Raw genomic sequence first — 1,153,433 nt, 5'->3', positions numbered from 1 at the left:
AGAAACAGCAGCTGCTCTAAGCACCCCTCTCCCCTTTGCACGGCAAAGTCTCATGCATCATCTCTGTGGCTCGGCTTACATGTGCAGGTTTCTGATTGATTAACCTCATTTCATCCATCAAAAAGACAGGCGGGCCTTAGGTCTTGATACATTCCTGATGAAGAGGTAGAGGTTCTTGGGATGACTCTCAGGAGAAGGCATGGCATCCTCAAGCCAAGAATGTCTTCTTTGGCTGTGGCCTCTCCCCTTGGCTTCCCCCACTCCCCCACACTCTGTGCTCTTTGCTCAGCCTATACTGACCTCCCTTCATCTTCAACATTCAAGTGCTATGCATCCTTCAATGCTTGGTTCAAGTTATTTCAGTTCTCTCTACCCCTCTAACAGTTATCCCTCTACAGCTAGAATTTCTGCAGCCTTTGGTCTGGAGCAAGCTTGGTCCTTAAATTCTGCTGTCCCTGTGACTAGGACATTTTATTTGTCTGTGGTTCTTCTCCAACTAGATTTTCATCTTCTAAAGGGCAACATATATATCCCAACCTTGGTCTTTTATTTCTCACAGACATTAACATGATTCTAAGCAACAAGAGATACTAAAAGTCTCCTTCTCCTCCTCTTCTTCATCTTCCTCCTTGCCATCTTTCTTGCCCCTCCTCCTGTTGTTCTACACTGTCATCTTCCTATTCCTCCTGCTTTTCCTTGTTAGCTGTATGTGGGACTCAGTATTAATCAGCTTAGTCATGGTAACAAGTAACCCTCATACTTCAGTGGCTTACAAAATGTAGGTTTGTTTCTGTTTCAAGAATACTCTGGATTAGCTGGGGTGCTGCTCCATGTCTTCTCATCTGGGAACCAGCTGAAGGAGAAGCCCAGATTCAAGACGAGTGATGGTGCAGGGAAAGTACAAGAGAACTGGAAAAAACTTGCATTGCCCCTCATGCTTTTCCCTGTCATTTCCATTCACATCCCATGGACCCAACTGAGTCTCGTGGCTGAGCCTGACATGGGTGGTAAAGCATACCCCACTTACAGAAAAGTACTCAAGCCGCATGGCCATGAGTATCCAGCAATCACCTCTCAAGAAAGGGAGCCAAGATTTGGGAACAATGGGAACACTTACTGCGGATGACTTCTAGGTGCCTGGCTCTGCTTAGTGTATTACATAAGGCAATGAATGTTCAGTTCCAGGTACAAACATCTTATGACACAGTTTAGCTCTGTTCTAGTCCCATTTGAGCCCTATTTTATAATGAGGAAATAGATAATTTAGGCAGCTTTTGAATGAATGTTTGCACTTCTTTCGGCTCTTCTTTCTCACTGCAAATGCCAAGGCCCCACCAGCATTTTTCCTCTCAAGATAGTGCCCCTTCCCAGTACTACTCTTACAGTTTTCTACTGTGATCCTATGGAAAAAAAGGCCTCAGTAAGTCTTAGCAGGTTATTTATTAACTCTGAGATTCAAAGAGTTATATCATAAAATAACTTCTGGGCAGTGGCTCACACCTATAATTCTAGCACTTTGGGAGGCCGACAAATTCTAGAAATGCAAGTTCTCAGAATTTTACCTCCCACGTTTCCTCTACCAGGAATTTACTGGCGCATGTGCGCCATCAAAACATTTGTGTCACCTGTGTTCCCAGTGAGAAGGCAATATGCAATAGAGGATGAAGGCCACATTCAGAGAATGAATATGTAGTGGGTTGTCTGAGAGTGAAAGAGAGCAAAGGCACAGAGCACATCAAGCAGCAGATAGCACTGTTTCTGCTCTTGGGTGCACATGACTTGATACCAGACATTTTTCCCCCAGTCACATGAACCAATGTGTCTTTTCTTGTGTAAGCCAGTTCCAGTTTGATTTGTGTTCCTTGCATCAGAAGGAGTCTTTCAACATAATGGATATGACAGTTGCATGATTTTCTAAAAATTCCACTTTTGATCTTAACCTGTTCACATAACTTTTGTAAAACAAACAAACAAAATTCCTTCTTTCCTTCAGAAGAATTAATTGAGCACAAAAATGTGCTGGTACAATGTTTGATCTGGATAACAACAATGACAACAGGTATCTATAGCATGCTGCACTTCATTTTTTCTCCAAAGTTTTGCATGGGAAAAACAACATCATTAAAGAAAACTTTTCAAAGAATGAGATTTATTTCTACCTTCCATCAATGTATTTTTTTTTTCAGTTTCCTGTGTTTTCATCTGCTGTTTCTTATGCAAGATAAGGTTTTTGATGGTTGTAATCACAGTGTGACCCAAATCTGGAACTCTACTTCTTCTCTATTAAGTCATAAAATCTTCATTAATCATATTGAATTTCTGCATAATAGGAGTTTTTTCAACCTCTGCATTATTGACATTTTGGGAGGCTGTTCTACACATTGCAGGATGTTTGGCAGCATCCTTGGTCATTCCTCATCAGGTGCCAATAGAACTCACCCTTTCCCCCAGGTTGGGACAATCAAAATATTTTCAGACATTGTCAAATGTCTCTTGGGGCCGGGGTGGGGGGTGCAAATCATGCTTCACAAAGAACTATTTCTGTATAGTACTCCTTTGACACTGAAGTTTTTTTTTTTGTTGTTGTTGTTGTTTTTTTTTTTAAACAAGTCCCCTATTTAAGTTACTGTGAATTTATTGCTGTTACAAATGATGCAGAACTAGAAGTTCTAGGTATACACCTTTTTATAATTCAAAATTGCTTTCTTTAGAATAAATTCAATACGGTGAAGGAGCAGAAACACTTTTATGGATTTTGATACTTACTACCAAATTTGCTTTTCAAAAGAATCTCACCAACTTAGTATGAGTACAATGAAAGAATGTAATAGTTTCCCTGTCATCTTGCTAATGCATCATCTAGTATGTTGCAATTTCAACATCTTGTGGTGAAAGGAATCTAGAATTTGAAGTAAAACTGGACCGGATCAAAACTCACATAAGCACTGATAGCAGGTTGGCCTCAGGTGGTTACTTTAATCTCTTAGCTCTGATGTTTGTAAGATTATTTTAACAATCTCTACCTTGCAGGGTGGTTGTGCTTAAAAACTGTTATTAACTGTTATTATGCATTGCTGTCCTGGATATTCAAAATACCTCTGCACTTAAGGCAGGTGGTGGAAAATATAATTTCTGTTTTACAAAGGCCAGAGAAGGGAAGGAATTTATCAGAGTCACACAGGGTACCTGGGCTTCCGCAGAGCCTGGAGGTTTATTGCGCCAGAGAGGTTGCTTCATTCTAGCCATCTGTATATGCCTTTACCAGGTACCTGTCCTGCTGGAAGCTGTGGGGGTTGCCAGAGGAAGAGGTGGCAGAGATTACTGTCTGACACATGAAATTACAGGAGCTCTGTGCCTGGTACTGCTAAAGATTCCCAGACTCTAGGAGTTCTCTGTCCTTCACTCCCAGGACCTCTGTTGTCAGCATGACTGGCATATATCCCATGCCTGCCATGTATTCTGATTCCCTTTACCCTCCCAATCGGCTCCTAACCAGTGCCTTGCTTTGGCTGTCACTCTCCATAGTCCACTCTCCACAAAGCCTCAGCCTTAAAAGGTAAATTAGATCATGTCACATCTCTCCCTGACCCCTATAATGCCTTTCCATTGCACTTAGAATAAATACTAACTACATACCAGGGTCAGCAACTTACCCCAGTGGCTCTCAACCTTATGCTTTAGAGCCACCTGTAATTTTTTTTTTATAGGTTTTAAAAATAACCTTCACTTTTTAAAAGCTAATGTGTGTATTATAGAAAACAGAAAAATACCAGAAGCAAAGAACAAAGTCATCCACAATCACAAGCAATTTAGTTTCACATGTCCTTCTAGGTCCTGTGTGTGTAGATACAACATCCAGTTTTATGGACTTGAGATCACATGGTATGTATCATGCCTTTTCACACATTATGAATATTAATTCAAAATCTTAAAGCTATGAGTATTCTGATAACCAGCAATATACATTACACCAACTCCATCTGTTAGAAAAAATGTAATCCTCCCTTTCTTGGGAAAAAAATTTCATAGAAGACCCAAATGACAATATGCCTCTAGATAAAAGCATTAGCAGAGTTCCAATTAAAATATTGCATTCTCTTAATGCTCAATTTAAAATGAAACATAAAGCAACAGAATACGCTAAAATGCTTCTAAGAGAATTTATCAGATCGATATCATTAAAATATTAGCAAGAAGGTATGTTTCCATCAAATTACTTACTGTATTCCTATAGTACAGCCAAAAGAGTTGCACATATATCAATCACTAGTGTCAAATGTAAATACAGACACATTTGCATACATCTCTCCCTATATACTTCATTCTGCCCCTCTGCTACCAGCCTAAAGAACAAGTCCTGACACACACTGCTTAGATGTGGTTTAACAATTCCATGTCCAAGATGCATCTTTTCCATCAATTACAACAAAAAATATTACCAAATTGGCTAATTCACTACCTCTACTTTTTTATCATACATTGTCACCCTAGGACATTCATAAAGCTCAGATGTTGCAAATAATAAAATTCGTCTACAACAAACAGAAACACTTTACTGAAAATGCTCATAGAGACCTACAGTTACTTTAAACCATCTTCTAGATCTGGAGATGCTAGCAAAAAGCCCTTTCCTTCATCCTTCCTCTTCTCCCTCTTCCACCATTCCAAAGACTAAGTATATGACTATGTCTAGCTCCAAGAGATGGATTGGCAAAGTCAGAAGACAGGACTTCCTAAAAACAGACAAAAGGGCATTTTATAAAAGGGATTGTTTTACGTTAGTCAACTCTATATACAGTAGTGAGCATTAATAAAATGTGCACAAAACAACGGTTAGATTAGAACAACATGAACATGTCTTCAAATACGACCAGACTGGCCTAGAACTTCCTTCTCTTCCTTCTGAGGTCTTCTGTTTTACGTCCTCTAACTCACTGAACAAACATGGAAGCTTCACTCCAGAGGCGGTCTAACAACCATTTCAAAGTCACCTCCAGAAAACTTTTTAAAATAATTTCTTTTAAACAAATGAGAATTTACAAGATGTATGACTTTATAACTGTCACATGTCGGCAACCTCTGTACATCTAGAAAGCCTAGATGTAGAAAATGTTTTCTTTTCTTTTCTTTTTTTTTTTTTTTTTTTTTTTTTTGAGACAGAGTCTCGCTTTGTCATCCAGGCTGGAGTGCAGTGGCGCGATCTCGGCTCACTGCAACCTCCGCCTCCCGGGTTCAAGAGATCTCCTGCCTCAGCTTCCCGAGTAGCTTAGACTATCGGCGTGCACCAGCATGCCCAAGTAAGTTTCGTATGTTTAGCAGAGACGGATTTCGCCATGCTGGCCAGGATGTTCTCGATCTCTCGACCTTACGATCCGCCCGCGTCGGCCTCCCAAAGTGCTGGGATTGCAGGCGTGAGCCACCGCACCCGGCCGAAAATGTTTTAAAAGGTCGGAGGGAAGTTGAGAGCAACTTTTTCACGTTAAATACACAGGCTTTCTACAAACGGCCAGTAAACCTTCCCAAAGGCTGGCGGGCACGTCCAGCGGGCCAACTGCGGCCTGTCATCTTACCATTTCTCTTGTGCCATCGAGGTCTGGTAGAACGAAGACCAACCGTGATGGGCACTGATCCTTCCGCTTACCCTCCTCCAGGACTTGGCTCACCTTCTGTGCCGCCCAGGCCTTTGTCCGTTGTCGCCAGGACTCAGTAGGTCCCGTTCAACTGGGACAGAGCAGTCACTGCAGGCTGGGGTCCTACGTGGCTCTGTGGCCTAAAGGGGCCTCCGTAGACCCGCCCCCGCCACACCCTAGCGGCCTCCCAGCCGCTGCTATGCTTCTGGCCCGCCACAGCAGCTGCCACTCAAAGGCTCTGCATCCGGGCGGCTCGGCGGAGGCGTCCTGTAGGACTGGAGATCCAGCGGTCGGCGGGGTCCGGGCTGGGAGAGACCGCCGCCACCATCAGATCACCGAGGTGGGTTGAAGAGTGTGGTCGTTGCTCCTTCAAGGTCTGGGTATGGCCGGTGGGAGCCCCAGCGAGGGCTCTGGGGTGTCTGCAGGGCCGAGACCCCAGTCTGTCCCAGGGCTCCCCCAACTCACTCGCTGGCCTAGGGCTGGAGGGTTCCAGGTGAGCTGGCCGCGCTCGGCGATCTCTGCCGGAACTTTGGGAGGCTTTTAAAAAAATACCGATACTTGGACTTCCCACAGACTAATTAAACCAGGCTTGTTGGTTTGTCCTGACTTTGTTAGCTCCTTGACCGAGTCGTTTTGGCGTACAGGTGTTCTTGAGGATATGAGCCGAGACTGGTATTGAAATCCTTGCTTTGTCAGGCTGAGTGATTTCTATTGTAGGTCTGTAAAAAACCAGGAAATAAGCCTATGCACTCATTCATGTGCATATTCATTTGTTCATTTGTGTAGGGAATTCTCATCTGTGTTCATGAGTAAGATTGGTCTGTAATTTTACTTCCTTAAAATATACTGGTCAGGTTTTGATATCAAGGTAATACCAATCACATAAAGTCAGTTTTGAAGCTTGCCGTCTCTTTTGGTTTTTATGGAAGAGTTTATGGAAGACTGAAAAAATTTCTTCACTAAGTCTTGGGTAACGTTTACTTATAAGCATACAACTTCTTTGTGGGAAGGTTTATCTATTAATTTTTTAAATTATAATGCTATTTAGATTTCCCATGTCTTTTGGCAATTTTGGTGAATCTTATTTTTCAAGGAATTTGTCCATTTCATCCAAATTTTAAAATTTATTTAAGTTATTCAGCATATCTCTTATGAGATGTAATTATGACATATAATCATGAGATATCAATGTCTGTTGGGTCTGTAGTGATGCCCCTGTTTTTATTCATAATATGGATATTTGAGCTTTCTCTTTTTATTTGAACAATCTCATCAAGATCAATTTTATTAGTATTTTTAAAGAACTAACTTCTGACTATATCTTCTCTAATATAGTCTTTCCCTAAAATATGTGGAGTCTAGGGCAAGAGTATTGATGGAGGAGTACATATATATTGTACTATATAAAAAATATATATTTAAAGTCATAAATTAGGAAACCATTAACTATCCTACCATGACAAAGCTATATAACTACAAAATTGAAAGATATGTAAAAGCTGTGGTTTTATATATGGCTAAAGCTGGCAAAACATCAGAGATAACTGAATTTTATTTTTATTGGGAATATCTGGCTATTCTGTTTATGGAATGATAATGTTTCAGTGAAAATTTTATTTTTCATATGTTTTAAATAAAATTAAAAATTATTTTGTTTAATTCAGTTTTTCACAAAATTTGTGTTAATTGACAGTAATGTCAAATTAGACATTATTTCCTGAGTCTTTGTAGTTATTTTAAAAATTAATTTTAATTGGAAAAAACTTCTCTCTACAGAGGCAGTAGCAGCTGAAATTGTCAACAAAATACTTAAAGCATTACTTTGATTAGGAAATGCAACAAAAACTTTACAGGTAAGTACATTGTAATGTGGTTGCATAACCAATTGTTATTACTGCTGGGATTAGAGGCATCTGCCACCATGTCCGGCTAGTTTTTGTATTTTTATTAGAAACACGGGTCACTATGTTGGCCAGGCTGGTCTTGAACTCCTGACCTCAGGTGATCCACCCACCTCAGTCTCCAAAGTGCTGGGACTACAGGCGTGAGCCACTGCACCCGGCCAAGAGTCAATTTTTAATATCAAAGACCACAGACCACAATACACTCTTCATATGGGGATTGTCTGTTGTTTTGCTTAGCTCATCTAGTGCATTTCATATCTTGTCTAGATTAAATCTGCGTATTCTAAGAACATTTAGTCAGTGTTTCCATCACGTATCTCAGGGTATCTGTGAGATCAAATTTGATATGTGTTTTACCAAGACACTCCATATATAATCTTAAAATTATATAAGAATATTTTTTGAATATCACCCACTTTTGACAGGAGCCTGTGTCTCCTAGAAACAAATTCAAACTGCAGCGCTGTATAGCACAAGTAATGCTTTTAAATATTTGGCCACAATTCTGGTTCATTAATATTTTTTAATTTACCAATCATATTAGTGCCTTTGTTAAAGCCTTACTCTAGACAGTCTTTTAAATCAATTCCTTCATTGAAAATAGTTTCTGTAGTTTTTTGCTTAAGACAGAACTTGTGCTTTTCACGGCAGGGGGAGAATTCGTCAGTTCCTGGTTTCCCTATTCTAGTAGCTCATGAGTACAAATCAAGAATATTGTTACATGTAACTTTTGTTCTTGTTATAATCTAGTTGAATAAAGTAGTATTCACTTTTATTATATGCATTTATTTTATGTATGATTTCACTACTTTATTACCTGTTAATCATTATCTCATTTTCAATTCTCCATCTCAGATGGTAACCCAAGTTTCTAAAAGAAAGTTTCACCTCTGTATCTTGCCACTCTAGCACTGTTTCAAAATGATTTCCTTCAAACCTATACCTCGTCTTTATTTTTAAAGAAATATGTGATTAATGTGCTAAAGAACTTTGACTTGCTTGGCTAAACTAATTAGACATAATTTTATTCTTTTCAGAGGATCAAAATAAGTTTTTTTGGGGTTGGGGGAGAAGGGGTCTGCCTTTGCCTTCCAGGCTGGAGTGCAGTGGCACAATCTCAGCTCACTGTAATCTCCCTCTCCTGGGGTCAATGATTTTCCTGCCTTGGGTTCCCAAGTAACTGGGATTACAGGGGCCCTCCATCACACCCGGCTAGTTTTTGTATTTTTAGTAGGCTTTCAGTGTTCACTTGATTGAGTACTATCATAGAGTTGCTGTTTAGTTAGCCTTGTTTTTTAACTTTAAGTATAATAGTTGCATGTGTATCTTTTGTGTGCAAGTGATGTTTTGTTTTTTATTAACCAGGAACCTGGGTCTCTCCAGTCACAAGTATTTTATTTTCATGATCAATGCTAATTTTAAATATTGATTACAAAACATAGCAATAGTTACAAAATTCTTCGTCTGCATTTTCTCCATTTGAAATAGTTTTGGTATAAAATGAAGTGTTAAATTTTCTTGCATGTTCATCAAATGGAAAGTTGTAAACATTAGTTCATATCAGATTGTGTTTGAGATATATTCTCTTGCTGTGAGAAACATGTGACAATCATTGTCCAATAAGCAGGGTAAAGCCATGGAGTTTTCTTTTTTTTACCTGGAATATACCAATTCTAAAACATGATTTTCTTTTTGTAAGAGAAAGGCCAGAGTGTAAATTTTTAATTCAGAGTGTGCATTAGATCAGATTTTTTCATTGTCAAACAATAGTCAAATGTTTGTTTAGTATGAAGTTGCAAGGGTTTTATCTGACTTATTCACATTGTAGCGTTGATAAGAGTAATTTTCTTGCTTGTTTTTATTTTGATAAAAAATTATGCTTCGTTGAGTTAAGATTTTTTAGTGTATTTTTTCTCACATTCTGTTTTGGGTCATGTTTGACAGAGGTCTGTTTACTTTCATTGTTTCCAGTATTAAACTTAAATGATCACCACTTTGAATCTTTTTCTATTATTTTTTTCTCATTTTTTTTTCTTTCCTTAGTTCTACCTCCCCATTGTTAATTTCTAGCATATCTTTTATTTTTACACCTCAAACATCTAAGGCATTTTTAAAAAGTATTTGAATGTACTCAGGTATTTGAAATTTGAATATGTCTTCATTAAAGATTCTAGCTAATATTAAAAATTATCTTTCATGAGTGTTTCAAAAATTACATTTTTTCTCAACTGTGCAAAATTACTTACTGAAATAAAAGATGAAATACAGACTGTAATTGCTATCAAAATTCTAAGTAAAAATAATTTAAATCTGAAACATGCTGGGTGTAGCTCATGCCTATAATCCCAGAACTTTGGGAGGCTAAGGCGGGTGGATCACTTCAGCTCAAGAATTTGACACCAGCCTGGGCAACATGATGAAACCCCATTTCTACAAATAAATAAATAAATAAATAAATTAGGTGGATGTGGTGGTGCACATCTGTAGCCTTAGCTACTTGAGAGGCTGAGGAGGGAAGACAGCTTGAGCTTGGGAGGTCAAGGCTGCAGTGGGCTGGGATCGTGCCACTGCACTCCAGCCTGGGCAGCAGAGTCAAAGCTTGTCTCAAAAGTTAAATGAAAATTAAATTAAAATTAAAAAAAATCTGAAACATGTAAGTTTTTTTGAACTAATTATTTAACACATATTGTTTTTATAAATGTAAGCTATTCATGATTCTAGCATCCAAAGTCTAGTTGCCAAGATGAAGAATCAGAATTACGTTTCATGCATATTACATCTAGACCTACATATATACAAATTTAAAAATAATATGAATGGTTTAATATTGGCAAAATACTCCTTAGTCATCACGAGCAAGTATTGTGAAATTGGTAGTAATTTGTGAGTACTTCTGGAACCATTAACTGGAACGTAAAAGAAGCAGGAAAATGAGTAACTAACACTACTGGGAAAGACTTTTTTTTTTTTCATGTAAGAATCTATTGAATTCATGTTGAGACATAAGATTTGGAAAGTTAATTTGTCTTGTCTTTTACCTAAGTGCTTTGTCACTTAAATCCTTTCCACGTTCTGAGGAAGTTTCTGTATCTGATGTTGGCAGTGGCAAAACCCGTTAATCTTTCTGGCCTGACGGGTAGAAGAGATTCCCTGGAGGTTTGAATGGCATTGTTCATGGGAGCATTTAGATTGTGAATTGTGTTGTGATAGGGCCGATAACCACATCCTAAGTGATGGAAGTTACCATATGTTCCTTAATAAATTGTGTGTGGGTGTGGTACAAGGTATGGATGGATGGAGATTCACATTTTCTGCACGTGGATATCCAGCTGTTCCAGCACCATTTGTTGAAAAGACTATCCTTTTTTATCACTGAATTACTTTTGCATTTTTGTCAAAAATCAATTGACCATATCTTTATATGTATGGATTTTCCTTTTTAAGGTATTAAAATTAATTAAATGATTAACTTTCAAGTGTGTAACCGACCTTGCATTCTTGGGATAAATACCACTTTGTCATCATCTATTATCTGTTACATATACTAGATTCAATTTGCTGAAAGTTTTTAAAAAGGATTTTTGCACCTACGTTTATGAGGAATACTGTTTTTTGGTTTTATTTATTTATTTATTTATTTATTTTTACTTATATATCTTTGCCTGGTTTTGATATTAGGAGAATGCTAGATTCCAATGATGAATTGGAAAGATTTCCCTTCTCTTCAGTTTTTGGGAAGAGTGTATGTAGAACTGATGTTTATTTCTTAAATGTTTGCTAGAAATCATCAATGAAGCCATTGGAGACTAGAGTTTTCCTAAAAAGATATAAAACTATTCATGTTATTTTTTTCTTGAGTGAGTCTAGTATTTTGAGTCTCTCAAGGTATCTTTCCATTTTACCTATGTTTTTGAACTTATTGACATAAAATTATTCATGGTATTCACTAATTACCTTCTTAATATCTAGAATATGTAATAATGTTACTCCTCTTATTCCTGATATTGGCAATTCATTCTTCTCTCTTTTATTCTTGATTAACTGAAATTTTCTATCCTTTGAACAACATCTCCTAAACTCACCCCTGCTCGTCAGCCCTTGGGAACCACCATTCTACTCTGTTTCTATGACTTTGACTTTTTTCTTTTTTTTTTAACTAATAACGAAAACTCTAGACTTTATTCAGATTTCACTATTCTTTGTGGACCTTTTAAATTTTTTATTTCAATAGATTTTTGGGGAACAGGTGGTGTCTGGTTACATGAATAAGTTCTTTAGTGGCGATTTCTGAGGTTTTGATGCACCCATTACCCGAGCAGGGTACACTATACCCATTGTTCAGTCTTTTATCCCTCACCTCCCCGACCCTTTCTTCCAAATCCCCAGAGTCCAATATATTATTCTTATGCCTTTGCATCCTTATAGCCTAGCTCTCACATGAGTGAGAGCATACAATGTTTGGTTTTCCATTCCTGAGTTACTTCACTTAAAATAAGTCTCCAGTTCCATCCAGGTTGCTGTGAATGCCATTATTATTTTTTTTTCCATTTTTTAATGGCTGAGTAGTATTCTATGGTATATACATACCACATTTTCTTTATTCATTCGCTGATTGATAGGCATTTGGACTGGTTCCATATTTTTGCAATTACAAGTTGTGCTGCTGTAAACATGTATGTGCAATCTTTTTTTGTGTAATGAATTTTTCCTCTGGGTAGATAACTACTAGTGGGATTGCTGGATTAAACGGTAGATCTAGTTTTCTAAGGAATCTCCACACTGTTTTCCATAATGGTTGTACTAGTTTACATTCTTATCAGTGGTGTATAAGTATTCCCTTTTCACTGCTTCCATGCCAACATCTATTATTATTATCATTATTATTTTTATTATGGCCATTCTTACAGAAGTGAGGTGGTATCACATCATGGTTTTGACATTTCCTTGTTAATTAGTGATAGTGAGCACTTTTCTACATGCTTGTTAGTCATTTCTGTATCTTTTGAGAATTGTCTATTCATGTTCTTAGCCCACTTTTTGATGGAAATTTTTTTTTTTCTTGCTGATTTGAGTTCTTTTAGATTCTGGACAGTAGTCCTTTGTCAGATGTATAGATTGTGAAGATTTCCTCCCACTCTGTAGGTTGTCTCTTAACTCTGCTGATTATTTCTTTTGCTGTGCAGAAGACTTTTAGTTTAATTAAGTCCCATTTATTTATCTTTGTTTTCATTGCATTTGCTTTCGGGTCCTTGGCCATGAAGTCTTTGTCTAAGCCAGTGTTTAGAAGAGTTTTTCTGATGTTATCTTCCAGAATCTATGGCTTCAGGTCTTAGCTTTAAGTCTGATCCATCTTGAGTTGATTTTTATATAAGGTGAAATATGAAGATCCAGTTTCATTCTCCTACAGGTGGCTTGCCAACTATCCCAGCACCGTTTGTTGAATGGGGTGTCCTTTCTACACTTTGTTTTTGTTTGCTTTGTCAAAGATCAGTTGGCTGTAAGTATTTGGCTTTATTTCTGGGCTCTCTATTCTGTTCCATTGGTCTATGTGCCTGTTTTATACCAGTACCATGCTGTTTTGGTGACTATAGCTTTATAATGTATAAGTCAGATAATGTGATGTCTCTAGATTTGTCCTTTTTGCCTAGTCTTGCTTTGGCTATGTGGGCTCTTGTTTGGTTCCATATGAATTTTAGGATTGTTTTTTCTAATTCTACCACCATCATGAAGAATGATGGTGGTATTTTGATGGGGATTGCATTGAATTTGTAGATTGCTTTTGGCAATATGGTCATTTTCACAATATTAATTTTGCTCATCCATGAGCATGGAATGTGTTTCCATTTATTTGTGTCATCTATGATTTTTTTTCAGCAGCATTTTGCAGCTTTCCTTGTAGAGGTATTTCACATCCTTGGTCAGGTGTATTTTTAAGTATTTTATCTTTTTGGCAGCTCTTGTAAAAGGGATTGAGTTCTTGATTTGATTCTCGGCTTGGTTGCTGTTGGTGCATCGCAGATTTGTGTACATTAATTTTGTATCCCGAAACTTTGCTGAATTCGTTTACCAGTTCTAGGAACTTTTAGGATGAGTCTTAGGGTTTTCTAAGTATGTGATCATATTATCAGCAAACAGGGATAGTTTGACTTCCTTTATACCAATTTGGATGCCCTTTCTTTCTCTTGCCTGATTGCTCTGGCTAGGACTTCCACTACTATGTTGAATAGAAGTGGTGAAAGTGGGCATCTTTGTCTTGTTCAGTTCTCAGGGGAATGTTTTCAACTTTTCTCTGTTAAGTATAATGTTGGCTGTGAGTTTGTCATCGATGGCTTTTATTACCTTGAGATATGTCCCTTCTATGCTGATTTTGCTGAGGGTTTTAATCATATAGGGATGCTGGATTTTGTCAAATGCTTTTTCTGCATCTATTGAGGTGATAATGTGATTTTTAATTTTTAATTCTGTTTATGAAGTGTATTATATTTATTGACTTATGTATGTTAGGCCATCCCTTTATTCCTAGTATGAAACCTACTTGATGATGTTGGATTGTCTGTCTTTCTTTTTTTTTTTTTTTTTTTGAGACAGTTTTGCTCTTTTACCCAGGCTGGAGTGCAGTGGTACAATCTCAGCTCACCCTGCAACCTCCACCTTCCAGTTTCAAGTGATTCTCCTGCCTCAGCCTCCCAAGTAGCTGAAATTACAGATGTGTACCACCATGGCTAATTTTTGTATTTTTAGTAGAGATGGGGTTTCACTATATTGGCCAGGCTGGTATTGAACTCCTGACCTTGTAATCTGCCTACCTCAGCCTCCCAAAGTGCTGGGATTACAGGCATGAGCCACCACACCTGGCTGTGTTCATCGGGTCCCCCAATACTATTGTGTTACCATCTATTTCATATCTTAGGTCTAGTAGTAATTGTTTTATAAATTTGGGAGCCCCAGTGTTAGGTGCATATATACTCAGGATTGTGATATTTACCTGCTAGACTAGTCTTTTTATCATTATTGGTCTGTAGTTGTCTTTTTTTGTTATGTCCTTCCCTGGGTTGTATTGAGGTGATACTAGCCTTATAGAATGATTTAGGGAGGAGTCCGTCTTTATCTTCTGGAATAGTATTGCTAGGATTGTTACCAATTTTCTTTGAATGTCTGATAGAATTCAGCTGTGAATCCATCTGGTCCTGAACTTTTTTTGTTGTTGTTGGCAGTTTTTAAATTTCAATCTTGCTGCTTGTTATTGGTCTCTTGAGAGATTCTGTTTCTTCCTAGTTTAATCTAGGAGTGTTGTATATTCCCAGGAATTTATCCATCTCCTCTAGTTTTTCTAGTTTATGCGTGTAAAAATTCATAATAGCTGTGAAAATCTTTTGTATTTCTGTGGTATTGGTTGTAGTATCTCCCATTCTGTTTCTAATTGAGCTTATGAATCTTATCTCTTCTTTTCTTGGTTAATTTTGCTAATGATCTATTAATCTTATTTTTCTAAAGAACAAGCTTTTTGTTTCATTTATCTTTTGTAGTTTTTGATTGTTGATTGTTTCAGTTTCATTTACTTTTACTCTGATCTTTGTTATTTCTTTTCTTCTGCTGGATTTGCATTTGGTTTGTTCTTGTTTCTCCATTTCTGTGAGGTACGACCTTAGGTTGTCAGTCGGTGGTCTTTCAGACTTCTTGATATACACATTTAATGCTATGAACTTTCTTCTTAACACTGCTTTTGCTGTATCCTAGACGTTTTGATAGGTTTTGTCACTATTCAGTTTAAAGAATTTTTAAATTTCTGTCTTGGTTTCATTGTTGACCCAATGATCATTCAGGAGCAGCTTATTTAATTTCCATGCATTTATATGGTTTTGAGGGTTTCTTTTGGAGTTGATTTCCAGTTTTATTCTGCTGTGGTCTGAGAGAGTACTTACTATAATTTTGATTTTCTTAAATTTATTGAGACTTGTTTTGTCGCCTTGGTCTGTCTTGAAGAATGTTCCATGTGCTGGTGAATAGAATGTATATTCTGCAGTTGTTGGGTAGAATGGTTCTGTAAGTACCTAAGTTCATTTCTTCTAGGGTATAGTTTAAGTCCATTGTTTCTCTGTTGACTTTCTGTCTTGATGAGCTATCTAGTGCTGTCAGTGAAGTATTACATTCCCCTACTATTATTGTGTTGCCATCCATCTCATTTCTTATACCCACATCTGGTATTTCTCCCCATGTCATCCCTCCCCAACCTCCCTACCCCCTGCTGTCCCTCCCCATTCTGTATCTTTTAAGTGGAGCATTTAGGCCATTTACATTCAATGTTTATATTGATATAAGAGGTACTATTATATTCATCATGCTGCTTGTTGCCTGAATACATTTTTTCTCATTGTGTTATTGTTATGTAGGTCCTATAAGATTAATGCTTTAAGGAGGTTCTATTTGGGTGTTTTTCAAGGGTTTGTTTCAAGATTAAGAGCTCCTTTAAGCAGTTCTTGTAGTTCTGGCTTGGTAGTGGTGAATTCTCTCAGCATTTGTTTGGAAAAAAACTGTATCTTTCCTTCATTAATGAAGCTTAGTTTCACTGGATACAAAATTCTTGGCTGATAATTGTTTTGTTTAAGGAGGCTAAAAATAGGACTCCAATCCACACTAGCTTGTACGGTTTCCGCTGAGAAATCTGCTCTTAATTTGATAGGTTTTCCTTTATAGGTTACCTGATACTTTTGCCTCACACCTCTTAAGATTCTTTCCTTCATCTTGACTTTACATAACCTGATGACTTTGTGCTAGGCGATGATCTTTTTGTGATGAGTTTTTCAGGTGTTCTTTGAACTTCTTGTATTTGGATGTCTAGATTCCTAGCAAGGCTGGGGAAGTTTTCCTTGATTATTCCTTCAAATATATTTTCCAAACTTTTAGATTTCTCTTCTTCCTCATGAACACCAATTATTCCTAGGTTTGAACATTTAACATAGTCCCAAACTTCTTGGAGGGTTTGTTCATTTTTTTGAAATTCTTTTTTCTTTAACAGTTGGGTTAATTCAAAAGCCTTGTCTTCAAGCTCTGAAGTTCTTTCTTCTGCTTGTTAAATTCCGTTGCTGAGAGTTTGCAGTGCATTTTGCATTTCTCTAAGTGTATCCTTGATTTCCAGAAGTTGTAATTGTATTTTATTTTTGCTATTTTACTGAAGAGTTTTCCTTTCATATCCTGTATCATGTTTTTTATCTCTTTAAGTTGGACTTCACCTTTCTCTGATGCCTCTTTGATTAGCTTAATAAATGACCTTCTGAATTCTGTTTCTGGCAATTCCAAAGAGTTTGTCTTGGTTTAGATCCATTGCTGGTGAACTGCTATCTTTTGGGTTGTTAAAAGGACCTTGTTTTATCATATTACTAGAATCGCTTTTCTGGTTCCTTCTTATTTGGGTAGACTATGTCAGAGGGAAGATCTGGGACTCAAAGGCTGCTATTCAGATTCTTTTTTCCCACAGGGTGCCCCTTGATGTGGTGTTCTCCCTCTTCCCCTAGGAATGGGGCTTCCTAAGAGCTGAACTGGATTTTTGCTCTTCTAGGTCTAGCCACCCAGTGGAGCTAGCAGGCTCTGGGTGGCCACTGGGGAGGGTCTGCAAAGAGTCCTATGATGTGATCCATCTTTAGGTCTTTCAGCCATGGAGACCAGCACCTGTTCTGGTAGAGGCAGCAGGGGAGCGAATGGACTCTGTGAGGATCTTTGGCTGTGTTTTTGTTCAGTGTGCTGGTTTTGTGTTGGTTGCTTCCAGCCAGGAGGTGGCACTTTCAAGAGTGCATCAACTGCAGTTAGTTTTTTGGCATCTCAGAGAGCCTGCAGCAGTGATTTGGTTCCTGCAAAGGGTATTTATGGATTCTCTCAGCTTTCCTAATATGTTCCTGCAGTAGTTTTTGGAGCAGCAGTTCACGATGTGGTCTCCACATGCTGCTCCGTCCATCTGAGTGGGAACTAACTGCAAGCTTGTCTTGCCTGTATAATATGCTTTGAAATCAAAGAATGTGATGCCTTCAGCTTTGAACTTGTTGCTGAAGATTGCTTTTGGCTATTTGGGATCTTTTGGGGTTCCATGCAAATTTTAGAAGTGGTTTTTAAAATCTATTTCTGTGAAAAATGACATCAGTATTTTGATAGAAATTTTATGGAATCTGTGGATTGCTTTGGGTAGTGTATAGACATTTAATAAATATTCTAATCCATGACTACAAGATCTCTTTCCATTTATTTGTGTCATCTTTTATTTCTTTCATCTATGTTTTATTGTTTTCAGTATATAGTTTTTTTACTTCCTTGATTAAATGTATTCCTATTTCATTTGTTAATGCTGTTATGAATAGGATTGTTTTCTTAATTTCTTTTTCAAATAGTTTGCTCTTAGTATATAAAAACACTACTGATTTTTGTATGTTGATTATTGTATCATGCAACTTTACTGAATTTGTTGATCAGTTCCAACAGTTTTGTTGTGTGAATCCTTAGGGTTTTCTATGAAGGAGATCATGTCATCAGCAATGAGGCAATTTCACTTCTTCATTTCCTTTTTGGATGCTTTTATTTCTTTTTCTTGCCTGATTGCTTTGGTTAGGACTTCTATTACTGTATAGAATAGAGTGGTAAGGGTGAACATCTTTCTCTTGTTCCTGATTATAGAGAAAAAGCTCTCAACTTTTCACTGTTGAGTATGATGCTAGCTGTGTGCTTGTCATGTAGGGCCTTTATTATGTTCAGGTGCATTACTTCTATGCTAATTTGTTGAGAGTTTTTACAATGAAAGGATGAAGTTTGTCAAATGATTTTTTTTGCATCTATTGAGATGATTATATGATTTTTGTCCTTCATTTTATTAATATGGTGTGTCACATTCATTGACTTACCTATGTTGAATCATCCTTGCATCCCAGGAATGAATCCCACTTGATCATGGTGAATGATCTTTTTAATGTGCTATTGCAGTTTGCTGGTATTTTGTTGAGGATTTTTACATATATGATCATCTATTTTTTTTTTCAAATCTTTAACATGGATGCTGAGACCACTGAATTGAGACATTTTCTGTTTTCTAATAAAAGCATTTCAGTACTGTGAATTTCCTAAAGCCTTGCTTTCACTGTGTCTCACAATTTTGATATGTTGTGTTTTCATTTCCTTCAGTTAAAAATTACTTTATAATTTGCTCTTAAATTTCTTCTGCAATTCATGTCTCTGAATGTTTGAGGATTTTGTAAATTTTTGTAGTTTCTTCTTGTGATTCCATAAGTTTTTGCTTTATGTATTTTTAAGCTCTGTTATTTGGCTGTTAGGAAAAATTCAAGCCATATTTCCTTTGCTCTCATATCAACACAAGATTTCTGTGACCCCAAAATGTGTTGGTATTTCTCCCCACCAACAAATAAGCAATCAGTTCTGTAGTGGGTGCCAGCTGGGTATCCTCTAATTTAATTCTGACATTATCTACCTGGAGATAGTGTCACATCCTCTGGTTGAGGTCTTAGTCCACAAAATGCCCCTGCCTTTAGTCACCAGTCATAGGTCGTGACCTCTGGAACTTATGACTAACCAACTTTAAGTTGGGTTTCAAGTTCCATGACCTCATTGAAAGTACCCCAATCCTCAGTAAACATACCAGCAACTTCTGTGTCTTCTTCTTGAAACTTTGTACTGACTATCAGTGTCTTAGCTTGGGCTGTGAAAACAAAGCACCATACACTGAGTGGCTTTGATTAATTTGCTCAAGTGGCTCAGAAACTCAGGGAAACGTGTTTACCAGTTTATTATAAAGAATATTACAAAGGTTACAGACAGAGATGTAAAGGGCAAGGTATGGGAAGGAGCATGAACCTACCATGCCCTTCCTGGGTAAGCCAACTCTCAGGAACCTCCATATGTTCAGCTATCTGAAAGCTCCCTGAATGAATCTTTTACGGAGATTTCATTGGATAGGCATGATTGATGACCAGTAAAATATGAGTGTATTAAAAGTGTATGATCTAAACCCAGCAAAGCCTGTCTGTTCAGATTCTAGTTGCCCTCTTTGTGCATCATTCCTTCCTTCAAAATACGGGGAAGGACTCTTTCTGGAATGAGGCTTTTATGTTCTACAATCAGATTGGAGTTTGGCCTTGGGCAAGAGAAGATCAGAGAAAGAAATTCTTTTTACTGTAGCCAGGGCTGTGTCAGTTATGAGCCAGGAGCTATGAACAAAAACCCATAATCTGTATCTCATAATGTCACATAGGCCCATATACATTCAGGATTATGTCTTCTTGATGAAATTAGCCTTGTGAAATGTCCCTGTTTATTCCTGGTTTGCCCTGGTTAGTGTTAAATGTGTTCTTTTACTCTGTGTGCTCTGGTTAGTGTTATGTCTGTTCTTTTACTTTTAACCTGTTTTTGTCTTTGTAAAGTTCATTTCTAATAGGCAAGATAGTTAGGCCTTGCTTTTATCTAACCTGACATTCTCTATCATTTACCTGGGGATATTTAGACCATTTACATTTAATATTGATATGATTTGGTTTAATCTGCCATCTTATTTGCTTTCTGTTCATTTCATTTGTTCTTTGTTCCCCTTTACCTCTTTTTCTGCCTTCTTTTGGGTTTATTGCCTATTTTTTATTATTCTGTTTTACTTTCTTTGTTAGATTCTAGTTCTATGCCTTTGTTTTCTTTGGTGATTGTTTTAGGGTTTATATTGTGCATATTAATTTATCACAGTCACAGTTTATTGCTTTATATATAGTATTAAAAACAGTTTACTTGCTTTTCCCTTCTTCTGGACTTTGTGCTGTTCTTGTCATATATGTTAGTTCTATATCCATTTTAAATTATTGGCTGTTATTTTTGTTTTAAATAGTCAATTTTTGTTTTCAAGACTCGAAACATAATAAATTCTTTTATATTTACTCACATATTAATCATTTTCAGTGCTCTTTATTTATGTATCTGATATTTTCCTTCCGTATAAAAAATTTTCCTTTAATATGTTTTTGTAATGTGGATCTGATAATGATGAATAATTTCAGCTTTTGCATTTCTAAGAACTTTTTATTTTGTCTTTGTTTTGGAAATACATTTTCATTATGTCTAGATTGCTAGATTGACAGGCTTCTTCCCCACCACCCCCCAAAATTTTAAAGATTTTACACCATTAAAGCATTGTTTCCAATGAAAATTTTTATCTTTGTTACTGTGTTATAGCATTTCTTTGATCTCTGCCTGATTTTAAGATTTTATTATTGGTTTTAAGTAATTTAATTATGATATTCTGAAGTGTAATGTCCTTGGAGTTTCTTTTGCCTGGGGTTTGTTGAGATTTTTCTGTCTGTGGACTTAGGTTTGCATCATTTTTGGAAAGTTTTGACCATTATTTCCTTAAATAGTATTTTTGTTCTCCCCTTTCCTTTAATTACATGTATTTTGTTTGCTTAGTTCACTGATGTTCTGGCCTCACCCAATGTTTTCTTTCTGTTTTGTTTTGGATACTTTCTGTTGCTTTGTCTTCAAGCTCACAAGTCTTTTCCTTGGTGATGTGTGTCTATTTATTCTATCCAGTGTTTGTTTTATTTAAGTTGTTGAGGTTTTTATTTTTAGGGTTTGATTTGAGCCTTTTTTCTACTTTCTATGTTTCTACTTAACATATTCAATTTTTCCTCTCCCTACTTAAACATATAGAATATAGTTACACTAATTATTTTGATGACTTTTGCTGCTAATTTTGTGCCATTTTCATATGTTCCTATTGAATGAATTTTTTCCCTTATGTGGGTCATATATTGCTGTTTCCCTTTATGATTATTTCATTTCCTTTTCCGTTTCTTTTCATTTTTTGTTTGTTTCGTTTTTTGGAAACAGTATGATACATACTATTGAGTTTTTTGGAAACAGTATGATGCATACTATTGAGTCTTTAAATTACATGGGACCATCATAATTTTAGGGCTAAATTTCTCTACGCTACTGAGGCAATGCCCGAGTCCCTGGTATATCATGGATTATGAGGTTTTCATATTTTGGCTGCTAGAAATACAGACTGCTCCTGGTACTGCGTGAGCTCCAGTAATTTGTTTTTTCTTTTTGAGTGGTGCTTTCCTCAGCATCAGATCACTTCCTCACTTGAAGGCATTGATTTGTTCCCAGCTGAAAACCAGCAGTGACCCTCTGCAGATCTTTGGGTCTCTCTTCTATCCATAAACCAACTATGTGGTAGGTACCATTATTATGCTCATTTTACAAAGAAAAAGAGAGGTAAATTATGTGCCCAGGGTAGCACAATTAGTAGAGAATAGAGCTGAGACTAAAATCCTGACTGTCTGTTCTGGAGTCCAGCCTAACTGCTCTGCTGTACTACCTCTCTATGTGTGGTCATTTGATGGTTTCTAGGGTTCACTTACCTCACGTATGATTTTTTGGGCTGAGCTCCTAAAAGCTCAGATGCCCATTACCATGCAGTTTTACAAATCAAGGTCAATTACTCCAAATTAGGCAGAACTTGGACGAATTTAATTGGTCTCTATTTTCTTGCCAGTGAATACAGTTTCACCTTGAGATGATGTCTGGTCCCCAACCCATTTAAGAGCTACTCTGAATGTTGGAATCCTGTCCTTCTGCTTTTTTTTTTTTTTTTTTTTTTTTTTTTTTTTTTTTTTTTTCTGTTTGATACAGGAAACCTGGGTGACAGGTTTTCACTGTCACCCAGTCTGGAGTGCAGTGTGCAAACATAGCTCACCATAACTTCTACCTCCTGGGCTCAAGCAATCCTCCCACCTCATTCTCCTGAGGTACACACCACCATGTCTGACTATTTTTTTAAAAATTATTTTTAGTAGAAACAGGGTCCCAGTATGTTGCCCAGGGTGGTCTCAGACTTCTGAGCTCAAGGTAATCCTCTGGCCATGGCCTCCCAAAGTGCTGGGATTACAGGTGTGAGTCACTACACCCAGCACCCAGCCGCCTTTTCCTTATTACATCTACAGGTAGGATCCTGTCTCGTGCAGCCTTGTTGTTTTTGGAAAAGGCAGCTATCCACCCCCTCAAATACCAACAAGTTAGCTGACTGAGGATTGCTTCTAAAATGGATGTCAGTTTTTGTGCAATGAATTCCAAGCTGCGGTTTCTCAGTGCAATTTTGGCAGGCTCCAGGCACGGCTTTCCAATTTCAGAATGCCATTGTCAGACCTTTGAGGGAAGTCAGGGCAGGGGTATTAAGAACAGGGTCCTTGGCATTTGATTCAGGACAGGAATCAGTTACAGGCTCAGCTGATTGAGTGCACAGTGGCCATGACTGAAGAAAGAAATCATCTGAATTATTTAGCTGACAAGTTGAAAACTGTGGGTCCCATGCTGTATTGTCCTTTACTTTGCTTGGTTTACCTGAATTCACACCAAAAGCTTTTTGGGAGATGAATTTAATCAGAATTCAGGAGAATTCCAGGAAAAGATGCTTTATATATTGCCAGCCATATACATAACTATAGCTGTTGTATTCTTGTTATCTATACTTGCTGTTTAAAAATCCCCAATGTATATATTATTTAATTATAAATTATATAATTATAAATCAATAAATAAAATAAATGTACTAAAACTAGTAAAACTTTTGGGCACTGTTGTCAACATAATATGTTGTGCTGATCTGATGATTTATTTTATTAAATGTCAAAATAACTTTTGGCCTCAAGAGTCAATCTAAATCTGTAACTTTTGTTTGAAAATCGTAATTTTAATGGCTGCATGTGACCTAGAACAGCTTTTGGCCAAATAACCACAAGTCTCTCCCTACCCCTAAGTATGGATATTTTTGTCAAAAATTTAAAGGAAATATCAATATTTGGCTGGGAAGTAAGTCTTGGTCTATTTGTTATTTGCACGGTGGGAATATTTCTCTTATTTTTGTTTTAAATCGGGAGCATGGAAACTCTTGGCTCTATTTCTTCCTGCCCTTCTTGGGCTTTTCATTTCTGTGCTTGGCAGAGAAAATAACTTAGAGAAATTAGCTGCCCAAATGTGTGAATTCTTGGTCTGTCAGGGCTGGGTGTGAAGCAGGTGCTTCCAGGACATTCATGGGTTGTCCAGGGTGTTCATGTGTAACCCTTTCCCAGCATCCCGCTGTTTCCAACAACCTGGATCACTCTGCGTCTTTCCAGTTCTCTCTGATAGACACTGGCAGCTAGTGAAATGTGGGATTGACAGTTACCCCAAAACTTGGCAATGAGGGGAACAAGGACGTAGGCAGAGCCATGCATGCAGCCCGAGACCCCTGAGAAGGAGGTTGGAAAATGTGCTCTGGGGTCTCTCCAGTAGCAGATGCAGGTTCAGTAGAGTTGGAATCGGCCCAAAATAATGAAGTGGTCCTCCTGGAACAAAAGCAGGGAAAGGACTGTGCCCACCTGGATGTCCAGGTTGAGACAGGAGAGGTCATTTAGGTCTGTTAGAGCTCGGGAGTGTGTCATCTGTCTTCTATCATGGGATATAAGAAAGTGGGGATCAGAGAAACAAATCTGCTGGTGAGCATCCAGTAGATCTACCCAGGTCTACCCAGGCAAGAGGAGACTCGATTCTGAGTAATGGGGGTCATTCAGTTTTCTTTTGCAAGAGCATTCTGAGTGTGTCTTTGAGTAACTGTCACCTACCCATAATGGCACGTTTAGTGTCTGGCTTCTCTGCTAGGATCATATACTCAGTGAAGTAGGGCCCAGGTTGGTCTGGTTCTCAGATGGTTCCCCACTGCCCAGCAAAAAAGGTCTAGTGGGCCATGACCAGAGAGGTGTGCTCTGCCTTGGGAACAGACTACCTCAGCAAGAAGAGACCTGTCTTTCCTGTGCTCTCCGCTTGCCATGCACTGATTTCACGCCTGCCCTACAGTGGCCGTGCTCCACTCCTGGGTTGGTGACCCCTGGACAGGGGTGAGCCTTCTGGTCACCATCACTCATATACCCCACCCAATGTAAATGAATGCATTTAGACTGGATTTTATAGATCTCTACTGCATCGGATCAATATCAGTTGATTACTAAACTAAATGGACACATTTAGACTGGATCTTATAGATCTCTTCTGCACTGGATCAACCTCAGTTGATTAGTAATAAGTATTTTCATTTCTCCCTGAATGAAGGAGTCCTCTTCCTGGTCACTTAAGGACAGAGTCTGATCATGGTAAATTTGCCAAGAAATGTCAAAGCAACGTCACCCTCTGAGATCCCTTGGTGTTACTACCCTTTTGTCACCTCAAGTATGGCCCCACCTGATTCAGTTCAAAGCTTTAACACAGAAGCCTCTGAAGGGAGCTATGAAGCATGCTGTCTGGGCATTTGGGCACCAGGGCCTTGGTGCCTAGTTCAAGTTCTCACTTGCCATTTCCCAGCTGTGTGACTTTTGCAAGGTTAGCAACCTCTCTGGGCTGTTTTCTCACGGGGATGATAACAGTTATCGGCCTCGGGGTGGGTAAGAGATAAACTGAGTAAAGACATGTAAGGGCTCCACACAGGGCCTGGCACACTGGAAAGGCTCAAGCGAGTGTTTGCTGTGATCATTCTCAAGCATTGCTTTCTTTTAACTTGCTTTTCAGTAGTCACCTTTTTCAGCAAGACCCTGAATCTCCCCTCTTCATTGTATACGTCCATCCACATATCCCTCTTTTCATTTTCATCTAATGGGGCGTGTGTAGAAGGGTTGTGAGCCCCTTGAGAGCAGGAGCAGGCCTGTATTCCTTCATGTCTGTATCCTCAGGGCCTGGATCAGGGCTGGCCCTGAAGAGGTACTGAGGGATGTTTGTTTGGTAAAGAAACATTCTCAGTGTTTGTCATCCCAGCTGACCAGGAAGGTTCCACTTGATACTGGGCACCTGTTTGGAGTTCAGCACGGGCTGTTGGCCAACACATGCTCAGCTGTGCCAAAGATGAGGGGAGCAGTGCATGCACCCCGGGCAGCTGTGGTAGTTGCATGGAGATTCCTGTTTGCTGGGGATGTGGTAGGGAAGCTGATCATGGTGCTCTCACCACCAGGGCTAGCTGGGAAGGCCTCGTCTCAGCTACCTCCATCCCCTGCTTCCTGGGCACCTACCTGGGGGAAGAGAGAGCAATTTAGGTATGCCACAAGGGTAACTTACCTGCCTAGATGCATGATTAGTCAAGAATTCTTGTCTAGCCAGAAAAATTCTTGTCAGGCTGAAGCGAAGTAGTAAATGATTTTTTAAAAAAAGTCTGCTTTAAATTTCTCGTGACTTCCGAACTCGTGACTTCTGAAAAAGTGGCTAGCATACTGGATGTGGGAGAAACTGGTATTCCATTAGATTAACTCAGGCCACATTTTCTGCGAACCTACTGTGCCCCAGGCACCGGAGATGCCACAGTGAGTAAACCCACCTCACCAGGCAGTGCCATGTGGCCGGAAGAGCCCTGAGGAGGTGGCTGTGGGTCTCTCCAGCTGCAGATATGGGGTCAGGCTCATGGTCATCTTAGCCTCTTCCAGTCCTGCTTACCTGGAGTCTGTGTGACATAGCGGCAAGAGCACTGAGAGGACAGTGAAGGCCCTGGATTCTGTCCCTTTTTCATCCTTCACCCGCTGAGTGTCCAACAAGTAGTTTCTTCATCTGTAAATGAGAGAGCCACACTGATTAAAGGTCTGGAAGGGCCCTCGAGGACACACATTTTATGTTCTGTGATCCCCACCTCTCTCTGTGTTCTGTCTTTCTTCTCTCACCACACTGGAGCCCAGCACTCCCGCTGTGTGTGATGGAACCAAGTGGCAGAGTGGGGAGTAAGTGGAGGCTCCCCCCACCAGCTGCCTGCTTAGCCTCTCCTCTTCCCCAGTGAAAGTGCTGCAGCAGCCTCAGCCCTTGGCACTCTCCTCAGGAATGTATGCAGCTTGTGATGTGAATGATGGAGCCGGCTAAGCCACCTCTGCACTGACAGCTCAGCACAATGACCTGTTGGGTGCCGAGAGAAATGCCAGGTGCTTCAGGTGAATTTGGCTGTGATTGGGTAACTCAGGGAGTTGGCTCCCAAGTGTGTGTTTGTGTGTATTCATGGTGTCTCACCTGAGCCAGTGACACACCCAGACGGGATCTGGGCCAGTAGGTGTTGGATCTGAGACAAACGCCTGAGTCACTGTTGTCAACAGATCCTAAGCCCTGTGCACATGTGGACTGGGAACCATGACTGCACCTCACATAGCCCAGCAAGGGCTTACGTGCTTCCACTTAGAGTGGGTTTTGTTTCCCAAAGCTGAGCCTAATCCTTTCAGCCCTCACCTCTGGACTCTCTGGGCGAGGAAGGTCACGCTATTCTTGCCTCACCGGCTCAGGTGGTTGTGCAACCAGCTCCAGGCACCGGAGGGGGGTCAGGCTGCCCGTGTGCACTCTGTGGGCTGCGGGCAGGGCAGGTAGGCAAAAGGCCAAGGTTTGGGGCTGGACCCCTTCCCTGAGGGCTGAGGAAGGCTCCTGCTGGATCCTGGGGTTGGGATGGGTTCCTGGCTGGCTGGACCTCTGCCCACCACCACCCTCTGTGACAGCCCTCTCTCCATAGTCCGCCCTCGCCTGCTTCCTCACTCTGTCATGCCCCCTGCCAGTCTCAGTCGTTCATGCTGTTCCACTTTCTGCTTTACTCCTTCCCTGTACCCTTCTTTACCTGGTAGATACCTGTTTTGCCATCAAGACAATCATTTCTAATTTTTATTTTAATTTTAATTCTTTCACTTTTAGGTGTGGGGTACATGTACACGTTTGTTAGGTAAATTGCATAAAAGACAATAATGTTAATAAATACACTTAAAGACCCAAGAGCCAGACGCTACTGTGATACGCATGTATTAATGTAATTTTTTCACCTACAAATGAGTAAACTGAGGCACAGAGAGGTTGGTAAGTTGACCGAGCTCATACAGTTAGTAACTGGCAGAGCCTGGGTGCAAACCTGTGCAGCTAGTGCTGGAACTCTTGCTTGACTGCTGCGCTGTGCCTCTCAAGCCCCTGGTAGGTACTGCCCTTTCACTGATGCCCGCCTGGCCTCTCCAGGCACTATTTGGTGCTTCCCCTTCAGTGCTGGTGACTGCTGTTGCTTTGCCACAACATTTGTTGGTCACAGTGCTTTTTCCTTTGAACCTCTGGAGGGCAAAGAACATGTTGTATTGATTTGCACATCCCGGTGGCCCACAGTGCTTGGCCAATAGGTATTTGTTAAACCAAAAGAGCTGGGGAATGAAGCGTCATCTGTAGGACTTGACAGAATGCCTTCTTGTTTCCATCAACCTTTGGCCCTCCATTTCCAAGACTTACCCAAGACTTGCCTCTTCCCTGAAGCCTCACCCACCCTCACTCCCCTACTTTTGCTGGGAGTACTCCTGTCTTGCACAGGCTCGTGTGTATATGGTCAATTCTTTTTTTCTTTTTCTTTCTGACAGCGTTTTGCTCTTGTTGCCCAGGCTGGAGTACAATGGTGCAATCTCGGCTCACTGCAGCCTCCACCTCCCGAATTCAAGCAATTCTCCTGCCTCAGCCTCCTGAGTAGCTGAGACTACAAGTGTCTAGCACCACACCTGGGCAATTTTTTGTATTTTTAGTAGAGACGGGGTTTCACCAGCTTGGCCAGGCTGGTCTTGATCTCCTGATGGTCAGTTCTTGATTAGGTTTGCTGATGGCAGAGGAGCCATAGGTTGCCAGCCGGCTGGAGAAAAGCTCTGGCTCTCTTTTGTTTGAGAGAAGGCAGCTTAGTGGGTCAGATCGCATCTTAATGCTCTTGCCTAGCTGGGGGAGGAAGGGAGAGTGCAGAAAGGTGTTGGTGGTAAGGGCAGGAGACACACCAGCGGTGCATCCTGTTGGGACATCCTTCTGCCACCACAGCTCCTTGTTCCCCAATTCAAATGATGAAAAGAGTAACAAAGAATCCAAATGCAGAACAAGCAGCCACCTTGTCCCCATGACTGTAACCAGTCCACACGCAGGATAAAGGTGGACCCAGGAAGGGCATTGCGAGACTGATGCCAACTTCCCACAGCATCCAGAGAGCTCCTCTCAGTCTGATAGCTTGGGTTCCAGGGGTGTGGGCAGCAGTGGCAGTGGAGCAGGAGGGAGCTACTGTGCAGAGGAGGAAACTGAACCGGTAGTCATTTTACCCACCAAGTGTCCACCCCAGAAAGTCTGGTAACGCTAATGCCAGTCGCTGAAAACTGAGGACACATCTCTTCATTACAGTTTTCTGTCCCACCAAGTGGATGTATTCCCCCGTCTCTGTCTCTCAGCTTCTGGAGGAATTGAAGCCTGTGACGTGTTTCATTCCCAGATGCTTCCTGAAGCCTGTACCAGACACTGGTTATAGAAGCTGAGGCTCAGAGAGGGTTCTGGAATGTTCTCTCAGCCACCTACATGTAGCCATTTTGGTGTGGTTGTGTCAAAATGACTTTGTCCAGATGTAAAACCACTGGTAACTTAGACTTCTTTTTAAGTACCAAGTAATATGACCCAGGAGGTCTCCGTAAGCCATGCCACCCCAACTTGGTCTCTCCCTTATCCTCTTCCTCAACCCCGCCTGTACGCTGACTTTCCCAAGGCTTGACCTTCACAGGATGATGAGGGGTGTGGGGAAGAAGAAAGCATTTGCATATTACTTGGTAGCTTTTCAGAAGCAAAATGTTGGATGCATGTGCCTGCTGTTGCTTTGGTTTTAGGTGGCATTAAACTGTTCCCAACATGGGCCCTGTGCTGGAGTGTTGCAGCTTGGGGAATTCCTCAGGGAGGCACTGGTGTTCCTGCAGTGGCTGGGGCTCCTTGGTCTCTTTGCACTGCTGATGTGTCTCCTGCTCTTACCCCAAAACCTTTCTGTTCTCTCCCTTCCCCTGGCTGGGCAAGAGCATTAAGGTGTGATCTGACCCACTAAGCCACCTTCCCCCAAACAAGAGAGCCAGAGCTTTTCCCCACCTTTTCACATCAGATGGGGATGGGCTATGAGGGTGGGTGGGAAGTCTGTGTTCTTGGCCCGTGGACCCTGCTGGCTCCCTTCTCGATGACGGGAGAGGTGCCAGGAATCCTGGTAGACACAGCTAGGCACAGTGCATACTGGGCAGGCTACCCCTGGGGCCCAGGTGGGGACCTCAGCAAGTCCTCTGGAGTGAAAGCACTTAGCTAGGCAAGTGTGAGCTTTGGACTCCGGCTTTGCCACGTACTATTTGTGTGACCTTGATCTGTCTCTGTGCCCTCTGTGAGGCCGTGTTCTTATTCATGAAAAGAAGGATAATGAACCTTTCCCTTAGGTTGGCTGCAAGGATTAAATGCTGATATGTTGCTAAAGCTATTTGCCCTTCAAATCTCCTTAGGCCTTGGGCCTGTGATTTCTCCACACTTACCCTCATTTCTTGATATTTCTTTATCCTCTCTCATCTCTGCCCTCCAGGGATTGGCCTGAAAGCAGTCAGAAGTCTTCCTTGGTTCCAGGAAAGCTTTCTAGAGGAGAGCAGTTGCCTGGGGATAAGGATGGAAGGAGGGAGTAATTACTCAAGGACATGAGGACGTTTTTGGGGGCAATGGAACTGTTCTTTATCTTAATTGTGGTAATGGTTTTATAGCTGTATACATATGTCAAAAGTGATTAATTTGTATACTTTAAATGCGTGCAGTTCATTGAATGTCTATTATACCACGATAAATTTTGGGAAAAGATTAAAAAGATATATTTCTGTTGAGCACAAAGGATGAAAATACACTTTCACATTTCATTAAATTACAAAAGAACATTAAAAAGAGGAGAGGGTGTTGTCAGTAGCCATCCAGTAGACCACCACAGTTTATCTGCACTGGGCCATTATGTGCTAAAGTAACTCCTGAGCTCTGCAAGGACTGCTTTTGATTATATTATTCACGCCTAGCCCACATCCTAGTGCATATCACTCATGTAATAAATTGATGAATAATTGATTAATTGAATGAATGGATGGATGTAAACATTCAAGAGAAGCCACTGGATTTTAAGCGAGCTCTGGTATCCCAAGCCCGGTTTGAAACAGGAGAACTTTATCAGTAGTTCCCTCTTGTTTCTCTCACCTCCTGTCTGCCCAGGGTGCCACAGGGACCCTATGTTGTCTCTTCTCCCCACTGCAGTCACCTGCAACCCTACTCCCGACTTCCCCAGAAAACTTGCTTTTCCCGTGCACATCTCCTGGGGCCTTAGCTGCTATCTGATAGCCTCATCTGCACTTAGGTGGGAGGGTGGTGGGGCCTGGGTGTGTTTACCTTCCAGGTAGTGTGTTTTTCCATTCGGAAAGAATGCAGATCATGGGTACTTCAGTCTCTTCACCTGAGTAATGAAGAGTTGGACCCTATGGCCTCTGACGCCCTACCCTTCTCTGGTATTCCATATGCTGTCCTGTCTCGACTCCAGTGTAAGGCTAGGACTGTGTTTCTGTTTTGATTAACGAGTTTATATTCTGACATAGTGCAAATTTCAAAGAGTACAAGGGATCATCCTCCTCCTACCCCGAGGTTCCATCCCTTAGTGCGTGCCAGAGGCCACCACCTCTGCTATCTCCCTTTTGGAGATGTCCTAACACATACAAACATAGAATGTGACTTCATGGACTTTGGCCAGATTTGGTTGACATTCATTTGTTTGTTTTAAACACTGGAATTTTCTTGTTTAAATGTACCATGTTTATTCAGGTCAGCCTGCTGATGTTTAGGCTTAAAAATGATGTGGCCATGAACGGATGGAAATCCTTTATATGTATCTTTCTGTATATGTGGAGGTATAACTGTAAAAATCCTACGAACAAACTGTAGAATTGTTCGTTCACAGGATATATATATAGCATTTCAGTTTGTGTAAGTATGACCAGTTTGCCTTTCAGAGATATTTGCAATTTACACTTCTACCACATTAGGGTGCCTGTCTCACTATATACTAATGAATAGTATTTTATCAAAGTTTTTTTCTATTGATAAAATTTTATTGAGGTATAAAATTCACACAGAAAAGCACAGAAATTTGACTAGATGAATTTTTCCAAAGTGAAACAGATGTATATAATCTTCTAGGTTAGAACTAGACCATTTACAGCATCCTAGAAGCCCTCCTCCTGCCCCTCTTTGTCACAACCCACTCCTTTGCCCAAAGATGACGAATATTTGACTTTTAATAATCTAGGTTCGTTTTGCCTGTACCGTTACATGAAATTTACAATTTGTAATTCACTGTTTTTGGTTTGTAACACAGCGTGTAATGAAATTCATCCATGTTCTTGCATGTGGCAGTTCATTCATGTTCATTGCTTTAGCATATTCCATTTTATGAATAGATCATGACTTTTTTTTTGTCCACTGGACTAGTGATGGACAGTTGGGCTGTTTTTAGTTTGGAGCCATTGGAAATAATGCTGCTAGGTATGTTCTTACACCTGTCTTTTGCAGGTCCATGTACTCATTTCTCTTGGGTAGACACAGGACTAGAATAATTGGGTAAGAGAGTATGCTTACGTTCAGCTTCCCTAAGTGGTTGTGCCAACTTTCACTTCCACCAGTAATATCTGAGTGCTCCAATTGCTTCCTGGCCTCTCTAGGACTTGGTACTTACGACAGTGTTTTTTGACTTTAGCCGTTCTGGTGGGTATGTAAGTGGTTTCTGATTGTGGTTTTAATTTTCATTCTAATGACTACTGAGTTTGAGCACTACTTTTTTTTTTTTTTTTTTGAGACAGAGTTTCACTCTTGTTACCCAGGCTGGAGTGCAATGGCTCGATCTCAGCTCACTGCAACCTCCTCTTCCTGGGTTCAAGAGATTCTCCTGCCTCAGCCTCCCAAGCAGCTGGGATTACAGGTATGCGCTACCATGCCTGGCTAATTTTGTATTTTTAATAGAGACCAGATTTCTCCATGTTGGTCAGGCTGGTTTTGAACTCCCAACCTCAGGTGATCCACCCGCCTTGGCCTCACAAAGTGCTGGGGTTACATGCCTGGCCTGAGCACTACTTTTATTGGCCATAAAAACTTTGTGAAGTAGCTATTTAAGTCTTGTATTCATTTCTCTATTGGGTCATTTGTCTTTTTTTTTTTTTCCTTCTGTTGGGGTTAATTTGAGAAATTCTTTGTATATCCTGGATATGAGTCCTTTGTTAGGTGTAAATATTTGAAATATCTCCCATTCTGTGGATCGCCTTTTCATATTCAAAAAGTCTTGCCTACTCTGAGGTCATGTTATCTTCTAGAATCCTAATTTATCTTTCTCATTTAAATCTGGACCTGGAAATTTTATATTTACTGTGAGGTACAAGCCAATAATAATTTTTTCCCATGTGAATGTCCTATTGACTTAGTGCATTTATTGAAAAGACTGACCTTTCCTCATTGCTTTGAGGTGTTACCTTTGTCATGTAGGGTGTCCATATATGAGTAGGTTAATTTTTGGGCTAGTGATAGTTTTTTAATAATGATAACCATGATAGTTTTTTCTTTTCTATTTGATGTGTTCACCTATCCTTCCACAGTACCACACTGTCAAAATTATTGTCATTTCAAATAAAGTTTTGCAATTTATTGTTATTAATTAATGAAGAGATTAGGTCTCACTGTGTTGCCCAGGCCGGCATGCAGTGGGCTGTTGACAGGTATCGTAGGGCACCACAGCCTTGGACTCCTGGACTCAAGCAGTTCTCTCATGTCAGCCTACAGAGTAGCTGGGTCAACAGGGCCACACCACCAGGCCTAGCTAATAACATAAGTTTTAAGCATGTCGGAGTGAATGCTGGTCCCAACAATGTTTAACGAGGTAAAGGGTTTCATCGTCAAATTGGTCTGAGAAACACTCACCTGTTTCTCTAGATGATTTACAGTAAAATCATGAAAATTCCTAGAATAAACAAAACCTGCTCAGCTCCCCCCCAGCAAAAAAAAAAAACAAAAAACAAGTTTTGATATCTGGTAGCATAATTCTCCAGCTTTGTTCTTTTTCAATATCATTTTGGATACTTTTGGCTGTTAGCATTCCCACATAAATGTTAGAATAAGTTTTTGGCTATGAACGCACATACACATATAAACTACTAGTATTCTGATTGAGAATGTTCTTAAGATACAGCCAAATTTGAGGAGAACTGACATCTTAGACATACTGACTTTTCCAGTCCATGAACATGGAATTTATTTTGGTATTTCATTTTTCTCCATATTTTCTAAAGTTCTGTGTTTAGCATTCTTGTATGTGTTTTAGATTTATTCTTATTTTTAATTGAATTAGGACAATAAAATGTACATTTTTATGTACAATCATTTAAAAATATACCCTTTTAGTTATTTGGTGCTAGAGATAGAGTTGATTTTTATATATTACCTTTGAATTCAGCAATCTGGTAAATTCACTAATGAACCATAATAGTTTATCTGAAGATCCTATTGTGATTTCTGTATATACAGTCATATAAACTGTAAATAATAATAGAGTTTTTTTCCCTTTCTAGTCTTCATGCCTTTTTTGTTTGTTTGCTTTATTATACTGGTTAGGTTTTTTAGTACAATATTTGTAATGTTGTGAAATCTATATTTAGTCTTCATCCCCTTTTCCTGACAGGTCCTAAACCTTTGACATCTCCTGAGTGATGATGAGTGTCTTCTGTATCCTCATGACTAGTGGTGGAGGGCCCTTAGATAGCTTCAAGTTGGGGACTGGTCACCAGAAAGACCAAGACATGATTAGAGGGTTAGGACTTTCAGCCCCATCCCCCCAACCTCTAGGGCTGAAGTGTAAGTTGACCTCATTGGCCAATGATTTAATCATGCCTAAGAAATGGATCTTCCATAAAAATCCTTAAGGACTGGGTTCAGGGAGCTTCTGAATAGCTTAATATATGGAGGTTTCTGTAGGGTGGCATTATTGAAGAGGGCAGGGAAGCTCTGCGTTCCTTCTCCCATACCTTGCCCTATGCATCTCCTTCATTTGGTTGTTCAGCCATATCCTGTGTAATATCATTTATCGTAAGTAAGTAAACATAAGTGTTTCCCTGAGTTCTTTGAGATGCTCTAGAAAATTAATAGAGCCCGACGAGGGGTTTGTGGGAATCCCTGATTTATTACCAGTCCATCAGAAGTATAGATACAGCTTATTACTTGTGACTAACATCTGAAGTTGGGACAATACTGGGGGACAGAGCCCTCAACCTGTAGGATCTGATGCTATCTCCAGATAGATAGTGTCAGAATTGTGTTGAATTATAGGACATCCGATTGGTGTTTGCTGGAAAATTGGTTGGTTAGTGTGTCAAAAGTTTTGTGTTAAGTGACTGTGAAAGAAGAGATTAGGAGAAACTGACTTTGTTTTTTTCTGTCTCATTTAATGTTGAATAGAAGTGATGATAGTTGACATCCTTGTTTCTTTCAGGGGGAAAGCTTTTCGGTTTCACCATTAAGTATGAGGTTTGATGTAAGTTTTAAAATAAATACCCATTATAAAATTCGGGAAGTTATTTTCTATGCTTATTGTGCTAAGAATTTTTTTTTTTTTAACAATAAGGCATTTCAAATTTTATCAAATGTATTTTCCACATCTATTGAGATAGGTTTTTACTTTATTCTGTTAATACGGTAAATTACATTGATCAATTTTTTTTTGTTTGTTTGTTTTAAAATTGTATTTGGGCTCTGGGTACATGTGCACGTCTTGCATCCTGCAAGATTGTTGCATAGGATGCCATGGTGGTTGGCTGTCTCCATCCCCACTCCCCACTGTTGCCTACATCAGGCATTTCTCCCGATATTATCCCTCCCCATCCTCCCCACCACCCCCCACTGTCCTTCCCCTCTCTTTCCGTCCTTCCCCCCACCTAGCTCTGTGAGTGCTGTTCCCTTTCCTGTGCCCAAATGGTCTCATTGTTCATCACCCACCTATGAGTGAAAACATGCGGTGTTTGGTTTTCTGTTCTTGTGTCAGTTTGCTGAGAATGATGGTTTCTAGGTTCATCCGTGTCTCTACAAAGGACACGAACTCTTCGTTTTTGATGGCTGCATAGTATTCCATGATGTATATGTGCCACATTTTCCCTGTCCAGTCTATCATCGGTGGGCATTTGGGTTGGTTCTAGGTCTTTGCTATCGTAAACAGTGCCACAGTGAACATACGTGTGCATTTGTCTTTATGATAGAGTGATTTCTAATTCTTTGGGTATATACCCAGTAATGGGATTGCTGGGTCAAATGGAATTTCTATTTCTAGGTCCTTGAGGAATCGCCACACTGTCTTCCATAGTGGTTGAACTAATTTACACTCCCACCAGCAGTGTAAAAGTGTTCCTATTCTCCACATTCTCTCCAGCATCTGTTGTCTCCAGATTTTTTAATGATGGCCATTCTAACTGGTGTGAGATGGTATCTCAATGTGGTTTTGATTTGCATTTCTCTAATGACCAATGATGATGAGCATTTTTTTCATGTTTGTTGGCCTCATATTTGTCTTCTTTTGAAAAGTGTCTGTTCATATCCTTTGCCCACTTTTGAATGGGTTTTTTCTTGTAAATCTGCTTTAGTTCTTTGTAGATTCTGGATATTAGCCCTTTGTCTGATGGGTAGATTGCGAAAATTTTTTTCCCATTCTGTTGGTTGCCAGTTTACTCTAATGATTGTTTCTTTTGCTGTGCAGAAGCTTTTAATTAGGTCCCATTTGTCTATTTTGGCTTTTGTTGCCAGTGCTTTTGGTGTTTTAGTCATGAAGTCCTTGCCTGTGCCTATGTCCTGAATGGTTTTGCCTAGGTTTTCTTCTAGGGTTTTTATGGTGTTAGTTCTCATGTTTAAAAAATCTTTAATCCATCTGGAGTTAGTTTTTGTATAAATTATAAGGAAGGGGTCCAATTTCAGTTGTTCTTTATTAAACTAACCTTGTATATCTGTAATAAACCCAGATTATTTGCAATAAACCCAGATTACTTTTCATGTATCACTGTATTTGATTTGATAATAGTTTCTTGAAGATATTTTAATTAAGGCTTGTGAGAGAGATTGGCCTGCAAATTTTTTTTCTCGTTATATGTCTTCCAAGCTTTGATGTCAAAGATATATTGGCCTCACTAATGAGTTCCAAGTGTTCCCTCTTTTTCTATTCTCTAAATGTATTGGAGACAGAATGATATTTCTCACACATTTGGGAGAATTTAGTGGTGAAGCCATCTGGCACTCAGGTTTTCTTAGTGAGAAGGCTTTATTTAAGGACTCATTTTTTCAAAGTAAATATAGAACTATTCTTATTTCCTATATTCTAGTGTCAGTCTTGATAAGTTTGATTTTTTTTTTTCAAGGAGTTAGTGTATTTCACCCAGTTTTTAATGGCATAAAATTGTTTCAAATATTCTTTTATAATCTTTAATTTTAATTCCTGACGTTAATAATTTGTGCCCATTCTCTCTTTTCCTGATAAATCTTGGTAGGTGTTTATCAATTTTATCAGTGTTTTCAAAGAACTAACTTTGGCTTTGTTGATTTTTCTCTATTTTGTACTCGTTTTCTATTAATAAATTATTAATAATTTATCAAGTTTTCCTCATTTATTTCTGTTTTTCTATGATCTTTAATTGCTGTTTGCTTTCCAGCTGCTTGATGTAGGTGCTTACATTATTGGTTTTTCATCCTTCCTTCTTTTCTGATATATCCATTTAAGGCTATACATTTTCCTTTAAGCATGGCTTCATCTGAATCCCAAGAAGCTTTGGTATGCTGTTTATATTAATTCTCAAAATATGTTCTATTTCCAAGGTAGTATTTTTTGATTCATGGCTATTTAGAAGTGTATTGCTTAAATTCAACACTTGGTCATTCTTAAACCTACATTTAGTTGTTTATTTCTAGTTTACTTTTGTTGTGGTCAGGAAATATATGCTGAGTCATATTAAACCCTTGAAATGTGTTATGGCTTCCTTTGTACTAGCACTGTAGTCTAGTACATGACCAATTTTAGTAAATTCCCCTATATGCATGTTTAAAATGTTTATTCTGTATTTGGGCACAGAATATGTCAATTTCATCTTGTTTTTAAATTGTGTACTTTAGTCTTTCATATCCTTATCTATTTTAAAATAGAGACCCAATTCACTTGCCATAATATTCACCCTTTGAAAGTGTACAATATAGTGGTTTTTAGTATTTTAATAAAATTGTGCAACCATCACTACGATCTAATTCTAGAACATTGTCATCACCTCAGAGAGAAACCCTCCTTATTTCTCCCTTCCTCCAGCCCTTGGCAATCACTAATCTACTAACTAAATTTAGTAATTCTAGACATTGGAATAATTTACTAATTTACTCCTTGAATGTACTAATTCTGGACATTTCACATGAGTAGAATCATGTAATATGTGGCCTTTTGTGTCTGGCGCCTTTCATTTATCATGTGTTTGAGATTCATTCATATTGTTGCATGTATTAATACTCCCATGACTTTATATGGCTGAATAATATTCCATTCCCTCATCTTGTTTATTCATTGATCAGTTGATGGATGTTTAGGTCCTTTCCACTTATGAGCTCTTATCAATAGTGCTGCTATAAACGTTTGTATATAAGTGTTTATGTGAACGTATGTTTTCAGTTCTCTTGGGTATATACCTAGGAGTGAAATTACAGGGTCATATGGTAATTCTATTTAACTCTTTGAGGAACTGCCAGAGTGTTCTCCAAAGGACTGTGCTTGCCATTTTACATTTCCACCAGCAACGTCCAAGTGTTTCAATTTCTCCACATCTTCAGCAACACTTGTTATTGCCCATCTTTTAAATTTTAGTCATCATAGTGGTGTGTGTGAAGTGGTATCTCATTGTGGTTTTACTTTGCATTTCTGTAATGACATTGAGTGTCTTTTTGATATGTTTAATGACCATCTATGTATCTTCTTTGGAGGAATCTTAAACAGAGTTATTTTCCTTCAGTTGTTGAGGTGTAAGTGTCCTTTATCCATTCTGGATATTAGTCCTTTAGCAGATACAGGATTTGTCACTGTTTTCTCCCTTTTATTGCTTGTCTTTTCATTTTCTCGATCCTCATTTACTTTTTCTTCTGCTTGTTCTATCAGTCACTGAGCAAGGTATGTTAAAATCTCCTGTTATGATTATAGATTTTCTAGTTTTTCCTTGTGGTAGTATCAATTCCTGAGGCTTATTAGCTACATACAAATATAGAATTATAAAACCTGTCTGTTGTGTGGACCCTTTTATTGTCATGAAAAGTCACTCTCTATTTTGGTTAATGCTTCTTCCTCAAAGTCTCCTTATTTGACATTAGTATGCTACACCAGCTTTTTGGGGGCGGTTGTGTTTGCATGGTTTCTTTTTTGTCTCCTGTCTGTATCCTTATTTATAAGGCGTATTTCCTGTAAGCAGTCTCTCTCTATATATCTTTTAACCTGGTCTGGTAATATTTGTCATTTAATGGAACTATTAATATTTAACCCCACTCATATTATTTCATTGCTGACATATTTATTTTTTGAGACATGGTTCTCACTCTGTCACCCAGGTTGGAGTACAGTGGCATGATCATGGCTCACTGCAGCCTCAACCTCCTGGTCTCAAACAATCCTCTCACTTCAGTCTCCTGAGTAGCTGGGGTTACAGGCATGCACCACCATGCCCACCTAATTTTTTAATTTTTTGTAGAGATGGAGTCTCCCTGTGTTGTCCAGACTGATCTTAAACTCTTGGGCTTAAGTGATCCTCCCACCTCAGCCTCCCAAAGTGCTGGAATTACAGGCATGAGCCATGGTGCTTGGCCAGTTACCAATATGTTTAGATTGAAATCTAGCATCTTAACATGGATTTTACCTGTCCAACCTAGTTGTGTTCCTTTTTCTCACTTTTCTTGCCTTCTACTGGAATAATCATATATTTTTTTCAAAGATTTCATTTCCCTGCCCTATTAGCTTGTCATTGTTACATTATTTTACATTTCTTCTAATGATCGCCTTAGTGATTACAATATGCATCTTTATTAGCATCTAATATAAATAATTACGCTAACCACTTTCTAGACAATGCAAAGACTGAAAGCTGCTTAACTCCATGTGCCTCTTCTCACCTTTTGTGCCATTGTTTTCATATACATTAATTCCGCATTTATTTAAAACCCTACAATTATTGTTATTAACAGTCAGTATTCGCTTAGATTTACTCATTTATCCACCTTTTCTTAGCTCTGTATTCCCTCCTGCATTTCTTTGCTTTCATCTGGTATAATTTGAAAAAACATTTCTATTAGTATAGTTTTAGATTTATGGAAAAATTGCAAAAATCATGCAAAGAATTACCATATGCCTCACACCCAGTTTTTCTCTATTATTATCTTAGTATAATACATTGCTTAGAATTGGTGAACCAATAGTGATACATTGTTATTAACTAAAGCCCATACTTTATCCACATTTCCTTAGTTTTTACCTAATGTTCTTTTCTTTGTTATAAGATCCTGTTTAAGAAAGCACATTCCATTTAATTGTCTCTTTAGGCTCCTCTTGACTGAGATAGTTACTCAGATTTACTTGTTTTTTAAGACAGGGTCTTGCTTTGTTATCCAGCCTGGAGTGCAGTGGCATAAACACAACTCGCTTCAGCCTCAACTTTCTGGGCTCAAGCCATTCTCCCACCTCAGCCTCCTGAGTATTTGGGATTACAGACAAGTGCCATCATGCCTGGCTAAGTTTTAAATTTTTTTAATAGAGATGGGGTCTTGCCATGTTGCCCAGGCTAGTCTTGACTTCCTGGGCTCCAGTGATCCTCCCACCTTGGCCCCACAAAGTGCTGGGATTACAGCTATGAGCCACATGCCCAGCACTTATTTTTGATGACTTTGACAGTTCTGAGGAGTTCTAATGAGGTTGTTTTTTTGCAGAATGTTCCTCAGTTGGGATTTGTCTGATTTTCTTTCTCATTATTAGATTGGGGTTATAGGTTTTTATGGGGAAGAATTATAGAGGTAAAATATCATTTTTATTATGTCAAGGGCATATACTATTTTTAAAAATTGAGATGGGGTCTTGCTATGTTTTCCAGGCTGGATTTGAACTCCTGAGCTCAAGTGATCCTCCTGCCTCAGCCTGCCGAGTAACTGGGACTACAGGTATGTGCTACCATGCCCAGCAAAGGTACATACTGTTAGGAAGCCCTTCAAACTGTGGATCTACCTCAGAATATGGGTAAGTACACCAACGATCATTCCAGGAAATGGCCATATGCCTCTGAGAAAGGATGAGAAAGGCATTGTGGATCCTGTGTTTCTTTAGGGAATCTCAGTCACCATATCCCTCTGGAGATGTGAGCATCTTGCTGTGCTGAGGATAGTTGAATGCATTCCTGTTTATTAAAATGCATTCCTTCTTTGAATGCATTCCTGTTTATTAAAACCTGGTGCCCAGAGAGGTATATAATGTTTTGGGGTGTCTTCCTAGCCCATAGTATTGCAATACTAAAGATGTGTTTTCTTTACAAGGTGATCTTTAGATATAAAGCCAGCGATTTCACTGGTGCACATTCAAAGAAACCACAATTGTTCTGACACTGGAGGAAAAGCTGACTGCACTGGGGAAGCGGGGTGTTGGTTTCCAGCATGGTCACACCTTCCTTAGGGATTCTAAGGGGAATTCTGACTTAGTGGGTTATTTTGCTTTCTTCCTAACTTCAGATGTAATACCATAGTACCTCCCAAAGAGGAACAGTAGTCCATGAAGGCCATGCAGTCTAAATCTGTATTAAGGAAGTAACACATTTTAAATCTAAACTCACCATAATTTGCACCATTTCTCTGGCCCACAGTTAAGGGAAAGTGTCAGTCCCCTTCTGGTCATCCTGGGTTGCATACGGGCCATCTGTCTTTCATGACTAGGCTTGATCTACAAAGAGATGTGAGCAAAGTTTTGCAATCATAGTTTTTCTTTTCTTCTGCCTGTTACCCTTGGGCCATCATGTTCTAAATAGCTTTCTCTGATGATCAGAGTAAAGATATTTCTCTGTTCTTCCGAACAAGTAAACATGAAACATCAGGGTAAAGGTGACAGTTTGACTCTGTTTTCCTCCACCTGTAGGCCTTGTTCTATCCTGTGGAGCCACCCGGAAAAGTTCTACACCTTCTGCTCCTCCAAATATTTGCAGATGGGCTTTTGAGCTCCCCCAAACCATATTTTCTCCAGTACAAACTTCCTCAGCTTTTCCAGTCAGTGTTCGTGACATAGTGAGGGTCTCCTCACCATTTTAGTCATCCTTCTTTGAATGCATTCCTGTTTATTAAAACCTGGTGCCCAGAGAGGTATATAATGTTTTGGGGTGTCTTCCTAGCCCGTAGTATTGCGATATTACCCATTCTTTTTTTCTCAGTATTGTTCTGTTAATGCATTTTAGGGTCACATCATTACTATGATTATTTTATAGGCTAGTACTCATTTATTAATAAGGTATTTTTCAGAAATTTCCATACTCTATACCAAAGGCACTTCCTTGGCAAAGTGACTGTATCTCTTTCTGTCTCAGTTTCTTCATCTCCAAATGGCAATACTTATGATCCTATGAGCTCACAGGACTATTGTGATGAATGAATGAGATACATTGGTCAAGCTCAGCCTAGTAAAAAAGTCACTGTGACCGTGTCTACTTTCTGACTGTGAGTACTGCTGAAGTCTATCCCCACCTCTGCTTGTAGAATTAAAGGAGCAGATTTATGCAAGGGGACAGGTCTACCTGTGGTGACTTGAGGGATACCTAGAAGACCCTGTCCACCTCCTCCTGCTTAGAATATACCCTTTGCTAGCCTGCTGTGATGCCTGGTTAATTTCATCCTTTACCCATGTGAGTCATTATTGAACCACAGGAAGTTAAAGATTAATCAGTCTTATCCCCCCTAACCCCTAGAGAGCTGCAGATGACACCCACAGCTGGCTCCTGGAACCTTGAGCAGAGACCAGGTCTTCCAGTCTTTTTCAGAAGTTCTCCCATGAGGGTGTGAGTGGCCAGGGAGATGTCCTAAAAGGGATGCTGGGTTTGGGGTGGCTTAGAGGGCAATTTCCCACCAGTTTTGCCATTTTCTTCAGTCAGAAAGTGAGCAACCCATGGCCAGTCCCATGGCCTGAGCACAGCCCAACAGGGCTCAGAGTTGGTCCATGGCATGAGGGAATGACTGACCCTCGCAGCAGAGCCCACACTGGCCGGCACAGCTGTTGTTCCACATTTCAAGCAAGGGTGGACACACAAACCCTGGATCTCCAAAACCCATGCAGGCCAATCTATTCCAGTCTGAGTCATCTTTCTCATCCAGACTTGAGTCTTAGTTAGAGCACTGCCTTGGCCTTTAGTGAGGCCCCCAAAATGATGTCAATGTTCACGCTCAGCTGCCCTCATCTCAACCAGGCTAATGAGGGGGAAAACGTTCTTTGTTTTAGGCCAAATGGGTCTTCTCTGACTGCAGCTGTTTTCCTTTTTTGTTCCTACCAATGCTGGGCCCACCCACATAGTTTAAAGCCAGGGTCAGGACAGAGAGGGAGGGAGCTGTCCCCTGGCCACCCTGATACCTGCTGTTGGAAATCAGCCAACAAACACAAACCTGCTTTGCATCCCATGAGTGTGCACGTATGTTGGTCCCTAGGTGCTGCAGGATATGAGGAGGGCTGGGAAAGCTCTGCCATGTGCCTGGGGAGCATGCCGGACGTCCCTTTGAGCTGCAGAAGGGGTCAGCACCCTGCCCCCACTGGGCTTGCTCGAACCTCTAAGAGACCTCTGGGCAACATGCTGTTCCTCCTGTCTGCCTCGGTCACCACTGCAGATCAAGTCTTCCAGGTCATCAGTCACTACGTGGCCCTTGTCCTGGGAGAGTGCTGCCCATCCGCTCCTCCTTGACCCCTCCTCACCCTCCAGATCTTTCCACTACACTCTCGGGAACTGTCTCTTAGAGCCTTCCCTCCTCTGAAGGTGCCTTCACCTTCTTCTTTCACTGAAGCCTGCTTGTCCTCAGGGTCCCTGCTCCCTGCAGCTGCTCAGGTTGAGGCTGGTTTCTGTCACCTATAGGCAGGTGTCAGGCAGGGCCTGGACATGGAGGGGTTACCTGTCCCTCCCCCTCAGTCCTCAAACTCTTGTTTCTTCCCCCAGGGACTCCAGTCCCGAGCTCCTCTCTCCATCCACCTCTCTTCTCACTGACTCTGATACCCACCTGGACCAGTCCAACAACATCCTGGCTCCCCCACCTCCTCAGACCCCTGCCTTCATTTGATTTCACCCCCCACTAAGTTCTCAAAATTTGCTTTTATTTAAAACAATGTTTTAAGTTTACCTACATAAAATTCTTTTTCTGATGTACAGGGCTGTGGTTTTTTAGATGTGCATGGATTCTCACAGCCACAGACAGTACATACAACAGTTCCCGTATTCCAGAGAACTCCCTCATCTTTCCTCACTGCTGCCTTCTGACAAGCAATGAGCTGTTCTCTGTTCCTGTATTTCTGCCTTTTCTAGAATGTCATGTAAAGAAATTATATAGAATGTGCCTTTTTGGTACTGGCTTCTTTTGTTCAACAGAGTAATTAATACCTGTGAAATTTATCCATACTCTTGTTTGAGTCAAGCATGTTAACTTTCATTGCTGAGTAGTAGTCCATTGTGTAGGTATTACAGTGTTTTTAAAATCTACCTGTCGAAGGACATTTGGGTTGTTTTCAGTTCTTGGTGAGGATGAACAATGCTGTTCTAAACATTTGTGTGCAGATTTTGTATGGACTTAAAATCTTGACTTCCTTAAAATACCTAGAAGTGGTCATTGCTGGGTCCTACGAGTGTGAATCTCAATTGTAAGCTTCCTCTCCTCTGACAACAATGTCCTATCCACATGGTTCCATTCTCTAACACATCACACTGACCACTCTGACCTCACTAAGACCTCCAGTTCACTGAGCCTGCCATTTTTTTCTTTGATCATGAACCTATTCATTTTTTCTTTCCTTCTCATACAACTTAGTGATCCATCATAATAGTCATTCTACTGGAAACATTCTTAACTCCCTTAAACATACCCTCTTGGCTGAACCACAACCTGGTAAACTCAACTACCCACCCATTCAGCCTCCATCAGAGTAGAACAGTGTGGCTGGAAGAAAAAACAACTGTGCCACGGGTCAGTTCATGACCATAAATCTCACTTGAGTTTCTGATTCTGATCCTCAATCAGTCTGACCTTCTAGTGGCTATTTCATATTCGTATCACTTCAAACCTCTGACAGCCTCATTTATTACTGGGGAAACAGCGGTCAGACTAGAGATTGCTCTTTATCCTCCCACCACCAATTCCACCTGATGGACTAAGTCTTTACTCCCTTCTCTGCCTTCCCCCTTTTAAAACAATGAGCTGTCCATACTTCTGTCTGAAGCCAGCTCATCCATGGTGCAGTGGATTCCATCCGTGCCCATCAGTCATTTTATTTCTACAATTATCTCCTCTCTTTCCTGCCTTCATCAACTTCTCTTTCTGCCATCACTATATAAATATTTCCTAATGTAGCTCATCTTCAAAAATAATGTCCCTCACCCCCCCCCCAAAAAAAAAACCCAGTAACTTTTTTGACATTAACCATGATCACCTGACAAACATCTCAGCCAGGTGATCAAGGTTAACATCAACAGCGATGAGTCATGATGGCAGCATGTGCCCTTGCTGTGGTGTGAGGCAGTGATAATGGCACTGTACCTCTGTGGTCTTCCTTTCCAAAACCCACAACTTCCGTCCAACCAGAAAAACACCATACAAATCCAAATGGATGGATGTTCTACAAGGTACTTAACTAGCACTCCTCAAAATTGTCAAGGCCATTAAAAGCAGGGAAAATCTAACAGAAACCTAAGAAGATAAGACAAGTAAATATAATATGGTATCCTGACCAGGACCCTAGAACAGAAAAAGAAAGATATTAAGTAAAACTAAAAACCTAAAGAAGAAAGTACAGGCTTCAGATTATAAGGTACCAATACTGGCTCATTAATTGTGACATATGTACCAGAGTAATGTTAACAATAGAGGAGGCTGGGCACAGTGGCTCACACCTATATTCCTACCACTTGGGGAGGCCAAGGTAGGACAATCCCTTGAGCCCAGGAGTTCGAGACCAGCCTGGGCAACATAGGGAAACCCTGTCTCTATTCTAAAAATAAAGTAATCGAGGAAACAGAGTGCAGAGAACTCTTATAATAGTCTCACAGGCTTTCTGTAAACCTAAAACTATTCTAAGATAAAAGTGATTAAATATGAAACCACAAACACACACACACACACACACACACACACACACACACACACACTCCCCCTCCCCTGACCCATGTCATCTTCTTGCTTCACTCCATTTCCCTACACAGGGAACCTTCCTGAAGAAGTTGCATACTGCTACGGTCTCTATCTCCCCACTCCAGGCAGCTCACTCCTCAGTCCACTCCAATCTGCTGTCCTTAGCTCCCCACCAACACTGCTCTTGTTAAGGTTGATGATGTGCTCCACGTTGGCAAATCCAAGTCAACTTTTTCCCCTTCCCTTCCCTTTCAGTCTAGTGTGTGTGTAACCCAGTTGACTGTGCCCTCCTTCCCGCAGCACCCTTGTCACTTGGCTTTTGGGGTACTATAACCCGGGATTTCTTCCTGCTCCTTGCCGCTCCTGCTCAGTCTGGCTTCTACCAGTGGCCTAGGTTCTGTCTCCGGACCTCTGTTCTTTGTCGGTGCGCTCTTATCTCAAAGGCATATTTCATCCCATCTCACAGGGTTAAATACAGTTTACCTGCTGCACATTCCTAAAGTAGTATCTCCGGCTTGAAACCCTGTGAGGTAGGGACTGCTGTCATCACCATTCTACAGGACATCAGACTTAGGTGATCAGATGGGTAGGGGGCTTCCTTGAGGTTACACAGAAGGAAGCAGCAGGGTTAGGATTTGAACCTAGGTCTGTCCGACTCTAGGCCTGTGTTGTGAACTGCCAGGATGCCCCCTCCTTCCCAGCCCCTGTCCTGCCTGCTCCCGAGGGCCTCTGGCATGTGCATACTCATTCTGGCCTCAGGCCTTTGTCTCCCTGGTCCAATTCTCCTGGAATGACCTCTTTTCCCCCTGCCTGTCTAATCTTCTTCCATCCCAGCTCTGGTGGGAGTTTCTCCACTCCTAAGACCCAGGCTGATCTCCGCTGGCCGCCTCTGGACACTTGTAGGAGCTGGAGGCCACCTAAAACAACTGAGGGCTCACTCGCATCATTAGTTACCATGATCTCTGAACCCATGTTGGGGCCCTTGGCCCAAGTACAGCTGCACCCGCAGGGACATGGAAGCACGTGATCTAACTCTGGGACTGGCTGGGAAAACTGGGCCATGGGCCTCCATCATCACACACCACCTCAGGGTCTCAGTCATCCAGGGGGGCTCCATTTGGTTTCCTCTACTTGGTGGGAAGCTTCTAGAGAGAAGGATCATGACTGCTGAATAAATATCATTTTTAAGCACTATGTATATTAGGTGGGGCTGGGGAAGTCCTTCAAAATCCATTTCTCCTGGGTTCTTGGGGGCCAAGGAAAGTTTAGTCCAGTAGTGAAAGAATTGATTTAGACTTTATTGAGGTCACAGAGAGGCTGAGAAGTTCCCACAGGGGTCACTGAGCTCAAAGGAATATTTGGAAGAAATGAGGGTGACAGGATCATTTTTGGAAGAATTGAGAGTGCTGGAGAGAAGTGACGAGGAGGGATGAACAGGAGACTGGAAGGGAGATGTGGGAAGGGCTGTGTGGGAGGCCCAGTGCTGGCTGAGACAGCGAGAGCTGGCCTCCAGGGCAGAGAACACGGCCCTTTCACTTATATGAGTTCAACCCCAGTTCCCAGCTCTGCCACTAATTCCTTGTGTGACTATAGGCAAGTCACCTTGTTTTCCTGGTTCTGTTTCCTCATCTCTAAAATGAGGAGGTTGAAAAAAAGAAGTGATGGAGTTGGGCGACTGGTTCCAACCCCCTCTCAGCATCCAAAATCTATCTGAGATAGCATATCCTGTGCTGTCTTGCTCCAGAAAGGAAGAGCTAGGTTAACCTGACCGTTCTCTTACAGGCTTCCTGGTAAGAGTTCTTTTTCACAAAAAGGTAGAGTTTTTTTTTTGTGAGGGATCCAGGAGAGGAAGGATGTAAGTGGTTGAATCTTGCATGTTGTAAAAGAAATGAATCTGCATTTCCTTGATTTCCAGACAAAACACAGTTGATTCACTTTATTCACTCTCTATCCCCAATTGAAATGGGCATCAAAGCCCATGCTTGCAGAATGGCATCAGCTTTGTCCTGTGTGACCAGAAGGGTCAGGGTTGACCCTTCTGATGTTCCAGCCTTGGGTCAGAGTCCCTCTTGCAGCAAGATTTCTTATCCATAAGCCTGCCAACCAAGACAAGTGCTGAAATGTTGAAACAGCCCACCAGAGTTTGCTTGCCTAGAGGGGAACATATTTAGCATCAGGAGGACCCCCAATGACTGAATGATTGCTAATTCTGTGCAGGCTCCTGTCTTGGTCCTTGGACATCTGGTCACACAGGCATGTACCTACTCCTAAGTCACTTACATTTTGAAAATAGAAAATCAGGAGCATTGAGGTCTTCACTGGATTGCTTGAGACAAAACATGAAGCAGTGATGGCATGTGTGGGTCTTGTGTCTGGTGCTGGGAGGCTGAGCTCCTCTGACCCATCAGGAACAGTGGCTTCATTGTGCTGCATTTTGGCTTGCTTGCTGGACTTGGAAGCAAGAGGAGCTTTGAGCTGCCCAGCACCCCTAGGGGCAAGAGGGTACAATCATGGCCCAGGGACAGCACTGTGGACCCCATGGGACCCTGCATTTGTTAGGGAGTTGGGATAGCACCTTTCCAGGCTTGAATCCTGAATTTGCCAGTGCTCAGAGAGAACTCTGCTCCTGAATATTGGGCTGAGATGTGTCATTCGCAGAAAAGCTCCAGAAAAGAACAGGTGATGTTTTTGGAAAGTACAAGATGACAGGCAAAGGTGGGTGGGAACCTGGCGGAGCCCAGAAACTCCAATCTGAAGGTCCAGGCCCCAAGTTTGGGAAGAGAAGAGTAAGCAAAAGAACCAGGAGGAGGTCTAAAGGCTAAAGTAACAAAGACATGAATTTTCTATTTAGAAATGAGAAGAGGGTCCTATCATAGAATCAGCCTCCTGGCCAGCAGTCTAAGGGGATAGAGGAGAGAAGCACTGGCCAGGAAGAGTTTTAGGTTTCATTTCTCCCGTCAACAAGCTGTGCCTTGCTTGTTGTCTAATAAGATCCTCAGTTTCAGCTGCAGAATGGGTGCTCATGGCATTGCTTAGACCTAGGATCCAGTGAGTTAACAAGCTCACTATCATGTGAGACCACACCACGTGGACTAAATGGTTAGGCAAAGTACTTGCTGCTGGAATGGCTGGTTCTAGGATGGACAGCGAAAGCAGAGGCTGCTGCGCCATCTCCCCCCTTGCCTCCATCTCTCCATGGAGAGAGCTGCCCACTCACAAGCAGGTCATGATTTGAAAAAGTAGCAGTCTTTCCTTCACCAATCGTCTTATCGGCTCACTTCAGTAGTCTCATAAAGGTCTGTGCTAATGTTCAGTTTCTATAAACTACTTAATACATCACTGTATTTTGGCATAGCCCATGGTAAATCCACAAGAAATAAGAGCCACCAGCAGTGGTAGGATCAGAATACTTTAATAAGATACCAGTGTCAAAATACATTTCCTTATAAAGTTAAGCTCCCATACAATTATAATGTTGTCAGTAGGAATTCAACAATATAATAATGTTCATGAAATCGTTACGTTGACAGGTAAGGTTAATATGAAGCTTGGAATCTTTTTCAGAGTGTTTTAGTAAAACTGCAAGGGTAAAATGCCCTTAATGCCAGGCGACACACACAGGAAATTAAATACCAGCACTTACATGTCAGTAACCCTTCAAGTTCTGCCACCCTGTGTGGGGTAACGCTCTGCAGCTAAAATATGATTTAGGCAACACCACGACTAAGGAGTTGCTCATATACCTTAAATTTATTTTGAAAGCTACTTTTTGTTTTTTGGCAATAAGTCCATCTAGGCTTACCACATAGTTGGCCCAATGTGCTTTGTGTGTGTTTTTAGAAACGTCATTGTACCCATTACAGAAAAATTCCATGTAGTTGGTATTGAAAAACCAGAGGTGTCGTCCCTCTTACCCAGTGAGTTGTAAAGTGCTCCGGGAATACTATTTTCAGTGCTTCCTACCTATACATGTCACTACCCTACCCGGAGACCTTAGCCAGGGCCAGGGGCCATCCCGGGCCATCTGGCTGCTGGGTGAGGGGGGCTGCAGGGCTGGTGAGGACCAGCTGCTCTCCCTCTGTGCAGCCTCCTCCTCAGTCCAGCTCCACGGGGCTCCAAGGTCATGAGCTTGGAGGACGTGGACCGGGTCACTACCCCATGTCTGACCCCTCGCTTGCATGAATTCACATCTAAACCATCTCACGGTAGTTCTGGAAATGTCCAAATGTGCCGTGTGAAAGACCATCCGAGTCACATACCTCAGTGCACTTGAAGGGCTAGCAACAAAACCTTAAGAAGAGTTAGAGCACTTCCTCACCCTGCGGCCCCACAACATGCCATCAGACCCTCTTGGCAGCAATAATAATACATACATACATACATAGTACATAGAGAACGTGAGGAGATAGCACGCAGTGCTCCCACTGAGTGACTCCACTGCTCGGATTGTCACACCGATGGCATATCACAGATGACAAAATGCCGACAGAGAGAGGCCTTCCACAGTGTCCATACAGGCCGTGGGAGCACTGGATAAGGCTGCAGTGTCCACAACACCAAGAAAAATAAAATTAACAGCTTCAAAAAGATCTTAAAGTGATTTTGAGAGCAGGATTCCATTTCCGTTTCTAAGTTTTTAGATATTACAAAGTACCCATATATATGATAAACACTTAACCCAGATATAAATTTTTTCTTATAAAAACCTCAGTTATGTTTTTGAATAATAATACAAAATCCACCGAATGCGGGGGGAAACACCAGTTGAGGAAAAGCCACACTGCAACTTTCACAGATAACCACATACGTTGGAGCTCACCCTTCACATGTCTTTTTTTTCTAAAATTAGAGCAAAGAGTCAGCTTAAACCAAAAAAAAACCCCTGAAATTTACAATATGGTGATTAGTTTTAAAAAAGAAAGGAGAAGGGCTCTGCGCGGGAGAAGCCACAAACCAAGCTTGGAAAGCAAAATCATTTTTGTTTCTCTTTGGCAACAACAATAATGAGGAATCTTTTTAGTAAAATGAAGCCAAAGCTCTCCCTACAGGAGAACAGACATGCACCAAACTTGTTAGTATGGACAGCTGTGTGTGAGGAGAACAGCAAGGGAGAGAAACCTATAGATAATATAAATTAGAAGTAATTGAAAGTAGAGAGAAAAAAAATCTTACAAAATTTAAGAACATTTCAGAACAAGTAAAACAATTATGTACTTTAAAAATATGGATAATAAAGTGAGCATCTCAGAAAAAGGCCACTGCTTGGTGACCTGGGCAAGTTTGCCAGGTAAGTTCATCTGTAAATAGTGTGCTGGCGTTAGAAATACCTAGTTGCAAAAACAGATGGAGAGAGTGAAGCTGGTGGGACGGCGGCGGCAGCGGTGCTGCTCAGGTGGCCTGGTCCAGGGCTCTGAGGAGGTCCCCTCCTTGCAGGAGCGTGGAGCTTCCCAGCACGGGCACGTTCACCTCACAGTCATATCTGGTCAGTTCGGGCAGCAGGTAGGATTCAAATGAGGGCCCGAGCAGACGGCTTGCCATGCCTGAAAGAAGGGTGGGTACCATACTTAAAAGGCCTCAATCGAACATTTGGAAAAGCGTTCACTCCTTTGTGACTGGGGGATACCAATTGGGGAGCCCTAATTTCACTCTGCTCCTTCAGTGCTGTCTCTCCCATGGCCTGCTCTGGGGGAACGTGTTTGCCTCCATACCCATTGCCTCTGGTGGGGCACTGAGACAACAGGGAGGAAAGCGCGAGGTGCATGCTGCAGCAGAGGCGGGTGGAAGGAACCCTCACTGAGGCTTCAGGAAGAGCCTGCGGTTGCTGACCCCATACCCATGGGCAGCTGAACCACCTGGCCCCTATGCTCACATATACAACATGCAGAACACATACACACGCAAACACATCCTTCCTCAAGATTCAAGGGTCTGAAAATCCAGTTTCTGATCACCATCCTTAGCAGTCTTTTCTTCTTGCCTCTGGGCTATTCTGCTCAGGAGGTAGACCCAGGAGTGGCAGAGGGGACACTCCCAGCACTCACACAGGCGTCGTCTCAGGGAGGGAAGGCTTGGGTGGCAGCAGAGAGCCTGGAAGCTCTGCATTCTGCCCTCCGATGTGATGTGTCCACATTCCTTTCCTGGCCCTCTCTGCAGAGAGCTTCATCCTAGTGCCCATTCCCTCCGGCACCTCCTAGCCCAGATCCTTGCTGGGGTCCATGCCTGCCTCCCCGACTTGACTGTGTTCCTATGGACACTATCAGTGGATATCTGCTCACCATCCCTTGCCAACTTCCCCTCTTATTCATGGTCAGGAATGAGTTTAGTTATGATTCAGCTCTTTTGAAAAGAATATGATTTTCCCTTGATTTCAATATTCAAGGTAACTTGTGGGTTTCATAACAGGAAGAGTAACGCTGGCTACCTCTTACTGCACACAAATGTATACCAGTCAGTGAACTCAACAGCAGGGCTAGAATTTAAGCCAGGGCTGTCTGGGGGTTCTATAGCCTGGACTCTGAAGCACAGAACTGTAACTTTCCCTAAACTATATTGCTGAGGAAATTGCCTCTTAGGACAGGGGCCTGGTATGTTTTTCCATAAACTACAAATTATTTTCATGTCAAACAGAAACCTCATGAAGACATCTGTGTTTCACAAGATACTATCAAAGGTGGCCCAGGGTTGAAGGCAGGCATAGGTGCCTGCAGTTGAATCAAGTCCAGTGGGGTGGGCCTACCAGAGCTTTCCAGGCTGCTCTCCCCGCAGCCATTTTTGGCATGCGCTCAGCACCTGCCTGAAATCAGAGTGACACCCCAGTGTGTCCAAGGGGCTTTAAAAAAAACACATCCACATGAAGAACTGAGGAAAGGATGAGGCTCTGGGATTCTCAGGGTGGAAAGAGCTCTGGATGTCACCTGATCATGGGAGGGTTCCCTCTAAAGCCCCGGGGACAGATGGCCTTCCAGCCCCCTACTGTGATACTCCTCAGAAGGAGCGCTCCCTCCATGCAGCAAGCTCATCCTTACATACAGTGGAGATCCTCTGGCCAAACTCCTTCCCAACTTTCACTCTGAACCATCTCTTCTTCAACAGGCCCTCACCACTCTGGCGGCGCACTCTTTCATCTGAAAGTGCTCCTGCCAGTCAACACCGGTACAGTGTGCTAGGGGTGGCCAACCCAGTGGCTAGCCCTCTGTGGTCAGTTCAGGGAGCAGGTAGTGGTCTGGATTCTTTCCTTCAGTCTTCTAGCCTGAGTCTGCATTAGGTGTTTTGAGTTTTTTAACTGTGTCTCAGACCTAACCCCTGAGGGTCCTGGTCACTGATGTCACAAGGAACTTGTGAGGACGTTCCCTAAATGCAAGGGGGGCCTGAGCCCTGTGCCTGGCACGGTGCAGATGCTGGAAAAAAGCAGAGGTGGGCTTCTCCCGGCATCAGTTCCTGGGCATACCCACCTGACACCTTGTGAGCTGATGACAGGCTGTAATCCTGGTACTGGGTGGCGTAGCACTGTGGGGGGAACCTGCTCTTGCTGTTCTCCCCAGGGCTGATGGCAGATGGGGGCTGTGGCGGCGGCAGGTGTCTCAGGGGCTGGCCCAGGCCCCTCATGGGGTTTTGGATGAACTTATCTGAAAGACCAGAGTCAAGAGAGTGATGGTAGTGCTGGCCTGAGAGAGGGGAGAGGCCAGGAAGCCCCCAGCATCCGCTTTCCTTATAAACTGCTCAGAGTCACCAGAACTATAGCCAGCCTTCGGGACCCTCTGATGGAGTCATGGAAGCCAAAGTAGAAATGGGAAAGTTGTGTGTGGGGGACTGGAGGGGGACAGAGGACATGGCCCCATCCTAACAAGGCTCAGAGAGGCAGGTATGGCCGGTGGTGAGTGAGTAGAAGGAGGGGCTCCCAAGCCCCGATCCTTCCACCAGAACCCCCGGGGAAGCCCAGGCCTGTGGCCACTGCTCACCATTGGGGACATTTGCACTCAGCGGCTTGTCCGGCATCAAAGGGCAACTCCCGCCCCTGAGGTTCTTCATCCGTTTCCACATCAAATGTGAAGTGCTGCCACTGGGTGGGTCCCCCTGGGAGTAAAAAGGGCAGATAGAGAGGGGAGAGGACTAGAGAACCAGGTCCCTAGACTCGGTGGGTTAGATGGGCATAGAACAGCTCTTCCTGGAAGAAGGCTAGCACTTATGGGCTTGGAAGGGCCACATCCCCACCCCACTCGGCAGCCCTGGGGTTCCCTAAGGGCTATGGAGAAACCCCAGTGGCCAGTCAGGATAGCTTACCCCGCTCAGGTCCTGAAAGGCTTGCTCTTCATACTCCAGCTGTCGCTTCAGCTTCAGCTTGTTGGAGAGGGCTACCATGGCCGGGCTCAGCATGTCTGGGCCTCGAGCCCCGAAACCCTTTGCAGACCTGCCAAGCCCAAGAGAGCAGGCTGTGAGGACGTCTGGAGTCTCATGCCACCCAGCGCCTTGTCATCCTAGGGCCCTTTCAGGCTCAGTGCTTATGCCTGCGCTGACTCAAAGACCCAAAAGGCAGAGTCTCAGAGGCGGGCTGTGCACCTGCAGGCCAAGCTCAAGCTCTAGCGCCGCCTCCTTCCTCAGCTGTGGGATGCTGAAGGGTTCAAGCCTCCTGGTCTGGGGGGTGGCTGCCTGGCTGGGCAATGTCAATCCCTAGGAGGGTTTCTTCTGCCCCTGTCTCTTCCCTGCCTTTTGCTCCCACTGAAAACTAGTTAGGCTGCTCTGTAAAGGGCAAGTAGCAGTGGCCCCTGGGAGTGGCACGTCATGTGCCAACAACTGTGGCTTAGCCCACTGAGCTCTCAGCTGGTGAAATGAGCATGCTGGAGAGAAGGGGAGGTGGGAAAGGGAAGGCACTTCTGGAGCCTGGGCACAGCTCAGACAGGCTGCAGTGGTGGGGACCTGGGGGCAGTTGAAAGGCAAGGGGGAGGCATGGGCATCGTTTTGCTTTTTCAACCAGGGTTTCAGAAGGACAGAATTGAGAAAATGGTCACTCAGATTTTCTGTGAGATGATGAACCCAGATAAGGGCACCCTGGTGGCGGTCCTAGGGGCAACACTGACGTATAGGGCTCTCAACAAGCCACTTCTCTCCTTTTCCTGTCTTCAGTCTCCCCTTGATCCCCTCCAGCCCTAATAAAAAACCCGTCCTGCTCCAGGCCTCACATGGCTTGAGGTGATTCCCCAAAGTCTGAGCTCGGAAAAGGGTTAAATGGGGTATCAGACGGATGGCTCTGGAGAGGGGCAGAGGCCTCCCTGGGGGGTCCAGCTGTCTCACTAGTGGGCACCTCTCTGCTCCATCCTACCTAGCACAGCCTTGCTGGTGCAGCCGAATATCTGCCACTTACCTTGTCTTGAATGTGGAGACATGGGGCGGGGAGACAGGGGGCCCCAATGTCGCTGCTCCCAAGAACTCTGTGCGCTGATCCCCGACAGCCCACTTCATGGGCCCAAAATGTAATGGTGGATCTGGGGGCCACTGGGTGTTGGATCTGCCCCCCATGGAAGAGAGAGGGGTGCTGGCCTGGCCACAGCATGGAGGCAGGGATGCTTTGCTTCCTGCGTCAAAGAAGATGGAGGACATGGGCCGGTGCTCGGGCTCTGTCTTCTTGCTCTCCAGCTGCTGCTGAAACTTGTCCAGGAGGAAGGGACTGTGCGAGGCTACAGGGGCCAGTGGCTGGAAGATGTTTGTCATGGTGCTGAAGCAGTGCTGGGGGGTGGACTGTGGGTTCTCCGGCAAGAGCCGCTCCTCGGGGCAGATGGGGCTTAGCTGGAAGTCTTCCCCGTCCATAGGGATGTAGGGTGCCAGTGTCTCCAAGTCCAGCTCATTGAAATCCGTCTGAGGGGAGACAGCACAGGCAAAGAGGCAAGGCGGTTGGTGCGACCTCACGAACACTATTCCATCTCGGCTCCTGCAGAGCCATCATGTCAAGCACAGTTTCACAGTGCCGCTCAATGGCTCCCTATGGCCTATCGGGAAAACCTCAGACTTGGCTATGGCGTGTACACCACCCTCTATCATGTACCAGCCTTTCCCCACATTTATCCCCTCTTCGCCCTGCACATCGATGCCACCTCCCCACCCAAACTGAAACGTTCTCCTCTCTCCGTCTCGCCTGTCCAGAGCCCACCTTCTCTCTTGAGGCAGCCCCTCTTCCAAAGAGCCAGCCCTGCCCACTCCAGCCTGTGGAGGTTGCCCTTGTCCTACAGTGCTTAGGCCTGTGCTGTACACTGTGGTTTCTGGGGAGCCGAGGAAAGCCTGCCCTCTTCTCCCTAAGTTGGCACAGGCCTAAGGAAGCAGTGAGTGCCTGGGTCCATCTGTGGACTCTCGCAGAGTAACAGCCAGACCCCAGGGATAGAGGGAGTTTGGTTCCAATCAACACATACTCAGAGATCATCCCTTAGGTTGGCAGTATCACAATGGATGCTGCAGGGAACACTCACAAGCAGATGCGGAAAACAGTTTCTGCCTTCAGAGACTGACCACCCTCACTGGGTGTCAGCTGACTAATGACTGCAATGCTAAGAAATGCTTAAGGAGCTGAAGCAGATAGTCATGATTAAGTACTACATGATAAATACTACGGTAGTTCTGAGGAGGGAGGGAGGAGGAAGCGGGTGACAGAAAAGCTGAAATAAGGAACATTTTGCAGAGTAGCTGGGATTTGTGCCAAGTAGGATAAAGATACAAACTGAGTAGCAAGGCAGAAATCTGGTTGAACCCAGACTAAGATAAATGGGGGATTAATGATTTTGTAAAGCATGTACCCCCTCCCTCTACCTTGTCCTTGTTTACATAGTTTTTTCAAGAACATTGGCCTTACGTAACAAATATGTTCCTGAAAAGTTTTATGTAAATGAAAAATTGTCAGACAGATGTTATTTTTAAATGCATTGCATATAAAGTGATTATTTTTTAAAATCACAAGATGAATGTGTTTGTAAAGGGATTAATTGTCCCCTATGTTTATACATGTTTTATACATTTGGCTATGCTTGTTGAATGTAGGGCCTTTTTCAAGAAAGGTGCAGTGGTATTGTTTTGGTTTTCACGTGCGCTAAGAAAGTTATCTAAGCAGAAAATACATATGCTAGGAGTTACCAGTGGAGGAGCTGGATTTGACAGTGGGAGGAGCGGGTGACCACAGGCTCTGTTACCCAGCCTACCTGGTTAGGGGATCTGGGCCTTGACCAAGCATCGCCACTGCTCTTTGCAACAAAGGGATGAGGCTGCAAGAACGGATGTGAGCCTTTGTTGCCTACCAGGCAGCAGGCACACACCCTAGCCCGATCTCCACAGCCACCTACCTGGGTGCTGCATTGGTCCTTGGCCTCTGTGTCCATGGCAAAGAGCTTCTCAATCACTTCAATCTTCAGGTCGTTATCCAGAGAGGTGTAATAGTCTTCAGGGCTGTTGGGCTAGGGGGCAGGAAGGAGGAGGACAGAGTCAAAGATATGGCATTGGTCTCCCTAGAAGTCCAGCATGGAAGAGGAAATACATTCCTGGACCCAAAGGCTCAATTCCATTCCACCACGCAACTATTTGTAGAGAAGCCACTAATTAACGAGCTGTATGAATTAGGTCAATTCATCAACCTCTCTAAAGTCCAGTCTCCTCCTCATAAAATTAGGCTAGTTTTGCTTCATAGGTTGTCCTGTCTTGAGGAGCAAGCAGGATACAGGCTATGGCCAGCAGGGCTGTGCAAACTGTGCAGCTCTGTGCCACATAGGGGATGTTACTGCCCTGCACAGGGACTGAGCTGGGGGCTTAAAGTCCTTCAAGGAGCTTATTTCATTGCGATTGGGGGATGAACACTAAAAGCAAAACATAGCTCTGACACCCAGTAGGTAAGTGTCACAGCCACTCTAGGAGGCTCTGTGATAACATGAGAAGGAGGACAGTACCCGTCCCAAATGTCCCTTCAGCTATCTGGCAGCAGTCACACATAAGGAGCCCTCTCTGTGTCCTCGCCATAAGAGGACTGCTCACCGTGGAGCAGCTGCTGCTGCTGGTGGCACTGGGAGTGGTGCTGCCCGTCGCGGCTGCCTGGGGCACGGTGAAGGCAGGCAGGCTCCCAGCCTCGCTCTGGGTGCTCCTCAACTCTGTGGCCCACGGCTGGCTTGGGGGCAAGATGGCCTTGCCATAGGTTGAGGACTCCTCAAAGTTCTGATTCCCTGTGGAGACAAGGGCCCGGGAGGTGAACACCCACAACCACAGGGCTCACCCCAAGGCAGAGGAAGCCCAGACACAGCAGAGAAGGCCTTAAGAGGGTTTAGCTGGGACACATAGGCCTTTGACTCAGGCTCTGAGTCAATGTAGAGACCCTTTAAAGGGAACAGTCTCCTGGAACATTGAATTTTCACAGACTAAACATGTTAGGAGCCACTCTTCTCTGAGGAGCAATCCTCACGTAACCGCTGGAGAGCTGGAGAATACATCTAAAAGGGGCTGACGCACTCCAGGGTGAGGACTACTCTTCCGGCAGCCACAGCAAGGCCAGGAGAGGGTGGCGGTGGGTGGCTGAGTGGGGAGGATGGGGCTTCAAGGGTGTTTCCAGGATGGGCACAGCCAAGGGCTAAAAACCCTTCCAGGGTCTCCAGTAACTTACATCCCTAGGGACAGGCAGACACTTTAAAGAATTTGTGGGTTTGAGGGCTTAATCCCAGGCCTCAATATGTTCTCTGTGTTTTTGGAATTATGTGTCCCAATATTATTCCAACTTAGCCCTCTGCCTAAACAAGCATCTGTCCTTCCAGACCCTGGTTGGAATCTGTCCCATCTCTGTGACAATGTCCAAGTTGCCTCGGAGCACATCCCTCACCTCTCCCCTCGCTCTCATCTCTGACTCTCGGCACCCATGGTGGAGAATCGACTCCTCAGGGGGTTGTCCACTCTTAACCCCTCCTCATGAAGTGCTGCATCAGGTCAGACATGGGATGGTCTTACAGGGGCAGGAGCAGCTGCTGTTCTTTTATGCCCAGCAGAGCGCCTGGCCTCTAGCAGGTGATTAATAAGACTTGGGGAAGGGGCTGGGGTCGCTCTGGTTAAGACAAAGCTGTAGCTAGGGAGGCCTGTTAGGTCAGAACTCTTCCCAGCCCCAACAGGGTTCCAGGGACCTGGCTTAGCTAAGAAGCACCCACCGAAATCCAGAGAGATGATGGCGTCTCCTGGCGTGGGGGCGAGCTGGGCCAGCTCCTCGGGCTCCTCCTTTAGCTTGGTGAACAGGAAGTTACTCTTCTCAGACACAGCCCCCTTGCCACTGCTGTCAAAGATGCTGTTCATGGCTATCAGGTGGGGCTTGAACAGGGATTCCGTCTGGTCCATGGAGAACACCACGTCATTCTTCTCAATCTCACTAATGGGAGAAGAGGGCCATTCAGACCTTCCACATTTTCTAGAAAAATTTTGCTCCCCTAGATGCATGAAAACCCTGACAGCTAAGCTCTCAGGCAAAAAATAGGTAGGACCCCCAGGCATTGGCATCTTATAAAGAACCACACAATAGAAGTGTGTGAGCTGTGGGGGTAGTGACAACAGGGGTATCCTCTGAATGTATATCTGTTTCTAATGCTGTTTTATTAAAATATTATTGCACTTGAGAGGGGTGGTATATATGAGGCCAGAATGCTTTTGTTTTTGTTTCTAGAAATAACTAGAAATGACTTCCTCTAGCTCTCTTTCCAGGTACTGTAGAGGCATGACACCTTTTTTCCCCAAAAGCATGAATAATTCTCTTTCCTTTTTTCCCATTCAGAAAGTAGTGACTACTGTGTGCTATCTGCCTCCCCATCTGGGTCAGATGCATGCCATAAATGACAGATGACAGGGAAAGGGCAGGAAAAAAAAAAATCCCAACCCAGTATCCTACTGTTCCCGAGACATCCACAGGAAGCCTTCTCAATCACAAGGGTTAGCCCTGCAAAAGCTCCCTGAAGTGATGCCCAGGGCGCTGAGAGGCTTGGCATCTCCTAGGCCCGTCATCCTCAGTCTGGGAAGCTTGGGCACCCCCACATACCCTGCACCAAGGCCCACCAGCCCTCACAGGCTCACCTCAGGACGTAGTTGACACACATGATGCACTGGGGCTGCAGGTTGCGAGGGTTGTAGATGACCGTCCCCTGGGTCTCCAGCCACACATAGCCCCCATGCTTTGCGAGCATCCGGTACTGGCCACTTACTACCTGACCCTTGGTGCACACTAAGGGAGGAGAAACACAGCTGAGCTTAGGGAGGTGGGGCAGGGGTGTGCCCTACGGGCCTCAGGAGATCCCATGGGAGGGCAGTCTAATCTGCAGGGGAACAGATAGAACAGGTCACTGGGGCAGTTGAGGACCAGGGAGAGTGACCTGGAAGGGAGCTTCGGGATCATTTCAGCCAACTATTCATTTTAAATATAGGAAAAGGAGGTGACGAGAGGTGAAATGACTCGCCCAAGGCTGTCTACTGAGGGAGGGACCACTCACTATGCAGTGGCCCATCACCAATCCCTGGACAAGCTGGACTCACAGACCAGCTCAGCTATAAGCGGAACCAAGGCCAGAACCTGCCTTACTTTCTTCACAGGGTTCAATGGGAAGAAGCCCCTCCACACTGGGTAAGGGGGGTATCCCCTGTCAAACACTCCAGTGGGGGGACTTCTAAGCAGCTGGGAGAAAGCCTGACCTCAGGGCTGTTTTTTTTTGACAGCTGACCTACCACCAATACCCTGCTTATGAATACAAGCATTTAAAAAATTGATATCCTTGATTTTTCCAGGTCATAGGCCCGCCACCTTTTGGATCATTGAAGGTTTGTGATTCACAGCAAAGGCAGAGGCAAACCACCCCACCCTTTCTCTGTTGGGGTTGAGAAAAGGCAGAGACCCCAGCAACCCACACACACAGTCTCTTCATGAGCTGTAATAAATCTCTTACACTCCTGCTTCTCCCAACTGCCCAGCCAGGCTTCCTGCTTATGAGGTTTTCCTCTTCTAGATTGTTTTACTAAATGTTCATTCAAAAAGTGCTTTTATTGTCTACGCTGGGGAGGGGTTTCACATCACACAGACTGTCCTTCTTTCCTAGTCCAAAATGCTCCATCTACTCCCATTCAAAAGGAATCAATAAATCTCTTTACATACTAATGCTAGAATTTTTGGCAGTTTTCTGAACTGCCCATTCCTTGGGAATTTTCAGAATTCCAGCTCAGAAGCTCCCAAATCACAGAGAATTAGGAAAGGGCATGGGGGAAGGATCAGGAAATCGTGCTAGCTTGGGGATCTTGGGAAAGGAACAATCCTTCTTGGTTTTGGTTTCCTCCTCTGCAAAACAGGATATTGATAATAATAGTAGTAATGGTAATAATTGTCATCATTAGCTACCCGGTATACCACTGCTGTTTGTACTAAGGATCGAATGTACCTGAATGGCTCATCAGGTACATAAGTGTTGACCGACTGTCACTAATACATTTTGTATAGGAAAAGCCACCTCTTTCCCAGAACTACTAATACGTTTTGTGCCCATGCCCTGTCACAGACAGTTTGTTACACATTTGTCGACAGTATCATGAGGGGCCACTTGGGAGGATATCTAGGTTCTCTGTAAACACAGAGAGTCTCCCCAGTTCTCCTGGTAGGCTTGCAGGCCACCTCACCATTCATCAGCCCTGTACAGCTGAGGAATATGGCTCGCTTCCTACTAGTGCAGTTAATCCTTACACTTATGTTTTGCTTTCCTCTTCAAAAATTCAACAGGCCCTGCAAGGTGCAAGAATTCCTATAACTTAACGTTTGTATAGTGCTTTGCAGTGTTCCAAACTATCTGATGAGATGAATTCGTTTCTGCAAAGCACTTAGAACAGGGCCTGGCATATAGGGCACTCACTAAGGATTAGGTCATCATCACTGCCTTTCATAAGCAACACCATGGGGTGCCTATTATTATTCCCACTTTACAGCTGAAGGAACTGAGGCTTAAAACTACCGAGTGATTTACTGAAAGGCCACTTCAGTGGAAACAGTAGACAGAATTATAGTTCAAATTAAAGATTCCTAGTGTAAGCTTTTTCTGTTTGCTCTTAATAAATGTTATTGGGGTCAAATTTACCTTCAATGAACCACACACCCATTTGAAGTATACAGTTCAGCGAGTTTTGGCAAAGATACAGTGGAGGCATAGAACTTTTCCATCACCGCCCCCACCACCCTATTTTTTATGCCTCTAGGCAGTATCAGGCAGCCACTCTTCTGCTGTTTGCCACTATGTACTGGAATTGTCTTTTCTAGATTTCCATGTAAATGGAATTGTATAGGAGTATCTATTCTTGTGTCTGGCTTCTTTACACTCGGCATGTTTTGAGATTCATCCTGGTGTTGCCGGCATTTGTGGTTTGTTTCTTTTCATCAGTGTAGTCTTCCGTTGCAGGGATATACCATAATTTGTTTATCCATCTGCCTGTTGACGGATGTTTGAGTTGTTTTCACTTTTTGGTTATTACGGATACATTTGCTATAAACATTTGTGTATAGATCTTTGTACGGACATATTTTCATTTCTTTGTGGGTGCAATTGCTGGGTTACATGTAAGAAGCTGCCCAGTTATTTCCAAAGTGGTTGTATGATCCTGTGCCACAGGGAGGATACATATTTTCTTTTAACATGAGGAAACTAGGGCCAGAGGATTAGGATTTGCTTCACCTCATACAAGACAATAGTGACAGAGTCTGAGCTACACAGCACATCTTGTGGCTTCTAGTACAATGGTCTGTTACCTTGGTCCACAAATCACCGGGAGGACCAAATTTTCTGTTGCCACTGTCCTAAACCATCATGGACTCAACAAAGGAAATAAGTTTTATCCTCTCTGCTCACCCTTTATCTGTGCCACTGAGGCTCCTCTGCTGCAGGAAAACGATTCTTGCACAATTTCAAGTGCCTGTATTTAACTTATTTAGATGGTCCTTAATGCAAACCACATTCAGGGTTCTTACTCATTTTGATCAAACAGTACAGCAAGCAAAGGTTTTAACTGCATTTCTAACAATTGCAGGCAAGGGCCTGCTCTGTCAATAGAATATAATTAACGCCAGCTTTCTAATCATCTGCCCATTAATGCCAGCCTTGGTGAAGGGCCTGCTACTTAATAGATAGGAAAATAAGATTAAAGTCCATAAAAAGCCTAAGAGCACATAATATCCTCATATAACAAAGAGAAACTGACCCCCAACCTCACCCCCAGAGTAACAATGTATAAATTATTAATCCATTTGGAAACTTTGGCTTTCAATGATCTAAATCTGGTTGAGCTTCAGCAGGCATTTCAATGGTAAACGTTTACAGGCTAAGACATACACGTGTGTAAATCTGGGACCCCGCTGCGTGAATCTGGACATCTCAAATCTGAGCCTCTGGTTATTCTACAGCATGTGTATGAGTCTGTAGTGCAAGTTTATTTCCAAAAACTCAAGGACAAATGAGAGACAGGGGTCGGGGTGAGGGGCAGGGTCCTGTCATAACTGTCATCCCAATTTCCAACCCATGCAGATTTCCCTTTGCTAGCTGTGGGCTTGCTCCTTTGCTAGCTATGGGTTTCTGAGCTCAGGGCAGCTTTACTTGGCTCCTTCAGAGGAAGAGAGAGCCTGTGATTCCTATTTGGGCTGTGAATTATCTTTCAGTATGCCTAATGCCTAAATACATGGATTCAGTAAAAAGCACCTTATTTTCCCAAGAGTCAGCAGAAAACATGAACCATTTTTATTCCCAGCCTTTTTGATGGATTGAAAATGTTCTAAGAAGAGGGAAAATCCCTTGTTATATGCCTAGTGAGAAGTCACAATTTTTCTTTCCTTTGACGGTAGCTTCTCCTGCTTTCCCATTCTAGAAGATAGAAGACAATACTGTCCTCCAAGAATGCCCAGAAACTTCTTACATTCGTCCCTTGCTTCAGCTTCACCCTTAGCTTGGAGGGAAGGCTAGATTTTTCCCCAGTTTTACATGTAAAGTTAGGAAGGTCCAGAAAGCCAGGCCCTGGGCAATAAGTGGGTCTGCTGGGCCAGAGCCTGGGCCCCAGAGTCCCAGTGCCTGGGTGATTGTCACCTGCCTTTGAAAACAGGAACCCCTCAGGGACCAGGAAGCATGAAGGAATCCCAAAGAAAAGGCTGGAACCAGATGTTACAATTTCAAAGCTGGGGCAGGCTAAGGTGAGGTCACATTCACAGGCCTACAAGAGTACCTCTAACGCTACCCCATCTCTGGGTCCTTGAATAGGGCTGAATCTAGGTGGTTTTGTGTTTGTTTTTGTTTGCCTGAGAGCACAGTGAGAAACGTTTCTGAGACATAGTGGACCCTGTGGTACTGTCAAATCAAACCCAAAAGCCATGAGGAAGAAACAGAGGAACCAATTAGAAAGAAAAGCTCTCACTCCTTAAGAGTGTGTTAACCACCTTCACAGACAGCCCATGGGGTTGTGGCTCTGTTGGCTGTTCTGAACTTGGCTGTCCTAGCTTTAGGGTAGATGGATGGATTTAGGAACCATGGACAAATGGCTGCACTTCCATTTTCTCCATTGCCAGCAGGACCACTGGGAATTTTCTTAGACTTACTTTACCCATTTTTAATCCCCCCATAATCCTCGAGGTGCCACTGTCTACACCACTGTGGGCACTTGTTTTGAAGCATTCGTTTCCAAATATAGTTTTGCCCATGGGTTTATTATCCATTTAGTGCCTGTTCTGTACCAGATGCTATGTTAGATACTGAGGTTGAAGATGTGAGCCACTTGTTCCCAAGGAGCCCACAGTCCTCTTTAAGGGCAGGAATGAATTCTACCAATCTATATTGCTCCCAGTGGGCCAAGTGCAGGGTTATAGGCCCAGAGTCCTTGCATGTTAATGAGTTTCATGGATTCAAGGGAATGGTCCTGGATCACCTGCCAATAAGAAGCCTGAATTGGGAACATGGCCAAGTGAACACCCTAGAACTGCTCTGTCCAATGTGGTAGCCACAAGCCAAGTGTGAATATTTACATTTAAATTAAGACTCAATTGTATAAAATTCAGTTCCTCGGTTTCTCTAGCCATATTGCAAGAACATTTTCACTGCAGAAATGTTTTATAGGGCAGCCCTCTTTTAGAATCCTTGCATAACTCAGGCTTCCTTCAAACTGCAAAGCAGAGTTTCCATACGCCATCCCTGGGTTCCCTGGGCAGCCTTTTCTAAAGCTTCCTTGATCCAGCAAGCAAGCTCTCTGAGGCGGCCTACCTCAACGCATGTATTAAGTTGGACCCATAATACTTTCCCCTCTGTTTAGTCTGAGCCTCCCCAATCCTTCAAGATCCAACTCCCTTCCTTTCCTCAGCTCCCCCGGCCCTCCTCTTCTGTGAACGTATGTGCTTGAATCTGTAGCATGCACCCAAGTTGGTGACGAGTTGAATCATGTTACTGTCTGCAGTGCTGTTCCACAGGGTGTGCAAACCACTGACTGCACACAGGCACTCGGTGGAGGTGGTGTGGGGGACGGAGATTCAGCCCACGCTCCACTCTCTCAGCTAGCTGTGCACCTTGGTACGGGTGTGTCTCCCTGGAGGAGGCATCCTTTTCTAATTTGCATGAAGGAGTCTATAGGCTAGTGGCAGCCTTGGTTTTCTAATCATGTGGAGGGCTTAAGTCTTGTCTGCCACACAAGATGGCAGCTCTGTGCAGGAAGTGACCTGGTCTTCTGTCTCACCCATCACACCCCACTCAAGGCCAGATACCACAGACACAAGGAAGCCACAAGGGGCACTCCTGGAACTCACAGTTCTGGTGACTCTTGGTCATGTTCTCGGAGTCTAGCGCGTGGTAGAATTCATAGGCTGAGCGGCCGAGCAGGTCCTCAGGGTGGTAACCAATCAGTTCTGTGATTCTGAGTTTTTAAAAAGGTAGCATGTAAAGAAGAAAGATTACTAGCTTATTAATAATTGTAAACCATAATTATTAACCATATTAACTTAGCACAGCATATGGGCAGGGGCTCAAGGAGCTAACCCCAGAAGGCAAGTTACACACACACACACGTGCAGATGAACACAATCCAGACTTTCTCATCACACCATGTATCCAAGCAAAACAACACTGTGCTCAATCTGCAATCGCGGATTTTCCCAAACCCCTGTTGTTCCTGCCCTTCCTGAAGCCATGTTTGGGAGGAGAGAAAAGCGCCAATTCTGAGGACTCCCTCTCCCTACTACCCCTGGTACACACATATGCCTGTTCTCCAAGAACCACTGGAAGGGGCTCACCCCCAAGTTTTTGCAGATGAGGGAGTAGAGATCCAGGACGGGCAGATGATCTGCCTGATGCCTACACAGGTGTCCAGAGACACAGCAAGAATGAAAACTGGGGCCTCCAGTTGCTACGTCAAGCTCATTCTAGTAGAAAGCAGTATAAGTGAAACATGAAAATTATGTGGCCCCAGATAGAGCCACCTTTGTCTCTGTGTCAACCAGCATGTGAGGAGTCTAGGCAGGCAGAGCCCGCCTGTGCTTAAACCCTTACTCCTCTGGATGCTTCTCTGCAGGCCCTGCCTATGACCTCAGGTACCCTCGGATACCAGGTTTGCCTTCCATGGCTTTTTCTACTTGTCCCTCACATTTCAAGGAAAGGAAGAAGACAAGGAGGTGCTGAGAGGAAGAAATATTAAATCATAGTCATAGAAATGTGCCTTATTATACTCTAATAGGCAGCTCTCAAATGACAGCACTTGGCTGTCATTTCAGTGTCCTTTTCTTCATTCTGTAAGGTCTCTGGTTTTGATGGGAAGTGGGTAGAGAAAGGGCAAACATGGAGAACCATGAAGAATCACTTAACACTCTTAGGACCCTTTGCTCTGTGCTGGAATCACGAAAATAAAGCCCTGTCCAAGAAACACCAGGTTGGCTGCTTTACCCAATATCACGTCCTATTAGGCTATATAATACCTCCATATTATCTCTCAAAATCTTGGTTCTCTCACAAACTTTTAATAATGGCCTCACTGTCTTGTTTACTTAGCCTATCCCAAGTTAGAAGTGATGCCACAGTCTCTTTATTACAACTCTATTTCAGAAGGCATGACTCCTGGATACAGTCCTGTCATTTACACTTGCAGGGGATCAAACACTGAGAGGAAAGCAGAAGCAGTGCCTCCTTATTTCCTGTCTCTGCTCTAAACCCATCCCCCAACAGGTCAACTTGCATGTCTGTCAGACCAAATTGCCCTAAAATACTACTCACATCCTGCCACACCCCTATTCAAGCATCTACAGCTTTCCCTTTTGCCAACTATCCTAAGAGTAAATGCTGCCTAACTTCCAAGTCCCCCCAGAACCTACTCTCCACCTTTTGAGCAATTTGATTTTTCGACTCATCTGTAAAATGTTATGGACCCTCTGTCATGGAAGATCCCTCTCCCCTCACTTCCCCATGCGTGGAAAACTCATTCTTGCCGCAGAAGCTTTATGCCTTCTCTTCTCCAAGCCCTGACACCTCCAGGATCATCTCAAAGGCTCACCTTCTCCACACAGCCTTCTACAGTTCCTCCAGCACAATGTCTTTCAGGAGGTCCAAAGGAGTATGCACAATATTACAGAGAATTATGCATTTGTCCCCTCACATCCTAGGCTATCCACCCCTGAACTCAGGGACCACTTTATCTTTTTGCTTCCTCTATAATGGGTACTTAGTAAAAACATGAACAGCTGACCAGTAGATTGATTTTCTCTTTGAACCTAAGGTACAGACACCTATCTATCTACTTTTCTTCCTAGACTAATATGACTGTCTCAATGCACACCAGTGTGCTCACTCATACATACACACACACACACACACACACACATGCACACGCGTGCGCGCGCATGCACACACACACACAAACACACACACCTTGTTATAATATTCTATCCATCCTTCCTTTATTCTGTAAGGCATCTGGCTTTGAAGTGGGCAAAGAAGAGGCAAGTTCTCTGCCTGGGTGAGACTTTGGGGGTTAAAGCCTTTGTCAAACAAGGAGCAGCTCAACAGGGCTGAGAGGCTTAGGTCTCAGCTGATTCAGCCCAGTGGAGATTTCCCCCGTGAGATCCCAGCAGCTCACTTGTGCCAGCCAGCTGGTCTCAGAGCAGAAGGATCTGTCCCCTCACTTGGCCCTGAGCAGGGAGGTCTCTGAACTCATGAGCAATGGGCACATTATCTGGCAGCCTAACTCAGTGGGGCTGGCGCCCAAGTGCACCTTGGAGAAGGTGGAGACTGGGGGGAACAAGGAAACAGAACAGTGCTGGTCCTGCAATCAGCTAGCTCTGCTACTGGGTCAGATGATTTTCAAGCTTAGCCTGGGAACTAGAACTGCATGAGTAAGCCCTGCTGACAATGGGCTGGCCATCTACAGGCTCACTGACTTGCCAGATAACCTGCTTCTGTTCCTGGGCAGGTCTAGAATTTTCTAGAGACCCTCCAAAATGAGTCTGCTGGCATTCTAGGAAAGATGCCATTCTACTCTCTGAAGGAATTAAATTTCCTCTTGAGATTAGAATCTTTAAATTAAAATGTTCAAAGTAGATGTTTATTATAATCAGCCTCATAATAAAATGTTTATCTAATTAATGTATCATCCATTCAAAGGCACACAATGGGCATGTTTTGGAAGTGGACAAACAAAACTAGATTTCAGAACTGCCAGATATCTTCCCAGTAGCAGCTTTCATTTATCTTGTCAACTAAAATAAATATTTAATGTCTCCTTCTTCATTCCTTTAAACAGACTACTATAAAAACTGGGAAATACACCACATCCCAAACACAATTGAAGAACATTTGAGTTGTCAAACTTCACAAAGCCAGGAAACCCCAACTTAAAGCTCATGGTCATTCGCCCCCATGTGCAGGCACGTAGACGCCAGTGGGGAGGTTAATGAACCAAGCTTGTTTATAAGGTCGCTCCTACGGCACACAAGGCCCTTCCCTGCTCATTTCCCCCAGACTCCAGACAAGCCTTTTGAGCTGGGCTGTGATAACACAGGTTCATCTTCTCTCTCCATCAGGGGCCAGGAAACTGTTTTTCTTTCTTTCTTTCTAATTAGGGACCCCTGACTCAATGGGAAAAAGAAAATCAGTTTGAGGTCACCCATAAATGTAAAAGTCAACCCAGTAGGGCTGTTCTAAGATAAGAGAGAAATATACCAGGACTTAATTCGCCAGATTTCAAACATAAGAACAGAGGATACTTTTTAATAATGAAGAGGAAAAAGCAGCTGACCAAGGATGCAGTGCAGAGAGAGATGCAGACAGATAGGCAGCCACAAGGAGGCAGAGGAAGGACGAAAGGAAACAAAATACAGCTGTAAGATGGGTTGTTGAATTCTGAAGTTGGTGTCACCCCTGGTAAATATGCGGGTCAGCTCTCTGAACTCTGGACTTCGGAGTGAGATGTGCCTTCAAAATGTCAAATGAATGATTCATTGCTCTTTACTCTAAAAACTGTTTATAAGCTCTATTCAAAATACACCACCTATAGCAGAGTGCTCGCAAAAAAAAAATTATTCTCTTGGCTACAGCATGAGTGCTGCCACCTCAAGCGGCAGAGAGGAATCCAGCCACAGACCTAAGAAGGCTGGCTCTTCTTCCCAGCATGTAATTGCCAGCTCCCGCCCACGTGCGGCGCAGCGCCGTGGTCCTTGACTTCAGATGCCACTGTCTGCAGTCACGCAAGATCTGGCTGCAGTTTTTACCCCTGTTCCCTACACGAGTAAAGGATTTGCTAGGTAAATTAATCATGTAAGCAAGATGGTGACAGAGTATTTAAACTGTTTAAGAGGATAAAAGTTTTAAGCACTTCGTAACCACCTATTTGTTTTCCAAAGAATGTATTTTCTAATAAATACTTCAAGTCGGCTTGCTCTCCTTCCACTCCCTGCCAGTGGCCTCTCCTCAGCACCCCGTGATTTATCTCATTTTGGTTTCTATATGTGCTTATAAGCTTTGACACTGCATTTACTTACTAAAATCTACACTGTTCACTAACTCAGATTTACTTCTGTGCCTTCTGTTGATTTTAATGTATTTCCATCTAGATTTTGTTTTAAACCACAGTACTTAAGCCTTGTGTTTTTCTCAAATACTACATCATTATATGAAATCTATATAACCAGCTTTGTAATTAATGGGAAATCCACTTCTCTCCTGTCTGTGGAGTGTTACAGGTATCTAAGGGAGTAAGTGTATACATAGGAAGTTTGCATGTGTGTGTGTGTGTGTGTGTGTTTTACAACTTAACAGCCCTTTATCATTCCCTTTACTGACATCTTTAGGATCCTCGACCTTTCCCTCACTTTTACCATTTTTACTTATTTTCAATTTGACTTATTTGTAGATAAACACCATAAATTTATCCACAGAATTTGGAATGAAGGGCTCCTGATTTATTAAACTGTAACTCCTGATATTAGTATGTCCTGTGTTGCCTGAATCCAATGACAAAACAGGGTTGCCCTCAACTTTACCTGTAAAAATTACATGATGCTGTTCGTTGATGTGAAATTTTACTGTAATTTTGAAACCTTTCTCCCTGGTGATACTGCTCCTATCCACATAATTTTCTTTTATAATTTATTTCTAAGATACAGGAAGACTCCTACAGCTGACAAAAATCACAGCAGGATTATAATAATTAGAAAGGCTTTTTCCCTCTATCTCCTTGATGGCTTGGCTTCCTTCACAGTTATCTCTTTTGCCAGTAGATGGCACCTCTACATGAATTTAAGAGCCACCTTATTTTAAAGTTAAATTACTTGGGAACAACTTTTGTTTTCCATTTGGGTAAATGGAATGTTGTATTTTGTACCATTCACTGTGATTTCATTATATGGCTTATGTCTCAAACTCTCAACTCCTGGAGATCAGGAATCATCTCTTTTACTTTGATGTAATGGTCTCTGGCACACAGTTACATAGATGCTCAGTAAATGACAGTTCATTAATTCGTTGTTCAGTATTTCAGGAAACAGAGTGTAATGCCTATGTTTGAGTCATAAATGAAGAAAAGATCATTACCTCCATTAATAATCAGGTTGTTTTTCTTTCACCCTGCTACTCAACGTGCTCCCCTTGTCTAGAACATTTGACCATAGGTACATGTTATTGACATATGAATTGTTACGAAATTTACTTTTAAAAGTATTTACTACTTTTAAAATAATGCAGGACTTAATATGGTACTATGATCCCTCATTAACAGGAAGACAAATGCATTTTGAGCCATCTGCATTCCTTTATTCAATTTCAGATGTTTCAGAATAGGTTGTTTCCGATTGAGCTGATTTGACCTGAGAGGTCAATGTAAAATTAGAGTTGTCTTTTCTCTCTTCTGTTTTATTTCTCTACCTTCTTTCCTCTCTGTTCTCCTTTATCTTTTTCTCCATGACCGTTTTTCTTTTTTTGTTTGATTGTGTCCATGATTTCAGTATATCTAAGAAAAGTACCAAGCTGCTTCAAAAGTGATTTTGTGGATTCTAACTGCCATACATTTTCTTCAGATTCTAACTTTTCTGACAGAAAAACAATCCTCTTTGTCAGAATCACAGCCTCTCGCGTGTCTCAGATGTCATTAAACCTAGTGAATTTTCTGATTAAAATGGAAAACCCCTCACCCCATTAGGTATAGCAGACAGGCACTGGTTTTTGAAGCATCTGTCTCTGAAGGGTAATTGAGGTGGAGAGGTTCGTGTGCATGTGCATATGCTTCTCCCCATCCCATCACAAAGGGTGAACAGAAGACAAGCTACCATAACCAAAAAAATCCCAGGCCTCATCAAAGCAATTGAGGTATAACACTTAGGGATTAAAGACTTAAAATAGTCACTTCATCAACTGTCTAAGCCATGTCTGTGCCCTTGTTAACTAATCTGCTAATCGGTTAAACACAACTTCTGTGTGGCACAGCATTCTATGTCTTTAAATGCTTCTGCATTCAGCTCTCCAGCACCACTGAATTCACACTTGGGGCCATGTAACTGGGTTTCTTGAAAAGCAAGATTTTGCTGAAAATGCAGTGTGTCCTGCAAAACTTATAAGCAATATTACCCTCCACATTGTGAGTCACAAAGCCCTGAATCACGAGGCTTGATACTTCCTTTAAGCCAGAAGCTACTCTGCCTACCAGCCCTGAGCCAAACTAAGAAGTCAGCACAGCGTCTTTCCCCTTTCTATGTACATTTCCTCTCCAGCCACATTTAGACATCCAATTCCTTGTGTCGTCCCCCTCTTCTTTTGTCCAGAGGTTAGTACCTTCAGAAAATTACCTGAAACTCATTTAAACCAAGATAATGAATAAGGATAATGCTGAATTACCCTTTCCAGAGGATTTTTTCTCACTGTAACAAGAATCAAAATCTTAAGCTTAAAAAAAAATCTCTTTTCTATTATGTAGGGATGCCGAGTTATTTTCTAGGACAGTAGGGTAGGGTTTTCCCAGTGCTTACAGAGTCATATTGTAGATGTGCTTCACTCACCAGGGGCTACATGGCTAGACCAGCTTAAGCTAGTGACATGGGGGCTATGCATTGGGATTGTCCATGTTATCTCACAAGACTACCGAGAGGCGTGCATGAAGCTGTGTCTTCTGCCCAGAATGTTCACTTGATACAAAGACTGCATCTGATAAATAACCTTACCTGTAACATGGATTCCCGCAGTGCCTGCCTTTAAAAGGTAAATTTTCCTCTTGAACCATCATCTTTATCGTCCTCATCACCATCACCACCACCACTACTAACGAATGTAATAAATGGTGACTATGTCGACGTTCCAGGACAAAAGGCTTCATACATGACATTTTCTCCCTATGAGGTTACAGCATTTCTTTCTAGTTATATAACCACCTACTACCTCCAAAAGCTTTGAATCCTGACCCTGCTGTGGTCAGAACTGAAGGACAGTAGAACTCAAGAATATTTTTACAAAAGTTCTGAAATTGTGCCACAAATGGTGGGCAACTCTAAGAAGGGGCCATGAACCAACACCAGGCCAGTCTGGAATCAGAGGAGAGAAACCCTATCCCAAGAGGGGAGGGTCCCTCCCATGAAGAAACCAGATGCCTTTGGGATGTCCAGCTGATGGGAGAAAGGTGGGTAGGCCTAGGGGAGGCTCAGCAGGAGCTTTTTTCCTGGGGTTCCGTGGTTTCCTGCTGGCTGAAGAAGACAAGGCAGATTCTTGCTGATCCGGGGGATTCCTCTTCCTGCCCCCCAGCCACTAACTGCCTTCAGAAGTGATTTCGACTCCTTGAGTTTAGTGGAAGATTTAGCTTTGGAGGAGGCCAAGGACAGGAAGTAAGATATAAGCAATAATGAAGCCTCACACATGTTGTGGTGGCTGGACTTTTTAAAGTGCTTGCGCAGCCATTGTTGCATTTTACTAGGACCCCATGAAACAGGTTGAGAAAGTGTTATGTCTGTTTTAGAGAAGGGGAAAGTGAGATCTCAGGGTTTCCTGAGGAGAAACCCTAGAAGATGAGAGAAGAGTGGCAAAGAGTTTGGGGTAGCAAAGAGCTGCCACAGCCACTGTCACCCTGGGACAAATGGCGGCTCTAGATGCTGCAGAAAGCTGAGGTCAGGCAGGGAGATCTCTGCCAGGAAGGGCACATCCGGGGTGTGCTACTTAGCAAGCCGCAGTGGTGCTTACTCAAGCCAGGGCTACCCTGGGCCCAGCCTTCTGCATTTCCTTCCCTCCCTGGGGCCAGCCATTGCTCAGGGCATCTGTTCTCTCCATCTTCCTTCTCCTACCTCCTATCATCAGGCTCCACAGTCCCACAGGCAGGGCTGGTGAGAGAGTTGGGGGCTGTGGGATGTCTAAATACTCCCTCCTATGACAACCCCAGCCTCTTCCCCACCTGCTTCAATCCTCTAAATGAGACAAGAACCAGAGATGGCATGATTTGCATAAGCAGTCTTAGGCACTCTTTCAGCAACTCTAATAAAGGTGATAGTAAGAGCTAACACTGAACATTTATTACTAGATTTGAACCTAGGCCATCTAGTTCTGAAGCCCATGCTCTTAATAAGTACTATGTCTCCTAAGAGAATTTCCAGCTGGGTCTGGCACTGGGGGTTATTAGCGTCTGCCTTAGCTGCCTTCATCTTAGCCTTCAAAATGGTTGGACAATGGCCGGAATGGAGTTGCATGCAGGAAGGAACAAGGCAGAGGGAAAGGCTCAGTCAGTAATGGAAGAGGGTTAGTCTTCAGGGCAGAAGCTGATGTCCCAGCTGGCCTCTGAAGCAGGAGTACAGATGGAAGTCTGTAGACTCTTCTCTTTCTCCTGGGGTAGAACACTGCCTTGAGAATTTCCCCAGGAGCGTGATACATATATGGAGAAATATGTTCACACCACAACGATGAGAAGAGTTGTACATGAGGAAAGCTGTACAGATGGACCCTGAGGCTCTGTCACCTGGAGACCACTGAATATAGTACCGGGAAACCTCGGAGGGCACAGATGCAATCAAACAATAACACAGATCCACGAACATGTGCCCAGGAATATCACATCTATGTTCAGTTCCTCATCTTTAACACAAGCACAGCCCCACACACGCATAGGTCAGACCCATCTCTGCCCACAGCATACATACTCATGGTCCCCTACCTGTCATCACAGTAGGTAAACTTCATGTCCATGCTGTGGCGGCTCAGAAAGGTCTTGCTGTCCAGGGGGATGTCCATGTGGGATGGGTGCTGGATCGGCTCACACATGATGATGAGGCAGGACAGCAGGGGCTCTTTGTAGCCACACAGACTGCTGTGAGGAGGGCAGTTGTTGTAGACTTTCACCTGGCCCGTGCAGTGCAAGACCTGAGACAGGCATGGAAAGGTCAGACGTGGGCCCGAGAATGCTGGGGGTTTGGGGCAGGGCTGTAGGCATCCCCTGCACCCTCATCACCCTACACCTGGGACTCCAACCCCAGCCTGAGGTTGCCCTACCTTCCAGGTGGCTGACTTGAGGTTGACGGTTCGGCCTCTGTTGGTGACTGTGCACTTCATCCTCATGAAGAAGTCCCGCTCTGTGGACATGTCTTTGCTTTTTTTCCCAAAACCAGATCCTGGATGTGGAAAGATGGGAAGAACCAAATGAAGTTAGTTTTATATGAATATTCATGAGAGGGGCCCAGGGCAGTTTTTCTCACCAGCCTATTGTTTGTATTTTCCAACTATCTGCTCTCAGCACCTGTAGTCTGCCATTAACAGGGAGCTCCATCATGGCCTGGGAACTAATGGTTCCTGCTCTCCAGCTTGTCTCCTCCACTTGGGAGCATCAACTTCCCACAAGGCAGGAACTGTTCCATCATTTGATTTCGCATTACATTACATCTGGAACATGGTCACTGGTCCCTTCAGGGCAGTGGCACAACGAATGCCCATCAGCCACTAGCCCGGCAACCCTTTCCTGGGGCAGGCCCAGGTCGTCTCGCAGAAATCTCCTAGGGACAGTCTGGGTGAGGCCACAGTTACTCCAAGAGTATAAGCCTCACAAGTTAGAAATGTCTCTCAGACACTCCCATCTTTCCTTTATAAACTGTCTCTCAGGAGGAATTTAACCCCTCCTATACCCCATTCACAAACTGCAGTAGAGTGTTCAGGATACCATGCCGTTAGCTTTCTCTCTGAAGAGACATCTATATCAAGGCTCTAGAGAGACCTCTGGTATGAATCTCCTTACAGTGGATTTGGTGAGCAAGTCCACTTTAACGATTAACTCAACCTGGATCATATCCTTTCTCAGCAAGAATTAAATAAATCACCAAGAGCAGCAATATAGCTTCCTTCCTCAGAACATTTTCCACTTTTTGTAAAACAAAGTAATGAATAGAATGCCAACTGAGTCCCACTTGTCTTTGTCTAAATACTACACCACCATCTCTGGTACCTACTTTCAAAGATACAATCCTGCCCCCTCCTTGTTTAAAACAGTCACACTCCTTCGTCCAGGAGGGTGACTAAACTTCCAGAGGACCTTGATTTGACTGACATATTCCTGCAGAGTTATGTGTCAGAGGAACTGTGGCACCCTTGGACAAAACTTTAACATCCTTCAGGGAGCCCACTCAGTAACAGACCGAAAAGTGAATTTTCTTTTTCTTTTTTTTTTTTAAGAGAACATTCCTTCATCATGATTATAAAGCTATTTCTCCTATACTTAATTATGATTCTTACCATTTTAATTTTCAGAGGTGGGTTTAGCATATAATGAGATATACCTGTATCTTGGGATCTGGCCCCACAACCAGTACCAGACCAAGTGTTGGGTATGAGGGAGCTGGAAGGATTCATTTGTAGCTGTTGCTTGGGTTTTATTGAGGCCTCTTAACTTGCTAATCTCGGGATTCTCCCCATGCTGACATTTGATCATTCTTTCTAAACACTGCTCCATGAAGATCACTCTACCCCTGCTCAAAAACCTTCAATAGCTCCCTATTGTCTATGGAATAAAATTCAAGACCTTCCACCTGGCCTTCAAAACCTTCCACAACCTGCCTTATGGCTTTCTTGTCCTCTAGGAACTCAAACTAACCCTTATGTCTAGATCATGAGTCCACCCACAGGCTGGTACCTTCAGTGAAGATTTGCTGCTTCATTGAGTTTGACTGATCCCAAGTCCTCAACATGCAGACCAAGAGATCTAAAGTTCTACTCAGATAATTAGAGGTCACTGGACTGTGAATCATGGCACTTGAGAGCTGTAAGGTCCTTGCCTTTGCCTAGTCCAATACCATCAATTTGAAAAGAGACTCTGAGGAACACAGAAGTAGGATACTTGCTTCTGGTCACAGACTCGAACTCAGACTCTGGTCCGTGGTTGAAATGAGACTAAGAACTCAAAGGCCAAAGGGTTTCTGGAGTAGAGAAGAAATCAGTCTTTGGTTTTCTCAGGCTTTCAGCACCTACCCATTCAGAACATGAATCTCTCTTTAGAGAGACTGAGAAAGTCTGGTAGCCCTTTCCCCACTGAACCAGACCAGACACTGAGCAGCCCATGGGGTACTCTCAGCCAGTGTACCCTCAGAGCCAGGTGGCCTAAGGCCTGCAGATGAGAGTGCAAAGGAGATGGGTGAGGGGCTGTGGCAGTGGTAGAAAAGGAGGTGGTTGTAATTCTGTGCTTTGCAGGCCCAAATATGGATTTCAGACTCAGTCTGTAATAGGGTGAGGTGAGCCAATGAAGTGTCTGCTTTTGCAGTGTGTGGTAACAAGAGCCAAACCTTGTAGGCTTAGTCTCACTGCCTCTGTTAGGTTGGACAAGCACAAGTCCCATGGCAGTGACAGGTAAGGATGTTACAGAAGACGTCTAGGCATGCACAGAATCTGCCCAGACCAGTGACAGCACCTCAGGTTTGGAAGGGACCTTGACAGTCACTGAGCCCCACTCTGCTGCCCAAAGCTTCAGTCCTCTTAACAATGTCCCCATTCATGCTTTTGTTGAATGGCCAGTTATAGGAGAGGAAGCTCCGCTGTCATTGCAACGTGCTTGCTGCCTATGTGGGTCCTCTCATCCACTGGCACCTGCTGGGTATCCCCATGAGTAAGGTCCTGTACACTAGATCTTTTTAAATCTCTTCTCTGTCAAAACCTACCTGACCTATGTCTCCTCAGGGCACCATTTCCTGCACTAGCTCATCTCCGAAAGTGGCTCCAACAAGCCATGCCTTTCGACATGGCCTTGTGTAGTTTCTTCCCACACTGAACCAGGGCTGGCCTGTAATGTGCTCTAACCAACAAGATGGGGCAGAAGTGATGCTCGGCCAATTTGGTCACAAAGCCTTGGGAAGGCCTGGCAGCTTCCACTTTAGTGCTTCTCGGAGCCCGGAGCTGCCACATGAGAGGTCTGGCTACCCTAGAGACACCATATGGAGAGAGTCTCTAAGACTCCATGGAGTGAGAAAACAGTCAAGTTGTCCCAGCATCCCAACTAAGCCCATTCCAGCCACCTGCCATAAAGTCCCAGACATGTGTGTGAGCCATCCTGATCACCCCAGCCTAGTCTGACCCCCAGGTGACCGTAGCCCAGCTGACATCGCATAGAGCACAAGAGCCACCCACTAAACCCACAGGGCCCTGGAGATAATCATCAAAGCCCTGTGTTGCAGGTAGTTTGTTACACTGCAATAGATGACTGCAGGCATTCCTATGAGCACTTTGGCACAGACTAGTTCCTCATTGATTTGGGTGGTATCATTTGGCAGAGATGCTTGACTCTTGGGTGATGAAACCTCCTAGAGACAGAATCCTAACCCAAAGGAGTCCCCTAGCAGTGGGACACAGGCATCATGCGGGACCAGCAGGAGATATTTCTGAGTACTGGGTCCTCTCAATGCCCCAATCTCATCTCACAGGCTACATGCTTAAATGGAGGGCCAGCCTAGCTAAATTTTTTAAGGACATCCATTTTTCCTGCATCACAAGGGCCATGAGCTGTCTCCCTTACAGACAAAGGGGAGGCAGATTCCCACCCAGTGGGGGCAAGAAGGAAGTAAACACACAATCAGGGATACCGTTTTTGAGACTCAGGTTCTCACGAATCTCCTCATGGTCGCAGGGATGAGTGAAGTCGAAGATGCTATGTCCTGTTAGCTCCACCTGTTTCAAAAACAAGGTTAGTCTGCATTATTCCTAACAGTGAAGTAAAAGACTCCAAGAGAAGGCTCAGCCACCTTCCAAATCTGGAGGCAGGGAGGAGACTGAATCAGGTTTTCTCATAATCTTAGTCCAGTGTTAGGTCCACACACAGAAAAATGTAATAGGGACCTACTGATGATGAGAGACTGGGTCTGTTAATTAGTCAGTAGAGAGCTGTCCACCAGGATGGCCATCAGCAAAGCCAAACCCAGTGCTGTGGCCTGAGGTCAGTGAGGGTGGCAGTGGGCCTTTGCAGGGAGAGGTCAAGTGGGATTGTGGCTAGCACCTTCCACTCATTTCTACCCCCAAATGGAAACATTTCTCCTTTTGAAAGAGACAGAGGAGGGTGTCACCTGTGTGAGTCCCATGAACTTGCTGATGTTTTCTGACAGAAAGATCATGTCACCATCTTGGGTCACCACAGCAATGAAACCCTCCAAAGCTTTCAGGTACAAGTTGTCCATCTGCTGGTCAGCTTCGGCTTCAGACTCGTTTTCAGAGCAAACTGGAAAGACAGCGGAGTGGGACAGCTTGCATGATTGTGGAGTGAAAACAGGTGTGACAGGCACAGGTAGGCATTTGCCAGGGATGGCGCAAAGGCATCGGGTGGATTTTTCTGGAAACACACATTGCCAACCATCTGAAACTCTGCCCCAGTCCGGCAGTAGGCACTGGATGAGCACCACTGCACAGAGGACACCCTGATGGGGGCTGTGATGACAGTGTGCTTGTCGTGACAACAGTATTTGTGGCACTAGTAATGGCAGCAGTAGTAGCTGTGGATATAATGGTAGTCATAGTAGTAGGAACAAAAATTTTAGCAGCTAATATATATTGCAGTTACTACATGAAAGGCACTGCACTAAGCATCCTATGTGATCTTCACAATGACCTACGAAGGAGACACTATTCTTAATCTCATTTTACAGATGAAGTATAGAGAGGTTAAGCCATTTGTCCAAAGGTATAAAGATTGCAAAGCTAGCAAGCTTCGACAGCGGAATCCAGAAGCCACACTCAGCTATTCATAGGCTTTGGAGCTAAACACAGGTTCTGTTCCTAGATCAGCCTCCTATTAGGCTATGACTCTGGATAAGTAACAACCTCTTTGAGTATCACTTTCCTCATCATCTAAATGGGAATAACAATTCCCATCTCTGAATTGTAAGAATTAGATAAAGTGCCTAAACCAGTGAATTCAACAACAGTGAATTCTTTGTTCTTTCTGCTCCAAGACACACACACTACCCTCAAATTGCTCAGATCCCAGGTGAGGAATATGTAGCACTCAGAGAAACAAAGCTAAGTAAAAGTTCAAGGGTGTCATAGCTGGGCTCCCAAGGAAGAGTATAGACGGGAAAAGCACTAAGGGTCAGAGGTGGAGGAGGTTGCTTTGGGGTGATCACAGACAGCTAACTATTCCGAAGAAGTTTTAAAGAGACTGAGAAACAGAGATTTCACTCTGTAGAATGAAAGAAGGGCCTTCTGAACCAGATGGGATTGGGTGAACAGGGACTGAGGTGAGGCCCATGTGGCTGAAGAGGAGAATCCATTTCCCAGTCTTAAGGATTGGGCTGGTGAGGCTGGCCCAGTATCCCAGAGGGCCCTCACATTTCAAGCAAATGTCAGCAGAGGAGTGCATCTCAAAGCATTGCTTTGGGGAGATGAGTCTGGCAATGGCATACAAAATGGTTTTGAGAGGGCGAAACCCAGAGGTGCAAAAGAGAGTGAGCAGGCAGCTGCATCCTGGTAGGCTGTACCAGTGGTTGCTGGGAGCAGCCTGGGAAAGCTTCCACCCCTAATCACCCACACTCTGAGTATCCTGGCCTATGAAGTATACCTCTGCTCTCTGAAAAATATAGACTCAGCTCTTGTCCAGACCAAAAAAAAAAAAAAAAAAAAAAAAACAGCAACGTCTTAGGCCCCAGGCCTTTGGTTGTTGTACACAGACCACAGGCTTTATTTCAGCCGCCTTCTCCTAGTTCATTATTTAACTCCAAAGACATTTACTTATGAAAATCTGTATTCATTCAGTGCAAACGTCAATCCAAGTATGCCTCACTTGATTTATAGAACAAGGGGATTAGAGAGTAATTTGTCACTTGCAAACATTAATATTCACTTAACAGGAGCCTTTCAAATGGAGACTATTCTAAGGAACTTAAAATGCAATTCAATTTATGGGCCACTTGGCAAGGGACACAACGATGCTGTGAAATGTCGTTCAAGGGTCTTTCTGCAAGGACACTGGATTTCTCTTTTATCTTTTTCCTCGAGCCCCTAAATTTAAGCTTTGGGTTACGTGCCATTATTCCTTAAGAACAACAAATCCAAATTACAAGATCCTCCTACCAAGAGACTCCAGTAAAGGCAGAGGGGACCAGCATTCTTTCAGGACACAGGATCAGAGAACATGCCAGAGTCACAGACACCTTCTGCAGAGGATCATGGGGGGTCCAGGGATAGGCAAGCCTGCAGAGCCAAGAGTTGACTTATATGGAGTAATGGCCCAGTGGCTTTCCAACTCTGTTTTGCTAAAATGATGGAACAAAATAAGGGAAATTCTTTTCTCTCCACACTCTGGTCCAGGCGACCAGCCCACAGAGGGGAGAACCACAGGCCATGAGAATGGCCTTGTACCATACACATACGCACACCTGATCCCTGCTTGGGGTTTCTGCTGATATACGCGTCCTTTGCCAGCTAACCAGCCCACTGAACTGATGATGAACCAGTGTCCCAGGTGTGGGCGACGCCACTGCTAATGTTAGCTTTCCCAGCTGAAATCTTCATTTGAACATTTGAACAGGGGCTTTAGGGGAGAAAATGACTTACTCAGAGCTTTCAAATTTGTGTATGGATCAGAATCATCTAGAGGCCAGGCTAAAACAAAAATTTCTGGGACCAGGACTGCTACATAATTTGCATGGCCCAGTGCAAAAAAAAAAAAAAGTGAGACGTCTCATTGGAAAAATTAAACCAAGCCTGAGACTCTTTTAAATGCTCCAAGACTGCATATGCTGCACGCTCTGGGTTCCTGGTTCAGTAAGTCTTCAGTGGGAACGGAGAATCTGTTTTTCCAAAAGGTTCCCAGGTGATACTGACCCTGCTACTCCTAGGACCACATGCTGAGAGCTACTGCCTCAGCTCAAAGGTCCTAGAGTGACCTTAATTAGCCTATGTTGGCAGGTGGTGACTTGTTTTGGAGATGACTGAGGAGAGGTTTTTAGCACCACTTCAATCACACCAGATAGGTGACCACCTTCTATAGATACACAGAGGCCAACCCTGTGGTTTCTAGCCAACTGAGAAGATATTTTCTCTTCAATTTCTTTGATCTCAGTGGTAACACTGACTTCAAAATCTGGAGTAATCCCAAGACAACCCTATTTGGGTTAACTAGTCCCAGAGGAAGTAGTCCTGCTTAAAATTTCCTGTTTTTAACAGGTCCAACATAGCCAAACTGGTTTCCACCCATGCCCAGTGCACTTACTTCCAGGAGGTGGCGAAATTGGCTACGGCAGCATCGGGTCAGCTGGGATCTGGGAGAGAGAGGGGCAATCTAGGGCCATGCAGGGAAACAGAATGTCTTGAGCCTGAAGTCACAAGGGCTAGAGGACCAGGAAGCCACCAGCAAGGCTGGCCCCAGAGACCCTGCGACTGCAGGGCTAGGGCAGGGTCTCTTTCCTCTGTGGAACTATGTGCCCTCACAGCACCTGCTTATTCTCCTGGGAGCTTCTGAAGGAACCTGGCCAGGTCTCTCCCAGCTTGGAGCTGAGGGTGAAAACTGTGGAGCCAGCAGGCAGACCCTTACTTGGGAGCCTCATGGCACAAATTTGCTGAAGACCCCTCTGCCTTTTCCCCTGTGAACATCCGTGTCTTCCCTGATGTATCATTAAGATCCTGTTCAGTGTAACGTACATGGAAAAATATACTCATTCCCTACACCGTTACTAACTTTCTACTGTGTTCGTGTCTGTTTTACGCTAGGCACGAGATAATTTGTCCACCAGTGTCACTTGTGTGCCCAGTCTTGTCCCTAAGGAGAGAGAATCAGGGATACTGAAAGGTGTAAGAGCAATCTCTTCCCTCAAGGAATCAACAGACTGGTGGAGAAGACAGAGATACACTGCTGTAAGGTAATGCAACAATCGAACATCAACTCTTGGTGAGAACAAAGCGAAGAGCCCAGAGTAGGTGCTCAATAAGCCACCGATCGGGTCCGTAAATCATCCTGGGCTCTAGATCTCAGTTACTTGCTTCCAAGGACCCTTCAGGGTCTGACCCCAAAGTCGAGAGATAGGTCATTAAAACCAGAGGTGCTCTGCTGAGACGGCACATGCCCGTCCTGGGGAGCACAAGATTCTTTAATGCTAAAAATAGCCCCAGTAAACAGGCTTTGATGACTCCCCACAGCCAGGATATGCGCGGGCTGAGGTTTTGGAGCACTTTTTCCGGAGCATCGCTCATTTCCTTCAGGCAGCACCGCCCATGTGGGGTGGGACTTCCTGGGCAGCAGGGCTGTGCATTGGGAGAGAGCGGGCAGAGTGGCAGAGCAGAGCTTCCTCAGTGGTCTTGGAGACCAGGCTGCCCCATGGTGCTGCTAGTCAGAATGCTGGCTGCAATTTTATTCCACCAAGGTCACTTCGCCTCTTGTTTACTACTTCAAGAACTTCCAGGACTGCTCTGACTGTTCTTAAAAGCCATTCTGATGGGGTCTTCCTGGTTGAAGATGTGCTTGGCAGTCACCACTTCGTGACAGCCACAAGGGCTTTCCCTCTAAGGCTCTGCCTAAACTGATTTCTCTTCCACCTGACCCAGGGCCTGGACCCCCACCCCCTGCCCTCCCGGATGCGCAGACTGCAAGAGCAATGCCAGTCTAGCCATGAGGAATTCATTCTAGGATTGCTTACTGGATCCTTAGCCATACCTTTAAATGCCACCATTAGCAGGCCTGGGCCTCTCTGATGCCTTTGACAAGACGGCATTATGTCCTTCCTGATCTTCCTGGGCTCCCTGAGAGTCCTGAAGGGATTCATGCCTTTGTTCTTTGCATATATCTTATCCTATCTTGCCTCTCCCTATTACCCTTCATAAGATGTAGTACAGGACTGGGTTCAGCAAACACCTGTTGACTGACCAGACTTTTTAGTTTAAGTTAAGGGAATGATCTGAACAAAGTCAGTATCTCTAGAAGAGATTGTATATTAGCTGTTCTCACCCATTAACGTCCTCACATGAATCAGCTTATTGGTTTCTTTCCAAACAGGACAGAAGGCCAAATTAAGGACTCTCCTTAATTTGGAGAGTGGGTGGGACAAAGGGGTGGAGGTAGGGGTGAAAGTCTGGGAAAAGAAGTCTGAAAGTGGGGTGTGCGAGGGTACCAGAACATATATCTGCCTCCACAGTTCTTTCTTTGTCTGACTTTTCCTGCAATGGAAAGGTCATAGTAAGCCTTAAAAACTTTAAAATCACTTGTCTCACATTTTAATATATTTCCCTTTGAGATCAGGAAAACATAATCTCTTGTTACAATGGATGTCTTTGCGAGGCAAATGATGATGAATCCATAATGAAACTGGCCCTTCTCTTTAGAAACCTTGCTTCGTGCTGATCTCCATTTCCATGGAAAATGAATTTGATTTCACCGTGTATGAGCCTGGGCAAGCCCAAAATTCAATTTTACAATGAAAAGCAAATTTTGTATATTCACTGCTGTTTAATGCCCTCCGAATGCAGAGTTGACCCTGATTTGCTCATGGTTTGTGGGGCTCATCTTGAAAGAGGATTTAAGACAATCAAGTGGCATTTCCACCGATGTTCCTGTAAGAGTGTGTTCTGTCCTCAGCCCAGCGTGGAAGCTAATATCATAAAGCTATTGTTTCAGTTTGCTTCCTGTGATACGAATCTCAGTCGGCAGCCCAGACCCACAGCCTGAATTTCTCAACGTTGAGGTTTCCTCTCCAACATTCCCACACAGAACAGCCTACTGTGAAAATCAAAGGGAAGCGTGTTACTAAGTAAAGAGAACCTTTTCTAAAGAAAAACCTGGTATTTTTTCTCCTTTTGAACTTTGAGGTATGCAACCAGCTATTTCCTATTATAAAGTGAGCCAAAATTGGTACTCACCTTTGTTAGAAATGCTTAAATAATGGCTATGTGGCTTGTTTTACCTTGGAAAAGCATGACAACTCTGCATTTTGATAGAAATCACTAGAAGATAGGTTAGAGGATAGTAAGGATTTACACTGGGTTTTCTTTTACATCATTTCTCCAGAAGCCTATATTTAATATAAATCAATATATTTGTTTATCATAATTTTAATTTCTAAGCTATAACTTATTGAGAGCTTAATAAGCGGCAGGCTACAGGATAAGGCCTTTTATATCTGTAATTTCAATCCTTAAATATCATTGTAGAGTAAGCACCATTATTCCCTTTGTGCAGTTGAGGAAACCAAAGCTCAGAGAAATTTTTACAACACTGCAGAGAAAGAAGGCTGCCAAACTAAGATTCCCATGCAGGTCTATCTGCCCACAAATCCTGTACTCTTCTTTATGATGCTACATGTGTTGGAAAAGCAAAAAGATCTTGTCTTACGATTTCAGAAAATAGAAATTCAACAATCAGTCTAGAGAATATGTGGCAGGAGCCTGGGAGAGAAGTCAGAAAGGCCGGTGCTGAGAAACCATCTCCCCCTTCCTGGGCTGCACTCGTTCGATGAGAACTACTCCTTCAAGGACACCGGGACCAGATGGCCAAAAGTAGAAACTTTTTATCCTTTTTCTTCATTTCTTTCCTTGGGACAGAGAGGACCAGAGCTGACAGGCTAAGGGCTCTAACTGGTCTAGGGCCGAGCCCAGTAAGAGGGCAAGGCAATTGGTGTCCACAACTTTCAACAGCTCCTGAGATGGGACAGATATGGGATGTCCCACTGTGGCCACTCTGGTCCTGTCTCTGTGCGTATGTTTAGCACACAGGGGTTCACATCGGCACACAAGGGCTCGCACACACACAGGTAGATGCGCTCAGACAGCCCAGCCTAACTCGTGGCCTTCTCCAGACCGACCTTTGAACCACTGAGCCACTCAGCCTTTCAGGTGGGCAAGCGTGGAAAACAAAGTCCTGCACTAGGGGAAAGGACAGGAATAAGCCTCTGAATGTGTGAGGACCTCCTTCCCATCACGCTGGCCCCCAGCTGCCTTGGCTGACCTTCGCTCCCCTACCCTCTCCCTTCCCCCCACATCCCACACCCCAGCCCTTGTCAACATCTTTGCCTGGTCAGGTTTACAGAATGCTCTTGCTGTCCTATGTCTGTTTTTCCAAAATTTAAACAGACTTGAATTCCAGGTGCAGGTTCACCGTGTGCTAAGTGTGTGACTTTGAGCAATCTTAATCTGTCTGTGTTTCACTTATCTGTGAAACAAGGAGAAACACTCAACAAGTCCAAATTCAATCAGAGGTGTTCTACAATTAATATACAGGTTGACTGTCCCTAATCTGAAATCTGAAATGCTCCAGAATCCAACACAACTTTCAAATGAAATTCTCGTTGCAGCATTTTTCAAAAAATCAAATTTCAGATTTTCAGGTTAGGGATGCTCAACTGATAAATATGCAAATATTACAAAATCTGAAAAAAAATTTAAAAGTCATAAGTGCTTCTGGTCCCAAGCATTTTGGATAAGGGATACTAAACCTGTATTGCCCCTTCTGAGGCTTTGTATTGGTGAAGGAATTGGGGTGGTGATGAAGGAAGCAATGATTAATCCACAAGAATGAATGTCTAAGAGCAGAATCTCAAGTACCGCAGCAGGGAAGCAAAGGAGAGGGTTCTCACTGTGGGGAAGGGGGTCTCCATCCAGTCATGAAATCCTCCACTGTCTACTCTTTATATGTAAAGATGACTGCAACATTAGCTGACTCTGCCTTCAGTTATTCAAGAAGATAAGCCTTTTTAAAGGGAGGGGTACACAAATGCCCTGTGATGCAGTCTCCTGGCCTTTCTCATATCCAGTAATCCAAGCCTTGCCAGGGCTCAGCCCACTGTTCTCTCTCTGTGGCATGTATGACCATGTATCTGCCATTGTCTTGCATTATTCTTTGAAAGTATTTATAGAACACATCTTCCCCCTTGGCTCTCCTGCTCTTGCCTGCACATTTTGTTTCTTTAGGCCTAGTCCTCCAACCCCAGACCCACTGAGCTATCATCCTATTTTCTGAAAGTCTGTCCCGCATATCCTTCCTGTACTCCAGGGACCAGAATAGTACATTCTGGCCTTGCCTCCCAACCTCACACTGGATTCCCTCTTTCCAAGAATAGCCACTTCATAACAGGATGGCGGAATCTACCGTCTCCAAGGCACCAGGCTCACTCCGGAAAACTGAAAAACAACGGCAAAAGAACCTTCCCTCCCCGAGTGCCTCCCTCACGCCCACCCCTCGGACACTGTCCCCACCTGCGGCACCAGACCAGGCAGGGAGGAGCACCCCATCCTGCCCAGCATCCTTACAGAACTGATACCCTTGAGGAGAACGTCACATAGGTGCTTTAGACATCATTTCAGTCAATTCTTACAGACACTCTGGGCAAGAAGTTTTTTTAACCTCATTTTATAAACGAGGAAACCAATATTCAGAGACGCTAAATGATTTGCCTGGCCTAACTGGCATCTAAGAGGGAAAAGATCGTATGTATAGGCACACCTTCTTGCTGCTCTGGAGAAGGCACTGGAAGTTAAGGATTAGAATGCTTCCTACAGATTCAATCTGCTCTGGGGGGGCGGGTCTTGTGGCCAGATGGCAACATATGGAGAAGTCAGCAAAAGCCGTTCCTGGTTGTCCCAGCCCCCATGTTCCCTCCAGCTTCCACGTAACCCTGGTCCTGTCCCTGCCCTCCTCTCACAGCTAGATTCATGGTGAAGGTCATTGCTGCAAGAGATGTTTAACATGTAGGTATAAAGCACTAATGACGGTGTTTCTGTGGGTGAAAGTTCTGCAGTGGGAAGAAAGACTTTCCAGCTCTGGCAGCAGAGGGGTCCTCCTGAGTATAGGAACGTGCTGATAAGGCTGGCATCTGCCTAGCCTAGGGGAACCTGCTGGCCTTACCTGAGGAGAGGAGCCTGTGTGTTCGCAGGAAGCTGATCGCCAGCCGCATGATGGAGGCCTTGTCCAGATGGGAGCTTACGCTGTGGGGCAGAGGCAGCTCATGGGCCAGCTCATAGAACACCTCCGTCTCCTTGCTCCGTCGGCACCTCGCAGCATCCCGGGACTTCTCCTTCCTCCTTTCCGAGCTACTCCTAAGTGGAGAAAAAGAGGTTAGTTCCCAAAAGGTTACTGTCAGCCTGTCATACCTCTGGCCAGGACTTCTCCATGGCCCCGGCCCGCAGTGCAGCCACCCTCCCTCACTGGACTGATCTGGGCTCACGCCAGTTGTCTGAGCCACACACAATCTCTTTTGTATTGTTAGCGCTGCTTTTGTGTGTGTTGGTGTCTTCCCAACCAACTTCCTCCTCTTGCATTCCCTGTCGAGGCCAGAACAGGGCTTCACATGGGTGGAGTCTGGGCAAAGACTTGCTGGTTAAATTAACTGCCAATGCCTTGGACCTGGCCCTGGATTATCTGGGGATAGGGGTGAATGTCCAGGAATGGAAAGAAAAGCTCTGATCAGTGGCTCAGACTACTTTGTCAGAGGCTTTTAAGAACAAGATAAAAAACTGCTTTTTAAGGTTCCTTTTCCACATAAGACACATTCAGAAAAAATTAAGAGCATAGTACTGGATGCTAGATCCTACATTATACCAGAGAGTGATTTCCACAGTAAAGACTGAAAATGCCATTACAGCCCGAGTATAGCCAGACATCCATCAGTCTAGAGTACCAACATGCATTCTGTCAAGGATTAAAAAGTAGTGGGCACAAACATTTTCTCTCTAAGCCCTGCCAGCATAGGTTGCCAGTCTGTTTTAGCCTCATTCTCCTCTTTGTTGCAGGGTGGAGGGAAAGATGACAGACACTGAAGCTTGCCTCTTTCAGGAAGTCCTAAAGAAATCCTGGACTTCCTTTTTTTTGAGATGGAGTTTTGCTCTTGTTGCCCAGTCTGGAGTGCAATATTACAATCTCAGCTCACTGGAACCTCCTCCTCCTGGGTTCAAGTGAGTCTTCTGCCTCAGCCTCTAGAGTAGCTGGAATTACAGATGCTCACCACCACGCCCAGCTAACTTTTTTTTTTGTATTTTTAGTAGAGATGGGGTTTCACCATGTTGGCCAGGCTGGTCTCGAACTCCTGACCTCAGGTGATCTGCCCTCCTCAGCCTCCCAAAGTGCTGGGATTACAGGCATGAGCCACTGCACGCAGCCAAAATCCTGGACTTTCTTAGAAAGTCTATGGCAAGTTCTAACACAGGCAAATTTAAAAGCCAGAATGTTTAGATTGGAATTCTAACTTCTCTGCTTGTTAGCTCTGTGAATAAATCATTTAAACTGCTTAGTTTCACTTTCCTCATCTGTAAAATGATAACTATAATGCTTACCCTACAGAGTTAATTGTGAGGACTAAATGTGATAATTTATATAAAATCTTTAGCACTAAGCCTGTTTCAACTATAAGTAATCAATGTTAGCTAATACTAATTAAAAAGATGGCCATGAAAAGACAGTCGTGAGGGTTAAACAATTACAAAACAGTATAGGACAATTCTATTTTCATAGAAATGTATGCATTATATATAATACTTCCTATAAATTATATAGGAAAAAGGCTAGACATATAATAACTATTATTATAGGTATCACTGACATAGTGCTTACAAGTACTGTTTTAAGCAATACTACCTTGGCTTATTTAAACTCATGCAACTGCCCTTGGAAGTAGGCATTATTATTATTATTATATACCTAATTTGCATATGAGGAAACTGGCCCATAGAGGCCAAGTAATTAACCTGTGGCCTCCAGCAAGTAAATGGGGAACCTGGACTTTGCACTGCAAGTGGGCCCCAGAATCATGGCACTTAACCACGAGTGACTGTCCTGTCTCCTCCTACTCAAAAATGTTAGCAGTTGCAGGGTAGTGAGGCTATGGAAAGGTTTTTTTTTCTGTTTTGTTTTGTAATGCTTATCTGTATTTTATTAGGTTTCTATAAATAACCTAATTTGCATATTTAATAAAGAAACAAGTCTGTTTTTTATTTTTTTAAAAGGCACCTAACTGGCCATGGTAGTATTTGCACCTGTAGTCCCAGGTACTTAGGAGGGTGAGGTAGGAGGATCATTTGGGCCCAGGAGTTCAAGACCAGCCTGGGCAGTGTAGTGAGACTCTGTCTCTATAAAAGCATAAATAAGATGAAAGTGTCCAATGCAGTCTATAGGTTTCAAGGCCTCAATCCAATCAGCTCTAGCTGGTCCCCCCTGTCCTGCCATCTGAGATTTCCAGAGGCTGCTGCTTTTTTTTGTTTGGCTTTGCAGCCTTTTATTTGGACAGAAAATCTGTATTTTGGGATTCATGGAATGTGGACATGCCTCTCAAATCCCTCAAGATTTGGGGCAGAAGCACTGTTTTGACTTTACAGCATGCTTCATTTAAAAAGACAGACCGTCCAGCTCTGTGGATGGATTAAGCATCATATCCTCGGATTAAAGGACGAACTGTCCAACAGCTGTTGATGGTCAAGAACCACCTTCAGAAAAATTGTGAAATGAATGAAACTATTTTTCTTGTCCTGTCTCCCTTTTCTGCTTCCTTTATCTCATCCCTGTTTCCCTCTCTCCCTACTCCTGCACCCACCCTTCCTCACCTTCTCAGGATTTGCCCTGATTAGACCTTTATATTCGCCACTGGTGGTTTTTATATTCACCACTTCCATTTGCATTTTAATCCTGACCTGATTGTGGAGAAAAAGTTAAAGAATTGCAAGTATTCTGGCACAGGAAAGGAAGATGGGAAGAGGACAGGATGCTGAAATCACACACATCATGTTTGGGTCACGCCAGGTGAAAGATGCTGGATTTCATTCTCCAAGCACTAACCCTCGTGCTCTCCAACAAAAGCATCATTAACACATAACCTCGTCACCAAGGGCCAAGAGAAGCCATCCCGGGGCAAAAGCAATCCCAGCACAGGCTATGGCATTAATGCCAGTATCTGTATACACAAAGCTTCCCTCTGACATGGCCCCTTCCTTAGAGTAGAAGAGGCAGAGAGGAAAAGCCAAGTAGGGGAAAGGCAATCTGGAGTCAGTGCTCTGATAATGGCATCTGATATGTAAGTCTTGCCTTGTGCCTGGTCCCGTACCAAGAAGCTTTCACATATTATCTCATTATACTCTCACTAACAACAAAATAAAGCAGGTATTAACACAATTTAGAGACATGGAAACTGAGGCTCAGACATAATATGTCATTTGCCCAGTGTCACAAAGCCAGTGCTTACATAAGCCATTGAAGGGTTTATAGTCAGTGAGCAGACACTTAGAAGTCCTGAGACACACAGGGAATCCCTATTTAATTCCATCCTTGCAATCAAGTGAAGTGGGCAAGATAGGTATTGTCACTGTTCCTCTTTCACAGATCTGGAAACCGACACCTGAGCAGGTAAGTTACTTGCCTAGAGCAGTCCGGCTAATTAGCAGCAGAGCTAGAGCTAGAACTCTGCTCTTCCTAGGCCAATACCCTCTTCATTGCTTTACTGTAGGAGATACTGGCTTTAGCAAGAAATAAAGCAACATCTTGACTTCCAGAAAAAGAAAGATTGAAAATCTGAGGCAGCCTCTTGGTTCAAAAGTCAGGGAGGTAGGATTTCAGCTGAACCTAAAAGGACAAATAATGCCCTTACAGTTTTAGGAGTTCAGAAAGCACTTTTTCTTACATGTGTTATCTCATTTGATCCTCACAGCAACTCTGAGAGATAGAAACTATCATCCCCATTTAACAGATGAGGATGTGGAGATTTTAGAGAGATTAAATAATTTGCTAAAAACATCATCTAAAACCTAGTTCTGGGTCCAAGATCACAAATTTTTCCATTGGCAGCAAGGAAACTGTCAGTTATTGTACAACTTTGATGTTCCCAGTGCTCTGCTGATACTTTCCCACAAACTGGATGTTCACACATACTTTGGAAAGAAGAGAAAGGCTAAGACTTTTTTTAATACGGTGACAAAAATTTGATGAGAGGAGACTCTGTCTTTAAGTGACCACCCATTCCCCTTAGGGGAACACCTGGAACATTCAGAGTAGGCCTAAGAACCAGCATCAGAGTTCAGATGGGGTCCGAGAGGAAAGAAGGGAACTCCATGCCATGAGCTTTGGCAGACACAGGTGCGGGTCACAGTAGTGCTGGGAATGTAGTGGAATGTTCATATGAACATATCCTGGAGTCGGGGCCCCAAGATGTCTGTCACCAGTAACACTGAGGGGTTGGTTGCCTAATTAGCTAGACTTTTAGAGTGACTAGGACTCACATGCCTAATGCCTGTGGCCATCCAGGTATCAAAACAATATGCCTATTACCCTATAAGGTTAAATGGCTTAGAAGCAGAATGGATTTCAGCTGGTCAAGGAGATGACTGAAGCTAATTAAGCCGGCTGGGATCAGTCTATGGGTTGGTGGTGAAATTCTAAGCTGGTGCCTATTTGCAATAAGCTGCAAATGGAGGAAGTAAAGGTCAAATGCAAATGGGAGAGGTCTAGTGACACTTCCATGAGGCTGGTGGCTGCTGCACAGGGGCTGCCTGATGGGAGAGATACACCCAGCTCCAGGAGCCAGAGATAAGGAAAAGTCACAGGACCCTATACTTACGAGTAGTTGACTGCTTCATGGATCAAATGACAGCAGAACCAGAGTCAGTGGTTCTCAGTTTTGCAGCTCACTGGAGTCACCAGAGGAGCCTTAAAAAACAGATGCCTGGGCTCTACCCCCAGAGATTCAGATTTAATAGGTCTCAGGTGCAGGCTAGGCAATGGGCATTTTCAAAGCTCCCCATGTGATGCTCATGTGCAGCCAGGGCTGAGGACCACTGTTCCAAAGCAGCCAGTTTTTAAAGGTAGGAGTATGTGTGGGTGTGGGGGAAGGCAGATGGGGTTGGACTTAAATGTTTTTTGGAGATGCGAACAGCTATGTCATCTTTCTCAAAGGGAAGGAAGAAAAGGAAACTGACATTTATTTAGCAGCCGGACTAGGTGTATTTAATAAACAGTCTCATTTGATCCTCAATGATGCAGTGTTATCAGCCCCATTGTTGCAGAGCAGTGGTTCTCAATTTTAGCCTGCATCAGAGTCACCTGGAGGACTTATTAACACATAGTTTTCTGGGCCTGTGATCATGTGTCTGTGGAAGACTGACGCCCAGATCCACTTCCAAAATGTACCACACTCTTTTCCTCCACCATGCACTGTGTCCACATTCACTGTGTCCCTCAAATGTGAAGTCACTATCGTAAGCCAAACAGTTATTTATCTAGGAGTTGGTGTGACCGCCACTGTACCACACACTATGGCTAATAGGAAGAGGGAGGTGAAGATAAGGAGACATCTGAAATAATGCCACAAAGAAGGTGGCTACCCTTCAAAGAAGCCACCTTGGGAGAAGCCTTTAACTGAATGCTGGTAGGCGGCCATTGCTCTGTCTTTTGGGAAGCCTTTTTAGAATTAACTTCAGAGCCGCATAAGAAAATCAGATTTTTTCTTCAAAGGACACACTTAATTTCAAACCCCAAACAATATTATCCAGTTTACCCACCCCGTTAGTCACCAGACTTAGCTGTGGATGGATTGTGGTTGTTTGATAGGATAAAATGTACCCTCAAAAGGTAAGGCTTTGCCACAATTGAAGGTATTGAAAAGAATGGTCTTAGCTCTGAGAGCCATTCCAAAGGAGTGACAAAAATGTTTGAGATGAAGGCAGTGTTGCAGTGGCCAGCGTTCTAGATACATTCTGATGTCCAGAGGCTGCAGTCATCAGTAGGGGAATCTATCACATAGGGTAGGAAAGGTATCAGTGTTAGTGAAGACAGAAAATAGTCCAAGCACGGGGACTCATGCCTATAATCCCAGCACTTTGGGAAGCTGAGGCAGGAGGATTGCTTGAGCCCAGGAGTTTGAGACCAGACTGGGCAGCATAGCAAGAACCTATCTCTAAAAAAAAAAAAAACTTAGAAATTAGTTGGGCATGGTGGCATACACCTGTGGTCCCAGCTACTCAAGAGACTGAGGCAGGAGGATCCCTTGACATGGGAGCTCACGGCCGCAGTGAGCCATGCCCCACTGCACTCCAGCCCGGGTGACAGAGTGAGAACCCATCTCAAAGCAAAACAACAAAAAGTTACAAATTCAGAACAGAAAATATTAAATTAGCAAGTTCAGAAGAAGCTGGCCAGATCAGACAGACTTTGACAAGGGAAAAAAAGGCACTAACATGCTTTAATACACACCTCTCTCCTGAGGGGCATGGTTTCTATCCTGAAAGAGACCATAGCTCATCTGGGAGATAAGACTAATAATCCAGACTAGTATATCAAAAATCTACAGGACGGGACAAAGAAGAGGGAAGACATGAAGCTGCAGTGTCTAAAACAGGGGCGAATGCTTTCACTTGCCACTTTCCTGAAGGAGGAATCCTGGAAAGCATCTCATACCTCAGCCTCCCAACCTCCCCTCTGCTGGGGCTGAACCTGCAGCTCTGACCTACTCTGATGGTCTGTGTCCCGGGAGCAGAGGGCCTGGATTGCATTTGGAACTGATGGTAATTTCTGGGGCACACCCAACGTGGCCCTTAATGGTCAATTCTGCCTGGGCTGACTGGAGATGCTTATCCTCTGGCCCTCTCAGCCCCAGGCAGCTTTGTAGAAGAGAGCAGCAGATTCAATTACTAAGCAGCGCATCTGGGGCTTCAGATAACCCAGCTCTTTACGTAACCGGAGGACACGTGGACTTCCCAGCCCAGCTGGGAAAAGCTGTGCATACACAGGAGTAATCGTAATGAACTGTCCCTGTGCTTAGCTTCATCAAGCCCAAGCCTTTGTTGGTGCTACAGTCTGAATGTTTGTGTCCCCTCAAAATACTTATATTGAAATTCTTACTCCCAATGTAATGATATTTGAAAATGGAACCTCAAAATACTTATATTGAAATTCTTACTCCCAATGTAATGATATTTGAAAATGGAACCGTTGGGAGGTGATTAAGTCATGACAGTGAAGCCCTTGTGAATGGCAGTTGTAAAGAGGCCCAGCGGAATCCCCTCACCCCTTCCACCATGTGGAGACACAGCAAGAAGGCACCATCTATGAACCAGAAAATGGGCCCTTACCAGACACTGAATCTGCCAGCACCTGGATATTGGACTGCCCAGCATCCAGAACCATGAGAAATAAAACTGCTGTTTATGAGCCACTCGGTTTATGGTACCTTGTAGCACTCCAAATGGGCTAAGACAGTGGGGCATTCTTTATTCTACATATTAGTGAATAGTACCACTTTACATTTGGATCACACATTACAGTCTGTAAAACACTTTGTGAGTCAATCTGGAAATCTGTAACTAATAAACTTCACACAGTAGGACAGGAAGAGCAGCTACCATCATTCCCATTTTAGGCATAAGAAAAAACAGGTTTAGAAAGGTAATGGGAGTATGTGGAACTGGAACAAAACCCCCGAGTTCTGGATTTTTCAAGGCCATGTGAACAGACAGCCTGCTGCCAGGCAGCACTGGACATGCGGCACGATTACAAGCAGACCTTCATTATCTGTCCATCATATAACCTAGCTTTTCCCAACACATAATTTCCTTTTTAAAAATGCCTCGATGAAGATAAGGGTTATGCATATTTAGTATAAGCAACTTCGAAAATACAAAAAGGTATGAAGAAAATAAGGTGAGATCTCATTGGATTTATAAATTTTTACTTTGCTGTTTTTACTTAACAGGATGTCCCATTATTAAAAATTCTTTCAAAATATTTATAGTAGTCCATAACATCATATCATGTGGCTGGACCACAATGCATTTTACTATTCCCTTATTGCTTTTCGGTGATGGCTTCTAATTTTTAGCTGTTATAACACTATGATGACTACCTTGGCATCAGGTATTGCTTATTTTTTATAATAAAAGATAAGTATCCAGCTTGCTGCCAGCTCCCCATAGCCACCTCACAGTGACCCCACCCTCACCCCATGAAAGCTGAGTCAGCAGATTTGGCAACATTGGCATCCTCAGGACCACAGCCAGCATTACTGAGCACAGAGCACGGGACGCGCTGCTTCAGAGGGCAGTATCACGGGGAAGGAAGGCAGAATGCGCAATGGCCTCAGCCTTGGACCCAGGCTCAGCTCCCTTTCCCCATCGCCAGCTCTATCTAGGCTGCTTCTCTTCCTCATGCCATCTGCAGGTCAAAGCATCTGAAGAGAGAAGACCAGCTGTGCTAAAACTGGAGGCTTCCTTTGACTCTAATCCAGTTCTGAGAAGAGGGCCACCCTTGTTGAGCAGCAGAACCTCTCCCCCAGTGTAAAAATAAAGTGTTCTTTCCATCTTTCCCAATCCTTATCTTATCCACTGCAGGGATGTATAGAGAAGACTCCATGCCATCTTCGCTTATGAGAAAGTGGGGAGAAAGCCAGTGGGTGCAGGAGGCATTTACCTGCCTCTCCACCGCTCTCTGCGGCCTCTGAGGTCTGCCACTACTGGACCCCTGACACCATGCAGATTTCAGCTAAGGGACTAATTAACCTCAGCAAACTGAGATACTGACTATACAACCTGGAAACAACATGTGACTCTTTCCGGTTAGTAGAGAACTGCCTCTGTTTAATCCTGAGTCAACCTTGTGGGGCAGGTATATCACTCCTATTTTATACATGAGGAGACAGACCTCAGGGATGTTAGCGGCATGCCCAGCCATCACCCAGTGATGAAGCCAGCACTCAAACCTGAATCATGTGACCCTAAATCCCATATTCTTGATTGTAATTTGGTGACTTCCCTAGGCCAATAAGCAAGTTCCTATTAAAGGTTCAGAAAGTTAGCTGAGCTGGGCATATTGAGGGCGAAGCCTTCTGGAATGCTAAATCTGATGAGCTTTTTGAAACATAAACTTGGTGTGAGAAGCAGCAAAGTGAGACACGCTGGGCACCCTCTTGCCTGAGGTCAGCCCCTCAGCAGGCAGACTAGCCCCCTCGGGATAGTTCTCAGCTTGGAAAAGTCTCAAAAAAAAAAAAAAAAAAAAAAAAAATGGTTTGTACTTTTACTTTGCTTGTGGAGTCTACAGCTGCCACAGATTGTTTCCTTCTCAGTAGACTGTTTTCTTTGGTGCCACCTCTCTGGGCTTGGAGGTATTTCCCCACACTCAGGCTGTTACCAGATCTGATTTAGATTTTTTCCTTAGGGCTTCTACCCATCAGGAGCCTTCTTCCTTTGGATCTCACAAGCTTCCAGCAGCACAATCTGTGGTTTGGCTCAAACCCTTCTCCCTGTGCTGCCATCCTGTTCCTGCAACACTGCCTTCAGCTAAGAAAATTGACAAAGAAATTGCCAGCAGTAGAATCGAGAAGAAAGGGCCTGAGATGTAAAACGCGTTCCTCAGCATGAAGCAAACTCCCTGGGGGAAGTGGGGAGCTTCCCACCCAACTTCAGCCTCTAGCGGGGACTTCGCTCCTGCTGCTGCCCCTCCCACTCCCCGCCCAGAATCTCCTAGGTCTGCCTGTATTACGCTCATATTTCAAGAGCAATCATCTGCTTCCCCCAGGAAGGCCTCACCTGTGCTGACTTCTCCTCCAAGTCCCACTTCAGAGATTCCACACACACACACACAATTCATCCCTGTGTTGCTCTCCCTTGATTTCACCTCTGTGGCTTCTGTCTCCCTAACTAGACCACATACTTTCCAGGGAAAGAACCCCACACCTGTTCTTTTGGTGTCCTCTAAAGCATCAGTAGTACAAAGTGGTACAAACTGGAGACATCGGATACAAACCACTTCAATGACTTCAGCTCTGTGGATTCCTCAAAGCTGCTCACTGTTCTAGATCTTTCCTAAGAATTCTAACCCAGCTCTTGATTAGAAGAAAAGGTTTCCATCTGGGCAGAGTCACCCTGTGGACACTCAAGGGGTGCGTGTGTATGTTGGTGTTTGTCGCCTCTGTCAATCAAATCTGGGGTCTGAACGAGTGCTGCTGACAACTGCCTGTGGAGTCACCCAGAGCAGCACCTCCCAAACTTTGTTGTGGCCAGGAATCACCCAGGGATCTTGTTACAGGGCAGGTTTAGGAGGGTCTGGGCTGGAGGCTGGCATTCTGCCTTTCTAACAACCTCCCAGATGATGCTGATTCTACTGGTCTGTGACCTCACACTTTGAGTAGTAAGAGACCCAGAGACACGTGCGATCTTGAGACCGAAGATGCCAACTGGCAAGGCTAGTGCTGTCCGCTGCCATCCTAATCAGAGGCACATAAAGTCCAACAGGTCTGATCTTCTCTCTTTCCAGGAAGAATCCTATTCTCTTTGTATCTTTCTGTATGAGATTTTATTAAGCCCTACATTGATGCCCCTCTCCTCCTTCATGTCTTCCCTACCTGTATCATTTTATCCCTTCCTGTCTTCAAAACCCACCCCTCAGGACCAGCTCAAGCCTACTTCCTCCAGCAGTGTCCCTGGCCCCTTAGCAGCATTCTCCAGGGCACTTCCTGCCCACGTTACTCCCAGGCTCTTATTAAAGGCTTCCCTGTCTTGCTGGCTTTTCTATGCAAACGTCCTCCTATAACTGGACTCTAAGTACCTGGAGAAGGGCACAGACACAACATCTTCCACTTTGGTGTATCCTTCACTGGAACCTCGGCCAGAACAGACAAACTAGGTAAATATTTGCGAATAGATTATGAAAAACAATCAAAAAATGCCCTTTACTCTTTTCCTTTCCCTCTCCAGGAGGAAAGAAAAAGTGATCCCAGCTGCCTTGGCCTCCATCCCCAGCCCAGCCTCGCTCCTTGCCCGGGTGCTGCAGCTGGGATGGCTCAGATTTTATTTCGCTCTCTGCAGCTCCTCTTCCCTTCAGTGAAGAGTTAAAACATCGGGAAGGCTCCTTCCCACTTGGAAATCTCCATTTCCTCCTGCAGCGTGAACAAGAGAACTCTATGGACAGAGGCTGAGCGAGCCAACTGCGCAGGGAGTGAACTCACTCTGAATGGTGCTGTTCTAACACCCGCCAAGTCAAGTCATTAAGATGCCATCCCCGAGGTGCAGCCCCCAGCGTCACCTCTGGATATCCATATCCTCAAGCCCGCCAGCAGAAAGGATGAATGGTGAGCACAGAGCTGGTGAAAGCAAGCTCTTTCATGAGCAGGGCATGAGAGGACCTCTCTGGTTCTTCTAAGGTGGGGGCGGGGCGCTCCAGAGCAGAAGTTGTCCTCCTCTCTCCCACTGCCTCCTCTACCACACCAAACTAAAATTAACCCGCAGATTTACAGGGAGTTACCCAAATGATTGCTCCACAAAAGGCAACCAAGAAGGGGGGTGGGTAATAACATTAGAGAAAATATCTGCAATGCCAAAAATAATCACTGTGTCATGAGAAAACAGAGCTGGGCTGCCTCAGAGGCCAGCACTGGGTATATACAGGAAGGAGGGGGCAGAAATTCCCCTGGCAGTGTCGTCAAACATTCTGGATGGAAAAAGACAGGGGGGTGGGGGAGGTGAAGGGGGTGGTGACGTGCATAACCAGGACAGGCAGTTGTCAGAGAGAACTCTTTTCAAGTACAGAATATTATTTTAAGGGTCAGTTCTCTCTTCCTTCTTTCGGATACTTTAATTTCAAAGAAAACAACATTTGTTTAGACTTTTAATCAGGATTGATGTTTGATCACATGCTAATAGTGAAATATCCTAGGATCTGCCTTACTAATCCCAACATGTTGCAGAACTTCTGGTTCCTGGAATTTGAAGTATTTCAAAACAGCAAGAGAAGCGGGAGAAAGCACAGGATCCCTCACTTCCTACCCCCATCCCATAACCCCTTCTCCCCTCCCTATTTAAAAAAAGGAAAAGGAAAAGGGAAAGAGAGGAATGAGCTGGTAGACCGGGGCTTCCTTTATAAAGAACCCTGAGCTGAGACCTGTTCACATGTCCAGCATTGTGGGAGCTGATTGATGCCACAGAGCAAGCACTTGCTTTCTCCCAGTTCTGCCCCCTCTTGCTCTGATGAGAAGTGAGATGTCTGTGCACATGTCCATTCCTTTGTAAAGAAGTCATCAAAAGCCACAGGAAACGCTAAAAGTCTTCTCCAACTTTATATCATGATCTCAAATGATAACATTGAGCAATTTGGGAAACAGAATTGTACTTTTTCCCCCAGCAATGGCTTATTCCTTCTGCTATTCAACATGTATTATTAGTGATTCCCTCTTCCTATGCTGGGGCTGTGAGCAGTAGAATGAAATGTAGAACAACTGTCCCTGACCTCAGGGTGCTTGCAGAGAAGTGAAGAGTCAAGTCCTGAAGAGTGGGCTGAACAGTCAGTGCTGTAGGAGTTTGGGAGGAGAAAGCCTTCGAGGCTGGAGAAGACAGGGAGAACTCTGCTGGAGGCAGGCTTTGAAGGAAGAGCAGGACACAGGAGGCAATCAGGATAGCAGAGGAATGACAAAGACACACTATGGGAATGGGCAGAGGTGCCAGTGGCTGGGAGACAGGCTAAGAAAAGGGAGCAAGGCAGTGAGAGTCTGGGTGGGGAGAACGCATTAATTAAACAGACCTTGCTGAGTATCCAGGAGGTGCCAAGCACACAAACGGGCTTTAAACAAAAGGACAGGTAGCTAAATTCAGATGACCAGATAATGGCCTAGCCTGTTGTCTGATTCATGGCTGAGGTGCCAGGTGGTGGGCAGTGCCAGAACCCAACCTCCATGCCCCTCTTGCTGGCCAGGCTTTGGCCCTGCTGGACAGCAAGTATGAGAACCCCTCTTTTCTTGGCACCAAAGCCAAGGAAAATGAAACCCTCTGTTGGAAGCTCTAAATATGGCAGCAGCCCTTGGGCTGCCACAGGCTGGAGCCTCAACTTAGTCCACAGAGACCTCCACAAGGCATTCTTGCTGAACAGTAATTCATAAATGTTACCCTTGGGATGAAAAACAAGCTTCACCCAGGACACACGCCTCCTCTGGCTCTGGTGGCATTTTATTTATTTCCCCATCTTCTGTTTCCCTTTGCGCCCCCCCCCCTTTTTTTGAGATGGGGTCTTGCTCTGTTGCCCAGGCTGGAGTGCAGTGGCATGATCGCAACTCACTGCAACCTCCGTTTCCTGGGTTCAAGTGAGTCTACTGGCTCAGCATCCTGAGTAGCTGGGATTATAGGCACATGCCACCATGCCCGGCTAATTTTTGTATTTTTAGTAGAGATGGGATTTCACCATGTTAGTCAGGCTGGTCTCGAACTCCTGACCTCGTGATCTGCCCACTTTGGCCTCCCAAAGTGCTGGGATTACAGGCGTGAGCCACCGTGCCCGGCTGCCCCTCATTTGCTTTACCACTGACCGGGAGACTAAAATTTGAATCAGACATTGCGGCAAGGAGCAGCTCGTCAGTCCACCACCTTTTACCCCGAACTATTTTCAGCTTGTCACTCCCCCATTTCAAAATGAAAATGGCTTCCTATTATCCTCATGAAGTCCAAGCTGAACATGAACATGCTTCTTGAGGTCTCCCAGCCCTTTCCAAACTTAGCTCCTACGAGCCTGCAGCTCCATGCCTACTCCAGCCAGACCACACTATGCCCTGCCACCCCTAAACTCAGCACCCCTTTCTGCTGCCCAGCCATGTCCCAGATGATTTGTTCCACTTGAAACGCTTCTTCCTTTCTGACCTTCTAAACCCTATAGTTTGAGAGCTAACATAAGCCTGCCACCTCCACAGAGGCTTTTCACAGCATCCCACTGAGCCCACACCCGTGTCCCCTCCTCCCTCCTGCCCAGAACACTTAACGAATCTGTGCTACTTCACTGCCAGATGCCGTCACTTTGTTAGTCCTTCTTTTAAAGTTCTCTAAGGGCACAGGCAAAATGTCACACTTCTAATGTGTACCTTATCCCAACAATAATAGTGTCATATGGATCTTTCAGTTATGGTATGGCGAGCTGGCATGATGATTAAACCAGCCACATTCGCCCAGCCGTGGATCAGTATTGCAAAGTTTCAGTAGAAAGTGGATTAATTAAGGGGAATGATGGTGGTTATATTCATCACTAGGTTGCTGAACACCCCATGACTCCTCACTGTCCCCAGGAAACAAATCCCTATATCCTAAGGATATTTTCACACAGAAGTAGCTGACTGTACCTGCTATCCACATCATGTGTATGTTTCATGAGCCAGCTGCTAGTCAGCTCTCACTGACACAGGTGAACAAGTCCTGACAAGAGCAGACCCCTCCCCTCCTGGCCCATCCCATCCTTAAGAGGCCAGGGAGGCTTCTGCCTTAGATCCCACCTCCTTGACACTACAGAACAATCTCTTGCACAACACCCGTGGCCCAGAGCCCTCACCTCACATGTGTAGGTGCCCTGCTTAGACTCAGATTTCTGGCAGAAAGGATGCCAGGGCTTGGCCAGGGTTCCACCCTTCTGGTGAATATGACATGGAGGTGAGAAAATGGCCCAATCCCCAGGGGGGGAAAAGCCACTGATACAAAAATCCTAAGAAACAAAACAAAAATAAAAAACCCAATGACAACTCTAAAGATCAGCAAGCAGGGCTAAAGAACAGCCTACACTTTGGAAAAAAAACACTCCATTAGCCCAAACTTCAAAAAGTCCACTCTACTCCACTCCCCAGCCTTTGACATCCCCCCAAGACACTCATCAGACTAGCAGGGGGTTAACAGATCCCAGCTGCCCCTCTTATCTGGCTAGCCTGCTAATGGCAAATCTCTGCTACTGAGGTTCTGTCAGTGATTTCTGCAAATCACTTTTATTAGAGATAATGTCATCTTTACCTCATTATCCAGCCCAGCGGTCAAACAGAAAACAAGTTGATTTTTCTTTTCTGTGAAACACCAGTTCTGTCCATTAACACTGACAGGTGACAGGGAACTGAACCTCGTGGGCCACTCTTCTCAAGAGATTTTGGTCAAAACTTAGCACGTAACCCTCTTTTTCCTGGGGCAGGCAGCGCACACCCCACAGCCTCTTCCCCAGAGCCTCTAAAGCAATGGTTGGTTTCTGTGTTTGTGATGCTCACTGCCCTGGCAGCTCAAGAAGGGGTCGCTGGTGGCCCCGCGGCCGGCCCGCCTGCACACTCAGTTCTGCCCAGCAGATAAAACAGTTGAATAACACCCAGGCAGGCGAGTGCAGGAGCACTGTTAATTCTACTTTGTGCAAAGCAATAATTAACATGTGAGTCAGCAGCAGAGAAAGACTTTAAGCCCGGGGAAAAAAACAGCCTCAAAGTCCTGAAGCCTCCGAGGCAGCGCCGTGTTCGATTAAACGATTTAGAAGATTAGCGCGGTGGAGGGAGACCTGAGTGGAGGTGGTATGAAACTGCAGTGGCCTCCCTGAGTTGTCTCTCAGCTGCGTCCAGGACACCCTGAATTTTGGTGCCGGTTAGTAGAAAGAAAAGGTTCATTTCTCCAGAATCAACTCAAAAGTAGTCTTTTCTGTCTCCCTGCTTAGTTGTTTCCCTTAATTATTTTTAAACCTCGGAGATTTGGCTTCATTGGAGTGACGTCTGATGGCCACAGAGATCCTGACAAATGCATGTGTTCTTTTCCCATGGTGGTCTGCCAAACCCCACAACTCTATGCCACCTAGAGGAAAGATCTAAAGTAATCAGAGTTCTAAAACACCACCCTTACATAGCTAAAACAGTTTCTTTTTAGTGAAAAGGCAAGTACTCCTTGGCATTTTAGCATTTTTGTAAAAAAGTACAGCTCCTTGGAATTTAAATCACATCTGGTCTTTGTTTGATGAGCTCCGGCTTTCATTTATTTCACAATTACTGAGTGTCTACTACATGGCAGGCACTGGGGATAGAAAAGGGAAGACAGATCCCTGCCCTCCAGGGGCTGACAGCCCAGCCAGGGAGACAGGCTGAGCAGACCAGGCCAAGGGCCTGTGCCAGGCAGAGGCAGCTGGACTGCCCGGGCTTGAGGGCTTGAACACTTACTCTATGACCTGAGGCAAGTTACTTAAGTTTTTCTAAACCTCAGTGTCCTATAGAAACAGTCATTCTACAAGTGCCTGCCTTACAGAGCTCTTGTGGCAAATACGTAATACATACGTACATGTAACATGCTGAGAACCATGCCTGACACATAACACACACTTAATAGTGTTGAGGCCATTGCCACAGAAGTCAGGAGCAAGTGCTCTGGGAGCAAGAAAGATGACATGACCCAAAGTGGGGAAGAAAAAAAGGCTCCTAGAGGGTTTTCCCAGTTGTGAATTTAAGGGCAAACGGGAGTTAGCCAGGAGAAGGAGGTGGTGAAGAAGTCCCAAAAAGACGGGGCAAAATCAGGCCTGGTGAGGCTATGGTTGTAGGAGCACAGGCCTTGCCAGTGGGGGCTAAGCTCCAGAACAACATTTGGATCGTCCCTGCTGAGGTGTCCCAAGGTGCCCTCAGCCGGAAGCAGAATCCTGGTTTAGCTGAACCATGGGGCAACCCTATTGTGGCATTTCTTCTATTTTTGCATTCCTTGTGCTTTGACAATGAGATGATTGTGTGGATATTACAAGAGGTGATTATCTCCATGGGCACTGAGCCTGTTTTAGCGCAAAGACCTTGCTTTGCCAGAGCCAAGACTTCTGAGGTCACAGCTAAGTTGCCAATTCTGGAGAACCTCTAACAAACCTCAAGGCCACTGGGAACCCTGCTCTTTGCAGGATGGCTTATTTTAAAAGATAAGCTACACTAAGCAGGTGCTGGGCAGAAGGTAGCCTGGACTTGGGAGAGCCTCAATCCAGGGACAGTGCACTACACATCTATGTGTGCCTAGCTCTGTGAGTAAGGACTTGAGGGAAGAGATGAAGACAGCCTGTGCTATGAAGTGATAACAGCTCAGAAACGGAGCTGGATTCTGGATTCTGTAAAGCCTTTTACCCCAGATCTCTGTGGGAATGGGAGTGCTTGGTGAAGCTCCTGCCATCTCGGGGGCAGGGGCAGAGGGCACAGAGCTTGTTTGATTCTATTGTGATTTAAAGCATTAAGATGGAAACTTGGAGGGAAAGTTTCAAGAAAAGAGAAACAAAATACTACTGATGCTTCTACATGTTACAACAAACATGTGGCATCATAAATGGTTTGAAACCTCGATCAGAATGTGTTCAGCAGTTACACATTATTAGTTGGATTTAAGTCATTCTGTGAATGATTCATCTCAATGCCTATAGATGAACTTCTTGGCTGTGAGGCAATAGTTAGGGAATTTAAAATGTGTAATATTCCACAGAGACAGGCAAGGCTATGCAGACAGCCAGTGGTGTTTTTATCTTTAAGAATGTGTGTGTGTGTGTGTGTGTGTGTGTGTGTGTGTGTGTTTGAGATGGAGTCTTGCTCTGTCACCCAGGCTAGAGTGCAGTGGTGCAATCTTGGCTCACTGCAGCTTCCGCCTCTGGGTTCAAGTGATTCTCCTGCCTCAGCCTCCCGAGTAGCTGGGATTACAGGAGCCTGCCACCGCGCCTGGCTAATTTTTGTATTTTCAGTATTTTGTATTTTAGAGATGGGGTTTCACCATCTTGACCAGTCCGATCTCAAACTCCTGACCTCGTGATCCACCCACCTTGGCTTCCCAAAGTGCTGGGATTACAAGCGTGAGCCACCGCACCAAGCCATGTGTGTGGGTTTTAATAGAAAGTCTACAGAGATGAGCACAGGCCAATGAATAGTCAAGGTCTCCAAGGGGAAAAGAGCTTGTCTTAGAGGGAGAACGCCTCGGTCTCATTGCCTTTTTGCGGCCTGCTTCCCTTGACCATCTTCCTGTTCTTTCCTAGGCCTCCCTGTACCATAAATAGAATAGCCTACATGTTCCTCTCCTGTCTTGCAGGGACTGTTGGCATAGGCGCTGAGTACTAGGAAGGAGAGAGCATTCTAGAAATGGTGCCTCCTACCCCATGGTTGCCTGGCACCCAGTTGACAATCTCTGAACCAGAGTCAGTAACCAACCCTAGCGCTTCATTTTCAGACATGGCCTACTCAATCAGGAAGGATTTCTGGAACTGCCCCTATTAAGGAAAAGAAATGTGATATGCAGCTTGATTTTAAAAACCCAGGAAGCTCTAACACTCTATCAAGTTCTTAAGACTTTTTCTTTGCTCCATAATCCTTGGCCAAGTTCAAAGGTGAGCACTTTCCCAGAGACTCATTAGGAATAATGTTTACTTCATACATTTGGAGGTTGCAAAGTTTGATTCCATTTTGCTTGTTTGGAAAAAAATAACTTTTTTATGAACAAAAAGGAGGAGGGAACAGGGAATGAGACAAGGGTAAAATGTGAAAGAGAAGAAAAAGGTGCTTAGAAGACTGGCCTGGAAGGCAGGCTCGTGTTCTGAACATTTTCACTTCTGATTTGCTCTGAAGAGTTATAATGGTAAGTTATTGTAAATTTCACCTTTCTGAACCTCCAAGACCCTATCTGTCCTCCCTATTGTTCTGAGTGATTGCTGAAGGTGTGTTCTGATGGCAGATATGACATGTATTCATACTTTCACAGAGGATGCTACATAAATAAATTGTAGTGATAAGTATCACCAGGACTTCTGGGCTCTGTACTGAGAAGGAAATTCAACAGAGAGCTCTGTGAAGGTTTATGGTCTGCTGCTCTGAAGCCAGGAGGTCATAAACTCGCCCATCAGGCCAGGCCATCACTGACTTAGGTGATGGGTAGCCATCCTCAGTGACTGGTTGAGGCCAGGGAGTTCAAGCTTATACTTCATCTGTCATTTCATCCCATTTCCTCCCCTAGAATAAAGTACCAGATCTAAATGGCCTGCCACCTCTCATGTTTGGTTAATGAAGAGAGGTATGGGGGAGGTGGTCGTGGAGACAGCAGTACTTAATGCCTCTACCTGTCTTATCTGCCAGTGTGGCCTCTACTCATTCTTCAAGACCCACTCAAGCTCTTAGTTCTCCCTCCTTCCAAGAAGTGCCCCCAATTCCCTGGCCAAGGTGACCTCACTTACTGTCTACATCACTCTTTTGGCACTTAGCAGTCTCTGCCAAGTATAGTTAAGTCTCTTTTTACCTGTGTAAGTCAGTGTCACTAACAGCCCAAGCTGCACGTGGAACCCTAGGGGGCCATGGGATAGTTAAGACTGGAAGAGAAATTTGACGCTGGTGCCAAGTTTTCTCAAAACCGAAGTTCAGACAATGCTGGGGAGGGAGTATGTGTAGCCCCCCTCCCCAGGTGGGTTAACATTTGGGAGCGGTGAATTCACCTTTGACAGAAGGCTGGCTCAGGAGGCAGGAGGCAGAAGGCAATACTAAGCTCTTCCCAAAGACGTGGACGTAGGGTTCTGCGGGGCCTCCTCAGTGCACTGCCCTCTGGAGGTGGGGCTGAGAACACCACCAGGGTGCCCACAGCTGTTCAAAGCTGAACAGGGCAGAACACTGTGTTTTTCCACAAGTCTTTCAACAGATAAATTTTTGTGTGTGCCTACTCTGGGACTATATTCTAATGGAATTATCATCCGAGGATACATGGGAAGCTGTTTTGAGCCCCTTTATAGCTTCCATCTACACTATTGGTTTTAGACAAAGAGTTTTAAAAACTGTCCCACCTTACATTCCAAATAGGTAACCTTTGTTTTTCTGCAGTTCACCTTTAACTTAAATATTAATGGCAGTGTTCCAAGCTTCAGAATTGATGGATTTTGTAAACAAATCTGAGCTCCTGTCTCTAAAGTCGCTGTGGTTCTAAACATTAGATAGGTTGCTCTCAAATCCCCTGACTCCTCTGGTCCATTCTAAAATCTCTATTCCTATCTTCTCACTGCCCATACCACCTAGTTTTTAATTTCTAATATTCTCTAATTCTCTAGCACTCTCCCGTATATTAATGTCGTCTCCTCACTTAGATTATAGCTCCCTGAGGGCAGGGACCATATATTCTACTTTTTCTTTTTTTCATTATGCCAGCATAGTACTGAGCACACAGCAGAATGAATTGAGTATATATTCAACCATGATATCATGGCACTTTAGAATAAAGAAAATGTTAGCATTTATCCAGTCGAATCCCTTCATTGTACAGATGAGGAAACTGAGACCTGGAGGTTTTAGGTCACTAGCTCAAGGTCAGCACAGCCCCTCCTGGTCCTGAAGCCAAGACCAATGTTTATAGGCAGTAAGCCTACTGGCATAGATACAACAGTGACTCACAGTTTGCAGTTGAGGAGTCAGAGGTACAATGTGTTTAAGTAACTTCTCCAAGATACCACAGCTCCTAAGTGGTAAATCTAGGACTGGAACCCAGGCAATCTGGCTCGGGGACCTGCAAGCTTACCGCCTCCTTCTCACTTCTCCTCTCCAGAATCCCTAAAACCATTTCCCCCATTTCCATACCAGGGTATTTACTATCTCTTGTCTTGAGTGTTATCACCTGTATGCTCATCCTACCCCTACCTGGCCCTACTAGACCGCACTTCCTATGAGCAGGAACAAAGGTGTCTCCTTTAATTTTCTGGGATCTTCAGCCCAGTACCTTTCCTACAGTGGGTGCTTAGTGAATAGAATTCCGAATATGTACAAATGAAGTATGCTAGGCTAGTAAGGTAATCCATTTCTTCCTCCTAAAACACTGTGTAGAACTTTAAATACTTGTTTTTCCCCCATGGAGGAGATAGGAATCTATTGGGAGTACAAATGCCTTTGCCAAGGCCTCTCCACCCTGGCCAAATGTTGCCCAATTCTTGCACAACCTTAAAGTCATGTGAGAGGCTCATCCCCCTGGGAGGTGATCTAGCCACTCCTCTCTGTACCTATTCATCATGGTTTTTACCCCCATTTTCTTTCGCTCTGTACAGAAGACTTCATCCTGCTCCCCATACTTAAGCCACTCCAGGAAATCTTGATAGTCCAATTCCCTAGTTATCAGGCAGTTGAGATTGGAAGCTTAAAGAGAAAAGAAGATTCCCCACTCCCCCTGCTTCTCCCAAGAGCATAATTTGGTCCCCTGCTGGTGGGAGAGTCGGCAACAACTACAAGATTCAAGTGTTTCCCAAATTCACCCAGGAGGGGAAACTAGGCTACAACTGATGCCTACAAGGAACTGACCCAATCCCAGCAGCACAGACTCATTTCCCTTTCATGTTGAATGTCACTCTTTTCTCAAATATTCAAAATAGCACCCATGCTATTCCAAGGCTGCTCCTTATGAAGAATAACTGGGCCCCATAATTATGGTTTTCTCTGCAGGAAGTTATCACTACAGCTTAGCTATTTTCTCTCTTCAGGATTGAAATGGGATGAAGGTAAGGGGCTTGCACTAACCTTGTACATAGCAGCCTTCTGTTTCTTCCTTGTATCCCTGTTTTAAAAACAAAAAGCCCTAACATGAATTCTAATGATAATCATGGTAATAAGATTTCAAGTTTTTCACCAAATTTATCCATGCAGCCGCTATAGATGAGTATAAAACATCCTGGAAGTGAGCATGTATGGCCCAATGCAGCTTTCCTGTAACAGCTGCCAGGAACAGAGAAAATGGTTATGGAACTCCTCCTCCCAACACCTGCCTGACACCACCAGCACAAAAGTCAGAATTCTCGTGCTAAGCAATAGGAAGGTTGACTAGCTACCATTACAATTACCCTGCACTGATCTTGTCCCGCCTGGATTCTCAGCTGAACTACTAGGAGGTCACCACCAAAGTGAGTCACGCCATCCTCACCTGCCTACAGGATATTCTTACACGGAGGCTGTTGGGGCTTTTCCCATGAATGCAGCACACCCTTTGGTGCCTCTCCTCGTCCCTCAGCCTCAAGCAAACACCCACACTGGCAGGATTTTTCTTCATGCTCTTTTGTACGCTCTTGCTCCCAACTCCAATGGATAGGACAAAACAGTTCTCTCCCCAAAAGTAACGATCTAAAAAATCCCCAATGGCAATAATATTCTAACGTAATACAATACTGGTTTTAAAATCCCATATTTTCTAAGACTCTAACCTAGAACATACAGAACATTGCCCACTAGAGAGGACTGGATCAAACAGGCCCCGGGGAGCCTTCCTCACTGTGCTTTTCAAGTGGGAAATGGATTCCTCCCAGGGTCCTGTCCTTAGATTTCCCTGCTCCATCTGGAAAGGTCAGCTCACCCTAAAGCTAAACTGGACCTTTTTTCTTCTCTTTCGCTGTTAAGAGCTACAGAACATACTTAGAGATGTCTATCAATGGGGAACTGCCCAATCCAACAGTATGGCAAAAGCCTGTGCCCAAGCTGGGTGAGACAGAAGACAGGAAGGGAGGCTGTGAGACGGGCTCCAACCCAGCTTGTTTTCAGTGCAGAGCAGAAACACCAACCAGCTTTGAATTTCTCTATTCTCGGCATTTAATAAAAAAGCTCCAAACGGAGGACTCTGTCTCTCCTGCTAAGCATTTTATAAGGTGCAGTTAATTTCCCACTTACATAACTGCTCTTAATATGTACCTTTAAAACTTACTGTGGAAAAAGTTTGGAATCTAGGGGCAGCCTGAGGATGACCGTTTTCATCCTGGCTAGGCTGCCATAGTCTTGCCCCAGTCTATATAGCATATCACAGCCAAATGGGGACATAAATGCTCCCTCTAACTGTGTCTTGGTTTGGCCAGAGATGGCCTTAAACTACTCTGTTCTCAGGGTTACTTTTCCCTACCTGCAACATGCACCTATGCAAAGCAAGATTTGGAGTTTCAGGTGATCAATATTCATTGGGCATCTACTGTCCATGGGCCTTGCTAAGAACTGTGGGGTGCCTGAGACATATGAAAACATAATTCATCCTGCCCTTGCATTTCAGCTGCTTACAAACAGCAAATGAGACAAGAAGTCTCCCTGTATACACAGTAGCCATAGACTAAATATTTGTTGGTGGTGGTGAAACCAGACATTGTATGGGCTGGCAGAAACATGCGAAAGATCATGGTGGGTTACTTCAGAAGACAGGAGAATCACACCCAATACAGTCAGTTTCCTTTGATCACTGATGCATATCTTTGCAAAATTCTGTTTTGGCTTTCCTGTGGAAAACAGATAAGCAAATGACCTGGGGGCATAATAGTGGCAATATATGATACAGTTCGCAATTTTCAGAGGAGAAAAAATTACTCTGTTAATGAGTTTGGTCAGTTTTTTACCAGTCTCTTACGCCATAAGAAAAAGAGCAAGACATCAATTTGTGGATGACTCTGGGACTCAGAGAGGCTCTGTAAATTCAAGGTGTTATTCCCTGTTCAATCTTGTTTATTCCTCCTGTTCATTTGTTAAAAGATATCATCAGGTGTGGACACAGTTGCCTCTGGTACCTACTTTTTAGTTCACCTTTCTTAAGTGTTTATTGAGCACTATTTATATTCATCACCAAACTTAGTGCCAAATATTGGAATAACTATTTTTAGAATAAAATGTAGCACGTACAAATTGGACAAAATATAGCTGCTTAAAAAATGTCTCCTCATTAACCTCATCTGGATTTTAAACTTTTCAAGGGTAAGGGCACTGTGTTGCCTTTGTGCTGAGTGTAGACTCTAGCTACGATCATTGAGGTCCCCATACAATTTAGGAGAGCTGTGCTTCACACAGCCCCCAATCTACCAGTCGCTTCCCTCCTAGGCAGACGAGACTGGAGCTCGTGCAAGGTTTTTAGCTGTTAACAGATTGATTCTTTGGTAATGTCTCCATTTCAGAAAGGCCATACAGATTTGTACAGAAATAACAAACTTCAGCTCCAAGAGCAGTATAGGAAAGATTCCGAGGACACCTCTGGGCTCAGAGATGCTGTCATTGATGAATATTGCCTGTTTGGGGGTGCACTAGGTGAGGGAAGCACGAGTGCTATCTATGCATTTGCCACCCCTGACATAATGGAAACAGCAGAAGCTTTGGAGTGAGACCTCTCAGCTTCAAATCTGGGCTCTGGCTCTGTTTACAAGACCTGAGGCAAGTCATTTGGCCTCTGTACATCTCAGCTCCTCATCTGTAAATGGGAATAATATCTATTTCACAGGCTTGATGGAAAGCAGTGGTTCTCAAAGTGTGGTCCAGGGACCAGCAACAATCGGTTCTTATCTAGGAACTTGTTAGAAATGCAAACTCCCAGGCCCCACCTCAGACCTGTGGGCTGAGTAAGAAATTCTGGGGATGAGGTCCAGCAATCTGAGTTTTAATAAGCCCCAGGCAGTTCTGATGCACACTAAGGTTTGGAATCCCTGTTGTAAAGAGTCACAAATAAGTCTTGCAGTACTTACAAGGATAGAAGTCATGTTTTATCAGGCATGACTAATGTAGTCATCTGCTACACAGTGACTAGCAAAGTGCCAGGCTTATAGCAGGTGCTCAATACATTCTAACTTCTTTTTCTTGTAAAAATACAAGCTACCAGCATAAGAACCTAGTGGATGGGGAAGAGGAGGGGGTTTGTATATTGTTTCAGGTGGAGAAATTAGCTAGCAGGGTGGTTCAAAGACTTAAGCAAATGCTTGGTAAGATGTCTTACCAAGATTTCCTCCCCCAAGAAGAGGGAAGAAAGTGGGCCCAGGCTTCTCCAACAGGTGACAACTATAATTATTCTCAGGGAAGAATTTCAGGTAAGGGTACCTATACGACACCCCAAATCAGAAAGGATAATACAGGATATATCCAGCCCACAGCAAGCTTGCCTTAGTTAAACCTCATTCAGAGAGTTTAAGTTACTTAAGTCCCAAAGGCCTCTATTTAAAATAGTTTCACATGCTCCTCACAACGAACTGAAAGTAGGTCTACTGAGGTGCCTGTGCTGTATCCTATACACCAGTTATTATATATATAACCGTATGGTGCCTCCATCTTTCTTTCCCTGACACCTTTCACTCCCAAATATCATTATGTTGACATTCCTTGTTTGCCTCACGGGAATGATTTCCATTCCCACACAGGCCATTGTGGGGGTTGTGGGGGCACACAGGCAATATGTTCATAAAGACAAATCAATAATCATTAGGAAATGCAAATTAGAGCCACTATGAGATATCACTTCACACCCACTAGGATTGCTGTAACCAAAAAAAAAAAAAAAAAAAAAGAAAAGAAAATAACAAGTGTTAGCAGGGAAGTGAAGAAACCGGAACTCTTATGCATTGCTCATGAAAATGTAAAATGGTATGGCTGCTATGGAAGATAGGGCAGCAGTTTCTGGAAAAAATAAAACACAGAATTATCATATGATCCAGAAATTCGACTTCTAGGTCTATACCCCAAAAAATTGAAAGCAGGGACTCCAATTGTACACCATGTTCACCATGATTCACAACACCCAAAGGTGGAGGCAACCCAAATGTCCCTTGTCAGAAGACCGGATAAACAAAATATAGTGTCTACACACAATGGAACATTATTCAGCCTTAGAAACAAAATTTTAAATACATGTTATAACTTGGATGAACCTTGAAAACATTATGCTAAGTTAAATAAGCCAGACACAAAAGTATAAATATTTTGTATGTCTATATATGCAATCTACTTGGAAGAATCATATTCATAGAGAAAGTAGAATAGTGGTCATCGGGAGCTGGAGCATGTGGAGAAGAATAAAGAGTTATTATGTAATGAGTACACAGTTTCAGTTTGGGATGATGAGAAAGTTCTTGAGATGGGCAGTGGTGACTGTAGCCCAACAGTGTGCATGTACTTAATGCCATCGAATTGCATACTTAACAATAGTTAAAACGGTAAAAAATTTTTTGTTACGTATATTTTACCACAATTAAAAAAAAAAAAAAAAAAAAAAGGTTAACCACTTTATCCCCACCACCCACCACTACCAGCAAAGGAAAACGACCACACGAGGCAAAGCTTCTACAATACTCTTACACTAAACGCACACCAACTAAGTATCTTGACTGGAAAGGACTCCACAACCTCTCCATGCTTGAAATCTAAAATGATAATAGCATGGGCATACAGTTTTCCTAATTTACTTTCATCTGCCACACTCCAAGCATTATCTTCTGTGAAAAAGAGACACAACTGAAAATGGAGATTTAGCTGTAGCTGTCGACTGTGTTCACCCAGTGGCTTCAAAATCCCTATCCTCCTTTCCATTAATGAAGGTTTGCTTCGATCTTTCCATTAGCCCACAAACTACTATTAGAAAAGCCATTTATCAAATTAACACTGAGTACTGCAAAAGTCATCTGCAAGCGGCGTGCACTTTTCCACGTAGGAGTTGCTATGCCAACAGCTGCTCCATGTGCATTGTACAGAAGTAGCCATTTCAACAAAGTCCTGTTCAACAATTCTCAGAATCAATTCAGTCTTACTGTCCCTCTGCACTCCCCAAATGTGCACACAGGGCAAGGACCCCACCAGAATCAGGTAATGACCAACTAAGGGAGCAATTACAAAGTCAACAAATTTTCACACGCGGAAAACTGAAAAAAAGGCAACAATTAGTTCCTGTCTTTTACTCTCACTCCCACTCCCATCCTCACTTCTCTGGAATACAGAGTTAAGGAGTTTGATGTAATAAAGAGTCTAGCCAGTAATTCTAGAAAAAGAAGTCCAGGGTGAATAAAATGAAGGAGAGACTATAATTATGCAAATTGTTGTAATAGATCATTTGCCTGAAAAACAGACAACTATAAACAAAATGAGGCAAAATCCTCACACTCAGTTCTGTCGCCAAATTTCGTTGTAAATTTTTGTTTTAAACGATGCCTGGAAACTTTTAAATATGTTTAAACTGATTGGCATTATCATGCTTTCCCACGTAGACAAAAAAAAAAAATCTGAAAAAGAGAGCCTTAGGAAACAATCTGTCTTGAGTAAACAGTAAATTTTACAAGCAATTTCCAATCACAAGAGATCATCCCCCGCCTCATACTAAAACTTCTGATTAAATCAAACATTCAATTCAGTTTAAAAATGAATCAAAGAAAATAAGCAAATAATGCAGACACCAAAATGAAGAGGAATCACCATTATATCAAAGCTTACTGTAAATCTATGCCGCAGTTCCAACCATGATCGGTAATGGAGAAAAAGCTAATCACAACCCTTAAAAATATACAACTTCCAAGGATGAGATAGACACACTGGTAGCATCTTTTTCAGCTAAACTGTTGGGTTTTTAAAATAATCTTCCAGCTGTCAGCAATCTGAATGACACTTTCTTTAAAGTTTTCAATGTCATGAAAACAACTGTATAAAGAAGAAAGAGTGCCTTTTTAAAGATACAGATTGTGTCATAAAATTTCAGGAGGACAATAACCAATTAAAATGAAAAATGGAGCTTATTTGAAATCTTGGTCACAGAAACACCATGGAAGAAAAACTTGTTTTCCCAGCTAGTAGCTCCTTGCTCAAAGCATAGATATGGGGCACACTGGAGGATCATTTTACCCAGAGTAAGAGCTGGCCCAGCCCTGGAAGCTGTCATCATTGCAGCCTCTTCCTATGTAATCAAGTGAATTATTCTAAGCCTAGAGAAAGGCCTACATGGCACTTAACCTTTTATTTTGTAGCTATTTCTGGGACACCATAGCTAACACATTGGTCAGAAATATAGAAAATATGCTGCTTTTCAGGTTTGAAAATAATCTTGGGCTGGTTATAGCTTGATTTATGAGCCTGGATATGTCAATGAATAAGGGTTTCACTATGACACCTCTACAAGTAGAACTTAATACAACTATTTATTAAATCTTTGTAACTTAGTAGCAAGATAGTTCTGATATACTGGTATATGGAAAATGCATTTCACAATAGTATGTAACATGATAATGTAGGCATACCTCATTTTATTGTGCCTCGCAATAACATTAATAACTCTAATAATTAATGGTGAATTTAGGGGAGACATGTCATGTGAATTTACAATTAGTTCTGCTACAACATGGCATATGTGCTCCTAAAAATCACTATACTATGCAGAAATAAAAACCACAGTTTATGGCAAAGAAGGGGTTAGGGTGTAACACTCAAAAACTTTCTCAGCAACACAAAAAGCAGATGGGAACTTAATAAAAATGGTAGCACAGTTTTACATGTTTAATGGTTAAGAAACATAGGCATGCCTCATTTTATTGTGCCTTACTTTATTGCACTTTGCAGGTATTGTACTTTTTACAAATTGAAGGTTTGTCAGGCAAGTTTATCTGTGCCATTTTTCCAACAGCATGTGCGCACTTCATATCTCTGTGTCATATTTTGGTCATTCTGGCAGTATTTCAAACTTTCATTATTATTATATTATTATATCTATTATTATGGTGATCTTCGATGAGTGATCTTTGATGTTACCGTTGTAATTGTTTTTAGGCACCATAAACTGCACCCATATAAGACGGTGATCTCACTCAATAAATGTTGCATGTGTTCTGACTGCTCCAGTGATTGGCCATTCCGTGTGTGTGTGTGTGTGTGTGTGTGTGTGTGTGTGGTCTCTCTCTGTCCCTCATCCCCATCCTTTCTATTCCCTGAGACACAACAATATTGAAATTAGACCAATTTTAATAATCCTACAATGGCCTCTATGTGTTCGAATGAAAGGAAGAGTCACACATCTCTCAACTTTAAATCAAAAGTGAAGAAATGATTAAACTTAGTGAGAAGATCAAATCAGGCATAATATTCCCTTAAGCCAAAGTATAATCCAGAGCAAGTCCCCAACGCTCTTTAATTCTATGAAGGCTGAGCAAGGTAAGGAAGCTGCATAAGAAAAGTATGAAGGTAGCAGAGGTTGGTTCGTTACATTTAAGGAAAGAAGACATCTCCATAACATAAAAATGCAACGTGAGAGAGCAAATGCTGATATATAAGCAGCAGGCAGTTATTTAGAAGATCTAGCTACGATCATTGATGGAGGTAGTTATACTAAACAACAGATTTTCGTGTAGGTGAAAGAGCCTTATGCTGGATGAAGATGCCATCTAGGACTTCCACTACTAGAGGGAAGAAGTCAATGCCTAGTTTCAAAGGACATGCTGACTCTCTTGTTAGGGACTAATGCAGCTGGTGACTTCAAGCCGAAGCCAGTGCTCATCTACCATTCTGTAAATTCTAGGGTTCTTAAAAATTATGCCAAATCTACTTTATTCTTGCTCTATCAATGGAACAACAAAACCTGGATGACAGCATACCTGTCTATGTGCTCACTGTCACGCACCTAGTTACTGAAGAGCTCTGATGGAGATGTGTAAAACTAATGTTGTTTTCATGCCTGCTAACACAAGATCCATTCTGAAGCCATGGATCAAAGAGTAATTCTAACTTCCAAGTCTTATTTAAGAAATTTTGTAAGGCCATAGCTGCCACAGATAGTGATTCCTAGATGAATCTGGGCAAAGTAAATTGAAAATCATCTGGAAAGAATTGATCATTCTAGATACCATTAACAGCATTTGTGCTTTGTGGAAGGATGTCAAAATAGGAGCATTAACAGGAGTTTGGAAGAAGTTAATTTCAAACCTCATGGATGACTTTGAGGGGTTCAAGACTTTAGTGGGAGAAGTAGCTGCAGATGTGGTAGAAATAGCGAGAGAACTAGAAGCAGAGCCTGAAGATGTGGCTGAACTGCTGCAACCTCACAATAAAACTTAAACAGATGAGTCATACCTTCTTACAGAAGAGCAAAGAAAAGCAGCTTCTCAAAATGGAATTTCCTGCTAGTAAAGATGGTGTGAACATCGTGGAAATGACAATAAAGGATTTAGAATACTGTATCAACTAAGTTGATAAAGCAGTGGCAAGTTTTGAGAGGACTGACATCAATTTTGAAAGAGGTTCTACTGTGGGTAAAATGCTATCGGACAGCATCACATGCTGCAGAGTCTTGAAAGTAAGACTCCATTGATGTGAAAGACTTCATTCTTGTCTTATCTTAAGGAATTGCCATAGCCACCCCAACCTTCAGCAACCACCACAGTAATCAGTTCTGTAGCCACCGACATGGAAGCAAGAACCTCTATGAGTAAGAAGACCATGACTTGCTGAAGGCTCAGATGATTGTTAGCATTTCTTTTAACAATAAAATATTTTGAAATTAAAACATTGTTGGCCAGGTGCAGTGGCTCACGCCTGTAATCCCAACACTTTGTGAGGCCGAGGTGGGCGGATCACTTGAGGTCAGGAGTTCAAGACCAGCCTGGCCAATATGGCAAAACCCCATCTCTACTAAAAACACAAAAATTAGCCAGGTATGGTAGCACATGCCTGAGCTACTTAGGAGGCTGAGACACCAGAATCACTTGAACCCAGGAGGCAGAGGTTGCAGTGAGCCGAGACTATGCCACTGCACTCCAGCCCATGCGACAGAGTGAAACTGTTGCAAAAAAAAATAAAAAAAGTTTGTACATTGTTTTTTAGACATAATGCTAAAGTATAGTGTAAACATAACTTTCATATGCACTAGGAAGCAAAAAATCATGTGACTCATTTTATTGTGATATTCACTTTATTACAGTGGCCTGGAATGAACCTACAATGTCTTAGAAGTATGGTTGTATTCTGTAATTATATATCAATATTCATGATATAGAAGTATGTTCACCAAAGAGTTAACAGTGGTTATCTCTGGGTGGTGACATTTTGGTGATTTTTATTTTTATCTCCATGCCTTCTTTTACTATGACTTTTTATGGGGAAGATGTATATTTTTTATAATCAGAAGAAAACAACTTAGCAACTTTAAAAATAAATTTACAGGAAAGACAATTCATGGAGATGGATGTGTGTGCACATGGCCCCAAGGCCTCCCTAATTCCCCCTGTGCTATAATCTTCCAAAGAATTTGAGGGGACTCTGCCCCTCTTGCCCTCCACCCTCAGAGCCCAGAGCACCCCTGGGTGACATTTGCAGATCCGTGCCCTCCCTCTACATCCTGCCCTCCGTCCAGCAGTGTGAGTGAGCTGCTCCTGCACTGGGGCCAGCCATTCAAGGAGCAAGGAAATATTATGCAAGAGCACAGGAAGTCAGAGGAGACAGGATTCTGGGCAGGCCTGGCAAGGAGTCTGTGTGAACTCCAGTGAACAAGCAGACTTTGCTCAGTGGGGCCAAAGCCAGCAGAAAGCCTTCCCAGGGCAGCAAAAGGGAGCCGTCCACCTCATGTCTCTGGCCAGTGGGCAGCCATCCAGAACTTGATGTACCTGATGTGAGGCAGATAAACCCAAGTCTCAATATTTCTACTCTTTTGGCCCAAGTTCAAGGTGACTCCCCAACACTTATGCACCGTGACTCACCTCCATCCCACAGTACAGTACGCACCCCCACCCCCTCTGTACAACATGACTTCATTCAGTGATTTTCAAACCTGCTCCTGTCACGGCCACTAGCTTTCCAGCTCAGTCCTATCTCACTGTCTCAGAGCGAGGGACACAGTCCCTCTGCATTGCCTTCATGGGTTGTCTCACATCAGTATCAGCCCTTAAAACTTCAGATATGTTCATGTACATGTATATGAGTCACAGTGGCCATAACCTCTTCTTTTGCAATAGTTGATATTTTGAAGCCCCAATCCAACTGGCAGGGCAGATATCACAGCAGCCATCTAACAACTGGAAACTGAGGCACAGAAGGAGTGCCGTGTGACCTAGTTGAGGGTGCTCTCCCTCACCCCAGCAGCCTGCCTCCTTCTCCCTGGCATCAGGAGATGGAGACACTACCCCTCCTGTAAGCTGTATCCCTTTTTGTAGAAACCACTGGGCAGCCCACTTTGTCACACTCCAGCCCACCTCCTTGAGGGTGGTGGTCCTGCTGTTGTCATGGATGTGGGCTGGGCCATGGTCAACAGTGACTTCCAAGTCTCTGCCCCTCTACTCCAACAGAACCTCCTCCTGGAGTATGAGGAGTTCCTTTCTCCAACCCCCCACCAAGCATCTTTAATAGTCCACCTTCCTTCCCTCTAAGGGAGCATGTGGAAACAGGAGTCAGGACCAAACTGCACTTGAAATTTACTTCAAAATGGAGATGGAATCCTATTAGGAATCTCTGAGCCAATTTTGACTGGTTCCCATCTTCGAATCCATTTTGAAGATGAGGAAACTGAGGCCCAGAGAGCTCATCATGCTGGTTAGCACTTGCCTTTGCTGTCTAGCAGGAATAGACACACCAACAGGACGTTTTCCCCGAACAGAAAGGACCTAGATCTGAGTGTAGGGATAGCCAGGGCTGGGCGGAAACGGGGCTGTGGTCCTAGGACCCCCAATCCCTTTGGCATCTGTGGAGGAGCAGGCAGTGGCGTTTCAACACACAGAGCCAGCCATGTAGTGAGTGACACCCACCCAATCACTGCCCCCCGCTTGACAATTACTAATTGTGGTAAGAACCGACAGTGGTATTCTCCTGGGACTATGTTGTGTATTTCCAGACGCCACCAACATACAATGGTCTCTACTCCTCTGGTGTAAACATTGCCAAACAAGACAAACAATAACATCACCACGACAGAAAAATAAAGTGCCAAGAGAGACAGCATGGGTCTGTGTAAAGAGTCTGGGTCTGGGAGCTGTTCACGTAGGCGCTGCCACTCTGGTTTTGTGATCACATTTTTGTGCCTCAGTTGTTTCTTTACGACAAAAATGACAAAAGCTTCAATCTACATCAAGAACTTTGAAAACCATTAAGCACTCAACAAATATAAGAAATAATAATATTGAAGACAAAGACCCCACACCCCCAGATTATTTCACTCAACACTTAAGAAGCACCTCCTATGTGTAGGCGCTTCCCCAAACCCTGAGGATATGGTGGTAAGCATGTAATGCATGGTGCCTGCCTTCATGAAGCTTATAAACTGGGGGCAGCAAAGGCGGCAGATAATAAGCAAACAAATATATTACAACATGTGGGGCCAGGCACAGTGGCTCACACCCGTAATCCCAGCACTTTGGAAGGCTGAGATGAGTGGAGCCTAGCCAACATGGTGAAACCCCATTTCTACTACAAGTACAAATATTAGCCTGGCATGATGGTGTGTGCCTGTAATCCTAACTACTTGGGAAGCTGAGGTGGGAAAATTGCTTGAACCTGGGAGGTAGAGGTTGCAGAGAGCTGAGATCCCACCACTGCACTCCACCCTGGTGACAGAGCAAGACACCATCTCAAATAAATAACAACATGTGGGAAGTACTGTTAAAACAAAATAGGATGGAAGTTAACTAAAGGAGGTGAGAAAAGGCTTCCCTAAGGAGGTGATATTTAACCTGAGACCTGAAGGCCGAAGTCAGCAGGCCAGCCTCACGGGTGGGGCTGAGGGATGAGCCAGCTTAGGCATTAGGGACATCAGAGATGTTACAGATGAAGGATCAGAAGCCACAGCTGAGTGGCCTGTCGTATCTCATGGTCAGTATATAGCAGAGCTGGGCATCTGCACCCAAAGCCTTCCTTTTTCCCACTCCTAGTAACACCAGAAGGTCAAGGTATGTTTTAGGTGTCAGCCTTCGCTCTGTTTCTCAATCTGCTTATAGCTGTCTGACCTCTTAAAGACCTTGGGCAAGTCATCTGCTCTCTTTGGGAGCCAACAAATAGGTCTCGCTCGTAAGATGCAAAGCAACAAGTAGGACCGGAGCAGATATGATAACAGATGTAGCTCTTTAGGTTTAGTGATTTGGGTGCACTGAGTTGAAGGGATATTCCCATTCTCAACAGGATCACATCTGGCATGAGCCATCTCCATCTCCACATGGGAGGGGAAAATAGGCCAGATAGGTGTATAACTGGTCAGACCCTTTATCCGGAATCCTGGAAGTGTCCTTGGTCGCCGTGTAATCAGATTTCCTGACATCTTGGAGTATGGCCAAAAACAGAACTCATACCCAAAAACCATTATTAGCAAAAACTAATAATTTTGAAAATCCCAGCCAAGTGAGAAATTTTAAGGCCTGAGAGCAAGAGTCTCCTAGCTTATCCTAAGGCTCCCTTCCAACTGCAGCCAAATCACATCAACAGGCAATCATGTGCCTAATGATTATATTGCTGTGCTTGTTAATAATGATGTCTTGAATGTCTGCTCTTTATACTTTTCAAAGGTCTATCTACTGAGATAATAGTTGCAAAAGTGATTTTTAAAATATACTTTAAAATGCGTGGTTTTATGAAACTCTAGCTCATTTCAAACTCATAATAGACTCTTAGAAAGCAGCAAATATGTCTAACCCCATTTAGAAAGGAGTTAAAGGTTAAATTACCTGTCCTAGGTCACACACAGTAGAAAAAGATCTAGAATAGTCTTTCAAACTCCTAGAGACCCAAGGGCTCCTCTGAACCCCATATGAAGGTAGGCTTTGCCAGGGACACAAAAAAAAGAGGAGGTGACTCGGGACCAATTACAATCTGTTTGGCAAGATAAAAGCCAAGAAACACAGAACCCTTGTGGTCATCCTAACGCTAATTTTGGAGGCAAAGAAATTCAAGTGGGTGAAAGTTTGTCTCTTTCCAAAATAAACATGTACTCTGCCTTGGCCCTGAAGATCTAACTCAAGAAGAATTAAGCTGTCGTCATTGCCCTGGTAATATTTGGAGCCATACAAGGAGCTACAGGTGGCCTGGAATCACCAGGCTTATGTTGATTTGGGTATAGCAAATGGCTTTAAATGTGCTCAAAAGAGATGGCTCAGGAACAAAGAAATTATCACTCATAGTCACCCAGACTCCTTTCTGCCTGGGTTTTCTGCTCACCAGGCTTTCCCAAGGCCTTGGGCGGGCGGGCAGCCATAGTGACCACACCACCCTCAGGTGGTGTGCCCATGTCTCAACATCTCACAAGCCAAGGTGGGGAAAAGTACTTGCCAGGAGTTCAGCAAAGGCAAAGTTGGAACTTTTCAAAAGGACGTTTTCCTTTAAAAAGGAAGAGAAAAGGAAATGTACACAAAGGGATAAACATGGATACGTTAATAGGTGTCGCACCCTAACAGACACCTAGTCACAGGTTAGCTTGGTAGGACGTCTTCCCTTTCCTTCTGGAGGTCCACCTGGAGCTGTGAGAAGGTAGATGCTAGACTCAAATTTCTAGCCATGACAAGATTTGGGTAAATAACACTTTCTGGCCTAGGGGAGTTCTTAGGAGATCCTTGAGACTAGTTCCTTAGCTGGGGCTGCACTGTGCTCCAGGGCTTTCTGGCACCTGCATTCCCTTCCTGGTTCTGACAGTCCAGGCTCCTTTCCACCTGACTCCAGAGGGCCCTTCCCTGGTCTCCGGCCTGAGGCTCAGCAGCAGTGAGCAGAGAATGACTGTGGAGTGAGTCATTAAACCAACCAATCCTGCCTGGGCCAGGTAGCAGTTTCCCAGTTCTACAAGCATTTATTGATCACTAGAGGGACAGAAAAGAAATAAGAGGCCATCATGCAGTCGCCATTGTGAGGTTAAATTCTAAGCCAAAAGTATTCGGGAGTTATAGCCTCCCTCAAAGTACCAGGGGACAGAGTGATCTAAAGTGACTTGGATGAGACCCGCTGGCCTCTACTGGTCCCTGGAATGGAATTTTCTCCAATGGTTTGGGATCTCTGGCCAAAGCCTGGCCCACAGGTGTTCAGCTTTGACTTTAGGTGCCTCTAAATTGCTCCAGGAGAAAGGTTACACCTGCCTGAGGAAAAATCCCCAGATGCTCTACCCAGTTGACTTCAGAAAGACGGATCCTTTTCTCCCTCTTCTGTCAGTATCATCCCAAGAACTTCAGAGTTAGGGCTTTAGGGAATATGGTGGCCAAACACTAGGGGAAAAGGTCAAAAACAGCTTGGTCACTGTGCTCTGTACACGGTGTGCAATGAAGAGTTATTGGTAGAAACTGACAAAAGGGATGGTCTGACTTGGATTTGGCTGTTCCATTCCCTAAAAATAGTGGGATGTTGAAGGGACTGTTCAATCTGTTCCGTGATGGTTAGACTCAAAAACCTAGAATCCAGAATGAGAACGGGCAGGAAGGGACAGAATGAGAGCCTTATCAAATAATGAAGGGGACAAAGGCATTACCATCAGAAAGAGAACATGAGAATGTGATGCTATTTTAGGATACAGCAAGCCGTCATCTTCCAGCTCCCACTCTGCTGACTGGGAGACTCAGACATGGCATGTAGTACCCTGAAAGGCAGTAAAGGCTAAAAAGAAACATGTATCAGAGTGATTTGGGCACATTCACACATGACTGATTTACTAAGGACTAGCAGGGGAGGCTTTGAGGTCAATATTATGGAAAATAAACCATGGCCTCCTCCAGCCACCCTCTTGGTGCTCACATTAGAGCCAGGCTCCTGGTTGGAGAGCTAATGGAGTTGCCCTGAGCAGCTTCTCATGTGCCAGAAGAGGCATATGCTGCTCCCGTGCCCCCAAGGCAACCCAAAGATTCCATCACAATATGACACAGGGAGGCCTGCCCCTAAACTTCCCAACACCAGCCCAGGCCTGGTCCTCATCTCCTTTCTGCTAACAGAGCTCCAGTTCCAGCTCTGGAAGGAACTGGCTCACCAGTCCTGGCCTGCACACTCTGTTTATTCCTGCCACCTCATTTTACTTATGCAATTCACCTCAAATGGAATGCCCCATACTCATCTGCCTATCCAAATTCTACCTTATCTACAAGACAGACCTAGATCTTCATGCTCCTCCAGTAAACCTCCCTCTAATCTACCCTAATCACTTCCCTTTCTAACTGTTCCTAGCACACAAGATCTATTTACCCTTACTCACTCTCACTTAATTACTATCAATCTTACACTGTTTGCTCAATGTTTTATCTGAGTTGGTTTTGACTTCCTAATAAGACGGCAACATTGTAAAGACAGAGCTTAGACATCCATTAACATAAACCATCTTATATTGCTTAAACAAATCATTTTAGGAGATCCTGAATGCAGGGTCCATCTAATGCCTCTTTGTAGCCTCACTGTACAGCATGGCACCTGAATTTGGGAGGGAACCTATAAACATCTACACACAGTGATGATCCCCACAAACCTTGCTATGTGCATGGTGGATAACCAATGAGGATAAGTTAGGTTGATGTGAGCAAAGTGTCTGCCTGTGCTTCCTGTTCTCTACACCAAGCTCCCAAAGTTCCTGACGTAGATTAAAATTACTCAGTCTACAAATAATTACTGAGCACCTAAACAGACCTCTATTCTGACTTCTATGGGGAAAAAAGAATAGGAAAAAATGACTGGGTCCTTGCTCTTGAAGGCTTACCACTTAAGTGGTGATCAGGGACATATACCACCCCCAACCTTCAAAAGCAAGTCGTAAAAGCATCAACAGAAATAACAAAATACAGAATACAGACTGAAGACCATATATAAACACAAGGATAACCAATGTGCAGTTAATCAGGGAAGGCTTCCCAGGGAAGATGATCTCTGGACTGAGAGCTAGTGCCCTCTTGCACAACTTCCCCATCTTGCTTTTAACTTTGAGATTAAGCTGGAGTATTTTGTTTGGCTGTACTGGCCTTAGTGTACAAGGGATTCTTGAAGTGAAGTACTGATATAATACTAGCCTGATGTTTGTGTTTGATATAAAGTCATATATCAATGAGACCTGACTGTGGTCCCACTATTTTTTTCTTTTTCTTTCTTTTTAAAGGGAAATAAGGGGTCAAATCTACATGAATGAAGAACGAAAGCAGAGCACAAGAGGCAGGCTTTCAAAGTAACCCAAGGGACATGAACAAAGCAATTCTATGATTTTTTTTTTTTTTAAAAACTAAGCACGATTTCAGAGCCAAAAAAAAAAAAAAGCAAGGTATAATAGGGCACATCAGAAAATCAGACATCCTTGCCCTTCAGCAACACGCTATATTGTTAGAAAGGCAAAAACAAATAAAGTGTCATTAGATAACAAGGAAATATAAGCATGCTCTTTGGCAAACAACCAAAAGCTAGTAATTCAGCGAGTAGGGGTGCCAGTGTGGAAACTTCTATACTTCCTTAGTGATTTTGTGTAAGACAGGAAGCCTGGGCTCACAAATTTGAATAGAAAGGGAGGGGGAAAGCATCCAAATGGAGGAGCTGGTGTGAGGGACTAGAGGTGGGAATAAGTACTTCAGCACTGCCTTTTAGGCTGTGGGAGGTGGCTTGTGTATTAGGAACTTGGGAGGCACAGTGGATGATGGTGAATGGGGTGGGGTGGGGTCCCTTGTAGTCAGCAAGGCGAACTCCCACTGCCATGGTGGTTGCCCTTGGGAAGAAAAGTAGGCCAAGGACCCATGTCTTCAGTGAAGCTCTTGAGTATCTAGCTGATCTTTGGAGATCCCTAAGAAAAACACCCAAATCCATAAAAGAAACCCCTATCCCACTCTGAAGATTCTCTGTGCTCTGAGGACAGGGCAGTCCTGCTGAAGGAGCCTAAAACAGCAGCAGGATTGGCACCATGTGGACCTCTTCTGAGGGGCCAGGAAAGCAATCTCAGCAGCCAGGGTACCTTCCAGTCAGTCAGCAGGGAAATGCATAGGGGCGCTAATTTCCATGGAACTCCAGAAGACTCCAGAGAGTCAGGGGACTACACAATGCCCAGCCACACAGGCTAGGACTTCCCTAGATGTCTTGGCCATGACAAAGGCCCTCACCAAATGGGAGGGGCACATCAGCTGAGGCAAGACAAACAGAGTCATGGCAAGAAAGCCAAAAAATCAAGAAAAGCCTGGACTCCCATGCCCCACCCACCAATAATTCCTCCTAAGTCTTGGGTACAGAATAAAAGACAGATTCCGGCTACACATGATATGGTTACATTTATAGAGGCTCTCTTGTCACCAGTGAAATGTGACCTTCATACTTTCCTTATCTTAATATCTGGGTAAACATTTGTTGTGCAAGTACACAAATAAAGGTTCTAAAGGTGAAATGTGGTGTGTCCAGCAACACCACACTGCTCCAAACCCAGGCACCAGAGAGTCCTTTTGGCTCTGCGGAGGACTTCTCCCTTCCTTCACCCTGGGCACCAAAATTAGCTTTGTCGACCTCAGCCAGCACTGGAGTGAACGCTGCCATTCGAAAATAGCATCTGAGAACTCTTGGAAACACAGGAGAGAAATACAAGGGTACAGTGGTTTACAGAAACTTACTGAGAAAGCAATCTCACTGGAGTGCTTTTTTAACTAAATATACAGGAAAGGAGCATTAGGAGGATTTGCTCCAATCTTTGTGAAGTGAATGATATGCTTCTACCTCCCATCCTGATTGATTCTGTTAAGCATGATCATTTTCATTTAGAAAAATATTGTAGAGGTAATGTTCATAAAAGAGAGTTTATCAAATGATCCGTGCTTTGACCCAAAATTTTGCTATACTAACTTGCACAGTCTTATTATTTCTAGAACACTCTCTAAAAACATTGTGTCTCATTTCCCCAAATATTTGATATACGTGATTTTTTAAATCTTGTCTTGAAATGCAGAAGAAAGGATTCTCAAGCAGTCCCTCAGAAGGCACAATTTTCTGTTGTTTCGGTATGGAATTCATAAACAAAGCCAAGTAACTGATTTTTTCTGTGTGCTTAAAGGCACTCTTTCCTGCAACTGTGTGTGACGTATTTTTCCAGGACAATCTTTCTCAATACTCCAAAGTGCTTCAGTAACAGGAAGTCGTAAAGGTAGGAAGGAGGCCTGTAAATATTTGCTGTAATTACTCATTAGTAATGAGAATGGCTGGCACTGAATTCTGAGTCACCCTTTTGTGCTCATGGCTCATTACCTTGTAACAGGAGCCCAAGGGGGTACACATGGGCCTTCTCTCACCATGGACACCTGGGTCTACTTCTAGGTTTTGCTTCACACAGTGTGGCTTGTTTCTCTCAGCACCCCCATTTCCCAAATATAAAGGAAAGAAATCGTGCTGCTCTTCTTGCTTGCTCCCTGCCCACTACCCAGAGGCAGTCAGGACAAATCTTATACAAAGTGGCGACAGTATGCAAAGTTTTTATCAAGAGTAAAATATGTGTATTTTTTAATACTACACTAATACAACATCGAGAGACAGATAAATACTATCTGGCTAGACACACAGCACAATGATTTAAATGATTACCAAAAAATAATCATATACTTCAACGGATGTATTTTAAACAACTTACAAAATGCTTCTGAACTTTCTCAGATTCCGCTCATGTATCCTCTTATTCATAACAAACCACTGACTCCCCATAGTCATAGGCCAACATCAGGGCACCTCAGACAAAAGACCCAACTAAAGCTATTACAGAGTTGATTAACTTCTAAGAATACTATTAGCTGTACCCTATGCTTCTGGGGGCAGCCTACGGGGCAACGGGGGTTACCTTCAGCACCACAATCATGAGTACAACATAATGGATCCACTTTCCTGCCCATGTGTTTAATTACACAGCCCAACCAGATAAAATCACCAATTTGTTATGATTGCTACCACTTATCTCTCAGTTTTTTGTTTTTTGGTTTTTGTTTTGTTTTGTTTTGTTTTAAAGATGGGGGTTTCACCGTATTAGTCAGGCTGGTCTCGAACTCCTGACCTCAGGTGATCCGCCCACCTCAGCCTCTCAAAGTGCTGGGATTACAGGTGTGAGCCACCACTGCGCCTGGCTCCTTAGTTTTTTTTAATTGGATAGGTCCGTGGCTGGGGGTGCAGGTCAGGAGGGGAGGCAGTTCAAGAACTCACTAGGAGTGTAATAAGAATCTAACAATCCACTTCCATGGCTTTGTAGAATTGAGAAAATGTCAGATGAGTACATGGCAAATAGACATATGTTTTAATGGGGTCATTTTTCTCATTGATAAGACACCCTTTCTGAAATATTTTTCCACATGAGAAAAGGATCTGTTCACAGGATCATTATCTGGCATGGAAATTACTTATGACTTTAAAACTGAAGAATCTTTCCAAGTTTGGGGTGGGGGTGGGGGAATGGGAAATGTGCCTCCTGGGAACATGTGGAACTTCTGGTAGTGACGTCATATAGTAAGAGTTTTGCTGACATACAAGTGGCCCCTGCAAACAGCCTAAGGCAGTCAAGCGAACAGGTATTTCTTAAGAAATTCAAAAAAACAAGGTCACTTAGAAGTACATAACATTTTTGTCCATCCTGCACCTGCCTCTTCAGCTCCAGGGTTCTCAGAAATGGTCCCGCCACTATTATAGACTTTATGCTTTCATCAGATCAGTTCTGTGGCTTCCAACAGTGGGACCAGACAATGGGCACCAAATTACACCCAATAGCTACTTGAAAATCACAGATGCTGCTAGGGGCACGTACCCATGGATGACCACCACATGGACTGTGACGCACAGCTGCCAACATGGCTTGCTTCTCTCTCTTTAAGATAGTGTCTGTGCAGTTCTGTTTTACAGCACTGGAAAAGCTCAAGGAACCCTCTAGGTTCACAGTGCAGAGGCCAGTAGTGTGATGGCTGTGAAGGTTCAGGACTCATCAGAGAAAGGGCTCTAATAGAAATGCAACATACTATTATCACGACAATCATAGCTATTCTTTATCCCCCTATCCATTCCTTCCTTCCTGTGCTTGCAATTTCAAAAGATCAAAAGAGCCACAGGAAGTCCTGTGCATCTTGATGGTTCTTCAGAAGCCACAGAGGAAAAGCTTCTAACAGGTTCTCCTGCACAATGGAGTCCGAAGGCTGAAGTAGTTATTGAAGTCTTGCCACCACTGAAGGGTGGGAGGTGGAAAGCTTTGAACTCCTTGGGGCAGGAGAGAACCCCCTTCTGTCAGAGTCAAGGAAAACCCATGAAAAATAAGAAATTCCAGGAGTTCCATGTTGGCCTTTCAGATCTTCAGTCCCTATCTGCTTGTGAGGTTTGATACAGTTGATGAACCACAAAAAAAGAAAAGTAATCACAATAATATAAGGAAAACAACAAGAGCAGTTATCATTTATAGAGCACTTATTGTGAGTCAGATGCGATATTAAATACTTTATAGCTATATTCAGTAAGGTAAGGACGTATGGAACACCCATTAAGAGGACAGAATGTGGGGAGCTCCTTTCCTCAGATCAAATCCAGCTCTGCCCATACAACCTATATGACCTTGGGCAGTTAACCTTTCTAGACTTCAGCTTTCCCATCAGTGAAGTGGGGATAGTAACAGGGCTTATCTCACAGGATTAAAAAGTTAATCCACGTAAAGTTCTGAGGACAGCACTGGCACACATAAGACTGTCAGCTTTTTGTTTTGTCCTGATGCAAATATGATTTCTATTAAGAACACATACATTCCTAGAACATGAAGGTCCTCCAAATAACTGTTTGAGGATGGAGCATTTGAGGATAAATTTGTTTTCACAGTCATTTTTCAGAAACATTAACGAAATCAATCATACCAGTATTAACCCTGTGCAGGGCACTCAGCTCCTTGTCCTCCCAAGACTGGCAGACATGTAGGCGGACAGACACGCTAGCCAGGGACAGGGACAGTTAAGCTGCGCCAGAGAACCTTCACTAGATGCACACACCATCCTCCTCCCTGTTCTCTACCACAGGGAGAGGCAATGGCAGTGAAACAGAACTGTCTGGGATCTGAACAGAAAGATTCTGAAACATAAAGCAGGCACCAAACCAGACATCTAAGAGCAAAGGCTTATCTTTTCCATATCCTAGAACTTTTGAAAAGCTATTGAGAGCTGAACAGACTTCCTTCAGAACAAGTTGCTTCTATACATGATGCCTTGCACACAGTTTCAGAGATTTACACGCCAGCCTCTGAGACCCATTCACAAAGCCTGATTAAGAAGCTCCCTCTCCCTTCTTGGACTTCGTGGAGTCATAGCTGTCTCCACTGGTATTCTCAGGGGAACAGAAATCACTAACCCTGTCGTCTGCAGAGCCCCATCAGATCCCTCCCTCTATGTCCCCACCCAAAGCAACTGTGTAAAGAACAGCAAACATTCCATTTCAGGGGCCTTTCTGTGTATGGTGTTGAAATACATGATAAGGAATACACCATAGGGAGCCCTGGGTGTTTTCCTTCCTCTCATTATCCCCCAAACACTGCCTTCTCCCACTTGACCTTCCTTCTGAGCCAGTCTTTAAGCTGGTGATCAGCACCTACCCCTGTGTGGTTCCAGGGACACTAGGAACAAATTTCTCCACTCGTAAATACACATAATACTCTTGAATAATTGTGTGTATGGGGGGGGGGTGCAGTTATTACCTGAAATACCACTCAGAGCTTATCTTTCGCTTCAAAGTATTAGAGTCTACAGAAAAGTCACATGTAGGCTGCCAGCTCCTTATATTTTCACTTAAGCTTCCTTGTGTCTCCTTTTTTCTTTCCTAATCAGACTAAGCAACTTGATGACAAGGACCATATTCCCTATTTCTTAGTATTCTCTTCAGCATTTTAGCCAGATTAAGAGTAGATGTTCAATATAGGTTTGTCATCTTAAGAATTATATCATAGGGTGAATATCAGAGCTGGTGTCCATCACAAGAACAGGCAACATGGTGCTGGGGGCAGGGAGGTGGCAGCATAGAGTATCGGGGCCCCGTGGGCTAATATTGCTAAGAACTAGACCTGTTAGGAACTACCAGTGATGAAAGCAAAAGGAAAGACTCATCAGGCTAATACAAAAAGGGAAACTAGCAGGTTGGCATAGGGTAGAACCAGGGAAAACAAAATCCCAACAAACTACTAGGTAGGTTTCCTGAAAAGCGGAAACACCTAAATCTTGAGACAATTAATGACAGCAAGTATTCTCTAATATATGGGCCTAAAATCCTGAATTATCTAATTAATCCTGAAATTATCTAATTGGTTCCTTCCATTTCTAAACACTTTACTCAATAAATTCCTAGAAAGTTGAGAATCACCCCCTCCGCCCCAACACATACACACAGGCAGGCAGAGAAACAGACATTCTAAGTAAATTAAACTGTTTTAGTCTCACGGTTTTCACTCCTAGTGAAAATGCCAACTCACCCATTACAAAAATCAATCTAGCAGCTGCTTGAATGTTCTCTATCTCACAAAGCCGTCGGTTCCACTGGGGAGCGGTCCTTGCATTGGTTTTGTTTAATGACATCTACCTATATAAGTAAATTTTTTTCTAACTAAAACAATGAACTCACACTTCTCAAAGTTTACAGACCCTGGGAACAGCATCAATTCAACTCTGGTTTTTTTTCTTTTTCTTTTTCTTTTGTTTTGTTTTGCAAAAAGCTAACAGAATCGCTTCTACTGCAGCCTGAAGGCATTGATAATTATCTAGAAAAGCAAATCTCCTTTCTATAAGATTCAGTGGTTTGAGAGTGGTGATGGGGAGGGCACTCTACTCCTTTGGAAATCATCCTCACTATCTAGAGATATTTCAAGGCTGGAATACACTCCTGTGAAAAACAGAAAAATACATACTTTTTTTTTTTTTTTAAGAGACTGGGTTTCACCATGTTGGTCAGGCTGGTCTTGAACTCCTGAATTCAGGTGATCCACTTGCCTCGGCCTCCCAAAGTGCTGGGATTACAGGCGTGAGCCACCGCACCCGGCCGAAAAATACATACTTAATTGAAAATAATAAGCTACAGTTCTGTTTTTTGTTTTGTTTTGTTTTGTTTTTGTTTTTGTTTTCGTTTTTGTTTTGAGATGGAGTTTTACTCTGTTGACCAGGCTGGAATGCAGTGGCCTGATCTCAGGTCACTGCAGCCTCGGCCTCCTGGGTTCAAGCGATTCTCCTGCCTCAGCCTCCCGAGTAGCTGAGACTACAAGGCACCTGCCACCATGCACAGTTAATTTTTTTGTCTTTTTAATAAAAGACAGGGTTTCACCATGTTGACCAGGTTGGTCTCGAACTCCTGACCTCAGGGTAATCCACCCACCTCCACCTCCACCTTCCAAAGTGCTGGGATGATCCACTGCGCACTAATTTTCCTTGTGACTGGAAAAGTCTTTTAACCCCTCTGGGCATCAGTTTCCTTATCCAGAAAGAGAAAAGTCTGACTAGATCAGATCTTATAATTTTCCATTATAAAATAATTCTAGGCGCCCTATAAGCACCACTGAAAAAAGATGGCATTCTTTTGAACTTCATGAAAGTTGTATGAATTAAAACTTAAATACCCAAACCAACAATGTGTTACATAAATTTTGTATCATCCTGCATTGCTGGTAATACAATGGAAACAAGTATCAAGTGTTGAGGGAATACTTATTTAAATATATGTTTGAATTGTGAGAAACTATCCAGCAATATTTTTTCCCTTCAGAGTTGGAATAATTATGGAGTTTAATTGGATTTTAGCAGAGGAACAATTAAGTCCAGCTGTCGCGGAAGGGGGAGATAGCTTGAAAACTTCTGATCCGGGTGTCTCCGGTTCCCCTTCCATGCTAGCCCTGTACTGCACAACACTGCATAAGCACTCCTGGAAAGGGCCTGGAACTAGGTCTGGCTTTGGGACTGGACTATGATCCCTGATTATCCAATGATCTCATTTACATTTTGCCTGAACCACTCCCCAAACCTCATGCACCCCAGAATTTCCACAATTTTTTTTTTCTGAGTGAAAGGACTGAAGAGGTGAATCATCCAGACACTTTCTAGCTCTCCCTAGAATCAGGAAGCCTGGCTGGTTAATTAGACCACTTCATTCCTGATAAATAGGTGCACAAAAAGGGGAGAAAGTGCAGTACCCCCACCAGGCTTCAGTTTCTGAAATCTATGATCATTGCAAATGCCCACTACCACCGAAACGGGCACTATCGAGGCCGCCAGCCAACCAACGTTCAGAAAGCAAACTATTATTAAACATTAACATATTTATCGACACATGATCGTTTTAGAACAAAATAATCTGCCCACTTCTTGAGGGGCCATTGTTAAAAGGAATATTCCAAATGTTCTGCCCATATTGCATTTGGGGGAAGAAATTGCTCTGCTAAACCAAAGAAACACAAAATTTAAGAACTGGTGGGCAGAATCATCAGCAGAGAGCCCCCTCACCGCCCTTGTGAGGCACTCAGAAAAGCTACAACAGCCACTAACGTGACAACACCAACTTTCAATGTATTGGTTCACATATTTTAATTACATGTTGGTCCCTAAAAGAAGCCTGCAGCCAGCAAGCAGACCCAAGCACGAAAAGTAAACGAATCTCAAAACGATTAGTCCAACAGGAATTGGACAACCCCTAAAGGGACTCTGGATGGTGAAGGACACGCTTTTTACCCTGCCATTCTGCAGCACAAAAACCCAGGCAGGTCGAAGAGGGCGGACACCCTGGCGTGGCTACCAGCCCAGCGCCGCAGCTCACACAGCGGCCTCCAAGGCGTTTCTCAGGCAGTCCCCACAGTAGTTCTTAAAGCGGCCGCTCTCGCCAATAATTGGGAGTCTAATTACGCAACGTTCTTCCCGCTCCCATTCCTGCTCCTTCCCTCTCTCCGCCAGCCCGCTAAGGAAGCAGGTACTGTAGCCGGGTGTGTCGAAATCATTTTCCCCCTGCTCCCAAGTTTCTCGGCATATGCGGTACAAAACTGCACAGAACCGGGCTAAGGCGTGCAGGAGGAGCTGACACTTCACACATTTTTCAAGATTACGGTCGAGCCCCACCTCTGTGATTGCCACATTCCCGATAGGCATCCCAATTGTAAAATACACAAGTTCCCTCGCCGGCTCCGGACCCAAGAGCGCCTGCAGAGGGGCTGTCTACAGCTTTGTTTTTCGATGGTTCAGTGGTTACTATTGGCATTCTGATTGATTTTTACAAAATACATTGGAAACTTAAGAGTCTTTTTCTTGCTCTGCTGCCCTCAAAAGAGATGGAAAACCCTAGGACCGCTCCGAGGGCCCCGGCGATGAGGCGGCTGCGGGCTCAGCGCTCCTTCACTTGTCTTGGCTCTGGAGGCGCAAAGGTGACGCGCCAGGAAAGGGGAGTAGCGCCCAATCCCCTCCCGTAGCCATCCCGCAGTGAAGGGCCCGGGCGCCAAGCCAGGACAGGCGCGTTTCGCTCCCGTTTATCAAATCCTTATCGGAGCCCCGAGGTGGGAACCGCCACTTAAGACCGGAGGATACACGGTTTCTGGCTCCAGTCCCGTAGTGGAAGTTGGAGCAAGAGCAAATGAACTCCGGCAGTGAGCCCTCCAGGCCAGTCACCTCGCTCCCTTCGCGACTCGGTCCTCCTCATCTTCGCACCTCTTCACTGCCGCCCGCCGCTGGCTTCCCGCGACTCAGGCTTAGCTGGCCGAGCGCTGGATTCCAAACCGCGGCCAAGCACCGGGCTGGAAGCTCCAGGCCACTGGGGCCGCAGGAGTGAAGACAGGAGGAGTGAGGGGACAGGCGGCGAGCCGCACACATCTGCAGAAGGTGAGGCCCTACCTGCTTCTGCGCGGCCGCTCAGGGGGCTCGCATCCTCGCTCGGGTAGCGCGGGGCCCGGCCGAACTGGGAGCGGCCGGGAGAGGGCGGGAGGGCAGCGAGAGTTGGCCGGAGTTGCCTCTCACCCAGTGCCGAGAGGCTCGCGAGGGCAGGCGGGCAGATCGTGGCTGCCCTTCTCTGTCCTCTTAGGAGACAGACACTCGGACCTGCCAGGGACGCCCAGTGTTGCCGTCCGCTCCCTACACGCCGAACCACCTGCCCCCACAGGGCAATTCAGGTCACTCACTACCGACTCTCCCTGGAGTCAAGGTGCGGCACGAAGGAAGTGGGTTCTCCAACCTTCGGTGGGGTCTGGAGCCCGGGAGTGGAGCCCCCTGAAGGGTCCCGGCTCCTCTGCGCGATCTTGTCCCTGAGCCGCTCTCCGCCTCCCACTTGCCAATATGGGGTGCGGCGCCGGCATAGGAGCGCATTTGGAAGTACCCCGGGAATCCAGAGGAAAAAAGGACGTGGATGCTGCCCTAGCAGGAGAGATCAGAGAAAGTGGAGGAAAACTACCCACAAACATTTCCAAGGGCCGGTAGCCGCGGTAGGCTGGTGCGTGGCGGCTGGGAGATTTTCGGAGGAACAGTGAAAGCACCTCCGACCTCCAGGCCATCTCCTTCGGCCTCCTGGCCACACTGCGCGCGCGGATTCCCAGCTCCTCCGAGCCACAGAACTCTCCAATGCGAAGCCGCAGCTCATAGTCCCCAAACCTGGTACCTGCTCTCCCCCTCGCAGCTTTCCAAACTGAGCCTAGAGTTCGGAAGACCTCTCCGCACCCCTCTCCCAACCGCTTCGGTCGCGCCTGCCCCGCGCAGCCCGGCCCTGGCCTCGACCGGCCCCCTAGTCGGCCCGGACGCCCACTTACCTTTTCTTCTCCTTGTCAGCTGTCATTGTCGCTGTGGGCCTTTGGGAGGTTCAGACTCCGAGCACCTGGGCTCCCTGGCGGGTGGGAGCTTTGGCCCTCGTCCGCTCCCGCGGTCGGGGCGGGTGGTGAAGGTCCGAGGTGTGCGCAGGTCCCTTGCACCCGGCGCAGTCAGGTGGAAGGTGGCGCGCGGCTGGCTAGGTGCGGGGGCGGGGGTGGAGAAAGGTGACGGGGAGGAACCTGCGCGCGGAGGCGGGGTCCGGGGAAGGAGTGGGTGGAGGCTGTCAGTCCCGAAAAGAGGACGGCGAGAAGGAAACCCAAGTTCCTTTTTCCTTCAAAAACGAGTCACTTTTCCGAGTTTTCAAGAAAAAAAAAAAAAAAAAAAAAAAAAAAAAAAAAAAAAAAAAGAGTGGCTCGAATGCTGGGGGTAGGAAAGAGTCGGAGGCCGGGCTGAGCTGACCATACAGTCTCAGGACACTGCCGAGGATTGTACGGCCGCCACAGGAGCGCTGGGGCGGGAGCGCGGCAGGCACCCGAGCTGTGCGACGGGCCGCTCGCGAGTGTAAAGCTCCCGCGGCCGCCAGCCCACTTTAAAATCTCCGTCGGCTGGTGCAGGGCGGGCCTGGGGCGGGCATTGGGCGGGCGCGGGGATGGAGGCGGGTGAGCGCCGGCAGGCCCCGCCCGCACCGCGCGCTCGGGCAGCCCACGGCGTCCCGGCCAATGGGGAGGCGCGGCCGCAGCCTCTGCCCTGACCCCGGCCCGCCCCCTGCCCCCGCGCTGCGCTCCGCGGCCGCCCGCCCGCCCCACCTCCTGCCTCCGCACTTCTAGGACTTGTTTATGAGGTTGTCTGGGCGGCGGGTAGCGGGGTGCGACTCCGTGCAGGGGAGACGCAGCCTGCGCGGGACGGAGGGGCGGCGGGGAGCCGGGCTCTGGGACTGCTGCGGGGGGCGGTAGTTGCGCCACAGCGTCGGTGTCCTCCTACCCGCGCCGTGTCCTTGGGAAGAGGGCAGGACCGCGGGCAGCGCCCGGCCTGCGCGGAGCCCCTCCAAGCTGCTGCGCTCCAGCGTTCCTGGCCCCTTGGCGTGACCCTCGGGCCAGGTGGGGTTGATTCCCGCGTTTCGGACGTGGGCTATAAAGCCTTTTTCGGCGGGACGCAGCTGACTTTACTGTTTGGGAGAAACAGCGCAAGGAAATTGATACAGAGCTGCGCCTGCTCTTCCTTCCCTCTCCCAGCACGTTGGCTGCTTGCGGGCTTGTGGCTGGCGGTTTGGTTTTGGCGGGGATGCGGGAGAGGAGAGCCCGTGAGCCGTCCGACTTTCTGCCCCCATTTTCCGCACACCGCCGCTTCTGCGCGGGCCCGGCAAGTTCAGAATTGGAGAAGTCAGTCTGGTTCCCTAGCGTGATCTTGGAGTGACAGAGTTGGCCTTGTGCCGTCAAGTCGCTGCATCTCAGCCCTGTCCTCTCCGTCGCCAGGGTCGATTGAAGTCCTGGGAAATGCAAAGGCTACAGGTGTTGGGAATTGCTAGATTTAAGGGCTTACGCAGGCAACGGTTAGAGCTCAAGGATTTTCCAGCTGCGCTTTTGACGCTACCTTCGATCTCCGGGCCCTGGTGCTCCCTTGCTCCGCGCTAAGCTGTCTCCCACCTCCTACCGACAATGGGGCAGGAACATCTGGGGAGAGGATAGGGGACGCCATTAGTTTTTGAAGCTTGTGGAAGGACCCATGAGTTTCACAAGAGTAACTTGAAGAGAAAGCGAGGGCAAGAGAACTGGTCTATATCTCTCCCTTTAGCCTCTCACCACATTTTATACTAGAACAGGCTACATAAACGATTTGGGGAGAAGGGTAGGTTTCAGCGCCATAATAAAAATGAACACGTATTTTCCCCCGTGTGAACAGGAAGCGTTGGGGAGATACTTTCCAGGAGCATGGAGAAGGCAGAGTGGAGAAAGGGGAAAAACCGACGAAGAATTGGGAAGTAGACATTTTCTTTCTTTCTTTCTTTTGATTCTTGCTGTGTCACCCAGGCTGGAGTGTAGTGGCCCAAACTCAGCTCACTGCAACCTCCGCTTCCCGAGTTCACGCGATTCTCGTGCCCCAGCCTCCGGACTAGCTGGAATTAGAGGTGCCCACCACCACCTCCGGCTAATTTTTATATTTTTAGTAGAGACGGGGGTTTCACTATGTTACCCAGGCTGGTCTCGAACTCCTGACCTCAAGTGATCTGCCCACCTTGGCCTCCCAAAGTGTTGGGATAACAGGCGTGAGCCACCGTGCCCAGCCGGGAAGTAGACGTATTTTCTCATTTCCTGGGCTCTCGGAGCCGCGGAGCACTTATACAGGTTGATAGTCAACGAATTCAAAGACTGCAAATCTCTCTCTAGGGAACTTACTCTCTAGAGAGCTTATTTCCCTCACTTGGGACTAGGGTGAAGGAAAGGGGCACCTTGGTGACTTCCAGGTGTCTACAGTAGTTCACTACAACAGAGTCCTGGACTGTGCTCGACAGATCAGAGCAGCACCTCTAACCCATAGAGAACATAGATTTTTAGATTTTTAGATTTTTAGATTTTTTTTTTTTTTTTTTTTTGAGATAAGAGTCTGACTCTGTCACCAGGTGCCAGGCTGGAGTGCAATGGCACGACCTCTGTTCACTGCGACCTCCACTTCCCGGGTTCAAGATTCTCCTGCCTCAGCCTCCCAAGTAGCTGGGATTACAGGCGCCTGCCACTGCACCTAGCTAATTTTTGTATTTTCAGTAGAGACGGGGTTTCACCATGTTGGCCAGCCTGGTCTCGAACTCCTAACCTCATGATCCACCTTGGCCTTCCAAAATGCAAGGATTATAGGCATGAGCCACCATGCCCGGCCTTAGTTCTTATTTTTAAGGAGGAAAGGCAAGGCAGCATCACTCAAGACCACATCAACCTAAGAAGACATGGACACATTGCGAGGAACAACACACCCTGGGGCCTGTTGGAGGGTTGGGGGTGGGAGAGGGAGAGCATCAGGAGGAATAGCTAATGGATGCCGGACTTAACACTTGGACTATGGGATGATCTGTGCAGCAAACTGCCATGGCACACATTTACCTATGTTAACAAACCTGCACATCCTGCATATGTACCCTTGAACTTAAAGACTGGAAATTTAAAAAGAGAGCACATCAACTATATTATATAGCTCTTTCCTCTTGGCCAGCCTGCACCCTATAAGTGACAGGTCTCCAAGCTAAGACAAACAGCTGGCACTGAGTCTGGGATTTTTTTTTTTTTTAAGAGTCTCACTCTGTCACCCAGGCTGGAGTGCAGTGGCACAGTCTTGGCTAACTGCAACCTCCACCTCCCGAGTTCAAGCTATTCTCGTACCTCAGCCTCCCAAGTGGCTAGGAGTACAGATGTGCACCACCACGCCCAGCTAATTTTTGTATTTTATTTATTTATTTTTTTAAAGACGGGGTTTCACCATGTTGGTCAGGTTGGTCTTGAACTCCTGACCTCAGGTGATCCACCCGCCTTGGCCTCCAAAGTGTTTGGATTATAGGTGTGAGCCACCATGCCCATCCTAATTTTTGTATTTTTAGTAGAGTTGGAGTTTTGCCATGTTGGCCAGCTGGTCTCAAACTCCTGGCCTCATGTGATCCACCTACCATGGCTTCCCAAAGTGCTGGGATTATAGGCATGAGGCACCATGCCTGGCTAAGTTTGGGATTTGGGCAGTGTCTGAGATTCACCAAAAGCTCTATATAATCCTCAAAAGGATTGGATCCAGACTTGCTTAGAGAAGAGCAAGGTGGCCTAATGACAAGATTTCTTCCAGGATTCAGCTCAACGACTTTTGCAGGAAGGAGCTGAGAGTGCAAAGCAGATGCAGGCTGTGGCTAGGGTACATCCAATTTTACTTTTAGAGCCCTTGAAGAACTAAAAGAGAAAAGCTTTGAAAGGTGATGCACAGGGAGGGAGCTGGGTCGCCGGATTTAGAGGGGTATCTTTAGAGACGCTGATGTTGTGGCCACAGAGGGCAGCAGAGGACACTGGTAAGCAAAGCTCCCAAGCTACTTAAAATGGGAGCGAACTGCCCACCTCCCAGCAAATCTCCCTACCTGCCTCCCAACTCTGGTTTGGATGGTTTAGGGACAGAAGCTGTGGCACTAGGGAAACACCTACTTGTTCTGGCAATGGACAAGTCTGGTTCTCTTGCTTCCTCTCTTCTTTGTAGGGTGTGCCCTCAGGAGAATGGGATAGAGATAAGGTGTTAACTTACAAACCTGGCGGAGAGCAGGCACCTGGGATGCAGTGGGCTGGAGGAAGAAAGGTGGCCTTAGTAGTCCCATCGAAGTAACAGTATGTTCCAGGATGTGGTTGGAAATTAGGTTGCAATGGGTGGGATCTAACAGGAAGAGCTCTTAGAAAGATGGGCTATCTCATTAGTACCTTATAACTTCCAATGCATTGTCACATATGGGAGTCGCCACCAGGGTGAGGCAAAAGAGGCCTGTAAGAGTTGTGCAAGTACACTGGTCCCTGTCCTGCTACATGTGTGATCTCATATAATACCCATCGGACCCTTGTCTGGCTATTAGTTGGTTGTGGGGTGGAGAGAGCAGGGGAGGTAGGGAGCAGAGATGGCAGAAAGGACAAGCTGGCAGAGGCACCTCTATGGAAAGCCTTGCCTGAGTCACTCCTTCCCTCACACTTGCATGTTATTCCATCCAAATGAAACCAGCGCCTTCTGTGACTCTACAGACTCTATCCTCACACTCCCTGTCCCTGAACTCCAGGTCCAGAAAACTATGCCCCATGTTTGGCTTCGGGCCAACGTCATGAGATAGTCCACACAGACATGTGCGCTATCTTAAGTGTTGTGACTTTTGACCCCACAAATCTAGAATTTGTCATCTTTCAAAAAGAGTCCTGCGAATTTCTTTTTTTTTTTTGAGGCAAGGGTCAAACTTTTTTTCCTACTTGAATTCCTAACTGCTTACTGGTAAGAAGGATGCAGTTTTAAAGAACCCCGGTTTCTCCATTCCTCACACCTGTATACTGATGACTTGAAGACTAACATCTTCCATTGCTAGGCTTAGGGGTGAAGTTTTGCTTATGAAGGGTCTTGTGTGTTTGTAACTGTCATTCAGCCAATGGTGAAGGAGTCATTGGTCCAGGGCCAAGGTACTCTGCTGCCTCAGAGAAAGTGTAAGACATCAGTCTGGTGGAAGAGAGCACAGGTGGTTTCCTTCCTTCCAAGAGGACATAGTTCAGTTGGGTACACACTGCATTTCCCAGATTTTGAATACACACTTTTTAAGGCTTCCAAAATCAACAAGTATCTTTTGACATGGTAATTCTTTTTCTCCCCACAAACAGTTTTTAAATTGGTAAATATATACAATTGATATGCTCTTAAAAATTTTTAATGTGAAAATTGAGAGCAAAATCTTATAGCCTAAACGATAGGAGTGGTAAGAATTCGGTGGTGGTGAACAACCAGAAAACCTGGAGTCCCAGCTATGTCCACTGCTAGGACCCAGAGAAGACTGGCCTGGACTGGCCCAGCTGCCAGGCTAATGAATGTCACCTCTGAGGTGATAAAATAACACCCATGTGGGAGGAATGGCCGATAAGAAGGATGCCAGCCCCACCTCAGAAAAAGGCATGAGCAGAAATGAAGGTGCTGCATCACTAAAAATGATGACATTGTGTCCCAAGCATCCAGTTTGCTCTGGCGCCTAGCCGACTAAGGCACAGAGCACAGGGGCAGTCAGAAACACCCTCCCTATCCTGTGGTATTGCTTTGGCCTATAGCAAAGTGTTAAAATGGGACTTTCCTACTTCAGTTTCAACTGAATTTCTAAGACAGCCAATGCCAACGACTCCCACTTCCAAAATGCAGAACACAAGAAAGAGCTCCTTAAAAATCATTTTGCATGCCTTTTCTAGCCGCCGTCCACCTCAAGGGAGTACATGGATTGATACAGAAGAGGACTCGAAGTTGGAGTTCTAGGACTGAGTTGTCAACATTGTGATCAGTTCTCCTCCCCATACCATGGAGAGAGAACACACCTTGCTCCTCTCTCTTAAGTCCAATGACTAGGCCTTACCAGAGAGCATGCATGGAGCTTGATAGCTCTGCCTGGAGCTTGCAGAATGCAAGAGACTGCCCACTGGTGAGCAGCTGGCTGAAGTAGCCTATTGTAGAGGACGTTTCCATTTGGAAGTCAGTCCCTCTTCCCTATATCATACAAGGGAGCATGTGGCAGGTTGAGTTTCCTGGAAGATGACTCTGAGGGGGAAGATTAGCGTGAGGAAGGTTTATTAGAGAGTGCTCTTGGGATAGCACCCAGTGGAGGAAAGGAGAAGAATCAGGATCAGAGAGAGAAGTGGACCCCCACTGCCCAGATCTGAAGCTGGGATGGCCCTTCAGAGTTGTCCCAAGGCAAAATGAAGGAGCCTTTCTACCCCTGCCATAGATCGGTCATTGGTGGTGGCTGACCTTGGGGAAAGGCTGTGACCTTGGGCAACAGCCTCTTGGGGAATGTGTCCTTCCTTCCTGAGGGGAGATCTGGGCGGTGATCACAGGGTCCAGTATGACACACAGCATGCAGGTACCAGATGTGGAACCTGCAAGAAGAATAACCACTTAAGGCCAGGCACAGTGGCTCATATCTGTAATCTCAGCACTTTGGGAAGGCTGAGGCAGGCGGATAATTTGAAGTCAGAAGTTTGAGACCAGCCTGGTCAACGTGGTGAAACCCTGTTTCTATTAAAAATATAAAAATTAGGCATGATGGCGGGTGCCTGTAATCCCAGCTACTCAGGAGGCTAAAGCAGAAGAATTGCTTGAATCTGGGAGGCAGAGATTGCAGAGAGCCAAGACTGTGCCACTGCACTCTAGCCTGGGCAACAGAGACTCCATCCCAAAAATAAATAAATAAATAAGAATAACCACCTAGGATTAAAAACAAAATTTTAGAGATGGGGGTTTTGCTGTGTTGCCCAGGCTGGAGTGTAGTGGCTATTCACAGGGGTGACCATGGCATATTGTAGCCTTGAACTCCTGGACTCAAGTATTTCTCCTGCTTTAGCCTCCCAAGTAGCCACTGTGCCCAGCAATTTTTAAGGGGGACTCTGTCCACCTGAGATTCTTCAAAAAGACCTTGGCAGAAAAAGGTGGAAGCACAACTGGAGATAGAGGCTGAAGGCGGATCATAAGTGACCAGCTGAAGGAGAGGCCCCTCTGGAAACATGAGGGCTGCCATCCCAGGGGACTGGGATGGTTACATGAAAGGTGACAAAGATACCAAAGAGGGAAGTACCAGCTGTGGCCAGGGAAAATCAAAGAGATATTTCATCCATGCTAGAAAAGAAAGAGGGAAGGAGGATTGAGGGAGAGAAAGAAGGAGGGAGAAAGGAAAGGAAGAATCAAGGGAAGGAGGGAAGGGAAAAAGGCAGGCAGGCAGCGAAGCCTCCCCTACTCTTCATTTTTTTCCCTCCTACCCTACAGGGGCCAAGGCGAGGCCAGTAAGGGGATGGGGTAGAGGTGCCAGATTGGAAGATGTGTTGGCATCATCAGTGCCTAGCAGGGCACCTGGCATAAAATGGACAATAGATAGTAAGATAGAGGAAAATGTTTGCCCCTTTTTGATTCCCAGTGACTGTGTAAGGGCCATCTATATCTGCATCGTTCTGGGGACAGAATGAGGGTCCTTCTGAAGTCATGGTGTTACGGGGGTGATGTCTACAGCAACAGAGCTATGGGGGTGATGTCTAAAGCTCACACTGAGGTATCCCCAGATGCACCTGCACATACATACATGTACATTCTCATGTACATGCTCATATACCTCTCTGGTGCCAAGCTCAGAAATAGGGTTCTAAATAAACCTCACTGTACACTTTTCATTTCTCTTAAGTGCATACCTCTGTCTTTGTCCTTTGAAGAAAACCAGGGATGCAATGCTGAGAATGTGACTGTAAATACTTCAGATTTTAAACTCTGAGGATTTTCTCTTGGTCTCCTCCAGAGGGTTGTAGTCTGTGGTGCATGAATCCTGGGGTTTCAAGGCCATGGGCCCTATGTGCTCAATGATCTACCCCAGTGGAAGGAAGATGAGACAAAGACATTTCAGAACCTTTGACAATGGGTCTTGGCATGCCTTATCTTTTTTGTTTTTGTTTGGGGACAGAGTCTCACTCTGTTGCCTAGGCTGGAGTGCAGTGGTGCAATCTCTGCTCACTGCAACCTCTGCCTCCCGGGTTCAAGCAATTCCAGTGCTTCAGCCTCCCAAGTAGCAGGGATTACAGGCATGTGCCACCACGTCCAGCTTACTTTTTGTATTTTTAGTAGAGACCAGGTTTCACCATGTTGGCCAAGCTGGTCTTGAAATCTTGGCTTGAAGTGATCCACCCACCTCAGCCTCCCAAAGTGCTGGGATTACAGGCATGAGCCACCACACCTGCTGGCATGCCCTATCTTAATTGTTAATTTTATATGATAGCAGATTAGCTCTCCCAATTACTTCTATTTTAGGCTAGATTAAAATGCATCTCCTGATCAGATAGTAATTTATGGTGAAGAGATGCCTTCTGGCTTAAAAACATGCCAGAGTACATCTCTAAGTAGATGACCTCAAGGCAGAGAGCCCAGAGTTCATTGCCTGTGAACGAATTACAGAGTGACGTTCATGTGCCCAAGGTTTTAAAGAATAATTAAGAGCCTAATTATAAGAGTACTGGAAAGAGCCATACACAATTCCAAGCTAGCTTTGCCTGTTAAGAGTAGGAAGCTCATTGTATAAGTAAAACATGGTACTTCATACCATGCAGCTTTCCAATTTTTTCTTCAAATTCCACTGCACTTGAGGCACCATCCCCTTCGATTGCATGCATTCTGATCTTTGTTGAATTTATGTCATCTGTTAATTCTATTCTTTGGCATTTATTTAATGTCCAGTCTATATGCATGGATGTAGTCGAAACTCAGCTGAGAAAGATGAATGATACATGGCTCTACCTTCTAAAGCTCACCCTCTACTGTTGGAGACAGACTTCTAAACAAAATGCCACAGCTCCAAAGAGAAAACCCTGTTTTTCTAGAAGCGCAGAATGGGAAATGACTCTGCCTGGGGATGGAGGTGGGAGGGAGGAGAATTTAGGGAAGGCTACTAGAAAAGGTGACTTTTTGGCTGTGTCTTGAAGGGTGACCAAGAGTTTGCTAGTTAGAACAGGGAAGAAAGAACATTCTGGGTTGAGAATTGGGATACAGTCTTCTCTTATAATCCTCAAAGCAAATGTCAGGTCATACAGAAGCAACTCAAAAGACCTTTTGCAGAGATTTAGTTATTATTGCCCATGCTAGACTATCCGCTGCTACTAACTTTGTGCAGTACTTAGACATCTAAGTTGGTGCCTGACAGGGCATTTTGAGGATGACAGTAATGCCTGTGCTGGAGATGAATGAGATGTGACCCTTATCTTTTAGCCATGACATGCCAGCTCTCCTACCTTGGGTTTGTTCCCAATAATTAAGTGGCTATCATGGCAGTAGTGACACCAAAACATAATAGTGAGTGTTCTGCAAACTCCAGGAGCATCTGTGGAACTGAGTGCAGATGCCCTTGACCTGTGCAGCAGTTGGCTCTGGTTACCAGGTGCCTTCTTCAGGTTCTTCCCAAGAAGATGTATCTTTCTTGTTCACCTCAATTTTTATAAAACCTTAATGTTCCCTTAAAACTGAAATTTTGCACAGGCGGCATTAGCATCGGAGCAACATTCCTGTGAATCTGGAATCTTCTAGAATATACTCCTCCAAGCAAAGAGCCCATTATTGCAGCCCTGAAATTGGAGGGGACACTGATTTGTATCTGTAGCCTGGAAGTACAGATGGATGGCTGTGGAGGCCACAGTATCCTGAGCATATTAAATGGGGTCAAAAGCAAATCAAACTGTCCTGCATGGCCCAACTCAGGAGTTATTCTTAGGCATAAGGAACATGAGAGAGGCCTCTAGAGTTGGGAAGAGTAGACCTAGCGGGGAGTCCTTGGGCCCTGTAAGTTTCCACTCAATTTCTCACCCTGTGTACTGCCTCCACCTGTTCTCTGTACCTATTTCTTCTCTTCTGTTTCTCCTCTCCAATTCTTCTATTTAGCCATTCTTCTTTCTCATTAAATATACCTTTTTTTTTTCCTAGAAGTTTTTACTGAGTTTGAAGGTTTCAATGACGAGACTTTCTACAACCGTGGTGATTACAAGATAAGAAGGTATTTCCATTACTGTCTTTGGATGAGACATAGCAGAGGCTCCTCTCTGCAGGCCTGGCTGGACTGCTTGTGAGGAGCTGAGGGAAAGGTGAATGGCTTTGGGTCATTCAGGCCAGTACCCAAGAAACCCACGGTGCTGGGCCTTGGAGGTGGTGCTAGGGTAGCGTGAGGGTAAGGAATGCTACAGAGGTATGGCAGAGAGAGCCTGAGAGAAGGCGTTAGGACAAGCAATGAGGTCCCATTTCCCTCTGGTTTCTAACTTTGTTTTTCTGCCAAATTAAAGGAAATATATCTTCCTCACATGGTGGAGAAGTAAATGAGACATAAGGGAAGAAAAATCTAAAGCTCAATATAAATATAAGGGTTTGAACCCATCTGAACTGGGTCTGTGTGGACTAAGCTGCTCCGAGCTGGGCTAGACAAGGAATAGGAAGCAGTTTAACTTGCCTTTTTCTCCTGTGGGCCTAGAAGTCCCTGCATTAGATGGTGCCGTGGAGCCCGCTGGGGCGGGGAGCTGAGCCTGGCTTGAAGTCTGAACTCGGAGCCCGGGTTCGGGTCTCCACCAAACCGAACGACGTCTCTGAGTCCCCACTTCCTCATCTGCAAGATGAGAATTCTGATTCTACCTCACCTCACACACTTAGGGATAGAGTCAAATGCAATACTGAGCCCAGAATCACTGTATAAAGTACAATGCAAATGTAGTTATTAATATCCTTTCATTAATATCTTGGTGTTTCTTGTACCATAATGGATTTCTAAAGGGAAAGTGTTAGCAATGTAACGTAGCCTCAGAAGGAATCGGAGAAACTAAATTTTTCACACTAAGGTAATATCAATTCAGTACGTTTTAAAATTTAGTTTCTATTTCAGATTATTAAAATCAGTTTCTATTGGAAGTTCAGAAGCATTTCTAAGTGTTGGGAAAGACCGTCCCCCTGTTCTTTGCCATTGCTACATTAGCCTGCCTAAGGAGGGGATGGCCCTTCTCCCTTCCCACCCCACTAGTGTAGGGCTTTTTGGGTGAACTCCCTCCCCTTCCCCCTGAGCAGTTGGGTGCGAGCCTGGTAAGCCTCTGGTTATACTTTTAAAATAGTGTTGAGAGCAAGACAGGCAGGCAGGGAGGCTCACCCGACAGGAAGGACAGGTTTTCCTGCCCTCCCTCCCCGCCTGTCCCACACCCAGTCACTTGGTCGCCCCAGAGGAGCTGTCAGCCCAGTCCACAGATTAGAGGGTGCTGCATGGCCCTGGCCCCACACAGTGTTTCCATGTGAACCTCTCCTTCCCCTGATTTTCTCCAGGGGCCTCCTCACACATAGAAAGAAATCCCTGCTCCTAGCCCCGTTCGTGTATCCAGACCCTGGCAGCCTCTCATCCACATGTTAGTTAACAGCTGGCAGTGCGGAGGATGGCTCTGGAGGAGAGGACGGGGGGCCAGGGTCGGCACCTGGGTCACTTGGGCAAACCTAAAATGTGGGTGCAAGGCTGTGCTTGGTGTTCCCAATGGCCCTCACCTGGGCTCTCTTAGGCTTCAGAGGGATCCTGGACCTTGAGTCCCAGGCCCTAGGAAGGAAAGTGGTCAGACCTCTGGCTTCCCCCTGAGTCCATTGCATTGCCCTCCCCTAAACATGGCCTACATCCCTTGACTTTGCCTCACTCTTGATTCCTGGTCAGCTTCTTCCCAGTGGCCGGAACTGCACCTCCACTGGCCACAGACATGGCTACATCTTGCTCTCAAATTATTCATTGGGATGCATACCTCCTCCTTACCCTGTCAGACCCCTCATAGACCTCAATTAATGCAGCCCGGCTGGTTGAGCATTTGTCTTCTGATGGTTTGAATGACAAAACAGCCCTATGAGATCTTAGCTTGTCCTCCATCACCTCTGGCCTGAGGAGTTTTGAGGGTTTGGGGAATTCTGGGCTTCATGGAAAGAGAAAGGTAGATACAGTAAATGTACTGAGACAGCAAGCCTGAGGACCGGAGAGCACTGTGTCTTGGAATCAGACTGACTTGAGTGGCCTCCCAGCTCTGTAATTCATCGTATAGCCTTGGACAAATCTGTTAGCTTTTCTTGATATCAATTTCCTTATCTGTAAAATGGGGATGAAGTGACCCACTTCAGAGGGTGCTGTAAGGAATAAGTGATCTCCAAGGCCTCTGCAGTGCTCAGACACACAAATCACCCACAGCACCAAAGTATATGTGCAGATGGTATCTGGCTTCTTGCATTTTGTTGTTATTTGGTCGTTTTCTGCATTGTGCATGTGTGTGGTTAGACAAAATGCCCTATCACTGAGATCTGGCCTGCAGGGCCAGGGCTCGACACAGATAACATTGCTGGAGGAAAACTAAACCTTTCCTGATGTACTACAGGCTTTTATTTGTCTTATTTCTCACTAAGGACAGGAAAGCTTTCATCGGCAACACCACCAACAACACAACTAACATGTGGACACCTCTCCAGGGGTTTCTGTTGACCCTGAATCCTCTCACCCACCCACCCCCACCAATTGCCTTAGAGATGTGGAGCCACCAGACTTGAAGCTGGTCTCACTCCCAGAGGCTGAGGAGTGAGAATTGCTTGCACAAGAGGCTGCCTCAGCAGTGAAGCCACAGGAAATGATCTTCACTCTCTCAGTGGGGCTGGTGGTGACCAGCGACATCCAGTTAAAAGCTGTTGATCAGGGCTTCTGAGCATTCCTGGCCTGGGAACGGAGAGGAAGAATCCGGCTAGCTCTAGGGTTATACAGCTGAGTCTGTCCTCATTAACCAAATTACCTAACCAGCCACTGTGCAAGTGATGTCTCAGAAGCCCTAGTGTTCATGGAGGAAATTAACTGAAATTATTAATATACGCACCCCATATAATCAGTTGCATTTAGCAAGTGTCCATATACTAAGGAGGAGGGAAGACCACCACAGACTTGGCTGTTGTATAGCCCTTTGTTCTTTCAAGGTAACTTTTAAACAGTCTGTCACTGATTCCCACCTTGTTTCTCTGACAGAAACAACACAGACGTTACTGTCGGCATTTATTTAGAGACCAAGTGGCATATCCAAGATCACACAGCAGACTGAGAGATCCAGGGCTCTTGTCTCTTAGTCCATTGTTCTTTTTGTTTGGTTTTCTCTTCTCCTTGCCATAGGCTATTTTGTACACATCAGCCAGTCTTTTTTTTTTTTTTTTTTTTTTTTTTTTTTTTTTTTTTGAGACAGTCTCACTCAGCCGCCCAGGCTGGAGTGCAATGGCATGTTCTCAGCTCACTGCAATCTCCACCACTCGGGTTCAAGAGTTTCTCCTGCCTCAACCTTCTGAGTAGCTGGGATTACAGGCACCCACCACCCCTGTCTGGCTAATTATTTTTGTGTGTGTATTTTTAGTAGAGATGGGGTTTCACTATGTTGGCCAGGCTGGTCTGGAACTCCTGATCTCAGGTGATCCACCCACCTCGGCCTCCCAAATTGTTGGGATTACAGGCATGAGCTACCGCACCTGGCCCAGAGTCATCTTTTAAACCTCCAATAAGACCACGTCACTCCTAGCTCACATCCTCCGTAGCTTCCTAGTAGAGAGCGCACAGTCCAGGTGGCTCACCTCCTTTAAGCTGCTTTCCTCCTCATCTCTCACGCCACGCCACCTTCATGCTTCTCCCCCACTGACTCTCCACAGCCTGCCTCCTTCTCGACCCCAGGGCGTCCTCATCCTCCAGATCACTCTGTCCCACTGCTGGTTTTTTGCTCTCTAGAATCATCTCATTTATCTGTTTACATGTTTGTTTCCTGCCTCCCATCAGCAGATCATCAATTCCATGGGGTCAGGGACTTTGTTTTGTTGATGCTGCATCCCCCGTACCTAGATTAGTACCATACCTGGTACATAGAGGGTAATCAATAAAGGTTTTTTGAATGAATGGATATTGCACTGTATTGATAAAAGAAAGAGAGAAGTCCTGGGAGAGAGTGAGGGAAAAGAGGATATTAACGATGGGAAACGATATGCTGAACGTTAGTGAATAGCTGCTGTGAGAGAGTGCACTGTGACCCTCTGCGGGGTCACCCCATCCTCATTGATCAAGGCTCCTGAGCCCTAGGCGCACTCCCACCCTATAATCTGATCAAGCCAAACTCAGCAGTAACTCCAGAGCAGACTTTGACTTTAAATGCGGCCTTAACGCTAGGCCTGACTGTGAAAACAACACCTTCTTCTAACTTTAATCCTGTCTCTAATAACCACCTTAATTTGGCACTCTAATCTCAGTGGCAAACCTAAATCCATAAACACAGTTCTCTCTACTCAATGGGCCAATCCTAAATGTAAGATCCAGCAGGCCAGACTGCCATCCAGAACCTTAACTAGATCTACCTCAGTTTCCCTGAGTGGAAACTGATCCAGGAGTATGGACTAAAATTGGAGACACTGAAAGCTAGAAAAGACCTTAGAGATCAGGTAATTTCTTTCTTTTGGAGATAAAATTACAATTAGTACATGCTATCATTCATTTTCTATGTGTCTCACTGGATCTCTTGTTCCTTTTTCTTGCCATCTTTTGGATAAATCAAGTATTAGTATTCCATTTTACCTCCTCCATTTGCTTTTTAGATAAACCTCTTTATTTTTGTTTATTTTAGGGATTACAATATGCACTTTAAATTTGTCATAGTCTACACTGAAATCTCATAAAAGAACTTAACCCAGCATCATTCCTTTTTATAACCCCCATTCTTTGTTCTACTGTTACCATATACCTAAGTACTGTGTATGTCATAAGCCCCACTATTATTCTTGATTTTGTTATTGTTTTAGATAATTATATCCTAAAGCCATTAAGAATAGAAAAGAGTGCTTTTTTAAAAGTTAACGCTATGCTTAACAATTTCTGATGCTCTTTATTCATTTCTATAGGTCAGGTTTCTGTTTTCTTTCCCTTCAACCTGCACATCTTCATGATTCTCTTAATGCCTCCAGGGACTGCAGTCTCTCTATCCTTCCATCCCTGCTCCCACACAGGCTCCAAAACCTGCAAGTTTCCATCCATTTCAGTTAAATGCCAAGATAAATTTTTAGGCATTTCCAAACTCCCTAAGGACAGGCCCGGATGGAGCCATGAAAGAAAAGAGAGGGCAAGTAACCAGGAGCCTCTCCTCTTCTTCCTTCCTATGTAACCCTCCCCTCACTCCCCAAAGGGACCTCTCTGACACTGCAATGCAAGATTAAACTACTGGATGATGATGATGATGATGATGAAGATGATGATGATGAAAATGAAAAAGAAGAAGAAAATGATGATTATGATGATTTACCTCCTTTCCTTCCTGGGGCAGGGAGGAGAACATCAAACCCTTTGCAGCAGCAGTCTGATTCCCTTCAGTTATCCTCAGGTATTTACTAAGCCCCCTCCTCAGTGCAGACCCTCTGCTAGGGAAAGAGAAAGGCAGAGGTGGAGAGGCTGCAGGGAAGGGAAGGAGCTTATAGACTACATGGGAGACCATGGGCACCCATCCTAAGGAAATCAGCAATCCAATCGTCTCCTTTTTTGCTTCTTCTCCCTCCTCTTCCCCTTTCCTTCCCTGCCATTTAGCAAGGATCATAGAACTGTGGGTTGGAATTTGATTGGGTAAGAAAAGTTGATCAAAGAAGTCCTTAGATTCTAAACTCTGCAGAGAATGTTGCCTCCGAGTCCCCTCTCACCCCTAATTAATGGGGCGAGAGATAAAAGGGTCCCCCTCAAAGCCTTGGGAATATACAGTTGAGGGCAAATCAAAGATTGCACTGCTGTACATATGGCAGACTTGGAGATGTGGGTAAGCGGCTGGAGGCAATCCTAGGAAGGGTGGTGAAGGAATGAGGGGTGCCAAGAGCATGTTTCTCAGCTTGGAGGGGATGAGCAGAAAGATGCACAGCTGGCACCAAGCCAGGTCACTTTCTGGCTCCCAAGTCCACAGCACTTTGTTCCTTCTCCTTCCCCATATGTGTCCCCAACCCCTCCAACAGCTGACCTCTAGTCATCCCACAGAACATACTCAAATTCTGCCACTAAGGCTTCCACAGCTACTGTTATTATTCCTCCTCATCCTCTTATTATTTTTTCTGATGAAGAGCCCTGGAGCCAGTCATACCTAAGTTCAAATCCCAGCTAGGCCACTTGCCAGTTGGCTGATCTTAGATAATTTGCTTCCCTCATTGAGTCTTGGCTTCCTCTTCTACAAAGATGGGGCTATTTTCTTCTTCTTCTTCTTCTTCTTCTTCTTCTTCTTCTTCTTCTTCTTCTTCTTCTTCTTCTTCTTCTTCTTCTTCTTCTTCTTCTTCTTCTTCTTCTTCTTCTTCTTCTTCTTCTTCTTCTTCTTCTTCTTCTTCTTCTTCTTCTTCTTCTTCTTCTTCTTCTTCTTCTTCTTCTTCTTCTTCTTCTTCTTCTTCTTCTTCTTCTTCTTCTTCTTCCTCTTCTTTTTTGATAATTCTTCAAGAATGAATAAAACAGGCATTGAGTTAACATCCTTAAAATATAAACAGTTCATCTAAAACAATAAGAAGTATGCTAAGAGCCAGGCGTGGTGGCTTATGCCTGTAATCTCAGCACTTTGGGAGGTTGAGGTGGGTAGATTGCATGAGCCCAGGAGTTTGAGACCAGCCTGGGCAGCACAGTGAAATCCTGTCTCTAACCCCCAAAATTAGCCAGGCGTGGTGGTATGCGCCTGTAGTCCCAGCTACGCAGGAGGCTGAGGTGGGAGCATTGTTTGAGCTCAGGAAGTCAAGGCTGCAGTGAGCCAAGATTGCACCACTGCACTTCAGCCTTAGCAACAGAGTGAGACCATGTCACAAAAAATTAAATAAATTTTAAAAGGAAATATAAGACAAAAACACTAAGCGGGTAAGAGTCATGAACAGATAATTCCAAAAGATGAAATACACTTAGCTAATAACATTTTAAGACATGTTTAACATCCTTAACTAATAAAAGTGAAAATTAAAGAAATGAAGCACATTTTTCTACTAGATTTATTTCATCTAGTATTGGCAAGGGTGTGATGAGATGAACCACCTCTACGTGGTTATTAGGAATGCTTATTGGAACACAATTTGGCAATATGTACCAAGAGCTTTAACAATGCTCATGCATTTTGACCTAGTAACTTCACTTCTAGGAATCTGTTTGAAGGATATAATCAGAGATGAGCTCAAAGATTAATATGCACAGATATTTAGATGTTCATCACAGAGTTATTAACAACAAATTTTTAGAAAAAAAATCTAAATGGCCATGAGTAAAAGTATGTTGAAATTGGTTATAATACATTTTTAAAGTGGAATTATATGGCTAATAGAAATATTTTTATAGATTGATGATAGAGTGATTATAATACAATGTTTGCTGATAAGCAGGAAATAATGGATATAATGTAAATCCTCAGTTTTATGTAGCTATATTTATTTATGCTTACATATTATGTATGCCATTAGAAAACAGACTGAGAAATATCCCAAAAGGTTAATAGTAATTTGAAAGGTCATACATGATATTTTCTTATATTTTCTAAGCTTTTCACAGTAAAAAAGCATTACTTTTAGAATGAGAAAGTAAACTGCTATGTAAAATCATAGTTACACTGACTCAGTAACTCCCCTTCTTCAAATGTATCAAAAATAAAAATAAAAAATTCAGCAAAACATGTTGATATAAAGAGCCAAAACTCAATGGTTGTTAAACCATTATTTATAATTTTAAAAGATAGGAGAACAGACGCCTGGCAATTGGAGAATAGTTAAGAAACTAGTTGTACCTCCACATAATGGGACACTGTGAATGCCCTAAAGATGCTTTTTAGAAATGTTAATGACATGGAAATATTTTTGTTAAAAAGGTTATTAAAAGAAGAACAGAAAATTATATATACATATTTTAAATATATGCTTAAAATGAATTTTAAAACCTGAATACCCACACTTCAATGCTGGCAATGATTTATCTTGGTCATGGGATTATATATGATTTTTATTTTCTTCCAGACACTTTTATATTATTTTATATACCATGTCTATAATGACTATCAATTACTTTATGAGCTTATCGGAAACAGAAAAGAGGAACAATAGAGAAAGGGTCTGAGAAGAAGTGAACTTCTGTGTTGGAGAATGGAGCTAAGGATAATTATCAAGATTGTTGAGAACATTAGATGGTGCATGTGACTAGCACGGTGCCTGGCACATAACAGATGTTCAATAAATGCAGGTTTGTTTCTCCCTCCCTCTTCTTTCCCATACACATCTTTCTTGCTCTGCACCCTATGTGCCTTTGACAGTCTGTCTCACTCTCCCTTACTCGAGTAACATTTGTCTTCCCAGCAGGTCTCTTGGCCCAGGAGGACTGAGCTAGTGCCTTTCTTCAGGGCAGGGTGCCAGCTGGAGCTCAGGCAGCCTTGCTGACTAGTGGCGGAAGAACAGGGACGACACCTCCTTCCCTCCACCCTGACAACCCACATTCAGGGTTCCTTCTCATGATGACATCTGGGGAAGTAAAGTTTGCATAGAGTGAAGAAGTGAGAGTGAGTTTCCTTATAAATGATTTTTTTCTCCGCTTTCTCTCCCCCCAGTCTAGAAATGGCAGAACATCCGGGCAAAGAAGGTAGGGAGATGCCTCCAAGAAATGTTCCTATGCCAAGCATGTCACCCTCGCTGATAACTGGCATCCCACCAGTAAAGCTGAACATTCTTTCCAGGAACCATCCACAATGCAGATTCCCTTTGGAGGACAAACATATTAATATGCACATGCCGATATGTGTATATTTATCATTCATGTGAGAGCCCCTGCATAAGGGAACTGAATAGCGAACTACTGAGAATGGGTATACCTGGGGATGGGCATCTGGAATCTTCCATTAGCAAACCCATACTGAGGCTCCTACCCTGTGCCGGGCACTACTGTATCACAGAAGATGCAGACCAATACGAGGCCAGGTCTGAGCCTCAGGTTTCTTACTCTGTATATGGAGAACTAAGACAAACGTGTGCAAAATGACAGCAAAAACATACGGTAGAATAAGAATGGAACTGCAGGATTGAGGGGACCTTAACAGTTTTCAATAGCGACCATCCGATTTGTTATCAAGTAACTGTTGTAGAAGCACAAAAGACACAGAGCTCAGACCTGGGTTGAGCCAGGACTGTTGGGGAGCACAGAAGGATTGTTAGAGCTGGACCAGCACAGAGGACTGGGAAAGGCTTTCAGGACAGGTAAAGCACAGAGCTGGGACATTTCAGGGACAGCGTGTAGGCTGTTGAAAGGAGGTTGGCGATGGAGAGGAATAGGGAAAAGTACACGCAAGGGAGTTGGGATCAGTTTGCAAAGGACTAAGAATGCCAGGTTTAAGTGTCCAGACTTTGTCTTTTGGACAATGAGAGGCACCTGCAAATTTCCAAACGAAGAGGAGACTTTGAAAAGAGGTATCTGAAGGTGATTCTAAGCCTTGGCAGGAGACAGTAGGAACTGGTAGGGGTTGGAGACAAGGTGGTGAGTCACAGACATTCATGCCATCCAGGTGAGATGCCAGGGGCATGAGTTAGGACTGTGGAGGTGGGAATGGTAAGGAAAGGACCAGTGGTAAAGGACTTCCGAAAGAAGACTGGGCAGGCCTTGGGGGCCGAGAGGCGGCCAACCCCCCAGCCCAGTGCACTCTTTGTGTACCTTGGCCTCAGTGGCTGAGGCGCCGCAGCCCCAGGAGTGCTCAGAGTCCCTGGGGGAGGGAGAGGAAGCACATTTCTGACCAGGGTTTCCAGGAGTTGTGCACCAGTCCAGACTGGCACCCAGGGCAAGGGTGGGGTCAGGGAGAGGGGCGGCTCCTCCTATTCTCTTAGATAACAATGTCCCCGAGCCTGCCATTTTCTGTGGTTAAAAGGAGGGCCTTTCTCCCCGCCAGTCCCTCACCCACAGGAAATCCGTGTCCCGGGAGTTCACAGCTGTGAATACAGTCTGTTAAATAGCTCAAGGTGGGCCAGGGCTGCCCGGTGCAGGCCTCCGGGGCCCTCTCAGTGGCCCCAAGCAACCAAGCACTGCTCACTCGGTCATTTGGCATGCCTTTCTTGAGGACCTACTTTGCACCAGGCATTTGCTGGATGCTTAGAACACAGAGGTGAGGGAGACAGAGCCACACCCAGTGTGGCCACAGACAAGTTAACACATAGCTGCAGTGTAGCCAGCCACCTGCCGGTTGAGGTCTGTGCAAGTGTCATACAAGCAGAGGATGGGGCTGGAATGGTCAGAGGGAAAGGAAAAAAGACTTCACAGAGGAGGGGATACTGGACAGTCTTGAAGGAAGCGTAAAGGCTTGTCGGGTGAAGGCAGCTAGGAGCAAAGTATATTTATTGCATTCCAGATGTCTTGAGCCAACACCCAAAGCATCAGGGTGCACCCAGAGAACCGCAAGTCATGGGTCAAGCTGCAGGAGAGAAAGAAGGGGTGGGAAATGGAACTGGAGCAATACATCAAGTCCAGTTTGTGAGGATACCTGTGGGTGCCTCAAGGTGTATACATTTTATCCTGCAGATCATATTAGCCATTGGAGCTCAGATGTGGCCACTCAGTGCTGGTTCTGCCTTGGGGAAATTTTACATTTTTTCCCCGAGGGGAGCTTAGAGAGTCCAGGTGAGGCACAAGTGTCCGAGGAAGAAAACTGTGGATAAATCACATTCTGCCAGGCGGGTTCCCATGTCAGGGATTTCATGGTCTGCTTCTTTTACCTAGAATGCCTTTCCCCCAGAGACCTCATTTGGCAAGTCTCTCACCACTTCCCCCTCTTTAATTCATTTTCCCCGCCCTGCTGTCCTCTTCCTTGCTTTTTTTCTTTCCATAGCACTTAATGTCTACAGTAGAATAGGCTCACTTCTTATGTCTATTACTCATCGTCTGTCTCTGCTGGAATGTGACTCCAGGGGAGCAAAGATCTTTATATATTTTGTTTGCCAGCTGTTTCCCCTACACCTAGAACTGTTCCTGGCACATGCTGAGGCTCAATGACTATCTGTGGAACAAATGAATGAAGAAACCGTCTTTGTAATTCCAGTGCCCAGCACAGAGCTATAAGGAATGTATGTGTGTAAGAAATGCTACCGTCATTAGGAGGCCATGAAAGTGCAGTGAAAGTGAGTGCCCTCGGGTTCCCCTGCAAACCCCAAGGCCTAGTTGGGCCCCCCAGAGTGGCACAGGTTCCCCTCACTCCCTGCCGCCCAGCAGGGTACTTGGCACAGCCTGGGGCGAACGTGCCACTTGGAGAATAAAGCGCTTCCTCAGCGGGGCCGCCCTGCCAGGCTGCCAGGGTCTTGCATCCCGGAAACACCTCCCCCCAGCAAGCCAGGGAAGCCTGGGCGGAGTTTTCTAGGAAGCAGCCTGAGCCTGCCTTGCCTTGTCCCGCCTGAAGAAGGAGAGAGAACTTGAGGTCACAAGGCCCTACTGGCTGCTGGGTAGGAGCCCAGGGGGCGGGTCACCTCACTGCTGAGTGCCAGGTCTTTCCTGGACCCCAAAGTCCCCCTAAACAGAGCCCCAAGTAGTGCAAATATCCCAGCATCGTGGTACCCATTCATAATTTTATAATTACATTTATTTATATAAAAAGAAAGAGACACAAACAGATATGTAAGAGTAGGATTGGGGCATGAATGCAAGGACATTTGGCTCTATCTGAAATGTTTATTTATTGCAAAATAAAGTGATTAGAAGCAAATGGGAGAAAGAAAGCTTGTTTCAGGTGGTGAAAACATGGGTGCTGGTTATATTGTTCTTTTCACTTTTATGTAACTTCAAATACTTTGAGGTTAAAAATAAAGGAAGCATAAGGAAGAACAAGATTCATATATTTTTTTTCTATGTTGACTACTTGGAGCTTTGCTGAATTAATGAATACCCTGGATCCAGCCTTGGTGTTGCTGTATAACCAGTTGGCAGACCAAGGCCTCATGGCAGTATAGTGGGCAGAGCTTGGCAGGATGAGGGGTCAGGGAGTATGGATAGGGTGGGAGTAGGATGACACTTTGTAAGTGTCTCTCAAGGCTCACCATTCAGAGAGCCACCTGCTGTTCCCATATAAAGGGGTTGCCTTTCTTCCTCGGTTTCCTGCATGTTTTATTTTTTGCTTCTCACCTAGACCTCAATTGTTGCCACATGAATTAGATGGTAGAGAAGTTGGATGAACAGAAAAGAAGAAAACCTGAGAGGTGGTCTCTGGCAGTAGGGTTTCAACCAATGTCAGCTCCTGGCAATTTGGGTCTATACCTGTCACTACACTCTCCAGGTGAGTGGGCAATTTTTGAGGATGCTCATGGACTCACAGGATACAGTGAAGCCCAGCATACCTCCGCCCCCAGGCCATCACTAAATAGCATCTTCCAGATCCCGGGAAAACACACCAAGATTCGTCAGATTCCTGTTTATCCACAATTCAATGAAAGTACAAACCCTAGGAATATTTTGCCTGCTTTTGGGAGGAGATAAAGGAGCAAATTTTCTTTCTTTTTATAATGTTCGTGGCATCTCATAAGGTTGGTGTAGACTCAGCCCCATCTCTTTAACCTCCGTGAAATTAAGGACCATTGGGTGGTGTCCTAGCCAGTCCTATTGCTGTAACAAAATATCCTAGACCAGGCGGTTTAAACCAAAGACATTTATTTCTTACAGTTCTGGAGGCTGGGAAGCTCTACTAACCTCATCATGGAGACTTTACCCTCGTGACCTCATCAAAACCTAATCACCTCCTGAAGACCCAACTCCCTAACACCATCACATTGAAGGTTATGGCTTTCACATATACATTTTGGGGGAACACAGTCCATAACAGGTGGGAGTGTCTTGGAAACCAGCCTCATTGGAGACATACACACTCCCTCTGTGCATCCTGGCCGATGTATATACAGTCTTTCTTTGAACTTCCCCAAGGCAGGCAACTCCCTCTCTCCATCTATTGGACATGGTTCTTCTCTCTAGGACACACCAAATTTGTCTGGCCCTTCCTGTATTTATAGACTGAGTCATCCTTTCTCTAGACTAAATGCCCTAGCTCCTCCCATAAGCCTCTTACTCTCTTAATGAACAGATCTGTGCAATGATAGTCCCAAGAAGACTCTGAAATCCCAAGAGATCCTGAAATATGTCTGAAACATCAGAGAAGGATTGGTTAGGTTTGCTTGACAGAGCTGTTCTTTAAAGATTGGTAAATGGTCAATCCACTAGCTACAGAAGTGACAGCCTGGGTTTAACCAAGCTGTAAAATCACCCAGTGCTAGTTACTTCCATGTCATCTGAGTCATAGAGTTGAGTCAGTTAAAGACAGGGTGACCTCCTAGAACTGTTTAATTTGGGGCTCACCCTGGGCCCAGAAATTTCAAGACTTCTTTAGAGCAATGTTTTTCCAATCACTCCTCCATGAATCCATGGAAGTTGTCAAGTGTTAACTCCTCAGGAAAATGGGAAGCTAAGAATCCTCCACAGCTGGCTCAGGAGGTACACACTGAAAGTTTAGCCTGACCTAAAATCCCTAAGATACAGGTTTTATTTAGCTTCAGGGTGTCCATTTCAGGGGTTGGATGCAGAGTTCAGCAATAGCAAATGCTTGCTCTAAGCAGGAAGTGTCGGCCAGTACTCCTGATCTCCAGAGAGCTGGATGGGTGGGGACTCCAACTACAAAGGAAGAATGGGTGCTAGGGGTGTCCTGACTTTCTTCCTGAGATACCTCATCATCCTTCCTGCCTTACCCAGAATTCAGCCCAGCACCCTGTGGCTCCTTGTTACCTCCCCGTCTCCCCAGAGATTTCCTTCAGGAGACTATGGAAAGTGAGTGAGGGCCTGGGGTGCCTGCTGACTCACTTTGACCCTGGGTAGTTACACTGGACTGAGAACAGTGTCTGAGTCAACACTGCAGCTTCCAGGACCCAGCTAAGCTTCTGTACAAGTCAAGAGGCCCTAAGGAGAACAAGCACTAAAAATATAAAAAATTAGCTGGGCATGATGGCAAGCACCTGTAATCCCAGCTACTCTGGAGGCTGAGGCAGGAGACTCGCTTGAACCCAGGGGGTGGAGGTTGCGGGGAGCCGAGATCACGCTGCTACCCTCCAGCCTGGGCAACAAGAGCGAAACTCTGTCTCAAAAAAAAAAAAAAAAAAGCCTCTTCAGTTTCTTTCTGGGCCTGTTGGAGCTTGTGGAGATTGATACATAGCAGTCATGCTTTCCCCATCCAAATTCTGGTTTTTCCTTTTTTTTGGAGACAGAGTCTCACTCTGTTGCCTAGGCTGGAGTGCAGTGGCAAGATCATAGCTCACTGCAGCCTGTATCTCCTGGGGTCAAATGATCCTCTCACCTCAGCCTCCTGAGCAGCTGGGACTACGGGTGTGTAGCAACCATAACTGGCTATTTAAAAAAAAATTTTTTTTTGGTAGAGATGAGGGTCTCACCATGTTGCCCAGGCTGATCTTGAATTCCTAACCTCAAATGACCCTCCCGCCTTCACCTTCGAAAATGTTGGGGTTACAGGTGTGAACCAGTGTGCCAGGCCCCAAGTTATGAAATATAGAATCAGCAGATGGAGGGAAAGATGTCAGCTCTGTTATGGACTGAGCTGCTGAGGACCAGCGACTTCCCAAGGGGGCCCTTGAGAAGGCCAGCTTCAGCAGAGCCCCCCCAGCTATAGCCCCACCCCCAGTCAGTAGACCCTTTACTCCTCCCCCTGTCAGAGCAGCTTAGAGTGCGAGCTGCTTGCCTTGAGGCACACCCCACTGAGCCCTGATTCATTCCCAAACTGTTCCCTCAGTCACTACTGCAGTTCACCCCTGTTGGGGATCAGGCATGGTGGAGTAACCCGCCAGGAGTGCACAGGTAATTTCATCCTCATGGAAATCAAAGACTAAAGAAGCCATCCCTGATCGCTAGTAATTTATTTCTAAGGAAAAGAAGGTTGAGATTCGGAGTAAAGAATGTGGGTTAGGAACTGGTTTCTGGGGGAGTTGGAAAGCAGCCAGTGACAGAGGCCATGGAGCCTCTCAGGTGGGCAGGGAGGAAGCATTCCATTCCATTCCGAAACCCTCTGAGCAGCCACTTCGTGTTGGGCACTGTGCTACTGTCTGAAAATGCAATGAGAAATGCAAGAGGGAGAGAATGCCTTCAACACTCTGAACTAGAGTCAAGTCATTTGTGCTGCCTGGAAGTGAGGAACGAAGAAAGTACAGAAAGAGGAGACAGCATTTCTGTGGGAGACACTCCAAAGCAGGCGAGCAGATACAGCACAGGCCTGATGGCAGGGAATGCATGGAAGCATTAGAAAAACCATGTGGCTTAAATATCCTGCCCAGGGGTCGGGGACTACACTAGTTAGACCACTTCTTTAAACTCCAAACTACAGCTGCAGGGATGTTTATGTTTAGAGCCATAATCCCTCAAGGAGTAAAACAGCAATCCTACCTAAGTACCACATCAACCAGTTCGCCTTACCCAGCACCTCTGCGCTCAAGGTGGCTGCTTTCTGCAGGGATTCAAAAGACATTAGCCCCCTGCCTGTGTGTGGGCGTGTGCTCTCTCACTGGCTTTCTAAGATAATCGGCTCCCCAAGGGTTCTTGCAGAAGCTTCAGGGGCCTCAGATCAGCCTCCAGAGGATCCTGGCCTATCTTCCCAACCCCTTCTTAAAACGTCCACAGAATAGGCCTTGACACCAAATGGCAGGTCAGGTCAGGAGAAATTTCTCAATTCATTAGTATCTCCCCATTTTCATCAGAATTGCCTTCCCTTTGGGGCAACATGTGCTTTGACTCTAAAGGAGGGACCAACTTTTTCCAGCGGCCTTTCTCAGCCAGGACAGTCCCATCACCTCCTGACTGTGTGAGGGATCTGATCTCCCACATCCTGAAAAACGGCTCCAGGCTACTGTCGCTGCCACCACACCCAGGCATACCAAGATGCTGGCTTCTGTACCCAGAGCAGAATTATGCCCAGCTCTGCCAGCCCTTACCAGCATTCACGCCAATGAAGGGCCACCCTGATTTAATAAGATGTCGAACAATTTTATGTCGAACAATAACAAAGGTTTAATTTAAGCAAATAGAGAAACCTGAGCTGGGAAGCCTAACTAATTTGTCTCATTTGGGGCCACAGCCTGTTCTTTGGCTGGGTTGGGTCCTGGGAGGCCACAGGATTAGTGGAGAGTCATTTTTGCCAAGGATAACTTTCAAGGGGATGTGTACCTGGGAGAAAAGGGTAGGGATTATTTGTAAGGGAAGGGCTGCATTTGCAGCTCCCATCTTTAGAGGGATCTGTCCGGTGGAGTAAGAAGGGAGCTGGACACAAGGAGATTTCAGCCAGGGGCTGTGTGGGCTGGGGCCAGAGCCCTGATCTCCCTAGGTCTCTCTGTGCTCACCGGGTCTATGGGCAGGGAGATAATTCTCTAGGGAGGATGTCATGCAAATGAAATGTGACCCTTTATCCACACTGTAAACTCCTAGCAGAGAGTACTGGCTGCTAATCATTGCTTCTATTTTCTAGAGTGCTTAGCAGATTGCTCAGCTCTTAGAAGCCACTCAGCCAAAAAAACATTTGTTGAACAAATGAATGACTCTGTTTCCTCCCTGCCAGAAGTCCCCTATCCTAAAAGGAAGCAAGCTTTGAGTGAGTCACAAATATTCTGATTGTTGTATCCAAGACCCTCCATTTCCATATTGTCCATAATTCTAGGAATTTGCTGAGAAACATCAACAAAGTAAGGTTTTGCTTCATGAAGGAACAATGCTCCCCAAAAGTTGGGTCGAAGTCGGATTTTTATGAGACAATTTAGTATTTTAAATGAACAATGTGAACTGGTTATTTTAAGAATGCAGTGAAGTTGTACGGGAAGTGAATAATTTGTTAAATCAGTATAAGGTAAAACCCAGCTAAACACAGAAATTATGCATACACATGGATACATACCCACTGCACCCTCCCATGTAATTCTGTTGCTAAGGGTTCAATCTTAAGGATTACATTACGTTATTTTAAAAGAAAAATGAGGGGGGGAAAATTCACCAGCGCTGTTGCCTTTAAAAATGCAAATAAAAGATAGGAATTCTCCTAATCTTCCAGGATTGCAGCTCCTGATTCAGCTAGGGATTCCCAGTAGGGGTAGAGGGGAAAATGAGCTGGAGAATCACTAATCACCAGTTACTGATTAGCTTCTGGGAAGCCAGTGAGTCACACGGGGCCATGGTGGGCAGCCCACATGTACTTTTCATCAATGGCCATGAGTCCTCTCCCAGGAGGAGTAGGGTGGGACCCTCACAGCCATCTGGATGGAGCCAGCCTGGAGTGTGCAAACGGACCCTCCCCCCAAAAAATGATCTTAATTGGGCTTTGAGGTCTTACCTCCAGGAAGCAGAGGCTTTGAGGGTTTTTTCAGTGGTGCAGGGTGTGTGGGGTCAGGGGGTGGGCTGGGAGTGGGGATACGGTTCTCTCCAGCTCCAAAACTGATTCCCCTTGAGGGTAAGGAAATGTGGCGGAGAAAGTACAACAGAGTGGTGGACTGTAACTTTTCACCAGTAATAGATAGCACAAGGATTATCATTTCTTATCTTCTCTAAATCATGCTTGGCTGTGACACACTTTAACCAATGAAATGTGCACAGAAACAACCTGAGTCATTTTTAGGCAAAGGCTCCAAGAGCCAGCTCCCCCGGTCACCACAACGTTCTGGAAAGTGTCATCATCCTGGATCTACAGGGATGGCAGCACAGAGAACCCCCAGCCAACCTATGGCAGATGCGCAGAGTGAGCAAGAAATAAACCTCTGATGTTCGAACCCATTGAGGTTGGGGATTGTTCGTTACCAGGACATAACCTTGCCTCTACAGATGGGGTCATGACAAATACAAAAAGATTAAACATAAGTCAGGTAGGAAGATCTCACACACCTGCAGCCTGGGCCGAGTCCCCTCAGGAAGGTGGTCAAGGAGGATAGAGAAGGAGCACGCATCTCCCAGGTTACATCTGAGCCTAGAGTCGTGAGGCCTCAAAGACCTAGGGGAAGCTTGTCTTGTCTCTGGGAAATTGAGATAGTCTTCAATGGAGCCTCGTTAATAGTTTCCCCCAGTGAACACAAGTGGGAAGTTTTCCTTTTCTGTACTCTGACCTTTTCCATCTCCTGTCAATCTCTATGTATGGACTAAGCATAAACTGATATCTAGGCTGCTGCCACTGCGTTCCAGAACAAGGTGTGTTCCAGACCTAGATCATGTGAAGCCCGTGGGAAGAAAAATCTAACCTGCAAGAAATACGTAAAAGTGAGATAGTGCAGAGCTGAATTATAAATTCTGCAGTCCTTTTTCTTCTTTTTAAAATTGTGACAGGAAACTTGTAAAATAACCATTTTAACCATTCTAAGTGTGTAATTCGGTGACCTTAAGACCACTGACACTGTTACACAGCATCACCAGCATCTACCCACAGAACTCATTTTATCCTGCAAAACTGAAACTACTCATTGAAAGATAATTCCCCATCCTCTCCTCCCCCAGCCCCTGGAGCCACTATTTCACTTTCTGTGTCCGTGAGTTTGACTATGGTGGGTATCTCCAGAGCTTCTTGCTTGTGCTGAAGAACAGTGGTCTCCAAACCTTTTTCACCATGAACCCCGTCAAACGTCTGAGCACACGTACCACCAGTATGTCACAGGTATTAACTTATAAACTAATACATTTATACCATTTTACTAACATACTATGTATATTTGACAAACATACAGAGGGCAGCAAAGCATTTATTCCTTCTTTTTAAAACTTACTGAGATAATTTTAAACTTATAGAAAAGTTGCAAAATCGCATGGTGTTCATACATTCTTCGTGTTTCTCCTAATGTTAATATCTTACATAATCATTAATCCGACAATTGTCAAAACTAAGATAATAACATTGGCACAACACTACTAACCAAACTATGGACTTTATTTGGATTTCCACTAATTTTCCCACTAATATCCCTTTTCTCTTCTGGGATCCAAGCCAAAATCCCACACTGCACTCAGTTGTCCTGTCATTTTAGTCTCTTGGACCAATCTGTGATAGTTGCTGTTTTCCCCTGTTTTTCATGACTGGAACATATTGTAGACTGTCCCTCAGTTTGGGTTTGTATAAGGTTTTCTGATGTTTATATTGTGGTTATAGATTTTTGGCAAGAATGCCACAGAGCCAGTGTGCTCTTCTGAGTCTATCACAGCAGGGGCTACAGGATGTCTGTATGCTTTATTATTGAGGAGGTTAACTTTGAAAATTGGTTAAGGTGGTATCTTCTGGGTTTCCCTACTGTTAAGCTACTATTTTAACCTTAGTAATTAATAAATTTTGGGGAAAGGTACTTTGCAAGTATCTTTCTTCCCAAAATTTTGCCCCTTAATTTTAATATCTGCTGTGGATCTTGCCTTCAGTATTATTACTGTAGTGTTCTAATGGTGATTTTTCTATTTCCTTCATTCCTTCCATATTTATTAGTTGGAATTCTTCTGAAAGGAAGAGATTCCTTTCCTTCCCACTTACTTATTTCTCCAGTTATTTCTCTATATCAGAATAAACTCGTGGATATTTATATGGTTATAATCTGATAATATTATTATTACAGTTATTTATCTTATTCCTCACACTGTTCTAGCCTTGGCTATTGGAGCTCCTTCACATGGGCTCACATCTTTCTGGCCCCACAAAATGCTCCAGGATCATCTTGCATTTTCCCTGCCCCGACATGGAATCATCTTCTTCTCCCTGGTTTCTCTTGTTGGAGAATGGTATTTTCAACCAAACTCTGAGAGCAGGTGTGCTCATTGCCACAGGGATGCTATTGCTTCTAGGCTCTCTCAGCAGACAGAGATAAGATATACATATATACAAAATACATATATATATATATATATATATACATATACATATATATATATCAAAGTATGTAATATATATATATATATATATATATATATATATATATATATAATTTTTTCCCCAGGAGACAGGGTCTCACCTTGTTGCTCAGGCTGGAGTACAGTGGCACAAATATGGCTCACTGCAGCCTCGACCTCCTGGCTCAAGCGATCCTCCTGCTTCAGCCCCCAAGGAGCTGGAACTACAGGTGCACACCAGCACACCCAGCTAAGTGTCATATATTTTGTAGAGACAGGATTTTACCATGTTGCTGAGGCTGGTCTCGAACTCCTGAGCTCAAGTGATCTGCCTGCTTTGGCCTCCCAAAGTGCTGGGATTATAGATATGAGCCACCATGCCCAGCTGAGATAGGATTTTTATGAATGTGCACTAATATGTGAATATACATGTATCTATATTTATTTTTGTAGCTACTTCTCTGTATATATATTAAAAGACCACTAGTGTCCGTAAACAGATGGATAAACAAAATGTAATATATAGTACAATGAAATATTATCCAGCCTTAAAAAGGAAGGAAATTCAGATACATGCTACAACATGAATAAACCCAGAAAGTAGGCTAAGTGAAATCAGCGAGACACAGAATGACAGATATTGTAGGATCCCACTTACTTCAAGTACTAGAATAGGCATATTCGCAGACAGAAAGTAGAATAGAGATTACTGAGGGTGGAGAGGGTCAGGGAATGGGGAATTACTGTTTCATGGTTACAGAGTTTGTGTTTGGGATGACGAAAAAGTTCCCAAATTGGATAGTGGAGATGGTTGCACAACATTGCGAATGTGGTTAATGTCACAATTGAATTGTACAATTTAAAAGCTTAAAAAGGTAAATCTTATCTTGTGTGTATTTTACCATAAACAAACATGAGTTCATACTGATACTTTTGCATCCAATCCGATAACATAGAGTTTATTCTAGCCTTCCCTTTGTTTTTATTTGTAATTTCTTTCTCTGATGGGGAAAACTGGCTTCTCTTATCCATAACATATTTACTTCTTGTTCAGTCAAAGTATATCCATTTTCAGAACTGCTAATACATGTCCACATGAAAAACAAATTTACCAACTACATCATTTGTGCACAGTTCATTTTTCTTTAACCTTGCAATTCCCAGTCAAAATACCGCTTACTTACTTAGATTAGTTCTTTTCTTCACCACCTCCATCAGTGTAGTGAGGTTATTCATTTATAATATAGTTTGATCATTTGTTAGAGTTTGTGTCCTGACTTCAGTTCACCCCACATCCTAACTGATTTTTTAAAATTTTATACACTGTAAAATTCATTCTTTTTAATGCATAGTTCTATGAGTTTTGACCAATGTATAGAGTAGTGTATCACCACCAGCCATGATGAAGAAAAGGTCCGTCACCCCTAAATTCCTCATGCTGCCTCTCCATTGTTAACTCTTCCCGATCTCTGACAACCACTCATCTGTTCACCACACTATAGTTTTGCGTTTTCCAGAATGTCATATAAATGGAATCATACAATATGGAGCCTCTTGATTCTGGCTTCTTTCATTTACTAAATACATTTAAGATTCAGCCATGTTGTTGTTTGAATCAATACTTAGTTCCTTTATATGGTTGAGTAGCATTTCATCCATTGTATCGATGTACCACAGTTGTCGGTCCGTTTTCTGGCTGAAGGACATCTGGGTTTAGTTTTCGGCAATTATTAATAAAGGTACTACAAGTGTCCATATACAGGTTTTTGTGTGAACACCAATTTTCATTTCTCTAGGGTAAATACCCTGAAGTAGGATCGCTAGATCATCTGGTAAAGGGTATGTTTAACTTTATATGAAAGTACCAAACAGTTTCTCAAGTGGCTCTGAAAGCAACTATTCTCAATCCTGTGAAACTGGGTGTTTTTAACATTCAGAAAATGCCAGGCACTGTATTAGACTCTAGAGGCAGCACCTAGCACATGGCAGGCTCTCAGAAGGTACTTGCTGCATGATAAAAAAAAAAAATAACTAATACAAAAATAACTAACACCTCTTGTCACAGGCGAGGAACAGAATGGGTGCTCTAGGGTTGCCAAAGAGAAGGGATCACATTGGAGAGTCAAAGAGGCCTTCATGGAGGAGGAAGAGCTGTAACAATGTGAGGAGAAAGGGCCTGGTCTGCAATTCCGCATGCATACCTACACAAAGCATATCTTTCTACTACATCTCCCGAACTCCTGTGTGTTTGAGGCATTTGAGTTTAGGATTAGAAGCAACAGTTGTATTAGGTAATGATTCTCATCACGAGTATATGTCACACACACATACACAAATGGTTCTTTTAAAAAAGTGGCTGATTTTGAACAACCACTGTCCAGTGCCCTTTCCCCTCCTCCACGGCTCCCGCAGGCCTCCAGCTGTCCTCCAGTGGCCGGGTTAGGACGGCCTCCACGGGGCTCCTGCAGCACCTGGTGCTTCTCCAAGCCCCACACTGCCCACCCATTCACGTGTCCACTTTTTGCCTCTTGTCACTATAAGTGCTTTGAGGGTATGAAAGTCTTTTTTTTTTCTTTTTAAATACCCCTGCTTCTAGAGTCTAACACAGTGCCTGGCATTTTATGGATGTCAAAAACACCCAGTTTTACAGGATTGAGAATGGTTGCTTTCAGAGCAATGGGCCACTTTGCCTTCCTTAAGCTATTGTTTTCTCTTCTTTTTTCTTTTTTAAATTGTTTTCTTTTCATCTTGCTCTGCTGTCTATTCTAGAGTGCAGCAGCACGATCATAACTTACTGTACCCTTCAACTCCTGGGCTCAAGTGATCCTTCTGTCTCAGCCTCCTGAGTAGCTAGGACTCTAGGCAGACTCTACCACAAACAACTAATTTTATTTTTTTAAAATAGAGACAGGGTGTTGAATTCCTGGCTCAAGTAATCCTCCTGCCTCACCCTCCTTGGGATTACAAGGATGAGCTACCGCACCTGGTCATTAATCTATTGTTTTCAAAGCTGAATCCAGTTAGTTGGATTGTTGTACCTAAGCAGAACACCAAACCCTTCCTGCATCAAAGAAATATAAAGCAAACCTGGAGAGTGAAACTGGGCAGCTCTAAAGTGAAGTTGTTTTCCTGGCGAATTTGAGAACAAAGTGGCTTTTGAGACTGTCCTGCCAGGTGGCAAGTGAGGCATGGAGCTTCTCAGCCCTGCTGGCTGTAGACCATTATTAATCCATTTACACTACCCACTGGCTCCCACATCACCGGGGCGTTGCCCAAGCCAGAAGTTCCTCCACATAATCCAGCAGGTCTCTCTCTCCTTTAGACCCAAACCCAGGCCCCTCCTCTCTGCTCCCTGGGCCATCCTGCTGTGCAGAGACACTTGGCTGTTGGCATTCGTCCTACCCCTTCCCTTCCCCAGCTGAACTCTCCTCTGGTAGGGCCACCTACATTCCTGAGTCACTCACTCATTCACTCAACAAACACAAACTGAGCTCCTATTCAGCACCAGGTCCAGGACAGAGCCTTTTCATCTCTGTCGAGAGTGACAGAGATAGAGAAGGCCCATTCTTGCTCCTGTGGGAGTCCTGTGGCTTGAGTGTCCAGGCCTCATCTGTGTATGTTTTGTGCCAGAGTCTTCAAGAAAAGCCATTCCTGAGGGCTTTAAGAACTCCAGGATAGGGTAAGGGAAAGTTTGAAGTAAAGAGAGATAAAACAAAACCAAACAAACAGACCAAAAAACCAAACAAGCAAAACAAAACAAAACAAACAAAAAAACTAGATGACCTTGAAGTAGGGAAGATCTTTCTAGGGGAAAAAATAACAGTATGGTCCCAAAATAGTACATTAATATTATTTCAGTATTTTAAAATATTTTCAACACATGGTCCTTCCTACATATCTTATTCCCTCAGCACAACATCCCAGTGAAACAGGCCCAGCAGGGACAATTATCTCAATTGATCAGTGAGGAATCTGAGGACGCAGATGAGTTACATGCCTCACTCAATCTTGTAGGGTGAGTCAGTGGTGAAGCTGAGATCAAAATTGACATTTTCTTTTTCCTCCACCAATGACAAGGACATTATCTTATTAAAATGCTGTCATGTGAGGCATGTGCATGTGTCTCCTAACTGGATTAATCTTAGCTAACCAAGTATCATAATTTTCTGCAAAGATATGAGGTGCTGCTCGTGCCCTAGCCTGTTTTGATCTGTGATTGGTTGGCTACCATGATGAACACCATGGCAACAGGTTAGCCACCAATAACCTACAGGCTTCTGAGTGAAATACTTTGTTAGGAGTACTCCATGGATGTTAGTGTGATCAAGATTCCTAAAATGTTATTTGGGTGTCTGCTGTCAAAGATGCATGTCTAGCAGACACCTTCCTCTAGAAATAAGGCCAGAAGTCGACAGTCTTTGCTCTCAAGAAGCCCCTCATCTGGTAAGGATGGGGCTCTGGGGTAGTCCCCAGTCAGAAGGAGGAGGCTTAGCCCCCATTTTAGCAGGCCTAGCAAGTGTGGAAGGAGGATTGTGATCAGGCTGTTAGGTCACGCTGGTTTGGTTGGCTACATTGGCAACCTAACCAGCTCTGTAGGTTTCTGAGGGGTTTTGGTCCAGAACCTTCTCCTGTCCTATATAGAGCTTGCTGTGAAAATTCTCCACCATCAAAGCTTTTCTGTCTGAATGCTGCTTCTATACCATGGGCGTAAGAGCCCAGGCTTGGAGTGGTGCAGGGGCCCTTTTAAAGCAGAAAGAGACCACTCAGCAGTACCAGTTTCTATCCTGCCAAAAATGTGGGCTGTGTGCCAGATGTGATAGTTTCTTTAAAAAGTTGAAAATTAGATTTGTAAGTGAAAGTCTTCAATTCTTAAACATTGCTCCCCCTACCCCAGCAAATTTTAAACATTGTAAAGCTCAAACAGTACATTTCTATGGGCTAGATATCATTTTATTTTTCCTCCAACTTTGCGATGTTGAAAAATTTCAAATCCAGGAAAGTTTAAATACGAGTAAGATGAATATCTATATTCTTTACACTCACATATTGCTAGCATTTTACATGTTTACAAATTTATTTATCTCTTTTTCTTTCTACACACACACACACACACACATTTTTTTGGCTAAATGATTTGAGAGTAAATTACAAACATGATGATCCTTTACTTCTAAAGAATCCAGCATGTATCTCCCAATAACAAGGACATGTTCCTGCATAATCATAACACAATTGTCACATTCGAGAAATTAAACATGGTACAATATTATCTAATGCATGGTCCATATTCAGATTTCCCCAATTGTCACATGCTTTCCTTTTTCTTTTTAAAATCCACAATCTAGTCCAGAATCACACCTTGTACTTAGATGTCAAGTCCCTTTGGTCCCTCTGGTGTAATCTCATCGTTAAGAGTTCCCTCGCCCTCTTTGCCTATTATGTCACTGCCAGTTTAGAAGAGCTCAGGCCAGTTGTTTAAAGACTAAGTCTAGATTTGCCTGATATGTATCCTCATGATAAAAGGTCAGACATTTTTGGGAAGCATATTACATGGGTGATTTTATGTCCTCAGCACATCACATCAGGGGCAGTTAAGTCCATCTGTCCCATTATTGATGATGTCAAGTTTGTCCACATTGTTAAGGTGGTTTCCACTGGCTTTATCCAGTGACCCTTTTCAACTCATAAGCAACCTGTGGAGTGACATTTAGAGACTATCACCTCTGGCTTATTTAGCACCTTTGTAGGTGTCTTGAAAACACAAAAAGAGACAATGGAACAACAGCAACCAGATGCCTGTTTCCCAAACACTAATCTGAGACCAGCTGCACTGGAACCCCTAGTGCCTCTGCAAGATGTTGGCTAAGCCCATAATCATTTGAAGTGAGGCTTGTATTTTTCATAAAAAACAGAGCATTGTCAGTCCAGAGCATGTATACAAACTAGTGTAGACACAAAGTGCAGCTATACTGAACTATAGCCATATATATATACACACACACACATATATATAGTATATATAAATATATATACACACACATATATATATAGTAAATATAAATATATACACACACACACATATATAGTATGTATAAATATATATATACACATGCACATATATAGTATATATATATACATACACACATATATAGTATATATAAATATATATATATACACACACACACATATATATATGTATATATATAGAGAGAGAGCACATTGGATTATAGTAGCATACTTTGTACAGCATGCAAAATAATGTAGGTATAAGCTCAATTATAGCTACACTGAGAAGATTCCACTTATTTACTCCTTCTGGACCTCAGTTTCCTCATCTGTAGAGTAGATGGTATGATGTTATTTCTAAAAGTCCATTTTAGCTATAATGCTTTAATTTTTAAAATTATTTTGCATCTATTAAATGCCATGAGTTTTCCCATATTATATCTCATTTAAGTTGCCAAGAGCTCAGTTTTTACACATGAGGATTCTAAGGCTGAAGAGGGCTAAGTAACTTCTTACAGTCATAAGCCTAGCTGGTAGGTGAACCAGGATTTGAATCCTGGTATTCCAAAAACAAGAACAATGGTAATTCACAGAAGCAGAAAGCAGGGACTGGAAGGACGGGAAATGGGGAGTGGTTGCTTAATGGACACAGGGTTTCTTTTTGGGGTGACGAAAATGTTCTGGAATTAGATAATGGTGATGGTTGCACAACACTGTAAATGTACTAGAAGCCACAAAAACCAATCTTTAAAATAGTTAAAATGGTGAATTTTATGTTAAATGAAATTTGCCTCCATTATTAAAAAAATAAGCAAAACCAAAAAAAGGCGTACTTTTTTCAACACAATGTTGACTTTCTGATCAAAGATTAAACTAAAAATTACACAGAAATACAAGCAGATCTGTGAATGGCTGCTAGTCTTTATCTTCATACAATGAAAACTTGGAAATAACCTAAATATCCAACAATAGGAAATTAGTTAAATTGTGAGAGGGCAAATGAGGGAATGGTATGGAGCCATTCCAAATTATGTTTTGTTTTTTTTTTTTTGGAGACAGTGTCTCGTTCTGGAGTGCAGTGGCACAGTCTCGGCTCACTGCAACCTCTGCCTCCCGGGTTCAAGTCGTTCTCCTGCCTCAACCTCCTGAGTAGCTGGGATTATAGGCATCCGCCACCACGTCCAGCTAATTTTTTGTATTTTAGTAGAGACAGGGTGTCACCATGTTGCCCAGACTGGTCTCGAACTCCTGACCTTGTGATCTGCCTGCCTCAGCCTCCCAAAGTGCCGGGATTATAGGCATGAGCCACTGGGCCTGACCCAGATTATGTTTTAAAAAAAATTTTTAATGACATAGGAATGTGCTTATGCTGTAACGTTCAAGGAAAAAGAAGAGGATGCAACATTATACAGAGTTCTATAGAGAGCATGTGTCTGTGCTTAAAAAAGTGCTCTAGCTGGAAATATGCCAAACTGTTAACACTGGCCATCGCCTGGTTGGGGAATTATAGATGGTTTCTTTCTTCTCTGCACTTTTTTGCATATTTCAAGTTTTCTCTAGTAAGCGTTTGTTACTTTTATAATAAAAAAGTACAGTAAAAGTTACTCAGACAAGTTTAGCAAAGTTTTTCCTGTATTCTCCCTGACTCTGGGTAGAGTTCCCAGGACCTTTCCTCTCCCCTGCACCCTGCCCAGATAAATAAGAAGCAGATAAATATTTCAAAGGTCCTGATCTCAGATGCTGCCCAATTCCAGCAGCAAATTAAAGGGACACTGCCCTGCTTACTGCCCCGCTTATGTCCTTGAAACACTCTATTTTTATGGCCAGAAGCCCTAAAGTTTCTCTCAGGAATCTGGACAGGCCTTACAGGAAGCAGCTGGTCAGCCATAGGATAGTGGAAAAGGGCGAGTGGATGTAGAAGGCTCCATGGCTCCTCCTGTTCAGGGCAAGGGATGTTCTGTTAAAAAACTAACCCATGAAGTGTTATCAGTCATTAACACCTCAGTGTGACTGAGCTTGTCAGTTTCCTGAGAATGGGTTGATAAGAACAGAAGGAAGCCACACCCCCCAAGAATAATGACAAAATCAAAGTTAAATTTCTTTAGCTTCTTGCACATTGACTCTGAAAAGTGGCTTCTATAAATACACAAAATCAGTAAGGACTGAGGTCATTTAGGGACAGAGACTGTCTGTCCTAGCTTTACACTGGTGTATCAGTCCATTGTGCATTGCTGTAAAGGAATACCGAAGGCTGGGTAATTTATAGAGAAAAGAGGTTTATTTGGCTCATGGTTCTACAGACTGTACTCGAAGCACGGTGCCAGCATCTGCTTCTGGTGAGGCCTCAGGAAGCTTACATCATGGTGGAAGGCAAAGGGGGAGGAGGCATGTCACATGGTAAGAGAGAGCAAGAGAGGTGCCAGGCCATTTTTAAAGCAGTTATCACGTACATAAATAAAGCAAGACTTCACTCATTACCATGGGGAGGACACCAAGCCTTTCATGAGGGACCTGCCCCCATAATCCAAACACCTCCCACCAGGCCCCACCTCCAACACTGGGGATTGCATTTCAACATGAGATTTGGAGGGGAGAAATATCCAAATCATATGAACTGGTAACACCTGTTTAAAAAAAATAAAGTTTGAAAAATATACCAATGCCCAGTACCACTCCAGAGATTCCAATATTCTTGGTCTCAGGTGGGATCCGATCATCAGGATTTTCTTAAACTCCCCCACCCTCAACATTCTGGCCAGGGTTGAGAAGTATGAGATTTATGTGTCTTCTTCCAACAGTGATTTGTTGTTAAAGATAAAGCACAGTTGATCTTTGAACAACACGGGTTTAAACTGCGGGTGTCCACTTGTACACAGATTTTCCTCCACCTCAGCCACCCCTGACACAGCAAAACCAAGCCCTCCTCTTCCTCCTTCTGTCTGCCTACAACAAGCATGAAGACCTTTATGATAATCCATTTCCACTTAATAGGTACATTTTATTTTCTTTAAGATTCGCTTAATAGGCTGGGCGCGGTGGCTCACGCCTGTAATCCCAGCACTTTGGGAGGCCGAGGGAGGCAGATCACAAGTTCAGGAGATTGACCCATCCTGGCTAAGGTAGTGAAACCCCATCTTTACTAAAAATACAAAAAAATTAGCTGGCCATGGTGGCACACACCTGTAGTGCCAGCTACTCAGGAGGTTGAGGTTCACTTGAACCCAGGAGGCAGAAGTTGCAGTGAGCCGAGATTGTACCACTGCACTCTAGCCTGGGCAACAGAGTGAGACTCTGTCTTAAAAAAAAAAATTATATATATATATATATATATATATATATATATATATATATATATAACATTTTCTTTTCTCTAGCTTACTTTATTGTAAGAATACAGTATATAGTACATGTAATATATAAAATATACTTTAATCAGTTATTTAGTTTCTCAGTAAGGCTTCTAGTCAACAGTAGGCTGCTATTAATTAAGTTTTTGGGAGCCAAAAGTTCTACATGGATTTCAACTGCCTGGGGGCATTATTCTAAGGTGAATGATAAAGAGTGCTGCTAATAAAAGCATTCATAAGCACTTGACAATAAGTGATTTCTTCTTTTCTGAGTAATAATTTAGGATTTAGAAAAAAACTACCTATACTTGAGCATAATCAGGATTCATAGCCTTATTCTGTTAGAAAGAGAAACAAAGAAATTGATCAGAGATGCAAAGGGAGATTTGTTTGGAAAGATGTTATTTATGACATTTTGAGGTAACATTATCATCTGTTGTTTTTGATTCCTGGAAACCTGGAGCAAATTGAAGTTGGTCAAGAAAAGAAACCACAAGAATACAAGCAGGTAAAAAATGTTAAACTGATATACTTGTAGACTTGGGCATGAGGCTAGTTCTCTACCTCTCTGCAATGAATTGTGTCCTTCTGTTTGCAAATAAAGGAGATATACGATATTTGGATTAATTCAGCTAATGAGGGCTTTTTGAAAGTGTACAGAGCGTAACGAACAGGAAACAACCTCAAATGCACTACAAGCCAGATCTCAGGGAGGCTGAATCACCAGCTGGAAAATATGCTATTGTTTAGGGACAACACAGCTGGAGTGACATGGGCATTTGGCCATCCCCTTAGCAACAGATGCTGAAATTCCTTCTGTCAAACTGCATCATTATGGCGACTGAGCCACTCTCATCCCCTCACTACCCAGCTCCTACCACTCCAGACTTTCCGAGCCTTTCCAGGGCCGACTCCCTGAAAGGACTCTAATTTGTTCTGCTTTTTAATTCATTACATCAACAAATATTAGTTAAACATCATTCAGTACCCAGCTCTTTTTTAGGCAACAAAGATAGAGTTAAGCAAAATGCATAAAGTCCCTGTGACTACATTCCAGTGGAGGAAGATAACAAAATTACACAGACACATCAGATGTGATGTGTTTGTGGCAAGACAGAGAGGGCAGATGCCAGATTTCCATTTTCACTGTGTAGACATCTCTACTGCAAGAGGTCAAAGTACCTGGAAACTGAAGAACCTTCTACAAGAAGTGTAGCACACATCAGGCCCACAGAGTGACCTGGTATAGGAAGGGCAAAGATTCCCGGGGTGCCCAGGGAAAAAGTGCTGTGATGGGGAAACAGAGTGGCAATGGTGGGCAAACAAAGTGTGTTTTCCAGAAGAAGGCTAACATCACCAAGAGCTTTGTCCCAAGGCTGGAACACATCCCACCCAACTGCAGATCCAGAGGATGCTGGCTGTTCAGGGATACAAGCACTTTGAGCTGGGAGGAGATAAGAAGAGAAAGGGCCAAGTGATCCAGTTCTAGACTTCAAGACCTTTTTGTTCTTTTAATTTTGAGGAAGTGACCTGTAGGGAAATACAGTGAAAATCTGTTCTTTTGAGACAAAGTTTTGCTCTTTGCTCTTGTTGCCCAAGCTGGAGTGCAATGGTGCAATCTTGGCTCACTGCAACATCTGCCCCCTGGGTTCAAGTTTTTCTCTCATCTCAGCCTCCCAAGTAGCTGGGATTACAGGTGTTTGCCACCATGCCCGGCTAACTTTTTGTATTTTTAGTAGAGATGGGGTTTCACCATGTTAGCCAGGCTGGTCTCAAACTCCCAAACTCAGGCCATCCATCTGCCCCAGCCTCCCAAAGTGCTGGGATTACAGGCATGAGCCACTGTACCCAGCGCCATAATCTTACTAAAGGTCAGACAGTGCTACATGCAGAGAAGAAGGATGAAGTGTCATAAAGGGAGAGAGAGTGAGAGGAGGTGCCATGTTTCATGGAGTGGTAAGGGAGGACTTCTCTGAAGCAGAACTTCAAAATGAGACCTGAAGACAGCAAGGAGACATCTGGGGAGCGCCTTCCAAGCAATGGGAAGAGTAAATCCTAAACTCCGGGTTGGGGGAGGCAGGGAAGGGCGCTTGCTGTATTTGAGGGTGAGCAAAGAGGCCGGAGTGGCTGGAACACAGTGAAGGGGAGGGGGAGAGGGAGAGAGATGGCTGAGGCTCTAGAGCTCAGAGGAGGCCAACGCCACAGGAGTTCTTCTGGGCTCCTGTGGGGGATTTGTTCCCCTCTGCCCTACAAGGAGATAGAAGCCCCTGGAAGGTTCAGAGCAGAGGAGTGATCTGATCTATTTTTTTTTTTCTATGAAGATAATTTTTTGTTGGAAAAGTTTTAGGTTTACAGAAAATTTGGCGGAAAAGTACAGAAAGTTCCTAGATACCAGCTCTCCTTAGATCCCCCTGCTATGTACCTCTTATATTAGTGTGGTACATTTCTTATCACTGATGAACCAATACTGATACATTATTATTAACTCAAATCCGTTCTTCATAGTAGGGGTCATTATTTGAGTTGCACAGATCCTATGAGTTTTGGCAAATGTATAGTATGATCTACTTTTATGTTAGGCAGGATCACTCTCGTTGCTGTGAGGAATGGATGGGGATGAGGATGGAGCAAGGAGAGGGCGTGGAGGCGGCTGCGGGTCTCTGGGTGCAATGTGGGTGATTTGGGACTGGGTGATGCCTGTGGGGTGGGATGAGGCAATCAGGTAGAGCCAACAGGAATTGCTGATGGATTACATGGAGGGAGCAGGTAGGAAGCAGGAGCAGAATTAAGGATGATGGCAATGTTTTCGGCTGGAATGACTAAAATAAAGTTGCTAGGGTAGTGAAATATTGGAAAGGAAAGGTGGAAAAAGTCAGAAATTTAGACATAGTTCAGTTGAGCCATCCAAGTAGACATTTAGGATGGGAATTGAATAAATACATGGGGTTCAGGGGAATGGTCTGGACTGAAGTGTACGCTGGGAATTATCAGCATTTTCGTTGCTGAACGTGGGACTGGATGGGTTGAACTAAGTGAGTATGGAAGGTGAAGAGAAAGAGCTGAGGACTGAATCCTGGGATCCTCCAACATCCAAAAAATAAAAAAAATAAACACATTTTCTTTGGATGTTGGAGGATCCCGGGGTTCAGTCAAGAAATTAATGAAAATGAAGCAGATCCCGCAAAGGAGGCCAAGAAGCAGCAGCCAATGAAGTGGAGAACCAAGAAACAGTGATCGTCGACATCAGAAGAAGCGCAGCCTCACAGGAGAGTGATCTGACCGTGGTGTCAAATGCTGCCGGGAGGAGGAAGAGGACAGGCACCGAGAAGCAGCCACCACGCATCGGTTTGCATCATGACAACCACTGGTAGCTCTGATGGGAGCAGACTGATGGGGCAGAGACCTCACTGAATGAGTTTAAGAAACAAGGAGAGGAGAGGAACCCCTCCTTACAGAAGACGGTGAGTGTAGACAACTCTTTCGAGGAATTTTGAAATAAAATGGAGCAGAATAATGTGGCTCTACAGAGTTGTGAGTTGATGGCGAAGTTTTGGGGTGAGGGATTGGGGAATGGAACACGATGTGTCATGGATCACCCAGCCAGCATGCGGCGGGCACAGCCCTGGGGTCAGAGACCTCATAGCTGCAAACTTGCCAGCCCAGGGTTGCCCATACCTACTCCTTATCATTTTGGCTGTGGCTAAGGCTGGCTGTCATGTGGTCCCCAAACCTGATGACCCCCTAGGTGGGAATCTCCCAGGATGTGGGTGCAGTAGCTGCCCAGGCTTCCCAGTAAAAGGCAGTGTTTCTGACCTGCTCCTTGTGTGGCCAGTCCAGGATGATCTATTTCTTTGAAGCAAATGACACCCTTCTAAAATAATTCCAAGAAAGACAACCACTTTTGTTGATAACACTGAGCCCCTGTGCTGACAGTTGCATAGCCATGTCTGCATGGGTTCTCTGCCTTCCTCTGCAGCAGAAATCACATTCTAAGCTCCTTCACAGACGGATCCCATTCAGATCTCTAAGCCCCCATGCAGTAGAAGGGGTCAACTTTATTTTCCTCATTTTATAGTTGGAGCCCTGAAAGGTTAGAGACTTGACCAGGGTCACACAGGAAGCTGGTATGAGGATCCAGGTATCCTGATCCAAGATCAGTAATCTGGAATTTTTTTTGGGGTTGCCTCTGTAGCCAGCCTGCTCTGAACCATGTGGAGTATCAGAAATGTTTTGTCTACACCCAGGTGCAGGGCAGGGTCTGGGCGTCACGAGCCCACACATGTTCCATACGTGGTGGTACGGCAGGTCCAAACAGCACCATCAGGAAGCTCTGACCCAGGCCGAAGATCCCACCTTGGGCCTAAGAGGTCTGAGAGAACCGTCAGATTAACACTCCATTCGACATGCAGGGCCTTCAAGCCTGAGAGCCGGGTGATACCCAGTTTGGTGTCTCGGATCCCAGCGCAGCTGCCTCTTCTGCTCACAGATTCTCCTTACTGTTTTCCTCTGGATTTCTCAGTCTAGACAAGGATGGCGACGAGACCCTGGCGATGTGTCAGTTCTTTGGGCCCTGTGGCTCTCAGGCCTTGAATCCCACCTTAGGGAGGTTTTCTTTCTCACAAGGGCTCAGCCCCCTCAGCACCCTACCCTGGATAAAGTCTGGCTTCTGGCATTACCTCCAAGTCCCTCTCCTTTCTAGGACTTTCCATCTTGCTTCCCAGGCCTCTGAGAACACAGGACCTGCCTTCTGCCCTGAGGCTCCTGACCTGGCAAACAGCAGCTGCTTTTCCTCCTGGGGCAAATGAGCACTTCAGAGGAAATGGCTCAGAAGGGCATCATTGCTCATGAGGACATTGTGGGCAGCTCCCAGAGCTCTGCGGGGACAGGCGGCCTTCACAGTAAGCTCAGCCACTCTCTCTCCCACTATGCCATACTGTGCTTTCCCTCCCAGCCACTCACTCAGCTTTATAGGCTTTCTCTGTCTCTGCCCTCCCCTCCTTTCCCCTGGCATAGCACCTATCACACTGACTGAGTCACCCGGAAAATGTGAGAAATCACTTAATAAAGAGCGGCCCTGGGGAAATGGACAGGTAAATGGCTTTAAATAAATGATATCGTCTTATGCTTAATTTAAGAAGAACTGTGCCCACAGTATCTTCACTAGTAAGGAAGATAGACAGCAGATAAGTGGAGGAGATGAACAAGCTGTCAGCACCGGAGCGTGTAATCTCTGTGAGCTGAAGTTTCCCTCTCCGGATGCAAATGGGACTGTGCCAGAGAAAGCAGCTCTCTGCTTTGCCCTGTGGAGAGAAGTGGGGACTGGGAACCAGGCCAGCCTCACATCGATTCTAGATCCAGCAGTTACTAGCTGTGTGACTTTGGGGAAATTACTGAGCTTCTCTGAGTTGCATCCAGGAAATGGGGGTGACCACACCTATTTAACATTCCACATATATATGAGAGATGCCAGACACCATGTTAAATGCTGGGGACACACAGAAGGACAAGCTGTCAGAAACGCCACAGGCGGAGGTGAAATGGCAAGAAGACTGGAGTGATAGGGGCTGAGCCAGTTCACAGAGGGGCTGGAAAAGCTTCAGCATCACAGGGGAAGAGGTGCAGCCGGCATTTGATGGCATGTGGTCAGGAATTCCGGAAAATCAGACTCCCGTCCTGCAGATTATTTCTTCTCGCTTTTTCTCAGCCCCAGAAAGTTCCCACTGGAAGGAATAGGAGCCAAATATAAAACAAAATTGCCCTCAATTGCTGCACAAGTGCGGGTCTTGGGTTGGGTTGAAGCACGAGGTTTAGACTCTAAGAAGTCTGGCTTCCTCCCTTGACCCAAATCCAGCTTGTGAGCTCACCATCTTCTAGCTGGGATTGCATGGCAGAAATCAGAGGTACAGGGGAATTAATACAGCCAGGTGTGTAGAGTAAAATATGGACTCATTTACTAAGTCAACTTGCCCATCAGCTGAACGCAGAAAGACACGTGGATGCACATGATCCACGGAAAGACACGTGGATGCACGGCACACCCGCCTACTTCTCCATGGCACTAAATCAGCAGTTCTCAATGCTGAGCTTTCCAGTTAACAATAATTGAGAGTGAGTTGGGCAGAAGCAGCAGAGGGGACCTTGGAATAGGATAGGAGCGGAGGTTACAATAAAATCTCCTTTCTCCTAAATGAATCAGATTAAGACTCTGGAAGGCCAATGGGAAACGCCTAAGGCTATTCAGCCAGGTGAGTGGCAAGGTAAGATTTGCATCTTTAAGGAGTACAGCTGCCCGTTTTCCTCCCTCGTGATCAACCAGGAGGAATTGTGAGATAGAAAACTGTGAGGACACCCAAGCATGATAGAAAGTGTTTTGATTTGTGGAGTGGGAAGTGGTGTCTCTGGCCTGGGGCTAGATGTGTTCTGGCTTCCAGCACTCCCTGGGAGGGTGAACTGCTAGAGTTCTGCTCCTGATTCTCCATCACCATTTCTCTGTGTCAAACAGGTGCTGTCCCCATACCTCTGGTGCCTCAGAACTCAAATCAGGCACAATAGGAGCCCTGAGCTCAAAAGCAAGCGACAAAAATAGGTGGGGACCAACTGGCCTCCTTTCCTACTCCAGCTCCTTCCAGTCCTGAGGGTTTGGAAATTACACCCTAGGGAGTGTCTCCTTCTAATGCACTTCTCACTCTGGGGCACTGGAGGAGGAGAAAAGACCAGAACTCGCCTGACTGTTGTTTTCTAGAGCGAGCAGTGATTGACTGTGTTTTATGTGAGTGAGGACAGACATGACTTTACTGGGTCCTGGGTACCCTTCCCTCATAAAATATATTAAAAATCATATATTGTGCCTTCATTGATATAAAGACGAAATAATCCAGGCTGGCCTGGGTGCAGTGGCTCACACCTGTAGTCCCAGCACTTTGGGAGGCCAAGGTGGGTGGATCACCTGAGGTCAGGAGTTTGAGACCAGCCTGGCCAATTTGGTGAAACACCATCTCTACTAAAAATACAAGAAATTAGCTGGATGTGGTGGTGGATGCCTGTAATCCCATCTGCTTGGGATAATGAGGTGGGAGAATTGCTTGAACCCGGAATGCGGAGGTTGCAGTGAGCCGAGATCGTGCCATTGCACTCCAGCCTGGGTGTGACAGAGTGAGACTCCATCGCAAAAAAAAAAAAAAAAAAAAAAAAAATCCAGGCTGAATTCATTTATTAGTATATATTCCTTATTATTATATTCATTTATTTTTCAGTTAGTGTAATAAGTTAGAAACAAAACATTTCCATGGGCACTTAAAAATCTTGTGGGCCCTAGGCTCCGTGTGTGTTTGTGGCTGGTGGATAAGCTGGCCTTGAGCTGGGACTGTGGTTTTCAGGTGCTGGAAGCTCCCTCCACTCTAACGTTTATTCATTGCCATCTCTTGAGTCTTTTGAAATCTTCACAGACTAGAAGCTGGCCCTTCTCCCATGGTTATTGCCTGATGCATTAGCCAATACCCTTAGGAGAAAATGAGCCCTAAGCCAAAATAGGCTGGCAATTTGAAAAGCTCATAATACAAGAACCAAGTAGAAATATTAGTTAGGAGCATATACTCGTATTAAAGAACACAATAGATTGATAAATAGCAGGATGATTACAACCTAGAAATGAATTTCTATGCCCAAAAATGAAATGGGAAAAATCTCTCAAAGAGAAAAAGGAAAGAGTTAGAACATACGCAAGGCAAGTTAGGGGATATGAATTTTAGAGGTAGAAATGCTGGTGTCTGGATAATAGGAAGTATCAGAAAGAGAACAAGGGATAAAATGCCTTATGAAATAATAGATATATATTTCCTGAGATCAAAAAAGAAGAACTGAGCAACCTCAGATTGAAAGGCCCTGTAAGAGTACCAAAGAGGAGAAAAAGGGAAGATTCCTATATACCTATAATGCAGTGAAATTTAAGACTATAAAGGACAAATAATCTAAAAGCCTAGACAATTCATCAGGGTGCCTGGATATAAAATTAATATTCAAAAGTCAATTGCATTTCTATATACAAGCAACAAGCAATAGAAGATGCAGCTAAAGAGAAGGCATCATTTACAGTAGCATTAAAGGATATAAAATATGCAGGCATAAATCTAACAAGTGACGATGGAGAATGGGAATGTTATTAAGAGATATTTAAACGCTGGAGAATGGGAATGTTATTAAGAGATATTTTAAAACACATAAATGGATGGAAAATACTTAATTTATGAGCTGACAAGCTTATTATCGTAAAGATGTCAATTCTTCCCAACGTGATTTGTAAATTAAATGCGATTCCATTGAAAATCCATTGGGAGGCTTTTAAAAATGAAACATGAGAAAACATCTCTAAAATTTAATTGGAAAACCATAAGGCCAAAAATAGATAGGGCACTTCTGAAGATGAGCAGGGAATTGCCTTACTTATTTTTAGGCTCTCACGGCCTAAACAATGTGGACTCCTGTAAGGTGTAGGTATAGACAAATTGATCAATGTGATAGAATGGAGAGTTCAGACCTGGATGTGGAGGTTGCAGTGAGCCGAGATCACGCCAGTATACTCCAGCCTGGGCGTCAGAGCAAGACTTCGTCTCAAAAAAAAAAAAAAAAAAAAAAAAAAAAAAAGATTCATGTAGCATGAAACTGTAGTAAATAATAGATGTCACATTAAACCAATGAAAACAAAAGGGATTAGTCAATAAATGAAACTGGGAGAAAATGGTTACTCAAAGAAAAATAGGTTAAATTACCTTTACAGTTACAAATGGATTAGACTTAAATGCCAAGAACAAAACTTTAGTATTCTTAGGAAAAAAACATGTGTGAATATTTTTTATATCTGGGGGTAGGAAACAGTTTCTTAAAACACAAAAAGTGTTGGTTAAAATATAAAAGATGAATTAATTTGATTATATTAAAAGTAAAAATTTTTGTTTTTCAAGAGACAATTTAAAGTAAAAAAGACAAATTATACATTGGGAGAAATTTGCAATATATGCAACTGACAAAAATTAGTATCGGGAATATTTTAATGTATATAACAACCATTTTAAATAAGAGGATACACCCACTCAACCCAACAGAGAGATGGACAACAGACACGAACAGAGATTTCACAGAAAGGAAGCCATATGGCCAATAAACATGAGAAGACGTTCCACATCACTGGTGATTAGGAACCACAAATCAAGATCATAATGAAACACTGTTTTCATCCATTGAATTGGAAATATTTAAAAGTCAAACAATACCAAGTTTTTAGAGTGTGTGAATCCACATTCACAGGGTCTCTTGTACATTGCTGGGGGCAGCATAAATTGGTGAAACCATTTCTATAAAAAATTTTAGCATTATTTTCTAAAGTTGAAAATAAACATAATCTATGCCCCAGATTTTCACTCACTCACATGTACTCAGGAAACACATGTAAGAGTGTTCATAGCAGTGCTGTTCACAATAGCCAAAATCTGGAAATAATCCAAATGTCTATCTCCAGAGAGTGGAAGATTATACTCTGGCACATTCTCATATAGGGGTTAAAATAAATAAACTGTAGTGATAAACAATAATATTAATAAACATAAGCAGTATCATATCAAGTGAAAAATGTGTTTCCCCCTAAATTATATGCGGCATGACATCACTTTTACAAAGTTAGGTAGAAAATTTAAAATTACATTTAAGAAGTTATATGGATACAATAAGACTATTAAAAAGCAGTACAAGTCATTTCTATGCAACAGTAAGATCCAAGCTGAGAGGTAAATCAAGAATGCAATCCCATTTACACTAGCCATAAAATAAATAAATAAATAAATAAATAAATAAAATGCCTAAAAATAACAGCTAACCAGAGAGGTAAAAGATCTCTGCAACAAAAGAAATCATAGATGACACAAACAAATGGGAAAACATTCCACCCTCATGGACAGGAAAAAGTCAATATTGTTAAAACGGCCATACTGCCTGAAGCAACCTACAGATTCAATGTTATTCTTATCAAGCTACCAATGACATTTTTCACAGAACTAGAAAAAACTATTCTAAAATTTATGTGGAAGCAATAAAGAGCCCAAATAGCCAAAGCAATCCTAAGCAAAAAGAAAAAGCTGAAGGCATTGCATTACTTGACCTTAAACTACACTATAAGGCTACAATAACCAAAACAGCATGGCACTCATATAAAAACAGATACACAGAACAATGGAACAGAACAGAAAACCCAGAAATGAAGCCACATATCTACAACAATCTGATTTTCAACAAAGTCAACAAAAATAAGGAATGGGGAAAGGACTTCCTATTCAATAAACAGTCCTGGGATAGCTGGCTGGCTACATGCAGGAGAATGAAACTGGACCCCTACATTTCACTATATACAAAAATTACCTTAAGATGGATCAAAGGTTTAAACATAAGACCTCAAACTATAAGACTCCTAGGAAACACCATTCTGGAGATAGCCTTTGGGAAAGAATTTATGACTAAGTTCTCAAAAGCAATTGCAACAACACAAAAAATTGACACATGGAAACTAATTAAACTTAAGAGCTTCTGCACAGCAAAAGAAATGTCAACAGATTAAACAGCCCACAGAATGGGAGAAAATATTTGCAAACTATGAATCTGACAATGGTCTAATATCCATAATATATAAGGAACCTAAATCAACAAGCAAAAACCAATCCCATTTAAAAATGTGAAAAAACATTGAACAGACACTTCTCAAAAGAAGACTTATAACAGCGCGGGGAGAGAAGTGGAGCCTGTCTGAGCTGCGTCCCCAAGTACCGGCGCAGCCCTGGAGCCACCTTGGAGGTCCTCATCCCTACTAAGTGCCTCTTTGCACAGCACCAGTCCACCCACATGCCGTCTCTGGACCACTACAGCTGGACGGGCAATGGTGGGTCAGGGAGGTGCAGCACGACCCAATGGGCCAGCCGCTGGGAACAAGATCTGTCGGTTTAAGCTGGTTTTGCTGGGGGAGTCTGCAGTGGGCAAATCCAGCCTGGTCCTCTGCTTTGTCAAGGGATAGTTTCGAGAGTACCAGGACAGCACAATCAGAGTGGCCTTCCTCACACAGACTGTCTGCTGGAATGACACAACAGTCAAGTTTGAGATTTGAGACACAGCTGGACAAGAGTGGTATCAGCCTGGTCCCCATGTACTAAGGAGGGGGGGCAGGCTGCCATCATGGTCTATGGCATCACCAACACAGATACATTTGCATGGGCCAGGAACTGGGTGAAGAAGCTACAGAGGCAGGCCAGCTCCAACATCCTCATTGTACTCCTGGGTAACAAGGCAGACCTGACCAGCAAGAGAGGCGTGGAATTCCAGGAAGCACAAGCCTATGCAGACCACAGTAGTTTGCTGTTGATGTAGGCATCAGCAGACTGCAATGAACTGAATGAAATTTTCATGACAATAGCTAAGAAGCTTCCCAAGTAGGAGCCTCAGAATGCAGCTGGTGCTCCAGGCCCAAACCAAGGTGTGGACCTCCAGAACAACCCACCCAGCCTGAGCCAGTGCTGCAGCAACTGAGCCTCCTTTGCCTGCCCACTGCCCCCACCTCCTTCACCTGAACGACCCGACTGGAATCCACTCTAATCAATCGCACTTAAGGACTCGGGACACCACTGGGGAGGTGGGGAGGAGAGCGGGGGAGCGGTCCATCATGATTTCTCCATAGAATTTTGATCATAGGCTGGAGTAAGTTATCTCACCTGCACCTTTCTGTACAAATACTAATTCAATTTTAAGTCTTAAGTCACTTTAAAAACATATAAGATCTGCTCTTCCCACTTCCTCCCATTTCTGCTGCTCTCCCATCTTCCCTTGCTGGGAGTAGCAACATGCTCCTGTCCCCCCACCCTTGTATATGGGGACAGTGGGGTCAGAGCAGCTACCCTTTCTTTCCCTCCTGTAGAAGAGTGGACCCAGCGAGAGCATCCACATCCTCACCTTGTTCAGAGTAGTCTTGGGTTTGGGTGGTGGGACAAACCTCGGGAAGGGGCTGGGGAAGTGAGAGGCAGCTCTTCCCTCAGCTGGCTGTCATCAGGCTGCAGCCTCATCCCCCTCACCCCTGCCCTCCCTTCTGGGAAGCCACAACATTATCACAGCATTATTGTGACAGCCACGAATCCATTGCCCACAACCTCTCCACCCTCGGTCACCCCGACTTCTGGCTTTGAGACCTGTTTTGAACAAATCACAACGATGAGTATTTGGAGGTGGGTGGGGCAGCAGGGGAGTGGGAGGGGATGAAACCAACTTTTTCTGTATTTCGTATTATATGTTTTCTTCAATATGTAGCCAATTGGTATCTTGTCAATATAGTCAGCCGATCAATCAAAAAAGAAAAAAAAAAAAACACTTACAACTACAACCACTGCAGCCAACAAGCATATAAAAAAAAAGCTCAAGGTAATCACTAATCATTAGGAAAATGCAAATCAAAACCACAATGAGATACCATCTCACACCATCAGAATGCTATTATTGAAAAGCAAAAAAAAAAAAAAAAAAACAGACGCTGGTCAGGCTGTGGAGAAAAGAGAATGCTTATCTACACGCTTCTGGTGGGAATATAAATTAGTTTGGCCACAGTGGAAAGCAGTTTAGAGATTTCCCAAAGAACTTAACATAGAGCTACAATTTGACCAAGCAATCTCATTATTGGGCATATACCCAAAGGAATAGAAATCGTTCTGCCACAAAGACACATGCGCATGTATGTTCATCATAGCACTATTCACAACAGCAGAGACATGGAATCAACCCAGATGTCTATCAACAGTGGACTGGCTAAGGAAAATGTGGTACATATACCTCATGGAATACTATGCAGCCATAAAAAGAATGAGATCACATCCTTTGCAACAACATGGATGGAGCGGAAGGTTATGATCCTAAGCAACTTAACACAGGAATGCTGCATGTTCTCATAAGTGGAAGCTGAACATTGATACACATGGACACAAAGAAGGGAACGATAGACACCAGGGCCTCCTTGCGAGTGGAGAGTGGCAGTTACCTGTCGGGTGTTACGCCAATTACTTGGGCGACAAAATTATCCGTACACCAAAACCCTGCAACACACAATTTACCCATGTAACAAACATACATATGTATCCTTTGAACCTAAAATAAAAGTTGGAAAGTTTAAAAAAAGAAAAAAGGAGTACAAGGAAATGAAGGATACAGGATTCACTATTATTATTACCTAATAAGTGGGGAAGGAAGGGAAAATTAGTTGTGAGAAGTGACCATTCTATTGCATAGAGACAGAGTAGATTAGCGGCTACTAAGAGCAAAGGGGAGGGGGAACAAGGAATGACTGTTAATGTGTACAGGGTTTCTTGGGCGTGTGATGAAATGTTCTGGAATTAAATAGCCATGATGGTTGCACAACTTTGTTCATATATAAGCCCCACTGAATTGTACACTTAAAAAGATGAATATTATGATATAAGAATTATGCCTCAGGTTTTAAAAACAGGAAAACATCTTATTATAAAACTACGGTAATGAATAAAGTGGGTTTTGGTTTCAAGATAGGTAAATAAATCAATAGAAAATTATGGAGTCCAGAAGTAGGCCCACAGATATATGGCCAATTGATTTTCAGCAAAGGTAAAGAAAAGACAGTCTTTTCAACATATGGTTCTGGAAAAACTAGATATGTGTATGCAAAAAAAAGAAAAAAAAAAACCTCTTTGACCCATACTTTGAACCATATACAAAATTTAACTCAAAATGGACCATAGACCTCAATATAAAACATGAAATTATCAAAGTTCTAGAAGAAAACATATCAGAAAACCTTTTTGACCTAGGATTGGGCAAAGAATTCTTTAAAATACACCAAAAACATTTTCTCCTTTATTTAAAAAGAAATTTTCCAAAAAGTAAAGATAAATTGGACTTCATCAAAATTAAGAACCTCTCTTTAGGCCGGGAATGGTAGCTCACACCTGTAATCCCATCACTTTGGGAGGCTGAAGTGGGTTTATCACTTGAGGTCAGGAGTTTGAGACCAGGCTGGCCAGCGGGGTTTTATAGTGAAACCCTGCCTCTACAAGAAAAAAAAAAAAAATTAGCTGGGCCTGTTGGCACATGCCTGTAATCCCAGCTTATTTGGGAAGCTCAGGAAAGAGACTCACTTGAACCCAGGAGGTGGAGATTGCAGTGAACCGAGATCGTACCACTGCACTCCAGCCTAGGTAACAAGAGTGAAACTTCGTCTCAACAAATAAAACTAAACCTGAAAATAAGAACCTCTCCTTAAAAGACATTTAAGAGTATGAAAAGACAAGTCATAAACTGGGAAAAAATACTTGTAAGTCACATTTCTGAAACAGGACTTTTATCCAGAATATAGGGAGACCTCTCAAAACTTTATAAAAATTATAAAAATAGCAATAATAATAATATACCATAATAATAAGCAAAGAGGGTGGTAGAAAACATTTGGAGATACTGGACATATTTATGCCATAGATTGTGGTGATAATCTCACAAACATACTTATTTCAAGTTACATGCATTAAATATTTACAGCTTTGACATATAAATCAATCAGACTTCAAAAAAGTACTTTAAAAAATAATTCTGGGTGTTATCTCAAAACAGAAACCTCTACTGGAAGTAAACAAATAACTCAATAAAAATAAGCAAAACCTGTCAGCAGACACTCTACCAAAGACACTAAGAGGATGACAAAAAAGCACATGAAAAGAAGTTAAACTTCATTAGTCATTAGTGATTTTTTTTTTTTTTTTTTTTTTTTTTTTGAGACAGATTCTCATTCTGTTGCCCAGGCTGGAGTGCAATGGTGTGATCTTGGCTCACTGCAACCTCCACCTCCTGGGTTCATGTGATCCTTGTGCCTCAGCCTCCCAAGTAGCTGGGATTATAGGCATGCACCACCACTCCTGGCTATTTTTTTTTTTTTTTCATATTTTTAGTAGAGACGGGGTTTTTGCCACGTTGGCCAGGCTGGTCTCAAACTCCTGACCTCAAGTGATCCACCCTCCTCGGCCTCTCAAAGTGCTGGGATTACAGGAATGAGCCACTGTGTCCTGCTGGGAAATGTAAATTAAAACCACAATGAAATGCCACTACTAACTTTAGTATGTCTAAAATAAAAAAGACTGATTGGGTCAGGTGTTGGTGATGAGGTGGAACAACTAACTCCCGCACCCTGCTGCTGGGAATATAAAATGGTACAGCCACTTTACAAAACAGTTTGGCAGTTTTCTAAAAAGTTAAGTATACCCTGCAATATAAACCAGTCATTCCACTACTAGACGCCTGCCCAAGAGCAATGAAGTCATATGTATATCCAAAGACTTGTACACATATATTTACGGTAGCTTTATTTGTAATGGCCACAAGCAGAAACAATGCAAATGTCCATCAACAGATGAATGGATAAACATATAGTAATACATACCTATGGTGGAATACTACTCAGCAATTAAAAAGAATGAACTATTGATAGACACACCACCACAGATGAATCTCAGAATAATTAAGCTGAGTGAAAGAATCCAACAAAAAGAGTACATCCTGTATGATTTCATTTCTATAATATTCTAGAGAATGTGGACCATTTTATAAGCAGATCAGCGGTTGCCTGGGGATGGAGGTAGACAGGAAGGCAAAAAATGAATTACCAAGGGCTTCCTTAAATGAGATCCTTCCTTCCAAAGCTGGGACTGATGTTCTGCCAGGAGAGAATCTACAAAAATAATTTGAATGAATTAAAACCAAATCTGATAGCAGGAGACAGTTTTCTGTTGTAGATACACAATGAGAGTTTAGGCTGGAAATTACTTTCAATGGTTTTTTTGGGGGGGTTGTCTTCAATCTCTGTGTAAATATCCACATGCTTATGCCTTGTAAACCAAGTGTATATTCCTGTGTGTGAATTTGTAGAACTGATTCCTGCTTCAAGAGAAGCCACGTCGTTTATTCTATAAGGTTCCTTCCACTGTAACCCTATAAATGTTTATAAATAGACTATGCTAAAATTAATAGTGATAGAATCAATCTGAGAATATCTGCTGAGAAACCAACAAGTTCATTTTTTAAGTGCCTTGGTTAAAGAGGATAAAGTATGATTGCTGAAGGGGTACCATACTTTATACCTCTTGTTTATTTTTGGAAAGAATGCACTTTAACAAACAGAGCTGCATGTGCAGATTCAAACAAGTCCATGAAATGGATACCCCTTCAGCAATCATACTTCCTGAAGGCTGTTCAAAGGCAGAGCCAAACAGGCTGTTGATCTCACTGCCAGTAGACTGAAGCTCAGATTCTGATCAGTTTTCAGAGGAGCAGGGCCGCTTCAAAAGAGCAAAGTGGGCTGGGCATGGTGGCTTATGCCTGTAATCCCAGCACTCTGGAAGGCCGAGGTGGGAGGATCAGGAGTTCAAGACCAGCCTGGCCAACATGGTGAAAACCCATCTCTACTAAATATGCAAAAAAAAAAAAAAAAAAAAAAACCCAAAAACCAAAACCCAAAATTAGTTGGGCATGGTGGCAGGCACCTATAATCCTAGCTACTTAGGAGGCTGAAGCAGGAGAATTCTGTGAACCTGGGAGGTAGAGGTTGCAGTGAGCCAAGATCACACCACTTCACTCCAGTCTAGGTGAGAGAGTGAGATTCTATCTCAAAAAAAAGCTGTGTGAATACAGCCATAAGCTTCAGATAAATCTGCAAAAATGGTGAGTCCCATATCAAAACTGACAGAAAAACTCATAGAGAAAAAATTTTAAGAATCCTTCCTGCTGGTGTGCTCTCCTCGCAACATACTTTTGCAAATGGAGTTTTAGGTTCTAGATTTTAAAAACGGTATGAGTGTAGCAAAGTGGGCAGGAAAGCGAATGGGAAGAAAACAGGTGTACAAGGAATGGTCTGGGTATGCTCATTATCTTGAATGTGGTGATAATTCCATGGGCGTAAGCATATGTCAAAACTAACAGATTGTGTACTTCATTATCTGCAGTTTATTATATGCCAGGCATACCTCCATAAAGCTGGTACATTTTGGCCTGTGTTCATAATTGGAAGCTGGATGATGGGTATATGGGAGTTCATTATCCTATTCTATATGCTTAAACATGTATTTAAAATTTTTCCAGTTAAAAAGAAAAAATATCCCTAATTGTGATGGTTTCAAAATATGTTTACAAATTTGGTGATATGCCTTCCTTGCAGAGATGAAACCTAATTCTCTTCTCCCCTTGAGCGTGGGCTGTACTTAGTGATGGCTGCTAATGAATAAGAAAGAGTGAAAGTAACGGTGTGTGATTCAGAGACTGGGTCATAAAAGGCAATGTAGCTTCCTCCTTGCCCTGTCCTTCTTGAATTACTCACTTGAAAGAAGACAACTACGGACACTCAAATAGCCCATATAGTAAGGAAATGCAGTCTCAGCTAACAGCCAGTGCAGAACGGAGTCCTTCTGCCAATAGTCATGGGCAGGAATTTAGAAATGAATTCTCCAGCACAGGCAAGCCTTCAGATTACCGTGCAGCCCCTACTGACAACTTGACTGCAACTCTATGAGGGACCTCAAATGAGAATCACCCCGTTAAGCCATCCCAGGATTCTTCATCTGCAGGAACTATGAGATCATAAATATTCATTGTTTCAAGCCCCTATGTTTCGGCATAATTTGTTACACAGCAATAGGTAACATACACTAACATAAAAATTACCCAAAGGATAAGCAGAAAGATCAGCCATATGAAACATGCTGGGACATTTTAACAAAGTCAAAAATTCTACTCAAGTACCAGCCTCTACAGTAGTATGTCCTGGCTTCTCCAGTCCTTATTGCTGTCCCCTTTTATAAGCCACTGCAGCCCTTGCTGTTTGGCCTGTGCAGTTTGTCTACACTGCCCTGGACCGTGGCAAGGCACAATCTTGTCTCTTCAGAGTCAGTCTTGTAACCAAGACCAACCTTGTGTCTCAAAAGAGGCTTGAAGGTTCCAAAGGCCATCGCTTGCTTCCCTCATGACACATAACACAAGGCAAAATTATGAACTTCGGTACCTTTTTTCCCCAATTTTTTTATTGTGATAAAATACATACACGTCAAATTACATTCTTATCCATTTTAAGTGTACAGGTTAGTGATATTTACTATGTTCATACTGTTGTACAATCATCACCAATATCTATCTCATAACTTTTCCATAAAATAGAAACCCTGTAGCCCTTAAATGAAGCTGCACCCCCACTTCCCCCAGTCCCTGGCAACCACAGTTCTACTTTCTGTCTCTATGATTTTGATGACTCTAAGTACCTCACATTAGTGAGACCGTACATATTGGTTTTTTTGCATGTGGCAAAATAAATACTTTTTGATAGACAGAAGTCAAGGAATCCAAACAGTACCATTCGCTACCTCATTCGAATTAGGGAAAGATTAGAAGTTTCTCTTGAGAGTGCTGTCTCACTCCAGAGAATTATGAACTCAAAAATAAACAAGCTTCAAAGGTAAGAGTCGTTATCTCTGTTTTGCAGATGAAGAAACGGAGCCTCAGAGATGTGAAATAACATTCCCAGGTTCACACGTCTACAAGTCAATAGTGCCAATGTTAGATGTCAGGTGTATCTTGAGTGGGTAGCCCTATGTTCATGAGGAGTCCATGCCAGGGCCCAGCCTCTATCCACCATGGAGGGAGGGTGGAAACCAACATGTTACGAAACAAGGGTCAGGCAGAATCCAGTCCCAACTACCTCGAAGGCTAGTGAGGCACTGTGACCTTGAGCAAGCACTTGTACATTTCTGGACTTTGGTTTCCTTGCTTCTAAAACTAGGACAATAATAATACTCATTTCCTGACATCGTTGAAAGGATTAAATGAGAGTGTGTGTATAGCAGGCATGTATGCAGCGAGGGGGGCTGCTGCTGCTATTTATAGGACAGGTGGCCCTCTGTCTTGATGGATGGGAGGGCACGCCCCCAGGGTAACAGCCTGAGCAAAAGTGTGGAGGAAAGACTGGGCAAAACTTATTTAGCAAAAAGCAATGAAGTTTATCCTGTTCCACATGGGTAGGAGGTCAGCAGAGGTCAAAGAACTAGCCAGGGTCTCCCAGAGGCAGAAGGAACCTAGGCCCTGTGTGACATGGCTATCCCTTTTCCCTGTCCCATGCTGCCCCATGAGGGGCTCAGTCTTCTTAGAAAGAAGGAAGAAGTGGAAACAGGTTGGAGGGGAGTGGGACGCAGCTTTGGTCTGGTTGTACCAGTGGCTCAACTCCCCTCTGCCGCATGAGTCCCTGGGGCTGTGGAGTGCGTGGTGGTGGTGGGTTGGTGGGAGACAGCAGGAAAGATTTCAGGGAGCATGGGGTTCAGCTGGGGAACATGGAACAACCAGGGAAGATGAGATAGCCATCCAGGAAGGGACCTGCAGGCTGCTGAGGAAATGGCCATCAGTGCTGGAGGTGCACACATACGCACTTAGACTACACGTGGATCCCCACCCCCCACAGACATGGGTCCAAAGAGGAGCACAAGAGGCAGGGACATGTGCACAGAGGTGCAACAGACCTCAAAGCCCCACACAGGCTGAAATAGATGCAGTCAGCACACAGGTGCACAGACACACCCGGAGCTGGAGCGCTACCTGCCAAGGGTAGGTTAGAGACGTTCTGGGCTGCTTTTTGAGATGCATGTTTTGATCAGTGCACAAAGGCGCCTGGCTTAGCCAAGTGGGGAGAATGGAGGATGAAGCTCACCTCACCTCTGTTTCCCAAGCTTTGTATCTTAATTTGGGGCTGTACCTGCTACGAGGAAAAATCTCTTGTTCTCTGTGCAAAAGCATCATTTGCTCATCAAGCCATTAGCCACAGGTGTGCATCTACCCAGTGGTACCTGTTTCTAATTTGCACAGATGCCCAATCGGCTAGTGATGGCCCTGCATCTGCCTTGTTCACACCAAATTTCCAGCAGTTAGCACCACGTCTGGTAGGTATTCAGGAAATATTTGCTGAATGAATTAAAGGTATATCTAGAGAGTGGACCAAAATGCGTACACAGAGATACCCACAACACACACACACACACACACACACACACACACACACACACGGGGACCCTCATGAAATCAGGGACAGAGGGGACCTGGGGAAAGGTGAGGGGTAAGGAGAGGTACAGGCAGAGGGGAGCTGAGTGCCAGAGCTGGGCAGATCCTGAGTATTCAGAGGAACAGGGGAGAGCACTCAAGGACACAGGAGCAACGGGAGCCAAGGAGCAACAGAGAGGCCCCAAAGTCCAGGAGGGGCACCAGGAACCATCCTTTGTGAACACACCATGCTTTAACTCTGCAATCAACTTTTCAGAGCTCATTTTACATTTGACAGAATAAGGGGCAGAAGAGAAATGACAAGCCCCAAGTCACACATTCAGTGAGCGGCAGCCCCTCTGGCTTGTGCCCAGTGAGAGTGCACAACTGTGCTAGGGACACCCATGTGTGTCAGACTACAGAGAACCTTGAATGCCAGGCTAAGACTTTTGCATTGGGGAATAATTTTGAAGCCCTGTGGACATTCCACTCACATTTCGTGAAACAATCCTGCTTCCAGATGCCTAGAGACTCAGATGCCTCATTTCCATTTAACAGACAATAAATCCTGGACTACTTTATAAAAAGCAGATGTTTCACACAGAGATGCTTATGAGACATGAAGTGGGACACACAGACACACAGCAGGCACACAGAGATGCCTAGAGAGCTGCATGGTTCAACAGAGTTTCCTCTGTAATCACAGAGAGACCATCTCTTGCACCCTAAAGCATAGACTCGTGTGCAGACATAGAGGCCCACAGACCAACCCACACACAACATAGGACGGGGCCCTTTGCTTTGAGGTTGGGATGGGTTGTCTGTCCTTCTGCCTCACGCTTTGGCACTGCAAGTGTCCATGAGAAGCCTAGACCAGCAGTCAGCAAGCCAGGCTGTTGGCCCTGAGCTCCCTTAGGGGAGTCAGGGCCCGTCTCTGCTACATGGTGTTCTTCAAGCATCCCTTGGGCTGAATTCCAAGTCTTTCTTCTTTGCCAAGTCCTTCTCCCATTTTGATATTATCTGAGCCTCGGAGCTCAGAGATGCTCGTGCTGGGAAGCAGATCTCATCATCTCCATTGGCAGGGGATGAAGACCGGCCCTGGCCCAACCAAGGTCAAGTGACAAGCCAGAAGGCCTATTCTCTCAAAGGCAGGGATTTCTCCCAGCCCCCTACCCTTCTTTCCCCCCATATCCCTTTCTCCCTAAGACTTGCAGAAATACCACAAAGACATGGGGGCTAAGTCTATGGAGGGTGGAGAATTCCCAGAGAAAGGAGCCAGACAGAGGCCACTGCAGGAGCTGAGAAGAGCAGATGAGGCAGCTCAGGTACCTTCTCTGCACTCTTTCATGCCTTTTTACTCCTCCCTTTCCAGAGAATGACCCCACAGAAGCCCTAGACTTACATGCTTAGAATTGGGAGGGGCACTATGGAGACCAGACCCTCTTAGGTCTGAGCATTCTGGGGTACCAAAGTTGATGAGCACCCATGCACATCGGTTTGCGTAAGGCCAGGAGTGAGCTCAGTGTTGGCGATGCCACTGCAGGTGAGACTGAATTTAGATGTAAAGGACTTTCTGTCTCAGACGCTGAGATGCACTACTCTGCGGATCCAAGAGGAAGAGGCAGCCGCCATGATTCTGAAAGGTACTAGGACAGACCAGCTCAGGGGGTGGGGCCTGTGGGTGTCATCCACTTAGCTGGCTCTCCAAACCTATTGGTAGAAATAGTTATAAGAAGCATTTGCACAGCACATCCTTGTTTCCAAACTGCTATCAGCTAGAGTTCATTCTTTCTTTTTCTCTGAGATAGGGGTCTTGCTCTCTCGCACAGGCTGGAGTACAGTAGTGCCATCGCAGCTCACTCCAACCTCGAGCTCCTAGCCCAAGTGATCCACCTGCCTCAGCCTCCCAACTAGCTGGGATCACAGGCATGAAACACCACACTCAGCTAATTTAAAACATTTTTTTTTGTGGAGACAGGGTCTCACTATGTTGCCTAGGCTAGACTTGAACTCCAGGACTCAAGCCATCCTCCCAAAGTGCTAGATTACAGGTGTGAGCTACTGTGCCCAGCCTATAGTTTATCTATTACCATATTCATCTGGGAGGAAGACTGGTATAGCGCACAAGAGCAGCGGCTCCCTAGGGTTAAACACTAACTCCATGCTGTGCTGTTTGACCTGAGGCAAGTCTTTTAATTCCTCTGAGCCCATTTTCTCATTTGTAGAATGGGGACAAATAATACTCCCTATTCCCTTACTTGAGGGTTAAAAGGAAGTTGGTAGCCTAGTACCTGGCACCCAAAGAGAGTTCAGTGTATGTTAGCTCTTGGTGTTAACTCATAGACTGATGCCCTACTTCCACCTACAGAAAAATAAAGTTGCCTACAAAATGGGCTGTAATCCTCCTAGCATCCCTGGGGGTGACCATCGCCTCCCCAGTGTACAGCTAAGGAACCTGAGCCTTGGAGAGAGGCAATGCCTTGTCCTAACCACACAGGGCAAACCAGGACCCCTGCCCAGCCTCTGACTTCAAGTCCTGGGCTCTTTCCCTGACTTGTAATAAATGCCACTGTCTTGTCGTGCAGTCCCCGGTGCAACCCTGGAGTGGGGATGCCTGGAAGAAAGGCGGGAGGAGGTCAGAACCCCTTAGCTTCCAGAGGACTGGGTGCTGTGTGGCTGTCTCTATACTCAAGTGGCATGGTATGTGATGTCTTGTCTGAGGAAGATTTTTTCAAATTTTAAACCTTAATACTGGTTTCGGGTATGTAGATCGATAGACTGATTGAGAAAAATCAGCTAGTGGTTGAAAAGGGAGAGGGTTGAGTGGAAAGGGGTATGAGGGACGTTTTGGGGAGACGAACTATTCTATAACTTGGATAACAGTTGCACCCAAATTGTCAAACATTATCAAGTTGATACGTACATTTTATTTTATCAAATTATATCATTTTGATATAATACCAATTATATAGAAAAAAAAATAGGCCAGACGTAGTAGCACACATCTATAATCCCAGCACTTCGGTAGGCCAAGGTAGGCAGATCGCTTAAGTTCAGGAGTTTGAAACCAGCCCGGGCAACATGGTGAAACCCCACCTCTACAAAAAATACAAAAAATGTTCTGGGTATGATGGTGTGTGTGTGTGTAGTCCCAGCTACTCAGCAGGCTGAGGTGAGAAGATCAGCTAAGCCCAGGAGGTCGAGGCCTCAGTGAGCCGTGATAGCACATTCCAGCCTAAGAGACAGAATAAATAAGAAAAGTAAAAAATAAGTTTAAGCCTGTCTTTTTCAGCTCAATAGGGGGCTGAGCTCCCTCTGCAGCTCTGTGTATGACAGTCTTGGGGGCTTGCAGGAACCATGAATGGAAGCTGCATCTGCATCTGCTGTCAGGAATGTGCACCCTTGCACACACAAGCACACACGCAAGCACATACACAAAGCCAGATGGAGGGAGAGAGAGTCAGGGCAGAGGAGCTGCAGGACCCTAGCAGCTGAGCCCCATGGTATACTTGCATCTCCAGTTTACCCAAAGAGCTGGGCACTACGGAGGGCCCCAGCAGAATGTGAGGTGGGGGTGAGAGTAGAGAGGAATGTGTCCTACGCTGCAGCTGGAGTGAACTGGCCATCACCCCAACTTCACTGTCCTGGGCCATGTTCCGGGACTCCCCCTCCTGGGAGCCCTCCAGAAACCCTGCTGGGCTGAATTGGCTCTCTGTCTAGGACCAGGGCATTCATCCACGAATTGAGATGCTGGAGCTGAGTCAGAGGACGGGCAAACTTCAAGGACGTGAGGGAGAGCACGCTGGAGCTGTCCACACCTCCCACCCCACCCAGTCCACAGCAGCAGCCCAGCCACATCCCAGGATACCCTGGCAGATCCTCCACACAGAGCCCTGACCACACAAGTTCCTGGGTGGCCCATGCTGCCCCCCATGGCCAGGTGGCCACTGGGACAGAGACAGAACCCTGGGCCTGACTGAGAAGGAGCTGGTGCAGGGTGAGGCGGGGGTGGAGGGAGCAGCATTTGAGCCCCCAGCATTTAAAAATCTGTTCTTAGTGTTAAAAATATTTATAAGATGCATCTAAGAGAAAGGAAAATTAATTTTGGGATCATCTGTTGTGCTGATTTATCCAGATCATTTATTCATTTGTTTATCTAACAAAATACTGAACTGAAAGTGTATCATGCAGGGCTCTGTATTAGGTAATTGGACTTTATATAAAGATACACAAAAATCTCCCCTTCCATGGTGTGTACAGCTCAGTTAATGAGACAGACCAGCAACAACTTACAACAATAACAGAAAGAAGAGGTCTGGTGCAGTGGCTCACGCCTGTAATCCCAGCACTTTGGGAGGCTGAGACAGGTGGATTACATGAGGTCAGGAGTTCAAGACCAACCTGACCAACATGGTAAAACCCCATCTCTATTAAAAATGCAAACATTAACCTGGCGTGTTGGCAGGCGCCTGTAATCCCAGCTACCCGAGAGGCTGAAGCAGGAGAATCTCCTGACTGGAGGTGAAGGTTGTAGTGAGCTGAGATCAAGCCACTACACACCAGCCTGGGCAACAGAGTGAGACTATATCTCAATAATAACAATAATAATAGAAAGAAGGAAATCAGTGCTAAAAAAAAGGTTATAAGCACTAGCAACACAGGCCCAGGAAAGGGGTTAATTCTACCTGGAGGGATTTAAGGAAAGCATCCTGGGAGGGAAAGGGAAGGAAGGGTAGCATTTATCTGAGCATGAAAGCTATGTGTACCTGGTGAGGGAATGGCATAAGCAAAGCCTGTGTGGGCTCAGCAGCTGGACCTCTGGACTGTGTGCCTTGGAGCCTGACTGTTGAGCAGGGTAGGCCAGACCTTGGAACACCTGCCCATACACCCCAGAACAAGAAGACCAGCTTCAGAAGCCAAGTGACCCCACCTCCTAGCTCTCAGTTGATTGGATCAGCCTGGGTACCTGCTCTGTTTCCCTTCATGGCCTGGCAAGTATACATTCTGCCCAAAGGAATATTGGCACTAATTGGATCGGTAGCTCCCTTCCCTGGGGGATTGTGAGTGGTGGGATAGAAGAAGACAGGCGGTTGGCTGGTGTTGAGAGGAGAAGGAAAAAAGCAAAGAGAGGAGCAGAGAGCTGTGTGCCCTTGTGTGAGAGTGGAGCACAGAGCCGAGGCGGTAACAGCAGCCCCACCTCTGAGACCTGCATTTGTACCCCGGGCTCCACAAGCCCTGACCCTGCTCTTCTCCTTGCCTTTTCTTGGTTTCCTGACCTTTGCCTAGCCACAGTTTTGACTAGATCCAGCCACACGGTTGACTTCCCCGTGCTTCCTCGCCTGGCCTCTCCAACCCACTGCAGAAAGCCACCTGGGCTTTGCAGTTAGCTCCATAAGGAACCAGCAGCACCTTGAAGGGCAGGCTGGGAGCTGGAGTTCTAGTTCATGGCCAGAGCAATACGTGGGAAGTATTACACTGAGCCATTTAGGGAGGTCCCTCTGGCAGTGGAATGGAGAAGCGGATAGAGCAGAGCCAGGCTGGGGCAGGATGGTGGTCAGGAGCTCCCGGGCCCCAGAAGAGAGGATCTAAAGGGGAATTGGGACAGTAGCTGTGGGGTGTGTCACATAAGAGGAAACCAAATGGCCAATAAACTGGAGGAAAGGTGCCTCACAGTCCCCGTTCTAATATCTGTGGGGCTCAGAGCCCCTAAGTCTAGTGATAGCTCAGTTAACATCTCAATATTTCTAAATTATTGAGTTAACAGTTACTAAGTAAAATATATTCCATCCTTCTAATTTTGCAAATACGCATTCATGGTGACCTGGGTTCCCGGGAGTTCCATGGCCGAATGTGGTGGTTTAGGAAGAGCCTCCATTCCGCCCACCTGTACTTCCTGCCCCCCACAACCTCCTGCCCTGCAGAGGACCTCACACTCATGCCGGGGGACACTCCAGCTTACATGTCCAAGCTCCACCCTCCCTGCAGCAAACTACTGCCCCGTGGCTGCCCTGGAAACTGGAGATGATGGGGATGCTTGGTACCATTCACCCTAGGAAACAGGCCTGGGGGAACAGCCCGAGCAGGCCCTGGAACCTGGTTTGGGAACATGTGGGCCAGGAATTCCAGAGCCCTGAGCACCAGCTCCATCCCTGACTAACCGGGTAACTCAACCTCCGTGAGCCTCAGTTTGGTCACCTCTGAAGACTCCATAAAACGTCTTCTCCTAGGTTACAATATTATGAGGTAACGACATTACATAACTCTAGTCCAGATGTTAGTCCAATACATTTAACTGGGCTGTGTGCTAACCTGACAGTTTGGCCCGGGCTGTGGGATGTCACCAAGTATAAGTGACAAGCTGAGGTGGGGCTGGGCTCCAGGGGAGTCCTCCTGTAGCCCCCAGGGAAGGGGAGGAAGCAGCTAACCAGCACCAGCCACAGCCCCATGGCCAGGTGGGCAGGAGGCTTGGCTGTGTCCGCTGGGCCTCCTCTGGCCTCAGAGCAATCCTTGCCTTGGCAGGGAGGCCTGCCTGGGCACTCGGAGCTCTGGCACCACCCTGAGTTGGGTAACAGGATTCCTGCCCCACAACTGTGTCTGCCCACTGGGCTGGCTTGCAGCTTGGGGAGGCTGGTGTGTGTGCCAGAAGCAGGGAGACCTATTTTTGCTCCAGCCACAGGCCCATGGCCAGAAAAAAAAGTTAAATAAAGATGATTTTGTTTTTTCTTGGTGTATAGAGGGCAACTCGTTTACTTTTTAACATACAAGGTTAAAGGATCTCTTCAGTAAAAACAATGAATGCAGGTCTACAATGAGACCAGCAAAATGGGGAACCAGAAGGGAGGAAAAGGAGAGGGAGTGACGGGGAGGGAGAGAAAGTCAGGCAGAGCTGGAGGGAGAAAGACAGGTGGATGGCGATAGGAAAAACAGGAGCAAGAAAGAAAATCCAATACGAATAAACATCAATACCCTTAAGGGGCAATGAGAAAGAGACAGATACCAAGAGAGACAGATGGATGGAGAAAGAACAAAGACCCAGCGGGGTTTTCGGAGTGCAGCAAAGGAGGTGGTGAGGTGACTAGTACTCGGATGTGACGTCATCCTGGTTAATCATTATGCAAGCTCTTCAATTGTTCCACCCTAGGAACCCACAGAGGATCCATTCTCAGTGAACTAACACAAGCAGTTCACAGCAGAGGAAGCTATTCCATTATCCTAAGTGCTTCGCAAGCCAAGGGGGCACATTTACCTAGAACATGCCTGTCATGTCCTTGAACGAGCGCAGGGGAAGGGTTAACCTGCAGCAGACTCTGGTAGACAGCATCCGTCCTGCCTTGTGGGGAGGATAATCAGAGAAGGAAAGAAATCCCTTCCAAATAGCTTTTCAGAACAGCAGGGGCCCAGCCCCAGCCAGGGCAGGCTGCATACCCGGGCCTAGTGAACTTGCACCAATTATTTCATAAGATGAGATTTGAGAAGCTCCAGGGAAACAGCCCTACCCCAAAATATCTTCCCTACTGCCTGTCAGGACTTTGACCTCCACCTCAAGGTAACAGCCTCAATTGAGGCAGGAGTCAGGAAGCCCAGCGGCGAGTCCCCAGCAGAGCTCTATGCCTGGATGCCCCATCTTAAGTGGGGATAACATTCCTTTCCTGCTCATTTCCCAGGGTGGTTATGAGAACCAATTTGTCAATGGATATGCAAGATAGTGGATTGAGTTTGAATCCTGGCTCTGCTATAACTGGCCATGTTGTGATTCAGGCCCTTTGTTCTGCCACCTATAATAAGAAAAAAACAGGGTTGTTGTTATAATGAAGAAAAGTAATGTTTGTAATCATCTGGTACCAGTTGGTGGCCATAGAAAGTTCATAGGTATTGGCCAGGCATGGTGGCTAACACTCATAATTCCAGCACTTTGGGAGGCCCAGGCAAGACGATCACCAGAGCCCAGGAGTTTGAGACCAGCCTGGGAAATGTGATGAGATGCTGTCTCTAAAAAAAAAAAAAAAAAAAAAAAAGAAATAAAGAAATAGCCAGGTGTGGTGGCACACCTGTGGTTCTACCTATTCTGGAGGTTGAGGTGCAAGCATTGCTTGAGCCTGGGAGGTCAAGGCTGCAGTGAGCTGTGATCATAGCACTGTACTCTAACTTGGGTAAAAGAGTAAGATCCTGGCTCAAAAAAAAGTACTTAGGTACTTTCCCTAATGTGAGCTATAAATCTTTAAAAAAATTGATATTTCTGTATATAGAGAACCACATTACCCTTTAGACCCAAATGCATCTATTCCAGAGGGAAGCACACCTAACTTGTTAACATCGTTTTCAAATATTTTCCAATAAGACAGGTAGCTGAGAGCAAGTTTCTGATGGTCTTCTGTCTCACAGCAGAGTTAAGACCTTATAAAGAGAGGGGTGAGAAACGGGTCCAAAGCTGGGGCACTGCCTGGGTTCCACACAGCAATCAATCAGTCCTCTGCCTGGCAAATTCTCGCATGTTCCTCAAGACTCGATGGAAGTGTCAATTGTCAGTGACGTCTTCTCTAATCAGAGACTGTGACTCCTTTGAGTCCCACCAATCTTCGTCTGTAATTTCTACTGCATTTCTCACATCTTACTGTAATTGCCTCTCCTATCAAAGTGTGAGTTATTTGAGAACAGGGACTCCACATATTCAATTCTGCCTCATCAGCCCCTGCTTGGCCCATAAAGGCACTCAAGGTTTATTGAATAAATACCCAGGCTTTCCTCTCTACTGGGGGGACCAGAAAACAGAAATATTTAATCTCTGAGAGGATCCTCCTAGCTATCAAAATAAAAGTGCTTTCATTTGCATGCTTTTACAGATTACAGATTTACATACCTGTTGCCTCATTTGCTCTTTACAGTGGTCCCACAGGGTAGATAGTAAAGGTACTGCATCACATATGACAGCTGAAAAGAACTAAGAGAGGTCAAAGGATTTGCTCAAGGTCACCCAGCTACTGAGTAGCTGAGCCAGGACTGGCACCCAGATGTCTTGAATTCCAGTCCAAGACAAATCTGCTGAAGGCTTGTTGGGTCACAAAAGTACAGGCCAGCCGGGGAATATTATTTTCTAGGTTTTTTTCTTTAAGCCAAAGAATTACATAACTTTTAAATAAAGCTTGTTCAGAAAAAAAATAAAAGCTCAATAGGCAAAACATACAAAACACATTACAACAGAACGTTATATGATTTTATAAGTTCAAATTTTTTTACATTTAATCATGATAAAGTTGATCAATGAGAACAGCAATGCTGTTGTAAATCACACAGAAACATGTAAAGTCCAGATTTGTATGACTTCTGCAGCAAAGTGGTCATGAATGAAAAAATACATTCATTACGCAATGTATTTTTATTTGGAATCATATTCATTGTTGAGTTTTACAGCTTGCCTTAGGAACAGTAGCTAAGCACTTTCTATTGACCGTCAAGCAGGTACCAGATCATTACAAATATGACTTATCTCCATTTGTCACACAGATAGACTTATAACTACAAATACTACTAACATTTTTTTTTCCTAAATTAAGGTATCTAGTCCCCTCTTTGATAAGAGCACATTCAGAACAGCCCCTCTTCTTAATGATGCACATAGTGTTATGGTATTCCGTGGGAAGAACATATCATCTGTTTAGCAAGTTCTGTACTGAGAGACATTTATATTATTTTCCATTGAGTATCTTCAAACATACTGCATATTTGCGTAAGTTTATCCGTAGGGTAAAACCCCAGAAGAGGGGTTACTCAGTCAAAGAGCAGGTACATGATACATTTCCATAGATATTCCAAGTTAGCCTCCAGAGAAGTCTTTCCCAATTTACACTCTCATGTACTGTGTATGAGGCTGCCATTTTGTCTTCACCATTGCCAATGAGGAGTACATTATTTTTTTATTTGATGTTAATATGTTACAAAATATCATCATGATATCACTTTAATTGGCATTTCTTTCATTGTGAATGGGAAGGAATTTTTTTTTCAGGGGTCTATTCACAATTATATATCTATTTTCTGTGATGTCTATTTGTATTCCTTGCCTATTTTTCTCTTTGAATATTAAGGGGGTTTCCACACTGACTACTACTCTTGTTGCCAATGATCTGCATGTTGTCACGTTTAATGAACAATTCTCTGTTCTTATCTTCCTTGAGTATTCAGCAGTGTTCAACACAATTGGCTACTCCCTGCTTTTCCATTATTTTTCTCAAGTTTAATAGTTTTTATTTAGATGAAAATTTATATGAACAGAGTTTAAAGAATAGACCAGTTTTACAAGGTTTATTAAGAAAATTAGCATAAATTTTGCCATACCCCTTACTAATTCCTGCTCCTCAAAGGAAACCGATGTCAGCAACTATAGTTGATCCATTTGGTATTGACTTCCACATCTCTAAATAACATGGTTATATCACTTTACTGACTTTTCAGTTCAAGATATTACCTATTGATTTTCCACTATAGAAAATGAAGATTTAGCTGTCTTTTAATCTCTGGCCTACACTGCCACATACATGCACACTTTTCATTCCTCTGTCCTCTCAATATAATTATATTATGATTTCACTGGATCAGTATTCTGTGTTCACATTTTTATGACTTTGTAAATGCCAGTTCCAGCAGAGACATATAGTAAACCTTGGGTTGTGTTACCTTTCCTGCACAGTCTATTGTTCTGTCTGGAATTAATGCTTATTTTTCCATTGTCTTCCTTTTTGAAGAACTTATCACTAAGTTCAGACTTATCACCAAGTTCACTATCTGAAGTAGTTCAACTTCAAACTTCCCCATTTGTGTATATCTCTCAGTGTGTTCAAACACATTAAAGGTTCTATCAATTTAACCTTGAAACAATCTCCTGAATCTTCTGCCCTTTTAAAGTCTGTTCTGTTTGCCCTCTGGACTTGGCACATAGCTGTTGTCTTGGGAAATCCTTTCTTCATCATTCTGGGGATTTCCTTCTCCTCTTCCTTGTATTGAATCCCTTGTTTCCTGGATCCTCTGTTTTCCCAAGATTTCTGAGAAAGGGTGTGTGGGAGATAGTTTTTTTAACTTGCATATCTAAAAATGTCTTTATTCTACACTAAAACTTAATGGATAGTTTGTCTTGGGTATTAAATGATAGGTTTAAAATAATTTTTTCTCAGAATTTTAAAGACATTGCTTTTTGAAATTATGTCTTCATTTACTCTGTTTGACGTTATATATTATGTCTTATGATGTTGTCTTTGAGAAATATGTAGCTATTTTTTTCTTTATTTCTTTTTAGAGATGGGTTCTTGCTATGTTGCCTAGGCTGGCCTCAAACTCTTAGCCTCAACTGATCCTCTGCTTCAGCCTCCCACTGCATCCACTCCTATGAAGCTATTTTGATTCTAAGCATTTGTATGTGACATCATGACATCCTTTTTTTCTTTCCTAGAATATTGTGAAATTTTCTCTTGACTTTCAGTGTTCTGAAATTTCATGGTGTTTGTTCTTTGGAGTGAGGTCTATTTTGATACACTGTAGCAGAAACTTTAGGATCTGGAATCTCATGATCTTCTCATATAGGAAATTTTCTTCTATCATTTCTTTGATTATTTTTGCCCCTTTACAATGATCCCTGCCTCCTGCTATGCATGCTGTTGTGTAGTCCCTCTCAACATTGAAAGGGAGGACCAGTGTGTGACCAGTAGGATATTGTGAAAGTAACAACGGATGACATCAATGGGTAGTCATAAAAGACATTTCACCTTTTTTCTTAGTCTCTTGGATTACTCTCTCTGGGAAAAAGCTAGCTGTCATGGCATGAAGATACTCAAGTGACCCTGTGGAGAGGCTCACGTAGTGAGATACTGAGAAAAAACATAAACTTGCTAGTCACATGAGCGTGCTGCCTCAGAGCAAATTCTCCAGCTACAGCCAGTCTTATGAAGACTGCAGCCCTGGCTGACATCCAGCTGAATCTCATGAGAAACTTTGAGGCAGACCATTCAGCTGAGTCACTCTTGAACTCATGGCCACAGGAACTGAAAGAGATATAAATGTTTATCATTTTTTAAGCCACTGAGTTTTGAGGTAATTTGTCACCCCCAGAGTTCATTAATATATACTTTCTTTCTGTAACCTTTAATTATTGGGTGTTGGATCTCCTAAACTAGTACTCTGATTTTCTAATTGTTCTATTCCTATTTATTATCTCAATGTCTCTTCATTCAACTTTTCTGGAGGTTTCCTCATCTTTATCTTTAAATCCTTCTATTTAAGATCATGATGAAGTCGTCAGCATCAGAATAACCTGCTTGCTACACACACACATACACACACACACACACACACACACACACACACACAAATAACAAAAACAAAAACAAAAAAATACGAAAATATTAAGAAAAGGTAACAACCAATTTTTATAAACACTGGATACCTAATAGTGCAAGCTTGCAAAACTTAAGAAAAGGGAAGCATGCAAAGCGAACCCCACATTTACTCTGGCTTTCTTCCTGGAAGCATTTCATAACTATAGTACAAGGAAGTAGAGCCCAGGCAGAGAGAGGAAGTCTTGTTGGGTGGAGGAAACAGATTTCAGATGCTAGGGGATGCTAGGGTGATGGATGGGATTTGGAGGGGCATGATGCTAAAGACAGAAACCCACATAGAAGGAACATCGAAAATCTGTGTAGGGGTTGTCTTGAATCCTTAGCTTAATCCTCAGATGTGCATGTACAAATTGAGGCCCCAGAAAGCCTAAAGAGCTGTTGGGGTGCGGCCTAGAAACTGATTAGAGATTTTAGAGATTGTCTAGAGTTGGAGAGACATTAGGAATTCTAAATGGCCAGAGTGGAGAAATATTGATGAGCATCCATGGCATTTGATAGAGACCACAAAAAAGCCATGTCCTACGAGTAAGAACTCTTTTTTTTTTTTTTTTGAGATGGAGTCTCGCTCAGTCTGTAGTGCAATGGCATTATCTTGGCTCACTGCAACCTCCTGGGTTCAAGCAATTCTCCCATCTCAGCCTCTTGAGTTAGCTAGAATTACAGGCACTCACCATGATGCCTAGTTAATTTTTTTAGAAATGGGATTTCACCATGTTGGTCAAGCTGGTCTTGAACTGACCTCAGGTGATCCACCCACCTTGGCCTCCCAAAGTGTCGAGATTATAGGTGTGAGCCACCACACACAGCCCAGAGCTATGCTTTAAGAAGGCATAACTAAAATAGACCTGCCCTGACAAAGTAAAAATCAACCCTTAATTGAATCAAGGTGATTCACCATAATATATTAATAACTTTTCTCAAATAAAACTCAATACTCTTTTGACCAGAGGTTGACAAATATTTATATGAAAAATCAGAGAGTAAATGTTTTGGATTTTGAAGTTTCTATTACAGCTATTCAACTCTGCCACTGTAATATGAAACCAGTCATAGACACTATGCAAACAAATGGACATGGCTGTGTTCCAATATAACTTTATTTTAAAAGCAAGTAGCAGTTTTGCCTGTAGTTTGTTGATCTCTGCTTTAGATAAAGATAACATACTCATGAGCTTCTAAAATGTGTCATCCACATATCCAGTTTGCATTAAAAACTTTGTAATCAAGCAAAAAAAAAAAAAAAATTGGGGGGTGGAGATGGGAAACATTGATAAAGAGATAGAAGGGCCAATATAAGTAGATACAGAAAAGATACAGTCATTGAGTTAGCAGACAAGGATTTCTAAATAACCACAATTGGTAGAAGAAAAAATAAATAGGGACAATGAATAAGTGGATAAATATTTCAACAGAGAATTAGATGGGGAAGCAGGATGGTAGAGCTGGGGGAGCAAGACAGCAGAATAGAAAGCTCCACTGATCATATCCCTAGCAAGGACAATAAGCTAATAACTATCTACACAGAAAAAAACCACCTTCATAAGAACCCAAAGTCAGGTGAGCACTCACAGTAACTGCTTATAACTTATATCACTGAAAGAGGCACTGAAAAAAGAGAAAAAAAATAGTCCTGAATTGCAGAAACCACCCCTCCCCTGGCAGCAGCAGTGGCATGGTGCAGAGAGTGTTTCTGGGCAATGGGGAAGGGAAATCATAGCAATTGTGATGCATTGGACTAAGTGCTGTCCTGTTAGAGCAGAAAGGAAACCCAGACCAAACTCAGATGTTGCCTGCCCATGAGGCAGCATTTAAACCAGCCCTAGCCAGAAGGAAATCGCCAATCTCAACAGTAAGAACTTGAGTGCCTGCAAATCTCACCACTGAGGGCTACAGCACTCTGTGTCTCCAGGTAAACTTGAAAGGCAGTCTAGGCCATAAGGACTGCAACTTTGAGATGAGTCCTAGTCCTGACCTAGGCCCAAAGACAGTGGACTGAGGGGACACACGACATACTGAGACACTAGTTGGGGCAACTAAGGGAGGGCTGGCATCACCTCTCCCCTAACCCCAGGCTGCACAGCTCAAGACTCCAAAAGAGACCCCTTCCTTCTGCTTGCAGAAAGGAGAGGGAAGAGTGGAAGGGATTTTGTCTTGCATCTAGGATACTAGCTCAGCCAGAGGATAGAGCAGGATAGAGCGCAGAGTCATGAGGCTCCTGTTCCAGGCTCTAGCTCCCAGATGACATTTCTAGATACACTGTGAGCCAGAAAGGAACCTAATGCCTTGAAGGAAAGAACTAAGTCCTGGCAGCCTTAATCACCTGCTAACTGAAGAGCCCTTGGGCCTTAAATAACCAGGTACTACATCGAGGGCATTGGTGAGCCTAAGACTTGCCAGCTTCAGGTAAGACTCAGCACATTACCAGTTGTGGCGGCTATGGGGCAAAACTCCTTCTGCTCGAGAAAAGTGGAGGGAAAAGTGAAGGAGACTTTGTCTTGCATCTTAGGTACCCCAGAGCCAAAGAGGGTAAGAGCACCAAGTGGACTCTTAAGACCCCTGATTCCAAGACCTGACTCTTGGATGGCATTTCTAGACATGACCTGGGCCAGAGGGGAGTCCACTGCCCTAAAGGGTGAGTCCTGGGCTAGGCAGCATTCACAAAAAGCTGACTTAAAAGACCTTGGGCCTTAAGGGAACATCAGTGGTAGTCTGGCAGTACTCCTCATGGCCTGGAATGTCAGTGGCTACAGGATGAGGCTTCTCTGCCTGGGGAAAGGGGAGGGAAGAGTGGGAAGGACTGTGCCTTGTGGTTTGAGTGCCACAATACAATAGAAGACCAAATAGACTTCTAAAGTTTTTGACTCTAGTCCTGGACATACCCAAGCCCTTGGGGACCTCACTGCCCTGAAATGAAGGACATTGGCTGGCTCAGCCACCTGCTAATTGTAGAGCTCCAGGGCCTTGAGTGAATGCAGGCAGTAGCCGGGGAGTGGTTACAGCAGGCTTTGAGTGAGGCACAGTGCTGCTCTGGCTTCAGGTCTGACACAGCACAGTCATAGCAGTGGTGGTCACAGGGGTGCTTGTGTCACTCCACTCTCAGCATTAGGTGGCTCAGAACAGAGAGACTATGTATGTTTGAGAGAAGAGAGAAGAGAACAAGAGTCTCTGTCTGGTAATCCATAGAATACTCTCAGATCTAGCCCAAGACCATCAAGGTGGTACCTCTTTGAGTCAGTCTGTAGGAACCATAGTGTTACATAGAGCTTGGAGTGTTCCCTAAGGCAGCTTAGATCACAACACCTAAAGCTTTTCAAATACCTGGAAAGCCTTCCCAAGAATGATGGCTACAAATAAGCCCAGACAGTGAAAATAACAATAAATACCTAACTTTCAATGTCCAGACAGCAAAGAACATCGATTAGCATCAACTCAATCCATGAAAACATGACCTCACCAAACAAACTAAATAAGGCACCAGAAACCAATCCTGGAGAAACAAAAATAAATGTGATGTGTCAGACAGAGAATTCAAAATAGCTGTGTTGAAGAAACTCAATGAAATTCAAGATAATACAGAAGAAATTCAGAATTCTATCAAATAGAGTTAACGAAGAGATTGAAATAATTATAACTAAGCAAGCAGAAGTTTTAGAGCTGAAAAATGGAATTGTCATACTGGAGAATGCAGAGATCTTTAATAGCAGAACTGATCAGACAGAAGAAAGATTTAGTAAGCTTGAAGACAGGCCATTTGAAAACATACAGTCAGAGGAGACAAAGAAAAAAGAATTTAAAAAAGCATGCCTACAAGATCTAGAAAATAGCCTTAAAGGGACAAATCTAAAAGTTACTGGCCTTAAAGAGGAGGTAGAGGAAGAGATGGTGTAGAAAGTTTATTCAAAGGGGTAATAACAGAGAATGTCCCAAACCTAGAGAAAGATATCAATATCCAAGTATAAGAAAGTTATAGAACACCAAGCAGATTTAACCCAGAGAAGACTACCTCAAGGCATTTAATAATCTCTCAAAGATCAAGGATAAAAGAAGGATCCTAAAAGCAGCAAGAGAAAATAAACAAATAACATACTATGGAGCCCCAATATGTCTGACAGCAGACTTTTCCGTGGAATCCTTATAGGCCTGGGGAGAGTGGTATAACATATTTAAAGTGTTGAAGGGAAAAAGAAAAATCCTTTACCCTAGAATAGTATATCCAATAAAAATATTCTTTAAACATAAAGGAGAAATAAAGACTTTCTCAGACAAACAAAAGCTAAGGGATTTCATCAATGCCAGGCCTGTCCTACAAGAAATGCTAAAGGGAGTGCTTCAGTCAGAAAGAAAAGGCCATGAATAAACAAATAATCACCTGGAGGTACAAAACTCACTGGTTAAGTACACAGAAAAACACAGAATATTATACATTGTAATTGTGGTGCGTAAACTACTCTTAAGTAGAAAGACTAAATGAATCAATCATAAATAATTACAACAACTTTTCAAGACAGTACAATAAATATAAATAAAAACAACAAAAAGTTAAAAAGCAGGGGGACAAAGTTAAGGAGAGTTTTTATTAGTTTTCTATTTGCTTGCTTGTTCATTTACGCAGTGTTAAGTTGTTATCACATTAAAATAATGAGTTATAAGATAGTATTTGCAAGTCTCATCATAACCAAACCAAAAATCGTACAATGGATAAACACACACACACATACACACACACACGCACACACACAAAAGCAATAAACTAAATTATATTACCAGAGAAAATCATCTTCTCTAGAGGAAGACAGGAAGAAAAGAAAGAAGGATGAGAAATTTTTAAAAAATAATAAAACAGCTGGGTGCAGTGGTTCAAGCCTGTAATCCCAGCACTTTGGGAGGCCGAGGTGGGTGGATCACGAGGTCAAGAGATCGAGACCATCCCGGTCAACACAGTGAAACCCCGTCTCTACTAAAAATACAAAAAATTAGCTGGGCATAGTGGCATGTGCCTGTAATCCTAGCTACTCAGGAGGCTGAGGCAGGAGAATTGCCTGAACCCAGGAGGCAGAGGTTGCGGTGAGCCAAGATCACGCCATTGCACTCCAGCCTGGGTAACAACAGCGAAACTCCGTCCCAAACAAACAAACAAACAAAAAACACAAATAACAAAATGGCAGGAGGAAGTCCTACTTATTAATAACAATATTGAATGTCAATGGACTAAACTCTCCAGTTAAAAGATCTAGACTGGCTGAATGGATGAAAAACTAAGACCCATTGATCTATTGCCTACAAGAAACACACTTCATCTATAAAGACACGTATAGACTGAAAATAGAGATGGAAAAATATTCTATACCAATGAAAACCAAAAAAGAGCAGGAGTTGCCATACTTACATCAGAAAAAATAGATTTCAAGACAAAAACTATAAGAAGAAACAAAGAAGGTCACTACAAAATAATAAAGGGGCCAATTTAGCAAGATGATGTAACAATTTTAAATATATGTGCACCCAGCACTGGAGCACAGAGATATGTAAGGGAAATATTATTAGAGATAGAGATAAATATTATTCAGAGAGAGATAGGTCCCAATTCAGTAATAGCTGGAGACAGTAACACCCCATTTTCAGCATTGAACAGATGTTCCAGACAGAAAATTAACAAAGGAACATCAGACTTAATATGCACTATAGGCCAAATGGATCAAAAAGATATTTATAGAACATTTCACCAAAAGCTACAGAATACACATTCTTTTACTCAGCACATGGATCACTCTCAAGGATAGACCATATGCTAGGTCACAAAACAAGTCTTAAAACATTAAAAATATTGAAATAATATCAAGCATCTTCTCTGACCACAATGGAATAAAACTAGAAATTGAAAACAAGAGGAATTTTGGAAACTATTCTAATACATGGAAATTAAACAATATGTTCCTGAGTGGTTCAATAAAGGAATTAAGAAGGAAATTGAAAAAAGTTATTGAAACAAATGATAATGGAAACAGTATACCAAAATCCATGGGATACAGCAAAAGCACTGCTAAGAGGGAACAGACCCATTGATCTGTTGCTTACAAGAAACACACATAATAAAAGCCATATACACCAGACCCACAGCTAGTATTATACCCAATGGGGAAAAACTGAAAGCTTTTCCTCTAAGATCGGGAACACAGCAAGTACCCATAAGAGAGAGAAAAAAAGTGCCTTTAAGGGAGAAAAAACTTCAAATGTACAATATGCCTCCTAAAGAACTAGAAAAGCAAGAGCAAATCAAATATAAATTAGTAGAAGAAATACTGAAGAACAGAGCAGAGATAAATGAAATTGAAATGAAAGAAATGTTTCAAAAGATCAATGAAACAAAAAGTTCATTTTTTGAAAAGGTAAACAAAATTGTTAGTCTTATCCAGACTAAGAATAAAAGAAAGAAGATTCAAATAAATAAAATCAGAAATGAAAAAGGAGGCATTACAACTGAAACTGCAGAAATTCAAAGGATCATTCGTGGCTAAAATGAGCAATTATATGTCAATAAATTAGAAAACCTAGAAGAAATGGACAAATTTCTAGATATATACAACCTACCAAGATTGAACTGGGAAGAAATCCAAAACTTAAACAGACCGATAACTAGTAACAAGATTGAACCCATAACAAAAGGTCTCCCACTAAAGAAAAGCCCAGGACCTGATTGCTTCACTGTTGAATTCCACCAAATATTTAAAGAGAATTAACACCAATCCTACTCAAACTATTCAAAAAATAGAGAAGGAGCAAATACTTTCAAACTCATTCTATGAGGCTAGTATTATCTTGACACCAAAACCAGACAAAGACACATAAAAAAAAAATTACAGGCCAACATCTCTAACAAATATTGGGGGAAAAATCTTCAACAAAATACTAGCAAATTAAATTGAACAATACATTAGAAAAATCTTTCAGTATGACCAAGTGTGATTTATCCCTGAGACTCAAGGATAGTCCAACATATGCAAATCAATTAATGGGATACATCATATCAACAAAATGAAGATGAAAATCATGTAATCATTTCAATTGATGCTGAAAAAGCATTTGATAAAATTCAACATTGCTTCACAAAAACCCTCAAAAAACTGAGGATAGAAGGAACATATATCAACATAATAAAAGGCATATACACCAGACCCACAGCTAGTATTATACCAAATGGGGAAAAACTGAAAGCTTTTCCTCTAAGATCAGGAACACAACAAAGATTCCTGCTGTTACCACTATTATTCAGCATAGTACTAGAAATCCTAGCTAGAGCAATCAGACAAGAAAAAAGATAGAAAGGTCATCAAAATTGGAAAGGAGGAAGTCAAATTATCTTTGTTTGCAGATGACATAATCCTGTATTTGGAAAAACCTAAATACTCTACCGAAAAACTATTAGAACTGATAAATTCAGTAAAGTTGCAGGATACAAAATCAACATACAAAAATCATTTTGATATGCTAATAGTGAACAATGTGAAAAATAAATTTTAAAAGTAACCTTATTTACAATAACCATACATAAAATTAAATACCTAGGAATTAACCAAAGAAGTAAAAGAAATCTACAATGGAAACTACAAAACACTGATGAACGAAATTGAAGAGGATGCCAACAAATGGAAAAACATTCCATGTTCATAGATTGAAATACTTAATACTGTTTAAATGTCTATACTACCCAAAGCAATCTACAGATTCAATGCAATCCCTATCAAAATACCAATGACATTTTTCACAGAAATAGAAAAATATCCTAAAATTTGTATGAAACCACAAAAGACTCAGAAAAGCTAAAGCTATCCTGAGCAAAAAGAACAAAACTGAAGAAATCACATTACCTGACTTCAAATTGTACCACAGTAACCAAAACAGCTTTGTACTGGTATAATCACAGACATTTAGACCAATGGAACAAAATAAAGAACTCAGCTACTCAGGAGGCTGAGGCAGGAGAATTGCTTGTACCTAAGAGGTGTAAGTTACAGTGAGCCGAGATTGTGCCACTGCACTCCAGCCTTGACAACAGAGTGACAGAATAAGACTGTCTCTAAATAAACAAACAAACAAATAAATAACTCATTGGACTCATTGGATTGAGTTATCAAAGGAAGAGACCATTGTTTACTATATAATAAAAAACTGAATGTATTGTGCTATTGTTATAAGACACATTATCTCTGAGTAGAGCTTAAAACTGTTCTTGTATAGTGTTTGAGGAAGGGTGGAGTTCAGGACTGGCAGAATTTCTGAAGTAAACGTATTCAGTAAATGGCTGATCATTAGCTATAGCAGCACAGATTCTCAAGTGAAGGTTGTTGCTGATTTGCTGGCATTCAGAAGCGTAGTTACTAAAACATGTTATAATCAGTCAATTAGCATGAATAATGAACATAAAATCACTTTTGGTGTTTAGTTATTGCTAGAGAGTATGTTCTTAAGAATATGGGAATATTTTTTATTCTCAAGTTGTACAATAGACTAGACACAGAGAAGACAGATTCAGAGAACTAAAGGACAGATTAAGAAAAAAATATCTAGGCCAAGTATGGTGGCTCACACCTGTAATCCCAGCATTTTGGGAGGCCAAGGTGGGTAGATCACCTGAAGTTGGGAGTTTGAGACCAGCCTGACCAACATGGAGAAACCCAGTCTTTACTAAAAATACAAAATTAGCCAGGCGTGGTGGTGCATGCCTGTAATCCCAGATACTCGGAAGACTGAGGCAGGAGAATCACTTGAACCTGGGAGGCAGAGGTTGTGGTGAGCCAAGATCATACCATTGCATTCCAGCCTGGACGACAAGAGTGAAACTCCATCTCAAAAAAAAAAAAAAAAAAAAAAAAAAAAGTAAACTGAAAACTGAAACACAGAAAGAGGAAAAAAAGGGAGGGAATCAGAAAGGAGTGTAAAAGAGATACGAGACATGGTAACAAATCTCCAACATATATATTATGGGAGTCCCAAAAGGAGAAGGGAGAGTTAGAATGAGAAAAGAAGCAAAGAAGCAATATTTAAAGAAAAAATGGTCAAGAATTTTCCAATCATTCTCTTGAGACTTTTTTCCTGCTACCATTAAAAAAAAAAAAAATTTCTAAGCACCTTATTCTTATTGTTGCTGTTCTTCAGATATCCCTTACTCTCTTTAAAAATAACATACCTTTTTTTTTTGTTTTAAAATTGAAAAATGTCTTCTCTCTAAGAATAGTACTTTTTGCTTTTGTGAAGTTTTCTTTTCCCTCCAAAATGTTTCTAGTGGCTTTTTGTTTTCTGAGTACATAAACCCTTTAAAATAAGTGTTCTAGTACTGGTAAACTGAATCCAGCAGTATACTGAAAAGTCAATTCACCATGATCAAGTAGGCTTTATTCCTGGGATGCAAGGTTGGTTCAACATATGCAAAGTAATACATGTGATTAATCACATAAGCAGAATTAAAAACAAAAACCATTTGATCATCTCAACAGACACATAAAAAGTTTTTAATAAAATCCAACATCCTTTTATAACAAGAATCTCCAAGAAACTAGGTATTAAAGGAACATACCTCAAAATAATAGGAGCTGTCTACGACAAACTAACAGCCAACATCATACTGAATGGGCAGAAACAAAGTATTTCCCTTGAAAACTGAAACAAAACAAGGAAGTCTACTCTGACCACTCCTATTCAACATAGTATGGATCATTCTTACTAGAGCAATAAAGCAAGAGAAAGAAATGAAAGGTAACCAAATAGGAAAATAAGTCAAGCTATCTCTCTTAACTGATGATACATACCTGGAAAACTCTGGAAACTTTGCCAAAAGTCTCCTGGAACTGATAAATGACTTCGATAAAGTTTCCAGGAACAAAATCAATGTACAAAAATAAGTAGCATTTCTATACACCAGTAATGTTCAAGCTGAGAACCAAATCAAGAACACAATCTCATTTACAATACTTACAAAAAATTCCTTAAGAATACATGTAACTAAAGAGGTGAAAGATCTCTACAAGGAGAACTATAAAACACTGCTGAAAGAAATCAAAGATTACACAAGCAAATGATAAAACATTCCATGCTCATGGATCAGAGAAATCAGTATTGTTAAAATGGCCATACTGCCCAAAGCAACCTACAGATTCAACACTGTCATATCAAGCTACCAGTGTAATTTTTCACAGAGCTAGACAAAACTACTGTAAAATTCATATGGAACCAAAAAAGGACCAAAATCACCAAAGCAATTCTAAGCAAAAAGATGCTGGAGGCATCACATTACCTGACTTCAAACTATACTCTAAGGCTACAGTAATCAAAACAGCACGGTACTGGTACAAAAACAGATACATTGACCAGTGGAACAGAACATAGTACTCAGAAATAAAGCCACACACCTACAGCCATCTGATCTTCAATAAAGTTGACAAAAATAAAGAATGGAGAAAGGACTTCCTATTCGATAAATGGTACAGGAATAGCCATGGCCAAATGCAGAATAATGAAACTGGACTTATACGTTTCAGCATATACAGAAATTAACTCAAAATATATTAAATATTTAAACATAAGACCACAAACTATAAGAATCCTGGAAGAAAATGTAAGAAATGCCATTCTGGACATCAGCCTTGGGAAACAATTCACGACTAAGTCCTCAAAAGCAATTACAATAAAAGCAGACGTTGATAAGTGGAATCTAATTAAAGTAATGAGCTTCTGTATAGCAAAAGAAACTCCCCACAGAGTAAGCAGACAACTTACAGAATGGGAGAAAATATTTGTAAACTATGAATTTGACAAATGTCTAATATTCAGAATCTATAAGGCATGTAAACAATTCAACAAGAAAAAAACGTCATTTTAAATGGGCAAAAGACACAAACAGATACTTCTCAAAAGAAGACATGCAAGTGACCAGTAAACATAAAACAAATGCTCAACATTACTAGTTATCAGAGAAATGCAAATCAAAACTACAATCTCACACCAGTCAGAACAGATATTATTAAAAAGTCAAAAAACAACAGATGCTGATGAGGCTGTAAACAAAGGAAAAGCTTATACATAATTGGTGAGGATGCCAATTAGTTCAGCCACTATAGAAAACCGTTTGGAAACTTCTCAAAGAACTTAAAACAGAACTACCATTCAACCAAGGAATAGCATTATTGGGTCAATATCCAAAAGAAGATAAATCGTTGTACCAAAAACACACATGTACTCATCTGTTAACTGCAGCAGTCACGATAGCTAACACACAGAAACAACCTAAATGCCCATCAATAGTGGATTGGTTAAATAAAATTTCATATACCATGGAATATTACACAGCCATAAAAAAAGAACAAAATCATTTTCTTTGCAGCAACAAGGATGCAGCTGGACGCCATTATCCTAAGTGAATTAATACAGAAACATAGGTAAAGCTGGAAACAATCATTCTCAGCAAACTGACACAAGAACAGAAAACCAAACACCACATGTTTTCACTCATAAGTGGGTGTTGAACAATGAGAACATGTGGACACAGGGAGGGGAACATCACACACTGGGGTCTGTTGGGAGTTGGGGACTAGAGAAGGGATAGCAGGGGTAGGGAAATAGGGAAGGGATAGCATTAGGAGAAATACGGAAATACCTAATGTAGATAACGGTGTGATGGACGCAGCACATCACCCCATCATCTACATTAGGCATGTGTATACCTAAGTAACAAACCTGCACATTCTGCACATATACCCCAGAACTTAAAGTATAATGATAATAACAAAATACAAAAACAGAAAACCAAATACCACATGTTCTCACTTATAAGTGGAAGCTAAATACTGGGTACTTAACAAAGTTGACAACAATACACACTGTGGACTACTAGAGGTGGGAGAGTGGGAGGGGGACAAGGGTTGAAAAACTAACTTTTGGGTACTTTGCTTAGTACCTGGGTGATGGCATCAATTGTACCCAAAACTTCAGCAACATACCATATACCCACGTAACAAACCTGCACATGAACCCTCTGAATCTAAAATGAAAGTTGAAATGATTTTAAAAATAATAATTTTAGGATATTCAAGAAACAAAATAAAAACTGACTTTTTTTTTAACATAGAACACATATAGGCAAAAATAAACCAGTTGCAGGTAGACATAAAAAAAATAAAAATCCATAATTTTTACCCATATTCTGAAACCCCAAAACTCTGAACATCTGGAAGAGTGTACCATAGACTGTTGACAGTATCCAGACAGCCCAGTGGCAGCAGGCCTCAGAGAATCCTGTCAAAAACTTACTCGTAGGGATAGGATAAGAATCTCACCCCACAGTGATGATGGTGTATCTTTAAATACATGTTTCAAGATCCAAGAAGGACAGTGCAGAAATGAGACAGAAATCATGGGCAGGGGTGGATACGGTACGAGGCACAGAAAAAGGCCAGGGAAATATGCAGAGAATAGAAATATAGCCTCAGGATAGCAGACTGTGAAATATATCAGCAAAAATAACTCCATGAAACTGTCCCTTAGAAATAGCTGAGCCAGGAAAATACAAATCATTTGAGAAAGGGCAGTAACATTTACTAGATGCAGAACACGAATCAGGAAAACATTGCCAAAGGAGAGACAAAAATGCTATAAAAACACTTTACTATAATTTAAAAATTAAAGCTTAACAAAGCAATAGTTTCTGTGAAGAAAAGACCACAAAGAAAAAAACGTAAGAATTTAGGAAAGAGATGATAAGAAATCAAGAGTTGATGGCAAAATAACAGAGAAGATAAAACATGAGCTGGTAGCGCTCAGGAAAGAGAGAAAAACTATCCTGGAAACAAACAGGAAGTTAAAAGGGGAATAAGACAAACTAGGCATGGCAGAAAATAAGTGTTACATGGTTGTCAGAAATTTTTAAAGCCTTCACCACAGTCAAACAGAAATAAAGGTTTTCGAAGGATGATAGCGGAAAATAAATTAGAAGACAGGCAAAGGAGAGCAACTTACATGTAATTGGAGTCACTGTTTATTAAAAAGAGAAAAATTGAGTGGAACCGATATTTAGATGCTCTTAAGCTAGAATGCAGAATTCAGGAAAATACTGAAACTTTGCAGTAAATGGCAGCTTGAGTCTACATAATGAAAGGGCATACCATGTGCCATAGCAAACTAACAGAGTGGTCAATATGAAGACATAGTGTGTCAGTCCATTTTCATACTGCTATCAAAAAAACCACTTGAGATTGATAGTTTATGATGAAAAGAGGTTTAATTGACTCACAGTTCCACAGGCTTAATAGGAAGCATAACTGGGAGAGGTCAGGAAACTTACAATCATGGTGGAAAGCGCAGAGGAAATAAGAACCTTCTTTACTTGGTGGCAGGAGAGAGAGAGAGCTGGGGTGAAGGAGGAAGCGCCACGTACTTTTAAACCATCAGATCTCATGAGAGTACACTCACTCTCCCAAGAACAGCAAGGGGAACATCCACCCCCATGATCCAATTGCCTCCCACCAGGTCCCTCCCTTGATATGTGGGGATTATAATTTGACATGACATTCGGGTGGGGACACAGAGCCAAACCATATCACACAGATGTCAAGACAACCAAGAGAAACAAAGTCTTTCTGGCCAGCCATGAAAAGATTAAATCACTTAGAAGGGAGAAAAAAAACTAAGTAGGCTCAGATTTTTCCACAGCAACATTGTATGAATTAAATTTTCTAACCTATGACCATAGTAAGTTTCTCTATTGTTTGAAGTATTCGTTAATATTTCTGAATAGTCTTTAGTTTTCTTGGTATTGTATGCAACTTGCTATGTTTATTCCTAGGTGGTTCATGTTTTTTGATGTTATCACAAATAGTATTTTTAGAAATTTCATTTTCTATCTATTTATTGCTGATATATAGAAATAGTTTGTTTTTGCACATTGAATGTGTACAGACATATTTTGTAAAATAATATATGTTGTAAAATATATATTCTTATTAATTCAAATTATTTAGATGTAGATTCTTTTGGGCTTACTTCACAGGCAATTATCTGTTTTCAAAATGAATTTTGTTTCTTGGTTTGTCGCTTTTCCAACTGTTTCTTTTTTGTCGGTATTAGTTCGGTTAGTTATTTTACCTCGTTGCACAAGCTAGGACATCCTGGTACAATGCTGAATAGAGGAAATTATTACATAGTGACAGCAGGTATCTGTCTGCCTCACAATTTCAAAGGGAAAGCTTTACACATTTGACTTATCGAATTAAGATGTGCTGCCAAGTTTAGGGAATGATCTTCTTCTCCTAATTTGCTAACAGGTTATAGTTCTTGTTGTTGTTTAATCAGTACTGTCAACCAAAGGGGAGCTTTGTGGAGACCCCAGACTTAGGAAGCTCAGAAATGAGGTCAACTTCATCAGCAAATAGGGAGAAGGCCTTTATTTGACTTTCTTTGGGCACAATTTGTTGGTAAGACTGCACTTTTTTTCTGTGTTGAAGCAAGGTATTCAGCTAGGTGTCATACTTTCAATAGATAATTGTTGCAGTGGTATCTCCGGATAGACTGGCAGAGGAAGACCCAGTGATAACACCCCAAAAACACAACACCTGGTACATGGTAGATAAACTCTCTCGAGATATTTTCCTTTGAATGTGGAGAGCAGGGTCATTCTTGAGCAGCTTGCTAGCAAAACTTAGAAGCTGTTGATTAGAAGGGTTGCTTTCCTTCCTCATTTTGAATTTTGACTTTGATATTCTTCATAGTGTAGCTGAGCTTTGGGTGAAGTGGGAAGGAATGATGGCCTTGCCCACTAAGATCTTCAGAAAAAGCTGCATCTTTGCAGTGCTCTCTGAGCCTCTTGTCTGCCTCATTTTTAAAGTATCTTGATCACAAATGGTTATTTTATTTATTTTTATTTTTTGAGATGAAGTTTCACTTTTGTTGCCCAGGCTGCAATGCAATGGCATGATCTCAGCTCACCGCAACCTCCGCCTCCCAGGTTCAAGCGATTCTCCTGCCTAAGCCTCTTGAGTAGCTGGGATGACAGGCATGCCCCACCAAGCCTGGCTAATTATATATTTTTGGTAGAGACAGGATTTCTCCATGTTGGTCAGGCTGGTCTTGAACTCCCGACCTCAGGTTTTTCTGAATCTATTGAAATTACCATATGGGTTTTGGCTTATAATTATTAATACAGTGAATTATTATATTAAGTCAACCACCTAGGAGTTAGGGTCTGCTTCACAGCTGTGTACCCAGTAAATTATCTCAGTGCCAAGCACAGCTTAGAATCACTAGGCTTACCTCTCTAGGTTTCCCTTGTCTCCCCAAAAGTTCTCAGCCTGCAGCAAGTTCTTTGATACATCTAATAAGATTTTTTTAAATATTATAAAATCAAATGGAACTGGTGACAGTTCCATTGATAACACAAGGCCCACAGATCAAAAGATATAAAGAGTTATATAGTGAGAAGCTCTTTATACCTTTTGATTTGTGGACCTTGTGAATGCCTCACGTATATAAAAATAAAAACAATGTGAAACCATTTGAATGAATGAAATGAATATACCCTAGAACAATATAAATGAGAAGGATTGAGTCATAAAGCTAATTTATAAAAATAAATAAACCAGTGTGACTGAAAGCAGCTGAATTAGTAACCAAAAGCCTTCTCCCAAAAGACGCCAGGTACAGATGGTTTTACATGAAAGCTTAATTTCAGAGAATAGAAAAATATGCAAATTATTTCAGAGAATATAAAAGGAAAAAAATCCAATTTATTTTATAAAATATCTTAGTTACGTTTTGCTTCGCTCATGTCATGCAATGAATAACTTCAAATCTTAGTAACTTCCAACACTTCCCACTCCATTGTCTTTGGATTTCTGTAACCATGTGGTTATATCAATCAATATAGAAAATGTACTTAATAAAATTCAATACTCACTCATGTTAAACAAACAAAACAGACCTTATATCCAACTGCTATTAGAAGGTAACACGAAAACAGATAGCTTTCCAAAACCTATAGTAATCATTATAGTTAATATTGAAGTGTTGGCAATTTCCCACTAAAACCAGGAGCAATTCAAGAAGGTCGACAATAATGGTTTCTATTCAAATTGTCCTGGTTGTGTCCTTACCAGGGTAGATTTGGAAGTTTTAATATTTCCCATCAAGCATGAGGCGAGGTTATCAGTTGAACATGGATGGGGAGTTGTCAGAAGGTTGGTAAGAGAGGAAGGTATTGACTAAGCATCTTCTAGAGTGGGACAGCAAACTTATTCAGGAACCATTCAAGGATTTTAGAAAAAGTTAAATGTCTGCTGTGTTTGCTGATCATGATGGAAGAGGAAACCTGTGAGTAAGTGTTTGTGATTTTCGGCCAGACACAGTGGCTCACGCCTGTAATCCCAGCACTCTGGGAGGTCAAGGTGGGTAGATCATGAGGTCAGGAGTTCAAGATCAACCTGACCAACAAAGTGAAACCCCGTCTCTACTAAAAATACAAAAATTAGCTGGGTGAAGGGGTGCGTGCCTATAATCCCAGTTACTCGGGAGGCTGAGGCAAGAGAATTGCTTGAACCTGGAGGCAGAGGTTGCAGTGAACCGAGATTGCATCATTGCACTCCAGCCTGGGTCACAGAGCAAAACTCTGTCTCAAAAATAAAAAAATATCAAAAAAGAGTGTGTGATCTTCTCAACCAACGTGTAGTTGCTTAGGGATAGGCATGGTGAAATTGTTGGGTTTCACCTAGTTCAGGATTTTACCAGAGAAGAAACCCTAAATCTCAAGGAAGCTGAGAGTGTTTGAAAGTTAGTAATTATGGAATTTAAGCTGTGCAAAGAGAATTGAAGATAAAAGAAGGAATGATAGTGAAAAAGTGACGGGATCAATGGATTGGAAGTCTCAATGAAGTTGACAACACATTGATGGGATATAAAAGTCGGTGCACTTTTGCCTAGAAAGCTAGAGGGTTGTGGTGAGAAGAGGAGAGGCTTGTGGTTGAGTTTCAGAAGTGCTGGAGGCACGGGGGTTGAATGAGTGGGGGAACCATGGGGGCAGAGAAGTGGCTGAGTTACGGTAGGAGAAAAGTTGGAGGCAAGATGGGCAGGGAACTGGGAAATCAGGGTATTAAGTGGGGTGGCCACATGAATGTTAAAGCCTCAAAGAATGAAGTCAGGAGACAGAAACCATGAGCTAAGAGTTACAGTCCATGACAGAGGCCAGCGGGAAGGTTTCAGGAGAGAATAGGGAGGGGACTGGATACCACAAGGCCCAGGCGGATCAGAGCAGTAAGACCCTGGAGGACTCTGGACTTCCGGCGAAGGCTGAAGTAACTGGGAATCAGTCTCTTGGGCAGGGCTAGAAGAGAAACATTTTGAACTACTGTCTTAAATCCTCGCCTTGTGAGTTTTGAGGCCTGGGGTGATGTGAGCTTTAGCCATACAGTTGGAATTAGATGGTGGAGGTTGAGCTGGTTTAGCAGAGGGTCTCTCCTGGGTCCTGAGGGAAGTTTCTAGAGGAAGCCTTTAGGGAAGGACGGAGAACCTCCTGGAGGTAAGCGTGAATCAACAGGCTCGAAACCCAAACGCACCCCGTTTTAGCTGCGGTGGCTTCAGAGGGCGGCGGCCACAGGGCAAAGTTTGTGTTTAAAGCTGCTGGGCAGAGATAAGGTCTAGAGGCCACCAGAGCAAGTGGCGTCCTGTCCTTTTTTCCCTCCTAATAAACAACAGATTCCAGGAATGCTACTGGCTTGAACTGGGCCCAAGGAACAATCTCAGTGGCATAAACAGTGATCCCAAGGAGCCCCTCTGGCCGAGGCTGGGGAGGGAAAGCCCCAGGCTGCTGCCGGTTTACCTTAGTTCCAGAAGACAGGGCTGAGCAGTTTCTCGGTCAACACCCTCCTTGGGCACCACCATTCGTCCCGACCTTTGAGGAGGCACACTTAGGCCCCTCCGACAACCCTGCGAGGCAAGGGAGAATGTCTCTCCTTCAGCGATGCACAGAATCCACCCAAGGTCCCGTAGAAAATGGCAGATCCCTTAGGCCCAGGCTGCTTGCACTATTTCCCCGTCTCTCATTCAGTTCTTCAAACATTTATGGGGTGCTTACCATGGCAATCACTCAGCTAGAAATTGAGGACACTGTGAGGACAGAGTTCTACAGCCCTAGCTACACATGAGGTCACCTTTAAAACCCTCCACCCTCCAATTCCAACTTCAGGAGTTAAGGGAGGGAGCCCAAGTCGAATTTTCACTTGACATATGTATGGAAGTTCCTGCTAAAGGAGACTGGTTTGCCTTCTGGGCAGGCCCAGAGAAGTGGAGTGATCTATCTTTGGCGTCTTGCAGCTGGGAAGAGCCCAGCCCTAAGCAAGGGTGAAAAAGACAGTTTAAGGCCTGAGGGGAGCCCCCACCTCCACTCTCTATCCCCAAGATTCTCCAGGGTACCCTAAAATCTCACTGTTGCAGATTTGTTCGTTTCTTTCATTAAGGTTTGTCTCTAGCGAAAATGCAAACACCTCTCAGCTGGGGAAGGAGGGAGGGTGTGATGAGGGAAAAGACACTTCAGCTGTTAACAACTGAATAGGGTGAGTTCACCAAAGCAATGCACTGCTGGAGATGAAACAGCCCAAATAACAAATACCATCCTTATTCAGGACTAAGTGTGCTAGGTCCCAGCCTGGGCAGGGGAAAAATAACTGAGTATAGCGGGGGACCTGCCCTTTGAAAGCAGCAAGAGGGAAGTGAGGAGGAAAGGGGATGGAATTCAGAACCCTTCAGAACCCAGGCTCACCTTGGGAGAAATAGGCTCGCAGCAGGCCTGCAGGCATCTGGGGTCTGCTGGGACACCCAGGGAGTCCAGAATACAAAGACAAGGATTGCTCAACCACAACACCAGCTACAGGGGCAGGCAGCAGGAGCAGTGCTGAGGGAGATCAGGAATGGAGCCCCGGGGAGGGCCTGGCAAGGGAGCATTATGGACGAAGCACTTTCCTTGGCCTGGGAGAGCCAGGGAAGGCTTCCCAGAGGCCATTTGATGACAGCTAGAAAGAAGAATCTGGTGAAGCAGAGGCTGGGTGGCAAACGAAGGGCCTAGAAGGACAGCAAGGGCACCGCAGCAGACTTTGCAGAGGAGCCACCTTTTACGGGGAGAGGACTGATCAGGGAGATGAGGTTTGGTTGGGCTGAGCTGAGGCTGGACTCCTTGTTAGCTGGTCTCTCTTTGGCAGGTTCTGAAGAAAAGGAGACTGGAGAAGCAGAACTGATGCGGCCCTGTGCCCTGCAAACCTCGGGGCAGCCCTTTCTAAGCCCCTGAAAAACCCGTCCTGAGGTCTCTTTCTCTCCCACTACCCCTCACTCTGGTGCACAGCGGGCAGAGAAGCACTTGAATATCTTCCACGAGACAAATTGAGGTTTTAAAAATATTTCATTTATCTTGATGGAAAAAGGAATTCAGTCCCTGTGCTCAATTCCTGGGAGCCTTTAACTCCAGCCAAGGACCTGGCCTGCTTTGGCAAGATTTTTTTTTCTCTCCCTTCCTCAGAGGTGGCTGGGGACCACAGTGCCTCTCTGGGCAAAATAAAAAAGGCAGATTAAAGAATTAAAACCTTAAATAAAAAAAAAAAAAAAACACTAAAAAAGAAAAGTCCAAGAACAACAGGAAGTTGGACAGGAAGTTCCCAGAGAAGATGAAAATATTTGAGAGTCATGCTGAGAGCAGAGGGCCAAAGGCTGGGGGATCTCAGGGATGCACAGCTGTAGATGTGGTAGTGGTCCATGCCACCCAAGCCTCCGCTGTCCCTTCCTTTCACAGGATGCCCCTGGATCTGCTGGTCAGGCCTTGCTCACTCTCAGGGCTCCAGGCACACTGTGCTTACACAGGCACATGTACACACATGTATGCACACACATGACAACCATGACAGGTACCCAGATACACTCGTGTGTACATGCACATGTGTGCTCATGCCAAGAAATGTGTGTGCACAGTGAACCTCTAGGCACACAAATGTATACAAGACAAACATAGAGACGCTGTGTGTGCAAAAGTGTAAAGAAAGCAAAAACTGGAATCCAGGCCCTTCCTCTTCCTTGCTGTATTTGGCCCCTCCCCACTTTCCCAGGACCGTGGGCTCTGGCAATGTCTGGCGGCTGGAAGGCTTCTTATAGGTTTGTCCCCATGCTCACCCAGGGCGGCCCTCCTTGGGCAATATCTTTTCTGGACATGTAGTAAAGCTTTTTGATCTTGGGACCCCTTTGTTTTTTGAGATGGAGTCTTGCTCTGTCACCCAGGCTGGAGTATGGTGACACCATCTCAGCTCACTGCAACCTCTACCTCCCAGGTTCAGGCAATTCTCCTGCCTCAGCCTCTGTAGTAGCTAGGATTACAGGCATGTGCTACCATGCCTGGCTAATTTTTGTATTATTAGTAGACATGGGGGTTCATACTGACCAGGCTGGTCTGGAACTCCTGACCTCAAGTGATCCGCCCACCTCAGCCTCCCAAAGTGCTGGGATTACAGGTGTGACCCACCGTGCCCTGCCTCAGGACCCCTTTCTAATTTTAAAAATTATGAGAGCCCCTAAAGAGCTTGTATTGATTGAGCTGCATCTACCACCATAGTGGCACTGTTTTATATTTTTATAAATCTCTCTAATGCATAGCTGAGTAGAAGGCAGCTGGATTCTTATATCTGCTTTTGCATTAAATACTTTAAGATATGCTTTGGTCAAAGTATATGCAGAAAATCCAGCATCACAGAGACATTCAGTTGGAAGAGAGAGGACCTCACGAGTCTTCTGTGTGAGGCAGCCTCTAAGAGTCTCCCGGTGATCCTGCCCCCCAGCATTCACATCATGGTGTAAACCCCTCCCCTTCTGTGTGGGCTGGACCTAGTGATTTGCTTCTGAGGAATACATATGGCAAAGCAATGAGATATCACTGTGAAGATTACAACAAGACTGGCTTTTTGGAACTGAAGGAGACCTCTGGCCCATATCCAGTGAGAAACTGAATCCTGCCAACAACCATGGCAATGCATTTGGATGCACTTCTTCCCCTAGTAGATCCTTCAGATGAGACGGCAGCCTCAGCTGACCCCTTGATGGCAGCCTGTGAGGGACCTTGAGGCATCTGTTAGGCCTGCCCAGATTCCTGACTGCTTGGGTATTGTTTTAAGCTGCTGTGCTTCGGAGTAATTTCTTCCACAGCATTGGACAACTCATATATACCCATGAGAGGGTCATAGGGGCACCCAGGAGTCCCCAGACCTCACTTTGAGAACTGCTACTCTAGAACTATCCCTCTTCAACTGCTGTTACGGATTTTATTGAGGCAGTACCTGCCTTTTCTTTCACTGTCCTGCCCTCAGCTGAGAGGGGGAAGAGGACCGGTGGAGGACAGGCCCTGTGCAGGTGAGCAGTGACATGGATGGTGTGTCTAGTCCTGAGGCAGGACGGTGCCTGCACGTCGCACTGCTGCTCCCTGACAGTGGAATTTCAGGCAGTGTGCAGCTAATCGGGGACATGACGGCTAGTGTCTGTCCCCTCCTCGGCCAACCCACACCCTGCCCACCCCATCCTGGCGCTCTCTGGGGAATTAAACTGCAATCCCGCAGCTCGCGCTCTGGGCCTCGGAGGGCCATCATTGCAAATTATCCGATCGCTTCTGTCTTTTGGGTGAGCAACATAGGCAGCTAGAATCTGACTTTGCTTTTTAGTTGTTGAAGTCTTCTGAGTTAGCAGATGTTCATGTTCATACAGGCCCATCTGTCCAGCTTTCCAAATTCCTGAACTGCTGAAGTCACAGTCTTTTTACAGATGGAAAAGCTGAGGCCGGAAGGAGAATCGATAGCATCCGGTCAGGGTTCCAGAGACTATGGTAGAACCAGGGAAACAACATTCAAGCAGAGGAATTCCTTTAACCCCTATTGATTACTATGCAGAAATGGAGGTTCCTGATCCCTTTTATCTTCCTACTTCTGACAGTAACACCAGTCCTGACCGTGACACCTCATATTCTGGATCACTTCTGGCTTTCCCCCACTGGTATGTGCCATGAAGACAGGGTCTTGGAGACCATCTAGGCCTGTCACCCCACTGTGGAAGAACAAATGGAGAGCCCAGCCCAGGAGATGCTGTGACCAGCCCAAGGTCACCCAGCAAGGCAGAGACAAGATCAGGTCTCAAACAAGACTTCTGCCCCCTCTCCCGCCCCCACTCACAACCAGCCTCAGATTAGTCACATGAGGGGCCGTCACCTCCACCCCAGGCTGCAGGGGCTGCGACGGCGGTGCTGGGCTCAGTAGCAGCTCAGTCAGGGATTGAGAATGAATGAGGAGGCTGGAGAGGTTTTAGGTTTCGTCTGTGGCCGGGGTTAGGTTCCTGTGATTAAAGGTTGGTTTCTGATAAGGTCAAGGTTAGAAGATCGGTCTCTAGCCAGGATGGGGGAGTCAGTCCTGGGAAGGGGCTAGGAAGTCAGTCTTCGTTGAGGCTCGGCCTATCTCTGAGGGTGTTTAGAAGTCAATCTGGCTGTAATAAGAGGTCAGCCTTAGGCTGGGGTGGTGTCAGTCCATAGCCACTGTTTGTTCCATGCAATGCTTATCAACAACCTCTCTGGTGCTTCATGTAGCATCCCTGACATCCTTAGCCCTCTTGCCCTAGTTCAGTGTCCTGAGCAGAGGATGGAGGGGTCAGCTCCCTCTCCAGGGGAAGAGGGGGGGCTCAGGTGTGGCACCAAGGAATGTGCTCTTCAGGCTGGAGTTGGCATAGCCTTGCTTCTGGGGCCGTCCTCAGCAGCTGGCCTGGGACACAGCCCTGCATGAAGGGCCCAGCCACTAAAACGACTTCGGGCCCTTGGAGGCATTTCCTGTTTTCCAGTGAACTGAAAACTCAGCTTCCTGCTTAGAACAGTCCATGAGGATGGTTTCTTTTTTTGATGGTGGGCAGGGTGTCTGGAGGCACAGGCTTTGTTGGACTTAAGGACCAGCTCTCAGGGCCCTGGTGGGAGCTGGCCCAGGGAGACGAGTGGGAAAGGAGAGCAAGAACCCCTGGACACCTCAGCCTGGCCGTGTCTTTGCGATCACATCCAGAGCCCTTAGAGGGAGCGACACCAGCCTAATCATACCTCAAACAATTCTGTCTATTTCATATAGAGGTGAAAGTTCTCTGGAGAGAAAAAACAAACAACGTGCAGGACTTGTGTTGGCATGACGACCAGAAGCATGCTGGAAGAGCCGGGTCTTTGGTGCCACCCAGATCCAGATTCAAATCACAGGCTTGAGTGCTCATCTGTCCCTGAGGCTGGGTGTGTTGCCTGGACAAATTCCTGGCCTCTCTGAACGTCAGAGCCTTCATTTCTAAAGCAAGGTCCAAATAACCCCCTTCCAGGCACCACTGGAAGCCAGTCTCCTTCCTTCCAACTGAGTGCAAGGGGAGAGGGGTCCCGAGGTGCATCCGTTCCCCAAACAAGGCAATCAGCTCCACTTCCGCAAAAAGTGAAGGCTCCGGGCTGGTGCTCCCCCCAAGCCCTCCCTCCAACCTTCTCTGCACCCCTGCAGGCACATGCTGGTCCCCAGCCCCTCACTTGCCCAGCTCTAGCTCTCCTGTATTGCCTCTTTCGGTGGTCAGTGGAAAGAGGATCAGGGAGAGGCCAGAATTTTCTGCCTGGCCCCAGCCATCTGGCTTTTGGCCTCCATTATCCCCACCACATTAGACTCAGTTTCTCTGCCCCAGCCAGGGATCACCCAGGACCCCCACCCTCCAGCATCCACATGGAGTGCAGATTAACAGCCCCCTGCATAGCTGGGAGGGAGGGGGTAGGGAGTAAGGCTATTTATAAAGGTCATTAACACGGACCACGATTTTTAAGGAGGTGTTGGCCAGATGAGGCCCACAGCTCCCAACCCCACGGTGGGTCCAGGCGTGGAGGAGCTGGCCTAGACGGGAAGGCTGCGGGAGAGGGTGGGGAGGGCCCGCCAGCCCAGCACTGCTTGGATTCTGTCTGGCCCATGGCCTGCTTTCTTTTGTGTCACCACCCTTGCCTCTGGTTGGATAGTGTCCATTAAGATGGGCCCTTACCTTTCCCTTTGGAGCGGTGCCTCCTTGGAGCAGCCGAAATGCTGGAGGCACCGAGGGGATTCAGTGATTTGACGAACCAACCCGGACAGAGGCCTCTTGAGGTCCACGCTCACCTGAGCAGGGAACAGCCCAACCCAGCTGAGGCTGCCTCGGACGCCGCCCGCCGGTGCAGCCTTTCTCCTCTTTCCTGAGTCTCTCCTCGCCCTCTCACCTTTCTCTCTCAGGACAGTAAAGTAGGATTGAGGCAGGTTTGGGAAATCTGGCAATAATGTGAAATTTCTCAAAGCATGCATACCTAAAGATCTCGAGTGGAGGCAGAGCCAGGCCTGCTGGCCCTGGGCAAATGTATTCCTGGGGGAAGCGCTCTCAGAAAACCATGCTCTGCAGGAGCCCTGGGAACTCAGAGCTGAGAGTGGCCAATAATTGTATGATCACCACATTGTTCTGCTCCAGGAAAAACCACCACCCAGATGGGATCAAATGCCAAAGAAGGGTCCTTCGGAGGGTCTATTTATTTGATTTGGTCCCAGCAGGAAGAGGAAGGCTGAGTGAATCTCGGCAGGCCGTTTCCCATCCCCCATCCTAGCAGTCTGCTCTCCAGGACGCTTCTGGGAGCTCTGAATGACTGTTCATTGGTTGATTCATTCATTGATTCATTCTCTTAATTACTTGTAAATAGTTCAGTCCTAGGGAAAATCACAACTTCATCCCATGTGGTGATCTCGGTGTGGCTTTCTTTTCTCCATAGCATATGCTGCCTTCTCAGGGCAGTCCTAGATCCAGGCTGGAGGGGCCCTGCCCAGGCCCTGCAATTTAGAGGGAGCCGATCTCCAGCTGGACTACCTCTGTGTACCTAGTATGTGGAATTCCCTGCCATGAGCAAACTCATGGTCCGGAGTTTGCCGTCTGGGTCTGCACAGACCTTGTCCTTGGGCCCATCCTTCCAGGGTAACTCAACCACCAGCATGTGCACCCCTGGCCAAGGGGTGTGGATGGGATCTGGACATGATGACTGGGGGTGTCTTACTGGTGTGAGACGCAGCTTGGAGTGGGAAGAGAAGGAGGAGCCCACACACAGGGCCAGCTTTCCCCAGGCAGCCGCGTTCCTGGGAGCCAGGACTCCAGGGAACCCTATGCCAAACTCAAACATGGCCTTTCAGGTTGTTACGAAAATGTATTTGTCAAGGGACAAAGCTAGGACGTATTTTACTTAATGATACCCTGATTTATAACTTTAAAAATATTTAGTCCTTTGGTCCATTTATCCTATTCCTTAAATGTTAGGGGCAGCCTGGACCTCTAACACATTACGGACTTCACTCAATGACTGTGTTTACAGTTTCTTATTATCTGCCAACACCCGACCTTGTGTAAGGGCAAGGATTTTTGTCTTTGTTCACTGATGTCTAGATGGATGGCTTACCTGTAGCGGGAACTCCATGAAAATTTGTGGAATAAGTAAGTGAGTGAATGAATGAATGAATGAATAGTTCTGTGTCATCTATCCTGCATGCAAGTACTTTCTGTATGGTCTCTGGGGTTCAGCCAGATCTGGCCTGTCACTACATCTGTGAACTGAGCAATGTTCCATTTCCTTAACTGTAGAACTGACATACAAATACAACAGCTTTATGAAGTCGTAAGGATTAAATAAGTGCTATAATTTCTGAGACTCAGTTTCCTCATCTACAAAATGTAGGATAATTGGAATACCTACTTCATGTGATTGTGGTAAGGTTTAGATAGGCTTATTTATGCGACATACCACAGTGTCTGGAACAAAGAAGACAATGAATGTCAAATTGTTAATAACATAAAGAAGGAAGCATGAATGGATTCTGCAACTGATTTCCAGGAAGTCAGCCTTTTCAGAGCCTCCCAAAGCAGCCAATGGGTGGCTGCCTTCTCCAACGTACATAAGGCCTGAGAGGCAGTGGCATGTGTAATTGTTCACCTTGAGTATGGGTTCCAAAGCTGAGGCTGGTCTGATCTCAACCCTCCAGCAGCATTTATCTGATCTAACTGGGGAAAGTAAGCAGTGAACCATGAACTCTGCCATCATACCCAGAGACAAGAGAGTCTTTATCGGAAAGGTGCATTGGGCTCTCAAAGATTCTCCCCCCTACAAAAACCGTCAAACTACTTTAATTAATTCCCATGGCCTTGACACGCTCATGTTGAGAAACGAAGTTGAAGACTGCTGCAGGACTGTCCTGGAACCCAGTCCCCCTAAGCTCCCAGCCATTCCTTGCCATGCAAAGCTAAGAGGCCACCTGAAAGGCCCTTCCCTGACCTTTGTCCACATCTTCCTCCCGCTTCAATGGCCTCCCAGCACTGCCTCATCCAGGAAGCCCGCCTCAAGAAAACAAACCTACCCCGCTTCTCTGGACTTCTCTGGTATTGCCTGCAGGGCTTTGTCTCTCTTGCCTACCTTCTGCTGTTCTTCTGCCTGGGGTCTGTTTTGTTTCATGCTGGTTGTCAGTTCCCTAAGGGCCAGAACTTTGCCTTGGAGACTTAGGCTCTTTCCTGCCTGCAGTGAGGGTCCCTCATTGGTGGGGTGGGTTGTGTCAGGTGTCCCCAGGAATGCTGAGGAGTAGGACATCTGAAAGACAAGAGAAAACAAAAGAAAAGCTGCCCTCTACACCAAGCTAGTCTTTGCCACGGTGTAGCCTGGACTCTGATCAAGACGTGGGGGCGAGAGTGCCTCGGAGAGGAGAAATGATGGCAGTAGAACCAGGCACTATGGCTTGGAACTTTTGATCTCACTGGTGTTTCACAACAGGTCTTGAACAGGTTTAGAAAGGTACAGTTACCTACCCAAGGTGAGCGAGCTCTCTAAGCCAATTTTTGGTGCACACCCCTGCTTTCTTTTTGGTAGATTCCTACAGCTGCAAGAAGGGGAGAGGTAGTTACTCCATAACAAGCTCTCAGGCCACACTCCAAGACATATGCAGACAATTTAGTAGCAAGTAAGCACAGAGAAGCTTGTGGATTTCCTGAAAGTTCCATCAGGTCCTGGGTCCCTGTCCTTCTGGGTGTTTTTGATAGTGCCTCCCAGGAAAGATTTCCTACAGCAAATGCGACCCTGTTCCCCCACAGCATCCGGCTGTCTATGGGAGTTAGACAACCAGGACACCTCCAAGACAACAGGGAACACAGGCTGTTAATCGGTTCAGTCTAGGGTGCTGTCTCCAAGGGTGATAGACAAAGGTCCTTCCAGATTTGGGGTGTTTTCTTTTCTTTTTTTGAGACAAGGACTCACTTTACAAGCCACCCAGGCTGGAGTGCAGTGGTGCCATCACGGCTCACTGTGGCCTCAATCTCTGGGCTCAGGTGATTCTCATACCTCAAGTCTCCCAAGTAGCTAGGACTACAGGCGCCCCCTATCATGACTGGCTAATTTTGTTATAAAGATGAGGTTTTGCCATGTTGCTCAAGCTGATCTTGAACTCCTGGGTGCGAGCTATCCACCCACACTGGCCTCTTAAAGTGCTGGGATTGCAGGTGTGAGCCACTGCATGGGGGAATATTTAAGTATAACACACCTCCAGAGAGGTCACTAGATCTTAAGGATACAGTTCAATGCATTGTCACAAAGTGAACCCACCTGTTTGCTGGCTCCTTGTTCTGAAAACAAAACTAGCACCCCCAGAAGCCCTTTTGTGCCCCCTCCTAGTCATGACCTCTTTTTTCCATAAGGCTAAGCACTGGCCTGATTTCCAGGAGCATAGATGTGTTTGTGTTTCATGTCAATAGAATTACAGTGTGTACGCTTCGGTCCAGCTTCTTTCCCTCAACGTTATGTTAGGAGAGTCTTCTCTTGTTGGGTGTAGCTCTACACCATCCATTCTTATGGTTACAAAGTGTTCCACGGTGGGACTATTTCACAATTCATTTTCCCTTTCCATAGGGGATAGATTTTCCTCCTGGGTCAGAGATAGACGATTTGGCTTTCAGAGACACGGACACAGTTTTTCAAAGTACTTGTACCGTTTTCTACTCAGACCAGAAACACTAAAAGTTCCAATTGTTCCACATTTCATGTCTGCTCTTTGGAGTTAGTCATTGGGTGGAGGTAAAGTGATATTGCAGTTTGATTTAAAGGTGCATTTTTCCAGTCACTAGAAAAGTTGAAGTCTGTAGGTTTTTAGAGCCTTATTTTAAAATGTGTAGATTTATTTTGAAGTATCTTTGCCCATCTACTTATCTCAGAACCACTAATGTCACCTCTAACATTCTTTATGCTAATTAGCAAGCCACCATTTTCTTTGAGAATATAGTTTGCTAGCATCTCTTACATTAATGACAAAACTTCCAGGTGCTCCGGAGGATCATCCTTCAAATGTAGCTTAAAACGAACACATCGCATATGTACTACCATTGTCTGGGATAAGGACTTTAAAGTAGAAAACAGACTTTATCATGCGGCTTTCAAGCCTTCTTTCCACCCGCTTTCTGCCACTCCAAATGCTAGGACAACATATGCCTCATGCTTCTGAGATTGCCTCGCATGGGGCTCTTCAGGCTCCTGGTAGCCCGAGTGATGGTCTGCACTTAGGGACAAAGAGACAGGGAAGGGACAGTCTCCCATAGATTTCCTTAGCAAGAAATCCATTAGTCTGAATGTTTCTTAGTTCAGGGCACAGCCACACATACTCTCTGCAGCCAGCTCTGCAGCCATCAGAACCTCGCCAGAGACCCTGGCCAGGGCTCCCCTGGAACAGGTCTGTCAGCGCCTGTCTAGAATGTGGTTGGGAGTGGAAAGAGTGGTTCCAGACCAGATGCACTGACAGCAGTTGACCTTAGCGCTTTGTGGCCCACAGAGACCTGAGAGGATGAGTGCCTCATCTCCAGGACTTTGGCGCCGTTCTCTTCCAGAGCACTAGATGAAGGGAAATGCAGGCTGGTCACATTTCATTCAACTAAGTGCTTGCAGATACCTTCTGACCTTCCTACCACAGCTCCTTTTAATTTGCTTCTTGTGATGTTTTTCAGCTTAAGTTATAATCGACAAATAAAAATTGTGTATATTTATGGTATATGTGATGTTTTGATATAGGTGTACATTGTGAAATGATTAAATCAAGTTAATTGATATTAGGTTGGGACAAAAGTAATTGTAGTTTTGCCATTACTTTTTAAAATTTTGTTTGTTAAAATAGCATATAGTATTTCTTTAAAATGTTATTTTTCTTTTAAGTTCCAGGGTACATATACAGGATGTGCAGTTTTATTCCGTAGATAAAAGTGTTAGCATTACTTTTAAAAATGGCAAAAACTACAATGACTTTTGCACCAACCTAATATATCCGTCACCTCACATTCTTTCTTCTTTTTATTATTATTATTTTGAGATAGGATCTCATTCTGTTGCCCAGGCTAAAGTGGAATGGCACAATTATGGCTCACTACAGCCTCGGCCTCTGGGCTCAAGCAATCCTCCTGCCATGGCCTCCTCTGTTGCTGGACTGCAGGCATGCACCACCATGTTTGGCTAATTGGTTTGTTTTTTTGTGTGTGTGTAGAGATGATGTCTTACTTTATTGACCAAGCTGGTCTTGAATTCCTGGGCTTAAGTGATCCTCTTACCCTGGCCTCCCAAAGTGCTGGGATTACAGGTGTGAGTCACTGTGCCTGGTCCCAGCCCATTCATTTTTTGTGGTGAGAACACACGATATCTTCTCTCTTGGCAACTTTTGAGTATACATTACTATGAACCATAGTCACCAGTTCTACAGTTGAGCTTCGGAATGTATTTATCCTAACTGAAACTGTGTTAATTTGACTAACATCTCCCCATTCTCGCCCCCATCCCAGACCCTGGCAACCACCATTCTACTCTCTGCCTCTGCGAGTTTGATGTTTCTCCTAATTTTTAGGTTCATAATAAGACAGACAAGCTGGTGGGAAGGTTGCTTCTCCTTGGGCAGTCACTTACCTAGAAACAGCTGCCTGAATCAGAGAGAAAACCATGTGCTAAACACATCCGTCTTGGGGTGGGTCTGGAAATTCATGCTTAGATCTTCAGGTGGGCAGGAGCTGTTGCTGAGAGAAGAAAAACTGTGAGAGAAGAGGCCTTTCAGGCAGATATGCCAGTCATTGGAGGGCTTAAGAAGAAGTGACTTTCGTGAGTCGAGAGGGTGACAAGGTAGGCCACTCTCTTACCTTAGGATAACAAATAGTAGAACTGCAATCATTTCTGTAACTTTTAAAGAACAGGGAGTTCTGGCCATTGGAAATTTCTGGTATACTCAAGAGGGTGCTTTTGAGTTTCAAACACTCTTGAAAAGTTTGTATGGGAGAAAGAAGAGGAGTCTTGCAGTACCAGGGCAACATGCTTGGAATGGCAGAAAAGGAGCCCCAGAGTGAAGAAGGAGGGACCTGCGGAGCCCAGCAGTAGGCATGACGGGCACAGACAGAAGCTGCATGGGGGAAGTGGGCAAGAGCTAAGCATGGAGCCCCGCTGGCCAGTCTGTGCTCCAGGCCAGCCTGCAAGGAACTCTCGCCCTGGGAGGAGTCCCTGGACCCCAAAGGCCTGTAATTCCGAGCATCAGGCCTAAAACTGAGTCATGAGGAGGCCCAAATGGGCACTGGTTGCAAGGAGATCCAGCATTTGCTTCTCTGGAAAGACGAAAATGCAGATGCCGCCTGCTCTCCTGCCTGTCTCCCAGCACCCCAAGGCAGACAGGCCAAGGCAGCTGAGAGCCATGTCCAGTCAGCAAGGGTCCCGTTACTCCCTCTGACAGCGCAGAAGCACAGAGGCAGGGGGAACGTGCAAATACGGTCATGTGCGGCTTTTGTGCATCTTCTAAGGAGAAAGGAAAGCTGAAAGCAGGTTTAGGTTTGGGAATTTTTGAATCTCTAATATATACATGGCAAAAAGCTTCATTAGTGCCACTTTGCCACTCATAACGGAGATGAAAAATTCTCATTGGCACTGAGAAATAAGACTTAACGTCATTGTATTTATTAGGTTCTGAAACAATACACATTCACATCCTTTTGAATACAGTACATTTGGCACAATAATGTTTACAATGAAATAACACTAATGAATGGCAAGAGATTAAAATTACATCCAGAAAGAAAAAAATATACAAATAAAGCATCACAATACAAAAAAATTCCTAAAATTGAATACATTTTATAGTTAGCCGGAATTATTTTGCACATAATTTAAAAAGAGGTAATTTTTTAGCCTTCTTCTTCTTCTTTTTTTTTTTTTAAAGCAAGAACGCATTGTTTTTTCACCTTTGGAGGAGAAAAAATATGTTTCTACTTCACGAAGTCCATAATGAGAGAACACAGGAGAACAGCTATCCTTCATATATTTTTTGGCTTTTTTTTTTTTTTTTTTTGCACTCCATTTTTTTTTTTTTTTTTTTTTTTTAAGAGACAGAGAGCGAGAAAGAGAAAGGGGGTAGGCCTGGAAAGATTAGAAAAAACTGGCAGAAGTGTTAACAGTGTGTCTATTTTCCAACTCTTGTAAAAATGAAAATGAAACAATGATTACTGAAGGAACACACAAGGCTTTTTCTATAGACCTTCGCTGGATTGAAATCGGCCAGTGTGAGAACTTCACCAACCAGAGGCACCCCAGGTAGCCCAGCCTTGGGTGCTGAAAAGGGCCCTTTCTGGGACAGACTGACTGACTGCCTACAGCTGCCAGGTGGAATGTATTATTTGACTTCCCAGCAAACTTGCCAGTTGGCCTATAGGAAGAGACCAGTCCCCACTGCCATGCAAACACCAGGCCCTTGGACAAGGCCATCTGGCATTGTGGTTACAGCTTGCTTGGCTGTCCAAAGTTTATAATGGTGAAGAAAGCAGAAGAAAGAGAACAGTAGTTACACGTGAGTATGATGGGCAGTATTGTCATGACTTCCTAAAAAATGAGATGATGCCACCGTAAAGATGTTTCTGTGCTTGTACTCAACTCCAGAAGATAGTCTCTCCCCAGAATGTCAAGTTACCGAAGATAAATTAAATTAATCTAAGGTTCTTCATCATCACTGGTATGCCAAACACATGAATTGATATAATATTTAATATTTGCAATTATCATAAGAACAGATAATAATTACACCTGAGTTTTTAAAAAATAAAAACAAAAGAGAACTGAATGTCATCATTAGTAACAAAGGCTATGACCAGCCAGATGCAAATATGGACACAGACTCCCTATGGGCTCAAGAGAGTTACTGTCTGAGCTTTGAAACCACCATCAAAAATGTTCCTTTCTCTCCCCCATCTCTATCAGGGTATAATAGAGCACAGGAGAACTGTATGTGAGATTTAATATAGCTTAATATATGTTTACATCTTTTAAAATAAACCAAATGAAAAAAACAATACAAAGAATCCCCAACGCACCCCCCCCCCACCCATCCCCTATAAAGGAATACACCTATCTCTCGGTAACTTGAACCAATACACTTACAGAGTATTGCACCTGGACATTATTATAATTATTCTGTCATAGACTAAAGTTTTATAATATGCCTGAACATGCAGCAGTTGATACCTCTATATTCAATGAATTAATTCCACAGGCCTTGCAGCAAACACTATATACAAAAATCTCAAATGTACAAAAGGCAAAAAGCTTCATTAGTGCCACTTTGCCACTCACAAGTATATATATTTAGGGGCAGCTGGGAAATCCACGTGCAATAGTTGGAATGGATTCCATTCCCTGCTAAATCAGTTCAGTAAATTAGGTAATCGAATGACCTCCAGGAATCATATACACAAAGCCACAGAGAACCCTTGGAAATGAAAGAATGTAACACTGTTAGCGTATCTACAGGAGGTAATGTCACATCCCTTAAATAGTGTCCACATGAGTTGCCATTGCATTTCACAACGGAAACAAAACCAAGTACATCTTGCGACATTGTCAGTTTTCAAACAAGTTGCTCTTCAGTCTCCAGATACCCTTTGTATAACCCATGTTTAGCCTCATTCTGCTTATTCTGAAAGCAGACATTTCATATATAACTTTACATGTTTAATGTTTAAAACCACAACACAGTAGTACTACCATTTTGTATAAGTGCGCAAAAATAACACACTGCTGCAGAAAATAAATAGTGTTTATGCTAGGAACTTAGGATGAAACTGGAAAGAGAATTTGGGAGCTGAGCTTCGTTGGACCCCCGGGGTCCTGGCCATCGCTACGGTGGCCTCTGTGTCCAGGTAGAACTTGAATGATGAAGAATGCTACTTGCTGCCTTTTCTCTCAATTCATACACCCCACCATGTGTCACTCAGGCACTGAGAGCATCCACCTTGGACGACCGGTTTCTCATTTTGTATTAGCCCTTTAATTACCTACCTGTATTCAGACTGGAATTTATATCTTTTTGCCAATTGGAAAGTGGATTTGAAAATATATTTTTCAAATGTTAACAGAGTTCAAAACCCCATTTCTTTTTCCACAGAGAGGATTTCTTCCACAAGACGCATACTTACATGACTTTGGCATGCTGAAAAGCCAACACCAAAGCAGGCAAGACTTAGCCATTCCAGAGCAAACCAACCCAGCTGGCCGATCCCTGCGTCTCTGGTCTCCCTCCCGCAGAGGGCATGCCTCGAGGGCACCCTCCGTCATGCGTGCGGAGAAGCACCAGTCTCTTCTCCAGGACAGAAGGACAGGGACAGCAAGCTGGGGCGCAGGAGGGAAAAGAAGCAAGAGGGGTCAGGATCTGTGTTCAATAGCAGAGCCGGAGTCTTCTTGTTTGCTTCCTTTTTTTCTTTGCAGTAAAAGAACTGAAGTTGCTTCACTGCCAGGAGCCCCTGAGGAGTGGAACCAGGCTTGCCAACGGTCCAAACACGGCAGTGTATACAGCTAACTGCTGACCCAACGAGTCTGTATTACTGGTGAGACAAGAACCGAGAGAGCTTTCTTGTCACCAGGTGGGAGGGGGAGGTGGCCTGGGGCAAGGGAATGCAATAAATAGACAGTGGACATGGGGCTGGGGCTCCGGGGAGGAGAAGGAGTTCAAGACCTGCTGAGTCTCTGCAGCACGGAGTCCTCTCGGCACCCCTTCTTGCAGCACTGGCAAAGTCCAACTGCAGTGGCCTCTCAGGGCATCAGGTCTTCACCAAAGTAGGAGAAGCCTTTGAATTCCTCCTGGTTGATCTGCTTTACAATCGCTTCGTCCACAAGGGTGAGTACCGGCTCTTCCCGGGTAAAGTCTTGGTCAAAATTATTAACGTCTCTTTTGGTTTTCTGTGGGAAGAAAAAGAGAAAGTGCTGGGTCGAGGCTGCCCTCCCTCCCGAGGGCCCCCCACGGGCCGTGGGCGCTGCACTGACCAGCCTGTCGCCAAAGCAGGCCTCTAGCTACCAACAGACAGCAGACACGGGGCTGTTCCGATGAGGTAATGATGGATGGCCCCAGGACTGGGAGGTGACAGAGGAGGAGAGGAAGAATGAGTCAAGGTGAGAAGGAAGAAGGGGTGAGAGAGTATGATGGAAAAGCAGGGAAGTGGGATTCCCACAGATATGTGTGCATACCTGTGTGAGTGTGTGTGTGTGTGTGTGTGTGTGTGTGTGTGTGTGTATACGATGCAAAGGTCCCATCTCACACCCCCTTCCAGCAACTGCTGTAACCTTCTGGCTCCATTACAACCTCCTTCCCTGTGACCCAGGGAACAGACTTGAATCCCCTCCCAGAGGTCCTTCTTCCCCATAACCTGGCCACGTGACATCCTCTCTACAAGCCTGCCTCGATTTCCACTCACTCTCACCGCAAACCCAATTTTGTGCTCCCGTGTTTTTTCAATTATTACATTCAGCGCACTGACTTGCCATGATGTTTTTATGCTTTCATCTAGACCAAGAGCTTCTTAAAGGCAGAGATCTTGTCTTATTCAACCTTGGGTTCCCAGTGGTTTCCCAGCAATAAGTGACTACTGAATGAAGTAAGTAAACTCACTACTGACTCCCCAGCTCTGAAGGACCCACCCCTCTGGGTTCAAGTTCCCAAGGTACAGCTGTGTGGTTTATGGTTCCGGGGCCGGGCGCGGGGAGGGACGGAAGGCAGCAATCAATCAACCTACAAAAGAATCCTGGTTTTTGGAGAAAATCGGGAAGTATAATAATGCTCTCTGCCTTTAGGGGCTTAGAGTTGAATTCGGGGGCCAGCAGTCCCGTCTAAACACATTGCATTAGTTAGAAAAACTTCCATGGAGAAGTCAGGGACTGGGCTAAGACTTGAAGAATGGGTTACAATTGTACTGATCGAAATGGGAGGGAGGCATCTTGGCAGGGACAAGGATGGAACAAAGGCAGGGAACAGGAAGACAAAAGATGCCTACAGGGCAACGGGTTCACCAAGCTGCAGGGGCAGAGTCTGGCGGGGGGATGTTGGGAGTTAGGGCTAGAGTCCAATGGCAGAGGCCTTCAACAGTGGGTCCCCTCCCACTCACAGCACAGAACACGATACCCAGAAGATTAAAGGCAGGAACTCCAGAAATACTTTTTTCAGACACTGATTAACTGGTATTACCCAGGATCCGTGACCGGGATGATAGAATAAATCTCGTGGAAAGATTTGCATTATTATTTGTAGGAGAAATAATATTAATACACACTGTGCTCTGTGGAAACCAGTAACCTAAAGAACTTAATAAGTGGTCCATGAAAAAAGGGGGTTTTGACACAAAGCTATGTTTTCTACCCCGCTCTTGGAGATTCGCTATGCACATTGGCAAGTTAAAGTCTCTGAGAAATTCTAGAGTGAGGAAATCCGGTTTGCTTCGTTTAGGCTAGCCTTCCTCAAGCTTGACATAAAACTTTTTTTTTTCCTAAATAGTTGATGAACACCTCTCCTGAGAGCAGCTTCTGGAGAACACAGTTTGGGGAATGCTGGTTTGCAGTTTACAAAGAATCTTTGCATTTAGTCGCTCATTTGATCCTCAGAACAGGCAGGTAACATCCTGATCTTACAGATGAGGAAACTGTGGCTCAGAGAGGTGTGGTGACTTTCCCAGAGTCACTGGACTGGGTAAGAGCAGAGCCAGAACTCATGTCCGGGCTTCAGTGTGATGCCTTCCACAGTGGGTAAGGTCTGGAAATCTGGACACAGGAGAAATTGGAAGATATAACAAGAGTTAAGTTCAACCAGGAGACATTTAGGTTAACACTGCTAGGCCAGAATAAATCGAGAAAGGCCTGCCAGTAGGCAAGCATGGTGGGAGACACCTGTGGGTCTGGGAAGATAGTGGGTAACATGGGCCGGGTGAGCTGCACAAGGGACTGTTTTCAAACGGCCCCAGATTGAAATCAGAATCACAAACAGCACACAGCAGGGACAAACTGACTTTTACCATCTTTCAGCACCTCCATTCCTGCTGGTGTCTTCTCTCTAGGCTTGAGCTGCATAGGTCAGTAGGTCTCAGAGACCTTGGAAGAGGGAAGGGAGGACACACAGAAAACCCAAAGGATCCCCAGAAACAGAACCTGCAGCTGAAGGGTGTCCATGCTGCCCCTGAGATGGGAAAGTTGAGTGGTTTGGTCACCTCTGCCAGCAGGGCTGGCCACTGGCAGGAGAACCATCTGTTCTCCCTCTCCAGTGTGTACAGAAGAGGAAAAGGAGGGCCCTGCTTGAGAGGGACTTCAGGGGAAACGACAAAAAGCCCATCCTCACGGTGACGCACATTGACGCGGGAGGGTGGCGCCTGGGCAAAGGGTGTGGCACCACCTCTTCTGAAGATGTCTATGGAAGTGGGAGAGATTAACTAACTGGGGAAGGTTGCAGGCTATGAACCCTCTGTGCCTGGTGAAGTGAGTCCAGAGGGAGGAGCGGGCTGGGTAGGCTGCAGCGACAATTGGGGAAGCATTGGGTATCATCCCAGCAGGCAAGCCAGGGACATCCACGCTGCGGGGAGCTGGAGCTGAAGGGGACAGTGGAGTAGTAGGAGGCAGTAGTGATAAAAGAGAGTCAAGGATTAGGGCAAGAGGAATGCTCCGTTTGTAATGTCACTAAGGACAGGCCATGCTCAGGTCTCTGGGTAGACTGATATAATCCAGGAAAAGGGCTCGCTATGCAAGGCGTGGAGGCAGGAGGTGCCTTGGCACTCACCACACTGAGGAGGCTCCCTCTTTTCAACTAGTGTATGATATAGTGACCAGGATTCTCCAGGTCTCAGAATCATTCTCAGGGCAGGAACACCTCCTTCCCAGCTCCCTCCCAGCTGCCTGCTAGTGAGAGGAATCTGTGTAGGAAGAACTTCAGGAAATCTGTAAGCTCTCTGGCACTGCCTCTCCCTATGGACCTGATTGTGTTTCACCTGTTGGTCATTAGTGTCTGTTAATCATGGAAACTGGTTTCATTTCTGGAGGTCAACTGAGCACAGTGGTAAAGCTAGATTTTACAGGATGTCTGAAGTTCATAATTGAGACATCTGAATTACAGGATCCTGAAATACAGGACGCTGCTGTGAACCAGGGAACCAAGTTCAGTCAATACAGCTAGTGGTGTCATTTTCTGAGGACATTAGCTCCATGGTGGGCTAGCTTGGAGAGCCATTTAGCTCGCTCTGAGATTCCTGAGGTCCCAGAATCATCTGCGGCATTTGAGAGAATATGCCATTCTTTATGATCCTTACGGATTTGGCTCACACATCTAACACAACTTGGCCCCTACCCTACTTTCCTTGGAGACATTTTAGATGCATGTGAGTTATCCATTTCTAATTCAAATAACCATCCCCACTACGTGCAGTCTCTAACTGTTAACATTAGAGGCTTAGGAGTTTCCCACAGCAAACATCTCTGGGAAAACCCATCCACTATTAATGGTATGTAGGCAGCACAGCATCCTCAAATTCGGAAAGAGCGGCAGAGCACATTCTTTGCTCACTGAGTTTATTCTCAGAAAAGCGGCTACCTCCCTCAAAGAGCAGGCACAGGACTCTACTTAAAGGTTCTGAGGGGCACGCTCTCAGAACCTGGTCGATAGTTTATCCTGGTCGATAGTTATCCCTGCCTCCCCTAATGCCTGCATGTCAGGCTCCTGGCCCCCACTGCCGGGCCTGAGAGATGACAGTGATTCTAACTCTGCATTCCCCTCCTAATCCATGAAGCCTTTCCTTCAACCTTTGGCCCACACTTAGGGAAGGCTGCATAGAGTAGGAGGAAGATCACTGGCTGAACTCATTCTGGTGCCATCCTTTCCTGGTTATTGATGCTGTGAAGTTAACCTCTTTAAGCCGTGGTCTTTTCATCTGTCACATGGGGGTGGTAACAGGCATACTGTAAGTTGCCTTGAGGACCGAGTGAGATGCGATGTTGGGTTCTTTCTGCAGAACCTGGCATACAGAGGGTTCTCAATAAATGATAGCACCCATCATGCCTTTGCATCGTAGCACCTGTGTGCCACGGGCATGCATCATGCACAGCTTGGTTGTTAACCAACACAGTGCATGGGACCTGCCCATCAGTGAGTTTCCTGAAGGTAGGGGCTGAGTCTTACCTTCCTCTCTGTGCCTCCAGATCCTGAACCAGGGCTCAGCTGGGGCCTGCCTACATATCCTAGTGCTTCCTCCAGTAATTGAGATGCTTCCATTGTATGTCACTGCTTTTGGGTTCTAAAGTCCTGAGTTCTTTCAGGCACCTGCTTCTGAAGCCCTTGCCTGCTCCCCCAGCTTTATCTCCCTGGCACTGCCCAACTGTGGGGCTTCCTCCTGCCTCCAGCCTTGCACAGCTAGCCCTCTACCTGGAACGCCCTCCCCCATACCTGCCTTCTGCCCCTCAACCACTCAGTTTCCCCACCTCCATGTACATGCCCTTTCTTCAGGAATCCTCCTTGGCCCGCCAAGGCTACTTGAGCAAAGCTTCTTGTGGGTGCCCTCACCATCTCTCCTACCTTAGCACCACACTGGGGAGGCCTCTTCTTTCCAACTAATCTATGAGCACCTTGTAGGCAGAGACTGGGTTGAACTCACCATTCTATCCCCAGCCTAGCACAATGCCTGGTACACACTGCACATTCCATAGATATCTGCTGGAAAAAATAAGAAATGCACTTCTCTTGCTGCTACTTCATCTAGAGCCAGTAATGTGATCTGGATTCAGGGGCACGGGTTGCTGTCCTGTCAGGGGGTGTTTTGATTTTGGGAAGTGGAGGCTGGGAGCGGGGGAGATGGCTGTAGTCTGATTCATGAAGGGCCTGGAGCCAGGCATCCCAGACCACCACTAAGCCAACGGGGCCTGCAAAACAGGTAGGCTTACGCCCAATTAATGACATTTCTTCTCCCAGGACTTGGGGCACTAGATTCTCTAATTGCTGACACAAGATAGAAACAGAAACAGGTCTGACCAGGGTTTGGGAAAACACCATCAAGACAGACATGTTTAGGAACCTGGTAGGGATGCCCCCGACCCTTGTAGTTGGTGTTAGGGGAAAACAACATTCCCAGTCCCTCTGGCATCGTTTCAGAAATAAGGTCTTGGATTTGAGAAATCTGGAGATGGACTCTGGGGGACAGGCACATTTTTGGCGTCTGTAGTGGGGGAGCGAGGTGGAACTGAAGGAAATAGAGTTTCAGGTCACTCCAGATCCCTTTCAGAGACTGGGCCTGCCTTACAGCTCAGGCCGCCCCAAGGCCTGGAGACTCGGCGGCTTGGTGGTATTGGGAGCTCAGGACAGAGGTGGGCAGGCAGCGTCAAGGCTTACTTCCTGTCTGGCCAGCACAATCTCTTACAGCCCTTACTGGGCTGAAGTCATAAACTCCAGTTTTCAGAGGAGCCAGCAGTGTCTGCTTCTGTCTTCATCTGATTCCCAGAAGATCAACAGATGACTTTGTTTTAAAGCTCTGAGGAAACTCCCTGATCTTACAGGCTGGGGAATGGGGCTGACTTTCACGTGGCCACCTTGCTGGTCCCTGCCTTCCCCCTTATCTCTGCTTGGTGTGACAGCAATGGCACAAGTAGCATAGTAACCCCAAGCCGGAGGTCCTCTGCCTCATGGGGTGTGACCTGAAGTGAGACATGCTGTCTCTGCATTTGGTCTCCCAAATGCCAGCATCCTTCTAGGTCCCACATGAGGCTCCTTCTTATGACTTCCCTCACTCCAGTCTCATTCCACCCTGCTCCCCTCACCGTTCCTGTGGCACTGCCTGGATCATGCATTTATCCCTTTTGCTATTTTGTGTGTGTCATATTCTCCATCAGAGCCCTCAAGGGAGGGCACACAGGAGACACTTAACGTTCACTGGCTGGAAATAATTTTTGTCACTTTAACAGCCAAACCTTAAGTCCATCCTAGCTTTGAAATGTCCATATTCTTATCTAAGCTCCACTTGTCTCTTTAAAATATTCTAAAAGCAAAAGAATTTAAATAATTAGAATGCTTCCTCAACATGAGCTAGATTCTCACATAGATGCACATATTCTTTATAGCCATGCATTTGAATGAACAGAATATATGTGTATATGTTTATACACACCTGCTGATGTGTAACATTAAATGAAATACGGAAGGTATCACTGTATAGTGCCCTGCCTGGCAAAATGAGGATTTAACTCTCAAGTTAAAAATTTCTCTAAACGTAATCATCCGTCATCTCTTTTTCCTCTTTATAATTTTGTTAACCAAGAAATGTTCATACTTTTGGATTTTCTTTATAGTAAACAGTTCAAAACATATTATTTTTAGTAGAGACGGGGTTTTTCAATGTTGGCCAGGCTGGTCTCCAACTCCCAACCTCAGGTGATCTGCCTGCCTCGGCCTCCCAAAGTGCTGGGATTACAGGTATGAGCCACCATGCCCGGCCATTTTATTTTTAACTCCATCTCCTCTTTAGAAGGTGGTAGCCAAAGGTGACTGCTTGGTTCCTGCCTCTGCAGTCTGCACAGTGCCAAGTGCAGTGGTGTTACCTTCTACTTGGCATGAACCGTTAAATTACATTAACATTGTGTGAGATAGTATCAATGTTTTATCATTTCCTAAGTAGCTGTGAGAAAACCTTGACACTATCTTAGTTGTATCAATCCAACTTTACCCTGTTACAAATTGAATTGTGTCTCCCAAAAAAGATATGTGAAGTCTTAACCCCCAGTACCACAGAATGTGATCTTATTTGGAATAAGTTCTTTGCAGATGTAATCAAATGAGAATGAGGTCATCAGGGTGGGCCCTGATCCAATATGACTGGTGTCCTTGTAAGACGGGAAATTGGACACGGAGACAGACACGCACAGAGGGGACACTGTGTGAAGAGACACAGGGACACGTGTGTGGAGACTGAAGCTGTGCTGCACGAGCCGACGACTGTCTGCGGCTACCAGAAGCTGAAAGAGGCACGGGAAGATTCTTCTGTAGGTTTCAGAGGGAGCAAGGCCCTGCCAACACCTTGATTTTAGATTTCTAGCCTCAAACCATGAGATAACACCTTGTTATCTTCTTGTCATTTCTGTTGTTCTAAGCCACCCCCAGGTTTTGGAACTTCGTTACAGTAGCCCTGGGCAACTAATACAAACTCCAATCTTATTTTTCTGAAATTGATAAAACATTTTCTTAAAAAAGCATATAAAGTAGAGAGATGAAATCTTGCTGTACTGCCCTGGTTGGTCTTGAACTCCTGGGTTCCAGCAATCCTCCCACCTCAATCTTCCAAACTGCTGGGATTACAGGGGTGAGCCACCATGCCCAACCTGAAATTGGTTTTTAAAATCCAAACATAATCCTTTACACTTAACCTTGATTTCTCATTTTGGAGCATATTTCTAGCCTGTCAAGAGCACCATGATTCTGCAACTTACTTCTCTGAATCTCAGTGTATTTACCTAGGAAGTAGAGATAACAAACGTACCCAGCTTTCTGAGGGTTATAGGTAAAGTCTAAAATACAATGCAAATGCTATTTTAATTCTATCATCTGTCTTATCTACTCCATCCTCCAGCTTTATGTCAACCTAAAATTTGATTGGCATGCCTCCAATCTCTCTATTGGGACACTTACACAAATATTTTTTAGGACAGGATCAGGCCCAGAGCTCTTTGACCTGGCCCCTGACACAGCCCTCTCACAAAGTTGACATCGAGTTCCACCAGGATTCTTTGGGGTGCAGTTGTTAAATTCATTGAGAAGCAACCAGCCATGGTCACTGTTTCATTTTGCTCAGTCGCTTTGCTGGAATAAAGATATAAATGCCTGGGTATTTCTCTGCTGGAAATGATGTTAATTGCTCCAAGTGGTTACTACTGCCCCCTGAATGTCCACAGACTATCGTCTCGTTAAGAACATCTAGAAACTTGCTTTAATAGTAACCATTTCAAAGTGTCCTAAATCCATATTACCCAGTTTCTGAATACTGGGAGACTGTTTGCTTTGCTCCTGTCACTGGGTACCACTACTCTATCCCATCATTTTCAATTTACCAAACAGTAGGCAGAGCAGGCTCTTCAGCAACCTGAAATGTAAGTCATCTGGACCTACACTGGAGTCACCTGGAAGAGCTTCAACCCACTGAGCTGTTGGTCCCACTCTAGGGATTCTGTTTAATTGCTTTGGGATCTGGTCTGGGCATGGAATAGTAAGGCTCTCCAGGCGAGCTTTATTAAGTGTAATTTGCCTGTCTTGGGTTTCAGTTTCTGCTTAGTGGTTTTCACCCTCATCTTTGTACTTTGAAGCTATTTCTCTCTGGGGAAAAGTTGGAGGCGAAATAACAAGCCTGCTTTTTGCCATTTTTTTTTTTTAACACAGTGGTTCTCAATCCTGGCTGTGCATTTAAAACAAACACAACTTTTTAGACACCTGAGCATCGTCCTAGGCCTGACGCACTGGAATCTCTGGGCATGAGTGGTTCACAGGTGGGTCTGATGGGCAGCCTGGTGGAGTCCCTCCCTGCAAAGGCCACGGATCTCTTTCTTTCTTCTTTTAACAATTTCAAAAGGCTATTTTCCGTTGTCCAAAGGCCTGTTCAGGAGCCTAAGACCATTCTAGATTTGGCCTCCTCTAATACGTAGCAAGTTCATGCTATATACTGGCAGTCCTTGTTAGCTTCATGGCTTCTTTATCTATTTTCTATTGGTCTTTATAAAATCGGGACATCTGAGAACGCTCATTAAATCAGACTGGTTTCTTTAAATGCCCATCTGTGAGAGGTAGCTTAGTGGCTTACCTTCATGCTCAGCAGCCAGACTGCCTGAATTCCATGCCTGCTTCTCCAGGTACTAACCTTTGTGGCCTTGGGCAAATTCTGCAATCTCTGTGTCGCCATTTTCTCATCCATAAAATGGGGACATTAGTAGTTCTCCCTATATATTTGTTATAAGGATTACAAAAGAATACAAGCAAGTGGCAAGAACAGTAGATGGCATTAAGTAAATTATTTTGCATTGTTTCTTCCTCACTATATCCATATGTCACAACTGTATGGCTAGAACAAATAGAATTCTCTTTGGGTTGATCCTGGAGAGAACTTTCTATTTGGTCTTAGTTCACGGAATCATCATTGTTTCACCTGGGCCACCTGCCTGCTTTTATCTCCCATGCACATGAAACCTAGAACCAATCCGTTTTCACTGGAGGCAAAGAGCCAAATATGTGACCCACCGAAAAGAACATTTTCGATTCTTTTTCGCCTTCCTTTGCTGTTTTTTCTCTCTTCCTTTTCACTGACAGTACGTTCATAGTAAATACTTTATATATACTGGTGGGCCATCTTTAAGCTTTCTGGAATAAGATAAAAGGAAGGAAGGCAGAAGATGGATTTTAATTTTAGCACTGCTGGCTAAAATTGCAAGCTGTAACGGCAGATCTCAGCTGGGTGTGGTGGTTCATGCCTGGAATATCAGCACTTTTGGAGGATGAGGTAGGTGGCGACCTTGAGCCCAGGAGTTTGAGACCAGCCTGGGCCACATAGGGAGACCCCGTCTCTACAAAAAAAATACAAAAATTAGCCAGATATGGTGGCAGGTGCCTGTAGTCCCAGCTACTTGGGAGGCTGAGGTATGAGGTTGGCTTGAGTCCAGGAGGTGGAGGCTGCAAGTGAGCCAAGATCATATCACCGCACTGCAGTCTGGGTGACAGTGCCAGATCCTGTCTCAAAAAAAAAAAGAAAAGAAAAGAAAAAGTATTGTCTTTCCTTTTCTCTATAATGCATGGGACATGTGTGTGTCTTTGTGTGGGTGTCTGTGTGTGTTGTGTGTGTGCACAAAGTTCCATGGCATGGGGAAGCTGGGGCGCACTGGGAACTGAGGAGCCCAGCAAGCTGAGGGCTGCATGGCTCACCAGCCAATGCTGCCTGTTGGGGACACAGACCCAGGAGTCCCAGGTCTTTGGAGTTGCCACAAAATGCCCCAATCTACATTTTCACTTAAATCTCTTACTTTTTAAATACTGCCTACTAATTCAATTTAAAAAAGTTATCTCCTGGCTGAATGGGTCTCACAATCCTCCAGTTTGTGACCCTTACATTATTTAAAAGGTTGTTGCTTCCACCTTTTAAGGGAGAAGAAAATGAAACCCACTTGCTCTTAAAGCACAATGGCACAAATGGCAGTTAAAAAGGGAAGCCACTTGGTCCACCATTTCCCAGCCCAACGGAGAGGGTCCTGGCAGCTAGGTGAACCCTGTAGCCAGAGGCAGGAGCCGCCCAAGCCTCAGGCCGGGCCTCGCCGGCCTCTTCCCCAGAATCTGGCTGGTTTTCTCGCTAAACCACTTCTGAGGGAAAGCTGCTTCACTTCTTTGGAGGCAGTCAGTAGACCACTAGGCGTGCTGAACAATCAACCACAGCTGAATTTTATCAGGTCCGCTGCTTGATGGAATTCAACTATTTCCCCTCTTCCTCCAGTCTCATTGTTTGTTAAACTATTATATATATATATATATATATATATATATATATATATATATATATATATATTTACAAATTCCATTTGAGGAGTTACTTTGGGAAAAAATAAAACTCTACTTCAGGTATTAGCTAACAGCAAACCTCCTCCCCTATACCCAGCGAACAGATCAGAAGAGTTCAGCTAGCTATCGTTTGCCTGGGAATTAGCTGGGTCTGTCGACACAGCTTTCAGGGACTGCCAGCACAGAGGCAGGCAGGTGTCCCTGTTATAAAGAAGTTGCCACCAAACTTCTAACATGTATTATGAGACTTTGAAACTAAACAGGCAACTACCCGGAGGTTCCTTTGGAAGGCAGTGCCAATTCAGAAACCTACAGAAGAAAAGGAGGGTCCAGGACACAGCCCCTTCGTGGCTCTTGCTTCTGCAAAACTGGGGAACATGTTCCTCATCTGCCATTGGTAAAGTGAGAAACTTATCAAGGAGACTTTCAATGCTGCTGCTTATGTCTAAATTGCACGTTTCAATCATTTGAAGCAAAAGTGAAGAATATAAAGTAAGCTTCTTAAACGGGGTTTCCACCCCTGGAGCAAGGGTTGCCAATTTTTTTTCTGTCAAAGGCCAGGAAGTACATATTTTAGATCAGGCATCCACAAACTTTTTACACAGGGGGCCAGTTCACTGTCCCTCAGACCGTTGGAGGGCCGCCACATACTGTGCTCCTCTCACTGACCATCAATGAAAGAGGTGCCCCTTCCTGAAGTGCGGCAGGGGGCGGATAAATGGCCTCAGGGGGCCGCATGCGGCTCGAGGGCTGTAGTTTGGGGACGCCTGTTTTAGATGTTGTGAGCCATACGGTTTCTGTCGTAACCATTCCACTCTGCCATCGTAGGCCAAAAGCAGCATGAACCTATGTAAATGAATGATCGTGCCTGTGTTCCAATAAAACTTTACGGCCACTGATGGTTGAATTTCATACAATGTTCACGTGTCATGAAATAGTATTCTTCAACCATTTAAAAAAATGTTGAAACCATTCTTATTCTAGGGCTGCACAAAAGCAGATGGTGAGCTGCATTTGGCCCATGGCTGCAATTTGCAGGCCGCTGCCTCAAGGCACGGCTTCAGGGTTTCCATGAGCCTGGTAAAATACAGAAGAGTGTACTGTGTTTATGGACACATTGGGGTTTTCCTGGAGAGAGAGTTTACTGTATCAGCTTCTCTAAGGGGGCAGTGACACCACTGCTAAGTTAAGAACCACTGATTTAAACATTTCTTTTATAAAAAGCCTGACTTTCTAAGTGGTACAATAACTGTCTCTGACGAATCCACCTAGAGGAGAAAGCCCTGTGAAGCATTTTCGGGACCTGAAATGTCCCCTTTTGCTTAAGTCTTTCAGACCACAGGGGTCCCCAGCACAGGGCATCCCCTCTGGCCTCAGAGACTCTTTGGTGCTCTGTGGGGAAGGCCGTCTCATGTGAAAATGGCTAAGAACACACCCCTGGATGCAGACTGTGTCTCTAAGCCTCTTTCCAGATGCGTCTTCTAAGTGCAGGTGAAGCCAATAGCCTCAAAGCATTAGCTTCAAACCCATCATGTCTCCATTCTTCTTAGTGAAGGAGGCACTTACTCCTGCTCCTCAAACCCTCCTAGACCCTCTCAGCCCACACCTATGCTCTCCTTTGGCTGTGACACATTGATTCTGAAATTTAGTAGCAAAAATCTAAAGCATAAATTCTAGCCACATGGTGCCATTTGATTATGGATGAGTCTACCTCATCCATTCAGTGCACACTGGCCCCAGATGACATCCAGTCTGGGATTTAGAAGCGGCCTGGAGATGTCACTAGGTGCCCCAGGAGTCCTGGCTCCCCCAAGAGGCTGGCAGTGCCTGGGGGCAAGGAGAGCCCAGGGCTTCTGTCACTAGCAGTGTGCAGCTCAGGCTTTGCAGGCCTCCAGCTAACGGAATGAACACTGCAGAGTCTCTAGGGGACTCCCAACTCTCCGCTGTTGAGCCCACCAGTCCTCCAAGAGCAGAAATTAGAATAGAGGCGGATTTGTTTCCCTCTCAAATGTTGCACATAAGCTCTGAAGCCATTCCTGAGGCTACTCAAAGGACATGTCTGGTGCTGCTGTGTGGAAAAGAAAATGCCTCTTCCTGGAGAGTGATCCCTAAACCAGGCCAGTCTCCTCCTATGCCCTGACCCTTGTGTCGGGCTTCTCTTTCCTGGCACTCCTCATAACTGGGGGCTAAACGATGACTCAGTCCACAGTGACGTTTCCGCTAGGCTGCAGCTCCACATGGGCATCTGCCTTGTATTTCTAGCACCAGCTCAGTGCCTGGGACAGCCTTAGCTTCTTTGGGAGGAAAAAAGTAACAAAGCTTGCAGATGGAGACTTTGCCAGTGCTTTGGTGCTTTTCCTGACCGGCTCTTGTCACCTCACATCCACTCCACAGGGAGGCGAGTGCTGTGATCACATCTCCATTGTAAAGATGGGGAAACAGGCTCGGAGGCATTAGACGACTTGTCTAAGGTACAGGCTGGGCAAGAGGTGTGGTTGGGACTTGGATACAGCTTGCTCTGACCCCGAGGCTGTGCCTCTGGCATGTGCTATCCTCCCTTCCATGATCAACTGCCGGGAAGCATCGATGCAGCCATCTGCACAAAGGCGTGTAGCACTGTGCCCAGCACAAGCTGCCAGTTCAATGGTTTCTGTCAATAGCAGTGTCGCTGTGTTAACATCAAACAACCACATTCTGCCGTGTACCCCTCACAGTGCAGGGGGCCACCATCCCCACTGAGTCTTTTGGGGTTATTTCATAGACATTAGGAGCACCCCACGAGGTGCTTGGGAAAGCACATGATATAGAAAATGCTGTATGGCTATCCAGGAATAAAGACCCGAGGAGGAGACAGTGCCTGGCCTGCCCTGGCTTGTCTGGGGCCTGAGCTGGCTGAGCCAGGCCCTGCAGTGAGCCGGTCCCCTGCAGCGGGATGTGCAGTGGCAGGACCCCAGCCTGGTGATGCATCAGGAGCCTGTGTCTCCAGCTGGAAGTGGGTAAGAAAACAGTGGCAACCTGGACTCATTCTGCTTCTAACCAGGGGCCCTTTTCCACTTATCGTCTACTTTTCAAAGCCGTGTCATTGCTGACAGCTGTTGGGTTTACCATTCCAGGGATATTTTTGGTATCCAAAGATGAAACTTTCCAATCTGGCCCTGGCAAAGGCCAGGTTCCTCAATTCACCAATCTCTCCCCCGCTTATTTAGGAAAATGTTCTAGATAGAGATCAGTTCTCTTGGCCCAGGATTTATAATTGCCTTGCCTGTGAAATAGGAACTGTAAACATTCTAATACGTGGCTCTCAAGTCAAGATGAGGTCACCCACCTTCTCTCCCCATTCAACAATAATTTTGGGTTTCCTAACGCAGGATCTTATGACCCCAGATTCCCAGGCATATACTGGAACTGAGCCATAGAAGGTGAGAAGAGAATTTCGAGATAGAGCTGAAAAAAAAGACTGTAGATCTGTGGAATTCATCGGTTCATTCCACAAATATAGACTGAATACCTACTATGTGCCAGGAATTGTTCTAATCGCTGGGAATGCATTTGTGAACAAAACAGATATAACTCTCTCCCTTGATTGCTAATTGCCATGCATTGCTAATCGTTGAGGTTGGGTTATGAACACATGAGGATTCATTCCATGAGTCTCTCTTCTTTTACAATGTTTGTAAGTTTCCATACTGAAGTTAAAATTCTCAGTCCTGAATCTCAAAAACATGATGCTGAGTGAAAGAAGGCAGACACATAAAAAGTACATGCTATGTGGCTCCATTTATAAGAAACTCTAGAAAAGATGAATCTAATCTCCAGTGACAAAAAGCAGACCAGGGTTGCCTGGGGCTAAGGGCAGGAAACTTCTTGGGACGGTGGAGATGTTCTATATATTCGTTGTGCTGGTGGTCACTCCGGTGAATACATTTTAAAAATGCATCAGAATGTGGACTTTAAATGGGTGCATCGATCCTATGTCAACTATATTGCAATACAATTGATTTAAAAACCCTGCAAATCCCTACTCTCACATGGCTGGGCCTGGAAGAAATCTTAGGGATTACTTAAGTCCCTCATTTTACAGGAAAGGAGTAGAGAGATTCAGTGAATTTCTCAGTGAGGACCAGTTCTGTCCAGCACTTCCCCTTGGCTCACTGCCTGTGATACAAGGTGGGTGCTTCATTCTGAAGTGCCACATTCTGGGGTGACTGTATTCTCAATTATTTGGTTGGACACCCACTCCCCCAGGTACCTATAGTTCGAGTCTACCATGCCACCCAGGAAGACTGCAAATCTCTTACTGCCAAACACTAGCTGAGATGTCAGCTGCTTCGCTGGGGGGAGGGAGTGTGGCTGAAGCCCTAGGTCAGGGTCTGGTTTATTTTCGAAGTCATCTCAGTTGATAAGCCCTGCTCTGGAAGGCTTATCTTTCCATCTCCCTACCCAAAGCAAATCTATTCATAGTTTTCTGGCCTAGCCATTCGCCACTCTCTTCCCCACCTAGCTGGGCTCACACACCTGAAATACTTCATTGACATCTAAGCTCTGTGCTCCTAGAAAGCTGCTGTTGAGGCAGAGTAGGTCCAGAAAGGAGTAGCCAGAAGAACACGGAGGGTGGCAGACTGCCACTGTGTGGCCAGGTATTCTCACACTGAGGAGACTGAGGTTGATGTGGAAACTTAATTCACAAACCTAATGTGTATTAGTCAAATCCCAGAATTCCGGAATAACCACGGAATGTTTAGGCTGAACCTAATGCTATTACCATCCCCCTCCCCAGCACAAACAATGGGAAGTGGGGAGGGCACTGATCCCCCAAGTGCAATGCTGGATTCCCCAGAGCATATCTTCTCCATGACAGATGTGCCTCTGGAGATCGAAGGTCTTCCACTCCATATGGGCAGGGGAGCGCTGTCAGCTTGCAAAGCGCCCCTTGGTGCCTGTACCCTTCTGGGAACAAACGCTATCTGGAAGGCTGAGCCCCTCTGCGAGGGAGGGTTGAGGCTGTCTCTGTCTTCACTTCAATGCACAACCAGGCTTTGACCCCTGTCCCTCCTGGCCGCCAGAGAATCCTCCGCAGAGACAGGCAGGAGGGCACTGCTTATCCAGCAATGTGGCCCCATGTGGATAGGATCTTCTGCAAGACCCAAGACGGGGAGTGAGCTGACATAGGCTCTCGGGACCTACAGAAGCCCGGGCTCCCAGCCTGGCTGGGGAGGCCCTTTTCTCACTGTCCTTTAACCTTGAGAGGTAAGCTCCAAATTCCTCTCCCAAAGGAGCATCCTGTTAGGAGTCAGGTGCGGGACGTTACCCTGCTGCCTGTTAGTTATCCCTTAAGTATTTCGCATTGCCAAGTCCTCTGCCATTGAAGCTTTCGAAGGTGGCAATGTTAGGGTGACGGCAGAAGATTCTTTCCTTGCCTTTGTCAAGCTTCTCCCTCTAGGGCTTCAGGGCTTCACGGGGCACAAAGTACATGCTCAACAAATCCTTGTTGAATATAACTGATCTGAACCCTGCCTTTCTCTTTCTCTCCTTCATGCCTTTTCCCAGGCAGTTCTTTCTTCCTAACCCTTCCCAGCCTTCTGTCAGTTTCCAGCTCCTCTAGGAAACCTTCCCTGATTCCTCCTCTCTCCTCTGCTTTGATCAGGCATGGCCTCGGAAGCCCTCCCATGCTCCTAGGTGAGTTACATGTGTGTTACTTCAAGTGCTGGTGGGGAGGGAGGAGACTAAGTTTCATAAACACTAGTTTGATGAACCCAGGAAGGTACATACCAAAGTAACAGCCATCAAGCCATAAAGAAAAGCTTAGGAGCTTACAGAAGCACCCAACCGAGCCCAGACCAGCCCAGGCCTCAAACTCTTCCCCAGAGTGGAGGTAGGAGATGAAAACGATGTGTTCATTTGGCCTTCCCAACCCCAGGCCACAGGAATGTTCCTGCAATCAGAATTCTCAAATGGCAAAATCCCTGCAATCAGAATTCTCAAATGGTGAAATCACTTGTCAAAGATGCTACACTGGGCTGTTTGGCTTAGAAATATCTGGGAGCCTGCTGTGCTGGAACACGGTCTCACTGGTGACTGCTACCATTTCAGGGCTGGGGCGCTGAGAGCCGCACAGCTGTGCCCAGCAAAACACTACTGAGACCGAAGGCAGGGAACGTCAAGGTGGTAAGCATGGTCACAGAGTAAAAGCGGGGGGTGGGGGGCTGCTGATAATGTGGGAGAACTTGGGGTGCTATCTCAAGAGGCAAAAAAAAAGCTGGGAATGCTGGCGCCTGGGGTGAGTCACCCTCTGACAGCACCTCCCTCCTCATAGTACTCCCCAGCTCACGCCAGTGGCTGTTGGAATGACGCCCCCACGGGTGCTTCAGCATTCTGGACGGGGCTCCTTCCCTGTTTTCAGATGCTTTCTGCCCTGTAATGGCTGGTGCCTTGCTGGATGGTGCCGTCTCCTCATCTGAACTCCTGGCCCCTCGGGTCCTTTGGGACAGGAGTGTTATCCCGTCCAGCCTCCCTCGGCCTCAGTCTCCTGTTCTCCTCACTGTCAGCATCAACACCATCCAAGTGTCCACCTGTATCAGACACCATGCGACTCACTTCCTGTAATTAGGTGTGTTGATGCCTCACAGCAACCCTGGGTGGTAGATCTTTATTATCCCCGTCTATGATCAGCAGACTGAGGCTCAGAGAGAAGTGGTGACTTTCCCAAGATCCCACAGCTCAAATTAGAATCTGGTCACATCTGATTCCGAAGCCCAGCCTCCAAACATCACATCAGCCTCCTTCAATTCTTAACACTTGATTCTTGGAGTCCGGGGATGAGAGGAAGAGAGCCTTTAAAAGGCTAGGGTAGTAGGGTAGGGGTGGTGAATGGAGAGAGAGGAACTAAGATTCATTGAGAATCTACAGTGCACAAAGTAGCTTAGACTTATTATCTATTCCTGTTTATAATTTTTTTTGAGGCAGGATCTCATTTTGTTACCCAGGCTGGAGTGCAGTGACATGAACATGGCTCACTACAGCCTCAACCTTCTGGGCTCAAGCGATCCTCCCACCCCAGCCTCCTGAGTAGCTGAGACTACGGGTGCATGCCACCACGCCTGGCTACTTATTGCATTTTTTTGTAGAGACAAGGTTTTGCCATGTTGCCCAGGCTGGTCTTGAATGCCTGAGTGCAAGTGATCTGCCTACCTCGGCCTCCCAAAGTGCTGGAATTACAGGTATGAACCACAGTACCTAGCTATTCCTGTTTATGATTCTATGAGGGAAGAATTCTCCTAGTATCCCAGTTTTGCAGATAAGGAGGCCAGAGGTCCAGGGGTGAGGTGAATTCTTAGCATCACATGGCTTTCCTGTGAAAGCAATTTTATTCCAACCCAAGTCTCTCAGAAGTCAAAGCCAGTATTCTGTCCACTGTACCATGCCACCAGCCGGGGCAACCATCAAAAACAGGTTTCTGGCCTTTCCCCATGCCCTCCAGTGCTGGATCAGGGCCCTGGCTCTTGGAAGGACCTTGTAGTCTCTTGGCTGGTAAGCCGCTCGGATGTGGTGGACATGGCCCCGGGGCATGTCCTCGTGAGGGGCTGCAGAACCCAGCTTTGCTCCTGCCTCAGCTCTGCCAGGACAGAGGATGAGGACAGTGTCATAACTGGCCTCCATGATCACAACCCAAGCGATCAGGTGGTCCCTAGGCAGGTGGGCTGGCTTTGGGGAAGGGGCTGCCTGTTCAACAGGGCTCCTCCTCGGGTCGCTAAGTTGGTGAGGTGTGCGGGTCTCGAGCCCACTTCCCAGGTTTTCTCTTGGCACAGCCCGGTCATGCAGGAGCATGCAGGAGAGGCCTCCCTCAGGGGTCCCGCCATGCAGCGCGGATGGCTGGATGGAAACGGATCATGAGGTTGAGAGGGGCCTCTATGTCACCGGGCCTGAGGGCTCACCTACCTGGAGAGACTCCCCACTCTGGAGGCCTTACCTTAAAGAGGGACATTCACACTGAAGCAAACTTGAAAAGAGAGAACACGTACACAAAGAGAAGTTTACTTGGCCAGCATTTCCCTTATTGCCTCTGGCTTTCACTGAGGACAGCTAGGTTTCTGGGGAGGCAAATCACTCCCTCCTATGCTGGCTTCCCCCCATTCCAGTGCTGAAGCCCTGGGAGCCATCATCTCAGAGCTGAACGCTTTTGAGGGGAAGGAATGGGCACACAGCGGGGAAGCCAGGCGTGAGCAGAACATCCCCCACGATCTGCAAGGTCAGAGGATGCCCTTCAACCACACCAAACACATCGCTCTGCCCCTGCAGTCCCCAGAAAAGGCAAGCCCACCAGTAACACAAAAGCGAATGTGCTGCTTTTATTGGCAATTAGACGATGCCATCATCTTGGGATGAAATCCCCAGTGGGATAGACCAGTGAATTTTAGGGTTGGAGATTTTTTCTCCAGCATCAAGAGCTTTGTCTCCAGCCTTGCTGGCTTTCCTGTCTCCCCAACCCCTCACTGCTGGAGTATCTGCCACCAAACAGCCCCCCACTGTGTGCCCTTGCTCTGAAGCAAGCCACCCCCGGAAAACTGATTTGAGTACATGATGGCGCAGTCTTTGGTTTGGTGTTGATGGCACATCGCTTGCACAAACTCAGTTCATTAGGTGGGTGGACAGAGGGTGAACAAGAGGAGTACAAAAGGGAAAGTGGAGGAGGGAGAATACGTAAGAGAGCTGCAAGAACCAAAGGCAGGAAAGTCTCCACGCTGAAGCAGAGGCCACTGCAAACTGCACTGGGTGGGGGTTAGTACGAAGGGGTGTTGGCCAGAAGTCAGGAAACCCAGTTGGACTAGTGACAGCTGGTGATTCAGGGCAGGGGTTAGACAAGGGAGGCTTAGGAGCCAGGGGAGCAGAAATCTCAGCTTAGCAGACATCTCAAGAAGGCAAAAGCCTGGGGGGAATAGAAGCCAATTGAGGTATGTGATGGAACCTGACTAGAGGCCAAATTCCAGCTATGAATCTGGACAATCTCCTTGGTGATAGCTGCAGAGGGGCGAGGCTTCCTGTGCAGGAATGGAAGTCAGACCTGAAAGCTGTTGTGCTGTTGCACCCTTAGCTTTTGTGGTGGTGACCCAGGGGCCCCCAGCCTCCAGCGAGCCAGTCTGGGCAGAGTACAGCCTTGCTGTGCCTGGCAGGCTCTTCCACCAAGGGGCTCTGGAGTGAGACTGGAGAGGGTCAGGAGCTCTGGGAAAATATGCCACTGCATCCTGGCTCTTTGTAAGTGACATGACCTCGCCCAGCCTCACCTCCAGCACCAACCACCTGACAAAACCAGTTCCTCCCTGTATCAGACAGGCAGGGCACCCCCCAGGACACCCAGATTCAGTATGGCCAGCTGAGGAGTGGGGTAATTCACGTTTCTGGAGACTGGTGGCATTCTGGTACGATGCCAGAAGGGCATGGCTTAGAAGCAAGTGGAGGTAACCCAAGAAGGAGGAAACCTGGGGCTCCCTCAGGGGCTTCAGGCACTTGACCAGGTCACCCCGAGGTCTTCACTTTTACCAGATTAGGGCTCTTGTATGGCTGCTTTCCTTGCTTGTCTAAACACATGCCCAATGTCTCCTCGAGGCCACCATGAAATTGCGAGGCTGATGATGTTTGCTTGAACTTGGTCCTGGGTCCCAGACTCCAAGACAAGACACTGTGAGAAGGGAAAGGAGCCTTTAGGGCCCTTTGACTTGGAGTCTAAGACCCAGCACCAACAACTGCACACTGCCCCTGGCTGCCTGTGATCCAGTGACTTGGAGACTTTTTCTCAATGTTGGGTTCTAAACCAGTTTCCCCTCCTCCCTCTGTCAAGACCCTTTCTTTCCCAGCTCTGCTAGGAAGGCCTCAGCCTCCCCGTGACTCTTGGTGGCCTCTGTGGGATGCGCCTCAGCTTCCCCGTGTCTCTCGGTGGCCTCTGTGGGTGGCCATCTGTTTTGAGGTAAGGCTGACTCTGCTTATGGAGCACAGAGCTGTCCTCACTGCTGGTATCTGAGCTAGGCAGGCACCTACATCCCTGGAGTTAACCCTGAGTTGGTTACAGGGGTGCGATGGCATATGAAAACCTCAAGTGAGTTTTCCTACTGGTCTTTCAAGGCTTTCTGAGATGAGAAATAGAGTACGTTCGTTACTGCCATGGGCATTAATCCTATTTAAAATCCATTTCTGCTTTTTTTTTTGAGACAGAGTCTTGCTCTGTCACCCAGGCTGGAGTGCAGTGGCACAATCTCAGCTCACTGCAACCTCCACCTCCCGAGTTCAAACGATTCTTCTGCCTCAGCCTCCCAAGTAGCTGGGATTACAGGCATGCGCCACTATGCCCAGCTAATTTTTGTATTTTTAGTAGAGATGGATTTTCACCATGTTGGCCAGGCTGGTCTCGAACTGCTGACCTCAGGTGATCCAGCTGCCTTGGCCTCCCAAAGTGCTGGGATTACAGGCTTGAGCCACCCCGCCCGGCCTTTCTACACAAGTCCACAGATGACTCGGGCTGGTGCCATTGACGTTTTCAGAAAAGAGCTTTCAACGTAGGGACAGACTTGGGTCACTTTTCCAACCTGCTACCTAGATGTGGACTATTCTTGCCTCCCCACCCCCCAACTTTGGTATTTCTCCTGAGAGAACTCTCTAGTGCTAAGGTCGCAAATGTCAGACATTTAAATAACTTGCATCAGTCTTTAAGGAACTGCAGCTAAGAACTCCCTAAGGATCAACATCACTCAGCTTCCAGGTGTGACCGGAAGCACCTCTCACAATGTCAGCTTTCCGTTTCAGCCTTCCTTTCTCCAGATGTTCTAATTCTCTCCTTCCAACTGAATTCAAACCTACCTAATCAAAACCCTCTCCCCTGATCACCCCCCACCCACAGCATCGAGGTTCACTCTGAAGGTCTGGGGAGGCAGGGAGAGTGGGAAGATGTGCAGAAGATGACCTCAAGGCAATGATTTCATCAGTCTTTAGGAAAGTCTGACCAAGGCAGTTTTGAAACTGGTGGGAGCTCCTGGACAGCCCCACCCTTTCTCTTTGCCATCCTTTCAGGGGGTGATAAGGACTCTGAACACTTCCTTGGCCCTTCAGACAAAAGAAAGCAGCGTCTTGCTCTTTAGTCCCAAGGGGGAGCTCTCAAGAGGCCCAAGGACAGAAAGCACAGGTCCCTTGTTTTCTAGACATCCGGGCAGAGGTGGAGTCCTGCCTGACCCCTGATCCAGGGATGTACTTCCTGCTGCTGGTTCCCAGCCTTCCTCACACCCCCGCCCACAGAAGCACCTCCACTTCTGGCCAGGGAGAGCTTTAAGGGGGTCCCTGCCTGTCCAAGGCAAGGCAACACCTGCATGTTAGTGGAGCAAGTCACATACCTGCCTCCCTCCTAGTTCGCCCTTCCCTCTCTTCCTCTCTCCTCTCTGTCCAGGGATCCCTCAGGCGTGCACCTGTTCGCCTACCCCTGTTCTTTATACCCTTCCGGCCATGTACTGCTCAAAGAGGGATACCTCTTAGAGGGCCTGCACTTTCATGGGCTCAAAGTCTCAAACTGAAAGTTGGGAGCCCCAGAGAGTAATCCCTGTGACTGCCAAGGCTTTGGTAAGGGCTTTGGTAGTAGTCTGGAAGCTGCCATACCTCAGGCAGAGACGATTCTTCATGAATCCACACTCTAAAACTTCCTTTGTGCCTCTTATGATTAAAGTTCTTCCCTACTTCCTTCCCTCCACGTGGCCTCTCAACAGAAGCCTCCTGGCTTCCTCTGCCACACCCCAGAACCTCTCTCTCCTCCTGCCCCTCGCTGATGGTTCCCTCTGGGGCTTCACGGTCCTCTCCAAGCTTCCCCAAGCAGGAGGGGGCTGGCTCCTCTGTCTCTGCCGGTACAGCTGGGGCCTGGTGCTCCAGAAGCCTGGTTTAATGTGGTTTTGCTGAGATCTAGACTCAACATACGTTTAAGTCATTTTGGAGACCTGTACCGATGCAGACAGCTTCAGTCTCATCCTGAGTTTCTGTTGGTTGGGCCTGGATTCTTTACTTAGCACTAGTTCTCATTTTCCTTTGGGTTGATTAACTTAGATTAAATAGAAATTAAAATTCACCCTTCCATCTGAGCCTTTAGTTTCTCCTCCTCTGTTAGGCCTCTGGAGTCCTACTTCCCCGATTTTAGGAGGGGCACAGTTAATCCTGTCTTTAAAGGTGACTTACAGAGGCTCCCAGCCCCCAGCTCCCAGCCATTGGGCAGGCTGGCATGTGCAGGAAGCCCTGTGGCAGCAGGGGACAGCGGGCCCCGGGAGCTGGGGCCCTACGCCCTCTTCGAGTGGCCTGGAGCTGTGGTGGAGATGGGCTAAAGAGGAAGTGATATTTACAGAGAAAGAAGGTGAACCTAAATCTGGCCTGCCCAAGCTCGTGCTATCCAACGAAAACATGAAAACCAAAGGAGGAAGCAAACGAGGAGTGGTGACGGGCCCAAGCATCCAGGGATGTTCAGCCCCATGTGCTCAAGTCTGGCTGAGGCCTGGGCCACACCCATCCACTGACGCTATCCCCCACCCCTACTCCCACCGTGGAACAGATCTAAGAATCACAATATTGTCAATAACAGCTGCCCAGAAAATCTCCCGGAATAGAATGGAATTCCTCTCTGATGGCTCGCAAAGCACAGGAGGGTCTTTTCTGTGCTTGGAGATGGGGGAGGGCGGCTCATCTGACAGTATGCCGGGTGACCGAGGGCTGATTGCCTGATGGCAAGTCTACCCTGCCTGGGACCCCAGTCCCACAGCCCCACAGCACCGGGGCTCCTGCCTAGTAAACTCTTCCATTGCACACCTCTGTCACCTCCAGCAAGCCTGCCAGCCAGCCACCTCAGTTTTCAGTCTGAATGATGGACTGCTTCACTGCACTACAACACAATGGAATTCAGATACACACACTATAACTTTAAGGAGCACAACATGACCCTCTCCCTCTTCGGCAGAAGAGCCTGCTAGGACGTGGTCTTTATACTCTGAGTCAAGCCCAGACTGAACGCTCTGGCAACTGTCCTGTACTACATGTCCCCTCCAACCCGCATCATGGCAGGCCTGGGAATCTGGGAGAGTGCAGCAGAGAAGAGAGAGGGTATGTCACAGAAACGCGCTCGGAGGCAGGGGGCCTCCCAGAAGTTCCCCCAGGACCATCCTTCCTGCAGCCAGTCAGTGAATCCCAGCTTCACGCTCTGTGCTAGCTCCATAGAATGACCATGGCTATTATTTAGTTAATACTTCCCTTTACACTGACTCGTTTAGAAAAAAGAACTCAGTTCTTCATAAAGAAACCTTATGTCTCTGCCATGCATGGAACACTAGTATCGTTTGTCATTTTCATCAAAGTAAATAAATTGAATCTCTATTAAGACCAAAGATGTTCTGTGGCCCACGTCAATCATCATCTTGGGTGCTGCTGTAGTCGGTTACATATTTTCAAAAGTAAACACTTGGGTCCTAAAGACGACGTCTTAGGGAGAGTCTCAGCCACCTCTGGCCTTTGTCATTTTTGCTGTAATACGGGTCCCCTGACTGCTCTTCCTGGGCGCACGCAGCCTGCCCCCCAAGTACCTGGGCCCGACCCATGGTGCTGAAAGTGCATGGGGACCAACTTACAATGCGCGGTTTGAAGGGCGGCTTGATCTTCTTCTGCTCCAGGAGCACCCAGTCAATCTCTTTGAAGAACGGGTGCTGCTTGATGGCGTCCTCGCCATTCTGCGCTGCCACACAGCCCAGGCGCTTGTGGGGATTCTTCGTCATGAACTGCAGAGATGAGGACATGAGTCGGCATTAGTGACAAAGCCCTGGGCCGCACAGGCTATGAGGGATGGATGGAGGTCAGCCAAGGCAGCATCTTTAGCATCGCCTCCCAAGTCTGCTCTTTGCACTTTCAGGGGTCACATCTGTTGGGTTTTCTTTAACTCTTACATAGAATTTACTACGTCCCAGTCACCATTCTAGACATAGTACATGTATCAACTCATTTCATCCTAATGCCCTCCGAGGTACTATCACTATCTCTAGATTACAAACGAGGCACTAGAAGCACAGAGAGGTTAGTTGATTTGGCCAAAGTCACCCAGCTAGCAAGGGACCAAGCTGGGATTAGGAACCCTGGCTCTTACTAACTCTCTGATATCCCTCAGATTCTCAGGTCTTCTCATCAGGGAGACCGAAATCTGATAAACTCATTTACACAGATAGGTCAACAGTCCTTTTTGAGGTAAGAAATAAGGACCAGGTAAATTATCACACCTCCTGCTCCTTTCCTTGTCCTGGACCCAGCCCCTCTCTAACCCACAGGTGAACTTGTTATTCCTATTCAATGAGTCAGACCTGAGGGTAAACATTAATTTCATCGAGCACATGTATACCAATAAAACCTTGAGGAAAAAAGAAACATTTCTGATAGCGACCCGAAATAACGGCCTGTGTGTGTTGTGTGTGTATGTGCATGTGTGTTAGAGACAAAATGTTACGTTTCATGATGTGAAGGCTGAATATCTGTCTAAACAGAAGAACTTCAGAGGATAAACTATGATTCAAAGGAATACATTGTTGGTAGAATTTCAGGCTTCACCAGCAAGGGAGAGAGCCTTTACCTATCTCTTGCCTGGTGCCTTTGGAACCAAAGCGCCTGGCCTCAAGTTCAATGCGACTGGAGGGGACAGCCCCAGATAAAGAGCGACAGGATGTGGAGAGCAGGCGTGAGTCAGGAATGGTACCAATGTACCTCATCTTTCTCATCCACAAGTCAGCAAGGTGACCCCATGCAAACACCCGATGGCCCCCACTATGAAGTCCACACCCTTTGGTTTGGCACACAGGAGCTTCTCAACCCTGTCAACCCTGCTGGCCTGTTGGACTTTGTCTTCCCTCTGGTTGACCGTCCCTCTCTAGTCCCTAGGCCTTCTCTAGGAAATATTCAAAATGCTGCCTCCTCTGTGAAGCCTCCCCAGATTGCCTCCTCTGTTGATACCTTAGACCCTGTGCTTCTGGTTTATTTAAATTATAATTTGTCTAAATATCTCTTTCCCTTGGTGAGCTCTGTGATTTAGAAATGGGTCTTACCTGCCCCAGACCCGGATCAGTGCCTGGTTTCCATTGTACACTGAGCAAATTGTGACGATGGAGCGAGGAGCTAAAGGCTGGGCCTCGGGGCACAGTGCTGAGGAAGGGAAACTGCGGCCCAGCCACCTACTGTTGCACAGGTCGTACACTGCACACTTCTAGGATACAAATGGCCTCCTCTAAAGTTCTGCATCACCGTCACATAGGCAATAGCCCTCGGAGACACACCTCACTTGGCCAGAGTCATGGAAATCCTGCTCTGGCCCTGCCGTCAAGTGACAGTGAGAGGAAATGAAGTGTTTTGAGGCCAAGGGTGTAGTAGACTCCTCCTCACTTCCTCAGCTCCTCCCATCCTCCCTTTTCTGGGAGGGGAAGTATCAGGGTCAGGGATAAACATAGAGCCAGCTGAGGAAGCTGCCCCTGAGCTAGAGGCTCTTCTCAGCAGGAAGATGCTCTTCTCGTGAACGTTTCATCCTCACGAACCGGTGAACTGGTTAGGTATGACTTCTAACTTCGAAATCGCTGTAGGTCAAGGGCTTTCCAGCCTTGGTGCCATTAACAGCTTCGACTGGATATTTCTTTGCAGGGTGGGTGGGGGAGCTGTCCTGTGTATTGCAGGCAGCTTAGCAGCCTCCACGGCCTCTACCCACTACATGCCAGTAGCACCAAAAATATCTCCAGACATTACTGAATGTCTAAGAGAACAGGACAAAATTGCCCCTAGTTAAAGGCCACTGCTCTATGGCCTCGAATATAAAAGGGCTCAGCTGGTAGTCTGGCAGGGGACTCGCAGGGAGGTGTGCTGGGCTGGTGCTGGGGCCCGGGATGGTGGCCAGCTCTGCTGGGCATGGTGTTCTGGTGGCCTCGGGTGCAGCTGAGGTTTTTCCTTAGCTACTCAGCTGACTTGTGAAGAGATGGGGCTCTGGGAATCAGGAGGCAAAAGCTCCCATGTCCACCCCAAGTTAATTACCCAAGAGAGCCCTCTGCAGTGATTCAGAGTTGCACCTCCAAAGTGTAAGTAGAGGCAGAACCAGTGAAGACTTGCCTGTTGCAAAATCTCATTGAGTGGAAAATGCAAGATGCACCATCGATAGGAAAACAAGATAAGTGTACAGCATTCCTACAATTGTATAATACAGATAAAGAAATGAGACGTTATATTTGCATTTGTTTGTATATACCTAAAGAGATTCCAGAAGGATATACAAAAGCCTCAAAACAGAAGTAGAGTGTGTGGGAAAGGGACAGATGGGAGCAAGGATGAGACAGAGACCTTCCACTGTGTGCCATTTTATGCTTTGTGTTTTCATTTTTAAAGCATGTGATCAAACAAGCAAGCAAATAAAATATTTAAAGCCTAAATATATAAACTGAACAAAGCAGAATTTGAAAAGTTGGACAATCAAGTCCCTCTAAGTAAGTTTCCTTCCCAATGGGTGACGTGCCCTTCCTAAAGTGCTTTCCGCCTGGGAGCCGCTTGTGGATACTGAGAGTCTTGCTGAATGCCTGGCCTGGCAGGTGCCCTGTATTCATCTATTACAGTCCCTTCTCGCCTCCCTTTGGATACACGTGAGTCTCCTTTCTGCACCCAGTGCTGTGGTGAGTGATGAGACACGGTCCCTGCCCTCACAGGGCATGTGGAAGAGTAAGGGAGGCTGAGAAAAAAACACATAATTGCTAGAGAATCAATGAGCTGAGACTGTGCTGAATGCACCCAGAGAAGCTCAGCAGGCTCTGTCAGTGTGACGGGGAGAAGCCTCTTGGGCAAGGAACTTGATAAAGCCTTCCCTGAGAAGCAACACTTAGGCTGAGACCTGAAGGAGGAATAACAGGTAATTAGGCAAAAAGGGCTCGGGGGAGAGTGGTTGGGGAGAAGGAACACTAAGGACATGTGGATTCTGTAGCCCCTGGACATGGTCCAATGTGGCCAGAGCCCAGCAGATGAGGGGGAATGGCTGACGGGGAGTCGGACCCCATGCAGTACCTTGGAGGCTATGTGGAAGACAGAGGTCTTGATCTAATCACAATGTGCGGATCTGGATGACTTTTAGGTCATGAGGCATGAAATGGCTAGGGCTGCATCCTTAAGAGATTACTCTGATTGATGTACAGAGATGAGAGGAGGGCAAGAGGAGATTCTGCGGTTCACCAGGGGAGAGGTGGTGGTGGCTCTGATGGGGGTAGTGGGGAGGAGGATGGAGAAAGGTAAGTCAAACGGAAGAGGTTAGCAGGGAGAATGGACTTGATTGGCTAGCTGTGATGGGGAGCAAGGGATAGCACCCCAGTTCTGGACTCTTCAGACAGGAAGACAGGGTACCATTTGCTGAGCCAAGGAAGTTGTGAGGGAGCAGATTTGAGGGGGATCATCCAGAGCTCAGTTTGGGGGTATACGGAATGTGAGGGACCCCTGGCCAGCCCTCTGAGCGCTGACATGGGAGGCAGTGAGTGAGGAATGGGAAACACAGGCCCGGAGGCTGGAAGACAGGTCTGGTTGGGGATACCCCTTCCTGAGTGCAGGGTGAGAAGTGGGAGAGTGCCGTGCAGGGAGAGCACAGGGTCCCCAGGGGGCCTGGGGCCCAGGCCTGAGAAACAAGAGAGGCAGTGATCAGAATCTATCTGTGAAGGAGCTGAACAGCGGCCAGTGACTGACACCAGCGAGGAGCTGGGAAGATCTGGGTTCCGTCAAAGAATGTCACCCAAGAGGGACCCATGCCAAAGTTTTCCTTGGCTCCTACATTCCTTTTTTTTTTTTTTTGAGATGGAGTTTCACTCCTGTTGCCCAGGCTGCAGTGCAATGGTGGTATCTCAGCTCACTGCAACCTCCAGCTCCCAGGTTCAAGCAATTCTCCTGCCTCAGCCTCCCGAGGAGCTGGGATTATAGGCATCCACCATCATGCCTGGCTAATTTTGTATTTTTAGTAGAGATGGGGTTTCTCTATGTTGGTCAGGCTGGTCTCAAACTCCCAGCCTTGGTGGCTCACACCTGTAATCCCAGCACTTTGGGAGGCCAAGGCAGGCAGACCACATTCCTTTTAATTGAACTAGTTACAATCGTTTAACGTTTTGAGATTTTACATAAAAATCTGGATTTTGTGCTTCTCTTGGAAAGCCAGATCTGGGGAGGTGAAGTCCTCATTGCTGCCAGGGGATCAGCAGGAGCCTCAGTTTACCCTGCCTCACCCAGTCCCATTCACCTTCCACGGCTCCTGCTTGTTGTATGCAGGCATTTAACTTTGCAATCTGTGAGAAAATGGGAAGAACAGAGAGCAAAGAGCTGCTTCTGTTTTTCACCAGTTGCATAGCTCCTGCAATGTGCTCGGCACCGTTCTCAACCCTTGGGATGCGTCTGAGGAATAAGCTGGAAATGTTCCTGCCCTCGTGAAGCTCACGATCTTGTGGAAGGAAACAGACAATAAACATAATACGTAATATATATAGTAGGTTAGAAAGTGGAAACTGCTATCGGGGATCAACTAAGCAGGATAAAGGCGGATAGGGGAGGGGAATGGGGTAAGTTTTAGTTTTTTGTAAAAGCCTCACGGAGAAAATGCTACTGAGTCAACCTACGAAAATGTCAGCACTCAGAGGGCAGCAGGAGAGGGGGTAGCAAAGGAGGAGAAGCAGCCGCCTGATGCCAGAGGAGACCCGGTCCCAGAGGGCAGGGACGAGGAGGCTTTAGCATGGCGGGACTCAGCTGAGCCAGTGAATGTGGCTGGCAGGCTCCGAGGCAGGGATCCTGAAGGCTTCACAGAGCCACAGGGGGGCCAAGGAGAAATAGGGGTGGGGGTGAAGTGCCAGGCAGAAAAGTGCAACAGAAGTCATTTCCACCAGTAGCAAGAACCACGCTCGGAGAGAGTCCCAGCCCAGGACATGCACTGAATTTGGAAAGTTGGATAAACTAGTCTCCCTAGAGAAGACTAGTATCCCTGAGGCCTCATCGGCTTGGGGCAAGGGCGGAGGACTTTGGAGGCTGGCAGGAGAGGCACCCTCCAAACCACGCCTCCCTAGCAGCCAGAGCTACCTTCTGGGTGTACAAGCCAGGTCACTCCCCTGCCTGGCGTCTCCGAGGGTTTGCCCTGCACTGGGAATCAGTGGAAGCTCCCGCGGTGGCATGAGTCCTGCACACTCAGACACCACCGTCCCTTTGTCCTCCTTGTGCCCACTCTCCCGGAGCTCCTTTTGGTCTCTCCAGCCTGGCAGACGTTTCCTAGCACCAAGGTCTGTGCACTCGCTGTTCTCTCTGAACAGGCACCCTTTCCCCAAGGAGCCACCTGACTGAAACCTCCCCTTAGTGTCCCTCATGGGATAGGTCTTTCCAGACCCGAGAGCACCCCACGCAGCCTGTCACTCCCGGTTTCCTGAGCTGCTGCATGTGTCTTTTTGCACTTGTTACCATTTAGTGTCATACACAGTCATTTGTGTGTTCATGTATTCACTAGTCCGTAAGCAGGGACTGTGTTCTTTGCATCACCAGCACCTGGCATAGTGCCTGCCACTAAATATTTATGGAATAAATGAATACATCATCATTACTAGATGCTTAATACACATTTGTTCAATAAATGAATGTGTGAAGGGAATACTCTATTTACCTCCTTCGCTTCTCTTATCCCACCCGTGGTTACATATTGATAACATTTTTAATTTATTAAAAATAATAAATAATAAATAATCCCACTGGATTGGAAACTTCACAAAGCAGAGACCACAGCTCACCAATACTTATTCAGCATCTGGCACCACACCTGGCATGTTGGAAGTGCCTGATAGTAGTTCACTGAATGAATGAATGAGGAACTAAATGAATGAATGAGAGACAGGGAGGAGAGTAGGGGCAGAGGGGAGAGAAGGAATGGAGGTGAGGGAAAGAGGAAATGAAGGAGGAAAAAAAGCTACAGAAAAGTAACATGTTCTGATTTGGAATTTTCTAAAGCATGGTACGTGCTTTAGAAAATACGTGCAAAATGGTTTTAGGTCTTTCAAAAAATTTTATATGATAATTTTCATTAGGCTGGGTGTGGTGGCTTACAACCTATAAACCCAGCACTTCGGGAGGCCGTGGTGCACGGATCACATGAGGTCAGGAGTTCGAGACCAGCCTGGTCAACGTGGTAAAACTCTAACTCTTCTAAAAATACAAAAATTAGCCAGGCATGATGGTAGGTGCCTGTAATCCCAGCTACTTGGGAGGCTGAGGCAGGAGAATCACTTGAACCTGGGAGGCAGAGGTTGCAGTGAGCTGAGATACCCCCACTGCATTCCAGCCTGGGCATCACAGAGAGACTCCATCTCAAAAAAAATTTTTTCTTTGTAAAATACATATAGTCAGGTAAATATTGGGAGTTGATTAAAAGAACAAGAAAAACAAGTAATAGTATAGAGGGCAATTGAAGATGGCAAATTTCATGACTATGACATGCAAACGACTGAATTTTGGGGCATTTGGATTGGGGGAAGCAGCCAAGTCTGGAAGTCATGGTTCCTGGGCTGTTACCCTCATCCTGCCTTAACTCAGAGGGGTGACCTTGGGCAGACTGTTTCCTTAACTTCCCTGCACCTCAGCTTTCACGGATTTCAGGGGACAAGTAATATCACTTACTTGACATAGTACACGTGTTGTTACATTGTAGAGATGGCTGTCCTGAGAAAGCATAAGGAGTTTTCCCATGTGAGAGATTATTCCCAGGGCTGGGTCAGTCTCTGCGTAATGTTTCTAAATCCAGCAAGACTGCATGGATTTCCAGTGGACCAGATCTTTGCTCTTGGCTACTGAGCCACAGTGATGCTGTCATGGACACAGGTGGGCAGTGACCTCCCTCCCTCCCTCCCCTCCTCTCTCTTCCCCACCACAGGTCCCTGATGAAGAAAGGCATAGGTAAGGAAGGGACGGAAGTAGCAGAGGTGATGTTGGCACAGTTGAGTTGCTTCTGTTCCCTCTGAAACGCGGAGGACACAGATGTACACGTGTCTTATCTCAGGAAGCACAGAAATGTGCTCTTTTTCCCACAAAAACAGCAAGTCATCTCGGCCCCATTCTCTCGGCAGCAGCCCTCTGCACTGTGCCTGAACCCCCAGCGGCAACTGCCCTTAATCCTTCCTGTTCTGTGGTCATGAGCAGAGGTGGGAGGGAGAAAGCTGGACAGAGAAAGGGAGGAAAGAAAGAGAGAGAGAGAGAGAGAGAGAGTGTGTGTGTGTGTGTGTGTGTGTGTAGGGGGAGGAGGCCAGGAGGGCACAGCCATGGGTGAGGGGCAGTGACTCACAGCTTTCAAGATGCTGACGGCCTCCTTGCTGAGCCAGACCGGGTACAGCACGTCGTCATGAAGGATGGACTCAAACAGGTCATCCTCGTTGTCGGCCTCAAAGGGAGGCTGTCCAGCCATCATCTCGTACATCAGCACCCCCAGGGCCCACCAGTCCACGGAGGGGCCATACTCCAACTCCTGCAGGATCTGTTCAGGAAACCGGCAAAGTCAGGGACCCTCAAAGGCTCCCGCCCCAGTCACACTGTGCTACGTATGCCTGTCGGAAGGACTGCAATTCCAACCTGCTCCTCCCTACAGCTGAGTCCTAGTCCATGTGAAGTTCTAAATCAGCACATTCGGAGACAGTCGAGTTTGGAGGCACCATGTTGGGGGCCAGCTATCATCTTCTCCAAAGTCAACATCGACGGTCTGTCTTCCAGCAGGAACAAATCACTATTTCTTTGAGCACCAGACAAAGTTCCTGACTCGCATGAGGGTCATATTTTAAAAACTATGTATTTAGACACTAAAATCAGGGCCAGGGAGCACCATGCAGACAAAGAACAAGCGAGCTCTAAGGAACTGACAGTGCAGTGAGGTCAGGCATCTCATCTCACACACTGTCCAGGGCACGGCTCACCGCCTGAGTGGAAAGGTGAGCAGAGGTCTGCTTTAAATGGTGCAATGCTGAATTTACCTGAGCCTTGTGCTCCTGGAGAGGAAACTGCAGTGAGTAAGTCTCCCGCACCTTGTAATGGTCTACCTTATCAAGGACGACTATACTCTTGCATATTCTAAGAAAGAACCCATTTCTACAGTTCATCATGATTCCCATAAGATCTACTGATGAATCCCTCACTTTGCCTGCCTCTTTGAAACCCTAGGCCTCCTTCCTTCCCTTTGGGGCCACCTTCACTAATGAAACTCCTATTGGAATAGCCAGAATCAAACCATGCCCTTGATTGTCTGGTGCATTTTGTCTTTGACAATGGTCACTTGTCTTATCTATGCTCTCTGTCTCTTTTTTTTTCTCTAGCCAAATGTGTAGAGTCAACTTCACTTAGATTAAATGCACGTATGACATGATGCTACTGAATACAAGACATCTGCAGTGGCTTATGCTTGTAATCCTACCACTTTGGGAGGCTGAGGCAGGAGGATCACTTGAGTCCAGAAGTTCGAGACTAACCTGGGAAAAATAGTCAGACCCTGTCTCTATAAAAAATAAAAAATTAGATGGGCATGGTGGTACATCTGTAGTCTCAGCTACTTGGAAGGCTGAGGTGGAAGGATCACTTGAGCCCAGGAGGTTGAGGCTGTAGTGAGTCATAATCATGCCACTGCACTTCAGCCTGGGTAACGGAGTGAGACCCTATCTCCAAAAGAAAAAAAGATCTTTTCTGATTGGCTATTCTATTTGGTCTGCTTTCCATAGACATATGTATCATAAATACATGATACACATACACACACATACATATAAATACATAGCAAGTCAATGATGTGTGAATAGATTATATATGTGTATGTGTGTGTATATATATGTATATGTGTGTGAAGACCAGATCAAATAGAAAAGACTAGAATTTAATATCATCTTTTGGCTGTATAGAGCTTTATATTTTGCAGCATGCCTTTAAAATACAACATATGCATGAACAACTGATGTAGCAGGTCAATGATGTGTTTGGCTCAGAGGAAAAAATAAGTGCTGAGCTGTCCCGTCTACTAAGGAAGACATCATGAAGTGACATCTTCATTCCACAATTATTTTCTCTTGTTACTAGAGTGGGATTAGGCATGGCTCTGCCCGGAAACAGGAGGGTGGATGAGATGACTTATCCGGGTCCACAATTCCATAAAGAGTTTTAAAAAGTGAAGGAGGAACGAGGTTGGAGTGCACGTCCTGCAAGGAGCAACATTTTGAGGACCCTGAAAAAAAGGGCAAAGTTCATGCTTAAGTCATTCCAGCTCACAGGACACCTCGGGCAGATGACTTCTCAGGCTGGGGACAAGGCTCCAATTTAGTTCTTAGATTTTGTGGCGGTCAGGGAAGAGGAAGCTGAATTCGAGTGTCTGGATTTTCTGTGGTCTACTGAAAGTATCCTTCTAGAGGTTACAAATTACTTAGGATTAACTAGAAAGACTTGGAGAGAAGAAGCATTTAAAAACAGTTAAAACATTCAGTTTAGGAATCGTCTGAATTTGGAATGAAAAGGAATGTGAGAAAATGCAGCCAACTCTACAGTACTTGGGGCTGATAATCTGTTTAGCTAACACCTTTGGTCTCAGCCCAGCGGTTAGTGTTACTCGAGCTGTAAAGTCAGAGCTATGGGCTCCACCATGCTGAGGAGCAGTGATTCTGCTGTTCTCCAAAGCCAATGCCAGCTCCTCTCTCAATCTTGAAAGACGCCGCACCCAACTTAAGACCCATGCCTGTTCCTACATTTGCAGTCCCTTCTCACTTTCCACATACCACTGTGTTGTTAGTTATTTTTTCATAGTCAACTGTCTCCCCAGTGCATCTGTAAGTTACCAGAGGGTAGGAGCTCTAACGTGCTACTGAGCCCACTGCCATGGCCAGCCTGTTCTATCATCCAGGAGACAGTCAACATTCTGTGACTGGCTGGCATGCATGGCAACTGTGTGTATCTACCGGGCATGCTCCCTTCTCTCCTGGGCTCAGGGCACACTGGGTGCTACGGTGGCTGCGCTCCAGCGTCTCGGAGGAAAGCAGCTGGGTTCTGTGCCTTCAAGGGGTGGGGAGAAGGTCACTTGTGAATGTTGAGACTGGGTGGTGCAGTGGAAACCGCAGAGCCCTCCCGCCACCCTGCTCCAGGCCCCTTCCACAGCATTCTGGTTTTGGGTGGCATCTTTTGTAAAATTCCTTTGAGGCTTGGCCCTAATTATCTGCTTCCTAATTACCTGTCAGCAGGGGATCTGGGCAAAAGGGCAAGGCTTCCATGCCACGGGAAGGCACCTGGAGTGGCAGCCAACCCCTCAAGTGCGTCAGAGCTGGGCGAGAAAGGAACAGGCATTGGGCCTGATGATGCCAGGCATTACCAAGGGCTGGTGGCCACTTCCTGGGGAGCAGGGGCTGGGAGTGGAGAAAGCCGAGGGGGTGCCATGGGGCATAGCATGTGGTAGGAAGCGAAGCCCTGGGGGCAGAACTCGGGCCTCCAAAGGTGTCTCTGGTTTTGAGGTTAGCTCAGCACCTTAAAACCTCTCCCATGTGAATAGAGGTGTCTGCTTTCTCAAGCATTTCCATACTCTAATCTCATTAGATTCTCAAAGCAGCTTGATGAGGTGGGTAGGGCAGGAGGTATGGCTCCCATTTGAAAGATGAGAAATCTGAGACTCAAAAACATTTTGCGACTTCATCAAAGTCACATGTGACTTCAGCAAAGTGCATTTGTGGTCAAGGCTGGACTTGAGACTCAATTCTCAGGACGGTGTTTCCTATCCCATCACACAATCCCAAAATGATGGTAACAATGAAGCCAGCATTTAGCCACTGCTCCCTCTGAGCCGGGCACTGGGCTAATGCTTTAGAGGCATAATCTCATTTAATCTTCCCAGTAGCCCTTGATGAAGGCATCAGTACCTTTATCAGCTGTCATTTGCCTATAGGATGACCAGGGATTATTACTGCCAATGCAGAGATGTTTTTGCATGGTGGGTACAAAGGCTAGAGCAGGAAGGAAGAGTGTCTGTGCTTCATTGTGAACAGAGATCAGAGTTGTTCATTGTGAGTCTTGCTAATGGATTGCCTTTCATGAAAGTTGAGTGGCTGTTTTGTTCATCATAAAGTGAATGTTCTGTCTTGGGTTGGGGCCTTAACTACACCACAGGCTGTCAGCTGTTTGACTCTGCATCGGTTTACAGAGCAACTGGAACAGAGGATTCTGACAGTGAAGAGTGAACAAAGAAGACGGGAAAAGCAGTTCCCTGCTGAAAGCTCTCACTTTCATTTATTGCTCCTTGAAGGTTGAATTCCTAGTGTTCTTGCTAAGGGAATACACTGCAGAGGCCAAAATCCCTACTCTTCAGATCTCTTAGAAGTTAAAGATTCAAAAGAAAAATTACCTATTACCCATCGCCTTCGCGTTGAGATGTTCCTTGGGCCTCCCCTGTCTTGTCTGGTCTGTGAAGGCTCCTGACTGTCAGTCCCTCACTCCCTGTCTTCTGAGCTGCACTGCTATGGTCTCCCTTCTTCCTGAGATGGGTCTGATTAGGACCCTTCTCCACTGGAACCCTGAGTGGGTCCACAGATCCTGCAGGATCAAGGCCACATTCCTGGGGTCTTTATCCCAATCTCATTCATTACTATGAGCACCAGGAAACCCTATGATCTAGCTACACTTTTTAACTTTCCTGGAAAAGACCAAGGGTTTTTGACCCTTGGCCTTTGCTCATGTTGGAATGTCACAGTTCTCATTTTTCAACAAAACTTACTAAGAACCTGATTTGTGTGCCAGATCCTGGCAGTACCCAGATTAGAAACACAGACCCTGGCCTGGCACAGTGGCTCACGCCTGTAATCCCAGCACTTTGGGAGGCTGAGGCGGGCGGATCACAAGGTCAAGAAATCGAGACCATCCTGGCCAACATGGTGAAACCCCGTCACTCCTAAAAATACAAAAAATTAGCTGGGTGTGGTGGCACGTGCCTGTAGTCCCAGCTACTCGGGAGGCTGAGGCAGAAAAATTGCTTGAACCCGGGCAGCAGTGATTGCAATGAGCCAAGGTCGTGCCACTGTACTCCAGTCTGGTGCCTGGTGATGGAGTGAGACTCTGTCTCAAAAAAAAAAACAAAAAAAAAAACCACACACACACACACAGACCTTGCCCTCAGAGGATCCAGGGCCCAGGGACGCTGAACCTTCTCCTTTCCTGCCCTGCCCCCATTCCAATCCTGTTGTTTTCAGAATACCCTCTCCACCCATTCCGTCAAAGGAAATCCTCATTCTTTACAACTCAATTCATCCACCAGGTGCTCCAAGAAGCCTTTCCTGATCCCCGAGGATACCATCTTGTTTTATGTGCCTATTTATTCTGCTTCATTAGTTGTTGACTTATCTGCCACTCCCTTTAGACCAAAAGCTTCTTTAGAAGAGGGACAAGTGTCTCAGTCAGTTCTTTATCCCCTCATTGCTTTGTGCCTAGAAGGTGCTCAAATAATGCCCACTAAAAGGAAATGACCTTGGGATGTGCTAACACCTATCCACCATGGGCGATGTTGCGTGGGGACCGGTACTTCCTTCCCATCTTACATGTCTCAGAACCATGAGGATCATTTTGGTTGTCTATGACAGGCCATGTCTTAAACCTGAATCATATCACACTGGGTATCTCTCAGTTTGGGCAAGATTGACCTGGAGAAACTCAAGGCAAACAAACACTTTGTGCCGAGCAAAACATTCCAAACAACTTTCACGAAAGGCAACCTACTGGAGTGGGCCACAGTGACTGTCTCTGATGTCTGTGCATAATGAGGCACAGTCGCTCTTTTCCTGCTCCATCCTGTGTGCCCACAGCATAGAATTGCAACCACGCTGGAAATGGTAAACAGTTCCTGGTTTTACTGTAAACAAATTATAGCTGATAAAATGAAGTGCTCCTATGATCAGTGATGCTCCTTGATTCTGATTTTATTTTTTACTTTTCTTAAAAGTTGAGATAGGGTCTTGCTTTGCCACCCAGGATGGAGTGCAGTAGTGCAATTATGGCTCACTGTAGCCTCAACCTCTTGGGCTCAATAGATCCTTCTGCCTCAGCCTCTCAAGTAGCTAGAACTACAGGTTTCCACCACTATGCCTTGCTAATTTTTGTATTTTTTGTATAGACAGGGTTTCACCATGTTGCCCAGTCTGGTCTCGAACTCCTGGGCACAAGCGATCTGCCTGCCTTGGCCTCCCAAAGTGCTGGGATTACAGGCGTGAGCCACAGTGCTCACCCTATTCTGATTTTAAAGACATGAAAACAATAATAAAAGTCAACAAATTTCTCTTGTTCCTAGATTTATTGGTGGTTCTTGACTAGGATGGGAAAGAGATGTTCTGTGAGAACTTACCCAGTTTTGGGAAATAGCCTGTTACTTTCATTTTACTTATCATCTCCCCAATACTAGAACTTCTTAACAAAGACATCAGCCAACTTTTCACCTTCCCTTTTCTCCCTCCTCCCTAGAATCCACCCTGGTTTTCCAGAGCCTTCTCCCAGCACCACTAGATGCCCCCAGTGCATGGGTTTGGGCCCCTGCCTCAGTCCTGGCACCAGGAGGAGGTGGCCCTTTGCACACAGGTCTTACCTCAGGAGCTATGTAGTCAGGAGTCCCACAGAACGTGGTGGTTGTCACACCATTCAGAATCCCTTCCTTGCACATTCCAAAGTCAGCCAGCTTGCAGTGACCTTCTGCATCCAGAAGGATGTTGTCCAGTTTCAAATCCCTACAAGATAGGCCAGGACCATATTGTGAATATTATCACTCACCCCAATACAGTCTTCTTGAGTTGGAGGTATATGCATATCTTGGGGAAATCTCCTGAAAGAAGCCTGCCTTTCTTGAAACCCATCTCAATCCATGGACTCTCATGTTGGTCAGCCCCTAACGGTACCTCCACTTTCTTCAATAAGAGGGAGAACTTCCATAACCCCAGGAATATATCAAGACTGCTGTGGTTTAATAGATCAAAGTCAGTAGGTATACATGGAAACCCTGCTATGCAACCAAATTCATATTAATCAGATCCTGCAATGAGAAAAAGCAGCATCTACCCCCGTCCCTTGTGAACTAACCATGGGGATCAGCTGGGGTTCCCAGCGTGACACACAGGGACATCAAGGAAACAGATAAAACCACTTAAGAGTCAGGCACTACTTTATGGAGCACCACCTATGCGAGCTACTGTGTGTCAGAACGGGAGACCACCAACAGCTAGTGCAGGCAGTAAGGGCTTCGGGGAAACAGTGCCCCTCCAAAGAAACTTGACTAGAAGGTAAGGGTTAGACAGACTGTGAGGAAAGAAGATGGGAGACAGGAGATGGCCAATATAACTGATGCAAAAGCTAGTGGGGAGGCCAGAGAATTGGGCCCCGGTGAATGTTGAAACAAGACAGGAATGTTTGCAAAGAGCCTGGAATGCTAGGAAAAAGAATTTGGAATGCATGCTAAGAACAATGAGCATCCTGCCTGCATGAGCACAAGCATTTGTGAGATCCCTTTCCTAGGGGCAAGCCCACTGGGTGGGGGAAAGATCTGGAGGCGGGAAGGAAGGCACGTTGCTTGTAATCACCTGGACCCACAGAGCCCATGTAGTTCTGTGTAGCCAGCAAGAGCCACAGGGAATGCCAGCCACAACCAGTACAGTTCCCTTGGGGCCCGTTTTACACTTTGGAGTTCCGGATAAGAATTCCCTGCCACCATGCCTGGAAACCCCAGACCTGACCCTGTAGAAAAACCCAGACTAGATGGTGGTCTCCATCCTGGACTCCCCACAACAGCCACTCTGGGATGGAGGGTGAAGGGTCTTGCAAAAAAGGCCCATTCCTCTGCACACAGAAAGCAGGAGGGGCCTGCTGGCATCAAGATGTGAACTCTAGCCATCGCCAGGGATCCAGGCCTGAGTGCAGAGGTGGGGCAGGAAGCACTTTAAGACCTGGCTGCATTGTACCCATGACCCCATTTCCACTTACAGCTGGGACTTCTTGAGAAAAAAGAGCATATAAAATGTGCTGCTCTAAGCAAATGCTCACGAACTATAGAAAGAACAGTGAGCCCAATGAAACCAGGCCCCTGGGACCAGGGTTCCCCCACCTCCATCCTAGCCACTGTGTGTGGTCGAGGCCCAGGATCTGGCTGTGGGTGAGAAAGCACTGAGACAAACACTGGGCCGAGACCCAGGGCCTGAGTTTGCAGCACTGACTGTAGCCTTGTCCTGGTAAAGTCACCTTGCTGGTCTGTGACCTCATCTGGTGAATCAGAATGACACGCTCCTGCTTGTAGATTTATTTGAAGGACTAATGAGCTGTGTGTGACTATAGAAGGCCTCTAACATTGTCACATTCACTTTCTTCATGAAGGAACCAAGTTCAAGGGAACTGGGTGAACTGTCTGCCCACTTGCAAATGCCTGAGTCTTGAGAAGCTGACAGCTGGGGCCCCACTGAGTCAAATGCCCCTCTATCCCTCCATGCTACAGTGTCCAGTGCTGCCAACCCCCATGGCACACACGGTCAGCACGAGGGTGATACTGATTGGAAAAGGAACAACAGTGATGCTTCTTTATGTTACTTTAAGCACTTCCCAGTTCATGAACCACACTCAGCACTGTGAGTTCCACTAAACAGTTCCGTGGAACAGCACCATGAATTAGGAACAGCACCCATGGCGACTACCCTTACAGAAATCATTCAATGGAAGCCGGAAGAAGGAAGGCGAGTCAAGGTGGTGAGGGCTTGTTGGATCTGCAAGCCAGTGTCCTTGTCTCTGTGTGCTGCGCTCCTCTGCCCTCCTGCCTTCATGTGGGTTGACTTCCTCCAGTGCCAGCCACCACGCCCAACTTTATAAAATACTCCAAATGCCACCCTCTAAGCACTCTCTTTTAAAGCCTTTGCTATGTCAGAGGAAGGACTTCTTTCATTCTCTATGAATGGAATGGATTCAGGAGATTCCAAGCCAGCTTGAACCCTGTCCCCTTTTCTGACTCAGGCTGTAAGGCTCCACCTTTCCTTCTGCCCAGGGTTGCCTCAGGCCGGGCAAGGAAGGAAGGAGGAGGAAGGTGTCACTGCTCCCCAGCTGCTGCTCTTCTTCGCCTGCCCCTGTACTGGCCTCAGATGCTCGCCCTCCCTTTGCGTTCTACCCTCTCTTCTCCGCTGAGGAAAGGTGGACCAGGGTGCTCACAGCCAAGCATGGTCTGCAGGCAGCACTCAGCAACTGCCTTTGGTTACGGCTGAAGGAGGCCTGGCCAAAATGCTTCCTCCTGCGGTCTTGCCACTGAGGCCTGAAGCCCGCCCTGATCACTTCCTCCAGCTCCCCCACTGTATTTCTTGAAAACTCCCAACTGTCTACATAAAACCAAATCCAGGAAGACTTAGGGACTTATGTTCCTTTCCTCATGACAGAAAAAGTTAGAGTGGGTCCAAAGACTTCTGGGAGCCAGAAGGGCCATTGCCAGGACTTTATATTTCTCTGGGGGTCTTCAGTTCCATTATAAAGAAAAGAGTTCCCACCTCTGGGACCAAACTTGCGTGGCACTGGGCTCTCAGTGACAAGCAGTTCATGAGTGGGGTTTCAGGGGATGGGATAGCTCAGGGAAGCCCAGGGCCATGACTGTTCAGGGGTGGGGGTAAGGGCAGGGCGCAGTAGAGGTGGAGGGTGATAAGAAGAGAGAGAGCTAGTCCTTTTCTAAGAGATTCCTTCATGGTTTTCCTACGAGCACTGCTACTCTAGGACCTCTGAATTTCCACCCCTTATTCCTGCCTGTGGAGTTTCCTGCCTGTAGGTTTTCAGTGCTGACTCTTCGCTAAGGACCTGTAGACCTTCCTGGGGAGGAGGGTTGGGAACAATGTTTCCCAGCCTTGCCTACTCTGGGGTCCAGCTGGCAGGGCGGGATGGGGCAGGCTGTCTTTTCTCCTGAGAGTTCCCATGGTGTTCAGTGTTCAGGACATGGCCAGGCATGTAGCAAGTGCTCAATCAAACTGCTGGAGGCTGACAGCGTTGCAAAGAGGGACAACTGCCCAGATATTAGTCCCTGTCTACTCAGTCCTCAATACAAGGCCAGGGCACTTTTGAAAACTGGGATATTTTTTGAGGAGGCGGGTCATTATTTTAATAGAGGGGGGAAATCCAGCAAAATTTCTTTCCCAATATGTGAGCCAATGTGACTGGCCTATACTCATTTACCTAGTTACGGTTTCATTCATTTTTTTCAATAGGTAATACATTCATATGTTCAAAAAACCACTAAGAATGTAAGGGCATACAGTAAAAATTATCCCTCCAGCATCCATGCCCTAGACAACCCTTTCTCTCTCTATAGGCTATTTCTTTTTATTCATGTCCTGTGTATTCTCTTGGTCATACTTTATATATAAATAAGAAAATATGAATCTATATTCATTTCTCCTCATTTAACTAAATGGGAGCTTGCTGTGCACATCCTTTGGGACTTTATCTTTCTCAATATATATTGAAGATCTTTCTGTCTTGGCACTTAAAGAACCTTCTACTTTATTATCGCTATATAATACTCCACTGTATTTACTGGGGGCCATTTAGGATGCTTCTAGTACATGCTATTATGAACAGTGCTGTTGTGAATAACCATCTATATAGGCCATTTTTTACACATGTGTGAAGGTAACTGTCCACATTTCCTAGAAAAGAAATTTCTGAATCAGGTACTACAAGAATGTGAATTTCGATGGATGTTGCCAAATTGCCCTTCTTGGAGGCAGAGCAATTTATACTTCCATCAGCAATATACGACAGTGCCTGCTTCCCCCATCCTTGCCAACGGGGCGTATTATCAAGTTTTGGTAGTTTGATAGGTGAAAACAGTATCTCATTATATTATTCAGTTTTTCTGTCAGTTTGAGCACATTTTCACATATTCAGAAGAGATCTGTATTTTTTTTCCACGGATTGTTGCCCATTTTTCTTTTGCGGTGTTTGTTTTTTATTGATCTTTTTTAGGAGCTCTTTCTATTTTAGGAAACAAACTTCATGCATGAAAAGGCATACAGTAAGATAATCATCGGAAATACTTATCCTAGTTTTTTGTTTGACTTTTGGCATTGCTTACGGTGGTTTTTTCATGCTAATATTATTTATTTTTTATGCAATTAAATTGATGTTTTATTTTATGGGCTTTAGATTTTATGTCTTAATTTGAAAGGCTTTACCCATTTCAAAGTTAAAGAAGTATTCTTCCAAAGTTTCTCCTAGCACATTTATGTTTTCATTTGATAAATGTAAGTCTTTAATATATTTGGGACTTGTTTTATTAAAAGATGTGAGCTATACATCCAACTTCACTTGTTTTCAGAAACTCAGTAAGTTGTCCCAATGCCATTATGTTGAAAAGGTCATCTTTTCCTCACTGATTGAAATACCACCTTTATCAAATACTAGTACTAAATCCTCATGTGTGGTTGGATTTTTCCTGTACCTTTTATTCTATATCATCACTCTATACCACGCTCTTTTAATTATTGCAGGTTTATAATACCTTTTAATAATCCGGTAGTACCAGTCTTCATATTCTTATTTTTCAAAAATTTCTGGCTATTCCTGTTTATTTTTTTAATTTTTTTATTTTTGAGACAGAGTTTTGCTCTTGTAACCCAGGCTGGAGTGCAATGGCTCGATCTTGGCTCATCGCAACCTCCGCCTCTTGGATTCAAGCAATTCTCCTGCCTCAGCCTCCCGAGTAGCTGGGACTACAGGCGTGCGCCACCGTGCCCTGCTAATTTTTGTATTGTTAGTAGAGACAGGGTTTCACCATGCTGACCAGGATGGTCTTGATCTCTTGACCTCATGATCCACCTGCCCTGGCCTCCCAAAGTGCTGGGATTATAGGTGTGAGCCACCGTGCCCGGCCTCCTGTTTATTTTTCCATATGAACTTTAGAATCATCAGTCTGGTTGAAAAACAATCCTGGTGATGTTTTTACTGTGATATGTTTAAAGTTATAAATTAACTTAGGGAGAGTTGATATTTTTATGATGTTGAGTCTTCCCTTCGTATCCAATAATACTTTGTCTTTCCATTTCCAAGGCATCTGTGTCCCTTAAGAGCATTTAAAAATTCTCTCACATAGACCTTGTAAATTTCTTATGACATTTTATGGCAGATTGCTGGTTGTCCCAATATCTATTCTCACTTTCTTCCCTTGTAAGAGAACGCCTACTTTCTGTTTTTTAAGCCATGCACATAGTTACATAGCCATGAACTAGAATTAAAAGCTACCCTTGGATCTGGGTGTAGTTATGTGACTAGGTGCTAACCAATCATATGTGTGGAAGTCTCCTTAAAAGGAAGAGCCTTACTCTTCCTTTCCTCCTGGTATATTTTCTACATAACACATACATATATTATATAGAAGAATATATATATTATATAGAAGTATATATATATATTTATATATATTTATACTTGCATATATTCTATATATTGCATGAATGAGGCCATAATGCCTAAAGTAGTAGTAGCCACCTGCAACCATAAAGACAAGAACTAAGTCCTAGGAATGGTCACTGGACAGTCAGCCTACAGATAACTTTCATACGAAAAAGAAATAAACTTGTATCTTATTTAGAGCACAGTTTTTTGGTGTTTTTATGTTAACTGCAATGGAATCCACTTCAAAATAATCCAGGTTATTATTTTATACTTTAAATTCCTCTGGTAAACGGGACATTCTTCCGTTATGGCTTCTATCGGGTTGGACACCTATAGGCTAGCTATTGATCGCTGTTAATCATTCTGTGCACTGCCATTATACTGAACCCTCTATTTTTATAACAGTTCTCCAGTTGCTTCTCCTGGATTTTTCAAGTTGTCTGCTATTAATGATTAATTTACCTCTTCCTTTTTAGTATTTATACTTCTAATTCATTTCTCGAGTCTGCTTGTGTTGACTGGAATCTCAAGAACAATGCTAAATAATAACGGTGACAGCATCTTTGGTGGTCGCTGATTTGGAGAGGGCCACTCCCAGCATTTCCCCCTCAGTCTGAACGCCTTTGTTACAGCCTTTCTTGCCTGGCACCTGGATGGATGGCTACTTTACTCTCCACGGAACCACACTTCCTCCCCCAGTACCAAGAGCCAACTGGGATGCGGGCTATAGGAAGGTGATAAGAACCAGGCTCTTCAGCTTCCCTCGAGTCCAGTGTGTCTCAACCTTGGCAGCCATGACCAGATTGACATCTGGGGCTGGATAATTCTTTGTTGTTGGGGGGCTTTCCTGTGCACTGCAGGGCGTTTAGTAGCACCCTGGTCTCTATGCATTTGATGCTATTAGTTCACCCCCTCTCCAGTTGTGACAACTCACCGTGTCTCCAGACATTGCTAAATGTCCCTTGCAGGCCCTCTGGTTGACAACCACTGCTCTAATCTAAGTCTTAAGCAGTGATCAGGCCTCTAACATGGCCTGGCCCAGATAAGCCAGACAGAGATTTAGAAACAAGACTCTGGCTGTAAGGAAAGGGTGCATTTGCCTGGCGCGTCCTCTGCCATTTTATTCCTGGGAGACAGGAATGCTGATTTTACCAACCCTGTTAACATTTGGCATTCTCAACCCACACTTTAAAATGTATGAGGAAACTGAGGCTCAGAGAAGGTAACTTGTCTGAAGTCACATGGCTGGTAAGAGGCAGCATGGGCTGACCCTACATAACAGCCTGTGACTACCTAATAGACAAAATGAGAGTTGGAAATCTCTATGTGATGCTTGGACTGAAATTCCTTTGGGCTGGGAAAAGAAGTCCTTGTGGTGAGGAGAACACAGAGCTGCCCAGGGGATCACAGATACCACCAGGGACGGACCAGGTAGTGTCTGGCACAGTGAAGGCTCTCCTGGAATGGGAGTGCAGATCTCTTCCAGAAAATCACATGTAAAGAAAGGAAATTCCCTAAACAATGTACTTTAAAAATATTCTATGAAACTTATCTGAGCAGAAAAAAATACGACCTAGCAGTTATAGTGTCAGGACAAATCAAAAAGTCTGACTTCTAAGACCAACTGTACAAACTAATTTATTACAGTAGGAAAATGGAAAGGGATCAGTGAGTAAAACATCCCTAACCTGATTTTGCAATGAGGTGGGGAAGAAACGGTCTAAGACGGAGGGAGAACCGGCAGGTGGATATCTGTTGGAGATGGGATGAGACCAGTGGTAGGTCAAATTCTTCTACTTCTAACATAACAAGTAACTGACTTTTTTTTTCTTTCTTTTTTTTTTTTTTTTTTTGAGACAGGGTTTCACTCTATCGCCCAGACTAGAGTGCAATGGTGCAATCTCAGCGCAACCACCACCTCTTAGGATCAAGCAACTCTCCTGCCTCAGCCTCCCGAGTAGCTGGGATTACGGGCATGTGCCACTATTGTCCAGCTATTTTTTTTTTTTTTTTTTGTATTTTTAGTAGAGATAGGGTTTCATCATGTTAGTTAGGCTGGTCTCAAACTCCTGACTTCAAATGATCCACCCGCTTTGGCCTCCCAAAGTGCTGGGATTACGGGGTATGAGCCACTGCACCTGGCCAAAGAAACTGACTGTATCTGTCTCTAGCAGCGTGTCTAGAATAATTTGAAACACGTATTTGGGCTTCTAAGAATTGCCTCCCAGGTTTGGCTATTCATGTATCTAATTCCGTATACAATGATTTATGTACAGGAAGTTGTTTGTGCCTACATGTGATCTGAGATCTTGAGTAGGTCCCCAATTTTTCTCTTCCTGATGTCAGACAGGAAGTGAGGTAGTTCTGAATCTGAATCCCAACTCTGTCACTTACTAGCTGGATGAAGTTGGGATTAGTCCAACATATCTTCGAAATTCAATTTTCTTATCTGTTAAATAGGGATAATATTGCCATGATGGAATGATGTAAGCTCTGTGAAAACCCTAGCACAGTGCCTGATCCATGACGTCCCAGAAATTCTGCCTCCTCCAGACTAGAGTGCAGTGGTGCAATCTCTTAACCCTCATTTCTTAAGATACACAACCTATGCCAGCGCAAGTCACTAAATCACTAAGAGTCTTTTTATTTTTGAAAAGTACTTACTTACGGCCTCCTATGTGAATAAGGCACCGAGATAGATGCTATGGGATGAAACATGAAGTATATGCAACTGTAGCATACGGGGAAAGGGAAAAATGATGCGGAACAGAGAGAATACACGAGACTGACTGAGGCTTTTAGCATAGCCCAGTGAGAAAGTCAGGACTCCTTTCCCCGGGACTGGGGAGTGACACTGTGCATGGAAACACAAAGTTCCCGGGGAAGAACGCAAAGGCCGGGGGTGCTCACAGGTAGGGGTGAGGCTGTGCAGTTGTTGCCACTTAGGATTCGTGTGACGGCTTCCAGACACTTCAAATTCTCAGGACTGGCCGCCACTGTGTGCTATCACATAAAGTATCCCTTTCCTCCTCACAACAGCCCTGGGCAGTGGGTATCATCCTGAGTTTGCAGATAAAGACCCTGGGGCGGGGGGAGGGGAAGGTGGCGAGTAAACAACGCTAGGGAGGTGACTGGGACCTGAACTGTAGCTGTTTGGTGGAATCCTGTTTTCTTTACTCTGCATGTCAGCTATCTCATCTGAATTCATCCTTTCCCATTTGGAAAACTGTATTTTTCTATACTGATGGTAGATGCCCTAAGAATAACAGCCAGAAAACTCTCCTTCTGTAAACCATACAGCACCTAGCAAAGAGTTAGCCCACGTAAGGCCCTAAACGTATCAGATGGGAAACAATTCTTTTATGCGTGACTTGAAAATTCACCATGGAAGAGTCCTGTGAGGCTCCTTTATTCTTTACTCATTTTCCAATGCCCTCACTTCCCTGGCATGCAAATTCCACAAAGCTCAGGCCCGAGTGCTGCAGAAATAACAGCAAATTCTTCCAGTTACTTGAAGATAAGAGATTAGAAAAATTACTTCGTGTCCTAGGGCAGGCCCTCAAGGGAGATTTTGAAGAAATCCTGCTTGTTTTGGGACAAATAGTGGAGACTTGTGAATGACTGTGGTTAATCAGACCAGAATATTGGCTCTTCTGGCAGATGTTACCAGACACCTTCATAAATTTAATAATACACTTGGGAGAAAGATGTTTTTCCCCCCCTCAGTATTGTGGCAAATGTTGGTGACTGGCAGGTACTCTCTTCCTGACATTTTCTGCGTAGGCACCTCCCATCACTCACTCTCAAGTCCCTCAAAGACCACCAGAGGCCAGACACCAAGGCAAGCAAAGTGCATCTATCGCCCCTCCATCAAAAAAATAAATAAATAAATAAATAATTTTTTAAAAAATACGATTTGTTTCTGAGCCCACGGTAAATGATCTTAAAGGGCTCCGTTTCAGTGCTGATAACTGAGAATGAATGGTCATATTTCATTCTGGGACAATCTCCAGGGAAAATCTTCTTCAAGTCTTTGCATAGGAAAATTCAATCATTGAGGAGCAAAACCGTGAATGACTTTTCTTTTTCCAAATGCTTTTGTATCCCAAGCTCAGGGTTGAATCTTTTCTGTCCCTTAACTCATTTAATCCCACAAGTGCTCTGTGAATTTGGTAAGACTACTATTATTCCTACTTGCTAGATGAACAGAAAGGGTTTGAGAGATTATTGAACTGGCCCAGGACATGCAGATGGTGAGAGAGCAACAGAGTCCACCCTGCCTGACCCCACTTCCATGCTCTGAATCACTTCACTGTGTTGTTTGAGGAGAAAAAAATATATATTGTGTCCACACTCCTGCCCTTTCATGTGATGGAGAACACAGTTATAGTTGTTGGGGCGGTGGTTGTAACTTATGAAAACATGCTTCTAAGACGTAACTGATAGGCCAGACAATGCTATTTTGATTAAATAGATGTCCTCGCAAGTCGAGAGAGAAGACTTTTAGCCCCTACACCAACAGCTGGAAGCCTGAGGTGTCAAACAACATCTCAGTTTGAAACCAAAATAAATAGCCTGGTACCTGGTTGATCCTGCCAGTAGAAAAAAATAATAATAAACAGCCCGTGGCTGTACCTGGGCCTTAAGCCTTGGAATCACTACAGAATAGCTTATCTGATTGCATGATCATCCAATTACTTTTTTTAGCCCATAATAATGAAAGTACCTTCTTATGCTTAATATTCATGGATAAAATCCTGATCCCTGATGACGGGAAACAGGCATTGCCCTGTGTTCCCGGCATGTGGGTGAGCTACCCTGACGATCAGTCGTGACATTTACACCTAGTTCCCCTAACCCTCTCCAGGCCAATCAACTCGGTCATCAAAATAGCTGTTTAGGCAGAGCCCAGGACAGACTGACCACAAGCAAGTCACTTTTCTGCGCATTACTGTCCTCAAATATGAGACAAGACGGCTGGATGAGTCCCCAAGGGCCGTTCCAGTCTAAGATCCAGGAAGCGAAGGCAGCTGGAGCCCGTGAAAGAACTTGCTTGAACTTGCAGTCCTGGCTGTTGCACACCAAATGTTTCCCCTTTCCACTCTGGAGCAAACCTTTGCCAGCAGGCATTTTTACACGAAATGTAAATCAGATGATGCGCCCCTGCTGCTTGCATTCTTCAATGGCATTCCAGGAGCATGGTTCTTAGCATGGTGTGAGAGGCCTTTGGTGGTCTCCCCTAGCCTTCCAGCCTCATCCATCCAGTTTGGATCAGGAGAGTGTATGATGACAGACAGGACTAGAAGGCCAGAGGAGCCTTGGGGTGGTCCCTGTCTCACGTCCCACTATGAGTGTCTATCCTCCACAAGGCACCATTCCATGGGGGTAGAGTCTCCAAGTCCCCACAGTGCCTGATCCATCCCAGTGTCTAAATACCTACTGGTCAAAGGGATGAAGGAATAAAAGCAGAAAAGTGAATTCACAGATCATGGCCCCAAGCAGCCAGATGATGTGAACACACATTTCCAGATAATATATGGAATGATTAAAACATTTTTATTGCAAATTATTAAAACTAAGGCCAAAACCATCAGGAGGCAGCTGAATCCAACATTCTCTTACACTCTCCAATCCATTCTCCCTATTTTACTCAGAAGGAGCACCAAGCGACACACTCCTGCTGTGAGGTCTCTGCCTTCATCCCAAAGACACCTTTCTTGGCTGCCCTACCTGAAGTAGCCCCTCACAACCACCCCCAGCCCTTCCTTTATTCTCAATCACAGCACTTCAGTCAGTTCCTCCACAGCAGTGACCACAATTTGTCATTATTCTGCTTATTTCCTTGAGCATTACTGGTTTCCCTGTTCACATAAACTTCAGGAGAATAGAGATGGTGCCTTCGTGTTCACAGATTGGTCTCCAGAGCCCTGTAAAGTACCCAGTATTCAACGTTCACTGAACGTCAGAACGAAATGATGGGCAGGATCTCTATGAAGTCCATTTTAGCGTCCATCTAATTGGTGGCATGATGGCAGCTACTGATACATTCTTGGTCTACTTGGCCCTACTATGTAATGATTCTATAATAGTTATCGAGTTTCGACTTAGAGTCTGTTTGAGGCTATGGAGAGGGAAGACAGACACAATTCCCGTTTTCAGAGAGAGGTCTGGGGTCTAGAGGGAGAGATGGACATGAGGCCAGAGTACCTGGATGGCAAGTGCTGCTCCAGAGGGAGAAACAGGACATCATCACTACCTTAGAAGGCAAGAAGAGCTGCTGGGCTCACCTCTTTGGGGCCCAGAGATTTGCAGCTCAAAGTCCAGCCAGCACTCTGTCATCACAGAAAGGGCCACCCCAGCTAAAGGACCACGAGTAACCTTTCTAGGGGCATTCCTGGAGGCTGGTGGAAGTGGACCATAGAACCCAATGCCGGGTCCAGAATTCCCAGACAGGAAGGCCAGAAAACTGCACTGTAAGCTCCTTCGTCAGGACCAGAAGCTGCCAAAACGAGTAGGCTTATGTCTTCCATGTCCAGCCACGTAAAGAGCCACGTGCTGGGAGATTGGTTAGTCCCTTGCAGGTCACCCCAGCCCAGATAAAGAGCTGAGGAAACACAAATGTAACTCCACACAATTTGACGGGGATGTAGGGAAGGCACGTCTTCCTGCAAAGTGGGGGTCACCCAAGTTACTTGGAGGATATTAGAGGCCTCATTCGAGGTTAGGAGGCTGAAAATGGGCTGACCTCTGAAGGGACAGAAAACAGATTTTATTATTCTTAAAAAAGAAGTCTTACATTTGTATTTGTTTAATTTGGCCATGGAAGGTATTTGCTTTAAGACCATGCGGTGCTTTCCAACGACTAAGAAATGTGTCTGCGCGCGCACATGTGCGTATATGCGTATATGTCAATGAGGAGGGGTGCAGGGCTGGCTTATGCCCTGCGTTAGGGGCCTAGACCTGCGGTCTGATGGTCAAGGAGGCTGCACAGGCTCAGGAGGATGAGGCAGGTTAAGGTTAAGAAGAGTCCTCCTCTTCATCAGGGAGGACGTAATCTGGTAGAGGTCACAAATCAAAGGTGATTAGAGATAAAGACAGCCTCCACTTCTTCATTTGATGGATATCTACTGAGCATTTATGACCTATCAGGAAAGCCCAGGGTTTGGAGGGAGAAAGGGAGAAAGGACGGCGGCCTCAGTTCAGCTCGTGCATGCTGAACATTATTGGGCCCTTGCAGGCACCTCACTGAACATGCTGACTAGGTACGAAATGTGAAGGTCTGGGCTGGAGGAAAAGAATAAATGGGGGTGAGATTTTTCGAGAAGAAGAAGACATATAGTGTGAGAAGAGAAGAGAGCTAGAAATGATCTGTGAGCAAGCACAACGCTTGATGGCTGTGACTTAGGACCGAGCAGCCATAGAGGAAACTCAGGAGACTTTGGTGCTCGGGAAACCCAAAAAGAGGGAGAATCGCAACCAAAGAGTGTGATCAGTCAGTGATGGGGCTCTCAGGTTGGGTGGTTCAGAGATCTTTTTTATTCAGCTGAGGCCCAGGCAGATAAAGTCACTTGCCCTTACTTATATTTATTTAATTTTTCTTTTTACTTGTTGAGACTCCGATTTAGAAATAATAAATAAATAAGTAATAATTTGTTCTATCTTCTGAGAGAAGACTTTCCAGACTAATAGAGGCACTGTGTATCAGGGTCTGCCCAGTGAGTAGTTTTAGTAAAGAAAGTCACTTAAACTTCAAACCTGCCAGTGGGAGAGATGGAGAGTTCCAGAATTCCACTTGGAGGAAAAAAGAAAAGCAAGCAACAGCTCTTAGTGTGACACTGGGAGACGTGCTCTCGTGCACGGCAGTGGGAATCCAAGTGGAAAGAACCCCATTCAGAGAAAACCCACCAGCATTCTTGGTTCTTCTCCATAAGCCTTCTAGTCTTCCAACCAAGAAGGACCCAGCAGCTTCTACTCTGCCCATCCCACGTTGCCCTGATGAGCAGGTTAGTTGGAGCAATGGTGACCCAGCCCACCTCAGCTCTGTGTTCCTGGGCCATCTCTTTCACCTCCACTCCACCAGGTCCATCAGAAGGGGTGCCTATACTCTGGACATTTCTTTACTTCCTTCTTTTTCAAAATCACCCTTCCCTAAACTACGATCCTTTCTAAACTACTTGCAAATTTGCTCCGTGTCATTGAGCTAAGGTGGACCCTTATGGCTTGAAATGTAACTTCCCCCAGGGACCCTGCAGAGGTGGATCAGAAGATCCAAGAGAGTCAGCAGAGGTGATGAGGCATGGGGCACAGCTTCAAGACCACTTTTCAAATCCTGCCAAGAAGAGTCCGGATTTCCCTCTCCAGGACCCTCCTGAAGGCCATGGCCTCACCCCTGCCCTCTGGGTCCATCCTCAGCCAACTGCTTCCTTTTATCTTCTTTAACCCTAGGACTCAGAGCAAGATTTAGATTTTCTTGAGGCCATTCAGCTGAAATTCAGAGTGCTGTTCAATCCCTGACTATGCTGGCAGTCACCAGCTGGATTTATTTTCACACTAGAGTGGGGTTGTTTGGTCACAGATGTGGATAAAATATGAGTAAGTTATATTCAAGAAAGAGAGGCATTTACAAAGGATAACCTGTATCAGCTTTGGGAAAAAGTGATCCCCAGTTTTTCAGCAAAGTCTCTCAATTACGATTCAGGTCACAGAAGTGTCCCCAGGGCACGGGAGCGCGCACATGAAGTATAGCAGACCCTCACATTTAGCATTTGGAGTTTTACTCTTCTCGAGCTACTCTGAGGGTCCAAAACAAGCAGCACTTTCCACCTGTATAGAGGACATACCTTAATGTGTTTTCTAATGAAGCAATGTATGGGTAGGTTATATGAGCCAGCAAATGAGCCAGCAAATGAGCCAGACCCAGTGGAAACAGAGAAATGAGGTCTGAGGAAGGAATATTTCTCGGCCAGAAAGCAAATGCTTTGACCAAACGGAAGAAAGGAACGTGGAATTTGTTGGTGGTTCAGATCTATGACAAATAAATCATTTAAGCAATCTATTCTGAAATAAAGAAATTATGACTTACAAATTTATTTTAGCAAGTGCTATGACAAAAACTGAAACTTCAGTGAAAACTAGAGATAATTAACATGTGTTGTGAGAATGTACCTAGACAACATGTAACTCTCAATATTTCTGTGTATCTATGTCATATCAGTATACTCTTTTATTACATATAATAAAGCACATAATAATGTATAACAATGTATGATAAAGCATATAGTATGATTAATACATGTAATAGTATATTTATAGATGTATATTTATATTTTATATATGACATAATATATACATTAAGTATACATGTGAATAAAATCAATAAAAGTTTAATTATGAGTTACTTAGTAGATTATACTTTGTGTTGTCTCTTTCCAATTTTGTAATTATTTTTACCAAGCCAATGGTTTGTTCTAATAGAAATGAAAATGACCACAAAAACAATTAAACCTGAAACCTTAAGAATATATCAGAGCAAAATCTGTCATCTTATCAGGCTTAAAAAAAAAATCACTATTTTCATGTGCTAACAGTCCCTAAGCCAGGTTAATTAAACAAATACAAATTTCCTAATCTGCTGATGACTGTCAAATGGCTTTTATTGCCAGAGATTAGCTGTTAAGATATACACCCACAACCATACCTGCTCTTTTTTTAAAACATAAGTGTTCTGATTTAATGGAAAATCACTGCAGGGCATAAATATAAACTATAAAACAATTAAAATAATAAATCCAAATGGCAGCATTTCCCAGCGAGTCTTACAACATCAAACTCAGCAGCTGCCAATCTGCAAGACTCTGCCCTGGCCCCTGTAGTTTGCTGGGGCAAGGAGCAGGCACCGGCAGCTTCCTGTGGGCAGCCTTCAGCCAGCACAAGCCCGAGGCTGCCTGGAGTGCTTGGTGGAAGAATGAGATGGTCAGTCCAGGCTCAGGAGGGTCTGGAGCAGAGGCTGCCCACAGGCTCCACATCAGCTTGCTCCCTTTCATAGAAAAAACCCATTCACTCATGCATTCAAATATTCATGGAGTGACTACCACGTGACATACACTATGGAAACAAGTTCCCTGTCTTCATAAGCCTTCTGACGCTTATATCCCTAGTGTGGAAAGAGACAATCAACACATATAAAAATAAATAAAATAACATTGAGGAGTAAAAATGCTGTGAATGTACACGCTGAGATCAACTCTGCTCCATGCCCTTGTTTCTTTTCCATTCATCAACAGCTATGCACTGAACACCTGCCGTGGGCCCCCGCCTTTGTGGGACGGGAGGAATCATTCTGAGACTTGGCTTCTGCCATCCATATGTGAAACAAGGAGAAAACCATGAAGACCCCGTGCTCACTGACGTTGCTGGCGAGCCTTTGCTAGTGCATCTCATGTGGAGGAGCTCCTCGAATTCTCCCCCAAACTCGGAAATGGGTACGATCATCACTCCCATTTTAGAGATGATGAATCTGAGACCCAGAGAGGGTGCAAGTCTTGCCCAAGGCCCACAGCTAGTATGGGGGTGGGAAACTAAGATTTGAAAGTCACAGAGCAAACTCTTGACCACCCAGTGTCTATGCTGGGTAGTGGACGAGGAGATCCTGAGAAGCTCTGAGCTCCTCCAAGAAGGACCCACCTCTGCTCTGCCATCCATATTTTCCTCAAGTCCATGGTCCCTGCTCCGGTGTCAGGTGCCCAGGAGCAGGGCCAGAAATACTGACTGCCTGGCCACTCTCTGGTGGTCTCTCCCCAGGTTCACCAACATTTCCGGTGCAGGTCTTTAGGTGTGTGGTTATCCAGACCTGACTTCTCAATGACGATACTTCACTGGCTCATCAACCTTACTTTTAATGGCCAACCACAGATCTACATTTGGGGCCACTGGAAAGTGATTAAAAGATCAAAGACATAAAGATTAGGGAACACTGACCAAAGCAAGGAGCTTCTGCGATGCTACTTAAAGATTAGTAAGGCAGAGATGCCTGGGACTGAGCAGGAGAGCATGACGTCTCCCAGGCCTAAGTTTGAAGATTACTCTGATTTAGTATTAACAATATGTGAATACAATGTCTTAGTCTCACTTAGGTTCAGGTTCCTAAACCTGTAAAATGGGGAAACAGTACTTATTTCAAAGGCTTATGTGATGTCTAAATGAGGTAATATCGAAAGGGTTTATAATGGTTCCTGGCATAGAGTGGGTGCTCAACAAGTATTAGTTCCAATTGCCCTTCATAAGCAGTTTCCAAACTTGATATTTAAACCGTGAGTTTATTTTTATTTTTATAATTTTAAATTTTATTATATAGGTTTTCTCCATAACTTCCCAATACACACCAAAAAACACCAATCATTCCCCCAAAACTACGGATGCATAGTTGGGCCTGGAGGTTTATTACCCCTTTCTCACATACTAAAAAAATCACTGTCATGTAAACAGATTTGAATATCCGCTCTTTTTTTTTTTTTTTTTTTTTTTTAACTGATCACATTACAAGTAATGCTGGAAGGGAACAACACAATGGCAAATGACAGCAACAAAAACAAGACGGGAAACCAGGTGAGGAACAGAAATAGGATATCACTGGAATAATTCATCTAGGAGTTGTAGAACGGTGGCTGTACCTGCTTGCCTCCATTTGATCTTTACTGCCCACTGCAGCAGACTGTCTGACACACAGGGTGTACCTCAGTGTGTGAACCAGGATGCGCGCGGAACACCAAGGCTGGACCTTCCTGATACTCCTGTGACCTCTGAGGCAGTGGCATGAAGGCAAACAGGCTCTGAGCTGACCCAGCTGTGGTTTCCCAGGGCCACGTCTGAGAAGCACGGCTGTGTCCAGCCTCCTTAGTTCCTGTCTGATTTCCCTTTGATTTTCCAGTTTGCCTACTGTATCTGTGAGCGATCTCATGTTTTTCCAGCAATTCCTTATCCATGCAAGTTAGGCAGAGCTATGCATACTACTGAGAACACTGACCGAACTCCCCAGTTCCAGGACAGTCTACCCTTGCTGCTCAAGGGTCACAGGCTACCCAGAATGACAGCCACTTACTGTCAAAGGTTTACTAACTCAGAGCTATCTCAAGATCCAGGTCAGTGTGGAGAGGCCCTGCTGACCATCACACATTCCTGACAAGTGCACAGCACTGGTTGAAAGCAGAGACCAGAGCAGAGAAACAGGTACTTCGCTCAGATACAACGAAAACATGTGAATACAGTGAAAAGTGGTCAAGCGCAACGTGACCAGCATTACAAATGCAGTGGGCTTCTACGCCCTAAGAGAAGGCAGGGGCAAAAATCAGCTACTGGATAACTATTGCCATGACTGTGAACATCTAGAAGCTGAGAGGTTAGGGTCAGATGCTGGTTTAGGGTGTGCTCCCTCTTTTAAATATATTAAAAAGTCTATACAGCTGTTTCTACTCCAGCTTCAAAATTAAAGAAAACATCAAGCATATTATTAAAACGTGGAGGACTCATTGTGCAGGACACTGTATTAAAAAGATCCTAAGAATCCAGGATTTTAGTGACATGAAGAAAATATTAATGATAAGTTGTTTAAGGGCAAGGGTCAACAATTTTGAACTGAATAAACCCGGAAGCGAACCACAGAATGGACGTCGAAGCACTAGAATTCCCCTAGAACTAACCGAGAAGGCCCAAATCTGTTGGCTTTCTGGCTCTCAAGCTTTCCTCTTTTTGCATTTGCCCCTGAACTCCTAGACCAAGGGTCTGGCGGCTTAAAATAGCACTTACTGACTAGATTTTTAAGCTCAACAACACCCATCTTTCAAAGGAGCTCACCTAGGATAAGTCTGTGAATGCTGGGTCTTAAGAAAACTGTAAACCACTGAGGTGTGTCTCTGCTGTCTGTAGCCATTCCTCATCTCACCCTTGCCCAGCCTCCAGCACCTACTGGCTCCACGCTCTTTGTAGCCCTCATCCAGCAGCTCCCAGTAAAGGCTGTGACATCAGCATTCACCATCCCACGGGACTGCTCAAGGGAAGGGTGGAGGAAACTCACAGTTGTCCAGTTCTCAAAGAGACCCAGTTCTGTGCTGGGTCCTATGGGGAGACGCAAGAAAGCTAAGGATGAATTACCACCAGGAAAAGCCTTTTAATCTCATATTCAAATAGGAAATGCAGATTTAAGTACGAGTAAATGTCAAATACAAGGTATGCCTAGTCAGTGTTCACGTTCAGGCTCTCGTATACACTGTTTCCTCTGCCTGTAACAGCATCCTCCAATGTCCTTCTCAGGCCAACCCCCAGAAGCATTCAAGAACTCCCCCATGGGAGTCCGTGTGGGGGTTTAGTGCCCCTCCTAAGGGGTCCAAGGCACCATACCTCCTCTGCTGTACTATTTATTACAAGAAAATGGGAATGTCCCCAATAGGCAGTGAGGTCTACAAAGTGGGGACAAAGGGACTGAGTGTGGTTTACCACTGTATCCCCCAGTAGGCTGCACAGTGCCTAAGATGTAAAAGGCACTTCGTAAATATCTGATGGTTAAGAATGAACCCAGGGGCTCAGAGGAGACTCACACAGATCTCTGTGGGCTGAATGGAATCTGCTTCTAAGACAACAGGCACCTTGGAGTATTTACCAAAGAAATATCCATTAAGTACTTTTCTTCTGGAAACAGCGTTACATGTACCACAGCTTGGACGCCAGGCTGGTAAAACAACACTGCCTGAGCCCACTCGACAAGAACCGACCTGTTGGGGTATTAGGACTCTGGCTTGGCGGTCCAACCCTGCTGCTTACATCTGCCATGCTGTTGGAGCAGATTAACTTGTCTTAAATCATTTTTAATCATTTTAAACAGGTACTTCACTCAGATACAATGAAGACACGTACAACTGGATTTTGATTCACACTCCATTTTGCTCTGGCAGTAATCATGTCTTGCAATCGACTTTGATTTTCATGCTTATTTAATTCTAATGTGAATTAAGAGTGATTCATTGTCATAGGCAGAACACTGAGTTTTCTCAGAATTCTCACTTACGTACCTACTACGTGTGTCTATACTGTAAAGGTATATTTATGTCTGTATTTACAGGTATGCATGAATTTGAGAGGGAAATTATTCAAAGACATTGAAAAGTGGAAAAATTCCATCAGTCAGTTGTATTTGGCTAGATGAAGTCAATGACCAGTTCATTTCTGTCTTGATGATGTACGGTTAACCATATCTAGGAAACCAACCATCCTCCCCCCGCCTGTTTTTAAGGCCTACATGTAACAGCCACCTCTTATCCAATATACCAACTTGAGAAAACATTCCTCTTTTTCAGATAAATTGACTCCCACAAATTCAAACTTTTATTTTAAATCCAGTCATTGTTACCTAAAATGTCGCCCCAAAGTCACTGTTAGTGGCTGGGTACAAAGGAGTTTCTAAAGAGGCACAGTATATCAGCAACCAAAAATCCTCCTTGTCAACCCTATACCAGAGACGATGCCTATTTTCCCTTACTATCAGTTGGTATTACTGAGCTCTACAGACTGGATGAACCACAGTACTGACCATCAATTCATTTTCCCAAATACTCTTCCCTCTTCTACTAATATTTACATGCAGACATACAACTAAGCATGGCAGTAAAGAAGAACTCGATAAATGGCTACAGGGAGAAAGTACTGGGCAATCAGTGACTGAACTCGGCAAGACACCATCGCAAATAACTACTAAAGTGTCTTTATCTGTGCCACTCTGAGGCAGACCAAGTGAGACATCCCTTTTTCCAGTTAAGATTGAACTGTGGGCCGGGTGCGGTGGCTCAAGCCTGTAATCCCAGCACTTTGGGAGGCCGAGGCGGGTGGATCACGAGGTCGAGAGATCGAGACCATCCTGGTCAACATGGTGAAACCCTGTCTCTACTAAAAATACAAAAAAAAAAAGATTGAACAGTGTCTAAAAAGTTTCTCTCGAGACTTACCATATTCATTGATTAAGTGGAGGTTGCTAGTGGAGAAATATTTTAGGTTGTTTTGGGGCACCTGATATTTTACAACCATACAGCACCATCATCCTTATACCTCACAGTGACTAAGGATTTTTGCTGCATATAGTAGAAGAGTAGAGAGATAGAAGATCGGGAATGAGCCCAGTTTTAAAGAGTTCGTAGTTTGTCACACGTAGATCAATGAGTGAAGTGGGTACAACAAACATGATCCCTTTTCTCTGCCTACGAGTGTGAACATAAATGCAGAGACACGGATTATGTGGTCTTTTTGTTTTTGAGATGGAGTTTCCCTCTTGTTGCCCAGGCTGGAGTGCGATGGTGTGATCTCAGCTCACCACAACCTCCGTCTCTCAGGTTCAAGCAATTCTCCTCCCTCAGCCTCCTGAGTAGTTTGGATTACAGGCATGCACCACCACATCCAGCTAATTTTGTATTTTTAGTAGAGACGGGGTTTCTCTATGTTGGTCAGGCTGGTCTTGAACTCCCGACCTCAGGTGATCCTCCTGCCTCGGCTTCCCAAAGTGCTCGGATTACAGGGGTGAGCCACCACGCCTGGCCTTATGTGGTCATTTTTAACATAAGCAGGAGTCTCTAATTGGGGAATAAATACAAAGTGATGGGGCAGTATCAAGGAAACTGATGAAATGAGGTTTCAGAGAGGAGGTGATTCTTATTAGTATCAGTGGATAAAACTGAACCATTCATTAAGAGAAAATTCTCTATAGACTGCTATCTATTCATATTCTTTATTAAATCTCAGAAGGCAGCAACACCATTAAAATTAGAAATATGAATAGTGCCAGCCACTTAACACTAGCATTTTTTTTTTTTTTTAGATGGGGTCTCACTCTGTTTTCCAGGCTGGGGTGCAGTGGCACGATCTTGGCTCATTGCATCCTCTGCTGCCTGGGTTCAAGTGATTCTCCTGCCTCAGCCTCCTGAGTAGCTGGGATTACAGGCCTACACCCCTAAACCTAGCAAATTTTTGTATTGTAGAGACAGGGTTTTGCCATGTTCACCAGGCGGCTCTCAAACTCCTGACCTCCAGTAATCTACCCACCTTGGCCTCCCAAAGTGCTGGGATTACAGGCATGAGCCACCACACATGGCCCATATCTCTTTATTAAAAAGCAAACATTTTAAAATCACTTTTCAACCCAGGATGGGTTGGTGAAATTGTCTGACACCTACCGACTGCCAGCACTCAGCACTGCCTTGAGTTAGCACCCCTGTCAATCAGGGCATGCCTCATAAACACTTGCTTCTTCATTCACTGTGGGCAACTTTATTTCTTTGCATTTGGAAAGGCACAAGTTCTTACCACCAAATATCCAGGAGAGCTGAAGAAGAAATAGATACAACATAAAAATTGGCAGGGTGTGGTGGCTCACATCTATAATCCCAGCACTCCGGGAGGCTGAGGCAAATGGGTCACTTGAGACCAGCTGAGTTTGAGACCAGCCTGGTGAACATGGCAAAACCCTGTCTCTACTAAAAATACAAAAACGAGTGGGACGCTGTGGTGCATGCTTGTCGTCCCAGCTACTCTGGAGGCTAGGGCACAAGAATTGCTTGAACCTGGGAAGCGGAGGCTGCAGTGAGCTGAGATCACTCCACTGCACTAATAAACCCATAAAGCTTGCTTTTGGTCTATGTGATCTTGAGGATTCTAAGAGTAAACAGGACAAATTATCCATCCCCTCAATAAAAGTAATCCCTTGCATTCGACTTCCCTCAAAAGATCCTCATTTCAGCCTCATTATTTGTCAGCTACAGTCCCACAATCGCAGGGAATAGTTTAAGACATTAAAGCATATGCTTTGCTTATCTCTTTACTCTGAGTTTCCTTTAAGCTGTGTGTAGACCAAAAAAAAAAAAAGTAAGTGTTTTCCTTTGTAAAGCTTTTCCTTTACTTGTATTTGTACAATTTCTTTTTTCGTTAGTGAACTTAAGTCAACTTTCCTCTTAAAGTTTAAACACACATTTCAGAGACAGGTTTAAGAAACCATGGCCTCTGGGCAGTAATATTGCCACAGTGACCAATGGCAAGATGATCTGGTAAAGCTTTCTAGAATCTTTCATCAGATTTTACTAGGGAGGAAAGAACTCAGTTTTACATAAAATGTAATTTGGCTTCACCAGGACTCTCATGATTATAATGGAGGCTAATGCTTGTTGGTGTACAACTAAAAAAACACCCAGACTATTGTGTGAGACAAAGCTAGGTTTCAATGCTGCGCCCCCACTTCCTGGACACTGGACCTTTTTGCTTCATATTAAAACTTGAAGCCTCAGTTTCTTCGCCTGTAAAATGAAGACAATATTATCTATCTTGCAGCTGTCTTCCCAATGGCTAAATGAAGGAATGTACAGAAAACACTTACTGTCAGGCTCAATTTAACCCCTCAATAATAATTATTATTCGTTACAAAAGTGAGGAACTTCATCTATCAACCCAAACCTGGGCAAGGTCAGAGGAATGTGACATTGCCCAGTGAGGACTATTTATGTTATTTCATCACTAAGGTCAGTTTTAAAGAAACGTGTAAGTGGGCTGGGTGTTGGGGCTCATGCCTGTAATCCCAGCACTTTGGGAGGCCAAGGTGGATGAATCACTTGAGGTCAGGAGTTTGAGACCAGCCTGACCAACACAGTGAAACCCCATCTCTGTTAAAAATACAAAAAATAGCTAGGCTTGGTGGTGGCACCTGTAATCCCAGCTTCTCAGGAGGCTGAGTCAGGAGAATCACTTGAACCCAGGAGGCAGAGGTTTGTAGTGAGCCAAGATCGTGCCACTGTACCTCCACCCTGGGCGACACAGAGTGAGACTCCGTCTCAAAACAAACAAGCAAGCAAAAACACAAACACCTAAATGTAAAAGTTACCTACGGGCAGAATGGTGGCTACCTCTCCAGGCAGTGGGGAGCACTGGCCGGAAGGAGCCTAAGGAAGCCTGCTGGCTGCTGGGAATATGCTATGTCTTCATTTGGGTTACATAGGTGAGTATTCATGAAAAAAATTGATTAATATCTAAGAACTGTGCACTCGACTACAGGCCTATTATATCTCAACAGGAAAAAAGGAAGGAGGGAAGAAGGGAAAAGTGAGGAAAAAAAAGAGAGAGAATACAGGTAAATGTAAATGATTTCCCTTCGCCTGATTTACTCCTTTGAAGTTCCCTGGAAACCCAGCTTAGGAGAAGCCACCTCAATGAGTGAGCTGACTGGCAAGAAAGAACAGTGCTGTTTTTTCTCCATGATCAGATCTTGACTCCTGTCCAGAGGCATTCATGAGCATCAGTTTAGGACATGTTTAGGTGTACGAAGCCCTGAGGGTATGCATTTAGGGCTGGCACACCTGCCAGGTGTCAGTCCAAATGTGCTCACTGACATGTGCTGAAAGACTAGCGTTTATAACCTTTGTGTTGAATTTGGTGAACCTGACCATCCACACAGAATTTCCATCCACCAATTGGTCAATATATTTTAGCCATCTTTTATAAGCCCAGTACCATGCCAGGTCCTGTAAATTCCCTACGGGTACCTTCATAATATCTCAGAGTCCACCGCGTGATGCTGTACAGCTGGGCAGGTAGTTGTCAGTATCTACATGTAAAAGACAGGGAATGACTGCACCGGGCACCCTGGTGTCAGAGAGAACAGAACCAGCAGACGTCTCTCAGTGTGCAGGGTGGGGCCCACCTCAGACCATGGGGACTGATCTCATGCCGTAAAACATTCAAGGCAGTCTGGCCCCAAGAGGCCATAAACAATGCAATCAATGCCTACTTTACAATGGGCGCACCAAGGTGGAAATGAAAATTGTCTGCCTGTACGTTCTTAAGCTTTTTAACCCCAAGAATACCAGAGCATTCTTGGCATAAACATCCCCACAAAAGTTGCTGACAGGGTGGTGAACATACCACTGGTAAGATGGAGCTGTGATGGTGAAGTGACATTTTTAAAAGTTCGGTTTGAAAGAAAAGTTTTCTCATAAGAAAGGGTTTTACTTTGGGAATGAATCCAAGTAGTTCAAAAGGATCCTGTGCTTTCTTAGACAATAACTTTTACAGCTTTGACTGAGTTGGGTTTTAAAAATCGTCTTCCTGATCATGTAGGTCAAGGGCTACAGATTCATGGTGAACAAACGTAAGGGCTGCGAGTGGTGGACACTGATATCAACACATCAATAATTAATCAGAATTCTATTCCGACTATTCTAGTTTTTACAGTATGGTAGATTAAATATATTTCTTGACTTAGTATTTCCAGGAAAAGAAAACAACCCTCTGGTTTTTCAAACATGGGTGGCATCCTTTGAAAGAAAGTTCAATACAATCTGAGAAGTTACAAAAACGTGTTGAGTAGAGAAAGGAAGTGAAATGACAAATGGAAGTCTCTCCCTTATGCCATTTCCTGTCTTCAGAAGAGTTCGAAAAGCCTACACCATCCCCATCTGATTCATCCAGGGTCTGAAAAACCTGCAAATCTAGCTGTACTCTACTAAACACCACGGCAAAATCTGCATAAACCTTACTAGCTGCTGGGCGTGGTGGCTCATGCCTGTAATCCCAGCACTCTGGGAGGCTGAGGCGAGCAGATCGCCTAAGGTCAGGAGTTTGAGACTGGCCGGGCCAACATGGTAAAACCCCTTTTCTACTAAAAACACACAAAAAATTAGCTGGGCGCGGTGGTGCATGCGTGTAGTCCCAGCTACTCAGGAAGCTGGGGCAGGAGAATCGCTTGAACCTGGGGGGCGGAGAAGTTACAGTGAGCCCAAGATCATGCCACTGCACTCCAGTCTGGGCGACAGAGCGAGACTCCATCTAAAAAAACCAAAAACAAACAAAAACCTCACAGCTACCCCAAACCTTCAGAGTCACATAAGCATAAAACTCTGCATCTACAGCAGGTTTTCCAGCCTGGACACTACTGATGTCTTAGGCTGGATAATTCTTCATTGTGAGGACCGTCCTGTGCATTGCAGAATGTTTAGCCACATCCTGGGCCCCCACCCACTAGTGGCCAGCAGCACTCTGCTGGCCCCTATCCCCAAGTTTCAGCAACCGAACATGTCTCTCGACGTTGCCAAATCTCCCCTGGAGGCAAAATCACCACTAGTGGTTGACAGCCACTATGCTAGAGGAACGGCAGGAACCACTTCTCACCAGGGAGGTGAAGAGATTGTAGCCAATGAGTGTCTGCATGTGAGGTCAATGTGTTTCCTCCTAACAATGCTACTGCTTAAGAACCAAATTCTACTTTTTATCTGAGCTCCATGCTGGGGAAAAGAGTTTTCTAAGTCCCGGAATGACAGCATCTTTTGAAACCTTATGAACAAAGGAGCCTCAGGGTTTAATAGACAAAGCACAGCATCTCCAAAAGGCGCCCAAGGAGCTTCCCAGACGCCAACGCCCAGGGTACCCGCCAACTAAAGGCCAGGAGAATCCAACCAATTCCAAGGTGACATTTTAAAAGATACATTATCATTACAGACTTCAACAGTTCTATCTAAATTCTAGCAATAGGAATTGAGAATTCTGAAGCCAAAATTAAGATATACTAAGTAAGTGCCACTAACACACTGGGTGGAGTGTTCCTCACAAGCTCAATTTTGTTGAGAATCTATGTATTTTCTCTCCGCTACCAAAACAATGTGTGTTTCTCAATCCATTAGTTGAAAGGGTCTCTTGGCAAATATTTCTTCACTTGCTAAGTAGTGATGGTTTCTGGGAGAGAAATCGCTGAAAACAGTGTTCCTCTGCTAGCAGTAATGCAAACCATACTGCAAAATGAGGTACTACGCTAAAAACTAAATTTATCCTGTTCAGCCTAGAGAGATTAGAAATTAGAGGAATTCGGAAAACATAAGCCCTTAGGGCCAATAAAACATACTTAGAACCATCTGTATATATTTTATACTCAAAAGTTTTATAGATGATAAGAATTTAAATGTCTCCCCACCCCGACTTCATTTACAAAGATTAAGTGACATCATTTAGCTAGAGCAAAGAATGCCCCCAAAAGAACTAACAGGCCAAGTTGTTTCTACAGTTTAGGAAAGGGGAGGAAAAAAAACACCCTAACAAACTCTGGGTTTTTTCTCTTTCACAAAAATAACAGAAGGAAAGCTGCTACTGTAATCAGCAGTGATTGCAGGCATTTCCTGTATTTTTATATCAAGCTGGTTGTTTTTTTTCCATTACATACCCAGTGAACTTCAGTTAGGTCAAGAGTAGAGAAAAACAGGACCAATTATGCCTCCAACCCCACAAATCTGCCTACTTAGCTCTGCTAATTTTATCGTGTTGACTCCATGGTTCCAAGGAGCCAGAGATAGGGAAACTTCCATGGGCCATTTGCTCTCTTCCTCCTGGAGCCGAGTCTGTGCACTTCCCCTCCACTCCTAACCCAGTTAGTCTCCAGCATCCTAAGATGGAACTTTTGCTCCATCTGTCGCAGGCTGAGGTACAGTCAGGTTGTTCGAATGAGACTCTTGGGTAAAGTCTCTGCTTTCTTAGAGGCTCCCAGACTCCCTGGGGTCATTCCTCTGGGCTTGTTTTTGGACGGGTCAATGCCCCAACCACAAGATTCCACAGTGACTCTCATCCATCTCTAGGGATCTTCATTCTTAGGCTTTATCTTCATGAAGGGTAAGAAAGCCTTTTTCCTTAGTCTTCATCCTCCATCTCCTTGGCTTCAAGTCCATTTCTTCGTGCTCTGTAGTCTGTGGTTACAACACTACGGGAAGCCTCCTTATTGAAGCCAATTGTTAGGCAGTGATCATCAAATAATAGCCTCATCTCCATTTTTCTCTTTTGTTAGTCCAAGGCTTTCCATGAAGAGTATATTGTGTCTGCATTGTTTGGATGATATTTAACACTTTGATTCTGATACCAAATCACGCTGGGTTTTGCAGCCAATGCAGTGTTTTCACAGCCACCAGTAGCGATTTTCTCTTTCAAACCTTTGGAAAAGCTGTGAAAACCTCCTTTAACAATTTGAGATTATTGTAGAACAGTGACAAGCTCTTTGGCCAACTTTAGGTAGTTTCTTTTTCCACTCTGTCCCACAGCTACCCAAGTGCCCGCTCTTCTGAGTAAAGAATTGCAGGTAGGCTTCCTCCTGGTGATGGTTCCCATGCTCAAGTTGAACAATTATGACGTCATTTTAAACAACCTCAAAGGAGTCTCTCCAGTTGATAATTCCACAAAACTGTCCTCTAAGCTGTTCCTCTAGAGGTACCTGGCTTTGACAGTTTATCCTTCAACTATCGAGGCTACTTATCAGCCTTTTTTCTTATTGTTCCCATTAATTCCATTGTTTCATGTAACTCAGCATCATAATTTCAGACTATTAGAGCTGGGGTTGATCGTGGAGGTGAACAAATGCCGTTTTGATGTGTGTTACAGGATTGAGGATGAGAAGTTTTTCTAGTCCTGGATTTACCTTGATGACCCCATTCTTTAAATACAGGTGTACTTTCAAGTCAAAACCTGACATCCTTACAACCCTGCAACCAATGGACAAAGATTCAGCAATTACCTACCACTTACCTGGCTCTACATTATGGCAATGTAAGGGATTAATAATAATAATAATAATAATAATAAATTACTAAGCCCTTCCTATGTATTTTCCCAAGTGTCACCTCATTTAATATTCACAGTAATCCCACAAGGTAGATACTATTACTATCTTAGCTTTCAAGTGAGAAAATTGAGGACCAGACGTGAAAGAACTGGCTGAGGATCTGCATGTAGAGGGAGGACCCCATCCCAGGAGTGTCTGACTCATGACTGAGTCATCACCCAGCTTGGCTGCACTTTGGGCTCTTCAGAAGGTACCATGGCGGGCACTGAAATCTCTGCCCATGTGACTTCTGGACCTCATGTCGAATTTCTTTCAGAATCCATCATTTCAAAACCAACTCAGAAAATCAGGTTTTTCCTTTGTAGGCATACATTATTTCTGATACAAAATGATTTTCAGAAATCAGATCTACCCTCAAAACAGGATTATTAGCCACAGAAGAGACTATGTAGTCTAATAAAAATCTAGAGAGGAATGTGAAAGTATTCAATGTAAATGTAGCATTTTTGCCCTGAGAATTAAGTCTCCCAAGAGGACAGTTAAAGGAGAGGACAATACTCATTTGAATGTGTAAACTCTGGTATGTTTGCTTTAAAACGTCCGTCTATTTCCTTATGGCGAAAGGGAGGAACTCTGAACCCCTCTGGAGCCCTCACATGCTTTTGAGAAGAGCTCATTTGGCAGATTCTCCAGTACTTTTGATAATCAATTGTTTTCTTCACTTTCCTTGAAACATCAGATTTGATTCCAAGCTATTAAAACTAAATCCTCTGTGTCATGTTCTTTCTACTATGAAATTTGCCCAATAATTTTCCTGACTGCTGGCTTCCCTTCAAACAATAGCAAGAGAAACCACCCTGCAATTCTTTAGATTCTCCAAGTGAAATGTCTGCTTTCTGGTTTTTTCTCCTCCCAGACCTAACCACTGCAGCACACCCTCAGTGGCCACTCTTTCCCCCTCCCTCATTTCAGTATAGGATGTTTTTACTCCTATTTCTCTCGTCAGACTTTCAAGGGGCTTTTTTTTTTTTTTTTTTTTTCTCCAAATAGGCATCCTTCTCAGAAACGCCATTATGTGTGATGACGGAATTAGCGCCTCTGGCCAGCCACCGAGGAGGGTGGGGACAGATATATAGACCACGAACTTGGCTAACAAGCAAATGAAGGCTGCACAGATCAAATCCCATCAATTAAAGGGCCCACTTGATTTCAGTTAAGGGCAGACAGTAGGGGTGGCGAGCACACACTCAGGGAAACCCAGCCTTCTGATTTCCTAATTGTTTCCAAGTGTCACCAGTGACCTCAGCAGTTCTCCAATCTCCTTTCACATTTTTCTTAATCATCTTATTATTTGAAACTAGGATGAAAGCAACCAGGTCACAGTTATCAAACTGCTTATGACTGAGTTACAGGGATGTTTAAGTTAGAATCCTGGGTATTGCAGGTGCAAGGCAGCTCATGCCCACCTATGCAGACTGTTTCCTGATAAGTCCTAGAAAGCAACTCACGTGACATTCTCCATCACAGAGGAATGCGGTCACCTCTCTGAAGTTGGTTTATCTTGGACACAGCCCTAACCTGGGTACCCTGGAGGTTCCAAGAGAAGGAGAATGTCATGGTCTCTGGGCTAGCCGTTTGGTTGGAGAGACAAGACTAATAAAAATGAAACATTTCAAGACTAAGCAAGCATTACATCTGTACCCACACTCCAAAATCCCATAAGCCACTGGACAAATGATCATTCACCTTTTGGAGAAACCTCACCCCAATCCTCCTGCCCCGTAAGGTTATAAAGCAAGCTCTTTCCCTCTGTACTTTTAGGCCATTGGTTGACACAGGCTTCTAAAAGTAAGGAAATCTGTTATGTTTTATATCAAAAAGAAAAACAAAGATGAAGAGTCATATACAAAGATAAAAGAGAAGGCAAAGGTGGGATCACTGTCTCTCAGCCGAGTTCCCCAGGGTACTGGGTACCCTCTGTGATGGGGTGCTAATTACAGAGGGGGAAAGCAGCCTGGGTCTGATTCCAAGCAGGCTCAATTATAGCTCTGAATCTTGCTTCTATCTAAAACACTGATTTATAATTCAGACAAATATACAAAAAGAACTCGGGAGCTTTGATGCAAGCACTGATGCACATAGAGATATTTTCAAAATCTGGCCTCGTGCATGCAGCGATGGCCAGATACCGCACTGTATATAAACAGCATGACATCAGATGATAAAGGGGTCTCCGCTGGAGAATGCTGAGGAGCTTGAAGAGAAACGGGGCTTCTGGGTTCTGTACACCCTTCTCAGCTTATACTTCCAGCCATGTGTTGGGTAGCTCAAATCTCTGGGCCAGACAGATGAAAATTTTTCACTGTGGATTTGGGTTTTATAATGTGTATCTCTTTTTGCAAAAAAAAAAAAAAAAAAATGTCAGGTTTTTAGATTCCTGCCAATAGCAATCACTTCCCCTGCTTCACAGGGACCTGGTAGGATGGGCAGCCATGCCTGGGAATGTCTGCCCTATGGAAGTGCAGAAGACCAGGTGGCAAGAGGCCAAGGTGAAAGGCTTAGCTTAGCTCCTCTGTTCTGCTTTGGCTAGTTGATACTTGTGAAATACTACTTCTCTGCAACCTTAATCCAAAGAGAACCTGCCAGTGCCTAGGACTGACATTTGCACTACACTGTGATCAAGCAGGAAAATCAGATGGAACAATTTTCTAGCAGTGTGATTCATGTGGAAGGCCACTCAGGACAGGTTAGACACCTTCATGGGACTGTCCCGGTATTTCCTCACCAGCCCAGGTCAATGGCATAAGAGTTCCTGGGATCCTCTAGAATACGTAATCACAGGAAAGATCCCTAAATATATATTATAAAGGTCTCAAATCTTTTTCTCTAAATCTTGCCTTTAGTAATTCAGACAATTGCTCTAATTCACTATACACATGTATGTTTTAAACTCACATCAGTATATTAGAATTCTCACTAAATCATAAGGCACAGTGAACGGGTTCTCCTGGGGGAAAGGGTTTTAGATTCTCTTAAAAGCTTTGGACTCTGGGAGGGCAGTATTATCTTCAGTCCTGTTGGTCAGGCAATGCCCAACCTCTGGAAAGAGTGCAGTCTTAACTCAGAAAAATCATCCACAAAGCCCTGCCGACCACTAAGACAGACACAGAAATGTCCTCTCAGGACAGGCTGTGGTCTGCTCAGGTTTACACCCCGAGGGCTACATAGAACCCCGAGTTCTGTGCCACTCGATACACCCACCACTGCTGTGAAGCAGAGCCAAGCACCGCAGGGTTCTTCTGCAGACATGCTTCTCCCTGTTCAACTGGGTCCAAAGGCCCAGCTGGTAGATGTTCAGACAGTAAAAACGTGTCTGGGGAGTGAAGAGAGAGCCAGTGATTCATTCCCATTTAACCCAAACGGCAGAGTCCGACAACGTAAGAGGAAAACAATGAAATAAAGGAAGATGAATAGCTAGCAGTATCTTGAATAGTCTTAAAGAGAAAACTGCAGAGACAAAATCCAATCACCTTTCTGAGGTTCCCACCACAGCCAAAACTGAGACCAATATGTGACTGGCCCTCGTTCAGGACTCACTGCTTTACGATATGATGGGTGTGAGACGGGGTGGCCAATGTCATGTTGCCCCTGTTGCCTTCATTCCTCAGGGATCTCTTTCTGCCCAAAAGCTACCTCTACCCAGGGCTGGGTGGGAGGCCCTGTATGAGGCAGGTGAGCAGGCAGCACATCCCCTTTCCCATTGCAAGTCAGGGACTGAAAACTCTACCTGCAGAGATCTACCCCCATAGGTCAAGGCAGTCTTCCTGCTAATGCTTAAACGCTTATATCCAGCCTCTGTCTTTGTCAGGTCCAAAGTACTTCTCCCCAGACTTCCCAGCTCAAAAAGGGAGACTGAGCCACAGGAAGCAGCTTATTTAGAGGAAAACATATGAGGACAACTGATAACAATAATAATATCTATGATTTGGGCCCTGGCTAGGTCCTGACCACATTCTGCAAGGAAGGAATTAGTTTAAGTATTTTTAGGTGAGTAAACGGAGATTGAGCGAGATTAAGAAACCTCTTTAAGTTCAGATATCTGTAAGTACAGTCTGGGATTCAAACATAGGGCTGTCTGACTTTAGAGTTCTGCATTTAACTATGGACTATAGAATAAACATGCAGAGAGAACATACTTGCAGTAGCTGACCACACACACACAAAAAAAAAGCAGCAAGAACTATGTATTTAGGGTAGTTATTCTCAGCCTTGATGTAGTGACAGAATTGGGGTGTCTAAATCAGCTGCGAGGTCCATAAAGTCGTTGGACAGCACTAATACAGTAATTATAGCAATGGCTAAAATCTAGTGCTCACTGCCAGACCAAATACTGGGCTAAGTACACTGATGCAATGTCCTATTTAAGCCTCACAATCTCTCTCTGAGGAGAGTACTATGATAATATGTTACCGATTCTAGAACACACTTTTTTCACATTTTAACAAATCTGAAATTAAGACGCAACCTACAACTGGCAATTTTTCTTTTTAGTAAAAAAGAAAAAAACACAAAAAAGATAGAGGGAAAGGAAACAAAAAACAAATTTAACAAATAGAAAATAGTGATAAAGAGGCCAGGTGCAGTGGCTCACGCCTGTAACCCCAGCACTTTGGGAGGCTGAGGTTGGTGGATCATTTGAGGTCAGGTTTGACACCAGCCTGGCCAACACAGTGAAACTCTCTCTGTGCTAAAAATATAAAAATTAGCCAGGCATGGTGGCACGTGCCTGTAATCCCAGCTACTTGAGGCATGAGAATTGCTTGAACCCTGGAGGTGAAGGCTGCAGTGAGTCAAGATCGTGCTACTGTACAACTCCAGCCTGGGTGACAGAGACTCTGCCTCTAAAAAAAAAAAAGCGGGGGATAAAGAGAGTAGATATTAACCTAACTATATCAATAATCACTTTAAATGTGAATGGTCTAAATACATCAATTAAGAGACAAAGATGGAGTGGAAAAACAAATAACATAACAAGCAAGCAAACCAAAAATCTACAATACTCAACTGTCTGTTTTCCAAAAGAAAACCACTTTAAATATACAGGCTCAAAATAAAGGGACAGAGACCGAATTACCATGCTAACTTTAATGAAAAGAAAGCTGGAATGCCTATATTAACTTCAGACAAAGCAGACTTCAAAACAAAGAAAATTATCAGGCAAAAAAAAAAGGGGATTACATAATGATAAAGATGCTGGTTCCTCAAGATGATCTAAAACATTCTAAACAGGTATACACCTAACAACACTGTGTCAAAACTGACAGAGGTAAGAACTGATAGAATTCAAAACCACTATGGGATATTACATATCCACCTGGATCTGTTGATCCACGTGGATATATATTAAGAAAAATAGATAATGACAAGTGTTGGTGAGGATTTGGAGAAACTGGAACCTTCATATATTGCTGGAAGGAATGTAAAATGGTACAGCTATTTTTGGAAAACATGTAGGCAGCTCCTTAAGTTAAACATAGAGTCATTACTTGACTCAGCAAGTCCACTCCTAGGTATATACCCAAGAGAAACGAAGACATCGGTCTCAAAAACTTGCACACTAACTTGCAGCAGGTAGAAACAACTAAGTGCCCATCAATGAGAATGAATAAACAAAATGTGATATATCCATATGATGAAATATTATTCAGATATAAAAGAAGTTCTAATATATGCTACAAAGTGGATCCTGAAAACATAGTTTTAAATAAAAGCATCCAGTAACAAATAACCACGTACTGTGTGATCCCATTTATGCAAAATGTCCAGAACAGGCAAATCTAAAAGAAAAGTAGGTAAGTGGATGCCTAAGGCTCAGGGTAAGGGAATGGAAGGACTGGGGGACAATGGTTAAAAGAACAGAGTTCCTTTTTCAGTGTGATGAAAATTTTCTAAAGTTGATTGTGGTGATGATTGCACAACTGCTTGAATATACTAAAATCCACTGATTTGTATACTCTAAATGTATGAATTAACATAGTATGTGAATTGTACCTCAATGAACCTGTTACCAAAAAACTGATTGAACTGAAAGGAGAAACAAATTCCCTCTTTCAGTGATGGATCAAGCAGGCAGAAAATCAATAAGGATATAGTTGACCTGAACAGCATTATCAATCAATTTGATCTAATTGACATTTATAAAATAGTTCATCCAATAACATACGAATTCACATTCTTCTCAAGCTTGCATGGAACAGTCATCAAGACAGATCACATCTAGACCAGAAAAACTGCCTTAAATTTAAAAGAATTAAAATTGACCAAAAAATTTCAGAACTTAATGGAATTAAACTAGAAATCAATAAGACAAAAATAGCTGGAAAATATCTAATTACTTGGAGATTAAACAATAAACAAATTAATTAAACAAATTAGACATGTTTAAAGAGCACACGGGTCAAAGAAGAACTCTTAAGAAATATTTTAAAATATTTTAAGCCAAGTGAAAATGAAAATACAACCTATCAAAATTAGTGGAATGCAGTGAAAGCAGTGTTTAAACATAATTTTATAGCATTGAATGTGTACATTAAAGAATAAGAAAAATTTAAAATCAATAATCTAAACTTCTGCCCAAGGAACTAGAAGAGCAATTTAAATCTAAAACAAGCAGAAGTAAACAAATAATAGAAATTAGAACATAAACTAATGAAATGTAAAACAGGAAAACAATAGAGAAAAAATTAATAAAACCAAAAGCTGTTTTTAAAAAAGACCAGTAATATTGATAAAACTCTAGCCAGGGTAGCCCAGAAAAAGAGAGAAGACACCAATAACCAATATTAGAAATGTAAGCAGTGTCATTACAGCTGATCACAGGAATGTGAAAACAGTAATAAATGAATACTGTAAAGAACTTTATGCCTACAAATTTGATAACCAAATGAAATGCGCCAATTCTTTGAAAGATACAAACTACCAAGACTCACACAAGGAGAAACAGATAATCTGAATAGGTCTCTACTTATTAAATAAATCATATCAGTAATTAATAATTTTCCAAAAAAGAGAAGGTATAAGGTCCAGATAGTTTCACTGGTGATTTCTACCACACACTTAAGGGAGAAATGACACCACTTCTCCCCAATCTGTTCCAGAATATAGAAGCAAAAGGAATACTTCCTAACCTATTCTATGAGGTCAGCATTACCCTAACACTAAAATCAGACAAAGATATTACAAGAAAATATAACTACTGACCAATATCTCCCATAATCATAGATGCAAAGATTTCTCAAAAAATTAGCAAACCTAACAATGTATAAGAAGAATTATGTATCACCACCAAGTGGGATTTATTCTAGGTAGGCGAGACTGGTTCAACATTGGAAAATCAATGTAATCCACCATATCAATAGCCTAGAGAAGAAAAATTATTTGATCATATCAATTAATGCAGATGAAACATCTGACAAAATCCAATACCCATTCATTATAAAAATTATCAGCAGATTAGGAATAGAGGGGAATTTTCTGAACTTGGTAGGGAGCATCTACAAAAAATTACCGTTAATATCATACTTAATGATGAGAAGCTGGATTCTTTTCCCCTAAGATCTATAACAAGACAAGAATGTCCTCTCCTTGCATTCCTATTCAACATTGTACTGGAGTCCTAGTTAATGTGATAAAACAAGAAAAGCAAATAAAAGGTATGCAGATTAGGAAGGAATTAACAACCTTGCCTTTATTCACATTTGACATAATTGCCTATGTAGAAAATCCAAAATCATTGACAAAAAACTCCTGTAATTAATAAGCAAGTATAGAATGGTTGCAGAATACAAGAGTAATATACAAAAGTCATCGGATGTCCTATATCTTTGCAATGAACAACTGAAACTTGAAATTTAAAAAAATTCCGTTTTCAGTAGCACACACAAAAATTAAATGCTCAGGTACAAATCTAACAAAATATGTACAGGAACTGTATGTAGAAAACTACAGACTGCTGACACAAGAAATCAAGGAAGATCTAAATAAATGGAGAGTTATTTCATGTTCATGGTGATTGGAATCTTGAATATTGTTAAGATGTCAATTGTCTCCAACTTAATCTATATATTCAATACAATACCCATTCAAATCCCAGTAAGCTAATCTGTAGATATCAGCAACTTATTCTAAAGTGTATATGGAAAAGTAAAACATATAGGAGAGCCAAAACAATACTGAAGATAAAGAAAGTTGGAGGACTCACAATACCCAATTTTGAGACTTTCTATAAAGCTATAGTAATCAAGACAGCATGGTGCTGGGGAAATAATAGACACAAAGATCAATGAAGCAGAGTAGAGAGCCCCAAAATAGACTCAAATACAACCAACTGATTTTTGACAATGGAGCAAAGGCAATGCAATTAAAAAAGAATAATCAATGAAAAAAGAATAAACAAACGGTGCTTGAACAACTGGACATCAATAGCGGAAAAAAACAAGAATCTAGACATAGACTTTACACCTTCCGCAAAAAGTAACTCAAAATAGATCATAGATCTAAACATTGAACACTAAACTATAACACATCTAGAATAAAACATAGGAGAAAATCTAGGTGACCTTGTGTTTGGTGATGAGGTTTTAGATACAACACACTCAAAACCACAATCTATAAAGTAAAACAATAAGTTGGATTTTATTAAAATTCAGAATGTATGCTCCACAAAAGACCCTTTTTTCTTTGCATATATGCATAGAGTAGAAATGCAATTTTGCTACATTGATATATTGCATTGTTGTGATGTCAAGGTCTTCAGTGCTTCAATCACGGGAGCAATGCACATTGTACCCATCAAGAAGCCTCCTATCATCCATTCCCCTTGACCCCCCTGAGTCTCCATTGTCCATCATTTCATACTCTGCTCACGTGTGCGCACATATTTTATGTATCTCCCACTTACAAGTGAAGACGTGTAATATTTGTTGTTCTGTGTCTCAGTTGTTTCCTTTAAGACAATGGTCTCCAATTCTATCTCTTTTGCTGCAAAAGGTATATTTCATTATAAGACACTATTAAGGTAATAAAAAGTAGAGCCACAGACTGGGAAAAAATATTTGAAAAACACGTTATCTGATTAAGGATTTATATTCAGAATATACAGAGAACTCTTAAAATACAACAATAAGGCTAGGAATTGAGGCTCACAGACCATACCCAGTGCCATCTGCAGTCATGAAAAATGTAAATGAATGTTAAGACGCAGTACTAAATAATAACTGCATAAATTAACTGTACTACATGCTGTATTACTATAGTAATTTTGTAGCCACCTCTTGTTGCTATTGTGGTAAGCTCAAGTGTTGTGAGTATCTTCTTAAAAGGCCATGTGACGCTAATCACCTCCATATGAGCAGTTCCTCTCCCCAGCAAATTGTGTATCACAGTAAAAAGTGATCTCTGGCGGTTCTTGAGTATTTTTCATCATGTTTAGTACAATACTGTAGTGCCACTCACCAGTGATGCTGGAGGTGTTTCCAAAAGTCATGGTATCAGAAGAAAAAGTTGAATTTCTTGATTTGTGCCATAGATTGTGGTCTATTCATATCTTTCACCCACTTTTTGATTGGGCTGTTTTTTTCTTGTATAGTGTTTTAGTTCTTTGAAGATTCTGGATATTAGCCCTTTGTCAGATGGGTAGCTTGCAAAAAATTTTCCCTATTCTGTTGGTTGCCGGTTCACTCTAAAGATTGTTTCTTTTGCTGTGCAGAAGTTGTTTGCTGTTGTTGCTGTTGCATTGCTCTTGTTGCTGTTGCATTTGTTGTTTTAGTCATGAAGTCCTTGCCTATGCCTATGTCCTGAATGGTTTTGCCTATGTTTTTTTCTAGGGTTTTTATGGTGTTAGGTCTCATGTTTAAATCTTTAATCCATCTGGAGTTAATTTTTGTATAAGGTGTAATGAAGGGGGTCCAGTTTCAGCTTTCTGCACATTGCTAGCCAGTTTTCCCAACATCATTTATTAAACAGGAAAACCTTTCCCCATTGCTTGTTTTTGTCTGGTTTGTCAAAGATCAGATGCTTGTAGATGTGTGGCATTGCCTCCAAGGCCTCTGTTCTGTTCCATTGGTCATATCTCTGTTTTAGTATCAGTATCATGCTGTTTTGATTACTCTAGCCTTGTAGTATAGTTTGAAGTCAGGTAGCATCATGCCTCCAGCTTTGTTCTTTCTGCTTAGGATTGTCTTGGCTATGCAGGCTCTTTTTTTGGTTCCATATGAAGTTTAAGGTGGTTTTTTCCAGTTCTGTGAAGAAGGTCAATGGTAGTTTGGTGGGGATAGCATTGAATCTATAAATTACTTTGGGCACTATGGCCATTTTCACAATATTGATTCATCCTAACCATGAGTGTGGAATTTTCCATCTGTTTGTGTCCTCTCTTATTTCCTTGAGCAGTGGTTTATAGCTCTCCTTGAAGAGGTCCTTCATATCCTTTGTTAGTTGTATTCCTAGGTATTTTATTCTCTTTGTAGCAATTGTGAATGGGAGTTCACTCATGATTTGGCACTCTGTCTGTTATTGGTGTATAGGAATGCCTGCGATTTTTGCACACTAATTTTGTATCCTGAGACTTTGCTGAAGTTGCTTATGATCTTAAGGAGATTTTTGGGCTACGATGATGAGGTCTTCTTAAGATAAAAAATTGACACCCTATCATCAAAATTAAAAGAGCTAGAAAAGCAAGATCAAACCAATTCAAAAGCTAGCAGAAGACAAGAAATAACTAAGATCAGAGCAGAACTGAAGGAGGTAGAGACATAAAAAAAGCCTTCAAAAAAAATCAACAAATCCAGGAGCTGTTTTTTTCGAAAAGATCAACAAAGTAGATATACAGCTAGCCAGACTAATAAAAAAGAAAAGAGAGAAGAATAGAATAGATGTAATAAAAAATGATACAGGGGATATCACCACCAATTTCACAGAAATACAAACTGCCATCAGACATTACTACAAGCACCTCTATGCAAATAAACCAGTATATCTAGAAGAAATGGATAAACTCCTGGACACTTACACCCTCCCAAGACTACACCGGGAAGATGCTGAATCCCTGAACAGACCAATAACAAGGTCTGAAGTAGAGGTAGCAATTAATAGCCTGCCAACCAAAAAAAGTCCAGATTCAGATGGTTCACAGCCGAATTCTACCAGACATACAAAGAGGAGCTGGTACCATTCCTTCTGAATTATTCCAGACCATACAAAAAGAGGGAATTCTTCCTAACTCATTTTATGAGACCAACATCATCCTGATACCAAAACCTGGCAGAGATGCAACTAAAAAAGAAAATTTCAGGCCAATGTCTATGATGAACATCAACGCAAAAATATTCAATAAAATACTGGCAAACTGAATGCAACAGCACATCTGAAAGCTTATCCATCATGATCAAGTAGGCTTTATCGCAGGGGGGCTGGTTCAACATACACAACTCTATAAATGTAATCCATCACATAAACAGAACCAAAGACAAAAACCACATGATTATCTCAATAGAGACGCAGAGAAGGCCTTCGACAAAATTTAACAGCCCTTTATGCTAAAAACTCTCAATAAGCTAGGTATTGATGGAATGTATCTCAAAATAATAAAATCTATTTATACAAACCCACAGACAATATTATACTGAATGGGCAAAAACTGGAAGCATTCCCTTTGAAAACTGGCACTAAACAAGGGTGCCCTCTCTCACCATTCCTACTCAACATAGAATTGGAAGTTCTAGCCAGGGCAATCAGGCAAGAAAAAGAAATAAAGGGTATTCAATTAGGAAAGGAGGAAGTCAAACTGTTTCTATTTGCAGATGACATGAAAGTATATTTAGAGGAAGGAATATTCTAATTCTACTGCTTTGTGCAAATGCAGTCAGGTTTATAATCAAGACTGCCCTTACCTATAACATTGCTAACCCCAGAGCCTTGTAGGGAAAAGATAAACACCTGCCACCAGTCTTTTGGTTGTACAAAAGGGCCTGGACAACAAGAACACTTTTTCTGGACTGGTTTCATTGGACAATTGGTGTCACTGTCCCTGAAGTCAGGAAGTACCTTTCTAGTAAAGGACTACCTTTTAAAGTTCTTCTGGTATTGAACGATATCCCTGCCCATCCAGAACACCCTAAGTTGAATATCAAAGATGTCGAAGTGGTGTACTTGCCCCTAAACAGAATGTCTCTAACTTAGCCTATTGATAAGGGGATGGTAAAGATCTTTAATGCTCATTATATATGGTACTCTAAAGAAAAGATTGTCAATGCTATGGAAAAGAACCCCAACAGAGAGAGCATCATCAAAGTCTGGAAGGTTCACACCATTGAAGGTGCTATCATTGCCACAGAAAAAGCCATGAAAGCCATCAAGCCTGAAACAATAAATTCCTGCAGGAGAAAATGGTCCACATGTTGTACATGACTTCACAGGATCAATCAAGGAAGTCATAAAACAGATTGTAGATATGGCAAAAAAAGAATAAGGTACAAGATGAAGGGTTTCAAGATAGGGATCTTGGGGTAATTCAAGAGCTAACAGACACCACACCAGAAGAATTATCTGAAGGTGACTTGACGGAGATGAATACTTCTAAGCAATGCCAGATGAGGAGGAAGAAGATGCAGAGCAGCAGTGCCAGAATAAAAGCTGACATTAGGCAATCCAGCAGAGGATTCTGATTATTCGGGGCTGCTTTTGACTTCTTTCAGGACATGGACCTTTTTAGGATATGGGCACTGAAACTAAAGCAAATGGTGGAAGAAGAATGGATATAGTACAGAAACATTTTTAGAGTAATGAAAAGGCAAAAAGGTAAGACAGAAACTATGATGTATTTCTGTGAAGTTACACCAAGTATGCCCGTCTCTCCTGCTTCCCCTTCCACTTCCTCTACCTTTTCCATCTCTTCTGACCCCTCATCTTCTTCCTCCTCCTCAGCCTACTCAATATGGAGATAAGAATGAAGATCCTTATTATGATCTGCTTCCACTTAATAAATTATAAATATATTTTCTCTTCCTTATGATTTTCTATAAACATTTCTTTTCTCTAGCTTACTTTAAGAATACAATATATAAGGCATGTAACATACAAAATACGTGCCAATCAACTGTTTATGCTATCAGTAAGGCTTCTAGGCAACAGTAGGGCATCAGTAGTTGAGTTTTCGGGGAGTCAAAAGTTATACATAGTTTTCAACTGTTTTTTCAATTTGTACCACTCACTCCCATGTTGTTAAAGGGTCAACTATAGAAACACTTAATGTGTATACATACATGAGTTAGAATACACACAATTCCTTGCTCTGTCTTTTGAAGGGCCTAAAAGAAATAACATCCCAGTAGCAACTAGCTCACTTCACACCTAGATCTTGGTTTCTATTACCATTCTCTAATAAAAGAAGTCAGGGATCCCTGGAAAAATGGCTGATTCTAGGACTGGGGCCAGAAATATACATTTTGTAATACCAGAAAGTAAGAAAGTGCTCAAACTCAAACCACCCCACAATGATGAGGGTATGTCAAAGAGACACAGGAGCCACCTAGAAGAAAGCAGTAAGCAGATCTGTAATAATTTGAGCAACAAAATAAAGTAGCAGTGAATAATAACCCAAAGTATAAAATAAATATCTATGAGTTCATATTGACACAAATAAATGAGCAAATACATACATAATGGTGGAGGAGACAACGTACCCATGCAGAAGAATTCTAAATAACTTACGTTGCTACTCTGCCCTCACGGAAGTGGAATATAATTTGTCACTCCTTAAGTGTTGGCTTTACGTAATGACTTCTTCCAAAGAATACAGTATCAAAAAAGGCATGGAAAAGGAGAGAAACTTCAAAGTGGAGAAACCAGGCAAACACTTGATATTGACTATCGAGATCAACATCAATGATAAGTCATGGTGATAGTATGGACCTTTGCTATGATGTAATGAAAATGAGACGTCACCTCTGAGGTCTTTCCATCTAATCCATAATCAGAGTCTAATAATGAGGAAAACAGACAAATCCCAACTGGGAGATATTCTACAAAATATTGTGACGGTCACAAAAATTGTGAAGGTCATAAAACAAGGAAAGTCTGAGAAAACGTCACAGCCAACAGGAGCCTAAGGAGACATGATGACTAAATGGAGTATGATAGTCTGGATGAGATCCTGGAACAAGAAGAAGACATTAGGCAAAAACTTGAGAAAATCTGTGGAATCTAGGAATAAACTTCAGGAAATCCAGGAATAAAGAATGGGCTTAGTTAAAAATAATGTATCAATATTAGTTCATTAACAGGGGAAGCTGGTATAGAGTGTATGGAAACTCTCTGTACTATATTTGCAATATTTCTGTAAATCTAAAGTTGCTCTAAAGCAAAAATTTATTTAAATAAAAATAATGGTATATCTTAAAGACATCTGAAATTTATTGAACTATGACATTATCCTCATTCTACAGGTGAGGAAATCAAGACCAGAGATGTAAAGTAAGCCTGGTTAATGCACTGAAATGCTTTCTCTTCTTCATAAGAGAGTCTCTGACTAATAGTCCTGAAGACTGCATATTCCGGTGGTGTTCTGGTAAGCACTTAACAATGGCTTTCCTATGGGGAAAAACTTTGCTGATTTCTGTGGTATAAGTACTACCGTCAAGGCTGATTTCAAGCTATCAACCTAATGTGACTGAACACAGAATGGGGAAGAGACAGGCACAATCAGCTTTCCTGCCGGGAGCTGTAGCTAGGTCACACCAGCTCACAGAGCAGACTGTTAAATTTTCAGGAATTTTGTGAGCTAGTTGTTCAGCATGGAGAGCTTGAAATTGGCCCCAGGGGGAATATTTACACCGTAGAAATCAGTTAATGCTACAAATCAGGGTTTTGAGTGTTTTTTTTTTTTTTTAAAGCCAGTTTATCAACACACACCATCAAAACACCAGAGTCCCAACTCATTGTTCTGTCTGTGTCCCTAAGAGATCTAGTGTCCTTGGACAAGCCACACAGTCTCTCTGAGTTTCAGTTTAGTCATCTATAGAAGATGGAATTGGAGTACTAACCTCCCAAGTTTTCTCCTACCTCTGAAATTCTATTAAATACTAGGATCATCATTCAGTTCTAGATATGTTGCTCCGGATGCAACCTGGGGTCATGTCACCGTGCACCTATAGGGCTTTGACAGTCATTTGATAGCCTCTTAGGCTAGGGTCCCTGGCCTCTATTTGTGCTTGGAGATGCAGGCATGTACAAATTCTGTAGAAACACAGACCCATTTGGTGTTCCGTCTCCCTTTACCAGAGCCTTTGCACATGCTGTTCCCACTCCTTGGTTCACTCTTCATGTCTTCTTACTCTGGCCAACTCCTTTTGGCCCATTGGATCTCTGTGGGAGAGGTCACTTCCTCCAGAAAGCCCTCCTTGACTTTCTCCAAACTAGCTGAGGTATCCCTGTGATGTATTTCCCTGGCAATATTGTATTTTTTTTCTATCATAACTCTTATTGTTATTGCTTCTTTTATTGTCTGCCATCCCCATCTAAATTCAAGTGCCAGGGAGCAGAGACTCTCTCTCTGGTTATCAGTTAAAAAAAGAAAGAAAGAAATAGGCCAGGCATGGTGGCTCACACCTGTAATCCCAGCACTTTGGGAGGCCAAGGCGGACAGATCACTTGAGGTCAGGAGTTCAAGACGAGCCAGCCAACATGGTGAAACCCCATCTGTACTAAAAATACAAAAATAAGCCAGGTGTGGTAGTGGATGCCTTGTAATCCCAGCTACTTGGGAGGCTGAGGTAGGAGAATCAGCTGAACCTGGGAGGCGGAGGTTGCAGTGATCTAAGATAGTACCACTGTAGTACAGCCTGGGCAACAGAGCAAGACTCCGGAAAGAAGGAAGGAAGGAAGGAAAGATTGACTCAACAAGAGGGTGGAGGCACATACAACAGTATGTGCCTCTCTTCCTTGCCATGCATCTTGGATTCCTACACCTGGCACAGCAACAATGACTTAGTAGTTGCCTGTTGACTGAATAAATGAATGTCTGCTTAAATTACACTGCTCTCCAAACAACAGATTTTTTTCTTAGTTGCTTCCCCAGACAAAAGTACAAATCTAGAAAGAAACCCTTCTGATGAATGCTTTTGCAAGAGCAGATTTCCAACAAGGGAGGGGATTTCATCAGAGATGCCCCACTTCCAAGAGGATGTTGTCACAGGGGCGTGGCATTCTCCATCCTGACAGGACCAGGACTTCTGAGCAAGCATCCCTGCTCCTCGGCCACCAGTTCTTGCTCTCGTGGTTGGTTACGGCCCCTTGAGGGAGCTCTGCTTGCCAAAGAGGCAAATACTTAAACTTGGCAACATCAGATTCCCAAAAAGCTATTTGTTTTGGTTAAGAGGGAGAACTCTGGGTAAATTAGAGAGGGAGGAAAACCCACAGGTGGTGATTTGACATACAGAGAGCAGAGCACAGGACCACTGGCTGATGAAGTCTCACGTTCCAAGGAAAGGCAGGAATTGCGGGCCAGGATCTCTGAAATGCTCCTCAGGGGCACTCTTGCTACCTGGAATCAGTTACCTTCTGGAGCCCCACTGAGGTAATTTTAACAGTATTTTCAGAAATTCATTTTCAGATGCCATTCAAGGCATTCCAAGACCAAACAATCTTAGGATCACAGAGCTAGATCATCTAATCCGGCCACCATATTTTGTAGGGAGGAAAACTGAGACCCAGCAAGGAGAAGTCATTTGCCCAAGGCCACCCAACTACGACTGAGCTTTATTGGAGTTCTGGTCCCTAATTCCTAACTCAGTATTCTTTCCACTGCAGCCACTCACCAACCAGACCTCATGAAGACTAAAAAGACAGGTGAAATGGGACCATGCACACAGAAAGGCGGCCCAGGGGAAGGGTGGTCCAGTGAGAAGTCCATCAGGAAATGTATCCTGTAGCCAAATATGCTTAGGCAATTCCCTCTCCTCCCTGAAGCTGTTTCCTTGATAAACGTAAATAGGTTAGTCAAGAAATCATGGGCCATTGGGTATAACTATAGATGTATCATAACCCGTGGAAACTCTGTAGGAGCAGTCAACCAAGAAATAGCTGCAATGCAGTCTAAGAAGTGCTAGAATATAATGTAGCAGTTGCAATGTTAACAGGAGGAAGAAATAACTAATTTCACTGGAAAGAGCCAGGAAAAATGAGCTGAAGCTAAATCTCAAAGGATGAAAACGCTAGCACACACAGAAAGTTATTCCAGGAAAAGGTCTTGTATTCCTGAGCAAAGGCACAGAGTAGTGGAAACGTGTTGTGTTGTGACTGCTGCTGCCCAGGATCTTGGTAATAAATGCATATTGTGTATGGGTGTGTCAAAGGCCAGTCAATGAGCATCCCTGTTAGGCTCAAGTAGTGACTCAAAGAGGAGCTTGGCTGGAGAATCCCTTGAAGAGATAGAAAAAGGTTATCTTGTGGGGTTGGAGACCAGCGTACAAACCCCAGAGAGGAAGCTAGGGGCAGGGTCAGCTTATGCATGGCTTCAAGTAAGTGGCAGAACAGTCTGGATGTGATTTTGATAACAGAGTCCTGGCTGATTTCTGAGCAAGAAAGGAACCCAACTCCTTGCTTATGAGAATTAATTGACCAAGAATGGTGGAAGAAGAGACCCAGAAGCAAGGAGAGAGAAGGTGGCAACAATTAGCAGTATGACTCGTTAGCTTGCTGCTGCATGACGAAAGAGGGAAGCAAACTCAATTAAGTGTAGCCTCCACTGCCTCAGCTCACCGTGGTACTCCCCACCACTCTCCTACTCACCCCACCGCTAGCCCTGAGTCATCTTGAAACAAACACAGCCAACTGGGAGGGACCACAGAGACCAGCTTCAAACATTCACGCAGGACTCTGCTTACCATGGCAAAGCTACCAATTGTAAAACAATTTCCATTTTTAGTAGCTCAATCATTAGCCAAAGACATGAAGAAACAAAAATCATATGACTGAGCCTTAGAGCATTCAGTACTGGCTGTTGAATATATATTGTAGCAATAATTGTTCCAAGACTTCTACTTTCTATAGAACACAGCAGAGTCATACAATAAAATATATAGATATCAAATTCCCCTTCTCAAATTAGCCCTTGTTTGGAAGACTCTAACCAGACAAAGTGTTTTCATCAATTTGCCAACTAGCAGGATACATTCATCCCCATTTTTGAGATGGACAAAGTGAATCTTATGAACTGTGCACTCAGCCACTTGCAAAATAGAATAACAATGATAATAAAAGCAGAAACTGACATTTTGTGAGCAATGACTTGGTACTAGAGCCAGTTATTACTGCTTTACTTATATTAACTCTCATTTGATTCTCACAATATTTCTGTGGGGGGAGGTAATAACCCCATTTAACAGATGAAGAAACTGAGATTAAGGGAAGTTGAGTTCTTTGCCCAACAACACATATCTAACTAGCACAGAGTCAGAGCTGGAGCCCGTGGGTTCCAGCGTTGTGCCCTTAACCACTATTATGGGTTATCAGCTCTCTACGAGCTACCATAAAAGACACAAAAATAAGAGATGACAGGGTGCCTCATAATTTTTGCTTTGGACACACATTACTAGCTGAAAGACTCAAACAAATTTAATCAGGAATTTCCCCTTGGTTCCAAACTTCCTGTTTGCTCTGAACCTCTGATGTCAATGGCAGTCAGAATTCTACTTCTAAGCTGGTCAGCAATAACGTGGCTTCCTCCAAGGAATGTAAACTTGGCTTTCATCCCAGCCAGCTCGGTCTCTCCTATCTCCTCCTCCCTTCCCCTTTGTTAGGTCATAATGATTTCACCCCTCAACTGTCATTGGCAGGTAACACTGCGTGGAATCAGTTTGGGATAAAGATAGTCTCAGCCTCAAGCAGATTTGGACCCATAAAAAAGTGATGACTCCTGAAAAACTCATGCTTTATTAGGAGAACAAGTCCTTCATTTATATGACATGGAAGAGGGACAGAATGACTCTCATGACTAAAGTGTACGTTTCCAAAGTCAGCTTCTTCGTCGAAGCAGCTCACATAGGGATCAGGGCATGGGGTTGGGTTCTCATGAAGGTGGTTGGGTACAATAGGGAAGTCAAGGCACCAAAGTCAGACTTTGCAGCTTCATAATGCAAGTACGTCTGTCAGCTGTTCTAGCCCATTGATTACTGTCATGCACATTTATCAGTGGCTATGTATCCTGTCCCTGGGTCCCAAAGTGACCACAGGAATGAACCATCACCTGGTTGTGAGATCTGGGCCCTCAGCCTGCGAAAGAGACTCGCATATCCACCAACCTGCTCCTCCCAGATTGCGGTGTTACTGCACTGCCGTTATCGTGAGGGTACCTGTAACTCCTCAGGCACTGGCTGAGCCCCCAAACAACCCTGGAGATATTTTTATGCCCCGTAGCTTATTTAACTATTATAATTTATGCCAAGTCCACAGGCCTTGCCATCTTATTTTAATGTATATTAGTGGTGCCATTTTACAGATGAGGAAACTATGGCTCAGAGAGATGAGGACATTTGACCAACACCACACAGTTAGTAAGTGGCAATACTAGGACTTGAACTAGTATTTGAGGTTCTCAGTATTTGTTTGCTAGAACTGCCATAACAAAAATCTACAGATTGAGTGACTTAACAGGAATGTATTTTTTTCACAGTTGCGAAGGCTAGAAGTCTAAGACCAAGGTGCTGTCAGGGTTGGTTTCTTCCGAGTCTCTCTCCTTGGCTTGCAGAAGCCAAGAGAATACAGCCATATTCTCCTAGTTTCTTCATAAGGGCTTCCGTTGGGCTTGTCTGTGCCCTAATCTCCTCTTCTTATACGGCCATCAGTCATGCTGGATTAGGTCATCCACATGACCTCATTTTGCCTTAATTACCTCTTTAAAGGCCCTATCTCCAAACGCCATCACATTCTGAGGTACTGGGGATTGGAACTTTGACATATGAATCTGGGGGTCAGGGGCATGATTCAGCCCATTCACCCTCTGACTCTAGAACTGTGCTGTCTGGCTAACCAATAATGATGACGCCTCCTAGGTGTCAAAGACTGCACTTAGCACTCCGGCAAATGTCTTCTCACGTGATTTGCAAAACAGTCCAGAGAGGTTTGCATTATCATTCCCACAGTACCGTGAGAAAACTGCATTTCAAACAATGTAATTATTCTACCCAGGCAAACACAACAGAGGTAACGCAGACCCAGGATTCAGTCTCACTCTTCTGACCCCAAACTCTGTGCTGTCTCCAACATACAATGTTGCTTCCCATGTAAAACTGTGACTGGTAGCCAAGAGGACAGGGTGGCCTGACAGTGGCAGTGATGGTGGTGGGATCTGACAAGATCTCCTTTTTGGGAAGATCGTAAATCCGGTGGACAGTAAGAACAGCTACTGCACAAGGTTGGTGTGATGACTAAATAATACGTGCGAAGTGTTTAGAATAGTGTCTGGCTACACAAAGGCTAAGTAAGTGTTTTGCTGTTATTGTTGTTGCTGCTGCCATTGCTGCTATTATTATCATTCTTATTCACTTCTGGATAAAGAGAGTAGATTTTGAATCCCTACCACTAGTTTGCTTTCCTTCCTATAACTCTGCACGAGGATGGAGAGAATATGAAAAGAAACACAATGCAATGTTGGGATCTGGAAAGTAAATGGATGAGCGGCAACTAAATTAGTAGATCCAAGAAAGCTGAATTCTGAACCAGCAGTGAGGAAGGTCTAGAGCAGCTGAATTCATTCTGCAGAATTTCTACCCTCCTAGCCCCAAAGCTCAGGAAATAGGCAGTAACAGTTAGTCTAGAGAGGAGGGTGATGGAAGAGAGAGAAAAGCGATTTGGTTGAAAACTAGTTATAAGCCCATATTCTCTTTTTCACTTGGTAAGGCCGCTTCCCCGTCCCTAGAGCTTTATCCTCTGGAGAAGTGAAACAGGATTTCCAGACTAGGCAAGGGGTGAGGGTAGGTGGGCATGAGGGTATGGTACTGAACATAGGAGAATTAAATAAACATGTGTATTCTGGAAGCCAGGTCCTCCAACCCGGCTTCACTTGGTTCCTGCGGTGCTGTCCACCAGGCCATCTCTCTTAGGCAGGACTCTGGAAGCACTCCAAGAGGAGAGGCCTAACAATACTGACAGTCTGAGGTTCTCCAGCTAAGTGGCCGCCCATAGCAGTCTACAGTGAACCCCAAGTTGTCTAGTTCAATATTTGAATGCTAGTCCCAGAAAGAGAAAACAGAAGAGAAAGAATCATTAAAGAAATAAGTAATACATTTTCCAGAACTGAAGGAGTTAATTTTCTAAATGGAAGAGATCTATCCTGGGTGAGTGCAATAGATGAAAACAGGCCTATACCACATCATTAAATAATTTTAGAATAATGGAGACAAAGCTTTAACACGCTTCTGGAAAAGAAAAATGGATCTATACAAAGGATTGAGAATCCAATGACTTCAGACTTCTTAATAGTAACACTGAGAGTTGGAAGACAATGGAACAATACCTTAAAATTGAGTGAAAATGCTTTTTTTAACTTCAACTTTCATTTTAAGTTCTGGGTTTTTATGCAAAACGTGCATGTTTATTATACAAGTAAATGCATGCCATGGTGGTTTGCTGCACAGATCAACGCATCACCTAGGTATTAAGCCCAGCATCCATTAGCTATTCTTCCTGATGCTCTCCCTCTCCCCGCCCTCCCAGCCCACCCCTGACAGACTCCAGTGTATGTAGTTCCCCACCATGTGTCCATGTGTTCTCGTCGTTCAGCTCCCACTTGTTAAGTGAGAACATGCAGGGTTTGGTTTTCTGTTCCTGTGTTAGTTTGCTGTGGATAACAGCTTCCGGCTTCATCCATGACCCTGCAAAGGACATGATCTCACTCTGAAAATGCTTTTTAATCTAGAATTCTATGCCAGTCAAACTCTTCATCAAGTCTGAGAGTAAAATAAAGATGATTTTAGGTATTAAAGGGAAGTCTCAACATTACACCTCCTATATATTTGTTATCAGAACTCTACTAAAGGTGCTTCACCAAATTGAGGCAGTATACAAAGAAAGGAAGGCAGGAGATACTGGAATCAGACACTTGACAGGACAGGGGGAATAGAAGCCTAGGATGAAAGTCAAGTGGGATCCCAGGGTGACAGCCCTGCAGCAGGCACAGAGGACAGAGGGTAACTGTTCAGACTGGAGCAGTTTAGAAGGTCTGGTGAAGAATGTATCCAAGAATATAAAATTGATAGAATACTGATCATATCTAAACATCCTAAAAGGAGATACGGACAGTTTTTCGAGAGTTTGTAGCTGAATTGATAATAATTACATAGAAAACAGAGGTAATTATTAACTCCAGGGAAAACAAACAAACAAAATGCATTGAGAAGGAAAGATAACTATAGCACACCACATAACGGAATTCCAAATCGTATTTCAAAGTCATGATAATGTAACTATCTATTCATTTAACCAAAATTACAGTAAACTATATTGAAAGGATGGGAGGGTGGGAGGGGTGTGCATATGTGATAGGCTGTGGGGGTGTGGAACGAGTGAGAAAGAGAACTAAATCTTCATCTTCCATAGTGCAAAGTCACTAGATAATGCCTGGAATAATTGTTTTTAGAATAATAGGGCTAAGTGCAATGGTTCATGCCTGTGTAAGCCCAGCACTTCGGGAGGCTGAGGTGGGAGGACTGCTTGAACCCAGGAGTTCCAGGTTGCAGTGAGCTACGATTGCACCACTGCATGGCAGCCTGGGTGACAGAGCAAGACCCTGTCTCAAAAAAAAAAAAAAAAAAAAGTAACAATAAGATAATGTTATTTGGGAATACAGAGGTACATACTGAAAGACCCAGCTACGAGTGGAAAGTGGCTGCTTCTCTGGAAGGGGAAACTGATGGGAAGGAGGGCAGAAAACTGCTTTTTATTTCCCAAAAAACCCTGTAGAACGGATTCATTTACACGTATATCTTTGACTAAAGTAACAGCTAAGCTTTATACTATCTCATTGTGTAAACTCGGGTGAATTATTTCACAATCTTAGTTTCCAAGTTCCACATCTATAAAACAAAGGAGTTGGATTATGCAGTATCCAAGGCGCTCCCTGATATAACATTCGCTCATCATTTCTGCCGTGGAGCTGATCTCTTCCCATTAGAGACTCGATCCTTACATCCTTAGGAGTTTCTATAATGGGTGGGGTAACACTGACAGCTGAGAATGATGCTCTCTGGGGAAAATGATCCCCAAGTACCCTCAGTGAGTCCTAGAAGACTCAAAGGCAAAAAGAGATGCCTCTACCTTTTCCTCCATTTCTTTGTATTAGAGCATCAAATAACTTGATAATGTATTAAAAGAGGATGAGACTACACATTAGACCTTCCAGTTATTAAGTCAGGTTTAACTAAAGACCTTCATCCAGTCAGGAAATCCCTGACTGTGTGCCAATGGCAGGATACGATTCCAGAGATCAAGGCACACACTTCCCCCTCAGACTAGCAGGATGGCAGGACTGAAATTTATATCACAATTTCGTATGCATTTTCCATATGGAGGCCTGGCTCAGAGGGCTCAACTAGAGACCTCAGTATGACCCCAGCTCCTTCTAGGAAAGCCCCACCTAAGCCTCTCCTTTGGGCTTTGTTCCCTGGCTCTAGAGATAACAAGATATTTAAGACAGGTTGACAAGGTGCACTGAGGTTCTGACTGAATTCTTTTTTTCTGGGGGGTGGGGAGAGTGGGGAGAGTCTTGCACTGTCACCCAGGCTGGAGTGCAATGGCGCCATCTCAGCTCACTGCAACCTCCGCCTCCCAGGTTCAAGCAATTCTCCTGCCTCAGCCTTCTGAGTAGCTGGGATTACAGGTGTCCACCACCATACCCAGCTAATTTTTGTATTTTTAATAGAGACAGGGTTTTATCATGTTGGCCAGGCTGGTCTCAAGCTCCTGACCTCAGGTGATCCTCCCACCTTGCCCTCCTAAAGTGTTGGGATTACAGGCATGAGCCACCATGCCTGCCCCTGGCTCTTAATTCTCATTTGACTTTTTGAAAACATCATGGTCAACAAGGAAAGCCCTTTCTAAGCACCTCCTGAGCACAGAAGAATCTAGGTTTGGCCAAGGCAGAGGCACCTCGTCTGCCTTTGTCTCCCCTCTGCCCAATTCTGACAGGCATGGAAGGAAGGCTGACTCTCAGGGAGTAAGGATGAGGGCTCATTAGAGACCAAAAGGCTTGCGGAATTTAAGAAGGGAGAGCTTTATAATTACACCTTTCTCCTCCGGTAAAAAACAAATTTTAGTGCTCAAAATGAGAAATGTGAATTATTCATGATATGTTACATAAATAAGATGCTCTGTCATTTCCCACTGGCTATGAAAATATCCTCTATCACAGTCTGACTTCCAGCAGTCACTCTCTGATACCTTTCGAAGGAGACAAGGCAGGTACAATCTGAACTTCACAAGTGGAGACCAGTAAAAAAGAGGTTCTGTAAGTTGCTCAAGAAGATTTCTCAGAGAGTTCTCTAGAAACTGTTAAACTGTTTACCCTTGGGTATCTATGAGTTTGATGAAGAAAATCTGACTTTACACCTTTCTTCACTGCTTACATTTTTATTTTTCCTTTGACTACTACTTATCATTTCAAAAAAGAGAGACTTCAGTTTTATCAGAAGGAGAGAACGAAGAAAAAAGGACAAGAAAGAATTCATTTTTCTAACATGATTACAGGCATCCCTTTTGGACCGGATAAGAAATCTCTAATGTTCTTTCACTGTATCTTAGTAATGTAAATTCGAGGTATAATGTGACTGGCTGACATTCGCCGAGAACTTACTGTGTGGTAGGCAGTACTCAAAATTATTTAGACCTGTTCACCCATGAAATCCCTACAACTTTGTGAGGCAGGTGTAACTATCATTCCCACTTTGTAGATGAGGACGCAGGCAGAAAGTTTGGGCACACGTGGTCAGGGCTGTGGAATCTACATTCTTCCCCACCCTCTGCTGCACAGCGCTCCTGGCTTCTAGATTACTAAAGAATAAGAAGATGCCTTCCTGGCTGCCAAGCCTTCAGCTCTATTCCCAAGCCCCCCCTGCTCCCCTTACTGTCTGAGGCATCGTCACAAAATCTCTGCTTCATGACATGTGGACAGAGGGAGCGTTCTCTGAAAGTCAGCTGCTGCAGTTGAGCAGCTTGGAGAGAAACACGCATATGCACTGAGCAGCATGTTGAGGAGGGGAACGTTGCCCGAATCAACCACGGAGGGAAGGCCCACCCTTCAAAAACCCACCACAGTGTCTACAAATGTATGGGGAGGGCCGGTGGTCAGACGCCATAATTAGGAAGGGTGGAAACAGGTGATCTAATGTGTTCTACTACAGCATGCGGGACAGGAACCACCTTCCCCCAAGCCCCTCCCGCCAGGCCGCCCCAGCAGGGGGACACAGAGACAGCGCCCTCTGCTGTCTATGGGTAAAGAGACCAGAGGAAAAGGAGATTGTGCCTATCTGCTTGGGCTGTCTTTCAAGTGTGAGCCAGAGAAATGCCTTCTCTTACTTGGACACGGATCAGTTAGCTGCTAATTAGTTTGTATATCAATTCCAACAGGAAGGCTAGAAAATTCTATCTCAACTTAAGCAATGACGCTTGTCCTCCTAAACTTGGTCTTGCCCATCTCCCAAATAAATTCCCTGCATCACACAAAACACGATCTCTGGCTGGATCAGAACAGCCACAAGCAAACAGGCAGAAACACACAAACACCTACACACCACTTCTCCGTCAACCTCATACAGATTTCCCCAAAGAACCCGTCACAGAGTCTTTTGCAGGTTGATACCAAGGCAGCATGGGAAACAGACCACAGGGTCCCCATGAATCCATAAAAAAAGGTTAGAAATGGGGTGCTTTTTAGGGTCACGGAAAAAATATGTTGTGCACTAGAAATGCTTCCAAGACTGGAGAAATATCCACCTGTGAGGTAGCAGCCCACTGGATTGGAAGACTCAGGGCCAGTAGAAACTAGAAGAACAAATACTTATTGATCATCTACCGCAAGTAGGGTGCTGTCTGAGATCAACTAGGAAAGCACTCTCAGGTGGAGTTCTCAATCACAGAAGAGGTAGCACAAGTTAAAAACCCAAGGGTGGCAGAGGGAACAAGGAAAATGCACATGATAGAGACTGTTGTGTTGCTCAAGGGAGGCATGATCCCACCACAGCTGCAGGGTCGGGGAGGCCGCTCACAGCTGGGCCGCCGCTTGATGAGGTCCTGAGGACAGAATGAAATTCTCTTGAGCTGTGGTCCCCAAATCACCTAGGGAACACTTTTTTACAAGCTGCCTCTATTTTTTTTTTTTTTAATAATAGAGATGGGGTTTCACCATGTTGTCCAGGATGGTCTCAATCTCTTGACCTCGTGATCCACCTGCTTCGGCCTCCCAAAGTGCTGGGATTACAGGTGTGAGCCAGCGTGCCCAGCGGGAACACTTTTTTAAAAACACAAATTCCTGAACTCCATATATCAGAGCTATTGAATCAATAGCTCCAGGAGTATTACTCTGGAATCTGTGTTTACAATTATGGCAAAACATGCAGGAAAGGAGACAGAATAGTGAACTCCAAGTGCCCATCATCCATCTCCAGCAATCACCCACTCATGACCATTCTGTTTTCACCCATCCTCTTACCTACTTCCCCTCCCCCTGTATTACAGGATCTGTATTCTCCTAAAACCAGGGACCCTGAGGCAGTCAGATCACGGATGTGAACTGGGAACCACTGATAAAGACACAGATTAGGAGCAAGCGAATCCTAGGGACAAGGGGGGCAAAGCCTCGGAGAAGTGAAAGGGATTGGTATTTAGGGGATAATGGCAAGTAATTTGGAATGCCTTAAGGGTGGCAATGGGGATAAGGGCCAAAAGATCATCAGGGCCGTCGGGGCCCTGTTAACAGGTGTGGTGTCTTTCTGAGAAACACTAAACTGCGTCTCCTTTGGGCAGAAAAGCCTCCCTTGCTCAGGTCTTGAATATGTCTCATCTGCTCATGTCTCATCCGCATCTCCTCTGGGCAGAAAAGCATCCCATATGGACGTCCAATGCTACCACAAGGTGAACAGCGGCAGGTGCAGCAATCAAAGTCTCAAACTGCAATTTCTTCACAAAGGAAAGTGTGAGGGATGGAGAGACTCGCTCCGGCTGACAGGGCTGAGCAGGCAGTGCTGCATGAAGTTTAGGGGCTGGACAGAGGAGGTGCAAAGCAGGGCAGAAGCAGAGCTAAGTTGGAAATTGGCAGGTGAGTTTGAGGAAAGCTAAGAATCTTTGTGGGTCTGAAACAAGGGGTGTAGGAATTGAGGAGAGAAAGGTGTATGAAGCTGTAGCAGACACTACCCAAAGTCACCCCCAAGTCATGCCCTGGTATAATCCCATCATCTTTGGCCCTTGAGTAAGGTGGGACCTGCAACTTACCTCTAACCAACAGAATATGGCAAAACTGATGTGAGACCACTACTGGGATCATGTGACATTATATGGCAAAAGGATTTTGCAGATATAACTAAGGCTCCTACTCATCTGACTTTGAGTTAATCGAAAGGGACATTATCATGGGTAAGCCTGATTAGGGCCATTGGAAAGAAGGTCCAGAAGGTCCAGGCCTTTCCTGAAGTTAGTGACTTGCAGCAGAAAAGACCTGCTCTCCTGCTGGCCTTGAAGGATCAAGCTACATGAGTTCTAAAGCCACAAAGAAAAAAATTCTACCCACAAGCACATTGGCTTGAAAGATGAGCCCAAACTTCAGATGAGAATGCAGCCTGACGACATCTCAATCACAGCCTTGTGAGACCCTGAACAGGGCAGGCAGATAAGTCACGCCTGGACTCCCGACCCATGGAAACTGTGAGATCATGGATGAGTGCTGTTTGAAGCCATTACGTTTGTGGTAATTGGATATGCAGCACTCATGGGCTCCCATGGCAGAGGGCCGTGAATGGCAGGCTAGGAAGTATGGGTTTTATTATATGGGTTCAAGGAAACCACTGACTAAGGAAGCTAAGAGATGGCAGAAGGAAGGGGAGCCGCGAGTGGGGTTGGCCACTCGAGGTCTTGAAGAACATCTCGCCAGGGCACTGCTCCCAGGAGCAGGTTAGTGACGTTCAGGTGAGTAACCAAGTTCTAGGTTAAACCAAACCAGCTACTGTTCTACACAATTAAAAAAAGGTGGGGGGGGGGCGGGGGAGCAAAGACCAAGAAAAGAAATTAACACCATGAAGAAAACTAAAGTTCCTTAAGGAACTTTAGTGCCCTTGTTGCTAATTATAAATATTTACTCCCCCCAGAATTCCTGACCTCATAGAAAAGCCTGCCTAAATAGTCTTTCTCTTTCTGGAAAATTAGTGCGTGTGTGCGTGTGTGTGTGTGTGTGTGTGTGTGTGCATGTGCGTGCATATGTGTGTGTGCACGTGTGTGTGTTTCTTGGAAGGGGAGTGGGCAGTAATAAAGGATTGGATGATCTGCAAAAAGTCACTTCCTGTTGGATATTGTCTAGTTCCCATTCCCAAGATCATAAACCCCAGTCCCTCAAGCAACTCCTCCTTCCCTGATTCTATCTGCTGGAGACAACTAAGCCAAACAAACTCAGGAAGTGGCAAGAGACTGGGAAGGGGAGGAAGTTCGTGGCACAGAAGAAAAACGTAAAGAGAATGCCCTGATGTTCAAGGAAGAGGGTGGAGGAGAGAGAAATGAAGGTCACTCCAAGGTCACCTGGCACCCAGCCTTTAAAATGTCCTGCTTGAGCTTTAAATCAAAACGGGCACAAACAGTGGGTCAAATCTCCCAGGGCCATTCCAATACTAACATTCACAGTAATAAACAGCCCCCAAAAAGTCCTCTGTGAGCAAACTGGAACAAACAACTAATCTAAAGCAGGTTGCTAAGAGACGAGCAGGCAGGAACTGAAGTCATTTCAAGTATCTGAAGCATTCTTTATTTTCTTCACTTTCAGGAAAGAGAGGAGGAGAGAAGAGGCTACCTGTAGATGACTCCATGCTGGTGGAGGAACATGAGGGCCGACGTGACCTCTGCAGCATAAAACCGTGAACGAGGCTCGTCGAATTTTCGGGAGCGCTGAATCTGAAACATGAGGTCTCCACCGTTTACATATTCCATGACGAAAAAGAGGCGGTCCTGAAAGGAGAGAAGAAAATGCCATTTGGGTCATCTGACTGCAGCTGCCCACACAGGCCCGCATAGTGTGAGCTCAGCGTAAGGTTACCAGGACTCAAGGTGGGTGAATCCTGGTAGCACCTGATCTAGAAAGAAGTCAAAAGAATAAAGCACACAGATTAGGGGATGAAGAGCAGTTTTACTTTTTCGCCATCTTCCTTCAGTGGCCATCAGCTTGGTCTTGTGGAAGAAGCCTAAAATAGGCAGAAAGGAGACTTGGGTCTTCAATTTCTGTTGCTAACTGGAAGTGTGGCCTTGGACAAGTCTCTGCCCTTTTGGGGCTCCAGTTACTTTTATAAATGTGGAAAATCGAACAATCCTCCTCTAAAAGATATCCAGGTCCTAACCCTTGAATGTGTAAATGTTACCTTATATGGCTAAAAAAAAAAAAAAAAAAAAAAGGATTCTGCAGATATAACAAAGTTAAGGATCTTGAGATAGGGAGATTATCCTGGATTACCAGGGTGGGTCTTAAATACAGTCCTAAGTGTCCTTAGAAGAGGGAGGTAGAGGGAGACCTGAGAAAGGGAGGAGGAAGCCAAGTGGCGTAGAGGTGGAGATGGGAGTGAAACAGTCACAAGCCAAAGGATGCAGACAGCCCTGGAAGCTGGAGGAGGCAAGGGGCAGAGCCTCTGGAGGGAGAAGGGCGTGGCCAGCACCTTCATGGAGGCCCAGTGCTGCTATACGCCTGGCCTCCAGAACTGTGAAAGAACACTTTTCTATTGTTTAAAGCCACCAAGTTTGCAGTAATTTGTTGAGGGAGTCCTAGGAGGCCAATAGCTTGCAATGTGGAATCATGAGACTGCGAACCTCCATTCACTGTGAGGGCCGCTTTTTCCTTTGGAGGATACTCCTTCCAGGATCCCCTGTGGCGTCTTCCCTCAAGGCAGCCTCCAGAACAGCCAAACCACAGTCATGCCTCATTATGGGGGGCTCCTTCTTTCCCGCAATCCATGATCGTGTTGGGAGAGGACGGACTGACATTCTCTTTGCACGGTTTCTCGACTATTATATTCTAAGCTTCTAGGGTGTGGGACACTCTGCTAGGTGTGGGCAAACAATTATAAACCACTGTTGTCCTGGGGAGCTTACAATCCAGGAGTGGAAATGGAAAATGGGCAGAATGATAAAAAACAAAATAGGAGCTGAACACATGAAAGACACCAGGTGCTAAAAAGATTCAGAGAAAAAGGAGCTCTCTGACTTGGAAGGCCATGTAGGATTTTAGATGGAGCTAGGCCTGGAGATAAAAGGGTCAGGGGAGGCAGGAACCAGTACCAGGACGTGGGAATGGAGTGAGCAAGTTTAGGGGCCAATAAACTGACCAGATCTGTTGCAGAGGAAGGTTAGTGAAGTAAACGGTGAGAGGCCACAGACGCAGAGCACATTCTTAACACACAGAAATAGTCTAAGTGCAGCTGGCCGCTGTGGCTTACGCCTGTAATTCCAGCACTTTGGGAGGCTGAAGTGGGCGGATCATGCGGTCAGGAAATCGAGACCATCCTGGCTAACATGGTGAAACCTAGTCTCTCCTAAAAATACAAAAAATTAGCTGGGCATGGTGGTGGGCACCTGTAGTCCCAGCTACTTGGGAGGCTGAGGCAGGAGAATCGGCTGAACCTGGGAGGTAGAGGTTGCAGTGAGCTGGATCACACCATTGCACTCCAGCCTGGGCGACAAAGTGGGACTTCGTCTCAAAAAAAAAAAAAAAAAGTCTAAGTGAAGCTTCCAGGAGGATGTTAGCATATTATTTTCCATTAAGTCTCAGTAAAATTTACCAATGAGCTTCTTGACTTAGGAAGCATATCTATCTTATTATTGGCATCTCTTTGAAAATAAAGTCCATAGTTAAGAATTGTTACTAATTCAAACTACCTTCACCCCTACTGCGGTCGGTCTCCAGAATTATTACATCTTTACTGGTATTCACAAAGCACCGAAGTCCAGCTTTTCTTCCATTTATCTTGCCCTTAGCCTTCAAGGCCTGCCTTGTTTTCTCCCCAGAGTACACTTTTGTAATCAGAAGTATACGGGCTGCCTTGCCAACTATTTATTCAATCATCCAATCTCCAGTCAAATCCTCATGTCAAAAATTAAATGCTCTGGCCAACCCTAGACCATTGGAATCAGAACTCCTGAGAGTGGAACCCGGCCCCAGTAGTTGTCAGAGCTCCTCAGGTGACTCCCATGTGCGGCCGGGGTTGAGAAACACTGACTCTCCTCCAATCCGGTTTCTCGCGTCTGTGCAATATAAGGATTATACGTGATTTTGGTCTCCTTTTCGTCTTTTCAAGGATTCCCTCCAAGAACAAAGACTCTTAAACTTGTGCTTTAGAATCACATGGAAGCTTGTTAGGACATGGATTTCTGAGCCCCCTACTCAGATTTCTGAGTCAGAAGATCTGGGGTGGAGTCTGAAAATTTGCATCCTTTAACAAGTTCCTGGGCAATGCTGGCAGGTCAGGGACAACACTGTGAGAGCCTCCGCCCTGGAGCACTGGGATACGCCTTTCACATGGGAAGCACAGCCAGATCACTCACTGAACACTGAACCACACCACCTGAGACAGCCACTGAGGTGCCCATTGCATAACCACCGACCCTGGACTTGAACTTTAGTAACAATGGAGTATTTCCTTGGCTGTATTTAGGAGAATCCAAATCTCTAAATGGGAAAAATCTCTCCTCCGCATCATCCTCCCTGGCTGCTTTTTATTCCAGCAACGCTGGACACAGTCTTTAAGAGTAGGGGCTGTGGAGTAAGAAAGAGGTGTTCCCATACTGGTTTTATCACTTATTGGCTGCAAATAACTCTGGCAAATACCACCGGCTCTCTGTGCTCAGTTTTCTGATCTGTAAAAATGAGGCTAGGCCGGGCGTGGTGGCTCATGCCTGTAATCCCAGCACTTTGGGAAGCCAAGGCAGGCGAATCACTTGAGGCCAGGAGTTTAAGAACAGCCTGGCCAACATGGCAAAACCCTGTCTATATAAAAAATACAAAAATTAGCTGGGCGTGGTGGCACATGCCTGTAATCCCAGCTACTCAGGAGGCTGAGGCCGAGAATTGTTTGAGTTCGGGAGGTGGAAGTTGCAGTGAACTGAGATTGCGCCATTGCACTCCAGCCTGGGTGACAGAGAGGGTGACAGAGAGAAACTCTTTCAAAAAAAAAAAAAAAAAAAATCAGGATGATTGAGTAACAGAACCTGCCTTACAGACTTCTCATGAAGATTAAATTATATGTTAAAATGCCTGGCTCAAAATGAAGACTGGCTATGACTATTGTTATAGATGGTATTTGAGCAGTTATTATCATTAGTAAGTCTTCATTTTCTCTGACCTCTCTGCAGCTTTCTTTCCTGACCACATCCTCTTTCAACACACACTTGTTTCCCTTGGCTTTCAGGTTTCCCCACTACATTTCTGGCAGGGTTTTCTCTGCCTCTCTCACGGGCTCCTCCTCTTCCCAGCTGTTAAGTGTTGGAATCCCACGAGGCTGGGCTCCAGATCCCCCCCATCCTCACCGAGTGCTTGCTGAGGCTCTCCTCCACACCCACTTTCCAAGGCACCTCTATGCAGATGACTCACAAGCGCAGACCTCCATCCTAGACTTCCGTTCCAAGCTCGGGACCACTCATCCAACTGCGATTCTGACATCTCCCTCCAGATGCCCCAAAGGCATGCAAGTTCAATGTGTCCAAAACTAACTTCACAATCTGCCCCAATGAACTAGTCCTCTAGGTTTCAGGGCAAAGTTTCCCCTGTCAGAAACCTGTCATTTAATGCCCCCGCTCCCTCATCCCTCATCCCTCACCATGCTTATCGTATATTTGCATTTTGTACCTTTGTCCTGTATGTATACCTATCCATTTCTCTGTCTCTCCCACTATCATGCCCACCATTCTGGCCCAAGCAACTATCATCCCTTGTCTAGATTCTTGCAAATGGCTTGCTGCTGATGCTCCCCACATTTACTCCAGTTCTCCCTCCAAATGCTGGTCACGCTATAGGTAGAGGGACCCTGCTGAAACAGAAATCTGCTTATAACCGACCTCCCTTTCTCTTCTAAGTCTAATGCTTAGCTTTTTTGAGACAGCCTTGCTCAGTCAAATCTGGAGAGCAATGGTGTGATCTTGGCTCACTGCCACCTTGCCTCCCAGGTTCAGGTGATTCTCCTGCCTCAGCCTCCCGAGTAGCCGGGACTAAAGGCAAATGCCACCAGGCCCAGACAATTTTTGTATTTTGTGTTTTCAGTAGAGACGGAGTTTTGCCACGCTGCCCAGGCTGGTCTCAAACTCTCAACTTCAAGCGATCCACCCTCCTTGGCCTCCCAAAGTGCTGGGATTACAGGCATGAGCACCACGCCCCACCTCTATAGCTTGATTTTATTAAAGGCTCCCTGTTACTCTAGGAATAAACCGAAAACTTCCTAATATACCTCAAAGTCTGTGAGATCTCAGTCTTCTCCTTTCCAACTGTCCCTTGTTCCTTCTGCCCCAGAGCTTTACTCTCGCTGTTCTTTCTGCCTGGAACGTTTTCTCCTCTCTCCTCCCCTCCCCATCCTTCAGCTCTCAGAACAACCATCTTTTCTTCCAGGAAGCTGCCCCTGACTTCTCTGACAAGGTCAAATCCCCCTGTAACGTACTACCCTCCGTTGTAACATTCAGCACAGCAGATGTTTTGTGTAATTAATTTATGACTTTCTCCCCCAGTATTCTATGTGCTTCACGAGGGCAGGAACTGCTGGTAACTCTGGCTTGCTGTTTTGTAAGGGAATTGAACTAACCTGAAAGAGAAGCTCTTATAATCTCTTTTAAAAACAAGCACCACGTGAACAGAAGAACCAAAAAAGTTAGAGGGCTATAAGAAGCAAAGAGTAATCTAAATATTTATATCTACAGGCAAGGTGTGGTGGCTCATGCCTGTGATCCCCGCACTTTGGGAGGCTGAGGTGGGAGGAGGGCTTGAGGCCTAAACAACATAGCGAGACCCTCTCTATACAAAGAAATTAAAAAGTTAGCCAGGCATGGTGGTGCACACCTGCAGTCCCAGCTACTCGGGAGGCTGAAGTGGGAGACTTGCTTGAGCTCAAGAGGTGAAGGCTTCAGTGAGCTGTGATGGCACCAGTGTACTCCAGCCTGGGCAACACAATGAAACCCTGCCTCTAAAAAGTGTGTGTGTGTTTGTGTGTGTGTGTCTGTGTGTGTGTGTGCATGCGTGTGCGCATAGCTACAAATTCTTACTGCTTAGCTAGTTAAGTTAGCTAGTTAAGTCAGCCTGCTGCTGTAAACCTGTGTCTGCAGAATCTGGAGCGGGTTGCCCACTCTCACCATTTCAGAGGGTCTGTCTATATCCACACCCCAGTATTTGGTTACAGACTTGAATGGTGCTTTTGTTCTTTGGATAGGTCTTCACTTCCCAGCGAGATGTTCAGCTCCTTGAGGAACACACTCACTCTTCCTAGCAATCCCAAGCAATACTAACTCCAAACTCCACACCTGAGAGGCACTCAAACAAAACCTGCTCATCCAACATCCATGCCAGGAAGCACCGTGAGAAGAGGAATTTTTGTTTATTTAGTTCCTTACTGTACTCCCACCAACTAGAACTGAGCCAGGCATATAGTGGGTTCCTATTATGTCTGTATCAAATGCCGGAGTCCTTGAACACCCACCACGGACGAGGTGCAGTTTGCTAGAAACTCAAAGGTAACCCAGAGTTGGTTACCCCTCATCATTTCTATTGTAAAACCTTGTCTTGAGCTAGTCTAACTTTAGCCCATTTTGAACGTTAGTTTTAACTTGCTTTCTACTCAATATAGCTCCATGTTCATGACCCCAAAGCGTGATAAACTCTTTTTTTTTTTTTATACATTGGGTGTTTTAAAACAAGGTAAAATGTTCACGTCCCCTCCCTCTATTGAGTTTGCATTGTTTCTGACCTCCAAATCTAACACATTTGAGAAGCATGTTTTTATGTAGGATGAGAACCTCAAGTCATTCTGAGAATTACTTAATTACATAAACTGAAATCAAAAGAAAGCTGGCAAACCCAGCAGCCACCCATTAATCCCCTCTTGGCATGGGTAGAAAATAAAACAAAACAAAACATCAACTTCCTGGTAAAGTAAGCAAATATGTTTTCTGAGGTAATCAAAGATTTTAAAAGCCTTATTCCACCTCCTCCTCCCTTAATCTCACCTGAATGTCTAAAAAGTTACGGTCTTGTGATGGCAAGTAAAATAATAAAATTAGGAAAGAGATTATGTGTCACGGCCATTTAGGGTAAGAATAGTTAATCATGACCTACGAGCTGGAAGAACCACACCGTGTATTTGAGATTCCCATCGGGCTCCATTTTCCCAGAGCACTAACCTTTCCTGCCCTTGAAGAGAAACCTAGGCCTGCACTGTTTGCTGTTCGAGGTGTGACAGAGAGCCAGAGGCTTCCTCTCAGCAGCAGTTAGGGTTCTTTGGTCACACATTCTCCATCAGCTGCCAGCTGTTTATATATAAAGATTTTAGAGCTGTCACATCAATTTCACGTAAGTGACCAACCAAAGACGAGGCTTGGAACAGCCCATACTTGATGTGCTGGTGACAGCATGTACCATGTCTCCAACGTACCATATAAAAAAATCACGGGTCCTAATTTCACACTCCGAAACATCTTCTCCCCTCCGTGTCTATATCATCTAACCTATCAATTCAACAGGTCCTTCCTGGGTGCCCAGATTTGGGGTAGGTGGCTAGGGGATATAGAAGATGACATAAGCCAAAGCTTTGTTTTTCAACAGCCAGAAATTGAGCGCAGGAAAGCAATACAAAATGCTGTATAATTATGTGCTAAACTCTCCTGTATCAAATCAGACGGTGAAGCCTATGTATCTGGATTGTATCTTAGCACCCCCTAGAGAATAATCATCTCTCATCCAGGCTGTATCACTTAGAGAAGATCATTATACGAAACAGTCCTATGGAACTCCTGTATTTTCTATAATACAACTGGTGTTGATGGAACTGACCACTGCTATAGGAATTTGTTTGAGATAAAACCGAACTGGGGTAAAGACTACACTTGAGTAAAATCTCGAACAACGCAAGTGGGAGGAGGAGAAGGCCTGAGAGATGAGAGGCACGGCCTTGAAGGGCAGAGATCAGCAGAAATGAAAATTACATGCGGGAATGAGGAAGGTAGTAGGTGTCATTTAGGAAATGGCGTAGATCCAGGAAATAGGTAGGAAGGAGACAAAAGAGTGGTTCTGAAAACGTAGGTGGGAAGTAAAGAACCCTAAAATCTTTTTTTTTTTTTTTTTTTTTTTTTGAGCCAGGGTCTTGCTCTGTCACTCAGGCTGTAGTACAGTGGCACGATCATAGCTCACTGCAGCCTTGAACTCCTGTGATCAAACGACCCTCCCACTTCACCCTTCTGAGTAGTTGAGACTACATACATGTACCACCCTGTCCAGCTAATTTTTTTTTTTTAGACAGGATCTTTCTATGTTACCCAGGTTGGTTTTGAACTCCTGGCCTCAAGTGATCTCCTGCCTCAGCCTCCTATAGTGCTGGGATTACAGGTGTGAGCCACCATATCCGGCCCCTAGAAATCTTTTTGACTCGTAAAATGGCATAAAGTTGATTTTAAGGAAAACTATTCTGGAAGCAGAGTTCAAGATGGATTCGAAGAAGGTAGCCTGAAGTTCTTCTCTCTTTCCCCGTTTCCATTGTCCAAAATGTTTTATTGTCTTTGAAAAAGATATACAAGCAATCCTCATTCCTCACTACTATACTTCCTTGGTAGAACCAAAAGAAATATACAGCCACTTTGGGAAACTTAACCAAATCAAATTTATTTCCCCATTTCTGAGTTAAGCCACAAAGATAGTACTGCCATCATTACAATAAATGAAAACAGTAAATAACAAGTAGGACTTTCCAGCTCTTAAGCAGACAGACTATGTGCGAACTACAGAAAGAGTTTGTTTAATAGGTGTCCCAGAACTTCCAACTCTGTACTGCTATAAGCTCAGTGTAGGTAATAGAAAGAAGGATTTTTTTTTTTTTCTTACTGGGGACTTGCCTATCAATGCAAACAGAATGAAAGAGTCTCATCTGAGTAATAATTATTTTTAGTGATGTCAATTTGCCTACGCAATAACAAAAATAATCACCTTAATGATGTTTAAAAAGTCATTTTCACATGTTGTCTGCCCGTTTTCTACTAGGCCTTTACCCCCTGCTAACGCCCATTGTTCACAGCTGCACATAAGTGTAATAACCTTCTTGTGGTCTTTCCTCGAATTCAGAGTTATCACAACCAAACTCCTATAGCAATGGCCAATTCCATCCATACCTATTGTAAGATGGGATATATAAAATGGGTTTTCACATAACTAGTTTTTCTTCCCCTTTCTTTCTAAATGAAATGCTATTTTTATTATTTTCTTTTTTAAACACCACTTTTTGAGGTCTGACTGACATATAAAAAGCTGTACATATTTCACGTATACAACTTGATAAGCTTGGAGACCAATATACACTCACGAAACGATTACGACAATCTATGCCAGAAACACATCCCTCACCTCCCAAAGTTCCTGCCCATTCTTTTTATTATTTTTGTGTGTGTGTGTGTGTGTGTGTGTGTGTGTGTGTTTGTGTGTGTGTGTGACAGAGAGAGAGAGAACACTTAACATTATGCTGCCCAGCAAATCACCAGGACTTATCATCATCTTTCATAACTGAAACATTGAACCTTGTGGTTAAAACCTCCCGATTCCCCTTCCACCAGCCTCTGGAAGCCACCAACCTATTCTACTCTCTGCTTCTATGAGTTCGACTATTTTAGATTCATCAGGTAAGGAGTATAATGTAGTATTTAGCCTCCTGTGTCTGGGTTATTTCACATAGCATCATATCCTCCTGTTTCATTCACATTGTTCCAAATTTCTTTCTTTTTTAAGGTTAAATAATATTCCATTGTCTGTAGACATAATTCTTTCTTATAATGATTTTCTATAAGCCAGAGAGGGTAGAGTCCATCTCACTTTTGGTAAAAGGGGAGATGACTTTTTTGTTGGAGAAAAGGCTTCATTCAATTACAATTGGCCAAATAGCAACAATTCCACTCTACAGTCGGCTGGTTGAGAAAGTAGAAAGTAAAAACTTCATTCACATACATCTGATATTTGTTTCTAGTTGCTTAGAATTATGATTATTTGACTTAAACAGGATACCCCAAGTTTAGAGTGACCTAAAGCTGCACCAAACTGACTCACCCAATAAAACTCAAATAAACATTTCCTGCCTCTAATTAGAGTTGCACTTAGCCCAGGGAACGACCTCAAATTACCACCACCCTGTCCCACTCACTTCCATCTGTGTGTGAAAGCCAGGGGAAAGAAGAAAAGTTTTGGTCCAATAGATCAGAGAATACTTTCCTTTTCCAGGGGTCATCAACATCTTAGGAAAAAGAAGTTTTTAATCACATAATATGACAGCACACACGGAACAGCCCCCAACTAGGCTACATCTCGTTAATGCTGACCACCAGAGCGATCTCCTGCCACGGACAATAGCAGCGTCTAAAGTTAAGCAGGAATGGTGTGTCGTTAGTTTCCTCTTTGAAAATGACAGAATCAGGAGGGTTTTAGACGGGGAACCCGGCCAATAGAAAGCACAGTGCTACTGTTTTGCAGAGACTCTTTCTTTTCCCCCATTGCATGACCAGCATCAATGTCCAGGCTGAGTCATCACTTTCCAGTATCCTGGCTTCCTCCTGGTTTCACCCCACTGGCTGCTTTCTCTATCAATTGCCATTCGCGGGGCATGGCATCTGGCTACTGTCCTCTGTCCCTGGCTATTCACCTGGACTTCAGAAAAGCTGGAAGGCTTCAGGAGCCTTTGCCTCAGGCCTCTACCCAATGCTGTGTACTGATCATCTCGCAGAAGTTTCACACTCTGATCTGCCCGTTCTGGCTAAGAGGATGCCTTAGCCAAATCCCTTTCTGATGCTACCAAGAATTTATCTATTTATTTAGAGACTGGGTCTCACTCTGTTGCCCAGGCTGGAGTGCAGTGGCGTGATCTCGGCTCACTGGAGCCTTGGCCTCCCAGCCTCAAGCGATCCTCTCACCTCAGTCTCCTGACTAGCTGAGACTACAGGTACACGCCACCATACCTGGCTAATGTTTCATATCTTTTTGTAGAGACAAGGTTTTGTTATGTCGCCCAGGCCCAGGCTGCTCTCAAACTTCTGGACGCCAGTGATCTGCCCGCCTTGGCATCCCAAAATGCTGGGATTACAGGTGTGAGCCACCATATCCAGCCAAGAAATAATTTAAATAGACGTCAAAAAACAGGTTGCTCACTGGTGCCCATTGGCACAAGTAGCCAGTTGTTTGCAGCCAAAATTTAGGACCTTTGGAATATTTCTTATAAGGTTTTCGAGCATAGAAAGAAAAGTACTCTTGTTCTAATCCCATTTCCCCAACCCAGCCAAAGCCCAGATGATGGCTTGCCCTCTACCAACACTCTTTCTGTAAGCTCAGGCGATTCCCCACGATCTGGTGTGTAGACTGCATCAGACTCTGCCTGTTTCCCACATTGACACCTTCCTGTATCCCCGGTAGCACATAAGTGGCTACCAGCGGGTGCTCAGAACACCCCTTGTAGATCCCCATCTGTCTAGGTTCAGCGCATGTGCAGCTCAGTAAAGAACTCAAAGAATCTCCCTGGTATCCAATCACCGATGCTGGATCTGGGCCCCACACAGAACCTAAGCAGCCCACGTGGCTGTAACTCTGATTCCAGACACTCAAAAGTCACCTTATCAGTTCCTGTACCAACAGAAAAAGCAAAACCTACGGAGGTTAGGCTGAAGTTCTGATTTCGAGGAGGCTCAATACTGAATACTTGTGGTAAATAAAACTGTAGTCCTGGGTTAGGTCAGTCCTTGAACCATTTCACTGTGGCTCCTGCTGCTATTGTTGTTGGTGCTGTTTTCTATTTTTTGGTTTATTTTCTTGCTTAATTCTACTTAGAAAGAAATCTTGCTGACTAACCAGGGGATTAGAACATGCCCATATTGATATTAAAATGACCAGCCGATTCAGGGAAAAACACTGAAGGAAACTTTTTTCAATCTCGTGTATGTACAACCACCACCGAGTTAACTGACTCCTTCACTTCATAACCAGCTAGCTGCCAAGTCACAATGGTTCTTTTCTTACCCTTTGCTTTCCTAAGAATATGCAAAGTTCTTGTGCCTGTTTTAAAGATAAGCAAATGGGATCAGGAAGCTGATCCACAATAAACAGGCACATCAATACTTACCTTCAATTGTGGGAAGGACCCATACCGTGCTTAGATGGAAATATTTAGGTTGCTCCTCCTACACTAAGAGAGGGGAAAAAAGCTGCCCCTCTTACCTTCCCTGGTTGAGTGTAGCAGCCAGGACTGACCCTGCCTCTAAGAGATGACACATGAGAGCATCTGTTCAGCTTGCAGACCTGATCATACATGCATACGTGGTCTGTGCAGCAGTTACCCAGGTATCGTGAAACAGGATTTCTCTATCTGGAATACCGGAAGGACGGTGTCTTTCTTCCATCCCCAAATGTATTCCTTTACCAGGACGTGGCTCATGCCTGGTAAATACAACCACACTGACCTTTTCCCTTCCTGATCTGCCTCAGAGATTTCAGTCTACATCAGTCTGGGTCCCTGATTTAGTCTCAGAACAATCTTTGGTTGAAGCAGGACTGAGCCTGGAAGGCAGGAAGCAAACCGCTCCTGCTGCTCCTGGTGGACTCTGCCAGTCAGACCACACCATCAGCGTGGTGTCAGACACTGTGCACTACACTGAATACTGACCGACTAGATTTCATCCAGAGGAAGGCAGGCAAGGAAAGCCAGGACCTCCGAGAAGCAGCTGAGGGAAGTGCAACAGCCAGCCTCAGCAAACCCAGTCTTAGAGGAGACTGGCAGTCTGAACTGAATGAATGGTCAAATAAAATAAGTATCAGACAAAGGACAAACTGAAGAGAAACTCTTACAATATTTGAAGAATTTCCACACTGGAAAGAGATTTGGTCTGCATTACTGCCAAGGGTCAAACTAAGCTCAACAGGTAGAAGTTAGAGCAAGGTGCCTTTTATGGCAATAGAAGACAGACCTAGTAACCCTCTGTGAAATATCAGATCCTTGCTGCCTCGTTCTGCAATGAGTTCCTTCCAACCTGGGGGATGCTGGCCTCGGTTGGATGATCACTTCTGCAAGGCTGTTAACAGAAATACTCTTTGTTCACTGAAAGGCTGGCCCAGATGAGCTGGTGGACGTTTAGAACCCCTTGGTAGCATTTTAAAGCACACAGATTTCCAGGCCCCTCTCTCAGAGCTTCTGATGCTAGGGTGGGCCCTGGGAATGTACATTTATTTTTGAATTCCCCGGGTACTTCCTATGGAGTAGTGGGGTTTGGGAACCATTGGACTAGGCAGCTGCTGGGGTGCCTTCTAACATGAAGATTTGGTGATTCTATTGCATTTGGTTTTGCATTTTTCTCTGATAATTTCATGTGTTGGTAAATCTAACTAGAGAGTCATTTCTTGGACCGGTGGCTTTTAGTCTTCTGCCCCAGCACATCGATGGACAAAGTACACTCCCATCAAAACCATGGCTTCCTACAAGAGGTGTCTCATGGAGTTCCCAGGGCCATGTCTCCTGTATCTGACCATGTCTCAACAATACCTAGCACCATACTGGACTCACGTGAGCCACTTCAGAAATGCCTAATATTTAAAGCATATACTGTTTAGGTGATACTCTGCTGTGTTCGGTTTTTGTAACTGTAGGGTCCTATGAAATCAAATTGAGTACCTGGAGGTCCCACCTGTGTCTAGATAGCTGTGGTCCTGTCCCACTTGGCTTTCGTCTTATAAACATGTTGTTGGGTTAATATGCATGGCTGCCCAGAACCAAGTAAACCATTTCATGATGGCAAGAAAGCGTGGTTGACATCTCCACTTTGCTAAATCCCCTTTCATGTTCTGACTCCTTTAATAAAGCCGAAATTAAAATGTGCTAATCCGGGAGAAACTGGCAACTTGGAAATAATACACTAACATAAACATACAACTCAATCCTGTGGATTCTGAACACTTGATCACATTGTTTTAAATCTTAAGTGGCACAGCTGGTGGCTGAAGTGCTGAAGAGGATTTCCATACCACTTCACTAATACTTTCATTTGATGACAGATAAAGCATGAAAGGGTTTTATTATTAAATTCTTTGATCTCCATATTTCCATTCAATTTACTCTGAACACTGAGCAGTGTGGTGAGATAAACTTATAAATATTTGCTATAATAGCTCAGGGTCTTCTGTGAAGAACTGTTGAATCATTGCTGTGCCATCGGAAGAAGGTGCTGAATTCCCACGTGTTTAAAACACATGAGCACAGACTCCAGTCAACACCATGTAGTCCGCATTAAGCAAGCACAGGTAGCTGTAAGAGTGGAACAAAAGCAGCCTCTGTTTAATCTGTTCACAAATCTTTTGTTCCTAAATACTTGGAAAGGTGGTTAGACCAAGTAAGGAAGAGTTTCAGGACTGGGTGGAAGCTTTGGTATAGACTGATGGCTGACAATTCAACTAGGAGGCTGGTCTCTCTAAACAGAAATGTGTTGGGTAAACAGAGTGGGTAATGTCATAAATGCTTGGGAACCTAACTGAAAAACAGTTCATGATTTGACTGTAGTCAGTCCCTACTTGGGGACTCCTTCCGTGGATGTTTTTAAAGTTTCCTATATCTTTTCACATCCTTCATTCTCACTGGTGTGGTGCAGTGGTCCAAACTTGGCCTCGGAACCCTGACTGCCTGGGTTCAAATCCTAGCTCAGCCACTCACTGGCTGCGTGAACTTGGACAAAAGGAAATGTTGGTTTTCCTATTTGTAAAATTGAGATTCAATAGTAGCTACTTCATGGAAAACTAAAATAAGGTATCTTTATTATAGCTACCCCTCAAAAACTGCTCAGGAAAATAATAGTTCTGATTTTTCATTCACTGGTCAGCAGCTGCCTATGGCTCCACGATGAACAAATTTCAAAACAACTGACCAGTATATATTTATAGAGGACTTCAAAAAGGCTACAATCTGGTTGGAGAGGTGAGAAACTCCAGTGAAATACGTTAACATTGTTGGATTTTTTTTTTTTTTTTTTTTGGAAGCTTCCATAGAAAAGTTGGGATTTAGCGGGAGGGCGTCCAGTTGAGTAGGGTTTTGATTTTTTGGGTGCTGGAAAGTCATGAAGGGATGGGGATCTCTATGTATTTAGTTTACTTAAGAGAATAGTGATGAGACCCAGCTGTTTGGAGCAAACCATCTCCATCTTGGCCTTTTTATTTTCTTAGAAAATGATAATCTAAGGCAAATGTGGGGACATAATTAACAAGTAAAGATTAATCATAGTTATCATTTATTAAGCACCTACTATATGTCAAATCTAAGCTACTTTTCCATTGATGCGATAATTTTGAAAGTGAATGTTAATACCCACAGTTTACACAAACATACAGAGGCTAAGAGGATGTGGCTTGCTCAAGGCCACATTCTGGCTGTACAGTAGTACAGCCAGAATCTGAGCCCACATCTGTCGCCAAACCAGGGCTCTTTCTGTTACACCAGGAGTCACCCTCAACATCATTCAACAGAGCTGTCAATAAAATGCCATCTTTTATACATCAAAAATAAAGGCGATTAAGGTTGAGGTTCAAGAATCTGTGTTGGGATCCACACAGGAAGCCTCTGCTCTGGTTACATTTACAGAGGTGGTCTTGAGTCTCTAGAACACAAAGTCTCTGCTACTTTTTGAAGGAACATGACAGTTCTCCCTGTGACCAAAGAACCCTTGCCTTCTTTAGAGTCAACCTAGAGTCCAGGTGAATATAATGTCATGTCGTTCATACAGTGGGCTGCTTTGTGGAAAACTCCACCATCTGGACATCACTATAAATCAGTACGAGAGAAAAGGTCCTCTGACTAGGAAAAGCATCACTCGCACCAGGACGCACGTGCTATTCAACAGCAAAACCAACACCGTGTGCAGGTCGGTTGGCTATGTACCACTCTGCAGTTCTGTCAGCAAAATGCAGGTGAGGATTTCAACCTTAAGAAAATTCCATTCTTCCCAGCTTAGGAAATAACGGAATAGGTAATTGCTAGAATTGCCCCAAAATTGCCAATCTGGAACTATTTAAAGCAGGAATAGCAATCTTTACTTCTTACAGCCCTTCTTAGAGTCAACTGTTACACCAAAGTTGCCAAGAAAAACTAAAATAATACTCAAAATTCTTTTTAACAAGACTTTAACATTTGTGTGAATTTTATTATAACTGTGATGCTATCGCTATGAATGATTAGGCAATGATTGAGTTTGGAAATTTTTTCCATCAAAGTGGTGTACTGATTTATAAGAGCCCGTATTAACTGTGTAACATGGAAACATGAATTTCCCGATAAGTGCCAGATAAATGAATGGAATCAAAATAAAGGAAACGGATTTGTTAAATAGTTAGAAAAGACATGAATGAGTTTTATGTTCTAAACTTTAAGTCAGGCATCCCCCAACTTTTTACACAGGGGGCCAGTTCACTGTCCCTCAGACTGTTGGAGGGCCGCCACATACTGTGCTCCTCTCACTGACCACCAATGAAAGAGATGCCCCCTCCTGAAGTGCGGCGGGGGGCCGGATAAATGGCCTCAGGGGGCCGCATGCGGCCCGTGGGCCGTAGTTTGGGGACGCCTGCTCTAAGTACTCTACGGACGTTCTTATTGTTGGAGTGTTTTTTTGCAAAGCATAAACTTTAAATAATCCCTATTTATATAAATATATTTTAGATGCATACCGTATCAGTATCCAAAAAAGGCCTACCCACAGCCTTCAGAAACCACTTCAGAGAACAGTTACACTATTTCAACTTCAATAGTTAGTGACTGGCAGTTTGGAGATATTTCACCTTTCAGGTGGTGAGCAGCAGGTAAGTGAGAATCCAACAGAGGCTACCATGTAAAAGAAAGTCTCTGAAATGCCCTGGCCTGTCTGCTCACTAGAAGACATGCCACTTCTCCTCTTCAAAGCATCTTCAGAGATTCTTCAAAGCATCTCCATTGTCATTTGGAGCCAAGCCCTAGTTCTAAGCAGCAGTGCTTTCTGCAATTGGGCAGGCAGAAGAATCCACTGGACACTTTTTTTACAGCATAATTCCCAGACTCCACACCCAAATATTCTGATTCTGCAGGTCTAAGTTGAGACTTGAGGTTCTGCCTTTCTAAGAGGCTCCCAGGTAATGCAATGCTGCTAGTCTAGGGATCACCCTTAGAGTAGCAAGGGCCAGAGACCTCTTCGTCTGGGTGATAATCTAAATTTCAATCTGGTATTTCACAACTCTGTACTGGAGCTGATTTCTTTGAATATCGCAACCACTTCTTGCTCCGAGTCCCTCCCGTCCACATGTCAGGTCTTTTCTAGCCTCCTGCCCCATGGTGATACTTTTGCAAGTGAAGACAGCCCTTAGAGAATCCTTCTGCTTCTGAATTTGCAGCAATACTTAAACTACACGTCTGATGATTGATCTTATTCTGTATGTGACCACCTTCAACCATTGCCTTATATTGTTAAATCAGAGAGTGTTTTTTAAACTTGGTATTATTTTTCTACCCTTCTTCAACTGGTCTTTCTCAGTCCTCATGAGCAGGAATGACACCTTGGACCTGCTATTAAGAGGATACCTTCCCCTTTCCTCTTAATAGCAGGCTTTTAGGTTTAAACTCCCAAGGAATTACATTACTACCTGTGTCTCCTTCTCCTTTAGCTGTTTGCATACAAGAAGCTTGGTAAATTATTATCCTATAACCTGTGATCTCAGTGCTGAAGTGTGGAATAATTTAAATATTTTGAAGGGTCAAGGATGTACAGGGTCAAATAATTTAATGGTACAACAATAAATATTGACTGATTACTTAGATATATCAATCTATTTAATATCATTTTGGTCCTGCTCTGCTATGATTGTATTACCAAGATGGGTGAGCACCGTTACTCTAGGAAACCCAATTCAACACTGTTTTATGGTCTTGTTTCCCAGAGCAGCTTCTGGAGTCACTTTCTGAATCTTTAACTGGACCTAACAGAGTAGGCATGCTCATAAGCTAGATAGCCTATGACTCAAGCGACTCACCCAAATAGATTACTTTTTTTCATTCTGGATACAGACCGGCTAAGGTTTATACTAATTCAGGACCCTCTTCTAAGAATCCCAAAGGGAGATTCTATCCACCGATAATGTAAAAGTGCAACAAACCCCCAGTCTCTCTCATGAACAATAAAAACAAACGATGTTTCCATTGCCTCTGACTAATCCCTTAGCAAGTGATATAATCAGTAAGGCAGTAAGGAAGCCCTGCCTTCAACCACAGTATGATGTAAAAAGTGTGCATTTTCTTGCAATATTGACCTACGAACAATCTAATGCCAGGAAACCTTCAGCAAGTGCCTGGAATACCAGCATTCCAGATTCACATGACTTTTCCTGTACCCCTACCTTGCATCATATTCTTGGTCTGCCAAGTTAGGAAGGTTAACTAAGTAGTTACTACCAAGCGGACTAGCTTGATAAGGTTGAGCAATCCCTCTACTTTAGACCACCAGGCTCTGCTTTAAACTGACTGGAAGTTTTATGCCTCAATTTCACGAATGTCATTCTATCTTCAGCAGATGTGTTGTGAGTATCTATTAGACGCAAGCAGTGTTACTGGAACTCATAAAGTGCTCATTCTTCTTTTTCTCGGAACTCTAAGATGTGTCCACCCTTGAAATTACATGTGGTGTTTCATTTTGTACATGCAGGCTGGACCCACACGTGAATACGCACTGAACATGTGGAAGAAATGAGTAAAGCCGCAGAGAGCAGAGGCCAGGCCAGAGCACATAGCTCACTGCCTTGGGCTGAGAAGAGGTACACTCCTGTCACCTCTGCCTTCCAGGTAGGGCCAAAACTCAGATGTCACCTCAGGCTGTTTACTGTGAATCTGAACCACTACGTTAAGAACCATTCTTTTCCTATTAATCCAAACTGTTCAAACGTAATTATTTTGATGGACAAAGCCTGAGTATATATAGTACACGTCATTCATTTGGTGCTTATTCAAACAGGATAGTGTGCTGTCTTATATAGGACCAGCCTGAACATTTATCTTTAGAAAGAAATGCATTGCTTGGCCGTTAATAGCCAATGCAAGTGTAGAAAATGTTGTAATCATTTAAGACAGAAAGAAAAGTTTTGGCATATCAGTAACAACCACCTATTTAGCAAATGTGCTGGTTAAAATGGTCCTTATCTTTTTATCATGGTAGGCTCTTCAGAACTTCTACCTGGCAATAATTTATTAGCAGTTCTAATTCCTGTCCATGCACAGAAGTAGTACAATGTCACCTCTCTGAACATGTTCCATATAACTCAGATTAACCACTGGTTCTCATTGCCCACATGAGTTTCTTCTGCCATGTATCTCTGGAAAAGACAAAACCCTGCCAACTTAGTTAAAACAGAAGCATTGATAAAAGAATTATTATTCTTTGGGGTTGACTTCCCACCACCCCAAAGACAGAGCTCACCACAGTACTAACTCTCTCCTCTGTCTGTGAAGCCCAGGACACAGTTCCCACGTACTTATAACCAAGGGTCAGCCAGTGACAACACTTGCCTGTAGTCTAAAAGCTCAGCAAGAAACTTCTGTCCTGCTCTGATCATCTAAATGGAAAATTTACGAGACGTACAGACAAATCAGTTCACAGACTATGCCCCAAGAACTAGAAATAGCTTATTTTTACAACGTATCTGTACAAAATGTTCTGGATAATATAAAGTTGTTAAATGAATATAAGTCTAGGAATCCTAATTTGAGTGGATAGTTCCCTGCCCTTTTCCCCCTTGAGATGGGAAAATCAAAAAAGCAACAGCCTTAGCCAATTCAATCTCTGCCAATCTATTTTCATTAAGAAATTTAGAGGGAAAGACAGGAAGGAAAGAAAGTGAGGTCTCAAAAAAACGAAGTGAGGTAGGTGACTCCTTCCTTCAACATTTTCTTGGGGGTAACTTTAGCCAAGCCAGTGCTCAAGTGGGTGTATTGGCGGAAATAAGAGGAAAAACAGATACATCAAAACAAAAGAAAGGAAGTTTATGAATGCTCCCCCTTCACCCGATACCATACAGGGCCACGTCACCGCCCCACAGCCCCGGCAACCCCTCACTACCTCCGTCTTTCCTCTAGGTCACGGCCTGCTGCGCCACACGCTGTCATGGCCAATGCCAAGCTTAAAAGGGCGGTTGGGCTGTCAGCTGCCAGTGTTTTGGAATGTCTGTTAAATAATCTTCAGGGAGGCTGCATCTTTGCAAATGGGTGGTCGGGGACCAATACGGTCCCAGAAGAGGTAGTTATAACAAATCAAACAGCAGGGTTCCACCGGCCCCATGGGCAGGAGGCATAGACAGTGCCATCAGCTAAAGCATGAATCCACCGATCCATTCTACTTTTTAAACTTTTGCAAACACTTCCCTGGGATCAGTACCTTGGCTCAAGGCACCTGTGATCATTTATGGCTTGGAAATAGAATAAAGATATTTTAGGATACTTTTCCAGTTGGAACATATTCAAATTCCCTTTTGCCATATGTTTCTGACCTCCAGTGATATCAGATCTCAATTAGGAAGATAAGGTAAAGGCCCACCAGAAGTATCTAATTTTTGAACAGGTAAGTCGAAGGGATTCAGCTTCAATCTGAAAAGTAATTTTTCAAAATTCAGTTACAGTAGCCCTTATCTGAACTGTGGTCCTCACATGCCAATACCTTTTGGCCATTCAGATGAGAAGAACATTTTTTTTTTTTTTTAACCAAAATGGTTGTGTTCTTTTTCTGACGCAAGCTTAACTGGACAGATGAAAAGATGGAAGGACTATTGGTGCTTAGAGAAAGTCTTTACGTGAAATGACGTCTGGTTTCACTTATTGAGAAACAGCCTATTTCAATAGAATATTAGAAACTATGACAAATCCCGAAGACCTTTTCCCGTCAGGATTCTTGGAAGAATTGCTTAGTTTACCCATAGACACACTCCCTGGCCTTTGAATACAAGATAAACAGCATTCTTTCAAGATACAGGTCTTGAACAGTCCTTTCCCCTTTCCTCTTAATAGCAGGCTTTTAGGCTTAAACTCTCCAGGAATTACATTACCACCTCTGTCTCCTCCTCCTTTAGCTATTTGCATACAAGAAGCTTGGTAAATTATCATCATATAAGCTGTGATCCCAGTGCTGAAGTGTGGAATAATTTAAATATTTTGGAGGGTCGAGGATGTACAGGGTCAAATAACTTAAGAGCGTGGTCTTGCAAGCTAGAATATCAAAACTTTCTCCTTCTTCTGGCTGAAAATGAAGAGCCTCGGCTACAGGAAGCTTAGGCTTGCTGTTAGCAACAACAGGGCCTCCTCTTTCCCACTGCCCCACCCCTCTTCTCCTCACACCCACATGAAAAGGATGATACATTCCACAGGCCATGGATGAGCATCAAGTAGCAAAATTCTGTAAGATTAAGAATCCCCCAGAAAGAGCCCAAGAGAATTATTTTAAAAAAAACAAAAAACCCTCCACTTTTGCCTCCCTTCCTCGTTTATTATTATAACATGCTACCAGTTTTAGGCCAGTGAGGCATTTTCCAACTTCCCCAGTTTGTACTGTCACCAAAATCTAACTATGCTTAGAAAATATTTCCTTGTATCTCTCTAATTCTTCTTCCTATCTAATCTACAAAGGAGATAATATTCAGTAAGACTTTGCTTCTGGTGCGAGCTGCTGATGATAATCTAAATCCCCTGTGCTATGATTTAAGCATTTATTGCCAAGACTGTCCTTTCTATTACCATCTAATATCATTTATTAAAGAAACCATTAGCGCAAGGAATCTGATTAATTTGGGATTGCCAATTAGGTAGTACTAAGAAGTGAATCATTAATTGAAATGCATATGAACTTCATTTGCAAATATACTTAGAGAACTTTTGAGTGTCGAAGGAATTAGACTATGTTTTTAAGGGCAGTTAATTATTTCCCTTTTTTTTTTTTTTTTTTTTTTTTTTTTTTTTTTTTTGAGATGGAGTCTTGCTCCGTCACCCAGGCTGGAGTACAGTGGTTTGATCTCACCTCACTGCAATCTCCACCTCCCAGGTTCAAGTGTTTCTCCTGCCTCAGCCTCCTGAGTGGCTGGGACTACAGTCACACACCACCATGCCCGGCTAATTTTTGTATTTTTAGTAGAGACAGGGTTTCGCCATGTTGGCCAGGCTGGTCTTGAACACCTGCCCTCAAGTGATCCACTCCCCCCTCAGCCTCCCAAAGTGCTGGGATTACAGGCATGAGCCATCGTGCCCGGCCAGTTAACCATTTTCAGAGACAGAAAAATGCTGTTAGCAAATGAAAGATGTGAGGCCTAACACCTGATGATAGTCAACAACTCTTAGGGCTCAGAGAAGACCTGGGATTCTGGGAAGGCATTAGAAATGAACACTCTACCCTTCTCGCAGGTTATTGAATCATTTGTATCTTAAATGAGTTTGATAGGAAAATGCTACTCCAATTTAGGCAGAAGAAGAGTCGCTGGTAAGATTTTTGCCCCAGAAGGAAGTGAAGATCAGCCTAGCAAAACACTGTAAATCCTTTCCTGTCCCTTGTAGGATGGTCACAGTTGCCGAATTCTCTGCCCTGGGAGCATGCTTGACTTCCATTTTCAAACACAAGAGAAAACAAACAAACTGGAGCTGCTTCACATAGCCTCAAATAGCTTTTTCCAAAGATGGCGCCATCCCTCATCAGGTGGGTTTTTGAGGGCCCAGACCACAGAAACCGTCTGGGAGTCTGTGCTCAAAAGTTCAGAACAATCCAGAAATTATTTCAGCTGTTTTCATTTTGTAAGTAAAACAAAAACACCAAGTAGGAACAAACAAACACATGCTTCCATGCATCTATTTTTAAAAGAAAGGACAGCTCTGCCCCCACTTTTTTTTTTTTTTCTGTTGAACTTGAGGATCTTACATATAAAAGTATAATACAATGCTGGAAACCGAAGAAGTTCCAAAATTTCTCCTCCTAGAATGTCACCTAGCTAAGTCTAAAGCATTTTAGATCCTTGGTCTCCTCTTTCTGGCCCTGGATCAAGAGAACACAATAACCAGCTGCTATTCCACCAGCATCCCCAGGGTCAACCTTGGCCCACTCCGCTCTGCCTTTCCAATTATGATCGCCCTCTCGTGGCAAAAGCAGTTAACTGCAAGCTACTCAGCAACGACTGCAGATGGGGGAGGGGAAAGTGGTCAGCTTGCCCACTCTGCTTTCTTACGTGATTTCTAAGAATGCACTTAAAATGAGAAAACTGGAAGATTTGCATGTAATTGATGTAAGTATAGGAAAACCTACATGAATAAGCTCAGGCTGGGCGCAGTGGCCCATGCCTGTAATCCCAGCCTTTTGGGAAGCTGAGGTGGGAGGATCACTAGAGCCCAGGAGTTTGAGACCAGTCTGGCCAACATGGTGAAACCCCATCTCCACTAAAACTACTCAGGAGGCTGAGGAGGCAGAATCCCTTAAACCCCAGAAGCGGAAGTTGCAGTGAGCAGAGATGGAGCCACTGCACTCCATCCTGGGCCACTGAGCAAGACCCTGTCTCAAAAGATGAAAAAAAAAAAAAAAATTAAAAAATAAAGCTGAGCTTTTATACCCTTTAACTTCTACTTAAAAGAATACTGGGGTGAAGCAGGGGAGGGTTGGTCAACGCGTAAACACAGAAAGCATATTGTTACTGCGTTGCAAAAAGCCCTTTAGGTAGCATTTGGTCCAACTCTCCTATTTACCTCTCAGGCCTCATAGTTTGTGCCGAGTCCTAATCTTCAGGGATGGTTTTAGAATCACAATGGAGTGTTCTTGTCATGCTGGGCTTCTCATGGCTTCCTAGGGGGCACACTTTGAAAGAGAGTCTGACTAGTTTAAGTAGGATATACCTGCCCAGGGAGCACCCACAGGGGTGACCTGTCACCAGAACACACAAACGGCCTCATGCACTGGGCCAGATTTTGTTTCTTAAAGGCTAAAACCTTATTCTCAGCAAAAGAGTAGGACCCATGCCTATTATATAAGTCCCATGCCCCCAGCATCTGACACAGGGCTTTATACCTAGCAGGAGGGCAAGAAATACTTAATGTATGCATGAGGCAGGGTATGGTGGCTCATGCTTATTATTCCAGCACTTTGGGAGACTGAGGCAGGTGGATCACCCGAGGTTAGGAGTTCGAGACCAGCCTGGCCAACATGGTGAAACCCTGTCTACTAAAAATATAAAATTAGCTGGACATGGAGGCACATGCCTATAATCCCAGCTACTCGGGAGGCTGAAACACAAGGATCTCTTGAACCCGGAAGGAGGAGGTTGTAGTGAGCTGAGATGGTGCCATTGCACTCCTCCTGGGTGACAGAGTAAGACTCTCTCAAAACAAACAAACAAACTACTTAATGCATGCATGAGTGAGAGTGAGATGCTGAAAGGGTCATCGGGAAAGCAAGCACAGTGCTCATCTCCAGGGTACCTTGATTGCCAGTCCTGATTTCCCATAGGAACTAAAAAGGGGATTTAAAATGCTGCTCTGGGAATCCTTACAGTTACCAAGGAGGCGCCTTGGGTGCTGGTCCCCAGCAAACTTCAGTAAAGAGAGGATTCCTCTTTCATAAATACATATAGTGAGCTTCTCTGCAGGACTCATATTAAGGAAGGATTCCGTTACTAAAACAGCCAGGAACCACTGCTCTAGGTTGCTGGCCCCAGCACAGTAACAATGGACTCAAGAGAAAAGGTTCTTCTCTGACCCAGAGAAAACAACGATAACTAAATTATAGGGGAAAAAAAAACTGAATAGAAAATCATTAACGGCCAGGTACCATGGCTCATGCCTGTAATCCCAGCCCTTTGCGGGGCCAAGGCAGGCAGATTGCTTGAGACCAGCCTGAGGAACATGATGAAACCCCATCTCTACAAAAAATACAAAAATTAGCTGAGCATGGTGGCACACGCCTATAGTCCCAGCTACTCTGGGGGGCTGAGGTGGGGGAATCACCTGAGCCTGGGCAGTTGAGGCTGCAGTGAGCCCTGATCACGCCACTGTGCTCCAGCCTGGGCAATGGGAATAAGACCCTGTCTCAAAAAAAAAAAAAAAAAAAAAAAAAAAAAAAAATTTGTTGAAGGAAAAAACATCTGACCAGATATGGGAGGTCAAGGCAGGCAGATCATTTGAGGTCAGGAGTTTGAGACCAGCCTGGCCAACATGACAAAACCCCATCTCTACTAAAAATACAAAAATGAGCTAGGTGTGGTGGCACATGCCTGTAATCCTAGCTACTTGGGAGGCTGAGGCAGGGGAATCACTTGAACCTGGGAAGCAGAGGTTGTAGTGAGCCAAGATCCTGCCACTGCACTCCAGTCTGAGTGACAGAGTGAGACTGTCTCAAAAAAAAAAAAAAAAAAAGAAAAAAAAATCAGACTATAAGATTGACAGGACTAGACAATTTTTTTGGGTGAGTGGAATGGATATGCAGGTGCACATGGCAATGGGATAGGCAGGAGGGGTGTCTTTTAATCGCACAGTACTCTTCTGGGACCCTTTCCCACTGGAACTCAGTGGTCCTAGAGAGAAGGACTGCTTTGTGAGCTAGCATGAGTGGGTACTGTCTTCCTTCTCTGGTCTTGCCCTTCTCCTTCCAGATGCCAGCTCCGTGTTGATGAGTATGTGTGGTGCCCAGGAGCAGGAGAGCTCCCAGACAACTCACTTAACCCTCTACTGCTTTGCCTGCCTCCAGGGTCATCACAAAGGTATTGGAAAACCTTGGACAGGGTCTTCTCTCTCGTGATGCAGGCTCTTGGGCTGTCCAGGCAATGCCCAGGAAGGAAAGGGCTGTCTGATCTTACGTATGGAGATTAGACATGAACTTGCTACCTCAGTCATACATTTGCTTAACTTCAGCTTTGAGGGGGCTGAAAATGCATCCCTAAAGTGGAATAGTTAGGTTCGCCAGAGAAAAGATATGGCAAAAGGACTCTTCTCTCAACTATTAATAGTAGGCAATTCAAAGTCAAAGATGTACTCTGATGTTAACAAAATACAGAATAGTACACATCAAATTTATTTACTATTTTTTCCTTAGTCCTTTAAAGTCTTTATTTTATTTGGTTTTAATTTTCCAATATATGTGGCAATAATGCAAACACATGACCTTGAGCACAAAGCAATAAGAAAATGTCAAATTAGTAATAAGAAATGCTCCTGGATAATCTCTAGAATGTGCAACATCCTTTGAAGTTAAGTTTATTTTAAAAATAATTCAAATGCTGAATTAAATAAGCAAATTACAAGTGGTAAGCAAATGGCCCAAACCAGGCACTGTTGCTGTTGTTTTAAAGAGACAGGGGTCTCACTGTATTGCTCAGGCTGGAGTGCAGTGGCTATTCGCAGGTTCGATCATAGCTCCTCACAGCCTCGAACTCCTGGGCTCAAGTGATCCTCCCCAGCCTCCAGAGTAGCTGACACTCTAGGCATCTGGCTTCTGGGTTTTGAGAACGGTGGGAAGCGCGGGCATGGTAGGGAATAACTAAAATAACAAACTGCCTCCCAAATCTGCCGAGAAATATTAGCAAAACAACTAATTTCTGCAAATGTGAGATAAATCCTAATGGCCTGAGTTTTTCTGAATTAGATTCTGGAAAGAGAATATTGAAGTGCTTGTGCCGTAAGGACTGACCAATCACAGGTGCTGGTTACTTAAAGGAGTAACAAGAATCATCCCTGGTTATAATATAATGACTTATGGGCTGAGGCCACTGCGTAAAGTGATTGTAGAAGAGAATTTTCCTGGCTAAAGGAAAACAAAGTACAATAAAGAGGCTTTAATCCTATTTTATTTAATCTAAAAGTAATTTTTGAAGGGTCAGGGGTTGAGATCTCACTCTGTCTTCCAGGCTGAAGTGCAGTGGCGTGATCGTGGCTCACTGCAGCCCTAACCTCCTGGGCTCAAGGGATCTCATGGTTCAGCCTCCCAGGTAGCTGGGACCACAGTGCTCAGCTAATTTGTAAATTTTTTTTTTTGTAGAGACACAGTCTTGCCACATTACCCAGGCTGGTCAAATCCCTGGGATCAAGTAAGTGGTCCTCCCATCTCAGCCTCCCAAAGTGCTGGGATTATGGGCATGTGCCACTGCACCCGGTCTGAATGATCTTTTATTCTGCTACTTAAAACAACACTTTTAGTGGGGGCATAGGAGCTCATGCCTATAATCTAAGCACTTCACAAGGTGAAGGCAAGAGGATCCCTTGAGCCCAGGAGTTTGAGACCAGCCCATGATCTCACTAGCTATGGTGAGATCCCATAGCAACAACAATTTTAAAAATTAGCTGAGTGTGTGGTGTCACGTGGTCCCAGTTACTCAGGAAGCTGAGCCAGGAGAATCGCTTGAACCCAGGAGGTTGAGGCTGCAGTGAGCAGTGTTCATGCCACTGTGCTCCAGCCTGGGTGACAGAGCAAGACCCTGTCTCAATCAATCAATTCAACATGAGTGAAACCACAGCACTTGGGACATCTGGAAAATGACGCAGTGAGGCCTATCCTACTTGCTACTTGCAACACCCCACCCCCAGGTGATATGCAGAATGAGTCTTGCGCTAACATCTTTACCTTAATTTTCTGATTTGAAATGACTCTCATCCCCGCTTCTCCACTGCCTGTTTCTCCAAGCCAGGTTTATGGGATTTAAAACTCAGAGCCTTTGGTTTCTTTAGTTGAAGTTTGGTTGATGGAATAAATATTTGGCATTTTAAACAATGAGCCAGTTCCTTTGGGAACATGACATTTCTTCCCTCCACAATGAGCAGCTGGAACCGGGCCAGTCCTGTTGGAGCTCCCCAGAGGCTGGATGGGTGGTGTGGCCAGTCTGCCTCCTCTTGTCCTGACCTGCCACAGGCCACCAAGCCCTGGATGTTCATGTCCTGCCAGGAGGGAAGCCTCAAGTCTGCAGAAGCAGCAAACCTCGGCCGTTGTGCCGCCTGGTCTAACATCTGTGTGCATGTGTGCAGGCCACTCTACCTGATGGGAACGGAACTAGATGGTCCCTGAGGTGCCTTCCAGCTCTAATTACAAAGTACAGAGGAAACCGTGAATTTGCTCACTATTTCGCTGTTGCAAACTGCAAAGTGAGGGCAGAGGAAAGGAAACGGAGTTAGGAGGTAACTCCTGAGGACGGTTTGCATTCGCTCTGTGGCTGGCAAGTGGCTTCTGCCTTTCCTTCGTTTCAGTTAGTGTAAAAGGAATCACCGTGGACAGCGCTAACAGAAGGTACTGATGCTCAGACCTTTTCACAGGTTGTTGCTCATCTGATCCTCACAACAGGCTGGTGAAGGAGACACGTAGCTATGTCCTGATCTCCCTTTTTATAAAGGAAGAAACTGACTCCTGAATGCTTGAGAAAAAAATACAAACTCAAACAAAACACACACGAAAATAAGGTTGTATAGTCATTCAGCACATTAAAAATCTGGATGCCAGCTAGTCCTGTTCCAGCTTTCCAGAGGCCAGGTGGGTAGTGTGGCCAGTTGGCCTCCTCTTGTCCTGATCTGCCACAGGCCACCAAGACCTGGATGTTTCTGCCAAGAACGCACACCTTTATGTTGGAAGGCTGAGGCGGGTGGATCTCCTGAGGTCAGGAGTTCGAGACCAGCGTGACCAACGTGGCGAAACCTCATGTCTACTAAAAATGCAAAAATTAGCCAGGCGTGGTGGTGAGCACCTGTAATCCCAGTTACATGGGAGGCTGAGGCAGGAGAATCACTGGAACCTGGGAGGTGGAGGTTGCAGTGAGCTGAGATTGTAGCACTGCACTCCAGCCTGGGCAACAGAGCAAAACTCTTGACTCAAAACAAACAAATTGAAGAGAGATTTTTTTTTTCTTATCCTGTCTCACTCTCTAATACTTTATACCAATAACTTTCAACTACATGTTAAAGAGCCCCAAATTTGGGGGGCATTGGTGGGAAGAAGAACATATTTTCTAAAGATCATTACAGGAATGTTTGCTATTTCACATGCCCTTTGACACCAGGTGGTATTTTTTGGCAGAAGCAATGCTGTGTGACTTCCGAGAGTACGTCATGGAAGATAGTGTATCCTCCGCATGGTTCATGGGAACATTCTCTCCTAAACACTCCCCCTACCACGTGAGCAGCCTGACTGCCCCGAGGCCACCAGGCTATGAGGAATCCCAAGTCAGGCCATGCACAAAGACCACAGAGAGAGGCTCTGAGACTCCATGAAGAGAGAGAGATGCCCAGTCAACCCCCAGTCGCTTCCACCCCTCTATCCCCACTGTGCAAACCCTCTGTAGCCACACAAGAGGTCCTGAGCCGGAACCAACCAGCTCAGCCTCTGAATTTTGGGGTGATTTCTTTTGCAGCAATAGTAATCCAAACAGGTCTAAGCTTCCCCTTTCAGTCAGGGCAGAAGCACTTTTTTCTGTTTTATGTACATGAGTTTTCTCATTCATATTAGAACCATGATTCACTACTTAAAAAAAGAAACATTTGAAGGCTCTCTTTAAGAATGGGGAAGGGAATTTCAGCCCTGCTACCACCTGCTGGAACCACGACATGATGATGACAAAATCTAACTCTAGGCTTGACTAGTATCCAACACATATTTTTAGATAAAGAAATAATTACTTATGAGGTATGGTAAAGCTTGTAATGAAAAGACATTCAAGAGGAAAAGATCTTAATTCACTAATTGCTGACAATTTTTGTCTTAATCAACACAATACCTTTTAAGAAAGAAAAGGTGAAAGGATTTGGGGAAAGTACCATACAGTCACTCCAAATAACACATAGGAAAGGAACAGCTTATTGGAAAGCCCCTGTCAGGAAAACGTAATCCCATGTAAGTTACTATATGCTTAGCTCACAGCATGGGCAAACGGGCCAGAGGTACTGAGCTCGGCTCTGGCTTCTGTCTTCTGGGACAGACATTTGAAGACAAAGCACACCTGGAGGAGAGAGATCGGAAACTGATGAGCTTGAAGGTCAAGAAATGCAGTGAAAAAAAAGTGTCCAAGAACCACAAACGTTAGCAATGAAGAAGTAAGATGAAGATCAAATGCAATTATTGTTTTCAAAAATGTCAACAGCAAACAGCTGTTGACGCTACTATTCACTGCGTATATTTGGTTCAGTCCTCAAAACAGCTTGCTTCCATTTTATAGGTGAGAAGAGTAAGGCCTAAGGTTACAGAGCATGTTGGTGGTAGAGCCAGGATTCAATGGACTCCCAGAAAAATGGACCCCCGAAGTCCTGCATTTTTTAACCACAATAGGTTGGAATGCAAAGATTAGACTTACTGGATGGGTGCAATGACTCACACCTGTAATCCCAGCACTTTGGGAAGCCAAGGCAGGCAGATCACTTGAGCCCAGTAGTTCAAGACTAGCCTGGGCAACATGGCGAAACCCCGTCTCTACCAAAAATACACAAATTAGTCAGGCATGGTGGTGTGCACCTGTGGCCCCAGCTACTGTGGAGGCGGATGTGGGAGCATCACTTGAGCCCAGGAGGTTGAGCCTGCAGTGAGCGGTGATCTTGCCATTGCATTCCAGCCTGGGCGACAGAGCAAGGCCCTGTCTCAAAAAAAAAAAAAAAATAGATTTACTGAGCATTTTTCCAAAGGGAAGATCCAGGACTGAGAATGGAAGTCACAGCAAGGTCAATGCCAATGAAGGCTGAAGAAGAAGACTTTTCTATCTGTTAGGGGTATAAAAGAATCAAAGTTACAGAAAATGGGCATCCTATTGCCGAAAATGCACAAGCTAGATAACTAGCTTTGATGAATTTCAGCTCTGGCTGAGAGATTGAATTGAAACAGGATATTTCCCTGACCCCTTCATGGGAGGGAACTGGAGTTGATGGGCGCTAGCACTAGCCAGCTGCTTCGGTGCTGCAGGGGCAGACTCCATGCACTTGGTCCCACTGAGTTCTACCCTTGTGGGATAAGGAGCACAGGTGAGCAGGTGCAGGAGCCAGGGTGAGCACTCTCTGGGCACCGGCAGGAGCAGAACTCTGTGGAGGCCCCGTGGCAGCATCTAAGGGGGTGCCTGTGATCCCTGAAGCTCCAGAAGCAATGTTACAGTGTCCTTTTAGCTTTGCAATCCATGATGATTTATGAGTTAACAGCTCAGTGGATGGTCGGTGTGATGGCCTTTTGCACCCGCACACCTGGCACCCGAATTGTCCAGGGTCCAGGAGAAATGTGGTCACACAAACAAATTAGAGATGATCAATGTGGGAGCTTTTATAGCTGGTGAAAGTGACCCTCAGTGGGTGGGAAGGGGATCCGAAAAGGGGACAGAGTGGGAAAGGATCTTCCCTGGGGGTAGCCAGACTCCTCTCTGAAGCTATACTGTCAAGCTGTCCCTCTGAAATCAATCTGCTTCTCCCCGATGTCCAACCACAGTCTCCGATGTAAAGCTGCTTCTTTTCCCTGCTGGATGAGTTCTGGGGTTTTTACAGGCACAGGATGCGGAGTGGGGAGGGTAGACCATGGGTGGTTTTGGAAAAGGCAACATTGGAGTGGGAAAAAAGGGATGTATGTTCTCACTTTGGGCCGTGGTATTAGGCTTGAGGGTGGGGTCCTTGCTGGGGACCCGCCCTCTTCTGCACAGAATTTCCCTGTCTCCTGTCCCTATCAAAACTAGCGGATGTCTGAAAGACACCGTCAAGCTCTCAGATTCTGTGTGTATGGCTGGGGTTGCAGTTATTCTAAATTTGGGCACGAGTTGTCCTAAGAATGGAAGATTTTTTGTTCTCCTGTAATTCTTCTCTACCAAACACTTTAGACCTGTGGAGATGCACTCCTAGAGGGTAGAGGCTGAGGGAGTATTGGGACAAAGCAGAAAAAAAAAACACTAGAGGTGCCAAAAGACCCTGGCTCTGATGCTCAACTTCCTGTATAACCTTGAAGGAATCACTTAATGCCCCATGTCAGTTTCCTCAGTTATCAGATGCAAGTGGTAAGAGGTGGCATGGAGCACCGTGAAGTCACTCCCAGAGCCACACTGCCCATCTCACTAGCTGCAACTGACAAAATAACTTTTGCCTCCATTTTCTTATCTGTAAAACAGAAGCCATAACAGTAACAGCGTTCTAGGGCTACTGTGAGAATTCAATCAGTTAATCATTTCTACAGTGCCAGGGACACAGCCTGCTACATAAACAAGCACAAAATAAGTGTTAGCCAACATGAGGACAATAGTAACTAATTCTCTTATCTCACTAGGAGGTTGTGAGAGAGAGATTGGAGCTATGCACAGGATTACTCTGAAATAAGAAGTAACTGTTTTCCTCGCTAGGAGTGTCAAATGGTACAGCTGCTGTGGAAAACAGTATGGTGGCTCCTCAAAAAAATTAAAAGAAGAAGTACTGTATGAGTCAGCAATTCTTCTTCTGGGTAACACCAAAAGAATTGAAAACAGAGTCTTGCAGAGATCCTTGCTATCGCAAAAATGCAGAAGCGACCCAAGTGTCCATCCACAGGACAAATGGAGAAGCAAAACAGTATGTATATACAATGGTGAATTATTCAGGCTTAAAATGAAAGGAAATCATGGCACATGCCATAATATGGATGATCCCTGAGGACATGATGCTAAGTGAAATAGGCCAGACACAAAAAATAAATACCGTATGACTCCATTCACATGCGGTACCTAGAACAGTCAAATTCATAGAGACCAACAGTGGAATAGTAGTTGTCAGGGGTTGGAAGAAGTAGGTAATGGGGAGTTTACTGCTTAATGGGCATTGAGTTTTAGTTTTACAAGATAAAATGCTTATGGAGATGGATGGTGGTGACAGATGCATAACATTATGAATGCATTTAATGCCACTGAACTGTACACTTAAAAATGGTTAAGATGGTAAATTTTATGTGTGTTTAACACAATAAATAATTGCGGGGGGAGTAACCATTTTTCATTAAAAAGTAAATTCCCTTATAACATAATAAAGTCCTTTTCCTGGGATTTTTCTAGGTTTAAATTTCTAGGTCCAAATTTCTAGGCTGCAAATGTCTAGTGGAATTCAAACAATGTTCTCCCCAGAGTGGGGATTCTCCCCATGTGGATGTGGTTTTCTCTCTCACATTCAGTTATTTCTATGAAATTGCTCAAGTCTTTGGCAATACGATAATCTTATCCTCCTGTCCATCTTTCTGCTGCTGGTGCCCTTGGCCTTCAGCTTTCTCATCCATAAGTTCACAGGTGGTTGTGTGACAGGCTCTTACGTTTAGGTTTATAATACACTTTGAGTTCACTTTTGTGTATGGTGTGAGAGCAAGGATTAAACATCTCAGTGTCATTTATTGAAAACCATCCTTTTCCCATTGAATGGTCTTGGTACTCTTCTCAAAAATCAATTGATGATAAAGGTAAGGGTTCTCAACTCTGTTCTGTTGACCTACGTGTCCTATGCTTATTCCAATACCACACTATTGTGATTATGTAGCTTTACAGTATGCTTTGGAACCAGGAATTTAAGTCCTCCAACTGTGTTCTTTTTCAAGGTTGCTTTGGCTGTTCTGAGTCCTTTGCATTTCTTATTCAATCTCATATAAATTTTAAGATCAGCTTGTCAATTTTTGTCAAGAACTCTGCTGGGATTTTGATAGGGATTGCACTGAATGTAGAGATCAATTGAAGGAGAAGTGCCATTTTAATAATACCGTGTCTTCTACTCAGTAAACATGGACTGTTTTTCTATTTATGTAGATCTTCCTTGATTTCCCTTAGGAATGTTTCATACTTTTTAGTATACAAGTCTTTAGCTTCTTTTGTCAATTTTTATTCCTGAGCATTTAATTATTTCTGATGCCTTTGCAAATACAACTGTTTTGTTTAATTTTACCTTTGGATTCTTCATTGCCAGTATAAAGAACTGTAATTGATTTTGTAAATTGATCTTGTCTCCTGTGGCCTTGCTCTACTCTTTTATTAGTTCTAGTAGGTTCTTTTGCATGGGTATTCATTAATATTTTCTACATATCAGATGTTGTTGTCTGCACCCACTGCCTTTTGAAAGGAGTCGAAATCTTAGATAGACTCAACTACTGGAAGGAAGAGGGGACTGTGTTGACAGTCACACAATCTTAGATTATATGGCGTTTCTCCTCCCTTCCCATGCACTGAAAATCACCTGATATGGTTAGGCTTTGTGTTCCAAACTGAATCTCATCTTGAATTGTAATCCCCAGGTGTTGATGGAGAAACCAGGTGGGAGGTGACTGGGTCATGGGGACAGTTTCCCCCATGCTGTTCTTATGATAGTGAGTTCTCATAAGATCTGATGATTTCTTAAGGCAGTCTTCCCTGCTCGTGCACACTTCTCTCTCCTGCCGTCCTCTGAAGAGGAGCCTTCCACCATGACTGTAACTTTCCTGAGGCCTCCCAAGCTGTGCAGAACTGTGAGTCAATTAAACTTCTTTTCTTTATACATTACCCAGTCTCAGGTACTTCTTTAGACTAACACAGCACCATTGAGGATTTGTTTCTCACTTTATTTCACTGAGGCAAAAACAGTGGGGGGAATAAAGTAGAGAAAACAATACCTGCAAGTAGAAAAGACCCAAAGAAAATAGGAAACAGCCCATGAGCAACGGAGATGCAGCATGCCTTGGAAGTGGGTGCTAGATTCAGGAAATGTCTTCCAGGTTCCCCAAAAGAGAGCACAGCACCTTAAAATCACTGGCAGCTGGGGAGAAGAATGGCAAGGGCGCTGTCTTGCACTAGAGGGATCAGCTGTGCCATGTGCCACATAACTTCTTTGAACCTCAGTTTCCTCGTCTGTTTAAGTTGAAAACTGAGATTTGCCCTACCCAAAGCTCCCCACCTTCACAGTCACAGCTCAGAGAGAAGGTGACAGCACATGCGTATGGTGCCCTGAGGCATGTGGACAGTTTCTTGCCACCAGAAACCACTAGCCCAGGGGCCCCGCCACCCAGGTTACCTCTGGGATATCCTCAGAGCTGAGAGGGGGACCCACGCTGCCACCTGCCCAAAGCCCACTTGTGGTGCTCTGGGGAGGTCAGATTTCAACATGAAATGACATGAGCTGAAAGTCGACGGAGTTTTGAGACTTGTAGTAGAAAAGAGGATTTGTTACCAGCTTATTCTTGTGGGAGGACCTGAAGTCATCTCAGTACTTATTTGTGGCTTGCCTTCGAAAGCGTGGAGAAGGTGAATTCCTCTAACCTGACACAACGCACAAACTGTCCTTCTTCCTTTCCTTCTCTCATCGTGGGTGAGGGAGTGGGAGAGACAAAGGAATGATAACAAGGTGAAATGAAAGGAAGGGGAGACCACGAGGGACTGGCCTCCTGAGACCCCTCAGATGATGGCTTCAGAGATGTTTCTGCTCATTGTGGGCCCTGAGAAAGACCATGATTTTTTTCTAGAAAAGAGTGAGACTTTGACAAGAATGAAGGCAAGGAGAGAAGACGCATGAAAATGTGTTGGCCTGCTCCTAAATTGTTCCCAGGACACGGCGGGGGTAAAATAAAAATCAAAGATCCATCAAGTCATGCTCTTTGCAGGCCGCAGGTGGCAGTGTCCTGAAACTGCCCCCAGATACCTTTATCTTCAGAACCTCATTAAGGGGCCAGTGTGGGCTGGGATGCAGGACAGAGCGGGAAACAAAAACCTTTCTTCCTTCACACCCTACAAGGTCACAGTTAATATTTTATAATCCATTCAGTTCACAAGGGAGGGGCAAGGAAAGAAAAGGTGTGGAAGGCAGGAAAGGAAGCCAAAAGACTAGAAATAATGTTTTCTCTCCACTGCAACCCACATGGTTTAAACCCATTAAACTCCAAGGTGATTACAGAAATTAGACACCTTTTAAGGAGCGGAACACTGGAGCCTAGGTGTGCCATGCACAGGCATGCAGGGACGGCTCGGCAAATAAACCCTGACAGCTTCTCACGGCTCAGGGATTAGGAGGAAGCCTGTTTACTTACATTTCATAAACTCTGCCATCACAAAGGGCTCATAAGAAATTACCAGTGCTCGAGTCTTGGCAGCAGTGCCTCTGTCCAGCCTTGCCCTTTTTCTTGTGGACAGTAAATGTGATTTCAGGGAAATGACTTTAAAGATCTGGGAATTCGCCTCGCGGGCCATGCGCTCATCTAAGCCACCCCACCTTTGGGGACCAGGCAGCAGGGCAGACAATGGGAGCCAGTGGAGGGAGTGCCGAGCCTCCAATTCTGCAGGAACTTTAGGCGTCCCCCCCATCAGTCGGTGGGCTCAACTTCTACCCCCAGCCTTCTACCTTGGCCATGGTGACTGCGCTGGGGGCACCTCTCAGAGGATTCACCAGGGCCAGAACTGTGTTGGATTCGATGGACAGAAGGACCTGGCTCGGGTTTGCCTCAGGGTCATAGTCAGGATGGGAAAATGTAAATTACATGAAATCAACTGTAGCACACAAAATAGTACATCATGAAGAGCTAAGCTGATGTGTAACACAAGGAACATGGCGGAAGGAAACCCATAATAGGAAACTGAGGCAGGCTTTCTATAAGAGGTGAGACTCGTGAGAGGGCAGAGTAGAAAGCAGAGGGAAGCCCCTCTAGTGACCTTCATGAACTCATTAGAGTATTTTCCCACAGCTACAAGGATACCAGAAGGTATTTCCTGCAGCAGATATAAAACCTGCAGCTGCTTCCCCCACAATGAGTCTTCTCGGGAACAATTCAGGCAGAAACCACTTTGGCTGCCCAAGGGCTGGACTCTGATCTAGGCTCACAGTTAATTGCAAGATGTGTGTATCAAGGGCTTTGCACCAACTGGGATAGGTTGCCCCATCTCCTGTTGCCCTATCTCAGGCCACTATAAGTCAAGAGAAGTTTAAAGCATCTGTGGGCCTGACAGAGAGCTGGGCTATGTGCATCGTCAGGACTGGAAAGAAACTGGGACAGCATTAATCCAGTGAGGTGGGGGTTTCCATCATGCTCTAAGCCCACTCTGCAATAATGACAGGTTGGAAGCTTCTAAGCAGTAACCCTGAGGTTCCTAGAGACCATCAAATAGGGTGAGGGTTGCACTATGGAAAAGTGTAGGAAAGACGGGCCTGGACAATCTTGCCCCAGGCTTAGTCCAGAGCGGGAAAGAAGGATCTTGTATCTCCTTCCTGACTTGCAACTCTGATTATGAAGGTAAGAGACATCAGAGGACTCCAAGGAAGGCCCTGGGACTCTAGACTGCAGAGAAGGGCCTAACTCAGTTGTTTATAGAAACTTTTTGGAGTTCCTCCTATACAGGTCTGATGGAGGCATTACTGGAGTCACTACACTCCAGGCCAGCTATTACAACCCACGATTGATGCCATATGGAGGCATACGCAAGTGCAGAGTGCATTCTCTCTGGGAAGGAGAAATGAACAGGGCAAGGGGCACGCTGAGTTGAGTCTTGCAAGAGGAACAGTATTTCTAGAGCTGGTGAAGGCTCTGAGCTCACTGGCCGGGTGCCTTTTACATTCAAAGACCAATGTGTTTCCTACCCTAAGGAAAAGTTCACCTGTTAGACACTTGTTCACCCCTAACCAGACAGAGAACTGCCAAAACCCCCAGGCAGGGTAGATCACTTCCAGCTATCATCTGTCTCCCGCCGGAGAAAGGCCAAGTGCTAGCACGAAGGGGTATCAAGGACAACGGGACAGACCCCGACACTGGGCAGGTCTGCCCCTCGGTGCCAAGACCCGAGCCCCTTGCTCAGAAAGCCATCTGTTCAGTGAGCAGCACTGGCAGAGGGGTTCTAGTGGGACATTGAGCCCGGGGAACCCCATATGGATCCTAGTTGGCTGTAAAAAATCTCTGGACATGCGAAATGGATGGGGTCTGGAATACTAAAGAACACGAAGATAGGACATTTCCATTTTATTAATACCCTTGAGACTTTTCAAAGGGCTCTAGCTGAAGCCTCAGGACAGTCCTGAGAATGAAGCTGAGAGGAAGTTCTGTCTCCATGTCACAGATAAGAAAATAAGGCTCAAAGAGATCATGTACCTGCCCTAAGGTCCTATGGCTAGTCAGAGAAAGAACAGAAAGCAGAACTTACTTCTCTTTTTCGCCTAAGGGCCTGTAAGTCACTGAACCTTACTATTGGGGGTGGGGGACAAGCAGACTCATCTGTGGAGTCCTTGACCACTATGTAGAAGTAGGTGAGTTAAATTAAAAGACACTGGTTTGATAACTATTGATAATTAATACATGAGTTGGTTTTCCAATTTTCAAAATACTCTTTACATTTAATGAGTGACCCAGTGGGTCCTTCGGAAGCCAAAGGAGAATTGCATTTTAAGACCAAATTCGATTTTCCAGGATTTTTTGGTACGTAACAGAAAACTTCCTGTATGCAAGTCAAAGGTTAATGATCAGTAGAAATGCTTTGATGGTATTTATTTTAAGCCAAGATATCCTCTCTATTGAAAAAATCTTTTTCCCAAGTTTTCGCTTTTGAGTCATTTAGCGCTCTTACTAAAAAATAAATGAGTTAAGTAAAGAAGGGAAGGGGAACCGGGAACCATACTGATCTGAAGCTTTCAACAAATGACATTGTCCAGAGTGTGTCCAGATCAAATTCAGTGTTTTGAAACGCATTGCTTCGCAAATATTCGATACCTAACATGTGACTAACAGGTTTGAGTCTTGTCATGATCCCTAACTCAGCAAGTGACACAGGATATGCCAACGAAAGCCCTCCTTCCACTGACCACACAACACTGTGAGCGCTCAGCCTTCTGGGAGGGCAGAAGGTACAATCGCCCCCCAGGACAATGTCTTTCACGACGTGTTTTTCCTATCTCTCATTGCAGCCACATGTCTCCATTGCTGTATAAAAGAACACCTACATCACCAGGCATCAGTTGTGTTTATCAACCTTTAATGGGATCTTGTCAATTCAAGTTCCTGGGGTTCCCTTGGCCAACTGGAGGTGAGATTCCCCATACTCTTTTTCTAATGAATTTAGCAAGGAGGTATCAGACAAGGAGAGCAGTTTGATGAAAGCCCATGGCTTTTGACTCACCTGGCCCAGCCTGCTCCTAATCCTGTGCCTTCTCCAAGTTGGGATAAATATGGCCAGGAAGGCTGGGTCTCCAGGAGCAAGATGCCACTGGATTCCTGCCTCAATCATTTCTTGAATATCAGATACATCTCTCCTGACTTAAAAAGAATTCACTTCGGCCGGGCACGGTGGCTCAAGCCTGTTATCCCAGCACTTTGGGAGGCCGAGGCGCGTGGATCACGAGGTCGAGAGATCGAGACCATCCTGGTCAACATGGTGAAACCCCGTCTCTACTAAAAACACAAAAAATTAGCTGGGCGTAGTGGCGCGTGCCTGTAATCCCAGCTACTCAGGAGGCTGAGGCAGGAGAATTGCCTGAACCCAGGAGGTGGAGGTTGCGGTGAGCGGAGATCGCGCCATTGCACTCCAGCCTGGGTAACAAGAGCGAAACGCCGTCTCAAAAAAAAAAAAAAAAAAAAAAGAATTCACTTCAGGAGAAGGGACACAGAACAGGCTGTGAATGGCCTTCCATGCTAAGCTGAGGAAAGCCCAATGTCCTGAACATGATGAGATTTTACAAGCTGCCTATGAACTCATAGATGAAAGTGGAAATAGATGTTAAATGATTGTTAGAACAGCAATTATCACTCAATGACTATATCAGAAAGAAACAGAGAATGTGGGTCCCCTCTTGAATCCCATCCAGGGGGACCCTGGCTATTAAGGTGCTCAAAGTTCTTGCTTATAAGATGTTTTTATGTTATTTTTAACGGGATTCCTGAAGGGGTGTTGCCCATGTGTAGACCCTCAGGGCAGTGCTCTCATGTTGCTGCGGTAGCTGCACAGTTGACACCCCGCCTCCCTGCTTTTAAAGTTTCAATCATATATGTAAACTCCTACCAAGAAGTACCCCAAATTAAGCCATCTTAAATGTTTTTTAATTAGAAAAATGCTACATGCTTCCATTTTTACATTTTTCAATGTGATGTATACATCAAAGAAATCTAAAAGCTGAGACTCTCGAACTTGAACATGCGAAGAAACCCCTACAAGGTTTATTAAGATCACCTGGGCCTCAGCCCAGAGATTCAACTCCAGGAAGTGATTTTTTAAAAAAATTAATTAATTATTTTAATTACATTTTAGGTTTTGGGGTACATCCAGGACGTGATTTTGATGAGAAGCAATGGTTCTGAGGGCCATTGAGAAACACTGTCATGTGGAGCTAGGCATCACTGCATATTGCTGGGGAATCTGATCTTAAGCCCTAGAGGCATGGCAGGCCCCAGAGCCTATATCCAATGGCTAGAGCATGCTAGGCCCAGTGGAGACAGGAGGATTGCTGCTCAGCCAACTTGGAGCAGCTGATTGACTCTGAACAAAGGATGACAGCTGGTCTGTTAGGAAACAGGTCTGCCTTTAAGGTTCTCACACAGTACTGCCACCAGAAATGAATCCCAGCCATCCCACTGGGTGGGTGGGGGCACTGGCCTCTTTGGAAGAAAGGGAGTTATTTCATTTACCATCAGACACCATCTTCCCAGGACAGCTGAGGATGCCTGTGACTCAGGCCTCCTTCCAGGCATTGTCTTTGTCTCCCAGGAGATGCTGTTTTGATCTCTCACCTACTGACTCAGTTTCCTCTGCCAGGGCCCCACGCTGTAAGTGAAGACCCACAGTCTAATATGCTTCATGTTCATTTTCTTTTATTTTTTGAGACAGAGTCCTCCTGCTCTATTGCCTAGGCTGGAGTGCACGATCTCAGCTCTCTTGTGCCTCAGCCTCCCAAGTAGCTGGGATTACAGGCGTGCGACACCACGCCCAGCTCATTTTTGTATTTATAGTGGGGACAGGGCTTCGCCACGTTGGCCAGGCTGGTCATGAACTCCTGACCTCAAGTGATCTTCCTGCCTCGGCCTCGTAAAGTGCTGGGATTACAGGTGTGAGCCACCGTGCCCCAACACATGCTTCATTTTCCATAGCGCGGCGGATATCCCTTGATACCAGAGGAAGGAGAGAGAAGAAACAAAACAATATGTGCAACCGAATTATCAGAGCCTAAGAAGCTCCTGAAAGGTTACTAGCCTAAAAATCTCTGCCAATCCACGAACCAGGCGCAAGCCTGTCTTAGGTAGGAGTGAGGGACAGATAATTCAGACAAAATTCTGTATATGTCAAAGAGGATGATCCAGATTGCTTTAACATCCATTAAATCAGTGTTTTATTTTTAACCACAACATGCAGTACTGATGATCCAGTAAATACACATGTAGATGCACACATGGCCAACTTATTCACACATGAGGATACGTGCGTGTATGTACATAAGATACTGTGTATATGTACATACACATAAGTAACTGAAATTAAATGTTTCCCAACAGAATTCTTATTTTTACTGTACGTGTTAGACTCTTAGGTTGTCTACTTTGTTTCATTAAAGTAAAAATGCTTATGAAGACACACTAAATGAATTTGTGATCCACTAATTAAACACAACCTGGAGCTTGAAAAACGCTCTTTAACTCACCTGTAGAATATAGCATATGTGGTTTTATGTATACTGCTCTGTAAAATAAAATATGAGAATATATAATACACACAACAAAGCACAATATACAATAAGAAAATACGAACACATGGCCGAGTGCAGTGGCTCATGCCTGTAATTCCAGCACTTTGGGAGGCTAAGTTGGGCAGACCACGAGGTCAGGAGTTCAATACCAACCTGGCCAACATGGTGAAAGCCTGTCTCTACTAAAAATACAAAAATTAGTCAGGCGTGGTAGCGCATGCCTATAATCCAAGCTCCTCAGGAGGCTGAGGCAGGAGAATCATTTGAACCCAGGAGGTGGAGATTGCAGTGAGCCAAGATTGTACCACGCCATTGTACTCCAGCCTGGGCGGAGGTCTCAAAAAAAAAAAAAAAAAAAAAAAGAAGAAGAAGAAGATATGAACACGTAACATGCATTAGAATCACACTCCACGTGGAGTGAAGACTTCACTGTGAGCAGACTCTCCTGCTTGGAGAGGCAGGGTAGAGCTGAGGGCTGTTGGGCACAGAGCGGGTCCACAGCTCCAATATCAGGCTCATCCAGAGCTATGAAGAACTCAGTGCACTTTCCCTAATTTGTTTATTTGCCAACCACCTTTAATTAAATTAACATAAATTAAAGATTTGTATGGTGACCTCACAACATTCCTGTTATTAGGAGCTGTTGAGCATTCCGTGTTTCTACAGGACTTTACATTTAAAATGCTAAAAGATATGAACCCTAAATTTAATAACAGCATGCTAGGTTAGCAACCCTCTCAACTCAAAAGCAAGAAGGTGAAGAGAAAAACCTGAGCACATGCAAAAATGGGACCACATCCCAGCTAAATACAAGCATATTTGTTACATGAATGTCCCCAGTCAAAAATGAAGTGCTCATACTTGAATCAAAGTCCTCAAAGCACCAGAAGAGCTCAGCATAAGGCCTTTGCTGGTCTTCTCACTTATTCCCACCCTGACTACCCTAGTCAATATTGATATCTCCTTCTCTAACAAATCACTGGTACTTAACGCACCCTTTAATTATTTCACATAGCTAGTTCTTCCTTACTAAATAAGAATGTAGGCCGGGTGCAGTGGCTCACGACTGTAATCCCAGCACTTTGGATTACCCAGCAAAAGTGGGTGGATCATGAGGTCAGGAGATCGAGACCATCCTGGCCAACATGGTGAAACCCCCCGCTACTAAAAATACAAAAAAAAATTAGCTGGGCATGGTGGCACACACCTGCAGTCCCAACTACTTGGGAGGCTGAGGCAGGAGAACTACTTGAACCCATGCAGAGATTGCAGTGAGCTGAGATCCTGCCACTGAGCTACAGCCCGGGTGACAGTGTGAGACTCCGTCTCGAAAAAAAAAAAAAGAACGTAAGGGCCAAGCCCAGATGTTTTCGTTCATTCATTCAACAAACACTCGGTACCTATTAAGCACCAAGTTACTCTTCTCTTATAATCTTCTTAGTCTCTAAGCCAGAGTTTTGAACAGAGTCCCCAGTAGATACTTTTATAATACAGAATTGAATTGAATTTGCATAGTTGGTGACCAGGATTAGAAATATATCTGGGCTTCCCATCCAAGGTGGTTGGCATGAAATCCTCATAAGGACAGAGACCATGATGTCACTCATTACTGCTGTGCTCAGGACACGCCAGCCAGTGGGCCGGATACTCATGACTCTTCCTATGCAGAAAGGTCCTCCCCCTTCAGAATTCTGCACCTGCTTTGAGATGGCTGCCACAAGAATAAATGGAAGACTCCTACATAACAAACCACTATTTCAATCATAAAACAACCATGTTTTCAGAATAAATTGATGCATTATAATGATTCATGGACAAAGAGAAACTCCTTTCTGACGGCTTGCAACTGGAGTTCCATGATGGAAATCTAGGGGGACAATCAGAAGTAACAGAAACCCCCTTCTCACCTTACTTTCTCTGATACATTATCTCAGTTGCCTAAAATCCTGCTCCATCCTCCCCTCCACCTCTACCACATCCCCACTGCTCATACACACAACCAAGAACTCATTTTTACTGCTCATTTTTGCTGCTAATAAAGAAGCTTGGTGGATGATTCCATTATTTACCATAATACCTTGTAGACAACAATGGCCTTATCTCTAGGGGTATATTATACTACTGCTCTTTTAGGTTAAAAAATTTGTGGCATAATATATTAAAAAGATATCAATGGGTATTTCTAATGTTACTTTAAAAAAAGAAATTGACATAGTTACTGTATGTGTGACTCTTCCCCTTCACTGTTGGACTGCAAGCTGTTTGTCTTGCCATATAAGTATGACTATAAGAAGTCCGAACAAGCTCTGAGCTATAGAACATATTTCACATTTTTAGGGGTTATAATTAGAGTGATGATATTATGGCAATAATCCTAGAACAGATTAAGGACCTAATTGTGATGAAAGAGGGCTTTGGGTCAAAAGTACGTATCTGAAACTGTTTTATTTAACATGACTTTGGCACAAGGATCAGTAGTAATCCCACATTTACAGAACACCTTGAAAAAAAAAAAAACTGTTTTTCTGAAGGCCCTACACAGTTTTCCCACTTCCAATATTTAATTTGGATGGAAGTCGCCTTGTGAGTGTAGAATGAAGTTACAAAACAAAAACAAAGAGGGTCCCTCAGGAAACGACCGCGATTCTAGAAGGGCTTGGAAAGAAGGGATCTACCCAGAGGCCAGTGTGGTTTCTGAAACTTTCTTCTTCTTCTAGTAAAAATGCTACACCAAACAAGAGCATTGCGTGGAAATCAAAACTCTGACCAGGGCAGGGCCTGTGAACAAGGATGTTCGGAAGAAGCACACAGTCAGGCTGGGGTGACCATTTCTGACTAACCAGGAATAACTGGGTGGGGGTCTCTAGCTGAGCTTTTGAGGGTGTGTGCCCAGCCTTCGCCTCTGTGTTTTGAAACCTGGGAGAAACCTCCCGTGGAGAAGGCCTGGGGGGATTTCTTCTCTCATTAGTTACTTAACAGAATACAGCTCAGGGCTCATGTCAGCAGCTGAAATTAAGTAGAAGGACCAAGAGAGGTTTATCTGATGGGCTTTAACAGCAGGCACTGGCCACGCTTTTCCAGAGGCAGAGAGAGAAAACTGCCGGCTGGCCCAAGTACCTCTCAGGCCCTGCTGGCCAATCCACCCTGCGGCTAGTCCTAATTTAAATTTGGAACAGAATCCTGGACTCCAACCTCTCCTGTTTACTTTTGTTGGTTTTCTTTTCTTACCAAGGCTCCCTGTGAAAAACTCCAACTGATCCAGCCAGTAAACAAACGGGGAAAACTATTTTCCTCACCTGTTCAACAAGACAAAAAAGGGGCAACACTCTCAGCCTAGGATGTTGGGGGAGAGAGTGAACAGGAGAGGAGAACGGCCCAGACAGAACGTGTCTGCTGCGGAAGTTACTCCCGGTCCCAGCCAGAACAGATGAAATCCACACACTCTACCAAACAGGAAGTGCTGATCCCTAACAAACTGCTAACTTAACACCTTTGAATTTTCCTTTTTACGTTAACCAACTATTTTCAGTCATGGTAATGTTAAATCAGCTGGTATTCCCAGTAGTCAGTATTTGGAGTTCAGCTATAGCTCGTATATTTAAAAATACAATCAAACCATAAAATGGGATTCCTGGAAGGGGGACTGCCACCTTTGATACAGACATCACCCATTTTGATAACTAAAAGCTAACCTCTGAAAAGAACTGCTCATGCCAAGCATTCAGTGTGGAAAATAAGAGTATTCAAACTGAAACGTTAACATGGAGGCTGATTTTTTTCAACAGGAAATTGTTGGCAGTGCAGAACGGTTTTAGGGCAAATTCCTCCAGCTCAAAGAATTTTAAATTAATGAAACAATCTAATGTAAACTGATCTATACAGTATTTTGTCATGACGCACATGGAAAGGTATTCACAAGGATACACTTCAGTACTATGTGGTTCATTTCAAATTAAGTGTAAATGCCATTATTTGTGACTTGGCAGCTAACATGGTAAACAAATCCAAATCACTGCCTTCAGGGTTACTTGGGCCGATACTTGTCAAGTTTATCTAAGACGATGTGCTGAGATTCCCATAGTTCCTGCAAATGCGGCAACTTTCCACACTGTAAATTTCCTTTCTTCTAGAAGCCAGTCTGGATGTGAACGGAGTTAGGGCAGGGAAACATACGCACGTGTGTTTTTCTCTCTTGAAAACCTGACGTGTGTCGTAACGGGTGTATGTGGCTCTATAAATATACAGGACTTAAGAAAATCAAAGCATCAGGTATTGACTTGTGGAAGGAAAAACCAATGAGCCAATCCCTATATGAAAGGCATTTTGTTTTGTTTTGTTTTAATATTGCTTTAAAATTCTGACTTTGGACCCAGTACTCTAAGATCAAGGCAAATCATTTGTTGGTTTAAATCCTATGGCTTAACTGTGTCCCTGCTGTGAACTCGAAGACCTGCAATTCAAACCTACTTATGAAATGAATAGTTCATGCCACCTATTCACAGATAGAAATGATTTTCAAAAAGTCAGAAGATGACAGGCAAGCGGAATGATTTATTTTGAATACTGGAAATACAAACAGTGCCCTAACTAACTTGCAAAGTTCTCATTCCTGGTACATATGGCAGCTTTAGCTGTGACCCAGATAGAGGGTACAGTCTGAACTACATTTAAAACTCAGATTTGTCAGTTTGCAAGCTTTCGGGAAATCAGCAATTTTCAGAGTGCAAAGGTTAGAATGAAGGGACAAGGTAGGGGAGATGAAATCTTAGTAAGTCTTCAGCACTGTCTGCCCAGGTTGTGACTAGTCCTGACTGCTAACGCTGTGTCATAAACAGCTCTCTTTCCATCATTTTTACCTAATTCTTTCTAGGTTTACTGTAAAATGCTTAACTCTAGCTTAGAAGACTTAAAGGTAGATTTGGCCATTTTCTCAAGATTGTTAGCAATCTACCGAACAAGAGGTCTCCTGGTGTGGGGCGCTCCCTACATCCTGTCAAGTTGTCCCTGGAAGTCCTAGACAGTGGCTCTTAACCCTCCCCGAGAATGCTTCCCCAGCCCTGACCATGGAGATTCAGTTTCAATTGAACTAGTGGAGCCAGGAGGTGGTATGTTTTTAAAGGAGCCCAAGTGGCTCTAAACTGAAGCAAGGTGGACAACACCATCCTAAGGTATTCACGGGGCTCTGCCATCTGTGTGTCCTCCAGGCGCTCTCCAGTGTAACTGGATTATGGTCTCACTGCTGTTCACCCTTCACAATCCCCGCTCCCCACTCGTCCCCTCTTTCGTGTGGATCCTCTCCCTGGAATGCCCCTAGTTCTCCAGCTCTACCAGCTAAAATCCTACTTATCCTTTGAGGCCCAGTTCAGTTCAATTTAGTTAACATCCCCTAGGTACCTACCATGAGAGCCAGACGTTGTGTTCATTTCTGTGTCTAGACACTGTGTGTATTCAGAGATGCATTCAGGCCCTGCCTTCAGGAAACTTCCAGCCATGGTCAACGGGCATGTTGACCAGGTTGTGAAACAAGTGTTCTAAGATATTTACTCAAATTAAATGTCCTCCCCTCAGTAGGTAAAAATGGCAACTCCAGAAACAGCACAGACTTGCAAGCACAGCAGCCCGCAAGCACAACCACAATCCATCCCAGTAGCGGAGAAGTCAGTCTAGGATGGTGAAGAGACTCATGAATAACCCCAAAGAGGGCAGACTGTGGTGTGAGCCCAAATATCCCCCATCTGCATCAGTGGAGAATATGAGCCACTAAGTGAACGAGAAGCTGAGCCTTGTGTCTAATTGAAGAGCCTCGTATATGCCTTAGCCCAAATGTCAATATCATCATCCTGAACTATTTCTGGAATAAACAACAGGAAAAATACTTTAAAGGATATTAGCCAGAGTAGGCTTCTGAAAGAGGAAGGCTGAGCCAATCCAAAGATCCAACTTAGGCCCTGGGAGCAAAATTTCATTTTTTTTTTTTAATAACATGGACCAGACTCCTTCCTCCCTTTCCTCTCCCGTTCCCCTCTACTAAAAAAAAAAAAAATGAATGCAGCTAAAAAATTATGGTCAGTAGGGTTAGAAGATTAGAAGAACAGGCCTCAGTGGAGGTTTATTGGGCAATAATACTTTGGAAAAATATTTTGGAATATTTTGGTACGGAGATCTGAAACGCTAATGGGTCAAATGCCATTGTAAAAAGAAAATGGCAGAGGACCGACAGCTGGCTTCCAAGCTCCCTAGAATGACTGCTCTCACCGGAGGAAGGTGTCGAGAGACAGAGAAACTGGGTGGGACGCAAGTGAGCAAGATGGTAAATCCGAAGAGAAAAATAATTAAAAGCATAGCAAATCATGTGTGTCATGTAATTGTCTAAGGACTTACATTGCATCCACTCATTTAATCCTGAAAATTAGTCTATTAGTGACTATTACTTTATTTTGCAGATCAAGAATCCCAAACACAGAGAAGCAGATTGACCAAAATTGCCCAGCTAGTTTGAGCAGAGGTGGGATCTCAACCCCATTAACCATTAAAACCATATTCTTACTACCATGCTAAATTGCATTTTAACAGTATCTCAGATACCGAAGGAACTAGATAAATCAGATAAACTAAATAAACTCTTTTACACCCAACGTAAAAGACATTTTCAGCCAGGAACTCTACTGTTGTTTCAGATGTTTATTTCCCAACCTGAAGATATTCATAGTTGCTACAGCAAAAAGTAGGAAAACTCAATCAACATTAAAACACTTGCTAAATCACCTACTTCTGTCATTCCTCTATTTGGAGTTGGTAGAAGGCTCTGTTTTAGCATTATAAAGCATGGCTAAGCCAAGATGCTTGATGTAATGGAATAAGACAGTCATTCACAAGGAAATATCTGGAAAGAGTGTGTGTGTGTGTGTGTGTGTGTGTGTGTGTGTGTGTGTGTGCGTGTGTGTCACGTTGTTACCATGCCTTCATTGCATCTTTGTATATATTTAACACCACACCAAAGACCATTACAAGTATTGGTAGAACATTTGGGAGGCGAGAGCCTTTGTGGGTCAAATCATTTTCGAGCCTCTTCTGAAGCCAGTTCATTTTAAGTTCACACATCGCTTGGGAGCTAGCAATAGTTTGAACTTTTGGCCTGTGAGATATCCTGCCCATGGGTAAGTAAACATGCAGCGGGGACAAACAGTTTCATACAACTCTTCATTGTACCATGATAAGATCGGGGAAAACTTTTTTTTTTCCTAGTTTCTTTATTCAAATGTCACACTCAAAAAATTCCCCATCCCACTTGCCAAGACCTGACATTTGCTCTCCTGTCTTCCCTGACTTCTAGAATGTGGTGTTTGCTGCCAGTATGTTTTGAAAAAGGATTTTAAATGCAAAGTAGCTTCTTGACTTTTTTTTCCTCAAAATTATACCAGGAGTATAAATGGCTTATAAAGAAGATAACTATAGAGGAAGGGCCCCCCGCCAGGCAGGTCCACACTCCACTGCGCTCCTTTTTCATCCTCAGCTGATGCAAGACAGGACAGAAGGGGCTGGTATTAAGTCACCATTCCAGGAGCTTGAACATACATCACTGCATCCCAGCCTTGAAACAACCCTATGTGACGGTCATCGTCAGCTTATTCTCGTTTATTTGTTATTTGTGTAAGATGAAGAAAATAAGCATCAAGGAGTTTCAGTCATTTGCCCAGTCAACCAACCAGCACCCAAATTAAAGGCCATATATGAACCTAGCTTCAAAGGCAGCGATCTTTCCCTCTTTGCTAGAGCTGGGCTTCCATCTGTAAGACTTTCTTCCTGACTCCCAAAGGCCTCCTGATGCCCCCTGTAACCCGACTATACCCCAGACCAGTTTCTGTAGGCTGAAGGGTGGCCTGAACAGGAAAAGTAGCCCCACAATGTCCTGCCCCCAGAAGACAGGACTGGGAGTTGCGGTTGTTTTCTTCAAATGTATATTACTAGGCTGAATAATGGCTTGGGTATGTTTCTCCCTCTTTTGACAAATGGCAAATAAAACAATACTCAGCTATAGTGTTACCAACCTGGGGATGGAAGCATTCGCCTGGGGGAAATTTGAACTCCTCCGGAGTAGTTTATGTAACAAGGCATCACTAAACCAAATGACATTAGCAGGTAATCCCTTTTTGCCATGTCATATAGTGACAATGCCCCTGCTTTCTCACACAAGGCTCGTGACTGATGGAAGAAGGGAAGAGGTGAGCAAGGCTGAGACTTTGCTTGCAGATAAGCCTGACTTGGGAGTTTGGGATCCTTATCTTCAGCTCCAGTACGCCTGTTTAGTCCAGAAATAAAGCCACACTTTTCATAAGAATAGCTGTTCACCCCAGTCTGTGGGATTCCAGTGGTTCCAGAAAGGCAGAAAGAGAATTCCTGCAGACCACAGGGACTTATGTCTGGGGAGGGTGTCTGGGGCTGGGAGGGGGCCCTGGCAGAGTGACAGTTATCACTGGAATGGGTAGAGGAAAGTCTGAGTCAACAAATGAAGGGGCTGAACCCAAGTGTCCTGGATGCCAGCTGTGGAGAAGGCAGGCGAGGAGGAGGGCCTACGCTGGCAGCTGCTGGGGAGCTTCTGAGAGTCAGCATCTCCCAGGGCCTGGGCCACGGTCCCTGACTAGGAGAAGAGGATGGGGTCAGCCAGGCTCCCGTCGGTTTTACAACTTACGCTGTCACCAGAGGCCCTCTAAACGTAGCTCCCACCTCTGTCTTCTGCATTATCTCCCTCGAGGTCCTTATACAAACTCTCCACTGGGTTTTGTTCACCTCTCTCCTACCAGGAACGTCTCGAGCACTCACCTGGAACACTATGCACCATAAAAAAGGATGAGTTCATGTCCTTTGCAGGGACATGGATGAAGCTGGAAACCGTCATTCCCAGCAAACTAACACAGGAACAGAAAACCAAATACCGCATGTTCTCACTCATAAATGGGAGTTGAACAATGAGAACACATGGACACAGGGCAGGGAACATCGGGGCCTGTCAGGAGTTGGGGGCTAGGGGAGGGACAGCATTAGGAGAAATACCTAATGTAGATGACAGGTTGACGGGTGGCACCAACCACCATGGCCTGCGTATACCTATGTAACAAACCTGCATGCTCTGTACATGTATCCCAGAACTTAAAGTCTAATAAAAAATAACAATTAAAAAAAAAAAGCCCTGACATCAAGGGTCATCTGACTTTTGCTGAGCCAGAGTAAAAGAGACCCTGTCTGAAGGAAGAGGAAGGGTGAGACTTTCAGCTTCAGAGGCACAGCCCATGTGGTCACAGGCTGCTTTCAAGAATGGACTCTTTGGGTCAAATCTAGGTTTGTAGCCCTTTCCCAGAACCAAGTTGTATAGAGACCACACACAGCAGGGCTATCACTCTAACGTGCAGACAGAGGACGCCAACAAGCAAGCACTCTCAGAAGGGTTTGCAAAGGTGCAAACCTCAGAACATACCATCAGTAGTGAATCTGGCTGCTGTTTGGCCTCTGATATGTGCATGGCACTGTGCTAGAAATAATATCTCTAATCTTCCCAACAAGGCTCCAAAGGAGATCAGAGCAGGTAATTTGTGAAAGGACTCCCTGCGGTTAGGCAGCAGAGCCAGGACAGGAACCGTGCACTGGGTTCCATCCGGCATACGAGGCTGCCTCTCCTAAGCCCATAATCTCAGTGCACTCCCACGGCTACAGGAGGGGAGGCTGACAGAGACTGGGTTACTGCGGTGTCCTCAGATGTGGGAGGGAGGACTTTCAGAAGGAAGCAATTCTGGTGAGGTTTGAAGGATTGCTGGCTAGAGATCTACATGCAATGTTCTCAAAATTAGGAGTTGGAATGGAAGATTCTGACCAAGGAAGACTGCAATACCAAATACGCAAAGACAAGCACACAGCCCCTCCCCAAGAGAGTAGGGGGAAGAGCCCTAATCACCGCCATCATTTATTAAACGCTTGCTATGGGCCTGGGGCTGTTGGGTAAGTGCTTTACCCAATTTATTTCATTTAATTCTCACTACAACCCTTCAGGGATAGGTGAGAGCCCTTATCTAAGCATAACATGGAAATGAGTGCTTGAAAAATCTGTAACTACTTTACAAGTAACAGTGACGTGTAAGTACTGAGGTTCTGGACTCTCACAGACCACAGGTCTTGAGATGCCCCAAGACATCCTTTATTTCAGAGCAAAATTTCTAAAAGCCTACAGTGTTGTCAACTCCAGCATGGCTTAGGGCTATGCCCTTACCCGTTTTCGGTGGGCTGGGGCCATCTGTCTAGACTTGGTGCCTATTTCAGGTACATTAGAAAGCCTACGGCCTTCTCTAAACTGAAACATATGCCTTCAGGCTGGTGAAGTCCCAAGCTCAAGGCTGTCCTCACAATGGTGCCCCCTCAAGTTGTTCCTCTCATCAGAAATGCTCTTTTCTCTCTCAGTAGTCATCAGTGTGAATCCTACAGTCCTCCAGGCTCAGGTGAAATGCCACCTCCCATACCCAGTTGCCCCGACTCTCCAGGCTTCTGCGAAGTCCCCCAGCAGCTCAGCATCCGATCCTGGTGAATCCTGCACGGCTTACCTCATTTTGTACACACACCTTAAAGGATAAGACTTGGAGCTTACAGGTCTTTTCCAAATCAGGTTTAGGACAGTGCCTAGGGCAGTCACTTGCTGATTGATTTTAAAGCCAACTGTCTCTAAGAGTAGGTGGCTATGCCACAGCAGGCAATATTGTTCAAAGTGTGGTCAACAACCACCTTGCATTTAAAAATGCAGATCCCCAAGCCCTACTGAGTCATTATCTCAAGGGGTGGGACCTACAATTTGCCAGTTATCCAGCTCCCTGCAAGATCCAAAGCACACTAATGTTTAAGAATGTGCCATGAGGGACAATGTCAACCGAGACAGCAAGATCCATGTCCAGGGGTCATCAGAAGACAGGGTGTGGGGCTCTGCTGTGAACACCAAGGAAACTTCCCACTCTGGTGGGACTTCCCACCACCACGCCCAGTGAGGAAGATGAGGAGCAATGGCTACCGACCGGACCTCTCTCACCAAATGACGATGTGTTGATGTGTTGATGTGCTGTCATCGCCATCAATGAAAATGATATGACTAAGTCCATAAGTAATGTTTGGTTCACCTATTCTCCTCTCTAATCCTCTGAGAAATGACTGATCTTTGTAAATACTATATGTTGATTTCTTGTCATTGCATCATAAGTGGAGGCCATCCAACCCCTGCTTCTACAGCTTTCATCTGATTACAGATGAGAACGGGCTTCTCTTCCAACTGGATGGCTCCAGTTGTATACATGAAACCTTGACCTTTAGAAGCACCACTGATGGCTACTTGAATTTATACCTCCCTGTTTCCGGTCCAGGATGAATTTTTGAGAAAGAGCTCTTTTCTCACAGCCGAAAACAATGGCAGGGTGCAGATGTGGAAGTCCCAGCTGGGGAAGAAGAAATCTTTTGATATCCCAAAAGCACACACCTTGGAGGAGAAACTTTACCCATGACTAACTGGAGTCATTCTTAAGAGAAAATTATGGAGAGGATTAACGTGCTTCATCCGTCCTCTCGGCTTCCCGATTAGGACCTTCTAGAGTTACATAAATCACTTCTTGCTCTAGCCAGTCTGACTCCAAGCATCAACACACTGTCATTGCCTGGGCATTTTTTCAGCCTGGCCAATAAAAACTACCAAGTCATCCTGGAACTTTCAGAGATGACTGAGATGCAAGAAAAAAACATGGTAGACTTTAACAAACTACAACTGGGGACAACCAGAGGGAGGATTTCAGAAGGCTGGGGTGAAGAGGTGGCCTGACCATAATTAGGGGCAAGTCCTACCAGCAAAATCATGCCCATTTTAAGACAGGGATGGTGGTTCTCCCAGGCAGAAGCTGGGTGCCAGGGCTCATTCCATAGACAAATGCCATCCTCTCTCCTCTCCTCAAAAGGAATATTGCCAGGAACAGGAAGGGCACAGGCGTGGTTCTGGAAAGATCTCAGTTCCAGTTCCAGCTCATCATTTGTGCCTATTTCCTCATCTGTCAAAGAAAGATATCCCAGGACCCTGCCTATCTCAAAAGCCCCACGAAGATAAAGTAACATCATGGACAAAGGACTCTGAAAAGCAGTTTAAAAGTTGTATGTGTGCTACATGCCAGGCACTATGCTAAAGGCCATACATGTATTAACTAAATTCTTGCGGCAGTCCTCTAAGGGAAGTATTCTTTCCACTTTGCAAAGGAGAACACCAAGATTCACTGGTATTGTTAATATTTGCTGAAAGTTTTAAAAACCAAGTAAGTCTCTGAAAACTAAATGTTCAAAATGAGATACCCTATTGCTAAGGGTCTCTGAGATGAGTTTGTGTGGGTGGGAAGAGGTTACAAAATTAAGTTTGGATTCTCTCTCATGCAACCAGTTCGTAGCGGGTGTGAGGAACATGTGGGATATTCAGGATTGTCTAGCCATGGGCTGACAGGAGGAGCATGATGGACTAGCAACTTGATGGTAGATGCTCAATCAGCCGATTTTAGTTCCAGAAATGACTCCTGTTGGGTAACTCCCGTAATCGTGCTGGCTTTCACTACCATTGCTGCCACAAGATGCATGAGCATGTTACTCTGGGTAAGTGGGTTTTTACACACATACACACACACACACACACACACACACACACACACACACACACAGAGTAGAATGTAAAGGGGCAGAAGTGTGTGTGTCTGCCGTTGGATGCTTACAGTGACTTCAGGAGATAAGACTGTGGTATACAAATCTAAATAGCTAGTCATGGTGTATATGCTGGCTGCCAAGAAAGAAGCAAGTTAATAAAGCTACAGGGGTTTGGATGAATGGAAGGGTTCGTGGAAGAGGCGGGATGTGAGACGAGCAGTGGGAGGTCAGAACGATCAAGGGGCAGGGCCGGGGCATCCCAGGCAGAGCGAACAGGCAGGAATTCACATGCCAATGTTTCCAGAAAGCGGGCGGCTAGATAGAAGACCTCAGGCTGACAGCCAGCGAGGGAACACGGAGATACAGACATTTTATTTTGCTGGCCATGGGTGGTGCCTAAAGTCTCAAAATAGGGTCACAAAAGTGGGCAAGTTCTTTCAGTTTATTTGTAAAACTCCTTCCCCAAGTGATTTCAAATAAAAATCTAATTGGCTATCCGACTCTAATCCATTGCTTCAGTTCCTATTCAAAGTAGTATTCAAGGGAAATCCATTTACATATTCATCCTCACTCACATAGAGGATGCTATATCATTCACAAGTGAGTTGTTTAAATATAGAATGCCCTCCAGGTAGCAACTGATGTATACAGGGCTGTGCAGGACACTCCAGAGACATTCCCACCGATCATGAAAGGAAACACATAATGAAAAACTGTCTTTACGGAGAAGAAATATTCTGTGGATGACAAAGACTGCAAAGGTGTTAGAGTTTGTGGTGCAGGAATACAGCGACCACTCCATATCACACAGGGCTGGGAGAAAGAAATGTGGGTTAGGAGCAGGAAAAGGGCGAAGTTGTTTACGTGGACAATTCCTTTTTGTTAGGACATAATTAGATTCTGCTACAGGAAAGTGTTACAATAGCAGCAATCCTAGGCAACGTTAGTTTCAGAGACCCTAAAGGTATCAGCTTTAGATCTTCTGTACCCTCAAATCACACCTGAATGATGCAATAGCTGTTCAGAAGTAACAGCAAGAGGGAGAAGGGACGGGACTTCAGAATCCCCAGGGTGGGGGCCATGGTGGAACAGCCACGTGATTTTGACAATTTTGTCTTCCGTCCTTTCAGTCTCTTCCTCTCTCTAACCCCCGCTACCAAGTGGGTATTTGGGATCGCGCCACTGCTTCAGGTATTCTTAAGGAAGACAGGAAAGATTTACACTTAGCTAGGGAATCAGGAAAGTACTCCAGAGTGCCTCGTGTGGGTTTCAAGGACACGGGCATTAGACAGGAGGTTGATGTCTGTTGTATGGAAGACAATATATGCTTGTTTTTCAATGAGTCTGCTGTCTTTCTGAGTGTATCTGTATCCAGAAGGTTCTCCAGTACTGTCTTCTCCATGCTTAAGGCGGATGCCTAGAATATTGTTCATGTTCTTAGACTATGGAGACAGCAGGGAGGACACTGCACTCCCAGGATGTGAGGACCTCAGGGAATGATCAGCTCAGTCACCCAGCCGTTTTATAAGTAAGACTCTTCATCATTCCCTGATGGGAAACAGCTTAACTTTCTAATGGGTTTACAGAACCTTCGAGCCGTGTTTTGCAGGTGGATTTTCCTCCTCGCGTCACAGAGAGGGTATTTAGAAGAAAGGACAGTGTGGGAAACATTTACTCAGATACACAGCTTGGGAAGGGGGTCATTATTCATGGAGTCTTCTGTTATGAGGACCCCAGCAAAAGCCCTCCAAACATCATTTCCTCCTCTATTTACATTTCAAAAAAAGCTGCAGGAGTCTGACATTTTCTTGGTTTCCTTTTCCTGACTCCCTCTGTACAGGATGATGTAGTTGTTTACTTTAAGGCTCAGGAGGCAGCCAGCATTGTATGAAAAGCTTTCCCACACACACACACACAACTCGTAAGACGACAAACCCCTTTCCCTGATGTTTAAGCAATTAGCAATACATGAACAGGCTCTTGCTCTTGGTCTAGGACCTGCTCCTTCTTCCTGTTGGACGAGCCACTCACCCTGGGATTGAGGGGTACGGGGAGGCCTTTTCATTTCACAAGGGGTGGTGTTAATGCGGGCAATGGACAAACAGGATCCTCATTGGTCCTACCTCCAAGCCACTTCTGTGACTCCCACGTTCACCCCTGTGTGATATGAAATTCCAAACCTTAGTGTGCTTATCCATAAAATAGGGGAAGAAAACATTGTCAGAGGTGTGGAAAAGATGAAACCACACTGTAAAGTTAACGTGTTATCTGAGACAGCAATGTGGAATGATGAACACTAGGATAATGGAACAGAAACTGCCCTGGCTCAAATCCCAATACTACCACTTCTTAGCTATGTGATATTGGAAAAGTCATTCTACATCCCTGTGTCTCTGAGGGCTATTGCAAAGATTAAGTCAGTCAAGATACGTAAAGAGCTTTAAAACATGAGAGGTATATAGTAAGTGCCGTGAGAACATTAACTAAATTCACAATAACAAAGACATGGAATCAATCTACATGCCCATCAAGGATAGACTAGATAAAGAAAATGTGGTACATATACACCATGGAATACTATGCAGCCACAAAAAAGAACAAGATCACGTCCTTTACACGAACATGGATGGAGCTGGAAACCATTACCCTCAGCAAACGAATGCAGGAACCACATACCAAATGTTGTCACTTCTAAGTGGGGGCTAACTGATGAGCACACATGGACACATAGTGGGGAACACCACACACTAGGGCCTATTGGAGTGGGGAGGACTGAGAGGAGCAGCAAACGTAAATGATGAATACCAAGCTTAATACTTGGGTGATGAAATAATCTGTGCAATGCACCCCCATGACACACGTTTACCTATGTAACAAACCTGCACATATAACACGAACTTAAAAGTTTTATTAAAAAGAACACCACCAGCTATTGTCACTCTTGGCTTTTAGAAAACACTCTATAAATGTTATTAGCGACATTGACATATGTGATGGCAGCGGGGAAAGCTGTTATTCTGAACCAGTGGTGGCAGTCAGGGAGGGCAGCACAGCGAGGGCCATACCCAAAGAATATGCCAGAATCTAGCAAGAACACCTCCACCTATAGTTTAAAAGGCTGAATTCATAACACCACTTTATAAGTGAAAATGGGACGATAACTATAATTTTCGTAATACAAATCGCCAAATGAAATGTCTGACATCTTCTTAGTTATAAAACATGATTTAAAAACATGTTGTGGAACACCAAAGTTGTGGCAGTGAGGAAAGATTCCTCCCCTACTCAGAGCTGCGTGCTGAACGTGTGAGGCTGGACTAGGTTACTCTTTAAGAATCCCGGCCTTCAAGACGGAGGTCACAGGGTGGGGGGGGGGTGGGCCAGCAGTTCTGTGGATAACCCCCGGTCCTCAGCCCCGTCTTAGCCTTGGTCTTGGGAAGAGGATAGGGACTATGCTTCATTCTTCCAGCTAAATACGCCACGTGATCAGTCACCAACTTCCTGTCCTTGAGACAGACCACATTGCCAAAACAACAGGAAGATCGAAACTTTCGTTGCAAAAGAGTGATGTGCAGAGGTAGTGCTCAAGCTCAGTTTATATTAAAGTTAGAATTTTTGGACAGCATGTCATCATTGAAAATGCTAATGTTTATGATAGTTTGGATGCTTTCATATTCTTGTTGCCCTTCCCTGCTTTATTGTAAGATATACCTACAAGTGAGTATGTAAAATATGCATATGTATTTTAAAGATCAAATAAGAGACACTTTTAGCTGTGACCCACCTTGACAGATAGAACTTGGTTGCTGGATGTAGAGGCCCCTTTAGCCCTCTTTAATTGCAACCCCTCTCTCCCCGTCCTCGTTCAGTCTTCCATTTGGACTTCCCTAGTAATCATTATCTTGTTTTTCTTTTCTTTTCTTTGAGATAGGGTCTCACTGTGTTGCCCAGGCTGAAGTATAAGTGGTATGATCATGGCTCGCTGCAGCCTCAACCTCCTGGGCTCAAGCAATCCTCCTACCTTAGCATCCTGAACAGCTGGGACTACAGGTGTGTGCCACCACCCCTGGCTATTTTTTTTTTATTTATTTTTGAGACAAAGTCTTGCTCTGTTGCTCATGCCTGAGTGCAGTGGCATGATTATGACTCACTGTAGCCTTGACTTCCTGGGCTCAAGCGATCCTCTCACCTCAGCCTCCAGAGTAGCAGGGACAACAGGCGCACACCACTATGCCAGGCTAATTTTTAAAAAATTTTTCTAGAGACAGGGTCTCACTATGTTTCCAGGGCTCAAGCAATCCTCCTGTCTTGACGTCCCAATGTGTTGGGATTACAGACATGAACCCCCACACCTGGCCCCTTGTTTTTCTTTAGAGTTTCATCGCCCATGTGTTTCCTCCTAAATAATATATTGTTTAGTGTGGCCTGTTTGGGGGTTTTATATACATGGAAACATGCTGCATGTATATTTCTGGGACTTGCTTCTTTCATTCTAGAGTCAGCTGTGTCTCTGTTCTTAAGGGGTCTCATTTTCTCTCTTAAAAATGCCCTTCAAAAACATTCCTCAAACATGCTCCTTAAAACGTCATGACACAGCAAATCGACCAATTCATTCTGTTCTCTTGGATACAAGTTGTCAGCCACATTTAGGTAAGCTGTGGCCAGTTCCTCACCTTTTCAATCCAAATATTTCCTCACATCAGAGTGAGATTTTTGCTAGAGTTAAAGATCAAAGAAATGCATTCAAACCTTCCACATGATACCGTCTTCCAAAAAGATAACATTTCCAGGTACTGTATTCTTAATATTTTGGCATGATCTTCTATGCTTCTCTCTGGTTTTTTTTCTAACCGCTTGCACTCCTGAATCGTGTCTTCCCTACCCATGAAGACTAAATGTTCCATTTTATAGAATTGAGATTCTAGGTCTTACATCTTTACTTCAACCTTTGAATCATCTGCATAGCTTTTACACCCTCTAACATTGTATACTCTCCCCATAAATGCCTACATGCTTGGAATGGGCTTTTTACACCCATAATCCTGCAGACTGTTAGTAGCATTTCCCACAAAGGAGAAAGGGACATTGCAATGTCTGCATTTCATGATAAACAGTGTCTTCAAGATTTGGGAATTAATAATTAGTTCAAAGAGCTAAACAGAATCCATCCTTCCTGGGATACAGGTGCACAAGAATCACATCGATCGATCGTTTTCAGCTTTTGGAAGGCCCCAGTTTGCTTCTGCCTATGGCATCCACCAGGTACTGACTTCCAGTGTGTTTACCCAGTGCCCAGGACACAGGCTCACTTTGGTTCCCATAGCGATGGGCCAGTTTGTCCCCCAAGAGATTAATGTGGTTTAACGTGGCAGAGATCAACACCGGCCAGGAAGCTAGATGGATCTGAAATACACAAACATCCAGATCTGCCTTGGACAGGCCTTGCTCCTTTTCACACAATAACAACCCGACAGAGCCAATCTCCTTGAATCAGATGGGACCTTGCCACTGTGTTCCTGTGGGGTAGATGGAACCCAAGGTTCGTATCTGTGACAAAGTCCCTTATCAGACAGCAAGAGAGTGACTGAGTAAGAGTGAGCAACGGTGGGGGGTGGGGGGCACATGAACGTGTATGTGACCCGGAAGTACATTAATGCTTGTGCCTCCATTTCCTCCAATTTATAAGAGTATACCTATTAGTCAGCACACTCATCTCTTGCTCTGATTTTCATTCTCTGGTTCACCTATTAGCCTAACCTCCCTAAGTAGACCAGCATTTCTTTGAACAAGGATTGTCTTTGTCTATCCCTGGAGTACCTGATGTTAACTTGAAGACATACCATACCAGGTATTGAACAAATACTACTGGGCGTGGTGGCTTATGCCTGTAATCCCAGCACTTTGGGAGGCCAAGGCAGGCAGATCACAGGCCAAGAGATTGAAATCATCCTGGCCAACATGGTGAAACCCTGTCTCTACTAAAAATACAAAAATTGGCTGGGCATGGTGGCGCGCGCCTGTAGTCCCAGCTACTTGGGAGGCTAAGGCAGAAGAATCACTTGAACCAGGGAAGCAGAGGTTGCAGTGAACCAAGACTGCACCACTGCACTCCAGCCTGGCAACGGAGTGACACTCTATCTAAAAAAATAAAAATACTGGTTGTCTAATATATACCAAGGCAGAACACTTCGACCCTGGCTGGTGGTGTGTGTTCCAGAGTCTTACCTGCTCTGGTACTGCTCCTGCACAGCTGTTTTTTAACATTCCAGGGTTCAGTTACTCTGCCTAGCACCGCTGCACCTCAGCCACCCCATCTGGCAATCCAAATGGATCTTGCCAAACCAGGGAGTTCTCTCGTGAATTCTTTTGTAAACGTTTGACAATAGGAGTTAGCTTTTGTAAAGTCTACAATCACACCTATATTTGTTTTTTTTAAGGTCAGATTTTCAAGCTTTCTTGAGCCTACTTACACTTTGTGAAGTTTGTTTAATCTCTGAGTTATGTACATCAAAAGATAACTTCCTAGATCGTTAAGAAGCTCTCCCAAGGGAATAAAACTCTGGGCAAATTAGATGGTGGAAGTATTTCAGATTCTTGGTGACGTGTTTCATTTGGTTGTGTTGGTATGTTTTCAGTGTTAACATTGGTGAATCTAGAAAGCTTTCATAAACTGGGGTTTGATAAAGGAGGTTGGATTTAAACTCTTACCTGAAAAAAATATATATAAAAAATGCATGAGGATAGGTTGGATAAACAGTGAAAGAAACACTGAGAACAAAAGTCATTTTCCCCAATAACTCTCATCATTGGACACTTTGCTGGACTTCCAGCCTCCTTTTGAGGACCAGGGAAGGCCACAAACTTCTCAGACCCCAATCCATTGGAGCCAGCCGGCTCAGCTCCAAGAGGCAGAGCCACGTAATAAGCTTAGCTTCCTAGCAACCTGCACACAAGTGTTCCCGATAAAATGGATTACATACTGCTAATGAACCCCAAGTGAATATCATACTGACACAACAAAGGAGTTAATTTGTACCTCCTGCCATACTAAGGGGGCAGACTAAGAGAATTCTTTTTGCCCATGATCCTTCCTGGCATTCTCCCTGGAACGTCACGGTAAAAACAAAATGCTCTGATGAGGTCAAAAGTGGAGGCTTCAATTTCCTATTGCCTCTGGGGGAAAAAAAAAAAAAAAAGTCCTTGTAACAGGAAGCAGTGGGTCTGTTTTTCCATCAGTTACTTTCCCAATACAACTCAGATTGCCTTGAATACCACCCCTAAAGAATTACTCCAGGGTGCCCTGGGCAACACACGTAAGTAGTCCAGTCGCCCCACTATAAATCAACCAACTGCCATTTTATTTACATGTTGGTCTCTCGGGAGCTTGGTTTATCAATCCTCAGGAGCCTCATCTCCTAAAAGAAGCTAGCTAACTAGGTTTGAATTCAGGCTCTTTCACTTCCAGCTGTATGACCCTTCTTTGGAATAACAGTCCTCCCTCACAGGGTTGATGTGATGATTAAATTACTTAATACATGTAAAATGCTCAAAGTTGAACCTGGCATATAATGATCACTATAGAAGTTCCTGCCATTTTTGTTATTGAGCCAAGGATGATCCTGAAATTGAAGGTGGTGACTGGCCCACCCAGATAGCCCCTCTCTCAGGCTACACCAGCAGCCTCCAAAGATAAACCACAGGCAGTGGGGGGCACAGTTCCGTCCAAGTTATTCTTCACTGGAACTGGTAACCTCCTCTTCCCACATTTGGGAGCCAGCCCTAATTTGTGACCTCCTCTTCAGTGACAGGAAAGAGACAAAGGGCCCAGCAGGAATTCACTGGAATCTTGTGGCTAGCCCTAGTTCAAGCTGTGGGTCAAGCAGTCAGAAGGAAGGGCTATCAAACTCCTGAGGACACACAGCCAAAGATGTGATCCTCACATTAAGCAGCTGTAAGTTCTAAACTCATAAACAGATTACATAATTAAGAAACCAAATGCTACCACAAAGCATTCATCTTCTAGCTGGCATAACTTCTGAGAAAAGGGGTGGCTACCAGTCATTCTTGCTCGATGCCCTCCTGATCAGGCACCTGTGAGATGACTAGACAGGTTACAGGGTTGGCCCATAGCTGTTTTTAAAGACAACACGGGCCCAGAGTAGGGGATAGGTGATACATATTTTCTCTTTATGAAACAAGTTTGTCAGGGGTCAAATCTACCAACAGTAGTCTCAATTCTTTTTCACAAACAGTTGGCCAACTGGCCAGAATAAGCTATCATTCTAGGCAAAGAGAAACATGACAAAGCTCTCAGGTCAGCTTGAGATCTACCTATAAGGATGATATTGACGCAGCAAACTGACACAAGAACAGAAAATCAAACCGCATGTTCTCACTCATAGGCAGGTGTTGAACAATGAGAACACATGGACACAGGGAGGGGAGTATAACATACTGGGGTCTGTAGGCGGGAACTAGGGGAGGGACAGCGAGGAGTGGGAAGTTGGGGAGGGATAACATGGGGAGAAATGCCAGATATAGGTGACGGGGAGAAAGGCAGCAAACCACACTGCCATGTATGTACCTATGCAACAATCCTGCATGTTCTTCACATGTACCCCAAACCTAAAACGCAATAAAATATGTCTTTTTAAAAAAGGATGATATTGAAACTGTTAACTGGATAAAACAGAAGCTAGAATTTATTGAACCTGCTGTGTGCTAGAAACTGTGCTGTACTTTAAAGAGACAGCTATAAAACCTCCTGGTAAATTTTTGGATGTAGAAACATTAGTCATTGGAAATATGTTTGAGTGTCATTGAAAATATGCTTGAATTTCATTGAAAATATGTTTTTCACTGAAAGCGTGTTTGAGTTCGGAACCCTGATGTAAAATGACAGCCTCGTGAACACAGAGGCTTTGATCAAGGTAGGAGCATTTGCTGAACTGAGCTTTGAAAAAGGAACACTAAACAGGACTGTTCACTGATTTTATCACTGTCTTTATCTCACTCATGCATTAGCAACGGTAAACCTGTAGTGATACCATGCATATTTCCCAGCGAATACCTTGTCACCAATCTTCAGAATCAGATTCTGGACGGATTGTATAGACCATGTATTCTCAACTCCCCTCTCTGCGTCCTCGCCACACCTTTTATGATGAATGAGAAAAGTCAGTGCCCAGAGAACAGTCTCAGAGCAAGCTTCAGTGGCTGAAGTCACAGCTAGACCTGCAGTTTCTTGACACGTGATGCCTTCTTTACTGCATCCCCTGCTCCCCGCATGTCAGCTGGGCATACATGAACACCAACAGCTGAATAGGTTGCAGCCACCACCCAGCAAGGTGGTCAAAATCAGAGCATTAGGGATCATCTGGGTTGTCTGAAGTATGTGAGACCACTAGAACAAAAAGTTCGAGTTATATGGGGAAAGACCCTTGCTTCAATGGAGTCATCTCAATAGAATAGGTAGAAGCTCCCTACAAAAGGCCCCATGTGACTTTCCCTGTAGAAAATGCCACCAGACCACTATCAAAATTCAACTTGAATCTAAAAAGGTAAATTCTTAAATCCAAGAGATGGCGGGCGTTGGGGAGTGAAGAGAGAATTTGACGTCAGCCGTGAGGAAACTGGCTTTGTTTGGTGACTGCGTTAGATAACTTAGATCTCTAGTGTTAGATTTCAAGATGAAACTTTTGACTTAAATTGGATCATTATGTGCCAACTGAACTGTGAACAAGTACCCCTTAGAAATGTGCAGATCACCTGCCGCAATTAGCAGCAACTTAAGTTCTTATTTCTAATCAGTCTGGGGCTACACAATTGATGTTTTCTAAGCGCTAAATGGAGGACTATCCTTTCTTCGCAAGCAGGAGGGCTTTGCAGATGCAGAGGGGAAAGCTAGTGGCCACGTCAGTGCTCCTGGAGAAGTTCTTCCCCACTCAGAAGTACTCACAGGTACCTCTGGTTTTCATTTTTCCCTTTAATGCACTCTCCACAGAGCTGTCAGGCTGTGCTTTTCAGTCCTCATTTCCCGTAACATCTTCAAGGAATTGTCCTTTACTTCCAGAACAAGGGCAAACTCCTTGCCTAGCATGGTAAAAGCTCCACAACTTAGCCAGAACCTCCTCACGAAGTCGTCTTCCTCACAGCTTCCCAGCGTGAGCATACGATACAAGCAGGACCCATCGTTATACTCCCCAAATCAGGGGGCCATTTCTGCAAACGCCCTGCTCCCCCATGCCCCAGCATCCACCCTATTCCACAGTGGTCCTTCTCACCCTCAGGAGGCAAAGTGAGGACTGTCCGTCTGAAGCCCACCTTTATCACTTAACTGTGTGATCCTGACTAAGTAGTTAAGCCTCCCTGGGTCTGTTTCCTTACCTGCCCAAAGAACTGGCAACAATACCTACATTGCATGAGACTTGTGTAAGATTTATGAAATCGGCTTTTAAACAACTTGGATAGGCTTGCCACATAATAGGTGCTCAATAAATATGTCTCGCCTTCCTCTTTATCACATACTGCCTTTATTCTAAGTTACTGTTTTGCTGTGTCTTGTCATCACTTTCCTTCCCAGTCCCTGTTATCTCCCAACAGTGCCTCAAAAGGTTCTGGCACAAACTCTCAACGAAGTAGTGTCATATCCCAGTTACATTCTACCAGAGGCCTCTGCACCTGTCAGCAGTGAGTCAAAGGTTTCAACACACACTTTTACATATCAGCAGGCACTTCTGCGAATGATCTAAACAATGAAATATATTATGCAGACAGAATATCAGAATCTTCAATGTGTTTCCAAAATTCCATTTCTGCCCAAATCTCAGGAATGCGTCCATTTTAATAATGAAAAGACATTTGTAGTGGAGACCTTCAGGAAATGACACTTGTATACATTAGATCACAATATAGATGGGTTAAAAAAAAAAAATGAAGACTCACTCCAACTCCCGGTTGAAGTTGTAGTGGTTTTAAACTGTTTTCAAAGTGAAATCCTATTTTCGAACGTTATCTTCCTGGGAATGCTAACATGTGAAACTGAAACAGTGGGACGAGGAGCTTCGTGGCCCGGTGGAGTAGGTGGCACATGTAGGCCCACCCCCAACAGTGCATATAGGGTCTGCATGCCCAGCTCCCACCCACCACACACTGAAGCAACTGAGGCACCTCCACAAAACCTAATTTAAAAACCACCAGCTTGGCTGGGCACAGTGGCTCACGCCTGTAATCCCAGCATTTGAGGACACGCATTTCGTTCAGTGCCCGTCCGTCCCCAGCCACAAATTTTGCTTCCCTTGCTCTAGAGAGAGTATCAAGGCCCAGGGGGCCACCGGCGAGGTGTATTGCCCCAGCGGAGAGAAATGCCCCCTAGTTGGGTCGAATATACCTTGGGCCTTCATGCAAGGCAAAATCGCGACTATCTTAGCTGGGGATGTTAAAGTGAAAAAGGAGAGAGACTCTTGAACCACTGAGCAGCCACCTCCTTTGCCCCAGACTACTCCTCTCCAATCCTGAGGGCCCCACCCCCACCCACCTCGACCCTCCCTTCCCTCACCCCCAAGATGTAGAATTGTGAATATAACAAAACTGCAAAAAGTTAGTCTTATGTATACACATTATTTTCGTCGTATGTTTCTATATTTTGAAACAAAGGTATGTAACTTCTTCATTTGAAGGATAAGCTGGTTTGTGTTAAGCAGTATCATATTGGTTGGGTCGTTTGCATCATATTCGTTAGCATTTATTTGGTGGCAGAATGTTTGCCTAGGTACAGAATTAATAGCCCTTAGCAACGACTGCTGCTGGTGTGTATTTTTGTAAATGTTATGCACTCTCTGAAAGGAGAAACAGACACAAAAGAAAAAGACTTTTTTTTTTTTTTTTTTTTTTTTGCCAAGGCCAGTGTTGCTGCCTAAAAAAAAAAAAAAAAAAAAAAAAAAAAAAAAAATGATGCTATAAAATGGTAGGCCAAAGTGGGCAGATCAGTTGAGGTCAGGAAATCAAGACCAGCCTGGCCCACATGGTAAAACACTGTCTCTATTAAAATTGAAAAATTAGCCAGGTGTGGTGATGCATGCCTGTAATTCCTCGGGGGGCTGAGGCAGGAGAATTGTTTGAGTCTGGAAGGCAGAGGTTGCAGTGGGCTGAGATTGCGCCATTGCACTCCAGCCTGAGAGACAAGAGCAAAAGTCCATCTCAAAAAAAACAAAGTTAAAAAGAAAACCCACAGCTTTAGAATAATAAGCAGAGAGGTTTAGGAGAATGGGTAAATATACTCCTTGGTGGTAAAAAAAAAAAAAAAAAAAAAATCCCTCCTAGCCAAATGGTATACAATAAGTCCTCACTTAATGTCATCGATAGGTTCTTGGAAACAGTGACTTCAAGGGAAAAGACATGTGAGGAAACCAGTTTTACCATAAGCTACATGGTATAAAGAAGAGTTACATTCCTAAGGCATATTTCTGGTTACAAAAACATCAAACTTCTAAGTAAAGTTATTTAGAACACTTTGAATATTAAAACTGAAATAACACTTCTAATAGTAAACATTGAAGTAAATATGAGCTATGCATACGTTTAAGAAAGATTAAGGAAAACGAGTAAAAGCATCATTTACCCACTTGCTCCAGTTCAGGGTTACGGATGGGTGGAACGTCTTCTGGTAGCCTAGGGTTCCAGGTGAAAACCACCCTGGACAGGACCCCATCCCATTGCAGGGTGCACTCACACACACCCACACTCAGATGGGGACCATTTAGACATACCATTCTCTCGATGTGCACAGCTTTGGGAAAAAACTGAATTCCCGGAAGAAAACCCATACAGGTACGGGGAGGAAGTACAAACTCCACATAGTCAGTGGCCCTAGCCAGGAATCAATATTTTTCTTATCAAGATTATAAAGAAATGATATTGAACAAAACCAGGTTATTCAAAGACCTGCTGTATACACACATATTTAATGTTAAAGACATAGAAGTCTTAGTTTACATTACGTCAATGCCAATAGAGTATTTACAAGTTGTACTCAAGTCGATGTTACAGAGAGAGATGTAGGCAGGAAGAGGCAGTTCTGCTGCAGAGAGGGCAGCACCATCACTGGCCAGCGCTCGGCAGAACATGCAGTCCACTCACTACTAACGTCAGCTGGGAAGAAGCCAGGCACGCATCAGCCACCTGCAACCCCCAACGCAGAATGTCTACCGGAGGCCCTCGGATACTGTAAAACCCCAGAAATCACTTGGTTGAAGAACATTTAGTGACAAGGAAAATAGCTATACTATATTACTAAGTGAAACAGATTACATAGAGTATGATACTGATGTTATATATGTATGAACAGATACGTATTTTTCTAAAACTGGAATGATTCACATCAAAATGTTAGTAGTCATGTGAATTGTTCTTATTTTCTTTCTTGTCCTCTTGTGACTTTTCCACATTTTTTCCAATTAATAAATAATCTTTGTGATTAAAAAAACAATTTAAAAAAGATCAAGCCAACAGTTTGTGACAGAAAATAAAGCACTGCGTTCTGGGCACTGTACAGAGGCCAGCAGGGTTTTTTTTTGTTTTTGTTTTTGTTTTTGTTTTTGTTTTTGAGATGGAGTTTCACTCTGTCGCGCAGGCTGGAGGGCAGTGGTGTGATCTTGGCTCACTGCAACCTCTGAACCTCCATAGAGGCCAGCAGAGCAGTTTGATGCTCCCATGAAGCTTCAAGTTCATGAGGCCGGGACTCCTATCTACCTTTCCTGGCGCTGTGTTCCTCAGCAGGCGGCATGGTGCCCACGATGCCCCATGGCCCAGCACGTAGCAGGTGCTCAGTTAGCAACTGTTGGACAGACAAGTGTGACAGCCTCATTCTACTCCAGCCCATTTTGGATCATTCCTATGCCCACACCCCCTTTTTCCTCCTTTCTCTCTTATATTTTCAGAAAACAGAAACTTATTTCCAGAAACGGGCTCGTCAACCCTGCTCCTCTTAGCAGCTTAAGGGACGTTAATATTTTCTAATCCCAGTTTCATTGAGTTCATGTAAAAAATAAAGCTGTCACCCCTTTAGACCCTTTTTCATGTGTGTGACGGGTTGGGGAAGAGGGGATTTGGACGTGAGGCTATTTGAAGTGGAGAATTTGGACAGGAGGAAGAGCGGGAGACAGAAAGACACAGTGAACAACAGAGGCTGTTGGGAAACCTTGATTCCAATCTGGGTTCTGTTACAAACAAATTATAAGACTTGACTGGGCCTTGGTGTTCTCATCTGTAAAAATGAATGACCACAAATCACTGGGGAAATGCAGATTGAAACTACAATGAGATACTACCTCACACCTATCAGAGTGGCTACTATAAAAACCAGAAAGTGGGCCGGGCGCGGTGGCTCAAGCCTGTAATCCCAGCACTTTGGGAGGCCGAGGCGGGTGGATCACGAGGTCAAGAGATCGAGACCATCCTGGTCAACATGGTGAAACCCCGTCTCTACTAAAAATGCAAAAACAATAGCTGGGCATGGTGGCGCTTGCCTGTAATCCCAGCTACTCAGGAGGCTGAGGCAGGCGAATTGCTTGAACCCAGGAGGCGGAGGTTGCGGTGAGCCGAGATCGCGCCATTGCACTCCAGCCTGGGTAACAGGAGCGAAACTCCGTCTCAAAAAAAAAAAAAAAAAAAAAACCAGAAAGTAACAAGTGTTGGACACAGTCCTAGGGAAATCAGATCAGAACGCTGGTGCACTGCTGAGGGGAATGTAAAATAGTTCAGTCATTATAAAAAAAGTATAGCAGTTCCTCAAAAAATTACAAATAGAATTACTCTATAATCCAGGAATCCCACCCAAACCTAAAATGCAATTAAAAAAAAAAAGAATTGAAAGTAAGAACTCAAAGAAATATTCACAAGAGCAGAAAATCAAACACCATATATTCTCACTCATAGGCGGGTGTTGAACAATGAGAACACATGGACACAGGGAGGGGAGCACTACACACTGGGGTCCGTTGGGGGGAAATGGGGGAGGGGCAGGGGGTGGGGAGGTGGGAAGAGATAGCATGGGGAGAAATGACAGATACAGGTGAGGGGACGGAAGGCAGCAAACCACATTGCCATGTGTGTACCTATGCAACAATCTTGCATGTTCATCACATGTACCCCCAAACCTAAAATGCAATTAAAAAAAAAAAAAAGAAAAGAAATATTCACACACCCATGTTCATAGCAGCCTTATTCATAGTGGCCAAAAACATGGAAGTCAAAATGTCCATCCGCAGATGATAAGTGAAACATGGTATTATACATATGATGGAATAGTATTCGGCCTTTAAAGAGAAGGAAAGTCTGACACGTTACATCATGGATGAACCTTGAGGACATTCTGCTAAATGAAATATGTCAGTCACAGAAAGACATTACCGTATGATTCCACTTGTAAGAGGTACTTAGAGTAGTCAAGATTATGGAGACTGACGGTGGTTATTGCCAAGGGCTGCAGGAGAGGGAATAGGAAGGTACTGTTTCGTGGGTATTGAGTTTCAGGGTCGTAAGACGAAAAGAGGCATGGAGATGGAGGGGGTGACAGACGTTCAACATTATGAATGTATTTAATACCACTGAACTGTACACTAAAAAATGGTTAAGATGGCACATTTTATATTATGTGTATTTTACAACAAAAACAAATTCTGAAAAAAAAAAGGGAAGCATGAATAACCACAGAGTATGGTAGATTAACTCACAGAGACACCATTAGGCAGATGTAAAATGGCTGATCTAAGTCGGGGTTTTTTTTTTTTTTTTTTTTTTTTTTTTTTTTTTTTTTTTGAGACGGAGTCTTGCTCTGCTGCCCAGGCTGGAGTGCAATGGTGTGATCTCGGCTCACTGCAACCTCCGCCTCCCAGGTTCAAGTGATTCTCCTGCCTCAGCCTCCCAGGTAGCTGGGATGACAGGTGCCCGCCACCATGCCTGGCTAATTTTTGTATTTCTTCTACAGATGGGGGTTTCACCAAATTGGTCAGGCTGCTCTTGAACTCCTGACCTCAGGTGATCCACTGGCCTCAGCCTCCCAAACTGCTGGGAATACAGGTGTGAGCCACCACACCCGGCCAGGGCATTTTTAAAAGCAAAGGTCCTATTCAAATGTAAGGTTTTCCTTATATGCAAAGAGGTTATATGAGGCTGCAGCAGTTAGATTAAGAGTCAACACATCCCTTCTCTGCCCTGGGGACACATGAGCATGAACAAACGCCACAACTTTTTCTTTATCACACAGAATGAATTCTGTTATGCTTCAAGACCTGGATGAAGTTGTCCTGCTCCATAAAGCCTTGCTTGATCGTGGAAACCAGTGATGGTCCTCTGACTGGCCAGGGAACTACCAGCCCATCTACACAGACACACACCACCACACACATACATCCCTGCATTCCTTCACAGGAGAGTAGAGCTTAACCCCCAACCAGTTTGACCAAAGGCCCTACCATAGAAGTCTTGTCACACCTTGCAGTCAGTTGCACACCATAGGTCCTCACTAAAGATGTGTTACTTGGCTGATCAGAAGAAATGGCATTGCTGTCCAGCCTAATACCAGGCAAAGACGGTCATCAGAACTAAAGAGATGGAGTTGCCCAGAGTCTGATTCTGTTAATAACGGATTCTGCCAACACTAAGCCTGTAACCTTTACCACGGATCTCATCTCGCTAAAATCTATTGCAAATTACTGAGGCTATCTCTGTTTGAAATCTGTTACTGGCAAGCATATTGATTCCCAGGTGGCTGCCTGACCCACAAACCAACTCATTGTGTTGAGCATCTCAATCTGTTCTAGAAAAGCTGGTCGCACACTTTCCAACTCCTTCAGTGTCAGCGGTGTTGCCTCAGACAGGCTGTGTGGTCTAGGAGGAAAGACACCCATCTTCAACTGCTTTGTCAGCTCCTTTTAGATTTTAAATCTGACACAGCCATCTCTTTAGAAAAAAATCTACCAATGGCCTAATTTTTACTTTTTTTTTTTTTTGGTTTAGTGTTTGCTGTTCTGTAGAGTTGAGAGTTCCTTGAAACGACACCTCTGCTCCTACCTTGTTAACACTCCTTTTCTCACTTCCCTCCTTGCTCACACAGATGATTCAAATGCATTTGAAAATGTCTCCAGTTGCTTTTTAAGGATTTTTCCATGCTGCATTTTCCCTAGGGCAATGAGGGAGGTTGGCCAAGGGAGAGTCTCTAGTTCACCCTCTGTTTCCTTCACAGCAGAGCCCTCCAGAACTTGGCTTCCCAGGCCTGGCAGGAAATGCCAAAGGCTGGGGGATGGGTAGGATTGTGTAGAGATGAAATTTTTAAAGAGGAAAAAAATCATGAAATTGTTCAAGACAGGTTTTATGGGATCCAGTTGGAGAGACCGGTTTCAACAATGGGGGTCATAAATACAAACGTACAGACTAAAAATCTGGGAATTTCATTTCCTGTAACTTAAAAAAAAAAAAGTGAAAACAAAACTACCTCTTAGTGGTTCTCCTATCCCTTGTAGTCAATGCCTGAATGGGAGCCTGGGAACTGGGAGAGGCAATTCCAAAAGTCAATTCCCCGCTAAAGCCTGACCAAGCCCTTAAGTTTTAGAGCCTAGCAGTCCAATAAGGAGGGCTCATACCATCAACAATGCCTCTCTACCGAGTGGCATCTGATCTTTCGGATGCAGGAATCTGTCTCCTTGTTTTTCAAATACCCTCCCTTTCTCCTCTTCCTTCTTTGCTCTAGTTCAGCCAATATTACTTTCTTGGAAGAAGTAGGAGATAGAATTGGTTGAGAGTTCAAGCACTGGAAAATAATACGACAGCATCTAGCACATAGTAGATGCCTAACAATAAATACTTGTACATTTATTAAAACAATTATAGGCCATAATTTTTTTAAAGAAAGAAACAACTTGGAGATATATGAGAACATTTGTTTTTTCCTCACGTGTAAGAAAATATTAAACACTACTGACAATACCATTGACTTAAAAATCATCTGGCATTTTTAAATATAAAAATGTTGGTCTTTCATTCACATCAACAGATGGAGTTCTTTGTGGCTATGCCGATTTTGATAAGCATCCTACCTTTATAAAACAAGAACTATGTCCAGGGTTTTTCAGTTGTAAGAGGGAGGACGTAGGACGAATGTGGTACTTGATCTTGGCTGGAACTGGAAGTCCTTTATCCTCCTTTCTGTACCTTATGCTTTGACAGTGAATTAAATCGAGTTTTGTAGAATTTCTTACATGGTTCAGGCTACCCTTGCATCCCAAAGACACACTGGTTTGAATTTGACTGATATTAAAATCCCTGGCTTAATTTGTTGTTCTGTCTGCTTTTCTCAGTAGCCCTGGAAAGCTGGAGGCATTTTATTTGCTTTTTGCCTTTCTAGATCCCACGGAGAGGGATGGAGCACATGAGCAGGCAGGCTCAGTATAGAGAAGCCCAAATCCCTCTTCAACTATAAGTTGGTCATTCAGTGAGCTGCACTGACCAGACCCAAACCTGACTGTGTCATCGTGATTGATGCCAATGGGTTCGCACCACCATTGCTATCAGTCACCATGTAAGATATGGTGCCCTCGCTTTATATTCTTCTAAGTCTTTCCAGGGAACTTGTATGTAGCACACAGCCTGAAGCTATGTGTAATCTATCAGAAGAAGTTCTCACAGGAATGTTTCCAAAAGGACCATTTTTCCGATATGTTGAAAAATAAAAGCTCACCTAAAAATAATTAAACTCGACTTAACATTATTGCTGTTCTGTATGTCATAATTTAACAAGAATGAAAGAAATCTTAATAGGATTGCAATCAGATCTTTGTGTTCCTGAATCATTTATTAGAGTCTTAGTGGAAACCAGGTTTAAGGTGGCTCAGAGGAACTGTCCTTTGTTTTCAGGAAAAGTGAAATCAAGCAAGACTAAATTCTACAGCAACCAAACCCCGCTGCTATTCCCAAATCCTGCCCAAATCCTCTCTACCTTTCAAAGCCTGGCTTGAGCCCCTTTTCCCACTAGACCCGAGGGAAGACCCCCTCCTCTGAAACTTCTTGGTTTGAATACTCCCACCTAGAACACAACTATGCGATGCTCTTTGCTACTCCCTCTTACCTTGTGAAAGTTAGAATAACCTCCCAATCTATTGTTCAGTGAACCCTTCCACTTGAGAACTGTCTTCCTTTGTGTTAATAACTCCACACCCAGCATCTACCTCAGAGTCAGGTGAATAAAAGGTACTCTTTAAAACTATGACAAACTATTGGTTTGTCATAGGGAAAGTCACATTTTTTAAAAGTTAAGTTGAAGGTGTATAAGCTGATTCTTCATCAGGTTCCTTTCATAAGTAAGTTAAGATCCTTCCATGAGGTTAAAATATGATTCACTTTGGAAAAATTCAATGAATATGCATCTGTTACATAAAGCAAAGTGTTCTATGAAATTCAAGTGGCATGAGAGAGGTGGTACAATGCTGCTCCTGTGACTGTGGCTGCCTGACAGTGGCCTGAGAAAAGACAGTAAATATCTGAACTACAGAGGAAGCTCCTTCTCTGCCATCCTCACCCTACAGCTATCCATGACAATATCCATGTCAGTTTGATCATTGTTCTGCTATAAAAGAAATGCCTGGTATCATTCAACACCATCTTATGCTCCAAAAGCTGCCATATGAGGAGGAATCCTTAGCCTTGATATTCTACAACGCACAAAGGAGAACGCTGCGGACATTGAAGACATTCATTCCCAATCCCTCACTCATTCACCAGGCTGACCTTCAACTGTGGGTCCCCAAGATCCACCATGTACAGGGGCTCCACAGAGCCCTCACAACTAAACTGGACCCCTCCTAAGATGTTGGACTTCTTGACAATGTGTGTAAAGAAAATGTGCCAGAGTGCCTCCCCGCCTTGAAAGCCACCTCAGACAGTGAGAGAGAGGGCTACCTGCTGGGGACAGGGAAAGTAGGAGGAGTCCTCTGACAGAAGGGACCCTATGCTAGGTCAGGATTTACAATGCTACAAGAAAGTAGCATTGTAAATTCAGAGCAAGGATTCTCTGCCTTGGGAATCCTAGAGACTAGATGAGATGCCAGGTATGACTCTGCCACAATGAAGTGCCTGTGGGCAAAATAATTTTACTTCTCTGAAACCCAATTTTCTCATTGGTGCCAAAAAGAAAAAAAAAAAGGAAAAGGAAAGAGAGAGAGAGAGAGAGAGAGAGAGAGAGAGAGAGAAAGATAAGGTGGCTTTGAAAAAATTTTCCAAGCCTCTGAGTCTGTCAGTGGGTACCTGTCAATGTGAGCCCTGTGATGGGCACCATGGAAAATATAAAATATGATACATTTCTCATGAATCTAGAATTATGCTCTAGTGGAAAAAAAGAAGAAAGTTAACTCCATCACTGAGTCTCTATTATGTAGTATTCTGTATACACACAAACTCACAAATATTAGGCATTACACAACACACATAAAAAATGAGAATAGCTGGTAATTCTTTTTTTTTTTTTTTTTTGAGACGGAGTTTCACTCTTGTTACCCAGGCTGGAGTGCAGTGGCGCGATCTCGGCTCACCGCAACCTCCGCCTCCTGGGTTCAGGCAATTCTCCCGCCTCAGCCTCCTGAGTAGCTGGGATTATAGGCACGCGCCACCATGCCCAACTAATTTTTTGTATTTTTAGTAGAGACGGGGTTTCACCATGTTGACCAGGCTGGTCTCGATCTCTCGACCTCGTGATCCACCCGCCTCGGCCTCCCGAAGGTAATTCTTATACTTGTTCAGAAAAAGGAATAGATTTTTATTAAATGGGGATCTCTGAGGAAAGTTTCATAGACAACTAAGTATGTATCCTTGAAAGATAAGCAGAATGATTTCCAGATTTTCAGAGGATATTTCTTATTCTCCTGAGAGATCAGAAGGATAGGAAAAATTCCACTGGATCGGGGTTCTTCGGTTTAGAATGGGTATTGTGTGTGTGGGTGCATGTGTGTGTGAGAGAGAGATGGGAGAGCCTGGGATCAAATAAGTTGGGAAAAGTAGATTAAACAAAGGTAATTTTTTTTTTCCATTACAGATCTCCTCAAGGTGCTAATAAACAAATGTGTGTTGAGACTAAGAGAGGTCAAGTTTGCAGTGATTCCAACTATGGGTCACAGAGTTCCTTGTTCTTACAACTGTTCAAGTGATTGGGGTTCTGAGAAATCCTCTTTGGAAACGGTGTACCAAAGAGAACATAAACTCCCCGAGGTCAGTGACTGGTCTTGTTCACCACTGTTATCTCCTGGCATGGCATCAGATACACGGGAAACATTTAATGAAATATAATAAAATAACAGTTTGCCAAACGACTCAATGAATAAGTGCTGAATTTTAGGTGAAAAAACACATTCACGATGACATGGAGGTGAGAATACACCCGAAGCGGGGAATCACCTCTCCGAGATGTTACCCTCCATGTCTGGTCTCCACATAAGCCACAGGTAGGAGTTTCAGGTGATGTCTGTCTTTGCCTTCTCAAGAAGCAAAAATACTACAAACACCCATAATGATCCTAAAAGACTTTAACTCCTCCCAACCCCTCAAAAAGGATAACAAAATTAGAGCTTCCTAAAGAATACTGGCATTTCTTTACCAAGAATAAACAACAAATCAGTTAATGATACTCAAGTCAGACTTCACCACGGATATACGGATTATCTTTGTTTCTCTACTGCCACCTTCTGGTTCCCAGACACCTACATGGTAAATTTAAAATGCTGCCTGATACGTGTGTTTCACTACGGAATTTTAAGCACTTGTTCACATCCTTTACTTCAGATGACGTTACACAGATTAGAAAAGATTAAGGTGGCCTTTACTCTTTTTCATACGACATAAAAATAACATAGAAGTTAAGTGACTTGATTAGTGATAGAAAGTTAGGAGCAGAGCAAGGACTAACCCCACTTGTTGGTTTTTCCAATGAGCAAACAGTGAGTTTAGCCATTTGGCTTTATCCAGCTCTATTTGCAAAGAGTTCCACAGCTGCCTCATCCCTTCACAAGCAGAACCTTGAACGGGAAATCCCGTGTCTTGAAAAAGAAGACACTGCTCAAATATACCCTGATCTTTTCAAGGGTAAAATCCATCCCACTTTACAAACTCTTCGAGAGAACAATGTAGAGGATCTAAAGTTGGTATTTTACCTGACAGCCAAGATTCCCCAACATGGTGGCCGGCCAGCCAGCTTCTTTCTAACATACCTTGGTCTGGAAGCAGCAGTAGAGTTGGGTAAGGTATGGGTGTTTCCGTGCCAGAGCCAAAATCCTCTTCTCTGTCATTGTGCAGTCCACGTCATCATCCTGAAGGATGACATCCTTCTTTAAGACCTTCACAGCATATACTTCATCTTTGCCCTTGAGTTCTGCCAACATGACCTGCAATCAATCAATTGTCCCCATTAATCTATGCATGTATGGAATAAAAAGAAGAAACATAAGCTAATACCAAATACTTTAAAAACTAATTCTGCTTTTCTTTAACCGTAAATATTATAACAAGGCAGGTGTGGTGGCATGCACCTGTAATCCAAGATACTTGGGAGGCTGTGGTAGGAGGATCATTTGAGCCCAGGAGTTACAGATCAGCATGGGCAACATAGCGAGACCGCCTTCTCAAGATATATAGATATATAATGTTTATATATATAATGTTTAAGAAAACTGCCTATTCTACAATTACTATAAGTCTACAGTTACTACATTCTAATAGTTACTACAATTATTTATTTTTAATCTCTGGCACGGTGCCCTGGCATAGAAAAGAGAAGTTCAATGCACATCTGTTGAATGGTTATTCATATGCTTATATGTGCTTGTCATACTTATAATTACAGTACAGAAAATATTGTAAGTATTTTTAATTGAGCATTATAAGCATTCTCCACATGGTCTTCATCATTATCATGGTTGCTTATACTCAATTCGAATATAATTTATGTAACCATTTCCCTTAAATTAGACACTTAAGTTATATCTAATCACTAACTATTGTATAAATCGTATTGAGTATTTTTGTATTACATCTGTAAGATGGAAACGCATGGAGATTAGAGAGTTAAGCATTTAACCCTTTCCTATTTGCACATTTCCTATTTTCAAAAATGATGTGTGATACAATGTACCACTAGCAATGCGGAAGTGCTGGAGTTTCATGGTGACTTACCAACATAGAGGATTTTCACTTAAAAAGGTTCTTTTCTTTTTTGCTCACTTAATAGGTGTGAAATATTACCTTGGTGCTATTTTAACTTTAAACTTTAAAAATATGTTTTCTGACTGTATTTCTTTTTGTGTGAATTATTCACATCTCCTTTGTGTAGTTATGCTACTGTCATATTAATTTCTTACAAATTTAGACACATATGACATATAAAGATACTAACACTTTACTTTCTGCAAAGGTTTTTCTAAGCCTGTTTTATGATTTTCTGTTATTTTATTCTATTGAAAAGAATCGTGTATCTTTATGTAGTTGAATCTGTCCTTGTTTGCCTTTACGGTTTCTTTTATAACTTTGAAGCTGGAAACGTGATTCCTTTTCTAGAGAGCTAATTAACAGTTCTATTTTCTTAAAGTGTTCCTATCATTTGATATTTTTGCACTCATTTACCTACAAATGTCACAAGCCTTTCTCTTCTTAAATAACTCCTAAGTACAGTATTCTAACGTAAGTCATCAAAGCTAAAAAGCAGCCATCAGAAACTTAATGAAGGAATTCATGATGTTAACCTGAAGACATTTTGTCGCCCACATATTTTACAGACTCTTTAAAACTGGCTCAAACTTTGGCTGTGATTTTTCCTAGGAGATAACCTAAATGCTCCAAAGTCATCTAAGTTCCTGTCCTGCCTACACTATATGAGAACCTAGAATCTTGGAGTCTTGCTCAAAATTAGAACACATCCTGATCATGTCCCCAGAGTTATGCCTAAGCAGAGGACCTCTTCTTATTTAGCTAGTCTCTAAAGAATGTAATTGCTTCAGCTTTTGCCACTTAAGTAAATCCCAGTTACCTTCCCACCAAAGTAATCTCAGGGTGAGACATGGGCAGGTGAGATGGCTGGGAACTAGGTGGGATGGGCCAGCTGATTGACCTAAAGGCTGCTGCTTTCAAGAGTCCAGGAAGTGGCCAGGTATGGTGGCTCACGCCTGTAATCCCAGCACTTTGGGAGGCGAGGGAGGGTGGATCACAAGGTCAGGAGATAAGAGACCATCCTACCTAATGTGGTGAAACCCCGTCTCTACTAAAAATATAAAAAATTAGTGGGGCATGGTGGCACATGCCTGTAGGTCCAGCTACTTGGGAGGCTGAGGCAGGAGAATTGCTTGAACACAGGAGGCATAGGTTGCAGTGAGCCAAGATTATGCCACTGCACTCCAGCCTGGGTGACAGAGAGAAATTCTGTCCAAGACAGAGTCCAGGACATGCCAGGGCATGTGATCCCAGGCACTTCTGGGTCCACAGAGCAGGACCTCCCAGAACCTCTCAGAAGGTCCCAGAAAGGCGACTCCCAGGCTCAGCTCTGAATAGAGCCAGGGAACAATCAGAGATCTCAGGTGAAATGCAAACAGCTTCCTCTGCTCCCTGCCCCTTCATCTTCTTTCTAAAATGAACAGGGTTTTTTTTTTTTTTATTTTTTATTTTTTGAGACGGAGTTTCGCTCTTGTTACCCAGGCTGGAGCGCAATGGCGCGATCTCGGCTCACTGCAACCTCCGCCTCCTGGGTTCAGGCAATTCTCCTGCCTCAGCCTCCTGAGTAGCTGGAATTACAGGCACATGCCACCATGCCCAGCTAATTTTTTTGTATTTTTAGTAGAGACGGGGTTTCACCATGTTGACCAGGATGGTCTCGATCTCTCGACCTCGTGATCCACCCGCCTCGGCCTCCCAAAGTGCTGGGATTACAGGCTTGAGCCACCGCGCCCGGCGAACAGGGGTTATTTTTCCATCTCACGCAGCCATCAGAGTGGTGGCTGATCACCATTAATGCTTTATTGAGCATACTAAAGACCACACCCCACACCACTGCATTCATCTCAGTGGGGAACAGGATGTGGAGAATGGCACCAAGGGCAGAGGACCCTGATCCAAGACATGAGATGATTGTTCTCATTCTCTTGCCACATGTAGAGGATAAACAAAACATTTATTACATGCCAGAAAGATCAGTTAAATACCATTTTACTTCCAAAGCAATGCACGCTAAGTTTGCTGTGAACCCTAGGTTTACTGAGGGCAGAGATTCATTCTCAAAGTCTTCATAATGAATTAAAAACAGAATTTCAGCTGGATCTCTGAAGGCGGGAAGAAATGTATTGATACTACTGTTGATATGGAATGCTGAACACTTTAAAACTTTCCGAAGCACTTTCTCATCCACTATCTCACTTGATTCCTGTCCTCATTCAACAAATGAGAAAAACTGAATTCCAAAGAGGTTAAATCACTAAGTGAAAGTCTCATATAGCCAATTAATAGCAGAACCAGGGCTCCTATCCGCTTGGCCCCAGGCCATTTGCACTTACCAGAAAGGAAAGAAAACCTAATGAGATCTGGCTGAAAGGTTCCTCTCTTAATCTTAGATCAAACAGATGAAACAATGCTAGGGGGTAGAACAAAACCAGCAGTTCCACCCATGTGTGCCACAGACCTTGCCAAAGCTGCCTTTGCCCAACACCTTGATGAAGTTGAACTCATCCAGGCCCAGGCGCTTGGCCTGGCCTTGCCGGACTTCACCGTTCTCACCAGGGCTTGTCAGCTGGCCATCGGGAGACGATGCCGCCCGGTGCTCTTCCCCTCGGTTGTCAAATGACAAGGCCTTCCGAATGTTGTTCTCAAGTTCTTTTATTTCTAGGGCCAAGGGGAACAAGAAATTGCATGAGTGCAGACCTCATACGCCTGTTCCGTTAGGACTCAACACCCAGACGTTCCCCTGTGAGCCCTTAGTCCTCTTTCTGGTTCTTCATAACAACAGACCCAGTGTGGCATCCCTTTGTATGTTTCTTCCTCTGTTCAACACACTCTCATTAGCACCTAATGTGCAGCAGAGCCCAGGTATGCAAAGAGGAAGAGGACACAGTCCCTTCCCTGCCCTTTAAACTGGACCTGGCCATTTCTCTGAAAGCCCCCATTGGCTAGTGGCCTATTCCACTGCTCTAGGTGCAGCATACAAATCTAGGCCCCCACTGGGATTCTGCAGTCATAGGTACCCTTCAAGTTTTATTTGAAGATGAGAACAACTAATCAAGATCTGTCATCACAGTAATCACTGATGATATAATTATTTCAACAACTGAGCCATCAGAATGGTGGCTGATCACTGAAGGTGGAAACCTTCATATCTTCTAAAAGCCTTGACTCAGCCTTGTTTCCGGGTTTCTTCTAAATACCCATCTCACACAAGGTTATCTAACAAAACGAGCAACGGGCTTATCATTAACAAAAGAATTGCTTCCCCGAGTGACACATTGCAAACTTATCTCCAACGGGGCGGGAATTCCTCAGTACAATTTCTCAACTATGAGACGGTCTTGTGCCCCCGCTCTGGAGATTATGACCTGAATCACTTGCGGGAGATAATGCTGGATGATCCTCTGACCTTTCCTATTTGAAGAAGCTTACTGTTAGCAACTCATTCATCAAGACACACACCCTTCTGTGTGGAAATGGGCATCTTGAGCATAATCCGATTTGAAAAGATGCTTGTGAATAACTGGGATTACAGATGGGGAACATACCCTATTAACCCTTGGGAATCAGAATTAGGCATGAGTGATAGAAAGAGATCTTCAGCTTCTTTTCAGAAGGACAGAGTCCCACAAGGGCTCACTCAAGGAATCTGGAGATCTTTTCTAGATCTGGAGTTTGGCTCCTCTGAGATGTGTTGGGGAGGGTGGAGGGAGGGTAAGCTGCTGAGTCTGCAGACGCTCTCCATGCCAATTTGGTAGCTTCACTAAGTAACTTCTAATCTCACCAAAGAGCTAAAAGCCTCAGATATTAAATGGATTTTGGAAGGCAGAACACAATTGCTTGAGGACACCAAAGCTTGAAGAAAAGGTTTTTCTAGGTGTTCTTATAAGGGAAGGAAAAAAAAACAACGTCTTATTTCTGTTCTGTAATAATGTCACGTCCTGCTCACGGGGACATCTATGCTCACATCAATGCTGGGAAATCCTGGCCCCTGTGTCAAGTGGGATGAGCAGAGGCCTTGGGGGCACCGTATCCTGCCACTGTATCCAGAGCTCAGAGCCAGAGCGCATACGGGACAGGAGCCAGGCCTAGAAACCCTGGTCTCTGCACTCTTACTTGGGTGCAGAGATATCTTTCCCACATGAGCCTGTCTCCCTGAAGCTCCCCAAGGGGCTCTCAGCATCAAAAAGGGACAGGTGAAATTTTCCTACAAGTTCTGCAGCCCCAGAGTCCTGGCAGGCTACTTAGGAAGGCTTCAAATCTCTTTTGGAATGAGGTAGCATATAAAGAAACAAAGTTAATTGGAGTAGTACGAAGAGGGACCGAGACCAATTATTTTGTGGCCTCAGGGCTGGAGCATGACCCCTAAAACTCTTTTATTTACTCCTGGGTAAGAAGGTCTGGGTCATGATGGTGACCTCCAAGGAAGGTTTGATGAGAGCGGGCCCCTCAGCCAGCGTGGGTACCGCCCTGCCTGACTTATCTCCAAACCTTGGGACAGACCTTTCAACACTCTGACCTTCCACTTTCCACTCACTAACCTGGGGGTACAGTAATGAAGCACCAACATAGAGTGGGTGTGAGCATAAAGTTAGGACAATGAATACATGAAGGGAGGCAGAAAAACCAAGGCACCATCGTCAGGCTATGATGGTTATTCCTGTTCTGCAGATACCTATGTCCCTTACCAGTCATATCTGCTCATGGCCACCAGAGTAGGAGGTTTTGCAAGGAAGTCCTTCCTCAGCCTCAGCACGCTCAGAGGGCTGCAGAAGCATTACTGTGCATATCATGTCTGCAGAACTTATTGCTTAAGGCATATTCAGATAGAAGGGGATATCCAGGGCTGAGCTGTAGAAGGGAATCAGGCCTGGGGCTGCCCTTCTTCCCACTTCTTTTCTCAGTCTCTCCTCTGGCTTCATCTTTCTATCCCCACACACCCAAAGGCCAGGCTAGAAGACATCCTCCCTCACGCAGCCCTTAACTCAACCTGATCCCAGGTTTGGGGTATGATGACGGGGAAGGGGCTGTCAAACTCAACTCAAGGGCGTTGACAGGTCTAGGGCCAGACTTTAAGAGAAGGAGCTGTACCCTTCTCTCTCCAGTACACTTGGAACCAGGGAAAGAGGCAAGGAAAACAGAGAACCCTAACATCATACACTCGCTCTCCCGTTACCCTGGCCTGGAAGGAATTTACGGCAGCCATGGCCATGGAGTGTCTAGCCCTCAAGAAGGTCTTGTAGAATGAAAGAACTAGTAAATCAACAGGGGAAGGGTGGGTGAAAATCCATCAGGGCTGCTAGCTATTTCAGCTAACAAGCTCACTCTTAGTTAAAGAGGCCTCAGAGCTCCTTGGTCCATCCAATGGCAGAGCTTGGAGGTCAGGAAGCAAATCTGAGGGTCTCACCCTGGTCACAAGGGGAGGTGGGTGCTGACTTGGATCGATCTTCCTCAGATGGTGAGCTTCCAGAAGCAGGCTGCGGGGACTCGGCACCAGCAATGAGCTAGAGAGGAGAGAAAGCAGGGACAGAGGCATCAGAAGGGAGGGTTGAGAGTTTCCTGACATCAAAAGCATCAAGATGCCATACAAGAGCCGTGACAGTTCCCAGAGCAGTGGGAACTCAGTAGACCTCTTCCCTTCTGCAGCTATCACCAAAGTAGCCAAAATGAAGTTCAATCCCTCTGTGACTTCTGACCAAAGCAAGAACCACAAAAGGCATTTCAATGCATCTTCCCACATTCACAGGAAGATGATGTCTTCCCCTCATTCCAAAGAGCTGAGACAGAGGTACAGTGTTTGATCCAAGCCCATCCAAAAGGATGAAGTAGTTCGGGTTGTGCGAGGACACCATAAAGGTCAGCAAATTGAAAAAGTAGTCCAGATTTACAGGAAGAAATATGTCATCTACACTGAACGGGTACAGCAGGAAAAGGCTAATGGCACAACTGTCCACGTGGGCATCTACTCCAGCAGGGTGGTTAACACCAGGCTAAAGCTGGACAAAGACCGCAAGATCCTTGAACGGAAACCCACATCTCACCAAGCAGGAAAGGAGAAGGGCAAATATAAGGAAAAAAACAATCGAGAGGATTTAGGAATAAATCTTATATACACCTTTCATTAAAAACTGCTAAAAAAAAAAAAAAAAAAAAAAAAAAAAAAAGGGTTCCTGGTACCCAGTAGCACTTGCCGAATTGATATTCTAAAAGCACAGACTCAAGGTTTCATTTGCCAATTAGAGGGAAGAAAACAAGAGACTCCAGTTTGTTCACTATTGATTCTCTCCAAATACAACTGACCTTTCTAAGCGAAGCTCAGCCCCGTGTCTTCCATAAAGCCCCCCTCCACCACCCAAGCAATGCAAGGTATCTCATGGAAAGCAAAGTGACACTTGTCTCTGACATCTGTTGGCACTTACTTATTATCTGATTCAGTTTTCCGTGGTTACTGTCTTCATGTGTATATTGTGAGGGGTTCTCTGCTCAAGTAGACTATAGGTTCTTTGAAGGTAAGACTCTGCCCGGCACTTTTACTGTCCCTAGTGACTTACACAAAGTAAGACACAAAAGGGATGCTCAATAAATGTTTTCAGATGTGTTGGTATTTGTCGGCAGATTTTAATAGAACACTTAGTGAGATTTGTTCCTTGGCATAGATGCTGGCATATCCACTTTAAGTCTCCACTAACACCAGTGGTTTGAACTGAAAGATCACAAACGCTTCGGCTCCCTTTTTGTACTTACTCTTGGTCAATCCGCTGTGCACACACATCCTTTCTGGATGAGGGACTACTTGCAAGGGGCAACATGAGAGCTACCAAAGCACCAGAAAATCTGATGTTCCTGCGAAGAAGCCTTTGAGCTTCAGACCAAGGGCACTTCTCTCCCACCCTTTCATAGTGACTTGAGTTGCAACTTGGCTTTTTCCAATTTTTGCATCAGAAGCATCCCAGCAATAAAAGCAGCAGGACTACAGACCCTCGGCCTGCTGCCCTGCCCCTTCTTGAATTTCTCATATTGGCTTCTTACCTCTTGGTTCTTCCAAATCCAAGACAGGCAGACAATGCCTCAGAGCTGGCAGGAGAGCCCATGTAAATACAGGGCAAAGAGCGGGGACTGAGTTTTCTTTTAAATGTTTCATGACAAAGAACCCGTCTTAATTGACTTCTAGACAAGAATAAAAACCACGTCCCCTGAAAAGGGCTCTCTCTAGAGCTTATAGATGTGTCTGCAAAACACTCATCACAAAGTGTTTGCTCAGCTCACCTCTTCAGCAGGGTACCTAGCATGCTTGGGTACTGATACTCTACTTGTAATTCCAGCACCGTAGGTCAGCGACTGAAGTCCTGTTTCCACCACTGGGATTTACAAAGCCGAGAAGAGCCATCCAAAGCACAAAATCCCAGTTATCTCAACCAGGGAGAAGAGAATTTTTTTCTGCAACCTTGCAAAACAGCTTTGCTTATTGAGAACACAGAGTAGAAGGAGAAGTTAAAGAAAATAAAAATATTCCAACCTTTCCTACAGAAGGGAAGCAACATGAAAGAGCCACGGGTAGCTTCTAACAGGAGAAGATAGCCAGGAAATGTAGGAAATGCCTTTAGAAGGCATGTCAGGGCAAAATTTAGGGAGACTGTTTAGGTGTCAAGATTGCAGAGGTACCCAGAGTCAGGCTTGCTTTTCTAGTAGGGGGCTTGAGGATGTTTGCCACTGGGCAATGTGGGCCACTCCCCACTGTACCCTTCACCAGGATTTCCTGCCCTGTGAACATGGTTCTCATTTTCTCATAACTTACTTTTCAAAGACCTCTTCAATTTTCTAGGCTAGGAGCCAGGGCTAAAGAAGAGCCTACAGACGAAATGCTACGGATGCCTTTCCCTCTGTTTACATCTGTGGGCCCTGACTTACCAAAATAACATTTTGGCAAATGGATCTCTTCTTACTGATATTTAGAATGTCACAGAGATAGAGACAGTTTTGGTCTCCAAAGAAAAGCCCAGATGTTTTATGTTGCGAGACATTAACAATATTCCCCGGGCAGCTCAGTGCTGGTACTATCACAAATCATCTTGGCTTCCTCCCTAGAAAAGAATGTGGTTCCAGTTCTTCATCCATTTATCTTCATTATAATGATACCAAGGGTGAAGTTCAGACACTGACATTGCTTTCATGCCAGTTCTGGAAACAGATAAGTCCATTTCCTTGTATAGGGTTGTTAAGCATTTTCTAGAAGGAATTTCAAATTCCTCGGCTGGACGCTTATGTTTCTCTGGCAAACATAACCCGAGACTTGCTTTGTTTTCAGCTGAAGACGTTAATGTTACCTGCCTGGCCTCGCTCTTTCGTTTTTTTCTTTAAGCACTTGCAGTTTTGAGTAAAATACCTCAAACCCAGGAATCTTAACTGCCTTGCTCCAGAGCACTCTCTGGAAGCCAGCACAGAGACGCTAGCCTGAACAGGGCTCCAGAAACACTACCAAACAGCCAGGTACCTTTTTCCTCCTCTGGCCGCTGTTGGTGATTTTGTCTGGGGTAACGCCCAGGTCGGCCAGCACTTTGGCGATTCCTCTGGCATCCACTCCACAGTTGGGAGCCACGTTGGTCTCACATCGACGGTGAACATTCATTTTGCAGACTGTGAGGAGACATGGAGGAAAGGCAGATAAATATTCATGGCCTAAGACGTTACTTCTTTTCTTTGAGATTGCATTACATATTCATGAAGTATTCCATGTTCATTTGAGATAGTTTAGAAAATATAGAAAAACTATATATATATATATATATATATATATATATATATATATATAGTTCTTTCATCATACAGAACAAAGTCATCCATTAAACCACTTTGCAGAGATAACCACTGTTTCTAGTTGCTTCCTTCTTTCTACGTATATTAAAATAGATAAGTAAGTAAATATCACATTTACATTTCCTTCCAGGGAATGGACACTGACTCTAGAAAAACTTAATTCCTTTCTCTGAAAAAAGCTAATTTGAATTCTGGACCCAAATAGGTCACGTGAATACAGTCTACTCCATTACTTTATTAAAATGGTAGAACATTGCTAAGAGAAGACTGACCAGTGGTTGGACTTCTAAGGACCCTTTCAGATCTACAGTCTGAATTCAATGAATTTGTTTTCCCCTCTTCCCTTAGCAGTCCTTGGTGTAGGAGATCAAAGGTGAAAGCAACCTGCCCATTTCCAGTCTGGCACGTGTAAAGCTTAGAAGTCAGCAGCCCTCTGTTCTAACAAGCAAAACGCTGAACAAACTGCAAAATTAACAGCTCTTCCGAGATCCAGCAAGTGAAGTGAGGTTCTAGGGCAAACTGAAACTGCTGCTCCCAAAATTAGCCAGCCAGCCAGGCAAATGCAGAGAACCACAGCTTACCGAAGCACAAACCTCTGTAGGAACAATGCCGGGGTAGAAAAACTGTAACTGTAATTGACAAATTGGGGGGCTCAGAGCCGGACAAGTCCAAGAGTCAAAAACTCTAAGGAGGACCCAGTCACTGAGTTGATAGACTTTGGTGCCTTCATTGGAGAGTTCTGCTCTTCAGGAGATCAACTAGATTCTCCTAGTAAATATAAAGAAAATCTCATGATTCCAGTGTGGGGGTTGGGGGCGAGGAACACGAGGAGAGAACCATTTTTTCAAAAAACAGGCCAGAACACTCTGCTCTTCTTAATGAGGCCTTCCCTTAGGAGAAACGATTTTTATCAGAGCTTAAACTATTGAGGTTTTATCAGGCCCTGACTGATCTGGCGGCAAGGAAATCCCCAACTCCAGTCCTCTCTAGTCATCCTGTCCTACCTAAGGCCAAGGGAGGACTGAACAGCACTTGTGAGGGTCACAGCTCAAAGGCACACACTCATGAAAAGACCTAATCACAGGTCTATAGAATACCTTCCCTCCTCCACGCCTTACTCACATTACTAACAGCCTATTTACTGGCAGCTCCTTTTACCCAGCACATAATATCTGGCAAGAAAAAAATTGTAAGCATCCTAAAAGGCATAAACAACAACACAGTTTGAAGTGACAAGAAAAGCATCAGAACTAGACTCAGATGTAGCAGGGATGCTGGAATTATCGGACTGGGAATTTAAAACAACTATGATTAATATGCAAAGAGTTCTAATGGATAATGTACACAGCATGTTAAGAACAAATAGGTAACAGAAACAGAGAGATGGAAATTCCAAGAAAGACTCAAGAAGAAATGCTAGAGATCAAAAACACTAACAGAAATGAAGAATGCTTCTGGTGGGCTACATGGCTGAAGAAACAATCTCTGAGCTTCAGGACATATCCATAGCAGCTTCAAAAATGAAAAAAATAAAGAGAACAAAGACTGGAAAAAATATCCAAGGATTGTGTGATAACTACAAAAGGTGTAATATATGCATAAAGAGACTACTTGAGAAAGGAACAGAACAAATATTAACATTCGACACAATGAGGACTGAGAACTTCCCAAAATTAACGTCAGATGCCAAAAGAAACCACAGCTCCAGGAAGTTTGAAGAACCTCACACAGGATAAATGCCAAAAACAAACAAACAAACAAAAACTATACCTAGGCATATCATTTCTAAACTACAGAAAATCAATGATTTTAAAAATGCTTAAAGAAGTCAAAGGACAAAAAAATCTTACCTATAAAGGAGAAAAAAATAAGAATTGCATCTAACCTCTCCTCAGAAACCATACTAGCAAGAATAAAGTCAAATATTCAAAATGTTGAGATAAAAACCCCACCAACCTAGAATTCTCTACCCTGCAATATTATCCTTCCAAAGTGAAGGAGAAATTAAAACTTGCTCAGACAAACAAACATTGAAAGAATTTACTGGCACTGATCTGTCTTGCAAAAAATGTTAAAAGTAGTTCTTCAGAGAAAAGATAAATGATACAGCTCAGAAACTTGGATCTACATAAGAAAGAGAGCCGGTAAAGAAAGGCGAAGAAGTAAGTGAAGGTCAAATAAAAACTTTTATTTTTATTCTTAATCAAACAGTTAACGGTTTGCTCAAAATCATAATATTAACAACATGCCGATTATGTGTGATTATAGTGTTTACATATATGCTAGGTATGCTTATGTATGAGTGAAATAAACGATAGTAATGCGATAAGGATGGCAGGGATGAATTAGGATAATTTGGTTATAAGGTACTTGTACTGTCATGAAACAGCACAATGTTATTTGAATTCCTGACTTCAGGTGACCCACCCACCTCGGCCTCCCTAAGTGCTAGGATTACAGATGTGAGCCACCACGCCCGGCCCCATATTATTTGAAAGTGGATTTAGATTAGTTGTAAATGCATATTGCAAACTCTACAGCCACCACTAAAATAAGTTTAAAAAAAAAAGCATAAATGATATGCTAAGAAAGGAGAGAAACAGAATAGGATCATATTAAATGCCCAGTTAAAACCAGAAAAGGCAGAAAACGAGTGGAAGGCAAACACAGAAACAAAGAATAAGGGCAACAAACAGAAAACAGTGCCAAGTATGGTAGATATGAACTCAACTGTATCAATAATCATTGACTTCAAATGTCAATGGTTTAAATATACCAATTAAAAGACAGCCAGAGTGGATCATAAAAACAAGATCCAACTAACTCTATGTTGTTCACAAGAAACCCACTTAAAAGACACATACAGATTAAAAGTAAAGACGTAAAGCAAGATCTACCTATACCATGCTAACACTAATTCCAAAAAAGCTGAAATAGCTAAATTAATTTCAGACACAGAAGACTTCAAAACAAAGAAAGTTATCAGGGATAAAAAGGTCAATTCTCAAAAAAGACATAATTTTTAACATGCATGTACCTAAAAACAGAGTATCAAAAGAAGTGGGGCAAAAACTGATGGAACCACAAGGATAAACAGATGCTGCTGCTTTTATAGCTGGAGACTTTGACACTCCTTTATTCAAAAATAAACAGATCCAGCAGGCAGAAAATCAGTAAGAATACAGTTGAATCAACAGCAACATCAATCAACTGAATATAACTAACATCTATCATTTAGTGACAGAAGAATACATATTCTTTTCAAGCTCACATGAAGCAATCACCAAGAAAGACTACATTTCTGGGCCATAAAACACACGTTAACAAATTTAAAAGAATGGAAATCATACAATGTCAGCTTTCAGACCACAATAGAGTTAACCTAGAAATCAATAACAGAAAGATAGCTCAAAAATTCCAAAATGCTTGGAGATTAAACATACTGCTAAATATCATACGAGTGAGAAAAGAAATCTCAAGAGAAATTTTAAAATATTTTGAGTTGATTAAAATACAATTTATCAACCAGGCACGATGGCTCATGCCTCTAATCCCAGCACTTTGGGATGCCAAAGCGGGCAGATTACTTTAGGTCAGGGGTTCAAGACTAGCCTGGCCAATATGGCGAAACCTCATCTCTACTAAAAATACAAAAATTAGCCAGGTGTGGTGGAGTATGCCTTTAATCCCAGCTATTTGGGATGCTAAGGCAGGAGAATCACTTGAACTCAGGAGGCAGAGGTTGTAGTGAGCCAAGATCACACTACTGCACTCCAGCCTGGGCGACAGAGTGAGACTCCATCCCCAAAAAATAAATAAATAGAAGTAAAAAATGAAATAAAATAAAATACAACTTACCAAAATTAGTGGGATACAGCAAAAGCAGTGCTTCAATGCAAGTTTACAGCACTGAATGGATATATTAGGAAACATATCTAAAAATCAATAATCTAAGCTTCTATCTTAAGAAACTAGAAAAAGGAGACAGAAGTAAGCTTACTTAAATCCAAAGTAAGCAGCAGGAAAAGAAATAATAAGAATTGGAGCAAAAATCAATTGAATTTAAAACAGAAAATCAATAGAGAAAAATCAACAACAAAAAGCTGTTTCTTTGAAAAGATCAGCAGACTCAATAAGCCTCTAGTAGTGCTAGTGAGAGAGAGAGAAGACACAAATTGTCAATATCAGAAATAAAAGAGAGGACATCACTATGAATCCCATGGGCATTAAAAGAATAATAAAGGAGCATTATAAAGAATATTATGCCCACAAATGTGATAACCCCCACAAAATAAGACTAATTCCTTAAAATACACAATCTGCCAAAACTCACACAAGAAGAAATAGGCAATACAAATAGGTCTATTTGTAAAGCAATAGAATCAATCATTAATAACCTTCCAAATCAGAAAGTACTAGGCCCAAATGGTGAATTCTACCAAACACTTAAGCAAGAAATTATGTCAATTCTCTATAATCTCTTCTAGAAGAAAGAAACAGAGGGACTATATCCTAACTCATTGTATGAGGCCACCATTACTGTAATGCCAAAGCAAGATATTTTAAAAAACTATGAACCAAGAGCTCTTATGAATATGAATGCACAAATCTTCAACAACAATCAGCAAATTCAATCCGACAATTTATAAAGAGAATCATACATCATGACCAAGCGGGATTTATCTCAGGCAAGCAAGGTTGGTTCAACATTTGAAAATCAACTACAGTAATCAATGTATCAATAGACTAAAGAAAGAAAAATAATCACATAATTCTAACAATAGATGTAGACAGAGCATTTGACAAATCCAACACCTATTTATGATGAAATATCTCGGCAACCAAGGAATAGAAGGGAATTGCCTCAACTTAATAAAGAACATCAACAAAAACCCTACAGGAACACAAAAAGGAAGTTCCCTCTCACCACTCCTTTCCAACACTATACTGGAAGTTCCGACTAATGCAGTAAGACAAGAAAAAGAAATACAAAGTATACTGATTAGAAAGGAAGAAATAAAACTATCTTTGTTTGTAGATGATATGATTGTCTATGTAGAAAATCCAAAAGAACAAAAAACTCCTGAAACTAATTATTATTATAGCAAGATTGAAGAATACAAAGTTAATATACAAAAGTCAATTGTTTTCTAATACACTAGCAATGAACAAATGGAATTTAAAATTAAAAAAAAAAACATATTTTGTTATCATTCCCCCAAATGAAATACTTACATATAAATCCAACAAAATATGTCCAAGATCTATATGAGTAGACCTATAAAACCCTTGTGAAAGAAATAAAGAACTAAATACACATAGAGATAGTCCATATTCATGGACAGAAAGACTCAGTATTTGTCAAGGTGTCTTTCCAAACTTGATCTATGTATTCAATGCAACCTCAATCAAAACCCCAGCAAGTTACTTAAGGACATCGACAAACTCATTCTGAAGTTTATATGGAGAGAGGCAAAAGACCCAGAATAGCTAACACAGTATTGAAGAAAAGGAACAAAGTCAGAAGACTGACACTACCCAATTTCAAGACTTACTATAAAGCTAAAGTAATCAAGCCAATGTGGAATTGGCAAAAGACCAATGGAACAGACAAATAGATTAACGGAACAGAACAGAGAGCCAGAACAGACCCAAACAAACACAGCCAACTGATCCTTCATAAAGGAGCAAAGGCGATAAAGTGGAGCAAAGACAGTTTTCAACAAATGCTGCTAGAAAAACTAGACATGCAAAATAGCGAATCTAGACACAGACCTTACAACCTTCACAAAAATGAATCCAAAACGGACTACAGACCTAAATGTAAAAGGCAGAACTATGAAACTCCTTGAAGACAATGTAGAAGAAAATATAGGTAACCTTGGCTACAGAGATGACTTTCTTGATGCAACACCATGATGCACGGACACGATCCATAAAAGAAATAGCTGATAAGCTGAACTTCATTAAAATAAAAAACTTTTGCTCTGTCCCCCACCCCCCAAATGAAAACAAACCAACCAACCAAACCACGGCACTGTCAATAGAATGAGATGACAAGTAACAGGCTGGGAGAAAATATTTACAAAAGACATATATATACACACAAAGGACTATTATCCAAAATAGGCAACAAACTCTTAAAACGCAACAACAGCAAAATGAATAACCCAGTGGGCAAAACACTTGAGCATACACCTCACCAAAGAAGATATTCAAATGGCAAATGCGCATATGAGAAGATGCTCCACAGCATATGTCATTAGGAAACTGCAAATCAAAACAATGAGACACCACTACACACCTATTAAAGTGGCCAAAATACAAAACACTGATAAAACCCAACGCTATTCAGGATATGAAACAACAGAAACTCTTTTTTTTTTTTTTTTTGAGACGGAGTTTCGCTCTCGTTACCCAGGCTGGAGTGCAATGGTGCGATCTCGGCTCACCGCAACCTCCGCCTCCTGGGTTCAGGCAATTCTCCTGCCTCAGCCTCCAGAGTAGCTGGGATTACAGGCACGCGCCACCATGCCCAGCTAATTTTTTGCACCTTTAGTAGAGACGGGGTTTCACCATGTTGACCAGGATGGTCTCGATCTCTTGACCTCATGATCCGCCCGCCTCGGCCTCCCAAAGTGCTGGGATTACAGGCTTGAGCCACCGCACCCGGCCCGCAACAGAAACTTTTTACTCATTGCTGGTAGGAACGCATAATGGTCTAGCCACGTTGGGAGACAGCTTGGCAGTTTCTTTCAAAACTAAATATACTGTTACCATAAGATCCAGCAATTACGCTACTGATATTTACCCAAATGAGGCGAAAACTTATGTTCATATAAAAAACCTGCACATGGATGTTTATAGCAGTTGTATTCATGATTGCCAAAATCTGAAAGCAAGCAAAGTGTCCTTCAGTAGGTGAACGGATAAACTGTGGTATATCCAGACACTGAAATATTATCCAGCCTTAAAAAGAAGTGAGTTATCAACTGTGAAAATGCATAGCAGAACATTAAATGCATATTGCTAAGTGAAATATGTCCATCTGGAAGGGCTACTCCCTATATGATTCCAATTATAGGATATTCTGGAGAAGGTAAAACTACAGAAGTGGTAAAAAGATTAGCAGTGGCTCACGCCTGTAATCCCAGCCCTTTGGGAGGCTGAGGCAGGTGGATGACCTGAGGTCTGGAGTTCTAGACCTGCCTGGCCAACATGGAGAAATCCTATCTCTACTAAAAATACAAAATTAGCCAGGTGTGGTGGCGCATGCCTGTAATCTCAGCTACTCGGGAGGCTAAGGTAGGAGAAAGGCTTGAACCCAGGAGGCGGAGGTTGCGGTGAGCTGAGATCGCGCCATTGCACTCCAGTCTGGGTAACAGGAACAAAACTCCATCTCAAAAAAACAAAAACAAACAAACAAAAAAGATCTGTGTTTACCAAGGGTTCGGAGAGAGGGAGGGATGAAGAGGCAGAGCATAGGGGATTTTTAGGGTAGTAAAACTATTCTGTAAGATACTGTAACGGTAGATTCATGCCATTACACATTTGTCCAAAATCATGGATTGAACACCACCAAGTCCTAATGTAAACTATGGACTCTGAAGATGATGTGTCCATGAAGCTTCATTGACCATTAACAAATACACCACTCTGGTGCAGAATGCTGATGGTGAGGGAGGCAGTGCATGTGTGGAGGCAGAAGGTATGTGGAAACTCTTGATTCCTTTGACCAATTTTGTTGTGAACCTAAAACTACCCAAAAATGAAGTCTACTAAAAATTTTTAAAAACAAAAACTGTTCCTGGAGTGAAGCCAGGCAAGATGAGCAGCCAGACCTCCAGAACACTCTGCATAACCTGGTCCCGTCTGGAGAGAGCCCCCACAACCCAGCCTGGAGAGTTCAACCAAGCCACTGCACCCAAGATGCCCACTGAGCTAAAGGTGGGGGTGGGGTGAGGTGGTGGCAGGGTGACTTTCTCAGAACAAAAACAAACAAGAAACCTCCACCGCAGCCCGGCCATGGCACCCACTTGACTAACGGAGTTATCACTAATAACTCATTAGCAGGCTCATCAGAGACTCCAGCAATAGCACTGTGCCCGAGATTCTGTCCCCACTCCCCTGTCCCACTGCATCAGCTGCCCTTTGACGCTCATTCACTTCGTCTGCCCCACCCACCAAACCCCTGAAGGCTGTCTTCTGCCTCTTTGTGAGGTGACAGAAAGGAGAAGAATAAAGGAGCCAAATTGAGAATTCTTGACAAGGGCAACCAAGTTGTCTGCATAACTTGACCACCAGTGCCCTCTGGTGTTGAAATGCCAGATCTGTCTGTCCTGACAAAACAACGGGCTGGCAGGTTGGCAAAGGAGACAACGGTTTTTTTGGTTTTGGTTTTGGGGACTTTGCCTTTTATTTTTAGAAACGCTGCTATTTCCCCTGAGCTATGTAGTCATCTTAATATGTAAAAAGAAATCTCAATCGCACCTCAGTTAGCATGCATGATGTGAGATGGTGACTTTGAAAGTGCTTTGAAAAGTCTGGAAATATCAGAGCCAAGCTGGTGAGGAAGGAGAGCTCCAGATACTCCCGGCAGCCACAGTGCGAGCATGACAGGCTCCTGGAAGCTGCAGGTGCCACTGGGAGGCCACGGACCAGCAAAGAACAGTGCGCGTCCCAGCTGGAACCAAAAGAAACCTGAGATGCATTCGCATTAATGTGGCCAAATGAGCCACCCACTCCCCCACCCTTCCCGCTCCCCCACAACACTAGTGGGGAGCACGAAGGCCAAAGGCTGTGAGCCCCGGCTGCCAATCCACTCCCAGCCCTAGGCTGTCCTTTAAGGCTTCTCTTTCCGGAATGTCTCTCACTGCTCATTTTCACTGGTTTCATTTGGACGAAGTTGTGCCAGGAAGAAATAGAGCTGCTTTGCCAGGGGCTCTTACAAAAAACAGAAGCACTCTTCTGCTATTACCCAATATTCACCACACATTTGTTGAGGACCTACTGTGTGCTGGGTGGTGTAGCAGCAGCCATGTTGTCTCGGGACACACTGGGGTTTGGGCACTCTGACTTTCACCTTCTATTTATTACACATCCTAGCGTCCTTGAGAGAGGCTTGGTTTCCATGTCTCCACACTTTTTACAGCTGTGATTGAAGCAAAAGCAGGTCAGGCTCGTGGGAATTCCTCCAAAGCAAGCAGACAACCTTCTGGGAACAGCGACAGAGCCACGCCTAAGGAGGGGCGCAGGCCCATGTATGCTGCAGGAATTTCTTTATGTTGGGGTAATTTGGCCCTTGAGGGTGAGCCACGGCAATGATATGATTTCATAACAGGTTCTAGTCATGCCACACTCACAGACAGAGAGCAAATATTTGCAAATGGGAAATTGTGTGCTTGTGCAATGGAAATTGGCAGAGGAGTGAATGACCGCAAAGTCCCAGGCCGAAGAGGAGAAAGGAGGTAAGACGGATGGCCCCTGGGGTCACGCTGGGCCACATGTCATTGCCAGAAAGAGATTTGGGAGTCCTGATCACACCAGAACCGTGACTCAGAGTTTTCTGGGGACCACAATCGGCCACTTGTTTGCTACCCAGCATTCCTCAGATGAAAGCTCAGACTGAATCTTCAGTCAATCTACCACGTGTGCAGGGGACATTCTGATGGTCCCCAGGCATTGTGGATGCAACTGCAAAGGATTCTGAGTCAACCAAAGCATTTCTGTGGCATTCTTTCTCCCCACGCTCCTTTCCAGGCCCTCTCTTGCCTATAAATTGCTCACACTTATTTCTGACTCACTGCCTGAATTCCTGCCGATTATGTCATGTGTTAATACGTTCAATGACCAAGTATAGTGCATGTTTCTAGAGAACTAAAGTAACGTTTTATCTCCAGGTTCACCACAACACCTTACACAAACCAGGATGCCATGCCTTTGAGTTATTCTAACACTATAGAAGTAGCAGTACTAGAGTGGCATAAATGATACCTTTCAGACAGGACCCAACAGCTAACAGGGAGCTAGCGTCCCAAGCCCACTGTGCAAGCCACACAAAATTAAATGTCAACGAAAGGGAAGGTAAAACAGTCCATTAACATGGCTCGACTTTAAAGCAAACAGTAAGGAAAAGGGCCCTTACGGAACTTCCTCCTTGCATAATTCAACCACAAAAAGACAAGGGCTTCCAGTGACTGACTTCTAGGGGCCTGTCTTTCATAGTTATTCACACATATGCTCAAAGAGGCATATATGAGGATATCTGTGACAGCATATATTAAAATAGCAACAACACAGAAACCATTAAATATCCCCCCAGAGGGAAACATTTCAACAATCTATGGAATATCCACCATGTGGACTCTTAGGCAATCATTTGAAAGAGTGATGTAGACTTCTGTGTACTGCCTTGTTAATATTCCAAGACATATTACAGAAAATCAAACTATACGACTACACACGTAGGACGGAATAAACAAACATGTATTGAGTGTCGGTGTGCAGGCACTGTTCTAGATACTGGGTAGACAGAACAAAACAGACAAAAAAAATCTGTCCTCATGGAGCTTATATTTAGATTGGGAGAGAGAGAAATTAACAAGGTCTGGCATGATGGCTTATGCCTGTAATCCCAGAACTTTGGGATGCTGAGGTAGGTGGATTACTTGAAGTTGGGAGCTCAAGACCACCCTGGCCAACATGACAAAACCCCATCTCTAATAAAAATACAAAAATTACTCAGGTGTGGTGGCAGGTCCCTGTAATCCTAGCTGCTTGGGAGGCTGAGGCAGGAGGATCACTTGAACCCAGGAGCAGAAGTTGCAGTGAGCCAAGATTGTGCCACTGCACTCCAGCCTGGGTGACAAAGTGAGACTCTGTCTCACAAAAAAAGAAATTAACATTATATAAGTAATTTAGACTGGGTGTGGTGGCTCACACCCGTAATCTCAGGACTTTGGGAGGCCGAGGCGGGCAGATCACTTGAGGTCAGGAGTTCAAGACCAGTCTGGCCAACATGGTGAAACCCCGTCTCTACTAAAAATACAAAAATTAGCCTTGTGTGGTGGTGGCACGCACCTATAATCCCAACTGCTCAGAGGCTGAAGCAAGAGAATCGCTTAAACCTGGGAGGTGGAGGTTGCAGTGAACTCAAAGCTGAGATCATGCCACTGCACTCCAGTCTGGGTGACAGACTAAAAAAAAATTGATTTAGAATATTAGAAGATGCTATGCCAGAATAAAAAAAGGCAGAAGTAAGAGATGAGAGCTGGAGAGCATCAGTATTTAAAATGGTCAGGGTAGACCCGAGACAACGTGACTGCATTAGTGAGGAGGTGAAGGGGATCTGGGTGGGGAGGTGCAGGTGTGCCTGGCAGCCCTGAGCTGCCTCCTGATTGCCCCTGCCCTCCTGGTGTTCATGCTTTTATGTAACTCCCTCCCTTGGAGAGGACTGGACATAGTGATTCTCTTCTAATGAACAGAAAACATCAAAAGGGATGAGATGTCACGTTGGCTTGTGTCTGGGGCATCTTTCACTTTCTTGCTTGCGCTGAAGGAAGCCAGTCCACGTGGAGAGGCCCATACGGCAGAGAACTGATGTCCCTGGTCAGCAGCCACGTGGGAGAGCTTGGAAGTGGATCCTCTTCCAGTTGGGTGTTCAGATGAGAAAAGAGCCCCAGCTCTCAGCTTGACTGAAACCTCATGAGAGTCAGATGCACCCAGCTAAGCTCCATCCAGATTTCTGACCAGTGGAAACTGAGAAAGTAAGCGGAGGCAGTTTCACACCACTATGTCCTGGGATCATTTATCAGCAATAGACTCTAACACAGTGTGTGTGAGTTCCGTGCAGCAAAAGCACACAAAAAGCCTGAGAGGACCCACGCACATTTTTAGAAGTCTGAGGATGAAAGTGAGAAGAGAATATAAAGAAAGCCTTTAATATTTTTAATATATATCTAACTTCGGTCTTGCTTGGATCTTTGACAGTGAGAATGTATTTATGTATTGTGTGCTTTATAATTCTAAAAATAAAAGTTGAAGTTACAGCAAGGGCCTAGCTGTTAAAAAATAGTAACGGACTGACATTTTCAGAAAAGTTGAAAATTAAAAATTGTTCTTTGTGTTTTTAAGTAGCCAAAATACTTTTTTATTTAAAAAAAAAAAAAGAAAAGAAAAAAGAAGAAAACAAAGGAAGGAAGGAAGAGGGAGACAGACAGGCCTTCCTTTTGGAAGGCAGACCTTCCTTCCTGTGGTTCTGCACAGTCAACCCAAGGTATGTGGCTAAGATCATTCCATTTTTCCTACTTTTATTACTGTCCTCAGAAGGGAAGAAGACAGTTGGGGTTAGAAGCCAAGGGCACCAAGCCAGGGTGACCTGCCTGCCATCCCCAGCCAGGCAGTACCCAAACCAGGACAGCTCCCCAACTCCTAGCCTGTGATCTCTTCAGGCCACCACTCCTGGAGGGTTTGCCTGTTCACTACTTACTGGAGAGGAGGGGACACCCTGTCCCCTTGGCCCCTGAAAACAGCCACAGGTCAGAGCAGTTACTAAGATGTGTCTCTGAGAGAGGCAGGAGCAAGGAAGAAGATTCTTTAGGAATCTCCAGTCCCGGCCTTCACGGAGTGCACCTGCCTCCCTGTCCCTCGATGCCTGTCCTGGAGGACAGCAGGTGCCATGTTCAGTCCAGATGAGGATGAGAAAAAGCAGGGCTTCTGCTTCTGCAGGTCCCCACAGAGAAGACTGCAGGCTCCATCGGGAGGTTTGGCTTTCCTGTTAAGTTGCCCCTTGGTGCCCGATGACTTCAGAGCAGCTGTGCTGAGACATCAGTGTGGGGGATGGGACGGGAGCAAGTGAGAACTGGGTCTTCTCTAAAGAGGGAAACTACAATCAAAAGGTATCCTGTGTCTCTGCCTCCAGGGGGCACTGACTCCATGTGTCAATGGAAAAATAAAACAGGTGGAAAAGGGCCCCCAGAGAGGCCCGCGGTGCCAGTGACACTGAGATGGGAGAAGGCAGCACCGTTCCAGTGAAGCGGAGAATGAAAAGGATCCAAACGCCTGAGACTGGTGGTGCTGATCCTGGAAGCTGGGAAGCTATTTCTGGACCGTTTCATCGTGGCCGAGGGGCTCAGACGGACCCACGAATGAGTCTGGAGAGACTCAGGCATGGCAGGCACTCGAATCACAAAACGGAAGAAAAGAAATGAACTATTTTGCCTGCTCACTTTATGCCAGTGTTTTTCTTTCCTCAGTTAAGATCTGTTACCCAACGATCGTGTGGGCATCCTCCAAGGCTCTGGCCCCTCTGTGGCTGTGGGCAGGAAAAGGACCGCCCCCAGGGCCGAGTGCCCCTTGTATGCCCCGTGTGCTCTCTTAAGTCTTCCATTTCTTTGCCAGTAAAAGCAGACATAATTATGCTCCCTCTACCTGGCTGACAAAGGGACAGTGTCCGGGAGGGCACCCACACAGTGCTTGAACCTGTGTGGCTCAGACTATTTTAGACTGGAGGGAGAGTGACCAGGACAGTCTCATGGGTCCTTCCTCGTAGACCCAAGCTCTGAAGAAACCTGTTTTGCTGAAAATACTGAAATCTATTTCCAGGAATGGGAATGGGAATGGCAAAAAAAAGCTGAAGCCACAGGGCAGCAAGCCCAATGGATGACCTCTCGCCAGGACCAGGGGACCAGGGCTCCAGCCCAGGAGGCCCTGCCAGCATGGTCCAGCACGAGAGGAAGCCTGGCTGAGTCTTCCTAAGCAGGGGAGGGTGGTGCAGAGCACCTACCAGAGCCAGGTGCAGGGTCAGGCTGCCTGGGTGCCAGAGCCAGCTTCATAGGGACTTGCTCAGGGATGCTTGCAGGTCACTAAGTCTTGGTTTCTTTTTCTTAGTAATCATAACAGCAGAACCAGGCTTAGACTGGGGCACAAGCAGCCCCTGCCTTGAGCCCACGCTGGCCTCTTCTGGTCATGACCCCTCTCCACAGGTTAAGGAGTCTATAGGACCAAGGCTTAAGGTGGAGAACGGATCTAAAGACATAAGCAGAAGCAGCCAATTTTCCAGGGCCATCCAGCTACTCTGTATGATACTATCATGGTAGACGCCAAGCACTGTCCATTTGTCCAAACCCACAGAACTCTCAACAGCACGAGTGGATCTCAAGGTAAACCACAGACTTTGGGTGATAATGCCGTGCAGTGCACGTTCCGTGGCTGTGCATGTGTGCTGCTCTGCTGGGGATGCTAGTGGCGGGACGCTGCGTGTGTTGGGGACACAAAATATGGGAACTCTCTGTACTTTCTGCTCAATTTTGCTGTGAACCTAAAAATGCTCTAAAAAAATACAGTCTCTTAATTAAATAGAGAGGGAGGGAGAGGGAGACGGAGAGGGTCACAGAACAGCAGCAAGGGGAAAAAGGCCAAGTCACCACATCAGAGCCACAGGAGAGTAAAAGTCTGCACACTTTGGCTGGGTAGCTTCAGGTCTGAGCTTTCATCTTCTAGCCCTCGTGTGGCCTGAGTTCCCCTCCGGGTTCTTGAGCTCCCAAAGACAGATGTCCTTGCTCCAGCATCCTCATTCTCTCCCTTCTTTCCTTGAGCAGGGCCAAGGGCATTTCCTGCCCAGCAAGAGCTGAATGCGTGGTCCGGTCCCTGGCCCTCCTTCTTCCGGGGACATCAGGGACCCACAGCTCTAACAGTGACATCCGGGTGTCTGGGCTGCTTTCTTAAAATATCAATATTTATGAGATGACGGTATCTTCATTTAGGTTCCCTAGATTGATCAATAATTAATATATTTACCAAAAAACCCAGACATCAGCTCAGCAGGGTTCCCTCCAAAGCAGGCCCTGCTTCCCAGCAACCACACTCATCTTTCCAAAAGCGCGTCGCTCCTCTGCTACAGACACTCAAGACTCCTGGCTCCCCTCCCTTCTGCTCTCTTCATCTCATCTAAAGGATTCCAGGCAGGCCCCGTTTTGTTCAAGGTCACATGCTAGAAAGAATACTCCAGTGGGGAAGTGGAATGGCTCCGCCTCCACCTCCAAGGGTGCCGGGAGGCTCACAGGATACCGCGTGTGTCCACAGGCAGCACCTCCTCATGTCTAGTGGCTGGACGGTCTTCTGTCCCCACAATGGCTACTCCTAGCCCTCGCCACCCTCCTTGTGCCTCTCACATCCCCATTTCTCCCTCCTACTTCAAAAAAGACTTCCTATTTCAGAAAATAAGGGGCATCTCCTTGCAATGCCCTTAACAGATTCAAAACTTAAATGATGACTTTGTCCTCTCACCTCCTCCCGGACTCCTATCCCTGACAACATAGATGCGTCTGTGCCCAGGCCTGGTGGCCAGGCTTTCCCTCCATCTGGGAAGGCGGTGTCCAGTGTCCTCCCCAAGACCCATCCCCGCTCCCCACCCATCCTGTATCAGCAGTCAATCCCCTCTCCCTCCTCCCTCATCCATCTCTCCTTTGCCACTGCCTTTTCCTAACTGTCTAAAACAGGCGTCCCCAAACTTTTTACACAGGGGCCAGTTCACTGTCCCTTAGACCGTTGGAGGGCCGCCACATACTGTGCTCCTCTCACTGACCACCAATGAAAGAGGTGCCCCTTCCTGAAGTGTGGCGGGGGGGCCGGATAAATGGCCTCAGGGGGCCGCATGCAGCCTGCGGGCTGTAGTTTGGGGACACCTGGTCTAAAACATTCTGATAAAACTTCTCCCTCTATTCTCACTCTAGCCTACAGCGCTTGGGCTCCACCCCACTGTCCCACTAAGACAGCTCCTGCTGAGGTCATCGTTGTTAAATCCAACCCCTTGTTTCATGTCTTATTTTAAATAACCTCTTGGAAAGCATTTGGCACTGCTTCTTTATAAAATTCTTTTTTTTTTTTTTTTTTTTTTTTTTGAGGCAGAGTTTCGCTCTTGTTACCCAGGCTGGAGTGCAATGGTTCGATCTCGGCTCACCGCAACCTCCGTCTCCTGGGTTCAGGCAATTCTCCTGCCTCAGCCTCCTGAGTAGCTGGGATTATAGACATGCGCCACCATGCCCAGCTAATTTTTTGTGTTTTTAGTAGAGACGGGGTTTCACCATGTTGACCAGGTTGGTCTCGATCTCTTGACCTCGTGATCCACCCACCTCGGCCTCCCAAAGTGCTGGGATTACAGGCTTAAGCCACCACGCCCGGCCCAAAATTCTTAAACATTCTCTACTCTTTCGGCTTCCATGGTGCCATTCTTGGCTACTTTTCCTCCTACTCATGAGTCGTTCCCTCTTGTTCCTGTGGCAGGCCCACCCTTGGATGTTGGTACTGGCCCCCATGGGGTTATCTTTGACTTTTTTTTCTTCATACTCAAGGTACTTACCCTGAAGAATGACATTGCCTTTATAGCTTCCATTGCTTAGATCCTGACAAAACCGACATGGAAATGCTCAGTCTAGACCTCTTCCCCAAGTGTCAATGAGAATGTCCAACAAGTAGACAGCTCCATGTAAGTTTGCCATGGGCACCTCGAGTTAAGATGTCCCCAACTCAGGCTCCATCGCTGCCTCCAACCCCATCCTCCCTCTGTATCTGCACCTCAGTGAATGCTATCACTGTCTGCCAAACTGCATCTGGTCACCACATCCAGTAAATTAGTCCTCCCTGATATTTTACATTCATTCTCCTCTTTACTCCCACTGCAGCCACGATCTTACTTCCAATTCTCATAGTTTCTCACTGGGATCACTTTGATGACCATTTGTTATGTCCTAGGTTTATCTTCTTAAACTTATTCTTTTAATTTCTCTACAATGGGAATTTATTAATAATATATTCCATGTAAACAATAAAACACTATTTTAAAATAACATCCATGCAATATGCCTGTCTAGTAGTTCACAGTTGTCCAACTCTGTGAGCAGGCTGGAATGGCTTATAAAACGGGACACACTCCTCAGGCCTCCAGAATACATTTCCACCTCCCTGTGTTATGTGTGGCTCCCTGCAGCACGTAGCACGATCATCTGAGCACGCTGTTTGCAGGTGGCACAGCAGGAAACAGGAAGGAATCCAGGAAGCAAGAGTCAAGGTTCAAATCCTACTTCTGCTAATAAGTTGCATGATGTGAGCAGGTTCCTTAGTCTCTGAGCCTCTGTTTCCTTACCAGGGCCATGGGGATAATAACCCCTATGTTCCAAGCCAGTGACGAAGCATCAAGCTATCTCACGTGACAAGGTTCTAGAACGGCCCTTTCAAAGAGTAAGCACTGAGCCGTGGACTATGCCAGAAGAGCCCCAATTCACAGCTGTCACTTCCTTCACGGCCTAACTCCAAAAGTATGACTTTCCTTCTGCCCCGATATATCCTTCCTTAAATTATGCCTATGCTTTTGTAGATCATCTTGTCTCCCAGACTGTGAGTGATCTTAAGGCGTGGGGTCCACTCTCCTCCTTCCTCGGTGCTTCCCTCCACCCAGTCCTGGCTGGTCTCTGCCCAGAGACTGCCTACCAAACGCTCAGAGTTACTAATGTGAGCTTAACAAAGGCTTGTGCTCAGTTCTTGGCCAAATCTGGAATTTACTCTCTAGGCTATGAGAACAGACAAGGGGTTTTACAAAGCAGGGATTAGGGGCAGGTAGCAGGGAAGGGGACATGCAGGGGGCTGAGGGCAGGGCAGGGAGCAACTTACCTTTACACTGCAAACCCTGCCGCAAGAGGCCCCAGAGCAGGGAGCCACAGTGATCGCAGAAGGTGGGGACCTTGTAGTTGTGGATGCCAAACTTGTGGGGCATGTTGACGCTGAACCGCTGGGAGCCCACCTGCAGGGACAGCAAGACACAGGGTCACCACCGAGTGCCTCTGTGCCCCAGAGGGCTCGTCATCGGAGCTCTCGCAGAACTTCTTTCTGAGAGAGCACGTGTCATTGTAGGTGGCAGGTCCCAGCTTGGCTCTGAAAGCTGCCCTGAGGTGAAAGAGCCTCCATCCTACCCTGGCCTTCGCTCCTGACACTCTTAACTCAATGGTGGCTGCTCCATTTGACTGTGCAAGGCTGGGCCTACTCCCCAACGTGGTCCCCTCCAGGACTTCAAGACTTTAAGCAATCACAGTACACTGTCCTCAATTTGTATCTCAGGCCGGATGCAGTGGCTCTTTCCTGTAATTTCAGCACTTTGGGAGGCTGAGATGGGCCAACCACCAGAGGTCAGGAGTTTGAGACCAGCCTGGCCAACATGGTGAAATCCCATCTCTACTAAAAATACAAGAATTACCCAGGAGTGGTGGTGGACACTTGTAATCCCAGCTACTTGGGAGGCTGAGGCAGGAGAATCTCTTGAACCAGGAGGGCGGAGATGCAGCCAGCTGAGATTGTACTACTGCACTCCAGCCTGGGTGACAGAGCGAGACTCTGTCTCACAACAAGAAAACAATTTGCACCTTCAATGCTGCTGTGTGCCTGGAAGCCCCACTTAGGCAAAAAGTCTCCAGGCAGCTCAATGGTAGTCACGGGATTCTGTGCAGCAGCGTGTAAACCCCGCACAATGTTGTGTAAACTGTGGATCTGTTAGGATGGATGACAGTCAGGAGGAAGATGGCCCGTCCAGAGCGATGAGCACTAAGAACGCTAAGGTCTCAGCGCTGACCACAGGCCAGGCACCATGATCTCCGTTAAACCTCACCACCACCCTACATTGCAGGTCCATGGTTACCCCAACTTCACAGCAAAATCAAGAAACACGCGGGTAAACTGATGAGAGACAAACGCAGGCTTCCATCCCCAGGAATCTGCATTCAGAGCCCAGGCTTTTCAACTGCTATGCTGCCTCTCATGGATTACTTAAAAGGGGTAAAGAGATGGTGTCAAGACGGAAGGGGAAGGAAGAGGCAACAGAAGTCTGGGTATGCTACTGGGGGCCTCGGTCTGCCATGACCCACCCATGAGGTCTCAGGCAGGTTTCCTGACTTCTCACATGGCAAATAAGGATGGCTCCCCACTCCCATCTCACCCAGTGTCACAGGATGGCAGGTCGGTGAGACCACAGGGATGGAAGAGGCTAGAAGCATAACACACTCCATGGAAGCAAGAGTCTGCCGGCCACTTTTCTGGGTCATCTCTGCCCTCCACAGTGCTACCCTCCATCTGTCTTTAGTGGAGCAGCTGCACCCCTCAGCCCCTCTCAAAATCAGCAGGGCACCATCACCTGAGACATCCATGGGCTGGGGAGATCACTCTGGCTATCCTGGGGATGAGGGAGTGGCTGGCATGCGGCAAAGAAGCTGGGCCGTGGCTCCTTGGCTGACTGGTGAGTGACAGGCCCCCGTGGGGAACTAACGAGTGGTGAAATGTGAGCTGGAAAGGGAGCTTGAAGGCAGGCATGGAGACGTGGCTGTGTGTCTTCCTGACATTTCCCTATCACCCAGTGCCAAGGAACAGCTGATCCCTCCAGTGCACCAGGATTTTACTGACCCCTACCGAAGCGGATGGTCTCACTTAGGGTCTTGCCTGGGAACAAGGATGTCAGCTCTGTTGAAAACAACTGTACTCACCCATCCTTAGATGCGTAGCTTAGGCGTGCTTGTTGGTGAATGTAGACATGCTGACTCTGCCATGGTCTACCTCACTGCTAAGGACGCAGGAGATCACTGTGCTCACTCTATTCCTACGTAAACCCTGAAGGCGTGATGGACCCACACTGAGAACAGTCTTGGTCTGCCGGGAATTGCCTCATAGGGCTATGAATGACAGACTAAGGTGAAAAAGTGGGGAACTTGTCCCAGGTGACCAAGAAATCAGTGTGGGGGTAGAAAGAGCTACAGAATTCTCAGATGGGACCACTAAAAACTCTCAGGTATCACAGAACAGAGGGAGGAGGATGAAGGAGGCTACATAAGGGCATGCCACAGCATCAGACAGACGGAGAGGCCAACACGGAGATCACATGCGTGCAGGCGACGCGCCAAATGTGCGCTTGCTGAGGATGACACAGATACAGTGGGGTGAGTGAGATTCACAAAGAGAACATGGAGAGGAAGAGAGGGGTACAAGGAATTGTGAGATTAAAAGAAAAAAAGGTGACACCAGGGGAGACAGCATTCTTTGGTGACCACACCAGGAAATGCAGGCAGGGTGTGAGTCTGCTGCGGGCTACGGCACGTGGGGGTGGATCAGTCAGGTGTTCGTCGTGCAAAACACCCAGGAACACCGTTACCAAATCACCTTTTAACAGGAGGGAGGGCATTAAAAGCATGGTGTTTAGGGCTACACGTGTCTGTGGTGTGTGTATGTGTATGATGTGCGTATGCACAGGCATCACGCTAAAGGTGGTTACACAAAAGAATGACCTCAAAGTTTGGTCCCCAGCAGCTTAGCAACCCAGCAGAGGGCACACCCATGACCCTGAGGGGCCAGATATGCTGGCATTACAGGAAGCTAGCCTCAGGAAGCACAAGATGGTGGTGGGGAGAGCCAGGACTGGCAGTCAACTCTGCCAAGCTCAGAAGCCCAGAGCCTTCCTCTCTCAGTCCCTGGCAACTTGTGCCCTGGTGATACATGCCAAGTTTGGAAACAGACTTCGTTGGAGACTTCTTCCCACTGCTCAAAACGCCAGGAAAGACGGCCGGAAGCACCGGGTCGCAGATTAAGCTGGGTTCTGAACATCTCAAATCGCAACCCTTTAACCTGCATGGCCTGGCTTCTTATGAGACCTTTCCCTCCAAAACAGTGCAGAAGAGCTTTAGAGTCCCACAGAGTCAGAGATCTGCAGGTGATGAGACTGTGAGATCCTTGAGGGAGGGACTCGTGTACCCTGCTTATCTCCATGGGACACAGCCTAGAGCTTGTCGTACAGGACATACCCAATAAACGTTCAATGGAATGTCCATAGGAAGGAAATAAGGCAGACGGCATGGAAGCCATTTCTCTTTCATTTCCCTGTGAAAGCAACAATGACGGACTGGCGTCATGGTCTTAGGGCAGGAGTCAGGAGGCGCAGGTGCTGGCTTGCAATTTTAACCTCAGGAGAGCCCCTGCAAACAATGTTGGTGCTCTGGGCTCAGACTACCCTTCACGGAAGGCTCAGTCTAAGCCTTGTCCTTTGCTGCTTTCCAGAGACAGTGTGAAAGCAGAAGGAGAGAGAAGATGGGAAACGCTTTAGATGCCAGGATGCTATTTGACTGAATTATTAAGAAGCAGGTAGAAGGTCTCTGTAAGTCAGTCCTGCTGGAAGTCAGACTGTAGACCAGCTGAGTATAAACCTACCCAAGGCCTTTCTCTCCAACCCCTAATTCTAACAGCCTATGACTACACAGAATTTATTTCCCCTAGAATTAATAGCACGTCTTTGAAATCGGTGTTCTGATAATACCTACATCCACACCCATACCTTGTCATCTTACTCGAAAAGGTTTTTTAATCTATCAGTGAGACTGTCATTCTCCTAATTGTTCAATTTTCCTGCTTCCTTACCCCTACCAAACTAGGCAATCTGCTGCTAGTTTCTAAGAATAAGAGACAACATAGTGCAATGGTCAAGGGCTCAGGCTTTCAAACAAACTGCCGGGGTTTCAACGTGACTCTTCACTGTATGACTTGGGGCAGGTTAATTTTACTCTCTGTGCTTCTATTCTGTTGTAAAAAAAAATGAAGATAATAACATCTACCTCATCCAGGTTATTATGTGATTAAATAATATACGTTAAAGTGCTTCCATCAGGGCATGGGGAGTGCCCGGCGAACGCTGACTGTTATTATTACTGTGGTTATTTCCGCCTTCTAAGTATTCCTTGGGCCCGTTCATTCCCCTATCAGCTCATTAAAGCTAAGGCTCCTGCTTGCGTTTCCATTACTATTTATTACCTGTGAGGAGCTAGTGACACATCGGTTAGCCACGTTAGTTCTGATGAGATAATGAGATAAAAGAATTCATATTTTTCTTGTGGGCTTCCGTGCTGGGGTCACACTACACTTGGCGTAACATCCGAGGGGACAGAACTGACTTGGAGCCGTGCTCAGCCTGCCAACGGTGTCTCATGCCGGAAGATTGTGGGCAGCTCCCTTCGTTTTTAATCAACACAATGAAACGACAGGGTCTCAGGGAGAAAAGATTTTCCTTGGGAACCACAGAAGAGGCAGTGAAGTGAGGAGGTGGGGGTGCAGAAGTCCAGAATCTCCGTGTCGCAAACACGTACCTGGTCGGGGGTCTCCTGCTTCTTTAACCCGGCGCACTTGGTGATTATGAGCTCGTGGCACCGCTTGTGAACCACGCAGGTGCAGACTGCAAAAGGCAAAGACAGGAAGGCTGAGCAACACTCGGGGAAGGGGGAAGGGAGTGTCCCTTCCAGAATCTATTCAGGGCTTGGTGGAGGGACAAGGGGAGTCAGGCCCCTCTCCCACTGAGCCTTAATTGAATACGCTCCCTAAAGTCTTTTACGCAGCTATTTCAAAACCCCGTGCTATCAGAGCCATCAGAGCCATTCCCCAATGCTCCAGAGAGCAAGGTACCATTTATACTCAAAGGACATTAGCAGCTCTCTCCAGTTCAGGGAGTACTGATCAATTTTCTCACTTCAATACACCAAGGTCAGGGAAGAACTTCCTTCCAGCCCTCTCCCCTGGAGCACTGCCTATTAAAGGTGTTGCAGTGGCTTCGTGCCCCACTCAGGACCACGCAGGGTGGCTGATGTGATAGGGGGAACTGTGGCAGGCGGGGAAGAAGCTCTGAGGCTTTTCTTAGCTGGTTATGTCCTGACATATCAAACTTTAAAATTCCCATCGACTTTAAGATGTCCACAAGAAGTGGCCTATATGTGTTTTTAGTGTCACGGGGCAATGTGGGCAATAGGTGGCTGAAGAGGTAAGTCACTGTTTGTGTGCGTGTTACCCCAAAGAACAGCAACTTCCACCAGACACTACCCCAAGGGTGAGCCCCAGCAGTGCTGGGCGAGGAGATGGAAAAACCTCCCTGCTGTAACCTCAGAGAAACCACCGCATGACCACGCCACATTTCCACCCTCCAATTTTGTACAACTTAACCTGGCATTTGTAGTCAATTAACCGAAACGAAATAATCTTCAATACCTCCAAGTGAGCTTTAAATGTTTAAGAGCTAATGATCACATAGCCAAGACCAAAAAGAAGGGATTTAACAAGGACCTTTCAGTGATCGCGAGTACAAGAAGCAGGTGAGGAAGCTTCTTTAGGGAGGGAGAGAGGGAGGGAGCTGGGAGAACACACAGACCCAGCTCAGGACAAAGCAGGACTTTCAAAGAGCCTCCAACTGAAGCAGTATGTCTCATTCAGAAAGATGAAAGTGCCACCTGCTCCAGCTGGGACACAAAGGCTGGGTGGATTGGGGACCTGCTGAGACCACAAGGATACCTAGAGATAGGTGGCACCTGCAAGATACCTCCCATATATATTCCCAGATATGTAGAAGCAATGGCCAAGTGGGAGCAGAGAGAGCCGGTCCTGCCCTTGGAGAGGAAGTATAAGCATGCAGACAGCCTCCAAATGTCATCAGAGCCAGCACCTGCCTCCTGCGGGTGTAGTGATCTGGATCTAACCATGGGCCTCTGAAGATTAGTCCACAAATGCCTCTTACCTTGACACTGGTATCCCTGCTTTCCTATGACACCCCTGAAAACAAGAATACAATGTCTTTTTAAGCGTGAAATGTTACCAGGTCAAAAAAACAAACAGAAAACCACCCGATTCTGGCCACCACCCACATTGCACCACGTACATGGAGTCCACAGCATATTGTCACTTCTCTCCCACTTGCGAGGTGCCTTAAATGTCTCCTTCCAGAAGGCCATAGAGGGCAGCCCCAGTGCTTGGAAAGGGTGCAAGGTTTGGTCAATGTCAGAGCTTGATTTCCTACACAGAGAGCTATTCCTGTGTGGTCAGCAATGTTCTGGAAAGCCACAAATGACCCTGCTTGCTCTTGGTAGGCACTGACCAGCCAAGCATACCTTTCCTTGTGGATAGAATGGACATTCCTCTTCTCCCATTCCCAGGGCATGCTCTGTGGACCCTCTAACTGTGGAGGAGGGCTGCAGCTGGCAGGTATATTTCCCTGGGCAGTCCAATGACCCATGGTTCTAAGCCAGTCTGTTGCCGAAACTGGCGGTTCAAGAGGTTGTCTAGCTCAAGGCCAGCATTAGAGGCTCCTTCCATGGCCAGGGTGGTGTTCCCAGGGCAAGACAGAAAGTCAGCATGGATACAGAACACTCATACAAACCCAGCCTTACCCCTGTCCTCAGTGTATGAACTACAGCTGGGCAGGGAGCTCCCTGCAGTTCCCAGCCCAGTGGGAGCCAGAAGTTATTCGGGCTCCACCCCAGGGAACCTAGAGCTCAGTGGCGTTCACCCATGGGCTCAGAGAAGACCTGCATCTGTAAGGCCGACCACTCAGTTCATGATCAAATACAGCAAGTGGAGTTCAGACAGCTAGGTCTGCCCTGGTAACTGGAAGTATCTATAGCTAGAACGGGGCATTTCTGCCTCTGTTGGGCTGGGCTTGCTCTGAGCTGTATCATCTCAGTTGTCTATGCCAACCCGCATGACTGGCTTTGTGACACTATGAGAATAAGACAAGTGACTCCTGGACACCTCAGGAATCGAAGGGGGTCCTCAGAACCCAGCTCAGATGTCCCTGGCTGGCTTCATACTGCAACCTGGCCTCGCTCGCTCTCCCCCACTGAATCCAAGGGTGAAGGCAATCTTTACAAAGGGCTCAGACAGCTTGCCAAAAAGGCTGGTGGGATGTCAAGCAAAGTATAAGCATTAAAAGTCAGACTACTAGGGAAAGAATCATACTTTTGATACTTCCTAGCTAGAGGATATCAGGCCAGTCTCATTTTCATTTCTGAGCCTTGGTATTGTTAGTGGAATGGGCCTGGTCTTGGATCATCTTTATCCTAACCCCGCCCCTCCTTCTAGATTTTTTTTAAGACAGTCTCACTCTATCACCCAGGCTAAAGCGTAGTGGTGCAATCTTGGCTCACTGCAGCCTCCACCTCCCGGGTTAAAGCAATCCTCAGCCTTCAGCCTGCCAAGTAGCTGGGAATAAAGGTACATGCCACCATGCCCAGCTAATTTTTGTATTTTTTGTAGATACGGGATTTCACCATGTTTGGTCAGTCTGATCTCGCACTCCTGACCTCAAGCAATCTGCCTGCCTTGGCCTCCCAAAGTGCTGAGATTATAGACATGAGCTACCAAGCTTACGTCCAGCCTCCTTCCAGATTTCCTAACAAATCCCAGACATCAGATCATTTCACTTGTAAATAATTCAGATTGTGTCTCTAAAAGATAAGGATTCTTTTTTTAAAACAAACATGCCATCATCTGGGTGCAGTGGCTCACACGTATAATCCCAGCACTTTGGAAGGCAGAGGTGGGTGGATCGCTTGAGGCCAGGAGTTCTAGACCAGCTTGGCCAACATGGCAAAACCCCATCTCTACTGAAAATACAAAAATCAGCCAGGCATAGTGGGTGCTCCTGTAATCCCAGCTATTTGGGAGGCTGAGGCATGAGAATCATTTGAACCTAGGAGGCAGAGGTTGCAGTGAGTGGAGATCATGCCACTGCCCTCCAGCCTGGGAAACAGAGGAAGACTCTGTCTCAGAAAAAGAAACACACACACACATACGCACAGAGTCACGATATCCTTGTTGCTTATAAAATCTTAACTCCTTTGATAAGATATAATTCTAGGAATAAAGTCACCAGAAACCATGACTTCTTTCCATGTATTTCCCCCCATGTACCAAACACACATGTAGGCCTCCACAATAGTCCCCTGTACTCAGATAAGGAAGAAACAGGGCATGCCAGCATTCTTTAAATGAGGTACATCATCTCCTAGACCCCATCCCCGACTTCTTGCCACAGAGATGTCGTAACTAGAGGTTCCCAACAGAGCGGCTTACCAGATGAAGTCTCTGCAGTGGGAGCAGTAGGTGGGCTGCCGAAGATAGGTGGCCATAAACTTGTGGCCGTTGACCTGATGGACCCTGCGCCTGACGGCCCCCTGCCGCTTCCTAGGCCGCATGCGTTCCCTGAACACGCGCTCTTCATTGTCTTTAGGGGCTGGGGAAGGACAAGAGCAGGGAAGAAAACAGAATCTATGTTAGTGCACCTTCAAAATGAGCTCCCGCTGGAGAGCTACTCCATCCCCGGGGTGGGTGGGAGGTAGCCTTTGCGTGTGGAGGGACACAGGGGTCTGAGGAGTCTTATCGAGCAGCTGGAGTGAGCCAGCACACATGGGGTGGGAAGGCCCAGAGTGCGCCTGTCCCTGCTGCATGTTCAGATTCCATCCAACCCAAATTCTGCTCCAGGGGTGGCTGCCCCATTCCCCCCACCAACACACACACAGGCTGCAGCTGTTTTCAAGGGCTTGGGGATCAAAAGGCTCAAGGTTCACATCTTAGTGTAACTCCTCAGCAGTGTGACCTTGGATAGGTGGTGTTTCCTCCCTCTGAGCATCTGAGGGTATCTCCCTTTGTAAATGGCGACGGCAGTGGCAGCCACATGGGGTGGCTGAGAGGACCCCATGAGATGAATCTCCACACTCCGAGCTGCCTAATAAATCTGACTTCTTCCTTCTTCCTCTTACCTAGACTAAGCCAACCAAGAGCCTTTCCCAGAGGTCAAAAGGAGACAGAAAAACAACAAAGTGAAAGCGGTTTCCTGAAGGCTCAAGACCACCACCCTGGACTGTGAGATCCCACTGGGGTGAAAAAGATCTTCCCTACACCTTCCTTCCCTCCACTGCTGAGACTACCCCACCAACTGAGGATGCCTTGCAAGGGGGACTCAGAGATAGTTGCTAAAAGAATCATTGTGATGGGCTATATATTTTTGCTTCCTTAAAATTAATATACCAAAGTCTTAACCCCCAAGGTGATGATATCTAAAGACGGGATCTTTGGGAGATGACTGGGTATAGATGAGGCCATGAAGGTGGAGCCTCCATGATGGGCTTAGTGACCTTAGAAGTGGAGGAAGAGACCTGAGTGAGTGAGCTCTCCACCATGTGAGCAAGGAAGAGAGCCCTGACCAGCGCCCACCCATACTGGCTCCCTGATCTTGGACATCCAGCCTCCAAAATTGTGAGAAGGCTGTGTCTGGTGGTTAAGACACCCAGTCTGTGGTGTTTTGTTATTGTGGCCTGAGCTGATTAAGACGACGATAACTGTTTACCATGGGCTTACGCTGTGGCAAGGGCTATGCTAAGTGTGTTATATCTTAGTGCAACTCACCGAACCCTCAGAACAACCCCACTTAAAGAGTGCTGCTATTAGCCCCATTTTACAGGTATGCAAAGTGAGAAACCTACTCCTGTAACACAGCTACTCAATGGAGAAAGCCCAGATTCTAACCTAGAGAGAGAGAGAGGCCAGTGTTCCTCCACCCACACGCTGCTCTGAAGGACAGCCTGTGTTCCTTACAGCAAGTCCCCAAGCTCTCATCTGAGTGGCTCTCACCACTGAAGAGTCCAGCTGCCTGTGGCTTCCCCGAGGGCACAGTGGGCAGGCTTGAGTTTCTTCCTAGGTTGCTGACACCTTCTAGAAGGTCTCCTAACAGGTTCCCTGCACAGCTCTGCTTAAAATGCACTGGAAGGCTGGCTCTGTGCCCCCAACTATCTCTAGGATCTGCCAGTGCTTGACATCGCACCATGACAGGGCTAGTCCTCAGGGGAAGAAGCAACTGCTCCCTCCCGGCCCTCTCTGAACATAAGGCTCCCTGAAGTGGAGGTCATATGTGTGACCCGAACAATGAATCAATCCAAGAGCATCTTGTTATTGGAGGGTAGGGTAGAGGGCAGGTGAAATTGAAGGAGGTAAAAGGTGAGAATGGGACCAAATGTGCAGCGTGTGCTTTCAAGGAAGCAGCAGCCTCCGAGCAAACAGGCAACTGTTTATTGGAAATCTGCCCTCGGCGTTCCCGGCTGGCATCTTCAACACAGGCTCAGATGACCCAGGTGCAGGTCTGCTTGTGGAACCCTTGCTTCTTGACCCGTAGCCCGACTGGGTTTCAACTGGTGCTTACTGCTTCAGAAAGTCTCTGACACTGCTGACCTTCTGGGTACAGAAAGGTCACCACCTCCTACCCTGCTCCAACCCAGGGGTCTTGACCAGCTGACCAAAGCCTCACAGGAAGACCCAGTTCTGTTCTAGTGTACAGACAGCAGAAGTAGGGCAATTGCCATGCGGTGCCTCAATCATAGGCAAGTTTTTGTTCTGCTTCGTATTTTCACAATATTTAGAATGTTCTACGATTTTTATAAGCAAGAATAAAATGTGATAACCAACAACCAAATCTATTCAGTAGCCCTTACTTGCTACAAACTTATCTACAGAAATCCAATCCAGAAACATCATCCCTGGGCATGGTAGGCCAGAGGATGCAGGGTATTTTTGGAAAAAAAGCATCCTTAACTCCTTTCACAGGATTCACCATGGAATACATTTGAACAGTAAGCCAGCCCCCTAATGCATTTAAGATACAATTTGATTTCCAAATCTCTCAAATTTACTAGTTGTTTTCATCCTGGGAAACTATTTTCAGTTAAAATGGTGATGGGTCCAATCTAATTTTCTCAAAGAAACACTGTTGTAATGGTGGTTATAGTCCTTCCTAACAGGCTTATTTCTCAACATGTTATAGAAATGACTAGCAATGAAACCAAACGTCCTAATCTGTGTTTGTATCAATTCAATAGGGTAATATGGCAACCAATTAATTTGACTCCACTCATTTTAAAGCTCTCTCAGTGGGCTACACCGATAACTGGAGGGAAGCTGTTTAAAGTTGGCGGGGTATGGATGGGGGGTGCATGGAAGGAGGAGCCTCAGGTGCAGGCTAGACAGACAGCCAAGGATAACTCCTGTAAGTCAGGGTTCTCAGTTCAACTTCCTCCAAGGTTGCTATTACTCTTGCCCCAAAGGAGCATTTGTCTGCTTTTTAAGTCACATTTAATGACAGATATGGAAAAGCAGAAGGTCACAGGAGAGACAAAACATGGGAAAACTTCATCCTTCAAGTGAGGCTCGTGTGCAAAGCTACAAAGCAGGCGACAGGAGAAAGGGGTGCCTGTGGCTGGTGAAAACACCCCAATTCCACATTTCTCTGGGCAGGAAAGCCACTGGTCAGGCAAGAGGATCCTCAGCTCTGTCATCCATGGGTGGAGAAGGACGTGGCCTCTACAAGGTAAAGAGGGGAGCCACTAGGTCCCTCAGTCCTCAAGGACTCCCACTGGGGCCTGGAGTCCATCACCAGCAACGGGTCCCTTCAGCATTTCCCTCCACTAGGAAAGGTCTCTTCCAAAATGTAGCTCCCCATATATGTGTGGACTTAATTCTTGGATCTCTATTTTGTTTCACTGGTCTATATGTCTGTTTTTAATGCCAGTACTACACTGCTTTAATTGCTGAAGTTTTGTGCTATATTTTGCAATCAGGAAATGTGATGGCTCCATCTTTGATCTTTTCACTCAAAATTGCTTTTGTCTTTCATGGTTCCATATGACTTTTATAATTTTTTTTGTATGTTTTTATTGAAAAACGCCTTTGAGAATTTGATGGGAACCATATTAAATTTGCAGGTCGCTTTGGGAAGTACGGGCATTTTAACAGACATCAATTCTTCTAGGCCAAGAAGAGTCAACCGATCTTCAACAAGAGTGCCAAGAATATACAATGGAAAAAGGATATTATCTTTAATACATGACATTGGTAAAACTGGACATCCACATGCGAAATAAGGAAACTGGATCCTTATTTTAATACCATACACACAAATCAACTAAATGTGGATTGAAGACTTAAAGGTAAGTGCTGAAACCATACAGCTCATAGAAGAAAACAGAGAGAGAAACCTTCTTGACATCGATCTTGGCAATGCTTTCTTAGATATGATACCAAAAAGGCAACAAAAGCAAAAATAAACAAGCTGGACTATGTCAAACTAAAAAGCTTCTGTCCAGAAAAGGAAACAATCAAGAGAATAAAAAGGCAACCTGCAGAATGGAAAAAATCATTTGCAAACTATGTATTTGAGAAAGGTGAAAATCCAAAATACATAAGAAACTCCCACAATTCAATGGCAAAAACAAATAATTCAATTTAAAAATGGGCAAAAGAACTGAGTAGACTTTTCTGTAAAGAAGATATACAAATGGCCAACAGGTATACGGGTATTTAAAAAGATGTTCTACATCACTAATCAGGGAAATGCAAGCCGAAGCTACAATGATGTATCACTTCACACCTGGTAAGAAGGCCATTATACAAAAAAAAAATGATAAGTGTTAGCAAGGATGTGGGAAAAGCGAACCCTTGTTCACTGTTGGTGGGAATGTAAAATTGTACAGCTACTATGGGGAACAGTACAGAGGTTCCTTAAGGCACAAAAAGTAGAACTACCATTTGACTCAGCAATTTCACTTCTATCCATCCAAAAAAAAAAAAATAAGGACTTTGAAAAGTCCTCATGTGTCTGCACTCCCATGTTCACTCTGACATTATTCACAATAGCCAAGACATGAAGCAACCTAAATGTCCATCTATGCATGAATCGTTAAAGAAAACATGTTGTATTCATGCAATTGAATGTTACTCAGCCACAGAAAACAAGAAACTCCTGCCACCTGAGGTAATACGTATGAATCTGGAGGATATTCTGCTAAGTGAAATAAGCCAATGACAGGAAAGACACTACATGATACCACTTCTATGAGGACTTGAAAGTGGTTGAAATCATAAAAGCAGAGAGCAGAATGGTGTTTGCCAGGGGTTGGGAGAAAGGGGGAATCAGGGAGATATTACTAAAAGGGTACCAAGTTCCAGTTATGCAAGATAAATATCCTGGAGACCTACTGTGTGGCTCTGTGTCTACAGTTAACACACTGTATTGTGTACTCAATTTGCTAAAAGTGTAGATCTTCTGTTATCACCAAAATAAAAAACAAAATAAAATGCAACTCTCATAGTAGAGGTAATATGTGTGTGTCTGACGTATCAACTATACAAATGTGTATATATATGTGTATGTATATAATATGTATAATTTATATATTATATATTGACCCATAATATGATATTGGACATATAATATGCATGATATATACACATATCGTTTTGCTGAACCAAAGTTATAGATGGAGTGACACTTCACTCGTAAGTACTTCAGCCTCGATCTCCTAACAACAAAGACATTCAGCTATATAATCACAACAACAGAGTCAAGAAGTTTAACATCGATATGACATTGTCTAATACATAGTTTTATTTGAATTTTCCCAGTTGTTCCCCAAGTGGCCTTCGTAGTTTCTAATTTTCATCCGGGAACTACCCAGAGCTCATGCCTTGCATTTGGTTGCCATATTTTCTTAGTCTTAGTCTAGAACAGTTTCCTATACTGTTGTAGATACATAAATGTATCCTTTTGTGATACATTTATGTAGAGTCCAGGATGTTGTCTTATTGAACGTTTCACAATCTGAATTTCTCTGGTTGTTTCCTCCCAATTAGTTTCTGATTAAATGGCAAAACCACCACAAAGGTCTACGTATCAACAAATTGAAATATATACATCAAGATCTCTATAGATAATATCTTAAATGACACAAACATAACATTTTCATAAGATATTGACTCTTATTAGAAATTTTAAGACACAAAGCTTAACCATTTTGGCATACCACTGACATACAATTTAATACCTATATATGTGTATGTCTATAAATATACAATTTAATACCTAAAAAGTAACTAATTTGTTTTAAAATTATTATCCATCATTGCAAGCCTACTATGAAACTGACTTATTCATTCACTGCTAGAGGCCATGCCAGTTGACAGTGTTTTCAGAAAGCAGTATCGCAAGACACAGAGACCACATGGGAAACACCACAAAGACAGTCACACCCTTTGATATGGCAACTTCTTAGGAATTAACTCTAAGTCAATAGTTAGACAAACTAAAAGCTCTATCCTTATAGATGTTTCCCTTTGCATATCTGTATTAACCAACAAACAGAAACGACTGTCTACTCTTAGGAGAATGGTCCAATGAATTACATTACATTGACAGCAACTTTATTTATTTATTTATTTATTTATTTATTTATTTATTTTTGAGACGGAGTTTCGCTCTCGTTACCCAGGCTGGAGTGCAATGGCGCGATCTCGGCTCACCGCAACCTCCGCCTCCTGGGTTCAGGCAATTCTCCTGCCTCAGCCTCCTGAGTAGCTGGGATTACAGGCACGCGCCACCATGCCCAGCTAATTTTTTGTATTTTTAGTAGAGACGGGGTTTCACCATGTTGACCAGGATGGTCTCGATCTCTCGACCTCATGATCCACCCGCCTCGGCCTCCCAAAGTGCTGGGATTACAGGCTTGAGCCACTGCGCCCGGCCACATTGACAGCAACTTTAAAAGGGTGAGGAAAGACCACAGAAACCTGGAGAAAGGTGATGTAATACTGTGAAAAAAGAATGAATAATACAGCCATGCATCAAGCAAATTTGCAGGCTGAAGATAACCTAAGAACTGCACTGCACTAGGTTGGATGATGAGATTACACAGGTTGACATTTAAAAAAGTGTTCTCTACTGCTCTTTAATGACTTTTTAAAGCTTTCACTTGCCTAAAAAGCATTAGGTAATGAGCGGTTCCCTCATGCTGCAGGAGTAGGGGGCTGCTTGGCACAAACAGGACAGGGAACTGCAGCTTGTGGCAGAGAAGGGGAGAGAAAGAGGGAACCCACCAGCTTCCCAGCCGCCCCCGCTTCTCAGCTGAGTACATACACACTGGGCCTGCTGCACACCAGAGCTACCGGACCCATCCTCCTTTGCCTCTGAACCACTCTGAAGGGGGCTTGCTGCTAGCACTGGATGCACTCAGCCATGCTCAGCCAGCGTGACAGTTCATTTGCCATGACCTCTGAGGCAACACCAAGGTTGGCTGACCTCCCAGAGGACCCATTTGGCTCTTTGGCGGTCCCTTGTTCTACACCTGCATCTGCCTCACTGCAGAAGGGGTGAACTTGAGTCAAAAAAGGCCAAGACAAAGCTGGATAGCTTTTGAGAAGCTTTCTGGAAATGGAGAACTTGCTGTGCAGATGTAACAAGAATTCACAAAGGCGTAAAATGAAGCAGTGATGTCCTCTGAAGCAGCTTCAAGATCCACAGTAACCCCAAACTGCAACAACATTCCAGGCATGGTTTCTCCTTGATTCAATTAGACTATGAACTTCAAACTCCAGAAGCTTTTATATCAATGAATATTTTACAGCCCCAGTGCACAGAAGAATCTCTCACAGGCTGTAAGCAGGTGGCAAGAACAGCTAAAAGGGTCTGTACTGTGCAGTTATTCTTCTGTTTATCTAACTTCACCTGGTCCCTTTTCCTAGGGGGTGAGACTTCTCAGTCTGCACCAGAAGAACACTCAGGGACTCAGGGAGCAGCAGCCCCTGGCACCAAACCCTAGGCCACATTTTCTGGCCAGTCTGGTCATCGAAGCTTTCACTGCTCCACTGTCCTCTCCCTTACCCAACACATCTCCCACACGAAAAGCAAGCTGAAGAAACCGAACACCCGCCTTATGTGGGGCCATGGGCACCCACAACCTCAGTGTTCGTAGGATGCCTTTCAGTTTAGGAATATTTTGCAGGAAACTTCTTTTTTAAAAGAAAAAAAACTTTAAAAAATTTCAATAGCTTTGGGGTACAAGTGGTTTTGGTTACACAGATTAATGATATCACGGCAAAGTCTAAAATTTTAGTGCACCTGTCACCTGAGTAATGTATACTGTACCCAATAAGTAGTTTTTTATCATCACTTCCCTCCCACCCTTCCCCTTCTGAGTCTCCAATGTCCACGATTCCATTCTGTATGTCTTTGCATACCCATAGCTTAGCTCTCACCTTGAAGCGAGAACATGCAGCTTCGGTTTTCAATTCCTGAGTTACTTCACTTCGAATAATGGCCTCCAGTTCCATGCAAGTTGCAGCATCAGACATTATGTCATTCTTTTTCATGGTTAAGTAGTATTCCATGGTATATATATGTGTGTGTATGTGTGTGTGTGTGTGTGTATATATAATTTACTTTATCCACTCATGGGCTGATAGGCACTCAGATTGATACTGTATCTCTGCCGTATCATCGACTCGCAGTGAATTTCTAACATACACAGACCTACGCCCGGATGCCAGCAATGCCTTCTAGGGTGCAGGTAGCAAGGACTGCCAAGCACAGGGGTCAACCTTGCGTGGAGCACACTTGCCGACATGCATGATGTTGGGGCACCACTGTCATTCCTCACTGCAGGACAGTCACCTGCCCTTTGTGTTCAGGGCACACTGGGACCTTTCCCCAGGCAGGTGTGCTGCCGGGCCTTCTTTCTTTTCTCTGAGCTCTTTCTTTAGATCTCCCTTTCTGCCAGTATGGTTGAGTGAGGTGTTACCAGACTGGACAAACTTTGTCTTTTCCCAGAACTTGCCTAATATCCTTGAACAAGTCTTTTAACCTCTTTGAGTCATTGTTTTCCTATGTTATCTATCAGGAGAGGGGCAATACCCTGGCGCAACCCAAACCCCAAGTTGAGAGGAGCCGCACAGACCCATGTTGGAGCATGAGGCAAAAGGAAAGAAAAAAGGGAATCATCCTTTATCTTTACTTAAAATTTTGTTATTACTTCATTAATCTGATTTACTAAACTACTACAATATCATTTATCTTGATTCCTGAGACTTGGGGCAGCCTTAAATTCTGCTTGCACCATAGTCCTGACCTTGACTATAATGACTGACAAAGGCCCACACGAAGTTCTCCTTCCTAAACACACCAGGCTTCGCAAGGGTGGTGGGAAGGTAGCCACTGTTTACCCTTCTCTCTCTCTGTTAGTCTACTGTGGGGTGGTAGGTAGGCTTCCAAGACCTCCTTCACCCCAGGGGACACTCCAGGATGGCCCCCCAAATCAACAGTGTAAGAACCAGAAATGGCAGAGAAATAATACTGCCAAAAAGGTGAGGTTTCAGATAGTGACAGTTGAATTTTGCCTGGAGGGTTTTCTCCTCCTACGATCATGGGAGGGCTGGGGCGTGGAGCCAGCTCTGGATCCTGCAGCGCACACCCCTCCTCATCTGGAGACTACACGTAGCAGCCGGAAATGACCACCATGGGGGTATTTACAGGAAAATCAACAAATGCTACAAATCAGGACTTTCTCGGGAGGTTGTTGTTAAACATTTATCAGCACACCCCTGGCCCTGAGGAGATCAGACGTACACAGCCACGGTTCAGATTCTCTCTCTTTTATCTTTCCAGAAACAGGTTACATCCACCAAAGCTATGGCTTTAGCCATGTGATACTGACTCCCAGAAACCCTGCATCTCTATCTCCCTGGAGCCAGCAATGCCTTACTGAGGAAGAGCCTCATTCCTGCCCCTGCAGAACCTGCCTCGATGCTCCCTTGTGGCCCCCACCCTGCTGGGGGTTCAGCTGCTCCCAGATGTTACATACCTGCCACTGTAAGAGGGAGCATCTGCTTTATCTCCCCCACACCCCGTCCCATCAGGCTTTAGAACAGCTCACTCCATCTCCAGACTGGGAAAACTCAGGAAGATTGGGCTGGGCAAGGAACACTGACTTAGCTCTAGAACAAAAGCAGAAATGGGACTAGTTTGAGGAAAAGCCTGGAGTTGGGGTGGGGTGCAGCTCATCAGAAGGCTTTTCTTGGAACCCAGGTAAAGAGTAATTCTAGTCTTCAAGGTAATTTTACAGCACAAAGAAAACAATCCAACTATCCTGGTCTAAATAACTATCCTAGTCTAAATTTTGGTCTAAATAACTGTCAAACCCTGGATATTCGAAAGCTGAGACAATAGCTAGCATTTATGGGGCCCATTCCACATGCTGAGCATGACTCCAAGCACCTTATTCGTATGATGTACTACTATCCGACACACACGAGGCAATAGCCCGCACGCACGCAAGGCAGTAACTCGCACGTGTGACAGAGCATCACGCACATGTGCGAGATAGCTTCTCATGCACACATGCACAGAAGCATCACTGGCACCTGTGTCATGTTACACATCTATGAAGTATCAATATTACATATTCAGGCAATATGTAAGCATCTTACATACTTCCTCTAATATCACAAGGCATGACTTTTGGCTCTAAGAGGTTAAATAACTGTCTTGTGAAAGGCCATGCAGCCAACAGTAACTGTCAGTTTCGGTTCAGGTCTGGCCCAGACAACCACCCCTCCCAAGGATGGCGAAATAGCCTAGTCCCACTTGCAGCCAACTGCGTGTGTAGAAGGCTCCTGTCAGCTGCTGATCACCCACCTCCCCACACATCTGCCCTTGCTCTCACCTAGACACCTAGAAAAGAAAGCTGAGGGGGACTGATTAAGTCACGGCACACCCACATAACGGAGTTTCATGCAGCAGGTTAACACAGCAGCTCTGCTAAGTCCACCGAGAAACTAAGCAGAAAAGGAAAACTAGGAAACACGTTGATAGTGTGGATTTCTTTGCATAAAATGAGAAAAAAAAGAATATGCTCAAACATGTATAAGCAAGACTACATATGGAAAATTTCTGAAAGGGTATATAATAAGCTTTTCAACCTAACAATGTTTGTCATAGAGACCCTGGATTCCAGGCAATGTTCTAGGCCCAAAAGGATAACCCATGGCTACTCCCGTAATTTTTGCTCTCAGAAATTCTGGATTTGGTCCTTAATAGACAGGTCTCTGCTAACAAAGCAAGGAAGTGCCATGATAGCCCAGATTACAGTGGTTATGATTAGGAGCTAGAATGCGACTTTCCCCTCTCAGTCTCTGGGGAGTTTCCTTAATTTTCCCTTTCAATAATGCTCTGTTTTGACTTTCTGAATTTATTGGTAAATATGCGAGGTCAATGGAAAGAAAACAAATCAAACAAAACCAGGTACTAAAAATCAAAGGAGCCATGCCTTTTATTTTGTAATTTTCCGTAGAAAAATAGATGATAATGTTTGCAAGTGAAATAAATACTTTATGACAGTCAGTTTTAAATGTTGTGTAAATATTTATATGATGCCAAAGAATACGTTCTACATGTGTACTCACACAATGCATTAAAGAAAATTTGTTCAAAACAGGAAAGAGGAAACAGCAACGAATTCCCTCAGAGAGATTATTCGATGCTATCTGTATCTTCCCAGAGAGGCACACAATGACAATCAGAAACGTCTGAGAGGAGAGGTTTGGGATTGCTTGCATGTTTTATTCTGCATGGAATCGAATCAGAAGAGAACCCGTGGCATTTCAAGATTGGCGTCTCAGGTTTGACGTGAACCGCTGTTGCTTCTTCCTCTTCACTTTCTGAATGATCTGCTCTGTGTTCATGGCAGAACTTATGCTCTGTCCAGGTATGAGAACAAAGCTGCAGCTAGTGTGTCTGCTATGTCAGAAAAAAAGAAGTGAAAACTTCAGACTTTGATATGGGAGGCACAGCAGCACCAGAGTAAACTGAGGTAAAACATGGTGATTGACAGATAATGGGAGAAAAGAAGATGTCCACCCCCAATCTGACTACCCCATGGTTTCTGATGCCAAGCACACTGTGTCGAACGTGAAGAAGCACCAAGGAACAGTGATTTCACTTAAGCAGGAAGCCCGCTAGCCTCTAGTCTATATTCATTCATTCACCCATTCATTCCTTCCCTCTGCCATCCATTCAAAGTTACATATTAGAGTCACAGTGGAACTTTACTGCATGCCTCTGGTACCCAGGAAAAATTACTACTTCCAGGAGGAAACCACAGAGCAAAAACCCTCCAGCAAAAACCTGCTGAAAGCTCAAAGAGTGCTCCCAGCCTGGGAAATCTGCCAAGTGGGGCACCAGCCAAGGGTGGGGCCAGAATCCCTGTTGGTGCCAGTGATGATCTGAGATGAATCACAGGAAACTGAGCAATTGCTGCATTCTTGGGTACCTGAGCACAATGGAGCCCACGTTCCATGAGGCCAGGTTCTGGCCACTGTTCACGCTTCTAAAATGCTGTATTAAAACGGGCCTGTGGACAGCGGAACTAAAAGTCTTAGTAGGGAATCTGCCTGTCCCCAGGTCCTAGTTGGTAAACATGGAAAGGGACATTCCCCTCCTCGAACAAATAACAAGCCTTTTAATGCCATAGACGTTGTAGTCCAAAAGTCTATATGGGGTCATTTATGGAAAACCCATTCCCTTCCACTGCTGTCTATAGCAGCCACTCCATGTCACCTACTCAGCAGCAGTCCACGTTCGATGGGAGTGAAGCAAAGCGAACTCAAGATCACACCCTTCCACATCACGAGGCTCCCAGCCACCTTACTTTGGGTTCCACAGAGCTTCCCAAAGGTACATGACTGCACAATTTCCCAGACTACCACAATGAGCCAACTTTTGAGTTCCTCAAACTCCTTCTTTGCAAAGGCAGTTTTGAGCACTCGCTAATTTTAAAGTCAAAATTAAAAAGAAAAATAATGGTCTTTCCCAAAAGATCTGGAGCCCCGGCCAGGGCTCCCAGAATGCTGACTGGGTGGGTTTTCTGATTAGACGACCTGGGAAGGAAGAAGAATTTCAGGGAGTGTGAAGATAAAATGGAGATAAAATGAAAGAATGGTTAGGCAAAGGAGATGGAGAAAGACAGAGGATAAAAAAGTAAAGATGGCCGGGCACAGTGGCTCATGCCTACAATCCCAGCACTTTGGGAGGCCGAGGTGGGCAAATCACCTGAGTTCAGGAGTTCTAGACCAGCCTGGCCAACGTGGCAAAACCCCATCTCTATTAAAAATACAAAAATTAGCTGGGCAGGGTTGTGCACACCTGTAATCCCAGCTACTCAGGAGGCTGAGGCAGGAGAATTGCTTGAACCCAGGAGGCAGAGGTTGCAGTGAGCTGAGGTCATGCCACCGCACTCCAGCCTGGGCAACAGACCAAGACTTGGTCTCAAAAAAAAAAATTTAAAAAGGAAGTAAAGATAATTATTATGCCACCCAGTCTGGGCTAGTAATTGTCTAAATGAATCCCACATCTTCCCAGAAAGCAGAGGGACTTACTTTACACAACACAATCTAGTCTCCCTGGTTTTTTGGGTCCTACTGATCAGGAAACAAGCTTGCCTTCCTTCCACCCTCCCTTCTATCGACTCAAGCCCATCTAGTCCCCACGGCAGGGCACTGGGGAGACAGACCTCCCTTAGGAAGCTTCATACAGGTGAGTAAGCCCCAAGTCTTTCCACAGAAACAGCTATAATGGCCACAGCTCTTGTGGAACTTACATCTTTTCCTTTGGCTTCAAAAACCTACTTCAGTTATAAACTTTTTCTTACCAGTTTTCATGTTCCACTGAGACTGCACATGGAGAGAGGCATGAGGAGGTCAAAAGCAATAATGCTTTTCATAACTGAAAGCATCCCAGAATCTAACTCATGCTCCTTCAAGGCTCATGAGCTCTGACACACACATGCACGCAGTGCCTCTCCCCGACAACCCCGCTGCTGGCACTTTCCCTCGCTAGGGGACATCACAGTCTAGGAAAGTTGCCAGATTCCCAGTTATTTGGGCCTTAAGGCTTGGCAACCCCTCTCTTCCCCGAGCTGTCCTCTATAGCGATAGGAGAATGCTGGGAAAAGAAGAGTCACCATATGAGGGAAAATGTCTGTTTCTAATAGCTCTGCAACCAACAGAAACTTCAGGTCGATGTTGAGCTGCATGTCTATAAACTTCCATTTGGAGAAAACATGAAAACTGCCAAGAGGGGAACCAAAAAAGGAGGAGGGTGGTGGGGGGCGTTTTCAGTTTAATGAACCTAAGGAAAAAATTCTCAGGCCACAAATGCTTAAGGGAGACCCATTTAGCTCAGTTCTTGGTGCTAATGAAGTAAAAGTGGAGATCAAATTCCTCACACGAGTGAGTTGTCTTTGTCCGGAAGGTAAATATTACTGGCCACAAGCCCTGCCTTAAATCGCAGCCAGGCTTTGTACAGGTAGACATTCTTTAGGGCCCTGGGAGGAAAGTAGGAATGGTTCTGCACTATCCAGCTTCTTTCCTAAAATGCATCTTCCATCTACCTTGCTGACCCCAGGGAGGCCCAAGAGTTGTGTCTTTATTTAAAGAAAGTGTCTCTTTCCTAACTAAAAAATCTAAGCCCTGCATACGGCACAGTCACCCACCTGCCTTTTCAGTAGGTTTTGGGTTAAGCAGTATTTGGGAATAGGGAGCAAAGGCTAGACTGGGGTTGAGGTCTACCACACAGTCTTAAGAATCTGGCCGGGCGTGGTGGGTCACACCTATAATCCTAGCACTTTGGGAGGCCAAGTTAGGTGGATCACCCGAGGTCAGGAGTTTGAGACCAGCCTGACCAACACATGGTGAAACCTCATCTCTACTAAAAATACAAAAAAAATTAGCTGGGCATGGTGGCAGGTACCTGTAATCCCAGCTACTTGGGAGGCTGAGGCAGAAAAATCGCTTGAACACAGGAGGTGGACGTTGCAATGAGCCGAGATCATGCCACTGCACTCCAGCCTGGGCAGTAAGAGCCAAATTCCATCTCAAAAAAAAAAAAAAAAAAAAAAGAATCCCTGGCAATGGAGTAGCACTGCCCTGGCCAAGATAAGCTGCTACACCTCTGAAATGCTAGCAAGCCTGGCTCCCCAACTAAAGCTGCTCCTGAACTGAAAGTCTAAATGGGGCATCTGCCTGTCCTCAGGTGCAAGGTGATGAACATGGAAAGGGTGTGAATGTGCCAAGTGAAATTGGACATTCCCCCCTCAAACAAATAACAAGCCTTTTAATACCACAGGCACTGCAGCCCTAAAGGCTATGGGGTTACAGAAACCAACTCACAGAAACTGAATGAGATAATAAATCTTGATTATCATCTTAAGCTGCTAAATTTGGGATAACTTGTTATATAGCAGTAAATACTTAATTCAAGAGTTAATAGGTAAACCAGCAGGAGAAAGTTAGGGTCAACATTAGAAGGAAAAATGTTTTTAACTCTGAGACTTGTTCATTTGCTCAACCAGCATCTGCTGGATGTCTTGCAGGTTTTGTGACTACTGTGCTTTGTGTTACACACTCCTTCTGCCTATGGAGAGAGGCAGAGGAAAAATCAATGCTATGATAGGTCAGCTTATATTAGAATCACTATCACATGGAAACCAGGGCCTGTGTAAAAGCGAGTCAGGCTGACCTAGCTCCTGAGAGCTGGGAACTCAGAGACACTGACCAAGTCCTGGTATCCTAAAAAATAAAGTAATCCCTCTTCCTTCCCGCCCCTCTGTGTTCGCTTTACTCCTTAAGTTCAACAGAGATTAATTTCAGCTCCTTTTTGGAGAGGTGGTACTGGGCAGGTAGGAAAACTGTGGGGCAGAAAGGTTTGTAGGAACTGCAAGGAGAGCGAGGCAGGAGGTAATTTGGGGAATTTTGCAAAGGCCGATGGGTGCTTGCATCTCTAAAGCAAAAGATAAAATCCATTACAAATGGAATGTAAGAAGTATTAGGCACCATTTACAGCAGGTGACCCCAGTCCCCAGGGGACCACAGTACTGGTCTGTGGCCTGTTAAGAACCCGGCCTCACAGCAGGAGGTGAGTGGTGGGTGAAGGAGCATTACTGCCTGAGCTCCGCCTCCCGTCCGACCAGCAGCCACATTAGATTCTCATAGGAGCCTGAACCCTACTGTGAACTGCACACATGAGGGACCTAGGTTGGGGCTCTTATGAGAATCGAATGCCCTTCCGCTTCTGCCCCCCACACCGCTCCCTGCCCATCAATGGGAAAACTGTCTTCCACAAAACCAGTCCCTGGTACCAAAAGGTTGGGGGCCACTGGTTTATGGTAGAGCAGGCGATTGGCACATATTTTCTCTATTTCTCAAAAGGATTCTACATGATCGGTGTCATTACCTCCACCAAACAATGAGGAAAATGGGGCTAAGAAAATCCAAGTGACTCACCGAGGCATGAAGAGTTATTAAGTGGTGGAGTTTGATTTGGTACCAAGGCCAGGCTGGTTCCAAAGTTCATGTCTTTGCCACCATATCGCACACATTAAAAACCATGAAATGAAAGTTCCCCCACACTTTGTCCCAGAAAACAAGGATTCTATTTGTATTTCTCTAATGGGTGGTTTACAGATTTTTTAAGTGAACTTTCCTTCTCAAACGCTATACATGAAAAAACGATACGACAAATTATTAGCAGATAAGACGAGGAGAGGCCAATTTCTTTTAAATGCATACAGGATTTGACAAGAAGTTCTAAAAGTTTTTTTGAAACCAGACTGCTGGCAAAAATAAAACCTGGAAAATTAAAACTCATAGAGACAACTCCCTCTCACATCAAAATATACATGCCAGAGAGCACAAAGAGGTGACAGAGAGACGATCAGAGGCCCTGCTTCCAGCTCATTTGTATGGACCCTGGCTGTTTCATGCAGAATTTTGAAAGGTAAGGGGATAAGTTAGGTGATTCAAGAGCAAATGTAATCATCACATGGGCATTAACCTCTGGGAACAAAAAAACTTGTATCTGCTTGAGTCAAGCAATGAAGAAAGCTTCTGATCAAAGTGTTCCCTAAATGTGACTGAGCCATCCTGTGCCCAGCAGGAATACCCGGCCATGAGGAAAAGTCTGTTTTCTTCTCCAGGTCAGTCCCCTCCTCAATACTGAGGCTACACAGATTGAAGTTAACGCTTCTGTTTTTTAAATAAACATGATCTTCTTTCTCCAAACACAGCAATTAGCAAACGCCCAGATCAAATCTATGATGGAAAATTTGAAGTAAAAGGTTAAACTCTCATGCCTCTGTGTGTATACATGTGTTTAAGGCAGGATAACTAAAATGAAGACATGACATCATATCTTTTGTTCCTTCAAACCACCTGCCTGAGAAAAAGATTGCAGTGTTCAAAAAGGCATGACTCCTTCATTCTAGAGATGCCCTAGCCTCTCTGGCTAGCAATCCGGCCCAAATAACTCCTTGGAGGTAGAGTTTTTCCTGCATCTACTGTCAAACAAGCAAGACCACCGCAATGACCTTCCTCTTGCCCTAGGGAAGCGTGGTTCATTTTTAAAAGCTCAAAAGATATTATTCTCCCTATTTTCAGCTCCTGAGAACTCCGGTTGATTTCTGGGTAAGAACTACCTGCAACTTAATGAGTCATTAACCAGAAGAACTTTAGGTTGACTTTTAACCTGTCAGTCTGAAATATGCACCTGTGAGACCCCAGATGTGGCTCTGCCTGACGTTTATATCCAGTCCGAAGATCTTTCTAGAGATCAGAAATTGCCTCCTACTCCTTAGGGGGAAAACACATTTCTTGTTGGAATGTGACAGCTAAAGGATTCTTAAAAAAAGAAAGTTTTAAAGGCTAGAGGAGGGGAAAAAATAGTGGTTCTCTCATTCAAACAATGACCACAACCCCTTGACAAACCTGAATTAACACACAGAAAAACCTAAAACTCACAGAAAATGACAATTCATGGAGACAACTCCCTCTGACACCACAATACACAGGCCAGGAAGCACAGGGGGTGTGTGAGAGACGAGGGCATCTCAAGGGGGTGCTCCCTGGGAGGTGTATTGTGGTGTGAGAGGCAGTTCTATCTCTGTTTTAATTTTCTTTTTTTTTTTTTTTTGGCTAGCCTAATAGACTAGGTCTCTTAATATAACTCTGTCACCATTTTCTTCTAAATGAACTAAATTCTGAGGTTCTCTCTCCTTAAAATAAGAGTGAATCTGAAATTTCAGCATGCATCATAATTACCCAAAAGGCATGCTCAAACACACACTGCTAGACCTCACCTCCACAATCGCTCATTCAGCAGGCCATTTCTGGGAAGGGGTTGAGAACCACTTCTGACAAGTTCAGTAGTGATGTGACCAGGACTACATTAAAAAAAAAAAAAAAAAAGGAGACACATTCTCATTCTGTTGCCTAGGCTGGATCTAGAGCAGTGGCATAATCACAGCTCACTGCAGCCATGAAGCTCTGGACTCAATCGATCATTCCACTTCAACCTCCCAAGTAGGTGGGACTACAGGAACGTGCCACCATGCCCTGACTGGCTGGGTCTTTTTTTTTTTTTTTCCCCAGAGATGTAGTCTTGCTATATTGTCCAGCCTGGTCTTGAACTCCTGGCCTCAAGCAATCTTTCCTTCCACCTTGGCCTCCTAAAGTACTTCCAAATTCCAGGCATGAGCCACCATGCCTGGCTCCCACATTTAAAAACCAGCTAGACCTCATTATCTATCTTATCTGAATCACCTAAAAGTGATTGACTTACTTATTCAAAAGTAATTAGAACACTGATTAAGATGAAGAAAGCTGTCACTCCTATCATTATAATGAAAAACAAACACATAGACAAATAGATCAACAGAACAGAGTCCAGAAATTAGCCCACATATGTGCATACGATTTTCAAAAAAGGTGCAAAGGCAAGTCAATGGAGAAATGGCAGTCTTTCAACAAGCAGTACTGAAACAACTAAATGCCGATGCATAAAAAATAAGTACGGACCCACATTTTGTCCAAAAATGAGCTCAAATATGGATCATCGACAAAAATGTAAAACCTAAACTATAAAACAATGGAGGAAAACACAAAAAATCTTTGTGACGTTGGTTTTAGGTAAAGATTAGCTACGACACTGATAGCACAATTCATCAAAGACTGACAAATTGGACTTTGTCAAAATAACAGCCTCTCCTGTTTGAAAGATGTTAAGAGAATGAAAATACAAGTCTCAAAATGGGGAAAAAAATTTGCAAATCACACATCTGGTAAAACATATCTAGAATATGTAAAGGACTCTCAGAACTCAATAATAAGAAAACAATCCAATAAAAAATGGACTCAAAATTTGAATGACACCTTACCAAAAAAGATACATGGTAATTAAACACATGAAAACAACATGTTATTTTATATATATATATATATATATATATATATATATATATATGTCATATTTTTATTGTGATAGTGATTATATGACTGTATGTAATTGTCAAAGCTCAAAGAACTATATGCTAAAATAGGTGAAGTTTACAGTATGTAAATGACACTTTTTTTTTTAAATGGAGGGAAAAATTAGGGCACACCTACTATCTGCAACCCTGTGTAAGGAGCTACTAAAGATACAAAAAATAACCCTGAGCGCAATTTAGAATGAACATCTGTCTGATGAATTTATTTGGGGTTTGTTTCTGAGCTGAGAGTCTCGCTATGCTGCCCAGGCTGGCCTCAAACTCCAGGGCTCAAGCGATCCTTCTGCCTCAACCTCTGGAGTAGCTGGTACCACAGGCGAGTACCACCAGCCCAGCATGCCTGCAGCATGTAAATGGCGTATAACTAGGAATTCAACTGAGCAGAAGAGGCTGTAGACATAAGAATTCAGAGAAAGCTGGGGCATCTGGTCTTAACAAAGTCCCTGCACTGTCTGGTTCTACTTTCATGCCACGATCCTTTCACTCTTCCTCTCATCCTCTTATCACACCAACCAGGTCAGTCTCCTGGCTACCCCGCTCGGAGTCCAAGCTTATTCCTCCCTCCAAACTTCTCCTCATACCAGTCCTCCTTCTTAGAGCTTTCGGCCCTCTCCTCATCTAAATCCTTCCTATCCTTTGAGATCTAATTTTTCCATGAAAGCTTTCGATATCAGGGTAGTCCACAGGGATCTTCTTCTTTGAACTACCATAGTACTTGGAGTCTTTACTATTCAATTGGATATTCATCCATTAAACATTTAATTATACACTTTGAGTGTTTGATGGGGTGTTCATATTGTTTCCTGTTAGATTGCTAGTTACTTTAGGAAAAGCAGGCTTTAAGACTTTAAGATTTCCTTTCATGCTTCGCCCCAACCTCATCCCACACCCCCATTGCCTAGTTCTAATCACTATTAATTAAATGAAATACTAAAGTATTGACAACAGTAGGTAGGCGAAGCAATGTGGTATCAAACACACTTAGTTCATCCACTTAACAGCTCAAAATCACTGCGTGTTTTTTTCTCACACACATGATTAAAATGTCTTTTCACAAAATAAAAGCTCTTCTCAGCTCTAAGCAGTTTAACAATCTTTAAACAGTTCACAAGAGCAAGCAGTAAGTACACGCATTTCTTGACAGTAATTGTTTCCATGTACGTATAAGATTCCTTTCATGATAGCACATTGAAATGAGGGTTCTCCTCCCCGCTTTTTAAACACTAATCAAACAAATTCTATACATTTCTGTCCTCTTCTAGAAGTCTGTGGCCAAGCATCTTGAGTTAATATGTACCCTCTACGAATGTTTCCTATTTTCAGCATGCTTATGTTTAAATTAGATAGGCCAATTTAATTAGTCCCTTAGGCTTGCCGAACAGTGATGCCAAGACCAGCATGCCGGGCTGATGTCATCCTACTCAGAGTCTCGTGTTACATTTCGTTACCTGTTCTTTGGTTATTTTACAATAAAGGGTAAGTGGATGATGCAATATTGATATGGAACTTACAATCCGATCATAAGAAAATGGTCTATTCTTCAGAGGTTTTCTACCTGGCCGCTAAAGTCTTTTGACTCCAATTTTTAGTGATAAGGAAGCCATCAGCCCTCATTTTGCTTGGGTATACAAACTTCTTTCAGTACATAGGCACATGTTTGTGAACAAGTTTGAGAACTGTTTTTTGGGCCGAGATTCACAGGGGCCACGCAAAGTCCCTGCGTACCACAAGGCCCCCTCCAAAGTGGGAGCAAGAGCAAGGAGATTTGTTTTATTCCAAGAACTGGCCAGTGGAGTTATAGAATATGACATTCAAAAGTCTTTTAAAATTTTGTAATAGGCAAAGGCACAGACACTAGATAGGACTGTAGTGAGGAGGGCAGCTTATGGTGTCTTGGGAAAATAGACAGCTTTTGTGACTCCATTCACTTCCGTGAACACGTGACTTCCTCTGTGCTTTGCAGCAACTGGTAAATTAGGTCCAGGAGGTACACAAAAATCATTAGGACTAATATTGCAGGCACCTGTTCTCAACCCTGCCTGCACTTAGTTAAACTCACCTGGAGAGTGCTGGGAGAGCCAGCAGCTGTGGCCCCCCGCAGAAGACTCAATCAGAATCCCTGGGATGGAGCCCAGCCACTGGTATTTTTCTTAAAGCTCGCAAGGGGATTCTAATGTTCAGCCAGTGTTTAGAAGCAGTGACAGCAAGAGTGGGTGGCAGTGCCATTGAAAAGCGGGAGAGGCATTGAGGGACAACTGCACTGAGCAAGTCAGTGACTGCCAGTGACACCGAACGAGGGTTTTGGGTTCAGTGTAATTTTTGGTTTAAGGCACAACTCGTAGTTGGATATTCCAGGAGTGGTATTCTAAAGTGGGGAAAAGGAGAAGTAGCTGGCCGTTCAGGGAGAGGGAAGGGAATGGGAGAGAGGAAAGCGTATGTTCTATCCAAATTGAAGAGCATATGAAAAGTGCCCCAGACAGGGAGTCCAGTGATGGAGAATCATCTTGGCTCAGACACGTGTCACAATCAAATATGTGACCCTTCGGTAGGTCATTCCTCTTGCCTTGGCCTCATCTTCCCCAGGACACATTTACATGGGATGGTTCATGTTTTTCAAATTCCTTCTGGTTCGCAGATCCTCTAGGTATGTTCCCTCAAAATTACTGGGCATTACAGATGCATTTGCCTGGACCACCTGGCAGTGGGGAAGGGGTTTCAGAACTGTGTACACCTCCCAGGTAATCCAGGGCAAATGCTAAACTTCAGAACAGGTCTAGGATTATTTCAGAATTACTACTTCTTGAGAATTTCATGATCTCAAATGCTGCTCAGTAATGTCAAGAAAGGCAACTGGCTTGACCTTCCTGTCCATGAAATGAGATGTTAGGGTGAACTCAGCCTACCACATAAGACAAATCCTCATACTGTGATCTATAGTTTTATTTGGCTGCTGTGTTCTGTGCCGTGAATTTATAAGCTCCTTGAAAAGAGATGCTGCTTGTCTAATAGAATTTTGCTGTGACATGGCACATAATGGCCTAAACAAAGCACATTCAGTGTTCCTACCTTTTCTAGAAAAAGTCGTGTTCCTGGAAAGCTGCATGTCACTGGCCTTCTCATCAATCAAACCCAATTTTAAATGTACAGTACATTAAGTACATTAAGTGCTATATAAGGGAACCCTGTGGTGAGTGCTTTTGAAGAGCGACTACACTTTTTGGAAATGCTAATAATTACATCTTAATTCAACTGTTTGGTAAATCTAAACTTTTAACATAGCAATTCCAACATAAAATAGGGGTTGCTTTATGCTCCTTTAATTTGAACCTTAACAAGGAAGCCTGAAGTATTTTATAATAAATTCTGTGAGTAGTCCATGTTCCTTTAGAATGTATACTTTTAGCAAAAGGAGGGGTGTTTTATTGATTTAAACTTCAGGGTGCTTCTGCGTGTTAAGACCATGAGAGAGAGAGAGAGAGAATGAGAACAGCACAGCATAGTGATGACTCATGTACGCTTGGGAGACCCAGGGGCAGCACGGTGCAGTGAAGTGTACATATCATTACAAGTTGGGGGCCTGGCTCTTTTGCCCACCACCACCAAGTTGGGTGAGTCTCTTTCCTTCTCTGGGCTTCAGTTGTTTATCTATGTGATGGAAAAAATCAGACTAAGTGATAGCTCTAATATTCTAGGAGTCAGACTCTTTTAAGGGGGTCTACTCTCTTGGCTTTGGAGCCTCTCTCCCTCTGTCTCTGCACAGGGGAGCTTCTTCCGTCTTTCTTCTCCCTTCTTTCTTGCCTATTAACTTTCCACTCCTTAAAACAAACAAACAAAAAGTCTGAATCAGCTGGGCCCAGTGGCTCACGCCTATAATCCCAGTACTTTGGGAGGCTGAGGCAGGTGGATCACTTGAGGCCAGGAGTTCAAGATCAGCCTGACCAACAAGAAGAAACTTCGTCTCTACTGAAAATATAAAAATTAGCTGGGTGTGGTGGCACACGCCTGTAATCTCAGCTACTCAGGAGGCTGAGGCATGAGAACAGCTTGAACCCAGGAGGTGGAGGTTGCAGGGAGCCAAGATGGTGCCACGTGCTCCAGTCTGGGTGACAGAGTAAGACTCCAACTCAAAAATAAAAATTTTAAAAAGGGTCTGAAAGTCTGGATCAACGGACATTGTCACATTTTACAGTCCTAAAACCACTCACTAGTACTTTGATTCAGCTTGGCACAAACTCTGAGGATGAGATGTGGAAGAACCAGACTCATTCTGCGTGTGTGTGCACAAAAGTGCTCAGCCTTTGCCGCCAGCTCAGAGTTGCATTGGCTCAGCTGGGGCCCCCATTTTGTGAGATGCTGCATTGGCCCTAGGGAGAGCAGCACCTTTAAACCTAAAGGCAGCAGAGCACGTATCTTGTGGTTAACATCTAAGTGTGGCCCCAAGCCCAAAGGGCTGTCTTTCTGGGCCCAGAGAAGCCTTGGCTCATGTGTGGAAGCCATGGACACATACACACCGCCTAGTATCATGAGGAAGTCAGAGATCGGGGGAATTACGAAAGCCCAAAGACTTGCAAGACAGAGGGGCCTACCTGAGATGTGACTGGAATGGTATTACTTCCTGGACAGTCTATATTTAACCGTTTGCTGGAGGGCGGGGTTCCTCCGTAAAGCCTTAGGTTAAAGTTGTCTACAGCAGTGTTTCCCAGCCTGGGCTACTTACCAGAATCACCTGGGAAGCTAGGGAAGCCATAAACTCCGTGGCCACTCTCCAATTCCACTGGGTGAGGCTTGAAAATCTGCAACTCTAATCAACTCCCCAGGAAATCTTTCGCAGCCAGAACAGGACCCAACAACACTATAGTGTTTAAACACTGGCTTTGGAGTGATGGTTTGGGCACTGAGCATTAAGCTGTGGGAAGAAATGTAATGCAAGGACACTATCTGGGGCCTTTTGTCATGGTGGCCAAGTGAACATCATCTCAGATCGGGGGCCACCAAGTGGGCAAAGGTAAGTCAAAGAAATGAGTCTGTTAGTTCCAGAACTTAATCAGAGGAGCCAGTTCTGAGAGGTCCTCTAAGGCTGGTCCTCTGGGGTCACCATTCCTCCCTCTTGCCCACCAGCTGCTGATGCTGTCCCCAGGCACTTCTCACCTTGAGCTAACGGAAGTGTGAACAACAGACTCTTGGCAGACACAAGGGTAGATCTGCACCCCGCCCCTTGATATCCATCTCTCACTCTGCCCTCTGTGTGCTTGAAGTAATCTTTTTCACTCCATGGCTTATTAGGCACTTGGCCTGGGGCATCATCAAACTAGGCATCTTGTAATCCCTAGGGAAACTGGGGCACAGTCAAGAATAAACCCTGGTAATGACCTTGAAAGCTATTTTCTCCTCATCCAGCCAGAGTTCCTCATGCAAATGTGCTGTGACATCTTTATCTGCTATCCTCAAAATTAGAATGTGAGAAGCAGAAATAAATTAACTCAGTGTAACTGAAATTCTGCCAGAAAATTTCATTTAAAGCTTTTCATAAGAAGAAGTGAGAATAAAATGCATTCTCCTCAAGACCAGAGATTGGCTGATGTCCCATGATGGGGTAATAAATTAATATCTTGATCTGATCTATAAAGCAGTGACCTGTTTTTCTCCTAGTGCTAAAACTAAACATTCATTTTTGGTAAATATATAGATTTCACTAAAGGTAAAAACAACTTCACTGAAGACGATTTGAGCCTTTGGTCAAAATTTCATTTTGCAGAAAACTATTTTGTTATGTTCCCAGGATACCAATTATAGACATATTTTCTAAGGATTCATTTTAGGCAAGTGTTCTGCTTCATAAAACCTAAAAACAAATTAAAAACTTGAAGAGATGTATAACCATTCTAATCAGTAATTCAAAAATTAATGCATTTCCAACTTAAATCCTAGTAGGTTTCTCACAGCATTTGAGAAGCTAATCCTAAAATTCACTGAAGAAAAATGGCCAAAAAAAGCAACAAAAAAAGTTGATAAGAATAAATAATATTTGTACTGTTTTCTTTAAAAGAAAAAAAAAGAAAGAATGGAAGCCTTTTCTATCAAATATCAAAATTTATTTCACAAAGTAATAATAAGTGATTATCCTGCACAATACAACTTTAAAACAGATGCGATTCACAAACTGTTCTCCAGTTATCAACCATTGCCTACCATTTAGATATAAGACATTCATGTAGGTGAGCAATGCCTGAACATGGTCTAGGATGGGGTGGTAGGGGGGTCTTATTACCGTACAAAGCCGACACTGCTGACTTCAGATATACATTGTGCTCTGACTTCCTCCTGTTTCTCAGCCATTTTTACAACTTCAAACTTTATTGAGTAAAATAGGTTAAAAAAGAATATTACATTTTAGAGTAAGAAACTTTGACTCAACAGTCTCACTTCAAAGAAAATCCTAAAGAAAGTTTTTGAGTTCTATAGAAATGCTGTCTGTCATAATAACCATCACCACGAGAAGTCTGGACGCCTGACTGCCTATCAATTGGAAAATAATTAAGCAAAATAGCAAACTGACAGAAGTATAGACTATCAAGACAACTGAAAGCAGCACACTGTGACTATAACCACACAAAAGATGTCCCCAAGCTGCCAAAGATCAGATGATGACATGCAAAAGTTAAAACAGCTGTGTTAGTATTTATGTTATTTGGTTATTTTAGTATTATGTTATTTTACTGTTGTATTTTAGTTTGCACAATTTGTCTTAATTAACAGTCTGAGATATAATTCACCTACTACACAATTCACCTGTTGAAAGTATACCATCACTGGGTTTGCATATATTCTGTCACATAATCATCCCTACAGTCAATTTGAGAACATTGTCATCACCCCAAAACAGAAGTTCCACACCCTTTCCCAGGCATTCCTCATTCACTGCTGCCTCTCTCCCCTACCCCCTGGCTCCTGGCAATCACTAATTTACTTTGTCTCTATGGATTTGCCTATTTTGGACGTATCACAAATGGAATCATACAATATGCAGTCTTTTGTGACTGGCATCTTTCACTCAGCATAGTGATGAAGTACTGAGCATGTTGTACCATGTCTCAGTACTTCATTTCTTTTATTTCTGAATAACATTAGATTGCACAGATATACCCCACTTCACACGGTACTGTTCTGCAATAACAATAAACACACCAGGTGATGGAGAGAGGTTGAGAGTCTAGCCTATTCTGACGTGAATTCCTTTAGGGGGGCTGAAAGATGAGAGAAGCCGAATATCTCAGAGTCCAGGTCTACTGGGTTTGCTGACATCAGTCAGCAGTTCTTGGAGCTCCTGGATGTGGCAAGGCAACCCATGGACACTTTACATACCCAGAGTTTATAGGCGGTGACCCCTCTAAGGGAAGTGATAGCAAAGGCTTGCACTGGTGCAGCATCCTGAGCTGTTCCAGAACATGGTCACCCCCATGTTTATTGGTACTTTCTTTCCACCAAAATCTGATGGGGCAGGCAGGGGAGCTATTAACCCAGCATGTCATATTGGTACCTTTATCACAACCTGGTTCCCCTGGCTTTCAATTCATCTCCTTCTCCGTGGAACTCCACCAAAAACTTCCTATAACTGGCTATTTCCCAGAGCACCAGCATGGATCTCACCAAGATTAGGGGCAATGAGCTGGCAGGGGACTCTCACTATTGTTGACTTTCTTTGAATAAGAGCTAGAGGGCTGATGTCTCTGGGATTAGACAGCTCTGTTCTCTAGGCCCTTGCATTCTCTCCCATCAAATAGACAGATGTTTCCATTGTACCTATTTTCCCTGCAAGCCCTGGGAAGAGCTAAACCAGCACATCCCAAGGTTCTGACTTGGGTCATTTATAACCCGTGTCATAAAATTTAAGTGGAAAACAGATTCAAGTGAACTGAGCCAGAAAACAAATGGAAAAATGAAGAGGCCAAATTGCCTCATTGCACTGTTAGTCATAGGTGACCGGGCAAAACTCACAAGTCACCACAATCTTACCAAGAGTCCTGTGGTCTCAGAACCCAGTGGGCATAGGTTTACGGGATGCAGGGCTCCTCCTCGTTCCTTTACAAAGTGGTTCTGCAAACTCTGGCCACCTTGGCTAGTATTTACCCAACATCCTACACCCTGGGAAGGCATCTGCCACGCTCATAACGAATAATGTCCATGCAGATGGGGGGTTAACAGTAGCTCTAGTCATTAATGAACACAAAACAACTGGTACATGCAGAGCACTGCACTGAATCCACCCTGCTTTTTGGTTTATTATCGCCACCATTCAACCATGGCTTCATACATAAGTGGCCCTTCATGTGGTGTCTTTTAAGGAGATAGAGAAGTCCTTCAACTGGCTATTCAACTGTCCCCCATCAGTACAGGACATTCCACCATTAACAAGTCCTTCTTTCCTCTCAAGAGGTTGTATAAAGAGAGAGAGCCCTGACTTTGCCAGATGCCTGGGTTCTAATTCTGGCCCCCCACCAGTGGAGCGCAGTTATGCAGCATCTCTTTAAAACACCTCTAAGGAAGGGGTAATAAGAGGGCCTGCCTTGCAGAGGACTGTGAGGGTTGCACGTGATAGCTCATGGAAAGCATTTAGTACAGTGCCTGGCACACAGCATGTGCTCAAACAGTGACAGCTGTGGTTGTGGTATAGCCTGGCTGATACAGTGTGCATGTCTGTCGTCTCCAAATCTCATGTTGAAATGTAATCCCCGATGTTGGGGGTGGGGCCCAGTGGGAGGTGTCTGTGTCATGGGACAGATCCCTCATGAATGGCTTGGGGCTGTCCTCCCGATAACAAGAGTTCTTACTCTGAGTTCACATGTGATCTGGTTGTTTAAAAGAGTATGACACCTCCCTGCTCTCACTTCCATGGGACATGCTGGCTCCCTCTTCACCTTCTGCCATGACTGTAAGCTTCCTGAGGCCCTCGCCAGAAGCCAAGCAGATGTTGGTGCCATGCATGGACAGCTGATAGAACCGTGAGCCAGTTAAACCTCTTTTTGTTATAAATTACGCAACTTCAAGAATTCCTTTACAGCAAGGCAAGAACGGACTCACACAGCAGACGTCCCCAGGTGTTCTTCTAAAACCACAATCCTCACAGAACGCATCCTACTGTCAGTGCACTGGTGTGTGGCCGTCATTTCCCTGCCTAACGGGAGAAAGTTGTGGCAACAGAAGACTAAGGAAGGGGAAGTTGAAAGAGGAACAAGAAGTGGAAGAACCATTCTTGGAAAGGAAAAGGGCATGGATAGGGAAGGCTAGGGCATGAAGACAAGTGTCTCCACTTTACCTAGGGCCACCTCTGTGCCTATTTGCAAAATGGTTTCAAAGGGAATCCGCCGACCTAAACGTCCAGATTTATAAGTGAAGTCACTTGAGGTTTTTGTTTTTAAATTGAGGCTTGGCTGGGCACGGTGGATCATGCCCGTAATCCCAGCGCTTTGGGAGGCCAAGGTGGGTGGATCGCTTGAGCCCAGGAGTTCAAAGACTAGCCTGGACAACATGGCAAAACCCCATCTCTACAAAAAATAGAAAAATTAGCTGGGTATGGTGGCACACTCCTGTAGTCCCAGCTACTTGGGAGGCTGAAGCGGAAGTATCACTTGAGCCTGGGAGGGGGAGGTTGTAGTGAGCGGAGATCACTGCACTCCAGCCTGGGTGACAGAGCAAGACGCCGTCTCAAAAAAAATAAATACGTAAAAATAAATTAAGGATGAATTTACACAAACTAAAATGTACAGATCTTAAGTTTACGAGTCCATAAGTTTTGAAAACTGTATGCCAGCATAGCCGTCACTCCAATCTGAGCTCTGCCTTACATACTACACTGGCTCAACAGCATTTCCTACGGAGCTCATGCATCAGGAATGCCTGCTGCTGCAAAGATGCTGAGGCTTTCCCTACAGCCCTGGTACCCCGAGACACTCCACAATGTGGGGAACAAAAGAAGCATCAAAACGTTGGAATGGAGCAAATAGACCTACAGCAGTTAGAGCAGAACAGAGACTAGAAATGAGTCACCACTGAAGTGATTCAGGCCTAAAAGGTTTTGGGGTCAATGAATCTACGCAAAAATATACATAGAATGGCCCTGTAGGGTTGCCAAGGTGGTTGAGTACTGGAATAGATTCATAATACCTATATTCTTTCCACATCTGACTCAGCCATCGTCCCCACCATCTATCTGCTTTTGAACGAATCATGTCACAGCTCAGTGCCTCAGTTTCCCAAACTGTAAATCCATATCAGCAGACCAAACACTTTGTGTCTCTTCCAGCTCAAACAACTTACACAGTCCTGCACTGATGACCTAGACAGGACAGTTTCACTGTGTGGCACTCCAAATTCACCTTTGTTAACACAGACACAGCCTCCCCTGCCGTGGTCTGGTGCATTCTGCAAACGAGGAGCTCTCCTGACATAAGAGACCCAGAAAGCAGGAGAGGAGGCTTAGTTTCCGCTAAGACGGTGTAACTTAGCTGACATTTGTTATATCCTGGTGTCTGGTGAGAGCTTTATATTCTGTGTCCTACTCAAAGGCCTCTGAAACAGTGGAACTGGAAAACATTTAAGACCAAAAAGAAAGGCTCTGGAAAGAAGAAATTCTGGCATGTGTAACCACAACCATTTTGTGGGAGAAAAATAGTTCATCTGGTATAACTATATTATAACTAACCTGCAAGGTCAACTCCAAATGTTAGTGTCCCTTGGCAGCCCTTCCTAAGCCCTCAGCAAGAGTGGGCTAGAGGGGCTCACAGTGAATCCTTGGCCCTCTGCCCTAGCCCTCTTTCGGCAGATGTGCTCTGCGCTACAGTACCCTCATGAAACTCCTGTGTCCTGGCTTAGATGCTATGGTTCCCACAAACTTTCATAGACTGGGTAACTGCTTTGCACATGATAAGTGCCAACTCATTTTTTTAATGGACGAATAAATGAATGTTAGTCTGCTTTAGAGTCAATTTAATTGTGTCTTTTAACAAAGGAATTTCTTTTCTACACTATTCAAAAGCAGAAAATTACCTACAATGAGCTCTTAAAGCCTCCTGAATCTTCGCAGCTGAATCCTAGCCCCAAGATACAATCATTCTCTTTGGGAAAAATGATTCATCAATTTACAAAATGCCATAAAAGTAGAAATATTATCCGAAATAAGTGGTAATTATGATCACATGTATTTGTGCAACACTTCTAAAGCATATTAAGAACAGCAGCGGCTAACTTCTAGGGAGCCGAGAATAAGGGGTTGGGGACAACTTTTCTTTTACACTGTTAAAGCACTGTTACTTTTAAGGGTTTTCCTGTAAGCACATTTTAACTGATGTTTGATTAAAAGCGACGTTTACAGAAAATTTTGATATATACACCCATTAATATATGTGTACTAAAATATACACAATGCATTATAATGCATTTTATTGTAGAAAAAAACTGAATCTCAAGGAGATTACGTGACTTTTTCAAGAGTTAATCACAGAATCATAAAACGGTGTGTGCTTACGTAACAAAGCACAGGAAAGAGAGGAATTTGTATTCCATTCGTGTTCTAATCCTCCCTGCGGGGGCCTCGTCATTAGACCAACAGTAATTTACTGAGTGCACACCCTACGCCAGCCCCTGCCGTTCCCCTCATGAGAGCCACAGGGACCTTTCACATCACAATGGCTGTGTGTTCCTCCTATGTGGCATGTCACACATAATATGACAATATTAATTATAATAACATTTACAAGAGACTTGCTCTTTTATATCCTGCAAATGGATTCGAGGAAGGAACACATTGCCTATACTATTTTTTTCTCACTTGCACGGCTTGGAAGTCTTCGGCCAAATGATGTCATTATCCTACCCCGCATGTAAATTTTGAGACGTTTTAGGGTGCACCCAGATAAGCATTGTCTTTGGCCAGAAATATTTCTCTAATTGGTGTTTTTGGAGCTTAACTAGCACAAAAATTCATCCTGTCAACATCTAACAGGTAGAACTAGAATCAATGACTTACTGCAACTGCCTCAGAGAAACATGAGACGTAAATGTTTGAAAGCCTGCCCCAGCCCCATACATCTCTAAGCAATAGTGCTCACATTCCACAAACCATGCCAGAGGCGTCATGCCTCAAAGTAGCAAATTCATAACAGCAATTAGGTTGGGTTTCTAAGAGTATGCTTTGACAGCTCTTTGAAGGATGGAACCAACTCAGAAAAAACTTTAGCTACCCACAGCAGCCCCTCGCTTGATTCTCCTGTTTACATCAGGGTTGACGAGGTAAAACTCTCCTCCAGTTAGTATATTTTATCCCAGTAAAGAACCTCTCCATCCACCACAATCAGTGAATCTATGACCTTCTAGCCAGAGCCAGTTAGAAAAGGCTGTCATGTAACTAGACAACTCCAGGGCTCCAGGGGACTGTAGAAGTTATCTAGGCCCTAACTTGAAGTCCCTCCCAGTCTCTTCCAACGCGTGCTTGAATTGCTCCATGACCCAGGCACCACGCAATTCACAAAAAGCACCTTTAGCTCCACAGGTCCTCAGTCCCTCAACGGATGGAATTGTGCTGACTGAATCTCCCCTCCTCTTTGTTAATTCAACTGCCCATTCTTCAAGGTTCAGCTGAAGTTCTGTGTCTTGCTCAAAGCCCTCCCACTTCACAGCCCCGCTTCCTCTGAGCTGCAGAGTCTAACACTGTATAAACATCCATTAGTGCCCAGTTTGATGTAGGTCTGTACGACCTCCCAGACCAAACAGTAATAAGGTTCTTAAGACTGAAGGCCATGTCTTTTCCTCTTACCTGCCATCAGATCATGTGATCTATAGATGAATATACCAATGATGTCCACCCAATATTTGTTGAACATGCAGAAAATGGTCGCGTCGCTAAATTCCAGTCATTGCGCATATGCCACATGCTGGCTTCTTGAGGCCTGGGTCCGATCTCAGCCACTAGAATGGACTCTCCATCAGCAAGTGGCCACATGAGTGCTTCTTCAAGGGATTAACTAGGCTACTGCATGGCTTTCAGTTCCCAGGAGCATGTGGCCCTCTTTCAGTTAGTATATAAGTCATTTGTTCAGTAGGGAATAGGTGCCTATAAACTTCTTTTATTTTAAGACGGAGTCTTGCTCTGTTGCCCAGGCTGGAGTGCAATGGCCTGATCTCAGCTCACTACAACCTCTACCTCTCGGTTTCAAGCGATTCTCCTGCCTCAGCCTCCCAAGTAGCTGGGATTACAGGTCCCTGTCACCATGCCTGGCTAATTTTTTTTTGTATTTTTAGTAGAGTTGGGCTTTTACCATGTTGGCCAGGCTGGTTTTGAACTCCTGACCTCAAGTGATCCACTCGCCTCGGCCTCCCAAAGTGCTAGGATTACAGGCATGAGCTACTGTGCCTGACCACATGCCTTTCAACTTTTGAATTCTAGTTAAGTTATTAAGCAAAAGGTATATGTATGTGTTTGAGAGAATGTGTGGGAGTGAGAATATGTGTGATATGCATGCGGTACACGAGAGTGAACACTTGTGAGTGCAAGAGTGTGTGCTGTGTGAACAGAGTGTACGTTGTACGTGTGCACCAGTGTCTGTACCTGGCCCTGGGGACTAGCCATCATCTTCTTCTTGCTCCAATTAACGTGTCCTCTGCCTCTTTCATTTCTTTGACTCACTTAGGTCTACCAAGCCAGAGGTCTCCAAATATTTTTGACTGCATATACCAGCAAAAACATTTTGGTATGTTTTCACATAAATTATAAACACATACTCTGGCAATCCATACATCAAATATTAAAGCTAAATCATGTTCTTGTTTCATAGGTAAGAAAATGAATACTGGCCAAGCACGGTGGCTCAAGCCTGTAATCCCAGCACTTTGGGAGGCCGAGGCGGGTGGATCACAAGGTCGAGAGATCGAGACCAACCTGGTCAACATGGTGAAACCTCGTCTCTACTAAAAATACAAAAAATTAGCTGGGCATGGTGGCACGTGCCTATAATCCCAGCTACTCAGGAGGCTGAGGCAGGAGAATTGCCTGAACCCAGGAGGTGGAGGTTGCGGTGAGCCGAGATCGCGCCATTGCACTCCAGCCTGGGTAACAAGCGCGAAACTCCGTCTCAAAAAAAAAAAAAAAAGAAAAAAGAAAAAGAAAATGAATACAGATCAAAAGTCTGTTTTCCAAATCCCAGTAGTTCATCTTGCCTACTCTGGACACTATGTCCAAATTCTACTTTGCAGGCCACTCCTTGAAGCCACAGCTGCCCCTAATCTGGCCTCTCACTAGACTCCTAGACACACATCTTGCTGAGGACTGCTGTCAGATTACCTGAAGCAAACGTTAGGTGATGAACTGGAAATGAGGTCTGAAGGAAGCTTCCAATTTGCATTGCTGAGGCCAGTTTCAGGAACCAGTAAGAAGGGTGAAAGGGAAGGCAGGAAGATGCAGAGAGGAGTTCTAAAACATCAGGTCAACCAAGCAAGGAGACACTCCGAGGCTCTACTGGAGGCAGGGGAGAATGTTCATATTTCTGAATGCACTTGCTGGCAATTCACTACCAGCCCAGTAAGGTGAGGGGCTGGGTTACACCTACATCTCAGAAATGACAGCAGACTCCCACCACAACTTACAGCAAGCATGCCTTAAAAGTGCATTAGCTAACTGCCACTGGAATCACTTAATGCATTCCATTTTCTCTTAGTGACATGGGGTTGAAATGTCTTTTTGAAAGTCTTGGTAACGTACCCAAAGGGAGGTGCCCAGATGCTACTCTATAGGAGACCATGGTATGAGATGACGAAGGAGCAGCAAGCGAAAGGAAAGGCAGCTCCAAGGCCCGACCGCCTGGCAATAAGACAGGAGGGAACGAAATGGCAAACACAGAGGGAGGTGGCGGTGCTGGCTTTAGACAAGCCCGTCTCTTGTCATTATTGGGGTGCTACCAAAATAAACGCTTAAGGTCTTCAATAACAGCACTTGACACTTGTATCAAATTTCTTTCCTGAAACACACCCACATCCCTTGTCTCACTGAAGCTTCCAAGTGACCCTGCGAGTGAGGGTATAATGTAGAATATTTGGTTTTGGTTTTACATTTTCCAGGAGAAGAAACAACGGGAGAGTTATAGCCCCAGCACCTCCTCCACCCTGGCAGGGTGCTCTGGGCTGGATTTCACTGGGACAGCAGGGTTGGATGAGGTCAGAGCCAGCGTGGAATTAGCCTACTGCGCTGGATTCCTGAGTGTTGACTCAGCCTCAAGACTCCAGAGGGCAGAGCGCTGAATGTGCTAGAATGAGTTAGGAATGAGGTGCCCACCATGTGTAATTGGGTGAGAACACCCAGCCTCTGCCCTTGGGGGTTTATAATCTAATACATCAGGAATAGGACCAGCGTTTGAAGAACTGTATACAAGTGAGAAAGAAAGCTGGCACAACTTTGTAAATAGAAGCCTTCTCAATTTAAGCAAACCTGCATATTTGTTTACTTTGTTCTGAGAGTTGCGGAATAAGGCATGATATCATGAGTTTATGGTCAAATGGCCAGGGAAAGGCAACGTTTAGGCAAAAGAGAAGGTTCCCATAAGTCAGGAAAGAATGCAAACTGAGGCCAGAACACGTTCGCTAACTGAACAAGTAGCTGCCGTAAAGCCCGATGTGGGTTTGAAGGACGGGTACTGAAATGCTGAAAGGGATCAACAGGTCAATCATGGATGCAAGGCGGAAAATGCAGGGATATTTATAGAGTGGGTAGGGAGCACACAGGTTTCAAGTCACTGAGGATAGTCCTGGATATTGCCTGTTTTCTTAATTCTATATAGTGCCACTTGTCATTCTCAACGGTGTCCTTTCTTGGAGGATAAATGATATAGTCACCCTTGTTCTTCAAAACTCACAAGATGCACTGAATTACCAGATAGCCCCCTCCAGCCAAGCCATCTACACCAGGTTCTGTGTTTGCACCACCTCTCCAAGGGGCTAAATACCACCCCCATCAGCCCTGCCCTGAGGCTAAGAGAGCAGATGGTTCTATGTGGGTGTGAACAGTCCTTAATTCTTCATTTCTGGGGTAACACTAGCTCCTGAGAATCCAAGAGGAACAGTGGGAGGAGAACAAGAAGAGGCAGAAGGGGAAGGATCAGGACCCTTTGAGTGACATTAATGATGCAGAATGTAAAGGCTCCTCGCACTGCAGAGGAGCCAGCATGGCAGTAAGGAGGGCGAACTGGCCTTGGGTCCAGCAAGACCTGCAATCTGCTCCCAGATCCCCACAGCATTGCTGAGCCTCCGTTTCCTCATCTCTTTGAAGAAAAGTGGGGTGGGAGAGGATACTATTTACCTTCCAGAGTGGGTGTGACATTTAGAATGTAATCATTATCAAGCACCAGGTACACAGTAGGCACTCAATAATGGCGACTGTTATTGGAATGATGATGTATACCTGCGAGTTTTCTTAAAATCAAATCGCCAAAAATGTGGGGGCTATCAGGTGTTAGCCTCTACCCCATAATATCGGGGTGGCTCAGGTCACCCTCAGAAGGAGACACAGGCAAGGGGACACCAACAGCTTCCACTATAACCTCCCAAATATTTTTTAAGTGCAATTATTTTTATTTAAGTGCAATTATAAAACTATAAAGGGAACATGTTTCGCGGCGTAAAGAAAACAGATGGACATTGACTCTTTTCTTCCCAGGCAAAGGGGATCACCTTGCTCATCCCCTGGGAGCACTCTTCCTTCATGACCACTGCCCGAGGAACCCACAAAAGGTCCAAGCATCTAAGGAGTTAAAAATACAAGCGCTGGAAGGCTTGTGTCTGTACCAGACTCTGGTCTTGATCCTGGAAATTCAACGGCACAGTCTGAACAGGTGTTTGGTGGCTGCCTGCTGATTGATTACAGTCTGAAAGTGTAAGGGGGCAGGCAGAGCTTTTGTCCCTGCCCCTTTTACTAAGAACGCTACCTGCAACAGGCTGTGTGTTGGAGGAAGTCTCTCAGAACCCGGAGGAGACATTCCCTACACCAACAGAAAATCTTTGAACCCCGCAAAACCACACTTCTTTAACTCAAGTTAAATGAGGCCTTGGGACGCTTAACCGTTAAGAAATAATATCAAGAAAAATCAAAGATTGTGCAAAAGGAGGGGTGCAGGGGCTGTAGGCTGTCCTTAGGGCATCCTCTGGCCTTGGTGACGCAAGGCTGGGAAAACCTGGCTGCATTTTCGGAACCTTCCATCAGGGCCACACGGGGGCACACGAGTCAATGTCTTGGAAGTGGGGCCTCCTGCTGGCTGCCTCTCTGTACAGGAACGTGGAGGAGGAGGACAGTGAGGGCAGAGGCGCTACTGGATGATTCCTTGCTTGGCCCATGGCCACCAAGCCAGTGACTCAGGCGGATTGTCCTTGAGTGATTCAAAACCACATGGGTGCCGGTCCAAAGGTTTCCCCTCACTTTCTAAGCATGTTCCCAGCACGGCTGAGGCACGGGTTCCTGAGTTATTACTCTTGGGAGCAGGGAGGAGAATTGAGTAAATAAATGGAAGGTCTAATAATCTCCTAACGTGATACCAGAAAAGCACGTGAGTAATCCCCAAAAGGGTGCTTGGGGGCACAGCAGGCAGGGGTGGGCAGGGGAATAGCTTATTTTTCAGTGGGTCACCATAGCATCCTTGGTGTGACCAGAGTGCTGGCCCTCAGTGTCTGCCCCCCTAGGGTGAAGGATCAGCCTCCAAGGCAGGACAGCAGGCTGGCTTCTGACACAGCCTCTTGACAGAGGGTCCCCTATGAACACACACTACTGCCTCACCACCACACATGGGAACCCCAGGGGACAGACCAGGGACCAAAGCCCAGGCATCACCAGGCACTGCCAGGCACTGGCCAGCCTTCGCTCCGGGGCTCCAGTGTATCTGCTTTCCAGAGCACAATGGCTCCAGGTGCACACAGACACAGAAGACAAGCCAGAAGAGAAGGCATCTAAATCATCACCTTCTATCAAGACTTCAGCTAAGCTGCTTTTTTTTTTTTTTTTTTTTTTTGATAGGGTATCTCTTTGTTGCACAGGCTGGCGTGTGGTGGCATGATCCTGGCTCACTATAACCTCCGCCTCCCAGGTTCAAGCGATTCTCTTGCCTTGGCCTCCCGAATAGCTGGGATTACAGGCACATGTCACCATGACCAGCTAATTTTTGTACTTTTAGTAGAGATGGGATTTTACAATGATGGACTGGTTGGTCTTGAACTCCTGGCCTCAAGTGATCCACCTGCCTTGGCCTCCCTAAGTGCTGGGATTACGGGCATGAGGCACCGTGCCTGGCCCTAAGCTACACTTTTAGACCTTTGAAATTAAAAATACTTTTGTTTATAAATATGGGATAGTATGCAAATTTTAAGTATTAAATTTTTTTAGCTAAAACAACACTTCAAAATGTCTTAGTTTGAGGCCAGCTCTGGAGGACGGGGTTCATTTCCTTCTGTCCCGCTTGTCTGTGGTGAATGGAACAGTGTTTAATAAAAAGTCAGTAAAGCAGAGAATCATGCAAAGAAAAGATATATGTATTTTAACTGACAATATTCAAATTTAAAACACTGAAAAACAAACATATGTACTCATCTGCCAATAACAGAAGGCCAAGTTCTTTCAAGTATGGTCACCCTCATTGTCTCTTATAGACAAACATCTATGATTTCCAATTCCTTTTTTTAAGACGAAGTCTCACTCTGTCACCAGGCTGGAGTGCAGTGGCAGGATCTCTGCTCACTGCAACCTCCACCTCCTGGGGTTCAAGTGATTCTCCTGTCTCAGCCTCCTGAGTAGCTCGGAATACAGAGAGACGGCATTTCACCATGATGGCCAAGATGATCTCAATCTCTTGACCTTATGATCCGCCCGTCTATGTCTCCCAAAATGCTGGAATTACAGGCGTGAGCCACCAGGGTGTGTGTGTGTGTGTGCGGGGGAGGGAGAGGAGAGGGAGAAAGAGAAAGAGAGAGAGAGAGAGAAAGAGAGAGAGAGAGAGAGAGAGAGAGAGGGAGGGAGGGGGGAGGAGAGAGAGAGGGAGAGAGAAAGGGAGAGAGAGAGAGAGGGAGAGAGGGAGGGAGGGAAGGGGAGGAGAGAGAAGGGGAGGAGAGAGAAGGGGAGGAGAGAGAAGGGGAGGAGAGAGAGAGAAAGAGAGAGAGGGAGGGAGGGGGAGGAGAGGGGGGGAGGAGAGAGAGAGGGAGAGAGAGAGAAAGAGGGAGAGACAAAGGGAGAGAGAGGGAGGGGAGGAGAGAGAGAGGGAGACAGAGAGCGGGAGGAAGGGAGGGAGGGAGAGGGAGAGAGAGACTGACTGACTTGCTTTGTTGCCCAGGCTGGAGTGCAGTAGCACAATTATGGCTCACTGCAGCCTCAACCTCCCAGGCTCAAGCAATCCTCCTGCCTCAGCCTCCCAAGTAGCTGGGACTAGAGGCACATGCCACTATGCCTAGCTAATTTTTTTTTAAATTTTCTTGGGGAGATATGGTCTCTCTTACCCAGGCTGGTCTTGAACTCCTGGGTTCAACCAATTCTACTGCCTCAGCCTCCTAAAGTATTCAGATTATACTGTGAGCCACCATGCCCAGCCCAATTTAAGTTTCTTTCTAGTGAAACAAAAACTTAAAGATACTTGTGAAGTATATGTGAATTCAGAATCTTTTCAGCGCTTTATTATTTTTTTCACATATAATCCAACAGTATTTTTTTTTTTTTGAGACAGAGTCTCTGTCACCCAGGATAGAGTGCAGTGGTGCGATCTCGGCTCACTGCAGCCTCTGCCTCCTGGGTTCAAGTGATTCTGCTGCCTCAGCCTCTCGAATAGCTGGGATTACAGACATGTGCCACCATGTCTCGCTAAGTTTTGTATTTTTAGTAGAGATGGTGTTTGCTATGTTGCCCAGGCTGGTCTCAAACTCCTGACCTTGTGATCTGCCTGCCTCAGCCTCCCAAAGTGCTGGGGATACAGGCATGAGTCACCACACCTAGCCAACAGTAATTTTATAGAAAAATTATCTTTGACTTCTTCCGTCACATTCAACTTAGTCTTAATAGAAACTTTTTTCATACTCATCTCAGTTTAAACAAGATTTAATTAAAATTATTTATTATAATAAGAACAAATACAAGTAGCCTTTGAGAAACACACAACTACTGGTAAGGACAGAAGCGCACAGTGGGAGTACAGCGTTAGCTGCTCCACTACGGCTGTGAGCTTTCAAGTATGCCCTGAGCGTGTGTCAGAGAGAATGGGAGATGGAGGTAATTTGGCAAGTCGGTGACAGCAGAGGTCAGGGAGGAGACTACCTCCGGAACTCTGGTAGAAATCTCTGAAAAGTCAGACCCCGTGTTTATACTATGGTCAAATTGACTAGATAAAATTCACATGCAACTCTAGAAAAATATGATGCCTGAAGCCAGCATGATACCTGCACGTACGTTTTCTTCCACCAGTCCCCTGACCCTGTTACTAAGTTAATATGATTCTACTACAGTGCTGCTCAAATCCTATGTTTTTGCTATAAACAGCCTAGTTTCCCTAGGGTCAAAATAACTACTCCCAGTTAAAAAGGCAGGCATATGAGGTCATGACCTTCAGGTAGGCAGTATGTTCTTGAATGGAATACAAAAAGGCCAAACTATAAAGAAAATAGCTGATAAATTGAGACAGTCCTCAAGGACTTCTGTTTATCAAAAGATCCTCTTAAAGAACAAAAAGGTAAGCCACAGACAATAAGGTACTTGTAATTCACATGCTTAACTAAGACTTGTGTCCAAAATCTAAAAAGACCTTGTACAAATCAATTTTTTTAAAGCAGACAATGCAAGAGAAAAACGGGCAGAAGACTTGAGCAGGCACCTCTAAGAGAAGATATCCAGTTAAATGATACACATATAAAAAGGCACTCAAGAAGCCAGGTGCAGTGGCTCACACCTGTAATCTCAGCACTTTGGGAGGATGAGGCAGGTGGATCACGAGGTCAGGAATTTGAGACCAGCCTGGCCAATATGGTGAAACCCGTCTCTACTAAAAGTACAAAAAAAAAAAAAAAAAAAAAAAAAAATTAGCTAGTTATGGTGGTGCACGCCTGTAGTCCCAGCTACTCAGGAGAATGAGGCAGAAGAATCGCTGGAACCTGCGTGGCGGAGGTTGCAGTGAGCCAAGATTGCGACACTGCACTTCAGCCTGGGTGACAGAGCAAGACTCAGTCAAAAAGAAAAGCACTCAAGAGCAATGCAAAGACATCAGGGAAATGCAGATTAAAATCAGAATAAAATCAAAGAATGGTGGATGAACAGAATGCAGTATGTATTATACATATAATGGAATACTAGTCAGACTTAAAAAGAAAATTCTAGTACACGCTACAACATGGGATGAGCCTTGAAGACACTGAGCCATGTGAAATAAACCAGTCACAAAAATACTGCCCGGTTCCACTTATATGAAGTACGCAGAGTAGTGAAATTCATGGAGACAAAGTAGTATGACGATTGCCATGGGCTGGGGGGAGTAGAGAGTATTTCATGGGTACGGAATTTCAACTTGGAAAGACGAAGATGGATAGTGGTCATGGTTGTCCAATAATGTAAATGCACTAAATGCTACTGAACTATACACTTAAAATGGTAACTTTAATGTTTTGTATATTTTACCACAAAAAAAGATACAATAAAACACACCCACCAGAACAACTAAATATGGAAAAAGAGATGAATAATCCCGTTTTCACCAGATTGTGGAGCAATGGAACTCTCAGACTATTGGTGGGAGTGTACATTTGTAGAGTCATTCTGGAACACTGACAGTATCTCCTGAGTCTGAGCAGCTGAAACCCATGACTCAGCAATGCTACTCCTAGGTATGCACCCAATGCCAGTGTGTATATTTGTTCATTAGAAGACATGAACTAGAATGTTCACAGCAGCATCATTTGTACTACCCCTAAACTGGAGACATGTGCATTTCCATCAGTTGTAGAACAGATATACTCCCACAAGGGACTAGTCTATAGCAATGAAAATGAATAAACTACACACAAAAACATGGATGAATCTCAGAAACATAATGTTGAGTGAAAACCCAGACATAAGAGTATACACTGTAAGAATCCATGTAGAGTTCAAAAACAAGTAAAACTAATCCATGTTCTTCAGAGTCAAGAAGGTGGGTGGAGGGTAGTGACCAAAGAGAGCATGGAGGGGGCTGGTCATGTTTTCTTTCTCCATCTGGATGCTGGTCACCCAGCACTTAAAAAATTCAGTCAGCAGCCGGGCATGGTGGCTCACTCCTGTAATCCCAGAACTTTGGGAGGCCGAGGCAGGCAGATCACCTGAGGTCAGGCATTTGAGACCAACCTGGCCAACATGGTGAGACCCTGTCTCTATTAAAAATACAAAAATTAGCTGGGCACGGTGGCGGATGCCTGTAGTCTCAGCTACTCAGGAGGCTGAGACGTGAGAATTGCTTGAACCTGGGAGGCAAAGGCTGCAGTGAGTTGAGATCATGCCACTGCAGCCTGGGTGACAGAGGTAGAGTCTGTCCTTACAAAAACAAATCAGTCCGTTGTATACTCACTAGCCATGCATTTTTCTGTGTGTCTATATTACTTTAATGAACAAGTTGGCAGCATCAGTCATGTGCAGCATTGGAACACTGGGACTGGTGGGAAGTTAAGACCCAATAGAATGGTGAAGCGAAAAAATGCACATGGCTCTAACTAGAGTAATTTACCATCAGGGGGTTGTTTCAGGAGTGGGGAAACTTTAGGTCAATGAGCTGAAGACACCAGAAGGTGTTGTAAGAGCATTTACCATCTATGTCATTCATTCTGGCATCGAATCACATGGAGCCTTCTTTTGTTTTTTAAATGTCTGAGGAAGGTTCACCTTAACTATAAGCTCCCTGAAAGCAGGAATTCTGGGGTGGTTTCTCTACCATAAGTCACAGCATTGAGCACTGAGCCAGGCATGTCATACATCACGAAACCAATAATAAGCATACACCATCATACTAGAATTATATAACGCTGAATTCAATGTGTTATCAGAGTGAAAGGACTTAAAAGAAATATTTAAGTATCAATCCAGAGGCAACCTTAAACAAGGAGCCTAGGCTTTGAAGCATGATGGATCCTGGGTAAGTCACATAATGTCGTTGGCCTCTGCTTTGCCACCTGAAAGTAGGGCGAGTAGTGACCTCACAGAGTTGGTATAAGGAGGAAATAAATTATAGGAGGAAATGGGGGATCAGGGACACAGGTACATGCCCAGTAGCACTAGGCCAGGAGGGTCAGTGGCCTTCTCCTAAACCCGGCATACCATCTGACCCTGAGCAGAGAAGAAGCTGACTGCCTCTCCCTGCTTCGTATCTCCTGGAACCTTCCTAAAGCCAGCTCTTAGGGGGACGGTACATCAAGCCTTTCTGATCTGACACCTGGAATCCCTTTAGTCTGACTCAAATGTATGGCTGCAATGTCAAACAAACAGCGGATGCATTAAGTGGATTCTAGGTGCAATAAATCATGCAGGAGAGGGTGATCTGTTCCCAGCCATGAGGCAGCAGAGTGCATTATGAGTAACTGCAGCTGCCATGCCCTCCACAGACAAAGGACAGGCATTCCAATTGGAAGGTGGACACCCACAGCCCTCCTTGGAGCTGCCTGTGTATGGGTGATGCTTCCTCCCCCATCAGTGAGAGGCATGGTGGTGACTGTGGAGGGCCAGATTCTGGAGACACGTCCTATGTTTGTAAGATTTTTTAAGCACCCAACATGAGCCACTTTCCTGGATCTGCCACTAGCTAATCATGTATTTTTTTGTCAAGTTTCCTCAACTCCCTAGGGTTTCTTCCTTTTTCAACTGGTAAGTAGCATCAGGCCATCTCTTTATCACTTATCAACCTATGATACTCTAACCCATGTGCTTCCCGAACACCAAAGTTAGCCTTCCTCTGTTTCTAATTCACTCCATGACGTCTCATTCTACCTATCTTTAGAATCCTCATGTCCTCATTTGTGGGGTGTCACACAGAACAGTAATCAGGTGACTGAGCTGGATGGAGGCGTCATCTGACTGCCAAAGGAAACCAACATCAGACTTGAATAATAAAAGCAGGGTTCATTTCTCACAGTATATTTTTCAGAAACCATAATATGCCACCTTTGGTTTGTCCATTCACTGATTCGTTGAATGATTCATGTATTCAATAAGCATATATTTGGTGCCATCTTGGCCGAGGCACTAGAGCTGGGCATTACAGAAATTTGACAATGGGTTAGACTAATGCCCTGCCCTTGAGCTCATGCTCTATAGACACTAAACACGAGTCACCCACAATATGACACTAAAAGGGAGGATTCAGTATATCATTGGTAGAGGAAGAAAATAGGAGAAAAAGATGAAAGATGCAAGAAAAGGATTAGAGATCATTTAAATGGCGTGAGGTCCTGGGTCCAGCAGGGGCAGATGGGGATGGAACAGGGAGAAGATAGTATTCCCTGCAATCTTTACAAAAATCCCCAATGGTAACCAATTTCCAGGGCAATAAGAACCTTTGATAATGTGAGTTTTCTAAGTGTTTAGCTTTGGAAGAAGTCAAAAGTGGGAGCTTAGCATCTTAACACCCAGCCACCCACCTAGACACTGCCTCCTTCTACCCTGAAGGGGCAAGAGCTTCCTGCATCTTTTCTTTCACGCTCCCTTCGTCTCAGTTTCTGCTGCCTGAACTCAGTCCCACGGGGGATAAGTAGGACTTAAACACAGTTAAAAAGCCACAAAATGGAGAGTATGAACAACAGTAAAATTATTTATATAGGGGCATCTTCCACCAGGAGGAATGGCTCCGCCATCGCTCTTTGGTGTCTCAGATTGACTAAAGCACAACTCATTTTTCCCTTTTCCATTCCAATTAGCTGCATATTTTTAGCATGTGTTATATAAGGCTCATCTGCCCAAATCTGTTGGCTTGGGGCCTTTCTTTCCTTTCATTTCACTGGTAGATTGACCCGCGTGGTAGGATGACGAGCAGATCATGACAAGTCTGTAAATAGCCTGCCAGAGGAGGGGTGGATGGGAAGAGAGCTCTCGAGATGAAGTGAGGGTTTGTATTTGGCATGCCAAGGCTAAATCCATCCCTTCTAAAAGGGGAAAGCACAAAGAACGCACAATTCCAAACTGAACTGTGGCACAGCTAATAGGAAAAGGCTGCTCCCGCCTACAATAAGCACAACTCAGACAGGTGGAGCTCAGCACTGACGGAGGGGCCCCCAGACTCCCAGCCTCGGGGTACAAAAGGCTCCAGGTGCTCCATCAGCTGCAGAAGAGTCTAATTCTGGTTATGCGTGGATTATGTGCATACCTTATATGGATCAGGTGAGGACCTTTCTAGGGAAAAAAAAAAAAAAAAAAAAGTCCATCCGCACTGTTGGGGGGCGGGGTGGGGCAGAAAAAAAGCATGAAAAACTGAGGAAGGCTTGCCTTCGCCTCATCTGTCTCAATTCTTGCCATTCTAGTAAAGACACTTGGGCATCCTTCTGTTAAAAATATCTACCATTACTTCTATACACACTGCTGTGGAAGGACTAAAATAAAACAGTATGACCAGAGAAGAATAAAGTTATGGGCCGGGCACAGGGGCTCACGCCTGTAATCCTAGCACTTTGGGAAGCCAAGGCTGACAGAATGCCTGAGCTCAGGAGTTTGAAACCAGCCTGGGCAACACTTTGAAACCTCATCTCTACTAAAAATACAAAAAATTTGCTGGGCATGGTGGTATACGCCTGTAACTCCAGTCACTCAGGAGGCTGAGGCAGGAGAATTGCTTGAACCCAAGAGGCGGAGGTTGCAGTGAGCTGAGATGGTGCCACTGTACTCCAGCCTGGGCAACTGAGTGAGATTCTATCTCAAAAATAAAAAAAAGGAAGCATAAAGTTATATTCAAATGTAAAGCAGTATTGCTTTGAGCCTGAAATGTACCCATGGTCACATACCACAAGGAAAATTTGCAGAGGTCACTGGGGCTCAGCCACCTCCTCCCATAGATCACAACACAGAACAAGTTCTCCTAGAACCAGTTTCGTACAGAGCTAGAGTCTAGGAAAGCTTGGAGGGAGGTGAAAGGGAATCCTCAAAGTCAAGGAGTTTAGTGCTAGGGGGTGTTATCCTAGAGCCCAAAAGGACATACAATAGCCAGGTGCCCTTCCTCAGCCCTGGGCTCATCAAAGGTACGTCTGTGATGAACAGACGTAGGCTGAGGTCCTTGAGTGCCGCCCAGGCTCCTGCCTCTGTGAGCGAAGGTTACCGTCACTTAGGAAGGCACGCATCCGCACGGGGACTTGGGTATCTCAAGGACTATTTGAAATCACTGCGGAAAAGTTCTTTTAGAGCTAAAGAAAAATAAAGCTGTATTATTTTCTCAGCACACAGCAGCAGCTACCAATTATGTGCTTATCTATTTAATGGTAAAACAAATATTAAAATCCACCGCAGGAGAGAGTATCAGCCTCTATGAGAGAAATTTTACTTCCTGCTGATTTGCAATTCTATAGACGAAATTCCCCCCTCTCTCTAATGCCCCTTAGCCTGGGCTGCATAATCAAATAATATGCCAGGCTGCATAATCTCTGGATCAGCAGTACAGACTGGCCCAGAGGTTTGGTCCTGGGGCACAGGAGGCAGTTATGGCCCTTGGACTCAGACAGACCTGGATCCCTGTGGCTTTACTATAAGACCTTGAGGGAGGTACCTCTTCTGTTTATGCATCAGTTTTCAGGTGTACAAAGTGGATATAACACCAGCTTCACAGGAAGGTTGTGATGATTAAATTAGACGCCATACATAAAAGTGCTTAGCCCAGAGCCTGGCACATGGAAGGACGTCGATGAATATTCGTCTCCTTCCCTCCTCTAGGTTCCAATCACAGAAAAAGCCAACTACATTTGTTAATTCACAAATTATATCTTCACACTTTCACCTCCCTTTTCTCTGACAACACCTCCCCATGCACACTTACACATGCACATATACTCATTCTACACTTAATCATCATCCTATGTCCCATGTATGCTCACACGTGCACATATACACATTCTATACTTCTCACAATCCCATGTCCCGGGCAGGCTCACACGTGCACATACCCACATTCTATATGTCTCACCATCCCGTGTCCCGGGCATGCTCACACGTGCACATATACACATTCTATACTTCTCACAATCCCATGTCCCGGGCAGGCTCACACGTGCACATACCCACATTCTATACATCTCACCATCCCATGTCCCGGGCATGCTCACACGTGCACATATACGCATTCTATACGTCTCACCATCCCGTGTCCCGGGCACGCTCACACGTGCACATATACATCCTCTCTTCTCATCATCCTGTGTCCCGTGCACACTCACACATGCACATACACACATTATATACTTCTTACTATCCTGTGTCCCATGCGTGTACACACAGGCACATACACACGTTCTATACTTTGTACTATGCTGTGTGCTGCTTTTCAGCCCAAACCTCTAAGTTCAAATTATATTTCCAGAGATTGATTTTGGTGCCTCAGGCCCACAAGGAGCCCCTCTGTCTGAATACTTCTAGCCACAGCTGTCCATGTCACAAAACGTTCGTCAACAAGAGACACAGTGGTTTAATAGTATACAAAAAAAAAAAAAAAAAAAAAAGCACTGGCTTACAAATTCTTCTCAGCCCCTGAGTCTCATGCTCAGACTCAGAGCATGACAAGACAATGCTCTCTGACTTTCAACTGGAGAGAATGCTCTCTCACTTTCAACTGGAGAGAATGCTCTCTGACTTTCAACTGGAGAGAATGCTTTCTGACTTTCAACCAGAGAGAATACTCTGCCTACCTCAGTTTTGCTTTAGGATCCAGTAAGATGACCTGAATGGAAGAGCTATGTAATCTACTATGTTAAGTGCAACATCTCCTCCTCTTCATCATCACCATCACCGCCATCACCACCACCACCGTAACAAAAGATCCTGAGGATGGGGCCCTCATCTAACTCACTGATTTGACCAGCTCCTCCTCGACTCGCTACGTAATGGAAACCTACTTGCGGAAGGCTTTTCTTTGAAGACAGTGGTTATGTATGGCAGTTGCCCTGAAACAAAGCACTGATTCCCCCCTCTGCCCACATCCCTCTTGCCATGGCCCTGGAGAAGGCAGAATTCAAAATCTGCCAGCCAAGTTCCCTTGCATATCATCGCAGGCCCTAGCAGTCAGCTGCTGAGCAGCAGACCGAAAATTCATGCTTGCCAATCTTGTCATTTTTCAACATTTGAGTTATTTATACTTCACAAGTCTGTGAGATGCAAATCCCCCATTTCCTAGGATGCAGAAAAAAACTGGCATGATATTCTAGAAATTCCCAACCCAAAGCTTCAAATATCCAGCCCCACTGAATTCTCCCAACCTAATTCCACCCACTGAAGTGAGCCTTGCCTCCCACACTGAGCCCCACAGGGTATCCCTGACCTGGGCCAGGAATGACTACCCCAGTGTTATCTGCTTATGCAAAACCTTTAAGTCCTAGCTCAAGTCCCACGGTTGTTGGAAGCATGCCTCGGTTTGCCCAGCCCACGATGGCCGAAAGCCTCTGTCACCAACATCACAGGTGTTAGAAGAGTCCTAAGAAGAGTCAACTCAGTCTAGGGGATCCTGGGCCAGCCTGTGAACTCCCTGAGCTGATGCTCCAGAATTCTCCCTTGGGTTCACTACTCAGATGGATGTATTTTAGGTACACAGTAAACATTTACTGATGCTCATTAATGATAAAGATGCAGCATGCTTGGCTGGGTGTGGTGGCTCACACCTGTAATCCTAGCACTTTGGGAGGCGGAGGGAGGTGGATCACCTGAGGTTGGGAGTTCAAGGTCAGGAGTTCAAGATCAGCCTGGCAAACATGGTGAAACCCCATCTCCACTAAAAATACAAAAGTTAGCCAGGTGTGGTGGCGCATGCCTGTCATCCCAGCTACTCAGCAGGATGAGGCAGGAGAATCACTTAAACCTGGGAGGCAGAGGTTGCAGTGAGCCAAGATCATGCCACTGCGCTCCAGCCTGGGCAACAAGAGTGAAATGCTGTCTCGAAAAATCAAAACCAAAAACAAACAAACAACAACAACAACAACAACAAAATCAGTATGCTTAGAGAGAAAAGATGAAATGAGCGTATTAGGACAATATGCTTGTTCACAGCGCCCGTTGGAAAGGAAAGGGGAACACCCTCTCCCTTTAGTGCAAGTCTTGGAAGTAAGAAACTGGACATCCTAAAAAACAGTCCTCATGTCCTGGCTGCCCAGTATCAAAACTTCAGAAAGTTCGTAAGACCCTAGCAAACCTACCTGTGGGCAGACTGGATACCTTTAAAACACCCTGCCCAGCCCTGGGTACCTGAGTTACCCCTCAGTGAGCCTACCAAGAACATGGTAGGCTGTGCAGCCCTGGGTGTCCTTAGGCTGGTCCCCTGCTCTCAGAGCTGTCCATGTCCCCTGCTGGTTGATGAGCACCAGGGAACCCAGAGCTCTGCTGTTTCCTGCAAACCCAGGCCTGGCTTTGGTAACTGACCTATGCCCTCCATGGTACGTGCCCCCAATCCAAGTCCTGCATTCAGCCTCACTTCCCCCATGAATTAATTTCCATGCAACTCTTTGCTGCCACTAAGTACAGACAAAAACATGTATTTTTTCTCAGCGCTATGTAGGCCAGTAATGTAACAGCAGCATCCCTAATACTTACTGAGAGAAGATTATTTGCCAAGCACTTATTCATACATTTTACGTGTTTGTTAACCCTCTCTTAAGCATCATGAAACCTGATGCGGTAGGGAAGTGGATCCCAGTCCTATCATTTTTCCTGGTGAGTTAAACAACCAGCCTGAAGGTCCACTGCTAGGAAGTGGCAGAGTCTGGATTCGGTCTGGCAAGGGAGCCCGCACTCCCTGCACTCCAGCCTCTCTGTTACCCTGCCTCCGTGAACACTGACGTCCAGTGAAGAGTGCTTCCTCTCCACCCAGCCCAACAATCATCGTTTCCTTAACGTCTCCTCTGCCTCTGTCCTTCATCTTCCTATTCAAAAACAACTGGCCTTCCTGATAAAGAAAGCCTCAAAGTTGGTACAAGGATTTAATCACCCTGGCAGTGGACATATGTTATACCTCTCCCGAAACAAAAACATGTCTCTTTCCCATTCTTATAAAGATCAAGAAACAAATTGCTTAGCCACTAAATGGCCAGGACAGGAATGGACAGCCAATTCCCCACCCACAAGGAAAGGTTCTTAGGAAAGTCCCTGACAGATTGAAGGCACAGGAGGAGATGGAAGAAGGTGGGTTGGCAGGTTGGGTCCATTTGTTGATTGGGAATCAGGGCCTGAGGAGGGAATGCTCCTTTCTCCTCTCCATCTCTCAGTATCTCCAAGGAGCCCAATGACACAACAAACCCATGTTGAAATGCCGATTAATTTACACCTCTCTCCTCAAAACTTCCAATAACAACCTTTCTTCCTGCTGCACTCAAAAACATTCTCCTCTGGCCAGTGTGGTTTCTCCACATGCCGCTACAAGCCACGCTTACTCCAATCACTTCACCTTTGCTTTCCAGGCTCTCCCTGGCTCGACTGTCCTCCCTCCTTTCCTCAAAAGCCATCCTCCGAGGTGAGCCCAGCCCCTCCGCCCCTCAGGGAACCTTCCTAACCCCCTGAACTTGAGGGATGGCTTCCTGCTCTGCCCTCCCACACCACAAAGGCTGCGCTGCACAAGTCAGCACTGAGTTACAAACCCGCACACACTGCTTCACGGGCGTCTTCGTGTCGTGTACTTGTGTGTCCACCACAGACCCTAAGACGGGCTGAGGGCACAGGTGAGGTGATAAACACACCTGCCTGGTTGACAGAAACTAGAAACATCCCTGGGCTCTGCTCTACCTCCAATGTTGGTCTCCAAATGGCAATTCCAGGCCAAGGTCACGCATCCTGTCGACCCCGCTTGGTAGGGGGAAACTCAGACCCTACCCTGTGAGCATCAGGGAGCTGGCTGATGGCTTCTCCACATGGGCACGGCCCTGGGCACATAAATGCTCGTTAGCAGAATGTCTGGCTACATCCTCCGCACTCTCATGTCCTACCTGAAAGCTGTCAGAACCTCAAGAAGAGGTATATGTGTCACAACACCAGGGACCCAGGGATTTGTGATTTCTGCATTTTCTAGAAGACCTTCAGTGCCAAAGACCCTCCCATCAGAACTTTCTGCAACGCTCGCCACTCAGCAAGGCCTACTCCTCTATTTCCCCCCATGCAAATACACAGTCACATCGAGGAAAATTCAGAAGCTCTGTCTTCCACCCCTGTTAAAAGCACAAGGGTTCAGTATCTGTTTCTTTCCTTTATGTGGCTCTACAGAAGGTGTGTGGTATTTTCTCCCGTCTTATATCTTGAGGAAATAATTGTCGAGCCCTGTAAAGCCAGGGATATCGAAACATGATCTTTTGTGCACTTCTTATTTCCAGCGACTAACATGTGAAGGACGTAGCCTCAAGTTACAGGGATTTAACATTAAATCAGAGCTGCAAGATAAAGGTGTGGTGGTTCTTAGGCATTTAAGCACATCTCAGCACCGGATGATACACACATTTGCACCGTGTGGTCTCAACTCCATGATAATCTCCAGGCAACCGAAAGCCAGCTGCTTAGCAACACAAGCCAGAGGATCAGCTCACACGTCTCTATTAAAGAGCTTCTCTTGCCTCGTGGTAAGCTCAGGCTTGAGCTAAAAGCACCCCAGGCAGCTGCTGCTGGGCAGAGAGGCTGGGCCCACATGGGCTTGGGGTAGGGTCACCCCAAGGGAAAGGGCTTAATGAAGATGGCCAGTAGGAAGGGAGCAGGTGGCGGGTCATACGAAACTTAAAGGAAGAATTCAAAATGAGGCACAGGTTACAATTCCAGGGAGGGCAGCTGGCCACCCCCCCACCCTGTGGAAGCTCTGAAGCAATTGCTTCTTACTCCTGTGTCCCCCACCTCTAGATGTTTTTCCCCGAGAGTGCAAGGGGGCTTGGCTTTGGAGACAGCATGTACTGGGTTAGCAGCTCAGCCAAAATAAAGAGTTTTGGGGCCTCTAGTCCAGCTCTTTTCCAATGAGCCACACTACATACGATGGAAAAGCAAGTGGCAATTTGGAAAACTACCATTCAATGCTTTTTTACAGAGCTCAAGTCTCCCAGGTGCTACGGGGATAGAAACAAAAACATAAAATCAGAGAGCATGTGATGACTGTGGACCTACGCTACCTGGGCTGAAGACCAGACTCTACCATTCCCCAGCTCTGGAGCCTTGAAAAAGGTGCTTCCTAAGCCTCATCCATAAAAGAGGGATAACAGTACTTACCTGTTCACTGAAGATTATTGTGCAGATTAATAAGAAAATGCGTGTGCGGAAGTAGTGTTGCCTTTCTGCAGAGCTACAGTATTAATATCATGATATATCCAGGCACTTCACCTAAGAAAGTGCCAGACTGGATGGAGAGAGACACAAACACCTGAGACAATGTGACACAGTAAACAGCCACGTGGCAAAGATGGCTTCGGCTCAGAGTCTTTCCTAACCTCTTGCCTGAAAGGTGGGCAAAGGAAAGTAAAGGAAGAGCAATTCACACTAATCCAGAGGGCTCGTGGGGACAGCTCCTTCGGAGTAGGTCTTAACTGGTCTCTGCCCTGAACCAATCCTATGGATTTTAATTATCCAGACTACAGCAATCCCCCAGTGTCAGAGATAACCTCAAACTGATGTCAATAGAGACACTCTCATGCTATCTTTCAACTTGACCTCCCAGAGGAGTATCAGCTCATTAGAAACCACATTCACACCAAGCGATGCCCTTAAGAAAACAGTCCCATGAAGGAAGAATTCCCCTATGCAGAAAGGGCTTGTTTTTGTGATCTCAGAGCAGCTGCCCACCTGTAATCTCATTGAGCCTTAGTTCATTTTCCCTATATGAGGAAACACGTGGATATATATTGATAGTTATAATCCTATCCCCACCGCTAAACCAAATATGAAAAACAATATAGAAGTCAGTTAACTGCCTCTATTTATTATCCATCCGACTTAATTCAGTCCAAAGCAGTAAATACATATGAATCCTTTCTGTACGACAGCAGGCATCACATCAGGAGGAAAGAGCAAAACAACACTGCCTCCCTTCAAAGCTCTTGCGAAGGGCCACAACCCAGCCTCCCGTGCCCAGGTTGTATAATGGCACATGGAAAATCCATGGTTGATCAGAACACTGGGGCAACCAGATGGAGCCACTCACAGGTAGAAATGAGTGACCGGGGCTCTCGTCACCCTGTTAGTTTACCCAGCTCTACCACTCACCAGCTAGGACCTTGAGCAAGTGACCCAATGGCTCTGTAACTGATTTTCCTAATCTAGAAAATGAGGCCAATAATAGCACATAACTCACGAGGTCACTGTGAGGAACAAATAAGCTAATACATGCAAAACTTAAGAGACTAGCTGGCACACAAGTGCTCATGTAAGGTCAACTATTGTTATTTTCTCCCATCTTTTAAGAGGGCTCTGCTAACGATATTTTTGGTTGTGTTTTTTGTTTGTTTGTTTGTTTTTGCAACAATTTCTATTTCCTATCATCTTTGGCCACCATCTCCCACAAAAGCTATGGGAATTCTGGCCGTTCCAATTCCATGCGCCTTTTTCTCTGGACAACTCTCCTCTTCCCAGGTACTTCAGAAACTCTATGAGGGGCCTGGCTGTATAAAAGACCACCTCCCTGATACCTTTATGTAGCCCTTATTCTTCAATCTCCTTCAGTTCATTGAAGACCAGTGCCTAAGCAGTTTATTTCTATTTTGTGAAAATATTTTATAAACCTTTCAGGGCAGGGGTCATTTCCAGGCTTCCTCGAGTCCTCAGAGAGAGCTACTCTCTCTTCTGATGGCTTCAGCTCATCATCGTAGGGACGAACAAAGAGCCTGCTTGGTTTATGAAAATGGGGTAAGGTGGCAAGGATTTGGTTGACTTTCTTTAAAAACAGCTTTGAGATAAATCACACACCATAGATTCACCCATGTAAAGTGTACAACTCAAATGTTTTAGTATATCCAGAGATACGTACTAAACCATCACCCGTTTTAGAACATTTTCATCACCTCAAAAAGAAACTCCTTATCCTTTAGTGATCACCCGCTGTTCTCCAATTCCCCACCTCCAGCCCTATGCAACCACGAGTCTACTTTCTGTCGCCATGGATTTCCCCATTCTGGACATTTCATATGAGTGCAATCATATAATTTGTGGTCTTTTGCATCTCAAGTCAGTTACTTAGCATACTATTATCAGTTACTTAGCATAATGTCATCCATATCAGTGCTTCATTCCTTTTAATGGCTCAACCATGGATATTTCACATTTTATTTATCCATTCAGCAGTTGATGGCCATCCGGGTTGCTTCTGCTTTTTGGTTATTATGGATAACACTGCTATGAACGTGCATGCACACGTTTCTGTGTGGACAAGTGTTTTCATTTCTCTGGGGATTATACCTAGGAGTGGAATTGCTGGGTTATACGACAACCATGTTTAATCATTTGAAGAACTGCCAGCGAGTCTTCCAAAGCAGCTACACCATTTTACATTCCTGTATTGGGTTACTGAGTGGGCGCTCAGAAATCCCCAAGCTGAGGCCTCAGTGTGCACTCCATCGTCTTCCAAAGTTTATCCTCAAACTGATGTTACTTTGCTTTCCTGCATGAGACCTTAACATACGTTTTTCTTTTATCAAACAGGAGCTTGATTGAGAGATTATTCAGGTCCTGCCTAAACATTGAAGAGTTGTTCCTATCAGTGGAGCTACTAGTTCTGGAGATCTAGGGTAATAGGGTGTCGGAACTGGCTGGGGCCACAAATACATGAACAGACATGGCCTGAGGAGCTGTAACTCAGCCACTGGCAGGGCCAGGATGAGAGAAGCCAGTTCCCGGGTCCCAAGCCTCCCCCTCTCCTACTGCTCCAATGTCTGCCCTTCACCCACTCATGCACCTTTTTCCACGCCTAATGAACCCTGGTACTACTGACTGTCTGAGCTTTGAGGATGTCCTGTAGGGTGTGTTCTCCTTTGGGGAGGTTCTGGTATCTACTTCCTTCTGCTTTCACCCATCAGAAGGGACTCCACACCTGCCATGCTACATGCCTGTTGGTTGTTTCCTGGGTTTTTCTCTAGTCCCAACCCTGGAGCCAAAGAAGGTCTAGATTTTCCAGGAAAAGGTGGGGGGACTTCAATGACAATGATCTACGATCTGTTGGGATGCCCTTCTCAGTGGGCTTTGTCTCGTGGTGGCCTTCCCCACCCCAAATCCCACTGGTGTTCTCCAAACGTGAGACAAAACAGCAGAGAACGTCACATGGCCCTCCACTGGAGGCCAGTTCACACTGGAAGAGGGGTGCAGGAGGAAGTCCCCCAAATTCAACCCCAAGACAAGGCATAAACACTTCAGTGGAAAGGTAGCAAGTAAGAGAGACCAGAGGGCAGAAGGCAAATGCCACTGCCTACACTGGCTTTCCTGTGGTCTCTCTAGCCAAGTAATTTAGAGATCACATGCTTGGAAAGGAAGCAGGTGTCCGATTCCAAGCTTAGAGTCCACGGCTCAGCCCAGCCTTCCCACACCTCGTTTCCAAGCTCCACACTGATCCTGACTCACTGGATGTGTTCTCTCCCTTGACAGGTGTCTGTATGGCATCAGCTCAAGAGCCCAATTCATCAACTCTTTTCCCTCCTGTCCACCCCACAACCCCTCCTTGTCTCCCTACCCCTGATGTCTTGTTTTCAATTAAATTCAAGTGGAACCAGCTGTGTCCATATAACAACCTTGATTTACATGCAGCTTCTCCAGCCCACGTGGGCTGGCCTCCAGCCTAACTGTTCTGACACCCTCTCCAGGTGGCTGTCCATCCTAGCTGGCATGCCCTGGCCACTGCCATATCATGGCAGCTCTCCCTGAAGAGGAGGGCTGTGTGACAGCAAAGGGGAATGAACACGACTTAGATGGTGAAAGGAGCTGTGAGACCCTCCAGCCTCTGTGACATTCAATAATACAACCTGTTCCTTTGGGCTTCTGCAAAATGCAAACTGGTAAGACATGCTCTGAAGACCTGTGGTTCTCCCCTCCCTTCCCATTCCCCCCTCACCAACCTAGCCCTGAGGTGCCTCAGCCCCAAGCCCACAGCAGAGGACTGTAGCCCATGAAGTCATTCCTACATGTGCCTTTAGTTTCCAGCTGGTAGACAGATTGGTTTACTATATACAACCATAACGCTTCAGAGATTTGGGTTGAATTTGAATAATCTGGTTTTAAAGTAACTATAGAAACCTAAAAAATGGTTTATGTGGTGATTGCTTTTTCCTCCTCCAACTGCATTTATTGTCTGAACCCTTGTCTGTCCTGGTCCTCACAGTCCTTGCAAAATGCTAGTTGAATAGAGTCTGAATTTTAAATATGTATTGTTGATAAAATTGTTTGGTACAATGACCAGAGCTTAACTAAAAATAAATGAGTTACAATTTTGAAAAACCTTAAAGCTGTACCAGAGACTAGACAAGAGACAGCTAAAGACCACACGACACAGTCCCTACCCTTCCCGGGGCAGGAAAGGCCCCACCTGCCCCTTTCACAGCCAGCACATGAAATTGTACCTGTAGTTGGAAGTAAATGTATGAACAAGGCACTCTGTAATGGGGCTTTACTGTGTTTAGATTGTATGATCTTTTAAATGTACTGTAATCTGCACAGATCCGAGCACCCAAGATTCCCAATTCGGCTAAAGAAATACTCCATTTGAGAGGATGTGAAGATTTCTCAAATAAAACATGATCTGCAGACTTTGCCAAATAAGAAACTTCCTGGGCCGAGTGCAATGGCTCACCCCTGTAATCCCAGCACTTTGGAAGAGCAAAGCAGGAGGATCATTTGAGCTTAGGAGTTCAAGACCATCCTGGGCAACATATTGAGACCCCCATCTCCGCACACGAAAACTTTTTTAAATTAGCAGATGTGGTGGTACACACCTGCAGTCCCAGCTAATTGAGAAGCTGAGATGGGATGATTGCTTGAGATCAGGAGGTCAAGATTGCAGTGAGCTGTGTTCTCACCACTACACTCTAGCCTGGATGATAAATCTAGACCCTGTCTCAAAAAAATAGAAATTTCTCAGTGCATATAGAAGAACTAGTGCTCTCTTCTATCATAAAGATGCTACACTTTAGAAAACTTTAAAGGAAAAGTAAGTAGAGACAGAAAAAACTAACCTGAAATCCACCAGATACCACACCCTTCTCGATGTCCTTAAGAGTTTCTTCTCAATATGACCATCCCTCACTTGAGCCCTAGAGCCACCCTAAACTCTCCAAGTTCTACCACCAATTTTTCAAAGCTCCCCACTCAGACAAATTTTTCTCCCAGATGACAAAGTCTGTGTTGAGGGGATGTAGATGCTGCATAATTCACCGCAGTTGGAGAAATACCCCGATTTCTCTCTCAGATTTCTTAAATCTACCCACGACCACAGGTGTGCCCCACCTGTGGGACAGTGGGAGGGGAGGAGGCTTAGGGCCTAAGAACTGGCTTATCTCCTCCTGGCCCTGCCAGTTACTGAGTGACCTCTACTCAGCCCATGTCTGTACATGAGACCAAGGGCACATGTGCCAACCAACACAAAACAAGGCCGCGACTGGGCTCCACTGGCACCACCTTCTGCTGAGCTACATGCAAACAAGAAAAAGATCATATCAATTTGATAAAACTTTGAGATATCTGAAAATCGACGTCTACCTCTAGGAGGCCTCAAGACCTTTCATGTGTCCTTTGTCTACTCCTCAGCTAGAAACAACTTAACTCCTGGAAAGATCCCAAAGAACCTAAATCTCTAATGATAAGGAGGCTGAATTCTTTAGGGTTCACTCAACTTTTGGGAGATTCTAAAATACTCATATAAAACAGCTAATTCCCAATCTTATTAATATTTAAACCCTTCCTTCTTGGGAATTCATGCCATAGATCTTGAAGATTTGCTTAGAAGCTAAGAACAGATGCATTAAACACTCACATCTATTCATTACCAAAAAATGAAACAAAAAAAAATAGAGACCATTGGACTGAAAGAACAGCATGCTTTACTCCTTCATCATCTTATTTTGCAGAAAACACCAGGTGGAAAGAACAAAAATCTCAGTATAAAATACAATATGGAGCCTGGGTGCGGTGGCTCATGCCTGTAATCCCAGCATTTTGGGAGGCCGAGGCAGGCAGATCACCTGGTGTGGAGTTTGAGACCAGCCCGGCCAACATGGTGAAAAGCCGTCTCTACTAAAAATACAAAAATTAACTGGATGTGCTCACTTGAACCCAGGAGGTGGAGGTTGCAATGAGCCAAGGTCATGCCACTGCACTCCAGCCTGGGTGACAAAGACTCTTGTCTCAAAAAAAAAATTTTTTTTTGAAAAGTCCTAGCAAAAGGGTAATTTTTTTCAGCAGCTGATAGTAAGAGAAAGTGGGGTTTTGAAGGAAAACCAAGAAAGAGTTTCCTATCATGCATGCAGAGATCACTCCCCTAAAGCTGAGTGCTTTTACACGGCCATACATGGCATTCATCACTTCCCGTGTATGCCAAGCCAATAAATGCAACACTTGATTAACTTGCTATCAGTGAAAGACCTTATGGACTCTCTAAAGTTTCTAATCAGATTATGGTTCATTGACTTTAACATGTGTAGAAAGAATCTGCTGAGGAAGCCCTAAATCCATGGGCCAGGCAGAGGAAGAAGAACCTAGGAAGCAGATGGGAGATGATCGGCCTAGGGAAGCAGGAGAAAACGTGGCGGTAGGGACTGGTTCCCAAACCAAAGAGCAAAGAAACAGGTATCAATCTCTAGCACTTCCTGGACCACCATGTGCCACAATCCCTAAATCTAGATCTACAGCACAGAACACTCCTGAGCTCGGGACCCAGGGAGCCACCAGCCCTCTGGACCACACATCGTTGAGAAACATCCAACTCCACATGTCCAAAAAGAGCTTGTCACTGCCACTGGTGTTCCCATATTCAGTCACTGGACCTACCATCCACCCATCTTATTAGCTATTCTAGACACTCCAGCATTTATTCTCCACTTGGCTTGCATTGTTATTCTTTGACTTCACATATGAATTTATTATCTTCTTAATTATAAATTCCTTAATGCCCTCACAGCACCTAGCATGATACTGTGTGCCTATATGTAATTTAAGTCATCAGTAAGTTACGTGAGGACTAGAATGTGAATTACACTTTGCTACATGGGTAGAGGTGTATCTGCTAAGAGCTCTTGACATTGTTAATGATTTCAATCCAGGAAGAAAAGTCCTAGGCTCCGTTAAGTTTGTAGGCTACAGATAAAATCTCAGTAAATTCTGCATCAAGGATAAAAAGAAAGGAGGGTTCAAATCTCGTGTTTTTCTAAGACTTGAGGAACAGACACTGAAATTTGGGAGGGCTGCCTTATCAGGGAAGTCCTAGAATCACCGTGAATAAGAGGTCACATTGTGTTGTGCTGTAATGTGCCTATTTATATAATGGCTCCTCTCCCTGACAACACGTTAGACACCAGGATGGCAGGGACAACATCTGCAGGTTTTATTTCCAACAGCCCTGGAATGCACTCAATTAATTACTTGTTCTAGTGAGTGAGTGAGTAGATGGATGGATAGACAGGAAAGCTGGTTTACTAATGCTGAAGTAGGCCTTTCAGCCAGAAGCCCCAAAAACTAGGGCTGGAGAGATCAGGCCAGGCCACAAGACTTCAAGCAGCCCTCAAAGGAGCATGAGGCTCCTTTTCCAGATACCAGAACTAAGAGTCATTTACTCCAAGGAATACTGGAACCCAGAGCTCCACTGAGCAGGGAGTCTGTACCAGGAGCCAAGAGCTCTTGCTGGCTGGGCATGGTTGCTCACGCCTGTAATCCCAGCACTCTGAGAGGCCAAGGCAGGCGGATTGCTTGAGCCTAGGCATTCAAGACCAGCCTGAGCAACATGGCAAAACCTCATCTCTACAAAAAAAAAAAACACAAAAATTCGTCTGGTGTGATGGTGCTCACCTGTGGTCCCAGCTACTCTGAAGGGTGAGGTGGGAGGATCATCTGTGCCCAGGGAGTTTGAGGCTATAGTTAAATGTGATTGCATCACTGCACTCCAGCCTGGGTGACAAAGCAAGACCCTGTCTCAAAAGAAAAGAGCTTGTCTAGCCAAAATACTTCTGAGGGGCATCTCCTGCTGTCTGACAGCACCTTCTCCCACACAGTATTCAAGACACCACCTTACTTCTCCTAAGTCTGGGGCTTAGAGAAGACATACTTTGATGCTGGTACGTGTTTAGCTCCCTCATTGAGTGGCTCCTGCCCACCAGCTCCATATACTTTGACAACGTCACTATGGAACCACTCTATCCTCAGAGTGACCCCGTAAGGTATGCGCTCGAACTCCATCAGGACTTCATTCTGTGCTCTGGCAGGGGTTGGATGGTGGCCCCCAGAAGGCTGCTAGGCAGCTGACTGCATATATGTGTGGCCCCACACCCTGGAACTAAGTCTATTTTGTCATTTCCAAATGACAGACCCTTCTCTTGAAACCTCTGTCTGTGTAATCTACTGTGTTAGAAGCCTCCAAGTTTGACCTGGCTGCTCCAGTGCAGATTTTTGGTGAGATGTGCTTCTAAGGTGCATTCCTAAGGCCACTCCATGCCACCTCCAGAGCCTGTCTCTCATGGTCCCCAGGGAGGCTCCTTAACCCTTCTGAATTATCTCGACTGCCAGGAGCTGTCAGAAGCCTTCTCCTCTGATGAAGGCTCAAGCTGTGAGCCTCAACCTTCCCCACTGAAGGCCCTGCAGTGCACGGCACATCCCAGCCCCCACTCATTCCCAAGGCAAAACACTCCTCCTCCACCAAGTGGAGGCTAAGCGGGCCCAGGGTGATGGCTGTGTGTGCTTTTCTTCCTCTCTCGCCCTCCTTGCACCTGGGGCTCAATCCCAGAACAGTGCCCAGACCCTGAAGCTGCAGAGACAGAGATCATGGGACCCTCTATCTATTACTGATTAGCCATTTAGCTCCAGGCCAGACATTCACCCCTCATCTCTACTCTGACATGGGATAACACCTTCCCTGTCTATCTTTCAGAGTCTTGTAGAAACCCCAGAGATGGTCAAAGTACTTTGAAAAACAAATGCTTGCCTTCATTCCTGGCATTGTTCTTCTCTTTCCCCAGTTCTACAAGGGGAGTGTAGCTATGACCTGCTGCACTAGAAGAACTAGGGAAAGAGAAAGCCCCTGAAACTCCATGACCAAAATGTTTGGGAAACATTCTCCCAACTCCCTGGGAAAACTGAAAACTTCTGTCTAGTTTTTCATTCTAAATACAGACAACAGCAACACAACAAACCACCATGACAAGCAGCAGCGGCTGATGTATCAGCACCTGCTGAGACTTGCCAGAGACCAGGACACACACTATCGCCATTCATTCTCATCACAGTCCCACCAGGCAGCTACAGAAATCATGTTATCTGTACTTATCAGGCAAAATAGAGAAAACCTGGAGAAGGTAAAATAACAAAGCTACCAAGTGGCAGTATAAGACTAAACACAGGCCCAGGTCACCTTTCTTACCTGTGACCACTGTGGAGCAATCCCTCCACTTTCCGTGAAGCCAGGTCACATAACCAAGTCAGTTACCTTCAGGTCTGGAGGACTCCTAAAGTCATAGAAAATGGACTGACAGAGACAGACGAGTCATACAATCAGCCCATCCCTCTCTCTGCCTACGGGCAGGGCTAACAAAGAATACTCTTTCAAAGCAATTTCTCATATGGTCTCGAGGATTCAGCGCAAAGGGACCATGTTTAGCCCAGAGGCATGGCCTCCTGGAAACAGTCACAGCTGCTTCAAGTCACATCTGGGATTTTCTGACCCCCAGGAGACTCTGTCATGCTCTGCATGCATAATGCAGCATTTCCGAGCAGGTAAAACACTCTCCTCCAGGGCAGTGCGTGTGCTCTCTAGCCCTGGTTTGTATTCCCAGTGGTTCTTTTTTCTGGGAAGAATGGTAGGGAAGGTTGTGCAACAGTGGGGCTAGACAGGTGTCAGTGGGGAAAAAAAAGGCAACTTCAAAATAAACCCAGCTCTTCCTAATGTTGATTGATAAACATTTCCCCTGGAAATTTGTAAAGTAAACCCCTTAGGCTGAAAATGCCAGTGGTCAGTATCCCCGGGGAAAACGCAGAGTAACACTGAAGCCTTTGCTCAGGCTGGAAAGAAAGGCCCACACAGGGCAGCTGCTCCATGCACTCTCCACCTCTCCATTGACAAAGCTCACGAGTAGTGGTTCCGGTTTTTCGCTGTGTGATCGGCATCCCTTTTTGCCCTGTTTCCCATTCCCCAGTCTCCCATCTCCTTCTACACACCCACGACACTCAGCAAACTCACCACTGCACACTCTTTTTGCCAGGCCTTCACGCTGCACGGCTTGCTGCACAGGAGAACCAGCGTGGGACTCCTGTCCAACACAGCCTGGACTGCTCACTGCCCCTGGCCAGGCCTGCAGCTCTAAACCCCCAACCTTGGGTTCTCGCCCAGCCTCAGAACCATCTTTCCTCCCTGTTCACCACAGGCCCTACCTCCAACAGGTAAGAAGGAATTAAGGGAAGAAACAAAGAGTGTTTACTGAGCCCCTGCTGTGAGACACCGTGCTGGGCCATCCAGCAGGCAACATTTCATTTAATGATTGTCACAAACTTGGTGAGGAAGTGTGAAGTAGTCAAGGCTCAGAGAGATTAAGAAACTCACCCAAAGACCCTGAGCTAATAACCAGCGGAGTTAAGGTTTGAACCTTAGCCTTCTCCCATGTAAGCTGCTCCCGGGTTATCCTTTCTATCACGCAGCTCACACCCCCACAGTAGTACTAGGCTAGAGAAAGCGTGTTTATGGACATGAACATCTCCCCACTGGGTGGCAAATGCTTTCAGGGTGGGCTTCCTATCTTAGCGCTCTTTAGATTCCTCACTACCTCCTCCTTCCATTTCCCAGTTACTCCTAGTCTGTAGCTCTGCACACAGCCACTGAGACTCAGTTCACAGTGACGATGGCCTTCAGAGACACTTACGGGGAGGCTCCAGTTATGTGAGATGCTTTTTCTTAACAGCAATTTAGCAGTGGCATTTTTAGAATCATTAACTACAAGGGGAGCTACACGTCACCGTTATTAGATGTCTTATTTTGCATTAAGTACCCTGTGGCACGAAGTGAGGTATCCTGGTCACACATTCCTGGGCACTTGGCTGGGGCTGAGTTTACTGGAAAGGGCCATTTACAGAAATGCCACTCTGTCACTTCTACCTTGCACATAAGCAGAAGTGTGATTCCGGTTCTATTTGAGGGAGAAGGCAGTAGACTGTCTCCATGGCAACCCCAAGCAGCATGTGGAACCAGAGCCTAAATAAGGTTTGGGGAAAATTAAGTTGTTGGCCACGTGTCTCATGGGCAGTGGCCTTCTCATGGGCAGTGGCCTGGAATACCTGCCTAGGGGAAGGAGACAGGTATGCTGACCTGGAGGGGACGTTCCAGGAACAAGTCCAGCAAGCACTGACTCACTGACTCCTGCCTGGATGGCTTTTCTAAATGCCTTGCTGTGGAATGGTAGCCTCACCAGGAAAACTAAGCACAGAATGGGGGTAGGGGAGGAGGAAGAAGAATTTAGAACACACTTGCTAGCTAGTTTCCCTAAGGTTTTATTTTCTTTTATTTTTGTTAGCTTTGTTTATTTTAACAATTTGCTAAATGTTAGCGCATTCTCAGCTATGCCCCTTAGGAACAATACGACCACTATCATTTCAGGAACAGTCCTGGCTTAGCTATAGGCTGGCCACACCTTAAGAATTTCCCTTGGAATGGAATCACGATGCTTGGGATGGGGAGGATGATGACACACAGTGCTGGCAAGTCTGCTGCATTGTTAATATCAGCTCTAATAAGAAAATGAACATCCACATCCCCCTTCTGCTGCCTACCACCTCGTGATACTCAGCAAACTCATAAACCAATTGGAGCCTTAGTTTCCTGGGGACGATAATCTTCATTCATCTCAATGATTTTGAATATCAAATAAGATAATGACCATGAGAGTGCTTTGTAAGACATAACATACTCTGCAAATGGAAGAAAGTGATACTACTATCACTAATAAGTGCAGGATTTAATGCAAAGAAGTTGCATTACTAATGACGCTATCTTAGCAAAACTTCGTGCTTTTCTCTGCCAATCTTTGTCTAAGTTCAAAAAGAGATGGTGAAAGAAGTCTCCATGACTGGCTGGCTTCAAGGTCAAGGCTCTGTCACACATTTTTAAGTGGTGCAAAGAGTGGCCAATCGATTGGACACAGAAATCGGAGTGCTAAGTAGAAAGCTGCCTGAACGGAGGACCGCAGGGCTCAGAGGAAGGAGAGGGATATGAATCTGCCCATTATACAACCTGCTGCCTGCCCCCATCTCCGTGGTTTTGCCCACCCTGGAGGATAATCCTTCTCGTACAGGGAAATCGTGGCAATGTTCTCCCAGAGAGATCCTTCACATTGCCTAGTGGGACCTCAGCAGCCTCTTCAGTCTTGTTCCTATCTGGCCGGTGCTGAGAAACCTGAGTGTGGGAAGGAACACAGGATTAGCTCACGAGTCATGGCTTTTGATGGAAAAGACATCCAGGCCGTACCAATGCATCCTCAGGACCCTTGCCCTGCAGATGTGGTCCACAAAAGTAGCAAGACCGGGAGCTGGTTTGAAATGCAGAAGCCACAGGCACATGGTCACCCACTGAGTAAGAATCTGCATCGTAACACAACGCGCTGTTCCCATGGGCTAAGCCTTTGTCCAGTGGGCAAGACAGGGTGGAGCCTACTTCCGGTCACACTTGCTTAGTGCTCGGGAGCAGACTGAGTCATGAAGTCTCTAAACCCTAGCGCCCTTGCTCCGGGTCCATTTCAGGCTGTGTACTGTGGGGCCTGCAATGCTGTCCTCCTCCACATGGCCCGGAGCCTGGCTGCCTCGTCAACATTTGCTTCTTCCCAGTGCCTAGGAGTAATTTTTCTTTCCCTTCAGCCTGTGCCTGAGAAGGAGCAATGATGAGACTGGGAAACTGAACGAGGTAAGGGTAAACAGAGAGGCATGTGAGGGGCCACATGACTCAGATGCAGTTCTTCCCCTCGGCCAGTGGTATGATCCACTTACACTGTGGAAAACGCCTCAAAGGGCTTCTTCTGCTTCCCCCGTCTCAAAAATGGGTTGATAATCGCCCTCCCTGCCTCAGAGATTTAAAAAGGACGAAGTCGGAAAGAATCCTAGGAGGCGAAAACTGGGAGGGGCGTGGGAGATCATTCTGGACAAGGAGTTCTGTTTAACGTAGATACCAGGCACTGTTCTTGGCACTCGGCAGGTATTATTAGCTTAGAGATTGGCACAGCGAGGCTATGAAGTAGGGGCTGCTATGACACCCACTTCAGAAGGAGACAGCAGAGACCCAGAGGTGGGCGGTGGCCCACCCAGGTGGTACAGCTGCACAGTGGTGCTGTGCCCCACTTGGCCTTGGAGACGTGGCCACGGCAGATGTGGGCTCACGCTCCTTCTCCCTGGACAGAACAGTCCACAGAATGGAGGCCATGATGTTTGGCGCTGGGAAAGTGACCCATGTAACATGGGAAGCAGGCTTGAGCACATGCTCACCAGCTGCCGTGCCACTGCACAAAGAGACAAACAGGGCCTGCGATGATGCCCTCAGAAGCATGCTCTGTCCATCGTTACCTCCCGGGCAGGGACAAACTCGTCTTAGTTTCGTCCACAGCAGCATAATTACCCCAACAGCTCCTCAGCGAGTGCGCTGTGGGCCTTGCAGACGTTCTTGGCTTTTGAACCCAGACAAAATCCAGTGCATTCAGATATTTCCTCAATAGCCAATCTGCCTGCGTCTCATTCCTGAAAGTCACTCAATAGGGAGCTGATTTATTTTTTCCTTTGCCAACTGCCAGTCCACTTAAAACCTTTGTATTTTCAGTTAGATGCTCAGTGATAGTTAAGGCTTCATTTTTCTCCTCTCTCGGGCTTTCTTCCCATCGCTGGCCTGATTGTGTCAGCAATCCTGGCATTTTACCTTTGCTCCTCAGAAATTTAACATGGAGCGTGTCCCCTCTGACTGCCTTTCTTCTGTCTTTACCACTTGGACTTCCACCACCTTATTTTGGAGCAATTGGGGCCCCACCCAGCATGGTCCCTACAGGGGTTACAGGGAGACGCTGTGTATATTTCTCTCTGTGTTCTCTGGGCCCACGTTGACAACGCAGCCCCTTAAAGAAGGGTGCCGGGGAGGCCCACAAAGCATTGTCCCTGCCAAGTGCAGGGTGTGACCCAACTCTGAAGATGTTCCGAGAATCGAACAGAAGTTCCCGTCAGTGCTGGCCCCAGGCCTCTGCAGGTGGGCACATACAGCAGGCACCTCAGAAGCTGCTGGCACACTGGTGCCCAGAGCTGCCACCTGACAGAGGGTGGGCCAGCAGCAACAGATCAAGTGCTTGGCTCCTGCTGCACCCCACAGATGAGTAGAGGGGAGCATCACCCTGTCCAGGCAGAGACAGCTTCCCCCAACCTAACCCAGCAGAGTAAGATCAAAGGATGGCCCTGGAACCCCATGAGCCAGGCCCATAAACCAGAGGAAAGATGTTCGGGAGACACTGGAAACCCATCACCCTCTGCCTGCCCTTGAATTAGAGCCATGCACAGCACCACGGGGAGAAAGGGCTTGCCTTGGTTTAACTGTGGGTGTTTTGCTTTTGCTTTAGCAAATGTACAACTTTAAGTCTTCAGAGTATCTCAGGGCAATTCTGCAGCTGAAGATCCACAGGGGTTTAATGAGCACAATTGCTTCCAACTTCCTGCCTCCAGAAACCTGTTCTCTGCAGCTTGTTAGTGTCTTGCCCCAAGCAGAGCAGCCTATGCCCTGTGAGCAGTGCAGCCTCCTGGACTCAGCACCAGCACCCCTCGTGGTGATCCAAATGACCAGGAGCTGCCCAATAGGCCAGGTGATTGAGACTCTTCTCCTAGGCCTTAGCAATCAGCTAGTAGCTTTCCCTCCCTAGCTCCAGCAACGTGTCAGGTAGTGTTGGGGGAGCAGGAAAGCAGCTGCATTTGGGTCTAGCGAGTTAGGACAGTTCATGTTAGATTCTAGCATATGCTACCACGATACCAAGCCACGCTCCATCCTCGGGTCGTGTGGGTAGGGGAGGAGGGTTGAAAGTGCATCATCACTGAAGACAGCCTGGCCACCCGGCCCTGCATCTGCGCGTGCCCCAGACCCCGCACAGGCACATGCTTCCTTTCAGGGAACCTCTTGGACTAAAGACCTTCAAGGAAATTATTCCCACTGTGGGAGCCACATCTCACCCAATCTGTAACTCTGAGTGCTGAGTACAGAGTTAAGTAAGCAGTTCAGGTCAACACGTGTGTTCAGAGACTATAAAGAACCCGGGCCGGTCTCCATTTACCCTTCAGTAAACATCCTATTTTCATATATCACAGTTGCGGTGTGCCACCACCTGTCATCCCCCTTCTCTCAGCGCCAGAGGTTCCCCAGCTAGGGCCCTGGCCAGCCCTCAGTCCCTTAGGAAGGACCTGCAGGGCCAAGATATGCAGAGCCCGGTGAAAGCCTGCTTTGCCCAGCTCTTAGGAAAGCTCGAGGGACTCCAATGTGCTTAAGCTGTGTTTTACTAGATGGCAGGGTGTTTTTAGTTGCCATAGTCTACTATGGCCCATCAACAACCAATTTGGCCCCAGCAAAATAGATTTCAGCTCCCTCAGCACTAGTCTCCTAGCAATCAGCTCATCAATATGTATAATGTTTAGAAGCCGGATATTGATTGTGGAATCTAATGGACTCATTCAGGGTTCACCTTGACCTCTGAATCACTTTTTTTGGAGCTTCCCTCTTTTCCCATTACCACATTCCAAAACCGGGTTAGGGTGGGCTATGCTGGAGAGCCAGCCAAGAGGTTCCTGGGGCTTGGCCATAAATCAAGGATGCTCTTGAGCCAGGGTTTGCCCCAGCCGGTGCGAGAGAGCCTGTACTACTGCCTGCCCCAGCATCACTCTGAATTAACAAGGAGCTGCTGTTGCCATAGGATACAGCAAGCACCAGTGGTGTGGTTAACACCACAGCAGCCAGTGAGTCCTGTGTCACCGTGCCTGCTGGAGTCATATGGACCCCCTGTCACTGTCTGTACAATGGTCAGCAAAGGCTACCGGCTCTCCATGGTCCATACCCTGGATCTCACACGTGGCCCCGCAACTCCCTGGGTTCCCTTGACTCCTCCCCCAGGGCTCACCAACACATTTACAGCACATAGGCTCACCCAGCCCCGCCTCATGGATCCCTGCCATCAGGAGAACATCCCATGCTGGAGAAAAGGTAGGCTTCTGGGGCAGAGGGGAGACAGGAAGAGTCTTGGGGAAGAGGAGTGCACCTGGGACAGGTGGCCCAGGCAACGGGCAGGTCATGGGGAGAGGGTTTCGACAAAGACATTAGTTTGACTCCTTTTCTTCCCGGTGAGATCCTCGAGCACAGCCCACTTACAGTAAGCCCTGGCCAGTTAGTAATCATCACTGCACGTGGAGCTAAGACATTTTGCTTCTTGGCAGGGGAAGAAATGCCCAGAGCCCAACCCACCCAAGCACGCCTCTGCCTTCTCGAAAGGCTCATCTCATCCAGAGCCACCACAGAGATATGGCTTTTTAAAACAGTTTCATTTTCACATGTGATATAATTTGGTGTCCTCCATTACAAATACAAAAGTGAAAGTTGGCACTGTTAAGAACCCTCATCTTCTCCCCACTGCGATTTGCCCTGCATGGGCACGTGTCCACCCCCACAGTGTTCATCATGGGCGGGGAACTTGGAGTTCTTCTGGTTTCAAGACTTCTCGGTTCACACACAAATGGCTTCTAAGAAACAATTTTTTTTTCTTTTTTTGTATTTTTAAGAGGATCTAAAAAGCTGAAAAGCTTTTTTGGTAACATTTTGGATCTTGCACTTGATTTAATACCGGCATATTGGGAGGCAAAGGCAGGCAGATCACTTGAGGCCAGGAGTTTGAGACCAGCCTGGCCAATGCAGCGAAACCCCATCTCTACTAAAATTATAAAAATTAGCCGGGAATGGTGGTGTATGCCTGTAATCCCAGCTACCCAGGAGGCTGAGGCATGAGAATCACTTGAACCCAGGTTGGGGAGGTTGCAGTGAGCCAGGATCATGCCACTGCACTCCAGCCTGGGCAACAGAGCGAGACCCTGTCTCAAAAACAAAAACTGGCCGGGCGCGGTGGCTCAAGCCTGTAATCCCAGCACTTTGGGAGGCCGAGGCAGGTGGATCACGAGGTCAAGAGATCAAGACCATCCTGGTCAACATGGTGAAACCCCGTCTCTACTAAAGGTGCAAAAAATTAGCTGGGCATGGTGGCGCGTGCCTGTAATCCCAGCTACTCCGGAGGCTGAGGCAGGAGAATTGCCTGAACCCAGGAGGCAGAGGTTGCAGTGAGTCGAGATCGCGCCATTGCACTCCAGCCTGGGTAACAAGAGCGAAACTCCGTCTCAAAAAACAAACAAACCAAAAAAACCGGACAGGCTACAACCTCTCATATACAAATGCTCCCAAACTGAGGGGATATGATAAAAGTGATGAGTGGGAAGAGGGTTTGAGGATGTATTAACCCATTTCCAGGAGGTCGGACCTGGGCTCTCTTAAAAGCTGGAATCAGTCCTCAATGCCTTACCTTGTACATTCTACATCACTTTCTGGCTGTGTGTCTAGGCTTCCCTGAACATCTTACATGGGGCTACCAGACAGAAGATAAAAATACAAGATGCCCAGTTATGTTTCAATTCCAGAAAAAATAATTCTTTTTAAGTATGTCCCAAGCAATATTTGGAATGTAGTTATACTAAAACATTACACAGACTCGATCTGAAGTTCACATTTAACAGTGTCCTGTAGCTTATCTGCAACCCTAATCCTGCCGGCTCTTTCGGCCTCATCTTCCCTCACAGCCCCAGCTGCGGCAACTCTGTCCCAGGGGGACGGTGAAGCCATACCATTGACACAAAATCGTTCCTCCTATCTCAAATGAAGAAAAGGGGCTGCTCTGTCTATGGAGTACCCATTCTTTCCTGCTTTATCTTCCTAATAAACTTGCTTTCACTTTAAAAAAAAAAAAAAGGAATAATATTCACAAAATAAGTATTTTTTAAAGCCTATGTTATGTGCCTGTTAGTATATGGAAGAATAACTTCTGAACCAAGATGGCCCTAGGATATTTGTTGCCAGGTGGGGATCCCTTGGAGGACTCCTCATTCACTGACTTATTTAATGAAGTCCCTCTGACTTCCTTCCATTCAACTCCCTTGGGCACTCTGACCACTGAAAACATGACTATTGATAGTGATTCACACTAAAACACATACTGAAATGAAATCATTTAGGCTAGCATTTCCTCAACAATTATATTATTTGGAACTAAACTATATTCATGTAGGATCCTCCTGGGGGAAAAAAACAATTCCATAATCAAATAAGCAGGAAATTGCTATATATGCCCATCTGGGAAAGTCACTGTACATCAGCATGCAAAGGCCTGAGGAGTCTTGCCGTACAGAAACTCCCAGCTGCTTTCTCAAGCACTATTCAAACTTATTTGGCCACAGAGTCCACTGAACTCCAGTTCCCTTCTAATAGCTACTAACCCTACAGAGAGCACTTTGGATATCAGAAATGTAAATGTTTTTCAAACACAACTGACCCTTGAATTACTGTTTCTTTGTACCCCCTACTTTGGGCCTGGGGACTGGGTTCTTTAGAAGTCTTTCTAGCCAAGCTCCCAGACCAGTGCAGTCAGAGTCTTCCTTGAAGACCTTACCCAAGATCCAGCTCCAAGAACGTCCCTGACCTTCCTGGCCTCTCCTGCCCACCCCAGCCACGTCCTTGCTTCTGGCTTTTCTAGCAACTATTCCCAGCACACCTATTCATACATCCCATGTCCTCAGGATGTTAATCTAAAATATCCTGATCTGACTTTTGCTAGTATTTTCTGATTACTTCATTTGCTAGTATTTTCTGATTACTTCATATTTTAGCTCCTCATGCAGACTTGAAGCTACCCATGGGCAATACCCTCCTATTGGACCACAGCCCCTTAGAGCACGACAGGCTGGGCATCAGTAGGCTTTTGGAAAGAGCTTATAGGCAGAATTCTATTCATTGTATTTATTACACTCATGTTCCAGTTACTGTAGGTTTCAGAACAAGGGAAGTTTTCTAAGACAGCCATGAGCTTTCTTCTCTCATGCACTATGAGGGATGAGACATGAATTCCAAAGTTGCCTTCTGGGCCCATCTTGCCACACCTCCTAACCATCACCATACCTGCGTGAACACTCAATTCCAACCCAAGTGGAAGTGGGAAAGACCTAAGAGTGTTGGCAAGTTTCATGAGGGTGAAATAATTTCCTAGTTTATAAGTTAAAATTCCCAAGGACTGTGGAGTCCACAACCTAGAAGCTCAGATGATTTCAGTTATTCTGTCCTGGGAAATACCACTTCACTATCCCAAGGCAAAGATGGCCATGTACTCTTATAAAAAGTTATAGCAAAATGACCTATTCTTAAACCCTGAAGTCACCATATTCTTTTAATGCACCTGGCTGGACTTTTTTTTTTTTCCCTGCAAACATTGTGTGTGAGCTTCATCACAAACCAAGGCCAGTAGAATACAGACTTCCAAGAATTCAACTGTATTTCCATATTCTTCAGGGAGTTTTAATCTTCCACCCCAAGACTGACTTAAAAAGAAAAATCTGAGCAACAACAGGAGAGTCTCTAAGATACATAATGGGACATGTAAACACATTATACGAATCAACTGTGCACACACTTCATTATCCTAGTAGCAAATTTCTTTCCATCTCATGAGAATTATAAAAAAATCCTTCAAACTCTACACTCAGATCTTTAAATAGCCTCAGTTTCCAAGGTGAAATAGACTGATCTAAATGATAACAAGTAAAAAAGCTATCAGCCATATGTTGACTTTTGTAAATCGGTTCTTTTCTAAAAGACTCAAGTCTTTCCAAGAAGGCCAAGGGCAACCTTTATTGGATCTAGTTCCTAAAAACATTAAATGAGAAATATGCGAACGGGCTAGCACATTACCTAGGAGGAAACGTTACCAGGTCTGAGCATTTGGCCTTGGATAAGAAACATTTTAACATTCTGAAACATTAATGCCTTGCTTGTCCCCGACTGATGAGGAATACTCAACACAGGCGGTTTTGTAAGCACAATTGGTACTAAGTTCTGGATTTTGTAGCAGTTTTTCTGCATCTCAAATCTCAATGAGATTTCCAGTAAAATGGATTCCAAACATCTATATACACAGTGGAATTTATGGTATCAAATCATTTCTGATCATTTAGGACTTAGCCTAAATGTCAATTCATCAGAATCTTTCCCTAGACACCCCAGCTAAAGCATCTCCACCCTACACAGGTGAGGCATGGTTCTCACTGTGTTAATTACCCAATTCTTTATCGAAGTTCTTATAGTACCTGTATTGCCTTACTCATTTGTTAAGTGTGGACTGTTCATCCCTCCCTGAGAAAGCAATCTAGATCTCCTTGCAGTCAGGCCCGCGGTATCACAAAATCTTATGCCTGGCAGCATAAATTTAGGAACCAATTACATTTTTAAAAGATTTTGTTGGCCGGGCGCAGTGGCTCATGCCTATAATCCCAGCACTCTGGGAGGCCGAGGTGGGTGGATCACAAGGTCAAGGGATCGAGACCATTCTGGCCAACATGGTGAAACCCCATCTCTACTAAAAATAAAAATAAAAAAATCAGCTGGGCATGTAGCATACGCCTGTAGTCCCAGCTACTCAAGAGGCTGAGGCAGGAGAATCGCTTGAACGCAGGAGGCAGAGGTTGCAGTGAACTGAGATCGTGCCACTGCACTCCAGCCTGGTGACTGAGCTAGACTCTGTCTCAGGGGAAAAAAAAAAAAAAAGCTTTCATTTTATGGTGGTAAATTACACAAAAAGAGCTACAATGGTAAATTTTAAGTATATAATTCATTAGCATTAAGTGCATTCACATTGCTGTGAAACCATCACCACTATCCATCTCCAGAACTTTTTCATATTCCCAAACTGAAAAGATGTACCATTGAAGACTAACTCTATTCTGCCCTCCCTCCGGCCCCTGGCACCACCATTCTACCTTCTACCTCCACTAACTTGACTATTCTAGGACCTCCTGTAAATGGAATCATAGAATATTTGTCCTTTTGTGACTGGCTTGTTTTACTTAGCATAATGTCTTCAATGTTTGTCCATGCTGTGGTATGTATCAGAGTTCCCCTCCTTTTGGGGGTGAATAATATTCGATTGCATGTATATACCACATTGTGTTTATCTGTTCATCTACTGATGGACATTCGGGTTCTTTCCACCTCTTGGCTATTGCGAATGATGCTGTTATAAACATTGGTGTGTAGATACCCATCGGACCCAGTTCCTGCTTCCGGTTCTTTGAGATGTACACCCAGTAGTGGAATTGCTGGATCATATGGTCATTCAATTTTCTGAGGAAATGCCAGGCCATTTTCCTCAGGGGCTGCACCATTTCACATGTGCACCACCAACAAACGAGAGTTTCCATTTCCCCACACCCTCATCAATGCTTGTTATTTTCTGGGTTTTCGCCAACTGCGTTTTATCCTAAGCAACAGTTCCCACTTGAATCTGTTGTACATTAGCAGATCCAGTAAGACACTGAACTGACTCGGTTTACTGTGTGATAGACAGTTAGAGGTCACGGACAGCTAAGTCAAAGTAACTTACCTTTCATAGTTGAGCCTGGGCTAGGAGAAGAAAGATTTATTTCTGCATATTTGGAGCCCCTTCACACTTGAAATATAACCAAGAAATGAAAAGAGACCCAATTGCCACACAGCGTTCTCCCCATGTGGCGCCTGCCTTTTCTACACACTGCCCTGATCAACAGCAAGTGGAACTTCAGGCAGGAATGCTGTGCACAGCACAACCCGCAGGGCCCGCCACTTCTGAGAGAGCATGGGGCCTTCAGAAACTGTAGCGTTGGCCATTAAAACTTGGAAGGGGCTGGGCATGGTAGCTCACACCTGTAATGTCAGCACTTTGGGAGGCTGAGGTGGGAGGATCACCTGAGCCTGGGGAGATTGAGGCTGCAGTGAGCCACGACTGTGCCACTCCACCCCTGCCTGGGCAACAGAGTGAGACTCTATCTCAAAAATACAATTTTTAAAAAGACTTGGAAGGAAGGAGGAGAGGCAATTATAATCATCTAAACGCAAAGGCCTGGCTTTATCTTTGCCTAACACTCTAGAAGCTTATAAATATCAGAAGGAGGGAAAAGTTTAATTTCCAAAGACAAAGTTTTCAGAGGTATGTGACCTCCGAGAGAATAAGGCCATCTGAGACAACTATTTCCTGAAGCTCCAATTCAGGCTTAGGGAATAGAGCCACCAGCCAAAGCTCTGTCTCCTTTCCCTCAAAACGTCTGCAGCCTCCCTGCCCTGCGGGACTTGGATGCTGAAGAGAAGGCGCCGTGGCCTAATGGACTGCCTCCCCAGCCCCCAGCACAGGGCTTGGCACAAAGCTGGGAAGGAAGCTGTGAGTCCTGAACAACGAGTTGGGTATATGGTCTAACTGAGAAGATTCGGGGCTGCTTTCTTTTTGGGACATTCCACCCTGACTGATGCCTTTTTCATGGACCAGGCCTTAGAGCTCTGGTAGACCCAAGACAGGAGTCCTTCATACAAGCCCCTGCGATCGTCATTACACGGCCTCATGTGAGTTCAGCCAAAGCAGGCTTTCTCCACTCCCGCCTCAGAGCCACCCTAGGAAACCCTGATCTGGTTACAATAGTATTCAAATCCCTCTCTCTACTCCCTGGTCTATTTCTGTGTCCCACCCCTCCCGATCTCCCACACTGGTACTCTCTTCCAGTAGTAACAGCAGTGGTAATGATAGTAACAGCCAGCTTCATGAATTGCTCTGCAGTTTTATATAGTGCTTCCAATTGCACTGGTTTATTAGATCCTCAGCATAACCAGACAGGAAAGCCCAGGGGCCATCTGACTTACTCCAAGTCCTCGAGCAATGTGTGGTGGGACCAAGCTTCCAGACTCCAATGGCCCCGTCCTCTTTGAGTGGCTTTCTGCTCCATAAGTGTTACACAAGTACCTCTTAGTGTCAAAGTCAGATGTCCCATCCTTTGTGGCTGCTCTCTTACCCACCAAGAAGACAGACAGCTTCCGGCAGGTAGATCTGAATCACACTAACATGCTCAGACTAAACATAATTTCATGTGTTTGTGGCTGTTTTAAACTACGCCCACAAATTCTCTCTTACTCCTCCCTTCAGATGTGAAGCTTAATTCCCCTCCCTCCTAGTGTGGGCTGGACTTAATTACTCGCCTCTAATGAATAAAGAAGATGAATCAATGAGGTGTGATTTTAGAGAGTAGGCGATAAAAGCCACGTGGCTTCCTCCTCTTTTTGTTTTTGGGAATTAGGCTATTACCAGTCACCTCTATGGTGAGGGGCCTGCAGGAGGGAACCATGCCTGTGCCCACTGCGTCCTTAGTGACAGATGAAACTGCTGGGCAAGAAGAGGTATATACTTCTGAAATGGCTGTCATACGGATCGCCAAATTACACCAAAGATTTGGCAAATCGGTATTCTATCAGCAGTTTATCCAGGTGTCTCATGCCCTGGTCGGCAGTGATCAGAAGCCACTTCTTAACTCAAATAATTTAATTTTTTGTGATGGAGTTTCAGGAAGAACCATGGAAAGATATGTGAGCAGCTAAGAAAACATTTCCCTCAAATCACATACCATATGTTTTCTCTGTCTCAGTAACCCCCACACTGACCTTGCCTCCTCTTACTTCAACCAGGCTGCGACCAAGGCAGAAAACAGATCATCTCTGTCATGAAAGCCACTGAAATGTGGCCATAAAAAATGGGGCACCATCTCCTCTTGCACCTCCAGACATCTGGCAATTATCATAGGCAAAGTGCCTTCTTCTCCTCTGAACATACTCAATTACATCCTGTTCTATAACACTACCTATTCTTCTATCCCTTTGACCTATATAAACTTTCTTCATATTTTAAAAATAGAAACAAAAAATAAAGATGATTTTTTTTTTGAGACGGAGTCTTGCTTTCTAGCCCAAGTTGGAGTGCAGTGGCATGATATCGGCTCACGGCAACCTCGGGTTCAAGCAATTCTCTGCCTCAGCCTCCAGAGTAGCTGGGATTATAGGTGCCTGCCATCACGCCCAGCTAATTTTTTTGTGTTTTTAGTAGAGATGGGGTTTCGCCATGTTGGCCAGGCTAGTCTTGAACTCCTGACCTCTGGATCCACCCACTTTGGCCTCCTAATGTGCTGGAATTATAGGCATGAGACACCGCTCCCGTCCTAAGATGATGTATTTCCATTAGCACAAAACAAGATGGGCAACCTGACCAAAAAAGGGGCCCTGAATTAAGAGTTAGCATTGATGCTGTCTCCCACAGTGATTACCAAGCTGTGTCCTGAGGAAGACCAGTATCCACAGGTCTATAGGTATTACGTCACCTTCCAAGAGATATAGTCTGGGAATGCTGGCCAAGGTTACATGGATGGATGGGCCTATAGATGAAATGAAATGTATTCATGCTGATCCTTACCGAACTAAAGAGTAAAGTTTTCTAGATAATCTGAGTATATGTGTAACAGTTTTAGATATTCCAAATAATGTTATATTTAATCCTACCAATGCAGTTATTAATAGTAATTTTCTTTCTTTTTATTTATTTATTTATTTTTATTTTTTATTTTTTTTATTGCATTTTAGGTTTTGGGGTACATGTGAAGAACATGCAAGATTGTTGCATAGGTACACACATGGCAGTGTGGTTTGCTGCCTTCCGTCCCCTCACCTGTATCTGTCATTTCTCCCCATGCTATCTCTTCCCACCTCCCCACCCCCTGCCCCTCCCCCATTTCCCCCCAACGGACCCCAGTGTGTAGTGCTCCCCTCCCTGTGTCCATGTGTTCTCATTGTTCAACACCCGCCTATGAGTGAGAATATACGGTGCTTGATTTTCTGCTCTTGTGTCAGTTTGCTGAGAATGATGGTTTCCAGGTTCATCCATGTAGGGTCTTGTTCTGTCACCCATGCTGGAGTGCGGTGGCATGCTCACAGCTCACAGCAGCCTTAAACTCATGGGCTCAAGGGTTCCTCTCACCTCAGCCTCCCAAGTAGCTAGGAATACAGGCATAAACACTCAGCTAATTTCTTAATTTTTTTATTGAGATGGGATCACACTATGTTGCCCAGGCCGACTTGAACTTCTGGCCTTAAGTAATGCTCCCATCTCAGTCTCCCAAAGCGCTGAGATTACAGGCATGAGCCACAGTGCCCCGGCAGCCACTTTCTCATACGTCCTTGCTTCAAAGGCTACACATGAAGCTCTAGTGCACACAGAAGTCACTGCTGCTTACTCGGGAGAGCATATTCAATCTCAGGATTTTTTGCCAACTGCCTATGTTTTCTCTGCAATCTACTCCAATAAAAGTATCTGTGCACTGCACTACTTTGATAAGAGGTATAGTGACTCAAACTTGCTATTGTCTTGTAAGTATGTACGCACAGTTCCCCGCCCCCCTCCCCCAAAAAAAACCAGTTTCTTGATTTGAATATGTAAACCTAGTTTATAAAAGCCAGAAAAGAAGAGTTCAGAAAAAAAGCAAGAAGGGGAAAGACAGGCAACAGGCATGTGGGTGGTCGTAACATCTTTTGGGAGCAGCATTTCCAAGGAGACAGAATGGAGCAAAAACTCTTTTAACTCCCTCCCAGCCACAGCCATGGAAAGTCCATGACTTTCATCGGGGTGCAATGGCGTGAGCAGGTAGGCCCCACTAGTTGGGAGGTGGAAGGCTGCCTGAGCTCCAGAGTTGGAGTCCAGACTGGGCAACGTAACAAGACCCCAACCACTAAAATTTAACAAAAAGTCCAAGACTTTCAAATTTCTTCCCTTAGATCTTACACAGACCACTCTAGGTATGGCAGGGATAACTGACCATTTAATCAATCTACAAAGAGCAAAGCTAAGTGACTTGAACAAGGCAACATAACCAGGTTGAAGAACAGACCCAGATATGCTTACACCACAAAGGGGCAACATCAAGGTGAGCATACACTAATTTGTGGATGACCACCCTACTCCTGCACATCCAGGACAACCTCTGTGCCATGCCCTCGCTGTTCCTGAAGTGCCCTCCTCCATCTGAGGCCTTCCTCGTGGACAGTGTCACACGGTGAACTTCGCCACAGCCCAGACATCAGCTCCTCTGGGAACCCCTTGCCTGCACCCTCCAACCTTCTCTATCACAGCCCCAGTGGCCCTGTAGCGCTTCCTCTCCACCTGCGCACCTGCATGGATCAGACCTCACTGAGCTCACTCCTTCTCTCCTAATACACTGCAATAGGGACCATGTCCTTTTCCACTAGGTTTCCCCAGCCCCTGACAGAGCATAAAAGGGCTCAGTACAATTTGATTCAGCAGAGATGGAAAAGCTGACGTCATCTACCCTGCATGCCATTAGAGTGACTTATACCAAATGAATAAAACATGATCATTTTTGCATAAACTCAGAAAAGCATTTTTTTTTTTCTCTAACTAAATTGAAGAAGAATTAATTGGGTGTTTCCTGGTGTCCTAACGGTTATTTCTTTTTAAATCACCACATGTCTGCGTTGCCTTGGGCAGCTGAACCATGTATCCCCACCATCCAGGGACCAGCCAGATGACACCAGGGTGCAGAGACAGTCAGGCCTCCCCTCACTGTACAGCAGAGGCTTGTTTTAATGAAAAAGTCCCACTTTCTTCCCCCACCAAAGCTCCTTAAGTCCATATAACTCACTGTGGCTGGAAGGCAATGCTACCATAGCTGTACGTGTTCTGAAGGGGCACCTCTGCAGCTGATGGTGGCCAGAAGTGAGAAAACAGAGAGCAGCCTGGAAACACGCGCCTAATCCACCCGACTCAGCCTGAAGACAACTTCCTTCCTTTCCCAAGAGACACCGGGGTGCCTTTTCATTCTCCCTACTATGTGGCCAAACCCTCACAACTAATGCTTAAGTAGAGACAGAATCATTGATGAGACTTATGAGCTCACTCAAAACAAACAAACAGGTCTGGCATGGTGGCTCATGCCCGTAATCCCAGCACTTCGGGAGGCCGAGACACATCACCTAAGGTCAGGAGTTTGAGACCAGCCTGGCCAATATGGCGAAACCCTGTCTCTCCTAAAAATACAAAAATTATCCAGGCACAGTGGCAGGCACCTGTAATCCCAGCTACTCAGAAGGCTGAGGCAGAGGAATTGCTTGAACCCAGGAGGCAGAGATGGTGCCACTGTACTCCAGCCTGGGCAACAGGATGAGACTCCGTCTCAAACAAACAAACAAACGAAAAACACAAAAGGTGAAACACACCACTCTGTTTCACATGCATGGTCAATCCACCCTCACGTCCACTCCAGGAAATGGTTCACTAACCCCCGTCCTAGAGTGAAGAGAAGCACGTTTCAGACAAGCTAAGCAACTCACCCACGGCCATTTTCCTTCACACCTTGCAAGGATGCCTCATCTCAAGAGTCTTCAGTGTTAACTAAATGATGCTGACTCCCAGAGCGTTCCATCTAGTCTGCCCTCTATCTCACGTTTATCCTATTGATTTTTATTGGCCTCTTTATTGGCCTCAGCTTCTTTCCCTTAAGATGTCGCTACCTGGCATTAACCAGGTGTTCACTGCTCAAAGTAATCAGTTTTCTCAATCTTCCTTTATTGAACAACCTGTTTCCCTAATCACTCCCCACCTGTAACCCACCCCCCAGCAATTCTGCTTCAGAGTGCTTGCTGGCTAAAATCAGCTCTAAAAGAGACTTTCAAAAACTGGTATCACAATAACTCTCATTACTGCTAGTCAACAGACATGCCCTATTGAACACCTAGTGTGTGCCAACCCCTCGTGACAATGTGTAAGGGCTGCAGGATGTGGAAGGGATCAGGACAGTGTTTGGGTGCCTACTATGCCCAGGGGCATTACACAGTACCTCTTTAATCTGGGGTACATTTATATCCATTTTACAAATGAGCAAACTGAGACCTAGGTTAGAAGTCCCTTGCCTGGAAAGAGAGGCTAGGATTGTGGCCATAGAGCCCCAGCCTCTCTAGGAGGCCTCTGTATGCTGCCTGGCGCAGTGCAAATAGTCCACCATGCAAAGGAACAGACCGGCCGCGGTCCTCGGGAGCTCACCGCATAGTTGAGAAGCCTGGCTGTTCATTAGAAAAACCCTGCAGTTCAAGTGCGTATTTGCAGGGGATCAATGAGTGGGCAAATAAGAGTGGCCCGTAAGGTGGGAAGAGCAGAGCACTGGAGGAGGCCCCAAGCAGAAAAACATGAGCCAGACCAGGCATGGAATCTCACGCCTATAATTCCAGCACTTTGGGAGGCCGAGGCAGGTAGATCACCTGAGGTCAGTAGCTCAAAACCAGCCTGGCCAACGTGGTGAAACCCCATCTGTACCAAAAATACAAAAATTAGCCAGGTGCAGTGGCAGGTGCCTATAGTCCCAGCTACTTGGGAGCCTAAGGCAGGAGAATCACTTGAGCACAGGAGGCGGAGGTTGTAGTGAGCAGAGATCGTGCCACTACACTCCAGCCTGGGTGACAGAGTGAGACTCCATCTCAAAAGAAAAAAAAAAGAAAGACATGAGCCAGGCTGTGTTATGGGAGCTGATCCTGAGGGACAGCCTCTCCCTGTGAGTCCATCACATTGACCCCGCCACACTGCAGCCATTTTCACAGGTCATGCCCTTCTATCACTAAATCTCCCCAAGTTTTCTAAAGCAACAGGCAACTTCTTTCCACTAAACTGCTCCACTGAGCACTGCACGTGCCCTGACCCTTCCCAGCTTTCCCTTCTCATTCTTCTGCATGTGAACTTTGCTGTGAATATGGCCTTTGGGGTCCTGTGAGGGCTGCAAACAGCCTAACTTGGATAGCCCCTTTCAACACTTCTCTGAGCAGCGGAATGAGGCAATGGGAAAGTGGGCAGGAGGCCCAGGCTGACTTTCATGGTGAATTCCCTGAGCCCTCTGGAGATGCTGCCCTTGAGAAGTCATCAATCAGCAGCCACCCTGGGGGGTACATTACTGACTGCTGCACATTTCTCGTCTCTCTTTCTGCAAACAAAATGATACATATCAAAGTTCCACATTGGTGCAGGCTGTAAGGACAATCTATTTGCTATCGGTGTCAGGTAAATCCATACCCCATGAGGCCAGTTTTGCTCAAGCACATGCCACTTTCACTTTTATTTATATAGACACATTCTTGAGTCTCTGGCAAACGATGCTACATTTGCTTCTGGGCCACCGCCAGAGCAGCCTTTAAACCAGGTGGGCACTCAGTACACCTGGGAAGCATACAGCCAAAGCAACTCCATTTGGTCTGGAACACAAACAGTGCAGACTCAACCACACCGCCTTTCCAAAGGCACTGGTCCCCCTCCTCCCTGACTCCAGCTTCCCTACGTCCTCAAGTCCTCAGCTTGTCAACACTCAACTGATGACTTATGCACTTCACTTTCCTGTGTCTAGTTTTTCGGGTTTTTTTTCCCTCTGCTGTCTTATGAAAAAAAAGTATCAAATACCTAGTGAGCCCCCGTTCATCCAGCACTGTGCTGGGCTATAAGAGACATGCAAAGAACAGTAGAATGCTGTCCAGTGACTTCCTCCATCTAAGTGGGAAGACATGAGACATGAAAGGGCTTGCTGAGCAGTGCACACTTGCGCCATGGGAGCTCACAAAAAGCTCTCACCTCTCCCTGCGGAGGTCAGCAGAACAGATTGAGTTGGGCAGAGAGCAGAGGGGCAAGCCTTCTGGAAAACAGAACCATCAAAAAGCAATCATGGAGGTGGTAAGGGTCAAGGTGTTTGGGGACCTGCTTACGTGGAGAGAAAGGTTTCTGGAGGGGCAGATAAGGCTGGAAACAGAAGCCAGATGTTAACTGTGGAGAGCGGGGCCAAGGTAAGCTGGTAGCCTTTGCCTTCCATAAAGACGATATCAGATTGGAGCCACCGTGTTGTTCTGCTTGACACGAACGCTGCAGCAGCGCTGTGGAGGAAGACGTGGGGACGGGAGCCACTGGAAGCAGCAAGTCTGTACCAGAGATTCTGAGGCACCTGACAGTGAGGAGCACCTGGGCTAGCGTGGTTGCCATGGGAATAGAAAAGCAGGAGCGACAGATGCACACGGCATATTTAAGGAGAGCCAAGGCCCTGTGACTGAGAACAAGGGAGAGGAAGCAGCCCAAAGTAACAGTGATATACATAGCGGACATTTGGTGGCTTAGCACTGCAACTCCCATTCTATGTGGGGAAGATTCCCCACTGCTTGGTTCTTGATGGGAGGCAGAGCTCCATGTCTTCTACAGAAGCCGAAGGAGTCCAACATAGTTTTTCCTCCCGCTGTTCGGTGTGTGACCCACCTTAATCACATAGTCCCACCTGGGACCTGGAAACTTGAGGGCGTGACAAGGACACAGGGATGGTTTAGGATTCAATCCCAGAGGGGGCATTCGGTAGGGATAGCCAGCATCAGGATGGGAGCAATGGTGACAGCTTTTGTGGTCCAACTTGGCCAAGCTTCCTTGGCATGGGAGAGTGTGCGTTGCCAACAATATACCAGCCTGACCATTTCTTTTTTAGTTATGCAATGGGCTTCCAAAAAGTTCCTTGAGTCAGAATCACTTTCCATTGTTGGCTGACAGCTAGCACTATCAAATCCAATCCAGTATCTATGCCCTTCCTAAAAGCCCTTCTCTTCAAGTACTCAGACCACATAGCCTCCAGCTCTGCTGAGCAGACAAAGCAAGCAACTTCATTGAGCACCTAACTTATGCTCGCTTCCGTCAGCCAACAGCCCAAGGTCCCACTGGATTATGCGTGCTGACAGGGGCCTGACATCTTCTCAATCCACTTCTGTTGCATAATTCCACTCTATCCAACAAAATCTCACCTTACCCCATCCCTCAACCAGCACAGTGCCTTGCACAGGGTAGGCACTCCATATACCTGTAGAGCCACCTGAATGTATCATTCTAGGTAAAAATCTGAAAAGCCCCTCATGAGTTCAAAGTACATAATGATATGATGTGTAGAAAGTTTTGAAAAGACCAGGTGTGGTGGCTCACACTTGTAATCCTAGCACTTTGGGAAGGCTGAAGCAGGCAGATCACTTGAGGCCAGGAGTTCGAGACGAGGCTGGCCAACATGGTGAAACCGCCATCTCTACTAAAAACACAAAAATTAGCCAGGCATGGTGGTGGGCACCTATAATCCCAGCTACTTGGGAGGCTGAGGTATGAAAATTGCTTGAACCTGGGAGGTGGAGGTTGCAGTGAGCTGAGGTCACAAACAGACACACGTTTTGAAAAGATACTAGGAAACAGAAGGAACAGAGAGTACTATGTACTGAAGCATTTCTATGACAGTTTCAAAATCATCCAAGGGGAAGAGGAAATGGGTACAAGTACAGATGAAGCAAGACTGGCCCTGGGTGGTAACTTGGGCTAGGAATAGTTCACGGGAACTATATTATTCTCTCTGCTTTTGATATTGAAACATTCCATAATAAAAGCTTTAAAAGATTAAATCGTAACTATCAAAATGGAAATGACCGACTATCCTTAAGAGTCTAAGCACCAAGGGAGAGGACTCAAATCTCCGGTAACGGTGATAAGTAATTGCTCCGGAACAGACGGTAAGACCTGAGCTCCATGTATTAGAAAAAAAACTGGGATTCAGTAATAATGCTAAACCTCCATTTACTAAAGTGCTTTCAGGGGAAAAAGGCGCTTCAATAAAGGAATCACCACTGAGGATTTGAGTCCAAACAGCACAGAAGGGCGAAGGGGTAGTGATTCTATCCTCCGCACAGCTCATGCAGTTCCAGTCCACATATTAATCTTTGTGGTAACCGGAGGAGGAGGAGTGCATGACCTCTGTGTACATGTGAAGTTGGTATCAATCCCAGAATATCACGTTCACTAACTCAGAACACATAAAAATGTAGAGAGCCAGAAACATGCTCATAATTCTGCAGATGTAACTTCTGTCCTTCTGTAGCTGCCATTTCCCATTCCTGGGAAGTCTATCTAAGGCATGCCGGGCTTCCTGTGGGAACGTACCTAGTGTTAAGAAGCACTCAGATCTGAGTGCATCCCCCACCCCACCAATAGTCAGTACCGTGTTTAAATACTTAAGCAGAAACTTCAAAAAGGACTTGCCTGAGAATGACACACATGCCACAAACTGTTAAGTAGTTAATGTAAAAAATCAAAATCAACGGGAGATTTGCTGTAAGACACAAGTTCATCTTTGAAGGTGGCTTCTCTCACCCTGTTCTGCATCATCCAGTTTTTGGAGGGTGCTTATGGACTGTTTATGCCTGGGGCAATTCTCATCACTGTCCCTGGAGCTTTGCTGTCCTGGCGGTGAGTCCTTATAAGGTGGAGTCTGCTTTCTCCCGCCCTCCATACATTTCCCATGGTACCACTGCAGCTGTCGGCTCTCCTGCACTGACACCCCACAACATGTTCCCCTCCCCCGACTGGCTATACTCTTAGTCTCTTAGCTCCTGCCCCAGCTGCCCCTATTTTCCTTAAGCTAAATGCAGTTCCTTCTCTATAACACCATCTGCTTCTATAACAGAGCAATGCAAATGATACATGGTCTACAGATAATTAGTATTTTGTTGCAATTTCTAATTATGATCACAGGTTACTTCCTTGGAGGTATCTCAGAATAAGTCTCAGGCCATCTGGATTCCTAAGAGAACCCCACACAAGCTGGTTTTGCTGATCAAGCTCTCCCCGCTTTTGGTTCTCCTTGAAGGGCAAAGCACCATCTGTACTTGAGGAAATCTTATCATCTTGATGGTAAATGTTCCTGATGGAGGCTATTGAAAAGGTTAACTCCCTGGAAATCAAGCAAGCGTTTTCTCCATGGTACTCCCCGGCTTCCTCTTGGAAAGACTATTTCTGGCCAGGTGCCGTGGCTCACACTTATAATCCCAGCACTTTGGGAGGCCAAGACAGGTGGATCATCTGAAGTCAGCAGTTCGAGACCAGCCTGGCCAACACGGTGAAACCCCATCTCTACTGAAAATACAAAAAATAGCCAGGCGTAGTGGTGGGTGCCTGTAATCCCAGCTACTGGGGAGGCTGAGGCAGGAGAATTGCTTGAACCCAGGAGGCAGAGGTTGCATTGAGCCAAGATTGCATCATTGTACTCCAGCCTGGGTGACAAGAATGAAACTCCAGTAAAAGAAAGACTGTATGTTGGGAAATACTACTTCTGCATTTTTTAAAGATGAGGCTTTCCTGTGGCCAAATGTCTGGGGAACACTTGCATGCTGTATTAGCACTGTAAAGGCTCCACAACTAAGACAGCTTCTTAACATACCCTTTCCCCAAATAATACACATTGAGACTAGAGTTCTCCAGAACTCCTTGGGCTGTTCCAAGTACAGCTTAACAAGAGTTTCAAAGCAGCTAAGCAGGAGCTGCAGGACAAACCCAGGACCTTTTGCTGCTTTTAATTCTTTGCCATTTGTTATATCAGGAATGATACACACACATATTCCCAAAGAGATTCACAACCATTCCACGTCTGGCTATAACCTCAGTTCTGTTTTCATCTGCTGACTCTGGAAATCTACATCCGTTTCTGATGATCACAGATCACAGGAGATACAGTGGCTTGGTTTCCAGCACACATTCTATCCTTCTACTGTGCCCACCTGTCCTGCAGAGGATGGGAGGCTAAAGCCAATTCGCAAACTCTCTGCAGCTACAGTTCCAGATTTGATTTGGGTTGAGCCAGTTAGATGAGCTTTTGTGAAATTCAGAACGCCAAAGTGAGGCAGAGACCACATTTTGGCAGCAGCTGCCATTTGCTCAGCAAGCAAAGTCCAAGAAGCACCTGGTTCTTCTATGACAGTTCTAGCCAATGTTGCAGCATCCAGGTACCAGCTTCGTGGGTTCCAGGAGGCAGGACCAGGACATCGTTTGCAGGTGCTGATCACAGCAGATGTGGCACGGTTCTAGAACCATAAGAGTCGTGGCTTCCTGATTGTGGTACCCTCTCTATTGTGGCTGTTGCAATGTGGTTCTGGAGAAGTGGCTTCATCTGTAGGAGGGGCACAGCTTCCTTGGTGGTCTACTTCTGCAGTATGGTTCCAAGGTACTTATTCCTGAAACTGCCACCTAGAGACCTTTGTCTTCAGAACTCTTAATAGTTCTGCAAGTCATTTAATTCCTTATAATAAATCCCTTCCTCGAATGTGCTACAGTATATTCTGCTTTTTACAACTGAACCTCAACCCACACCCTAACTCAAACCGTGTTCCAGCAAGGATGATCTAGCTCAGACGTCCCCAGACTTTTTACACAGGGGCCAGTTCACTGTCCCTCAGACTGTTGGAGGGCCACCACATACTGTGCTCCTCTCACTGACCACCAATGAAAGAGGTGCCCCTTCCTGAAGTGCGGCAGAGGGCCAGATAAATGGCCTCAGGGGGCCACATGTGGCCCGTGGGGCCGTAGTTTGGGGACGCCTGATCTAGCTTCTCAGTCTCACCTTGATGGCTGTGGAATTTCAGACACAGATCACTGTCTATTGTCCATCTAAGTGGGAAGCCTTCTGCATATGATTGATTGTGGCCAAAATGCTAAGAGTATAACCTGCAAAGCTGGGCTTTCTGCAAACCAAGCATGCATCCCGGGTCAGATCCGTAGGGAGGCCCAGCCTCCCAAGCAGGAATAAGGCTAAAACTCCCGGAGGAGCAACACTGTTATAAGCCACCATAGACAGACACCATGTAAAAACCCAGGCATCAGAGTTCACAAGGAGCAATACTCCTGGGTTCTAATTACATGTTACTTAAACTCTGAGTTTCTGGCCCAACCCTGTTCTGCCACATGAGGCTAGTGACATCATCCACCTCATACAAGAATAGGAAAGAACTTGAGAGTAGACCTGACAGGTCTTCGGAAAAAAGTATTCTAGTAAAGAAGGACATTTATGACTACTACCGTTATTACTAGCATTCAAGAATCATAACCAAGAAGAGAGGGACTTTTTCCCACACTTTTAAAGATACTTGCTAAGTCTTTAATACTTATAACTTTTCAGCATATTGACGTTTAAAGAAAAAGGTTTATGAGCTTAATAAAAAATCAGCAAAGTACAATGCTTCCTTTAGATTACAGCCAAGCGTTGGAAAGGTTTTAAAAAGTCATTTGACTTCAGCGTTGTCAAGACTCATTGCAGGGTTACTGTTATCATGTCAGTTGTATTTTTGTGCTATTCTCCAAGACGGCTGGAATATTTCCTGTACCCATGTAGTTAGGTAGTTCCGGATTTTCATTGTTGCTGTTTATGTTTAAGCAAGCCCGTTGCTTCGCTTTTTAATGCAACAAAAGTCAGCACGGCAGGTTTACGGCTAGCATTAAAATGCCAACTCCCCTCTAAGCAAATCCTCTTCACACAATCTCAAAGTGTGCTCTAAAATAGCCAGATAGCCATGAGCAGGGGTTCCCAGGAAGAGACAGAGCAGGCAGGAAGGCAGACGGCAGCCAGACACAGGCTAAGGAGCTCAGAGTGGGAGTGGGTTAGGAATTGGGGCAATTGACAGAAAGGAAATGAGAGTCACCTGCAGCCAGAGCTCCCTGGGCTGAGGACGGTTCTGCAAACACCTCACCACGCAATCTAGGGCCAAGAACAGAAATTGTCCAGCATGTGAAGCCCAGAGCTCATGGCCAGGACAGGTAAGGGTTCCACCTGCCAGGAAGCACTGGGTCACTGGCAAGACACCCAGGGAGGCTTCCTGAAGAGGAAGTGGAGGAGGAGGAAGCCACTGATCAGGGAGTCCAATGGGAAAGATTTGGGTTCTGGGGAAGGGTGGGTCCAACATTCTTTACAAACCTGATTCTTGGATTTACATTGCTAAAAGAACCTTCATTAAAAAGCAATTCCATGTGATTTCTCCTAGGCTCCTTCATGCATTTAAAATAAGATTCTGCTTTTTAAATTATCCTACATACACATTTTGGGAAAATAACAAAAATCAAAGCACCTCAAACCCACAAATCTGTGGATTTTTTTTTAACCATGAGAAAATCCATTTTACATTGCAATATAAAATCATAGGAGTTGCCCTAACCCCCAAATATTCACTTTAGGATGAAGCGTTTGCTTCTCCAGCTAAAGCGAGAGGACGAAATCCTATTTGTAGTCAACAACAGTCAGAGAAATTTGGCTGGGCTATGATTATGCACTGCCCAAAGAGCCATCCAGGCCAGAGGCAATCAGACAGATATATTAATTCATGTAGATTAACTTTTTAAAATGAAATGGGCCAGGCTTGTTGTGTAGGGAGACATGTATCAAAATATACACAGCCACTCTCTCTCTCCAACCCAATTAATAGCAGCGACTTCTTCCAAGGACACTGGAGAAGGACCTGTAAATATAAATGTCCCAGGCAGAAGGTCTCTGAAAGCAAGGCCTTCTGAAGAGAGCTTTGCTCTGTTCCCTAGGGTCGAGAAAAAAAAAAAAAAAAAAAAAAAGGAAGTTTTGTCAGGTCCCTTCCCTCCAGACACACACATCATTTTATTTGGAAGTCACATGGTGTGATTAAATTTAACTGGGTGGAGCAGTGGAAAACCACAGTATTAACAACATAATTCTTTTTGGGGAAGGATTCATTCTGCCAAGCGCAAAAGATAATTCTGAAAGCTCCAAGCCACTGGCTGCTTTCAACATTTGTTTTAAATCCAGAGAGACCAAGTTATAAGAAAGTATACCTCTGCTCATCGTGGCATTGCTTCTAATAACCAAAATACTGAAAACTACCTGGATTTTCATTTGGGCTCTTGGTAATATATATGGACTACATACAATAGATCACATGCAGCTTATGTAATCAGACATGTGTCTGTGTCTGTGTGCATGTACACAGGTGCAATTTCTAGAAGGAGACAGAAGCTAGCAGAAGTCATCTCTGGGGAGTAGAACTGGTTGGGGAAAGGGTGTCTTTCACTCTTCACCCCTCTGTGTTGGTTGAGTTTTTACAACGAGCAAGTATTACTTTCATAAATTAGAAAAACTAGCCATGAAAACATTTTTTAAAAATCACTTCAGGCCGGACGCAGTGGCTCATGCCTGTAATCCCAGCACTTTGGGAGGCTGAGGCGGGTGGATTCTGAGGTCAAGAGATCGAGATCATCCTGGTCAACATGGTGAAACCCCATCTCTACCAAAAATACAAAAAAATCAGCTGGGCATGGTGGCGCGTGCCTGTAATCCCAGCTACTCAGGAGGCTGAGGCAGGAGAATTGCCTGAACCCAGGAGGCGGAGGTTGCAGTGAGCCGAGATCGTGCCATTGCACTCCAGCCTGGGTAACAAGAGCAAAACTCCATCTCAAAAAAAAAAAAAAAAAAAATCACTTCAAGAGCCCACAGGCCAGGAACTCTGAAGAGCTCATCGTTGACTGGCTCGGTTACCGACAAGCTGTAGAGGTGGAAATGTTTTACAGCTGCAAAATTTCTTGGGGTTTACAAGGCGTCTGCTAACTCCCTTCATTCCGAAAACATTGTCAAAGGTATCGAGACAAGACACGTCCTGCCACAGATACTGCTCCCATTTTACCTCCACAGAAATGGGGGCTTTAGTTAGGCTGAGGGCTTGCCTAAGACCACAGGGGTTGCAGAACAGGGAGATCTGGACTCGAACCCAGGCCTCCTCCCTCACCACCATCCTGTTGTCACGCTGTGAACACTGGACACGTCACTTCTGGTTTTGGTTTACCCAGCAATAAAAGGGAGGCTTTATCATAGGCATCCTTTCCACAAGTGAGTCAACAGTAGCACTGCTATTTTATCAAGGAGGAAACTGAACTCAGAGGCTGAGTAACTTGCTCAGGGGCAGAACTTGAACTCAGAATCCTCTCACCCCACCTCCAGGCTGATGCCAGGCCTCTCCAGACGTTCCCCTCCACCTGAAGCAGTGCTGGTTTCAGGAGCCAGATGTTCATAACAGTCCTGGTTGTTTACAAAAACAAGTATTCTAAAAACTGTGACAGGGAGCGGGCTGGATGGCAGTCCACAACGCCACCCACTCTCGAGGCAGTTGCCAAAAATCCAGCTCTATGCCCCAGAAGGCCTTGGGCAGTCTCAAGGATTCTGAGTGACTCTGCAGCAAGGGAAAAACCTCAGCTCTGCAACGCATTGATAACGTGGGATGCAAGCTCCAAGAACTCCTAGGACTTCTCCCCAGAGGCCAAGCCCCTCCCCAGGTAGAGAGAAGGGAGTTTCCCACACACTCTCCTGCCTGTGTGTGACCCACACCCTGTTCCCATAGTGGCTGTGCAGAAAGGACATGCCAGCCCTGTCTGCCCTTCCTTCCAGTGTGACAGGGAGGACAATCCCTTCCTAAGGAACCGGCTGACATGATGTAGGGAGTGTAGCGTGGCGTGGTGGTTGTGTGGACTCAATCTCAGCACAGGCCTGAGAATAACTGTAAATGTGTAAGAACTATAGTATACATTGAATGCCTCCCACTCCAAAAAGGCAAAACCCCACACAGATGAGCATGAGGAAGGGACCCGTGAGGCTGGCGCTTGCGGAGAAGGGTAGCTCTGCTCTGCCTGTGCCCCCAGCACGATGGGGAACTCACCTCTAGGAGCCTTCCCGACTCTGTGCCTGGCTCCTGCAGGCCATCAGACACTGGCCATAGCTCTGTCAGCAGCAGGGGCTGAAACGGGCTTCCCCCGGGTCTTCACCCACACCACGGGCCAGCCAAGAGTCATCCCTACAGGGCGCCTCGGAGTCCTCTCTGGATTGCGCTGCAACCCTACAGCTTTCCGACAATGCAAGCTCAGTGACCAGTTAATCTCCACAAAATCCAAATCCATACATGGCTCTATTCAAGAGCAATCTGTTTCAGGTAGTCCTCCGATGGCAGCGCTGACACACAGTGAACACACAGAATGAACACACAGAATGGCTGGCTGGAGAAATGAGAGTCAGTCCCTCACAAAAGTACTACAATGTGAATTTGAACATAGGAGACGACTTTTTTCTCTTTTTTTAACCCAACTAAAATTTAAGCCCAGAGTGCCAAGTATTTGAGCAGCGACTGGCCGTCGCCACTCACTGCTGCGGAGTGTGGTTTCAGTCCGGCTTTGCCAGATGAACACGTGTCAAGCCTCTGCATTTCCGAAGCAGCGGCCAGCTTTATTAGCTTCCAAGCCCTTTTGAAGGGAGCCTGCTTGCTCGTCTTGCCAGAGGTGATGACAGAAGCCAGAGCTTCCCTGGAATCGGCAGACTTGGAGGTGCCACGTGAACATTTAAGCAACGTTGAGTGCAGGCCCAGAGGGGCAAGTGGAATCAGATTCCAGCTCTTCAGGCAGGCTCCTTTCTGCTCCCTGTCTTCTCCGTCCTTCTCTTCCATTGGTGGACAGGCCTCCAGGGTCAAGGAGTAATTGAGAATAGGCCAATTTTCTGAATAGCTCAGGAAAGAAAAACACTCAAATATCACTGTAAGAAAAAGCATCTAGGAGAAAGCTAATCAACGACTGTTTATTCTGCAGTGACGATTTTCCAAACATCGTTTTTCTCTGGAGTAGCTGAACTCAAGTCCCTAAGACATCTTTGAATCTGTCAATCCCAGCAACGGAGGAGGACCCAGTACCACAGAGTAACTCATCCAACGAGGCTTCAGACTACCATGAGACTGCGGACAATGGAGCAAAAATGCTGCATTAACCCACGTGTGATGCCTGAGTACAACCCACATGCAGAACTACATGGCTACAGGAGATACTCCAGCTGTCTTGGAAGACAGCACCAAGAGACAACTGACATGAAAACAAAGGTGATGAAACTTCACAGCTTCTACACGGGGGTATATCACCATGGTATCCTCAACCTGAAACTCGAAACCCGGTCTCCACATATCAGCTACAATATCATGAGATCGGAACAAAAAAAATGTAGGTGAGACAAGTCGCCAAAGCAGAACAAACAACTATAACACCTTAATTTCATTTCTACACTTGAAAAATATTAACTCAAGCTCAGTTTGTGCCTTTCTACAGAAACACCCTTCCCCTCTGGTCAGTCAGACCTGACAGATCAGTGTTTTGGAAACAGCCCATAAACCCAACGGAAGGCCGGAAAATGTCGCCTTGGACTATTGTCATGACAACACACAGAGCTCCATGTGCTCCAGCAGTCTTTAAGCTACCACTGAGCTTCTAGTTTCTAGTTAACCCGCACAACTACACATAACCCTGGGTAGCCTTGGGCAGCTAGTTACAATTCAATCTTGTCCCTTCAATAGTAAAGAGTAAAATGAAGGACACAGAGCCAGAAGGGCTGAGTTTGCAACTTGGCTCTACCTCATATTGTGTGACTTAGGCAAGTTAGTTCATCTCGCTGGGCCTTAGTTTCCTCATCTGTAAAATATGGGGATGACTACAGCATCTACCACATAATGACGTCGAGATAATTAAAATCCTTCTTGGGGAAGAGTAAGCACATGTAAGAGCTGGCTATTCTATATTTAGAGCATATTAAGGACCTATGAAGAACTTTGAATACAAAACCTTTTCATCGCAATCACTATGTTTATAAATTTTTGACTTGGATACTTAAGTGTTATTTTAAGTACCACTATATCCAAAAATAGTAATGAGGCCTAGAAATTCTATTTAAAATGTGTCCATCTAAGTGTTTTAAAAAATGTGTCCACCTGGATTGCAACACTTGTCTCACCCTTTGTTTTTCAGCCTGTACAAGACTAAATTAGACACAGCATGTTCTATATATGGATTGCCTTAATTTCATGGCTCTGCTTCTCCAGACAGATACTACGGAGCAGGAGAAGGTGGGCTCATTAAGACACCAGCTGCAGGCCCTGAGGGCAAATGCACCCTGAAATCTTGAAAGAAGTGTTCTGAGTCCTTACTATTTAGTCCTTTCTTACTGATCTATGATAATGAAAGTGACAAGTAGTGCTTCTTAATAAGACTGTACACAAACCAGGTAGTCCTTGGTATCTGGCCAAACCCTATGCAAATACTCTGCTGCGTTCTTTCCTAGAGACCGGATATTTATTGTGCACCTACGATGAACTAGCCACCATGTGAGGTACTGGTACACATACACTCCCTGCTTTTACACAGCCATCCAGGGAGTAAACAGATTGTCTTAATAAAAAATATACATAAAATTATAAATTGAGGTAAATGCCGAGAAGAAAAAAATCGGGGTTATAAAAGTATAAAACAAGGAGACCTACTTAAGATTGGGCTTGGCCAAGTCTCTTTGTAAGAGGTGATAATCAAAGTGAGTCCTCCATTTCTCATACTACAAATAGAGCTACCATATAATCCAATAATGCTACTACAGGGCATTTATCCAAAGGAGAGAAAACCATTATATCCAAGAGACATCTGTATCCCTCTACCCATGTTTACTACAGCAGTAGTCACAATGACCAAGATATGGAATCAACTAATCTGGTAACAGATGAATGGACAAAGAAAATGTGGTACATCGGCATAAGGGAACACTCTTCGGCCATAAAAAAGAATGAAATCTTGTCATTTGCAGCAATGTAGATGGAACTGGAGGACACTACGTAAAATAAGCCAGGAGCAGAAAAGTTAAACACTGCATGCTCTCACTCATGTGGAAGCTAAAAAAAGTTGATCTCCTAGAGGTAAAAAGTAGAAAAAAAGATACTAGAGACTGGGAAGGGTAGGGGGAAGACAGTATTAGAAGAGATTTGTTAAAGGATACAAAATCACAGCTAGGTTAGAGGAGTAAATTCTAGCATTCTATACCACTGTAGGATTAATATCATTTCAAATAGCTAGGAGTAGGATATTTAACCTTCCCAAGACAAAGAAATGATAAGTGTTGGAGATTGTGGATATGCTAATTATCCTGATCTGACTGCTATACCATATATGTATCAAAACATTACCAGTGCCCTGTGAATACGTATCATTGAAATGGGAAATTTCCCTTGACCCTTTCACAGGCCTTGTGACAGGAGTGTCTCACTGACTCGGCCCACAGCTCTCAATCCCTCATGGGAGGGGAAGCAGGCTGGTGAGAGGGTGCAGGAGCCAGAGCAAGTTACTGTGGATGCCAGCAGGAGCAAAACTCCATGCGGGCCCCACAGCAGCATCCGTCGGGGAATACCCACAACCCCGGAAGCCCAGGGGGCATGTGTCACAGGAAGTACTCTTTTAGCTTTGCCATCTGTGGACAGCTTAAGTGTTTAACAGCTCAGTGGACCCTCCGCCTTTTTGCAAGGGCAGAGGGTCAGTGTGACCACTTTCTGTAATCTGAGCTCTTGTCCAGGGTCCAGGAAAAATCAGGTCACATGAGTAAATTCAAGGATTGTAAATGTGGGGAATTTTATTGCCAATGGAAGTGGCTCTCAGCAGGAAAGGGAGCTGGAAAGTGGATGGAGTGGGAAGATATTCTTCCCCTGAAGTCTGGCTGTCCCGGATGGACTCTTCTCCAAAGTCATGCCATCGAGCTGTCCCTCTGAACTCAAGCTACATCTCTCTGATGTTCAGCTGCTGCTTCTCTTTTCCCCTTCGTTGCTCTCCATCAGAGGAGCTCGGGGTTTTTATGTGCAGGATGCAGAGGCGGAGGGGGCTGTGTGGCTTTGGAAAAGGCAACATTTGAGCGGGAAAATGGGAATGTAAAATCTCCCTTTGGGCTGTGGTTTCAGGCTTGAGGGTGGGGCCCCCACCAGGGACCCTGCCCTTTTCTGCCTACAATTGATCTGCCTCCTGTCCCTGTCATAATTATTTTATGTCAATTTTGAAAGATGTCTACAACAGGCAAATCCACAGAGAGAAAGTTGGTTTTAAAAAAGACAGCAAGAGCAAAATTTGCTTTTCAGTTGCCAGCATGAAGAGAAATGGAGCAAATACTAATGAAACAGATTGAGAAAAGTAAGTGCATCTTTTGAAGCTAAACATATTTCATTGATTGTTCTTTATTATATCTTTGGTATTAAAGCTTTTTATTCTGCTGTTTTACAAAAGCGAGTCCTCTAGCTCTGGAAATGGCAGAGCAGGTTATTTGAGCTAACTATATCACTAAAAACAATCCCCCCCAAATGCTAGATAAAACTGTGAAAATTATTCTTTACCACATTAAAATATAGGCAAGATAGTGGTGAAGAACTAGGGAAATTGAAGAACAGTGAGAACCCAGGGAGTCACTTTTGCCCTAAGGGCATTTGCCAATCCTAGAAATTTAAAATTTAGTTTGGAAGATTTTTCTGAGATTAGGAAGACAGATAAAAAAGATCAGAGCATCCTCAAAGTTGAGGTACAAGTGAAAGATTATACCCCCTGAGTATACTAGGCCGACTCAGGATAAGGGTAGACTGGAAATAAATCTTTGTGTAGATTTGTAACTTGGGATAGTCAAGCCCTGAGCTTGTTTTAAGGTGGCTCTGGACTACCAGGCGCCTCCAGCCCAGCAGCTGGAGGAGGATGCCTTCATAACAGGTCTGATAAGATTTCCAAACACAATGAATGGTTCAAAGATAACCAAGTCTAAGGGGAAACAAAGTGTTACCAAAACACCAGGGGTTTGGTCTGGGTTCTGCTGCTCACCACACACATGGCAAACCAGTGACTGAGGTGAAGAGCACTGCCAGAGAAGATGGGCTTTAATCAGGTGCTGTGGTCAAGGAGATGGAAGCTCAGTCTCAAATCCATCTCCCTGACCGACTAAAACTGAGGGTTTATATAGCAGGGAAGAAAAGCAACAATGTGCAAGAAACAGGAACTGGCGAAGGGCAAGGACCCAATCATGATGAATGAGGAGTCTGCCATCTCGTTGTCTGGATGTGGTGATGCAGTGAAGTTCCAGTTCTTTGACACTTTGAGAGGCTTGAAGGTCCTCTCCAGAGGAAGGAAGTCAGATAAAACAAAAGTAAATTTCAAGCTTTAAGACCAGAAGGGTGAATTTCTATGTTTGTCAAAAAGAACAGTCGATGGGACTATTGGATCCGTTTCAAAGGCACCATGAGCAAGAACCAGCTGAAAACCATAAGAACAACCAAAGACTTCAGGTATTGGCATTACCGGACTATGAAACAACCATGCTTATATTAAAGGATTTTTTAAAAAGGTTTAGAAATACGTCAGAAACAGGAAACATAGTGACCTAGAATATTTCAAAGAGAACCAAATAGAACTTCTAAAAACTAAAAATACCATAATTTAAAAACTTGATATAACAGTTTAGTACCACACTAGGTACAGATAGAGACTTGACCAGTCAGAAATTATTCAGAAGAAACCATAGAAAGCAAAAACTGGAAATTACAGGAGAGGATAGAAAATGTAGAAGAAACAGTGAGAGGATAGAGTATATCTAATCAAGATCCCAGAGAAAGAAGAGATAATGAACTTCTGAAAGATAAGATGTAAGTTTAAAAGTCCATTGGAACTCTAAGAAAAAAATAAGAAGCCACACCCAAACATATTAATATTAAAATACACAAAGACAAGAATAAAAATCTTAAAGAGACAGGGATGAGAGGGCCTTATCTTTAAAAGAGTAGCAGATTGACAACTAACTTCTTAACAACAACCATGCTAGATAGTGGAATGTTGCCTTTAATGTGCTCAAAGTAAATAACTCCCTACCTAGAATCCTATACTAGCAAAAAACAAGCGAACAAAACCATTTGAGAATAAAAGATGGTTATATTATCCAGAAAGAAGATAAACATTTTGGTTAACTTTAATTTTACAAGTAGGTATAAATACTTAAGTGATAATTTCCATGGTAGTCATTAAGAATCACAAGAATGCTCATTTTTCAAACTAGTAAATGAAAAAAAAAATTTAAATTCAGTTCAAAAGAACTCAAGAAAGGAAAGAAAAAAGTCAGATCAGGCAACATTCCCAAATATATCAGTAATTACATTAAATGTAAATAGACAAGATACTCTAGTTACAAGGCAAAGATTGTCAGACTAGATTTTAAATCTAACAGTACGCTCTTTATAAGAATGAGGTAAAATATAAACAATGAGAAGCTGCCAATCTGACCAGGATAGCTATCCAGACATCAGAGAGAGCAACGGCAAAATCCCAGCAGTAGGGAAGCTGAACTGACGGGAGATCAGAGTGGCAAGCGGTAAAGATGAAAGGGAAATGTGGCCCAGATCAAGCAAGCCTGCAGGGTAGGCTGGGCCAGTCCACACAAGGGTGGACAAAAATTAAAAAGTGGGATTTACCCCCAAATTGTTGAAAAGTATTGGAGGAGGCACAGGAGACAATGTCTATAACCCCAAGTTGCAATACTACAAACTTAAACACAAATATAAAGAGCTGGTGCTTTTAAGTACAAGTAAGAAAGAATGTTTGGGATCACTGGGAAGTGATGTGGTTGGAGTGTAAAATTTGAGGTGATGATAAGCTGACGATGACTTGGAAAGAACCAGAGAGGCCAGATGACAGAGGGTTTGTATTCTGATAAAAGAATTGTGATTTATACTTTGCAGATGGGGAAAGGCTGAAGGATTTTAAACTAGGAAGTGATTTGACAAGATCTTCATTTAAAACCACTTAGGCAAGATTGTTTGGAAAATGAAATAAGGGTAGATGGAAGCAGGGAGGTCAGAGCCTCTGTAATATTTTATCATCCTAAATGCAGGTATTCAGTAATGTACAATGAAGCAAAAATTCTTATTCTCCACTCTCAAGATGGAGAGACCAAAATCTGGGCAGCTGATGTGGATTTTTAGCACCCAAAGAAGGTGATTTCCACTGTTAAACCTCTTCAAAAATCAGCTTAACTTTGAAACTCTAAAACCTGCTGACTGTACTGTTAATAGCGTTATTTACCATTTTCAGAGGACTGGACATCTGCCTAGCACTTTAGGAAAAGTGCTCAGAACCTTAAAGCAGGAGGAGATCCATCGTTTGTTTTCTAAAACATCTGTGATAAGTGTACGAATTCATTCAGCCCAACCACCCAGGCACTGCTGGAGCCTCTTTTAGGTGAAAGGTCAGTTGACATCTGCGTGAACACTTCCAGGGATGGGAGCTTGCCACCCCAACAAAGCAGCCAGTTTAGCAGTGGGAAAATATCTTGAGCTTCCATTTTACCCCCAACCGGTCTTTACTGTCTTCCTGATCAAGGCAGAACAAAACAAACTCAATCCCTCTTCCACACAAGCCTCCTTTCCCATATGTGTAACACTGCCTGGATCGATTCATGCAAGGTGTCTCTGCCACAGACTCTCCTCTGTCCAAGCCTCCAGACCCCTCTACCTGGTCCCTCCAGAGCTGGGCTCTGATGTTTCAACATCCTCCTTATCATGTGACACCAGACCTGGTCCCAGCTTGAAGAGTTTTCAGGATGCTTATGGACATTGCATTAGCAGGATTTAAATCATGATGCCTGAAGGCAATAGATGAAAATGCTAAGACAGATCAGATATGCTGTGGGTGTTTTACTATAAATATTGCTGGATGAACCTTGGGTTCAAGTGTATAACGTTCTCTACTAATTTACAAGGAAATCTGCATTTGGTTCTCTTCTCCCAGACTCTATTGCACTATTTTTGCTCTGAGTCTCACCTGGAACTGCTTCTTAAAGGGGGTCGCTCATGCCCATGCCATTCACAACCTCTATCCTATAGCATTTGAGCATACCCGTGGAGACCGGAGGCACCTGGTGGGGTCCTACATGCATGTGTATAGTGTGGGTATATCGACACATATACACTCTTCATATTTAGTATGTCAATATCTGTATCTCCCTTTACTGCAATGAGAAAAACAGGATATTCTTACCCAATTGGAATGTAGGCCAAATAAACATAAGCTCTACCCCCAAATTAAAATAGGCCAGAACTAGGCAAATAGAATAAGGTACTTCTTCATTCCCAAATATCCCCAGATGCCATCTGTTTGGTGGCATGTTCTGAAATCTGAGATCCAGTGCCAGCAGCAAGCAGTAAGCAAGAATCCTTTCTGAAAAAAGTAGGCTGCATCTTGAACTCCTAAGCCACCAGCTGCTTTTCAATCACCAGGAATTAAGAACCTGAATGCGAAGGCGAAGATGGCACTGTCATGAAATAAAGCAGGCGGTGCACCTGAGCTGGATATTTGACACAGCCCATGGCCACACCCTCCCCATGTGACTCTTCTAAAGACCCAAGCCAGAGAGAGAGAGAGAGAGAGACAGGAAGGAGGCAGGGAGCCTGGGAAGGCTGTCACTTGGCTCTAAGCCAGTTGCCAAGTTGGGAGAACAGCTCTGGAAGCCACTGCCCAAATGTGGGAGGGACCACTTGGTAGCTGGCAGCTCACTCCAGGCTCAGCACCCTCTTTCCGCCCTCAGCCTGAGGATGGCAGGATAGGAGGCCAGAGGAAAGACCAGTGTAATCGCAGAAGCCCCTGCATCCACTTCCTTTCTTCGCCAGCAGCCAGTTCAACCACCTGGGATCCAGCATGTTGACTATTCCTGCAGGCAGGCAAGGCCACCAAGGGAGGAACCAGGGGAAAAGGGACTCCCACACAGGCCTCTGATTGAGGAGTGTGAGAGATGGAAGTTTGGGGTAAGTCTGGATTCACAAGTGGAAAGTTACCTACACGGTATGACTTCATAGAACTTTTGTTGATGATCCCTTCAGCACTGGCCCTCTATGGGCACCTTATACCACTATATCATCTAACCCTCTTCACATCACTACCGGGTGGGGAACACTGCTCCATTTCACAGAGAAAAGACTCAAAAAGGTTAATGGCATCTGTCCAGGATATGTCTCCTGCCAAAACTCCTGTTCTTTCTAAAATAGCTCAGTGCCTAAGTGAAACCAAAATATCTCTCCTCCCTGGCCTGAAATGCCAAGACGAGAGACTCAGTTGGTTTTCTGGGGCAGAGTGGGTGGTTATAGACATCCTCTGGTAAACACTGCTGGGCTCACACTGGAAGACAGGTTGGGGCTCACCAAGAAGACTGCTCTTGGGGATCCCACTGACACTGAGGTGAGAGACAAGCCATGTCCTGGGACATGGGAGAGCGGCAACACAGGTCTCCAGGAGGAGCGAGGAGGCGGCTGAGATGCCCAAAGGGGCAAAGGTAAACTGCTGACTTCATTCGTCAAAGGGGAGTATCTGTGTGTTAAACAGAAAAAGGAACACACAATTCCACACTTACATCTAACAAGTGTTTGCTGAGGGTTCATCTCAGAAGGTACCATGCTGGGGCCATACCTCTCAAATTATCTGTGGTAAAGGACTCGTGTTTTGTTTCGTTTTTTAATTATTTGCAATCTACTGTCTATGTGGTCTTGGTATACCGGACTCATATGCAACTTGTACCACAAACATGTGACATCAACAACACCGACACTTTTCCAGTCTCTGCTCATCAAGACAAGTCTACTGATGTTGCCTTAGGATGCTGTGGCAATGAGGAGTCGTCATGAGAATTTCTAAATGCTATTGCTCCATGTCTGGTCTTCCTGCCGTAGCTTTCTACTGACCAGCGGCAGTTCACGGACTGTACCATTCTTAAGCTTCACTCCAGGAATTAGGCTGCAAGAATAGGGAGTGGCCGTCCAACAGTAAGACAGTCGAGTGTGTATATGTGAGAGCTGAAATCGCCAGTCTAAAACACTCTAAAGAAGTCTATCTGGGTAGACTCTTAGCAGACCTAGGTTCTAGTTCAGACTTTCCAACTGACTCAATGTATAACTCCTTGTTTCCATGTGATTGACTTTCCCCTTCGGAAGATGCTGGATTTGTGCCAGGCAGCCACTAAGGACCCTTTCAACTCCCAGGGGCCATGCTCTCTTCAGGTACACAGCTCCAGAGACAACCTACATGCCCATGACTCATTTACATCTGCAGCCTCTGCCCCTCCATGCCCACCCCAACACCAGAGCCATTCATCCAGACATCTGGATATCTCCTAGACATCTCAAATTTGACATGGGCCCTGCCCCTTGAAGTCTGTCCCATATCCGTTAAGACCAACTCTACCCTTCCGGGTGCTCAGACCAAATACCTTGGAGCCATCCTTGACTCCTCTAGCTCACCGTCCACTTCTGGCACGTCAGTAAGATTCAACTCTCCCTATTAAAATAGATCCAAGACTTAACTACTTCTTATCCCCACTACCCTGATCCAGGCCACTGTCATCAGTGGCAGTAAGTAGCTCTTAACTGCCTTGCTGCCCGTTGGTCCTGCCTTGCTGCCCGTTGTTACACAGCAGCCAGAACGATGCTGTTAAATCTCAGGTCGGGCCACTCCTCTGCACAGAGCCCTCCTATGGCTCCTGCTTTATTCAGAGCCAAGGCCAGAGTCCTAACTGACATGCAAAGCTCGGCACAGGCTGGCTCTCTGCTGCTGCTCTGACCTTGTTTCCACGATCTGCCTCCTCATGCTCTGCTCCAGCCATGCTGCTGCTTTGCGTGCAGGGCCTTTGCATGGGCCGTTTTCTCTGCCCAACGTGACGTTCTTTCATTCCAGCATGGCTGACTTCGTTTCCTTCCAGAGTTACCCAAAGGTCTCCCTGTACCCCTAACATCCCAGCATCCCCACCCCCTGCAGTTCATATCCCCCTTTCCTGCTTAATCTTTCCCTCCTTAGCAGTTACAATTATTAACAACTAGGACTTACCGCATATGCAGTCTGTCTCCCCGGCCAGGATGTAAGCTCCTCGAGGGCAGAGAGTTCCATCTGTTGTTCACATACGTGATCTCCCCAGTGCCTCCTACGATGCCTAGCATAGGGTGCTGTCACACTAACTCCATCCTCCATATATTTGTGGAGTGAGGAAGGGAGTTCTGCTCTAGCTGTCCAGTGCCCTCAGGTTACCTCCCTTCTCCACTTGGTCATCAGATCCAGACAGCAAACACCTCAGTGTGTAACAGGAAGATTCCGGCAGTGGGGAAAGAAGGCTGTCTCTTGTCTCTGGGGCAGTCCCAGGAGGGAACTAAGGAGAAGTCCACACCTCCTCCCTTGCATCCTCACCACTGACCTGGCTTCTAAAGCTGCTGCTTGCACCCTCCTCTCTGCACAGGAAAATACCCTCAGGATGGGGTTTGTAAAAGTTAATCCCATGTAAACCCTTCAGCTGTTTACCTGAATCCCATTTAATCTCCTATAGAGATACCTCTAAATCATCTGCTCTCAAGGAGTCGGGGAAAAAGAAAAGAGACAGCTCTTCTGAAGATGTCTGTATTGCTCTTGTTGCTGGGTAAACAAGTTTGAATTTCTATCAAAAGAAACGCAAAGCCACGGAGCAATTATTTATAGTCCTCTTCACCCCTAACCAGAGGTTCCGCGGAACATGGCATCTGCAACAGGTAAAGGGTTTTATTCATGTAAAGGTTCCTCTGGATGAAGATCCTGGACCCCAACCGCAGTTGCATGTGTGAACCTGCATGATCTTCCGTTTGTGCTCACCAGGGAGGGCGTGAAATGCTGTTAAAGCCAGAGCCATACACAAATGAGACTTCCTTCGACAGGTGGGACCGGCAGACCAGGCCAGCCACTGAGGAAGGGGCTTCCATCTCTGTGGTTAACAGAGGTGCCCGCCCTCTCAGTCCCCACATGCACCAACAGTCCTGAAAGGACTAGAACACCCTGGAACTTTGGAAGACAAGCATTTACAGGGTTCCTGGAGCAGCCAATACTCTGAGAGGCCTCTTCCATGACATCCCTGACAACCATGCCCTGCTGTTTGCCCAAAAACTCTGGACGCAGGTGGGGACCAGGCATTCACTCACCATCTTCTGGGGAACCCGGTCCTTCCAAGTACCATAGGTCCCCCTGGAGTTTATGCCCTCCAGACATCCAGGTCTTTGTCATCACTGAGCACTCACTATGTGCCCAGTATGTTACTCACTTGGTCACCGAAGGTGAAAGAGAGAGAATTTGCATCCCCACTCACAAGTGAGGAAATCCAGCTGTAGAACAGTTAAAGAAACTGCCCAAGGTGACATGCTGAAGGTAACCAGTAGAAACTGGATTTGAACAAAGCATGTCTGGCTCCAAAAACTACACACTTGACCATGAGGCTCCTCCCCCTTGACTCCCACTCACCACATACCTCCTTACTTTCAAAACTGATTTCCTGGTGCTCAAGAGAAATGGACTGAAATTTTGCTCCGTGTGTCTGATAAGAGAACAAGAGAAATAGAGATACCAACCGTGAAACCCCTGAATGTGAATTCTTTCATTAAAGAACATCACTTAAATGCCCAAATCAATAGCTGACGTTAAAACACAATGACTGCCAATGGAACAGAACAGAGGCCTCAGAGAAAATACAACATACCCACAACCATCTGATCTTCGACAAACCTGACAAAAACAAGCAATGGGGAAAGGATTCCCTGTTTAATAAATGGTGTTGGGAAAACTGGCTAGCCATGTGCAGAAAGCAGAAACAGGACCCCTTCCTGACACCTTACACCAAAATTAACTCCAGATGGATTAAAGACTTAAACATCAGACCTAACACCATAAAAACCCTAGAAGAAAATCTAGGCAAAACTATTCAGGACATAGGCGTAGTCAAGGACTTCATGACCAAAACGCCAAAAGCAATGGCAACAAAAGCCAAAATAGACAAATGGGACCTAATCAAACTCCACAGCTTCTGCACGGCAAAAGAAACAGTCAGTAGAGTGAATTGGCAACCAACAGAATGGGAAAAAATTTTTGCAGTCTACCCATCTGACAAGGGGCTGATATCCAGAATTTACAAAGAACTAAAGCAGATCTACAAGAAAAAAACAAACAAGCCCATTCAAAAATGGGCGAAGGATATGAACAGATACTTTACAAAAGAAGACATACAGGAGGCCAACAAACATATGAAAAAATGCTCATCATCACTGGTCATCAGAGAAATGCAAATCAAAACCGCATTGAGATACCATCTCACACCAGTTAGAATGGCAATCATTAAAAAATCGGGAAACAACAGATGCTGGAGAGGATGTGGAGAAATAGGAACACTTTTACACTGTTGGTGGGAATGTAAATTAATTCAACCGTTGTGGAAGACAGTGTGGCGATTCCTCAAGGACCTAAAAATAGAAATCCCATTTGACCCAGCAATCCCATTACTGGGTATATATCCAAAGGATTATAAATCATTCTACTACAAGGACACGTGCACACGAATGTTCATTGCAGCACTGTTTACAATAGCAAAGACCTGGAACCAACCCAAATGCCCAACGATGATAGACTGGATAGGGAAAATGTGGTACATATACACCATGGAATATTATGCAGCCATCAAAAACGATGAGTTCACGTCCTTTGCAGGGACATGGATGAACCTGGAAACCATCATTCTCAGCAAACTGACACAAGAACAGAAAATCAAACACCGTATATTCTCACTCATAGGCGGGTGTTGAACAATGAGAACACATGGACACAGGGAGGGGAGCATCACACACTGGGGTCCGTTGGGGGGAAATGGGGGAGGGACGGGGGGTGGGGAGGTGGGAAGAGATAGCATGGGGAGAAATGACAGATACAGGTGAGGGCACGGAAGGCAGCAAACCACACTGCCATGTGTGTACCTATGCAACAATCTTGCATGTTCATCACATGTACCCCAAAACCTAAAATGCAATAAAAAAAATAAAAAATTAAATTAAATTTAATTTAATTTAATTTAAAAAAAAACACAATGACTGAGTATAAAGAGGTTCCCCCCAAATTATACTTTTAAGACCAGTTAGCATCTTGAACACCCACACAAACACTGGAGCCCACTGCTAACAGCTGACTCCACAGAGAATCTTTCTCCTTGAGGGCGGTCAGACCCCTTTCCGAGGAGACCCTCACCCCAAGGCCCCCTGAGGTGCACTCTCTGTCTTGGGTTCTGCATTTCCAGCAACCTGGTCAACAAGCAGGCCTCCTGACTTTCCTCCCCAGAGTAAGTGGAGCAACACTTGAGAGCTGTTTAAAAGAAAGGAGTCAGAGGAGAATCGCTTGAACCCGAAAGGCAGAGGTTGCAGTGAGCAGAGAGCCTGCCGCTGTACTCTCTGTACTCGGGGCAATAGAGCAAGACTCCATCTCAAAGAAAAAGAAAGGACTCAGATGTGAGGAGCCCTTCAGAGGTAGCTGCAATGGGCCTGATGGGAACAGGAATCCAAATGACCTGCCTTGTAGGGAGGAACACTGCAGGCCAGGAAGGAGAGCAGTTTATCCTCAGTCACCAAGCTCCTCCACAGAAAAACATAATGGGGCGAGATGCAGTGGCTCTCACGCCTGTAATCCCAGCACTTTGGGAGTACAAGATGGGCAGATCACAAGGTCAGGAGTTTGAGACCAGCCTGGTCAATGTAGTGAAACTCCGTCTCTACTGAAAATACAAAAATTAGCCAGGCGTGGTGGCGTGCAACTGTAGTCCCCACTACTTGAGAGGCTGAGATAGGAGAATTGTTTGAACCTGGGAGGCAGAGGTTGCAGTGAGCTGAGATCATGCCACTACACACCAGCCTGAGCAACAGAGTGGGACCCTGTCTCAAAAAAATAATAAGAAAGAAAGAAAGAAAGAAATGCACCTTGGGGTCAGACCACCCAGGAGGATTTGAAGCTGGCTTCACTAGGTGTACTCCCTTAGTGAGCTCCGCCCCTCTATGCTCAGGACAATGGGAAGAAGAGTTGTCTCTACCTCACATAGGGTTGCTATGAGGGGAAAAACAGGGAGCATGTGTGAAAGGCTCAGCACAGTGGTACATAATAGGTGCTAAATAAATGGTAGATTTTGTGTTTGTTATCGTCATTAGCAGTATGTTGTGATATTCATTGTTGTGAGAGATTACTAGTAGTATTACAGGCAGTTTTAACTAGGACAGAGAATGGATTCCCTCATCTAATCCTCTTTTCCCTGAGGACACAGCTGGAATGCACAGTACCTTGGTCATAACTACAATAACAATGGTGGCTAACATTTAGTACAAGCTGCATTCTTCTAAAGCTATTCATGAATCTGTAGTCATTAACATCAAGTTACTGATTTTTACATTTGAAGTATTGAGCCAAATATTTTACAAATTGTTTCTCAACTATATCTATCAGCTCCTAAATTCAGCTAAAAAACAGATCACCTATCACAAAGAACCCAGAAGTTCAAGAAAACTCACACACCAAATGAACTTTTCTTCTTCACCTGACCACACAGCTTAAACCACACAGCTGGAAATTCAATCACCTATTTTTTATTTATTTTTATTTTATTTTATTTTTGAGACAGGGTGTCGCTCTGTCACCCAGGCTGGAGTGCAGTGGCGTGATCGCAGCTCACTGCAACCTCTGCCTCCCAGGTTCAAGAGATTCTTCTGTCTCAGCCTCCCAAGTAGCTGGGACTACAGGCATGCACCACCATGCCTGGCTTTTTTTTTTTTTCTTTTTCTTTTTTCTTTTTTTTTTTTTTTTTTTTTTTTTTGTATTTTTAGTAGAGACAGGGTTTCCCCATGTTGGCCAGGCTGGTCTCAAACTTCTGACTCAGGTGATCCGCCCAACTTGGGCTCCCAAAGTGCTGGAATTACAGGTGTGAGCCACCCGACACAGCCCTACCAGCTATTTAAAAGGCAAAAGTCAGCCAGGCGCAGTGGCTCACACCTGTAATCCCAGCACTTTGGGAGGCTGAAGTGGGTAGATCACGTGAGGTCAGGAGTTCAAGACCATCCTGGCCAACATTGGAAAACCCCCATCTCTACTAAAAATACAAAAATTAGCCAGGCTTGGTGGCGTACTCCTGCAATTCCAGCTATTTGTGAGGCTGAGGTAGGAGAATCACATGAATCCAGGAGGTGGAGGCTGCAGTGAGCTGAGATCTCTCTCTCCAACCTGGGCGACACTGCAAGACTCCACCTCAAAAAAAAAAAAAAAAAAAAAAAAAAGCAAAAGTCCAAGAGGGAAAGGGGGGCTCAGGAGAGTTGGGATAGCAACTACTCATACGTTAGCGTACCTTCCTTCCTTCCCTAAGACGGACTAAGTGCCCTAAAAAGGGGTTTTTTTGGACAGGAAAGGGGATTCTGGTGTTCAAGACTTTGGGGCAGATGCTCTTGACCCCAGCTGGGCCCTAGAATCACCTGGAGAATCTAAAAAAAAATGCTCCATATACACCCCGCAACCAAACCGGACATGGGTCTTTTCTGTTTTTTTGCTTTTTAAAGCTTTGCAGATATTTCAGTCTGAAGCTAGGACCGAACCCACCACTCACAGGAGAACAAGGCAGTCCAAGAGCAGTTCGAAAACTGGGAATCATGAGGGGCCATAGGAAAACCTGGCTGGAATGAGGCATCAAAACAATGATATACCTTTTTTTTTAAAAAAAAAAAAAAAAAAAAAACAAAACCCTCAAGTGGACTTCCTGTGGCCAACTAGGGAGATGTTCAGGAGCCCCAAAACAAGGGACCTGGGGCTTCCCATGGGGCTGTCCTGCAGAATTGAGGAGGTAGCGGGGAAGGCCCCCACACAAGGGCTCCGTCAGATCTTCTGCTCCTTTCACAAGGATGATATACCAAAGTCAACTGCTATATGCCAGTAATGACGTTGACCTTAAAAACACATTAGCGCACATGTCCGCGCACATGCGTGCACACCGCCCCCACCCATGAAAAGACAAAACCCTCAGGTATAAATCTAACAAAAGATGTACAAAATCTATAGCAGGGAAACAAAACCTCTGACGAAAGAAATCAAAGATCTAAATCAATGAGGAGATAATCCTCCACTGAATTGTAAAAATAAAGTCTGAATCTCTCATCCTGCTGACTTTCACGATGACAGTTAACAGAAAAATTCCCCTAAATGAAAGTAGTCCCATGGACTTTCAGTTACAAATAAGCCACTCAGGTCCTCTGCCCCTGTCAGCTGCAGCGGGGAAGGAGGGCCCGACACACGGTTGCCAAGTGAAATACAAATAACCTTGTAGTATATTCCAAATATTGCATGGAATATACTTTAAAAGTTTAAAAGTTATTCAGTTTGGCTAAAGTTCAAATTTCATTGTGCCTCCCAGGTTTTTATTTGCTGTACCTGACGACCCTATTCCAAGGCCTCATTAGCAAGGCTTGGAACAAGAAAAAACAACAAACTTCTTAGGTGTATTTGGTGCTTGACATTTTCCAATGCCTCTTCTACTCGTTTTCTCTCTGGATTTTGCTACCTGCCTGAGAGGAAAGCAGGACAATCATTCTTCAGCACACCTGTTCAGCCCAGTGAGGCTCAACCCCCCTGCATGGTAGAGGCACCAGGGAAGCTGCCAGCAACAGAGGCCTGGAGCTCTCCCCTGAGGATTCTGACTTAGCTGATCTGGAGTGGGACCTGAGCATCTTTTCAAAACAGTCTATCATGGAAAAAGTTAAAGACAGAAGGCAGACAATAAAGGATAATGAACCCCAAGAGTCCCAATCACCCAGCTTCAACAATTATTAACACATAGCCAATGTTATTTCATATACCAGTGCTGTCCAATGCAATTTTCCACAATGATGTAAATGTTCTCTATCTGCACTGTGCATTATGGCAGCCCCTAGCCACCTGTCACCACTGAGCACTTGAAATGTGGCTGGTGTCTGAATTTAATTTTTTTTAAGTTTTAATTAACTTAAATAGCCACAGGTGGCCAGTGGCTACATACTGAACAACACAGATCGACACTCTCACCTGCTTCCCTGCCATTGTTATTTTGAAGAAAATCCCAGATGCATATTATCTCATCCATAGCTTTTAAAGCTTTCCAGACGATTCAAATGTAAAACCTCAGTTGGCAAGCAATGACCCGCTGTTTTAGTCCATTTGTGCTGCTGTAACAAAATATCTGGGACTGGGTAATTTATAAACAAAAGGAACTCCTGGGCACAGTGACTCACACCTATACTCCCAGCACTTTGGGAGGCTGAGGAGAGAGGGTCACTCAAGCCCAGAAGTTCGAGACCAGCCTGGGAAACACAGGGAAACTGTGTCTCTACAACATATGAAGATAAATTAGCTGGGTGTGGTGGCATGCACCTGTGGTCCCAGCTACTTGAGAGGCTGAGGCAGGAGGATTGCTTGAGCCTGTGAGGTTGAGGCTGCAGTGAGCTGTAATTGTACCACTGTACTCCCACCTGGATGACAGAGTGAGAAGAAAGAAGGGAGGAGGAGGAGGAGGAGGAGGAGGAGGAGGAGGAGGAGGAGGAGGGGGAGGGGGAGGGGGAGGGGGAGGGGGAAGGGAAGGGGGGAGAGGGAGGGGGAGGGGAGGGGGGGAGGAGGAGGAGGAGGAGGAGGAGGAGGAGGAGGAAGAGGAGAAACAACTTATATTCTCAGAGTTCTGGAGGCTGAGAAGTCCAAGATCAAGGCACCGGCAGGTTTGGTTCTCTCTTGAGGGCTGATCTCTGCTTCCGAGATGGTGAGACTCCACAGGGGAGACAGAGAGCAGCCTCACATGGTGGAAAGGCAAGCAGTCTGAATGCTGATGGAGCTTCTTGGTCCTTCTTTTCATTCACAAGGGAGTGCCCCTCATGGTTTAATAACCTCTTCAAACCCCAGCTCTTAATGCTATCTATCACATGCACAACATCTGAATTTTGGATGAGACATGTTCAACACATAGCATTAGTCAATCAAATATTCAATACTACAATGCTCCATTTATTTAGAGGACAGACTTTCCAGCAGCCTCACAACCTTGAGAGACAGTCTCAGCCCTCAGTGCACATTCAAGTCACCTGGGGCGCTATACCTATGCCCAAGCCCCACCCCCTGAGATTCTGATTTGTCATCTCTTTGGGGGTATGACTCTTTTTCTCCTCCTCTTTTTGCCACAAGCCCCTCATGTGATTCAAATATGTAGCTAGGGTTGAGAATCACTCCTTTCAAGTCTTTCTACATAAAGCCTGTTCCACAGACTAGCAGACCCGGCATCGCCTAGGAGCTGGTTAGAAAAAGCAGACTCTCAGGCACCACCCCCGACTTTCTGATTCAGAATCTGCATTTTAACAAGTTCCCCAGGTAACTTACATGCACATTAAAGTTTGAGATGTCCTACTCTAACACAGAGGCTCTCAAAACTTGGTCCTCTGACCAGAGCTCTCAGATTACCTGGGAATTTAGGAATGTAAATTTTTGGCTTCACCCAAGAACTACACAATCAGAAATTCTGAGGGTGGGGCCCAGCAAGCTGTCTTTTAACTGGCCCTGCAGGTGATGTTGATGTATTCTCAAGTTTGAGACCCACTGCTCTGAAGCCTGAAGCACAGCTCCACATTGTTATGAATCCAGACCCCCAAGCAGCAAGAGATGCTTATGAAAATAAGTACTCTACTTCAAAAGAGAAGCTGAAGTGATCCTCAGGCTCCCATGCAAACAATTATACATGAATCTCTCTTTCTAATCCATAGGGATGGTTGGGGAGGAATTAAAGAAGGAAGCAAGCAACCTAGGGTCCCTTGGCATAGGGACAAATCCTATGTTCCCTATACTCTTTAGAAGAGCACAAGCCAGCAACTGATGTTCATAAAAATTTGTAAAACATTAAGCTCTTAAGTTACGTCCATTCACTACATTCTCAATACACTAAGAAAGCAACTACGTTTACATTTTTAAAAATATTTCTATTACAATGTATTATGTTTCTTTCAAGTGAAAATTAACCACTTAGGACAATCTAATGTTCCTAAAAATGTGGAAGGATCAGAAGGAAGGTTACATGAGGATGGTGTGGTACGACTTCAGACCATTCTCCAGGGCAGCTACTGCTACGCTTCCTGAGGTCTTGCATTCTTCTGAGAGCTGGAGCAAAGCTATGGCCCTTCTTCCTTTAAAATTTTCAGAATGTACAGAAAATTTTGCATGTAATATCAGAAGATTCAGGGACCCCAGGCCAATGCGTCTGATGTTGAGGGTACTCATTCTGCCGTGGGAAGCAGGCAGAAAGAGCAGAATGAGGCTCTTTGAGGGGTCAAAGGATTCAGACCCAGGCTGAATCCTGGCTTTCTCTCTAACCAGTTAAACCAGAGGCTCAGATGCTTCCTCTTCAAAAAAGTAGCTGTAGGAAGGCAGTTTTACTGTTGCCATTCTACAAATAAGGAAATTGAAATCTGGAGAAGTGGGAATTAGTCTAGGAGAGCCAGTGGCAAGGTCAGACTTGCAACCCTTTGAGCTGGGCCATCTGCTGCCCAGGAGGAGGCAATGCTGTCTTTTAGACTCTCCAGCGCAGCCAGGCACACCGTTCCCGTCCCTGCTGTCCAGCTCAGCCCTTCCCACCAAGGACTCATCTCCTACACATCCAGGTGAAGCCTGCTATCATGACCACTTGTCCTCTGTCCAGAAAAAGAGACCCATCTCTGCTTGCAAGCCTTATCCCGAGCCAGGAAGAGTTAGCCAATTCATCTGTTAAGCCTCAATGAATCCTGAACAGAATAAGCTCCTAAATCTGTGTCACTGCATTGCGCTTACTCTGCTTAAACACCTATTCCTACTACTAAAACAGGAACTCCTTGACAGTAGGGACTGCCTGTGGCTCATCATTGCATCCCCAGAGTTAGCCTGTGAGCACCTAACAAACAAAGAAGGACGGGGAAGAAAATGGGAGGGAGGGAAGGCAGGCACCACTCTGGCCCTTGCAGGTAGTACTGTTTGGGGTCCTGATTCATGATGGAGTGGCCTTTGGGACTTTGCAAGTGCTCTTTTACCCTGGTACTGTGTTTGCAGACAAGCCTGTCTCCAGGACTACATTTTAAGCCCTCTGATGGTGCAAAAGAGTTTTCCTACCTTTATGTAAGAAATACCAAGGGCTATATTATATAGGCAACACAGTGAGTGGCCGCGAGACACCTTCCATTTTCATGAAGAGTCAAGATCTTCCTAACGAAGTATCCTAGACCCTAGACAGCAGGGTCTAGACTGAAGGCTATAAGCTGTCCGGAAATGAGTAGCCTAATTCTGCATATCCAACTTCCAGGAACCCCAAGCACATGCTAATGGGCCAAACTGTGGATTCAGCTTCTCTCTCCCACAACCCCCCCAGTCCTTCAAACCACACATATTCTCCTCCAGCAGGGGGGCCATAGAACAGAGTAGAACAGAGAATGATTAAGGCTGTTTTTCAAAATGGTTCTCAGCCAGAAAGCCCTGATCTGGGGCACAGGGTCCCTAAGTGTTCAATGTAAACACAGCCGCTGCCAAGCTTTGAGCCTAGGGCGCCCTGCACCAGTGATTATGGGTACATCTGTGCACATATTTACGTGCATGTGTGTATACATACCACACACATATAAACACACACAGCCTTGGGGAGCAGAATAGAGCTGACTTTTGGTAACAAGCTGCCTGCAGAGAGTCCTAGCAATCCCTCAAAGCCCTGAACATTGTGCCCTGGTTCTCGAGATCTGTAGGGTAACTTGGTAATTGGTTTCCCAGAAGTGCAGAAGTTAGTGACGGAGTCCAGCTCCAGGGACACAGGAAACCAGAAGGGCCAGCCAGAGCATCCCCTACCCCTCTGACTGCACAGACAGGCAATGCCTGATGCCTTCCTGTATGCAGTACCGTGCTCACTTCTGACAGTCTGGTTGGAGGAGCTGACATCGAGAAAGAAGATGGAATAATCTCAAGTAAGCCTAATGCACCACTAAGCGGTATGACCAGGAAGTTCTGTGGCTCTTCAATGGGAGGCTGACTCAGACGGATCACAAGGTCAGGAGTTTGAGACCAGCCTAACCTGGTGAATGAAATGCTGTCTCTACTAAAAATACAAAAATTAGCTGGGCATGGTGGTACACACCTGTAATTCTAGCTACTCAAGAGGTCAAGGTCCTGGAAGCTTGGACCCAGGAGTCGGAGGTTGTAGTGAGCCGAGACTGCACCACCGTACTCCAGCCTGGGTGACAGAGCGAGACTCTGTCTCAAAGAAAAAAAAAAAAAAAAAAAGAAAGAAAGAAAAAGAGGGCCAAGTTCCACTGGAAAGGGATCCAGGAGGTGACATGGAGGTGGTGAGACCTGGCTGGATGAGGAGGAGGCAGACTGTTGGAGGAAAATGGAAGTAGTCATGGTAAACCAGGAGGGAACACAATGAGGAATTCAGAGTAACAGATTCAGATTTGAAATACAGTGTGTGTATGCTCTTCATATATATACACACACACACGCAAGAAGAAAGGTTACACTAGGGTGGAAGGGTGGTACTTACAACCATCCTCCAGGGCGGTTATTATTTTACATATACATAAGCTCAGAGAAAAAAATGTCAACGAGTTAAAAGGCTACGTGGGGAGCAGACGTCCCTGGGTCCCTGTTTCCACTTTTCAGAGGTAAATTTGTGTGTGTGTACACAATGCTGGCATGTGTTTGTGTGTTTCCTTCCTCATTTTCACACAAATGGGATCACAGTATAGCTACTGTTGCACTTACTTTTTTTTACTTAACCTTTTCTTTTCAACATCTCTCTTCATTCATAGATAAAAATAAGCCTAAAACCTCACACTGGTTGTTAATGATTCCATTATAGGAGTTACCAAATGCCCTTCGTCTAGAAGCATTTACCTTGCTTCCAATATTCTGCTGTTTCAGCCTGGCACTTCGTGCATTACCTGGCCAGGTCCACCCGTGAAGTAAGCCTACAGCAGATTCTGGGTCAAGGAAAACTCGAGTTTCATTCTCGCCAACAGTTCGCATGGCATTTGGTGAGTACCTACACTGTGCAAAAGAGAACGGAGAATAAAAGAAAGTATTTATTTTAGTAACACTGAAAATAAGCCGGTGTTGGGGACCTGACGCCTCATGTGAAGAGGCATTTATTGAAGAATAGGCTAAGGGCATTTTTGCTATTGTATGTATATATAATATATATTTTTTGATAACTATTAAATGTGCAACCTAATACACGGGTTGTAAAACATCACTGCAGAACAGGTAATTACATGGCATATTTACCTCCAATCTATTATATATCATAAGTTCTTTTCACTGTCTTCAGCATAACTCAGTGGGTTACAAATTATGTGCATGAAAAATCACCAGGCACTTTTTCAGCATTATCTCCCCGGAGTTGCAAGGATTGCCTATGGAGGTTAGAAGCAAATTAGTCTCTAGCCTCAAGCCCACCCCTACCCCTAATACCAGACCTCTAACATGAAGGAGCATTCACATCAGGCAGTGGCTCAGCTGGCTGTTTTCCCAGCCAGAAAACCAATGAGTAAGAAGCAAAGCTCCCCACTTGAGTTCAGATTTCCTGAAAAGCCAGATCCTCATTGCTCTCCCTACCGAGGCCCTTCCTCTGCACCCACCCTTTCATCAAAAGTGAAAGTGTTACTGCAACAGCACACAAGCCCTGGCATCCAAGATCTGCGTTATTCACTGGTTCCCAGAAAAACACTTGTCTGGGACACGGGTTAAGGAGCAGCCAAGAAGAGGTCATTGATCTCTGTCTCCAGGGCTCGGTGGCTCTGGCATGGGAGGGGCCGAGGCTTTCCAGATGTTCCACTGAAGGGCTGGATGGGCGCCAGGAGAGCGCTGCAGATCTACAAAGGGATGCCTGTTCCCTGAGTGTACCAAGCTAAGTCAGAAACTCTGAAGAGAGTGCTGGCCAAAGTGCTCAGGGCCCCCAGAAAGACCTCAGCAGTGACTATCTTCCTCTGTCCTCACTCCCTTCAGTCCCCAGGCATTACAGCCACTATACCCCCTCCCCCAGCACTCGCAGGCACACACATTTCCCCCAGACTACCAGCTCTGGTTCCTATAGTAACAAAGCAAAAGCTAACAGGGTTTGAAAAAGCAGTAAACTTGACGGCAACCATACCGAAGGGCAAAGAAAATAGCCTGGGAAATTCTGTTCTCATCCTAGAAATCTGCCTTCAGAGGAGTGCCAGCCCATCAGGGGGCCCCAGCTACAAGTCTAAAACCTCAACTTTCAGCTCCCAAAGGCACAATTCCTTTCCTCTGGCTCCACCCACCCTCTCTGAAAAGGAGAAGGCCAGAGTCACACAGAACAGTACACTGAGTAAGTTTGCAAGTTATTTGAACAGGGAGCAACCCCTCAACTCAGCATTTGGGTAACTGCGTGGCAATGATAACATGACTACTATTAATACCTCTGATTCAGTCCTTCATTAAACAAATATTTATTGAGCATGTACTATATGCCAGGCACTATTCCAGGTTGTCAGGGAAACAATAATAAACAACTTAGATAAAACTCTTGTCCTCGGAGCTTACATTCTAGAGTGCAAACAGATAAAAAGTAAAGAAACAAACAACATTATTTTCATAAGGCACTAAGTACAATGAAACAAAAGCAGCTCCAGTAACAAAAAAGATTCCCAGGAAGGATATTATGTATAAAAGTGGAGGCAGCAGGTTGATGTAGAAGAAAACTAGACTTTCTACATTATACAAGTGTGTGGTGCTTTACTTTCAAAATGAGCTTTCCTGCAGACCAGCTCATTTTGCCACTATTTTGACTGCTACCTATTGAAGTTGGCAGGGTGAGAATGCATCAGTATGCTCATTGGCCCAAGAAGAAACATATTTGGAAGACCAACTATGGGACATAATTTGTTCAAGATCCACCAAGTTTCATTCTTTGGGTTATCTATGCTTCAGATAACTAGAGAGAGAATAAAAAGATTAGCTACAAATGAGGGGAAGATATTGCAATACATGACTGCCTCTGAAGCACTGAGAAATAGACAAAGACAACAGAAAAATGCACTGGGAGTGAACAGACATTTCTGAGGAAAGGTCAAAAATACATAAAAAGATTCTCTATATCATGAATAATCAGATAAATACAAATTAAAACTATAATGGTGTATCACCCACCATATGGGTAGAAATTTAAAAGTCTGGTAATACCAAATACCCATGAAGACAGAAAGCAATTAGATGTTGCAAACATGTCTGGTGGTGGCATCAACTAGTGAAATCACTCTGGAAAACAGCTTATTACCTAGCAAAGCTGAACATGCACATAGCTGTTGAACCATCATTGAGCATATCTAAGTAAATAACCTACAGAAACTATAGATACAAGTGCACCCCAAAATATAGTATCGTCCTTAATTGAAAAAACTTGAAAGTAATCCCGATGTCTAGAAATAGAAGAATGGATACATTAATTTTGATATATTAATATAATGGAATAATATACAGCAATAAAAAATGAATGACCTGCAGCCATATACACATCAATATGGATGAACCTCAAAAGTATAATGTTGAGTAAAACACAAATAATTTATAGAGGATATTATTTTATTTATTTATTTAGGGAGGGAGTCTCACTCTGCTGCCCAAGCTAGAGTGCAGTGGTGCAGCCTCTGCCTCCTGGGTTCGAGTGGTTCCCCTGCCTCAGTCTCCTGAGATTACCGACACCTGCCACTCTGCCCAGCTAATTTCAATATTTTTAGTAGAGGTGGGCTTTCACCATGTTGGCCAGGTTGGTCTCAAGCACCTGGCGTCAAGTGATCTGCCCATCTTGGCTTCCCGAAGTGCTGAGATTACAGGTATAAGCCACCACATCATAAAGAAAGGCAAGAAAATAATTAATTCAAAAATCAGGATATTTACAATTTTTCCCCCCATTGGGGGAAAAACGGCAAAGACAAGGTCAATGAAGGGTGCCCAGGGGCTGCAAAGGCACTGGAGATACACGTATTTTAAAGCTGGATCGTAGGGACATGTGACCCATGATACACAATATAAGTGTGTATAAATAAAAATAGAATAAAAATAGTGGAAGGGAGGGAGGGTAAGGCTGATTTAAATTAAGTCCAAAAGACAGATTGACTCAAGGAAAACAAATCACAGAGGATACTTTTTTCTGAAGTCAAAAACAAACACCCCATCATTTCTTTTCCAAGGCAAAGAAGACTGACGAAGGCCTCATGCAGTACAGGAAGTGAACGTTAAATCCAAAGGACGCTGGTTTGATTTATGTTTAAAAAAATTAAAAATAAAAGCAAAATAGGTTCTTCTCCAGGCAGAGCCAGGTGTTTCTAGTTGGCCTGGCAGTGTCGCGGCTAGAAGGGCCATCATTACAGGCAGGGAGAGGTTGAGCGGTCTCAGCAGCATCTGTAATTATGCAGGTGAAGTCTGTCTTCCAAGCTCCAGCCGCCCTGCCAATGACCCTGGTGACCCCAAACCCACCTATTACAGGCAGTTCTTGACTTTCATCCCTTCAGCCTTCAAACAGCACATAGGCCACACGTGGACGCTCAGCCGTCAGCTGGCGGTCACATGTCACAGGATGCTTTCTGCCAGTCAAACAACTCAGCCACCTCCACAGCTTTGCCATTCGTACCTGGCACTATTTACAACAGCCATTCTTCCATTCATTTAACAAGTTTTTCCTAAGGACTTCTGCATCCTGGCACTGCTTTAGGTCATGAAGGTACAGCAGAGATGAAAATCAACAAAGTCCCTGCCCCGATAGAGCTTAGATCCTAAAGAGTTTGTACAATTATTTGACTATTTTATTGCCTCCTACCCTTTTAAAAAAAAAAATCAAAATGCTGGATGTGGTGGCTCATGCCTGTAATGCCAGCACTTCGGGAGGACAAGGTGGTCAGATCGCTTGAGCTCAGGAGTTTGAGACCAGTATGGGCAACATAGCGAGACCTCATCTCTACACTAAATAAATAAATAAACCAATCAATCAATCAAAACAATGAATAAGAAAAATAAAAATATAAATATTGGCCCTTGTGATGAGAGCGATAGATCTGCTTCAGAGAATAGAAGCTAAGGGAGCACATCATCAAAGCTTCAGCCTCAGCTGGGCCCATCCGGAACTTAAGCAGGTTGACAGGCTGCCCAGGTGATCATGTGAACATTTTTTAAAAAAACTCTTTTAAAGAACAAACTGCTGGCAATATTACCAGAAATTGTTTCTGAACAATAAGACATAGTGAGGGGATTTTGTAATGCATTTTAGTTTTCTGGCAATGGAATCCTCCATGAAAATGTTCAACTGAATTATTCAACTTTCACTCCTTTGACTTCTAGAAGCATTTTTAGAAAGCATCACGTGCAACTTAGGGAACCAGCTGCCTACAAACCTAGCTGTTGATCCTTTATTAGTATAGCCACTATGGAAAGCAGTACATAAGTTCCTCACAAAATTAAAATAGAACTACCATATGATCCAGCAATCCCACTACTGGGTATAGATCCAAAAGAAATGAAATCAAATGTCAAAGAGACATCTGCACACTTGTGTCTACTGCAGCACTATTCACAATAGTCAAGATGTGGAATCAACCTACATTCCCACTTAATGATGAATGGATAAAGAAAATGTGGTACATCAGCACAATGGAATATTATTCAGCCATAAAACAGAATGAAATCCTGTCACTTGCAGCAACATGGATGAACCTGGAGCACATTATGTTAAGTGACATAAGTCGGGCACAGAAAGACAAACACTGCGTGATCTCACTCATAGGTGGAATCTAAAAAAGTTGGTCTCATAGAAGTAGAGAGTAAAATAGTGGCTATCAGATGCTAGGGAAAATAGAAGGCAGGGGGATGGAGAGAGGTTGGTCAATGGATACAAAGTTACAGTTAGACAGGAAGACTAAGTGTTTCTGTTCTATTACACAGTAGGGTGACTACAGCAAATAATAATGTGTTGTATATATCAAGAAAGCTAAAGAGAGGACTCTGAATGCTATTAACAGGAAGAAATGATAAATGAGCCGGGTGCATGGCTCATGCCTTTATCCCAGCACTTTGGGAGGCCAAGGTAGGTGGATCACTTGAGGTCAGGAGTTCGAGACCAGCCTGACCAACTTAGTGAAAACCCATCTTTACCAAAAACACAAAAGTTATCCGGTGGCAGGTACCTGTAATCCCAGCTACTTGGGAGGCTGAGGCACAAGAATCACTTGAACCTGGGAGGCAGAGGCCTCAGTGAGCAGAGACTGTGCCACTGCACTCCAGCCTGGGCAACAGAGGGAGACTCCATCTCGAAAGAAAGAAAGAAGAAGGAAAGAAGGAAGGAAGGAAGGAAGGAAAGAAGGAAGGAAGGAAGGAAGGATAAATGTTTAGAGAGGGGGATATGACAATTACCTTGATGTGATAACTATACTATGTACACATACCTTGAAATATACACAATATATTGTATCCCAGAAATATGTGCAATTATTACATATCAATTATAGATTTAAAAAAATTTTTAAAAGAAAGAAAGAAAGGCTGAGGATTCCATCTTTCTATAAGAGTTTTGTTTTAGTTTGTTGAGGAAGGGAGGGTTGGCCTTTTAATGCACATGGAGACTTTAAACCACCATCATCGTGAAAGCCCTGAAGGCAAAATCTCAAGCAGAAACAGGAAGGTAGGTCAGTGTTAGGGACAGCGGTCAGCAGGCTTACTGTGCCCCGCCTCACAGGGGCAAATCATTGTGTACAGCCCATTTATAACAATATGTCACCCACTGCAGTGAGAAGCCTTCTACCTAAAACAAAACCCCTTCTCAAGTTAGGAAGCGAAATTCTTCTGAAAGAAACCTCAGTCTCTTTCCACTCCTATGGCTTCCAGACAGTACTCTCCTAAGTCTGAGGAGAAAATCTTTGCTTCTCAGGATACACGAGCAAGCACGATGAAAGGATGCTTCCCCTAAAATCAAGAGCTTTTGTTGGCATTTCCCTTCCTCCCAGATGGACCTGTTCCCAAACACACACCAATGCACTGCATTTTAACAAACTCCACGTGTGCAACCACATGAGAGAGACAAGCAGCAAATCCTGACATTACAGACTTTTTCATTTGTCAAATCTCTCCTTAGGAAGCGTTCACACAATTTGGGGGTTCGTTTAAACAGGAAGCTTCCCTAGTTCTTTGGGAACGAGGTTCAAATTTTAATATTTCCATTTTTGCCTACATTTTCAAGATTTTTAACTGTTCTGTAAATACCTGCTATGGTCCAACATCTTCCCTTTTCTCTTTATTTCACACACTCTTTTTCTCTACCTTCCTACAGTGCTAAGCTTTTGATTTTTAAAAATAAAATAAACACTGCCTTCTTAGCCTCCACTTGTATATATTTATGGAAGTTATTTGTTACATTCAGATCTTACAAAAGACCATTAGAAGCACAGTCTTGTAATAGAACCAATGGAAACACTGTTTCATCAAAACCAGAAAAAGAACTGTAATTATCCAATACAGCCCTCCAGCTAATATATGAATTTGTTCTATGATATTTCGAAATGCTCCTTTGGTCTCTCCTTGAATACCTCCAGAGATGGAGAGCTCCCTACTTCAAGTGTATTGAACTGCTGGTGAGCTCTGCTTATTGGAGGCTTTTTCCATACATTAAGCTTAAACCTGCCTCCCTATAACTCCTGTAACCCTCGTCATCCCAAAGCTGCCAGAGGAGCCTGAGAATAAGCTCTCTTTCTATTCCACTTGGCCACACTTTACGTTTCTAAGACACCTACCAGGTCTCATCTACTATTAATATTAAGGCTCCTGGATTCTTTGGCCAAGAATAACTGGGTCTGGCTCCCTGGTGGTAAGTGTAAGGAGAGATTAGGAAACTTGCTCATGGACTCACCCCTGTATTCAGAAAGTCTTCAATCTGAGAATTCAAAATCCTGAGCATTGGCTGAATCATTGCATCTTAATGCTCTCCTTGGTGTCCTGTTGAAAGTCAGGAATACCCAACGATTTGTTTACCTTCAATAACCTGGTTAGTAGCAGCTAGGAATAGAATCCAAGCTTCCTGTTTCAATACAAGGATTCCTCCCACTGTACGTCATTATAAAGCCACCTAATGCTAATTCAGCATAACCGGTTGGGGGCCTTGTGCCCAGTGCTATTGAGGCCCTGGAATAAGCAAGACCCCCACAGACTTCATCTGCGCCTCTCTGTGGTAACCTGTTTCACATTGGCTTTTGGTGGTCTGTCTCTAGGTCTGGTTCCCCACTGGACCGAGAGGACTCAAGTAGAGACAGTCCTTGTCCCCAGACTTGTTTTGTGTAGTCAGAATGGTAGGATGGTGCTCCCGGCTTAGAACTGCCACATCACAAGGCCAGCAGGGAGCCACACTGCACCCGGCCAGCTCTCAGCTCTGGAGCCCAGCACAGAAACTCTGCCTTGAATGGCTTGTGCCCTTAGATGGGGTAAGCAGGGCACAACCTGGACTCCAACTGTAGGTACAATATAAGTATGTGAGCACATGGTTGTATAGAAAGATAAAGAGGAGCAAGAGGGCAAATTCAGTGTCATGAACCAGGGGATGCTGGTGGGGTGGGCCAGTGTGTGGGAAGGCTCCCAGGAGGTGGCAAACTCGAAAATAAAGAAGTAGTTAAATAAACAGGGAGAGGACAGGGTTTTATAACTTGGGACTCCTGAGTGGCCATGGAAAGTCCCTAATAAGTATCTGGTACAGAAAGCTTAAACATTCATATCCATGCCCACTCATGAAATTGATTGTATAGTAGAATATGAAACAACCGATTATCCAAAGCAAAGTCAGTCCAAACACCTTGTTTATCTCAATAGTTTCCTTTGAAAGTGACAGTTTTTCCTATTTTCGTTTAGTCATGTATTCATTTATACAGCAAGTAAAAATTATGCCCCGACTGTGTACGCAGCACCTAATCCAGGACACTCTGCATTTCCCCTTCCACAGAAAGCAGGTGCGACCTGCCTACCTCAGGGGAGATCACATAGAGGTAAGCTCTAGCAAGGTCCCTGGGTGAGTTATTTTAATTAAAGCCCGGAGAAAATTAGCACAGTGGGATCAAATTCAGGCACCATTCAATACTTCAGGATATTTATAGAAAAACAAACACAAAAACAAAAAAAAAAATTCAATATCCTGACTGGTTGCTTTTAAAAGGGTTACTTAGTGCTTTGTTTTCCTGGTATAATTGCTTCTCATTCTCATCTTGGAAGAACACTGATGTTGTCCATTTTGACCTTCTGCAAACTATGAAAGCCAGAATGAAAAAACCAAGGCCTGGCATTTCCCAGCTCCCAAACACTGACGCCTTCTCAACTCGTTTCCCCAGAAGAAAGGAGAATGGGGAGAGAGAACATTCTAAACAGAAAGGATTCAAAGGTACTGATTTTGAGAAGGACTAAATGATTGGGACTTGAGAAAGAAAATAATCTTCACGTTTCCCTCTTCGTTTTCCATCAAGTTGGAATTGGAGCCTGCTCAGCGTGCTTCAGAGGTAAAAGATCTCAAAGCTTACAGTCTCCTCTGCTACCCCTAGTGTGGTTCAGAGATCAGCAGCAGGGCCTCTCCTGGGAACTGGTTAGCAATGCAGAATCTCAGCACCCATCCTGGGCCCCCTGAGCCAGAACCTGCATTTTCACAGGATCCCAGGTAATTCACATTCTTAAGCTCTTTAAGCCTCATTTTTCCAACATGTGAAAAGGGATGATAAAACCTACCTGGCAGATCCATTTAGGCTTAAATAAAATAATTTCTGCCTAGAGATCTGGCTGGAACATTTTTATTATCTCCCATGTCCCCCTTTCAGGTGCTCAGTTGTATGCAAACCTCTCTTGGTTTTGACTCAGAACTATAGAACTAGAAGAAGCCCTTAGAGCCGCCTCTCTCTGTGTACAGAGCAGGCCGGTGGGACCCAGGTAGAGTAAATGACTTGTTGCCAGACATCTCCTGGCTGGAGAGCTCCTAGGGCAAGACCTGTGTCTTTTTCACCTTTGTTTCTTTAGGTCTTAGCACGATGCCTGGGCAGGCAATAGACTCTCAGTAGACATCTGTTGAATGAATCGGTCAATCAAGTAATTAACTAATTATGGAACAGGAACTAAAATGCAGATTCCAATAACACATGGATATACCTGAAAGTAAATTAAACTTCCCTTGAGTTAACTTTTTTAAACAGTTTAAAACAAATTCACGCTTGGCTAATAGTGGAGGTCATGAGTTTTTGTTGCAGAGAACATGTCTCCCTTTTAACTAAACATCACCATTATTTTCAATGTCAGGAGACACACAAACTTGAATGCCTGGAAAGTAGGTATGACCCATCGGCAGCTGGCTTGCCGTACTTAGCTGGGTAGAAGCGCAGAGCTAATGAAAGCACTCTGGGGAGATAACCAAGTTTGGAACAAGGACCAGCAGATGCTAAATGCTGGAAAATGCTGCCATCAGAAACGCCACAGTGGGATTGTCTGTTCAGTGAGATGCAGGCAGGGCTGGCAGACAGAGGCAAGTGACTCCTGGAGTTACTGCTCCGAGGGGATCTTGCATCACCCACTCTGTGGGAGCCCAGGCCACCTGGCTCACCTGCCTCTCCATGGCAGTCCTCAGTGACAGGTAAAGCCCAAGGGAATCCCAAATTTCAGCATATCCCTTTATACATCAGAGGTATCTGTCAAGCAATAAATGAATGGAGAACATTATTTGTGGAGTTCCCTGTTCTTAGACATGGTGTTCAATGGATTTAGTGAGTCACTCTTCTGGGAATGGTCACATTTCTATATAATTCTTTTTTTTTTTTTTTTTTTTTTTCAAAATTTCTAAGTAATTAAAAAAATATTAATAGCTCATGCACATACATGGGAAAGCAAAACAAAATAATAGGCTTGACAAGAAATGTCCCCTCCTTTCCAAATTTTCCCTTTCCTCTCCCCAGAGACAGCCACTTGTTCTCAGTATGTTATGTATCCTTGTGAAGAAGCCTACAGACACACACACAGAAACACACATACCCCTCCCAAACACACACAAGCATATCTACTTGAATGTAAGCCCAATGAGGGCAGGAATTTCTGTTTCTATTATTCACTTCTGTGTCCCCAGTTCTGAGAAGTGTAACTAGCATACCGAAAATGCCCAACAGCCATATGTTGAATGAGTGAATGTATACTCACATGTCTTCCTGAAAAGTTTAAGTTTTGGTCAATCAAGTCCTAGTCCCTCTTTATTTTATTGCCTGTTCAAATGAATCTTCAATGGGTAGTGGCACTGTTTCCTCAACCAAGGAAAGAGGATAACCGTTAGTACCTGCATTTCAGGGTTGCCATGTGGATGAGCGATCACGTGGAAGTGTTTGTGGCTGTCATTTACTGACTGCCTACTCACAGCAGAGCCCTCAAATAGAAGGGAGGCTCCTCGGTGGTCCGACAGCATCCTGTCCTACCAGTAGCTAGCCAACAGCTAAAACACACGGTTGTGCTTACTGGTCTATTGCTTGCCTCCTTCCGTCAGAGCATGAGCTTCCTGACAGCAGGCACTGTGTTCATTAGCTCTACATCTTCAGGGCCTTGTATATATCAGATAAGCAAAGAAATAAGGCTTCCAACTGAAGAAACTGAGGATGAGGGGGACACAGAATAGGTGATTCGGAGACATTCATTCTCACCTGTGCGCACGTGGGCACATGTACACCCCTACCCTGGCCCCTACGAGCTCACACCAAAGGTTTAAATAAAGGAGAAACATAAAAGCCCCTGTGTCAACAGCTCGATTAAAGATGGCGAATGCACTTGATTGTGAAAACGTGCATGTTTCAACAAAACCAGGTAATAGGGAAGATCAATAAATCTGTTAGCACTGACCATTTTCAACTGGATAAAAGAATAAAGCCATTGGTCCTGAAAGACAAACAATTCTAAATTAGGTTAAATGAATGGAAATACCCTTTCTGTTAAGCCAAATCATGAGGACATCAACAACAATAAATAATTAAATTAGAGGCCATTTTGAGCCAGTATGATCTGAACGCAAACAGGAATTTCCGGAAACAATCTTCTTTCCGGGACACAGAAATGATACATAGCGAGACAACAGAGATAGAACTAGAGGTCACGTGGGACCCACTTCTTGACCAAGCATCTATTAGAAACCCACCTTTCCTATAAGCTTGTTTCTTCAACATGACTGTTGCTCCTTCTACTTCCTTATTAGTAAGACAGGCACACAAGTCAAAAGGAAATACATATCTATGCTCCTGTAACGGCAGAGGGGAAGGAGGCTCCAGTAGTGATCAGAAGAGCTCTGCTTTCCAAACACTCAGGATTCAATTATGTTTCTCATCTGCTAATGGTTGGCATTTGCTGGTGTTAACCATGGATGATTCATTTCAGAGGAACTGCTGTGCATCTAGAGGCTATTTGGAAGGAAATGAGGGTTTCTTGGCTTATGTCTCATCAAGCATCTTAGCGATGTCTCTTTGTGACATTATAAACTACTTGATGGGGGCTTCGTGCTCACTGTTTTCCAGCTGATCCCCTTTGTCTCATCTGGTGCATATAGTCACTTCTAGGAACAAGCATTTATTCCATTAGAACCAAAAATAGAGCCAGAAATCCTAAGACACAGGGGCTTGCTCCTACGGTCTGAGAATCAGCCACAGCAAGAAGTTATGCCGGGGTGTGGTGTGGTAACGTGGGGTGCGTATTGTAAGATCAATGTTGTCGAACATCTGGATTTTGTTATTTTGTTGTTTTCTGGACTCCATGCACTGCTAGGAGATCTGACACGTCCACGCATGTCTAGGGAGCCTGTGTGGTAAACAGGATCAGGATCTCATTGCCTAAGGCACGACATGCGAGGGAGCCTGATCAGCACCTTGGAGCTGGTGCCTGGCTTTGAGGCCCCCTGTTTGGGAAGCTGGAGGCTCTCCTTAACCTCTCAAGTGACATTTCTTACTAAAGACTGAGCAGAACTTGAAAAGAGAAAGCGTGGGAGTATCTGAGGTTGATCTTGGGGCACCTTCAAAAGGCTGGAGAGGAAGAGAATGCTGGGGATGGTAGAGTGATTGCTATGGGGCTCCATGAAGTTGCCAAGTGAGAAAAGAGACCACAAAGACCACGATGGAATGCCGGCAGCTGGGCTTTATTTTTTAAATGCCTCACTGTCCTAGTTATAAAATGTGCTCTGCCCAGTGTCCCTGACTTGACTAAACTTGACCTAGACTACTCCTTCCCATTGTAGGTCATGGTGGGAGAGAGACTGGACCCAGAAATCACACCCAGAAAAAAAAAAACTGCCTTCAATCTTCAAACATAGTTTAATCATTTAAGGCATTTCATTTTCTTGTTTGCATAGCATGAAAATTTCTGCCTCCGACACTGATGACTGCCTTTGTTTGGATGCTCCTAGAGAGCTCACACTGCATCTATTTATCTTACCCTGTCTATCCAGCCATCCCCAAAAATAAGAGCTTCAAAACTGACTTTGATAATGATGACACATTCCCTCCGCTCACAATGGTCTCTCCACTTCTTGCCTGCCAATCCAGCCTGCCTATCCTTTCCCTTCCAACCCAAGACTTGCCTCTTTCTTTAAGTTTTCCTGGGTTGTTCCGGTCCTGACTTATTCCTATTTGGAGAACTCTTGGTAACACCTAATCAAACACAATGCCTTGCACTGTTCTCTAATGCTTTCACCCTGCAAGTCTTGGATGCCTAACTGAATTTCAAACTCCTTGAAGGCAGAGTTTTACACTTCTTGTGAATGCCATCTCCCATTTTCTACTTCTCTCTCTACTTTCCGTTCCCCAAACTCAGCACAGACACTAAGCTGGGCACACTTGCTGAAATGCACTGGTGGGCCGGACACAATGGCTCCCGCCTGTAATCCCAGCATTTTGGAAGGCCAAGGTGGGTGGATCACATGAAGTCGGGAGTTCGAGACCAGCCTGGCCAATATGGCAAAACCCCATCTCTACTAGAAATACAAAAATTGGCCAATTGTGGTGGTGCCCGCCTGTAGCCCTGGCTACTCAGGAGGCTGAGGCAGGAGAGTCACTTGAACCCAGGAGGCGGAGGTTGCAGTGAGCCAAGATTGTGCCACTACACTCTAGCCTGGGCAACGGAACAAGACTCCATCTCAAAAAAAGAAAAAAAAAAAAAAAAACCACATTGTTAACTATTGGTCATATGAATGAATGGTTCTTTTTAATTCTCAACTAACTAGAAGACATTGGATTATTAATGTAGAATTTAGAAGGAAAGAGGTAGAATTCTTATGAACTGAGGCTCCAGTGGGACTCAAATCTGAGAGAACCTATCGATATGCATCCTGCCCACTGGCTAACACAGTTTCAAGAGAAAACCCCTTTCACTTCGATTTCAACCCTGGAGGTACCACTCTAATGCCTGCTATGGATGTAGAGTCTTCAAGTACAAAAACTAACCTCTCTAACAAGGAGGGCAGGTCAGCAGAAAAGATGACTAATCTGCTGGGATTTGAGTCTGGTCTAGTTTCAGACCAAGTCTTAGCTACGGATCCACATTACAGACAACCTGAGAAGGATCCAACCTTGAGCTCGGACCAAGAGAGCTCTTGTTTCTAACACAGTGGAAAAAAGATCTGCTTAATTGTGAAAGGGACTCTCTGGGTCACCTTTGGACTCAAAGCTAAGAACTTTGGCTTTACATTTCTATAAAAAGCTTTCTGCAGAAAAGAACTAAAATAAAAAGATTGGGCAAGGGATGGAATCACTGCCATGTGGCAAACTCATTATTGGGGCCATGACTGGAAGCAGGACCTGGATTGTGGTCTGGGGTCTGGACCCAGCAGGGCCTCATAACGAGGCCTGGAGTACATCATCTGACCTCTCAATTTCGCCATCTCTCCCATGGACGTAATACTGCTGGGCACTTGGTAAAGCTGAGTGCTCTACACACGTTATTATTTCAGAACCAAGCAAAGCTGGTTTGATCACGTCTGTGTGTGCAACTTGAAAAAAGTCCAGAAGACGTTGCAAAGATGAGTTAAGATTTCTAAAATGTCCCTTCTGAAAGGTTAAAGGATTTGATTGATTCAGCCTGAAAAAAATAGATATTGAGTAACTTTCTTCAAATATTTAAAGGGCTTTTACCCAAGGGCTGGTGAGAGGATGGGGACCACATGTTCTAGTCCACACTGAGCAGGGATGGGACAAGCCCAGGCTCTGACAAGGAGAAGCCTCTGGCATCAAGGGCCATGGAATGCAAATGAGTGGCTCAGGGATGCTAGAGAATGTCCTTCCAGGAATTACTTTGCTTGGGAAAGGATGAGGAATAAATAGAGTGAGAATAGGCAAAACCGAGGCAAGATATGAACTCTGCAGAAAGCGGTATCACAGTCCCTTCCACACCGATTACTCCCTGAAGTCGCCTCTTTGGTACCTTGCTCTATTCTTGGCCCTTGTGAACATGTCCCACCTCAGCGTCAGAAACCTTCCCTCAACAGTTTCCCTGAACACCCTGCCTGATGCTCCTCCATGGGCACTGGGTAGAGCTAGGCCAACCTCTCTGCCCTCAGGTCTCCAAAGCTTCAGGATATTTATTTACTGAGCATCTCTTGCATGCAAAGGCACTGTACCAAAGCACTGTTCTTATGACAATCCTAGCCTAGTATCTACCTTAGGTACTATTAACCCCATGTTGTGGGTGAGAAATCTGAGGTTCTAAGCTAACGAACACTAGGGCCAGGATTTCAATCCAGGTCTAAGGGACTCCTAAGGCTGTGCTCTTTCTCTGCTATCTGTGGAGTCCCAGGGAGGAGGCTGACCACTCTCAGCCTGTGGCTGCAGAAAGAAATGGGGTGCCTCCTGCTCCCTGCTCTTCTGCTTCCACAATATGCAGATCCTCCAGAACTCGACGTAACTGCACGATTTGTGTTGTATGTGCTGCAAAAATCATTCACATTTCTTTGTATCCTCTGTGTTTTGTTGGAGAAACGGGTGGTGATCCAAACATGACAGTGAGGCCTACTTGTCATTGCTCTTGACATTGAAGAACTCTCCCAGATGGGCACAACACCCGGATGGAAGGCATGGGAAGAAGAATCTATCGGTCCCCAGGTCAGGCCCCGACCATCTCTCATCTGTAAGCCTGCAAAGCATGGGGCTTTGCCACATTATTAGAAAGAATAAGAAATAATACGCAAATTACATCACATCAAAAAAAGAAATACTAACAAATGGGCACAGCAGGAAACCATCATTTGCACAGGTGAGAATTACATTGCTGTTTACCATTCTGCTACCTGAGCTAATTATGCTTTGATTTAAGCATCTGGTGAGCCTGGAGTGCCATGCTCACCAGAACCCCTGTGATTATTACTTACAACGTAAGCAAAACACGGATGAGACTGGAGCTTCCCATGAGAGCATTTCGAGTAGGTTTGCTACGTGGTATAATGTAGGTAAAGTGCCTAGCACCATACCTGTCAAAACAAGTCCATTTCTTGTAACCCCTTTCTGGTGTACATATTAGCCAGCCCTCAGCCACAAGCTCTGGCAGATGTCCATTCAAATTGTACCAAAGGATAAAATCACATGACCAGAAATGACCTTAACTGTCATTGAGCCTGACCACCCTCCACCCCCCGCCCCCCCCCCGATATCTGGGGTTAGGTTGCCTGGTATAGCCAAAGCACACACTGGTCAAATTCCACTATAGTGAACCGCACAGGACATGCAAGCAGTGGAATTTTATTAGTTAGAAATCAACATTAGCTCCAGCTCTAGCAGACGTAAACGCCCAGGCTTTCTAACAGCATGTGGGCAAGGAAAAGAATCCTTTGGCGCATCCCAGAAGAAGGGGGTGTAGTCACTCACACCATCTCACGCCCCCACCTCTCTCTGAGCTCCTTGGAATTTGCATGTGTTGTAAATTTTGTGCAATTCCCATGAATGTATTTTTTCCCATTGATGGGGCTGCAGCATTTGAGAGATGGGAGCTGAAGGGATGCTTGATGGCAGAATAATGGAGTGGTGAAACTTCAGCTGTGCCTCATTTCAACTCTCTCCCTTTCACAGAAGGCAGAGTTAGGTATTTTCATTAAAAACAAAAAAAAGAAAATTGAGACAAGAATCGGTGAAAGTCCACAGTCTGTAAATCCAGGAGTGTGGTAGTGGCCACTTGCTTCACCCCAGACCCATCTCACATGGTTTAGGTATGAAGTGTTGTGGTTTCTCAGCCTCCCCTTGCCCTCCCAACCCTTCCAAAACCACCTCCAGACTAGGAGCCCTCACAGTCCCAGCAACAGGACTGGGAGAACAGATGTATATAACACAAACAGCAAGAGCAGCTTCTCAGAAGGGATTACTGAAAGTCTTACCCAGCATCCAAAGAAAGGATCCCAAGTCCAAGAACAGCAATTAAAAAAAAAAAAAAAAAAAAAAAGAGTAGAAAAATGTCTTCTTTTCTTTAGAGCAACACATGCTAGCACTTTACAGACTCTGGCATGTGTCAGCATTTCTTAAGTAAACTCTATTTTCTTTAGATGAAAGAGATTAAAAAAACAGACTCAGAATTTAGCCCAATGAAAATTGCTTTGGCTATTCACATGCAATAAGCTATAGAAGGAAGCAGAAAAAAATCAATTGCTTCTGATTTATTTATTCATCCATTTGTCCATCTTCTTTCCCTTTAATGTAAAAAAGGATGTCTTCTATAATTTCGCAAGTCATTTATCTTTTCAAAGAAAAAGAAAATAGTCCCAGCCTCCATTGGTTGCTCAGCATCTTGGCACAGGAAATACATATTTAATTAATTATCATATTGCACACAGATTACGTAAGGAAAAAAGGAGATTGATTTTGCCCATCAAACGTTTCGCCAGTGTCTAGAATCAGGAGGCCACACTGCAAAACCTGAAGTCTGTTGAATGTGGATCACTTGCTATGTTAAAAACAAAGTCAAGGCTTCCCCCTCACTGCTTGCTCTATTTCTTAATTGGGGCGGTGGGTACCCTGGTGCTCATTTAATTTGTCTTTAAGTCCTTTTGTTTGTCTTCAATATTTCATCTGAACTATTGTTAAATCCTCAAATCTTCTACAACAGGTTCTATTCTGGGATGTTCAGAGCTGCAAGCAGAGAAGGGAAGTTGGAAACGCCAAAATGTAATTGCAGTAAAGAGCAGGAAATGTAAGCAACCAATTTTGGAAGGCTCTTTCAAGTTGCAAAGCAATGCCAAATAATTGAGATCTATTAAAAGAGGGCTTAATTCTGTTATAATCCTCATATACACACAATTATTGAATTATGCCGAATACCTGTTGAGATTGGGTGATAAATTAGCGGAATGGAAATCATCAGGTACCACTGTCAAGCACATCATTTGACTGGCTCCTTTGAATGTGTTTATGTAATCCTTCCTTCCGTCACTGAGCCTTAAACTAGAGACTGTGTGTGGGGTGGTTACTTCGAGCCTGTGATTCCCCAGTATTCTGGGGAGATGTTTGAAAGACCCAAGTGTTCCAGGCAGAAGAGCTGAGAGAGTTGAGTGTCCATCTTTCCCTTTGGGACACAATCCCCAAACATCGTTGGTTTCTCACTGCCAAGAGGAACTACACATGGTCTTCCAATATCCCTGCCATGGCATTAAAGCCAACTGTTGTGTCCCCCTGCCCACAGATGGAGGAGGAGGAGAGCAAAGATGGCCACAATAACTACATTTCAGTCCCAATTCCAAATCTTTCTTAGAGCTTATGTCCTTGTTCCCATTTGGATAAGGTTTTATTTTCTAGGCTTCCCTTCTTCCCTTGACTGCTCAGTCCTCCACACCCAGCAACCCCTTCAAAGGTCTTAAGTGTATTAAGTGAGCAAAGAAAGGATTGAAAGAAGAGGGTGTAAGAGGAAGAGGGTGTAATACGCTGTCTAATCAGTCAGTGGGGAGCAGATGTTCCCTCACCCCATTGTTTCTCTTTAAGAGCAGAGCTTTTGCCTGTCTAAAGAGCTGGTAAAAGGAGTCGCCCTTCTATCCAAGCTCTAAAGAAGAGTCTGAAGTTTATCACCTTATTTGTTTCATTTCTGCATGCCGTTAAACCAACTGGCTTTATTTCCTTCCCACCACACACACACATACACACAAACCCCAGGCCAGCCTCCTGGGAGAGGCTGCCCCACTGCCTGCCTTGCACACAGCATGCAGAAATGCCCGATTTACTGGCCTCATGTGGTAAATCCAAAATCTTCCCTCTGCTCCACCGAAGTTAACAGATGGCTGGTCCCTTTTGGTACACAGGCATAAGCATCTTCAAAATAACCTTTTCCTTTAAAGGATGCCAATTAATTAAATGTCACTATCATGTGTCCCAGCCAATGAGGGAAAGAAGAGACCCAGAAGGCAAAGGGCCAATGGAAGAGAACAGGGATGAGAGGTCACGCTCTCCTACCTTCACCCGACGACCCTGAGAGATCGATGATCACATACACTCTTCCTTCTGGCTCCAGATCAATCTGCAATTAAGAAAATGACAGTGACTCTGTTAGTGCATTGTGTGGGCAACCTGCAAGTTCCACAATATTTCTACCCCAAACTGCTAAAACCTAGAGACACAGCTCCATGTAATTCACCAACATACAATGTGTTGAGTGAATTAGGAATGAAAGAGAATCAACATTTACTGAATGCCTACTGTGTTCCAGATGCAGTCCTGGGAGGTCTGATGCATACCCAATAGGTAGCACTGCCCCAGTGGTTCTCAACAGGGGGCAATTTTTCTCCACAGGGGACGCTTGGCAAACATCTGGAGATCGTTTTGTCATGACTGGACAGTGCCGCTCCTGGCAGCTAGTGGGTGGAGGCCAGAGATGCTGCTAAACGTTCTGCAGTGCACAGAATGACCCCTTGCAACAAAGAATCATTCAGCCCCAAATGTCATTAAAAGATATCAAATGTCATCTATGTTGAGGCTGAGAAAGCCCCATGGTATCCCATTTTACAGATACGGAAATTGTGCCCAAATTCCAAGTGGCAATGCTGAGATTCAATGCCAAGCCTGTCTGGAGAAACCCACGTTCCTGATACCACACAAACTGCTCCCAGGGGAAATAAGGGAAGCACGAAGACACTATTCCTGCTTTTACAGCACTTATCATCTCATTGCAGAGTTAAAAAATGGAGAACAATGCTGAACCCAGCTTAATGATGAGGGACAGAGAACAACTGATAAAGTATCTGATGAGCCTGAAATTGGAACAAAGGGAAGAGGAAAGGGAAGGCATGCCAAGGCGTGAGAAACAGCACAGGCACCCCCCTTTCCTCCCTCCCTACCTCAAAGCCAGCTAACTACTTGTAATATATAGAGCCAAGGTGGTAAAATAATATGGTAGGGCAAAAGCCAGAGGGCTGGGCCTCTTGTAGTTAAAGACATCTTTGCAAGGACTGAACTGTCCTTACAGAAACTGTGTTCTCTCCATAAGAGAGCGTAGTAACTCTGGAAACCCTGGATCACCAAGTCCCCCGCTAGCCTCTCCACCTCCACAATTCCATCTGTCTACACAGAGCTTTCACTGGTTCATAGTGCCAGGCTCTCTCCGCAACAAGCTGTGAATTTCTCAAGGGCAGGAACCACTATCCCCTCCTTCGTTTTCACCATCCCCAGCAAAGAGCAGGCATGCGTTCAGCAAGAGTTACTTCGGAAGAGTCAGTTTGGTGGGTATCTCCTCCTTCTTCAAAGTCAAGGTCAATTATCACCTCTCTGAAATCTATCCAGATATGCCCAGTCAGAATTAATTACCCCTCTCATCTGTGTTCCCACATTATGCCAGACACATCTTACTCATGGCTCCTGTGATGGTTAATATTGAGTGTCAACTTGATTGGATTGAAGGATGCAAAGCATTGTTTCTGGGTGTGTCTGTGAGGCTGTTGCCAAAGGAGATGAACATTTGAGCCAGTGGAATGGGAGATGCAGACCCACCCTCAATCTGGGTGGGCACCATCCAATCAGCTGCCAGTGCGGCTAGAATAAAGCAGGCAGAAGAAATCGGAAAGACTAGACTGGCTGAGTCTTCCAGCCTTTATCTTTCTCCCGTGCTGGATGCTTCCTGGCCTCAAATATCAGACCCCAAGCTCTTTAGCTTTTGGACTCTTGGACTTACACAGTGATTTGCCAGGGTCTCTTGGGCCTTCAGCCATAGACTGAAGGCTGCACTGTGGGCTTCCCTACTTTTGAGGTTTTGGGACGTGGACTGGCTTCCTTGCTCCTCAGCTTGCAGTCAGCCTATTGTGGGACTTCACCTTGTGAGTCAATTTCCCTAATAAACTCCCCTTCATATATACATATATCCTATTAGTTCTGCCCCTCTAGAGAGCCCTGACTGATATAGCTCCTATTAAGCTGTAACACATTGTCCATCTATCTCTCTGCCCTGCTAGACAGAAAGTAAGATAACCAGATTTGCACGCCTAGTTCTTAGCTCACTGCCTCTTAGGAAAGAAACACCCAGTGCACACCCGTGGAGGTGGGAAAAGGCTCTGCGTTCAGAACTTCCAGGGTCTGTTCTGGGCTCATTCACTCTCCCAAGCCTCCGTCCCCAGGAAGGAAGGCAGGCATGTGATCTCTACTAGAATGACATTTGAACAAGGGGAGAGGAAAGACAAGACAGCTATACCAGAAGCACCACATGTCCCCAGGAGACAAGGCAGTTCAGCTGGAAGGATGTTCTGGGGACTCTCCCAGCGTCTCACCCTACACACAATTTGGGAGGCTCCCAGAGCCACTCCTCGGCCCCATTTTGTCTCCTGCCTCAGCCTCTAATGGTTGAGAGAGCTTAAGGTTTCCCTCAAAATTTCATTTTCATCCACAGGACTCTTCAGTGCCCCGTGGGAGAAACCACTGGTGATAGCTGAGGTGCTCTGCAGGCACAGGAGTGTGGGGGTGATGTGAGCAGGCCTGTGCTGGCCCTCAGGCACCCCATGTGAGCTGCTCATCTGAGTTTGGGACCTTCAGTTTTAAATCCAGATGGGAACCAAATAACAAACTGATGATTCCACATGCTGCCTTTTCTCATTCCTTTCTCCGCAAGAGTCCGTGATTTTAAGTTTCTGGGTAAAGAAAACATTCTCCAGAATTCTCACCGCCAGAGCTGACCCCCACGAGTCCCTGCAGTGAATGACAATCAGGAAGACCAACAGTCGGCTCTACTGAATAGAGCCGTACCAGAATCTTCTCCCTGCCAAAGTTCACAAATATCAGCGGTCCTCTTGCCCAAAAGCATGGAATTTAAATAATGTATGCCTTTTAGAGATTAGATCACCCCTAGTAAACCCTGCCGGCAAAATGAAACACTTTCTCATATCCTCCAACTCAAAGATTTCCCACGACTGCGGACTTTATTGGCAAAGTACAATGCTATCTGGGTAAAGCCAGGAGGGAGAGAGCAAAAGAATGATATGGGCTCCGGGGCCTATCCAAAGGCAGGCAGCATGCCCATCTTTGTAAAAGGGGAGTGAGGACTCGTGGCAGGGAGGACAGGTCATCCATGATAAAATGTATTCGGATATTAACATTCAAGATAGCAATCAGAAACCATTTTAGCACCCACTGCAGCCTCGATGCTGGTGAACTGCATTTCCAAACAGAAAAATAGAAATTAAGCTATTAAACATGCCAAAAGCAACAAAGAGCTTTGCAGCCTGAGCAGATGGCCGCAGATCACCAGCCGAGCCCCAGCCAGCCAAGTGAGGAAGCTCTGAGAATCCACCAAGGTGCTGGGTCTGCAATGACTGGAGGGGTCACCAAGTATAAAAGATGGTGAAGATTGTGGCACAACTTCACTGCCAAATTAGTTAAATCATAAATTCCGTTCACGAATACGTGGTCCAGATAACATACAATGTAGGTGCCCAACCCCACGTAACCTTGTAAGCTGTCAGTCAGCATTGGCACCAGGCAGCTCTCATGACACAAAAGCAGGCCCGCTACCTCCTCCCAGCCATGCCCAGGGTTATTCTGAGCCACTTCTGTGCACCAGGCTCCTCCCAGTTTCCCAGATGCACCCCAATTTATCACATCTCCTTGGACCTCATACCCCGACTTGACACATCTTCCCAGCTACTATTTCTACTTTCTTTGACTATGATTCTCTTTCATGCTACAGTGCCTTGGCTGCCCTGCCAGCAGGGGCCAGAAGCAAGGTAGTCAAACTGGGGGAGACAAACATAGCCTTAAGTGGCAAACCAGGGCAGAATCCATTTTGTCCTTTATCAGCTGAGTGACCTCAGGCAGCTATTTACTCTTCCTGCACCTCTTAGCCTCTTTATCTGTGAAATGGGTTGTCATGAAAATTCCATGAAACCTGCATGCATAGCACCTGGCACCCAGGAGACACTCTGCACGTGGTGGGTAAGAGTGAACTTAGTGGCCACGTGACCTGAAGCAAGCAGCTATCCTCTCTACGCCTCAGCCTGCTTGTCAGTGAAACACAGCCTCTGTGAGGTTAAATGAGATAATCCATGAACAGTGCTTAGCAAAGGCACCAGGCACAAAATAGTCATCATTGGTGTAGTTATTATGAAAAAGCCAAGTCTTCTGCTTCTCAGTCCAATGATCTTTGTTTTTTCTTTTTTCTTTCTTTTTTTTTTTTTTTTTTTGAAATGGAGTTTTGCTCTTGTTGCTCAGGCTGGAACGCAATGGTGTGGTCTCAGCTTACCTCAACCCCTGCCTCCCGGGTTTAAGTCATTCTCCTGCTTTAGCCTCCTGAGTAGCTGGGATTACAGGCATGCACCACCACACCTGGCTAATTTTGTATTTTTAGTACAGACGGGGTTTCTCCATCTTGGTCAGGCTGGTCTCGAACTCCTGACCTCAGGTAATCCGCTCGCTTCAGCCTCCCAAAGTGCTGGGATTACAGGTATGAGCCACCGCACCCGGCCAGTCCAATGTTCTTTCTACTATAACAAGCTTTCCTCAACAAAGTTGGTATTATTACATGTAATTCCAGGACACGTGATGACTTTGCATTATTGTTGTGAATATCAAATAAAGAACTAAAGGTCAGGTGGGGTGGCATGCACCTGTAGTCCCAGCTACTCAGGAGTCAGAAGCAGGAAGATTGCTTGAGCCCAGGAAATCGAGGCTGCAATGTGCCACTGCACTCCCCCTGGGTGACAAATGAGATCCTGTCTCTAAAAAGAGATTTTTTTAAAACTATGGCAAGAGTATTGTACTTTAAAATCCAAAGTAAGAGTACTGTATGTACCCTTTTGGGGAAAACCCAGAGCAAGAAGGGCTATACCCAGGGTACACCTGGGCATCGGGAGGACCTGAGGTACTCATGAAAGAAGAGCAATGGCACCACCTGTGCCACCGTGATGGGCACCTTACCTGCATTAGTTCATCTAATCTCCTGTGAGACAGCAATATTCCCTGCTTTTCTGATGAAAAAACAGGCTTAGAGAGCTTTCAGTCAGAATTCTCACCCAGGTCAGCCGGGGGCACAGAGGAGAGGTAGACAGGGCTGGCAAGTCACCCCCACAATCCCAGCCGCGCCTGGCCCCCACTGAGCCACCTCTGACAATCCAGCCGGGGCTGTGTTCTCCTTTCTTCAACCCTCCCGTCCCCAGCGTGGGCTCAATCCCCTTTTCAGGTGACACTGGCTTCCCTAGGCAGACCTGGAAGGCAGAGCGATGCCTCAGACACCTTGACCTCCCGACGGTGCTCTGAGGGGAGGTCTGGGCATCAACGAGAGTGCCTCTCATGCAAATTAGGAACATGGTAATGAGGAGGAACCCAACCCATAGCAAGTCCCCAAAAAAATCAATCTTAGAAAAGCAAAAAGATAGGGACTTTTTCTGGGTGGTGCTCAGCCATCTACAAAGCCCCTGACAGGCATTCATTTATTTATTCCTCACAATTAGTCTGTAAGGTAATGAGTTTTGTTATTTTCAAAAGCAATTTTTTTTTTTAAGACAGTCCAGCTCTGTCCCTCAGGCTGGAGTGAAGTGGTGCCATCATGACTGCAGCTTGAAAGTCCTGGGCCCAAACCTTCCTCCCACCTCAGCCCCACAAAGTGCTGGGATTACAGGCATGGTAACAAGTATTATTAGCACAGCTGAATGTCTGAGAAAGCTAGGGTTAAGGAAGATAGGTGGCCATTACATCATGCCGTGTGCCAGTGAGATCACACCAGCTGCACAACTCCAGGGGGTGCCATTCACACCTGTGTCTGCACATGAGGCCCCTGGAGCTGGACTGGCGAAGTCAGAACTTGCTCCCTAGGCTGGACGTGGTGGCTCACACCTATAATCCCAGCACTTTGGGAAGCCAAGGCAGGTGGACCACTTGAGGTCAGAAGTTCGAGATCAGCCTCACCAACATAGTGAAACCCCGTCTGTACTAAAAATACAAAAATTAGCTGGGTGTGGTGGTGCGTGCCTATAATCCCAGCTACGCTGGAGGCTGAGGCAGGAGAATTACTTGAACCTGGGAGGCAGAGGTTGCAGTGAGGCAAGATCATACCACTGCACTCCGGCCTCGTCTATAGAGCGAGATTTCATCTCAAAAAAAAAGAACCTGCTTTCTCAATTCCCGATTCTCAGTCTCACATTCTTTTCTCGACACCACACCCGCCCAGCAGGAACTCCGACAACTACAACAGCGAAACTGAAGGGACTCCACCTATGCTGATCTCCAGGCTGCTGGCTGCCGTCAGCCCGTGGTGATCCACACGTATCTGCGCACCTGCATTTTGGGGGCTACTGGGTTCAAGGGAAGGGGCGTCTAATATACAAAGTCAAGCTTCCTAACCAAAGGTTCAACTTCTGCCTGAGACGTCTAAGCAAACCTTTTCTCAGAACAGCTCACAAAGGTCACACAGGATCAATTTGTATCATCTGTTGTCAGGCGCGAAGGTGTGGAGGGAGGTGAAAGGGAGGGACAGGGTCGGAAAAAGATGAAGCCAGAAATGATGAGGACAAGGGGAGGCTTGCACTGCCCTTGTTCCACCAGTAAGGTCCTAGAATTTGCTGCTTGTGTCTCTTTTTTATCTTTACTTGGAGGAAGGTGGAGAGTGAAAGCGGAGGAGGCAGACTGGGAACCATCAGGGGAGAAGACTTGGGGACTGGTTCCCAAAGCAGGGGGCCCACTGCCCAAGTCCTGTACTCCTTCACTGATGACCACTCTCCCCTGGCAGCACCACAGGCACCATCCCAAGACCCACCCAGCATGGGAGAGGCCAGCTGGATGGACATTCAAGGGGACATTCAAGCAGCAGGGGACATTCAAGCAGCAGGTGTCCCTCCAGCTTCTGCATTTGGAAAGCAGAAAGCATTGAGGCAATACAATGTGCAACTCATCAGCAGCTCCGGGATGTGGATCTTGAAGTTAGCAGCCAATTAAAGACTCTCCATTTGGAGTGAAATTTGCTACTAGCTCTATTGGTAGTGTGCACTGACTGGTCAGAAAGCAGAGGGTACACATGTAATCAAATACGTTCACGATTCTACTCTGTTAATGGGCTTATGATAGCGCTTACTCTCATAGCATAAGGAGAGGGGCAGATTGTTTTTGTCAGACACCTTCAATTGCCGTGTAAAAACATGCAGGCTTTAGTGTACATCCCTGCAGGCCAGGACCCTGTCTGTCCAGCACAGGGGAGGGGTTTAATACAGATTTCTACATGTTGGCTTATTGAACGGATGGCTTTAGTTTATACTACTTCAACACATAAAAAACTGGATCTGTACAGCTGAGTTGTGGCAATGATTTACTTGGGAATCCATCTACAATACAGAAATGTTCACAGCAGCTTCATACCTAACAGCCCCAAACTGGAAATGTCCCAAATGTCTAACAACAGGTAAAGGAATAAGCAAACCATGCTGCATCTGTGTAATGGAATGTTACTTTGCAATAAAAAAGAATGACGACCAGGCACGGTGGCCCACCCCTATAATCCCAACACTTTGGGAAGCTGAGGCAGGAGGATTGCTTGAAGCCAGGAATTCAAGACCAGCCTGTACAACACACTGAGGCCTTATCTCTACAAAAAATAAAACAAAAATTAGCTGAGCATGGTGGTACACGCCTACAGTCCCAGGTATTTGGGAGGCTGAGGCAGGAGGATGGCTTGAGCCTGGGAGTTTGAGGCTGCAGTGAGCTATGACTGCACAACTGCACTCCAACCTAAGTGAGATCCTGCCTCTTAAAAACAAAAACAAAAAACAAATACACTACTAATACATGCCAAAACATGGATGCTGTGTGAAAGAAGCCAAACATAAAAAAAGCATATACCACAGGATTGCATTTCTATGATGTTCTAGAACAGGCAAAACAAACCTACAATAACAAAAAGCACATCTGTGATTCCGTGGAGCTGGAGGTGGCCAATGAATGCCAGGAGACACAGGGGAACATCCGGGGTGAGGAGGGTTTCCTCCATCCTGATTGTGGTGGCGGTTCCATGAATGTAGACATTTGGCAGGACAAATCAAGCCTACAGTTAAAATGAATCCACTTAATTGTATGTAAATTATACCTCAATGAAGCAGTTTTTAAAAACGGGAAAAAAAGGATTTATTTCACATAAGGATTCCTCCACAAGTTTCCTTTAAATAACAAATCCTTTTCCCACCCTCGGAGCATTTAAAATTTCATATTCCATTTTTAAAAAGAAAAGGACTCATTCAGAGTTTTTCAAGAGCACATCTGTCACAAAACATAACGTACACCTACCTATGTAGGCGCGTACATTCACACACCCACCCACGTGTGCAAACACACGCACAGGCACACAGCTGAGCCACCTTCTCCTGTCTCCTGTGATCAAAATACAATAATAGCAAGATAAACACATCCAAAATGTAGGTTTCAGAGTCTGCTGAATTATTTAAATTTGTCTGTGTGTTTGTGGATCTGAATTTCCCCATATACAAAACAAGATCATTAGAGCAAATGCTCTAGAAAGCCTTTTAATGAACTTAATGACCTAAATATCCATGAATAGGAGACCGCTTAAATAAATGATGGTACATCATATGGTAGATCACCATGTGAGTCCACAAAAGGTTGCAAAATATCTAAATGTACTGACTGACAGGGAACTAGCTCTGTGATACATTCAGTGGCGGGGGGCGGGGGTAGCAGCTCACCGTATGTTTATGATGCCGTGCTGCTGTGTGAATATGATCAGGGAGTACATGGGAGTACACACACACACACATACGCACAAGCACATGAGCACACGTGTTCTGCACAGATCTCCTTATCCCCAGAAGGAGTCTTAATCGGCAAGAAGCAAGAGTTGACTCAAGAGATGGACATGACAGGAGGAGCGGACCAGAAACAGACAAGGAGGGCTTATTCCTTATTCTGTCCCCATTTAAAAAATCATGTCCTGAGCTAGCTTGTTAAAACTTTAAGTCACTACCCATTTAAAAAAAATAAAATGCCCCGTTTTACTGCGCTGGCCATTTTCCTTCTCTAATCCCCCAGACTACAGCTTGCTTCAGTGCCAGATGCACCTTAAATAAACACCCCTCAAAACTGGCTGAAACTTTGCTTTCTCATCACCCGCAGCCAGGTCACCGGGAAGGAACCAAGTTAGCAGCAGCCATCGTCTCCTTGTGAGACTCCTGTTGGCTGGACGGGAGGCCCACGTTACAGATCCTAGCTCTCAGCACACCACAAATGGAGTAGGCTCAAGTTAGCACCTACCTCCTCTTTTTAGCAGGCTCAGAAACGGCCCCAGAGAGGGGGCTCCCTCTGACGACAGAGGTAGCTAAAAATGAATAACTCTATGTGTACATAAATGCTTTCTTGAACTGAGAAAACATCCAGAAGTGCCTAACCTAATATGGAGCGTGTGTAAGGAGACACAGCATCATCTGGTCACAGCACAGTCTGTCTGTCTGCTTCGAGAGAAATGGCAGTACACGACTGTACATCCTAAGAAGAGGTAGGTGAGCGCAAATAGCAGGATACGTAGCCACCTACCCAAGCATTCTGAGGCAGACAATCCACGTCAATCTGCATTTTGCATTTTACATTTTACATTTTGACTTGCAGTGGTCTCTATCACTAGGTGTATTTGAATGTGTGTTTTATTTTACATTTCCTATTTCTTACGCTAAGCCAATATATCTCAGTGATTGAAAGTAAAGGCTTTGAAGATAGTCTACCAGGGTTCCAATCCCAGCTCCTCCTGGCACTTGTTTGGATTTCCTCATCTTACAAGCTGAGAATTGTCAGTAGCACCTGCTTCAGCGAGTTGGAGGATTCAGTGAGGTGGCAGAGCACTTAAAAGCGTCTGGCACACAGCTTCCTGTAAATATTAGCTGCCGGTCACTGTGATTGTTACTTCCCACCCGGACTGTGAGCACCTCTCCTACTAAACCATGTCCTTCTTTTGAGGATTCCATAGCTCTTGATCCAGGCCTGGGCATGAGATAGGAAAATCAATAAGGACTCTTAAGAGAAACTGAATGAATCCACGTGAAACAGAGGCAAGCTCAGTCAGGTCAGGATTTTGCAACCGGAAAAACTATCTTCATATCAGGAAATTTTCTGTCTTTGTAGTATCACGACCTAATAGAACTTTTACCAATGACTGCTCACAAAGGTATTTCCTTCCTTCCTTCCTTCCTTCCCTCCTTCCTTCCTTCCCTCCTTTCCTGCCTCCCTCCTTCCCTTTCTTCTTTCTTTCCCTTTCCCTTTCTTTTCTTTCCTTCTTTCCTTCTTTCTTTCTCCCTTTCTTTCGATTCTCCCGCCTCAGCCTCCTGAGTAACTGGGATTATAGGCATGCACCCAGCTAATTTTTTTTTTTTTTTTTTGTATCTTTAGTAGAGACGGGATTTCTCCACATTGATCAGCCCAGTCTTGAACTTCCAACTTCAGGTGACCCACCCGCCTCGGCCTCCCAAAGTTCTGGGAATACAGGCATGAACCACCATACCAGGCTGATAGTCAGTTCTTGACTTCCTTTAAAATCCAAGACATTATTATTCATTTCCATCTTTCTGAGCTCCTCGAAATAAAGACTATGTTATGAATACTAATAATCGCAACTCTAGTAAGCACCCTTTATTGAATACTCTACATGTGTTACCTATGTGAAGAAGGCAATATTGTTGTTCTTAACCATCTGATAGGCGATAAAACTGAGGCTTAGAAATTTAAATAACTTGCATGCATCCTTGCAATTTGCAGAAGAGAAATGTGCATTAAAGCAGGGTTTTCCAGCTTGAGACCCAATGCTTCCAACCGGTACCTTGAGGCCTGGCAGTCTGCCCCACAGACAACATGAGCTCTGGGAGATCTGTAGAAGGAACACATTGTGAGCTGTCACGGAGCCCATACTGCATGAACGATTACAAAGTTGCTCCTTGGCCAGGCGTGGTGGCTCATGCTTGTAATCCCAGCACTTTTGGAGGCCAAGGCGGGCAGATCATGAGGTCAGGAGTTCAAGACCAGCCTGGACAATATAGTGAAATCCCATTTCCACTAAAAATACAAAAATTAGCCAGGAGTGGTGGCATGTGCCTATAGTCCCAGCTACTCAGGAGGCTGAGGAAGAAGAATCTCTTGAACCCGGGAGATGGAGGAGGTTGCAGTGAGCCAAGATCGTGCCACTGCATTCCAGCCTGGGTGACAGAGTCCATCTCAAAAAAAAAAAAAAAAAAAAAAAATTGCTCTTTGCTTGGACACAAGAGCAATGAAAGTAAAGTCCCTTCACTGTCCTCCAAGAGCTCATAGTTATAAGGTACGATTGTTTAAATAAATTATAGCATATTCAAACCATTAGATACAATGCCATCATGAAAAAATCTTGCTAATTTTTGCATTTTTAGTAGAGATGGAGTTTCACCAAGCTGGCAGGATGGTCTCATCTCTTGACCTCGTGATCCGCCTGCCTTGGCCTCCCAAAGTGCTGGGATTACAGGCGTGACCCACCACACAAAATAAATACTATTTTGTTGTTGCTTTAAGAAGATGATGTGTTCCACTCCTCCCATTTATAGGTAAGGAAACTGAGGCACAGTGAGGTTAAGGAATCCTTTAAAGCACCTGAGTAATTTGCCTTCCTACAGCTGAAAAAAAAAAAAGAAATTCAGTTATCCTGATTTTTAGTTCTTTAAGATATAAATTTAAAATGAGACAAATTATTTTAAATTTACATATCTCTTGAAAAGTATAATTTTCTGATCAAATAATAATAGCACTACTCAATCTTAATCACCAATTACGAGTGGTAAGTAGTTAACTGTATTTCTTAGTTGGATACAGTTTGAATATATTAAGGAAAACCTTCAAGAACTCAATGGATTTTTATTTTTTTGAGATGGAGTCTCACTCTATCTCCCAGACTGGAGAGCAACGGCTCAATCTCAGCTCACTGCAATCTCTGCCTCCTGGGTTCAAGTGATTCTCTTGCCTCAGCCTCCCGAGTAGCTGGGATTATCAACAGACTTTTAAATAGATTTTTAATCTAATTGAAAAATCCTTTGCCTTGATTGAATCTCCTCTATATGACGGTGTTCCTCCACTTTCATGAGGTGAGGCAATCCACATTTGTATGTTCTAGACAATGTTACCTTTTAATTAGCTTTCATATAACAAACTGTCATAACAGCAGACTTCATTGATCAGGTAACGGGTAAACATTTCTGCTATGATATGACCATACAGTGCCTATCATCCAGCTATTCAGAGTCACTCTGTTTGTATGGGAATCCACTGGAATATATTTTCCTATTTGTCTCTATTCTTTATAAGACAGGAAAAAAGAAAAATGCTGGTAATCTAAGGAAACCTAGCATAGATCTCAAAATTATATAACATAAAGTAAAACACAATGTATTGGGTATGTCAAATCGATGACATTTCCCTTTAATCCAATATTCATCAGTTGACTCTGTGTTGAATTTTGAAGGTATAAATCAAATGTTTAAGACTTTTACATTTTATATCAAAACGATGAACAAGACGTAAATAAGAAGTAGGGCATGGTTTTTGTTTTCTGGGATAGAACCTGCCTTCTTAACATGTCATCTGTGAGTGCACTAAACTGTCCAACTAGCTCTTTTTCTGCAACTAAGTAATATATAAGTTTTGAGGTATAAATTATACATGGAAGCAGGGACTATCTATTCTCTGAAAATGGGCAACTCTCCTTACACATCTGTGCTTGTTTTCTACATTATTTATGAAGTCCAGGCCTCTAAAAATGAACAATTCCGGCTCATACAACTGGGCAACAAATCAGACTTACATATGCTGAATCCCACACCGCAATCTGAACCAGAAGGGAAGATACTTCCTGAAGCACACAGCAAAAAGGATCTGAAAACTGTTCAAGCTCTGAATGTCAGAATGGGTCCTTCATTTAGGATCCTCTATCCTAGACACTAGATCTCCATATGATATTTTGGTGACACACACGTGTGACCTTTGATCCAGAATTTCATCACGTTTGATCCAGGAAAGCCCCGATCATCGAAGGAGCCAGCCTGTCTGGGGGCAGAGAGAGCAGCAGATGTGAAGGCATGGAGGTGGGAGAAGACTTGGCCTTTGCCAGGAGTTGACGCAGATGGGTGTGACTGGAGCAAAGTGTGGGGAGCAGTTGGAGATGAGGTCAGAGAGCCAGGGCCTGACATATGCTTTGGCCTTGGCCGTGAGTGAGACGGGGAGCCAGAGGAGAGAGTGCAGAGAGCAGTGACATGCTGTGACTCACACTTTAAAAGGCGGCTATATGGAGAATAAACCTTAAGCACCCATGAGGATGCAGGAAGGCAACTTAGGAGCCTATAGCAACAGTCCCGACAAGTGACAGGGGCGGTGGTAGTGGAGGTGATGGGAAGTAGTCAGATTCTGAATGTAATTTGAAGACAGAGCCAAAAGGATTTGCTGCGGGACCGCATGTAGTGTGTGAGATAAGGAGGGGAGGCAAGGAGAGCACGAAGACTTGGCCTGAGCCAAACACGGAGCTGCCCTTGGCTGAACAGAAGGCTGTGATGAGAGCAGGGTGGGAAGGGCGGGCGCACAGAAGCAGGTCTGCACGGGTCACATCGGAGACATCTGTGAGACAGGCGGGGACAGCTGCATCTACAGAGCTGAAGTGCGGGGGGAAAGGTCCAAACTTAAGACCTGAATTCGGCAGTCAGCAGCAGAGAGCTGGTACTGACCCACAATCCTGACAGCCACAAAGCTCTAACAGCTACAAGTTTTACTGAAGTTTGGGTCAAAATTATTCAGCAATAAAATCTGACCATAAATAACATAAGGCTATTTACTGTCTATGTTTATTCCACTTCATGTGATTATTTGTACATTTGTGATATAGAAATATTATTTGCTTGATCATAAACAGCTGCCCCAGAACCTACTGGGAATGTTATGTAATATACAGAATACTTACCATATTAACCTTCTAAAATCCCCCAGAATTCTTTATTTCTAAACAGATCTAGCCCTAAGCATTTTGGATAAAAGGTATGGATCTGTAGTTTGAGCCACGAAACTGGAGGAACGAGGACTGAGCCTGGGGCTCACCAACACATCGAGATCAGGAGGCTGAGGAGGATATGCTCAGGTGTCTGAAAATGCAGAGGCCTGGCCTCTACTGCCCGAATCGGATCTACTTTGACTTTCCTCCTTCCTCCTTCCAAACTTTCACCACCAAACATGCACACTCTTCACAGACACATGGCTTATAAAAGCTTTGCTTCTTTCAACTTTCTGTACATGTTCTAAAGAGGTGGCAAGAAAAACCTGCCTATCACTCCCCCTGCCCCCCACCTCCCTGCCAAACATACACTGTAGGTACGTTTTTGTGTTCGAGATAGGGTCTTCCTCTGCTGCCCAGGCTGGAAAGCAGTCGTATGATCATAGCTCACTGCAGTTTCTAATCCTGGGCTCAAATGATCCTCCTGCCTCAGCCTCACAAGTAGCTGGGACTACAGGTACATGCCACCATCCCTGGCTAATTTTTTTTTAACATTTTTTGTAGAGACAGGGTCTTGCTGTGTTAACCAGGCTGGTCTCAAACTCCTGATCTCAAGCAATCCTCTTGCCTTAGCCTCCCAAAATACTGGGATTATAGAAGCAAGCTACTGGGCCCAGCTGCATGCTGTAGTTTTTATTACATCAGTTGTAACATTGATTTCACGCACCACTGAACGGTCTGCACTTTTTGTAAGGCGGGGAGTTGCGTGGTGGGGAAAAAAAAGTAGAAAAACTGAACTAATGTTTCAAGTGGGCATAATGGCATTTCCTGTTGCTAGGAAACCTATCTGCCGGCTGCTGCTCTAACACATTTAAGTGTCCCACCCCTCACCACTAAAAACGCCTTAGCCCCCAAATTCTGGCAAGATACACTGGTGGGGGGCTGCCCCAGGACACCCCAAGTCCCAGGCCTGTTGCAGGAAAACTGTGCCTGGTGGCTGAACCCTGAAGTGCTCTCTTACTCAGGCTGCAGAAACACAAGGTCCCCACAAGGTGCACCTCCTGCTTTAAAGTAAGACACAGAAAAAGGAGTAAGAGGATCAATACCAAGGCCAGGCAAAGATGATACTGGCATAGCTGTTGTTACGAAGGGTACAAGTTCTACATTCATCCCCTGGGGAATAAAAGTAATGTGGAGTTGACAAATTTGCTGAAATCTAAACAAAAAGGCAGTCCCACTTCTGAATCCAGGTAGCCCACCAGGCAGACCCATGTTGAGCGGGACCTTCTCCCGGTTCCCACCACCCAACCTCTCCAGCCCCTTCTCCTGCCCTCGCTGCAGCTGTCTAGGCCAAGAAAACCTCCTCCACATCAAACAAAATTGTTGGCCCCTTCCACTTTCTAAGGAGAAAAGAAAGAAGAGACAAGAAGTCTCTATTAGAATTTCCCCCTTCATTCATAAACAGATAAGCAACACACAACAAATCAGAAAACCCACACAGAGGAAGGGGTGGCCATCATTAAATGCCAACTGGAAAATTGCTTGTGGGTCATGATAACTATTGAGACTGGGTGGTAGAGGCATGGAGTCCATTATTCTGTTCTATTTCTTAATATGTCTGAAATTTTCCATAATAAAATGAAAAGGAGGAGAAAAGGATGGGACGGAGGGAGGGAGGGAGGGAGGGAGGGACGGAGGGAGGGAGGGAGGGAGGGAGGGAGGGAGGGAGGGAGGGAGTAGTCAACCTAAGTAGCCCAACTGGACTGTTACCCAAAGGCTGATTCTAGGCTCTCTTGAAGATCTCAGTTGGGGAAGGGAGTCCTTCCCACCAGTCCAACCCAACGCCCTGCTGGGCACACATCACGCCCCTCTTAAGAGACTCCCCAAGCTGTTTCTCTGGTCCTCTTGTGTGGCTATAGTAGATGGTGGTGTTTTTAATGTTTTGTTCAGTATTCACAATGGTAAGGGCTTTGAAGAGAAAAGAGTTGATCACTTCATCCTTTCCTTTCTTCATAAAGATGTTTGCCCTGACTTCAAAGGCCGTCTATTTACCTTAGATGATTGGAGAGGATTAATGGAACTAATTGTGTTAATCACAGGACAGTCCTGCTGAAGCCTGTAAATTATCCTTGATTTCCTTTGATTGCCTCAAGATTACCTCTGCACTATCAAACACAGTAAACTCTCAAAACAGCCATGCTGGGCTGTGCCCTCATAGAAAGCTGAGAGGGCAGTCAGCACCACGCAGGACGGAGCTGCGCAGCCTGCAGGGCGTGACAGGAGCCTGCCAACCTCCCAGCAGTGCCAAGGAAAGCCAGTGAGCCAATGAGCACATCCTGCAAGTACAATGCCCAGCCCATCTCAGCTGAACCAGATGCCATATCCACGTTCCTCCCAGGAGCTGCAAGCCTCTGGGCAGGCATCTGCAAAAGGTCTGCCAGCACAGAACAGACCCAGTTGTCCAGAGCACATGCTTCTCAGATGCCTCTGTGGCTGCCAGCAGCAAAGCTGGGCATGCCCTCAGAAGTGGAACTGGGCCCAAGGAACAACCTGGGAAATCAGCCAGAGGCACAGGTATTGAACACCGGAAGCTCTCTGTCCCAGGCAGATGGAAGCTGCTCTCCCAGGAAGCCAGCAGGTGGCATTTAAACCAAGAAGCTTGGAGTGCCTGCCACCATGGCCCACTCCTGGCTTCCATTCTGCTCCCTACGCCCGACTTTCTTGCTGTGGAGTGACTATCCTGGAGTGTAACACATCCCCTGGTACCCAATTAGTCAAATAGAAGAAAATCCACCACTTACTCTCCTTGAAAGTCAAATTACTCTCTGATTCTTTAATCTTTCAGTGAATGGCAGGTTTCCTGATTTAATGAGATCCAAAAGCTTCAATAGCCTGTCTGAGAAAGTAATTCAATAGCTCAGCTACGAGGGGTGAAATATTTTCCAACCAATTGCAATTCCTTTTCATCCAGAAAGAGCAGAGGCTCAACGTTACTACTGATAACTCTCATAGACCCAGGTGTGCTGCTGGAAGCAGTGGGAAGGCTATGGTCCTCGAGGACAAACTTCTCAAGCCTTAAGAATCCCAGGCCCGGGAATCGATCCCGATATTCAAAGCCCTAGCAGAGTCCATGTCATTCCTTGATGAGTTTCCTGGAGTGCAGGGCTTGACAGCAAGCAACAACTTCAGTACAAGCCTGGGCTCTTTGGAGACAGGGTCCATACATCTTTGTTTCCCCCGGGCCTAGCATGGCACCTGGTCAATTGGGGTGGGAGTGGGGGGTAACAGGAGTTAGTGACAAGGGAGTGATCAACAGAACCCAATGAAAAAATGAAATAGATCATCACTTATCTGTGATTATGTTTTGTTTTGGCCATCCCATACCAACCACATACCCTTTATTGGGAGAGAAGGGTTATTATTATTATTATTATTACTATTATTATTTTTGAGACAGTCTTGCCCTGTCGCCGGGCTGGAGTGTAGTGGGGCACCCTCGGTTCACCGCAACCTCTGCCTCCTAGGTTCAAGTGATTCTCCTGCCTCAGTCTTCTGAGTAGCTGGGACTACAGGTGCGCACCACCACGCCCAGCTAATTTTTTTATTTTTAGTAGACACAGGGTTTCACCATGTTGGCCAGGATGGTCTTGATCTCTTGATCTCATGATCTGCCCGCCTCAGCCTCCCGACGTGCTGGAATTACAGGCATAAGCCACCGCACCCAACCAAGAAAGGTAATTATTAATGTGAGTTTTGCATAAGGGAATCACTACCGAAATAAAAAGTTAAGAAGCAGCTCTCCTCACAGAGACAGAAGGTTAAAAAGCAAACACTCCTAAAAGAGAATGCAGTCTATGGAAAAGTCTTAGCCCTTGGTGATAGAACTCATTCAGTGAGTGACATGGATTCAGACCTCTTGCCCGGCAGCACCTCGAAAGGCACCCAACCACCGCTTCAATTGCCAAGCCATTCTTAGCTGCCACAGTGGAAAGTACAAATCCCACGGCACAAAGCTCTCTATGCCCAGAGTCATGACAGGGCGTCCCAGCCTAGGCAAAAGGAAGCGAGCGACTGTGCAGAGTTGGGGATGGCTGGCAGTTACCCTTGTGTCCACATCCAGCAACAGACACATCCGCAGACAGCCACGACCCTGCAGCAGGACAGGGGCCACCCCAGAGGGTTTGCTCCCCCAGGCCCTGACATCACCTGCTGGGGTTGCTTGTGGGTGCACAATGTGGGCTGCTTTTTCCCAAGAGCCCACAGCACTTTTCTCTACGGCTGGCTCAACTTTCATCCTCTATAAATCGGCTGCTGTTAAAAAGCCATGGGCCTTCCCTAAACTACAAAATTAGCATTCGCCCTTTTGGAGGTGACAGGAACATTTAGCTTCCCTGATCTCCATGTGCCTTCGTATACACACAAATTTGGTATCTGCAATAACTGATATGTGTGGACATTACACAACCATTTCTGAAAAGGTATACACAAATGGCTCAGAAAGAGAGCACTCTGGAGAGGTGCCAGAACATTCTGCAGCCTGCTCTCCCAGGCCCTTCATCCAAAGCCAATTACGGGTCCTCCCACGCCCCGCCCCTCAGAGCTCCTCGGTCACTAAGCCCCTTCAAGCCCTTCGTTACAAGCTGCTGTGCCCACCCTTCGATTCCATTCCCGTCCCTGGTGTCAGTCCTCAGCCCCTAGCCTGACAGCTCCTAGATCTTCCCTATTTGCCTCAGCACAAATCCACCCAGCAGGTAGGAACGCTCCAATACAGCTGCCATCGGGACACTTTTTGCCAAAGCCTTCCCTCTGTCCCCAGGGGGACATTCGGTTCTGCAACACTGCAACCCACCTATCCTGCACTGTGCCCTGGCTTATACCTTACACCTTGTTTACCACCTCCAGTGCCCAGTGCTCAGGCTGGGCTCCCCTGGCCACCCACACATGCCAGTCCCCAAATCAGCCTCACGTGGGGCTCCAAATATCTTCTTTCCCGGAGCGCATCCTGACTCCTCACTCCATCCACCAGCAGTCTCCCTCTGAGCCACCCCTTTGGCATTGAGGGTCAACTGGGTTGTCAGGAACTCTCTTCTCACCATATAACTAGTCCCCAGGTAGGTTCCACGGGTAGCGCTTCAGGGGTATGGCCTGCTCTATACCTCCACCCTACCATCCTCCCGGGCCCAGCAAAAGGTCCCACATTTAGGGGCCGTTTAATTAACATTTGTTGCTTGTGTCCACTCCAAGCTATGGTGGTCTGTCTGTTCCTTTAGAAACTCTAACTTAGGGGAGATAATTCAATTTGTAAATATTCAATGTTGAGTAAAGTAGGTCTAGACACAAATGATACTTTTAAAAACGGCCCCTCCTTTCCAACAATTACCAACTTCTAAATATTATGAAAAGGAATTAAACCCACAGCCTGTGAGATAAGGCACAAGAGGCTTGAAGAGGGGTAACTGTCCCAGACTAGCCTTGGAATTTCTGAGCAAAGAGGCTCCTCTACCTCCCTACCCCCATGCTTGGCTCCCCTGACACTTGGGGCTCAAAGATGCTGGCTGTGTAATCTCTTGTATAAGGTGATTTGTCACCAGACCTAAACAAGTTTTCTGGAGTGAGGGAGCTAGAGCTAAAACCTCATAAGGCTGCAGTCTGTTGCCATGCTGCGGGGTGGGGAGGGGGCGGGGAGACAGAAGGCCAGGTGTCTTGCCTTGCTTCTGCTACTAAGGTCAACGTGACCCAGGACAATCTCTCGGGGCCTCAACTGCCTCAACCGTAAACTCTTACAGAGACAGTGATAATCTGCAACAACCATGCACCAAACAGAAAGTTGAGAATGATCGCGAACAACAAACGAAGAGAAAGAGGCTGTCGGTTTGAAAACTTCAATGGCATTTGTGTCTTGAAACAAGACTCAAGGACAAAAGGCCTCCTCAGGACCTCACTTCCAAACAGCAAAGTTAAAAAATCTTCAACTCTGTGATTCCTACTGTCACGAGTCATTTCTCTTGCTGACATTTAACATCCTTCAAAACCCAGCCCTGAAATTCCCAACTCTCCCACCCCCTTATGCCTTAGCCATATTGCCCTCCTACTATGCCAGGCCTTTCTCATTCTGCCCTTCCTTAGCCCAGTTCATTCCTCCCAAACTCCCCCTCTCCCCCTCCAAATAAAAGCTGCCTACATTTTCAGGCCTTCTTCCACCTCGAATCTGTTCCCCCTCTCGATCCCCTCGTCCCCAGGCAGGTCCACACCTGTATTCCTCTTGGTGATCCCTGGAGATTACCCTCTCCCCACATGTTTTTTAAGTGCCCAGCAATGTTCTATGTGTTCCAGGAGCCAATGAAACATTGCTGGGCACTTCAAAGGTGCTTAATAAACTCTTGTTGGTTAAATGATGTAATACCAAGAAAAGCTGATGCGCCATGATGTTTCCATTACCTTCAGCTGGAGAATCCCACTGAAGATTCACCCCTTCAGTCCAACTCACTTAAAACATCCTCCTTTATTTTGCTCTGAGCTCATCTCAGTCCTGTAAAGGTACTGTATTTAGGTTCCATCTGCAATCCCCACAGCAATGATTACTCCCAACACCCCTTAAACTCACTGTTGCTTTTCAAAGAGACAGTCACCCCAGATCCATACATTAAGAATGCGGTGGGCTGTGCAATGACACAGTCCCAAACCATCTTGATGCAATTGTTTCCCTGTGTCTTGCATCTTGATGCAATTGTTTCCCTGTGTCTTACCATTGTTCTTCCTTTACTCGACAGCTTTGTCTGAAGATTTACAGGAAAAATGAGTATGATTTGCTTTACATTCCACACTTCCCAGAGCACCACCACGGGTTTCAGAGCTCTAGTCGATGGCTCCCAAGGCTTTGAGTTTGAACAGTTTCACAACACAGCTTGCTATACAGTGTCATCCAGGCTGGCCTCGGTCTGTCACCTCCCACGTCCCATCTGTAGCATGTGTGTGCTTCCGTCCAATCACCTGGACGCTTGCCCCAGGCCCGGGAACATGAAAAACCACCAAGTAGCAACCAGTCAGCTTGGCAGGGAGCAAAGTGGAAGAGAACCATCCCTGAAACCACAGGCTTGGAGGGACAGAACGGCCGCTCAGTTGCAGCTGAGGACAGTGCACCCTCTGGGATCCATGCTGTGGACCTTGACTTACAAAAGCGGCGTTCTCCCTGACAGCCCCAGAGAAAAGGCAGCGTTCTGAGCCAGATGGGTTCTCGAGACAAGAGGAAAAGGGATACCACATGGGATTGGGAGCCAGACTGCCTGGGCTCAGGCACCACTTAGCAGCTGTGTGACCTTGGGCAAACCCATTATTCCTTGCATGCCCGACTCTTATCTGCAAACTGGGGATAAAGTCCCTCCCTCACGGAATTGTTGTAAGGATCTGATAAGTTAATTTCTATAAAATGCATAGAAACTATGCCTGACAGAGTAAATATTTATCATCAGCATCATCAGCAGCATCGCCCTGGTTATTACTATACCTACTCCTCTGTTTTGTTTAGGGAGGAGAGCAAATGCCTCACTCTCAATACAGAGCTTCCTGTCTCAGGAGGATCCACGCCCCAAATCCTTTTTCCTTCCCGGCCTCCTTTAGTTCCTCTAACACTTCAAACATCAAATCTCCATCTGAGCATTCAAAGCCTTCATACGGAGCTGTACTCGCTTTCTGCCCTCGGCAAACACCCCAGATTCTTGCAAGCTACAAGATATACTTAGTGGCAAGGGCAAGAGTGTTTATACAGGTTTTCATCATTACACATGTTTTGGAAACACACATGGTGAGTGCTGAGGCAGGGCAAAGGAGAAAACAAGGCATTAAAATGATCAAAAACAGGTCTCCACATCCTCGTGTTAAAACTGCTGTAGTCATTCTCTGTCAAAGCCAGAGGCTCCTTTGAGTTTCTGTTCTTCTCAATTCAAACTGCCAGCTCAAAGGGCTGTCCTAGGAAGGAGATAGGGCAGATGGGAAAAAACTAAGGATGAAAGGGCGGGAGAAGGCGGAATCTCAAAGCATAACTTGAACCCTTTAAATGTTCTCATTTAATAGCACAGCTTCTGAGCGACTTGCCCATCCAAGTCCCGTCCTTCCTAAGCAGACATCTGTTAGGATGACTGAGACCCAGGGTAGTTTATTCTTCCTTTGCTAAAACTTCCGGTGGGGTATTGATCTCGTAAATGTTATCCTGATGGCTCAGATGAAAGTCAAGTTTCAAATCCAGAGGGGTATGGAGCAGCCAGTTCATCTATCTTCCAAAGCCAAGAAAGATAGAAATCTACAAGTCACAAGATGGATTTTTTGTTTACGCCTTCAATCCCAAATATTTGGAACGAGCCCTTTGATGTACCAAAACATGTCTTGTGAATGCCAAAAAGTAAATGCAAAAACAGAACTTAAATTTCTATGTGGCACATAATACATTTTACCTTATGGACTGACTGACTGTGTAAAATGATTGTGAAATTCCCAATCCCTATCCCCTGAGACAGGAAAAAGTCACAGAATCATAAATGTGCTACCCTCTCATCTCCTGTCATGCTCTAAGGATCAAAGTGATTTAAACTCTGCTCAGCTGCAGGGCTGAGAAGAACAAACTTCAGGGAGACCAAGTCTGGTCTGATGGTTACTGAAGCTGGAGGAAACTCTGCCTGTAGCTTGCCCAGATACCTTCAAAGCAGGCAGTGAAATGCCTACCTGGCTGCTCTCACCTTCGGAGGGCAGGTAGAGAGAGCACTAGACTTGCCTTAAAAGGCAGGAATCCACTCCCAGCTTCTCCACTGTCACCCATGTCCACAGGGTGACCGCAGACAGGCCACTGAACCTAGCAGAGCCTTGGTGTTCCCAGAGTCTCAGGTTTGGAAGGTTTCCTTAAAAAAAAGTATTTGATTCATGATGAGACCTAACTTTGACTGAAGCTGATGGTGAGTTTGTATAATTAAACAGGATTACCCTGAGATTTAAACTTTTAAATATATATATAAAGTAAAAACAAGTAAAGTGTTTAAAAGTTGGCAATTGACAAACTGTAAAACCGTATTACATATAAACTGCAAAACTTAGTAAGAAACGAGCTGCTGCTATCATGACAAGGTCTAGGTTGCGGGGCGGGGGGGGCTGCAAAGGGTTGCCCAAAAGAGGTCCCTCCCCCTGGGGTATGTCCCTACCCACAACACACACACACACACACACACACACACACACACACACTCTCTCTCTCTCTCTCTCTCTCCTGACAGTATATAATTTCAGTCATTTCTGTACACACAGATCTCTTTTTCCCCAACGTTCAGTGTCTCTGTGGATGTTTAGTAACACCTACTGTTATTATAAGTTCACAATGGTAATTATAGAAAACACGTTTTTAATCATTTCAACCTCACAAAAACTCTGCATAGGAGCTTTCTTTAAAAGAGCTGTACCTTCAAAAAGAATTACGCCGACCCCCTTGTTCACATCTAGGTCCAGCTCACCTCTACCAGTTCGGGAGAGGAAGGATGGACAGGAATATCGAGGAGGTAACTGGGCAATGAGAAGGCTGGGAAGGGGGCATCTGACGTGTGAGGCTGGGGCCATGCAGGGTAGCGCTGGGGATAGCCTGGCACAAAAGTGGGCTGTGCGAGACAGCGCAGACAGGAAAGGAAGACTGCTCCACAGACAAAGACCTGGCATAATTATCATAAAAATACGGCAGGAATCTAAGGCTGAAGAAAGAAAACAAAACAAAATCCAGGAGTTTCACAAGAAGTCTGGAGTCTGGCCAGTGCTAGATTGCCAGCTCCCTAGTTGACATGAAAAGGCACCTCTGGGTGTTAGGGACAGTGAGGTGCCAAGTTATCCACGCCTGTGCTGTAGGGATGAAGCCCACGTGGTCTCATCCCCAGGAAAAAAAAATCACTGATGGTCTTCCCATCTCCAGAGCACCAGGACACCTCAAAAACTTTAAGTCTGTGATACTCCGCGGGGGTTGTGAACAAATACCATTCAGCCTGGTTATCTAGGACGAATTCTCCTTCCACATTCGTGGCAGGCCTGAGCTCAGCAAAGAGGTAAATAAAGCCTCTCAAGCAGATCCTGAAATCACACTGTCACTGGGAAAGGCCACACATCAAACTTCTGGTATGACGCATTGCCAGGCCACGACGACCGTAGGAATTTTGGTAGCTGTGATAACAAGCAAACAGATAAATAATACAAGGCTAAGTTGTGTCTTTCCAGCACTCTCTACAGGCCAAGGGAAAATGGTTAAATGAGAGCCCCAAATGCACTTGGGATACGTCTTGCATTAATTGCCATAAAGGTACCATCAACACTCTTAGCATCTCATTTGTAATTCTTGGCGTTCACATTCTTCAGCCCAGGGCTGGCAAGGGATTTGCGGAGAAGATACCAGTGCTCCCACTTATCAGGTGAAAAACTGGGACTTGAGGATGATACCCAAGGTCACCTAACTGGAAAGCAGCTGAGGCAGAACTAGCATCTACGAGTTCTAAAAGTAGGAGTCACTAGAAGTAGCGATTTTCCACTCTAGATCCATGTCATCGTTCCTCAACAACCTCCCGAGTTATTCCTTACAAATAAGATATAGAAAGTAGTATAGTTGTCTACGGCCATACCACCCTGAACGCGCCCGATCTCGTCTGATCTCGGAAGCTAAGCAGGGTCGGGCCTGGTTAGTACTTGGATGGGAGAAAGTAGTATCGTTGCCGGGATGTTCTATCCATAAAACTCCCTGCATGGAGTCTCTGGCTGCAAACACCTGACTGTTTACATGTGCCTGAGGGATTTGTACTTAGACTGTCTGTCACCCGAAAGTGACTGGTCAGAAAGTGCTTCTTGGGCACTTCTTTACTGAGGTCTAATGAAGGGGACCCAGGAAGTAAAAGACAAAGCACCCGCGGGTTGGAACCTGATTGGAGACAACCGATTGCAAAGTAAGAAGAGGGGAATGGAGTACTCAATCAGGGGAGAGAATGGCACAGGCTGGGGCAGTCTGGGAACGCACCCCTCAGCTTCCCAGGAGAACAAAGGATTCAGAACACTCTGGCATCACTGCCTGCCTACTACAGTTGCAGCTCAAAGAATATACTGCTTTCTTTAGGTTCTAGAACCAACACTTTGTCAAATGTATTTCTTGATAAACATTATTAAAAAAATTATATTCTTGACCCTGAACTACCAAAGAGAGACCAAAGAAGGGGGGTAACTGGTGTATCAAATTTCCTGCATAATCCTCTTATGAGATTAGTGCCTTCTTAAATGGTTCTGGCTTGGGGACTAAATTATGCCACAGGGTAATTCTCCTATGGGGAGGATGCTTAATTCTATCACACAGGGTGGGAACAGAGACCTCTGATCTCCTGCTCTAAGTGAGTGAGCCGAAGCCATCTCCAACCAGGAACATGGAGCTTTGGAACAGAAAGGAACTTAGAGAACACCCAATCCAACACCTTGCTGGTTTTTGCAGAAGTCACATTGCCACAGCCTCCAAAGCCCATTCCTGGGTCTCTTCTCATAAGGGCTCATCAGGACAACTGCAGCCTGTGGCTAAGGTGCTATGAAAACTCCCTTCCCTCTTCCCTCCAGAGAGGATGAAGTACTCAACAAGACACTGTCCAGAGCTAGGACATGTCAGCAACTCTGTTGCACCAAATATTCTTGGCACCCAACCTGAATGAGCCTGAGATCTAAAAGACTCAAGATGCCTGGCTCACTCTCCCAAATAGCACAGACCCCAGGAGAATTGGTGCTCCTCATTTTCTTCCAAACTGGAGGTGATGAGGGAGTATCCCATCCCTCCTTTTCCAAATACAAGTACATATTTTGTCCATGAGTTTTATTTGCCTTCTCAGTTTTCAGCATAAACGATTTCGAAGATCCCTCTCGAGGAGGAGTGAACTCAGCCCCCCGCAGCGGTACCAGGAATGAAATCGGAGATCAGGACAGAGGCAGGGCTCTGACCTCCAGCTGCGGTCAGCAAGCCACTGCCTTCCATGCAGGGAGCACTTCTGCAGAGCCCCCGGCGGCCCTTGGCAAGGGTATGGGACCATCAAATTACTCAGGTCTGTGATTCTCTAGGAAAATGGCCCCTCGTTATTCTTGGTGGGCTGCGCTGATCAAATCCGTCAAGTTTGCTGTTTCCAATCTATAACTCTGACTTCAAGACGTTTCTCAACCTGGCACCAAAGTCACGCTTGGGTCCCAATCATGCCAAGACTCATACAATGGCAGGAGAGTAGTCACCCTCTTCACTACCCCAACTTGAAACTCACCTAGCCAAATCCCTCATTTCTCAGAATCATTCCCCTCTTGGGGCGGGGGGCTTCTCTGATGTCCTGTTCACCTTGGTAAGGTCAATTTATGAGATTCATGTTGATTATACACTGATGATACTCAGTTATGAATTCACTGCACATGTCTTGGAGGCTTAGATTTCACAAATATTCAGCTAATCTCAGCTGTATTTATACCCTAACAGAAGAGAACGGAAGCAGATGATCTGGAACACGTGCCCTGTGGGCTGTGTTGGGCACTTTACATGAGCTCAACGATCCTGACAAATGCTCCTCGGGGTCATTTCCATTTCACAAAGAATTCACAACAGGCCACAATTTCGACCCTGTTCTGTCTGCCTGTGTTCTTTTTTCTTGCTATACTGCCCGGCCTCCAGCATCTGGGCTCTGAAGTCCTGCAGGCTGGAACTAGCTTGGTTCAAGTCTCTGGGTGACCTCCTTGCGCCTCTCTGGACCTTCTCTTTTGTGAAAGATAAGGGTTGTCTCCCGGGGTTCCTTCCAGCTCTCAACTGTCACGCTCCACATGGTGTCTGCCAGGGAGCCAGGCACATGGTCGGAAAGAAAGGGGCTAACAAACTACAGCCTCCTTCTCCACTCCTGTCTCCCTCTGCTCAGGAATAAGCCCCTTCCTTAGCACTGCATCCGCTTTACACTGAGTCACTGAAGAAGAGTGATCTGCCTCTAGCCATTAACTCCAGCATGCCCTTTCCTGCTAATGCAGTCAGGGAGTCATTTGAAGGCCCCTCTTTTAAAAATGACCCGTGGCTAACAAGGCCCTGGCAGAATGAAGCCAAGGAGCCCAGCCCAAGCCCTCGGAGGCAGCTGCACTTCTGAATCCAGCTAGATAAGTGCCTCAGGAAGGTGTAATGGCTTCCTGGCTGGCGATTAGCACACTGGATGAGATCATGCAAATTCCCTGAAGTTTTGCATCCTGTACCTAGATGCCAAAAGCATATTCTCTCCATCCCAAACAATGCTCATTCCTGGACTGTTAGCTGGGCCAGGAAACTCCAGAGACAGAATTTTCAACAGCCACTTTCTTCCAATTCATGACTTTTGGGTTTTTTCGCAACCAAACTAGAAATTTTAAGGTATTTCTTAACCTGTCAAAGCTTTACAAAATTCGAATATATCCACTCCATATACAAACATTTTCCTGGCGGACTATTATTTTTGCTAGTGTATGTTGTTTCACACGAGTCTTCCCTCAACTAGATTTTAAGACATGCAAGAGTAGAGAACAGTGCTATCAATTCTACTGTTCTTACCACCGCCACTACTGCTGTGGGATCCAGTCCCTCCTGGGTGCTTTAAAATCAACAGCACATTTAACCGTCCTAACCTACTGAAGCAGATGCCATTATTACCATTTCACAGCATTTACTAATACTATGGGCTCTGGTGGGATAAGTGTTTTACCTCCGTTGCTCATTTAATCCTCATCACAAGCTTGTGAGGTAGATACTAATATTACTCCCATGTACCGAGGAGGTCACTGAGGCACAGAAGGGCCCAAGGTCACACAGAACGTGGGAGGGGAAGCCAGCACTCCTGGAGTTGCTTGTCTTCACCACCACGTTCTACAGCCTTCTGTGCCTGCACCGGGCTCGATACACACCAATGCTCTGTAAGCACATGCTTTGCTGGCTAACCGCGCAACGGTTCCCTCTGTAGGTTTCATGTTTCAAACGGCCTTTCTACTGCCTAGGATAGAATTTCCCGTACCAGATCTGTGGCTTCTCTCTCTGTGAGCATAATAATCCCTTACATTTGAGCAATGCTTTACAGTTTTCACAAGTGCTGACAAATTACCTCCCCTCCAAACATAAATCTTGAAAATGATCCTGCTAGGTAAGTAGAACAAGTGTAGTGAGGCCTGTTTTCCAGATGCAGATCTTTACTCAGAGAGGTGGGGTGACTCACCCAAAGTCACACCGCTCATCAGGCTTGAGGCTGAGGCTACACCCCAGGCTTCCTGACTCTTGGTTCCCTCTTCTTCCCACTTAAGAAGAGATGACTACAGATAGTGCCAAGAGATTTCCCCTGTGGTGGAATCCCCTAGCAAGAATGAATGAATGAATGAATGAATGAGTAAATAAGCAGATGGGAGGTGTGTGGGCATGTGTGTATGTGTGTGTGTACACGCAGAGGTATATATATCTATAATAACTAGCATAATTTTATAATTTTTATTTAATATTAAAAATATTTTTAAGGTTTTAAAATAATATTAGATCCGAGTGGTTTGAAATTCAAGAATCCCAGAAAGATACGCAGTGGGATGACGCCCTATCATGTGCTCTTATTCTAGGATTCCATCTTCCCTAAGGTTCCCACTTCTTCCTGTAATTGGGAAACACCTTGAACAATTTATAAACCTTACCCTCTTCCCAACCTTGACCAACTTCAGTTTTTTAGAGCCATACATCGATGGTGACTTTTATTTCATTTTATCCTACTGATGGAACAGATTACATTAACATGGTACAAATTCAGAAAGCATAAGAAACAATTACAATGCCAAGTGAGCTAGCCTCCCTCTTTTGTCTGGCCCCTGGTCATCCAGAGGCCATTTGTCCTTTCTATTGTTCCTTCAATAAGAATCTATGGATTTACAAACATATTCCTATGTTTTTCCAGCTCAAACAGTGCTCTGTTATACACACTCTCCTGCATGCTTATTTTCTCTAAGTTGTTTCTTGGAGACCATTCTATCAGTACTTAGGCAGCTGCCTCTTTTTTGAGTGGCTACATAATGTTCCATTGTATGGACATACCACAGATTATCTAATGGACCCTTAGTGGCCTCTCATTAACTGCTATTAAGAGCAATGCTACAGTAACTACAGATCATGGCTGAGACTGAGGCTGCTAGTTCCTGGCAATATCTATCCTCCCCTTCTGCTGTACAACAGAATTTTACAAAGACGACACTTCCCAACCTCCCTTGTAACTAGGTGTGACCGTGTGACTAAATCTCGCCGTAGGATACAAACAAATGTATATGTAACAATTTTCAGGCACTTCCATTAAGACAAAGCAAATGTACTCCCTTAACACTCTCCATTTTCATCTCGTCAGGAAAAATTGTGAGAGACTTTGAAATGGGCAAAAATGATGACTGGGTACCGTGTCTAGAGCACACCTCTGCGTTCTCTCAGACTTCCACTGTCTTTGAGCCATTTTATAATTCTGTGAGTGAAAGAATACTGTTAATAATATGAATGTGCCCTATCATAAAATTGCAAACCTAGGCAACAAAGTGAGATTCTGTCTCTACAAAATAATAAAAAATATTAGCTAAGCATGATGGTACATGTCCCTAGTCCCAGCTACTTGGGAGGCTGAGACAGGAGGCTCACTTGAGCCTGGGAGGTAGAGGCTGCAATAAGCCATGATTCTGCTGCTGCACTTCAGCCTGGGCAACAGGGTGAGACCCTGTCTTCCCCAAAACATTGGAAATGATGTCCAACGGAGATGAAGTTAACATTGCAGTGGATGCTGGTTCACTGTGCATCTAACCAGAAGTTCATCTCAGCATTCTTGGTGGCCTATAGGTGTATGTATGTTTAGTTCTCCTTTGAACCAGCTAAAACATCTTACTGGTTCCCTTGTTAATTAAATGTTTAAATAAAATCTTTGCCATGTGCAAGATATATTTGTTTCATAGTCAAGATTTTGTCTTTTTAAAAAGTTACTCTTTAATCATCCTTTTTTTCCATCTTGCCGCCTGGAATAGAGATGCCATCATCTTGAACAATAAGATTGAGACCACCACATCCAGATAAAGAAGACCAGGTGACCTTTATCTGTGACTTTGGAGAGCCATTACCTCTTGGGCTTGTACCCAAACTTTTTTTTTTTTTTTTGAGACAGAGTCTCACTCTTGTTGCCCAGGCTGGAGTGCAATGGCGTGAACTCGGCTCACTGCAACCTCCATCTCCTGGATTCAAGCAATTCTCCTCCCTCAGCCTCCTGAGTAGCTGGGATTACAGGCATGCACCACCATGCCTGGCTACATTTTTTTTTTTTTTAAGTAGAGATAGGGTTTTACCATGTTGGCCAGGCTGGTCTCGAACTCCTGACCTCAGATGATCCACCTGCCTCCGCCTCCCAAAGTACTGGGATTACAGGCATGAGCCACCGTGCCTGGCCATACCTAGACTTTCATGTGTGACGAAAATACACATTTATCTTCTTTAAGACGCTATTACTGGGGGGCTTTCTGTTACAGTCAAATGTAACAATGAAACAACTTCAAGGGAAAAGTTTTACTAATAGAATATGTAGTGAGTTCATCTTTACACAGCTGCAAATTCTCCTCTTTACTGTTCTTGGCAGACATCATTAATCAATCATCAGGCATTTTTTTCCCACAGAGCCCTTACTCCAAATGCTTCTCAAGGTCACATTCTAGGTGGCCATTAGTATCAAAAAGAGTTATGAATGACATTTAATTACCATTCCTGCTACAGAGTAACAAATCAGTACCAGTTTCTCAGTTATCCAGGTTCTAATGCAAACTTACTGATTTATACCCCTTTTGTTCCTGAGAGGATTGAGGGCAGCAAACCATAGGGACCTGTATGAATGCTCGCAGAGTTTCAGGACTAGGAGGAGCCCTAGTCTAGATGACTGGTCCTATCAGGCTAGAATGCACCAAGCCCAAGGTCCTTCTCTTCCGTGAGTCTCCTCACAGGCTCATACCCACATAAATCACAGAAGAGACACACCACCAGGGTAGACGAGGATGCTCAGGTCCAGGATTCTGGGCAGACTAGAGCTGGGTACAGCAGCAATTTAGGTAGAGGGCAGGAGGAGGGGCAGGATATATGAGGAGACTCCCAAACGATAGCTCTGTTCATGCCCATCCCAGGTATTGTCAGAGAACAAGCACTACGCTAGGAATCGGAGGAACCAGCATCCCCTCCCACTAATTGGCAGTCTCACTGAGCAGGGCCTCAGATTCCCCATGTGAGAATGGACGAGCCAATTTCCAGTCCTAAGATTATATACTTCCAGAACAAAACAATCTCAGCAGCCTTGAGAGCATCTTCACCTCAGCAGGGTCAGGTGCAGAGACAGCCCTCCCACCACCAAACTCAGTGCCAGGGCATAGGGGGCTCCAATCCTAGCAGCTCCCTGGCCAATAGCTCGGGCGACAGTGGGAAGGGCTGGCACCATCAGTGACTTTGGCATTCTCCAGACTAGATACAAACAGGAAGCCCGAGAGGAGTGATAATTGTTTAATCAGCACTTCAGCAACACCTGTTGAGTTCCTTCTAATGATGTGAAAAGTTGGGCATCTAGGGAATAACACTTTCTTATGGTTGTTACTGTTGATCACGATATACCATCAAAAATGACAGGAACAGTATTCCCTGGGCAATTTTTCACCATTCTTTTTCTCCAACCTCCAAACCTACAAATGTCAATTCATCAGCTAGGTATACTCCGAATGTCTACGATGTGCTTTATGCCAGTGCTCATGATGGTAAAACACACATTGAATGTTAAAGGGGAAGCAACGAACCAGTTGGTTCTTGCCAACCAGACACTTAAAACTCTGGCTTGGGTTAAAAGACCAGTTGACTGCCAGTAAAAGTGGCAGCATGAGGCGCCGATGGTAAGAGTTACAGATGGTCAGAGAGGGAGTGACCAGTATGAGCCACCATGACCAGCAGCAGTCTGGGTACCCTGAGATCTGTGGGCAGCCTTGGAGGATGGGTGGGTTCCAGTGACAGTCCAGCCGCAGGGGTGGCACAGCAAGGGAGGGAGGGTAGAAATACCCTTTGTATTTTCAAAAGGGACACCAGGCTGGCTGGAGCAGGAGGTGTGTGCCAAGCAGCAGGGGGGAAAGAAGTAGAAATGGGGTGGGGCAGGGGCTGGAGCTAGCAAACGTGAGCTCGAGTCAGGATCACCTGGAGAGCTCGTTAAAGCACAGATTACTGGACTCCATTAGCAGCTTCTGATTCAGGAGGTCTCAGATGGGGGTCTCAGAAGCTATATTTCTAATAAGTTTCCAGGTGAGGCTGATGCTGCTGGTGCAGGAATCTCGCTTTGAGAGCCACCCAGCTACATTGCTGAGGACCACGAGTGCTGGGCAGTTGGGAGTTCTGGGAGATCCTGAGTCAATGGAAATGGAGGAGGAGTCATGATTTGCCTAACACGCACTCTGCTCGTCTCCGTTTCTACACGTGGCTTTTCTGTACCCTTTGTTGTTTTCCGTTTTGGGTTAAATGGAATTTGGAGACACCAACCACCAGCTACCACATCTACTCATACTCCTGCATCTACTCATACTCCCGCATCTACTCATTCTCCCGCATCTACTCATACTCCCGCATCTACTCATACTCCCACATTTACTCATACTCCCGCATCTACTAATACTCCTGCATCTACTCTCATACTCCCCCATCTACTCATACTCCCGCAGCTACTCATACTCCCGCAGCTACTCTCATACTCCCTCATCTACTCATACTCCCGCAGCTACTCATACTCCCACAGCTACTCATACTCCCGCAGCTACTCATACTCCCACATCTACTAATACTCCCGCATCTACTAATACTCCCGCATCTACTCTCATACTCCCCCATCTACTCATACTCCCACAGCTACTCTCATACTCCCGCAGCTATTCATACTCCCGCAGCTACTCATACTCTGCATCTACTCATACTCCCACAGCTACTCATACTCCTGCAGCTACTCATACTCCCGCAGCTACTCATACTCCGCATCTACTCATACTCCCGCAGCTACTCATACTCCCGCATCTACTCATACTCCTGCATCTATTCATACTCCCGCATCTACTTATACTACCACATCTATTCATACATCTATTCATACTCCTGCTTCTCATTTCTGTGTGAAACACATTGCTTTTTGAGAGAAATTAGCAGCCATGATTCTGGGTCATCAGCAAAGACCAGAAGACACTGTTCAGTTGCAGATTTCATCTGCTTTAAAAATGCCAAGTATGAGACGCCCATCTTTGATCACTCCACTGTTAGCATGTGTGAGAGCCTGTCATGTGCGAGGCATTGTGCTTCACATCTTATGTACATTACCTCTTTACAGCAGCACTACAAGAGAGGGATTATTATCCCCATTTTACGATGAGAAAACTGAGGCTGAGACCAATTAGGTGGCTTACTCAAGATCACACCTCTAACAAAAGGCAGAGCCAGTATTCAACACCGAGGTCTATCTGCTTCCCAGCCCGTGCCAGCATGCATCCCACAGCCTGTCCTATTCTATCTACCCAGACCTGCAGAAAGCTCTTGGAAGCAGCTTTTGCATAGCCTCATCAGCCTCATGAGGTCTACCCGCAGTGGCTCTCTAGGCAAAACATCCTCAGGGGCCCAACTACCTAAACAAGCCTCATAGAGGCTCTGGGCACCAAGCCTGGACCCTACCTTCCCAGGCCCATGGGATCTCAGAGCTTCCCCAGCCCTCCCCTCCTTAGTCCCTGACATACACGATCCCTCCCTGCTCGCACTTCCTCATCCACCCTCGGGTCCTGTGTACTCATCCCGAGAATAATTAAGGGGAAAGAATCAGGCAACCTAAGTGAAGTAAACTGGTCACAAAAGGGCATGTACTGTGTGATCCACTTCCAAGAGGTCCTACAGTAGTCACATCATAGAGACAGAAAGTAGAAGGGTGGCTGCCCAGGGTTGGGAGAGGGGATGGCGATTGTTGTTTAAAGGAACAGTTATCGTTCTGCAAGATGAAAAGCGTGTTGTGATGGATGGTGGTGATGGCTGCACAAGAATCTGAATGGACTTAATGCCACTGAACTATGCACTTAAAAATGAGTAAGATGTCTGATTTTACGGGTATTTTGCCACAATTTCTAAAATAAACTAATTAAATGAATGAATAAATGAATCAAATAAAAGAAGAGAAGTAAACCTCTTGAGACCTTGCTGGGGAGTGGGTGGGTTAAGGGCAGCACCATTGATTTGCAAATCGTGGGACAGCAAAGCTGTAAATCACATCTCGGTTCACAAGCCTTCTCACACACATGGGATGCTTTGCTTGATGCACCAGCCAGGATTCCCAAAGCAAAATCCTTCTATCATCTTCATTCTCAAGGATGTGCATGTGGATTAAGAACATTCCCCTTGAAGTTTGGGATGAGGGCACCAGTCTCCCCTCCTCTAATATCCCAGGAAACTAAAACCCTGCATCAAAACCCCTAGACATGGAGCTCATTCAGCAAACATGTATTGAGTTAGGCAGCGGGGAGCTCAAGAGCATGGACACAGAAACACTAGATGGCTGTGAGACCATGGGCAAGTTCACTGACCTCTCTGAAGGTCATTTCTTTCCATATAAAACAGGAGAGTTGTGATAACATAAAGAAGCTAATGTAGGCTGGGCGTGGTGGCTCATGCCTGTAATCCCAGCACTTTGGGAGGCCAAGGCAGGTGGATCACTTGAGGTCAGAAGTTCAAGACCAGCCTGGGTAACATAGTGAAGCCCCATCTCTACTAAAAATACAAAAGAATTAGCTGGGTGTGGTGGTGGGCACCTGTATGTAATCCCAGCTACTTGGGTGACTGAGGCAGGAGACAGAGGTTGGAGAGAGCCAGGACCACACCATTGCACTCCAGCCTGAGCAGCAAGAACAAAACTCTGTCTTAAGAAAAAAAAGGAAGGTAATGTATGCAAGTACTTGGCATAAGCTTCAATAGGTGAATATTCTTCAAAAATCTTTAATTCCCAGGGTCTGCGCTGTAGGATCCACCTGTGTCCTCTAGGAGTCATGGTCTAGAGAGTCACACAAGTAGAGTGACACAAGTCAACAATATCTCAGTGTCCTTTGCGTGTGTCGGCGCAAATGCCAAGAAGGGACACAAAACTGAACCAATAAGGGAAGACTCATCTATAATTGTGTGACAACCCGTCACCAGGCTCCAAACTTAAAAGGCCTTATGTGTAGTGGCTGGGAGCACACATCATACTGTCCGAACAGGTTTGAGTCCAGCTATGTAATCTTGGGCAAGTTATTCACCCTCTCCATGGCTCTGCTTTCTCCTCTATAAGATAGGAATCATGATCCTAGTGTCTAACCCACGAGGTTTCTATAAGGATTAGATAAATGAGTGCTCAGAGCAGTATCTTAAAAAGAAGGAAAAGACAGTTATGGCTCAGCTATTCTAATTACTCAATCTTTGACTTGTCTTTTGTGTTTTCTTCTCCTTTGCTTCCACATATCCAGCCTCATTCTACAAAGGTTTTCTAGAACTGTCATGTCTTCTTGTGTAAAACAGAGCATAGGGCAAATGCAAAAAAAAAAAAAAAAAGAAGTTGATGAGTTTAGCTGAACAAAGTCCTTAAAGCCTTAAAACAAAATCCTGTCCCAAAGAAACAAATAGAAAACGTTTTTGAAACAATCAGATTTGATTCCTGTACTAATTTGCCTTAATCTCTGATTTCCAGCATCCAGGTATCAACACTGCCACGCCGACTGCCAGTAACGTAAGTCCCTCAGCCTTGAAGTTTACTGGGTGACTGTGGAGAAAGAATAGCAACGTCTCCTCTTTCTCAATTAGAGCTGAGTTGTTTTCTGAGTGGAACCATGTTCCTTCCCCACGAAGTCGGCCTCTACAAGGAGCTGGCCAACTCCAAAACCCAGGCTGCACAGTGCTTTCCAGAACAGCCTGTAGAGATTTCCCCAGAGCTTGTGCCTTCTGCTACCCACATACTTCAGCAACTCAGCATAAGAGAAGCCATTGCTAATCAGGACAAGCCCTTCCTGATCTGCCTTGCCCAACCGGGCCAGGAGCTCTCGACCCTGGAAGGCCATCAAAATAACTTACGGCCACCTTGACTCAGCACGCCCAGGTCCTCTCAATGGCACGCAGGTCTGTAGGGCTGGGGTGGAGCCTGCACACTGGTGGTTTTTAAAGCTCCTCCACGTAACGCTGATGTTTAGTCAGGGTTGAGACACACCCCATTGTCTTTCCTAATAGCCCCCAGCTTTGGCTACACAGCATTGGGTTTGCTCCTACTGGCTGTGGCATCATCATAAAGCACCCACTAGAATCATGCATTAAGTACTCCTGGCAGGGAAGACACTCAGCCGGTGCTGTGGAGGTGGTGATGGACCAGCCACAGATAGCCCAGGCAACCCAGGACCCCCTGTCTGGTAAGGGAGAGACAGGTCCCGGCGAGATGGTGAATCTGAGATTGGCTCCAATGTGAGACTAAAGTTCCCTCTCCAGGATGGGGCAAGGATGAGGACCTGAGGATCCTGATTTCCAGCTTTGCCCATTGAACAACATCCCGTCTACAGAATCTCTGCAAGCTTAGACAGACTATTTCATGGAGCCCCCACTCACCCTGCAAAACATAATACATGCTGTAAATTAACTAAATTTACAGTGTATATGATATTTTGGAGAGAAGCACTCTGCTACCAAAACATTTCAGAAACAATTTATTAAACATGTATTCCATTGACCCAAATTGAGCATAACCCACAGTGACCAAGCCAGTACTCATTACTGATGAGGATGTTTAGAAGCCCTTGACTGTCCAAATCCAAACCATCAATAAATATTAAAGGCCAACTTACAGCTGGGGACCAAAGAGGGATTACGTTTAAAAGCATCCTCGTGACCGCTCTCCTAACTCGAATGTGACAAGCAGGCCAAAGGGATTCTAGCAAACCCTTCCCACTGTCTCTGATAACGCCAGTGGGAAAAATGTAGTCACAAGCTATCCTCTAATGCGTGCCTCAAGGGAGTGGAAACTGTCCATATGGCAAGATTCCGGTGGGGAATAAACCCTAGAGACTTCACCAGGTTCAAGGCTAGCACCAGCTCTTACGATGCCCAGTGGATTCCAAAGCACTTACCCAATATCTTATTCGAGGACTTAATTTCAGCATGTTATTTTGTGGTGTAAAATAGTCACAGCTAAAAGACCAGATCACCTCGTACAATTCAAACACCTAGGTACAGACCAAATCTTGTTCCCTTGTATCTAAACATTCTCCTTTTTCTTCAAAGATTGCTCTAAGATCCACCACAGTCTGAGACATGTTAAATTTTGAATTTATCTTTCAGATTGCTGTGGAATATTGTTTAGAAATCAAGGGCCGCCTTTCAAGCTGTATTTTGTTAAAAAAATTACACATCTATACCTTTCATACTGTGAGCCAACTGGTTCCAATGTAGGTTGCTTCTTCACGTAACACTTGGGCCTTCCTCAGTAAACAGGTGACATTACATCGTATCCAGAAGTGAGTTGTGTTCTCTAGTTGGTGACTAAAAACGCTGAATAACAATCAGGATGGTCCTAGCAAACCCTAAATCACCCATATGATATAGTGCATAGGCTGTGCATCTTTACAGTTCTACGTCTACCGATCTTAACTCACAGTGAAGTCTGAGAGCCACTAAACTGGATCCCTACAGAAGGAACAAAAGAAAAGCTCATGTGTATTCCAACCTTTCTGCTTTCAGAGAGCTGTCAAATCCCTGGCTGCGAAGTGGGGCGGAGTGGAGCATTCTAAAGTGACTGACTTCCCTGGAGGGCTTACTCCATTTGCTTTTAGAAGTCTACTTTAATACACTTTAATTTGTTTGTTGTTGCAAAGATTATACCAGAAGACAGAGCCTCATCAGTGTAAGGCAGGCTGGGAAAGGCTTTATAATGGTCTACTCGGTTGAGGTTTTCAAAACACATTCACGTTATTTACAGTACATCATCTTATCTAAGATACTATCACTATAAGATGGACCTTTACGCATCATTAAGAAAGAAAAAAAATAGGGCCAATATAAAACCTAACAGGCTACCTTTGCAAGATGTATTTGGAATTCATAGAAATTGAAAGTTGGAAAAATGTAAGATTTAATCAAACGCACGCTTTATTTATTTGCTTATTTATTTACTCATGTATGAATGAATAATAGGGTCTCACTGTCATTCAGGCTGGAGTGTGATCATAACTCACTGCAGTCTTCAACTCCTGAGCTAAAGAGATCCTCCTGCCTCACCCTCCCGAGTAGCTGAGTCTATAGCCATGTACCACCATGCACATACCCTGCTATATTTTTGGGGTTTTTTTTTTTTTTTTTTAAGAGATGGGATTTTGCTATGTTGCCCAGGTTGTTCTTGAACTCCTGGCCTCAAGTGATCCTCTCACCTTGGCCTCCTAAAGTGCTAGGATTACAGGCATGAGCCACAGGGCCTGGCCTGCTATTGTTTTTAAACCACAGCCTAGATGGTATTATCTTAGTTTTGTAGAAAAGGAAAGGAGAGGCACAAGACTGACCCCAGGAGCAAGACTAGGATCGGCAGCAACAATGAAACTTCCGACTTGGGTCTCTGGAGTATCCTCAGGCTACACCCACAGCAGCCTCCTTCAGGCCTGGCAACCTGTCCCAGGGAGCCAGGAGACACCAGGGAAGAACCTCCTTTCTGGGACTGCATCTCCTGTCCCACCGTCTCCTACACTAGCTCTGTCTCATAGGCCTTCCTCAGCCTCCTCTCTACCTGGCTCCCAAACTGCACTCCCCATCTTCCCACCCAGCACCTCATCCCAAACGCCCGGCATCTCAAAGCCTGACCGTGCAGAGTTTAGAGCACTTCACCTGAGCTGGAAACCTGGCAGCTTTCTTGCCTCCTCCCTCTCCCTCACCCTCAGCCCTCACCGATCACCGAGTCCTGTGGGGTTTACCGCCTTCTCCAGTGCTCCCCTTCCCGTTCCAATGAGCTCAGCCCCAGTCCCCATTTTTGCTACCCTTGGCCTGAATTCTAGAACACTCATCTAACTGGATTCCCTCCTCTGGCCTTCTCCTCTTCAAATTCATCCCTGAAAATTCATTTTTAAATCCAGTCTCTAATGAGGCACTAAAAATGCCAAATGTCTTCCTGAAATTCACATTTTCCTGGCCACTGGTCAGCTTAACACTCTCCCATGGTAGCCCATGAGATCAAAGGACGATGTCCCGAGTGTAGCCATCAGTCCCACATGCAGCTGACTCTTCTCAACACATCTCCCACCACCCCGCCGACAACCTGGCACACTCAACCGCCGATACACCCGAGAACACTCCAATGCTGCCACCCACCTCTCTGCTTTCACTGATGCTGTTCCCCCTGCTTGGGGTACCCTACCCCCTGCTAATTCTTACCCATCTTCTGAGACTTGCTGGGGAATCTTTCCAGACCAGGCAGCCGCCACGTTTCTCTATGACTGCATTAGTTTCAATGTATTGTAGTGATCTGCTCTTCTGCCTCTCCCATACGGTGGATTTTAATCACCTGCTCTGGGAGGACCTGGAACCATGGCTCATGCATACCTGTATGTCAGTGCCTCGCACAGTGTGTGGAGCATAGGGGATAATGAGTGAAGATTTGTAGACAGAAGGAAGCCAGCTCTGCTGTTAGTTCTACCCTCAAGTTCTTTCTTCAGTTTTAATGGCAGAAGTGTTATTTTGTTCTTTCACCTTGAATCCCAGAGGCTGAAACTCCCCATCGGGCTTAAGGCATGGACTTGACCCCTTGCCCAGCAGCCCAGTTTTGCCAAGACTGTGGCTCTCCCTTGTCCTTCTCTCCAGCCCTTACTCCTTCTAGGAGTAAGGAGTGGAGGCTGCCCCGAAACCCCAGTCCAGACAGGGCTCTCATTGCCTGTTGGCAAGAGCCTATAGCCAACTGCCTGTTAAAACTGCCCTTGGCACCTGCCAGGTGCCACAGGTCTGCCTGGGCTCCAGCCACTCCAGGACTGGCCCAGAAGCCAGACAGATGACGTAGGGAACCTGATGGCTCTCTTGAGTCAGGCCCCCTAGCATGGGGCCGTAAGGAAGGGCTGCTGCCTGGGCAGTGTGATTCTCCATGCTCTGAAGGGTGACTTCTCATACTGATCACCCTTTCCTGTTCAATTCTTTCGTATTTCGTGAAAACACCCTGACCCCCACCTGATCCAGCAACCTTGCAGCCTGACTGTGCAGAGTTCAGAGAATGGCATCATGCCTTTGCTTTAACCTACTCTCAAGTATCCAGCAGCTGGGCACTCCTGTGCCACCACCACCCTCCCCTGCAACTATATTTTCATCCACCTGGCAATATACAAACTAGAGAAGTAGGGACAAAATCTCTCCCCACTTGACCAGCCTGGAGGCGACTACCCACATACCAGCCTTCCTCCTCCCCAGGGCCTACCACGGGAACAGTCTCAAATCTAGGCTTTCCTTGTCTTGTGGACAAGAAGTCCAGACGGTCAGATGCTAGGGGCTTAACTTACACCTCACTAAGCTGCAGCCTGGTGACATGACTCCAACTCCTAATCCCGCCTCTCCTGGAAAACCCTGGCCCTGGACTGGGTCCCGATTCTGGTAACTACGTCTAAATCATCTCGGCAAGAAGAAATGGAATCTGCCCCTAGTACAAACTACATGTGTGAGCCGTGCCGACCACAGTCTAGGGACAAGGGGACCTGCCCTGAGCCCCATGCTTAAAAAAAGATCAGATTTTGAATATGTGCTAATTATACTGACATGTGCCTTTTAATTTTGAATATTTGGAAGATAAGCTTTTTTAAACATCAAAATAATTTTAATTTTTAATTTTTAAAAATACTTTTTTTTAGATACAGTGTCTTGCTATGCTGCCCAGGCTAGAGTACAGTGGTTACTCACAGTCACGATCATGGTGCACAACAGCCTTCAACTCCTGGGCTTAAGTAATCTTCCCTACTCAGCCTCCTGAGTAGTTGGGACTACAGGCACATGCTACCACACCTGACCAAATATTTTAATTTTTATATTTACTATAATTTATCTATTTACTAAATATATACTCAATATTATATACTTTGCATAGAATTAAATTTCCTTGTGGAATTCTTTAGATCACTGAACATGAGTATAAATTGAGATTATGATCAAAACAGAAAAGCAGAGCTCAGAAAAAGGAGCTGAAAAGAATAAACAGAACATCGATAATGAATGAAAATGCTCACATTTTAAAAAACTGAAAACACCTATTATGTGCTCATAATGATAAAAAATAAAATAGTATTTTAAATTTTAAAATCACTGAAAACAATGGGGAAAAAAAGCCATTTCTGTTGAGTATGGCCCACATACAATTTGAAACAATATTATAAATTCTTGATTTTAATAAAGACTTAAGACTTCATTACTGATCAAAACAATGAAAATTAACAACAAATATATTCCTATTAAATATGCAACTTGAACTTGATATTTTGCTGACTTTCAATCATATAAAACTCTTGGCTTTACACTTTTTTTTTTTTTTTGAGACCCAGTCTCACTCTATTGCCAGGCTGGAGTGCAGTGACCTGATCTTGGCTCTCACTGCAACCTCCAACTCCCTGGTTCAAGCGATTCTCCTGCCTCGACCTCCCGAGTAGCTGGGATTACAGGCATGCGCCACCAAGCCCAGCTAATTTTTGTATTTTTAGTAGAGATGAGGTTTCACCCTGTTGGCCAGGATGGTCTTGATCGCCTGACCACACGATCTGCCTGCCTCAGCCTCCCAAAGTGCTGGGATTATAGGCATGAGCCACTATGTCCGGCCACACTTTTTAAATTCTAACATTCTGAAGGTGTATTTTTGTCAAGCTAGGAGGTTGGAAGACATCTTAACAGTCTTTTTGTTTGACGTCGAATGTTTCAATATTTGGACACATTGCATATGGCTCTCCATTAGCGCCTACAGGAGGTCCCACAAAAGTCGAGGGCGGGCCTGTATGTGAGGCAAAGCAGGAGGCAATGTGTTTTGGTGAGAAGAGTTTGGGCTTCCAAGTCCAGACCACAGCTCTGCTACTCGCTAGCTGGAGAACTTAACTCTCAGGAGCCTCAGTTTCCACAGCTCTAAAATAGACACAATAAAACCCAGCTTATATTATATGCTCCACATACGTAAATTCCTTTTCTGTTTTATAACTATTTATTTTTTATTTTTCCCACCTCCCTTTTACAATCTCGTTTAGCCTAATCCAATGGAGTAAACAGTGGTTTCCACTGTATACTTTATTTCCAAATGACTTTGTTTACAAATGACTTTGCTGCGTTCCTTGAGATCAAGGTGAGAGAAAGTACACTCATTAAGCCTGGCCTCTCAACCCAATACACCAGCGAGCTGGCTCCTGGGTTAATCACTTTGTGTAGCCCCAAGAATTCTTCACAGGAGTATAAAATGAGGAAATGAGAACCAGTCTACATTCCTGGATTTTGGCGAAGAAACTCAGCCCAGCGCCTGTTTTGCTATGTTGGCAATGTGCATTCTCCTTCCAGCTGCAATCCCGCTAAATACCAGAGTTCCAGGAGAAGTCCTGGACCTTTATCGAGGTAGAGCACTTATAAGAACAGCAGTTACTGGCCGTGCGCGGTGGCTCACGCCTGTAATCACAGCACTTTGGGAGACCAAGGCGGGCGGATCACAAAGACAGAAGACCAGCCAGCCTGACATGGTAAAACCCTGTTCCTACTAAAAACACAAAAATTAGCCGGACATGGTGGCATATACCTATAGTCCCAGCTACTCAGGAGGCTGAGGCAGGAGAATCACTTGAACCCAGGAGGTGGAGGTTGCAGTGAGCTGAGATCACGCCATTGCACTGCAGCCTGGCAACAGAACGAGACCCTGTCTCAAAACAAAACAAAACAAAACAAAACAAAACAAAACAAACTGTACCTATGCTAAAAGCAGCAAAGGTACCATGGTGGTCCCAACTGAAACAGATGAGGCTAGGAAGAAAAGAAAACTATGAAGTCCAGTGCAGTCCTTCCTGAGCGTGTGGACTCCAGCCATCTGCTCCAAAGTGCTGCTGCCCCAACAGGAGAGACTCCCTCAGCCAGGCCAGTTTAAATGCTCCTTGTTCTTCTTCCAGAGCTTCAGTGGGCTTGGCTGTCTTGAAGGGCGAATTAATTAAGAACAATGGCCTCAGCCTGGTGCGTGCAAGAAGCCTGCTGGCAGGTTAAAAAAAGCAAAACATAACATGTGGCCCCCAGGCCCTGGAACAGACACTTCTGAGAATGAACAGGTATGTGATGCACCATTTAACTGGGTCCGCAGGTGTAAAGTGAGATCGTTCTGGGCAAACCAGGATGTGTGGTGAGCTGGGAAACCCTAGTAAGGATATGGAGATCCTCTCTCCCCTTCACCCTGCAGCTTGTTTCTGGGAGGGGTTGTGTTCTATGAAGGCTAAGCAGTAAGGCAGAATGAGTAAAGTGGCCTGCCAGCTGTGTGATGTCACCTGAATGGGTTTGGGTGGAGTCTCCCCACGTGGACAACAAGCTAATGATACTGTAGCCTGTTACATACAGGTGGTCCACAGGCGGACTATGAAAACATCAAACACTAGACAGCAAGCATTATTCTCTCTCTTCCCAAGGCTGCTTTGTCTGAAACACTGACACCCTTAGGTATTCACACTCTCTTGTATCGTCGTATCTCAAATAAATAGTAAATAGAGCTATGTAACCCTCAATGATTTCTTAACTGCTCTGAGCTCCTTATCTGTAACGTTAAAAAACAAAAATCCAGCCAGGTGCAGTGGCTCACACCTGTAATCCCAGTACTTTGGGAGGCCGAGGTGGGCAGATCATGAGATCAAGAGATCGAGACCATCCTGGTCAACATAGTGAAACCCCGTCTCTACTAAAAATACAAAAATTAACTGGGTGTGGTGGTATAGGCCTGTAGTCCCAGCTACTTGGGAGGCTGAGGCAGGAGAACTGCTTGAATCCAGGAGGCAGAGGTTGCGGTGAGCAGAGATCACACCATTTCACTCCAGCCTTGGCAACAAGAGCGAAACTCCATCTCAAAAAAAAAAAAAAAAAAAAAAAAAAAAATCTCCTCAAGATTGCTGGGCACGGTGGTTCGTGCCTGTAATCTTAGCACTTTGGCAGGCTGAGGTGACAGGTTCACATGAGGCCAGGAGTTCAAGACCAGCCTAGGTAACACAGTGAGACCCCCATCTCTACAAAACGAAAGGTAAAACGTCATGACCTCTTAAGTCTTTTCTAGCTCTGCAAGTCTTGACCTGGGTTCTAGGAAAAATGCACAATAGCTAAGAATGATGGCTCACCCTTGTTGAACCACAGTGACATGCCTGTATTGGCTCATTTCATCCTCCCAGCTACCAGGTTTATCATATCAACCCCATTTTGCAGATGGAGAAGGTGAAGTCAGAGAAGTTACGTTACTTACCCTGGAATTAGACTGCCCAAGTCAAGATAAGACAGTGCCTCCTCTCAAGAAGTTCAAGTTTAGTGACGATTTCAGGGAAATTATTATAAGAGATATAATAATAGCCAATGCTTATATTATGTGGCACTTAACTGTATGCCAAGCATTGTTCTCATGTCTGTTAATTCATTTAGCACTCATTACATCCCTCAGAAGTAGAAATTATTATCCTCTGTTGACACGTGAGAAAATCGATACATAGAAGATTCAGTAACAGCCCAAGGTCTCTTCCAGCTAGTGAGAGAGCTGGGGTTTGAAGCCAGGCACCCTGGCTCTGGGTCTATTATCAATCACTATGTTATACAAATGACATCTGGACATTTTGTTAGCCTAGAATAGGACAACTCACTGGGGCAGGCATGGGCATGGGGAACCTGGAGAAGACATCAAAGAACTAGCTGGAGTTCAGCAAGTAGAGCAGGGAAGGGCATGGAACACTGAAGGAACAGCATGAGCAAAGGCACAGGGGTGTGAAGAACAACTGCGTTCAGAGAAACGCAAAGAAGCCTAGAGTGAAGGGAGACGGAGGATGGGAGAACTGTTTAGAAATAATGAGCTGTGTTTATTTTCTGTTCTTTTCAACTTTTCTGAATGCTCAAAATTTTAAAAAGCACTGTCAAGCCTCAGTGGAGGTCATGCTAAAAGCTGCACAAACCTGCACAAGACAACTCTGCAGGGTCTCATGGCATGGCCTAGCCCTGCTCTGCTCCTGGCTACCTGGGCAGGATGGGCAGAGAGTGACGTGAGAAGCAGTAAAGAACATAGTGGCTGATCCCAGGGAGCACCCTGCGGAGGGAACCAGGGCCCAGGGAGCTAGTGTGTGTGGTTTGAAGAAGCTCACTGTGACCTTCAGGCCAGGTGGCAAATCCAGTATGGGCAGCAGCAGAATAAACTAGGCAATTAAAAATGTTCAGGCTGGATACGGTGGCTCATGCTTGTAATCTCAGCACTTTGGGAGGCCGAGGCGAGTGGATTATCTGAGGTCAGGAATTCAAGACCAGCCTGGCCAACATGGTAAAACCCCATCTCTACTAAAAAATATATATAAAATTAGCCAGGCATGATGGTGGGCATCTGTAATCCCAGTTACCTGGGAGGCTGAGGCAGGAGAATCACTTGAACCCAGGAGGCAGAGGTTGCACCACTGTACTCCAGCCTGGGTGACAAGAGCAACAGTCTGTCTCAAAAAACAAAAAATGTTCAAGTGGTTCAGGTTTGAGAGACAGCAAAGCATGGATGTGGTGGTGAGGGGTTGGTGGGGGAGGCTGAAGGCAGGGTCAAAGCTCTAGGTGGAAGGTTGGATCACTCCACGACACACCCATGCCAAGGAAGACCAGAAGCTATGAGGCTGGGGCCCAGGCTGGCTCATCGGCATGGATGCTGCAGTCTGGGGAAGAGGTGCTGGCCTCACCTCCTCGGAAGGTGGGATCATGTACCTCGAACAGATAGGGATGGGTGGCACAAAGATGAAATAGTGTGGAAAACAACAGCAACGAACCAACAACAAAAGTGAGTCTGAATCACGATGTGCTCATTAGCTCTGTGATCTTGACATTTCTACTTGTTTGAGGTTCAGTTTCTTCTCTTGTTTAAAAAAAAAAAAGAAAAGAAATGGTGGAGGGGGGCTAGGGCAATAATTGTCCCTCCCACATAGGGTTCTATAGGTGATCCGTAAAGGATGTCTATCATTACGATTAACACTTCAAATAATTAGAAATAGAGAAGGCTAGTAATTGAATAGCCCAACATCGGCAGTGGGAGAGGAAGAAAGGAAGTCAGAGATGCTCAGAAGGAAAATGAAAAACGACTGAGTAGTCCGAGACCGTCACACTGCCCTCCAGAGATGAGGCTGTCAGGCGAGATCCACACCCTTCCTGAGATTCCTCCCCGGGCGCTTGAAACCACAGAAAGGCTTGCATCAGGGTCTGTGCTAGAATACCTCAGGAATGAGAACGAATTGGCACCCTACTTCATCTAGGCTGGTTAACCCCTCCCTGAAAGATAAGAAGGTACTCAACCCAGAGTGTAATTCCTTCCTGTCTGCCCCGGCAATGCATCTGCCATTTTCAAAAACAAAAATCCCTCCCTGAATAATTCATTATTCGAAGGAAACGCCAGCCCAGAAGTGCACCACTCCATTTATTCTGACATAAGAGCTCATCTCAGGCCATGTGTATGTGTTTCTGAAAAGGATCCACATGAGAAATCGCTTTTTAAAACGTCGATATCTGAGAAGGCAAGCAGAGAGTTTAAAAGGGCCATAATTCATAAATCAATGATGCCACACTCCTGAGGAAGAGTTCAGCATTGACTGGTCAACAATTCCATTTGCAACAAGCTGGAACATCTGCGTCTCCCTGCATCTCTAGCTGGGGTCCCGGGGCGGCTGCCTCACGATAATGAGGCGAGGTTTTAGGGCTAATCCGAATCATACTCTTTGGGATTCAGGCATGGAGATGTGGGATTGCTGTGGATTTTATCTAAACCTATTCATTTCTGTTAATATCCCAATAACTGGAACCAATCTGAAACAAGAAAAAAAAAAAGAAAGAAAGAAAATGTGAACACTCATGACTCAGAGTCCTTTGTTCCTCACCAGTCAGTGTGAGACCCTGTCCTTGTCCTTGACAAGCATGGGCACAGGTTTCGGCTGAGCCCGGATCCCAGTTCCAAACATATCTAGGGGGAAATTTAAACAATTGTTGCTGTTTCTGATGGTTCCTGATGGCCTCGATCTAAGTATGGTGGTTGGCCTTGATCATGGCTGTGAAAACAAAACTCCACACCTGGAATTGGTTAACTGCCCGACATAGGCTCATACAGAACTCAAAGCCCAGAGCATCAGACAGAAAATCAGTAAGCTGAGGCCACTGTCTGGAGTTGCTTTTGGACACATCCCTCTCCTCTACTAGAGAAAAACAACCTGCAGCTTGGATTCATCAGTAATTCTCATTGCAGACAAATGAAACGGAACACCTGTCAGCTCTCAGGATTTCCAAAAAGCAGGGTTTGGGAAGGTCAGGGTACAATTTTTTCTTCTTTCTTCCTCTCTCAGCTTGCTTCCCTCCCCCGAACTGTCTAAGTAAACATGGAACACACGAGGGCAGAAGAAGAAAGAGAACAAGCGAGAAAGAAGAGCAGCAGCCCAGGAAACCGATGGAGAAACTGGGGAATTGGGAGCTTTGCATTTTCGCCATTTGCCCAAATTCAGCAAATAGGAAGGCTCCTCTGCAGCTCTCCCTCAGTCAGCAAAGAGCTTTCCAGGGCAGGTTTACTGAACACCTCTTCTCTTCCCTGCTTCAGTCTATTCTGGAACAAGCAAGGGCAAATAAATTAATTTACCACTTACTATTTATCAGTGCTCATGACAAGATAGAGGCACTTTTACAATAAGCATTATCTCATTTAATCCTACAACCAGTCCTTGAAGGAAGAAACTCTCCCTAGCCCCATCTTTCAAGGCAGGAAACCCAGGCACAGAGAGGTTAAGCAGATTATCAAGAGTCATGCACTTGGCGAGTGGTCAAAGTGGGACTTGAACTTGAGCACCAGGCAGCAGAAGCCACCCTCGGCCAACATCTCTCCTGCGTGTTAGAGCCACCAGAACAAGCCGATAGAAGGGAAAGGGTGGGAAGGGCCGTTTCTCCAGCTTTATGTTTGGGATAGGGATGGAAAGTGGCTATTGACAATAACTTAGCATTTCCTGAGAGCACTTCTTACATGCTGTGGTTGGAGTTATCCCCACCAAAACTCATGTTGAAATGTGGTCCCAGTGTGGTGGTGCTAGGAGGCAGGGCCTCGTGAGAGGTATCTGGGTTATGGGGATGGATCTCTCATGAATGGCTTGGTGACAGTCTCATGGTAGTGAGTTCTTATTCTGGGGAGACTGGATGACTTCTGGCGAGAGTAGGTTGTTAAAAGCCAGGACACCCCTCCGGTTTGGCCCCTTAGTGCCACTTCCCATTTGTCCTTCCACCATCTGTGACACAGCACAAAAGCCCTCACCAGAAGCCTAGCAGATGCCGGCACCGGCCTTCTGGAGCTTGCCAGCCTGCAGAACCATGAGCTAAATAAGCCTCTTTTCCTTATAAATGATCCTGCCTCAGGTATTCTGTTAACGCTAAATGGACTAAAACACTATGTGTCAACTAAGCACCGCAGGCGTGTGGTCATTTACGATACTCTGTCAAATCTGTGCCGCTATCCTCATTCTAGGGATAAGAAAACTGAGACTCCGAGAGGTCCTGCGGATCAAACGTACTTGGACTGGGATGCTCACTGAGACAGCTGGGGTCAAAGCCTGTGCTCCTGACCATTATGCTCCACTGGAGTTACAGCTGGCAGTGAACATCTGAGCCTCCGTACCTGCCTAGCACCAGCAAGGGCAGAGAGGAGCACATCAACCCACAAGGAAAGGCTGTCTTTAAGGAAAGTACACCACTTTGTGCAGCTACCCATAAAGATTCTAGAGTGAAATAAGCTATCAGAATGTAATTCTGCAGCTATTCAACCAGGCTTCTGTTTGTTTACTCAAGACCATAGGATAGCCTAAAACTGGGGGCAAAGCCCAGTGGGCATAGGGCCTGCTCTTGGGGCTCCATGGGAAAAGGGGCTTTGGACCAGGACTCCCACCTGCTCATTATAGCTTTTCCCCACTGAAAGCCAGCGAGCTGGCCTTACAGTCTTTTCTATCTCTCGTGCTCTGCTATTCTCAGCTGATTTCAATCTTTGACAGCAGGACCCTCTTTATCAGAAAGCTCAATATGTAAAAGAACTTAAAGGGGCTGAATATTAGGTGGGAATGAGGGAGTTTGGCAAGGCACAGGACACTATTCCTAGGCCCTAAGCCCTGTGACCAGTTAGGGGCAACTCTACCAGCCAATTCAGAGACCTCTGCACCAAACCTTCCCTTCATCACTGAAGTGAGCTGGCTGTAATTGCAGAGGTGTGTGCAGAGGTGAAGGGGCTGGAACAGACACCTGCTCTGGCCCCCTCTCAAAAGTCTGGAGACACTGGCCTGGCCTCTGTGGGAGGCCTACATGTCTTTCTAGAGGTCCTTAATCAGGTAGGGCTTCAGGTGTCTGATAGCTGTGCCACCACATTCCCCGCTCACCACCACCGCCACCATCAGGACCACAAGGTCATACTGTCATCTGCTTGGTTAGAGAATCAACAGCCTTGAAAACGTCCAAGGATGGCGCAGAAAGAGATACAAAGTGTATTCACAAATCAATTTCCCAGAGCTTAGGACATCCCTCAAGCCCAATAACCTTCAAAGTCTGCAGAAGATGAAAAAGGAACAGAAACACGTGAAGGGTTACCCAAGGTTGCAAGCACAATGGCCAGAATGTGTGTAAATACTGGACTGGCCCTGTGTGCTTCGGGTCCTCTGATAGAATGGCCATTTCCTGTGGCCCCATTTCCTCTCATTGTATTTCGGTGGAACAAAAATGTTATAGAGAGCAGCCACTCAGTCACATAGGTTATTTTAATAGATACATCCTACAAGCCTTGAAAACTTGCTCTACACGCTGATAACAAGGCTAAAAATAGCACAGGCCCTATTAGCAGATTTGAAACTCCCAATCAGTGAGACTGGAACACACGTGTATGTTTTTTTTCAGTGCAGCCTGCAAGTTTTCCCACGTGCCGCCACCCTCAACACATTTTCACATTATCTTTCCCCCTGAATCTCGGTTGAAATCGCTGCTTTCATGCAGCACTGGAGGATTGGTGGCACTGATGATCTCTTCAGCATTCCTCATTCAGCTGCACATTTCATCCAAAGGCTGAAGGATGCTCTCATTTATGCACATGTGCATTTTTGCAAATACGAAATGCACAGTAGACAGTACTCAAGAGCTAGTTACACAGGAACTGTCTGTCCCAAGAGCCATCACAAAAGAGCTGATCCTTCCACAAACCACTTGTGAGCTCCTGCCAGCTCTGTGACTCAGGGCCACTCTCGAGATTTCCACTCTCGGGACCAGAGATAAATCTTTGATGTCCCGGGTATTTGATCAAAGTTGTTCTTTTCTGCATTTTCCTAGCAACATGAATGAATGTTATGATCAGGTGTTAGATATGTAAAGCTGATCTAAAGACACAGGTTATTATTATCTTCAGAAAGATAACATTTTTCGAGCTTCTCAGAAAATGTAGATTTAAAATATAAATATTACAGGCAAAATGTTTTAAAGTTGTGATTCTCAGCCCTGACTCCTCATTAAAAATGGGTGGCAGGGGTATTTTCAAATGATTCCTAGCTCCTCCAGATGGTTCTCAAGGACAGCCAGGGCTGAGGGTTGAGAATCCCTGTCTTTTTTTTTTTTTTTTTTTTTCCCAGAGAGACAGGGTCTCACTGTGTTGCCCAGGCTGTAGGTCAGTGGCATGATCATTAGCTCACTATCCTTGAATTGAGGGGCTCAATCCTCCTGCCTCAGCTTCCCGAGTAGCTGGGACCACAGGCAGGAGCTATGTTCTGCTGGAGTTAGTGATGAGTTGCATGACCATATGATTTAAAAAACTTTTTGTAGAGACAAGGTCTCACTATGTTCCTAGGCTTTTGTCAAACATAAACATTAGCACAGGGAGAGAAGACATGCAATAAATGCCTGAACTGTGAACAGTGTTTTAATAAACGCTATTGAATAATATGGTCTATCTTATGGTGTTTGTACACATATATCTGAGTTATCACATTATTACATTAAGTCCAAAGGCACCTTTTTTTTTTTTTTTTTTTTTTTTTTGAGATGTAGTCCCCTGCTGTCGCCAGAGTGGTGCAATCTCAGCTCACTGCAATTTCTGCCTCCTGGGTTCAAGTGATTCTCCTGCCTCAGCCTCCCAAGTAGCTGGGACTACAGGCACGCACCATCATGCCTGGCTAATTTTTGTATTTTTAGTAGAGATGGGGTTTCAGCATTTTAGCCAGGTGGTCTCGATCTCTTGACCTCATCTGCTTGCCTCAGTCTCCCAAAGTGTTGGGACTATAGAAATGAGCCACCGTGCCCAGCAACCTTTTTTTTTTTTTTTTTTTTTTTTTTTTTTTTTTTTTTTTGGTAGAGATGGGATCTTGCTCTGTTGCCCATGCTAGTCTTGAACTCCTGGCCTCAAGCAATCCCCCTGCTTCAGCCTCCCAAATTGCTGGGATTGTAGGCATGAGCCACCTTGCCCCACCAAGAACCTGTCATCTGTCTTAAAAGATACAAGTCTGGGATGGGGCGCAGTGGCTCATGCCTATAATCCCAGCACTTTGGGAGGCCAAGGTGGGCAGATCATGAGGTCAGGAGATCAAGACCATCCTGGCTGACATGGTGACACCCCATCTCCACTAAAATTTAAAAAATTAGCTGGGCACGGTGGTGTGCAGTAGTCCCAGCTACTCTGGAGGCTGAGACAGGAGAATCGTTTGAACCAAGGAGGCGGAGGTTACAGTAGCCTAGATCGCGCGCCACTGCACTCCAGCCTGGTGACAGAGAAAAACTGCGTCTCAAAAAAAAACTAGGCACAAGTCTTCAGTGTGGTGGTTTTGCAAGGGTCTAAACAAGTGCTTCTCCACCTTTGTCACACATTAGAATCCCCAAGTAGAGTTATTAAAATATCAATTCATGGGACACATCCCCAAAGATCCTGATTAATTGCTCTGGGGTAGACTAGGTTCTGGCATTTGAATATTATTTGAATATTCAGCCATAGTCGAGGACCACTGGTGTAAGTCAATGCCCTTTTCTGATTGACTTATCCTTAAACATATGAAGATAAAGAATCAGGAAGTGTATCTTCATATATCTCTTCAGACCTAAAAATCCCAATACTTTGCCTACTTGAGACAGAAAGTAAGTCATAAAGGCAGCTGAATAGAGAATTAGATTTGATGTTACAGCGTCTACATACGTCCTTTCAGACTGAGTGTCCCTCTGGTCCTCATGAAGAGCTTGTTTCATTTTATGCACTGTTGAAACAAGATTACTTATCTGGTTTCTAACCCAACAGCTGATCAGAATCAAGCAAATTAGAGGTGATGGAGGGGGAGGTAGAAAGGATGAGAGAGGCTATTAGAAGCAGGTCCCCTGACTACAGTGAAGACGCAAGTGTTAATAGGGAACAGACTGAAAAACTAAGTGAGTAGACACTGCACATAAAAGCACTGGAGTCAGGATTCTTTAACGAAGAGACAAACACCTTGATGTACCCAGAACGGCTCTGTGGACATCAACATACAATAGCATCAACTGCATAGCAACATTACCGATATGCCTAAGAAAAGCCCAGAATCACTAAGGATGAGTTAAACGATGTTCATTATAACTGGTTTATGAACTGAAACATGGGTGATGACGTCCATCCAAAATAGTAATAATAAAAGGTAAGGGTGAGTTAAGGAATGCACCTCTAGCTGTTCAGAAATTGCAGCCACCCAGAACGACTCATGACCTGAGGATCCCAGGTTGCCACAGACTTGAGCAGAAGACACTTTAGCAGGAAATGTTTCGGCTTGACCAGGAAGAAATCCCACCCTGCTCAGAGTCAGAACATTGTGAGGCCTGAAGTGGAGGTGAATACTATTGAACCATCCCGACCTTCAGGGTTTCTAGGCACACACAGGGTACTCCACACTTTCACTGAAAACCTGACATGAGAGACAGCTAAGGCACAGGCATAACAGAGAGAAGCCTCCATGGCAGGCAGGATCACAGTGCCCTGGTTGGGCAGCCAGTTACACAGCTCTCCCCTGCGCAGGACTCCAGGCCTGCAATGCCTTGCTGAGAGCTCCACCCCTCCAGGTCATACATCCACTACCCAGACACTTTTTTTAGATGCCAAAATCCATGGGATGGTTAATACCTGTATCCCGAGCCCTGAGCCAAGTTGTCAAGTCTCTTTTGTTCATACAGTAAGCCTTGTTGTTTCCAGTATCTTTCCCTTTCTCCAGATGAAATCTTACATGGAACCCAAATATATTATAAAGAGAAAATGGGACAGCCGTGGTTGAAGGGCTTTCTGCAGCAGGAGTCTTGTCACCCCTCCCTCTCATCAAGGTCCCATGAAACACTTGGTTGGGAAACCATTTGGAAAAGACCTGCCTGGCTCCACTGCCCACAGTGAAATTCCCCCCTCCAGACCCACCTGCAAGCTCAGTTCTACTTGGTGGCCAGCATTGCCCAGAGGTGATGACTGGTCAGGGTCCTCTCAGCTGTTATTCAGCTCAGATGTCTCTGACTTTGTCTCTCTCTCTCTCTCTCTCTCTCTCTCTCTCTCTCTCTCTCTCTCTGTCTGTCTCTCCTTCATTACATTTTATTCTGCTAGGCTTTATGCTCCAAATCTATCCCCAAAATGATCTAGGTCTGATCACTGAGTTCTTGCGCCTGGAATCCCATTTTGGCCAAGCTTCTGAGCCTGTGCTCTGCTCCAGCTATCACCAACTCCTGCCAGAAAGCTCAGTGCCCCCCAATAAGGCTGCCAGCTACAGCCATGCTCCTCCCAGCTTGGGGGCACACCTCACTTCCAAATGGCCAAGTGGAGATTTTCCTGCACCCACCAGCAGATGAGATTCACTCAGGGTCTCTATTCCATGTGCAGATTCCCAAACCGACAGGATCATAGTCTCCGGGGAAAACACCTGGGAAATCCCGACTTGAACCAAGCCGCCAGTGATTCACCAGGCAAGTTTGCGAAACACCAGCTTCCAGGCTAACAGTGAAGTTCTGGAATTGTATTACCTAGGGTTTGAATCACATCTCTACTGTTGCCATGTGATTTTGTGCAAGTTACTGAAGCTGTCTAAACCCTCCGTTTCCACCTTTGTCAAATGGGTGAGGGTAGTGATTACCTCACTGAACTGCTGAAGGATTAGGTGGCCCAGAGGCTATACTCAGCACCCAGAGCCTACCTGACACGCGGCGAAACCCCAGGCAGGTTTGCTGCTGTTGGTTGATGACGAACTTAGACACCTGGCCCCTCACACTCCCACCTCTGAATCTCACACTAACACTCTGCCTTCCAGGTTGAATCTCCAGTGCCGAGGCCCGAAGGCCTCCAAAGCCCGTCCTGTTCCTGGGAGCAGGGCCTGGCTGCTTCAGGTCTTGTTGAAGTGAATTAGGTAGTGTGCAGATGGAAACTAAAGATAAAATGGCTGAAAGCAGATACTAGGAGCAGCCAGAAAGAGAGGGAGTGGGTGGGTACAGAAACGGAAGTTGCGGTAGGGAATACAAACTTCACTGATGTCACAGTTTTCTTGGAACCCCACGGATGAGGTGGTTAAACAGCAACTGTCACTTGAACTGTCTCTTCATTGTAACTCCTCCTAGAAACTTGGGATGAATTCTACCGTGTAGCCAGGCCAGGGAGACACAGAGTCGCTGGATAGACAACCCAGAAAGCCCAGCACTCCCTGGAAACCAGAGAGCAGGGAGCAGCACCGGCATAAATAAGTCACTGGACGGCTGCAATCAATGTCCCTTGCTATTAATACATTGCTCATGTCAAATAAAGATCCCCGGCAGGTGTCTATGGAAGACCACAGGGCCCTGGAGAGGAGAGGGTGTCTTCTGTTCACCCTCACGATGACCCAGCAGGGCTGTGAGACTCCAGACCCTTGAACAGTGCCACGGCAGCAATGACTGCAGCATAACCCAAGAATGTTCTGGGTCTCGGCAGCAGGTGTGGAGGGGAGAGGTTTCAAGGCAACAAGCCATCGCTGCTGTCTCCATCTTACTCCAAAAGTGCCGTCTGCCTGGTGCTGCACATGAGGCAGGGGGTCGAGTCTGGCTTCCTGGTATCATAGGAACACTCCCATCTGGTGTGTTTCCTTGGCCTGGACTGAGTGGCCTCCAGTTCGCCACAGATACCCCTAACCCCAACCAGCATCTCTCAGCGCCGCTAGCTCTGAGGGTAGTGGTCACCATACGCCTGAAAAACAAAACCAAGTGCTAGCCATAATGCGCAAGTGACGCCCAGTAAGAACAGATCGCTTTCAGCAAGAGCTCTTGTTCTTCGCCGTAGTTCCTCTTCTGTAGCATTTTTCAAACCTCTGCCTGTCATGCATTGCTTCCAGCTTTCACCATATATGTTTACCACTTACAGCAGTTTTTTTTGTTTTTTGTTTTTTGTTTTTTGTTTTTTTTGAGAAAGAGTCTCGATCTGTCGCCCAGCCTGGAGTGCAATGACGCAATCTTGGCTCACTGCAATCTTTCCCTCCTGGGTTCAAGCAATTCTCCTGCCTCAGCCTCCTGAGTAGCTGGGATTATAGGTACATGCTACCAAGCTCAGCTAATTTTTTTTTTTATTTTTAGTACAGACGGGCTTCCACTATGTTGCCCAGGCTGGTCTTGAACTCCTGACCTCAAGTGATCTGCCTGCCTCTGCCTCCCAAAGTGCTGGCATTACAGGCATAAGCCACCAGGCCTAGCCTCATTTTTTTCCTAAATAATTTTCTTTTAAAAGAAAAATACTATAATACCACTTTAGAAAATTAGAATCACTGGCCATAGTATTTTTTTAATGCAATGAAAAAGCAATAATATTAGGCTGAGGCCCTCTGCCTCTGTGTGAAGAGGGTGACAAGCATTAGAAAGACGGTAATGACACGCTAGCCGTAAGCTGAGAGTTTCTCTTTGATTTGATGAGAAGGATTGAAAGAAAATTAAAGCAAAAGGACAAGAAATACCCTTATTTTTTTGAGGTATACTTATGTACAGTACCAGATCTTAAGTGTACAGTTTGCTGAGTTTGACAAATACATACACTCCAGTAAAGACAAAAAAAAAAAAAATTATCATTATTCCAGAAAGTTCTCTCCTTCTCCTTCACAGTCAAGTACTCCCAACCAGAGGAAACCACCATTTTCCTTTCTATCCCCATCGGTTCATTTTTCCTGTTTTTGAATTTGCTATTATTGGCTCCCAGGCATAGCTCCATCACCATTAAATCAAAGTTCTGCTCAAGTTATACTTTTGTAAGTCGTTGAAATTTTTCATAATAATAATTTTAAAAAGCTAGGAGATGCCCTATTCCTACTTTGCCAAAAATCTTCTCCAGACCTTCTAATGGGATGGGATCTATAATTTGGGGCCCCATGAACTAATGAAATGGGAAGACATCAAATTAGGAAATTGGATTCTGACTTTGCAAATCCCAACAAGCAGCTGATTATAGCACTGATTTGCCAAATTTTCTCCCCCAAATCCCAATTAATCTGATTACCTTTTTTTTTTTTTTTTTTTTTTTTTTTTTTTTGAGAAGGAGTTTCGCTCTTGTTACCCAGGCTGGAGTGCAATGGCGCGATCTCGGCTCACCGCAACCTCCGCCTCCTGGGTTCAGGCAATTCTCCTGCCTCAGCCTCCTGAGGAGCTGGGATTACAGGCACGTGCCACCATGCCCAGCTGATTTTTTGTATTTTTAGTAGAGACGGGATTTCACCATGTTGACCAGGATGGTCTCGATCTCTCGACCTTGTGATCCACCCGCCTCGGCCTCCCAAAGTGCTGGGACTACAGGCTTGAGCCACCGCGCCCGGCAATCTGATTACCTTTTAAGCTCCCCAAACGGAAGTCTCCTCCTAGATCCACAGCCAGCCCAATTCTCCCTTTTTTGTGGCAGGTTTTGTTCCATACCTCACCCGCACACGGCCCTCACGCCCACAGGGGCCTTGTCCACACTGCTCCCTCCGCAGAGACCGCCCTCCTCCCGGCCTCCAGCTCCATGTCTTCAGGTCCTTCCTTGGGATCCTGGCCAAGGCCAAAGCCTTTCCCTTCCCTTCAAATCCAGTTTGCACTTGGCCTTCTTTGCCTTGCATTGTTACTTTTCTTTTAATCCGAATATACTTTATCCCTTCAACTAGACCCTGAGGTCCTTGAGGGCCAGCACAGAGCCATCCTGGCATCCAGAGAAGATACTGGATACAGCGATACTAGTGGGTGGACGTGTCTGTGACTGAACTGAAACAAAATCTCCCCGCGTGTTAGATCCTAACCAGGTTGACAGTAACGGCCTGGAAGATGAAGAAGGAAATGAATGGCGGCTGCAGCAGTTTCTTCAGACAGACCTATACTCTTTCTGTGACTTTGCTATGACAGGTCCTGAGCCCCAGCACTAGACACGCAGATTCAAGTCTGGAGTAGGGCTCTAGAGCTTGCACACTTCCCAGCTCCTAGAAGGTTCTAACGTCGGAGGCTCATGCGCCACCCCAGAAAAACACCACCTTGTGACCAGAGAACAGGTTAGGATACTGAACATCTCCTCATCTGCAGACCAAGGAAAACCAAGTTCCTGGCCAGCACGGAGCCTAACTTGTGTTTTAGTTCATTCTACTTCTGTCACTGGAGGTTGGATTAAACAATAAGAGAACCACTTCCATCCAACCAAAGGTGAACATGAGGTATCAAAGACATGCAGATGAAGTAGATTCCCAAGGAGGGAAACGCTGAAACCCAGCAAAGGAGATGAGTACAGTTCCTGACCGGAGACTCCGTCCTATTTGCCTTATGGCATTACTCAGTGGTGCTTTTCCTGTTCCTGGAAAGAAGACCGGGAGCAAGGTAAACTTCAGGGTGCAGTCTTGAGTGGGTGGGGGTCTGTGTGTGCATAGCACACAGTGATTTTTTTAAATAAAAGGGCTAACCACAGGACAGCCACCAGCATCTGCTGCCCAGAGCATCGGCATTCTTACCGTAAGTAATGAAAACCCTGAGCATTTCGCCTCTGCAACCAGGGCACAAAGGGAGTTTTGAGATGGCTGTGCGTAAAGGAGCTGGAAGTCATTCCAGCACTTAGAGCTTCGATTGAAAATAAACAAACAGCCCAAGCCTTCCCCAGGACCAAGGCTGCCAAGCACCAGCCTGGGAGCGCACGCTGGCCACTGGGGCCAGCACACAGTTATTTATATTCATAATCCAATTGGGATGGGGAAGGCGCATGAAAATAAATTGATTATCTTGAAACTGTAAGAGCAAAAATTCATCAGGACAAAAAAGTAATGAAATAATACAGAGGAAGTGCCTGAGTAGGTCATCTGAGGGGATGTTTCTCATGAACTGTCTCCAACCCAGATTGCTTTCTGGATTCAGACACAAGAAAACTGGCCGACAAAGTTCCAGAAATCACATGCCAACCTGTGGATAGAGTTTTGCTGAGTATTTTTCCCCTTTTCTGGGTGTGTGTGTGTGTGTGTGTGTGTGTATGTGTGTGTGTATATATATATGTATGTGTGTGTGTGTATAAAATCAATCAACCAAAAAACACTCAGGAGATTGTTTGACAGAGAGTTGATTATCTCAACTCAGTTTCTAGCTTGGTGAGGAAGAAAAGTGGATAGTTCATAAAAAACAACTATCTTTCCCAAATCCGAGGGTCAAACACAAGTGTACATTATCTTGGAAACACTGGCTTTCTATCTTAGGTCTTGCTCATCCTCTCTTTTCCCTAGAGGCTAGATTCAACTCTGCCTTTCCACAGGAACAATAGCAACCATTTATGACGCGTGTGGTATATGTCACCAGCTGGAGATGCATAGTCAGGAATAACCAGGCCAGTCCTGGGTTAGGGACTCTTGGCCTGTTTTAAAGATAAGGACGTGGAGGATCAGAATCAAAGTGACTTGCCCAATACCACCTCGCTAACCTAGTGGGGACTTGGGATTTGAACCTAAGTCTGTCTGGTGTTTGTTTTGTGACATCACACTGCCTCTATGACAGAACGTAAAGACAGTCTCTGAAATCCACATTCATTCCCAAAAAATGGACACCTGGGCCCGTGAGCACTTGATGGGCCCGAGTCGGAAGATGGGCCTGGATGAGAGGAGGCTTGGTGAAGCACTGGTAGCTTAGAGGGAGACAATAACCCTTTCTTAGCTTAGCTCAGAGGAGTTTACGAGGCAGATTTCAGGAGAAACACTTCCCATTGCACAGACTGCATCTATGACGGCTGCCCCTTAACGTGGGCTTTCTCTCTGCGGATGAATTAAAAATAAAAGAATTTTGGTAAAACTCATAACCAAAAACTAGGCTCAAACCTCACCTCCACTTACCATCTATTGATCCTGAGAAAGGACGTGACCTGTCTAGGAGTCAGGTAATTTTTTTTTTCAAGTGAGTGGACTGAGGAGGGGTAGATGAGGTAGGACTTGGGACCAGGTTGCCTTCTGTGGTCCCCCCTGGCAATGCAATCGATGCTTCTAATAACTAAGAGAAGTAACCCCGCCCTGTGGTGTCCCAGACACCACAGGAGTTCAGGAAACTGATGATGAGAAACTATTTTGAATATTTCTGAAAGCCTAAAAGAAAGGCAAACATTTCACGGAGATCAATCTACACAGCAAAGTAGATGATCAGGTGTGGTCGTTCCTCACGTGGGGGTGGAGGCCCTGCATCGGCTGCTGGCGATGAGCATCTCTTGCTCTGAGTAAAGCTGACTGCACCTGTTTCAAAGGTTCTGCCTGTGTGCAAAACAGCCCCCCCACCCCCCGACCCACACTTGCAACTGCAAATTTTGATTGATGGAAAATAACAAATTGTCATTAAGGAATGCCATTTATTCCCATGGTAGGGGGAGGGTAGACTAAATAAAGATACTGAATAACTGAATATGATCATTTAAGAAAAACAGGGCTGAGGATGGGCTCCTAGCAATAGGGCAGGAAGCCAGAGTCAGAGACAGCAATTTGATTTCTTTTTGGTTTGTTTGTTTGTTTGAAGACAGGGTCTGTCTCTGTCACCCAGGCCGGAGTGCAATGGTGTGATTATGGCTCACTGCAGCCTCAACTTCCTGGGCTCAAGCAATCCTCCCACCTCAGCCTCCCAAGCAGCTGGGACCACAGTCACATCACCACACCAGGCTTTTTTTTTTTTTTTTTTTTTTTTTTTTTTTAATTTTATAGAGATTGGGTCTCCCTATGTGGCCCAGGCTGGTCTTGAACTCCTAGGCTAAACTGATCCTCCCACCTCAGCTTCCCAAAGTGCTGGGATTACAGCTTTGAGCCACTACACTCAACCAAATCATTTGATTCCTAAATTAAGTAATTCTTCCTCAGGAGCTTGTGATACAATATGTAAAGTATTTTACAAGCCCTGGCAATTTCTGCAAATACTATCCAAATTTTTCCTGGCTCTGAGCTGAGACAGTTAAGCTGTCCTCAGTGGCTCAGCAATGTCAACTGGATGAGCTAGCTGAGAATTGGAAAGAGCATGTTTGTGATTTTTTAAAAAAAATAGAAACGTGTTATTTATGAGAAGAAGGGGAGAAAGCAAATGTGAAACCACAATGAGAGGAGGAGGCTGTGACTTCCACTCATCATGAGAACAAGTTGCCGACCAGCCCCAGCTGACCAGATGGTGGGATTGGGGGGGACCACCCATGGAAGGCTCTGAGATATGACCCCCTGGAAACTGAGCATCCCTGAAGGCAACTCTACAGAGGTTTGGGGTGCCCCCTTTGTCTCCCACCTGTGCCTAGAAAGGCAAGTAAAAGGGACGGCTTGGGGAGACCAGTGAGCTGTCCCCTTCTTCCTTCAGTCCCGCCACTCTGGCTCTTGGTCGCCTCATTCTCCTGCCTAAGAAGCTGCAGTCTTTATGCCAAGAAATCAAATTGACTTCTGCTCAAGCACCTAGAACTCATTACCAGTTTACAAGGAATATAGGACCAGAAGAACAGGTTAAAAGACACCGTGGGAATACAATCAGCAAAATCCAAAATGTGGGAAACTTTATAGGACACCAACAAGTTTCTTCAACAACAACAAAAAGAAATGGCAAAAAAAAAAAAAAAAGAAAAAGGAGGGAGTTGAAACCTATAAATGGAATGAGACCAAAAAAAATCAATCAACTGCAACATCTAGACCTTATTTGAATCATCATTCAAGCACATCAGTTGTTGAAAGTTTAGGAGACAAGTGGAGAAATTGGAATGCTGATTAGCTATTTGATGACATGAAAGAATACATGCTTCTTTAATGTGGTGATGGGATTATGGTTTTATATGTTTTAAAACTGTCCTTATCTTTTTAGATAGATACAGGTATATTTACAGATGCAATATACAATGTCTGGAGGTTTATATAAAATAATCCATTTCGAGAGAACCTATGGAGAAAGGTAGTGAGAAAGCAAAATTGAGTATGTGTTGATGAATGTTGAAGCTGGGGGAGTAGATTTATTATACTGCTCTATTTTTGCATATGTTTAAAATTTTCCATAGTAAAGGGTTTTTTTTTTAAGTTAAAAGATGACTGTGATATATTTTTGAATTTTTTTTTTTTTTTTGAGACACAGTGTCACTCTGTCACCCAGGCTGGAGTGCAGTGGCACGATCTTGGCTCACTGCAACCTCGCCCCCCAGGTTCAAGCGATTCTTCTGCCTCAGCCTCCAGAGTAGCTGGGATCACAGGCACACACCACCATGCCCGCGGGGTTTCACCCTGTTGGCCAAAATGGGCTTGATCTCCCAAGCTCATGATCTGCCCACCTTGGCCTCCCAAAGTGCTGGGATTACAGGCATGAGCCACCACACCCGGCCTATTTTTGAAATTTGTATGAGAAAGAAATAAAATAGTAGTCATTAACATATAATCCTATTTAAAATAAATCACACTACATATGCATGTATTAATTTTTATATACATGAATAGACATGTATGTATAAAGTTTCACAGGCAAAGAAAATCTTCTGAAAGCATGTACCTCAAACGTTTATTAATCACGTTTTCTGGAGGAGAATGGGCCTGGTGGGAGATTTTCTTTCTTTTTTTTTTTTTTTAACTCTAATATACTTCTGCATTGTTTAAATTTCGTCCGTCAAATAAGACTTACTTCTCAGGTCATGAATGTAGCAAGGAAGTAGTCGCAGTGACTCCTTGGCACTCCCAACCTAGCTCTTGCAAGCTCTATATGCCAGACCCTCAACCCACAACATCTGGCACAGCCCAGGACCAGCAGGCCTTTCCTCCCTGAGGATATCCCCATTACTAGCGCCTCCTATGTGGCTTCATCCGCCAAACGTTCTCTTCCCATGCGACCTTTCAAATCCCAGCTCCAGACCCACCGCTTCCACCCAAGCAGCCTTGCTGCACTACTGCAATGCACGAGGGTCTCTCCTCTCCTCTGCACGCTGGCCAGGAGCTAACCACGCCCTGCCACTTGTCTGGATAGTGCATTCTTAGAGGAAAACAGGCCACAATCCCCATTAGGTGCTCGGTAAAGCTCCAAGTTACTGAATCTTACCGGGCCTGGGTTTCCTCATGTATAAAACCTACCTGGACTGCCGTGAGCAAAAGTCAAAGTACAGTAGGTAAAGCTCCCGGCGCCTGTTTCAAACGTTCTGTCTGTGTACACGAAACAGCTTTTCTGACACTTGCAACTACAAGTTTTAAGAGAATGGGAAGACGTGAAAATCCACTTGGATCCACCCACTGGGAAGGGCACTGAGCTCAGAACTGACCATTAGTTTAAATATTAACAGTAATAGAAATAATGTCCCAGGGTCAGGAGGAGGAGCTCCGAAGGTCACACCTTGAGCTCCCACTAGGTGGCAGTATGGTTTACTTGCTGTTATGCAAATAGAGGGGCGGGCCATCCGACGGAAACATACATCATCTGAAATTGATGATACAAAGGAGGAAGTTTCTCTATTAATTTCTTCATGATAGAATAGATGTTGGCTTGAGAAAACGCACCGACTTAGAGGAACATCCGCTAGAACCAAGGATGAAACCCCAGAGAAGCCCCTGGTGTCTGTGTAGAGGAGACGATGTAGGTGCAGTAGGGACGCTGAGTTAAAGTAGTAGAACCAAGTCAAAGGGGGAAACACCAGCTAGAGGCGAGAGCCTGCCAGGAGTCCAAACCTTGACTCAACCTTTCACACTTGGAAAGTAGCATTAATGTGATCAGTCGAAAGCATGACCGTCAGGGTCTCCCAGAGCACAAACTCCATAGATCTAAGCAGCCAGGCATGTTCTCTTGGGATATCGGTCTCCAGAGAAACAAGACTGAAAGATAAAAGCCTGGGATCCAGCTTCCCAAAGCAATACTTTCTTCTTCATTTCCCACCACTCAAAACCTCTCATGGTTCCCCACTTCTTCTAGACAAAGTCTGAACTTTGCCACCTGGTGGCAAAGCCATCAGCAACAGGCTTAAACCCCACTCACCAGGGACTTCGGAAAACATTTGCTAAACCACGTCTCCCACCCTTACTCTTCCTCAATGCTCCCAATGAGGAAAATGAAGCCCAAGAGATAAGCTGACTTGCTCCTCCCAAAGTCCACCCTCTGGTCCTCTGCGTTTTCTCCGCACAGCATTGCTCATCCTGTGATACAGACTCAGTGCCAAGTCTTCCCACGCTGAAAAATGACCTTGAGTCCCTGGGGCCTACATTCTGTGCCATCTCAAGAAGCTTTGGTGTGGTGTCTGTGTTGAACTGTTGTTGCTATCTCTTCTCTCCAAAAAGACCATACCTCTGTGAAGGCAGGTACAATGTCATGTGTCAGTAAAAATACTGCAAACCAAGGTTCTGGTAGGGGGGAGGACAGCATAGTGATTAGGAGTGTAGGGGCTCTGCAGTCAGAGAGGATCTAAATCCTGACTCTTTCCTGGACCATATGACCTTTACAGGGGTGCCTAGCTTCCCAGGGCCTCCATTTCCTCATAGGTAAATGAGGAGTAACAATAATACATACTGCATAGAGTTGCTAGTGCAGATTCAATAGCAAGCATGCAGGGTGCTAGACATATGTCTGGCACATAATAGGGACAAAGGTGGCTATGTCTTCTAGTCCCAGTTCTGCTGCTCATCAGCTAAGGGATCTGGAGAAGACACATTAGCTCTTGGGCACCACTGTCTTCACTGGCAATACTGAGGAGAGTGAGCGCAGGCAAGGTGGGTCACATAATGTGCTCTGAAGTCCACAGTGGCTCTAAACCACCATGCTCCTCCAGAACATGCTTCTCTCACATTTCCCCAGGAGACCAAGCTGGTACATGAAGATAAAGAAAGAGGAACCCAGGTGCTGACTCGGCCTACTTAAAACCTAGCCTCTGTCAACACCGAACTCAAACTTACCTTCTCAAGAAAGTTTTCCCGGACAGCTCTCAGTCCCGCTCTGCCCCTTCCAACTAGGTCAGTCCCATTGCTTCGTGCTCTCGTAACACCCCACGCTTTGCCTTGTAATACATATTCTAACTGTCCACTGAATTACTAATTGCGGATTGTAGTCCCCATTTTGCAGATGAGCAAATTGAGGTTCTGGGTGCTTATGTTACTAGCCCAAGACCCACCCAGCCATTCAGTCAGCAAGTCACGAGACCCTGCACTCCTCACTAGGCCACCCTGCTCCTAAGGGGTTTTCAGTTATATGGGAAAAATGATTAACTTCCATATTAAGACTGGGGTCATTCTCTGAGGCAAGATACACAGACCAGAAAAAAGAATGGTCTCTGGACTCTTTGAATGAGTCTGCTTAGAGAGTTCTGGTCAGAGAAGAACCAGAGGCATACATGACAAAAGGCCATGAGGCTGGCCTTCCTCCAGCAGTTTTCTCCAAGGCCCTGAAACCACATTTGGGCTTCTTTAAAAGGAATCAGAGTGTCATGGGTGGAGGGACGGGGAGGAGCAGGGGCAGAGTAGCATCATTAAAGCCTCCTGTGTGGTTTTGATTAGATCATCTGAATTAATAGTTCTCACAGGCAGGTCTTGATTAAAAGCAAATAAGTTTGCACACAGACCACCTACTGGAAAACACTGAGCTTAAGATCAAAGTCTCTTGAGCAAAAGCTTGCAAGATCATGTGGGTGAGATTCTGGGTTTGGTCCATTTATTAGGACACCCTAAAAAAGTCTCCCTTCATCCTTTAATCTGCAAGTTCCTGGTTATTTCTTCTCTCCAGGAGCAATGGCAGTTTCAGTTCCTCTCAAGTCCACCAACGCCTACTGAGTGCGTAACAGCAGAAAAGCTGAAATTCATAGGGGATTCAAGCAATGATGTCTGATCCCTGACCTCAAGAAAAATGTCAAAGGGATGGCTCAGAAACTGAGGAGAGTTTAAGGAAGGCGTCCATCAGGTCGTCTTTTCTCAGAAGCTTCACGATTCACCCCGTGTTATGCACAGAATTCATTGTCTAATTAATTTTACAGAAAGGCAGAATTATAAATCTGTTCAACTCCACAGGTAAAATTATATGATATTTTAGAATGTGACAAGTACATACTCTGCGCTCAAGACCAAACAGCACAGGTTAAGGAGATCAGGACGGGGGAAGGGTGTTGCGGTTTTAAGTAGCATATTCAGGGCATGCCTTATTGTGGGCACATTCTAACAAAGATTTGAAGTGGGAGTTTCAGCGATCCAGGCAGAGGCAATGGCCAGGACACCAACAGGGGGATGCCTAGTAAGTCTCAGGGATGCAAGGAGGCCAGTGGGAGGAGCTGGGAGAGAAAAATACACAATGAAGTCGGAGAAACAGGGGTGAGGTATAGACCATGTGCTGCCTTGTAGGCTGTTATAAGGGTTTTCACCCATGGTGAGAGCCCATTGTGGGATTGTGAGCAGAATAATAACATAACCCGAGGATCGCATTGGCTGAAGAGCAGGGAGGGCTCCAGGGTGGAAGACAAGAGACCAATTAGGAGGTGACTGCAAGTCCCCTGGTAGGAGATGGCAGAGGCTCAGACCAGGGTAGTAGAAATGGAGAGAAGGGTCAAATTCTGGATTTATTCTCTCCTTTAGCCCTCAGTTTCCTAGTGTGCAATAGTTTAAGTCTCCACTTTCCATCTTCCAGGGAGGTATGAAAATAAGTTGAAAACAACTCTGTGGAAATGTTTGGGGGCTCTTTGATTTACAATTGCCCCCAGAAATTCAAGGGCAGTATGAATAAGCTCTGGCTGGTGGGAGAGTTTCATGAGACTCAAATGCTGTGAGCACTGCATGAAGCATGAGGATGGGCAGACTGCGGTAGAGTCCACCTTCCCACGTGCCCTTTCCACGTGCACACGCATGTACCTGCACACAGGGCATACTCACAGAGCAGGAGTCTCCCTCTGTCTCCCAGGCTGGAGTACAATGGCACAATCTCGGCTCACTGCAACCTCTGCCTCCTGGATTCAAGCGATTCTCCTGCCTCAGCCTCCCGAGCAGCTAGGACTACAGATGTGTACCACCACGCCCGCTCATCTTTGTATTTTTAGTAGAGACAGGGTTTCACCATATTGGCCAAGCTGGTCTCGAACTCCTGACCTCATGATCCACCCACCTCGGCCTCCCAAAGTGCTAGGATTACAGGCATGAGCCACCATGCCTGGCTGATATTTAACCAAATGTTTAACCAAACGACCACAAGCAACTTATTTAATAAAGTCCAAGAGCCTTAGCTCCTTATGAGCAGATGGGATATAAACATGGACGATGGGGCTTGAGAGGCAATTACATCAAATCCCTGCCACGATGCCTGACACATAATACAGTCTCAATAAGGTTTTGTTCCTTCCTCAAGGCCCCCCTTGGGAACCAGTCCCACCTTGGGGAGGAGATCATCCAGAATGCAGAGGAATCCACTTGTAAATAACTGAGAAGTGTCTACGCTGCTATTGTCATTTTACTATCCTGTTTACCATTAAGAAAAACAACTTCCTTCACCGCACCCTCTGGGACCGTGTCACTGTGCTTCCTCGGGTCACCGTGATACCCTGGACTTGGAGACGAACTCAGGAATGGGAGGAGCAGGGCCGAGGCTCCTAGGCACTCGGGAAAGGGTATGCTGGCCCTGAGGATGTGCAGCCTGGGCGGATCCCTCTAGGAAACAGCCAAAGTCAGGGTGACCAGGCGTATCGGCTTGTTTCATCATCTAGAAGGCAAGGGTCAAGGGGTCTCAGAGACCATGGCCTGTCTGTCTCCCTGCGCTTGTGGCTTCAGAACACCACTCACAAGGCAACCCCCACACCACACACTGCCTGCTTGGTAGGGTCACACCAAAAGCCACCCGGCTGCTGGCATTCAGCTTTCCCCAAGGCAGATAACCACATGGGTGGAGAAGAAGGCATGGGGTGCTTCACACGAGGCAAAGGAGACAGGAGACACAGGGAGGGGAGGGAATTCGGGAAAAAGAGAAAGAAGCGGCATTCAGTCTCTGAAGCTGGGCTGAGATTGCCTGTACAGGCCTCTGACGGGGCTCTGCCTCGTCCTGGGTTCACAACTCCGTTCAACACGTATTTAGGGAGCACCGCCACAGTGGAAGATGGGGAGCTGCAGAAGGTGAGATGAGGCTGCCCTGCCAGCCTGGTGTCAGATCGCCTCCCGCGAGGCTGTGAAGCAGCCGCTCAGAGAGAGGAGGCCTTGGAGCCTCGCCAGTCGCAGGCCCTGACCTCAGGGGTGGGCAGCCCAATGTGTGCCAGCCAAGCTCAGCCCTGGAACTCCTTGGATGCTAAATCCCTGGCTTCTTACAGCCCCCATCTCTCCAAGGGAGGTCCTACCAGCAAAGGGTGGGTCTCCCAAGATGAGCAGCAGCAGAGGAGGAGGGGAGGACTCGGGGGTCTAGAAGGAAATTTCTACTTCTAACCTGATGTGGCAGACAGCAGCAGCCACAGGAGGACAGCAGACAGCACTGAGCAGGAGTATCGCTCCACCAGGATGTGCGCTGAAGGCCCGCTCCGCCAAGGAGGGCAGCCTCAGGCAGCTGCCCAGGGCACCTTCCCCGAGGCCTGGCAGCTCCAGGTACAGGAGCCACAGGGTATACCTCTCGGGCTCCTGGCAGGGCAGGCCACGCTGGGTGACCAGGGGAGGAAGGAGGTAACAAGCAGCCCTCAGGCTGCTTTGCGGAAAATGGGGGCTCTGCATCTTGGGTCTGCTCCTCCCTGCCATTTCGGAAGCACCAATTTTCCCCAGGCCAAGGCCTTTGCCTACTTGGGGACAGCCCTCACTGGAATTCTAGAATGCTCCCAAACAGTCAGTTCATTCAAGTCCCAATCATACAGTGCGAGGGGAGGCCCAGGAGTAATCACTGGGGAGGCAGTGTGGCCTGATCGCCTTTGAAGTCAGCAAGAGCAGGTGTGAATCCCAACCCTACCTCTCGATGCCCAAGAGTTCCATAAGCTTTGGTCTCCTCATCTGCCTAAGGAGGATGACAGCGTCTCCCTCACAGAGTTGCTGTGAACAGCAGATGAGTTGATGTCTGCTTCTTGCTTAGCACAGAGCCCGGCACAATAAAGAGTGTCTGTCTTTCCTCGGCCATCATCATCTCCACCTGACGTCACACAGCTGGCCAGAAGCAAGCCTGGATCCAGGTCTCCTCGGCCACCACTCCCAAAAGGCTTCATCCTCCTGTGGCCTGGGTGACCCTTCTCCTGGGGACAGTGACATCAGAGAGCAGAGTTGGAAGACTCTGGGTCCCAGGAACCAACATGGATCTTCTTGAGTTTATGACCTTCTAAGATCCACCCTAAGAGGTCCTGCTCAAAAGCCCCTCAGAGGGGCTATGTAGCCAGTGCCTAAGGAATCCTGAAGGGGAAGGGGCAGAGGAGCTGGAAGGAAGTTATTAGGTAGGACTCTTGCCTTCCAGGGCAGGACAGTGCACTTCTCCCAGAAAGCCTTCCCAGTCATACTCAGCCCAGCCACCTGCCCCCACCACTCCATTCGAGTCAGCCCAAACACCTCAACAATGACAACCAGGGGCTCACTAGGGTGTACGAGTGCAGCACACAGTCTCGGGGTTCAGGTAGCATGCCTTTCCATGCTAAGAATGGGGGAGATACCGTGTCCTCTTCAGCGCCTGCTCCTCTTCCCCAAGATATACTCCCTGAACACCTTCCCCATGCAGAGCCGGTTCCTCAGAACCCAGGACTTCGTCCTCAATGGTGCTGAGCATGTGACAGATACTCAGCTCGCATTTCTTCAATAAGCAGCTGTCACTTAACTTCTCCAAGCATGGATGTCCAGTGTAGGCCACAGGCTCAGTCTCAAGTGTCCCCAAAGAGCCTAGGATCAGGCAGAGTGCCCAGGAGATGATCAGCTGACTAGTGAAAGTGATCGGTGACTATCAGGGCAAGCTGACAACCTCTGCATTACCTAGGAGACAGAGGGTTTACTGCATTTCTTTCTCACTGTAACCCTTGGAGTCAGAGAGGAGAGTGTCTCTCCCTGGTTCCTAAATTCCCTCCTCACTTCTACCACTTCCCGTCTCTCTTTCTCATTGCTGTTTCTCTTTCTCCTTGACTTACTTTTACTCTCCCTACCTTTTCCTTCTATCTGGCTTTTTTTTTTTTTTTTTTTTTTTTTTTGAGATGGGGTCTTGCTTTTTTTGAGATGGGCTGATCTTGAACTCCTGGGTTCAAGGGATCCTTCCACCTTAGTCTCCCCACTATCCAGCTTTATGAAGAAGAAACAGAATTAGGCACCAGCATGTCTGGGTGCTAATTGTGGCTGCTACTCAAACTACCTACTTAACCAGGTTAAACCATCTACTCAGTCTCTCTGACCTCGGTTTCCCCTGCTGTCAAATCGGGACAATCACCTCTCCAAGAGCCACTGAGAGTATGAAATGATATGAGAAAGGGTTGCCCTTCCCTCATCGCAGAACACGCACTGGTCTGCAGTGTGTGTTCAGAGAGTTGGGGTTGTGGTTTGGGCCTCATGGCGGTGACGGAGCATGCCGACTGGGAAGCTGCAAACCCATGCAGTTCCAGCTCCACCTGCCCTGCCCCGAGCAGCCTTTGGAAGACTTGGGACCCCAGGGAAATAGCAGGAGCAGAAATGGGCTAAAGGTTCTGGAGAGGAAGGGCATGGCCTGCCTGCCTCTGGTGCTGGGCAGCACCCAACACATACACACACACACAAACACTCGATAGAGTCACTCCACGTCCCTGCATCTTAGGCAAGCACCAAAAAAAAAAAAAGAAAAGAAAAAAACGGAACAGAAGTTCTAAGAAAAGACAAAGGGGGAGGAAGAGGAAGATGGCCAGGATTTAGTCCACGTCACAATGAGCAGCTCTTGGGGAGAGGAAAACCCTGGGCTGCAGAGCGTGTGCTGTGCTGTGCTGTGCCTGCTCTCAGAGGAGACGGGCCGGTGCAGGGGACTGTGGGGAGAGAGGTCACCCTGAGGCCGACCGACCGACCGACCGACCGACAGGTTCCCCATCTCCACCCGCTGGGGAGGGGAGGTGGCTGCGCCAGGGAGAAGGAACCTGTCATTAGCTGTCTGAAAGGCTCTTCCTCCGCAGGCTGCTCACAGCATCTGCCAGAAAAAGGATCGGCTAACATGAGCCTCTCGGAGCCCTGTAGAAACAGATGCTGCTCGCTCCTTTTCACTTTGCCTTCTGCCTGAGCCCCATCGCTTTTTTTTCCCCCTTCAGCTTCCAAATTCCATGGGTCATCACCATCTTTGCCAACAGTGGGCAAGAATGAATCTCAGCCTGGGAGGGGAGGTCTGCATTGACCCATCTCTTCCCACCTCTGCGCGCTCTGCTCCCAGTACGGCCCCTCAAACCACTGCAGGACCTTTGTCATCACTGAGCTCAGAGGTCCACTGAGCAGTCACCCCGAGGATGAGAGGACGCTTGGAAGGAACACTACAGCCACTTTGTAAGTCAATTGCTAATACAACCAAACTGGCCAGCCTAAACAATGACCAAACTTAAATATTTTCCACCCACATTAATCAGCTCAATCATGCTTTAATGACTTCCTAAGAAAAGTGTTAAAAAAAAAAAAAAAAAAAGCCCTTGTTTGTTTTGATTTGGTTGGTCTTTTTCACCCTTGGTGAAGGATCTCATTGTCTCTGCATGGCAAGAAGCAGCTTGGATTTTTAGGAAGGAAGAAATAATTTGCTGCTGACTGGACCAGCACTGGTGACCTGCAGGTCAAGAGAGGGTGCGGCTGGAGAGCTGGCATCCGTCTCAATTTCATCATCCACCTATGAAGTCAAGATGCCCAAAACTGCCTCTTGCCCAAATCATAGGGTGTTTTTGTGGTTTGGGGGGCAGTACCATGGCTGTGCTCTGCCTGGTCCTCCTGTGAAGGTAAGACGCTCAAGCAACGTTCAGACTTCTGTGAAAACAGTAAACCATCCTTCTGCAAGCTCCAGCAAACCCTGTGGCAGAAGGGACACCACACATCTAGTGTCTCACAGCCTATCTCAAAAATTAAAATCTACATGAATATGAGAACCTTAGGCAATATGCATCCTTTTGAAACAGAAGAGCGACATTGTGTCCCTAAAATAAAAAAGCCACAGTCAGTGTGGTGTTTCCAGACAGAGGAAGCATGGTTTTTACCTTCCCCATGCAGCCCTATAGTATTTCCAGATTGTCCCTGAGCGGTCTGCATTTGACCCTAGGGCGGAGGAGCAACTCCCCGGACAGGTGGGTGGCAGAACAGTGTCCCCCACGACTGCAGTCCAAGAGAGGATTGGAGCACATGCTACTCCAATAGCACCTGCTACTGCAGGAGCCACCTAAGAGAGAGGATAAAAGACAGGAACACAGAGAAGGAGAGTGTTTCACAACTCCAGCTCTTGCAGCACTGCAAATCCTGTGTGATGGCTGTGTGAGCGTGCATCCGGACATCCAGGCCTCCATCTGTGATGACAGCACAGGGTGCACAGGCGTCTGCTGCACACTGGCAAGAGCAAGGAACCATGGGAGATGGGCGCTGTGTACATGTTTCTGCCTGTCTGTCCTCAGAAGGGTTTCTCCCCACACCTCCTACTGTTTTATCCAGGGTGCTGGAATTTAAGAATTTAGAGACGAGGATGTACTTAGCAAAGGCTAAACATCCGCTGGTTAATCTGTATCTGGTTGATTCTGTACCCTAAGTATGACCCCAAGAGGCAAAACATTATCAAAATATGTGAGCACACAATACACATTTCACATTAAAGACAAACTGGCGAAAACCCATAGAAAAGAAAATAACTTACAAACTCATGAAATAGAATCCCTTCACAATTCCATATCACAGGTTAAACAAACTTAGTATCAGTGAGAAATAAACTAGTCTCTGGATGAAAAATGGTTAGTTTTTCCCTTTCTGAGGCCCAAGATCCTTGTTGGATGCCATGTTACTCAAACTACTCATCAGCGATTGTGCGTCAAAGAGTGCACACACAAAGGTCAGATGTGCATGCAAAAAATCTCACACACACACACACACACACACACAGATGCAGGTGCGTACATACACACACACCTCCCAGCCCTGCCAAAGGGAAGTAGCACGACTGAAGCCCTAACACCTAACAAAAGGGGTGTAAGAAAAAATGGCAACTAAGATGTATCCATGGGGAGGAAGGAGAAAAAAAAAAACCTCTGTGAAATGCAGCTTGACTCACAGTTTTGAAGGCATGAGGTGGGCGAGGATGAAAAGACTTTCGTCAAGAGTATACAAAGGAAGTCAATGAAACAGTTGGGTCTCACTGGCTCCCACACAGAACAAACCCAGCCAGACTCCAGATGATTAAAAATGAACTAATCTGATTGGAGAATTTTTAATTTGGATTGATTGCCCAGTTCACCAATAAATGGCAACAAACAACTGAAATCCTGTCCCACAGCTCTGCTGTCAAAATTGCCCAGAATTTGCCAAGCTTTGAAACCAGATTTTGATGAGATGAATGTGTCAGTAACAGAACAGTCAGGTGGTCAGTAAATATCTGTGGCTAAGCCCTGTCCTGGCAACGTGGAGATAGGAAGTATCCAATAAGTTCTGGGCCCCAGTAGCCTATTGCAAGGTGGAGACAGAACATTGGATATAATTAAGTAGTAGCCAATAGATAGATGTAAAAATGTGTGTTAAGCTGCATGGTAAAGACTGTAATTCCTACACATATTAAGAGAAGGGACAGAAAATTAGTAGTAGAAATAGGCTTTTTTTTTTTTTTTTTTTTTTTTTTTTTGTGATGGAGTTTAGCTGACGCCCAGGCTAGAGTGCAGTGGCACAATCTCTACTTACTGCAACCTCTGCCTCCTGGGTTCAAGTGATTCTCCTGCCTCAGCCTCCCAAGTAGCTGGGATTACAGGTGCACACCACCATCCCTGGTTAATTTTTGTATTTGTAGTAGAGACAGGATTTTACCAAGTTGGTCAGGCTGGTCTCGAACTCCTGACCTCGTGGTCTGCCCGCCTTAGCCTCCCAAAGTGCTGGGATTTCAGGCGTGAACAACTGCACCCAGCAGAAATGGGTTATCCTTCATCCGGCATATGAAAGACATACAGCATTTGGACAAACAGAGAGAAAACAGCATAACTGCTTAACACCCATTCTCTGTCTGGCCCATTGTTCAGGTAGGGCTCAGGTGAGAAGGAAAATAACACCTAGCTTCATCTCCCAGCCCTCACTGTTCCCTCCTAACTCTCCCCTATCAATTGAGACCCCTGGCCAACTATCAGTGAGTAAAATTTTTGCAGAAGGAAAAGAGGGAAGGGAAAGACACAATGTCCTTCATTTCTCAACCAAACTGGATAGTATCATGAAAAGGGGGACCCAACTACTGAAATGTGATATGGTCCCTGAACTGTTCCTTCCAGAAGCCATCCCCATGAGCTTCACACATAGACCATGTCATTTGGAGTTAATCAGATGTCTCTGTAGATAATTAGAGCCAGGCCAGGATAAGGCCGAGGAAAAAGGCATTTCCATAATGTACGTTTAGCAATGTAACAGCTTTTCCAGGTTCTTTCATTGTTTTGATTTCTTTCCAGTACCAAAATGGTCAGATTTCCTAAGAGGTCACATCTACCCGCTGAGAAACATCTGGAGGAGGAGAGTGTAAAAAGCTTGGCCATCTCAGAGTTTCTCCTCCATGATCTCCTGCATCTGGGTTTGGGTAACCACTTACAAGGCCCAGCCAACAATTTTGCTTCTCACCAGGGCACTGGCATCACTGCCAAGGAATAGCTTCTCTCCAGGAAGCTTCTGGAAGCTCCGTACTTTGAGTTTTCACTCCTCTGCTTGGTACCAAGCCACATTTTGCTCTTTGAGGTATTTTTGCATGGAACCATTATTCCCACAAATGTTTTCTATTCCTTGGTGTTTCTACTTTACAATGCTCTAGGAGGCAAAACCCGTGATACTGTGAAGGGTGACCTAAGAGATGTCTTCAAATTCCCAAAATAAAGCCCTAAGTCTTCCTCCAGTAAAACCATCCACTAAGGAATCCAACACATCAGTCTTTCCAGGTGGACATGCATGCTGGAGAAAGCCGTTAAGTCCACAGACGTGCTGCTGAGAGCAAAGGCACATTCTTTGTAAGTCTATTCCTTTGATCCTTAATAAAACTTCAAGGCAATAATTGGAGAAAAATTATGCCCCTGGAGATTGAGCGTGCTAGATTACAAAATTCTTCTGGGTGTAAAGCCGTCAGTATTACAAAGCCCAAACCAGTGTCTTCCTGCATAAATTCTGCAACATGAGCATGGTTGAAGTTGACTACACACCCTCTTTCTGCATAAATTCCCTTACAAGAGGAAGAAGCAGGAAGGTCAAGACTTTTAAAAATGACCAAGATGCTGAGATGATACACATTTCTGACATAAACATTCTTTCAAATTCTGAAAGTGTTTAAAATTGCCCATTAAGAGGCTGGTTAAAAGGAGACATGGCTGTGCCGATTTTTTACTTTCTTGTTCCTTTTTAAAAAGAGTTTCAAAGAACATCAGTGTATTAAGTAAGAGTGCTGAGCTAATTCCTCTCCACCCTCCTTCGAAAAGCAGAGGTATTTGAGAAAACTGTTGCCTCCAACTTATGTCTGAGATAATTATTTGCCCAGATCCTTTCAAAGAAAAAGTACATTTCCATGGGAAGCAAACACAAAGACCAGAGTAGAAGCTGACCGTGCCATTTTTCCAAATTTGCCCGTAGGAAGTCAAGATTTTTTCTTTAGTCCCACAATTAGGAATTTGAATGTGAGTGGACGAGGCACCTATGAAGCATGATTCAAGAGGCCCAAGATATGCTTTTCACCCTAACCAGCGTGTACCCTGTCCATTAGGCCATCCTAAGGTCTGAAATTCCACCAGGAAGATTCCTTTCCTTTTTTTTTTAGAGACAGAGTTTCACTCTTATTGCCCAGCCTAGAGTGCAATGGCATGATCTCGGCTCACTGCAACCTCTGCCTCCTGAATTCAAGTGATTCTCCTGCCTCAGCCTCCCTCATAGCTGGGATTACAAGCATGAGCCACCTGGCTAATTTTTTTCCTTTTTTTGCATTTTTAGTAGAGAGAGGTTTTCACCATGTTGACCAGGCTGGTCTCAAATGCTCCTGGCCTCAGATGATCCACCCACCTCAGCCTCTCAACGTGCTGGGATTACAGGTGTGAGCCATCAAACCCGGCCAAAGATTTCTTACTGGTTAAAAACACCTCAGGTTCTTCCTTTGTCTCACTGTGATTTGTTTATCATGCTTCCCTAAACCATCTCTCTCTATCTCTGTGTCTCCATTAAACCTCTAGGAATCTCTGATCTAACTCAAAGCAACATAGAAGGTCTGCAGACTGGGGAAAAGGAGAGAGTAGCACCAGCCTTAGGTGGCCACAGGGCTTCCTCTCTTACTGGACTGAGAAAGTACTAGGCCTCACTCAAGTCTTCCTTCAGAATTGACAAGAGGTCTGCACAGCAGCCAGAACCAAAAAACGTGGTAGAACTTTTGTTCAAGCCCTTCAGATTCATAAAAAGCCTCCTCTTTTCCTTCCCCCAGTTGATGATCTTGTTCTGAAGTTTTTGGATGAGCAGGAAACATAACTGACCATGGAGGCTATGGACCTGCACGCTTCCACCCACCGCAGATCAACACTGCAAATCCCCATAAACACAGAAAAACTTGGGTACCTGCCAGCAATGCAAGAGAACTGCTGTGCTTGCCAGAGTCCTAAAATAATCTCCCCCATCTCCAGTATCTCTTTTAACTTTCCTTTTGCCTGGAAGTGGGGGAGGGGATCAGATTGGAACCAACTTCTGGACTTGCAAGTTTATTGCAACAAGGTTCTTAGTTCTTTCTGCTACCCACAGTTACCCAATATAATTCCCTTTCCTACATTTGGACAGACTCCTCTCTTGGTTGGAAGTAGGAGGAGGGAGGGTGGCAGGAAGAAAGGGAAATCCCCTTATGTGCATTAATTCTCTGTCTTCTAAAAGGCAAACTCTGCCAAGAGCCGAGTTCTGGGAAGCCGCTCTGGAGACAGCCCAGGATCCCACCGGGTGGTCTCATCTTTGGGCCTAGGATATGGGGGGGTCAACAGTCCAGAGTTCTATTTCCAGCGCCATCAGAACTTTGGCCAAGATACTTGACCTCTTTGCATAAACGCTTTCCCCAAATTGAAAGGGAAAAGGGGGAAGAGCAGGAAAGAAGTGAAAAAGAATGACCGCACGGCAGAGGGAAAGATGAGGCATTGAATGAAGAGCTTTGGAAGCAAACAAACCACAGAAGGGATCGCTACCCACAGCACACCCACCCTGCAGGGAGGGAGTAGAATTTGGGAACGCGGCCAAACGGAGGTGGTCACCCTACAGCTTCAAGGCACCAGTGGGTCCAAATGAAGCAGCTCCTCAGCACTCTCTCCACCGTTCAGACCTTACAACCCAACCTAGACACTCCATTGGCCTTGGCCATGAGTTTCGCCTTTCAATAAATGTATTGTTTTTGTTGTCAGGCAAACCTCTTCAGAAAGCTTAATCTCCAGGCTTACTCATCATGTGACTGCTTCTTACAAAAAATTAAAGCAAACACTGAAGAATTAAGTAAAAATTAATTAGAACCACATGGTTAAAACACGCTTAAAGTTATGTATGGCTTAAGAACATATTAAGGGTAAAGCATTTCCTCCATCGAGACTTGAAGATTTGCTGAAAACAGGGCCTGTGGGAAGGGCTGGCATTTCAGAGTATACCAGGACAAAGCCACGGGGATGGAGGCTATGGTTCATGTGGGGTCCATATCCTTCAGCACGTCTGCTCTTGATGGCAAGGAGAGACCTTCGAGACCCCAGAGACTCCTTTGTCTCCAAGGCATTTAAGTAGGACCATTGTGTGAGACGTAAGAGCAAGAAGAAAGACAGGAGTTAGAAATATTGTTAATATATGTTGATTTAAATGGTTTTTTAAAATATGTATATAGTCTGATTCATTTCCAGCGGAATGGATGGTAAGTTCCACTCCAAAAATAATAAGAACCCCCGCCTCTAGCCTCTAACACGGAAGTCATCATTTGAGCTTATTTCTAAATGGGCTTACTAAATGAACAGATAAACTTTTCCTCAAATGTATCACATAAAAGAAATGGATAAAAAGAAATATAGGGAGTTTGGACCTGCTGTCACCTCCCTCTTTCATTCAGCCTCAGAGCTGAATGTCCCTGTTGGGTTTTGGGGCCGTGCCTATCCCACTGCACATATCTGAGCTGCAGATACTAACTTTCCCACGAAGGAGTCATGTGTAAAAACTGAACCCTGATTGCAACGGAAGATTAATTAGGTTAACTATTTAATCAATTAATCCTAAATTAAGATTCCATTTTGGCTTTTATCGTCAGCCAACACCATTTCTCCCTTTGAACGAAAACCTTCTGCCTTCATTTATAAGCTCTTAAAACATGTGTTTGAGTTTCCTCAGGTGGGGTAGAATTTTACCCCCTTGCATTGCACAGGTGTCACTTAAATGGGTCAATATTTTCACCTACGGACGTTCATGCTGGTGGGCTTTGCTTTAAGAAACTCGGTAAAACAATTCTTCTTATTGTAGGATGACTCTTTTTGGTTCCTCCTAAGATCCACTGATAAGAAGAACTCTGATAAGGGATATTGTAACTGACGCACTGGCCCCAACCCAAGGGATCACAGTTCAGGACATCAAAGGATGTGTCTGGTTTTGAGATCCTGTGGTTGACACTAAAAATCAGAACCAAGCTAAAACATGAGCAAGATGGCAGAGGAGCGGGGAGGGAATTTAATTAGATAAAAGGATGTCAGATCTAAGTGGAGAAACTGCAGGCAGACAAGAAAAAGTCCACCAAGACAAATAACAAAGCTCCCGATCTGTTCGATTCAGCTTGGGATTCTTCTAACAAGGTGTGTATATTTTCCCTCTGTCGTAAAAGAGACCCTAAAGCTAGCCTTCTCTCTCCCACTGATAAAATAAGTGGGTTAAACGACATGATCCCTTGGGCCCTTCCTGACTGTAGGGCTCACCGAGCCTGGGCAGAAGGGCAGCGAAAAACAGCCAAGGGAGTCCGGGCCTAGCAGCAGCATGGCAGGTTATACCAAGGGAGATTGCAGAATCCAGCTCTACGCTGAGTATTACTGAACTGAAATGCTGAAAACTGTCCTAGAAGAGGGAAAATCAATGAGGGCTGAGGTCTTTTGAGACAAGGGAGAGAGATGGACGTGAGCAAAGCCTTAACAACTCCTGCACTTGGCTGCGCGGCACTACGTGTAGGTTCAGATGGTAAGGCTGAAAAATGTTATGAAATCATTTCAGCTCCTGCCCTTTAGCAGAAGCTTAGGCTTAATCATCCACTAGACAGGTCTCTGCGTTTTTCACTTAAAAGTTCCTTATCTAATGAGGAAATGCCCCTTCCATTCACAGGCCCAAGGCAAGGCATGTCCAAGATCTAGACTGGCCAAAGAAAGAACACCTCGAGGGGCACAGCTTTCTCCTAGCACCTGTAGCTTGCTCTTTGACTGCTCTGGTGTTACAGCCTAAGGGCCCCCAACAGCACAGAAGGTTTTTATCCTAGGCTTGATACTTTCTTATCTATAAAATGAGCTATGAGGTATCTGTTAGGTTCCTGGGTAGATTAAATCAGCGAATGCATTAGCACTGGACCTGGCATAAAATAAGCACTCAATAAATAATAGCTACTATGTTGATGGGAGAAATTAAGCTATCCATGCAACTCTAGATGTGCTGGCCTGGAAAGAATCACTCTCCATGTATCTTTTAGGCAACCATCTTCCTTGCCTTCCCAGGCAAGACCTTCCAGATAGAGCCAGGCACAAGACGCCATGTTGATCCATTGAAAATATCCTTCAAAAGCTTCAAAGGATCAAAAAGAGCCTTGGTGTACCAAAAGGGACTTTCCTCTGAGCCTCTAAGAATGTGAGTTTGAGGCCACCCAGCGCGTCCTATCCCATTCCCAAGTGACAAAGTTCAGCAGGGAGCAAAAGAGAAGACTGAACAGGGACAAGGGCAGGAATTTTGGCATAAATTTGAGTATTACTCAGTTGGTCACCAGTTTTCCCAACATAGTGAGACCCACTGGGCAACATCTCCAGATACACAATCTCTTCCAATAGAAACGAATGCTTTCTGATCCTGGTGACCAAAGGCAGCAAGCGTCCCGAATCCTTCAGAAGTAAGAGACCTTGACAAAATGCCACCCTTCTCCTTCTCTTCCATTGATGAGAATGAAAATCTCGATGTATTTTTAAAATATTTTTGATACCATAAAATGGAAGTGGTGTACAGCAGATACTCCCTATGGTACACACAAACCAAGGGAACCCATGTGAGAGGGTGGATGGAAACCCAGGCTGGGAGGGACCCTTCATCAATGCCTGTCTGCAGTCACTCCCTGATGAGAAGCAGGAACTCGCTGGGTGGTCCTGAAGGGTAAGGAGGCTTTAAAAACAAGGAGACCTGGACTCTGCTTTTATGATTCTTGGAAGGGACTGACGGGATGCAGACAGCACTGCTCAAGCAGAAAGAGTGAGAAAGGGGGTGGCTTAGGGGTCAGAATACAGCAGCATGGGCTCAGTAGAAAGCTCTGAAATCAGATAGGGAAGTGCTTATCTCATACAAGACGCCAGAAATTTGCAGGAGGCCCAGGGCAAGCTTAGAACAGAAGACTGTGGCCAAAGAGGAGGTTGCGAGAAGGGACAGGGAGAGATCCAGGAGATTAGACTGGGGGCCAAGTCCGGATCCACTAGACCCAAAAGTGAGGCCAGCTGGAAGCTTCCTCAGGCTAGGGGCTTGAGAGCATATCAAAATCTCTGCGAGGCCCAGTCTTTCTTGTAAAATGGAGACAATAAAAGCACATACTTCTGGAAGTCACTGTGAAGACGACATTAGTGTAAAGTGCTTGGGGCAGAGAAAATGCTCAACGCGTGGCAGCCGTTGACAGGAGGAACTGGCGCAAAGCCAATCTATTGGCATGTACTCCTTTCTGTACTTTGGATGTTTTTCTAAGTAAAATCATCCTTTTTAGACTTCAAATTCCTTGAGAACATGTCAAGGTCAAGAGCAGGCGCTTTAACGCCTCAGTTAACATAAACCAGGGAGCAGTGCACTAAGGGTTCTGGTAGAAGAGACAAGGTCAGCTCTGGACTCTGGAATCAGATGTGTGTTTCCCTTTATGCCTCTGGACACCGGGACACTGGGCACCAAATCCGACACCCAGACCGGGTAATTATACGATGGAGAGTGGGAACCCAGGGGGAGGAGAGCACCCACATCCTTCCACTGGCTATAATCTCAGCAAGGCCAGCGAGCTTTCCCTCTGAATGTGCACTACGAAGTCTCCTTCGGGAACTTGTCTTCAGTCTAGTCTTCTAGAAAATGATTCTAAGTTAATTTTACCTCATGTCAGAGCCCCCAAAAGCCACATAACCGGACCTTGCCAGCTTAGCCACCGGCCAAATTACCTTCCTTGTGTCACGCCTTGGTGTTCAATCCTCCACACTTACGAAGGCTTTTGTTGTCGACGGACCTATGTTTATTATGCCACTGTATCTTTTATGTAAACGCCCACATGAGAAAATGATTTTAGAAAAATGTGCCAGGAAGAATGCTGCCTCCCCTGAGGAGTTGGTAGACTTTCCCCTTTCTAATCAAGAAAGCTGTGCGATTCACCTGGTTTTCATTATGTCCTGGCTGCCAAGAATCACAAAACCAAATCCAGTGCTCAACTGGAGCAACCACACTGGCCAATTTCTTCTGGCCAAGAAGGTGCCTCCATCCGGAGAAGACAGAGGCAGATCAAGAACCGAGTAAAAGCACAACATTCTACCCCTAATCTCTTCACCTTTTCACAGCCTGCCTCTTCCAGGTAACCTTCCCTGATAACCTCAGTCCACAGAGATTGCTCCCTCTGCTAATTCCAGCAGTTGTGACAGCCCTGGCCTGCAGCACTTACGCATGCCTAGGTACTGTCCCTTTTAACTGGTCCCTAAGCTAAGGCTCAAGGGCTACCCTCAGGCCCTTCAGTCTCCCCCATAAACTCTAACCACACATTAGAGACTCAGAGAATAGCCGGGGCATGATCAACCACCTGGAAGAGAAGCGGTGCGGAAACTCAAGGCAGGATTCCTCCGCCCCTCCCCGCATTTCTAAATGCTGGACTCCTAAGCTTATACTCGGATTTTAAACAGCACATAATACCATGGCGAGGATGATTCCTGTGAATGCTTTTAGAAGATTACTCACCACACTCACTAGCTATTTCTGTCTTACTCCTGAGATCATAACCGAGGCACTTCTATACTTAAAGCAAAGAGTGTAATAACTGACATTTCAGATTACAGCTGCGTGGAGGTCCGCCCTTAAGGAGATGGCCCTAACTGCCGGATGTGAGGAACAGGCATCTCCCAGCCACGCATCCCTTGCTTCCTGCAGGAGCTCAGGTGTGAGAAGGGAGGCTCGGTCTCCCAAGGGCTGAGCTGCTCAGGAAGCCTCACAGCAGCAGCGTCTGCCTGGACCAAGCTCCTTCCCCAGCCCTACACCGACACGGATCAACAGAAGCCATCTGGCTGGCTCCCCGCTCACACGTGTGTCAGCTCCTCTCCAGCCTCCAGGTCCCCTCAGCCTAATGCGCCCCTTACGCCCAGAACCTAGAGTTGGCTGTCCTTCAGAACAGAGCAGCTCAAGACATAGCAAAACCATGAGCCCACATACCACCTGTTTGTCATTTATCAAGACTGTTCCGGCATGTTCTGTCCCTGTATGTGTCTAGAGCAGGGGTTCTCAGTGGAGGGCAGGGGAAAGCACAGTGCCCCAGTGGGGAAAGTTTGGAAAGTCATCTTCAAAATTACCTATCAATAACTAAATTCACTTTGTAAATTCAATCAACCCGGGAGAGGCATGACACGGAAGCTCTCCTGCTACCTCATGAGCGACAATACTCTCCCACGGTCTCTTTACCATGTCACTCCCTTGTTCAAGACATCACGCCTGACTCCCCACAAATTCACCTCACCCGCAGGCTGGAAGAAGCCATCAGGGACTCACCCTCTGCAATTTACAGGTGAGGAGGCTGAGGCTAGAAGACGCTGGGTGATTCACCCCCAAGACTCAGCCTAATACATCTTTTATTTAGTCAACAAATATTGATTGAGCATCCACTACATTCCAGGCACTGTCCTAGGCTCAGGGGACACGGTGGTAGAGAAGACAAAGTCCCTATTCCTAAAGAGCTCACAGAGCTTCCATTCTAGTGGGAGGAAGGAAAAATAAGCAAATAAAGATACATAGCTACGTTAGGTAGTAGGAGAAGAAGGGACTGCAATTTTCAATATAGTGGCCAGCGAAGGCCTCTCTGATGGGGTAACATTGGGCACAGATCAAAGTATGTGAGGGAGTGAGGCAGGAGTTCATCTCAAGGAAAAGTGTCCCAGACAGAGTTTCTCAATAAGCGCAAAGGCTCTGAGGTAGGGGCAAACTAAAAGCAGATTCCTCAAACTTTTGTTTAAGGCTTCTCACTGCTGTACCTATGCCTTATTTTGTAATAATCCTGGCATTCAAGATTCTGCCCAACAGTAGATCATAATTACGGTAGCAATAGCATTTATTAAGCACTTAGTATATGCCAGGCATGGTTCTAAGTACTTTTCATACATTAATTCATTTAATGTTCAGTGTAACCTCATGAGGTATGTATTACTATTCCCACTTTACAGATGAAAAAACCGAAGCACAGAGACCTTAGGTCATTTAGCCAAAGGTTGCCCAGTTTTTTTGTTTGTTTGTTTTTTCTTTTTCTTTTTTGAGACAGAGTCTTGCTCTGTCACCAGGCTGGAGTGCAGTGGTGCGATCCTGGCTCACTACAACTTCCGTTTTCCAGTTTCAAGCAATTTTCCTGCCTCAGCCTCCCTAGTAGCTGGGACTACAGGCATGCACCACCATGCCCGGCTAATTTTTTCCTCTTTTTAGTAGAGACGGGGTTTCACCCTGTTGGCCAGGATGGTCTCAATCTCTTGACCTTGTGATCCACCTGCCTCGGCCTCCCAAAGTGCTGGGGTTACAGGCGTTAAGCCACCGCGCCCGGCCAAGGCTGCCCAGTTTTGAAGTGGTGCAGCCAGGATGCACAGTCAGGCAATCTGTCTCAGCCCATCTGCCTGTTGTTCCTGAAAGGAGCCCCTGCACCCTCAGCCTTCTCTGTACTGGTCTCCCCTAGTTCTCCAATGCAGCCTCTTGGTTCTGTCCTTTCATTTCCTACCTCACGCCCTTTAACATTGTCCCCAGTCAGTGAAGTCACTTGGACCCCACATCTGCCCCAGAGTGTCCCTTGACTAGTCCTCAAAGGCAGTTCCTTCTGTTTTTGCCAGCATCAGCCTCCATCAAGACCTGCCTTATGTATGTTCAGTTCTAACAGTGGTCCTCTCCTGCCATCCTAAGTACCCTGAGGCTGTTTTTTCTCTTCTCATTTCTACTGAAATGAATTAATTCCATTTTGGGGATAGGAAGTAAGGAGTTTGCAATAACGGCTTGTTTAACTGACCTGCATTGAATCTCTCAGTCATCACTTTTACTTATTTTCTTCTTCTTCTTTTTTAATAGAGACAGGACTTTGCTCTGTCACCCAGGTTGGAGTGCAGTGTTGTGATCATGGCTCACTGTAACCTCTAACTCCTGGGATCAAAAAATCTTCCTGCCTCAGCTTTCAAAGTAGCTGGGACTACAGGTGCATGCCACCACATCCAGCTAATTTTATTATTTTTTGCAGAGACAGGGTCTCACTACGTTGCCCAGACTGGTTTTAAACTCTTCACCTCAAGCCATTCTCCTTTGACCTCCAAAAGCATTGGGATTACAGGCGGGAACTACAATGCCCAGCTCTTTATAATAGCTTTATTAATAGATAGTTTACCCACAATCAATTGAACACTCTTTTTTTTGGAGCCAGAGTTTAGCTCTGTTGCCCAAGCTGGAGTGCAGTGGCGCAATCTCGGCTCACTGCAACTCCACCTCCCAGATTCAAGCGATTCTCCTCCCTCAGCCTCCCAAGTAGCTGGGATTACAGGCATGCACTACCATGCCTGGCTAATTTTTGTATTTTGAGTAGAAACGGGGTTTTACCATGTTGGCCATGCTGGTCTCGAACTCCTGACCTCAGATGATACACCCGCCTCGGCCTCCCAAAGTGCTGGGATTATAGGTATGAGCCACCACACCTGACCTCAATTGAACAATTTTCTTTTTTTTTTTTTTTTTTCTTTTTTGAAATGGAGTCTCACGTTGTCTCCCAAGCTGGAGTTCGGTGGCACAATCTCGGCTCACTGCAACCTCTGCCTCCCAGGTTCAAACAAGTCTCCTACCTCAGCCTCCGAGTAGCTGGGATCATAGGCGCGTGCCTCCATGCCCACCTAATTTTTGTATCTTTAGTGGAGACAGGGTTTCACCGTGTTAGCCAGACTGGTCTCAAACTCCTGACCTGAGGTGATCCACCACCTTGGCCTCCCAAACAGCTGGGATTACAGGCGTGAGCCACCGCACCCAGCTGAACACTCTATAAATAAGAATAAACCTTGATGAATTTTGGCACACATACACACCTGTGAAACCATCACCATAATCAAGATTATAAACATATCCTTTAGCCCACAAATTTTCTTCATATAGTTTAATAAACTCTTGCTCTAGCCCCTCTCACACAACCTCCATCCAGAGGCAACTACTGTTTTACTTCCTATCTTACAGATTAGCTTGCATTTTCTAAAATGTTACATGAATGGAATCCTAATATGCATTCCTTATTGTCTGTTTTTTTCACTCAGCATAATTATTTTGAGATTAATCCATCCATTCCTTTTTATTACTAAATAGTATCCACTGTACAGATATACCACAATTTGTTTATCCATTCTCTCTTCGTGACAGATTGGGTTGTTTCCAGTTTAAGACTATTGCAAGTGGAGCTGCTATGAACATTCATGACAAGACTTCGAATGGACAAATGCTTTCATTTATCTTGAGTTAAGGCCTAGAGTGAAATGGCTGGATCACACAGTAGGTTTATGTTTAACTTTTTTTTTTTTGAGACGGAGTTTCACTCTTGTTACCCAGGCTGGAGTGCAATGGCGCGATCTCGGCTCACCGCAACCTCTGCCTCCTGGCTTCAGGCAATTCTCCTGCCTCAGCCTCCTGAGTAGCTGGGATTACAGGCACGCACCACCATGCCCAGCTAATTTTTTGTATTCTTAGTAGAGACGGGGTTTCACCATGTTGACCAGGATAGTCTCGATCTCTTGACCTCGTGATCCACCCGCCTCGGCCTCCCAAAGTGCTGGGATTACAGGCTTGAGCCACCGAGCCCAGCCTATGTTTAACATTTTAAAAAACTTGCAAAATGTTTTCCAAAGAGACTGTGCAATCAACCCTTTTCTACATCTGAAGCTTTGCGCTTTCCCCTTCTCTCTAATCCACCCCACTGTTTCCTTTCCAGCAGAACCCCTAGAGCCTGGGAGCAGGATACCCTTAATCCTCTTCTTCCTCTCTGCCCTATCATCTAGCATTTGGAGACGTGCTTTTTTGAAGAAGTCCAGGATCCTACAAGATAGGGTGGATCTCCATCTGATAAGCAAATGTTTATCCCTGTCTTAACCTGACTCATGCCCATCCGTCTCACCAAGGACTGGAGTCAGCATCATGTTTTAAGAATTCTGCAGCCCCCCTTCCCTGCGGTCAGCCTCTACAGTCGTTGGCAGTTCATTGAGTGTCCAGTAAATGCCCAGAAGCCAGTGGTTTCCAGCGAATGAGCTGCACCTCCTCATTATACCCAGCAGTGGCGTTGCAACGTCTCCTCTGATCTTCCCAACTCGAAATCTGCTCTCCATCCTCCTCCCCTCCACCTTTTCCAGTTCTCTGAGTGCCAACCAGTTCCAGCTGCCTTTAAGGAAGTTTCTTCCGATAACTCCAGCCCCAAGCAGCTCTCGCTCCTCTGAACTTGAGAGCCCCTGCCTGAGCCAGTTCTTCGGGACTCGCTAACCCCAGTAGCCTTGCATTTCATGGGGCAACTAGTTTTGAGCCACTGACAATAGATACAAGCCACAGGGCCGGGGTCAAGGAGGATAAAAAGAGAAATCAGATGGAACTGCTGCCCTCACACAACATAAAGTCCAGATCAGGAATAAGACCACGGTTACAAATGAAATATTTCTAAATGACCTGGTAACTGCCGTAAGAAATTTTAGCTAAATATAGTGGAGGTTTGGCATTTGCCAGGCAGGAAAATGTGAGGAGCAGGAAGTCAATAAGCATTTCTCAGCAAAACGGCAGCCATTAGCAGTCACCGTAGAACGAAGGTCACTGTAGAATGAACCACCATCTCTTGGGCAGGTTACATTTGCTATGACACTTGCGACCATCTCAGATTTATTTTTGTCTCATATGCTTAACCGATTCACCACAAAGCCACTTCCCTTCTCTCCCTTTTCTGGGTGCCACTGTATTCCAAACAGCAAAATGGTCAACTGCCCCTATGAATCTTCCAGTCTAGAGAACAGTAAGAACCAAACACCAGCCCATTGTTACACAATGTGGTTGGCGACCTCATACAATATGGAGTGGCCACAAAAGCAGTGCAAGGGTGACTATCAGAACCACCCCCAATGGGTCAGGAAGCAGCGGAGAGGCCTGCTCTGTGCTGAAATGAGGAATTCAGCAATGCACACTCTCCTTGCCAAGGCCCAGCCACGTTACTCACAGGCCACATTACCTGCAGTATCTATGGCATGGTGTTGCCACTCCCCAACCTTGAACCAGTGTTAGGAAGCCCCCTGAAGCCCCTGACAAGCTGGTCTCTGTCCAGAAAAGTCCTTCCTTCCCAGCAGCCTTGCACCTCACTCCTTAGCCCCAGAGTGACACTGGCAGCCTCGCCTAGCACCGCACCGTGGTCCGTATGGTGATCCAGCTGATGCTGTGTGACGCAGGACGGCTTTGCTTTCCAATGCACGTCAGCCCCAGTCATGGGTACACCATGGCATTTAAATTGCAGCGAGAGACCTTTGATTTGGACAGGGAAGCTAAATTAGAAGCCTGTAACATGTTCAAAACACCTACATGAGGGATGAGCCCAGGGGCAGGGCCTCAAGGGGGTGGGCACAGCACATCAATATTTATCATACTTCTGGCAGGAAACCAGGCCACCCAAGTGGACTAGGTGTGTGGGGAGCTCTCAGAGCCTGGAGCGCAAAGGAATAGTTTCCCTCCATAGAGCCACAATGAAGGCTCGATTATTAATGGAAAGAGAAAGAAAATCCCATGGAGAATAAATAAAGCACGTGTCCCAAACACTCTAGAACAGCCACAGCCAAGAGTCTTCAGGACCAAGAACTCCTTTTCTTACCCCAGGTAACACATCGGTAACATATCTGTTCCATAAACGGATTCTAACAGTTACATATTCACACATGAAAGCACTCACTGATCTAGAAGTCACGTGCCCGGCCTCCTTGCCTCTTCAGATCAAAGAAAGTAGAATCAAGGGAACGCATCTCCGCAGCACAGAGCTGTCTCCAGGCCCTGCAATCGGTACTGCACTCCACTCACAGACCCTACCTCAAACCTGCTCTCCCTGCCTCAGGTGCCCTTCAACAGCTCTGGGTCTCCCGCTGCAACTATCTAGCCCCAGCTGACTGCAGATCCCCCACGCCCACAAAAGCAAATTCCAAGGGAACAGTAGCTAGCAATCAAAGGCAATGTGAATACAGGCCTTGTTCGTCTCCTCATTCAACTGGAAAGATCTTTTTGAGCAACTAGGGAAATCTGAATATGGTCTGAGTATTAGATGATACTTAGGAATTATTGCTGGATTTGTTGTGATTATGGTTTTGTGGTTATGCAAGAAAATGTCTTTATTTTTGTGGAGATGCAGTCAGAAATATTTGGGAGGGGAAGGTTAGGATGTCTGGGATCAGCTTTGGAATACTTCTGAAAGAAAAAGATGCAGCAAAAATGCTAAAAATCCAGATGATGGGGACATGGGAGTTGTTCATACTACTCTCTCTATTTTTATAGGTATGAACATATTTTAATAAGAAAGGGCTTTTTAAAAAAAAAAAAAAAAAAAAAAAAGCTCCATGAAGGAAAGAATGCTACAGGCACAGCAGCCAGTCTGCAGGCACAGAATGCAAACCAACAACTCAAACAACCTGGGTCAGCCTCAGGGGGGCTCAGCACACCCTGGAATTACAGCTGACCACAATAAAGAATGGTCATAATTACGACTACGGGTCAAGAAGGTAACAAGATTGCTTTTTTGGTATGTCGGAATACAATTAAATAATTTTTTCCTAAAAACATACACAGAAATGTTTTAGTTTAGTTTCAGTCTAGCACTTAAAAAGACGTCAAGTTCTCTGTAAAACTTCTCTGGCACAGTGGCTGCCGAAGTGTGGCTCCTGGCCCAGCAGGTGCAGCATCACCTGGGCACTTGTTAGAAACGCACGTTGTCAGGCCCAGGTGCTGCTCAAGTCCTCCTCAATCAGAAACGCAGGGAGGAGGGTGGGGGGAATTAGTGTGTTTTTGACTAGGCTTCAGGTGGTTCTGAGGCTTACTGCCCTGGAGTACTAAGTGACCCAGCCATTACCCGGAGGCTGTTAAACACACACCAGAGGTGTATACGGGCATACACCCTACTCAGATAAACTCTGCCCTACACCCTGTGTCCTGACCAGGAAAGTTGATGGGGAGAAGAAACAAAACAACACAGCCTCCATGAAATGTGTGTGCCGCAGGAAAGCTCCATAAACAGTGAGGACCCTCCTCTTAAGTCCATGCTCCAGAAAGCCCCATTAACAGCCAGTACCCCATCTGTAGTTGAAAGGACACAAACTCTATTAAAATGGGTCGTAAAAGACTTATATAACCCACTAAGTCCCAGTACTCAGCAAACTCCACAGACTACTCTTTCTCTGGCTGTGGCTCGCTGGCAGCTTCTCCAGACACACTGACTGAGGTGGAGGGAAGTACCTAGGTCAGGGTGACCTGACTGCCTGCCTGCATAGCACAAAAGATAATACACCTGCAGGTGCAGGAGATGAGAGCAGGGAAGCATATGGTGGAAAAGCAAGTCCTTGCTTCAGTGTCTAATTCATGAAATCACAGAACCTTCTGGCTGAGCAGGGGAAATCACCAAGACCAGCTCTCAAATTTATAGATGAGGAAACAGGCTCAGAAAAGAGAAACTGATCATCCTAACGTCATACACACAGGGAATGCACAGGAGAAAGAAAACCCAGCTTCTTTGATTCCCAGTGCTGAATTTGTTCCAAGAAACAGAGGAAAGGGGAAGGAGGGTGATATCTCAGTGAATGTGGGAGGGAAGAAGGTGGGAAGTTCAGGACAGACCCTGAAGCCAGATTGCTTGGGTTTAAAACTCAACACCTCTACTTAAAAGCCTTGTGGCTTTGAACAAATTATCTTCTTTGTGTCTCAGTTTCCTGTTCTGTAAAATGGGGATAACAACAACATCTGCTTCACAGCAGGAATAAAATTAAATATGAATGAAATCAGATGACTATTTAGCACATAAACAAGTATTCAACACATTTCAGTTATCTGCAGATGTTGACTTGTTTTCAGGCTAATAGTGGTTAGCTTTGGAGGATGGAGTTAGAATGGCTCTGGGGGTGGGGTTATGAGAAATCTTCATTTTCTTTTCTGTGTTTTCAAGAATGTTGCTTGGGTCATTTTTTTAAAGTCAATTACATTCTGACATCCATTGGGTACGTATTAATCATATTCTGTCTGCACAACCTAATGCTAAAAGCTGCAGAGGATCTGAGACAAGAAGAAACCACAGGCCCTCCTTTAGAGGCCTGGTTTTTTTGACCTGATTAGAGAAAAAAAGAGTTATACAAAGGAACTGTTGAGAAACCAAATAAACAATACGGAAACTTTATGCAGGGCACTATGCTTGGCATTAAGTAAGGATCAGAAATTAACAAGACATTGGCCTGTTCTCAAGGAATCTGCAGCCTAGTTAGGAAACCAGGAATGTACAAATAGTCTTAATATAATGATATAATGATGTGATGGTAATATATTGAGCAATTACCAGATGGCACCCACATATACAGGCTTTATTATCTCAGTTAATATTATTATGTGCAGTGTATCATCTCGGTCATATATCATGTCAGTCAATCCTCAGCACAACCCTATGATGTGCACACTATTATGGCAGATGAAAAAAACTGAGTGAAAGACACGAGCATAGCTTTGCCAGTGATGGAGAGCAGAAGGTCATTCCAAAAGAGGGAAGAGTATGAGCAAAGGTACGGACGCTAAAAGACCCAGGGGATTTGGGGAACCAAAGGTGGTCCAGAGCGGTGGCAGGGAATGGGGTCGTGGAAAATAGGATGGGAAGAGAAACCAGACAGGAAAGGAAGTGAGATGCAGAGGGTTTTAAATGTAAAGCTAGCAGAAGGGTCTTGAGATGAAGAGTGCATATCAGTGACACTCTGGCCACAATACTCTGGCTGCAAGTGTAGACAGGAAGGAGAAAGACCATGGAAGCGGCCTCCATGATCACTCTAGTGAATAGTGTGGGGCCTGGTCTAAATCACGTCACCACACACTTACCAAGCATGCAATACTAACGTATGCCAGGCAACGCCCACCTGCAGGCACTGTTCGATATGCTTCCATGTATCACTCATTGAATTCTCAGGAGGACCCATGATATAGATATGATTATATTTCCATCTCATGTGGGAAGAAAACTGAGGCACAGAAGTATTTAATAATTTGCCCAAGGTCAAAAACAAGGAACTTGACATCATGTCACTTAATCCTTCTGACAACCTTGACAGGCTCAGAGAAGTCACATAACTTGTCTGGGCACTTGCCCGGTGCTCTCTCTCTGATCCCAAACCAATACTCACCTTGGGACTCAGCTCCCTATGCTGGGGCACAGCTCTCCACAGGGCAATAGGCTGCAAATTTCGGTACGGGAAGGAGGAACCATGAGTTGTGAAATTAACGGGATACACGCAAGGTCACATCTTGTATTGTTCCATCTACATAAAATACCCAGAGCCAGAAAAACCTTAGAGAGAGACAGAATAATGTTTCCCAGGGGCTGGGAAAAGGAGGAACAGAGAGTGACTGCTTAATGACTACAGGGTTTCCTTTTGGGTGATGAAAATATTCTGGCAACAGACAGTAGTGATGGCTGTACAACACTGGGAATGTACATTAGTGACCTTTTCACTAACGATGTATTTTATGTTATATGTACTTCACCATAATTTTTTTTCAACCCTAACAGGACAGACCAAGCCTTTGGGTGTAGGGACAAAGGAGCTGAAGATGATACATTATTCATTATTTGTACTTAAGAGCCTAGAAAAATCAACCGTGACGAAGAACACAGGCTGAAGACAGGTAAGGATTTCTTTAATACAGAATATATGTTCTCCCCCAAAAAGGCCTTATCCTTTTATGCAGTTCTTGACTCCTCTTAATACCTCTAGAAGAATGTTATATGTGAGCTGGCGTAGGTGGCATTTATACTGACTTTCTTTTATCAGCCTATGTCCTATCTTCCTGTCACAGCTGTAACGAAGAGGTGGTTTAGTGCAGCATTTGCGAGCAAAGGCTTTAGAAACCAAGCAGAGCCATGCTCAAGTCTGGCTCCATCATCTACCAGCTGTGAAACTCTGGAGAATTCACTTTGCCTCACTAATCGTGGTACCTACACCTCATAGTATTCTTACAAACATTAAATGAGATGCCGTTCATAAAGTGCTTATCATTAAGTGTTCGTTATATGTGCTATCACTTTAAAATCATGCAATCCACATTGTATGATTGTCATTTCAGATCTAGTACAGTGGATTCCCTCTTGGAGGCTGGTGAAGCCCTGTTACAATAACTTCTCTTAGTTCATGTCAGACATTCATCCATCCAAGGGATTGGGCTGTGTCCTGTAGCAGAACTGCGTCCATGAGCTGCAAACCACATGCCAGTGATGTTCATTCAATGCCTAAGTAAACTGAGGCCCAGGAGCTAAGACAATGGATGATCTGAAAATCACATCTCTCAGCTGCGGGCTATACTATAGAATTTGTTTATAGCATTTATTCTTCCTAAGTACGTTTTGCCTGATATTAAATAGATTGGCTTTTCTGAGCACATACCCATGATGGACCAGGTAAGATGATTCAAGAACCCATTTAAAATTCTGTTCCTCGGCTGGGTGCAGTGGCTTACACTTGTAATCCCAGCACTTCGAGAAGCTAAGGCGAGCAGATCACTTGAGGGCAAGAGTTTTAGACCAGCCTGGTCAACATGGTGAAACCCCGTCTCTATGAAAAATACAAAAATTAGCTGGGCGTAGTGGCACATGCCTGTAATCCCAGCTACTTAGGACGCTGAGGCAGGAGAATCACTTCAACCCTAGAGGCAGAGGTTGCAGTGAGCCAAGATCGCACTGCTGTACTCCAGCCTGGGCTATGGAGCAAGACTTGGTCTGAGGGGAAAAAAATCCTGTTCCCTCTCTGTTTTTGAAGTCCTGACCACTTGCCCTACACTGTTTCCTTGGTTTTTAAAGGCACAGGATCTCTCATTGCTCTCAGGTGAGTTCGCTGCCTAGTCCAGCACCTGTACAGGCTACTCCTTCCGGACAGGAGCTTCATCCCTTCCCCTGAATCCGACACAAAGCCTTGCCTATCCAAAGCTTCCTACTGAAGTGACTGATGTGTGAGAGCAGCTCTGAGAAGACCCAAACTAGAGACTGGAGAGTAGAAATGAGAGATCCAAAAAGCCAGAGTATCTGCCCTCCCACTGAAGGCTGGGTAAGGGGACACTAGGTATTTGAGTCAAGCCGAGATCCAAACGTGCAGAAGGATCACATTTTGCAGAGTCAGGGATGCTGGCAGCGGCCTGCTTGCCAGGCACAGGCGTTTCTTTAATGAAATCCAGAAAAGAAGAGTGATGAGCAATACATGTGTGAAGCTTGCTTGTGCTCTCTCACGAAGCCTGAAGGTGCAGAAGACAACGTGGGGAGTCAGACGGGCCTGGCGTCACATCCTGCTTCTGCCACTCTTACTAGGCTGGGGAACGCTGAGTATATTATTTGACTTCCCTGAGACTCAATTTTCTCACTTGCAAAATGAAAATGATGCCACATATCTTGCAGAGTGGATGTGAGCTTTGCATGAGATCAAGTATGAATGATGCCTGGCATATAGCCATAGATTTTAAAAATTCTTTCAAATGCCTGCCTTCTGATGTGGACTCCTATAATAATCAATGATTGTCAATGTGTTCCCTCCCAAAAGTGCCTAATTATTGCACATCATATCACTGATAAGGAGTTAATATCTAGAATATATAAAGAACCCCTATAACTTAATAACAAAGCTGATGTAAGTATGGGCAAAGGACTTAAACAGACATTTCTCCAAATAAGATATACAAGTGGCCAGTAAGCACATGAAAACATGCTCAATGTTGCTGATTAGAGAAATGAAAATGGTGGTTACTACCCAAAAAGAAAAAAAAAAAGACTAAGCGTTGGTGAGGATGTGGAGAAATCAGAACCCTTGTGCATTATTGGTGGGAATGCAAAATGCTGTAGCTGCTATGAAAAACAGTAAGAGAGTTTCTTAAAAAATTAAAATAGAATTACTATATAACCTAGCAATTCTGCTTCTAGTGTGTACCCAAAAGAACTGAAGCAGGATCTCAAAGAGATAGTTGTACACCCATGTTCATCACAGCATTATCCAATAGGCAAAAGGGGAAAACAGTCCAAGCATCCATCAATGGATTAGAAAAACCAATGGTGGTACATCCATACAATGGAATATTACTCAGCCTTTAAAAAGGAGAGTAGTTCTCATATATGCTACAACATAGATTAACCCTGAGGACATTATGCTAAGTAAAGCAAGCCAGTCACAAAAGGTCAAATACTGTATAATCCCACTTGGATGAGGTAGCTAGAGTAGTGAACTTCATAGAAAATAAAAGAATGGTTTCCAGAGACTATTGGCAGGGGAAAATGAGAAGTTAGCATTTAGTAGGTACTGAGTTTCAGATTTGCAAGATAAAAGAGTTCTGGAGGTTGCATGCACAACAATGCAAACTCACTTAAAGCCACCGGACTATACACTTAACAATGGTTACAATGTCATGATAAATTTTATGTCATGTGTATTTTACCACAATTTTTTTAATTTGCAAAAAAAAAAAAAAAAAAAATACCCAGCTGTTTCATATTACAAACTATGGGGATGCAAGGAAATGAGAAACAAATGCCTTTGCCTCAAGAGGTTCCAATCTCTGAGGAAATGAGATGAGCGCACCCAAAAGGAGGCAGGGTCAAATCCAACGTGGCTCGGTAGTGGAGCAATCAGAGAGGCATGTCGTCAGTACCGCTCCACAGTGGCGGGACACTGCAGAGGCACCAGGGACTGAGGCTTGAAAGGTAGGAAGAGGCTGGAAGGGCGTGGGGACAAAGGAGAGGAGGCTGAAGGGCAGGAATGCAGTGACATGTTCCTGAGACAAGGAGGAAGTCTGTGTCCTTGGGGAGAAGAGGCACACTGAGGAATCACTTGGGTAGGCAGGACAGAGATGTGTCAAGCAGTCTGGAATGAAAGCTGGGTAAAATGTCCATGGGACGTTGCAGGAAAGGCGGGGCGCTGAAAATGTTGGGAAGGGGCAGGATATAATACCCTGTCCTGGTACAAACCACCAAAGAATAAGTAGCACTAGCCACATTTCAGCGAGGTAGAAACTGAGGCAGGCAGAGAGGTAAGCAAGTCATCTGGTGACACACAGCTGACCAGCTCTGGAGTAGGGAATGAATCCACTCCCAACTCCAGGCATGAAGGCATAAACTTTTCCATTTCTTATTCTTCATTCTGTAAATATTTTTTGAGCCCCCACTATGTGTCAGATGCCCCCCTCGACAGTGAGGACCGGAAATACGGCAGAAGCAGCAGATCTGGGAAGGAAAACCAGGAGTTTGGTTTTGGACATCTGAGGTGTGGGAAGCCTATTAGACACCCAGAGAGTCGGATATACCTCCGAGGTTTAGAGGAGTGGTTTGGACAGAAGTGAAAATTCCATAATTATCAATATATAGGAATCATTTCAAGCTACGGGACTGAAATAGCTGATACCTTTCCCTACAAATTCAAATAAAAACTGAAAGAAAGCAAACAAAGGAGGAGGGAAGGGGCAGGAAAAAGGAGGAAAAGGAACAACTCAGAAAGTAGAGACAGAGATACTTAGGATTGCTGCCTCACTTCCTTCAGTTCCACGGTCTGATTTCTTTGGGCTATCACTTGCGGGCATCTGATAATTAACAAGCTATTTTACAAAAACGAAAAAACGTCTTAGAATGGTAGAAGTCCACAGGCTTGTGACACCACCTATGATGACCTCCTAGATCATCCAGTTAAATTAGTGCAGTGATCCAGGGGCTAGAAGGAATTCAACGATGGCGGAAAAGAGATCAGATGTCGAACAAACTGAAATATAGAAACTGGAACCCTGATGTCTGTTTTCCCCACTCACCACTGTTCAGACACCGAGGACACTCTCAGGGTCTGGTCCAAATCTGTTATCCTTACTGGTGGTCTCCCTTAGAAGGCGGGTCAGGGCCCAACTCTCCACCTCCCAGGCATCTCATTAGCCACCAGATGCCAAATTAACTGGGATTACAAGTAAGATTATAATTTTATTGATACCATACCCAGCTCCATTTGGGGATGGTTATCTGTGCAGACCATGAACACAGAGAAGCAAAACCTCCACGCGTTTTCATTGCAACAAGAAAACTTCCTGGAATGACAGCCAGGTAGAGATCAGGCCTCCCGGGGGCAGAGTGAGTGACGTGGGTGGCAGAGGGGAAGAAATGTCGTTGAGAACAGGGATGAGAAAGCGAAGCACAACAGAGCAGACAGGGAAGGAAGGCTCCCAAGGTGACTAAGTTCTGGAGGCACTGCAGGGACAGGTGGGGTGGGCCAGTCAGGGCACCTGTGTCCCGGGCCTCCTCACCCCCTACCCCAGACACTTGCTCTCCACCACCGTCAGTCTCAGTCGCTGCAGGAAGGAGGGGAATACACAGAATGGAATGGTTTCCAGGACCTCCATGACAGATAGGGACAATTGTAAGATGGAATGGATCTCGGAGGCCCCAGAAAGCAGCCTTCCTTGTCCCTTAAAACTCCCCTCACTCCCTGCCTCCCCACAGCACCCCACGCAATTACCAAAAATTTACTCAGGGCTGTTCATTCCTTTGGGTTAAAGCAGAGAACATATCAGAATCATCTGGAGCACTTAGAAAGATACAGATTTTAGGGCACCACAAGAGACTCACAAATCAGAATCAACAGGATTGAAAAACCAGGGAAAGCCAGGTGCAATGGCTCATGCCGGTAATCCCAACACTCTGGGAGTCCACGGCAGGTGGATCACGAGGTCAAGAGATCGAGACCATCCTGGCCAACATGGTGAAACCCGTCTCTACTAAAAAATACAAAAATTAGTTGGGCATGGTGGTGTGCGCCTGTAGTCCCAGCTACTCGGAAGGCTGAGGAAGGAGAATTGCTTGAACCCAGGAGGTGGAGATTGCGGTGAGCCGAGATTGCGCCATTGCACTTCAGCCTGGTGCCTGGTGACAGAGCAAGACTCTGTCTCAATAAAGAAAAAAAAGAAAGAAAAACCAGGCAAATGGCCAGGTGTGGTGGCTCACGCGTATAATCCCAGCACCTTGGGAGGCTGGGGCAGGTGGATCACTTAAGGCCAGAAGTTTGAGACCAGCCTGGCCAACATGGTGAAACCCCGTCTCTACTCAAAATACAAAAATTAGCTGGGCGTGGTGGTGCACACCTGTGGTACCAGCTATTTAGAAGGCTGAGGAAGGAGAATTGCTTGAGCCCAGGAGGCAGAGGTTGCAATGAGCTGAGATCACTGCACTCCAGCCTGGGTGACACAAGACGACTCTGTAAAGAAAGAGAGGGAGGGAAGGAGGGAGAGAGGGAGGGAAGGAGGGAAGGAGGGAGGGAAACACCAGGCAACTGGACTTTTAAAGTCACTTCATGTGATTCTGATGTGTGGCCAGAATTGGGAGAAAAACACTGCCTTCTCTAGGAAATTTTTTGGAAAGCAATACCGGCAGACACTCTACTTGATAGTCCTAATAACAATCGCTATCATTGATTGAGAGCTTCCTGGCTTCCTGTGCCTGAGCTATGAATGTTACACATATTGTCTCTATTACGTCTCATGACAAACAACAGGGTTGGTGTTATTATTCCCATCTGACAAACAAGGACACTAAGCTCAGAAACATAAAGCAAGAAAGCCAAAGTTACTCAGCTTGTGATGCTCCAGGATTTGAACCCAGGACTCTCTACCTCTCTCCCATACATCATTTTTATTAGATGCATTATTTAAAAAAAAAAAAAAAATGGCCAAACCCACAATCGACTTAGCTCCCAGGAGGCAAGCTCCTTCCTGTACACTCAGGTCCATTCGCCCTTCACCAGGCCCAGGGATGAGGTCATGCTGGCGCTTGGACCATCTCTGGCCAGGCCAGTTTCCTATTTCTAGGGCCCAAGAGCCAACAGAACATCTGTAGGAACCAGAGCCGGAATCAAGTTCTCTGTGGAGTCTGCTAATGTGGATGTGTTGGCTCAGAGTATTTGGACTAAACACAGTCTTAAAAACCTCCTGCTTGGGGCAAGGTTTTGAAAGAAGCAGTCGGGGAGAAAGATACCCACGCCCACAATACGGATGTGAGGAATAAGTAAATGTACACAGATGTGACCAGGCAGGGCGGGATCTGAAAGATAAACCAGAGTTGGCTCAGTGGGAAGGGATGAGCTAACTTCCTACATCAGCTCCTCCTGGTTCCTTTCTCCGGAGCAACTTCAAAGGCAAAAAAGCATCAAGTCTAGCCTTGAAGGCTCCTGGGCCTCTGTCGGTGAGGGGTGGGAAACAGCAGGAGAGAAAGACTTCCATCAGGTGGCTCCTGGCTATTTTTTTTTTTCAACTTTATTGAGGTATAATTGACAAATAAAAATTGTTTATATTCAAAGAGTACACCGTGATGTTTTGATAAATGTGCACGTTGTGAAGTAATGACCACAATCAAGCTAATTATCATATTCACCTCACCTACTTTTTAGTGTGGTGAAGATAGTTAAGATCTACTCTCTTGGCAAATTTCAAGAATACGATACATTATTAACTGCAGTCACCATGCTGTACATTACGTTTCTAGAACTTACTAATGTTAAAACTGAGCGTTTGTGCCCTTTGACTAACATCTCCCCATTACCCTCACCCCCCAGCCCCTGGCAACCACCATTCTACTCTGTTTCTGAGTCTGACTTGTTTTAATTCCACATGTAAATGAGACGATGCAATATTTCTTTTTCTACGACTGGCTTATTTCATTCAGCCTAATGTCCTCACGGTTCAGCCATGTTGCTGCAAATGGCAGGATCTGCTTATGCTTTAAGGCTGAATAATATTCCATTTTTAACATCCTTCCATCTGTCAACAGACACTTAGGTTGTTCCATATCTTGGCTGCTGTAAATAATGCTGCAGTGAATACGGAAGTGCAGATTTCTCTCTGAGACAGTGATTTTATTTCCTTTGGATACACACCCAGAAGTGGGATTGCTGGATCATAGCGTCGTTCTATTTCTGATTTTTAAAGGAACCTCCATGCTGTTTTCCATAATGGTTGTACCAACTTACATCATCACCAACAGTGTAAAGGGTTCCTTTATCTCCATATCCTCATCAACACGTGTTACTTTTTGACTTTTTGATAATACCGATTCTTACAGGTGTGAGATGATAGCTCATTGTGGCTTTGATCTGCATTTCTCTGATGATTAGTGACATGGAGCACCCTTTCATACACCTGCTGGTCAGCAGGATGTCTTCTTTGGAAGAAATGTACCTTCAAGTCCTTTGCCTAGTTTTTTTTGTTTTTTTTTTTTTTTCCTTTTTAGAGATAGGGTCTCACTCTGTCACCCAGGCTGGAGTACAGTGGCGTAATCAAAGCTCATCACAGCTCGAAATCCTGGGCTCAAGCAATCGTCCTGCCTCAGCCTCCAGAGTAGCTGCGATTCTAGGTCCAAGCCACCCTTTGCAGAGTTTTTTATCCAGTTATGTGTTTTTTTGCTATTGAGTTACATAAATTCCTTATACATTTTGGATAGTTACCCTTATTGGATATACGGTTTGCAAATATTTTCTCCCATTCCGTAGGTTTCCTTTTCATTTCGATGGTTTTCTTTGCTGTGCAGAAGCTTTTTAGTTTGACATGGTCTCACTTGTTATTTTTGCTTTTGTTGCCTGTGCCTTTGGTGTGATATCCAAGAAATCCCCAAGAAGCAGATGGAGAGGACCTGGAAGCAAGAACACAGAAAGCCCACATCTAACCCAGCCTGCTTTCTACCTCCCTGCAGCACAGGACACACAGTCAAGTGCCCTCAAACTGACCAGGTAACAAGCATTACGGGAGACTTTTGTCCTCTTTAAAGGTGAGACCCTTGGCATCCCGTGGCCTTCTGGTAGCTCTCCACGTGCCCACTGAGAGGACTGTGCTGGAGCGGAGAAGCCCTGCTGAGCCTCTCTGGTCACCCAGTGGTCATGCTGGCAGCTTTCCTGGATAATCCAGCACAGGCTGTATTAGCATCGCACCACCCCCTGAACCTTCCCTTCCAAGACCACAGCCCGCAGCCTGTCAACAACACCGTCCAGCCTGGGCATAAGCCCAAAACGTGCACATGCCCATCTGCCAGGCTGAGCTGGCAACGGCTCTAATCCGATTGGTAGAATCTGGCTGGGAACCATGTCAGAGGTGGAGAACAGACCTCATTCCATCAGGGCCTTGCTGCTTTCTCCCAGAGGAGCCATGGCTCTCTGTCTGCCAGGCCCCATTCTTCTGCGGCTACTGGCCCCAAGAAGACACCGATATTTGTCCCTGGTCAGCTCAAGACCCTGTCTCACTCCCTACAACTGACAGGGTGTTTCATGCAACTTTAAAGCCAGAAAGTGTCAGATCTGGGTGTGCTGGAAGCAAACTATAAACAACTGTGAGGAAATGTTTCTCAGAAGCTTTGTTACAGCTGTTCGATCGGATATTCCAGCTCATCAAAAATATCCCCTCATTGCTGAACATACAAAAGTCCACCCTGGTTCCAGATCTTACCTACAGCTTAAGACTGCTTCCATAATTAAAGACTCATTTACAGGCACAGATAGAAGTAATCACATTTGGGATCACTGAAACCAGCATTCAAATGCATCAATTCCACCACGGAACTTTCCTCATTTAATTTTAGCAACTGGTGAGCAACCTTTTTAATTTTTTCACAAAAAGATCACTTCAGAAAAAATAAAACTGAATCTTATGGATATATTTTTAATCAGATGCCTTAAATCAGAATCTACAATGGAAAGTATTTATTACCTCCATGTCAGGAAAGACTTTCACTGAGCAGAAGGCTACTAAAACATCACAAACCACTATGTAGTTTGCATGTTATACAGTATCTCCTTGTGATGCTGCACTTTCAAACAACTCTGGTCTGAGATGAACCCAGGTAGAATCAGAATGAGGCAGGAAGACATGGAAACATCTGGGAGTGTAGTGTTGGAAGTGAATAACCAGACATGAATGAAAAAGCAAAACGCTCAGATTGTAATGAGATGAGCTAGAAGTGACTACGGAGGAGTTTGAGAGAATGGCAAATATAAAAACTGGCACGGAAAAGACTAAAAAGGCAGGCCCCTGGGGAGACTCCTGGAGCTGAGGATGCACTGTTTGAGGAGGGCCTGCAAGGGGCAGGGGGAAGGGTGACTCCAAGTGGCTTCTAAGGAATGTGTCAGGTGGTGGGGGAGGGGAGGAGTAAGGGGGCAGGAGTGTAGGGAGAAAGGATGCTAAACCCCGAATGCCAGACTTTTCCACTCTCCTTCCAACCTATCAGCTGGCTAAGAAGGCTCATTCTTGCAGCAGTATTGGAGTGGAGCTAATGATGCTTCCTCCTGAATCTTGCCCTAAGCCCTCTCTGCCTCAATCCCAGATTCCCACATTCCCACATTCCCTAGGGACTCCCGACTGAGCCCAAGGAAGGAGAGCTGGGGGCACAGCTTCACTGCTCCAGTCAGATAATGGCAGCAGCATAAGGGCCACTGGTTTACTCAGTTCAGGGACAACTTGTTTACTTTCCAGTGAATCAGTCCCTTTTTTTTTTTTTTTTTTTTTTTTTTTGAGAGGGGATCTCATCATGTTGCCTAGGCTGGTCTTAAACTCCTGGGCTCAAGGGATTCCCCTCAGCCTCAGCCTCCCAAGTAGTTGGAACTATAAGAACAAGCCACCAGGCCTGGCTGACAGTCAATTATTCTTGAATGAATCTAATACTTTGTGGTTTCTTGTTCTTGATATTAAATTATGGTGTATCTCAAAGATACAGTGATGTTCATTAAGATGCAAATCCCATTGTCACAGAGGCCTGAAGAGGATCTAAGGTTTTTTGTTGTTTTTATTATAGCATAATTGACATACTATAAAATTTCCCCTTTTTAGTGTAGAGTTCTTTGGATTTTGACAAATACATGCAGTCTTGTAACCATCACCACCATCAAGATCTGAAACAGTCCATGCCTCAAAAAACTCCCTCTGCCCCTTTGTACTCAATCTTGTACCCCCACCAGGCTCCTGGCAGCCATTGATCTATTTCCTAACCCTAGGAAATAGAGTACCACATACATGGAATCATACAGTATATAGCCTTTTCAGTCTGATTTCTTTTACTTAACATAGTATTTTTTTATATTAACATCAGGTTTTTAAAAAGGATGGGAAGAAATCGAATTTTAAGACACTGGGCATTAGGCGACTCCTGAGAATTAGCTGAGTCCTCTGAAGGCAGTAAAAAGGTACAGAAAAAGGAAAGTTGGAGCCCCAAATATACAATTGGTTCCCTTTGCAACTGAGCCAAGAGCTTCCCCTAAACTCAAAAAAGGGTTCACACAGAGACACACTTGGTCACAAAACAGGTACTTCAGTCTTCTGTGTGATCCTAAAAAAGCCACTTAGCCTTTCCAAGGCCCATCATTTTCTCCTCTGTCTAATGATGTCCAGACCCAGCCAATCAGAGAACCATGTGTCCCTGGCCACAGCAGTGGATCAAGGACGGGCCCTCCCAGTGACTTGTGCTGAAGCCACCAGGAAAGATACCCTCTCATAACATTCTCTAGGTCCCTAAAATATTACTAGTTCAATTTAAGCCTGGAGAGGCTGGTGGCCATTTGTGCCACCACTTGAGAAGATCTTGTCTGAGAATATAACCAGCCAGAAGACAGCTGCCTGGAGGGACAATGACAGCAATATGATGATATCATATGAGTACTGTGATCCCACTTTGGACTATCCTTGGACTGGTATATGAACCAATACTGTCCCTTAATTTGCTTAATAAAAATAATACATGAACGACCTATTACTTTGAAATGTGGTAAAGATCACAAAATCATACCTGTGATCAAGCCATGTAAAAACTACATAGCTGCTGGATATTAACATTCATCTATTTCCGTCTCTAGAAACATGATTTCCAATCTTGTACCTTTAAGAGCTATTGTACCTTAATGCCCAATAACTGTAAGGCCAAAAGCAAAACACTTAGGCCACATATGGCAACCAAATATCTCAGAGTTATTCACACCTTAGGCCCTCGTAGAAACTCATACTGATCCTTCCCAAGATGCTCAAATTCAGTACCTGAGAACAAGGTCCAAGGCTAAGATCTGTGATTACAGAAAGAATGACAAGATATAATCTCTGTCATAAAGGCAATCCAAAAGAAAGGAAAAAAACATCTGGTTGTGAAAATCAGTAAAACATCCTTGAAGACAGATGATTTGAAAACGGTGGGATTTCAAACAGTGGGGGAGAAAAGGAAGGGCATTTTGGGGAAGGCAAGGCATGAGCAAAGGCAGAGAGGAAGGAAATACACGGCATAAGAAAACAGCAAATCGACTCTTCTGGCTGAAGTATACTTTATCTACAGGTGTGAAGAAATGAAGTCAGAAAGACTGGGTAAATGGTACAAAAGCCTCCAGTTGCTATGCAGGAAGTCATTGCTTAATTCTAAAGCAAAGATAAAACCCTGAAAAATAACATAATTAAAATTGTGTTAATTAATGATTTTAATTAATGGAATTAAAACTGTAAATCTGGTCATAGTTGCAGGATGAAGCTAGGGGCAGGAGAGATGGGCAGCAGGGAGGCCAGTTAGGAGAAAACTTCAAGACCCCAGACAAAAGGTTTGTGTCACCTGTAGCAGGACTGTGGAGAGGCCGCTGGCTGGCATAGGAGGCTGCCAGGACCTGCCAGGACGTGCTGAGCACACAGGCAAGAGGAACGAGACAAAGGGTTCGAGCCAGGGAGATGGAAGAACGGAGGTGCTGTAGAAGCAGGAAGAGTGCTAAGGTTGGGGGAGATGTAAATTCATTCCTGGGTTTGTTGAATTTGGGGCGATGTCCAGGTTGAGATGTCCAAGACGCACTTGGAAATGCACACGAGTCAGCAGAGGGGGTGAGTCTCAGGCCCCAGGTGGAGGGGAGGCAGGGCCGTGGGCAAGACATGCTCTGCGGGCAGAGCAAGGGGGAGACGCAGGGAACACGTGATCGGACCTGACTCCACCCTGGCATTCTATGTCTTAAGGCTCCAGGGGAGAAGGGGGCCCAGGCAGGGCAGACGCTTGGAGAACTTCTACACATCATAGGTCAGAGGAGAGACACCTGGGAAAGCGGCAGAAAAGGAGCCGAGAGGTCCTCTGTGGGGCACTTGCAAGGAGGAGCCCTGGGCTGTGGGCAAATCAGCCCCACTTCCGGTCTCCTGCCACGTGAATGGGGACACTGTTCCCACCCGCACCAGGGCTGGGCAGGTAGTGGATGTCTGAGTGCTCCAAAGCAGAGCACAGTGTGTTCCAGGACTGGCAGGCCTGATTCCGCCACGCTCCAGGCAGAGTGGGGAGTGAGGGATGACTCCTTGAAGAGTGTTAGGGAGTTCCTGATTTATCCAAAAGATGAGAGGAATCTGTAAGCGAGCCAAGACGTGGGCCAGGGGTAATTCATGCTTGCTCGCTCGCTCACCCACCTCCTCCTCAGGATTTCATTTTGAAGACAGCTGCGTGGGAGACACATTTGGTCTCAAGTTGGCAAAGCTGGCATAACCACACTTCCTTGGAGAGAGCCATCCAGCCCCCAACCTCATACTGCAGGGGAGACGCCAGTGACCAGGTGTGGGCCTGACAGCACGCAAGCAGACAGACACACAATGACCGACGACTGTCCATCTCACGAAGGCGGTAGCTCCTTTTCAGCTTGCCGAGGCCCCTCTTCCCTCTGCTCAACCAGCCCCCCAGTTGCTCCCATTTTCTGGGATGGGGATTTGGGCTTTTTTTTTTTTTTTTTTTTTTTTTGAGACGGAGTTTCGCTCTTGTTACCCAGGCTGGAGTGCAATGGCGCGATCTCGGCTCACCGCAACCTCCGCCTCCTGGGTTCAGGCAATTCTCCTGCCTCAGCCTCCTGAGCAGCTGGGATTACAGGCACGCGCCACCATGCCCAGCTAATTTTTTTGTATTTTTAGTAGAGACGGGGTCCCACCGTGTTGACCAGGATGGTCTCGATCTCTTGACCTCGTGATCCACCCGCCTCGGCCTCCCAAAGTGCTGGGATTACAGGCTTGAGCCACCGCGCCCGGCCGGATTTGGGCTTTATACACTCAGTGAACTAGCCCCTGATCACCCTAAACCAAAATGATCCTTACCTCCATCGGATTTCTGAGGCCTCTGAAGCTGCAGAATCCAGTCACTTACCATCACTGCCTAGTCTTCCTACCCATAAATCTTTCCCACAAAACGTTCTTCACACCTACTGCAGGATGCTCCAGGAAGGACCACATGCAGGACAATGAGAGGAAGGAGGTTCAGCCTCTCCTGTTCTCCAGAAACTTGACTGTAAGAGGAATGAGGATAGCCCCACAGCGAACCACAACACATGGTGGAAAGTGAGAGGAGTTTTAAAGTTGATGGAGAGGCAGGTAGTGTCAGAGAAGTCAGAGAGAGGAGTAGACTCCAGGGTAGGGGAACCTGGGGAAGGCTTCCTGGAGGAGGTGACTGCTCTGTGTCTGATTTGCCTAACAGACTGATTTTTCTGTAAGCAACTGCCCTTCAGGCCCTGGCACACAACAGTAGTGAAGAAAAATGCTTTAGGCAATATGATGTAGTCACAGGAACACGGTCCCTGCTGTCACCCAGACTAGCCTTCCAACTCCCGCCTATGGTGTAATAGCTCTCTAACCTTGGGCAAGTGACTTAATCTTTCACAGCCTCAGTTTGCCTTCTCAGAAATAAGAATAAAAATGTGTATGTCAGCCAACCGCAGTGGCCGACGCAGAGGTGAGTGGATCACTTGAAGCCAGGAGTTCAAGACCAGCCTGGCCAACATGGTGAAAACCTGTCTCTACAAAAAAACACAAAAATTAGCTTTGTGTGGTGGCACACACCTTTAATCCCAGCTACTCGGGTGACTGAGGTGGGAGGATTGCTTGAACCCAGGAGGCGGAGGTTGCAGTGAGCCAAGATCATACCACTGCACTCCAGCCTGGGTGATAGTGAGACTCTGTCTCAAAAAAAGAAAATGTGTATTGCAGATGGTAAGAAATAAATGGGACACAGCAATCCCATTACTGGGTACATACCCAAAGGACTATAAATCGTTCTGTTTTAAAGACACATGCACACGTATGTTCATTGCAGCCCTGTGTACAATAGCAAAAACCTGGAACCAACCCAGCTGCCCATGAGTGATAGACTGGACAAAAAAAAATGTGGCACATATACACCATGGAATACCACACAGCCATAAAAAAGGATGAGTTCGTGTCCTTTGTAGGGATTTGGATGAATCAGGAAGCCATCATTCTCAGCAAACTGACAGAAGAACAGAAAATCAAACACCACATGTTCTCACTCATAGGGGGGTGCCGAACAATGAGAACACATGGACACAGGGAGAGAAGCATCACACACCGGGGGCAGTTGGGGGGGCTGGGGGAGGGACAAAGGGGCAGGGGAGAGGGTGGGGAGGAATAACATGGGGAGAAATGCCGGATATAGCTGAAGGGGCAACAGAGGCAGCAAACCACCTGGTTATGTATGCACCCATGCAACAGCCCTGCATGAGCTGCACATGTACCCCAGAACCGAAAATAAAATAAAAAATAATTGAAAAAAATAAAAATAAAAATAAAGACATAAATGGGACAATATATAGAAGACTTGGCACAGTGCCCCAACCCTCCACAAGTCAAGAATGAAACTCTTGGCCTTTCCGGTCACGTCCCTTATCCTTACCTCCTGCCTGGATCCACGCTCCCCGGAAGAAGGACCCGGCTTGCCTCCCTCATTCATTCCCATGAGCACCTTCAGACAAACGCACAAAATGTTCATGTTCTCAGAGTTACTTTCTCTTTGGTTCCTCCAACATTCTGCTTTCCTGTCACTTCCCATCTCCCTGAGCTCCTTTCCCTTCCTACAAATCTGCTAAGAGCCAACGCTCACACAGGCGAGTGCCAGGCACCTCTAGTTCGGTTAATCTGCAAAACAGTGCCACAAGGTGAATGCTGTCATTGCCACCGTGTGACAGGTGATGAAGCTTGGGTACAGAAAAGTCAAATGACTTGCCTATGGTGACCAAAGCTAATCCATGGAGGAGGCGACATTCAAACCCCAAGTCTGCGGTCTTGACCCCACACAGTACTACAAGCTGTCTTACGGCTGCTTTGATTGCTCTTTTTTGCAACTAAACAGTTCTGAGATGTTTGTTCATATGCAAATGATAGTCTCTGAGGACTCAGAGCCAAAGGAGAGCCTGCATCAAGGGGACGAGGTCTAACTCAAGATGGAAACCCCTAGTGGTCGGAGCTGTGGCAGGGCAGCCTTGCCATACATGGCAGCAAACCGGCCTGCAGGGGTGATGGGCCCCATGCGGTGCTGCAGTCACATCATGTGCCTAGGGCTCCGAGGGACCTCAGCACACCGCAGGCCCCCATTTGCACCAGACGCTGGCCTGATCCAGTGACTCTGAGAGGGAGATTAGCAAGTAGGAGGTTTACTAGACTGTTCTCTGAATCAGGCTAGGTGGAAGGGGCAATAGAAGCAGGATGGAGCCGAGGGAAAAGCCGGGCTGTGAAGCAACCGTGACGAAAGTCCTAGCCAATCCAGAGGGGCGCTCTACAGCAAGGCTGGACTCATAGAACGGTCTCTGCTTGGGGAGAGGAGGCTGGGGCTTTCGCATAAATCAGTCTTGCAATGTGGGCTGCCCTCAGCAAGGGGCTTCTCATCTGCTGAGGCAAGAGTCCTGGCGGGGAGGGGTACAGCTGCAAGCTGTCAGCAGCCCACACTCCCAGCAGCTGGGGAGTGAGTACTTCAGATCTGCAGGGGGGATCTGCGCATCACAAAATCCACCCCTGCACTCAGGCTCAGGGATTCTCTTCACACACAACAGAGGCCCAGGCCCAAAGTCCTGTTGCTCCAGGAAGGCAGAGAACACATGGACCTGGGTACCTCATCGCCCCTTGAGTTTGCCTGATTCCCACGTCACACCGTCAAGCTGCTTCTCTCACTGGCATTTGCTAACTTCCAGTGCTCACACCACTTAACACAGACAATCCCCTGTTGCCACAGACGCATATACTGTCTTTCAGGACTGCAAGCATGACATAAAATCAGGCTCGACTACAGACATGCAACTGAATTTCAGACTTTAATGTTTTCCACCGGATTGCACTTCATAATTACCCAGCCTCAACTGCACAACCCACACGGATGCTATACGGCAGATATGAAAAGGATGGGATGGTCCCGGCCTTCAAGAAGGTTTTCCTTGAAGCTAAGACCACCCCCATGAAACTGCTACACAATGAATGCAATGGGCACAGGCTCGAAGTGAAATCATTGTTCTGAGAAGGCAGGGGTCAGCAGGCCCCGCGTGGCCTTATGACTTGCAGAACAGAAAGAGGCCACAGAGGTCAACAACAGAGCCACGCCTGGAATCCAGGTCCCTTGAAGCCCCAAGGACTTCCTATTACATGCCTTTGGGGGAAGAGAGACTCTTATCTGTGATCATGCCTGGAGCACAACAGGCACTCAACAAATTCTTGTGTGAATGAATGAATGAATGAATGAATGAAAGCTACTATTTGTTCAGCAGGTACTGTGTACCAGGACAGGGCCAGCCACTAGGGAAAAGGTTGAAGCAAGTCAGAATCTCTGCCTGCCTTGAGCTCATATTCAGTCAGTCAAATACCTCCTCAGCCAGTTTCTGAGTAAACTTTCAAGCCCTAAGCCACAAGGAATCATCAGTAAACCACAGCCCCAAGGCCAAATCTTAGTCACTGTCTTTGTTTATAAATAAATTCAATTATTTGTATTGTCTATGGCTGCTTTTGCACTACAGTGGTAGAGCCAAGTTGTTTTTGCAGAGACTGTGTGGCCTGCAAAGCTCAAAATATTTACTCTCTGATGCTTTAGAGAAGAAAGTTGCTGACCCCTGATCTAGGACATCCATTAATTATAATCCTTTAACTTCTCTTCTGTTAAATTACCAATCACGTACCATCTTTAGGAGAACTGAGAAAACAGTTCACTTGCGTTTTTTTTGTTGCTGTTGTTCTGTGGTCCAGATGAGGAATCTTATTTGAGAAAGATCGTGAAAGAGACAGATAAACAAATAGGATAATACCAAATAGTGTGTTAAGTGCTGGATGAGGAAAGTGCAGGCAGACACTACAGATGCACATAGAAAGCTGCCTGTAGCTGGATTTGCAGGATCCAGGAAGACTTCCTGGAGGCAGCGGCATCTAAGATATTATGATGATTATTGTTACCACTACTACTACTGTCCAAAGTAAGTTATAAGTAAAACATAAAACAATACATTAGAATGTATAAAAAAAAAAAAACCTAATAAACCTATTAGGTGTATTTATTCATTGATATCTACCTCTTTGAATGACCAACAATGCTGTATTTCATTATTTAGTACTCTCCCGGTTATGTGACAGGTACTCTGAAACGTAAATCTGCCCTGTGAGTTGATGCTAACATATGAAGAACCTCAACATAGACAAATATTTTAATATTATCAGCCTGGGTAGAATGTATTGAAAATGGCATTCAGGGCTCATCTGTAGGAAAACCTTGGTCCCTGAGACATATCTGTCCTTAGCCTCCCCACATGGAGCCCTCTGCCTGTCCTGGGATGTCCAGGGCCCCTATATTCTTTCCTCCTCCTCCAATGACTGTCTGTTCCAAAAAAGCGCTCGTAAATTTCATTTGTACTGAGGTTCACATGACTGATAAGATGGTATGGCCCTTCTCTAGAATATCTGTATCGCAACTACTCATAACAAGGTTTAAGTTACAGGAAAGACTTTCTAAGGGTAAAATTTCCAGTACTGTGGCCGACAGTGAAAAACAGAGTTCTGTGGAGTAGGAGGTCATTCTCAAAGCCTAATTTGCATCACAGATGGAAGTCTGCAGCAGTACAAAGCTCCGGGAATTGTCCAGGTACACTGATTCATGCCTGGAAGCCTAGCACTTTGGGAGGACACCTTGAGCCTAGGAGTTCAAGACCAGCCTGGGTAACACAGTGAGACCTTGTCTCCACAAAAATATTGTAAAACTAGCCAGGTGTGGTAGCGCATACCCATGGTCCCAGCAGCTTGGGAGGCTGAGGTAGGAAGATCACTTGAGCCCAAGGGGACAAGGCTGCAGGGAGCCATGTCTGTTTGCACCACTGCACTTCAGCCTGGGCAACAGAGTAAGACCCTATCTCAAAAAACAAAAAGAAAAAATCCAGGAATTCAGAAAATTCTTGATTTTCAGGCTTAGGTCTCCCCATTAGTAACCACAAAATCATGACCAAGACACTTAATGTCTCTGAGCCTCTTTCTCTCATATGTAAAATTAACTTGAGAACTAAAGAAGGAAACGTAACTTCTCCCCGCTTCCTGAAGAGACTCAGTCAATGAAACCACCATGCGCAGCAAACTGATACAAGAACAGAAAACCAAACACCGCATGTTTTCACTCATAGGCGGGTGATGAACAATGAGAACACTTGGGCACAGGGAAGGGAACGACACTCACTGGGGTAGGTGGTGGGGGAGGGGAGGGACACTGGGATGGGGGTCGAGGAGGTTGGGGAGGGATAACACCCGGAGAAATGCCTGATGTGGTGAGGGGGTGGATGGAGACAGCAAACCACCATGGAATGTATGTACCCATACAACAATCCTGCAAGATGCAGGACATGCCCATGTACCCCAGAGCCCAAAGTACAATGACAAAAATAATAATAATTTAAACATCACCTCCAGACAAATGATTTTTACTCCACGTCCCCATTTCTTTTTTTGGCATCTCTCTCAGGCCAGACAGACAGACATGCATCAAACCTGCATGAGCCACAGAACTGATGGGCCTAAAATACTGACCAGAAAACCATAAGGAACGGAGCTGCTCTTTCCAAGTGAAGTGAGCCCAAGAGGCTGAGCTGTCACAGGCAAAAAAATGCATCCCCCCATTAAGCCATCCCTTGCTCTCCTGACACTGGCTGTAATAAACATCTTCCTCTCTAAACACAAAGGCCCGTACTAACCAATAACAGAAATCCACTGGCCCTAAAACTCACTAGTTGCTAAACCGTCTGCAGTAGCCGCCCCCTGCCTGAGAGCTCTCCCTGGTTAGAAAGCACCCAACTTCCCACTAGTCCCACTTTCCCATTTCCTTCGCTTCAAACTTTTCATTAACAGCTTCCACTTGTGCTTTCACACCAGTCGGGTTTTCCTTTTAGGTAAATCCAGGAATATCAATGTCATGTTCCATAAATGTAAAAATGTATTTTTTTAAAAGGTTTGACAAATAACAGCACTGTCTCCCATGATCTGTTGGGCAGACAGACAAAATTTTTTTTTTTTTTTAACAGAAATTTCCTTGGGAGAAGTGTCTCTTTAGAGACAGAGAAGAAACTGGTCACTCTTGACAACTGAAAATGTTGTGCTAGCTGGGCACGATAGCTCACACCTGTACTCCCAGCACTTTGGGAGGCTAACGCGGGCAGATAGCTTGAGGCTATCAGGAGTTCAAGACCAGCCTGGCCAATGTGATGAAAGCCAATCTCTATTAAAAATACAAAAATTAGCCAGGTGTGGTGTCGCACACATAATCCCACCTACTCGGGTGGTTAAGGCACAAGAATTGCTTGAACCCAGGAGGCAGAGATTGCAGTGAGCCGAGATTGTGCCACTGCACTCTGGCCTGGGCAAGAGTGAGACTCTGTCTTGACAAAAAAAAAAAAAAAAAAAAAAAAAAGTCGCATAATTTAAAAAATCAACTGGGCATGGTGGCCCACACCTGTAGTCCCAGCTACTCAGGAGGCTGAGATGGGAGGATTGTTTGAGTCCCAAAATTTGAGGTTACAGTGAGCTACCGTTGCACCACGGCACTCAGGCCTGGGTGACAGGCTGGGACGCTGCCTCTAAAAAAATTTTTTTCCAATGTTGTGCCCTGTTATCTTCAAACGGCTCTTCAGGCCTGGCGTCTTTGGTAACATGACTGTAACCCCAGTGCTGCCCTTTTACTGCGTGGTTTCTGTTTTTCTTCCTCTTTTCTAATCCAGGGTAACCAAGGCACTCAAAACATCCATTATTGTCAATGTTGTTGAACTACAAAATTAGGACCCCACACCCTTAAAAAATGCCAAATGCCCAGGATTCAAAGATCTCCTCCATACTGATCTGTTCCTCTCTTAGGACCCCAGGGGGATCTAGGACCTGCACTCCAGGCTTTGAATGGGTTCCTAAGCCAACGACAAATCTGCTCCCCTGAGGCAAGGTGGAGGTAAGAGTTCTTCTTCTGGTCAAGGATGGCCAGCGCAGCCCCGCCTCACTCTGGCCTAATCAGCGTCAGCATGCAGGCTCATCCGTGACACACCAATGTCCCTTGGAAGATTTTCTGCTCAAATTTTTAAAAATATGCCCCCATGGAGGATACAGCCTAGAATCTTTAGTACAGATTCAAAAATAGCTGCATTCCTGAGTATGCACATCCTTCAAAACGGTGTAAAAATTCTCATAAGCCAAGGGTCAGTGATCACAGCCTCACTGGGGCCTGAAAAATATCCTTCAGGCTACTGCTGTTGGAGGGGGAAAAAGGACTCAGAAAAGTAATGAAGGGGGACGCACAGATGCAGATGGTGGAGGCTGCAGGGAGGGCCTACTTGGCTTAATATCACATCTACACTGGCTGTCTCGTAACAGTATTAGGATCCCACCCTTTGGTAGTAAAGAGGATGCAATGACCCCTGTTATGAGGACACAGGCCTGAGCTGCAGACGGCTGTCACGGCACCTTGCATCTACTTTCTCTCTACTCTATCTTGCTCAGTCTCCCATAAGCCAGTGCGAACAGAGACTGCACTGTGTCCTCCACTGCCCTTAACCAGCAAGGATCCTGGTATAAGTGATGTGGCATCAGCTCCTTTAGGTTCCAAGGACGATGCCCCTGAACCACTGATCGAGGCTTTGGAGCCCCTTCCTTTGGAGTCCAGGCTTCCAAGTCGTCATGGTGGCCATGGTCAGACTCCTACCATGGCAAGTCGAGAGCAAGATTCCCGGTGGGGCAGTGAAACAGAAAGAGGATGGGAAGTGAGGGAAGAAGTGGGAACAGAGGAAGCTTCACTAGGCAAACATGGTATAGCACAGCCTACCAGCTAGGAGCCAGTGCCCCAGTGCCACTGTGTGCTGAGTTCAAATCTCTGCTAACACCCGACTCCAACACCCAACTCGAAACACATTACTCCACCTCTCTAATCTGAAAGGAGAGCTGATCATCACACCTTCTTCATACAGTTGTTATGAAAAATAAGTGACGTGATGCGTGAAGAGCACTCGCCCTCAGGCCTCAATAAGTAGCAGCTGTTATCGCTCAGATACTGAAAACAAACCATGAACTGGGGAAGGGAGACCTCAACTGACAGTCAGACAAGCTGGGCTTTCAGTTCCCCATTTGTAAAACGAGGGGCTGAGAATGACGTTCACTTCCAGCTCAGATACTCTAGAAGTCTGTGACTAAGATACAAAGACTCCAGTGGCGTGTGGACATTACAACTGCCATGTAAAATGACACCCAATAGCACATGCACCAGCATCAAAGCAGGCAGCCTACACAAGAGGATACTGTGAAGAGCGTGTGTTTGGGCGTGGGAGTGCTGGGGGAAGGGTTCTGGTGGAGAAGGGGCTGGTGAACTGGCATTGCTTAGATTGTTCTCTGGCTTGCTAGTCCAGCCTCCAGGAATGCTGGCCCTATAGGTATGAGGCAGGCAATCAGGGTCTTAGAAAACAAAAAAAATATTTCACCTAAAATCAAGAGGGAGAAATTTCTACTTGCCTTAACCTTGATCCTTTGCCCTTTGAAGCCAAATAGATACTACCCTTTATTTATTTAGAGTAGCTTCTCACCCATCATCTTGTTCCTTTGATGGGATACGAAGGACTTTCTGAAAGGATATGGAGTCACACTTTAAAAAATACACTTACACAGAAGGAGTGGGCTTGAAAAAAAGATACACTTAAACAGGAGCGAGGCATAGTGTTTACCCAAGAGACTATCTCCCTCAGCCTGGTTTAAGCCAGTGAGGGCTCTACCTTCCAACTTGGGTTCCCAGAGTTTGTTTACTTTTAAAAATACATGATCCAACGTGGAGTCAAGAAGCAGAGTCTGGCCGGGCGCGGTGGCACACGCCTGTAATCCCAGCACTTTGGGAGGCCAGGGAGGGCAGATCACGAGGTCAAGAGATCAAGACCATCCTGGCCAACATAGTGAAACCCTATTTCTACTAAAAATACAAAAATTAGCTGGGTGTGGTGGCAGGTGCCTGTAATCTCAGCTACTCGGAAGGCTGAGGGAGGAGATTCGCTTGAACCTGGAAGGCCGAGGTTGGAATGAGCTGATATCACACCACTGCACTCTAGCCTGGGCGACAGAGTGAGACTCCATCTCAAAAAAAAAAAAAAAAAAAAAAAAAAAAAAGGAGCAGAGTCCAACCAATGCAATGGGAAGAAACCAAAGTCATCAAGGAGCAAATGATGGCCAGCACATTTGGGTGGAATGACAGATGTTGTACAAGAGCTTGGTCAAATCCTCTAAGCTACCTGGAATGCCCTCCCTCCTAGTCCAAATCCTCTTTATCTTTTAGGCAGAGTTCGAACCCCCTCCTCCAGGAAGCCCCCACTGGTCTCTCCCATTAGAGGTACCCACTCCCACTTTTGTGCACTGGTTGGACATACACAACATTCTGCCATTGCTTGTCTTCTATCTTCAATACACATCAGTTTCCATAAAAAGACTCCCAAAGGATCTTACTGTATCTCCCACATCACCATGTACTTGGCTTATGCTAAATAAATAACTATGGCCTTAAAAAGTAGGAAAGCCGTTTCTGTCTACACATAATTTTCTACTCCGGAGAAGACTGCATCATTTACCTAACAAAGATTAACTATGCCCTGTCACAAAAAATTAATTTCACCTTCGGCAAAAAGGGACTCTACTATGACATGCATCCAGATATACATCTTTATCTAGAAGATTTGCTTAGCAAATGGCAGGTCTATTAATAAGAACTCTAAGGTCAAATCTTAAACCAAATAGAGCTTGTCAATATTAAGCCTTCACATACATTTTTTATCTTATTTCCCATGAGGACAGTAAGGCCCAGAAAAGTTAAGTGGCTTTCCCAAGGTCACCCAGCTCACAAGCAGCAAAGTCAGCCCTGGAATTCAGTTCTGCTTCTTTTTCCACCACCCAGCAGCTACCCTATAAGCCCTCAATGTCACCTAGGAAAACAGGAGGGCTGATGACTGAGGCAAAAGGATCAGAGGCCAGACTGTCCTGACTGAGGGCTCACTCCTGCCCCAGCCCTGTTCAGTTCAGAGGTCTCTGTGGAAGGTGGCTGCAGCTTAATATTTCATACTGTCTCTGCTACTCCCGCTCTGTGAGACAGCCACTCTTATTATCTCTATTCCACAATAAAATAGTAACATCAAACACATAGGCTCCCAGGACATATCTGACCCCTTAAATCAGCAATATTTTTTAGAAGAATGTATCCTGAGAATCAAAAGTACAGGCATACATCAGAGAACCGAAGGTTTCATTCCAGATAACCATAATAAAGCAAGTCATAAAAGTATTTTGTTTCCCAGTGCCTGTGAAATTTACGTTTTACGCTATATGTAGTCTACTGTGTGTGCAATATAATTACGTCTAAAAATGTACATATTTTCATTGAAAAGTGCTTTATTGCTAAGAAAAATGCTAACGATCATCTGAGCCTTCAGAGCACATTGTACTCTTTTTGCTGCTGGGGGATCTTGCCTCGATGTTGATGGCTGCTGACTGATCAGGGTGGCGATTGCTGAAGGCTGGGGTGGCTGTGGCAACCCCACAGCAAGAAATTGCTGAGGCACTGGCTTAAAATAAGACAACAAAGAAGTCTGCCACATAATGGCCTATTCCTTTCACTAAAGATTTCTCTGTAGCATGTAGAACTGTTGGATGACATTTTATCTGCAATTTACATTCTTTCAAAGTTGGAGTCAATCCTCTCAAACCCTACTGCTCCTTTATCAGTTTATGTAACATTCTAAGTCCTTGTTGTCATTTCAACATTATTCACAGAATCTTCACCAGGAATAGATTCCATCTCAAAAAACCACTTTATTTATTTTTCCCTAAGAAGCAACTCCTCATCCATTCAAGTTTGATCATGAGACTGCAGCAATTCAGTCACGTCGCCAGGCTCCATTTCTAATTCCAGTTTCTTGCTATTTCTACCACATCTGCAGTGACTTTCTCCACTGAAGTACTCAATCCCTCAAAGTCATCCATAGAGTTGGAATCAACTTCTTTCAAATTTTTGTTAATGTTGAAATTTTCACCTCCTCCCATGCATCATGAATGTTCTTAATGGCATCTAGAATGATGAATCCTTTTCAGATGGTCTTCAGCTGACTTTGCCCAAATTTATCAGAGAAAGCACTATCTCTGGCAGCTAAAGCCTTATGAAATGTTTGTTTGTTTGTTTGTTTGTTTGTTTTGTTTGTTTTTTGAGCAGAGTCTCGCTCTGTTGCCCAGGCTGGAGTGCAGTGGCATAATCTTGGCTCACTGCAACCTCCACCTCCTGGGTTCAAGTGATTCTCTGCCTCAGCCTCCTGAGTAGCTGGGATTATAGGCGCCCACCACCACACCCCGCTATTTTTTTTTTTTCCTAGTAGAAACAGGGTTTCACCATGTTGGCCAGGCTGGTCTTGAACTCCTGACCTCAGGTGATCTGCCCACCTAGGCCTCCCCAAGTGCTGGGATTATAGGCATGACCCACCACACCTGACCTGAAATGTATTTCTTAAACAATAAGACTTGAAAGTCAAAATTACTCTTTGGTCCATAGGCTGCAGAATAGATGTTGTGTTAACTGGCATAAAAACAGCATCAATCTCCTTGTCCATCTCCATCAGAACTCCTGGTTGGCTAAGTGCACTGTCAATGAACAGTAACATTTTGAAAGAAATCTTTTTCTCAGCAGTAGGTCTCAATGGTGGGCTTAAAATATTCAGCAAACCGTGCTGTAAACAGATGGGCTGTCACCCAGGCTTTGATATACCATTGACAGAGCACAGGCAGAGGAGAATCAGCATAATTCTTAAGAATACTAGGATTTGCAGAATGGTAATGAGCACCGGTTTCAACTTAGTCACCAGCTATATTAGCCCCTAATGAGGGGGGAGACAGGCTGGGCTTTGAAGCTTTGAAGCCAGACATTGATTCCTCTTTAGCTATGAAAGCCCAAGATAGCAACTTCTTCTAGTAAAAGGCTGTTTTATCGACACTGAAAATCTGTTGTTTATTGGACCCACTTTCATCAGTGATCTGAGACCTTCTGGGTAACCTGCTGCAGCTTCTCCATCAGCACTTGCACTTTTATGTTATGGAGACAGCTTCTTTCCTTAAACATCACAAACTAGCCTCTGCTAGCTTACAATTTTTCTTCTGCAGCTTCCTCACCTGTTAACCTTCGCAGAATTAAAGAGTTAGGGCCCTGCTCCGGAGTAGGCTTTGGCTTAAGGGAATGTTGCGGCTGGTTTGATCTTCTATCCAGGCCACTCAAACTTTCTCTGTATCAGCAATAAGGCTGTTTCGCTTTCCCATCCGTGTATTTACTGAGCAGCACTTTTAATTTCCTTCAAGAACTTTTCCGCTGCATTCACAGCTTGGCCGTCTGGTGCAAGAGGCCTAGCTTTCAGCTGTCTCAGCTTTCAATAAGCCTTCCTCACTAAGCTTCGTCATTTCTAGTTTTGACTTCAGGTGAGAACTCTGAGACTCTATCTTTCCTTGGAACACTCAGAGGCCACTGTAGGGTTATTAACTGGCCTGATTTCAATATCATTGTGTCTCAGAAAAACAGAGAGGCGAAGGAGAGGGAGAGAGACAGGGAAATGGCCAGTTAAAGGAGCAGTAAGGACACACACAACGTTTATCAGTTAAGTTCACCATCTTACAACGGTGCAATTCATGCTACTCCAAAACAGTTATAATAGTAACATCGAACAGATACAACCGTACCAAAAAGTTTGCAATATTGTAAAAAATCACCAAAATGTGGCACACAGACATGAAGTGAACATATGCTAGTGGAAAAATGATGCCATAGACTTGATTGACAGAGGCTTGCCACAAACTTTCAATCTGTAAAAAGCACAACATCTGTGAAGTGCAATAAAACATGGTATGCCTGCATAGAGCAGGGTACCAGCACACTGCCCAGAGTCTGAAGCCAGGCAATGGTAAGTGGAGATTCTACACAGCCAGCTGCTCAGAATAAGAACTGAAAGCAGGATCTCCTAAAAGATAAGGCTAAAACCTTATGAAATGTACATCTTAAACAATAAGACTTGAAAGTCAAAATTACTTTGGCCTCTAAACACTTAGAAGCCATTTCAGGGTTATTAATTGGCCTGATTTCACTATTGTTGTGTCTCAGAGAATTAAAGAGGCACGGGGAAATGGTCGGTTGTAGGACAACTGATGACATGTCATCACAGAATGAAAAAATTAAAAGAACATGTATTGGGGCCAGGCACGGTGGCTCATGCCTGTAATCCCAGCACTTTGGGAGGCCGGGGTGGGCGAATCATGAGGTCAGGAGTTCGAGACCAGCCCGGACAACATGGTGAAACTGGTCTCTACTAAAAACACAGAAATTAGCCGGGTGTGGTGTCACGCGCCTGTAATCCCAGCTATTCAGGGGGCTGAGGCAGGAGATTCGCTTGAAACTGGAAGGTGGAGGTTGCATTGAACCGAGGCTGCATTGAGCCGAGAGCGTGCCACTCCACTCCACTCCAGCCTGGGTGAAAGAGTGAAACTCTGTCTCAAAAAAAAAGAAAGAAAAGAAAAGAACATGTACTAGAATGTTAAACCAGTGAGCTGCCCTGAGTAGCAGAAAATCCACAGTGGGCAGAAGAACAGTGAATCATGACCATCAACAGGGCAAATGGGTTGGAAAAAAGACAACACCTTCCCAGATCAGCTCCAAGCAGTACACACTCAACCTAATGTCCAGAAGCCTAGAAGCACATCTGTGGTGAAAATTAACACTTCAACCTCAGGCCCTGGAAGCCTCTTGAGGCTCATTACAGGCACCCTCTAATGACTACCTTGGAAACACATGCGAACTGGATACTGGCTCCGAGGGGCCGCTCCTCCTCCCTTGCATAGTTTAACAGGGAGGAGTCACAGCATTTTCTACAAGAATCTCTAGGGGAAGAATAACCACATGTGTAAACCGTGTGGACTGAAAGTCCCAAGAGAGCAGAAGTGGCCTCCCATATCTTTTTTTCACAGTCAGCAGAGCATAAATACGCTGTTATCTTTTTTTTTTTTTTTTTTTTTTTTTTAGACAGTCTCACTCCATCACCCAGGCTATAGTGCAGTGGTGTGTTCTCAGCTCACTGCAACCTGTGCCTCCCGGGTTCAAGTGATTCTTCTGCCTCAGCCTCCCCAGTAGCTGGGATTTAGGTGCCCACCACAACACCTGGCTAATTTTTGTATTTTTAGTGAAGACGGGATTTCACCATGTTAGCCAGGCTGGTCTCGAACTCCTGACCTCAAGTGATCTGCCAGCCTTGACCTCCCAAAGAGCTGGGCTTACACGCATGAGCCACGGCGCCCAGCCCTTGTTAACTTTCTTTTTTTTTTTTTTTTTTTTTTGAGACGGAGTTTCGCTCTTGTTGCCCAGGCTGGAGTGCAATGGCGCGATCTCCGCTCACCGCAACCTCCGCCTCCTGGGTTCAGGCAATTCTCCTGCCTCAGCCTCCTGAGTAGCTGGGATTACAGGCACGTGCCACCATGCCCAGCTAATTTTTTGTATTTTTAGTAGAGACGGGGTTTCACCATGTTGACCAGGATGGTCTTGATCTCTCGACCTCGTGATCCACCCGCCTCGGCCTCCCAAAGTGCTGGGATTACAGGCTTGAGCCACCGCGCCCGGCGTTAACTTTCTTTTAACTGACTACAATGCATTCCTAGGTTTCTATGAAGAGAGCCAGGAGGTGCTTTTGTTACATACACAGGTGAGATTAGGACTCCAAGTGGAAATAGGCCAAATCCATCACCACTCCTGAATCATACCTGCTTAGTACACTCACACCGAGAGACGGGCCACACAACGGCTCCAGGAAGTGAAAAGATGGTGACCCATCTGCTTTCCCTCATCTTCCCATTTCCCAAGGGAGATCCAAGACCTGAGTTTCTGCCCAAGTTCATCACCCTCTTCTGCCTAGGTTTAAATGTGAGCTGTGGTTCCCGAAGTGTGATCTGGGAATCTCTGAGGGGGCGGTCCCTGCAACCTTTTCATTGGTCTGCAAGGTAGTAATTAGTCTTACAATAATACTAACACTTTTTTTTTTTTTGTCTCTTTCACTCTCTTACTCTCAGGATATCCAGAGGCTACTTGACATGTAATATGACAACTGCCTGAATGCAGAAGCAGATAAAAGAATCCAGCTGACTTCTATTAAGCCAGACATCGCAGAGATTTGCAAAAAACATAAAACAGTGCAATGTCTCTAAGACTTTTGTTTTGGAAAATGTCATTTATTTCATAAAAATATGCCCTTTGTGTTAACATGTAATGGGTTTATTTTTTCATTAAGTAATTTAAAAATTTCTCTGTTTCCATTTTAATATGATAAACATGGGTAGATATAGCCCAAATAAACAGAAACTCCCTGGAATCTTTAATAACTTTAAAATATTTACATTTAGATCTTGAGACCAAAAAGTTTGAAAAACAGTAGTTGATAAGAAAGAATGATGCTCAAATCTCATTTGTGTGTGTGTGTGTGTGTGTGTGTGTGTGTGTGTGTTTTAAGAGTTGGGATCTCTCTCTATCATCCTGGCTGCAGCACAGTGGCGTGATCATAGCTCACTACAGCCTTGAACTTCTAGGCGCAAACAAGCCTCCTGCCACAACCTCCCAGCTAGCTAGAACTGCAGGTGTACACCTCCAAGCCCAGCTAATTTTTTAATTTTTTGTGGAGAGGGGGTCTAGCTTTGTTGCCCAGGTGGTCTCTAACTCCTGGCCTCAAGCGATCCTTCTGCCTCTGCCTCTGCCTCAGCCTCAGCCTCAAGTCGCTGGGAATACAGGCGTGACCCCCCATGCCCAACTCCTATCTACGGTTTTCAGAAACTAAGTTGGAACTACTCTGTTGCTTTTCTGTCCATCAGACTCTATGATTCAGGATGTGGTACAAGCCCCACGTCTTCCACCAAAGGTTGACCTAGCCTCATCCCTCTGAGAATTCTACCGTCTGCAGTCCCCTGACAACTAGTTTTTCTATGCCACCTAGTATTTCATCAGACACTCCCTGGTGACATCCCCTGCACTACTGTCCTGGCTTATGTAACTCCTGTTGTTATTTCACTCTCCCGTGGGTGTGTCTGGCTTCCCCCAAGGCAACGTGGAACTGTGAAAGTGGTCTAAATCCCAGCTCTGCCTCTTAACTAGTGGGCTGACCTTGGGCAAGTTACAGAGCCTCAGTTTCCTTATTTATAAAATGCAGACCAGGCTGGCTTCCTGTAAAACCCAGGCAAGTACCTGCTCTTCCAACAGCACCTAGCTCAGGATTTTTCTGAGAACTAAAAGTAGTAATGCTCTTGAGCTCCAAGCACAGTGCTGGCATATAAGAAGCAGACCAGTCTTCCCAAATTATCAGCCATGACAGGCAGAAATGACAACAACTATCGCCTGCATGAATAATTAGGTGAATGACTGAATGGCGCATGTATCAGTACATCAAGTTCGGGTCTCACCGGAGGACCTTACTGCCCTCCCAGGTGAACATTTGGAAATGAGTGTGGCCAAAGAGGGATACTGGCTTTTAGTGACCGTGAATTACTGGCACTGGTGGGCAGGGACATATCTACCCAAACGTCAGAGATTTCCATCCCAGACATAAACTTTATGATCTCAGTCAAGCCAACTGTTATTCCTCTCACTCGCTCACAGAAGGCTCCCTAAGCCACCTCTGGGGGGTTCCTGGGGGGCCCTGAAATCCCTCGGAGCAATGCCAGTGCCCCTCCCCCAACCTCCCAGGTAGTTCTCTTACCAACCAATAGCACTCACTTCCCTTCATCTCAACTCCCCACTTTACGGCAACTCCTTAGAAGGGTGGGACAGTGGCTGGTCCAAGCTCTGGGGGCTTGTTTCCCTCACCTACAGCACTTTGCTACACTTCCTCTTATCCCTCTAGCCCCTCTCCCTCCCTCTCTGTCCCTGGCAAGCAGCCCACAGCTCCATCAGAGAATAAGGAAACAGCCAAGGAATGCTGTTTCTGTGTGAACTTAGATTCTGCCGCTTGGACCATGATCCCTGGGAAGGGACTCCAGCAACCAAGCCCTCTATGAACTTCCTAGTAACAGTCTGAGAGCTCTGTTGCATTTATTTATTTATTTATTTATGTATTTTAGGAGACAGGGTCCTTTTCTCTCACCTGGACTAGGTGACTAGGTGCAACGCACTGCTAGATCATAGCTCACTGTAACCTCGAACTCCCAGCTCAAGTGATCCTCCTGCCTTGGCCTCCCAAAGGGCTAGGATTACGGGCAAGATCCATGGCATCTGGCCGGTCTGGGTATTTTAATTGTTTTTGTGGGGAGGAGGGTTATGATTTCGTTTTATCTAGATTGTAAAACCACATGCTGTGCGTGTTCCACGGCTACATAGCATGTATTATGTGCACAGATTTCAGACACACCACACCTCAAAATACGTATTAGATAAAACCCTGGTTCCGTCTTTCAGATGTTACTTATCATCCATGCAGGCAGTCAGTACCCATTTCCCAAGTGCCATCTGCCCACCATTGCTTTCCCAAGTGAGGGAGGGAGCCCCAAACAGTCCTTCCCATGGTCCGCAGGACACTCTGAGAATACAGGCCAAAGAGTGTCAGCACTTGGGCCTCCACTGATATTCCCACTGGGGGAAAAAAAAGTTAAGAAACATAGTTTGCCCGCTCAGAATAAAAGCATAAGATTAATCCAATGATGAATCAGTGCAGAGACAAGCAAAATCAATCACTTTAGATTAGATGTCAATCAGATTAAACACATTAACATAATCTCCAAGAAGCCGGAGGCTGGGGTAGGGCTGGGGAGGATCGAGGACCAGCCAAGAGGGCCAAGGAGGAGGGAAGTCCCCAAGCACAGGACGACAGTGCCCATCCTAGCACTGCCTACAGGTGGCAAGGATAGATGCCCCGAGCCTTCTCAACCTGTTGCTTATAAACCATTTTTCCACACTTTACATTGTGAAGTATAGTCTCAAGAATTTCTCCACGTTTTAATAAATTTGGCCAACACTGAATATCGATTTTTTAGGAGACTTTTAGCCCATATTGGCATATTAAAGGCTCTGATAAATTCTGAAATAAAGAAATCTGTTTGATTTTCATGAAATATTTCCCCAATTCATTTGACCATAAGAACTCTTTCTATATGGAACTACCATTAAAAACTCCACTCGGAGCTCCAGATTAAACCATGGAATTATTACATTTATTTTTGTGACTCTGGTTTCAGCATAGAGTTGGGTTTTCTGCAGAGCCTGCCTCCAGAGCTATAACGGGTTAGCAAACTTATCCTAGAATCTCAGGTGACATAACACACAATTTTCATGACTTGAACTAGCATATCAACTTCATATAACAATTGTAAGCATTTGGTTACTATTAGCTTTCCCCAAATGGCTGGAGCCTCCCTCATGTGCTAACCTAGTGATTCTCAACTGAGGGCAATTTTGCCCTGCAGGAGACATTTGGTAATGTCTAAAGACATTTGTGGCTGCCACAACTGAGAGGAAAGTGCTATTGGGAACAAAGTCACACACCATGGCACTAGTCTTGACATTTGAAAGCTGAAGAAACAACCCTCCCAGGGATTCTAGTTCTGCCTGGGCCCCTACTCAATTGAAGGTGAGTAAGAGACAAGTATGGAAAGACAAGGGAGGGAAAGGAGGGGCTTGCGGGTTTCAAAAGCACCTTAGAAGCTAAAACTGAAGCAGGATTTTAATAGGAAGGACTCAGCTGAGAATGTGGGTCCAGGACACACTGGGAGCAGAGACTTTTAGGCCTCCATCGCCGATGGGGTGCTTTGAGATGAGAAGCATCATGGGGTGGGTGCTGAAAAGGGAAGACGAACATTCAAGACAGGCTTTGTGGACTTCAGTTTGCCTTCAGCCAACACTGCTCAACCTGTCCCAAGCCATCAGACCCCATCCTCACCCTGAGAAATAACGGAGTCACCAACGTAAGGCAGTTTGTGTCGGGCGAAGAAGACACAGGGCTCTCAGAATTTCCTGCAGATAATCCCCGCTCTGCCGGCTCACTTCTTCTTTATACCTTACCATGTAGATTTTATTTTTAAAAGGAACTTGACACATGAGAATAGACTACCCTGTAGACTGATACTTGTAGAAAATTCCAGAGGAAGCCAAGTATTTGGGAGAAAGGAGCAGGAGTCCCTTGCTCCTTAGAAACCCTATGTCAAAGAAGGACATTGGATAGGAAGCAAGAGGGGAGGGATTTTCTCTAAGAGGAGAAGCCAGAATTTGTCAAAGAAAAAAACCCAACCATATCTTTCAGGACTCTGAGTTCCCCGAGACTGCAAAAGTCAGAGACATAATTCAAGATTCACTAGCACCTACCAGGGGTGTCAAGGGGTCAGAATAGGAGAAAAGCAGCTTCCTCCCACGAGGAGCTTAAGCCTGGGAGAGGTGACAAGATCCGCACACACAGGGAGAGTTCGAGGCAGAAGATGCCCTTGTGCGGACCAGAAGCATCCAGTGGTGGGCACTCCTCCGCTTCCTGCGGTGCCCTGTGCAGCATTATACACACAGTGGCACGTAGTCGGCACTCAGGAACTATTTGTTAAGTGAATGAATGAGTTATTCATTCAATCCACAGCTCCGAGTTGCCTGCCTGTGGAAAAGCTTGGTGCAGCCTGGTCTTATTTTCTGCCAGGGAACGATTCCAGCCTGTTTCAGGGAAAACAACAAATTCTAAGGAGGAACCTGCAGATGCCGGAAACTTGAAGGCCAAGAGGGGAAACATCTAGCGGTTGTCTGCCTGTCCAAAAACCCAAACCGTGAGGCTGCAGCCAGCTTACCCACATTCACGAAAGTGACTCTCAGGCCAGTGGCCAATGCCTCCGGTCCACCTTGGTTCTGAGGGACACGGACATTAGACTCCAAGAATGCTAAGAAGTTGCCAGGACAGGCTGGACAGGCTCAAGGCTCCTCAGCCCCTGAGCCAGGGAAGGCACCCAGCGAGTCACACCTCCAGCCCCCCATTCCCCTCGGCACACGGTCTATACTCCCCACACATGACCTCTTTAACAGGATTGTAGTGCTGGGCCAAGAAGAACTTTCACGAGGCCACAGCCAAATACGGACGGAGGAAAGCAAGGAAGGAAGGAACGCAGCAAGCAAGACAGAAAGACACTCGTTGTCGTAAGTTTTCATAAAGCTGAATGTATTTCATTTAAAGAGTCATTCTGTATCCTGAGACGCGTCTGTCCTGCTTTTTCTGCTTACGCTTACTCCTTAATCAGCTCCTCTCTCACTCTGGGTCTCAATTTCATTGTCCCTGCTTATCGCACCTCTGTAGGAGAGTCCTTCCCTGACCATGTCACCAAAAGGCAAGCCGTCTCTGCTCACCTTGATCTTAGCTCCATGTCTCTCTTCAGAGTCCCCCCCCCCCCCCCGCCGTCCATGTGTCCTTACGTACTGGCTTGATTCATGCCCCTCCTCCACCCAAATCTAAGTCCCATCAGAGCAGAGGCCATGCCTATCATGTCTGCCATTATACTTAGCACAGTGTTTGGGGGCTACTGGCTCTCAAAAAATGCTTACTCAACTATTGAAGTAAAATGCTCTGTTCATGAAATAATTATGATAGTAAATTTATTGGCTGGGCACGGTGGCTCACGCCTGTAATCCAACCCTTTGAGAGGCCGAGGCGGGTAGATCATGAGGTCAGGAGATCGAGACCATCCTGGCTAACACAGTGAAACCCCATCGCTACTAAAAATACAAAAAATTAGCCAGGTGTAGTGGCACGCGCCCGTAGTCCCAGCTACTCGGAGGCTGAGGCCGGAGAATCGCTTGAACCCTGGAGGTGAAGTTTTCAGTGAGGCGAGACTGTACCACTGTACTCCAACCTGGGCAACAGAGCGAGACTCCATCTAAAAAAAACCAAAAAGTAAATTTATTGCTCAAATTCTTACTTGGTAAAATTAAAAGAACATAACTCTAGGTCAGTGTCTTTCCCTTGTGGGGGCTGAAGAAAGAGCTATTTACTGTCTCAAGAAATACAAAAGTTTATAAGTCAATGCTTTATAGAATAAAAGTCCTTTGTGTAAACGAAGATTGTTATGGGGATCTGTCTGTTAAAACCACAGACCTACTTCTGAAACAGGTGCCCATAAATGGAATGCCTGCAAATCCAGATCTATTTCTAGAGAGACGTGCTTCTTCAGAGGTGTTTTATCTTCATTTCTCATCCACCATCAGTGGAAACTAATACCACAGCTTCAAGCTTTTCTGCTTTCCCCTTTCCTGGCCCACCGCATTCATTATTAGGTAGGTTTTAACTTTTCAACCTAAAAACAGCCATGGGTTCCTATTTAAAGAAATGCCAGTGGATCCCTTCTTCACATGAAGAACATTTTTTAAAATTGCTTCAATACCGTCCACTGTTTTATTGGTCTGGATGTTCGTATACTGAGTTTCTTGCAGCAGGGTTCACCTGTGTGCTCAGGATGGTTCTCTGTGGGCTCAACCTCCCAGTCAGTAACACAGAAGGAAGATGCCTATCCCTGCAGCTACACAGGACAGAATGAGTCTTTGCGGCTCTCCATTACCATCAGGCGTCACACAAATATGTAGGGCAAAGAAAAATACAGATTGTTAGCCACCCTCAGGCTTATGCTCTCCTGTGGCTCCTCCCATCTGGCAAGGTGATCAGCTGCAGAGTCCAAGGGCAAGATGAGCAGAAACAATGACAGCCTCTGTCTGTCTAGGACTCGGTTCCAAACACGTTCTTAAATAAGCTTCCGCTTCACCTTTACAAGAGCCTCCAGGTGTGATAGCGACTACAGATCATGCACAGGCAGAGAAACTGAGGCCCAGGGAGATAAGCTAGCGTACGGAGAACAGCACTGCAAGTCAGCACCAGACTGGGAACAAGAAGAAAACGCAAAGGTGCGAGAGCTTTCCAATCATGATATGCATTACAGACGCAAGGTGATGGTGCAGTAATTAGCATTATTATTCATCTAGACACAACCTCTGAGCATTTAACATATGCCAGGTGTACATTCAGACTCAAAGAGGTAGAAGTGTGGGGTGAATATGAAGATAAATGACACCTGGTCCCTGCCCTGCAAGGACAGGGAAGTGTGCTGGAGGAATTGAATGTCTCCCAAACAAACTAGAACCACACAATGGAACACCGGAGCCAAGCAGATGGAAGCCCAGAGGAGGGCAGCCAGATTCTGCCTGTAGGTACAGCGAGGAGCTGACATTTGAGCTGGATGAAGAAGAGGCAAAAGGCCCTTCCAGACACAGGGAACAGCATGTTCAGGCCTCAGAGGTGTAATAGATCATAGAGGGAATGCAACTGTCAGTGGGACCAGCCAGGGCCAGTTGGTCCAGAGCATCATGGGCCCTGCCAAGGAGGAGACACGTTCCTACAGGCCACCAACAGTACAGGCCTGCCATCAGGGGCTTGAAGCAGGGGGAATGGCATGATCAGATTTGGGTGTCAAAAAGTCAGGACAGGCCTGGCATGGTGGCTCATGCCTATAATTCCAGCACTTTGGGAGGCCAGGGTGGGTGGATCACTTGAGGTCAGGAGATCAAGACCAGCCTGACCAACAAGGTGAAACTTTGTCTCTACTAAAAATACAAAAAATTAGCTGGGCATGGTGGCGGGCTTGTAATCCCAGCTACTCGGGAGGATGAGGCAGGAGAATCACTCGAACCCAGGAGGTAGAGGTTGCAGTGAGCCCAGATTGCACCACTGCACTCCAACCTAGGCAACAAGAACGAAACCCTGTCTCAAAAAAAAAAAAAAAAAGACAGGACAGGCTGTAGAGTGGCAAGAGGTCAGCAGGAGCACCTGGGGGCACACAGACAGCGAGGAGAAGATGTAATTCTTCACTCAAGTGACAGCAGGAGCGAACCTGAGGATCCGCCCCGTCACTTAACCTTTCATCTGCAAGGTGAAGTAACCAGTATGTGTCCTGCTTCCTTCATAGGACATAATATAAAGTTATTAATAATAATAGAAACATAATGAAAGTAATAGCCAACATGTCTTGAACACTTACATAGCTTATTTAACAAACACTGAATGTTTGCTAGGCACCAGGCATGCTAAGCGTTTCACAAATGCAAATTCATTTAATCATTACAATGATCCTGTGAAATAAGGACGTTCATTATCCCCATTTTACAGATGAGGCAGTTGAGACACAGAGACATTAAGTAACTTATACCAGGTCACCCAGGTTAAGTAGCAGAGCTGCGATTTGCAGCCAGGCCGTCTGACCTGAGTCCTCGCTCTTGGTCACAATGTCCATGGTCTCTTGTTACGATGCCCAGCACTGTAGAAAGCACCTTGCAGCTACTGCCTATTACTTTGGTCCTCACAAAACATCTGTGAGGTAGGCACTCTTTTTCTCCCTTCCTCGTAGCTAAGGAAACTGAGGCACAACAGGGATAAGTACCTTGCCCGTGGTTGCACACAGTGTTGCAAATTAACCTGTGGGACTGCAAAGTTCATGCTCTTAGCTGCACTCCCTACAGTCTAAAAGCACAGAACCACAGGGAGGAGACAGGGGTCGGGGAGGAAGCAGCAACCTGAACAAAGACTGAACACTTAGAATAGTGGGAGATCAGACGGAATATGTTTTCGCCTGGCCGGATTTTCCCACCCCATATTAAGCAAGAGAAGGCAACGTCCCCCCTCTCTCCCCCCACCCCAGTTTCAGCCTCCAGACAAGTCAGGATGTGTCATCTGGCCTGCCAGGCAGTAAAATACCCTGATCCCTTGGGGGTGAGGGTCTGCAGGCCTCAGCCCCAGGAACCACAGGGTGGCAAACAATGGTATCTCAGTCAGGCCTGGGCTTCTCTGACTGGTCCTGGCAAAAACAAGATGTCAGTTAGTAACAGCTGTAAATCTCTGTGACAGCCAGTCCCCAGGCCCTGGGCACACTCTGGACCATGATGGAGCCACAATGTCCAGAGCCTTCTCCTGCTACTTCTTAGGACTGAGAGTCCTGGCGTGGGACCTGGCAATGGAATCATTGATCTATGGACAGATTTCACAAAGAGAAAAACATGCAGGAAAATACACAAAAGGACACAGAGCTAAAAACACAGGGTCAGGCTGAGACCAGACCATCTAGGGCTGTGATTCGGAAGCAGGAGAGCAAAGCTCTCAGGAGGACGTGTTAGAGACTCTGGAGGATGTATGGACTTTCAAGGAGTGCTTACGAGAGGCCGTGTATCTCCGTGGGCAAGGGGATGGACTTTGAAGCCAGACTATTTAGGTTCAAATCCCACCTTGGCCTCTTACTGCTGAAAAACTAGGGGCATGCTCCTTCATCTCTCTGGGCCTTAGAGTTCTTATCCATCATATGAGGATAACAATAGCACCCACATCATCAGGTTGTTACAAGGATAAAGTGAGTTAACATATAGAAAACTCCAAGAACAGTGTCCAGGACCTAGCCAGTGCTATGGATGTGTTAATTTAAAAAAAAAAAAAAATCAATGGGCTAGGCACAGTGGCTTATGCCTATAATCCCAACACTTTGGGAGGCCAAGGCAGGCAGATCACTTGAGGTCGGGAGTTCAAGACCAGTCTAGCCAATATGGTGAAACTCCGTCTCTACTAAATAATACAAAAATTAGCCAGACGTGTTGGTGTGTGCCTGTAATCCCAACTACTCAGGAGGCCGAGGCACGAGAATTGCTAGAACCCAGTAGGCAGAGGTTGCAGTAAGCCGAGATCGCACCATTGCACTCCAGCCTGGGTAACAGAGTGAGACTTTGTCTCAGATAAATAAATAAATAATTAAATAAAATGGTTACAGGGGAAACATGAGACATCTCTCCCCAGTGAGGGAATCACAATATCCAGGTGAATAGAGATGAGGGCTGGGGATGAGATGCTTCCCATTTCATTCAAAAGAGTTTGAAAGAGTTTAGATCTGGAAGTCCCTGACTTAGGGTCGCACAAAGTGCTGTTTGATACCATGCCGCAGCAACCACACTAAGGCGGAACCACAGCCTTGGAATTCAGAATGGGGGTGGGGTGGCCCAGGAACCCTAGAAACTCCTAGGGTGTAGTCTGTCTATACTAGTCTGTACTAAAGCTTTCAAAATTCACATTCATAGACATCCAAGATCATCTAGTCCACACCCAGCTGCTACAAAGGAAAGGAATCCTGCAGAGGATCAGAGAAGGGCCTTGTCCAAGGTCATGTAGCTGGCTGATGTGGGGCACGGAGCAAGAGCCAAGATCTGCTAGAACTGGGGCATCTTCCATCACACCAGCCCTCTGGCATTGACCCAGAAGGCTGAGAGCCCAGTGAATGAGTCCTGGCATGGTTGGAGAAGCTGCCACCCTGGCCTGGCTGGGTCTGCCCGGTATACTGGCCCCAGTCCAGGTTGCTCCTGACCAGCACCTGCCACCAAGCTCTGGCAGGCCCTACTAACCTCTTCCAGAAGGGAATTGGGTGGGGGGGGGGTCCTCAGTTCCTACTCTTTAATACCCAGAGGCGGCTGCAAGCCAGGACATTATTCCAGTGGCCCAGTAAGTTCCACAAATCCCACTTGTCTTGTCCAGACTGAATCCATGTTCCTGACTTAAGCCATTGTCTCTGTCCCTGAAACTGGTATATTAGAGGAACAGGTAAATCCCCAAATAGTGGCTCAATGCCATTCAGGTGAAACTGTGTGCTACTATCTACACAGGAGTGGCTCTCTTCCAAGTAGGGATTTGGAGACCCAGGCTCCTTCCCTCTTCTGACTCTGCCATCTTCAACACACGGCCCCCAAGACCACTATGACTGGCTGCTCCAAGCCAACAGAGAGGGAAGGCACCTGGGACACTGACCCAGGAGGTTTTTGCAGGCTGACCTAGAAGAAGCACTTACTTCTTTCCCCCACATCCCACTGGCCAGAATTGAGCCACATGACCACACCTAGGCATACCTCATCACACCTGGTGTATTAGTCCATTTTCATGCTGCTGATAAAGACATACCCAAGACTGGGCAATTTACAAAAGAAAGAGGTTTAATGGACTTACAGTTCTATGCAACTAGGGAGGCCTCACAATCATGGTGGAAGGCAAGGAGGAGCAAGTCATGTCTTACATGGATGGCAGCAGGCAAAGAGAAAGAGATATTGTGCAGGGAAACTCCCCCTTTCACTATCATGAGAACAGCACAGGAAAGACCTGCCCCCATGATTCAATTACCTCCCACCAGGTTCTTCCCACAACACCTGAGAATTCAAGATGAGATATGGGTGGGGACACAGCAAAACCATATCACCTGGTCATAAGGGAATGAGAGGTGTAGTCTAGCGGCTTGCCCATGATGTGGGCTTTGATGGACACATAAGCCATCTCTGTTACAACTGACCTTACAGCTTTGTTCTAAGGCATTTGATGATCCTGGACTGGAGCCCCAGCTTAAACCAGCAACTTGCTCTGCCCAGGAAGACATTCAAGGAAATCTGCCAGTTCTCAAGTCCAAACTATGATGCGCAGGGAGGAGTGACAGAGACAGACTTTGGTAGCAGATCAGGAGCTCACTGAGTGCCAGAAATGTATGCAGCACCCTGCTGCGTCCCGGCATTCTTCATGGACTACCTGCCGCTGAGGAGGCCTGCAATTCCTGTCTGCCTTATGAGAAGCAGCAGGCATGTAACCTGCAGAGGTACCAGACACAAGTCATGCTTCAGGAAGGCTGTGGCCTGCCTAACTGGGGCTTCACGGCTGTACTCCCAGGTCTGCTTCCTGGCTTGGCAGTTGGGAACTAAGGAGAAGGGGACAGCCAGAGCCATCGTTCCTTCCATGCTGGCTCTCACATCAGAGGCAGACTCTCAGCTCGTCTGCGTGGGAGGATGCAGGAGCTGTTTCCATTTTATTTCACATTCGTCACGAACTATGTGTCCCACAGACATGAAAAGCCACAGAAGAAATGTTCTCCCTTCCCCAGTGCAGATCCTCAAAAGCAGGGGCTCAAGGAAAAATATTTGAAGGAAACACCCTTGACTTCATGAACGGATAAAGCTTCTCCCAAAAGGATCAGCCCAGGGGCAAGAGCAAGTCACAGGACTAGCTATGAGTTTGCTTTGTGACCTTGGGCAAGTGACAGATCCTCTGTGCCTCCACTTCTTCCCCAGCTGTCAAATAATAAAGGCTGTTCTGAAGTTAGAATGAGATAATCAATGTTTAAATGGCTCTGGGAAGTAATGGCTTTCTATGGGAATATAAGTTGTTATTATCCACTCACCCTTCCTGCCTCTCCAGTGAATTCACATGTTTGGTAACAATTACAATCTTGGCTAGGACTCACTCTTGACGAGCAGAAGAAATGCAGCAGCCACCACATTTAAGAGATGGGGACTGATGCACAGGCCTGGGCTGCTAGCAGACCTGGTAAGTTCTGGGATACATGCTCCAACCGAGGAATATCTGCCTGTGAAGTAATGAACTGCGATCCATGTGGGACTTGCACTGCACTCATCAAACACCAGCTCTGGCAGACTCGGATGTGGTATTTGTTAGACTGAGCAATATAACAGTCATAAAATCACAGAGTTCCAGTTAGCCAAGACCCCCATCCTTGGGGGGAGAGCTAGTTCCCCAGTGAAAGTGAAAAATCGACTCAATTTCCACCGACCTGTGAAAGCAAAACTGGTTCATGTCTATCGTCACTTTTTCAGTTTGGGATCTTGGGCAAATCACTTAACCACCCTCTGCCCCAATTTCCTCTTCACAGGAATAAGGAATGAGAAAGGACTCTGGTAAGTAAAAGACACAGTTCAAATGAAAGGTATTCCTTGCTATTGATGATCAACACTCTTACCATGAGTCACCTGCAGTACTCTCAGATTCCCTTACACACAGAAGATAGGGGTTCCCATTTTCCTTCTCGAATTTAATTCATTGTGGTGGGCCAAACTGTCATGCAGCCAATACAAAATCCTGCCTCAGGATGAACAGGAGACAAGATACTGCTGGGATGTGATGCCAGAGATTGTGACATGTGCAAACTATTCATTAATTCGAAGCAGAAACAAGAGCAAAGGTCATTCTGGAATCCAGTCTGACTCCTGCAAGGGTGGAGCCCAGTCTTCTCAGACATTGCTCAGTCGAGACTGGTTGACAGACACTGTTTCAAGTTCCCCTGACCTAGCAGAACCAGGAATGAAGCTGGAGCCAAGGACAGGGAGGATTCAGAGAAAAGAAGGGAAAGATGAGAACGAAGGAAAACAGGGCACTTTCGGAGCCTCATTGTCTCATTACCGTCAGCATGCGCTCATTTCCTCTGTCAGAAGGAGGGAAAAACGTTTTCTGTTGAGTGTCTAGGGCAATCTTGTGTAATATTTCACTTCGTAGCCTCTTTCTCTTGCTAACTACGACAGCAGCTGTGAAGCTATTCTCCTGCCAGTCCTGCGGCATTTCTACCCCAGCATCAACTCGAACCCTTTTCCCTCAGGGCTTCTACTGCTTCTCATCCCACCCTACCCTCAAGCACTCACCTGGATGTATCCCTGCTCAGGTGAAATCTCTGGCAGAAATAGTTTCTAATTCTCAAACAATAGAAGAAATTCAAGGACCAACTGCAGGGGACTAGGTCCCTTTATTGGCTACTGTGACCTATGGAACAGAGTCAGACACAGAGCTCCCAAGCAGATCTCTTAAAGCAATTTAAAGATAACTTAAAGCAACTGACAAAAAGCCCCACTCAGCATGTAGACTAGAGTCATCTTCAAAAAGTCTCCGGGTCCCACCAGCGACTGCACTGGACAAACTCATTATCTTCACTTCCAAAGCCAGGCAGAAGGCTTAATCAGGTCAGCAGCATTTGATAGGAAAATAAGTACCTTTTTGACACTCTATGGATTATAGGAATTACGCCTGGTAAAGCTACCTATACCACCATCATGTCAAAGGATACTCAGGGATATTCAGCTGAGAAGAATAATTATAGAGTCAGATGCCATCAAACCCACAAAATGAAGGCAGACTCACCCATCACCCTAGAAGCCAAAGCCCGGAGGTTTATCTGACAGTGGAAAAAAACAGACAATCCTAAGATTTGTCATGCCTCCCTCCTTCCACTAAGCCTGTAACCTCTTCTCAGGGAGGGCTGGGTTGGTCTGGTTGGAGTATGCTGTGTAGGGAATGGTACGGTTGGGTTTACATCCAGCCTCCTCTGGAGTACATATACCCTCAGTGTGCATTCACTCCTATGTTTTCCAAAAAGCCATCATTTTCAGCTAAATTTTTCCAGTCCTGGATTCATCCCAAAGGTGAGTTTATTTTGGAAAGTCTGAGCCAAATTTCTCTGCAACTAAAGTTTTAAGCAGGTGAAATAAAGCCTGCTGCTTCTCCCCACATCAAATTGTGTCCTAAGAGGGCAACAATAGTTCAGACCCCTAGCGCTCCAGGGAGCCAAGCTCCACAGATCCCGGGACAAGTATGCATGAAATACGGTGGTAAAAGACATGCTTACAAAAGTGATACTGAATAAGGAATTGAAACTCAGTTATTCCACGTCCAAACAGTGATGATGGCTAAGTCTCTGGCATTTGTAAGTTTTAAACTTCTTGAAGTACTCCACCCCGTTTATCTCATCTGTGCCTCACAGCTTCCCTGCAGGGAAGAAGGGACCATCCAGGCTTCCACCTGACAGATGGTAAAATGGGAGGGGCAAAGGGGCTGAGAATGCTTAAGGGCACACTATATAGTAGTTGGCAAGGTCAAGACTATTCTCATTACCCCTGGTCTTCCTGAACCACATTTGATAGCCCTTTCATAAGTATAGGGGTTAAACTGAATCTTAATATATGGCAGTTAACTGTGTTGTTATCTTCTTAGGCATAACATTTAGGTGAAAACTGCTGCCTGTCACCTTGACATACTAGAGGGGGAAAGAAGAGATGGACATTTGCTGGTCACCCACACGTGCCAGCACCATATAGGCATTTCATCCTCACAATACTTCTAAAAGATGGGCCTGGTGATGCTCACTTTTCAGATGAGGTAGAGGAGGGACCCAGAGAGTACCTGGCAGAATTAATATTAGGAATCCAGTGAATCTAACAAAGGCCAAGTCGCGACACTGTAACGCTGAGCTAAGGAAACCCCCAACACTCACATGTCACATTTCATACAGGAAAGTCGCTTTAGGATTTGAGTTCTGAACTGGTCTTTACCTGGAGTAGCTAACAAAAGGCAAAACTATGGGCTCACCACTCTTTTTCTTTCCCGCTCCAACTGCCCAGTCCCTGGACAGGGACATAGAGGGAGGGACATAGAAGGTACAGAATATTCAGGGGATGTCCAAACAGTGATGATGGTTAAGTCTCTGGCATTTGTAAGTTTTAAACTTACAAATGTTTAAAAGAGAAGGAATGAAAAATGAACAATCTACAAACCAGAAACACCAACCCCTACGTATTAAGCCAATGGTTTCCTTGAGATACACTACCTTGAAGAGGCACGTATAGATTTTTTTTCCCCTATGTGTAATCCTAAAAACAATGAAAAGAGAAAATGGAGATAAAATGCTAATAATTCCACTGTCCGCTGCTCCCTGCCATGCCTTCCTTGACCCTTTTCTATTCAGCCATGCGTCACCCATATGTCTCTGGGCCTGGCACTGAGTAAATGTTCAATGAATGTTTGGCTAATGGATAGATGAACGGATGGAATAACCGTGTTGTCAGAAATAATGCCTCCCAACCCAGGTGAAATTTACATCTGCATTACTTTAAATTTGCTATTTGGAGACATATTTGTCATTTTAATACCAGTAATATAAAACAAGCTATTTTAGCTTTATCTTCTGCGAGCATATGGATGAGAGAATAGGAATGTTTTGTTATGAGTGAACAGGCTGCATAAAGATCGTTTTCCAAAGGATGTGACAGAAGCCCAATTATTGTCTTTCAAAAACCAAAACAAAATTAATGTTCTAGGAAAGAACCTTCACAAGAACACATGATGATTTCTATTCAGGACAATAAAGGAAAATCCACGGAAGGATCAGTTCCATGGACAGAGAGCCCATGTTTGTCCTTCAAGTGGAAGGTTCTCTGGAGACTCAAAAAAAGGGGTCTCTACCTTCAATGAACTTCTTTTCTTTTCTTTATTCTTTCTTTCAGAGACAGGGTCTCACTCTTTTCACCCAGACGAGAGCGCAGGGGCACGATCATAGCTCACTGCAGCCCCAAACTTGGGTGTTGAAACATGCCTCTCACTTCGGCCTCCCAAGTAGCTGGGACTACAAGTGCACACCACCATGTCCGGCTAAATTTTTCGAATTATTTCTGGAGATGGGTATCTTACTGTGTTGCCCAGGCTGGTCTCAAGCTCCTAGCCACGAGTGATCCTCCTGCCTCAGCCTCCCAAAGGGCTAGGATTACATATGTGGGCCACCATGCCCAGCCCAAGGAGTTCTAATTGAGTTATTTCTTTAAGGGCTGGAAAACAAAATATAGGAGGAAAGCAAACAGCACTGTGGCCTCTAACTCAGGTAGGGCTAACATAACAATCGTCATCAGAAATATACAAAAATAATGAAACAGAAGCTGAGGCCCAACGTTCTCCTCTTACTAAGGACAGCTAAATTCTACAACTTTTAGAAATAAAGACTGACTTCCTGGGGGGAAAAATGCTTTCTCAAGAAAACTTGATTATAGGAGAGGCTCTTATCTGCCAAGGCTGTCAGCTATGGCCTTACCAGCTGTTCTTAGGAACACTAAGCCCAGAAGTCTTTCTGTGGAATGATTCATTTCAAACTTCAGTTCTAGTAGAGCTTTTAGCCCTTCTACTCCCAGCACAAGGTGTTCAAATGGCTCCTTGTAGGGTACGTCTGATGGACAGTGAAGGAAAGAAATGGGAAAGAGAGGTGGGTCGTGCCCTGCTTGCAAAAACAGAAGCTCTTCGTAGAGTCACTTCATATGATGGGGTACCCCTAGAGTTTTTGTTTGTTTGTTTTGTTTTGTTTTTTTGAGACGGAGTTTCGCTCTTGTTACCCAGGCTGGAGTGCAATGGCGCGATCTCAGCTCACCGCAACCTCCGCCTCCTGGGCTCAGGCAATTCTCCTGCCTCAGCCTCCTGAGTAGCTGGGATTACAGGCACGCGCCACCACGTCCAGCTAGTTTTTTGTATTTTTAGTAGAGACGGGGTTTCACCATGCTGACCAGGATGGTCTCAATCTCTCGACCTCGTGATCCACCCGCCTCGGCCTCCCAAAGTGCTGGGATTACAGGCTTGAGCCACCGCGCCCGGCCAGCCCTAGAGTTTTGTTTCGCAAAAAAAAAAAGAATGGTTCTACTACTGAAGAAATAACAGTGACTTAGATACCACTGTTGTAAAGCAGTGACTAAATCGTAATCAAATGTTATTCAACAAATATTCATGGAACCAGGTACAGAACTAGATGCTCGAAGTAATCCCAACAATCAGCCTTCAGGGGCACAAAGTTCACAGCTCAGGATAAACACATGTAACTAAAAGTGCCCACGTTGACCCGAGTTCCTTCTGTAACACGCACAGCAGACTAGACAGTTTACAGACCCTAGCTCAGCAGATCATCACTGTGGAAACTGCTTGTAGTATAGACATTATCATCCCCATTTTACAGGTGCAGAAAGGCAAATAACCTGCCCACGAGCTGGTACTAGTATCCCAGGATGCCCAACACCAAAGCCTCCTTACCCGCCACTAAAACCAGGTAGATCTCCACATCTGTACCTGAGCAGAGGACTCCAGAATCAAGTGCACACATCATCTTTGTATTCGATTTTTTGCTTGTTTGGCTGGAATGCAGTGGTGTGATCTCGGCTCACGGCAACCTCTGCCTCCCAGGTTCAAGAGATTCTCCTGCTTCAGCCTCCTGAGTAGCTGGGATTACAGATGTGCGCCACCAAGTCTGGCTAATTTTTGTATTTGGAGTAGAGATGAGGCTTCATCATGTTGGCCAGGCTGGTCTCAAACTCCTGACCTCAGGTGATCCACCTGCCTCAGCCTCCCAATGTGCTGAAATTACAGGTGTGAGCCACCGCACCTAGCCCATCTTTATATTTGTGTTGTGACAGTGAGTCCTAAATTTCAGATACTAAGAGAAGGAAGAAAATAATCTAGACTCATCAATGTCTCTCAGAATCCAGATGTTTTCTAAAACACCTGTGTAAAAGGTGAGGCTTTATCAGCCTGGAATTTACATGGGAATGGGAAGCAGCCTGGAACACCAGGAAAAAGTCTGTCTTCATCTGGGGCTGTGCGTGGGTGAGCCTCGGAGGTGGACAAAACAAGCTTTCTTCACTGCATCATCCTATCTGGGGTGCCCTTCTCTGTACCTCAGGCCTTTGTTGCTCTGGTAAGCTCCGTGCTCTCCCATCTTGGTATCAAAATCAAAACTGCCCCCAAAGAAGAATCTGGAGACCCATCATTTACCTATTAGTATGTCTTCAGGTCACTGCTGCACAACTGCATTTCAAAGCTCTGTCTTCTGATGAAAGGGCTGGAGACCTTAGCAGAGGGTAACTGACAGGGGAATTTTTTTGAGCATAGGCGAGGAAAGGGTTCTCTATGGTGACCACAAATTTGATATAGACAGATAGATAGATCAATCGATAGGTAGGTAGCAGCCCAATTTAACCTTTGAGTACTTCCACTTTTTCCAAAAACAAACAAAAAACAAACTCCGCCCCATCACACACATACAAAAATAAAATGTGCCTGTTTTCTACCCAATGAGACAAGAGTAGCTGCTGTTCACTGAGTACTTATTCCGTTCCTGGCCTTGTTCTAGGTATAAATATATTCTACTTAATCTTTAACACAATCCTTCTTGGTCCTTCCTTCCTTTACTGCCTTCATTTTCTAGCGCTGCCATAAAAAGAAACCACTAACCAGATGGCTTAAAACAATAGAAACGCATTCTTTTCAAGTTGTTAAGGCCAGAAGCCCAAAATCTAGGTGTTAGCAGGCCTCACTCCTCCAAGGCGTCTCAAGGAGGATCGTTCCTTGCCTCCCCCAGCTTCTGGGAGCTCCTTGGCTTATGGCGGCACAGCTCCAATCTCTGTGTCTGTCCTCACGGGGCTGCCCTCTCCCTGCATCTGCCTCTGCATCTGAATTTCCCCCAAGGACACCAGTCCTATTGGATTAGAGCCTACCCTAGTGACCTCATCTTAACTTGATTACATCTGCAAAGACCCTACCTCCAAAAAAGGTCACATTTGAAGTGGGTGGGGAGCGGGGTGTTAGGACTTCAATATGAGTTGACACACTTCAACTCATAGCACCCACCTGTGAGAGGATGATGACCTCAAGGTCACACAAGGTCTAGGTCAAAGCAAAGTTCGTTTCATTTCCTAGATAATTCTCAGTCAGGCAGAAGCACAGACTTGAATATCTGGAGGACATTTTTTACATCCAAGAGTGACAGGGCTGGGCTGCTTCTGCTGTCCCCTCTCCTTCAGACTTCTCTCCCTTCTACACCAAACCAATCCTGTCCTTCTTGGCCTCTCAGCTCCTGCTTACTGACCAAGCAGCCTTTTCTGACCTCCCAGACCAGCTCAAAAACCCCTACCCAGGACCTCTGCTCACCGTCGATGTCCACCTCATCGCCCTCCTCATCACCCTTGTAATTTTCCATTTCTTTGGGGATTACTTCATAGATGTCTTTCTTTGCTATCAGACTTCAAGCACTGCAAAGAAAGAGACCTCTCTATTTTGCTCCCACGTGTGTCCGTACCTCTCAGCAGAAACCCTGGCTTTCAGCAGAGTCTCACATGTTAGCCCTCTGCTACTTAAAAGGAAAGCTCTTTATAGCAGAATGATTTATAATTTGGGGATATATACCCAGTAATGGGATTGCTGGGTCAAATGGCATTTTTAGTTCTAGATCCTTAGGATTATAAATCATTCTATGATAAAGACACATGCACATGTATGTTTATTGCGGCACTGTTCACAATAGCAAAGGCTTGGAAACAGCCCAAATGCCCATCAATGATAGACTGGATAAAGAAAATGTGGCACATATACACCATGGAATACTACATAGCCATAAAAAAGGATGAATGAGTTCATGTCCTTTGCAGGGACATGGATGAAGCTGGAAACCATCATTCTCAGCAAACTGACACAAGAACAGAAAACCAAACACAGTATGTTCTCATTAATAAGTGGGTGCTGAAAAATGAGAACACATGGACACAGGGAGGGAACATCACACACCAGGGTTTGTTGGGGGGGTGTGGGGCTCGGGGAGGGATAGCATTAGGAGAAATACCTAATGTAGATGACGGGGTGATGGATGCAGCAAACCACCATCGCACATGTATAACCATGTAACAAACCTGCACGTTTTGCACATGTACCCTAGAACTTCAAGTATAATAATAAAAATAAAATACAATAAAAAAGGAAAACGCAGGTACCCATTTCATCCTCAGCCCTAGGCGACCTGGTTAGTTAACTGCCCCCATTCATCTTGTGGCTCATGCCTTTTGCCTTCCACAGGTGGGTTGGACCTGGCCACTGTCTCCCCTCAACGGCCCAATTTATGCCTAGAAATCACAGGAAAACCAGAGAACTGTCACCCCACCTTCTCCCACCTGCTACCCCCTGTACCCCTCAGCTCCCCACACTGCCTCTGTCTCATCGGTGTGCAGAACGAGCGTCTGGTCTTCACTCTCATCAGACACAAAGTGCCTATGGGGATCCCAAGAGGATCACACCTTCCACATCAGCCCTCAGCAACAGCACAGTCTCCTCTAAGCCACTGCTCTCTGAGGACCCAATTGTCTACCTTTACCACCCTACCATGTACACACACACACCCAAATCTGCTTCCGAAATCCTCCAGGACCAGAAAAAACAAGACTGGATTCCTTGGGGTCAGCTTTAAACAGTTACTGAGGATAAACAAGTTTGGCCTGTGTACAGATGACAGCAGAGCCATGTCTAAAGTGGCCCACCCAGCATGGGGCTGGTGCCCCCCATCCCTCACCAGCAGCCCCTCAACCACACAGTGGGGCTCAGGAAGCAATCTGGCTCTTCCTTCACTTTGTAAGTCATGGTTAACTCATTCGCTCCGACTCAGTCAACCTTTACTGAGCTCCGATCAGATCAGCGGAACAATTCGAGTCACTTGATAGAGAAAGAAAAAGGATGATTTCATTTCACTGCTCTATTCCAGCATCTTCACTCTGAGAAGCTACAGACAAAGAAGCATGTAACAAGAAGGCAGTGGGTCAATGTCCCAGTAAAGTTCAGTGCAAAAGACTGCTGGGCCCTGCAGGGGGAGACACCTCTGGGGATTAGGGGAAGACCCTTCTTTGCCTGCCAAGGACGGACAGCAGACTAAGGAGGACAGGAGGCAGTTGGGGGCATGAGGCAGAGCTTCCAAGCAGAAGGAAAAAAATACATATTATGGGAATAGCAAACCACTCCACCTGCCTGAGGTATAAGGTGCCTATTAAAAATATAAAGAGGCTGGGTGTGGTGGCTCACGCCTGTAATCTCAGCACTTTGGGAGGCTGAGGTGGGCAGATCACAAGGTCAGTAGTTCAAGACCAGCCTGACCAACATGGTGAAGTCCTGTCTCTACTAAAAATACAAAAATTAGCAGGGTGTGGTGGTGCATGCCTGTAAGCCCAGCTACTCAGGAGGATGAGGTAGAAGAATCGCTTGAACCCAGGAGGTGGAGATTGCAGTGAGCCGAGATCACACCACTACACTGCAGCCTGGGTGACAGAGTAAGATTCCATCTCAAGAAAAAAAAGAAAGAAAGAAATCGATGAAGCTAGAAAAGATAAAAACTGGGGGCTAGTTTATAAAGAGTCTTAAAACAAGATGACAAGATGTAATCTCTTACCACTCCTTGGCAATACATAAATTTTAACCTACTACTAATGGTGAATTTCTAAGTCCACGGATGTGAATTTTCTCAAAAGGGAAGGTAAAACCACATATATTTTTTATAGTGAATGGCTGTTCTGCTCATGTCTACAGGCATATCAGGCCCTAGGAAACCAAGACAACTCCCTCCACAAGGCTGTCCTTGGCCACCCTCAGGCCGTTCTCAGATTGGCTGTTTTTCCAGATGGCTTCGTAGGATACATGGCATTTGCAATCAGGCCCAGATACAAGAATCTGGATTTGAAAAACTGGATCTCATCCTGTTGTTTCCTACTTCCACTGCTGACCTCCCTCCCCCTCTTCCTCTTTTTCCTCTTCCTTTCTCTCTTCCTTTAAAATATATTTTTTTCCTGTGCTCATTACTGTTTGCAACAGCTGCTGAAATTCACATATCTGGGAAGTCCATTAACTTGCTGTTTACTGGAGCTCCACATCATTAGCAGAGATGGGCAAAATCAGCCTCTCACCCCCACCCCCAACCCTCAGAAGCCAGGTCCCCACTGGCTGAGGATACTCCCTCTAAATAGCCCTGCCCTTCACTTTCACCCCCAACTGGAGATTTATGTTTTATATCCAGCCAGACTATATTAATTTTGCTAAAATGCAATTCTAAATATGATTTAAGATGCTGGTAGAAAATGATTCCACCAAATTCACCTACCAGCAATCTGGGTATTTACATGAAAATCTATAAAGCAGATCATTACATTACAAACCCTATTCTAACCACTTTTCCAGAACTCGTCCACAAAATGAGTGTGTGCCACCTGACCTGCAGCCAACTGTCACATTTGGATGTGGCACCCAATGGAGCATTTGTGAAAATAAAGCCAGCACAAACTGACGTCCGCTAGCATTGTGGCTGCTTGGAAACTGAAAATAAATCTACAAGGAGATGCTGGGCAGCTCACTGGAAACTGGCCTCTGTCTTTCTTCTGTCAAAGGGCTGCTTTCCATTCACTCTGTCTAGGAAGGATGTGCGCTAGAGTTTCAATATTCTCAATTTCTTCCAATGTAAAAAACAAATGCATCCAATTAAAGAATCGGGGGATAAATTCCACCTCCCTGCAGGAATATCTAGGTGCTGATCATTTTTAAAAAAGCTTACTAGAGGCCAGGTATGGTGTGGCTCACACCTGTAATCCCAGCACTTTGGGAAGTCAGGGAGGGTGGATCACAAGGTCAGGAGATCGATACCAACCTGGCTAACATGGTGAAACCCTATCTCTACTAAAAATACAGAAAAAAAATAGCCAGGTATGGTGGCACACACCTGCAGTCCCAGCTACTCGGGAGGCTGTGGCAGGAGAATCGCTTGAACCACGGAGGTGGAGGCTGCAGTGAGCCAAAATCGTGCCACTGCACTCCAGCCTGGCAACAGAGCAAGACTCCATCTAAAAAAAACAAAAAACAAAAAACAAACAAAAAAAACTTACTGGAAAGTGGGGTGGTCAGCAGAGCTAGTCTCACCTTTCAGTCTGGAAATGGGAACCTTAAGGTAGGAGAGGGGCTGTGAAACAGGAAGCAACTTCCGGGAAGCTCCTGAGAACAGAGACAAGTGAGAGCCAAGGGTCTCCAGGTAAAGATGGCGGCTGCAGGATGTCACCGAGGGAGGGAGGAAATGAGGGCTGGGACAAAAGAAAGAGCTGGAGATATCACCCACATGGAGACGCCAACCAGCCTACCCCGAGCGCGGAGCAGAGCCTGCTCTCTGTCCCTCCAATTCTTTGCTTTTGCTGGGGCGGCTTGGGTTGCCATTTCCACTCTGGTTTGGTTATGTTTGTTCATCCTCATCTGTCCTGGCTAAATGAATAAAATGGATTTTCACTTATATTTTGGCCAAGAACAATAGAGGGTCAGGGCACCATTAAGAGGCAGAGAGGGCAACAGTGTCAATCAGACCAGAGCTCTCCAGATCCCCCATAAAACCTCCGGGCTAGAGCCAAGCAGAATGTGGGCAGCCAGGAGGGCCAGGCCAGCCACTGGGGTGCGTCCCCTCCTCACCTACACAGGCCCTCCCAGGTAGAGCACGAACTCTTTGAAAAGACAATGCAGTCACTGTCAGCTACACTAGAGCATTTCATCTTATTTGGAGGCATGTTCCCAAGTATTAAAACAATACCCACCTTTTCCAGTGGGGGACCATCTTTAACATTACCATGGACATTAATAGAACGGTAACTACAAAGGATTTGCTTTCAACTGTGCACCCAACATGGGTCTTGTTGGCAAGTACAAAAGCCAAGGGGGCAAGGAGGCCTGGAAGGAAAAGGAAGTGGGGTGTGGGGCCCTGGGAGGAAAGCAGGTCTGTGACCCGGGGCTCTGGCCTTGAGACCAGTCACATGATCAACAGAGTCCCACAGTCCTTTTCGGTAGGGGGTGATGGTTTCATTAAAAATCATGGGAACAGGGAAAATCCAAAAAAGAAAAATGTTACCAAGATCCTTAGACGCTAAGGAGAAGAGACCAAAGTCAAGAGGAAGAGAAAAAGAGAAAAACGGAGAAACAGGTTTCTTCCACCAACTTGACGACAGCCTTCCTTCCGTAGAGTTTGAAGGAATACCTACAAGCTGCTGGGAGAAAGTTTCCTGAATTGGGAAAAACAGGGAGAAGGAACCGCCTTCTCATACGTGTCTCACAGGGGCGGGGAGCAGGGCCAGTGTACCTGACGGAGGCAGTCGGCTCTTCATAGCCAAACTGAAGGAGAAGGGCGAGGCAGGCCTCTTGCCAAAACACTGATCTCCTCCTGTGACTCCTCTTTAACTTCCGGTAGCTGTCAGCCATTCTCAGGAAAAAGCCCACACGACTCAGCCTGATATTTAAAACCCACCACATTTCAGGTTTGTCCTACCTGATCACAGTTCGCCCCCAGATACAGTCCCCTGTGTCTGCCGGTCTCACTGCCACATTGCTTCTAGCGCATTGGCCACCCACCCGAGACGCGATTCCATGTCTTACCCACCTGTCCAATCCACCCGCCATTCAAGTCTCACTCATGTCCTCCCTGAACCCTCCTCGGCCACTCTAACCAACACTGACTTTGCCCCTCCTTCCTCAACCACACAACTCATACATATGCATTTTCCAGGGAACTCTTGTCTTGCCCACTAGCATAGGACATGCTGCTAGTCCCACATAAGTCTCATGAAGACAGGAAGCCTGTTCTTCTTGTGTCTCTTAGTATTTACATGGGAAGGCCTGGAGTGAAATCCTTGGCACCCAATAGGTGTGGCATGGGTTGAAGTCACACACTTCATGCTCCCTGACCCTATCCTCACTTTTCTTCCCATCGTCCACATCCAGATCCAAAAATTCAGATCTAGAGAGAGGCAGGGGCGAGGGAAAGCATCGTTATTCCCCGGGATGGTGATGAAGGGAAAAGAATTGCTATTTTCAGCTCAGGCTCCAACTGCTGTTTCCTAGATGAGACATTTTACCTGGCTTTAGTACTTGGGGCTAGAGAAAGCCTATCTGGAACACCAGAGTGCCCCTTAGTTCTGGAAATGGCCATAAAAATCTATGGGAAGCTCTTGGGGCTGAGGTGTGAGCCTCTCATCTTCATATTGGTAGGGTACAGCAGAGATCAGTAATCACAAAATCTGTGGCCACATGCCAACAGTCCATCCCTCAGCACTCAGGCGGCTGGAAGAGTGACCCTCACGGACTAAACATTTCCACATGAGCCGGACTTCTGACACACTGCAACCTCCTGTGTGCGCCCCAGCTTCCCCTGAGTCTTGGTCAAACTTCTCTCCCTGTTAGGGAAGCTACTGCCTGCCATAGATCCTAGAACTCACCTTATCAACGTACTAGCCTCTCTATGTTCCTCCCTAACTAAAAATTCCTTCTCTTAACTCTGCTTCTTCAGATCTCCATGCCTTCTCACAACTCCTTGCCAAACTTCTCAAGGGCAACAGTCCACCCTGACTGCCTTATTCCGCCTCTCCTTAACCTTTTGCAATTTGGATTCTGCACCAGTCACTTGCTGAGAGAGTTTTCTTGAGACCAGCCTCGCAGACAACATCAGCTGTCAGATCTGACAGCCTCCTCATTTTCCATTCTTTTCAGCTAGCTCAAGGCAGGACCCAGCCCTGCTGGGTGACTGTCTCCTCTTGACTCTCTTCTCCCTGACCTTCTGGCCTGCACCATCTCTAGCCCATGCTTCAGGACATTCTCCAGAACTGGGCCTTGCCCTGCTTCTCTTCTGTCCACCTTCTCTCCAGGTCACCTCAGCCACCACCATGGTTCCAACCATCACAGTGACATTCTCACCTCCTGCCCTGGCCTCTCCTCCAGAACACTAATCTCGAGTTTCTCACTTGGTGCTGGGCACCTACAGTGGAGCTATAATTATCTCAGATTCAACATCTTTACAAGCAAACTTATCATCTTCCTTTCAAGTTTACTCTCCCCCTAAACCCCTCATCTCGCCTAAAGTCTTCACCATTCTCCCAATCAGCCCTTTCAGAAGTCTGAGGGTCACCTCTGACCTTCTCCCACCTACCCATCCATTGCCACCTCCACCCACTTCATTCCTCCATCCCGTATACCTCAGGATTTTCCATGACTTCTCATCCCACCCCACTTCCAAGTTCAGGTCTCCTGAGCTGCCCTGGCCCACTGCAGAATCTCTCAGCCAGCCTCAGGTCTCCAGCCACCAATCCTTCCCTTACATTTTTACTAGAAGCATCTTCCTTCCCAGGCCAGACCCAAAGTGCATTCATGACATTGCTCATGTTCAGCTTGAAATGCCCGGCATGGCTCACTTCTCTACAACTAAAATTCTACTCATCCTTCAAGGCCACGTGCCAGGGCAAACTCATCCACAGAGCCTTTAGAATGGACCAATTTCTACATCATATGATGGATCTGGGTTTAGTGTGGAGTGGAGTGGGGGGTGTGTGTGTGTGTGTGTGTATGTGTGTGGGTGTGTATGTGTGTGTGGTGTGTGTATGTGTGTGTGTATGTGTGTGTGGTGTGTGTATGTGTGTGTGGTGTGTGTGTGGTGTGTGGGTGTGTAGATGTGTGTGTATGTGTGTGTATGTGTATGTGTGTATGTGTGTGTGGTGTGTGTGGTGTGTGTGGTATGTGTGTATGCGTGTGGGTGTGTGTATACGTGTGTGGTGTGTGTGTATATGTGTGTGTGTGTGGTGTGTGTATGATGTGTGTGGGTGTGGTGTGTGGGTGTGTATGTGTGTGGTGTGTGTGGGGTGTGTGTGTATGTGTGGTGTGTGGGTGTGTATGTGTATGTATGTGTATGTGTATGTGTATGTGTGTGTGGTGTGTGTGTGGTGTGTGTGCATGTGGGTGTGTATGTGTGTGTGGTGTGGGTGTGTATGTGTGTGTGGTGTGTGTATATGTGTGTATGTGTGTGTGGTGTGTGTGTGGTGTGTGGGTGTGTAGATGTGTGTGTATGTGTGTGTATGTGTATGTGTGTATGTGTGTGTGGTGTGTGTGGTGTGTGTGGTATGTGTGTATGCGTGTGGGTGTGTGTATACGTGTGTGGTGTGTGTGTATATGTGTGTGTGTGGTGTGTGTGTGATGTGTGTGGGTGTGGTGTGTGGGTGTGTATGTGTGTGGTGTGTGTGGGGTGTGTGTGTATGTGTGTGTGTGGTGTGTATGTGTGTGTGTGGTGTGTGTGTGGTGTGTGTGGTGTGTGTGTGGTGTGTGTGTATGGGTGTGTATGTGTGTGTGTGGTGTGTGTGTATGTGTGTGGTGTATATGTGTGTGTGTATATGTGTGTGTGGTCTGTATGTGTGTGTGGTGTATGTGTGTGTGTATGTGTCCTTCCTTGGACTCTTCAACACAGTGCTTGAGCCCCTTGTAGCACGGATTCCACCATCCTTTCCATCAGTCTCCCCCAGTGAATGGGAAGCATTTTGAAGACAAATGGTTTTGTGGGTTCAATTGTGTCCCCCAAAAATATGTGGTAAAGTCCTAAGCTTCAGTACTGGTGAACGTGACCTGATTTGGAAATATGGCCTTTGCAGAGTAATCAAGTTAGGATGAGGTCATTAGGGTGGGCCCTAATCCAATGACTGTCCTTATAAGAAGAGGAGAAGACAGAGAGAGGAAGAGGGCCCTGTAAAGGCAGAGCAGAGAGTGGAGCCGAGCTGACATAAGCCGAGGAATGCCTGGGGCCGACAGAAGGTAGAAATGACAAGAAAACATTCCCCAACATGTTTCAGAGGAACATGGCCCTGCCAACACCTTCATTTAGGACTTCTTGTTTCCAGAAGTTAGCGAAAATAAATTTCTGTGCTTGTAATCCACCCAGTGTGTGGTGCTTTGTTACAGCAGCCCTGGGAAACTCAGACAGGTGGGAGCTGTGTCTCATATACCTTTGCAGACTCCTTACTGCCCACAGAGTCCCTAAAACCCATTAGCTTCTTGGCGAATTCATGAACAAAAATGAACCATCCACACCAAGCCTTTTTCTGCGAGTGAATGTTTTTTAAAAAAATAACCTCTGAGGCTTGACTGTTATTATTAACACTGAAACTATCATTGTCCTAAGATAGAATGACAGACATACAGTCAGTGGAACCTCAGAGCAGTTGTGTTGTGTCCAGAAAAGGACAGAGATGGGCTGAGTTCTAAGCCACCTGCATCCTCTTCACCTGGCTTCCCCATGCCTCATGGAAATGCTGGCGAAGCAGTTGGCTGGGCCTGCAGGTGTCTGGCACAGGAAAGAGAGTGTCTCCTCCATGCAAAGCTGTGACCTTGTACTCCTTAGCACAGCGCTCTGTTCCACTGAGCTAATGACCTCAAATACCAAATACCACAGCAGAAATTAGATTCATTAAAGGGGGCGTGGAGAGGGAAGGCTGATAAAAACTGTCTCTTCACACACAAAGTGGAGTGTAAGGATAAGATGCCAGTGCTAACACTGATGCACTCTCCATCCAACGAAGTGAACTCCTGAAAACCTTTTAGGAATGAATGAGCTGGGGAGAACACTACTGAATATGTCAGACAGTCAGTTCTTCCTTCCTGTTTCTCGAACAAACGCTGAAAACCAATATATTGAAGGCATTCCAGAAAAACCTTTGATGGACAGAGGGGAAACACTCTCTGAGCCTGCGTCACTCAGTCTGTTGGTGTCCACCAGCTTGGTGACCATAAATAATTCTCATGAGTCACAGTGAAAATCCACAGTCTCTCTGGAGACACTGCAGACCAGCAACAGGTGCACCCAGCCTGTTCCTCTGAGGAAATCAAATCTGAGGGTGGCAAAATGACTATTCCTGCCACGGAAATGCAAATGGCTCATTCTTCCCTGCGCAGATGGGAATGGAGAACCACCCAACCCACTGACGGACACAGCTCGCTGGTTTCCAAAGGTCGTGCTCCGGCCCGGTTACAGCTTTTAGATCCTTAGTCCTGAAACTTAATGCTCCCCAGACATGCACTTTTCAATAGATCTAATCCTAAGCCATAAGAGAAGGAAATCCAACAAAGTTCAGGCTTTTCCCATGATGGCTATTTGGAAGCTTTTTGGTAAATATTAAACATAAAATTATTTCCAAAATAAATTTGCAGTGCCCCGACTTTGCTGGCACCCTAAGGTATGTGCTGTATCTGCCTCAGAGTGAGCCAGCATGACTCATGCCAAGTTGTTCCTAAATTCTGGGAGCCCCTGGATGCTCTATGATTGCCTTCCCATTTGTGCCCCAGTCCAGCCCCCAAAAAGTATACTGGTCTCATTTCACATCATTATACAGAGAGGGAAAATCACTTAAACCTTCTACCTCCCAAATTCTGCAACTCCCTTACTTCCAGCTCCCACACGATATACCCAAACCTCTCTCTAAGGGGTTCATCTGTTACCCCAGATGATTTTTTTAACTTTAACATGAAAAACCTCTTACATGTATATACTGCTTTAAAAGGCCGTGCAGACCAGGTATGGTGGCTCACCCCTCTAATCACAGCACTTTGGGAGGCCGAGGTGGGTGGACCACGAAGTCAGGAGATCAAGACCATCCTGGCCAACATGGTGAAATGCTGTCTCTACTAAAGATATAAAAATTAGCTGGGCATGGTGGCGCATGCCTGCAATCCCAGCTACTCGGGAGGCTGAGGCAGGAGAATCACTTGAACCAGGGAGTCAGAGGTTGCAGTGAGCAGAGATCGCACCACTGCATGCACTCCAACCTGGTGACAGAGCAAGACTCTGTCTCAAAAAAAAAAAAAAAAAAAAAAAAGGCAGTGCAGTTTTTGTCTCCAATCTGATTTAATCTTTTATCAGTGACCCAGACATCAACAGGAACAGCAGTTCTCACAAGGGTAAAATTGACAATGCAAGAGGCCTGTCCCCATGGTGAATAAATGTGCTTCCTTCTCCCCCTGCCCCTGCTGACATAGGACCCGTGTTTCAGCCCTTGCTTTGCACCATACACATCAGTGGTCAGGGACCAAGAACAAATGGGTCTTTATCCCCCAAGATAAGCGGCACATGTGATTTGTAACAACTATTTTTTTTCTTTCTCAGACATCTTTTTAACTTAGATGTTACAGTCATAGAAATTTAGAGCTGCAGGGAACTGAAGAGAAGATTTATGAAATAAAGGAAATATTTACCAAGATTCTAGTTAAACTAAGTATTGAACTATGCATTACTACACTATAGAGTCTTTCTAAAGAAGACAGCAGATCGATATGAGCCTATCATAACAATTTCCAAGATTGGTAAGTAACAAGAGCAAGAAGCAGGATAGCGTGCATGATGATTTTCCTGTTTGTTTCCAAAAGACGTATGCATAATGTGTTTACAGAATGCACAGAATATTTCTGGAAGGATATCCTAGGAACTAGCCTCTAGAGAGGGAAGTGGGAGTCTGTGATAAAGGGAAGACAAGCTGGTTTTCTTTTTTTGTTTGCTTTTTGTTTTTCGATGGAGTCTCGCTCTGTCACCCAGCCTGTCACACCAATGCAGTGGTGTGACCTCTGCTCACTGCAACCTCCGCCTTCCGGGTTCAAGCGATTCTCCTGCCTCTGTCTCCCAAATACCTGGGACTACAGGTACACATCACCGTGCCTGGCTAATTATTGTATTTTAAGTAGAGATGGGGTTTTATCATGTTGCCCAGGCTGGTCTCAAACGTCTAACCTCAGCCTCCCAAAGTGTTGAAATTACAGGTGTAAGCCACCGTACCTGGCCAGATGACAAACTTATAAGCATTTACCTTTTCACTGTTTGAATTATTTACTATATGTATTTATTAAATCTTTTCTTAAATATTACAAAATATAAATATATAACATATATACAAACAAAGGACAGATTATATTATTAATTTTTAACAAGCGGACAGACTTTGAAACTGTCTACTACCTTATTTTCACCAGTAGGAAACAAGGTCTAGAGAAAGGCATTGGGGCCTCCGGCTGGAGACCACACCCCTGGCCATTCAGTTCAGTTCAGTTCTGCTCTGTTCTTTCTATTCTTCCACAGTATTTTCTGATTCTTGTTCATGTTCTGGATGCCCAAGATTACCTGAAATCTGTTCCCCACTGAAATGAGGCATCATTATTCTTTATCTCACTATGACATGCTTTCAACTAGGAATCTGTGATCTAGATATTTTTGGTAAGTCAAATTCTATTCCCCATGTGCCACAAGAGTTGTGCTTAAATCACTCCCTTCTTGTAAAGCAAATATGTGATCCCTAACTTAATATGTTCCTTTAACCCTGCTCATCTTTTATGAGGTTTGCTTTAAACAAAGCACACCCCATAGCACATTCATACCTACAACATTTTGTTCATTTTTCCCTGTGTTCTTATGTTCTGGCCACATTAGTTCTAATCTGATTTGAAACATGAGCTCCCAAAAGGCCAACATCGAGTCTCCTATGCTGCGGATGAGCACCCAGTGATTTGTGCCTCATACAGGCAATTCAGAAGCTTACTGATAAGACAGTCTCTGGCTAATGCCCATTGACCCAGGAACAAGGAGCATCTGCAGTAGGTGCAATTGATAAAATTATCATAAGGAATAATTAGAAAGTGTATTCTTCCAACCCAGATAGGAAGCTTTATTTGAAATCCTGTTCTCTCTTCCTTATTTTTCTGGACTTACCAATGCAATAGCTAAAACGTTACGTAAGTCAGAGAGAGTCGAAATACTTGGTCTCTTCCAAGAAACCCACAAAGACAACACAATCATTTGGTGGTTTTGGCATTTGCCATTAACAAAGCCCAGACTGATGCTCACTTTCTTATGCATAATATATTCATCTAAGTTAAATTCTTTTCATTTTGCTCAATTCTAGCCTCTGCCATTTATAAACTCCCAGTCTGGTTATTTTATTAGAGTTTGTTTTGGGGTTAAGGGTGTAAAAAAGAAGAAAACCTAACACAGTATCTTTAAAGCAATATTTTAAAGAAGAAAAGGGCTTACAACCAAAGCTTGAACATCCACGAATCTCAGCTTCCATTCTTCTAATATGTACCCCTATCTGGACAGTTAGCAACCATGACATCTTACTTTAGGGAATTCTTCATTTTTTAATATTAAAAAAAAATTTACCTGCCCAGCCATTAATTAATTGAAAATATTTCCTTCTGGCCTCCAACTGCTCGGGGACCTCTCTGAGCAATTTCCTCACCTATAATTATGCTGATGGACTGTGTAACAGGTGGCATCATCATCCGAGGCGAATTAACGTTGGTGTGAATGTAACATTGTCAAATAGAAGGGCTTCTCACTTGCTGGCCCCCAAGAAGATGGCCCTAGAGAAACTTCTCCCTTGAGACACAGCCAGAGGGCCAGAGCTGGATTCCTGGTGGGGAGGGGCACATCTTCTGGGTGCTCCAACTCTGAGGACCCCAAGCCGTAAAGGACACCAGCCACCCCCATCACATTGGTCTCCACCGTGCTTCCAAACAGAGCACAAAAGAAAATCGAACCTAGTTCAACCGAGCTGTCTCTGCCCTGGCATTACAAAGCACAGCGCAACTACCTCATAATTAGGACTCTCCCTTTTTCTGATATATCAGAATACTGTTCTAAATTTAGAGAATACCTTTCTTCTTTCTAGCAGCCTGGCTTGTTTCTGAGGTGCTCCCATACCAGCCATTTCAAGTGTCAGAAAACTAGAATTCTTATTCCCACTTTACAGCTGAGCAAAATGAAACATGGAGTAATAATGAAAGACATTTAGCTGTTGCAAGAAATATTCTCAAACGTATCTTCACACATAAATATTTCTGTAGAACAACATTTCCGGAAGTAGAATTACTGAGTTAATGGGTATGTGCATTTTTCATTTTGATAAAGATGATCAAAACACCCATTGTGGAAGTTATTCTAATTTATGTTTCTATTATGCATGGATGTCTGGCTTCCTCCACCTTCAGCGATAAATTTTTCTATGTTTATCATTCTAACAGTCAATAAAAACAGTAACTTACTGTAAGTTGAATATCTTTCTGTATATTTAGGAGTCATCTGTATTTCTTTTTTCTGTCAATTGTCTGTTTACATCTTTCACCTTTCCATTATGTTGTTGATCTTTTCAAATTAATCTATTAGAGCTCTTTATAAATCAAGGATATTAGTCCTTTGGTTTTTACGCGTGATTTTCAATTTGTTGTTTGTCTTCTGACTTTGTTAATTTCGTCTATAAAGCTTTCAGGGACTCAGGCTCCATGAAACCTGTTTTTTGTTTTATTTGGTTTAGTTTTTGGAAATTTAATATGCCAGTCTTTCTCTTTATGATTTCTATGGTTTGTGTTATACCTAAGAAGACTGTGCTGTCACAAGATTGTTTAAATTTCTCCTTTTTCTTCTATTACTTTTAATATTTCAATATTTGATTCATCTGGCATTTATGTTAACAGAAGAAACTAGGTATAGATCCAATTTCTGTTTTTCCAGAAGGCTGCCCAGTTGTCTCAAACTACTGAATAATCTATCATCCTTTACTGACACAAAATGCCACCCAAGACAAATTTTCAGTGTATATTGGTGGCCAGCTCTGGACACCAATTTTCCATTTCTATTCTGTACTACAGATTTCTCTGTCTAGTATATTAGTAATGACCAATACATTACTAGCAGTACTATCTAGTAATGTCCTAGTATATTAGTATATGTATAGTATATTAAATATTAAACTAAATATGTTATATGATTATACACATTAATATTTATAACACATTAGTATTACACAATTAATATTAATATGAAATATATAAATGTTAAACTACATTTAGTATATTAATATTTAATGTACTAGTATATTAGTATATGTTTAACTATATTTAGCATATTAATATACATGTACTAATATTACCAGTACATCAAATATATTTAAATCATAATGTGGTTTAAAATATGTAATATCTGGCAGAACTATTTCATCTTTATTAGTCTCACTTATCCTGACTATGAATGACGCCTTTGCTTTCGTTCTATTTTCTATCTTCTTCTTGTTCTCTAAGGTTATTTTTGTATATTAATTCTATGTCAAGCCACCTCACAGTATTACCTTATTGTTTGTAATAAATAGCATATTATATAGCATATAAACATATCCTATGCACGTAAGTCAATTTCTCTCCTTCTGCATGTATACGTTTTTCTCTTTTTTCCAAGTGCATCATCTAAAACCCACAGAGAAATGGTGAATAAAGGCAGTAGTAGCAGACCTCCTTATCTTGCTAGCAGCATGACCCCCTGAAGCCCCATGTCATCCTGCTGGCTCTGTATTCTGCACACCCTTACGGAAGGAGAGAAAAGAAGAAAATTAAATTGCTGAGTTCAGCTCTGGGATCTAGGTGAAACAGAACGGAAGCAGGAAAATTATAAAGGAGGAAAAGTTTTTATCTTGGCCTCTCCAGCCGCATTTACCCTGCTAAAGCCCTCCAGGTTTCTGCTTGTATACCCCTCCCCTTTGAAATTTTCCAGGCTTCATAGGATCAGCTTTGTGTTTTAGACAGGACACACATAAGATAAGGTACTAAGATCCCATTCTAAGAAATTCCATATGTGATGTTCTATATTATTGCTGCAAAATCTCCTATAGTTAAATTTTAAAATAGTAACAATAACCAAAATCTGCTAAGCTATCATTTGCCTTGTGGGACTAGTGAGTAGTCAGGATTCTATCTGTGGACAGGCAGTGACTAAATTGCAAGAGCAGGATCTTCGAAAGTTCTATTCGGGCATATCTGTCACAGCAGAGGGCTCTAGTCTGTAGTGTGCAGACTGTCACCAGGCTCATCCAAATACTACCCAGTCCACGAAAGCCGGAGTCACATCTTAGCAGCTTAAAAGCTGGCCTATGCCACTGCCCCCCATACTTGGGGAAAGACTGCTAGTTGCCTATCAGTCAGGAGACTACAGGCACACACCACCATGCCTGGCTAATTTTTGTATTTTTTGCAGAGCTGGGGTCTCACCATGTTGCTTAGGCTGATCTCAAACTCCTGGGCTCAAGCAATCAGCCCATCTCGGCCTCCCAAAGTGCTGGGATCACAGTTATCACCCACCACACCTGGCCTGTTTTGTTAACTTCCCCGACACTTCCTCCTGACACGATGGTCATTATGTGAATAACAGCAGTTGAATTTCTTCTGCTTTCAGGAAATGTATGTTTAGTGAGTAGCTAGAAGTAAAGACAAATCATAGAATTAAAATGTGGGCATTCATGCAGATGGGCAAATCTTATTATCTTGTAAAAAGAAATTACTATAATCCACAGTGACTATAAGAAACTATTTAAACAATAGAGTATCTTAGTATCAGGTACGGAGAAAGTTTTCAACAAAGTATTGACTAACTTAATAACAATATTTTGGCCAGGCACAGTGGCTCATGCCTGCAATCCCAGCACTTTTGGAGTCTGAGGCAGGCGGATCACAAGGTCAGGAGATCAAGACCATCCTGGCCAACATGGTGAAACCCTGTGTCTACTAAAAATACAAAAAAATAGCCAGGCGTGGTGGTGTGTGCCTGTGGGAGGCTGAGGCAGGGGAATCGCTTAAACCCAAGAGGCAGAAATTGCAGTGAGCCAAGATTGCACCACTGCACTCCAGCCTGGCAACACAGTGAGATTCCGTCTTAAAAAAAAAAAAAAAAAAAAAAAAAAAAAAAAAAATTCTCATTTTCAACAGAGAATTTGATCTTTCTTTACTTTTCCACGCAGATAGGATGTTAGTCTTCCCTACAGCCAAAGCTTGATTATCTAGGAGTTACTGGCCAGTGTTTAGGTTACAAGGGCCCTTTGCTTCTCATCTCAGTTCAGCACCTTCCTGATGTTTTGGCCAATTTTCAGACCACAAAGTGAAAGAAGGGCCATCAGTAGAAAGCCAGGAACAGACACTCTAATCAGTGCCAAAACTGTGGCAGGTGTCATTTCTCCCTCTGGATCTAGCTCTCCCTCACCTGGGAGTCTACCTTCTGTTCCTCTGCCTGGTGCACACTGCCAGCCCCCTGCCAGCCACACAGATCCCATTTGCAAATTACAAATGGGGTTGACTGGGGACACACGGGTCCCATGCATTCCTTCCCTGGATGCGCACTCTGTGCTTACACACATCGTAAAAAGCACTGCCACCCCTGGCAGACCCATCCCCGAGTCTGGGTGCCCATTTGGCAAAAGAAATGAGAGTTAAGGTGCAGTCCCAACTTGCCCCGTGTCTAGGCGCCCAGATGCAGGAAACCAGAAAGAGCAACTCAGCCAAGCCCTGTGGGTCACGTGCCACTAGGGGGTTGTGAAATCAATGTTGTAGGTCCAACCTATATTTTTTTAAAGTAAAATAATAGGTTATTAACATAGATCAAATGCCTCTCACTATAGTGAGAGTAAGTTTTGTTCCACTGCTCCTTGTATGTGCATGCAATGCCACAAGGCAGAATATATTTCCTACAGCGGGTCTAGGTCAGATATCTGAAAACCCAGCCTTAAGCTTGACTGTGGTGTTCATGTGAGCACAGATGAAATAGGCATTATCTTCCCCAGCGTCATTCAGAATCGTGCCTGCCTATTCCTTCATCTCCTCGCGGTTTCTTCACCAGGAGCCAAGGCCTTCTGGTTAATCAAAGAAGTCTAGACTCAAAAGGCAAATTTCCTAAAAAATGGAACCCACTGCCTTATATTCACACTAGGCTGTAAATGGCCAAAATCAGATGCTCCTGGGAGCAGACTTCAATGAGGTAGAGAGACACCATCACCTCTCTGAATGGAGAGGGGAAGAACAAAGAGATCTCCCCTTGACTTCACATTTTTTTCCGGCTCTGGCATAATTTCTCACTCCCTCCTACCCGCAAACACCAAGCCAGCTGTATTCTGAAGTAGTTCATGGTGTTCAGTGCCACGGAAGATTGAAATTTCTAGCTAAAAAGCACCTGGGTTGATGGTGAATTTAAATTTAGCTTCCCACATTATTTCTATCCTCTCTCACCAGAAATGATTGAGAATTGGCTGCAAACTTAGCTGCCCAGGAGCATCTGAAGTGGGCCATTTAGAGCCTAGTGTGAATATAAGGCAGTGGCTTCCCTTTCCATCAGTGGAAAACATGTATCTAGCCAAGGGCTGGAGAAACAGGCACATCCAGCACCAAAGGCAGACACTGGATCCCAGTTGAGAAGAGCTGGGACGACGGAGCACAAGAAACGGTCTGGGCACTGTTTATTTTGTTTGATTTTATTCTTTTGCCATCAGTACACAGTTCCAGGTCTAGTGACATTCAAGGTAAGAAGATGTCTTCTGAATTTGCCATAAATACTGCTCCTACAAAGCATTTTCCCAGATCCCGGGCAGCAGTCAGACCTCATTTCATTTCATCTCTCATTCTTTCTAACTAGAGGCAAAGGTACTTAAAAGCAAAATACTTTGGCATCTTCTCCCTGCTGTCCTAAGCCCACGGTTGGGTCTAGAATGCACGCTACCTGGCACCTTATTCCTCAGGGTGTTTTTTCCTCATCTCATTTCCTCACTATTTCTGAGAAGGGCAGGACCTGCCGAGGCTAAGCCTGAAAATAGTTCTGCTTCTGTGATGATTCCGAAGAAAGATGTCTCACATTTCCTAATGCTACTTGGCTGACTGCTTGAGGGGAAAAAATGGTCACAGTCTATGAGGGTGCTAATTAGCATCAATTAAAACTCAGCTAGCCTGCCCTGGCACTGAATTACCTGCAGGACTTGCTCAGTCCTCGTGAAAATAAAAGAGAAATCCAGAGACAAAGATTCTGTAACAATAGGAATATAACTTACTTTCCCAACTGAACCTTTCAACCCACCCTTGGCTAGCCAGTAGCCTTTCATTCAGGAAGTAAAATCTCTGCTGGATTTGTCAAGAGGATAAAATGCTCAAAGTTACTAAGACCATTACAAACTATCCCCCATTAAAAAAGAAATAAAAGATGTACAATATGCTTTTTTTTATAAAGAGCACTGAGGTGACTTTACAACTACGTACACATAGCCTTCAAAAAACTTTAGTAGGCTTCAATAAGCTTTATTTCATGCCTACTACATGCCAGGAACACCTCAATTTGCCATTGCAGAAGACTAGAATCTCGCCTGGGAAAGGTGGCTCACACCTATAATCCCAATACTTTGGGAGGCCGAGGTAGGCAAATCACCTGAGGTCAGGAGTTTGAGACCCTCTTAGCTAACATGGTGAAACCTCATCACTACTAAAAATACAAAAATTAGCCAGGCATGGTGGTGTGTGCCTGTAATCCCAGTTACTTGGGAGGCTGAGGCACAAGAATCGCTTGAACCAGGAGGCAGAGGTTGGAGTGAGCTGAGGTTGTGCCACTGCACTCCAGCCTGGTTGACAAAGCAGGAAAAAAAAAAACACACACACACACACACACACAACTAGAATCTCAAAGTTATCCAGGAACCAAATTTCCCCCTTACCAACAACATGTTACTTCAAAATTTCCTACCTCGTATTCTCAGATAGGCACCCTCTGTAAAATCAGTGCTCATCAAATATCATTTTGAAAAAGAAAATGAGTAAGAAATCATGCTACCTGAAAAAAAAAATGAGTTAGAAATCATGTTTTCCAGAAAAAAAAAAAGAGTAAGAAATCATGTTATCAAGTTCAAACTTATCATATTCTTCACTTTAAATATGGGCCATTTATTGGGTGTCAGAGATGTCTCAGTAAAGCTGTTTTCTTAAAAGTTTAATAAGTCCATCTATAATTGTTTGGATAAACAACACTTACATTTTAATAAGCTTAAATACTACCATTTCAGAATCAAAAGAAAAATCAAGTTTACTCCCCATGAGGAGCACCGGTGAAGAATTTGAATGGCGAGAACCCGGAGTGTGCACAGCTGGGGTGATGCGGCTGGCAAGGAGAAACAAATGCGTGCAAAGGTTACTAATAACCCAAGACAGGATGTAATAAGGGCCAAATGAGTGACTCAGACAATACATGTCGCAGGAGGAGTGACTGCTGACCATGCACTTAACGAGCACCAAGCCAGTCTGCTGCTTTAACATGGGGCGTGCGCGCCTCTCGCACTCCCTGGGGTTTGGATTCCCATAGGCATTGTCTATTTGTGTCCACGTGTGTGGGATGGCAGTCGCATCACCAAGAAAGAGCCCCAGCTCCGGTCTCTCTGATCTCATCCACAGGCCCAGGTAGGGATAATCAGCAGAGCCAGATGAATTTCAGGAATATAATTTCAGATAAAACGGCTCAAGGAGTCAAGTGGGACCACAGGTAGAAGCACCAAAACCAAAACCGTCCTGACTGGCGTCTACTTAGGTGCATCATAAACGCCTACCTGGGCACTCTGAAAACTTCCTTCATGACTCAGTTTACAAATAGATATAATGGGATCATTTTCCAAATGGCAATTTAAAAATCACCTCGTTGAAGTTTAGGATAATTACATAGCCCTAGACACTCAATCACAATTACTTCCCACCAGGAGGCTAATTATATGAAGAAAATGCAATGTCTTTAAATGACATGTATAGATTATAATATCTAAGTTACTAGAGCTTTAAATCTCTATCCTCTAACACAGAGCCTGGTGACCTGGAACACAGTAGTTGGTCAATAAATGCCAAATGAAGAACAAATATCCTGTATAAGAACTTCAGAGTATCTAAGAAAACGCTCTAATTGTCTTATGTGTGTTCATCTGGTTTTTGTTAAAAGCACATTGAGACAAACCATATGTTCTTATTTATCTTTACAAGTTGAAAGGTACAGGCTATTGGAAAGACTATGATATGCGCATTTGTTAAAAAGGCTTTTCTGCTCTCTTAAAGATCACTCAACAGCAAGACGTCTTGGCCATATATGTATGCATATATCCGACAGTATGTGAGCTTTAGCCGACTGGCAGAAGTCGGCTGGGCTTTATCAGCTGCTTTTATCTTACTTTCCCAGTTTGGTTTACCATGTCCCAAGCATGTAAACAGTCCGACTTTAAAGTTTAACCCTGGGCACTATAAAATTAACAGTTAAAGAAACAAGTTTGATCCTAAAAGGCCAGAATAAGCATCCCTACCACAGGTTAGCTAATATTTGGGTTACCAGGTGTGTAATCATCTTTTTCCATTCTCACACCCTGCAGAGAGGAGAGAAGGGGGCACACAGAGCGATCGTATGCTTATTCCATCCAGTAAGCACTAACAATCCAGCGTTGCCTGACTTGGAAAGAACGAGTCTTGCTGCCAGACCTCCTAAGATTGCTGGTGTCCACTACCGAAACCCAAGAAAGTTATTAACCTCTGGAGGTTTATAACACCAATACCAAGCCATCATTTCATGATTTGTCTAATGACTTCATTGCTTCTAGAATAGCCAGCCCTGGTCTGTGAATAGCAGCCTCAAATCTGTACCCTCATCCTTTATCACAATACACCTATTTATCTCTGATTCGTTCTCTTTACCTCTCTCATTTAATAGTTATCATCTCCTTCAAACACTCTACTAATACAGAAACATGCTAAGACTCTTCCCAGATCTAACGGCATGAAATAAAAGTATGGAGACACGCACAGCCTAGGTTTAGAAGAGAGACTTCTTCTGCCCTTTGTTCTGCAAGGACTTCTTCACTTCATGTTGCCTGGCCCTTTGGTCAAACCTGGAAGAGCCAAGCTGAGCCAGCCCTCTCCACCCTAGCTGAAGGGAACCCAGAAGAAGGAAGGCACAGTGCCTACAGAGGTCAATCAACATCCCCACAGCAGGGACCCACATATACCTGCAGACTACAGGCTCCCTGTCCTTGGTGCTTATCAGCTCTCCATACCCCCTCTTCTTGTAAATGTTCCACATGCACCCACTCTGTGCTTTATCCCAATCCACCCCATCTTTCAACCCATCGTTCAAGTTCTACTGCTCCTGAAAAGGCTTCGTGACTATGACAACCTGTACACCCGTGAGCTTGACCTCCTTAGATCCACAGTACTTCCTGTCTATATTATCTACTTGGCACGTAAAACAAACAGACTTAGATTTTAACATATGTGCACATTATTTTCCCTATTAGATTGCAAACTGAAGGCAGAATTATTTTCATTAGCCCAGTACCACCTTTCACATAGTAGATATGCTACAACAATTTGTGAATTAATGTGGAATAAAATGAAGAGACATTGCTTTCTCCAGCATAGATCTTAGAAGGAAAAATCTCAATCTTAGAGAAAATAATTAGGTCCAATACTGTGTATTCTCTTGAGTATATGGGTGCCTGTAGTTTCGTGTTTACAGCAAAGTACTGTGCATGGAAGTCCAGGGACAGAGTCTATTGCAGCCACACTGCCATTCTGCCGTTTGCATATTTATGAAAAATTATCCTTTCAGGATGAAATTTTCCATGACTGGCTTTGGATCCAAAAGAAGGATGTTTCTCTCTCTTTTTTCTTCTTTTGGAAAATTTGAACAATATCCAGTCAGCCACGTAGAAGTTGGGCATTAGTGAAAAAAACAATGACATGTTTTGTCTTTCAAAATCAATGTAAGCCTTTCTTTTGCGTGACCAATTAAAAAACAACTAACTTCAAAATGAGAAACTTTCCACTTACAGGCCTTGCCAAGGATGAACCTGGGTGATAATAGAAGATAATGGAATGGAAACAGAACACAAACAAAATGAATATGTATCTCTTCATTATACTTGCTTTAAGTTTCACAGATTCCCAACTACTGTGCCTCTCCCCATGACTTCTAAAATTGAAAAATGCACTGTATTTATGAAGTCAGAGTCCACTGAGGCTGAGCTAAGGCCCAGAGAAATAAAATTAAAAAAAAAAAAAAAAATCCAGATAATTACAGGAGAGACTTCTGCACAGCAAATAATTTAGTTATCTTGAAAGGAAGTTTCCCTCCAAATTTTTCTCAAAATAGTCATTTGCCTTCTAACCTCTTATCTATAAAATGTCCTCATATGATATTAGTTTGAATACACTGAATCATGTATGCATATGCATTCTATGCCCTTACAACTGGAAAAAAGTTTGGAAATGACTGGTTACGTTAACTAGCAAAAGCACTTTTACTTTGCCAATAGCAGTTGCAAAACATTTGCAATCTGCAGAAGGCAACAACATTGGAGTAATTTTTTAAACCTGATCCCTCACTAATGTCACCAAAATTACATATCACAACCCGTAACAAGTGCCAAAATAAGATTTAAAATCTTAACTTTGGTTTCTTTTATTCTTTTAATTTAAAAAAAAAAAAGACATTTTAAGTATAGTTTACATTGGCCAGGTGCAGTGGCTCACGCCCGTAATCCTAGCACTTTGGGAGGCCGAGGTAGGCAGACCACAAGGTCAGGAGTTCGAGACCAGCCTAGCCAATATGGCGAAACCCTGACTCTGCTAAAAATATAAAAATTAGCCGGGCATAGTGGCGGGCACAAATAGTCTCAGCTACTAGGGAGGCTGAGTCAGGAGAATTGCTTGAACCTAGAGGCGGCGGTTGCAGTGAGCCGAGATCTTGCCACTGTACTCTAGCATGGACGACAGAGCGAAACTCTGTTTCCAAAAAAAAAAAAAAAAAAAAAAACAAGTTTACATTATATAAAAATGGTATCATACATCTTGAACACATTTGAACATAGGTAGAATATTCAAGGTTTATAAAAGAAAACCCCAAATTTTAATATGCAATATGTATTCCCATATGCACACAACCAGCTTCCAAGAAAACCAAAAAGAAATCGGTGAGAAAGGCAGAGAAGCCGAGTGAGTATAAACGCCCTTGTTACAACAAAGTCTTCCCCCGGCTCAGCGCAGAACCACCAACTTGTTGGATTGGGTTCTAAAAGGTTCCTCAGCTCCGTGTAAAATCAAGCTGATATTTACATCACAGTGGCAGAGAAAAGGGCAGGAAAAGTTACTGGTGTGCTCCTGCGAGTTCCCACTGCCTCTCCAGACCTTCCGTGGTATCCTGGCCTTTCCATCCTCGCTGCTGCCCGTCTGAAGCGGTGTGTCTCTGAAACAGTATTTCCCACAGGGATGTAAAGCAGTAGCCTTCTAAGCCAGAGCCCACCCAGCCAATAACACGCCACCACGAGCCAGATTATTTTTACCAGGCTAAATATCTAAAGCACTTTTCTCATATTTGAATCCATCTCTAGTCCATCCCACAGGGTGACACAATTTGAATCGGATCAGATATTTCCCTGCTTAAAAGCCCTTCACTGACTCCTCCATCCCCTTCAGAATAAAGCCCCAACTCTAGGGTTGCTATTTACCTAAAGTGGCCTTCCATGATTCCAAGGTTAAATTAGAAAGAAGGAAGGAAGCCAGGAGGGAGGAGGGGAGGGAGGAAGATAGATGGCAACTGACAACATCTTACTTGCCCTAGGCCCCCGACCTGCTCCCACCCCCGACTGTACTTCACAGCAGTCACACTGAACCATTTCCTGTTTCTCCTTCAGGTCTCTGCCAAAACGTCACCTTCTCCCAAAAGGCTTCCCCAACTCCGCACATCTAGTTTGGTGCCCCTTTTGGGTAGTCTGGGGGTATAGCACCCCTTTGGGGTACTATGTAATAATTGCCCATTTGAGTATCTGTCCCCCAATTGGAGCATGAGCCCTCTGAGATTAGGGTCCCTATCTAGCCTGTTCCTGGTTATATCCCCAGGGCCTAGCATGACGGCAGGGGCTCCCTGATGATTTGTTGAATAAATGATCTAGAAACCATGAATAAATGAGGAAAGGAGGGAGACTCTTGATACCTCCTTCCTTCCCCAGCCAGCAGTGACTGACCACAGAAGGACAGGCCTGCATGGCCTTTACTCGCCTCCTCCTTAGAACCTGAGCTGAGCTTTCTACTACTCTCTTCATTATCACAGCCTTTCATCACCGTGGGGTAATATGTGTGTCCAGTCAAGAATGCAATAGGCAATGGTGTTTGCACAGACTAGGCCGTTTCCGAGCATGGATCAGAGTTTATATCCCAATAGAACCATCCTCCTCTCTATCTATACTCTAGTCTTATAAACTTAGTTTTCCTGTTAATGCAAAAATATAATCCTTACTGATATCATTCTGAACCACATGTATTAAGAGAGGAAAAGGCTCTGTATCCTTGAAGAAAGTACTAAAATGTTTTAAATTGTTTTGTTGCACTTGTTTCAGTTTAAAAGATCTCTTTTGTAGAGTCACACTTCAATCACTAAATACTTCAGTTACAAGAAACAGTCAGCACAGGTGAGCGATGGAGGGTCAAGAGAGGCAAACATGTGGCAGAGAAGCAGCAGGGGCTTCCATGTTGAGACCCGGAAACTTACCACTGATAATGACCCTGTAGTGACACCCTCAGTGAAGCCATCTGGAGGCTCCCCGTACTTCCCAGGACCACGAAAATTCCCTCACTCCCATGGTAAACAACTTCTCAAAACAAACAAACGAAAAAAAAAACAAGTCAAGCATTGGTGTCCATTAGGCCTTGATTTTAGAGCCAATGTAGGAAACCATTGTGGAGCTACCATCAGGGACCGGGTTGCTTGTATAAAAGCCTGGAGTAGAGGCAGCAGGTGTGAGGAAGGGGAGTAAAATGCTGAGATACTTCCACAGCCAGAATTGACCCCTCCCCACCCACCCACTCTGCCAGATGGAGGCTTCCTGGTGGAAGGCTGCCTTCCACCGAGGTCAGGCCCATCTGTGAGCAGCGGGCTAAATCCCCGGAGACCCCTGGGAATTCCGAGCAGTGCCAGCTAACAGGCAGAGGCCTGAACTCTTCTGGCATGACCTTGGGCCCAGTGCTTCTCGCCTTCCCTCCTCCCACCTACAGAGATTAAAGATAACCCAGCCAAGCAGCCTGGCATGCTGAAAAGGAGCAGGGCTGGAGGAAAATGAGGAGGACCAAACCCGGAAATGCACCACTGAATTTCCTCAAACCACATGGACCTTAAAACTCGTCAGACCGGTTTTAAATTAGCCAATACCCAGGAAAGTAATTCATTAAATGCAACTGTTATGATTCATTTGGAATTCACTCCAGTTCTGAAATGATAAATGACAGTGCATTTATATATACACGACAGTGTATTCATTTCCCCAAAGCTGGTCACAAGTGCCCTCACTGCTCTGGAGTAAAACATGGGCTACAACCAAGGCTGCAGAGACTTAAAAACAGCATCATGTTTATTCACTGCAGGAAAAGGTGAGCTGAGAAGAGCTGAAGGCCTGGGCCAAGGTGCTAAGGAGCATGCTGGGTCTTCCTGGTGTGGGGAAATGTGTTCTGGAAAGGAGACTGCTTAATGTACATCTACAAAGTGTTTTCTTGTGCTATTTTGTTTTGTAACTTACAGGGAATTCTTCTCTTTGTAACTGATAAGGTCCAGTCTCCTAGGATCTGACTGCTTTCTTCCTGGTCAGCCAGGCTTGGAAACTTCTACCTCATCCCTTCCTTTCCTTCTCTGACATTTAATCAGCATTGAATTAAAATCAGGCATATGGCTCACCCAAGGCAAATGGAAATTAAGATACTGGATTTATAACATGCATAATCCAAACACAGAAAATCTTGCTACCAAAAATAATCATGTCTCTCATCCATTTCCCAAACAGTTCAACTGCCTGCTTCGCTTTGCCTTCAAGTTTATCAAGATGAGGCTGAGAATTCTCATAAACTCTTCCAGGACACCTGAAAGGAGTTCCTGTCGACTCACTCAGAGTCCGTTCCCTCCTCTCCCTCAAGCAGTCCCCACCTCTTTTCAGGAAGCAATCTCTCTTTTCCATCTGACTTTTCATAAAGAAGCGGGAGTTTTATTTTTCCTTGGCCTCCAATCTGTGCTTTGGATTGTGCCATAAAATTCCTCAGTAATTTACGGCCTATTTTTTCTTTAAAGTGGAAAAGCACTAATCCCTCCCAGAGTGAGGAGCCAAGCATTTCCAATGTGAGGATATCTAGAAACATATCCACTGACCACAGTGAGACGGGCCCTGACTTACAGTTGAAGGCTCATGTAAAGACCCCTAACCCTTGACACAGAGTATGGCCTCAGAAATAGCCTGATCTCCAGGGAGTACCTGGTTTGAAAGACTCTTCTTGACCCCAAAGTCCATCTTTTCCTGTCAGTGATATCTGAAAACTCCAGAGGTTACCCTTCAGATAAAGAAAGGCCTCCTCCACAGTGCTCTTCTAAAGTGCCGGTGTTACATGTCTCATTATGGCCATCTACCTCAGTGTAATTGAGTTTATACTCAGTCAAGAGGAACTGAAAAATCCTGGCTGGGCCCCAGGCTTGGAGGGGCTTGAAAGTGGAAGGTGCATGCGTGAAACCTGAACTCAGTCTTTGACCCCTTCACATTTTCGCCACAGGTCAACCCCAACAATCACACTTATATCTTCCCAAGCAGCTTTTAAAAAATCTTTTCCAATAAACACAAGGAAATGAAATATTGAGATATACCTTCAAAATAGAGTCGATGAGCAGCAAATATTCTGGGTCCAATCAAGCAACAATTGATTTGTGAAGGAAGGTGCAAGAGCTCAATTGTCCTCGGATAATGTTCACCCTGACCTGACTCAGGAAAGAGGAGAAAGCATGAGCCTGTGTCCTCAGCCAATGTAATTCCATAGGAATGGTCCCTGGAACCGTCACACCGGCTTTGCTCCTGCTTTATAAATGTCACTTGCTAAAGACAGCACAAGGATGAACTCCTAGAATATCACTTAGAAAATCCAGCTAATAGGGGCCTTGTTTGCACTTCTGTTTTCATATACTGCACAAACACTTGTCCAACTAAGCTCTTCTCTCTTCTTTAGTCAAGGGCTTATAAACAACACTTGGGATCCTCCTTTAAAAACCTAAGTTTTCATGTTTATGATAAAAAATATTAACATAAATGGATAATGATGATTTCCTCCTCACCATGTTAGTTCCTCTCGGCCAACAACCCAAATAATGGGGGCCAGATTCTAAGACAGTGTTTCCCAAATGACATCAAGAGATATAAGAACTAACTCTAACAGCAATGTTGAACACTGGAATCCACTTGGAAACAGTGCTCGCTCAACTGCCATCCAGAAAACTGATGGAAATTAGCCCATTGAAGGCTGTAAAAAAAAAAAAAGTCCTGCAATAAATGTTTAGCTTCATTTATTCTATGGTTTTCCAAATTTACTTGATTACGGCATTCATTTTTGAGTGGAATGACCTATTCACTTCTTTCATTATTTGGAACACATTTTGGGAAACCCTGCTCCAAGGAAAGAGTGACAACTCAAAAAGGAGAATCTGCCACTGCAGTAGGCTGATGAAATCACAGAAGCCAATGTATCCTGACACTCCAGAGAGTTCAGAAAGTAGGGGGAACAAAAACAACCTAACCCAAAAACAGGACTGAAGGAGTCTTTTTGTTTGTTTGTTTGAGACAGAGTCTCACTCTGTCGCCAGGCTGGAGTGCAGTGGCGCCATCTCAGCTCTCTCAGCTCACTGCAACCTCCACCTCCTGTGTATAAGCAATTCTCCTGCCTCGGCCTCCAGAGTAGCTAGGACTAGAGGCCCGTACCATCTTGCTGAGCTAATTTTTGTATTTTTCAGTAGAGATGGGGTTTCACCATGTTGACCAGGATGGTCTCTTGACCTCGTGATCTGCGTACCTTGGCCTCCCAAAGTGCTGGGATTACAGGCATGAGCCACTGTGCCTGGCCCGAAGGAGTCTTTTAAAGAAAAATCTCTCACCATGATTTTTGGTTTGTTCTTTGTTTTTAGTAGAGACTGGGGCTGGCTCTGTTTGCTCTGCTGCCCAGGCTGGAGTAGAGTGGTGCCATCATAGCTCACCACAGCCTCAAACTCCTGGGCTGAAGCAATCCTGCCTCAGCCTCCTGGAGCAGCTGAGACTACAAACACATGCCACCACACCCAGTTAATTTTTAAAATTTCTTTTAGAGACTGGGTCTCACTACATTGCCCAGGCTGTTCTCAAACTCCTGACCTCAAACTATCCTCCCATCTCAGCCCTCCCACAGTGCTGGGATTACAGGCATGAGCCACCGTGCTCAGCCCCTCATGGCAGTTTTTACCATCCTCTTGACATGTAAAGACCCTAGGCAAATGGTAATCTCAACCAAATAGACAAGTTTCAGGTTTTATCAGCCCAAAGGGTAGTCTGATTGCTGCAACCTCAGTCAATAGATGAAAAGCAAATTGAAAATAATAATGATAATATTAAATCAGGCTCCCTTACTAAAATTTTAGACATATGGCATTAGCATTAACTATCTGACCAGTGAACTGACAGGATGTCTGGCTGCCTGGCTGTCCAGCTGGCTGGCTGGCTGGCTGGACAGACGAATGGATGGACGGACGGAAGGAAGGATGGATAGATGGATGGATGGATGGATGGATGGATGGATGGATGGATGGATGAATTGGTGGGTAGATGGATGGAGAGATGAATGGATGGATGGATGGGTAGATGGATAGATGGATGGATGGATGGATGGATGGATGGATAGATGGATGGATGCATAGATGGATGGATGCATAGACAGATGAATAGATATAGAGATGAATGAATGAATGGATGGATAGATGATGGAAGCATGATGGATGAATGGTGATCGGATGCAGCATGGTATAGCAATGCAAGTACCTTACTAGGAATCAGGAAACCTGTTTCCTCGTATTTTTTCTGTCTCTACTGGATTTTTTTTCTTTCTTTTTTTTTTTTTTTTTTTTTTGAGACAAGGGGTTTCACTCTGTCACCCAGGCTAGAGTACAGTGGCAGGATCATGGCCCAGGTGCAAGTGATCCTCCTGCCCCAGCCTCTCACGTAGCTGAGACCACAGGTGCACGCCACCATGCCTAATCTTACTAATTTTTAAAATGTTTTTGTAGAGACAGTATCTTGCTATGTTGGCCAGGCTGGTCTTGAACTCCTGACCTCAAGCAATCACCCTGCCTTGGCTTCCCAAAGTGCTTGGATTACAGGTGTGAACCACCAAGCCTGTCCTTTACTGGATTTTTTTTTTTACTTTGATCAAGTCACTAAACTTCTAAACTCTTATATTTTTATGTAGAAATGAGGATTTAATGAATGTCTGTTATTAGATAGCAGTTATTACATTTGTTTCAATTGGAGGTAAAATGGTCTATGAACATTTCCCCTACCTAATCTTCTTTAAGCGAAAGAAAGGGATAGAAGGGTGGTAGGGGGAGGCAGAGAGAAATGGAAGGGAAAGAAGAAGGTAAAAAGGAAAGAACAAAAGAAGAAATTTGGATTCATTTGATTGCCTTTTTAAATAGAGCTTAAATGCATAAATGGATAACGGTATTCACTGTGTAATGGTACTGATATCAACGCCTTCTAGGCCAGGCTCTAGGCCTCCTGTACCTAGTGTGTTTGGGAGATTATATACCTGTGCATGTGAAGTAAAAAAAACCTCTGTCCTAAAAACCAAGACACCCAGGTGCTCATTCATCTGCCTCAGCCACCAATTCATCATTTAACTTCCCTGGGTCTTGTCCTGAAATGTCAAATTAAGAGGAATATCTTAATTCCTGCTTTGAATATATTCACTACCATACAAGTTCGATGGGCAAATCAAAAGAAATCAGTAAACATTTTTGAATCAATGGATTGTGCAGTCTCCTGAAAGGTGGCGCACAAACGCGTTACCTTCCAAAGATGCTACATTCCCGATCAGAAGGTACAAACCTCTCCAGTGCCAGCTGAAGTATGGATAGAGCTGAGGAACCCCCTGTGTATTACAGGGCATGAACTAAGCTCTCTAACCTTGAGTTTCCAACAGTTCAACCCAGGAACCCTGCAGCACCACTATCTGGTGATGAATGCCACTCGCAGGGGTTTCAAGAGATGGGGGCTCTCAGGCCACAGAAGGTATTTCCGTTCATCAGGGCACTGCAACATTCTTTGTCGTCAGAGACTTGTTGACTGAGGAGCAGTCAAGCAGGTTTCTCAGAACCAGTCTATCTGACCCATCCTTCAAGGCCAGATCAAAAGCTACCTCCTCTACAAAGCCTTCATCAGTCTTTCCCTGGGCAGTTATAACATTTACTTTTATGGAATCATTTGGGCTAGTAAAATTTAACTTTATTGACTGCAGGGAACCCTATCTTCTTTACTTTCTTATCTCCATTTTACTGGTACTCATTCAAATTAGATTGAACGAGAAACTGTGTTCTGGGGCAATGTTTCTCAATGTTTTTTTAAACTGGGACTCACAGTAAGAATTAAACTCATGGCCGGGCGCGGTGGCTCAAGCCTGTAATCCCAGCACTTTGGGAGGCCGAGGCGGGTGGATCACGAGGTCGAGAGATCGAGACCATCCTGGTCAACATGGTGAAACGCCGTCTCTACTAAAAATACAAAACATTAGCTGGGCGTGGTGGCACGTGCCTGTAATCCCAGCTACTCAGGAGGCTGAGGCAGGAGAATTGCCTGAACCCAGGAGGCGGAGGTTGCGGTGAGCCGAGATCGCGCCATTGCACTCCAGCCTGGGTAACAAGAGCAAAACTCCGTCTCAAAAAAAAAAAAAAAAAAAAAAAAGAATTAAACTCATACATACTCACATAAATAAAATGGATATAGGAGTTTTAGAAGTTAATATTTATTCATATTGCAGGCAAAGCATTCTGCTAATGTCTATATTGTTCAATCTCCATATTTAAACTGTTGTAGAGATTCACACAATTGATTTCATCATCTTTACTGAGGGGTCCTGACCCAGAGTTTGAAGACCAAGAACCCAGACAGGATATGCCTTTATACGCTTTTTCTCATGGCTTTCTCCTTAAAAAAAGAAAAATGGAGCCTGTACAAAAAGCATATTAAACCCTAAACGTTCTTAACAGATTTAAATTTGGAAAGAGTCAGATGACGGCTTACTTGTCTAAAATTCAAATCCCATTAGAGAAGGCACGTGAACGACTTACTGGATGGGGATGTCCATAGAGCCACCTCTTCAGCTAGCAGAGACAAGCTACTTAAATAATATTAGTGTGTCACACACTCTTATATATACATATGACTGATAACTAATAATAGACTTGACTGTCTTGATTATATGATTATATACATTTTATCTTATTTCATTTATTTTTGAGACCCAGTCTCTCTCTGTCACCCAGGCTGGAGTGCAGTGGTGCAATCTCGGCTCCCTGTAACCCTGCCTCCAGGGTTCAAGCAATTCTCACGACTCAGCCCCCCAGATAGCTGGGAACACAGTAGGGCAAGACCTAGTTTCTTCCTACTCTCCCTGAAACTGATGTGATCAGTCTTTTCAAGTGGGCATTTCTCCCTTTTTTTATTCCTTGGGGACAAGCACCAAGACCTCTCTACTGGAGCCGCCACCGTACCGAGCTCAGTCCAGTCCCAGGCACAGAGCAGAAGCTCCAGCCCCACTCCAGGGCAGGAGGACACAGCCCAGCACTGAGGCTGGCCACGTGAGGGACTTGTGAAGGAGTGCTCCCTCCGGGTCTTAAAATACATTGCTGATGGGCCTAATTTATTCTCCAGGCGAAAAGGAGGCTTTCTCAGTCTAAAACACTGCTGTAAATCCCACCCACAAGGGGACAACCACATGACTCCATTTTCCTGCTTGTTTCTGAATCACTGTCTTATCTGTCTTCCTCCCCTTTTCCCCTTAAAATAGTTGGCTTTACGGTTGTCTGTGCACAGTCATATGATAAGCAGTGATAAAGAAAAATTTTTAAAGAGCCAAGTAGGAATAAGGAAGCAATGAGAAAAAGACACATTCTCTTGTGTGAGGGGGTGGGCTTCTAAGACACCAGTTTCCTAGAAACAAAACCCACAGATTAATTTTAAATCCTCAGCCCCAACAATGTGAAACAGTGAGACAGACTATTTGGCTAAGAAACCCAAATGTTGCTCAGTATGATCAGGGACTTGGGGAAATAAGGTCTGAGTCCCATTCTAGTCCCTAGCAAGAGGCACCCTTTAGCCTCAGTTTCCCCATTTGTAAACTGTATATGATAGGGCCATCCCCCTCCAGGAATCCCAAAGTTGTTCATCACTGTAACTTACATGTGTGTGACGTGTTTTTCTTTCCTGATGCATATTGAATGAGTCTCACAGCCCAGTGAGGCAAGGAGGGCCAATGTGACTATTCCCATTTTACACTGAGGAAACTGAAGCTCAGAGAGGTTTCAGCTTCCTCAAGGTCACACAGCTTATTAGCGGTGGAGCCGAGATGGTGAAAATGAACTAGCAAACTGTGAATGCAGTACTTTATGAATATATACTAGCCTATAAATGCTTGAAAGTGGGCAGCGAATACACATTTGGCAACCACAGCCATTTCCTATGTAACTCATTATTAAGAGAAGGACCATCTGTCTAGGACACACCCCTGAGACGAAAAGCCACCCCTAACCCCAAGTGAGTCTCGGACCTATAGAATTATAAACCAAAGGGATTTTTCAACAATAACATCAGTTTCAGACCACGTAATCCACAATTTATATTTTATAATAGCATTATAGTTACAATAGCAAGCATTTTTGTGTGCTTATCACATGATAAGCACTTTCCTCCCGCAGGCTGGAGTGGTGCAATCTCAGTTACTGCAACTCCTGCCTCCCGGGTTCAAGCGATTCTCCTGCCTCAGCCTCCTGAGTAGCTGAGCTTACAGGTGCTCACCACCACGCCCGGCTAATTTTTTTTAGTACAGACCAGGTTTCTCCATGTTGGCCAGACTGCTCTCAAACTCCTGACCTCAAGTGGTACATCCGTCTTGGCTTCCCAAAGTGCTGGGATTACAGGCGTGAGCCACCGCGCCCAGCTGTGACAAGCACTTTTCTAAGCACTTTCTATGCATTATATTATTTATTTCAAACACAATTAGATAGATAGTACTGACTTTGTTTTACAGATGAAGAAACCTCAGAGAGGTTACTCAACTCACTAAAAGGTCACATAGCTGGTTCAGTGGCGGAACCAGCATTAGAATCCGCCGCCCTGTCACATAAAGCCCTTCCGCTTCACCATGGTGCCACCTGCTTCCATATCTGCGTCCTTTCTTCACTTCTTTTTGAAGTTGAAACTTACATAATAACTGGGGAAACTAGGTGTGGAGGTGAGGGTGTATATGGGAACTCCGTACTTTCTGCCCTGTTTTTTTTATAAACCTAAAACTGCTCTAAAAAAATTAAGTTAACCAATTTTTACAAAATAATGCTGAAGTAAAAGATAAAAGTCCTCCAAATGTGTTGGCATCCTCTCTTACCTTTTCCTTTTTTAAAATACATACAGGTGTGTATATGCATGTAATTTTTTACAATACTACACTCTCCTCTGTCATGGAAGAAAGGAGAATAATACCCCAGTGCAAATACCTCAAGGACATCTATTATTTAGATCCATATTATAACTTCATGTTAAAATTTTACTTAACCAGGCTGGGCATGGTGGCTCACGCCTATAATCCCAGCACTGTGGGAGGCCAAAGTGAGAGACCAGGAGTTTGAGACAAGCCTGGGCAACACAGTGAGACTCCATCTCTATAAATTTTTCTTTTTTTCTTTTTTTCTGAGGCAGAGTCTCGCTCTGTCGCCCAGGCTGGAGTGCAGTGGTGCTATCTTGGATTCCCAGGTCAAACTATTCTCCTGCCTCAGCCTCCCAAGTAGCTGGGATTACAGGCATGCGCCACCACGCCTGGCTAATTTTTGTATTTTTAGTAGAGACGGGGTTTCACCATGTTGGCCAGGCTGGTCTCAAACTCCTGACCTCAGGTGATTCGCCCACTACAGCCTCCCAAAGTGCTGGGATTACAGGTGTGAGCCACTGTGCCAGGCCTCCACAAAAATTTTTTTTAATTAGCCAGGCATGATAGTATGTGCCTATAATTCCACCTACTTGGGAGGCTGAGGCAAGAGGATCCCTTGAGCCCATAGGTTTGAGGTTGCAGTGAGCTATTATCACACGACTGCATTCTGGCCTGGGTGACAGAGGAAGACCCCACACACACACACTTAAAAAAAATTTTTTTTTTCATTTAACCAATCAAGCATCTATTTTGTGCAGAGCAACATGCCAAACATTAGCCCAAAAAGGTAGGAGTTTTACTCCCGGGAACAGACCTCTTCTGTCTCTGCTAGAGAGCAGACAGAAAGCATCAACACTAGGCATCAATAATTGTAAATGGAAGGCACAAACAGTAAATGTTACCGCAATTCCAAGGGCCAACAGAGTTGTAGCCTGGATATGAAGGTCAGAAACAAGCCCTCAAGCAGAAGGTTCCTCCCCTAGAGGATAAGAGATCCACCAGGCAGAAAATGGAAGCCGGGGAGGTGCACACCACACCGGGCCTGAGTGTCTAGAAGGAGGAGTAGACTTCACCATGCAAGCAACTGGCGCTGGCAGGAGACAATGTGGGCTCTGAGCACCTGGAAGGTATTTAGTGCCGTGATCCCCCTACAACTCGTACACAAATCCCCTGGATTCCAGGGAACCAGACTAATAAAGGTACAAAAACCCCCTCCTAAAGCTGTCTCCATGAATTAGTACTCAGGTGCCTGGAGCTTAAATGGGATATTCTTTTCTAAAATGAAGGAAATATTTTTTAAAGCCAGTTAGGTGGTCCCGACCAGGAACTGTGTACCTTCTAAGAACAGAGCCGTTCTTAGATATTCACCGTTGCGGGAGGAGAGGGAAAGGGTCCTATAAGCTAACGGCAGAGACTAAACATTAAACACTAAGGCAGGAGGCCTCCTCCATGACTCTAGAAGCCCTAGAAAGGGGTCCCTCATCAAGAACGTGTTCCCTACTTATACTAAGGCTGGGATTATTTTAACAAGAGCCTACATTTCCCTCCTCTGCCCTCACAGGGACAAGAGGGTGAGCAGCCAGGCATGTTTCATTATTGAGGTTATGGGAAGCAGATGCCTACATTGCCAGCTTTAGCAAATAAAAATCGAAGGCCAAGCTAAATTTGAATTGCAGATCAACAACAAATACTTTTGTGGTATAAGAATGTCCCATGCAATATCTCGGACATATCTATAGAAAAAAAAGTATTCATTGTTTACCTGCAATTCAAATGTAACTGAGCATCCTGTCTTTCCTCTGGCAACTCTGGGCTCAGCACACCTGCAAGAGAAATAGGATGGTGTCCTGAAGAAGCAAAAAAGACAAAGGAGCATGGGTACCAAAGAGAAACTTTTTTCATGGTGGGCCAGATGCAGTGGCTCACACCTATAATCCCAGCACCTTGGGAGGCGGGGGCAGGCAGATTGCCTGAGCTCAGGAGTTCATGAACAGCCTGGGCAACACAGTGAAACCCTGTCTCTACTGAAAAAAAAAAAAAAATCAGTCGGGCATGGCGGCGTGTCCCTGTAGTCCCAGCTATTTGGGCAAGAATTGCTTGAACCCAGGAGGCAGAGGTTGCGGTGAGCCGAGATCGCACCACTACACTCCAGCCTGGGCGACAGAGCAAGACTCTGTCTCAACAACAACAACAAAAAGACATGGTGATTCTGCAGAAGCTCACAGTTGCTCATCAACTGGGGCACAGAGTTGATGCTTAAATGCCCAAACATTTCATCTACATCTATCTTATTTAATCCTCACAGCAACTCGACAGGCTGCAAAAGATGACTGTTATTGACCTTTTCATAAATTAGAAAACAGTAGTTTGAGGAGGTTAAGTGATTTTTCTCAAAGTCACAAAGCTACAATGCAGAAGAACGACACCTCCTGCTCCTGTGTGAATTTTGAACGCTTTAAAGGAAGAAAAGGATTTCTATGATTGAAAAGACGAAGAAAAAGCAATTTCTGAGAACTGATCCTCAGTGGAGGTTAGGTGAACTACTTGTTACATACATTTTTGTTACCTAAATGTAAATTACGTAAAATGAAATCTGAGCTTAAAGATCAATGGTCTTAACAATTATAAGTAAATGCATAGTTGCTTACTGAGAGCACAGTAATCTTTGCAGAAGGCCAGATATGCTTCAACTCTTCTTACTCCTCAGCAATTCCAATATCGTGCTCAAAATCAAAGACTTGCTCTCTTGCATCTTTATGCACTCTCCAAATTTGGCCCAAGACAACTGAGCAATCGGTGTGCATTGCATGAGAGGTTGGGCATACGTAACAATCACAGGGTAGGAAAATGAAGCGGGATGCTTTGGCCCAGAGAAATGAGACATATACCTGGACCACAGAAAATGGGATGAAAAAAAAAAAAAAAAAAGCCTCGGTTACCACACTAGGCCCACAAGCTAAAGGATGTTCAGGTCAAAAATGCAACAATGTCTCAGCTTTTCAAATAAGCAAGAGGGAGCAATGCCACAGATACACCCATTCACTAAGACAGAAGCCAGTCCAAGGGAAGGTAATCCATGTTCCCCTCACCTCCCACCCTCGGAGCTGTTTAAAAAGGACCATGCCTGTAATCCCAGCACTTTGGGAGACTGAGGCCGGCAGATCATAAAGTCAAGAAATCGAGACCATCCTGGCCAATATGGTGAAACCCTGTCTCTACTAAAAATATAAAAATTAACTGGGCGTGGTGGCACACGCCTGTAGTCCTAGCTACTTAGGAGGCTGAGGCAGGAGAATAGCTTGAACCCAGGAGGCAGAGGTTGCAGTGAGCCAAGATTGCACCACTGCACTCCAGCCTGGGCAACAGAGTGAGACTCCATCTCAAAAAAAAAAAAAAAAAAAAAAAAAAAAGGACCAAGTGTGTGGAATTCTAGTTCTAGTTCTGCACGCTTGAAATTCAGCAAACCCAACTCCTGCTGCTCATTCATTTTCAAGAGGGAGAGACACGAGGACTGGAGAAGGTTTTCCTGACATCCCTCCAGTTGATTATTACTAATAAAATCCCCAAACAGAAGCACAATTTTACCTGCATCTAATAATAAACATGAATCACAGATAATTACCAATAATAAGTAGTTATCGTTGATGGAAAACTTGCTATAAGGTAGCTATTATTCCTATTTTATGGATGAGGAGATGGGTACAGATAGGTCACATGATTTGCCCAATATGCAGCCAAAACTGATAAAACTAGAATTCAAAGCCAGGACTAGCTCCAAAGCCCATCCTACTAGTTTTAGATCCGTGAACTTGGTCAAACCACCATCCAATGGCATGAAGGATACTACAAAGTTATTCTCCATCCCTATCAGACTATCAATAAACAAACAAAAGAAAATTAACTGGAAATGCAGCATGTGAGATTGTCAGCATAGATTTCCTGGCTAATTAAAACTTCAATATATCACGAGTAATTTTGTTCAACACTTTGCTCCAAGCAAACTTCCTAGAACATCGAAAGTACTCAATATATATGTGTTGAATGGCTGGCTGGCTAGATGAATGAAGAGATTAATGAATGAACTCCATTCTAACTACCGTTCTCCTTCTTTGGATAGTTTGTTTTTGTTTTTTTAATCAAGCAATTTTTTTTGGATTGTATTCCTAGTTTAATCTTCACTGGTGTCCTGACTGCCCTCATAACCCCAAACACTAAAAAAATACCTGTCCAACATTTTCTATGTTCTTCTCCTAGTTTACAGGGGCTCCCTTCCCTGTTTATTTAGATACCATTTTCTTCAAGACCTGGCTCAAAATATTACCAAGAAGCCTCTGCCAGCTAGCAGAACCCACATTAATTCCTAACTCCTTTGAACCCCACAGTTCTTCAAATTCACTGTTTTATAAAAGGGTGTTAATCTTGATCTTCCAAACGGCCCACTTGAGAAAATCCATTTCTTCTTTTTTCTAATTATCATGTTTTTCAAAATATGTCCATAAAACGTGAGTTCTTAATGTTTCCCAAAAAAGAGCATTCTATGATGAAAAATTGGGGGAGCATACCGGGTTAAACAGAGATGTCCAACTCACTTTGTGATAGACCATCTTGAGTCTTTCATACACTAATGTGCATTTGATTCTGTAACATTTCCCAACCTCTTTGATCACAGAGACCTGAAAATATCATAAGGTTCCTACTCCTTGAAAGTCAGTCTGGCAAACGCTGGTCAATTATATGCTCCTTCTTAAATGGCTGATTGATGATTCTCTCAGCTACCTAAACGAGTTGAGATAAGCGTCAGTGCAGAAGGTAGGGAGACAGATTCAGACACCTGTATTCTAGGAATTCTGCTTGCTTGCTTACTTGTTTTCACAGTAATCTTTGAGTGGCTTAATGATACAGAGAGAGAGCTCCAGTTAAGAATTAAATTTATGTTTTTGTGGGCCTTGAACAAAGGTAGATAAAGAGGGAAGCTATCAAAAATAGCTTTGTGGGCCGGGCGCGGTGGCTCAAGCCTGTAATCCCAGCACTTTGGGAGGCCGAGGCGGGTGGATCACGAGGTCGAGAGATCGAGACCATCCTGGTCAACATGGTGAAACCCCATTTCTACTAAAAATACAAAAAACTAGCTGGGCATGGTGGCGCGTGCCCGTAATCCCAGCTACTCAGGAGGCTGAGGCAGGAGAATTGCCTGAACCCAGGAGGCGGAGGTTGCGGTGAGCCGAGATCGCGCCATTGCACTCCAGCCTGGGTAACGAGAGCGAAACTCCGTCTCAAAAAAAAAAAAAAAAAATAGCTTTGTGACTTTGAACGCAACGAAGAAAGGCAAGGAGGGAAAAAAGCAGAAGCCGGCTCTTTTGCAGGGGAAACAAGGATAAACCTCATAGAGAATAATAAAGACAAAATATTATCAAGTGCGAAGGTTAAGCGTAGCCAAGTCCCAGAATGTAGGGTCTGGAGAGCTGAGTCGGGATCACTGTTAACTGGTCCCTTTACAGAGCATCTAGACCAGGCGTCCCCAAACTACGGCCCGCGGGCCGCATGTGGCCCCCTGAGCCCATTTATCCGGCCCCCCGCCGCCCTTCAGGAAGGGGCACCTCTTTCATTGGTGGTCTGTGAGAGGAGCACAGTATGTGGCGGCCCTCCAACGGTCTGAGGGATGGTGAACTGGCCCCCTGTGTAAAAAGTTTGGGGACGCCTGATCTAGACTATCCTAACTCCTGATTTCACAGCTGGAGAACTAATAGGAGTCACTTAACTCCCTCATTCAATACATTTCCTAGAGAAAGAAAAAAGTATTACGCAATCCTGCCCTGAAGAGGTGAGGTCTGGGTGTCCCCAGGTGCTGAAAAGATTGTGGTAAGCTGTCCTTCTCAGTTGTAATTTTACATACTATATATTTACATTATTCTTTGAATAATATTGTGTCTCCTAGTAGAGTATATGCTCTCTGAGAGCAATGACCAGATCTTGACATAGTGGGCATAGTGCCTGGTGTATTCAGTAAATATTTGCTCAGTGAATGAAAGGATGGCCAGAACAATGAATGAATACACTACTCTGCCCACTGCTTTGAATCTTTTGTGAATTCCTTCTTTCTCAGCACTGTACCAAATGATGAACTTCTAAGAGCACAAACTCAGTCAGTCTGATTAAAGAATGCTGTCTATTTGAGCTTCTACAAGACAGACCCCAGAGAGCTAAAAGGGGGTAGAGGGGGATACTTCCTGATCACAAGTTGCTTATATCCGCCTGGGGAAAGAAGACAGGCAACAAAAGATGCCATAGTCTGAAAAAAACAGACAAATCTTTTCAAGAAAGGCATAAGCAAAATCAAAGACTATCTGTTTCTCAATAATTAATTCTAGATTCACTCATCATGATTTTTTTTTTTTTTTTTTTTGAGACGGAGTTTCGCTCTTGTTACCGAGGCTGGAGTGCAATGGCGCGATCTCGGCTCACCGCAACCTCCGCCTCCTGGGCTCAGGCCATTCTCCTGCCTCAGCCTCCTGAGTAGCTGGGATTATAGGCACGCGCCACCATGCCCAGCTAATTTTTTATATTTTTAGTAGAGACGGGGTTTCACCATGTTGACCAGGATGGTCTCGATCTCTCGACCTCGTGATCCACCCGCCTCCGCCTCCCAAAGTGCTGGGATTACAGGCTTGAGCCACCGCGCCCGGCCCATCATGATTTTTTAAAACTCTTCTTGAAGCCAGGCGCAGTGGCTCACTCTGTAATCCCAGCACTTTGGGAGGCTGAGGTGGGCGGATCACTTGAGGTCAGGAGTTTGAGACCAGCCTGGCCAACGCAGTGAAACCCCGTCTCTACTAAAAATACGGAAGTTTGTCGGGTGTGGTGGCTCCTGCTTGTAATCCCAGCTACCTGGGAGGCTGAGGCAGGAGGATCGCTTGAACCTGGGAGGCAGAGGCTGCAGTGATCCAAGATCACGCCATTGCACTCCAGCCTGGGCAACAGAGGAAGACACGGACTCAAATTTTAAAAAACTCTTCCTGAGCTTGATTACATTTTTAGTCTTATCTACCTCTTGGGGTCAGGAGCTCAGTGAGTGTACTCCTCGCTAGCAAATAAAGGTGACTCTTCACTAGCTTAAAACTACCTCTTTGAGACTTCAAGGGGAGGTAGAGGGGACGAGTCGGGGTGGGGAGAGAGGAGATCCTCATTTTGGCATTTGGGTTTTATGACGGGCTTCTGTTTTTCCTCTTCTTCCCCAGCACGGTATTACAGATTTCAGTTATATTTCCTCTGGAGTTTCAATTTTGTTTAGATGTCAATGAACTGTATGTTCCTGTTCTCCCAGTTTTCCCAGCACCGTACAGACTTTTGGCCACTACACATGGTTTCTGCCAGAAAACTAAATTTCAAACAGGTGAAGCCCAGCTGATTAGCATTATAATAGATTGTAATTACTTAACAAGCACATATATACCCGGAGGAATCTGGAGAGAAATATGGTGTTTTGCCAAGTATAGCTTTTATTTATGTAAAATACTGCAGGCTTGCTCTGGAGTTCTTTTAGCCTAAGTGAAACCCCTGGAAGCTTTGTCTGAACATGCTTCAATAGCTCTGTGAGTTCAGGCGCCGGAATTTGAAATTTCATTTCTTGTTGCTGCCAACCACAAAGGATTTTGTATCTAAAGCCCAGATGAGAATTTAAACTTCATTTAAACTCTGCAAATGGACGGGAAGTGGGCCTTTTGCTTCTCCCCTCACCACGGCACCTGGCATGGGCCCTGGGCACCCAGAGGGTAGAAAATTCCTACTTTTAGGAACTTCAGACTTGATGGAGATTCTTCAGCTTGATGCAAATTGCTACATGGAAATAATATCGCATTCTCTCATAAGAACATCTTCAAGGATCTCACAGATTTTTATAAAATAAAATATCCATCCTCCTCCTCCTCACTTCTTTCAACCATACAGGATTGTTTAAGAAATTCATTCAGCTGGTTTCTATCAAGATGCCATGGTCCTCAGAGGCAGGAATTACGCATACCCAACTTTTGTTGTACCAAACCCCGTATCTACCAATAGTGCTAGACTGTTGTAGGTACTACAGAAATACACACTTGTTTTGTGTGCATTCATTCCTTCCTTCAACAATGTGCCAAGAAATTCATTTATTCATTCAACAATGTATTCATTCATCCAACAAAGTGCCAGGCAGTGTTTTGGGTGCCAAGGTATAGCAGTAAACAAAAAGCAGTAAACATTTATACAGCATCTGGTGTTCTGGTATTAGAGATAAACAACAAAGATAAATATGAAAACTAGGATATAGGATAGAGATAAGAGCTAAAGAAAAAAAAAAAGCAGCAAAGGAGCATATAAAGTATAAAAGAAGAGGGTGAACTTTCAGATAGGATTGCCAGAAAAGGCCTTACCGAGAACATAACATCTGAGCGAAGACTTCGGCTATGTGGATATCTGGGAAAGGAGCCTTCTAGAAAGATGGGATGGCAAGTGTAAACACTGAGGCAGGAGCATGGTAAGTGTGTTTAAGAGGTGTCAAGTGGGTCAGGATAGCTGGAGACGAATGAACAAGGAGAAGAGTAGCACGTGATGGGGTCAGAGAGGTCACAGCAGAAGGCCTGACTTGGTTGGTCTTGTAAATTATGGGAAGGGATCATCTTACTGAGGCATTGTGAGCAGACACAGGATCTGAGAAGCTGGGACAAGGTAGAACCAATTCAAAGGTGTTTGAAATAATCTAGGTGTGAGATAATAGTGACTTGGGCCCAGGTGGGGTCAGCAGACGTATGAAAAGGATCTGATTTGGGATATATTTTGAAGGCAGAAACAGCAGATGTTGCTGATGTAAAAGATATGGGGCACCAGAGAATGAGAGGTGTCAAGGAGGGCCCCTCAAGAGTTTTGGCAGGGCAGCTGGAAGGCTGGAGTTGCAATTTCTTAAGCTAAGGAAGAAGGGCTTAGATTGCGGAGAGGGGAAATTAGGTATACAATATTAGGCCTATAGAGTTTGAGATGCCCTTTACACAAAGAAAGGTGATGACATGAAGGCAATCCCATACATAAATAAATTCTAGAGTTCAGGGTCAGGTATGAGGTGGAATTAGGAATTTAGTGTGAACAGTTGAAAATGTATTTAAATCCATGAAACAAGACGACATTGGCACGGTAAAACCAAAACACCAGCTCCAAAACAGCCTCGTGTCCAATTACTCATATGTTTCAATGAATAATTAACCTTTGTCTACAGTGGCCTCAGTTTCTAGACTTTCCAAAACAATCTCATTTGAAGTAATTCTATTATTTTCAAAAGGGCAATTTGTTAAGTATAACTAAATCAAATGTATTTTTAGACTGTGTAAGACTTTTCATATAAATACACTCACAAATCAAGGAGAAAAATATCTTTCACTGGACCATATGTTCTGATTTAAGATTCTAAAACTATGAATATACACACACGACTCTTCAAATATTAATAAAGTTGCTGAAATGTATTCTACCCAGACCACCTGCTACAAGCTTTATGGTTCCTTATTTAATTCTCACAGCAACCCTAAAAGTCAAGACCTATGACATTTCCATTTTACAGATGAAGAAACAGGCTTAAAAAGCCTAAGTCCCATGCCCAAAGTCACATAACTAATGAGTGGTAGAGATGCCTTACAGTTAGAACTCACTGATTCCAGGGAGAGGGGCCCACTGAGGGGCTAGGGAATTCAGGGTCTCAAATATTCACTAATTCTGCTGCTGGTCAAAGACACCAAGAAGAAGAAACAGGACAAACAATCCTTGACTGTCCATGAAGTTGGAGGCTAACTCAGGTCCTTAACTCTAGTGACCCAATGCCAAGAGGCTGTCTGTGATCGCACTGGGTCAAGGACGAATCCTTCAAGTAGTTGTGAAACAACCAACTAGGTACCAGCAAGAGCAATCTTACATGGTATTATAGGAGTAGGGGAAAGGGAGAGCTCCAGGGACCCTGAGCTGCTGGGGAGGAATTCAGGGTAAAAGGGCATGTAAAGGAGGTACCGACCACTGCCAGCCCTTCCCTACCTCCTTCCCTGCTTAGTAGTCCCCTCCCACCCCACTGTGTTTAAATGATAATGGAGGTTTCAGAAATCCTTCAAAAATTTTTCCCCTACAAATGTCCGGAAGATAGTGATGTGCTCTAGAGCTGTATGTATCAAAGTGTGGTCATTCAGCAGGCCCGCTTAAGTCAGGCTTCATTCAGGGTAACAGAATCAGCACCACTAGAGGCTGTGCCCTGGTATCTGTGGTGCAAGAATCTCCCCCAAGTGAATTCTGGTGGGCCAAGGGAGAATAGCCTCAGAGCTTAACCTCTCCAGACGGTGTATAGGCCTATCTCACAGAGTCCAAACGGGGTACAGGCCTAGCTCCCAGAGTCAGTAGTGGCGCCATCATTTTGCAAAGCTTTGCTGATGGGCTACTTGGGAAATACAAACCAGAAACAACACTCGTAGTGTCCCATTCATTGCCAAATGAGATGGCCAGACTGAAGAGAGCTATTTTGGAGAATCCAGAAACCGGCTTTCTCAGGGCCAATATAATAATCAGTTCTGTCAAAAACTCTCTCTAGGTCAGCTCCATGCTCATTTTGGGGATATAATAAGAATAATCGTAGTAGACATGCATTGAGCAGTTACTAAGGACCAGGCATTGGTCTACGCACCGTAACTGTGCACATATTAACTCATTTTAATCTCCACAATCACCCCATTTCATTATAGGGAGGTATATCGATTATCTCCCACTTCGGACAGAGGAAGAAATGGAAATACAGAAGGTTAACAAGGTCTTGAAGATGGTAGGCAGTAGATGTGGGATTCAAGTCCACAGCAATCAGGCTCCAGACTTCACCACTCTGGGGAATCGCCTCTCAAAGGATGGCTTTCTGTACCTCTGTATTCTGAGTGCCTGTCCTTTTTTTTTTTTTTTTTTTTTGAGATGGAATTTCACTCTTCTTGCCCAGGCTCGAGTGCAATGGCACCATCTCAGCTCACCACAACCTCCACCTCCCAGGTTCAAGAGATTCTCCTGCCTCAGCATCCCGAGTAGCTGGCATTACAGGCATGTACCACCACGCCCAGCTAATTTTGTATTTTTAGTAGAGACAGGGTTTCTCCATGCTGGTCAGTCCGGTCATGAAGCCTGCCTCTTCTACAGAATACAGCAAGGGAATGGCACTCAGCAAAGTTGTCATCAGAGGCAGGGCAGAAGAACAAAGAGGAAACTGAGCTCGGTGTGAAGACTACTGAAGCAATGATAGAGCAAAATCCAAAATGTGAATGAGCCAGCCAGCTGTCACCTGCACGCAGCCCTTAAAGCCCTAATCCTTGCCCCACCTGCCTTTTACCCCTGTGCTAATGCAATGCCACTCCATCCAGCATTCATTCCACCTCCGCTCGTAACATGAATCCCAATACTTCTAGTTCACATAATTATTCTCCTAAATCTTTCTTTAAAAGTTATAAAGTTCTACAGTCACATTTCAAGATATATCTATGTACGAATGCTTGATCCATTAATTATCTGGAGCTCTCTCTGCCCTGCAATTTCTACTCTAACCCAGTGTTTCTCAAAGCAAGCCTGATCTGGTCAGAATCTCTGGGAGAGCTGGTTAAAAATGTAGAGACCCAGCTTATTCCAAATCGTAGCATCAAAAGCTCTCAAGGTTGGACCAGGGGATCTATATTTTTTAACACCTTCCCTTAGTGATTCTTATATACATGAAAGTCTGAGTAGTGTTATTAACTGGTTCTTGGAAAACCCGACTATAGCAATAGTGTTACAATAGATTTTACTTCAAAGCATCAGCAAAATCTTTCCTTCTCTTTGTAATGAGCTTTCTCTAAAGCAACCCCCTTTGTCATCACAACTGAAATGTCTCTCATTATCTGGAGAATAATTATCTCAGCTTGGCTTTTACTTATTCTAGAATCTACCTCAGTTATCTAAACTTTCTCCCACTACACTGTTTCAAAAGTATGGGCACCACATCACTAATGAAGCTCAAAGACACCTGGAATGAACTTCATTTCTGTATTGTAGAGCCCTGTTTATTTTAATGTGAATAAAGAAAAGTTATAACTATACTCTCCAAATCTGTGATTTCATGAATAAGGGGGCTTAAGAAAAGACTAAGTGGAAAATAAAATAATCCATTTTTTAACTATTAAGTAAATAAAAGCACAGGCAGTACTCAGATAAAAGCCTTACATTTGGGAAACCTTGTCCTGCCCACTCCTTACCAACAGGTGCACTCAGTTTCCACCCTGCTGATCCATTCTCCAACCCCTGACCACAGGATTGTCTGCCTCTATTCCTGCAGGGGTCGTGCCAGGAAACACTGCTCCTTCTTGCAGATACGTCTTTAAATGTAACCTACTGTTTCACGCCCAGCTCATTGATGCCTCCTTCCAAAAGCCCTGCTGAATTCTTCCAGTTCTCCCTACCCTTTTTGGTTTTTCTTTTCTTTTCTTTTTTCAGAGACAGGGTCTCCCTCTGTCACCCAGGCTGAAATATAGTGGCCTGATTGTCAGATCATAGCTCCCTGCAGCCTTGAACTCCTGGGCTCAAGTTACCCTGCAACTTCAGCCTCCGGAGTAGACTACAGGCACACACCACACCACAGGTGCAGAGCTGGCTAATCTTTAAGTTTTCTGTAGCTATGGAGTCTTACTCTGTTGCCCAGGCTGATCTTGAACTCCTGGCTCAAAGGATCCCCCCAGCAGCTCCGCCTCCTGAGTAGCTGGGACTGCAAGCGTCAGCCACAGTGCCTAGCCCACTCCCTTTTTGAACTCTTAACATACTCATGGTACCACTGGTATGGAACCTAATTGCTACTTAAGTGTCTACATCAGGAGTGTCCAACCTTTTGGCTTCCCTGGGCCACTCTGGAAGGACTGTCTTGGGACACACATAAAATATACTACCACTAACGATAACTGATAAGCTAAAAAAAAATTGCAAAAAAAAACCCTCAATGTTTTAAGAAACTTTACAAATTTGTGTTTGGCAGTATTCAAAAGCCATCCTGGGCCACTTGTGGCCCGAGGGCCATGGGTTGGACAAGCTTGATGTATATATAAGTACTTGGTGTCATTTCCTTAGTGAAATGGAGACCCCTGAGAGTGACCCAGGGCCTCATTTTCCTCTGGATTGCCCACAGTGCTAAGCTTCCCTGGTTAGACCTGAGTGCAAAATAGAAACTCCAGGAATACAAGTAAATTCAAAGTGCCGTTGAATCCAGTGTTCCGCAGCAATGAGAGAAGCAGCTGCTTCATGCTATCCACATCCCCTTACTTCAGGCCAGATCTCTTAGCCACATCTGAGAAGGGTGTGTCTCTTCATTCCTGCCAGGTAAGGAATGCCGAGACCTGAGCCCAGGGGATTCTACCCAAAGGTACGATGAACCCGTAGGTTTACCCTGAATATTAAGACTGGAAAAGGTGAACTTAGCGCAGCTGCAAATTGTCTCCATTTCTAAAGGCCAGTCACCCCTGCCAATGAGTCCCCACCTTCAACCTGGAGGAACCAGAGTGGCCACAGCATCCTCTAGTAAAAACAGATGAGCATTCTGAACCTGCCCCACCACTTGATTTGTCCTTGAGACTTTGGGCTTCTCTATCTCAAGTTTTTTAGTTTGTGCAATACCTGCCATACCTAATTCACACTTGCCATGAGGCAAAAGAGATGAAGTTATCAAGCACAATGAAAGTGTCAAGGACACAGCACACGGATCTGCAGGGAGAACAGGCTGGAAAGCCAGATAGGCAAGCTGGGCTCCCCATCAGACAAGCCGGGGGCAACAGGTGAGGGCCCTACTTCCAGCCCACCTTTGCTTGTCATGTGACCCCAGCTCTCTACCTCGCTTCTCTGGAACTCAATGTCCTCGTCTGTAAAACTTGCCTGTGCACTAGATGATCTGGTCTAGAGCCAAATCCAACATGAATTTGAGAACATTAGAGGATCATAACCAAACCAAGTTCCCACTGCATGCTTCACTAGGAGTGATGAAGGTGGGGACCGTGTCCTGGAGCTCCCAGAGTTTTGGGTGTGCCCAGCAAAGCATCACCAGAGTTCCGAAGACACTCTCCCTCCAGCCAACATCTGTTCTCTGGATAAATGCGGACCTGCTGCTCCTTGTCCCTGCTCTCTGCCCCCCTGTCCAAGCCCCTCATCTGCATACACTGCAAAAAGCCCACAGCTCCTAGCTACCAGAGTCAAGTTTTTTCGGTCCATTTCCTGTCCAAAAACAACAACTCCAAAATCACAGGTTTTCAGTGTCAGGGTCTGCCTCTGACATTAGTTACCCCTTCCGCTCCCCCTCTCATATGCACTGCTTCCCTGAGGAAAGGGCCCAAAGGCCATGCATGGAAAGGAAATGGGGAATGAGTAGGGAGCTCTGCTGTGGGGGCTTAGGGAAGCAGAGATGAGGGACATCTGTGAAGCACAATGGAATGCCATGGAGTTCCTTGGGATTCCATAAAGGTTTGCTTGCTTTCCAAAGTGCAAACCACAAATCTAGAGTTCTACGCATGTGGCTTGTTGGAGCTTCCCTGTGAGACTGTAACCATGGTTTCAGGCAGACTACATCACAGCCATGAGCATAAAAACAAAAGGCTCTCTCCTATTTCTCCCTAAAACTCCGTGTCCTTGAAAAAAACATGTAAGTTGACATGCCAAAGTGATTCATGTGCAACTTCTGACCTCTAGGAGATCCATGAAGTTATCTGGTTTTCAATAAAAAGCAATTGCTCTATACCACTTTTGAGGCCGAGAGAGGTCTCTCACTTTTTGTGTAGACCAAAGAACCGGGGAAACATACACATCCAGTGGGACACTTGCACTTGCTCTTGGCGGGAACACGTCACAAACCTGAAGACACAGAAATCCATGTCCTAAATTAACACCTTCCTTTCAAGAAGAGAAAAACAAAAAACAAAAAAACAAAACGAAGATTTGCTTCTCTCTGCTTGTCCAAGTGCCAAGGTTGGATGCATTTGGTTTATAGTACATTGAGACAAGGCCTATTTCCAAATCCTTAATAGTTTAACAACGAAATCAATTAACAATTTACTCAATCTCAGACTCAGAAATCGTCTTTTATTGCACAGTATCTTGCCAATCAAAACAGAGAAACAATGTAACTTTAAATAACACTCAAAGCACTGACTTCCAATTACCCACAAGCAGAACCCTTCTTCAAATGCAACATTCATTCTGCATGGATGGGGCAATGCATTGCACAAAACAAGCTCGGCTGATGTTTCTGGGACCGTAAAGGGGACATCCTGGAGGAGGACACTTTTTTCTACTTGTATGTCAGAAGATGAGCTAACCGCCATGCAGAAGAATACAAACACACCAGCTTCCTCCTCCGGGAGGGAAAAATAAAGCAACTCCTCACTCGGCTAAGCAGGACAAAGCCAGGACGTGCAAGAAGGCTCCAGTCAAAGGCTCCACGTGCCTTTCCAAGGACGGAGGGACCCACCCACACACAATCACACACAGCCAGCCCACCACGCGCCTGCGGAAGAAAGCCGGGTCCTCGGCCAACCTTCAGCACCAGCGGCCCAGGCTCTCCCAGTTTGGAAACCTCCCGCAGCACCACCATCTGGAGGGCACAGAGAGGGGAGAGGGCCACATCCTCTTTCCAAGTCTCATCTTCCTCGTCAATGCCTGTTTCTCCCCAACTACGAAGCGAAGTGTACCTCCCCAAGGAAACTGAGACCTACAGGCATACACACCCCCCAGTCGTCACTGAGTCCCGGAGCCCTACGATCAAGGCCAGCGAATCTTTCCCCGGGACCCCACAACCGGGTTACCGGACCGACGGAGAGGCCCCGGACTCACCCAGTCCTCGAAGTGGCGGCTCCCGTTCTGCAGCAGCTCCTCAAACTGGATGGTGCAGTTGGCCACGAAGTCGTCGTAGCCGATGGGGGCATCGTGAAAGACAGCCAGCTCGATCTTGCGCCCGTTGCACACATCAGTGACGAACTCGTCGTGCCAGGCCGGGCTGTTGGTCTTCTGCTTGGTGGCCGTTTGGCCGATGCGCGAGTCGTCCACATTGAGGGCAATGTAGGGGTCGAGAAGGAAAGTCTGTGGCCGGGGTCCCACCGCATGGCGCAGCGACCAGGCTGTGGGCTTCAAGCTCACGGCCTCGCAGATTTTGATCTTAAGAAGGCCATTGAACACTACCATGGTCGGGGCGGGGAGTGGGGGCCGGGGTCACTCCGTCTGCCCCGAGGGCAGGAATGAAGAACCGACGGCCCGGCGCTCCGAGCCACGGGGACTCTTGGGTCCCCTTTCGCCCCACCCCACACACTCCCTACACCTTGTGGCGTTGCGCCCTGGAGCGGGCGATTCTCAGCCAGTGCATGTATTTCCTCGCCGGGTTCCTAACGGAAAACAGGGAGGGGGGAGAGCTGGGGGACGTCCGTGCTTGGAGCAAGTCTCTCCCCCCGACCACCAGCTGCACCTCCAGAAGAGAAGACGAGCTGTCGGCTCCGCTGCAAGCCGCGGGGGCTGCCTCGCCGCCTCGCTGGCTCTCCGGCTCCGGGCTGCGGGAAAACGGGCGCCGCGCCCGGCGCTTACCTACCTTTCCGAAACATAATCCCGGGAAATTTCGACTCCGGGAGGGGGATGGGGCGGTGGGACGGGGCGGGGACGAGAACCGGGGGCGCAGATTTCAACCCGGATCCTCTTCGCACACCCAGCGCCTGCTTCTGACCGCACGGGGCGGGGGGTGGACCGAGGGATGTTCAGTCTATCCGGAGGGATGCATGTCGAGAGGAAATGGTCCTCCTCGGAGCCAAATTTTTAAAAATCCACAAGCCCCACGGCCAGCCGGGGCCGCCGCCTCCTGGGCGAAGCAGCGCCACGCCGGAGCCGGCGATCGGGAGGCGCCAGGAGCCCGGAATCTCACATCCGCGCGGGCTCGGGAGTCCGGGCGGCCGCCGATTCGGCTCGGGGCGCAGGCCGGCACCGGGCGGTGCGCAGCGCGGCGGTGGGGCCGGGACTGCGACTCGGCGCAGCCCCACCTCCTGGGCGCCGGCGCCCGCCCGCCGCGCTCCCCGCGTCCCCGCTCTCGGCTGCCGCTCGCTCGCCGCCCGCCAGCCCGCGCTCCCCCGCGGTCTCTTCTCCCTCCGTCGGTGTGCGAGCGAGTCTCCCTCCCTCTAATGCAGGAAATGCGCAAAAGACGTCAGTGTGTGTGAGTGTGTGTGAGTGTGTGTGTGTGCACGCGCGCGCGCGCGCACGGCAGTGTTTGGGGAAATAGAAAGTTTTGCCGGTTGGGGGAGCAATACGGAAAAAGTGAGCCGAGGAGAGAACGGCGGAGAGGGGGCGACGCTGCCCGGGTCGCGGCGGCGGGCGGGGGAGCCGGGCGGGGACCCCGCGCGGGACCCGGGGGAGCGGCGGCGCTGGGCTGGGTGCGCGTGGCGCGGGCGGTGGATGGGTCTCGTTTGGTCCCCACCGGGAGGCCCCGGGCTGTGCATCTCTCGGGAACCCTGCGGCCAACGCAGTCTTTTAGAGCCCGGGATGGGGGAGTGGAGGGGATCGGGTTGCCCCAAAGGCCCCGGGGCCCTCCTCCTGCCCACCCCAACTCGGGCGGCGGCGGACAGAAACAGCCTGCGGAGTTCTGGCCCGTCTGTCACTCAGTCCCGGGACGCTGTGATCCGCGGCGGTGGGGGATGGGGCGTTGGGAGGGACCAGACTGGCTCGGGTGAGGTTTTAAACTCGATTCTTTTCTCTTGCCTTTCTTTGGCGGGGCATTCTCCCCTTTGGGATCTGTCCTGGACTTCGCAGGCTGTGAGAACTTGTTGACAAGTGAAAGCTCGGTAGAGCCCCAGCTTGGTTTGTGGTCTATTTTTTTTTTTTTTTTTTTTTTTTTTTTTGCAAAGTGACTGTTCCTATTTACGCTGGACCTTGTCGGTGCCCTTTTGGGGGACTTCGCCTCCGATCAGCGCGCTGGCAGCTGCAGTCCGGGCTACGGGGAAATGGGGCGCGCCCTCCGGGGGGCTAGCGGCTGCGTCCATGCTAATTTCCTCCGTAACCTTTAAACTCTCGCTGGAAGCCGCCGCCGCGGCTGGTCACGTGAGGCGAGCCCTGGGCTGCTGGGGAAGAATTTCTTCGGCGGGGAGCGGGGACCGGGCCGGCGGCCGGCGAGGGACTGCCCCGCGCCGGGGACTGGGAAGCTGGCAGGGAAGGGCCGGGAGCGCGGGGCCACGGGGCACTACCCAGCTGGGGCCCCCGCGAAGACGGCGCGGGGAAGAGGTCGGCTCTGCAGCCGGGGAGCTGGGGCTTATGCAAGTGGGGAAAGAAAACCTCCGCCCTCGCCCGTGTGCCAAGTCAAGTCTGGGAATTTGTAGGTATTGTGGTAAGCTGAGTGTTCATCTGGCGGGTCTGGTTTGTGTAAACCAAAATTTAAAACGGGCCTCCCAATCACTTTTTCCTCAGTAGATAAAGGTTATCATTGCCTGCGGCTTAAAAGCTTAAAAAGGTTTAAAGGCGAGGAAGGAGGCAGTCCCCTAGAAAAACAGGACATGCAGTGCAGCAAACAGGTCCCCAAAATGATCAGAAAAGCCCCACGGCCATCTCCTAAGGACAGGCAGTTGCTCTGGAGCTTCCTAATACAGTAATTTCTCGCAGCCTGCCCTGCTGAATGGGGCAGCTGGATAGAGATGGTGTTAAGATTCGGTCCTCCGTGCGGTCTAGGTAGCTCCCATGTAAAGAGCCAGGACTTCAATGGTTGTCTTACCCTGCCACTCCCCCAGCTGGAGGTATGATGTCTTAAAATTTTTATGTCTGACAAAGCACAAGAAGCGGCTTCTCATTACTGTTTAATTTTCATTTCTTTGATTATTACTTTTTTCCCTTTTGCTTCTTCCTTCCATCCTGCAATTCTCATGAAGCCCCTTTCCCCGCTCCCAGCGCATGTGATGGAAGGCAGTGGCAAAAAGGGCTTGATCTTCTGAAAATGCATTTGGGAAGCAGAGCCAGCACCAAAGTGAGATGAATGGGATACTTTTCAGAGGCCAAATGTAAAGGATACAATAAACATAATCAAGATAAAGATTTTAATACAATTTTTAAAAAATAAAAAGAAGTGTGAGATTCCAGAATGGACACAATATCTTAAAACTATTTAATATTAATTAAGATACTTTTATGCACTAAGATACTTATATTACTGAGTTTATTGGCACCCCTTAAATTTTATACCTGAGCCGAGTGCTTCACTCATCTCACCCTAGTCCTGATCCTTTTGGGAAGTCTAGAAAGTCAAGGATTTCATGGGGTTAGGGATCTTTGACTAATTGGTGCTTCATACCTTCTCACTGCTTGCTTTGGGTGGGTCCTGTCTCATATGCAAGCAGAAATACATGGGCTTGGAAAACATTGACCTAAGTCACTCCTCTTTAGTATGTTAAATAGGAAATAAGTTTAGCATTAATGACACACTGAACTTGAACTTTTTGCATATCATATCCTCACTCTCCCCTTCCCAGACAAGACCCTGAAAAAATATATAGTGTATATGTGGTTTTGTTATTTATTTATTTATTTATTTATTTATTTATTTGAGACAAGGTCTCATTCTGTTGCCCAGGCTGGGAGTGCAGTGGCACAATCACAGCCCACTTTAATCTTGACCTCCAAGGCTCAAGCCATCCTCTGACCTCTCAGCCTCCCAAGTAGCTGGGACTATCGGTAGGTGCCACCACACCAAGCTAATTTTTTTTGTGGTTGTTCATTTCGTAGAGACAGGGTTTTGCCATGTTGCCTAGACTGGTCTCAAATTCCTGGGCTCAAGTGATCCGCCTGCCTCAGCATCCCAAAGTGCTGGTATTATAGGCGTGAGCCACCATGCCAAGCCCCCAAATATATTAAATAGGGTCTGTTACCATCTCAGTGACTATCTTAAATAACCTACAAACTTCCAGCATCATTTCCTGGCATCCTGGGTGAAGCTATAGGAAGGCAGCCTCTGCCTCCCAGCTGACTTACTCCGTGTAAATTACCAGGCTGCAATTCTCAGAGGCGACCAATGCCTGTGTCCTTTCCATTACAGCAACTCTTTCAGAGCAGTGGTAATAAAAGACTTTGTCAAACAAAATACGAGTTTTGTACTGGGTTAATGTTTACACAAAAAGGGGAGAACGCTGGTACCTTATTATCTCCTTATTTCTAAATAAATCTCTTGCCTTCCTACTCTCAAACATGGCCAAATGAAAATATGTATTCCCCAGGGGCATCATAGAGATGCCAGATGTGAGCTTCTCTGAGGGAAAACCTTTAAATTTTTCTGGAGAGGCAGGTCTAAAATAACCCCATGCTCCAGGTTTCATCTGAAAAGAAAAGCCCAAAGAGGGGGCTTAGAAGGTAAAATTCCAATCAGAAATTATTGCTGGCTTCATCCTTTCCTCGGCCGCCATCTCCAGTGCCAAAGGGTAAAACCGTGGTTAGCATATACATTGAGTAAAATGTCCTTTGGCTTCCAACTATGGCCAAATCATTCATAATCCTTACGAGAAGGAAGAAAATGGTATAAGAATTCAACGAAGATGACCAAAATGGACCCTTTCTCCTTTCAAAATTAAGGCTTATGAGGAAAGAACAGAACAGCAGGTGTGCCCAGGGCAGTGTGATCAGCATTGCAGTAGATCTAAGGTTGGGAGTGGCACTGAAGAAGGATCACCCCTTTGCCTGGGGAGCTTGGAAAGGCATCAACCTGCAGAATCCTTTGAGCCAAGTCTAGGCTTTCCAATAGGAGTTCTTCTAGCAGCAAAGAGGAAAAGAAAAGGCACTGGGTGCTAAGAGTATAACGTGTACAGGTGGGAAAGCCCTGGCTATTCAGGGAAGCAGACAGGTGTGCCCTGCTTGTGGCAGGTAGTAACAGAAGATGAAGTAAGTAGGAACCTGATAGTGCAGGCCTCGTAGGGCCTGCAGATGAGTCTGAACCTTTTCCTGGAGAGACATAGAACGTTCCAGCGGCCAAGCAGCATAACTAGAGTTAATATTTTATAAAAGCAGTTTTGAGATGGACAAATAATTTTCTCTTCTGTAATTTTCCTCCAGAAGGCTCACCTCAAAACAGGGTATGAGAGAGAGAGAAGATCCAAGTCTAAAGGTGATTTATACTCTGTATAATCAACATTGAAACTGTCTGTGGCTATTGTTTAGATCAGCTGGAGGAAGCAGGGAAGGGGGAGCCAGAACCGTAGACTAGCATGTTAATATTCATGTCCCTGTTGCTGTGCTGGTTGTTGCCATTTATAGAATGTTAATGGGTTTCTGCAAAGGTCTGCCTGGTCAGGGTGTATCGGACATTCCACACATGCTCTGCTGAACAGAATCCAACCACCTGGGCCATGGGATGGAACATGCAGCAGTCCAATGACACAGAAACCTTCCAGAGCTCTGCTGGCCTCGCCTCAGCCTAGCCCCTACCCGACCCTGAGCCCCACTTCCAACTCTGCCCTGTTGCAGGCCTCTGTCTGGCCTGCCATGTCTTCTGATTTTGGCCCCATCTCTGCTCTGAACTCTGTTGCAGTGACTTAATAGTGAACTGTTAGAAGTTTCACTTAATACCTGCAAAGAGGTGGAGGGATCAGAGGCAGCCCCATTGAGCTTGATGGATACAGGAGGAGATGGCCTGGTGCCCCTCTTCCTCAGGGCCTGTGACTCTGAGCCCCACTCACTAGGATGCCATATGGAGAATGGCGTCACATTTTTGGGTCGTATCTTGGGACTTTTTTTTTTTCTTTTTGGAGACAGAGTCTCACTCTGTAACCCAGGCTGGAGCACAGTGACATAATCACAGTTCACTGCAGCCTTGACCTCTCGGGCTCAAGCAATTCTCTCACTTCAGCCTCCTGAGTGGCTGGGACTACAGGCATGTGCCACCATGCCCAGCTAAATTTTTATTACTGCTTTTGTAGAGATGGGGGTCTCACTATGTTGCCCAAGCTGGTCTTGAACTCCTGGGCTCCAGTGATCCTCCTGTGTCGGCCTCCAAAAGTGCTGGGATTACAAGTGTGAGCCACCATGCCTGGCTTCTGTCTTGGACTTTTAAGGACATTTATCAATCCAAGGGTCTTTACTAAGCACCTGCTGTATACAAGATACTAGGGCAGGCGCTCCAGGAAGGATAAATAGATATACGGATAATCCCTACTCTAGCTGGGGAGATGGGCAGATCAATTCAGTCAGTCCTTCATTTAACAGTCTGTAGTAAGCATCATGTCACTTGGAGCACTGGGGAAACAAAAAATGACAACATACAGTGGCCCTTTATTAGTCAGAATTGGCTAGGTCATGCTGCTGTAACAAGCACTCCCCTTGAAAGAACAAAGCTTTCTTCTCATGCATGCTCTTAAGTCCATGGCAGGTTGGCTGGGAGCTCTGCTTCACATCAGCGTCATTCTCACTGCTGGATCCAGGCTGACTAAAAAGCCACCATCTGGAATATAGCTGGTCATGGGCAGAGAGCAAAGCGATGTCTGGAGGCAATTAAATTAAAGGATGTGTTACCCAGGCAATTAAATAGTCCACCTGGAGGCTCATGCCTATAATCCCAGCATTTTGGGAAGCCCTGGAGGGATGATCACTTGAGCCCAGGAGTTTGAGACCAGCCTGGATAGAGAAACCTCATCTCTATAAAATTATATATATTTTTTAAATAGCTGAGCCTGGTGGCGGGTGCCTGTAGTCCCTGCTACCTGGGAGGCTGAGGTGGGAGAATTGCTTGAGAAGGCTGCAGTGAGCCAAGACCTGTGCCACTGCACTTCAGCCTTGGCAATAGAGCCAGACCCTGTCCCCCACCTGCCCACCCCACCCCAAAAATCCACCTGGAAGTGCTAAACATCACTTCTGCTCACTAGTTGTTAGCTAGAACTAATCTCATGATCTCGCCTTCCCCAGCCACAGGATATGGGAAGTTCTACCATCTGTACCAGCAAGGAGCATGGGATGTTTGGTGACTAGCACTAAAGACTGCCATAGACACTATTCTCAAATGACAGGTGCAGAAAGGTAATTCGAGGTAGCAGACAATAAATGACAATCCGCCCACTCAGAAAGCACTGTAGGAACTTAAAGTGGTGATCATCACAGTAAGAGTCAGACTGCTTGACCATCCTCTCTCCCCTTTGCTCTGGGTCACTGTGTACAGAAGACTCCAGATGACATGGAGAATCCTGCCTAGTATCAGAACCAGTAGCCATCCAGGCTCCTTTCCCTTTGCCCTCATATGCTTCACACCTCATGGGATGTGCAGGTCCCTCAGGCCACTTCAGAACCAAGGTGGCACAAAGCAGGCATTTGGGCCCAACAGAACTGAGAAGACTTATTTGTTATACTCTGGGGGATTTGAGAGATCCCCTGGTTTATATTCGTTTTTTTCTTTTTTGGAGATGGAGTCTTGCTTTGTTACCCAGGCTGGAGTCTAGTGGCAAAAAAATCTCGTCTCACTGCAACCTCAACCAACCACCCAGATTCAAGCAGTTCTCCTGCCTTAGCCTCCTGAATAGCTGAGACTACAGGCACACACCACGACACCCAGCTAATTTATATATATATATATATATATATATATATATATATATACACATATATATATGTATGTATATATATGTGTGTGTGTGTATATATGTGTGTGTGTGTGTGTGTGTGTGTGTATATATATATATATTTTTAGTACAGAGAGGGTTTCACCATATTGGCCAGGCTGGTCTCAAACTCCTGACCTCAAGTGATCCATCTGTCTTGGCCTCACAAAGTGCTGAGATTACAGGCACAAGACACTGCCCAGCCTATATTCTTTATTGTTATTAAGTAAGGAAACTGAGACCTAGAGAAATTAACTGACTTGCCAAAAAAAAAAAAAAAAAAAAAAAAAAAAAGGGCAGGGGAAACCCCAAAGCACTGATTAGAGGTCTAGACCCAAATCTTAGACCTTAAACATTGACAGTTCTTTCTACATTGCCATGCTGGAACCAGTGCAGCACCATTTAATGATACTGTCAATTACATTTTAATTCCTTGGAAATTTTATAAAAATTCCATTTTTATAAACTCAAGGTCTAGATTTGTTTTAATTTATTGGCTCCAAATTAAACGAGCTTCAGCACAGTGCATTATAGTAATTCAATAATAATCTATACTATAATATAATAATTCTCAAGGGAACTATGATATTGATAGAATTCTCGCTTAAGTTGTTCGGTAATAAGAGTCTTTAAAACAAAAAGACTGAAAGACTTTGTTGTTCCTCAACCTCTTTGTTTTTGCCTCTCTTCTCCCAGCACCAATAGAAGTGTGGAGGTAATTTTCGGGGCGTGGTTTGACCTACCTGTAACCAAGCCTAACCGCTGCCTCCCAGGCTGCCCCTGTGGCTGTTTTACCAGTTAGCCGAATGACTGATCTGATTGTTCAGACTAGGTTACATATCTCGAGCACATTCTGGGTATTTGGTGCTCCATTTCTAATTCTAATTTACCTTTCAGATCAACAAGCTGGGGCTACCGCGCAAGGAATATCGCCTTTTGTCACTGAGAAGCATTTAGGTGTAATAGAATGTATAACCAGGACTGCTTCAGTCCACGCGTTCTGTTGCGACACACGTGCTGGGGCGAGGCGAGTCGCCCACTTGACCGCGCAACTCCGCCGGGCCGCGGCCTCCTCCCCTAGCTGAAGCTGTAACTCCTCCCTGAACTCGCCTGCTGCTTCATCCCCACGTCTCCGCGGCGTTCCTGCCTCTCCCTACTGCAGTGCAGCACAGCCGTTTGGTACCTGTCTTCGAACCTGCCACTTCCCTACAAGTCTTTAAATGTGGAGACCCAGAGTGACTCATCTTGTACTTCAAGTAGCTGGTCCTCCTCGTGGCAGGGTAAGTGCAACTTCCTGCTCTATACACGAATTCTGAAATCAGAGCGTCAAGCCGTCTTCCTGCGGGTCTCCCCCTTCCTTGCCCAAATGAGCGCCTTGAGGATGAGCGGCTCTCTCCTCCGCCACCCAGGCCCCGGCCTGCAGCAACGAAGCCGCCGGGCGCTCGCTCCGCGCTCCGCGGGCCGACAGCGCCCTCTGGTGGACCCGAGCACGCTCACCCCAGTGGCTCTCGAGGCTCTCGCCGCCTCCTCTGTCTCCGCTCCCTGCCCTGCGGACCGAGCCTGGGGGAAGCGACCCTCCCACGTCCTGCCCTGTCTTGTTTCTCTGTCGTCGGCTACCCGGTCCCTCAGGTCGCCCCAACCCCAGCCGGCTCCGGATGGAGAGGCAAGGGGAGTCTTGGGTCTAAAAAGGGGTCCGGCGCGTGCGCCTGCCATCCTGGCTTAGCGGGGGACGAAGGTCGAGGGGTGGGGGGCAGGCGGCAGCCCCTCTCCTCTGCGCCCCAAGAGACTTCAAGGCTAAGGATGGAAGGAGCGGCGTTAGGCCCGGAGCCAAGAGGACAGAAAGCAACTCGTGGGGGGAGGGAGTGCGAGGGGAGCCACAGTCCCAGGCGAATTCCTAAGGCCCCGGTGCAGAAGAGGGCGGGGGGGGGGGGAGGGGAAGAAGGGCACAGGCGTAGAGGGGGCCATTCGGCCTAGGGGCAGAGGGCAGCACGGTGGAAAGGCGGCTCCTTGTCCACTCTAATTCAAGCTGTGTGACTTAGGTGACCTGCGCTCTGGAAGCTTCCCTGGCTCTTAGGTGGAGATAGTAAGAGGCTATGCCCGCTCTGTGGCTGCATGGACTAATACCCGTTCACAGTCTATGGAAGTGTCCCGCACGCGGTACGTGGTCACGAGGACAAGAACAGGGAGCTGGGAGGATAAGCCAAGAGGAAGCCCACACGGCGTGGGCCCATGCCATTATCCCCATGCCCCTCACAGGCAGGGGACAAATGCAGTCACTGGCTGTATGCCAAAACTGTGCCCTCAACTTTTTTTTTTTTTTTTTTTAAAGCAACTTAGCTTCTCAAGGTGAAGAATTCTGTTCTTATCGCTACATTAGAACAACAGGTCATCTATTTGAGTTAAATCCAAGCTGGGTTCAGGAAAAACAGAGATAAAGGATTTGGGGTCTAGGTTTTGAGGAAGCTAGCACTTGAAGGTAAAGGTATTCTAAGGGTCTCCAGACAGACCGTAGAGACCACCCCTGCGTTTTTCTAAATCCGAGGTGAAGGTGGTGGGAAGGGGCCATGCCTCCCCACTGCAGGCATCACGTCCAGGATGGGAGGAGCTGGGCGTGGGAGCGGGTCAGGGCCTGCACAGAGGTTGCTTCTCTTCATCCCAGCACACAGCTGGGCTTTCTTTTCTGAAAGACACAGAAGCCATCAGCTGGATTTTCCCCTAAGCCTGACCACGGCTTAGGAAGGAAGAAAGAATGTCATTTCTCCATCCCACCAGGTATCATGGAAGCAGGTCGCTGGGCTCTGGCATCCACCTGTCTCCTGGCTGCACCACCCAGCCCTGCTTCCCCAGGGCTCTGCTCTGTGGATCACCCCTCACTTCTCTTCTCCACCCTGGTTCCCTCTACCAGTTATTTTCCTCCAGTAAGTCTCAGTCCTTTTAGAGACATTTGAACCCTTCCTCACCTCACACTTCTGCCCAGCTTCCACTCAACCCTCTTGTCTCCATCCTTTCTTAAGTGTTATGTGTTTTCAGTCTCCATTTTCTTCCTACCCACTCCCTCCTCAGCCCACATCCTTGGGCTCATTGAAACGTCTCTCATTTCCATGCTGCCAAAACTCATTTGTGTGGTCTCTACCACTTTCTTTGCAGCAAATGATGCGGTCTCCCCTCTCGCCTTGAAATGCTCCCTTCTCCTAGTTCAAGGACTTCTGAGCTCTCCAGTTTTCTTCCTACTTGCTTGGTGTGTCCTCGTCAGTTTCCTTGGCGTTTTCTCTCCTCTTCCCTTGCCTATCTTTAAATGCATCGTTATGTTATAGTTACACTGCAGAATTACTTATGTTATATTTATATACGACAGGAGCCATGCCTGGCTCTGGAGCTCCAGGTGTGCTCCTGGTGGGGGCTAGAACCCCAGGCGTTGGCCCAGGGAGCCTAGGGCTGCTGTATCGGGCTTTCACAGGACAGTCCCAAGCTTCAGGTGAAGTGGCACGCTAACACGAGAGGCCGAGGAGAGAGTCAGGGGGTGCTAGGGAGACAGGGAGGCCCAGAGGCTGAATATGGCAAGGGTTGGGAGGGGGCCTGGAAACGAAAGCCCCAGGCAGTTACATTACATATAACATAACTAGTGTTATATTTATAATGCAACTGTAACTAGTGCTATGTTATATATATATATAACTAGTGCTATGTTATATATATAATGTAACTAATACATAACATACATGTAAATATAACTATAGTTAACTGTTATGTTATATTTACATGTATGTTATGTATTAGTTACGTTATAGTCACACTGTTAACACAATAACATAAAAGTTATCTTGATGAATCATCAGGCGAATGACCATAAGATGCTGTGACTTTGAAGGAAGGAAAGATAGATCACTGAGGCCTAAAGTGGTAAGGAAAGTCCCTGTGGAAGAAGAGAGGTGGAAAATGAGCATGGACAAGGTGCTAGAAGTTCAGAGGTAGAGAAAAAAAATGGACATTCCTGGTGGAGAAACTTCCTACTAAATACACAGAGGGGTGAACATAAGATTTAATTCAAGGACTATTAAGCATCTCTTTGGGGCCAGCACTTTGCTAGGCATGGCATAGAAATGAAAAGAAATATGTGAGCCCCTTGTTTAATTTTTAGTTACTAGTCCCATAAAATGATTAAATGGCAACATAAGGTAGCATTTGGTAGAGATGAAGACGGTAGAAAGAGGCAGAGATCACATGGGCTTCCTGAAAGTGACAAAACCCACGGGCTATCGTGATCTGTATGAATTAGGGTAGGCTAACTGCTCTAACACATAGATCCCCAAATGTATAAAAGCTCAAACGCAGTAGTCATTTTCTTCACGCTCGTGTAAGAGTATTGGGTAGGTCAGTGGATCAACCGGGTGACTCTGTCCTCAGGCTTCCACAGTCACCCTGAAGGTTGTCACCACTAGAGCCATTCAGAAAGAGAACAGATTGCTGGGGAGCAAGTCTGGTGGGGGGAGTTTTATGGGCCAGGTCACTCACATCCCATTGGCTAGGACTTAGTCACGTGATCACATCTAATTCCAGGGAGGCTGGGAAGCATGGCGCTGTAGTGTGCCCAGGAGGAAGAAGAGAGCCTGGCTTTTTGATGAGCAGTGAGCAATGTCACCCCGTAGGTCCTTTGGTCCTTTGCTGGAGATTAGGATGATGTGTTTGGGTTAACCCTCAGTGCAGATTTGAACCCCTCTCTTTCTTCCTCTCCCTTTCCCCGTCTTTCTTATCAAAAAGACTCTAAGGACTCTGTGGTGCAAGTGAAAGAGACACAAGTGCAGGTGTGGGCCAAGATGAGCATGATGAAGTGTGATGAAGAGGAGGCCATGCACTGAGCTGTGTGTCTAGAGAGGACATTCTCTTCCAGCTCCTCTCCCTCTGCCCATTAAAATGCCAGGTTGCCCTCATCTCTGGTGTGAGTTGTGGCGTGGTGGGAGCCATCCTCTACTGTTTCCTGGAGGGCGGGAGGAGGTCCATTCCCAACCCACAGATGAAACGTGGTCAGGGTCCTCCATGCTGCGAAGCGGCAAAGGCTGATGCATGAGTCACCCGGTGCAGGTTTCAGAGATAATAATGGTCAGTACTTTGAACTTTTTAGGGAGCTTTTATATCCATCCTTCCTTTATTCCCCTCTTCTCAACCACAGTGCAAGGCAAGTATTATTTCCATTTTACAGATTAGGCTATTATGACTTAGAGAAAGTAAAAGACTCAAGTGCATTAGATCCCAGAGGAGAGTCTGGTTTTCCAGACCCCTAGACAAGGCTTCCCTCTCATGACCAACCTTTCCCACTTTATCTGTGAAATGAGCTGGTGTGTTTTATAATTCCCTGGAATCTGCGTCTCGAAGGAAGCCCCCACGCCCCACCAGGCAAAGGCAGCTGCTCCAGCTGGCGGGCTGCACAGAGATCCAGGGTCCGGCATCAGGGCCTCCCATGTACTCTCAGCCACTGACCTGGCCTAGGGGCTGCGGATGTAAAGAGAATACATTGGCATCAGTATTCTACAGGCGAGGCACCGTGCTGCACACAGGGAAACAAACCCCGCATGCCCTGAAGGGGGCTTACAGCCACTCAGACACCCTGCCGGATGCTTTCGGAGGGGCACAAACTTTCCCCACCCTGGGTTAGATGTCACTCTAGCTTTCACCTCACTGAAGAATTTCTTACAGTTAGTCTTTTCCCAGCGGCTGTCTCCCTCTGCCTAGCCCCTGTCTTCTTCTCTGAGCCTGTTAGACCTGAGGGTTAACTTCTAACAAAGGAAGCTTTTCTGGCTCATTTTGTTCTTGCAAATGCAAAGGTAAGCTGACCAAAAATGCCAAGTTGAGCTTTTTAAAATATATATATATATATATATTATTTTTTAAATTATACTTTAAGTTCTGGGGTACACGTGCAGATCTTGCAGGATCGTTACATAGGTGTACACTTGCCGTGGTGGTTTGCTGCCTCCATCCCCGCGTCACCTACATTAGGTATTTTTCCCAATGTTATCCCTCCCCAATCTCCCCACCCCCTCCTATCCCTCCCCAACCTCCCCCCAACAGACCCCAGTTTGTAATGCTCCCTTCCCTGTGTCTATATGTTCTCATTGTTCAGCACCCACTTATGAATGAGAACGTGCGGTGTTTGGTTTTCTGTTCTTGTGTCAGTTTGCTGAGAATAATGGTTTCCAGATTCATCCATGTCCCTGCAAAGGACATGAACTCATCCATTTTATGGCTGCATAGTATACCATGGTGCATATGTACCACATTTTCTTTATCCAGTCTGTCATTGATGGGCATTTGGGTTGGTTCTAAGTCTTTGCTATTGTAAACAGTGCTGCAATGAACATACACGTGCATGTGTCTTTATAATAGAATGATTTATAATCCTTTGGGTATATACCCAGCAATGGGATTTCTGGGTCAAATGATATTTCTATTTCTAGATCCTTGAGGAATCACCACGTTGTCTTCCACAATGGTTGAACTAATTTACACTCCCACCAACAGTGTAAAAGTGTCCCTATTTCTCCACATCCTCTCCAGCATCTGTTGTCTCCCAACTTTTTACTGATCACCATTCTAACTGGTATGAGATGATATCTCAGTGTGGTTTTGATTTGCATTTCTCTAATGATCAGTGATGATGAGCATTTTTTTCATATGTTTGTTTGCTACATAAATGTCTTCTTTTGAAAAGTGTCTGTTCATATCCTTTGCCTACTTTTTGATGGCGTCATTTTTTCTTGTAAATTTGTTTTAGTTCTTTGTAGATTCTGGATATTAGTCCTTTGTCAGATGGGTAGCTTGCAAAAAATTTTTCCCATTCTGTTGGTTGCTGGTTCACTCTAATGATTGTTTCTTTTGCTGTGCAGAAGCTCTGGAGTTTAATTAGATCCCATTTGTCTATTTTGGCTTTTGTTGCCATTGTTTTTGGCATTTTAGCAATTCCTGAGAGATTTCATCACCATCAGGCTTGCCTTACAAGAGCTCCTGAAGGAAGCACTAAACATGGAAAGGAACAACCAGTACCAGCCACTGCAAAAACATACCAAATGTTAAAGACCATTGACACAATGAAGAAACTGCATCAACTAACGGGCAAAACAACCAGCTAATATCAAAATGGCAGGATCAAATTTACAGATAACAATATTAACCTTAAATGTAAATGGGCTAAATGCCCCAATCAAAAGACACAGACTGGCAAATTGGATAAAAAGTCAAGACCCATCAGTGTGCTGTATTCAGGAGACGCATCTCATTTGCAAAGACATACATAGACACAAAATAAAGGGATGGAAGAAGATTTACCAAGCAAATGGAGAGCAAAAAAAAAGCAGGGGTTGCAATCCTAGTCTCTGATAAAATAGACTTTAAACCAGCAAAGATCAAAAGAGACAAAGAAGGGCATTACATAATGGTAAAAGGATTAATGCAACAAGAAAAGCTAACTATCCCTAAATATCTGTGCACCCAAAACAGGAGCACCCAGATACATAAAGCAAGTTTTTAATGACCTACAAAGAAACTTAGATTCCCACACAATAATAGTGGGAGACTTTAACACTCCACTGTCAATATTAGACAGATCAACGAGATAGAAAATTAACAAGGATATCCAGGACTTGAACCCAGATCTGGATCAAGCGGATCTAATAGACATGTACACAACTCTCCACCCCAAATCCACAGGTTGGTCTTCTTGGAGCATTAGAATGAAATATGGGAGCTTTCTCTAGGACCTGAGATGTCCCAGGAAGCTTGGAGAAAAGGTGGCAGCCCTGCCATGGAAAGGGTCCTATTAACCTCTAGGGTGTGGCAGCTCAAGGCTCTGCACTTTGGGACGATTCCAGATGTCTCATGATCTAGGAAAGGAAGGAGAAAAGATGCTATCCTCACTCCTGAAAACCATGCCAGCTCCTCTTCCTTGCCTGTGTCCTGCCCCTGTTACTCCTTCTGCCAGGACTCGCTGGCCCATCCTGTGGGCCTCACCTTAGAAGGGATTTCTTCTAAGTGACTCTCCTGATCTCCCATCAGCCCCCAGTACATTTTATTGTCATCACTGTTCTACTTGCTTGTTTCCCAAAAAGCAGAATTATAGTGGTGCTAATAAGGCTTAAGCTTTAGGGCCGCTCATTTGCTGTGCTCCCTCCAGGTCCCAGCTTCTAATTTTGTGTTCCTTTTCCTAAAGAGAGCCCTCCAAATTGTTTAGGCTTCAGGTCCCCTGAAACCCAGGTTCATTCATGGCCTTTCCCACTACCGTGCAAACTTTCTGAATCAGGGACTGTGTGTTGGATTCCATGGGGTATTTCTAGGGTCTAGAGGTCTTGCTAGGCTTCAATAAACATTTGTTAAAAGAGAAAGGAAGAAAGAATTATTAGCTAGTGCTTAGCTGTCCCATGGTTCTCATAAAGGTTCCCCAGCACTGTCACCTGGGCAATGCAGATGGCTCGGATAGGGTGCTTGTCCTTACAGCACAGTGAAGTGTGCAAGAGGAATCCAGCTCGGAAGCTCTAGGATCTTAGAAAAATTACCTGCCTCTTAATGGGCCTTAGTTTATTCAAATGCAATAGGGGATTGTAACCAATAATTAGCAGTAAATACAGTACCTGGCACAACTGCTTCTCAAGAAATAATAGTTTCCATTACATACACTGTCCCTATCAAATTTTTTTATTCTTAATTCTTTTAGGTCGAGGACTGACAGCTTCCCCTTCCCCACAACGTGGTGCCTGGATAATGAGGTTTTGGTATGAAGAGTCAGGGCACATAAAGGGATTTGTCCTGTGCCCAGCGTCCCACTACATTTGGTTCCAGGACCAGATCTGAGTATCTCCCTATACACTGCTGCTTCCTACAGTGAGATATACAACTGCATGGAGAGATTCAAAGAACTCGAAAGATAATATAAATGAAATACAGGGAAACAGTGTGACTCAGTGATTTCCCCTTTGCAGCCATGGTTTTCCAGCCATTTAACCCACTGGAACCCTAAGGTATGTATCTCTCAGGGCAATAAAGGAGTAGTTATTTATCTTTGTTTCCACAGAAAGGAAAGTGAGACCGAAATGACCTTGAACCATACGCCTGAGGTGCCAGGGTTGGCAAGTGGCAGACCTAGAGCCACAGCGTTGGTCCATGTTCTTATCACCCCGGACGCAGCCCTTGTCGCCTGTGCTTCAGTGCAGGATTGACGTAAACATTGCTCTAATCCTGCCCCGATTCACTCATCCTGTGAGAACCAGCATGCACATGCCAGATCTGACCCTGCTGTCACAACATTTAGCGTGTCATTGTGGTTTTCTCTAACAAGAACTGAGAAGTGGTCAATGTTTCTCTTGCTTTTTTTTTTTTTTTTTTTTTTTCTGATGACATCCACACATTCATGTTTGCAGGTTGCAGAGCTTGAAAATTCAACAGCAAAGTGGGTAAGATATGCAGAAGGAGGGCAGAATGTAAGAAGCATGTTAGAACTTATTACAAGTTTTGCTATTCATTTCTTAAAATAGTAGTGATAGTAGTAACCACAATGATAATAGCTAACAACTGTTGATTGAGAACTATTTGCCAGAAATTAATCTTTAACAATTTTTTTTTGAGATGGAGTTTCTCTCTTTTTGCCCAGGCTGGAGTACAATGGCATGATTTTGGCTCACTGCAACCTCTGCCTCCCAGGTTCAAGTGATTCTCCTGCCTCAGCCTCCCAAGTAGCTGGGATTACAGGCACGTGCCACCACACCCAACTAATTTTTGTATTTTTAGTAGAGACAGGGTTTTGTCATGTTGGCTGGTCTGGTCTCGAACTCCTGACCTCAGGTGATCAGCCTGCTTTGGCCTCCCAAAGTGCTGGGGTTACAGGCGTGAGTCACTGCACCCAGCCTTAACGATTTTTTTTTTTTTTTTTTGAGACAGTCTCATTCTGTCACCCAGACTGGAGTGCAGTGGTGCAATCACAGCTCACTGTAGCCTTGACATCCCAGGTTTCAATAATCCTCCCACCTCAGCCTCTTGAGTAGCTGGAACCAACACCACTATGCCTGGTTAATTAAAAGAGATGGGCTCTCATCGTATTTCTCAGGCTGGTCTTGAAATCCTGGGCTCAAGCTATCTTGCCACAGATCCTGGCATCTCAGCCTTAACAACTCTTTAATCATCAAAATAGCCAAATGGAATAGGTATTATGATATTTCTCCAATTCTAAGATGCATGTTTTTGTCACATACTAGCATCTTACGTAACCCATGATGAGAAAGTACTGGCATACCATAGATGCTGGTGAGATTTTTTTTTTTTTAATCCCTTGTAATACATTAAATTAGGATACCTTTTACAAATGAAGCAAATAAAGTGGTAAAAAACTAAGCAATGTCCACAGGATCATCCCACATCAAGTAGATAGCAGAGCCTGGATTTATAGACAGGTGGTCTAGCTCCAGGGCTATCCTGTTTATTTGCTTGCTGGTTTGTTTTGCTATCTGGGATATCCTTCAGACATATTTTCTCATAGTCAGCCATAAGTCTACCCATCAGGAGCTGGGCTCATGCCAATTTCACACTCTGCAAAATAGTCTCAGATATACAGATATCTTTTTATATTGGTCTGTTTTCATACTGCTGATAAAGACATACCTGAGACTGGGCAATTTACAAAAGAAAGAGGTTTAATGGACTTCCACATGGCTGGGGAGGCCTCACGATCATGGAGGAAGACAAGGAGGAGCAAGTCACATCTTATGTGGATGGCGGCAGGCAAAGAAAGGAGTGTTTGTGCAAGGAAACTCCCAATTTTATAGCCATCAGATCTCATGAGACTTATTCACTCTCATGAGAACAGCATCGGGAAAACCTGCCCTCATGATTCAATTACCTCCCACTGGGTCCCTCCCACAACACATGGGAATTCAATATGAGATTTGGGTGGGTACACAGCCAAAGCATATCACTTTTATATGTATATGAACATATTTGTATATATGGCATTTATATTTCTTTTGTTTTAATTTGCACATGATTCTGTGTCTTCCACAGAACCTCTGAATTTAGATATTCTCTAAAGAAACAGAGAGACTAAGTTAAACTTGCCAGAATGGGCTTGGGTCAGGGATGGGGATGAGAAATATTTCCAGAAAGAAAATCTACTCCTGTAGTTACTTGTTACTTCTTTTGACATTGATTAAGTTACTTTCACTCTTTGGCTGAAGTTTCTCCAACTGTAAAACAACGAGCCTGCCCCAGTTCCAAACTTTGTTTTTCTCTTTTTACTTTTTGTTACCAAAGGCATCCAAAGACCATACATTTTATTTATCACCTTTTTATTTACAAAGAGTAAAATTAATTTGTGTGTGTGTACAGTTCTCTGAGCTCTAATATCTATAGATCTGTGCAAGCACCAATCAATACAGAACAGTTTCGTCACCGCCTCCCCAAATTCTCTCATGTTACCAGTCTGTAGTGAAACTCTGTCTCCGACACTTAACCTCTGGCAATGACTGATTAGTGCATCATCTCTGTGGGGTTACCTTTGCCAGAGTACCATAGGTAACCTTTGAGACTTGTGTTTTTCAGAAACCTTTGAGACTGGGAACTTGGCAAAATGTCTTTGAGCTTCATCCATGTCACTGATCATATCAATACTTTGTTCCTCTTTATTGCTGAGTATGATTCACTGAATGAATGCATTACAGTTTAGCCATTCACTCATTGAGGGGCATTTAATGCATTTCCAGTTTTGAGTGATTATGAATAAAGCTGCTGTAGACATTCATGTGTAAGTTTTTCTGTTTCTCTGGAGCAAATACCTAGGAGTAGGATGGCAGGGTTACCTTGTAAGTACATATTAAACTCTATAAGAACTGACCAAACAGTTTTCAGAGTGTCTGCCATTTTGCATGTCCACCAGCAATGTGGACATTTCTTCCAGCTGCCCTGCTTCCTCACTAGTACTTGGTATTTTCATTTGGTGCTGGTGGTGAGGGTGGTGTTTTAATTGTAGTCATTCTAACAGGGGCGGATTAGTACCATATTGTGGTCTTAATTTTCATTTCCCTAACAGCTAATGATTTTGAGCAACTTTTCATATTTTTATCTGTCATCTGCATAGCTTCTTTGTTGAAATGTTCATTCACATATTTTGCCTGTTTTTTAAATTGTATTTTTTTTATTATTGAGATTTGAAAATTATTTACATATTCTTGATATAAATCCTGTGTTGGATGTGCAATTTGCTAATATTTGATCCCAGTTTATAGCTTATATTTTAATTCTTAAACATTTAACAATGTTTTTGCAGAAAAAATTAATTTTGATTTAGTCTAATTTAGCTTTTTTATTTTTTTTTTGCTTTTATGAATTGGCTTTTGATGTCATATCTAAGCATATTATCAAAAACATACCATGTTTTAAGATGAACATGTTATAGTTTCTGGTTTTACATTTAGATGTATGATCCATTTGTGGTTAATTTTTCTATAGCTTATACTCTGATACGTAGGTTAAAGTTCCTTTTTTTGCATATGGATGTCCAGTTGTTCCATTTGTTGAAAAGACTATCTTTTATCCTTTGAATTGCCTTAATACCACTTTCAAAAATTGTCAATTTTGTACTTTAAAATGGTTAAAAGGATGTATTTTATGTTATGTCAATTTTCTCTCAATAAAAAATCTATTTCCAAAAATCAGTTGATATTTTTGTGGATCTATTCCTGGATTGTCTATGTTGTTCCACTGATCAGTGTGTGTATAGTTTCACCAAAACTGCAGTGTCTTAATTATTATACTTCACTTTAGACTAAGTTTTAAAATTGGTTAGTGTGAGCTCTCTAACTCTATTCTTCTTTTTCAAATTGTTTTGTTTATTTTATGTCTTTTGCCTTTTCATATATATTTTAGAATCAATCTGCTTATATTTTTAAAAATCCTGCTGATATTTTTATTGTTATTTATTAAATCTGTAAGATCATTTTGAACCTTATAGAGTTCCCAGATAATCTATACATGCTATCTAGCTAAATTTGAATTTCAGATAAGCAATGAATAATTTTTAGCATAATTATGTCCCAAACATTCCTTGAGACATAATTATACCAAAAAACTCTTTGTCATGAATTTATGTTGAAATTTGTCAGGTGCTTTTTCTGTGTCTTTTGGTACAAACATTTTTTTCTTCAGACATTAATATGGTGAATTACACTGACTGATTTTAAAATGTTGAATCAGCCTTGTCTTCCAAGAATAAATTCCACTTGGTTGTGACATATTCTTGTTTTTATGTATTGCTGTATTTGACTTGCTGACTTGCTGACTTTCTAACTTGCTAATTTTTTTTTTTGAAACAGTGTCTCACTCTGGTCATCCAGACTGGAGTGCAGTGGCGTAATCACGGCTCATTGCAGCCTTAACTCCCAGGCTTAGATGATCATCCCACCTCAGCCTCCTGGGTAGCTGGGACTACAGGTGTGCACCACCAGGCGTGGCTAATTTTTTGTAGAGACAGGGTTTCACCATGTTGCCCAGGCTGCTTTCAAACTCCTGAGCTTAAATGATCTACCCACCTTGGCCTTCCAAAGTGCTGGGATTACAGGTATTAGTCCCTGCACCTGGCCAGATTTGCTACATTTTAATTTGTTTATTTGTGTTTGAGATGAAGTCTTGCTCCGTTGCCTAGGCTGGAGTGCAGTGGTGCGATCTTGGCTTATTGCAACCTCTGCCTCCCAGGCTTAAGCAATTCTCCTGCCTCAGCCTCCTGAGTAGCTAGGATTACAGGTGTGTGCCACTACACCTGGCTAATTTTTGTATTTTTCGTAGAGAAGGGGTTTCACCATGTTGGTCAGGATGGTCTCAAACTCCTGACCTCGTGATCCTCCCACATCGGCCTCCCAAAGTGTTGGGATTACAAGTGTGAAAGACTGTGCCCAGCCTGATTAGTGGCTCATGCCTGTAATCCAAGCACTTTGGAGGCCAAGGTGGGTGGATCACCTGAGGTCGGGAGTTCAAGACCAGCCTGGCCAACATGGTGAAACCCCATCTTTAAAAAAAATATATATATATATATAAACACGTCTCCTTTTCTGGTCTTCTGATGGAAATCTAGGGTTTTAGTCTCTTTGCTCTGCCATTTGTTTCCTATAACTGAGCCCACCTCTGGGAAAAAGCAGCAGGAGGATACATAGAGAAAAAAGCACCTGGGATTCTCTCCATATGTTTAGGATCACAGTTGCAATGATTAAAGAGAAGCATTCCTCTCTCCCTGGGTTTTAGGTGTCTGTTGGCAGCCACTGCCATCACTAGATTGTAATTCTGTGTCTGGGGGGTCACCTAGGGCTGACATGGGAGAGAAAGTTAAAATGAGGGAGGAGATTCCCACCAAATCTGTGTATCCCACAGGAGCCCTCTTCTTGCTCTTTAAATCAGAAAGAGAAGCATTTCTCAGGGCCCACAGTTCTTGGTCTTTGTTCGAGTCCAGGCTGGGAGATGTGGAAGAGAAAAAAATAACACCACCAACTCATTAGTGTGTCAAGTTTTGGTTTCTTGCCCTTATATGTCTGTTTTCATTTACTTTGCAGAGCCTTTGAATGGCTTCTCTAAGCTGCTTACTCCATCTTCTAGAATGGGATGCCCCCAGCCTATGTAGATTTAATTTTTAATAACTTTTTTTACATGTACTATTTTATTATGCAAAATAAAAATTAAAAAGAGATTTAAAAAGAATGAGAAAAACTTTCACTTCCAAATAAGATAGAATAACAGAGACAGGGTTTACGCTTTCATTTGAAACAAACATTAAAAAGGCAAAACATGTGAAACAGTGAGTGTTCTAGTGCTAATGTCAGGCAACAGTGAAGAGATGGAAAACACAGTGAGTCTTATGACTCAGCTGAATGCATTGAGAGAGTTTGTAGGCTATCATGCAGTGAGGGGGACTACAGGCAGAGCCTGGGAGATTGCTGAGCTGAGGAGATGGAGCTGACAGTCTGGGGAACCACAGTACTGGAGCCTTCATGATAAAGCACTAGAGAGGTGAGAAGTTCATAGAGGGGCTCCTCTGGATATAAGAGGGTTTCTCAAGTATTCATCTCTGTACTGATTGTTGCATGTGATAGGCGACTGCGGGAGGGACTACCTGAAGCCTGGGAAAGAACTACAGGACTGGATTAGAGAGAATAGCATCTGGTGCTCCCGCAGGGCCAAAAATAGTGTCTCTTTCTACCAGCCAGAATAGGAAACTTCAGAATTCACAGGGCATTGATGAGAATATTTAGAAAGATCTTGCATTCATGGGGGGGGGAAATAATCAGCCGTAGACTGAGCACTAATCTAGCTCTACCTAACAATTTTATTATTATTATTATTATTATTTTTTGAGATGGGAGTTTTGCTCTTGTTACCCATGCTGGAGTGCAATGGTGCATTCTTGGCTCACCACAACCTCCGTCTCCTGGGTTCAGGCAATTCTCCTGCCTCAGCCTCCTTAGTAGCTGGGATTACAGGCATGTGCCACCATGCCCAGCTAATTTTTTGTATTTTTAGTAGAGACGGGGTTTCACCATGTTCACCAGGATGGTCTCGATCTCTTGACCTTGTGATCCACCCACCTCGGCCTCCCAAAGTGCTGGGATTACAGGCGTGAGCCACCGTGCCCGGTGTCATGGACCGTCTGGACGGGTAGGCACGTCTGCCCGGGGGTCTCTCGACCTGCAAGAGGGTCCCAATACCTGGAAGAGGGAGTGCGCCTGAGAAAATAATAAAGACAGAGAGAGAGAAAGCGAGGCGTCTGGAGGGCTGATAGGCTGTGCCTAAACAGCAAATTTTATTTTTCAAATGCCAGGAATAAATACACTTTCTTGGCTCTGGTTTACGTCATAGCAAGAGGAATGTAAATGTATGCCTCACATGGCCTATACAATAGAGAAATCAGATACACAATGGTTGCAAGAGGAAATGCAAATGTATACCTTACATGGCCTATACAATTGAAAAGTCAGATACACAATCAGTGGTTGTAAAAAGTAACAGAATTTCCTGTAATCACAAAGCTTGTTTGCATCCAGACATTATTCCTCCTGGCTGCAGGTATCTCCGGTTTGATCTTGTTTTAGAACTGAGATGTGAAAAGGTTTTCTGGTTTTGCTCATCAGAATATCTCTTAACCGGATTCTCCTTTGTCTACTCCTAACTCAACTTAACTCAATTTCCCCATTCAGGAATCTCTGAGTCAGGAATCAAAGCCATCCCTTATGGTGGCATTTGCTTTGCAAATATCGACAGTTAAACCATTAGGCAGTCAGGTAAGTAAAGAAAAGGTTAAAACTTATTCTTAAAAGAGAGTCATAAAAAAGGTTAAAAAGCAGGAACTGGTTGCTGGTAGGGGGTCACTCGGTCTAGCAGCAACGCATAGTTTTAGGCCCAAACGATATTGTGGTTGATATTAGAAACTGATCAATCATCTTTCAGTTCCTATATTCCGGATAGCTCGACTGCCTCCAGTAGGAAACTGTGTTTGGGATCAAACTCACCGTATAGTGAGACTCACGCCTTTTAGGGGTCTCACACGGGAGTGTTCCCCACAGCCCGGCTACCTAACAATTTTTAAAACCAGACCTAAAAGGACCAAACTATTTCCAAGTAACTTAACTGTGTCCCAGAATAAGGCTCATGAATATTCAAAGGAATACAAAAATGTCCATTGCACTGCAAGTTAAAATTCACAATGTCAGCATTCAACCAAAAATTACCAGTATGCAAAGAAGCAAGAAAATATTTTCCATAATGAAGAGAAAGATCAATCAATTGAAACTGATCTAAAACTGGCACAGATGCTAGAATTAGCAGACAAGGGCATTAAAACAATTATTATAACTGAATTACAAATGTTCAAAGGGCTAAATAGAGGCAAAAAATATATTTAGAAAATTTAAGTAAAAAATATAGAGATATTCACTACAATATTTGAGAAGAAAAACACATTGAATGAGATTAATGGCATAGACATTGCAGAAGAAAAGATTCAGTGAATTTGAATACAGCAATAGAAATGATCCAAAATGAAACCCATAGGAAAAAAAGATTTCAATAAAAAGGTCATCAGTGAGCTGTGGAACAACTTTAAGATCCTAATATATAAGTAACTGGAGTCCTGGAAGGAGAGGAGAGAATGGGAAGGATCAGACAATTCAAATCCAAACCTTCCTTTTTGTTTTAAAATTTTTAAATGTTTAATATGCAACTGATTTTTAAATTGTTTAAAAACATAATTTCAACTTTTATTTTGGATTCAGGGAGTACATGTGCAGGTTTGTTGCATAGATATATTACATGATGTTAGGGTTTGGGGTATGCTTGATCCCATCACCTAGGTAGTAAGCATAGTACCCAATAGTTAGTTTTTCAACCCTTGCTCTGCTCTAGTAGTCCCCAGTATCTATTGAATGCAACTAATTTAAAAGTTAAAAATTATTGTGGGCCAGACATGTCCTGTAGGTTGCCAACCAGTTGCAGGTCTCTGGTATAATGGTGTAAGATAAGATATATCTCATGACAGTACAATTGCATAATAAAGCAATAGTTTTTCTCCCAATGCTCCAATGCCCAAACCTATACTCTTCATCAGTGCTTCTCAGTAGGTAAGATGTCCAGAGCCTTACTTTGTGCCTTGTTGAAACCTGAGGTAGACTTGAAAGACAAGAGTAATAACGACAAGAATAATCTAAGGCAATATCTCATAGGGTAAAACTGGTATCATATCAAATGCACATATAAGCCCCATGAGTGTGGTGCCAGTGGAAGGTGGGTTCCTGGCTAACTCAAAGGCAGGGGCTGCCGCAAGAAAACTGCTGCTTTGACATTTCCTCTGGAGGGAAAATGTTCAGCTTTACCTGCAGGTCACAGGTTCAGAATCAAGCTGAGGTAGATATGGCTGATTTCCTTATATAGTCTCCAGGCTGATTTAAATGCAGATATCTTGACCCTTTTTCCTCTAAATTTTTGCAAACCCCAAAATATCTTCAGGCAATATTTGAATAGGCAAACATTTTTCTAAGGAGACATTCTGAGTTTTGAAAAGCACTTTCTTTCTGGTGCTTGAAACCTTGGTTTTACATGTTTGTTTGTTAGAGATTAGCGTCTCACTCTGTTGCCAGGACTGGAGTACAGTGGCACGATCATCACTCACGGTAGCCTCAAACTCTTGGGCTCCAGCCATCCTTCCACCTCAGCCTTCCAAAGTGCTGGGATTACAGGCATGAGCCCGGCCTAAGATCTCAGTATTTTAAAATACTGAGTGGACATCCGTGGCTATTTCTCTGATGATTAAGTAGGTGTCTTTTGAAAGGATATCCAAAGTGTCTTCTCCCACAGACTCGTGCATTTCAGAAGTATTAGGACTGCACAATTTTTTTATGTCTTTTAGCCAGGTGCTCCCAACAAGGTATGTTCCATGTGGTGGAACAGCCTACATAGCAAGGATCAGCCCAATAGCCAGTGGGAAAGGAAGTAACTTACATGGAGTATAGACATTGGTGATTGCTTTCCAACAACCACTCACCAATCTCTACTTCCTTGTTTCGTTCTGTTATTGATGGGAAGCTGTATGTTTCTCAGAGGCTAGGTCTTCCTTATTTCCTCAACTGCTGGAGTGAATTCCTGGTCAGTCTAAGGCTCTAAGCCAATCACGGGAAGTATAATGCATCCCCCTTGACTAAGACTAGTTTAGTACTGAGCATATGATACAAAACTATACAGTGAGAAGTGAGAGTGGGAGAGTTTTCTGAAGAGAGCTTTCCAGGAAAAGTTTTCTCACTGACGAGGAGAAAATGATGTAACAGTTCCTTGCTAGTACCTAAAATGGCACTATTGGTGATTATTTTTCCTTTTGAATTAATAATAGCCTTTTTCTTTTAGGTTAATATGATATTTGTAGTGCAAATACCCCTGGGAAGAGTAATCCATGGACTCACATTGCCTGAATTAGTTGGTCAGCTCCCTAACAGAGGTTAGGCCAGGCACGGTGGCTGACACCTGTAATCCCAGCAGTTTGGGAGGCTGAGGCAGGAGGATCGCTTGAAGCCAGGAGTTTGAGACCAGCCTGGGCAACATAGTGAGACCTTGCCTCTACAAAACATTTTAAAAAAAAATCAGTCTGGCATGGTGGTGCATACCTGTAGTTCCAGCTACTCAGGAGACTGAGGTGGGAGGATTGTTTGAGCCCAGAAGGTTGAAGGTGCAGTGAGCTGTGATTGTACCACTGCACTCCAGCCTGGCAACAAAGTAAGATCCTGTTTCAAGAAATAAATAAAATAAATCAAAGATAAAATGGTTTAGGTGGAATCGTGGTTTGCATAGTGCCTTCAAAAAGATATGTCCATATCTTAATCTCCAGAACCTAATCCTTGGAACTGTGACTATTATTTGGGAAAGGAATCTTTGCAAATATAATTAAGTTAAAGATCTTGAGATGAAGAAATCGTCCTGGATTATCCAGGTGGGCCCTAAGCTGAGTGACAAGTATCCTTATGAGAGTGAAGTAAAGCTTGATGCAGACGCAGAAGCGAAAGTGACTTGAAGACAGAGGCAGAGGGTGGAGTGATGAGGCCACAAGTTGAGGAAGCTGGAGAATGCTGACAGACACCAGAAGCTGGAAGAGGCAAGGAAGGATTCTCCCCTGGAGCCTCTGGAAGCAGGAAGTTCTTGCTGACACTTTGACTTCGGACTTCTGGGCTCTAGAATTGTGAGAAAACAAATTTGTTTCTTGAAACCTCTCACTGTGTGTTAATTTGTTGCAGCAGCCACAGGAAATTAATTCAGAGTGCATGGGTTTGCTGAGGGCTTAAAAGAAATAAAGATCCTGTTAGGTAGAAAGGGCCCATTCCCCATGCCCGGGACCCACATCCAGCGGACCGCCTCCGGAGCCCATCCCCTCTTGCCACATGGCTCTTCCTTCTTCTTTGTTTAACCTCCACCAATCACTCCATAACACCTCACCTGTACTCCCCACCTTAGCCCGCCAAAGCTAAGCCAATCCCTGCACTCCACAATACTCCCCCTTCGCCCATGCCCAACCGCCACCAATCACTTCACAACACCTTGCCTAAACAGGCCGCCGCCCCTATAAAAACCCTCTCCGGCAGCTGCTGGGTGCAGCTCTTCCCTCTCCCGCTCGAGTTGCCCGCAAACCCCAATAAACCTGGACTCAGCTTAACAACTCCTCGCTCTCATTTGCTTTGGGAAGGGTCTCTGCGGGTCGCACAGATCCAAAAAGGGGAGTCTGGGGATCAGAAAGAAGAGCTTGCGGACTCCTCAAGTTTGCTGATGGCCAGCCTTTCTTGAGTGTGCCAACTTCGACTCTAAGTTGGCCATGAGCCTGTGCCTTGCTTGATAACTTAAGGCAAACTCCTAAGTTCTCCTCACCACACATTTTATCCTGATCCTTGCTAGAGATGGTGCTCCTCACCTTGGTCATTTGTTTGTCAAATGCATGCCCTTGGACACACGAAAGCCAGATATAACAGTAGAGTAGCTTGTTCAGCACAAGTATTTCTCCTTCCTGGGAGTAAAACTCAGAAATGTCTCTCTATAAGCTTTTAGGCTTCCATAAGAACTGCGCATTGGGTAGATTCACTCCTCCAGGTGCATCCGCCCAGGTAACCGATGTAGTAGAAGATTCTGGCAGAGCTAGAAATAGAAGTTGGAAGCAAAGGAAATAGTATTTGTTATGCAAGTATCATGACCCTGGATACACATTAGATGTTTTTACATACACAATCTCATCCAATCTTCACAAGAACCTCATGAAGTTAGTATTCTGTTTTGTATATGCAAAAACTGGCCCTGGAAGGGACATAATGTGCCTATATTCACAAATCTTGTAAGTGATGGAAATAGGATTCCAGGTGCTCTATTTGGTTTCAAAGCCCATGTTTTTCACACTAGGAATTTCTGCCTCATTAGAAAAGGTTTAAGGTTGAAGCCAAAGGATGAATGAGGGAGCATTTGGGTTCATGCTTCTCTGTCGTTCTTTCCCCATAGACAGCAGAAAAATATCTTCAGAGTCCCTGGAAAGGAGGAACCAACTCTGATGAAATGAGTCTGTGCTGATTGTTAAGAAAGAAATACCACTCTGTGTATGAAATGACACAGAGCTTTCACATGGCTCACTGGAGACCTGGGCTGCTTGGTTGCCTTGGGACCACTGATCGCTCAGGGTTGAAAAGATAACAAGAGTATTTGCCTATCCAGGCTTTGGGGCTTGTTACTACCCAGGCCTGGTGACCAGTGCAGGTGTGAGCCAAAAGTTTATTTGAAAAAGGAGGCTGCGCTATTTACTTTTCCTGTTCTAGTTCCCCTATTTCCCTGCTCCACCCTCCCTCAGCTTGTAGAACACATTATCATGGAAAAGATATACTCACCCTCTTTGAACTGGGCCATTAGCGCTCAGGTGTGGCATAAGTAGGAACAAAGCCAGAGTCTCCCTTTCCCTCCAATATTTATAAGAAATTACCCAGTGAGCAGCAGCTAAGCCTTTGAGGGAAAAAGGTTTGGCCTTACCACAGGGAGAATAAAGCTTTAAACACCTACTTTCCTGGTTATTATCACCAATTTCGCACCTCTACAGTTTCAGAAAATCACACTTCCTTCTCACTGCTCCTTAGCTTCTTTCGTAGATAACTGGTTGTTTTTTTTTTTTTTCCCCAGTCAAGGAAACTGTCTGAGTGTCTGGTTTTCAAATCAAGCAACCACACACTCATTCCTTCAATTAACAAGTTTGGTTCAGAAAAGGCAGGTGGAAGGCTGCCTCTGGAAAGGCATTCTGGGAACACAGACTAAGACTAATCTCTCCTTCACTGGTTCGTTTCCTCTAATCAGGCTTGAAGTTTCCCCAACTCTTCCGGTCACCTTCCAAGCAAGATCTGTTTACCTGACGTTCAGCTTTCCTGCAACATTTCTCTTAGAACATGAACAGGTTCCAGGCACCAAGTCGCTGCCTGACTTGTTAGTTACCAGCTGTGTGATTCCAAGTGAATCACTTAATGGCTCTGAGTCTCAGTGTCCTCTTCTGTATGAAAGAGGCAAGTCATTCCTGCCACCTACTCACAGTGTTGGTCTCAAACCAAAGAAGGTATGTGGAAGCACATAGAAAATGCTAGAGGTTGGTGAAGATGTAAAATAATGTAATTGTGAAAATCTTCGCCCCACATGGTGGGTGGGTAAGCTGTCACCTACTGTTCAGCCTTCACCACTGGGCAGAGATCCTGAACTCCAATAGCCTGTAGTTTCATGCAGAAGGAGCATCTCTTTGTATCTATTTAAGCTAAGAGCTTAGCTGTGATTCACTCTGAACTGCAGATGGAGTATTCTAAAACAGAATCCCAAACCATGCAATCCCTAAGGAAACATCCTTTCTTCCCATGTAGGGACCTCTGACAGCACCATCAAGCCTCAGCTGGAGCCCTTCTGTCAAGTCTCTTTCTGGGTCTCTTTCTCACATTGCTCAGTTATAACCGTTAGAAAATGATTTCTCAATAAGAACCCAAAGATACTTTCACCATTATTTTGCCTCCTGGAATCACATAGAGAAGTTTGCCCACTCCTTCACAGGCTGGAAGATACTTGTACACAGCCATCAGGTCCTCATTAGACCTGCCCTATTTACCATCTCAAGCGTATTCCACATGTGACAGGACTTCAAAACTAGTGCCATCCCAGCTGTCCTTCTTGGGACACATTTAGGTTTGTCAATGTCTCTTCAAGTGTGCATGTTAGTCCTAGTCCTATATTACTGTGAAACAAATTACCCTACAACCCAGTGGCGAAAAGCTATAAGCATATACTGTCTTGCACGGACTCTCAGCGTCAGGAATCCAGCAATGGCTTAGCTGAGTGGCTCTATTCCAGGTCTCTCATGAGGTCCCAGATGTCAGACTGATTGGAATTTGAGAGGAATCTAATCCAGATTTCTTCCACCAATGTATTATATGTAACATCAGACATTTTGCTTACATCAAGTTGCATCAACTAATTCTAGCTCTTCCAGATTTTCCTGACCTATCAGATTATCATCATAATGGAATTAGTGGAAAGGAATTTAGGAATTAATAGACATATTATTTTAGAGAAAGAAAAACAAAATAGATAATTATTTTAGAGAAAGAAAAACAAAATAAAGTGACTTGCCCATGGTCACTAGTTATTGTCTGAAACAGGACTTGAACCAATTCCATTCTTCACCCTGTTATACCTGTTCTCTGTAATGTGTCACTCGCAGCATCAGAGAAAGGAAATTCTAAACAGGGTATACGCCTTTAATGGCCTGCCAAAGCAAGCGTCTTCTTGGTTCTTTCCCAATATCACAAACACAAAGAATCCGTTCTGGTTCTTTCTATCTCCTTTTTTAAAACTTAAAAATGTGTGCTATTTTTACTCTTTAAGTGCTAACAAGCCATCTGTTTAATAATGCATTCTTGACCTTGTTGTGGAAGAAAAATTTTACTGCCCTGTGATTCTTCCAATCTACAGTTTCCACATTTGTAATAATCTGTTACCTCTTGTAAAGTCCCCTCTTCTTTTCTTCATTATTTCACAGAGGTCCACAACACTAATTGTCACACCTGTGTGTTTGCTTTAGTGCTGTGGTTTGTATTTGTTCAGGCTCAGAGGTTGTAACTTTTGTGAATGATCTACATAGTATACTTTTTGTTTTCTTTTATGTCAGATATCAGTTCCTTTTTTTTTTAAGAGTTGGAGTCTTAATATGTTGCCCAGGCGGGACTTGAAATCCTGAAATCAAGTGATCCTCCTGCTTCAGCCACCTGAGTAGCTGGGGCTACAGGCATGCACCACCATTCCCAGCTACTTTTTGTTGTTGTTGTAGAGACAGGGGTCTTGCTATGTTGCCCAGGCTGGTATCAAAATCCTGGGCTCAAGTGATCCTCCCTTGGCCTTCTGAAGTGCTGGGATTGGAGGAGTGAGCTACCACACTTGGTCTCATACATTCTAAGATGCATACATTGTCACATTTGCTGTCTCTGAAATTAGAATGCATTGTATAATAGATACCATATTATAGTTTAATTGGCAGGGCTTTAAAAAATTTTCTTTTGTAGTAGTATATCAACGATGGCACATCTTGCAGTCAATTGCATCTTAGGTTTGATAAAATATATTATTTGCATTTGTTTACATATGGACAGGATTGTCTGAAAGGATTCTCAAGACACTGGTAAAATAAACTGCTCATAGGGAGGAGAACTATGTGGCTGGGACACAGAGTGACAAAATGTCAATTGCATTTCCTTTTGTGTCTTTCACATTTTGAATCACACCACAAATGTCAGCAAAGAAAACATGAGGACAATAGATTCCAATGTAAAAAGTACAACTAGACATGAGCCCTTGCGACACCATGACTTCACAAAGATTTGCATACAGTACAGATCTGTGTTTGTTTCTAGAGATGACCAATGAACACTGTGAAGGTAGGGATGTGCCACTGCATGCTTACTTCTTAATGCAGAGTCCAACATGGCATCTGGTCAGGGACTGACTTTAACTGGTATCATCCCTTTCTCCCACGGTTTTGGTCACTTTAAAATCATTAACCAGATCTTTGTTGGTTAAAATTAAGTTCAATATAACTGTTTCCCTCATTGCTTTCTCTACATTCCTGTTGATGAAATTGTTCTGTAAGGAAAGACATAAATATATCAGATGCTCTGCTCTTACTAGATTTTGACTTCCAACAGAACTATAGAACAGCAGGTAGGGAAATGAGAAATACATCTTGAGAAGAAAAGAAAAACAGTTTAATTGGCATCAACACACTTGACAATTGAGTTAATATAATGGCTCACATATGTTATTTGCTAAATGAACCAGGGGATTCTGGAAATGACTGTAAGATGTTGCCAGTTGCATATGTCACTAAAAGGATCACTGTTGATTCCTTCCTGTTGATGAGGATATTTAGAAACACAAATAGCCACTTCCCAGACCACGCTGAATATTATATACACCAAAAAAGCCACACTAAATCTGAAATAAGCAAAATCAATCCTAGGAATCATACGTGGCAAAGAATAACTGATAACCAGTGAAGATCTGTGACACCAGGTCTATTCCAAAAATAAGTCAAAAAGTTTCATGTAGAATAGAGGTACAGTTTTCAGGGCCAGAGCTTTCAAGTTTGACACAGACAGAATCTAAGCCAGTGCTGGTTGGATGTGGAAAAGGGTAGGCTCCAGGGTGATTACTATCAATTTTTGTTAGCATTTGTGGTTCACTCTTATCAGCAGGTTGGTACAGAGTAAAGTCAACTTAAAGCCCAGCAGTAAAATGAACAATGTTTTTGTAGCTTGTGTGTTGGGGATGGATACAGTAACAACATTTTCTAGAATTAGGACAGACTTAATTTAATAATTTAATATAAATTTATTTTTCAATAAGACTAATGATTCAATGTGTAACTAACATTAAACATTACCTGTAATAACTTTTCAAAGCAAAGCATAGACTATTTGTTCCAATCTGTGCTACAGAAAATATGGTTTTCTTTTCTTTTTTTTTTATTGCATTTTAGGTTTTGGGGTACATGTGAAGAACATGCAAGATTGTTGCATAGGTACACACATGGCAGTGTGGTTTGCTGCCTTCCTTCCCCTCACCTGTATCTGTCATTTCTCCCCATGCTATCTCTTCCCACCTCCCCACCCCCCGTCCCTCCCCCATTTCCCCCAACGGACCCCAGTGTGTAGTGCTCCCCTCCCTGTGTCCATGTGTTCTCATTGTTCAACACCCACCTATGAGTGAGAACATGCAGTGTTTGATTTTCTGCTCTTGTGTCAGTTTGCTGAGAATGATGGTTTCCAGGTTCATCCATGTCCCTACAGAGGACACAAACTCATCATTTTTGATGAATGTGTAATATTTCATGGTGTATATGTACCACAGAAAATATGGTTTTCTTACTTAAACAATCAGATAATAAGTTTTACTCCCAATTCTTTCCTATGATTTCCCTTTAAGAATCACTGGCTTGCCTGTTTCCCTGTGGCTTTTCTTTCTCTGCCACACATTTTGTACTCCATGATGTGATTGTTCAATAGGTCCTGTGCCAGAGATCCTTTCTTTCTTCCTCAGATCCACTTGCCACCTTTCTCCACCCTATTTTCTGCCCCAGGAGGCTGACCTCTATGGCCAACCCACCAGCTTTCAGCTGAGTTTGGCTTATGGGGATCTCTAGCAGGAAACAGGGGTTGGGGGTAGAAGGGGCAGGGGAGATGAAGTTAAGGTATGTATTCTCCACTTTTGCCAACTCAGTTTGACTGCGTCCCTTGACTAAAGAGATCAAACATATTGACTGCTCCTCTCAAGTAGGCCAACCATACAGGACTCTCTCCAGCTATAGTAACCATCCCCTCTCATAATCCCTTCAGGTCCAGAGGTTATAGCAGGATTCTCTCATTTTCCCCTGAGGTCCCCTCGTCCTTGCCCACACCCTTGCAAACAGTGTATCTTAATTTGAATGCAACATTTGTCTCCTACTGGGACCCAGACTGATATACTCCCCTACCAGAGACCTAGCCTAAATTTGATCTAATGAAATGAAATGTCCTTTGAACCAGGGTTTTAAAGAGTGCAACTGGTACATGATCCACATCACTGTCATTTGGAACTTGATGTAAAAGGCAGATTCGTAGGCCCCACCCAACTCTCTGGAAGTCAGACTGGGGAATCAGTATTTTAAACAAGTTTTCTAGGTGATATCTAGACACAGCAAAATGAAAGAACTTGTCACAGAACAGATGATGTCTTAAAAATATGCTGCTAATGAAGCTAAGGTTTTTTTCAAATCTTATCAGGAAACCGGAACATTATCACAATCTCCCAAAATATGCTGCTAATGAAGCTAAGGTTTTTTCAAATCTTATCAGGAAACTGGAGCATTATCCCAATCTCCCACTAGGACTCTAGATTGCTTTCCAAATCTCATCAAGCAGACAAAAATAAAACCAAGAAAATTAATGCAAGATAATGACTAGTGTGAATTGGTTTCCCAGTGACTATGAGACCTTTCTTAGGGTGAGAACGTTATTTACAAGTATGGCATAAATCTCAGAGGTCAACCACATAAACTTGAAAATTTTCTGATGGAAAACTCATTAAAAGTAAAATTAAGAGACAGATGATAAACTGGGAAAAATATTTGCAATACATATCAAAGAGCCCTGAAGTGGTATTTTTGGACAATACTTTCCAGTTTTCCAGTTTCTTGGATGGGGAGGGGAGAGAGAATTTACTGACCTCTTCACTCTAGCATAGCTGGAAGTCCCACTTCAATCTTAAAAAACAGTCCAGCAAACAAAATCTCAATTGTCTTCCCACAAAGCACCTAACAAGTAGCATATTTCATATGCTTAAGTTTCCCTTGCCTATCCCTGGTGAAAATAAAAGCAATGAAATAGTTTCCTATGACTCAAAACTTGGAAGGGGCGACAGAGTAGGTGGCAGAAGTAGTCTTAGTTCAAAATGAAGAGCAAGTGGGTAAATCAGTTTCTCAGCACTTCAGGGTTATATTTAAAACAGATATTTCTATTAACATCAACCTTTCTATTTCAAACACCTCCTTAAAAAGTCACAGGATATTTCTTTGATGACCTAAATTATCTCAAAATCTTTTCTGCTTTCATTTACTCCATGGCCCCACCTGCACTGACACCTGCTAACTCAACCCAAGAAATTCTCTGAAATGATTCTCCATGCCCATGTGTACTAAGGCAGGTTTGATAGAATTAAAATGACAGCTTATGGCCAGAACAATTTCATTGCCCACCAAACCCACAGACTTCTGATGTGAACTTCATGAGGATTTCTGAAGGAAATAAATATGACATACAGTCACAGAGAACAAGGAGGCTTTGCTCAGGTCCTGTGACTTTTGACAACATTCTAAGAGGAATACATTTGAGTGAGGTTTCTCCTCTTCTCCCCTCCTCTTCCTCCTCCTCCTTCCTTCTCTTTTTTTTCTTTATCTTCTTGGTCTATTAATTCAGACTTCTTCTGGTGTTCATTGGAACTGTGCACTATTCAGGTATAGCATTCTTTTTGCCCTTCAATTGAGTTGACACTGACCAGGCACAGTAGCTCATGCCTGTAATTCTAGCACTTTGGGAGGCCGAGGCAGGTGGATTGCTTGAGCTCAGGAGTTTGAGGCCAGTCTGGGCAACATGGTGAAACCCCATATCTACTAAAAATAAAAAAAAATTAGCCAGGTGTGGTGACACATGCTTTTAGTCGCAGGTACTTGGGAGGCTGAGATGAGAGGATCACCTGAGCCTGGGAAGTTGAGGTTGCAGTGAGCCATGATTGTATCACTTCATGCTAGCCTGGGTGACAGAGGGAGACCCTGTTTAAAAAAAAAAAATTGAGTTGACACCGTCAATATAGTACGACTTTCTTGTATATTACCAGTAAAGACTTTAACAGCATTATTTGTCTACTAAACAAAGTCTACTGCTTTTAAATTAAAAAAAAAAAAATTCTGTCTCTTATATTTTGAAATAATCTGGGATATTGTTTTTAATATATCTTTGAATATGCACTCTTCCTTATTTAGACTCTGGCTCTCTGGACTCCAACTCATGCAGTTTGTTTGCCAGGAGAGTCACTGGATTGTTTAAAACATTTACAACATTAATAAACACTTTCAGGTAATTTATTTGCAGCAACAGATAATTAATAAATGCAGATTTAGTTGAAGTAGATACTAGGTACTACTTTTTTTTTTTTTTTTTTTTAGTGCTTGAGGTTTTTGATAGATAAATTATGCTCTTTATCTTTGGGTAAAATACTTAAACTCTCTAAGCTTCAATTTTGTCATCTTAAAATGGGGATAAGTATATCACCAATGTGTCTCAAACAGTTATTTTAAAAACTAAAAAAACAGAACAAAACACAAATGTGAAAACCCCTAAAATAAGTATATAAGGGGTTATTACAGTATCTTGAAAATATTAAGGCAATCTATAAGGGTTAGCTATTTTTATTATTTTTGATTAATGAACTATACTATAGTAATCAACGTGGCTAGCAGGAACTATGAATATCTGGTCTGCCTTTTGGAAGGGCATGTTTAAGGGTAAGCCCCATAAAATGTTGTACAGTATTTCAAAACCATACTGCTGTAGCTCAGTTCTCTAGCTTTCTAAGCCAAGTACACCCTAAGAATTAGGGCAGTCTTTCTGTAGTGCATAGAACACCCCATCAGAATCACCTGGATCATCATAGACATTTAGATACTACCTTACACCCACTAATTTAGGATTTGGAGGGCTGGGAACTGAAAGCTGAGCATCGGTATTTAATAAAAGCTCTCAGCCGGGCGCGGTGGCTCAAGCCTGTAATCCCAGCACTTTGGGAGGCCGAGGCGGGTGGATCACGAGGTCGAGAGATCGAGACCATCCTGGTCAACATGGTGAAACCCCGTCTCTACTAAAAGCGCAAAAAATTAGCTGGGCATGGTGGCACGTGCCTGTAATCCCAGCTACTCAGGAGGCTGAGGCAGGAGAATTGCCTGAGCCCAGGAGGCAAAGGTTGCGGTGAGCCGAGATCACGCCATTGCACTCCAGCCTGGGTAACAAGGGCAAAACTCCGTCTCAAAAAAAAAAAAAAAAAAAAAAAAAAAGCTCTCTTGGTGATTCTTAGGTGAATTAAAATTTGGTAAGTACTAGCTACGTGATTTCTAGTAACAGGCCTGAAAGTTATAGGAATTATAGACCTGGGATGTTCTGATTGACAAAAACTTACAGTAGGAAGTCATGAGAGGCCCTTGTATACACAATACCTATTTATGCTAGACTCTATATTCCAGGATGCCACAGGAGTTTCTTAGTAAACAATCTGAATTTTCTTATATTCAGATCATGGTCCAATCTAAACAAAATATCCAGTTATACTGTGTGAACATTATGACTTAGCTAACTTTCCACATTATTTGCTAAAGCTCATAAGTGCCACTTGCCCAATTTAAAAACATTAGTAGGATAAATTCATGTACTTTAAGCTCATAGTTTGATAAACTTTCACTGTGAAATTAGGTCATTTTTCTGCAAAGAATGCTTCCTATCTGCATTGATGTTGGGGTTAGGAAAGTTCCCATATGGCAAAAATGTTGGTGGTTTTGATTTCACCTGTTTAAATGATTCAGCTTCTTTAAGGATGCTTGGCTGTAGTAAAGTTTTCTCTGAGATCAACGAAAGAATCATTTTTCTGTGTGCTACTATGTTGGCAGTTGCCTGTGATAACATACAACTCTTAAAGCCAGACGTCATATTTGATAAAGGACTGCTACATATAAATAACTCTCATAATTCAATAAACAAAAAGTCAAATTAAAAATTGACAAAAGATTTGAACAGACACTTCACCAAAAAGGATATGTGGATGGCAAACAAATGCCTTCCTAATAAAAATTGTTAGTCATAAGGGAAATGCAATACACATATTAGGATGCCAAAAAGTTTGAAAACCTGACGGTATCAAGTTCTGGCAAAAATGTAGTACAGTTGGAACTCTCATGCATTGCTGGTGGGAGTGCAGAATGATACAGCTACTTTGAAAAACAATTTAGTTGTTTCTTACAAAACTAAAGACACACTTATGACTCAGCAGTTCTGTTCCTAGGTGTTTATTTACCCAAGAGAAATGAAAACAGATGTCCGTAGAAAAACCTGTAGATGGATGTTCACAGCAGCATTATTCATAACAGCCAAAAAGTGGAAACAACTAAAATGCCTATCAACTGATGAATGGACAAACACACTGTGGTATAGCCACACAGTGGAATGCTAACTGGCAATAAAAAGAAACAAATGACTGATGCACGCAACGAGGTGGATTAATCTCAAATGTATTATAATAAGTGGAAGACATGAAACTCAAATGGTTACATGCCATGTGATTCCATTTATATGACATTGATACGGTTTGGCTGTGTCCCAACCCAAAATCTCATCTTGAATTATAATCCCCAAAGTCTCCATAATTCCCACGTTTCAAGGATGGGACCAGGTGGAGGTAATTGAATCATGGGGGGCAGTTCCCTCCATTGCTGTTCTCGTGATAGTGATTGAGTTTCACGAGAGCCGATGGTTTTAGAAGCGTCTGGCATTTCCCCTGCTTGCACTCACTTTGTCCTGCCACCCTGTGAAGAAGGCGCCTGCTTCTTCTTTGCCTTCTGCCATGATTGTCAGTTTCTGGAGGCCTCCCCAACAATGTGGAACTGTGAGTCAATTAAACCTCTTTCCTTTGCAAATTACCCAGTCTCGAGTATTTCTTCATAGCAGTGTGAGAACACACTAATTCAGACATTCTGGAAAAGGAGAAATTATTGGAACAGAAAACAGATCAGTGGTTGCCAGCGGCTGGTGGAGGGGGAGAAGATTGACTATAAAAGGGCATTTTTTTGAATGATGAAAGTGTTCTATATCTTGATTGTGTTGATGGCTACACAACTATATGTGTCTGAAAGAATAAAAAGCAGATTTTTACTCTATGTAAATTATACTTCAATAAACCTGACTAAAAAAAAAGTACACACAAATTTGGACATAGACTGATCTGACACACTGTGTTTTTCTGAATTTGAATTCCAGTCAGTATTTGAAGGCTCACGTGCTAAAATTCTGACAATATGCATTGCTAGATGAATGTTTCAAGCAAGCGCTTTGTAGTTCCAATTTATTAAAGCAGAAGACGGACCAATGGTACTAAATATAATATTTGGTTCTGAAGTACAGTATCCAGAAATGGCTACCTGTGGTTAGATTAGATTTGAGTAAAATAAATCTGGCCCCATTATGCTGCCATTTATCCCATTCTTGAAATTAACCAGCCATGGAATCATATGGATCTTTTTTTTTTTTTTTTTTTTTGAGACGGAGTTTCGCCCTTGTTACCCAGGCTGGAGTGCAATGGCGCGATCTCGGCTCACCGCAACCTCCGCCTCCTGGGCTCAGGCAATTCTCCTGCCTCAGCCTCCTGAGTAGCTGGGATTACAGGCACGTGCCACCATGCCCAGCTAATTTTTTGCACTTTTAGTAGAGACGGGGTTTCACCATATTGACCAGGATGGTCTTGATCTCTCGACCTCGTGATCCACCCGCCTCGGCCTCCCAAAGTGCTGGGATTACAGGCTTGAGCCACCGCGCCCGGCCGGAATCATATGGATCTTAATGAGCCCTCTGGGGTTTCCATACTTGGATCTCAGACTGTTTAATAGATATTTTAGGCCTTTGAGGTGATCCCTGAACAGTACTGATGAGAAAGTCACCAGGAGAAAAAATTTCAATATATTTACTTATGATTGCAACCAACTGAGTGCCTCTTAGCCCCTTGTGACTTTGCAAGGTAAGTGATGAGTGGAAGAGTGAACCATGCAATAGATACGGTATTTCATCTATTATCTATGTTTTTTATGGGACTCAATCATATTTCTAATTGCATTCATTACAAAATACCTTGGAAATTTGTACAAAATAAGTAGGATAAAGCACTGAACATTTTAATTTTCACCTAAAGATAGAAATTATATTGCATTTCAATATGCAGTTTCCACAATTTTAGTTTGTGTGAGATAAATTTAAATGCAGGTAGGGCCGGGCGCGGTGGCTCAAGCCTGTAATCCCAGCACTTTGGGAGGCCGAGGCGGGTGGATCACGAGGTCAAGAGATCGAGACCATCCTGGTCAACATGGTGAAACCCCGTCTCTACTAAAAATACAAAAAATTAGCTGGGCATGGTGGCGTGTGCCTGTAATTCCAGCTACTCAGGAGGCTGAGGCAGGAGAATTGCCTGAACCCAGGAGGCGGAGGTTGCGGTGAGCCGAGATCGTGCCATTGCACTCCAGCCTGGGTAACAAGAGTGAAACTCCGCCTCAAAAAAAAAAAAAAAAAAAAAAAAAAAAAAATGCAGGTAATCCCTTTGATTCCAATTCCTTGACAAATCTGCACAATTACTTTCCTGAGCCTTAACTGATGCCTCCTCCAGATTCATTTAGCATTTAATAAAGACTCAGGTTTTAATCTCTTGAATCTTTATTCTTTTATAAGAAAGACTGCCAAAGTTACTCTGGCTAGAACAATGGCATCAGCATTAGTCTAGCACTTTGAAATCATGCTGCTCTTCCCAGCTAGACTGAAAAAGACAATAGGACAGGCCAAGTTTGAGAACCCACCTACCAGCCTGATTGATCTCACTAATAAGAAAATCCTTTTTCATTTGGGAAACAGAAGTAGGCCCCTCTTTGTTTACTAGTCTCTTGGATTTTGTAGTAAATTTCTAAATTTCTGGCTGATTTAGTCAGAGAAGCTCATTGAAGCCAAATAATTTTAGTGTTTAGGAATAAAAACGTCTGACAGCGGGACAAGAGGAGAGGCGGGAGCTAATAAGTAATTTTTTTTTCTTTTTTGAGACAGAGTCTCACTCTGTCACTCAGGCTGGAGTCCAGTGGTACAATCGTGGCTCACTGCAACCTCCGCCTCCTGGGCTCAAGCAATTCTCCTGCTTCAGCCTCCCAAGTAGCTGGGACTACAGGCACGTGCCACCATGCCCAACTAATTTAAATATGCAAATTTTGAACTAGGGCTCCATTTGTTTGTACACTCTTTAATCCGAAACAGCCATTTTTTTTTTTGCCTTTGCTAGTTGTATTAGAGTTCTCCAGAGAAACAGAAACAGCAATGTGTGTGTGTGTGTGTGTGTGTGTGTGTGTGTGTGTGTGAGAGAGAGAGAGAGAGAGAGAGAAAGAGAGAGAAATAAATAAGGGATAAAGATATATGAGAAAATATTTTTTAGGGGATTAGCTCACAAAATTATAGAGGTTGAGAAGTCCAATGATTGGCCATCCGCAAGCTGGAGGACCAGGGAAGCTGGTAGTAGGGTAGTAGGGCTCAGTCCAAGTCTGAAGGTCTCAGAACCAGGGAAGTCAATGGTATAACTCTCACTGCATGGCCAAAAGCCTGAGAACACGGGGGTGAGAGGGTGTACTGATTTAAGTACTGGAGTCCAAAGGAATGTGGAGTTCTAATGCTTAAAGGCAGGAGAAAAAGGGTGTCCCAGTTCCAAAAGAGAGAGAGAAAGAAAATATTCCTTTCTTTTTTGTTCTGTCTGGGCCTCAGCCAATTGGATAGTGCCCACCAAAACTGGGTGAGGGCAGATCTTCCTTACTTAGTCTACTGATTCAAATGTCAGTCTCTTCTGGAAATACTCTCACAGACACACCCAGAAGTAATGCTTTATCAGCTGTCTGAACATCCCTTAATCCAGTCTCAATGACACCCAAAATTAACCACTGATTGTCTCTCAGAGATAAAATGTTTGAATTTGCAAAAGCATACTTGATTTTATTTATTTGTTTATTTATTTTTGGGATGGAGTCTTGCTCTTGTTGCCCAGGCTGGAGGGCAATTGCGTGATCTTGGCTCACTGCAACCTCTACCTCTCAGGTTCAAGCGATTCTCTAGTCTCAGCCTCCCACGTAGCTGGGCTTACAAGCATGCACCACCATGCTTGGCTAATTTTTTTTTTTTTTGCAATTTTAGTAGAGACGGGGTTTCACCATATTGGTCAGGCTGGTATCAAATTCCTGACCTCATGATCCACCCACCTGGGCCTCCCAAAGTGTTGGGATTATAGGCGTGAGCCACTGCACCCAGCCACACTTGATTTTTGAAATGGCAACCCACCTTCTGTGTGTCAAGAGCTTTAACTTACTTTTCTCGTAAGAGAAATTTTTTTTTACTCTAGACATATTATTGGGTCCAGGAGTTAGTCTACTATTCTATTGAGTACCTACTGTATGTCAAGCATTATTAGGCACTGTGCAGGTAGAGGGAGAAGTTGGAGAGGGGAGGAAAATTTGTTTTTACTCTCAACGTATTTTTGGGTCCAGGAGTTAGTCTACTATTTTATTGAGTACCTACTATATGTAAGCAATTATTAAGCACTGCGTGGGTGGAGGGAGAAGTTGGAGAGGGGAAGATAAAAAATTATCAAGACTTAGTTCCTAGATCCAAATATCTATTAGTAGGTGAAACAGTTGCATCCATTAATATAGGAAGAATTTTTGTTCTTGTGAAACTTAGTTTGAGGCCAATAGAGAGAATGGCTTTGTTATGTTTTAGGTGGTTAGATAGTACTTTATCTAGAGTATTTACAGATTCAACAGTTCTGGAGCACCTTAAGCATTGAGAGTCTCACTGGCCCCCACAGTGGAGACAGAAAAGGTCTTTGCTTTGGGTTTGTGGTTAAGCTGGCCCTCTGTAACTGCATTCGTGGATATGGAACCTGCAGATATGGTTGGCCACCTTTTTCTATCACTGATTGGTTGAATATCTGTAAAGTTTGGTATCAGTGGGGCATCCTCAGACCAATCCCCTGTAGATAGAGGGCAAATTGTATGTGGATGACTTGAAGAGTACTTGCTTTGGAGTAAAGAAGATCATTGGATTTGAACCTCAGATCTACAATTTACTAGCTGATATAACCTTGGATGAATTATTTAACTTCTCTATACCTGTTTTTCTCATTTATAAAAAGGGCATAACAACATCACATACTGCATTGGGCTAATATGTGAATTATATATGTAAATACATCTAAAAGCATTAACTTAGTGCCTGGCACAGGTAAGTAATTAATAAAAGTAAGTTATTACTATTATTATTACATTTGTCCTGGGGAGCTAGAACCCACGGGGAAAGGACTTGAAAATGGATAATAACATTCAAATGATAACATATCAGTGAATATCATGGAAAGAGCTATATATTTTAGAGCGATAAAACAACCTCCAATCAAATCCAAAACATGTCTTCATTACTCCCAAACCCTATTGCATAGTCTCAAGTGGGTGTCCAGATTATTCCAGGCTCTGAGTCTAAACCCATACATTTCTTGGAATTCAGCACTTTCGATCCAAAAGTAAACAATAGATTGGGCAAGGTCCTAGACAGAAAAGGCAGTTTTTTTGTGGCAAGGCCTGGTTTATGCTTAAATGGTTACAAATTTTCCTTGACAGCTTGTAGTGGAAGTGGCTCTCTTGCAGAATTCCTAGGAAAATATTCTCTGGACAGTCCTTATTTGCCTTTGGACTAGGCCATCACATACATACTTTAATTTTAGAGAATGCTGCTTCAGGTTTTATTTTCTCCAGATGTCTGATGTGTAAAATCTTAACAGGCATTTATTTCAGTGATCTTTTTTTCTTCCCCAGCTGTAAGGCCAAAAGCTCTTGTGGGGAGAGGAAAGTCAAGGGTCAATGTTTTGCTGGCTCCTTCTTACTTTCCTCCTCACTGCAGTGAGGCTACTAACTGTATACCCCAACCCTTCAATCTAGACTGTTTTGGTTGTCACTGTCTCTTGTGGCTGTATGTGGTTCCTACTCTTGGTTGTAAATTCCTCCAGGGCAGGAATTATGTCAAAAGACTTTGCAGTATATTGATTCACCTTTACCCTTACTACCTCTGCAACGATTTGAATGTTCCCTCCAAAATTCGAGTTGAAACTTAATTGTCATTGTAATAGTATGAAGAGGTGGGACCTTTAGGAAGTGATTAGGTCATGAATGGGTTAATTCCATGATCATAGGAAGGTTAGTTATTTCGTGTTTTGACACAACAACAAATGCTCTCTGTCTTGCACTTCCCAGCCTTCAGAACTAAGAGCCAAATAAATCTGTTTTCTTTATAAATTTACCAGTCTGTGGTATTTGGTTACAGCAGCAGAAAATTGACCAAGACAACCCCCTACCATAAACCTGTGTAGCACAATGCAACATCAAAAGTAGGTGAATAATAAATAGTAAATTATTGTTGTTGATTTTTATGATCTGGTTTCTCTTCCCACAATCCTGAACGATAAGGGGTTCTCTAGTATTTTTTCAGGACCACAAATTGTGGAGGAGACTGTGGTTGTGGTAGACAATTCTAGGCCTTCTGGAACCATCACAAAAGGCAACATATGGTTGTGCTAATTAAAAAGAAAAAAAATCTCTAAACAATCTCAGAAACTGATCTTTAGTGGCCAGAAATCTCAGATATAGAAGATTAGATTTACTAAATTTAGAAAGAGTTCTTTTTTTTTTCCCCCATCACAAAAATTATCCAGTAAAATCTATGCCCACTTTGGGTAGATCTGAAACAGGGGACGTTCACAGGTCATTTCAATAACTTGCTAGGCTCTTCAGTACTCAGAGTCCCTGGAAATGAGTCCTTAGGAGTGGAAAGCTGCTTTTTAGAATTTTCTAAAACAAATCCATGGGGTTTTGATCTGCTAAATTCTAATGGAGACAACAGCCTTATTTTCCTACTTTATAATCTAATTTATTTGGCTGTATCTGTGGCCTTAAGAACTTAGCACGCTTGGTAAAAACACGTTAAAAAAAAAAAAAAAAAGTCATTTTTCATTGCTACGAACCAGCCCCACCCCAGCGCTCTCTCGGGATTCTCGCTCCAGCCCCACCTCGGTCCAGCTAGCCTCGGTCGAACTTGTCTCCGCCCAGCTTGCCTCCGCCCCGCTCCGCCCCGGCAGCGCTGCGCCTTGGCAGCCGTAGCTAACTTAGACCGGAAGAAGCTAGGCGGAACCTCCGGCGTTTGAAAAACTTCCGGCGGGAACCGGAAGGTGCGGTGGCACACACAGAATTCCGCGGCTTCTGACGTGCCGGGCGGGAAGGTGAGCTGTGCGTTCGCCGTGGCGGTCGGCTTTCGGGCTCTGAAGAGCCCGGCGCCCGGGCTCCGGTGTTTTTGGGGCCATTAGAAAAGTTCTGAGCGCTCATTTGGGCAATAACACCCCTTTTTAAAAAGTGAGAAGTTCATTACATTTTACTGTCAGCCGTCTCTCACAATCTGCCACCCGAAAACCCCTCCTAGCTGCCGCGTGTCACCTCTTTTCAGCCAGATTACTTTAGCTCTTAGCGCATAAGAACAGACAAGGAAAAGCCTGGGCAAACCTGGATTTTTTTTATACCTAAAATTATCGCAGGTGGGAGAGGAAGCACCCTTTCACGGTCACGGTGGCCCTGTGTGAATCAGCGCACCTTCGGTAGTGTGCCTGGCATCTAGGAGGCGCTCAGTAACTGGAGGAAAGGAATGAATTGGGAACTCTCTAGGCAACTTTCCTCGAACCCCTCACGTGACATGTCATTAACATAATGTGTGTGGAGCGGGAAACAAGACTAGTCTTGCTGTTCCAGGCACTGGGCTGTAGTCCTTTACCACATATCTTTCCCCTTTGAGTAAAATGACCTCATCGGGTCTCAGGTTTCTGAATATAGCGGGACTCTGAACTCAGAGGTTCTTTCCAGCTCCAGTATTTTGTTTTTGTGACTCGGGAATCTGTGCTAATGTTCAAGCACTCTGTTGGTCCTTCAGGGAAGCTTGTTTAAGAAATTGTCCTCCTTTGTTCGCCTTCTTGAAGTTAAATTTTTTTTTTTGCCCCTTTCTCCTGATTTTCACTCTTCCAAGTTTAGGGGCTGTTCCCTTAGTAACATCGTAGCAGTCTCCAAATTATTGATTTGGAATATGCTTATGTGCCCACAATGATCAAGATAGTGTGAAAGGAGGGAGAAATCCCAAGTCACTGAAGAATAGGAATGTTAGAATGTGCTGTCATTTTTTTCAGAAAGAGATGATTGCTATGTGGGACATTGCCTAAGAGTGGTGGAAAATAAATGTATATTCTTCTGTAGAGACTGTATTTGTACATACTCTGTTCATTTAATAGTTGAAGGGCAGCTGTTAAGTGCTAGGTTCTGTGATATGGAAGTGAATAAGGCACATTTATTTCCTTTCTTCATGGTATTTACTCTCTTGACATCAGTACAGGCAATAAACAAAAGAGTATAGATTATGTTATAACCTACTGTGTACAGGAAATAAATAGGCTCATTTTAAAATATAACTGAGAAACCTATTTTAGGCCTAAAATGTTAAGATCTAAGGGATGCAAAGGAGCCAGCGAATTGACAAGCAGAGGGAAGAATACTCCAGGTAGAGAGAACCTGAGTTGGGAAAGAATTTTGTGACAAGAGCTGAGGAGCTCTAGCAGGTGGGATAAAGGTTAGAAAGGTGGGCGGGGCTCTGTTGCATAGGGCGTTTATAAAGGCCGTCGGAAAAAATGTGGTTTGATTCTAAGCGAAGGATGGGTGGGAAGTAATTCAGTGTTTCTAAAGCATTTTCTAAATGATCTTGAGTTTATATTTAGAGAATGAGTTGCAGGGGCAAGAGTGGAAGCAGGGAGGGCAGTTAAGAGGCTAGTGTAGTAGTTCATGTGAAAGAAGTTGAGGACTAAAGACTCACTGAAGATCGTGAAGATTCAAGACATATTTTGGAGGAAGAACTTAGGTGACTTGCTAATATTTTGGATATGGCGATGAAAGAAAAAAAAGTTTGTAACATTTTGACTTAGCAAATGGAACTTTGGAGGATAATGATATGTTCATTTTCTTGATTGTGGTGATGTATATGCCTATGTCAAAACTTACCAAATTTGTACACCTTAAACATGTGCAGTGTATTTAATGTCAATGAAGCTGTTAAAGATTTTTCTGGCCAGGCACCATGGCTCATACTTGTAATCCTAGCACTTCGGGAGGCCGAGGCAGGTGGATCACTTGAGGTTGGGAGTTTGAGACCAGCCTGGCCAATGTGGTGAAACCTCGTCTCTACTGAAAATACAAAAATTAGCTGGATGTGGTGGCGCATGCCTGTAATCCCAGTTACTTGGGAGGCTGAGGCAGGAGAATTGCTTGAACTCGGGAGGTGGAGGTTGCAGTGAGCCGAAATCACGCCACTGCACTCCAGCCTGGGTTACAGAGTGAGACCCAGTCTCAAAAATAAAATAAAATAAATTCAAGGTTCTGGCTTAGCAAATAGGTGGGTGCCACTTATTGAGATGGGAAGAACTGGAGTAGGAACAGGTTTTAGAGCAAGAAATGGTCATGAAGAGTTCCATTTTGGATGTGTTAAGTTTGGGTAACTGTGAGACATCTAAATAGTTTCAGAGACAGGCAGTTTTTTTTAATAGAAATCTGAATGTTAAAGGCAGGGTTTGGGATGGAGGGATTAAGATTGTTAATAAGTAGGTGACATCTGTATGTAAAACCATGGAGATGGATGAGATTTTGGTTAATCTAACAAGTTTTATGATACAAAGTAAGAGGACATGGGAGTAGTGGAGATGGAGAAACATGCCTCAAGAATATTGGTGTTTAAACTGGAGAATACATACTCCTGGGTGTGTTCCTGTTATAGGTAGTTTTAAAGACATAATTTCCAGGTGTTCAGCTTTTGTGTATATTCTTTCTAAATCTGATCTGCTTGAAATTGGCTTGTGTGTTCATGCAGATTCTGTTTTCCCACCTCCCCTTTTACATTCATATTTTTTCCATTTGTGAAAAGAAATATTACAACTTACTCATCTTTCCATGGTCTATTGCTTTCAGGGTGCCTAATAAAGAGACAGTTGGAAATACTTGATTCAGAGGAGCCTTCTTTAAGGATAATGGTTAAGCAAAAACATAAGCCTGCCAAGGGTTTGCCTGTCCCTATTTTAAACACATTTCTGTTAAGGTTTAAATGTGGAGATAGAATTGGTATATGGTGGTCTGTGTGGGAATGTTCTGAATTCAGGCATATTGTAGAATATGGTGGTAGGAGTGATTGTAAGGTAATCTGGGTGGGTTGTTTGACGAGGAGCATAGCACCTTGAAGTTTTTACTCTTGGACTGGTTAGATTCTCCAGAGAAAAGCCTTCCCATTCTCCTCCCTAGAGGGCAGTATTTTGGGAACTTAGAGGGAGAAGACTGGGGTTCTCTGCCTTTAGCATTGAGTCTGTATGGTTCTCATGCCCACAGTCTAGAGACTGTTTTATTAATACCTTCTTCGGAGAATAAACTTACAGAGTTTTTCCTGGGGCAGTTGCCTAAAAGCATGAAGTGAAGTGGGACACTTAGAGATATTCCTTTGTCAGTTTACACAGCCCTAACCCCTTTCACCTTCAGTTCCAAAGGTATCAGCTACTGCTTCATGTGAATTTATGTATTTATTTATTTTTTAGAGAATACTGCAGGGTTTGGGTCTCAGATGCTTCCACTACTCCCTTAGGATTTTAATTTTTATGTGGTGCAATCTGTTAGTCTTTTTGGTTTTGGAATTTTGAGGAGTCACGTTGAGGAAAACCTTCATTTCCCCACCTCTACTCAAGAGTGTGAAAAGAATCTCCTTTGTTTCTTACAGTTCTTTTGTAGTTTTATTTTGTACATTTTAAACTATTAGTTATTGGGGAATAAATTTTTGTTCATGGTGTGGAAGTAGGAATTAAACTCCTTTTTTTCTTCTAGAGAAATAGCTAGTTGACTCAATACCATTTATTGAATAATTCCTTTTTGCCCTGCCCTGATTTGAAATGCCACTCTTGTCATGCATTAACTTCCTCCATTCTTATTTTGTTGTGATAATATACACATGATATAAAAATCACAATTACTTGTTCTTTCATGATCAATGTCTAGAAGTACTCATTTGAGGAAAGATGACCTGTATAACCTAATATGCCAAAAAGAGAGTGAAGGGAAAGATGGAAGATTATCCTGTCTACTTCCTGCAGACTGCTTTTCTGTTGTTCGGTTGGTTCCCTCTGAGCACTATTTTGTCCCGTTGTTGTGTGCTTACTGGACTGTGTTGAGCTATAGCTGCTGGGAGAGCATATTCCCTTTTGTGACAACCTCTTTAGCATTTCCATGAGAGATTACTTCCTCTTCTAAGTAGATGTTAGAACCAGAGGCATTATAACAATTGACTGGGTCAGAAACTTGTTTGGAGGGTTCCAAACACGTCAGAGTCTTGTGCAGTCCTAATGGTTTGACATACATTCTTTAGGTAATGAATCTTAACAACTAAAGTAATTTTATTTACTTTCCTGTATTGTGTGATGTCTCTGGCTATTTGTCTTAACTTTTTTAGAGCTTCGCCTTTGACTTTGGTAAATGTTTTTTAGTCACATAGTGGTTAATCATTTTATTTAAGTTTGATGAGCTTTTATTATAAAGGAATGGTTATCTTGTTTTAAGAATAACTTGGCTGCTTATTCAGTCAGCATCATTTATTTCATTGCCAACTTTGTAGAGAGAACTCTACTTGATGCATTAAGAATGTGTAGAGGCCGGGCATGGTGGCTCATGCCTGTAATCCAGCACTTTGGGAGGCTGAGGTGGGTGGATCACCTGAGGTCAGGAGTTCGAAACCACTCTGACCAAGAAGGTGAAACCTCATCTCTATATAAAAAAAAAAAGAATATATAGAAGAGGCTGGGCATGGCAGCTCACGCCTGTAATCACAGCACTTTGGGAGGCTGAGGCAGGCGGATCACCTGAGGTTGAGAGTTTGAGATTAACCTGACCAACATGGAGAAACCCTGTCTCTATTAAAATTACAAAATTAGCTGAGTGTGATGGCGCATGCCTGTAAATGCAGCTACTTGGGAGGCTGAGGCAGTAGAATCTCTTGAACCTGGGAGGTGGAGGTTGCAGTGAGCTGAGATCGCACCATTGCACCCCAGTCTGGGCAACAAGAGTGAAACTCCGTCTCAAAAAAAAAAAGATATAAATATAAATATATATATATATATATGTATGTGTGTGTATATATATATGTACGTACATGTATATACGTACGTACATATATATATAGTGAGAGAGAGAGCGTGCGAGAGCGAGAATAGGAAAAAAAGTTTCTATCTTTGAGATATAGTTTAATAAAGGACTTTATAAGTGACTGCGGATAGTATTACCATCAAATAACACTTGCAGAATACTTAAGTACACAATTCTTAAAAAAATGAAGAATTGTCACCCTGTAGGAGTTTGTATTTTTCAGAGGATGGCCCACACTCTTAAGCCTTTTAAACCATTGGAAGGCTGTTAGCTACTCTTTTTTGTTTTTTGAGACAGAGTCTTGCTTTGTCGCCCTGGCTGGAGTTCAGTGGTGTAATCTTAGCTCACTGCAACCTCTGCTTCCTGAGTTCAAGCGATTCTCCTACTTCAGCCTCTCAAGTAGCTGGGATTATAGGCACCCACCACCATGCCCGGCTAATTTTTGTATTTTTAGTAGATACTGGTTTTACCATGTTGGTCAGGTTGGTCTTGAATTCCTGACCTCAAGTGATCCACTCACCTCAGTCTCCCAAAGTGCTGGTATTACAGGCGTGAGCCACTGCACCCAGCCAGCTACTCTTTTAATTGGTAGCTACATGGCAGGGGAAGCTGGTGTTTGGGTTTGTGAATAAACATCATTGCTTTTATTTTTTTCCTATGAAGTGTTAATTTTGAATGACCCATTATTTTGTAGCCAAACAAAGTGAACAGAATATTCAAGTGTTGCTGATTTCATGTTCTGTTTCTTCTAGATGTCATCACTGCCAAGAAGAGCAAAAGTACAGGTCCAGGGTGTGGTATCAAAGGATGAATTTTCTTCATTTTCTGAGTTGTAAGCATATTGGTTTAATATGTGGGTAGGGGAATGAGGAATAATTTAATAAGGAGTAATGTATTCTGTCACTTTCTAACTCCTTAAATGATGTGGGTAGAGAATGATGTTTTTTATTCATTCATGCAAAAAATATTTGTTGAACTCATGCTATGTTCCAGGTTCTGTCTCTTGTTGGTAATAAAGTATTGAAAGGAGAGAGAAAGCAACCACCTAAATATATAACATAATATTTACACTAGAAGGTAAGCTCTATGAGAGCACAGAGTTTTTTTTTTTTTTTTTTTTTTTTGAGACGGAGTTTCGCTCTTGTTACCCAGGCTGGAGTGCAATGGCGCGATCTCGGCTCACCGCAACCTCCGCCTCCTGGGTTCAGGCAATTCTCCTGCCTCAGCCTCCCAAGTAGCTGGGATTACAGGCACGCACCACTGTGCCCAGCTAATTTTTTGTATTTTTAGTAGAGACGGGGTTTCACCGTGTTGACCAGGATGGTCTCGATCTCTCGACCTTGTGATCCACCCGCCTCAGCCTCCCAAAGTGCTGGGATTACAGGCTTGAGCCACCGCGCCCGGCCCACCAGAGTTTTATATATTGCTTTAGAGCAGGATTTTTCAACCTCTGTACTACTGACATTGTGTGCAGGATAATTCTTTGTTGTGGAACTATCTTTTGCCTTGTAGGATTTTTAGCGGCATCCTTGGCCTCTACCCACTAGATGCCAATAGCTCCCTGCCCAGTTATAACAATTAAAAATGTCTCCAGACATTGCTAGACATCCCCAGTTGAGAATTTCTGCTTTAGAATGTCATATTAGGTGCTCTGAAGATATTGTTAAATAAATGACTGGTAATATTTATAGTAATAAGTACTAGAGAGAAAAATAAAACAGGGTAAGGGATAGAGAGCATAGTAAGTGGTTGCATTTGGAGGGCATTTTGGATAGAGTAGTCAGAAAGTTACTTTGGAAGATGTGACAAGGGATCTAGATGAGATTTGTGGGTGCAACTTGCAAAGATCTTGGGGATGGGTGTTCCAAATAGAGAAAGCAGCCAAGTGCAAAGACCCTGAGGCAGGAATAAGTTTGATCTGTTCAGGGAACAACATGAAGACCAGTGTGGCCAGTCTAGAGGCATGAGGCAGGGAGTGGTAAGAAATGAGATTCTAATGCATAGGATCTGGATCTAGTAGGCTTAGATCCTTCTCCTTAGTCACTTTGACTTTGCACCAACCCCTAAATGTTGGAATCCCTCAAGGCTTAATTGTAAGCCCTCCTCCCTTTTCCTCCTCCCCTTCTTTTCCCGTTCCTCCTTGGTAGCTGATTTTGTCCTATGACTCAATATAGAAATCTCAGTTTTATGTAGTATTTCCAACTTGATCTTCGCTGGCATTAGAATTTTATTTGAAGTGGGTTGGGAAGACACTGGAGGGTTTTGGGCAGGGATGTTACATGATCTGGTTTATATTTGTAAAGTATTCTGCTTTCTTGGTGGAGAACAGACATAGAGGGGCAAGATTGGAAGTAGGGGGAATTTGAGTTAAGGAGATTATTGTAGAAGCATAGGATTCTAGATGTGAAAGTGACGAGAAATGGTCTAATTTGGGGTATATTTTGAAGGTGGAGTGGACAGGATATGGTGATAGATTAGATTTGGGGTATGAAGGGATGACAGACATTTTGGAAAGACTGGAAGAGGAACAGGTGTGAGAATGGTGGAATCAGGAATTCTGTTTTGGACTGGTAAGTTTGATGTGATTGCTGGACATTCAGGTGAAAGTGGATATACAAGTCTTGAGCTCAGGGGGAAGGTCAATTTGGAGATACTATATAAAATTGAGATTCCCAGCTGGGCGTGGTGGCTCATACCTATAATCCCAGTGCTTTGGGAGGCCAAGTTGGGCAGATCACTTGAGGCCAGGAGTTCAAGACTAGCCTGGCCAACATAGTGAAACCTGTCTCTACTAAAAATAAAAAAATTAGCCAGGTGCAGTGGCACGTGCCTATAATCCCAGCTACTTGGGAGGCTGAGACATGAGAATCACTTGAGTCCAGGAGGTGGAGGTTGCAGTGAGCTGAGATCATACCACTGCTCTCCAGCCTGGGTGACAGAGGGAGACTTTGTCTCTAAATAAATAAAAATAAAATAGAGATTCCTGTATCGAGAAAAGGTAAGATCAGCTTGCAAGAGAGGCTAGAGGGAGGGGAGGGCTGAGAACTAACTAAGCTTTGAGGGATTCTAGCATTTAGAGGTTAGGGAGAAGAGAAGGAGTCAAAAGGGCCTAAGGAGAAGCTGCCAAGAAGTCGTATGAAAACCAAGGGGTGGGGTTGCTGTGTATAAGGGATGCGCTCTAAGGGCGAATGCCAGGTGCTCCTGAGAGCTCACGTGATTGGGAAGGAAAGTTGACTAGCTGCCTTAGAACTGCTTCATGTCTGACACAGCAGTATCTGTGCTTGTGTTTTCTTCATAACTAGAGGGCCTTTAATCTCAGCAATATACCTCTGTGAAATAGGGTTGGGCAGTAGTCCTGCTTGTTAGGTGATGAGACTGAGGTGGGAAGAAGTCATCCTGCTCGGTTTGATGATAGTATGAGGAGTCGAACCCTAGTTTTCTAGTTTATTGGTTTTCTAATTATAGTTTCTTTCACTTCTGCTGCTATTATGTTACTCTGATGTTCCTGATTTTTGTTTGATTGTTTGTTTTTGTTTATCAGGCTTAGTGGCGCTCACTCTGAAGAGAACACCAGTAGTTTGACCTATCATAATTATTCTCTTCTAGAGTATAATTTAGCTAAGAAGTCATCCTATCAGGCTTTTGCTCCCAGGAAGAACTTAACATTAAAAAACCCAGACATCTCTGTTCACTCATCTCAGTGAAGGAGGTCTCACTAATACTGACCTTTTACATTAGAGTAGAAGTGGAATTAACTGGGTTGGCAGGAGCATGATGGTCCTTTAACAGCATTCCCATGGCTGCTTTTTCTCTGCTCTTGCTGTGAGTTTGATTCTTGATTGTTAGAAAAGTACTATAGTTGTGTCTGATCCAATCTAATCAGGAAAGAAATCCATTCTGTGAAAGGAAAAAAGGGTTAATTAAAGCAGTTGGAAGGGTCTTGGTGCTGGCTTTTAATGTAATTTAGGATGTTTCCTAGAGCCATTTCTCAATCTTTTCATTGATTTGAATAACTTAATACAACTTAAATAAATTTGATTAGTAGTTGGGAACTTATTTAAGTGCTTTTCACTGTTGAAAAGCTAAAAAAAAAATTGAAAAGCTCACATTGACTATGGTTTGACAGGACCCAGTAAATTACTTAAGGTAATAAATGATTTTCTGTGTCTTGGATGAATGTGTGTATATGCTTGTCAGTTAGGTGAGAAGAGAATGGAGAGACAGAGGTGTGATTTACAACATATTGGGGTATTTTTACACTGGTCTCTCATCAACTCTGTTGGTTCAATTCTTAGCAATAACTATTCACAGCTTGTATTCAATCACTCCATTTTATATTAAATACTTCCTACTTTATCATTTTTTCAAGAATCATGCATCTCTTTTTTACCTTTGACATTTGCGTTTATTTTTCCTGGAAATTATTCTGTTGATTTACTTCTAGATCATCTGCCTCTGAAGAAGATGACAAGGAAGATAGTTCCTGGGAGCCCCAAAAGAAAGTTTCCAGAAGCCGTAAACAGCTCACTCCCAAGGAATCCAAACCAAAGAGGATGCCTTGGGTAAAGAAGAATACCCCACAAATCAGTGATGGCTCAGAAGTTGTTGTTAAGGAGGAGCTGGTAGGTGCTGTAGCTGGATACAGGGAACTCTGTAGTGTCTTCCTGATTGGTGATGTTACTTTCTCATTATACAGAGTAGGACAAAGCATGTAAATGACAAAAACTTCCAACAATCTCATCCCCAACCATGGGTTTTAGTTTTTGGGTCTTTACTGTGTTTCTTTGTTTCCTTTTCCCTCTCCTAGTAGTTGGTCTGGGTGTGGTAGTGCTGGTAATGATGGTGGCATTAGCAAATAGTCAGGTGCTTACCATTAGCCACACAATGTGCTCAATGTTTCATTTAAATGATCTTACTTAATCTTTGTAATAACCATTGAGGCAGGTGCTTTTATTTTGATTTTTATAGATGAGAAAACTGAAGAAAGAGATATTAAGTGACTTGCTCACAGTGTACAGATAGTAAGTGATGGAACTTGGTTTCTAAGGGAGGAACATGATTTCATCAGCACTTTGGGAACTGATATATCTCTCTTGAGTGTTTATATTAGCTGTGTTCACAAGAGAGATAAATATAACCAGAGTGCTGGTTTAATAATTAATGGTTTAAATAATAATATTAAATTCTTATTTAAGAATTGAAAAAAAAAATTTTTTTTTTTCTCCAGCCTTTTTTTCTCCTTGGAGGCTAATCTAAGTAGGTAATTAAATAGTAATAAGAAGTTTACTTGGTGAGCATGGACTCAGAATAGGATGATGAGATAAATCCATTCGTGAGTTTATTGAATGTCTGCTATGGTATAGGCACTGTGCTTGTCACAATGACAATTGAATGTTTTAACAGCTTGAAACTAAGATAGTATGAAGTATCCATCTCAGCAGGGCTCTCTCACTGTTGGGTGAAAATAGTCAAAATTTGATTGTGAGACTTTCCCCTCTTTCTTGTATTACTTAAAAAAATGCTGATCATATTTGCTTTCTACAGTTCTTTTTCTATTCCTCTGTGGCTAACAACACCTTTTCTGATTGACACTTTCTTTAGATATGTCAGTTCATTTGATTAGATTATCAACTCTTATAGGCCTGGGAGTTATTTTATCTTTAATGTCTCTGCTCTGATCTATTCTGTTTTGGGCAAAAAATTTAATACTCAGAGGGCTCTCTAATGTTTATTGTTTTCCAGTTCAGATGGTGGTGGTGGTAAGTTGGCATTGGGGTGGAGGTGCTCTTTATTGTAGTTCTAGATATTTTAATAATGATTCTGGAAAAAATACTTGATAGAAGAGAAGATAGGATTTTGACTGAAATTTAGTTTGGGAATTGTTTGTGTTTGTGCCATCTGCATCACTTAGGTAATGGAGAACAGGCTAGCTGAGGGGTAGGGTCTTTATCTTATTTACACTATCCCCAGTGCCAAGGTGGGTGCCAAGTCTCATTTCTTTACACCTGAACTGTCACTTGGATTGAGGGCAGTGGAGGTGCAGAGAGTAGTCCCTAGACAACTGTGTGGGCTGTAGTATGGACTCTTGTTAAAGAAAAATGCCTGACATTAGCCTGCTGTCATTCTGTGTTCTGTCTTCTACTCTTGCAGAAATTGTTGCCATGTGTATGTAGCCTGTTGTGTGAGTGAATGAGTGTTACTTTTCTTTCTGCTAAGTGGTTGACTTTGATAGCAAGCTTTAATCTTGGTTTTCTGGCATGTGTAGGCCTATTCTTTACTCATTTTCAAAAATTAAACTGCTTATTTCTAAATAATTGATATGCAGTGGCAAGAAATAATAGAGGAATTCCATGTACTCTTTATTCATTTGTCCTGAATGGTAACATCTTACAAATCTATAGTAAGATGTCACAACTAAGATAATGATATTGATTAAATCCACTGATCTTAGATTTCTCCAGTTTTATTTGTATTCATTCATGAGAATGTATATGTATGTATTTGGTTCCATGCAATTTTATCACACATGTAGATTTGTGTATCTACCATGACAGAACAGTTTCATCACCACAAGGATGCCTAGTGTTGCCCTTTTATAGCCACACCCACCTGCCCCCATCATCTCTGACCCTTGGCAAACTCTAATCTGTTCAGGAATGTTATATAAATGTATTCATATAGTATGTGACTTTGAGATTGGCTTTTTTCCCTACTCAACATAATTTCCTTGAGATTCTTCCAAGTTATTGTGTGTCTCAATAATTTGTTTATTTTTATTTATGAGTAACATTCCTGGGAAATTGCTTTTTATCTTCTAATTCTCACATATTCTCTTTGTGGTTTGATAGAATAGCTCTGTGGCTATTGCTGATACTGCTTTGGAAGACAGAAAAAATAAATTGGATACTGTAGAGACTTCAAAAACAGCCAAGACAAAACGAAAATGTTTGGCGCAGCCACATTCAGCTCAGAGGACCAAAAAGCTGAAAGTTGATAAAGAAACCAGCAAAGCCACCAACTTAGAGGGTGAGAGTAAGAGTTCAGAGACACCATCCACAAGCACTATACGGGGAGGTACCTGCAAGAAGGAAGAGAATGATGATGACTTTACATTTGGTCAGTCCCCTTTAAAGAAAATGAAGACTGAAACATGTCCTCAGGGGCAGCCTGTCAAGTTTCCAGCAAATGCCAATAATACTAAAGAGGAGGTGGACATGAATTGGGACATAGTACAGGTATGTGCAGCCATTTTCTGTCACTTTAGTTGGTTTGAGTGCTTTCTCTTTGACTAGCCTAGGGATTGTACTGTCTAAGGGAAGAGCTGGGGGTTTTCAATTCTTGCTTCAGTTTGCCAGTGATTTCTGGAGGCTTACCCACTTGTTCCTTTCTTGGGTATACTGTTTTGTGTTGTAGCTAAGATGTGTGGCCTTAGTAGGCCTTTGCCATGGTGTTGTAGTGAACATACACTGTATAGACAGATTGTACCAACTGGTTGGGCCCCCATAAGTTCATTGTTAAGTTTTTGCTTTGAACTTGGACTGTATTTTCCTATAAAAGCAGTGTAGGTGATTAGGTCACTGGCTGTTTGTACATCTGTTTAACCCTTAGTATAACGTTGTAATGTACTACAACAAGGCCTAGCAATTTTTGAAAGGAAATTCTATAAGAACTCCAACCTGAGATGCCAGAATTATATGTCTTACTACAGGGAAAATTTGTTCTGATTTGTTAACCTGGACTTTCAGTGTTTTGTGAGGGATGAGTACCTGGGTTCACTAATGGGTTTTGCAATGTCGCTAAAATAGGAGCTAAACAAAGCCTTTTAGAAAATACATTCCAAGAGAAAGGCAAGATTACTTGCTGAGTGGAATGAGGAGGGAAAAGTGTATGATGAGGAGAGGTGCCCAGCTGCCAGAGGGTGAGTGACAGAAGAAAAGCAAGGAAAGAAAAGTTTTATTTGTAAGCCAGTAGCAGTAATGCCCTTTGTTGTGTTGTGGGAATAGTGACTAGAAGCAAGTTATGTCATTTAAAGGCCTAAGAACTATTTTATGACCTTTTGCCTTCTTAGAAAATATTTTGAAAATTCTAGGCTAGATTTTCCTTTTAATTTCAGGCAGTTTTTTTTCCTCTTTGTCCTTTTTGGAAGTGATTTTTGACAGCTGAAAGCCTATTCTCTGAGAATCTGAGTACTCCTTGCCTCTTAGTTGGGAAGTGGTTTTTGGAACGCTGCCACCTTTACTGAGCAATCTGATGTCTCCACCTTTCCTGTGGTCTTAAAACAATGTATATACACTTCTGTTAGAGTATGAACCATACCGTGTATCAACTATTTACATGTCTGCTTTTGTTAGCTTGTTAGCTCCTTGGGAAGAGGGACTTGATTTTTTTACATCTTGATTATCATTGGCTTAGTTTGGTTATTGGCATATAATACGAGCTAAAATAAATGTTCAACTGAATCAATATAGAGAAATTTGGTGATTTAGAGGCCCCAAAATGAAGACTGCTTGTATATAGTTTTGTTAGTCTTAATTTCAAGGATCAAATTTGCATAAGCAGCAGTGTACACTCCCTTAACATACTTGATGCCATATAGATTTGTTAGGACCTACTACCATTCAGATGAGGGTCTGGAGTCTTAGCTGTCTAGGTTTCTTTTATTCAACAATAGCTGAGCTCTTGGGTAGTGGGAGCCCATGGATTGCTGTAAAAATCACACAGTTCCAAAATGATGAGCATTCCTGTCATTTCCACCTGTCATCTCTGTCTTTCAGAATTTTGCCTATCTTTCAAGGCTCAACCAAAATGCTATCCCTGTAGCAGGCCTTCCTTGTTTACCTCAGGGAGATCTTTCTCTTCTTTAAAAACATGGTACCACTTAGTGCCTGGCACATGCTGTTTTATTTGTACTTATTTAAACTAATATTTTTATCTTCCCTTCTAGATTGCTAACTTCTTCATGAGCAGTCTTATGAAGGCCTCTCAAGAGGGAAGTGGTTGCACCTTTACCCATAGGTAGATAAGAGTCATTGGAGCTTAAGTTCAAACAAAGAAAATGAAAAAATAAGGTATTTTAGAAATATAATCTGTAGTAATACAGATAGGATGGGTGGGAGGCATAGACAACAATAAAAACCTGCTGTGGGTTCTTGTGAGGGTCAGGGAAGATAACAAGCAACAGGAGCATTTCTAAACAGGGAGGAGCCTCATGAAGGCCTCTTAAGAGCAAAGCAGGGCCGGGCGTGGTGGCTCAAGCCTGTAATCCCAGCACTTTGGGAGGCCGAGGCGGGTGGATCACGAGGTCAAGAGATCAAGACCATCCTGGTCAACATGGTGAAACCCCATCTCTACTAAAAAAATACAAAAAATGAGCTGGGCATGGTGGGTGGCACGTGCCTGTAATCCCAGCTACTCAGGAGGCTGGGGCAGGAGAATTGCCTGAACCCAGGAGGTGGAGGTTGCGGTGAGCCGAGATCACGCCATTGCTCTCCGGCCTTGGCAACAAGAGTGAAACTCCATATCGGGGGAGAAAAAGGAAAAAGGAAAAAAAGAGCAAAGCAACTGGGCTTGTTCTAGGAACTGAGAGAAGGCTATTGGGCTGGTTTCTAATGATCTAGGGAAAGACTGGATAAGATGAGTTTGGAGAGAGGCTGATGTCTTTTGGGTCCTGGTGAGGAGATTGGATTCCAAATGCAGTGGGAAATCAGTGACCAGGTCAATATCCATATACGTTTTGAAAATAACATCCTTGTTGCTTTGTGTATACTGGAATAGATGAGACTTGGAGTGGATATGGGGAGAACAGTTAAAGGCTATTTCATTAGTCAAGGCTAGAACTAGACTAGAATGTGCGGCAGAAGAAATGAAGAACAGTGATAGAGTAAGGAAAATTTTGCAGTTCAAGTTGACTCACTCTTAAGATAGATTGGATTTAAGAGTTGAAGGAGTTGGAATAGTTAGACTTTTAGTTTTCTGGGTTGAATTGCCATTTGAATTGCATAATATAGGTAAAACTAGAGGAGAAATAAGTATGAGAGGAAGATAACTTTGCGAATGCAAGGTTTGAGATGCCCGTTAGATTTCTAAGAGAATATGTCAGATAGTTGACTAAATGAGTGTGGAGCTCACATTGAAGAGAGTCGGATAGAGATGTGAAATCGGTGTTTTTATCAGAATTGGCATTAATCCATCAGAATGGGTGATAAGATGTAGACCTCAGGATTTGAGATGCCCCAAGAATGAGATATCCTCTACTGCAGGGGTCCCCAAACTACGGCCCGCGGGCTGCATGCGGCCCCTGAGGCCATTTATGCGGCCCCCGCTGTACTTTAGGAAGGGGCACCTCTTTCATTGGTGGTCAGTGAGAGGAGCACAGTATGTGACAGCACTGCAAAGCGCGGCATCGCTCACATACAGTACTACTTCCGGTGACGCAGGACGCACGCGTCACGGCTCCGGAAGTGCGTCATATGACACACATCTGGTCTGCAGCTGCAGCGCCCCACATCACCGGAAGCAGTGTGAAATAACAGCAGAAGTAGGAAGAAAGGCAAAGCACTATAACCATTACTACACAGTACGATGGCCCCCATACTCCCCCAAATGTACAACAACATAATGGCCCCTATAACCTCCCTTTGCCCAAAAGTCTCCCCCCACATTACTATACACCATGTTTCCGCTATTGTAAGACCCTGTCTTATATTAATTTTACCCCCAAAAGACGGGGGCTGTCTTATTTTTAGGAGATGTCTTATAATAGGAGAAACATGCAGCAGTGGGCTTCCCACAGAAGAGGCCCACCGTTGCTGCAGATGTCCAGGACGCTGTAGACACAGTGTCACAGGCTGATCACCGCCATCCCTGTGTACAGCACTGGAGGCAGTCCTGGGCCTGTGACACTGTATACCGCTGTCTGGGGTAGTGGAGGCAGCAGCGCTGGCTGTGAAGGGGGTCACACCTTGCATAGTCCAGCCCTCCAACGGTCTGAGGGACAGTGAACTGGCCCCCTGTGTAAAAAGTTTGGGGACCCCTGCTCTACAGTCTCTGGAGTTTAGCCATTTATTTCATATGTAGTCTTGAAATTCAATCTGTTATTTATCTGGACTTGATTTTGGTAATCAGTTGTTTATGATAATTCTTTAGTAATTTTTCCCTGTTTTTTACCCCAGTTTCTGTCAGATCTTGGTATTCAGGGTTGAAATAATAAAACTTACTCCTTTTGTTCTTTACTTTGAAAGAGCAACTTAGGTTTTGGAAAACTACAAAAATTGCATTTTATTCTTTTTCTTTTCCAGGCTGACTTTTCTAAACTTTTCTGCTTACATGCATGTTTTGCTAAGACCTATAGACTTAAAAATAATTAAATAATTTAAATAATTAATAAATAATATTTTAATATTATTGGAAATAAAATTAGTATTTTAATATAATTAATATAAATTTTAATACTTAAAATAATTTTAAATATTTTAATGTTTTAAAATAGTTAATTGTTTAAAATATTTAAAATAATTCTGTTTAAATAAAAATATGTTTAAAAATATTTAAAATAGTGAATATTTAAAATATTTATTTTAAATATTTAAAATAGTGAATATTTTAAAACAAATATTTTTAAAAATAATTAATTGCCTGATTTGGTGGTTCATGCCAGTAATCCCAGCACTTTGGGAGGCCGAGACAGGAGGATCACTTGAGCCCAGGTATTTGAGACCAGCATGGGCAACATAGTAAGACCTCATCTCTGCTCAAAAAAAAAAAAAAAAAAAAAAAATTAGCCAGGTGTGATGGCGTGGTCCCAACTTTTTGGAGGCTAAGGCTGGAGGATCACTTGAGCCTGCAAGTTCGAGATTGCATTGAATCACGATCGTGCTACTGCACTCCAGCCTGGGTGAAAGAGTGAGACATTATCTCAAAATAATAAAAAAAATTTAAAAAGTAATTAATTAGTTTGAATATGTTGTATTTGTGCGTCATACAAAATTCAAAAGATATGGAAGGATCTTCCAGCTCTAACCCTCAGCCAACCAATTACCTTTCTATTTCCAGATCTTGTGAATCATTTCATATTAGTTCAGATAGAGCTGCCTCAGATTCTTAAATGGTTGCATGGTATTTTGTATGGACATAACATATTTTCCAGTTCCCCCATTGTAAACTTAAGTTTTTGCTGACTTTTACTATGCTAGGAACAGTTCTTTAAAAAAAATTATTATTAGAATTGCTGCTGGGCCAAAGAGTTTATTTATGCATTGTAAATTTTGATAGATATTGCAAAATTGCTCACTATCAATGACTAAAAATGGCTTTTCTTGCTCTCCTGGTGACACAGTCAGTTACTAACTCCTTGCTTTGCTATCAGTATGAGAGACGAAAAGTATATCATTGCATCATTAAAAAGTGCCCTCGTTGAACACTGGAATTTGAATGATACAGTGGTTTTGATTGGATTTTATTGAATTTGTGAAATGACTATTTTACCATTATGATTGTCAATGCATACATGTATTTTATATGACTTTCTTTTTTAAAAAAATCTAACAAGTAGTTTCTAAGTCAGTAGAGAACATTGATACTGTGTTTTAAAGTATACATGATAATATAGATGTTTAATTTTCAGTATTTTAAATCACTAAGTATCTTTAATTTGCAGGTTTTGTCTGAAAGAACTAATGTTGAACCTTGGGTTTGTGCCAACGCCATTCGTCTCTTTAATGATGATAACACAATTCCCTTCATTATACGTTATCGAAAAGAGCTCATTAATAACCTTGATGCTGATTCCTTGAGAGAAGTTCAACAAACTCTAGAAGAACTACGGTAAGAAACCTAGGAAAGGATGAGCCTAGAGTAATGGAAAAAGGTCAGTGAGGAACAGTGGGAAAGTGAATGACAGTATTTTTGACAATTTCAACATTTCGTTTCCTTGAATTACTGTAATCTGGATATAGTCCTTTTCTGACAGAGGAAGTTAGAAGTTAGCTCTATTGTACTTATTTAGGGATTGTATGGAGTCCCTCTGCTGGTGTGTTTATGCATAGCTTGAGCATGTATTGGCAAAAAGGTCATTTGCAGTGAAAGTGTGTGCCTCAGAGTTTGACTGTCTTCTTCTTTTGTAGGAATTATTGGGCAGAATGGCAAAATTAGGACTGCCAGCAAGAAACTCAGAAAGTACATTTTAGTCTAAATCTTTCAATTGCTCACATAAAACTGTCCTTTAAATTTCATAAAGTTCCTAAGTAGAGAGTTCTTCGGCAGTATAGAGTTTGGTAGAAAATATGTGTATTTATTTTTTCCATTTTTTTTTTTTTTCTTTTGAGATGGAGTCTTGCTCTGTCGCCTGGGCTGAAGTGCAGTGGTGCAATCTCAGCTCACTATAATAATCTCCACATCCCAGGCTCAGGTGACTCTCCTGCCTTAGCCTCCTGAGTAGCTGGGATTATAGGCATGAACCACCACGCTGAGCTAATTTTGCATTTTTAGTAGAGACAGGGTTTTGCCATGTTGGCCAGGCTGGTTTTGAACTCTTGGCCTTAAGTAATCTGCCCACTTCGGCCTCTCAAAGTGCTGGGATTACAGGCTTGAGCTACTATGCCTGGCCCTTGTACCATATTTTTAATGGTTATGGTAATTTAACAATAGTGGATTGTTAAGTTTTGTATGGTTACAGAATGGAAAGTACCTTTTTAGAAAAATTATGCCTCTGGACTCACTGTTAATAACTCAGAAATATATGTGCAAAGACTATAAGACTGACTATAAGACTGACTATATTATTCGATAGGGTTTATTAAAACACTTCACTGCTTATGCATTTATTGCATGTCTCCTACAGGCACTGTGCTAATGTTTACATTCTTCAAGTGTACCAAAAAGATCTGATTAAAATTGGATATCATTCTGTAAAGCCATTTGAAAAGTATTAAGGGTAATTTTTATAACAAACTTGATAAGCTTTCTGTTATTTATGGGGAACTTGCATCTCACTAACTTTTCTACCTCTTTTGTTGAAGTTCTTTTAGTGCCAGGAGAATTAAAATGCTAATATGTGGAAAGTTATACTTCACTGAGAGGCAGAATCAGTTCACCAATGTGCAAGTATAAATGACTTGCTAATCAAATAGTCTTGGATGCAAATCTTCCAGAGCCAGGCCAGGATAATCAAGCATTGGGGATAAGAATTGGGGATTGCAAATCCTGCCTAAGAGTGGCAACCCCTGCTCATCTCCAGTAGATTATCGTTACACAGGTTGTCTGCCCAATTTGCTGGGTCTTCCTATTTCTGAAAAGCTGGTAATTTGGGTTTTTATGTAATAAATTTCTGGGCCAAGCAAAACCACTTTTGACCACACCTAGAAGGCGAGCAGTTTGCAAATTCTGAAGTAAGCTTTCTGTTTGGTTGAAAGCTGGTAATTAAGGAAGTCTGAGGGTTTTGGATTTGACGTTGGAGAAAGCATCCCAAGCAAGAAAAGCTTACTTAAAAAATTACAAGGTAGTCTAACAATATTTGGTTGTATGGTGTACAAATAGGAGCTTTATATCAAGAATATTATCATTTTCTTTTTTCTTTTTTTTTTTTTTTGAACTTCTGCAAAAGACTTTCATTCTCTGGGTTTCTATGAATAGGTGAATGAATACATTGAATATTAGTAGAGGAATGAATATTCCTTGAAGTAAGTGGGGGGGCCATTGACTGGAACTTAAGAGATCTTTTTCTATAATACAGAGGTTTCTTTTGGGTAATGAGATACGATCTCTATTTTTTCTTAGGCTCAGCATTTTCTATAACTAGAGCATTGATTTTCAGTCTGTTAATTGCTACCCTAGATGAGAAGTAAAACCAGTTTAATAAGTCATGCCATTTAAAAAACGAAATAGTGAATAGAAAATATAGGAGTACATTTATATGGTAAAGGTAAATACTGTTTCATGAAATGTTTCAATTATGCAGCATGTGTATGTGTGTAGCCTGGGTTGTAAGGTAAAGAATATTTTTAAATTGACTGTTGAAAAGTGAATTAAAGAATATGATTCTGGATAGTAAGAAAAGTTTTTTTTTGTATTTTTCTCTAAAGATAATTCTCTTCCTTATATGCAGGCTAATAGGATGAAAGGAATTGGCTTTTTGTTAAAATGACCTTGGTAGACTTTAGCCCTTGAAAACAATCTTGGGCTACCGTGACTATAGAAGACATACAGGTTGTAATCTAAGGACTATATATTCATCTCTTTACAGTCTTCTGCCTTTAGTTTTTTTTTTTTTTTTTTTTTAATTTATAAGTAGATTTCATTTTCTAGCCGTCATTTTGAATAAATCATATTGTCGTTTCTAACTTTTGCCCATCATTTTATCAATACCATTGTTAGGGAGCTCCTATAAATAGGAGGTAATACAATAGGATGAGAAGCATCATCCTATAACAATAGGATTGTATATTTACAGTGAAAATCTCTTGTAAAGTGGGGGAACTACTGTGCCCAGCCTTCCTTTTGTCCTAACTTGTTTAGTGATCCCTGTAAATTGATTCCTGAAATTAGCTTTTCTACATGGAATTCTGGTTCTTTTTAGTGGGGAATGGTATTTGGAAACCAATTGTGGGTGCTAGGTGTGCTCATCCTGAGCAGTGATACTCCAGTAGCAATGAGCATACCTAGTACCCATAACTTGGTTTCTATGGGTCGTTCTCCTGATTCCTGGGGCAGGGAAACTAGAAGATGCACTTGAAATATTGTATGCCAGAGAATAAGGAAGTGGTCGCATAATGACAGGGACATGTCAGAAGGACACAGAAGCTACCTTGAAGGGGCACTTCTGGCCAAATCTGGAACAATTTGAACATTAAGATAAATGATAGCAGTGGTTTGTAAGCACTAAGTAAAATAAGAAATTCAAAGTTTCATGAGGAATGGGATAATTATATAGTCTCAAAATACCTCTCCACAAAATACTTATAATTACAAGGGGAATAAAGAGTACCTGTGTTGTGGAGAAACTCACAGATACTACCTTGATAAAATGATCATAGTTAATCAGTAATGGGACAAATCAAAATCATTTGCCACCTAATAAGGTGTAGTGAGAAGGACACAGTATGACTTCTATGATATTTCTGCCAAAGATGTTCCATCTGTATTTAATTGTGAGGAAAAATCAGAGAAACCTAAGCTGCAGGACATTTTACAAAATAACTGTCCTGTAGCATTCAAAAATATCAAGGCCATATCAAGAAGAAAATCAAGAAGAGAATGAAATATTGTTTTAGCTTGAACGAGACTGTAGGTGCATGGCAACTACATGTAACCCACATTTCTTAACTGAATTCATCATGCAGGATATTATTGGGACAATTGGTAAAACTTGAATGAGGTCTGCAGATTAGATGGTAATGAATATTAGTATTAATTACCTGATATTGATGGTTATTTTGTGGTTATGCAGGAGAAGATTTGTATATATAGGAAATCACACTAAAGTGTCGGACTGTGGGGCTGTTAACTTATTCTCAGACAGATCAGAGAGAATAAAGTTTCTTTTACTTTACCTGCAACTTTTCTGTAAGTTTGAAGTAGTCTTAAAAAGAAGGTTTTGACATAGGTCTTGTATATTACAAAAGTTTCTGTTTTCAGGGCCATTGTAAAGAAAGTTCGTAATACAATCCAGAAAATTAAGAAGGAAGGGAAGATGTCTGAGTGCTTGTTAAAAGCCTTGCTGAATTGTAAAACATTTGAAGAACTAGAACATGTGGTAAGGAACCCTTTTTACCTTTTAATGTAATACCTGACTATATTACGATTTGGGTCTTATGGTTGAGGAAGACCAAGAAATAAAAAGCTAACATCATTGGCCACCATTATTTAATGCAACAAAATATTTATTTTTTATTTAATAAATATTTATAGAGTGCTTTTTTGGTGCTAGGCACTTGGGTGTACAAAAATGAGTAAATACACGGTCTTTGCCTCAGGAATTTCCAGTCAAGTAGGGAAGGACTGTAGATTATACAAATGTGAAGCTTATCAGAGAGTGCTGAACTAGAGACCTCCCTGTGTACGTCTTCAGTCTGTAGTTGGAATATGAAACCATGAGAATGGAAGGACTCACTCAAGGAGGGTTTGTCAGCAGGTCAGGATAGTACCACTGGAAGATACCACCTTTTAAAGTGTGGGTAGAGGGTTGGAGAGCTTAAGGAGACGTGAAAAAAATAGCCAGTAGGAGGAGAATCAGGAGATGATGGTGCCCTGGAACAGCAGGGAAGTGAGTTTTAGATGGAGGTCATGATCAGTAGTTACATGTAGCAGAGAAGTTTGACAAAATAAGGACTGAATATATTTGGTAATTAGGAGATCATCATGGATTTCTGTGTTATCACTTGCAAGGAGATCATGGATTTTGTGTTATCTTCTAGCAAGTGAAGAGAAGCCAGATGGTGGTGGGTTGAGGAGTGTGTGGATTAAGAATTGTGTGTAGAACAGTTTTAAAGGAGCTTGCTTGAGTTGAGGACTTTGCAGTCCAGGCAATGAGTTTTTAAGATGAGTGAAACCAAACAACTAATTTAGCATATGGAAAAATATAAAGAATGAGATAAGGCACATACCATCTTCATACAGTAAGCATTTTCTAGCTAGTATTAATTCATCTCTGAAGGAAGAAACAAGGATTGAAAAAAGGATTCTTTTAGCATTCTCAGCATGTCTTCTAATTTTGTATCCTAGCTTTAACTTTTATTTTCAAAAACTGAATCATATGTTTTCTGCCTTTATTTTCTAGTCTGCTCCATATAAAACTGGGAGCAAAGGGACCAAAGCCCAGAGAGCAAGACAGTTGGGCTTAGAAGGAGCAGCCAGGACACTGCTTGAGAAACCAGGGGAGCTTAATCTGCTGTCATACATTAGGCCTGATGTTAAAGGTACTGGCTTTATTTACAGAGATCAACTTTGTTTCTTTTTTATAAATTTTAAAAAGTATATTTAAAAAACTGTTAAGTAATGATTATACAAAAGAATATTATAGCATATGTAGAATAATTGAAATAAATCCTGACATACCTATTGAGTAGCCGATAGCTTTTCTCTTTTAATGAAGTGCCTGTTCTAGTCTTTGCTTGTTTTTCTATTGTGTTTTCTTTTTAAAAATATTTTAAAATATTTTTAGTCATTTATATGTGTTGTAAATCTTTTTCCCCAGTTTGTAACTTTTTTCACTTTATGCCATCTCTTGATAAATATGTATTAGTTTAGTTTTATTATCATTAATAGCTGTTTTTTCTTTTTAAAGAAATTCCTTCATATCTCAAGGTTGTAAAGATTCTCATATATTGTCCATTAAAGCTTTTATTTCTAAAAATGTGTTTACTTATAAAAGTCATAAATAGTCTTTAAAAATGTCAACAGTTCTGACATCTAGGAAATGTAAAGTGCAGCTCCACTTTCACAGTTCTACTCCAGAAGTAAAGTGTCTTTTTCAGAAATTTCCTTCCAAGTGTATCTCCCTATTCTTTCGTGTGTGTGCATGCACAAGAGAGAATAAGAGAGGGAAGAAGAAAGGGAGAGGTATTTCTAAGAAAAACTCAAGGAAAATGACAGTTGATAAACGTGAAGATGCATTGGTTTTATTGTAAAAATGAGCCATAGAGTAAAAACTTTGGTTAAGAGTGGCTTTTTCTCAGGAATTCGCTGTTAGGATTGAGTGGGGAGATTGATGCTCTGGTGATCTCTACTCTTAAAAAAATTTTTTTTTTTAATATTAAAATTACATGCTTAACATGGGCAACATGTTTTGATATACATATATTAATGCATAGTGAAATGAGTACTATTCAAGCTATTCTGTACATGATAAGCAAATTAACATATTCATCATCTCACAGTTACCTTCTTTTGTGTTAAGAGCACCTAAAATCTACTGTCTTAACAAATTTCCAGTATACATTATGATATTATTAACTGTAGTTCCCATGCTCCGTGTTAGATCTCTAGTCTTTTTTAGCTTCCATAGCTAGTATAACTTTGTACCCTTTGAACGACATCTTTCCACCCTGCCACTGACTCCAGTTTCTTTTGTCCTTTTGTGGATCCCTTAGGCTGGGACATGTAAATGTCTATAGGGGGCAGTCTCTGATAACAAAATCCACAGTATATATTAACCTGTAGAAAATTATAGCATACCGTAGCCTGTTTTTATTTTAAATAACACAGCAAATGTGAATTTATGATTTAGAAAATTGATTAGGTGTGTCTGTAAAATCCAAATATCTGTTCATACCCAAATACACTTGTCTTAATGTTTGGAGAAGGGCAATAATGTAAAGAAAAAGTAAAATAGGATTATTTGAATTTAGAGATGGGTTGAAATGAGTAAAATTCAAGTTTGTTTAATTTTTAATGTGTATTTATACTTAGATTTCTAAATGATTGCAACACTTAATATTTTAATAATAGCTAAGACTATAGCTATGCATTAAGGTTAACCACAGTAGGAACTGTCTGTCCCCAGTGATTGTATGTTTTATTAAAATAGAATGTTGAAACTTTCAGAATGTCAGATGCACAAAGGCTTATCAACTATTTTTATTTTTATTTTTGTTTTATTTTTTATTTTTCTTCTTCTTGTTGATTTACTTTCCTTCTACTTCTCACTACCCTTGATACCAAGGTCTCTTGAGTTCTCTCATATACTGAGTTCCTACTGAGTAGGATTTTGAACCGTATCTCTTTAGATTGTTATACATGGTGATGCTGCTGGAATACATGACGGTGGACACTTGGTGATACTTCTTATAATGTGGGTAGTTCAGGGCCCAGCACAGTTAGAGTAGTACTATACTAGCAGACATATCAGGACTTTTGCTTGCTTTACTCCCTCTTTTACCCTGGTCAAAAATGGAGAATTATTATAAGTTGGTCTATATAAGCTAGCTAGGTACTGCTTTTTTTTTTTTTAAGTTTGATAGGAAGGTTTTCTCCTTCTCTTTGTCTCCTTTTTTATGTTACACACAATCATGATCACCCTTAATTTTATTTGTTTTTCTAAAGAAGTTTCATAATTCCTATCATTCCTGAAAGAAATATTTAAGAAACCAGATAGTTCAGTTTTTTTCCCCAGTAGAAGACATTGCTTGCTTGCTTGCCAAGCAAGCATTTGGTTTGAATCATAAAGCTATACTATGCCACAAATGGACTATGTTCTGGGAGATCCAAAATACTACTTTTGTGTACAAGAGGGAGTAACTGACTGTTCTGTTACATATAAGAAGAGGCAACCTAAGTGCAGAGAAAGTGAAAAGAAATGTTGGCCTTTCGGTTTTTGTTTACAGGTGTGGAGGTTTGAAGATTCTGTAGCTGAAAAAATTTCACTGTAATGCATATGATTTTCTGGTTCTGTGGACCATATTTCCTCTTGATTTAACTGAGATGCTAAACTTTTGGAACTTCTGTTATCTTTGGGTGCATTAAACCCGTAAGTTCTATTCTCTTTGACTGAGGAAGGAACTTTTTCAAAACACAGAAGACTTTCTTTTTTTTTTTTTTTTTTTGAGACGGAGTTTCTTCGCTCTTGTTACCCAGGCTGGAGTGCAATGGCGCGATCTCGGCTCACCGCAACCTCCGCCTCCTGGGTTCAGGCAATTCTCCTGCCTCAGCCTCCTGAGTAGCTGGGATTACAGGCACGCGCCACCATGCCCAGCTAATTTTTTGTATTTTTAGTAGAGACGGGGTTTCACCATGTTGACCAGGATGGTCTCGATCTCTCGACCTCGTGATCCACCCGCCTCGGCCTCCCAAAGTGCTGGGATTACAGGCTTGAGCCACCGCGCCCGGCTAGAAGACTTTCTTTTTAATTTTTTTTTTCTCCCTGATTGTGCTGAGAAGGGGAATATAATTATGAAAGAGTGTCCCAGATGACTCAGAAAATTTCTGTCTCCCACTGAGAACCACTGCTCTAGAAGTAGCTCAAGGCACTTCCTTAGCAGAAGCGTTTTGAAGTTTAATGAGTATCAGAGTTATCTGGGATCCTCCGTTAAACACATCAGTTCCACAGTCTAGGAATTCACAGTTTTAATAAGTACCTGGTATGATTTTATTTTTGGATCCTTAGGCTACACTTTACAACATTTCTCTAGAGCTCTAGCACAATTTTGATTAGATACATTAATTATATAAGGTCTTCAAATTACATTGTTCTATTATGATGGATTTTCAAAGGCCCTTTGTTATTGCAAAGTCTGTAATTTCTTCTTTCTGTGCTCTGCTTCCATTAATGGTTCTCACTGTAGGTTCCATCTTTACTACTGACTTATCATGCTGGTGTTCTCTTTAAACTTTATGTAATGATACTTTGAGGTACTTGGGACTCCAGGAATTAGTTCTTATAAATGGTTTTCCTAGATAAAGACAGAGAGAGCTAACACAAGAGCAAATGTTTATTGAGTGCTTCATGTACTGTAGCTGTTTTAAGTCCGTTAAATATACAGTCTTCCCTCTTGTAAAGGTAATTTGTTACTGAAAATTCCCTGATAGGAAAGTTTTCTCAAAATGTAAATAGAATTCCTGTTAGTTTCATTAGCCAAATTTCTTTCTTTAAATTTCTTTAAAATATAGGTGACCCTTGCATAATACAGAGATTAGGGGAACACCTCCACCCTCAACTCCCACTTCAAAGTTGAAAATCTAGGTATAACTTTTGACTTTCTGACAACTTAACTATTACTAGCCTACTGTTGACCTGAAGCCTTATTGATGACATAAAGTTGATGAGCACATATTTTATATGTTACATGTATTATATACTATATTCTTATAATAAGGTAAGCTAGAAAAAAGAAAATGTTATTAAGAAAATTGTAAGGAAGAGAAAATATGTTTACTGTTTATTATGTGGATTATCATAAAGGTCTTCATCCTCATCATCTTCACATTGAATACACTGAGGAGAAAAAGGAGGAGGAGAAGTTCTTTCTGTTTCAGGAATAGCAAAAGCAGAAGAGGTGGAGGAGGTGGAAGAGGTGGCAAGAGAGGCAGGCCCCCTTGGTCCAACTTTTATTGTAATTAATCCATGTAGAGGTGGACCTGTGCAAACTGGGTGCAGTGGCTCATGCCTGTAATCCCAACACTTTGGAAGGCTGAGGTGGGCAGATCATTTGAGGTCAGGAGTTCAAGACCAGTCCAGTCAACATGGTGAAATAGACCCATCTCTACTAAAAATACAAAAATTAGCTGGGTGTGGTCACGCATGCCTGTAATCCTAGTTACTTGGGAGGCTGAGGCAGGAGAATGGCTTGAACCCAAAAGGCAGAAGTTACAGTGAGCCAAGATCGTGCCACTGCACTCTAGCCTGGGTGACAGCAAGACACCATCTCAAAAAAAAAAAAAAAAAAAAAAGAAGTACCCTGTACCCATGTTGTTTATAGCTGTAAACATAATTACTTCAGTATTTAACATAGCTCCCCTAACACAACCAAACTAGACATCTTCTATTATTAATTATGCCATAATAAATGTCCTCCTGTCCTCTTTGGCTTTTGTATCTTATTACTAGATAAAAGTAAAGTTGTTTTAAAACTTTACTCACAGAAAAACATATATAGGAGATGCAGTGCTTGTGTAATTCAAGGTTAATGCAAAAAACCTTTCATCCAAATTGAATGATAAAGACAAAATAAATGAAACAAAGCAATGCAAATGATCTTTCTCATTGTAAGCTGATATCAGAGAGACCTTGATTTATAAGATTCATTGCTATAAATTAGCAAATCAAAAGTGTTTAGAGAGAACTTAATGCCCATCTGTAGACTAACTGTGAAGAGGAACAACTGTGTGAAAGCTCTTGTTTTGTGCTTTTGAGATTTGTGAAATTCAAATGGGTCATTGAAAATGAATAAATGCCCCATAATCCAAAATAGAAATTGCTTCTAAAGGATAATTTTTTTTTTTTTTTTTTTTTTGAGATGGAGTTTCGCTCTTGTTACCCAGGCTGGAGTGCAATGGCGCGATCTCGGCTCACCGCAACCTCCGCCTCCTGGGTTCAGGCAATTCTCCTGCCTCAGCCTCCTGAGTAGCTGGGATTACAGGCACGCGCCACCATGCCCAGCTAATTTTTTGTATTTTTAGTAGAGACGGGGTTTCACCATGTTGACCAGGATGGTCTCGATCTCTCGACCTCGTGATCCACCCGCCTCGGCCTCCCAAAGTGCTGGGATTACAAGCTTGAGCCACCACGCCTGGCCTTAAGGATAATTTTTTAAACAAATGGAGTAGTGTCCCTTGGGTTTTGACTCTTATTAATACATATTTCCCTTAACATCTTTAATATTGGTAATCACTTCATAAAGGAGGTACTGTTGTGATTCCACTTTTATAGAAAACTGAGGTACAGAAAAGTCAATCAAGTAGCTTTCCTAGTGTCTCACAACTGGCAAATGATAGAACCAGGATTAGACCAGGCAGCTGGCTCCAGAGATACATTTTTACCACTGGGCAATATAATATGTAAAGGGTCTGTATTGTTGCTTTTGGGGACTCGTTTTTGTTACGGAGGGAAGCTAGTATACGCTACAACATTTTCTGTCTTAAGACTGTCAATTTAAGGTTTTATTTTGACTGGAATTAATTTACCATGATATAATTAGATAATTTAAAACCAATCTAACACTTTTTGTTTTTGTTTTCCCTCTTACCCTTCTCCTAAAGGGCTTTCAACGCTCCAGGATATTGAAACAGGAGTGCAGCATATTTTAGCAGACATGATTGCTAAAGACAAAGACACGCTTGACTTCATTCGGAACTTGTGAGTAACTCTTTCATGGAGTTTTCTGCTTTATGGACTCGTGCTGTTAAGGGTCACACTGTTAGTGCTAATACCAGCGTTCATTAAAAACTTTGTTTTCTGACTTATTTTTTTTTAAGTAGCAGAACTCTTTGTTCACACAACAGAACCCTAATATATAAAACAGATAAAAGTAAAGTTGTTTTAGTTGAATTCTGGGCAGGGAGCCTGGAACTCTGCCTACTTACCCTCTTTACACTGAGTCATCTCAGTGGAGGGGTCTGATGAGTTTAAAAACCATTGCCTTGCACAATATATACTAAGAGAGATTCATGTCCTTTAGAGTGGCATTGCTTTTTAAACATGATGATTGTGATATATGCTTAATTTTACAGTATCTCGTTTCTGGTGTTTACCAGTGATTGGCTTGACTTGAGAATGTGTAATAACAGATATACATAAAAGTACTGTCCTCCAAATGATTTTTAGCCTTTGAGAAGAGCAGCTTACCACAGTCCCAATATATAAGAGATTAGAGATCTTTGACCTAGAGCCGCCTTGGACTTATGGGTTTTATGCCTCATTTAAAAAAATACGTTAATTTAAAACCCCATTTTTATATACTTTGTTCTTTTTCTGCTGTGTATCAGAAGAAAAGATAGGCTTCTGCCAGAGGTCTGTTCTTCCTCTCTCTCCCTCCACATCTCTAGCTGCTTGAACTGTGCAGAGGAGAGGAAAGGAAGAGATGACCTAATTGACTACTGTTTCTTGTCAGGATTTTTTGTTAGTACAAGGGAGATAACTTTTCTGTTTTCTCAGTGGCCCTGGCAGGAATGAGTCAAAGCAAAATAATTGGTCAGGTTTTAAAATGTGTTTTTATAAGTTATTATGCTGTTGAGATTTGGTTCAGTATTATAAATTGTTATTGGAAGCTGTCCTGACATATCCTTCTCCTCTTTTTAGTTTTTAATTGACTGTGACTACCTAACTTAGTGATTAGAAAAGTCTGATATTTAGATCAGAGCTGTTGGTGTGATTTCTATGATAGTTTTGATCTTTTGCGTAATTGCAGATGGTATCTGAATTCATTTAGGCATTTTATGGGGAGATTGAGTAGATATGTAAATAGATCTGGAGGACTATGCTAGCATGAGTAGGCAAAGAGTCCTCTTTGATGGGCCAATCTTATGATTTTCATAGGTAGGCATCGTTAAAAATATCTCATTTGGTAATGGCTTAACTGTTTTGCTATACTTATTTGTATATAATGTATTTCTTTACTAAAGCACAGATTAATAACTGCTTGTTTTTTGAACACTTGTATATCTGAACAGGTGCCAGAACAGACATGTTTCTATTCAGTCGTCTCTGGCAAAAGTGTCCTCAAAAAAGGTAAATGAGAAAGATGTTGATAAGTTTCTGCTGTACCAGCATTTTTCATGCAACATAAGAACCATTCACCATCATCAGGTAAATAAGGAAACTGCATGTGCGTGCTGGTATTAGTAATAATGATAATATTTTGGATTTGCCTACTACTTTACTAAGAATTTAAAGAATTTTATGTCAACTGTTTTCTTTATTCTTTATCTAAATTCTTATAATATTGTCATATCCTTACCACTTCACAAATTGGGAACTAATGACCCAGAGAAGTTAATAAGTGACATTGAGAATTATTAGCACAGCTGGCAATATAACATTTTAGGTATCTTGACTTTATGGCTGGTGATCTTTTTGTTAGACTCTGCTTCCCAGTGTGCTTGTATTTGAGCTCAGTTCTGGGTCTCTTCCATGTGGAATACAAATCTGAGGTATCGATTTAGAATAAAATGTAAGAGGTCTCATTTAGTTGTATAAATCATAGTCATTGTACCTCAGTCTTTTAATTTCATTTTTCAGTTTACTAATTTTTTTTTTCCTAAATGTATTTGTAGGCTGTATCTACATTGTGGAATATGGCTTTTAAATCATATAGGGAAAAAAGAGAGGAGTTGAAAAACAAAAATACAGTAATGCTGACTTTTGTATTTACATATGTAGCTACCTTTATCAGTGTTCTTTCTTTCTTTCTTTCTTTCTTTCTTTCTTTCTTTTTTTTTTTTTTTTTTTTTGTGATGGAGTTTCACTCTTGTTGCCCAGGCTGGAGTGGTGCAATGGCATAATCTCGGTTTACTGCAACCTCTGCCTCCTGGGTTCAAGCGAGTCTCCTGTCTCAGCCTTCTGAGTAGCTGGGATTACAGGCATGTACCACCATGCCTGGCTAATTTTGTATTTTTAGTAGATATGGGGTTTTTCCTTGTTGGTCAGGCTGGTGTCAAACTTCCAACCTCAGGTGATCCGCCAGCCTCAGCCTTCCAAAGTACTGGGATTACAGGCGTGAGCCACGACGGCCGTCCCCGGTGTTCGTTATTTCTTTGTATGTCTTCAAGTTACTGTCTAGTGCCCTTTATTCCAGACTGAAGCACTTCCTGTAGTATTTCATGTAAGCCAGGTCTACTAGTGACATACTCCCTAGTTTTTGTTTTTCTGGAAAATCTTAATTTCTCCTTCTTTAAAAATGTATGTTTAGTTGTGGTAAAATGCACATAACATAAAATGTACCATCATAACCATTTTTAAGCATGCACTTCAGTAATAGGAAGCATATTGCTGTGCAACCAATCTCCAGCACTTTTTTATCCTGCAAAATTGAAACTCTATGACCATTAAACATTCTCTTCATTTTTTATGGAGAGTTTTAAAATACAGAATTATTGGTTGATGGTTTTTATCCCCCCTTTTTATACTGAATATACCATCCACTCTTGTGGTATGGTCTCCACATTTTATTATGAGGAATCAGCTGTTAATCTTACGATGCCTTATTCATGGTAAGTCTCTTCTCTCTTGCTGCATTCAGGATTCTCTCTTTGTCTTTATTTTTGACAGTTTGACTGTAATGTGTCTTGTTGTGGGTCTCTCTGAGTATATCCTACTTGGAGTTTATTGTGGTTCTTATGTAACCGGGGAACCTTACTCAGCTCCCAGTTCCAAAGAGGTTCTTGACCTCACTAACCCCTGAGAATGGGAAAAGGGGGCCCGTTCGAATAAATATCGTGGACCCAAAGAGTTTTATGGAAAAGCGATTTATTAGAGAGAGAGAGAGAGAAAGAAAGAGAAAGAAGTTCCTATGCTATTGTGGGAGGGGATCCAGAGAAGGAATCTGTATAGGTAGGAGCAGCTGGAGTTTTAACCCTTGAGTTATTCCCTCCCCATTCATGTTCTCATCCAATGAGAGGAGTTCTTTCAAACTTCCTTTGGAGTAATTGATCTTTGACCCTGATACCAGACTGGCTGCTTGGTCCACAACTCTATGAGTTACAGAGCCCCTTCCTCCCAGAGCTTTCCCTGGGTTTTTTTGGACAAAGAAGCCTCACTAGGCTTTTTCTACCTAGCCCAGGGCAGGGGAAACCCAGACAAAAAAACTATACATTTGAAACCCCTCTGGTTCCCGGATGGAGGTGTGGAGCCAGGAAACTCCTGCCTTTGAAGCCATGCCCCTCGTGGACCTGGGAAGAGAAGGCCCTCACTTAGATGTGTAGACTAATGTTTTTCATCAAACTTGAGAAATTCTTCAAAATAATTTAAAAAAATATTCTTCCTGCACCTTTCTCTTCTCTCCTGGGACTCCCATTATAGGTAGAGAATGTGATTGATAGTGTCTCACAGGTCTCAGCCTCTGTTTATTTCTTTTATTTATTTATTTTTCTCTGACTGTGTATTCCCATTTGACCTATCTTTAGGCTTGTTGATTTGTTTTTTTTATTCAAATTTGCTGTTGAACGCATAGTACATTTTTGTGTCAGTCATTGTACTTTTCAGCTCTGTAATTTCTATTTGGTTCTTTTTTTTATAATTTCTAACTCTTTTTTTTTTTTTTTTTTCTATATGGTTGAAAGATCATTCTTCTGGCTTTCTTTAGGTCTCTGTTCATGATTTTCTTGAATTTAGCACATTTAAGACTGTTAATTTAAAATCTTTGTTTTGTGAGTTCCATGTCTAAGCTTCCTCAGGGACAGTTTCTTTGTTTTTTTGTTTGGTTTTGTTTGTAAACTCTGGGTATGTTGTATATTATAACTCGACAGCTCCCCTCCCTAGTGTTTGTTGTTGCCGCTTGTTATGGGTGGTGGTTTGTTCTAGTGACTTTTCTAACACTATTTTTGTGAATTTTTATTCTTTGTTATGTGTGGCCACTGAGGTCTCCCTTGTTAGCTTAGTAACCATCTAGTTGTTTGACAGATTCCCCTAAATACCTGGAGCCAAAACCAAAATAAAAGCCCACAAAAACTCCCCCAAAAGAAAAAAAACCCAAACTCTCCCAGACTTTGCAGATTGGCTCTTTGTTGGGGCACTCTTTCAACACTTAGTGAGGCCGTTAACTACTCTGCCTTAGCCTTTTCTTCCTGTTTGCATGGAGCCCAAAGTTCATTAAGAGGTAGAAGCTTAAGGTTTTCTCAGATCTTTTTCGAGCATGCATCTAGCCCTCAGCATGCACAGGAATTTTAAAAAGCCCTTTTTCCCTCAAATACCTCATTTCCAAGCTTCTTTTTTCCACGGGTTTTTTTGGTCTGTCTTTTAGTTGCCCCCATGTTATCTCTTACCCATTGTGGCTGGGGCCAATATATTTGCCTTCAAGTACTTTTGACAAAGGCCACCTTGGAGACTGCTTCTGTCCTGAGTAAGCCCCAAGGCATATGAAACAAAGGCAAGCCCTTAGTCAGTTCCTCAGGGAAGGTACCAGACATCAAAACACACAACCATAGTTATTTGAGAATATGGTCCCTACTGCTCCTTCTGGTAAGAGCAACCTGCCCTAGAAACGTGGGCTGTCATCTTCAGAGGCCACTGCTGTGCAGGAGATTGGGGTAAAAGTGCTCTCTTATAGATATTCTACAGCTTCTTTCTGTATTTCTCTGGTTGTCAGAAAATTTTTATTAAATTCCATAGTTGTGAAAAAGTTAATTCTGACACTTTTTGCTACCTTTTCAGTTACCTTTGTGGAGGGATGGAATTTTAGAGTCTGCTATGAAGCAGGAGTGGCCACGAGAAACAGACCTTTTGGACACCGAACTAGAAAGGAAGGGTTTTTTTTTTATTACGGCCCGGGAGCAAGTCTTTCTGTTTTGTCCAAACGGCCAAGCTCCCCTAACAAACAGAAGCTCTGCCCTTATATAGGCTTACACTCTAGATATTACACATGAAACGATCTCAGGTTTACAGCCTTAGAAATTAGAAGTGAAAGGGTCTTGGGTTTACAGCTTTAGAAATCACATGAAAGGGTCTTGGATTTATAGTTTTAGGAATTAGATGTGAAAGGATTCTGGTCTCTGGATGGAGTAGTGGAGTGGAGGTTTGATCTTGTTTATGTAAAAACAGTGTCTTCTGGAGAGATTCCCCTGTACCATGCCTGCTGTCTTACAGGAAGGTGATTCAGGAGGCGCTGCCAGTCAGCCAGCTTTTCTTCTATTGAAATGCAGTGTAGAGGTCAAGGGGGAGGTGAACTCAGATGCCTGGGTCTCCTTCCTCACCGACTTCTACCATTTTTGGTGATATCACTCCTAACAACATCTTTAAAGTACAGTATCCTGTGCTGCTTGTTCTATTCCAGAGCTGGATGTGGCTTTTAACATTGTATAAAGTTTTCTTTATTATGTTATTTAATGCTTTTTATCTCGAAGTCTGCTTTGGTATGAGGATTGCATTGCAACCTGTGCTTTCTTAATGGAAATTGCCACCACTCTTGTTTTATATTAAATGCTTGCCCTTAGTCCTTTTGCCAGAGCTTTCTAAAGTTTTTTGAGTGAATGAAACTTACTCTGTAGTCCAGTATAGAGTTGGTAAACTTTTCCTGTAAAGGTCCAGTGAACAAATATTTCAGGTTTTGTGAGCCAGATGGCTTTTGTTACAACTACACAATTGCTGTGTAACACAAGAGCAGTCATAGACAATACGTAAAGAATGAGCATGGTTGTGTTTCAATGAAATTTTATTTACAAAACCAGATGGCAGGCTGTATATGGCCCATGGTCTATAGTTTGCTAACCTCTGCTCTAGTGAATGCCTCAAGAAAGGTATATGTGTACAGTATTTTCTGAGTTCTTACACATTCAGAATTGTTTTCTGTGACCTTAACACTTGCAGGATACCTTGGTATGGTATAATAATCATTTTTATTTATACTTTCTTTCCTTAAGATTCTTGAATGTGTTGCTCTGCTGTTGGCTTCCTTTGTATATTGTATTTGAGAAATCTGATGCCGGTATATTTCTCTGTCTCCTAGAAATGCAGAGAGGTGGGCCCTATGTTGTATTTTGTTTATTCTCTTTATTGGTTTTATAGTTTTTTGAGAAAGTGAGGGGGAGATTTGGAATCAGGAAACCGCCAGTGTTTTTTAAACCTGAAATTTCTCAATAAATAATTTTTAAATTCATTTTTTCTTTGTATCTGTATTTTATTGCTATAAAGAGAATAATAGAAAAAACTAGTATGCCTTACCTTTCATGTAATACTTAATTTTCATCATTAAGAATGTAATCATTTTGCTGGGCACAGTGGCGCATGATTGTAGTTCCAGCTACTTGGCGGCCTGAGGCAGGAGGATTGCTTGAGTTCAGGATTTCTGGGCTGAAGTGCACTAAACTAATTGGATGTTCAACTTAAGTTCGGTATCAATATGGTGACCCCACAGGAACAGGAGACCACCGGACTGCCTAGGAGGGGTGAACTGGCCCAGATCAGAAAAGGATCAGGTCAAAACTCCTATGCTGATCAGTAATGGGATTGCTCCTGTGAATGGCCACTGCATTCCAGCCTGGGCAAGAGTGGGACCCTGCCTCTTAAAAAAAAGTAATTGTTTTTAATTTAAGATGACACAGATGTGAAAATTTTTTGTTTTGTTGTAACGAGACATGAAGAGTGTTCAATTATCCCACAAATATTTCCTGAAAGGTTATTATATGTTGGGTTCTATTTAGGGTATAGAGGTAACAGGGCCCTTGCCCTTTTGAAGATTTGACATGTTTCACTATTATATCTAAAGTTTTTCATTTTACTTTTGTGCACACTATTTACCACATCAGGTGCAGTACATGCTTTCAATAATTTGGAAGAATGTTAGTACAGTGAAATTTTACGTACCTCATTATTATAGTCTACTGATACAGGTGTAATGTAATGAAAAATAATTTTTAGTAGTACCAGTGGGATCTCACAGGAGCAATCCCACTACTGATCAGCATAGGAGTTTTGACCTGATCCTTTTCTGATCTGGGCCAGTTCACCCCTCCTAGGCAATCTGGCTATACTAAAATTCCTTTTGCAGAAGTGATTTTCTGTCTTTTGTCCACCGTTTATGTTGATTTAATTTTATTGCAACTTTGGAAAAATGTGAATGCTTTTTTTCTGTTAAAACCTAGCCTTCTAATTTCTGTTTGAAAATATTTTATTGAACTCTGCGTTTTAACTAGTGTGTTTAGCACATGTGGCATTCTGAGTTAGTGACTGAAATTAAGATTATGATTGACACAGGTTTCTGAGTGTGGCAGTATTAAGGCCTGGGAAAGCAGAGGATTTTGGAAATACACCTTTTGAAAAACAGCACTTCCGTTTTAAGAACTTTTTAGTTTATCATGTACAGGTTGGAGTGATGATACATGCTAGGTGACAAAAACAGCTTCCCAATTCCTGTAGTGCTGAGACCTCATGTTTTTTCAACTTTGAACCTTACTTTTCAGCCTTTATGTAGATACTTCAGCACACAGTATCACAGAATACAGAAATGAATGCAAATGATGAAAGACAGTGTGGTGAAGGAAAATTACTATGGAAGTCTTCTCCAAGTACTGTTGGAGTAGCAGTTAATAGCTGCTTAGTAAATTAATTCTTCCAGCTGTGTCTTTTTTTCTTACTTTTTCAAATTGGTCCTTAGTATGACCCTTTCTACCACATGAATTTATAACTCAGTCTTCACATTCTCTCGTGAGACTTTATGTTACTTATCTTTTTGGGTGTGTCTTTTCACTGACATCCAATTTCCTGTGTCTTATGCTACCTATTTTCTGTTCAGTGTCACCATCTGCAGTAATTCTGCTTTAACCCACTACTCATTTTCAACTTCAGTTTCTGTCCCAAGCTTTATTCTGTTACCTTACTCCCTTCTCCTCCATGGGTCTTCTTGTGTGTCAGGATTTTTTGTAAGTTTGACTTATTACATTACTAGGTATGGTTAAAAAAAAAAAGAACAAAAAACTTCCAATAATGTATTGCAGTATTATGGTATACTTATGTGAATCATAATTAAATAACTGTCTCCTCTATATTGTTGTACTCTACTTGAATTAATTTATTAGAGGTAATTTCTTGTATGCAGAACTTCTGTTTACTAAGCTGGCACAACCTGTGGCAAATATGGAAGTCTCTGCTGAGCTCAAACTAAAGTTTATTTTGTACTCACAATTTATTTTTTTTTTTGTAGATAGTTCTATGCAGTCTTATTGAATATGTTTTGCGTAAGCTTCCTTTTTTATTTTTTTCTTAGACAATATCTTTCTCTGTCACCCAGGCTGGAGTGCAGTGGTACGATCACACCTCACTGCAACCTCTGCCTTAAGGGCTGAAGCTATTCTCCCACTTGAGCCTCCTGAGGAGCTGGGACTGTGGGCACTCACAAGTACACCTGGCTGATTTTTGTATTTTTTGTAGAGTTGGGGTTTCGCCATGTTGCCAAGGCTCATCTCAAACTCTTGGGCACAACCAATCCTTCTGCCTCGGCCTCTCAAAGTGCTAGGATTACAGGCATGAGCCACTGTACCCAGCCTAAAAATTTATTTCTCAGTGATTGTTTTATTTCTGCTGGTATTTGCTGTAGAATCTCTCAAATATATAAGCAAAACAAAGAAAAAGTTCTTTATAATTTTTTTTTTAAAACTGACAATTTGATATTTAGAATTTTACTCTAAAATATTTTTAAAATTTAAAGTTACAAAAATATATATGTTTTTTTCTTTTTGGACTTTCTTTTCAACATGAAGGACAAATTGAGAAATTTTCATAGTAGAATTGTTTTCTGGTAATATTAAGTTGAATTGTTTTAAACTAGTTTCACCACAGATGGGAAATCTTAAGTTTTTGTTAGAGAAATGTGCTAAAATTATTAAAATACCAGTTTGTGTTCTGTAAAGGGAGAACTTAGTTTATTAAAACTCCATTCATTAAGAGTAATTGGAAAAAAGCCATTAAGAATTATTGAAAACTTTGAATATATATTGAAGTGATGTTGTTTGTTTCTTTAATTTTTAATATATAATATACATATATAGTTATAGACTAGCAAATACTATTTAAGGGAGGCTTAATTATTTGGTTAATTTGTATTACTATTTATCATCTCAATAATTGATATTAAAGGGTGCTTTAAGAAAAGACTTTTAATTTTATAGTAGCATTATTGAAGTAAAATTCATATTGCATATAATGCGACCTTAGAACTTTATAAGTTTAATGGTGTTTTGTAAATTCACTGTTGTATAACCATTATTGCAAGCCATTTTAGGACATTTTTCTGCCCAATAATACTTCCTTGCCTCAAGCTTTATACAACTAACTTTCTATCTCTATAGATTTGTCTATTTTAGTCATTTCATATAAAGTAATCATACAATATGCAGACTTTTGCCTCTGGTTTCTTTCACTTAGCATAATGATTTCAGAGTTTGTCTGTTATGGTACGTATTAGTATGCCTTTCCTTTTTGTTGCTACGTAATATTGCATTATATGGATTCTCCATGGTTATCCATTCATGACTTATCCATTCATCAGTCAGTGAATGCTTTGGTTGTTTCTACTTTCTGAATATTATGAATAAAGCTATGAACATTTGCGTCTAGGTTTTTGTGTGGACATATGTTTTGATTTCTCTTGGATACATACCTAAGAGTGGAATTGCTGGGTTATATGGTAGTTTTATGTTTAACCTTTTGAGGAACTGCCATATTATTTTCTAAAGTGGCTATGCCATTTTTACATTCTTACCAGCAGTTTGTGAAGGTTCCAGTTTCTCTACATCCCCACCAACATTTATTGTCCATCTTTTCTTACTGTGTTTTGATTTGCATTTCTCTAATGATGTTGAACATCTGTTCATATGCTTATCAGTTGTTTGTATATAATTTTTGAACAAATATCTCTTCAGATCTTTTGTACATTTTAAATTGGGTTGTGGCCAGGTGTGATGGCTATGCCTGCAATCCTAGCACTTTGGCAGGTTGAGGCAGGCAGATCACCTGAGGTCAGGAGTTCGAGACCAGCTTGGCCAACATGGTGAAACCCCATTTCTTAAGAAAATAAATAAATTTGGTTTTGTCTTTTTATTGTTGAGCTGTAAGAGTTTTAAATATATTCTAGATTCCCTTATGTGACATATGATTTGCAAAAATTTTTATCCCACACTGTGCGTTTTCTTTTCACTTTCTTGATACTATTCTTTGAGTCACAAAAATTATAATTTGTTGAAATTCCATGTTTTTTTTATTATTGATTATATTTTTGGTGTATGACTTTAAAGGGAATTTTATAGTTTTAGTTCTTATTTTAAGGTCTAAGATCAATTTTGAGGTAATTTTTATGTATAGTATGAAGTAGATAGAGATCCACTTTGTTCTTTTGCATGTGGCTAATTCCAGTTACCCGAGATTCATTGAAAAGATTTCATTGAATTGTCTTGGTACCCTTGTGGAAAATCAGTTGACTCTACATGTATAGGTTTATTTCTGGACTCTGATTCCATTGGTCTGTATGGCTATCCTTATGCCAGTACACACTGTCTTGATTACTGTGGCTTTGTAGTAAGTTTTGAAATTGGGAAGTGGGAACCTTCCAGATTTATGCTTATTTTAAAAAATTGACATGGCTATTCTCAGTCCTTTGAATTACTATATGTGTTTTAAAATTACTTTGCTAATTTCTGCAAAAGATGTGAATTGGGATTTGATAGAGATTTCAATGAATTTGTAAATCAACTTGGGGAATATTGCCATCTTAGCAGTATTAGGCCTTCTGATCCATGAACATGGGACGTCTATTTAGATCTTCTTTACTTTCTTTCAACAATGTTTTATAGTATTAAGAGTACAGTTGTTCTTTGGTATGTACAGGAGATTGATTCCAGGATCTCCACATATACCCAAATCTATGTATATGTAAGTCCCAGAGTTGGCCATGCTGAACCCATGTATATGAAAAATAAGCTCTCCTTATACGGGTTTCAGATCTGCAAATACTGTATTTTCAATCCATATTTGGTTGAAAAAAATCTGCATATAAGTCAACACATGCAGTTCAAACCTGTATTGTTCAAAGGTCAACTGTGTAAGTTTTGAACTTTTTTGTTATATTTATTCCTAAGTATTTTATTCCTTTTGGTGGTATCCTGAATGTAATTAAAAAAATTATTTTCAGAATGTTTATTGCTAGTATGTAGAAATTAATTTTATATGTTGAGCTTATGTTGTGCAACTTTGCTAAACTGTTTATTAGTTCTAATAGTTTTGTAGTGGATTGCTTAGAATTTTCTATATATAAGATCATGTTAACTGCAAATAGAGAAAGTTTTACATCTTCCTTTCCAATATAGATGGCCTCCCTTCCTTCTCCCTGGCCAGAACCTTCAGTAGTGTTGTGAGAATGGACACACTTATCTTGTTCCTGAGTCTTTGACTAGTAAATGTGATGTTAGCTGTGAGATTTCTGTGCCCATGCCCTTTCTTACGTTGAAGAACTTCTATATTTTCTAGTTTGTTGAGTATTTTTTTTATCATGAAGGGCTACCTGATTTTGTCAGATGTTTTTCTGCATCTATTGAGATGATCATAGGATTTTTGTTATTTATTCTATTGATATAATGTATTAGGTTAATTGATTTTTAGGTGTTAAATCAACCGGGCATTTCTGGAACAGATTCTACTTGATCTTGGTGTATGATCCTTTTTGTATGTTTCTGGTTGTGGTTTGCTAGTATTTTACTGAGGATGTTTACATCTATATTTATAAGAGATACTGGCTTGTAGGTTTCCTGTGAAGTCTTGTCTGGTTTTTGTATTGGAGTAATACTGGCCTCATAGAAATATTTGGGAAATTTTCCCTTCTTGAATATCTTTTGGAAAGTTTGTGAAGAATGGATATTGATTCTTTTTAAAATGTTGGGTAGAATTCAGTGGTGGTACCTTGTGGGCCTGGACATTTATTTGTGGGAAATTTTCAAATTACAAATTCAGTGTTCTTATTTTTTATAGGCCTGTTCAGATTTTCTGTTTCTTTTTGGTTTGTTTTTGATAGTTTGTGTCTTTTTAGGAATTTGTCCATTTTATTCTAGTTTCCTAATTTGTCATACAGTTGCTCATGGTATTTCTTATAATCCTTTTTATTTCTATAAGGTCCTTAGTAATGGCCTCTCTTTTATTCCTGATTTTGGTATTTGAATGTTTCCTGTTTTTTTCTTGATTAGTGAAAGATCTGTCAATTTTGTTGATATCTTCAAAGAAACAACTTAGGGTTTTGTTGATATTTATTGCTTTTCTATGCTCAATTTTATTTTTACCCTATTATTTATTATTTTTTTCTGCTTGCTTTGGTTTTGTTTGTACATCTTTAAGGAGTTTTTAAAATGTGTTTAAAGACAGTCATTCTTTTAATATAAGTTTAATTAAGAGCATGGACAGGTTGATCTGAGTTTAAATTCTTTTTTGCTACTTGTTAGCTTTGTGATTTGGAACAAGTTAGTTTCAGGAAAATTATTATATAAAATGTAGATAATAATACATCACTGGTGGCTGTAAGGATTACTTGAGATAATATATTCAAAGTGCTTAGATACGCTCTATAATTAGTAATGCTCAATGAATGGTAACAATAGCTATTAAAATATTGCACCTAGGATTTTACATGTTTGTATTTATCTTAGCACAATTTATCTTTTCAAGTTATAAAAATACACCCTTCCAACTCCAGATGATCAAAAAATTTCAATTAGTATCTGAAATGAGATTTTGGATCATCAAAGTCTCTTCTTATAAATGTGATAGATAGGCTTCGTATCTGTATTTTATTTTCTAAGAGCATGTTAGGGTTTTCCTTATGAGGGAGGTATGTTACTTGAAAAAAGTGTAAATAAATGATTGTTTTTAAATGTATTTTTGGTAAATAAATGAGTAAAAAATTGATATAGCTGTCAGCTGCATAGCTGCCTGATTTGTTTCATACGTTTTTTGAATTATTAATCTTTGCCTTATGTTTACACTCAGATTCTTGCAATTAACCGTGGAGAAAATTTGAAGATACTGACAGTTAAGGTCGATATTTCTGATGGAGTGAAGAATGAATTCTGTAGGTGGTGCATCCAAAACAGGTCTGTTTTCAGATACTTACAGAATTTTATTTCTTTCTTTTCTAAAATATGATACCGATATCTATATGTATTGATATGTAATGATGTCTGTTATGTGAAAGTTATTAAAAAGCCAGTGATAGACAAGGTATATTGTGTCCCTTTTGCATTAAAAAAAAAAAAAAGTGTATGTGTCATACATATTTAAATAGAGAAAATCCAGGAGGATGCATGAGGAATTTATGATAATGATTATCTCTGGGGAGAGGAACTTTTTTACTTCATTACTTTTCTATACTATTTGAAACTTTTATAAGATCATCTTTTCCCTTGCAAAAATAAACTAACAAACATATACTGTGTATATCATATCTAAAGTGTTTAGTTTTTTAAGGATGATGGAAACAAAAATTAACTTACTGGATATTACAGTATAAATCTCTAAGCATTCTATATGTGGGAATAAATGTTACACATTAAGGATGATTGAAAGAAACATTAAATTTATTAGATATTTTAAGGAAGTTTCTGAGCTTATGTAATTTTTTATTACCCCTTTTATTTGTTAAGGATATGTTTTAAAATAGCACCATGTTTGTGTAACACTTTTTACTTTTAGTTTTAATTTTTCAGAGCGTAATTGATCCTCACAACAATGTGTTTAGTTGATAGAGCAGGTTTTGTAGCCACCATTTAGTCAGTGAGAAAACTGATACAACGAGGTAAGTAAAGTGGCCTAGCAGTCAAGAGATGTACATTTTGATAAAGCTCATCACCAGCTAGCTGTTTGTAACCTTAGGATAAAAAGATTGCTAGGAATGATTCTTAAAGAGTTAGATGAATTGTTCTTAGAGATTACTATGTATTTTGGAACTCAGTCATCTCCTTCAGCATTACTGTTTTGTTAATTCATTAAAAGCTGTTAAGACCAACTTGCTTAACAACCAAATACTACTAACCAAACAACCATTAAGTAAAACAATAATCTAAATGTTAATAGGTAAATTACTTAAGCCAATTATGTTATTTATATCCATATGGTGGAATTCTGTGCAGCCATTTTGAAAAAGTTGAAATAGAGCTACAGTTGAAGTATGAATGTGTCTTATTAGGCTAAAAAGACAGTTTACAATTAGCATTTATTTATAGTATGATTTCATTAGTGGCAAATAAATGTCTTTATATTACTTGTATAGTATAGATTTTTCTATATAGTTGTCTTTCCCTTTTTCTTTTTCTTTTTTTGAGAGTCAGGGTCTTACTCTGTTGCCTAGGCTGGAGTGCACAGGTGCTATCATAACTCACTACAGCCTCAGTCTCCTGGACTCCAGTGATTCTCCCACTTTAGTCTCCCACGTAGCTGGGCTCATAGGTGCGTACCACTGGCTACATTTTTTATTTTTTTTGAGGTGAGGTTTTGCCATGTTGCCCAGGCTGGTCTTGAACTCCTGTACTCAAGTGGTCCTTTTACCTGAACCTCCCCAAGTGCTGGCATTACAGGCATGACCCACCATGCCTGGCTAGTTGTCATTTTTTCTTTTCTTTTCTTTTCTTTTTTTTTTTTTTTTTTTTAAAAGACAGGGTTTCACCATGTTGGTCAGGCTGGTCTTGAACTCCTGACCTCAGGTGATCTGCCTGCCTTGGCCTCTAAAGTGCTTGGATTACAGGTGTGAGCCGCCACGCCTGGCCACTAGTTGTCATTTTTTATGAATGTTTATTTCATTTATAAATGAGCAAATAAATTCCAATGAAGAGAAAAAGGAAATATATGCCTAAAACAAATCCTAGATTTAAAAAATTATATTAGGAAATTAGATAATTTTAAGATATGATAAACCTCTGAGACAGTTTCATAGAAGAAACTTCTAAGAAGTAGATATATTTGAATTTGAATTCTAGTTTATTATTTATTTATTTATTTATTTATTTATTTTTGAGACAGAGTCTTGCTCTATCATCAGGCTAGAGTGCAGTGGGGCCATCTCGGCTCACTGCACCTCTGCCTCCTAGACTCAAGCAATCCTCTTGCCTCAGCCTCCTGAGTAGCTGTGACTATAGGCGTGCACCACCACACCCAGCTAATTTTTGTATTTTTTAGTAGAAAGGGGGTTTCACCATGTTGGCCAGGATGGTTTCGATCTCTTGACCTCGTGATCCACCCGCCTCGGCCTCCCAAAGTGCTGGGATTACAGGCGTGAGCCACTGTGCCCGGCTCCAGTTATATTACTTTCTAGCTGTGCAGTGATGGGCATGTTACTTAGTTTCTTTCTCAGTTTTATCCATCCTTAAAATGATAATACTTTCCTTATAGGTTTGAGAGAATTAAGTGATAATCCATATAACTGTGTAGCACAGTGCCAGGTGAAGAACAGGCCTTTGATGGTATCTGTTACTGCAAAGTAGTAGGATACCAATTATTGTGCTAATTCTTTTTAGAAATGTTTTAATAAATCACAGTAAGTTGAAGACAGTATTTTTCTGTAAATATTCATAATACTCAGTATCAGAGTCAGTCCTCAATAGTTAAAAAAAAAAAGGTCATGCTTTTAACCTATTTATTATCTTTAGACTAAGTAAATGTCAGGGAATTTTTTTACAGCAATTTATTTTTCCATGGCTTATTTATATTTTATTTAGTTCTACTTCAATTGAAAAATTTGTAATATTATTTAGCTTACAGTATAATATGTTGCATCACTATAGCATAGTAATATAGTTTTCAGTCAGGTTTGGAAGTTTTTATTTTCTTTTTTTCTTTTTTGAGACAGGGTCTCACTCTGTCACTCAGGCTGGAGTGCAGTGGTATGATCTTGGCTCACTGCTGCCTCAGCTTCCCAAGCTCAAGCTGTCCTCTCTCTGAGCCTCCTGAGTAACTAGGACTACAGGTGGCACCACTACACCCACCTAAGTTTTTCTTTTTTAGTATGATTTTTGCCATATTGCCCGGTCTGGTCTTGAACTTCTTAGCTCAAGTGATCCACCTGCCTTGGCCTCCCAAAGTACTGGGAGGCCAAGCATGAACCACCATGCCTAGCCTGAAATTTTTTCTTAATTTTAATAATTCTAAGAGCTGAAACATTTTTCTAGGACCTAAAGAATTATTCTCAAAGCACTTTTTTTTCCCCCTTTAAACACAGGTGAATGACTGGAAAGGCTTACTTGATGAATCTTCTTCCTTTTTTTCACTCTCTTTTTCTGTTTCTTCCACCCTCTTCTTTATGTACTCATCCATTCATATAACGTGCTAGATGTTGGAATTTACCTGTAAACTAGACAAATATACTGCTTGTCTGTGATGACAATGTAGTTTAATGAGAACAACACTAATTGTTAACATTATGTTGAGGTTATGAAGGAAAAGTCCAGTAAGAAGAAGAGAAAAAGTGCTTGTAACAGAACCCTAAGTAGTGTGGACTTGACATGTAGGTAGGTCAGAGATAGAAGTTCAAGAAGGAAGAGAAGCAACATGGAATTAAGATAGAGGTGTTGACAGGGTAGATCATACTTTGCTTTCAGGTATGCTAAGGACTTTTTTTTTATAGCCAATAAAGATTTTAAATAGAGGAGTGTGTTGATCAGACTGCATTTTAAGATCACTCTGGCTATAGTGTAGATAATTATTTGGAAGGAATCAAGAGTAGATATGGGGCAAAAGATTATGGTAGCTTAGACTAGGGTGGTAGCAATAGGGAATAAGTAGACAGATTTGGGTAATATTTAGGAAGTAGATGGGTAGGCCAAGGTATCTGATTAAATGGTGGGTGGATTGGTTAGGGAGAGATGAAGTGAAGCATAAAATTTGTGTGGTCGCTGGGCGTTGTGGTCCACACCTGTAATCCCAGCGCTTGGGAAGCCAAGGTGGGAGGATCACCTGAGGTCAGGAGTTCGATACCACCCCTGGTCAATATGGTAAAACCCTGTCTCTACACAATATACAAAAATTAGCTGGGCATGGAGGTGCCTGCCTGTAATCCCAGCTAGTCGAGAGTCTGAGGCAGGAGAATTGCTTGAACCCAGGTGGTGGAGGTTGCAGGAAGCTGAGATTGTGCCATTGCACTCCAGCCTGGGCATCAAGAGTGAAACTCCATCTCAACAACAAAAATTTGTGTGGCTTGAACAATAAGATATATGATATAGTTACTATTACACTATAAATGTATAAATATATAAAGTACTATATATTAGGGCAAATAATGATTTAAATTGCAGTCTTGTTATTATGTAAGTTAATTAGCATAACAAGGAAGAATTTAATGCTAATGTATTAGTAGTAAAATAATATGTAGGTCCAAATTCAGCAACTGAACAATTCCTCATTTGGAATCATATATTAATAGTACAAGATGATAATAAGTATGAAGAAGATTTCTAAGCTCTTTAGATGCTGAAATAGTTGCTGTGTTTGTGAGAATCTCAATAATCCAAGTTTCTGCATGTGCTCTTTAAGTAAAAACATATCTAAGGAAAATTTTTTTGTTTTAATTTACAAAACTACGTTTTGGAGAACATGATCTCACTATGTTGCTCAGGCTGGTCTCAAACTCCTGGGCTTAAGCAGTTCTTCTGCCCCAGCCTCCAAATTAGCTGGGACTATAGGCGCTTACCACCTGGCTTCAGAACTTGTGTTTTTGAGCTTGCAGATTCTTGTGTCTTTGACTTGAAAAGTCAGTTTATATTCTCTGAAATTGTGCTGCTCTTTTTCATGTAGTAGATTTAAGGGAAAGTGTATCTCTTAAATGTGGAAAAAAGAAAGCTCAGTGGAGAGAGCCTCTCTTCATTTTACTTATATGAAGTAGGGAGAGTGTATTTCTTTGCCAAAGTGGAGAATATTTCTTTGGAGGAGTTTGTGATCCCTAATCTTAATTTTGTGCTTCATTATATGCAACATATATAGCACATGTTTTGCAATGTAGAATTTGGTTTAAGTGAGGACCTCCTTAGTTATATTCAGATATATTTAACTATTGAATTAGAGGAATAATCAAGTTTAGATGACATCCTATAAGGCAAACCCATTGTATTTTCTTTAAGTTTAAAGATGTAAGTAATAGTAAGGTCCCTTAGTTTGCTAGGTGCCTTCAATAGATCCCGGGAAGCCGATGAAGGGCAGCAAGTGTTTTTGAGTAAGGGGCCAAAAGGAATTTCTATAATACAGGAAATAAATATAGCTGTTATCTTTCAGGGCTGGGTCTGACGTTCTAAAGCTCAACTGAATGGGTATAATTGAGGCATCCTCAAGTATTAAATAGACCCACAGCTCTCTGTTCCAGTAAGGGGAGCAGAGCAGTCAAAGCCAAGGAAGGATCTTGAGACTTGTAGAAAACTACTGGGACTTTGAGAGGGTATGGGTAGGTGATATTTAAGATTTCTGGCTTTTTCATGCAAGCAATGGGGAAATCTTGGTTGGGGCTTAAAAGGAATGATCCTAGGAGACAAATCAGATACATATTTTAAAAAAAATTAATCCATTAGGGTCTTCTTGCCTCTAAAGACTATCTGTCTAGCATATTGTTCCATGATTCAGAATTGTGTTCTTTCTCCTAACTGATCAAGCTCCATAGCTTTGTGTATAAGACCCTATGATCCAGCCATTGCCACATATTCTAGCCTCATCTTCCCTTCTGTTGATCTTGCCACTTTATTTCCTAGAAGCACTAACCTTATAGTTACTTCAATTTACCATGCTTTTTCATGCCGCTGAGCTTTTACATATGCTATGATTTCTTCCCAGAGTGCTCTTATTCTTTTATCTTGCTTGGTAAACTACAATTGATTAAAAAACCCATCTCAGATGTTTCTTTTGGGAAGTCCTTTTTGACATTGGATTCTCCAAATTAATAATAGCAGCAGTAGCAGCAGCAGCAGCAGCAGCAGCAGCAAAAACTTCCATAGAATGTATCAGGCACCGTTGTAAGTCCTTTGCATATATTAACTCACAACAGTTCAATGAAGTAGACTGTTATGACTCCCATTTTACTGATGAAGAAATTGTAGCACAGATATACTTAAGTAAATCTACCATCAAAGTAGAGCAAGGCCATACATGGTGGCTCACGCCTGTAGTCCCAGCACGTTGGGTGGCCAAAGCATGCAGATCACTTGAGGTCAGCAGTTCGAGACTGGCCTGGCCAACATGGTGAAACCTGTCTCTACTAAAAATACAAAATTAGCTGGGCGTGGTGGCGGGGGTATCTGTAGTCCCAGCTATTCTGGAGACTGAGGCAGGAGAATGGCTTGAACCTGAAGGTGGAAGTTGCAGTGAGATGAGATCTTGCCAGTGCACTCCAGCCTGGGTGGCAGAGCAAGATGAAACTCTGTCTCACAAAAAAAAAAAAAAAAAAAAAAAGGAAACTAGTGGAGCAGAACTTGAACTAAAGCAAGCTGGCTCAGATCATACTTTTAACTAGTATATTATACTGCTGTTTTCTGTCACTTCTGCTTTTGAGCTCTTCATATCTTTAACATTTATTTCTATTTTTACATTTATTATGCTATACATTTGTTTAAATATTTGTTTCATTGCAAAAAGGCATGTGTGTTGAATTCATGCCTTTTTCAATGGAGTAGAGAAATCCTACTCCTCTGTATACATCCCTGATTGCTTCTGGCAAAGGCTACAGTAGGGAGCAACAGGGATTTAGGTGGAAGGAAGGATATATATCCTGCTTAAAAGCACCTTCATTAAAATTTAAAAACCATGTAACACCTTCTGTGGAAGAGATTGTTTGTTGCTATTATGTATTCTTTGGAATAAAACATTGTAAATGCTTAAATGTTTGTTCAGTGAAATTTAGTTCATTCCCTAGCCTAAGATAAGTAAAGGGGATGAGAGTACCCGTAACATAATATTAATTAATATTTTGTTAATGGTTTTCATTCAAGAGGGCAAGGGCAGAGATGTTGTAAATGAATGAAAACACAGAATGGATCGTATCATAGGACCAAGAGGTTTGTATGTCCACTGTGTAGTAATAGACTAATAAACCAAGACAGCAGAGTTTGTAGCAGAGAAAAGAGTTTAATTGCAGGGCACTGAGTGAGGAGATGAGAGAAGACCCTAAAATCCATTTTCCCAAAAGTTCTGGGCTGGGTTTTTTTGTTTGTTTGTTTGTCCGTTTTTTGTTTGTTTGTTTTGTTTTTGTTTTTAAGAAAGGGTCTTACTTTGTTGCTCAGCTGGGTTGCAGTGGCGCAGTCATGGCTTACTGTAACCTCAACCTCCTAGGCTCAAGCGATCCTCCTGCTTCAGCCTTCCAAATAGCTGGGACTACAGGCACACGCCACCACATCCAGCTAAATTTTTATTTTTTGTAGAGACAAGGGTCTGGCTATGTTGCCCATACTAGTCTTGAATTCCTGGGCTCAAGTGATCCTCCCACCTTGGCCTCTAGGAGGCCATATTCTGGGATTACAGATGTGAGCTACTGTGCCATGCCCTGGGCTAGGATTTTTAAGGGTATCATAGAGGGCAAGGAGCTGGAAAATTGTGGTTGTTGATTGGTTGGGGTAAAGGGGATAAAATTATCAGGATTTTGAAACTGTACTCTTTGGTGAGTCAGCTTCTTGCAGGCATCTTTCATACTAGCTGATGTCAGCAGTTTCACTGGCACACAGGACCTGAAAGAATATTCAAATGGAAAACTTAACATTTCATAATGTTCAGGTTGTTAACTGTAGAGCAGTTAAGGGGAGCTGTAATCTTATAACAGGGTCTATGTGATTCTAGGACAGTAGGCACCAGACAACCATGAGGAAGCAGGTCAGAGAGTGAGCTGACCTCTTGAGTGATGCTGAATGTGCTGCCAGCTTGTTTATTTTCATTTCTAGCCCTCCCTTCTTTCCTGATTAATTTTATAAGGTTTATAGGGACAGTTTCAGTGAGGGTACATTTGTCCTTTTAGCCTGTGCTTGTCTCTTCTATTCTTTCTCCGGTGTTCATTAACAGTTGGTTCTGTGGCATTTATACTCCTCATGAGGTATGCAGATGCTGTCTGGTAGAGCAGTGTGGTCTGAGCAATTGAGTAAGTTCCACTCAAAAATGGCAAGAGGCAAGGGTTAAAACAGTCTTTCTGCTTTGCTCAGTTTACTTTATGTCTCAGAAAGAGATAAAGAAAGAGGGGAAAGAAGGATACTGTGCTTGTCTTAGCTTGGTTTACCGTAACAAAATACCACAGACTTTGTGGCTTTAACAAGAGAAGTTTATTTCCTCATAGTTCTGGAGTCTGAGAAGTCCAAGATCAAAATGCCAGCTAATTCATTACCTGGTGTGGGCTCTCTTCCTGGCTTGTAGACAGCTGCATTCTTCCTATGCCCTCACATGGTGGAGAAAGAGAGAGAAAGAGCAAGCTCTCTGTTATCTCTTCTTATCAGGGCACTAATTCCATATGAGAGTCCCACCCTTATGACTTAATCTAAACGTAATTATCCCCCGAAGGCCCCATCTTCAAATACCATCACCTTGAGGGTAAGGGCTTCAAGGTATGGAATTTGGGGAGGGACACAATTCAGTCTATAGCAGTGCTATAATAATTTTTTGGTGGCTTTCTTGTATCTTAAGATTTTGGCCATTATTAATAATGCTTTGGAGACTCTTCACAGAAGAGGAAATTTTTTCCTTGTTTTGTGTCTGACCATAGATAGTTACCAGGATTTTAAAAATAAAAACTCCAAATGTCATAATAATTTCCAGATACCACAGCCTTTTCTCACAGATTATGTTACTTTGGCTTCCATAAAGGTTTTCTCCCCTTCTGTATTCCACCTTCTTTTTCTGGCCTCATTTATTGTTGTATCAGGTTTAGTATGGGCTTTTCTTCTTTTGCAGGTGGAGACCACGTAGCTTTGCAAGGCCAGAGTTAATGAAGATCTTACATAATTCACTGGATGATTCCTTTAAACGCCTTATTTATCCTCTCCTCTGTAGAGAATTCAGGTATATATCTTGTCTTATTTAATTTTGTGTACTGCTTATTATTATATATGGTAGCATGTAGCAAATATTTGTTGATTAATTAACCAATCATAGCCAATCAAAAGAATTTAGTTAGCATCTCAAAGTGTTAAAGTTAAAGCTTGATTTCAATCTGTAGATGTATTCACATGCATAGGTCATAAATGTAGTTCTTAATTATGAAATGTTTTTCAAATCTTGACCACTAATGTGCACCGCTTCAAATTCTGCAATACTAGTCTTGCAACTTGACAACCAAGCTAAACGAGTGGATTTATTGATCGGAAATCTGGCTTGGAAGAAGCAAACTGAGAAGTTAATGGAGAAGTTAGATAGTCAGAGGCAGTTTTTAGAGGTAAGACAGCCAAAGAAAGCATAAGGAAATTAGTAGGGTACATGATGAATCAATTACCTGGAGGATAGGGAGCTAATGTATGTTTTTAACTCCAAATGGGAGTTGTTTGGATGAAAAATTATCAGTAATGATAAATAAATATTAGGAGATTATTAAAATGACAATGTGAGTGGACTAACAGAAGGACTAAGAGTAATAAAGATGAAAACTGCAAAAGAGATGAGGTGGAATCGTTTTCCAAACAGAAGATGGAAAGAAGAGAAATGTAGGAAGGCAGAACTCCTCTCTCTTGCTTCTCTGAAACCCTTGCTTTTGTACCCAATCTTTAGAAACTAGACATTCCCTAATACATTCTTTCTAAAGTATTATAGATCCCTTTATTCTCATTTATTTGTTGGTTTCAGCAAGGGCTATCTGAGAACTGTAGTTTTGTAGCCATCTCTTTAACCTCTCTAGAATTTTTAGCAGCCTATGTAAGGTTTGTTTCTCATTTGCTGGACTTCACCATTGTGTTAAGATGGGTTCAGAGCAGGGAGTAAGCAGGTACTATTAAAAAAGACACATATTTCTGTTGTCTGATTTCTTTTTGCCAAGTCGTTTAATCTCTTATTTTATCCATTTTAGCCTAGACATAGCCTAAAAATATTGTTCGTTTTAGAATTCTATTTCATTTCAAGCTGTGTTACATTTTTTGCTTTTGAAAGCTAGGGCATGCACTTTAAAAATCAGGAATTTGGATATTCTTGAAGGAAAAATTATCTTATTAAAAATTTTGATGTCTTTTTATTTTTCTTTTTATTGTTTTCTCATGTTGCTTATGTCTAGTGAGACTTTTGACATGTTTCACATATATTTTTGATTTGAGTAGGTTCACTGCATGTTGAATAATTTCATTGAGGTTTAATGTAAACAGTTTGATACAGGATCATTTAATGTATAAACCTTTTCTGAATTCCATTAGCTGTAGATAAACAAGAATATTTTCCCTCTTTTTTTCTAAAATGCCTGTGGTAAAATAATAAAACTTATTTCAGTTTATAAGTTAGTTTGCAGGTGTTATCTACAGATATGCCTCCTGATAGGAATACTTACCTGAAAAGCAATTGAAGAGGAGGAAATTCCCACTTGGTTTGTTTTTTAGGCTATTTTATTTTGCAGTCACTTAATTTAGTTCACCGTATACTATGCATAGCCTGCTTCTGCATGTCATATTCTTGTGACTGTCATGATCGTTCATCCATGTATCATTTTTCACATCTACCTCTGTCATCAATTCTACATTGTCAGTTACAAAGTGCTGTCTATTTTGCTATCTTTTATTATATCTTGAATTTTTCCTGCTCTTTATCTCCATGGTGACTGTCTTAATTCAGGACATCATTATTTTTTGTCTGGATTACTGAACTAGTGTCGTAGAAGATCTTGGTCTTCTGTCTTGTGTTTTCTGATACATATTACAAATCACCATTTCAAAATTCTCATCTCACGATTTCATGCTTGTATACTTCTTTCAGCTGATCTTGTCTCCAGGATAGAATCTAGGCTCTTTAGAAGAACATGCATGACCCTTTGTGGTCTGTTTTTTTCTTGCCTCTACTTATGTCTCACTGTTTCTTTTTATGTTAGCATATGAAATTACTTGCTTTTTCTATAATGAGCCATGGGCCTTTACATATGCTGTTTCCATTGTCTGGGGTGTTTCTCCCTGCCTTTCATTTACTATCTTTACTTTTGTTTGCATCCCATGTGACATTCAAATGTGTGTACACTCTCTTTCTCACTTATACACATATTTATACATATGGCTTTTATATACAATAGAGAGCAGATCGAGAGGGAATGTAGGTATGATAAACTTATAAGACTTGCTTCAAAATTGCTTGTGGTATTATAGACTACTGTGATTAGTGAAAATAGACCCAATATAATTTTTGCGTATTTTTCGCTTAAGTTATATTGTTATAAATTCTCCTTTGAAAAATAATTATGCAAAATGAATTCTGCTCCTTTTCTGGCAAGAAAATTTGGGTGAATGAAAAACTTCTTCTTTTCTTTTATTTCTAAAGAGCCAAACTAACATCAGATGCAGAGAAGGAATCAGTAATGATGTTTGGACGGAATCTTCGTCAGCTCCTTTTAACAAGCCCTGTTCCAGGTCGCACCTTAATGGGAGTGGATCCTGGTTATAAACATGGTTGCAAACTAGCTATAATTTCTCCTACCAGTAAGTTGTCTTGGAATTTTTCATATAAAAGTTGTTTGGTTGGTTATAAGTTTCACTTCGTACATTTCATGAGGATTTGGAAATAATGTTAATTTTTAAGGCCTAGAAAGTAGTTTTCTCACATACAAGTGTATTAGGAACCAGATAATCAAACTTCATTTTTGTCTCATTTGTGATAAAACCCCTCAATATATGACTATCATTTATACCCTTCCTATGTCTCGATAGAGAGATTGAGGACTAATTAGGCTTAGACTTGAACTCTAGTAATTCCCCATCAGATTCTATTATTGTGATCCATTTATGTGTGATGCACTTTCATTCTGTATATACTTTAAATACCAAAATATGTTTTGTTTTTTTTTTTGAGATGGAGTTTTGCTCCAGTTACCCAGGCTGGAGTGCAATGGCGCGACCTCGGCTCACCACAACCTCCGCCTCCTGGGTTCAGGCAATTCTCCTGCCTCAGCCTCCTGAGTAGCTGGGATTACAGGCACGTGCCACCATGCCCAACTAATTTTTTGTATTTTTAGTAGAGATGGGGTTTCACTATGTTGACTAGGATGGTCTCGATCTCTTGACCTTGTCGTGATCCACCCGCCTCGGCCTCCCAAAGTGCTGGGATTACAGGTGTGGGCCACCGTGCCCGGACCCCAAAATATGTTTTTATTGATTTGCCCAGTCGGTATTTTTTTTCCTGTTTACTTATATTTACACTGGTATTCTTCATTTCTTTTGCATTTCTGTGTTTCCAATTGAGATCTTTCTGCCTGAAGAACTCTATGTTATTACTTTTAATGAGTCAGCTGGCGACACGTTGTCTTAGTTTCAGTTTGTCTGAAAACATCTCTGTTTTGCCTTCATTATTGCCGAACATTTTTTGCTGGGTGTGGAATTTAAGATTGACGGTTACTTTCAGTACTTTAACGATTTTAAAGATGTCGGTTTTTTTTTTTGGCTACTATAATTTTTGTTGAGAAATCAGCCAAAACTGTTATTACTGTTCCTTTGAAGGTAATATGTCTTTTTCCTCTGGCTGCTAAGATTTTCTCTTTGTGGTTTTCAGTTTTCTTATGATGTGCTTCAGTGTGTGTATATGTGTTGGTTTTCTTGTCTTTTCTATTTTGCATGAATTCCACTTAGGGTTTGTGGAGCTTCTAGCATGTTTCTGGAACTCCAGTTACATGCATATTATACCATTAGGTTTCTTCTCTCCTAGTTTCCATTCTTTTGTTTATATTCTGTTGATCATTTAAGTTAATTAATCCTCTCTTCTGCTATGTTTAATTTGTTACTAAAACCGTCTACCGAGTTCTTTAAGTCATTGGTTTTTCAGTTTTAGAATTTCCATTTGATACTTTAGAAAATAGTTTATAGTGCCTTATGAAGTTATTTCTAATTTAAAAAAATCTTTTAACTTCTTGTTTTATTTTCTATATCTAAGGCATTTACTATTTTTATTTTTTTTAGTTTAGAAAAAAATTTCTGAAATACATTTTTCTTTTTTATGTAATTCGTTCCCAATTTAGCTCATCTAATTTCAAAGATTCTCTAGTATTGACTTATTCTTTCATTTATTTATTTTATTTTTCCTGAGTAATGGTCTTGCTCTGTTACCTGGGCTGGAGCGCAGTGGCACAATCACAGCTCACTGCAACCTCAGCTTCTTGTGCTCTAGCTACCCTCCCACCTCAGCCTTCCCAGTACCTGGGACCACAGGCATGCACCACCATGCCTGGCTATTTTTTTGTATTTTTAGTAGAGACAGTGTTTTGTCATGTTGCCCAGGCTGGCCTTGAAATCCTGAACTTAAGTTGTCCGCCTGGCCTTCCAAAGTGCTGGGGTTACAGGCATGAGCTAGACTTACGTTACTCTTATTTTCTGTAATGTTTCTTTTTAAGAAGCTTGTTCTTGTACATTAGGCACATCTTTCTATAAGGATCTTATATTAGTCCTTTAAAATTTTTTTGTTTTAAAAAATACTTATATAGAATTTGACTATCATGCATTTCTTTTGCTTAGTTTTACATATATTAGCTTGCTGGAACTTTTAGTGGAGGCCGAGTCAGGTAAGGTGTTCTCACTGTATATCTCTAGAACATTCTCTTCTGTTTTTTCCAAATCATTCAAAGAAAAAGCTCTGTGTGGATTGAGAGATAGTTTATACTTTCTGGAATCTGCTTCTCTGTTGCTTTCCCTTGTTTTATCTGGGCTTTTTTTTTTTGCTCTTACTATTTTTACTTTGCTCAATTTGGATGTGATTACCAATTCTTTCTCCTCAGTGTGGGATTTTTGTCATGAAAGGGATATTCTACTAGTTTCAAGAGTTATTAGGGATCAGTATTTTCCAGTCCTTTCAGAACTACCTGGGCACCCTTTGTGCTGAATCTCACCCAATTTCAGCTCCCGTTCTCTAACTGACTGTTGTGATTTCCAGGGAAGTAGCCTTTGATATTTTTGGGATTCTCCTGTTCTCAATTTCATCCATAGTTTCTGCTTCCTCCTACGTGGATGCTGATGCAGTGATACCTTGTCAGTACATTGTTCCCACCTACTTTGTTTTTTGGGTTTTGTGGGGATATTTTTTCTGTGTTCTAGATACAGTCATGACTTTTTGTTTTTGTTATCCTAGTTGTCTTTTTATGCTGTTCATTTTACAATGCGAAGGAAATATATTTTATCACTTTTATTGCATCTGTTAAAATCTCATGTGGCTTTTATCCTTTACTATGTTGCTGTGATGAATTATGTTATTAGATTTTAAAAAAAATGTCAAGTCACACTTTCCTTAGATTAATGGAACTTGGTTTTGATACTTTCTTTTGGATATGTTGTTAAATCAGTTTTCAGTTATTGTATTGCCCGTATGATAGTTCTTGTAACAGTGTCACATAGATAGATGTATATTCTTAGGCTGTTTTGGTAAGATATTTCTAATTATCTGTTTACATAATTTAATATAAAGTTGTTTATAGTAGTCTTTCTGTGTCTTTTAAATCTGTGCTCAATCTCTAGTTATATCTTCTTTTTATTCCTAGGATAATTACTGTATTTATATCTTCTTTCTTTTTCTTGATTGGTATTGCTAAAAGTATGTGTTTTTTTTAAGTGATTTGAAACTAGATTTTGTTGATCTTTTCTGTTGTAATTTTTTTCTATTAATTTTTGCTTTCAACTTCCACATTTTCTGTCTTCTGCTTTCTTTGGGATTCTTTTGTTCTTTTCCTAACTTCCTAAGTTTGTTTCTGATCTCAGTTTTATTCTTTAGATAGTTATCCTCAAATTTTAAAAAATACTTTTGATCAAAATAATTTTGGCTGGGTGCGGTGGCTCAAGCCTATAATCCCAGCACTTTGGGAGGCTGAGGCGGGTGGATCACGAAGTCAAGAGATCGAGACCGTCCTGGTCAACATGGTGAAACCCTGTCTCTACTAAAAATACAGAAAATTAGCTGGGCATGGTGGCACGTGCCTGTAATCCCAGCTGCTCAGGAGGCTGTGGCAGGAGAATTGTTTGAACCCAGGAGGCAGAGGTTGCAGTGAGCCGAGATCGTGCCATTGCACTTCAGCCTGGGTAACAAGAGCAAAACTCTGTCTAAAAAAAAAAAAAAAGTAAAATAAAATAAAAATTTAATGATTTTAAATTTAATTGTTAAAATAAATATTTTCAATAAAAAATATTTTTCTGTACAATGCGATATAGAAAATCTCGTAAGTCTTAAATATGCGCAAGATCAAGTCATGTATCTACAATCCAAAAAAAGAAATACAATAGTATCATAACAGTGTCTGATATATGGTAACTATTCAGTTAATGTTCGCTTTTACTATTATTCATGATAAGTGTTAGTAAAAACCATTTTTCTTTTAGATATCCTAGCATATTCTCCAGTTAATAGTAGTTTTGTATAGCAAACAGAAACCTGTGACACTGGAAGGAGCAATACTTCAAAGTGATTAGGAAGAATCTGATTTAGTGAATATGAATAATTCAGACTTCATTTTAAAAAACAAGCCAGTCTTTTTTTCTGTTAAAACTTGCTTAATCAAATCATTGATGTGTTTCACTTTAGAATTTCTTGCACAATGGCTTATTTTCATTTTTTAAAGGTCAGATACTTCATACTGATGTGGTTTACCTGCATTGTGGACAAGGCTTCCGAGAGGCAGAGAAAATAAAGAGGCTTTTGCTGAACTTCAAGTATGAAAATAAGTAATCTTTTGAATATTTCAGTTGCTCAGCCAACCAGAGATACCTTTTAAGCCCCTAATTTGGAGGGAGGGATTAAGGGAAGTGCCTTAGTGAGAGAGAAGGAACCATGTAAAATAGTGCTGGGGCAAATTCCTGAAGAACTCTTAATGTGGACACTTGAGAAATGCTGCTCCCCTCCTTTGCCACCTTCGCAAATAAAGGAGGTAATATGCAGGCAAATGTGAGCACTTCATTCTTCTGTCCCATTTTCTCCCTACCTCCTTCTCTTTTTTCCATCTGAGGAATACATGTGGTTGTAGGTAGAAGCTTCAGAAATTAACAACATGTCATATAATTTAATCATAATGTCTTTGTTATGGCTTAGAGTGCTCCAGAGTTGACTTAACTCATGTCTAATTTTGGTTCCTTCTAGATGTGAAGAAAGGTGACTTTTTTGAGATAGTGTTACAGGAAAGTACTTCTCTGCTGCCTACTATACAAAATGCAGGACAGTGTCTTTTATTCTGCATAAATCTGTGCTTTCCTTGTGCAACAATGGACAGGTTGCTTTGATATATGAGAGAATAAGAGCATCATACAATAGTCTTTGTGCATTCTGTACATTTTCTCCAGTTGATTTTCAAGCATACCTTGAAATTCAGCTTGTCATTCTGTTTCTCCCTTGAAGCTGCAGCACAGTAGTGATTGGAAATGGAACTGCCTGCCGGGAGACAGAAGCTTACTTTGCTGACCTGATAATGAAAAATTATTTTGCACCACTGGATGTTGTTTACTGGTAAGGCTGTTATGTATGTCTCTTTTCTTGGAGAAGCATGGGAACCTCTAAAATTCTTTTTTGATGAATCCTCTCTTCTCTTTTTAAGATATACATCTTCTTTGCCCTTTAGGCCACCTCTTGCTATTCGTGAGAACTTTGCAGGTTAATGTAAAGTGTCTGACTCTTGGAGAAATTTGAGATAGGAATGATTAGAGCAGGACAGAGGCGAGAAACCTTTTACAGAAGCAGCACGTTAGGGCTCAGTTTCATGGGATTTTCTAGGCTATACATTGTGTGAGGGCTCTAGTTAACTATTTAGTAGTAAGTAGGATGATGTACCAGGCTAAGAACTAACAGACTGTGAATAACTTAGCTTTCTTCTCCCAAAGTTTTGAAGCCTATGAGTCATTACCTTTCAGAACTGAGAGCCAAGGTGAGTATTATTAATTAAAAAGTATTTCCAGTATTCTTTCCTCATTTATCCCTTGGTCACAGACTTATTTCATATAGGCATACAGATAACTTGTGAATAACTTTGGATTAGAATAACTCATTTTCTCTGGTCTTGCCCCTGCATCTGCAGTAGTTCTACTTTCTTTCACCATTGTTTCCCCACTTCTTCTTTGGATCTCAATAGTCATGTCTACCTTTTCCAAACTACAGTAGAATATCAAGTCCTAAAGGATTTAATTCTAGGAGAGAGGAGAGTTATAATGGGTGATAATTATCAGAAAGTGCTCAAGAACTATCTCCTACTGCTAATGAGACAACTAATAACTAAAAGAATAGTCGGCTGATTAGTAGGTGACTGAAAGCATCAATAAAGTAACAAAGTAAAACCTAACACAGGAAGAATTCGAGGATTTGTGTAGGTAGGCCAGAAGGCAAGGGCCAGGCAGTTAGTGGAGTCAAGATTGCCAAGAGTACAGTCAGAGTCAGAAAAACAAACTCAGGGAAATAAGGGGAGTAGGAGAAGGTCAGGAACAAACTATAGGTGCTACAAGATTATGATTTAAGAAGGAAACAGATTGAAACGTCTACTGCAGAATTTTTCCCTCTTTATCTTGTTGTAATTTAAGTTGGCCTGGGAAATACTGTGGATCTTCCCTATTCTGGGAACTGCAAATATGCACCCAGTCCTTTTGAGAAACTAATACAAGTACCTGATGTAGCGGTTTATTTCAGTTTATTTCAAGTACCTGCTCTGATTTCTTTTTAACTTGTTCGCATTAATTTGATGTAAATATCTTGGGTCCATTTGTAGTGGTTGTAAGTACAACTTTCCATATAATAAAAAATATTAAGTAGTGAAGATCTTATTTGCATTTGCTTATAGAATATCCCTTTACTGAACTTTAGGCAGTATGTAGTATTAGAAAGGAAAGGATGAATTGTGGGGTCAGACAAATTGGGGTGAATCTTTTGTTTTCATCATTTACTAGTTATACAAGTTTTGAAGAGTTGCTTAGCCTTTCTTAGCTTCACTTTCCTTCATTTTTAACATGGAGAAAAGAATACCTACCTCATAGGTTTTTTTTAACAGTATTAAACCTGAGAGAAGTCATGACAGAACACTAAGGCTTTAATAAAAAATATGATATTTTTGTTTATAAGTTTATTTTATTTGTTTATATACATACCTGCTATACATATAATTTATATGTATTTAAAAGTGCTATGCAATTAGAGGCAATATTTTCTTACACAAATTAATAAACCCACATAAAGTTCATTTTCACCTTGATTCAATAGGGATAATAGTAAAATCTGTCACTTTAGATAGTACTAATATCTGTTGCACTTTTGTAAAATAATAAATCTGTGTATCGTGGTATCATGAGATGTTCAATCTTATTAATGGATGTGGATTAGGTGCCATTTTAGTTGAGCCTTACCATAGGTGCTGTGGTATGATGGGAAGTATGTGGCCTCTAGAGACGGACCTATGTTCAGGCCTGCCACCTATTGCCTCTGATTAGCCATTCATTTTTAATCCTCTTTTAGTTTTAGCATCGTCATCTGTGGAAATGTTACTTACCTGTTAGCGTCATTGACCACTGTCAAGATTTAAAGTGGAATGTGTTATGTATCTTCTATTTTTAAGGCTATTTGTAGTCAATATGTTAAGTGTGGGCTAATCTTTGAGGTGATCTAACTCTGAGCTGGAGCTCCTATTAAACATAACTTAGGGTTTGGAGGAGGGAATCTGGTTGTTTTGTATTAGTTGTGATTGTGATAAATAATTTCAAAATAAATTTCAGTTGTCCAAGAAAACTTACTCTTTAAATTTTAATTTTTCTACTCCCACCTTTCTGCTTATAAGTTTTTTCACTTCTGGGGTGAATCATTGGTGAAACCATTCATAAACAAAATGGCTGTCACCCAGGCTTTCTGATTATGTTGTCAGAACTTGGGCAGATATGTTTTGTATTTGATCTTGAGAGCTCTGTACCCTATGCCTAATTTTATCATCTACACTGCAGTGTTGCCGCATGGTACCAGAGTTCATCTGTTATTCCATGTTTTATTCTTTGGTACCTTCTTTGCACTTTTATGAATGTAGTCTCTACTGGGCATTTTCTTTCAGAAGTGCCCTGTTTCATTGCAATGAAAGACTTGCTTTGGATGGTAGTCTTTCTCCTATAATCTGCTTTCTCCTTTCTTCTGTAATTCTGTGAGGTTGTAAAATCGGCTCGTATGGTGAAGTATAGTAGCTGTTTTCTATAGTTGAACCACTTTTGCAGTTCTGATTTAACTCTACTTATAGTGTATTAGTCTTTTAATGTACTTTTTGCATTTGTTTGACAATATTATGTGCTTTTGAAGTTTTTAAATGATGCAAATGTCTAATTGGAATTTATAGCAAGTGCTTTAGAAAATTCAGCTGTTTAATTTCATTTTATTATCATTTTGCCAATTCAAAGTGCCTATTTGAGAAAACCATGTTTTCTTATCCAACACTTTGAAGTTACATTGAAATTGAAATCTCCAGGCTTTTTCTGGCAGTCATTTTTAATACCTTCTGAACAGATAATCTGATAGGTATTTCTATAGTCTTGTCAGCCACTCATCCTGAAAAACCTTTTCCAGCCACATTTACCAGCACATTCCTTCTTATCTGTTCTTTCCAACACTTTTGGCCTTGACAAGCTGCCATAGGTTAACAAACGCCATGGTATATATCCTACTTCATAAACCCCACTCAGCTTGACCCATTTATTTATCTCTTCTCTCATTCATTTCTCTTCCTACCCTTAAAATTCCTTATGAATCATGATACTTATACATATTATGGGGGAAGTCATCCAAAGCTTGAAATTCTGATTACCAGAGGAGCAAAAAGTTAAACTGGAGTTAAGTTGCGGATTATAACCATGCTAAGTCTCAGTTATCACGTATATTCAAAGTTGAAAATGCTCATGAAAAATTCTGCAGGTTTATGGATTATTTAAAGTATATGCTAGAATGGTTTGCAGTTTTCAATCTTTTGACATATAGTAGGCACTCATTTTATTTTTTGAATATCTGAATATTTGCTTCCATTCATATTAAATTACCACACTTAATTTCTAATTGTTTACTCTTATTTTCTGTTTTGTGCAGCAGTGGTTTAGAAATTGTGTAGCTCATTAAGAGATATTTGTGTTTATATGCAATTTATCCACTTTCTTCTTCATTGAAACCTTAAGTCGGAATCCTTGTTTTATTTATCTCTGCCCTCTTTGCATTAAGCACATTACTTATAGGTCTGTTTTGATAAACATTTGTTAGAATTCTTAAATATTAAGTGTAAAACTATTTTTAATCAGAAAAATATTTTCAAGACTGTGAACCAGAATTACTACATGAAAAAATTGTTGAAAAATTTCCATTTGTTTAATGTTTTAGTAGCTCTGTGACTTACTATTTTATTTTCTTAATTGACACAGAAACTTGCAATTACAAATTATAGACTTATATTTTGCCAAAGATAAATGATGATTTTGCAAATTAAAAAATTATATGGTTAGAAATGAATGTTTAATGAACAATTAAAGAATGAAATGTAATCTTTAATATTTGTTGTCTATTTGTATTTCAAACTCTGATAAGATTTATGCTAAACATTGCTAAAAGTTACAGCATTTTGTGTGTTTTGGAGCATCACAGATACAAGAGGCCGTTTAAAACCTGGGAGAAGGAAATGGAAAACAACATTTTGTGTTGTTTTGATTATGTGGGATGCAGAGAGGTGGTACAAAGCAAGAGGCACTCCAAGAAAGAAGCATGTAAGAAACCCAAAAAACTGGCCACAGCGGTTTCTGGCTAGAAAAGTTGACACCCTAAGGATTCCGTAACACTAGTTTCTCGACATCCTCAGTGGAATTATGAAGTTATGGTCAGTACTTGGTATAGTCAGTCTTTTAAATTTAGCTGCCCTAGTGGATGTGTAGTGATATCTCACTGTGGTTTTAATCTGCATTTTCCTAGTAGTTAGAACATCTTGATTTGCTTCTTTGCTATCCCTATGTCTTCTTTGGTGAAGTATCGGTTCAAATCTTCCCGTTTTAAAAAATGAACTGTTTTCCTTGTGGTTATTGAATAAGAGTATTTTTCATTTATTCTGAATTAAGCCCTTTGTCAGGTATATGTTTTGTAAACATGTTTTCCTAGTCTGAGGCTTTTCATTTTTTAAAAACAGGATCTTTTGAATAGCAAATATTTTAGTTTTGAGAAAGACCAATTTATCAAGTTTGTGGTACAGTTTTTGCTTCTTGTTTTCTATTTGAGAAATTTTGGCAAAACGAGGGTTACTATAATTTTCTTCTGTTTTGTTCCAGAAGTTTTATAGTTTTGACTCATTTAGGTCTGTAATTTAATTTTTGTAGAATTGACATCCATTCATTTAATTTTTAATTTTAGATCTGTTTTTCATTTCTAGAAGTTCTGTGTTTTTCAAATCTTCTTGATGATTCTTCCAGTTTTTTCCTGGCTATATTTTCAAGACTGTCTTTTTGTAAACCATATTAAATCTTGCATTTCACAATCTGTGTGATAATTCCAGTATCTAAAATCCTTGCAAGTTTATTTCTGCTATATGCTATAATTGCTGGTTCTGCTTTGTGATGCTGTTTCCTTTTTTGTTCAATTTTTATGATAAACCTTTTGTTTTGATGGAACTTTATCTGTAGGAATTCATTTAGGCCTGGATTGATTGTAAGTTGCTTCAAAGAGGATTTGCATTTGCTTCTGCTAGACTCACGTAGATACTACCACTTTGGGATCAATTAAATTAAATTCTTGGCTTGAGTTTTTTTTCTGACCACCCAGGTAGTGTGAATTTAGAATGGAGACCAGACAGATAGCTTATGGTTCCGTATTCTCAGTTCCCCCCTACATCAGCCTGTGACTGAGTTTGAGATAGTCCATTTTCATTGTGATCTCCTGAGTATAGTGAGTTATATTTCTGTTTTATTCTTTTACTGAGGGTTTAACTTAACTCTGGAGTCCTGGCTTTATATGTGTGAGAGTAGGTGGGGGATCTTTTATTAACACCTATAACTTAGGTGGATCCTGCATTTCGTGTTTTATCCTTCTGGTTCTGTGAAGCTCTATGAGACCGTGAAACTTGAAAATAAAATGTACTTGGTTCAGCAGATGCCCTCAGCTGAAAGTCAACTTCAGAAATCAAGATTCCCAAATATTTTTTAATATAAAAATTTCTTTCTTGCCAACTCAGAGATGCATTTAAGAAGATATATCTAGGATTTTTAGTTGTTTTCAGTAAAAGGTGAATCCAGGTAGGTAATCTCTCATATTGGTTTTGTATTTTAAATTTTCTTTAAATTTAAAATTTGGTATTTTCAGACACCAAAGACACACATAAGAAAAAAATAGATAATGATCTTTTTAATCATCTAAAGTTGTACTTTTGAGTTAAGAATTACTTTTTTCTTTTACTTGTTTCCATAGGATATCTACGCCTGTTGAAACATGTACATGATAGAGGCTTCATTCTTTGGTGGTTTAATATTCTTTTTTAAAAGCATGCTTAAGAGGGAGATTTTGAAAAATCCAGAAAACTACAAAGAGGATAATAAAAGTTATTGGTACTTCACTACTCAGAGAATCATATTAATATTTTTGTATATTTTCTTCTAGTTATTTTATTTATGCATCATTTATTCAACAAGTATTTATCACCCATAGATATTAAATTGAATGAGACAGACTCAGTAAGGTACAAGAAGGGAACAACTTTTTCTTTACTATCTCCTCTCTTGATTCATCTCATGTTTGGATGAACTCATGTTTATTCCTGGCTGAAATAATGGACAGGTCTCATAGCCTTTTCAGTCCCTCTTAGTCATTAACATAGTCTGATTTCAGCAATTGAAATGTCTTCTTTAGTGCAATAATCAGAGCTCCAAACTTGAGATAAGTTCAATTCAATGTCAGGCCTCTTTCACTCTGGGAAACACCACTTCAGTATCGGAATTTGTAGTTTAGGTTATAGGGATTTGTAGTTAGTGTCCTTTCTCTTTTTCTCTTTGTTTTTCTTATTTTCCCTGATGCACTAGCTGAATTTTCTGATCCTTCCACATTTGGTCCTCAGAGTTGAGTAGGGAAAAAGAGCATGGTCTTAGGAAGTAGGACCAGTTACATTCCAGGGTAAGGCCCTCTGGGTGGCCCAAATACAATTGCTGATGCTTCCTTTCGTGGGATGTTAGGAATAATTTTTATATTTTTGATTTCTGAGATTTCCCCTGCAAGGAAGCTGTGGTATAGAATGAATCTTCTTTGGTTGACTGGTTATGGCTTTCCTTCTCTAGCTCTGGGCTTCAGACCAGCCATTCTCATCTGGGTTACTTCGTTGCTCAGTCTGCTTGGAGAGAATCTGTTGAAAGCCTACCGTACACTTTTGCAGGCCCATTTGGCTCATACTCAAAGGGGTATCAAAAACTTACCCTTAGCACAGCTGTTTCCCTTTTTAATTTTCTCTCTTTCTCATACACTTGTGTTTACACCTATTCTTTTTCTTATCCATCCTTGCCTTGTACATTTCTGTACCCTCAAAGGTAACTCTTACTTTTCATTTTTCTAAGGCATGTTTAGCTCTCTATACTCTGGGAGCATGTGTGACGCTCACAAATGTTCCCAGTACAGCCCCTTTCACTTAGCATATGATGGATAGGATACTCTTCCATGTGAAATGTTGGGAGAGCAGGAAAATGCCATAGCATCCCAATTATCTTCCCAGAGAAATTTTCTCTTGACTCTAACTCTTCCCTCCTCAAAAACACACCCATTTGATAGGACACAGATGGATGATTGTTAATGTTGGCAAAACCGGCCTTTGGTGCTTTAGCTAGAACAAAAACATCCCTTTAGTCCTGCACCCATCATACAGTCAGCAGAGTATCCCTCAGAACCCAGACTATGTGACAGGCACAGTTATTGTGTGCTAGGAATGAGAGCAGTGACAGGCCAAGTCCTTCCCCCTCTTGAAGTTTGCATTCCAGTGGAAAAAATAGACAAAAAGATAAGTGTGTATGTATTTTTATATATGTCACTTGGTGAAAAATTCCATATCGAGAATTAAAAGCAAGAGATAGTGACAAGGAGTACAATTTGTAGATAAGTATAGGTATAACTGATATTCTTGGTACATGAGACAGATTTTAAGAAGCCTCCGATGCTGAAGTAAAGTGTGATGAATTTATGTTCTCTTTTATCCATACTATCCAGATTCATGTTCTCTTTATCCTCATTTTTCTGAGTCATATGAGCCTAATTTCTCAGATTGTAATTTGGAACCCACTGGTAAAAGGCGACGTCTATGTAGTGCGTCCCAACCAGCATTTTAAAAAAGTTAAATAGAAAAGAATAGGAAATAGAGGGCATTTCATGTAGTAAGCTAAGTATTGCCTCATGAATATTTGTTTTGGTTACATATATGTGTTGTGTACTGCATTGTGATGTATTTCTTAGATTGATCATAAAAGTTTGAGAAACATTGCTCTATGAAATTTCAATTTTCAGCCTTCAGAAATACAAAGAGAGAAGATTTGCCCAAAAGAGTGTTTAATGAGAAGTTAGAAAGCTTTTGGAAATAGAATTCAGACCACCGTATAAAATTGCAAAAGATCCTTTGAAGGAAAGTAAATAGAGGAATGGTTCTCAGAACACATTAGGATGTGTAAGCTGGACTAATGTGCCCTTCCAGTAAAATAATGAGCTGTGATCCTTACCAAATTCCTTGGAAAAAAAGTTAAACTAATGGATAGAATTTTCTCAATTTCAATTAAAATTCTTTATGTCAAAGAAAACTTTCCAAATACTTTATTTATTAACACATGTTAAAACTTTATTATAATCTTATTGCTAGGGAAAAGGCTTCTAAGAGGCCAGTTCAGAGATGCGCTTTTTGTACCAAAATTTTATGAAAAGAGAACAAAATTACAGTAGAGAAAATAATATTTGGATGATTGGTTTGCTAGAACAAGTCTTCTACCTGTTAGAGTATGTCAGAAAATTGCTTAAGTATTCTATCAAGTATGTTTTTTCCTCCTAGAAGAAAAAGAAGAGAGGAACCTTTCTTGTATTAATTATGTTATTCATACAAGAAAGGTTCTTTGCCAAACCAAGTTTGGGACAATTTTTATTTACATTTATGTATTTTTCTTAATTTTTTGGTGTCTACTAGTATCTAGTATCTGATTTAGCTCTTATATATTTAATTATTTATAACTGCAAATATTCTGTTGTGTTCTCAATAGAGCACATTGACATCTAGGGACTATGCCACCAGAAAAGGAACTAAAAATAAATAAATTAGTATATATTGATTGGATACTCCCTGCCAGGTGTGGATTTTACAAGGCCATATACAAAGCTGAAAGAAGTGTAAGTAACCAAGAATGTGTGTCAGAGGGGAGTTACTTATCTGTTAAAAATAGTTCTGGAAGACTAAAATTTAAGAATTGAATCCCTCCTTTACCGGCTTCCCCCCAAGTATAGCATCAAAGTCTTGTTTATCTTTGGGTGAAGAGAGTTAGAAAAGGAATCTCATTGCTTGTAGATAATACCATAATCCTAATCAGTGGATAGAAGAGTAGACTTGTTAAACTTCTCTTTTGATTTGTGAGATAGGATGATTTGGGGGCCTGAAAAGATGAGTAAGTATCAATAAAAGAATACGAAAATATAATTAAAGTAAGAAGATATTAAGAGATCTCCTGTTTCTTATTTTATCTTCTGGCCCTAATGAAACATTTTCTGAAGTTTGAGTGGACTTGTCCATAAAATTTTGATACCACTGTTGGTAATTGTTGAAAAATTGTGAAAGCTTGGAGACGAACAGATGTTATTTTGATGTTCCAAAGGGAAAATTAAATAGGTTATACAGATGACTGAGTGTAATCTTGATCGGTCAAGATTATTATTAAATTATAAAAGAATGGTTTTGAGTACTTAGGAAGGAACAATAGAACAATAACCACTGCATTTGTTTCTTTCTAATAAAACATTTTGGTCTTACCCTATTTCATTTTCTGTTAGGAAAACTGGACTGATAGAAACATCTGGAACTCAGAGTAGCTTTTGATAATCTCTTACTACCCTTATGGACAAACTGGAGATTTGGTTATGTGGCTGCCAAAAAGATTTTGATTAGCTAATGGGTTGATGTCTGGTTTGAGGTCTTGAGTGTTGTGCCACAAACAGTGTGTTAGTTAACATTTTAGTCAATAATTTAGTCAAGGTTTGGAGACATGCTTTTCAAATTTGTGGACATTGAGGTGTGTTAGAATTAGGACCAGAAAAATTTTTAACAGACTAGAGTTTTTGGACCTAATCTAACAGTATGAATTTTAATGAGGATAAATTAATTTTGTGATGTGGGTGGGGGGAATTTTTGATAGAGATTTTTGATGATTTTGTTTTTACTAGACTTTGTTTTTACTCTGACTGTGGGTGACTTTATCAGAATAATGTGCAGCAGATCTCCCCTGTCCTGAACCACCTGGACCTTTTTCTTTTGCTTTGGTTTAAAGAAACTTTCCAAAAAATCAGTAAGCTTAGCTATAGAACTTAAAATCTATCTAGCTATATAAAGTTCATAATGTTATGAAGTTAATACTGTCTTACATAGAGGAAAAGTTGTGGTTGGTGTTATTAATTTCTCACCAGTGCAGTATTTTCTGTTCACATGTGGAATTTGAAATCAGAAGTGTTTGTATTTATATATCCTGTCTCCTCTATATGCGGTTTTCTAGGGCTGATAAAAACCATAAATCAGCCTTGGAACTTGGGACAGCCTGAATTGTTTTCTGGATATTAAAACTAATCCAGATTATCATGCTTAATGACAAGTTAAGGTACTGTGTTATTTAAATTTCTCCCTTCTTTCTACGGTGATGACTTGAGAAGATGTACTGTGACATTCTAGAGTTTTGTTGCCTTTTCCCTATTGATATGCATCTCCGTTTCTGTGACTGTCATAAACACTAGGCTCTTGTTTATAGGGTTTCCTTTCTAGGATGTTTGTGATATAAAGTAAATTTAAAAATAAAACTATGTTTTACAAAAAATCAATATATGTTTATTTTGTTGAAACGGCAGCATGTTTTAAAAAATACATATTTAAATAGACCATTTCAGTGAAATATGTTGGGAAAGAAGGCATAAGGAATGAATAAATGGGGTGTGTGTGTATGTATGTGTGTGTAGTTTTAAAATGCTATTTGGATTTGAATCCAGTTTGACCATTTATGATCAAAATAAAATGTTAAACCACTTTTGTAACCCATGTGTTTTTGTGTTCCTAAGTCCAATTTAAATATCTGCAGGAGTTACCCCACCCCTCACTGTAGCCCCTCTTGCAGATCTTTGTTTATTGACTTAGATTAGAATTGGCCTAAAGCCCAGTGATGGTCATTTCTTGTCTTAAGGTTTTTGGTTACAAATCTGCTTTTGTTGCCAGATCCAATAAAGATTCTTGATTGTTTTTGTTAGTTTTATTATAAGTTCTTGCCAAAGATACAATGTATTATAATCAAAACAGATGTCCTGTTTAGACAAGTATATTTAGGCTCTAACAGAACCTAAAATGTAAGTTAAACAACATGTTCAGCATTAATGTAACAATTGATGAACTTTGGGATTTTATCAGTGTTTTTGATAACCTTTAGAAGTGGAGGAAACAATGCCTTATTTTGAGTAATTGTTTTACATTTTTTCTCTGTCTAATCTTAGTTTGTGTATGTACAGTTTTACACTCCTAGATGCTCCTCCAAACTGACATTTTACTGTGATTTTGAAAATAGAGTGGAATTCACCAATTTCCTGTATACAGTTTTGTTACTTCTTAGAGAGCATACATCAGATGAACAGCATTTTCTGTTACAGAGACTTCAGTTGAATAGAAAGGGATAGTTTCTAAGACTTTAATGCTTGTAAATAGGTAGATGAAATAATTATACTTAGACTCTCCTATTAATGGTGTTCCTGTGAAGTTAGGAACCATATTAGGGTTGTAGTGTCCATCTTTTAGGACTTTTAGTAACCATCTCTGTGGATAGGGTCCGGTGCAGTCTTAATTTGTGCCGAATTCTGTGTTGTGGTAAACACAGATATGTAGCGAATTCAAGATGAATGTATTTCTATTAAGCAGTGTTAGCTCTTTTTTTCCCACCATGATTTCTAGGGTAAATTAGATGTGTGAGGGATAAGACTGTATTATCAACGGTTACCAGTGGAACCATTTTCACTTTAAGATTGTTGTCTCTTTGGCCTGTTCTTATCCATATTTTCCTCTTTTCTTTGGGATTAAACAGCTTGCTGTTTTGCCTCGCCTTTGGCCAACATGTTTTAAAAAATGTATTCAATTGCTTATTGAGGGAGCATCTGAGTTTCTTATTAAACTGGGTTGTGCAGAATCACTGTGGTTCGCTCTCATTTTAGTTGCATTAGATGAATTCAAAATTACTGGAATCCTTTGGTTGTATAGGACTTGGAGATTCAGGGCCAGAAATTGATAGTTGAAAATAGTAGTTCTTGAATTCACCTTATTTGTGTTTTATATATTTTTTGACTGGGGTGGGGGCTTGGTATACCTTTTGATTCTAGTGTATTTTAATGTGACTAAATCTTTGTATTATGCTCTCCTAACTTAATGAAATACTTCTTTTAAGTTCCCCACATCCGTACATTTGTAAGGTTATGCCCAGTTTAATTCCCATTACTTTTCCGCTTGACAGCACTTAGATTTTGAAGGAACCCTAACATTTGGGTTCACATTATGATAATTAGGTTTCAAGGGCATGGGGGATTAAAGATGTCTCAGGTCTAGTTGCAGAATAAAGTTCAGAAGCACTTTTAAAACTGGCCTGATTGGTGGGTAGAGGTGCTTTTATTTATTCACTACTCATGCAGCATTAATCCCTATTTCATCAGGTACCTACAGTGCTGTAATTCTAGACGTGACCTTGGGTCTTGATTTACTTCAGCTCAGTTTTCTTTATTAATGTGCCATGAAAGAGGTACATGAAAGATAGCCAACATCAAAGCACCTTTTAAAGTAAATTGGTTGATAGGAATTCCCTGGTATTTAACATTGTCTGTCAAATGTTTCAGCTGGTTTGCATCCTTTTACAAGCTATTGCTTGCTGCACTAAAATAAATTTAAAGCAGTTGTTTTAAGTCAGGGTTGTGGCAGGGAGGGTGGTTGTGATGGTGGTGAGGGTGATGGTGCTGATGGTGGTGATGGCAGCAGCTTGGCAAAAGTTAGCCAGAGAAGAGAGTAAATGAAAAGTTAAGAACATGTTCTTTTTCAGCTGTGCCCCTCCCAAGATTGTTTTTGTGTTTTTCTTTGGGTTGGGGAGTCTTTAGGGTAATACAGGGCTTATGATTAGAAGGAGGAGGCACTTGGTTATCAGAAGACTGAAGAGGGTGGCCAAAGAAAAGTCATCAAACCTTTGTGAAAGTATTCAGAGATTGTTTAACCAGTTTAACTTCCAGCCTGTTTATTCTGTATTGAGTCATATGAGAAGAAGCTGTAAAGTGGGAAACTGAGTGTGAAGAAAGAACAAAGGAAATAGGACTCAGACAAGGCTAGCCATATGTATTATAGAATATTTATTTTCCTGTGAACATGTTTTAGAGGCTGTTGTCTCTGTTCTAGGCTGAATATATGGAGGTAGAACTTCTTAGAGCTGAGTTTTGAAACTCTGGTTCCTTCTTTTTTTCACAAATATTAGTTGGCTGTTTCTCCCTACTTAAGAAAAAATATTTAAAAGCATTTTATTTTTTTTGATTATCACAATGATTGGTTTTGTATCCAGTCCTGTCATCTTTACCATAGAACTTTCTTTTTTTTTTTTTTTTTTTTTTTTTTGAGACGGAGTTTCACTCTTGTTACCCAGGCTGGAGTGCAATGGCACCATCTCGGCTCACCGCAACCTCCACCTCCTGGGTTCAGGCAATTCTCCTGCCTCAGCCTCCTGAGTAGCTGAGATTACAGGCACGCGCCACCATGCCCAGCTAATTTTTTGTATTTTTAGTAGAAACGGAGTTTCACCATGTTGACCAGGATGGTCTCGATCTCTTGACCTTGTGATCCACCCGCCTCGGCCTCCCAAAGTGCTGGGATTACAGGCTTGAGCCACCGCGCCCGGCACCATAGAACTTTCTTAATCTGAATAGTGAAAAATAGAAATTATGGAATGTTTTAGAAAATGAAATTTACTAACCTTCAAATACGTACTTTATTTTCTATATGCTAATGTAAGCTTGACTTGTAGGGATCTTTAAAAATCTATTATAATAAAAACTTTTTTTGTAAATAGTATCTGTTACTGTGCATTTTTATGTATTGAAATGCTTTAAAGTTGTATATTCTCTTGACATTCACTTACCTGCTTAACTTTTTATTTATATATGGTGGGTATGAAAATAAATTTCAATCTAGACCTGGATTTGGCAGTTAGTTGAATTAAAGACTTTGGCCTGTAAAGGATAAGAAACCAACAAATGACACAGAGGAGTTTGATAGTGACCTTTTCTTTTCAGGGAAAGCAGTTATTTGAGACAGACTGTAAACCATCTGTACAGAATGAGCTACTGAGGTTTCTTGGGGTTTTATGCCGGGAGATAGCCTAGTATGTGTGTTGAAGGAGCAGTGTATGCAAATTATTTGACATTTGATTCTGTGGTGAAGGAAGGTGCGTGGAGAGGTATATTTTGCCCATTTGTTTTTGTTTTATTTTTGTTTTTGAGACAGGATATCACTGTGTTGCCCGGGCTGATCTAGAACTCCTAAACTCAGACTTCCATGCGTATCTGGGATTATAGGTGAGCTCCACCATGACCAGCTTGGCCCTTTGTTGACACAGGCAAAGTAGTACATCTTGCTGTCATTGTCATATACCATATATGGTTCAGCACCTGAATGTGGAAGAGTGACCTCTGGGGTTTAGAGACTGATACTAGGAACTCGGTAGTAGAAAAACAGTTGGAAGTGCTATACCTTTCTATTCATGCCACACTTCCCTTCACCCTCTGCCTACCTCCCCTTCACAGTTAAGAGCACCTTCTTTCACATATAGGGTATGTTTGTTTAATAATTTGATATGCCTATCATAGTCATAGACAGTTGGGAGACAGCGAAGCATGATATTGCTTAGAAAGTCAAGATCATATTTTGTAAGCACTTTAATTTTCCTGAAGCCAACAGGCATGCAGTCCTTTGATTGACTTCTGATTCATGCTGCAGCTTTTTTCCTTTTTAAATATTATGAGGTTTTGTGTATCCTATGTAATTTAGGATCAGCATAGTTCTAGCACATGAATTGGCCCTAGTGTTGTACATGTTGCCATTCAAATATATTAACTACAGGCCAGTCTAAAGCTTAATTAATAAGAGTCCACATAGTCAAGGATTGTAAGGTACTACTTGGTGATAAACAACATGAGCTTACAAATGAATCATCAGGTTAGCAGTTGGTGGGTATATTTTTTTTTTTTTTTTTTTTTGAGACGGAGTTTCGTTCTTGTTACCCGGGCTGGAGTGCAATGGCGCGATCTCGGCTCACCGCAACCTCCGCCTCCTGGGTTCAGACAATTCTCCTGCCTCAGCCTCCTGAGTAGCTGGGATTACAGGCACGCACCACCATGCCCAGCTAAGTTTTTGTATTTTTAGTAGAGACGGGGTTTCACCATGTTGACCGGGACGGTCTAGATCTCTCGACCTCGTGATCCACCCGCCTCGGCCTCCCAAAGTGCTGGGATTACAAGCTTGAGCCACCGCGCCCGGCCGGTGGGTATATTTTTGACTGATTCTTGTGTTTACTTAATTAGTCCACTTACGTAAAATTCCCACTACCTTCAAAGCATTTTTTTTTTCCTTTCAACATAATGGTTTTCCTCAATGTATTACTGCCAAAGAAGTTTGATAGGCCACTCTCCTAATTCCAGGTTTGAATTTAGGTAGTTTCGTTGTTTAAACCATGCTACGCCATCATTGCCATTGTCATATTGTACTTCCTATTTTATGTCCAGAAATATATTCAGAATATTTCTGGCTCAGAATTCAAATTTTGGTATCACCAAAACTTTGAGGGATATAGATACAAAGAAACCTTTGTACTGTATCTCATAAGGAGAAATGGTTTGAGGAAGGCTGTTTCTAGTATGCTCTGATTTCTAGCATTTAATGATTTTCTTGTCTTCAAGGTTCTAGGCTTACTTTGAGCTAAAATTCAGAGATTATATAAGAGGAACCCAGATACTTTTTTTTTTTTTTTTTTTGAGACAGTCTCACTGTGTCGCCAGGCACCAGGCTGGAGTGCAGTGGCGCAATCTGCCTCCCAGGTTCAAGCAATTCTCCTGCCTCAGCCTTTCGAGTAGCTGAGACTATAGTTACGTGCCACCATGCCCAGCTAATTTTTGTATTTTTTTTTGTAGAGATGGGGTCTCATCATGGTCTCGATCTCTTGACCTTGTGATCTGCCTGCCTCGGCCTCCCAAAGTGCTGGGATTACAGGCATGAGCCACCACGCCAGGCCCCTATTTTTTTTTTTCTTATCTTCTCTCCTGTTATGGGAGTCCCTCTCCCAACCTATTTGGGAAACTCTGTATCCAGTTCTAAATAGGAGATACTGCTTTTAGATGGGTTAGACTTTGGTGAAAAAAGTAATAATTAAAGTTTCTACCATGAAATCAGTCTTTTTTCTACTTAATAAAATTCTTATTGGGTGTAGAAAGACTGAAAGGATGTTAGGGACCCCTATTCAAATTTTTGGATTAACATTTTTCTCATTCAAGATTTTTGGCAGGGAAGTATAAGAAGTAGATAAAGAAAGCAGACCTAAGAATATGTCAGGAACATGTTGGGCCTTTGAAATATTTTAGTTCTTTCAGGTTTGATTTGTTTCTGTTCTTCATTTTCTTACTAGTTTTTCTCCATCTTCCTTCTGACTACATTTCTTTAGTGAGAAGTGACAGGTTTGTGCTTAGTGGGAAAATGTAAAATGTATCTGTCTTGTTGACTTTAATTATCTTGGAGGATATTTGTCTCCAAAATCTACTGCATGCACAAAATCCTTTTTTTTGGTCATTATATAGAAGGGGAATATTTCTTTTAAATTCGCTTCTACAGTTAAGCCTGAGATCTTACTATAGTACTGTTAATTATTGATATTTTCACTAACATATTCAGGAATGTTTTGCTTTTATTGGATAATTCTTTCCCTTTGCCTACCAAAATTTGTTTACTCATTCACTCAACACATTTTTTGAGCACATTCATCTGTACAGTGCTTGGCATGGTAGAGTCAAAGATTTGTAAAACCATATCCACTGACCATTTTATGTTCAACCCAGCAGCCTTTTCTAAGCTCTAGCTCAGGCGTCCGCAGACTTTTTACACAGGGGGCCAGTTCACTGTCCCTCAGACTGTTGGAGGGCCACCACATACTGTGCTCCTCTCACTGACCACCAATGAAAGAGGTGGCCCTTCCTGAAATGCGGCGGGGGGCCAGATAAGTGGCCTCATGGGGTAGTTTGGGGACGCCTTCCTAGAGTATCCCTCTGGTGCCTCAGTTTCAACCAAATTTAGCTTACTTTGGCTTCCAAGCCTGTTTTTTAATGTGTTTTTTTTTTATTCTTTTATAAGTCCCTCCTTTATCGATGTTAATTCTCTTGAGCACATCATTTGTACTCTTTGATTTCTTATTCTGTCATACACCAATTCAAACTACCATGAAGTCCTGTTGATTCTATCTCTGAAATGTGTCTCCTGTTTCTTCCTTTCCTTCAGAGCCTCTAGTTTACCATTCTTCTTCCTTTGAGGTGTTAAGGCTTTCATGAGCTGGCCTCAGCCTACTTTTGTGTATAGTCTCTTGATACTCCTTAACCCAAGACATGGTGTTGATCATTCAAGCATTCATAATCTGGGTCTCCATATTTATTTTTACATTATTCCCTTGTGACGCCATTTATTAAGGAATCATATAGTTTAAAGCATTATGTAATCAACAGTTTATTCATTATAAGAATTAGCCCAGAGTTACAATTACATCCTATATTTTATTAAATATATAAGCTAAAATAAATTCATTTTCAACATTGTTTTATTGTTCAAAATAGCCTTGTTTAAATCCTCTCCCAATCTGCTCCTATTATTTACAATGACATTTTGGCTCCTGTTGTTTTCAGTGGTGTCCGTTTAAGTGCTCTTTCCTTTCATACCAAGTATTCTCAGATACTAATGATTGCCATATACATGGTAAGTTGGAATTTAGTTCTTTGTACATGGTGGGTAGGAGTTTTCTACCCTTTCGTAGTTAAGCGCATAAGCTATGGAACCAGGTTCAAATTACAGCTTCGTACTTTACTACCATGGTGACTGTGCTTAAGTTACTTGATCTCCCTGTGTCTGTCTCTTCATCTCTAAACTGGGCACAATAATAGTATCTACTTTGTAGGGTTTTCTTGAAGAATAAATTGAGTAGTACATTAAAAAATACTTAGAATAGTGTTTGGCACATAGTATACAATCAGTAAATATTAGCAGTTATTTTTATTATAACTTCTAAATGTATAATAATAATTATTTTTGCTCATCCTGTTTTCTTCCCTTGGTATACCCTTTCCTCATCCCCTGCCTATCAAAATCTTACCTTTCCTTCAGGGCCTGACTCAGATACATTCTCCGTGAAATTCTGTAAATTATCTCAGGTTAGAATTAATCTCACCCTCGTCTGTGCTCTGCTAAAATTTGCTTTATACTTCCATAATACTTAAAATATAACTGCCTTTGTACTATACTGATTTATGTAATGTTTTTTAGAAATTCGTTTATGACTAGGGGTGGGAAGAATCATTGTTGTTCATCCCTTTAGAAGAGTACTTAGTTCACTGATTTGCCCATTTTGGCTCTTAGAAATTTGAATTGATTTAAAACTTACTGCTCACCCCCACACTGCACATAATGTATGTGGAGAGGATGTATGTATATATTTATGTTTATATATAAGACCCTTCTGTGAATAAGGCACTCCCATAAGGACTATGGAAGATATGAAAAATAAAAGGCATGCTTTTCAGATTAAAGCAACATTTTAAAAGACATTTCTAAAAAAGGGTTACAGAAACAACTTAAAAATGATTAAATGATCTGTGTTCTCAGTTCCCACTCAGCTTACAACGTATAACATTATCAGTACTTCTGAAGTCCCTGGCTGTCCCTGCTTCACATATCATGTCTTTCCCTCCATAGATATTCATGCTCTTGAGTTTCTTGTTAATAATTTCACTTCTATTTTGCATGTTTACTTTACATAAATCGTACTCTTCTATAACTTGATTTTTTTTCTTAAGATCATTTTTTATGCATTTATTTTGATATATTTAACTGTGATTCATTTTCAGTGATGCATTACATAATTATACAATGTTTTTCTGTTTTTGAGTTGGTTAACATTTGGGTTGTTTCTGGTTTTATTTATTGTTTTTGGAAGTCTTTCTTGATTCATTTATTTTGTTTAACAGTTTTTCTGAGATATTATTCACATACCATATAATATACCTATTTGAAGTATACATATACAATTCAGTGATTTTTAGAATATTCACAGATATGTGCAGCTATCATTACTGCTAATTTTAAAACTTTTTCATCTCAAAAAGAAACCTGCACACTAGCTATCACTCCCTTCTCCCCTATTCTTGCCATACCTACTCCAGCCCTAAGCAACCACTAATCTACTTTGTCTCTGTAGATAGATTTCCCTGTTCTGAAAATTTCATGTGAATGGGATCGTATCTTGTGATCTTTTGTAATTGACCTCTTTCAGTTAACATACTGTTTTTAAGGTTCATTCATTTTGTAGCATGTATCAGAACTTCATTCCTTTTTATGGCTGAATAATATTCCATTATATGGATGTTCAGCATTTTGTTTTTTCCATTTATTAGTTGATGGACATTTTTACTGTTTGGCTGTTATGAATAATTAACAACTAATAAATAACTCCATTTATTAGTTGATGGAGTTATTTCTACTGTTTGGCTGTTATGAATATTAAACATTCATGTACAGGTTTTTGTGTAGACATTCTTTTAGGTATATACCTAAAAGTAGAAGTGCTATGGTAACTCTAATTGTTTGAGGAACTGCAGACTGTTTTCCAAAATGGTGGCACTCTTTTACATTCCCAGCAGCAGTGTATGAGGGTTCTGATTTATCTACATCCTGCCACAGTTACCTGACATTTTGGTTTTAATGGGCATGAAGTGGTATATCATTGTGGTTTTTGATTTGCATTTTCCTGATGACTAATGACATTGAGTACTTCCTCATATGCTTATTGGCAATTTGTATGTATTTGTTGGATCAATGTCTATTCAGATTCTTGGCTCATTTATTTTTAGAACCTAATAAAACACATGACAGTATGTTTAATTAGTGGTTTTAATTCTTTAACTTTTTTTTTTTTTTTTTTTTTTTTGAGACGGAGTTTCGCTCTTGTTACCCAGGCTGGAGTGCAATGGCGCGATCTCGGCTCACCGCAACCTCCGCCTCCTGGGTTCAGGCAATTCTCCTGCCTCAGCCTCCTGAGTAGCTGGGATTATAGGCACGCGCCACCATGCCCAGCTAATTTTTTGTATTTTTAGTAGAGACGGGGTTTCACCATGTTGACCAGGTTGGTCTCGATCTCTCAACCTCGTGATCCACCCGCCTCGGCCTCCCAAAGTGCTGGGATTACAGGCTTGAGCCACCGCGCCCGGCCTTCTTTAACATTTTTAAATATTTTATTTAAATTGATAATAAAAATTGTATGTATTTATCATGTACAACATGCTGTTTTGAAGTGTATATACATTGTGTAATGACTAAATCGAACTAATTAACATCTATCTGCATTACTCTGCATATTTTTCTAGTAAGAACACTATATTCACCTCAACATTTTTGAAGAATACAATATATTGTTATTAACTATAGTCACTATATTGTACAGTAGATCGCTTAAACTTACTCTTCCTATAAATGAAAGTGTTGCTTTTTTTTTATTTAGATAATTTGTCTTCTTTTGTGAGACAGAGTCTCGTTCTGTCACCAGGCTGGAGTGCAGTGGCGCATTCTCGGCTCACTGAATTTGTCTTTTTGTTATTGAGTTGTAAGAGTTCTTTATAGTTCTGGATATAAGTCCCTTATCCAAGTGTATGATTTGTAAATATTTTCTCCCATTCTGTGGGTAGTCTTTTTACATTTTTGATGATTACATTTGAAGCACAAAAGTTTTAAATTTTGAAGTCCAACTTTTCTGTTTTTTCCTTTGTTGTTCAGATTTTTGGTGCCATATATAAGAACACTTTGCCAAATCCAAGGTCATGAAGATGAACTCCTATGTTTTCTTCTAAGAGTTTAAATAGTTTTAGTGCCTATATCCATTTAGTTATTTGACAGATTTTGAGTGAATATGGTATATGGTATAAAGTAAGGGTTCATATTCATTTTGTTGCATGTGGCTGTCTAGTCATCCTAGCAACATTTGTTGAAAGGACTGTTCATTACCCCTTGGATGATCTTAGCACCCTGTCCTAATCAGTTGACCATAGACATGTTTGTTTATTTGTAAACTCTCAGTCCTGTATTACTGATCTATAAGTCTGTTCTTGTGCCATAACCTTACCATCTTGATTATTATTGTTTCATAGTCAGTTTTGAAATTGGAAAATGAGTCTCCTACTTTTTTCCCCCCGCCGAGTCTGTTTTAGATATTCAGGGTTCCCCACAATTACATATGAAGTTGAGAATCAGCTTGTCAATTTCGCCAAAGAAGTCAACTGGAAATCTGATGGCAATTGATTGAATGAGTAGATCAGTTTGGGGATTTTTGTCCTTTTTACAGTGTTAAGTCATTCAATCCATAAGCATTTGATGCCTTCCCATTTATTTAGATCTTCCTTAATTTCTTTCAACAATGTTTTTTAGCTTTCAGAGTATAAGTTTGATACTTCTTTTGTTAACTTTATTGCTATTTTATTCTTCTTGATGCTATTGTAAATGGAATTTTATTTCAGTTTTTGATTGTTGCAAGGATGTAGAAATACAGTTGGTTTTTATATATAATTGATATTTTGCAAACTTGTTGAACATGTTTATTAGTGCTAACAGTTTTTGGATATCTTAGATTTCTTAGGATTTTCTATATTCAAGATAATGTTATCTGTGAATAGGGATCATCTTACTTCCTTTCTACTATTGGTATTTGTCTTTTATTTCTTTTTCTTGTTTAATTACCATGGCTAGAACTTTCAATGCTGTGTTGAATAGAAGTGGCAAGAGCAGCACAAAAGTACCATTGAGGCCAAGTACCCTGCTGCTGTCTCCATGCCCACGCTGACAGCTTTTTGGACTCTACTTGGCCGACATCTGGAACATCTGTCTTTTTAAGTAGTATTATAATTGCCTGGGATGTAATTTTCTGTTTTTTTTTACTTTCCTGTTAGCATCTCTTGTTTTAGATATATTTTTCCTAAGCATAAAGAACTTGTACAGGGTGTTAAAAAGGCATGTTTTTAATGAAGAGACCCCCCCAAACAGCCTTTGTTTGAGCAACATGGCTGTTTATTCACCTGGGTGCAGATGGGCTAAGGCTGAAAAGGGCATTAGTGAAGGGCCGTGGGATTAGGAATTTGTTTTATAGTTTTGGGGTGGGCAGTGGAAAGTTACAGGGTAAGATCAGTTACAGTGATGGGGGTAAGGGCAAGGAGTACACATTACCGTAAGTTCAGTTACAGTGGCGGGTGGGATAAGAGTAGTTAAAATGGTAGGGTCGGGTGAGAGTATTCACATTATCATAATAACAGTTAAGATGGCAGGGTGGGGTGAGGGGAAGCTTATGTTGGGGGAAGCTCCACTGGGTGATCAGGGATAATGGCAAAGGCAGATGGGGGTTGAGGAGGGTGGGGGGAGCGTGATCAGTTGAGGCAGGTAGACTTCTTTTTTTTTTTTTTTTAATTGCATTTTAGGTTTTGGGGTACATGTGAAGAACATGCAAGATTGTTGCATAGGTACACACATGGCAGTGTGGTTTGCTGCCTTCCTTCCCCTCACCTATATCTGTCATTTCTCCCCATGCTATCTCTTCCCACCTCCCCACCCCCCCGTCCTTCCCCCGTTTCCCCGCAATGGACCCCAGTGTGTAGTGCTCCCCTCCCTGTGTCCATGTGTTCTCATTGTTCAACACCCACCTATGCGTGAGAACATGCGGTGTTTGATTTTCTGCTCTTGTGTCAGTTTTGCTGAGCCAGGTTCATCCATGTCCCTACAAAGGACACGAACTCATCGTTTTTGATGGCTGCGTAATATTCCATGGTGTATATGTGCCACATTTTCCCTGTCCAATCTATCATCGATGGGCATTTGGGTTGGTTCCAGATCTTTGCTATTGTAAACAGAGCTGCAGTGAACAAACAGATGTACAAGAAAAAAGCAAACAAGCCCATTCAAAAGTGGGCGAAGGATATGAACAGATACTTTACAAAAGAAGACATACAGGAGGCAAACAAACATATGAAAAAATGCTAATCATCAGTGGTCATTAGAGGAATGCAAATCAAAATCACATTGAGATACCATCTCACACCAGTTAGAATGACTATCATTAAAAAATCTGGAGACAACAGATGCTGGAAAGGGTGTGGAGAAATAGGAACACTTTTACACTGTTGGTGGGAGTGTAAATTAGTTCAGCCATTGTGGAAGACACTGTGGTGATTCCTCAATGACCTAAAAATAGAAATCCCATTTGACCCAGCAATCCCGTTACTGGGTATATATCCAAAGGATTATAAATCATTCTACTATGAGGCAGGTAGGACTTCTTTAGACTTTCTGGGTCCAGGCTTGCACATGGAGTCCTGACACAGGGGAGTGGTTAAGATCATTACTTTTCTGACTGATCTGCCTGAGTTTTAATCCTAATTCCAATACTTACTAGCTTTCTGGTCTTGGTTCGGTTATTTAAACCTTCTTTGACTTGTTTTCTTCATATGTAAAATGGAAATAATAATAAATAGTAACCTTATAAGATTGTTGCAAGGATTAAATGAGTTAACATATGCAAGTACTTAGAAGAAAACTCCATAACTATATAGCAGAGACAAATTCCATCTTCTTTGAAGGTCAACACATCTAACAGACATCAAAGATTTCTTGAAACTAAAATTCCAGGAAAAATAAATAAAAAGTTTTAAAAATTACATAATGTATGTGCCTGAGTCAGTAGAAGTAAAATTTTCTTTTGAACCACCAAACACTGCAGTTGTTGGAATTATTGAGCAAAGAATATAATGTAAGTATGTTGAATATGTTTAAGGCAATGAAAGAGTATGAAAGGATTAATCCTCTTTGGAGGACACAGGAGACAGAATGAAAATGTGCTTAGTCAAAGATACTCCTGTAAGCTACTTAAGTGGCCAGCACCTGGGTCCTTGCAAGCATTGCAGGCCAGATGAACTTTTTGTTTCTTTTTGTACTTTAGTAAAGGCCTTCCTTTCCTTGGACCAATGGCGGCCAAGGTTTAGTTTGAAATGTATGGGGTGTGAAGTGATGTGGTGAGGCTAGAGGGGTCCCTATGTTGTGTAGTTGAGGACCCCGAGTATAGGAGTATGATGAGGGCTAGAAAGTTTTTCTCTCTGTCTTTTCCGAAGAACTGATATTTATACTTACCTCTAAAAGCTAAACATTTTGTTTTCTTTTTTCAGTGCCCTCCTTCAGGAGCTATCTAGTTTAACCTTTTTAGAGCTATAAATATGATTTGATTAAGAAATTATAGCTTGCAGTCACTCCTAGAATAGCTTTAATTTTTTGTTATAGCGTTTTATCTTAGCTATCAATTTTCTAGGCTTTCTCAATATACTTTACTATAAATTCTACTGGAGAAAAATGATGAGAATTCTATCTTTTTTTTTTTTTTCAGCCTTATTCATTTTTAGGAGCTCGCCCTGAGAAAGCTCAAATCTGCCATTTCTCTCTGGGCAAATTGAAATTTAAATCTTTTTTTTTTTTTTTTTTTTTTAAATTGTGCAAACCAAAACAGTACATGTTTTGGCAGTTTATAAATTGTTGACTCATTAATGTAAACAAAATAATTCAAATTAGATATTTGTGTTTGAAGATATTTAATTGCTCCAATACAGCTGCATCATTTATATAGAAAATGTATAGGTTATTTTATGATCTGTGCTTTTTCAGACTATCCCTTTATGGTCTGTCCAAAGCATAAAAAAGATGTTTCCTTGTTTGATTTTTACAAAAGCCCTAAGCATGTTGTATAAATGTAAATTGGAAGATTATTACCTACTTGTCCTTAGTTGTGGTTTCCGAGTAACAAGGTGCTGTCGCCTAAGGTAATGAGAGGCACGACCTGGGGCTTTGAGGCTTCCGGCAGTCTCTCAATTCTTTTTCTTCCTTCTGCTCCACTCAGCGAACAACTGGATTGACAAGTGCTGCTAGCCTAGTTTGGAAATTATAATACTGTTCTGTCGTTCATTCTGCTCAAAATAATCTCAAATAGCAGTGCTCACGTAAATTAGGAGGTAGGTGTAGTGGATAATTACTTAAATATTCAATAGACTTTTTGAAGGGGGCAGTATCACACAGCAGAGCCAGGTTTCTGGTTTCCACATAAATTTGGATACTTTGCTAGTTTTATGCTCTTGGGTGAATTATTTACCTTTCAGATTTTCTGAATGTGTAAATGATAATAATAATACTTACAGGATTATTGTGGAGGCTAAATTATTGTATTTCAGTTAATCTATGATGTTATCTGTTTTAAGACACACCTTTTTTCGGGAACCTTCAAGAAAAGAAAAGCCTGCCTATTAAATTATGATATTACACTTTCTCATCAAATAAAAAGAGCTTTTTGAATTTTCATCATCATTTTTTGAGATAGGCTGTCTGTCGCCCAGGCTGCAGTACAGTGGCACAATCATGGCTCACTGCAGTCTCAACCTCCTAGGCCCAAGGGATCCTCCAACCTCAGCCCCTGGAGGATCTGGAACTAAAGGCATGTGCTGCCCCACCCAGCTAATTAGAAAATTTTTTTTGGTATAGACAAGATCTTGCTATGTTGCCGAGGCTAGTCTTGAGACCTCTGGGCTCAAACTATCCTCCTGTCTCACCCTCCCAAAGTGCTGGGATTTCAGACGTGAGCCACCATGCCTGGCCTTGAATTATCTAGACATAAATTATTATAAGTTACTCTTGTACATACAAAAAAGTAAAATATAAACTGAATAAAATTGACCAAGTTATTTCTGAAACTCATTCAGAGACTGAGTTAAGAGTTAACTTTTACTTAAGGTCAACAGGAAATTTCTGATTAATGCCCCATGACTTGGCTTATACAGACGTGCTCAAAACTTGTCACATCAGCCTCTCATTGCTATGAAATTGCTTTCACCTAATCTGAAGGATTTCACAGTTTTTTCTGCTTTCTTCTGTTACCACAACATATTAAAATGAACTCACTCATATAAAAGTTGAGTTCTAATTGAAATTGAACATACTACAAAGCAATGTGATAGTCACAAAAATAGGAATAGAGAGCAATAAAAACAATAGCAAATGCCAAAGCAGAGCTAACCATTTAAAAGATAAAATACACATAGCAAAACAATATGAAGAAAACATGGCTTAATAATGTTGGAACTGAATTTTAAAATGTTTAAATGATACTTAAAGGTGATGATCATTTGGTGAGTTAGATGCCCTTATTACTGTGTATGAATTAGTACAACCCTTCTGGAGAGCTAATTTTTTGTATATTTAAATTTTTTATTGCTATAACATTGCTATGTGTGTTTTTAGCCATTGGGCTGCTTGCTTTTTAAAATTTAAGGATTAGTAAATATTTGCTAATGTGGGTGCAGGACATGTTGAGGTATTTATTTACTAATGTATCCTCAGATATAAGTGCCTAGCATATGGCATTCACATATGCAGTGACTCAATTAATGTATTCTGGTGTTAACCAGAACCTATGGATTCTAATATATTTTATATTAACAAAACGCCTTTCCTATAGAACTACCTTAAAATTTCTTACAGCATATATATGGTGAAGATACCTAGCTTTTTTTAAAAAGTGAAACTTTTTTGATGAAATCAAGAACATATCTTTTCATACCTCTACACTTATAAATTAAGAATATTTTTATTGTTTTTGTGGAAATGTCTACTCCTGTAAGCACTTTTAACAGTACAAAATAATCCAAATAGTAATGTAGAGAATCATCACTACTTCCATCAGGGTATTCTATTGGTGAGCACCATTCCAGATATATCTCTGTTGTGTGTGTGCGTGTGAGAGATACAGTATGTGACATAATTTAACAGTGATGCCTCTTTTTTCCTTCACTCATTAATGTGTTACAGATAAGTACCGTTTTAAAGGACTCTCATCATTTTTAAGGACAGTTAAATGGTATCTTACTGCATGTGCATAGTTTATGGTACTTTTTCAGAATATGGATTGTTTTGGGGACTTGAGTGCTATTAAGCACACAGATCCCACCTTTCAAAACAGCTCCAACTGCTGATTATCCATAATATTTATTTTTGAAGAATAATAGTGTACTGTCATATATATTTGTTTATATATTTGGAATATCTATTTTGTCTCGAGCAAAAGATTCTCGTTTTAACCTTTGATGCAATCTGTATATTCAGTACTATATATACAATTTTATTTTTTAATCAAACACAGTTCCTGGCACTTTGAATGAGCTTATTAGATCTCTCCTTTTCTTTGCCCTGTGTCTAAAGTCAAGGCTGAATACTTGACTAGGAGTGTTTTTGGGAGTGAGAGAAAAACACAGGTAACACAGAAGACAAGGTAGGGGCTAGTGAAGGACATCACAGTTATATCTGGGGATTCCCTGTAGAGTGTGTCTGTGGGACTTGTCATGGAGTGAATCAGCCAGCATGCACAGTGATTATGAAAAGGTGAATTTATGACCTGCCTCATAATGATGATAAAGTTATAAAAAAATTGTTGACCATGGTATTTCTCTGTAGAGATGACTTAAAAATATTACAACACTGCACTTAAGTCGTCTTTCAGGTCTTTCTTGTTTGCTGATTTTCTTCCTTCACATAGTCTAGTTTTGTTTTCATACCTTCTCTATGGAGGCAATAATCAGATGAGATACAGAAGGAGAAATATTACAGGATTGGTGAGGGGTTGCTGCAGTGGTGGAGTCACTACCTCCTTAGCTGGTAATACAGTGCCAAGTCAAAGAGTATAGCCCCTAGAGTTCTACAGTCTTGGGTTTGAACCTCAGCTCTGCTCCTTGCTAACTGGTTGACTTTGGGCAATTTTTAAAATCTTTCCGAGCTTCAGTTTTCTAAAATACCCACATCTCAGGAATATGTGAATTAAATAAAATATCTACACTACTGAATATAGTATATAGCTCACAATAGTGGTTAAGAGTATGGCCTCTTGAGTCAGACTGTGCTCAGATCCCAACTGTGATCCCAACTGTACACTTGCTAGTTGTATAACCTTTAACAAATTAACTAACCTCTACCTTAGTTTCCTCAGCTACTATATGGGATAATAATAGATTTGTTGTGACAGTTAAAGAATTTAATACACATATAGGATAACAATATCTGACCATATAAGCTGTAAATGCTAACACTCAGTAGCTAATAATAAATCTCCTTTAATTCTGAAATGGCTTCACATGTATGCCTTAAGTAGGATATAATTTCTTCTACTCTCTCGTTCCCCTGTTCTCATGGAATTTGCTGTTCTTGAGCTTTAAACACTATTAATTTCCAAGTATCTCAGTAATATTGCTCAGTGGTATATTTTCTTATGAAATACAGAAATTACTTTTAAAATTAAAAATCCAGTGATTAAAAGATTGAATAAGAATATTTGATCAAGATATGGTCTGTCATAGCTATTCATAGTCTAAGACAGACTTGGAGTTTTGGTTTGAAAATGCTTTGAAAGTTGTTAGTGCTATTAAATTTGTAAGGCATAAAGAAGTTGTTAGTAATTTTAAAAATGGTTTAAGTGAAAATCGGAACACTTTGAAAAGTGTTTATTCCAGAGAGACTGGGATGAAAATAGGTGTTTCCTCTGGAAATCCTGACTGAGACTATTCATTGAGTTCCGTAATGATAGAGCCAGAAGAACTCAGAGTTTCAGAACCCCCCTATTTCATATGATTCTGGCTGAGAGGGTCCAGAAGTATGATATATGTTCGTTTTCGTTCTAGCCATGTATTATGTAGGCATGTAAGAAAATTATTTTTCTGCCAAATTTTAGTTTAAATGTTAGCTAAATGACTTACGTTGGAATGTGCTTCCCAGTGGCAGTTTTTCCCTTTAGGGGTTAATTGTAGTGGTGAGCAGTGGTTTTTTTCCCCCTTTTCCTAGGTAAATGGTCACAAATTTTATTTCTCATGCTTGTTTTTTGTTGAGGTTCATACTCATGTGCTTGTGAAACTACATTTGCATTATTTAGAACTGGTGGTTATCCTGGATGTTACTTCCTCACAACAAATGGTCCCTGCTTATTTGCTTTGTTACTATTTCACCACTTCATAGAATGTGATTTCATGAACTGGAAATTTGTGGAAAATTAGGTTATAGGAAATAATACTCTTAATTAGTAAGAATTTCAAATGTGCTTTTTAAAGAGGTGAGTAAAAGTAGATTTTAGTAAATTCTTTAATTCAGACTTTGTGTAATCATATCCCATGGGTTTACTGCTACTTACCAAGTATTTTTATACTTATTCTTATTTGTTTCTTACTTTAATCCCCTGGTTGTAAGTGTTGTTCACAGTTTATAGGTGAGGAAACTGAACTGAAAACTGATAAACTAATATGGATTAAAGAGTTTGTGGAAGGGGGACTTAAGTCCAAGTCATCTGATTCTAAATCTTAGAGTTCCTAGCACACCATGCTGCCTTTCCACCTCTCCATTGTTTTAATATGGTAGCTAGTACCAGAAAGTTTGAATTGAGGGAGTACTTGTCTTTAGCACCCTTTAATTTAACCTTTTGTCTTTGGTTGAGGAGACAAGCGCAAAAAAGCACTTTTGAACAAGACTGAATTTATATTCAGATTAATGAATTTTCATCTTTTTTTCAGCATTAAGGAATTTCTCTAAATTACACATGATACGATATTTGAGTCAGAACAACCTCAAAGATCTGCTCTAACTCCTCAGTTTCTTGAAGGGACCTGAGGGCTCAGTGATCAAGTTAGCCAGAATTTGTTCTTTATAGGTCCTAAACTCTGCCAAATAGTTTTTATTAAGGTTGTGAAATACAACACATTTTGAATTTTTCATCTTCAACTTTTAGACATTTTAGAATTCAGCAGAAACAGCATTTGTCTCAATGCTAGGCTGAAACTAAGTATTTTATTAATTGGTCAGTTTTTCTTTTTTCCTTAAGGGAGCATTCTGGAGAAGAGGAACTTTCAGGTGGTAATCTAGCCCTTGTTACATAACTAGACTACATACCGCATATTCTCATTATACCTGGACATTTTTTTTGAGCCTGAAATCTCAGCAGATGGCAAGAAGTAGAGAGGGATAACCTTTGGGCTAACACAGTTTCGTATGATGAAGAATGTGGGGAAAGAAGATCTATCCAACACTCTAGCGTGCTATCCTATGGATATGTTCTTAAAGGAGCCGTGGGATAAATTTTACCGAAGAGTAGTGTTAGGGCCAGGAAGGAAAGAGTGTTAAAGTAGAGTTTGAGGCCATAGGGACATAACGCAGGGGTAAAGCATTTGATGGCAAGTAGAGTTTGATTTCTTGCTTTTTGATTTTGCTTTCTGTTGCCAGAGGGGCATGTGTTCTGGGAGTAATTTGTGTGTTTATTGTGTCCTTGCTTGGTCCTTCTCAGCATGAGGTTTGTCTCTTTCTACTTCCCTTAACATAAGTTAGATGTAGTTTAAGGGGTACAGACCTTTCTTTTATAGAATTTGGAGGTCCATATTTCTATGACTAGCCTAGGAATAATATAGGCATAAAGAAAAATATTCACTTATACAAAATCCAAACATACAACTATAAGTTTAAAGTTCATAAAATAGGGGATAATCCGTACTTTACCAGTGAATCCTTGGCAATGTAACAGTTTCACTCTGTAGTTCCTTTAGCTGGTGAGCTCCTTGTGGAATTTAAATTGGATTTTGACTTATAAAAATTCAGTTTAAGAGCAGATTTTCATGAATCCACCTACATATAAAGCAAAATCATTGTCTTTGTATTCAAAGCCCTAGTTGGTTGTCACATGGAAATGCTCTTGGTATAAATGCCTGAATTTGGTGTGCCAGAAAAGTGTGTTATTTTTTGGAATTTAAAAGCATCTCTCTTCAATGGATGAGTACAATTTAGTATGTTGATAGAATTATCCTTTAGAGGTTTGGTTTTTCTTTTCATTGGCTAAGTGATTAGTGTTCTCACTAAACTAGGCTGAAAGTTTCCAAGTCCAGAATTGTGGTTAGCAATAGGACTCTGAAGTTATGTATGTAGTATTCAAGTCATGCAAATGTATGTAAACTAACGAAGTATCGTCTATCGATAGAGCACTTGGAGAAATGAGAGTCAATTGCATGAATATTTTCTTTCCTTTTCTTTAAGCAGCTTTCACATTTAGAAGCTCACTTAGAGAAACAGCGTTTTAACCAAGAAAATCCCTTTGGCAAGACTTCTATCTTGACAAAAGCATGTTGGTTTACATACCACTTTGCATAAAAGGTGGATATTGCATTAACTGGAGGAGGAAAGAGGATTCCAGTGTATTTCAGCCTCTTTGCAGGATAAAGGAAAGCAAAGCAAATAGCCATGCTGTGTGTTTCAAAGGGCTCTTGTGTGGGTATTTCAACTTGAAAGGAGATTAGCATTGCAAGTCTGTGATCATGTCAAACATTTGTAATTGAAGGTGGCTGTTGAAAATAATTCTTCACATAACTGGATTCTAGCAGTCTTGATGAGGTAGGTAGAATCAATAGGAAATGATCTGTTTGTCATTGCTTAGCCACAATGCCAAGAAGCTTGGTATCTGGGAATGAAGACTTTAAAAAGTGTCAATATTGGGAAGTATTTGATAATTCAATTCTAAGAGTCTCTTTATGAAAAGTGCCAAAGGAATATATGCATGGAAATATATACGATTAAATTTTTGCTGATAAAATTGCTTCTTGCCACAGTTAAAATTGAACCTTTGATCACTCTAATAGCCACAGGTCATTTAATGATCTTTGGCAAACCGTAAGCCTAGGCAACTTAAGTACATGCCTCATATAAGTGGTCTTATATGTGAACATGTTTTTCCTGTTCCTTGTATTTCTATTCCTTGACATACAGTTCTAGAACTTTTTTGGGGAAGTTCACCAACACTCATAGCTCCTTCTGGTAGATGAACATGACTCTTATTTCTGTGGATAAATTATAAATGTACTATAAAAATTCATCTGGAGTGGCAGGTGAAAGAAGATATAATATGATTGACTGCCAAGTACATCTTACTACATCTGCATATTTATGTTGCTAATGAATGGATACTTCTAACAAGTCAGTTTCTGAAGATGTGCAGCTTTGGGGAAACAACAGAGTGAACAGGAAATGTTTTTCTTAGAGGATTTTATTTGCTCATTCAAAGCAATAGAAAAATGTTAAATGATTTGTGGTGGATTTTATTTTCCTGGAGCACCTTGTACAACCTGCAATTCAGTCAGTTATTGTGCTAAGGGATGGGTGCACTGACCTTGTCAAAAGAGGGAGCAAGGATTTCCTTTGACTTTGGTTTATTAGTTCACAATACTCATGGATATCTGGATCTCTAACCTTGGTTTTTTATAACTATAATCCTAGGCAGTCATTCACTATGAAAATACTTGTGTTTTTCTTTTTTCTTTATATTTGCTCATTTGAAAAAGCCTTTCAAAAAGGAATTGCAGCCTGCATGTGATTATAGCTATCAGTAGCACTTTAACTAACTGCTGAGATGAAACTTTTCTTTTTGGACCCTACTAATTTCACATATCAATAGAAAAAAAATTCTTATACTGTTAAAAGGCCTGACTTTACTGATTGGTAGCTACTCTTTGGATTGAGCTAGAATCCTTAGGGACAGAAATTTGATAGAATAATTTTTGACATTTTTATTTGACAAGAAGCAATTAAGGGAAAAGATTTTTTGGGCCTAAAGTGGAGTCTTCTCTTGCTGTTTGTGATACTGAGTCTAGGGAATGCCTTTGAAGTAGTACTTTATAAATCCTGTGATACATTTAATATGATAGTTCAAGCTGCTTGGCTGGTGTTTTCATAGGAGCCTCACCTAAAATAGTCTAACACAGTGGAAGGACTTTTTTGTATTGTAGAGGGTAATGCAGTAAATTCTAATCTTTGTGATGTAGCTTTCCAGAAGGACAATAAATTTAGGTGTAAAAATAAGTGAATTTTATGCTCCTTTATCCTTTAATTGTATTACAGTCTACATCTTTCTGACTCAAAAAGTACTCCCCCCTTGTACTTGAAAATGGTAGAATAAGACTAATTTTAGTTACAGGTTCTTTGTGTGTTTGTGTGCTGCTGTATATCTAATATAAAAGTTACCTTTTTAAATAATGAAGTTAAAGCTTTAAACAAGTAGAGTATGTATATACATAAGCATGCATGCTAATTTATTTCTGAAAAATTATCTTAGAAATTTGTGTTTCTCCAAGTATTTGGGGGAATATTTAAATAGCCAAACTATAAATGAAATAAGTGTTTGAAAAAATATCTAGCCAGGCATGATGGCTAACATCTGTAATCCCAACATTTTTGGAGGCAGAGGTGAGAAGATTCCTTGAGCTCAGGAGCTTCAGACCAGCCTGGGCAACATAGTGAGACCTTGTCTCTACTGAAAATTTAAAAATTAGGTGGACATATTGGCACACACCTGTAATCTCAGCTACTCAGGAGGCCAAGATGGGAGGATCACTTTGAGCCCGAGAATACAAGCTGTAGTGAGCTAAGATTATGCCACTACACTCCAGCCTGGGCAACAGAGTGAGACCCTATCTTAAAAAAAAAAGAAAAAAGAAAAATATCTGGAGACAAGCCTGGTTTCTAAACCCGGGGAGTAGATTGGAAGAAAGGGAAACAGTGACCTTTAGTTTTTTCTTTGCGTGTGTGTGTGTTTCTAATATGTAAAATTTTGTTCTTTACTAGATAAGGTTAAAAAGCGATACTCTCAAACTTGCTCATGTTAATAGTGACTTATTCCAGGTGAGAAAAATGCATTGATTTTATCACCAGTATATCCCCTGCTCCTGAGATTAGGGTGGGTAGATGATTTGGAGAAGTAGAGTGCTTGATGTCAGTTAGTTACATTCCGTTGCTTCAGAACAAGCCATTATTAGTTTGTATCCTATGTATTTTAGTGAAAGAAAAATTTTTAATGGATTTGCTTGTCTTGTAAGCTTGTGTGGTGGCATGTGTTCGCTCTCTCTCTGCACCTCCCTGCCCCCCCACCTCCATGCCCTCCATGCCCCACAAACATTTACCTGCTTTTCTTCTTTCTCTTCCCTTTTTCTTTTCTCTCATTTAATATAGGGAAAAAGTTGGCCGGGCACGGTGGTTCAAGCCTGTAATCCCAGCACTTTGGGAGGCCGAGGCGGGTGGATCACGAGGTCAGGCGATCGAGACCATCCTGGTCAACATGGTGAAACCCCGTCTCTACTAAAAAAATACAAAAAGTTAGCTGGGCATGGTGGCGTGTGCCTGTAATCCCAGCTACTCAGGAGGCTGAGGCAGGAGAATTGCCTGAACCCAGGAGGCAGAGGTTGCGGTGAGCCGAGATCGCGCCATTGCACTCCAGCCTGGGTAACAAGAGCGAAACTCCGTCTCAAAAAAAAAAAAAAAAAAAAAAAAGGGAAAAAGTTAACGTTTTCTCATGCTATTGTCTAAGAATGCCTGTGACTCTAAATAATTCGTTTCATGAAGAGTTATGACTTCATGAAATGGATCATTTTTATATTTATTTTAGTAAAAATTATTTATTACATTTAACAATTCACTGGGTAAAATTGCTCATAAAGAAGAAATATCACTGGTCTACTTTCCTCTAAGGAAAAAATGTTCTAAGAATAAAAAAGTCAAAGTTAAGTCAACATAGCATATCACACATTGAGTTTGTATTCTAACAGCCTTTTGTTTTTGTTTTTTAAACTTTTAACTGAAAATAATGTTGGAATATGACTTTGTGTGTGATATACTACAATAATATTAGAGATACCAATTTCACTTATAATTGTTCTAAGTGTGAGTAGAAAACTTAACAGGAAAAATTCGTTGAAGTCTTGTGATATAAAAGACATGTTTAGGACAACATCAAGTCCTTTAAAATTTACCTTGGCATGGAGACTTTATACCTTAAAATACTTAGGGGAAATAAAATAATTTTGAAAGTTTCCTCAGTCATTGTGTATAGTTTCTGTTAGGGGTAATTTCTAGCACTGGAAAATCAGGAAGTCTGTAGTTTAAATTCTTCAGGATGAGATTATATTGCCAATTTTCTTTACATATGGGGTTCAGTATGTATTAAGTGACAGCTATAACTTTTCCTCTCTTACCTTTGGGAATTTCAAGAACACAGCTTTAGCTTTCTTTTAATTTGTTTTATTTTTATATTTAAAAACAAATTTTAAGAACAATTTTCAAGAATATATACGTTTAAATTATAGTGTGACTGAATATCTAAACAACCTTCTAAATTTGTAGCATATTATGTTTTAAAAATTAATCTGAATATCTATTGGCCAGGCTTTAAGAACTTGGAGCAGGGAACAGGAAGAAGGATGGGAGAAATGTCATTTCTTTTCATTAAGATTAGACCAGGTTATGTTTACTCATTTACTTGCTTTCGGTTCTTTTTTTCTACTAGTTATGATTTCATGTGAGCATTGAGAATTGTTAAGATAAAATGTATTTGCCAAAAACTAGGCCTAACAATTAAGTTTTAAAATTGCAAGGAGTATCGAAAGAGATTTTAGAAGATTTTGGTGGCTTCAAGGGAGAATTGATGGAATATAGATTATTATTATTATTTTATTTTTGTTGAGATGGAGTTTTGCTCTTGTTGTTCAGGCTGGAGTGCAGTGGCACAATCTCTGCTCACTGTAACCTCAGCCTCCTGGGTTCAAGCAGTTCTCCTGCCTCAGCCTCCTGTGTAGCTGGGGTTACAGGCACCCACCACCACGCCCTGCTAATTTTTTGTATTTTTAGTAGAGATGGAGTTTCATTTTCTTGACCGGGCTAGTCTCCAACTCCTGACCTTAGTGATCCAACTGCCTCGGCCTCCCACAGTGCGGGGATTACAGACATGAGCCACTGTACCCAGCCTAATATGGATTAGGTTTCAGAGAATGTTCTATGATTTTAATAAGCATAGTCTCATTAAAAACCAATTTGTGCTCATATCTTTACTAAAGAATGAGTGTTGGTAAAAATGAGGTTTGATACTGTTGAAAAATGTTCATTGCTTAAGATCATGCAAATGGTAAACAGACACATGAAATGGAAAAGCTCTGCATTGTCAGACTTGGTATGCATTTCGACTGAAACACAAGCAGGACTAACCAGACACATACCTCAAAATTTCAAATGTCACTGTACAATCATACTAACAGTTGTCAGTTTTTTGAATCCACAGAAAAGCAAGCAGTCAAACCAAGGCACTTAAATGTTACTTAGCTAATGACACTCATTACAACCTCTTTGATTAAGCCAAGTCACATAAGACTATGCTTATTAAAATCATAGAGCAAATTAGTTTTTATCCATATTAATGAACAACAAATTCCTCTATTTCAATCGATAAAACAGACACATGAAATGCTAGGAAGTCTGCATTCAATTAAGTCAGCCAAGTGTGTAGAAAAAAAGACAGCAGGCATGGAAATCTTACCAAAATGACTTGTTTTAAAGAACTAGAAATCTGCAGACTAAATGGGGAATAAGAATTACAATATTTAATATGCAGTTTCTTTTAATTTATTTAATTTACATTTGATTTTTAAACTATAGAACGTATGTGTGAGAGTACTCTTAGTCTTCCTATGACTATGGGTCTGTATTAATAGGTGTTTTTATTCTTTTCATGCTGTATATTTTAATTGACCTTAGACGAAGATCTGAAAACATGAAGATACGAAATAACTTGAGCATAGAGTTGAAGAATAGTACTTGCTAGCCGATGACAAGGCAAGGTAATGTAGGCTCCCCTGGGCTGTCAGTGGGTAATAAAAAAATGTCTTTAGGGAGTAAAAAACTGTAGAGGAAAACCCAGCTTCTCTGTGAGAGAATTAGAAGATCATACCTGTTCTAGATGCTTCCAGAGGTTTTTCTGTTGGCACTGTTTTATGTTAAAGTATTACTAAGTTAAATACAAGTAAAGTCCTGCTCCTGTTTGTGCTTTATCTTGTGCCATCAGAGAGGAACTGAGGTGGTTTTGAAGTATGAATCTTTGGCCCAGTGATCCCTTTGTGTATTCCAATAGAGAATTAAAAACCTAAATGAGAACAGATTTGTTTTTTCTGTGAATGGATTGTATTATTAATCATATACTGCTCATTTGAGTGAATCCTAGTTTGTTTGATTTATGATGTATCTAACCAGATGGCTTGACAGTAAATGCTCCTCCCTAAACCACTGATTTGTATGCTTCTCCAGCATCTCCTGCTTTGAGTATTCCTTAAACATTATTAGTCTTTTTAAGATTCAGGTTTGAGGAGTAACAAAGTATGTTATCATGCCAATTACGTTAAACTCTGGGGACAAAAATGACTGACCTTCACAAACAGCTTTTAAAAGCCTCCAAGGCTTTCTTATTATTGGGAAAACCAGTGAAAAGGTGACTAAGTGGAGAAGAGTAGGCAGAGGATATCTAAATATAAGTCTGACCTAACAGTCCAGAGATCAGGTTTTTCTGAGTCTTGGTTTTAGATTACTTTGTTCTGATTATTTAACTCTTTGGGTCTCTCTTAACTCCAAATATGAGGAGATTACTTATGATCCTGACTTCCGTATAAAGCCATAAATATTAAAATGGGTTTGAGTTAGTAGATTCTAAAATGCTTTCATAAAGCTCTTAAGTATTGTACAGATGCAGGAGAGTAATCTTACTTATTTCAGAAAAACTGAAAAGGGCCTTGAGAAAATTATACCCGTTTGTAGACTAATCAGAGAACTGAGTGGCTGTTTTCTTCTTTGCATAGAAGGAGCCAGTTTGACCAAATTATACACACAGGACATGGATAGGTGCCATTGTGCTCAGCTATTTTTCCTTGTGTGAGAGCGTTGAGTTGAATGTTTCTCTGGGCAGCTAATCCTTGGCACTGCAGCTTTGTTCTGATAGTGGCATCTGGCACTAGACTGATTTAACTGAGTCTGAGGTTTGCTCTTTTCAGAATGTGCTCTCTAGGCAGCTTCTTTGTGGCTCTGACATGACCACATGCTGCTGCTGCTTTTTCTGCCTTCTAGCACCACATGTGAGGCTAAGACATTTTGACACCTGCCATTTGGAACCTTTACTTGCTGAAAAATGTCAAGATTTTCAGACAAGATGAAGACAGGTATACTGATTTTTTCATTTCTCAGGAATAGGCTGAGGGCATTTTTGTTCATAGATGAATTGCTGAAGTGGTACAGTTCAATTATTTTTGAGAGTGCACCACAGGTTTTGTATAGAAGATTTGGTTGTGTTTATATGTTTTATTCTCCTCGCGACCTATTAGGTGTGATACTAATTTGCTCTTCGTAAAAGCAAAGGTTTTAGTGATTGTTTTCTGTACTTTACTGGATACTAATGAGGGTTAGCGGGGTATTCTCATTCTTACTCCTCATTTTTATAAAAATTTCACTAGGAAATTGCAGATTTTTGAGGATGGGGCTTCTGTTACAATCATATGCCAAACAGATGTACACACTGATGACCATCAAATTGAAAGTGCCAGGCCTAAGACCTCCTGTTTAAGGTCCTTGCTGCTTCCTCTTCCCTTTTCCCCCTTAAGCCATCTAAATGTTCTAAATCTAGAGGATTGATTAGTAATGAAGGACAGAAGGGCTTACTTGATAAGTGAGAAGTTTTTTCCTTCTAGTAATTGATAGCTACCTGTTTAAAAAAGAAAATTGAACTCTGGTTAAAAAAAAAATGGAAGGCTTAAAAAACTATTATTATTTTGCATATTATTACCTTTCAATATTATGGTTAAATTATAATTGGCTCTATGCTATTGAGTAAACTATTTCCTGTGTTTCTCATATGTTGATCTCTATCTTGAATCTCAAGTCTGATTACATGACAGAGATGCTGATCGTCTAATTTGGTATAATTTGGGAAAGAAGCTCCAATGACTAGTCTTCTTGAATTGCAAGAAAACATAAAGAGGTTGGATGAGAAAATGCCCTAAAAGTTATTTTATTGGGAACCAGACCATGTTGAAAGATTTTGGGTCAGACATGAAGCTACATCCTCTGGCATCACTTTGGAAAGCTTCTTCTCAAATGGCTTTAAGTGGCACATGGAAAAGGGAGAATGAATATTGACCAACAGGCTTGTTCCTTATAGTGTAATTTGTGAAGACTAGTAGGTAATTTGTGAATACTAATAGATACATAAAATCCATCTTTAGCAATTAGAAGGCAATGAGGACTAATGGCTGTTATCAATAAGATTCATGAATTGGAACATAAATATTTGAAAATATTTTATAGTAGAAGCTTGGTAGTTCTTCAGTAAAGAAAGGTTCTTGCTTAGGGCTAGCTAGAGTGACTTGAATTACATAAAGAAGGATTCTTGTTGCAAATTTAAACTTTCTTCTTTTAACTGGATGCTTCCTATTCCCATAGAATCCCAGAATACATGTCTTAGTTTATAGAAATAGCATTCATATAAGCCTCTTCCTCTTTGGATTTACTTTTTGGAAGTGAATAATCACTAAGGAAAAACCATGCATTATTTTGGGTTTCACCTTGGAAATGAACAACCTTAATATTATTTCAGCCTGAGTCAAACATGTTTTATATTTGTTGAAGCATGTTTCATACAGTTGCAAGTTATGGTATTAGACAAGAGTTTAACTTTAGCTACGTCTTTGGTTCCTCTTAGTTTGAATTACAATAGATTTTCAACAAAGAAAGGGCTGAATTGGTATGTGAATTATTTTAAATGGCTCTAAAGTGAAAATGACTAATAAAATTAGACACAAATTCCAAGATAAATCAAATGTATTTTTAAGCTAATGTGCTTGTTCTCTATAATCTTTACTATGGTGTACCATTTATCTTCTCATTAATTTGTAAAATAGACATATTCCTTACATTTTTCATACATAGGATGTCAAAAGCCGTAGATTGACCAATGATTCTGAAAACAGTGGCTCAGTAATCCATATTCTTTAGTATGAACTCTCCATCTGATGTTCCTAGGTGATAGCTCAGGCCGATAATCTGAAATAAATGAAAATACATTTATTCATTACATAATATATTAAAGTCAGTTGCAGGTTTTATTTTCTCTTCTTCACAAAAAAGGTTAATACGTTTAGGATGCCAGTTATGATAGGCTTTGATAAAACAAAACAGAAAAGTAGAAGCTATGAGAGACATTACATATTATATGGATGGAAAACTCCTTTTTTTAAAATTGCATTTTAGGTTTTGGGGTACCTGTGAAGAACATGCAAGATTGTTGCATAGGTACACACATGGCAGCATGATTTGCTGCCTTCCTCCCCTTCACCTATATCTGGCATTTCTCCCCATGCTAACAGATGGAAAACTCTTAAGTGTTCACATTTTTCAAGGGTGTGGTATTTTTTTTGAGGTTTTGAGACTTTAGAGCAGTGATTCTAGTGATTCTCAGACTATGGTCCTAGACTTCATCAAAATTAAAAACTTTTACTGGGCACAGTGGCTTAAGCCTGTAATCTCAGCACTTCGGGAGGCCAAGGCAGGAATATTGCTTGAGCCCAGGAGTTTGGGGCTGCAGTGAGCTGTGATCATGCCACCGCACTCCAGCATGGGTGACTGAGTAATATGTTTTCTAAAAACTATTTTAAATTAAAAATTAAAAAGTTTTATGTTTCAAGTGAGATTCATCCCAAGGATGCAAGGATGGTTCAACATATGCAAATCAATAAATGTGATACATCATATCAACAGAATCAAGAACAAAAACCATATGATCATTTCAGTAGATGCTGAAAAAGCATTCAGTAAAATCCATTGTCTCTTCATCATGAAAACTTTCAACAAATTGGGTATAGAAGGAACATACCTCAACACAATAAAGTCCATATATGACAAACTAACAGCTAATATCACACTGAATGGGAAAAACTGAAAGCCTTTCTACTAAGATCCAGAACAAGACAAGTATGCCCACTTTCCCACTTCTATTCAAAATGATACTGGAAGACCTAGCCAGAGCAATTAGTCAAGAGAAAGCTATAAAGAGCATCCAAATTAGAAAGGAAGAAGTCATGTTATCCTTGTTTGCAGACAACATGATCTTATATTTAAAAATCTAAAGACTCCACCAAAAAACTCTTAGAAGTAATAAATGAATTGACTAAAGTTGCAGAATACAAAATCAGCATCCGAAAATCAATATGGTTGGCTGGATGCAGTGGCCCATGCCTATAATCCCAGCACGTTGAGAGGCCAAGGCAGGCAGCTCACAAGGTCAGGAATTTGAGACTAGCCTGGCCAATATGGTGAAACCCTGTCTCTACTAAAAATATAAATATCAGCTGGGCATGGTGGCAGGTACCTGTAGTCCCAGCTACTGAGGAGGCTGAAGCAGTAGAAGTTGCAGTGAGCCAAGATTGTGCCACTGCACTTCCGGCCTAGGTGACACAGCAAGACTCTGTCTCAAAAAAAAAAAAAGAAAAAAAATCAATATTGTTTATGTACATTATCAGCAATCTGGAAAAGAAATCAAGAAAGCAGTCGCATTTATAATAGCCATACACACAGGCAGACACACAGACACAAGGATTAAATTTAAAGAAGTGAAAGATCTCTCCAAGGAAAATTATAAAATACTGGTGAAAAAAATTAAAGAGGACAGAGAAAATTGGAATAATGTTCTATGCTCATGGATTGGAAGGATTAATATTATTAAAATGTCTTTATTACCCAAAGTGGTCTACAGATTCAATGCAATAGCTATCAAAATACCAATGACATTCTTCAAAGAAATTTAAAAATACTACAAATTCAAATGAAACCACGAAAAACCCCAAATAGCTAATGCAATCTCAAGGAAAAAACAAACAAACAAACAAACAAAAAACAAAGCTGGAAGCATCACACCACCTGATTTCAAAATATACTACAAAGTTGTCATAACCAAAACAGCATGATACTGGCATAAAAATAGACACATAGATCAGTGAAACAGAAGAGAATCCCCAGAAATATATCTATGCACTTGGAGCCAACCCATTTTGACATTGGTGCCAAGGACACACATTGGGAAAAGGACAGCCTCTTTAATAAATAACGCTGGGACATCAAAAAGCTTATCCATCATGATCAAGTAGGCATCATCCCAGAGACGCAAGGCTGGTTCAATATATGCAAGTCTATAAACATAATTTACCACATAACCAGAACCAAAGACAAAAACCATGTGATTATCTCAATAAATGCAGAGAAGACCATTGACAAAATTCAAAAGCCCTTTATGCTGAAGACCCTCAATAAACTAGGTAACAATGAAACGTATTGCAAAATAATAAAAGCTATTTACGACAAACCCACAGCCAATAACATACTGAATGGGCAAAAACTGGAAGCATTCCCTTTGAAATCTGGCACTAGACAACAATGCCCTCTCTCACCACTCCTATTCAACATAGTATTGGAAGTTCTAGCCTGAGCAATCAGGCAAGAAAAAGAAATAAAGGGTATTCAATTAGGAAAGGAGGAAGTCAAATTGTCTCTATTTGCAGAAGACATGATTGTGTATTTAGAAGACCTCATTGTCTCAGCTGAAAATCTCCTGAAACTGATAAGCAACTTCAGCAAAGTCTCAGGATACAAAATCAATGTGCAAAAATCACAAGCATTCCTATACACCAATAACAGACTTAAAGAGAGCCAAATCCAGAATGGACTGCCATTTACAATTGCTACAAAGAGAATAAAATACCTAGGAATACAACTAACAAAGAATGTAAAGTACCTCTTCAAGGAGAACCACAAACTACTGCTCAATGAAATAAGAGAGGACACAAACAGATGGAGAAACATTTCATACTCGTGGTTAGGAAGAATCATTATCGTGAAAATGGCCATACTGCCCAAAGTAATTTACAGATTGAATGCTATCCCCATCAAGCTACCAATGACCTTCTTCAGAGAACTGGAAAAAAACACCTTAAAATTCATATGGAACCAAAAGAGAGCCCACATAGCCAAGTCGATTCTAAGCAAAAAGAACAAAGCTGGAGGCATCACACTGCCTGACTTCAAACTATACTACAAGGCTACAGTAATCCAAACAGCATGGTACTGGTACTAAAACAGAGATACAGACCAATGGAACAGAACAGAGGCTTCGGAGGCCACACCACACATCTACAACCATCTAATCTTTGACAAGCCTGACAAAAACAAGCAATGGGGAAAGGATTCCCTGTTTAATAAATGGTGTTGGGAAAACTGGCTAGCCATGTGCAGAAAGCAGAAACTGGATCCCCTTCCTTACACCTTACACTAAAATTAACTCCAGATGGATTAAAGGCTTAAACATAAGACCTAACACCATAAACACCCTAGAAGAAAATGTAGGTAAAACCATTCAGGACATAGGCATAGGCAAGGAACTCATGACTAAAACACCAAAAGCATTGGCAACAAAAGCCAAAATAGACAAATGGGACCTAATCAAACTCCAGAGCTTCTGCACAGCAAAAGAAACAGTAATTAGAGTGAATCGGCAACCAACAGAATAGGAGAAAAATTTTGCAATCTACCCATCTGACAAAGGGGTAATATCCAGAATCTACAAAGAACTAAAACAGATCTACAAGAAAAAAGCCCATTCAAAAGTGGGTGAAGGATAGGAACAGAAACTTTACAAAAGAAGACATACAGGAGGCCAACAAACACATGAAAAAATGCTCATCATCACTGGTCATTAGAGAAATGCAAATCAAAACTACATTGAGATACCATCTCACACCAGTTAGGATGGCGATCATTAAAAAATCTGGAGACAACAGATGCTGGAGAGGATGTGGAGAAATAGGAACACTTTTACACTGTTGGTGGGAGTGTAAATTAGTTCAACCATTGTGGAAGAGAGTGTGGTGATTCCTCAAGGACCTAGAAATAGAAATTCCATCTGACCCAGCATTCCCATTACTGGGTATATATCTAAAGGATTATAAATTGTTCTGTTATAAGGACGCATGCACATGAATGTTCACTGCAGCACTGTTTACAATAGCAAAGACTTGGAACCAACCCAAATGCCCATCGATGATAGACTGGACCAGGAAAATGTGGCACATATACATCATGGAATACTATGCAGCCATAAAAAGCAATGAGTTTGTGTCCTTTGTAGGGACATGGATGAACCTGGAAACCATCATTCTCAGCAAACTGACACAAGAGCAGAAAATCAAACACCTCATGTTCTCATTCATAGGTGGGTGTTGAACAATGAGAACACATGGACGCAGGGAGGGGAGCATCACACACCAGGGTCTATGGGGGTGGTGGGGGTGGGAGGGACGGGGGGTGCAGGGTGTTGGGGAGGGATAACTTGGGGAGAAATGCCAGATACAGGTGATGGGGAAGAAGGCAGCAAACCACAGTGCCATGTGTATACCTATGCAACAGTCTTACATGTTCTTTACATGTACCCAAAATCTAAAGTGCAATAAAAAAGAAATGATTTTGAGGTCTGGTTCCAACCAATGGAGATAGAACACAGCAATAAGGACCCAGTGTGTAAGGGATAAATACGCCTGCCTTTACCCTTTCTTCAGAAAGTAAAATTGCCTTGCTGAGATAGATAGATAGATAGATAGATAGATAGATAGATAGATAGATAGATAGATGATGCTGGGAAAACTGGATATCCATGTGCAGAAGAATGAAACTAGATCCCCGTTTTTCACCATATATAAAATTTAACTAAAAATGGATTCAAGACTTAAATGTAAGACCTGAAACTATGAAACTGCTGAAAGAAAACATTGGAGAAATGCTGCAGAATAGTGGTCTGGGCAAAGGTTTTTGGGGTAAGACCTCAAAAGCACAGGTAATGAAATAAAAAATAGACAAATGGGATTACATCAAGCTAAAAGCTGCTGCACAACAAAGGAAACAATCAACAAAGTGAAAAAACAACCTACTGACGGGGAGAAATCTGCAAACTATCTGTCAGAAAGGGATTAATAACTAGAACATATAAGGAACTGAAACAACTCAATAGCAAAAGAAAACCAACAAATACTGTGATTAAAAGATAGCCAAAAGACCTGAACAGACATTTCTCAAAAGAAGACATACAAATAACCACTAGATATATTAAAGAAAGGCTAAGCATCACTAATCATCAAGAGAATGAAAATCAAAACCACAACGAGACATCATTTCACCACAGTTATAATGACTTATCAAAAAGGTAAAATATTGCAAATGCTGGAGAGGATGTAGAGAAATGGGAACAGTCATACACTGTTGGTGGGAAGCTTAAGTAGTATTGCCATAGTAGTATAGCTAGTAGTATAGCCATGGGAAACTCTCTTGGGGTTTCTTAAAGCACTAAAAATAGAACTGCCATATAAGTCAGCAATCCCACTGCTGAGTATATTTCCAGAAGAAAGGAACTCAGTATATTGAAGAGATATCTGTACTCCGTGTTTATTGCAACACTATTTACATTAGCTAAGATAGGATATCAGTCTCAGTGTCCGTCAACTGATGAATGGATAAATAAAATGTGGTATTATACACAATGGGATATTATTCAGCCATAAAAAAGAATGAAACCCTGTCATTTGCAGCAACGTGGATGAAACTGGAGGCCATTATGCTAACTGAAATAAGTCAGGCATGGAAAGACAAATATTGCATGTTCTGACTCATATGTGGGAGACAAAAAATTTGACCTCATGGAGATACAGAGTAGAATGGTATTCACCAGAGCTGGGGGCATGAAGAAGTTACGTAGAAGGAGTAAGTTCTGTGGGGCATGAAGAAGTTACGTAGAAGGAGTAAGTTCAGTAGTATAGTAGGGAAAGTATAGTTAACAGTAATTCATTATGTATTTTAAAATAGCTAGAAGATAATCGTGATGTTCCCAACACAAAGAAAAGATAGATGGTTGAGGTGACAGATACCCACTTACCCTGATTTAATCATTACAGATTATATGCAGGTATCAAAATATTACATGTACCCCCCAAAATGTGCATAACAATTATACATCAAATAATTTTCGAAAACCAAATTGAGCATACACAACTTTGTGTTTCAGAAAACCACTAAGAGGATGACAAGATAAACCAAAATTGGGAGAAAATAATTGCAAGTCATGTATCTGATAAAAGACTTGTAGTTAGGCCGGGCGCGGTGGCTCAAGCCTGTAATCCCAGCACTTTGGGAGGCCGAGGCGGGTGGATCACGAGGTTGAGAGATCGAGACCATCCTGGTCAACATGGTGAAACCCCGTCTCTACTAAAAATACAAAAAACTAGCTGGGCGTGGTGGTGCGTGCCTGTAATCCCAGCTACTCAGGAATACTCAGGAAGCTGAGGCAGGAGAATTGCCTGAACCCAGGAGGCGGAGGTTGCGGTGAGCCGAGATCGCGCCATTGCACTCCAGCCTGGGTAACAAGAGCGAAACTCCGTCTCAAAAAAAAAAAAAAAAACAAAAAAACAAAGACTTGTAGTTAGATAGATGAAGAACACATCCGACTCACTAGTAAGGAGACAAACCAATTAAAAACCATAATAGGTATTTTACTAAAGAAGATTAGAAAAGGCCAGTAAGTACATTGAATAAATGACTGGCATCATTAGTGGTTAAAGAAATGTAAATTAAATTTTAAGTAGATACCACTTCATAACCACTAAAATAGCTATGGTAAAAAGACAAATAACAAGTATTGTCAAGGATATGAACAAACTGCATCATTCATTGCACCTTAGCAGTTTCTTAAAAAAAAATTTATATGAAACTGAATTTTGGTGATGGTTGTACACCACTTACTAAAAGTCATTGAATTATATACACTTAACATGGGTTAATTTTATGGAATGTAAACTATACCTCAACAAACCTTAAAAAGTGTGGTTCCTGGACCAGAAGTATCTGATTCACCAGTGAACTTCTTAGCAATGCAAATTCTCAGCCCCAGTTGTGGGGGTGGGACCCCCCAATCTGTTTAAACAAACCCTCCAGCTAATTCTGATGTAGGCTCCAGTTGGAAAATTACTGCTCTAGATTCAAGGGAAGTTAAATGGAAATGTGGGTTATTTTGGTACCGTTTATGTACATTCAATCTACCCTGTTCTTGTAACTGCAGGAAAGGTTTGAATTAAGGACTGTTCTAGTAGAGTTAAAGGAAATTAAAGGTCAATGAGAGTAAAAATAAACTGGCCTTTCATGTTCTTGATATGTCCCCATGAGAAGCTATTATGATTTTGATGTTTGTATACCACATGTTAGTAAATTTCTGTGTTCTTTTGAGCTTGCTGTTAGTTAATGAACATAGTATAAACAGGTTCATTTGCCATAACGGCAGTAGAAGTTTAGATCCTTGAGAGGAATTATGTCTCCTAAATATTTACAAAGTGTAATATAGCAGAGTCAGAAATGTGCAGTGATCCCAAAAAAGTAAAGATCTGACTATAGATAAAGAAGTAAATGGAGCAGCCGGCTGAATTGAGCAACTCATTCTTTCTCTCCATCTGTTCAGTGTACTTGAAAAACCATGATTAGAAAAGAGGCTGATCTGTACATAGCATGTGTTTTTCAAGATTTTTTTCAGCATTAGCTGGGTGGCCAACAGAAATTTTAAAGGTTGAGGCTGCTTCAAAATAGAGCTTCAGGATCCAAACTGGAGGCTACTGGGTGGTGAGTATGTTAGATGAAATTTGTAGATAAGCTCTCCTTTGACTGGATAGTGATGACTCCTGCTGAGATGTAAGTTCAGAGCGAAGTAGAGATTGTGGGGAGATGGACAAACAAATGCAAGAGAAGGGGAAAAGGGAGGTGTGAGAAATGGCATCACAAATGTATGTCATTTGTTAGTGGAGTTCACTGAGGTTGTTCACAGTACAATTTGGAAGCATCTTAGTGAATATAACAGACCATTGTTATTTCCAAAACTTTATTCAGCTATAGGTAAAAAAGAACTGGGCTGTTGTTGCTGGCAAAGTGTATCTCTGCTTCTGTCTTTCTCTTTTTATTATTATATTTTACTTTTTGCTCTCTTCCATTTTTTTTTCTGTTTATTTGGGGTTTCCTTTTTGTTCTTTTATAATAGTATTATTGGGAAAAGATAGCAAAATATTAGAATATTCTCAAAGTTGGCTAATTCTGTCTTATTAGATAATGATAGAGTAGAATAATTTGCATTATATTTTATTCTAAAAAATCTATGCCATAGCAATCTGAACTTCTCATATTTATTACTGGACAAACTCCCACAGATGCATGTAAGCTAAAAATAAAAACAAAACAAAACATAGGAGCAGTAGAAGAGTAAATGAAACAAACTTTTCCCTTTGTTAAGAAAACTGTACAATTCTCTGTGCAACTCTCAGATTTGTATCAGAATAAATTTGCACTTGTTTAAACAAATACAGATAATCTGGTATTACATGAGTGAATACAAATTTGAGTACATAAAATTTTGATAATTTTGGAGTTAACTGCAAGAATCAGGAGAAGCAGCTTTTGGGTGTGTTGGGATGGCAGGTGGGTTTGATGCACCATGTTTTTTAAGTCAATACATTTCAAAATGTTGACCAAAGAACAATTTTAATTATAAAATTAGAACAGTGTTTATTCCCTGCCTCCTTAGGTTTTTTTTTTTTTTTCAATCTTGTTAGCAGTGAACCTGGAATGTTTATAGTAGTGTTGCAAACAACGGTTTTTTCCACGGTTAGTGTGCCTCTCTCTCAGCCTGCTTTTCCTGTCCCACAATCAACCAGGCCCTGGCCTCTTGACTAGTCTAATGCCACTTATGCACCAGGTCTTGTGGTTGGTCCTGTGGCGGTGTTTTTTCTTCAGTCCCTTAGTGGTACTATGCAGTACTTACAACAGCTTTATGTTGGTATCAGATATAGGTAGAGAAAAAAGATGAAAGAGGGATTTTGAAAAAGAAAAGCAGAAGGTGGAGAAGGAGGGAAGAGAGAGGAAGATAGATGCTTTCTGTGGAGGTAACAGGAAACAACAATTTCCGCTCATGCCATTCTTCATTAAAATTTTCTTCTGCCTCAGTAGAGGAACTTAATCGACAAATAGGAGACAAACTTTCCATCTTCTTTGTCCTTCCATTTGCTGATTTGCTTTTTCCAATCTGTGAAGTTTGGAATCCCAAACTCCAAATTAAAGTTTTGCTTGTTAGTTGGTAATTCAGGTCTGTCCATTTTAGGTTTCTTTTGGGGTTGGAAAGTGTTCTTTTCATCCACTGTGGTATGGGGCACCAAAAGAAAGGTAGCCAAGAGAATTCTGTTCTTTTGAAAGATTGCTCTGTAGCTAAGAGTCGATAGGACGTCCATCTGGGAGTACGCTTAACTTAGGTCCTCTGGTTGGTAGACTTTTTATATTCTCCCAGGCGTGGTATGGATCCTTTGTGTGATAACTGTACCATTGCTAGAGTTGTTCTCTGTGGAAAATGATCATCTTTTTTGAAACATAACAAATTAAAAAACAAAAAACAAACAAACAAAAAAAACCCAGAAAACAAAAAACATGGTAGTTGAAGAATTGCTTCTAACTTGTCCTCCACCAGATGGTGCTAGTGTTACGTATCTAAAGGTAAACTACTCTGGAATTGAAATAATAAGGTTGTGTATTTTCTTTCTCTTTCTCTGCTTCACCATATTTTGCCCTTAGTATTTTTTCATGCATATTACTTTCCTGGCATACTTGTGCATCGCCTCAGATCTTTTATGTTGTAGATAGCGAGCTGATTATGTCTTAGTGATCATGAAGGATAACTTAGTAGGTTAAGTAGAATTCAAGAGGGCAAGGACCAAGTGAAATTTAAGGATGTATATATTTTCTTATAAGATTTTTCATGATTCATTTGCTTCATATATGGCCTGTGTGTAAAAGTTGAGAACTTATTCTTGACTTTTCTGCTTAGTTATCTTTCTCTTACATTATCATAATATTATAAAATGTCATTGCTTGAGATCTACAAATAAATAATATGTTTACCCAGATTTAAGTTCACAATAACCTTAATAACTTTAAAAGAAAGCTTGGTAAATTTAAAAAAATGTTGGTCATTATTGGATATGATTCCTTGACCAGTTGATAAGTGTTATTACATTTTAAACCTTTTCTGGTTACATATGAGCATTACATGGTTATTGCAGAAAAACTTAAAGAAACAAGAATACAATTAAAGTAATAATACATGTTTCAGTACTGTAAACATTGTATTATATAAGCCTTTTGTTTTTTAACGAGTTTTTAAAGTTAATTTATCATAACTGTTTTACATGAGATAAAATATTTTACAATAATAATTTTTAATGGTAGGCATTTTTTTCCACTTTGTTTCAGTCACAGTTGTGCTATCATAAATAGTGCAGGTTAATTTTTTTGAATTTTTACATTTTCATGTATATTGTTAAAAATAGTTCAGAGAGAATGTACATTTTTATGATTTTTGATCTAATTTTCAATTTACTATCCTAGAGTTCTACAGTTTGAAAGTCTTTGATAGGGCATGATTCTCTTGTTTCCCTATGTCCTCTTCATCACTAGATTACCTGAATATTTTTGTTTGTTTGTTTGTTTGTTTTTTGAGATGAAGTTTCGCTCTTGTTGCCCAGGCTGGAGTGCAATGGCGTGATCTCTGTTCTGCAACCTCTGCCTCCTGGATTCAAGCGATTCTTCTGTCTCAGCCTTCCGAGTATCTGAGATTACAGGCATGTGCCACCACACTTGGCTAATTTTTTTGTTTGTTTTTGTATTTAGTAGAGACGTGAGTCTCACCACATTAGTTAAGCTGGTCTCAAACTCCTGACTTCAGGTGATCCATTCGCCTCAGCCTCCCAAAGTGCTGGGATTACAGGCATTCGCCACTGCACCAGGCCCTACCTAAGTGGATGACTGGATATTGCTCATTTGAGAATCCCTGAAATTAAAATTTATCATTAAATAAAAGAATTTAAAATTGCTTTGCTATTTTCTTAGAAGAAAGCTGTAGCCTTTAAGCATTAAATCTTAGAGCCCTTCTATTTGTGGTAGTTTAATTTTTGGTCTTGTCTCCTATCCCTAAAATACAAACAGCTACTCTTTTGATACTTCAGAACAGATTATCTCATATCCAAGTAATCAAGATTTATGTTGGTTCATGTTTTTAGTGCTTTCTATTATTTGTTGAGAAACGTAGTGCAAGTCATTTAACCTCTCAGGATATGTTTCTCAGTCTGACAAGTTGGAAGAATGTTTTTTAGATAAATTATTTTTAAAAGTTTAGTGAGATGAGCAAGGCATTTGCCATAGTAGCTTTTTAATACATTCATTTTCGATAGGCAGAAGGAAGGAAAAGAGGAAAGTGCTAGATTTTTGTAGAACTTGAGGAATTCTAATATACTTTTGTAAAGAATTAAGAACATATCAGCCAGTACTGAGGATTATATCCGGGTTGATTTTTGATATGTTACTAAATAACTGCATTTTTATTTAAGCAAATTACTTTTAAGTTCTTCTGTTAACATAAGAGAAAGCATGTAATTTATTTTAAAGTCAGAAAAAACAAAGTTATTTTCATATTTAGGAAATGGGAAGAAAAGAGATTTATGCAGTCTTCATGAAATCTTGTAAATGAATGTGAAAACTATGACCCCAGTAACTGAAAAAAAACAAAACAAAACAAAAAAAACCTAGTTTTTCTTTCTCATGAAAGTAATACCACCTTCCCATTTCAATCTGGTAAAACATAATAATGATAGTAACATTTTCTTACTGTTGGAATGAATGGTCACTTTAAGAAAAGTTTTTGGAAACCTAGTTTTAAAAGGCTCATCAACATACAACCTGTCATGGTAGAAAAGACTTACAAATTGTGGAGATATCAATTCTATTATTTAAACATATCTTTTATAATGAAAACAAACTATATTGATTAATGATTAGTGTTATGTTAGTAACATCATTGAATTTTACTTAAGATAAAATTTAGCGTTTTTAACTCATGGGTTTTTGTCAGAAAATTTGAAAGTGAATGCATCAGTGTTATAGGTACTTTACTTGCTTTATAGGTTTTAAGTGTGTGGTTTGTTTCCTTAAAATAAAAATACTAAAAATAGTGCTTAATTAAATAAAATCTCTTTTCAATTATTTTAATTTTAGAGAATTAGCATGTTGTAGGTCTGGTAAAATGTAAACTCGATGGTAGCTTCTGAAATGTACTTTCTTATATCTAAAGCTTGGAATACTTGTAATACAGTTTAGACTTCATGTCTAAACTGTAGCAATTTGAAGGGCCTTCTGATTACTGTAATAATTTGTAAACATTAGTTGAATTACAACTGTGACAGTTAAAATCCCCCCAAATAATAAATTCTGCTCAGTTTTATCTGCTTCATGACAAAATATGTAAAATAAATTGCTAGGATTTTGAGCCTAATTTGTTTATACTGGTGAGAAATTTGTTTTGTGAAATATAATACTAAATCGCTAGCTGTATGAATTTTATATAAAGTTCATTTTTGCTTTCTTCAAAATATATTAGAGATAATTGGAGTAATTTCCCAATAGTTTATTGGAAAACTTCCTGTTAAACAGAAAGTGTTTTTGTCAATCTAGTATACTTTTGGCAAGCGTCTACTCTTGAACTCTTAAAATAGGAATGAAAAAGGGAGAGTATTATAGCTTTTGTTCTTAGCAACTTATGGAAAAAAATCATCACCACTCCCAGTTTGATTTGTTTCATTAATTCTTGTTACATATACTTCTTCGGTCCTAACATGTTTTACATTGAAGTAATCAGTGTTGAGGTTTTTCTGTTCATTTAGATTATTTAAGCTTTCTGATCTATGCTGAACACTGAACTGTTTATTAGATACATACTGTTGAATAACTAAAAAACATGAAATTTACTACATTTTGCATTGATTTAATATTAATGTTAATCTGAAATCTATGGGTGCAGTGTGTCACATCTGTTTTGTATTGCTCTGTTTAAAAGAAATGGCAATATGGTATTTGGAGGAATATTTATTATCTGAGTATTTTTCTTTGCGATAGTTTCCCTCAGTCTATTGAAAATTATAACCTCCAAGAGCCCAGCGAATTCTCAGTTACCCAACTGCTAAAAACCAGTTAATTGGAATTTTTATTTATCATTTAAGTTCCTTTTATTTAAATAGTTGTAACCTCGCAGGCTTCTGGAAATGATAGAAAATAAATCTGTGGTAAGATTTTTAAAAATATTCTTTCCTCTTAATATTAGGTTTGGCCTGCACTTCATGAATACTCTTGCTTTTTTAGAAAGGACCTTTTGTTAGATTGAATTTTAATTTGTGTTTAAGACTGAATTTTTCATAGCTGGTGGCTAAATATTCTTATCCTGTAGTAGTGTTTCTTAACCTTTTTTGGGGTCACGAATTTCTTTAAGTAATCAATGAATGAACCTCTTTTCCCAGGAAAGAAATTTATATAAACACATTTTATGTGTAGTTTTGATTAATCTTGCCTCTCCCTGCCCAGTAGTCCAAGAGCCCCCAGTTAGGACATGCCACTATAATGGAACTGAAAAAATCACTTTATTTAGTTTTAACATCACATTATTATGTCACATTACGTTTTATTCACTACAGGCTTTATTTAACATTACATTTTCTCCTTGATCGTTGTATTAGAAGATAAGCATAATCTAAATTTTATTTTGGGGAAAAAGCATTATTACCTTTTAATTTTAAAGCTGGCCACTGAAGTTATGGATCATAGTTGGCTCCTATATGCCCTTAAGTTCTACTTTAGATACTTAAGTGAGCAAAATTCACCTTACCTTTTGATCAAAGATAAAGGCATAGGAAGAGTTTTTATGGATCTCTTGTTTAGTAAAGTAGCGTTTCCTTAGAAAAGATGTTGCATTAAAAAATATGAGTTCTCGTTTTATTGAGAGTTTGAGACCTGGTTGTGCTGGTTAAGGGCTCAGACATGGAAATCAGGCAGGTTAGGGTCCAAATCTAACTCAGTTCCTTACCAGCGATGTGATCTTGGGCATATTACTTATTCTAAAAATGGAACCTACTCCGTTAAATGAGATAATGTCTGTAAAGCGTATTTTTGCTTTGTGTATAATGTGCACTCAGTTAGCTCTTATTGTATCATGATGATAGTGATCATGAAAAACAGGGTGAGCAGCCTTTCTTTTCAGTTATAGTGTTTATTTTTTTCTCTTTAAATTTAAAATAGTAGCTCTAGATTGCGGAAAGAGAGGTTCTCACATTCCCCAGAATAATCTTCTCAAGTTGGGGTGGCTTACATTCATCCTAAAAATTTATTCAAGAATTCTCCAAAGATAGGGATAGCAAACTGGCTTTTCGACATTTTATTTCTCAATGTTGATTTGTTGCGGTGGGACAATATGTTAAATGTCATCCACTAAATTTGCCTCATACAGTTGAAATAAATACGAGGAGCAGTGAAAGGGAGAGGTTGCTAAGAGTGGATTAAAAAGTAAGCCCTAACATGTTTCTGGTTTTGAATATTGACACCTAAACATCTATACCATGGTCACATGGTATAGAGCCACAGGTATTGTGTATACTTAGAGTAGATGTTTCTTTGCATGTTATATCATAAAGGAGAACTAATGTAAAAATTTTTGATAAGCCGTACAAATGGTAATCACCATACAAATGTTAGCTGTAAGACAGTATTCTCATTGCAGCTTGTGGAGACAAAGAAGAGAGGAAGAGAATGATTTGTGTGATTATCTGATTAAATAAATGATGAAATGAATTAACACCTGCCTGTGTGGAAAGCTTTAAGTTCACTAAAGGCTGATGATTTTCAGACCCTCCTGAAAAGAAGTGGGATGACTTCTTGTCTGACCCCTTTCTTTTTCATGTTGTGGTTGTTAATTATAACCAGGTAATAACAATAACGGTGCTGATGATGGTGGGTTTTTTTGTATGTCTGCATGTGCACATATACACACATAAGTCCGTATGCTTTCCAAGATGCCTTAGAATGATTAATTCAGATAGGAATAATAAATGTCAGTCAATAATGGAATATAAACACAGGAGAGGCTAAGTATATTCTGAAAATTTTGAAGTTGGCATCATGGGAGAGTATTCATTGTATTAATCTATAAACCATCTCTTGTTACCAGTGACAGAGAAAGCAACTGATTGAATTCATTATGGATTTAAGCCTGTGTATTTCATATGTGAAAAAAAAACACTGCATAATCACTTTATATTAATGAAATATTAGATTCCATCAGTATCATTGAGACACGAAGAGAACCCTTTGCCCTGTTAGTTTTTTTTCTTGTTATGCCTGGCTTCGTTCATTTATTTTCTTTGACCATGCAGGAAGTTTGAAAAATGATATTTCCCTTTTTCTGTCTTCTCAGTATCGTCAGTGAAGCAGGAGCATCAATCTACAGTGTCAGCCCTGAAGCTAACAAAGAGATGCCAGGGCTGGACCCTAATTTAAGAAGTGCAGGTAAGAAACTATGGGCCATCACAAAAACATGTGATTTTGAAATTTTGGGCATGGATGTGTGGCAAGCTAAATAGTTTAAATATCCAAGAAAATTTACAAGTTATACTACATGCATAAGAATTGGCATATTAGAAAGAAAGTGGTTGATTGGAATAACAATTGAAATGGAAAAGAAGAGGAAGAAGTCTTTAGCAAAATTAATGTCAGGGAGTTCAATAATAAAAATAGTAAAATAGCCTAAGGTCTTTTGTTATTGTTACAAAATATTATTAAAGCTTTTTGTTGGCAAAAAGTAATATAGTAACAAAAATATTTGTAATACAAATTTATGAATGTACACAGACTTTCAGTTTATTGCCAAATATTTGTAAAATTACTAGTCTCTCATCTTGCTAATAGGGTTGTCATTTGATCACGTTTTACTTAAAACAGTCTGCTTTGATTTTAGTTGTGTTTGATTGCTTTGATTTCTGTAATGTAGAATAGTCAAAATCTTGTGTGTGTGAAGAAATTGAGATACTTTGATACATCTCATGAAGGCAGTTGCTATCATAAGCAAAATATTAGATCAGGTCAATGCATTTTTCTGAATAATAGTTGAATATTTAGACCACTCGGTTAGTAATTGACCTTTTATTTAATTTTTTTCCTTAAATATTTTCATTAGATTTTGTTAGCTGTTTTTGAAATCTATGCCTGGAGATACATATATGAAATTTTTACATTAATCTGAAAGCCAAAAGCATTCTTACATCCAAAAGAGCTTGTAGTTTCCCTTCAGTTGTTTCATGACATAATTCCCTCTCTACAATGATCATCTTCTTAAACTCAAATCCCAGCTAAAAATCTTGCTTCTCCTTTGAAGCTGCTGCTGCTTAGCACAGCAACTCAGCGTGATCTGTCTCCTTACTATGTATACTTCTGGTGCTTGCCTTATAATAATAATGGCAGAAGGAATAGAAATAGTACTTATACTGGGAACTGCCAACAGTAAGTTTTTAAGCCCTTAGTATATGTGAAAGTATGTTACCAAGATTATTTTATCCTCTCTATTGCCCTATGCGACATTTACTATTATCCCCACTTTAAAAATGAGGAAACTAAGGCTTCCAGAGGCCACATAGCCAGTAAATGTGTACATAATTTCTATGATAAATGGTACTTTCGTTTATAAAAAAATAAAATCCAGAATTTCTCAAGTTGGCACTGAGTAGGTATCTCCTAATACTGTGTTGGAAAAAATATTTAGACCATTATCTTCTGAGAAATAGCAATCCCTTAGGTCTCCCACTGCTAAAGAGACTGCTGTTTCTTCTTAACCACTGGCTCGTGTGGGTAAATAATTGTCACAGTATTATAGGTGAGACAGAATTATAACATTTCAACAAGACTATGAAAATAGAAGATAATAAAATGGAGAATCATTATATGGTTCTAATTACTCTAATTTCAAAGTCTTTCAAAATCAGTGTGTGATTCATTTGAAATATGCCTTCCTTCTGTGTCTTGGCTTGCTTCTATGTGGCAATGACCATGTTTATTGAAAATTTAGACACTTTGAGTCTTTAAAATCTGGTCCTGGAGTCAAATATTCAAAGGGCTTGGAGTCTTTACTCTTGGTTTTCTAGAGTCCACTTCCTTTTCAGTTCCTATTTTGCATTGAGAGTTTTTGTTTTTCCTGGTGATTGATGCCAGGGGTGACTTTTTACTTTATGTGAGATCTGAGCTACCTACAGGTGTGGATTTTACCTTTAAGTCCTCTAAAAGTTTCCTATATAAGAATACAGCAGAACTTCAACATTCATACATGTGTTAAGCATGTGTAAGAAAGTAATCCTCATTACTGCGCCTCCTTGGCCAGTTTATCAGCTTATTGAAAACAGAAGTTTTCTTCCATATATATATATGTGTATATATATATACACACACACATATATATATATATATATATATATATATATATATATATATATGCTTATATTCCGCACAATGCATTGTACATGGCATTTAAATTGGATGGATATAGTAGATGAATGTTATTAAACTGTTTATTATGCATTTAAAGTAGAAGATAGAGTATATTTTTTTCCTTCTCTCCTTCTGAAATCGATTAAAATGACATGATAGAATGAAAGCATAAGCCTACTAAGATAAGAAGAATGGGAGAGGGGATATCAGCAACAGCAAGATTTGAAGCGTAAAGCAGATAGATGAACAATAAGTCACCTAGTTAAATTGAGAATGTTGAATTCTAAGACAGCATTGTATAAAATACAGAACTAACCTGGTATGGATCACGCAACCCCTATAGGTTCAGGAAATGGTGCCAAGTACTTTGGGAGTATGCTGAGAGGGTTGAGACTGGGTTGAAAAGGAAGGCATTGGTTGAAAGTCTATCTAAAAAGCAATGAGACCAAATTAAATGTAGGCCCAGCAATTTCATTGCTAGGTATGTCTCCAGAAAAATTGAAAACAGGATTCAACCAAAATACTTGTACACAAATGCATATAGCAGCATTATTCACAATAGCTAAAGTTGGAAACAACTCCCATGATGAAAGAATAAACAAAATATTGTATAGCCATACAATAGAATATCATTCAGCCATAAAAAGAATGGAGTACTGGTACATGCCACAACACCATAAGAACCTCAAAAATGCCATACCAACATCAAGTAAAATAAGCCAATCCCAAAAGACCACATTTTGTACGGTTATATGAAATGTGCAGAATAGACAAATCTGTAGAGATAGAAAACTGACTAGAGGTTATCAGGGACTGAGAAGAGATGGGAATGGAAAGTGACTGCTTAATGGGTACAGGGTTTTCTTTTGGCATAATTAAAATGTTTTGGAACTTGATAGAGATGTTGGGGTGCAATGTTGCAAGTACGCTTAGTAGCACTGATTTCTACACTTTAAAATAGTTAATTATATGTTATGAGAATTTCACCTCAATAAAATAACAACAACAATGAACATCCCCTTCCACACAGTTGAGTAACTGTCTTTTTTTCTACCTTTGCAGAAGACAGGGGATTTGTTCTCTGGAGAGGGTTAAGCAGAAGGTTTCTATAGTAGAGGACACAGCTTACAAATGAGAGTGGGGATGCTACTGAAATAACGGAGAATTGAGTAAATATTTACATGCTGTTGTAGAGATATTAGAGAGGAATAAAACTGTGCAGATAAGAAGACTCTGCTAATACAGGAGACAACATTGAAGAAACTGAGATTAGAGGTACCACAAAGAAATGGCCAGAGCACCCACAGTAAAGCCATAGTTGACAAGCCTTACGATTGGGCAAAGCACTTAAAATCAGCTTTCTAGTACCCTGCCTCGGATGGACAGTCAGTGGTCACCTATCATGTAATGAAAACTTATACCGTTAATATTAAAGACAGATGCCAAAATACACTAGGGAAGAAAAAAAGCTGCTTGGAGGAAGTAGAGATGGTGCAGACAGAAAAAAAGTTTAACATTTTTAGAGAAGTAAAAAGTATTTTTTTAATTTAGAGATATATTTACATAAAGTAAAATTCACCTTTTTTAGATACATCATCTATGAATTTTGAAAAGTTTATACTAGTTTGGTAACCTTCAGTCTATCTCCATTACAATCAGATACAGAAAACTGTTTTCAGGTCAACATATTTCTCAGCTTCTTGTTTAAAAATGTAATTACTTAGAGGATCAAGATTATAATGGATTTGCATCAAGACTACTAAAACTACATTTTAATAAGCATTACAGTGAAAAAATTCTAATTTGGAGTTGTTGACTGAAAAAGACAAATGAAGGAATTTTACCTATTCTCCTCTGTTCCTGTCTAATGTGAAGGGGAAGGATAAAATGAGATGAATATTGGACTTTAAAAATATAGATGCCTAATATTGTTAGATAAAAGGATGAGACAAATTTTAAAGAGAGCACAGTTTAATATAATCTTTTAAGCAAATAAGTTAATTTGCTCTAGAAGCTTTAGGAGTCTAGGTATTTCATAGAACTGAAAGGCTAAAACCCATGCAAGTATTTTTATTCTTTGGATATAAGACATATTATGAGTGAGGAGAAATGTTGCTTTCAAGGCTACTGCATGTGGGCGTGCAAGTTACATACTCAACCACTGAACCATAAGAAGTAGCTCTGATTGCTTATCTTTTAAGATACTAATCTTGACTCATTCTGGGATCCCTTCCCAACTTTTGGTATAGCAAGCATAATTTTTTTCTGTAATGCTTAACTTTTTGTATTAATATCCTATACTAATTGTCTTCCTCTACACATTGAGCTACGTTACCATTTAAAAATTATTTATAGGCTGGCGTGATGGCTCACGCCTGTAATCCCAGCACTTTGGGAGGCCAAGGCGGGTGGATCACGAGGTAAAGAGATCGAAACCATCCTGGCCAACACGGTGAAACCCCGTCTCTACTAAAAATACAAAAAAAAATTACCTGGACGTGGTGGCCCACCTGTAGCCCCAGCTACTTGGGAGGCTAAGGCAAGAGAATGGCTTGGACCCGGGAGGGGGAGGTTGCAGTGAGCTGAGATTGCGCTACTGCACTCCAGCCTGGCGCCTGGCAGCGGAGCAAGATTCCGCCTCAAAAAAGAAAAATTATTTATAAAAAAACTAAAATCTCTATATGTACTTTATGGCCTCCTTTCATTGCTCTATCTAGTCTACCACAATGCAACTCTCTCAATTTCTGTGGCTTATAATATACCTTGCTTTAATTTTTTTAAATTGCATTTTTCATGGCATTTCTTTTTTTTGCATATAAACTTTAAAGCCGTTTAACAAATACAGTTGACCCTCTGTACCCACAAATTCAACCAACTGTGAATTGATCATATTAAAAAAAATACAGCAATAAAAATAATACAGAATTGAAAATATAGTATAACAATTATTTACACAGCATTTACATTGTGTTAGGTATTATGAGTAACCTATAGGTCATTTAAAGTATATGGCAGGTTATGTGTAGGTTTTAGGCAAATGCTACTCCATTTTGTATAAAGAACTTAGGAATCCACAGACTTTGGTGTCTGCAAGGGTCCTGGAACCAGTCACCAAAGGATACAGGATGACTGTACTTTTAAGAGTCTGTAGTATGTAGAGTGGAATTCTGTTACATTTCAACTTTCATCCCTGATCTGCATTTTTTATTTTTATTATTCATGGTTTTTTGTTTGTTTGTTTGTTTGTTTGTTTTTGAGACTTTGACTCTTGTTGCCCAGGCTGGAGTGCAATGGTGCAAGCTGGGCTCACTGCAACTTTGCCTCTCGGGTTCAAGTGATCCTCCTGTCTCAGCCTCCCAAGTAGCTGGGATTACAGGCATGGGCCACCACGCCTGGCTAATATTACATTTTTAGTAGAGACGGGGTTTCTCCATGTTGGTCAGGCTGGTCTCGAACTCCCAACCTCAGGTCATCTGCCCACCTCTGCCTCCCAAAGTGCTGAGATTACAGGTGTGAACCACCACGCCTTGGGTTGTTTTTATATGTGTATTTGTGTGTGTGTGTGTGTGTGTATGTGTGTGTGTGTGTGTGTATGTATGTATGTTTAATATTATGAATAGGGTTTTCTGCATGATTCCATTTTTTAAATTGTTTTTACTACATTTTAATTTCACCATACTGTACCTAAGATCTCTGTAATTTATTAATCCATAACTACAAGTTTGTAACCTTTGACCAGCATCTCCTCATTCTCTCCACTCCCCAACCTTTGTGTTACTGGTTTGATAGCATATGGTAAGAGCATCAATTTTTGTTTGTGTGTCTTGAAACTACCCAACTAATTAGAATCTTACTAGTTCCGATATTTCTTCATTTGACTTGCTTATGTTTTCTAGGTAGACAATCATCATATGATAATGTAATAATATAAATAATGTCATTTCAATATTTATGTCTTCCCTTTTTGTGAAGTTGCATCAACTAGAGTTTTCGGAACAATGGTGTATAGTAGTGATACAGCAAATTATTGTCGTTATGTGTGAGCAAAATAGTATTTGCCATACATTTGAACATACTACATTAAAAAAAAATAGCTTCATTGAGATATACTTTATATAACATTAAATTTACCCTTTTAAAGTATACAAGTTAATGTTTTCTAGTATAGTCAGAGTTGCACATCCATCACCACCATCTAGTTTTATAACTTCATCATCTCTGAAAGAAACCCATACCTCTTAGCAGTCACTTCCATTACTGTCCTCACTCACCACCCAAACTCCTGGCAAACACAAATTCGCTTTCTCTCTGTATGGATTTTCCTGTTCTGGACAGTTTGTATAAATGAAATCATACAATATGTGGTCTTTGTGACTGGCTTCTTTCACTTAGGCATGACTTTTTCAAGATTCAACCATGCTGTAGCATGTATCAGCACTTCATTTCTTTTTATTGCCAAATAACATTATATTGTATGGGTATACCACATTTTGATCAGTTGATGGATATTTGGGTTGTTTTTACATTTTTGGCTATTATGAATAAGGTGCTATGAAAATCCATGAATAAGATTTTACATGGACATGTGTTTCCATTTCTCTTGAATATATACCTGAGAATAAAAATTGGAGCACATGTAACTATGTTCACCATTTTCCAGAAATCTTTTTGACTTCTGTTACTTTGCTATCTTCATTATTTATTTTCTGTTTCTTTCACTACTTCCTCCTTTTCTTCTCTGTCTCAAAATGTAGACGTTTCCTAAGTTTGGGGCCATAACTCTTCCTGTCTCTTAATTATCTTTATCAGTAATTCGTTAGACTCCCTTTTCCTGAGCTACTTCTTTTTCCTTTGAAGAATCTGTTGTCAGCCTGATCATTCTCAACCTAGAGCTCTGTGTTATTACTGTCTGCTAAGTAACTCATTCTTGATTATCTTGCCAGCAGGAAAATAGCACCATCTCTCTCTAAAGCCTGGACATAGGACTTATAAAAATGTTGCATGACATTTTTGTTTTCTCAGTGCATACAAAAATTATGTTTACATTATAGTGTGTTAAGTATCTTAATGGCATTATATCTCAAAAAATGTATACACACCTTAATTAGCAAACATTGTTAAAAATGGTAATGATCATCTGAGCCCTTAGCAGTTCACAGTCTTGCTGGTGGAGGGTCTCACCTTGATGTTGATGGCTGCTGACCACAAGGCTTACGCTTACTGAAGGCTGAGATGTGGTGGCAATTTCTTAAAATAAGACAACAATGAAGTCTGCTGCATCAGTGGACTCTCCCCTCACAAAAGATTTCTCTGTAGCATGTGATGCTCTTTGATAACATTTTACCCACAGTAGAACTTTATTTAAAATTGAAGTCAGTGTTCTCCAATCCTGATTCTGCTTTATCAATGAAGTTTATGTAATGTTTGATATGTTTTGCCATTTCTGCAACGTTCATAGCATCTTCACGAGGAGTAGATTTTACCTCAAAAAGCAACTTTCTTTGCTCATCCCTAAGAAAGCAGCTCCTCATTATGTCAAGTTTGATCATGAGATTGCAGTAAATCAGTCGTATCTTCAGACTCCACTTCGGATTCTAGTTTACTTGCTATTTCCATCACATCTATAATGACTTTCTCCACCAAAGTGTTGAATCCCTCAAAGTCATCCATGAGAGTTGAAATCGGCTTCCTCCAAATTCCAGTTAATGTTGACATTTTGACCTCCTCCCATGAGTTATGAATGTTATTAATAGCATCTAGAATGGTAAATCCTTTTCAAAAGGTTTTCAGCGTACTTTGCCCAGGTCCTCAGAGAAATCACCATCTGTGGCAGCTATAGCTTTACAAAATGTATTTCTTAAAAAATAAGACTTGAAAGTCAAAATTACTCTATGACCCATGGTGTAAAGATTGGATTTTGTGTTAGCAGGCATGAAAACAGTATTAATCTCCTTGTACATACCCATCAGAGCTCTCGGATGACAGGTACATTGTTAATGAGCACTAATATTTTGAAAGGAATCTTTTTCTGAGCAGTAGGTCTCCATAGTGAGCTTAAAATATTCAATAATCCATGCTGTAAACATATGTGCCATCATGCAGGCTTTGTTGTTCTGTTGGTAGAGCACAGGCTGAATAGATCTAGCATAATTCTTAAGAACCCAATTCTTTAGCTCATTTCAGAATGGTAAATGAGCCTTGATTTCAACTTAAAGTCACCATCTGTATTCCTCTCTAATAAAAGAAGTCAGGCTGTCTTTTGAATCTTTGAAGCCAGGCATTGACTTCTCCTCTCTAGCTATGAAAGTCCTAAATAGCATCTTCCTCCAATAGAAGACTATTTTGTTTACATTGACAGTCTGTTGTTTATTGTAGCCACCTTCATCATGATCTTAACTAGATCTTCTGGATAACTTGCTGCAGCTTCTACATCAGCAATTGCTGTTTCACCTTGTATTTTTATGTTAGGAAGATGGCTTCTTTTCTTAACCCTCACAAACCAGCCTTTGCTGTCTTCAAACTTTTCTTCTGCAGTTTCCTCACCTCTCTCAGCTTTCATAGAATTGAAGAGAGTTAGGGCCTTGCTCAGGATTACACTTTGGCTTAAGGGAATGTGTGGCTGATTTAATCACTCAAACTTTCTCTGTGTTAGCAAAAGGCTGTTTTGCTTTCTTATCATTTGTGTGTTCACTGGAGTCCCACTTTTAATATTCTTCGGGAGCCCTCCTTTGCATTCACAGCTTGGCTTACTGTTTGGCCCAAAAGGCCTATCTTTCAGCCTGTCTCAGCTTTCAACATGTCTTTTCAATAAGCTTAATTATTTCTAGTTTTGATTTAAAGTAAGAGACATGCGACTCTTCCTTTTACTTGAACACTTAGAGGCCATTGTAGGGTTATTTATAGGCCTAATTTCAATACCGTTGTGTCTCGGAATAGGGAGGCCCCAGGAGAGGGAGAGGCCTCACTCTTGGTGGAGCAGTCAGAACACACACATAATTTATTGTTTGTTACCTCATAGGTGTGATTCGTGGTGTTCTAAAACAATTACAATAGTGATATCTAAGATCATTGGTCATAGATTACTGTAACAAATATAATTAAAGTTTGAATATTGCTGAGAGTTACCAAAATGTGACACAATGACCAGAAGTGTGCCCTTGCTGTTGGAAAAATGATGCCAGTTGATTTGCTCAACTCAGGGTTGCCACAGATCTCCCAGTTTGTAAAAAATATGTAGTATCTGAGAAGCACAATAAAATGAAGTGCAATAAAATGAGGTATTCCTATACTCTTAAATTCTTGACTTGGTTTACTGTTGTGGGGGCTTTGTTGTTTTTACTCAGAGTATTTTGGCAATGTATATATGTGTTGAAAATCATTCTTACTGCATTACACATTTAAATGCTAGGCTAAAGAAATAATATTTGCTTTAAAGAAATTCAGGCATATCTCTACTTTAAATCTGCAATTATGAATGTGGTTATTAGAGGAAAGCATTTCTCCTATCACCTGCAGTCCTTGCGCTAACTAACCGTTTGTGATTGATTTCTTTAAATAATAAAAGTGTACACGGAGGCCTTGGAATCCCCGTCTCTTCTGGGAGAGAAATAGATTGTATGACACCAGCTCAATGTTCTCTAAACATGCTTTGAAAGGAACCATTGTCACTATATGTTAGATGTAGTAATAAAGGATATGAAAAAGACTTGATCATGCATTGAACTTGATGCTCACAGTAGATAAGTAGATCTAACGTCTAATTAGAACAGTGGTACAAATCAGTGACTGGAGAATCTGAGAGTCACCTGCAAGAGATGGCTTTTGTTTCCAGATCTTGAATAGCTGAACATGGAAACAGGCAAAGGATTTTCTTTGATGGTCTTAATATTTTCACTTAATGAATTTATATTTCATCCAACCTGTATGAGAAGGTTAACACTGATTAGCTTTCATGGGTTTGAAAATGGAAGCTGTTTATATGTAAGGACTCAGTGTAAATACACTACTGGAGAGGAAGGCTGCCTTTAGAACTATTCATAAGAGTTGTAATGGGTATCTTTTTTTATAGTTAAATCTGTCTTATAAACTAAATTAGATGCAAATTATTATTGATATTTGGTAAAAAAAAGTGACAGTAAATCATGATCAAGTAAAATTGTGATACAGTTAATGGAATATTTGAAGTTAATTCTCAAGTTTCTTGAGCATGGATTGTAATGGTCAAGAAAGGGATATAATTAGATCTATGGTGTGCTAAGAGACAAGCAGTTGGGTCAAAGGAGATCGCTTGCCAGGGCAATCTGGCAGTCATATTCAAGGCCACATGAGTATATTCATAGCCAAGTAACTTGATCTCTGGTTGCATGAAGATATGTTTCTGCTGGGTGCAGTAGCTCATACCTGTAATCCCAACACTTTAGAAGGATGAGGTGAGAGGATTGCTGGAGCCCAGGAATGCAAAGCTGCAGTGAACTGTGATGGCACCACTGCATTCTCTTCAGGGCAACAGAGTGAGGCCTTATCTCAAAAAAAAAAAAAAAAAAAAAAAAAGAAAGAAAGAAAAAGGAACTTTTAAAAAGGAGATAATTCTATTATTTGTTCGTTTTATGGGAATTAGTTCTAATAAACAAATTTGACATATAAATATATTTGTAATAATGCAGAATTATTTAAAACAAGCTTTTGCTTGCCCTGAAGCGTGAGGTGTCTTATTATGCTTTATATAAATAATGAATAGGTAAACATGTAAGTATAGGGAATAAACATTTTATTTGTTTTTCCAAATCTATAACCCTGTCAGACTATTTGTGCTCAAGAATGCCTAGTAGTTCTGATGACATAAATCATCATGAAATTTTGCATTTACTTTTTGTGTAGGGACAAAAGAGAACTTTGAAACTTAAATTGTTGGTCTTTTCTGGAGGGATGAGGAGGAGGGACAGGATTAAGTAATTACATTATAAAGAACTAACATAAGTAATTATTGGGTACTGCTTTTCACATTAAGTCAAACTTGTTTTCTGATTCTGTTTTTTCAGTTTCCATAGCAAGACGTGTACAAGATCCATTAGCTGAGCTAGTGAAAATTGAGCCAAAGCACATTGGAGTTGGAATGTATCAGGTAAAGCACTGTGGATCATTTAATTTATGAAATCCTTCAATACAAGGAGCAGCACTCCAACCTGGCGTAGTAATTAAGTGTCTGTGGGAGTAGATTCCCATTTTCAGGATTGTACAATTTGTGGGAAGGTAGTTAGGAGTTCTGAGTTATTCAGGAAGGAGGGAATTATTTTTGTTGTTATTGTTCTGGTGTTAATGATTTTGATTAAGACTTAGAATTGACTGTGGTCAGATGTAAAGACTATGAAAACACTAGATGAAACTAATAACTACTTGGGAGAGAGAGCCTATTCTTTCGACATTATACAAGTGGAGGTGCTATGGGGACATGTTGGCTCTTTGTGTAAACCAGTATGAACGATTGATTTTAATTGACCTTTCAAGGAGATGTCTTTGGTACCTTCTGTGCCTTGTTTTTTTCCTGTGTTTTTCATATCTGCTTGATATTGTTTGTTTTTGGTCATTACCCAAAATAGTCTAAAACCATTCGGTTGATTAAGTTTGTTACCTTACATGGCTGCAGTTCGTGGCATTCTAAAATAATTTCAATAGTGATACCATGAATTGAACTTGATGTTCACAGTAGGTAAGTAGATCTTATGTCTGATTAGAGAAGTGGTAGGTAGGTAATAGTAGCATTTGTTTTTGTTGTTACCGTATTTTTAATTCGTGAGGTTGTATGTGTTCATCGGACAATTCAAGACAGCATTAAACCTTGACAGAGTGAATTTATGGTGATAACAAAATAGTACCTGGGGCTTAAGTTGTCTCCAGAAGGCTTGGGTCAAATTATTTTCCTCTTTGCTGAAAGTTGTTAAGTGTGAAGTAGAGTATTTTCTTCTGCATAATTTTTATGGGATTTGAATGATAAGTACTATGCCATACTGTTTTCTAAAGAAATATATTATGTCATGGAATCTGTGACTACTAGATATAAAAGAGACCTTAGGATTCATTTATCCCCACCCCCTCCTTTGATAGAAAAAGAGGCTGTGTCCTGGAGTACTTAAGACTTTCACCCAAGATCCCATGGTAGCAAAGCTTGCATTCACTTGTCATATATTTGAGATTCAACTGGGAATATTTGCATTTTATAGCAAGTTGGACTAAGGCATTCAGACCTTTAACTGGACTTACTCATTTCAGGAAGATAGTTTCTAAGGGGACTGATCTAGCTACAAGTAGATAGAAATGACTGATATCTAAAGAGTACAACTGGCTAGGTGCGGTGGCTAACACCTATAATTCCAGCACTTTGGGAGGCTGAGGCTGGTGGATCACTTGAGGTCAATCAAGAGTTTGCGACCAGCCTGGCCAACATGACAAAACCTCCTCTCTACTAAAAATACAAAAATTAGCCAGGTATGGTGGCATGCACCTGTAGTCCCAGCTACTTGGAAGACTGATGCAGGAGAATTGCTTGAACCCAGGAGGCAGAGGTTATAGTGAGCCAAGATTGCATCACTGCACTCTAGCCTGGGTGACAGAGCAAGACTCCACCTCAAAAAAGAAAAAGTACAACTATAACAGTTTTGTGATATAGACATTATAGTGAAGAGGAATTATATTCATTCAAGATAAAGTTATGGAGCATCTTGGCAAGGTAGTGGAATAAAGAAAAGATTTCAAATTTATGGACTGTGGACAGACTAATGAGCTATTCAAAGAGATCTCTAAGCAAATAATGGAGACCTAACCTCCAGATTGGGATTCAGAGATAATATTTAATGTGAAAGACTTTGGAATTCTTTTTTTTTTAATTGCATTTTAGGTTTTGGGGTACATGTGAAGAACATGCAAGATTGTTGCATAGGTACACACATGGCAGTGTGATTTGCTGCCTTCCTTCCCCTCAGCTATATCTGTCATTTCTCCCCATGCTATCTCTCCCCACCCTGCCATCCCTCCCCCATTTCCCCCGAACGGACCCCAGTGTGTAGTGCTCCCCTCCCCGTGTCCATGTGTTCTCATTGTTCAACACCCGCCTGTGAGTGAGAATATGCAGTGTTTGATTTTCTGTTCTTGTGTCAGTTTGCTGAGAATGATGGTTTCCAGGTTCATCCATGTCCCTACAAAGGACATGAACTCATCATTTTTGATGGCTGCGTAATACTCCATGGTGTATATGTACCACATTTTCCCTGTCCAGTCTATCATCGATGGGCATTTGGGTTGGTTCCAGGTCTTTGCTATTGTAAACAGTGCTGCAGTGAACATTCGTGTGCATGTGTCCTTATAGCAGAATGATTTATAATCCTCTGGATATATACCCAGTAATGGGATCGCTGGGTCAAATGGGATTTCTATTTTTAGGTCATTGAGGAATCGCCACACTGTCTTCCACAATGGTTGAACTAATTTACACTCCCACCAACAGTGTAAAAATGTTTCTATTTCTCCACATCCTCTCCAGCATCTGTTGTCTCCAGATTTTTTAATGATTGCCATTCTAACTGGCGTGAGATGGTATCTCAATGTAGTTTTGATTTGCATTTCTCTTAATGACCAGTGAGGATGAGCATTTTTTCATATGTTTGTTGGCCTCCTGTATGTCTTCTTTTGTAAAGTGTCTGTTCATATCCTTTGCCCACTTTTGAATGGGCTTGTTTGTTTTTTTCTTGTAGATCTGTTTTAGTTCTTTGTAAATTCTGGATATCAGCCCCTTGTCAGATGGGTAGACTGCAAAAACTTTTTCCCATTCTGTTGGTTGCCGATTCACTCTAACGACTGTTTCTTTTGCCGTGCAGAAGCTGTGGAGTTTGATTAGGTCCCATTTGTCTATTTTGGCTTTTGTTGCCAGTGCTTTTGGCATTTTGGTCATGAAGTCCTTGCCTACGCCTATGTCCTGAATGGTTTTGCCTAGATTTTCTTCTAGGGTTTTTATGGTGTTAGGTCTGATGTTTAAGTCTTTAATCCATCTGGAGTTAATTTTAGTGTAAGATGTCAGGAAGGGGTCCAGTTTCTGCTTTCTGCACATGGAATTCATTTTTAACAGCAGTGAGAAGTAATAGAAGAGTTTTAAGCAAGGGTGGGTGACATAATCTGATTTATATATATATATATATATATATATATATATATATATATATTTTTTTTTTTTTTTTTTTTTGAGACGGAGTTTTGCTCTTGTTACCCAGGCTGGAGTGCAATGGCGCGATCTCGGCTCACCGCAACCTCCGCCTCCTGGGTTCAGGCAATTCTCCTGCCTCAGCCTCCTGAGTAGCTGGGATTACAGGCACACGCCACCATGCCCAGCTAATTTTTAGTATTTTTAGTAGAGACGGGGTTTCACCATGTTGACCAGGATGGTCTCGATCTCTTGACCTCTTGATCCACCCGCCTCGGCCTCCCAAAGTGCTGGGATTACAGGCTTGAGCCACCGCGCCCGGCCTTGATTTATATTTTTAAGCATTGACTCTGGCTGCTCTGGGAAGAGTGAATTGGAAGAAGAGAAGCAATAGGAACAGCTAGGGGGCTCTTGTACTAGCCCAGGTGAGAAATGATAGTGCTTGGACAGAGTTAATGGCAGTAAAGATGGAAAGAAGTCAAGTCTATTTTGTAGGGACTACTTAGTGATTAGTGAGGGAAAAGAAATTAAGAAGAATTTGCTCCAGGGGTTCTGGTATGTGAATGACGCTTGAGTAGAGCAGGTTTGGTGGGTTAAGATCAGTAATTCAGTTTTAGACATGTTAAGGTTGAGATGCCTATAAAAAAATCCAAGAAAAGATATCAGATAAGAGTTGGATATACAAGTATGAGATTAAAAAAAATAGCCATATTAACATAGGACTACACACTGTTCAGCAAATAATGAAACCGAGAATATGATCAATATGGTAGGCTGAACCGATGATATTCTTTAGTTATGCTACCATCATCACTTGCATGTTCACAAGTCCTAATTCCATGTGTTGACAGAAATGATGTACATGTATACCTATATAAATACATATTTATTTGAATAAATTGATAACAGCATGAGAAAACAAGAAGAGTCCCTCCCATTAGTGGATGGAAATCTCAGGAATTTCTGACAGTAAGCGTGAGAAATCACACCCATGGAGAAACAAAACCTGGTGGAGTCACATTGTGTGTCGCTGTGTTCTTGAGGTAGGTGCAATTCCAGGTAGAGCCAAACTAGTCAGATTCAAATAGTAGGGAGGGGGTCTGAAGTCTTAGATAAAGAGATACATATAGAGGAGCTAGGCCTGTACTAACCTCCTCCTCCAATATACTCAGAATCCAAGCTAAAGCACTGAGCTTAACGTAGGCCAAAGAGGCTGGGAGGTACCTCCAGAGACCTTTGATTGTGAGGAAGCCCAAGGAGCCTCATCCTGAAAAGACAAATTCTTGCCATGTGCATGACCCCTGACATGATGTCCCACATTTCCCACATTATCACTGGAGGTGGGGAATAGTAAACAGAAACATAGGTAGACAGACAGGGACTCTGAAACGATCTCACTACCAAGAATGATTGAACATTTGAGGAAAACCTATAGTGACTTTGAAATAAGTAAATGTAAGACTTGTAGAGAGAAAAGAGAGATTATTGCATTTTAAAAGAAAATATATATTAAAATGAATTCAAACCAGTCAATATCTTAGAATTTAAGAATATAATTGGGATTAAAATGCATACTTGGATGAAATAGAGTGGACACAGTTAAAAGCAAATTAATGAGTTGGAAGACTGAGTTCCTTCAGAATGCAGTTTTGAACTGAAAAAGGTGGAAAGCATGAACAAAAAGTCACATGATATAGATGACATTCTAAAACTTCAGTGTTCGTCTAATGTAAAATTGAAATAGTATGGAGTTATAATCACAGAAGTAATAGAGGAAAATTTCCCAAACTGAACACAGACAAGTCTTCTGAGTACAGAAGTAAAGAATAAGAAAAGGCATACACTAAATGCCTGCTTATGAAATTTCAGAATATGTGATAAAGAGGAACTAAGTATTCAGAGAGCAAACAATTTATTTACAAAGGAAAGAATCAGATTGACATCAGTCCTATTATTGGTAAAAAAGAAATAAATGGAGTTGTGGGAAAAAACATTTTGAACTCATCATTCTATGTCAGGCAAATTATCAACTCCATGAGTGGAAGATAAAAACAATTTTGAACCTGCAATGATTCACCTTCTCTGATTGTTTCACACTTTCTTTGAAAGAATTTATAGAAGTACTCCCTTCCAAAAAGCAGGGGTGAGGCCAAAGAAAGGAAAGACATGACATGGGAAACAGAGGTGTACTTTAAAATATATACACACACAGAGTAAAATGTATAGTTGAGCCTGATAGTTTTTAAAATCTCTGATGTTAGTCTTTATATATTTAAGTCTGGATCAGATCAATTCAACATGGGAGAGTAGGAGAAAAAGAAATGAAAAAAGTATTAAGATTCTTTTCCAGGAAAATATTCAGATACAAATTAACCCTAGAATTTGATTTAAAATTCAGATACAAATTAACTCTGGAATTTGATTAAAAATATAATCTGAAACATATGAAGAACAACCACAAGTAAGATAGTTAATATAAATCATGACAGTAAAATGTAAAAAGTTTATAATTTCATCTAAAGGTAGAGAAAAGAAAATATAGGAAATAACAAAACATAAGGAGATAGGAATAAGAAATAGGTATTTAAAGGTGAATGGTCTAAATCCCTAATTAATAGAACCTCAGACTTTAAGAGCTCTGAGTTGTGTATGTACAAGAGATACTTCTAAAGAAAAAAACCTTGATATTAAAGATTTGGATAAAAATATTTCACATAAATGAAAAAGATGGCAATGTTGACATGAGACAAAATAGAATTTAAGGCAAAATCATAAAATAGGAAAAAGAAAGCTATTTCATATTAGTAACAGTCTTCCAAAAAAATATAATTGCCTTAAGCAATCTGTTACCTAACAACATAGCTTCAATAAATATGCAGTATTACAAACTTTTCTAAAAATTAGATGAGACAAATTTACTGTTTTTGCAGGAGTTTTAATAGACCGTCCTGTATTAATACATACATTTTAAAAACAGCTTGAAGCTAGGCATGGTGACAAACACCTGGCCCCAGCTACTCAGGAGGCTGAGGCAGGAGATCATTTGAGCCCAGGAGTTTAAGGCTATGGTGAGCAATGATCATGCTTGTGCATAGCTGCTGCATTCCAGCCTGGATGACCTAGTGAGATACCCATCTCTTAAAAAGACAAAAAACCCAGCTTTTATTAAGATATCAGTACATATCATACAGTTCATTCATTTAAAATGTGTAAGTCAATGATTTTTAAGTATATTGATAAGAGTTGTGAAAATAGAACATTTTCATCACCCCAAAAAGAAACTCATTGATTAGCAGTTATTCCCTGTTGCCCTTTCTTCACCAGCCCTAGACAATACTAATCTGTTTTCCTCTAGATATTTCATATACATGAAATCATACAATATGTGGGTTTTTATGATTGACTTCTTTCGCTTACCGTGATTTTAATGGTGGTCTACATTGCAGCATTTATCAGTACTTCATTCATTTTCATGGCTAAGTAGTACTTCATTGTGTGTGTGTGTGTGTGTGTGTGTGTGTGTGTGTGTGTGAGAGAGAGAGAGAGAGAGAGAGATATTTTGTTCATTCATCAGTTGGTAGGCTTTGGGGTTTTTTCTACCTTTCAGCTATTATAAATAACGCTGCTGTCAACATTTTTGTTCAAGTTTTTATGTATGTTTTCTTTCTCTTGGATATATACCTCAGAGTGGATTTGCTGGGGTCATTTATTAACATATAATTTTAAAACCATGTCATGAATTAGGAAAATTGTTTGCCGTATATGTATATATGATAACTACGTATTTCATTATTAAGGTTTTGTTTTATTCTTGTTGATATGTATGTTTATATAAAATATTTACATAAAATATGTAAAGAGCCACTCCATACCATTTACATAGAAGAAATACAAGTTTCTATCAAAGAAACCCAGAATTTTAAAGGGTATTATTATTTCAACCTAACAATTAAGTAAAATTGTAATAAGATGAACAAAATCTGTGCCAGTCAAAAGGATACAGTGAGGTGGACATTTATATATGGTGCTGGTGGAAGACTAAATTACTATTTCTAGCAAATAGTCAATACCTAGAAAATAGTTATACAAATCTTAACAGCAGTTCTTATTATTTGCTGTAATAGCAAAATATTCGAAGCAACTATAATAGCAAAATAGTTTTAAAAATTATGGTATGAGTTGAAATACGCAACATTTAAAACTTAGGCTTTCAAGGAAGTTTTCATAATGTGAGAAATTGCTCTTGACGTAGTACTTTTAAATTTCAACAAAATTGTTGATACAGAATAAAAACGATTTGTGTTTTAAAAATCTAGGCATGCATTTACATTGAAGAAAAAACTAAGCAAGTGACTGATATTTTTTCTTTGGTTGATGTGATTTTTTTTCACTTTTTGTTTTTCAAACTTCCTATAGTGAATATGTATTAGGAAAAATTTGCTGTAAAATGTATAGTCATTACCATAGATTTCCCTTACAACCAGAGGTGGACTGAATTTATTTTTAGTCTGGACTTCTAAATGCTTTCAGTATAAATTTAATACTTATTTTCATTTTGATTTAAGATATGAGTAGATGGACAAACATTGCCGATTTAAAAAATGAAAGCTGTTCAAAGAGAGAATGTTAAATATATGAAATAATAGAAGCTATAATATTATTATTTCAATAGAAACTGAAATACTTTTGGTTTAATAACAGCTAAAATGCTAAAGGCAGCATTCCAATCCTTGTCTTAGAAAATGAGGAGAGGTGATTTTAAAAACACATGCCTGTCATTATTTCTGGAGAGAGAGGCAGCCAGTGTGGTCAAATGACAACATATCCCTAACTGACCCCTAAAGACTTTGCTGGAAAGTGGCTTGGTGTTACTCCCAAGAAAACACTCCCGAGTGAGAACAGGATGATGCAGGGTTGGCTCTGTTGAGTTCTCTGGGACATGGGGAATCGTGGTTTAGCTTGGCCTTCTCATATCCTGAAAGCACAACTTAAACACATTGGATCTACTTGCTATTTCTTTCTTCTTTGGACTGTGTTTTAGATACTTTTCATGCTCATTAACACCTCCATTTGGTAATGAGCACACACAGTAAAGTAGGAAAGACTCAGAACAGTGCTCTTTCCTCCCTTTGTGCCTCTCTGTTAGATTATTTGATGATGATAGAGAAATGAAATGGTTGGCCAAAATAAGTTTTTGGAACTCTTATTGGCTTCTATATCCAGGCCATCTTTATTCTTCATTATTGTGGATAATGAGTAGTTACTGTAAAAAGAAAATCATCTTCCCAGCTGAAATTTTTCACGGTAAAACCTCAAAGGTGGGAATTTGCATTTTATTTCAGTCCTGCTCTGTGGAATCAATCCTATGTAAAAACAAACAAAAAGGGCCAAAAACAACTTAAACTGTTTTATAGTCAACATGTAGAAGATTATTAAATGGAGTTTTAGTTTATTTCTAAAGTTGTCTGTTCTATAGTGTTTGCTCAAATCTTTTATAACATTTTAATTCCTTAATTATCATCGTATAGGGGGATACAGAAAAGAATCTGTCCCATGCCCAGTCACCTAGGTGACTTTTGTCTGGATTTTTGCCCCGTACACAAAAGCAATATATTAAAATAGAGAAAACACGAAGGTGAAACAGAGGAAATTGTTGTAAAACTGAGGCATTATTTACACAGGTGAATTCTCTGCCAAAATGCTTTTGCAATTTTGTCCCTTGACTCTTGAGTCCTGGGATATGGGCTGTACTGAATCTTTGCTTTACAGGGTAGTATGAGTGAAATTCAGACTTAGCCTTGCAATTCATATGTTTCATTCACTTGTGACAATGCAGATACGTAACTGAAGGAATACAAGTAATTGAGCTTGATTAGGTGTAAGAACCCAATTCATGTGTTAGAATTTGCTATTTATTCCTTAAATTTCAAAATTTTAAATACCTTTTCTGGGTTTTTTTCCCCTTCAGGATGAATTATGCTTTCTATGTTGAAATATTAGCTTTAGTTTTCTCAGGTTCCTAGAAATCACCAACAATGTAATAAGCCATATATACATACACATAATCTAGTGTAACACCATTACTTATCTTTAAAAGAAATGTGAAACGTTAGCGTGATTTGAAGAACCTTTTACCAATAATGCCTTAAATTATTAAAATGACATATCTAATTTTCTTTATCTTCTGTTTGCTTACTCTGTGTATGTCATTGACCTTGGCAGTGAAACTAGATTCATTTCAGTTTCAAGTTCACCTTCTAGTTTTCATATGTTAGCACAGAAATCAGTTAGAATTTCTAAAACTTTAAGGCACTTTCAGTGTTTAAAACTAAGTATATGATCATTTTAAAAATTATGACATTAAAAATACAATCATAAAGGAAAAGATTAGTAAATTCTACTGCATTAGAATCTAAAACATCTCTTCATCAGAAAACAATATATAGAAAATCCACAAACAGGGAGGAGGTATTTACAACACATAAACTGTAAATGATACAGAATATGAAAGGGTCTTAGAATATGCAAATCAAGACACGGAAAGACAAAGGATTCAGGAGAAAAAATAGGCAAAAGGCTATGAACAGGCAATTCACAGAAGAGGAGTTACAAAAGAATAATAAAGATATGAAAACAATTCTCACTATGAATGGAGGAAATGCAAGCTAAAGTCATAAACCCTTTATGCCATCAAAAATTAGTCTGATAATTCAGATGTTAGCAAGCGTGTGAAACACTTGGAATCTTGTACATTATTTCTAGGAGTATAAATTGGTACCACCACTTTGGAGAGTATTGGAAGTTAACCAAGTTGGAGATCGGAATTCTCTTCAACTCAACAATTCTGTTGCAAAATGTACGAAGCTTAGAAAAATTCTCTAAAATGAACATAAGAAGACATGCACAAGAAGTTTATGGAGACTGGGCATGGTGACTCACACCTGTAATCCCAACACTTTGGGAGGCCAAAAGGAGGATTACTTGAGCCCAGGAGTTTGAGACCAGCCTAAGCAACATAATGAGACCTGATCGTTAAAAAAACAAACAAACAAACAAACAAACAAAAAACAATTAGCTGAGCATAATGGTGCACATCTGTAGTTCCAGATACTGGGGAGGCTGAGTTGAAAGGATCAATTGAGCCTGGAAGATCAAGGTTGCAGTGAGTTGTGATTATGCCATTGCACTCCAGCCAGGGCAACAGAGTGAGACTGTGTCTCAAAAAAAAAAAAAAAAAAAAAAAAAAGTTCACTGAAGCAATATTTATAGTAGTGAAAATTTGGAAATACCGTGCTCATCATCTGGAAACTGGAAAAATAAACTAGTAAAGTCAAGACTAAAAGAGTGTGTGTATATATATATATAAGTGAAAATGGCCCAATTAAAGCTACTAGATTAACATGAATAAACTTCCTAAGATGTAATGTTAAGAGAGAAAGTTGTAGAATATGCACAGTATTATGGGACTGATATAAAATTTTAAAATATGAATATAATCTATAGTATTTATTAATACATATATAGTAAGAGTGTAAAAATAAGCACAGAATTTAAGATGATAGTTTGGTTGGGGCATGGATGAGAAAAATGGGAACTGGGAGAGGCATACCAGGAGTTTCAATTATATTTATAATATTTCTTAAACAGGTTGGTGTCTCTTATACTGTATAACTTTTGTTAAATATCCCATAATTTTTTTGAAAGATGCAGGAAAGCTTGGTCAAATGCTAAAGAATGTTTTAACTCAGGAACTTTGGCTTTCAGTTAGTTTTATTGTCTTCCTTATACACTGATGTATGTGTACGTATGTGTGCATTTTACAATGAGAAATTACTTATATAACCAGAAAAAAGTAAGCTATTTTCATCTAGTGAAAATTTAAAAATAAATTTAATATTATAGGTTACCTTCCCCCTCATAATATTCTTAGAAATTGTTGTCAAGCCCCTAATGTTATACGAAGTCAAATGCTCTGTAAGACCCAGTTTTGACACTATCTTTAAAAATATCTTATCTTACAAATGTGGGGTTTTCCTCTGCGAATTTTAAGACTTAATTATTTTTTCCCCATGGTCATTTTAGACAATGTGACCTATGACAAACCTGTAGATTTCTAGTGCTTGTATACAGGGCAGAGTTGGGTAGAACAGATGTTTAAGGAATTACAATATCATATGTTACTATGATGGTGCTGTCATTTAACTAGCATTCATCATATTTTCTTTTCACCACTGCCCCCTTCCCTCACTCTTACATTATTTAAATTAGAAAACTTAAATTTATAAGCAGGGGAGCTTTTAAAAATGCCTAGGCTATATCCCCAGAGATTGTAATTTAATTGGTCTGGGGGTGGGCCCCACATGCCAACAAGCTTCTTAAAATTCCCATGTGATTCAAATGTACGGCCAGGGCAGAGAATCAGTAGTTCTCAAAATATAGTCACTAGAGTAGCAGCATCAATATCATCTGACAATTTGCTAGAAACGCTTCCCAGACCTGTAGGATCTGGGGGATTGGGCCCTGTAATCTGTGTTTTATTGGCTTACGTTTGAGAACCGTGGTCTCTAATCTTCCTCAAACTTGACTGTGCATATGAAATCCCTTTGAGGTCTTGTTAAAAATGCAAATTCTCATTCAGTTAATCTGCATTGAGCAATGAGACTGTTTCTAGTAAGCGCTCAGCTGGTAACTGTGCTGCTGGTCTGTTTTGATTAATAAGAGACCCTGCTCAAAGTCTCCTGGGCCCTACCCCAGGCCTGTTGAATCAGAATCTGATTTTAACAAGATTTCCAGGTGTTTTGAATGCACATTGCAATGTACGTAATATAGGAGGAAAATTAGGACATGCCAGTATCTAAGGGTGAGTTTGAAGAAGCAAGAATCAGTATTATAAAACACTTCTAAGATGAAATAGGAACAAAACTGAAAATGTGTCTTTTGTGTTTAATTTTAAAATGTTGATGGTGACCATAAAAATAATTTCACTGAGTGGTGGAGGCAGAAGTCATAAAGAAGTAAATCCAGGTCTGAATGAAGGGTAAGCATTTATGAGACAAGTGTATACAAATCTTTAAGGAAGAGAGTTATTTAAGGAGGTCAGGATTTGAACATGTTGAATGTCACTGGGAGGAGGTAGAAGTAGAGAGTGAGAAGTTGAGTATGCTGGAAACGGAGGCAGCTTGTTGCCTGAGGAGATGGCATCCCACAGGATGCCTCTAGGAATAGCCTAAGGAAGAAAACTGAGAGAAGCTCCAGAGAGAGACTCCTTTGGTAAGTAGGTGACTGGGAAGAGATGGAAGATAGCAGGACTATGAGGAGTCGTTCCCCCACATTTCTCATTTTCTTTGTGAAGCAGGAACCTGCTCCCCGCTAGACGCCCTGCGCAACACACACACAAGAACAGCTAGGCTTTCAGTGTCTGAAATCACAGTATTTATTTGCTTACTGTATTTCTCTTCTAATGCAATAAAAGCTCTTCTGTGAGGGCAGGGTGTTTTCACCTCTTGTATCTACAGCTCCCAGGACCTGGCACTTGGTAGATATTCAGTAAGTTTCTGAATGAATACATGGTAGATTATCAGTATAGTTGACCATTTATTTTTAAACTTTATTATAAATACATCATAAAATTTTGTAGCCTCTCACTTCAAATTTTTGTTGAAGTGGGATCAGAACTGAAAATGTGTCTTTTGTGTTTAATTTAAAAATGATTATTCATAGTTTAAAATAAAGAAAACGTAGCCTGGTCACAAATGCTTCTTAGATCCAGGTGTTCTGAATGTACTGTAATGTAATGCACTGTAACGTGCATTCAGAAAACCTGGAAATCTTGTTAAAATCAAGGCTACATTAAAAAGTGTAGCCTTTCACTTAAAATTTTAAACCTGAACTGTTAACTAGTATTTTAAAAATTAAACTCCTTTTAAGAAAATATGTTGAAAATCATTGTTTTCCTTTCTAGTTTTCTTCCAGTCTTATACTTTTGATCCTTAAAAGTGTTGAGTCCTTTATGTTCAAGGTAAGAATTTGTTTTATTTTGTCCTGACAGGGACCATGGTGTATTCGTTCAGTCTAGATCATTTTCCATCAGAATTTTGACTGTCACATTCGTGCGAGTATGTGTGTGTGTGTGTGTGTGTGTGTGTGTGTGTGTATGCAAATACTACACCATTTTGTATCAGGGCCTTGAGTACCTATGGATTTGAGTATCTGCAGGGAGTCCTGGAAAAAAATCCTCCATAGATACCAAGGGATGACTGCGTGTGTGTGCATGCATGTGTGTACAATCTCAACCATGAGTGTTTCTTTTTAACAGAGTATTGATACTCAATTGAGAATAGTTACGACAAATGTTTAGAGATGTTGGTAAAACCATTTTATTATTTTATAAATAGCCTTTTTTTCTTTATGAAGTTGTATTTGACATACAACTTACTTTTTATACTTTCGTATACATTTTTAGAGCTTTAATGTTCCGACTTCAGTTACCTGAAAATATTCTGTCTCATTTACACATTCTATGATCTGGAACACCAATCCAGTCTCCAAGTTTCTGTCTCGGTGCTTTTTCTCTGTGTGAATTTCAAGCTCTTGGATTTAGTTTATAGTGAATGGCTGGCCTTGTGAAGGCCTTGTTAACATATTCAAAATAATCTGTCTCAAAGCTGAGATAGTGACCAGAATAACCAATGCTACATTCTTTCCCTTCTTTGTGATAGAACGCTTTATGTAATTCAGTGTATGGAGGTGACACAGCTCCTTACTAATTGACCCTTTACAAAGATTGTTATTGCTTTACTATATTTGCCATTTAACCAATGATCTGAGGACATGAAATGTGTTTTCAAAAGATGCCTTAGGACATCATTTTTCTATTGTAAATTGGCAAGTAAAAGGTTCTTGAAACCTAATAGGATAGGAGAGAGCTATCTTGTACACCTTATCTCCTTTCTGCTCTCTTTTGACTTGGATCTGTCTGTGGGAGTTCTCTACGTGAACACTTGCTTGAAAGGTGTTTGATAATTTAGGGCCAGGGAGCGTTAATTAGTACAGCCATGTAGTTTAAGTGAGAATGGCTAAGAAAGTGAAGGGGGAGTGCTATGGATGAAAGAACTAGACTTCTTTAATTTAGCACACATCTCTTCATTTCTTTATCCCCCTCCGAAATGCATATTCTGTTCCTGGTGGAAATAATCTATTCCAGGACAGATCAGAGGTAGCACTTAAAGAGGAGTGTTCTTTGATGATGACTAAATCAGCAATTAGGACTTAGAATGTAAAGTGTAATATCTTAATCCAAGAAAAATCTTTGTTGTGATGGGATTCACTGGAATAGAATTTTGCCTTTAAAGTGAAATTATCCATTAAAATGTGACTTATGGAAGTTCTTAATAATTTTATCTTTGTTTGATACAGAGCCCTAAGGGAGTTTTTAGTATACTGGTTAAATCTGATATTGGTTGTATGTGGATGCATGATGTGTAGACTGAAAATAGTGGAATATGATAACTCCAAAAATGTTTAATTCTGATGTTCATATAGATATTACTGTTTTGCCGAATTTGGGGATATAACTATATATGGAGAACTGTTTGGCACACTAAGAATCTTGGATGTAATTTTTAACTTTACTCAGGGAAAAACCGTGTAATAATGTTTACATTAGAAAAAACGTTGACAACCCAGATATAAGATTGTGCAAGGTAATTATAGCAACTGAGAAGAGAAATAAAATGTCTAAGTACTGGGGGTGGGGGGCTACTACTGAGAATTTCGAAACTGTCCTGAATATCTGATACTTGCTATTTTGGGGAATGTTGATTAACTCATTCCTTTATATATATGAGTGTTGATCGTGATCTTTAAGAATAGCACAGGGAAATGTAATTGCTTGTAAAATTATCTTACGTTTTAAATTTAAGGGGAAGACATCATTATCATAGGGACAATATGCACTAGATGCATGATCCTGCAGGAAGGACTGAGGTGTAAGAGTTGAGGTGAGAAATAAACTCTGCCTGCAAAGTGATTATAATGTGGTACAGAGACAGGAAGGCTGGCCCTCATTGAATTATGGTATGGGTTCACTCATGGTAAAGTTCTCCACCCAATCTATCTTATGCTGTAGACAGTTGTGTTTTAGTGTCTTTCTTTCTGGTGATCATGGAAAGGAATTCTAACGGTGAAAGTCTATAGTGAGGGAAAATTATATTGACAAGAGATATTTTTCCCCCTGGGTTATTCTCAGTAATTAATTACCAGGTAAGAAAAGTTACTTATTCTAGGTTTGTATAGAATGAAAATTGTTTTTCAGTCCACAGAAATACATATGTTGTTTGTCATTTTGAACAACTAACCTTAAAGAAATTTCTTTTTGGGTGAGACAGTAGGCTAGTTACTGGCTGCCTTCTTAGTGTACTTTTAACTCTGCTGATGTATTTTCTTTAATAATCTAGATCAGGGCACCCAAGCTGTTTATTTTACTGTATTATTAAAATGTATATGTTCTTTTCAAATGCATAATTGAAAGGGAGAATTTTCTGACATATACAAGGCTTTTGTTTCATTATTTATTTTGAATACATGGGGCCAGAGGGTATGAGCACAGTTAGATTTTGTTGGAGGGGGACTTGCAAAGACTTTTGAGGCATGATGTGCAAGTGAGTGTTTTTAAATCTCAGAGGTGTGATTATGTCATAACAGCCGTAACCTCTGGGCTTGCTTTATTACTTTTATTAAAACAAATCTGTATGGGGGTGCTATGTATATTTTGGTGATGAAGGAAATGAGGTGGTTAATTTATTATGTGAACAGCACTTTCAACTAACCACAGCATGATTCACTGGGAGTGCAGTGAAAAAGCCTTGCTCTGTAGAAATGACTGCATTTTGATTTGTGGACCTTAACTTTCAACACCACACATGAAGTTTATCTACAAAATGATTTCTTTTTTTTCTGTAATGTTTTTGTACAATTTTTTATCTCAATTTTTTTTCTTCATTTTATTGTGGAAAAATAAGAACTTAGTAAATGAACTAAACAGCTCTCATCAGCAAACTGCAGAGAAAGGGAAGGTGGATCAATGCATGATTAGGGCATTAGGGAAGTGAGTAGCATCTTTACACCTTCCAAGTGTCTCCCACTTGAACCTCAGATGAGGACTCTGCAGAATAATCAATATTCTAAGCCCTCAGTGAATGACGATAACTATCTGAAGTCAAACAAGAGTTAAGAAAAATGAGGCAGGCACTTATTTGTCCCTTTTGGAGGATGCATTTTTTTTTTTTTTTTTTTTTTTGAGGCAGAGTTTCGCTCTTGTCACCCAGGCTGGAGTGCAATGGCGTGATCTCGGCTCACCGCAACCTTTGCCTCCTGGGTTGGGGCAGTTCTCCTGCCTCAGCCTCCTGAGTAGTTGGGATTACAGGCACACGCCACCATGCCCAGCTAATTTTTTGTATTTTTAGTAGAGACGGGGTTTCACTATGTTGACCAGGATGGTCTCAATCTCTTGACCTCGTGATCCACCCGCCTCGGCCTCCCAAAGTGCTGGGATTACAGGCATAAGCCACCGTGCCCGGCCTGGAGGATGCACTTTTAAGCAGACCAATAGTGGAAAAGAAAATCAATCTCTTGCAAGAGACTCTGAGCAACATTTAACAGTGCGGGAGTCGGTTATGGGAAAAAGTGGGGATGTGTACCACACAGAAGTACACACACTATAGAGTGGGATTGACAGAGAACCTGTCTTAACGAGTTTGCAGTGTATAGAAAGCACTTGTTGTATACTCTTAAACAGCCATTGAAAAACCAAGAAAAGCTTGTTTTCCTTGGAGTGGAGCCATATCCAGCATCATCTGGTGATGTTAACCTGTCTAGAGAGAGAGTGAAAGTAGGTCGTCTTCCCAGCAATATTTTTGAAAGACCCCTTCATTTTCCAGATGTGCCAATTACCAACCATCAAAAGACAGGAAGTCTTGGAGATCAGTAAGCCATTTAACTACCAATAATTAAGGCATTTTATATCTGGAACATTACAAGTCTCCATGAAAGTAAGGATAACAATCAGTTTTATATTTTATCTCTGCTTCTTTGGAGTGGCATACCACATTTCTCTTCAGATCCCTACATTTACTCTAAAAATTATGTTATTCCTTCATAATACTTCCCCAAGAGAATTGGCAAAGTCCAGGAGAAACACTATTTGAGTAGTTTAAAGACAGACTAGAGGAGAGAGGTCCACGCCTGTGGTTTCTGTAAACAGGGTATACTGGGAGGGAGCGCTGGGCTGCCTGGTTAGGTCATGCCTCAGTCATCATGACCAGTTAGTCTTGGTGACTTTGTGCCTACTTTGAAACTGCTTCCATTGTGGTGATTAGTAATGATCATGGACAGTCCCAGATTGAGGTAGAAATTGAATTTTAAAATTGGGTTGTAGGCAAAACTTCATTTTAATGGCATTGGTTGGGCCTCTTAAACTTCTAGGTCTTTATTAGTAGAATTAAACTATGTCCTGGACCTTTTGATACTATGTAAGCTAGCATTTAATTTGTTAAAAGAGGATTTGTGTTCATAATGGTTTTGCTACTTTTTGGGAGTTGATTTTGAAAAGTCTGTTGCCATTACTCTTCCTTTCTCCTTTCTGCCTGCCAGAAACCAATGTAGAACATAAGTCATTTTGAAAACGTAGATAATAGAGAAGCCATAATTTCAAGTGTACCCCTCCTCTCCCTGCCTTCCCCAGCATTTCCTTCTGTGCCTGCTTGCTATGTGCCTCTTTCTTCAACTCCCTTCCAACCTCCTGGGGCTGCCTTTTGAAGAGGTGGTTTGTGAAATACAACCAGGCTTTTAAAAAAGTGATCCAAACCTCATTTACGATTTGAAACATACTCGGTTGTGTTGACAAATTTAAGCAATTTTTTTTAGTTTTTCAAAATACAAATTTACGGGCATGCTACCAAAGTTAGCATTAACTGAACACCAACCCAGTGGTGGCAGCAGAATGCAGAAGACATCTAGCCCAGTCGGCTAGTTGTCAGGCCATGATTGTGAATAAAATGGAACATTGAAGTTGGCAGTGAGCCAGGATGTGTGTGCTTGTGGATAAATCCTGTGTTTATCATTAAGTCTGTAGGAGGAAATTTGGATTCTAGATTAAAATACTTAGTCACACCTTGGGCACATAACTGTGCTCATTGACCTACGCCCATCCTTGTAGTTGGGTTAGTTATAATTCAGGGTGAGTTTAGTGAAAATTTCCCTGAAAGATAAAGATCCTACAGAGACAGGAGCCTGCTTTAAACTAAAATTTTAGAAACATTTTCACTGGCACCATCCTCATTCGCTACGGTTTAGCAGAAAGAACACAGAGCCCTGGACACCAAGGTGAGCTATGGACTTTGGTTTAGCTACTCATGTGTCATGTCACCTTGGGAAAGTAATTTTACCTTCTTGGAAAATAAGATAAGGATACCTATATGCTTTCTGAAGGAGTGTTAAAGGGAAAAAAATTAGACGTGGAAGTGCCTGAAGGTGCATATGAGAAAGTGATTTCACTTGATGAAATCAAATAAACAGATGTCATTTACTTTAGTAGTTTTTTGTTTAAACCTTTGAAGCTAAGGTCCTATTTATTCCTATTATTTATTCATATGCTAACCTTATTAACTATTCACTGAATCATTTAATTTCAGGTTACAAAGGACCCTCAAGTTCATTTAGTTCACACCTGGCAGGTATAAGCATGTTCATTCCCTTCTGCTGAAAGGGAGGACAGAAGCAGCAAATGGGGAGTTTCCAAAACAAAGGATCAGAGAGACTGGCAGCATTGCTGTGGTCATAATCCAGGAATGAGGAAGTGGAGGCCCATTGCCTGCCTCTTATAAATAGTAATGACAGGATGTGTTGCACAGGGAAAGGTAGGCATTTGAAGTTGAATTGGAAAGTACACTTTAAACTTCTGTTAGTTATTACCTACAGAATTTTTTTGTTAGTTTATAGTGTTTTACTTGTTATCCTTGTATATCTGATTCTTCTGTTGTGGTTCGCATATAATGTTTAAATTGACTCAGTATTTTGGAGGTGGGAGACGAAGAGGGTAGAATGCTTAAAAATAAACAGCAGCAACAACAGAAACAAACTCTTTCATTTGTTGGGATGCACGATCTAGTTATGGGTTGGCAATAAGAAACAGCTTTTGTTTGTTGACAGCCTGCCTTTCCTCTCCCATAATCAAGCTGTTTCTTGTTATGTCATTACTAACTCTTTAGTATTTGAGACTTGTGGATTTATAGTTGGTTATATAATATTTACCAAAACGTCATAGTTTAGATAAAAAATTAGTGATTCCCCTGTAGTCATTCTACTGAAATATGAATGTGGGTTGTAATAAAAGATGCCTGAAGAGACTTCTGAAATTCATTTCAGACTTAAGGGAATATAGAGGATGTTTTGTATGTGTTCTAAAAAGGAAATACTGGTGTAACTTCCCTCTCTTGTAGACTCTACTGCCAATCTGAAAAGTGTTCTGTTTTCAAAAATGTAGTTAGGCACCACTGATGCAGATAGCAGGATAGATTTTGTTCTGATGAAGAAAGACATGGTTGCTTGTTTCTGTCTTTGTCTTTTTTCTTAAAACACTGTTCTGATATTGAAGCCAAGCGTGAAAGGAAATAAAGTTGCCGGAGAGTCCAAGATGATGTTTCAGTCTTCTGGGTAGCTTTACTAGCAGAGAAATAGCTGAACGTACCTCCTACTCTTAAGAGACTTATTTAGGCCATTTCATAAATACACTGCTTTCAATCTGGCTTATGCTGAATGAAGCCCATTTTGAAATAAAGGTAATCTGTGTTTTAGGAAAACAAGCCAGAAAGGTGAAGCTTCTGTTGTTTTATTTAGTTTTACCCTTCAAAATAAAATGTTTTCTAATCATGCTTAGTTAGGTCACAGCTTCTCTAGGAGTGGAAAAGTTTCTCTCCTAAATTAATCTTTTCATATTTCAGAGATAGTTCAGACAAATCCCCTTAAAAACTATAGTGCCAAAATTTTTTATTTTCATAAACTCCAAAGTAACATCATAAATTCTCCTTGGTTTGATAGGTTCAAAATTATAATGGATATTAGAATATATTTAGTAATTTTCTCTTTGATCTCAAAGACATTACATAAATTAATAATTTTTATTTTAAAAGAGAATATATGAATAGTATTTTTCGTGATAGGAGCTGTGAGTAGGAAAGGAAATAATTTAGTTTAAAATTTGTAAAAAGTGAAATTTTGAAAAGTATTTTTTGTATGAGTATAATTTCTATTCTAATCTGCATTGTTCATACTGTTTATCATCTGAAGTTTACATCTTCTATTTTTTTCTCTAAGAGCATAAGTCATTGAAAATATTTTAGTTTAAAAACGTGTCAAATTTCTTGCTCTCTTGAAGCCAAAAGCTCCCAATGTTAGCAGAATTAGACTATGAATGATTTCACCAGCTGGCTAGTGACAGTTAATACTTACATTATTACCAGAACATGAAGTGTTTTGTAGGTTTTTTTTAAACATACACCATGAGAATGACATTTCTTATACTACTTTAAACTATTTAATTGCAGTTAGTATCAAGGCAATATTTATTTCTTTTTCTTAAAATATTAACTATACTTTTTTTTTTTTTTTTTTTGAGACGGAGTTTTGCTCTTGTTACCCAGGCTGGAGTGCAATGGCTCCATCTTAGCTCACGGCAACCTCCGCCTCCTGGGTTCCGGCAATTCTCCTGCCTCAGCCTCCTGAGTAGCTGGGATTATAGGCACGTGCCACCATGCCCAGCTAATTTTTTGTATTTTTAGTAGAGACGGGGTTTCACCATGTTGACCAGGATGGTCTCGATCTCTCGACCTCGTGATCCACCCACCTCGGCCTCCCAAAGTGCTGGGATTACAGGCTTGAGCCACCGCGCCCGGCCAACTATACCTTGAAGTTGGGGTTTGGAATGAAAAGATTATATACAGCTTAATTAGAGCAGGTAGGAAGTGATGGTGGTATAAAAGGTGAATATTTTCATATGCACAGCTGTGCATGTATTTTTAGGGTTCTGTTGGCCAAAATCTGTTGTCTTAGTAGTGCTCAGGTGCATAATTCAGTCAAATGAATCACAGATGATCCATTTTAAAAGCACTTTACTAGTTGGGTATCAAGGGAAGAATATTTACTTGTAATTTTAAGAACTTTATTTCCAAATCATTTAATGGTATATTTAATTTTAGCTGCTCAAATCTATGTGGGCAAAAATTATTCAGTTATAAATAAAAGATGTGTAACTCCTTATTCTAATGACCTTTTTTTGGGGTGACAGGGAATAGTATTAGGCAATGTTACAGGATATCATTACAGTTTTCTGTTTTGTTTCTCTGTGTGAGACTTTTCTATTTGATAATGCTTTCTCACAAATGATGCTAAAACCCGATTATTATAGAGCCATTAAAAATACAGGTTTATTATCCAGTGATTAATATCCATGACCTTTAGTTTTGGATCAGCTTCATAAATATATACTTTTTCTATGTCAGCCATTGTCTAGAATTTCATTTTTGTTCTGCTTTCCATTACATACCATGAATTAAATGAAATTAATTTAATCGCTACTACAAACAGAAATTAAACGTGCCCTAATCCAGAGTTACGTTGTTTGCTTTTACAACTGTTAGTCATAAGTAATTAATTTTCCTTGGAAAATTAATTCACTTACCATTCCCAGTAGCATCATATGTTGACACAGGGTTATAGATAGTTTAATATTTTTCTTCAGCATGCTGGCCTCAACTTTAGAAGACCTTAAATGAAAACAAATTAAAATTTATTCAACTGTATGTAATTTGGGGCTATTTAAAATAAGTGTTGTTGTTATTGATAGCATCCAGGTGATGACTTGAAAATTATATTCAAACTTTACAAAATGCCCACTATATATTAGCAAGTCTGAGACAATATATTTTTAAACATTGGTTATATGACAGTAGCCATTAATATTTTCTATCCCTCAATTCTGAATAAACATTTGGCATGACAACCATCTAACAGCAGTAGTATGGAAAGTTTTTTTTTTTGCCATCACTTAGCCGTCAGGAAAACAAAAGGGTTAACTTACTTGCTGGACATTTGACCACCTGGGATAGCAGGCCATCCTGTCTGATTATTACAGAGCTTATTTTCAGTCTCTCACCTGGGTCAGTAGAAAAATTTCTTTCAAGGTCATCTTAAAGCATAGAATATATTGATTGCCGTTTTCTAATTCTTTCATTCTTTCCTGTTTAATACTTTTTTTCCCCTTACTTTCCAGAAAGGCCAGTGTGGAAAATGAAATAAGCAAAAGTCTTTCAGTTAAATAAGTTCAGTTGAATAAGGTTTCTCCCACTGCTTTTTATATTCGGGGGACTCAGAAAATATGAGCAAACCAAATTTAGCTTTTCTTTTGCATTTGCCAGGAGGTTATTTAGTAAGGCGATTTTTTTTTTTCCTGGTTCATAGAACTCTATAAAACATATAGTGTTTATTACTCTATGTATATTTATTTAAGTCACTAAGGTGAAACTCTAGTGATGGTGGCAATGTTACAGTTTTAACAAGTGGGGCTTATTTTATAAATGTGCCTTTGTGGCGATAGCTTTCAAAAAATGTGCAGGGTTAGCAGTGACATGCTCTTTTGGAAAGAAAATTTGCTGTTTAATTCCAGTGTAAAAGTGCTATTAGAATACAAAATCACCACTGTTTTTGTTGTTGTTTTTGTGACTATTTATTGTTATAGTCAACTTTAAAAAAAATCTGTACTCACAGGATTTAACTAACTACATACATTGCAAAGTCGTGTCAGGGAGAAAATGTTTACTTGCTATCCCTATCAGAAGGGGGAATGACAGGGAAGTCCCCTTCCCTATGTTTCAGAGGGTTTCCCTCTCTGAGTGGCCTTCAGAGTTAGAATAATGGCTTTCCTCTCTATCTTCATCAGACAAAATGAAAAGATTACACATGTCAAGTTATACACATTTATGTTTATTCTTTGACCTAAATATAGATTGTTGTACAGTCAGGCTTAAGGGAAAGCAGTTTTTCAAAAAGAATTTATCTAGGCATCCCAGGTGAGGATTATTCTAAAAACTTTATTCCTACATCTTCTGTCATGTACCTGCAATGTGATTACATATAAATATGTATGATAATACTGCATATATTCTTACACAGTTTTTTTTTTTAAAAAAATGCTTCTGCCTTCTTTCTGAAATCAACTGATTTACTTTATTCTGGTTTTGAAGTGGAAAAGTAAATTCACCCTTATAGAAATTTACTTGTATTAATCTGCATTTAGTTTCACAATGCATTCTCTTAAAAATTAAATTTAAATGACAAGAGTTTGTCGTGTCCTTTATTAACGTTTGTGTGAAAATGAATATCTTAGAAAAACATTTGATTTTTATAGCAAACTAAGAAGCGTAGAGGAATGTGTGTATGGTGGGTGTACAAAAGGAGATTGTAGAGTGGAGAAAAGAGATGCTAAACTTGAGCTACATAATATTTACCCCAAACTGGCAAAGGAAACTTTGCTATGGATTTAAGAAACAAAGCTTGGAGAAGTAAAATTTTATACATCTTACTTTCCATAATTATTCTGTTGATTCAAATTAGAATTGAAACAAGATTTCATAATAGAAATATGTTCTTTTTAAAAATTGTGTAATGTTAAGATATAACAAAGTTCATAATTTGCTGAATGATTGTGACACATGAAAAACCATGCTGTTTGTGAGAAGTAGACAAACAAATGTTTGTGCATTGTAGAAACTCTGAAGAACTTTGAGCAGAATATCGCTTGAGTTTGGTCAATAAGACTTTATTTTTAACTTACAAGCAGAGTGTAAGTAATCATAATTATTCCTAAATTGCTCCCTAAAGTATGGTAAAAGTGGGGTTTGCAGACTGCTGATAGTTGTTGCAGAATGAGATTGATGTTTTATGACATGTTACTATTCTATGGAGTCCTTCACAGTGCTGCTGGGTGGAAAAGTAAATTTGTACCTAAAGAAATGTACAACTATTAATTTGCATCATATTCCACACTGTTCTTTCAAAACACTAAATTTAAGTAAGTTTACACTTCTACTCACAAAGATAATAATTACATTAAGGTGATACATAGAAAGGTAAGATGGCAATTTACCACCACCTGAGATTGACAAAACTCTCTCAGGTCTTTCAAAGTGAATCATGCTCCCAGTCATTATCCCATAGAATCATGATGTTACACATTGACAGTGGGGTAAATTGGATTATATTTTTGCTTTTACCAGAAATTCAAATCAAATCATAGGCAAGATGGGGAATACCACATTGCAATATTCTGCTTTTATGCTTCTGTTAGGGCTGTACATTAGTCTTTGGCCAATAGATCCTGCTAGATACAGCTTTTTCCTTTTGTAGCACCATTTAGTTTGAGTTCATCTTCAATCTGACATAAAAGAACCCTGCTTCAAAAGACTATGTATTTAACAATGTTGGAATAATTTAATACTCACCTTTTGATGGGCTTAAAATGAACTGGAGTTTTATGTTAATTGCAGTGGATGAATTGCCACATCTGTCCTATTAAAGTTACTTATCAGAAAAGGAAAATGAGCAGAAGAATCTTTAAATAATGTTTTATCTCCAAATTTTTTTATATTTGCATGTTAACCCAGAATATTTTTTCTATAGTGTCTCTCCATATATATTAGAGGAATAATTTCTGAGTTTCGTTTTTCATCACATTTGCAGTGAAGATAAAAAACAGAAAGAACCTCTTTCCAATAAACATCACTACCACATTTAAGTTTGTAATTTTTAGAAGAAAAGAACACTAGTTAGAAGCTATTTAATTTTTTTGAGCTTTAATATTTGCCAAATTTATAGGAACTCTCAGCATGTTTTACCTTTTTTTCCCTCCATGTGTGTAAACATAATGAAGTTAAATTTAGGGATTTCTTCCCTGGAATGATTAAAAGTAATGTAATTTGTTAATAACAAACTTATTTTGACATGATTATATATTCTATATACTATAATATGGAAAAATGTACTTAAGGAATGGAGAGAAAAAGGCCGTTCGAGCTTATAACAGTGCTTAACTCTGGAGTGGCAACCAAGGCGTCTTTCATGATTGACAAGCATTCTAGTGGAGTCTTTCTTTCCTTTTCTATCTTTCTTTTTTTTTTTTTTTCCCTCTCCTATAGCAGTGTTGAAGTCAGTCAAAGTATATATACAAAGCTGAGTGAATACCAGTTTCCCCAGTACAGGGGCTATTTTTTTAGGAAGTCTAACTCAAACCAGATGTTTTGCCTAGACCTAGAGTTTGTTGCTGCCAAGCATCTCTTCAGAGGTCAGAGTTCTGGGCTCCGGGCCCTGCTAGAATTCTTTCACAAATTGCTATTCGGTGAGGTTTTAATCCTAATGGAAAGAATAATGTGCTTGTAAAATCTGCAGTTATTACAAACACAGTATACATATTGTGGACTTCAAATGACTACATATTTCATTCCCATAAACAGGGAATGCAGATGAATGCCTTGTGTGATAGCTTTAGACGTTCTAACTAAAACCTAGTATACAGTTTATACCACATTAACCATTTGCATTTGTAATACCCTAATAAAAGAAACTGTTATTTTTGGGTGACAACTGGTAACCAACTTATGCCCCTCCACCACAACCAACTTTTTTTAACAAGCTCTACAACCTAATACAGCTGTTTGAATGCAAGAATTAAAAACATCAGAAGCAAATATTGTATATTCTCACAGAAAGATCTATGAATGCTATAGTGTTAGGTGAAAAGTTCTTAAAGCAAAAGACACCATTATGCCAAGACTTAACTATTTTATATTTGGAAACACATATAAACGTATTAAAAGCAAATTTATTTATTCAAATTAGGATGAGCAATATTTTTCTTTGTAATGGAGAATGTGATTGGTATTTATCTGAACATGAGTTGTGGCTCTTCGGGAAATATTAAAGAAGTGTACTGGGATTGTCTCTTCATAATTTTATATACAAATGTTACAGATATTATTAGATGCTTACTTGGGGCCACTGCTGCTGATTATAAGCCCAAGAGAAATTCTCAGGTAGATAAAGGTAGGCATGTGGAACCAGAGAATCACAATTTGGCTTAGAAATAGGGATGTCAGTTAAACTATCCTGCTGCAATTAAATAAATCTGCAGTTAAGTTAGATGTGGCAAATTTTTCTCAAAACAGTGAAAGCCCAAATTTCTGAAAACAAGAAATTGAACTGTAACATAAAGATTTTAAAGACAGATTCTAATGTTCCCAAATTAATCCATAACATATATATTATAGAGGAATAATTTCTGAGTTTTAAAACTCAGAAATTTTACAGTTTTTGCTTGAACAGTTTGTAACATTTATTTAGGGATGGGAGTCTAATTTCTAAATACCTTTTTGTTTTTAGATTTAAGTAGTAATGGGGGTATAATAAATATGTAAATAAAACTTAGTCTTCATGCAAATAAAAATTGGTTAACTGTGAGAGCCCTCAAAATTTTAATGAAACATTATAGTATGGATAGTACCTTTTAAACCACAATTTTGATTTTTACCTCTCATTTCTATAAAAGAAAATCAAATTTGATATCTCTACTGCCAAGATAAGACAATTGCATTGTTGTTGAGAGGAGCTATCATTTATATGAACTTAAATTCTCTTCCTTGCTGTCAGCAAAAGAAAAAACAAAAATGAAAAAGACTTGAAGTATGTGCTGTTAAAAAAACAGTTTGGAGGATATTTGTGCTTTACCACTTTCTAAGTTGTGGAACAATTTTAAAATTCTATTTTCTGATTAATCTTTTTGCTATTGTGTGTCTCTGAAGATGTAGCGTGGCAGCAGATCTTCTGCAGAGTATTTTCTGAAAGAAAAGTCATGTATCTCAAAGACTGCTATCTCTCTTCCACAAAATCTCTGATAGTGTGTCATACTTAGTACTATCATTTAGTCTCACTTTATTGTATAATTGCCTACAAGGGACTTTTTCTTTGAAGAAAGGTGCAATATTGATGCACAGTGTTTTTATCATCTTTGATATTCTGAAAAGTAAACTAATACTTATTTTTCATGTGTTCACAAACCATAATTAATCCCCCCCCATAAAGTTAGGGGATACCATCATCGATTTCTGTAAAGACAGTGAGATAAATACCAAAACTTGAAGCTACATTTCATTCTGTATGGCATAATCATTCAAGTGTAATTAAAAAAAAATAGTCTAAGACTATGATCACTTAATGAGAAACAAACAATTTCATATTAATGAGTTCCCATTTGCCAATAATTCTGTCATTTGTAACTTGAATCAGTCATCACCCTGCAAATAGCTCTTTCAAGACATTATTTGCAATTTCGTCCTTTGTTTTCTGTCCTTGATGTTGTGAAAATGGCCGTCTACTGTTACAGGAATGAAAAGAGATCCCGTTCAAACATCTTTTGTGTTTCCACTTTCAGTGAAAAATGTTTTTTAAACCTGCAGCTGGTTATTTCTGCAGGAGTTCCCACTTATGCTCAGATTTGATTGACATTTTGAAATGGCAGCTTTTCATGAAAAGCTGTTAACTTGTAGAATTCAGTTATGGTACTAAGACAGACTGACTTTGTTCTGTGGCTGGGACCTGTCCAAACTAAATAGAACTCTGCATCTGAATTTAATAGTGCTACTCAGCCAAGATAGGGCACTTTTGCCTTTTTTTCCCTTCAAAACTCTGTTGCTTCTTATGTGTTCTAAAACTAACTTGATGGATATTCATCCCAACATCTTTCTGTTCTGTAATTGCCTTAGTTGACACATATAGTCATTCTCTTGTTCCTTCCCTTAAACATCTAATGGACTAGGACAATGCTTTGTTTTAAGATATAATGCTAATTGAGAGAACTTCTTAATTTATAGCTAATGTTACAGAACACAGAAAATTTAAGAATATTTTAACTCTTCTAGTATAGAAGATGTAAAATTTTTGGAAACATGTTGCTACTAAAGCTGTAGTTTGATTATGTGAAAAATAGTTTGCATTTGGCACTATACGAATATAGTTTATTAACTTCATTCATTCATTTACTCAACAAATAATTATACCTACAATTTCAAGGGAAATGTGTAAACCCTACAAATCACAAAGTACATAATCCTGGCCCTTAAGGTACTTTGAATTTGATAGCTTCTCGTTATACTTAACTGAAAATTAATGCTTCCAAATGTGGCAATTTATAAAATTATTTAGTGATAATGATCTTTAATTTTTCAAATGGCCAACTGTTCTTGTATTTGATATCCATATAACACTCTCATGAGATGAATGGGAAAATTTAATATATTAGGCCTCTTGTGCTTCTTTTTGTGCTCTTGTGTCATCTGTTAACAAAGGTAAAAGCCTGGCTTCACTTCCAAGTGTTTGGGCATTATTCGTGTTACATGGAGCCATTAACCCTGAATAGCTGTGTGTGATACCTGGTTTCACCTGTCTTACAAGAGAGGGTTGTGACATACCATCACTATAGACGCAGATCACCTTTATGAAGCACTGATCTTCGCCTTCTCAGCTCAGTTGAAATAGTTAACTCAAGATGACTCTAGTTTGTGTTAACTGTTGAATTGAAATAGTTGACTCAAGATGACTCTAGTTTGTGTTAACTGTAGCTCAATTATTGCTGCTGCTTTACTCTTAGGTAGCTCATTTCTGCAGTGTATCCATAAGGGCACAAGCTAGTGCTACACAGTACACCCTCTGAGAATATTGGTATAAAAATACAGTGATTTAATTTTTATAGCTCTGAAAAATCTTCAGGGTTGAAGTTGGTTGAAATATTGGCCAAAATTATAGCCTTAATATTATTCCTGGATTTTAATATCACAACCCTGTTATCATACAGCTTAGATACTTGAAATAAAACCATACATATCCAGGATTTCAGAGGATCGGTAAAACTTTACAATGCACTGTTAGTAAAAGTAGTATAACTTTGAAGTCATATGGCGATTTCAGAATCAAAATTCTTTTAAATAAGAGTTAAATTCACGTTTCTTATTTTATGGAACAATTTTAGAATCTTAATTTGACATATTAGGAATATCTGTGGACCCACAGTTGATAAACAGGTAGCCAAGAGGGCATTCCTCTGTCCTTCTGAGGGAGTGTAAACTGATTTAACTGTTTCAGTGTGCAGATTGACCGTGTGTATCAAGGTCCTTAAAATGTCCTTTTTAGTTTTGACCAATTCTCTTTTGGGCATTATGTCTTAACCAAGTTAATTGTTATGCATAAACATGTTCTTATAGTGTTACTTATAATCATTGAAAAATGGGAAAGCAAAGAAAATGTTCAATAAAAAGATATTAAATTTATTCATATAATTGAACAGATATATAATTACACATTTAAAATCAAGCTTCCAAACAATTTTTTTAAAAATGTTTAAATAGCTAAAACTGGGTTCACATTTGTAGTACAGAAAACAAATACGCTTAGGAAAAACTAAAGGAAAAATCCCTAAAAGTTAAGATAAGTTGCCCCAGGTAATAAGATTGTGTGTTATTTTCTTCTGTTTATGCATTTGTGCACTGCTCTAATTTTCTATAATTAAAACGTGGCTGGGCGCGGTGGCTCACGCCTGTAATCCCAGCACTTTGGGAGGCCGAGGCGGATGGGTCATGAGGTCAAGAGATCGAGACCATCCTGGGCAACATGATGAAACCCCGTCTCTACTAAAAAAATACAAAAAATTAGCTGGGCATGGTGGTGCGTGCCTGTAATCCCAGCTAGTCAGGAGGCTGAAGCAGGAGAATTGCCTGAACCCAGGAGGCGGAGGTTGCGGTGAGCCGAGACCACGCCATTGCACTCCCACCTGGGTAAACAAGAGCAAAACTCCGTCTGAAAAGTAACTTTTCCCCCCCCTCTAGGAGAAAAACAGATTTATTAAATGAGAAATATAGAAAAAAATAGTAGTGACACATTAGAATGTAGGAATCCTGTTTTCTAATCTTTCAGGGTAGCTTCAGGGCTTGAATAATAGCCTTAGTTCAAGAGGTGAAAAATAGTTATCTGCAGGTCTATTTCACTACTTCTCTAGCACTAAAATTTTGAAATGATGTAAATTTGAAAGTCGTTAGGCACAGTCCTTTTCGGTTTACCCTAAGCCTCGACATCTTTCTCTTGTATCCGTGTGATTTAGACATTTGTGTAACCTCCCAGGCCTCTGAGATGCAAATGTTGTATTTTTCCAGCTTTGTGCCTAATGCTAAATACCTTTGTCATAATAGTAAAATGGTCCACTCCACGTTTGGGTTTTGGGTTTTTTTTTCCCTCACTCAGCATTTGTTAATGGTCATGGTGATAGCGTTGATCATAACTTTTTTTGTTGAGCTTTTTTGTAGTACCCAGTTTATAATAAAAAATATTATATCAGATTCTAATAATTCTATATAGCTACATGCTATTATTTTCCTTACTTCATAGATAAAACAACTGAAGCTCAAAGATGTTAAGAATCTGTTAATAGTAGAGCCAAGATTTGAAACTAAGTCTGCCTGGATTCAAAATCTGTGCTCTTAATATTAATAGCTAAGTTATATGCATAATGATTATATTTTAGCATCACTAGAAGACTTTAACCAATAATAATTTTATATTATTGAAGAGGGGACTCCATAACAATTGCTTTTCTTGCTTTTGCATGTCATAAATGACATGGTATTTTTCTTTAATACTAATTAAACAACAAGTTATTAAAAATGCATCATTTAATACTCATTAAATAATAAGCCATGTTATTTTAAATGTATAGTTGTATATTGTATGTTAAGATATGGAGAGAAAATACTAGTGTTTACTGTGGAAACTTGATATATTCTCTGCCCCAAGGAATAGTACACTTATTTCTTACATAAAATTATATTAGCTTAAAATGTATAATTCTGATATAGTCAGCTGTTGTTACATAACACATTTAGGAATATAATCCTTACAGTAACTAAGTGTATAAAAAGAAAGCTCTCTGATAAATACTTTGGTATAAAACTTTCATGGTTTTATATGCCTAATGCCTATTCCTCAAATATATGTTTTGGTTTGCTTTTTGGTTTTATTTTGGCAAAATAAACCAATTTGGGAAAATCTGATTAGAGGGAGAAAATTGGCTTCTATATGGAACAGAAAATATGTGTTCCAAAATTTTTTAACACTCTTGTGAGCGTTAAATCACTTAACTCTTGGTATCTGAATCCCATTTAGGAAATGTGACATGCCATTTTAAAAGTAATTTTTACAAGTGACAGGAAAAGGAAGAAAGTCACAGAAGTAATTTCTACTTTAAACTCTTTAAGGGAAAGTATTAAGCACATACAAAACATGTATTACACTAGTAGTTCATGGAAACTTAGAAAAGAATAAGCATGTAAAATCCTGCCACTGATGGATGTTTGGAGGTGTATAGGAACTAAATGTTCTAAGTTCATGCATATCGAAGAACACATTTTGCCCTCATGCTTGAATAATAGTTTCAGTGTATATAGAATTTTAGGTTGCAAATATTTTTTCCTTTGTGATTTTATTGCACCCATTCTGATTGCCTTCTACCACCCAGTAGTATTGATGGTGATCTGATGCTCATTCCTTTGAGGGTAACCTATGTTTTTAATTTCTGGAAGTTTGGAGTGTTTTTGTTGCTTTTTGTGTGGGTGTTCTGTGGGTTGGTTTTTGTTTGTTTGTTTGTTTTTTGTTTTCTATCTTTATATGCCTAGGTGCTCATGTCTTTCATTTATTGGGCTGGACGCTTTTTGTGCTTTTTGCAATCAAAAGATGTCCTTCACTTCTGGGAAATTATCTTTTGCTGTATATTGATTTCTTATTCAGTATTGGACTGTTAGTTGAAACATCTTTGTCTCTTACAATTTTTCTGAAATTTTCAGCTCTTGATTTGTGTTATTCTTGTTCTGGGGGAGCTCCTCAACTTGATCTTCTGATTGTTTTGTTTTGAATATTTCATCTTGGTAATCATATTTTTAATTTCTAAAAATACTCAAATCCTTTTTGTGGCATTATATTCTTTTTAATATTCATTTTCTTATTTTCTTTAATTTTTCCAAGAAACAAACCAGCTGGATTTCTTTCTTTTCTGTTTTTTGTTTGTTTGTTTTTGTTTTTCTATTTGTCGTTTTGCTGTCTCTTAGCATGGAGACTTTTTCAGCTTCTTGCAAGGGCTTTGATGATTTCTCCCTATTTAAGAATATGGTCATGCAAAGTCAAGTGGAGCTTTGCTACATGTAAGGTAGGGTTTGTTTCATTAGCAGGCTTTGCTTTGTCAGGATCTCTTGAAGGGAGGTGACTATTCTTAAAATGGGAAATGTCTACATGGCAGATTTCAGAAGACTTTTTCCCGCGGTTCTTTCCAGTCTCCTTAGGGAGGAACCTTATAATTTTTTTTCTTCTTTGATAGGAGAAGTAGAATAAATATTTGGCTGCATAAGTGGAATAAATATTTTGGATGCTGCTTGTTGTAAGTTTGGGGGCATACTGGTTAAATAAAGATACACCTTACCACCACTAAATTCATATCTGCCTAGAACCTCAGAATGTGACCTTATTTGGAAACAAAAGTTTCAGCTGATACAGTTAAGATAAGGTCATCCTGGATTAAGGTAGGCCCTAATCCAGTGACTGGAGTCCTTATAAGAAGAGAGAACACCAACACACACAGAGAGTATACTGAATGAAGATGGAAAGGGAGATTGGAATGATACAGTTGCAAGCCAGGGATTGCCAGCAACGTCAGAAACTAGAAGAGAGGTGTGGAACAGATTGTTTCAGAGCCTCCAGAGGTATGGACTGCCCATGTCATGATTCTGGATTTCTAGGCTCCACAACTCTGAGAGAATCAATTTCTGTTGTTTGAAGACACCCAGTTAGTGGTAATTTGTTATAGCAGTCCTAAGAAACTAAGAGGGGTGTGCAACAAATAAGGCTTAATGGCCTGACTAGCATACTTAACCAGATCTTTTTGAATATCACCTCTTGCTTTTGTAGCTCTTTGCATTTGGGACTTGTGCACAAGAAGTTCAAAGAATCAGACTTCACACTTGAAAACTCAGACTTGGTAAAAGGATTCCCAGTCCTTAAGATGTGAGAGTTTTCGGCTTAGTGATTAGGGAGATTCATTTGCGGTAGAGTATGGCAGAATTTTTCCTCTTCTGTTCTCCTACCTCAGTATACATGGTTAGGGGACTACCTGCTCTCCCCCAGGCATGATAATGGAGACTAGGGTTTAAGACTTGAAGTTCCAGCATTAAAGACGTTATGAAGAAAGGACCTGATTCACCATCTCAGCTTTCTATCAGGATTGATTAGCTTAAGCTATTGTTCCCATGGCATACTGTGCAGAAGGCCAATATCTGTATGAAGCCAGCCTGCTGGGAATCAGTCTTTGGCATGTCAACTCGGAGGCAACTATTTTATATTCTGACTTTGAATTAATGGCCTAAATCCTATCCAATGTGGTCTCTGACATATCCCAAGCCAGACCTCTCTAGAGGGTCTGCCTGCCTTAGTAGCCATTCCTCAACTGTGTCCCTATCATGTATGTGTCAGCCTACAACTTCTTCCTTCTGACTTTTCTTACTCAAGACACCTAATACTGAGGTTTTGAGGCAAATGCCTGTTTCTAGACATTGAACTTTCTCTAGTAGCAAGTACATCATAGATAATTTGGCAAGAAAAAACACCTTGGCCCTTTTACTTTTTAAACCATCTTTCCATTTTTGTTGAACTTTACTGGGGAGAAATTGTAGAAATTAAGCCTTTAAATTTAATCTCTGTTGAGATGAAAACGTTTCATAGTTGAAAAGTGTGTCTGAGTCTTAGTAATAGCTATTATTAAAACAATGGTGGATGCTGGCATGGTTTAAGTCACTGATAACATGTGGTTCTTCTATGCTGTCTATACATTGGTTTCTTTAGTATGCTTCTAACTTTGTTTCATGGCTTGACTAGCACAAATTCCTTTTCTACTTTTTCTTTACCTCTGGGAAGATATTGCTTCTGTACATTTCACACTGTAGAGAGAAACTTGCCTCATTGTGACCCTTAACCTGTGTAGTAAATCCTCTAAAATTAATTTTGGTTCCTTCTGATCTGTGCCCCATGTGACTCCCCCCAAGATTTCATTATTAGATTTTGACAGCCTTTTAAATTTGTAAGTGCCACAAATTTGTCACTAGAGATGAATGGATAAAAAGAAAATTCCTTGCAGTGGAGGATATGGGTAAAATATTTCAAATGACAGATCTGCATCAATAATGTTAATGTTTATGGGGTGATGAAAACCATATAAGTCTTAAGCCAGAATCTTATTTCAGCTGAGTCCCAGAAATTTTGACCACAGAAGCCAAGGCACATTCCGTTTATTCCAACAAGTGTTTTTTCAAGTACTTTCCAACTGTCTGAAAGACAATTGTCACTCTTAAATGCCTGAAACTTTAGATGCTTTTTCTACTGGATTGGTTAAAAGCAATGGAAACATTGTCTACTGTTCCCAGAATGACTTTTGTCTTGCCTTGAGTTCCTAAAATGGAGACCAAATTTCACAATTTTATTTTGCCTTCTGCTTTTTATGTTCATCATCTGGCAGAGTTTTCAAGAAATTTTGCATAATTCTTTCTGACTGACTTCTGGCCTTACTTTCATGTCAGAAGGTTGCCTTTGCTGAATACTGCGTGGTCACAGGGCTAGAGGCTTTTTCTCTTACTGATACCAAAGGAGTTCCCCAACTTGAGTGGCTTCTGATGTCAGTGCAGAAGAGCATTAGTATTTGGGCAGTTGAAAAGTACATTCAGAGGAAATTTAGAGAAAAAGGTAGCTGAAATTATCCCAATTATGATGCCAACTAGCATATGTATGTGATTATTTTTAACTAAAAGAGAAATATAGAGAACTTTGAAACATTATACTGTGTTCCTTTGTCTATTTATTTGCATATTTTGATTTTAAAATAATTAACAAAAAGGATTTATTCAAAGGAAAGCTGTTTTAAAGTTTCCCTGAAAAGTTAAAAGTGGTTCTTTGGGGAAAGAAGAAAAAAAGATTTTTAAAAAATTACCACCATCCCATCTTCACCCAAGTGTACACAGGAGGTTTCCATGACTGTAGATAGTAACCAGCTTATTTCTAAAGTTATGTGGATATCTTGGTAAAGAAATGATAATAAGCTTGTTATTGTTATCTCTAACTTCTAGGCTCAAGCTAGTCTCCTACCTCAGCCTCCTGAATAACTAGGACTACAGGTGCACCATCAACTCAGCTAATTTTAATTTTTTTTTTTTTTTTTTTTTTTTTTTTTTGTTAACGTTAGGATCTCACTATGTTCCCTAGGCTGGTCTCAAACTCCTGACCTCAAGAGATCCTCATGCCTTGGCCTTCCAAAGTGCTGATATTGTAGGTGTGAGCCACTGCTCCTGGCCAGTATAAATATTAATATGTTCTAGTATTAGTACTCTAAAGTAGATTTTCTTAAATAGAGATATTGAAGAACTTTAAAACTTACTTTAGATTCTCTGTGACATTTTGTATTTTCCCCTTTAGAATAAAAAACAGCTGCACCAGATTATGAATATTTCCTCGGAAATTCAGCCCTATCATAGACATTTATGGAATACCTGTCATTAAAGATTTAAGCACCTGGTCTGATGAAAATTACTAGATATGCATAAGAAAGATTCTGGAAGCAACACTCTTTACAAAACTAGTGGGTAGTTATCACCTCCTCTTTTTTTCCCCCCAAAAGAATTTCAGAATTATTTGTATATAGCAACTGTAAAGGAGTTGTTTTGTTTTTCTTTGCTTACTTAGCTGCTTACATTTCCACTTTATTCCTTAATGTTACTGGATCTTCTCCTTACTATACCCTGCCTCTCTCCCAAAATTTTAGGTGTTTACAGTGTTCTTCCCATCTGCATGCTAGGCAGTTGCTTCCTTAAATACTTCACCATAGATCTCTTCCCTGACCTCCAGACTCCATATATCCACCTGCCATCTTGACCTTTCAGTTTGGAAATCTAATAGGGTTCTCAAACTTAACGTGTTTAGAAAAAAAGCTGTTGACCTCCCTCCATTAATCCTCTCTCTCTCTAGAATTTTAAAATTAAAGCCACAATACTGTCTTATCCTTCCCCATTTCTATTAATGTCATTATCATCTGCCCAATTAGTAAAGCTACAAACCTGTTGTCAACAAAAACTTCTGTTAAGATTCTTTATTCTTTTGCTTCATCATTCTCTGCTATTAACTTCATTTGCTTCTTTCCCTCATTTTCCTCCAGCAACCTGACTCTAGGCAGCCATCATCTCCCTCTTAATGTACTGAGAAAGTATCTTACCAAGACTACCTGCTTCCACTTTTGTCTTTTTAAAATCCATTTTCTACCACATAATTTTAAAAAGTATGTCATATCCCATCTCTGTTCCTGTTGTCATTGGAATAAAATTCAGGCTCCTTGTCATGGAGACTTAACATGAGCTTGTGTACTCTCCAGCCTTATTTCTTAGTACTCCCCCTCACTTTTTTTTTTGGTAGTTGTTGTTATGTCTCAGCCACATTGCCTTCCTTTCAGTTTCAGCACCATAGCTTGTTCCTACCTCTGGCCATTGCAAACAGAAGATATTTATTACAAACCTACTTTTAGGGACCAGACACTATTGCCTCAAGAGAAGGAAGTAAATTTTGTTAGAATGTTATAAAAGGGTGGCGTGTGAAGACTGCCTTATCTCCATTTCTTCTCAGTGTCAGAAAACTTTCAAACTAAAATGGAAATAAGTTGCTAATTCACTTTAAAACCCAAACTTATTCAAAACTGTCAGTTCTAAGCTGAGATTTACTCCAACAGAATATTCCCTTGATGGGTTGAGAATGAATAAGATGAATTAATTGTCTGAGTCCTGATCTTGCTCATCTTGTTGGTCCTCTTTAAGGACCAACATTTGGTTTCTATACCCTAGGATTCTCTCCTCGATAAAGAGGAGTTAGTAATATCTATATCTCTTTTCTAAATTCCAGAATTCTTCAATTTGTATTTTCTTTGACTCTATGACTTAGCCTTTGTCCATGGCCCAGTTAGTCTGTGGGACAAATGGGTGTGGTTACACCTAATTCTGCCATCACCCGAGATACTGCAGGAAAATGAGTCGTACTACATTGAAAAGATTATGTCTAAAGGCAACATTTTCATATAAAAATGTTTTTCTCAAATCTGTTAATTGTATCAAGGTATATATCTATAGCAAGGTATGCTGTTCAACCTTTCTGTTAGAGGTGCTTAATTGGTTTCTGACCATGTCAGTTATATGATAACAAATCTGTCTGTGGTAAATGATATGCCATAAATGAGTTTCATAAGGCTTGACCTGGGAGCTGGGGTGTCAGGACTTCCTAGTGTGTCTTTGCATACTGGTTCCAAATCTCCCAGTTTCTTTGATATGTTTTTATTGTATGACAAGATACTGTACTTTAGTTCATGTTTGAAGCAACAGAAGCTTATGTTTTGAGTTCCCAGGAAAAGAAAGACTTAAGCATTTCTAATTAAGGCATCAGAGATTAATCTGCCTAGGGTGTGAGTTAACAGGAACTCTTTATTGACCTAAAAACCTACCCAGAAACTATTTGCATGAGAATTTGGCAGCTTGGAGTGGGAGGGCCTGTGGCTGTGGTCAGTCTTAACATGTTATGTTAGGGTATCTTAAATTTCACTTTAAAATTTCTGAATTTGCTGTTGATTGATGCCTGCTAAGAAAGATTTTCTATAATAGGAATTTAGATTATGCTGCTGTAATGCCCTCAAGCAATGCCATTTCACCAGTATCTCCTCCTATTTTAGGGCAGTTCTTTTTCTTAAACCAAGTTCCCAGCTTAACAGGAAGAATCCAAAAGCTGAACTGCTAAAAGTTTGTCCCTGGTCTTTCCTTCCTTTACCCAATTTATTGAGTAGTTGCCATGTACTAAGAATCATGGTATTAAGAAGTGGGAATACAAAGAAAAGTCTAAATGGCCGGCAAATGCACAAAGAGATCTTCAAATAAACCAGTACAAATACAAATTAAAGCAGCAGTAAGAATGAATACCTACTATGTACCAGGGTACAACGACAAACAAATCATGTATATTTATTTACTTACACGCATACACACCTCTGTGCATCAGATAATATATATATACTATGGATAAAATAGGAAATGGGAGTAGTCGTAATATGGGAGGCAGAGTTTTGCAGCCTGGTCTTCACTGCCACCAGTGCAGGCAAGGTGTGGAGGATCATTGCAGATTAGGTGGAGTGCCTGCACTCTGTCACCATGGTTATGTAGAGATGGTACATACAAGCAAAAAGAAACCTTTCCTTTCCATATTAACTGTCTGACTCCACATTAATGTGGATTCTTTCCTGGCAATGTCAGCCTGAGGTCTAATTGGGAAAGGTTTACTGTCTGTAATAAAAATGGGCTGGAAGCCAATTCATGTCCGACTACATGTGTGGACATACATGTATGTGTATTTGGGAAGAGAAAATGTGTCTTTAGAACTTATTACTGGGAATATTAGCAAGCAGCCTTTTTTCTACATTTGGAGAAGAAAAGCCTTTATTATTATTCATTAATACTCTTTTTCCTCCAACCACTGCCTCCTCAAATAGACAAACACGAGGCTGTCAAAATTTCTGAGCACCAGGAGGATATCTCCCTTTCTTCCTTCCCTCCTTCCGTCGATTTCTGTCTCTCTCTTTCTGTCTTTCACACACACAACCATACTTTAGATCAGATTTTCTACATACTTTTAATTTATTAGAAGGGAAAATTCTTTCTTTGGCTAAAATCCACTTTTATGACTAAGCTATAAATCTCTAAAAATAGAGATTTACAGTGGAAATGTCAACTCTTTTGTATTATATGTCAGGTCAAAATGTGTAGCTAATTGGTATGCATGTATTCATGCATATGTCATGAGCCAGGACTATGTTTTAGCCCAGTGACCGACCACACATGGGGCAGATAGGTGTGGTCCAGTTCAGATATGCTAATGTTTTATTTGTTTAAGGTAAATTAAAATAGTGCAAGGTACTGGTTTGGAAAAATATTTGGGCAAGGCAGGCATTTAGGATTTATGAACCTTTACTTAGCCAGTATTGCCCTATCATTCCTCCACCATATCGACCTATATCCACTAGGGGACACAAGGACACCTGCTGGAGGAAAGAATGAAAGTCTGTCTAGATTAAAATTTCAACACAGGACTCTTAGATAACATACAAAAAGGCTTGTTTTTTAGTTTCATGATTCATAAAGAAGTTACACATTTTATTTAAATTTTAATCATCACCGGAAACTTTTAAAGGCAGGATCAGTATCTTAACATTGATATTTACAAAATGAAAACCAAACAAGCAGCTGACTAGCAAGCTTGTGTCATTAACTGAGTTCCCATGTGATCTACAGAAGCTATGCTGAGAATTATTCTGGCTTTACAAAATATTTTATATAGAAAAGAATTACCTTTTAGAGTCAGAAGGTGAGACATCTGGGGAGGACATCTGCTATCAGATTCCAGTGGACAAAACCGTAAGTGTTCTATGTTTTGCACCCCAGTCACCTTATCTAGAGCCATGAAACCTGAGAGACAGATGTTAAGGGCACTGCTGTTCTCTTCTAAACTGATTTTCTGACCTATCAAGTTAGAAACTTAGGTTGTATTTTTGCTTACAGGTTTTTTGTTTGCTTGTTTCGTTTTTGGTATGATCTACCTACAGGGAAAAAATGCAAATATTTTAAGTAATACAGCCTTTATTGACAATTTTTGCCTTTTAATTGGAGTTTTTACTTCACTAACATTTAATATAAATATTATTATAATTGAATTAAGGTCTACAATTTTGCTGTTTGCTTTATGTTTGTCCTCACCTGGTTTTTGATCCTTTCTTCTTCCTTTTCTGCCTTGTTTTGGCAGAAAAATCAAATCATTTTTAAGTTTTCTATTTTAATTTTATTGACTTTTCAGCTATTTGCATTTTTTAGAAGTAGTTACTCCAGGGATTATAATACACATTCATACCTTCTTATAGTCAACAGTGGTTAATATTTTACCACCTGACCTCCTCCTTTATGCTATTGATACATATATACATATATATATTTCCCAAATACATATCCCAGAATACCATGTTTTAATTTTTGCTTTCTGGTTATATGTCTTTTAAGTAAAATTAGAGTAAACATACCTAACTTTATATTTACCCATGTATTTTTCAGCTGGTGTCAGTTTTCTTTAGTCTGCAAAATTCTCTTTAACTTTTTTTTGTAGTGTAGGTCTTCTGGCAGTGAGATCTCATTTATCTAAAAATGCCTTTATCTTTTCATTATCTTTGAAAGATATAGAATTTGAGGTTGACAAGTGTTGTGTGTGTGTGCAGCACTTTAAAGATTCCATTTCAATGTCTCCTGGCCTCAGTTGTTTCTGATAAAAAGTTAATTATTACTCATATTGTTGTTCCTCAGTATATAACATGTGCATTCTTTCTGGCTATTTTCACAATTTTCTCTTTATCTTTGTTTTCCAGCAGTTTGACTATAAAGTTTCTAGGTATAGTTTTTGTTTTTATCCTTCTTAGGGTTCACTGAGCTTCTTGGATCTACACATGTTTTTGAAAAAATGTGGGAAAGTTTTATTACTACTTCAAGTTTTATTACTACTTTGTCCACCCTGTTCTCTCTTTCCCTCTCAGGACTCTAGTTACATATATTTGTGCATTTTGATCTTGTGCTATAGTTCATTAAGGTTCTTTTATACCCGCCACCCTCACTTCTTTTTTTATTCCTGGTCTTCAGATAAGATAATTTCTGCATATCTCTTTTCATGGTCACTGATATATTTTTTTCTACTCCAGTCTGCTGTTAAGCCCATCCAATAATTTTATTTCAGATACTGTATTTCTGGATTGTTTATTAAAGCTTTAATTCCTTTACTGTTATTTGCCATCTGTTCATTGATTTGAGACCACATTTTCCTTTAAGTCTTGGGGCTACTTTAAAGTTCTTGTCTGCTATTTTCAACATCTGGGTCATCCTAGGTTGGTTTCTACTGACCAACTGGTCTTTACTCTCATTATCCTGTTATCAGTCACATGTGCCTGCATTTTTATATGTCTAGCTAGTTTTAATACATGGTGGATATTGTGAATGCTATGTGTTGTTGAGAATACAAATTTTATTGTCTTCCTTTAAAGAGCATTGAATTCTGTTCCGGTAATTTGATAATTAACTATCAGATCAGAATGAATCACATAGAGTTTTTTTTCAATACCTATTTTTAATGCAGTTTTTGGTGCACAACAAAGCAAAAACTACAGAGTTACCATGTAAATCTTTCTATCACATATGCACAGAATGTGCATTCTCAACATTCTGCACCAGAATGTCGCATTTGTTACAACTCATGAATGCATATTGACACATCATTATCAGCCAAAGTTCATAGTTTAAATTAGGGTGTAATGTTGCACATTATGAGTTTGGACAAATGGATAATAACCTATATTCACTATTATAGTTTCATAAATATCCTATAATTTTAACAAAGTCTAGCATATCAATTATTTCTATTATGAGTTGTGCCTTTATTGTTGTATCTAAAAAATCATTGCCGTATAGAAGTTTAGATTTTCTCTTATGTTATTGCTTAGTTTTATGGTTTTGTGTGATTCATTTTGATGTGATTTTATTTTATTTTTTTGTCTTTGTTTTTAAGACAGTCTTACTCTGTCACCCAGATTATAGTCCAGTGGCATGATCTTGGCACACTGCAGCCTCTGCCTCCTGTGCTCAGGTGATCTTCCCATCTCAGCCTCCTGAGTAACTGGGACTACAGACATGCACCACCATGCCTGACTTATGATTCATTTTCCTTTACTTTTGTGAAGGATATAAGATCTGTGTCTAGGTTCATTTTTTTTGCATGTTGTTATCCAGTTGTTCCAGCACCATCTGCCGAAAAGACTGTCTTTTCTCCGTTGTATTGCCTTTGCTCTTTTGTCAAAGATCAGTTAACTATCTATGTATATGGTTCTTGAGGGCTTTCTATTCCATTGATCTATTTGTGGTTTTTTTTTTTTTTTCTTTACTAATACTGCACTGTCTTCATTACTGTGCTTTGCGTAGTATGTCTTAAAAGTTAGATAGTGTCAGTTCTTTGACTTTGTTCTACTTTAATACTGTGTTGGCTGTTCTGGGTCTATTACCTCTCTATATAATAAACTTAAAGAATTTTGGTTGGGATTGTATTAAATCTATAGATCAAAATGGGAAGAACTGACATCTTGATAGTATTGAGTCATTCTAACCACATACATGAAATCTCTCTTAGTTCTTTGATTTCTATCAACAGAGTATTGTAGTTTTCTTCATACAGATCTTATACATATTTTATTAGATTTATACTTTAAGTTTTTGGAGGGTGCTAATGTAAATGTACTGTGTTTTTTATTTAAATACCACTTATTTATTGCTGACATCTAGGAAAACAGTTTACTTTTGTATATTAACCTTGTATTCTACAACCTTGCTGTGATCACTTATTAGTTCCAGGAGTTTTTTAATTAGTTCTTTTGAATTTTCTGTATAGATGATCATATTGTCTCTAAACAAAGATAATTTTCTTTTTTTCCTCATGATATGGTTAGGGCTTGTGTCCCCATCCAAATCTCATCTTGAATTGTAATCATCAGGTGTTGTGGGAGAGACATGGTGGGAGGTGATTGGATCATGGGAGTGGTTTCCCCGGTGCTGTTCCCATGATAGTGAGTGAATTCTCACAAGATCTGATGGTTCTATAAATGGTAGTTTTTTCTACACACACACACACACACACACACACACACACACACACACACACACACACACACTCTGTTACATGCCACCATGTAGGTCATGCCTGCTTCCCCTCTACCATGATTGTAAGTTTCCTGTGGCCTCCTCAGCCATGTGGAACTGTGAGTCAGTTAAACCTCTTTCTTTTATAAATTACCCAGTCACAGGAAGTTCTTTATAGCAGTGTGAAAAATGGACTAATACACCTCACAATTCTGTATAACATTTCTTGTCTTACTGCATTAGATGATACTTCCAGTATTATATTGAATGGTGGTAAGAAGAGACATCCTTGTTTTGTTTCTGATCTTAGCGGGAAATATTCTAGTTTCTTACCATTAAATGTTATTTCACTGTAGGGTTTTTGTAGATGTTTTTAATCACCTTGAGGATGTTTCCTCTATTCTTAGTTTGTTGGGAATTTTTATCATGAATGGGTGTTAGATTTTGTCAAATGTTTTTTCTGCAGCTAGGATTATGTGATTTTTTTTTTTTTCTTTTTTAGCTTGTTGATGTGATAGATTCCATTATTGATTTCTTTTTCTTTTTCTTTTTTGTGATGGAGTCTTGCTCTGTTGCTAGACTGGAGGGCAGTGGTGCGATCTTGGCTCACTGCAACTTCCGCCTTCCAGGTTCAAGCGATTCCCCTGCCTAAGCCTCCTGAGTAGCTGGGACTTCAGGCATGCACCACCACAGCCGGCTAATTTTTTATATTTTAGTAGAGATGGGGTTTCACCGTGCTGGCCAGGATGGTCTCCATATCCTGACCTCATTAGCCACTGTGCCCGGCCCCGTTTAATTGACTTGAAAGTTGAACCAGACTTGGATACCTGAGATACATTATCGTTGGCCATGGTAAATAATTCTTCTTATAGATTGTTAGACCTGATTTCCTTCCCCCCCGCCCCCCAGGATTTTTGCGTCTGTGTTCATGAATAGTATTGATCTGTCATTTTCTTGTAATGTCTGTCTGGTTTTGGTATGAGGGTTATGCTGGTTTCATAGAATGAGTTACAAAATAGTCCCTCTGCTTCTATTTTCTGGAAGAGATTATAGAGAATTAGTATAATTTCTTCCTTAAATGTTTGATAGAATTCATCAATTAACCCATCTGGGTAAGGATTTTTTAAAAAATTCTGTTAGGGTGAGTGTAGAATAATCCTTTCTCTAGAGCAGGCGTCCCCAAACTTTTTACACAGGGGGCCAGTTCACTGTCCCTCAGATCATTGGAGGGTCGCCACATACTGTGCTCCTCTCACTGACCACCAATGAAAGAGGTGCCCCTTCCTGAAGTGCAGCAGGGGGCCGGATAAATGGCCTCAGGGGGCCGCATGCGGCCCGTGGGCCGTAGTTTGGGAATGCCTCCTCTAGAGGATTATTCTACTAGAATAACCCACTTCTACTCCTTTCTGGGTATCAGCAGAGTATCTGGGGTGTTGAGCAAGGTCTCTTCTCTATGATTGGTAGGACATCCTATGTTTTACAGCTGTTTGTAATCTCAGGTATCTCTGAGTAGCTGCCAACTCCCAGGCAGCTGTTTTTTTTCCCTTGGCCTTGTAATGTCTTGTCTTGGTGCCCTGAGTATGTGTAGCATAGTATTTAGCTAAATACTTAACATGTCACTTACATGAATATCTGGAGGACTGCTCTTCAAAGCTTCTTTTTCTCTTTTATATCATACTCTTCAAATCCTCAGGAATCCTGACCTCTGGTCTGTTTCTCCAGCTCAGGAAGATTACTGTGTTCTGCTTCATTTACCTCCTAGTGCCATAGTCTAGAAAATGTTCCAGACAGAAAGCTAGGGCAATTGTGAGGCTCATTCTATGTAGTTTCCCTCTCCCTGGGGTCATTTTCCTGCAGCTGTCTAAAATTGGTTGCCACATATTAAGGTGCACATATGTAGGCCAAGATCCAATGAAGGCTGGGACCAAAAAGCTGCTAAAGATTTGTGAGCTGGATGGAGATTCCAGGGGAACACAAGCTTATGTTCCTGGGAACGTAAGTGTTCAGGCCATCCAGAGCGGGGAGACCTTACTGAACAACATGGGCACTTATATGATACCTGAGAAAGTCCATGCCTTTAGTAAGGCTATTCAAGCCCTGGAAGATTGGGTTTTAAAAATTAGTTTTCATTGGTCTTGTGCAGAACAAATAAGACAATTATTGTCCCAAGTATCCTTCTGTTATGTTGGCTTGAATAACTGATAATAGTATAGGTTCATGCAAACCTGATGCTTAATTACTGAGTTAGCAGTAAAGGATTCTTCACCATACTTTCCATATGCTTTATCAGAGGAGGAGGATTTGCAAAGAGAATATCTTCCTGTTTATTTTTTTCCCTCTTATGACCACTGGCCACGCTTTAGTCTGTGTTTCCAGATCTGGAAAAAAATCACGCCAGTGCTGATGTCCTTTGTCATCTTAATCTCGGAACCTTATAGGCACAGTGAGCTGTTTATTGTACAAGTTTATTCATTTACAAAATAAAAATCTTATGCTGGTGTTTGAAGTATGTATTTTTAAAAGAATGTGCTTATGAGGATATCTTTTTCAGGTCTTCTTCCAATATTATTTGTTATATGTTACTTCCAGTATTATTTGTTCTACAGTATTACTTGTCTGTAATCAGTAGAGCTAGAACACAGGTTTTTACATAGTTAAGCAAGATATTTCTTTCGTGCTGAACACTGCCTTTAAACGGAGTACATAAAGACCTCTTGTTTACTGGATTTGATGAATTGGAGGAGGAGCTTTCTTAAGTACACATTGTTCTGTTTTCTCAAATGTTTCTCATTCTCCTGCCAGTTCTGTCTATCATGGGTCATTCAGCACGTACTTGTCTGCATGACTGTCTTAAACTGTCACATGTCAATCAAGGAAAAGGCGATGCAAGATGAAGAACTAAACTTGCTTTATTTGAAATTGGATAGACTGTCTCTGTAAAGCGTTTTGCCCCATGATTTAAGCTTAAATTTATATTTTTAATTTGACACATACAGCATGATTGTATATACAGCATGATGTTATGAGGTGCATATACATAGTGAAATGGTTAACTCTTGCTAATTAACAAGTGCATTACCTTACACAGTTACCATTTTTGTGATGGGAGCCCTCAAAATCCACTCTTTGTATATTTTAAGAATTCAGTATATGCTTGCTTACCCTATTGACCCCACACCTGTAAAGCTTTTTTGCATCTTTGGTTTTCTAGCTACATTTGAATTTTGGCAGTACTAAGGGGCAGGAAGGGACATGAGTGAATGATGATCACTAAGTAAAATAAAGCCTCAAGTAAGAATATTGCTCTAGAAAACCACTTTGGGATAAACTTCAAGTTTAGCATGGGGAATGCAAAATGAAATTTTGTTGCTCTAGAAACTGCAGTCCATAGTGATTCATCTGGAAGGACTTTAAAAAAATAATTGTTAGATACTTTTAGTGCTTCAGGGCAAAATGAAATACAGCAGTTTGAGCAATTTTTCAGAAGTTTGTGGTAGAATAATAAAGTTTTATTTTTTGAGAATTCTGACCTTAGAACAAAAGCTGACTAGCATAAATGATCACTTATATTCCTTTGTAAAAAGCTCATAAATTTTAATAAAAATATAATATCCCAGAATTTCCCCAAAACATCAGAGTTGGGTAACTTCTGTTTAAAAATGGAACAGTCCATTTTTCCTGACATAAAGTCTTTAGGGATTATTGGCACTGTTAATCCTGGGGGCCTCTTACTTTTTGTACCAGTTACTGCCAGTAGAGTTAGGTGTCACAACTCAGCTTTCAGCGATCTAAACAGAGCTTCTTAAAGACATGGAATACACATGATTTTTTCTGTATTTTGAATGCATAGTGCAACTTGCACAGTGTCTGGTACAAAACAGTTGCTTAGAAATGTTTTTACAATGGCAAATGAATGCCTCTGCTTTAATGTCAAAGGCATTATTATGGAAACAGTATAGGATTGTGTTCAGTATTCCCTCCACCAAATAGATACGATTTTTACTTTTAGAAAATAGTGTCAGCTGGGTATGGTGGCCCACGCCTGTAACCCCAGCACTTTGGGAGGCCAAGGCAGGTGGATCACCTGAGGTTGGGAGTTGGAGACTAGCTTGACCAACCTGGAGAAACCCTGTCTCTACTAAAAATACAAAATTAGCTGGGCATGGTAGCACATGCCTTTTAATCCCAGCTATTTGGGAGGCTGAGGCAGGAGAATCGCTTGAACCAGGGAGGTAGAGGTTGTGGTGAGCCAAGATCATGCTATGGCATTCCAGCCTGGGCAACAAAAGCAAAACACTATCTCAAAAAAAAAAAAAAAAGAAAGAAAAGAAAAGAAAATATAGTGTTAACTCTTTAGTACTTTCCTAAGCAAAAAATTGGGGAAGTATGTAGGCAAAAGTCATATTTACAGCTGACGGCAGTGCTTACAGAAGTGTCTCTTACATAAATAGCTGCTACAGGAGTTTTTAAAACTTCTGAATTCAGTATATGTTAGCTTGGAACTTTTTTCTTTTAGGATGTTTTGGTGAAATAACTGGTCTACTGGATTTTTAAAAAATTATTATTATACTTTAACTTCTGGGACATATGTGCAAAATGTGCAGGTTTGTTACATAGATATACACATGCCATGGTGGTTTGCTGCACCCATCAAGCCGTCATCTACATTAAGTATTTCTCCGAATGCTATCCCTCTCCTATCCCCTAACCCCTCAACAGGTCCTGGTGTATGATGTTCCCTTACTTGTGTCTGTGTGTTCTCATTATTTAACTCCCACTGAAGAGTGAAAACATGTGGTGTTTGGTTTCTGTTCTTGTGTTTGTTTTCTGAGAATGATGGTTTCCAGCTTCATCCATGTCCTTGCAAAGGACATGAACTCATCCTTTTTCATGACTGCATAGTATTCCATGGTGTATATGTACTACATTTTCTTAATCCACCAGTCTGTCATTGATGGGCATTTGGGTTGGTTCGAAGTCTTCCTTGCTATTGTGAATAGTGCTGCAATAAACATACGTGTGCATGTGTCTTTTTAGTAGAATGATTTATAATCCTTTGGATATTTACCCAGTAATGGTATTACTGGTTCAAATGGTATTTCTGGTTCTAGATCCTTAAGGAATTGCCACACTGTCTTCCACAATGGTTCAAATAATTTGTGCTCCCACCAACAGTGTGAAAATGTTCCTGTTTCTCCACATCTTGTCCAGCATCTGTGGTTTCCTGACTTTTTAATGATTGCCATTCTAACTGGCGTGAGATAGTATCTCAATGTGGTTTTGTATTTCTCTAATGACAAGTGATGAAGAACTTTTTTTCGTATTTCTTTTTTGGCCACATAAATGTCTTCTTTTGCAAAGTGTCTGTTCATATCCTTTACCCACTTTTTGATGGGGTTATTTGTGTTTTCTTATAAATTTGTTTAAGTTTCTTGTAGATTCTGGATATTAGCCCTTTGTCAGATGGATAGATTGCAAAAATTTTCTCCCATTATGTAGGTTGCCTATTTGCTCTGATGATAGTTTCTTTTGCTGTGCAGAAGCTCTTTAGTTTAATTAGATCCCATTTGTCAATTTTGGCTTTTTTTTTTTTTTTTTTTTTTTTTACCATCGCTTTTGATGTTTTAGTTATGAAGTCTTTATCCGTGCTTGTTTCCTAAATGGTATTGCCTAGGTTTTCTTCCGGGTTTTTATGGTTTTAGGTCTTATGTTTACATCTTTAATCCATCTTGAGTTAATTTTTGTAGAAGGTATAAGGAAGGGGTCCAGTTTCAGTTTTCTGCATATAGCCAGCCAGTTTTCCCAACACCGTTTTTTAAATAGGGAATCCTTTCCCCATTGCTTGTTTTTGTCTGGTTTGTCAAAGGTCGGATGGTTGTAGATGTGTGGTGATATTTCTGAGGCCTCTGTTCTGTTCCATTTGTCTATATATCTGTTTTGGTACCAGTACCATGCTGTTTTGATTGCTGTAGCCTTGTATACAGTTTGAAGTTAGGTAGCACGATGCCTCCACCTTTGTTCTTTTTGCTTAGGATTGTCTTGGCTGTATGGGCTCTTTTTTGGTTCCATATGAAATTTAAAGTAGTTTTTTTCTAATTTTGTGAAGAAAGTCAGTAGTAGCTTGATGAGGATAGCATTGAATCTATAAATTACTTTGGGCAGTATGGCCATTTTCACGATGTCGATTCTTCCTATCTATGAGCATGGCATGTTTTTCCATTTGTTTGTGTCCTTTCTTACTTCCTTGAGCAGTGGTTTGTAGTTCTCCTTGAAGAAGTCCTTCACATCCCTTGTAAGTTGTATTCTTAGGTATTTTATTTTCTTTGTAGCAATTGTGAATGGGAGTTCACTCAGGATTTGGCTCTCTGTCTTTTTTGTGTGTACAGCAGGGCTTGTGATTTTATCACATTGATTTTGTATTCTGAGACTTTGCTGAAGTTGCTTATCAGCTTAAGGAGATTTTGGGCTGAGACAATGGGGCTGTCTAAATATACAATCATGTCATCTGAAAACAGAGAGAATTTGACTTCCTCTCTTCCTATCTGAATACCTTTATTTCTTTCTCTTGCCCTATCTGGCCAGAAATTGCAATAACTATGTTGAATAGCAGTGGCGAGAAGGCATCCTTGTCTTCTGCTGGTTTTCAAAGGGAATGCTTCCAGTTTTTGCCCATTCAGTTTGATATTGGCTGTGGGTTTGTCATAAATAGCTGTTATTATTTTGAGATACGTTCCATTGATACCTAGTTTATTGAGAGTTTTTAGCATGAAGGGCTGTTGAATGTTATTGAATGCCTTTTCTGCATCTATTGAGATAATCCTGTGGTTTTGGTCATTGATTCTGTTTATGTGATGGATTATGTTGATAGATTTGCATATGTTGAAGTTGAACAAACCTTTCATCCCTGGTATGAAGCTGACTTGATCGTGGTAGATAAACTTTTTGATGTGCTGCTGGGTTCGGTTTGCCACTATGGTGTTGAGGATTTTCATATCAGTGTTCATCAGGGATATTAGCCTGAAATTTTCCTTTTTTATTGTTTCTCTGCCAGATTTTGGTATCAGGATGATATGCTGGCCTCATAAAATGAGTTAGGGAGGAGTCCCTCTTTTCTATTTGGAATAGTTTCAGAACGAATCGTACCAGCTCCTCTTTGTACCTCTGCTAGAATTCAGCTGTGAATCTGTCTCGTCCTGGGCCTTTTTTGGTTGGTAGGCTATTAATTACTGCCTCAATTTAAGAACACCTAAATACAAAAATTAGAACAGATTTAATTTGATGTATAGATATGGGCTGTTCATGAATTTTTTTCAGTCTGGAATAAATGAAGGCAATGCTGTGGGCATATATGTTACATGGTTGAGCTAGTTTTTTTGAATTTTGATCAAGATTGAAAATACCTTTTTACACAAACTGGTTATTGTGAGTGGTAAAATAATCTTAATAATAATTTATTCAGATGAGATGCATCAATGAATTCTGTACTTAGTAGGAGGGAATTAAACAAGTACATCAATACCAGGATTTGAGGATGATTGGGAACCACCTTGGAAGCTACCTAGCACAGAATATGAGGCAACTAAATGTGGTGTGTCATCCTGGGTTAAATTTTGGACTGGGAGAAAATGCTATAAAGAAAAATTGGGAAAATTGATGAAATTTGAGCATGGGTTCAATGTTAGGTAATATTACATCAATAAGCTTTCTAATTTTAATAATTGTATTATGGGTATGTTATTTGGAAATACACACTGAAGTATGTATGTGAAGGATGGATAATAGGTTTTTTGTTTGTTTGTTTTTTACTATTCTTACTTGTCTTTTCTAAATTTGAAATTATTTCAAAATTGAAAGTTTAAAAATGTCAAGAGGGATTGTTTTAAAATGAAACAATGTGAGTCTGGTTCTTAAGTTCATACATATTGAATACATTATACGTATGTCACATATGTCAGTCCTTTTACTAGTCTGTTTGATTTAGTTTATTAGTATTTTGTTGAGGATTTTTGAACTGATATTCATAGGAAGTATTAGTTTGTAGCTTTTTTCTTCTTGTGGTATCTTTGGCTTTGGTATCAGGGTAATGCTGGCCTCATAGAATAGGTTAGAAGTGTTGGCTCCTCTTCTGTTTTTTGAAAGAGTTTGAGAAGGATTGGTGTTAGTTCTTCTTGAAATGTTTGGTAGAATTCACCAACGAAACTGGTTCTGAATTTTTCTTTGCTGGGAGATTTTTGATTACTTATTGACTGTACTTAAAGGTTTGTTCAGATTTTGTATTTCTTCTTGAGTCAGTTTTGGCAATTTTGTTGTTCTTAGTGATTTGTCCATTTTTTATTCTCCTGCCGTGTATTCTCTAATGTATATGGAACAGGAATGCATTTTTGCATTGTGGAAACATATCTAATTTTGTTTTGCGTGAAGTTACATTTAAACCATATAAAATAAATTCTCCATAAAACTGCCTTGCCTTGCATATCTAACCTACAATGCACTTATCATTCGAGCATTCCAGTTGCTCCACATTCACACCAGTATTTGGTGTATTTGGTATTTTCCATCATTTTCATTTTAGCTCTGTGGTAGGGGTGTTCCAAGTAATTTTGGACTTTAATTTTAAAAATTTGGTTTTTAATTTTAAAGTTTTAACACTGTCACCTGCAAGAATATCATTACCAACAATACGTCTGGGTCCATCATTTTTATTGTTTTGCAAATTTATAAAACCATGTTTTAAATCAAGCTTATTTTAAAGTCTTATGGTTATTGTTTTCTATACAAAATGTGGCTCAAGTCAAGTCAAAGATTACTGACTGGAGTCAACATTTTCTCTCAATTTTGTCACTATCAGCGGTTCCAAATCTGATAGTTGAGCTTACCTCTGTAGGTTTTACTTCACTATCCTTTTTTCTTATAAAAAAATAACTACCATTGCTGAGAATTTGAAAAATGTTATACTCAGTAACATTCTTTCTGAAAAATATGCTGAAAATTTGAAACTAAACTTGGTTGAAAGAATCAGCACTTTGACAGTAGATAAACTTCTCACATACTTTGCTTTATAACTCTGCCGAGTTACACTCTTTAACCTCTTGATTAATCGTCAAATTGACCATCTGTGTCAGAAGATCAAATGAGATGTCAGTGAACCAAATACCTATTCATGGTCAATTTATATTTCTCTCACGTGATAGCCTCAGTTGGCTGCATTGTTCATTCCATTGTTCATTCGATGTTAAGGATATATATGTGCAGTATGCTCTGTGTGGTCTATTCTCTTCCTTTATTTTTTTAAGCTGGTGGCAAGTCACTGAATTAATTTTATGATCTATTAATTGATCATAACCCTCAGTTTGAAGAACATGAATTTTAACTAGTCAGCATTGTCTGCTGGAGGTGGGACCAGCTTTTCCAAAGTGTATGGCCTTACAGAAGTGGGATAAATGCTTGACACACGGTCAGGCTTCTGTTTGAAAGGAGGAAAAGGGGTTGACAACTAAAGGTAGGATAGGCAACCAAGATAATCTGCCGCAGAGACTGTAGCTTACTCATTTAATTGTCCTAAACAACTGGGTATGCTTTGCAGTACTGTGTCAACTTGTTTCCCTTAGTCTAATGGCTCCCAACTGTTACTCTTCCTTTTTCCAGTTTGTTTGTAGCTTTGAGTTTTTCCTCAGATATTTTTTTTTGTTGCTGTCATTGTGCTTGCCTTTACATTGTCATACTATCTCCTACCTGCTCATTTTAAAAAGTTCCCTTTTCATTTTGCTGCTTTTCATCTGCTTAGACAAAAGACTAGCTTCTTAAAAGCCGTAGCTAAAGAATAACCAAGTTCTTGGTAAGAGCTTAGATTTTACTTTATGGTCTTTTTCACGGTGATTTTTGCTTATTAGATTTTTTAAATGACATCTAAAATTTTTAGCTGCGGCCTGGCTAGTTACCAATAAGTTATCTCTGAAATACAGAAGTACTCCTGTACGCTTCAGTCTTCCAGAACAAAAACTTCTGCTGTTATTAAATGGTAATAATGTAATCACAATACTTGGGGGCTCAACTATGTTGTATTCCTTGTTTTCCTTGATGTGTGATGAAGAGAAATCTGCTGACCCAGAGATCATTAGTTTTAGAATCATGAGTAACATCAAATGTATTCATTGTTGTAACCCAGCTTCAGTTAGTCAACAAATACTTTAAAATATTGCATTTCACCAGTTGTAAATGCACATTTTCTGATATTTTAACATCTCTGAAATCAGAGTGCAGCTTGCAGTTCATGGTGTCCTACAGTTGCTGCTGTCCCTGTGGTAAATCGTGGTGCAGTTTCTGCATGAACTTGGTTGCTAATCCTAGCAACATAACTGAACTGCATAGCTTTCACTGTTTTACTTAACAAGCTATTGAATAATAAACCATTTAAGGATCTTTCAGAAAAGAATAGGAGGTTTGTTGCTGTCCAAAATCTCTTCTGTTAATACCCTCTGTTAAGATTAAGATAGTGCTACCGTCTTCCAGGCTTGTAAGAATGAGCATCTGAAGCTGGAAAGAAAGTCCCAGGGACAGAGAGGATTGCACTTTTAAGAAATGCTACATTATCAAGGATCTTGATAGCATAAAAAACAATACTGCATGGAAAACCTTAACACCTATGACTGATACAAAAGTGATCAGAAGAATTGAACACTGAATGTGAAGAAATTTTTAGGACTACCTCAGCCAGTTTAGATTGCTTATATTTTTCTTATTTGTACATGATATATGGTTCTAAATATACAGTTTATAAATAAGTCTAGGGAGCACTTTCAATATTTAAAAAATAAATAAAACTTTTAAGCAATATGAAAGCATGTGTCATGGTTTAATTGACTATTTTCTTCCTGAGTGGTATATAAAATAATGATGCTTTCTATAAATAGTACTATCTTCAATTTGGTGTAAGAGAGTTTGGTTTACTCTCTAAGTTACTATTATTGTACTGCTTCCTGTTGTAACTTACATTTTCCTCTCCATAACACTGTAAGGCCATGCATGAATGATAGAGACTATGTCTCATTGTGTATCCAGGAGCCACAGTATTATCCAGGAACTTGTTAAAATGAAATTCTTAGGCCCCACCCTATACCTACTGAATGAGAAATCTGGATGTGGGTGTGTTAATAAGCCATACAGGTGATTTTAGTGCAAGCTAAAGTTTGAGAACCACTGCTCTGGGCAGAATTTCAGGCAAGGGAAAAATACTGGTACTGTTATATTCAAGTTAGGTATGTGCATAGCTTAAAGAGTAAGAAACCACAGATGCCTTGACTTCAGCTTAATTATATCTACTAATAGTGTGTTTAAGAGGAATGAATAAATTTACAATGGTGTGTGTTAGCTAACTACCAGTAATACAGGCAGAGTAAAGGAATAGTCCAAGAACTACGTCTCCTTCACTTTTGATTGGTATTTGATCTTTGTCTTTTCAGCATGATGTATCCCAGACTTTACTCAAGGCAACACTGGACAGTGTTGTAGAAGAATGTGTCAGCTTTGTGGGAGTGGATATTAACATCTGTTCAGAAGTTTTGTTAAGGTGAGACAAGTCTGGGGCTAAGGATCACAGAATCTTGAGTTTAACTGGCTATCCAGTCCAAACTCGGCTAGAACAAGGGAACACATGTATAAAGTTTTCAAGTATAGAACATCTATGGCTTTATACATTGCTTTAAATAATCAGGGGAAGACATTTAAGAAAAGAATTACAACAGTTCACATTATCATTTTTAATATTCCAGGTCTAAAGTGAAAAGCATATGGTAACCATTGAGTGCATTAGTGTTGCTAATAGAATTTAAGTAAGGTTAACATGGAAAAGAGCTGTTTCCCACCACATGAGAACAGAGATTTTTTTACTAGTTCAGTCTCTTGCATGCATCTGTCAAACCTGGCAGTAACCAAAAGATAAATTCTGAGGGTTCAAGGTATGGTTACCATATTTTTACCCTGATTCCCCAAGAAAGCTGTCAAAATTTTTATCATATTATGATCACATTATATACTCTTTTTTTCCCCTGTGGTTTTAGAAGAGCTGCTATTTTGTTCATAGTTTTGCATTTATTACACAAGTCTGCTAATGCAGCATGAAATTTCCAGATCTGTACCTTTTTCACTAAAACAGGTATAGCAGAAACTATCTCTTACATTTTAAGATGTTGATTTTCTAACATAGCTACAAACATTTCATAATTTTATATATGGAATTTCATAGTAGGATGGAGATTTTCTGAAATAATCTTTTAATTCCAAACAAACTACCTAATGATATAGTATTTATTTGTAATTTATACTAACCATGACAGTTATAGATAAGGACCTTTCTGTAGTTCAGCTCCATATTACTGAGAACAGGCTAACACACAAAAAAGGTAGTACAACACAATTGTAGTGATTATAACTTCTGACTCACTTTATATGTATGCTGGAAAAAAATAGGCAAAATTATTACTTTATTCAGAAACATAAGGAATGTGAATAGTATAGAAAAACTCTGAAGAACATTTTTTTCTTGCATCAGGGTCAGCCAGCTTACCAGCAACTTTGTGACAGCTATTGGTTTTGTCATTATTTTTTTATTCTGTTGTGCTTCTTTCCTCTTGGACAACTCTTTCTCTCTTTGTATTTTTAAAATTTAACTCCCTTTTGGATTATTTAACTTAGACATATGAGGATATGTCATTGCAGTTGTTTTTATGATCCAAATGTTTTACATCATTCTCTTTTCAGATGAGATTTTTGTTTTTTTTAGTTTGCCTTTTTTTTTTTTAGGCATATTGCAGGACTCAATGCCAACAGAGCCAAAAATATTATTGAATGGCGAGAGAAAAATGGACCCTTTATCAACCGAGAACAGCTGAAGAAAGTGAAGGGGCTGGGTCCGAAATCCTTCCAACAGTGTGCTGGCTTCATCAGAATCAACCAGGATTATATCCGAACATTTTGCAGGTAATTATAAGCATACACTTTGATTCTTTTGTCAACCTCCTCTCTTGTTATTGTTACCCAGCCTGCTACTGATTACTGTAAATTCTAAGTGTCCATTGTTCATGCCTTCATTAAGTGTAGAGTGCCTGTCCTTTGCTAGGCATTGAGAATGCAGCAGTGAGCAAGTCAGCAAATTCTGCTTTCTCATGGAGTTGTATTTTAACGTGATACAGACAATAAGCAAACTAGTAAAATCAGTAGTTTCAGATGGCAAGAAGTGCTATAAAAATTAAAGCAGGGATACGTGACACTGTCTCAGGGGAGTAATACAACTACTTTAGAGCAATTATTATTATTATTTTTTAATTGCATTTTGGGTTTTGGGGTACATGTGGAGAACATGCAAGATTGTTACATAGGTACACACATGGCAGTGTGGTTTGCTGCCTTCCTTCCCCTCACCTGTATCTGTCGTTTCTCCCCATGCTATCTCTTCCCACCTACCCACCCCCCGTCCCTCCCCCATTTCCCCCCAATGGACCCCAGTGTGTAGTGCTCCCCTCCCTGTGTCCATGTGTTCTCATTGTTCAACACCCGCCTATGAGTGAGAACATGCGGTGTTTGATTTTCTGCTCTTGTGTCAGTTTGCTGAGAATGATGGTTTCCAGGTTCATCCATGTCCCTACAAAGGACACGAACTCATCATTTTTGATGGCTGCGTAATATTCCATGGTGTATATGTGCCACATTTTCTTTATCCAGTCTATCATCGATGGGCATTTGGGTTGGTTCCAGGTCTTTGCTATTGTAAACAGTGCTGCAATGAACATTTGTGTGCATGTGTCCTTATAGTAGAATGATTTATAATCCTTTGGCTATATACCCAGTAATGGGATTGCTGGGTCAAATGGGATTTCTGTTTTTAGGTCATTGAGGAATCGCCACACTGTCTTCCACAATGGTTGAACTAATTTACACTCCCACCAACAGTGTAAAAGTGTTCCTATTTCTCCACACCCTCTCCAGCATCTGTTGTCTCCAGATTTTTTAATGATAGCCATTCTAACTGGTGTGAGATGGTATCTCAATGTGGTTTTGATTTGCATTCCTCTAATGACCAGTGATGATGATGAGCATTTTTTCATATGTTTGTTGGCCTCCTGTATGTCTTCTTTTATAAAGTGTCTGTGCATATCCTTCGCCCACTTTTGAATGAGCTTGTTTGTTTTTTTCTTGTAGATCTATTTTAGTTCTTTGTAAATTCTGGATATCAGCCCCTTGTCAGATGGGTAGACTGCAAAAATTTTTTCCCATTCTGTTGGTTGCCGATTCACTCTACTGACTGTTTCTTTTGCCATGCAGAAGCTGTGGAGTTTGATTAGGTCCCATTTGTCTATTTTGGCTCTTGTTGCCAATGCTTTTGGCGTTTTGGTCATGAAGTCCTTGCCTACGCCTATGTCCTGAATGGTTTTGCCTAGATTTTCTTCTAGGGTTTTTATGGTGTTAGGTCTGATGTTTAAGTCTTTAATCGATCTGGAGTTAATTTTAGTGTAAGGTGTCAGGAAGGGGTCCTGTTTCTGCTCTCTGCACATGGCTAGCCAGTTTTCCCAACACCATTTATTAAACAGGGAATCCTTTCCCCATTGCTTGTTTTTGTCAGGTTTGTCGAAGATTGGATGGTTGTAGATATGTTTTATTTCCTCTGAGGCCTCTGTTCTGTTCCATTGGTCTATATCTCTGTTTTGGTACCAGTACCATGCTGTTTTGATTACTGTAGCCTTGTAATATAGTTTGAAGTCCGGTAGTGTGATGCCTCCTGCTTTGTTCTTTTTGCTTAGAATTGACTTGGCTATGCGGGCTCTCTTTTGCTTCCATTTGAAATTTAAGGTGCTTTTTTCCAGTTCTGTGAAGAAGGTCATTGGTAGCTTGATGGGAATAGCGTTGAATTTGTAAATTACTTTGGGAAGTATGGCCATTTTCACTATGTTGATTCTTCCTAGCCATGAACATGGAATGTTTTTCCATCTGTTTGTGTCCTCTCTTATTTCATTGAGCAGTGGCTTGTAGTTCTCCTTGAAGAGGTCCTTTACGTTCCTTGTTAGTTGTATTCCTAGGTATTTTATTCTCTTTGTAGCAATTGTGAATGGCAGTTCGTTCTTGATTTGACTCTCTTGAAGTCTGTTAACTGGTGTATAGGAATGGTTGTGATTTTTGCATGTTGATTTTGTATCCTGAGACTTTGCTGAAGTTGTCTATCAGTTTCAGGAGATTTTGGGCTGAGACGATGGGGTCTTCTAGATATACAATCATGTCATCTGCAAATAGAGACAATTTGATTTCCTCCTTTCCTATTTGAATACCCTTTATTTCTTCTTCTTGCCTGATTGCTCTGGCTAGAACTTCCAGTACTGTATTGAATAGGGAGTGGTGAGAGAGGGCATCCTTGTTTAGTGCCAGATTTCAAAGAGAATGCTTCCAGTTTTTGCCCATTCAGTATGATATTGGCTGTTGGTTTGTCATAAATAGCAGCTTTTATTATTTTGAGATATGTTCCGTCAATACCTAGTTTATTGAGGGTTTTTAGCATAAAGGGCTGTTGAATTTTGTCAAAGGCCTTCTCTGCATCAATTTAGATAATCATGTGGTTTTTGTCTTTGGTTCTGTTTATATGGTGAATTACATTTATGGACTTGCATATGTTGAACCAGCCTTGCATCCCTGGGATGAATCCTACTTGATCATGGTGGATAAGCTTTTTGATATGCTGTTGCAATTGGCTTGCCAGTATTTCATTGAAGATTTTTGCATCTACGTTCATCATGGATATTGGCCTGAAGTTTTCTTTTCTTGTTGAGTCTCTGCCAGGTTTTGGTATCAGGATGATGTTTGTCTCATAAAATGATTTGGGAAGGATTCCCTCTTTTTGGATTGTCTGGAATAGTTTCAGAAGGAATGGTACCAGCTCCTCTTTGTATGTCTGGTAGAATTCGGCTGTGAACCCATCTGGACCTGGGCTTTTTTTGGGTGGTAGGCTCTTAATTGCTGCCTCAACTTCAGACCTTATTATTGGTCTATTCAGGGTTTCAACTTCTTCCTGGTTTAGGCTTGGGAGGATGCAGGTGTCCAGGAATTTATCCATTTCTTCTAGGTTTACTAGTTTATGTGCATAGAGTTGTTTGTAATAATCTCTGATGATGGTTTGGATTTCTGTGGAATCTGTGGTGATATCCCCTTTATCGTTTTTTATTGCATCAATTTGGTTATTCTCTCTTTTCTTTTTTATTAATCTGGCTAGTGGTCTATTTTGTTGATCTTTTAAAAAAAAACAGCTCCTGGATTTATTGATTTTTTGAAGAGTTTTTTGTGTCTCTATTTCCTTCAGTTCTGCTCTGATCTTAGTTATTTCCTGTCTTTGCTAGGTTTTGAGTTTTTTTGATCTCGCTCCTCTAGCTCTTTCAATTTTGATGATAGGGTGTCAATTTTAGATCTCTCCTTCTCATGTGGGTACTCATTGCTATATATTTTCCTCTAGAGACTGCTTTAAATGTGTCCCAGAGATTCTGGTATGTTGTGTCTTCATTCTCATTGGTTTTTGACAAACATCTTTATTTCTGCCTTCATTGCATTGTGTATCCAGTCAACATTCAAGAGCAAGTTGTTCAGTTTCCATGAAGCTGTGCAGTTCTGAGTTAGTTTCTGCATTCTGAGTTCTAACTTGATTGCACTGTGGTCTGAGAGACTGTTTGTTATGATTTCCGTTCTTTTGCATTTGCTGAGGAGTGATTTATTGCCAATTATGTGGTCAATTTTAGAGTAGGTGTGATGTGGTGCTGAGAAGAATGTATATTCTGTGGATTTGGGGTGCAGAGTTCTGTAAATGTCTATTAGGTTTGCTTGTTCCAGGTCTGAGTTCAGGTCCTGTATATCCTTGTTGATTTTCTATCTGGTTGATCTGTCTAATATTGACAATGGGGTGTTAAAGTCTCCCACTGTTATTATGTGGGAGTCTGAGTCTCTTTGTAGGTCATTAAGAACTTGCCTTATGTATCTGGGTGCTCCTGTATTGGGTGCGTATATATTTAGGATCGTTAGCTCTTCTTGTTGCAGTGATCCTTTTACCATTATATAATGTCCTTTTTTGTCTCTTTTGATCTTTGTTGCTTTAAAGTCTATTTTATCAGAGATGAGAATTGCAACTCCTGCTTTTTTTTGCTCTCCATTTGCTTGGTAGATCTTCATTCCTTTATTTTGAGCCTTTGTGTATCCTTGCATGTAAGATGGGTTTCCTGGATACAGCACACTGATGGGTTTTGGCTTTTTATCCAATTTGCCAGTCTGTGTCTTTTGATTGGGGCATTTAGTCCAGTTACGTTTAGGGATAGTGTCTTTATGTGTGAATTTGATACTGTCATTTTGATGCTACCTGGCTGTTTTGTTGGTTAGTTGATGCAGATTCTTGATTTTGTTGATGCTCTTTTACCATTTGGTATGTTTTTGGAGTGGCTGGTACTGGTTGTTCCTTTATATGTGTAGAGCCTCTTTCAGGAGTTCTTGTAGAGCAGGTTTGGTGGTGATGAAATCTCTGAGTACTTGCTTGTTCGCAAAGGATTTTATTTTTCCTTCACTTAATGAAGCTTAGTTTGGCTGGATAGGAGATTCTGGGTTGAAAGTTCTTTTCTTTAAGGATGTTGAATATTGGCCCCCAATCTCTTCTGGCTTGTAGGGTTTCTGCTGAGAGATCTGCTGTGAGTCTAATGGGCTTCCCTTTGTGGGTAACCCGACCTTTCTCTCTGGCTGCCCTTAGCATTTTCTCTTTCATTTCAACCCTGGTGAATCTGAGGATTATGTGCCTTGGGGTTGCTCTTCCTGAGGAATATCTTTGTGGTGTTCTCTGTATTTCCTGGATTTGAATATTGGCCTGCCTTGCTAGGTTGGGGAAGCTTTCCTGGATAATATCCTGATGAGTATTTTCCAGCTTGGATTCATTCTCTTCATCACATTCAGGTACACCTATCAAAGATAGATTAGGTCTTTTCACATAGTCCCACATTTCTTGAAGATTTTTGTACATTCCTTTTTGCGCTTTTTTCTCTGTTCTTGCCTTCTCTTTTTATTTCATTGAGTTGATCTTCGACCTCTGATATCCTTTCTTCTGCTTGGTCAATTCGGCTGTTGAAACTTTCGCATGTTTCGCGAAGTTCTCATGTTGTGTTTTTCAGCTCCATCAATTCACTTATATTCCTCTCTCTGTTGTCCATTCTCATTAGCATTTCATCCAATCTTTTTTCAAGGTTCCTAGTTTCTTTGCATTGGGTTAGAACATGTTCTTTCAGCTCACTGTAGTTTCTTACTACCCACTTCTGAAGTCTGATTCTGTCATTTCATCACACTCCTTCTCCATCTGGTCGTGTTCCCTTGCTGGTGAGGAGTTGTGATCCCTTTTAGGAGGAGAGGTGTTCTGGTTTCGGGAGTTTTCATCCTTTTTGTGCTGGTTTCTTCCCATTTTTGTGGGTTTATCCACCTGTTGTCTTTGTAGTTACTGTCTTTCAGATTGGGTCTCTGAGTGAGCTTCCGGTTCATGGATGCTGAAGTTACTTCTTTTTTTTTTAGCTTTCCTTCTAACAGTCTGGCCCCTCTGCTGTAGGACCGCTGAGGTCCTCTCCAGGCCCTGCTTGCCTGGGGATCACCTGCAGCAGCTGCAGAATAGTAAGGGTTGCTACCAGTTTCCTCTTCTGCTATCTTTGTCCCAGAAGGATGCTCGCCAACTGTCAGTCCATTCTCTCCTTTATGAGGTGACTCTTTGGATCTCTGGGTGTCAGGGAGCTACTTGAGGAGACAGTCTGTCTTTTATTGGGGCTCAAGTCCTGAGCTGTGAGCTCCGTTGTTCGTTCAGAGCTGCTGGGCAGGTACGTTTAGTTCTGCTGCAGCTGAACTCAAAAAGCACTTTTTGTACCCAGATGCTCTGTCCCAGGAAGTTAGGGCTTTATGAGTTTCTGTTGTGCTCCTGCCCTTTTTGTTTTTTCTTTCAGGTCTGCCCTGCTCAGCTAACAGCCCACCTAGTCACTGTCTTCCTGCAGAGGCTTTGCTGAGCTGCTGTGGGCTCCACCAGCTGCCGTGTGATATTCCCTGCAGTCCTGTTTATATGGGCGTAGTTAGAACTGCCTCGGCAATGGTGTCCCCGCCTCTGTTATGGCGGACTCTCTCTGTTGTGGCAGGTTGCCTCGGCAATGGCGGGTTGGGTCAGCAACGCTGGCCTGCCTCTGTAGTGGTGAAGAGTCTCAGTAATGGCAGACACCCCTCCCCCACAGAGCCGACCGTACCGGGTTCAGCTGTGCTTGCTGTGAAACGCTCAACCCAGAGCGTATTCAATTACTGTTTTTGTTGTCGTTGTTGTTGTTGTTGGCGGTGGGGGGGTGGGACCAACCAAGCCTGATCACCTGGCTCCCTGACTCAGAGTCTTTTTTTTATTTTTTAAGTTGAACAACCCCGCGTTCCAGTCGCTTGTTGAAAAGGCGCTGGGATTTCCCGTGCTGCAACTCACTGAGTCGGCTCAAACAGCGGCGCCAAGGCTCCTGTCGGTTCTTTTGCCTAGGAATCTCCTGGCCTGGCTCACTATTTCAGATGAATGGGCAACTCTGCCGTCTCAGGGCTCTAATCGCCAGCTAAGAGGGCTCCCAGACCAGTGGCTTTTGTACGGAGAACCGCAGCAACAGGGCGTGGTCAAAGCAGCCGCGGGGGCCAAAACAGCTGCACCGGCCGGAACAGCGGTGCTGGCGACCCCTCTGCCTGGGAGTCTCCTGGTCTGTGGGCGGTAAAAATTCGTCTGGAAATGCGGCATCCACTCACCCTCTGCACTTTTACTGGGAGCTAAAGTCCTGAGCTGTTCTTAGTTGGCCATCTTCCCAGCAGTCCCAGAGCCATTATTTTTTTAAAATTTATTTCACCAGAGTTTGAGTGAAATGAAGGAGCCAGCCTTCCAAGAATCAGAAGGAAAGCATTCCAGGCAAAGTGAACACTAAGTGTGCACAGTCCTAAGGCAGGACCAACTTTGGTGTATTCAGGAAATGAGGCAAAGGCCTGCACAATTAGAGTATAGCAAATGTGAAGGACTGGTACAAGATAAGGTGACGATTGTGATTTCAAAATGACCACTTTATATTGCCATAGCTGTTCCCTAAGCATAGGTGTGTTTTCTGACTCCCTCCTCACTGAAAATGGACCAGACATTAATTATCAGTTGTATGGATCAAGAGCTAAATTTCCTTACTTTCTAATCCTGGAAACACAAAAGCTTGTTAGATAAACTTCTTAGCATGGTATAATCATGAAAGAATATCTTTTACATATCTGCTACTTTGGGACTACCTGGTTAATTCTTATGTATTTTTTTCTTTTGACAAAATTATAATAGAGGTCATATGGAAGATAACCTTTATTCTGGAAAAGACTGATTAAGCCTCACTAGTAGAATACATTATAAAACTGTGGTAATTAAACAGTTTGTTTTTGATGTAGAAATAGCACAGAATAAGGTCTGAAATCCACCAAAACATAGTTAGAATTTAGTTTATAGTAAAGGTGACATTTCAAATGGTAGGGAAAAATTGAATAATTATCTAATAAATGATATTATGACAACTGGTAATAATTCAGTATGTGTGGAGGAAGCTGTAGTCCCCCTACTCACTCCTATACCCAAATAAATTACAGATTTATCATAAACTTAAATGTCAAAAAAAAAAGGTAAAACTGTGGCCGGGCGCGGTGGCTCAAGCCTGTAATCCCAGCACTTTGGGAGGCCAAGGCGGGTGGATCACGAGGTCGAGAGATCGAGACCATCCTGGTCAACATGGTGAAACCCCGTCTCTACTAAAAATATAAAAAATTAGCTGGGCATGGTGGCACGTGCCTGTAATCCCAGCTACTCAGGAGGCTGAGGCAGGAGAATTGCCTGAACCCAGGAGGCGGAGGTTGCGGTGAGCCGAGATCGCGCCATTGCACTCCAGCCTGGGTAACAAGAGTGAAACTCCGTCTCAAAAAAAAAAAAAAAAAAAAAGGTAAAACTGTAAAAGTACTGGAGGAAAACATGGGAAACTCTTGCAGAGCATTAGAGTGATAGAAATTCTTTCTAAATAGATCATGAAACCTAGATGCCAGAATTGAAAAAAATTGAAGATAAAATGATCCTGTTTTTGCTAGTTTATATGTTCTTTGAACACTTGGCTAGAAAACTCATAGGCCTGGCACAGTGGATCACCGGAGGTCAGGGGTTCATGACCAGCCTGGCCGACACGGCGAAACCCCATCTCTACTAAAAATACAAAAATTAGCTGAATGTGGTGTCACTCTTCTGTAATCCCAGCTACCCAGGAGGCTGAGGCAGGAGAATCACTTGAATTCAGGAGATGGAGGTTGCAGTGAGCCGAGATCATACCACTGCACTCCAGCCTGGGTATCTATCTCAAAAACAGCAACAACAACAACAACAAAATACCAAGAAACTCACAGTATAAAATAAGAACAAAAAGTAAAAGATACCACACAAGTCTCACTTGAAAAAGTTTTTCATATGTTGCTTCCAGAAAGTAAATTTAGAGTTATGTCACCCTGTATATATATGCTTATTATTTCAAAAATGTATACACAAGGGATCAGGCTCTACAGCTATTTGAAATTAGCCTTACTTGTTTCCGTCTTCTATGTCTCTTTCCAAATTATTACATATAAATTTCTATTTTCTATTCTTTATATTGTCTGTATAATATTTAATTGTATGGATGGGCTGTAATTTAGTCTAATCGGTATCTTATTGATGAACATTTAGCTTGTTTTAAAGCCTTGTATTTTTCCAGCTGATAATCAGGTACTTGAAGATTTGTGACTGTTACATCTCGTGAATAGTTCATACATTTATTCAGAATGGAATATTGCTACCACATTTAATGTTTTTTGTTTTGAAAGTTATTTGCTAGCAATGTTAGTATATTTGCCTTTTCAAAATATGCCTGATATTTTATTTAATTTTTATACTTTGTATGACATTTAATTTTTGATGTGGCTCTTGGAAACATACAGCTAGATTTCATAGTTTTACTCAATCTGATATTAATACATTCATATTTGTTGTATTTATGTATACGTTTGGGCTTATTCTTCCTATGTGTTTTTCCTTCATCATGTTTTCTGTTAATTCTTTTCCTTTTATGCTATTTATTAGATTTATTAGTTAACAAATTTTCTCTGTTCCTCTCTTTGTTTTCCCATCTCATCTTTCTCTCTCCTTACTGATTTCAAAGTTGTACATCTTCTGTTCTTTTGATAATCCTTAAATTTGTTTTGGACTGACCTCTGGAATTAATAGGTGTGTCTGTCCTCTTAGAGAAGGCTAGAAACAGGAGCCTTCCCAATGATAAGATGACTTGGGATTTTAGTTTCAGCCTGTCTCTCTCTTCTCTCTATATATATCTGTATCAATATCTACCCATATATATAATAACATATGTATCTCTATATAATACTCTGTATCTCTATATCATATCTATATCATATATAGAGAGATATAGATACAGATACAGATAGCTATAGAAAGAGAGATAGATATCTATAGGTAGATATACAGAGAGCATATCTTATATTTATGTTATTATAATTTATGGTTTCTATACCTACTACTGTTTCTTATAGTTCATTAATCATTTTTCTTTGATTTATTGGTGTTTGCTAGAGTTTATCCTTAAGAAATTCTTTTTAGAGAGGTTGTCTGGGTTATTCTTAAGTACTTACATACCTGCAAATGATTTCAATTTGCCCTCCTGTTCGAATGTGAATTTGACTAGGTATGTGATTCTAGATTCAAAATCATTTCTCTTAGAACTTTTAAGGTACTGTTCCACTGTGTTCGGATATCTGCTGTTTTCCAGTGAGAAATCTGATGCTAGTCTAATTCTAGATCCTTTTGAAGTATTGTTTTAGTTTTCTCCCTTGAAAGCCTTTTAGAATTTTTAAAATTACTTATATTCTTGATTTTCTTGAGACAGTCTCTCCCAGTGTTGCACAGACTGGAGTGCAGTGCCAGGATCTCAGCTTCCTGAAACCTTTGCCTCCCAGGTTCACGCAATTCTCCTGCCTCAGCCTTCCAGGTAGCTGGGACTACAGGCATGCGCCACCATGCTGGGCTAGTTTTTGTATTTTTAGTAGAGACAGGGTTTCATCATGTTGGCCATGCTGGTCTTGAACTCCTGACCTTAGGTGATCTCCCCACCTTGGCCTCCCAAAGTGATGGGATTACAGGCGTGAGCTACCATGCCTGGCCAAGTATGAATCTTTTTCTGTTCATCCTATTCTATACTAAATAGTATTCTTTGAGAGCTTGTTTTTTTTAGCTCGGAGAAATATTATTATTATTTTATTTCCCTTTATTTTCCTCTTTTCTCTCCTAGAATGCTAATTATATAGACAATCAGTTAAGAATGTTTTTGGCTTTAGGTAATAGAAAGCCCTTTTACCAGTGATTTAAACAAATAAGTGGTACTTTCTATGAAATGAAAGATCAGAATCTGGTTGCTGTTGTTGTATATTTGTATGACAGAGAAATAAGCACATTTTAATTGGAAGACTTTTCTGCCCAACCTTCCCTCTTTTTTTTAAATGTGTTTTTTTTTTCTTCTGGTTTTACATAGTCAGCAAACTGAATCTCCAGGCCAAATTCAAGGAGTTGCTGTGACATCTTTAGCAGACGTTGAGGTCACAAATGAGAAGCAGGGAAAAAAGAAGAGCAAAACTGCAGTGAATGTTTTACTGAAGCCAAATCCTTTGGACCAGACTTGTATTCATCCAGAATCATATGACATAGCAATGAGGTAAGTCTGAAGTCCATGTGAGAATTCTCCATATCCAAAGTGAGTTTTTTCAGCAATTGGCCTTTGTTTTGGCATAATCGAAACTGAAAAATATGACCCTGTTTAACGTGACAACATTTTTCAGAAGTTTTGCATTGCTGAGTTATGTGGCACATTATTTTATTTCAGTGAGGAATGAAACCATTATTCCTGGAGCACTGTCAAGCTAATAAACCCTGATACTAATGGTGAAGTGTGTGTAATGGAAATTGCATGGCACTCCCCTCTGTTTATTTTGGAAATTAACAAGACACAGTTGACTAGCACCTGGCATAAAACTTTTGCTTTTCTGCAGATAAAACCCTTTTGACAGTAAACAGCCAACTCAGCTTTCTTAAGTAATACTATCTTTATTGGTTATTAGAATCTAAGAAATGATGTACTTTTAATGAACATACATTAACAGAATGACATGAGGGAGGCTTTTGAGTATAAGAGAAGTTTAAGGCATAAAAAGAAAAAACTTTTTAATAGCATATTTAATTAGTTTTAAATGTTTTTAATTAGTTTGAAAACAGTGACTTGCTGTATATCCAAATTTTTTAGATTCTTACTGAATTATATGACAGTATAACAAATACAGCGAATATTTTAACTTTTATTGAATCTAAAATGAGGTTTTTAACTTGTTTTAAAATCACTTACATTTGATTATTTTAGTGTCATTAATTTGCTTCCTATTATTATTATTATTATTGTTATTATTATTATTATACTTTAAGTTCTGGGGTGAATGCACAGAACGTGCAGATTTGTTACATAGGTAACACTTTCCATGGTGGTTTGCTGCATCCATCACCCTGTCATCTACATTAGGTATTTCTTCTAAGGCTGTCCTTCCCCTAGCTCCCCACCCCCACTATCCCTACCCTAGTCCCCCAGCCCGAGACAAGCCCTGGTGTGTGATGTTCCCCTCCCTGTATCCATGTGTTCTCATTGTTCAACACCCACCTATGAGTGAGAACATGCAGTGTTTGGTTTTCTATTCTTGTATCAGTTTGCTGAGAATGATGGTTTCCAGCTTTATCCATGTCCCTGCAAAGGACATGAACTCATCCTTTTTTATGGCTGCATAGTATTCCATGGTATATATGTGCCACATTTTCTTTATCCAGTCTATCATTGATGGGCATTTGGGTTGTTTCCAAGTCTTTGCTGTTGTGAACAGTGCTGTAGCAAACATATGTGTGCATATGTCTTTATAATAGAATGTTTCATAATTCTTTGGATATATACCCAGTAATGGGATTGCTGGGTCAAATGGTATTTCTAGTTCTAGATCCTGAGGAATCACCACACTGTCTTCCATAATGGTTAAACTAATTTGCACTCCCACCAACAGTGTAAAAGCATTCCTGTTTCTCTACATCCTCTCTATCATCTATCGTCTCCTGATTTTTTTAATGATCGCCATTTTAACTGGCATGAGATGGTATCTCATTGTGGTTTTGATTTGCATTTCTCTAATGACCAGTGATGATAAGCTTTTTTTCATATTTGTTAGCTGCATAAATGTCTTCTTTTGTGAAGTGTCTGTTCATATCCTTCACCCACTTTTTGATGGGGTTGTTTTTCATGTAAATTTGTTTTAGTTCTTTGTGGATTCTGGATTTTAGCCCTTTGTCAGATGGGTAGATTGCAAAAATTTTTCCCATTCTGTTGGTTGCCAGTTCACTCTGATGATAGTTTCTTTTGCTGTGCAGAAGCTCTTAAGTTTAATTAGATCCCATTTGTCTGTTTTGGCTTTTGTTGCCATTGCTGCTAGTGTTTTAGTTATGAAGTCCTTGCCCATGCCTATGTCCTGAATGGTATTGCCTAGGTTTTCATCTAGGGTTTTTATGGTATTAGGTCTTATGTTTAAATCTTTAATCCATCTAGAGTTAATTTTTGTATAAGGTGTAAGGAAAGGATCCAATTTTAGCTTTCTGCATACAGCTAGCCAGTTTTCCCAATGCGATTTATTAAATAGGGAATCCTTTCCCTATTCCTTGGTTTTGTCTGGTTTGTGAAAGATTAGATGGTTGTAGATGGGTAGTGTTATTTATGAGGCCTCAGCTCTGTTCCATTGGTCTATATCTCTGTTTTGGTACCAGTACCATGCTGTTTTGATTACTGTAGCCTTGTAGTATAGTTTGAAGTCAGGTAGCATGATGCCTCCAGCTTTGTGGGGGTTTTTTTTCTTCTTCTTCTTCTTAGTATTGCCTTGGCTATGTGTGCTCTTTTTTGGTTCCATATGAAACTTGAGGCTTTTCTCCCTCAGTTCTGTGAAGAAAGTCAAGGGTTAGCTTGATGGGAATAGCATTGAATATATAAATTACTTTGGGCATTATAGCTATTTTCACCATACTGATTCTTCCTAACCATTAGCATGGAATATTTTTCCATCTTTTTGTGTCCTCTCTTACTTCCTTGAGCATTGGTTTGTAGTTCTTGAAGAGGCCCTTCACTTCCTTTTTTATTGTATTCCTAGGTATTTTATTCTCTTTGTAGCAATTGTGAATGGGGATTCACTTGTGATTTGGCTCTCTGTTTGTCTGTTATTGGTGTACAGGTATGTTTGATTTTTAGCACACTGATTTTGTATCCTGAGACTTCACTAAAGAGATTTTGGGCCAAGGCAATGGGGATTCACTTGTGATTTGGCTCTCTGTTTGTCTGTTATTGGTGTACAGGTATGTTTGATTTTAGCACATTGATTTTGTATCCTGAGACTTTGCTAAAGAGATTTTGGGCCAAGACAATGGGGTCTTCTAAATATATAGTCATGTCGTCTGCAAATAGAGACAATTTGACTTTCTGTTTTCCTAATTGAATACCCTTTATTTCATTTTATTTTTATTTTACTTTAGGTACATACTATATCTGGCATTTCTCCCCATGTTATCCGTCCCACCCCTGACTGTCTCTTCCCTACTCCCTCCCAACTGCCCCCAGTGTATTATGCTTCTCTCCCTGAGTTATGTGTTCTTGTTGTTCAACACCCACCTATGAGTGAGAACATAGTGTTTGGCTTTCTGTTCTTGTGTCAGTTTGCTGAGAACGATGGTTTCCAGATTCATCCAAGTCCCTACAAAGGACACAAACTCATCATTTTTTTATGGCTGCATAGTATTCCATCGTGTGTATGTACCACATTTTCTTTGTCCAGTCTATCGTTGATGGGCATTTGGGTTGTTTCCAGGTCTTTGCTGTTGTACACAGGGCTGCAGTGAACATATGTGTGCATGTGTCTTTATAGTAGAACGATTTATAGATCTTTGGATATATACCCAGTAACGGGATTGCTGGGTCCAAATGGAATTTCTATTTCTAGATCCTTGAGAAATTGCCACACTGTCTTCCATAATTTACATTCCCACCAACTATCTAACAGTGTTCCTATTTCTCCACATCCTCTCCAGCGTCTGGGTCTCCAGATTTTTTAATGATCACCATTCTAACTGGCATGAGATGATATCTTAGTGTGATTTTGATTTGCAGTTCTCTAATGACCAGTGATGATGAGCATTTTTTCATGTTTCTTGGCCTCATATATGTCTTTTGAAAAGTGTTCATATCCTTCACCTACTTTTGAATGGGGTTGTTTGTTTTTTCTTGTATATCTGTTTTAGTTCTTTGTAGATTCTGGGTATTAGCCCTTTGTCAGATGAGTAGATTACACAAATTTTTTCCTATTTTGTTGGTTGCCGGTTCACTCTAATGATGGTTTCTTTTGTTGTACCGAAGCTCTGGAGTTTAGTTAGATCCCATTTGTCTATCTTGGCTTTTATTGCCATTGCTTTTGGTGTTTTAGTCATGAAGTCCTTGCCTATGCCTATGTCCTGGATGGTTTTGCCTATGTTTTCTTCTAGTGTTTTTATGGTGTTAGGTTTTATGTTTAAATCTTTGCTCCATCTGGAGTTAATTTTAGTGTAAGGTAACAGATAGGGGTCCAGTTTCTGCTTTCTGCACATGGCTAGCCAGTTTTCCCAGCACCATTTATTAAACATGGAGTCCTTTCCCCATTGCTTGTTTTTGCTCGGTTTGTCAAAGATCAGACGGTTGTAGATGTGTGGTGTTTCTTCTGGTGTCTCTGTTCTGTTCCATTGGTCTGTGTCTCTGTTTTGGTACCAGTACCATGCTGTTTTGATTACTGTAGACTTGTAGTATACTTTGTTGTCTGGCAGTGTGATGCCTCCAGCTTTGTTCTTTTTGTTTAGGATTGTCTTGGCTATGCGGGGTCTTTTGTGATTCCATATGAAGTTTAAAGTGTTTTTTTCCAGTTTTGTGAAGAAGGTCATTGGTAGCTAGATGGGGATAGCATTGAATCTATAGATTACTTTGGCAGAATGGCCATTTGCTTGATATTGATTCTTCCTAACCATGAGCATGGAATGTTTCTCTGTCTGGCTGTGTTCTCTCTTATTTCATTGAGCAGTGGTTTGTAGTTCTCCTTGAAGGGGTCCTTTACATCCTTTGTTAGTTGTATTCCTAGGTATTTTATTCTCTTTGTAGCAATTGTGAATGGGAGTTTGCTCTTGATTTGGCTCTCTGTATGTTATTGGTATATAGGAATGCTTGTGATTTCTTCACATTGATTTTGTATCCTGAGACTCTCCTGAAGTTGCTTATCAGTTTGAGAAGATTTTACACTAAGACAATGGGATCTTCTAGATATACATTCATGTCATCTGCAAATAGAGACAGTTTGACTTCCTCTTTTCCTAATTGAATACCCTTTATTTCTTTTTCTTGCCTGATTGCTCTTTCTAGAACTTCCAATACTGTGTTGAACAGGAGTGGTGAGAGGGGGCATCCTTGTCTAGTGCTTGATTTCAAAGGGAATTCCTCCAGCTTTTGCCTGTTCTATATGATACTGGCTGTAGGTTTGTCGTATATAGCTGTTACCATTTTATGATACGTTCCATCATTACCTAGTTTATTGAGAGTTTTTAGCATGAAGGGCTGTTGAATTTTATCAAAGGCCTTCTCTGCACCTATTGAGATAATCATATGGTTTTTGTCTTTGGTTCTGTTTATGTGGCGGATTACATTTATAGATTTGCATATGTTGAACCAGCCTTGCATCCCCGGGTTGAAGCCTGCTTGATTGTGATGGATAAGCTGCTTGACGTGCTGTTGCAATCTGTTTGCCAGTAATTTATTGAAGATTTTTGCATCTATGTTCATCATGGATATTGACCTGAAGTTTTCTTTTTTAGTTGAGTCTCTCCCTTGTTTTGGTATCAGGATGATGTTGGTCTCATAAAATGAGTTAGGGAGGATTCCCTCCTTTTGTATAGTTTGATACAGTTTCAGAAGGAATGGAACCAGCTCCTTTGTACATCTGGTAGAATTCGGCTGTGAACCCGTCTGGACCTGGACTTTTTTTGGTTGGTAGGCTGTTGATTGCTGCCTCTGTTTCAGCCCTTGTTACTGGTCTATTCAGGGTTTCAACTTCCTCCTGGTTTAGTCTTGGTAGATTACAAGTGTCTAGGAGTTTATCCATTTCTTCCTGGTTTACTGCTTTATGTAAGTAAAGCTGTTTTTAGTAATCTCTGATGGTCGTTTGTATTTCCGTGGGATCAGTGGTGATATCCCCTTTATCATTTTTTTATTGCATCTGTTTGATTCTTCTCCCTTTTCTTTTTTATTAATCTGGCTAGCAATCTATTTTGTTGATCTTTTCAAAAAACTAGCTCCTGGATTTACTGATTTTTCAAAGGGTTTTTTTGTGTCTCTAGCTCCTTCAGTTCTGCTCTGATCTTAGTTATTTCTTGTCTTCTGCTAGCTTTTGAGTTTTCTTGATCTTGCTCCTCTAGCTCTTTCAATTTTGATGATAGGGTGTCGATTTTAGATCTTTTCTCCCTTCTCTGGTGGGCATTTATTGCTATAAATTTCCCTCTTGACACTGCTTTAAAGGTTTCCCAGAAATTCTGGTAAGTTGTGTCTTCATTCTGGTTGGTTTCGAACAACATCTTTATTTCTGCCTTCATTTCATTGTTTATCTAGTTGACACTCAGAAGCAAGTTGTTCAGCTTCCAAGTGGTTATGCAAGTTTGAGTGTGTTTCTTGATCCTGAGTTTTAGTCTGCTTGCACTGTGGTCTGATAGACTTTGTTATGATTTCTGTTCTTTCGCATTTGCTTCCAATGATGTGGTCAATTTTAGAGTAAGTGCAACGTGGTGCTGAGAAAAATGTGTATTCTGTGGATTTAGGGTGGAGCGTTCTGTATATGTCTATTAGGTCCACTTGGTCCAGCTTTGCATTCAGGTCCTGGATATCCTTGTTAACTTTCTGTCTCGTTAACCTGTCTAATATTGACAGTGGAGTGTTGAAGTCTCCCACTATTATTGTGTGGGAGTCTAAATCTCGTTTTAGGTCGTGAAGAACTTGTTTTATGTATCTGGGTGCTCCTGTGTTGGGGGTGTATATGTTTAGGATACTTAGCTCTTCCTGTTGGATTGATCCTTTTACCATTATGTGGTGTCCTTCTTTGATCTTTGTTGGTTTGAAGTCCATTTTATCAGAGACTAGGATTGCAACCCCTGCTTTTTTTTTTTCTCCATTTGCTTGGTAAATCTTGCATCCCTTTATTTTGAGTCTGTTTGTGTCTTTGTACGTGAGATGGGTTTCCTGAATACAGCACACCGATGGGTTCTGACTTTTTATCCAGTTTGCCAGTCTGTGTCTTTTGATTGGGGCGTTCAGGCCATTTACATTCAGTGTTAATATTGTTATGGGTGAATTTGATCCTGCTATTTTGTTACTGGCTGGTTTTCTTTCTCATTAGTTTACTAATTTTCTTCATTGCATTTTTGGTCTTTGCCAACTGGTTTGCTTTTGCAGTGACTGGTACTTAGTATTTCTGTGCTTAGTGTTTCTTTCAGGAGCTCTTGTAGGGCAGGTCTGGTGGTGACAAAAATCTCTCAATAATTCCTTTTCCATAAAGAATTTTATTTCTTCTTCACTTACGAAGCTTAGTTTGGCTGGATTATGAGATTCTGGGTTGAAAGTTCTTTCCTTTAAGGATGTTGAATATTGGCCCCCACTCTCTTTTGGCTTGTAGGGTTTCTGCCAAGAGGTCTGCTCTGAGTCTGATTGGCTTTCCTCTGTGGGTGACCTGCCTTTCTCTCTGGCTGCCCTTAGCATTTTTCCTTCATTTCAACCCTGGTGAATCTGATGATTATGTGCCTTAGGGTTGCTCTTCTTGAGGAATATCTTTGTGGAGTTCTCTGTATTTCTTGAATTTGAAATTTGGACTGCCTTGCTAGGCTTGGGAAATTCTCCTGGATAATATCCTGGAGCGTGTTTTCCAGCTTGGATTCATTCTCCCCATCATATTCAGGTACAGTGATCAAGCATAGATAAGGTCTTTTCACATAATCCCATATTTCTTGGAGGCTTTGTTCATTTCTTTTCACTCTTTTTTTCTTGTCTTGCCTTCTCTTTTTATTTCATTAAGTTGATCTTCAGTCTTTTGATATCCTTTCTTCTGCTTGATTGATTCAGCTATTAAAACTTGTGTTTGCTTTACGCAGTTCTTGTGCCGTGTTTTTCAACTCCATCAAGCTGTTTATGTTCTTCTCTAAGCTGGTTATTCTAGTTAGCATTTTGTCTAACCTTTTTTCAAGGTTTTTGGTTTCTTTGCATTGAGTTAGAACATGTTCCTTTAGCTCAGAAAAGTTTATTATCATCCACCTTCTGAAGCGTGTTTCTGTCAATTTGTCGCATTCCTCAGTCAAGTTGTGATCGATCCTGTGTTGTTGAGGAGTTGTGATCCCTTGAAGGAGAATAGGTGTTCTGGTCTTTGGTTTCATCTTTTTTTGCGCTGGTTTTTCCCCATCTTTGTGGATTTACCTGGCTGTGGTGTCAGGGAGCTGCTTGATTAGGTCGCTTGTCTGCCTGTGGAGGCGCTATTGGGTTTCTAGGGACTCCAGGTTACTAGGGAAGCTTCCTGTATCTTTTTTGTTTGTACTGGGGGTTTAGGACTGCCTCTTCCAGTGACCTGTACGCGCTGCTGGGTTGTCAAGAATGCCGTCCCATTGCTATGCAGGCTTTCTGTGTTTTTTGTTAAAACATGTAGTCCAGTCTCACCCCTTTAGTGGTGGGTTGTGCCCTTCCTTCACTGGACTGGATCATTCAGGGTTCATCTCAGACTGTGGCACTGGCTGCGCAACTCACTAGAGTCAGAGCTTCAGCCCTCTCGGGTTTGTGGGAGAGGGTAGAGACCCACCCAGCTGCACCCAGCCATCTTCCCCTTTCAGCTTCCTCTCTTTCTAGTCATGGGGTAGGGGCCCGCCCAGCTGCTCCCACTTATAACTCCCTCTCTCTCCTGGCAGGGGGAGGGGGTGATAGCTCAGTCTGCAGGCTCTTATTCAACTCTGGGCTTGTAATTCCCAGCACTTGACTGGCAATGATCCCCTGTTCTGTGTATTGCTGAGGGTTTAGGGGAAGCGCTGTGTCTGGACCAGAGTGCCAGAGGGGGAGCCTCCGACTAGCCAGTCAGATGCACTTTCTGGGTGAAGCAGCACTCCTCCCTGCCTCGGTCTGCCCTGAGTGGGCTTTGCCCACCATTGGACCAGAACCGTTGAAATGCACCTGGTACCTGGGTTGGAGCTAGGAGATCTCTGTATTTCTGCATCTCTCTCGCTGGATGGTGTTCACTGGAGTTGTTTCTAATTGGCCATCGTGGATCTTCAGATCTCCCCTTTATTTCTTTTTCTTGCCTGATTGCCCTGGCCAGAACTTCCAATACTGAATAGGAGTGGTGAGAGAGGGCATCCTTGCCATATGCTGGTTTTCAAAGGAAATGCTTTCAGTTTGTGCCCATTCAGTATGATATTGGCTGTGGGTTTGTCATAAATAGCTCTTATTATTTTGAGATTTTGTTCCATTGATACCTGGTTTACTGAGAGTTTTTAGCATAAAGGGCTGTTGAATTTTGTTGAAGGCCTTCTCTGCATCCTATTGAGATAATCATGTGGTTTTTGTCATTGGTTCTGTTTATGTGATGGATTATGCTTATGGATTTGGATATGTTGAACCAACCTTGAATCCCAGGGATGATGCCAACTTGATCGTGATGGCTAAAGTTTTTGAGGTGCTGTTGGATTCAGTTTGCCAGTATTTTATTGAGGATTTTTGCATCAATGTTCATGGTGGATATTGGCCTGAAATTTTCTTTTTTAGTTGTGTCTGTGCCAGGTTTTGATATCAGGATGATGCTGGCCTCATAAAATGAGTTAGGGACGATTCCCTCTTTTTCTGTTGTTTGGAGTAGTTTCAGAAGGAATGGTACCAGCTTCTCTTTGTACCTCTGGTAGAATTTGGCTGTGAACCCGTCTGGCACTGGACTTTTTTTGGTTGGTAGGCTATTTATTGCTGCCTCAATTTCAGACCTTGCTATTGGACTATTCAGGAATTTTACTTCTTTCTGGTTTAGTCTTGGGTGGATGTATGTGTCCAGGAATTTATCCATTTCTTCTAGATTTACTGGTTTATTTGCATAGAGGTGTTTATAGTATTCTCTGAGGGTAGTTTGTATTTCTGTGGGATCAGAGATCCCCTTTGTTGTTTTTTATTGCAACGATTTGATTCTTCTGTCTTTTTTTCTTTATTAGCCTGGCTAGCAGTCTAATCTATTTTGTTGACCTTTTCAAAAAAAAAAAAACCAGCTTGTGGATTCATTGACCGTTTTTGAAGGTTTTTTTGTGTTTCCATCTCCTTCAGTTCTGCTCTGATCTTAGTTATTTCTTGTCTTATGCTAGCTTTTGAATTTGTTTGATCTTGCTTCTCTAGTTGTTTTAATTGTAATGTTAGAGTGTCGATTTTAGATCTTTCCTTGTTTCTCTTGTGTGCATTTAGTGCTTTAAATTTCCCTTTACACACTGCTTTAAATGTGTCCCAGAGATTCTGGTACAGTGTGTCTTTATTCTCATTGGTTTCAAAGAACATCTTTATTTCAGCCTTCATTTCATTATTTACCCAGTAGTAATTCAGGAGCGGGTTGTTCAGTTTCCATGCAGTTGTGTGGGTTTTGAATGAGTTTCTTAATTCTGAGTTCTAACTTGATTGCACTGTGGTTTGAGAAGCTGTTGTTATGATTTCCATTCTTTTGCATTTGCTGAGGAGTGTTTTACTTCCAATTATATGGTCAATTTTAGAATAAGTGTTCTGTGGTGCTGAGAAGTATGCGTATTCTGTGGATTTGGGGTGGAGAGTTCTGTAGATGTCTATTAGGTTCACCTGGTCCAGATCTGAGTTCAAGTCTGGATAGCCTTGTTAATTTTCTGTCTCGTTAGTCTATCTACTATTGACAGTGGGGTGTTAAAGTCTCCCACTACCATTATGTGGGAGTCTAAGTCTCTTGGTAGATCATTAAGAACTTGCTTTATGTATCTGGGTGCTCCTGTATTGGGTGCGTATCTATTTAGGATCGTTAGCTCTTCTTGTTGCATTGATCCCTTTACCATTATGTAATGCCCTCCTTTGTCTCTTTTGCCCTTTGTTGGTTTAAAGTCTGTTTTATCAGAAACTTGTGACCCCTGCTTTTATTTTGTTCTCCATTTGCTTGGTAAATCTTCCTCTATCCCTTTATTTTAAGCCTGTGTGTGTCTTTGCACGTGAGATGGGTTTCTTGAATACAGCACACCGATGGGTCTTGACTCTTTATCCAATTTGCCAGTCTGTGTCTTTTAATTGGGGCATTTAGCCCATTTACATTTAAGGTTAATATTGTTATGTGTGGATTTGCTCCCGTCATTTTGATGCTAGCTGGTTGTTTTGCCCATTAGTTGATGCAGTTTCTTTGTAGTGTTGATGGTCTTTACAATTTGGTATGTTTTTGCAGTGGCTGGTTCTGGTTGTTGTTTAGCTCTTCCTTCAGATGCTCTTGTAAGGCAAGCCTTGTGGTGACAAAATCTCTCAGCATTTGCTTGTCTGTAAAGGATTTTATATCTCCCTCACTTACGAAGCTTAGTTTGGCTGGATGGGAAATTCTGGGCTGAAAATTCTTTTCTTTAAGGATGTTGGGTATTGTATCCCACTCTCTTCTGGCTTGTAGGGTTTCTGCTGAGAGTTCTGCTGTGAGTCTATGGGCTTCCCTTTGTGAGTAACCCAACCTTTCTCTCTTGCTGTCCTTAGTGTTTTTTCCTTCATTTCAACCCTAGTGAATCTGACAATGATGTGTCTTGGGGTTGCTCTTCTCAAGTAGTATCTTTGTGGTGTTTTCTGTATTTCTTGAATTTGAATGTTGGCCTACCTTGCTAGGTTGGGGAAGTTCTCCTGGATAATACCCTGAAGAGTGTTTTCCAACTTGGTTTCATTCTCCCCTTCACTTTCAGGTACACCAATCAAACGTAGATTTGGTCTTTTCACATAATCTCATATTTCTCTGAGGCTTTGTTCATTTCTTTTTGCTCTTTTTTCTCTAATCTTGCCTTCTTGCTTTATTTCATTGCTTGATCTTCAGTCTCTGATAGCCTTTCTTCTACTTGATCAATTCAGCTATTGAAACTTGTGTATACTTCATGAAATTCTCGTGTTGTTTTATATACTTGATGAAATTCTCGTGCTGTGTTTTTCAGCTCCATCAAGTCATTTATGTTTTTCTCTACACTGGTTTTAGTTAGCATTTTGTTTAACCTTTTTTCAAGGTTCTTAGTTTCTTTGCATTGGGTTAGAACATGTTCTTTTAGCTCAGAGAAATTCATTATTACCCACCTTTTGAATCCTGCCTCTGTCAATTTGTCAAACTCATTTTCCTTCCAGTTTTGTTCCCTTGATGGTGAGGAGTTGTGATCCCTTGGAAGAGAAGAGGCATTCTGGTTTTTGGAGTTTTCAGCCTTTTTGCACTGGTTTCTTCCCATCTTTGTGGATTTATCTGCCTTTGGTCTTTGAAGTTGATGACCTTTGGATGGGGTCTCTGAGTGGACATCCTTTCTGTTGATGTTGAAACTATTTCTTTCTGTTTGTTAGTTTTCCTTCTAACAATCAGGCCCCTCTGCTACCGGTCTTCTGGATTTTGCTGGAGGTCCATTCCAGACCCCACTTGTCTGGGAATCACCAGTGGAGGCTGCAGAACAGCACAGATTGCTGCCTGTTCCTTCCTCTGCTAGCTTCGTCCCAGAAGTGTACTTGCCAGATGCTAGCCAGAGCTTTCTTGGCTGAGATGTCTGTCAGCCCCTGCTGGGAGGTGTCTCCTAGCCAGGATGCACAGGGGTCAGAGAGCCACATGAGGAGGCAGTCTGTCCCTTATCAGAGCTCCAGCGCTGTGCTGGGAGATCTGTTGCTCCTTTCAGAGCTGCCAGGCAGGGACATTTAAGTCTGCTGGAGCTGTCCCACAAACTTCCAGGGGATTTTGTTTCCATAGATGAGGTTAAAACTGCCTACTGGAGCCTCAGCAATGGTGGACACCCCACTCCCCACCGAGCTTGATCATCCCAAGTCAGCTCAGACTGCTGAGCTGACTATGAGAATTTCAAGCCAGTGAATCTTAGCTTGCTGGTCTTCATGGGGGTGGAACCCACCAAGCCAGATCACTTGGCTCCCTGGCTTCAGCTCCTCTTAGGGAAATGAGCGGTTCTGTCTCAGTGGCATTCCAGGCACCACTGGGGTATGAAAACAAAAAAAAAAAAACTGCTGTGGCTAGCTCAATGTCTTCCCAAACAGCTGCCCATTTTTATGTTGGAAGCTGGGGGTGCTGGTGTTGTAGGCACTGGAGGGAATCTCCTGATCTGTGGGTTATGAAGACCATGGGAAAAGCACAGTATCTGAACCAGAGTGCCAGGGTGCCAGCAAAAGTCCCTAATGGCTTCTCTCAGCAAGGAGAGGGAGTTCCCTGGCCCCTTGTGCTTCCTTGGTGAGGTGATGTCCCACCCTGCTTTGGCTGGCCCTCCTTGGGCTGTACCCACTGCCTAACCAGTCCCAGTGAGATGAACCAAGTACCTCAGTTGGAAATGTGGAGATCACCCATCTTCCATGTTGCTCTTGCTGGGAGCTATGCGCTGGAGCTGTCCTATTTGGCCATCTTGCCAGAAAATCTAATTTGCTTTCTTTTAAAAACGCTTAAAATTAAAAAGACTATAGTACATTATAGAAAACTTAGAAAATAGAAAAAAGAGGTGAAAAATAATGTTCTGTCAACATCAAACTGGTTCCTGGTTTCCCCAAAAGTTTTATGATGAAAAAATTTAACCATAGAGAAAATTGGGAGAAAAGTTTTTACAGTGAATTCCTATATACTCACACCTAGATTTTATCATAAACATTTTACTGTATCTGTTTTTTCCACATATCTGCCCATCTGCTTGTCCATCCATCCAATTTTTTTTGTTTTGTTTTGGAGACAAGGTCTTGCTGTGTCACCCAGGCTGGAGTGCAGTGGTGTGATCTTGGCTTACTGCAACCTCCACCTTCTGCGTTCAAGCGATTCTTGTGCTTTATCCTCCTGAGTAGCTGGGATTACAGGTGTGCTGCACCAAAATCCGGCTAATTTTATTATAGAAACAGAGTTTTGCTATGTTGGCCAGGCTGGTTTCATATTCTTTATTTTAATAATTACTCTCAATTTTGTTGACGATGACTTTATTCATAACTTAGAATGTACAGAGCACTGTGGTAGGGGCTGAAGTATATAAAAATGAATAGAGGTGATTATACTTTCAAGGAGCCTAATAACTCCTTTTACGTTCACAGATGCTGTAAGAGTCCTGAACAATTAGAAAGTACCCTTTGTGAAGCACAAAGGTTGTTCCTAGGAAAAAGAACTCATTTCCAGATAGGGAGTCTTGTAAGGTTTTATGTGGAAGGATACATTTAGGCTAAGTTTTTAAGGATTTCATTCTGTAGAAAGGCATTTAAAAGATTGGAGACAGAAAAATATAGCTCAGGTCAGCTTTGGAATAGTTAATGAGCCAGTACAAACAACTTTCATTGATTATTTCCTCATTACCAAGCATGTTAGAAGCATCATTATGTTTAAACCTCACAGAGCAATACCGTGAGGTTGGTACTATTATTATTCCCACTCCTTAAGGTATACAGAGTCTCAGATAGGGTAAGTAAACTATCTAAGCTAACTTAGCTGGTGGAACCAAGATTTGAACTAAATCTGTGACACTTTAAAGCTTGAGCTTTTAACTATGCTACAATGAAAAAGCTAGCTTGCAGCCAGATTTTAATGAAATCATAATGGCTTTTCCAATTAAAGGCATTGTACCCTAAAGACACTGTGTGTTATTCTGCACAGAAAAGTAACAGGGCTTGTGTTACATGTGCTTCTTAAGGGAGGAAAAAAAAATGAGTGTCTGGAATATGCTGTCTTTGAGTGTTATTCTCTATCATCATGTGGCTGAAATTAGACTTTACCTGTTTATTTTATTAAGAGATATGTAGGAAATGGATTCTTCTCTAGAATATGTAGAATTTTATGCTGCTCTGCTGCAGATGTGCTGTTTCCTGAAGAATAGGACACTAAAAAGAATTCCCTTCCATCATGTTTTTTATATGAGGCATGTGCATTTCAAAGTAAGCAGCTTGATAGCGAGCACATTTACTATCTTCTTATTTTAGGAGAGGAGTATGGTACAGACCAGGAGTAGAATGTTCATCCGAGAGCCAGAGCAGGGTTTTCAGCAAGAGGATGGAGGTAGAACGTCAATTAAATATGGCAAGAGAACCCACATTATAGAAGATATAAGGGAAACATGGGGTTCAGAGTATTGCTCTACACTGTTGCTACAGATAGATTTTCCCTCAATAGTTCTTTGAAGCCTTTCTATTCTAAATTCCTTTTATTCGTTTCAGGGTCTTCTAATATTCACCTGATGACTTCGCTTCCTATCTCACCGAAAAAATTCAAAACTACTTTACAGTCCCGTCCTCAGATTGTCTCTGTATTTTTTCCCATACCGTCCCTTTCTTCCCTGTGCTACTCCTCCATGTCTTGATTCTGTTTCCTTCCCCACCCTAACTTCTCCCAGGTTGCTGCTGGGTACTCTTGACCTCAGCCATTGACTTGATCTCTGTGTCTTAATTGCCTCACCTCTAAATGTGAGAGGTGGGGAAGTGGCAGTGAATAAGGTCTTTTATAATTGCTTTATAAAGCTTTATGGCTGTCTGTCTCTTATATTTTTAATGTCTTAACTTCTTTCATCATTTTTGCCCAGAGATGTGTTATTGCTAGCATCTCCCTATTCCTCACTCCCTAAAAGCTAGAAGCTGTAGCTACCTTTTATCGTACTTTCCCTTAGACCTTCTAACCCACTGGTCCTTCTTTTCATTGCTGAACCTCTCAGAACTATCTGCTTGTAATTCTTTCAGCCTGCTTTCTCCTAGTCCCTTACAGATTGGCTTCCATCCTTACCTCTCTTCTGAAATTATTCTCCCAACTAATGACCAGTCACCCCTTTCCATTCTTAACTTGTTTACCCATTCTGCCACATTTGACACTATCAGCTTACTGACCTTGTACCATGACTTTTCTATTCTGTTGTCTCTGGTTTCTCCTTCTCCTCTGGCCCTGTGGATGTATATATTCTCCAAGCTTTTGACCTTTGTCTTCTTTTCCACTTGTTCTGCATGCTTCCTTGGATGATTCTACCCATTCTCATGACCATCTGTATCTCTTACCTGTCCGTATCTCTTACCTGTCCGTGTCATTCAAATCCTATATCTTAACATCCCTAGTCCAGGCCTTTATAAGCTCTAGCCCAACCTTTGCATTTGTCTGTGAGAGATTTTCTCATGAGTATCTTAGAAATGGAAACCTCAATATATCTAAAACTGAAACTTGTACCGTCCACCTTTGTCTCTCCCTTTACAACTCCGTCTTCTCTTGTCATCAGTACTCACCAGCCCCACACAAAAACAAGGCAAACAAACAAAAAGGCTCGGTAATGAATAGTTAATGGCAATGACATGAGTGTCTTTCTATTAACTTAGGCTAGAACTGACAGAATCATTCATTCGTTTAAAAAAGTCTTTTGAGTGCTTGCTATATTCCAAGTGCTGTTTGCAATCTTAGAATGCATTCAGAGAGACAGACAGTATACAACCGACATAATAAATAAATTATATAGTGTGATAAAATGTTTTGGGAAACAGGGAAAGAGCAGAGTAATGGGATCAGGATTGCCAGGATTGTGGGTAAGGGTTTGAAAATTTAAGTAGGGTAGTCATCGTAGGCCTCATTGACTTGGTGACGTTTGAGAAAAGTCTTGATGGCGGAAAGAGTTATCTGTGCAGATATCTGGAGACAGAGTTCCAGGAAGAGGAGCCAGACAATGCGAAGGTTCAAATGTGGGAGCAGGCATGGCCTGTTAAAATGAGGCAGCCAGTGTGGCCAGATCAGAGTGAGCAAGGGAGAGAAAAATAGGAGATTGAGCCAAAAGGGCATTTGGGGGGCTACTATAGGGGCTTGACTGGAATGCTGAAAGAGTGATATGATCTGATTTACATGTTAAAAGGATCCGTTTGTCTGCTGTGTTAAGTCCACTGTAAGGGGCAGTGGTAGAAGCAGGGAGACCAGTTAAACTAATTGCTCTAATCCAAGAGAAGGATGATGACTCAGACCCAGATGATACAGCAGAAGACATGGTGAGAAGTGTTCAAATTCTGGATATACTTTAGAAGTATAGTCGATAGGATTTACTTACTGAAAGACTGGACGAAGGTTATAAAAATTAGTAACTGGTTACAAATGGAAAAAATAATATGAATAGTGGAGACACTGTGGAGGATGAAGTGGAAACTGACTGTATTGGAGGGGAGGGGAAAAGTTAAAGAACTAAACAGTGATCACTCCCATAGTGATCTCGTCTGATCTCATGGCTCTAAGGACTATCATAAGCACATGACTCCTAAATTTATATTCTTAGCCCAAACCACTCTTCCAAACTCTATCTGCCTACTTTAGATTTCAAACCTAACATGCCTAAATCTGAAGCCAGTGTCTCCCCAAAATCTTACTTCATCTACGATCTTTCTCATCTCGGATTATTTCAGTTCATCCGTTCAGTTTCTCAGTTCAGAGCCTTGAAATCGTCTTTGATCTGTTGAGATATCCTTAGCTGAAAATGAGATTTTTCTCCTTGAACAACGTTTGTGCTTCACAAAGGGCATTTACTAATTTCTTACCTCTGTTATAGTATCTGTGAGAATAAGTTATATTCTTCCTACTTAGGGAGGCTCCTTGGCAGAAATCACCGCTATTCATTTTTATATTCTTCAGCCCCTGCCACAGTGCTCTATACATTCTCAATTCAGAGTAAATATTAAAATAATAAAGAATACATAGAATATGGGGAACTGAACTGATTAGAGATCAGGAATCTTAAGACACATCCTGCATAAAAACAAGAAAAATAATGTTAACTTTTTAAATTAAAAAGCTGCTTTTGATATACCTGTTGGTTACTTCACCATACCCCACTTATTCATAATAGACTCAGATGGTCAAAAAGGAGTATAACATAATAGAATATCATAGTAAAGCCATGAGCCCCTTTAGTTGTCCTTGTCTCTGCAAAATAAATAATGAATCTGAAAATGTGGCACCAGAATTTACTAGGCTAGTGGCAATTAAATTTCAGATTAGTTTCTAATTATAGGCTATAACCTCCAAAAGAACATGGACCATAAGCGCCTGGTTTACCTCTCTATTTCTAGCACCTGGCAAAGACTGATATGACAATGTTTGTTTGATGAAAAAATGATTGATAGAAATTAAAAATGAAAAATTACTATATAGAAGAACACTGTGGAAAGCAACCACTCAGGAACTGATAACTTCAATAGAACAAAATGAAATGTTTAGTTTTACTTTAATTCATGTATTTTTTCCCTATAATATAAACTGGCTGTGGTCAATGCAGTTGTATAAACAAAATTGTTGGTAGAACGCCTAGATCATCCTTTCCTAGTGTTGCCTTTCCTACATGTTGAGTAAGTACTTCTTCCAGAATCCCTTGTGGATTGAAAACATTTTAAGACCTTCCCAAATTGAATCCCATTTGCTTTCACGGAGTATTGTATCCTGGGCCAGGGCCCTCCTAGATTTTACAGACTAAAAGACTAGAGACCATGAAAGAGGGTTTCTTACCATTTTCTGTCATCATCCAGAAACTGTCATATCTGTGTGTGTGTAAGTGATTTCACTGTGTTGTGTACCATAAGCCATAAATAAAATTGCTGCTACATCAGTAGACTGAGACCCAGAAACAGCCTATTTAGGGGTTACTCCCCCTACTGCTACCCCTTCTGTTTTTGTCCTACCATTTTGGTTGATCCAGAGAGCTAAAGCAGGTATCTGATTTCCTCTTTTTCTCGAATAAGGTGCAGGAGTAGTGCTTTGTGCTTTATCAAATCAGATGATGCTGATTTGTATGTGTCACAGTGAGACCTGGCACTCTCCCAGAGAATCTGCTGCATTAAGAATTTGATTAACTCCAGATAGTTAAGTTTGAAAGTGGTTGTGCTCTTGATATAACTTGAAAAATACCAGGAAATTTAATGTCAAGACTGTCACTTGGCACTCATTTTGATAAAGCATTAGCTAGTATTTGTTATTTCAATTTTGGCCATTAGGGAGGAGTTTTAATACTAGTTTCTGTAAGTGGTTAACAGCCTATGTAGCAGGAATGTCACGTGTAGTAGCATTGGAATGGACCAGGTAGATGTATCTTAAGGAATGATTTGTATCAGTATAGGATTTCCTTTATTTCTGCTGATGTGCTTATTTGTGACCCTTACAATCAGTGTTGAAAAGTGTCAGAGAGTAGACAGGCATGAATGTAAAATTGAGGTCTGGGACAGGAATAATCACATAACCTGGCAAAATATTTACTTGGGGAAGGAAGAAGCTTCTGTACAAAAGCCAAGCAGTGTTTATCTTTAATTTACTAAAAACGTATGTCAGGTTTTTAAAAAAGTAGATTAATCCAACAGATACACAAGGAGTCCTTGATGAGATAAATGAATATAAAGGATCCTAACTGGTGCCCCTGAGCTAAAAAGTAGTTGAGTTTGGGGGAGGACGTTTAAAGGTTCTGCCTAGATCCCTGCCACGGAGTTAAAATAAGTCAAATCAGATAGTGAAGAGTGGCCACTACTGAAGCTCCTTAGTGAGTGGGCATATCTTCGTCTCTGTCTCACATTCCTGTTCAAGGATGCAGCGTCTCGTAACTGGTCCTTGAGAATTGCCTTCAGAGGCTTCATTACCTTCTCTCCGACCCCAAGCTTACTGCCCAGCAAAGAAGTCTTCTAACTAATAAGCAACTGTAATACAAAGAGTTTACATTGTTTTTATTTTATTTAAAATATAAAATTGTATTTATTTTATTTTAAAAACAAATAGCAACAGTAGACTGTTCACAGATTTGATATTCAGAGGTTTGACTATGAGTGACCAGAGGGCCCATGACTTGGAATTTGTAATTTTTCTGACGGGTGAGTCATCAGCCTACTGAATATGTCTAACACACCTCCCCACATCTAAACTTCACCACAGCTTTGTTCTGCATTGGCATACCAGCTAACTCCTGCAATGATAAAAACATGTTCCTTGGTGGGAAACTTGCCTGAAAAGAAATCCAGCTGCAAATGCTGTACAATAAATGATGATTAGGTAAACAGACCTAAGAGATTATTTGCAAATTTGAAAGAGTCCAAATTTTTCTGTACTTGGTCTTTTCTTATAAGAATTGGCAGCAAGGCAGAAAGAATCATTCCTGGCTTTTGATAAGTGATAACTTCAGATGTGTATCAATTACTTATCCTGCATTAATTTCTAATAGACCTATGGCTAGACAATATTAGATTGCCTTTTCATAAAAAGACATAGCATCATGAAAGAGAGGCCAAACCTAAAATATAAAAATATTAAGTGGACAGATTACTAAAAGTGAATTTTGTTTTTAAAGATAGAGGGGTCTTTCTGTGTTGCCCAAGCTGTATTCAAACTCCTGGGTTCAATGATCCTACTCCTCACCCTCCCTAGTGACTGGGACTACATATGTGTGCCGCTGAGCCCCGCTGTGTGTGTTCTTGTTGTTAGTAGTTAAAACCTAAACATTTTACCATAGTTCCCAGGAAGTAACTTTTATATTTTCAAAAGTGCCCTTGCAAATGAGAAAAATGATGGAAAAAATTCACCCACTTGAGAATTAGATGATCAGGCTATGAATTGATTGTTATATCCAATGTCTTACACACTGTTCCAAAACACAGCCCACGTGAAGTTTCTGGCAAAGGTGATAGAGGGAACCAGGAAGATCAAGAACCTGAGACTTTATATAACTTTCCCCCAGCTCAGTCAGTGCAGTGTCAGACTGTCTAGATTCATTTCATGGCTATTTCAACTGGGAATGTTATTTAACCTCTCTATACCTCAGTTTCTTGTCTGTTAAATGTGTATAATAATAGTACCATATCTCATGGGGTTACATGAATTAATATATGTAGAATACTTAGCATCTGGACAAAGTAAGCTAGTGTTGATATAATTATTATTACTGCTATTTTTGTTGTGATTGAGGAGTGGGCTAAGCTATGCCCTTAAAGAAATGGGGGTAGGTGGAAGGAGTGGGGGATAGTTACAGTGGTTGGTCCCCAAGGAAAATGTTATTGTTTTGCCCTGTGACCTAGATGTAATTTGAGGCATTTAACATTGTTAATGAATATTAATACTGGCTTTTAAGACTGGAGAAATTGCTGGTTTCTCCCCTGTGTTTCTGGGCAAAACTCGTAGTACCCAGTGAAGGAGGAGTGTGAGGGAGTTGTCAGCCAGTCATAACATTGTGCTTGCTTCAGCCTCTTCCATCTTCAAAGTATTTGTCCTTCTCCTTTTTTTCTTTTCATCAGGTTTAGACCACTCAGTCTGGATCCTGAAACTCAGTAGGTTATTGATTTAGTTTCCCATTATCTTCCTCCTGCTCTTCCTGCCCCCACCCTAGCTATGGATTTTAATCTTAGCCTGTCTTCTGATTCTCAGTGTCACCATAAGCAAGTTACTTTGACCTCAGTTGCATACTCTTTAAATGGAATAACAGTGTTTTTGCCCATTCACAGGACAGCTAGGGATTAATTGAAATGACAGCTATTAAGCATTTTCCAATTTTTTGATAGGAGGATTATAGGAGGATTTCTTGACAGGATGGCATTTATGGTAAAAAGGTTGTTTCCCAAAGAAGAGTCCTCTACCTTTCTCCCCAGTGGTACAAGATCTTTTAATTTCAGCTTTTCCACCACAAGACTGTATGTTTTTAAATTTGCCCTTTTCTTTCAAACATTCATAGGCACTAATCCACATTATGGCTTTACAGGCAGTAAATTAAATTATATTCATTCTAAACACAGTGTTTTTGAGCTGTAGAGAGTCTATAGCCTCTGAAACCACTAACTTAATTTTGTTCAACTCTTATTCAGAAACTCAAAAAGAGCCAAAGCTTTTTCCTTTTGAATTTGGTTTAAAAATTAGTAAGAGGCCGGGCGTGGTGGCTCACACCTATAATCCCAGCACTTTGGGAGGCCGAGATGGGTGGATCATGAGGTAAAGAGATCGAGACCATCCTGGTCAACATGGTGAAACCCCGTCTCTACTAAAAATACACAAGTTAGCATGGGTGGCACACGCCTGTAGTCCCAGCTTCTCAGGAGGCTGAGGCAGGAGAATTGCTTGAACCCAGGAGATGGAGGTTGCGGTGAGCCGAGATCGCGCCATTGCACTCCAGCCTGGGTAACAAGAGCGAAACTCCGTCTCAAAAAAAAAAAAAAAATTAGCAAGAAGTCGTTCCCAGGCAGTGGACCTGGGTGCTACGGTTTATCAGATATCTAAATCTTGTGTCTGCATGAAAATCTCCCAAAGTAAAAGGGTAGGCATGCTAATGAAGATGTAATCTGTTATAACTTTTAACTTCACTACTACAACTTTATGGTGTCAGGGGTGAGCAAGTCTCCTAATCTCACTGAGATTTTGTTCTCTTATCAGCAAATCTACATTCGAAATAAATATTTGAGATAATTAAATGAAGTAATCTGTACTGGGCGCTTTCTCCTTTTTTTTGAGACAGAAGTCTCACCCTCTTGCCCAGGCTGGAGTGTAGTGGCATGGTCTTGGCTCACTGCAACCTCCACCTCCCGGATTCAAGTGATTCTTGCTGCCTCAGCCTCCCAAGTAGCTGGAATTACAGGTGCCTGCCACCATGCCCAGCTAATTTTTTGTATTTTTAGTAGAGACAGGGTTTTACCATGTTGGCCACGCTGGTCTCAAGCTCCTGACCTCAGCCTCCCAAAGTGCTGGGATTATAGGCGTGAGCCACGGCGCCCAGCCTGGGCACTGTCAAAGTATCTATCTGCACATAAAGTCTTACCTCTGAAAGAGCAGATATACCTCTGTAAGCAGAAGACTTCCAATTATACTGACATTACTTAAAATTAGATTGTAAGCTCATTCAAGGCAAAGGCTCTGTTACCTTTCCTAGAATCTTCTTCCACAGGAAATAAATGTTTATTGAATAAAACTGATTATGTTTTCCTAAATTATTTTTAGTTGGTTTCAGCATTTTGTCACATTCCTTTTAAGAGCCTTGACTTTAGCAAATCTTAATCATTTGGGTGGGGAAATGGCATTGTGTGGAAACAACCAGAAAGAGGGTGATCAGGCTGCATATTACTGGGTCGTTGATTTTTTTTTTTTTCTGGTTCTCTTTTGGGAGGGTAATGGTTTATTATTTTTCAGAATGTGAGAAAAATGATTTTTTTATGTTGCTTGTAAATTTATTTCTAAGACAATCCCTACAGCCATTTAGACATCTTTGGAGCAATAATAGCAACATTTCAGTATATGACCCCTTCTTATTTTTATATACTCATACTCATTTAGATGTATATGTACATTTGTTTAAATTATATGATAATTACACAGTATAAAGTGAGTGGTTCTGAAACAGGAAAAACTACGTAATCATTGCTGATTATGTATGGCACTGGTTACTATTTCACTGATCTTAGATACTTGTAGGTAACTATATGAACACTTTTGAACTATTTCTAAAATGTTGATCATCCTAAATCTTTTAGAAGATTTCTGTCAGGACATTTTAACTGGCACTTGTAAAAATGTTTACTCTTATTCACTAATGCTAAATTGCTAAGTAATAGAAATCATAAAATAAAACAGCTTAATAAGGATATGTTTTCCTACATACAATGAGTGCAATATGCAATGAATATCCAGTTTCTGTACATTTATAACAGATCTTTGAAAAAGCAGGAAACATTTAGTAAGTTCTTCAGAAGTTAGAAGCAGATAACAGTCTGATGGTTGTAAACTGAGTCCTTTGGAAGACAAACTGCATTCCTTCATCTCTGACAGCAAATCTTTCTCTTTTTCTTTCTTTCTTTTTTTTTTTTTTTCTGCTACTCATATATGCAGGAGGTGCACCAAGCAATAGCATTTAAAATGCCCCACCCCTGCCCAGATAGCAACATGCCTTTTTAAACTGTATATTCTTTGATCAGAGTCTGGAAGAGCTTTCAGAACAACTTCATGACTCTTTCTGAAGGGGTTACATTTTTTAAATGTTTATCTTAGTATGTTAATTTACTGTAAAAAAAAAAAACGATCTCAGCTGTAATTCTAGTGGAGAATTATTTGCCCTTTCTCTGGTTATTATGCTAAGAAATGCCATTTAAATATTATTTTCACTAGATATCTGTTAGCTGTTAGTACAGTAGGTAATTCTGTGGGCCTCTCCACAAATGAATGATACTTGAATTTATAATTACTTGTATATTTTGCACCAGCATAGATTTTTAAGGATTCTGGTCTTATTCAGTATCTTTGTTTAACAAGGAGGTTAGATGTTTGAAAATGCCAGGTGCAATGGCTCATATCTGTTATCCCAGCACTATGGGAGGCCAAGGTGGGTGGATCTCTTGAGTCCAGAAGTTTGAAACCAGCTTAGGCAACAGAGTGAGACCTCACCTCTACAAAACATTTTTAAAACACAAAAATTAGGTGGGCTTGTGGTTCCAGCTACTTTAGAGGCCAAAGGGGGAGGATCGCTTGAGCCTGGAAGACCAAAGCTGCAGTGAGCTGTGATTGCACCACTGCAACAGCCCCTGAGTGAAAGGGTAAGACCCTGTCTTTAAAAAGTTTGAAAAGATTCCTTGATGATTATTAAAATGTAGCTCACATTGCTGTCCCTTTTATTTGACCGCTGTGGGAGAGCCACCACTTCTTTTGTAAGCTAAATAGTACTGTGATATACTTAACCTGTGTAAATTCAGCTCCTATGTAGATAGCATAAAGGAGCAACAGGTTTTCCTCTTTTGCCACACTGGAATTTATATTCAGTCTTTAATATTAAGAGCAGTAAATTTGAAAATAGAGAGTAATAATTTTAAAGAAATGTATACATAAACGCATATGTTATATATAGAGAAAAATATAGAAACAGTAACAGATTTTTAGAGTAATAAATTATTACTAAACTTTCTTCAATGCCCCACAGTTTGATCTACGTAGTTTTTTAAAAGGCCAGATTTTCTTAGAGTATAAGCTCTCTTTTTAAAGTATTGAATTTTTAATCTGTATTACAAATTATGGCCTGCTCTATCTACCTGTACCTATTCATTTCTAAAATGATGTGTTCTAGCATTTAATTTTTTGCTTGTTGATGTTATTACTTTAAAACTGAGTAAAACTAATGGATGAAAATAATCAAGAATCAAGTAGGAAAGTCTCTTACAAGTGTAGAGAGTGAGTGGACAACTAGATGTACTCTGCCCTTATAGCATGGTTCTTGGTGGTGTTGTAAATCATATGTGTTTTGCCCACAAAGCACATGCTAATAGTAAGTTGTTTTTAAAGTGATTGTGTTGTATCACCATGGTTCTTCTATGCTTTGTAGGGTATCATGTTGCTTTAATGTAATGAACCGAGTCCTCAGCTCCTAAATCTCCATGCTGGAAATGATTACATAAAACTGAATGGCCATGTCTGAAGTCATGAATCTTGAGAATTTCTTATTCTTTGGGAAAAGCCTTACAAGACTTTTCTTATTCTTTGAGGAGAAAAGCCCTATACTTATAACAAGTTTCTGTTGAAAATATTAGCCATTTTAGGTTATATAGCATTCTGTTTGAAAAATAAGCATTAACTCTGCTGCAAGGTCTGTGTTTTAACTTTGTGCACATGTGTGCTTAAAGAACATGATGTACTTATTTGCTGCATTTATGCTACTTTCTTACTTTAAGTAAGATGGATGAAATTACGTATTAAATAAAAACAGCAGCCCAAACAGCAGTCCTTAGCAACCTGAAAAAGCCTTCCAAAAATAGTGGAGAAAATGAGAATATGACTTTAATAATTCATTGACTTTTGAGAGAATTGTCTGTTTACAAGCATGTATATAATAATTTATTTGCGGGTTTACTCAATGTTAAGTTTCTAATGTTAAAAGTAATCTGCTAGTAAATTGTAAAATTACCAAAAGTATTATTTCCCTATCTTAACCAAATATAACACTTTAAATTTTAAATATCTTTTTATACACAGACATAGATATATTGTGTGGCATGAAACTCCAGTTAGAATAACTTCATGGCCTTGGGCAAGTTCTTTAAACTCCCTGAACCTCATTTTTTTTTTCTATATGATGTAATACCTACCTTTTAGGATCATTGTCATGATTAAATGAGAAAAATCTATCTAGAATAATGTCCGACAGATACTTATCACTACATGTTCACTTCTGTATGCCATGCTTCATAATGCAGTATATTTTTATTTGGTACTTTGGAGCTAGAAAGTACTTTGTATTGAGTATTACTTAACACACTCAATTCTAAAGTGAAACTTTATATTGTTTACTACTTATCACACTTAATTCTGAAGTGAAATTTAGAATACATAGAATAAACTTTTCTTAGGGTATTTAAAGTACACATGTTTATTGAGTGGCTACGAAGTATAAACCATTGCTTCCTATCAGATACAGCCGACTATATTTAAAATTGAGTAAGGTAGAGGTCAGTTCAAATGCTATTCCCAGTTCATATTATAGTTCCTCTCCCTTTTGTTGGCTCTGTGTGTGTGTGTCCTTGTTGACTTTAGGAAAGTTTTCAAAATAAAAAGCACTTGACTTTGTAGTCATTTAAAAATAGGGTTGATCAATATGAAGCATTAGCTAGGAGCATAAGTTGGTGCTTTTTTATTGATTTCAGTTACCGATGCCCTCAGGCTTATGTGTGTGAGAATGAAAATGATATATGAAATATGCACCCAGGTTTAACAGACCAATGTTCTTGTTTCGTCTGCAACCACGATGGGCTGAATTTTTTATTTGGAAGTGACTTTGGTAGCAATTAGTACCACCTCTCCCCACCCACTGTCTCTCACACACACATGTACACACATGCAAGCAAACTTAAGATTCTAAGTGGCCTGCTGAGTTAGTGTTTTTGTTATTGCATCCAATACTCATACAGTGCTTTGGGAAGTTTCTGCCATTTAGTTACTTTTAATAATTATAAAAGGCTATTCAAGGTTCTAGACTTACAGCTCATGAGTATACTTTTTGGCATTTTAACAGATGGTTATAAGCCAGAATCTTGAGGATTTTGAAAGATATTCTGTGAAGTAGCTAGTTGCAGACCAATAAAGCCAAGAAGGTGAATACCAGGGAAGCCTGCTCAGCAGGGCATGCGTTATTTAGAAAGTTGTGTAAGGAAGCTGGCTTTGGGAAGAGATTGTCATGTGTCATCTGCCCCATCAGTCAGAGCTCCAGCAGCTGTTCCCTTTCACCAGGACCCTTGTGTGCTACTGTCTATCCATCAGCACTAAGAGATACCAGCTAACTGCCTTCCACCATGCTGGAGAAGCCACAGGCACACAGACTTAATAGTGTTATCTCACTGACCACCAGTTTTGGACGAAAGCTCATTTTCAAAGAGGGAGACTAAACACCAACTTTTTGGTCTTTTATTAAACATTAACCAAAATATATTCTCAAGAGAATTAGTTGAATGCCATGCAGCATGTCCATTTTTGGCCATATATATGACTGTAATAATGTAGGAGGTTTGTACATTTGAATCCAAAGAGTTGCCGTATTTAAATGAGAGAAGAGAGAACTTTCTCTACCAGATGCTGGATTATTATTATCAGAGTATCACTGGAGAGACCTTTCTGGTTCAACATAACAATGCAAAAAAAGACTTAAAACCACAAGCATTCTTTTTTGGATAGTGCAGCGACCTGCCAAATGGGATATATTCCAATTCTGATTATAGACAAACCTCTGACAATTCCCTTTTTCTCCTTCTGTATTCCAGAGGTATCCTTAGAGGAAAAGATTTGAGGGCATTAGTATCACTATCTGCCTGATTACTGTGTTGACATTTTTAAAGTGCCATTAATCATAGGAAATGGAACTTAATGGTGTAGAAAACTACCCAGTCAAGGAATGTCAAGAAAGTAAACTACAGCCCGATATTCACATGAAGTAAAGGGGAAATGCATCTTAACCCTTTAATTATTTTTTTTTCTTACTGAATTTAAAAAGTAACTGAGAGGTAACTGTGCAATCAAAGGTAATGGTAAACATAGCGAAAGAAAATTATAAAAGGCAGATATTTTTATTTTACAAATATTACAGCTACATATTGTATGAAGAATATAAAGATAATATTCATCTTTAGATAGTATAATGTAAGTTTTACCTGCTTCCACTTTGGAAGAGAGTTAATTTTTTTCTATATCCCCTCCCATATTTTTTCTGTCGACTCTGAATACTGAATATATTTGATATAATTTAGTTCATATGAGGCTCAACTTTTGATGGAATTTGAGAGTTATTAAGCTGATGGTATGCTTCACAGGTAATACTGCCATCAAGGTTATACAGAAGTAAAAAGCAATGATATGACACATGAATAGAGTCATTTTTCAAAAGCTGGCAATATTTAACGCATATTTTCTTAGAGTTTGGTGTCATAAATTGCCTATTAGCTAATTTAAATTAAAATGTTTTCCTAACTGAAATTGTAGGAAACAGATAAATATAGATAGCCTTATTTTTAAAATACATGTGACACTAAACTGTAATGAATATTATACTGTAAAGTGTTTTTGGTGCTGACTCTGAGCAGGTGCTTTATTTGATAAGTTGCACCTTTAATCCACTTTAAGAAAAACCTTTAATCCACTCTCTCTCTCTCCCTCAGCCTTGTCTTTTTCAAGACAGTTTACAGCACAGGACACATAATTTTTAATAAAGACTGATTGACGTATGGGTCTAAGATGAATGAATTTTAGGATGATCTGTATAGGGAGATTACAAAAGAGATAATATTATTAAGTGTTGGGCTTTTTATTTTTTTCCACTGCAGGTTTTTATCATCCATTGGAGGGACACTCTGTGAGATTGGAAAGCCTGAAATGCAACAAAAAATAAATTCATTTCTTGAGAAGGAAGGAATAGAGAAAACTGCAGAAAGATTGCAAACAACAGTACACACTTTACAGGTCATCATAGATGGTCTCAGTCAACCTGAAAGCTTTGACTTTCGAACAGGTAAACAATCGAACTTGAATTATAGCACCTTGCATTTGTGTAGCTCCCATTTTCTCTTTTGATCCTCACAGCAATCTTGTGCCATAAGCAAAATGGGTATTATTGCCCCATTTTATACATGAGAAAATTAAAGCATAGTGATCTTCCTTCAAAGTCATTATAGTTAATATCCAGAGCCAAAGCTAGAAGCCAGGTGGTTTCCCTGGACCCCTCGTTTACTGTGGATTTCCCATTTACTAAACTAGATGCATCATATGTGTACTGCTGTGTGCATGGAAGAACACATTTTTTATGGTCCTTTTGTAAGTTGTTTTTATCTCCTGGAAGCCAGAAGTGCAAGGTAAAGTGGTCCCTTCACAAGCCAAAAAGTGAATCTTATTCCTAAATTATAGCCTTCCAAGTTCTTAGATTCTGTGTCATTGAATACATTGAACAAATAAGATAATATCTCTCTGTTGATTTCCCTTCTAATTAAAGTGCTCTCAGCTTTCAGCACAGGTAGATGGTGAGGGAAGTGTAACAACCATAGTTGTCGAGAGCAATGACCCAGTGAAAAAGGATTACAGTATCAAATGACCTACTTCCTAAGGAAGTTTGAATAGGAACCCCTGAGATTTAAATGAATCTGCTCACTAGTCTCATAACCAGTTTTGAAGGTATCATGTTTAGAGCTTGGCTTTTTATTCTGATTTAGGCTGTGTTGAGATTGTTAGATATACTTCTTTGAAAAGGCTTAAAGGAATTTTAAAATACATCCAGCAAGTTCATTGTACTACTCCTTCTTCTGTAGGTTTTTTTTTTAAGTTAAAGAAAAATAAAATAACACCCAGTAACAACTATGCCAAAAAATATGGGAGTAGAAGCCTCCTAGAGGTCCTCCACACAATGTGGTTGCTTCAGGAGACAAATTCATCTCTATTTGGAGGCCTGGTATCCTTTTATGGGAATTTCTTGGGTGGTTTTTAGCAGGAGTACTAAGTAGAGCAGTGGTTCTCAAAAATGTTGGACTTGGAGGTGGTATGCCTACATCCTTTGCATTAGAGGGCTGGCAAAAAATGCTCTAACTGCAGGTGTCCTATATTGGACTTTTGCGTCCATCTTCATTTTTCTGTCATAGTGTCAATTGTTCCAATATCCCAGTTGCATTGTAGACTCAGAGCAAAAATCAACACTAAAATTATATGGTCCAGTTAAACTACTAGCCAAGTTGAGCAGAAAGACAGATGCATCTGGGCTCTGGACTGAGCTTTCCAGTTATTGCAGTGTTTATCAGTGTAAAAGCGAAGTTTTAAATAGGTTGCTTTAGGCAAACTTTGGAACTGACCTTTGCCTTAATGTAAGTCACAATTTTCAAAATGTCTAAGAACTTTCATCTTAGCACTAAACACAACCCCAGGGTGGGGGAGGCATAAAAAAAAAAAAATCATACTTTTTTTTTTTTTTTTTTTTTTTTTTTTTTTTGAGACGGAGTTTCACTCTTGTTACCCAGGCTGGAGTGCAGTGGCGCAATCTCGGCTCACCGCAACCTCCACCTCCCAGGTTCAGGCAATTCTCCTGCCTCAGCCTCCTGAGTAGCTGGGATTACAGGCACGTCCTGCCATGCCCAGCTAATTTTTTGTATTTTTAGTAGAGACGGGGTTTCACCATGTTGACCAGGATGGTCTCGATCTCTTATACTTTTGAGGGGGTAGATAGTATTTTGGGCATTTCCACGTGATGATATTTATGTTACATCTCTTTTCTTCATTTTCTCAAAAATATTTCCTTTCTTATTGCCTCTTTCCTCATACTAATTCTGTCTCTTGTTTTTACCAATGGTGTAATTAATTTCATGTGTATTAACACTATGGTGACTAATTTCCCTAACTGGGTTCATCAGAAGCAGTTCAGACACAGGGTCTGAAAATGCTTGGCTATGAAACTGTTACGGTTTGCATGGTACACAGAGGATTTTCTGATTTCTCAGTGTCCCAGACTGTCTTCAAGAATATGTTAAGTAGTTCCTGACTCTGATTTTCCATGCAAGATTAAACTAAGCAGCTGATCAGGAACCCTTAGGGAATCTGCAGCAGCTGGACCTCTGCAAGAAAAGAGAGAGAATTTCCAAGCATAAAAATAATGCCTATGGGCAGAGGTATGATGGGGACCATCTTACTTCTGCCCCTGATCAGTGACTTAGTTCTACTTTGCTTTGACACAGCCCTAGCCTAGTGGACTATTATATTACTACTGTAGATTACTTGCTTTTGGAATTCACTGCTTTTGCATCAGGTAAAATTCCACAGAATCAATTCCAATTTTAGCATGCTTTTTTTATGGGAACAGTGAGATTTGGAGTTTGAAGAAGGTTTTAATTTTGTTTTACAGGAAAAAGCCTAATTTTTAAAACATCTTGGTATCAGTATGGTTAGACTGGGGGAAGGGAAGAAAGGGGTGACCAGTTGTTAATACAAATGTAAAGGATAGCTTTAACAAGTCATCAGGATAAAGCCAACAGCTGTGGAGGAAAAGGAAATGGAATGGGTGGAAGGGAAAATGAGGCCTTAGTAAAAGGAGATCCAAGCATAGAATGTGTTCTTTGTTATTAGAGTCAACACTCAGTAATCCTAGGAAAGAGGGCCTTCAAGAGAAGCATGGATAAATGGAGTGCACAGATAATCCACAAGCTCCATTTAAAGTGTTAGTTCTAACTGTCTCCTTCATAAAAACGTTTGTTTTTAACTAGAACCATAATGATTCCTTGGCATGCTTTATGCCCACCTTTTGGACAATAATGAACAAAGAAATATATGCTGGGGTGAGCAAGAAAAGAGGGCTATAAGGAACTTGGAAACAGAAATCTGTATCTTCATCATTGTTTCTTGAGCACCCAGCAGAGTGCCTGGCCAGGAAATAATAGAGTTAATAAATGTTTGATGAATTTAATTGAAAAAAGAGAAAGAATTTTAGGTACTACCTCGTCTGGGATTCTGAGCCATAGATAATCAAGAATCCATAAATTTTGATTGAATAAATATATTTGAAATGGGTGACAATTGATTTTCTGAGTTCTAAATTTGTGGGAAGAAGTGTGGAAGAAAGAACATTTAAATTTCATTCACATTTGACCAAATGTTGTTATACTTTCTACCATCTTTAAACAATTTAATAATCCAGGCACTGGGGGGGAAACAAAGAAAAACTTCCAGTCTCTTGTTTCCAAAGGTCTTACTTTCTCAGTGTTTATAGTTTAGCTTTGTATATTTATTAAGAAAATATGTATTCTCATCACCTCTTCTCAGAGAGGAAAATAAGATTGTCTTCTCAATCCTTATGTATAATGCTAGTGTGTACATGTTAGAAGTTGGAGAGAAGAAAGTAAATTTTCTTGAAGTGTTTCTACTGTCTAAATGCTGTCTCCAGCTGATGTATGTGTTCTCTGAAGGTAAGCCTCTGTCTTCAGCTCTTTTTATGTTCCCCCTTAATCTTTAATATTGGTCTGGGCACATAATATGTAATAAGTGCTTATTCACAAAGTTATGTTGTATATAGGAAGTACAGTACCTTATCTACACTTATTTTTTCTCTTTCCTTACAGATTTTGATAAACCCGATTTCAAGAGAAGCATAGTATGCCTGGAAGATCTGCAGGTTGGGACAGTTCTTACAGGCAGAGTCGAGAATGCCACTCTCTTTGGAATTTTTGTGGATATAGGAGTGGGGAAAGCTGGGCTGATTCCCATACGAAATGTAACAGAAGCAAAACTTTCAAAAACAAAGAAGAGAAGGAGCCTTGGACTAGGCCCCGGAGAAAAAGTGGAAGTCCAAGTACTCAACATTGACATCTCCCGATCTAGGATTACTCTGGACCTCATTCGAGTGTTATGAGTGTCCCACTGAAGGCCAAACACTGGTTTAATTTTCTCATTTTTACAGATTGACAAGGATAAGTCAGTTGTTTGTAAATTCTAGTTAGCAGATGAGAAATAATTCACTTAATATTAGAAATATTTTCCAAACACTTGTCTTTGTTTTTTTCTTCTGAATAGAAAACCAACATTTTGATTTCCTTTCCCCTTAAAGAAAACAACTAATGCAGATTCTTACATGGCTTTATGTAGTAAGTTTTCTGACTAAAATTTTGTTTTTTATTTTTTGTAATTTAACTCCTTTTGCATTTTGTATAACAGCTTATTTAACTTCTACTTGCCAACATCTGCCTTGCTGGACTTGTATGGGATTGTCGTCTTGATTTGAGTTGTGTAGATTTTGTTGACACAGTAGGGCTGGGTAGTGTTTAATCCTTCCATTTTATAGATTTTTTTTTAATCAGGCCTTTTGGACTTGATTCATAATTTTGCAATAATCTCTTTTCCCTTGTCATGCAAACCAAAAATATACCAGTAAAGCAGATTCTGACGTGTTCATAGCCATCAAATGAATGGCTCAAAACATTTCTCAAAAGGATATGTGTATTGACCCCAACAATAAAGGTTTGTGGCTAGTGACTTGTTTTTGCTATGTTGATTCAGTGAATGACCTAGATGTCAGTCTTGATGAAAGAAGGTACGGTTTATGTAACCTTTGGAGAAGAGGGAAGCCTTTGGAAATTTGAAGAATAGTTTTGTTTGACTTAGCACAGAATATGTCCTTTCTTAAATCAGAATTTAAACTTCAAATAGGGATAGAAATGGCCTTTTTAAAGATTGAATATAGATCAGGTATATGAGGGGACAAGAAAAACAAATATAAAAAGGAAGTGACTCTTATTCTTTTTATATTCAGTGGAGATGGTAAGGATTAGCATGACCATTCAGGGTCAAAATAAAGCCCACAGTGTACCGGTATCCTGTTCATTCTGACTACTGCTGCTGCTGTTGATTTACCTGATGAAGATACTTTGTGACTGAATGAGTATCTGCTTTTCTCCATGCATGGTAAGTAGGGGGTGTTTTCTAAAGACGACCAGTCTTGTTCTTTTGCCTAGGAAACACCCGTTGTCCTGGCATAATTTTCAATATTGCTTCTCTTTATTCTCAGAGTGCCCCATTTTTTATGATAAATCATACGATCAACTAGTAGTAGTTCTACCTGGTAATTTGCTCTTCTCAAAATATATCCAACTGGTGTACACAAATTTTTTTTTTTGAGGAGTTTCGTTCATTACCCAGGCTGGAGTGCAATGGCGCGATCTTGGCCCATTGCAACCTCTGCCTCCTGGGTTCAAGCAATTCTCCTGCCTCAGCCTCCTGAGCAGCTATGGGACTACAGGCGTACACCACCATGCCCAACTAATTTTTGTATTTTTAGTAGAGACAGGGTTTCACCATGTTGACCAGGATGGTCTCGATCTCTTAACATTGTGATCCACCCACCTCAGCCTCCCAAAGTGCTGGGATTACAGGCGCGAGCCACCATGCCCGGCTACAAATCTTTTTAATGCAGTAGGTTCCTTAAAAGTTGCATATATCAACTTTTTTGATATTTACAGCTATTTGCCTAGCAATTTCATTTCTAAAATGCTTTTTCTCTGTTTCTTACTGGTCTTCAACTGACAGTGGGTCTATCTTAATGTTATAACTTTAAGTTGATCTTCCTGCTCACTGCTCCCCATATTCTTCCAGGTTCATAATCTGTAGATCAATGATGAGTGATGTGTATCTGAAGAATTTTACTCTGAAGCATAATTTCACATGAATGCTTTGGGGAAAGAGCCCTTCTCCCTGGGCACTTCGGGTACAGGAACAAGAGTAGTTGAAAGTATGAAGCTGCTCTGTTGACCTGGCAGCTAAGCCTTCATGGGCATAACAAGAACTTGACATTGCACTAGATTGCATGGTTTATCCCATCCAGCCCAAACATGGTAGAGGCTGGTATAAGGCCTAAGCTATAAAACAAGGAACCACATCTCATTTATAAATCCAAAGTGTAGCATCATGATCCATTATATTCTATTCATTGTTCCTATTCTGCTAGTAATCCACAGTGTGCCTTTTAGGTGGTATCTCTACTTCTACAGACCTCCTTTTTCCAAACTTTAAATGGGAATATGATAAAGCATTTATTCCCATATACATTTACTGTTGGCCTCCTGGTGTGCCAGGCATTGTGCTAGTCACTGACCAAAAATTGTGATAGACAAATAGGTAGGGGTAAGGAGCACAAAAAGAAGAAAAAAAAAAATAGACATTATCCCTGTCCTTATGGAGCTTAGAATCTATTGAGAAAGCATAATTAAAGAATAAAAATATAAAATTACAATCATAAGTGATATAATGGTGACAGCATGTAACAAATGGATTGACTTAGAAAAGTCAAAGTAGTTCAGTGGGATTTGAGATGTGAAAGATGACCAGAACTAGGACAAATGTTTTATTGACCTTTAGTAAGCACTCTTCCCAATAAATGGTGTGGATGAGCTGTATTGGAATGGGCTTAAGACAGTAGGAGTTGTTAGATTGCGGATAGTGAATACAGACAGTTATTTCAGGGAGTTTAGCTGTAAAGGAAGAAGAGAAATAGCATAGTGATTGGAAGGGGGAAATGGAGTGAAAGGTTTTTCTATTTTTTTAAGACAAAAGAAATGTATACAAATGGAAATGATCCAGTAAAATAGGAAAATATGATACAGGAGATAGAGGGGAGAATTACTGGAAAGATATCCTTGACTAAATGAGATCAGATGGAATCTAGTGCACAAGGGGTTGGTCTAAGGAATACAAAGAGTTTATTCATATCAGCAGGAGAAAGGAGTAAGTTTATGAGCACAGATGTAGGTAGGTAAATGTAGGAGCTCGTGGAAAGTCTCTGAATTTCTTCTAGTTTTCTTGTTGAATTATGAAGGAATACTATCATATGAGACTGAATATTGAAGAGAAAGGGAATTGGAGGTTTGAAAGGAAAGGGTGAGAAATGGCTGAGATTGACAGTGAAAAGCCTAGGGAAACAGTATGATTTCTAGGCAGTGTTAAATGTTTCACTTGAGATTATTGATCATTATTTGAATGTAGGATCAGTCAGCTTATTTTTTTCTCCAGCCCAGCAGCTCTGTGGGTCTGGGCCCAGATTAGGTGGAGAGGTGATTTAATCAGGGTTGGGAGTTTGCCAAACAAGTACGGTGAAGAGGACAAAGAAGTTGAGGGCATGTGGACAAAGAAACTATTGACCATGGAATTTAAGCTTAAGAAGAAAAATGAGAGTATAAGGGAAAAGTGAGGAGCAGTGGGAAAGTATGGGATTAAAGGATTGTAGGCCCTGATGGAGTTAGAGGGATGTTGGAGTGGGAATAATAGAGGATATAATGGGTTTAGATAAGCATGCTTGTGAAAAATGGAGTGCATAACCTTGAGATTATAGAGGAGTTGCAGTTTTTGGTACTGACAGCATAGGGAATGATAGTGGGATAAGTAGCAGAGGTAAAGGATAAGGTAAGATCAATTAAAACAAATTCTGGTCTGTCAAGAACATAATTTGAGCCGGTGTGCTGGCTCGCGCTTATAATCCAAGGACTTTGGGAGGCCAAGGTAGGAGGATCTCTTGAGCCCAGGGCAATATAGGAAGACCCCCTTTCTATAAAAATTAGATTATCCAGGAATGGTGCCGCACACCTGTGGTCCCAGTTGTGCAGGAGGTTGAGGCTGCAGTGAGCTGTGATTGTGCCACTGCACTCCAGATTGGGTGACAGAGCGAGACCCTGTCAAAAAAAAGAACTGAGAATTCAGAAAGGATTATCTGTGTGAATAATAATGTTAAGAGGCTGTCTCAGTAATGCGGGCTAAAATAACGGTGGTTTGGATCAGTAATGCGGGCTAAAATAACGGTGGTTTGGATCGGAATGTTAGTGGTAGAAATGGTGAGAAGTGGTGGGATTCTGGATGTAGTTAGAAGGTGGAGGTAGAGCCAAACAGGATTTCCTGGCCTAAGATACGAGACAGTCTAGGATGGCTCCAAGGTTTTTGGCCTGAGCAATCAGGAGTATAGAATTATCTACTGAAATGAGAAGACTGGCAGGGGGAATAGTTCTGGTAAAGGTATTCATTTTGTACAGGTTAAATTTGAGATACTCATTAGACATCCAAGTGCAGAAGTCAAGTTGGTTATGAGTCTGAAGTTCATGGGAGTGGGCTGGACTAGAAATGTGAATTGGATAGTTACTAGCATAACTGCTTATAGCTGTGAGACTGAATGAGACCACCAATGGGATGACTGGAGATAGAGAAAGGGTCCAAGGGCTGAGGTGTTGAAATCCAAGACTCTCAGCTATAAAATTTTTGAACTTTGTAAGGGCAAGAATTTTGTCTCATGGCAGGCCTGCTAGATGCTTAGTCAGATTTCTCCCCTTTCTAAGAAGATCCTGCTTTGAGAGGAGCAATGACGTGGCTAATGGACGTGAACATGACCAAAGAGTGTAGGCAAAAGTCATAGGATTGAATTCTAGGAAAGTTAGAAAGGGTGAGGAGCACAGGCAGCTCAGCTATCGTGGTTTTTTTAACCCATGTTTGCTCTTGCCCACCTTCCTTCTTGGAATGCAGATAGAATGCAGAAGGTGCTGGAGATTAAATCAGAAAGACTGAAAATTTCCAAATTTATCTTGGCATTAGGGAGTAACCAAAATAGCCCCAAACTGCCTGCACCAGACTTCACATTATGTGAGAAAAAAGCAAAACTCCTCATTCATTTAAGCTGAGGGAAGTGGGATGGGGACTTACAGCAAAGTGTATTCCTTAATATACATTTGTGTTGTTCTCCATTGTATCCCCTGTATCTAGAAATATGCCCAGCATGTGACAGTTGCTCAGTAAATATTGATTGGGTTAATAAATGAACATCTAAGAATTCCATAAAATGGTTTGATGTAAAATGAACATCAAAAAATCATGTTAAAACAGTATGACAGAATAGAGTCCTATTAATTACAACACACTATAAAATATTTAGACTCAAGCAATATAAAAGATGATTATGAGAAAAAATTATAAAGCATTACTAATGACATTTAAAAAGCAGAATATATTAAGGTATACCATTTTCCTGAATTGTAAGACTATAATTAGTATTATAGAAAACCAGTCCTCCAAAAATGATACATACATCTACTTTTGCCACAATTTTAATCATCATTCCTATTGGCTTTGCTTTTGTCTGTATATTTAAACTTAAAAAATAAAACTTATTTGAAAAAGTGTGTAAGAAAAGTCAAATCAGTACTTAAAAAGAATAATTGAGGCCAGATGTGGTGGCTCACACCTGTAATTCCAGCACTTTGGGAGGCGAAAGCAGGCAGATTGCTTGAGCTCAGGAGTTTGAGACCAGCCTGGGCAATAGCAAGACCCTGTCTCAATGAAAAAAAAAAAAAAAAAAATGAAGAAGAATAGAATTGTATGATTTGGGAGATTTTGCCCTATTACTATTTAAAGCTGCCATCATTTAAATAGTATGTTACTAACACAGAAAAAGAAGAGTGGAATAAAACAATTCATAGAGCAGCTTATTGAAGTGAGGGAAAAGCAAAAACAATGTAAAGCCAATGGGAATTTAATATATGTTAAGAAATGGCACTTCAGATTGGGGCAAAATTATATTGCCATGCTACAAACAAAAATATATTCCCGATGGATTATATATAAATTATTTTTTTTAATTACAAGCAAGCTAGAAGGGCTTTGAGAAGCGATTGAATAGCCACTGTTGTGGAATGTGAGGAAAAATGGGGGAAACACAGACCTATAGACCTAAGAGTTTCATTTAGAAGACATTTCCTGGACACCCATGAGACCATGTGCCAGGTGCTAGGGATAAAAAAGATAACACATCTTTTGAGGATGTCTTCAGCCTGAAGGAGTTGAAATTTAAGCTACAGTAAGGGGTGCTTTAAGTTCAGTATCATGAGAAATTTTGGGATTCAGCTGGTTGCTGTCTACTTGGGAATATGGTGGCATCCCATCTCATCTGAAACCACAGGACCTTTAGAAAGCTTAGCTTTGGATTAATGGAGTGCTTATGTTGGGGTGTCTATATATCTAACCCTGACCTCAGAGTTAACACTTGAGTCAAAATTGGAGATGGCGAGAAGGGACAGGATGGAAAAACCAAAAATATATTTAGTCCATCTTTTCATTTTGGCTTCCTGCCTAAAATCAGTCATAATGAGTTGGATTTAAATAACAGATCATGGAGAACTCCTGAATGACTGGGCTCATTGCCAAAGCAGTCTGTTCCACAGGAAGAAAGATTAGGTTTCTTCTCACTCACTCACTTTATATGGTGAGGATGATTCTGCTCATGAGGGCTTCGTTTCTGATTTAGGGAGAGAGTGGGATAAGCAGACTCTGGTCCTGTCAGCACTAAACATTACCTTTTAAGAAATTAATTTAAAAACCACCCCTAAAAAGATTTGTTGTTCTCTTGCCTCACATCAAGAATCTAAATAAGGATTATATAGCCACTCCTTAAATATTTTTAAGGAGAAACTCTCATCCTGAAGAAAAGAAGTAAATTATTAATCTAAGTGCTGCAGGGAAACTTCTGAGATACCAGAGAGTTTATCCTAACTGTATGGCCCATCTAATATGGTAGGCCTGAAATGTTATGTAGCCCAATCCCACCAGAAAAATTTAAAGTTAAAGATAGAATGGTGAAGGGAGGCATGGAGTAGTGGAGGGATATAGGGGGAGAGAGAGCAATTTAATAGCTTCACATTGGTGGGGTACAAAGTTACGAGTTCAGTTTTATCCAAGCAATTAGGTCAAATACAAGTCTCTAGATTCATTGCAGTATTTTGCAAAAGGAATCAAGTAAGACGGATGAAAGCCTGCTACTGAAAGCTTTTCACTTCCGACAAAACTTTGCACCTTCTTATGGCCAGGCCCACAATAACCAAGGGAATTTCCCCTAAGGGAGCATGCTTTTGAATGTCTCTCTCCAGTCCTAACGATTGATTCTTTGATCATTTGACATTTGCCCACCTGCTTCCCAGGTTTAAGTCTCTTAGCAATGAATGAGAAGGCAGGACCAGTGAAAGTCACACCTAAGGTGTACTCACAACTCTTTATTTCACAGGGTTAAGGTGATTTTACGAAGCTAAAACTCAAAATGCCCAGTTTAGTCAAACTTGATGTAATTTGCTACTTCAATTACTAAAACAATTGAATTTCCAGTGAAGCATACTATAATTTGACTTGTATTATCACTCACAAGAAACATCAAGTTATTTTGGACATTTGTTATAATCGTATTTTTATGATTTTTTTCATGATTGAAAAAGTAATACATGTAATCTAAAAGGCAGAAATAATGAAATACAAAAGTTGGAAAATAAAAATCTCCTGTGTTAAGTAGCCACCTTCTATAGTTTACGTCCATCCCTGTCCCTTTTTCTATAGATAGGTTCCTTCCAAGATAAAGATTTTTTTAGCAAACTGGCATCATATATACACTGTTCTCCTTCTCTTTACTATCAAGCATGTACATCTTTCCATGTCAGTACCTACGTGTCTACCTTAATATGTTTCATTGTATATGCGTAAACAGCTGCAAACAATGCTGCGGTAAACACAGTGGTACACTGTCCTGGTGGTACCGCTCTGCCAAAGAATATGCACATTTAAAGGTCGACAGTTATTGTGAACCCCATACCACCACGACCAATGCAGTAAGGTTAAATATTTTTTCATGATTTTTGTTACAGTTGTATAAGCACATATATGTGTATTGGTACTGGGTTAAAATGTAAAATATAGGCCCTGTGCAGTGGCTCGTGCGTGTAATCCTTGCACTTTGGGAGGCCGAGGCAGGCGGATCCCAAGGTCAGGAGTTTGAGACCAGCCTGACCAACATGGTGAAACCCCATCTCTACTAAAAATACAAAAACCATCAGGCGTGGTGGCGCATGCCTATAATCCCAACTACTCAGAAGGCTGAGGCAGGAGAATCACTTGAACCCGGGAGGTGGGGGTTGCAGTGAGCTGAGATTGTGCCGCTGCACTCCAGCCTGGGTGACAGCAAGACTCCGTCTCAAAAAATATATATATAAAATACATTTTTCATTGTGGATTAAGGTTTTAAAAAATGAAAGTCAAAACTCGGAGGCACTTTTCTCTGTGGAAAGAATCCTTTCTGTTCCCCTGCTCAGCATGGTACCTCACACTGCAGAGCCTTTGTAGATGTCATTCCTTTTGCCTGGAACAGCTTCCGCTCCCTCTCATTTCCACCCCTTTATCAGGTGTCGGTATTGGATCTTACCTCAGATGGCGTTTTCTCCCAGACTAAATCAAGTTTACTGTTACGGGCTTTCCTTATACCACATGACTTTCCTTTACTTCCTGCACATATATGTTTATGTACATGATAACAGCATGTAATTAATGTCTTCTTCTGAGGACTCTCTGAGGACAGCAACGTTGAATATCTGCCACTATTTGTGATAATCAGGAAACTCACCACCCTCCCTTTTATTCATTCCTTCTCCGATTTTGTTCCTATCTTCACCAGACCTGAGTCTTTCATCTTTTTACTTTGATTCCTTTAGATATAGTGTTTGGCTTTGGGCTCTGTCTTAGCTCTTAGATCATTTTTTTGAGAAAACAGAGCATGAAAAAAAGCATATGTACTCATGCTTTATTGGGGTTTACAATCCCAGAGCAGGAAGAAAAAGGGAAAAAAGGAGAAGAGCCAGGAAGCAGAGAAAGCAAATACAAAGTGCTGCATTACTTAGCCAGTCATAGACTCATAAGAAAACATTGGCAGTTTCTTAGTCACCAGGCTGTCATGGAAGAAGCTGTGTGGAATGATGGTGGCACAGACAATGGAAGGGTGGAAAGAAGGTAGGAAAGAGAAGTTCATTGGCTGTCTCCCTCCTGATTCCTGTGTCTTTCTTACTAGTCAATGTTCACCTTACCAGGGATCGGTTCCTCCATACTTCAAGGTTTATTTCTTGGCTTCTGTGGAGAGCTGCTAAGGAAATGGAACCAGTTGGGTCAGACCCTTGTGCTTGAGCTACTTTGGATCCATCAGCTGCAGGCGAGAAGGAGACCACACTGAAGTCTGAACCTTACCACCTTACCACCCCCAGCTAAGGTGAGACAGCATGCACTATGACTGCAGTAGCAACCGGGCTTCTGAGGGCAGGGATGGGAGGGATACAGGTAAGGCTGAGTGAATCTGAGTGGATTATGGGGCTTTGAGTGAGCCTCATAAACCAGTCCATACACAGTTTCCAGAGCATTAAAATTGGGATTCTTTCAAACTAACTTAGCTTACCTGAACTGCCCCTGCTTCCATCCCGATTGTTCTTTGCTCCTGTTCTCTACTTGTAGAGAAGAACTCAACTCCAATCCATGCAACCCAGCCAGCTCCAAGGCAATCCAGTCCCAGAACCTTGTCCTTGGCCTCGCAATTTGTTACCGCACCAGGTGACCAAGGCGCCAAAACATCTATTTCTTCATTGTTTACAAGGTTCCCTTGAATCACTTACCTCCCACCTAGATCTCTAAGAACACTGAGCAGTGGCTGCATGTCCACTAAATAAAATTAGAAATTCTAGGCAGTGGGGAGAACTCTCTGGCTCATGGAGAGTTTGGCTCCTGTGTGATTGATACTGGAAGCTGTTGGAGTTGAAAATGATGAGTCAGGGGCCAAGAAAACTAAAACTGACAATTGGCCCTTAACCCATCACATCTTTCAAACAAGAAAACATACCCTCCATGCTCCATCCTCCTAAGATAAAAACATCAAAAACCCTAGGAGAGGATATGCAAAACTAGACTGTGTATGTCTAATTTGACAAAGGGTTATTTAAAAATAAATTGCTCAGGGCAAAGCACAGATCCAGAGAGTTGGGCTTTGGCCAGCTCTTCCCTAATACAGTCTGCTGGCCCGAGTGAATAGGGCCAGAACCAAAGAAAATATTCTACAGTCAAAAATTTTGTGTCTAGAAACTTTCCGTTCACACTCTTCTCTCTTGCTCTCTCTGACAGTCTTAGTGAGATATAATTTACATATCATATACAATTCACATATTTAAAGGGTACCAATCAGTGGTTTTGAATATATCCAGAGAGTTCCGCAACCATTAACACAATACATGTTAGATCATTTTCATCACCCCATTAAGAGATCCTGTACCCTGATTAGCAGTTGTTCCAACATCACACCCCTGGCTCTAGGCAAACTCTAATCTACTTTATCTCCATGGATTTGCCTATTCTGGACATCTCATATAAATGTAATCAATACAATACGTGGGTTTTTTTTTGCAACTGGCTTCTATCACTTAGTGTAATTGTTTTCAAGGTTCATTTCTATAATATATATATAAATATAGATATAGATTTTTTTTGAGACAGTCTTACTCTGTTGACCAGGCTGGAGTGCAGTGGTGTGATCTCAGCTCACTGCAACCTCTGTCTCCCGGGTTCAAGCTGGTATTACAGGTGTGCACCACCACACCCAGCTAATTTTTTCTATTTTTAGTAGAGAAGGGGTTTCACCATGTTGGCCAGGATGATCTCAAACTCCTGACCTCAAGTGATCCACCTCCCTTGGCCTCCCAAACTGCTAGGATTACAGGCATGAGCCACCGCGCCCGGCCTCCTTTTTCTTTCAGTATTTTTATCATAAAGGGGTATTGAATTGTTTCAAATTATTTTTCTATATCTATTGAGATGATCTTGCAGGGTTTGTCTTTTATTCTATTAATATGGTATCTTACCTTAGTTAATTTTCAAATGTTAAACCAATCTTGCATTCCTGGGATAAATTCTGCTTGGTCAAGGTGTATGTTTTGGGTTGAATTGTGACCTCCAAAAATTAATACGTTGAAGTCCTAATCCCCAGTGCCTCAGAATGTGACTGTACTTGCAAAAAGGGTCCTTGTGGATGTAATTAGTTAAAATGAGATCATAGAGATTAAAGCCAGCCCTAGTCCATTGGAACTGGTATCCTTATAAAAAGGGGAAATTTGGACACACACATACATGGGAAATGTCATGTGAAGATTGGAGTTACACTGCCACAAACCAAGAAACTACCAGAAGGTAGAAGAGAGGCCTGGAACAGATCCTTACCTAGTGCCCTCAAAAGGAACCAACCCTCTCAATACATTAATCTTGGACTTCTAGCTTCCAGAACAGTGAGACAATAAGTTTTTTGTTGTTTAAACTACTCAGTTTGTGGGACTTTGTTAATGGCAGCCCTAGCAAACTTGCATAATGTATAATCCTTTGTATTTTGCTGAGAGTTTTTATATCTACATGCGTAACAGATGTTGGGTCTATACTTTTCTAATATAGTTTGTGTATTTGTCCTCACCCACCTCATGTGGAAATGTAATCCCCAGTGTTGGAGACAGGGCCTGGTGGGAAGTGTTTGAATCATAGGAACAAATCCCTCATGAATGGCTTGGGCCATCTTCTTGGTGGTAAGTGAGTTCTCACTCTGAGTTCACATGAGACCTGGTCGTTTAAAAGTGTGTGGCAGCTCCCCTCCCCCTACTCTCTCACAGTCTTGCTCTCATTCTCACCATGTGACATGCCTGCTCCCCCTTCACCTTCCATCATGATTGTTAGCTTCCTGAGGCTCCCCTGAGAAGCTGAGCAGATGCCAGTATCATGCTTCCTATAAAGCCTGTAGAATTAAACCTCTTTTCTTTGTAAAGTACCCAGTCTCCGGTATTTCTTTATAGCAGTGCAAGGACAGACTAACGCATTCTCTTTATTTGTGATGTCTTTGCAGTTATATTTTTAGTGTTTTTCTAGGCTTTCCATATACATCTTAACCTAGCATAACCTACTTCAGATTTATACTAACTTAATCTCAGTGAGATAAATATTACTCCTATAATTCTGTTCCCTCTCTTCCCTTTTTGTACTGTTACTGTTATACTATATATCGTATTGCTGTTACGTCTATATATGTTACAAACCCAAAAATATGTTGGTGTAATCATTACTTTATATATCTTTATGTCTATTAAAGATGCTGAGAAAAGAAAGCAAGTAGTTTTCCCTCAATATCCATGGAAGATTGGTTCCAGACCTCCTGAAGCTGCTGCAATTCACAGACGCTCAAGTCCTTCATATAGAATGGTGTAGTATTTGCACATTCTCCTTTGTATTTTAAATCATCTCTAGATGTCTTATAATACCTAATAAATGTAAACACTTTGTTAATAGTGGTTATACTGTATTGTTGAGGGGATAATGACAGGGAAAAAATGTTCAGTACAGACTCAGCCATTCACTTTTGAGTGGAGGAATATTTTTCATTGCGGTTGGGTGAATTCATGGATGTGGAAATCACAAATACGGGGGGTTAACTGTATGTGTTTATAGAGTATGTTATAATAACCTTGTTGTCTACCATTTCTGATTCTCTTCATTTGTACCTTATTTTTTAAACAACGAGGATCCACTGAAGATATTTGGTGGGGAAAAGGGTTTAATTTGGGGGCATTTAAATATGTAATATTTGAGGACAATTTCTCTGGCAGACATGTGTTGTGGGTGGCGAGAGGGATAGAAATCGGAAATCAGTCTGGAAGCAGTTGCTGCAGTTGGTACAAGTTAATGGAGGCCTGGACTTGGCTAGATTTTGACTCTTTTGGCTTGTGTTTTGCCTTCTGGAGCTGGTATTGCCTAAGTCAGTGAATAGACACTGACTTAGAATCAGGCATGGATAGGTATACTGATCAGGAATTGTTAGTGAACTGAAGTCACTCCAGGGATGAATCCAAGTGGGGAATAATGCCTTGTCTGTTGATTTGAGGGGCATGTAAAGAGAGGCTTTCCCATGGCAAGCCTCTGTGGAAAACATGAAGCCTAGCAAATAAAGCTCGTCTCAGGACATGGTGATGAACATAAATTTGAGCAGTTATGTGTGTATAGCAATGGAGGAGGGGGAATGAGGAGAAGGAGAGATTCTTCTCTGTACACATGTCCTTGCAGCTGTTGGGGATGAGGTTACAGACTATGGAAGAGAATGAACAATTCCCGTTCCCTTTCTCAGGGCTGATGACCTCTCAGAAATTAAACAAATCAATACTGTGTCCTCAGAGGAAGTATGTTTGACTGCCCTGATTCAATGGGCTCTTATTGTTTCAGGTGAATCCAGGTGATTCCATTCCTCTCTGATATCCTCTCTAGGAGATTTTGTCTGTGAATTGTTCTCTGGAATAGTTTTGTAAGATCTCAATTAGACATGCCAGTACGTACGGTTAACAACAACAAGAGCAACAAAAAACAAAGAACCTCAGTGGAAAGACAACATTGGTGCCATAGTGTACAGTGGTTATTCTAGTCCAAGCAGGAGGTATCCAGGGCCTGAATAAAGCAGTAGTGATGAAGGTTCACCTGCAGAATACTCATAAAGGTAATTGAGGGTAGCAAAAAACAATAATAAAAGTTTGGAAGCTTTGAAATAGTCCATCAATCAAAGAAATCAAAGTGAAAATTAGAAAATACTTAGAACTTTTTTAAAAGGAGGAAAATACCACCTATCAAAATGAACAAAAATGCTGCCTAGCACTGTTGATTTTGTACCACCTGAGTGATCTACAAATCCTCAAGCCAAGAATATCATTTAAAATGACCATGCCCCTTGGCCACTGCTGAAGTGAATGCAAATCTCTGAAGAAGAATTCTTTTAGAAAAGTTCCAAGGAATGTGATAGTACAGTCAAGAATCTAAAGACAAACAAATAAACCAAAACAAACAACAAGCCACTCAAAGTTAAGCTCCAGCAGAAAAGAAACAGCTGAAGGAGACTTAGAAAGCCTTCACATATTGAATTATTAGGTAAGAATAAGTGTATTTAATCTGATTAAATGAAAAAAGGGATTAAATATTCAAATCATTTATATGAAGAGAAAAAAGAATATTTTTAAGTGACCATGGAGGTACAATAAAACAAGCTAAATTAATGGTTGGAAATACAAAATATAATTGGGATTTTTGCCATGAAGAGAAACAAAATTTTTATAAAGTCAAATATATAATTTCTTTTACTTTTATTTTTTCTTATCCAAATAGTTAATCTAAATAATTTATCTAAATTTATTTTGGTGTAACATGAAAGGATTTAATTTTATGTTTTCTGGATCTCTACCCTCTTGTCCTAATACCATTTATTAAATACACAATTTTAGTGATTTGAAATGCCAACTTTATCAGAAACAAAATCCCAATACAGATGGGCATTTGCTTCTGGGATAGCTATTCCATAGATCTTCGTGTTCATCTGCTGGTACCAAACTACTTTAATTGTTGTAATTTTTATAATGCTTTTCTGTACCTAGTAGGGCTGATTATCTCTTACTGCTTTTTTCTTCCAAAAATAATGGTGTCAGTGTTTTTATTTAGAAAGTTCAATTTATAGATTTATTTAGAGAAGATGCTGTCATTACTGTCATTCCTATGTAAGAATATGATACATCATTTATTTAAGTATTTTTTAATGGCCTTAACTAATGTTTTCAAGTTTGCTTTATGTGAATAATGTATGTTTCTTAAGCTTATTCCTAAGGATTTTACTATATCTCTTGTAATCATAAATTGGATACTTCTATCATATCTTTTAGATGATTATGGTTTATATAGAGAGAACTGTTGATTTTTGTGTTTTAATTTTGTTCTGAACCGCCTTGCTGAATTTTCTTACTTTGGAAATAGGAATTTTTTTTTTTTTTTAGTTGGTTTTTCTGGGCCTTCTGGCATAGTTCGTCTCATCTGCAAATAATAATGTTTTCTTCGTTTTTCTTTTTGAACTTACTTTTTTTTCTTTCTCTCATGACATTGGCTAGTATTGCCCAAAGTTAAGTAATGGTGATAATGGTATGTACCCTTATTTTGTTTCTGATTTTAATGAGACTCACTGTATAGTTTCTGGCCTTTGAAATAAAGTAGTATGTTTTTCATATTAAGAAACTACTGCTCTATTAGTATTGTATTAATATACTTTTTTTGTGATTCAATAGAGATATTAAATGTTGTTAGATGACTTTTCAGCATCTACAGGAATGTTTATGCAGTATTTCTCCTTTGATCTATGTGTAAGTTATAATAATAGATTTCTTAATATTAAACCACCTTTGCTATTTTTTTTTTTTTTTTTTTTTTTTTGAGACAGCGTCTCACTTCTTCGCCCAGGCTGGAGTGCAATGGCTCGATCTTGGCTTACTGTAACCTTTGCTCCCCAGGTTCAAGCAGTTCTCCTGTCTCAGCCTCCTAAGTAGCTGGGATTACAGGCATGTGCCAGCACACCCAGCTAATTTTTGTATTTTCGGTAGTTGGGTTTTCACCATGTTGGCCAGCTGGTCTCAAACCCCTGACCTCAAGTGACCTGCCTCCCTCAGCCTCCCAAAGTGCTGTGATTACAGGCGTGAGCCACCACGCCCAGCCCACCTTTGCATTTTTTTGTATGAGTCTTTCTTGGTCATGATATATGTTTGCTTAATAATAGACTAGAGTCTATCAACTAGTATCCTTATTTATAATGTTTAGGGATTAGACTGTGTCAATGTTGAGTTGGTAAGATTTTGGAAATTTTTTTTCTGCACTCTGGAACCATTTAGAGAATAGTAAGGTTTATGTTCCTGAAAGAGTTAATGTAATTAACTTGTAGAATTTTTTTAGAAATTGATTTATTTGTCTTTTCTGGGATCAGTGTTGATAATTTATATTTCCCAAGCTAATTATCTATTACATTTATTTGCGTAAAGCTGAGCAATGATATATTCTCTTAAAATTTAATTTCCTCAGTATCTATGCTTATTTCTTCATGTTCATTTTTATTATTTATTCATGTCTTCCCTTCTTATTTATGTTGTTTGATTTGCTTAGGTAAATGTTTACCCTTTTATTTTTCCTTAGGAACATTCTCTAGGAGGTGTTTGTTTGTCCTACAGTTCTTCTCTTTTCTAGTTCTTTAATTGTTGCTTTTATCTTTACTAATGTCTCCCTTCTTTTGCACTTACGATTATTCTGCTATTCTTTTTGTAACTTACCGTATTGGACATTTAATTATTTTCATTCTCCATTCATCTTTAATTGATGGAGCTAATTGTTAGTAGCTGTCTTCAAGAAGGAGCCCTAGAAAGTGTCTTCTTTGAATAGTTGTATATTTGAAATCATCCGCATATTGCCTTTATGCTTGAACTATGCTTTGGCTAGAAATAAGATTCTGAAGTCATACTTTCTATGAGGTGTTTGAAGATAGTGAATTTCTGCAATGTAGACTGTTGCTTTAAGGAAGTATGAAGCCAACCTGATTTCTATCTCTTCCCCTTGAAGCAAGTTGATTTTTTTGTCTGAAAGATCGTATCTTTTGAAGTTCAGTAACTTTCATATAGTATGTTCAAGGCTGATTAATCTTTGTTACTTCTTTCTGGAAGAGGGTATACCTGTTTATAGATTCTAGTTTTTATTTTAAAAGAATTTTCTTGGATTATATTTTGAAAATGTTTTGTGTGCTTAGTTGTTTTGTCTTCTGAAGAATCTGTAATTGAACATGAACTCTCCTGTAGCTGTTTCCCTTGTATATGATTTTTTTTCTACAATTCTTTAAAACTCCTTTTTCTTTGCTCAGTTTTCCTAAACCTGTCCTCCATTTCTTTAGCTTTTCAACAGTATCTGTTGTTCTTTGTGCGATTTCCATGTCTGTGATGTTAATCACTTTTCTCTTCTACATTTTTCCTGGGCTCAATTTTACCTTCTTATGTTGTCTTATTACTTCTGTCACTTCTTTTATCTGCACTTTGAACTCTTCCTTCATGATGGCCACTTTTTCACCAAGTTTCTTGAATCCATATGAAGTTGTTTGGTCATAATTTTCAACTATCCCACAATAAATTTTTTCCCTGGCAAATGGTGAATTTGTTTTATATCTTTTGCCTTTTATTCTGTAATCAATTTGTCTCCTGGCTTCTTTTTTTAAAAAGATTTGTTGAAATATAATTCACATACAGTATGTTTCACCAATTTAAAGTGTACAGTTCAATTTTTTTTTTTTTTTTTTTTTGGCATATTTGCAGAGTTGTGAAACCATTCTTGGTTCCTTTTCTTAGATATTCTCATTTTTGGACCTAAACTCTTTCTATGTAGAAATACTTTCTTTGGGGAAAATGGGAGAGAGATATCAGAAGTGTTTGTTTGCTTCCTTGAGGCAGGGCCTCACTCTGTTGTTCAAGCTAGAGTACGATGGCACGATCATGGCTTACCACAGCCTCAAACTCCCAGGCTCAGATGATCCTTTCACCTCAGCCTCCCAGGTGGCATCCTTTCTCACCCTCACCCTGGTCTTACCTTCACTACACTTAGCGGCACTTCTTTATAAATATTAAAGTTCAGGTCATAAGTGTTTCTTGATTTCCTCTTAGCTGGGATTTTTTTATTCCATTTTTATTCTTGTTCTTTTCTGATTGGTTTTAGAAAGCAAATAGAGTCAGAGATTTATTTCTCCATCTTAAAATGAGAGATGGATAATTGTATTAATAGTCTAGTTCTGCTCTTGGTTATTTTCAAATTTTACCTAATATATTTAAACCTCTATTTTTGCCAGTCATCTATAGAATATATATATATGTGTGTGTGTGTGTGTGTGTGTGTGTATGTGTGTGTATAAAATATTTGTATATATGTGTACATATATGTATATATGTATATCACTTTGTAAAGTAAGAAAATAAGCATATCCAGAGTTTCTTCTTCCTTTTTTCTCTAATTTTACCCTGCAGCATCTGCTAGTATTTTATTATTTTTATAACCTAAATCTTAAACTCAAATCTTAAATTGAGATTTAAGGCTGCATCTATCACCTCATCATCTACATTAGGTATTTCTCCTAATGCTACCCCATGCCCTAGCCCATACCCCCAGGACCTGGTATGTGATGTTCCCCTCCCTGTGTCATGTGTTCTCATTGTTCAACACCTACTTATGAGTGGGAACATGTGGTGTTTGGTTTTCTCTTCTTGTGTCAGTTTGCTGAGAATGATGGTTTTCATTTTCATCCATGTCCCTGCAAAGGACATGAACTCATCCTTGTTTATGGCTGCATAGTATTCCATGGTGTATATGTGCCACATTTTCTTTATCCAGTCTGTCATTGATGGACGTTGGCATTGGTTCCAAGTCTTTTCTATTGTGAACAGTGCTGCAATAAACATACGTGTGCATGTGTCTTTATAATAGAATGACTTATAATCCTTTGGGTATATACCCAGTAATGGGATTGCTGGGTCAAATGGTATTTCTATTTCTAGATCTTTGAGGAATTAGCACACTGTCTTCCACAATGGTTGAATTAATTTATACTCCCACCAACAGTGTAAAAGCATTCCTGTTTCTCCACATCTTCTCCAGCATCTGCTGTCTCCCGATTTTTTAATGATCGCCATTCTAACTGGCATGAGATGGTGTCTCATTGTGGTTTTGATTTGCACTTCTCTAATGACCAGTGATGTTGAGCCCTGTTTCATGTGTTTGTTGGCTACATAAATGTCTTCTTTTGCGAAGTGTCTGTTCATATCCTTTGCCCACTTTTTGATGGGGTTGGAACTAGTTACTTTCTAAGCCTACTGCTTATCTTTCATTCTGGGATTTCTTTTTGTCACACTCTTAGGTGTCATTGTTTCTTGAAGCTTTAGTCTTTTTTCTTGTACTTCTTTTTCTATTTATGATACATTGTTAAGGTTTTTTTCAAAAATGTGCACAGGATGTAAATACTTTGAGACTTACATGTTTGAAAATGTCCTCACATAATAGCTAATTTAGCTAAGCATAGAATTCTAGAATGAAACTAGTAGTTTTTGAGAATTTTCAAATTATTCCTTTATTGTCTTCTAGAAAATGATTGTATAGGAAAGAAATGTGATGCCACTATGATTCTTGTTCCATTGTAGGAACAATACATACCTGAGGAATAACTGATAATAAATTGCACATGTTGAAAGTGTGCTGTTTGATTACTTTTAACATTTGCATATACCCATGACACCAGCGTTTTTTAGTTTCTGCTTCACTCTAGATGTATTCTAATGACCTACCCTTTAGTTAATCCTCTTTTCTTCATTGTCTATTCTGTTTTTAATTTTAGCAAAATTTTAATTTCAACAATTTATGTTTTTCAGGTTGAGAATTTACATTTTATTCTTTTTATTACTGTTGATAATGCTTCTCTGGTAAAATTCTCCATTTTGTCCAATATTGTCTTGAACAAATTAGTCACAGTTACTTTAAAGTTGTGCCTGAAAACTCTAATATCTGTGTCATCTGTGAGTCTGTTCTCAAGTCTGTTTTTTCCTTGGTTTTGTTCAGCTGGCCCTATCTCTTGGCATGTCTGGTAATTCCTTGACTGAAAGCCAGATACTATATTTGAAAATTCTAAGTGCAGTTTGAGTCTCTGGCCAATGTTTTCTTTTTCCAGAGAAGATTTACTATTATTTGGCAGGCAGGTAGAGTAGGAATCGATCACTTTAGCTCATTGGAAGCTGAGTTTCAGTCGTTTGTGCATGCTGTTCTTTTTCAAACTTAAACCTGTGGTGTTACTCTTCCAGCACCTTAACAGGAAGTCTGGAAGGTACACCAGGGCCTCTCCTCGGTGGTAGGAACTGACCTCTAATTTCTGTCACCCAGCCTGAGAGATTGCTGAAAGACCCAACTGGATTCCCAGGTTCGAAGCTGCTGTTCTTTGCTTTGTTTCTTCAACTCTTACACATAAGCTTGTAAGATCAGCAGATTCACGGAAAGGAAAACTTGTGCAAAATGTACTACCCTTCTCTTTCGGGATTCTTGCCCTCAAGTCCTGTCAGTTATCTCCCTTCCACCTTAAGAAACTAGAAAAAGAAGAGCAGACTGGGCGCACGATTGTAATCTGAGCACTTTTGGGAGCCGAGATAGGCAGATCACTTGAGGCCAGGAGTTCAAGACCAGCCTGGCCAACTTGGTGAAACCCTGTCTCTACTAAAAATGCAAAAATTAGCCAGGCATGGTGCAGCACACCTGTAATCTCAGCTACTCAGAAGGCTGAGGCAGGAGAATTGCTTGAACCTGGGAAGCAGAGGTTACAGTGAGCCGAGATGGCACCAGTGTACTCCAGCCCGGGCCGTAGAGCAAGACTCCATCTCAGAAAAAAGAAGAAAGAAAAAGAAGAGCAAATGAAGCCAAAAAATAAATAAAAATAAAAATATGCAGAAGGAAAATAATACATGAGCAAAAATCAGTGACATAGAAAATCATGAAACAAAAAACTGATCCTTATGGCGGGTGGGAGGTTGTAGGGGTCAGGGAGGAGGTAGACTTCTACCCAGGCTGACCAGAGGAAGAAAAAAAAAGAAAACACAAGTTTTCATTGCCAGGAATGAGAGAGTTAACATAACCACAGAGCCTATTCATATTAAAAAGATAGAAAAAGGGTAAAAGAACAACCTTATGGCAGTCAGTTCAACACTTAGATAAAATGGAAAAATTCGGTGAAAGCACAAACTACAAAAGCTCACTCAAAAAGAAACATAATTTTCATTGTGCTATATCTATTAAAGAGGTTAATTTATAGTTTAAAATCTTTCTACAAAGAAAACTTCAGGTCCAGAGGAATTTTACCAAACATTTAAGAAAAAAAATATGAATTCTACATACTTTTAGAATATTAAAGCAGGGAATACTTCCCAACTCATTCTATGAAACCAGCATTATCTTGGTACCAAAACCAGAAAAATATGTGGATATATATAATAAATACTGACTGTATAAAAACATTTATGTTATCTTGAGATGTTTATGTAAAAAAAATTTCATGACAGCACAAAAAGCAGGAAAAGAGTAAAGGGAACTAAAATATTCTATAGTCCTTGCATCGATGAAAATACAAATTTATATCTGATCTTAGCAAATTAAGGTACATGTTGTAATCTCTAGGGAAACCGCAAAAAGTGTAGTAAAATAATTGTATGTGTGTGTAAATATATACACACCTAGGCTGAAGTGCACTGGTCCTGTCACCACTCACTGCAGCCTCAACCTCCTAGGCTCAAGCAATCCTCCTACCCCAGCCTCCCAAGCAGCTGGGACTACAGGTGTATGGCACGACCAGCTAATATTTTTATTTTTATTTTTTGTAGAGATGGTGTCTCACTATGTTGCCTAGACTGTTTTTAAACTCCTGGGCTCAAGTGATCCTACCACCTTGGCCTCCCAAAGTGCTGGAATTACAGGTATGAGCCACCGCACCTAGCCAATAATGTATAATTAACAAGCTAATCAAAAGGGAAATGCAATGATAAGAAAGAATTTGATTATTTTTTCATTTAAAATGCAAGAAAGAAGAGTGATAGCACAGAACAGATGGGACAAATAAAAAACAAATAGTAAGATTTAAACCCTACTCCATCAGTAATTACTTTAAGTATAAATATTTTGATTAAAAGGCATTGATAATACAGCCTGGATAAAAACAAAAGCTGTGGAGCTCAAGCAGGAGAGCATGCAGAAAGCAGCAGGAAGGATTCATTCTGCAAATGTCAGAGGTGCCTTAGCAAACGTGTTTCTCAGAGTTGAGGGGAATGTCCTAGAGTGTAAGACCTAATCCTTTGTGTTCGATGGCAAGAAGAAAATGCATAGGCTGATGGAAGAGGTGTCCTGAGATGAAGTTTGGTTTTGAGAAGCAAAAAGAGTTGGACTAAACGAGGAATATCACATGGAAGCCCAGCAGTATGTGCCACTGGACTCTCCCAGTGTGGTTCTGACATGAGTGTTGATTGATACTTTTGTTTACATTAACACGTAAGATGCAAGTGAAACAATAAACATATGTTGGAACTTCACTAGTTCAGTTGTCATTGGTGTGTCTGACTTTGCTGAGTTGGATAATAGTTACTGAATTTTGGAAAAATACTTTTCTTTCCTATTCACAATGTAATGGCTGTAGACATGACACACTTTTAAGTTTCATCTACATTATTAACATTTTTCCCATACTTTCTTAGGTTTAGACCAGGGATTAAAAAACTACAACCCAATAGCCACTTTCAACTGTTTGCATAACTCTTTTAAATTATCCATTCAGATTTAAATATCACAGTGCTTTGGTATGTACCAAAATACATGAGCTTTTTAGTAGTACAATATTGTACATCGTTTCTTTTCTCCTTTAACTTCTATTTCCTTTCCATTTCTTCCATATAATTTTGTTTCAGTACAATATCTTTATATTTAAAAGATGTTTATTGATTACGTAACATTTTTCTCTGTAGCCAAAATCATACAATTTTTAGCAGTATATAATAAGCAAAATAAACATTCTAAATTTTGATGATTAAACATATTAAATGAAAGTTTATTAGAAAATTATCACTTAATAGTATTGGATGAGGCATTTTTCAATTTACATATCCATAGGTACATATATAAATATGACTTATTTCCAGGATATCACAGGCTTAGCATCAATTCTGTTCTTTTCAGTTTATATAGATAGAGCTGTTCACAGAAATAAGTAGATGGAGGTAAAAGTAGTCTTTTTTTAAAAAAATGGCACTAAAGACTTGGAAATTCTTTCACGTTATATGCAAAATTGTATTGTGATCATCAAAAATTATTGCTAATGATCTAACTTGGTTAGATCTTCCCTCAAGTTTGTTGGAACCAGGAATTAGAACCCACTTAAGTTGCAAAAGATTTTGTTTCCTAGTCTTTAAAGCCATTCAGTTTCTCAATTTCTGGTAATTTTGCCAGAAAAAGTCTTTTCATGATTTATCAAATTACTGTTAATTATTCTTGTTTTCTTAGAGAAACCTAATTTTTGGAGCTTCAATTAAACATAGATTTTTTTAAAAGAACAGCATAAAATTAAAAATTCAGTCCACAGTTTCACTTTAAAACATTAGAAATTGTCCATCTTTTGTGAACAAAGTATAATTATGCTGAATTTGAGTTCTGCGACATCTTAAAATGTCTTAAAAAGGCAAGACAGATGAACAGAGTTGTATCCTTGACAGTTGTTACACAGAGATAAGTTAGTCATTTACTTAATGGTTGAAAAGGAACATGTTTATAATGTGTTTGATATGACTAGAGAAGCACAATCAACATCTGAAAGGGAGGAATTATCTCTAATTAAATAAAGTTGCACTAGTAAAGTTCAGGATATTATGTTCCTATAATATATTTGGGGAACATTTTATCCTACATGGGTAGAGATAGATGTTCTACTTTTAAGAATGCAATTTAAACTACTTTATGGAAAGAAACAGCAAAAGGAAAGTATTGGGCCATTAGTTAAGTGGAGGCCTTGTAAAAACTTTATTAATAAATGTTGCTATATACATTATTTACAGTGGTATCTGTAGCATATTCCTGATATAAATCTCATAACTGCATGGCAAAAAAGAGTAATTGAGGAGCAAGTGGTTGACTAGTAGCAGCGAGAAAGAGGTGTATGCTGAAATAAAAAGTCCACAGGAGTTTATAGCATCATATTGGCAAAAGTTAATGAAATGTTTCTTACAGCAGTCTGAATAAATGTTCAAGGAAATACAAACCCCTAACTTAGGTATATGTTCCATTTCCAGATGTGACACTAATCTGTTAGAGCACTGGAAATGAGTGTGGAACTGTTCACTTCCTCCTCCTCAAAGTCATGCAGTTATGCCCCTGAAGGGAAAAGGGCATGGGTGAATGAGAGGCTCTCTAAGCTCTATCACTAAGAATGGTGGACACTCAGAAAGAACAAGTTGTGGTAGCTATATCATTTATAAATAAATATTAATACTCAAAATTTTAGACTAATGGATATGTAGAAAAGATAGATAAGAGCCAGGGCTTGTCATCATTTTTTCCCCTGCAGGCCCTCACAACTCTCTCTCTTAAGAACAGTGCTCTTTTTGACAATAGTTAAGGATTGGAAGATGTGAAATTAAGAAACAAAATTTGTCATCTCTTTTGTAGCCCCATGTTACGATGAATTCAGAACATGCCAACACGTTGGCAAGATTCTCAGTTTCTAATGTCTTCCTTCAAACTTACTTTAAATATATGTGAGAGAAGGAAAGATATGAAGCCCTACTGAGAGGTTATGGTGCCTTGATTCAAAGAGACTTCACCAACACCAGGGATGGTGAGGGATTTGGGAAGAGGAGATGGGGGCAAAAAACTCATAAAACATCTACACTTAAGGCATATTTCCTGGCAGATTGACTTTTGGAAAGAATACATAAATTGAGAATGAGGAAGTGGATACTCTTAAAACTATCTATGCTTATATACCCTTAGGAAAGTCTTTGTGCAGGGGTATGCATTCTTCATTTAAGACTATTAGCATAGAGAAGAGAAATGAGAAAAAATGATGAAGTGAAAGCAAATGAATGAGTACAAAGGCTTATAAGAGAAATGATAGTTATGGAAGACAAATTAGGGGGTTCAATGTAGGGTCTTCAAAGAAGGCAGCAGAAATAATGGACTAAACAAATATTTAAAGATTTAAAAAAAAACTTTCCTGAAATAAAAGAGAGGTATGGGTCTTTATAAAGAAAGGACACAGCCGGGGGGGGGGGGGAAATGACCCAGTATGGTCAATTTAGAGATACATCCTCAAAAATTACTGAACTTCAAATCAAAGAATTCTTTGAGAAGAGGGGGAAAAACAATCCCTCCCTCCCAAAAACAACAACAACAAAAAAAAAAAAGAGAGAGAAATTGAGTTGTTTTTCTTTTAAGGCACAATCTCACGGTGTTGCCCAGGCTGGAGTGCAGTGGTACGATCGCAGCTCACTGCAACCTCTCCCTCCCAGGTTCAAGCAGTTCTCCTGCTTAGCCTCCTGAGTAGCTGGGATTACAGGTGCCTGCCACCATGCCCAGATAATTTTTATATTTTTAGTAGAGATGGGGTTTCACTGTGTTGGTCAGGCTGGTCTCAAACTCCTGACCTCGTAATCTGCTCACCTCGGCCTGCAAAAATGCTGGGTTTACAGGCTTGAACCACTACACCTGGCAGAAATTGAGTTTCTCACAGGAAGAAATATAGGGCTTTATCAGACAAGCCTCAGTGACTAAAAGACAGTAGAACATACTTTCTTGAACTATCATTCTGATACTGTACTAAAGCAACCAGCAAGCTGTCTTGAATATACAGGAACATAGTGGAGGCAATATTATTTCATTGAGCTTTTTTGATTAATAAGAGCATGCATTTTGAGTTCCTAGAAGAAGACTGAAAAACTGCAAGAAAGTAATCTGGTGGTGAGCACTGAGTTTGTTTAACTGCAGAAGTAAAACTAAAACAAATGTAGGGTTTTGATAACAGAAGAGAATGTAAATGTAAGCATAGATAAGCCAAGATATTGTGAAAATGAGACAAAGTAATAAAAGTTGGGAGGAGAAGGGATAAAGACACAGATGTTCCAACAAAATCTTTAAAATCTGGGAGGTCAAAAGATAATAAAGGTGTGAATATCTTTTTATAATGACTTTTTAAAAAAACTTTATAGAAGTAAAACATAGAAAAATACAGAAATTCTAAGTATGTGTATTGTTACATTTTCACAAAGTGAACATATGAATATACTCATATATAGAGGACCTAAATCGAGAACTAGAACATAACCAGAACAGGGACGCCTCCCTCTCACCTCCTTACAGTCGTTATACTTCCCTCGAGGGCATCCGCTGTGCTTATTTCTAACTATAGTGTTAGTTTTATCTGTTTTTATATGTTGTATAATTAGATTAATGTACCGTGATGTGTCCGGTTTCTTTTGCTCCATACTATGTTTTTGAGATTCTTTCATTTTGTTGCATATAAAAATAGCTCATTTGTTATTACTTATATAGAGCACTCAATTATATGAGTATAGCACGATTTATTGATACACTTGACTTGATGGGCATTTGGGTTGGTTTTAGTAGGAGGTTATAATGACTAATTCTGCTGTCAACATTGTTGTATTTGTCTTCTTGGTGAATGAACATACATGTGCTTTTCTGTTGGGAATAATTATTTGAGGGGAAAAAATGTATTAATTTTTTTAAAGATAGTATTCTTATCATATAAAATGTAAGCTCTGACTATTGATGTAACCAAAACAATGTAACATAACTGTAAAAATAATATGGAAGAAGGGAAGTGGATAGGTTGAAGATAATTTTACTGAAATAAGAAATTAATAGTAATATCTAATAAATCAAGAAAGTATTATAAAATATTGTATTATAAAGCTGGTTGTAGTATGTAATATTATAACATTCAAAGCCAAATTTAGCTATTTTCCTATATAAAAATCAAATTACTTTAAAATAATTTATGTAAGGAAAGTTTTACATACTTGCAAATTTTTTGACTTTAAAAAAAGAAGTATAAAGATTTGTTTAAAAACAGAGTAAAAAAAAAGAATGATGCAAATTAAAATACTGAGATAAGTGTCAAAAGAAATTGCCAAAATCACAGAAAGTAATTGTCTCAAGTGGGAGAACTGCTTTCAGTTTTGTAGTGTAGGTTGAGTATCCTTTAACCAAAATTCTTCGGACCAGAAGTGTTTCTGATTTCTGGTTTTTTGTTTGTTTATTTTGGAATATTTGCATGCACATAATGAGATATCTTGGTGATGAGGCTCAAGTCTAAAGATAAAATTCATTTATGTTTCATATATCCCTTATACACATAGCCTGAAGGTAATTTTATACAATATTTATAATAAATTTGTACATTTTAAACAAAGTTTGTGTATATTGAACCATCAAAAAGCATAAGTGTCACTCTGTCAGTCACCCATGTGGACACTATGTGGTTGTTTGGCCTCACCATCATTCATGACTCAGAATTTATATGCTGTCAACAAGCGATCACTTTCTTGTACTTACACATAAGTACTTAACAGTAAAAAATATGACATACCATTAATACAGTGAAAGAACAGTGTGTTCAGGGTAACCGGATAGCACAGTGGCATCACCAAAATACCTGGGATGATGTTTAAGTTGTGTGTTGTGCCCCTGTGTTTTGACTGCGATTCATCCCATGAGATCAGGGGTGGAATTTTCCACATGTAGTGTCATGCCAACATTCAAAAAATTTCGATTTTAGAGCATTTCAGATACTGGATTTTTAGTCTAGAGATGCTTAATCTGTACTGTTCAACTTTTCTGTAAGCCCCCTGTGCTGTTTGATTTGTTATCAGTGCATATATTATTTTAGTAAAAATTAAGGAGTTTGTTTATTTTGCTTTTACAGGACAGCCAGCATTAACTTAACTCTACATAGAAGTGATTATGAATCATATAAACATATCTCATGAAACCCAAACTAAATGTACCCCAGCTCAATTTTCTTTTAGTTAGATCCTAAAAATGTCCTTAGCTACTCAGAGGTCACCCAACGGGAGGGGAGTGAGTCAGAAAGAGAAGTCAGCATGAAAGAGATAGCTGTTTTTACTACTGCTCAATATCTTACGTCTGAAAATTTTTCAAAAATACATGATCATGTAGACAACACTAGGGCCCCTCCCAGGGTCTTGGAAATTGCCGTGCAAGTGTGCACCTGAAGCTTAAGCGTCAAAATAAATCCACTCCTAGGAGCAAAGGACAGAGAGTGGAATAAAAGGCCTAGATTCAAGCTCAGCTCTGCTGTTTAGTAATTATGGGATGTTAAGTACTTACTCAATTTCTCTGTCTTTCAGTTTCCCAATTTGCAAAATGGTGACAAAATCTCACAGTGTTGGGCTGTGCTGCTAATAAGATAATGATGACATCACCTTAATAAAATATCAGCTAATATCAAAGTGAGCAACAGTTGTCCCAAATCCCATAGAGAGCCTGGAATCCTCATATCTGTGGTACAGTATGAATTTAGAAACTTCTGGTTAGCAGTGGGCTATGTCCTTTCTGTCTACAATAATCTAAATTATTTTAGATAGAAAAATATGAAATTCTAAATTCTAGCATTTTCCCATGTATATGGGAATTTTATATACATATTTCTTTTTACTTATATCTTGAGCCAGTCAATTTATTAGCAGATTGTGTTCTGAAATGAGGCCTGTCTGTAACATTCTAGATGTCTCCCAAAAATTACAATGAAAGGAACAAGTTCTGACCAGGATCTTGTCCTTCCTCCTGCTTGTTATTTCCAAGTAAGAAGGCAGGGTTGATCTATCCATTGTTGGTCTCTTCACACGAGATGTTAATTAGCAATGCTATATAAAATTCAAATGTAGCAAAAAGGGTAAAAATCAAAGACCTAACACCTTCCATTTGGAATTCCTGCAGCACTTTTACCAGGTCCATACCAGTTCGCTTACCACTTCATAAGAAACCATTTTGTTTTGTTTGTTTTGTGCTTATGGTGCTATAATTTCAGGGTATGGATTGTGTCTTTTTCATTAATCCATGTCAGTGAGTATTTATTGAGTCCCTACTGTGTATTGTTGTGCTAGGTGAGGAAGCAAGAAAGATGATTAAAATATTTTCCTGTCCTGAAGGAGTTTAAAAATCTCGCCGTGGAGCATTTCTAGCACTAAGAATTAACTCTACAGAGATATTCACCAAACTTCTCTAAGTTACATTTCAAGGATATTCATTGCACCATTGTTTGTAATAGAAAAATAAGAGGGTGAGGGAACAACTTAAATGTCCATCAATGCAGGACTGGTCAAACGATAGTTCACCATACTCCACCAGCCTTTCTTAACCCACATCCTCAAAAACCCCAGAAAGCGGAAAGTATCTTCTTAATTCTCCCAAGGACTGTTCATGACTGTTGCCATTCTGAATGCATAGGAGAAAAATAATTCCAGATATTCATTGCAAATTTAAAGTGCTCGAACTTCTTTCATAGGACCAAAGTTAATATGGCAATATTTCCAAGTTGTACTGTCAAGTGAGAAAAGATATAAAATGAGAAAAGCAAGGTGGACCACAATGTATATAATGAATGTATTCTGTGTAAGTAAAGAAGCTACTAATATAGTTGCTTACATGTGCAGAGGGTTAGGTGAGCTAAGCCTGGATTCTGGGCCCAAAGCCTTGAGCAAGGAGATGACAGACAGGAGTGGCCTCAGTTCCTGGGAGTTGAGTTCGTGCAGGAACAGGCCAGGGAGGCAGGTCTTCTGTCCTTGGCACCAGCCAGCCCTGGCCTTTCTTGTCTTCAGGCCCTTTTCCATCTCTTAGATGAGGCCCCACTGATTTGTCAGTTTGGGGATGAATTTAGTGTGTGTTCCACCGGCATGAAATCAGGAGGAAAATAAATCCAAGGGAATTTCCATTTGGTCCTGACTCCTACCCCACACGGCCCCTACCCAATCAGCCTTACCCTGGGATTGGGTTTCAGGTGGTTCCTGTGCGTTTACAAATAAAACCAGGCTGTTTGGTGCACGCTTGTGAGGTGATGCCTGGAGCCTCGCACGGTTGGGCCGGAGATTGATACGGTGTGTGCACGCCTGGGCCAATCCAACCCTTTTGATCTATTTCCGAAAGCAGCTTTTGCCTGCTGCTTCAAGTGATTGATTAAGTTAGGATCTCTTTTAGGAATTCTCTCCACTCATGCTTCCTCACCAGCTCACAGTGCGCCCTGCCAAATTTTACTCTCCTTTTATGCTACAGATTGTTCCGTTCCAAGTAGGTGAATGGAAACTGTGTTTCTAAGATGCAACCAGTTACCTTGGAATTCCTGTTTTGCATTCTGTATGGTTCAGGCACCCTCTTATCACATCATCAGTCATGTTTCTAGCCGGGTTTTGGCCTTATGGTTAGGGAGCAGCTTTGCTTCAGAGCTTTCCTTCCCCTGCAGGCTTCCCTACTCCCATTTTGGTGTGAGAATCATGGGGAGCCAGGGGTGACCCCATTTATTTTAAAACAAGCCAGCACACGTGTTTGTAGACTTTTTAAAACCATAGACTTAGACTGTAAGTGGACTCCTCTGGCATTCCTCAGGCCCCACCTGGAGAAGTAGCCCTTGATTCCATGGGTCCTGGTGGAATGGGTATCCAAGGTGATTAAAAGCACTAGCTTTGTGGCATGCAGACCTATTGCCACTCCTGTCTCCAAGCACAGTGTTTACTTGTAAAAACTGGGATTCGAATTTTCATCTCTCATGAGTGGCGAGGAAGACGCACATGAACACGCGAAAGTATAAGCAGCTTCCCATCTCCATTCGAAGGCCTCCTTCTACCTTACATCGCCTTTTCCAAAGTGGTCGTCCTGCAGTGTGCGTGAGCCTGGCCCTCAGGAAAGGATATTGCCAGTGTTCTTTCCTCCTCCCCTCCTGTGCCGTCTCACAGTCCCTGGCTCACTGTATACCAAGCCTTTCCTTCGGTTTCCCTGAATCTTTGGTGAAGCCTTGTTGAAATGATCCAGTGTGGTCTCAGCTCTGCTGCAAGAAATTGAAGCTAGGGTGCAAGCGTTAATGGTTCAGAGGGCTTGGGCAGGGTCGGGGGAACTTTGGGACAAGAATGAAGCGGAGGAGGACAGGCCCAGCCACACTTTCTCAACCTTGTAAAACCTGAGTTTTGCTTTATTAAGGGAGCTAGTCATTCTCTTTTATCATCTGCCCTGTCCTGTCAGCAACTCTAGTGTCTTCCTTTCATTTTGGGATCATTTTTCCCCCCACAAAGAAAGGCCTTCCCACAAATCTAGGGCTTTTATTTTTTAAAGTTACCCCATGAGAGTTACTGTGTACACGATCATGAGTATAGCAATATTGCATTAAGTTTAGAGGTTATTTATCCATTCACTAATTTACTCCACAGATATTCCTTGAGTGCCTCTTATGTACCAAACACGATTCAGGCTCTAAGGATATAACAAAGAACAAAAAAGACAAAATGTCTACCCTCATGGGTTTGTTATGGTGGAGATGTCAGCAACAACAGCAAAGTAGATAGGTTCAGTTAGTGACGATGAAAAATGAAGAAGGAAAGGGGGTAAAGAGTGATGAGAACGTGGGGAAGGGAAAGTAGATGGGCTAGATCCTCTTTGGAAGGTATTTGGGTGAATGCGAGAGTGAAACGCTAGAACTATACAAAGAGCCAGAAGAACACTGAGGAGGTAGAAAGGGCCAGAGGCAAGAAACAGGGTTCAAAAAAAAGCAAGAAGGCCAGTGTGACCAGATCCCAATATGCAAGGAAGGCATGGCAGGAAATGAGGCCACCTCGGGTGGGGCATTGTCAACCACAGGAGGGATGTTGGATGTTATACTAGGCATATGGTAAAGCCACAAGAAGATTTTGAGTAGTGGACTGGCATGGTTTGATTTATGGTTTTCAAACGTCGCTATGACTGCTCTGTGGAGAACTGACTAGTGGGGACAAAGAAGGAAGCAAGAAGACCCATGGAAGGGCAGCAGCAGCCCAGGCAGGTGGGGTTGGCTGGCTTCGCACAGTGCCGTAGTGGTCGAGGTGATGAGAAGCCATCAAATTCCGTGTATCTTTTGAAGATGGTGCCAACAGAACTTGCTGAAGGATTGCATGTGGGGTGTGAGGGAAAAGTGAGAACTCAAAAATGACTCCTAGGATTTTGGCCTGAGTGGCTGAACAGCAATGCTATTTCCTGAAAAGGAAAAGGTGGAGAGGGAGCTGGTTTGGGATAGGAATCGAGGTGTGTTTTGGATGTGTTAACTTTGGGTTGCTTATCAGACATCCAAGTATCTGGAGCTCAGGAAGAGTCTGAGCCTGGAGCTGTAAATATAGGCATCATCGTTGATCACATGAGGGCCATGGGACTGGACAGAATCACTCAGGGAGATGGAGAAGAGGACAGGCTTCCAGGTTTGTAAGTGTTGGAGAGCCCTGTGGCTCAAGGACTCACACCTGGAAGGGAAGGCTCACCCCTCTTGATCTTGTGGTTTTATGGGAATCTCCACCTGATTTCCTGGCCTCCACATCCAGGAGCAAGTCTTATATCTTGGTGGCTTAAGGCTCAGGTCCTGGTGGCCTTCTTGTGCTCTAGTCAGAAGCCCTGGGTCCTCTTTGCAAGCAAGGTGCCCGCATCTGAATCTATAACCCACAAACTGATGGCTTCCGCTCCTGTACTGTGTTTCCATTTTATACCTGAACCACAGAGTTGATTATTTTGTGAGAGAGACATGACTATTTTGTGACACTTTGATTTTCCCCAATGCTATGTATTTTGTAATATGGGGCAGGCCTTCTAGGAGGCAAGGGACATTGCTGTTCTGACTGGGGAACCAACATTTTGATTTGCAAGATAGTTGTCTCTGTGGTTTAACTTCACTCCTTGGATGTCTCCAAACACGGGTTATCACTGAGTCATTCACTGAATATTTATTGATAGATACTATGAACCTTGCAAAATATAGTATAAGATATAGCTTCTGCCTTCCAGGAGCTTAGAATCAAGCCAGGCAATTGAAACTTGCTAGCATAAAATGAGGAATAACATAATTACATATTCTTGTTTGGATCTGCCCTGGCCTAGTGCTTGGCACATAGGGAATTTTCAACAAGTGTGAAAAGAACAAGCCCATAGAGGGTCATCGTTGTCCAGTGACCTTTACCAACCATGAATGCTGCAAGATTGAGGGGGGAGGAGATGGATCTTGTGTGGTCGGAGAAAGTGGAGGGAGATGCAGTTAGAAGCCACGAGGTCAAGTTTGGCTTTAAAGAAGGGCAGGCTTGGGCCCCAGAGGAAGAAGAGAAGCATTGCAAGTCAGGACAGAATGTGAACAAGTAGAAGATTTAGCCCCACTCGGGGTGATGAGATCAGCCTGTGAACAAAGATGAGGCTATCTTGCAGGGATAGCAGGTACATGCTACAGAGGTCCTGGAAGCCAACTTGGGACATGGAGAGAAGGACTTTGCCTGCCACTGCTTTGCCCTTCTAGAGGTTTGAACTCATAAGGAAAACAAATTTTTATTTCCTTCAAGCCAGAGCGAGAAGTGGCCCAATGTCTGGCAGGCCTTAGAGAGGTAGCATATTGGACAAGAGAAACAGAGGCAAGGAAGACTCCTCCATCCTGGGGCAAGCCCAGCACCTGGGAAGGTCACTGTTGTGAGTACAAGTCCCATGTACCTGTGACCTAAGCTGGTGGCTGCCCTCTCACTCAAAGCAAAGCAAGCAGCCAAAGTGGTTGCCTTGATACCACTCTTATGACCAGACATGAAAAGAATTCATAATAGCAAAATATCGCCTTACTTTGACAGAACGCTATAGACTAGAGCTGCAAGTGTGTTCCCACCTGCCTTCTATCTCTTAAGCTTCACAACAACTCTGTGACAGAAGTATTCCCATTCCCTCCCAACAGGAGATGTACCATTTCAGACTGGCCCCAGGCCAATTGGCAAGGCCACAGTAGTGTGTGCCCCAGGGCACTGAGCTGTCTACTTGGGGTGATTTTAGTGCTGCCAGCACAAGCACCTGCTCTCGTTAGTCACTCAGGAGGAAGACACACTGGAGGAAGGTATGACCAACTTCAAGGCTGGAAACCAAATGGAAAGTAGAAGGAAGGGGTGGATGATTCCTAAGGTTTCTGTGGTGAATGTGGACTTGAGCCATTTGGTGTACCAGGGCTGGCTTTCTTATCATGCGGGCCTGGATCGCAGCCAGCTCTTTCCTTTAGACCTCTGCCTCTGTGACGAGAGAAGGAAATTGCCTTTCAATAACTAGTGTGAAGGGAAAATAAAATCTCAGAACTCCTAACTCACTACGCCAAAGGGAAAATTCGGCTTGCAAACTTTCATGCAAAAAGCTACCTTCCTTCTCTTCCTAAACAGCTGTAGCTTTACATGTTGACTTTATTGCATGTAGAATGTAGATATACTGAGCAAGATGATGCATAATTGACTTCCCCACCACTCCGTTCTTCTCACGTGTAAAATGTAGCTTCACTGAGTGCTGATCAGAGTCTCACAAGAATGTGACCACTGGCCTCATTACCTGCCCTCCCCTTTTTTCCCCTTTCCTCCTCCTCTTCCTTCTCCCTCTCTCCTCTTTAAATATTAAAGTCCTCAAAACCCTATTTGGAAAAAGCACAGGACAGAGATCCTACTGTGACCTATGTGTCTCTTTCCTGGGTGTGTCCTCAACCTTGGGCAAGTAAGCCTCTAACTCACTTTTTGGTTGACACTAATAAACTCATGTTTAGGGACCGTGGCTCCAGATCATTTTATTTCCTACCTCACAAGAACAAAATCTCAATTTAAAACAAATGCTCAGTTTACCAAACACAAAAGGAGAGCAGTGGAAGATTAAAAAAAAAAAAAAAAAAAAAAAAAAAAAAAAAAAAAAGCATGCTCTGAGCCATTATCACCTTATTTTGGGGTCTTCTAAATGAAGCATCTTTACATGCAAATCCATTTTTGTGTATTTCAACTGATTGCTGGCAAGATAGGGAGACATAAATATTTCTGGAAATGGACATGGCATAAACATATCATTAGCAGGGCTGCAACTGTGTGTGTGCGTGTGTGCACGCACGTGCGTGTTCGTGCACATATGCACATATGCATGTAGTTTGAAAAGATGTGTATGGCGAGTTCAGTAGTTTGAAAAGATGTGTATGGCGAGTTCAGTCAACAGACTCTTCCTCTCCTCTCTGTGATGAAGTCTTTAAGGACCTGGGAGCATCAGGCCTGGAGAGAATAGATGGGAAATGTTCTTGGAGCTTAAGGAACATTCCAGATCTTAGGCATTAATTAAGTTAGAAACCCACCATCTGCGCTCATAGCCCTTCTGATCATATTTCTTAATTTTTAAATGTCTAAAGTGTGTTTAGTTGTCCCCCATGACGCTGATGTTGCTTTAAAAATTCCAGCTGTTGCAGAGCTCTTCTCAAGGACGTTACTAGGCAACTTAGTGACTGCGAAGGGGAAGGTGTTTCTGACCTCCAATTCCAGCAGAGGCCAGACCGGTAAAATACATGTAAACAGGCAATTGTGACTTTTTAAAAATCAGATGTAGTCACACTGAGGTCCTGCTCCAGGGCAGGAGGACTGAGTGTAAAGATGTTAGCAGTCGAGTTGAGATGGGAGTGTTTTCACGTCTGGGATATATTGCTTTGTCTAACAAGGTGCCCCAGTAGGCTTCCAATTGTGGTCTCCCCAGACCCTCCCAGCTGCACAGGCTGATTGACAAGACTGTGGGCAGATGCGGTGCCAGACTCCAATAAAGAGAGGGCCTTGGGAAAATATAAGGCAATTATTGATGGGTAGCAATCCACTAATCAGACAATTTCAAAATTAATCCCATATTCCCTTACTGTATTAGCTGTCTTTCTTGTTTGTATTTATATAGCAAATTCATGACTTCAGTGAAAATTCTTCCCTCCAGCCCAATTATATCTCTCTGAGGACATTAAATTAAAAAACAAGAGATATTGAAAGTGGCTTGCAATTAGTTTCTTTAGTTAAAGGTGCTGCATGCACTTAGCAACTGTGGTGTTCATAACAGGATGCATAATAATAAAAGTAAACACTCATATTTTTTCCTGGTCTTGACAGGGCAAGGGGTTGTTAAGAATAATATTCCTGGCATTACTCTGGACCAATGATAACGGGTTAAATAATTGTGATTTGATTTGAGAACTGATTAGATTTGCACAAAATCCTACTCAAATGTCTTTACAGGCTCCTAACACCTCAGGATGCTCTGTCCTCCTCCTCGCTGTGGTCCATTCTCCCGCCTTCCCTTGCCTCATTAAGAATGCAGGTTTTTACAATAAAGTCATTCAAAGAAAACTTGGCCAGTTTCTATCACAGGTTTCCCATGTAGGATGACCTTCCAAGTAGTGATACAAGGCTTTTACATATAAATAAAGAAATTTCAAATATTTTGTCCGTTACTTATCATGGAAGTGAATCTCTTTATTACCAGTTCCATCCTCATTTCATCTCCCTTCCCTGCCCCTGGTTTTTATAAGGTTTTGTTTTTTGTTTTTGGGGGTTTTTTTTTTGACCCGAAACAGCTGGAATTCTCTTTTTGTTCACTGCAGCAATTGCTTCTGCAGAATCCTTCCCGACTGCATAGCTTTGGCACTTAAACTGAGGAAAGTCAAGCATCACTGTGATTTGGAGGAATTATAAATAGCCAGAAGCTCATTGTGGCCTGAAGACTGTGGCTGTTGAGTCCTGCCTGGTCTTCCAGCCTTGGCAGTCTCTCCCTCCTTATCCCCTACAGGTTCAGTACGTTGCTGTCTGCCCCATATAGACGTATATACCCGGAAAAAAAAGGACAAGGCCATTATCTTTGCATCTGTTGAATCTGACCAGTTCTGAAGGAGGTCAGCTTCTATTTCAATGAAGTACCAGGGAATTAAATGAAGAAGAGAGTGTTAGGATTTTATTTTAGGACCTTTCCCCAACATCTCATAGTTTAAAATTTTGGTATACACTTCTATATGGGTGAGACCTGTCCTCCGGCAGGAGGAATTGATACAACTCTGGTCCCGCATCAGGACTCAATAACTTCAAGTACCATTTGATGCTTTCCCGTTCTGACCCTAGCCCCGGTTCCACAGACAAACCTTGCTGCTGGTTTGGAAATAGTCAATTATTCAAGCCATTACTCTTCCCTCCTATGCCTGGGGTGACATTGATAATCAGTCATAAAAGTCTTTTCTGGAATCAGTCTTAGAATCTTGTCTTAGATTCCTAGAGTCTTAGGGGAATCACGTGTTGGGGGCATCCCACCATCTAGATCAGGCGTCCCCAGACTTTTTACACAGGGGGCCAGTTCACTGTCCCTCAGACCGTTGGAGGGCCGCCACATACTGTGCTCCTCTCACTGACCATCAGTGAAAGAGGTGCCCCTTCCTGAAGTGCGGCAGGGGGCCAGATAAATGGCCTCAGGGGGCCACATGCGGCCCGCAGGCCGTAGTTTGGGGACGCCTGATCTAGATGTTGAGATGAGGAATGGGAGAAAAGAAGGCAGAGGAAAGACAAGGAATAGAGTGGAGAATATACAAAGTGTGTGGTGGGAACCATGAGGGGCCCAGCCTTCCTAGAGCAAAAAGGGCAGAGATGAGGCTGCAAGAGCAGGTAGAACCAGAATCTTGTTCAGCCTTTGGCCCCAGGACTGACTGCCAACTAGTCAGAACTGGTATGCAACCTAGCCAAGAAAAGTCCCTCATCTAGACCCAGATCTCAGTTTTCTGTGCCAGCATCCTTGTTACTGTTGGCCTTCACAGAATGCCAGTCTCTTTAAGATTGAGGGCCCTGGGCCTGAGGTGTGGCCACTTGCTGTAAAGCTTTCCTGGTGCCACTGTCTGCTTGATTCTTGGACTATTGCTTATTCCTTGATGTCCGATCTTTGGACCTATGGGGAGACCCTCCTGGAGACCTTCATTGTTGGACCAGCTCACTCCCATTAACCCATGTCACATTCTGCTGTTACACTTGACATCCCCTCAGAAGCAGCTATATCCCAGCTGAGGCATCCAGGTCCAGGTCCCCATCCCTGCTGTCATCCAGGTATGACCATGCAATGAGACGGAACACTTGGGAGGTGAGGAGGAGATAAAACTATCCCTTTACTGAATTTTCCTATGCTATGCTAACCCATGGAGGAGAGGTTCAGAAGTATCTCAGAGGAAATGCAGAATATGAACTTTTCCTTCTCTAAACAGTAAATTGTAAGAAAAGAGAAAGGAGCAAAATGATCAGGGTAGTTTAGAGCTTCAAATCAGTGTCATGTAAGAAATACAAAGAAGAGAAAACTCACTGAGCAGGCATGGAGGAGGCAAGAGCAGGCTTAAAATATTGGAGAGCCATCATGGGCAAGAATGAGCAAATGTGTTTCTGAGCAGCCCTAAGAGGTGGAATGAGGCCAATGAATGGAGGTCACAGGAAGTCAGGTTTTGACTTTATCTAAGGAAATCGTTTCTAAAAGCCAGACATGTCTAAAGATAGAGAGGGTGACCCCAGTAGACAGTGACAACCCTGTGACTGCCAGGCGTTCAGGCAAAGGCTGGACAACAGTTTGGCAAGGATGTTACTTCAGAACGTAGGCTTCCCATAGAGACATCAGCAACTGTAAGGTCATTTTCAGCCAAAGATAAGGTCATTATCTTTGCATCTGTTGAATCTGACCAGTTCTGAAGGGGGTCAGCTTCTATTTCAGTGAAGTCTTGGGGAGTCAAATGAAGAAGAAAGCGTTGGAATTTTAGGACCTTTCCCCAACATCTCATAGTTAAAAATTTTGGTGTTCTATAAACACCTCCCCAGTTCCATTCCACGTGAGGCAACCACCAACTTGGTTGGTCATTAAAGTCTTTCCTGGCCACCCACAGAAACTACATCTAAGGCCCATAGATAAGCGGCGTTTTTTCTTTTTAATGGCTTTTCCACATGGACAACTTATGTCTTGGAGACTAATATGAACTCTCATGGTAATTTCCTACTCAAGAAGTTCCAGTGGCTCCCACTGCCTGCTAGAGAGGGCCTCCCTCCTTAGACTCCTGTCCATTGCCTTTGAAATCTGGCTCCTGCCTGCTCTTGCAGCCTCATCTCTGGCCTTCTTGCTCCAGGAAGGCTGGGCTCCTCATGGTTCCTTCCACACGCTGCATATTCTCCACTCTACTCTTTGGGTCTCCTCTGCCTCCCTTTCTCTCACTCCTCTAACATCTGGAATGGAAAACCCTCACTCTTCTCAGCTTCTTTGCATCTGCCTTTTCCATTTTTTTTTTTTTTTTTTTTTTTTTTTGAGACGGAGTTTTGCTCTTGTTGTTCAGGCTGGAGTACAATGGCGCAATCTTGGCTCACTGCAACCTCTGCCTCCCAGGTTCAAGTGATTCTCCTGCCTCAGCCTCCCAGGTAGCTGAGTTTACAGGCATGCACCACCACACCCAGCTAATTTTCTATTTTTAGTAGAGACAGGGTTTCTCCATGTTGGTCAGGCTGGTCTCGAACTCCTGACCTCAGGTAACCCACCCTCCTCAGCCTCCCAAACCGCTGAGATTATAGGTGTGAGCCACCACACCCAGCCTGGTCTTTTCTTCTTGACCCAGCTGGTTAGATGCCCCCAACACCTGATTCATCTTGATACATAAATGCCTCTGAACTTTGGAAGCCTTCTTCCAAATCTAGCAGGACTGTGGAAGGCGAGAGAGATGTGTAAAAATGGGGACTTCTTTACTGCTCCTTGCTTGAGGTGTTCAGTCACAGTCAAAATGAGCAGGACATACAGAGGGGGTACCTGGCAGCTGGGTATACTGACTTACGCTGCAGGCCAACTCCTTGCCTGGGTGAAATAGGAATTGAGCAACCTGTTTTGCAGGTGCTGAGTGTGAAGCTTTCTCTCTTTCCCGTGGGACATGTGCTCTGGAGGCCCAAAACTCACAGTGTCAGGAATGCTGCCCTTATAGATGAGCCTGAGGGCTAAAATCAGAAATAACTCAGGCCTGTGTTTGGAAGTGGCTCACTGTTGTGATGATTTGAAGGCATTGTTGAACAAATTGTGTATCATCAGTGGGGAAAATGGAGAGTGCTGGGGGTTGAAGGCTTGTGTTCCAGTTCCAACTCTTTAACTTGTTAGCTGGGTGATCTTCACCCAGTTGCTTCATATTTCTGGATTTTAGTTTCCACATCTGTAGAACAGTGATCATAATACCTGCCTTCATGGCTGTTGTAAGGATCAAATTGGAAGGTGACTTGCAAATTGTAAAGTGTTAGAAAAAGTTTTATACTGTACAGGCTGGGATTATAGTTGTTGGTTCTGGTCCCAGACAGCAAGCTGATGAAGGAGGCCACCTGCAGGGGTGGGCATGGGGTGCCATGGGAGTGAGTGCTGAGTGTCAACTGCTGGGAGCCCAATGCATTCATCTTTAAAAAAAAAAAAAAAAAATTGAGGTGTAATTCACATAATGTAAAATTCAAAGTGTAAAATTTGGTGGTTTTTAGTATATTAACTATGATGTATAACCACCACTATCTAATTCCATTTCCATCACCCCCAAAAGAAACCCTGCACCCATTATCAAGCAAGCCAGCAGCAAGCATTCACCTGACCTCCAGCCCATCCCCATCCCAAGGCCATTCCCTTGCATCTCCCCAGCTTTAGGAGGGGTGGGCAGCCATAGCACTAATCTACTTGCTCTCTCTATAGACTTGTTCCAGACATTTCATGCAAATGGAATCATACAGCATGTGGTCTTTTGTCTCTGGACTCTTTTATATAGCATAATGTTTTTAAGGTTCATCCATGTTACAACATATATTCGAATTGCATTCCTTTTCATGACTGAATAATATTCCCTTATGTAAATATACTTCATTTTGTTTTTCTGTTCACCAGTTGACAGACATGTGGGTTTTTACTTTTTGACTATTGTGAATAATGCTGCTATGAACATGGGTGAACAAGAATCTGTTTGAGTCTATTTTTGATTCTTTGGGGCATGTACTGCTGTGGTCTGTTTGTGTCCCTCAAAAATCATATTGAAACCTGATCCCCACTGTGGTGGTATTAAGAAGTAGAGCCTTTAGGGAGTGATTAGGTTATAAGGGGTCCACAGCCATGAATGGGATTATTGCCCTTAAAAAAGAGGCTTGAGGGAGCTCCCTTGCTCCTTCTGCCATGTGAGGACACATAGAAGGATCCATCTATGAGAAATGGGGCCTCATCAGATACTGAATCTGCTGGCGCTTTAATCTTGGACTTCCTGGCCTCTAGAACTATGAGCAATAAATGTCTACTATTTATAAATTACCCATTACCCATTCTAAGCTATTTTTGGTATAGCAGCCTGAACAAACTAAGACATATACGTAGGAGTGGAATTGCTGGATATATGATAATTCTATGTTTAGTTTTTTAAGGAACCACCAGATCATTTTCCACACTGGCTGCATCATTGATTGTACCCACCATCAATGTATGAGGGTTCCAGTTTCTCAACATCTTCTCCAACATTGTTATTTTCCAGTTTTCTTTTTTGTAGCTGGCCTGTCGGGTATTGAGGCAGTATCTACTTGTGGTTTTAATTTTCCTTTCCCAAATGAGGAAGCCTTTTCCATTCTTAACAGGACTGAGCAGTCTATAAAACAAGGTAACTTAAAAGCTGCCCAAAGACCTTCATATAGAGATAGAGGCTCTGAGGTTTACTTGTCACTTCGGCCCCTACCACTACCACCTCTGCTCTAAGTAGCCAATACTCAAGAAGCTTCTCTGTGCCAAAGACTGTGCTACATACAGGCTTTAAGGGCAACAGACCTAATTAGAGGTATTATTATTGTCCCATTTTGCAGCCATGGAAACTGAGGCTTAGAGATGTTAAACAGCTTTCCCAAGGTCATACAGCAGAGTGATGAGGTTGCTAGCATTTAATGCCAGGCCTGCCTAATTCTCAAGCCAAGCTCTTAACTACAATGCCATAGTAATTTCTATTAGAGAAGGAAGCCATCAAACTGATTCTCCACTCTTTCAAGATTCAACAAATGCTTCCCGAGTGCCCACTGTGTGCTCAAATCTGTGTTGGGCTCTATGCCCGTGAATGAAGCCGCTCGATGGGGCGACTTACAGTCTGTAGAGTTCTGAGTTTGCCAGTGGTTTTCGTAGAGTGAAGAAATGAGTTTTATAATTTTTATTTGATTTAGCCCTCAAGTTGTTAACACCTCCAGTGCAGGGGCTTGGGAGAAGGTTGTCTATAAATATTAGCTCCCAAAGTAAAAATGACTCTTTCATCTTGGCAGACCTAATTAAGCTGTTGATTAGAGTAGGATCAACACCTCCGTCTGTAACAAAAGACACTGTCTGTCAGCAGGAGGTTCGGTCACGGCAATTTCTCCTGCAATTTAGAACATTTGGGAGGACGGAACCCAGGCAACTGCGGGTGTCAAAATGGATAGATCTTACTTCACATAGCTCCCCCACCACAGACACACAGACACACACAGCCCCTGGGAGACTGGAAACCTTGCAGTCCAGTCGCCTGGGAGGCATTTAACATCTCTTTAATAGAAGCTTCAAGCAATAGACAAATGTACTGACAGAATCAGTACCGATTATGGGGCACAAATGGAGCCTGGCAGCTCTGGAATAGCTGCCTCTGTCTAGAGGACTCCAGCCAGGAGAGCAGTGGTGCCTGGAGAAGAGGACATGGGAATCTGGCCAGCCCCAGGCTTCCCCTTCTACTTCTCTCCAGTGGCACTCTTTGCCCCCATGGGGCATGCAGCTGTGGCAGTCCTCTCATGGGAGCAGTTACTGTACACTGACTTTTCTTAAGTCTCTATTGCAAAGAATAGGCTTTTTCTGTGGAGTTTCAGGGAGTCTACTTTGGGATGGTAGAGAGGAATGGGAAGTACCTTCGTGCAAGAAAGCCTGTCACCCTCAATGTGAAGATCTGCCTGGAGAGCCAGCAGGAAGCATTCACCAAACCTCCACCCCATGCCCATCCCAAGGCCATTCACAGCAGCTTCAGGGAAGCGAGGGAGTCACAGTTTCATTAAGTGCACCTCCCTGTGACCCACAGGGTGTGTGTGTGTGTGTGTGTGTGTGTGTGTGTGAGAGAGAGAGAGAGTGTGTGTGTGTGTTTGTGTGTGTGTGTGTGTGTGTGTGTGTGTGTGTGTTGGGGAACAACTCTCTGTGGGAAATGGGGATGGCCATTCTAAACCTACTGTAATAATAGCTGGCATTTATAGTGCGCTTACTATGTGCCAGACACTGTTCTAAGCACTTTACATATATCAACTCATTTAATCCTCACAGTGACCCTATGAAGTAGGTCTTATAATGCTAACCCCAAATTACGGATGAACAGACTGAGGCACGACTGACAAGGGAGGCTGTCCCCAACCACTGTGCTACTGTCTGTGGGCCATGGGCACTAGTCTGAACATTTACCAGTGATGCACTTGGCCCACAGAAGTCAAATTCTGTTTATCAGTACAGACAGTAAAGACGATGTGAAAAGGAAAGATGCTGATGGGGAGAATTCTATAAAGGAAAAGAATTAAGGAAGTGGGTAAGTTCATTCATTTAGTCAATTCATTTTTATTGAGCAACTACTATGTACCAGTTACAGTTTCTGAGTTCCTGGAGCAGAACAAATCAACAAGTTTAGAAATTACGAGTGGTGATCAGTCCCATGGAGGTAGCAAAGGGGATATCAAGATAGAGAATGACAGGGCTGGAGGGAGAAACCCATGTTAGAGAGGGCATTGGGGAATGTCTCTCTTACGTGACATGGAAACAGGGGCTAGCATTAGCCGTGTGGGGAGCAGAGGGAAGGACTTCCTGGGGAGGGCTGTCATCGCAAAGGTGCTGGTGGAAACAGGCTTGGTGGACTGAGGACCTGAAAGACCAGGATGCCCAGCCAGCTGTGAGTGGGGAAAGGGCTGCATGGTGAGGCCAGAGAGTGTGGGCACACAGAGCAAGGGGTAGAGTTGGGGGGGACTTTTGATTTGGTTCTGAGAGCAATGAAAATCTATTGAAGGAGAAGCTTAAAAGCTACCCAGAGGAGAGTGACGTAAAACGACCTTGGCCTTTGTGAGAATGACTGGAGGGCAAAGGAGCAGGCAAGGCCAGGTAGGCAGGAGGCTGTGCAGCAGCATGCCTGGGGCCACAGGTCACTGAAGAAGACCCTGGGGCCTGGGAGCAGCAAAGGAGAGAGTGAGCCACTCCTGAAGTTGTAGCAGCTGCTGGGTGAGGCGGTGTTTCCTCTAGAAGGACAACATCTCCGAGGACTGTTGCCAAGATAGACAGTGGACAAAAGGCCTGGAGTTGCCTCGCAGTTACTAGCAGACGGCTGAGGCCATGTCCCTGAGGGATGGAGAAGGGAGAGTGACACATGATGGTGGCTTCAGGAAAGGCCAGAACTCTGGTGCCTGGGAGAGAAAGGGACATCAGGATCTGGGCAGGAAGTGGCCAGAAGGGCCAGGAGAGTGCCTTTCCCTCCACAGACACACTCTGAGCCCTGACCATGCAGCTGGCTCTTGGGCAGCAGGGGAGGGCCTCATGGCGGTGACCTTGGAGGTGAGCCCGCAAGGCTGAGTAGGGATCTGCAGGTGGAAGGCAGGGTGGAGGCCTTCCAGGCGGAGCCCTGTGGAGTAGCTGCTTTTCAGAGCCCAGGAGACAGTCACTGTGGCTGCAGCCCCAGGACTGGGAGGAAGGAGGCCAGGCTGGGGACAGATTGCCAAGGGCTGAAGGGGGAATTCTCCCCTAACAGAGCCCTCAGCTAGGCCACCCACTGTGAACGGTCACACAAATGGGGCGGGATTTCAGCCTGGCCTCTTGGTGTGTCAGCTCCTGCCTTCCCTGACCACATGCCCAGGGTAGATCACTCTGCACCCGGCCCCCCAGCCTTCCGCTGGCCACCTCATGTGCTATGCATCCAGGAAGAGAATCAGTCGCAGCAGATCTAAATGTTAATAAAAATGAAATCCCAGAGCAGTCACTGAAATTAGTCCGGATATGATTGAAATGCCAAGGCAGGTCTTGTTATTTTTATGAAGCCGTGAATAATATAAGTATCCAATTGATAAAATGTTATTAAAGCTGACAGCCCTTAAGTGATCTAAGTGGTAAATATTGAAATGAGGTCTCTGCAATGCGGTGCCCGGGCCTGCGGCAGTAATAAGCATTGAACAATGATTCTGGGGGCTCTGGGGGGCTGCAGAGCTTGGGGGGAGCTAAAACACTCTTCCTCCTAAATAATTAAAGCAGGATCCCAGGGATGGATCGCAGGTCCTTGTAGTGGTTTGTTAATGTCCAAAGGAGCTGGCTCCAGGCAAAAGCTCTGTTGGGCTATCCCTCCCCAACCGGGGGTGGGCAGGCAGTGGAGGGGGCTGGCTCCACTCACCACGGCCCCCAAGGAGCCTGAACAAGCAAGCTGCATATTTCAGCCTTTATTTATAATGTAAACAGACTGGTGCAGCCTGAGGGCAGCTAATAGTTGATGAGCAGTGGGGGGCTCCACGTGGGTTACAGATTTTATTAGCACTGCCTTGGAAAAAAGCCACCATGGAGAGAAATTTAAAATGTGGTGCCTTCCTAATAACTGGATTATTGAAGATGCTGCAGGGAGCATATTTCTTTACCCTGCTCCCAGAAAAAGAAGCCAGAGACTCTCCAAAAGCTGTCCTCTAGCCCATCCTTAGCTAGGGGTGCTGGGGTGACTTGAGCTTCCCTGAGTTTGGCCAGGTGGTGAGTGAAATTGTTTTCAGTCCCTTCTAGGGCTTAGGAAGTACACTCTAAGTACACACTAAGAGAAAGCACACACTAAGCCGATCTGTGGGAGACAAAGAGGTGGGAATATGGATAGAGCCCCTTGTGACTCCCACAATGACAGAAGGGCCAGCAGAGGTGACTGAATCACTGACTTTGGTCCCAGCCAGCTGTGTCAAGCACATTCCAGAACCTGTCTTTAAGGGGTATAGAGAAAGGGGCAGGAGGAGACCTCTCTGGTCCTGGAAACCCTGCTGTGTGTGTTGACAGTGCCTGGATGTCAGGGTTTGGGGCCGGATGGGGAGATCCCATGCTTTAATCTGTGCTTCATAAGTCCAGGACATACATGCCAAGAGCCTGGGGCCTTTATGTTGAAAAAGTCTCCTTGGCCCAGTGACCCAGGGTTGAGGAGGTGACCCAGGTCTGCAGTGTCTCTTGGGTGGCCCCAAGCTGCCCAATATGTTTTGGCTCTCTGTCACCACCCAAATCTCATCTCAAATTGTAATCCCTATAATTTCCACATGTTGAGGGAGGGACTTCATGGGAGATGATTGGATTATGGGGGCAGAACTGTGAGAGAGCGAGTTCTTATAAGATCTGATAGTTTCATAAATGGCAGTTTCCCCTGGTATTTACACACTCACTCTTGCCTGCTGCCATGTAAGATGTGCCTGTTCTCCTTCCACTATGATTGTAAGTTTCCTGAGGCTTCCCCAGCCATGCAAACTTGTGAATCAATTAAATCTCTTTTCTTTTAATATTACCCAGTCTTGGGCAGTTCTTTATATCAGTGTGAGAATGGACTAATACACTTTCTGGAACAACCTTCTTGAGGATAAGTGAGGAGAGATGAGACCATTTATTCACCAAGTCAGGCTTCTAGGTGAAAACTGGCAGAAGCCATCATGGTACATGGTACAATAATTGTTTACATAATGATTTTCACTTAAAAGATTATTTACTTTTTCCAAAATCTAGTTTATAGGTAAAGAAACAGGTTCAGAGAAGTTAAGTAATATTAAGTAACATGTCCAAGTGATACAGCAACGTGGAATCCTTCCTCTAAAAACCCGTACTGCTGACTTTAGGCACAGGGAAGAAAGGATTTTTAAGAACTAAAGCTCTTGTCTCCAGTCCTGATTTTTCCCTTCATTTCCAACAAATGGCTGCTTTTGTAGGATCTGCAGGGTCTTACACGAAACAAGTTGGGGTGGGCTCTCAAGCAGTTCTGTGGGCTGACTGCTTTCTGCAAAGCCTTGGAGGAGAAGCTCTGCTGGGAGCTGGCTGTGTCCTGCCCGTCACCCATCACAGTCCTGCCCTGCCCCTCCTCTGTGTTCTCCACGTGCTGCTCACAGCTGCCATTTCCAACTTCCGTGAAGATAAAAATTGCTCTTTCCTCAGCCTTGTGCTTTCCAACTCCAGACAATGAAATGCTGTTGTACGTATCAATCAGCAGTAACACTTCCTTACATCAGCCCAGGTCTTTCAGATTCATCATCACATTTAGGCTTACTACAACCCTGTGAGTGGGCAGGGCAGGGTGGGTTTTCCCAGGTTGCAGTTGGAGAAACTGAGGTTTAGAGTAATGGATGTGAACTTAGCCTTGTTCATCAAAGTCTCCTGGTGCAAAAATATCCTTTCTGCCCTGACTCCCCGATGGCCAATGCTGCTGGAGGTAAAAGGCAGCCTGGAGTCTTGAGGAGTAGGCAGTGAACCTCAGAAAGCCAGATTCTGTCTGCGGGAGATGAGCGTTCTGCTGCCGGCATTCTAACGGAGTGGGACTTGCCTTACCAGCCATTTTTGACATCTGAAAGGAAAGATCATGGAATATTTTTGAGGAACAGATATAGGAGCCCTTGGGGATAGGCAGTGGCTTTGAGTGTAGCTCAGGAATAGGGAGCAGTTGGCAAATACACTAAGGAATATTTAAACTTGCGCAAGCTTTAAGTAGCCCACTTGTGTGTCTCAGCGCCTCTCTGGGCCTCTGTAAACAGCAAATCGATTGAGCGTCAGGCTGTTTTCATAGCTGTCCCGCACACTGGGAATATTAGATGAAGCAAACCTTTTATTTAGTTCCTGACAGGTAATTAAATTTGCCTCTGCATTGGTTTGTGATCCAGCCGAGGAGCCAGGAGTCACATTCTGAATGGCTGTAGCTATTTGCTGGAATATTACAACTTAATCTTGCCTCTCAAGTTGTAAGTAGAGATCTTGATTCAGTGGAAAGTTTGACTCAGGCTTGGGGCTCCAGGTTGGAGATTTCATTTTTTCCAGCAGGAGTTCGCTCTCCGTCTCAAACATGTGAGAGGCCGGTTTCCACATTTTTTCCAGAGTGGCAAACTGTGGGAAAAACTGAAAGTTACAAAGTAAAGAAAACAGCAGTTGGCAACAGCAAGGGAAGGAATCCGATGCCATCCAAAAGACCTGTTTCTTTGGGAATCAGGGTTTATTTCAGTAACAGAAAGAGGTTTTGGATTCTGTGTCATTGCAAATGCCAAAAAGAGCTACCACAACTCTGAGAGTTTTTGCAAAGAGCTTGTGAGATGAGGGAATGCAGGAAGGGCCTGACAGATGTAGCTCTCCTTAAAGTCCAAACTCAGTCTTGGGGACATTTCTCCAGAACCCACCCTAGACACTTCCCCATGCATTGCATCTGGACTCCAGGGGTGGCACAGCAGCTCCTCAGCTCTGCAACCTTGCTCCTTGTTCAGCAAGTGCCTGCTTTGAAGGACGAAAGAGAGGAGGTACCAGGCTGTTGCACCAAAGTAGAATCACAGAAACCTCATTGTTGAAAGGGACATTGAAGATCTTCAGATTTTACCCTCTGCCCCTCTATTCCATGATTCCATCTACAGCATCACAGCAAGGGCTTGTCCACACTATGTCTAAATACCTCTAGTGACAAGAAACCCACTACCCACTAAGATAAACTTTGTATCTCTACAGAGCCTTGTTCTTCTCTTTGCAACCTGAAATTCGTCTCCCTTTAGCCTCTTCCCTGTGGTCCTTCCTTGGAACCATATGGAAAAGCTGGATTGCTCTTCCACCTGGCACGTGAAAATAATGTTCCGTGGCTGCTCTCTACAGTGATGCTTTCTGAGTCCCATGAACCCAGCCAAGCTCCCCGTGTACTGCTTGCCCCTTCATTTCGCAGCTCACCCCCAGGCATGATGTGGTTTGTCAGTCTGGTAGTGCTGCCTGGAGTTTTTTGATGCAGCAGCAACGCCACTATTAAGTTTCTCAGAAGAAGAGTGGGGCCCGTTGCAGCACTCCCTCCGGGCCCCACAATGGCGTGCACTCCTTGCTCACAGAAGGAAAGGCTCTGAAAGCCATAGGCAGAGGCAGCTCAGTCTTTCTCTTCCTAAACCAGTGCAGGTGGAGGATCCTGGGGCTTCAGGAAGCATTCCCTCAGGAACAAACAGAGCCTGCAGTTCTGGGCTGAGTGGACAGGGATGGAGGAGTTGGCCTGACACTGCACTTGCTAGTCATGTAATGATGCCTCCAGAATCCTCAGCTCTAGCCTCAGGGCTGAGTTGGGCTAGGGTGGGTCATGGAAGACTATCCCCAAAATTGAATTTGGACTGCAGGGTGGGCGTTTTGGGGTTTTCCTGGTCCAGTCTTCTGCTCCAGAAAAGAAATCCTGAGCTTCAGGTTATCAACCAACCAGGAAAGCTCATGTGACGTTAAGAACTATACCACTAACATACTTTGATTCACAAAACTATAGTCAGAAAGTTTTGAGAATTTGGAGTCAGAAGTCTCAGGTTGACATCCAAGTTCCTTCCATCACTTACCATGTGACCTTGGTGTGCCTTACAACCTCTCTGGTTCTTTTTCCATTTTGAGTCTTAGTTCCTCGTCTATAAATTGGGTCTAGTATCTACATGCTACATTATTGAGGGGTGTCCTAAAGAATGGATGATCTCACATTGGAAAAGTACTTAGCACAGTACTGCACATCACTGATAGGTCCTTACTAAATATTCTTCTCCCTTAGTTCCCTGTCAGTTTTATCTTCTTTCTTGGTGATGATAATGCTTATTTGGCAGGATTTTCAGAATCAAATGAGATTATAAATCATAAAGTGGTATATGATGGTTAGAATTATCATGATTATTATTCAGAGAGGAATGTATTAAGTGGTCTTGGTAGGGATTAGGAATATTGGCTGGGTTATTTTTCCACCCTAGTGCCTGCCAAAGGCCAAGGACTGTTCATCTTACTCCAGAGGCAAATGAGGAAGATATCACCAGGCAGTGTCAGAGTGTCCTGGAGGAACATAGGCAGTTATGGTTATAAAGTGTTCTGTTCATATATTTATTCTGAATATATTTACTGAGGGCATCTAGAACACTGTGTGAAGTGATGTTGTCTGTGGACCTTGCAACAGAGTTTTTGTGGATACTGAGAAAGCAAATTTGCCCCAGAAATCAGTTCATGTGCAGGTATGCATTTAAATTCTACAAATTAGGTCTTTATCTGACCATTACCTAGGGAAAACACATTTTTCCTTTAATGTTTGAATTTAGAAGAAAGAAGGGGAGGAAGGAAAGGAGAAAGGAAGGAAGGGATGAAGAGGAAGGAAGGAAGAGAGGAAGGGAGAAAGAGGAAGGGATGCAGAAGAAAGAAGGGAGAAGGAAGGAATAATTAGAAGGTCTCAAAGAAATTCTTCAAGCACTGATGGGTTCTCACAGAGTTAAAGCATGACTGTTGTCAGGTCTTGAGTATATCTGGAGAACTCCATCCTGTGGGTAGTAGAGGCTTTGAGGGCCAGTGAGTGTGGGGCCAGGGGTCTCTGTGGACTCTTGCAGTGGGAGTGCTTCATTTGGGTTGACAGTCTGTGACTCTCTACAGGCAAACGTGACCAGTGCTGCCATTTTTCCAGGGCTGGAGCTGCTTGGGCTGCTTATTGCATTTGCAGATTTGCAAGCAAATGTATGTGTTTTACAAATGGATTGAATGCCTTATGTTTCTGATTGATGGGCCATCAGTTGCACAGTTGTTGGGCAGTGATTGATTTTCCAACCCAGCTGCTCCAGCTGTGCTGCAGATGCGCCTTGTCTGAAGTCAGAGGGCTAGTGTTGTAAGCCATGGAGAAGATCCTAATTGGAGTGATCCCTGAGAAATCAGCCATTGTGATGTCTAACAGCCATTAATTTTGGGCTTAGCTTGGGGTGCTAAACTACAAGCTCTCCCTTGGTAATTGCCATTCCCAGTTGGATCAGTGCCATTTTGAAACTCATGATGATGCAGATGGGGCCAACAGAAGCTAATTCTTGCACAGTCTGCTGAACCAAAACTCAATTTTTGAAACATCTTGTGTTGGAATTCCAAGTTAACACATGCTTACTTTAAAGATCTCAAAATATATAGATAGGTACAATAAAGACAGTGAAAGTCAACCACATTTTCACCATCCATAGATAACCATGGTTAATATTTTAATGTATTTTATTTGGGTTATTTTATTCTATATAACTTACACTTTTTCAGACTTGGATTCGTACTTTAAACATAATTTTATATCATACTTTTAAGTTTTAAAATTATAATTGGGAACACAACATATGCCTTTAAATTAAAAATAAAATTGCTGAGCACGCAGATAATGTAAGCTTGATTGCAGCTGGAGAGAGAGTTATTTAACAGTAATGTGAGGAGGGATAAGCCAGAAGACCTGGCTTACAAATGGTTTTGCCCTGGCATTAACTTATGCTGGGTCCCTAATCTATAAAATAGTGACGGGAATACCTGCCTCACTTTCTAAAGGGGTTATGAAGTGCCATCCTGTGCAACACATTGGAGTCAAGCATGTGATAAAGGGAAAATATTATCTATCACTTAGGAAAACGTTCCCAGCATGTCAATTGCACCCATTTGTTTAGAGTCTGGCTAATTAGAGATGATGCTGTTTCACTGGCGTAGACCAGGTGTACAGCGCTTGATCAGCTCTTCCTCTGGGTTTTTACTATAGAGGTAACTTGGGATTAAGAGAACCTATTCTGCCTATGGGGAAGGTTTGGGCCAGGCCTCCTTAAGCACCAACATCTGCCATTTAGCATCCTTAAAAGGGTTAACACCGGATTTCTTTTAAACACTTTGATGGAGAACTTTTTGCTGCTCTTTAAGGTCCTTCTGGCAGTGGAGTGACTTTCTGGCAGTATTCTCTGGCATGCCTGTTCAGAGCACTGGCTTTGCACTGTGGGGAGGGCAACCTGGTGCAGAGGCTGCCCTGAGGTTTAGAGGGATGGTTGACCATGGTGATATGCCATGGTCGTGCCCCCTGGCAGGGCTGCTGTGTGGAGGCTCAAAGGGCCCCTTCACCTTGGGGGTCTAGGTCAGGCAGTCGAGTGGCCACGCTGGCTGCTGATTCCTCCAAGGAATCTTAAAGGGCCAAGGGGGCCCTTTAAGATTAATTCAGTTTAGTCTTTCTGTGGCCAATAAACTCATCTAACATCCAGGCCAGGACTGGGCCCCCTTCTGCCGTATATATGACTGCTGGCGGCCTAACTTTAGTGTCATAATTTGAAAAGAGATCAAAAGAAAAAAAAAATCACCTTTTGTGCTTTTTGAGTTCTTAAAATTTTTATTCCAGGAGAGGAAGTTAAATTCACAGGAGCTCCCTCTTGAATGTCTGGGTTCTGGCCCCTGGACCGCTCCATGTGGGGTTTGATGTTTGCTTAATAAAAATCGTCATAGCAACTAGTGTAGGGGGCCTCAAGCTTGCCCTCACATGAGACCCACCTGAGGTTCTAATCCAGACCAATCAGATCAGAATCTCTGGGGGCAGAGCCCAGGCCGTGGTATTTTTAAAAGAGCTCCTCAGATGATTCAAATGTACCACGGTTCCAGACCATTGAAGAGAGTGGGGTGGCATCAGCAAATGCTGCCCAATGTCCTCATTTTCAAAGTGACAAGACCAAGGCCAGGGGAGATGAAGTAACATGTTTACTAGAAAGCACAGCAAGACGAAGGCACGCTGACCTCTGGAGTCCCCGTGTCCGAGGTGGGCCACCTTTGGAAGTGTTCTGTGGGTCCTGAGTATGAGCTGAACTAGTGACTCTGATCCACGTAGCAGTAGCTACAAAAACACAAAGGGCGAGCATGCTCTAAGATGTCTTCTAGTTCTATGAAGACTGTTTTGGTGTTTTCTCTCCTCTCTGGTGCTGTGGCTGAGCAGGGCATTGCCAGTGACCCGGGGAAGGACCCATGACACATTTGGAGGATTAGGGAAGACATGGGGGAGGGGACAGGGGCCCTGATGACCGTGAGGACGGGGGACTGGACAGCGCAGAGCTGGGAGAGAGAACACCCAGCTCTTTCCTCTCTTCCTGCTGTGACTTTGCCATGTTCCCAGCCTCCTCCAGTCTTCCTTTTCTTCATTTACAGAATCATAGGTTTACAAAGGGCTTCCAGGAGACTTGTCCTCTGGCCCTTGCAGCAGTGCTGGGAGGCAGACGGAGCAGGAAGCTTTTATCTCCATCTTACAGATGTAGCACAAACGTTGAGAAGCTCCACAAGCCTCACCACAGAGTGAGAGCATCTCAGAGCCCCCTCCCATCCCATCCTCTAGCATTTTCTAGAAGTTTCCAAGACCTCATGTGAGTTCTTAAACCAATCTCTTGGTTTCAGACTCCAGGCAAAACTCACCTGTCCTTCCTGCCCAGCTTCTGGGACATAGTCCTCACTCTTGCCCCTCGGGCCTCCAACCTCCTCTGCCGTGTCACTGCTGGGTGAGGGTCATTCTCCAGATGGTCCCAGTGTGCTGAACCCCTCCTTCCCCCAAATCAGTGCTGCTCTTGGCCAGCCTGGCCTTGAGAGCTTTGCTTAGCAAGCACCTCCTGAGCATTCTCCCAGCTTCTGCTACTGACCCCACTAGCCACCCTAAGTCTCAGCAGTTTGATGATTCCTCCCAACTCCAATCTTCTCGCCCCTTCATGCCCACCTTGAGAGCTTCTGAGAGTTCGAATGGAGTCAGTTGAACCCCCTTGGTAAGTCTAGGGGACAGAATGGGGCTGGAGAGGGGCGTCAGCTACATGAACAGAGCTGCCCGCCACTAAGGTCCTGTTACACAGAGGAGGACACGGGGGCCCCAAGTCATGGAGCCTGTGAGTGACCAGGTGAGAAAGGAAACCTCCACCTTCTGAACTGATGCTGGTGCAGATGGCGAGTCAAACCCAGCCCAGGGACAGGGAAAGCAGGAGTGCAAAAGAGCTCACAAACACATGCAAGTGCCCAGGGCTGATTCTGAAGGCTGCCATCCCCTCCCCCAACCCCCTGCCTCCAGGCCCAAGCACCCCAGGGCGCTCCCAGGCGCAGGTGGGCCACGGGCTGCCTGAGTCCCCACCACTAACAAAGGCCCCGCACCCTGGCGGCCTCCCGAGGCCGGAGGCCTTTGAAGTGCACAGCCCGGATTATTTAATATAATGGAACAGTGCAACCTGACCCATCAGAGACATAAATTTCCAGGTGTTTTAAATTTGTTTTCCCCATCAGAATGGTAAATGGCAGATAGTAAAATTCGGCACCAGGTCGTGGCTGTCGGTAGAAAGCTGGCCGCGGGCCGGGCTCCTGCCACTCCAGGGTGGGCTTGGCGGCCTGCACAGCCTGGGGTGCACCAGAGGCGGCCCCGTGTCCACTGACTACCCTGGACATGAGGCTCCGAAGCTCTGAGAGGGATCTTAGGCTGGGGCTGAGTGGGGATCACGGGCCCTTGGTTTCCGAAGAGGTCTTAGGGCATCTAAATCTTCTGCCCATGAGGGTCTCTCACCCCCTGACATCTGTGCAGACAAACTGACAGCCCCAAGCCCCCTAGGTTAAGTGAGGTGCGAGTGCCTGTAACACCCATAACGAGGTTTCTATTGCCCTTGCCAAGTTCAATTATGGGCGCATCTGCTTTCTGATTCTTCCAAGATGGCTTGATTTTTTTTTTTTAACCCAAACTACAAAGGAACAGTCTGCACAGTAGCTTTTTGCAGAAGGTAAGAGATGCTGACTGCTTTTTCCAGACCCCTGCTTTTTTGAGATGTGTCAGAATCCGCAGGGTGACTGCTGAGGATAGATGTTACTCCAAGTGATTCTGGAGAAATCTGATCCTTGGTCCCACTCCCCACAAGGCCCTTCGCCCTTTTCCCCTCAAAGTTGTAAAGGATGAGGCAGGTTCCCCTGCCTGCTACTCAGAAACCTTCTGTGAGTTGTCACTTTGAATGGAGAAATCATTCACATTTATTTCCCAAACAGGAAGCACTGGCTCAGAGAAGGTGGAAAACCCAGAAATTAGTGGAATTTAGGAGAGGGAAGTGGGAAGGCCGTTGTTCCTTACCAAGGTAATTGTCATTCTCTACTTGCTTTGAGGGTAGGGCCTTAAACAGGGGTAGGTCCCGGTGTGGTGAGATCGTTGCGTTTCACTGATAAAGTTCTCTCCTTCGGTCCAGGGTTGTGTGTGCAAGTCTGAATGTGCACATGTATGTGTGTCCGTTGGGGAGTGGAGCCAAGGAAACCCGATGCAGAGCTGTGAGACGGTAGGGGTCAGCTGGCCCTCGGAGAACTTACCCTCTGGTACCCACAGATGTGCACAGCTCACAAAGCTGTGTATGGAAGGTGCCCACGGAGCAGGGACAGTTGTTGGAACTAAGAAACTCAGAACCTCCAGGCAAGACAGACTCTTTCTGGCCTCATGGTGAGGAAGAGGTTTCCTGGAGGAGGTTGGCCTTCAGGCTGGGGCTGGGGAGATCCTGAGGGAGGGGCAAGTGCGAGCTCAGGGAGGAGGAAGGCAAAGTGCAGCTGGGGGTGGAGGACACTGAGAGTTGGTGGGTGAAGACCAGAGCCTGGTGGGACAGGACCTCAGGTGTCCTGAGAAAGCTGCTCCTTCCCCATTGGCCTTGCAGTTGTGTTTTCAGCCTGGAGTTTCTTCCTGATGACATGCCCCCAAGAGCAGGAGAGTGCTTCAAAGGTCAACTTCCTTGGCTCATTTCTAGAAACAGGAAACAGCGATTAGCAAGTCAATTAATGAAGTCCCGGTAAACCACTGGATTATAAAGAATGGTTATTTGTTAACTGAAGACAGACCTTGGCCCCTGCTGAGAGGTGTGATTCTGGGAGAAGGCTGACCAGGAGCATGCTAAAGACATATGCAGGACTACCTATATGTGAAATTCCAGCAGCCCAGCTCTGCTGATGACAGAAATGACCATAATAAACCAAGGAGGCCACAAGTCAAACAAATAATTTGGTTGACAAATAGGAGTATAAACAAGACCTTGATTAATGAATTTCCTAATAGTTCTCTGTTTATTGACATTAGCTCAGCTTGGTCATTAAGCTTGACATTGCCCATGTATGTTGCATAGCATAACACCTTCCATTCATTCTGAGACTGTTCTGTAGCTTTTTGCCTGGATGTTTTTTTGCTTTAAGTCTTGCCAGGAGCCTCTAGCTCTGAGAACCCTTTCTATGCTTATTGAAGAAAGAGGAAGGTCCTGGAACTTTCTGTGAGTGATAAATAGAGAAATGAGGGAAGGAAGAAGAGCCTCTAGCTTCAGCATCTTACATCCTAGGCACTGGGCTGGGAATCGGGGTCCAGCTCCCTCTCACTGTAACTACCGTTTCCCTTTTAGACTCACCTATTGTGCCTGGGTTGCTCCATCTTTGAGGGGAAGGGCTCATTCCAGAAGACCCTTCCTCCTCCTGGTGTTACAGGCATTGAAAAGGGCAGGAGACTGGTAAAAACACTAAATAGAGCGAAGGTATCGCGGCTTCTCCGAGGCTCATCTTGGCCACCACTTAGCCTGCTTCTAAATGAACTTAACCGAAGTGCTCTGGGGGAACCTTAGCCATTGCCTCTGATGTTCAGAACCTAAGACGGTGTTGTCCTGGGAAGTTGCCAGCCTGCCTAAAGTTGATCACCAGTCCCTGGCCAGTGGACATCAAGAGCCCCTGTTCTTGTCCCTGGAATGGGAATGGGCTCTGTTGACCTGGGCCGGGATTCCAGCCTGGAGCAGCTTTGTAGGCAGCATGAGCAACACGGTGAAAAGCAAAAGCAGGAGGAGTTGAAGCTGTAAATGCCAGCTGTATTTTTATTGGTCGTCTGCAACTTCAAAGCTTTCCCCTCTTTAAAGGAGGCCCACGCAGGTATCCAGTTGGCTCTAGGAGCTCCCGGCCTTGATGCCTTATTGATTTTCAATGTGGCTTGACTCCCAGGTGGGCAGACTTCAAACTGGTCTGTATTTTTCTGCTGTCATGTTTCCATCCTTGTTAGTTTCCATCTCCAGCAAGATTCTGGGCATGTTTGAGGGCAGCTTTTCCTTCTTTGGCTTTCTCTCCATTTTCTTCTGGACAGGATTTCAGACATCCAGGGTCACTGCTGCTGGGTTTGTGTCTTGCGTGGTTAATCCCCAGATGTGCCAGATGCTGGCAAGTGCGAGAGAGAAGATGCAGTCCTTGTTCTCAAGGGATTCACACCCGTCCATCTAAGTGTTTTCTTAGTGTGGTTACTATGGAAGGTGTGGCCAGCAGTGGAGGGTGGGGCTGGTCACTTGATGCCACCACCCCCTTTAACGCATGCTCTTCAGAACTGACTTAAAGCCACCAAGTGTCGATGGAGCTGTTGTTTGCCCAGCTCCGGGGAGAACAAACATTCATTAAGTGCAAACTACAAATATTCATTAAGATGTTCATTAAATGCCTGCAGTAGGCCAGACATTGAGCTTTGCTGATATTTACTAGTAGCTTTATCTAAATTTCATGTAAAGTCTATGCTACTCTGTGAGGCAGGTTATTCTTAGCTCCCCTTTATAAATGAACATGACACATTGCAGGGGTTTAATAACTTGCCCAAGCTTACTTCACAAGCAAAAGGCCAAGCAGCATCTGAACTGCTGCTCTGCCTGACCACACCAGGCTGGGCTGGGTGTGTGTGTCTGTGTGTTGGAGAGGAAGGGACACTGGAAGCTTGTCATTTTTTTGGCAGACAGATCCTAATTATGTGGAATAAATGAGCAAGATGAGGCATATGTGTGGCAATAATAACAGCAAACATTTCTGGCTGGGCGCAGTGGCTCACACCTGTAATCCCAATACTTTGGGAGGCTGAGGCAGGTGGATTACTTGAGGTCAGGAGTTCGAGACCAGTGGGGCCAACATGACAAAACCCGATCTCTACTAAAAATACAAAAAATATTAGCTAGACGTCACACACCTGTAACTCATGCTACTCGGGAGATGAGGCATGAAAATCACTTGAACCAGGGAAGTGGAGGTTGCAGTGAGCTGAGATCACACCGTTGCACTCCAACCTGGGTGACAGAGTGAGACTCTGTCTCAGAACCAAACCAAACACACACACACACACACACACACACACACACACACACACACAAGCAAACATTTCTATAGCATCTGCCAGGGACTGTTCAAGTGCTTCACCAGTATGAGCTAATCCCCACAGAGGGTATGGAGGCCCAGAGGAGTTGGATAATTCTCCCAAAGGAATGCAGCTGGGAAATGTCAGCATTGAGATTCAGACACTGAGTGTGTCTTAAACACTTCATTGAGTGTCAAGCTGGTGATCGAGGGGCACCAGCAGTGTAGACTGAGCAGTGCCTTCTCTTTGAGAGCTTCGCTGCCTGCTTTCCCAGACTTGACCTCTTATAACCTCCAAAGAGCTGTGAGGCAGTGGCCAGGTCTTAGTGTCACCCTCCTTGATAGATGAGGCAGACAGATGTCAAGTGGGTGCTCAGAATGACCCAGACCACACCCTAACTTCCTGTCTTTCTACTGCTGGGGCTTTCTAGAGGAAAAAAAGTATCCAGTTGGGACATTGAAGAGATGTTTGGTCAGAAGTGTGTTGCCTGCAAATCTGGGACAAACAGATGCAGGAAGGCAGTATCCTAAGAAATGGATCCAGGAAAGACAGTTCCTCTCCTGCAGTTCCATCTGCTCTGGCTACCAAGGAAGCTGGGAAAGTGATTTTTGTGACTATTAAAAAAAAAGGCAGTGTAGGTTGGAGAGGAGGCTGGGTCCTGGTCCCAGGAGAACTCCCTGGTGCCCTGGGCACAGGCCTTCTGCTCTGCAGCCTGCCTGGCTCAGCCATGCGGGAGGAGAGGCCTTTGAAGTCACAGACCACCAATAAAATTGCAGCTGGCACCAGGAGCTTACAGGACTCCAGGCGTGAGATTTTACACCACTAAGGGGCTAAGCCAGCGCTGACAGGGCTTGGAATGTGCCCTGGACTCCTCTTTCTTCTGCAAAAAGCCACTAGGGTGCCTCAGACCCCGGCTGCCCTGTCACCCAATCAATCAAGGCTGCAGCAAGAGCTCGTGAGTCACCACAGGGAAGCGAGCGGAGTAGCTTGCAGTGTGGACCTGAGCCTGAAGCACACACAGAAACAGCCACAGTGCTGCAGGTTGTGAGCCTAGGCGGGGCTGGGAGGGCCCAGGCAAGGCGAGGCTCTGTGACAGACATGAGACCAGCAGTAGGGGAGAGCAGTGAGGATGGGAATGGTGGGGAGAAGATCAAAAGTGGCAGCCCTTTAGGTTTCAGTACGAACAAAGGCATGGAGGCTGGAATAAAGGAGGCATTGTCATTCTTCCTCCTTCCCCTCTTCGTCCTCCCTTTTCCTTTGTCCTCTGCTACATCCTTTTCTCCATAGTCTCTTTTTTTTTTTTTTTTTTTTTTTTTTGAGACAGAGTCTCACTCTGTCACCAGGCGCCAGGCTGGAGTGCAGTGGCGCGACCTCCGCTCACTGCAACCTCCGCCTCCCGGGTTCAGGCAATTCTCCTGCCTCAGCCTCCCAAGCAGCTGGGATTACAGGCGCGTGCCACCATGCCCAACTAATTTTTTTGTATTTTTAGTAGAGACGGGGTTTCACCATGTTGGCCAGGATGGTCTCGATCTCTTGACCTCGTGATCCACCCGCCTCAGCCTCCCAAAGTGCTGGGATTACAGGCTTGAGCCACCGCGCCAGGCCTTCTCCATAGTCTTTAAACTGCTGTTTACATCCGCCCCAGTGCTGGGGATGGTCCCATTTCTCCTCCTAAGAAGCTCAGGATCTCAGACAGGCAGCATCTCAAGGATAGGCTTTGGACCAGGACCTGAAGAAAGGTGGTTGATGCCAAGGCAATCTGGCCAAGCACCATGACTGCCTGGAGAGTCCTGAGCACAGTGGGAGCAGAGCTAACCTTTGGCATCATCCTCACCCCTGCCCAGAGTTTTCTCTGGGCACCCGCTCCCTTCCTCTTGGGAAGCAGCTGTTGATGCAGCTCTTCTGAAGCATTTGGCGATGGGTGGATTCACTCCCTTCAAGGATGGTGAATGGCAGGAGCCCCAGGGATTGAGCTGACTGGGAAGAGCCATTATCTGGATGTTGTAGCCCGGAAGAGGAGCTGAAATAGAGACCAAACACATGGAATAGGCAAGGGAATGAGGGGGGAATGAACCTGGAGGAGGATTGAGGAGGTTCTGGGGATGGGTCTGTGGTTGGGGTCTTCACTGTGGCACTCCCTCAGACCCCAACCCTAACCTAACTGAGCCAGGTGATGAGCAGAGTTTGTTTTTCTGACCCTGGTGATATAGCAAGGAAACTGTCCACAACCAGCAAGAACTAGGAATTACAGTACATTTGCATGCTACAGATTCCCACCAGCACAATGACAGTTGATAAATGCCATGGTAATGCCCAAAACTGATTTTATATGCTTCTGGGAACTGCTTGTCTTTTTTCCAGAAAGTTCGTGAATTATCCATCCCTTATTTAGCCTGTAATGAGGAATATGTGTAAATGTAGCTAACTAGCCATCCACCAGTGCTACTCCACCTGTGGGATAGCCCTGCTCTGTCTATGGAGCAGCCATTTTGCTGTACGCTGTTGCTCAAATCAGCTTGCTTCCTTTTACTGTTGGCTCATGCTTGAATTCTTTTCTGAGTGAAGTCAAGAACCGTCCTGGGCTAAGCCTCAGTGCTGGGGTTCACCTGCATTACCAGCTGTCCCATTTGGGCAGAGACACTCATAAGAGGAGCCTGGTTAAGGTTTCCAATGATGGAACAGGAGCCGTAATGGGGGACTGTGGAGTCTGCAGGGGCTGCGAGAGATTTGCGAGCAAGGAGCTTTTGCAGTGTACCTGTACCCACAGGTCACGCTCCAAAGGCAGCGTGCTCATTTGCCCCTCCTCCTTAACCACCCAACCCCATGTTGGTCTTTTATGAAGAATTGCCCTGACCAGGGAGATGACAGTACTAATTGGGGTTGATTCCTCCAAACTTGCAAAGCTGTTGTCAGTAGTGCTGTCATTTGTCCTGGAAAAAGCAGACTCCTCCCTGCAGCCGTATCACTAATGCAATACTATCAATAAGAGGAGGGCCAAGTAAGGAAGGGCTGGTAGACTCAGGGCAGACCCACAATGAGAGCTATTGCCTCAGCCGCCAGGGTTGGTGGGCCCAACTCATCACGTCCTGTCTAGAACCATGGGGAGAAACACCATCATTCTGGTCAGGCACTGGGGACATGGGGATGTCGGTTTTGTGTTGTTCTAAGGGAGTACCCAAGACTGAGTCATTTATAAAAAATAGAGGCCTTTTGGTTTTTTTTGGCTTATGGTTCTGCAAGCTGTGCAAGGATGGCACCAGCATCTGCTCAGCTTCTGGTGAGGCTTCAGGAAGCTCTTAGTCATGGCAGAAGGTACAGGGGAACAGACATGTCACATGGCAAGAGAGAGAGCAAGAGAACTGCCAGGCTCCTTTAATCAACCAGCTCTTTCACAAACTAGTAGAGTGAGAACTCACTCATTGCCAAGAGGATTGTGCCAAGCTATTCATGAGAGATCTGCCCCCATGATCCAACATCTCCCACTACCCACCCCCTCCAACGTCGGGGATCACATTTCAACATGAGGCTTGGAGAGAAAAAATATCCAAACTACTGGGGATTGGGGGGCATCATTCTACTTTATCCTGAGTGTTGAGCTTCCATATCTGTCATCAGATCAGCCTTAGACATCTCACTGGAATCTAATGAGGAACTGCTGAACCTACCTGCTATGTGCAGACACCTTAATACATGACATGATTAATCAAGCCAAACCCATGTCCACTTTTTGTTAATTGTTGAGAAAGGCATTTAAATGTGGAGAAAAATCTCCCTCCAGGGACGTTAAGCAGGAAATTATTAAGTGTGACTGATATGATAATGAGGCTGGCAATTTAAAAATGAAGTTTTCAGAATACACGCAGCCAATGAAGCTTGTCACCCTCGAAGTGGCCGTCATGCATTGGGATGTGCATATTTTGCTACATACTCTGTCTTGTTCCAGAAAGAATTTGAGGTACCAGTCAGTTAGGACTCAGATGTTGCTTAGTGACCTTTGTTGTGTGGCAAAACATTGGATCGTACTGTGCCTGACAGGGAAGGGAGATCGTCTGCTGCCTGAGGTTTGTGGCAACAGGGAAATGATGTCAGAGAATCAGATTCTTGGTGTGTTTTGGGTTACATCTTGTTTTTATGACATCCTGTGAGAATGCGGTGAAGTTAGGGTAGCATGAGCTAGTTTGCAAGAGCAGATATGCCGCTGTCTTGCCTGCAGCCTGGAGCCTAAATTGACTGAGAGTTCAGCGATTTGGAGCCTTGCTGGATTGAAAAAGCCAACTGTTTCTGTACCTGAAACTGAAGCAGAGAGTAAGTGGTATTTGAGAAGTCATAGACTTAGCAAAGGAAAAAATCAGTGTTCTGCCATACAGTGATGGGGAGCCTGCTGGTCTAGGTGGGCTAAAGGGCAGCTGCCTTTCCACCCATACCTGTGATTTCAGATGGCCTCAACATAGTTACTATTAAACTTCGAGCACTGGCAGAGCCCAGCAGGCAGTATGTGAAAAAGCAGTTTGTAGGTTCAAAAATTGTGACTAGGCAAGAACTTTAGCAGTACTGTTTTACATATGGAATGACCAGAAACAAAAGTATTTTCAATGTATTTGAGGAAATGATTTTATCAAAAGAACCATAATCTTGGCCTAAAAGAGCTTGTCCAATCCTTAAGACCACTCCTGGGCACCCAGTCCTACAACAGGAGGGCAGGACCTGCAAAAGCCAGGGAGTCCTTCAAAGTCTGTATTCTCCAGTGACCACTCAGATGTGGCCCAGGAGGACAGGAAGGCGTTTCTGCCAGGGAGCAGAACGGGGGTTCCAACAGTAGACGGAATTTTAGGCTGATTATTTTGGAAGCAACAGCCTATGTTAAGGGTATGCACGCTTCATGCAGAAAACGTGGAGAACTGAGATTTGTGCCTCCCCACAGCAACCTCCCCTAAAACCCTGCTAATTCCTGTTAGTCTGTCACATTTGATGATTTTAGTATAAGCAGGCTTTTTGCTAGGAACATCTCTTTACATATTTATTTGCTATAAAAGTTGATTATGCCGTATTTGCTATTTTATATTCTGCTTTTTAAACTTAGCAATCTATGATAAATATCTCCTTTTATTAAATATTCTACTCGAGCATGCTTTTAACGGTTGCATATTCGGATCTCAGAAAGCTGGAAATTTAGCTTTTAGTTTTCTTATTTTAGGATAAATTTATTCAAGTGGAAATACAGGGCCACAGGAACTGACATTTTTGTGATTTGATTCAGACACCACCATCCTCCCGGCACGGTGTTTTGTTTTGTTTCGTTTTTACTGGTTTGTACTTCCCCTGGCGGTCTTTAAGTGTTCCTATTTTCCCACTCCTTCTACCGTCCTGGCTGCCGCTCATTTTCATCTTAGGGATGATGTGGTCTGAGACCAGCACTGCTTCAACCTAAGATTTTCTTTCTTTCTTTCTTTTTTAAACCTCGACTCTGGCCACACTGGAGGATGGTATACTTTCTCATATTCACACTGAAGACTTTTCTTCCATCATCATCTTGCTGCACTGAACAGCAGCCTGAGAGTAACCATCCATGTGATGTTTCCAACCTTGCACCTCGTCGTCCAGTATGGCCCAATGGGTGGGTCCCTGTGCCTTCTGGAGAAATCCTAGATGTTCCCCCAGGGCAAATGCCCTGAGAGAAGGGATGCCCTAGGGTCCCAGCACACGTAGAAGGGAAATCACCCAGCACCCAGTCCTTAGGTGCTTATAAATGGAGGATGTGGCACCTTTCCTCATAAACAGAATTCTCCAGGACTTCCAGATCACTCCCACCTACCCTGCTGACCTGCTGTTATCATCAATAGAGATTTCTGATTACAAAAGTCCTTGTTTTTTGTAGACATTTTAAAAAATGGAAGTATGGAAAAGAAAATTAGTCATATATAGCCTCCAGGAAAAACAAAAACACCTCACTATTGACATTTTGGTGTATACATGCACAGAATTTTCTCCTCTACATACGTTTTCCTCAGAGTTGAGATCATATAAATGTGTAACTTGCTTTAAAAATTGTTATAAAGAACATTTCAGAGTTACAAACCTTTGTCATAAAGATTTACAATGGCTGCATAACATTCACACATGGGGGGGTTCTAGAATTTCTTTGCACATTTCCCTATATTGTTACACATGTAGATTTTTCCATTTTTTTAATAACAAAATCCATAATCCTTCATAACCATCTTTGTGCATAAAGCTTATCTTCATTTGGAAGATTGCACTCCAGCCTGGGTAACAAGAACAAAACTCTGTCTCAAAAAAAAAAAAAAAAAAAAAAAAAAAAAAAAAAAAAGAAGGTAGAGGAGGGGCCACAAGTCAAGGAATGTGGGCAACCTCTAGAAGTTAGAAAAGGCAAGGAAATGGATTCTCCCCTGGTGCCTCCAGAGGGAGCTGTCCTTGCCAACACCTTGACTTTAGTCCACTGAGACTGATTTTGGGCTTCTGACCTCTACAGCTGTAAAATAATAAATTTGTGTGATTTTAAGTCACCAAGTTTGTGATAATCTATTACAGCAGCAATAGAGAATAATATAGTCACCAATCAATTATAGGAGCTGAAATGTCACCAAATAAGTGAAAAATCTGGCATGGGTCACATTTCCATATACAATCTTCAAATACCCAAGTTCTAACACACAAGGTTTACTTCTTACACCAATTCTGGCAACTTTGCAAAGCAAATGTCCTCCATGTAACAACTCGGGGCCCATGAAGGCTATATTTCTAAAACACATGGCCTTCTTAATCAATGAGGCACAGGAAGGGAGAGAAAAAACCCTGCATGGGCTCAATACTGCCTCAGCCTAGGAGTCACCTCCTCTCTCTGCCCCTGGCCAGAGCCCAGCATATGACTCTGCCCTGCTCCAAAGGGCTTGAGAAGTACAGACTTCCTGTGCCAGGAGGACAATAAATAAAGTCTACTGTGTCCTCACAGACAGTGCACTCAACAGTCATGGGAAACCGTCTCTACCGTACTGAACCTGTATCCATCAAGTGCTTTGGTAACTCACATTTGTGAGTTGCATGGTGTGACTCGTGGGTGTCCCCACTTGTCCTGAGACTAGCCAGCTGACTGTTGCCCAGAGCTAGCAGGCACAGCCAGCTGTAATTCTGGAAAGTGGATCATGCATGGAGTAATGCTGTTCTCAGGAAATGAGTGATTTATTTTATTATCTAAAATTTAAGCTTTTTAATATACCTCCCAAGAAGCTACCTGGTTCAGAAAGCTGCAGAGGAGCCACGGAGCTCAGCAGGAGGCCAGCTCCCTCTCCCTCCCTCCTGGGAGGCTGCCTTCAGGAAACCAACCGTCCACCCACCTGATTCCAAAGGAATTACAGAAAAATGGAAAGCCAGGAAAAAAAAATCATAAATTATATTTTCAATATGACCTTGTAACATTATCCATGATGTTACCTCAGACTTCAGCGAGTGGAAGGGACTAATGCTATCCGTTTCTGAGTAATGCCAAACTGGAAAATGAAAGACAGTTTCAAATGCACTAAGATGCTAATGGCACATTCAGTGTCTGGAATTCTCTTTTATATTAATTATAATTATTTTTATGAATGAAAATATGAGAGTTCATTACTGTTGGAAAATGAGTTTCTCTTTTATTTCTCTACGTAAGTGTTAAATATTTTTAAAATATTGTTTTGAAAGCCCAGGATCATTTGTTTCCTTAAGATGCCTTAAGGACCCACCAAGTGGTATTCACTTGGCAAATCACTGGTGTAATGTCTGGCAGTCAGCCTTGCTTGCCATGAATGGCATAACTCAGATTAACCAAATTCACACAGGCTGCTGTATAAACCAGACGGCCAGCCTGCATCTCTGGGGTAGCATCCAGGCATCAGGAATACGTATGTATGTGTATCTCTGCACTTAGGTGTGAAGTCCTGTGTGATGACAGGGGTAGGTGTTCTAGGGAGATGGAAGTACTCCTGCCTCTGTGTCCCTAGATATACTCAGATAAGCATTGGCATGCCCCATGTCTCCCTTTCCCGTGTCCACAGGGATGGTTCAGTGTCTTGCCATTATCTGATGACCCTGAAGCCATGTTCTGTCTCTTACAAGGACCTCCATTCTGCTCCTTCATGGGTTGGTTTTAACACTCAGGGAATAATTTAGGGTTTCTGATCTCTAAGATTAGAAATTAGAGAGAGACCAAATGTACTTCCCCAGCTTTACTTTGGAGATAGTTAAAATGTATTTGGGAGTGGTAACAGAAATACAAATTGTCATGCCTTACATATACATGGTGACTTTAGGTCCCAGCGTACCTTCTGCTTCCCCATCTCCTTTGATTTTCCCAGTAGTCCTGTGGCCAGACTGGGAAGTGTCAATCCACATTCTAGTTTTAAGACCTGCATTTCCCATTGCCTGCAAGTGTTTTCACCTGATTGCTTCACCAGGGCCTTGCAGTAAGCGCGTCTGAAATATGCCATGTATTGCCCACCTGCTTCTTTTAGTCTGGTGGCCTCTGTTTTTGTTCATTATCCCGTCGTGTTCCTGATGGTCCAGGCCTGCACCCTCGGCATCCTTGCTGGGCTTCACTCTTCCCCTTGGCTGCTTCTGGCCAGCTCCTCAGCCCTGCTGCTTCTGTCTTTGATAGCTCCTTGAGCTCAGCCTCCACCTTTTGCTGCCTCTCACTGCCATCTGCCTTCTCCCTTCTCTCCTGTAACTACAGGTGCTTCTTAACACATCATCCCTCCTGTCCTAGAAGTTGGATTAACCACCCTAAAGCGTGGCTCTTAACAGTCACTCTCCTGCTCACTGCCCTCCAGTAGCTCCTACGGCATGAAGAATTTCTTCCAAACCCATGAGTGGCATTTCAGAATCTTCTGATGTGTCTCCAATCAACCTTTCCAGTTTCATCTCCTCCTCTGTAACCTACATGGCGGCTAAGTGGGATCCTAGATGCTCCTTAAGCCTCTCCCAGGCTTCTCCATCTCTGTGTGTTTAATGTCACTGCATTAGTGAAAGGATTTCCTCTTATTTTGCTCTGCTGAAGTCCTACCTGTTCTAAGGTTTGCCCAGGCGTCCCTTTCCCAGGAAGGTCTTCTCAGTATGTTGGTTGGAGGTAGGTTCTTTCTTCTGTGCATTCCTAGTCCTTTCAAATTATCTTGGAGCATTATCACATGTGTCTTGTGGGTGGGAGGAGGGAGAGGATCAGGAAGAATAACTAACGGGTACTAGGCTTCATACCTGGGTGATGAAAGAATCTGTACAACAAATTTCTGTGGCACAAGTTTACCTAGGTAACAAACCTGCATTTGTATACCTGAACTTAAAAGTTGAAAGTAAGAAATTCTACAACTAATAACTAAATTTAACAAGGTTGCATGATGCAAGATGAACATACACAAATTAGTTGTATGTTTATCTATCTATAATGAATCCTTGAACATTCGAATTATGAATAGTGCAATTTAAAATATCATTGGAAAATATCAAATAGGAATAAAGTTGAAAAATATGTAAAAGATCTGTACACTAAAAACTATAAAATATTACAGGGAGACTATTAATGGCATAATGAAAAAATGAAGACATATACTAAAATCAGAAAAGACATTTGCCTTGCATTGTGGCTACTTATGTTGAAGTCTTGATGTTACACACTAAAGGACAAGCCCCTTGAGGGCCAGGACTGTGATTTTCATCTCTGCAGGCACCAAGAGAGCCTATCAGCATCTTTATACGTGGGGCCAGCTTGATAAACATTTGCTGAGTTGAACTGGTTCCCCATCTGGCATGCAGACAGATGGAGAGTCAGAGAAATACAGTAACTTGCACCAGGTGGGAAACAACACTCACAGCCCCCAACTCGTAGTACATTCTTTCTTTCCACTACTCCAAGAGTGACTGGATGGGTGCTAACTATGTGTCCGGCATCGGGTGCCCGGGATACAACAGTGAACAAGACTGCCCTGGACCCTGCCTCCAGTGGAAATTTAGCCTAGTAGGGGAAGGCAAACCTAAATAAATGATAATTAAGAGCTATATGGGAAGAAGCAAAAAGTGTCAGGGTAGCATAGAAAAGGAGGATATGATGTGGGTTGGAGGGGGTTGTGGGGTAGTCAGGCAAAGCTTTCCTGAGGCATTGCTGTTTAAAACAGCTAGTTGACAAGAACCAAGGAAAGACGGGCTTTCCCATAGCGCATTGAAATGCCCCGGGGCAGGAAATAGCTTAAAAGAAGGCCAAGGTGGCTGGAGGATACAGGGATAGGAGACAGTGGCAAGAAATAAGGCTGGTTAGGAGAGTGTCTGATGGCAGAGAGATAGGCCATTTCGAGGCCACCAACAGGAGGGGCTGTAGTCAGAATGGGGCAATGGAGAAGTGCGCAGACACAGGGTAGATAAAGGAAATGAATGGGAAGATTACTGGCGCTGTCAGGCAAAAAAGTGTGGAGGTATAGGGTGGAAAGATCACAGCAGGACAGAGGGGAGTGGAGGCACAGCCACCCCCAACATCCCCTTGTTGACTGCAGATGGTGAGCCCATGCTTGGAAGCGGGAGGCAGGGTTTAATGCCTTTTCCAGCTACTTGTTTGAGGAGATGGGTAGAGAGGCCAACTACACAGAGGCCTGGGCAGCCCCTGGAGGCCTGGTATTATCCCGCTCCTCCATACACTTCTGTGTGGCCTCTTGGGATTTGGAGCCTCTTTGGTTTTCATTTTCTGAACCATATGGTGAAATTGGTAAAGCCTGGCAAGTGATGCCAGTAAAACCCTTTAGATTCTCTCACAGAATAGGACTCTCGGCATCCTCTAAAGAATGACTGTTATTCATACTCTCTTAGTTATTCTTTTCCCAGAGAAGGGAATTTGTGTAGCAAAGAAAATGCTAATTAAAGAAAAAAGGGCAGCTGACAGCTCTTGGAACACATCATTGCAGACTGGCCTTTGCAAGGTGGACAAACTCTTGTGATTAGAAAAAAAAAAAATGCAGCCAGCACACATTGGATTAGGAGTGTAGAAAAGCAAATGTGTTCGAATCTTAAACACATCATAATTTTAAGCATCCACAAGTGTTTAGAAAGTGTTAGCCGTTCTGAGCGCATACATCCATTCACTAGTTAAACATCATAACCTGTTTCTTTTCTAAACACATGGGCAGGAGAACAGAGCATGGTTAACATGTTAAACACACTGACATGTTTACAATGTGTTGCAAGAAGGTGTTTAACTTTTTGTGCTCCAAAGCTAAACACTTTGGAATTACAGGGCTGGCTAATTCCGCCTACATTTAGCATGGCTGTTGCCTACTGGTCCCTTTGGCTTTGGGCAGGGCAGTGGGAAAGCGGACCACTGTAGCAAGGGCCTGGGTTTCATAAAGAGCAGCCTGGGCTCCTTACTGCAGGATCATGGATGAAATGTGTGTTTCTGGAAACAAATGATGAAAGAAATTAGAGTCAAATCCATGAGTTGCTGGACCCAACCCATGCTCCAGATTAGCATGGCCACTGTTTCCATGTGCAGGTGCACGTTCTATCCTGCTGGTGAAGGCTTTCCAGGAGACTCCAGACACAGGCCAACCAGGGCCTTGGCCTCTCCTACACGGCGGCTCAGACATTCATAGAAAATGAATAGATCCCCAGAAGCTAAACTGAAAAGCAGGATAGAGGAAAGAGGAAGGAGAAAGAAAGGAAGCGGTGAATATTCTTTTTCTCTGGCTGCTGTAACAAATCACCACACTACTTGGTGCTTACAATGACGTAACTTGATTATCCTTCAGTTCTGAAGGTTAGAAGTCCTAAAGGGGTCTCTTTGGGCTAAGGTCCAGGTGACCGCAGGGCTGGTTCCTTCTGGAGTCCAGGGGAGAAGCCGTTTCCTTGCCTTTTCCAGCTTCTAGAGGCTCCCTGCATTCCTTGGCTTGTGGCTCCCTTTCATCTCCAAAACTAGCAATGGTCAGTTGAGTCCTTCCCACAGTGCATCACTTTGACTCTGCCTCTCTTGCCTCCTACTTTCACTTACAAGGATCTTTGTGATTGCAGCAGGCAATCCAGGGTAATCCAGGATACCCCCTCTTAGATTCAGATCAACTGATTAGCAACCTTAACTGCATCTGCAGCCTTAATTCCCTCTTGTCATGTAACCTAACATATTCACGGGTTCCAGAGATTGAGACAGAGGCATTTTAGGGGAACATTATTCTGCCCGCCACAGAGTGTGACAAAAAGCAAGGATAAGAGAGAAAGAGGATAGATAAAAAGGAATCGCACTAAACGATGCTAAATTGAAATCTTATTTAGCCTTATAAATTCCCTTGTATTAGGGTATGGGCTAAGTTACTGTAACAAAAGGACCCCAAAATAGAAGGCAGATTACTTCTCTTTCATGGTAACAGTAGAGGTAGGTCATCCAGGGCTGTTATTGCAGTTCTTACATCCCCAGGCAGGTAGTTTCCATTTTCTAAGTCCAAGGAGATTGCTCCAATTTTCCTCAACGTGTAGGCTGGAGGAGAGGCGGAAAAAAACAGAGGAGGTCATGTGTATCTCTTTTAAGGATATGATCTAGAATTGAATTTCTCAGGCTTGACGCTGTTGGCAGTTTGTTCCAGATAACTCTTTTTAATGGGGGGCTGTTGTGCACTCTTGGTGTTTAGCAGCATCTCTGGCCTCTACCCACTAGGTACCAATGGTGACAATGACAAATATCTCTAGACATTGTCAAGTATCTGCTGGAGGGGCAAAATCACCCCAGTAAGAACCACTGATCTAGAAAAAGTACGCATTACTTCTGGTGTCATTCTCTTTCCCAGAACTTACCCACCTAGAATTGGGAGTTCTATCATTAAAGAGAGAATGAATGTTTGGGGACGATCAGTGGTCTTCTCATCTGTTTCAGGCACTCAGCCTGCAGAATCACTGGAGTCCCACCTCATGTCTGAGACGTCTGCCTGGAATGCGCAGTGGTCCAGCTGTGGAGGGGACGGGCTGAAGGTGGTCACCAGTGGGAAGAACTTCTAGAGTTCTTGGCCACAGCTCTGAATGATCAGCAGGTACCCCCTGGCCAGAGCTGTGTGAGGGGACTGGGCAGTCATGCATTGGAGCCTGGCTTCCCAGAGCTGAGGGGGAACCAAAACACTCCTGGGAGCCAGCAGCTTGCCATTCCCATGCAACGCATCATGAGGTGTAGCCTGACCGGCGAGGGCTCTGGCCTGGGGGGTTCTGATTTGTAGCCTCTTGTTCTGTTCTTAGTGGGACCAGAGTGACCTTGGAAACTCACAGGCTAGCGGGTGTAAAAGACATCTAGAACTGGATTTTACATCTGTTTCTGTTATTTACTGGCTATATGATTTCTTAGCATCTCAATTTCCTCACCCATAATATTAGGACAGTATTATCCATTGCCAAAGGTGGTTGGGAGGATTAAATTAGGTATTGTGTGAACAAGACTTAGGTAGCCTTTCTGGGGCTTCATAAACACTTAACAGATGGTACTCATCCATTCTTTCATTCCTCAGACATTCCTAAATACCTACACTGTGTAAGGTTCTATGCTGCATTCTGGAGCCGTGAGTGTAGCAGGAGGGAAAGTAGATCAGGTTCTTCTCAGTGGTTACTTTGTGGTAGTTGCTTGTGTTATTATTATTATCATCATCAGATCCGGGACACAGGCCTAGAAGTGACTCTATGCCAGTGGTAGGGGAGGTGAGCCAGCAATCCCTGGGGCTGAATATGTAGGAATGAGGCTGGCTGGTGAGGCTCAGCTTGGATATTGGATGGAGGCTAGTAATCGGGAAGAGTAGAGGGTTGACTAGGGCAGGGCAGCCAAGGACTTGGTGCTATAAGCCAGGAGAAGAGAATCAGAAATATCTGGGAATCAAAGGCTGTGAATTGAGTGCAAACTGCCATCCCAGGACTAACAGGCTGGGTGGGGAAAGGCCAACTATGTGAAGGGAGGCCAGAGGACAGGGACAGGCAGCTGCCTGGCAGAGCTCCTTCGGCCCAGATTGGAGGAGCTTACAGGCTTGGCTGAGTCAGAGATTACTAGAGCTACTCCTGGTGAGGCCAGGCTTGCTGAAGAGGCAGGGAGGACTGTCTTTGGGCGGATGGGGTGCAGCAAGTTTAGTAAAACAGGACAGCTCCTAATCTCCCTGTTCCACTGCTGACTTCTGCACTACATGGTATCTCTCGGCCGGCCAATTATGAGAGTAAGTCTGGGAGGCAGGTCACCTCCATTAAATCATCAGGGAGTCACTGAGTTAATGATGGCTCCAGGCAGTGAGTCTCAGACTTTTTCCATCTACAGTTCACTCTTGGCAAAGTAAAACACCTCACATGTTCCCACTTACTAAAATGGAAACCCTTCTTACTAGAATGCAACTTAAATTCCATGGTCAATTATCATAATCATTCCCGTGCGTATCCCTTTGACGCCCTTGCCCCTCGCATTTCATTGTACTGTTTTGGTAAAACCATAACCATGGTTAGATTCAACTCTCCATTTACTCCATGCTGGTTCATAGAAAAAAAAAAAAAAACACAACCCTGTGACTGATCTCAGTTTAAATTCATGGAGGCTTTTAGTTGCTTCTAAGTCAATGTACGCTATGTCCCGAGTCCATCCACTCCCGTAGATGACAACATTACACTCCTAACACCTTCCCCCGTATTACTCCTGGCAGATGTCCTTCTTCCCTGTTCAGACCACACCTCCCCGCCTGCCATCATCTGACCTTGTATCTTCTGTTTCCATGACTATAACAGGGGCGAACTTTCCATCCCTGTCTCTAGAGCAAACCTCTCCACTTGCACGCTGGATTTCACCCCCTCTCACCTACTCAAGGATATTGCTCCAGCAGTGTGGCCTGCTTCCCTCCCACATCTTCACTGTTCATTCTCCCTGAATCATTCCCATACAAGCATGTGATCACTTCTCCCATTTAAAAAAAACAAAACAAAACAAAAAAAAACCTTTTCTTGAAAGTTTTCTTCACCTTTTTGTTTGATTTTTATATGCTACAAAACTTCTCCAGAAAATGGTCTGTGCCCATTCTTGCCATTTGTTTCCCCCCCATTTTCTCTTAGATGCAGTCTTTTTTTTTTTTTTTTTTTTTTTTTTTTTGAGATGGAGTTCTGCAGTTGTTGAACAGGCTGGAGTGCAGTGCCACAATCTTGGCCCAAGAGCTGGGATTACAGGCATGAGCCACTGTGCCCGGCCTCTTAGACCCACTCTAGCCAGTCTTTTGCCCCTATACTCCACAGCCTGCTCTTTTCAACCTTTGCATTGTTGGGTCCGGTGGTCAGGTCTTTGATTTAACAGTTGCATTTGGCACAGTTGATCTTTTTTTCTCCACGACGTGTATTTTTCACTTGACTTCCAGAACAGCATGGCTCTCTGTTTCCCTCCTGTCTCACAAGCTGCTACTTCTTGGTCTCCTTTGCTGGTTTCTCCTCATCTCCTTGATCATTTAGGGTTGATATTCCCTAGGGCTCAGTCCTTAGTCCTCTTCTCTTCTTATTTATATTGATTCTTTGGTGGTCTCACTCAATCTCGTGGCCTTGCATATTAAATACCCCTGACAGCCAAATTTAAACTGATGTACCTGGGCCTCGATCTCAACTTGGATGCCTACTTGGATGATACCTTAAGCCAGGCGTCCCCAAACTACGGCCCATGGGCCGCATGCAGCCCCCTGAGGCCATTTATCCGGCCCCCCGCCGCACTTCAGAAAGGGGCACCTCTTTCACTGGTGGTCAGTGAGAGGAGCACAGTATGTGGCGGCCCTCCAACGGTCTGAGGGACAGTGAACTGGCCCCCTGTGTAAAAAGTTTGGGGACGCCTGCCTTAAGCTCTTGATCTGCCCCCTGCCCACCCCCACCTAGTGAACCTCCTTCATCCATAGCCATCTCCATCTCACCTGACGACAACTCCATCCTTCCAATGGCTTGGGCTTCCCACCTCCATGGCTCCCATACTGGTTGGAACCTCCATCCTTTCTCACTTGGATTACTGCAGTAGCCTCCTGTTTCTGTCTTTGTCCCTCTGCAATCTATTCTCAAAACAGCAGCTAGAGGGAGGCTTTTAACATTGAAATCAGATCATGTTATTCCTCCTCGCAAAGCCCTTCCATGGCTTTCTATTTCCCTAAGGCCCTGCAGGACCTGCTAGCCCATCCCAACTCTACCTCTCGGAACACGTCACCTCGTTCCCTCTGCTCCTTCCAGCTAACCTCACTGCAGTCAGTTCCTCAAACACACCAGGCATGCTCCACGTTAAAAACTTTGCACTGCCTGTTCACTCCCTGGAGCACTCCTTCCCCAAATAGCCATAGGACCCCCTCTCTCCCCACCCTCCAATCTGCTCAGATGTTGCCATCTCAGTGAGACCCACTCTCACGCCTCTATAGCTACGACCTGCCTCCTCCCAAATGCTGGCCCTTCTTACCCTGTTCTATTTTTTGTTGTTTCCTTAGTAGTTACCCTTTGCTGACAGTCTACACAGTGTACTTCTTTTAAAGGTTTACTGTTTACAGTTTTCTCTGATGGAATATTGTTCCACAAGGGAGGGATTTTGTTTTGTTTTTGTTCACTGTGATGAATCCCAAGCCTGTATCACAGTGGCTGGCAAACGTAAGTAAATATTTGTTAGATGATTGCACAGAAAAACTATTTCTGCTATGGGAAGGCCTCAGCGAAGGATGTCTGCCCTCCAGCCAGCCATCTGTTCATTCATTCATCCAGCCAGCCAGCCACGCTAGTCATTCTACAAGTGTGTTTGGGTACCTGGTTAGTTTTCAACCTATGTTTTTGCCTGTGGGAAAATGGTGTCTATCCTAAAACAACTTTCAATCAAGTAAAGAGGAAAAGCCTAGACGGGGGAATCATTAAACAGAACGTAACCATTGTTAATCTAAGTCAGAATTAAAAGCATAGACATTGTTGCATTGGAGGGCTGGTGGCGGGGGTAGGAGCATAATATTTGTGGCCTGGCACTCCCATGGATTGGAGATCAAAGAGACTTTGAGGACCCCACTTACTGCATGTCCTGGGGATGCTGAGAATCTGCTGGGAGGTGGAGGAAAATGGCTTTTGACAGGCCTGGGGGAGGAGTTGAGATGGGAGCTATTCTTCCTGTTTCCTCTGAGTTTTCCAAGACCTCCACTCCTGGGAAAAGCCCCAGAGGCTACAAGTGTTTTAGCCCCTGGGGCAAGAGGGATACCTAGTTACTGGTGTCCAGAGGGCTGCCCTGCCCTAAAAAGCTGCATCCCCAACATCTCTCAGTGGAGCTAAAAGCCCAAGCAGCAGTGAGAGGTGACAGCTGAGGCCAGGTCCTGGGCATCCTAAGCCTAGGATCCTTCTGCTCAAACCACTCCACCAAACTCAGGAATAAAAACAATCCTGATCCCACAGCCCCCAAACAAACAGCTCACAGCTGGCCGGCTCACCAAAACAAATAAACCAGGTCTCCCGTCAGGGCCAGGACACGCTGAGCGAGGCTCAGAGCCGCTTGTTTATCCTTTTGTTTTGTCGCCCAGTGAAGGATCGTGAGGGGGAGGAGGTGGTGACACATGAAAACACATCTGGAGGTGCTGCTGCATCTCAGGGCAGGAGGTGCAGAGGAGATGAAGGACGGATGAGCTGGGGGCCATCAGAAAGGGAAAAACTAGGGGGTTCAGGGGAAGAATGGACTGGGGGGACTCGGGGGAGGAGGGACTGAGGGGACTCGGGGGAGGAGGGACTGAGGGGACTCGGGGGAGGAGGGACTGAGGGGACTCGGGGGAGGAGGGACTGAGGGGACTCGGGGGAGGAGGGACTGAGGGGACTCGGGGAGGAGGGACTGAGGGGACTCGGGGGAGGACGGACTGAGGGGACTCGGGGGAGGACGGACTGAGGGGACTCGGGGGAGGACGGACTGAGGGGACTCGGGGGAGGACGGACTGAGGGGACTCGGGGGAGGAGGGACTGAGGGGACTCGGGGGAGGAGGGACTGAGGGGACTCGGGGGAGGAGGGACTGAGGGGACTCGGGGAGGAGGGACTGAGGGGACTCGGGGGAGGACGGACTGAGGGGACTCGGGGGAGGAGGGACTGAGGGGACTCGGGGGAGGAGGGACTGAGGGGACTCGGGGGAGGAGGGACTGAGGGGACTCGGGGGAGGAGGGACTGAGGGGACTCGGGGGAGGAGGGACTGAGGGGACTCGGGGGAGGAGGGACTGAGGAACTCGGGGGAGGAGGGACTGAGGGACTCGGGGGAGGAGGGACTGAGGGGACTCGGGGGAGGATGGACTGAGGGACTCGGGGGAGGAGGGACTGAGGGGACTCGGGGGAGGAGGGACTGAGGGGACTCGGGGGAGGAGGGACTGAGGGGACTCGGGGGAGGAGGGACTGAGGGGACTCGGGGGAGGAGGGACAGAGGGGACTCGGGGGAGGATGGACTGAGGGACTCGGGGGAGGAGGGACTGAGGGGACTCGGGGGAGGAGGGACTGAGGGACTCGGGGGAGGAGGGACTGAGGGGACTCGGGGGAGGATGGACTGAGGGGACTCGGGGGAGGAGGGACTGAGGGGACTCGGGGGAGGAGGGACTGAGGGACTCGGGGGAGGAGGGACTGAGGGGACTCGGGGGAGGAGGGACTGAGGGACTCGGGGGAGGAGGGACTGAGGGGACTCGGGGGAGGAGGGACTGAGGGGACTCGGGGGAGGAGGGACTGAGGGGACTCGGGGAGGAGGGACTGAGGGGACTCGGGGGAGGAGGGACTGAGGAACTCGGGGGAGGAGGGACTGAGGGGACTCGGGGGAGGAGGGACTGAGGGGACTCGGGGGAGGAGGGACTGAGGGGACTCGGGGGAGGAGGGACTGAGGGGACTCGGGGGAGGAGGGACTGAGGGACTCGGGGGAGGAGGGACTGAGGGGACTCGGGGGAGGAGGGACTGAGGGGACTCGGGGGAGGAGGGACTGAGGGGACTCGGGGAGGAGGGACTGAGGGGACTCGGGGGAGGAGGGACTGAGGGGACTCGGGGGAGGAGGGACTGAGGGACTCGGGGGAGGAGGGACTGAGGGGACTCGGGGGAGGAGGGACTGAGGGGACTCGGGGGAGGAGGGACTGAGGGGACTCGGGGGAGGAGGGACTGAGGGGACTCGGGGGAGGAGGGACTGAGGGACTCGGGGGAGGAGGGACTGAGGGGACTCGGGGGAGGAGGGACTGAGGGGACTCGGGGGAGGAGGGACTGAGGGGACTCGGGGGAGGAGGGACTGAGGGGACTCGGGGGAGGAGGAACTGAGGGGACTCGGGGGAGGAGGGACTGAGGGGACTCGGGGGAGGAGGGACTGAGGGACTCGGGGGAGGAGGGACTGAGGGGACTCGGGGGAGGAGGGACTGAGGGGACTCGGGGGAGGAGGGACTGAGGGACTCGGGGGAGGAGGGACTGAGGGGACTCGGGGGAGGAGGGACTGAGGGGACTCGGGGGAGGAGGGACTGAGGGGACTCGGGGAGGAGGGACTGAGGGGAGGAGGGGGAGGAGGGACTGAGGGGACTCGGGGGAGGAGGGACTGAGGGGACTCGGGGGAGGAGGGACTGAGGAACTCGGGGGAGGAGGGACTGAGGGGACTCGGGGAGGAGGGACTGAGGGGACTCGGGGGAGGAGGGACTGAGGGGACTCGGGGGAGGAGGGACTGAGGGGACTCGGGGGAGGAGGGACTGAGGGGACTCGGGGGAGGAGGGACTGAGGAACTCGGGGGAGGAGGGACTGAGGGGACTCGGGGAGGAGGGACTGAGGGGACTCGGGGGAGGAGGGACTGAGGGGACTCGGGGGAGGAGGGACTGAGGGGACTCGGGGGAGGAGGGACTGAGGAACTCGGGGGAGGAGGGACTGAGGGGACTCGGGGAGGAGGGACTGAGGGGACTCGGGGGAGGAGGGACTGAGGTGACTCGGGGGAGGAGGGACTGAGGGGACTCGGGGGAGGAGGGACTGAGGGGACTCGGGGGAGGAGGGACTGAGGGGACTCGGGGGAGGAGGGACTGAGGGGACTCGGGGGAGGAGGGACTGAGGGGACTCGGGGGAGGAGGGACTGAGGGGACTCGGGGGAGGAGGGACTGAGGAACTCGGGGGAGGAGGGACTGAGGGGACTCGGGGAGGAGGGACTGAGGGGACTCGGGGGAGGAGGGACTGAGGGGACTCGGGGGAGGAGGGACTGAGGGGACTCGGGGGAGGAGGGACTGAGGAACTCGGGGGAGGAGGGACTGAGGGGACTCGGGGAGGAGGGACTGAGGGGACTCGGGGGAGGACGGACTGAGGGGACTCGGGGGAGGAGGGACTGAGGGGACTCGGGGGAGGAGGGACTGAGGGGACTCGGGGGAGGACGGACTGAGGGGACTCGGGGGAGGACGGACTGAGGGGACTCGGGGGAGGAGGGACTGAGGGGACTCGGGGAGGAGGGACTGAGGGGACTCGGGGGAGGATGGACTGAGGGGACTCGGGGGAGGAGGGACTGAGGGGACTCGGGGGAGGAGGGACTGAGGGGACTCGGGGGAGGAGGGACTGAGGGGACTCGGGGAGGAGGGACTGAGGGGACTCGGGGGAGGATGGACTGAGGGGACTCGGGGGAGGAGGGACTGAGGGGACTCGGGGGAGGAGGGACTGAGGGGACTCGGGGGAGGAGGGACTGAGGGGACTCGGGGGAGGAGGGACTGAGGGGACTCGGGGGAGGAGGGACTGAGGGGACTCGGGGGAGGAGGGACTGAGGGGACTCGGGGGAGGAGGGACTGAGGAACTCGGGGGAGGAGGGACTGAGGGGACTCGGGGGAGGAGGGACTGAGGAACTCGGGGGAGGACGGACTGAGGGGACTCGGGGGAGGACGGACTGAGGGGACACCGGGGAGGAGGGACTGAGGGGACTCGGGGGAGGAGGGACTGAGGGGACACCGGGGAGGAGGGACTGGGGAAGGATGGAATGAGGATACTTGGGGGAGGAGGGACTGAGGAGACTCAGAAGTAGTAGTCTCTCCACCACTCTATCAGAGCTGACTACGTTTGAGCACACACCGAGCTGGAATCACCCCACGCCCACAGGCACACACGCAGCCAAGCCATTTACCATGCTATTGATTGGGGCAAGTCCTCCCTGGCGCCTTCCATCCCTGATTTTAAGCATGGGTAGCCTGGGAGAGCTTTTGTTAGAGGAAGAAGAAAGAGGTGTCTCTCATTCTGACTCCCAGGAAAATCCAGGTTCTCAAAGTCGCACGTTATGTCAGCGGTGCATGTCTCTGACAGCTGGGAGAGGGCACAAGACCGTTCCCAGTCCTCATCGGGAATGGCGGCTGTGAGCCCCCAGTTGCAGGCAACCTGGACCTGCCCTGGCAGCGCCTGAAGAGGGCAAAGGACACTTCAGAAGAATGACTCTCCCCAGTCAACAGCCCCTGAACACCTGAGCACCCGTCTCATAAACAGCCCGGTGCATCCACAGAAGCCTGTGGCTTCAAACATGATAATGTCAGTGCAGCCATGAGGGAGGGAGGCTAGAGGCTGGCCTCTGTTTTCTGGGCACCACACGTGGGAGTCTCAAGTGATACTGGATAGGGCAAGGAACACCAGCAATGCCTCAGAGTGAATTTTCTATAAGCCCAGCAGGGTGAAACTTAGAGTCAGATTTGAGCTGATTTAAATAAAATAACAAGCATGCGTTGCCTTTTGCAGATCTAAGCACGTGGAGTATGATTCCTACACACTGCAGGTGTATACTTTTAACAAAATAAGACTATCCTGTTTCCTTACCTGTTTCTTTGACTCAGCACGATAGCTGAGCGACAGCTTCCATGTATATTCATATATGCTCACCATTATTTTTAATGACCCCATCACATTGCATTATTTTCTCGTATCACAATTTTCTCAACCAGCCCCATCCAGATTCTTCTTAACCCCATCTCTTTCTAAGGTCCAAATCTCCAAAGAGCTGGAAGAGGGAGCATCTTTATTTTGCTGCTGCCATCAGGGATCCTGGGAGAGCCCCCTCAGATCCTGATTTTTCAGGATTTGGTGCCTGAGGATGACTGACAGAAATTTTGAGAACTTTGCCACCAGTAATAACAATAATTAACATTTTTTTCAGCACTCTGGGTCAGGCGGTATTCTAAGCACTTAGTGTATATTACCTAACTGACTCTTCACAACAACTTTATCAGGTAGGTACTACTTTTATCTCTTTTTTATTCATAGGGAAACAGGCTCAGAGAGAGAGAGAGATTAACTTGTGCAAGATCACACAGTAAGTGGTGGTGCTAGGATTTGAACCCAGGCAGTCTGGCACCGGCCTCTACACTCTTAACCACCAATGTATCTAGTTGGCCGCAGATTTCAGCTGGTTACTGATAATAAGTAGTATGTCTTCTTGATCATTCCTTCTAAATTTTGGTAGGTTATATTTTGAGGCTTGTACTTAAAAAAGAAAGAAAACCTGGCTCTCTCCTTTAAAGAGCTCAAGAGTCTCAGATCGTCTGGATCTATCAGTCCTGGGCAGAACCCTGCTGACTGGTTGATATGCCACAGATTAGTATTTTGAGCTGTTCCTGGGTGGTGTGGCCTGACCATACCCGCCTCTCAGCTCTCCTTACCACCCTCTTCATGCTCTCAGACAGAAATGATAGTGACTATTCCCACTGCCGGTAAAGGACATCATATCCTTATTCATCCTATGCAAATATATTTCTGCATAGAAGCTACTTGCCTTGCTGGGTCAAAACCAGTGGTTCTAACTAGAGAGGCCCATGAGGCTGCCTGGTCCTGTTCAGTTGCATATGGTGACCTGGGTACAGACCGGAATCACGGAGACACTTCTGTAAAATGCAGGTGCCTTGAGTCCTATCAAAAGGAATCATAGGAGTGGGGCCTGGGCTTGTACCCTTTGAGAATTGTCCCTAGTGAATCATGTTCCGTGTTGGCCAAGGACTTCTGGGATCCCAACTGGTTTCAGCCCTAGGTTTCCTCTGCCTCTACTACCAGCTTGCAGGACTCTTCCTGCTCATTTTGGAGATGTTTGATGCAAAAGTTGATGCTGTGTGGGTGCAGACTCCCAGGAGCGTGTTGTCTGAAACCTGCAGTGATTTCAGGCTGAGGCTCTTCCTGCTGGCTGCCAGGGACGAGAGTGGATTCATGTCAAGGGTCCCATGATTGTGGACAATCCCAGAAACACTACAAACAGATTAAGAGAAGCTGTTTTTTCTCTTCTCGAGGAAACCACCCAAACAGAAACAGTTCTTGCACTTGAGTTGAGGAGTGCAGTTGGCCACTCTCAAGCTTAAGAGAATGTCGGAGTTTTGGGTTTTTCTTTTTCTTTATTCTCTTTCTCATTTTCCTTGAAGGAGGATTAGAAAACACACACAGGCACACACGCAGGAATGCTTTTTCTTGATCTGAAAGAGTGCTGTCAAGTCACTGTGTTGATTGTCCTGTTTTCAGTTCAGCATGCCCTGCCAAATCATACCCACAGAACAGATGCCCGTGGCACTGCAGTGGTACCCAACAGTTCTGAGCTTCAGCCTCCTCTTCCTCAGACTTAACCTCTCGTTCTCCATTGCTGTCATTTGAACCCATGGGAGTAAATTGGTGAGCACCATTCATTCAAATGTACTGTGGGAAGTATAGTGGGGAGACACAAAAGAAGAATAAAATAGCCCACAGAAGATTTCGACACGGGCTGATAAATACACACCTGTGGTTCTTGTTAACCACAGGAGTGAGTGTGGCACTGTGTGATATAATAAAAAATAAACCTTTGATCTCTGCCCCTAGTTTCTGGCACTGAGCTCCTAAAACCCTTGGAATTTCCTAAGTGATAGTAGAGCTAGGAGTATCTTTTGTTCTAATATTTAGTCTTTGACCTTGGTTCCTGACAGAGCTCCTAAGTTCCTTGGAATTTTCTGGATAATAGGTACATCTTTTGTTTTAATGAGGTGACTCTTGGTGGGCCCCGGGATGTGGGTTGATCACTAGAAAGACCACAGCATGATCAGAGGCTTTGAACATCAGCCCCGACCGCCATCCCCAGGGAGGGGAAAGGAGTTGGATATTAATAATCGATTATGCCTACGTGATGAAGCCTCCATAAAAATCCCTAAAGTACAGGGTGTGGAGGGATTCTGTGCAGGTGAACACATCCATGGACCAGGAGGGTGGCACCCCCCAACTCCACTGAAACAGAAGCTCCCATGCTGGGGACCCCTCTGGCCCTCACCCTGTGCGTCTCCTCATCTGGTGGCTCATCTGTGTCTTTATCCTCTAAGATAGAATAAACTGGTTAATGTGTTACCCTGTGTTCTGTGAGCTGTTGTAAGAAAGTATCAAGCTTGAGGAGGGGATTATGGAAACCCCAGTTCATAGCCGGTCATGGGTCAGAAGTACAGGTGGAAACTTGGGGCTTGCAGTTGGCATCTGAAGTGAGGACATGTTATGGAACTGAGCCCTTAATGTGTGGATCCCTCACTAACTCCAAGTAGATAGTGTTAGAGCTGAACGGAATTGTGGGACACCCATTTGTTATCTGCAGAGAATTGGAAAAGTGCTTGGTATGGGAAACAACTCATACATTTGGTGTCAAATGTGTTGAGAATATAGAGAAAAACTGTTTGCTTTTCCTATATACCCAGAAAGCCTAAACCTTTTAAATTAGGGTCACAAGAATCAGAGAAATGCAGCAGGCAGTTGGTCTGTATGTACTGTGTTTAAGAAAAGAACAAAACAATCATTCGAACTTATAAATTCTCTTGGGGTTATTCTTCAAAGCTTACCCTTGGCTGACCTTCTGCTCATTCCCAGGATGCTCCATGCAATGCTCTAGAAGATCGTCTTTTGCTCTAATGAGGTGACTCTTGGTGGGCCCCTGGATGGAGGCTGGTCCCTTGAAGGCCCAGGAGCCTAGCTCCAAAATTAAGAGAGAAGGGATGAGAAGGGACTCCTCTGCCTAACGCATCTCACCGCGAACAGGCTGTCAGCCCAGTGCGGTCCTGTCCTCCTGGTTCATTCTGGTAGTAGAATTTTGGACCATGCATCTTTTGTGTGGCTCCTGCCCCTTGGACCTCACACTCACAGCTAGGGGACACTGCAGAAGCTCATTGTTATGCCCCAGGCTCTGCCCTCCAACTCCCCAGCCCTCAGGAGAAGCTGCTGCTTCATCTTCCGCCAGTTCTAGGGCTATGAGGGTGGTGGGTACATGGGGTACATCCTCCTAACCAGGCAGAGAGCAGGCAGCCTTGTGTGTCGGACACATCCCTACCCCAACCACTTTTCTTCCCCATATCCACAGAAAAGCCAGCCCGTGGTGGCTGTTGGTGGCCTTGGGTATAACCTGAGGAAGGGCTTGGGGAAAGGGAGGGAGCAAAGTCCTACTGGCTGCAGGTAGCTAGGAGTCTTTAAAACCCCTAATTGTGGAATTGTCCTCATGCTTCCTATTTCTGAGCTTGACTTCTGATACTAGACCTCTTGGTAGTGGCTTAGGAGATGAGGTTTGAAGAAGTCACCTTGTGGCATCCCTGGGGTCACCCAGGCTGTCTGTTCTTGCTCCTTGTCTGTCAGATTCTGGGCCATTCTGCATGGTAAGCAATAGGTAGTTAGCAGGCGGGAGCCTGGAGACCATGCAGCCCACCCCGTTATCATGCAGGCAAAGATACTGAGGAGCAGAGAGGGGGCACTAAAGTCCTAAGTCCTTATCTGGACAGGGACACTACCAGGATGAGGACACCGGTCCTCGGGTGCTCTGGTGCACAGCAATACCACGTGTGCCTGGGAACACGAGAGTCTGTCTGGGCCACGCCTCCACCCACTGTGCCAGCTGTCTGCCAGCCTCCCTTGCAGGCTACAGACCCTTGTCATGCTGTGTCACAAATATAGCTGCTTGTGATCTTTACATTTCCATAAATGATAGCAAATGGAATCCTCTTGCTTGATGGTACATTCGTGGCATCACCCATCCCAGAAGTGTGGTATGTTGGAGACTTCTTAAGATCAAAGAGTGTTTGCTTTTCAAAGGCATACTTCCTTAATGGTGATTTTCAGCACCCAAAGTACTCCAGACAAACTTGCTGAATTACTAAAACCATCCATTTGCCAAATTGGATCCTGAAACAGAAAAAAACGACCTTAGTGGAAAAACTGGTGCAATCCAAATAAAACACGAAGTTTAATTAATTGTAATGTACCAGTGTTAATTTCTTAGTTTTGACAAACATACCCAGCCACATGGTTTCCTCTCTGCTTGAGTTAAAGGCCCAGCACACCCTAGGAGGATGTAACTCCAAAGGTGTGCTGAACCAACCTGCAGCCTCCATTGCACCTGCCCTGGAAAGAAAACTCCTGATCTCCCTTTGAAACGTAGCTCCATCCTACACCCCAAATATTAGGCCCCTGTGGACTTCCAGCCATAGCACCCCCACAGACTCATCTCATTTCTGTGAGGTGCTGTCTTTTTGGGTGGGACGAGGTCTACACCACTCTCCTTGTTGGAGCAAGTCCCCTGGAGAAATGCTGCTTCAGCAGCAAAGAATCATGTCACCTCTTCTTTTCTTGGGAAAGAAAGTGGTGAGAGAAAAGGAGGGTCTGATTTAGGCAGATAGATCAGGCAGTCAGCACCAAGGAAGTTCTACCAAATAGTTTTTAAACTTTATATTAGAATAATATGAGAGTGAAGACAGTTCCGTATATCCTTCACTCAGGAACTCCTGAAGCTTATCACTGGTCTTGGGAGGGTGCCTTGTCATGGTTAAAGACATTTGAGAAGATAATAGCAAAGAAAAAGCCTGGAAACCAAGCAAAAGGATAGAAAAACAGAGGGAGAAGAAAAGAGAGAAAGAGAAAAAGAGGGACATAGGAAGGAAGGAAAGAGGGAAAGAGAAGGAAGGAAGGAGGAATTAAGGAATTAAAAACCAAGAAGCTGAAAGACTTTGTGGGTTGTTGGAAGGCAGGAATGGCCATCTCTGGGGTCAGACCGCTCCATCATGCCCAGCCTCTTCATTGTTTTTCACCTCTGGCTTTTTCCTGTCTTGGGGCTGAGAACAGTGTTGGAAGTGTCAGGGGTTAATTGTGACAGGCACTTGTGCAGAGCCTGGGCTGGGCATGGCAAGGTTGGAAGCATCACTCAGGCCAGGTGTGGGCTGCCATCTAGCTCTGGTGGATGCATGTTAAGGTGGTTCAGGGGCGGGTGGTTTCCCCAGAGGCTGGGGTATGTCAGAAGGATGCCTCTCAAACTGGAGTGTGGCTACCGGGAGCCAGGAGGCAGCAAGCTGGACGATCACGGAATAAGCGAGGCACACGCAAATCATCATCAAGTGGTTATTGAAGACCTACTTTGTGCCAGGCACTGTGCTGAGTGCTGAGGATAAAGCTCTGACAAAGTGGAAGAGTTCATGCCAGCATCATCCTTTAGCGGTGGTCTCTGGACCACCAGCAGCAGCATTGCCTGGGGGAAATGAAATTGAATCAGAAAGTCTGCGGGTATGGCTCAGTGTTCTGTGCTTTTGCGAGATCTGCAGATTCTTAGATGCACTAAAGTTTGATAAATCCTGTGCAGATGGCATCCCTGGCACACCGTGTGTGCTCACGTAAGGGCGCCAGCAGCAGTGGTACCCACGCATAGGGCTCTGTGTGGTCCCAGCTCCCTTTCCCTCCCTAAGGCTCCAGGCCCGCAAGGACCCTAGATTGCATGTCACAGGTAACTGACCACAGAAAACTCTGAGCTCTCCCAGGCAGGAGTATAACGACGCTGATAATAATACCAACTGCAACAGCTGACATCCGGTGAGCACTTGCCCTGTGTCAGTCACTGATCCAGAAGCTTCACATGGACTAGCTCAGATCATCTAATCCTCACAACTTTCCAAAAGCAAGCACTGCTATTATCATCTCCATTTCAGAGCTGAGGAAACGGAGGCGTAGAGAGGTTACAGCTTTTAGAGGGGAGGCAGCAAATGAATGGTGTAGACAGGGTTGTGTTGCATTAGGTAAGCCAGGAATCACCTGGGCGCGTGGGAAGGGTTTCGCTGGGCATGATGGCGGCAAGAGGGTAGTCGTGGGGTGAGTGCAGCTAACAGTAGCTGATGGAAAACCCCAGGGAGGGTTTCCTGCCTCCCACTGATTTCCCAGAATGCCCCTGGGTATCAGGTTGCCAAAGGCAGGGGTCCCCAAACTACAGCCCGCGGGCCACATGCAGCCCCCTGAGGCCATTTATCCGGCCCCCCGCCACACTTCAGGAACGGGCACCTCTTTCATTGGTGGTCAGTGAGAGGAGCACAGTATGTGGCGGCCCTCCTACGGTCTGAGGGACAGTGAACTGGCCCCCTGTGTAAAAAGGTGGGGGACGCCTGGCCCAAGGACTTCTACATTAAGCCCCTCCCTTCCAAATATTGGTGCCTGGGGATCTCCACCATGTTAATTTTGGAGGTTGGGGGGAAACTCCAGCTCATGAATCCTCAGTAAAACAAGAGGCTTAAAACTTGGGCTGTCATTTCCCCCAACTCTTGGCTTGACCCGCATGTTTATGAGTGCCACGAAGCTAGAGTTCCCTCTGCAGAGCTGCAAGTTGTCTGGAGAGGAGGAAGAAGATGCCTTAGCCCCAGGCTGCTCCCTTGAGTGTCTCCACTTCGAGGATAACAGAGTGGGGTGTGTCGTTAATAAGAATCTGCTTGCAGGTTTCAAAATTGAATGCTTTTGGAAGGAAAGGGGGGTAGTTGGAAGGTAGACCACAGTAGAGGTAGCAGGAACCTGCAAGGGCCTGGCCTGTCTTGCTCACTGAGTGATCTCCCGTGTGCAGCTCATAAGAGCCCAGCAAAATATTTTCCTGATTGAGCAGAGCATGCCCCGCCTCGGGGCCAGGGAATGCTCCAGCTCTCCAAGCACCCGAGACCTCCTGAGATGGTGAGCGCAGCGGAGGCAGGGTGAGCCGAGTGCAGACCCGGAGTGGAGAAGTTAAGTCCGTCGCTGAGGAGCAAGAGGGCTCCAGCTGACGCTGGGAAGGCTGGCAGGGATTCCGGGAGATGAAAGCACAGGAGGGGATGCTTTCCATGCCGGAGTGTCGCCTGGAAAATGTGTGTAGGTGAGAATGGACATTGAGAACCAGCGAATGACCCCGAGGCTCCCCAGCCCCCTGAGCCCTGGGCCTCGGGGGCGCCTGCACGTGTTTCCAGCCCGCAGCGGACTCCCGCAGGGTCATTAACTGCAGCAGGGGAAACACCTGCCCCTGGCTGGTGCCAGGTTTTTTATGTTGTCTTCATTGCTTCGTGCTTATCTCATTTATGATTATAGAAAAGATTCTTGGCAGCTGTCATCAAATCCTAACAGTGCCTTTAATATCCCTCGTATGTCCTGAATGTGTTAGTAATTCCACTCTGCACATTTATGCATTTCTTTCACCAGCAATAAAATTTTAGAAAAACGTAACTTCAATAGAAAGGCCTATGAGGACAATCGAGGACATAAACACATACCTCCTAATGCTTGAAGTGGGTGAGCACACACAGGCAAAGAGCAGGGGCTGCATTGGGCTGGGCATTCAAGAAATCAGGGGCTTGAAGAGGATCAGGTGTGGGCATGCGAGGGTTTCGCGTCGGAAAGCAAGGCTGTTCGCGGGATGGCTGGCCTGGCTCGGCTTTCTCAGTGTTACCTATGAAGGCATGTGATGGGTGATACATTTAGTTTCTTGCCTCCCTTAGAGTTAGACATTATTCTGCGGCTTCTACCTGGCTGTTGCAGTGATAAACTGAGGCCCTGACACCATGTCCTGCCACCTTCCTGTTGTGGCCATGAACAGTGCTTTGAGCTCAGCTCTACCTGGATGCCTGGACTCAGCTGCTGCAGCTCAGATGCTCTGGGCGAGCCCTTTGGCATCAGGCCATCTCTTCTGAGGCTCTCCACAGGACTTGGGCCCGGGTGATCTGGATGACCAGTCTCTGCCCTGCTCCCCTCACGGAGGACCTAATTCATCTGGAGCCTCAGAGCCCTTATGTGGTGCACCCTGGGATCAGACCAGCACTCCTGGGTGAGTTTACTTATCTGTTTTGTCAGGCCTTTCTGACGCTGGATCCATAGCTGCCTGACTCTGCTCCGGGTCTCAGCAGCCTTCCAGGTCGTGCTGGATACCTGCATCTAGGCCTCCTGACAGCCCTCATTCTGGCTCTCCTGACACCTATATGGGGGGGTCTGGTTGCCCGTGCTGCCTATTGGTTTGGCCCCCATGAGCATCTGGGGGCCCCAGTGCAGCACATCTCATGGCCAACAGAGGCTGTGTGTGGATGCCTTTGTACCTCTAAATGCATTTACAGGCTGATATATTATCAGTCAGCAGGTCGTTGGTGAGCTCTTATGGAATACCTGGCCCTATAAAGGATGGTGGATACGAGACATGCAGACACACTCCTGCTCTCAATGCGTAATGTGCAGTGAGGCCTAATGATACTCAGCCTTCGTATGTGGCAGATGATGTTCATAGCAGATGCATGCACCCACTACTCATGTGTCATTCTCAGGATCTAAGAGCCTCACTTTAGCCCCAAGAGGAACTAAAGCACAGAGCTCTTGGAAGAGACTCTGAAGCCCCACAGTGCCTGCACACTGAGCAAAGGCCTCAGCAAGGTCAAGTGAAGTCAGAAACTTTCCATGTCAATCAAGTTTTCAGGGTGCGCTAATAATTACTCAACCTTACTTACCCCAGAAACCATTCAGAAGTCCATTTGGAGTTTTGCCAAACAGAGTGTGGGCAGCCCTTGGAATGGAGGCTGTAAGCTCAAACCTGCCTTTGCCACTACAACTTACACACTGTGTTCACCACATACCCACGGACATTGCAGAAAGCCAGTGGGGCAACTGGAAGAAAGGGCTTTACTTACAGAGAGGACAGATGGCTCTTTTGTGCCGCCAAGAGTGTAACAGGTGTAGTCACCAAGCAGGGTGCGTGGACCTGGGAGATGCTCATTCTCTCCCTTTCCTCGGCTTAGCTCCTGGGAATGGGGCTCAGGTCAAGGTGAAAGCCCAAGGTTCCTTTCTGTGCTGAGTGCAGGGCCCTCTCTCACATGCCAGGGCTTTATCAGACCCTGGCAACAGTGAAGAGAGATGGCCTCTAGGAAGGGCTAAGGATCCCAGTGTCCCAGCAGCTTTGGGACCTCGGCCTTCCTGGGAAATCTCAAGGACTCAGATCCCTGACGGCACAGAGGGGAAGGGAGTGAGAATGGTGAGCGGACTGTCAGGCGGAATGCCTCAGTTACAGGTGCCTGGCTGCTACGGTGGCTGCCGGGACAGCCAGAGCACCACGGCCACATGCTGGCAAAGGCTGGAGGCTGCCACAGCGTTTGAGTTTCCAGATTGGTGGGAAGAGGGTACTTATGTTGTGCAGTCTTCTAAGGACCGGGGTAAAACGAAAAAATGAGTCAGGGGTGAGCCCTCAAAAATTGCTTCAGAGGCTGCACTACAGAGAACTGTTAGAGACAGCTGCTGAGCCTTAGGCCAGTGACATTTGGTGAAACAAACGGGTTATTTAGGTTGTGGCTGGAGGAGATTACTTGGGCCAAGAGAGAGGTGTCCCAGAGATGAGGGATGTTTAACTTGGAAAAAGAACTACTCCCTGGGGTCCTTGGGGTCCAGGCCAGACCTCGTAGGATCTGTGACACAGGGTAGGGGACCTAATTCTCCCTTAAGGAAGATCAGAGGATCCGAGGCTTGATTTTAGGGCTATGGCCAGCTTCACTGAGCAGTTTCCAACAGTGGTCACTGAAGGTCCAGGGAGCACCTGTGGGTCAAATCCTAGGTGTCTCGCCTAGGATTTGTATATATGAAATATACATTTTTGTCAGTGCTTGGGGCTGTGACACTGTGGGCATGGTACCCATAGCCCCATGGAAATTCAAGAGAGGCAACATATCAAGGTGGTCTCTTTGTTCTTTCTCAGGAATGTTCAACAGGATGGTCTTGTGGTAAAGAGGGCGAATAAACCAGACCCAACTGCAAAAGAAAAAAATGTCTCCTCTGCTTCCAGGCAGCCCATACCCACTGTTCTTGACTATCACTGAGGCGCTCCAGCTCTAAGAGGCTCCCCTGGGAGGCCAGAGGGTAGGACCCAGGAGGTAGAGTCCTCTGAGGTTATGCTTTGGCCTGATGGTTTGCTGGACAAGAAGGACCAAACCTTTGGCACCGATGGGCACTTCCTAGCGGAGCTCTGCGTAGGTAGAGAGGTGTCGTGATTGTTCTGAAGTTTCCTAACCTCTTTGTCTTTTATTTTTGCCTGGGTTTGGGAGGGCACCACCTGAGACCTGCCTGGCTTCCCAGCCCTTGCTGGGCATTCTCACAGCTGTTCTCACAGCCGTTCTCATTAGAGTAAGAGCTGATATAGATTAGGGAGGTCTAAATCAGCACCTGCTTCTGCTGAAATTCCTGGTCAGAGCCTCCTGTCTGAAGCCCCGGACTGAATGGCCTCACTGTACAGACCAATTGATTCATTCTTTGATGAGAATCCATTGACAGTGCGTGGAGCCCCAGCGGCCGTATTTTGAAGTTATTTTTATTTGGCTGATTTTTATGTTTAATGAGACGTAGTTGAATGTTGAGGGTGGGAAGAAGGGGTCAGATATCCAGGCACCAAACTTCCCCAAAACATCTCTTTTGAAGACACTTACGGGTAGATCCCACTGTCCTCCAAACAACCAACCAGCAAGTCTTTAGTGAATAATGACTGCTAGGCTCTGTGCTAGAGCTTGAAGTGAAGATGGTTTCAGGCCTCAAAGAAGTTTACAGTCCACTAGGGATGTGGGTTGGGGGAGGGTCAAAGGAAGCACAGGATTCGCACCCGTGAAACAACTAAAAAGAAAACCCAAGACATACTTGTCACACAGCATAGGACTCGCCGGCCATGAGAGTCAGGAGGAAGAGCTGTGTGGAATGAGACATCAAAGACTTTATGAAGAAGGTGAGATTCTGGCTCAACCTTGAAAAAAGCGAATTAATCAGCTTGCAAGAATGTATTGTGTATCTGACATAAAAACCACATGACCAGGGCTTAACTAAAGTCATAAGGCAGAAGTCTTATAGCTGGTTAAACACACAAGACATGAATATATGAAAAAGAAACAGAAAAGGAAATGACACACACTCTCTCTCTCTCTTTCTCTCTCTCTCTCTCTCTCTCTCTCTCTCTGGAGTGGGAGGTTGTATCTGCATTATACACTTTTTACTCATTCATTTACCCATTTTTTGCAACCAATTTATTCATGTCATTGTGGAGGGACCTATGGCAGGTACCTTGTGCAGTAACTAATAAGGCAGAAATTGAGCAAAATAAGCAGAGAGCAGAAAAGAGACTCAGGGGCAGGCATGGACAGGAGGGTGTGGGGAAGGGTGGCCTTGAGATGCATTCTGAAATGAGTGGATTTGGATTGGTTGGTGGAGGAGACATAGTTCATTATTGGTTTGGACAATGTGAAGACAATGGAAAAAGACCCACGAGACTAAGGCTTAGAGGGAGACACCACCCCTGCCATTCTAGGTCTGCTTGAATGGGTTGTCCCGTGTCTGTCTGCTTTCCAGGTTAGACCCCTCTACAGGTCCGCACGTCTAATAGAAATATAATGTGAGCCACATGTGTGGCTTCATGTTTTCTAGTAGCCACATTAACGAAAGTAAAAAGAAACAGGTGCAATTAATTTTAATAATATGTTTTATTTAACACAGCATATCTGAAACATTATCATTTCAACATGCATTCAATTTTAACCAGCTATTTTACATTCTTTTTGTTTTCTCTGAACTAAGTCTTTGAAATCCAGTGTGTATTTTACCTTACCTCACATCTCAGTTCAGACTACCATGGTCTAAGTGCTCAGTAGCTGCCTGTGCCTTAGTGGACAGTACAAGTCCCTATCACAACACACCCACTGTTTCCAAACACACACATCTCCCGTCCCCCGGTGCCCAAGATACAGATGATAAATTGACTGTTGTTTATACACCAGCCCAAAAGTCAAAATATCTGGGACCGGGCATGGCAGCTCACGCCTGTAATCCCAGAACTTTGGGAGGTCGAGGCGGGTGGATCTTTTGAGGTCGGGAGTTCGAGACCAGCTTGGCCAACACGGTGAAACCTTGTCTCCACTAAAAATACAAAAAACAGGTGTGCTGGCAGGCACCTGTAATCCCAGCTACTCAGGAGGCTGAGGCAGGAGAATAGCTTGAACCCGGGAGGCAGAGGTAGCAGTGAGCCAAGATCATGCCACTGCACTCCAGCCTGGCTGATGGAGTGAGACTCTTTAAAAAAAAAGGATCTGGGAGGCAAGTGGGTTGAGTGGAATAAAAGACTTGGATAGACAGTAGGGAGATATTTGTAGGCAGGTGAAGGGCATAAGCGAGGAGATAATGACAGGAGCTAGTCCTATTTCTTAAAGACCTCCAAAGCAAATGTCTATGAATTGAGGCAATGACAGTCATGTCCAAGCCCACCCTTTTGCTGGTGACACCGCTTCTGTACCGGGTCTACCCGTCAATGAACCCACAAGCCCACTGATCCCTACTGTGTGTCCAGCACATTCTAGGTGTTATGAGAGATAAAAGAAGCACCTTGAGACAGAAGATAGAGACTCTGAGAAAACAGCCATACGGAAAAGCCACACGTGCAAATGCACCATAGGCAGCACTTGGCAGTAACTGAATTTCCATTAAGACAGGGAGGAGAGGGAAACCCATGGCATCTTGCCATTCCCAGCTGCTGAACTGTATGGAAGGGAAAGCGCAGAGGTGCAAGGGCCAGAAACCCTTGGTGATGCCTGGGCTCTGCCCCCTTAATATTGCTGTGTGATGACAGTCAGGGCACTAGCCTGCGTCAGTTTTACCTTCCTGATCCAGAGCATGATACTTGCCCTGCCCATCTCCCAGGGTGCCTGTGAGAATTCAGTGAGATCGGGCATGGGAATGAAGTCTCACAGAGGAGTAAGGAGTGATTAATAGTAATAATAGGCCGGGCATGGTGGTTCCTGCCTATAATCCCAGCACTTTGGGAGGCCAAGGTGGGTGGATCACCTGAGGTCAGGAGTTCAAGACCAGCCAGACCAACAAGGTGAAACCCCATCTCTGCTAAAAAATAAAAATTAGCTGGGTGTGTTGACAAGCACCTGTAGTCCTAGCTACTCAGGAGGCTGAGATGGGAGAATTGCTCGAACCTGGGAGGCGGAGGTTGCAATGAGCTGAGATCATGCCACTGCACTCCAGCCTGGGTGACAGAGTGAGACTCTGTCTCAAAAAAAAAAAAAAAGTAATAGTAATTAATGTTGCTGCTGAAAAACTTGGCCCAGCAAGACTTTGGAGAGGACCGGAAAGGAACAGCTAGCCCAGTGTCACATGTCCACAAAGACTGAGGTTTCCTCAGATCTCTGTTATCTATGTCTGGGGATCTTTCTCTCCTTTCTCAGCCTGCAATGTCCTTCCTATCCTCTAAGACCTTGGACAAACCCTACTCCTCCAGGAAGCCTGCCTGGATTTGAGGCTCCTTATTCTGGGTCCCCATAGTGTGATACCTGTGTTCTTCTGTTTCATGTTCCCATCAACTGCTTGTGGAAATCTCTATTGGACCAGGAATGACTAGGAGGTGAGACTTTCATTTGATGCATTTCCGAATCCTGGGACACCCAGTGGGTTCCTATTTCCAGATTTGAGCTGACTTTTGATACCACTTTTGTCTCTGGAGGCTCCGTAGGGAGAAGAGGTTCTAGGCTTCCATGCCTAAATGGGCTCACCCCTGCCAATGCCTCTCTGACCCTTTGCTGAATAAGGATTTAGAGGCTGTTTCTGATTTGGAAATTGCAGCCAGAGTTTTTTAGTGCTGTTTTCCAAAGTCAACATTCTCAAGCAGAACTGGGGTGGAGAGGACACAGTGCCCCCAGACCTTGGAAGGAAGGATCAGTGTGGTTCCATTATTTAATTAGGCTGAAGAATGCTCAGAGGCGTGTACTGAGCAAGAGGAGGTGGGGATACCCGGAAAGGGGGATGCTACGTGTTATTGGACCATCCTCTGGATCTGGAGAGGAAGCCTGGGGTGGGAGGCAGAGCGTGGGGCAAAAGGTTAAGGCTCTAGCTTCAGAGAGGCAACTAATTGTATGTGGTTACTCATTCAGGGCCTCAGTGTTCTCATCTGCCAAACATGGGCATGGTTGTTATGTCTCAGAATTATCATGAGATGTGATTTTGGCAATCTTCAGAAAAAAGCTTTTAAAAGCTCTAAAAACCCCACTGTGGTCTAATGGAAAATACTCTGCGTCATTCGTGGGCTGTATGATCTTGGTGAAGTCCCGCCCTCTCTGGACCTGAGGTTACTCATTTGAAATAATAATAATAATAATAATAATAATAATAATAATGAAATACTGGCTTGGATGATCCTGAAAACTGCTTAGAGTTCAAAATGTTTATGTTTGTTCTTTGGATCTGTGGAGACTGAAAGACACACACACATAACCAGTTTGCATTTCCAGGCACACTGGCCAGCATTTGTGTACCAATAAATTACTGCGGTCATCAGCCAATCACTGAGCACTGATTAGGTGTTCAGAACCTCTCTTGACCTGTGCTTCTCAACATCTTACCATTTGGTTGCTGTATTATCATTGACTTCATGTGTGCCCATGTCTTGTGGTCCATCTAGGCCAACACTGTCCAATAGAAATACAGTATGAGCCACATATGCAATTTAAAATTTTCTGGTAGCCACACTAAAAAAGTAAAAAGAAACAGGAGCCATTTTAATAGTATATTTTATTCGACCCAATATATCAAAATATTATTTTACCATGTGTTCCATATAAAACATATTAACAATATAGTTTTACGTTTTTTAATGTTAAAATACACATGCTCCCTAGTGTGCATTTTGTACTTACAGTGTGTGTCAATTTGCATTAGCCATATTTCAAGTGCTCAATATATGTGGCTAGTGGCTCCCATAGTGGACAGCACAGATCCAGACTGCAAGCTGCTGAAAGGCAGGGGTTGAATTTTGTGACATTTAATACTTGGAAATAGCTTTAGCGTATAAATGCCCTTTCTGCTATAGCATGCCATTCTGTCCTTACTGTTGAATGGTGAAGCTGATACAGTTGTGAACACCATTTTTATAGATAAGGAAACTGAGGATTTGGGGAGATCGAACGCTTGCTCGAGGACATAGCATCAATAGAAGCCGAGCTAGGATTTGAACTCAGATATTCTGGTTCTAAGTGTAAAAGGAGTTCTAACAGGGCAGCTACCTTCATTTATTTGTCCATTTACTCTGTGATTTGCTTGTTACTTAATCTAGGTCCATGCTCTGTGCCTGGTGGTGATATTAACCAGATATTATCCTTCTCTATTTTAAGAGGAGGCAGAAGTGGAGAGGTTAATTTTTATGTTTCTATTTCTTTTCGTGTGTGTGTGTGTGTGTGTGTGTGTGTGTGTGTGTGTGTGTGTTTATGTTTGAGAGGAAGATGAGGTTGGAGGATGACTCTAGCATTCTTGTCAGCAGCTTTTTCGTTTTAACTGCAAGCCCGCTTCCACATATCCGGTGAACCAAGGCTAGAAAACATTCCTGTGTTTCAGGCTGTGTTTCCCCTCATTCGTTGTCTTCTGATTCCATGAGTCCCCTGCCCAGCTTCCCCTTCCTCCTCGGTCTGTATCCCTCACTGAGCCAGGAGATGCTTATCACATACACTCTCTGTTAGACCTGACTTTGGCCAAACTAAACTGTTCTCTGTCTCATGTGGTGATCTTGGCGGATTGTTTTTAGGAAGGGACACCCTCATTTACTTTTCTGACGCGGACTTTAATTCTGGGAGCCAGAGGCCTTCCTGTTGCAAGGCAGGGTTGGTCTGTGTTGCTCTGAGGGGAGCCTGATGTCCTGACAAAGTCCTGGCTATACGTGCCAGGTGGTGGCTCTAGAAAACCAGGGAGGGGCCCCAGACTGGAGGGCAGGTAATGGAGGTGCTGGAGGCAGAGCCCACTATCAAGTATTGGTGGTCATTTAGAAGTGTTGCCAGGAGGCCGTGTGGGGGCTGAGGAGGGAGAAAGGATCAGGGTTTGAGGCCGCTAAGCTGGACTGACAATACCACAGTCAGAGCCACAGTCAGGAGCTGAGGTTTGAGAAGGAGGGGGCCCCTCTCCAGGAGGGACCATGACTTGACCCATGTTCTGTGTCCTCCCTCAGTGCATTGGTACATAAGGCATCACAGAATCCTTGAGATGAAGGAAGCTTAGATGTCAGCTACCCTGGTCTCCTATTTAATTGATGCCAACATTGCCTACAACAGTGGGTTCAATTAGTTCTTTGTGGAGTCCTGGTGTTCCCAGGGGTCTCTTGGGGTAAGGGTGTCTCATGCAATATTTGGGACATAATTACGGTATAGCAAAATATTATTCATTGTTTGCCTAAAATTCCAATTTAACTGGGTGTCCTGTGTTTTTAATTTGTAAAATGTAGTAACCCCATTCCGGGGCTTTGGCAGGAGAGGAGTAGATGGCTCAGAGGGCAGGGATTTCCTCCCCCCACCCACCATTTTAACAAGACTAGCTCTGCTTTTATCTCTCAGTGGTAGTTAAAACTAACAAATCCCTTCTCTTTCATGGTCTCCTGATTGTATTAGCCCCTTTATGTGTATATATGTGTATGTACGTAAGAGTGTGTGTGTGAGTGTGTGTGTTGTGTGTGTGTATATATATATATAAAGGGGAGTTTATTAAGTATTAACTTATATGATCACAAGGTCCCACAATAGGCTGTCTGCAAGCTTGAGAAGCAGGGAGAGCCATTCCGACTCTCAGAACTAAAGAACTTGGAATCTGATGTTTGAGAGCAGGAAACGTCCAGCACGGGAGAAAGATGTAGGCGGTGAGGCTAGGCCAGTCTCACCTTTTTGCATTTTTTTTTTTGCCTGCTTTAATTCACTGGCAGCTGATTAGATTGTGCCCACCAGATTAAGAGTGGATCTGTCTTCTTCTGAGCCCATTCCTATCTTTGCCTGTTACCCAGTTCCAAAGTTGCTTCCACATTTTTGGGTATCTTCAGCAGCACCCCCATATTTTCAGGTATCTTTTCAGCAACGCCACACTCTACTGGTACCAATTTACTGTGTTAGCCCATTTTCATGCTGATAAAGACACACCCGAGACTGGGAAGAAAAAGAGGTTTAATTGGACTTACAGTTCCATGTGGCTGGGGAGGCCTCAGAATCACGGCAGGAAGTGAAAGGCACTTCTTACATGGTGGCGGCTAGAGAAAATGAGGGAGAAGCAAAAGCAGAAACCCCTGATAAACTCATCAGATCTCATGAAACTTACTACTATTATGAGAATAGCACAGGAAAGACCACTCCCCACTTAATTTAATTACCTCCCCCTGGGTCCTTCTCACAACACATGGGAATTCTGGGAGATATAATTCAAGTTTGAGATTTGGATGGGGACACAGCCAAACCATATCACTGATCGAGGAAGAATCCTAGACATTATTATAGAGAAGAGATTTAGATATAATACCATTCATTTCCCTTAATAGGTCAAAGCCATGTTAAAGGTGGAATGTAAATCTCTTCTGATGACCAGCCAAAGTATTCTGTTGTTGTTTTAAGGGATGGATTCTCATGATGCTGAGATAAGGCTGAGAAAAAGACAACTGCAATCAGAAAGGGACACTTCTTCTTCCTATCCCTGCCCTCAAGTTGTCCAAACGCCTTGAGACCAGAGTGCACCCTCTCTTGCTTCCTATAGCAGCAGATGCCAGGCTGGAAAGAGGCCCCAGGATGTTCACGGGAGGCTGCTGGAGTCTATCCCATTTGCAGGAGCTGGGGAGGGACCTCAAGAGTTAGGAACTGATACTTCAATGAAGAGAAGGAGGGCCTCCAGGGGAAAGTGTGGAGGTGGTTAGGGTCCTCACCCCACCAAGGATGAAAGGGTTAAAGGGAAGTGAGAGGAGAAGGGAAGAGTTAGGGAAAGAGAAAGCATTTTTAAACTTTATTTATTGTTACGTATTTTTAACTTCAAAATGAACTTTGTTTATTTTTATAGCGATGGGGTTTCACTGTGTTGCCCAGACTGGTCTCGAGCTCCTGAGCTCAAGCAATCCACCTGCCTTGACCTCCCAGAGTTCTAGGATTACAGGTGTGAGTGATCATGCTTGGCCAAGAATTTTTACCACTCATTTTTACCACTCTTTTTCTGGAGGCCTAGGCTAATCCCTCATGCAATGCAGAGAAGCCAAGTATAAAACGTGGGGCTCAGAGTTGTACACACTGCCACCGCAGTGCCTGCTGCCTTGCCTGTGTTTTAGAACTTTGAAACAATGACCTGATTTCCTCAGTAAAAAGAACAGGTTTAAACCTTCGGAAGAGTCAGGAGTCAGTGTGGAGTCAGCCAGGGGAAAGGAGGTGAGGGGGTTCTGGCGTGGGTTAGCGGCAGCTCCCTTTTCCATGGCATGGGCGTGGAGGACCCTCTTTCTCTCATCTAGCAGGTCATGTGGAGTCTCTGTTTGCAGAAACAGTAAGACAGAGCTCATCACTTTCATTCCAAGAGGGAGCTAAAGACAAGACCCTAAGGGATCAAAAAGGAAGGGGCCTATGCCGTGGGCCTGAGGTTTTTAATATTTGGGCTTCCACGTGAGATTTCAATTTGAAGAAAGAATTCCACGGCTAAAACAATTTGGGAAAACCGCTGTCCGCCACAATATCCACAATAAGCGATCTTCCATCTTTGGTGAAACAACCAACTAAAAACAAAACTGTGTGTCAAATCACCCATACATTGGGAATTTCCAAGGTGAAATGGACCCTGGGATCATAAGGTGCTAAGTCTCAGATGGGTGGTGATCATGTTTTGGCTATTTTACTAGTTGCTGGAAAACATTTTGGTGCTGTGCTGAGATGTTCACATGTGCAGTGCCCTGATAACTAGTTGCTGGCATGCCGTGAGCACATCCTGGGGCCTATGGGCACATCACAGTGCTTGGTGATGACTTAATGGGCCAATCTTACATTTTCATTCTCGGCAGTGGAAACACAGGTTGCTCAGCCTTCAGCAAGCATATTTCCTCTCTGCAGTGCTGCAATCAGGAAGCTGCTCCGTAAATACCCAAATCCAAAGGGTGTGTGTGTTTGTGTGTGTGTGTCTGTGTGTGTGTGAGATAAAATATATGTAACATAAATTTTACCGTATTATTATTATTATTATTATTATTCTGAGATGGAGTCTCACCCTGTCACCCAGGCTGGAGTGCAATGGTGTGGTCTTGGTGATCTTGGCTCACTGCAACCTCTGCCTCCAGGGTTCGAACAGTTCTCTTGCCTCAGCCTCCCGAGTAGCTGGGATTACAGGTGCCTGTCACCACGCCCAGCTAATTTTTGCATTTTGAGTAGAGATGGGGTTTCACCATGCTGGCCAGGCTGGGCTCGAACTCCTGACCTCGTGATCCAGCCACCACAGTCTCCCAAAGTGCTGGGGTGACAGATGTGAGCCTCTGCATCCGGACTTTACTATTATTATTTTTGAGACAGAGTCTCACTCCATCATCCAGGCTGAAGTGCAGTGACGTGATCTTGGCTCACTGCAACCTCTGCCTCCTGGGTTTAAGCAATTCTCATGCTTCAGCCTGCTGTGTAGCTAGAATTACAGGCAGGAACCACCATGATTGGCTGATTTGTATTTTTTGTAGAGGCAGGGTTTCACCATGTTGGCCAGGCTGGTCTCGAACTCCTGCCTTCAAGTGATCTGCCCACCTTGGCCTCCCAAAGGGTTGGGATTACAGGCGTGAGCCACCACGCATGGCCCCATTTTAAAATACACAGTCCAATAGTGTTAAGTACATTCACATTGCTGTGCATCCAATCTCCAGAACCCGTTTCATCTTGCAAAACTGAAGCTCTGCACCCATTAAACAGCAGCTCCCCATTCCCCTGTGGGCAGCCCCAGGAAACCACCATCGCACTTTCTATTTCTATGAATTTTGCTACTCTAGGTACCTCTTTACTACTCTAGGAATCTACTACTCTAGATATCTTGAGTGAAATCACACATTTGTCCTTTTGTGACTGGCTTAGTTCACTTGGCATAATGTCCTCAAGGTTCATGCATGTTGTGGGATGTGTTGGGACTTCCTTCCTTTTTAAAGCTGAATTTCATTGTTTGTATATATATATACCTGTCTTAGTCCATTGCAGCTGCTATAACAAAATATCACAAACTGGATTGCTTATAAACAGCAGAAATGTATTTCTCACAGTTCTGGAGACTGGGAAGTCCAAGATCAAAATGCCAGTCAATCTGCTGTCTCCTGAGGACCAGTTTTCTGGCTCAAAGATGATGCCTTCCCATTTATTCCTCCTGTGGTGGAAGGCTTGAAGAAGCTCCGTTGGGCCTTTCCAATGGGTTCTTTTGAACTGCGTGTTCCCTTTTTATTTTAAGGAGAGGTGGAATGCTGTGTGAGGAGGGCGCACAGAAGGAGGACCTTCCATGTTGCTCTAGCTTCTCCTCTGATCTTGAGCAATTAATTCTGCTTCTGGTCCCTTCTCAGTGAGCTCTGAGCCATGCAGTTAACTGGGCCCTTAAGTACAGTGCAGAGATCCTCTACAGTTGCTTGATTGAGAGTGACCCCCGGAGGCTCCTGCCTCACTCCCTTCTACTATCAACACATTCTTTCCAGCTCAAGAGCCCTGGGGGCGGTTCTGGGGATGCAGTTTACTCCATCGTTTTACAGTATTGCTCACTCTATTGATCATTATAGATTGGGGCGTGAAGTTGCCTGACTGGTCACCTGCGTATAAGGAAAGGTGTCTGGCCCCTAGGGACCTGAAGCATGAGCCCTGAGAAGGACCTTTTGAATAGGAGACTTCCAGCCTCACCTTCTCCCCTCTGTTAGAACTGGAGTCAGCAGGAGGCAGGCTGGAGTGCAGCTCTTCCACAGTGGTGCAGGGGAGGAGCCTGGCCTGCTCCAGGGAGTGGGGAGGAAGTTGCTTTGCAATGGGCCTTGAAGGCCAGGGGTTTGGATTCAAGAAGAAAGAGGAGACGACTGTTCCAGGGTAGAGGAGTTCTTTGTGGACTGGGAGTAGGTTTTGGGGGATGGAGGAAAGAAAAGGTAAAGAAAAGAGGAGCTGGCAAAGCCCAGATTTTAGAGAGCCTGCGTTTGACCTTGGAGCTGAGATTTTAAACAGTTGAGTGCTTCTGATGGCTCCGCACTGATTGACCTCGTGAGGCAACAAGCAGGTTCCACATCCTGCCGCCTTCCTCATGCAAAGCTCCTCAGCAGCCTGCGATACCTCGCTTCCATCTTGGGCTTGAAAGGAGGCTCTGGCATTGCCCATGGCCCCTGGGAATCCAGATGTTCACACTGTTTAGAAGGAGCTCATTTTTAAAAATCCAATAGTTTGTAATGAGGCAATTTTCTCCTCAAAGCAATTAGTATCTGCTAATTTCTTTGCACACAATTGCTTTCAAGAATAAATTCCAGGTTCCATATGGTATCCCATAAATCATATCAAAAGATTTCTTTCTTCTTAGGCATTTTATTCTTAAACAGACTCAGATTTTTACTTTTAATTATGGAAGGATACTGAAGTACAAACTCCCTCCTCACCATATGTGTGAAAGTTTATATCTGAAATTCCAGATATGATTAAAATCCAATTTAATATTTTTGATGGATGAGTCATTTCCAGGTGACAGAGGGGTGAACAATGTCTGGCGCTTCTAAATAATTCATCGATGGTAAGTGGAGGACGAAAAGTAGTTAAAATGAAACAAACTGGCCAGGCGTGGTGGCTCATGCCTACAACCCCAGCACTTTGGGAGGATAAGGCGGGTGGATCACTTGAAGCCAAGAGTTCAAGACCAGCCTGGTCAACATGGTGAAACCCTGACTCCACTAAAAATAAAAATAAAAATAATTAGCTAGCTATGGTGGTTCACATCTTTAATCCCAGCTACTTGGGTGGCTGAAGCATAAGATTTGCTTGAACCCAGGAGGTGGACGTTGCGGTGAGTTGAGATCATGCCACTGCACTCTAGCCTGGGCAATAGAGCAAGACTCTGTCTCAAAAGAAAAAAAAAAAAATTAAAAAAGAAAAAAAAAAAGAAACAAACTGAGGACAGCGAAAGGAACCCCACTATGTAGGTCCCGCTCATTTAGGTGGTAAGGAAAGCCAAGGGAAAAGGAAGGGAGAGGAGAAATAATTGTAAAGCATGGAGCACTTTGGTGGTGGGGGAGGTGGGAAGAGGGATAGGGGTCATTCCAAAATGGAGAAGCCAGGGGCCTGAAAAAGAGCCCAGAAGTACTAGAATATAACAGTGATTATTTCAAAATTCTTCTTAAAGCCAATCCTGCATCAAGATAGAAGGCTATTCCACCCCCAGGAACCAGACCTCATAAGCTACCCTTTGCCTATGTCATGGAAACAGGCTGGCCTGAGAATATGCCAGCAGTCCCATATGACTTTGTCAGGGAGATTTGTTCTCATAAACTGATTGCTGGGACATGAAACTGTCATTAGGCCCCCCTGAGCCTGGTATGTCCATATTCAGGCAGGCCCTTCTTGAAATATAATGTCAGGATTAAGAAGGTAGTTTCAGTCGGTTTCAGTGGCTCATGCCTGTAATCCCAGCACTTTAGGAGGCCAAGGCAGGAGGATCGCTTGAGCCCAGGAGTTCCAGACCAGCCTGAGCAACATAATGAGACTCCATCTCCACAAAAAATTTAAAATTAGCCTGGTGTGGTGGCACATGCCTGTAGTCCCAGCTACTTGGGAGGCTGAGGAGGGAAGGGAGGATCGCCTGAGCCCAGGAATTAGAGGTTACAGTAAGCTATCATTGTGCAACTTCACTCCAGGCTGGGTGATAGAGTTAGACTCTGTCTAAAGAGAAACAAAATCACAAAAAGAAGATAGGTTAAATTCAAACATCCAAGTGATTCTTTTTAGTACAATTGCTGAACAAGGAGATTTCTAGTTGTACCTGAAGGTACTTTGAGCACCTGACCAGTGCTGAGGGTCTCAGCCAGAGAGACCGAGACTCCAGCAGTAGCTGCCTGGGCCCTTAGACAAATCCGCAGAGGTAAGGATGCGGCCGTTTGTAAATGAGAGGCATTGGAAGAGTGAGCTCCCACATATGAAAATGCCATCTAAGCTGGGCGCGGTGGCTCAAGCCTGTAATCCCAGCACTTTGGGAGGCCGAGGCAGGTGGATCACGAGGTCAAGAGATCGAGACCATCCAGGTCAACATGGTGAAACCCCGTCTCTACTAAAATACAAAAAATTAGCTGGGCATGGTGGCGCATGCCTGTAATCCCAGCTACTCAGGAGGCTGAGGCAGGAGAATTGCCTGAACCCAGGAGGCGGAGGTTGCGGTGAGCCGAGATCGTGCCATTGCACTCCAGCCTGGGTAACAAGAGCGAAACTCCGTCTCAAAAAAAAAAAAAAAAAAAAAAGAAAATGCCATCTAGAGAAACACGTCAGGTCTGTGGTGTGCCTATCCAAGCAGAAATTCTCCAGAGGACTTGAGATTTCCTCAAAATTGAATGGGTGATGATGGCTACATGGGGGAGTTGGTGTTTCTCAAGGGAATTTTCTCTCAGGTGTCTCTCCACATGCAGCATGTTGTAGGGGAAAGCAGACAATTCAGTGCACTAAATATAAGCCTGGGGTTCAAATCCTTGCTCTGCCAATTTCCAGTTGAGGATTGTTGGCAAAATGACTTGAGCTTTCAGAGCCGTGGGCTCCTCCTCTATAAAAAGTGATGTTATCAGGTAGCTTTTGCTGAATAACAAATTTCCGAAAACATAATGGCTTACAGTAACAAGCACTGAATCTCTCTCATGATTGTGTAGGTTGGCTGAGCATTTCTTCAGGTGTGGGTAGCCTCAGCTGGGGCTGGATAGTCAAGAATGGCCTTACTCCTATGCCTGTGGCCTCAGCTGGGATGGCCGGAGAGCTGGGGCTTTGCTCCGTGTGGTCTCTTATCCTCCAGGAAGCTAGCCTGTGCTTGTTCACAGTGACAAAAGGGTTTAAAGCTAAGAGAGGGAAAGCCTTGATGTGGAGGGACTTTTCAAGCTCCTTACATTGTGTTTGCTATTGCCACACTGGCCGAAGCATTATGGTCAATACAGAATTGAGAGGATGGGAGAACAGACTCTACTTCTTGATGTGATGAGGTGCAAAATGTATTATGGCTATTTTTTTCCAATCTACCACAAAAAAAAGTAACAAATCTACCTCATTGGGTTATTGTGAGGCTCATGAAATAATGCATTAAAATAAAGCTTTTGGCATGGTCCTGGCACATAGTAGGTCTTCCATGAATGCGAATTTTCCTTTCTCCATTTTCTCCTTCTTGAGTAAGAACACATCTTTATGAGAGGCATGATGGATCTGTTGACTCTAATTCCATTCTCTTTCAGAGCACATGGAAATTGAAGCCATGTGGGACTTAACAAGAGATCAAATAGTGTCTTAAACATCCCAGGGCAGCAGCCCTGTCCCCAGAGCCTGGGGCTGCCCCTGTGATGGAGCCTGTCTTTCCTGGTGCTCTGGACCCCTCCCCTCCCAGCCTGCTGCAGGTCGGTCTTTTTCTCATTACAAATTGCTCATAAGCACACACATGCCCAGATGCCCACATAAAAGCTGGTATTAAAGTTGTGTAATGGTGGTGTGAGCCTTGTTATGATTAGGGCAGCAGTAAGCTGTTCCCCAGAGCTTGGGACTCTACTGGGCAAAGCTCTGTAAAAGCTACACACGTTCTCCAGTGCAATCTGACCGCCCCCTCCCAGTGAGGCTGCAGAGAGGAGACACCGGGCTATGCAATTGTCTGGTGAGTCAGTTATCAGGGGATAAGAATTAGGGTGTGGGTTGGGAGCAGAGACCTCTGAGGGGAGAAACTTCAGGGACAAAAGAGAAGCCAGGGAGATCTTCCAAGGATTCTGCTGATGTGTTTTCTCCAGAAGAGATTCCGTAATATTTGGCACCTGTCAAAGAACACTGCTTTGCATTTGATGGCATGTCACAGGGGATCAGGCTTCCTGCTCTTGTCAAGTCCCATCAACAACTCAGTGAGCTTGTCAGGAGCATCAGCCCCATTTTACAGATGTGGACACTGGTGAATCTTCGTTCCTTTCTCAGCAATGAGCTTTCCTCTGTTTAGTGGTCCCCTCCAGTTCCTGGATCTTGGATCAGCTTATTCACGGATGACGACAGCATTGATGACCCATGAATTCATGACCTCTGGAATATGCACTCTTTCACACACGTCGATGTGGGTTGTGTGCATGATTGTACATTAGATGAGAAATCAACCTTGGGCCTCTTGCCGCTGTAGCATCCAGGCTTCTCACAAAGGCTCATGCAAATCTCATGCTGAACACTGGGCTTAAGGGAAATGAGCAGCTACAAAGACCCGGGCATGGAGGGTAAAATGGCAAGCTAGGAAATGGGTAACTGCTTTTCAAAAAACTGGTCAGAACCAGAATGGCAGCGAAAGCAAAAGATGAACATTTTTAAAGCCTCTTCTATATGGCAGGAACCGTGCTGAAGGCTTACATGGATTATTTCCTTCCGTTATCACCAGCACCCATTAAACACCATTGCCTGTGTTCAGTGCTCCCTCATATCTAGGTCTCTTCTAGACACAGGATAATTTCTCTTTCCCACATCCTTGCTGGAGACAAGACCATTTGAGTAGCTTGACCAGCAACTCTTGAGTAGGAGTGACATGCGTCATTTCTAGAGTAAGGCATTTAATAGTCTCCATGAGGCCTTCCAACATCCTGGAAGCACATGGTTGAAACAGCTTGGCTCTCTGAGCTTCCTTATAGAGGAAAATTGCCTTGGGGAGGTCCCTCAACCTTTAGCCAATTTTGCTTGAATAAGAAATACACCTTTGTTGTTGAAATCCACTGAGATTTCAGGGTTGGTTGTTATTGCAGCAAAACCTAGCATATTCTGCCTAGCGAATAAGCAGAATCATTATTTTATAGATGAGGAAAGTAGGGCTCTGAATAGATTTAAAAAAATAATAAACATGCCAAGGGCACACAGATCCTAAGTGGGAACACCAGAGTTTGAACCCACATAAGGCTCCAGAGCCCAAGCTCTTAACCATGACATGATTAGACAAAAGTCATGGCCAGTAAGAAGTCATTAAACGACTTTTCAAACTGGAAGTAACCCGATGAGCATAGGGTTTGCAGAAGCCTGCCCTGGCTTGGGTATCAGGGGTGAGCTGGACCAGGGAGGTGGCGCAGTGCCCACACCAGTCAGTTCACCCGATGTGCTGTCTTTCTCCCCCTTCTGCCACATGGAGGGGCAGACTTGTTACTCACCCTGCCTGGTGGTATTTGCATGTTTCAGAGGAAAGGAGAGCAAGAGCTGCTTCATCTTGGGAACAGGGAAGGCAAGATGGAAAGGGGTAGCTGGTGTGGAGGCAGAGGAGATGCCGCCAGGGAGGGGCCAGGAAAATTCTCTACCCGTCTTCTGAATCACTGCAGCCCGCCCGTGGCCCCCCGGAGCTGACTCAGTGCCGTCTTTCCAGAGTATTTCTCTTGGCAGAGACCTCCTCAGGGGCCCTACCTTACGATGAATGCCACACACCCAGGATGGAGTTTGGTAATTTCAATGGGTTTTTTTACCATCTCGTTCAGCCAGATGATTGAGATGTTTGTCCGTGGCAAGTTTTTCAAAATTGGCCTGGGTGTAAGATCACCTGGGGCTACAGATCATGCCCGTTTCCCCTCCCCAAGATTCTGATGCGGTGGGTTTGCTGTGGGGCCTTGGGTTCCCTGTGCTTAACAAGCCCTCCAGGGGACTTATACCTTCTGGCAAGGTTTGGAAACAGTGACTCATGCAGTGCCAAGTCAGTCTGACTGGGCTGTTTTGGGAGTGAGGTTATGGGATCCTTGTTCCCTTCAGCCAGAGCAATTCTTCTGTCTTGTTAATTTCTCTACATTTTTTAAAAATTAAATTCAATTTGAAAAAGATTTATCCAGTTTTTAAAGTTGGTTTGGTTTTGTTTTTCAAGATGAAAACAAATGGTTGACGATATACCTTCACCTTACCTTTGTGAGCCCATGTGAGAAATCGCTTTGAAGTCTGACTCCCAGGAATATCTGTGATTCTTGTGAGTGATCGCTTGTTTTTACCTTAGTGACACTGTGATTCTCATAACTGATCATTTATCCTCTTTGCTGAAGCATCTGGGAAGCCCAGAGCCAAATTTACAGTTCTTCTTAGCAAAAATATTCTCTAGCCACTGAAATTCATCTTGCTTCTACTCTCATTTTCCAGACATTTGCCATCATACCACCTTTTACAAAAACCTTATTTGTATTTCTATAAGCTTCACAAACCCTTTTTGGAATGAGGTGAAATGGACAGGAATAAAGATAATTCTAGGGAAATAATTTCACAAAATGGCTGGCTCAAAGTTTCAGATTGTAGAAACTACAGAACTTTGAACAAAAGCCAGCCCTCCTCAAGTGATCCTGAAGCAGAGAGAGGGGAAAGGGTGCTCGTGGGGTCCTCGAACAGAGGCAGGCAGCTGAGAGGACGCCCGGCTATCCTGAGGCAGGGTGTGTTTCGTGATGCTGCCCTCTGGGCTGAGGAGTGTGGGTGATCAGGGCCCACCTTAAGCATGGCAGAGTCCCCTCCTGCCCAGAAACAGCTTCCTTAGCACTGGAGGCATTCAACAGCCAGGGATGAAATGGACATGAATAAAGATAACTCTAGGGAAATAATTTCACCTAATTTGGGTCTTGATAACTCTTCATTTTTCAGGGTCTCCACAAAAGTCCAAATGTCTCTGGGCAGGGAGCAGGCCTCAGGTGTCTCAGCTAACTCTAGCGGAACCCCTAGGAGGGATGGGAAGCCAACTTCCTGGGAGAATGAGTGAGCCAGGCTGTCCCAGTGCTTGGGCATGAGGCTGACAAAGGTATGTCTGCTTGTCCTGAGTGGAGGAGGTAAAAACAGTGGCTTTTTCTAAGGCTCTGGGCCCCGTGTGGGCCTCCCTTCAGCCTCGGACTGGGATGTGTACAGAGGAGAAGAAAGATGAAAGAAAGGACTATCTATAGCTTTGCCAGAGGCTGACCTGGCAGGGTCCCCGGGTGCTTCTGTTCACCCTGGAGAAAGATTGTACCTGCTGGATTTTAACTCTGCCCTTATCTCCCATGTGAGCAGAGAGAGCTGGAGTGCTCAGCTGAGCCTCGCTGTGTGAGGAGACCCCAGAGAGTGCGAACAGGGAACGATGCAGGGAAGGGTTTAGAGCGAGACCTCAGGAGTGACGGAACCCCCGATTACAGTTCCAGGCCTCGTTACCTCTCTCGGTGGCACACTCGCATGTCCTCTGGCCTCTTGGCCCAACGGTCTCGCGGCTGTCGGGACTTAAGCCCTGTGGTCGTCTGGCCATTCAGCCTCAGCCTGCCTCACAGGGCCAGCCCCGCCCTGGCCTTTCATGAGACACAGGTGTGCGTGCGTGTGTGTGAGTGCGAGTGAGACCTGGTGAGCGCGCAGAGGCCTGCCGACGTCTATTACATGGAGAAACATCTGTTTTCTGCAGAACCTCCACAGTATCAGATGTTTTACTGCAAGGAACCCATTTTTTTAATAAAACGAAAATGAGACAGGGAAATCAAGGTAACCACATTTTAAATGTTTATGGAAGATAAAGGTTTAACCACAAGTCTTTCATCAAACGGAGGACAGTAGAAAAAAGTTTAGGGAATGCCCGCGGGCTGTCCTTGCCTGTACAGTGAAACCTTGAAGAGTCTCACCTCATCTAGTACCGGGGTCCTCCAGACAGCTGGAAAGAGTTAGCAACGTGTCTAAATATTGTCGTGCAGCAGTCCCACCGTCGGCCTGTCAGGCCACGACTGTTGTGGGGGAGAGAGATTTGCTCAGCGGAAAAGCCCAGATTCAAGTGTGACCCACAAATGGCGTGTTAGGGCACAGAGCAGCTCTGGAGAGGAGGCCTCTGCTGGGAGAACGGGCCTCCTCTCCGATTCCTGAGCCCTGAGGGTGCGAGCAGATGGAGATGGGTGGGCCTGGGCAGGCTCGCCTCCATGTTCCTGGTGTCTGGGAGCCCGGGGCCTTGGGTTAGGGCAGGAGGCCTCTCCAGCTCCTCCCATGAAAACAAGAGTGAGGTTTATGGCAGCTCTGCGGGGAACTTTGTTTTCTTAGAGACCCACCACATGCGCTGTTGGTTGAAAGTCCTCAGGTGCCACCATCATTCCCATTCAACATCGTCACTGCTAAGGAATGAAAGGCAGCATTTTCTCTGCAGTTACATGGTCCAGGATGGAAGAGAAACTTCCTGCGCATTTCAAGCATTCTTCCCCCCAAGACTGATATGCACTGATATTTTATCTCATTTTCTCAGAGATTTCCATGTTATACTTGAGAAAACAAGGAGCCCAGAACCTCCAGACACAGTTCTGAAGAGGCTTCCTGGAGCATGAGCAGAGAGAAGGGCTGGCTCCTCTTCCTGGGACTCAGAGCAGGAGGGAAATGGAGACTCGTGCCGGAGCCCCCGCAGGGCGGCCCTCCCTCCCCTCTCCTCCAAGGTCTTAAATCAGTCGCTCCTCTCTGGACCTGAAGTAACTTTTCCATTTTAGAACAATCCCTCATCCCACAGCCCCATGCCAGGGACTTCTCTCTCTCACCATCAGCCGCCTCGTCCCCCCGAAACACACAAAGTGTTAAGATGGAGCGAGGAATCAAGTCGAAGGATGTGACCTGCAGTTTACAGTGGGGCCCTCCGGACATCCGATCCCGTGTCTGAGCTCTGTTACCAGGGCTCTGGATGCTGGCTGATTAGTCTTTCCTGAAAGGGGAGAGGTTCTTGAGGGAAAGGAGGCCAGGGAGGAGGGTGAGGGGCGAGACTTGTGAGCCCTGTGCAGCGGCGGAGTCCTGGGCATGCTTTGGGTCTCTGTAGCTTCACCACTGTGCAGATCGCTCCTGGTGGCTGGGGTCGGGGCAAGGGTTGTGTACCGCAGGAATGAAATGAGATGGAACCCACTGGGGGCTGTTTGGGTTTGGCAGTGAACTGGGTCTAGGGACCAGAGGTAACTTCTTCCCCACCAGCCCTAACCCAAGCCATGTTCATCTTGCTGAGTTAGCAGGAACTAAAACGTAAAAGGGATTTCAACTAGGGCAGTGAAACCAAAGGGATTTCCTAGGCTCATAAACCTCTTATGCTATCAAATAAACTGGAAGATTCTGCTTGGTGCACAAGCTCTGTCTTTACTAGAGGTACCATTGTCCAGCTGTTTGGCAAAGAATTGCCCACAGAACAACATTCTGTTTTCTTAGGCATGTGCTGGAGGAACATTTTCAAAACCTCAAGACATGCCATCTGGCCAGGGTCCTTTGAAGAGTCCATCCAGCCTGAGACTCTGATTCTGGGAATCCCAGAGTGCATGCGGCCCACACGGAATGGCTTGAGCAACCCTGGAAACATCTGTGATCAGGAGTTAGAACAAACCCACAACACAGAGCCACGAGCAAGGTAGGGTCTCAATAAATGTTTGTTGAATGAATAACTTTGAATAGGAATCAAAAGACTCAGATCCTACTTCCCATTCTGTCATTTACCAACTGAACATGGAACTCCTGAGCCTCAGTTTCCACTTCTGTGAAATGGCCTGGGAGTATCTGTCCTGGACACCTCTGAGGACGTGCTTTGAGGATCAAGTGAGAGAGTGCATATAAAAGTACAGGCATTCATGTTAATCTATTCCTCTTGTTTTCAGAGTCCTCCTCTTAATTACCAGTCATGACCCTTAGTCACACAAACGTACCTAGCCTCCCATGGACTGGTTTCTATGCGAGCCGGGGAGCCGGGGCCAACTCTTTAGGGAAGCTGTTCTCTTAGGTTTTTCCCAACAGTGTGATCTAGAAGAGTCTTGAATGTGAGTCTTTCTATTGCTCTCTCAAGCTTGTGTGTGTGAAAGAGAGGAGGGGAGAGATGGATGGCAATGGAGATGGGATGGAATATATTCTCTTTCTAGGAGAGCCCTTCGTTTTCAAGGTCTTAGTTCCACTTAGCATTTGTCTTTCTCACCCGAGGACTCCCGGCCTCTAGAAAAGCCACGTCTGTCTTCTCACCACGGTCTCCTTCCAGCCAGTTCTCACTGGTTTCAGTTTCCCAGGAAGGTGGAGCCCCTCTTAAGGTTCAGCTGTGTTCTTGTGGTAATAATAAAATAATGGTAGCTCATTTTGTGTATGAAACTTTCCCACTTACAGACGACTTCTCAGTAAGATTGCTGCCAATGTGTTAGTCACCATGCTAAGCATTTTATATACCATAAACAAATGACAGACTAAGAAAAAATACGGCATCTATGAAGGTTAAAGTTTAATCACATAGAAAGAGCTCTGCGAGTGTAAATTAGTCCAACCATTGTGGAAGACAGTGTGGTGATTCCTCAAGGATCTAGAAATAGAAATACCATTTGACCTAGAAATCCCATGACTGGGTATATACCCAAAGGATTATAAATCATTCTATTGTAAAGACACATGCACATGTATGTTCATTGTGGCACTGTTTACAATAGCAAAGACTTGGAACCAACGCAAGTGCCCATCAATGATAGACTGAATAAAGAAAATGTGGTACATATCTACCATGGAATACTATGCAGTCATAAAAAAGGATGAGTTCATGTCCTTTGCAGGGACATGGATGAAGCTGGAAACCATCATTCTCAACAAACTGACACAAGAACAGAAAACCAAACACTGCATGTTCTCAGTCATAAGTGGGTGTTGAACAATGAGAACACATGGACACAGGGAGAGGAACATCACACACTGAGGCCTGTTGTGGGGTGGGAGGATAGGGGAGGGATAGCAGGGGTCGGGGTTTGGGGAGGGATAGCATTAGGAGAAATACCTGATGTAGATGATGGGGTGATGGATGCAGCAAACCACCACCATGGCACGTGTATACCTATGTAACAATCCCGCATGATCTGCACGTGTACCCCAGATCTTAAAGTATAATAATAAAAAAAATCAATCAAAGGTGTATCCCAAATGAAAAATGGACAAAGGACAAGAACTAGCAGTTTGCAAAAGAAGAAATACAATCATCTCATTACTTTTCTCTGGAAGCCAGTTCCCGTTTTATGGATGAGGAAACTGAGACCACAAGAATTTAAGGAAAGTCACACAACTGGTGACCTGAGCGAGAACGTGAACCCAGATGGGTCTAGAATCCAGGCGGGGGTTATTATTAGTTTCATTTCATAGATGAGAAGGCTGACGTTTTATTCATCTACATTTGAACTCATGCTGCTTAAAGATGTGAGTGTCCACTCTTGACATCAGCTTTGCTGGCTAGCTGTGCTCCAGCTGCAAAAGTGCTGGGAACTAGAATTGGGGTTTGGGGAAGGTGAGGGTTCAGGTGCTCGGGCACGCTGAAGTTAGAAGTGGTCAAATGTGGGTTCTGCCTCTCCCACGGTCACTCAGCTAGTGAGCGGTCAAGCCAGGCCTCTGGCCCAAGTCCTCTGAAGGCA

General features: G+C 43.2%; 3 protein-coding genes, 1 long non-coding RNA gene and 1 pseudogene across 8 annotated transcripts; 3 read left to right on the top strand and 2 right to left on the bottom strand.

Annotated features, from left to right (window-relative positions):
- Positions 1-49,192: 49,192 nt before the first annotated feature.
- EPAS1 (endothelial PAS domain protein 1) lies at positions 49,193-136,044 on the bottom strand. The gene is made up of 16 exons (XM_003926750.4): positions 135,784-136,044; positions 87,566-87,756; positions 78,810-78,961; positions 78,333-78,417; positions 74,770-74,888; positions 74,435-74,640; positions 65,583-65,689; positions 59,858-60,005; positions 58,948-59,162; positions 57,797-57,981; positions 57,115-57,225; positions 55,155-55,645; positions 54,077-54,203; positions 53,755-53,869; positions 53,248-53,421; positions 49,193-51,336 (listed from the first exon to the last, which is right to left on the bottom strand). The coding sequence occupies exons 1-16, from the start codon at positions 135,807-135,809 to the stop codon at positions 51,185-51,187; spliced, it is 2,604 nt and encodes an 867-aa protein (XP_003926799.1). The 5' UTR covers positions 135,810-136,044; the 3' UTR covers positions 49,193-51,184.
- Positions 136,045-186,188: 50,144 nt separating this feature from the next.
- Positions 186,189-186,927, top strand: LOC101030932 (ras-related protein Rab-5C pseudogene; annotated as a pseudogene).
- Positions 186,928-238,773: 51,846 nt separating this feature from the next.
- Positions 238,774-772,734, bottom strand: PRKCE (protein kinase C epsilon). 4 transcript variants are annotated; one of them, XM_039477786.2, is made up of 16 exons: positions 772,097-772,734; positions 771,352-771,896; positions 581,131-581,194; positions 449,508-449,667; positions 447,175-447,209; positions 445,763-445,848; positions 441,267-441,396; positions 423,280-423,422; positions 420,196-420,292; positions 417,250-417,449; positions 413,801-413,974; positions 337,853-338,007; positions 280,336-280,474; positions 274,045-274,233; positions 266,330-266,476; positions 238,774-242,062 (listed from the first exon to the last, which is right to left on the bottom strand). In XM_039477786.2, exons 2-16 carry the CDS (start codon positions 771,697-771,699, stop codon positions 241,916-241,918), a joined length of 2,214 nt encoding a protein of 737 aa, XP_039333720.1. In that variant the 5' UTR covers positions 771,700-771,896; positions 772,097-772,734; the 3' UTR covers positions 238,774-241,915. The 4 variants fall into 4 exon arrangements, with proteins under 4 accessions (XP_039333720.1, XP_003926800.1, XP_074252865.1 ...); XM_003926751.4 differs by having other exon boundaries at positions 771,352-772,734; XM_074396764.1 differs by lacking the exons at positions 771,352-771,896; positions 772,097-772,734 and adding an exon at positions 757,244-760,728.
- A 646-nt stretch (positions 772,735-773,380) lies between these two features.
- On the top strand, positions 773,381-791,349 carry LOC141584048 (uncharacterized). Of its 2 annotated transcripts, XR_012516961.1 has the most exons (4): positions 773,381-776,626; positions 780,003-780,385; positions 786,057-786,806; positions 787,807-791,349. It is a non-coding gene; the product is annotated as an uncharacterized LOC141584048 (long non-coding RNA). The 2 variants fall into 2 exon arrangements; XR_012516962.1 differs by lacking the exon at positions 786,057-786,806.
- Positions 791,350-816,757: 25,408 nt separating this feature from the next.
- Positions 816,758-1,041,995, top strand: SRBD1 (S1 RNA binding domain 1). Its single transcript, XM_003926752.4, has 21 exons — positions 816,758-816,827; positions 822,558-822,637; positions 826,250-826,427; positions 828,654-829,040; positions 834,461-834,627; positions 838,435-838,552; positions 839,576-839,714; positions 845,491-845,587; positions 846,901-847,036; positions 858,905-859,008; positions 867,809-867,916; positions 870,356-870,513; positions 874,623-874,713; positions 875,393-875,500; positions 930,880-930,971; positions 941,978-942,060; positions 996,557-996,663; positions 997,896-998,072; positions 1,008,731-1,008,910; positions 1,037,324-1,037,508; positions 1,041,086-1,041,995. The coding sequence occupies exons 2-21, from the start codon at positions 822,558-822,560 to the stop codon at positions 1,041,373-1,041,375; spliced, it is 2,985 nt and encodes a 994-aa protein (XP_003926801.1). The 5' UTR covers positions 816,758-816,827; the 3' UTR covers positions 1,041,376-1,041,995.
- Positions 1,041,996-1,153,433: the final 111,438 nt, after the last annotated feature.

Source organism: Saimiri boliviensis, chromosome 1 (assembly GCF_048565385.1).
Source record: "Saimiri boliviensis isolate mSaiBol1 chromosome 1, mSaiBol1.pri, whole genome shotgun sequence".
Taxonomy (NCBI): domain Eukaryota; kingdom Metazoa; phylum Chordata; class Mammalia; order Primates; family Cebidae; genus Saimiri; species Saimiri boliviensis.
Note: the sequence above shows the minus strand (reverse complement) of the source record. Positions and strands in the feature narration are given on the sequence as shown.

What these genes read in the sequence shown, in the direction of transcription:
- EPAS1 (XM_003926750.4), bottom strand. Translation starts at nt 135,809, where the DNA reads ATGACAGCTGACAAGGAGAAGAAAAG. An exon ending in GACCAAGAGTCACCAGAACT is followed by an intron (nt 60,006 to 65,582) that starts GTGAGTTCCAGG and finishes CTCCTCCCTTAG; the next exon opens with TGTGCACCAAGGGTCAGGTA. An exon ending in TGTGTCAACTACGTCCTGAG is followed by an intron (nt 59,163 to 59,857) that starts GTGAGCCTGTGA and finishes TTCTCCCATTAG; the next exon opens with TGAGATTGAGAAGAATGACG.
- PRKCE (XM_003926751.4), bottom strand. Translation starts at nt 771,699, where the DNA reads ATGGTAGTGTTCAATGGCCTTCTTAAGATCAAAATCTGCGAGGCCGTG. An exon ending in GCCGCCACTTCGAGGACTGG is followed by an intron (nt 581,195 to 771,351) that starts GTGAGTCCGGGG and finishes TCTTAATTGCAG; the next exon opens with ATTGATCTGGAGCCAGAAGG. An exon ending in CTGACTACATAGCTCCTGAG is followed by an intron (nt 274,234 to 280,335) that starts GTAAGACCTGTG and finishes TTTCCTGAACAG; the next exon opens with ATCCTGCAGGAGTTGGAGTA.
- SRBD1 (XM_003926752.4), top strand. Translation starts at nt 822,558, where the DNA reads ATGTCATCACTGCCAAGAAGAGCAAAAGTACAGGTCCAGGGTGTGGTA. An exon ending in CTCCTCTGTAGAGAATTCAG is followed by an intron (nt 867,917 to 870,355) that starts GTATATATCTTG and finishes TTATTTCTAAAG; the next exon opens with AGCCAAACTAACATCAGATG. An exon ending in AGCTATAATTTCTCCTACCA is followed by an intron (nt 870,514 to 874,622) that starts GTAAGTTGTCTT and finishes CATTTTTTAAAG; the next exon opens with GTCAGATACTTCATACTGAT.